The 1,153,433-nt window shown below is 39.3% G+C and overlaps 5 protein-coding genes and 3 long non-coding RNA genes across 25 annotated transcripts; 5 read left to right on the forward strand and 3 right to left on the reverse strand.

Moving 5' to 3' along the window:
* Nucleotides 1-108,820: 108,820 nt before the first annotated feature.
* On the reverse strand, nt 108,821-121,251 carry LOC106015455 (uncharacterized). 5 transcript variants are annotated; one of them, XR_011806885.1, is made up of 8 exons: nt 120,991-121,239; nt 120,029-120,172; nt 117,966-118,230; nt 116,836-116,932; nt 116,619-116,756; nt 116,247-116,389; nt 112,205-112,375; nt 108,821-109,683 (listed from the first exon to the last, which is right to left on the reverse strand). It is a non-coding gene; the product is annotated as an uncharacterized lncRNA (long non-coding RNA). The 5 variants fall into 5 exon arrangements; XR_011806886.1 differs by lacking the exon at nt 108,821-109,683 and having other exon boundaries at nt 112,082-112,375; nt 117,966-118,037; nt 118,208-118,230; nt 120,991-121,243; XR_011806889.1 differs by lacking the exon at nt 108,821-109,683 and having other exon boundaries at nt 112,082-112,375; nt 116,706-116,756; nt 120,991-121,251.
* A 9,628-nt stretch (nt 121,252-130,879) lies between these two features.
* Nucleotides 130,880-133,730, forward strand: ID4 (inhibitor of DNA binding 4). Its single transcript, XM_038175193.2, has 3 exons — nt 130,880-131,418; nt 131,866-131,924; nt 132,316-133,730. The coding sequence occupies exons 1-2, from the start codon at nt 131,041-131,043 to the stop codon at nt 131,908-131,910; spliced, it is 423 nt and encodes a 140-aa protein (XP_038031121.1). The 5' UTR covers nt 130,880-131,040; the 3' UTR covers nt 131,911-131,924; nt 132,316-133,730.
* A 105,601-nt stretch (nt 133,731-239,331) lies between these two features.
* On the reverse strand, nt 239,332-296,002 carry MBOAT1 (membrane bound glycerophospholipid O-acyltransferase 1). The gene is made up of 13 exons (XM_027451222.3): nt 295,780-296,002; nt 274,611-274,756; nt 273,984-274,061; nt 270,158-270,253; nt 260,258-260,313; nt 256,964-257,018; nt 254,005-254,188; nt 252,143-252,335; nt 249,084-249,187; nt 246,080-246,144; nt 244,586-244,718; nt 243,213-243,364; nt 239,332-241,147 (listed from the first exon to the last, which is right to left on the reverse strand). The coding sequence occupies exons 1-13, from the start codon at nt 295,867-295,869 to the stop codon at nt 241,015-241,017; spliced, it is 1,485 nt and encodes a 494-aa protein (XP_027307023.2). The 5' UTR covers nt 295,870-296,002; the 3' UTR covers nt 239,332-241,014.
* A 23,204-nt stretch (nt 296,003-319,206) lies between these two features.
* E2F3 (E2F transcription factor 3) lies at nt 319,207-363,642 on the forward strand. 4 transcript variants are annotated; one of them, XM_027451219.3, is made up of 7 exons: nt 319,207-320,036; nt 351,934-352,045; nt 354,040-354,259; nt 354,834-354,992; nt 357,620-357,734; nt 360,525-360,660; nt 361,363-363,642. In XM_027451219.3, the coding sequence occupies exons 1-7, from the start codon at nt 319,704-319,706 to the stop codon at nt 361,626-361,628; spliced, it is 1,341 nt and encodes a 446-aa protein (XP_027307020.2). In that variant the 5' UTR covers nt 319,207-319,703; the 3' UTR covers nt 361,629-363,642. The 4 variants fall into 4 exon arrangements, with proteins under 4 accessions (XP_027307020.2, XP_027307019.2, XP_038031015.1 ...); XM_027451218.3 differs by having other exon boundaries at nt 319,217-320,036; nt 360,522-360,660; XM_038175087.2 differs by lacking the exon at nt 319,207-320,036 and adding an exon at nt 320,525-320,739 and having other exon boundaries at nt 360,522-360,660.
* A 3,472-nt stretch (nt 363,643-367,114) lies between these two features.
* Nucleotides 367,115-861,397, forward strand: CDKAL1 (CDKAL1 threonylcarbamoyladenosine tRNA methylthiotransferase). Of its 7 annotated transcripts, none has more exons than XM_072033334.1 (18): nt 367,115-367,204; nt 369,055-369,092; nt 371,594-371,760; nt 374,017-374,129; nt 439,345-439,429; nt 500,981-501,077; nt 511,709-511,757; nt 529,919-530,039; nt 563,096-563,199; nt 635,116-635,282; nt 650,665-650,810; nt 682,615-682,795; nt 699,223-699,285; nt 719,280-719,351; nt 759,829-759,912; nt 763,912-764,076; nt 854,103-854,225; nt 860,824-861,397. In XM_072033334.1, exons 3-18 carry the CDS (start codon nt 371,594-371,596, stop codon nt 860,986-860,988), a joined length of 1,902 nt encoding a protein of 633 aa, XP_071889435.1. In that variant the 5' UTR covers nt 367,115-367,204; nt 369,055-369,092; the 3' UTR covers nt 860,989-861,397. The 7 variants fall into 7 exon arrangements, with proteins under 7 accessions (XP_071889435.1, XP_071889437.1, XP_027307013.2 ...); XM_072033336.1 differs by lacking the exon at nt 860,824-861,397 and adding an exon at nt 855,398-856,131; XM_027451212.3 differs by lacking the exon at nt 719,280-719,351.
* Nucleotides 861,398-869,381: 7,984 nt separating this feature from the next.
* On the forward strand, nt 869,382-912,447 carry LOC110351823 (uncharacterized). Of its 2 annotated transcripts, XR_011806894.1 has the most exons (9): nt 869,388-870,092; nt 871,510-871,711; nt 874,553-874,647; nt 883,677-883,729; nt 884,245-884,395; nt 885,295-885,459; nt 887,625-887,809; nt 906,677-906,872; nt 912,312-912,447. It is a non-coding gene; the product is annotated as an uncharacterized lncRNA (long non-coding RNA). The 2 variants fall into 2 exon arrangements; XR_005263053.2 differs by having other exon boundaries at nt 869,382-870,092; nt 884,245-885,459.
* On the reverse strand, nt 892,653-912,317 carry LOC110351824 (uncharacterized). Of its 4 annotated transcripts, none has more exons than XR_011806893.1 (6): nt 910,375-912,317; nt 899,765-899,861; nt 898,338-898,389; nt 893,684-894,005; nt 893,094-893,189; nt 892,653-892,946 (listed from the first exon to the last, which is right to left on the reverse strand). It is a non-coding gene; the product is annotated as an uncharacterized lncRNA (long non-coding RNA). The 4 variants fall into 4 exon arrangements; XR_011806891.1 differs by having other exon boundaries at nt 893,089-893,189; XR_011806892.1 differs by lacking the exon at nt 893,684-894,005.
* A 24,854-nt stretch (nt 912,448-937,301) lies between the features above and the next one.
* SOX4 (SRY-box transcription factor 4) lies at nt 937,302-940,275 on the forward strand. Its single transcript, XM_027451211.3, has one exon. It carries the CDS (start codon nt 938,228-938,230, stop codon nt 939,569-939,571), a length of 1,344 nt encoding a protein of 447 aa, XP_027307012.2. The 5' UTR covers nt 937,302-938,227; the 3' UTR covers nt 939,572-940,275.
* The last annotated feature ends 213,158 nt before the right edge of the window (nt 940,276-1,153,433 follow it).

Genomic DNA, 1,153,433 nt, shown 5'->3' on the forward strand with positions numbered 1-1,153,433 from the left:
CAGAGTTTTTGCCCTGAATCCTTTTAGTGTCTGTTAATCTTCAACACTGGTATTCCCATAGCAACTCTTATTTGGGAATTTAAATTCTAAACAATTTTGAAACCTACATAAGGGTGGATGCAAGGCAGATAAAAAGAAGTTTTGGAGTTCATAAACAGGATGTCAACAAAGCCAAAAATTCACATTCAAAATGTTTTAAGAGATAGAAGATCCTAAGAGAGTGAATATCGTTAAACTTCAGGAAGCAGAAGATTTGTTCTGAACTGGCATAGCATATCAGATTTAATATACTGCAAGCTAAAGTACATAGGAGTTCTTTTAAGTTGCATACAATTAAATTTTTGTCTGATTATAATTACTTCTTCTAATCCTTCAAAGACTTAAATTCAGTTTTGATATGTCTGTCTTAAGTCCCCACCTAAATTAATCAAGATATTTTGAACTGGAATACACCACAACAATTAAGAATCTAGCCCTTAGAATTCCAGTTCTATTGCTGATGGTATCCTGCACAAATGGGTGGTGCAGCCTTACTCTGCTTCACTTAGCAATAACAGTCAAAGATGTTATAGCTGCACATATATTTTCAAAGTACAGAAGAGAACAGGAAAGAAAAGAACACATTCATGCACCTTGAAATACCATACATACCATTATATCTGAAATACAGGATGCTAGCCAGAGAACTTTGATTATATATTTCATTATATTTTATATTTGATATAGAAGATGAAAACTGGTTAGCAATTCTAGCATCAAAAACAATTTATTTTTTTTTTGCTTAAGTATCTGCTTAAGTATTCTGCTTAAGTATTCAATTGAGCAGGGAATTTTATTACTTGTTACAAAATCTAATGGTCGTAAAAGCATAAAACTGGTGAATGGACTTATCGTGTTCTATAATAAAAGATCTGTTGGTCATTTGTAGCCCTAACCTAACCAACTTCAGTGGCTTAGGTTACACCCACACTGGAACAACGAAGACCAGGACAGAGATCCGTGCATGTGGAAGAACAAGGCAAATGGCTTTATTAGGCACATAAGGTTGTTAAACAGACACCACATAGTCAGACGAGCAAATAGTTGTAATGGACTGCACTCTCCATCCCTGGAGATGTTTAAAAGATGTGAGGACATGGCACTAAGGAACATGATTTACTGATGGGACTCAGTAGGTCAGGTCAGTGATTGCACTTGATGGTTTTGAAGGTCTTTTCCAACCTAAATGATTCAATGAGTTCTGAAACTGGAAGAATGGTAGCCAGGTCACACTGAACCATGTCCACACTAGACAGGACAGTTCACACAGGAGATAGGTCAAAGGAGCTGCCTCCTAGACTCTCATCTATGTGCAACACTTTGATGCAGGGGTTCTTCTGGATGTCCATAAACATAGACATGTCATACCTGCATCACCTGTACCCAGCAAATCAAACTCTTCACAGAGTTCCTACAGATACTTCTGAACAAGAGAAAGACTGCTGGAAAGCTGCATCCTGTGAAATGGACCTGAAACTGAGAATGACATTGGATATTAACAACAGCGACAAAACATGACTGATGCATTGAAGTCCAACTGCCTGATTAGGAAAATAATTGTACACTGTAATTGGCTAAAATCACTCAATCAACTACATGGACAGACTATTAGAACATATACAAAATATGCTCTACCTTGAGTCCCCCTACACGTTTGCATGTGAAACATGCAAGTCAACACTTGATTTCATCCTTCAGAAGCACTTTGACTAGACAGAAGAATTGTCTGTTCAATTCTCTTCTTGGGGTTATCTCTCAGCTACTGACCCCAGTATTCCAGCCAGTGGGATACTCCCTTTACTTCCAGCAATGGAAGTAACTGAGAGGCCCATTAATGAATCCGCACAAAAGAAAGATGTTTCCATTATTTGCCACTTTTAATAGAATGAACATCTCCTAGAACAAAGGCTGATATCAAGGCAAAACAGCTTTCCATGTGAGCAACAGAACAAAGTCATTAGCTACCCCAGAGGGTTTAAAATTCCTGACCTGTAAAAGGAGGGAAGTAGGCATTCCCTTCCCATGCAAAGGGAGTAGATAAAACTGACAGAAATAAGTAGATATGTATATAAGGGAGCCACATTAAAGGAAATAAGCTTAGGCCTCAATGAATGTCCATTTTGGCACTGAAAATATACTCTGATGTATAGTTGCATGATTTCCCCAAATCTTTGCTGTGAGCAGGGCCAGCTAAATGAAATACAATAAAAAGAAGACTTTGCTTTGGAAAGAGCTTCTTTTTTTTCTGAGTGTCACTGAACTATGCAGCTGTCATGGACACCTAACCACAGATCTCAGTAGACAAAGACAAAGAAAGAAGCATGACATATGCAGTTGTGGTGTAGCACAACAAGCAGCAGCATGAGTCATCTCCCTACTCTTGCAGGTAGGTAGAACCATTGCAATATCCTTGCTCTCTTGTTCAGAAGAAAAAAAATGCTTGGATTCATTTTTCTGTCTTTCACGCACAAAGCTTTAATTGAAATCAGAGTTTTATCAAGAATCAAGGCATTTCACTAACTTAGCACTTTCCAACCCCAAAGCTCAGTCATTAAATGAAGGAAGAAGAAATGCAGTAACTCAAACCAGGTTTAGTAAAAATACAACAGAACAGAACAGAGTAGTTTGGTTGGAAGAGATCTTGAAACATCACCTAGTCCAACTACCTGACCACTTCAGGGCTAACCAGAAGTTAAAGCATATTTTTGAAGGCATTGTCCAAATGCCTCTTGAACACTGACAGGTATGCAGCATCAAACATCTCACTAGGAAACCTGTTCCAGGGTTTGACCACTCACACATTAAAGAAATTTTTCCTCATGTTCAGTCTGAACTTCCCCTGGCACAGCTTTGTGCTGTTCTCTCATGTTCTGTCTTCGTTTACCAGGGATATCCTCCTCCACTTCCCCTCCGCAGGAAGGAGTAGAGATCAGTGAGGTCATCTCTCAGCCTCCTTTTGTCCAGACCAGAATAAATAAGCGTCCTGAGCCCAGAAGGATGTTATGAAGGAGTATCAAAGGCCTTACTAAAATCCAGAAAGTTTACATTTGTTGCCTCCCCTTCATCCACCAAGCAGGTGACCTTATCATAGAAGGAGATCAAATTACTAAGGAAAGAATTTGCTATGTTGACTCTTCCAGGCAATAGCTTTGCTCTTCACATGCCTTTGGATATTCCCCAGGACAATCTTCTCCACAACTTTTCCAGGGACTGAGGTTAGACTCACAGGTCTGTAGTTTCCTGGGTCTTCTCTCATGCCCTTTTTGTAGATGGCTATAATGCTAGCTAGCTTCCAGTCAGCAGAGACCTCCCCAGACTCCCCCAGCCTTTGATAAGTTGTCAAGAGGGGTTCATCTATAATGTCCACTAACTCCCTCAGTACTCTTAGTGAATGCCATCAGGCCCCATGGACTTATCAATGTTGAGCAGATACAGGTTTTCCCTTGCAATTTCAGTGACTATGGATGGAAAGTCACTGCTCCCCCAGTCGTGGTCCTCCAACTCTGGCATCCAGGAAGCCTGAGATCTGTCATTGCTATTAAATACTAAGGCAAAAAAGGCATTAAATGCCTCTGCCTTTTCCTTATCCTGACTTGTTAGGTGACATCAAATAAAAGTCCAATGTTTTCCTTTTCCTCTTCTTGCTGGTGACTTACTTGAAGCCTTTTTGTTTTTGTTGTCTGACGCCACAGTGGCCAGTGTCAACTCGAATTAAGTGTTGGCTTTTATTGTTTTTACCCTGCACATGCAAAATGCAGCTCTGTAATCTCCCTGTAAAGCCAGACCTTGCTTCCAGAGGTCATATATTTTCTTCTGCTGCCTCAGTTCCAGAATGAGCTCCCTGTTCAGCTCGGACGTTTTTCTGCCCTGCTGAAAATAGTTGCAGCTTGCACTGATAGACCCTCTGTAATTCATGCTGTTTAAATCATCAGTTATGTAGGGTCTGGCAAGCCAATGAGCGTTGCTTAGACTACAGGATCCCATTAATTCTGCCTTCTGTTACTCTTTTTCCATGTAGTTTGAACACATTTGGCCCATGCTCACAGCTCAGGAACTGTTAGAACTCTCTCTTTCAAGTTAACTTCAACTGACTAAAAGCACAGAAGCTGTCTGGCAATCCTATAAAATGCATGTTTTCACGATGCTTTAGTATGTCCACAATGAAACCTAGCTCAAAAAGAGGATCATCAGAAATAAATAAAAAATGAAGAAAATATCCTGAGCTGTGCTGATGGTTTCTTTTAAGGCCAACAGGGCATAACAAGCACAACTCTAAAAGCAGCTCCACTTCCCATCTACTCAGGAAAATTCAGCAGTTCCTTTCCCTGGATGCACTCACTTTCCCACTCAAAAACTGGTAGAGGGACTAAGGAAAGTTTTCACTTACACCAAAGAAATAAGAACTAGGCATTACTCTGACTACAGACCATTTGCTTTCAAAATCTGTGCATTCACCTGTTAAGCTCTTTAGGTGATAACTCCTGATCTTCATGTGCTGCAATGCTGTTGCAAGAAAAGCAACAGTTCTGTAAGACACTACTTTACTAACAGGGCTGGACAGAAAAATGCCTGAGGTAACAACAATAAATGTTATTGAGGCATAGAGAATGAGTGTTTCATCGCTGTTTCCCTCAAGAATAAGCCTCTGGAGTGCTCATGCACCTGGCTTTGCCAGGGAGGTGTGGTACTACGTGTGTTTCTCATGCCTGAAAGCTGAGTCATAACTTCAGTCCATAGAAGCAAACCTAATGAAAGGTGATATTTTTCTTTTCCTTGCCACCCTTTGACATGGTTCTGTGAAGATGCCCAATTACTAGAACAAGTAAAGCCAGTGAGCACCCACTTTTGCTGTCCATCTAACAAGAGGGGCTCATGCTAACGTACCCTTTACTCACATACACATCTGCTTAGTAATGTTGGATATTTTTTTCAAATAAATAAGCGTATCAAAATCATTTCTTAGTCTTCATGCTGAGTAAGAGCAGAGGAAACCATTGCAGACTGATAAACACTGACACACAATCTTACCTGTGACCCCTCTATTCCAAAATCCTGCCTCTGGCCTAAGCCATGTACCTGGTGTTTTAGAAAAAGACACGAGCTGACTTGTTAGTGGTAAGATTTAGGATATGTCACCCCTTAGGAGGGTTTTCTCTCCCCATCCCTAAAAGTTAAACCCTGAAGTGTGAGGCTTTTATGTCTACCTAAAATGTTTGTTAGCATTAACAACTATAATTCTTGATATTCTAGTTATTTTTATATAAATGTCCAATCCCTTGTTTAATCCTGCTAAATTCTCTGGCCTCAGAAATGCCTTATGGCAACCTTTTTCACAGTCAAATCACATCCACAGCCAGGGACTTCAGAGCTTGCAGGCTTCCTGCCATGGAGCTGGTAAGGAGTGCAGAGGAGGCTCAGCACTCACTAGGACTCTGCCTACAGGGCACAACGAAGTACCAGAAGCAATGCAGTCTCACCAGCTCTTCCGAGAAGCAGGGTGCAAAAACCAAGGCAGATATTGGCTTCTAGTCCCCAAATTAATTTAATCAAAGCTAGTTTTCTGCCTGCCCTGCATATCAGTACATTTCCATCCCATTCTTGGCTGTGCAGTAGAAACCCAAAAGCTCTGTGATACCTCACAACTGGCACAGATGATCCAGGACTTCTGGGTTCCCAAATCCTCCTTAGTTTTCAAGACTGGCAAGCAGCCTGTGTTTGAGAAATAAGAGCTGCTGCTGCAGCAGAAGCCTTGCAGCTCAGGCTCCAAAGCTTTATTTCAAAGCAGAATTAGAGCAAAACATTTAATCTTCAAGTGGCCAAATAAAATTTCATTATTTTCATTTTTATTTGTTTATATTTTAAAAACGAACAACAGTTTAAACTATTCACAATCACAGTCATCTAAGACAAACATACATTTGGAATTCATGCAGTCATTACTGCAGTCAATGCAGGACCAGTGAAAGGCATACACAGCTTGCCTTAAGAAATGCAACTACATCCACATTGTTGTATGTGGATTTTTAGGAGGTTTTCTATCAAATACAGGTCACAATAAGAAGCTAGGGACAACAGATTCTGTGTAGTGTAACACAAGCAGAGGAAAAGGTTTATTCTCATTTTGATTTGTTATCACTACTGTCTCAGAGAGTTAAAAGCAGCAAGTCTACTTTGACATGCTAGCTAAAAGCTTGCTGCAGAGTCTGATGCACTGCACAGAGATATCTTTGCTGAAAAGAAAAAAAAAAATCAGAATTGTTTTGCATTTGAATGGCTCCTCTCTCCAGACATGTCACTACAGAACTCTATAACCATGTGCCAATACCATTTATAAAAAGATTCTCTACCTGGACTGCCTGTGAAAGAGCCTATACTTTGTCAGCGTGCTGCTTCTGCTAACATTATAAAAAAATAAACCAAGCATAGATCAACATTATTGATGATAGCTCAGGAACTGTTGGGCCATCGTACACTTTAATAGTCTTGCTCTGAAACTGGAAAGACTGAGTTTTAAAAATAGACCTTGAACAAATTTGTGCTGTTGAAGATTCTCTCAATAAATTTAATAAATCATATTCTTTCATCCAAAGTGATGAAAAAATCTGTCTAAATTGAAGAGAGAAACAAAAGTAATACTTTTGTCAAATAATTTATGACATGACAGATTTAGAAAGTCATCAGTAATATCTGAGCTGAATTCACCCAACTGAATTAAGACACCACAGAACCATAGCCTGCCTACATGTGCATAAGGATTTCTGCTTGCTCTAGTGCTCTGCAAGATCTCAGAGGAAGTTGAAATTTGACAAATCTGGGGGAGAAGAAAGAATGAAGTAAAAAATAAAAATACAAAAATCAATGTTATTTTTGAAAGTTTTGTGACATATAGACAATTTTTAAGATAGCACAAAAGAATGGAGAGAGAAAGCTCATGAGCTCTGAACACCTTGATTTGGCAGTGCTGGATGATTCAACTGGCTTTCAGTATGTCATAGGATTCAGATCAAAATAGACTTTCTTGTTTTAAAAGCCCTCCATGGGTTTACTCTTGCCAACCTGCAGACTGTGGCCCCTGTGTTCAGCAAGTTCTGGCTTTCTTTCCATCCTTTCACACATTCTCACCTCTAGGAGTGCAAAAACTCTTTCTCTTCCTCCACTCCCTGACATCCATTTTGTGATTCACTAGTACACCAATTCCACCCATACGAACAGAATTCAACAACAGCAACAAAGAAAAGCTACACCCTCAAGATTTTCCACCTTGCTTTGCCCTTGCTTTCTCTCTCCATCTACAATTGTTTTCTATTTGCTTTGGGACTTCTGCTGATGCTCTGACTGCAAAAGACTACTCAGACATGGGAGCATGAAGTACTTCACTTCCACTACACTTTTCTACTCATTGTAGTTACCTCTAACACTTATCCCAGACTACATATGCTATCCTATTTAACCCTGGAGTGATGGGGATTACTACATGAAGGATGTTTACAAAATATGAGAAATCATCTAGAATTAATAAGAAGATAGCATAAAATGACATGGTGCTAAGACTAGAAACAGCTAGAGAGGGGAAAGTATGGTACCAAAATACATTTCAGTACTTCCAGGAAACATCACTGTAATATTTTTTTCCATTGACAAAACATCAACAGTGACATTCTTCTATAGAAGTTGTAAATTTTTGTTGGCTCTGTTTGGATACAGCACTGGACTAAATCCTCCCTCAGCACACTTATGTTTAACAGTTTAACCATGCTCTAGAAAAGCACAGTGAGGACCAAATCCACATCTACATATTTCTATTCTGAGAGTAACTTTCATAACTTTGGAAGACTGGGTCAGATATCTCAAGTGTTTCCCAGATAAAAACATTTAATGCAAAGGCCCTTGAGTGCAATGGAGTTCAAAAAATAAATAAATATTTGAGTTGACAGGTTTTGACTCAGAGAAAGACCTGTGCCAACATCACCTCAGTATCCACCTGAAGGATAGAAAATAATCCATAGGGGTAAAAAGCTATAACTTTCCCTTGGGTTGCCTACAGTGGGAAGCCAATAGACAGTAATTCAATATAGGTATTCCAGATGCATGTTTATCACGTATAGGTTACTTATAGCAGGTGAAGAGGAAGAGCATGTCTTCAAAAGAAGCAGGGTACAGTAGGAGATGGAAAGATTCCTACACAAATGTACTTAGATACAAATCCTTTAGACATGTTTCAGAAAGCCTGCATGAAATGCAGACTTTCATTTCATTTCTGGTAATGAGAAAGAGCTAAGACACAGGCTGCAGTAAAGGACACTGTCTCCTTTCTCTTGCTCTGTGAGGTTTTACTCACTTGTTCTGCCTGCTTGTAAATCCATCAGCCAAAAAACAGACCTTTCAACAGCCCATTCTACCCTCTGACTTCATCTTCTTGTGGTACACTCTTCTGGCCTTTCACTGTAAAATCTTCTCCAGTTTGTGCAATGACTAGGGAGTTCGTCCTTCAGATCACACTCCTCAGGATAATACCTTCAACTATGAAGTGTTTGAGACAAACTCCTTAATATGATCACCCATGCTCTTATACGAATTTCACATGCAGACCAATTTGGCCAAATATAATAAGTAGGAATATCCCGTAAATATAACTATTCTGGTTATTTTGTTTCATGAAAGCACTTATTCAGCAAATACCAATTATCACAAGCCTGAACAAGACCCTACATGTCCAACTCTTCAAGCAGAAAGTAAAGACAGGTCTTCAGCTCTGGCCTCAGTTTCATCTATCCAATTTTTCTCTTCTTCCAAAAGTTCACAGAATCATAGATCATAGAATGGCTTGGGTTGGAAGGGACCTTAAAGATCATCAAGTTCCAACCCCCCTGCCATGGGAAGAGATGCCACCTGCTAGATCAGGTTGCTCATGGCCTTGATCAGGTCTTGATCAGTTTGGGAAGGACAGCATCCAGTGGGAGGGGGCCCACATGGAGCAGGGGCAGAGAGGGATCATGAGGGAGTGGTGGAGATGAAGCATCAGGGACTGACCACAGCCCCATTGCCCTGCATTACTTAGAGAGAGGGACTAGGGAGAGGAGGAAAAAGAGGGTGGATGGCATAGCAGAAGGTATTCTTAATTTGCTTTTAACTCTCACTGCTCTAGTATGTTAGCAGTAAGCAACAAATTACATTAATCTCCCTATGCTGAGTCTGTTTTGCCTGTGACAGTAATTGGTGAGTGATCTCACCTTCCTTATCTCAACCCATGAGCCTTTTTTCATCATATTTTCTCCCCCTGTTCTTTTGAGGAGATGACATGAGAGAGCAGTACAGTGGAATTAAGCTACCTGTTGATGTTAAACAGCCATAGATTTGAATTGTGATGTTGTCATACATGATGTCACGTTGGGAGTCTACTAACAAGAGATTGCTCCTTACAAAATGAAGCTTCACAAACAAGCACAATATGAGGATGGGATAGCAGTCTTCTTTACATTCCCTACTTTTCCATTCCAGCCTTATTTTACTGTCTCCCCATCATCTGCTATGAAAAGAGGTCATGTCATCTCACTGACCAAATTCAATTGGTGCAATCATGCCCACACTCCCTGATATGTTACAGCAGCACAGTTTCTGTCAGCTCCCCATTCCTACAAGTCAGTGCGCATGTGTGTGTGCATGTTTGGGAAAGGAAGGCTGAAGGATAGATGCAACTTCTAACCCCTGCTCTTCAAAGACTGATACAAAATATAATCTAGGGTTTCAATTATTGAGAGGAGCCAGGTATCTTCCTCCTATCCTCCTATTTTTATGCCACAAGCATAAAAGCACTCTGCTTCTGCAGCAGGATGCCTGGCTTGCACAGTTGTTCCTGTGATGGCTGGGGAGTTAACGTATTATATTACCTGCAGGAAAGCAGACCCCATATTCCCAGCCTGCAGGGATGTTCACAATCTGTGATTTTGCACCCTAAAAGTAAATTGGGTGAAAGAGAAATGAAAACAGCCTGCAAATAATTTGCAAGCTTTCTTAGACACTGGAGTCCTGATAACAGGAAAGAAAAAAGAAAATAAAAAATAGAAATGTATTCATTGCTTCTGATCCAGGAAGAAAAAAAAAAAATATATATATAATCAACTGCCAAACACCTATGTGAGCATTTGGAAAAAAAAAAAAAAGTTTAAAAAGTTAAAAAACATTCAAAAATAGGTCAAAATAACTATATTGAGGTAGCCCATCTTATCCAACCCCGATGAAAAAACTTTTGCTATTTTTTTGACCAACATAAACAATCCAGATAGTCTCTCAAAAAAAAAAAAAAAAAAAAAGCAACAAATCATTAACTGAGCTCAGAGTTAATAGCTTAAGAATATAAAGTATAATATATTGTAACAGCAGTAATAGAAAGAAACGGATTTAATGAGAATGTAACTATTACAACTAGTTTTGAGAGAGCTCAATGTGAAATCAACCAGAAAATGATCACTCCACAACTATAAATACAGAGTGCTAAAACCAAAATAAAGTCCCAAGCTTTGTGAAAAAAAAAAAATCCATAAATAAAATAAATAAATAACCCCCCCACTTCTTTAAACCATTTCAGGGGAAAGTATTTAATGCAGCTATAAAATGGAGAATTTATTTTCTTTATATTAAGTGTAGCTTTGATTGAATCTGTGGTATTAAACACTAATGTTATTGTAAGTAAAACACAAGGAACTGGAATTTGTGTTTGGCGTATAATCAAGAAATAAGTGAGTCACAAAGTCGAAGGATGTGATATGCCTTTATATGGCTTAGTTAGAGTTACTTTAGATGCACTGTAAAATAAAAGTATTCCTTACGCAAAGAAACAAAAATCTTTTCTCTTCAAATATGCACAGAGAGCTCACGCTGTAATAGTCCGTATATATAAACTCTCTTTACAAGTACAAACAGATTAACATGTATAACATATTTGGAGTTTGGCTGTGCATGCTGGATCTGTACAGCTGATTGACAGCATGCTCTCAACTACCTTGTAACTGACTGTAGGATATATTATTTCATTTTATTTTTTACTGCATTTTAGATGACCTAGTACAATCAATCACGCCTATAAAATAAACTGAAAATCGGAGACAAAGCTCAGTCATTTTAGCTCCCACAATTCTAATCATAAATGTTAAAATATTTGATACTATGGTGAAAGTCCCAGCTCCCAAAAATCTGTGGTACATGAAATCCAAAACTTTCCTTTAAAACTAACAGTCACATACAAAACCTTAAAATTATGACCCCGGATGAATGTTGAAACTCAGAAATCAAAAGAGAATTTAAGAGAGAACATAAAGCCTCCTTAATTAATATTAATAATTTGGTTTGTTTTTTTCTTCATCTCATGACTCAAAGCCAACAACACGCACCTTTTGGAGAATTACCTTCAAATCTTTTAAATATCTGTGACTGGTGGAATCAGTACCCAAACAAGAGATTAAGCACCAGCCCGGTGACTGCTCAGAGATCTCGCCCTGCAACATTTCCATCTTTCCTTTCTCCCTGTCAAAGCCAGCAAGAAGCCAAAGTGCTTGTAAGCTGTGCCAACCAATTTACAGAAGTATCATTACAATGCATTGGCATAGTGGCATCATTCAAATTCCAGTTTCCAAAGCCTTTGGGATAGCACCAGATTAAGCCTCAAATATATAGATGCCCTAGATGCCGTAACTTCATGCTGACAGTTCTGCCATTTGATACACTGCACTGGCAAACTGAGATGTAATAGTTATCCTGAAGTGGATAATCTCAATCTACTCATAACTTTCTGCGTACACTGCCTTGCTGTACATCTCATCAGAAATCAGCAGACAGGACATAAGGAATATGACACACTATGACATATGTGACATATGACACATAAGGAATATGAAAGTTGTGCCAAATCTCACACTAAAGTGAAGTAAAGCATATTTACAGGTGTCCAGCAGGCTAAAGACTAATATTAGAGCAGTGACAAGCAGAGGAAAGGTTATCTAAATCACTAAACAATCTAGCAGTGCATCAAAACTACTTTACTACACCCACACACTACTGAATAGCTAAATGTCTGATGCTGGAGTCGCTCTGAGTTGGGTGCTTGACAACCAAAACCTAAACTGATTGGGGTTAGAATAAGGACAGCATTCAGTATCAGCTAGATTAACATGACAGCGAAGACAGCAAGGAGGAAAAAGCCAAGAATCATTAAGTAACAGAGATGAAAGGAGAGCTATAAGAGTAAATAAGCATCTTTGCCCTGTGTGGAGGATGTGCACTCCACCTAATGGAACCATCTTTGAACTTGATACAAATAATGGACACACTGTGATGACTCAGGAATCAGCAAACCCAGCAAGCAACTGTATTGTAGCTGCTCCGTTTACCTTTCTGATATCTGCATTCCTTTTCCCTGCTAGCTATCCAACTGTATTTTTTTTCCTGCAGGGAGAATCTAGTCTGCATCTGTTGCTACTAATTATAATATAAAATGAAAAATGAAAAAGACAAGAATATATTGGTGGAAAGCCTACTGTTAAGATAGTTTTCATTCAGTTGCAGTGTGTGTGGACCTTTACGAATCTAAGTGAACTTGGGATAAGTCAGAGAAATTAAATTGGTACCCCACTGGTCTATACAGAAGATCATACTTAATGAAGTAGTTTCTCTTTTTGGTATAACAATGAGCAAGTGATCATATTCTCACTGCAAGTGACAATGTAGAGTATGCTGTAAGCAGAATATTCCTACCTAGTTCATCAGCATGCTAAATCATGTACCCAGAAAAGGGAAAGTCTGTAAAAAAGAAGTGTGTTGCCTTTCTATTTACACCTCAAATTTATTTGCAGTACATTGTTCTATCCAGCTGCATGAACTAGAAATTCAAAGTTGAACCTCCCAGTCGAAAGACTCAGTGGGAAACCAAATTACAGCCAGGGGTAAGATATTTGTATTAACAACACAAAAGCAGTTAGGAGAATAGTTGCTATGTCATTAATTGGGAAGATGCTCTTTCCAAGTCTCACTCAGAAGTTACACACAGAGAAGTTATTCAAGACATTGTAAGATCTCCTTAAGAAGAGGAAGAGGGAGTAGGGAAAACAAGAGGAGCAAGAAGAGTGTTCACTTGCATGAGGAGAGATAACTAGCACTCTTTAGACATGCCTGATTCCTGGATACGTTAACCTTGAAGTAGTACTCAGACAACTATACAGGCTTACATAGTTTCAACCTTTTTTCTACCCATCCTTCTCAGGAACCTCGACAAAGAGATGACAGTACTGTTTGGAAAGTGCTATTGAGATATTTCAATCTAGAAAAAAATATAACTGAGGGAGGATAAAGTAACACAGGCCTGTAAAATCACAAGCACTACAGAAGGAACAGGAGTCACTGATGTTCTCTCTCCTCCTAGTTTTCTCATTCTCTCTCATTCCATCTCATTAGAAAATACAGGTGGAAAAAAATACCACAAAGTTAATAAAAGCCAGTTCAATGGAGTAAAGTATGGTTTTCCACACCATGGGGAGCAAACACACGTAACCCTTTGCCAAAGGATTCTGCAGATGCTAAAATCTGGAGGCAAAACTCGATATGTTTCTGGAAGATAAATCCCCTGAGGATCACCAAGGCCAAACGAACCACCACTTCTAGCTAAAGGAGAGCCAGAGTGAGATGTGGGAATGTTATCACACATACACACATTTGCTCTCTTCTTACTCTTTGTTACACGCAACACTGCAGCTATGCAAGAGAGGCTATTGAGATAGGAAGACCTTTTCTTTCAGCCCGTATGACCACTACCATGTCCTTATAAATCTAATCAGGCACACATTGCAGGCTCCCATGGAAAGCTTCTAGCAGCTTTCCATGCTGCTTTTCCATTCCAGCTTTTCCATTAGCTTAACTAATAGACTGTTAAGTCTGTCACTGTAACTCAGCTATGAATGGTCATGCGACAAGGGAGGGAGGGAAGGAAGAAGAGTGATTAGCCCATGTGGTATGGAGAACTTGAAGCTCTGCCCAAAGAGTGCAAGTAGAGAAGTCCATATGGATATGTGCACACTAGGGGACTGTGGAATAGGGAACAAGGCACTCTTTTTTTCCATAGGGAAAGACTAGAATGGACGCTATTATCACCCAAAGATCCAAACCTCTCACTTGGGTGCACCTCAACAGCCCCATATTGGGAGCTGGAACACTTGGAAAGAGCGACCGGAGAGATCACAGGTGCAGCTTTCTCCTGTGTCTTCACATAATCACCTACTTTACAAAAATTGCTAATGACAATAATGGAGAACCAAGGACCTGCTGACTACATTTCAGCTGGTTTTCAGTGCTCTGAACCAGAGCACTTCCTCCAGAAAAAAAGGACAAAGTACGCTAAGGTAAATACAGATACTGCTCACTACCTTCTGCAGAAAAACAAAAGATGTATGGAAAGAGAGAACTAAAGTCCCTTCAGCTGAGTGGTCTGGTATATACGACCTGAATTCATATCTCAGCAGCAATGAGCTTCATGTCACAGAATAGCCAAGGTGGGAAGGGACATCTGGTGGTCATCTGGTCCAACTCTCCTGCTCAGGCAAGGAGACCTAGACCACGTTGCCCAGGACCATGTCCAGGCAGATTTTGAAGATCTCTAAGGAGGGAGACTCCACAGCCTCTCTGGGAAACCTGTGACAGGACACAGTTACCATGACAGCAGAATAGTGTTTCTTGATGTTCACATGAAGCCTTCTGTGTCTCCATTTGTGGCCATTGCCTCTTGTCCTGGCATTGGGCATCAGTTAAAAAGAGACTGCCTCCTGTCTTCTTTGCACCTTCCCTTCAGGTATTTATATACATCAGTAAGATTCCCCTGAGCCTTCTCTTCTCCAGTCTAACAGATGTCTCAACAATTTTTCTTCCAAGAAAAGCAAGACTGGGTGTAAGCCAACAGACATTTCTGCTACAGAGACACATACCTATTTGGAAATGAACTAGGACCAATTCATTTAATATTTCATCCAACAGAGATGATCCTGACCCAGACCAGTGACTTCACTGGCTTATCTGCAGGATCCTTTGCAAATCAGACTGCCAGTGGCTACTAAATACTGTAGATATTGGGTTTTATAATTAAACCTTTATATTTAAAGGGAATATACCCAACTCTTGGATTGCTTATGTGTAAAAGCAAGTATTGCCAGTTCAACACTTGACCTTCTTGCAAAAATTACCAGAATATAGTTCCAGGACATTCATGCAAAGTTATCCTAAAATATCTGTCAATATATGATGAGGAAAAGATATCATGCAATGACTAAGTACAAAAGCAGACTTTGACTCTGACAGGCCTGAGACAAACATGGTTTGTCCTACCTGTAGCAAGACAGAATTTTCCATGTGACATTTCAACTAAAAGCTGAATCTAAGACTTTGTTGGTAAAGAGAAAATCTAAGCAAACTGCGCTTATAGGTTTCCAGAAATGAACTTCTACAACACTGGCTTCATAAATCTATTGCTAATATCACAGTCTGCCTTTACTCACAATTGTGCAGGCTTCTGAACTGCAGATCTCAACTCCTGGCAGGCTGCCTCATTGCTTTCTATCAGTGTCTTCAGTATGGTTTTGAAAATACCATTCAACTCTTTTGAAATGGTTGCCAGTCCTTTCACTGAAGTAAATTCAAGCAGGAGTCTGGAAAGAGTCTATATTTAGAGTTTGATTACAGTTTAACCCTAGTAAAATTAAACCAATTTAGTCAGAAAGACATTTACAAACAAGTGCTTTTTTCATTTATGAGCAGAGTTTTTTCTGTTTATCCTATATCACACTGAAGAAAATTTGAACTAAAGCAAAAGTGGGCATTCTCAAACCAAACAACCACTACCTGAACCCCAAATTTAAAGCTGATTGGAGTTCAAAAAGTGGCATTTTCTAATGGAGGGATGGCTTTCCTTCATCCCTTTAGACTACACTTTACATAATTCTTTCTTACTGTTTGATTTTGTAAACATAGTAATAGTTACCTGAATTTACAGAAGCACCTAATGTGAGCAGATGTGTCTTTGTGTGTCCCACAGGGAAAGTGCTGCCTCTTTGGGTAAAGACAGTGTGCAAGAAGTCCAGATTAGTCAAACAATGATTTTCAGTGGCAGGCAAGCTCAGAAGGCAGGCTGTCACTTCTTTCCAAGTTGAGCAGAAATCTTGTCGCAATGACTTGTGTGGAACTGACCTCAACCACCTACACCTCAGATTTTGCCACCATTGATATAGCTCTATTTGTTCTCTGAGACCTGTTATGACTATGACTTATGACCTTGCACACAAGCCTTTAAAAGTTGTTCCACCACCTTTTAAACTATTTGCTAGTGTCTTTTCAGAAATCCCTGGAGTTCTCACAGGAATACCTGGTGGAATTGTAACCCAAAGTATGTGTGGCCAGAGCAACCCCTGCCTTGGAGGTGAAGGAATAGTTTACGCCAATGCAGTTAATTCCACTCAGGACTGGTACACCATCTTATCCACAAGCACAGAAGCACAGGACAAACTATCATTTCAACACTCCTGGCTAGGGATCTTGCCCTCAACACACATACTGATGCTTGTACATGGTCTCCTGGCTGTCTATACTCCTGTCCATCTGTTGGGATGGCACTACGCCAGCTAACAAGGTAGCATGCCAGCTTCACTAGCACAAATGTGCCAAATAAAGATAGGTTGTTTTGAATGCATTGCTTTCAGAAGACTGCAAGTGCCAGGTAGAAATCGTCTCCACTGAAGAAAAAAAAAAAAAAAAAAAAAAAAAAGAGAGAGAGCAAGAAACTTTTGCACAGTCTCAGCTTTTCTACAGTTATTTTAGGTTTGATCTCCCCTTCATTTTCAATATTAAAGCACCTTCCCAAACACGGAAATCTGAACAAAGTTAATGAATATCAGGGACTGCCAGGCAAAGAAGGCGGTATTTTAAAAGACTTACTGGTAAGACCATTACATGTCTGCAGGAGATTCTCCCTCTTCCTAGTATCTTTAGGTGGCCAGTTTCCCATCTAAGTCTTCACACTTCTATGCAGTTTTTCTTTTCACTGTTTTCCTTCTAACTGACTCTATTCCTTCATATTTAAAGAACACCTTTTCTCATAGAACAAAACTATAGCTTTTCAAAAGATCTATTTAAATAGATATTTAGCCTCTTAAATAGAACTACAGTTCCTCCTGCTAGAGCATGTGTACAGGAAACCCTTCACATTCACTAGTACTCAGTCAACTTGAGTTTTACCATGAGCTTGAAAATTACAGAACCAGCTCAAAAATCTGTGACATTTTTGTATTCATAAAGAGAGGAACTTTCTTATAAATACTATCTAGGAGAAGTCTGGAGAAATACAAAATCTGTTTTTGGAAGTTTCCTTGTACCAACTACACAGTCTCAGTCCTTGAGACCAACAAGTCTGAAGAGCCACTGTATATGGGGATTAGTCAAGATTTCCATTATGCCTCCAGAAGTCTTTCCTTAGGTGTTATTTCAAGCATCGTATGCTTAGTTCACTCCTAGTATGTCATTAGCATGGGCCATAAAATCATCCATCATTTTCTAGTACTAAGTCATCCTACTAGTGGGACCTTTTTATTTCACGTTCAGTTGCTTAACTGCTCAGTCATTCAGATACCACTGCTTTTAATACTGACCCATTGCTGAACCGGGCTCATGCAGAGATGATGTTATATACTTCATGACTTCAGAGCCAAAGAACAAGCAATTGCTCTACCCTGCCTTTTCCTTTCTCCCACAGAGATTGTACCCCATGAACAGAAATAAAAGACTGTAGATCAAACCACCTGATCTGGCTTTTAGCTTTTGGTAGTTTGTCACTAGCATCCTAAACGGAGTAAGCCCAATAGTCACATGTGGAAACATAACTTTTTTAACAGATGAGTATGTGCTGATGGAGGGGAACATGAGGTGTGGAGACAAGCGGAGCTGGTAAAGGTTTGTGATAGTAAACACAGCCAGCATGAAGGTAACCATCTGCTGGGAGGTGATTCTGACACGTACGATATTCAGCAAGCATGAATGAAGAACAGCAAACCCCACCCATGCACCAGACACAATCAGATCTGATCCCCAAGAAATTTTTATTTGAATTAATGTTACCTTTTAATAACCTTTCACTGCTCTCTGCAAAGATAACAGGTGTCATTAAAACAGTTGTCACCGTGCCAATCTTCCTTGAAACACTTATTTATTTGGATTTTTCAAGAGAAAAATAAATGAAATCAGTCATTCTACATTAGAGGGTTCCCAGGGACAGTTAGTTGATTGGCATCTCACAGTAGTGGGCAAGTCACTGCAAGACACTTGTGGAAGAGAGCATTTTCCCTGAAGTCTTGATGCTTTAACATCTGACAGGAATATGTATATATGTATAGAGTGATTTTTTTTGATGAACGATACTCTGAAATATCAGAGAGAAAAATGTCAGACATACATTGCATAGCAATCGAGGGCTAATGAAGATCCAGGTATTAAATCAATTAAGAAGTATCAAAAGCTACCTAATCATCAAGGAACAAAATTGGCACCACAATATGTAGTGAGTATGGGAAAGCCTAATTTACTAAACATACCCTGCAGTCACATAATTGCATGTAATTTTACCAGCATAATTAACTAATTTAATTACCACTTCTCAAGTGCATCAATTATTGACATTACAGAGTTTTCAGACAGCAGAATTACTGTGTGGTACATTCAGAGAATGCAAAATGCTTTGTACGCCTATTTTCCAGTCATAGTCAACAACTGAGAGGAAACACAAGCAGCAAAGGGGAAAAAATTGTAATAACATCACACAGAGCACAGCTTAGTGGTCAGGTTTAAAAGATGAACTACACAAAACCAGGCTTATGTAGGACTGAAAGGTTAACAGCAAACAACTGGAGAGACTAAAGAAACAAAAGATAAGTGCGGTGCTAAAGCAGACAACAGTTATTTCCAAACTAAGTCTGTTTCAAATGAAATCTATCCAGGAGGTGACAAGCTCTTTGAGATCTACCAGCCACCCTTATCTCCTAATCAAGGGCTTGATCTTATAATGTTGTCTGCAAGGATATACAGATACCTGCACCAAGCTGTGCTGGCCTCACTAGAAAAGTCATAAAGGTGCCAGATCTGTCCGTACAAGTCTCAAAGCAGAATCAGAGCCCAAGGAGACTCAGGCTAGTATGTGATGATAAGAAACAAGGATGTGCTTGAGCAAACTCTTGGGATACACTGGCTCCCTCCAGGATAGGGGGAAAAAAAAAAAAAAAAAAAAAAGAAAAAAAAAAAAAGAAAAAAGATGAAGTATGGATGCATTCTTATTAATTAAAATGTAGCTTTGCCATGTGGGATCATTACTCAGACTTGAAGAACTATTGATCCCCTGCTTAATGTTTAGACACTGTATGTAAATCTTTGCATAAAACCATTTTGTTTCAGCAATGAGCTTTTCAAAGTCAAGGGAGATGTCAGCATCTGCTCCCTATGGAGTCTTAAGAGTCAGTGTCAGTAAAAAATGGGCAGCGTCAGTAAAAATTATGCCCTGTGTCAGTAAATTTGTTAACAGGGTGGTTGGAAACCCTGGGAGCTGTGGTGTCATTTTCTTTTCCCATTGCCCTCTTGTACTTGACCTTTGCACAGCTGTTTCACAGTATCTGGAGATGGCTGAACTGTGAAATAGTGATTACAGGAAAGGGGGCATTCTTAATGAGACAATGCAACCTAGAACAAGAAGAGGGCATTCTTTCATATGCCAACACTTTAAAGTCTTTTTTGTCTTTCAGATCAAATTAAGAATCAACCTTAAGGTTAATCAACCTTCTCCCCACACACCCCCCCACCCCCCCCATACACACATCTCCTTTAAATCTAATGCCAATATTCAGTTACCCTTTTTAAAGTTGCAAAAGCTCACTGGATTCATTTTGGTGATTATTCCAGGCAGGATGAGGCATTTTGTTAAAATAAAACAAAACAAAAATCCAAATCAATCATAAATACTAAGAAGGAACTTAAAGCCATATAGAAAAAGCTAGTGCAGAGTGGGTCCAAGCAGTTGCATCCCAGTTAAGTCTCTGGGTACAACAGCACACGTGGTACAGGTGCCTTCCTCAGAGAAAAACAAATGATACACTTGAGAATAAATGGTACCTTTTCTGAGTCTCTCCTGCAAAGCAAAGCTATTGCTACCCTGTACTTCTAAGTAGTAGACTGCATCCTTCAGTGAGTAGCTATGCAGGAATGGGTCTGTGAACCTGTTGCTGATTGTTCTTGTGAGGGTCTTTTCTGAGCTGGCTCCAGCTCAGGCAAAACTTAAGCATGTGCTTAGATTTAAGCAAGGGTTTATGTCAAGCAACTGGCATCAAGTACGCAGACAAGTACATCTTTGACTAAAGGTGAATCAGAGTGGTGTAGGCGCTAGTGCATGGTGACACTAATGAATCTTCCTCCAAAAGCATGAGAGGCTCCCCTTCAAAGGCTCAATGCACTGGCAAGACTCCTAGTCCCATCTGGAGTCCTGACTTGAAACCATTATCTGAAAACCAAGATAGTGAGAAAAATATGGTGCTATCATGGGCAGCGGAAGGAGGATGGGGGGGGGTTGGGGGCGGGCATAGGGAAGGAAGGGGAACCACAGCATTTTCTTGCTTACAGACAAAATGGCTTTTTGTGAGCAAACCTGATGAATGACGCTCTTCATGTTGTTCGTTCTGCAGGCTGCTCTCTGTACACCTGCCACGTGGCTGCTATCAGCAAAAGCAATTCCAGTAATGACATTGATGTGTGAGGGGCCTGCACTTGTAAGACACTGGGCCTAAAACATTATTCATTGCAGTTGTAAGTGGGTGGTGGAACTTAACCAGTCAGCTGAGTAAGTGCATATAAATGAGCATAAACAAACAGCAAAAAGAATGGATGAGTCAGTAGCAGCAGGAAAGAAAATATATAAAATACAAAAATCCTTCTGATACACAGCCAGGGCTTGCAATGCCACTCAGGCCTCTGAATGTCCTCCCAAGTGACTGTAAAACCTGTAAGAGTTGGGATTTTTCAAATAGCAACAGGAGCTACAATCTGTGGTATATGTGCGCCACTACAATATGCACAGTATTTCAAATTGCTATATTGTGCATTGCATAAAATACTAAAATTCATCATCCCGCACACAAATGCAACCAGGATTGACAGTAACTAGCTCCCCTACAGGTTGTGTGGCCTGATATAATATGGATGCAGGCACTGACCTCAAATTTCCTCATGACAGGAAAGTTTGGGTTTGATTGCAAGTTAGGCTGGAACACATTTCCCTCACAGCTTAGAAACAGCTGCCTAGTCTCCTGTTTCACAGCAAACTGGAGTGAAAACAGATCCAGACGCAGTTCATTGGACATTCACACTCATCAGCACTGGAGCACCCTTCCACCAGCACCTACTGAGCTAGAGAGCAGCCAAATGACTTGGAAAAGATAAGATAGTTCCTGTGTTATCTTCTACTTTTTCCTTTACAAGACCTTCCCTGTGAAGCTCTTCCTCAGATTCTCTTCTCAGATAAATTGAGATGCACCATTTTTATTTATTTATTTTTAAACATGTTCTATCACCCTTTGGCAGAGCCTGGGAGTTTGGGGACCTCTCAAGCGGCCTTACTGCCAGTGGGAAGCAAAATCATGCACTTCACCCAGATGCTATAACCTCCAAGACAACACTGAAGTTAAATCCTCTTCAACCTTGATTCCAAATCTGGTATTTTGGACAACACCATTTGTTTCTTCTCTGTTGTGCTCCCATGGTTTCTAGGTGTTTCAGCATCTCTTCAACATGGTACATAGCACTGCAGATGCGGATGGGAACAAAGCAAGAAGGGCAGCATAATACTGTGAAAGGCACATGACCAGGAATAGCTAACCATCTGGCTCTCTCCATTGGCATTCTCACTGCCAGGATTTTCACTTGCTATTGTATGAGGAAGGAATATGTGTTGAATCTCCTCTCTTACCACACGTTTTTGAACCAGACTACAAAAATTGGCCCAAGGGGTAGTACATCTGGTTAATATCCCAGTACCCAGCTAATTGTTTAACACAGGAAATCTGGTCTGAATCTCTTTTAAATACCTGGACTCTCATGAGATTCCTCTCCATTTACTGCACTGAAGTAGCTGAGGAAGAGGCACTCTGTGTACCATATGTATTACCGACACACAGTGAGCAGCAAGGAGGGTCAGTACTCAGCCTGCCGGTAGCCTTCAACTAACCAAAGTGAGTGCAGAACTCCCAGCAAGATAAGCATTAAATATTAGTTGATTTTGTCAATTTCATGTTGGAGTGGTTGGGAAGGAAAACAATCAATGATAATCATAATAACTGAGATAGAATAAGGGGGGGAAGGGAGGTGTCTGGGTCTCACAAGGGACCTTAAACCTATACTACATAACATTTTGGCAGACGTGGAGGAATAGATTCACAAAAACTGGTGTTGCTTTGGTACACGTAGGTGTGGCTCCATTAGGTGTTTACTTTCACACAGCATAAAGTTCTAACCATTTACCTTTCTACTTGATGCTTTTCAATGTCCATTTTATACAAGGTGGAAACAAGTAGCAGACCTATTCAGCCAGGAGAAAAAAAAAATATATAGGATGGAAAGATTACAGTGATTGCCAAGAGTTTAAGAATATCCTATTAGGCACCCAGAAAGCTGCAGCATAATGATTCAGAAAAAGAATCACACTGGTTACAGAAATGCATCAGAGCTTAAAATGGAAGTGAAAGTGGCTGTAATTTTTCAAATGTATGTAACAAATGGAAGAACGAGAAAGGTGAAAGTGATGAGTATAAAACAAAGTAGACCTTGCAGAAAAAGGAGAAGGGAAGCAAATGACATAACATACCAATAGCCAACAGGTCCAAAGAACCTGGACTAATATTTTAAAGGTCATTAGGAACTGAAGGACCTTTCGCAGTGACAGTAATCTATTACTGGCTGGAGACAGTGGTCTTGTTAGCAAGAATGTAAAAAAGACAGAAACAAAAGGAAAATCTAGATGATCTAATACCCCTAAGCAAACTACAAACAAAATCTCAAAATACGTGCTGTGCTCCAAAGAAATACCATGATCCTTTTACTGTCTAGTTTAAATAAAAGAATAAAGATTTGACTCTAGTTTTCAAGACTATAAATGGGAGTGATAATTTAGTAGAAAACTATTCTATTCAGTAAAAGCAAAATAGGATACAAAGGTTGAAAGCTGAAGTAAAAATAAATAAATAAATAAAACTGATATTCTTATTTTGAGTTTTGCAAGGATCTAACCTACCAGCTAGTTTCACTATCTTACAAAGCTTCTCCATCCACATTCCCTGCACTCTGAAGGCCGATGGACTAGTATGACCTGAGGAGAGATCACAGTGCACATGCACACGTTGATTTATACCAGCAAGAAATTTGGCCCTCCAGGTTTTGGGAAGCACTGTGTTTTATTCCTATTTTTGTTCTCTTACAAAGATGAAAGACAAGAAGAATTCAGAACTGGTTCCAAAGGTGCAGGTGCTCTGCACAGTTCTGCTGGGTGGTGGGCAATATTGGCAGGACCTTCTCGCCACTGCTACATCAATACCACACCTTGGCTCATCAACTAGTGAGACCAGCTGCATGAGAGACAGTTAGGAAGCTTCCTTTTGCACTAGTCCAGACATTTCCTTTCCACTACCAATTAACTACCCACAACACAGAAAACCTTATCAGCAACATCAAAGAATGCATTCCTCGCTAACACAAACGGTATGGCAGATAAAGTCTCTGGCTACATCAGATTTTCTAATTAAGCATGTGGGAGTGGGGGAAAGAACGGGAAGGGGGGTGGAAATCAAGCAGAGAGCACTGTGTGTGTGCTGTTGTTAGCACTCGGTACTGTAAACTGAAATACAGGTGCCATTAGCAATCTGCTGTCTGCTGAGCTGCACTGCTCTGGGGCCTCACTTCCCAATTGGTCTTTTTTGTCTCTGTCTCATAGAAAGTAATGTACAGAAGACTCCTTCAGTATGGCAAGGTAAAGAAATAACACAGTGATTATAGATTTGCCTTTGATACCTGCCATCTAACAGTAAAAGATGAAAAAGGGACCAGATAATGAAAACCGTTGATTTCATAAAAAGACCATGTTGCTTTGAAAAGCAAAAGCTGAACAGAAATAGCAAATAACTAACAAGTAACATGTTAAATTACTATTAAGCAGTTAAACAAATAATTCACTATATAGAATTTATTAGATTTTTATTTCCCTTCCTCCCCCCTCCCCCCCCCCCCCCCCCCCAGCAGATTAAAATTCACTTGAAAACATCCAATTGAGTTGAGGGAAAATCTCTATTTCAACTCTCTGCAAGCACAGACAGTTCAATATTTTCTTTTCAAGCTCTGCTGGTTAATTGAGAGCATTTACACGTTTTTTCTGTTTCCCGAATGAAAGAGCACACATGCACTTCCAGCACAAACAATTGTGCATGCAGTTTGAAAAATCGGTGTCTTTACATATTTGTGCCAGCAAAACTTGACAGCAGGAACATTCGCAGGAAGCAAACACAAAGAAGACGTCACTACAGATGAAGCAAATTAATTTTCAGATTGAACATTCCCGAAAATACTGTCCAACTACAGACAGATCATTATGCTGAAGTATAAACTGTGAAAAATTAACAACAGAAAATATGCAGTGCTTACTTTGCAAGCCTCAAATTGGGTAAATCACCTTAGCTCTTACGGCTGTAGTAACTGCATTAATTGCTCAAGATTTGGTTTCTAGATAAACTTTTCTGCATGGAAAACAAGTCTTTGTTTCATTATTAAACCCTAATGCAAACTGATGGCCCTACACAAAACAATCTTCTCTTGAAATTTCAGTATCAGCTCAGACGAGTGCTGTTTGAAACTGGCAACCTGCGTTGTTCTGTTTTAGATATAGGAACCTGTCACATGCTGCTTTTTGCTGTGTTTAAAAAAAAAAAAAAAAAGTTAATATTTGCCTAATATGTTTATCTTTGCATAACATTACTGTCTATGTGCTGGAAAGAAAGAAAGAAACAGCTGTTGCAAGCCTAACCCTTATTCATTAATCTTTCATCATCTTGGGACTTCCAGCATTGTATTCTCTATTACAGCACCAGCTTCCTATTCAGCAGTGGTACTGGAGAGCAAATTCCCTACAAAACTGCCATTTAGACTTGCCAGATCCATTTGTACTGAACGTGGATGCTGAGGCTCCACACAAATCATCACCCAGCAGAGATGGGGGCATATGGAAAGCAGCATTTCTACTGTACTGAGGCTTGTGGAGTCTGTCTACCAGTGGCTGCGTGTTTCATAGGGAACAGGAGGTATCCCATGTGCAGTATTTCCTCCCGGTAGCACAAGCAGAAATTTCAGCTTCTTACTCAAACACTTGGCATTTGCCCTAACCCTTGGAGTGTCCAGATCACACCTAAAAATCCACAGATTCATCAGTGGAGGACTGCCTGCTCCTTTGGTCACAATGGTCTCATCCTTGCCTGATTTTCTCCTCAGCCTCTTTTTGGATGCGTGCCCACATCCACAGATGTGCACAGGAGGTAGATGGCACTAGAGCTGCCCTTAAGCACCTCAGCTGTTATTTTGTGCTGCCTCCCAGGTGTTATTAGCAGAAAATGTGCATTGTAGAAACCACAGTAGGATTTTCTTTACACTGCTTTTGTTTTTAATCTTTTCCAATTCTCAGGAAACACAGTCAATAGGCATTTGGGAGGCAGAGCTATATGACTGCCTCCTCCTTATTAGACTCTGTATTTATACAGGCATGTAGTATACCACACATGGATTTCAGACCTCTTTTTGTAGCATGTCAGCATTCACTCCAGGGACAAAGTCACCACTCTGGCCAGTAATCAGAGCTCTGTCCAGCTGACAATGTAGCATCACACACGACTTGGCTGTGGCCTCAGCTACCTATCTCTGGGCATTCAAGCCATAGTCAGACAGAGACAGTCATATCCATGCTGCAAACAAACTTCAGCCAGTGCCTCAACAACTATCCTTCAGCAGATCTGGATGTGTCTGTGCCTGATCTGTCACTGTTGCACTGACTTACATATGAGGTAAATACAGGGAGAAATTAACTCCTTGCACCATGTTCTAATACTACACAAGTAACTGCATGGTATTACTGATGCTGTTCCTTACCAGCTATGCACCACCCCGCACATACTAGTACAAATTCAGGCTGGGCCACATTTAAGATTATCATAAGATATTCAGGGCAAGGATTATGCAGTATTTCGTCTTCTGGAAGGAGCCAGTAGAATTTTTGATACTTTCATAACATGCATCATAAATTATTTATGCGAGCATACATGCATGGCACATTCTCCTGTAATTTGCGTTGCAGAACTACTAATTCACCTACAATGCACATCAGTGGAATTTAGTATAAGACTAAATTCCTGAAAAGAATAGCATTGTCCATCTTGAGGTTAATGTCTGTACTTCTTTTTATCTGTTTTACACATCTTTCATGCTGTCTTTCCTTACAGTGATCAGCCTGAAGAGAATCAAAAAGCACTCCTTACCTATGGCGGTAAATTCATACTAACAAGTGAAATTCACGCTAAGTGAAAAGAAAAAAGCTCCAATATCTTATCATTCTTGGTGTTAAGTGCGTTACTTATACTTACCTCATGTGTGTTTAATAGGTTGCTTTCATACTGCCTCCACAGAGCTACAGATTCTCGTGTTAAACAAGGAAGCTCCTGACAGCTTTTTCTCTCCTAGGGCAAGATTGCTCAACTAACAATAACTAAGATACTTTTTGACAAGTGCTGCTAAGAGCCAGTAAAGCTCAGTCAATCTGCATCTGTCTCTTTTGGCACCTTTCTTTCAGTTTTGTATCTAAAACCTGGATGCCAAAGTCTCTTGCAATGATTATAGAAAAAAATATAAAAAGGGAAATGAATGCAAAAGCAGAAATCATATTAATCAGTTGAAGGAAAATACTTTTCCAACTACAATTGTGGCTGAAACCCATAAATTAGATGACTGGAGTAATAAGACATGTGAAATGGCTTTTAAGTCCACTACCAGCTCCATGCAATAAATTTCAAATGACATCCAGGCTTTTAGTGGAGGGGATGATTTATTGCAGTCTGCAGGAAGAGAGCTTTCATGGATTATCTCTAAAGTGGCAAAACTCTATTCTGAATTTTTCAAAATTAGTGCAGCTTGGTGAATGTTACTGACAAGCAAGTCCAGAAGCACTTAAAAGAACTTTTACTATGAAAAAAATAGTGAACATACTGTAGAAAATCCACAGATTTTGCTGAAGAAACTACATCTTGTCTTTTCATAAATTGGGGAAATAAAAATAATAAAAAAGTAACATTTACTGCATGTGTTTTTACCTAGGCTTCCTACAGCCAGAGGTATGTCACTGGTGAACTTTTTAAGGCAACATTACTTAGCTTTTCACACTAAAGGTCTACAAAACAGTTTGGCAGATAATGGAAGTTGCTCCCCAAAGCTATAAACCTAAATGTCACAATTACATACCTATGTACACCCCTGCTCAACACACTAGAAGCAATTGTGTCTAAGGACAGGACGTTCTACCAGACAAGCATACACCTCTTCAAGAAGCACAGGTGTACTTTGGCTAAAAGTACAGCCTTCAAACTTAGACTCCTAATTCTGATCACTTTGCTGCCTAGTGATAGTAGATATTTCTTATAATTCTCAGCTGCTGGAACTCTCTGAATTTGCATAACAACAGCAGTTTTAGTTATGGTTAAGTAATTAAAATACATTAAGTAATGAAATTATGTATATGTAAAGCATATCATCTTGCAGTTTTCTGACACCTTTCATCCAGAATATTTCTAAAATATTTTATAGACTATGTATACATCTAATTTCACTGTCATTCTGAACAGAAAGTGAAGATCTATGTTTTAGCTGATTAATTTATATACAAAGTATACAGTGGTGAATTTAGTCTCCCAGGAGAGAATGCAAGAGAATACCAAGAGTAACAGCTTGGCTTTTACATAACTGTTAATGATGCTTTGGCTTTCATTAGTCTTTTCTGCTAAAGACTAACTATTAGCCTTTTTAAGCATCCATTCAGTACTAACCTGGGTTAAGAGTAGTATTTCACTAACTCCACAATACTTACAGCTCCAACGTTTTCTCTGCAAATCCCCCATGCGAAGTCTGATACTAATACTCAGTTTATGGGGAGTTCTGGAAGCAATAAGGGATTCACGCAAATGTCTTTCAAAAGGAAATCCATCCTAACTTTAGACATACTCTACACTAAAATAAAACTGGAAAAATAAATTATTAACAGATTTACCACACAACTCTTTCTCATATACTGTTTTCTTTTAAACATTTGATCACAGCACCTTTAATGAAGCTAGTAACAGACATTACTTTAGTTTCATAGATAGATAAACTGAGGCACAATGTACTGATCTAAAGGTGTTGGCAGACCAATAACAGAGCCCCAAAGAGAACCCAAAGCTTCCCCTGATGTGTTTTAAATACTTCAATACAATGCAGATAGCACTGATTAAGAAATCTGTGATAGAGGACATTTAAAAATGTTATATTAAATTCAGAAACCTTACCCCCTACTTATGCTCAAATGAAGCCAGAAGCATACTCTTCTTCATCATTGGCTTAGGGTATTCAGACATATCCTAAAGATTGCTTGGGTGATGTATACAATTGAATACACACACCAATAAATAAATAAATAAATAATAATTAAAAAAATCCTTAACAGGACTTTACACTTTAGACTAAACTGAAAAAAAAATCATGAGAGGACCAAATGGGCTATTATTCATGAATACATAAGCACACTGCCACCATTCACTTTTAAGTTTTCAATGAAACTACATGTTGGGCATCCAGGATTTTTCAGGTTTTAGTCATAAGTGTATCTTATATTTTAGGCAATGCAGTGACCATGTTGCACATAGTGGTAAAGTGATGACAAATGACAGAGTACTTAGTGTTCTTGTGGTTCAGAGAAGCTTGTGCATTTTTATGAAAACTAAATGGTGAAAAATAACTTTGATGTTCTTTCTCTACATTTTAAAATATATGGAAGTTTTTATAAAAGAAATGGCATGGGAAATAAACAGTTGTATAAATTATTTATAAACTCACATTGAAATTCATGCATAAGAGTTCCCCTTAACGTTATACACAGGGATTCATTTGCACTGATTATTTCTGTAGAGGTCTACACCAGTTTAATCTTCTAAACCAAAATCCCTACCTACAGCCTGACTTTTTAGGTGGAACCACATCTGGAGAAGCATTACAGTAAGCAGAGAACGGAACGCTCTTTCCTGACAAGTCTAAGTCCCATTCTCATTAATGGGCAATCTGCTTGCACCGACAGGAAAATTTACCTCAAAGTCTGTGATAAATCAGTCAGATTTGATCTGCTCTATGTAAAATGCACTGCCAACTCTGATTAAATGAGCACTGCAGCGCTTTTTCAATAGTGCATCAATGCCTTTCAGCACATAAGCACAGGCAGACAGCTCATAGCTACAAATGAAGGAGAATCATGACTTATGTTTTCAGTCACTGGGAGAATTCATTGTAAAATATGAATAGAGTGATGTGGTTTCTTTTTCTATTCCTGTTCTATGTGCCCATCAATGTGTTTTGCTGGCCATTCATATTGTTATGTGTGACATTTGGGGATGCAAAGCATTTTATGGGCACTAGTGTGTCATTTTGTGACACTTTATAAATTGTGTTATGCTACTGTGCTATAATCCATCTTTAATTAACAAATAAATTGAAAATAACTACAGTTCTTGATCTCAGTCCTGTTATCTCTCTCCTTCCTTCATCTTCTTCAACATTAAGGAAAGAAAATAAGTCTTCAGTAAAGGCCAACCAGATATGTTAAAATGCAAATCACAAAAGTCAAGAAGTATCCCAGTTAAGCCTCCGCTAATGATCCAGAACAACTCCAATTCATATCTCGGGCCACCCATACATTGGAAGTAACACACTGCCTTTGCATCTAACAAGCTCTCTTGCAGAACCAACACAGACAAGCAATTTTTCTAGCTCTCACCTAGTCTCCCTCACAATCTGCTGGCCTCATCACTGTAATTAAGCAACACATCTGGTCTGAGTAATCTCCTCTGAGTCCTCATCAGCACAAGACCTCTCTTCTAGAAAACCATGGAAGGGCATGCAGTCTCAGTAGCAGAGTTTGAGGTTCCAATATTCAGGGGACTCCTCTCCTTCCTTTTGTTGAATCCCAGGATTAGAAGAAAAAGGGACCAAAGAGGGAAAATCTCAAACAAATTTGTTGGACAAATGATGCTTTCGGAATGATGTCCGAAGTCACACATAACAGATGACTTCCCAGATTTAGCAAAATTGTAGCTGATAATCCCCAAGAGAGGTTCCCTTGTCATGTTCAGGAAATCTTACCAAGTCCACCCCAATGGAGAGATTTGATGTGTAGTGGGTAGGAGTGGGCTGAGAGGACTCCCACATTTAAAAGATATTCCCCTTATCATCCTGCTTGACACCCATGCCCTGGCTAGGACTTCACCCACCCACAGGCTCCTTTCCCTAGTTTCTCCCTTGTAAGATTCAAAATTGGGTCTTTCAGCTCAGAGTGCATGAGCCCAGTTCATAGGCATTTCAGGTGGGGACACCGTGGAAACAAACCCATTCCACAGTTTCAAGATCCCCACACAATAGGAAAGGAATAGCTGGCATTTTCCAGCACCTTGAAAACACTTTTCAACAGGCAACAAACTCTAAAATGAAACAACCACTTCCACTGAGATGCAGATGATGGAAATCAATTACAAAATCTGGAGACGGTGAGAAGTAAAATATTGTACCTTAACCTGTCATCTGCTCAAGAATGTTCCCACATAATTCCCTTCAGCTAGGAGGACTCCCAAGTCAAGATAAACTACAGATAATTCAGCCAGCTTTCAAAAGACAAGGATCTTAATTCCTCAGACTTTTTCCCCTCCAGTACAACTTTAAGGTGATGATTCCCCTTTTTCAAGAGGGGTTGCAGTTGAGCGCTTCATGAGAATCTCTGTATTGATGGTTCACTAAAGGCACTGATTCAAATCTTCAACTAACAAGATACTGTCTGTCACACTATCAGTGCCATAAAAATACCTCTAAAATGCCTCTCTACCACAGGGGTCCCAACCAGACTTAGTTCTCTGTGAACTCTACTTAAACATTTACAGGTATCAATCTCCTCCTGGAAGAGAAAGGAATGAATACACGTAGTAGACACATTATGTATATTATAAAAAGTTTTATTCCAGAAATAGTCATCACAAAAGAACAAACAATAATTGTAGCTTCCTCCTAGTGTTAAAGACAAGAAAAGTTGGCAAACCATCCTGAAACAAATAACCACTTAAATTGGAATGACCAGAGAATATTCAAAATATAGAAATTTACCTCCTCAGTAACACAGAAAAAGTCATACGAAGTTAGGAAAGTGTGAAAGAAAAGAGGAAGAAAATAAGTGAGGGTAGGGAAATGAAACATTTTGAAAAGCACAGCTAGGAGAAAAGGTGTGAAATAGAGAGGGAGCAGAGTACAATCAGGCCAAATAAACAATAAATGTCCTGACAATGAGGTCCAATCATGGTGAAATAATCTTTCTAAGGAACTGAAGCAGAACCCCATTACCTGCAACATTTTTGCTCAGGTATCATTGTAATGAGCTCATTAACACTGGAACATCAAAACCTAAACTGAACTAAATCCTTGGTAATGTAAGACAAGAGGAAAAACATTGCATAGACAGAATAATACTTTCATTGCTATCACTGGAACAAGCCCTGAACGACTACATCCATGCACTAGACTAGTTTATAATGTTCAGTGAAGAAGGAAAAAAAAAAAAAAAAGGCAGGGAGGAAGGTAGGAAGAAAAAAGGGGGAAAAGGTTTAGAAAGAAGAAGGTTTAGAAAGAAGAGAGGGAGAAGCAATAAGCCTATTTTCTTTTTGTGAATTAAAAGCTGACATGTTTTTCAGGCTAGTGAAGTAGCCTTTGGGGTGAACACCAAATAATACTCAGCAAAGGGAGATAGATCTTGCAGTTCTGAAGTATCCTATTTCTTATGAATGCTATCCAATTCCCAGTGAAAACAAAAGCATGTTCTCTCATTAATTCCAATGGAAAATTGGATAAAGCCCTAAAATAAACTAGGAATCAGCTCTTCAAGTTATTTCCACAGCCTTGAGAAATCAGAGGGACGTATAAAAAAAAAACACGTTCCTTTTGTACATTCCCTTGACCAACCCTTGGTAGCCCAGCAGAAAAGATACGAAGTTGAAAAAGTTTGCTTCCATTCTCTTTATTCTGCCAAAAGAACATATGACTGCCAAAGCCCTGAGCAATATAGGATGCATACGAAAAAATTAAAATCCTATAGAATCATGCGTGGCACCTTCTTTTACACAAATTAAACTACATACGTACAAGTAGCACTACATCAAAGCAAGAACAAGTACCTTTTCATCCACATGCTGTATTCACTTTGTGAAACATGACAGAGTACCCTATATATAAATCTGTTACATGAAGAATCAAGAGGTATAGCTTTGACCCCTAGCATCAGACAAATGTGAAGAATGGCCTAACAGACACAGCTCCCAAAGAAATTCATGGAAACAGTCCTCAGAGAATTAACAGACATGGAGTAATGGACTTTTAGTGGAAAAAAAAAAAAAAAAAAAGGACACAGAATCCTCAAGCACCCAGCTAAATCAGATGCAAGAACAAAATTCTGGTAACAAACAGATGCATGAATAGAAGCAATCACACTAGAATATACCTCATTAGATGATCCTGCCTTCTCTTTTAGTTTTCCTTGCAACCCAAGTTCACTTGCCGCTATGTACTTATGATGAACCCTAATGGCATATGCACAAGCTCTTTAGCTATCAGGTAGTGAAGGCTGCAATCATCAGTGGTCATTTCTTAAAACTGAAGAAACACTACTATGAGCACCCTGACTACAAAAGTTAAGAGATTATTTTAGATAACAAACTGCAAAGGTAATAATTTTACAGAAGCTACTGCATGGATTTCAGAATTTTAGTTCTAAGAGCAGCTCTGCTGAAATGGAACAATATACAAACATACTGGGAAAAAAAGATGATCTTCAGCTCAAAGAACTTTCTTCCTAAATAAACAAGAGAGACAATAACCAAGAGATGGAAACGGAGGGACCAAGAGATAACTCCAGTAAATAATGAGAAATAGAGGTCAGGACACCAGCAGACAAGTTGGTTTGTTCAACGTTTGTTTGTTGTTGTTGTTGTTGTTATTTTTTGTTTTTCTTTGCTTGTTTTGATTATTTGTTTTCAATGAGCATTATGAAAGAGGAAAGTATGGTGACAAACAGTGAACTCCCCGAATTTCAGCGTGGAAGGAAATATGGATATTTATTGAACCTTTAATATGAAAGATGCAGAAGCTGACATTGTAGCCATAGAAAAGCAAAAGTCATATTTCAGTAGTGAGTAAGAGGTAGTTAAACTGGCAGAAACCCAAAATGCCTTGGAAATGAAGACAAACAGCTATAGGAAAATGAGAGCCAGCAGAAAGATATGGAAAGAGGAATGAGTTGGACAAAACTACAGGATAGCAAAGTGTTTTTCATCTGAATATTTTGGGTGAATTCAAGTAGATTGTTTTTCATATTATGTTTTCTTGCATAATACGTTTTATTATGTATGTGCTAAATTTACCATTACCTTTTACTTGTTGAGTCAGAGTTTTAATTTTAAAAGTACGCTAGAAGAAGAAAGCACACGGCTGCATCTATTTATGTTCCCTCCATTATGAAAAATTCCACAATTTATTTTTGTAAATGTGTGTTTTTCAATGCTGAACATTCTCAATTTCTAACAGAGAAATGGGGGGTAAAGGAAGACAGATGCTTCTTCATTCAAATTCTTTCCTTTCCCTCCCCACTCCTAAAATCTTTACCATCCATCCCTCATTTTTTCTTTGTTTAAGCAACATGAGGAATGAGCAGAAGTGGCTCCAATTTCTTTCATGAATGAGGTCCTTCATTCATGCTCTTCAGAGGTACAATATATGGAACTTTAAGAGTTTCAGTCAATAGCTTGGTCAAGCAACCGTATCTGAACTCTGATATTAAAAATTCAACCTTCTGAAACTAATGAGTCATATTGTAATGAGCAGTAATTGTAGTTCACTTCCCATAACCAACCTCACATTACGTTTTGGAGTAATTTAAAATTAAAAAGCACAAATAACTGTATTTTACTGTTGCATACAAGTTTCTAAACAAGAGAAGCTGCAGCAGGTAATAGGCTTTTTATATTTTAGATAATTAAGCTTTTCCATGTGAAATGGTCACCATTACCTCTTACACTACTGCCACCTGTAAACACATATTTCTGATCTCTGAGGAAGGAAGGTGTGGGAAAAAAGAAGTAGAGAAAAAGTATACTGTATAATGCTGTGAACAAAGTATGGGTAACTGCAATGGGGAATCTTGTCCTGAATATTTTATGGAAGCTGGAATAGTCTTTATGCTTTTTTACCTTACCAGTGGTATTGCAAGTAAGTATACATATTTTCAGTAAAATCAGTCTGAGTTGCACAACAAGAAATTTTAAAGGCTTGCTCATATTTAACATGGATGCTTTTGTTTTTATACTAAAATTGCCATAAGACCTGAAAGTACATGATTTTTCACCAGTTTTAGTCTTTTATAAACCCTTTAAATTTCCTCAGAACTAATTTGAAGGTTTTATTTCCAGTTAGTTCATGAAATGCTTTGGGCTGGAAGGAACCTTAAAAATCATCTAATTCCAACCCCCTGACACATGCAGGGACACCTTCCATTAGACCAGGTTGCTCAAAAGCCCATCCAACCTGGCCTTGAATGCTCCCAGAGATGGGGCATCTACAACTTCTCTGGGCAACCTGTTTCAGTGCCTCATCACCCTCACTAAATAAATTCTTCTGAATATTGAACCTAAGTCTGCCATCTTTTAGTTTAAAACCATTACTCCTCATTCTGTCACTAGTTGAAAAAAATGTATTCGAAACAAATCTTTTTGAACTTAAATAAAAAACTTGTTCGAATTAGCCTAAAATAATTTCCCCTTTCCAAAAATTCTGGAACAGTGAAGAAACAGAAAGAAACACAGTTATTCACATATTTCTGTGTAAGTCCAAAACATTCTGAGTGAAGGTCAGTGCACCCAAACCTAGAAGGGGTCCAATTTGCAATATTTTTCTTTGCTTCTGAATCTGACTGTATCTGTATCTGTATCTCCAGATACTTGTATCACATGGAAAATTGTATAATACCATGGCTGAAACAACAGTCAGTATTCCTGCTGTCTCTTTCCCCAGTATAAGTGCATACTCTATGGTTTCTAAAATAAACAGTGGGATCATATTGTTTTTATACACTACTTGCATTGGCAAAGCTACAAGAGACAAACTGTTTTATATCAATGGAAAAAGAAAAAAATATATAGTTTAGTATGTCAATGCACTTCTCTGAATAAACAACTTTCAGTGTAATTCACATCTATTGTTACATGTTGAAAAAAAAGAGTAGTGACAGTAAGCTAATTTTATTTTGTTCAGTTCTGCCTCTGTTTAGGCATATTTCTTTCTACAGACAGGTTCTGTGTCTTGTATCTTATTCCTAAGAAAGTTCAGCATTTAGACAGCCAAATGATCCTGTATTTAAGGAAGTATTTGAGGCCATATACACCTAAGGTAACCAGTTTCAGAAATCAAAATGTCTTTGCCATGGAAAGGGACTATGTGGTAGCACAGCTACTCTCAGCATTAAAGAGAGATTTCAAAACTGGAAGTATGCCATGGCCCAAGACCCACAACATTTCTGTCTACATTGCTAAATGCAGCCAGTGCTGAGTCAGAAATGCTTCAGATTCCAAGCACAGGACCATGCACTGGTAGGGACATTAGTTCCTCTCAACAGGAAAAGGGGACTTACCATCAACTGATTTCTCTGTTTCTGCCTCAAGCCCCTGAAAAAGGGTGTGGATGCAGCCAATGTCTTAATGGCTTCTGATTTCAAACATATTGCAGTCAAATTCACTTTAAAAACTGAGAGTAGTCAGGCATTCTGGGCTCTCCCAGTAAATCTGAAAGTTCAGTTATTTGTACACTTCCCAATACCAGGACACCCCAGTCACAAGACGAACTTGTTCAAAGATGCTTTAACAATTGTTTGTGGAAGGCCAGAACCACAACTAACACACACAGGAATGAGTGCACCAAATATGAATAACAAAATACATACCTGAAGCAGCAAGTGTGAAAAAGGCTAATATTTAGGGTCATCAGAACTCAGCAGCAGTATTTATGCATGAGACTACTGATTTGTGACATCCAAATCAACTCATAACTCAAAACAACATGCCATTCATTCTTCTGAACTAGAGAATTATATTCAAAAAAGCTCAGATCCTCCTCCCATACTCAGCTGGAGACCATGAATTATTTAATTTCTTGGTTCCCTTTGTGTGTTGGGAGGTGGCAGGGGGGCACTAGTTTTCGTTTGGTTTGACAGTTATATCATGCCGTATTTTTCTTTCTCAAAGCTTTCATGCTGTTCTTGATGTGAAAGCTTAAGCTTTCTGTACACAGCTTTTATTTCAAATGAAAAGCTGCATGGACTTTTGTAAATATCAGACTCTATATTTAATTTTCTCCTCACAGTTCACAAAATGGCTATTTCTATAATTCATTCCATGTTACTTCATAAAGAAGATTATTATTGCAGCATACACCCATCAAAGTCATCTTGCTCATCAACAAAACGTTGTTTGTAGCAGCCACACATCAATGAAACTTCAAGCCTGTGACTGTTGCTTTTCATAATTATATTCTCTAATCCCCCTTTACACACGAGAGCTCAATTCACTTCCTGGTACAATGCATTAGCATACTCTTCAAATCCATTAGCGGTACCACAAGATTTGCAGCATCTATCTCTCTTCAAAATAGTGTGTTATTAAGTTACTGTACAGCAGGCTGAAGACTATGAATATTTTACATCCACTGTATGTACCAAGTCAGAGAAATCAATCCTATTCTTCTACCATATTGGCCAATATTCTAAGAACCACTTATGGACTTTGTTAAACTTTTGTTGCAGGCACAAAAACATCACAGGTTATATATAATAGTGGAATGTAATCACTCCAACCATTTTTAGCCCAAAGCACTGTTGGGTGGGTGATCTCAACCTGCCACCACGCTAAGTCAATCACAAACACATTCAGCAAAACAAAATCAATTCACCTAGTGAATTACTGCTAAGAATTAGGTGACAAAGATATTATCAAAACAAACAGTAGAAAGTTTCAAAGCACCCCACAGAGTCTAGAAAAGGCTTGATTTATACTACAGCCTTTTTGTTTTTTATTTTGTGTCCCTCTCCCCCAATAAATATTTTGAAGCATCTGAGACAATTTACTGAACCAGTTATCAAACATTCATACTAAAATTCATTTAACCTTTTTGAATTAGTGATTAAATCTGCATGAACAGTGCAAAAACCATGGAGTACCCTGGTTTCCCACCTTCACAAGTACAAGTCCAGATGAAGATGGCCTCAGTTAATTCCCAGCTCTCACAGCATCCACCACTGATGAAATCCAAGGCTTTTTGAAAGCCATAAACAAAGAGTCCTTTTCTGGAGATTTTTTCCATGCCAGAAATTCAGGTGGCTTTACGGAAGTTCTAAACTATCAGGTGGCATATGGAGCCTCTATGCTTCAATCAATACGGAGCCTCTATGCTTTGATCCAAAAAAATAGCAGCTTTGCTTTTAATGTTATTGTAACACCACCTGCAAAAGAGTTTGAGGCATTCTGCTTGGCAGTAACTGATGCCCCAAGCATTAAGAGTGCTGATGGAACCATATTGGTCTCCTTAAGCTTGCTTATGCACAACATAGGGTAAGTGAGCAGAAAACAGTACACAAACACAGGCCACAACATGAGCTTGTCCTTTCCCTTTTATCCTCACCATTCCAAAGTCAAGGCAAATATTATTTTACCAAAAGTTTTTCCAACAGGAGCTAACCTTTATTTTTTTTTTTTCCTTCTTTTATTATTTTCCTAGTTCAAAACCCACGCTTTGTCATTTTTCTGCTGCACATGGGAAATGCTTCTAAAAAACTTAAAACATAAAAACAGTAAATTGCTTTATATAAATTGTTTAATCAAGATAGCTCTCAACCTTACATACAGAAGCTCTTTTTTCAGAGTGGTCTTCTTATCTCACCAGTTTTAAAGCTGAAATGACTGAAGTAATTTAAGGATGAGCAATTTACTATCATCAGAAACTTTTCCTCAAACTGAATTTGAACCCTTCAGGTTTCTGTCAGTTTGCAATATCCATTAGGCTACTTTTATGGGTCTGGCAAGCTTTAGGTTCCTACAAAACAGCAATGCTTCTCCTGTACAAGATGTCTGTTATCAAAACAGATGCTGACATACCAAAACCAGCAGGAATTCCTCAACTAAGAATAACCAAATGCTCTCTCATAGGAAAGCTGTTTTTCTTGAGCTGCCTGCCTCCTTCTTCGGACCATGACCACGTAGACAACCTATTGTTGATTCATTTGCTTCATTTAGATAGGAAAGTCATCTATATAATAGCTGCCATTATATTAGTATTTGCATCTGATACATAAGTAAGTTCCTTTTGTAGTACAGCATGAAGGTTCTATCCTATCATCAGCAAATTTTCAATTTACCCTTTGAGAAAATTAACCACGGGGTAAAGACTTAAAATAAACAACAAACAAAACAAATATAAGGTCAATGTTTAGGGGAAGGGACCACTGTTCCATTACATTTGAATTCATTTCCCCAAGTTCTGAGAGCACTGGATGCAAAGGGTTTCCATTCATCACCTCTAATTTACTGCTACAAATTACACATGATTCAGTGGTATCTGCTGAGAGACTGAATGAGAGAGAGGGCAAGTAATCAGCAGTGTAGTTTCCAATAATCAGCCAGATCAGCATCCATCAGAAAGTACAGAAACTAGTACTCCTCATCAAATTCCATGCTTTCCTCCCATTTCCCTTTTACAAGGCCTGAGTGAGACAGCAGCCACAGCAGGAAACATTAATCTCACTAGTTAGTAGTAATAAGAATAGCTGCGCACAAATAACCTCTCTTCCCCATCTTCACAGTATAAGGGACAGAGATTTCACAAAGAAACTCCTGTTATTAGAGCCATGACATGTTGTACAAGAAGAAAACAATGAAAGAGTCGGAAACACCAAGGAACAATTTAGTGGTAACACCCAACAGGAGTTATCAAACCTACTTAGCAGCTGGCCTGATAAGCAGGTAACAGAGTTTGAGAGAACTCATCTCATTATATCCAGGCACCAAAAGTATTCATACAGAATGAGGTAAAACACAAATGTTACAGTATACACACTGCCTTTTTAGCTTTTGTATATTTACTCAGCATATGCATATAAACTTTCACATGTAGGCATATTTTGCTCTCAGAAGAACAGTTGCTGTTTTTATGGTTTTAAGATGTTTTATGCCACTTATTGGTAAATGTAATCTGCTCCCTGTGAAAAAGGTTCACTGAAAAGGGTAGATAAACTATAGGCCATCCATCCCTGTAATAATTGACTACTTGCAGTGTTCTGGCAGGAGTCAAGACAATCACCCTAGAGTTGAGTCTGGACCACAGAACTCCATGATAGACTCTCATGAATACTGTACTCCTTTTCTCTGAGAACCCAAATCCTCTCCGTAAGTGCTGGCTAACGAAGCCTTTCTCCATTGCAATAAGAGTGAGAAATATGTTATAATTTTACAAAGAGGGACAAATGAGGCCTGAAACAGTCTTTCAACATTTTAGAAATGAAAGAGCACATGCTTTATAAAGAGGGTCAGAAGAATTACCCTCATTTTACTAAGGTTACTGAGCCATTCACTTATCCCTAGACACATCTTTTTACACCTTTACACACTTTTTTTTTTTTCCGTTGCTGGTAAAAAGACCAAGGAGCAGTGACTCATCTGAGCATGTTCCATGACTTGCCTCTTCTGAGGCAAATCGAAAGTTTGAAACTAAGAACAAATGACAGAAATCACTTTGTCTTGAAATCACCTAATGGGATTTGGAGGTCTCTCATACCTTAAGCACAAGTCACACAGGGTGTCATTCAACTGCCTGAACACAGGTGTCTAGTGATACTGTAGATGCTGTAAAATATTTTACCTGTCTTTCACCTACCTCTCCCAAATGCTGTAAAATATTTTACCTGTCTTTCACCTACCTCTCCCAAATAGCATATGTATCTCATATATCCAGTGTTGTATTTCCCAGCACCGCACAGATGACTTCGAAATCTTCAAAATCTGGAGACCCAACAGCTTTGTGTTTCAAGCTCTGGAAGTCACAGGCCCACTGAAGTAGCAGTTACTGGCCAGCTGATGTTCTGACAAATTACTTGTAGACTTGTGTTGCAAGGCAGATCGGGGTTATAAATAAACACTCACTTTCAGAGGACGACTTAAAACAGTTCACTGAGCAAATTAACAGTTCATGGCCCTGCAGATAGTTGTATCAGCACAACTGACAACAAAGCAAGAGGATATGGTTTGGGGGTGTGACTGAGCAGGTGTAGGTGGAACACCTCAGGTTTTAAACCCCTCTTACAGTTACTTAAACTTTGAACATATCTGAAAAAGTCCAACCCCCTGATTCTTTAAAAAAAAAAAAAAAACTGTACAGAGGTGTTTTTTTTTTTCCAAATGAAATAGCAAATCATGAAACCAAAGAAAACCTTTCACAGTATGATTGCAACAAATAGCGTGAAAGCATTAACATGGTATTACCAATAAAAAGGAACAGTTATCAATAACAACCTGTATGCTGAATCAAAACAGTCCAGTAAAAGGGAAATTAATAAAATTGAATGTCTTTCACTCTTCTGCCTCTCCTATTCCTACATAATTTTCTCATATGAAGCAAAAAACAAGGAAGTAAGTAATATATACTGAAGAAGGTGAATGTAAGAAAGTAGGTCAAGTCCTTTGATTATCATCCTTCTGCACATATTAAGGATCATAAACATTCAAGAAAATTTAAACTGACTTTCTGTGCCATTTGAACTTAAAAGACACCAATGAACATAACTATGCAGATACAATATAGGTGGATTAGTTTTCAGCAAATTCATTTATTGGCAGCACACTGCAATTATCAACAAGGTGAATCAATATGCATGAAGTACATTGGCCTACCTATGTATGACTAATACAAACAACTTTTGTTGTACTCAGGGTCAAGGAATGCCATGCTGTTGCCTTTTTTTTTTTTTTTTTTTTTTTTTTTACTCTGAGTTCTACATCAGTGCCAAAAGCATTCACTCCTTGCAAAATGGAATTTGCAAAGCAGAGCTAAGGATTCCACCCTTTTGTCAACAAACACTGTTGTAAGCTGGAATTTCTCTCTCATTAATTTCAATGGTCTTGTTTCAAGTCATTAATGATGAGAAGACTTAGTGTATCTTCAGTTAAAATACACATCATTTCAGTCATTGTGCCCTGGCTAAATTGTAAGAGCAATAATGTGTTAGAAATGTGGTAGCTCACCCACTCATTTCATACCAGCAAAAAGAAGCAATCTTTTTACTAATCCAGACGGCCACCACAAGATGTTTCTCTGTAAACTGCAACGTTCACATGATTTGAATAACTTAGACTTGGTCATGAAGAAGCAATAACAATGACAATTTAGTTGTACTTCTGTCACAAAGTCCTATATGCTTGAAGTGAGGTAAACCTAGACCAGTACCAGTTTCAAAATTTTATTTAACTAAATACAGTGCCATAATTTTCACTTACTTCTGGTCATGCACTCAGTCTTGTAGCAAGGGATTCAGCCTCTTAGTTCTTTCAGTAACAGGTCTTCCACAGCCTGCAAGGCCATATCCATCATATCTGAGCAAACACTGAGAGTATAGTATTAGTATTTTCCTTGCAGTCCATCTACAGACAGTGGAGAGAGAGGTGTGATCCTTTGCTTTAGAGTGAAATGCTGAGCAAAAGCTTAACCCAGGTGTCCAGATTTAACCTGAAAGCAGTTTATCAACTACAGAAGCAAAACAATTGTCTCTTAGGCTAAAGTTAACTACCAAGAATAGCCTTAAAGCAGCTGATTTTCTAATTTGCATTTGATATGTATTAAAATAAAGGAAATAATTATTTACTCCAACAATATGGCCAAAAGAGATAACTGTGTCCTAACATTTGTTCTTTGTCAGTTGCAGCTCCTTCATCCTACTGGAAAATATGCTGTAGCTGCTATATGACACAGGTTCGTAAACACTCCTGTCCTAACTGAGTACTGCTTGCTGGAGTCAAGAGCCATAACAAGTTGCGGACATTCACAAGTTATAAAAAAGAAATTTTTCAAAGCGTATATTATCTTCTTCTTCCACAGAACTAGGCATTTTGCAGTCATTCTCAGTGATATAAAAAAGAAAGAAAAAAAAAAAAGAATGAAAAAAAAATTAAAGCTTTCCCTACAACTTCACAAGCAGTGGCAGCCATACATAACCAGAAGTTAACATTACCTTTTTGAAGAAGGGCTTTAACATCAAGCTTAGAAGTCAGTCTGCCTGTCTGTCTCTGTTTGTCTCTCTTTCTCAGCTTTCGCGTGTGATATTATTATAGCTGGGGCAAAATTCACACACAGGAAAGGATGTACATTCATGAGCATCAAAAAACAAAACAGTACCTCAGGCTACTAATCAGCTAACTAAAACTAAACTCTTGGAGCTATTATTCCTCCTCCTCTTTTTTTTTTTTTTTTTTTTTTTTTTTTTTTCTTTTTTTAATGATACCATGAAGTTTATTAGGTATTTTGTGAAGGAGACAGATCATTTGCACCAAATGTAATTTTGCAGGAAATTGCCACATAAGTTTAATCCATGTTAAATTTGTAACGTTTAAGATCAATAGGTGAAAACTTAACTTATATGAGTTATGCTGCTCCCAGAAGGCATAATAGAGGAGGCATTGAGGCTTATTGAGTATGCATCTGTTTGCAGCATTTGGTCCATTTTCTCTAAGACCAAAAGAAAAAAAAAATCTGGTAATGTATTGGCATTTGACCATGTTAAAGTCCTAAGTGAATTCACAGTTTTAAACTGTTCTTCTAATGGCTTTCCAGTAACACATTTGTTGTCTTGTAGTAAACAATAGATTTTAGTAAGTCCATATTATATTACTTATCTTACAAATGGAACAACTGCCTCTGAAAGAAAGAAAGAAAGAAAGAAAGAAAGAAAGAAAGAAAGAAAGAAAGAAAGAAAGAAAGAAAGAAAGAAAGAAAGAAAGAAAGAAAGAAAGAAAGAAAGAAAGAAAGAAAGAAAGAAAGAAAGAAAGAAAGAAAGAAAGAATTTATGGTATCTTATTACATAGCAGTTATTCCAATGAAAAGATGACTAGAAGAGTGAAGAAAATGAAACGAAAAAGAAAGCATCTTAACTAGGATATTTTCAGCATAAATTTCAGACAGGAAGGCTTCCAATACTTATTTAAAGCCCATTCAATATTTTTGGACTTCTTGGTGGCCTAGTCTACTCTTCTGACATTCCAGAATTGTATTTCTGTCTCAGTCAATTCTGTTTACCCATTATTATCTGTTTATCCATTCTGTATATCCATTATTTTAAGCTGTCTTGTATAACTTCACAATTTGCTTTGGAAAAAAAAATAAAAATAAAAATAAAAATAAAAATAAACTCTATACACACATTCAGGATAAACTTTGACCTTTGTTATATCTCTAGCAAGTAACAAAAGAGGATCTGCTCTAGGAAAACTTGAGAATTATCAATACATGCTCCTGAATTCAATGAAGATAAAAGTCACTAGAAGTTTGAATTATGAAAAAAAAAATACAGACTGACATCAAAGCAACACATTTTATTTTCATTTTGACCATTCTAACTCTTTTTATACCTCTACTGAGACCATGAGTCCCCACCTGGAGTACTGTGTTCAGCTCTGGGGTCCCCAGCACAAGAAGGACATGTACTCGTCAGAGCAAGTCCAGAGGAGGACCCTGAGGATGATCAATGGGTTGGAGCACCTCTCCTAGGAATACAGGCTGAGGGATTTATGGTTGTTCAGCCTGAAGAAAAGGCCCCAGAGAGACCTCATTGTGGCCTTCCAGTGCCAAGGGGCATATTTCTAAACTTAAAGCTGGAACTTTCTGTTTTGAAAATGTCAATATGAGATGTTCTGGCAGTTCAAAAGCTTCCTCCCATATACACAAAATATTTTGTAATTTGAAAAGCCTATCCAATAAGACCGGTCCCAAAACAATTCATAGTGAAAAACATTTGTTATTAAGAAAACTAATTTTTATCATACAATTTGAGGCAAAAAAGATAATATTTGCTAGACTGTCAAAAACAAGGGCATATGTACTGCCTTTCATTCACAGAGGAAGACAACCTCAAAATGCCTTGCCAAGTGTTACAGGTATTCGTATTTTAAACAAATTTAGTCTGACACAGAGTGTCTATTACCACTTGCCTAGAAAGAAATGCTTGTCACTCAGACCCCTGTTATTCCCTGTGCAACTGAGGTCTCAAATTTCTGGCAATGAAAAGCTTTCTAAACACCCACAACATCATGTATTCTAGACACAGACATATCTAGTTTCACTCCTTACATATGAGACTCTTATCATCTCCATCACACACCTCGTAGCTTTACCTCCAACAGCTCTTAGGCTGGCAGCACAATGTCTCACTCCAGAAATCAGGCAGCTGGACACAGCTGGGTGGCTCTCAGGGCAGTTATGTTTGGCACAGCATTTCCAGTAAGATGCTGTACCAGGGTGTACCAGGGAACACAAGCCTCCTAACAGCACTTGGCATGTCATGTAATCTGGTGCAGAAGGAACAGGGAGAAAAGGACGGGACAGAGAAAGACCTCTTGTAGTTACATGAGTCAGCACTCAGAGCTTCACATGTCAGGTAAGAAAAGTCCTGAGAGGCCTATATCCAGCTCCATCAGGCACATGTAAATGTGCAGGGTAGGTGAGGAATGCTACGCCTCCCTGCTACAGATACCTAAGCAGGCAGTGTGAAACACTCCCACAGCGTTCCACACATTCCATTTTTTCCTCTTCTTACTATATCCATGCCCAGCAGTTTTTAAATACTGCTAATTTGCCATGCTTCCAATATCAAAACACAGATTTGGATAAAAAAAACTTATAAGTTAAAAAAAAAAAAAAAAGCAAACATTTATTTTCTATTGAGAAACTGTTTTGACTTTATTGTCCTGGCTTAGGCTTGCCCTCATTTCACAGACCTGAGAAGAAAGCAGAGTCACTTTTTAAATGAATGCATTGAAATTCTTCCATCACTGCAATGTGCTCATGAATTGCTTCAAAACCATGCACACAGGAGAGGCCAGGACCTTTCAGAAAATTGTGTTCTGTTTCTTAATAGATATAATAAAACAGCAACTGCAAGCAGACACAAATCCAAGTTTATCCTGCTTATCTATTTGCATTTAGGTCAGACTTGAAAAAGTTTACATGTAAATGCAGAAAATAAGGTATTTTTTGCCATTGCTCCCAAAGAAGAACCTACATAACCATGCTTTAATCTCGTTGCCCAGTTTGCACCTATCTGAATATATTAGGTGCATGCAACATGATATTATACTTAGACTGTCGTAGCCTTGCAACTGGCCCCAAAATACCAGTAAGCAAAATAATATAATAGAGTCCAACGTGCTCAGAAAATGTGAAATGTGAAAGGACAAATCAAGGAAAGACCTTATTTCTGCCCCACCAGTTTAAATGTTAATAAAGACCTGTAGAAATGATACTTTCCTGTGTGTTCTGACCATATTGTAAAGAGAATGGAAACATATTCTGGTATGCCAAGCCCAACCAAAAGTATCAATACTGAAAATGGAAGATAATGCAGTCTCTCCTGTAATACAGTCAATGTTAAAAATTATAAGTACCTTAAAACGTCTCATAAACAGTATACAGCTCACACATGCTCAGACAGTAGGCTGGTTAATATTTTATAGTTTATCTGATAAAGTTAACAAAAGAATTTAAGTCAGAGTGGAGGCATACACTGAATATTTCATCACCTTCTTAATTGCAGAATACAGACAAGACAGTTTTTTCCCTTTGGGAAAAATAAATGTTAAAAGTTATTACTGATGGGAATCAGTTTGGCAATTACGTTAAATCCAACTGAAACCAACCAGAATCGAAGTGCTGAAAACATCACAGAGCTAAAACATATTCAACCGACTCTATTAATTTATATGATGAAGCAGAAATGTTGATAGCAGAGCTTGTGTAAGTCATCAAGCTGAGGTTACATTAACAGAGAAGAAAACACTGCTTTGTGCTTTTTTTCTTACAGTTAATTTGCAGTCTTCAGAAGCTGCTATTCTTTTTCACAGCAGACAATATGATATACCTAAGGCTTTTCATTCCAACTTCTGATTTAAAGGTCTTCAGCTTGTGCTACAGACCTTAGCCTTGACGCCAAGTGCAAATTAGCTTTAAATCAATGAAGCTGATTAAAGCTTCATTGTGACTGAGCCCTTTAATACAGGGGGGAGAGGAGAGAGAAAGGGAAAGACCCACTTGAACATGGCAAAAGAGCTGCCTCTCAACTTGGAACATATGTAATGCCTTTCAGCTCCACTTTACCCTGACAAAACCATGAAGGGTTTAAGGCCATTTACCTGCTGACAGGATGAAACCAAAGTCCCAATTCAGTGAGAAAGGCCAAGAATCAGAGATGTTGCTATGCAAGCAGAAAGTAAAAGGTTGCTTTCAAAAATAGTGGGGGGAAGAGAACAGGGCAGAGAAGAGATAGACATCAAAATATCTCTCCAGGAGGAAACCAGAAAACAAACTTTGCACCCTGCTGTAAGCAGATTTTTTTTGTTGTTGTTTTGTTTTTCTTTTTTTTTTTTTTTCTTTTTTAATGCATAAGTTCCTATTTAGATAAATAAGCTGTAGACAAGTTACAGTGCTATGAAAGGAGCTAGCTCTTTCATGGAGTTCCTTTCTCAAAACAAGCCACTTGTCTCCAGGGGCTCTCTTTCACTTGGAATGCAGACAACCTGCCAGATTCACCTTTAAAAAACAATAACAGTACCAAATGAGAACAGGGGAAGATCCTTATGCTACTTTGAATACCACCGTGGGAATCCACATCGCACAGATGTTGGGATTGCTTTCCTTTCTTTCTATATCCGATAATATTTAGAACAGCCTAAATATGCATAGCTTCAACAAAAAAAAGGTGATAGGCTCTTTTTCTTGTACATACATATATGGGAATTTAAAAAAATAAAAATAAAATAATAATAATTTAAAAAAAAAAAGTTAAAATACAAAAATAAGAACAGAGTACTCCAAGATACTGAAATTTACTTCTTCCATCTGATAGTCCTCAGTATATTGCTAAATTACACTCAAAGTACCAGAAAAAAATTCATCACCCTCTCCTGTTTGAAATCTTGAAGATTAATTCTTCCTCTGATGACAATTCGTTGTCACCCTGAGTCCCTCAATCTGTTACCTTTCATCTACAGGCATAAAACAGGAGACAAGAATATTGAAATTCCTCAGAACATAAGAGTCTACAAAGGGAAAATCAGTTTGTAAGATGCTGAAAAGATAAAAAATAAATACAAGTAGCAACAATTATATTTTAGATAAACAACTGAATATAAGAGCAGGCAGGCAAGAAGATTAATAATACAGTATTTGACAGAGATGTTTGAATAGATGGTTGGAAGAAATGAACTGATGCAAGGAAAATGATACTGGATAGCTTACTTATGCAAAAGTTAAGATAGTACTACTTAACTCATGCGTCCCTGATCTATTTATTTTACAATCGTTCTGACTAGAGGTCAGTTTAACACCAGCATCATATTCTACTAACTTCAAATAAGCCACAGTAGATGGTAATACGTGTTACAGAATATTTAAAAATTGTCACAATGATTAATTTGCCAAGAACTTCTCTTATTTTTTGAAGGACATTGCAAAACTCACAGATAAACCTGGACTTCAAGACTAAAAGCAGTAATTATCTCAGATCAGAGCCCAACACAGAGACAAACTGCCAGTTGCAGTGTCCAGGTCCATGATATTATTGCATGCATTTTGTGGGCAGAGGGCTTTATAAAGGATTATGTCATTGCCCATTTTCATGAGTTATCAAAAATAGTTAGGGGAGCAAATTAATCTTTCATTCCAGGTAGACAATACAAATTCATGAACTAGCTGTGTTGACTACACTGTAATATAAACATTCAGATCTTTGATGGAAGATTAGTGGCTTCAGTACAGAGAATGAATGCTGCCTCACCTTATGCAAATAAGGAAACTAGGCTCTCACCTCTCTCATCAAGGCAGTGCATTGTCCTGAGTCTCCACAGACATTTTGTCAAATTGACCAAGTACAAGGCAAGGAGTTAAATCTGTACAAAGTTACACCATAGTAGCTGATCTCTTCCTGAAGCAAGCAGATATACTTACTGCACCAACATTAATGCTTCTCATGTCATTTTAAAATGTTAGTGAGCATCCCAACCTCTGCAAGTTTCACTTTACCATAGATTTGGCCAGATCAGCAATTAAAGACTACTGTAAGTGAAGGGAAATCATCTTCAGTGATAGATGTTTCCCCTTTGACCTGTTGCACACTATATGCTATGATTCTTTTTTCTTTTCATTTTTCCTCTGTGTGTCAACATTTCCCTTATCGTTGAAAAATGTTTAACAGAATTTGTCACCCAAATCTTCCCTAATTGGAATTTACTTTGTATGAAAATAATTTTGCAATTTGAATAACATGATTAAGCTTTTTTTTTTTTTTTTTTTCCTTCATCTAAACAGAATTAGGACTTGGGGGAATTGTGCGTCTTAAAGGGTGTTTTGTGCATCTTAAAAGGTGGGAGCTGATAAGGTAAGAACATTTTCTGTAGCATTAACTAAATGGCCGGATATAGAGGGGTTACGTGTAATCATTTTTCATGTCTCTCTAAAAATGCATTTCAGTTTTGAAATGCATAGACAAATAGCCCAAAACATTACCATAGGACAGCATTGGTAGGTAAACATCTGAATAGATATCTCTTAAAGCTTTTTAAGCTATGGAACAAGACTGCCTGTCCTACAACTGCTAGAAGGAGGTTAGACATCAAAAATTGACTATTTGCTGCCAGTACTTCCTGTAATAGGAAACAGAGAACAAATTTATAGGAGTGAGTTTTCAGATCAGACCCTAGCACGTCTTAGGATTCATTTTAGAGATCTTATTTTACATCTTGCTGGACTCCACACAAGTCTCAAAAGTGAGAAACATCATTCCTTAATTTCTAACCTGGGAACAGCCTCTGGCATGGAGCAGTAGAATAGGCAGAAGAACTGGTACAGCCACAGTGCTCCAGACACAGAATTTTACAGTATCCCTACCAAAACAAACCCGTTATGCAACTCAGGCTCAGACCTGGTAGCTTTCTGGTACCCCTGTGCCAAGAGATGTGGCATACTGCAGAACATGTTTTTTAACGACTACACCAGAACTGCTACAGGAAGGACTGGTAGGCCAGGGTTAAAAGAACTAAAAGTACTAAATGCAGAGAAAGTTCAAGTGCTGATAATTAAAGGAAACCTAGATAATTACAGGAATACATTAAAGACTGAAAAGATTCAAACACTACTACACATACCGTAAAACTCCACAGCTACAGTCAGAACAAATGGAGTTTTGGAGAGCCTTCAATATAGATAACTCCTAAACACTTCTGAACAGTACTTAATCTGCCAATAAGATAGGCATTTGCTAAAGTCATCACAACAGTTTTTGCTGGGGTAGGGGGAAACATGATCCAAACACCTTAGTGCGCCAAAGAGGTCTACGCAATTTTAATGTGGTCATTAGGGATCACAGAGCTATTTCCCACTATTCTAACATAGCAAAAGATATAAAAGAAAAAGATGCTTATGCTTGCGATTTGTACTGTCACAAAGTAAACCCAAGTTTTTTCATGACTCCAGATAGCATTTGTCTATAATAACAGGTTCTTGGGAAGTGTTTCCCTACATTACAAAAATATCTTAAGGATCAGTCAGATGAAACCCACCTATCTCAAGACAAGCAGGATACTCCTGTCCAATCTTCCAGTTTAACAGTTTAAGACCAAGAGTCTCAGTCACAGTAAAATCATTTTGGACTGCACAAAGTATCTGTAAAGCCAGTATCATCACTTATAACTTTAAATGTATATAACCTGGTTTTCAAAGTATTACAAACTCACCTCTTTATTGATAAAATTTTCCCAAATTAATAACTGTACAATCAAAACAAATGAAAGGAAGGATATAAAACACAGAACAGTTAGTAAAAGGGTTAGTATAAGCTAATTCGTATACTACAAAACTGACAGAGAAATGTAGGCAACGAGAAAGGACACCGTGTTTTCTGATTTATTTGTAATCCTCAGCTAGTGAAAAATGAGCTGGGATCACTATCTCCTGAAACACATCTGTACTTTGCCTAAGACTGTAGAAGTGCAAATTCAAAATTCTGCTGTGGAATTTCTAAATGAATGCAGCCAAAACATAGGCCTGAGCTTGTTACTCCTTGTTTGTTTTTTTTTTTTTGTTGGTATTTTGGTTTGTTGCTGTTTTTGTTGTTGTTGTTGTTTTGTTGTTGTTTTGTTTTATTGTTGTTGTTTTTGGGGGGTGTTGTTTGTATTTTTTTTCTTGTTTTTGTTTGTTGTTTTTGGTTTTTTTTTGGTTACCTAGTACTAAGCATGAAGACAAAAGCATCACCTGAGCAGACCAAGCACATTCTTTTTTTTTTTTTCCTTTTTTTTTTTTTTAATTTAATAAACCAGGATGAGATTAAGTATTTGGCTCGTATTCTTATCTCTCAGGCAAATGCTGCAGTATACAAGCTCACATTACTATTGCCTAGACAACCCTGAAAAATACAGCCCAAGCAATATTCTTGCGATAAAGCCCTTAACAGAAATTAAATGTAGGTAATGTTTCAAAAACAGAAGAATGAATATAAACCTAATCTGAACAGAAATGTTTTTAGACTTTTAGACTGTTTTAGTTTCACTTAAAATAGCCTAAAGCTTTTCCTGAAGTGTCATAAATTCAGATGACCACCTATGCACTGGTGCTTATAGATCAGAAAACTGGTAAGGCTAGTCTAATTAAGGAGAAAATATCATTAAGAAAATGTTGCAGAAAAAAATCAATTTTTTGTATACAATGTATACATCATAAGTTTTTTGTTTGTTTGTTTGTTTGTTTTCAGGAAGGAACAGTTAGAAAATACAGAAACAGCTTCATTTTATTTTGAAAAGCACAAAAAATACCATTTTTAAAATTAGCCAAGTCAATTAGGGGAGGTCATATTTGATGACAGTAAAGCAACCAAAAGGAAACTGATCTTTCTGTTCCTCTTCTGTGCAAGACACAAAAAGAAGGAAAAGCCTTGAAGAGTTTAGAGTGGGTATTACTATCAAGAAATCAAATGGGTGATGATACGGAACTGCAAGAAAAGTGCAACAGGCCACCTATTTGAAATTTGTTTTTCACACAGTTAGTACAAAAACAACCGTTCCTGCAAAAGAGGTCAATCTACCCACGCACTAATCTCCAATCAAGCGGCACTCTGAGAATCAAAATGTGATTGCAAATCTCTTGCATGCCAAGATGAAGGAGTTTTTTCATTTCAATCTATTACTACTAGCATTTTACATTCATTATGGTCAGGGGGTGAAGTGAGTACTAGGTACTTGCTGGTTCTGAATGCCAGCACTTTCTTGATTATGTTGCTAGAGAATTAACATACAGAACCTGCATTAAAGCAAATGGCTCTCTTATAGCCACTTTCATAGTGAAAGCTTTCATACTAGTCTTACTTTTTAACCCAGAAGGTCAAAAGGTTAAAAGGCTAAAAAATAGCAGTATAACCTATCCATTACTACAAAGAAAAATTTAGAGGACCAGACTTTGTGCATTACAATGACACTAAAGCTTTTTTTTACTTTTGTAAGTATTTCTTTAAAATATGGTCAGTAGAATAGCACTTCTTGGCTTCGAAGTGTGGGGCTGTTTCATTGTTCTTGTTTGCTTGTTTTGTCTGTTTGTTTGTTTTTTAAGCTGTCATTTGGCAAAAAAAATAAAAAGATAACAATAAAACTTACAGAATCTTTAGGACCTTCAGGTCCATAACACACTAGCACAAATACTAACACTTGACAACAGAAATTGCCATTATGACAAGTTACAATGGCTCCTACCGGGTCATTACAATCTGCAAACCTTGGAGAAGATCCAGAAGGGACCTACTGAATGCACTAAAAAGAAAGAGGATCTTACCTACTGCAACAAGTGGGAAAAAAGTAGTCTTAAAGAGTTTAGGAGCATATGACCTTAGTTCTTGCAGAATTTTTGCCATTTACATTGTAGATATACCACAACCACACCAGTCATGGGCCAAAGTAGTGACTCTATCCACAGCAGAGTTAAAGCATACCTCGTGTATTAGGAGGTAGATGCCCAGTAAATGAATTAAGGGAAAAAAAGCAAGGGAAAAGACAGAAATGTTAATACAAATGAGAGAGTGTACATTATTAGTTGTTATTAGCTGTATGAGAGATTGTTTGGTTAATCCAATCATTCTTTGAGAGAGTAAGCTTTGTGCAATGTATTGTACTATGTTAACATAAAACAGCTTCTTTGAATTTCATACATCGTAGTGATGTTTTGTTTTTTTCTTTTTTTTTTTTTTTTTTTGAGTTTACCTACTTTTTGTCCATTGGACTTAAATAACTTCAAAGAAAATCTTAAAACATGTATGATTTTTCTCAAGAAGTCGGATTTACAATTGTTTTGAATGAGTAGGTTTTTCGTTTGTTTGTTTGTTTGTTTTTGTTTTTTCCTTATCAGAGCTGTGGACCATAATTTTCTGCATGAAAAACAAAAATTGTATTCATGAACTAAATTGGAGAGTGTAATTACAGAAAACCAGGAGAAGGTGTTATCTGCCTTGCTGACTAAGACCTGTGGTGTACAAGGGATACAAAAACTAAGACCATATATCAAGAACAGCAGGCTAGACTACCCTTTCTAATGCCAGTTGGAAAGCTATGAATACCTTGCAATTCTCCTTCCAAAGTCATTCATGTGAAGCAGTAAGGCTTTTGAGCCCATGGAATTAAACATTTCCAACCTTTAAGAACTCTGGAAAACCTTCCCTCCCTGAGATTGGGGCTTATTGTCACATATCATTTTTCTTTCTTCCATAACTGCTACCAAGATGCAGGGAGACCCACACGATAGGAATATGACTCCCTGCAAAGTTATATTCAAGGGAAAAAAATGATATGTAGCAGTATTACAACTTGTTTTAATATCTACAGTTCCAAAAAGACGACAGTGCTACTGGGTGTAATATCATCAGCCATTAAACATTCCTGCCAAGCAAACCACTTTGAGCATATGCTTAACCATTGAGCTGCTCGGTAGGTTAACCAACGTATTTGCTGAAGTTAAGGGCACATCTTTTAAGCAGTCTTGTGGATTCAGGGGCAAAGACCTTAAAATAGATTAAACACATATCCATAAAACATTGGCTTTCTCTGTTCCCTTTCTCCTTACTGCTTCCCAGTATTTTGGAGAATCCATTACAAAAGCTTCAGCATGGTACTGCATTAATGAAGATTTATGGTTTCCAAATCCTAGTTCACTCGCATACAACCAACTGACATGGTGCTTAGAGTATACATCAATTGCTTCTTTTAGGTGCAGAAATAAATACCTGTTAGCATTACAGACTTTGGGGTAGATGTGCCAGCCTCTGCCACCTGCCAACCTGGTCCCATTCCCTGCTTTTACAAGCTCTAAGTCAAGGTAGTCCTTGACACATACTGAAGTGATCTTATGTTAATGGGAATCAGAAGAAAAAGTTCCCTCACACAGAAATTAACTAGCTATTAACAAACAACAAACCATACCCATTTCAGCTATCCAAGAAACAGAATTAGATAATTTGATGCACAACAGTCTTGTGGTTATTTAACCAGTAACAATCATTCTAATAGTAAGCTTCAGCTGTCACCAACATTACAATACAATACCAACACTTTTTTTTCCAACAGAAGATAAGTGGTATTGGAAGACAAATACATACTCTGCTGTTAAACAACGTATATGTATAATGTGTTAACAGATTTATTAGACTAAGTACAGACACGGAACCATGCAGACATGGCCTCACAAAAAACAAGGGTTTTCATGCCCCAGTGATAGTTCCATATTTTGCAGGTTTTCAGTGGGAGATTCCACTGAGGTTCACTTAACCCAGTTTGCTGCTTTGCACTTACTTCTTTCACTTTGTTTCTACCAATCAATCTTGCTGTATTTGCTGCAGTTTCAAACAATGTTTTCAAAGCAATTCATGAACTCAACAAATACAAGGTGCATACTGTTACATTAATTCTAGTCAAATCAAGGGAAATTCTTATTTTTATGTGGTCTGTTTCCACAGCAGTGGACAAGTCAGCAATCCTTTAGGAATCAGAGTCTACAGTTATCAAATATTTCATGGGTTCAGAGGACGGGTTAGACGACCATCTGTCAGGCAAGAAATCACTATAGGTGATTTTGCCTGAGGGTAGGGAGATCGACAACATAGACTCTTGAGGGCCCCTCCAGCTATGTTTTCTAGGGTTCTTAATTTTCTATCTTTCTAAAAGCTCAGGGAGGATAAACCAACAAGTACTTCCTTCTTGGTACATAGCTTATGGCATTAAGAACAGCAATGCAGAATTTTTTGACATTTATACAAAGTTTCATGTGAAAGAAAGCAGTTACCTTGCTCAGGACACAGCCACATTGTGAAAAATCTGTGTGGCAAAACTTCTCCCAGTGTGAAACTGGAAAAATTCTCCCAGCATGAACAGGCTAAATCCCCCAAATATTTGGAAGCCTCTTCCCCTTCTTCTACTTCATATGAATGAACTTCAGACAGAGGTTACAGTTGGTAATATACCTCGAAAAATGAGGCTTTGTTTTTAGCTGATATTGCCCTGGCATTTAAGGAAGAATACACTCTTCCCTTATCATCACAGGCCAAAACTACCTCTAGACTTACCAGTTCTGCTGCATATTATTTGACTGCAACTTTGCGTGGTATGAGAAACAACAGTGTCACATTGCTGCTATACATATCTTATAAAAGAGAAATTTAGAAAATGCCTGAGAGACTTACAGGTACATTCATACTACTGAAAGTCATTGTGAACTGTGACAAAAGATGTTTTTTTAGGGAAAATTCCAATCAACAGTAATGGAAACATCTAGTTGTCAAGAAATACTGCACAGCAATAGTATTATTTCAGGACTGTAGCACTCTAGAAGAATAGCACTGGAGAAATATGAATCTGTTCATGATAGAAGTATTTTACAGCTTCCATTGGTTGATTGTAACACAAGAGTTGTCACCCCAGAGCATGTTACCAAGCTCATCACAAAGAAGATTCCACCAAAAGTAATTTGAGCTCAAAGTGAGAAAACAGGGAAGCAGGTTAAACAGGAAAGAAGGTAGGTATATACGTATTTGATATGAGTTTTGCCCACCTGGAATTCACTCCTGAGCATCAGCAACAGTTTTTGGACAACAACCCACCTGGGTATTAATGAAACTGATTCCCCAGATCCTGCCTGTCCCTTCTCAGTGCACTAGGGAATGGTCATTAGCATCCAACACATCTGGGGGCTCATTAAACAGCAAGATGCAAAAGAGTGGAGGAGGGGGGAAATCAGGAGTTTATTTCAGTAACAGTCACTTTAAAAAAAAAAAATCGTTTATAACGTAGAACTCCCTCCAAAATTAGCTTACACACTGATATAAATTGGTTTTCTTTGTGGTCTAAAATTGACTTGCAGTTCACTACTTAGTCAGAAAATAGCTACTGAAAAGCACTGGCCTCAGAGCTTTTGGACTGTGGACTCCATTCATCGTGTAAACAAATGCTTCAGATTTAAAGCTTTCCCATAATTGTTATGCTAACCTTGGAGTGAAACCTCTCCATTTGCATTTGAAGGAGCTAAATATTAGGCAGGAAAGAAAGTGGTCTTTTTAAAAGCATGAGAAAATGTTCCTTCTTTTTGGTCCTCAACCATCTGGGCAGGCCCTGCTCCTCTCTCTCTCTCTGGTAAAGGCAGAGAGAAGGAAAAGGGGCACGGATGGCGGTAATCTTGCTGAAAGAGAATTAAGAAATTCCTTCAAAACCTGAATGAGACTTCCTATAGGGAAGGGGAGTCTGTAATCCAAGGAGATGTAAGAGGTTGAAGGCAGTGGGGAGGGAACACAGACAAATACATCACTGAGCTAGTGAGTGATGTAAGAAGCACCTGTTTTATCATGTTTTGCTCTCAACATGTTCTGGAACCCAAAACCAGATTTCTTTATAGACCCTGTACACGAACCCTGCAGCTAATAGGATGTTAATGTTTCCTCTTTCACTCTTCTAAAGCTTATAAGGAGTATTTGACAGTATGTGCATGCACATGCATACTTGTGTGTACCCATATGGGCGAGTAAGCACAATTAAATCCAGAAAAGAGAGAAGAGCCATGGATTTCAGTCCAAGGTTTGTGATGAGGGAGTTTCATCAAGTATTTCTGCAAGGCCAAAAAGGACAAAATTTGCATGGAAAGCTCACCATTTTGAGATGTCTAGTAGTACAGTCTAGATAAATGAATCATTCTTGTTTTCAACCAGCTCTGTGAGGGGGGCTGCCTCTGTCTCAGCACAGGTCAAATGATTTCTCCACGGTATTCATTCAGAGTTAGAGCTGCAATCAGGAGAATAAGTGTTGAATATAACCACAGTAAGCGTGTAATAGAGAAAAACAAGACTGACAACCTTCTTAAAAATAATCTAGGCCAAATTATCTGCTGGCACAACTCTGCTTTTGAAGTCATGCCAGCAGGGAGTTTGGTATTACATTTTGAGCAGCTAAAGGAAGTTATCACAACACGTTTCCTCATAACCAAAACAAACACAAATAATTGATTGTAGTAGAAGCAAATTGAACAAGAATTACCAGATTATCATCAGCCAGAACAACTAACACAACTGGCAGATCAGCTAACAAAAGCCAGTTGCGTTAGCTGTGCTACTGATTTCTGCCTATTCTCCATCCACTTCTCTGCAGAGCAATGGATCAACATTCCCATTGCATTTTCTGTTAATATCATAAATAAATTGATGGATGAACCAGCAAGTCAGATTCACCATGTCTTGGTGAGAAACAGACTAAATTTCCTCAATATCTTCCATTTAACATGAACATCCAGGATTGCATTTGAGTAAAGATTTCAGTTTCTAGAGAGCATAATTATGGAATATTGTTTGCCCACTTTACTGCCAGTTAAAGTAATTCTATCATATTTCATTCCTGAGGCCCACAGTACCAAGCAAGGAATCTAATTACCAGGAGGACCCCACAGAAATTTCCTGAAAATACCAGGAATCCTTGTAAATTCCTGTGCAGCCCAAGAGGAAATCAAGAGCCACCAAAACAGTAGCACTGCATTCATAAGCATCATCTTCACACTTTAGTACACAAAGTGAAATGGCTTTAAACTCAATTCACTTCCAATTAGAGTGGTCAGTTAGGATACAAAAAGCAGGTAAGACCAGGCCTTGCTATCATCTGGACAGTTACTGGCTACCTACCTAAAGTCCCCCACAAAACTTCAGGCAGAAGAAAGGTGGACAGATATAAGGAAAACTAAGAATCATGTTTCCTAAATGAAAATAACACAAACAAGAACAAAATAAATAAATAAATAAATAAAATAAAAAATAAAAAAGACATATTTACTAGGCTTTGGGGTAATTCCTCTTTTGGGAAAAAAAAAAAAAAAAAAAGAATGTTTGACTCCCTCCCAGTAAAATAACAAAACAGAAAAGAAGACATTAGATTAAATTGTCATCTATGTTTTCTCTACTGGCATATTGAAGAAGGTGATAATGAACTCCCAACTTTTCTTCACCATGGGATTGATTATAACACCTTTAATATTTTTACTGCATGCATTATATTCTAGCAGCAATTTTTACAATTTATCAGAAACTATATTTAATCTCTGATTTTCTATATTTATTTTACTCACAGTAATAGCAGAATGTAGAAATATTCTTTGCATTTAAATAGATTAAGCAGTGTATATACTGAGCAGTACAAATGCACCCAAACTACCTTTTTTCTAACCATACTGTATGTACTCTGCAGAGCCTTTATTTTCTCAGTTAGTGCAGGAATGTAAAGTCAGCTCTATCTCATTCATGTTTCACAAACCTATTACCAGGTGAAGTAGGGGATGGAGCAAGACAATATATGCATATCATAACAGTCTGGATCCACCATACACCAATTCCTAATTCTGATACACCTGAGCTTTAAGATTTATGGGGATGACATGAGCTTTTTGTTCTTTTCCTTCACAGAAGATACCTTTCTTTCAGACTGAAACAAACCCTAGCAACATCTCCAAAAATGTAAACGTTCCAAAGAAGCTAACAAATATTATCCACTTTTGACAATAGCTTATAAACCAGATATAATTAATTCAAAGATTTGTTAGTGGAATGCATGAAGTTTTGGCTCTCAAACTGTTAAAACAGCACAAGCCCAAGAGGAAGAAGGTTAATAATTCACTTTCTGTCAGTTGTTCTCAATTCCCATTTCACCTGACCCTGTTTCTGATGGTTCTTCCTAGTTCCAGATTGAGGGGCTGGCAGTTCACTGCCCATTTGGTTATTAATAAAGCCTTTCTGGTACTTGTTGGTGTCTAACTCTAGACAAAATGGAAATACTTCATCTCCTGTACCCATTATGGAAAAGTACTATTTCATTGGAGGTTCTGTAAGGAATCCAACACTATACATGTATATGTATATACATAAGCTATGGTCACTGGTTCAAATGCAAGGCCATTGTCTCCAAAACCAGATGCTTCTGCAGCATCTCTGGCAATGAGCATCATAGTAACTTTATACTGTCCTTTTTGTGCCCATCACCAGACCCACCACAGTACAGGTTTGGACAGAGACCATCTTCTCCAGCAGCAGCGAGCTCTTCCTCAGGCAGTTAACTATTCCGTTCCCCACCTCCCTGCACACCCAGGGATAGTTTTTCCCTTATGCAATAGCCAGCTGCTCACAAACATAACAGATGCTCAATTTGACTAGTTTTAACCCAAAAGATATAATTAGTGGTGATTTAACAAAAACACAATTGAACACAACTGCACTCCCAAACTTAGATAAACACTGAACTTGAGCCCACAGGGTTATGTATAGTTGAAACCTGAATGTGCAAGGGGCTTAAAGTTTTCTCATTTTCAAAACTACCTTGTCCTTTTCCTCCCAAGAACAACAGAAGTGTCATTTCCCTCAGAAAAAAAAAAAAAAAAAAAAAAAAAAAAAAAGCCTCATCAGGAAAGGAAGGCTATCTGTTTAGTTCTTTCATATAGATCATTGATTTTTACTGCATGGCTATATCCTTGATGTAATATGTACTTGCTAACAAAGAGTCAAAGAACATTACTCCATTTCTAGGCCTTATTTCCTTTCAGAGCATGAGTTCAGCCAACACATGAAGTTATTTGTACAAATTATAAAATCTAGCATCATTTGCTTTCCCACATAACTCTTTTATTTTTACCTCATTATGTTGTAAAGTTGCGACTTAACACCTTACAGAATTTCATCAGTGTATAGAGTTAGGCTATTCCACAAAACAGTCCATGAAATGGGGAAACTCTAGCCAAATCTGTCAAATATTTATAGCTCAAGTTAGGTTACAAGCTCTTTATTTTGACATCTGAAATGGACATGCACTTTCCAGAGAAGATAAATGATTCTGTCACATATTTCTTTCATAATACCAGTTTTAAGCAGTCGGAGTATAATAGTCAATCTCACATAGATCCTAATTAAGAGTGGAATTAGAAACAGTCTTTTGAAAGTATTTAGGAGTTTTCAGATGAGACTGTTGATACCAGATGCACCCAAGAAGACTTAGTCTCTTTAAACTTACACATCAGTTTCTGAAAACAACATGGAAGCACTTCTAAATCTAAGCCTGACTTCCACCATCTCTTACAGAGAGGCTTCCTACAGGGTTCTTATTATACAGAGCAAACGGCAGATAATGGACAAAATCCCTATTACTGCTATAGGTGACCAACTCTTGTCATCAAGATTTTGGCAGCTAACACAGAAGGAAAGGTACAAAATTACACACACTCAAAACTTTATTTTCCTCAAAAGCACACTTCACTAGTACTCACTGGTAAACATACTTGCACATCTTCACAAAGACAAACACTGTTTTACCAAATCACATTTTCAATACACTAATGAGCATGGTAGCAAAACACATAGTATCAGAATTTCTGTGATCTTTCCATATACTGGGTAAAGACTAGAGCTATCCCTACGTTACCTGTTGATAGCAAGGGCCAATGTGGCATGTTATCATATAGCTTAATCTGCTTTGTCTTCTGCACATCATGGTTAAAAACAGACATGTACCCCTTGGAACAGAAATATATGGTATCAGCATAAGTGATGGGGCAACTAGTTTGCAACATAAAATCATAGAACCATAAAATCATTCAGGTTGGAAAAAAACCTCCAAGATCATCTAATTCAATCTTCAACCTAGTAGCAACAATTCCACCACTAAACCATGCTACTAAGTTCTACATCTACACATTTGTTGAAGACCTCAAGAGCTGGTGACTCAACCAGGGCAGCCTTTCCCTGGGCAGCCTTCCAATGCCTGTTCCAACCCTTTCCATAAATAATTTCCTCCTAATATCTAACATAAATATCCTCTGGCACAACTTGAGGCCATTTTCCCTCGTCTCGTCACTTGGTGCTTGGGAGAAGAGCCAGATCCCCACCTCACTACAACCTCCTTTAAGGTAATTGTAAAATACAATAAAGTCTCCCATGAATCACAGAATCACAGAATCTCTAGGTTGGAAGAGACCTCAAGATCATCGAGTCCAACCTCTAACCTAACACTAACAGTACCCACTAAACCATATCCCTAAGTTCTACATCTAAACGTCTTTTGAAGACTTCCAGGGATGGTGACTCCACCACCTCCCTGGGCAGCCCGTTCCAGTGCCTAACAACCCTTTCAGTAAAGAAATTCTTCCTAACATCTAACCTAAAACTCCTTTCTTTTCTGAGCCTTCCTTTCTCCAGGCTAAACAACCCCAACTCCCTCAGCCACTCCTCATAAGACTTGTTCTCTAGACCCTTCAACATGGCACTGAGTTCCATTCAAAACTAGAGGTAATGTACCAAAAGAGACTCCTCTCCTGGCTGTGTTAAATGGGGAAATGCCACTTGGAGATCAATATGCCAGAGTCCCACAGAGTGGTCCCACTGCAGATAGTATTAAGTAGCCTGTAGCTCTGCAGCAAGAGCAACATCAGCTATGGGAAACACTGAAAGAAGCAAAAGACGATGGATGCCAAGGGAAGACTCCTTAGCAGCCTCCTCCTGCCAGAGTACTATCTTGCAATACCTGTGCTGTTTACCACCAGAAAATGAAGTACATACTGATGTAAGTGCAAGTATCCTTTTGTTCAGTTTAGTTTCTCTTGCTTTTAAATAAACTCCGCTACTGACTTTCCTTGGGCGAGGCATTTCACCCATGCTTCTCTCTTCCCCTCACATCTAGTCTGTACATTCTTTGGAGCAGGAATGTTTCTATACAGCACTTCTGACAAGAGATTTGGCTGTAAGTGTTTGTCAGGATGCCAGCTCTGAACTCCTGGCTTCATTTCCCTGCCTGCTGCAGGCTTCTTTGTGACAGCAGACAAGCCAGCAAAGCCATCCACACCTCCTTCATACAACTCTAAAATGGACACAAAGTAATGCTGTGCATATTTGCCCATTGCTAACAGAATTCACAAAGATGACTTGTTTGCTGAGATTCCTTGGAAGCTGGTAAAATTCAGGTCATAAAACCCCATTTGTATTAATGTTTTATTCAATAGGACCCCACAGGCCTTTCCAAAGGTTCATATCAGATTTTTATGATGCTACAAATTTATAGGTTTCTGCTTCTTCAACTACATTATAAAGTTCCAGTGGAGTTAGATTTTAGACATCCTACCATACCATGCATTCTCTGATTTTCCAGAGGGCAGATACCTCCCCAAAATTTTGCTCATATACAAAATTTGATACTTCTCTCTCCTTCTCTCACATGCACATACAAAAAGCATTCACATTTTGGAGCAATAATACTGGGCTTTTTTCTTCCTTACTTTTTTCTCTAACTTTCCTTCAAAAGCCTTTGTAAAGTACTAGGACATCACCAGACTTATAATAGAAGCAGCTGTCTCCCCTCTTCATCCACGTTCCCTGTTCATTCATAAATTCCAAAGTACCCTGCACAACACAAAACCTTTTTGTGGGTAATATGATGTACATATCATTACATTAGCTGTATTTACGAAGCTATAAGCAAATTATGTTTTGCATCATAACCGTGAAGACAAATATAGTAATAGAATCAGGTAGCTTTCCAACCAGATGGAAATTTGCTAATGCAATAGGAAGTTGCTTATTAAATACAATGAACTTCTGGTGTCAGGAAATACAAACTGCAAGCACCATCAGGTGAAGGGAAAATGGCTACTTTAACGATCCTAAACACTCTGCTACATAAATTTCTCCTGATTAGAAAAAAACTGTCAATACTTAGACTCACCTAACCTGAGTTGTTAGTTTTTACCAGATATTTTTATATATATCACAATATATTGCTAAAGACAAGGCTGTTGCCATCTTTACACAAGTGGAAAAAAGAAGCTATTAAGCAAATCCTGACTTCAGCCCAAAACTAGAATGTGAAACAAATCCTTCAAAGCACTCTAACACTAGCCTTTTTTGCAGATGTTTTTTGGCCTTTCAGTGATATGGTCTGAGACATGATACACCAATATTTTAACATGCGACAATAGGAATACCAAAATCCAGGATGGCATTGAATGAGCAGTCTATTTGGTTCATTACTTCTGTACAAAGTACACTGGTTGCTGAACAGTTTCTGAACAGTTCCAGTTGGCCCGTGCCTTGCAAGGACACTTACTTACCTGTCCTTGCAAGATACCATACAAGGGGCACAGAGTGGAATCCATAAGAAGTCCATCAGAAAAGTTCCAGAAAGAATTAATAAATTTAAAGACAGAGTGGTGAAAACCCCAATCGTGTCTGAAATATTACATCATGTTGCTCAATTATAAGATGTAATTTTGATAAGGTTCTCAGAAAATAATCCACTTTCTAGAACACAGGTAAGAATTACTGAATGTTTTTTGTTTGTTTTGTTTTGTTTTGTTTTAAATCTCTCTCAGCTGTCACACATCCAGACAGGACTATCAATGCCAGTTTATTTCTTTTTATTATTATTATTTCTGTCTCTCATACTAGGCCTTCAGTAATTACAACAAAACTCACATGAATAACACAAAAACTAAAATTTCACCTTCACCTCTAAGGCACATCATCTGCAAAACTGACTAAACACATCTAGGCTGCACAAAGTGGATATATTCAAAACATACAACTATGATGAAGATAAAGAGGAGTAAATTACTTTTGTTTAGCTGTACAAAACTGATTTACTGGAAAATGCCTGAATGAGTGTCTGGATTTGAACTACCAAAAGAACTGCTTTAAACACAACCTGCAAAGGAGAGGCACTAGGAGGGTTAAGCAATTCATGTTAGAATAGTCCTCCCAGGTGCTTGGATAAAGGGTACTGTGAAGTACAAACTAGCACAGAGGTGTCAATAGACGTTCTATAATTGAGGCTCTACCAATATTTTCTTCTTAATGGGTATATTGCAATTTTCTCATTCTCTTGCACCTTGAATATTTCATTTCAGAAGAGCTTTAAACAACAAATCTTTGCAAGTGTGGATTTTTAAGGGTACTTCTGGGTTTTAAATGCTAAACTATAAATAGATTTTGTGTTCTGGGTTGCAAACAGCAGCATGCAGACCCCATAGCATTTGTGCAAAATAACCTATCCACTTTTTTTTTTTTCTTAAATAAATCATTCAGATCAACATTCACAAAGCCACATTTTGTGTTGTTTAAATTGCTTGCTTTTCCTGACTGTCAGAAGATTTCTAGGAGTACACAGTCTAACAGAAGTGTGCATTTTCAGTCCAAGAAGCAATCACATCAGCATATTTCAAGGCGGTGATAGATGTAAGTTTGTATGCCCTCTCATCCTTCTCTCAGAACTCAACAAAACCGCCTGCCACCCATTACAGCAACCCAAGAGATAAAGCAAAGAATCGTACTTACAGAACGACAAGGGACTGTAAGCAAAGTCACACAGACACACACACTAAGGTTAGAGCAGAATATCAAAATGCGGTGCCATAGTAGATAACAGAGAACAATGTCCTGCTAATGCAACTACTCCTTTCCTATACGCAGACTAAACTGTTACATGATACTCCTATGGAAGTGTCAGGCTCATAGACATATTTCATTTTATCGAAATTGTCATTGTCATTAATAAGTGTCCGTTATTTTCCAATTTAGCTGCCTAAGAACTTTAGCTTAAAAAGCACACACACCAGAGGCTGCAGGAATGTGACACGCTGCTCTCACTGGGAAGTAAAAGGTTTCTGTTGCATTTGTTTATGATTCTTCAGGTGGACTAAATGGGATCCTCTGAGGATTAAAGGGGTCAACAAGAAGTGAAACTCAACAGTATGAAATGACATGTTGTACCTGTAAGGACTAATGCCATTCTTGAGAATACAGGTTTATCACTAGAAAAGGACAGTGAGGACAACCTATGAAAACTTGATAATCACCAGACAGAAATAAGTGACCAGTATCACAGAGCAGATATGAGGAAATGAAATCCCAGGGTCTTCCAATTTTAACGTAAAATTGGTGAAACCTCATCACAAACTCTGAAGTCCAATCTCCAATTTTATCTGTTTGAGAAAAGAGAGTTAAAATAAATTAAACATGGCAACAAGATGTAGAAATTTCACTATAGAAATAGATTTCTATAAAGTTAGAACATGTTGCGAAAGCAGTCAAAATGCATTGGAAACCATTGCAACAACCTCAAAGGGACACATCAGGGTGAGGTTAATCTATGACGCAACCAGCACCAATGAAATGCCCTGTACTGCATGCATGGTCGAGTCTTGCCTTTTAAAGACTCTTCACTATCAAGAAATACCAACACAGATGCAGGTCCACTAAAAGAAGCATTCTTCATATTCCCATTAGTAGCAGATCGACTGACTCATATAACTGGCACAGAGTACAAGACATACAGTTTCCATCTGGGCAGCAGCAACAGGCATTGCAAATGCCTATTTACCACAGAGGCTTTGAACTTTCTACAAAACACTTCACCTTGCTTCTATTCCCTGTCAGCAAATCTTTGCCTCAGGCAGGCATTAGTAGAGGTATGTTTGTGCAGGAAGACAGAAGATTTCATGGCAACTTGTGTGAAAAAAATGTATCTAGGTTTTCTTTATTGACCAAGTTCATCCAAAAAGTACATATTTCATTTTATTGCTGAAAGATTGTTGAGTCAGAGTTTCAAATCTAGGGTTATCTAGGGCAAAGAAATTCTAGATGGCTGCCAAAAATATACTTCCACCAAGCAAGGTTTCTTTCCCTTACAATTGAATAAGCAGTAATAGAGAAAAGCAAAATAACACCACAGTCAGTCTTCTACATGTCACACAGTTCTCTTTCCTTTTTTCTTTCTTTATTTTTTTAAGCTGACAAAAGATGCAACAAATATAAAAAAAAAAAAAAAAAAAATGTTGCTTTTAATTACTGCAGCTTTGAAAAAAATATATTTCATTTTGTATGGCTTAAAATTTTGACATCATTCTTGGCTGCAGTATCATCCCCAATTAGAAACCCCCAGAAGAGTGAGAATGACAAGAGCCATTAAACGTGTCACAACACAGGGTGAAGGGAAGAAGTGCTGGAAGTGGAGGCTTTTCAAAGAAAGCAGAGGAAATTGTGCTGCACAATGAGTGCAGAATATGTTTTTCTCCTCCCCCCCTCCACCTCCCACCCTCCTTCCCATGACATACAGACATACATTTTATGGCCTTAAAGCCAACGTAAAAGGGTGTGTTCTTTCAGGTTTATAGCCTTGACTAATGGAATTGCTCTAAATAACATTTTGATCTTGTAAGGTCACACAGAGTGCTATACCTTTCCTTTAATGATTCAGGTCTGGACCAAGCATTTCCCAGAATTGAGATGGTAATGAAGTCATTAGTTTCTTCCTACTTGAAGCTCTAGCTAGGAAAGGGAATTCTATGGGCAAAGTCTGAGAGGGTCTTTTTCATAAAGCTCATACCCAGCTGAGCTGTAACACCTGTTACATTTTCCCAGGAGCCCGAGCTGCAGAACATTTCCAATCTATTTGCTCTTCTTCTCCTACAGCACATTGACAAAAGCTGGGGGAACGGGTTTTCTATGGCAGTGCTAATTGAAAAATCTATGGCTGGTGCAAATGTTAACTCACATCCCAGCTAAGGCATTGATGATTATTTCCTTGTCTTCTTTGAAAATACAAGCGATGCCAGACTGCATTTAAATTAAAAATACACATTTGAAATGGGTTCTTTGATAATTCCTCACCTTCTATGTATGCTATAAAGGAGGAAGCATGATGCCAACAAAACTATTGAAAACAAGCCTTTATTCTAAAAGTTTTGGGTACTAAAATGCAGTCACTGCTCTGTAGAGAAAGATATCAATAAGCACAGGCTGGTAAATTAGAACTAAATATTATGTATTAATTTTTACAAAGGAAATTAATATTTCATGGAGAAACATTTTAAACTATGGTTTCTCAAGCAAAGAAAATAATAAACCTGGAAGATCAAGTTCTGTCTCTGAATATTTGTGGAGAGGGGGGCGTTGCTTGTTCATTTCAGGCGATACATGTGATTTAAGGAAATTCCAAATGGCTAAAGAACAATCAACAAGTCTAACACAAGTTAGATGCAAAAACTGAAATATATTTAGCAATCAGCAAGTATTATGTTTTGCCACGGGTACCCTCTCAGATATTGCTCCAAAGTGAACCCATTTAAAATTACATTTTATAGAGCAGACTTAGGTATTCCAATGCATTTTGCATTCACCATTACCAGCTAATTAGCACACATTCACACACACACACAGCAACAGAGATCATTAGAAAGGTAACTAGAAGCTGGACATCCCTCCATTTAGGATTTTATTCCTCCTACCAGGTCAAAATAAAGCAAACTTGTTTAACCCCAGAACCTGCCACAAACCCCCTTCTCTGTGGTGAGTATATGGTCAATGGATAGGACAATTCTTCAGCTTTATTACTTCAGGCCTAGCTGGCTATTGCTATAACCATTAAGACTTTATAATCAGAGATGGAATGAGATCTTAAAGAAATGTCTGACTAAATAGTATCTCCAGCATCTTAAACGTAACATTGATTTTGCAATACACCTATAATTGCTTGGAGTCAAAATGCTTCTCTGCTTTGCACTTTGGTTCCTCACTTTTATTTTTAAAAAGCAAACCTGAAAAACCTTCAGAAAATTAAAAATGAAAGTAACTCGAATTCATCAGTGTGGTTTGTTTGTTTGTTTGTTTTCCCTACACAATATTGCACAAATATATAGTATAAATAAGTGGAGTAGAGTATGGAGGTTTTTGAGCACGTTTATAACATTTAGGAAGTCTATATGCAAAAAGAAGGAATCCAACTATAAATTTAATCTTTCATTTGCAAGAAAACATAGTGTTCACTCAAGACAGATATTGCACTTCTCATTTTTTATGCTTGTTATGCTAAAATATTTTACTAGAAATTAGTAAAGCATTTACTATGACAGGCTAAAGCACAGGTTTTCCCTCTTATATCTCTCCCAAGAAACATCAAGCCCAATGATTATCATTATTTTATTTTATTTTAGTATTACAAATCTTAATGAAGTAACTTTTAGTAAAGAATTATTACAAATGAAGTTCTGATCATTTTGCTTAGAGAACACAGCATACGTACCTTCCTGATTTCCAGTCTATTCCACCCTAACAACCTTTCTGCCAAGTTTTACTATAGGGCTTTTATAATTTCCATGTATTGATTTCTATCCGGGCTTATACCCCCAAAATCACTGAATACAATCACACTAATGTAAAAAAAATAAAAATAAAAAAAGGCCTTTGCAAGGAAGCACATCTGAAAGTTTATGTCAGCAAGGCTGATATAAAAATCACCCTGATAGAAGAATGATCTGCAGGCAAACAGAAGAAAGGACCTGCCAGGAGAAAGGACCTGCCAAGCATTTAATCCTTATTCTAAACAGAAAAAAATAAAATAATTAAAATAAAATAAATAAAAAAATCACTTGAAAATTCAGCCTTAATTCTTCACTGTAATGCATAAATTTGGCATTTAATGTACCTGAAACTCACTAATTCCCACATTTCAGTCTTGTCCTGCCAGCCACATCCTTCTTGTCCATTGCATCCAGAATTTTTTTCTCACTTCCTCCCAAACTATCCCTTTCTTCAGCATGCAGAGTTGTCCCTGAACAAAACATTTCCTTTTCTTTAACATATTCAACCAAGTAAACTGCATAAAGTCCAGTTCATTCCTTTTTAAACACTTTATGAGCATCTTCATACATTCCTGCTTTGCACTGGTTACCTCTAAAAAGTAGTACCCACTTCTGAAAAAAAGAAACAGGATCTATTGGTATGCCATGCAGGGTGAAATGCATGGACAACCATATTCTGTACTGATGCAAAGTCTTCTCAGAAACAGATGGTTTCTGCTCTGCCCATAAACAACATTTGCTGATGGTAAGTTAGCAGAACTCTCATCCCCTTCATTTTGAAATTCAAAGACAGACACTGGTGAACATCTATTTGGAAATGTCTGTGTCCCAAACACTCCAGAACCTTTGAGCACCTGGTTGCAAATTCCTCCACATTTACACAAGTTGTCCATGGCCTGACAAAATTGCAAGACTGGAAACCTGGGATTCAGATACCTTATCTGTACTTTAGAATTTTAAGAGAAGTAGAAAAAGAAGAAAAATTATTCACACTTGGCATGAATTGCTTTCTGTGCTGTGCAAACAGTAACAGTGAACTGTGGATATTATTATTAATAATAATAATAATCATCATCATCATCATTCAGTATTTCTTGCCTGTCTGCAGAAGCGGAGCAGCAGCAGTCCAGAAAAGACTGCTGTTGTACATGCTCTGTTACTCAGACTGGAGCACAAGCTGAAAAGGATCACTCGCTATGGGACTGAGTCCTCCTGTGGTATAAACAGGCCATAAATATGGCTATATGTTTAAATAATATAAAAACTAGCACAATACAGGCTACAAATAAACATGGGCATTAAATGAAAATGAACTTGGATTACAAGCAGAATTAGCCCACATATTAACTCCACACACAAATACCCAGTGAGGCCTAATAATCTTCCATTCATGTATTTACCATCTGGAATGGCTCACTTCATTGCACTTTTCCCCAAAATAAGAGGAACAACAACAGTGCATGACTTAGGTTGCCTCTGGAAGAAAACTTCAATGAGGCCTACTAAAGAGAAAGATATCACCCCCAGCACAGGAACTATCCAGAGCATGAAATCACTGAGAGCTAAGAGAGTGTTCTGGGAAAGTATCACTGCACATCTGCCCTGTTATACTGATCCTCGGGCATCTGCAGCTTGTCACTGCTGAAGACCAAGCCATATGACAGACAAACCTTCAGCCACTCTTATGGAAGAATTCTGCAATGGAGAAAACATCACTTCCAAATGCTTATGGAGCTCCCAGCATAGCAACATCCAAACTTTCTATGCTCACGTAAGTTGAGGAAATGCAAATATCCTTAATAAAATGTTGACACTACCAGGTGAATTTAGCTGGGTTCAATACAGATGGTAGACAAAGAAAAAAGTTTCCTATCAACTACAAACAGAAGAAGGTAGCTATGTTTACATATGAAACAAAAAGTTCAAAATAATAAATTATTTCCTCAATAAAAATGTTCTTGAAATAAATATACCTACATAAAAATCATGTAAATATTCACACATTTTATTTATATATGTACATGTTCTAGATTGTACTTCCACAACAATATAATACACAAGTGTATAAAGTCACTCCCTGCCACAGATTTGGTTTGAGCAAAAAAATCCCAAATATTTTGCAACCTTGTTTGTTTACTCACTCCAAGAATTCTCTTTCAGAACAACTCAGCCTATAGCCTCTCTTTCTCTAAGCAATAATTCTGATTTGAACTAACCTATCACACTTCTACGATCATCCATCAAGTCATCATAAACACCTCAATTTTTTCACAAAGTTACTGGCAACTGTCAATGAAGTGTTGTATTGCAGATTAAAGCAATAGTGGTCGATTGCTATAAACATCCAGAATGTAGCACACACACAAAAAAATAAAGATTAAAACCACCTTCAGACATCAAAATCCAAGGGAAATTAGTGTAAAGTGTCCTAAAATTTTAAAAATAATAATACATATGAATTACTGCAAGTGTTCCCACACTTAAAACTTCAACATTACTATTTTATTTTTTTTTTTCTTAAAAAAATAAATAAATCCTTTTTATTTTAGAGCAAAAAACCCTTGGGCTCCGTCATGTGAGTGTGGACACTATAAGAGCAGGTGAAACAAGGAGGAAAGGTTGTTCTCAAATACATCATAAAATAAATAATAAAATAAAATGAGAAACAGCAGCACTGAAAATTGCAGAGATTTAACGCTGAAAAGTAATACAGGAATGGCCTCTGTATATTCCTACAGAAATTTGCTTCGAGTTGAGCAAATTAACAACCTTTGAAATACCAAATACTGAGAAGCACATTTTCATCATTTTCCCCCTCTGTGCTATTCAAAGTGCATAGCTAAGGAAGAATGAGAATGGAACTGAAGCCTGACTGCTGTTCATATTTTTAAGTTGTATAGTATGTACAGTTTTACCATGAATTGACTTGGGACAGAGCTTGTGTGAAACTTTCTTACTAAAGTCATATTTTTCTTTCAGGAAAAAAAAAAAAATAAAAAGTAATCTGGAAGGTATTATGTACCCCAGTGCAATTCCTAGTCAGTGATATTCCCTCCTTCCCCAGTTTAACAAGAGCCAAAAGATTAGGAAATTTACCTGGGGTAGATTTCCAAATTCAAGTCCCCAGGCTAGCTGCTTCACAGGAATGACAAGAACTAACCACCAAGGTATCTTCCCTTTCAAGTACTCATTGGAGCTGTTCCACCTTATACTAATAACAGGCAACGTACTGCAAAAAGGGAGAAAAAAAAAGCAGTATTTTTGGCCACTTTCTATGACTATGGGAGGCACTAAACATGACAAATCCCATATCTTAAATCAGCTTCTTGACCAAGGACTCTTCTACAATATTGTGCTCCCTTCATCATACCTAGCTGAAAGAAATCCATACAAACGGTCAGCATATTCAGATCAGTTAGATGGAAACCTAAAGTAGTAGATAGCAGTCGTACTGGCTTTACAAGCTGAGTCTGAAGTCAAAGAGAATTCAACAACACTTAAACCACTTCAGTGCCCTTGAAAAATCCCCATGAGTGCCTATCCTGATGTGTCTTTCCACTCTTGACAACCTAGTATGAGTGCCTTGTATAGGTCTATAAACTAGAGAAACAGAGAAGTATGTCTCTGGCAGAGCAGAGAAAACAGCAAGCAGATTCTCCAAATCCACCTGTAGAGTGCTCACTGACTATAAAGAACTACAGCATGGCATTTCCTCAAAGTGGTAGGTGCCTGAAATTCTGGTAATAGCATTCCTGGGAGTTCTCTCCCTCTCCTCTCCACAAGTCATTTACTTTAAACAGTGTTAGAAAACTCCTTGCATAAGATTTTATGCTGAAACACTTCTATGGTATATTCAATTCTCAAATTTTACATCACAAATGATTATTCTGCTTCTTAAATAAAGCATGTAGTATGAAAGTTTAAGAGCAAGATGTTATATTATGCCCCTCTTCCCCACACACTCCAAGCTATCTCATTCAAAAGCCTCCTCACATTCCTTACCGATGCATTAGCTAAAAATAAAAATAAAAATAAAAAAATAAATCTTATGCACTCAATCTTAAGTTACCAGAGCTAGCTGTATGTTTTCCTACCTTCCTTAACAGCCAAACAATCTTTAGGTGTGACTGCACATTACTATTCCATCAATGACAGATCTGGTTTAAGTTTGTATATCCTTTACTTTTGAGGTTTGTACTCCTACTGAGGGCTACTTTCCTTCTGTTGTGCTGACTCAAATGCTTACGTAGAAGTGTATTTGTTAGGATCCTGTTAATGTTATAAAGATAAAATGAAAAAACAATTTATTTATTTATTTATTTATTAAACAGATCATTACAGATCTTCCTTGAAGTATCACAGTGTAAACACTTGAATTGAGCAATAGAAAGAAAGCAACTGCTGGAACAGAGCAAAACTGAAGAATAGTACGTTGTGTAATCTCTATACTGTATCTGGTACTGAACAAACCATTAGCATAAAACCATAACCATGATATTATAACCTTTTGCTTTTTCCTCTCCATCTGTGATCATCATGAATTCTTCCTGCCAAAATCCTCCTTGTGGGAACTTTGGTCCCTTCTTCTAGCTTTAAATTGTGTTTGAACATGCAAATTCTCATACAGTTCTTTAACACTGCACTTTTCAAACATTATTCACGTGCAGCTTTACTGTAACTCAATGAGACTACCCAACATCTGAGAATTAAAGAAGTAATTACTTTTTTTTTTTTTTTTTTTTTTGGTAGTTTTGTCATATGTTCTCTGAGCTCAATTTAGATGATCTGCCTAAGTGTCATCATAGCTCTTCCCAAATGTTGATTATCTTCCTTGTTGATCTGGACTATAAGCTCAGTTGGTCAGGCACCATTTACACACAGTGTTCATACAGTATGTAGAGCACTGGAGGCTCCCACTTTTCATCGATCCTCAAGGTAAAGAAGTAATAAGAAGATTCAATAATATGTTCGGTTTCGGATTTCCACTTACTTGAAATGAAAATCTGCTGGTTTGTTTAGGTCACTAAAGTTTACTTCTCAGTTAGCTCTGATACTAGTCAAGAATTTCAGGTAAGAGAAACTAGTTGGAACCAAAATGTTCACTGCAGACAAACAGACCAATAAACACATCTCTGAAAAAAAGATGGTTATCATTCAGATAACTATAGTAATTATTGCATATTTCATTACCAAATATGAAATACTTTTTATTAATGAAATATTACAAGATATTACACAAACACATCTAAAGTTTCCAGAAACAAGACAGTCTATTCAAGAACAGAAATAGATCACAAAATTAAGGAATGTAGTCCTAGACACACAACAGCACGCATAATTCAGAGTAAGTATTCCATTTTAACAAACAAGATCTGAATGTGGAGCATGTAACTTTGCAATTTGTATTTTTCTCTTAATGCTTTTATTTATTTTATTTTTATTTTTGAAATGAATGGACTGTTAAGTGCAAATTGCAACATAACCTCCCAACATCACAAAGTAAGCCAGAGTCAGATGCTCCTCAGTTGGTTCCAAAAGTTACTATGCAAATGCTGACTCTGGTTATGGTAGGAGGAACACTTGACCTAATGGTCAAGTGAGACTGAAGATGTAGAGAGAAAATACATAAACAATATTGTTGAAACTGACGATTTTAATAAGAGCTAGAGTACTGATTAACAGTGGAGAATAGAGATGCAACATGTTATCCTGAAATTACAAAACAAACATTGTTGTCTGCTGGGACACTGCTTCTCAGTAATTTGGTGATGGTTGCCTACATCCTCAGCAATTTTAGGAGAATGGGGGAGACTAAACAATGCTTACCAGCCTCCCACACTGTTGAATAAACAAAAAAGAAATGCTGACCGAAGGCAGCTGGTTCTATCTCAAAGGTATCTAAAAGGCAAGTTGGGGTAGACAGAACAACATATAATTGGGAAGACCCGCAGCCACTTCCAATTAAAATACCTCAGGAAAACAGATGCTGTACCCCACTACTTTTCTTACCGAATGATTTCAGAGGACGATGAAGGAGATGGGTGCGTTGGGAGGTAAGTGACTACAGCATGATGGTGAATACACATGTAATCAGACACACAGTGTGGTTTACTTTGTGCCATCAGGCATCAGATGTGTCTAACTCCAGTAGTCACAACGGACAATGGATACCCCCTAGATTAGAAAGAGGTCACAGATATTTATCTATACAGTTTACCAATGGATAAATTCCCTGGAAATCATTACATTGAAAATGAATTTCTGAAACCACTTGGTAGTTAGCCTACAGTTAAAGACTTTGAACAGGAATTAACAGGAGCAGGTACTGGATTCAACAGCCTCTGCTGCAAAATTAGTTGGACTAACTGGTAAAAATAGTCTCTTCTTGCCTTAAAGTCTACTACATGTTATTCTTTGTGATGGTCCTCACCTCATGCCACATAAACAGTATCTGGGGAAATATACTGTTCACACTGCAGGAGGAAGCATAAGCCCACTCAGTGTTGTGAAGCCCTGTGAAAAAGCACAGAACTGGGGAGCACACCTAATGTGCTTGAGGAACAAGGAAGGACTTGGCACTACCTCACATTCAGAGGAGGCAAAAGATGGAGAAAGTGGGGGTGGGGAAGAAAACCAAAATCACTCCTGTGATATGGCAAATCCTCACATTAATAGACATGGGGGCAGGGAATAGTTTAGGCACCAAGCTGACAGAACAGCCCTTCCACCCCCTCAAAAGTCTAATTCTCCATGAGGATACTCAGCTTCAGTTTACATTTGTTATCAGGTCAGCTTTATATGCAGCCTAAACAATAAAATACATGCAGGAGAGGGGGAGGAGGGCAGACTGAATGCATTCTGATTTATCACATAAATCAGGGACAGACTCATTCTTGTACTATTCCTATCCTCATTCACACAGGTAAGAAAGAGGAAAAGGGAGGAAAAACTCCTGAGAGGGAAAAAAAAAAAAAAAAAGAAGAAGAAAAAAAAAAAAGCCTTTTTATTTTGCTAAAGGACCCCAGGGAAGGGCCCCTGATGCAGAGGCCCTGCTTTTACAAATGCTTCCCTTTCCTTACATGGTTCCTTTAATACAAGTAAAAATTCCAAATTCCTCATTTGTTTAGCCTGAAATCCCTTGCACATTTCCCACAAACTACTTCCTTTTCTCTCTTTTTAGCTGGACTCCCTCTCTTTTTAATGAAGAGAAGTTCAGAGAGTTTTTCCCATGAATAGATGGCGGGCACCTGGGAGTTATGAATTTTAAAGTGATCATTTTCTTTCAGCCCTGCCGGACAATGGGGATCTCCTTTTGACTCACTTTCACAGCTTTGAGAGGCTCTCAGATCAGCCACATTCCAATCAGACTGGAGTCAGATCAGAGCCGGGCTGGACTGCATCAAGGTCTCTCGCACAGAAAGACAAGGAGCAGATGGCCAACACTGAGCTCTCCTCCCCTTTTCAGAGCGCAATGGAAGGCAATGTGGGAAAGCGTTCCCCCAGCATTGCCTATTGATTTCTGAATAGGACCACCACATGCCACCAGCCTGTAGGTATGAACCTCTGTTAACAGATGGTGAGATCATTATGAGCAATTAATTCCTTTAATGTATCAGTGGGAACATGTTGGAAAGGGTGATGCAAGCACAGAGTGAATAGTGAACTTCTCATTCCTCAGGGAGAGCTGCAGCTACATCACTGAAGGATGGGAACAGTCTTTTAAGAGTCTCTGCACATACTGAGAACCAGAGTTAGCCATTTGGTCCACAGAAACAAGACATGGTTTTTATTAACTAATCATCCCTCCCTCGTTGATATGTGATTAACAACAGATTTCTTTCTAGGTCATTTTTGGAGAGACAAACAATTCACAACAATGGGAAAAAAAAAATCCTGAACTATCAACAGGATAGGAACACAGGGAATCCGATCCTAAAGATGATGAGGGAATACTGCTATAAAACTTTTTGTTACATAAAATTTAATTTAAACTGACTATAAATTAATAAGGAAACAGACTATTTTGAACACAGCAATGTGTATATAAATAAATGAGAGGGATTCATAATAGCTCTTAGCACTGAAAATAGAAGCATGCAGAATAAGCCCTTAGCAGACTTGTCAGAAAGTTACTACCAAAGGATTTTACACACAAATAATAGATGGTACAATTTAAATATAGATATCAAATTGAAATGCAGAGAAATCCACAGAAATACTGCATATTTACTGCTGTTCATTGTGATCTGAGTGAATTAAAATTCAGTGTGCTAATAACAACTGTAAGACTGGGACATTCCCGCATCATCTGCTTTACATGCATTTATATGACAGGTTTCTTTCTTTTTTTTTTTTTTCTTCCTATTTTAGAGATGGAAAAACCGAGAGCACAATATAGGTGCCTAGTTAGCTCTTGGTCTTAAAAATGACAGCAGAAAGTGAACAGGAAATACAGGCAACTATTCACTTATTCATATTTAAATGACACTTTTTGCTTGTAATTAAGACACTCAAGTCGTGTCTCTGTTCATGAAATTTACATAACTGTACAATAGCTTGCCTAAGTGAACAGCAAATGGTAGTTAACCTTGAAGTGTATTATCTTAATTGAATAAATCTGGCTATAGTTCAATAAATTTAAACAGAAAGATATCTTTAAACTACTAAAATCATTTTTAAAAACACATTTGCTTTTACGTGTTAAGATGGCTCACTATTTTCCCTTCTTGTTTTTTATTTCTGCTGTAACATTGGTCCCTAAAAAAAAAAAAAAAGAAACCATTGCAGAACACCCAAGACATTGATACATGTTTTCTGTTTTCTCCTTATTGTTTGCAGTTTGAGTCAGTGTCACATTCTGGAAAGCCTTGATAAGAATATCAGAATATTGAATCAAAATGTGTAACTTGCCTGTTTGAGATAGTCCCTTACCTACTTTCTCTGTCCTTATTGGACTTCTGCTCCTCCCCTCCCCCTATGTACCAGCTGAGTATCCCATCACATAGTGAGAAATGTAGGTGGGAGAATATAGATTTTTGCATAGGTTAAATAGGAAAGCCACATTCCACCACTCTCTCATTTAAATCAGATTTACATGGGGTGTAAATCCCCTCAGAATAGAGCCATTCACAAAGGGCTCAGAATGTTCCCCTCACAACACTGATTACATTAAATCAGTAGCAATCATGTTTCTTGGATTATATAGTTACAGCAAGAGAAACTCTGCAGCATATTTATATTTGCATGAAATAAGTTAATGCAAAGCCACCTGTGCCTTTTATCAGTTTACAAGAAAAACAGGAGCACAGGTGTTTCAGCAATATAGCTATGTATTTTTACATGAATTTACAAACACTAAAAGTGAACATATTGTTACTAAATTCAGCCACACACACACACAGTTTGGAGGACAATATTTTGGATTTTGTTTGGGCTGCCTTTGTCTTTAAAAAAAAATACAAAAGACTAGTTTCTTGGCCATCAGCAACCGCTATAATTTGGGCTTTTCTCCCTCTCACAATGTTCACCATTGTACCTTGTGCAACATAGATTGTACATGCTCAGTTCTAACCCACAGTGCTGGCAAGAAGCATTCACACTGTGAATTACCATTTTTCCCAGCATCTTGTGCTAGTCAAAAGACAGCACAATAATACACTAGAAGTGCCTTTGTCTGTTAAAACATTGTTCTTCATCACTACATGAAAAGCAAATTGTCTTTGTATAGAGGAAGAGTGGCACACAGTAGCTCTGGGAGTAAGAAGGAATTTGTATCACTAGTTGATCACCTCATAGGTATACATGTCAGTTTCTTCCTCAGTAGCACATACTTTGATGTTTTGGATAAAATTTTGGCTGTATCTTTTTTAATTATTAGTCATATTAGAATATGAGTCCAGGAGGATCATTTGTTTTTTGTCTTTAGAGAAAACATTCACACTTTCCCATACAAGGTTGTTGTTTCTTGGTTTGAAGATCTGAGGGAAAGGGAGCACATTACCAAAAGTGTACATCCACCAGGTTCTAAGCTGAACAGAACAGAATATCCTGAGTTGGAAAGGATTCCACAAGGAATCAATTCAATTGCTCATCAGTTGCTGGTTGCATGGCTTGATTTGATGCACATCTAAAATGAAAGCAGATCAGAAAACCTCATCCTGTCATTGGGTTCAATTCAGAAAGCACGTCATCAAATTATGAATTATGTAAATCTTTTCTGATCTGTTCTACTGAGGACTTTGCAAGATGTATGGGAAGAAGTTTTTTTCCCTTTGGGTACAACCTCCAACCCACATCGATCAGAGGACATGTGAAGTCTCATGTCACCTGCTACCTGTGAACTTACTATGTGTGACTGACTCTTTGCTGGTCGTAATGCTCTATTGCTTACACACATGCCTGCTCCACCAAGCATCCTCCCACAGTTCAAGAAAGTGATTAAATGGAGGAGCAGAGGCCCAGGAAACCTTGGCTCATCTCCTCTCCATCAAGACACCCCAAATTCCATAACGTTTGTATGGGATAAAGAAACATGGTCAGTAATTCAACAATTACTCACTCTAGATGAGAATCCACTGATCCTCCCCCTTGCCACAACCCTCCCAAAATGCAGGTAATAAAATCTACTCATTTTGCTCCCAACAAAGATTATAATCACAGTTTACAACAAAGACAGCTGAAATCATTAGCTCCCCCATAGTAAATTGAAGTAATTCTGCCTGTCGTGTCACAGCCAAATTTATTCAGTATGGATAAATCATATTTTAGAGACCTATGAATTGAAAATATCCCTTACAATTCTACACACCCGTGGTGCTGGTCTAGCAGTACAAGTATAACTATACTGTATAACACTGGAGCAGAGGTTTAGTAGGGGAAACCCATTGGGCATATGTCCACAGAGCCTGCATTCCTCGGCATTCAAGGATAGATTTGTAGGTTTTGGAATCTTTTCCAGTTTAGTATGCACCTACATGGACAGCTTTCCAAAATTAGCACATATGTAGGAGCTCTCCTTAAAGTCACGACAACACGTACTGAATTTCAGGCCACTGTTAAGGCAGGAAGTTCTCATACTAACCCAAATTTGACCATTTATGAGTCTTTTTTCTTTGATTTTAGGAATTCAAAAAAGTACATCTTGGATCTCTTAAAAAATAAATATTTGATATATATATTAATAATCTCCAAAAAGTTTAAATGACTTTCCTTTATGGAGAGTTCCTGTTCTTTATTTATGTGTAGGTTCTTTTTATTTAGCACATCTGTAATAGCACTTTTCCATTACATGGGAACATACCTAATACACAATTAGAAATATGGATTACTTTCAGCCACGGAAAATGAATCAGTTTGAATCTGAAAGCAGAGAACCTCTTTGTGTAGATGAGGAGACACTTCAGCAAACTCCAGGGTGTCTGAGCACTCGATTCAGGAGACAAACCACCATTCCATTGCCAAGAGCTAAGCTCTGATTAGGGCACAACACTATGCCACAGGACCAAGAAATGGCACACAGCCACTTTACAATATAACTGCTCACAGTTCAACTTCTTTTAGAAGTTCTGGACACTACCTGACACAACAGACAAAATGCAAAATAAGTTTTGCTGCAAACACACCAGCCCCAATCTACTCTTTGATTCAAGTAACCGACCTCAGATTACACACAGGTCCTTCCAAAAGAACACTTCATTATTGCTTCCAACATTAACTTTAAATAGAAAATAAATGGGAGAATGACATTATGCTTCAAGTTCACATTACCTGGGGTTAGGTTGTGCTTTTTGTTGTTGGTGGTGGTTGTTTATTTTTTTCTAATATAGCTTGCAAGATCAGATAGTCTAACCAGAACATATCAAAATACACTGTTCGGCTTGAACAGTCACATATAAATCAAGCCATAAAAGCATTCAGCACCAAAATCCTTGGCAACAGAATGATCTGTTGCCTGCATACCACTCACATTAAGTACTTGCAAGCACTCTAAGTTTTGGTGCATTTTTAACAGCATGTAAATATCTCGTCTAGAAACACTAGCGATATCCAGCTCCCAGCAGTTCTTTTCAATTGAAACCAGTCTGTAGAAGAGGAGGAGGGAGAGAAATACTAAGTAACAGCAAAAAACAAATTCCTAAACCTCTAAACATAATGTAGGTGTTTGCAGTTTAACCTTTTCTCCAGAATCAGCTGAAAGACACAGATCATCAACTGTAGGAAAGATGGAACTAAAACCTTGGACATCCAGTGTTCAGGAATATTTTCACAGGTATTCTAGATATATCCATTTCAGAGTTAAGGACTGAACTGCTGACCCAGAATTCTTGCTTAATTTTCTCTCTCACAAATATGGATGTGAAACTGGAAAAACAGTCCTTCATATCAGTCTACACTGCTAAGGTTCAGTTAGGAAAACCTTAGTAAATTCTCCCTGTTTACCTGTTGACTAAAAAGCATGACCAACACTAAAAGGGCCTACAAGCAAGCTCTGAAAACTTAAGCACTGGCTTACTGTTCAAGAGGCATAAAAAGTATAGAACAGGAATACATGCAAAGTGTAAAAAACTACAAATAATGAGGTTCTCCAAAACTCACCAGCAAATGCCAAACCATGCATATCAACATGAGAATAAGGGATAGGACTTTTGGGAGAAAGGAAGGCTTGGATTTTTTGTTTTGTTTTGTTTTGTTTTAATTCTAAAAGTATGCTTGCTCAGGCTACTGAAAAACCTGATACTTTAAAATTAGCTCCTGTTACCAGTGTCATATACTGTGTCACAGCTCTCAGAAAGCATCCCTGCAAAGCAGCTGGGGTTTTTGCACACCACTTGAACAAGTCCTTCAGCAAAGAAATAACTCCATTCCCAGGTAGACAGAGAGAAAAGGAAACCAAAAGCCAAATCAGAGCATGCTGCAACCTGCCACCACTTCAACAGAGCAGCAGTAAGAACTCCAAAGTATTGTTTCCGTCTCTCCAAGTCTGTCCTGACCAGATAGAAAACAACAAATTTTGTCTTACCTTCCACAAAGAAGCAGCATCCTGCAAGCAGCACATCTGAATGTGCTATCTGCTAAGCTACTTTCTTTCAAGGGAACTAAAGATGTAAATTTTGTTTTTATCTTGTGTCACTGTGCATATACACCATGGGGCTCTTACTTTCCAGTATCTTTGATATTGTCTCTCTGTGCATTTATGTTTGAAATTACCGATTCTTTAAAAACTAAATAAGGTTGAAACCTGCCCTCTTTAGTAAAATTTAAAATATATAAGCATATTTCTCAAAGCAACTGCTTAAGGTAGGTGTAAGAGCCCTGTTAGAGCCAATGACTTTACTCAGGGTATAAGTGATCAAAATGTAGTTGAAGTCTAAGCTGACTTCAGGAACTAGGGAAAAAAGAAACCACACCACAGAAAGCATACACGTGCAAACCTTTCTACTCTAGAATTGCCATTGCTGGTACTGAAACATGTTAGAAACACAGAGAGCTGCAAAAATAGCTGTGCTACACTGGCAAAGTGCCCTGTGAGCTCAGTGCCTAAGTTTCTTTAAGGCATTATCTTTCATCCCCTCCAAGACAATACAAGTTTAGATTTAGTTAGTAATGTCTTCCATTGACTTGTATGAAATGGTGCCAAACAACTACTTATGACAGAAGGTATACTCTTACAGATTCATAGAGAATGTTTATATAGAGTCATAAAGTTTAAACCAAGGCTCTCATTGCATGAGTCTCTTGCAAGTTTTGTCTGCTAAGTCTTGGAGAAATCATAGCCTCATTTAAATCAACAAATGGTTTAAGAGTAACTTCAGAGTCCAAAATTTCACGCTAAAGTTATAGCTAGATTTTTAAAGAAAGCTGCAAAATCCAGTTCCCTAAGACTGAAGGGCATTTAAATTAGAGTTGCAGATGTATAACAAGTCCTTGGAACAGAATCTGCCCATTGTCACACTAATTTTATGCCTCAAGCCCAATACAGGTGCAGTACAAAAGGTATAAACTATATTATTATGTGAGGATTAACCTAATAGCTTTGATATTAATAGGAGGTTGACCCTGCTGGAAAACAATGGGTTTGATGAAAATAGAATTCATCAGAGCTCTTCGGTAAAGTGTTGGTCATCTGCCAACAATACTTCAGAAGGAAGCAAGTCTCATCCAATTCTACTTCAAAGGTATGAACAGTTAAAATAAAGAAGGAAGAACTTGGCTGACCTCTTCCAATTGTCAGCACTTGTGCACCTTGTTTTCTATTTTAACAAGGACAGAATAATAATAATAATAATAATAATAACAACAACAACAACAGCAACAAAACCTGCAGGGAGGCATCTCCTTGCAAATGCCTGTTTCACACTGTCAGATCTTCAACGCAGTCTGTGTTGCACATGCTTGCCAAGAACCCCATCAGAAGGTTTTCATGTGAACAAGGTTCAAAGTAAAGAAACAAGAAATTTAGGTGTAAAACCCAGCAAAACACTTCTCAACAGAATTAGGAGGTACATGAATCTGAACTGCTGAAGCAACAGTCTGGTTCTCTCTAGGGTAAAATTTTCACAGCACAGATGATGATTCAAGAACCTGCAGTCTTTTGTTTTCTCTGTGGGGTACCCTTGAATTTTTAAGCACCTACTCTCTGTGTAGGAATATTAGGAGTCCTTCTGATTTCTAAATTCTGTGCAGCCTGCCAGAAAAGACATGCCACATGCTTCGTCAGGTACACAAAATCCTCTACCTCTGCAATAAATTTTTGCAACTGAAAGTGTCAGATAGAAAAGGATTCTTTTATCTTCATTGGCCATATGAGTACCTTTTGCGCATCTGAATTCATCTAGTGTCAGCTGTTAGCTACTTGCTTATGTTTCACATCATACTTCCATAATCCATTTAATCTGTCGTTGCTCAGTGCTGCTGATTAAAGGGCCAGTCCCATCTTCCTTCTCCATATTGTGTCCATTTATTCCCACTGCCTCCCTTGCATCAGTACTATAATTGGTGTGAAGAATCAAACCAGAAACCTGAGTAAGCTGAAAACCAAATTATTTCTGGTTTCTGCAGGTTAGGAAATTCATTTGGCAACAAGCTACCTCAGTTTCACAGAGAAAGCACAAATAATAGAGCTAGCACATGGGAGAGGCAAGAATAAGCAAAGCAACTAGATGACAGGGGGAATGTCCTTTTCAGCAGCCACATTAAATTATGCCATATAATACAGATCAAGGAGCTATGGCACTAATCTGCTAAATTAATCAGTGCAACACCTCACTCAGGGATATAGACAATTCTCTGTTAACAGAAGACTAGGTCTCCAAAACCATATGCCTAGCTTCTCTCAAAGATACTGACTCACTGAGGAAATATTGGAGTGAAACTCTATAGTTTCCTTTATACAGCAGCAATAGGATTCTATTGGTCTCTTCTGGCTTTAACACATATACAATTTGTGTGATAACAACCTTCCCCTTCTTCCAATACACTAGCATATTAGAAATTTATCAACCCCCTAACAAATGATTTAACATTTAACAAAATCAAAAGACTCCCTCAATACACAATGTATGGGGTCTACAGAAACATTGGTAGGCCTTGCATAGTTGTGTGCCCAGTCTGATGGTGAAAATGGTTGTGTGGTCTACTTTATTCCAGAACCACAGAATATTTTCAGTCAACAAAACATGCTGAAAAGGGTCGTTGGAAATGTAAGGGTTTTTGTAGTGAATTTCACCATTCTTCCCATACCGAGTCTGACTAAAATTCCATAGCATACTATTATGAAGAGATGATTAAAAAGACAAGATTTATTGACATCTTGCCCTTGAAAAGGTAGAAAAATAACCTAGAACAATGAATAGATCTACAGGTTTTCACTGCCTCCTGCTGGCCTCGAAGTTAATGTTTTTGCAGGCATATGGTGTCAGGGGATCTGCCATTGTTTTGCTCAGTTTGTCACCAAGAGAGATTCTCACAGACAAACCCATACAGAACAAGTCATACTGTGGGCTTCCAGCTCATTCTCTCAGAAGCAAGAAATATGCAACAACTTGCATTGCTGTTGATCTCACCTCCCAGACATACAGCTGGATGATAAAACTGATCTTTGATCTAGCTTCTTTTGGCACATCAGGTTTGATAACAAGATAAAGGCAGCAGAGCCACTCCACAGCTCAACACCCATTATCCAGTAGTGTTTCAGGCTTCAAGAACTTCTGTGACTTCTGATCTGGTGCAGCCTTCCAGCTTGGCATCCCTTGGCAGACATGGTCCTTCACTCAACAGGTGACTTGAAGTGTCACTGACTAAGGAACTGGAACAACGGTGATATTATGAAAAGCCAGTTCTTAGATGGGCTAATTAGCCTGAGCAAAACATGTCAGTAATGCCACTCTATTGCTTGCAATGCTCAAGCTCTCTTTTCTGAAGTTAGACCAGACCTCTCTGCACAACACTGCATTATCCTGGTGTGACATATAACAAAAATCCAGGCAAAACAGATTTTCAGTTATCTCTTATACACAACTCTGTCATACACACACACACACACACACACACACACACACACACACACACACTCATTTCAGTGTGTGGCCTATGGACACTGTTGCTGCACAAGAAGGTTCAGACTCCTTAATTCTAAAGAATTCACAGCTAGTGTTTTGCACAGGTCACCATAATGTTGGTCCTCATTCTTTCTTTGCAAAGTTCTTACATGTTAAATTCTGCTCAGAACCATCCCCTCTGGCAAACCCCAAATGTCAGTTGACTCCCCCAAAACATCTTGTTAGGTTGTGGGCAGAGCAGAAAGTTTTCTTCAAACCACAGGGTCTATATGAAAATTAAAATAATAATCAATACAATAACAATAAATAAAATAACAATTTAAAAAAAAATATGTTGATTGGCTTTGCCACCTGTGCATAAATCGTAAGGAGTTCAGCAGGAATCCCTTATAGTTCCTCATAAAACACATTCAGGATTGCACTTCCAGTTTAGACATTCACGACACCAGTGCCATTTGGAGGCTGCTTTTAAGTTATTCGCCTCGTTTAGATTTAGACCCTGCAACCATTACTTTGACTTTCAAGACACCTCTGAGAACCCCCAAGGAATCTGACAGGGAGAAGATATCTGTTGCTATATTAAGCATTCTAAGAAATGTGGGGTGGTCCCATGAGACATGAGCAAACCTGTAAAAACAACATAGAGATTCTTCTCCACTGTTCAACTTAACACCAGCACTCAGTCCTCCAGCCAACTATTTTCTCTTTTGTGCATACAAACACCTTCCATATGATCCAAGGAATGGAAGTTCAAACTTTGAGTTTCTGAAAAAGTCAGCAAGAGCAGAGAAGGCCTGGTAGTTCTGTCTGGGATTCTGTAAGATAAAATAACTCAGAGCATTTCGATGTTTCTGGTAAGTGGGACTCCTACCTTCCACAACCTCAGAGTTCCACCAGCCCTCTTCCTATGACAGCAAACCAGGATGTCAGTGATTCAGATGATTACAGAAAACATCCCAGATGTTTTCTGTAATGAAAATTATAACACAAATCTATCTGTTAGGCCATTTTTCTTATCTTGAACATCCTCTTGTTTTCCAAATTGTGTTTTCTCACACTGCAATATCAAGCAAGCAATATTCAAGCAATATCAAAAAAAAATTTCCCCTTAAAATGTAGAAACAAGCCCCAGATAAATTCCAACAGGTATGGAAAAATAAGTTTTTCTAAAGCAAAGTTGTTGCCATAACTGCATTTTGGAGTATATAGGCTTCATTCTTATTGCCACTCATGAATTAGCAGCCTACGAAACAAAAAATTACATTCTCATTTCTCAAATTTCCTCATCTGAGGCTGGTGGGGGGAAAAAAAGCAAGGTATGCAAATATTTCATACATAAGCACACATATGCATGTATTTTGATATGTAAGTCTGTTCATTACATGTTTAGTTCTAGCGGTAAAAGTTGACTCCAGTTATTAAAGTGTAAAATGGATTAACAGGTCTCCCTATATATAGTACCCTCAATATGTCACAGTTGTGTATTACTACAAAACACTGAATGCAACACATTGCTTTGATTCAGAATGACTGAGTGGAGATACACAAACAGCAAACATACCAAAACATACTCAAGTCTTGGAGTGCTCGCACACTATTATGTATACAAAGAGAAGATGGTAGACTGGAATTTTTGTAGAGAACAAGGAGCTTCAAAAGCTGTGCTTGGCAAAAGCAACTGTGACTGTGTTTGCAGGGCTGCTCGTAGTTGTTGATGTTTGATCCTTGAGCATTTAATTTTTAAGCTCTGATATTGTGATAGCTTGGATAATATGGATAATTTGTTCTCAAACCAATGAGCTGGGTTAAATTCTGCTCTAATTAAGGGTCTCCCCCTTCCTCCCCCCCACCGAAGGAATCAATGCAGTCCTTTACATCTTTACATCTGGTCTTTTATCACATGAGATTTCTCACAAGGTAAATCCTACCATTTATAAAAGTTTAAGCAGAACTCAAACATACCTTTAAGTTCTTTAGCAAGTGCTTGTTTTTTCCAGGAGTATCTTGGCCAACAGGGCTGATAGATAACAAGAACTCTTGCACTTCAGACGGGGCATGTACCCTCCCAGTGCAAGCTACTTAAACTCAGTAAAGTTGATTTTAGGATTAGAAATTACATACATTGTACCTATTTGTAGATTACAGTGCAGCTCTGCTTATACAAGGCAGGTCTCAGAGGTGTGTCTCTGCTGATTCCAAGTGTATAGAGCCTTCTTGTAAATCATATTACCTTGCACAATTTTCAAAAAATATGTAGAAAAAAAAAAAAAAACAACTCTCAGAATGTTAGAAAAAAAATGTTGAGACTTTGCCACAAAAGACTAATTCAATCAGGCATGCTACACAGAAGACACCATTCAATTTTTTTGCAGCACCTCTGTAACAATCTAGCTGCAAGCGTATGATCCCCTCTCAACACGAAGGCAAAGGTTTGGAATTAAAAATGGAAGCATGTTCTAGAAGAAAGTGTTATATACAGGATCTTTTCCACCTTGATTCAGGATCTTACCTAAAAGGGAAAGATCTTCCCTCACCTCTTATTTATCACAATCCTGTAGGAACAAGATCCCCTGTGGCATGTGGGCATACTCTCTCTAAAGACAATGAGGAAATAGTCCAGAGAATTTCATTCATCTTGATATCTTTTGCTGTCTAAAAGTCAGGCATCTAATCTAAACTAGACATCTAGGCTGCCTCAAAAGAGAGAGAAGCATCTCCAGACAGTGATTCATCTCACCCTAAAATTCATATTTTAGATAGGGGGAGGGGGACCTGCACAGGTACCTGGAGAGTATGATCACTCTCTACTGACCAGGAAGGGGGCCATCCTGTTGAGTATTTACAGACTTTTAAACAACTGAAGACAGAAGAACTGCCACATCTATAGGGCTCTACATCACAGCTCAAGACACTTCCATCTAAGCAAGCTTAACATTAAGTAGCTGAGGGGCTGCCAACAACAGTCCTGCTGTAACAGAACACCACATACTGGCACTATAAAACCAGCCTTAAGAGCTCGTATCAGTGGTCCACATTATGCTCTGGCAATAGCAAGATTCTTTTTTTTTTCTTTTTTTTTTTTTTTTATTTGATATAGTTTAGGATTGTCATCTTGGCCACCATTGTCACTGCCACATCTAACAGGCTTACCACAGACTAAAATTACAAAACCTTGTTCACTGAGCTTTGTAAAGCAGCAGAGTTCTGTGGTTATTCAGTTGTTTGGCCTTCCCTTTGCAGAAGAACATGAATACAACGGACCGCTTCTGTTTGATAAACAAGCCTCTCATCTGCAGGCTGGTCTTCAGAGGCATTGAGAATCTGTACTAACCACAGGAGACCTCAGGTATCTTCTGACCATCCAGTTGCAAAGGGCCCTCCTGTTTAAGGTGCATTCTTCTGGTTTGTTCATTTTTCTGCACCACATTCAATAGCATGGAGCCTGAGCTGATGGTTTTTCCTCCATTGAACTGATCTCATAGAAAATACAATTCTTGTTCTTTATATCATAGACAGTAGTTGTAGAACATTTTTGTCTCATACAAAGAAGTATTTGATATACCTACCCATTTAGCAAAAAAGAGATTATCTCCAAATAATCTTTCTTCCCACCCAGAAACTCTATTCCTAAAACTTCTACCAAGGTCTGTGATTAGCATATCCCTGTAATCTGCTGAGGGACTCGTTACACAAACTCACAAAAACAGATAGCAAACAGAGAGAGTGTTCTTAAGGACGTTTAAATAAATCCATCTGCGTCATGCAAATTTGACCTCTCAGAAGAAGAGCAATAGAATATGAAGCTTTTCACTATAGGTCATGGTTCAAAATTGGCAAAGCTCAATAGCAATTGGTGTTGCCAAATTGAAGCTTTTAATTTCGCCCACAGAAGCATACTGATTATACAGTCCTGAATTACTCTTTGACAAATATTATAGTTGCTTGATAGTCTGCCTCTTGAAAACAACATAAACACCAAGAATTTCCATCATCTAAGAAAACTTGATGTAACAAAGACATCTCCCAATGAGGAGAACATTGACTCTGAGACACGTCAGAAGTGATCAGATTGTGCAGGCGATATTGTTGGAAAATTTGTCTTCCAGAACTATGGAGGTGACCTTTTATGAGCACAACAATCAGATTAAACAAAACACAGAAAAAGATGTAGGGAAAAAAAAAAAAAAAAAAAAAAAAAAAAAAGAGGGAGAGAGAGAGAAGAAGAAGGATTTTAAAACATGTAGATAATGTTTCTTAGGCATCCTTGAAGATTAAAGGCAGAAGTCAGCTGGACCAGTTGTACAGCACACTCAGTACAGGCTTCAAAGATCAGAAAGCCAGAAGTTGCACAACTGGAAGTTAAATTTGATTTATTCAGCAGCATAGGGCTGGGAGGGGCACAGCAGCTTCTCAGTATTTCACAATGGGGACTCTTCTTTATTCATCCTGCCTAATTATATACTGACACTGGGAAATTGCATTATGAGGGCAGTAACTTCTCTAAATAATTGTCACCCAAAGACATTCTGCAATGTTTTGTGATGTTTTCCAAAACAGGGTATTTGAAGATGGGAAGCAGAATTTCATGTCAGAACAATTGTTTCATATACAATTGTTTTTTTCAGCTTTGAATTATAAAAGCAACTGCAACACCTGTTGGCCTAACACATCTCAGGGATGTTTCAATTACGTTTGGATCAGCCACTGGAAGCCTGGTCCTAACGCTAATATGGAGATTATGAAAACTGGACAGTTAACAGTGTTTGTCTTTGATTTGGTTGGAGTTAAGAGAATGCTTTCTTTGTGTAAGAAACTAGATAAAAGTTGCATTTTAGGTCTCAAACATTTGTGCCTTGTCTTGCAGCTTAAGCCTGGAGCAGAACTAACCAAGACTCATTACATTCCTGAGAACATTAGGAATGAGCTTCAAGAGGTGATTACGTGATGTTCCTGATTCTCTGGTCAAATTGGAAAAGAGCAGGATGGTTTTTTTAGGTGGGTTTGAGCATCTAGCAAAACACAGGATTGGGGAATGGCCACATGTAGCCACTGAGGTCCCAATGTCTATTAGCAATACAGCAATTAAATGAATTAATTAAGAAGTTTCAAGCTTTACAATAGAGAGAGAGACTCTAACTGAGCCAAATCTCTTAAGGTTTACCCATCAAGAGATATTCTGATCTTTAGTATGAATGGAGGAATGAACACGGAGCAAGGAGATTGAAATCCCAGCTGTATGACTGAAGACTCTTTTTTCAAGATCAGCCCTTAATATTGGCTCAGAGAGTCACAGTGAATATGCCTATGTCTGGCTGGCAGCCAGTCACTAGCAGTGATCCCCAGGGCTCAATTCTAGGGCCAGTCCTGTTCAACATTTTTATCAATGATCTGGATGCATGACTGGAATGCATCCTCAGCAAGTTTGCCAATGACACTAAATGGGGAGTTGCTGTTGACTCCCTGGAGGAATGAGAAGTCTTCCAGAGGGATCTAGATAGATTGAAGTACTGGACAATCAGCAGCAACATGAAATTCAACAAAGGAAAATGCTGGGTTCTCTGCCTGGGGTAGAGTAATTCTGGACACAACTACAGACTGGGAGGTGGGTGGCTAAAGAGCAGCTCTGCAGAGAGGGACTTGGGGGTGCTGGCTCAACACAAGCCAGCAGCATGCCCTGGCAGCCAAGAAGCAAATTGCATTTTGCAATTAAACACAGCATAATCAGGTGGTTAAAAGAGGTGATTCTCCCACTGTATTTTAGCACTGGTGCAGCCTCACCTTGAATACTGTGTGGAGTTCTGGACTCCACGGTATAAAAAGGATGTTAAGGTCCTTGAAAGCACAACAAGGTGCAATATGGTAAAAATGAAGTTGCAAAGGGCATAAGCTAAAAAGGAAGAAAATTCTATCCACCTTTATCTGTTAACATTTTTTGTTTCTCAAAAGATAAAAGTGGTTCCACTGATAAGAGAGAGAATTATCACACCTGCAGAATAGAATTTCATATACATACACCTTTTTGAAGATAACTTACTGATAGTTATTTTAGCCATCACCTTCTCCTTGATTTATTCCCTGGTTTAATTACTGAAAATAGAAAACTTCTGAGTACCCTGCACTAGGGGAATCACACCAAAATGCAGCTGCTTTGTGGTCAGTTTTCCATTTCTATCATCTCTCCAAGCATCTGTGCACAATGTTAGTGTTTACGAGTTGTACCATTCATTCCCCAGCAGGAAAAACAGTGCCAGAAATTCTGCTCTATGCTTTGCTTGACAGAAAATAGAAATCCCCCTGGAAAAACAAAAGGGAAAGAAAGTGGAAAGAAAAGTAGGTATTTGATCGTGTGACATTATTTGTCCTTGTCCAGAAAAAAATTTCCAAGAGCAAGCAGGTGAAAACAAGTCCTGTATAGTCCTAACTTTAAAACAGAAAAGGAAGGTTTAACTTTGGCCATACACTGCACTTTGGCATAACTAAAACAAGCTGACAGACAACATTTCTGGTGTTTTTTGTTGTTCTTGTTGTTTTTCTCAGTCTTTAGAATACTTAAACATTAGATTAGAAAACAAAAAAAATGTGCTTTTATATCAGACAAAGTTTTGGAATTTTATTTTTTTTTTTAATTTTGCTCAAAATTTCAATAAAATAAAACATATTTGGACCATACTGTCTAGTAATGAAACTACCTAGCAACCAACAATGGAAAAATATATATTTTTAACCAAAGTAAAGCAGTAATCATGTAATTTATCTATTTTACTTTTCACATTAGTTTTAAAGAGCTTACTTTTAAAAAAAATAAAAAAAAAATCTTTTATTTCTTGTATTTTGTTAGAGTCCACATTTTCGGAAGTTTCTGTGAAAGGAAAAAAATCAGAGAATACATGTATATTGCCATTTGTGAGCTTGCAAATGCCCTCTACTGCCTTCCTAAAGCCAATCAATCAATTTCCTTCAATTTAAAAATGCAATAGGATCCCTACAGTGACAGGCATAGCATAATGAGCTGACTTTTCTGTTATTTCATGCAAAAGAACTTCTAATAGAAACTAAAGCTCCCTGTATATAGATCGCTATGAATGGACATCTTCCAGCTAGCAACAAACAATTTTATATACCTAAGTATATAATTTTAATATAAAACCTTATAGTGTATTACCTGTAATTTTTGTGGGTTTCTGTTGTTGTTGTTGTTTGACTGTTTGTTTTCTTGCTTTTGTTTGTTTTGTATGCTTCCTTTCAAACACATGGCATCAATGGAACAAGAGATTTCAGACCTGTACTACACTTCGCATAATCTGTTCTGTCCTCATAGGATCTCATGGTAAAAACCTAACCTATGAGAAACCATTCACTGGAGTCCATCTCTGTTGCTTTACAGGAGAGTAAAGCCAACCTGGCCAGGCAAAAAATCCCATGCAGGTACATAGAGAGCCATGGTAGCCCCAAGGTGCTCTGACCTGTACTTGGATTCGAAGGAGCTTTGAAGGTTCAAAACAGAAAGTGAAATGACAGAATAAAGACACAACTGACTTCTGGCCTCCCTACAGGAAAAACCTGCCCAGCCTAAGGAATCAGAGGGCTCCATGGTTAGTCTTTTTAATTATCTGTTTTTCCTCCATACCCTTTTAATTATTTTTACATGGCACCCACTAGGGAGGCTGCATTGGAATTCATCTTTCTTCAGGGAAGAGAGATCTTGGGGATCTGGCAGCATCGCTCTCATTTGCTTTGTCTGAAACTGGGCTCTGTACTGGTAGAATCAGACGGGACCATGGGAGTTAATAAGCAGCTGGCCAGATGGTGCCTGTCCAAAGGTGTTGGCTTTGTAGACAACTGGAACTTCTCTTTGGGAATAAATCAGTGATACAGAAGAGCCTGCCTGCATTTCAATCAAGCACAAGCAGACAGACTATTAACAGAGATAATTACCTTTTTTTTTTTTTTTTGAATCCCTCCCTCCCTCCCTCTAAAACTGTAGATGAAGATCCAGAGAGACAGAGAAAGGAACGATCCCCAGGGCTAAAAAGAACATTTTTTCAAACACTACAAGCAGAAAACAGAAATCTAGGTGTTAGTTACCCAGATGCTATCTGTATATACACCCCCAACATTGATTTAATACCTATGCAATTAAGAAATCACGTGCAACAATAAAAGTAGTTGATAGTATGGCTTAAAGGCAGCTTAAAGACATACCCTGTAGGTCCTGCATTTATGAGGCCACTCTGAGACCACTGCCATAAGGCACTGCAAGAGCTGATTGTACAGTCACGGACCACAGCAGCAACTATGTTACTACTGTCTCAACTAATCTGTTCTTGTTCACCTTCCAGTATGGAAAACATTTCAGTAGAGCTCACACCTGAAGAAGGGCTATACTGAACAAATCCAAACACACAATGCCACTAGATTTAATTTAACATCAGAAAAATATCCATGTGGCTACAAAAGAGCATTTATTTCTGCCAACAGAGTATTAATAAGATGAGATTAAAGATTTTTTCCTTGGGAAAATAAATAAATATATAGCCAGTTAGGGTAGTAACTAGGAGACTGTTTTCCTTTTCCACCACAGACCTCACACTACCACAAGCTAGTCATTTCTACAGCCCTTGCTCTAGCTCTCTAAAAGGCATAATGCATGTTATCTTAGTGTGGTGTCTTCATGTGACAGAGCTTAAGGATCCTCAGAAACAGCAGTAATTGGAGCTTCCAAGAAACTCAACATTGTGTGTCAATACAGAACCAAAATCAGAACTTGCATTAATTTTCTTTAACTACACCTTGAAGAAATCTGGATCCCCACCCCCTTTTTTTTCCCCCCAGAAATTTCCTTCTGCCTGCAAACACATGCCTTCTATCAAATATTCCATTTTTTAGCTACAGTAGGACCTCTTCCAGCTATCCCACCAACACCACTCCACAAAAGGTGTTTGCACTTGGAGAGATGATCAGTCAGTTTCCTCAGAACTGCAGCCACCAAATTACACAATATGCAAGCCCCTTCCCTCTGTCCTGTGGCACAACTTTGTAAGCCTACTATACTTTTATTGTGGTTCAGAAGATAGATCAATGAAATAGTCCAAGCATATTTCTTCTCCCAAGTAGAGGGAAGTGATTAACTATCTGAAAGGATTACTGGAGTGACAGGCTTCTGGGTAAGAGATAGTTCTTTTGAAAATAACTACTCTGAGAACAGGGAGTAAACAGATGAATGTAACGAGTGTGATACATTCCAAATTCACATTGTTACCCACTGCATAGGGTATTTAAGTTCCTACGTGCAGAGCCTAACTGCAGCACACACATCTTTCCAGGAGAGGAAAAAAAAAAAAAAAAAGGCACTCTCTCCCCAAGTAACTTGGCAAACAACTTCATTCCACAGAGTTACTGCAAGGACTGAACTCCAGATTATTTATAAATCCTAATTTAAAAGGAATCCTTTTTTGCTCAGCACTGGGCTAATATGAATAGCCTTTTCAGAATCTTCACTGAGGAGTGCAAACTGAAAGCTGCTTTGTAGTCCCATCTATACTTCCCAAAAAGCAACTCTCTCATCTAAGAAACTAGCGACACTATTTTCCGTTCAAGCTGTCTTCACTTGAGTTTCACATATAAGACTCATACGAGGTAAACAATTAAATTATCAACATTGCATTATGGACAAAACTGCTATCACCTAGCAGTTAGACAACATTCTTACACTGAATGCAGAAAACATTTTCTGCAGTCTGCAATCCTCCATGCAGATGACCTATGAATAGCACCATTTGTGAAAAGCACAAAAAAGAAAAAACCCACTAGCACACTTTTTAATGCTTTCATGCCCTGACACTTCTCTCATCATATTATCCCCTTTTCCCATCTGTGTAATGCCAATCACAGTATAAAAATTCAAATGTAGATAGATCCTTAGAGTCCACATAACAGAAGTTTTGTATGACTGCATTAATTTATAAGTTACAAATCTGTGATTTGTCTTCCTCCTTCCCAACTCTAACAAATGGACATGTCATATGTTCATTAATGTCACTTGCTCCATTTAAAAATGCCACGTAGATTTATCTGCTGTCTTTCTGCCTGCATTTATATTTCTACTGTGACCCATGGTATATTCTTTAAATAAAAAATTTCAAGTACTAGAAAAATTACATATCATACAGAGAAAAGTCTTAGATGAGACTCCCTGCAACAAGACTTGTGTTCCTCAGCATCACCTGCAGTTTACTTTTCCTAGCAGCACTTGAATAATTGCCCAACTCAAAGAGCAGTTTGAATGCAGACCATCAGGCTTCTTTATGCAATAAAGGTAATGTCTCCACTATGCTTATTTAGTCTACCAACCCATATATACAAATAACATAGAAATGGGATTAATCTGCCCATCTATGACACCTTGTAAATTATAGTATCATTGAATTGTATAATCATTCAGATGGGAAGGGACCTCAGGAAGCCTCTAGTCCAACTACCTTTTCAAAGAAGGGTCAGCTAGGATCAGACCAGTTTACTCAAGGCTTTTTCCAGTTGAGTCTTGAAAACTTTCAAGGATAGAGACTGCACATTCTTTCAGGCAACCTGTCCCACTTCCTGGTTGTTCTATCCAGGAAATGATTTTCTTTATAGTCAGTCCATGTTGACTGTTCCTAATGGCTTTCTCCATCTGTGCTGAGAAGTGTTTCAAGAGGACTCCCTCCATGCTTCTCCCACAGAGCAAAGTGACTCTGATGAGACTGCAATTCCCTGTTTTGCCCTTTCCTGAAGACTGGTGCAACACTTGCCTTTCTCCAGCTTCTGAGCTCTTCCCCAGTCTCCATGACAAAAGAAGGTAGGTAGCATTCTTGTATGGACATAAGTCAACTCTTCCAACAGCCTCAGATGCAGCCCACTTTGTCCCACCACCTTCCATGAGTCATGTCCTCTCAAGTAATCCCTGACCCAGTCCTTGTCCCCTGCTGGGACTTCTCTTCCTTGAGCACTTTCACTAAGTATAGAGGCCTGTGAGGCCTTACTGGCGAAGACCAAGGCACAGGAGGCATGATCACCTCAGCCTTATCTGTGCCCACTGCCACTAAATCACACACCTCATTCATCAACAAGCCCGCAGTTTCCTTGTTCAGCCTCCTCCTGCCAGTGCAGTGGTAGAAGCATTCCCTCTTATCCTTAACATCTCTTGCATATATCAATTCTGTTTGAGCTTTGGCTTTCATAGCCTCAGTCCTGCATACTTGGACAACTTTTTTAAATTCCTCCTTTGTAGTCTGTCCCTGCTTTACACTGTTTTTGCATTGGAGCTCCACCACGTGCTTCCTGCTTAGCCAGCCTGGTCTCCTGATGCTGTTGCTTGCTTTCCTGATTATGGACTGCTTCTGCATTTGGGAGGAATTATACTTTCAAAACCTGCCAGCTTTCACAAGCTCTTATCCATTAGAGTTGCAGTGTGATCCTACATACAAGTTGCCTGAATAAGTCAAAGTCTGCTTGCTTAAAGTCCAGGGCCTGTTATGTTGCTAGTTGCCTTTCTCACTCCCTCAGGACCTTGAATTCCCCTATTTCATAGTCACTCTGAAGGTCACTACAGCCAAGGCTGCTGTTAATTATTACACTTTCAACCACTCCTGCCTTCTTTGTGAACAGCAGATACAATCCTGCGTCACATGTAACTGACCCCTCCAATGCTTGTATCAAGAAATTAAACCTGATAATAATTTTTCCAGCAGATTTCAGATAGGTTCAATTCACCCATAAGAATTGCAGCCTATGAGTCAGACATTTCCTCAAGTTGTCTACAGGCTTTGTTTGCTCATCATCATCAGATGATCTATAACAAAATCCCACCATGATGTCTGCATTCCCTTACTTGCCTCTCCCCTTATCATGACACACAAACTCTTAGCTTTCCCATCATCTGTGCTTCAGAAGAGCTCCATATATTTAAATGCTCCTTCACTTGAAGAACTCCCTCTTTCCCTTCCTATCTGTCCTGAAGAGCCTACACCTGTTGACTCCTGCACCCCAGTAACACAAGTTCTCCCACCATGTCTAAGTTATTCCAAGCGTTGTAGCTGCCACACCACATGTAGAATTCTAGGTCCTCCATTTACCTTGTATCCTGAGCTCCTAATTCCTGAGATCTCTATTGTACCCATTACCTTACACCATTTGCTTCTCAGCCCTGTCCACTGTTTCTTCCGTTAACTGAGTGTTGTAGTCTCCTTCCCCTATCATTCCTAGTTTACAGTTCTCTTCAGTAGGTTGCTCAGCCTATTGGCAGAGGTGCTTTTTCTGCATAGTTGAGTGGATCACATATTTTCCCAGCAGTCACCAATCCTCAGAGGTTTCCATGAATGCAAAAGCTAAATCCCTCTCAAAAACACCAGCTTCACAACCAGGCAGGTGTTGACTTACAGGATCCATTTACTCCTTCTCAAGCCTTTGATCTTCACAGACTAAACCACATGGTGCCCCACAAACTCCACCTGAGCCCCAGAGCCCTGTGGTCACTCCTGGTAGGCTCAGCATCTCCCTGGCAGTATCATAGGTGCCCGCAAGGAAGAGCAACAGGAGGTGACAGTCCAAAGTCCAAACAAGCCTCAACAGTCTTCCCACAACATCCTGGGTCTGAGCACCTGGTTAGCAGCGAAACCCATGGAACTTCAGGTCAGTTTGTTAGATGGGTGCCTGTGCCCCTCACAGGAGATGTTCTCCAACAGTTGTCACCTTTCTTTTTCCCTTTGTGCAGAAACATGTTTGAGGCTCAAACATCTCTGACACCTCCCCTAAAGGAAGGTGACATCCCTCCCCTATTTCCAAGGGCACTGTACCTGCTCTGTAACTACAGCATGAGGCTATGTGGGTACTGAATTGCAGAGCTTTGGGAGAGGATTCCAGAACACTGAAAATGACAAAATAAGCAAACAATTAATGCAAGTAACCCTTAATGCAAGTTTTTGTTGTTGTTGTTGTTGTTGTTTTTTGTTTGTTTGTTTTTAAATGGACTTGATATGTGCATGAGGAGCTCAAAGGAAGAAATGATTTACTCACTTGAAGACAAAATATTTACAGCTTCCAAGGGCATGTACAATTCTCACCTGATGAGTGACACTGTAAGATCGGTAATATTAGACTCCCTGATATGAATAAGTTTAGCATTTGCTGTTCAAGTCCGAAGCTTTGTACATCTATTTTGGAAAAAAAATATATAAAAAAAACATAGACAAAATCATGTTTGTCACACCTCAACACCCCATTATCTTCAAAATATTTTTGAGATAAAACCAATATAATCATTTTGTCTAATGAATTTCCACGTGTAAAACAGACTGGAACAGAACAAACACTCTGCTGATGGAAACAGGGAGTGAATCCCGTAGTTCACTCCACCATGGTCACATTTAGCACTGAAGCTATAGCCAGAACATTAATGGATACCTCATATCGCCACTGCCACCACTAACCATGATGAGTTTGAGTTTAAAATTGTCATTTTATACCAGAAGATGGATCTTGTAATTTTATACCAAATCTGGTCACATTTTATATCAAATCTGGTCATGACCAGAACTAATTTCTGAAAACCTCAGTGTGAAACTTAACAGAACTATATTTTTACTGCCTTTACTTCAGACAATATTCACTATATTTCCTCCCAATGATATTAAAGTTTTCTTTATATTCTTTCTGACTAGTCATAGTGATCTATGACAGTCATAGCAATAGTGATCTGTGAAGACCAGATTTCATTACAAGTTCCTCCATCAGACTGTGGAACTGTTAACAAGCTTACCTAGATAAGCAATGCAATTTTATTGCACTTCTTTGCTGCATGTTGTCCAAGATATAGATGACACTTTTAGTGCAAAACGATTACATGCAATTGAACCCTTAGTTACACATTTATCCTTATGATCATTTAGTAGACAACATTAACTTAGCATTACTTCAATAGTTTTATATTCTACTTATGTGACTAGAAGTTACATATGTCTAAGGTGTTTAAAATGGCCTGGGTAAACCAGTAAAATGGTCCAAGAGGTCAAAGATCTGGCCATATAAAGAGGCCATATAAAATAATCTTTGTCATGTTTGTGTTTTTTTTTCAGCTAGAACACAGACTAGAAGCATTCTGCTTATCTGTTGTATATCAGTTTCAACCTGTACAGGAATATCAATTACTTTCCAAGGATAGTCCTCACTTTGTTTCTTCAAAAGTGAGGAGTGATAACAGCATATGTTGATTTTCTTATCTTTCTCAGAAAAACAGTCTTAACTTAAAATAAACACTAACCTTGCATTTCACAGAGAAAAGGGCATTTATTTACCAGAATATTTTGAAGGTATGAAATTCAATTTAATAAAAGGCATATTAAATAATAAATGTTTAGAAAACATGTTCAATTAGATGACAAAGTAGTTGTTTAAGTGTGACTGCCTTTTTTTTTTGAAATCTTCGCTAGACTCTATGCTTGTCACCAAATTAGATGTTTTCCCATGGTACACATTATAAATTAGGTGGTTCATACCATGAGGTTTATAACCAGTGACCAGAATTATAACCAACAATATTTGTTAGTGTCTTCAAATATTTCCAATATTTTGGACCCTGTTTTGATCTCATCCTAGTTTCATACAACAGTAACTGCTCATCTTCCACAAGTTCATGACTGATTCTGGGATAGGTCAGAACAGCCTGTGATTTTATATGAAACATTAAAGGTCTCAAACATGTTTTTAAGGCACAAACTAATATCTATTTGCATTCTATAAGGCACACCTCAAAACCAGAAAAGTAACTTTTTGTACTCACTACTGTTACTACCAACATTCCTAACTACATACAGCACATCAAAGCTACCTTAATGCACAGGTACCTATGGAAATTTTCTACCATATAGATCAGATGCATTCTCTGTTTACATCTCAAGATGCAGGAATATTATATCTAGAATTCTGTAAATGTAATGAGAAATAACTTCTACAAAATCTGTGTCCCTACAGAAATTTAGGGGGAAACAAATTGTCTCACATGCAGCACATTCACAGGAAATGCCAGATTTCATCAAGAGGGAGATTAAAATCTGGAAGTATTAACCTTTCGCAAGCCAGAAACAAACAAACAAAAAAAGGCAGTCACACTGCCCAATGAAGACGGACTGCACTCTGCAGTCTCAGTGAAACTAAGCTTTGTTATTTTTACCTTCTCCTACTGAAATATCTTCTATTATATTAATATCTTAAATATTCTTGTCAGCTTTCATGATCAGCTACTTACACTCCCAAGGCCTACTGTTTTAAATCAGCCCCACTGGGCATAGTGTCCCAGTATCACTGAACTTGGGAACACTTCTCAGGTTTGCCATTCTTCAAATCCTGATGCTGAGAGCCCTGGACCTCCAAGAATATTTTAAAAGAGACAAGGTCAAGCCTATGTGATAGACAATCTCATTTGGTTTCTGGCATGGAAGCAGAAAGCACAGAAATGCTACTGTAGCTATCTAATTCCACAGCTCTGCAAAGGTTTACCTTTCCTAAGGCAGCCTGTTTACTACACTGCAACAAGATCTGGAGTCCTAGCAAGCAGAGTGCAACAGGATTGAAGATACAAGGCTCTAGCTCGAAAGTAGAACTAAGACATGGACAATTTTGACCCTAACACCAAAGGAGTTCACATTGACCCTATGTCAGGTCCAGCAGAACTGAAATCTTGCCAAACTGAAATTATTCCAGGCTTAATGAGGTGACATTCTTATCACATCCAGTTCTGTCTCTCTAAATATTAGGCCACACTCAGCAGCATCTAGTCTCAGTGTGTGTTTTTCTGTACACTGATCCTCCATCCTGGACAGATGAGAGAAGGAAATAAATCTTTGCAAACAAGAAAAAGTCTTCATACAAAATACACTCAGTAAGCTGAGCTACATACACCCTGTTTAACTCAGTTCTGAACAAAGCTGTCAAGTATAAAACTGATTATTACATACAGCTGGGAGAAAAGGAACACCACCATTCAAAGTTATTTGAGGATTATAATAAAGCCAATGTATGTCACCCATTAAACTAATTGACAGTGAATCAGATTCTTGTTAAGACTGCCAATGCAACACACTATTATGGAAACCAGCAGTGGAGGGAAGCATTCTAACCTCCACAGAAGAGTCCTTTGACTCAATGGAATAATAAAGAGATTCACAAGTATGAAAAGTATAGCAGAACCATATATTCCAAACTCGAAATATGTTTATTCTACTACTAGTGGTGATATTGTCTAGGCTACTGAAATATCATACTGAAATATTGAGCAAGAGAAAGTCATATTGGCTCTGTTTCTCTTGTTACTATAAGCAGTGAAAATACATTTATAGACTCAGATCTTCTGCATAGCAGTGCCAAGAGAGCACAGGGAAAGATTATCATGATCTTATGAAAATTCTTTACTTTTTTTCTGAGTTGAAAGCTACAGTTGAAAAAAAAAATACAAGATTGAAATCCTTGATGATGTCAAGGTTTTATGGTCAGAACATGAAGAGTAAGAATGACTCAGTGTGGGGACACAATAGCAGAAAAAAACAGTTACAATTACTGTCAAGGAAGAGATCAACAAGATAGAAGTAGAGGATGATAAGCCATAAGGCAACCCAGAAAATCCATTTCACACTCAGGGGGACAAGTTGAAGAACAAGTAAATATTTCTGCTTTTAAAGAAGACTTTGCAGCAAAGCCCTGGCCAGTCTGCAACAGGATGAATATAAAAATGCTGAAAAAAATTATTAAAATAAACATAGAAGGTCACTCAATCAGAAAAATACAGAAGCTGTTAAGCCATAAGCCAAGAGAAATACCCTCTTCTTTAAGTAAAAGATTTAGTGGGAAAAGGGAAAAAATCTAACTTGGTAGCTAGCCATTTTAAAAGTGAATGGCAATACAAAACATCAAGATGCTTGGCCTTAAAAAGAAGACTTTACAACACAATCATTGGCATTCAGCAGAAGGAAAAAAAAATATTTGACACTGTACGGTCATAAATAAATTGCTGAGACATCAGCTAAGGTGAAGGCCTTTTGAAGGATAAGGCTGAAGGCTATAGTCTAGGTACAACAAAATAGGGATTAAAAAAAAAAAAAAAAAGAATTTCCTAGAATACAGACCAATGAATGATTAGTGAAGCAAAGGCCATGGAGGCATAAACTGGAACCTTTCACATGACTTGCAAACTTGGAGAGAGATGCCAAAGGATATATAAGAATGAACAAGGAGAACACGGATTGAATTCTTTGCAGACCAATATGCTTTGACAACTTTGATGTCTCTTTTGCGTTCTCCTTGAAACGTCCCATCTCCAATTTGTGTCCTTACCTTAACCCACGCTGACATCTGTCAGCTGGGTTGTCAAAGCAATTTAAGCTAACCAGTATAACCTCACTTGGTAATCATGCTCAGTTTTCAGGATGCTAGTTTTCCATGTTTATTGGGTATTCCCCACACACAAGCATAGCTCTTCACATATAACATTCATATGTCACTCTTACTGCCCTGTACTTGATACTTCAAAACATATTTCCAGGAAGCAGAGCCACAAGTGAACAATCCAGACTCCCAGTGGAATAAAGTGCCACACTCTGCTCCTGTCAACAGATAGTGACTTCTCTCTAGAATCTAGAGAACAAATTAAAATGCTTTAAATTTGAAATATCTATAAAGATGGCTGGATCATCAAGGCATACCCTAAAACCTGTATTTCTGAAGCTTAATTAAAGGTAAGCACCTGAAGCAAACAGACACACACACACACACACACACAAAAAAAAAAAAAAAAAAAAAAAGCTTTTCTAATTTATGTGGAAGTCACAGAAAGGCAGATATTTTGCCTTACACAGTATGTAGGTTTGCACAAAAAGAACTACAGGATAAAATTACTCTCAAAATGTATGTCTAAAGCAAGTTTGCTGGCTTCAGTAATTGGCAGACCCTATAAATTGTATTCTACTGCTGATACCTCGAATTTAAGATACAAGCCACTGTGAGACTTACAGACATAAGAACATAGTGTAGAAGAGGGGGCTAGTGTTCTAGCAGAATAAAAGTATCTAATATGCAACCTCAAATATTAATAGTATCAAATATTAATAGCCCAGGTAATGCCATATAGCAAATCAGCATTCAGAAGCCTCCCTTAATCAAAACCGTAGACAGTGAAATATTTTTGATTGTGTAAGTGAGCTTCTCGTTTTTTTCTTTAAAAGCAGTATAAATATTTTTCATCTGAAATTTCTTTGGACTCTTGGACTGGTTAAGAATCCTCCTCAAGTCCCAGATGCTTTCTTTTCAACCACTATAATGCAACATGGTAATGTTGCCTGGGCAACATTTTTGAGCTTTCCATGGAATATGAGTAACTGTCAGTCTACCTATTTCAGTGGGACGATTCTGCAAATGAGCCTGTGAATTGCCTACCTTCACTCAAATAAATAGTCTCAGTGAAGACCTGTAACACAGGAACATATGTTTTTATTTCTTTTTTTTGAACCGTACACAGTAAGTACACTTCCTACAATCACCATATTTACTTGCCTCAAGTCTTTTGAAAAAAAGGCAAAGCTGTGCTGAAACATAGCTTTTACAACTACATTCAAAGAACTGCTGCTGTAATCCAAGTGTCTCCCATATTCTTCTTCACTGTTTCTTGCATATCCAAGTTCCTTATGTGTTCTTGTGGTGCACAGAAACAGGGCAGTCCCTTAACACGTCAGTCTCAGATGAACTTGTCAAGGTAGCAGATCACAGTAGCATTCTTCCCCACTCACTCTCCTCTGCAAAGAAACCAAACTAGGTCTTGCTCTTGTTTCCTACAGTAACAGGAAAGGGTTTAACATAAGCAGCATTTCTTAAGATGGAGTGTCCCATTCGCTTCTTGGTTCAAACATTCAGATCACTCATCTCTCAGGTATGTGTCTATCTCCAGAATGAGAGGGTGTCTAATTTTATGAGCCCATGCTCTGGATCCAGAGTTAATCAGTGGGCATAAGGCAAAATCACATTTTAATAAATAAATAAGTAAATAAATAAATAAAGTCCTAAACACTAATTATCCTCTCACTTGAATCAAGGAAAAAAATCATCATTGATTTCACTGCGTTGATGCCAGATTACACCCTTTCAGTCAGCTATCTGCCTCCAATATCCGGAACTCTGCCAATCACAATTGATAGCATCTCTACAAAGTTGTAAGGATGCAGAGACTTTCTTGCTGATTTTCAGATAGACCTTCGCAATGTACACAGACAATCTGTTATTCTTGGATTCAGCCAACTGAGCTCTCCGATATTGCTGAGGTATTGTATTGTTACCAGCAGGAGCAGGGCTAGGGCCTGGGAAAGAGATTTTTGGATTCTACCAAATTTATGAGTTTTGCAAAAACACCTTCAGAAATATTCTTATAGCTTCATATTTGACTTCCATAATCTAAATTTGGAATAAACTGGAATAACAGAATATCTACAAAGTTACTATATGCTAAATATTATGCTGACAACCACAACGTCTCCCTAGCTAACTTTCTCGAAATATCTAGTATAACACAGAATGATACACATTTCAAAACTTAAGTAAGCCTCAAATCAGTTACAAGAGACATGTATTCCTAATGTTTATCAGCTAAAATGAAACAAAGATCTTCTATATATGGCTTTTTAAGTATACGGATTACAGAATGAGGCAGCGTTTCATACACCAAATACTGCCAAAATTAAAGGAACAATTTTTAGAAACACTGTAAAACAAAATCTAACAGCTTTAATGCTGAAAGAGCCAGGGGCTCTTCAGTTAAAAAATTTTCCATGTAGCAACAGATTAAGCTGTGCTACAGTATTAAGAAAAGTATGCTTTGCAAAACAGTATTTTATTAAGTTTATTCCTTATCTCCCTTTTTATTTAATTAAATGCTGGAATATCTAAAATGCTGTATCTTTCTCTTTAAAATGCCCATTATTCTGCTATTATAGTACTGAGGACTCCCATCTGACCATAAAGGTCAAAACTCTACAGTTTTTGCACAACTACTGCTCCGATAAACCTTTGACGGAATAAAACTTCAGCTGGGGTGAGAAAAGCAAAATCCATCCCAGGAAGTAATATAAATTAAAATAGAACTCATTTAAAGAGACAAACAGAGAAGGGAATCACAAAGGTGCTTAAAACATTGGTTTGCCCTTCACTGTGTTTGGTGAACTGAGTTGCAGAGGTTTTTAATGAGGATTAATGACCAGCTGGGGTTAATGGCCCTCGGCTGCACCTCAGGTCATTAACTCCTCCCTACCAGTTATTAATCCCCAGGAAATACCCTGCACCTCTCTCTTTATTGCTTAATCATAAGTAGCAAGAGATGATCAACCAGTCAAGATCCTGGCATGGTGTGAATACTCCTGGTCCTGTCTCTTCACACAGCATGTCTTATGGCTTAGAACAAACTATTCAGAAATTATACACTGAGGTCACAAAAGGATGAAGAAATGCATGTAAACAGAAACCATAAATGTTTTGTCTGGTGACTGCATTTCATATTTCTTCTTACAATACACACATAATATTTATAGCTTGTATACTTTATGAAATTATACAAATCTGTTTGCAATTCCACTGCTGTTAAACTCATGGGGACTCTTTTCTTTGCAGTTCTAGAGCATACAATGGGGCTTATATTCTTATTACTGCTGCTTTTACAGTGGGAAAGTACCAAGGAGATGTTACAGCATGTAGCCTGAGAAGGAAAAGCACCAGGGTCAACCTAGTACACTGCAACCAAGTTTCAGAGGCATACAAGAATCATAGGATCACGTGGCTATAACAACATGCTTGCCATTAGTAGGAGCAGAGTTCAAGGGAGAGTGTCAACCCCTAGTCTTGTATTTTCCCCCACCCTGCGAAACAGCTGGTGCAGTCCCAACCTCAAGCTCGTATTAGCAGAGGATGATCAAAGTTTGTGCATGGAGTTCACAAAAGAGTAAAAATACAACTTCTATGTTTAATTTTGTTACAGCAAAAAGATAGTTCTGGAAACCTGTTTTGCTGAAGATAGGAAGTGACATTTGTATGATAGCATCTTATGGACAAAAATAAATTCATCTTTCTTGAGTATCTCCACCCTAGAACCAGAATTTCTAAGAACATGACCATCAATCAGGATATACCTAACTACAGCTAACACTAACTCATATCTACTGTGCTCACCCACTCTGCAAGATGACATACAAATATACTAATAAACAATCTGAAGTCATCTATCTCAACTGCATCTTCAGTGAATAACTCTGTCCTCTTGCAGTGTCATTTTATATCAGTCTCACAGAAGCAGCAAAAAGGGATTACTTTTCTATTTCATTCTTTCCCTTTCCAGTGTATTTGGACTGCCCATGTCATATTTGTGGGGCATTGATATTTTTTAATGGATCAATAAATAATGTCTACATGTCTTTGCAAAAAACTCTTATAGGTAAGAGAAATATTAACTTCCAGCCCCAGAACAACCCAATTTATTTCAATTGGAATATCAGTATGAATATATGCTTGAAAAAATGTAGTCTTGAGGGGACAGTTCCTCACTCTCCAAAGGCTACCAGAGGTTGATTACTATTATTCCCTTCAAAAGGAATAAAATCACATTGAACTTCAGATCAAAATATAGATCCTTTCAGGTCACATTTCCCAATGATCCATGGTGATATAAATTAAATCAATTACATCTTTTATTTGTACACAAATTACAAGTTAAATGGATGTTCTGCTGCCCTACTTAAATGTAATTATCTATGAACACACACAACACTTTTTGTGCTCCTTCCTCTGACAATGTCATATTTTTTCTTAGTTACAGGCTGGGTTTTGAACATTCAGTAGAATAACCCCTATTTAGATGTAAAACCAGCAAGAGCTGGGTGCCGTCAAAATTAGAAGAATCAAGAAAAGGGCTGTAAAAAGAGGTAGTATATTTGATTTCAGAACAGCTTGTTTAAGTCCTTAAACCACCTCAGCTGCAACATTTTCATTAACTTCAATAGGTTTTGGATCAGGATCGGAGTTGGAATGGAAGTTGATGATAATAATAGGAGTATACTGACTGATGCCAGTAGGCTTTAAATTGGCCCATTATTATGAAAGCTCTTTACAAGAATAAGTAATCCACAGTGTGCTATATACACTACCTCTGTACTCAGAATAATGTGGCTAGTGTGGCTTATTGACTCACTGTTTTTACCATTTGCACAGCCACTAGGTGTCAAGGTGATTTTTCTTTCTTTTTCTTTTCTTTTTTTTTTCCTTTTTTTTTTTTTTTTTAACAAAGTTAAAATCTTTTTAAACTTGAAAATCTTTGGATTTCATGGGTCTTATTTCAAAAAAAAAAATAAATAAATAAAAGTGGGACCTCCTTCCTCCTACACTAGTTTCTGTTAACCTATGAGCCAAGCTTAACCTGATGAAACATCTTTACATCAACTACTCACATTTTACAGAAGTTTTTTCCCTAATTAATTTAATCATATACATCAATCATATTTATTAAATTTTGTTAACTATTAGGTACGTTCTGGCACATAAGATTTTAAAGATTTTTTTAATGTCATATCTATATATAGTAGATAATTGCATACAATCATAGAATCATTTAGGTTGGAAAAGACCTCTAAGATCATCCAGTCCAACCTTTAACCTGGCACTGCCAAGTCCGCCATTAGACCATATTTATATTCATTAAAGTTATTCATTTAATTCCTTTGTCTGGCTGTAGGAGAGAGCTATGAATACATGTTTCAGTTCACTTTAATACTAAAAGCATATATTGCAAGCAGCAACAAGTGTACATTTATAAGGATCACTTGTGAAATGTTCTGGGTGTGTAATGCCAGATTCTGAATCCTTCTGTTCCTACATAATAGACTTGCAGAATATAAGACTCCTACCCAGCTATCACATTTGCCTCTTTGGATGGAAACTAAATAAGCATTTATATGTACCTTAGCAGTTTTACTATGTTTTCTGTAACATATGTTTCTACTCAACAGATCATCAGAATGGGCTTCTTCAGAAATCAGTGACCATAAGTTCTTGGTTTATGTTATTTAATAGCTGCTCACAATGATCTCTCCTTCTGTCCTTAAAGGACATAAATACATCATCAAAGGAGTGCTACTTAGTAACAGCTATAAGATAAACAAGTTTGTTTTCTTATCATTATAATGATCATACACAGGTGTTTGTTCATGCAGATATATATCAAATATGTAATAGATGTCGATCACGATGATATTGTGTATGGTCTTTCAGAAGCCTCTCAGGGCGAGTTGGTCACTAGCACTCCTGACAAACCAGCCAACCTAGGAGTTTGAGTTAGCACCTGAGAGAGAACAAGTTTTAGGTGATCATCAAGACTCTTTCTAGTTCATGGAAAAAGATGAACATGTGGATAACTCAGCCACGGAAGATCTTTGGACAAGAGTCTGTATATTTGGGAATGCTTCCTAAGTCCAAGTTTCAGATGATGTCTTATCCCATGTTTCAACTCTGTATCAGCTCAATATCAGGTATGCACAATATTTTCTTCTCCCTCTGCCCAGATCACTACCAAAAGGAAACCCATCTCTCTTGGCCAGAGAAGCACCACACTATGCTCCAACTAGATCCCTAATTTGGCTAAATCAATCTTATGACTTAATATTCACCATATATTCAGAGGTCAGACAGATGCAGCCATTCTCCTTAAAAGCACAGCCTATAGATAACACATTTATAAATTAGATCTCATAGACAAATGCTTGCAACTGGTTGAGATGAATCCAGTCTTGCTAGGTATTTATTAATACATTTGCTTATTTATAGAAGAGATTGAGACATCCTCATCACTAATTCTCTGAAATACACACCCTAACTTCAATATAGTCTCTTTTCAATCATTCTAGAGATGATAGTGACAAAACAGAACAAAATACAACAATAATACAAAGCAGCACTATAAACAAGATGAATTTCCAACCACAAAACTTGCATACATTTTTAAGACTACAAATACAGATCTCTATTCAATTCTTTAGAACCCAGCTTGCATTTTGAACATAAATTTGCTTTGCCTTACTCATGGGGAGAAGGAAGAAATCTAATCAAATTCTACTGAGTGTTTTCTCTGCTATAATTTAGTGGTAAAACTGGCAGGCTGCCTAACCATGTCAAAAAGGGATACATTTGAAATGCTGTAACTATAAAATAACAAGGAAGCTTTTAGCCACATTCATGTAGTGGAGACTATGAAAATGTTTACTTGTAATGTGGTTAGCATATGAAAAGATTAATCTAACAGGAAAATACGTTTTAAAGTTGTGAAATTGTCTTGCTTGATGTATAAATATTTTATGTAAATAAAAGCGGATTTGAGATTCATATAACATTTATATATTTTTAAAACTAAAGGCGTAGCACTGACTCTGCAAAACATTTTTCAGTAATACTCTCACTCTGCTATCTACACTAACGCCTTTATTTGTTTATATTAGCTTCTACCCTAATGAAGATGGCGCCGGTGGTTCTGTCTGGATAAGCTGCTGACAGGACACCATCAGCTTCGATGGAAGGCATCGCTGAGAGAGAGACAGCATTTTTTCAGCTCAGTGGCTCTGATTGCAGGCTATGGAGAAAAAAAAAAAAATGATGCCAATGGCTGGAATAAGGAAAGGTGATTTTCTTCAGGACTGTGACCAGAGAAGTTTGAGAAAATTGGGGTGTCTCACACAGGGATGTTCTCCTACATTCTCTGAATATCTGAGCTCATGTCCCCAAGTGGTTTTCCTTACTACCACTTCCTTCATTAAAACCATCACTGAAACATAGAAGTCAGTTTACATTCTTGAAGATTTGGAGCCTGCTTCTAAATTACATATCAGAGAGGGGGCAAAGGGCCCCCCTTTTCATTTTCATGAATGAAAAGTCAGACGTTCATTTTCAGTTCTGATCACAGTTAAGTGGAGCTTGCCTTTATTATTTTTTATTATTTGGATCATTGGTCCCATTCAAGAAGCAAAATGGAATAGCCTTGCAAAGACTAATGGCCAGGTGACAATACCAAATCGTTTTCTTAAGATGCAGATAGCTGCTACCACAAACACTACTTCTGTAGTGTAAGGATGGAACTACCTTTGTGGAAGAACTGACATTTTCTACCAAATTTCACATAATCACAGAATGGTCGAGGTTGGCAGGGATCTCTGAAGACCATCTAGTCCAACCCCTCTGCCAAGCAGGATCACTCAGCGCACATTGCTCAGGATGGCATCCAGGCAAGTTTTGAAAATCAACAGAGAAGAGACTCCACAACCTCTCTGGGCAACCTGTTCCAGTACTCTGTCCCCTCAGAGGAAAGAAGCAGCACCTCAAATTCAGCCGGAACCTCTTGTGCTTCAGTTTGTGCCTGTTGCCTCTCATCCTGTCACTGGGCACAACTGAAAAGAGACTGGCTCCATCATTTCAAAGCATTTTCAAAAGCTGTGGCAGAAGACGAATGTCTGAGTCAAGACCCAAGGCAAAGATGAATGCATTTACTGCTTCAGTTGCACAAATTCACAAGTTCATAGAGAACAGAAGTGTATTCATTAAAGAATCTACAAAATGACACTTATCTTTGTATGCCAGGTAGCATTTAAAATTCAACTGAAGAACAAAATAGCCTATATCTGGGTATTAGGGACTGTGATGAGTTACTGCATCTCAAATTATAATTATGATAATGGAAATTATTATTAAAATAACAAAAACTGTAGTGATCCATACAGCTGCTTGATATGTTTGTGTATTTCAGAGACTCACTAACTTTGCATCTCAATGTAAATTATTTCTCTGTTGTTAAATAAATATAAATAAAACTGAAAGAGATAAATACAATGAAGTATATGGATTTGTGTCACCAAGTTAATTAAATCAAAGGTCTTACATTTAAGTCAAAAAATATTCTTCTGAATGGCTGCATAGCCAAGTTCACACAGTGCAATTCTGTGGATCATTCTGCCGTTGTAAATGCTTGTAGATTTTTAGGGCAGGGAGAAGGCTGGGAGAGGTGTGATGGTAATACGTAAGGCAAACAGGATGATTCAAGCACATTTACAAACCTAAGCTTGAACAAAGTCTTGACCTCTCTCCAAATGCACAATCAGAAGTACTCTGTATAATTTTTATTATTGTTATTTATATGTTTCTAAGCCAGTACTGAATTCCAGTGGGATACCTCTGAAAATCAGACAATGACCTGCCATGTGACTCTGATAGTCTCTCTTAAGCAATAAGAAAAGCAAGGGGACCAGCTCAGATACAGAAAATGTACTCTGAGAAAGAAGAAGATATACATCCAGCAAACAGCATGCAGTAAAAAATAAAAATAAATAATAATAATAAAATCCTTTAAAGATTCCTACAGTAATTTCACCAAAATGCACAGTGTGTATAAAATACATGCTCGTGGAGTGGAGCATAACACTTGAAGCAGCAAGAGATTAGCACCAATACTTTCACACGTTATACATCATCTGAGGCAAGGGGGAGGGGAAACAACCACCTAAACAAATAACCCAATTCCCATGTACAGATCTATATCAGTCAAACCAAAGATTGTTTCATTATTAATCATAGAGTAAAAGAATATAAAATGAAGTAGAGTTCTTTCTTTTAAATACCAAATGCATTGAAGCAGCAGTCATTTATTTTTATGTCATTATTTCTTTTGATACTATGCAAAATACCTCCATTTCTAAATGCTGGTTTTCTAAAAACATAACCATTAGGATAGTTGTTACATATTTAATTTCATGCTCCACTCAGCATAAAGCAGTTGAGAGACTGCCAGCCAGAGCAAATTAAGTAACCGGTTAGATAATTTCCTGCTTAATTGAAAGCAGGTAGTTTTTAAAAGTAATAATTGATTTTGTTTCTAATGAGTGTGTAGCTATTCCTTCCTTTTTCTACTCCTGTTATTAAACAAGATTGCACTAAACTGTTGTACACAGTAATGACAGACACAGGAGGAAAAGAATTAGAGAATAATGTTTATTTAATATTTTAGGTTCCAGTTGCAATAAAAGAACGGGGGAATGGCATCTTGATATTGGTCCTCCATTTAAAGATCATCACTTCAAGACCTCATCCAGGTTGAAAGTTCTTACCTTCATGCTCTTCGGAGACAATAAATGACCCAGAAATCTCAGCTTAGTTCAAAGCAAAGAAACATCAATCATCCTAGCAGACAGTAACTGACATCAGCAGAAAAAGTGGTCTGGAATCACTTCTGTCCTGTTGCTTTTGGGAATGGTCACTCCAAGAGAAAGCTGGAATGTCTAAGGACAACAGATAAAGAAATCTTTGACTGACACATTTATGATTGGAAAAGAGGACTTAATTCTCCACAACTGTCAAAACAGCAACTGTCACAAGCAGTTAATTCACTTTATATTTAAAAACAAAAGAATAATAGTTCTATTAAAATGCTTAAACAAAATATTACATTGTCTGATCTAAAGAAAAAATTAAAATGACTGTGTCCATCTTTTTTCTTCCACTTCTTTGAAAATTAACAAAAAGAAAAGTACATTCTACATGCGTAGAAAATATTCTTCCAAGCTTTGTATTACAATCCAATGTTTTGACAAGTTAATATAAATAACAGTCAAACTCCAGTGTGATTCATTTTATGCTCTATCCTCATAACTGTTGAGCACCTAGGACAACTTCCCTTCAATTTGTGCATATATATAAGCATCAATTCCCTAAAGTGAGTGATGCAAAAACAAGCCAGAGTCTAAAATCAGTAACACATCTGTATAAAAATCAGAAGCTATAGCACTGCGCCACACCCACCCAGTCAATTTATAACCACTACAGCATGTTGAACTAATTCTCCCAATGAAAAATCATTCCTGAGTTCAGGCTGGTAGGTATTTCCCATATTGCTGTTATTGATTAATGCCCTGAGACAATTAATATCTGCACTGGGTAAAGTAATCAAGAGTTCTGGAGCCTGTCAGTAGTTTGATCCATGCACTATCGAAAGTATTACATGCAATTATAAATATTTATATCTTATATTTAGTATACAAATCCTTAGTCTGAATTTACAGTTTTACATGCAAGGATTTGAAGAAAACCCTCTATCTACACAGAACAGAATAAAGAGGTATGCAAGGGAATCATAAGATTTGGGGATATCTTCTTGAGCTTGCTTTAAGAAAGTACAGTCACTGACATTTACTAGTATGCCAAACAACAAGAGGTTTTTTTTGCTTTATGCACTCTGTCAAGCCTCTAAAGGGGTTAATAAACTCAACGGCAACACCACATTTTGTTTTTCCTGAAAATCATGGTTGCTAACCATAATGAATTCTCCTTTTATTTAAAGGTCATCAATACAGTCCTTAGAGATTGACCATTCATACACAATGGCACTGAATGACACCCGTCTTCTTGATTAACACTCACCCACTTTTCACATGTGACTACTTATGTAGGAATACAGGTTAACCATATTTGTAGACATCTAGGTATGCATCTCAATTTGTAATAGTGTGGTGTGAAATGGCTGGGGAAATAGGTTAAATTTGAAACAGATATTTTATACAAAGAAGAAAACAAATGTGAACAAGCCATTCAGTTTTAGTCCAAGCAAGTACAAACAGCATATCATCAGGTACTACTCCTGTATTATAAACATTATAGGGGCAAAACAGATATAAAACTTCCAGAGCTTTTCAGCTCTGCATTCAGAGTGCTTCTCATACCTCACCACTTGCGAAGCTAGATGCTGTAGTTACTAGTAGTTAAAGTTTCCAGTTCTCAGAATAAAAGAAATGGAACCCATCACATAGTCTGTAAATCCTGACATGAAGCAGTGTATCTCACGTAGTGAAGTCACGCATTTCACACTGACTGATGTAGTTGCTGTTATAGTTACTGCTATAGTTGCTTTCAGTTCAGCAGCAGGATTAGAGCTGATTTACCATTTCCCCTTCCAATATTTATAGCATCTCATAGTCCATCTTCTCAGAGGTCAAAGAGAACAACAATTAAAACTGCAAATTGTCAGGCTGTCCATCACAGATCTTAGGCCAGGGTCACTTACAGACCAAATTAGTACAAACAGAAATTGTGGGAAAGGAAGACAGTAAAAAGGAATAATTAGAAATATGATGTGGCTATGGTTAAACTGGAGGTGGGAGAGGGGAAAATGTTTTACTGTTCAAATGAATACTTTATGAATGGTTACTCTAGTAAAAAGCTGTGATTCCTGAGGACACTGGAAAAGCTTCTGGGAGATATTTGCATGTGATTAACAAATAAACAAAGGAGTTCTTTCATTATAGTTATCCAAATAGAACTTAGCAGACATCCATCTGCTTAAAGTTATTAAGAATTTAGATCAAGTGATTTGGGCTTGTTGGACCTGTGCACAAAAGCTATATGATGATAAAAGGGTCAATCACATGAAAATAAATACTTTCAGTATGCTACCGTACCTTTACTATATACATGTGTATATATACATGTATATATGCATATACATGCGTATATGCACACATGTACAGTGCACATTCATGTGTATAACTCATACAAATACACTATTTATGTTTAAATTCTGAAGTCTGAAAGAGAGCAAATAGAGTACAAAATGAAGACTATCTCTGATATCTTCACCAGTCATTGATATTCTGTTATTAGGACAGACTTGATAGCACTGAATAGAACAGTGACCACAGATCACAACTGCATACTCTACTTTTAAAACAACCCCCAGGTGACCCCAGCTTGCAGATTCTCAGGAGTTTTCCACTGAACTTGTGCCAAAAGCACATAGCCGATTAATCTGTAAATACCATCTTCTGAGTAAATCTAACTTCTGAATTACTTTCTGCTAGTACTTAAGTGGAGCTATTTTCCCACAAGCTTTAGAAAGAAGTCATTAAAGATTACCAATTTCTATCTTAGATTAAGATCTAATAAATCATAATCAAACAGAGTAGGAACTGGTATTCAAACCATTCATAATTACAAGAAAAGGTTAGCTGATCTAGAATACAAGGATGAGCATGTCAAAATACGCTCTTTGGAACAGAGACCAATACAGTATAACCAAACAGGTTAAAAGTCTTTTCAGGAAATTAGTGAGAAAGATCGTAAATTGGCATTCAGAAAGATATTTATGTATATATAGACACACTAATTCTGAGTTCTATCTTCTCTGCAACTTCAGATTGCAGTTAATTAGCTATTAAGAAGGCTAGGCTATAGAAGGAAGTTTCTAAACAAAAACATAGTTCTAGGCTTGCCCTATCCCAATGACCATACCAAAATTTTACCATCAACCTAAGTAAGAATGTTGTCAAGTCCTTAGGAAATAAAACGTCATTGCAGCAGAGAACAACTTCTCCTTTATCAAATAAGTATTTGAAGACAGCAGCCTGGCCAGATGGAAAGTCTTTAACAGACTGTGCCTCATTACAGCTCCTAGTAAAGGGATGAATCCTCTGCTCTTGCTGCAGTCTTGGGAGCAAACTAGCTTGGAGAAGTCTGCACAAGAGCCAGAGTAAAGTCTGAAATGCCTCCTGGAACACCCCATGCTTAGCTAAAGTCTTGTCTTTTTCTGAGAGTTTATAGCTAGGATCAAGTGACCCGCTATATTGTCTAGACTTGTATCAGACTCTGAAATCACAGCTGCCACATGTGAAAGGAAGACAGAGAAAGACAGCACTGCTGATTTTCTACAGAAAGTTTGGGCAAGTCAAACAAGCTACTTTAAAATGTTAAATACAGTTTTTAGCCTAACAGCTAGAAAAATAAAATCAGCTTGGCTTCAGATTGTTGGAAACTTTCTGAAAATCAAAAGCAAGTTCCACATGAAGGATGCAGTCCTATAAGTTGACTTGTGCCCACATTTAAGGATAAATTAATTTAAAATTAAGCACTATGGGTATATCTACTTTCTCAACTGTTACTAATCTCAAACTACCTACCCTAACCACCCTTATGAAGGAGTTACCCACAGGAAAGGAGAAACAACAAAAATATTCCAAATATATGCTACTAGACCCCTGTGGGACTAAAGAAAAGAGCACATATTTTCTCTCCTGAAGGGAGAACAAAAATGTTTACAAAAACAAACAAACAAAATCCTACTGAATAAAATATAGTGTGATAGCTTTATTCTGAAACGTTTACCTGTTGTCCTTCCTCCCTCAAATAGCAACACTGTTAATGGTCTCAGCGTCATAAAGGCTGAATATGCTCCTTTCATTCTGTGTCCAAAATGGGTGCTCAGGTATGGGAAAGTGAGTGATGTTGCTGCCCAAGCTGTCCATTTTCTGTGGATAATTAAAATCTTTAAGAACTGCTACAATAAAACTTCTCAGAAACACAATATATCCCAATACAAACAGATACAAACAGGACGACACATCATTATTCTCTGAACAAGATTACCAATGACATATCTTCCCAGTACCTGGAACAAATACACCTCGCACCTCCACACAGGGGACAAATAGCCACAAATCTGGCACATCACAAAGGAGCACTCAGGGCACCACACACCTCTTAGTAGGGCAGTCAGGAGCTCCACCCCGTCAATCCATACAAAGCAAATACAAGATGAGTAAATGTGCCACAGTGAAGTCCCACCTCAGCACATTCTGTACTCAGATCTCCACATCTGCTTAGGTTTCAGAAGCACTGTAGAGTCACAGATTAAAATCTGATTAGGTTTAAAATAACATTTCAGGTATCTGGTAGAATCACATTTAAAGCTCACACGAGGAAGAGCCATGAGGAGTTGCCTGCATATAAGAGCTTCAGTCAAGAGCAGTAGGTCTCCTTCACAATACCATGATCCTTTTTGTAAGTATACCCTGGTGGGAATAATAAACCCAAATTACATCAGAGAGTTAAGACACGCTCTTACCTCATGGCCCGGATTCAGAGCCACATAATTCTAGATATAACCTCTGCAGATTTCAACTGTCTAGCATGTCGGGCTGCATTACTGAACACTGAAATACTGCATTTTGAGTGGATGAATCTAACTCAAAGGCACTACATTTTAATTGCAGTACAAATACCCTCTTTAACCTAGGCATAAAAGCCACCCTTACTCTTCCACAAGAAAAACATAGAGCACTGGCAGCATAAATGAACAGACTTTGCAGCACAAGCACAGAGCAGATGCCATGAGGCAGCCAGAAGTACAGTTGAATTTACCACAGCTAAGAGCCTGGCTGATCAAAAACATGAACCTTCCATTTGACAATATGAATAAGATGAATAGCGGTAATTAACAAAACATGTTACAATCCATGCAAATACTTTTTTTACTTTATTAATTATGAAAATATAAAGGGCAACTGTCAGGTCAAATTTGGTCAACAACTTACTTGTTCTTTTGCCCTAAACCAACAAGGCTTCTCCCCCCCTCCCCTTCTTTTTTAATTCACATGGAAATAGGTTTACATAAATAGAACAGTGCAGTCCAACTACTGTTAACACTGTTATGGTAGACTGGAATTTCAAGGCTTTCATGCTTAATTTTCTTTTTTCTTCTGTTCTTTCCAAGAAAATGTACTTTATTATAGCAGGATTTTTCCATAAATTAGTTTGCTTTAATTACACTGTTAGAAACCAATTAAAAAATGTTATGCATACATGCATGCACACACCAAACACAAAACAATTTTTCATACAGTTACCATAGTTCATAAATTTAGTATGAACCCTCTCAGGACCAAGTCTGCTCATTGGACAGTTCTAGGGATGTAATGTCATAACAAAAATGTGCTATTTGCCACTTTTTATTCCAGTCTAAAGCCTGGAAAATAATCAGCAGTCATAGGCCTCCTTTCATCTCCTTATTCCCAGTCAACAGTAGAGAGATATCCCAACTCCTACCTGTTTCACTGATTCTCTTCAGCACTGCCTTCTCTCTCTGGTAAGTACAGCAAAGTCCTCAACACACACACCCTGTAGAGTTGCATTTTCTCTGTGAATGCTCCACTAGACCTTCCCCCATGTTCTAGCTCATAGCATAAGCTGCCTGAAAATGTATCCTTTACCCCTCTGCCTTCTTGAATGGGCATAGTGGGCTCGTGATAATATAATCCCACATAAAAAGGTAGAAAATTTTGACTTACTGGAACCCAGCATCCCTTGGCACCTAAGCAAAAATGGAAAAAGTTCAGAATAAGGCCACATGTTTGAATTTATTCCGTTTATCAGAAGCATAAACTACAAAGCCCCAATAACGCAAACAAACTTCAAAGATGAAAAGAAATCTCTGAGTCTAACTTAGCTGAAATCTCTGAGCTGTCTAACTTAGCTGTCATTGGTGTATCCAGGTATGTGTTTTGCACTACTGACAATGAAAGCATATTGAAGACTGTTTACAAATCAGTAAACAGTTTCTTGCACTTTATAAGCTTTTAATATAATGATTTACTTTAATTTTAGAACAAGAGGTTCTTTCCTTCTTGGACAAAGCACATCCCATAGGCAACTGAAGACTGTGCTTCCCATATTTCCTTATCAAGTTGCCACCACCACCGTAATATACAGCTAGGCCTGATTTGGAAAATGGGAATTGTTTGTGTTTCAAATGGATAAGAAAATCACAAAAAGCTTTGAACATGTCTCATAGGCATGTTGGCCCATGCTATTTCACAAAGAGAAGTCCTCCAAGTTCAAAACTGACTGCCAAGGCTGCATACATGACATTTGCTATTTCAGTTCCTATGGGAGGGTCCAGATAAGATCCTTCTGGGTGAAGAATAAAGCTAGACAATCTCTAGCCAAAGATTTCAGAGAATGTTTTAGGCTTTAGTCTTTGGAAGTACTGACAGTGGCCCTGATCCAGTAAAGCTCTAAAGAACATAATTTAAACGCTTTGCTACATCAAAACTGTAATGTGCTATGAAAGAACACAAATATCTGACTAGTACAAATACTGGAAAAGGGAACACATAAGCACAGTTGAAGTTTAGCACTATACTCATTTTTTACAATAGTCAATTCCACGTTCCCATGGATCTGCCCTGGCAATTTTTCTTACCCTTAAGAAAAATTAATGGCAAAGTGTCAGGGTACAGCCCTAGTCTTAAACAACATCTCCTTGTGCTACCGACTCTCTCTGTAAACTTTCCTCCTAGTGCTTTTAGCGATTTTCTGCCCAATCACCACATTTTAGCTTATGTGTCTACAAGGACAACACTAGATAAAGTCAACCTGCAGTTACACCATGGGTGATGAGCAGCAAATCAAGAAAGCTGACGGGACAGAGGCACCAGGGGAAGCTCCATGCAGAGCCAGTTTGGGTCTGATTGAGTTCATTAGGTCAGGCTGCATCCCATGGCACTGCAAATTCACATCCATGCAAGTACTTTGGTGTAGCATGGGCTATGAATACATCTTGTAGAGCTTGCCCAGATATCCTGATGCAGTGCTCCCAGGACAGCAAAGTCCAGGCTGAATGGCTCTGGGACCGAGTTGATGCCACTAACCCTAAGCTGAACTCAGTCTAAGCCCTTGGTTGGGCACAGCACAAAACCAGCCTGGACCTAGGACTGCAACTGAGTTTACTTCACTATGGGGCACGGCACACAGGCTCCAAATGGTGCTGCAGAACTCAGGCTAGCTCAGTACCTCCAGCTGAGCACAATCCACGCTGATTCAGGGTTATGTTCCTGTGTGGTCACTGGCTGTGCTGGGCTCCTCAGCAGTCCTGATAACAGGAACATGCAATAGGCACACCCAAGCAGGCACAGGTCTGGTTCAGCAAGACTTAGTGCTTCAGCTCTATAGGGCAAGGAAGCAGCTGGACTGCATCCAGGCTCATACTCAGTGCTAGATGTTCCAGACTCATGCTGGCTCCTGACGAACTAATCAGACATCGTTGCAACACACTCTTTAGCTCTCATCGTCAGAGTTTCCACAGGGCTCCCCTCCCCAGCATCACTTACACTAGTTTGCTGTGCCTGCTTTGTACCCGATCCAGATCTTCTGGCTGTCCTGAGCCTAGGTGCAGCTCCCCAGGGAAACACATCACACAAAGCTTGTATGTGAACGCACAAAATACAGCCTGAGACACAGAAGTGTAACAATACCTATGCAGAAGGAATATTAGAATTAGCATAAGTTACTCCGAGTAAATCAGAACAGATACTCTGTGATTGCATTATACAGAGACCGCCTTTATATCGAGATGCCAGCATACCAGCCTTGTTCTTTAACGTCTAAAGCATTTGGTTACAATGAGTTATAATTTATTATAACAATGTTAATAAATTAAAAGCACAAAGGGGCAATTACAATCACATTAAAACACTCCGTAATTTTGGAAAATTAATGTTTCACTAAGTCTTCATTTTTACAGCTAAATTGAGTCAGAACTGTGTTGTTCCTACACTATGCTAACTAGTATGTGTTAAGCTTTTCTGAACCATATGGAAAGCCATTATTTTATTTTTTTTTTTTTCTTAAGCAGGATTCTCACCACTTTGTTTAATATCACTACAAATTATATAGGCTAATATTTACAGATGGTTTCGCGTCTGAAGTGTGAATCAGCAAACTGCAAGACAACAGGTAGGAAGCGCTCATTCCCAAAGGATGTGGTGTCAGCTCCCTGCCCGAGGACCGCACCACAGGCCAGGAGGTCCCCTCACTTCTAACCCTGCGTTGGGGTTGGGACTTTGGGGTGTTTTGTAGGACCAGGCTGCAGCAGGATCAAACAGGAGAGGTTTCTGAACCACAGTTAGTTGTGGGGGGAAATGGGAAAATAAAGAATCGCAGGCTGTGCTTGGAAAGCCATCAGGTTTTTTAATGTTAGGCTGTAGGTTGGTTTTTTGTGTGTGTGTTCTGGTGCTTCTACTTCAAGTCTCAGCCAACTTTTCCACCTCAGCGCCCAAAGATGGCACCGCACCTGCGTGCCCAGCACTATGGGGGCAGCACATTCAGCGTGCGGGGGCTTCCAGAAAGTTCTGCAGCGGCTTTCCAGGTGCTGAGTGGGGCTGGGGGGGGGACACAAGCAGCGCCCCACACATACACATACACAGCCCCCTCAGGCGGCGGGCCGTTGGGGCCGTTGGTTGGGGCGGTTGGCGGCGCGCGGGCAGCTGGAAGTCGTTGCCCGCCGATTGGCGTCCGCGTTGCCACGGCGACCGCCCCGGCGGCGCCAGCCGGGCCGCAGCGCGAGCGGGTGATGTCACGCGCCCGGCGCCGGCCGGTCTGGGCCGCCCGCGGCTGAGGCGCGGGGCGGGGGTGCGGGTAGAGGGGGGGGGGGGGAGCGGGAGGCGGTCCCCTCACGTTCAAGCTGCGCGCCCAAATCCGCTTTTTGGGGTGTTTTCGGCGGGTTTAGGGCACAGTCCGCCCGGCACGAGCTGGCTGGGTGTTTTGTGACCCGGCAGGAGGTGCGGGTGAAGCAGCAAAGCCAGCTTATATCGCCGAAAGGCAGCCAAATTCTCGCCCTGGTGTCCCATTATTGTAACTCTTCTGCTAATAAAGGGGTTCGGCTATAAGTTCTCGGGAAGAGAAGGAGTATTCACCACCACTCGCCCTCAAAGGCAGCAGAAAGCGTTGCTGAGGCAGAGATTTTTTCCGTTTTCTGTCTTTCAGATGGATTCAGGCAGCGCTGATGCGGTCTGTGGGCAAGGCGAAGGCTGGACCCTGCTAAAGTCTGCGCCCTAGAGCACCTTGTGCTCGGGGACACACAGCGGGACCCCTCGCAGGTGGACAGCCATACCTTGGGACAGATCATGCAGAGAGCTCACCTGGCAAGCACTGCTTTGGCCAGAGAGCTGCAGGCTCAAACACCCGTCTTCCTCTCGTTTGGGAGGACGGCAAGTAAGCTAAGTGTATGTAAATATGATTGCAGTGCGAGGCTCAGGTTGTCTGATTTATTTGTTTATTTGTTTATTTATTTATTTATTACCTGCACAGCGTGGTGTTTAAGTGACCTGTAACCTCTAAGATCTTAGTGGGATTTTAACACCGCGTGCTTTTGCTGACTGCTTAAGCGAAGTGAACCGGAGAACAATCCTTGACAACAGCCGCCTCCATCAGGTAGCTTCGAAGTAGCTTCGAAGGAAACGAAATGAATGCCTTCTGGTGGGGGAAGGGAGCGAGCGTCCTGAGAAACTCGCTCCTCCGCTCCCATTGATCATCACCTGCGCTGGACTTCACACAGCAGTTTAATCCTATTCTCTCCCTCAAAGGTTTCAAGCCTCTGCAAGATCCTGACTGCTAGGGAACAAAGGCTGGTATGTGGTTCCCTCAAAGGTCAGTCATTAACCTGCCCCGACAACAGTTTTAGGAAGATCAAGGCAATGAAGAAAAAACTAAGAAAAAGCACTTTCACTTTGGAATGAATTGTTCAAAATGCCCTTATACATTGAGTTTTATTCCCTTTCAGCTCCGCACTTTTTAGTTCCTGCACGTATTTATTTCTCATCAGGAATAATGGCAAGATTTGCTCTCCCAGAGATTTGACCTTAAGTTTATTCTAGCCACAACACTATAGACCATTTCATCAATTATAAATGTACTCATGTGTATAGAGGAACTGGTAAGCCAGCTCGGTAATACTACCTTGTCCTGGAGGCTTACCCTTATAAATAAATTAGGGGCATATCTTTATGAAATACCAGTAGAGAGAGAGAAAGAAAAGAAAGTAAGAGAGAGAGAATGAAAGGAAGGAAGAAAAAGAAAGGGAGAAAGGACATAAGGAAGGAAAGAAGAGAGAAAAAGAGAAGAAAAGAAGAAAAAAAAAGAAAAAATCCAGATTCACTTAAAAAAAAATATAAAAGGACAAGGGCTAACATCAAAAGTGCTTTTTTTTTTTTTCCTGTGATTTGTATTTTGTGTGTCAGTGTGTCTATACATGAGACAAAATACTGGATATGCAGTGGCCAGACTATCAATGACAGTCATTTCCATAAGTTATTGATGACCCTTTAGCTCCCAAGTGACAGGCCAAAGTAGAGCCACAAGCAACTTATGAAAGGTCATCAATAACAACTGAAAATAAATGTGTCCAGTGCCTGCCCATTGTGTGTCCTGTTTATGCAATGCCAGCTTAAGTTTCATCTGGCATAGTTTTTAACAGGCTGTAACCATCTTAGTTCCTGTCTGGAGCAACAAGGTCTTAATTTCTTAATAATATGACCTAAGGAGTGAAAGGAGAGACTGTGCACCTCACTAAAACATTAAACACCACAGACAATCCCAGTGCAGCAAGTGTAAGACCATTCAGAAGAAAGAAGATACAGGGAAGTCAGGAGGAAAAAAAAGGAGCAGCTGAGATGCAAGGTTGTAAATTATACCTTGTGTTAAGGTTATAAGTATGTAATATTCTATTAATGTATTGCTGATCATAATCTATGTCATACTGCAAAGAAGATTGATGCATTGTGTGTGGAAAGGAGTTTCTGGAGGCAAAAGAAAGCTCTTTCTGTCTATACTGAGTCTCTTATTCCCAGTGGAAAAAGACTGCAATGGACACTGGATGCAATCCAGTGGGGACCAAACATTTGGTTTTACCTGTTTCTTAACAGAATTTGCTTTGAATAATCATTGCCACTAAACACAATCTCTTTTAATTAGAGTTCTGTATTTAATATATGTATATATATTAAATTATTTTGCATTTGCATTTTCACGTTTTAAAAAAATAGAGTTTTGAGAAACACTTTTCCAGAGATTGAATAAACTATTTCAGGAGGTCGGTCTGAAATAAGCTAATGACGTTGCATCCAGTTGTGAAACTTCTGCTCACTTGAGCAGGCCTTATACCACATCCTTACTCAGGCAAATAAGCTCATTAACTTCAAGACAAACTTCCTATATGAGCAAGGATTTGTGCTGCTTTTCAAGTCAATTTCCCCACTGAGGTAAGTTAAGAGATTTGCTTGAATAACATATATCAGTGCTTTAAAGTGTTGAAAGAGCATGCTAGTGGAGTTAAAATTACCAAAATAAATGTCATTAACACTTCAAGGTAAGTATGTGGAAACATACTGGTATTGAAGACAACTTGAAATAGTTACTTAGCATAAGCTGTGTGATTACCAAAAATATTCTTATATTTAATTTAACTCGTTTAACTTTAAGAAAACAAAGTAAAAACTGTAAGAAAATGTGCACGTTGAAGCATTTTTAAAAGCAATTTTGAACCTGTCTTGACTTTCACACGGTTTGCCCTCTGCACAAGTAGGAAAAACATGAAGAATTGCTATACAATTACTCTCGAATGGAAAATAACATTCATTCCCATTTCTTATAAGAGAAAATTAGTAAGTCACAGAATATACTTAACTGTGAAGAATTGCAGTTCATGGATCATTGTCCGATATTCTCTTTACATCCATCTTTCATTTTATCTGCATCTCCAGCCATTTGCACTCTGCAATGTGTATCTTGATTTTAATTCACTGTGGTACACAGTGGTTTTCATTACACAGTCCCGTGGTCCTAATTAACACCTGAGGTCATTTTAGTACAAAGTATTATTGGAATTAAGACCTAAGTGTGTGACCCTAACTACCAAAAGGAGACAATGTCACTCTCACTTTCTTTCTTCCACTCTAAATGTGACACCCAGCAAGAGCTGTATTCTGTCAACGAAAGTGACAATTTTTTTCAGAAGCAGTGTAGGCTATAAAGAATGATCACAAAGCATCCTATCAGAAATTAATACAAACCTCATTTTTTAGCAGAGCACTTTTTCAAACACTAGTACGTAAGCAAAGAAAAACTCAGCTACAAGCTTTGAAATAATCTCCTACTATTCTACAATTTCTTCTGATGGATGGAAGAGAAGAATGAGGAAGAGCTTTTCTCTTCTGTTACTATGTACTCGTTAGATCCTCACATGTTATGGCAACAGGAGCACCGCAGCAGGTAAATAGAAAATAAGGTTACACAGAGTTCTGCTTTTCTCTGAAGTGCATGGGGGTGGCCCATAAACAACTGTGGTAAGGGGATTTGAAGACAACTTGAAAAGTTTCCCCACCACCACCACCACCATACCTGAACTCTTAGTTCTTTCTAGCTTCTGTTCCCAATAATGCCACCAATGCGACTTGAATCCAAGCAGCAAATGTTTTCTGAAGTGCTTTAAAGATTGGTCAGGCTGTCACAACAGCACAATGCAGAATTGTAAATTAATATTTGGCAAGCAGGTGATATCTGAAAGTGATGATGACCCATAAAAGTACTTTGACAACCAACTGACCATTCACAAGAAACATCAGAACATTTGCATCAGAGCAGAGAAATCAAAGGTCTCTCCGCCTACCTTGAATGTCCCTCTGCTGTGAGAAAGTCGGTCTCTTCTCACTCAAAGAAAGTGATTCTCATTTTAATCCTACAACAAAACCAAACCAAGAAAAAGCCACAAAGATTTTGAAGAATTCCTTAAAACACTCACAGAGATCAAGTAACAAACACGTTAGCGTTAGCTTTCAAAATGTAAAACGTTGTATCAGTGCAAAGTATTACTGTTGTTTCTGCAGGGTTTTTTTGTGGCCTGAACTTAGACTGTTTTTGCTGATGAAGCTGTTCAGGTCCCCTGCAAATACCAGTATCATTGGTGTAATGATAACATATGCAGATGAGCATGTACACATCCAGATACTTATTTAATTTAGGTCGATTTGCTCGTTGTCCCTGTAGGCTGTATTATTTGTGTGATTATAGAGCTCTTAATGCAAACTCATAACAAACATGAAAATAATATGAGGCCATATCATACCATCAGTTTCAGGCAGATTAGCTGAGGATTTCTGTCTGTAAACAAAGGGCATGACACTGCACATAAATCTGATCTAAATCTACACAAAATAAAATTAAAGTTAAAGTTAAGACTCCAAATTCAATCTGTTACTATGTAACTCAGTTCAATATAGTGCTCTTCAGGAAGCTGCTCCAAATACTCCTAACTTATTTTCCCCTTCCCCAGAATAAGCATCTTGGCTGCTTATATTTGGACCACACTGCAGAAGGCTGTCAACGTGAGTTATCTTTCTTGCCACAAGCTTGCTTTAGTCAACACAGAAATCTGACATTACCCAACAAACCCAGTGTTTTTGGTCACCTGAACAAAGCAACCTTCTTAAATGACATTAGCCTTCAGCCAACTTAACAACCAGCAGCAAAATGCCAGGGCATCTGTCAGTGACATACCAGTGTTGTCTGCTGCCGCAGCCTCTTGAAAGCAGTAGGTGGGTTTGCACAAATTTCTATAACTTTGAATATCTATTTCCATGCTGGAGGCTGCACAGCAAGAATAGCTCTTCGTTACAGACTTTTTCAGTTGTCCTCTCAACTAATGAAGATAAAATATATTTCTTTAGGTATTGATTTCCATGTTTGCATAAAAAAGAGTCTACATCAGCATAAGAAGTTTTGCTTGCTTGTTTGTTTTTTGTTAATCTGTTTCTCATTCTCCAAATTTTTTGTTCTCATGATTTTTTGAAGCTGAAGGAAAGCATAGAGTTAAGTAGAAGTATGCTCTTGTCATGAGCTCTAATGCTCTAAACTGGACAACTACATGAACATGAAAAACAAACAAGCAAAGAAAGAAACAAAAACTCCTTTGTCTGTGAAGAGCTCTTGTGGCCTGTCAACAAACATTTTTCTCTTTATTTTCTAATAAACTTCATGCACAGGAGCAATGGGGAGGCAGCTGCAAAGAACACAGGTGAAGTTCTCCAGAATCTCCATCTTTCTCATTCACCTACAAATTCTCAGAAAAAAAATGAGGGGAAAAAAAATTAAGGTTGTGGGTTGTATTTATATTTTGGATTTCAGAAAACAGAATGGTTCACACTCTGGGGAAAAGTCTTGTGATAAAAAGAGTTTTAGGGAGTACTGCCAATGAACCATCCCTGGTGAGGAGAGGTAGCAGAAGACGGATGGATTTTGGTCCATTAGTAGTCTATAGAGTGAGATGACTTCTCCATGCTCTGGATCTTCCCTGATCCATTCTGAGTAGACTGCAAAGGAGCCCACAGTCTCACCTCCAGCACAGCCACAACCAGGCAGATACAGGCATGTAGGAATAATAAACCAATAAAGGATTTACATATTCTTTCCTCTACCTCCCTCCCCCACCCCATTTTTCATTTCATATTGCTGTCCCCTGTTGCCAAGAGGAGTTTATCTATGGTGTTTGGTAAGGGAGTACTAAACACATTATAGTGCTATTTTAAATGACATCACAACTAACTAGATATTTTAATTGAAGGTAAATAACCAACATTATTGCCATTTGAATGATAGCAATAGTGGAGAGTAATGGCACTACTGAGGAATCAATTGCTATTTCCCTCATAAACCATAAACCATTCAGAGATTTATAATGCTTTTTTAATGACCAGCCCTTCTAGGTGTTGAGCAGCTCCTGAGTCTTCTGGATGCCTGCTGAAGTCAATAGGAATGGGGGGTGTCTCGGTGTCACATTTTTGTGCCCGAGGATAAAATACCAGTTATCAGCTGCAAGCAAAGGAAAGCTTGGGATTTTAGCATGCTGCTCTGCCAGTGTGCCCCAAACCCCAAAATGGGGATGCTTGACTCAACCACTGTTTCATAACCTGTTTAAGAATAAAAATGCATTGTGTATTTGTGTGCATTTCATGCCCTCTTAAGGTAGGTATGGCAAGTAACCTTGTGGAAGAAACCATGTCGACTGCTTATTTCCTTCTGCATACCTAAATGCGTTGCTTTTGTATTTCATCTGTCCTGAGACCATTTTAACTAATGTGGTGCTATCCAATGCACCAGTTGGTTCGGTGGCATTGTATCATGCACAAACACCGGCGGATCCGGAGTGCTGCGAGAGGCGATGTCCCCTGTGCTGAGCACTGGGGAGGGCTGTTCCCCCTCTCTGACTCTCTATCCGGTCCTAAGGTGCTGTGACCCAGGGGCAATGTGAATGTCTCAGGTTTATTTTTCCAGTTGGAGTCAATGACATATTCATCTACTCAGACCTGCGCTGACAAATCCAGCCTCCTTTACTCATGAGAGTACTCTCATCAAGTTAAGTGGGATTAACCCCATGATGAAGGAGACGTAAGGCCAGTAATTATGTTTTCATTTTCACTTGTTTTACTTTGATTTTGCATGAAAAGCAACTTTTTAAAGTTCCAGAGAGCATCTGTGATGCTGTCGCAGCCCATCAAGTCTCAGCTAAACTAGTCCACCATTGAGGATCCTGTTGATAATATTGTTGAATACTGTTGATAATATTGCAATAATTGGTTACAAAGGAAATGGATTTCTACTCTGGATGTGGAAAGAAAGCACAGAAAAACAGAGCCAAGACAGATGAGCTCCTCCAGCCAGCCAGCAAGGGACCACATGCCTAAAGATGCACAGAATTTATTTAGAAAATCCAGACTTGGCCTGGTGAAAAACAGGAGCATTAATCCCTATATGCTCACGTCATGAAAAATATTGCCATTAATAGGACAAAAGCACAAGCAGCAGCCACTGCCCCTCTCTTTTGTAAACGTCTTCAGGGATGAAGAGTTTCACTATGCCTACCTCCACTGCTAGCATACTGGGCTTTCCAACCCATTTCTAGAGCAATTTCCTTAGCATCTGGTGCACATCCAATCTAAATTTTGAAAAAGCAGCCGACCCAACCTGCTCCCACTTAAGTCAATGACAAAACTCCCATTGACTTCAAGGAGAGCACAAGCAGACGGGTTGTTAACAGGGAATTGGTGCCTATTGTTCACCGGAGCATGTCGGGCTAGCATGTATCAACTCCACGAGCATCAAAGGGAGTTACTAGAGGAAATCCCCTGAATATTTATGCGATAGTCAGAGGGGAGGGCTGTTTTTCCCTTTCCCACGTATCTCTACCGAGATACGCTAGCTATGGGAACACACACGATCTTCTCGCAACTGGAGCAATGCATACAGGGCCCCGGGTTTCCCTGCAGAGCCTCTTCTGTGGAAGTAGCCCGATGGAAAAAGAGCTTGGCGGCGTATCACGGTTCTTCACGCGTTTCCAGAAATACCACGTCATTTTCAAGAGCCGTTGTAGTGTCAGGGGATTCTCACTGTGACACTCCAGCCTGCGTGTATCATCTGTCCAAACTGGCTTTGCGAGTGCTAAAGGGGAACCAGTTACAGACTGGGGTTTCCCAGAGATTTCCAGCGAGATCACACAAGCTTCTAGGAGGGTTTCTGCGCAAACAGCACAGTGCAACGTTACAGTGTGCCTACTTTCACAAAGATTTTAATTAAATAGGATCAGCAAGGTTTGAATCTGCATGCTCACCATGACTTAAAGATGGTGAGGGTTTTTTTAGACAGCACGTTGAGTCTGTCCATATTATAAGGACTCTGGGAAAGAGATAAAGTGTAACCATACCAAATGCTTTAGGGCCCATTTATATTTCCACCTCATGAGAGCCAGCGATGGCAGAGAGTGGAGTTTCACAGAATAAAAGCAATGACGGCAGCATAATTGGGATCCTCCAGCCTGTAGCTAATGGAAATAAGTCTTCCCATCATATTGTCATCATGTAGCATGCAAATCTACGCCTCAGTCAGACAAAGATTTACACCATGCACCTAGTTTTCGCGCCTGGAGGATCCCAACTGCCATCAGTGGCACTGGTAATGTGGGACAAAGTAAGCAAAACAAGAGTCTGAATATTTGTAAGCACAGCCTCAAAACATATGTTTTTAAGGGGTGAGAGAGAATGAAAGTGCGCTTCATTATACTCTTCAGACGATCCAGCCTCACTGCTCATTCACGTTCTGGGTTTGACAGCTTCCCACCGTACCCTTCCTATATCACCCGTTGTGACTAAGCACTGAGGGGATCATTAATCACCATTATGAATTTCTCCCCTTCTGCCGGGCTTGAGTTAAAAGCCCAGGGGCAGATCCTGCAGCCTTTACTCCTTCCTGCAGCCCTTTCCCCAGCGGGCAGACCTACTTCACTCACCACGAGCTGGGAGCATCGCAGCAGCTGTAGGGCCGGGCGCGGTGTGTCTCATACCGGCGTCCCGTAGAAATATGCACGGGTTGTTCAGGAATTAACAGAAAGTTTGCGCACCGCGGTATTGAATTAAAAGGTTGGGCTCTGCCACGGGACGACTTAAGCCGGGCTCTGGGGGACGCGCCTGTTAATTTTAATGCTGCCTCAGAGTGCAGAACTCCGGACATTCGCAGCATCATATTTAAAACATGGTACATCGGCTAATACGTGATCCCGCGCGTTAATGGAGCAAATTAAGTTACAGGTATGAATTTTACATAAAACGGATTAATATTATATGCCATGGAGGAATTTTAAATACCCCATCCCCATGCATTTTTAATCGTTATGCGCTCTAATTTAACGTTCCCAGGCGCTGCTTTGCTCGGCTCCCTAACCCCCCCTCAAGTTTTCCTTGGGATTTTCCCTGCTGGCATCCCCCAATACCCGCGCTAGGACGATGCGGGGCAGCGAGGGGGGGACACAAAAAACGCCCCCGGGGGAGGCAGGGCAGCGCTGCCCCCTGCTCCCCACGGCGGGGCACGGCTCCGGGGGCCGCTGCGAGGCGGGGGCCGCCCGCATTCCCCGGACCTTCCTCCCCCGGACCGCCCCCCCCCCCTCCTTTCGTCCTCCTCCTCCTCCTCCTCTCCTCCTCCTCCTCGGGGCCCGGCCCCCTCCAGCAGCGCCCCCGCCCCCCCTGGCCCGCCGCCATTGGCCAGCGCCGCGTTCCACGGGGGGCCTGGGCGCTCTGATTGGCTGCGACGCGCCGCCGCGGAGCCCCCCCCGCCCGCCGGTCCCATATAGCGGGCGGCGCGGCCGGCAGCGGCGGCACAGGCGGCGGGGGCCGTGCTGAGAGCGGCCGGGCAGGGCAGCAGCGGGACGGGAGGAGCCCGGTGCGCGGAGAGGGGCGGGCGGTGGTCGCAGCAGGAGGGGGGCGTCCCGCTGTCCCCCCCTCCGTCGTTCCGTCCCCGCGGCAGCATGAAAGCCGTGAGTCCCGGCCGGCCCCCCAGCAGCCGCAAGGCGCAGCCCGGGGGGGCGGGCGGCGGCGGCCCCCCGGCCCTGCGGTGCCTGGCCGAGCACAGCGGCTGCAAGGGGGGCGAGGAGCCGGCGGCGCTGTGCCTGCAGTGCGATATGAACGACTGCTACAGCCGCCTCAGGAAGCTGGTGCCCACCATCCCGCCCAACAAGCGGGTCAGCAAAGTGGAGATCCTGCAGCATGTCATCGACTACATCCTCGACCTGCAGCTGGCTCTGGAGACGCACCCGGCGCTGCTCCGGCAGCAGCAGCAGCAGCACCCGGCCGGCTGCCCCGCGGCCACCCCCCGGACCCCGCTGACGGCCCTCAACACCGACCCGGTAAGAGGTGCGTGCCACGCCGGGCCGCGGTGGTCGCCGCCGTCTGGGCACCCCTCCGAGCCCGGCTGCAGCCCCCGGGGTGGGCGCGGAGCCCCCCGTCGGGGCGCGGTGGGCGCCTCCAGCCCCCCGGCAGCCGCCCGGTGCTCCCGGTGTAATTGCAGCCTCTCGAGGGAGCCGCCGCAATCAGCGTGTTTGCACACACGGCTCCCGGCGCTGCTCCTAGCGCTTCCCGGCCCTCCGCCGAGCACGGCGGATTTGGGGGCTCCGGCACCCGAACCGCCCCGGTGCGGCGTTTTTTGGGGGGCAGCGGGGGGACGGGGAGCATCTCCTGCCGGTGGCACGGGGAGCGGCGTGTCTCGGGGACTGGGTGGCGGTGCGTGTGGGGGTCTCTCTCCCCTTCCTGTTCCTCCCCCCCCCGTAACTCGGCGCCGTCTCGTTGCTGTGCAGGCTGGCTCTGTTAACAAGCCGGGGGACAGCATCCTCTGCCGCTGACCGCCGCTCCCCAGGTGAGTGCCGGGTCGCCGGGAGCCCCCCCCCAGCCCGGTGGTCGCGAGGGGGGGGGTTGAGCGCGGCCGCAAGCATTCGCAGCAGGCTCCGGGGGGTTAGCTTTAATTACCGGGCGGTTATTTTATTCCTTTTAATTACCGTTTTTCCAACACCCCCTCATCTCCCCCCTCCCTTTTTCACCCCCCCCCCCCACCTCCCTGCCCGGAGCGCTTCTGGCTGCGGCGTGCAGCTGCGCATCCCTCCGCCTGGCCCAGCCTGGGAGCCGCGCTTGTTGTTTGACCTGGTTTGTTTTGGGTTGTTGATCAAGCATGTCTTGTGTTTTGTCGGTGGCGCCAGTCGGTCTGGAGCGGAGCGGTTCACACACCCCCTCTATTCATTCCTCTCCCACAGGTGTGCGGCGGCGCCGCGCAGAGGCACCGCGGGGGGCGGGCGGCGGGGAAGGGGGGGGCCCGGCGGAAAAAAAAGAAAAAGAGCGAGCCGACCCCCCCGTGCTCCGCCCGGCAGAGCCAGCCGCCCCCCGGAGCGGTTTTTTCCCCCCCCTAGCCCCCCACCCGCCGCCTCTTCTCTCCGCCCGGCAGCAGGATGCGAGCGGCGGGGGCAGCGGGGTGCCGGACCCCCCAGCGGCAAAAGTTGCGCCCCTGCCCCGGGACAGAGGAGCGAGCTCCAGCCGAGCCCCTAGGAGCGTAACTGAGGGAGCCAGCAGCCGATCCTTGAAGCTTTACTAATCTACCAGAGCATTTGTAGATATATTTGACATCTATTGTTTCAAATAGATGGTTTTATTGGGGCCCAGGGAACTTTCTTCTCCCTGCAGGAGTGTTACATATTGTATAGATAAAAACGCGTGGCATTTCATACTGTGTATATATAGAGATGTTCTATGAGTGTGAGAAAAGTATATGCTTTAATAGACTACTGTAATTATAAAATATTTTTAATTAAATATTTTTTGTAAATATTATAAAGGTGTGTATGTTTTTTTTAAATCTGTGGGAATCTCTTTAGGAAACTGCAGCTCAAGTACAGAGCTGCTTATATGGAAATACCTTGAATGTGTAGGGCTTTTTTGTCCCCAATTGTCCCCAAATATCCTTTAGACTCGGAACCTACAGCTATACCTAGTGGTCCTGCATGATTGCATGAGATGTCTAATTGCAAATGAACTTGTTTGGAGTCCATACAAACGTGTTTTTCCTCAATCTAGACTAAAAATGTTTGTAAGTGTATTATACATTTTGAGACTACACTTTTGTCATTTAGGCACAGGGGTTTTTAGTGCGTTCTATAAAAGTAGCAGTAAGATGTAGTGCTTTTTTTACTGAAAATAGACACTCTATCTACTTTTTGCATTATGGGGTGATGCTTTAGATCTTTAATCAGCTTTTTAAAAATCTGCTGTTGCATCAGATCAAGAAATTTGTTCTGGAACTTCATTTAGTACCAAAAGGTTTTACTGCAAACCTGCATTCCTACAGTCTTATTAATTGCTTAAAAAGCGAAAACAGTTCTCTGCTTGCAACCAAAGGGCAAACCATTAACAAAAACAGTTACTGTTTCCTTCGTCCAAAGAGTATTAATAGGGGACTGCGGAAAGGCATATGGGCAAAGTCATTATGATCAGTGGTGTAAACTCATCTTAAAATGAACTTAAGTAGACCAAAAATCAGATAACTGCGTCAAGATTATTTTTCTAGTACAAGATGACTTTCATTTCACTGCAGCTATGTTACAGTTAAAATCCTGTTTAATCTCTGTGATGTGTAACTACTACATGTGAACATTAAACTAGATTTACCTGTCTTTAACTGTGATTCTTCAGCTTATTTCTTCAATTCTCTGAATTTGCATGTTCGTTCTCCTTGCCTTTTTTTTTGTTCGTACTATTTGATGGGCAAGTACATTTTATGGCAGGCTTTTGTAAGCTCCGAGTTCTACAGCCTGTAAACTAATGCCTGGGCTTGGTGCAAGATGCTCATTTTGTGTGATCAGTAGCCTGCGCGCTTGTGAGATGGGATTTTCAGAGTGGGAGAATTAAGTAGGATTTAATTGGGTGCTTTGTAAATAGCTAGCCAACTGTGTGTAACATGGTCTGTTTGACTAAAAAAGAGAGGATTTGTTTCAGATTATACGAGTGTCAAAAGTACCATAACCCAAGGGACTTCTTCTATTAAGTTAAATATTTATAAGGTAATGAACTGCTGGGGTCATTAGCTATTGACTACAGTGATAATGTCAATAAGATGAACATTTTCTTAATCAAAATAATTGCATAAAGATCAAATCAAAAACTGGCTTGCATGTCTGCAAACATGAGGCCTCCTGTCACTTCAAATGCTTTGAAGGCAGTGGCATTTCACAGGCTTGTCCCTGGCTCAAGGGACAGGGAGTGGGTCCCCAATTTTTCTCCCCCCAACTCAGATGTTATAGTAGTTTAATGAACAAAATACACGTTCTTGTAGAATTAAGTCATGAACCTATTGTTCTGTGTCTCCAGCTAATTCAATGACAGTAAGAATGCTATTAATGGGATTTTTTTCTTTACTGCAGTTTGGGAATTTTTGCATTGTTTATTTAAACAACTTTTTTTCCTCAGGAATGGCTTACATTTCTACTCATTTTCCTTGTTTATCCTGTTAATATTTGTAGTCCTCAGCTTAGCTGAGCTCTATAGCTCAGCTTATTTTGTATACAGGTTTTTCAGTAACATTAGTTCTCAATGCCCTCATTTGTTTCTCTCCGCTGTTGCCAAATTACAGTGTTCTGTTACACAGAAGAGGAAGCAAGTAAAATGTGCTGTCCTAAAATATGAGCCTACCTTGTCGAGATTCCAGATATCAAAGCTGGTGTATCCTGGGAGATCCGATAAATCACTGGACTGCCCTTCCACGGAGAACAGACCAATTTGTGGATTGTTTCAAATCGGGGCAATTTCCCATAGAGTTTAGCAGTTTGAGGATTTCGTTGTTGTTTTGTTTGTTTGCTTAAAAAAGCAACTGTGGTGCAACAAGTTACAGCCTTTAGAAAACTGAAATCTTACTAAAAGAGCTGTGAAAATTTTCACATTATATAGGATTCCTGACAAGCATGCAAAAAGAAAAAGCTCTCTTAAAGCATAGGAGAGGCTGGTCTTGATTTATTCCTTATGCTATGTGTGAAACCGTAAGCAAGGAGTGTCTAATCGCTCACTAATGGCTGCAGTCAGTACAGCCCTAAATACAGCCATATTTATTTTTGTTTTTCAAAGGTTCTAGAATCTTTCAAAATACTTTAATCCCATATTTTGTTTAAATCATGTTTTCCATACAGCAGAAGACGTAAATGTTTGAACAAAGGCGAATTAAAAGGACTCTTTCTTCTAGCGCCTTGGATTTTCTCTTAGTCACAAAAGCATTCCTTAAAAGGAGCTATTTGATTGCGTGATGAGAGTTGTGGTGAGGCTGCCAGATTAGGAATTAGGATACCAAATTCTGTTCCCAGCTCTGCTACTGAGACTCTGTTGTGACCTTGAGCAAGTCACCAGCTGTCAAACTAACATCTCGCTTTCCATTCGCAATGATGACATGTGCTCTGGTTTGTAGAAGCAGAGATGAAACAGACAAAATGTAGTCGTGTTTTTTACTTCATTTTTGCTAGGGGGATTATGTTTTGGATAATAAAGATAGTGTAAGAAGAGCTGAGGTTATTAGGAAACCTTCGGAAGGGAAGCTTATTCAGGAGCACATTCCTAGCAGCGGCAGTGAGAACTCTGTTGCTTGGGACGCTGGAATTGTAAAGGACTAGAAAATGTTCTCAAAAAGGAGTAGAAGAGGGAGGGACTGAGGTCTTTTCTATCCCAAACTTGTATGCTTTCCACAGAGAGCAGCGATTAATGCTGCATTTCAGTGAGCTGCAGTGCTGAGCTTCCAGTCCTTGCTGATGCTGAGACCCCTCTTAAATTTCCAAATGATTGGAGGTGTTGATTCCATATGAAAGCCAAATTTGAGCTCTTACAGTGGGAGATGCGTTTTCCCCGCTGTTTCGCATGGGGATGGTATTTATTTTCACTTTCTCAACCATGTCGTATTGCTTTTAAGCAGTTGCCGTGTTTTCAGCTCCATGAGAAATGATCATGAGGAATGCCATAGCTGTCCTGCAGGTTGTTCTGAGAGTTAATAAATAAGCCATGTATAGGATAAACAGGTTTATGCAGATGCGGAGCAGCACTTTAGTATTATTTGTATTTTTAACGCTTTCTAGCTGTACAAGTCACATTCCTTTAAAACCTTTGCAGTCAGAGAGAAGAAACCACAGTACGAGCAATTCAAGTAATTGTCTTAGATGCAACGCAATTTGCTGGCTTCTCCAATAGTGAGGCTTGCAGTGCTAAATAGCGTGCTTCCCAAACACTATTGAAAGCGTTGTGCTCTCTAGTCCCAGAACATGTGATCTGAAAACACAGGCTAAATATATTCCCCCCCTTTGCAACCGCCTGCATTAGAAAATCCATCCGTCCTTTACTCTTACTCCCATGTCAGAGAAAACTCGCAAGCTGTGCCTACCAGGGGAGGCTGCTTTCCCAAACCGCGGCAAGCAGGCGTGCAGGGACCAGCCCTCGGAGGAGCACTCTGCAGAGCTGGGCACCAGGCGCTCTGGGGATGCAGCCTGTGGGGCAGGGCGGGCACCTTGTGCTGGCCATGACTCCTCAAATGCCCTTCTCCATCAGAAAGGTGTTGGGTGAGTGCTGGGCCGGCCTGAGTGCCAACCTCATGGGGTGTCACACAGCAGCCTTTCCCCTGTTTTGCCCATCGAGGTCTTGCAAGCACTGCAGGCAGCATCTCCCCTACAGCCAGCGGTACCCTGCCTGTCCCGTGCCACGGGGAGAGTGGAGCCTTCTTCAGGCAGCTCATTTCCCCACAGAGGATGCAGCGGTGGCTGGAATGAGTTAGCCCCCATTTGTCACTGCTTGGCCTGTAGGGAGAAGAGCTGGTGCCCAGGACTCGCACGCAGACACTCGCAGTCCCTCCACAAGAGCCGCGGGGCAGAGCAGCTCTGACTTTTCTTCCTTTGATGGACATGGAGCACACTTTGACATGGTATGAGGGTTGGTTTTTATTCCCCCCTCCCTCCTCTTTTCTTTTTTTTTTTTTTTTCTTTTCTGCTTTAACCTTCTTTTAGCCTTGGGTTTGCTTGCCTTTTTCTTTTTTTTTCCCCCCCCACCCCCCCCCAAAGATAATGTGTTTATCAACTGACAGGATACACTTGTCTCTGGTAAAAGAAACACTTTGACAATTTTCACAACATGTATAATTTACTTAAGGACCCTAATGGCTTCTTCTGAGCTGTGTCATGTAAATAAATATTCCAACCATTTTAACACACACATTATGTACTCCATAGATCAATGGCTCCTTTGAAGCTGTTACTGTTTATCCTGTAAGTTCCTATTCAGACATTTTTTAATATGTATTATTATTTATTCATCTCTTCATTTAGAGATGCCGGCGTCTCTATTTGTAGCAGTCTAGCATCTATGCATGCAGTTCAGAACAGTTCAAAATTAATATTGCTCAGCCTTTTCAGCAGGTTGGAAAGGTCCCCATGAAAATGTGGAAACAGAAAAAGAATTGTTCAGACGAATGGGACTAGCTTACACACATTTAGGACCGGATATTTAAACCTCCTTCCACTGCTCTCTTGACTTCTCCAGCAGCCTGGGAACAGGCAGGAAGACTTGGGAGGGCAGCAATACCTGGTCCTAGAGGGACAGGATGAGAGGGTGCCACATGGAAAGAAGCTCCTTTTGACTGCCCAGAAATTGGGGAACCCCTACAGGACCTGTGCTGTGCTGGGAAAATAATGGTGCAGAAAGGCATTACCTTCTCTAGCATGAGTGAGGAAGCGGTGCATCGCTCCATGTGTAGGACAGGCTCACCAGGTAAGCAGGAGCTGATGTACCAGCACTCGCTTTGCCTCCCTCATTTGTGAGATGCCCCAGGACTTCAATGCCAGCAAGATTTTTTGTTGGGGTTGGGCTTTTTTGGGGGTGCAGCTCAAGGGGGCTTCTTGCCAGGCAGTGAGCATAGCCAGGGGTAGGTGTGAAGGTGCAGGGCAAATGGGCATGGAGGCATGCACACAGATGACTTTATGCCTCTGAAACTATTAGCCAGGGCAAATCCTTTCCTGTTCATGGACAGTGGGGGAGAAGGCAGGAGACTCCTGGCAGGAGGTTCCACCTCAATAGACAGCTACACGGGGAACCCAGCAGAGCTCCCAGGCCCTAGTAGAAATAGCCCAAGAGATAAGAGGGCCTGTGAACTCCATGCAGGCTAATGAAGGAGGAGAACCTGGGAGGAGAAAGTTAAAGTTCCTATTTAAATGCAGGCATCTGCAACAATAGAGGTGGAAATATTTAAAAAAAAAAAAAAGGCAGCGCTATCAAAGTCATTTGCTTGTAGTATGAAGGCTTTTGTCTCACCTTGTTTAAACAGTCCCACTCCTGTGTTTAGTTTACTCGTGTTAATATCCCCCAGAGGCTTCATCATTTGCTATTGATGAGCATACAACAACAACAAAAAGGAAAATGTTGCTGTCCATGCAATTAATTCTCTTTCCAAGTACTTAAAATTCAGCATATCCCTTCAGTTCCAAAGGTGCTAGATCTTCAAAACCAGCAAGCTGCTCACAGTCAGCAGGGAAACCCCAAGTTGTCTTGGAGCACATAAAAACATTCAGTGCTGATAAATACCCACACTGTGTTTTGCATCTTCATAATTTGGGATTCCATTTACTTGACGTATGCAATAAATAAAACAATAAATAAAATATGCTTCCTGCCTCAAGGACATTTCTCTACACAGGTTGCAGCCCAGTATATAAACCCTTTCCAAACCAGCTGGTTCTATGCATCCACCATCCTTCCTATTCTAAAGGCAGAAACACCTTACAGCTGAGTGCAAACACCACCCTTTAAACCAGAACAGGAGCAGTTTATAAGGATATAAAGCAACGCAGAGCATTGCTCTAAGTGGAAAATGGGCAAATTGTTGATGTTAGCATTGTTTTTTTTTGGGGGGGGGGTGCTTCTACCGAAAACATTGGTACTGAAGTCTTTCCATCACCTTCAGCAGTGTCTCAATGCCAACAGAAAATGGCAAATGGCAAGCCCACCCCTGCTCCTGCCCCAGCACTTGCTGTCCACAGCTCCCACTGCAACACGTGGCTGGCAGAAAAGCTTGGGAAGTTACAAAACCCCCTTTGACACTGCAAGATGGGTTTGGAGCTGAGCTTTGCACTTGGCCTCGAGCTTCACGGGAGCAGTGGAGCTGATGCTCGCTGCCGTCGATTGCTGGGAGCGCTTTCATTGCGTTCGGCTTGAACGCTAAATATAAACAGAGATATCCGCCCGTGTTTGTTCGGATTCACTGAAATATTAAAACAAATGCTTGTGCCTGTGTCGCAGGGCAAGGTCTTCTTTCTTTTGCTAGGGCAATAGCCGTAATGAAACAAACTGTATTTTGTTTTCTTTCAGACAGGTGTGATGGCACACCTGCGGAGCTCAGGCTTGAATAGCAACTAGTAACCTTTTGTGGGTGAGGTGGGGGGCAAATCCTGCTTAACAAGGATGTCAAACTGATCTTTGTTCACTTCTCCCTACCAAGTATCTGTGGCAACAAACTGGAGACAGGTAAACAATCGGCTTCTGCTACCACAAGCTTTCCATTTACAGTTCACCAGGAGCTCTTATTATATGAAAGGAAAGGGTGGATGTGGTGTCAACACAAGGTAATAGTAATATTATTTGAACAGGTGTGTGGGGTGTTGCTAAAGTGAGAGAACGGGCGAACGGTAGGGAGCAGTTAGTACAGGGCTGTGCATGTAATAACCAGAGCTCACCCGCGTTTATTATCATAACAATCATGCACAGCGATAGATTTCACAATGAGCTGGTCTGATTTACCCTGTGCATTACACCAGTTCTGTTGTTTCTTGCTTTCCTACTCCCTGCTGGAAAAGAGCCCGAGAAAATAGGCACACTGAAAACTCGGTGAGCAGCCCCACTGTGCATGCAGCTAGAAAGAGACAGCCCATCAGGCCAGAGTCATCCCCCAGCCCCTGCTCCTCCCTGGACAACTTCACTGCTGATTTACATCGGGGAAGAGAGCAAGCAGATTAAGTGTCTCAGGACTGCATTACAAAGGGATGGCAGGTCTGTGGCTAGTGGTAGGGCATCTTGAAGGGCGATTCAAGTGTCTTGGAGATTTGGTCTATATATCTGTTCTCTCTCCTACGGTTAGTTTTAATAGCATATTTGCATTCTCTGACGAGTGTTGTGTCGATATGCATCCCTGATCCAAATGTATATTCATATATGTGCATATAGGGTTAGATACCCTTTCTGCAAGAAAACTATACGCCACAGTGGAGAATGGAAATAGTAAAAATAATCTTTTGGATTCCACTTCTAAAGGGCTGACTGGAATCACTTGTGAAAGGATTGATACAGTAGGAACAAACCTGGTGGAAATTTGCATGCTTCAGTACTGGGGGAAGTGGGAAACAAAGGGAAAATCATACCCTGGTATGCTCTCAGAGTAGGAAGAGATGCTATGATTCACTTGAGACATCTCTGGAGGTTACAAAAGAGAAATCAGGAGACACTATAAATTACGTGAGGCTGTTCTAGACAATTAGACAACTCGTCAGTCCATTTACAACGCCGCTTGTAGTTTTATATCAAACCTGATGAAAGAGTGGGAAACTGTAAGCAAGGAAATTTTGCACTCATTCTCTCTCCCTCCTCTCTCCTTAAGACCTATTTTGTTGAGTGAGATCTTAATGCATATCCTGAGTATTTTAATAAGAAACTCTTGCATGCCACTGGTTTGTGCAAACAGTGGTTGTATTATTATAGGGATGAATTAATCTTCCAGGCGTCCGTTTGTATTACTCAGATCAGGCAGGGCTTATTTGCAAAGGGCTGACCCTGCTTCCTGGCAGGTTTGCTTGGAGATGCTGTGCCAGATTCCCCAGGGCTGATGCAAAGGCATTCAGCTGGCACGTTTCGAGGACCAGAGGGACAGCCCCGCGGGGAAAGCAGGGCAAGTGGCTGTGGGACAGCAGCACGCAAACCTGGGCTCAGCAGGCTCCATCAGGGATTCTTCAGTGAGTATTTAAGGTAGGTGGGAAACAACTATCCCCAGGCATGGGTCTGTATCCTTCTGGTAATGCAGGTTTAGCCTGAAGTCACAAAATAAAGTTTCAAGTACCTTGCTGCCTCTGATAAACTGAACTGCCACAACTTCAGCACCTCCCCATTTGCAGATTCCATGAAATAAATGCTTAGTAGCAGGGTGGCTGTCATCTTGGGACAAATATTTTAGAAATCTCTTGTTAGGCACATCAGGTGTGCTTCTTCAGTACTGCAACAGCTGTTGTTTGCTGTATGCAAACAGGAAAGGAAGGTGGGCATTTGCTCTGGCTGGGGATCTTCCACGATTCACACAGCCTGACTGAGCACATCAAATAACACTAACAGTATATTTTTTTTTTTTCAGAAGAGCAACATTTCACTAAGTATGGAATAGGGAGGGGGAACCAAAAAGCGTTGCCTTACATTTGGGTACTCTCTAATATTCCAAGGGTCCAGGATATACTTTAAATGTATGTTGCTCCTTAGAATTTCCTTGTACAAGTTAATAATATGCTGATGTGTAGGCAGAACAAACACGGGACAGGCTCTTCGCAAAGAGGAGGCAAGCTGTGGGCAGCTGGAGGGACCACACGTGATCAGAAAGGTCCAGGTTTATAGTTTAAAGTGAGTAGTGGCATTTTGATCTTTCTTTGCAGGCTTGATTATTTCACACTAGAAGACACATCCTTTAGGGTCAAATCATAAAGCTCTTACTCTTCATTTTGGATGGGATTTGCCAGTCATTAAGCAGGTACTTAAGTAATTGAAAAGAATGGCCTAGTAACATTTTAGGCACATTTTGAAGAAATTCGTTGAATCAGGACTTTGATGAGGGAGAAGTGAATTCTTTAATTGCCTCAGGCACAGTTTATCCCTTTGTTCATGTAAGGTATTTATCCATGATGCATCCGTCTATTATTAGTTGGCTATGGCAGTGCAAAAGTTGGAGGCAAAGTCACTGCAATGTGCTGCAGAAATGGAGCCTTATAGGTGCACGACAGACCATACAAATAATTCCTTGAATATACATAGGGTGTGCTCATTAAGAACATCGATCAATTAATATAACTTTTTTTTTTTTGTCATCAATACGAAGTCGTAGGAACACTGCGTTTCGTCCATTAAGTTTAATCTCTCAGAACACGACGTGTACGTTTTGTAACCGGTGATTTTCCTTCGCTGACATTCTTCTACATCCTTGGAGCCGTCCCCGTCCTTTCAGGCAGCCTCAGTAAAATGCTGCCCTCTTTTGAGTGTAAGGACGCAGTGCACCTCCTGGCACAGGCCGCCCGAAAGATGCTACTGACTCCTGCGGGGCTGATGAACGAGGAGAAAGGCAGCACCGTATTTTATACTCTTAAATAGAGTTAGGAGAGTTGCTAGAAAGAATGCATATTCTCAAAACTATCAATTCTCCTCTTTATGTTGATAAATTGGAAAACAGGCGAAGATGCCCTACTCTGTTTTGGAAATAACTTACCTAGGGAAATTTCATTGTCTTCAGTGCCTGAATGGGGGGGGAAATCAAGTCCTGAAATTCTGTGCTTTAATTTACATGGGTCTTCACTCAAGTTGCAATCATTTCTTTGACTATTTGAGTGATGAGTTTTGCTGAATGCCTATCTAGGTCTTGCAGCTGGAGGGAAACTTTTTTTTTTTTTTTTTTTTTTTTACTTAGGGTTACTCTAGTGTATAATAACCCAAAATGTTCACCCATTGGTTTGAGGCCACTTTCATGGTGGCTGTAGAAACCACTGCATGTCTGCCTTGAACAGCTTGTTTGGGAGATGTGTCTCCAGCTGGAGGGAGATTGTTTCTCCAGCTGTTTCTCCTCTCCAGTGTCAAGCAGCTGTAAGGACACACTCTTGTGCATCTTTCTTCAAGGAGGGAATATAAAGGAGATCTTGTGGGAAAAGCTATCCCGGAGTAGCCACCGCTTTTCCTTTTTTTTTCCTTTTCTTCAATAGTGGCATTGACAAAAGCTCCTCTCTTCCTCCCATACACACCCCTGTTGAACATGTCTGTCTTCTGGAGGCATCGGGTGAAAGGGGCCATCTCGTCATGCGTCAGGGGCTGTGCCTAGATGGAGCCCTATGGAAACCCAGCACCCGCAGCAGGAGGTAGCATGGATTTTGGTCTGTAGCGCTCCCAATGATGCCATGGCACACGTGGGAACCAGGTCTCCTGGACATCAGACACTGCATGAGAGGCGTGTGAAGAGGGAAGAAAGAAAGGAAAACACGCACACACATATAAACCCGCTGTCTTTTCCTTCCCTTGCATTTTTTAACAAGATTTTTCTGGGTGCTGTAAGAACATGTATCTCTCTGCCTAGCCTCGCTAAAGCTGAAAGACAAAGGTAGGCAGCAAGGAGCAATATGCAAGCAAAATGATCAGGCTAACAATAGCTGTACATCCTGTTAGTTACATGATCTGTACAAAAGGGCATGCTTCTTAAAATTTATTTATTTTTTTTTTTTTTTCCTGAACCTGCAGATATTTTGACACAATAGTGAGGGTGATTAGTCCCAAATATCATCTGAAATAGGATAAACAGAAAGGGACTGGGCATGCTTATATCACTGGTAGTGTACACTATTTTGAATATATTAAATATGAGACAATGTAATAAAAATAAATAGTACAGTATTGTGTCAGTTGCAACTCAGACTAACAAAATATTGCCACATTTTTTCTTACAAAGCTGGCTGTGCAGTGGTAGCTGGAAAGACCCCTAAAGCACATAAAGCTCTTATCTTCGTACATTTCCCTAAAGAATAATAGATCAGTCAGTGCTCTGATGCTGTTTTAATAATGTACAATTTACAATTCATTTGGTTACCAAGCACTCACAGTATAATTAATTTCACAGACCCTTTCTTGCGCATTCACACAGTTTATGACAATAAGGAGGGGAGGCGGGAAGACCTTGTCCCCCAGTGCCATACAGCAGAGCCTGGATGTCACGTCACCTGGCAGCTCTGGGGACAGCTGTGCCACTAGGTGGGTGGTGGACTCCCCTTCTGCCCCTACTCCTGCCTGCCTTTCCCCTTCCCATATACAAACAGCCCATGGGGGATGCTGCCCCCTGCTCAGCCCATAGCACCCCAGTGTCCCATCCCTCCATCACATACCATGCTGCGTCACGGGACCAAGGTACCAAAACTGGAGGGAAAGCCTCCACAAAGCCAGCATCACACACACTGTTGGGGGGTTCTTTTCCACAGTCCCGGTATTTTTCCTTTTATGGGGAATCTGTGCAGTTGCCTGAGAGACTTAAATAATGGACTCTCTCTGCAATGAATGGAGCTGCTGCTCTGTGATGTCTTGCACATCAAAGCGATTTTTCAAATCTACGTTTACCTCTTTGATAAAGACAACACTGCAAGGAATTCAGCAGCTACAGAAGACCTGCTGGTCTGTGCATCCACCCAGAGCTGTTTTGACAGTGGTGTACGAATAGCAAGTCCTACAAGTGCTGGGTTTGTTTCCATTATCAAATAAACAGGTTTTTCCTTTTCTGAATTTCCGAAACATTCTTTTTCTCTTCAAAGTTCACAATTCATTTACACGCACAGTGTCTTACACATATAGTAATGCTCATGTACATGCATACACACACACACATATATATATTTACAACTTATGTGCATGTCTGAGGGTTAAGGTTCCAGTTCATGAAGGTTCAGTACGTAATCCTGGATACAAACACACAAGTACTTATATCAAAGTCCAGCTCAAAGCTGCATGGTTTACTAACTTTCTGTAACTGGAGAAGCAGTCCCTTTCTTTTTCTAGATGTTAAAAAGCTGTGAAAGGTAGCGTTTTCTTCAGGCACTAAAGACCATTGTAACTCAGAGCAATACATGTTTGATTAACCCCTCCCAGGCCCTGCGTGATTTGTACAAGGCATTAACTGTAAGACTTACATCCTCCGTAGCGCTGCCTCTCCAGCTGGCTATTCAATCTTCTGGCATGTAGCCTATTGATTAGGTTTCCTGATCTCTTACTTGAACAAAGGCATGGTGATGCAGAGGCCGTGAAATACCACTTTCATGTCTTGTTTTCATATAGGATTTGGCGGTCAATTTGCCAACATATTGAAGACCTGCTGCTCGTATTTTTTACATTAGAAACTTGAGAAAACATAATTAAGGACATCGTGCATGTTTCTATTAAAACAATATCAGCAAACATTATTATCAGTTATTTTTATTTGTGACATAATCATAATTAAAAGATTGAGTGGTTCATGTACCACAAGGTTCACCTCCCAGCAGGGCTCCAAATCACCATTCAGGAGATTCAAAGTGAGGCATGGAAAGCTGATGGAGTTCCAGCCCTCTAGGAGAGTGCTGGCCTTTCTTCTTCCCAGAGAAGACACCCAGGAAAACATGATGTAAACCCTTCCTAAGATGTAGGAAACAACAAATCTGAGAGGTTTCGCTTTTAACCTTTGAATATCCAAGGGTCAAAATTTAGCCTTTGATCCAGGTGGCTTTTGAGTGTGGTCGAGGAATAGATTAATGTATAATTCTTTATTTTCCACTGTGTTACCTTGTCTCATACCTCTCCCACATAGTGCTCCTCTTGGCATCATTTTTGTTTTTGGTTCAACTATATTTTGTTTTGAGTTAACGTTGCTCAAGAAATTAATACAACTGTGCTCATAAAATTTCCTCCCACACCAACCTGATTGCAAGGCAAAACTCTCTACTTCAAATTTCTGGGTCTGTACTTATCAAAGAAAACAAAGCACAGCATTTCTAGGAAGCATTCTTTGCTTTACTTCAGTATTTTTTTTAACACTGAAATCAAACACATTTTTTTCAGATGTGAAAATAAAGTTGACAATGCTTAAATGCACAATAACTAAACAGCACTGTGAAAGTGAGAGTATTTACCAGAAATATATAGAAAGATATTTTAAAATTTGATCACCTATTATTCTCTTCTCAGAAAAGAAATAAAAAAATAATAATAATAAAAAAAAAAAATCTGACAAACAAATCCAAACAACAGCTAAACCAAATTTCTTTCTTTTTTGATCACTGAGGGGAAAAGAAAAGAAAAGAAAAAAAAAAAAAAAGAGTATTCCCATGCTTTTTAGTCTATGCTGAATAGGAGGTGGAAATAAGATGAGCTTTTCAGAGGAGAACAAGTCAGGGATCTGGGCCGGTATCCACGTCATTCTGAGTTAGTTGTGTTAGATATCTTTCCTCAAATGAATTCCTTGTGAACCCACGGGGACTATCAATATTAGAAGGTTAAATGTACTTTGACGTGGAGGCCAGCTGGCACAAAATGGCCCACTCCATTCTCCTAATCCTCCTCCCCTCCAAAAACGCCTGTTGGGAACAGTCTCTGGCCAGAGTTAACACCTGAGCTGTGTCCAGGGATGGCTTGGGAGAGCTGTGCTTGACCCAAGCCAAAACCATGCCAAGGACCTCTCCAACAATTTAACAATCCACGTAATTGAGCTCCAGCACCTGGGGACATTCCCTGGCACTGTTCCCTTTATTATCTGCACGTAGCCACACAGAGGAAACGGATTTGATAAAATACCGATATGATGACATTTTCAATGCAGGGTTATATGTTAAAATGCAGTACAACAGGCACTTTAAATGTGCTGGCCAAAACGGTTCATTGAAGTTTTGTAAAACAACCAATGCATATAGGGATTGTTTTTAAAAGAAAGCCTAAAATTTGCCAAAAGGAAGTCAGATCCCCAGGACGAAGGCAAGTCAGGATAATGATTAACTGGCTTGTTCACGGGAAGCTACCACTTTACCTTGCACAATGAACTTGCCAACATAAGGCTTCTTGAAAGGAATGCAAAACAACAAGGCAAAGCCCAAAGAGAAAGCGTGTCTTCAGTCAAGGACAAAATTATCATGTCATCTCGAGATGTGACAGGCCAGCTTACATAGCTTGGGTTTTACCAGCGTAACTACCTGGCACCTTCTGTGATCAAGACGCCCACAGCTGTAATCTAATGTGATCTGGAGCTTATTCACTGATCACAGCTGTGTAATTTCAGGTAACATGCTTCCCTTGTTTAGTTTTGTTTAACATTGTTAAATATATAGTCAGACCATCTGCACAGTATTTTTTTAAATTGGAAATTACAACCATAACTTCCTTTTTATATATCAATAAACTAAATAGCAAAATTTCAAAGGGATCCTTCTCTACCAAACACTGAAGCAGAATGTTTGTCCCACGCCACACCATTGCCTAATTGCACACTAATTGGACAAACGTGATTAAATATTTCAAGATCTTTACTAATTGCCTCTATTTTAGCTTTAAAATTTGCTTGCCACCAACAAATTTAATGACACTGGTGTCTAGTCATCAGCAAAAAGCCCAAGAGTTGCTCTTTAAAATGTACCTAGTCAGAATATTTACTGATTGTGCATTGTTGTTTCCAATGTAGCTTAATTAGAAATCCAATCAGTTCTCTAAGTCTAATTATACTTGATTTGTAGATTCAGACTATGATACATAATGAAGCTAAGCAGCTAACAGTAAACGTGCTTGAAATGTAACAATAAGAGAAATATTTTTAATGCATGCCTTGTTATCATTTTAGAAACTCGAAGTAATATATGAGATCAAACACAAAGGGAAATACAGAGATTTATGACTCAATAGATTAAAAAAAAAAAAAAAAAAAAAAAGCATGTTTTATCCTGCAGCGTATAACTGATGTATGTTTAAAAATATTTCCTTTGTTTGTTTACTTATTTGTTTGGACAAAATAGTAGAATATATTTTGTGGATACTTTGATGTCTGTACTACATTGCCTGTGTCTTACAGGAGTTATTTCTGACCTATATTTTAAGTGGCATTATGCTTCAGAAGATAGAAGCTGGGCTAGAGATGGTTACTGAGGCAGCAGTTCCTTTTAGCCGAGTCCCTGCATCCTCAATGCACCCTTAATTTACTCTTCGCTGTGAGAAATATCCTTTAGGGGCCAAGGGCCAGATGTTTCTTTTTATTCCACGCTGTGCAGGGAAACATCTGCTCTGCTATTGTTTTTCACCTCAGTCCTACAGTCTGAGCTGCAGCTGCATCCTTACCCCCATGTTGTAAGATCAGACTAGTAGCTTGCCACTTTGTGTAGGCAAGCCATTGTCTACCATCCCTAACATTTTGGTACACCAGCAAACATTTTGATCCTGCTTAAGTAACAAGCAGCAGAAACATTTTCTAAGGGACACGCAGCCTTGAGGTAAAGCTTTGAGCAAGCAGAGAAGCAGGAAGGCAGTCCATCAGGCAGTGAGGCCAAGTCCCATGGTTGCATCCTTGTGTTTCTGAGAGAGGGATCAACAAGCACCCACACTTTGCCATGTAGTAAGCCAGTTACTCAGGGGGTTCTCAGATATCAGTCTTTTTCATTGCTACCTCCCTAACTTGACAGTATTTAATATTGTCTTCTGCAGACCTCTTGGGGTCCACACGTTGCTACCAAAGGGTCCACCAAAAGAAGATAAAGCCTGCTGTTTGGGAACCTGTTTACTACAGGATAGACCAGATCTCCACTAGATTATTTTTATAGGAATCTAGAGGTTAAAAACTGTTGAAAACTACCTAGGCTATCTCATATGGGAATAAACACCTCTCAGCCTGTGATGGGAAGGATTATGATCCAGGACTCCATGCCAGGAGAAGAGGTGAAAAGTAGGTAACAGCAACCTTCAACAGTTGGGACAGAAACCTCCTGAAACAAATTTGGGCACCCTGACTCTTTCCTGTTAAGAGGAGACTTCTGTGGAGTTTCTGTACCTCAGGTTTTTCTCTCCCTGACTTTTTTATTCTAAATATCTTCTGAAATCTAAATCCTGTCTTTTGCTGCAATGAAAAAGCATAACTATCTGGTGGGTTTTTGTGAGGAGCCTGCAGAAGATAAACTTGGGGAGCTCACCTTGCTAATTGCTGCGGCTCCATAGAAACTTAATAAAGCAACCCACGAATGAAACCTGTTACCCATGTTGTGATAACACCACTGAGAATACTGGGATGGAGAGGGGGAGGAAGCGAAGTCAAAAGGGCAAAACCGAGGAATTACCTGCTGGGTACCAAGCAGAACAAGCAGGCAGGCAAGGTCAGCTCTACCATGGGCTTCCTTTCTGCCTGGGTGGTGGTGGTGGGGCAAGTCCTCAGTGTGTCCTGCCCACAAGGCAATACTTGCCAGCTTCCCTGAGCACTTGAGCTCCCTGGATGGAGAGCACTAAACAGCAGCTGGCTATTATTTTCAGGCTTCCAGCATGATATTTTGTACCACATACAATGAGATAAATTTTAAATTATTTTTTGTTAAGTAACTGCTGTGACAGTGTTCTTTGAAGAACAAAAACTGTGAAGTGGACTTATTATTAAGAACTTGGCTCTGCTTTAATGGCGATGTTTGAAATATTTTTCTATGTTGTTCTACTTAATTTATTGAGTCCAGGGGTTGGGTTCCCCCTCCCCTCTCTTTTCTTCTCTGCCCTGAAAATAGGCTGTAGCAAGGACAAATTTTTTAAAACACAGTGAAATAAAATATTTCAGGCACATCCCCCACACTAACCAGTGTTCAATATTTTATCTTTCTTTCTTTTTTTTTTTTTTTTTTTTTTTCTTCATCTGTGTGCAATCAGCCTTGAAAATTTCCTTTGCCTTCAATTCTTTTACCTTTGATGGTATTCAGATTGCAGGCTTTGCCTTGGCCCCTCATGCCACCCTGTCTTCTATTTATATTATTAAAATGCAGCACTTGCTTTTTCATTTTACTCTGTTTACAGGGTATTGCTTTTATTGATTAATGTCTCAGACTCAAGTAAAATGCTAATCACACAGGGAAAAAAATGTAAGAAATTCAATACGCTGATCTGTGGTGCCTGGCATGGGAAGTAGCTCACTAACTCACCCCTGATTTATATTTCAAATTGGGAGCAGCTCCACTCCACTCATGTGGTACCTGAAAACCTGGACCTCTTTGGCCAAAATGCACAACGTGTTCCCATTTGTGGTCACATCATGGGGTATGCAAATCCCAAGTGAGAAAGGCTAGATTTTTTTTATGTTTAGCCTAATTTGCTTAGAACTGTGACTTTCAAATTCTTTTATATGTATCTACTTTCTGCCAAAATGGTGTCCACTACATGTTTCCTCTTTAGGAAGTGCCTGTCATACATGTGTATGATCTAACAGCTGTGACACCAAATAGCAGGCTGGCTTGGAAAAACAGATTAAACCCAGAGATACAAGCCTAAAGAAACTGGAAATCCCTCTCTGCTCGTGCAACACCAGTGGGTGACTGGGTTTAGCCATGTTCTTCTGCAGTGCCAACCCCTGAGTGCATATGAAGGGGTCAAGGCTCAAGGTTTCTTGGCATCAACAGCAGGACTCAATTTTGTTGCATCAAAGAGAGGACAAGCTCTCCTTCACTGCCCCGATGAGAGTAGGTTTTTGGCAACTGTGTTTGTGGTTATCCTTCCACATCCTCTTTCTCCTTTCCTAAGCAATAACACCTTCAGCGCCCAAGGAAATCACAGGCAAAGAAAGCAAAACTGTGAGCAAGAGCTGCCCCATGCCTACTGCCAGCTGGGGTGAACGGCGCTATGAAAGCCTCCATCTCATGAAGATGTGTTTCTGCCCACACCTGTCTTTTCCTTACATGTAGCCTACAAGACGCTGATACGACTGTGTGCACAGTGTTGATGTGTCACTTGCGGGTTCAGGACCCATGTGGCTGAGACCTTAATTATGGTGAGCTCTGAAATTTATTGTAAATCCATCCTTCTCCTCCATAGCTTTTGCTTGCACCAGGTGCTTAACTGGGAATAAGTGCTTAAATCATATTCACTTCAGTGGGACATAAGCAAGAGCTTCAAGTCAAACGTGGGTGCATGTCCTAACTTAAACAGTGATACTTTCCTGAAGCAGGATGTAAACTGTGACCCACATAAACAGTGTAACGCATTCAGTCATCAAAAATAGTTCTCTCTGGTGCAGTGTGATTGTGAGCAGTATTTCTCAGCTTGAAATCTTTATATATAATCTATATATGCAGTGGAAACAAAGCTAAGATGACTTTAGAAAGCGTTCAGAGATTGGAAAAGGTTAATTGATGCTTTTATTTTTCTCCAAACCAGAAAGCTTTCTTTTCTTAAAAGCTGTTTTATACTTTTCCCATTATACTGTCTTTTTTCCCTTTTCCTCTTATTAATAAGGTCTGGCCCTCTTTAACATGCAACAAGAGCCTAATGAGCCATGCAGGCTTCTGTAATTTCTTCACTGTTGAAAATGCCTGACACTAATCTATGCCATTTATACTAATAAGAGGTGCATCAGCTGATATTTGGCACAGTGAAAACATTTGAAATATACTTTGTTGAATTGCAGGTAGCAATTACTCACAAAGTTTACTCCACTGCAGAAATAGATGCCCTAAAAATATTATCGCAGAGCCATATGTGTTGCTCAATACACACAGTTCAAAAAAAAAACAAACCACCACCAATGCCCAGTGATATATTAGCTTTATATTTTATGTAAACATGTCAAAGAGATACTGCAGGAAAATCATATCCTCTGTTTTTTTCAGTGCACAATGTTTATAGTTTACATGAACAATGAAGTGCTAACCTAAAATATGATGTCACATTTTATACTAAGTGGACATTAATAAATGCTAAATTGCAGGAGTACTCATCAGGAGTTTATGTTTTACATATGTATGCATACCACAACAAATCAGCATGATTAATGATGTTCCAGTGAATAGCCTGGATTTACATGTGGAAGAACAGGGGGAAGGGGAAATGCATTCCTTATATTTTTTTCTTCCTATTCTTAAGTGTAAGGCTTACACCTGCATTTCTTCACTATCTTAATGATAGCATTTCAGTCTGATGGAAATCCACCAATTCTAGTTGCAGAAGTGCTGGCATGGTTATAATGGAGTAAGTAAGGACACAAGTGAGGCAAGGTCTGTAGGGAGGGGCAGTATCTTTTATGAGAGCAATCAATGCAGCTGGAAAATGCAGACAAGGTTCTGGGTGCACGATCGTTTTCTCAGGTTTGAGGCAAAGGATGAAAAAGTCCATGTCAGGCCTGAAGAAAAACCCTGTGCCTGAAAATTTTTCCAGTTAAATCAGTCAAACTAATAAAAACCACTACCTCTCCCTTCATATTTTAGAAGGGTGGAAAGTATTATCATCTCTGCTTCAAGATGCTGGAAGGGAGAAGCGGAGACAGACTGGGCTAAAATCCAGATGTGCTGGCTGCCCAGGTAACAGCAGCCCAGCTTCCTTCCCCTGCTTGCTCTGCTGCCTGCTGGTGAAGACAGAAAGATCCAAGAGAAGGGACTGCAGTGATTCACATTTCTGAAGATACGCTCCAGGCACATAGTTACCCAGTGGTTTTGAAAACACAAGTTCATACCTCCAATTTAGTAGGAAAACCAAGCACCTGCTGCTGTATTGTATTTGTGTTCTTCTATCTGCCAAGCATGGAGAATAGAGCTGGCAACTCCCCAGAGGCTGCAAACTCACTCTTTTCAAGAAAGAAGGCATAAACAAGGGACGCGGCACAGAAATCCCCGAACTGCCCAGCCTGGGTGCATAGAGAGGTAGAGTGTGACTGGTGGCTCTTTGCAGCATAGGGGTCAGATGGGCCAGCTAAGGGGGGTGACATAAAGTGGTCTTCAGCTAGATTTAGAAACTAGGTGGGATATTTTCCCTCTGCAGCAGGATGTGACCTGTAAATGGCACTGGTGCCAAGGTGTTCTCCCATTTTATCAAGCCCTGGACATCCCCTGTCCTAGACACACAGTTGTCCTCCAAGTTTCTTTGTTTGCCAGCTTGCCTATCACTGTCAAGAACCTGTTGCAATCCACACTTCTTCTCATCTCTGTTTTTTCCTAACCCTGAACTTTGTAGTTATATGTTGTTAAATCCATACACACCTCATAAGAACAAGAAATTCACCAGAAAGGAGCAGGTGTGAACAGGCATCCCAATGCCCATGACATGGGCATGTGGAGAGCCATACCAAGAGTGTTACTCTCCCACCTCAGGTAGGAGCCCTGTAGATGCTCTTGATTTCCACTCACAGGACCAGACCTCTGTCAGGTCTCTTAGATCCTTCCTTCAGAGACATCCTGGAGCAGGGAGCTCCAAATACTAGTTATGCACTGAAAAGGAAATAGATTTACCTCTATCATTTGTAATCATACAGTCTTCTTACAAAACCAAGTATACTCATGTTTGTAATTTATGGAGAAGTGTTAGTAAAAGCACCTTTTTAAGATCGTTTGTTTTTCTGTGAACATAGCCTCATCGGTTTCTCCATAAGGTAAACATCCTAACAACGGCAATCACCTTCCTATGGAGAACTCTATGTGTAGTCCTGTATTTTAGAGGAAATATGTTAGTTGAATACTTTCAATAATTTTTAAAATAAAATTGTATTGTAACCCAACTCCTAGTCTGGAGGGAAGGTGACAGTGTCCAAGGGAGTCCAGGGTCTTCATTATTGTCTCTTTCCCTCCCTGACACTTTACACTGTGAGAAGACATGCTGTGCACCCATTCCTCAGACTCTCCCAAAACAAAATCTCTTTCCTAGGTTATCAAGGCTAATTTACAACCCAGCAATGCACACAAGTAGTTCAAACAGTAGTTCTTTTAAAGTGTATTTCTCTGCACTCTTTAAAACTGGATTTGGTGTGCCACGGATCTGCCTGCTTGCTGTGTCCTCTCTGAAGTCATTCAACATTTCCCTTAGTCTAGGTGGTAGACTTTCTCCATCACCACTACTCTGTCTTTCTGCATGTCCTGTATCATGCCTAAGGGATCTGTTGTGGTCCAGGTCCTCCTTGCTGCAAATGCTGCATAAAGACAGAGGAAGGAGACACCAGCCCTGCATGCTCACCTTCCTCAGCCACATTTAACTCCCAGGCAAAAGGCTCAGCACCTCCACTGGTGCTGTTCCTGTGGGTCAGCACAGAGCAGATGCATGCCTGCTCGGAGCTGACTGTGGGCCCTCCACAGCAGACAAAAGGATAATAACAAATACAGGCAAGCAGTATGGCAGGCAGGAAATTCAGCTCGACGCTTGCCAAAGTGCTCCAAATGGCAGATATTTTCCAGTCTGTGCATTCCTTTAAATATTCGGCATAGGTCATGGTAATCTGTGCCATTATGGTCTCTCTCCTACCACTCGTTTTTGCCTGATGTTGCTTTAGCAATCCTGCTGCTTCTCAGTCACTGAGAAAGCAGCTTTGTAACTCCAATCGCAGTGTTCTTCCCATCGAATGTGATTCTCAAATTCCAGAAAAACATCCTCTGATTTATCCACACAGAGTGTGTAGCACCAGGGCAGCTTGAACTGGGGGCTGTCAGGATCTGCAATTCATCCCCCAGACAATTACTGGACAGCCACGTCTCCACACTGCTCTCCTCTTAACCTTCCCCAGCATAAGTGTGCTAACTCCCCAAAGATTATCAGTCTGTCTGGAGGTGTGACTGAAAGGAGCTCAGCTCCTCTTGAGGAGCCGTTCCCCTATCCTACTAAATCACCAGCTATAATCTCAAGCACTTACACAAAAACAAACAAAATAATCTTCCAGGAAACACTAATAGTGCAATGTCAATACTCACATCGTGTGTGTCAACTGTCCTATTAATTATTATCATTACCTGCCTTCAGGAATTGAATGAAACTGCAGCTCTAGCACTGTGGGAAACCAGCGTTAATTGGGAAAAAGACTACAGAAGCACGTTTGTGTATTTGCGTGTCTCCCCTCTCTCCCTGTGTACACACACAACACAAAAGGTACCCATTCACCTATGCCGCCTTGCATGCATGTATGTAGACACACATATATCTTATATGTGCACACACATTCTGTCCAACCTCCTAATTTAGTCAAATACAGCACACACAGAGGGACATGCTGTCTTCCCGAGGAGCTTATTTTGCAAATGTTGCTCTATATTCTTAGTCTGTTGTTCAAATACATGCAAGCATACACTCTGAGAGGATGCGTCTTATGCCCTGCATCTCGACATTTTCCGACAGATGTTAGCTAATGTGGTTGTAGAAGGTTCACTGTGGATGTAGTGAGCCCAATAAATCTTCCTCTTAAATGCAGACACTCCACCATCCCGGCATCTTATACCTATAATACATTTTAATTACTTGGCTATTCAAATTATACTAAATTAGATCTGCACGGAGCTGCATCACGGATTTCTCAATTTACATTTAATCCATGGCAAACAAAATAACAAAAATGGCAAGCACACTTTTTATTGGAACTTGCGGGAGCTACTGAAGTCTGATACCTTTAAAATTATTAAGTGACAAAGATTACTGGCACTAAGGTTCTACTTTGCTTCCCCATTAGCCGTTTAGGTGACAGCTGCTGTATTACACATAAAGATGAACCATTCCTTGAGGGATGATAGTGGTTCCGCTGTGACACTACTGGCATAAAGCATTATCAGACCATAGCTGTGCTTAGAGCCATCACAGTCTCCTAGGCACCTATCAGTACCCTCATTATCTGCATCACAGAGTGTCTAGAAAGAACACTGCCAGGCTTCACAGCTTTGCAGCTCATTTGAGAAGCGGAAATTAAATGTCCCAGGAGAAAAAACAGGCACATTGTAACAGCACCAGTGCTGTGCACCAATAACGTGTTGACTGCTGTTGCACTGACTTCTGTCTCATTAATTTAATAGGCTCCTGGACCGGGGATGAGAAGGTGGAGAGGCAGCCTTTACAGGCAGATTACTGAGCAGGGCTCTCTGTGCTGATTGTGAATCCAGATCAGAGTGAGAACTCACACTAAGCACCACCGCACTTTAGATACCCGTCCTGACTGCTGCAGCTGCCGCGTGGTGAGACAAACCAGGGAGAGGTGCTGAGACAGGAGCAAAATTAGCTCGTCATATACACAATCAGTACTTAGGTTGTCCTCAGCCCCTGTGTGAAGGAAAGGAGAGCAGCACCAGTGCCTTTGCTGACTGTGTGCATATGCTAGTGCTAAAGGAGAGCATCAGACAGGGAGTGCTGCATTCAGATGAGAACACATTAGCAGAGAGGGTCCTGTAGTAGCAGGGAATGTAGCAGGGCTGGTTTGTTTTCTCCCTCTGAAGAAGGAAAATTCATTTGTGTAGGGAGGTCCAGCAAAACGCACAGTCCTCCCTGAAGCTCGTGAAGGACCTGAGCAGGGCATACATCTTCTGGTGGCCCAGGGGATCACTGAAACAACACGTTTAAACAGCTCTCACTTATGCTGAAGCCAATCAATGTGTGTCAGTGAAGAAAAATGGACACAGGCTTCTACTTTATTAACTTGTCAGATCTCACATGTGAGATCACCTGAAAGAAATTTGGAGATTCAAAACATTTCCCATTTCTTTTTAGTTACATCAGGTGAGCTTGTGCATTGAAAGGGCGCTATAGGGGATGTCAGTGGAAGCAGGACAGGTCTGCAGATGTGTATGTTGTGAGAGTCCATGTTCATTGAATCAACCTCTCTGCCAAAAGGGTGCTTGGGTAGTTGTGTGCGTATAGGTTCTCCCTCTCTTTATGTGCATGGGTGAGTGATAAAAAAGGAGGCAGAAACAGAAAGGTGGACTCATTTTTACAGCCTCACTCCCTCATTCAGTGTGAGTAAAGCCATTTTACTCATCATATAGGATCTGAATCTTCCCAGCTCCACTGTTTCTCCTCTAGGTTTTGTAGGGGTTACTCAAGTGCTCCAGGATCCCTGCTGAGCTATGGGACAGAAAACGAATCCATCAGAAAGTATGTATATTGTCCCTTTATCATGGCATTCAGTAATGCGGAGTTTTCTGGACCATATAACAAAAATGCAGAATCTACATTATCTAGAAGCACAAACAGACCAATGACAGCATGAAAAGCAGGTGGAAACCTTGTTTTGAAGGCCCTGTGAGAAATGCTGCCAAAGGAATTGCAGATTGAAGGGCTATTAAAAATAATTAAAAAAATAAAATAAAATAAAATAAAATAAAATAAAATAAAATAAAATAAAATAAAATAAAATAAAATAAAATAAAATAAAATAAAATAAAAATATGCACTCATACAGTCTTAGCACTTTCAGTATATCCCCACCCCTTGGAAATGTTATGGATCCCAGGGGCTACACACTTTTCTGGAAGCCCACAGTCAGTAAAAAGGGAAACGTCCTTCAATGCCCCACCTAATGACATTCAAGTAAATATAGTTAAGATTTTTCTAACTGGAATGAACTGGAAAAAATAATTCAGGAAAATCTTTCCAGAATTTTTATCCAAATTGATTTCTTGGACTGTTTCCTAAAAGTTTATAGCAATTACAGACAATACTCTGGTATACTTAAGATTTGATCTGGCTTAAGGAAACAATCCCACATAGCTTTTTTTTTTTTTTTCCTTCCCAGGTTCTTGTAAAAGCACTCACTACAAAAGGCAACTTTTGGTTGTTTCCACATCACTCCTGCGTTCATCCTCTGGGCTGACACTCCCCAGATGTCCTTGTACAAGGGCAAAAGTCTTAAGAGTTTGGGGCCAGGGTGGGGGTTGAAACAGTGATCAGAAAGATTGGGATTATCTAAACATTAAAAGCAAACTTTCAGATGCTCATAATGCTCGAACTTTTAAACCCAATTCTAAAACCTCACTTTTAGAAAAACCTAATCCCAGCAGGACACAGAATAGAAAAACTCTTCTAGCATGTGTTAGAAGAACTGAGGAAGTGGTGGAGGGGCTTGAAGCTCATCCTTTGCCCAACAGCTGTGGATATCTTCCCTCTAATTATTCAACAGTGCATGGAAGAGATAGGCCTATAAATAGGTTATACCTGACTGTGCAATGATTTTTGCATAAACACATATATGGTAATATCCTGGATAACTAGAAGTCATTGGGTTCAGTAGCAGCAGAGGGAGGTACTGAATGGTAAATCCAAGGGAACTACATGAGGAAATTTTCCATGTCTGAATGTGTGTCATTATATCCTTTGACTTGATGATGATGGTGATCTTAAACTATAAGCCTGGTTTCTTTGCAAAACCACTTCTGGGCAAAGATAAGTACCTAACTCCCATGTAGATGCTGCAAATTCACATACATAGGAGGAAGAGGATAGCATGTTTACATAAATACTTGTTCATGAATGCACCTCTCTTCTATTTAGATAGGGGATTATCTAAATCTATTTTTCTGCATTGCTCTTTTTCCGGGCATTCGGGTAGTGGTAGTGGTGAGGGAAGACCTTTTTTAAACTAAAGAAAATTACAGGAAGACATGTTAACTGAGAGTGAAAACAGGGACAGCAGAAAGGCAGTGATGCCGACATCTTCATTGCTGTAAGGACAGCTTGCAGTTCCCTATACCTTTTGCAACAAAGGTCTACAGTGTGAGTCTTACAAAACACTTGTTCACTTAGAGGTACCCAACTGAAAGAAATATTTGGTTGCAAGAAAACTGGGTAAGGCTCAACCCAAATAAGACAACAATAATCCTCTTTGACCAGAAAAAAAATGTCAAAACAGGTGAGGTACATGCAGGGGGACACAGGACCAGAAAACATCACCTGTGTCATTGAATTCAGTCTCCTCAGCCATAAATGAGTCAAATCCTATAATACTCTGGGATCTGGGAACACTTCCTATATTCCTGGTCTGGGAGCAAGATATTCCCTGCTACTGGCTACGTCTGCTTCCAGAGAAAAGGAAACCTAAATGCAGGGGGAGCACAGGCTCCCCTACACCACCTACAGCTGCCCAGCCTGCCCCTCCAGCAGACCTTCACCACCCCCTGCTACCATCCCCACAAGCCATGTCTCCCAGGTAATAACCCAGTGTTGCTCCTAAAAGCCTCCATCAACTTTACCCTGCCGAAGTGCCTTCTTTCACTCCCTTTGGCAGGACAAGTCAGATGGCCCAGCTGGTTTCCATGGGATGGGTACAGGCGACTTCTCAGCTGGGGCATACCAGAGGGCCAGCCTAGAGCCCATACTTCAGGGACACACTGACAATATATGCTGCACAGACAATATCTCCAGGTTCACAATATACTATACCTCATTGCTTATTGGTTGTAAGACAGAGAATAATAAAAAGACAGAGAATAATAATAAAAAAAATCCTTTCATTTTCGTTGGGAATCTTGAAGAGCTTTTATGTCCAGTTACAAATGTTGGATCTGTTGCACATTTCTGTTTTGAAATTAAGCAAGGGACAAGTTGTGGGGAAAGGTTTCTAAAAAAATGTCCCTTTTCCAGATGCAGGGAAAAAACCTTGTTCTAAACACGAGTGTGGATGTCAGAGTAACAAGATGGAAATTCCAATAGATGATCTCTTTCAAGCTAAAATATGGCAAGAGGCATTTGTATTAAATACACAGCATTACCTTACATTCCTATTTCTACTTATACCACTGTATCCATTCTCCCACAGGATAATTTTGGATAACGCACACTAAGGCAACCATAGGTAACACTACCATAGATAAAATATATGCTCACATAGTGGACAAAGGTAGCCTCATCATGCATATTTCTGCAGCTTCATGGCCATGCCTTTGTTTGGGCAGCGATGTCCCCATGCTGTTCAGTGGGATTCGGATGCAGGGCATTCAGAATCATTAGTTCATGCATTGAGCTCTCAGTTTATAGCATGCCCTTGGAAGCACTCATTCATTCAAAGCAAGGGCACTGCCTCTAGTTTTCTCCGGTGGTTTTTCAAGTTCCAGTTCAGAAGTTTTAAGGATTTGGGGAACAGGGGATAAAGGTTTACTTAAGTCTAACTTACTCCTGTTTGCCCTCAAGATATGCCAGGGGGCTTCCTCTGATGCCTGGCATCTGATTCCAAGTGCACAAGCATAGCTGCAGAAACTCCCACTGTTTTAAGTGGTGTTACGGAAGATTTACACAAGCATAATTAAAGGATCCTTTTTATTTTGAAAATGATCTGGGTCAAAACCTGGAAGAAAACATATAGGGATTAATATGAACTTATCACCCCTACATTAATTTCCAGTGACAGACCCATTTCTTTCCATTCCATCTTGCTATTGCTCCCTAGGCAGTAAGCTGAGAAAGCCAGCTCTGCCCATCTCAGAGGTAATTGAAGTCACGTCTTCTTCACTCTTGGTGTTTTAGGTCCCCAAGGAAATGGACCATTATTCTGTCCACATTATCCAAGAAGACCATAGCAATTCTGTTAGAAATTGAAATTGAAAATAATCTAGGCAATCTGTTTGTATGAACTGCATTTTGCCTGTCCAGCCAAGTAGAATACAGGCTGCCTAACCAGCTTGTTCTGAATGCAAGCTCCATATTGTGAGGCTTGCAGTAAAAGGAGAAAATTTGTTTAATCTTTTTCTGCTTTTCAGTGTGTCACCTGGAGCCCAGATATTCTCTTTGCTTTTTCCTGCCCCAATGAAATGTTTCTCCCTTTGAAGAATTTCTGCTATATGAATTATAATCTCTGCTCAAAGAATTAATAGATTTTGCCAGTTTGTAGCCAGTATCCCTATTAATGCTATCTAATTGACTTATTTTAGAAACACACATTAAACATATGCTTTCAAAAAAAAAAAAGCAAAGCAAAACTATGTACAAATCTTTCAGGAACTGGAAGAAAATATAGAAAAAATAAACTTTGCAGTCATCTCTCGGATGCTGGATCCTTCCAGACTCACAGCTGCTTGAATGCCTTCTGCCAGCTGAGTGAAGAGTTTGATGTGATAACAAAAGAGCTTCCCTGGAAAATCCAAAAATATGCCTGTAGCCCAGCAGCTGACCAGCTCAGCAGCACGGGTGACTGCAAGCACAAGCCGACAGTTTCTGTGTTCATTCCTCCAGCTCCTGACTAAATGCTGAGTCCTGAGTATAAGGGCACAGACCATATATTCAGACCATTCATCATGAGCACTGCAACCACTTCTGTCTGTTGATTGTGCAGGAAATCCTGGACAACAGATATTGTGGGTCACCCATAGCTCTTTTGTAATTGAGTACCACAGGGGCTGAAAGCCTGAATGCAGAGAGACACCTTCAAGGGTTTCTGAGTATGGTCCCTCATCCTGTTAAGGGTTTCTGGGGCTAGGGAATCTCTCTGTTTGTGGGGATACCCTCTCCAGCTGCATTCCTACAAGCAACAGCCATCAAAATGGGCACTGGGTACTGGAGCAGTGCCCCACAACTACAAGACCTGCTTTGTCCAGGTCCAAGCACTGAATGCACTCCCCCAGACCCACTGACCCCCTCTGCATCAGCTAGGACTCCCAGAGACTGTGTGAAGAGCATCTGTACTGACATCCCCTCAGGGCAGGAGAGGGGAGGATGATATCACAGGTGAATCATCCTGCTTAGATTATCTTCCGCTCCTGAGTGGTTAAAGATACCTCAGCAACATCAGCTTGGACTCAATACAATTTTAGGGTGATGACAAGGTTGGTTTTAAACCTTCAGAAATGGCTGAGGGCACTTTTTTTTTTTTTTTTTTTTTTTTTTTTTCTTACCAGGTAAGAGAAAAAGTGGTGGGAAGAGGGGGCTCCCCCTCGGTGCCTGCCCCTACTCCAGGTCCTGTGTCTCCCTCACCCTGCTCTTGTGTTGGGAACAGAGTCAGTGTGGGACATGCAGAGGAGGTCTGTGTGGAGGATGAGTGGGCTGTAAAAGAAAATTATGCTCTGATAATAGAGAAACACACAGGCCTTTCCCTCGGTTCACAGGCTGCGGTACTCTCATATTATTAACCTGATTTATTTCAAGGGAAGGGTCATTTTATGAAGAGACTGTGTCTAAACTTGATCCAGATAAAGGGCCACTAACAAAAGGCAGGCTTTGGGAAAACAAGCAAAACTCAGGCTGTGCACTCAGTAAGCACATTTTCTCGTTTTCAGTCAAGAAGCCATTGGCAGCATCAGTGCTTGAAAACTGCATGGCTCAGACATTTCTAAACCCTTTTAATCCATCACAAAGGGCTCCCTTGATTGTTGCTTTGTTTTTTTTTCTGCTGCCCTACAGTATGGCTGCCAGTGTGTACTCCTGATAAGCAGTGAGCTATGCAGATGCTGCTAGGTTTCCCTGCCTTTGGTACCACACAACCTGCCAATGCCCATGAGAGGGACACATTAATGTGTCACAAACAATCGGGAAAGGTGACACTTCGTCCTCCCCTTGCAGTCCAGAAAACTTAAAAGAATACAAGATTAATTTCCATGGGCCAGAGCCTGCCACCCGTGAAAGTCCCTATTGCAATACATGGGGAGTTCTGCTTAAGCACCAAAGACACAATGAAATCCCCATGGTATTAATGCCATTTTAATCCCCTGAGATTCAGAGTCTGGCATTGTAAATGTAATAAATTACAGTATAAGAGAGAGAACACCAGCTCCAAACATCAACATTTGCTTGAATCCATCCTGAGGTATGTGGGGAAACTGTGTCTCTTTTCTTGTATGACTGAAACTCCAGCACAGCCTGCCCTACTCCAAAAGCACCACAACAGTCTGTAAGAGACATATTCAAAACCATCAGAAAGAGCTCAGCAGATAGCTGGGCAGCCTCAGCACACCTGCAAGGTGACAACCAAGGCAAAATGGCCCATGGATCACTAGGGATATCATGGGTCACACCACACAGAAGTGCCTACTGGGCTAAGTTACCAGGAGAAAAAGGAGGCATCACTGCTTTCAGGAAGCAGAGCAATTTCTGCTTATTTTCACAGTCCTGCTTCTCCCCCACAACATTAGCAGAGCAAACGTCCCAAAGGGGAGACTGGCACAAGAGAAGCCCCACCAGCACTTCTGTGCACTTAGCCCAGAAGGGTGCACAGATGAGGGAGCACCTCTGCTTCATCCCAGGTGCAAAACTCAGTCATAAGTCTGGGAAAATGAGCTCTTTGACTCAAAGCATCTTTTCCTGAAGAAGCTGAAGATGCTCAGATCGTCTCTTGTTGCTGTTTGTGAAATGTTGTGGTTTTATCTGTAGGACGTGAGCATCTGTTGAGGTTGACCATGAAGCATTTTTTTCTTCCCCTCAAACCTCAGAAGAAAGAGATTATATTTCTGCCTGAGAACACATGTGCTTTTTTTGAAACTGTGTCTACACAAAGAGACAAAAAGCAGATTGACGCTCCGTATGAACTAGGTTCCTTGCAAATGTTACCCTGTGCCCTAGGACCTGGCACAGGCAGAACTGCTGTGCTCATATCTTTAAGCTACAGCAAAGAGGACTAAGCAGGGAGAACAGCAGGAAAGCAAACAGGGACAAACAGAAGCAGAAAGAATAGCAGGATAAGGGGAAAAAATGAGAAAATGAAATACAATATGCTGATCTCTGAAGGACCTGGTGAAGCACAAATGGGCAGTGGGTTAAAGAGCATCTGCGTGGGGTGAGGGCTGCACAACACCAGGAATAAATCAATGCAGCAAAAGAGATAGAAGTGAACACATGCTTTATGTTCAAAATTCAAATGGAAAGACATTTCCCTGTCACTGCTATAATACTAGATGTTAAATGTTCAACTTTAGCAGGAGAAATAGCCACCCTATCAATTTTTGATAAACACTAATGAACTCTTAAATTAAATTCCTAAACTAAAAACCATCGTCAATATCAAACACTTTTGAGACAGATGAAATCTTTGCAAATATTTATTAAGGGCACTCATTGCCATACCTACCACACCAACCTGTGCACACCTTTGCTTAGTTGTTGGACTCCCTGCTCACATTCTTACTGCTCAGCCCTGGCACACCTCTCCCCTGCAGCCGCTTGCCCTGCAGTGATGGTATTGCCATCCAGCCCAAGCTCCAAACACCAAATACTGCAGAGGTGCTTGGGTCCGCACTGCCCTTCCCTGGACGACATCTCACTAGAAGTGAGGGGAAGCAGGGTTAAAAAACTCAGTGTGGTTTTAAAAACATCATTTGATCTTCGGAATGACCACAGAGTAAAACACCTGATTTAGGAGTAACAGCTGCTCTTCACCCTTTAGTTACTAGCAGCCTCAGCCTTTAGTCCATCTTTTGTCTTGGAACAGAAGGAAGTAGTAAAGAGGATGTCTTAAAATGTTACTGCCTTCACTACAAGCAGTATGGACAGGAGATGAAGAGAGACAAACCCCATATCTAGCTTCTCTAGCCTGTGGATACCCCTATCTTAATTTTCAGTTTACCTATTCAGTGGGTTTGCCCCATTAAAGCTGCAAGCTCCTTGATATGGGGATTGTACATCCTCCTATTACACAATTCTTCTGGGGACCTAGGGTGAGGTGAGGCTAACTAACCTGGAGTTATGATGATATGAAACATCACATGAAAAATATTTCTGTAAAGAATAGGAGTAAACAAAGTAAGATGTAAAATTTTCAGTAGTATTTTTTTCTTTCTTTCTTTTTTTTCTTTTTTGGCTGTTTTAGAATAAAATTTTGTACTGGAACATTTCCCCCAGCCTGACCAATGAGTATTAGCTGGAATAAAATGCGATATTAATTTCCCTTGACAATAATTGAAGCAGCCTATGATCTTAGCAACCCTCTGGGTATATTCCTAAGGTCAAAATGAGAGTGTTGCAGTTGTATTGCTCTTTTATGACACTCCCTTCCCATCTGAAGGAAAAGCTACTAATCCAGTTAAACAATTGCCTTTCAGAAGACGAGGCTCAAGACTTTGTATGAGGATACCTAATGAAACACTCAGCCTGTAAAACACATGAAAAGCTCACAGAGCAAAGCAGTGGAATACAACTATTATCTGACATGTAGCACCAATGAATAAAATCGTCACCAGACTGAAACTGCTTGGTTTTTTATTCATGTCTGCGCTGCAAAGTGGTTGAAGCCTAAAGCTAATGAAGGAAATAATATGCAATTCATCATGGTATATAGAGAGAAAGACAGACAAACATAACTCTTGACTCGTGTCACGCCAGTGCCTTTCAACCTTTTCTTTACAGCAGCTTTCGGAAAAGGACCACATTCACTGTTCACTTCTCAGCTTGCTTTCATCCTATGGAGGAATGGCATCCCCAAACCCTGCTCCAACAGCCAACAGGAGCTTTGGAGAACTCTTCTTACAAATGTACACAAAATAAGGAAAGACAATCAGCAATCAAGCCTGACTTTAAGTTAATGGGGCATACTATAGGAGGCAAATAGCTAATCCACTGTCCCACATGCTGGCAGCAGTGCAGACCGTGAGCTGTGTGCTGTACCTGGTGAGGGATAATGCACGCTGGGGCACTGCTGGACTGGGATAGCACTCAGTCCAGCCTGGCTTGCCTCCTTCTCCCAGAAAAATATTTTTCTGGACACTGGGGGAAATGCAACTCATGCCATAGCTGGCACTGCCTCTATGTTGTGCACAGGGGCCCCAAGGGAGCAGCCTTTGTTGTCCCAGCCTTATTTTCCCTGCCACCAGGCAGCAGTTGCAACCAGCTGAGCCGGGGGCAATGTCCGTTCCCAGAGCATGGCCCCCACCCTAGGGGACCCACCTGGGGACAACAGCAATTTGGAGCACCAGGCACCTGCAGAGTCCCACAGGTGAGGGTGCTGAGCTCTTGCAGCCTCCTCCTCCACCTCACTGGCCTCCTATGCACAGCCTGAGCCTGGATGCATGTCAGCCCCTCCACCTGCCTGCTTTGCTGCTGGTGGCAACTTTTGCAGCAGACAGCCTTCTTCTGGGATATTTCTGCACCTTTTTCAATAACTGGACCTGCTGCTTCTCTGGGTATTTGGGCCACTGTAAGCATGCTTGCAGATGCAGATTGGCACCTCTAAAATTTTAGTCGTGATTTCACTCAATTTTCATATTTCAGAAATGGAGCAAAACCTCATAAAGCACAGATCTAATGCATATAATACCAATTTGCTGAATGTCAGTGTATACTGACCTTCTATTACAAACACTGGCAGATGGCCATTCCTTTAGTACTCAAGAGTTGCCTGAATAGAAAATCAAGCGATGGCTTAGCCTGTATTTTGCCTCTGCATCAGTGCCCATAGCAACGCGCCGTGGTGGCCGCCTGAATGCGATGCCTCTGCCACAACCAGCTCCTACCCAGCACAGAAAAAGCCATTGGTGAGTGTGTGGCTACCATACCGAGTTCTGCCAAAACACCAAATAGCAAGACGGGACTTCTGGGGAGCTGCTGGATGGCAAGCCTAGGCTCAGCCACAGCAACCTGCATGCTTCCTGCAAGAGCTGCTTTGGTAGTAATGCCTGTAGGGCAGCCCCAGGTTTGTGGCTGGGATAGTCCTCCAGAGCCTGACATGCATGGGAACCATCCACCCCCTGTATAGATAGTGTGTAATGTGCACCACCTCAAATTTGTCTATCCCCTTTGTCAGCATCCCTCAGCTCTTGCACACCAGAGCACAATCGACCTGAAAATTCTGGAAATTATAAATGCACTGTGGCTGCTGTTGGAAACCTCAGGTGGTGTGGCCATTTGCTGGATGCTGCAGTATCCTGCTCCCCTGACCTCTTTCCTCCAGGACTGTGCTTTCCCCCTCCAAAAGGAAGGTACTCAAGAGGTTTGAGGGCAAACAGGGCAGTGCTCTTGTGCAGCAAGGAGTAGATAGCTGCTCTGCTTCCTGACGGGCTCAGTGCCCGCCTCCTGGTTTGCAGGCACGATTTGCTTGCAAAAGAAACTGTGGGTTGAGGAGGCTTCATTTCCGCAAACCGGACTGGACCAGTGATTGAATCTGCAAGTCTGCTGGCAGGGACACCGCTGCTTTCCAAGTGTTTTCTGCTGATTTGTAAAGATGTTCAAGATCTCAGGGATATTCCCTGCCAGACTCTAGCAGTTCTTTTAATAGGCTGTGAAATTTTGGAATCAAACTATTTAAATGTTCTGACAACATAGCACATCTCCAGGTGCCTCACTCCACAATAAACATCCATTGTATGGCCTTCTCCCTGTACAATGCGGATTAATTTTAACCCTCACAACAGCCTAATGGAAAGAGCGTGCTGCACTCTAAATGCCAAACACTTGCTGAAAGCTTTCCTTTGTCAGAGTCTCCCAGTTTAGTCACCAGCAGCTTCTGAAAAGATTCCACAGAGTTAATGTTTCCATTTCTTTTAATTCGTTAGCAATGATGACACAGCCATAACACAGCTGTGCTCCAGCTCAAAGGAGCGAGAGCAAATGTTGCCCAGTGTTCCTCCATCCCTCTTTGCTCCTTGGCTCAGCAGTGGGACTGTGCAGTGTGCTGCTGTGCAGAGGATATGGTGACATTTTCCTATCTTGGGTGGAAAAGTTCTTCTGGAGGAAGCCTTTTTTTTATTTCTTTTTCTTTTCTTTTTCTTTTCTTTTCCTTTTTTATTTTATTTTATTATATTTTATTATTTTTTTTTTATTTGACATTTTCTCTGTGAAAAGCTGACCTAATTTTCTGGGAATAATGTAAATGGTTACACACTTGAAGTATTGTGCTTGAGAGTTTATAGATAAAGCTGAACTATTTTATGGTTCAATTATTCCAAAGTACAGGGGATCCCTGTTGCATTAACACTTCACAAAGACCGTACGGGGGGGCTGCCTTGCTCTTTTCCATGCAAGTGAGCTGGATTTCTCTGTAAAGCCCTCAGCTTTGTTACTACAAAAGCTATTAGCACTGTTAGTTTTAAAACACACATTAAAGATATTGTCCCCAGAGACTGTGTCTGGTGGTAGTTTTTGTACCAATACCCTGCCCTTTTCTGGACAAAGCCATTAATTGCCTGTTCTTATGCACAGAAGGTATGGGGAGAAAGAGCCTGAAGTAATTTAGGGATGGGAAAGAGGCAGAGGAACAGGCAGGAAGCAGCGCCAAGGTTTCAAGCCAAGGCAGGCAGTGGTACAAACAGTGAAGCAGCAATTGGTTGCTGGTGGGATGCACAGAGTGACCCTGGTGAGATGTTAGCAGGTGGCTGTCCAGGTTATCCTGATGAGTGCTCCCTTCCCACAGCAGCATACGGGACACAATGTGCTGGCAGAGCCCTGCTTCCAATTGCCTGGGCTGTGGAGGCTACAGGAGGCTGCAGTCAGCGTCACATCACGGCAGCCTGCTAGGTTATGTTGTGGTAGTTCGTATTTTAGACTAAAATATGGATGATCAGGACCTTTGCTTCACTCCGGTAAAGGACCAGGGTAGTGTTAACTACAGACTAGTGTGTGCGAGGTTGAAAATGTAGGGCAAGAGGAAGCATTTTCCAGCCTACCCTGCTTATTCAGTGTCTTGTCTTTGGTGAACTGGGCTGTACCAATGACCAAGATCCTTTCTTGGATACATTTTCTGTTGATCCAAAGAGGTGTGCAATTCAATGGTAGATTTGCAGTTTGAACAGGAGATTTTCTGACATTTCTGTGCTGTTAATCCATAAAAGCATATTTTTTACATTTCTAACTTCCCATATTCTGTAGGTCAATGTGTTCCACCAGCTGGGCATGCTGGTGGCTTGCACAAGAGTAGCTGTACCCCCATCATTTCTCTTGTAGCTGTCTTAAGGGTGGCTCACGTACAGGGTGGCTACCTGTTCCCCAGCCATACCTGACTGCCTTAGAAACAGGACTTGTATTCTTGAAGGAATTTTTTGTTCATTTTTTGGTAGTATACACTTTCATTTCTACAAGAATCTAATTAGTTTCAGTGATTAGGAGCGCTTGTGGGTATAACAATCCATGGAAATATAACCTTTCAGAAAAAGAATGGTGGCAAAAATATCCAGCAAAAGAACAAAAAGAAAGAAAGGGAAAGAAAATGAAAACCACAATTTTATGCAGGATGAAATAAATAAATAAATATATAGCCACTATGCAAATGCCTCTACCTATCTACCGGAGATTGTTGTAAAGACAAATTAGTTAATTGCTGCAAAGTGCTTTGAAAATGAAAAGGGATATATAAGAGGTGATTATTATTATTCACAACAATCTGGTAGGTGAAGGCATCTGTCTATTTTGTTTTATATATCCCCAGAGCTTTCCCAAAGCAACATTAGAAGAAAGGAAAAGACCTAAAATAGGAGAAGAACAATCCCAAAAGGGAGAGAAAAGGCCTGTGACATTTGTGAATAATAAAAATAATAAGCTACATATCAGATTAAAAAAATACCATCAGGAGTACAGAGTGAGAAAGCTACACTGAGGTGCATTTGAACTGTTCTTAATGGATATGGAGATCATTAGCAGTGTGCTGATATTGCTGAACTGACACTGAAAATATTAAGTTAAATAGAAATATCCTAGGTTGAGTCTGTGTTACAACAACAGAGAAAAAAAAAAAAAAAAGTAAAAACAAACAACAAAAGTCTAGTTTCTGTGAGCTACACTTTGTGTTCTTTTTGGTACTAACCAGAAGGTCTGTTTTGTGTCCAAAGCCCCAGAATGATATGGGTTAAAGTTTTTATCCCATTAAAGGATCTGATGCAATTCTGCTGTCTTAAACACTGAAGAATGACGCAATGAAATCTCTAATTTAGTTTACGTCTGAATTTCACCTTTGAGTCCAGAGTCTGTAGGATAGGATACAAGCCTCTGAACACTTCTATTAAGTGTTAGCTCCACTCACGAGGGCAGTTGCATCAGTCCCCAGGCAGATAGTCACCCACTTATGTCAAGCGCTTGCAAAAGTGCTAGCAAGATCACTACACTAATTTTCAACATCAGAAAGTAAAATAATACCTGTACTGAGGCAAGACTCTTGATGAGTCTGTGGACTACAACATTTCATAGCAGTAGATTTCATAGCTGTGGAAGAATTAACTCATTTTTCTTTTTTCTTTTTTCTTTTTTTCTTTTTTTTTTTTTCCTTTTCTCAATATAGTAGCTAAATTATCACTTGCCCTAGCTATGAATCACTTCAGAGCTCATTCCTTAAAGGTACCCAAAATTCCCTCAGGTGTTTTGACATAATTCTATTACATCTTATTTCTGTTTAATATTAAATTCTTTTTTGCATGTTTAAATAAACCTGGAAACCTTTTTAGGGAACACAGCTTAATGGGGAACTAAGACTGAATGTCGCTATCTTACATACATTTTATTATTAATGGTAATTCATGCAGAACCAGCCACTTCACAAGAAGAGACTAAACACTTACACAAAGCTAGGTGCTTCTCTCTGACCTTAATTTGTTTCTGTACTTGAACGGTGGATTCCCTTTCAAAAAATAATTATTCCAATAAAGATTAAAAACCAATAACACGGTCTCTTTCTAGGCAATAAACAAAAGCAGGCTTTTGAGGGTGAGTGTTAGGAATACTTTTTTGGTGGTTATTCCAATAAACTAGAGGGGAAAAAGTCTCCTTGTAGGTCAGTATGGGGTGTCCTGAGACAAGAGAGGTGGAGAAAGAGACCCATTCATTCCCCTGGTGTTTTCTCCCCTGTCATTAAGTCTTGTTTTCTTGCAGCTTCTGGTAACTATTTGTTCATTTGCAGGGACCTAACAACACCTTGAGATTTTCTATGGCATAAAAGTTTTAATTTAAGTCCCTGGTAACAGTAATTCTGGCATTTCAGCTAAGTGAGACTGGCATTTAGCATGCCAGAGACTGGTTGGACCCAGAAAAAAGAAGAGACTGTTTGAAAGCTCATTCAAACCAATGGAAAAGCTTCCTCATTAAGACAGGATGTCTGGGTGGTCTTTCGGGACCAGGAGTAGGAACCTTCTGCTCTTTGGCTTCTGCACAAGCAGGAGAGGTTTCAGTGTGGTCTCTCTCAGAGTTACTCTTCACTTCTGGTGAAATGGCACTTCCTTCCAGGCACAGCTCAGGATTTTTATCTTCTGTCTGCCAAAACTGTAGATCCACAGGCACTTCTGGTCTCTCACAGTCTGTAGAAAGAGGTTTGAGATTTGCCCAGAGGAGCAAGGAAAGCAGAGAGGAAAGGGACAGGTTAGCTGAAACAGAACTTCCACTCCAAATCATTTGAAGGCAGTATTTATTTAGAATGCTTCGTCATTCTTTTGAATGAATAGTGAAAATGCTAACTGCAGTGCTATGTGGTGTTTCCCACCAACAGTCAAGAATGATACATAATTTGAGACATACCAGGCTACACATATAGAGATGGAAGGGTTAGCAGTAACTCCAGAAAATTTACTTTACCTGAAGTATTTATGTGTTTTCTGCTACCATAAAAGCTGGTTATTAACAGTTCTTAAAGTATTTCTTCAGAGAACATAGGGGACTTGGCCAGGGCAATGGCTAAGGAGGGGCACACAAATTGTAGGCCTACAAGGAGAAGGTTCTTATGTCATTTTTCCCTTGCTTTTGGAAAAGATAGTGTGTGCACTGTGGGGAACAACTGCAGATGGAAGAACGTAAAGTGGCAAGGGTGCCAGAAAACAACAGGAAAGACAAAACAAGGATTCTTGGATTGGAACAGCCTTTCTATTAGAAATAAAAATAAAAATCCAAACAGTGTATGGTGCCTTTTGCAGTCCTTTGGTATTACATAGCTGTTGGCATAAAAATGAAAGCTGCCATATAAATCTGAAGCTGCTTGTCAAGACTCTGGAATATTATTCTAATAAGGCATCTACTATGGTCCTTTTCAGAATCCAAAGACATCCATCAAAGCAAGAGATTGAAATGGATGGTTTGCAGTTTATATTGCTAGGCACTGTTTTGGAGAAAACACATTTGTGTTTTTTTTTCTCTCCTAGGAAAGCAAAGTTGGAATTTGGACAAAAAAGAGTCTGACACTTTCTGAGTACTAGAAGAAGGGTCTGTAGATGTGCTTTGTATTTTCCATTCCATCTTTGACAGTGGCATAGTCACAGATATCTGCTGTTAGGATATAGTGGGTATTTCCCAACTGGCTAGCTATTAACGAACAGTACAAGCAAACAGTGTAGAACAGACACTATGAGCTGATATTTATGTCTCCAGAAGTTTGCCCTCTCAAGTCCATACTATGCACTTTGGACAATATGTAATTTTTATGTGTGGAAGGAAAAAATAAAGAAGGAAGGAAGGAAGGAAGGAAGGAAGGAAGGAAGGAAGGAAGGAAGGAAGGAAGGAAGGAAGGAAGGAAGGAAGGAAGGAAGGAAGGAAGGAAGGAAGGAAGGAAGGAAGGAAGGAAGAAAGGAAGGAAGGAAGGAAGGAAGGAAGGAAGGAAGGAAGGAGGGAAAAACAAAGGGTTTGGCCAACACTGGTACACTAACCATGATGAGAATGCTCCCTGAGGAGGCCACATGAACAGCTCAGTCAAAAAAATGCTTGTGTGGCAAGCCAGCCTCATCTAAAAAATCCTTGGAAACTGGGATAAGCTTGACTAATTTCCGTGCCAGCCACAGAACCAGCTTACAGTTGAGCTGGTTGACGAGCCCCATAGGCAGAGCCCGTGTCCCCATTCATCACCCAGGTTCTCTGGCCACGAGGCTTAAGCAAGGCAGTGCTTCCTTCCTCTGTTTATCCACCTGTAAAGCTTGCATATTACCTGTCTGCCTCACAATGACATTACGAGGGTAATTTAACCACAGCTATAAAGCTCTTCTGAGATATTTGGAGGAAAGGTGCTATATTGGCCATCATGCTCTTCGTTATCATTAGAGGTGGCATTTGAGTGCCAGCTGAGTGCTGCGGGAGTCTGATCCAGGCATCAGCTGTGGCTATCGGTGGTAATGACCCAGATGATGAGAGTGGCTGAATGGGGAACAATTCTGGTGACCTGCAAAACAGCTCCATTAAAAATGCAGACTCCTGTGCAGTCAGCATTTAATTCAGTGCCTGGAGAAACCAGAGCCTTCTTACATCTTTTTAGGAAGAGGAAATTAATTAATGTTTTTCCTTCAGAAGTACTTTTCCAAAATAAACCAAGACTAGAAAAGAGATGGATAAAGATACTTGGAGGATTTTGCTAGGAGGCCAGAAGGCAGCAGGGGTCACAGGGAGTCTTCCCACTACCCGGGTAGGACACTCCTTCTGCTGCAGTGTTTTCACTCCTCTTGCTAGCAGGACACCAGTGTGTAGCCAGCCACAGGTCTCTTGCACCAAATTTTAGGTTTACCTTGTGAAAATGAGTGTCCCTGTTGCCCATCCACTGCAGCCCAGTTATCCCACCTACTGCTTCCCACCCCATGTTTTCCAGGACATCTTGTATGACAGAGGGACTGGGAGCAAATGAAGGTAGATCAGTGTTTGCCTCAGGAAATGAGACAAAAACAGGAATCATACATGTGATGGAGCCAGCACAGAGACACCTCCCCACCCCCCAGCTTCTGCCCTGGTATCTAACAGAGAGAGCTTTGTGAATAAATATTTATACTAAACATAGTCAGGAATGAGAATTCATGATCTAAAATTACACAAATATTTGGGAATCTAGACACTGTAACTCAAGTGTTACTTAATCTCCAAGTGCAACCAAAAATATATAACTCCTTGGTTTACTAGCAGTGTCAGCTCCCCAAGTGTGGAGCTGAATAATTTAGGAGAGAGGAGGAATTGAGAGGGGCTGAGCACAGAGCTTGCTGGGGAGGAGATCTCCCCTCTGCCTTCACTGGTGACTTTTTCTGGCCAGGAAGGCTCCAGGTCACCTTCAGGACAACCCCTGCAAATACAGGAGTGGGGAAAGAAAACAAAGGAAAAAAAGCCAACCCCAAAGCCTCCAGCCTGCACAAGCAGCGGGAAGAGACAGAGGCGGTGAGCAGCATGAGGTGCTGGAGCCTTCCTGTGGCTGTGGAGGCTGCCCAACACCTGCCACCAGCGAGGCTCAAATCTGAGAACTACAGCTGTAGCATAAAGGCGGATTATCACCCATCCAAACCAAATTCAATTATCATATCTATGCTGCTTCTCTATTTTTGTAACTGGAAGGCTATTATTAGGCTCTCTTCCTCCCTCCCTCTCACTCCCTGGTTTTAATACATCTCCAAGTAATGCTGCTGTAAAACATTCAAAAAAGTAAACATTAGCTTTAGGCCATTTGATTATCAGTTTCCCAGAACACTTCGTTCTGCCCTGCTTTACTCCATATTCCTTTAACACCAAAAAATAAAAAAGAGATGGGCTGAGATGGCTTTAATGAATCCACACTATAGTGATTCCCCTCTCTGTCTCCAGTGCTGGCCCTGGCTCTCTCTGACAATGGTAAAAAGCCACCAGTTTACACGTGGTTGGAAAAGAGGCGGGGAAAAAGATTTTCCCTGGAAAGCATTGATACTATATTCTCTCTTGTATAAACTATAATAATAAGAAGAAAAAATTAGCAGGCTGCTGATCTGTAGCCCGGTTAGTGACTAGAGCACATTCTGTGCTAAAACAGGCACTGAAGAAGCGGGAGGTGATGGGGTGGTGGAAATACCTTTGAAGAGGCAGCCCCTGAGATGGGAGCACACTTGCCCCTGCACAGCATGGTGCCTTCTGTGCTGAGGGCTAGCACTTTGCAGTGATGAGGAATATTTTGTGGGACCATGCTATGTTTTTGCTCACATTAAACCGACACTCTGGAAAACTCCTGAGCAGGTATTGCCCCTCAAAGGCATGGTGAAATAAAGCCTGAGTGCTTTTTCCATGCACATGTGAGCAGTAGGAACACAGGAATGAAAGTGTTAGCAACAGCCCAGTTAATTCCTTGGGACAAGCAATGTGTCTTCCAGTAACTTTTAGGACACCCACATGTGACTAAAACAGAAAAAGGCCCAACCATTTGCTGAGTCCTTGAGGAGCTACTACAAATATGAGTAATAAATCATGATATCATACCCTAGCTTTTTGGTTGTAATTGGGTGGTTTTAGCTTCACAGCCTCTGCTTCAAAAGCTGCTGGTTGACTTAAACTCCTTTATCTCTATCTGTGGCACGACTCAGAGAGTTTCACAGGCAATAAAGTGTTTGGAACAAAATATAGAGATTGAGGAGGTAGGGTCTCATTTTCATGGTCTTGGGAATGAGCAAGGAGCAGAGCTCTGCCCTCAGTGCTATGAACTGAATCGCATTAAGCATCTCCTATTCAAGACATGCCCCAAGGCTGCGCAGGCTGGAGCAGGACTGCAAGCCAGACATGCTGAGGTGTAGACTGTTAGTCGACTCACAGAAATATCCTTTCTCTATTTCTTACATGGGCCTAATTGAGAGAATTTGGCCCACTGAACACGCTCGGAAGAATCAGCCCACAACCCTCCACACAGACTGCTGCCTCTTGCAGGGATGATAACACTCTGCATAAAGGCAGGTCTGAATCTTCTGCTGGCATCCTGCTTTACAAATACATGAGAAACATGCTTGGTCCTTCACTGCAATGGGAAGATCTCAGGTGATCTCGGTGGCTGCATATTGAAATGTGAAGCTGAAGATTTAGGTATTCCCTGCTTTGTTCTACTGTGAAAATGTAGCCTCTTTTAAAAGTTAATTTTAGAAGCTTTTCTATAAGATTCTTATTTACATCATTCTGATCATGTAAAGAGACAGAAATGAGCCAAGTTTTTTAATTAATGCCTGAACTAGCCCTGAATTCTGCATTATATGAAGAGGTACTTCCCCTCTGCTTTGTTTTGTGCACGTGCAACCATAACACCATGTATTACTAATGAGGATGGCATGACCGCAGTAATACACACCAGAGCAAAACCTCCCAGGGAGTTAAATGCTTCTACAGTAGGTATTTGCAACTCTCATCATGTCTATGAGTCTGGATAAGGCAGGGGGGTTAGCCACACATTGTTTGGTAAATACTGAGAGGGTTGCCTTATTGTCTTTGTTTCAATGCCACTGATTAAAAATTTATCAGCAAGGCTGTGCAAAGGTGGGCAATTCATCTGAGAATATCCTTCAAGACTGAGGTTGGACTTTACTGAGGGTGGCCAGAGTGCTTTGGGTGAGGAAGAGCCTATCCCCAGATGTTGCGTCTTGGGTGAAATCACATTGTTTTCGTCAAGTCTCAGAACAATTTTGATTTCCTACAACAGGAGAGCAACTGGAGAGACTGAACAGCTGGTGTAGTTTTTCACTTCAGCTGTTTCATGCAGTGTCTGTGGCTCAGTTTGCACTGTTGAAAATTTGGGTGAGGCCAGAATGAAACTGTCCTTGTAAGCAGTATCTCCAGGTCACCCCAAGAAGCTCTGCCACAGGGAAAGCTTCTCCCTGCTCAAGCAGATGCTCTGCCTGACAAACATGTACTCCTCATTGCTCTGAAAAACATTCAGAAGAAAAGAAAAGAAAAGAAAAGAAAAGAAAAGAAAAGAAAAGAAAAGAAAAGAAAAGAAAAGAAAAGAAAAGAAAAGAAAAGAAAAGAAAAGAAAAGAAAAGAAAAGAAAAGAAAAGAAAAGAAAAGAAAAGAAAAGAAAAGAAAAGAAAAGAAAAGAAAAGAAAAGAAAAGAAGAAAAAAAGAAGAAGCAAACTTGTTCAGCACTGTTGCTGTGCAGTTGTGTTTAACAATGTCCAGTTTCCTCACTGAGGGTGACGAGCAAAGGCAAAATCAATAATTCTCGGTGCTGTTTTCTCAAAAACATTTCCCACAGAATGTGAATGTCTCGTTTCTTGCAGGCAGATGGACAGAGCCTGCAGGATCACATTTGCTGGAGAGAAACCAGCTTTGAAAAGTTTCGACAGCCGGCATCGTATCTGGTCCATCTCTATCAAAATGAGTTCATTATCATTCATTTTTTGCCAACTGCCAATCAGTTCTTAAATCACTCTTCAAATTAGGATGTTACAAAAAAATCAAAAGAGTCTCTGCAGATACAGTTTCAACATTTACAGGAGTATTTCAGAAGTATTGTTCCAACAGCTGATGCTATATAATTAATGTATAAAATAAAGCAAAGTGACAACAGACCTCTGAAATTAGGTCTTTTTTTCATGATGTGGGTACAGAAAAAAAAGCATGAAAAGATCCCCAATTCCTTCACCTACTCATCTACTAATAAACCACATTTCAGAGGAGGTGAAAATGTATTATTCTGAGAGACTGGTGCTCACTGTCCATACTTCTGTTTATGTCAAAGGGCTACACCATGTTTCTGCAGAGATTCTGATTTTTCACTCAGAAATTTATCATTTTGCTAGTACTGTTCCTCCTAAACAAGTGTTTCTCAACATACAGCAAAGAGAAACACACTTAGTCGTACTGGTTTACCAGATTAAAGTATTTGCATATTTTCCTGCAAAATAAACCATTGTCACAGAGGATTAATAGGAAATAAGGAAATCTAGAAAACACCTCTTTTAGTGCAGATTTTAGCATGCAAGACCATGTTTTTCACCTAACGTACAGTTGGTCTACATTTGCTGATTTTTAAGTATGCAGTTCTTGGAACACAAAGTTTTGCCACTTTCCTCTCTTTTCATAGCAAATGCACAAAGAAAATATAGGAATGTCACCTCTTAACAGTCCTTCCCACAAAAACAAAATTGCAGCAAAATCACAGCCCATCAGGTTTCTGAAGTACCCTGAAATCTAAGGAAGAAAGATGCCACATAAACGATGCCATTATGAAATGGTACAACCAGACTGTTTGCCTGAAAGGGGAGAGAACTGGGGAAAAATAAATAAATAATAAACAATAATAAATAAATAAAATACAAATACAAATAAACAAATAATTTTTAACTGAGTGATTTAAAGATAGATTTGAAGTCTAGCAAAAGCAGCACCCTTATGGGTAGTATGTCTTTGACCTTATTCACAATAGACATGAATGACCTCTTCTAGCTTGGTCTTCCCAGGGGCTTTTCAATGACTCTGTGTCACCTCCTGCCACACCAGGATTGCCCAGCCCCCAGCTCGTGGTGGCCAGCTGCTGCAGACCTTGGCACAGATCTCCTGAAGGACACCTAGGAGGTCATGCCCAAGCAATAGAGGGAAGAGGTTTTCAGGCCATGCCTAAATTAATCTTTCTACCATCTTCAAAATTCATGTATACAGGTTAGATAGCATCATGAGTTTTTGATGTCTGTGTGTGTACACATGAATGTATGCATACATATGCACAGTGGCACCAGCACTTCCCTGATGGGAACATAACACCTCAGGTTCACCCAGACTGGCTCTCCAAGACACAATGGGACACAGGTGGGTGAGCAACAGCACAACTTGAAGATAAATAAGATGAACCAACATAGGAAAAAGCTGTGGAACTCTCAAAGAAACGTTGATTGTCTAAACAATATCAATGCCTGATGGAAGATGCCATGATACAGGGCTGAAATGATGACCTGGGCTACTTTAGATGCTAGAAGTATTGCTACTAGCTGAAAACTTTCATCCAAAAATAAACAAGGTTAAAATGACCTATTCCTCAAGAGCAAGTTGATGCATTTTGCATTTCGACATCTTCCTTCTCCCCTCAGCTCAAGGTTATTACTTTCACAGGGCGCTCTCCCCTGTTTTCTGCAGTGTATATTTTCTTAGTTTTCCTCACCTCCCCATTTATTTTTTTTTCTTCTTTTGGTCTCAAGAAAAATAAAATAAGATAAACTGTTAAAATGGGGTAAAGAGTACAAAAAACAGGAAAAAGGTGCTTGTTACTTACTTTTTCCTAACAAGCACAATACAGTTCAGAAAACAAAACAAACAAACAAACAAACAAACAAAAACCCCACACATTTATCTTTAAAATGCTTAAAGCAGGGAAAAAACACAACTTCTCAAGCAGTTTTAACATTTGATTAACAAGATTTGCAAATGTATTTAAAAGGCGTTTAACAATACATCTCCCTGGTTTTGATGTTTCCAAAGTTTAAATCAGAGTCCCAGTCTCTCTCCCTCGTGCATTTTGCAACAAGACAAAATGGTTTCCTCTGCTCTGTGTTTTCTCTTCAGGTGTCACATCATTCTCCTTTGTCTTAATCCAGCACTACCTGTACTTGTCTTGCGGCATGCAGCCTGGGTGCCATCTATAGTGTCATCTTTATTTCCTCATTTGTGCTAATAAGGAGCGTTTAGGAGCGGCTCCTGCTCAGATGCTTCATTAATGAAGCACTAACATTTGTTAGGAGATATTCAGCGATGTTGACAAGTGACTTAGCTGATCAGAGGAGTGTGGTGGGGTTGGAGGGAACCTGTGTTCTTGAAATGTGGGAGGTGAATTATCTCTGCATTCAAAAAAATAAACACAGACAAGTTTGATGAGTTTAAATTCACAGAAGAGCTTTTTAATATTTCCTGAGGTCCTAATCAAAGAAGCATCTTAACTGGTCCCAAAGGGAAATGAAAGATGAAAGGAGCTGACACTGATGCCCACTCTACCTTGCCTGGTTACTAGTATTTTTTTTTCTTCCTTTTTCACTTGTTACTAAAAATATCTCAAAGTGTAAGAATTAGCAGTAGGATATTAATGCAAAGTCACAAACAAAAATCCATTGCAAAATGTAGCATACCTTTAAAATTTTAACATCTAGTAAATTAAAATCAGGGAAATTGACATAGATCGGATGAAAGAAGATACAGCACCTCTAGCTTATGCCAACTAAAAATAAGAATTATTAATGAAGCTAGGCTTTCTTCTGCTGTGCACATTAATTATTTATGATAATAATACTCTGCACTGCCATATTAAAGAATTTTCTTCACCCAGCTTCCCAGAAAACTCCATCTTCTGAAACCCTCAACATGTTAAAAACCACAAAAGAATGAATTCCTTTCAGTGTATTTATTATACTGGAAGATGAATATAGTCTTGGGTTATTAAACTGGAATGAAAAACACATCTTATTAGAACTTACATGGTGATTTTTATTCTCACTAGTTTCATATAAACTTAATGATGCAGACTGCATTTTTATGCTCATCTATTTTAAAATGGTGCCTGGAGCAAAAAAAGCTTCCATTAATGCCAGTTTGGTATTTCAAATACAATTTGATGTAATTTACTTCAAATATATGTGAACAGAGAAGGATAATGTTGAGAGCATTTTCTGGATTCAGATCTGGGTTAGCTCATGGCAGTGATTTGTTAAAACACAAGTTTTATGCTACAGAAAAAAAAAAAAAAAAAAAAAAAAAAAAAAAGGAAAACTAAACTGTTTTCAAAAAATAGAGTAAAATAAATATATATGAATTTTATTTTATTTTTTTAGTTTGAATTGGCAGAGTTTAAATAATTAGTCCTGAAAATAACAACATTGTTTATAAATCAAAAACAAATGAAATTCATTTAATATGAGTATCGGACCACATTTATTTAGAGCTGTTGTGTTTATTGTGATTAGTCTACAATAGACTGTGACTGATTTTTCTTTACTTATATACATTTACATATTTACAATCCAAGTTTCATATAACCATATCTTTTGTATCACTATACTAATATTTCCATCTCTTTTGGCCCTATTTCTACAAAACCTACATTTTTTATTTAATCCTATTTGCCTCTATACTGCTATTGAATTTTGTTTTTCTCATTCTAACAGTCCCACCAGCACAGATGCTTGTATTTGAATGCACACAACAGAGTCTGAGGGACTGTGTCCTGAGATATGACAGAGGCAGGTTTATCATGCACGTAAAGGAGTTTTACAGCTAAAGAATTCATAGCTGAAAAATACCCATTATGGTAGAAATGTGTAGTTAAAAATGGTAGCTCTGTGTGTGTAATATTACACTATAAATTCATAGATGTATTACTTGAATATACACAGGGTCTCACACTTGCAGTGTATGTTGATATCTGAAGGAAAGGCAAAGCCTGAAATAGAAATGATGACAGTGTGTGCATCACAGAGGGGTTGTGTCTCCTGTTACAGTGGGCCACCTGCTACTTCCAAAAGCTAAAAGAAGGTAAGTCACTGCCTCACTGCTCTTAGTAAATTCCTACCTATTTCTTTCTGTGGGTTTGGATTTTTTTTAATATTTTTTCCCCTGAGGATTTGCAGAGAGTTAGGGGGAACATTGAGATCAAGTAAATGGCTTAAGAGTAAGATTACAAAAGCATTGGAGAGCAGTAGGCATAGAGAGGATAGCAGCTCTGAAAGGGAGGTGACTATATGGGCTCCACGGTGCCATACAGCTGGAGAAGGCTTATTTGATTTTATTTTGAAATCTAGATTTTAGGTCTTTCACACCAGCCAACCCAGTGACATGAAACGTATCTTTACTTGTGCATTTCTTTATAGATGCCGTATGTTTGGGTGCATACAATGGCAGAGGCACAGCCTGTGTTGGAGAGCTCTTTGGTGGGCACTGAAAAGGAGAGAGACGTTAAGATACATTGTACTATTAAAAGCAAACAAACAAAAAACAAGCAACTGCCTGTTTGGTTTAAGTTTTCATTTCTGTAGAAACTGTGCCTATTTTGACCCAAGGGCTGACTCTGTGACAGCACGTACAGGCAAAGGGTAGGAACCGGACCATTTGCTGGATCCTGACCTTTGTTTGCTCGGGCACTTGGCAGTGAGGGTAAGTCCCCAGTCAAAAAATACCCACTAAAGCACTACAGGCCTTCAGTGCAGGACCATTCAGTGACTGCAGAGTCTTTGGGTACCCAAAGGAGAGCACAGCCTCAGTGAAAATGCTGGTGGGCACCATCTGTATTAAAGGTGATGACATGCTAGTATGTCAGAGCTCTTGTTGAAAACTGGGTAGTTTTCATCTCTCTGTTTCTGATATAGTGAACAAGATGATTTCTGCAACATATTCTTCTCAAGTTGATGCTATGAGACTGATAGTGCTATTGAATCCAGGAAACCTCTTCTTTCACCTTGTCTGAAATGGTCAGCTTTTATGATTGCTCTTGGAGAAAACCTTCTCTTGGTTGAACTCAACTCCCCATCACTTCTACCTCTGATATTTAGAAAACACATATTCTGGCAGGATAGACTAACAGGAACTTTGAGCTACCAAGCTCTTTAGCTCCCACTAGATGTTTCCAGTACACTTAACATCGATCATTTGCTGATCCACAGAAGGAAAAATACCACTGATGTTCCACTGATTTCCAGAATAATGAAGGCAATAATGCAAAGAAACAAAAAAGCCTTGTAGCGTGTAAATAGATAAATAATACTAAGCCTTATTTGCTAATATGACGGAAAGTGTCTATAATTAAAGCATGCGAATGGGTATTTTCCCACAGAACAGACAAAACATTTCATCCTTCTGTATATTTTGCCAGATTAGTATGATCCTATGCATTACCCCTTCCACCCAGTGAATGCCACCATTGCCCACCAGTCTGGTGGCAGCAGGCACAGGAGAATTTATCTCAGGCCCATATTGATGCTCTTGTCCCCTGGAAGGTGCCAACCAGGTCCAAGCTGGTGTGGTCCTGAGTGCAATAAGGCACACTGCGCACCAGGGCTTTCTGAGCTTGACACAAGTGGGAGGCTCATACCTGTGTATGAAGATGATTGTTGCAGTATGGACTCATCTTTTTCTGTCTCCACTGCCCCAGCTCTGATGTTTTCAAATGAAATGGGGAGCAAACAGTAGCTGCCCTTGGACCTCAGCAGCATCAAATATTAATTTGTAGAAAAAGAGTTGAAATCTGTGGCACTTCTTTCTGCCTGTACAGCTAAATCCTGTACATGGAAGGGAAGAGGGTGACATACATGCAGTAGAATACAGACAGAAGTATCTTCCTACTTTCTGAAAGATAAGTGAAGTGAGAAGTAGCAACATATCACTGGTGATTTACAACACTTGCACATTCCGTTTTTTTTTTTCCTTTTTTTTTTTTAATCTAATCTGTGATTTACTTATTTAAATGAAATTTCAGTTCACCTATAACGCCCTCACCTTGTCCATAACAGTAAGACATGTCATGCAGCATGAACAGAATGAACCTCTTGCAAATGTAGAAATGGATTAAAAATGAATGTCTGTCCACCCTACTTTACTACTGCTGTGATTTAGTAAAAGACTAGTTGCTGTCAGATCCAGTAATTTGAGACTCATCTTACAACGAAGTATATATGCTGATGAAAAGCTGCTTTAGCAGCAGAGAGACTGCTAATTGTTTGATTATACAGGTCTTCACATTAATGAAGCACTATTCCATGGATTTGGAGCATGGCGTGCAACCAAATTACCACCCCAGCACTCAAGCTGTGAAATCTGATTATTCATTAGCCAGTCAGTGAGTGGTACAAACATCTTTTCTTTTTTCAAACCGTCAAAGGAGAGTGACTGCTTTTTTTTTTTTCTTCCACTCCTCTCTTTAAGAATATGAGGTTTTGGACTTTTATCAACAAGAGTACCTTACTCAAGATTTTACGAGCAAATGTGTTATATAAAGAAGGTCCCATTATTCTTCAAACAGTGCTCTTCTAGTATAATTTATCTTCCATGTTTGCTTAGTCCTGGCCTCCCCCGAGCCTGTCACTAACTGACAATTGTGGTGCACTTAATGAATTGAGAGTAGACTATATCCTCCCTAATTGACAAGAGTTACTAAAAGGCAAGAAACCTAAGTGAGGAAAGATCACAGTGCATTTGCCTTTACCAAGCAGACATGACTGAAAGCAAATGGCTGTGAAAGTCATTTCCAAACTTATCATATTAATAATTATCTTTTATAAACCTTTCTGCTCTTTTTTTGTTGTTGTTGAAGGGAAAAATCCTGTCTCATGTAAACAATGAGATGGAGGGAAAAATGCACTAGGCTTTACTGGCAGAAAGGGCTCTCTTCTTTTCTTTATTTTTTTTCTCTCCTTCCTTCCTTCCTTCCTTCCTTCCTTCCTTCCTTCCTTCCTTCCTTCCTTCCTTCCTTCCTTCCTTCCTTCCTTCCTTCCTTCCTTCCTTCCTTCCTTCCTTCCTTCCTTCCTTCCTTCCTTTTCTTTTTTCTTTTCTTTCTTTCTCTGCCCCCTTGAATTTCTCTGCCCACAGCAAACTTCACATAAGGGAGATTCCAGCTACAGACATTCTATTTTGTACAGTGAATGTAGCCAGGATCAGTTACAAAATGAGCCGAGTGGAAATCCTTCCTCACATAGTGGAGAAGTACTGACATCTCCAGCAAATGGGATTATCTGTAATGAGATTACATACAAAGAGATTAAGATGTGAACTGACACTCCTAGGAGATACAAAAGAGGCTCCTGAGACAACAGAGAAATGAGGTGTCAGAAGCAGAAGGTGGAATTGCTTCCTTGAGAAGGTTTTTCATGATAATGATAATGATCTTACCCGCATAATAGTGCCTTTCATCCAGGAAGATCCCCAAAGAGCTGTACAAATGCTGTACACCAGTTCTTTTCAGACCTTCATGGAAATGCTTCCACCTCTGGTCGGAGTACAGCAGCTATTTAACCACGTATAACCTGACCTCACAGCAGCATTGGGCAGGGACTATTAGGATAAAGGGTGATCAGTGAAAAACAAAATATAACTATAGAAATCTCAATTCTGGACACAGTCATTCCACTACACTAGATTGGTTTTTGGTTTTCATTTCTTTGCTTTTTTTTTTTCTTCTTCTTCCTGTTTTTCACCATTTACACTATGTTCCTATTAGAATATTGGATTTGTTTTACAAATGTTCATTAAAAAATGCACTCTTTTTCAAAAAATTTGTGGAAAATTTAAGAGGCCAAAGCAAGTAGGAAAGAACAAAGCTGTTGAAAGTTTTGTTATGTTAATGCTTTGGCACTCTGTTCAGGTTCATCTGGAAGTGTAGTGCATTGACTGACATGTTAGACCCACACATGTCTGTTGAGAGACGCAGTTCTAAAAAACTTGACAGATCTTATTTGATTGACAAGGTTGTGATGGAAGTCACAACACCCCAGTGCAAATCAAGGAAAGACCTCATTTAAAAGTAACCTGTGACGGAGTCTGGGGTGGTTCGTTTTATCTCACAGAACATTACGTTACCTGCTGAGCCTTTTAACTTCTTTCCTTAAAGCTGGCTGGCAGCAGCTTTGTATGGAAAGCCTCAGAAGACAGGCAGTAGCTGTTGTCCAGAAGAAAAAGGTGGTAGAAAAAACACCCTTCAGTGCAGGCTTATAGCTCATCAGAAGAAGTGTCTCTACTTCAGGCAAGCCTTGAAGAAGTTACAGCAGTACACAAAATCCTCAGGTATAGCTCCTCTCTCTTGTGTTCTCTGAGTGCTAAATTATCATCGTTGTTCTCAGTAGATTTTATTAGTTTCCTTGTCACTCTTATAAATGGAGTTTAACAGGAAAACAAAATGTATTTAGGCAATATGGTATATACGGCTTTGCAGCAAAACATGTCTCCTGTCAGATTCTTTCAACTTTCTGGCAAAGATAATGAAACTTTTTCCTCACTCCTCTGCTCTTGTTTGCTCTTCTAGGCAACCCACCAACACCAGTGTCCAACGGACAGCTTGGTTTCAGAGAGTAGGCATAGCCCTAGTCCTGGATATTCTTCTTCTTCTAACCTCTAAGTCTGGAAGCCTTAAGCCAAATTTGCTGTTCCATCAGTTGCAATGTGCCCGAATGACTGCTAGCTGCTCACGACAGCCCCGACACCCTCCAGCATCACGTCTGCTTGCTGCTCCTGGCCCTGCCTCTGCTAACACCTGGTGACCCTGCCGTGACTACGAGCAAACCCCTCTGTGGTTCAGCATCCCCGTCTGAAGAATGGGTAATAATGCTACTTATCCTGGTAGGGGTGGCTTTTATGTTTCTGGCAGTCACAGTGCACGAAAGAAAAATACGGATCCTTGTAGCTTCCCTCAGGCACCGCAGACTGTTAAAACCAATACAAATCACAACTCTTTACCTGCTGCCACTGCAGTTTGGTAATCTACCACTGACCTCCCGAGAGCATCATACACATGGGAAATCTTGTTTTTATGCTTTCACTTTTGAACTGTATCACCTCATCCTGGATGAAAACCATGTGGTTATTGATGTCAATAGTGTTATAATGTTATCCTCATAAATGAAATCATTCTCTCTCTCTCTCTCTCTCTCTCCTGAACTTTTCAAACACTAAGATTAGGACTCTAAAAACACTTGCCAGAATGATCTTGTAATTTAAGGTTGTGGGCTTTTTCCTGGAACTTTTATCATACTGGCAAAAGTCTTAGGTTTGACTCACTTGTCTTAGAATAAAGCTGCCTTGACTGACCTAGCTTGGTTTACATGAGCAGAACATGCACCACTTGTTTGATGCCACGGGCTGTATTTCCCCCAGGAAGATTTTGCTCACCTAAGCATCTTGACAAGACCTACACCAGCACCGAGCACAGGACTGTTGTCCATCCTGCCCCAGCTCTGGGATGCGGCCCCCTGCTCCAGGCTGTCCCCTCGGTGCCACTGAGCCATCACCTCTGACCCATTGGGGTTCACTGGCTCCTGCACCCACACAACACTAAAGGGCATGTCAAGAAAAGGAGGGCTGAGGCTCACCAAGCACTTCTGAAGTAAAGAGCTGTCAGCAGCTGCTCACCTGGGTGGGCACTCTGCTGCTGTCAGAAAGCAGCTATTCCTGGCAAACCCCGCCATGTCCCAGCATGGACAGGAATCCATTACCCACTGGGGAGGGTCCTGCTTATCACTCTTGCTCTGCAGCATTCAATGATTTTGATCTCTGTCTGGGCTACTGACAAGTGCTTCCAGTCCAAAGCAAGAAATCCAGCAGCTTTCATCACCCGCACAGAAGCTTTCATTTTAAAAATAATGCCTTTCAATGTCAGCTTGGCCAACAGCTGCTTCTAGAAGATTAGAGCTTTTCTCTGCCTTCTCTGGCAACCCAGATGGATTTGTTTGCCTAGTTTACATTGCACTGCATTGTTCAGCTATCTGTAAGCCTGATCATTGCTGGCTTCCAATATTTCAAAGCCCATGGCACCATCATCATCTAATACCAATTATGGGGGGAAAAAAGCCTCTTCCAAGTAGCAGCTGTTGAGTTTGGGAGGGGCAGCGGGGTACCCTTTGTGCCTGTGCACTTAAATCAGCAGGATGAGAGTTATCAGTGCTCACATGACACAGCACTTTCAGGACAAGATGCCACATCTGATTGATTCCCAGATTTTCCTGGGTACCTATCCCAGTGGTGTCTACATTGTCATTTCTACATCTGGATGATTGCAGTTTTCCAGGAAAATCCAAGACAGCAAGAGTAGCGTTTCCTGACTGATTTGATTTTTGGCATCACCCCTTTCATGTCAGCTCCCCAGCATCCTGCACCACTTCCTGCTGAAAGCTGGTGGGCTCTTGCACAAATGTCTGAGAACAGAAAAGTTACACTGGAGATGCTAGCAAATTCTGCATGCCTCAGCTTTGCCTTCTGACCAGTATTACAGTATGATAAGCAAGTGCTTAGATGTCTCCTGTCACACATTCGTGGAGGACAAATGAGAACAGACAGCCAGATCCCTCCAAAACTGTTTTTTGTGCCTGCAGCTCAGCAGCTGACTCAATATAGAAGTACCACCATCAGTGTCTGTTTTTTTGGAGCTGCTGTGTGCCCACAAGTCCCACAGACATCACGTACAGATTCTCCTCACTCAACTTCCTTCCCCAAAGCTTTCACAGCTCTGCTATTATCTTTCTGCTTCCCTAGCCTGCATCAACTAGCAAGCGTTGACATATGTACTTCACTGTAGAACACAAAGTCCAGTCACTGCAGAAATAGTCCATGACAGATCAAAATGCCTGTAACAATACAGATTTTCCTTGACTTCAACTTATGCCACAACAAAGCTCTTCATGAGTCATTTGGCAGAGACATTGTTCAGTCAAGAAAACATTCCTTAACTTGGGGACAATAAACAGCCCTATTGCATATGCTGCCACTTCTTTCCTTTGTTTTATTTATAAGACCTTTAACATGAGAATAGCAGATTCTCTGTGGTTCTTCATTTTTCTAATTTTTTACACCTATTAGGAATAGTTCATTTCCACCTGCACATCAAACTTTTGCATGCACATACATGCAAGGCACCATCTATTTTTCATGGGCAAGCACAAGCTGTGAGGGAAACACTTGGGCATTTGAGATATAGACCCTAAATATGTGCAGCCCACAAAGAGAGAGATTATCATTTTGGATAGGAACCAATATTCAATCTGGGGTAACATTTGCACTGCCAGATGTCATAAAACTTGTTATTCCACATTCCTTATGCTAGAAAGTGCTACATCTGGCTCAGGAACACATCAAAGGCTATGTCTACACAGCATTTTGCAGGCAGACTGGAGCTTGATCTGACTGCACTCCAAGCCAGTCAGGAACCATGTGGTCACACTAGTGTGTGCCAAACCCCAGAGAATCAACCCAAATGAGAAAAAAAAATGTATGTGAGAACAGTGATACATCAGAACAAGTCTGTGCCTCCCTGCAAAAGTGGCCTGTAGACATAAAAGACTCAAGTTTTCAGGAAACCTCTGTAGGGTTTTAGACTTAACCTTCTCCACCTACCTGGCTGGTGGCAAAAGTAATGAAGTTTATTTTCATACAACATTTTTTTTTTTCTAAAATTCTTTGCTACAATGACAAACGATACATTTATGTAAAGCCAGAAAAGCTTGACAGTCACCTGTTTCATAGGAGTTCCTTCAAGAAGACCCACAGATCCAGCAGTCTGGAACATACAACCTCAGTTTAAAGCAGTAGAAAGAACGAGGACCTTTGAATTTCTTCTTCTAGGAGCTCTCAATTGTTTGCATGCTGAAGCCTTTCACATTTTTGAAACAGATTATTTTTTTGAAGTTCAGGTAGTATTCCAAGTTGGTTGCTGAAAAATTATCAACAGCTGGGACATGAGAAGTTGGACTGTGCTAAGCCAGAAGAATTTGGTGTGGATGATGTAACTAAACTATTACTAGCCTTCTTAAAATAATAATAATAATATTAAAAACAACAACAACAATAATAATGTTTATCTCAATCCCATTAGTTTAAAAAAAGATTGAAAATTTGTGAATTATGTAAGCTCAGTTGCCATATATCACACAGACTGCGTTTATTAATCACCTAATTCTGTGATTCTGTGATATCCATGTGTTTGTGAAGCAGTTCAAGGTTTGCTTTTTCTCCCAGTTATCTGCATTTGGACAGAAGTCAAAAGTTGATTTAAAACATGAGGGAAGCGCTGAAGATGTGCAGAAGCAAAATGGTGTCTTGTCCTTGGTTTTGTCATGTGTTGAAGCATCTGCCAGACCTGGAGCAGAGGGGAGAGTGTGGTAGACCTCAGCTTCTGATGTTATTTCATGGGGTCTGTTCATGTGAGCAATGGGCTCTGACAGCTTGAGATCTACCTGCTCTCCAAAGACCTTTCTCCAACACCCCCTTCATGGAAGAATGAATCTCATCCTACATTTCTATTCATTGTCCAAATGCATGTTAGGTGCTTTGTAAGTTGCTTGCAGAAAGCCAGTGTTCCTGACACAAAAGAATTTTCTGTGTGAATGCAAATGATGAAACACCAAACAGATGGGTGACAGCTGAAGGACCACAGTGGAGAAGTCCTGCCTTTCTGCAGTGATGCAAGGTGTCTTTTTCTAGTCTTTGTGTGGGGAAACTGGCAATCTGATCTCCTCACCTGCATTTAGGAGTGGACGCCTATGTAGTGAAATAAGCGTGGTGTGTGGGTTTGTTTATGCAGATTTAAGCATAACTCATTTCCTCGGGTGAGAGCTGTTTGCCCAGATTTAGACAGTACAAATGCATGTGATTTACAACAAATTCAGTGGGAAGTCAGCATCTGGATCTGCAGTATTTCAAATTATTGCTTCATACTGAGAATGACGTGCCTCAGCTTTTACAGTGTTTCATATGAGATACCCAAAGGAAATTTTCAGACTACTGAGTTATCATTGCTGAACTACTGCAACTACTATCATTAAATCTGTGTTAACATTTCACCCTAATGAAGTAATATTTAAGTTACCACCAAGGAGAATCTTGCAATACATCCTTGAGCCAAAGTGTGGGTGAGCACCCAAGATGGTTCCAGATTTTGTCACTCCAGGGATGGATTTTGCAAGAGATCCATTTCTCATCAAGTCCACATCCTGAGATACTGGGTGATATAACTTACATTTTTCTCTGGTATAAACTGGCTACCAGCTGTCATAAAACATGGGGCAACATTTATTGATCAAACCTTCTGGAAATTTGATATTCCCAAGAAAAACCTCAGCACAACAGATTTGACAGAGAAGAAATAACTCTGCCTGGGCAGAGCAGTTTCGTTTTTTACTTACAGTCACCGTGAACATATTATGGTCACCTCTCACCTATATTGCAAACATAAGGCCCCTAAAAGCAGTGGCAACTGAGATGTTACCATAGAGAAACACTGCTCAGATCTCTCTGGGTGACACTAAGCAGCCCATGTCTAAATTGCACTGGTGGGAGCCTTCTCCTAGGGCAGATGTGCAGTAATTGCTACCAGTTCCAGTGAAATCCCCACAAGCACCAGAGATGAAAACAGGCATGGGAGAGGGAGACCTTTGAAGAAACAGAGGATACAGTGAGGGAATTTAGACATGTTTTACAGTTGTTTTCTGGCATTTATCTCCGAGATGGGGGGAGCAAGCATGTTAGCACCACAAAACCTGTCTCTGCTCATTTAGAGGTGAGGACTCCTGTGGACAACTGACAACCAGAAGCTCTCTTGTGTGGTTAAAGACCTCTTGAGGTCTAGCAAGGGGAAATGGGATTTTTGCTTCTGTTTGTGAGAAGAGAAAAGGAAAGACTACTTAAAAGAGACCCTTTGCTTGTCTCTGGAAAGCAAAGAGTGAGATCCTCTTGAGCAGCCTTAAGCAGAAGACAGTTGTAGTCATACAATACCATATTATAAGTCCATCTGCTTCACAGAAAGTTATGTTCAGTAGGTATTTACAAATCTAATTTCTTGCTTTAGTTGTTTTTCATCAGGATAAATGTGATGAACTTTAAGAAGTATGAAGTTGGGAGAGTAGGGACAAAAGAAATATAGATGAATTTCAAGGTAAAAATGTACACTCCATCCTCAATTCACTTAGCTTAAGTACTCCATGAATATCTGAACAGCTGGTGATTTTGCATATTGTATCATCTGCACAATGGTATGGAGATAGAAGGATATGTATAATAACAACAGGCTTTGGGGCTTAAGTGAGAATTGCCCGGGATTTTGTTGATATAAATCAGCTATCTTAGTGTAAGGGAGGATCTCATACTGAAATTTTCACTTTTTGCATTTGAATTTTCATTACGAAGCTGATTATTATAATTTCTTCTTTTTTTTTTTTTTTTCTTAAAAAAAAAAAAAAAAGCAAATCATCTCTGCAATAGAAATAAGAACAATGCCTCTTACTGGAGTTTTATGAATCCACTTCAATGTCACTTGAAAGTCTCCTGAAGAGTCGAGCTGTTTAGTTTCTATGAAACAGCCCAGGAGTCTCTCTCTGTCCAGCTCACGCAGCTAAGTTAAGCTCTTATTAAACTCAGTTGTTATTTTTCTAACAGATTCTTAATTACTGTTTTTTGAAGCAACAATCATCCCACGCTTCGCATTTGCTTTGTTTCTCCACCTCTTCGTGCGGTGCAAGCATGTGGGCAAAGCGTGGGAGGCTCCAAGAGCCCAAGCAATTGAAAATTGATGTGGCGCTTTAAAATAAAGGAATGATCCTTATTATAAAAGGGGAAAAACAAAGTAGCACACTGAGATAAACAAAGACACGCAGACAATGCAAGGAAAATAATATTAGCAGATGTTGAGCCAGCCGTTAATGATCTGTTTTATATTTAAATCTATTGCTTGAATGCTGGAGCCAGAACACCAAGGAGCGAGAAAGAAGCCTGGCAGCAGCCATGCACTTCACTTTTATTGCTGTGACTCCAATCATTGATGTTGTCTTTTTAAGTTATCAGTATACATTTTTTGCATGCAAGCTCAGTGTTGATGGAAGAGCTCAGGCAATGTCCTGAAGAGAGGGGGAATCTTTCCTGCAGACCCAGTTCAGCAACCAGAGCAAACCTCCCCACATGCCCCAGCGGGGAGCTCCTCTCAGGGGAATGGTGCTCGGCACTTCTTTGCTTGTAGGAGGGTGACTGAACTCTTCTCCAGGGCTGGCTCACCACACTGCCAGACCAGAACTTCTTGTCCAGCAGCTTTTTGACCATCACACCTGCCTCGCTGGCAGCCACTGCTGACCGAAGCCAAACCCTCCTGACTGTTTCTACAAGCCTGGCCTGCGCCAGCAAGCCCAAGATATTCTCCAAGCCATATCTCAACCCTAAAAACAGAGGCATTGCTGAAGAGGTGCTGCCTCATGTCTGCAAGGAGTGGCTCCCCCACTCTGTTTTGGCAGCCCACTGGAGAGCACATCACCACTGCCTAGAGCCACACAGCTTGTGTCAAGTGATACCAGGTTCCCCCTTGTCTCATGTGTGATGGCTACCTGTCCTCCCACACTCTCTCCTGGGGCAGCCCAGAGCTCCTGGTTATTGGCTTTGTCTCCTTCTCCTTTTAATTTACATGTTCATTTGCATTCACTAATAAATACGCTACTCCTACCTTTCAGGGTAGTATTTCCTGCTTATGCTGTTCTCAGGACTTTGGTAAAACTTTGTAAATCACAGATCCTGAGGAATGGGTGCAACTCAAACAACGTATCAGTGTCACAGTTGTCTGCTTGCTGTCAGCCTGACACAGAGAGGGAAAGTGATCTGTAAACACAGCAGATAAAAAAAAAAAAAAAAAAAAAAAACACATGAACCTAACTGGAAGTGGTGGTACTCCAACATTTACCTTGTGCTCCTCGGTACCCAATGCAAGGCTTGCAAGGCTGCAGGCAGCTTTTGACCCAGCCCCAGCCCACCAAGGTCAGACTGCATTTTTTACTACTTTCTGTCCCTTCAAGGGCAGGGATGTCCTCACTGTGACCTTTTAGGATCAATTCAATGTTGATTCTCCATGAAACTTTTGGATCTGTCAGGCCATTTTATTTTTTTATGTTACTATTCTTTTACTACAGTTTTTATTATTGTAATAAAAATATCATTACAATGTATTATTCATACCAATAATTCATACTAACTACTATCTAACACGTTAATAATATGGTTGTTTTTAAGCTATTTAGAACAGAAAAACTGAATCCATTTTACTTATACCATGCTGATTTTAGGTCAGTGCATATTCTTCAGGTAAGACAGGACGACACCCTCCAAATCGTGCTCTGGTTACAGGAAGAAGCTGTGCAAGGTACATGGCTCCTGCTCTGCTGCACATCCAGCTGGATAGCCATGGGCATCTGCAGGGTGGCAGTCCTCCAAGTTGATCAAAATGGATCAAGCATTAAATCAAACACTCTATAGATGCCTACTATGGTGCTGAGGGTACCTTTGTTCATCACTCTCGAAATCCCACCTCTAAAAGATACCAAGTTTCTTCAGAAACTAATAATCAGCCATTACATGTTTCACAGATAGCCATTTTAATCTGTATTGATGTTAGTAACAATCCTGTCATTATCAACACGGAATCTTCTTCAAGCTAAAGATAATTTTAGTTACTCATTTGGGGTGAGGAGTCTCTTTTAATACTGAACTGCTCCCACTTTACTGCAGACTCCCTGTTGTTTAGACATGAGAGGCTCAGCCAAACCCTTAAAAACTCTTCAGTTCAGGCTATGTGAAACTGCTAGTTTTAAAATATTTAATCGGTTTTTTTGGTGCTTTTTAACAGCGAGTAACACTACTTCTGACCTTACTTTTGTAACCCAACAGCACCGAAAAATTAGATGCACATCTCTTTGGTACATCCTTTTCCATTCACTGAATGTCTGTGTTTGCAATTATCTCTGAGTGAGCAGAGTCAAGTAAAGTCAAAGGAAACAGAAAGCAGATCTGTGCTTTGAATCTTTCACTCACCACACTTCAGTAACACATTGCCTTGCAAGTCACTGTTGTGAATGCTAACATTTGGTGGTGAACAATTGGGACATTACTGTACTCATTATATATTAATAACACATGCATGTGTATCCTATTTTTTCTCCTCTCTCTCTCCTCTTTTCCACACCCCTCCTCTCCCCTCTCCTCCCCTCCCCTTTTCAGGATAATTAACAAGGCAATAAACACGTAAAACTTAAAAATCACAGAAGTGGAAAACTGATAAAGGCCTCTGAAATGATACCAAGGGAAAAAAAAAAAAAAAAGATTCAGTGAACCAGAAGAACACATAAAGTTATTGCTGTTAAGCTTTGCAGAGAGCACAAAAATTGAAAGAATAATAAATAACAAGGGCAGGTCAGCTTTCCAGTAAGATCTAAATCAGAGGTGAGCTGAGCTAACTTAAACAACCTATGTTATGATGTAAACGAACCGAGAAGTTCCTTACACAGAAATAACAGATGCTGCTCAGGTTTACAGGGTGGGAGCAGGAGCTCTATATTTTCAGGAGCTTGCATACCCCAGAGAACCACAGCCAACAGAGAGCTGGTCCTCCCAAAGCCACTCTGAGATGAACAAAACACAGAGATAAAAGGTGCAGTGACAGTAACATCACTGCAAGGAGAGTAGGTGGGATTCAGACCTCTGCTGTAATAAGCACTGGGTTTGTCTGTCTCGTTAGCTATTTCCCTGTTGCTTTTTCCCCAGCTGAAAGTTCCTGGACAAAGTACCTATGCCAAGGTCTTAAGATAGGTGTAATGAACCATCATGACTAAATTTGGCAAGATTTCCTGCCTTGCTTCTTTTCTGTACCTCAGACTGTTTTGATCCATTTGTGAGAAATTGAGTTTTGGCAAGTGGAAGTCCTTTATTGCTGCCAGTGGTTAATCTCCACTGCAACGCATTCATTCAACCAGAGAAAATCCAATATTGACATTTGTACCTTGGGGGGAAAGGAGGTTAAACGCTGGATGTAAAATAAACTCCTAGACTATGCCAAACAACCGTATAATATCTGTATCATGGACGGGTGTGTTTCCTTCCCTGAGAACTCAGATGTAGCTCAATCACATCTGGACTCCACTATTACTCGACATAATCGGTCAAACGGATGCTATCGGCCAACATCTGTGCGTGTCCCTGATAGCCCATCTCAGCTGCTCCAGCCTTTTTGTGGTCCGCTGAGAACGAGCTGCTCACATGCTGCTAAATCTCTTCCTTGTTTCCACCTGCTAAATAGCATTAAAAGGCAGCTTAAAAGACATTAAATGCTCTCCCAACATTAATTTCCTCTGTAAGCAATTACTGTGCTGGCCGCAAGGATGTTTTGCAGTTCCTGGTAAGAAGGAACTGGTCTGTGTGGCCAGACGTTCGCACATGGGAAGGAACGACCCCACGAGCCTCGCTAAAGTGTGTTGTCACTGTTAATCATTTTCATTACCACTGTGCCTAAGAGTCAGCCAAAAATGAAACCCTGTAGTGCAAGGCACTGCACTAGCATACATTTGTGTGAGGCCATTGCTCCAAAGAGTTTGCAGCCCAAGAAGTCCGTCTCACTGCCTTACCATCTATATTTAATTCTTTCAGTTGATTTCTAGAGCTGGGTTTAAAAGCTGTGAAATCTGTATATTGAACAATGTCTTTTTTTTTTTTTTTAGATTATAGATTTATAGATTTAAACCTGTTTTTTAGATTTATATGCTTTTTTAGGCACATGTATACATACGCTTGAGTACACATGTATACCCTGTATTTCAGATTATATACAGACATAAATATGTTGCTCTGGAGACTACTTCCCAGAGGAAGAACAGAGCAAACAGTATTAAATTCTCTCTCCCCAAAATTAACCATGCTTTATCTTGTGTATAGTGCTGCTGAAAATAAGCAGGACTTCTCAAAGGCTGTGTTTGTCAATGTGAATAAATGTAGCAGGATAATACTTCAAGAATGACCCAAATGGGCTGGTTTTTGAACTGTGATTAAGCCTCTCAAACTGTTTCACTTAACTTAAAATCTCCTAAATGAGAAAATGACCTTTTATACACATTTTCATAAAAGGAATATGGTGGAAATGTTGGAAGTAACCTGTGATTCAGGTTTAACCATGTAGACAGAAATCTGAAAACCAGATGAAGCTAGAAATATACCAGTATTTCTGATTTTTCTGACGAAACTGAGAGCCTTTATATAAAGCTAGCTGTTGAGAATCTATGAACTACTTATTTTTCTTGTTCCTAGAACTTCACACATTCATAAAGAGTCAAAACAAAACAGTTAAACAGTTATTTATGCTACGGCATAGACTGTCTTGTCACCCTGAACTTGTAGTACTTATCTAATGTCTTTCAAAAATTCTTGACATTTGCTGAGGCCAGTGTTACTCACCCTACACTTTGAATACATGACACTGAAGGGCTTAACTTATGATGAAGAAAACAGAGCTGGGAAAGTCAATCCTGACAAGCAAGTTGTTCTAAGATGGATGTTTTGGTTTGAGAGAAAACAAAAAAAAAGCGAGGTGAGCAGCAGAAACTCAGATGCAGAGCTAATGATTAAAAAGAACCTTCACAGTGTAAGTTTGATTTCCATAACAGAGAAGACATCAACCACACAGAGCAGGAGTGACACAGTATTTGGTGGGGCCTAGTCCAATCAGAGGTAGATGGTGCATCTTTGCCAACACTATGGTCAACAGAGCTGGAAGAAATCGTCACAGGCGTAACACCCAGAATCAACGGGAGTAAGCTGAGTCTTATTTACCTAGACAACAAGGAAGTTTTTGAGACAGCATCATACAAAAGGCTGATTTATATGAGAGGATTACTACAATTTGCTCTAAAGCATGATGCTTTCATTCTTAATTGGGAAGTAATTTATTGATTATAAAATGACATAGAGGTTTTCTCCTGCAAAACTTTCCAAGTAGAAAGACATTTCAAGGAGTGCCATTGGGATTTCCACTGAGTTCAGTTTAGTGTAGCTCAGGTGAAGATATCTGCAATAACTGGGGAGGACAGTGATTGGATCCTCAACATGCAGAAGGAGTGTTTAAGAACCAAATTTAAAGAAACAGTTCATATATATGAAAACAGGTCAAATAAGGAATATATAGATTTTAATGGAGAGGTGCAGTGAATGAGCATGACACTGAGAGCAAAACCACATGTCTAAAACAGACCCTTCAAAGCACCATGCTGGTCACAGGCAAGGTGGGTAGAACCGTATCTTCCCATCACAGAGCTTAAAAACAGTGAAAAACTGTATCCTGCAAGACATGGGATGTGAACCAGTTGTGCTCAGCAAGGACCACAGTTCCATAGGGTCCTCTACCTGGACTTTAAATACCCACACACCCATTGCCAGGGGGACTACACAAGTGAGGGAATAGACAGTATGTCACCAGAGCTACCCTTTGTTGAATGTTAAATTATATGACGGGCAGTGGAAGTCAGCATCACTGTAGCAGATAACCAGCCACTGGACCCTGGCCCATTAGCTAAGATATAGCTTGAGACAGTGCCCTTCTAAATCACCCTGGCATGAGCCAGTGGTAGGGTAAAGCAGCCACCTAGTCACCTTCTTGACTCTGCAAGGGGGGCTCCACTTCTAGCTGTGTTTGCTTTCACTTTGTTTCCTGTGTTTAACATACAAAAGAATGTAAAGTACGGGTCCTGCAGTGAAGACAAGATTGAGTTGTTTGTTTTCTGCTGGAAATCAAGAATTGGTTTCACCAGAAAGAAAGTTGTCCTGGTGCCATACAGGGCCAACTAGCAAGGAAATGACATCTAATCTATTGTGCTTGTTATCAGCTCCCTTTAATCTGGAAGCTATTCTAGAGATGGAGAAGGTGCATTACCAGCAAACAGGGTGAGCCTGTGATCCTAAGTACTCAGAGGTTATTAAAACTGCAATCTTAAGAAGAATAAGGGTAAGGTCTATGATTATCCCAGAGCTTCTGTTAAATTAGATGCAGTCATGGTTTTCCTTCACCTTTAAGGCCCCTCTTCATGTGCAGGGAACATTTATTACCAGCATCATCTTCATAATCTTGGAATGGAGGCTCATCTGGGGCTGGTGTCTTCCTAATCTTCATTAACTCTAATTTCATTATCACCTGTCCTGGAGTGACCCTCAGATCACTCACTACTTCTTTCTTTCTCCTCTGGGAAATGAATTTCTGTTTCTGTCCTCAGCTACTGAACTGCTTTTCTGAGCCCAGCGGCAAATAATTAATATCAGCAGTGTTCCCTTCATCTCTCACCAGTCTGGGTGCCCCACTCTGTCTTAAAAGCTCTGCTGGTTTCTTGACTCATCTTTCTGTTTCTGCTATATGTGTTTTCAAAAACCCCTAGAATATTCAACTTGGCTCAATAGTGTTGGTTCATCCCTTGTATGAGCTTTTCTCTCTCTTTTTTTTTTTTTTTTTTTTAATTCCATCTAATAACCTTCCTTTTCCCCATCTTCCCTTCCTTCTTTTGACATTTGGTAGTGCTCATATGTCTTTTGCACGACACAAGAACCAATTTTTCCAGTTAATCATTCCAGTTCTTCACATGTTCCCCCTCTCACAAAACAAGAGTGTTCCAAAGGTGTGCTCGGGATGGCAGAGCATTGCCAGATTAAAGAAACAGAGTGTGTTAAAGCTTTTCCCACAAAAGAAAGGGTTTCACCGAAAAGTGCAGAGGCCCCACCAGCTGCAGGAAAAGTTTTTTAAAAAGCAGACAGCCCACCTCCCTCCCTGGCAGCGGTGGAGGGTGTTGTCATCTGACAGCACGGCAGGGCAATAACATTTTATTTCTGTCCCATACCTAACTAATGGGGCTGTTTGGCACTGAACAGAAATAAACGGGGCTGCACAGGGGGACTGAGGGAGGAGAGAAAGGGAAGGAAACCTTTTCTTCAGCTCTGTCTTTGACAAACATCTGAGGTAATAAACAGGGAGTTTTATGAGCTAATTGCATTTTAATCAATTTGAGCTCTTAACTGCATTGGAGAGGCTGCTAACTTATATTAGATTCATGCCCGGTTTTACACCGAATCCTCACCAACAGCAGCTTTATTATAACAAATCTTCCGCTGCTACCATCAATGAGGGCTATTGCTCCTGAGGAGCGGGCGGGCGAGGAGACCTTGGCAGAACAAAAACAAAGAGGAAGAGCAGGATCCTGTGCATAAACACGGGGAAAATGGAGCGATTGTGCCGCACGGCGTGAGGCGAGGGGGAAGTTCAGCAGCTGGCAGCAACCCGCAGCCACCGGCCTTTGGAGAAAGAAATCCTGGCACGAGGGATTTAGAAGAGCCCGATAAAAATGCAGACGTAAATGCAGAAAGCTCCCTCCTCACGCTCGCGTGCGTGTGTCCACACAACCAGCATACGTTAAGCCTTTAAATGAACATTTGGCCACGGGAACAGTAGCTATGGCAATACGCAGGCATGAATTTATGTACTGTACGTACATATCGCACAGAAAAGCTCTTCGTTTCTGAACTGGACTGGCAGCTGCTGAAATTTTCCCCTTCGCTTTCCCTAAGGTCTCAGGTGTGGGATTCATGAGCCAGTGTCTCAGCTAGAACAGGTGTCTATCGCTGTGTAAATAGCAATTAGGCCCAAATTTCAGACTTTTTTCAAATCTCTATCTGAGGAAAAGCCCAGGAATAAATAGTTGCTGTAACGGCCAGGGGTATTGTGTAGCATTATAGCCTCCAGCTGGGCTATTACATACTATAGACGGGTGAAGAATACAAGCACCTGACAGATGTGTTCTGTTAGCTTCATTAGAAAAGAAACAAAGAAACTCCTCAATTAATAGCAGTGGAGCCAAAGGGAAGGGGGGTGCGGGAGGGAGGAATCATAGCCTGTTATTTAAACAGAGTCAGGGAGCCTTTCACTGATGGCTTAATATGATTCATTAATAAAAACAGCTTTTTGAATGCCCAGTTTAAGTCAAAAGAAATCACTAGCGTGTTGGGTTGGTTTTTTTTTTCTTTTCCTTTTTTTTTTTTTCTGGTGGTGGTGGTGTGTGTGGGTTTTTTTTTTTGTTGTTGTTTTTGTTTTTTTTTTGCTATCAAAAGAAGGGCAAAATGACAAACTGGAGTTGTTGAATTCATCTGCTGTGATACTGCTCCTTCTCCAGCTCCCTTTTCATGGGGTGTTTGTCCCTTGGTGGTAGTGCAGTCCTCAAAATGGACTGGGTCACACTGTCTTTGGGTAAGAAATGTGCAGAAACATCCTAAGTCTCATCCAGGAAGCATTAGCGATTTAAAAGTGTCAAAATAGATCTCTTCATGTAATAGAAATCAGATGTGTCTAGAAAGTCACACCTTTTTGTCACAATATATTATTCCTGTTTTAAGGGTCTGAATAACTGGTAGAGCCATGTTGAGTGTAGTTCTGTCTATCTCCTCTTTAAAAGCAATGTAGTTCATATCTTTTTATTTAATGCAGCTTTAATCAGAAAAAAATATATGTGTGTGTGTGCAAATATTATTGTACTGCAGCTTTTTCTTGTGCACAGGCATAGGAAAGGGCAGAGAATCCTGTGGCTGGCTACATAAACCAAACCTTTGCTGTTGCTTAAATGAGGATGAAGCCATCACCACCTTGTTATAACAAACGACAAATACAGCGTGATTCTTAAGCTGCAGTTCATACTGCTGTCGCTGGTAGTAGCAGGAACTCTCTTGCCAACACACATCTGAAAGAGAGGGAGGCATTTCAAGCATTTGCAAGTTCACGGAGCTTGCAATGTAAAACTGTGTTAAAGGATTTTAAATAAGAAATTGTGGCAGCATCTCCATAGAGTTGTGTAAAATAAATGGGAGGGAAAGGATAATTCAGCATATGAAAGTAAGGAAGGAGCCATGTGCTAAAAGTAGCCATCTTCTGCACCCTGACCTCCCAAGCTAGCCAAGAGAAGTCACCGCCAGGTTCACCATGCTCCACCAGCACAAGGGAATGGTAATCGTGTGGTTCTTGCACAGCGACTGCTGGATCCATGTGGTACAAGTGTGGTGGTAGCAAAGGTGGTGCACTGAGCTGGTGGGCTGATTTGATGAGATGTATTGCAGAAAGATGAAGCAGACTGGAAATACCTATCAACTCTTTTCACGTATTTCCCTGGAAGTTGTTTTTCCCCCAGTGCATTAACTGAGGTTTTGTCAAGCCTGCCTCTAAATGAACTGAACGATGGGTCTTCCGTCACTTCCCAAGGGACAGTCGTCCACAACCAAATAGATCTCACTGTCAAGAAGATTTCTTTTATCTATTCAGCCTAATTTTTCCTATTCTTAATTTCATCTCATTGCTCTTAGTTAAACCCACTCCCATTGTCCTAAATAATTCACCTCCCTCAGGAATTTACCCCTCCAATTATTTGTAGGCCATTCTTTTGTCCCACTGTAGTCTTCACTTAGCTAAGCTATCTATATTTAATTCTTTTAATCTCTCTTCATAAATTAGTCCCTCCAGCCAGAGAGGGGAATGGTGTATTTGAGACATTATTCAGTGGTGAGTTCGGATGCTCCATTGCATTCTGGGGATATCTAGAGCATGGAAAATGCCTAGGGGAGGCCTAAACATTCATGTTATTACTTTTTTTTTTTTTTTTCCCAAGTGTTTGAACTGCCATAGACAAAGTGATATTTCTGAAGGAGAAAAATATAACCAAAGATCTCTGTTTCATTTTCCCTTTTCTGCCCCACTGTTGTAAATGTCTGCTTTGTCCTTAGTTAATAACCTCCATCACCAGCTGGCCAGCTCTTTCTTACAAGCTTTGCCTTCCTTTACATCCTAACCTAGGAACTTTTTATCTGGAAGAAAAGCAGAAAAGCAGCCAGTCAGTGAAATAATAGGTTAAACTATATATGATATATACACAAATGCACATCTGTTGCAATGTGCTGGAGTTTTCTTCCACTAGGGCAGAAGCAGCTTTTTACTTGTGATAGCTGGTATCCTTGTAACAAAGATACAGCTTTTCTAACACACATAAATCCCAATGAATTAGAGAGCACTGTGTGTCTCCTTTTTCTTACTCTACAGACAGAATCAGACAATAACTACATTCCTGTTCTTCCCACCCAAAACAAATGATTTAGAGGATTCAAACTTACAAGTTAGATACAAGCTAGGAACTGGTGTGTTTGAATTGTTGATTTTCTTTCTAAGGACAGTTTGTATGTCAGATCTGATACCAAATTCTTCCTTTTAGGGAAATGATATACAATTATGTCTTACATTCACATGCTGCAAATTGCTCTTAGTTCAATTGCACTCTACACCTGAAGAAATTGAAGTGATTTATATCGGTCAGTGAGCATGGTGCAGTCTTTAAACCAGCTTTTTAAAATTAAAATAGTAAATATTATTAATACTTTTAGTTTGTGGCACTTCTCATATGAAGCTTGAACACTACCTTATCAGAAAGTGGAATTTCATACTAGAGTTTATATCCTACTACAGTGTTAAGGTAACTATTAGTATTTGTTAAAGGGACTGCAACAATATTTGACTTTTGCATTGAAAAGGGATTTTCAACTGCTTTAAATAGTCAAAGACTTGGAATGACTGGGTCTGTGCACTGAAATCATTTAAATATCTAAAGGAGAAATGCAGAATCCAATGCATGAACCAGTGCCCATAATTGGCTCTGATACTTCAACAATTTATTTATTTTTCTCTACAGCTGACTTAATACCATAAAATGGATTCAGTACTTGCCAAAATGCCTATTACAAAAAAAAAGTCAAACAATTCATATTTGGGTCATGCAAACCTGAAAAACATTAGAGCTCAATAAATGATGTCTTCTGGAGGATATGAAAATAAACAGACTTGCATGTCATATGAACCATCTCAATCTTTAATCCATCTGTGTAGTGTTTTTTTTTCCCCTCTTTGCATTGTGGTAATATTTAGGATTCCCCTTCATGGACTCAGATACTTCTGGGTATAAATGCTGTACAATCATGAAACCCCAAATAATCCTTACCTCAAATGTGTTTACATTAAATAAGTATTTGGAGAAGGAGGAAGCTGGGGATATGAGTGCATATGCACAATAAAAGGAAAAAAAAATAGTGGAGTGCACAAGATGTTCTAATAATAGATCCTTCCTTCCCTTGTTCCTTATCTTCCACCACAAGGCCCACTTTTCTACTCAGTGACCAGAGTGATGGCTTAGTGAGGCTGATGGTGGCTACCTCCAGAGTTAGGAGATGCCTATGGAGAAGACTTCTTCCATGAATTGTGAGAGTCTAAATTCCTTCCCTCTAGAGTCCTAGGGTCAATCTCCTAATGTGCTATCACCCCACATTCAATGGGTTTGCTCCAAAAGAGAGGAGGAGCCTCCATTTACTTCTCTTGCTATGTTTATGGGTCAACTTCAGTGCAAAAAGAGAATATACACAGCCTAGAAAGTCTATTTTAATCTCTGGGTTTGTTATATTTTCTTCTTTCATCATACTGCATTGCAAATTATTCTAGTTCCATTTCTCTGGTGTATTAAACTAGTGCATTGCCAAGTCTCAGCTCTCCGTTCAGGTTCTGGCATCAAAGCCTTAGGCCAATTTTATTTCATTTGTATTTGCTGTCAGAGCAATGTCTTTATTCTAAAATGCCCTTCTCATATCAACTTCTCAGGTGGCTTGACAGAAGTAGAAAGTGTTAGGAAGAAAGCCCTCCCCCACCGCAGTCTGTAGTACTGCTTTAATATTTTTACCCTCTCTGGCGGGGGGATGTACAGCACTTTTCTATAAAATGGAGTGCAGTGTGCCATTTAGCAATAAAGGGTATTTTCTTCCAATCTTAGCTAAGCACTTGACCTGTTCATACACCCTTGCCATTTTATGTATGTGTATGTGCCTATACAGATATAGATGTACATATACGTACATAAAACACACACTTTTTAAAAACAGTCATGCTGCTGTTGCTCAGGGCTAATTTTTAACAGCATTTATTTTCAACTGCTAGTGGCACATTCATTTAATCACAAGCAAAATTTTAGTAAGGCAGGGTGAAAATCTATCAAGTCAAATTATGATGACAATGCAGTGCAGTGAAGCTGAGGCTTAAACTGGGACTGGCAGTGTTTTGCTTGTGGCCATCAAGGATTGTGATGGAGCTGTGCTCCAAATGTTTTTATTTTTTATTTTATTTTTATTTTTCTATGTGTGGCAGAAAAGCGATTTGAACTGGATGACAGGAAGCCCAAATCATTTTGCCATATTAGATACCATCAAGAAACCACCTGAGGATGGAAGTATTTGATGTCAAAGGTAACTCCAGAGTTAGGGAAGGTAAGGACTGCTATAAATGGGACATCTATAAGCAGGATGTGTCTTGCTATAAACAGGACATCAGAGGACATGGGAAGCATAAGGAAAATTTATCATCTGGCATTGCACTTTAAGCAGTAAACGTACTTGATAATAACAGTTTTTAGTCTTCATTTTGATGTTCCCTATTGTGTCTTGCAATGGACACTTCTGATTCTGATGTTTTTATTCACCAAGCAAAAATATGCAAAAGCATTTTAAATGTATGCTGTCTATAAAATCACATGCCCTTAAACAGAAATAACTAAACATTAAAAATCCACTTGCAGACATACACATCTGTCTGTAGCATCCACATATTGGTGACACTGAGGACAATGAAATCCCTGGGTCATGTACTTTTACAAAGGCAGCAATGCTGCCTGTGGTGCAAAGGGAACAATGTAATATCACAATCCCCTTCATCCTCTCTTTTCAGAAATAATGATTCTCACCCCTTCTCTTCTCTATAAAATAATGATTTGGTTTGCACAAAATACAGACACCTCCACAAATACAAACACATGCATGAATGTTTTGAAGGATACTCCCTTTCTAGTGTTTTGTTTTGGATGGTTTGATCTGTGTCCTCACTGGTTTAAGGCAGAACAATGGGCTTCTTGGCTGTGGAATGTGCATGCTGGAACCAGCCACTGGATGAGACCTCCACACCAACACACTGAGCCCCACTAGGGGATTCGAAATAAATCTATTCTAAGAAAATCATTACTACATTTAGGATCCCACAAAACGTCATGCCTGAGGAATGGAGTGTTTCAGAAAGTAATTGATCTAAGCCGATATTTCAACATCAACAGACAGGGAAAAAAATCTTGGTTCACTGTACTGATAAGTGATCACAGCTGATTGCGCCCATGTCCACAGTGACAACTAAAAGTCCTCAAAAATGTTAACAGCTTCCAGTAATATTTTTATTTGACAGCTCTGGGACAAGCTTTTTCATTCATTCACTGTTTTCTCTGAAAATTTATGTAAAAATTATGGGTGAGTCAAACCTGCATTTTTCTGTGCTTCCTTTTGCTCTTCCCCACAGCTTTTCTCCATTCTTTATGGGAATAACAAGTTGAGGTGAAAAAAAGAAACAACAACAAAAAAATAAAATTATCAAAACACTTCCCAGTAAAGTAACAATGGAAAACTGTGAAAGCAAAAGCAGTGATGATTTTTTTCCAATTTTGTTGAAGACCTATTTTTGCCACAGAACAGGGAAGAGCAGAAACCTCTCTGAGGTCTACCTAGATACTACTGTCTGGATATATATTCATATTTAGATACTATAATGACATGTGAGAGAAGGGAGATTTTTTAAGCAATTGGATGAGAAAACTACAGGAGTGAATCAAATTTTCTTTCTTTGAGTGTAGTATGCATTTATACTATTATCTGTTTACACATTATTCATACAATAATGTGTTTTGATGTGCTGCAAATTATAGAAGACTTAAAACACTAATTTTGAAAAAAAAAAAAAAACTTTCTCTGCCTGCCTGCCTATCTCTCTTACGTTCTCTCTCTCACACACTTATTTTTTGTCCAATAACTTCCCGGTTATGATTAGAAGAACATACTCTCACAGCTAGGAAACCTGTGACTACACATTGAAGGGCACTCCTGTAGCTACTTCTACCAGGATCATACAGGGGTTGATAGCGATATTTTTATATTTCTTTTCTGGCCCTTATACTTTTCTGTCTGCTGCATTTAAGGCCATACACTCAGAGGGAAATCTAGAAAACACAAATTTCTCTATGTCTATAGGAAAAAAATACATTTTGAAATATTTTTTCACGCATACAACATAGCAACCAGAAACCATGGTTTTAAATCAATTAAGTAGCAGCATTTTAGTCATGTCACATCTAAAGTTTGAGAAACTGGATCTGGATAATGGAAATTTATTGTTGTTATGATACAAGTCAATGACCGTATTAGGCCTAAAATCAGTTTATCACAAAGCAAACTGTATCTCCCAAGCATCCTGTTCCATACTAATTAAACACATCCAGAGCTAAGGTTCTGCATGAAAACTGAGGCTTTGGAAGTTATACCAGATGAAAACTCATTTCATTAATACTACCCTGCCACAGATCTGGCTCTGTTAATTTCTAGACAGGACTGCTTATGACATTTCTCAGAGCAGCAGAGCAGTAAATGGGCAACAGGAACAGTCTCGTCACCAATTTTACAAGCACGAAGGGTTTGGGGGAAACAGGTTTTCATAGTTTGCACACAGCTGCACATAGGAGAATTTTCAACAGGCAGAGCAACAGCTGGGGTTGTCGTATAAAAAAAGCCCAGACAATATCTACACACTCTTGAGAAACACATTTTCTCCGTGCTGGTTCTGCATATCTGAACGCCCCTGTTCAAGGCACATAAAGAGTTGCTGAGAGACTCAGTGGAGAAGCAAGGTGTAACAGGGAGTCATGAGCATTGGGAAAGGACATTGCCATGAGGGTAGTGCCTGGACGAGGGACAGGAGTTGGAGGCATGCTGGACCACTAGCACAGGCTGAGGGGGAAAGGTGGGTGCAGGAGGAAACACCTGGGAGAACCTCTGCTGAGATCTGGCTTGAGATGTGGGTAGTGCAGAAGTGCTGTATTTCTAAAGATGAGAGGAACAGAAGCCAGGCCCACCAAAGTGGTAGGCAATCCTGGGGAACACTTTGGGCAGCTACACCCTAACATGGAGTTCATAGTAACACCATGCTCACCAAGTTTATGCTCTCTTGGCAGGTGTGTGAACTTCTGCACTGGGCAAACCTGGTGTGCCCAGCCACACCAGACTCTGGGGAGTAAGCAGAATATAAGAGACTTTCTGTGGTATTATCAAAGCACTTGGCCCAAGCTGTTCCCATATGGTTCCCACAGCACGCACCAAGCTCATTAGGGTTAAGAATGGTAAAGACTAAGATAATGCTGGTGCTGCTTACCCAGATCCTCCTGCCAGGAAAAGAAGAGGCAGAACAAACACTGGTGAGTTTATCAGAAACAAGAGATGATTTATTGAGAAAGTGTCCAACAATTACTCCTTTGAAGAAAGCTGGCACCTCGCCCCTGCAACAGTGCCTCTTACAATCTGCTCCAAAATTAGATAAGCAAATCCCTCCTGGCCTTGTCCCTCCAGGAAGAGTGTCAGTCTACCGCATCCATGAACCCTGAACCCTAAGTACTTGATATAAAGTGACAATTGATAGTCAATAGTATTGGCCGACCCGCTCATTGAAGCTAATTGCACAACAGGAAACATCCTGTTTCAGTTCATCATTGTGCAATTCAATGCTATATTATTAGAGATATGAGGAAAGTTTCCATAGGAAGAGAAATTGAAAAGAAAAGGGCTCCTAGCTTAGAGAAGTAACAAAAACAGGGCCCCTCTAGCCTACGTGACACACACACAAAAAAGGAAAAATCTACTTTTGTGCTATCTACTGTTTCTAATAATGAAAGAACAAGCGATAGATTAAAAAAAAAAAAAAAGGCATTCAGTTGAAAATGATAAAAGGATTTATTTATTTGTATACAACGGACAAATAACTTTTGTAGCTAACTGTCAACAGATATGACTGAAGGAAGGAAAAAAAAAAACAACTACACAGTATGATTAGGAGTTTATCTGGATATTAAGAATACGTGCCATTACAAAACTAACCCACCTAGCTGAAGGTTATTTGATATTGCAGTCAGTGAACACAACCAACAACACTGTTGAGCATTCCAGCAATATTTTGTTATAGTCAGACTGAAGATTTAAAAGGATTCATTGAAAATAACTGAAAAATCACAATCATACAACATTTCATGTCTTATAAGTCCACGTTACTGACCATATGAATCAAATAATCAGATGACAAACAAGACAGACTGAGAAAATAATTGGTTGACAAATACTCTATTGTTTTTCTACTCTAAACTTTGCTCTTACAATCCCTTGGTACAATAAAAACAAAACAAAACAAAAAGTGCATTACTTTTTTTTTTTTATTATTTCATGAAAAGATGTTTTAGGCTTTTGAAGTATATTTACATTATGATCATTTAACAGACATATCAAGCTACATCCTACCACAGATTTTCTCAATTTATTACAAAGTACAATTTGGGCCTTCTGAAAGAAGACCAAGGTTCAAATGATCCTGCTGTCCTGTCTCATCTGGGTTACCTGAAAGTATGGCCAGGCAGTCTACTCCTTGTCTACAAAGATTTTAACCTATGTTTTCTGAGGTTTAGTTCATTCTCATGAATAAATACTAGGCATTTTCTGCACATGGGAAAAATGAGTGGAGTGAGGTTCAACAGAGAAAGGTGGAGGTCCTGGTCTGCTTTGCTGATACCAGAAAGCAGAAGTGAGCCCAAATACATTCCGTGTTGGATGCTGACTCCAGTGCCACCACAGTTTAGGAGTTTCCAGTAGAGTTTAACTTGTCTTTCTAATAAGGTGTTTGGTTGATAGGTCTTGCAGTTTCATCATTGCAAATGGGTGCCAAACTTACTTCCACCCTTGAACTGACTTATTGTTAAATTCACAAGGTGAGCTACTGCATGACTAACTGATTAAAATTCAAAGTCTACAGAATGCTTCTTCTGCAATATGCATCTAACTTCAGGCTTGTGCTTCCCAAAACACAACTTCAAGATAGGGGTTAAAAATGGAGGAAGCTATTGCAAAATACGTACTGCAGCTCATTTTACATGCCTAAGCCTGCGAAATACCTTCGCTAATCTACCTCATACTTTCTGTCAAGCAGTTCTACTAGATTTGTTAAAAAACACATATGCAAATTTTAGGTAGAAAGACTTTTTCAGGAAATTGAACATAAGGGGTATCAAAATAAGACTTGATTACAAAAAGACATTAATTCAACTGCAACTGCTTCATAATTCAGAGTATTAAATTAATGCTTTATGAGCACATTACCTACAAGTTAATGTAAATGCTGCAACAAACTGAAATACAGAGATAGGGACTGCTCAGGGGTTCAGCTTGAATGTTGTCCACAGAGGTTTTATTAATCAGAACAAAAAGCTCAGTCTGACCTTTGTCAGTTGGTTCAAGGCAGTGAAGCTTCCTGAAAGACCACAGAAACGCCTCTGGCAGTTCTTGCCGAAGCCAAGCAGCTAACCCTGCTCTAGCCTAAGGGCTAGGTCAGACCTTCCTGCACCACCCTGTCCTTTCTGCTGTGCCAGACCAGCAGGCTGGCCCTGCAAAGCCACCACCATGCATTGGTACCCACCAAGCCCAGCTGAACAGCAGCCTGCACCTGTCACACAAGAAAACCAAAAGCCAAAGCTCTTGGTTTCTGGCAACATCCCCAGCATGCTGCGAAGCACACACACGCTTTGCAGTGCAGCACGGAGACATTTCAGTCCCGTGCCGTAGCCTTTGGCTGAGCCACACAAGCCAGAGCGCACTGAATTCCCACCCTGCTTCCTTCCAGTTTTGCATTTTCCAGCACACACAACAAGAACAGCTGGATCAGGAACAAGCAGAGAATTGCTTTTTAGTAATGTTACAAATGTTAACCTAAACAAACCAACAAACCGAAACCCAGAGCAGCAGTAATAGTGATGAAGCCGCAGCACTTTATCATAATTCCATCTAGCAAGATGGGAATTTTTTGTCAATATGTTTCGTGCTCAGAAACTGTACTGCTCAGCGCTTTGACACTGCACTAGACACATTTTATTTTATGGGAAAAAGTTCCTTAATTTAAAATCACTCGCTAGATCCAGATACGTGTCCCCTGTATTTGACTCCCACACAGGATGCCCAGCTCATTCCAATGGGGCTCATAGCTATGGCCACATCAACACAGTGCACTGGGAGAAAGTGCCAAGTTTGTGGCCATAAGTTCTTGATGCAATTTTCAAGGACATTTACTTGACAGGACATTAGAAAACTCTTTTAAGGGATTTATTCATTGGCAACCAATAAGGGTCTAGGACAGAAAATGTATTATTTCCCCTAGCAGATTAGCAGTGGAGGCAAGCATTGGGCTTCCACAAGTGGCTGGTATGTGCCGTCACAAATTTATAGTTGCAAAAGCAATTTATAGTAGGCAGTTATAGAATAACTTGAAAAATGACTTCTGAAGCTAGACAGTGGGTCTCTGAGTTATGTCATGGAGCATTAGGGTTTATATCACTGGTAGATTAAATCATCTCTAATACAGTGAAGAGTGCAGCTCCCCCTTCTCCTTTGGGCATCCTCTCTCCAGGTCACATACCTCAGGTCTCTGGTCTACACTAGATTTCACTTTCCCCTCTGTCTCCAAGGTTATCTTCCCATATCTCTAACAACTTCAATAGCCAACTTCAATCTTTTTATATTCCAGATCCTTTCATTTTTCATCCTTAGCTTTTTTTTTTTTTTTTTTTAATTAGATGAACTGAAAAGTTCTGCAAGGACAACTTTTTCCTTCTCTGTTTCAGGGCACCAAAATTACACAAGAGGGGTTGATTTTTTAAAATCCCACATTCCCTGCCAGGGGCAGGGACACTTCCCACCAGACCAGGTTGCCCAAAGCCCCATCCAGCCTGGCCTTGAACACCTCCAGGGATGGGGCATCCTCAGCTGCTCTGGAAAACCTGTGCTAGTGCCTCACCAGCCTCTGAGTAAATAATTTCTTCCTTATATCTAATCTAAACCTACCCTCTCTTATTTTAAAACCATTACGCCTTGTCCTTTCACTACACTCCCTGAGAAAGAGTCCCTCCCCAGCTTTCTTGTAGGCCCCCTTAGGTACTGAAAGGCTGCTATAAGGTCTCCCCGGAGCCTTCTCTTCGCCAGGCTGAATTTATAAGGTGCTCTGAAGTTCCCCACAGGCTTCAGGAGGAGACAATGTTGAAGAGAACCTCGATGTCTTTGCACCAGCTCAAATATTTTTAGATGGTTGATGAAAATGTTAAATATCAGTTCTCAAGAAAAAAAGCACAGAACCATCAAGTCCCCCAGAGTTCATCATTCTCAGTGATGAAGCAACTATGAAAACCAAAAGGCAGCAAAGCCTATATTCAGTCTCAAGGCAAATTTATCAGTGGCAAAGGAAGGCTTCCCACTGAATTTCATTTACCTTCCAGTGTCTACAGGGTCTGCAAACCAGTCCAGTGATATTGCTGTATCAAATACCTGTAACTAGTAACTTTGCCTCTAACTAGTTATTTTGCTGTTCCTATTTACTGAACTAGTAAAGTTATTTTACCTTCCAATGGTTTATATGAACGAAAAGGCTCTGCTCTGTAGAGAGTCACTGGGACCAGGATCAGCTCCACTCACCTGATGAAATATCTACCAAAAAAAAAAAAAAAAAGAAGACGAAGAAAGGGTCCCTGACCAGGATATGGAGCCTTCTGGCGCTGTGGAGTCAACTCTCAAAAATTAGCATTAACTCCCAAGAAACAGGCAGCAGCCACTCGGTACCCTCCTGAGAGTGCTGTGGGACTGCAAGGGCAAAGCCCTGAGGACAGAGCCACTGGTGTCTGTGCACACCGGCACCCTTGGCACAGCTAACAGCCTGCCATGGAAATGCTGGTGTGAGATAGCCATAGCCTTTAAAATTGGGTATGGAAGAATAGAAGGGAGATGGTGTAAAATGTCACATCCAGACAAAAGAACAAAACGAAGGGGATTTTTTTTTTCCCTTGCAGCAGGAAGAAAGTACTCACAGGAGCTTCTTATCTCTTCCTCTGTCATTTTTTTCCCCTCTCAGGTTTCTTTCGTGCAGGGGAATAATTCTCTGTCTGTTGACACCTCTGCAGCCACAGACGTGTCAGCATGAGCTGACTGGGTGGAAAAGAAAAAAAAATATTTACCCCCAGCATTTTTGCGATCTGCTGCATTGCCATTGCGGCTGTGATTTATCAGGGCCCGTTACATATTTTAGCTCCAGCCTCTCAGTCACCCAGCTGATGCCCTCTCAGCAAACGAGAAACAGCGCGTTGTGCAAGTTCGCAGGAAAGAGGACGAAGGGGAAAACAAGCAAGGATGCTTCCCCCCCATGCACCCCTAGTCCCCCAGCACCCGTCCGGCAAACTGCAGAGGTTTGGCAGGGGGCAGACTCCCGAGGGGGAGAGCAGAGAGCTGCGGGGGGGAGGCCGGAGCGCTGCCCCCCCTGCACTGCGCATCCCTGCGCGGGGGCAGATAAGAGGGAAAAGGTGAATGGGAACACTTGTCACAGCAGATGGCGGCTTTGATTTGCAGAAGAAAGCGATGGGGGGTGGTGGAAAAAACACGGGGAAGAGGGGGAGCGAGGGTAGTGGGGAGGGGGCGGCCGCCCCTGCCCTCCCCAAAACCCGGTGCGCCCCCGCCCGCGCCCACCAGCGCTCCCGAGGCGGAGTGGGGCTGTCGGTAATCTGCCGGCCCTTCGCGGTTTGTTAGCGGTATGCTAATTAGCTGGAAAGCCACGCATTGATTTTTCCTTTTTTTTTTTTTTTTTTTCTTGAAAGGATTCGAGGATCAAATATCCATGAATAGAGCTGGCAAAACCTAATCTACTAATGGATTTAACTTAAGAGAAATATAAAGCTCAAAGAAAAATATGATTATTTGGGGGCTACTTAACCAGTACTTATCTTTAAAATACTTTTACAGAATTTCCATATTCTATTGAGGTGAAAAAATGCAATTATATTTTTAAAACATATTTGGCCAATAGCTCCAAACAATGCCTTTTGTTTTTTCCTCTCCTCTCCTCTCCTCTCCTCTCCTCTCCTCTCCTCTCCTCTCCTCTCCTCTCCTCTCCTCTCCTCTCCTCTCCTCTCCTCTCCTCTCCTCTCCTCTCCTCTCCTCTCCTCTCCTCTCCTCTCCTCTCCTCTCCTCTCCTCTCCTCTCCTCTCCTCTCCTCTCCTCTCCTCTCCTCTCCTCTCCTCTCCTCTCCTCTCCTCTCCTCTCCTCTCCTCTTCTCCCTTCTCCCTATTGCTAACCTGGCATGACTCACCCAAATTCTCCACCGAAGCCATGAGCCCCCCATGGACTAGTTCAGACCCAAAGCAGAGGCACTTAGTCACAGGCAAGCATAGAATCAGAGAATCAGAGAATCACAGAATCATTAAGGTTGGAAGAGACCTCCAAGATCATCTGGTCCACCCATCCCCCTACCACCAATGTCACCCACTAAACCATGTCCCTAAGCAACAGGTCCGATCTTTCCTTGAACACCCCCAGGGATGGTGACTCCACCACCTTCCTGGGCAACACATTCCAATGCCTGATTACTGTTTCTGAGAAGAAATAAAAATTAAAGACATCCCACTGTGATGGATCACACTGTGGAGAGCACTGTGAAAGCATAGTGCAAGAAGAGAGTCCCAGCTCCAAAGAAATGAGGCTTAGTGGGAGAAAAAAGACCCCAGGCAAATGTGGACAGGAAGGAAATACAAGGAAATAACAGGAAAATACCAGTGAGCTGGACAAGCAGGATATCTTTCCAGCACGCCCACAAACACTTGTCCAGGCTTTTATAGATACCCTTATAAAAGATAGTTTCAAGGCGGGTTGGATAGAGATAATAAGCCAAATTTGGTATGGCTGCAGGGGATGCATCTTGAGCACAAGAGGCAGCAGGAAAGAAAACAGAGAGACACTTGTTTGTAACTTTAACAAGGCAACGGGGAAGAAAACACAGAGGCACTTGTTCAAAAATTTAACAGATGAGCAATAGAGACCAGAAAAGTGCCTGACTGTAGGTGGAAGCAGATATTTTATGAGTACATGAGAGATGGTAGTGACCCAGTGATAGGCTAGCTGGGGAATCAGTAGTGACTTCAAAAATGAAGACATGCAACTTACGCTTGTTGCAGTGCAGGAAGCCAAGCAAGTAGAGGGAATCCCTCAACACAGAATGACACGGCTGATGCAACAAGCTATACAAAGCATGCTTAGTGATGATTGAGAGATTTGATGTGCTGGGATGTCTGGGTATGTAGACGATCTGATAGACAGCATGGCCGCAAAATTTCAGAAGGTCACGCAGCTCCAAAACAGTATTTTCCAATCAAGACTGCCAGATTTGTGGTGCAGACGATTGCACTCACACAGTTGCATTGCATCTCCCAGGTATAAAAATGAACCAGCAGATCTGAACCAAAGGGCAGCTTGTGTCAAGAACCAAATTAAAGCTGGCATCAAGTGAGCAGAAGTCTAAAGTGCACTTCTTCCCCATAGTACTACAGAGGGTACTATGCAAGCTTCCTTCTGGAGCTCTCTCCATACCCTTTTCTCTCAGTGAGTCAGAATCAACTGCACACAGTTCACTAGTAAAAAGACCATTATTTTATCTGTCAGCAACAGCCTCAGCCTGTGCTGCCCTTCTGTCTTACACACCATTAACAAGGAAAGCCGTCCAATTTGAAATGAGCTGCCAGTCCTTGGGATGCTGGGTGTGTCGGAACAAAATCAAGCAGGGGGTCCCATTCTGGGCTGGTTATTCAGGGCTTGCTGGACCAAAGAAGTAGACCTTCCATTTCTGTTAGCACAGGGAGCAAATATAACTTTAAACAGAACCTTTCACACATGGGCGGTATAATAAGGTGGATTTCTATACCATTCTTGATACATATTAATTCTCCAAAAAAATGGAATCCGTTTCCCCATGTGAATTTTTCTCACTGAGTTTCCCCATGTCTGTTGTTTCACTGGTAGAACCCCCTTTAGCTAATGAATGACTGTCATTAGATTCCACTGTGCTACTTACACTCTGTGCCTGAAGAAACATCATGGGCTGCACACCTCACACCTCCACAACAAGGCACTGCTCCAGAGTCCCTCAGCCAAGAGAAGTCATTTCAGGAGAGTTACAGCAGCCTGAAACCAGAGCAGCACAGGGGCAAATCAGACCTGTTGGGTCTGTGATACTGAAGTTGTCATCTTGTAATTCAATCAGTTCCTTACCTTACCTTACGCATGCATGGTACCATGTTTTTGGGTTCTCAGACTTGTACAACTCTTGGCCAACAGTAAAGATCTAAACTCAGCTTCCCACTTCAAGCCAACACTTCCTCCCCCCAAAAAAAATCCCTTAGAAAAGTCTCTGAAAACTTTTCTGTTTCTAAAACTAGGGCTAAAATTCTCTGGACTTTGGATTCCTGGATGCAATTACCCTAGCAGGCCACAAATAGGTTTTGTTTGCTGCAGCAAGGAGATCAGGGCCTTGGAAGCAAACTTTAGAGAGTCTTCCATAACAAGGTTTGTGCATTTATTCTGCACATTATTGTATATTTATTCTGCAACCATACAATTTATCGTTAAGTATTTCTGGCACGTGAACAAAAAAATGGCATGTATTTTGGTTTATTAGAGAATTATTTCATTGCTTTTTCCATAGATGGCTTGTGATACTCACAAAGGTACCATCACAGTGCTGGAAAACAATGCCATCAAAATGCTCATGACGTTCAGCTCTGTGACTCCTATTTCATGGGACTTCAGGTTTTACAGACATTTGGCTTTCTCAGGCTCAATCCAAACCCAGGGCTTGGAAGACAAGAGCTGACTGCACATGAAATCAAAGTGATAATGGTGGCAGGAAATAATTGGGGAGATGGCAAAAGTGATGTTTGCTGTCTGGATGGAGGAAAGCCTTGCCCTTTTTTACCAGGCTGGAGAAGGCCTCCTGGATTTCCAGATGCTTTTGAATGCTCCAGTGGCAGCAGGAGCTATGAGTGTTTATTTCCCCTTCTCCTGTCCGCTTGGTGAGGAGATTTCAACCTCTTGTCCTGTTGGACTGTGTCGCCATTGTCTGTGCTTTTCTCATCTCCAGACTGGATCGCTGCCATGTGGTCTGCTCAGCACTACGTCTGAGGACCACTCAGAAACTTCAGCTAATTGCAGCATGCAGCTGCCTGCTTACATATCCACATTTCAGACACAAACCATAGAGCGCAGATGGTACACAGGCTGCGCCAATTTTCAGTTCATTTCCAGGTGCAATTCAGGCCTTAGTTTCTAAATCTCCTTGTAATTTCAACCTGCTGTCCCCCAGAGATTACCTCTGTTTGTGAACATTAGGTCCACCACTGAGATGAGCTGAGGCATTTGAACTGACAGTCCCTGGAGAAGAACATTTGGGAAGGGCTTTTTTCTTAGCAGAAGGCCCGCATCTCTTGAATTTGCTTCCTTGTGTGGTGAACCTTCAGGGCACATTGCAAAACTTGTCTTTTTTTGTTAAGCTTTAGTTTAATATATTCGGGTGGGCTAAGAAGGGAGGTTTTGATGAGGATACTTTTACTTTCATTGTTGTCATGGCAGTATAATTCAGTAGGGGATATGAGTTTTGATTTGTTTTTATTTTAACTGTAGCTAATGCAATCTGAGATTGTGCACAGCATAAGTGAAATCAAATAAATAATTACAATTGCTTGAGGCCAATGTTGTTTACTGGAGAGCCTGGAAAGGAAAGACAAGTAGGGTATAGCTGTACTGGAAAGAATTAAGTAGACGTGGTCAAACTAAAGGGAGTTAGCCAGGTTATTTCTGTGTGCTTATGCTACAGGATGCCATTGACTTGTTTCTTTGCTAGTGGATTCCTGGGGACTGAAATTTCCTTCAAGCTCTTATCGTCAGCTCACTGCAATATGTGACTGTTGTTGGTCTAGAGAAGAAAGGACAGATGCTAATCAATTTATATTGTCCAGAAAAAACAATAATGTATATATATATATATAAATAAATATACAACCAACCAACCAGAAACCAAACCAACCAAACAAACAAAAAAAAACAAACAACAAACAAAACCAAGCATGGAGTACAATACAAGTCACAACAACAGTAGATCCCAAAGACCCCTTTGTCAAAGAATTATCCTACCTTTCTTTTTCTTCTGATTTTAGTCTCTGCCATGATCCCTTTGTGTGGCTGTCTCTGCTCATTTTTTCAGGTTCTTTTCAGCTGGGTTAGTACATTATGGATTTGAACTGAGCCGTCAAACTGAATAATGCTTCTGGAGAAGAAATGAAAACACCTAGAAAGAAGAGAGGTAGATTGTTGAAAATAACCAAGAGTCCCAGCTGATTCTCTCTCAAAAGCACATGTATGTACATATGTACAGACATATAAATATATATAATGCATGCAAAAATCATTTCTTTGTGTAAATCCATAGTTTGGAAACACAACTACTCCTTTGATAGAGAGTTATATCCCTCCTAGCCAGAGATGTGCATATTTCTACTGAATAAAACAGCCACAATTCATGGTTGCTTTTGGGTATGCAATGTTAAATGTAGATCTTCAATCTCTGTAGGTGTGTGTGGCCAAAAAGACTTCTTGCCTAGAGTTCATAGGGCAAAGCTGTGGGAAAAACACACCACAGAACTCACCCTAAGACCCAAGAAAGGAGAGAAACCCAGTTCCCCAAAGCATCAAACCAGGAAAAGACAGGAGAGAGCAGACCTTTGAAACTGTGCTTTCTTTACCTGTAGGAAAGCTTTGCTGATGGATTTTTGCTCCCCAGTGGTGTGAAGGGGACTGAAAGCAGCCTCAAAGAGACAGCAGAAGGCTTTTTTTTCCTTTTTTTTTTTTTTTTTTCCTTGGGATGGGCATTGGCTTAGAGCTGGAAGAAACAGTTTCATACCATCTGCTTCCCCCTCTGGTTCAGAGGAGAGGCAAAGGACAAGAATGCCATGCACCACACTTGGCAGCATGATTTACAGCAGGCCAATTTAAACTCCTGTCAGTAAAACATTTATACTGCTAGATCATCATGTCTTCTACCACCATGTACAAGACTAAGTGTGGGATCACATGGATGCAGCAAATTAAAGATGTGCATTCAGTAGGTTTGTGTGTTTGCATTCCAGGCATTCTTAATCTTTGTTGGGGTTGAATAACTCCATTTTAGTATGATTACCTACATTTCAGTTGTTGTTGTTTTTTCTTCCCTGTTTTCATTTGTTAGCTTTTCCCTTGATTCTTGTTAGCTTTTTTTAAATACTGAGAACTTTCTCAGTGGCTTCATATTCATCACTCTTGCAACATGCACATAGTCTTTGGATGGCCTTCAGGCATACAGAGGAGGTTTAAAAAGACTTTAAAAATCACCTGTCTGGCTCTGAGTCTTGTTAAAACTCTGTATCATGACACATCTGTAACTGAGTCCCCATTTCTTCTACCTGTTGACAGTTCATTATGTCTGCCCATCCCAAAATAGATCTGTTCCTTCATCCATGAGAGACTTTCTGCACCATGAACATAAGCTCATAGAAAATGCATCCATTTAGCAAGGACTCCAAGCTCATTACACTGCATAAAGCAGATGTATAGGACTGATGTATACCTGTAAAGCAGACATCAATATGAGCTACAAGTACAACAAACTTACTATTCACTTATTCCATTACCAATGTCATAAAGTCATCACCAATTATCCCAATGTCTTAAAAAAATTACTCTTTACAGATGGCTTCAGTGCTGTTTTGCTCTTTAAACTCCCAAAATAGATGTCTATTTTCATAACTGTTTTTATAGGAGCAGCTCTCAGACCTGTGGGACCAATGCAATCCCACTAACTCAAATTCACTCAGAAATGAGTTGGCATTACAGAGCAGAAGTCCTGCAAGTCCAGAACTCAGTGGGGTCAGTTTAGTCAAAGAAGTTGGGAGCCAAAATTCTGCCCAAGGGATGCAGTTGGGAAGGAGAAGGAATGGGAGGGTCGTAGGAACTTCAGGTTGACAGCTCTGTGGTTTTGCAATTGAAAATGTGAAGAAAGGGAAGCAAATACTTGTTCTCTCAAGAGCTACTAGTTCTGTATTTTGCAGACAGACCTCATCTTGGCCCCACAAGCTTCTGTGAAGACTTCCACAGCAAAACCCACCACCAGGATACAGGCAGGAGGCATTTCCTCTGCAAGGGGGTCAGTATCTGCACTCCATTGAGGACTGCAGGTGAGGAAAGACATATTCCCACCTGACAAAGTCATTTTGGATGCTACCTGAGTCAACCTCATTAGCAAAACTTAATTGTGGTGGCACATGCACCCAGCAGAAGAGAAAGGCTATTGTTTAAGAGCAAATCTCAAAGTCACGGTGTGTGCCACCAGCTGCCAAGAGAGCACCAAGCCGATTAGGACAGGAGGCCTTCCTGGGGGCAGAGGATGCTATCTGCAGTGCAAGTAGCCTTGTGTAGCTGAACTCGTCAAAGCTGTGCTCCTGCCTGACAGACCCTGGCTGCCGCACCGGAGTGAGAACAAAAATGAACTTCCCCTGGTGAAAATATTATAGCCTTGGCAGGAGAGGACCTTGTCTGTAGGTTGGTATGAGTCAATCATAAGGGGCTTTTGTGTGCGTGCACGTATGTGTGCGCATGTGCGCATTAGCAGAGCATTCTGTCAGGGACCAATTTTCAATGATGCAAGTCTCCTCTAACTGATAACACTCTAAATAACAGGTGAGTGACTCCTGGCAAGAAGGAGATTGTCTGACCTCATTGTTTGCCTTTTTTCCCCCCTCTTTGTTCTTCACAAATAAAGGTTTTTTAATAAACTGAAAGGTCCTCCGCTCCTGCCTGATGATAAAATGAAAGGAACCAGTGAGGTATGGTACAACGTGGCAGCAAAAAAAGAGAAGCTCATCAGAAAATAACAAAGGTGCAAGTTAAAGATAAGGCAGCTGTCAGAGATTAATCCTGCTGGCCTGATTGTTTTCTTTAATACCAAGGCCTGCAATAGCAAGCGATAAGTTTGCTGAGTAATTTGGTTTTTGGTGAGGAAATAAAATTCAGGTAGGCCTCATAATTGATTTCCTTTTCTTTAGTTTTCTAAACATTAAACAAAACAAAAAACCCCTCTGCTTTGACTACACTTCCCTTTTTTCAAATTTGCTCCAAGGCTGTGAGCTTCCCTCCAAGCCAGGTCTGCAGAGAGATAACTCTGAGGGCAAAAGCACACACTCTTTCTCCAGAATCCTCCCGGGAATACTTTTGTTTCGTCCTCAGCAGTAGCTGCAACTCTTGAGCATGATTAATTCTGCCTGGCATTGGCTTCATTTTGCTGTCCAAAAATGGGTAAAATGTGAGGTGGTGGAAAACTTCAAAAGGAACCCCACACTGCACATCATCTGTGTGTTAGTATGGTACTAGACCCAGGGGGTGCGGCGCAGGTGGGCTGCAGTTCTCATTGTCCTGGAGAAAATGCAAGCCGCGGGAGCCATCTAAAAAGGTGGTAGCTGAGGCTGACCATCAGCTCACTGCAGATGTCTACCTGGTCCCTGCCTTTGTTTCCTTCATATGGACATGCAAGTGGGAAGAGAGGAGACCAGGAGGGGTTATTCACCATGCCATGTCCCAGCAAGTCATAGCCAGGCCATACGCAGGCTGAGGAGCAGGGAGGTGCATGATGCTCTTGGGACAGACGCAGCCAAGGACCTCGCCACAGGCAGCCTTGGACAACCAAGTAAAGCATGGACCCAGGAGAGGTTTCTCCTGAGCCTCTGGAGCAATCAGAGCATCACCTGCAGGAAAGCCCATGGGACATCCTCCCTGAGGGCCTGGTGAACCCCCAGTCGCTGCCCAAACCTTACTTGTCTCGGGGTGCACCCAGCCAGCCCTGGGGAGCCCGGGCACTGCACAGGCAGCAGCTGTGGGAGGAAGCAAGGGAGAAAAAGGTTAAGGAAGGAAAACCTGTCCAAACCAGAGGGTCTGTAGAAATGATACAGAGCTGCTCTCTGGGGAGGTGGTCCTGAGACAGTGTGTGTGCACGTGTGTGTGCACATGTGTGTTTGTGCATGTGCGTGGTGCATGCACACACGAGGCAGCAGCAGAGCCTTATTTATTGTGACAAAATGAACAGCCCCCAGGATGCTCATCCAGCAGCTAATTTCTCATCTTATCTATTATGTGAATGAGATGGGAAAACAGTTTCCTGTTTTTCACAGATATCGCTAACATGAAAGATACCGAATGAATTCCCTTGAAAGCCATGCAGTCAGTTCCAGCCACAGACTCATTTGTTTCAATGGAAAGAATTAATGCAGTCAGGGCTGCCCATTGATAGGAAACAAGTCTATAAACCTCTCTATAGAAGCAAATGTGTTGCTACCACCTCCAAAGCGGATGAAAAGCTTGGCGGGCATTTTCTCCGCATGCATTGGTAGCACACATGCAGACACACACTTGTATACCACACCAGCACACACACACACACACTTAAACCCTGTCATTTCCCTTTTTCAATAAAAGTATTTCCAGTGTTATAATGCAATTATAATGTAATGCTATGTGAAAAGGGCAATCTGTACTATGGGATAAACCCCAGCAAAGGAATCTTTTTCTTCCAGGAACTTTCTAAGGGTCTTACATCAGGTGTAAACGCAAGAAGTGATGGGTGTGCTGAGCCATACATCCCCAGCAGAGTCTAGGGGAAGGCTTTGAAAAAAAAAAAAAATCCCATGTTGAGGGCAAACAGAGGGGCTGGCCAGCACTGCAAAAGCCAGGTAGTCATTAAGGGAGGTCTTATATTTCTTTCAAAGCACAGACTCAGAGGAGAGCCTATAAAACACTGGCTGTGCGTGTCCACAGTGGTCGTGACCTTATTGCAGCTGCAGCCACGCAACTGTGCCATGGAGTGGGAAGTGAAATATCATGTTAGCAACTTTCAAGCTATTTCTGCCTATTTTATATTGGTTCTCACCTCTTTACTTTTCCCAGCAGAGGGAGCATCTGGGTTTAGATGAAAAGAAGGGAAGGAGATACTGCCCTTATGGCAGAAGTCAGAAAAAACTCTGGGATCGGCCTTAACCTGTGCACAGTGTCCCTCCCCTGAAAACAAGTCCCACTGCCAGGGCACTCATCCCTGCACTGCCAGTGGTGCAGAGGGGCTCTGCAGGGTGACTGAAGAAACACAGCCCCACATCTGCCTTTACCCCCATGCAGAGAGGCCAAAGTTCTGGGAGCCAGGTCCCCTCAGCAGGCCTCCTACAAGGTTTCCTTTTCCTCTTTTTCTTGCTTCAAAGGCACAAATGGGAATAAGATGACTTCCATCTAAACATCAGGAAGCATCAGGAAGCAGGTGACAGCACTGCCACGGGCTGCCTGGACTTGGTCCTGGGCAGCCTGCTAGAGGTGTCCCTGCTTGAGCAGGGGGTCGGACCAGGCGACCTCCAGAGGTCCCTTCCCACCTCAACCATTCTGTGATTCTGTAAGAGGGAAGGAGAGGACCCAACCTCCTTAAAATGGGACATCTTCTCAAAGGGCAGTCCCAGCCCAGACTTTGGTCAGAAAGGGAACCCTGGCAGGATACAGCCTATTACTTCTGACACTACCAGGGTAGGACATGCACGGCCACATTGCACCACGATGTACTTTGCTTCTCCCAGTGACGGGGAACGGGCTGTGACATCTGCTTCGGGTGTTCTGCCTGTGTCGCCCCTACAGCACCTCTTACCCCGGGTAGGCTGATGTGTGTCTTCTGGCTTGCTATCATGGGTGGACAGCCTGCAAGGAGGGAGAGCAAGGAGGGGAAGTAGGAAGGGTAGAGAGGAAGGGGAAGCTGAAGAAAAGTAAAGAAAATGAGAAGAGACAACTCCGGTGCTTCAGCACAGTGAGAAGAGATGCCTCAGTTACATTGCAGCAAGGCACTAGTGTAGGAGAAATGAAAATAAATTCAGCCTACAGTCCTAATGAAGTAAATTCCAGAGTGGGCTGAGACCGTAACTGTTATAAATGAGGATCATTATCTTCACTCTGCAATTCTGCTCAGCACAGGGCACAGAGCACAGAGATAGGAGGAGACAACCTGGGGTGTGACACTGTGAAGTACAGCCCTGTCACCCTGATCTTGTCCCCTGACAAGGAGACTCAGGCAAAGGGCTAGCAACAGAGCTCTCTGCTAACTATGCGAGCCACATGGGCCATCTGGAAATCTCAGGGTTTTTCCCAGGATTTGTCCCATCTGTTCCAGGGTTTGTCCCAGATTTTGGTATGATCAGGAAAAGGTTTTCTGGATGCTGGGCTGGCAGGAGAAATGGCAGATCTCCAGAGGGATGGTTTGCAAGTGGTTTTGTGTTGTCATTTCGCTAGGGAGGCTTATTTGGCCTTCTTTCATCTTCTCCATGGAGTACCCACTCGGGATCTTGGGGTCAGCCTTTGTAGCCCTGGAGACTGGATCCAGCACTGGAAGGTTAAAGACACCAGGTGCCACACAGAGTGCTTCTGTGCCAGGGATGGCTTATTGCTAACCCCCAGGGGAGCCAGGTGGGCACACTGTTGATGCTTCCTGCTGTTATATGTAAAAGAAAGCCATGCAACTGGTGCAAAGCACAGCAGCACCTCTGCTTGGCAGTTTAAGCTGTCTGTTGCACTTACACCGGGATCAGCCTGGGAGACCACCTCTCCCCACCATCTCCTTCCCACAGCAGCAACCAGCTTTGCCCCCACAGACGTATGATTTTTGTGGTGTGGAGCTTGTTGCCACAAGGAAGTGACCTCAATTCGCCATGTTCAATTGTAAACTCTTGCAGCTGTGTCTCCTAACCTTGTCTTCTTCTGTCCCCTCCTTAAGGTCTTTCTGTACAGTTCTCAGAAGGAATGATGGAAGGGATGTGGTAACATGGACAGAGCCCTCTTTTGGTCCACTCTGTCACCATATCTACCTGTTAATAATTCATATAGTTTTTAATGTCAAAATCATAAGCCCCTTTTGGTTTGGCTCAGGCAGGTATAACATTTAAGCAGGTGGCAACTTAGAGAGTTTCTGAGCATTTACCCCTAATGAGAAACGCTGGAGCCTAGATATGCCTGAGGAAATAAAGAAATGATAAGATAAATTCACTGTAGCATTTTCACAGCCAGGTTCTTAAGAGGATGCTCTCTTTAACATTTCTCAAACACCCAGGCAAAAGCCTCTCATCTAGACTTGATGGAGACACATAACTCACATAAGTGGCTCTTCTGCAGGTACAGGTTAGTGGAGACAGAAATTTAGAGTGAATTTCTAGTGAAAAACCAAAGGTCCTACCCAATTCAATACTTTTAGTGCATGTCTTAGTAGGAGTTCCATTAAAAAAGACATTTAAATTAAATAAAACTGGGTGAGACTTTTTCATCTCAGAACATGTTAGCATTTTGAGGTCAGATTTTTGGAGTTTTCAAATGAAATTTGAGAATGTAATGTCAAAATGTTTTTAGGTGGTTATTTTCAGTTTTTGTATTGTTTGTACTACTTACCGATTACATCAGGATAGTTCTGATAACTGACATGAAGGAATATCATAAAATTGCAATAATTAACTCCCAAATTAAATAAATCACCAAATGAACTAGTTCTTAAATGCTACAGGGCAAATTTCCAAAAGTGAAATTCCAGAGAAAATATTTAAACAAACATATTTCTGGTTCAAACAGGGTAGAAATAATACACCCAATGAACTGAAAATTCAAGTTTCAACCATCTGTGGTGAAGGCGTACATCTGAGCACTGCTCCCAGCCAGGCTGGCAGTGTGCTCACTTCTCTCTGACGATGCAGACTTGCACGTGCTGGGGCAGTAGGTCCCCTGCCTGACCTCTCCCAGTTTGGTCCATGTGGCTGTAGGAGGAGGGAAGGGCTGCAGGAAGATGGATAAAAGCCCCAGAAATCTGCCTGTTAAATACCAGCATTTCTTCCTACATGGGCGTGCAGGACCATAGTGCTGCTTTTTGTGTACTAGAAAACTGGGCCAGATGCTCCTATATACCATTGTGCCACAGTAAAGGGCTCATCTTCAGTCTCCACCAGACCTGGGAGCAAATGTTGGGCCAAAGTTTGCATAAGATTTTGTGTGCATTGTGATTTTTTACTCACAAATAGACTAATTTTGCCCTGTAAAATCATCTTTTACATGTTCTAAGCAAATACGATCCACACAATCCCAAAGGGGCTGTGATAAAGATGCCAAAACCTTCTTGGTGCAGAGTACACCTTGCTTCAGGACCGTAGGTTTCCTGGGTGCAGTGGCATTACCACCTGCAGTGGCATCACCTGCTAGAGCAGCTGAGGCTGCTCTAGCTCTCAGCACTCACACCTCCTCAGTGTTCGAGCAAAGCATAAGGACTGCATTTCACATGAAGTTTGCTGTAAGTACTTGCACAAATCACCTGTACCAGCATTTTCTGCAGCTGTTAACAGAACATAGGGAAAAGCCCTGCAGGTTCCACCATAGCTGGTGCCCAGTGCCCTCCACTGCTCAAAGTCTTCCAAGACACCAGCTTGATAAAGAACACAAATCATGCTGAATTTCACTGGCAATGAATTTTTGGTGCCTCAAGAGCTCAAACCAAAAAGGCTGCAGAAGCAAGGCTATGGACAGCCCAGATATGGTCCTCACAGATTCTCTTTGAATATGATTTTTTTTGCTTTAAAATGTGGGACAAAGATGTTCTCAACCCAAGCAGACCCTGACCAACACTGATAAAAGAAAGAAAGGTTGGAAATGGCTGGTTAAATCCAGAAGGACACAGCACTGCTATTTTATTTATTACAATCTTCACAATTCTAGGGGGGACATGGTAATTTACAAATGTAACAAGACCAGAGTTCTGCCCTGAGGAGCTGTTTTAGCTTAAATTAGGCAGACCAAGCATAAACAAGTCTGCGTAACAAGAACATCTAGAATTTAAATAGTAAATATTAAAAAAATAAAAAAATAAAAAAGTAGTGCTTGAGGCCTCAAGTCATCCTTTAATTGACAGCAGTTCAAAGGAAACTTTCCCAGGGGTAAGGCATTTCATAACTGCCTGCTGAGGGCTCCTTCCCTATCCCCCCGAAGCAGCTGGCTCCAGCAACTGTTTGCGATGGGGCTCAGGGCTCAGCACGGCGGCAGCCGAGCCACTGGAGCCTTTCCTCTGAAGCTCAGAGATGAAGCTCTGAGGCTCAGGGATGGCAGTGGATGAGGTGGCTCCCCAAAAGATGCTGCGACATGCAAGGGGGGGGACAGATGAGAGGTCCATGCAGCAGCAAAATGCTGAACAAGGAAGGTGAGAAAAGGGGTCAGAGCGGGAAAGTCTGAGCTAGCCGTGAGTCAGGCCCTGGACAAGGATGCTGGAAACCTGGATTTCCTCCCAGCCTTGACCTTGGACAAGCTCCTGTGTCTCCATTAGCCTGCTTCCACTCCCAAATGCTGTTTGCCTTCATTATGCAGATTAGAAAGCTCTTCGAAGCAGTAACTGGCTCCTGCGATGTGCTTGTGCAGCACCGCTCACAACAGGATCCTCAGCTTGACTCAAGTCTGCCAGTGTTGCTGCAATGCAAAAGAACTATAATAATAATAAATAAGGAAGGTGTACTCACTTTGAAATCTGCAAAAACTTTCAAAGATGGGCAACTGAAGGGAGTTCAAATGAATGTCAGCTGAAGATCTCATTTCCAGTGTTGCTACTAATTATTATGTATGAAAAAATAGTTTAGAAGATCCAAACCTGGCTTTGAATGATCATTCAGAATGGCTGGGATAAATTTTTCATTCAGTAAAAATAGAAAAATATAGAATTTTTGCATTAATTGTGTTTTAGCTGAAAAAAAAATACACTTTTCAGGATTTTCCAAAAAAATAGTCATCATTTATAACAAAATAAGCACTGAAGCTACTACTGAGTACTTTTACTCCCTTAAAAAAATAATTACTTTCAGGACATTAAATAGCTGAAGAATTATTTTGTTAACAAATTGCATTAAAGGATGCTGTGGCCTATTTCACAAGAAACAAAAAAGTCCATTCTGGTCCCTGCACAATGAAAATAACTTTAAAAGTTCAAAATTTGATGAAACTGTTTTCCCGATTTGAGGCCTGTTCTATTTTTCATGTAGTGTTGACAAGAGCTAGATGAGAACAAAATTCAGTTTCCATCATCCATTCAGTCTCTGGCCTCTCTAACGATTAACAAAAGTGCTGTTTCGCTGGTGTTTTCTTGTTAAATGGAAACCCGTCCCATAGAAACAGAACTTGAAACCATCAAATCATTTCACAACCAACAGATGGTAACAGCTATATAAGCAGCCCTCAGCTGGTTTTAGCCAGCGACGTGGAGGTAAAAATTGCTGTATCACGATCAAATTCTGTCTGCTTCATCCATCTTTTTAAGATTTCCTCTCCAAAATTTCTGTGGCCCGATTTTGAAGTAAGATGCCAGAGCAGGGCATCCTTCAGATGTAGGGAGCATCCTTCTCTGAAAGCAGGGACCGAGGGCAGCTCCCATTCGTGACACATCTTTCTGCAGATGGGGATGTTAAACATGGAGTGCCTCTTTAACATTTTATCACGCCACTTTAAACTTCGAATCAACGCGTGTAAACCAACCACATTTTGTTGCTACTTTCCCTGTCCAACAAGAGAAGGTGTGCATGGGCCCTGGGGCAGGCTGCAGGTGGCACAGGGCTCGTCCCCATCCCAGTGCAGCAGGGTGAGCTCGTTGCAGTGATTTCCTCCAGCATGATGCTGTGTCACGGGCTGATAGCATCGCTCCAATCTTTAATCCAGGCTCAGCAGAAAAATCAGGAAGTATCTGAGAGACAAATAAAACAGTGTCCCATTGTGCTGTCACCTAACAAAATCCTTTTGACTTAGCAAACTGTTGTTGTTCAACTGGTAGCTGCCTGTCTCTCCTCCCTAGCAGCAGTCCCCACTTTTCATGTATGAAAACTGCTGCGCAAAAGGGTCACTGTAAAACTGTCTTGCACCCAATGCTTTGCTCTGTCTCCTAATTAACTTCTTAATTAGGAAATCTTTAAAAAAAAATTTTCAAGGGAAATTGAATTCTCTGTTCATGTCTCCCACCTAACCTGGCACACAGAAAAAGATGAGAAGAAATAAGGGAGAGTTGAAAGACGTGGTATAGTTTCTGAAATCCAGATTAAGCTGTTCCTCATCACAGAGAATATTTCTCAGCTTTGTCCTGACAGTTTATAAAAGCATTTATTTCAAAGCAAGCAAGCCAGGAAGGCTGAGGGGAGTGGTGAGGAACAAGACGATGTGGGAACTCATCATGTCTGCACCCCACGTTCTGGTTTCAGCCTGGCAAACTGATGTGCATGGGGAAGCTGCCTCTGCTGCTGCCCTGGCTTTGTGCAGAGACGGCTGCCCTCCTGGGGCTCTCACTCCTTCCTCCTTCATACACACCAAAATCACCCGGGAGAAGAAAGTAAATGGGCTAGAGGGAGGTTAGCTGGCTGCGTGCCCAGCCTTTTCCCTCACAGGTGTTTGTCCCCTTCAGGAGAATTTCTAGAGTGGGCTTCAGGTGCCACTCACAAGAGACCTGGGAAATAGTCAGAAGTGCAGGTACTTGCAAAAGGCACATGACGTGACAAAGCACTCATCGCTCCGTGCCACTATTCAATGCCACCACCAGGCAGAACAGCCTTCATGTAGGCACACAGCCCAGGAAAAGTTTGAATTCAAGAAACTTCCACAGAAAGTACCCCCAAAAAGCACAACTTAATACACTAACACTTTCTAGCCCCCAGTACAGTGACTTTCATGTAGCTGTGGCATTCAGGCAGGGTTTGCATGCAGCACTCTGCTGCATCTTTATCTGGACAATTCTTCTTGTGTGTGTGTTTTTGTTTTTGTTTTTGTTTTTTTTCTGCTCATTCAAACACCTCCACTGTGCTCCTTCCTCTGCCTTAACCTTTGGGGCACTAACAAAGAACGAGCTACAAGGAGCCCGTAATGTTGTGGAAATAAGAGATAAAAAATCAGTTATGCAAAAGGAAGAAAAAATAAACAAAACACAACCTGAGGTTTTGCAAAAAGCTGCATAACCTGTCTTCAGGGCTGGAGGAGAAACAAACGCATTTGGTTTGGATTAGTGAGTATTAAATCCATCTATGCGTAAGCTGCAGTATTTTTGCCATCAGTGCCCTTTCCTTGTTCCCTGCAAAATATTGTGGCTATTGCATAGTGTTTGCTGTTGGCAATGCTGGAATGAGGTACGTACCTTCTTGAATCTAACCTGTCAGCAAGCTGCAGGTCTGTTCATTTTTACTTTTAGTCACAGAAAGGAAGTCTTTTTTAAACACACAGTAAGAGAAAAGCTGAATACTTTATCAATTACATTAAAAATTAAAATAAAATAAAATAAAATAAAATAAAATAAAATAAAATAAAATAAAATAAAATAAAATAAAATAAAATAAGAGGGTTCCAGCGCTCTGCCCTCAATTTTATTTGTTTTTCTAAATGTATCTGCAAAGAAATTGCTGTTTTCCTGGGCTGCTTTATTTATTTATTTATCTACCGATCTATTTATTTATTTATCTGTTTGTTTGTTTATTTATTTATTTATTTATTAAGGGAACTCTCTGAAATTCCTGGGCGAGCACTGCCACCTACCGGGCCGTGCCCGGGGCTGCCAGGGGGGCTCGGTGGCCGCCCCTGCCCGTGGGGGGACCCCGGCCCCCTGACATCCCGGGGTGTTAATTGGGGGCTCTTATTCCAAGGGCAAATGGCGAGAGCCTCAGAAGGAGCCCTCTTACCAGGATGGGGTGCCGGTGCTTCCCGAAAGGGGTCACCCACCTGGGACTGGTGGCAGCACGGGTGGGCTGGTAGCACAGCACTTGGACATCCTGGGGTGCCCTACCAGCTAGTGGGGGCACAGACCAGCAGCACCAGCCTCTGCACCACCCATCACTGCTGGGGGGGGGGGGGTGAGAGGTCACTATGTCTGCGAGTTCAGTCTTGCTTTTCATTTTATTTATTTATTTATTGACTGAACAAGTAGGTTTTTACTGTGAGACTGCAGTCCTAAAGAAAACGCAGTGGAGAGGTGGATGGGTTGCTCAAATTTTCAGCAAATCAGTCGTGGTCACTCACTGATCCTCCTCACTGCTGCGCACCATATTGTCACATTTTGTGACTGAGCACTTAGCGAGATTTTTAATTTAATTACAGCAATCTTCTCAGAGTGACCAGCTGATTTTTCTACGCTGCCTTCTGTGCTGCTGCCCTGCTCTTCAACCCTGAGCCGAACAACCAACTTTCATATTTCTGCCTTTGGGAAGCACGGGGAGAACAGCGGGGTTGTCCCTCCTGGGGTGGTGGGCAGGACCCTGCTCCTGCCCCCAGCACACCTCCACCCCATCGGGTGCTGGAGGCCTGGACTAGGAGCAGGAAAGCAGGAGCCCTGGAAAAAAAATAAAAAATTAAAAAAAATGTTTTCCTCTGCGTGTTTGTGTGTGTGTAATTTACATAATAATTGTGTCTGTTGTCTGCAGACATGAATTCATTACAGCAGGAGGTAGGAGAACAGCCAGCGTCAGTATACTTTTCAAATTCCTTGCTACGTCCTTGATTTATAAGGCACAACCTGAAACACTGAGGAGCTGCTTGCCTTTCAGGGAACTAACTGCACGTAGCGGGAGAGCTGAGAGGACTGAAAAAAAAAAAATGTTTGTTTGTTTTGTTTTTAAGCACTCTGTTTTTTATTTTATTTATTTATTTATTTACAATAATTTTTAAGAGTTTTCTGCTGGGTTCTGGGCATCCCCCTGCTCCCCCCACTCCTTCCCCTGCCTTCCTCCCTATGCATGCTCCATTGGCACTTGCATTAATCCAGGCCCAAAAGCACCAAATTGATTCACTGTAAGGCGGGCACCCAGGGGCAGAAGATTCAAGGAACAAATGAATTCATCACCCCAGGGCCTTGGTGCCAGCCCAGCAGCAATACAGGGAGCAGCACAGCCCCTCTGCTGCCCACCTGCCTGCAGGACATGCATGAGCCAGCACATGTGCTCCAAGAAATGCACTGCTTAGAGAGGGGTGTAACAGGAGGAGGGAGCCCTGTGGAAAGAAAGAGGTCTGCAGTCATTATAAACGGACCTTTGCAGCAAGAACAACAGGGAAAAAAAAAAAATAAAAAAGCTTTCAGGGAGATACAGAAAATAATGCTTTGCAATTACAGCCCACAGCTGTGTGCTGCACGCAGGTGCAGCTATTACAGCGATGAACAGTAGACACTAAAGGTGCCATCCCTATGGGTAATGACAGTGGGGCTGAAAAGGTATTTTCATTTGCAGCCCTGATGCTGGGAAGAAAGGCAAAACAAAGCAAAAAGTCGGCCACGCAGGGCTCAGCCTGTCTGGAAGCTCTGGAGCAATGGGTGGGCGCTGGCCTAGGAGCTCCTCCACCAGGCTGGGGAAAACCTCCCGAGGCACCAGGTAGCATCTGCATCAAGGCTATGAGGCTTTAGCAAGCAGGAAAACAGGCTGCTCCTTCTTTGCTATGAATAGGAAGTTTGGGGAAGTTTCCTCCCTTTCTTTTGTTTAAAACACCTGAACTTAAAAAGGTACCTGGGAGCACTGGAAAGCTGGGAGTCTCTCCTCCAGTCTCTTTTCAGACTGTTTTACCATGCACATCCTGTTCTTTCATCAGAAACAAGAGATACTGAAGATGATTAGCAGAAAGCTTAGAAGTGTCAGTGGTGAAAAGTGGAAAAGGGATTACCCAGTGCAATCTGGCATCTCACCCCATGGTTAGATTTTTTTATTATTATTATTATTGTCATTTTTTAAATCTGTGGGTCACTAAACATTTTTCCACTGGAGTGGAGATGCAAAAATTGCAATTGTAAATCTCCTGTCATCAGCTTTGCCTTTTTCTCTCAGAGTTCTTAGCACTTTTCAGCAGACCCATGAGCATCCATGGGGTATAGCCCCATATAGCCCCTTAGCAGGCCACAGGAACAGCTTTCAGGGGCACGAGGTTGTCCTAACCACCATTGCCGCTGCCAGCCCTGAGGTCTGTGCTGCTGCAGAGCTGGCTAATTCAGAGCCAGCAGCGGGCACGAGGCTCGGGACCAGCCCTGCTGGGATCACCCGACCCAGCAGAGCATGGGGCAGGGTGCATGCCCCCATCCCCTGCCAGAAAGCAGCTGGATGCAGGAGGAGGAAATGGAAACCCCCAGCACCACCACAACTCCATCCTCCAGATTCCTGAACAGGTCCCAGCTCACCAAGGTAGGCAGAACCGAGGTCTTTTTATAGGCCTTGAAATGGAGGGAAGCATTAAAATTAATTTGAAACTTCACAGGAAGCTGGCATAATGGAAACAAAAGTGGATTGATGCACTGGCTGGCATACCCGTGCCCTGGGAAAGAGCTCAGGCAGCCGTTTCCAGAAAAGCTGGAGCCTGCTGGAGGAAAGCACAAAACAGAAAACACTGCTCAAAGGAAGCTCGCAGACAGAGTGGCAATGTGGAAGAAATTATAATGATTAATACAGTGCCTGAAGTGTGCAGGGGACTGCAGAAGATTGAAAAAAGGTCCCGGATTTGATTTTCCACTGCTCTTCATCAGCAGCAGTCATTTTGTACCAGCGCAAAGTGGGAGAGCAATCTTACCAGCACAGAACAAGTGCATTTTACATTGCTTTTCTCTCAATTTTCCTGCTGCCTGGATCCCAGGGAAAGGAGCAATCACAAGCACTTGTCCCTGATCACTGGGGATCAGAGTCTGTGCTAGGACATAGACCATAAACAACAGACAAAGGCATCAGGGGAGCGGGAAGGCACCAAGAGCAGCTGCCACATCTGTCTTTGGGTAGGATGGGAGAAGGCTTGGCATAAAAACAAACTGGGAGCAACATCCATTAACCAGCTGCAGGAAAAAGCACAGTTTTAGAAGATACAAACTAATTTCTTCTCTTAAGTTGATCAGAGACGAGAGTTTTACTATGATCAGTCAATCTCTTCTAATGTCAAAGCAAACCCAATTAGAGCATTAGATAATAAAGTTTTAAGGCTGCAGTTCAGATTCTGCCACCTTCCTGTATCCTTCATAGCAGGTCACCAGCAATAAATACAAATAGACAGACAAAACAGGTATAAAACACTACCAATCCCAAACATCAGCTGTCTGCAGTGGGGCCAGATTTCAGCTGACAAACAGCACACCACCAAGAACCATGAGATGCCACCATGGTTCTGGCAATGGGGCTTCACCAGAATGAGGAGGGCTATGAGTTCAGCTCCTGCTTTGTGCTCTGAAAAGCTGTGGTGTGAATTAATAGGCTTCTCACTCAGATTTGCTGTGGGTGGGATAATGTTCTTGCCAGGTCTAACCACAGAGAGTTGGTTCAGATGATCATCAAACCAAAATGCTGAAGGAGTTTTCGTTAATATTTAATTAAGTAGCTTTTAAAAGGGGTTAAAATGATGGGAAAGGGGGCTCATTAGCCATATAATTCCCTCAGTAAGTTAAAAACACATAGGTTTGCCAGTGATTTATTTGCTGCATGATGCCCAAAGCAGCTGAGGTTTGCATGTTGCACTTCACTGTACCTCACAACTGCAGCCCGCTGTTTCACTGCTTACAATAAATAAATCAGAACTGGCCTATACAAGGATGACAAAATCTCTGGACATGTGGTGAAGGAAAGGATTGACTGAACCTGACTTCCTCCCACCAATGCCTGAGCATCCTACACCATTCTATTTTTAAAAGCTGGAACACAAGACCCCTTCTATAAGCTACATAAGCCACCAAACACAGAGTCCCGGTGCCTCTTGCTCTCCTGGTATGTTGTAACCACACAGCTTTTCCCCACACAACCTCAGTTACAGACAAGTGTGCCTCAATTCTGATTTACAGTCTGTACATCACCATTCGGCTAGGTTTCTCCCATGGGTTGTGCCTCTGTGACAGAAGAAGTATGCTCTGTCTCTCTGAAATCCGGCTTTATAAGGCTTCATAAAGACATTGAAATGTGTAGTAGTGTATCTCAATGCATGTTTATGTTCTGTGATAACGTTTGGACAAGGCTTCTGACAGAAAGAATAAAGAAAGGGGCAACATATAAAGGAATAGGCTACTTCCACCTATATCCAAGAGCAAACAAACAAAGGCAGAACAAAATTTTATAGATAGATCTTTTAGCTGATTATTTTTAAAGTAGAAGAGGAACATTTTGTATCTGAATATCCAGAATATTCATCCAGCTCAGAAATATTTATCTCCTCACTTACATGCTCTTGCGGCAGTGTCTCTGAATTCCTTAGAGTCATTAAGGGATTTTGTCCTCAAGTCATTCCCATTAGGGGAATATTCAATTTAGAAATTTGCCTCCTGCTCAAAGTTCGCATGTGAAATTCATGGTTCAGATCCCTCCTCACCACGATTCAGGTCAGTGCCCTACCCGCTCAAGAGACAGACATTTAACAATTAAACAGTCTGCTAGGCTCTGCCTATGCCACAGAGCCTGGAGCACTCCCCAGCCCTGGGATCCACGTACCCTGGCTGCTTTCCTTCCAGGCAGGGGTGGTCTCTCCCCATGGGAAGGCACGCTGCTCGTCCCCCATGTGGACACTGGGGGTCTTTGGCCACAAAGCCAGCCCTAGGGCAGCTGAATGATGCTGGAGAGATGGGAATGAGCCCCCAGAATTACCGCACAGTGCCTGAATATCTTTTGTAAGGTCCTGTCTATCGCTTCAGGGTAAGAGCTAGGAGCGACCTGAAAGGCAGGAGGAGGGAAGGACATTTCTTGGCCTGGTCAGAAATGACAGAGCTCTTCACAGTGACAGTAGGAAACAAGTTATTTCTCCATTCTCAGACTTTTGGTATTAAGAATTAGCTATTCACTTTCCAGAAAACAGGGAATTAGTCTTTCCAGACTATGTGTTTAGCAGAGAAGAAATGAATCTTCATGAGCTTGAGACATATTCCCTCTTCTTCTCTTAGCCCCTCACCCCCCACCTCATATCTCTTCAATGCAGTTTTTCAAATAGTTTAATAATATTCACAGGGACATTAGATTAATTGGATTTTAATTCCAAATGACTGTGAAAGCAGAGAAGTGAGTCACCAGTCCATGCTAATGAGAAGATCTATTAAGGACCTTTCTCTGATAGACACATAGAGTAGGGTTATAAATATTTCATATTCAATTAATTGAATTTTGCCCCCTGTTATATGATGCTGCCCTGGAATGTTAATCAACTGGGACCAAAGAGAGAGAGAGAGGAAGAAAGAGAAGAAAAAAATTGTAAAAGAGAGGCTTGAAACAACATCAGAGCCATTCCCATCCCCAAATCCTCCCAGTTCACACAGTGCCTGTACATCAGAGCAGAGGCTTTCATACAGACTGCATCTGGTTCCATACAGTGGATAAATTAATGTTAATTAATCAGACAGTCATTTTATGAAGAACTGTGCGCAAAAGGTTATTTGAGCCCTGCTGCAAATAGATTTATAGGTATAATTGCCATGTTGAATGACCCTCTGTACACAGGCTCATTAAACTGGCCATCAGTCAAGACGTCTAATTGAAGCAGGCCAATAGCACGCCACTGGGACCATGTGGCTGTCTGCAAACAAAACCCCTCCACAAAAGGCAGCTGGGAAAGCCTGAGATAATGCCACTTGCTCTCCTGCAGGCAGTTCCCAGCACCATCCTCCGTGCCCACCTAACCCCCAGGCAGGAAGGGGAGAGGGGAGCAGGGCACTCCCTTTCCCATTGTGACAAAAACATGTCAGGGGAGAAGCTCCCTGCTCACTGTCCCTTGTCACAACCTCTCTGCACTTCCAGTTCCCACCTCCCCTGTTATTTCTGCTGTCTGCCTCCTAAAGGCATCTGTCTTTCTGCTCCCCATTGTCCTCACTGAGGATTGTCCCTCATTCCACATACCCAAGTAGCTTGGCACTGCACAGCAAGTATGAGGGTGAGCTACTTACTGCATTTAAATTAACTCACAGGGGTCACTTTCTGAAGAAAGAGCAGGCAGAGGTAGAGTCTTGGAGGAGTGGTATTGACCCAAAACTTGGGAGGGCAGGGGGGAAGCATCGAGGTGACTCAGTGGTGACTCAAGGTGACATCGAGGTGACCACGGTACAGAGGTGCACGTGGCGGGAGCAGAGAGACACAGGTGCTCCAGATTCGTGGTGGATGCATCTCCTCGCCTTGTGTCCGCTTCCTTGTGCCAGTGGGCACTCAGCCCCAAGAAGAGAGCTTAGTGTTTCTGTGACTCAGTCTATAAAAAATCATCTCTAAGCAAAAACTGCGCCACCTGCTGTGCATTGGGAGGTGTCATTTAAGAGTAACAGGATGAAAAAAGAATGCTTCAGAGACAGAGAAAGGTAAACAAATTAGTACACTTAAAAAGTATTCACGTTATTCAGCAGATCTTTTGAGTTAGCCCTAAATTGTCTATCTTGCTGATCAAATATAAACCAGCAGTCTTTCTGAAACAAAAACAAAAAAATGAAAGCAAACAAAGCATGCTAATATTGAAGCCACCAAGGCAGGAATAAATAGGCACCATTATGAACAAAGAGAAATCCACGTGTGAAAGCAGTGACAACATCACCAAGTTAAAACATTCCTGAAGAAGAGGGGCACCAGCTTCCACCACTGGACAGGGCAAGGGATGCTCAGCGTGTCGGGGTGCTGGCCGTGTTTCCCTCCACCCTGTCCCACAGTGGCTGGCTTAGCCTTAATATGGCTTAGCAGCAGGTCTGGGAGCATCCGAAAATGCTCCCAGACCTGCTGCCACCATTCATGCCAGGCCCTCCCAGGCAAGCTGCAGCGCTCCTAATCCAGATGTGCAGGGAACCACGCTACAGCAGAAAAGCCTCCAGGCAAGCCTTGGGTCTCACTTTCAGAACTGCTCTGTGAATGGATAGTAAATGAGGTCTTGAGGGCAGCCTCGGGGCACTTCTCAGAACTGTTTTTCCCCCACCTTGTGGTTCCCTTCCACAGGCAATAATTAAGTCAGGTGAAAGAGAGTAACCCAAGTTTTTAAGCATCTTTGCTTCTAATAAGGCAGCATTTCCTCCTGTAGTATTATTTTTTTTTTCCTTCTAACTATGTCTTTTCTTTCTGGGTCCGAAGCAGAGCCCATTCGTTGTGGCACAGCTGAAAAGCAGCATCTCCCCGCAGCTAGCCTGGCTGTACTGCTGCAAAACCACCCAGCGGGCGCGCTTGAACCTGCACTGAAAGCCTGCTCGCCCACAGAGGGCACTAGCTGTAAACGTAACCGAGCAGATGCATTCCCACTTCGTGTCACACCAGCACTCCGGCGGCAGGCTGCAGCTTCCACCCAGGAGCAAATCCAGATGCTTCATGCACATCATTACTGCCGTCTCTGCGAAGAAAGGGAGCAGCAGGCTGGCGATGTGCTAAAGACTAGAGCTAGATCTAGTTTGCTAAGCCTGCTTTTGCATATACGGAGAGGTAAATGCAGGTTCACAGATCCTACCAATACCTCTACCAATGGGGTAAAAATCCACGGCCTTCTTACCCACCTACCTCATTTCAAGCAATGCAAAAATCCCAACTATGTGCTACATATACATGCAGGGCAGCCAGAAAGCAAGGAAAAATATCTGCCTACCTCGTATCCCACGTTTGTACTGCCTCCTTTGCTTGGCATGCTCCACGGGGACATGCAGGAATGTACTCAGGGAGGGGGGCAGCTTACACGACAGTAGCGGAAAGTGCTCTGTGCTCCCAGCCCACCAAGGAAGTTGCTGAGTTTTTGCTTCTTTAAATACCAGCCCCAGAGCTAAGCTGAAAAGCTTTATTCTTCACTCAGACGTCTCACCCAAGTGGACCTCAATTTCTAGTTCAGTTTTAATGCTGTCAAATATGTTGAAAAATAACAGCTGGAATTCGTCTTCAGTCCAAAGAGTGTGGAGGTTGTCTAATTTTTATATTCCTGTATCTAAAATAGAAACTTTATACGAAAAGAAATGTAATACAATCTGCATTTTTCATTTCTGTCTGATGGTGCCGTATTTGTCTCTTATAAAACATCAGGATTGGTTTTGTCTCTCTGTGATCACAGCTCCCCAGGTTTTTGCAGCACCAGAAACCCAGAGCATGATTAGAAACGAACATCGTATTGGTAATCACAATCCTGTCTTTCAGTTGCTGAAACACACCTTCAAAGTATTCACGGTATTCCAAGTAGAGACCAGTAATGCCAGGCCAGTACATGGGATCCCAACAACACACATCCATAACCTGAATTTCTACTTTGGCTCTTAGGGTAAGTTACTGTTAGTAAATGAGGAGTCTCCTCTAACTAGTAGTGTCCATTTACAGTGTTTCTATAAGGCAGAAGCTTCTTCCTCTGAGAGATAACAAGGACAGGGAGATTCAGCACAGTGGATTTAGAAAGATAGTTCCAAATAGCCTAATAGTTCCTGATAGCCTTTTTTTTTTTTTTTTTACAGTAATTTAAATCAGTGTTACTTTTGCAAGACTGATTTGTCTACGTAAGCTGCCTAGTCTCCAAAAACAAAGTACAGCAAAGATTTTAGATCATTTCTTTCAGCTTTAAGATTAGCCCGACTAGCAAGTTTCCTTGAGATGTAATGTTCCCATAAATAAATAAATAAATAAATAAAAATCAATTTTAATTCATTTAGCATATCACATAAAACCCACACTAACAGTTCTCCTTGAAGCCCAAGGCTCCTGTTTTCAGGCAGTTGCAGACTGAGAACACAACCTTATGGGAGAATAAGGGTTTGCTCCCTAACCCTGGCTTCATCACGCTGTAGAAGCTGAAACCTGCAGCAGAAGTAGGTGGCATTAGAGTCAGCAACTTCACCTCTCATGAAACCCTGCAGAAGATGCCCCACTGGCAGTGCCTGGCCTTCCCTAGGCACTCAGCTCAGGAGAGGTTGCAGGCCAGGGCATGAGCACTGTACATACAGATCACAGGGTGATCTGCACCAGATACAAACCAGCAACCCCTTAAAGTACATTTATTTCCCAGTGCAGGTGCTAAAAAGCTGACCTGATGGAAATGTTTGCCTTCTGCAGACTTGCTGAAGACTGGAGTATATGAATATGCCAGCATCCAAGGGAGTTTTGCCAATGCTTTTAATCTCCTTTCTCACCCAAGGAGCAGCCAAGGTTTGATCTAGCCCAGTGGGATGGGAACAGCTCCAGTGGGCAACACAGCTCTCACAGCCACACTCCGAATTAATTGTTAGGTGCCTAAGATGCAACTCAGGTACATCAAGGAAGAAAAAAACACACAGGGACAAACCGAAGACAGGCCAAGTTAGGGACAGGTCCTTCTTTCACAGACACGCATGGGTGTTTTCTTGTCTTTCTTTCAACAGGAGCATGGTCTAAAGCACATCTATCCCATAAAATCTAGCAGACCTAAACAGCTCCTTTTCCATGAGGTGCAGATTCATTCACCCATTTTCACATTTGACTTTCATTAATAATGCCAGGCAGTGACGCAGAGCGGTTTGTTTATTCAGAACAATCTTTTAATCCCATCTTGCCTTCAAAATAAATTACCAAATAAACTCTTCCATGAGCAATACTCTAAATCATGAGGTGGTCACAGGACAAAGTCTTCCCACCACAGAAAATAAAATCAAACATTTTTTAAACTTGTTTTGGTTTTGCTGATTTTTTTCCTCCCAAAACATTAGGATTCTGCAAAATTTTATCTGACATGAAAATCAGAGTGCAGTAAACAGCAGATTCTTTGCTCAATCACACATCAGTTACAGAATCAAAAAACACCAGTACCTTAACAAGAGAATTGCTGCTACAAAATCCTGAGAAAAACATTCCTGGAGAAGGGTGAGAGTTTTTTGTTTTTAATTATTTAGTTTTGTTGATGTGTCCTATCTGTCTATTTTCCTGGGGTAAGTGGATTAAAACAAATAAACAATATATTTTTTTAATGACACAGTACTTTGCAGCAAGTTATCTCAAAATACTACAAGTCCTTAGAAATTAAAACTCCCAACATCCCTGTAAGCTAGGGACTTTACAAGCAGAAAAACTTGCATTGAAAGACTAAATCACCAGTCAAGATTGCACAAGGACTCAGTTGTGACTCTTGTGTTCATAGCCCATCACAATCTTTATTTTGTACAGAATTATTTATTATGGCTATCATAATTACTGTTCAGGTTTCATTTTAGTGTTATCCTGCTGGAAAGTTATCCCTTCACAAGATAGGATGCTTTGGAGTAACAAAAAGTCTGATGCATTACAAACCTTTTTCAGATTTAACTCATAACCGTGACCTTTAACACTCTAAACCTGGATTGCTCCGCAGTTATTTTCATACTGGGATGGAAGTGCTGCATCACTCTAAAACTGCAAAGTAAGGCTGATGCAGCAATAAGCACTGTATCATTACAGAAGGACAGCTCTACAGACCACAGGGTGTACGTCCCTTCTTTTACTATTTTTTTCTTCCCCTCTTTTGTTTTGCTTTTACTTGGCTTTAGCTTTTGGCCAAGGCAGTTGACAGTGTTTCCAGACACCTATTCCCAAGGGACTTGTCTTGCCCTCATACCAGCAGATCCAACTCCAAGGAATGTGAAATACCTTTGCTGCCAAGCTCAGGCTGCAGTCCCTGCTCTGGGGTTTGCTGGGGAAAACCCTGTGCACAAAGCAGGCAGAAGGCAGCACCAGCATGTTGAGCAACCTCTTTTCTATGGTTTTCTACTCATACCATCTCTCTCCTCAACCAAGATACAAAAAACCCTCCTGCCAGCCACCCACAGCACCAGACTATCAGGCAGCTGATCTAGCTCTTTGCTTGCTGCTTCCTGTCCCTTTAATCACCAGATTCTTTGATTAATAATTGTATATTTCTGTAAAAGGGCAAAAATGCCTCTTCATGTGAAAAAGTTTAAATATATAAAAACACTTCATAAAAATATTTATTAAAAAAATCAAAATGCCCCATGAGCCTGTAAACATAGCCTGTAAATCTCTGTTAACCGTAGTCATTTGAAATGCAGTCTTTCAGGCTCTTAACTGCCCTATCCAATAAGATTTTAAGATAACCGATAGAAATGCCACTTGTCTTGTACTTCTATTCCCATTGCTCCCTTTTTTCTTCTTTGTTTCCAATATGACTGTTTCCCAGCATCGGCAATTTTGGAGATATCATTTGTCTTTGCTTTTAACAGAGTTCTGTATGGCCTCATTTTGAGGCTTTCTTACGGACCGGGCTTGAGGTCTGATTGGTAACACGAGCAACACCAGGATGCTTAGAATGTGCATGTGAAAATACATGGACCTAGAAAAAAGCAGAAAGAGAATATTATATTTTTATTGGTAATAAGATGAACTGTACAGCCTCAATAAGCCCATGCAGAATTTAGTGCTAAGGGATGAATGCAGAAAGTATGAACATGACCTAGTAAGGACCAAAATAAACCCTTGATTCTCACGCAGCCTATGCGTCAATGAAAATGTTGCCATGGATGTTAATGAGGCAAGGAATCAATCAGCAAACACTAGACTCCAAAGTCTGACAGCTCGGATAAACTCACGTAATTTAACTCTAGACTTAATTCAGTTCATCTCTCTTTTAACATTAGAGTATACAAGGCTGCATTCTGAAGAAAAATTCTTCAAACTTAGGATGTAAAATTGTATCAGTTAAAAACAAAAAATAATAAGCAACTGAATGGGAAAGAAAGAAATCATTTCAAATGCTGAAATCTGAAATAAACCAAAAGTTCACCTCTTATCTGAGGAAGGTTAGATAATGGCAACTACAGAAGAATCTTGTTTTTGAAGGCTACTACTCAGGGACACTTTCATTTGATATCATATTAGATATCAAATATTTGTATTTCAAATAATTTGGTATACACAGGATTGAACAGAAACCAAAAATACTTAACCTAGCCACATGAGACAACTTGTTGAGGACCCGGTTTGGGTACAGTAAGGTCCAACTCTTAACCATAGAAATGCACTTTTGTATGGTCTCATTTATGCTTTTTACCGTAGCTCTTAATTTCTTTGCAAGGTACTTACCACCACTGTTAGGTGTGTGGTGCTCTGAAAGTGTTCCTTGGTCCAGAAGCCTACAATTTCCTTGCTTAACATTATCTACATTTAGGTGTTAATTAAGTTCAAATTCACTAGGGCAAAAAAAAATACTAAGGTGATGATCCAGCTTTGGGCAAGGGTGGAAAATCATTTTCACTGCTCAAAATTTGGGTAAAAGTAACAGTTCTCCCTTCTTAGACACTGGCATAGTAATACCAAGTTCTTTACACATATTTGTGTCTTTTGTTTTAAAGTTAGCAACGTAATCTTACATTTATATTTACTACATGGAAACATGGAACGGTCTCTTGTAGCATAAAGCAAACATTTACACACATGGCAAATTTATAAATGAGTTTAGTATTTTAGTCTTTTCTCTCCCTTTTGGTTCTGATTGCTCTTTACTACTTTTGCCTTGAAAGAAGAAACATAGATATTAATGTAGTAACTCGGAAAGCATTTTACTAGAACTGGGAAAGATCTGGAGTCATTTCTATATGGTAAGTTTCTGCGTTGAAGTCCAATGTTTTAAGAAAAAGGAAAGAAAAGGTCAAAATTAAAAACCTTTCAAACAGACTTACTGACAGCAGCTGTCTTGACTATCAGATTAATGTTTTTATTTTAGAGGAATGAATCATCTTTCTTCTTGACCAAAACCTGTTATTCTGACAGTTCACTGTAGAATCAAAGAAAAGTAAAGCCATATAGAGTAGTCTCCCTTTTTAAATTATTTCTGAATTTCTCTATTTCAAGTTATGTTTACTAGAGTATATTCAATATACTCTGCAAACCCAGTGCTTATTTGCACTTATTTTTGAGGGACCGATGGAAGTATTCACACACAAAAAGAAAAACGTAATGATTTCAATAAGTAATAATCTGTCAGGTACTCTCTTATTTCCTGCTGATCAGTCACCTCTCCTGCTCCGTGCAGTCAGCAGCTGGAAATCTGTTCCTGTCTCATTGAGTCCTTCCTACTGTCAACTCACATTGTGCTTAACCTCTCCAGCCTTCACCACTGCTAAAGGCTGAGACTTGACTGCTTTGAAAAAGGAAGCTGAGTATGTGAAAAGTCAGATTAAATAACAACGCAAAACGACTGAGAAGTAAGAAAGAAGGGCTCCTACTTGGCACTACTAGCTAATTAAGTTACAGGAGTACAGAAATCGCTCCTTACGTTATCAAATATCCTGTTTGAATTCCTTTCAGATCTGATGAAATGCCAATTGCCTTTCAGCATGCCTTGCATTATTTAACAAAGCCACACTGGTCTGAGGTGCCATAACCAGGAGAGAACTTACTTGTAAAACTTAACTGTGGGCTCAACAGCCAGCATTACAAAGGGTGCAACTGTATAGCAAACTGCTAGTTGAGTGACAACCCAGGTAGCAACGTCATAGGCTATCTTGAGAGGCACCGATGAGAGGAAGTAATGTCTGCAATTGCTTCTTATCTGCATGTCAAGGAAAAGTAAACAGAAAATTACATAAATTCACTTCTTAGGCAAAGTCACACAAGCATACTGCAAGCATATGTATTGCACTTATTATCAGCGTTATCACCAAAAAGTTTACATACCCTTTTGAAAGCACTGAGAGTCGGAAGGCAGGCAGAAGTGCATTAACTGTCATATCTAAGATCCCACAGTTAACCAGTGGTAAACAGAGAAGTGGCCCAATTTCCTCTGCCATAATCAGCAGAGCAGACTCTCATGCAGGAATCTTGGACAATAACCTCAAGGAGGGAAGTTGTTATGATCTGATCTTCCTCCCTCCCATTTTTATTTTTTTTATTTATTACTGCTTTTCAACTGTGAAACAAAGTTACTTTATATGAACAAGTATGTGTTTATACCTGGTCAGTTCTCTACAGATTTGGGTTTAACTTCACATCTGTGAAATGGATCCTCACAAATGAGAGGCAAAGCACGTGTTAAAACAGCATGCTCAGCAACTTGCTGTGGCCATAGGGGGTAATACTAACCATTAGCTTAATTCGCCTTTCAGATAGACCTGGTTATTAATCCATATTCAAATGTTGAAAGAGAACAGAGGGGCTTCCCAGCCCTGACCAACTGGCTGGTTCAGCCTGAAGGATAAATTGCACAAGTGATAAATGCAGCCTCAGTGTGACATGAAAGCTGTTTTGCCTTTGGTGGCTCTACCCAAGACCAGGCCCATAAACACAGAGCCCAGTTCACCCCATCAATTGCATCCACATGACAGCACTCCAGCTAGGGCTAATGCTCAGCCCATAACAGTTACTGTGAAAAAGTGGACCCAGAGCTAATTACAAGTCAGCATCCATGCAACATGAACTAGCAGAAGTCTGGTCTCAAGCTTAACCTTGAACGCCATGCTAATTTGACTGCACAGACACAGCCAGTAGTACTCCCAAACTCCCACCTAATGATACACTCACAAGCAATGTTTTCTCTGACAGCCAGGGGCAGTATTGCAGCACGCAGAGAATTAGTGCTGGCTTTAACTGTTGGGGGTTCTTTGTAATTAGCATTAATGCAGAACAAAATTTCAGTGAACATCAACCCTGCAAAGGCATGAAAGAGCGCTCGCAGCAGGGACAAGCTGCTTGACTGTGCCAGGGTGGTCCCTGCAGCTGATAGCTGGATAACGTCTAGAAAGGGCCTTGGAAGAGAACAATGAAAGGTACATACTGCTCTGGCTGCGAGTGTGATAAGGATTCCAGTGAGAAATGTAAAATAATATCCAGGATAGATACCATGCCACAGGGCCGACAGGATAAATGTTAAGGCTGTAGGGTACCAAGGAGCTCTGTCATAGCAAACACTGTGAAGAGGAAAACAAAACAAGAAGCTGAATACAGCAGAACAATGGAAACTGCAAATCCTTCTCAGCTGTTAACATCTTATTCTGTTTTCTTACAGGTCTCATCTTGACTCGGTTACAGTCTAGGGTGTAAGGTGCTCTCCCTTTGATAACATGGAAGGTTAGATGGAAAGAGTTAGCAAGCTTTTATGCACTGAGTATCCAAAGAGTGCCTGTACAAATATTCCCACTGCTCTCAGCAGTCAAATAAATAGAATGGCAGAGAGCAGGGAAGACTTCCCATTCAAGTTTAGACTTTTAATCTGGAATTGCACACTACTCTTCAAAACCCTGATCGTAAATCAAGAGCAAGTAGAAGGACCAACAGATACCACCACACCCCTTACTGGTGAACAGAAGTATTTTTATGCACTGTTATCTGAGAGATGCTGGGAACAACAGGGAGTGCCTTTAGCTATTGCAAAGCAGGGGATTCCTGCTAATTTTTGCAGCCCAAAATATTACTCCAAAGATGGAAATGAATGATACCAGTTCAAGAATACATTATGAGGTCTATTTGGCTATCTGAGTTTTAACAGAGATGCTGTGTTCCAAATAAAATAGTTGAGAAAATGTATTTCTTACTAGGAACATCAATTGAATTATGAAAAATAGGAGATACTAAGATAACATTTAGCAACAAAAATAGTCACAATAACCATGATATATTTGTGCCTACACTTCAGACACTGCGTTAACTGACTGTACACTGAGCTTTAATCATGCCAAAAAGTGTAACAAGTAACAGGACACAGTTCCATTTTAAAAAACTGAACTTAAGCTAATATTTACATAAGCCTTATCAGACAGATTAAAATCGGATCATCTCAATGCTATAATAACTCTCTTCTCCATATCCTAAACAAGGACTCAGTAGAAAGCTTCTTGTGATAACGCCAAACTGGACTACACCAAAGCTCTGAAGACTCAGATTCTCCCCAGTTCTAAATGAAATGGATCCTAGCGACACAACGAGGCTTGCCTCCGGTCATAATATGCATGGGAAACATAATACAGCACCGTGAAACATTACAGCAAACACTATGGAGGAAGACACCAGCCTTAAATATGCCATCAAAATGCTATTACTTTTCATTTTGGAAGATATGAATGGTTCATTTCTGGCTTTTCTGCTCGTATATAAAATGTGGACGTTTTAACATTTGCAACAACAAAACTTCATAGCATCAAAACCCACTGTGTTCCACCAACTTTTAGAGAGAACAAAAGACTATACATTGATAAGACTCACCATCAGCATTTTTTCAGGCCATCTAAAGTTTTTGGGTCTCACAAGCAAATTGCTGTTTCATCCCACTTACCGTTTTAGCCAGGCAGCTGTCTGAATGTTCCAGTTTTCAATGTACATTTTAAAACTTGTTGCAGTCTAAGAAAGAAGTTCACATGAAATGTTAGCACTGAAACCTGTAAAATAACACTTGCATTTTAAGTTAGAGAAGCAATAATAGGAAAACATTTATTCCAGTAGCTAACTATTGTGAAGATTGTGCCACAGTCCATCATTACACTAATATATTTTGGGAGGGACATTAACTAGGTTGATTGCTCACTGCCAGCACTCGGCACTTGCTTTGTTTTGTAAAATTAAACACAATGTTTGGTTATTTTTCAAATTACGAGAAATCTGAAGAGCTTTCTTGTTTTAAACGTTTGGCCTTCCCACAGTTCATAAACAGCTTCATTTCTGGAAGAGAAATCTTGCCACCCATTACACAGTCTGGAATTCCCTAGAGTGCTATTAAAACAAAGTGTTATAAAAACTAAAAGATATGCGTTATTATTTGGAAAAGGAAGGAGGAAAATTGCAAAAACATGGACAAAAATAAATTCAGGACTAAATTTAGAAGCTAACTTTCAGCTCACTATCCAGCTTGAGAAACTGGAGTGGACTCCAGGGCCCTGGGGAAACTACCTGTACCTCCTCACAGCATCAGTTCCCTCAGCTTGAGGGGACTGCTCGATCCTGTCAAGCATCAATTCCCCTAATCCTGGCCAACTCCACCTCTGGCAGTTCCCTGTTCCCACTCCCCCTTGCTCCTTGCTTGCTGACAGAAACTTCCCAGGGTGTTCTCATCAAGCAGGAATAAATAACTGGTCTCCACTGATTCGATGAAACCACATTATTTTGTGCTATCAGCTGAAGGCATGGGCACACCAACCAGAAGGAATAAAGAGAATAGTTTCCAAGGGGAATATTCAGATACTTTTGCCTTTTCACAAAGAACCCTGATGATTGGCACTGCATCCTCTGTTTAAAAAGTTAAAAACGATTAGCAATTCCCAATGCAGCACTGCCACATTTTAATAGCATTACTGCATGATTGCACCAAGAGAAGCCAAGAAAAATATAATTTCTCTTCCAAGTAATATTGTCACTCTCTTTTGGCCTCCTTTAAGTTCCCATTACTCTACCAACAGAGAAACTGGTCACTGGCTGTCAGAATATGCACACTGCCAAGGTTTTCTTCAAGCCGTCCCCCACACATTTAGCCACCCATGTCCTTTTAATGTCCTCAAAACTCCTGACACATCCTTGTCTTCATCCAACCCCTACAGTCCAGGTTAGACTGTAGGCACACTTAGCACTCCACTTCCCAACCCTTAGCAGTTTTACACATGAAAGTGGCTATCCTGCTCAAAATGCACTGCACAATCACACTTCTCCCTTAACTCCCAGAATTGTTGGTGCATACAGGAACAGTTCAAGGCTTACATGAAGCTCTGTAGTCTCTCTTCTTATTGCACACATGACCAAATCAATGGAGGCCTGGTGTTTTGTTTTGGTTTGTTTTTTGTTTTTTTTCCCTGCTGACTCAGATGCTCTTTAAGATAAGACTGGGAAATTTGGAAAGCCACAGTACATCATCCCTCCTGGCAGAACTTCTGAGGCCGGTATGACCCTTCTGCTTTATGCTCCTGGAAATAATTTCTCCACCCTGATCTCTGTTGCTCATCTGAAGGAAAAAATTCTGTAGAGCCCACAGTTCAGCAGGTAGAGGAGAGCAAAGGCTCCTGTTTCCTTTGTTTGGCTTTACTGAAGAGCACTGCCTACACTTTACTATCCTCATTCATACAGGAATTGCCCTAGCCCATCTAGGCAGGAATTGTTTCCTGCCCTGAAACTGAATTAGGTATTTATTCAAGATTTCTGAGTGGAACCTTGCATGCTATTGCTATCGAGGAGTAAAAGCATTTTGGGGATGTGCATTCTGTACTACTCAAGGAGAGATGTATAATGAGGATTAAGATAAAAAACAGAGAAAGGATGTTGAGAAAGTGAGAATGTATATACTTTCAGCTTTCGCATCTTTCAACATTTTTCAACTAATAATTACAGGGGCCCTTTCATTTTTGAGAAATTGACATGAAGCACACTTGCTTCATCACAGGTCATTCAGCAATAAGGCAGTTAACTTGTTGTTTTCATCTGCTTTTCATTTTAAAAGCATAACTACCGAATTACAGGGGAAAGTTCCTCCTATTTCTAAAGGAAATAAGCCTTAAGAAAGCAGTTTTAGACATGTAAACATTTTTACATCCCCCTTGCACTCAGAGAATATTCTTCAGAGCAAACAAATAACCATACTGGCCATCTCTTGCTTCAGAAAAAAAACACTAACATAGTTTACAAAAGACTAATGGATGTTAAAAGCATGCTGCAGTCACAAGAAATATGTGTGACCAAGGTTTGAGAAATCATGTGGTTTGCTGAACAGAGCTCCAGATCAGCCACCCTGTAAGCTCTACATGGCCCTGCCAATCCTGTTCAGGTTACTCGGTCTGTACCTGTTACCTCTTGCACCCCAGCTTGTTTCCACTTACAAGAGGCCCTCCAGCTATATGCAGAGACCCAAACTCTTTCATGTGTTTGTGCAATGCCTATCGATGTGATAGCCTCTTTCACTACCAGCACATATTTCAGCTGGGTTACGAAAGGGGAATGCTGCAAGAAGCAGATAGATGCAATACACCGCAGATGGTGAAGAATCATAGCTGCGAGCAATTTATTGACCCGCTGAACTCAGCCACAATCTACAGTAATTGACTGCTCATTTATTAAACATCTGATTAATCATTTATTAGCCTTCTATAAACTATTTACAAATGCAACCTGAATACAGAGCATGACAAAGGCTGTGTGACAGACGCTATTTATCTGCCCAATAGATAAAACACAAAACCTCTCAAATTAAAGAGAGGCAGCCTGGTGGCATGGACTTACTTTCCTTCTAGCAAACAGTCTCCCCATTATCACGGCAATTTCTCTGTGCCCGTTATGCTAATGTAGCCACTCTTTTAACTCACCTCAATGTTCCAGATATTCAAATTGGACAACAGGTCCCAGCAGAAAGCACCTCTCTCATCAACTCCACTGAATCCATAACCAGCCGCATTGTTGACTGCATCTGCTGCAATATCAAAGCAAAATGGGTCAAATCAGACTGATGGAGGAGCCGTCGTCTCTTACAAGTCTGTATGTCACTGAACACACATTCAAGCCATCTTTATAGTAATTAGCAACTTCTCTTTCAAAAAGAAGCTTCCTCTTAGTAAAGGGGCATTGCTATATGGCAACACAGGAGAATCACTTCCTGAAGAGGAAAGATGAGCTACTCCTTTAACAGAAGAAACAATAAAATAAAATAAAATAAAAATAATAATGAATAGAAATCATTTTTCCTATTATTCTCCCCATATCCATATTACACTGGAGATAGATGAAAAAGAGTTGTCATATTTATTAATACGTAATTAGTATTTTCCTCAAAAGGATATCAGGATGTCCCAGCACTTCCCAGAATTCAGAAAAGCTGTAAGGTCTCCACAACACGATCACCATTTTGACTAAGGGTTACATCATGATTGTTTTAATCGGGACTTTTATTCATCCTTTGGTAGATAAAGCCTTTGTCTTAAACCCATTGTTCAGTGCCTCACTAAAGTACCCAACCATCTCTACAAATCAAATATTGAGTAACTTCAGTTACAGACTTAACTACTACATGTGCAAATAAAAGCCTGGGTAACAGTAGGCATTTCACATGCTGTGCTCCCACTTGCTGTTGCAATGAAGCACAGCACAACTCCACAGGCTGAATGAATTTCTTGCTCTTCCTCAGGGTACTTGGGCAACTATTTCCCAGCCTTGCTTGGGAGCCATCTGGTCATCAAGTCTTAAAAAATGCTTTTAATGTGCCCCTGCCAGAAATTCTCTCCCTGTATACCAAGAGAACAGGAAGGGTTTGTTATCTCTAGATGCAGACGCCACTGAGGAGATGGGAAGAAAAAGGAAAGCCAAAATACAGGTAGGTAGGTAAAGCTTATCCATCTAGACTGATTACAAAATACAAGCCTGGAATAAACCAAGCTCTAAAAAGGTCAGAATTTATTTCCAGAGTCTGGAAACAGATTTTGCTTTGTAAGTGCTACAAATTTAGGCACAACTTCATGGAGAAACCTCAAAGCAGAACACCACAGAGAGAACCTAATTAACAACAATAGCAATAAATAAATAAATTAATAAGCAGCCTTCTGTAATCTGAAACTTCCCATTTACTTTCCACTTTACTAAATGAGCTAGATTTTACTGATGGAAAGAAAGGTCTCCCATTTTTCAGATCTCGCCATGTATTTTTTATTTGAAAAAAGAACCCTGTCTAAAATTGACTGTATGGCCTGCCAGTGTCTTGCTATGAGAGCAGCAGCAAGCTGCAAGACCCACAGGACTGTGCCTGGAAAGAGACTGTCACACCAGAGCAGAGAACTCCTAGGTTTGCTCCTCCTTGCTCAAAGGGTAGCAGGGACTGCTTAGTGTTTCTCTGGCAAATGCAAGAAATGAGAAATCCAGGGGCACAGCAACGCTGCAGACCTGTTGGCCTCTTGCTTCACACACGGACATCTACAGAACAGCATGGTTTGGGCATAAAAGCATCTCAGCTGTCCTGCCCTCAAATTAATTGCAAAACCCCAACCTCCACAAAGCCCACCAGAGGTTTCGCTGTTGACTTGAACAGCTCTGGCTTATTGCTTTTGCTCTGCACAAACCCTTGGATGCAGGTGCTCAATTCCAAATTGCTTTCAACAGTAGCTCCGAGTCAAGTTTGCAGCTATGCTCCCATGACTATTGCTACTGCAAGGAGAAGCTGAATTTTCTGTCTTTCCACGGATCTGGAGGAATTCAGCAGCACGGCTCTCGCACAATGGCATGACTGTCCTCTTCTGAGAGCAGGAAGTGCTTATCAGCAGTTTCAGCAGGCACTTTTGTGCCATGCCTTGTGCCATGCCACAGGGAGCTAAACAGCAAAAGGATAAAACATCTGCTGTTTTGTTGCCTGGATTTGTAACATGAGGAACAGAGACCTTACCCACCAGCATGCAACGTATGCTCTTCCTGAAACCCCTCATCTGTAAGATATTTTTGCAGCCCCTAAGGCTCGCTCATTCCTGTCACAAATCCAAACTCAGATATCTCTTTGATAATGGTCTTTTAGTTAACTATGACACTGGAAAACTTGTAAGTTACAAATTAATATTGGATCCCTCTAAAAAAACTTCCTGAGCAAACAATTCTTTATCCCAAAGTCTTTCCCATCCTACAGATGCCAGTCCTCAGTGTTCTTTTCTTGATCCATCTTGATTTACTCCCAGCAGTTCAATTACAGCCTCACAACAAATTTTACTGGTTCTTTCCATCCCATCCCAATGACACCCTTCTCAGTTTTGGGTGTATATATCACTGTAGGATCTCCCTACATGCAAAGCCTTGTACACACACCAAAAAAAAATAAGTAAATCAGTCACTCAATTTTCAACCTAGGCTAGAAGGATTTGACTCCTCACACATAAAAGATTATTAAAAGATTATTCTGACCACCAGTCTAACTGGCTTCCAATATCAAAGCCTTTTTTTTTTTTTTTTTTTACTTTCTCTTTCTAATGAACATTCTTCTATCTCTGCTCCTTTTCCTTGCAGAGGTTCTTGGGTCTATCCCATAGCCTTCTTCATTGCCCACCTGCCCTGTGGTTCTCCAGTCCTCTCTCTTGCTCGCTCAAGGCTAGCCCATGCACAGGACCACAGAGTGCCTCTGATGCAAAGCCTAATTTTAGTTCTCCACAAGAACCACAACTTTCTAATACAGATGTGTGTGCTAAAGATGTCTCATAACAAGAGAGAGGTCTGTACATCATAACATACTTGTCTACATACACTGCCTACAGGAACACGTGTATATCTCCTGGATGAACTACAGGTCTAGGGACTATTTTATTTCATTTACTTCCCACTACTTCAGCCCTCCCAAACCCCCTCCCCATTTATGAACCAATTTGTTACTCACAAAAATAAGTGAAGCAGCCAGACTTACCTAACGTCCACGCAAAGTAATACTTTGGTTTTGCTGCCTGTGTAACAACGTACAGGTAACCAAGTCTTGATAAGAAGGGTGTTTTATCAAGAAATTCATTATCAATAATATATGCCATAGGAAAGTTCTTGGTAAGTGTCAAGAATAAAACAAGAGATACTAGTGTGATACACAGCTTGTACATCACTGCTCCCTGAAAAAGACAAATGACAGTGAAATATTCATTAGAAGCATTTGCTTAAGGGAAAGGAAAATACCAGTGCTCATGGCATACAAAAAGAATGTGATTCAAGAAGCAATAAAGCTAGTGACAAAGTTGACAATAATTAATTTAGAAAGGGTGACAAAGAAAAGGCCACACTACAACCTTATGTCTAATGTAGTTTATTGAACTAACTATAGTTGGCTGCAAGTGAGAATTTATAGTCAAAATTGGCCATGATCTTCCCCAGACTCCTACAGCAATTAGTGGAGGTCCTAAAATGAGAAAGGAAACAAACTAACAAACAAAAGCAAAATGGAAAGGAGAAAGCTTTCCTATATGTACTGTCATCTCTTGGAACTGAAGACTGGGCTCCTCATAGAAGCCAAAAGCTTTGGTATTCAGTACAACAGTGGGCCTTATTGTTCAGCTGCCATCCAGGTGCCTTGCTAAAAAACACTGGTCAAAAAAGCATACACAACATGTGTAACTTCCCATGATATAGGGTATCTGCAGCACCATGCTCACTTCTATTACTGCTCTCTAGCTTTTTATATATTAAAATTATCACCAGTCATGTCAGTAGTTAAAAGCTTCATTTCAAATAAGCATCAGGAGTAAACATTCCTTGATACAGGCATAATTAAAAAGGTAAATCTGACACTTGGATACCATGTAAAAATTGACTCGTGCATTCTCAGATCAGTAAAAGTGCAATACGTTATTGAAACAACAATGCACTTTTGGATCCCAAGTACTCTTTTTATACCTTTTCCACATTCAGTAATAAACTAATGTGTGATTATTTTAAAATGGGTACAATGCAAATGTTAATATTCTCTGCAGACTTGCATCTAACACAAGATGGTCCTTATTCTGACCTCAGTAATACTAATGTAAATCAGAAGTAACACCACTGAAGTCAGTAGAAATACAACTGTATGCAAACAGGAATCAGATATGTAGCAGCAGATGCTCAACCTCAGAAAAGACATACTGCACTCACTCACAAAACTATGCGCTCAGTGTCACTTTAAGACAAAAGAGAAGAATCTGGTTCTCACACTGTTACCCTGTCTTACAATAAGGTAATTTATAAGAAGGTCTTACATAGTATTGAAAAATAAAACAAAAGTGTTGCACTTACTAACCTTGTACATGAAAAATGACCCCCAAGTAATTTTAAAGAGTGAAATTGCCTTGCAAAGCACCTGGGCACAGTTTCTGATGGGCCATAATTCCTGTACTCCCAATGTATTCTGCATTACAGGCAGGATTTGACTTTTCTTTCTGACAGATGTGCTGTTTTCTTCTTCTGTCTGGAGCTGAACTGCAATTAATAGTTATTAGAACCTGCAGAATGTTCCCACTGCTGCACAAAGGGCACCCATTGACCAGTGACCCATTCTGCAAGCCAAATACATTTGGGGAATTCAAGGGAAGACACCAGCCCCTTCACCCCTGACCCAGTGATAAAAACAGCAGCCACTTCACAGAGGAAAAAAAAAACAAACAACAACAACAACAAAAACCACTACTAACGTTTACTGGCAAGATAATCCAAAAATGGGTTTTCCTCTTCATTTTTAATTATGAGAATCCTGTACAAAGCTGTACTCTCCTGCCCTTTGCAATCAATCTTTGCCATTTTAAAACTTACAGTTGGAGAAGGATCAGGAAGTCTGTCATAACCCTTCTGCTTCCAGTTCACTTCTAATAGTTTCATATGCACATGTCTCCCTTCAATGAAGGCTATATAATCCTTATAATTGCTGCAAGGCCCAGCTATGATGCTCATAAAATTGAGAAGATAGCTTAAATACTCCAGTAAAGATGGTCTTGTCCTGGGGAAATCATCCACGCACAACAAAACAAAACAAAACAAACAAAAAACATGTTAAACACAGCAAAGGCTTCAGTGAACACTTTTTTGTTGTACCGCCTGCTTCAGTCCTCAACTCTCTCCTAACATCTCCCCCCTAGATGAAAGCTTACTATATCTTTTTGGGGGGTAAAGATGAATCACAGCCTCTCACATATCCCAGTGATGTCTGGCAGATGGCAGTCTGAACAAGGGCAACGTGGAAGTGCGCAAACTACAGGTGAACAAACGTTACCAATCTGAAAAGCTGTAGTCTTATTACTAAAAGCATTGCAGTTTTAAATTAGTCATAAATCTAAGTATCTACTCTCAAGCAAATTGACTTGCACGTTTTGGCCAGGCCAGCAGTAACAACAGCAAGAATCTGGTAGCTGTTTTGGACACCTGCCTGGTAAGTCATGGACCAGTAACGGCTGGCAGACCACAGGCTGAGTAACACCAGCCTAGCCAAGCTGTTCAATGCAATACTTTGTGTTGTTATGCAAACTATAGGGCAGGGAGCTTTTGAGACACAGACTGCCAGGCCTGAGAGGAGCTCTCAGCCACCCTTCTCAAAGCAGCTGCCAGCACTGTTCAGCCTTCTGAAAAATGGGAAGTGCAATGTGAGACACACAGGAACAGAATGAAGAGGCACTCCGTCCTTCTGTGCAAATAAAGGAAGTAATCGTGTGTATTGCATCATGGACAGGAAAAGGAAGTATGGGGGGGAAAAAAAAAAAAACACATAAATCAAAAGACATCTGAAGAAGAAAGTCGAAGTCCATCTTGGTTGCTATTTCTATTTTGCAAGTGCATAACCCACAAGTTCCTGTGGGAGTTTTACAATTAGATGTAAAATGAGGATTCACTGTCATTGTAACAGATTAGTAGGACAGAAAAGAAAGATGTGCAGGCCTCTTACTGCTAGTGTAGTTTCTAAAGTGCTGAGCTTGCTTTATTTACATGACAGAAAAACACCAATATCTATACTCAGCAGTGAGATACACAGTGCTCTCCATTAATGTGCTAATAGTCACCAAAGTAAATAAGGACTCCCCAAAAATGAGAACAGGAACTAAGGCACAATGCTTTAGGACTCTCCTGTCCAAGATACAGGTGGACATGCATAAACCAAAACCTACTTAAAATTCTTTCAGACTAAAACATAAATTTCTATGTTTTCTAGCAGAAAAATTAAGCAACAGTTAAGCAACTGCTGTTGCCTACTTTTATTCTGAAGCGGAATTAGTTTGAATAAACAGTTAGCTTAGCCAGGATTTTCTGCATTCACTCTGCTGGTCATTGTGGATGCTAGTGTCTGAATGATACATTGTCTGGTGAAAACATTTCACAGAAAGATGCAGCAAACAATTTGGGGTAAGGCTCATCTTTCTGTTCTGTAAAATTGTGATGGCGATCTGGGCTTCTGAGAGTAAGATAAAAATAAGAGTAAAAATAAAGTCATTAGTTTCAGCTTAGATTGTGCACGTGGGTGGGTGGGGAGACATGAGCAATGCACGAAGGAATGTACAGAGGATGAGTAAGAAACAAAAACAGACCAAGAACAGAGGGAAGACAAAAGGCTGCATTACCAAAGGGGATTTAAAACTCCTCAGTTATGATTTGTCTGCCACCAACACTTGAGCTATTGGCATACACTTCTATGTTGTGAGCTCATCTACTGTACAAAAAAAAAAAAAAAAAAAGGACCAGCCTGTTTGGTGAGAATTTGACTAGAATTAATCATATGGCCACAAGGGCCCACTGCAGTTGAACATTACTGCTGTGAGCTTGAAAAACAAGCAAAAACATATGGGCCACAGCAAAAGTTATATAAGTCTCCCTACAGAATTTTTGCTTTTCAAGAAACTACTCTCTTACTTTTAGAAGCTCATAGGCAGATTTTCTGAGGGCTCTATCTTCTGCCTTAGAAACAACTTCCTTGGCCCTAAACATTCACTTCATGGTGAAAAGTAGTTATGAGAGTAATCCTAGTTCTTCTGAAAAAAATAATTCATCTGTATCAAGAGACAAGAAAGGAAAAAAGATGCTTGAACACGTGATTAATATGCTGTCTCCCTCTGAAAAAGGAGAAGATTAGTCACATAACTTGAAGGACTAATACTTGAAGTACTAATTTTATGGAGGGAGATAGGAAAAATAAAATTTCACTGGGAATTTTGGTGAAGAAAAGCAGTACTTAAAGTGTCAAACAAAAACGGACTTCTGGTATGCAGTAGTTTGCCAGCAGAGGAAGAGTATTCTGTTGCAGAAAAATAGCGTATCAGAGGTAAAATGAAGACAACAGACAAAAAGTCTGCACAATACAACCTTAGCCAGAATATAAAGAATTTGATTTCACCAAAGACTGCTTTTGTTTCACATGGAGGATACATTTAAGTCAGTGAGACCTTGCCATGACCTTAAGCGTGGTATTGACTAGCACAGGGTGATAAAGGCAGAAGCCCTAGGCCAAAGAAATAGAGAATAGAGCAAAGAAATTTGTGTAAGGAGGGCACTAACAATGCTATTACAAAAACAAAATTCCTCAAGCAAATAGAAAAAGCAGGAAACACTTTTATCCTTTTATGAACTGGGAAGAGGCAGGGAACATTTTCATGGTTTGGATCACTTGTTACCTCTGACATTGCAAAAGAAAAAAAAAAACACACAACAAATTATAAACAAACTAAACAACAAAAACTAAACTTCTTCAGATGAGATTAAACATATATCAAGGGGTGAATTAAATTCTTACTTTACAGCAAGCCGATTTTGCTCAGCAGTGAGTTCCTCAGCTTGTCGCCCTATTCCTGAACAGAAAAGTCACATTAGATCTTTTCAAAAGCTGAACACTGAAAGCCACCCCCAAAGCCTTATGTTTGCATCCCATAGATAGGAAGTTCCTAAATCCATAGGCTTCAATATCTCTTTGTCACAAGCAATTTTCAGATAGCTCAATTCCCAACTTTTAGGTCAAGTATATTCACGTTCCCTCTATCATGGTTCCTTACCTCATCCCCCCTTTCTCACCCTTGCTAGGCTTTCGGGAGGAGTAGTCGTAGTATTCCCACATACACACAATGCAACTCGCAATGCCACCAACTGGCAGCAACCCCCAGCAGCCTCTGCTAACGGTCTGGTGCTGGAAAAACCTCTGTTCCCAGAAGCTGCTGCCTCATTTAAGCTCCAGCCTCCTGCTGGCTCCTTGGTGAGAAATGGAGCATTTCACAGCAGGAGGATCAGTGGAAGAGAAATGGGCTCTCAAGAAACAGAAGCTTCACTAGTGTGAACTAGCAGCCTGGCTGCCTGCTGCTGGAGCAAACCAAAACACACATATCAGTAATAATCTGGAATTTTACAAGGTCCAGTCTGGAAGCGCAACCTCCTGTTGAGTTCATGTGACTTTTGGGGCCAGAGGCAGAGCACAGAGTCACTGCCCAAGAAAACTATACAAAAGTCCTGTATGATGGCCAGTGTGTAAACAGATGTCACTTATAGCAAATATCTTAAAACCTTCACTCTGAAGCCTTAGCTGTGCTTACTGTGAGAAATCCCACTGGTTTCAGCAAAACTGACCACAGGATGAGTCACACCACTTGACACTGAGCATGCATATATATATGTTTTCACAAGATCGGGGGCTTGGCATCACTCAACATTACTGTTCTCAATGCACCGGCCATAATTACCAAGGCACATCCACATGGCCCATTTTCTGAAAAGACTGCTTATAAGCTACTTTTGTGCATTCTCTCTTCACTGTTTCAGTTCCTAAATACTGGGAAGGGCATGAGCTCCACAGAACTATTAAACACTTAGTTACTTAAAGGGATGGATATTTTGTTTGTCCGTTTCCATTTAAGGCAGCTGCATTAAATTTTTACAAATGGAGATTTGTCACCCATGCTTGAACTGCACGCTGCCTCCCTTTGAACAACTGCTCCATGTATGGACATTCACAATGTAATGAGCCTTTTCCACTATAATTAATCTGTAGGATTTCTGGTTTAAGACAAGCTTGCCACTGCTGTGTGTTCCATTCTGACTGTTCATTTACCTTCAGGATTCTAGGGGTACATGTAGGCAGCACACCACTGTGGCACACAGGGATACCTGAGCTAGCTGGCTTGAATAATAAGGGCAGAGAAGCCCCGGAGACTGTTGTGAAGGTTAACAAGGTCAATTAACCCATGCAGAGCTTCAAGCTGCACTTGCTTATAGCCAGCTAGAAATAACAAACAGACTGTATTGGGCGTATGTGACAAGGGTCTGGTAGCAGGGAAGCTGTAGGGGTGGCTTCTGTGAGCAGAGCCCAGCAGCTGCCCCTCATCAGATCAGAGCCAGCTCCAGCCAGCTCCGAAAGGGATCCGCCGCTGGCCAGAACAAGATTCAGCGGGAGCAACACTCTTTGCACCTCTGTGAGAACAGATTTAAGGAAGGGAAAAAAATGGCTGGGCAAAAAGCAACCGGGAGAGCGAGGAGTGAGAAGCAGCCTTGCAGCCCCAAGATCAGTGCAGCATGAGGGCAGTTCCCCTGCGGCCTGTGGAGAGGCCCCTGATGGAGCAGGCTGTCCCCCTGCAGCCCATGGGTCCCACATGGAGCAGATCTCCACGCTGCAGCCCCCCCATGGGTGGAGGAGCCCCCGGTGGAGCAGGTGGATGTGGCCTGGAGGAGGCTGCGGCCCATGGAGAGCCCCCACAGGAGCAGGGGTCTGGGGGGAGCTGCCGCCCACCTGTGGGGGACCCGTGCTGGGGCAGTTTGCTCCTGGGGGATGGATGGACCCCATGGTACGGAGCCATGTGGGAGCAGTGCTTGAAGAGCTGCTGCATGTGGGCAGCCCCTGCGGGATCATTTTGGAAAGGACGGCATCACATGGGAGGGACCCCACAAGAAGCAGGGGCAGAGAGAGACCATGAAGGAGCAGCCGATGACAAAGTGTCAGGGACTGACCACAGCCTCCATACCACTGCACTGCTCTGGGGCAGGACATAGAAGAGGGGGCATGGGAGGGAAAGTATTCTTAGTTTGCTTTTAGATCTCACTGCTCTAGTCTGTTAGTAATAAGCAATAAATATTAACCTCTCTATGCTGCATGTGTTTTGCCCAGGATAGTAATGGTTGAGTGATCTCTGTGTCCTTGTCCTTGAGCCCCTTCCATTGTATTTTCTTCCCTTTTTCCTTTGAGGAGGGGGAGACCAGTTGTGGTGGAGTTCAGCTGCCCATCAGTGTGAAACCAACACACAGACCCATTCATGTAAACTTGGCTTGAAAACAATGCCAAACCCTGCAGTTTGTTTGTGGCCATCACCTACATCCTAGATCATAGCAATTCTGGATCAGGTGACTCATTTAGTCACCCACAGTTTATAATTCAGTGGGCATTGGAAGTTCACAATGCACCATCAGCAGACGAGCAATAACAGTACTGATGACAACTGGCATTTCTAGTCTTTGCACTGTACTAGACACAAGCATTTTACTAGAAAATAACAACACTCTTTGTCACAGCACAATGCAAGAATGAAGACACCATTATTTTGCCTGCAACTGTGCTTTTCCCAGCACTGGGAAAATGCTATTGAATTCCACCTCTCACAATTTATGCAGCATCATTTAATTGAATATAACCTATCTATCCTAATGCTATCATGCACAGATTTGTTACATTAATGTTAATAGCTGAATCAGATGTATCAGATACATGTATCAGATACAACTTTTGGTTTTTGAGAATCAAGAACTGATTCGGAAAGCTTAATAGAGTTGCACTTCAACATCTAAACAGTGAATACAGATACTAGATAAAATCCAAACTGGGCATCAAGGAAGCAGAACTCCCATAGGGGAAAGCAGTTGTCTTCATTACTGCAAGGACAGTTTGACCCTAGAAAACTGATCAAAACTTGGAATTTCTTGTTTTTCCTCTTCACTTGGAGCAACTCACTGTACTACACTCATTCTCTCTGTAAATCAACCACAATCTGGAATAAAATTTTATCTGGAATGAAAATGCTGTCTTCAGGATATGTGAAAAAATTCCTTTCCTTACCGTCATGTAGTTGGCATGCAAGTGTTGTGATCTTCTGTGTAATTATCATCAGTGGACTGTAACAAAGACAGAAACAACAGTTACACATCTTGTAATACAAATTATTCTCAACTTTCTTTCTGAATGTCTTTATCCCTTTAAAAGGCATAACTGTGTTAGCAACAAGTGGAAAATATCCAATTAAAACTGAAGGAGGAACTCAGGCATAAGACAATTGCCTGGGTTCAAAACAACCCCACAGTTACTCGCACTGGAATTTTTAATTGCTAAGTACACACAAAGCCTTATTTTATTTCTCCCCACTCTGCCTCACTGCAAATTGTAATTCAGAAGAAATCACACTGCTAAGGAATAACAGCTTCTGCAGTCCACTGTGCTCCGCACCATGCAAAGACCTGTAGGATGCAACAGTAGAATAGAATAGAGCAATGCTGCTGTAATGTAGCTCTGCCTTTCCTTGCTGTTACTCTCCTATCAGCTGTCTCCTCAGTGCCCTAAACAAATGTTGACTCTGCAAATACACTTGCTTATTTCCACATGTGAATAATCCTGTTGATAAAGTGCAAATACCAGAACAGCTGTCAGCACAACGCAGTTTCCCTCCACTTTTTGGCTGTGTGACTGCTATGTGGACAGCTTGCCCATGATGTACCATCCAACTGGGAGTGTTTGGCACATGGGATCTGGAGTTTCCCAAAAACTGGCTAGCTCTATCTGGGCTTACAGGCTACAGCACCAGCAGCTCTGGGGTCAAACACACAGTGAGGAACAGCCATTATATGCAGTTGTGTTGCTTATATTACCAGTATCTGGCTTTACAGAGCTTCTTAGCTCTGTGGGTAAACATGAGCCACCAAGGCTGAGAAATAGAAAAAAAGGCAGCAGGAGCCAGTGCCCAGGAGAGACCAGCTAGGAGCATTCAGAGGTACCTAAGTAGAAAGAAGGAGGAAACTATGGGGAAAACTAATCAGTCCTTCACAGGGAAAGACTCCACAGCTAATTGCTGTCCATATAGAGCTTTCAAGGGCTGAGGAGGCCTAAACACCAAATCCGGCACTGAGCAACTGTAATTTGGAAGAGCCAGGAAATTTGTAATTTTGGAAGAGCCAAGTAATTTTCCATGCCAGAAAAAGTGAGTGACGAGTACCTGCTGACCTGCCTCTCCCCATCTCTCTGCTGCTGAAGACACCAGCACAGGGTGCCCAGAGGTGCTGCTGTCTACAGCCCTGAAGTTGTAAAGGGTGATAAGGATATATATTTACTTTAAAAGAGTAATTTATGATGATTACATGTAAAACCAGTTCCACAGAGGAGATTTTTTGTCTCTGAGGATTAATACAATGGATTGTTTCTCAGTTTGGTCCTAAATTATCAGTCTAAGTCATATAGAGGTTTCAGCTTTGAACACTAATGATGTCTTCAACACTGAAGTTAGAACAGGAGATTGTGTAGCTGCTATTTATAGACTTTCACTGCTATGGGGCATTTTTTTAAAGAGATGTAGATGATCACTCCAAACTGTATGGCTATTTATTTTAAACACCGTAATATATTTTCTGGGATCCAGTGAAGCAACAAAAGTTGAAGGCTTTTCCTTACTTCAAGTACTGGATTTTCCCCATCAATTTCTCAAGGTAAGGGAAAAAAAAAGTTACATTCAGTGATATCTGTATCTAAAATATTAGTTGTCTGCAGAGGTTTTCAAGAGATTTCAAACCATCCTTCTCTAAACCAACCCACTCGCTATAATCAAATGTAAACCCAATAGCTAAGATAAACTGCTTGCAATCTGGTTATCCTGCTGTGATAAATCAAACTGATTTTCAAGGTAATTAATATGTTGAGCATGGTAAACAAGAATGCTGGAAAAAGACATTTTTATTCAGAAGTGGTCTCTTTTTTTTTTATATATTAAATATGGCTAATCTGTTTCAAGAGTACACATGTAATTTAATGTGGGTAACCTGCATTTTCTGCCCAAAGACACAGAACATGCAAAATCAATTTCTTAGTCAGAAACTATTTTTATGGTTTCAGTAGTCTCCACTTGAAATGTTGGTAAAAATACTTGCACATAAAATCCAGAACAAGCTTTGGTATACAAAGATCTGGAATACAACTGTAACACAAGGGTATGTGCAGCATCTCTCACGGGGTAGCCTAGATCACTGGTTACAGCTAAAGAATGGCCAAATCCAATAATGACTTTTCTTCATCTTCCAGACAGCTCCAGTAATGTGAAACAGTCATTCTAAATTTTATTCCAATTAATCCTACCATTTTATGAAAAGTTCCTTATAAGCTGTTTTCAGCATTACCTTACACATCCTATTTCTCAAAGTAGGTTTTCCCATTCAAAGTCTATAGCTTTGCTTTCAAAGATACAGAAATCCCACTCCTTTAAGCCTATATAAAAAGCGTTTTTTTTTTTTTTTTTTTTTAATCCTTAGGAGAGACAGAGTCTTTCAGTGAACCAGCAGTTCTAATGCAATAAACAGCTTTTTATTTTGTCAGTGCTTGACCCTTTAGCTTTATGGTTGAACACTAACACTTGTTTAAAATTACTTCAATTCGTAGTGTGTGTCTTACGGCAAGCACTTTATGCTAACATCGAAGTGGGTAACTTTAAACCTCAGGCTCAGAGCCAAAACTGTATGCCTTTAAGTGCCTAAATTTAGACACTTGTCTTAGAAGATTGGGCCCCCCACTGTACAACATCTAAACACGGAGAAGAGAGAGGTCATTTTCATCTATATTAGGAATTCATAGTCTAATTCATAGCACATTGTACCCCAGCAGAACAGATGAATCTCACGTGCACTTTTATCAGAAAGGACATACAGTCTGCTTCCATCAAGCCCGAAGGCCAGAGAAGACACATCATCAAATGTGACACCACTGACCCATGGGTGGGAGGTTAACCCACAAAATGCATCTGAAGCATCTTTAGTTCTCTCTCCTGCCACCTTCGTATTGCAGGTCTACCTATCTATTCTACACCCTGTTTGGGAAGGTAGAAACCTCCTGTATGGGAGCAATGGATGACACCCACTAAATCTTTCACAAGGTCAGCATCAGGTATCATCAAATGCTTCGCACAACAGGTGAGCAAGGTTTCAGGTGAACAGGGACCATCTTCCTCCCCCCCTCACCTGTCTACCATTCCCCCATTAACTTGATGTCACTGGCAGCCCAAGCCTTGGCTGCAGGAGAGGGCACAGCACAAGAAGGCAATAGCAGCACTGGAGCTCTCCCTTCTCCTGACACCCTCTTGGGATGTGGGACAACCCCTTCTGCACACCCACTCCCTGTTCTATTCCTCCCAGCAGACTCATGCATCTCTTCTCATCACACACACACACACACACACACACACACACAGAGCAAGTCTAAACTTGCTTTTGTTTCTTCAAAATGAAATAAAAAAATACACCCTTCTACATATTTGCAGAGTAATGCATGGCAGTACAAGTCTTGAATCAATATTAAAAATCAGACAAGAAAAATAAATTTATTCTAGGGAAAAAAAAAAGTAACATCATTTACTAAATATGCACATGAACTTTGATTATTAGAATTTGGCTATACCAGCATAATGAATTGTCATTTCCGTTCAGCCTTTATGGTAACCTCTAATTTTAAATAGTAATAACGTACTGAATAAGTTAATATGTAAAATGTTAATATGTTAACATGTAAAATACAGAATCACAGAACCACAAAATCACAGAATGGGTGGTGTAGGAAGGGACCTCTGAAGACCAACTAGCCAAGCAGGCTCACCTAGAAAACATTGCTCAGGATGGCATCCAGGAGGGTTCTGAATATCTCCAGAGAAGGAGACTCCACAACCTCTCTGGGCAACCTGTTCCAGTGCTCTGTCACCCTCACAGTAAAGACGTGCCCTCTCATATTCAGCAGGAACCTCCTGTGATTCAGTTTGTGCTCGTTGCCTCATTCTGTTGCTGGGCACAATTGAAAAGAGACTGGCTCCATTCTCTCAACACCCTGTCCTCAGATATTTATACACATTGAGAAGGTCTCCCCTCAGTCCTCTCTTTTCCAGGCTAAACAGGCCCAACTCACTCAGCCTGTCCTCATATGAGAGGTGCTCCAGCCATCTCATCATCTTAGTAGCCCTAATATCATATCACATATAGTCAAGTGTTTCTAACATGATAATATTTTAGACCTTAGACTCAACTGGAAAAAAAAAAGTTAGAAGTGCTACAGATAAGAAAGGGAGTTTGCAAAACTATAAAACTTCGAATAATCTTTTCTTTCTCCCAAATTCTGAGAGAGATGGGCAGATTATTGGGATTGGGACAAACTGTTAGATTGAATTAAAAAAGAAAATCTAGACTTGCATTTACAGATGAAGCACAAAGATCTACCCCAGGACAGAACATTGCATAGCATCACAAAATGGTTTGGGTTGGAAGGGACCTTCAAGACCATCTAGTTACAAGCCCCCGCCATGACAAGTTGTAGCTGCATTGTGCCACCTACACACGAAACATATTGGACAATCTTTAATTATTTTTTAAACCATCCCAAGCATTTAATATGAAATAGTAAAGACAATTTATTTCATTAAATAGGTTTTTAGTGAATTTCTTTAAATAAGTTATTAGCATGAAATTTTTTATTAATATGAAATAATTTATTTCAATAAGTTAAAAATCTCTGTTTCTACCTGAATTAAAATGCATTGAAAAATAACAAAATAAAGATGCAACAGTTTACAGAGGATGCTGAATACAGGTTTTGCTCCCCTGAGTAAACCTTCCAAACAGAAACATTTCAGTTGTCATTTTCAAACATGACTTGTCCCACCAAAATTTGTCCAGCAGAACAGGCCAGAGAAACTCAGGATGTCTGCATTAGTTTGTGGTCTGCTATGGGGATCCTTCCCATATCACAGACAGGCTTCTGCACCAAGCAACCTTCAGTGCTTATGAGAGAAGACGTTTACGTTTACCAAGCAGACTCTGCTTGACCTTAGGTAATCCCATGGAGAAGTCTGGCACACACTAGCTAGAAATAGTTTCCACTGACCTGATTTCACTAAGAGAGTAGGTGGAGTCAAAGGGCTCATTGCAGGGAAAAAATAAAAAATAAAAAAAATAATAAAAAAAAAAGCAAACATTTATTTCAGGTTTGTCTCTTTAACCTGGAAACAAGTATGAGGAGTTCACAGAGACACACTCCACTATGACATTAACTGTGCTGGCAAAGCGATCACTAAGCCAGGGACACCACAACAGCTTCACTGGCAACAGGCTCAGACTTCCCCTTTCAACAGAAAAACGAAGAACTGCTGAAGCATACACAGAGGAAGAACATTTCACTGAACATGCTCATGCCTCCAAAGCAATTTCCAATTTGCTTCTTGTTGTTTTTTGGTGAAAGATCCCAAACAGTATTTCACACCTTCATAACAGAAATATTTCACTTAATATAGTATTTACTTCTAGAAAAGCATCCCAGGGCACACTAGATAGGTGGAACTTTCTGGTATCGACTGACTGAATCTTGGCTACTTGGTAGTTCCTGTGTTGCAGCTCCTTCAGGGCTTCTGTGCAACCATGGTAAGCGATCTCAGTGTAGTGTCAAGGGCAAAAAGGCCTGGCAGAATAGCCGAGCAGTGACCAGGCACAGAAAAAAGAAAAGCAGCCCTTTACAGGGCAGTTTTAACAGCAGAAACCAGCCCCAAGCTTGCACTGTTTGCCCTGCACCTGCTCTGCTAATATTGCCTCTAGAGACTTGCTGCGCACCAGAGAGATCCAGAGCTTCTGGAACAAACACTGCAAACAACACACTGCACTTTATATATTTTAAGGAGAAGAAAATAAAAATAACCAACTAAACTCACAGGACCAGATAGTATTTCTGCACTGTGGTTCAACACAGCATTAGGGGAACAGAGTAGCTCTATGTTTGTTTCCATCAGCAAATGTATTTCCTTTGTAAAAGCTGGCTGTTGTACCTTTGTTCTTTTCTTTTGTGGTTGACACTAAGCCATTGAGAGGGGAAAAACAGTAGAAAAACATGAACCTTCACAAGAATTCACTGCCTGAAGCAACACTCATTACTGAAGTATCTGGTTGTATGGCTTTTCTGGAGAGCTCTTTCAATGACCATCCCTTTCAGATCAGTTTGCTAATAATGCTGCTGTTCAGCATGTAGAATATAGCTATCAGGTGAAGATATCCACTAGTTCTTGGGAGCGATGTCCACAATAACACGAACATAAGGGGTTTCTGTAGGGAGGAAAACTGCTTGCACCTCCCTGGTGATCTTGGGTGTCCCCAAGACCGTCAGCAGGCTGAAACCAATGCCCGTGCATATGGTGATTTTCACAAGCTGAGCTTTTTTCTGTAAGGAATGGCACCAATAAGCTCACATATGTATGGCTGACCATTTCCTGACAGAAGGAGCTGCAATATTATGAAATTTTGCTCAGGCACTGCATGAATTCAAAGAGGAAAAACCTTTATGGTCTTAATCAAGCAAAGGATTAAAGCAGACACAAAACTTCACATGGATGAGGAGTTCCCCTGAATTCTGTCCAGATGATCATATGCATATGGTATTTGCTCATGTAGCTTGCTAGATTGAAGCCATATCTATTACTAGTTCTCAGAAATCCCATCCAAAATCCCTTGATTTTATTTTAAACTTATTTCTCCCTAAAGCCAGAGTATTACTATACTCAGTCTAAGCCTGACACAATGAACAAAAATGTATGTTAGTATTACCATTTTTATAACATTGTATAGAAACCAGGCAACTTACCAGCATAATCCTCTTAGCATAAAGAAGAAATAAGAAAGAGAAAAAGAGAGAAAGAGTTAGGATTTAGTTTTCCTTGGTACAATGTATAAATGCCATGCAAACCAAGCAAAATAAAATATGCATGTTTCTCTCAAAGACTGATTATGAGTTAAGGGGGGAAGCACAGCATTCACATATCTTACAATTAGTGCTGAAAAAAAGAAATTGGGTTTTCTTTGAGAAAGATGTCAGGAGAAATTTCCTAGGTTGTGTCAAAACATTTTTGTGAAATAAGATAAATGAAAGAACGTTGATTAAATTTAAATATGTATTTATATATAATCAAAATTAAAGGATAGCAAGCTGGATTTTGTCTTCATTAAAACCTGTCATGTAGTTTATAGGAGAGGACTTTTCACCTAAGTACAATGCAATACATGAAAACTCTTAATTTAAGAAGTTGCTGCAAGAAGCTTGAGCATCATTTTGGTTGTGGGAGTCAGGACCTACCCTTTGCTGGACTTAGAAGAATTAACTAGTCACCAGTAGAGAACAAGTTCCCTTACTCCTTAAACTTGAAGTGATGAGTCACAGCTTGATCTTTCGTTTTCCTTTACTTAAGATATGACTCAAAAGTTACACCTTGTTCTCTGTCCATCTCTACTCACATTTTACAAGCTGCGTTCACAGAAAGGAAAGGGGAAGACCAAACAAAAAGAACAACCAACAATTACTAAGGGACCAAAAATATACATTTTGAAATACACATAGAAAGGGTTATGCATGCAAACTGTTAAGTGCACAAAGCAGGTCGCAAGAGCAAACAAGGTATACCAACTTGCAGTACTGACATTGAGAAACATCCACTTAACATCTGGCTTGTCACCTCAAGGAACCAACATTAGAAAGCTGATGACACTAGAACAGGTTACGTGCCTATCTGATGTGGATTAAAACTTCTTCCTTGTAATCAGGTATCACCAGAGACTTAAGGGATACTGAGAGCTCAAATACAAATTATCAGATGACAGGCTTTTTGTTCATTCTTAACAAATTAGCAGATGACAGGCTTTTTGTTCATTCTTAACAACTCCCCTAAATCCAGGGGTGTGCTTCTTTACATTATGTTCAAACAAAAGGCTGGGAGGCTGAAGGGAGATTGGCATTGCTACATGGATTCTGTTTTAGTAGTTTCTCAAGTTCTGACAGAGATTTTTAAGGACATCATCCAGCCAGAAGCCTGTTTGAATGCTTCCCAACTGTTGCACACAATATATGTGGAACCATCAAACATGCAAGAATGGGGAAGAAGAGGTTCAGATTCTGCTCATACATGGCAAAACTGTGGTCAAGGAGAATATTTTCTCTCTTTCAGTCATAACATCTCTAGGCATGTGCACAAAGCCTCAGAGGGCATGTATTGTTCACAGCTCAGGAAAACAGGTTGGAAGAGATTTAGGGAGCTGATCTCAGTTTGAGCACTTTAGATGGCAAGTTTTTATTAATACCACTACAATATTTTCATTTTCATTCTTTGTTTTCAAAATGTGCCATGAAGATGTAGTTACCATCTGTACTACAGTTGCCAGTTGTTTCCTATTTGGCAGTTTTGTGTTTGATTGGTTTAAGAATTGGTTTGTATCTTAAGGATCAGGACAAAAACAAATAATAAAAGTTCAGGTATTATTCTTTCACTACTGTTATCTGAAAGGTCATCATTAGATGAGTAGCTCCCTTTTCACCATGAGGGAAGAAAATGCTACCTAGTTTATAAAAACAACTACCATTCCTCTTCTGCCATCCCCAGTCTCAGCTGGATCCTTACTAAATGTCTTCAGAAAGAGACAGCTAACATGCCTCACAGTGCATTTCTGAACACGCTATTCAGAAAAGCATGCTCTCTCACATTGCTTTCTCTGTCTCATACACACACAGAGCTATAACATTCCAGTCCCATTTATAGGCTTCTTGGTATGCCACACTCATTCAGGACATGCTTTTGTGTATTACAAGAACCACAGAAAAATTAGAGAACTAAATTTCTCTAAATGTGTGAGTTCTGTTTCCTACCCCATCCTCTAAAAAAAAGTTCAAGAGTACCAAAATGACATTTTTTTTTCCAGAAATGTAATTAAATAGTTAAACCCAGCACCACCTCACAGAGAGACACATGCACACACAGTAGTTTCCTACTCTATGCCTGTGAGACAACAGAGACTTCGAAGAGTCATCTATAACGTACTGTGACAGTTTACAGAGATTTTTCATGGTATGTTAAAAATTACTCTGTACTCAGACATTCAATTAAACAAGTGGAATATGGATTAGCACAGTTTTTAATTCATGCAGAAAATATGCCTTCCTCTCATAAAAAAAATATACAACATTAGCTGCCTATATTTTTGCAAAGCATCCTCTACGGCGTCAGGGAAGTCAGAGAGCCAACAGTTCATATAAACATCACCGTTCCACAGAAATGCACGGCATATTGGGAAGCTATGCTGTTTAACAGCAACCACAACCTGCTCCAAGGACAGAATCCATACCACGGGCACAAAGATGGACAGCTGATCTCTTCTCTGTTTACCCAGCTCCTCCAGCCAGTCGCCCCCCAAGCCTCCCTTCCCAGCAGCTAGAGCCCCTGGGGTGGAAAACACCCTCCCAATGCCATCCCTGGCCTCCTTCCCAGATGTAGATAAATGGGAACAGGGGAAAGGACAGCTCCAAGCCAATGGCCATGCCCAGAAAAGTGGGAGGAGGGAAGCCCACCCCAGTCCACGCCACCTCTCAGGACTGAGCACCAGGGACCCAGAGCACCAGCCTCGCTGGCTCGCTCCTCCAGCACCTGCAAGAGACTGTGCAGAGCTGTCCTAGCAGGCTGCTCGAGAGGGAACCACCACCTACCTTCCTAACCAGGTAGCACCTAGCAGGGAAACAGCAGAAGCAATGAGTCACTAAAAAAAAACACAGTGTTTGTTCCTTCCTCCTTTAAAAAGGTCTTAGAGAAAGCTTAAGCCAAACAGAATTGTGGGCGCTCCCCAGATAACATCGATATTATTCATAAAATGTACTAAATTCATCTAATATTAATTGATGCAGGACCCAGCCTGCAGACTCACTCACCCGGAAAAATCTGTAGTGAGAATACCATAGTGGAATATGTATATTCGGCTTATGTGGCACAACGTGAGGTATCCCATAGCTACGACAAAGGAGTACCTAAAAACATAACATACAGAACACATAGTTACCGACACAAGTACCAACAAGAAAAGGAATCACTCAGACTGGGCTTGGGCTTGTTTAGGAGTGTGGCTTCATTTTTGCAAATTATGTTGTTTACAAGTCCCAATCTACGATTCAAGATCTCACAAAATTTACAAGAGGATTTCTAAGGATTTCAACCCAGCTGAACAATTACAGAGATGCCTCCTCACACTGTGGGTAGGAAAAATAAATAAATAAATAAATAAATAAATAAATAAATAAATATATGATCACTTCAAGTTGGGCATTCCAATTTCAGAGCTCCCCCTCTAGCATGTTGTTTTGAAATTTGTCTCACTCATGTATTTGATGTATTGAAACCAGATGATGTCGCACGTGTTGAAGTTATCCATTGCCTTTTTTATCTGTACATGCCCTTTATTTACACATACAACTCTTACTGACCTACAAAAAACTATATTATTTCAAGTTTAAGATAATTTCTCTCTTCTGATTCTGTGTAAAGGCAGATAATGATGCATAGCCTAATCTTTTCAGTTCTAAATGCCAAATTATGCCACTTTCCAGAAGAAGCATTCCTTACATGGAGCTTGACAAATGCACTCTCCATTTTCCAAGATGACCCCAAAATTGGCAGGCAGGAGAGCAGCGTGACACTGTCTACCATGTGACTTGCGTGGTCTGAGGTCTGGAAGCATTGCAGCACCCAGGTGGGCCAGGTGTTGCACTTCTCACAACTAACTTCTTCCTGTGTTTACCCAAGCAAGAAAGAGGACACCAGGAAGGTGAGAAGCAGGTGGACATCTGGAAACAAGACTGGCAAATGAAGCAAACCAGACAGTGCAACGGTGAGCTGGGACACCAGAATGAAAGGCTTATATCCCATAGACTTGAGATTGGCCACGACCAGGCCTGCTGGAGTTCCCTGCATCAGGAGAGGCTAGCCAAAGAAGAAGACACAAAGACCTACAGAGGAAAGAGACTGCCCATCCTGCACACCCAGCAGAGCCTAGCCTCAGGCAGTGTCCTCCCCCACCAGACACAGAATAGGATGGGGCAGAGCAGGGAACTAAAGATGAAATCAAACAAGAACCACAGTCGGCAGATGACTGAAAATGAGCCAGGCCTTTCTCAAATTATGGCTGGCTTTAAAATAAATTAGTTTTTTTTTCCCTCCCTGGGGACTAATAAACTGTAGTGTGAGTGACAGTGATGTGTTTGAAGCCAAGGATCACAAGACAACCTGCAGTGCACGTGGTCGCAGCAAACAGCAGGATGAAAGGCAGGCTGAGGGGACATGACAGCTTCTTCAGGCGATTCAGAGCAGAATCTATCTTACTTTATCTCAGTCAGACATCCAGTCCAGTGAGGTCCTCGGGCTCCCTCTCATCAACTGAGAATGGCAAGTCACCCAGCCAAGATACATAACCGTGATAGATGGGATGAAGTGTCTAAAATAAGCCTCAGTGCATAAGTGTAAAGCACCTAGATTGAAATGGGGGTGTGCAGAAAGAGACACACAGAGTTGCTGCTGCAGCTGGGAGTGTTTCTGATGCTATACTAATTTGTCAGTTTATAGGTCTTGAAAGCTGGCAGCCTCACAAGAGCCCATACCAGCTGAAAATAACCATGGAAAGGTGCGTGCAGGTTAAACTACGTTGTTGCTTTATTTTTTTTGTTCACTCCCACTTGTATTTGGGGAGAGAAGAGGGGGTGAGAGCAACTCTTGGACTCCCACTACAAAGGTCCCATCATTCTCAGAGGCCTTCTGCATACACAGGTCCAGCTGTTACACTTGATGTTTTCAAGTTTCTTAAGCTGCTTGAATACAGTTATTTTGTTAAAATTAGTAATGTGTATGTGCTTCAAGTATAGTGAAATACAGTAGAAAAGACCTAACCCAATCTTCCCAGCCGTCCTAAGATTTTTCAGCATGTTGAATTACTATTTCACATTTACTCAAGTACACACATGACTATCTCGCTGTAGTAGGTGACATTATGCAAACTGGCTCAGTTTCTATTCCAATGTAAAGGTGTTTTTCCCATTGTGACTAAGTGGCTAAACAGCAAGAGTGAGGGGGTTTCCTGATGAAACCATGACAATTTCCTACTACCACTCCACCTTGCCTAGGAAGATACAAGCATTAGATGACTCCCTGCGTAGTCTTGGTTCCTACAGTTCATCTCTCTCACAGTTATGAGTTACTCCTGCATTTCTTCAAGGGATGGACAGAGATAATGACTGGAAGACAAATAATACACATTTTTAACAACTTTTCCTTCTGGCCTCTGGATGGCATTTCTGTCACAAACATTGTCCAATTACTTTGAAAAAATATATTAATTATCTCTGGACTTCTGGGCTTTGCCTTCATACTCTGTGATGGGCTGGGAGAAAAATAAATAAACAAACAAATAAAATAAACCTTCTTCATTAACATTATTGTGCTAGTGCAAAATGCTAGTAACTGCTGTAAGACAGGCCTGTTGCTTCTCATTCACATTTCTAAGCAATCCTCGACAAATCATAAATTATGCTTCCCATTTGGATATCAGAGAGGGGTTGCCTCAAGAAGTGGTAAAGAAGAAAGGGAGATCTGAGCATTAGATCCTCAGACAGCCATGACCCTGAAGACAAGTGAAGAAAGAGTTTCGGATCCCCAGTTCAGACTGATGTGAATTCAGCATGCTGATTTAATCAGCAGCTGCAGAAAGAGCCACAGAGAGAAACCACCTGTAACACACCCAAACCAAACCACAGGGTGAACCAAGTACTCTTAGGGATGCCAGCACAAAAGTAAAGTAGTGGGAAGAACTGCCAGCTCATCCCTCTAGCCTGCTATAAAGTAGCAGTTTTACAAATAAAATTTCCCAATTATGCAAATTGATGGGAAGCAAATAACTCTGCCTACACAATTTTTAAAATTCTTGCTTGCTATAAGAGTATGGCACCCACATGAGAAGGCGAAATGACTGAGCAGAGGAGTTCCTTCACAGGAATTTCCTCTTATTCAGTGAAAGCAGCAGATGTAACTTCCACATAGTTTTCATTTTCATGAGTGCTTTCTGTCTTTCAGCTGGGAAGGCACTCACTTGATAGAGCCCTTTATGTGGCTTATGTGTCTTCCTCCAAGACATCTGTACAGGGAAAGGAAAGATCCCATAGTCGAGAACTTCTCATGATGCTGCTGTAGGCTTCTGCTTCAAAGTAATAAAGCATGTGGAACTTTCTACTTTTTCAAGCTCCAAGCCCAGCACCTAATACAAGACTTATTTCACAGATCACTAAGTTAAGCTGCCACAATGACCCTAACTGAACTACCTAACTCAAGAATAAGTGGAAAATACTTAAAGGTCAAGCAGCAAGGGGGAAAACCCATTAAAAATGATTATTTAAAGCAATCCTCAAGGACACAATACCAAGGAGAAAATGACTTCATTATGTTCAAGAAACCACGGGATTGGGCATAAAATGCTAAGCCTGCAAAAGACTACTTTTGGGGCCAGCAATTTCATAGGGAAATGCAATATATCAAGGCAAAAACCACAAGCTGGGATTACAGCTGCTTCTGTAACTAAAAGGACAAAGCCCCTACAAGTAACTGGGAAAGAAAGTAAGGAAATAAGATGAAGTGGTACTGGAAAAAAACCTCATGCTTCTCGATGAAAGGAGAGAAGCCCAGAGGAACAGCTCCAGTCTTGTGGCCACAAACGCTCACCTGTGGATGTTGGGAATACTCGCCGTATTCATAATGCCATAGTTCATCATCACCAGGACAAAAAGATGAATGGAATACCTTGAAGACAACAAAGTGAATATTTAGGTGATTTCTTTGTGACCTTCAGGGGTTGGAAGTTCAGAGCAAGGGAATATTTTCTCACGTGAATGACATAAATGTGTGTTGATGCAGTAAACATGGATTATCACAATGGCATTTTTATAGCCTGGATATCCAATTAAAATTAACACTTATTGACAAGATGTCAGTGTGTTTGATTCAGAGAAAAAGCTGCCTAGCTCAAAGTGTACTTTCAAACTGGATGCATCTTTTCCAAACAAGCTATCTTCACAGCATACTACTATGGCTTTAACTGCCAGAACAAATACATCACAGATTAAATACCTCACTCACAAATGTTTTCATGGCTCATTTTACTCTGAGGGCTTGGGGTGGTTATGCTGGTAGGAATTTCCGCCACCTCCCCCCCCTTTTTTTTTTTTAATTTTAAAGGATTGTGAAATAGAAAGTGTCTTAAGATTAATAAAAAAGATATCCAGAAAAGCTGATACGGAGTTTAAAAATATTTTCACGCAAGCCTTGTCTACTTGGTGATTAAATACTCACCACCCAAAGCAGAAGACAGCAAAGTATATTCCAAAGAGGGTGGCAAATGCATGGCGAACAGCAGAGCTGGCATGACTGGGACCCAAGTAAATACGAAACCAAAAGGCAGCCAAAAGGGCAAACAGTTGACAGGCTACAAAATTGATCTGCAAGAGAAGAGAAAAACAAAAAAAAATATTTTAATTCTTGGAGGTGGAGGAGGAGAAGTCTCTCCATTCTCAGAACAATAAAGAGCAGAGGTAGGAAAGGGCAAAAAAAAAAAAAAAAAGAGAGAAACTAATTTTTCTTTGTTTCTCTGAACTCTCATTTGTGAGCCCAAGTGGTGACTCTCCACCGCTCTTTGCCCTCCTGGTGCAAGGCAGAGGCCAGGAAGCAGACCAGCCTGGGCCCTAGACAGATGGAGTTTAATTAATTTATTCATCCGCCATCCTTTATTATTATTTTTAATTCACTCTGAGCTCTCCAGCAGCATGTCATCCTAGACCACGCAAAGCTAAATAGTCAACAACATATTAGCAATCACTTGGATTAGAGGATTATCTGAAACTATCAATCCAGGACAGGAGGATATATTACACTTGGACACACTGGCTGTCCAGAGGTTGTTGGCTTCAACCATTCTTGTCAAAATACATCTACAATATGTTTAATGAGATGGTAGAGCCCCATATGGATTTTATTCTGGTGGACTACATCCAAGATGGTGCTGCTCAATCAAACGCTTTTATTAAAGGCTAGTTGGCTATATTACTGCCTGCACCACTGAAATCAAGGAACTGCAGCAATGCAATACAATAATGTAATTATTTAAATACTTGGATTCACTTAAGTTTAGTTCTTTGGAGCATAAATAAATAAATATTATTTATCTACTTATTTACCATTCCTGTAAATTACCAGCATTTGCAAATAGAAGATACTACAGAACTACACCTAAAAGCAAGGAGTTGGGCATGTCTTATCATGACAGTACTTTATGCTTTCTTTGAATATAACAGTTCTTGCTTTTTAAATCTTACACAGAAAATAAAGGAACACAATGGCACCGGTCTCACAAAACCAAAATTCTGCAGCATAAATTCCAAATACTCATCTGCCTATTGCAATACAGTTATACTCAAAACACTACATCCACATCCTCTCTCTCCCCCTTCCACAGCATAAAGGCTAGAAGAGAGCACATCACTACTGGGCTGTTCTGACTTCGTGCTCTCTACACATGCTTCCACAAACAATGAATGCACGGAAATGACTATTCAGTGAACCTTAAGGCCACCTCAACCTGTTCCCACTTATGGTCATATTTGTACATCCAGTGAAGCTCAATTTTGTGGTATGCAGAGCCTCTCTCATTCAGTGTACAGAAAGAAGGAAAGAGCAAACAGTCCAAGAAACCAGTTGTTTAAAAGACAATATCCCCTTCTGTGCAGCATTATTCATGGATGCTTTACACCACTAAAGAATGTTAAAGTAAGCAATCTTTTTTCTTTTTTTTTTTTTTTAAACTTTCATCTACTCCCTGTCTGTTCAGTCTGAGATGTTAATGATGGGACATCAGCAAAATTAAAGTGCAAGGTCCCATGGCAGACACACTCATAACAGCATTTATATGGCTAAGACAGGTAACCATAGCAGCAACAGAAAGCAAGCAGCAGCCACTTCATCACAAGCTAACACACAGTATATAACAGCACAGCAGCCTTGTGTACATACCCTGTCGCTAGCCCACACCATTGCTTCTTCAGAGCATGCACTAACTGTGCTACTGGGATTAAAGGTAGCAGGGACACACCAGCCATGTCACTATTACATCTACACTTTGTTGCACAGATTCACCAAGACAATTTCTTCCTTATGCTGCTTTTGCAGAAGTTGGGGTAAATACTTGTACCAGGATAAAAGCAAAAGCACACCCTTTATGCTTTGGTTTGTCTTTTAAACTATAGTCTTGGATTCTCTCCCACAAAATAACTACCATCCACAGTTTGGTTTGTAGCACCTTCAATTTGTACAGCATGCAACAGGATGCCTAATATCAAGATGCCAGCTCCACCTCTTCAAACATCTGTGGTAGAAGCACACAGGGTGTGCTGGAAGGTCATAATGCTTCTGGAGAAAACAACATGAACACTGTGCACAAGATACGTGTTTATAATAACACATACACATTACAAACAACATGATTGGTTATAAAGGATTCATCAACAGAGGGAACAAAACACTGATGAACACATAAGCCAGGTAAATATAACAATTACTGATAAAACCTTTCTGTCACCCATCAGCTATCTGGTACTTGTTGGGGAAAAAAAAAAAAAAAAGGAACAAGCTTGAGTACTGAGGAATATTTCTTGTACCTTTCCCACTGGACATTTGCACTTGGAATTCAAACACAGCATCTGATTTCTGTGTGGTTTAGCTGAACAGAGCACCCTGAAAGATCTAGAACACAATTTACTGCAAGACTGGCTTTTAGAGATACTGAGTAACTGCAGAATACTTCTAGTGATCAGTCCCTAATGAGTTTACTTGAGCCAAGCTGAAAGCATGGATAAACCAAACCAAATCTCCTCTTAACTCCACCATGTCACAAAGAGGGGGGGCAGTTGTTTGTTTCTTGGGTTTGGGGAACATAAGACAAATGCAAAAGTACCAGCAAAACTGGGGAACTCCATTCCAAGTGCTGTGAGAATTCAATCTACCTGAAGGCTGAATTCCTTGTTTAAAACTGAGCAGTGACTCTGCCACCAGACCTGGTCTATTACTCTACAGAATAACAGAGTGATGTGATAGCTTTTCGTATGACTGCCACCTCTATTTAATTATTTATACCTAACTGTTTTAAACACATGCACTCACACTAACACTGCCAATTCATTTGACAGTGACTTTACTACATTCCATTTAACATGCCTCTTATCCTTCACTATGCATATTTAAGGTGCTGAAGTGAACATACCCCTGAGAGTTTAAGAAGCGCTGTACTGGATCTCAAGCAAAGTAAGAGTCACACTTTCCTGCGCTACCTAAAGGGGAAAGAGTTCATATTACTCCTTTTTGGTTATTTCCACTGTTGCTAAAAACAATTTGTTAACAGTAAATTGAGGGCTTCTGAACTTGGATGGATGGTGTCCACATAAAAATGACATGGAAACAGAAAAGAAATTATATGGAAATTATCCCTTCAATTATCTCTCATCGTGACCCATCATTATAAGTCATTTAACCCTTGTTTTTTATGCTAGTCACATATATTCAGTGTTGTTCTTAATTTTTTTTCCACATCAATTTTGCTAGTAGAAAAGAAACACCTTTCTTTTTTACACAGTCATTTTCTTCCATGGTCCAGCAAGTAAGATGTAATAAAACAGGAATCAGAGCCCATGGTACGTTGCCAAAACAAGATACTATCTTCATTTTCCATGATTAAACTTTGGAGGATGTAAAGCCTATCTCATCACAGTATCCTGCACTGACATCTGGAAGACCTGCATCTGAGTCACAGCCAGCTGAAGGCAGCCTTACAATGCAGAAACAAGATATCTGTAATTATTAAGAGAGAGAAAGACTGGAACATATACAGCCCAACTGAATTGATAGTTATTGTCGTCCGGTTAAGGAATTCTTTAATATCTAATAGTCTTGACTTTAAAAATTCAGGTGGCTCCAGAGCATGTAAACACCAGGTATGAACAAGGAAGAAAAATAAATCTTTGTTCCATCCTTTTATCCATTCAAATTCTCTAATAGCATTAACATGAAATGATGTTCAGTCTGCAAATCTGAATTTTACACAAAACTATCACTCTGGTCAAAACAACAGAATAAGCATGGATGATGTTGACACAAGAATAACTAAACATAACATGACTTCAAGATCCCCATACAGTTCTTCACACTAAAATCAAATCCCTTGAAGGACATAAAAGGCTCATTCCAAATTCATCAAACATTTGGAGCTTCTCCCGTTTTTAACAGGGTAAAACCAACTTGGCAAATATTGAGCTGGTACTGTAGAAAGGGGAAACACTAACTCCTTCAGTCACCTTCGCAGTTATCTCTATCAACATGCAGGGTGCATTACATGGGGAAGTCACCTCCAACTTCCTAACCTTTCTCAGAAAAAAAAAAATGAAATAAAACATAAAATTCTGGTCTTATCTTTTACTGGGTCTCATTAACCATCTGCAGCGGGACACTTTTATGGGCCAGTTGGCAAGTCACAACATCAAAGTTCCAAATATCTGGCATTAGATACCTGTCTCTAAAAATGTCAGCATCTGGAAGAAATGAACCCCCTGCCAACAACGCTGAGTGGGAACAAAGATCACCTTTTGTTCTGGAGGAAAACTGGCTTTGGGGAATAGCAATTTGCCACACTTCATTTCCAGAAAAAGACAGGTAAATATGTAGTTTGGTGTACTGGAAAATGATTGTGGAAAACAAACAAACAAACAAACACCAACAACAATGAAAACCTGAAATCTTACAAGGATAAAAAGGAAAGTCCTTTTCTTAGGTTGAAGTTCTTGAGATGGAAAACAGAAAACATGGCAGGAGGCAAAACCTGGCTTTACATCCTTTCACCAAGTCATGACAAATAGTCTTGGCTACTGCTCACCACAGTTCAGGGTAGGCTACTAATCATCCACTTTGGGAAGCTTCATTCCACTCATCCCACAATCCTTGCATCTGCAAATCTCCCTATTTAACAAAATGGTAATAGACATTTGAGGATTGCTAGATCATACTTGTGGAAGAGACAATAAGCTTAAGCAAGTAGTCTTTTATTTTAATGCTTTTAACATTTTCCTTAAGTATCAGGAAGAAACACCCTACATTCTGTTCTGACCACAAAAATACTTTGCTTTTCCTTTACTGCTTTCTTCCTCCATTATACTAGCAGAAAATCTGATCTCATTTTCCAGAAATCTAGGACGATGTAACAAATTGACCACAGAGTTCTCTCCAAACTCCAAATAGCAATTAAGTTCATTACTCAAAAGAGACAGTCCTCTATATGCAAAAATCTTATTAATGCTATTAATTTGAGTTACTTCTCATTCACTGTGAAAATCAATACAACAGGTCCCCTGTTAACTTGTCACTTGTTTGATGACATGGTGTTGATGCATCCCCTGCAACATATAGCCCTTGGACAAAAGCAGGCTTGATGCATGTTCATACATGCTCACAGACAGAGGTGCAAGTGAGTTCTGCACAGACAGACAAAATATTCCCAGCTGGCATTCAGGTCCATGCCAGCTTCATTGGACAACAGATGATGCAGACTGTCCTCAGATTATAGATAGCACAGAAGATACTTCTGCTCTTCTCCTAGGCCTTGAGCTTACCAGCAAACTGAAGAATAAGGCTTTGTCTACCATTCACCAGCAGAACTGGAGAATAAGGCTTTAAATCCATTGCACAAAGAAAGTGTGCAGTCAGTTTAAAAATGACATCATAGCCCATGGTCAAGATACTAAGTATTTGCTGCTGTCTACTAGTGAGGTACTGAGCAATAGTTTAAGAGACTGCTACAAGGTTTTTTTTTTTATCTTGTAAATTAGCATCTCTACTCTACTCATTAACCAACTGACCACATAACACCAAACAGCTGTTTTCAGTACTTGGAAAAGCATAAGGAAGCATATTAATAGAAACTACTAACGGCAACATCAACTTCTTCTCAAGTCATACCACTGCCTGTGGAGTCCAATAGTGGTAGTCTTTTTTGAACAATCGAACAAATGAATTGAAACAAAATATTTTTAATGGGGAATGCTATAATAAAACATTCCTCTTCACTGGAGATCAGCCTCATCTTCCAGGAAGGTATCATGCTTGCAAAGAAAAAACGAGCATTAGAGAAATGCAGTAACTTGTTTTTCTCTTTTTAAAAAATTATTTTTCACATAACCAAGGACACCTGGCAAACAACATGTTTAAGTTCATTTTGTTGGAGATGCTTCTACTTTGATGTTGAAAAATAGACCTGCTGTTCTGATAGCATTTCGTAACATCCAAATTGTGATATTTGAAATGGGTGTGTCAAGATTTTCTCAAAGATATGTGATACTTTGTGATTTTTTTTCAAAATATTTTGATCTTCCAGACTATTTTTATGAACCCTAAGGACAAATATTCTCTGCAGAGATCACTTAACTCTGCAGGGAAGTGGCAAACACCCCAAAAAGAAGGGCAGTATCACAGAAATCACGTCAGGTTTCTCATTTGTCTGAATTTGTGTTGTAGGAGCCCTGTGGAAGATTTTGAAGCAAAGCAAACAGTAATCTGAGAAATACCTCTCCTGAGGGAAGGAAGAGTACATGCATGATTCATTTCAGATTACAGGCCTCTTCGGCAGTAGCACTAAGTTCTTATAGCCCTGGTCTTTTTGCTGCTGATGTATGCTGAATATGGAATTGGTAAAGTTGAATATGCCAAATCGACTGCATTTTGGCCTGTTGTGCTGTTTTCATGGATGAATTCTGCTGTTTCCCTACTTACACAGTCAAATATCCTTCCGTGATTTAGACTATAAACTTGAAACAGATGTTCTTTCTGGATTACCTCTACAAAGCCACCAGCAGAATAATCACTAGCAGGACACACAAATAGAGCTACAGAACAGATTAAATTCTGTGACATCAGAAATTTAAAAAGAAAAAACAGATAAGTAAAAAGTCTGGTAAGTCAAGCCTACATCATAGTGCAGAGTTAGACATTCATACATACAGTTTCGATGGCTGATACATTTAACACGTGAACCAGATCCAAACGCAGCCTTTAGCTTGCTGTCAACAACTCTTGCACTGAACTGTATTGACTCTGTATGTTGAACAGATGTTTAAGTAGTGATCATTTATGTGCAGTGATGTTCTGCCACTACCTGCAAGTCAGTAATTACTGTTCTCTCAGTGACTAATGCCAAAACATAGTGTGATGAAATTCCTTTGTACCTGAGATAGCCAGCACTAATTTCTACTTATAATAGAAGCAGCAGTAAAATCAAGCAAGCTGGAACTTTTACTCATTCAGGACTAAAAAATAATAATAATAAAATAAAAACAACTCAGAAGACCTTCAGGCTGTTATGAGAGCTGCTTCATTTCCTCAGGCTACGCAGCAGTGAGGCAACACTGTAATTACAGCACCTTTTACCCAAAAAGCGTACTTTAAACAGAACAACTTGACACACCTCTGTGCAGCTACTGCATTGCATGATATAATATGGCAGATGTCTAAAAGGAAAATTACAGCCATCAGGTCGAAGTATGGAGGATATTTTAATCAGAAAAGAAAAAAAAAGAAAGATGAGTTAAATGTAGTTATCCAAACAAGAATTTTAACAGCAAAAAGAACTAGGACCACCAGCCTTGTGTTTTTTTTTTATAAAAGCTTCTAGAGGAAGTAGTAAGTCACTGGGATCTTATACTTCCCATAGAAAAAATGGCATCTTCTATTTTCTACCTTCCTTGCTTAAGCACCAGATTCATACTAAAGCGGAGGGAACAGATCTGCTTTGGCATCACGTTATTCCAGCACTCCAGCTCTTCTCAGAGGATCCACTCAGAAGACCCAATTTAAGCATACTTCAAGGTAGAAGAGAGATGCTGAAGTGAAAATGAATGGAAACAAGGAAAAGAACAACTCCAGAAGAGTAAAACACAACAAAGCAGAGACATTGGTGCCTGTGAAGCTTCCACTGAAAATCCCCGCAGCACCGGGTATCACCCATGGTAGAGACATCACAGCATTGCTTCCCTCCTTCCTCTGCCAGTTGCAGGGTTCGGGCATCTAATTTGAGTTTTTGTATTCTATAGTAAACAACTTGACAGTAACACTGCTAAGATATCATCAACACAGATCTGCATTTTTTCCCCAGATTCAGAGGTTTGATTTTTAAAAACTTAGAACGCAGCACAGCAAGTCAAGTACCTTTCTGCCTTGTCTGTGTAATAGACGTGATTTATTCAGAATACAGAGGGGGAAGACAATACTTAGGCATATATGTATACCCAGCCATCCCGCTGGCATGTCTGTCTGTGCCTTCAATGCAAATTATATTCCCCAACTACCAATGGAAGCTGCATGAATGTAGGAACGGTACAATGCTTAGAGAAATGCTTCTCAAGTGCCAGCTCAGAAGCATGCTTAACTTTCAGGACAGATGAAAACCTAGTGCCCATACATATCCACCAGTTTAAAAATAAAGCAGAAGGCTTCAAGTGCAATCCTACACTAGAATGGGAACTGGCAAATCTAAAATAGTTTGCCCCATTTTTGTTGTTGCAACGTCTGTGCAATTCTATTTTCAGTTCCTTTTCTATAGAAAAATATGTCACACCATAGAAGTACACACCAACAAACTGAGCAGTTTTATTCACTAGGTAGGGAAATCTTCCACCAGATTATCATATCAGCCTAATAGACATTGCTCTTGGTATGATATCCCAGTGAGTGAATGCTATGAAAGAAACAAACATCCGCAAGGGAAAAAAAGCACCAACTTCATGAGTTATTCTACGTGAAAAGAAAGTTATTGTCCTGTCCCCCCAAAATCCCGAAGGAACTGTCAGCACTGTGATAAATTTAAACCCATTGTCCTTGGAATAAAGTGCCTTGATCAAAGACTAAGACTTTCAGACATAACAGTGGTATTACGTTAGAATTTATTAGGCCTAAATCTGGAACATCATGTATTAAACTTTAAATCATTCTCTTAGTAACTTAAGACAAAGGCACTGTAAAAAAAAGTAGCATATTAGGCTATGATTTAAAACTGTATGAAAGGACTTTATTAAAGGAAGGTGCAGAATTTTTCTTTCCAAATGCTGATGTCAGTATCAGAGCCAGCCCATCAGAATTTTTTTTATTGTTAATGGGGAATTCCAGGCTGCAATTAATCTACTCCTAAAATATAAGTCTGAATCAGGTCCTTCTACTGCCAATAAAAGGAATGGAGATGAATAAACTTAGCCACAGAAATGTACACTGCAGACTTAGGAAGATGAAGAGCAGCAATACTCCATGCATTAACAGAAAGAGGAAAGAGTCTCCGAACCATGATACAGGACTTCTATTTCATTGTAAGAGGTGGGATTGCCAAAAATGACCCACAATTCCTGGTGCTCACTCCACTTTTTGGTTTACCACTTAAAGCCAATTTAAAATAGCGTAATATATCAGGAGCAGGTGTTCGGCAATAAACCAAGCCCACTTCAAGTGCTTGAAATAGACTTAGGAAAAAAAAAAAAAAAAAAAAAAAAACAGAAAATAATGTGCCTGTGTATTTACTGCCCAGTACGTGTGGAAGAGACACAGGTAACAATGCTCCTCTGTCCCAGGTGTTGTCAAACACCACCAGCTTCCTGCTTCTGCAGGCAGATGTTGCAAACCTCAACTCTTCCCTAAGTAGCTGTGCATCTCTGAAACGCCCAGTAACAACACCTGCAGAAGAAGGGAATGAAAACTGGTGAGCACTGAAGAAAACGTTTCAAGCTGAGCTTAAAAACAATCCCTTCAGGGCACACCAACACAGACAGATGAAGATCTATGTTCTTCTGCTCACAGTCCAGCCTAGCAAGACATGGGGCACAGACCTCAGGGTGCCACCAAACCCTCTCTGACACTGCAGAGCTACAGCATTTACTGAAACGTACTGAAAATATTCCCAGCTACCTTCCAGTATGGATATCCCGCTGGCATAAGAGGATACACAAAGATTTTGGGAAGCCATCAGTAAAGGCAACTGACAGGTTTTTCCACGAGAGAGGAAAAAGGAACATGACACCAGGGAAGGGGTGTATACGCTGAGCCACCTTTTTTGTAGTAACCTCTTGTCATAACCACTCATTTGATTGGGAAATCACATTTTCAATTTCTATTTAGGCAATTATCTTTGCAAACATAACAACTAGTAACTCGCTTTCTTTGTTTCTATTTTCTGGAGTTGCATGCAGAGTCTCCCATTCTCACCCCATACTTTGCTTCTACTGGCAAATACATTTTTCCAGATAACCTTTTTCTTCACTTTTTTATCCTTTTTTTCCAGAAGACCACGTTTTCTTTATTATTATTATTCAAAGGGACAATCATATTTCTCCTATTCCTTTGCTATACTGGTGACTGTGTAGAATCAGCAAGCCTCAGTAAACTGCCAACAGCTGATATTTGTTTTTACAACCATGAGGTTTCAGTCATAAAATACTACTCTTCCTTATTATTCTACAGTTTAAAAGGTAAAATTATTGCTCTGTGGTGTTTAACGTAAAATGTGTTTACCTAACCTTCATTTATGCGGGCTGCAGACTTATTTTTAATCCCTTCAGAACTGTGGCAGGAAGAGAAGCCACCAATAAAACATGTACAGCTACAATATCCTGTTGTGACTGTTCTTCCTTTCCCTTTTTTTTTTTTTTTCTTTCTTCTCTTCTCAGAATTTGCAGCATACTCCAGCATTACACTCATTTATTTTGGATCTTGAACCATGCAAGAGGATAAGAATGTAGCCAGCTGTTGAGTTATGCCTGTGTTACAAGCACCTTACATCTACAGCAAATATCTCTGGAAGCTGGAGTTTGGAACTTGTCTAATTTTAGGTGCCTAACTTCAGACATGAACTGAAAAAGAATAACTTAAAAGTGACAACCACTGAGGACTTCCTGCAAGTCGAACATCTCACTGTCACTAAACTAAACTATCTGGAAATCATTAGTACTTTGCCAAAAAGTTGTGCCCTGAATGAATTCCAGGGGCTTCTCCCTCTCTCCCACACAAAAAGAAAAAAAAAAAAAAAAAGTTTCCTAGTTTTCAAACTTAGCAACCAAAACAAAACAAAACAAAACAAAAACTACAGGAAAACACACAGCATAAGCAAGTGTCAATTGCTCAATAAGTAATGTAAACAATTAAAAAAAAATAGAGAGAGAAACTTGGATTTTGCTACAAATTAGGCTTCACTTACAATATACTACATTTAAGGGAAATACCTTCCCTCAAACATGCCACCTTTTTTGTATACCCCCCCAGAGGTCCATACTGTATATCATTCAGCCGATCTTTTGGGTTCTAACACTGAAATTTTCCAAAGATAATTGCTATATCAGGAAGAGAAAAAGAAAACACACCCACTTTTGCATTAGTTAGTCACAGTATTAACACTTTTCCCCAGAAGTACTTTTGCCATGCTTATGAGTCAGCAATAGCAGAAATCTAACGTGGTTTCCTCTGCAAAGGAGAGCAACCACTAGGCAACAGGAGTATGTTTTGTTTTTTTTTTCCTTTAGCAGTTTGGAGGAAAGATAAGAATGCCCTTATATTTTCATATTATTAAAGTGAGCTATGCAGTGACAAGCAACTTAATGTCAAAAAAAAAGATGAAAAAAAAAAAGAAAAAACAAAAAGCACAGCAACAAATGTCCAAAAACTCCAAACCAGCTCTTCTCAATCTACACTACGAACATGAAAATAGGTGGGAGAAAGAAATTCAACAATCATTTAAGTTGCATAAATAATTATAACTTCTTCAAACAAGCTCTTTATGCATAAAGCCTAAAAAAAAAAAAAAAAGCTTTGAAAAAACTAGTACAGTGCATGACCTGCACAGCTAGCTTGCAAAATTTATTTTAACCTCTCTTTCTACTACAGCATTTTTTACTAGTAACATCTAGCTACTTCAGAAGCACTTTGAGAAAGTATTTCAGGTTTCAATTACTTATTTATTTTAGCAAACCTAAGCTATCTTAAAATACAGATGAAGTCTCTCCCACTGCTGTATCAGTCTCCCTGATGCTGGAAGGCACCCAAGCAACAGGTAGTATGTACTTTGTACCAGACGAGGTAAAGGGGTCTCAGAGGGGGATGAAAGGGACAGGGATCCCCACTGACTGCTTGATACCTCTCGAGGACACAGTTAGTAGTTCCACCTGCCAGCAAATAAACGTGGTCATTGGCCAGCCAGCACACAGAAATAGCCAAGGAGATGGCAAATAGCTGATCCCAGATGTGGGAAGCGGAGTCACACTTGCCACTTAGGGTCTTCCAAACCTGCCTTGTACATTGCCCTCATTAGAGGTTGTGCTGAAAGACTGAAGTGTCAAAGAAAAAGAAAAAAGAGGAGGCAGAAATGGAATCAATTTCCTCCCAATAATTACTTGAGCCCTGAAATTCATCTAATTTAAAGCCTGACTCAACTTTATCCAAGCCAGAAAAACAGGAAGTCCAACTGAGATAGCTAGGCAATTCAGGTAATGGCACATATAAAATGTATGGTTGATTAACTGTTAGATGACAGACTAATGATCAGCATGTCAGAACCCCATCAAAGGATGAAGGAAGACTACACCAGACACCTGCTGCACCACATCAGAGAGAATGAATGTGTGGATCACAAAACTCCCAAATACAGTGGAAGAGATCTGCAGCATGAACTGAGCTGACAGGAGATGTTCACCATGTGGATAAAATAACCTATTAAAATCAGAAGAGACATGTAAAAGGATACACAAGAGGATAAAACATTGCAAAGCATTTAAGTGGACAGTGACTTTCTATATAAAATGACAGGATAGCTGTAGGCTGGGCTCCCCAAATGCAGGGCGATGGACAGGTGAGCCTTCTTGAGTGTCAACTACCTTTCCTACAGAGATCTTCTTCTCCCTGTTTTAACAGCGTGAAGAAATTCAAGCGATAAACTCAGTGTCAAGTCAAGCCCTGGGAGGGGAAGATGACTCTGGCAGAGCCACTCGCCTGTAATGAGAGCAGCCGTGCTCTGGGCTGCCAGCAGTGGCTCGGGATCCCAAAAGCATCAGCAATACCAGAGGAAGAGCTGCCAGAAGCCGCTTACTGCAGAGGGGACAAACCCTGAAAGGAGCCAGCAAAATAATATGTACTTCCAAAAGCTTTCCCTTTTAAGCTGTTAAGTATTTCACTCTGGATACTCGTGTTTTTTCTATAAACATCCAAGTCCTCACTGGCTTTGGGCAAGTCCTTGGCCTTAGCAGCATCCTGTTGAAATGAGTTTCACAGCCCAGTTCTGGACTGTATGCAAAATCATTTGCATCACTGTTGAATCTGCAGCCTTCAGTGTTATCACATCTTTCTCTTCATGTGAACAAGCACTAGGAGATTGAAGAGAAGAAGCCCTATACTTCCTTTATACTGCTCACATATTCTCTCACCATGATCACCCTTAAAAGTTAGTTTTCTAAAGCAGACAGCCCACTTCGCTTTTGCACATTTAAGAAAAGAAGTCTAACTTGTAATTTTTTCTCTTTTACCTTGTTCATGTTTTCGTTCTGGTTTCATGGCAAAAAGTACCTATAGTTATCCCTCAGCAGACTGGTGCAACTGCAACCAGACAAAAACACGATTATGTCACCATTCGCCTTCTACTCTGGACCTTTCTTTGTTCTGATTTTATTTGCTGTTTAGCACGAGCAGACCCTCTCTAAAACTTTCTTTTTCCCAACTGCTGAGCCCATTTTCTTCTCTGCAATTGCAGGTTTGCAATCAGGAAGTAGTACCCTAGCAGAGAAGCAGCAGTACAGGTAACACCACAATAAAGTTACATACTCTGAATGAAATACTAGGAAGATCACTCTCTTAGGACTCTATCGTATCCCCACAACGTACCACAGTTTTATGCCTACACTTTCAACTTAGTGGTATAAAACAGACCAAAAGAAAAAACAACAAAAAAAACAAAACACCACCAGAGTGTAGTGTTATTGTTGCTGTGGCAACCAGAGACCACAAATTCTTGCCTCAAGAGAATATGCATGAACACAAACACAGACACAAAGGTACAAACAGCTGCGGGTGCTAGCAGTGCCTATAACTCACTGTGGATGTAAACCACCGTGCTATCAAAAACGATGCAATTCAAAGAACAACTCCTTTAACTTCCCAGTCACAGTATTCAAATCATTTGTCTGCTGTTTTTTCCTTGTCTTCGACACAGCATACTTTGTAAAACTTTCCCAGAAATGCTACAGCAGAAGAGGTATAAATGCAAAGTAACTTAAACTAAGAAACAGCAGTATTTGTGAGTGAGCGAAGTAATTCTAAAAATGTCTCTCCTGCAACCAGATAAATCATTGATCAGCTGGAATTTGCAGTAAATGCTGCAAAGCTAAAGAGCCAGCGATTGAAACTACCTTCTCCCTGAACTCATGAGATAAACAAAGTCAACACCATACCATTCTTTAACACTCACATACTCTGATAACAGGAAGAAAAAAACCTACTTTCACTAGTTTATAATGCCACTTAAGCTGGGTGTAAGAGTTAATAATTAAATCTCTTCTACTCAACAGTACTTGGAAAAAAAAAAGTTCAAAATAAAATTGGTATGTATGAGCATGAAAACAAGCATTGAAGTTATCTGAGAAATGTTGGGAGTGGGGGGTCCTCAAATGCCTTGCTTTTTTGCCCTGTCATCCTGCCTTCCCCATTCCTGCCCTATCTGCACAACAGTGCTGAAAGCCACTTGAACAAGAAACCACACAGATGAAGAAATTGCTCAAGTTGACCTAGAGCTGTTGTCACAAGATCAGTGCCTGCAGAAGGAGCAAGCAATCCCCCTGTGCATGAAAGCCAGCAGCTGAAGATGCTTTCTTGGCTTGAGATAGGTATTTATTTATTTATTCATTGTTCTGCATGTTATCCAAAAGGATCAGTCCTTTGGACTTGTTTCCTTTCCCCTTTTTTTCCCTCTCAGAGGTCTCCAGCCTGACTCACTTGCTGAACTGGAAGGCTGCAGAATTTAATCTGATACTGAACCACAAATTTTGAAGTTGTGAGTCCACAGGATTGCCAGATTTTTGTCTAGGATTTATTAGGCAGATCCATGCACTCAGGTGTATCTGCCCTTTGTACATGTCATCTAGATAAGTTGCTCGAATGCTTCCAGAAGGCACCCCACTCACTTTAGCGTAGCTTACAGCACACAGGACACACACAGCAGCCGTAGGCAAAATCCCTGTCATCCAGCAACCCCATCACACAGAAACACCCAGTAAGTGTTTAGAGTCCTCAAATACCATCTGCAAAAAAAGCATCCAGAAAGAGGCAGGTTATGTACTAGAAACCACGGAGGAATAATCATTCTAATATTTAGTATTTGTTTTCTCTAGGACCAGGCAGTACTGCTATCAGTGGATCGACTAACTTTCCTTCTAGTTGTTGGGAGCATTATTCCTGCTCTTTAGAAAATACAGACGGCAGAATGCTTCAAGCTGGTAAATCTGTCTAGTTTATGGTTAATGTTTCAAGTTTGGCTTTAAAAATTATTTTTCTTATGGATATTTTATTAATAGAGGAACAATGGAGAGCACACTATTTGGGAATTTTGAAATGTTTAGAAATAAATTTATCTGGTTCGGAAATCCACTTAGAAGTTTTGTGCACTCACATTGTTAAGATTACTGTTTTTTTACCTGAAAATTTCTTATCATGGGGGAAGTCTGAAACACTAAATATTGTTTCCACCCAACTCCGCTAAGGATGCAACATACTGTAAGCAGCCAAAGGAAATTTAAAAAAAAAAAATCACATCTGAAACTATAGTTTGTGTTTTTCTTTTTTCTTTGTACTCACCTATAGTCCTGCAAAGCTGTTTAAAACGCTTTAAGCCAGGAAGAAAAATAAAATAAAATAAAATAAAATAAAATAAATAAAATAAAATAAAATAAAATAAAATAAAATAAAATAAAATAAAATAAAATAAAATAAAATAAAATAAAATATTGTGAAAATTAACTTTCAAACCAAGGCTGTAAGGAGGGAGAATGATCAAATCCCATCTTGCTCTGGGGAGTGACAAGCCAAAGGATTTTCCCTCAGCCCTTTCTCTCCAAGTGCAGTTCTCCCTGCCTGCAGAGCCACGACAAGGTGACCAAGCTGAACCTGATACAGAGCGGGCTGGATTCCACCTTATCAAAGTAACCAAACGAGCCTGACCAGTGCTGTGCTCTGAAGAAACCACCAAATTCATGTCAGGGGAATTGGCTGTGCCTACATTAACAAGTACTATGGCCCAGAAAGAGCAGATCTGGAGAGAGAAGCAGGTAATGCCAAGGACCCCATGCTCAGGTTACTGAGTGTGCCAGGTGGGGACAGTCAGGAGATTCATTCCCAAATTGTTATACTAGCTGCACATTAACATAAATGCTCCCGCTGTTACTGGAGGACGGCAGAAATCTGTGCATCAGACTGTAACTCTAAGAGCAAGCCTGATTTTCTGGAAGGTCTCTGCAGATACTCTCACTAGACTATCTGAGGATCCAGAAGACCAAGTTTCACACCCTCAAGGACACCTGCAACTACTAGGTGACATATGGGATTTTTTTACTCTGAGAGAAACAAAGCCTGCTGACCTCAGACCCTTTACGTGGTTTTAGACAAGTACAGGAGGTCAAATTCACCTCTGCACTGATGCCAAGCCCAGTGCCGCAGCTTCCCCTGCCCAGGGAGTACCAGCACCATTTTCAGCTTGGCAAGCCCCAAGAGCTGTCTGTTCTCACCTGTAACAGCAGCCAAGGAGCAGCCAGGGCATTAAATACCATGCCAGGCCAGCCAACACGCATAAATCCTAAGCATCAGGGGCTCCCCTGAAAGCACAGAGCCAGCTCTGTGCTCAGTGCCTAGACCCCAGTGCTGGTGCCCAAGCTTCATCACTACTTTAAACTGTCACAGAATAGCTGCAGAGCACTGGTAAATCACTCCTGATGTGATTAATGCACGGGGAAGGTTACAGGAAACTTTATGCAGCACTCTAATGCTTATTTTTCCAGGTCTCGCTTAACACAAATGAGAAGGAAAGTGCTTAAAAGGGGGAAAATTGCAAGCGGCTGATTCCCATTGCACTCTTGTCCCCTGCCAAATGAAAAACTTACTAGGACAGACTTTGTTTTCAAGGAACGAAGGGATATGGAAATATTTACACGCATAGTATCAAGACATCAGTCATGAGGTCAAAGACTCTGATGCCAAACTGAGGGAGAACATGTTGAAAAAGGCAATGCATGTTTCCAAGGCAGAGGAAAATGTGTATCGTTGCAATTGTTAATAATAACTGACCTGAACAAAAAGAAACACTTTGGAGACAGCCTTAATCCTTGGGAAGAGCTATGCCTCCACCTCAGGGCTGTCTCAGTAACATACAGCATCCCAGACCCTGCACAAGCAGAAGAGTGACTTTGCTCTACACGGACAGAAAAGCCGTGCAGAACCACGAGCACTACGAACTGTGCTCTGCTGGGGACCCAAAGCAGGGTCAGCCACACAGTGCCTCCATTCTTTAACAGATTGCTGTGTCCTTCAGGCCGTTATAGTAAAAAGCTAATGATTTCCTTTACAAACTACAGTTTTTCAGAATCTGGGTACCGAAAAGCCAAAAAAATATCAAAATTAAAGCTGCTTTTGGCAACATAAGTAACATCTCTTTGTAAATATGTATTAATATGTTGATTTCATATTCCATTTTTCATTACTGTTTCTCAAATAACTGTGGGTTGCACAGCTTTCTTTTTTCCAGCTGAGGGCATGTCAGACAGGGAGGCAGTAAATCTGACAGTGCTGCCACAATTCAAAACAAAAACACTGAATTTTCAATTGCAGGGTGACTGGCATTAGGGAATTAGAATAAAGCCAAGTTCATACCAAACCTGACCAGTTGCTGCTGTCATCTTCAAGCAGCTTTTTTCAGGTAAAAATCAGACATTAACTCCACTTTTCTTTTCAGTGAACTTCTATCTTCAGTTATCTTGCCTCAATCTGTAAAAAATTGCTTTTTTTTTTCCCCCCATCAGCACTACATCTTCTAATGCTTATGTTAAAGACAGGTAAAGAAACCATCAGGCTCCCTGCTTAAGTCTTTCAAGTTCCTAGACAGCTAAATTTTTATTTGTCTTTTTTGACCCCCAAAAAAACAAATTAGAAAATTTATGCAAATCAGATGAGGACTAATGAGTCTTCTGACAAGCTAAAACCAGGAAATGGGGAAGCAACACTGGAGTGAGAGCAAAACAGTAAGTTGAAAAACTGTTGCATTCAACAACCCTCCAATTTTGAGATCAGAATTTGTGTTGATGTTTGATAAAGAAAAAAAAAGTGCATATTTATCAACAACAACAATACCACCACAGTTCATGAGCATGCTTTGAACTATTCTTACTGAAGTAAGGGCATGAACACTTCTCTAATACTTCAGCTACTGCAGGGCGCAGATGCACGCCCTTCAGTCCCTCACAGAGTTAGCGTTTGATTCAAACTGTTGCCAAAACATGAATATGCAGGTCAGCTGCAGCGAAAGGATTAAAAGATAAGGTGCACAACTAGCAGCCAAAGCATCCCGTATTAGGTGTAAATGTATATTTTTCCCCTCGGGGGCAATGCAGCAGGCCCCATCAATGAAAACCCTCCAGTCAAAAACCCTCTGATATAAACACGAGAAGATTCTCATACACTGCTTTTTTGAGGGATGCTCCTTGAACACGACACATTTCCTTGAAAGTCAACAAACATGGTACTGTCAGAGGCAGGTCAGGGTCAGGCCTGCTAAATGACATGGTTTGTTGTGGGGCAGCTGAGGTATGGCACCTGGGCAGCTGCTTCCAAGGCAACCCAGGGCACCAAAGAAGCTGTACTGCAAAATGACCCTGTCAAGTGAAACTTTTTTCAGTCATGTGTTTTAACCCCTTGAACCTGACCATCCGACTTCTAGAGATGCCCAGAGCTGAAGAAGGCATGGTAAAAATGCCGTACAGATAAATGATGCCATTAAGCATACTTTTATATACCTCTAGATTGTGCACTTATTTCTTTGCCGTATTTATATACAAATGCATTTTGCTTACAGAAATTACACTATTAACAGTTTAATCCTAAAGTTACCACATCTCACTGATTTATGCTAAAGGAAGATGTCCTAAAAGTTAGTGATTTAGGGTGCATATGACCAAAAACAAAGAAGAAAAATTATATTTTGCCAAATGTTACTGTATAAACCTACTGGAGGGGATAGTGCTCCAGAATTAGTGATTTGTAGTATGAGTGACAAAAAAAAAAAAAAAAAAAAAACAAACAAACAATCAAAACAACCCCCTCTTTTTCCAAATGCTGCTGGAGGTGTGTCATTGACCTAGCAAGATATTTTTAGAACACAAGTCAGCTAAACTTCAAAGTCTGCTTTCCTGGGATATGAGGATGAATTGAACACAACGAGTCTTTTCATCCTCTTTCAAGCTCATTAATCTTGTTACCGAATATAGCTCCTCCTTCAAAAAAAAATGATATTTCAAGGTTAAATTCAAAGATAAATCATCCATTAAAGAGCCATGTAAATACAGTCTGAGACTTTGGGGCTATTTTAGCATCTAAAGCAGAAAACATTGCTATGTTCTCATGTGATACACTGTCTAGTAAATAAAACATGCACAGTCTGCCAGGTACATCCTGCAACTAGGAATTACACCCTCTGGCTTTTAAACCTATGTCACAGTTTGCAAAACGAAGAAAAAAAAAAACAACGTGAAGTGACATTCTTAGGTTCATCCCTGTTTCCTATGTTTAGTGACACACTGGCTGCTTACTAGATGACAAAACATTTTCCGCCTGCCACGGCTGTAGCTTTTCTGACCTCGGCAACGAAAGGCTAACAATCACTACTTTCATTTGCCCGACCTTCAGCTCAACACTTTCTGATTTTTCTCATAGGCTGGAACCTCTCTCAGATCACAGACCTCACAGAAAGAGGTCTGTGCAAAAGAAGTGACAAGCCCTCTGTGTTGAGGCGGCCACATCCAGCTTTCCTGCAGCTCTGTGCTCGTTTCACCTGCACACCTGGCACTGTGCTCTCCTGTTTTTGGAGGAGCAGGGACAAGAAAACCCAGCATGCACGCACCCGCTGCCTGTCATCAGCAACTGGCTCAAACTGCCCTGTAGTCCTGGGACAGGCAGGGCACACAACCAGCTGCAGCGGCGCATCCTCTGGCCAGGAGAAGCATGGGGAGGATTTTCCCACTGCCAGCTTCATCTTCATACCAGGGTGCTGAAAGCTTCGAAGGAAAAGCTGCAGGCCACCCAGTGGCATGGCTCAGTGACCCAGCCAGCCCAATCTGGGTGTGCTCCACACTGCTGCAAACAAGCTGGAGGAGCAAACGCACACTGCTCTGGGCCCCTTCCCTCTTTCCCTACTCATCAGTCATGATGCACAGCACCTCAAACGGGAGGCAATCACCTTTCGCGTCCTTTCTCCTGAACTGTGGTATTAGCTGATTGATAATCATAAGCCTTTGTTGCTTCCAAGTTGTTGCATTGAGCAACAGATCTCTCTTTCACAGCAAAAAACTTTCTATTAAAAAAAAAAAAGAGGGTGGGGGGAAATTAGCGTGTTTGGGGCTTTAATCTATGAAGTGCTGTATTTCTTGCCCAACTTTAAAAGCAAACAGCAGCAAAAAGTGGCACGTAGCACCGGCCGCTCTGAACAGAAGAGAAAGCAAGTAACTGCCCATCTTCTGCTGACTTCTAGCAAGCCGTCCCAGGTGCCCGGCTTTCTCGGAGCACAGTTCAAGCTCCACAAACTTCCAGAGCGCACTTCCTCGTCGCTGGAAGAATGCAGGAAAAAGGCAGCAGGTGCACGCAGGCTTGAAACAACAAAAGGAGGTGTGTGTGTGTGTGCAGGGTGGGGAGAATCAGCATTTTCTGCTGGAGGTCAGCGTAACCGGGAGGCTGTAAGCAACCCGGCAACGCCGCTGGCCGGAGCGCATTACTCGGGGAAGGGCTTTGTGCAGCTCGCTCTGTGCGAGGCTGCTTTCCACGCTTCTCCGGACGGGCGCTTTGCATTTCGCTTGCAGGGTGCTGGAGGAGCCGTGCCCGTGCTCTCTCCCCCGTGCACAACCCGGCACGGCACGGCACGGCCCGGAGGCGTTACAAATCCCCCGCTGCTGCGACCTGCAGCATCCTCAGCACCAGGGGCTTCTGCCAGGGCGCTGCCGGAAAAAACAACAGCTTCCCACCCAGGCAGCCGGCAAACCCAGCCACCAGCGCCTCCAGCTCGCCCCTGTGCAGGGGGGGCTGCACAGCCCTGCATATAGCCCAGCCGAGCCCAGCTCGGCTCACCCCGGCTCCCCACCCGGTCCCCCCTGGGGGGGCTGCAGCTCACCTGGTCCAGCGGGATGCCCAGCAGCGCGCTCAGCGGGTGCAGCAGCGTGGAGCCGGTGGTGCGGTGCGGGGCTGCGGGCACCTCGGCCATGCTGCATCCCCGCCGGGGCACCTCCGCTCCGCACCCAGCACCCAGCACCCAGCACCCGGCACCCAGCACCCAACGCCCAGCGCCCGGCACCCAGCGCTGCCGCCGGGCCGCGGGGGGGCGCACGGCAGGGCGGGGACAGCGGGCTGGGGAGGGGCTCCCGGCCGTGCTCGTGCCCGTGTCCGTGCTCGTGCCCGTGCCCTGGGCTGAGATCCTCTGCATCCCGGCTCTGCCTGCCGAGCATCCCCAGCCGGGCGTCCCTTGCCCCATGCTGGTGCCGCCGGAGGTTGTAAGGGAGGATTGCCGAGCGCCCAGCGCTTTTGGAAACCCAGATGCAGTGACTTTTTTTTTTTTTTTTTCCCGATAGGGGAAAAAATGAGGAAGGAGTGAGGGTTTTAACTGGTGCGATTAGCTTGCGAGTGAGATACGGTTATAAAGGTGCCCTTTTTTTCTGCCCCGCTCGCCTATCCGCAGGAGTGTTGGCGCACCTTCCCCGGACAATGCAGTATTGTGTCGCGGGGAGAAGTTGGGCAGCGCTGCAAAGCTTTCTGTTCAGCTGTACTGCTGACGTGTTTAGGGCCTGAAGTGTCCCAAGAGTCCTCTGCAGGCTCAGCACCAGGCTCTTTCAGAGGCCATCGTTTTCTCCAAGTTATTGTCCAAGCAAGCCCTACTGAAAGTGCCCTGCTTATACTGTGCAAGTGAGTGCTGGGCTGGAAAACCCAGGCAAAAACTATTCTGTAGGGAAGTTTTACAGCAGTGACATTCCCTATTGCTTAATACATACATACATACATGCACACATGCCTGCACACATATGCTCCAAGCAGGACAAGAGAGCCATTTGGAAGGACTGGGTAGCCATGTGTAAGGCTGCCTAACATTTTCCAGTAGAAGTCCCTCTTTCCAGTGTAAAATTTCCCAGCCTGAAAATGTCTGGATGGAACTTTCCGTGGGCCATGTCTGCCACAAAGGGATTGCTTGTTGAACTTCGGCTAAAATCGTTAACCTGATTTTGGGAACAGAATACAAGTGATTTATTACACACACTACTCTGGGGCAATGACTTTAAGTTTAGGTATGGTAGTTGTCCTGGGAGCAAGGAAGTGCCTTTCTCTGGCCTTGTGAGACTACTCAGCAGTGACCAGCTGAGGGAGTCCTGGGGAAAAATACACACATCATGTATATGGATAACTGGGAGCTCAGTGTATAGCTTCTCTGAAGGCCATAAGCATTCTTCATCAGTTCCTCTGTGTGAGCAGGCTCCCTGTCTGCCTGCCCCTGAAGGAGCAGAGCAGGACACTACAGGGCTCCAAGTGCAGGAACTGAGGAGTGTGTGCCTGCCTCTCATGGGCAGTACTCAGCCACCTCATGAGGTGTGGAGCAGAGACAGAAGCAGCTGGAAGGGGAAACGGGTAGGTTGAGAAAGCCAGAAGTGAAAGCACCGGAATTAGAGAGGTGGCAGTTCTGGCTAAGTCCAAGAGAGAGCACGCTCCTGTCTCAGCAAAGACAGGTTTATGATACACTGTGCTTAGACTAGAAAGCTCTCCTACACCCAAAGAATCTTGAATGGATCCAGCTGAAGTATCTTTGCACCACTGCCATATATTTGTTATAAACCTATTTGCACGTGGGAATTCTGTGTCGCTCTCTGTCACCCCCTCTCTGCTGGCAGGACCACCAGATGTGGAATAGCTGTGACCGGTCAGCCCAGAAGGTTGGTTAGGTCTCTTGTTGCTGACAGGAACAACTGTGGGTGCTTGGACAAGGCATCCAAGAAACATGCCAAACACAGAGCAATCCTTTCACATTGTACTCTCCCAGCTCCTAGCCATCAGATGCCTGAGATGGAAATTTCATCCGGTATATGACGTTTAATAGCTGCTGGTGGACCTATGGTATATGCCTCATGTCTTCTGAATTCAGTCATATTTGTGGCCTCCACAGTATCCTGTGAGTTCTGCTATTTAATTTGTGCTGTATGAAAAAGTACTTCCTTGTGTTTGTTTTAAAGCAGCTGCCTTGTAATTTCATTGGGTGCTGTCTTGTCCTTGTGCTGTGAGAAGTGAATAATCACTGTTTAATCACCTCCCCTGTGCTATTCATATCTTTATGTATCCTCAGTTGTCTGTTTAATCTCTCATTATATGGACCTTACCGATCTCTTTGTTTTTCCTTTCCAAGCTTTTCTGCATCTATTTTTGAAATGAAGAGACTATAGATGTACGTAGTAGCAATATTTTGTTCTATATTCCTTCAAGAATTCCCAACATCATCCCCAATGACTCCAAAGTCTGTTTTCTCAAAGGTAGTTTAAAAACCAACATGCATATGTATAATCGAGTTGTTTTTTTCCTGTTTAGATTTATCAATATTAAATTTTAACATTCCTTAAATTGCCCTGCAACACAATATTGTAAAATCTGTTACAACTCTATAATCAAGCTTTGATTATCCTGAATTATTTCATATCCTTTCTAAGTCTGTCATCTCATCTCCTTTTCCAAAACCTTTTTAATGTGTTCAACAGGATAGATCCCTTTGTATTAATTCCCAACTCGACATTTAATTTCTCACCCTTTGTTTATTACCTTTCAAGCAGCTGGAAATCCATGAAGGGATAGTTCCTACTATTCTCAAATTATTTAATTGTTGTGGGTGAAAAACCTTACCCCAAAGCTCTGGAAATAGAAATATACTTTCCTGACAGGATCACCCTTAGACACATATTCTTCAGAGAATACTAACAGTTTTATGAAGTGTAACTTCTTTACAGTGGCTGTATTTCCCCCATTACATCATATTTACCTGGGTGCCTACTCATTTTGTCTTTTGTTCTACAGTTTGCACGGAGAAGTGAGGAGTGCCGCTCTGTAATTCTCTGACCCTGCCTGACTGATACGGTGAATTTGACCTTTCAGTGGAAGATTTTCTTTTATGCCTCAACAGGAAAAGACAGTTCACTGGAGAATGTAGAGAAGTTGTAAGGACAGCCATTTAACAGAGAAGGCAGGATGAAGGCTGCCAGCATAGCAGGCAAGCACAGAGTAGTGGCACTGTGGGATACCTAGAACGACCTCATCAATAGAAATGTTAGTCCGCCACTAAAAATCCCTTCTATCTTCTCACAGCTGTTTTAAACTTTAGCCTTGCAAACAGTAAGTTGGGAGAATATGGACAAATGTGGAAGTGTGTGGTGATGGGGAGAAACCAAGGGTTTTATTCCACGGTTAAGGAAATTGTAATTTGAAAGTACCCATAAGGTATCTTCTGGAAGTGAAACTCATCCAGAAATTACTCCTGTGATCCTTTTGCATCAGTACAAAAGGAAATTGTTTTGTTTTCAAATCCTGATTCCTTTTGACAAGTCAGAATCTCCGGCATAGGGGCCATGGATGAACCACAGTTCTGGATGATAAGTGATGCTGCATGAAACAAAGCTGAGCACCTGAGAGAGGAAGGGATTGTTTGTTTTTCTTGGTAACATCAATACATGCATGTGGCCATGAACTCATAGCACTGATGGCTTTCAGCATTACCAAAAGAGAATGTTATCTGTGCATTTATCCTCCTTCAGAGATGGTAGAATGATTATTTTTATTATTTTCAGATAATGGTGAATTGGAATCAGGATCTACTGATACAAAATTAAAGAAAACAATGAACAGAGGTTTACACTTACTTAATAATTTGTGACTGTCTCTACCAACATGAGGCTCTCTGTGTCTACACTTGAGATAATTTTGCAGGCTCATTTCTTTTCCTGCTGCTGAAAGGGATCCCTTGACCTTTAATACAGCCAGTGGTCACAAGGCAAGCAGACATAAATCTAGAAGGATTCTTTTTTTCAGTTTACTAGTTACTTGAAAAGGAGGTGGTTTGTATTTGTTTATATCACATTTTTTTGTGAACTCTACTACAGTTTATTCAGGAGCAATTTGAGATGTAACAGAGTCTATTTGTAATACAGCTTGAAACTAAAAACCTGGAAGGACATTTTGTGATTTGCAGAATAAGAAGCTGAAAAAGTTAAGTAAGAATTACTTATGACTAATATGAAAAAGGCAAGAGTTCATGGAAATACTTCAGGTTCCAGGCAATAACTATTGGAAAAATGCTGATTTCTGTTCAAATACATTTAGGGAAATCAAGAGAATAATTTTATAAAGAAAACAGATGATGTCTAGAGCTACTGAAATAATGTTTTCTTTAAAAAAAATATTTTTTCTCCTAAAAATCATATGGTAGTATTCTTAAGAAAGTACTTCCATACACTCACACAAAGGCAAATCTTAGTGCATGAAAGTTTTTGATATTAGCAGTCCTCCACAATTCCAATTGTAAATTTATAAGCAACCATCAGCACATCCAGCAGAAATCTTTTTAACCAAATCAAATTAAAACAGAACACAAAGTTAATTTAATATAGCCTGACTTTTCAGCTTTTTTGCCTTGTACTTTCACAGATAACATTGTTTTTCTCTAGTAATCATCTCAGTCTTCACAGCAGAAGTAGCAGAGTTTGTTCTCTTCTACCATCTAGAGGGGAAACTGTACAACAAGTAGAAAAATTATTTTAGCTTTGCCAAAAAGTTAGAGAGAGAAATAGTTCCAATTCCTTATACTATTTTTACTTAGAAAAAAAAAAAAAGAGAGAGAGAGAGAGAGAGAATTGCTGATAGTGTTCCCATAAGAGTTAGTTAGGCAATTTACAGTGTCAATCAATATCTGTTTGTTTTTGGTTTTAATATTGTTTTACATGGGTCTTTTCTGCACCAGAACTAATAAGTGGGGAAAAAAAAAAAAAAAAAAGGAAAAAAAAAAAAAAGATGTTGAAACCAATCAGGACTTCAGGACTCACTGTTAGCAGAAAGTTATTATGGTGTTTTTAAATCTGTAGGCATTACTCTATAATTTCATTTAAAGAGAACTTAAACTTCTATGAGTAATCAAGCCCTTTCACTTATAGTTACAAATCTTATGGAAAAGATTAAATAACATTGAAGAAAACATTTAGTACTGGTGTGTGGATTTAGAGAGCCAAAATCTACAACATTTTTTATGCCGAGTAATGCTATCAAATAACACTGTTAGCTAAAATGACTGCTCCACAACATGTATTGCCTGAATTAGAGAGCTAGCAACACCAGTGTTAACTGAAGCCTTTGTTCTACAGTACACTGTTAAAGAGCTGTAATTGTTTGTATTGCTGTTCTAGTTGTGGACAGTCATGACCTTTTCAAATAATGTGCAAAGGGGGAAAATAAAAAAATATAAGTATGATTTGAAGCTGATGAGTGTTATTTAAGTTGAGCAATATATTAATTATGGAACTACAAGAATTTCTGGATTGTAAAGATTTTCTAGTCTGATAGAAATTGCCTTTTTCTGTTGTAAATTGGTTCCTCATTATTCTATTTGAGTGAATACCTGTAGCGGTCTAAATGAACATGCGCTCAAACAAAACCTTATACATGCTCTCATTATCCCACTTTGATTACTGAAACATATTTTTTTCTGCAGCTTTGGTAAATTTACCTTTGTCTGATCAGAATGCTCCCACAACAAGTATTTCCTGCACTCACCACTTTGAACTTCATTCCCATTTTTGTGTATTTTCTTTTGCTCTGTCTTGTTTCATTCTTTTTTCTAGGTTCTGCATTGTCTGTACATCTATCCTAAGATAAGCATTGGCTCTTATATTAGATTTTCAAACAAGCACTCCTGGGGTTTCTTCTGAACTTGCCCTTTTATAATGAGGAGTTGACCCTAATAAGCATTCAAGATTAATATACTATCTTCTTTTTAATTAGGTCTTAAAACTTATTTTTTCTTATTGTTTCAAGGGGGGGAAATAAGCTTTTCTACTGGAAGCTTGTCAACAGAGTTGTTACGCTGGGATCACAGCATTTTCACTGATTAGTGCTGTCTTATTGTTTCCTTGGCCTCTTATGCCAGCTGGTCTGTATCCAGCTTTGAATCCTGCCTCCTACTTAGATCATTAGCCCTTTCAGACAAGGATGCCTGCATTATTCTTTGCTTGTGTAACATCCAGCAAAACGGGGTCTTCCTCCATGAATCAAGGCGGTAGGCCCAATGATAATAACTATAATAAATGTTTGACTGCTGTGAGTATTATTATGACTGTAATGTTTATATGCATGGGGGAAAGGAATGAATTCAATGCCCAGAAAGGTCCACCAGAAAGAACACGACCCAATTAACAGAGAGACCTTTAAGTGTATTTTCATCATTGGCAAAGGCAGGACCCCTGCTGGCTGATCTGTAAAACATTGATGATGTTTGTTTTAACAGGAGCCACTTAACCGACCCTCCTGCGTGGATCAATTCGCGTCGCTGCCTCAAGCCAGTATCATCAAAGAAACGTTGTGAATACTACAAGAAAGAAAAACTGAGACCTTCGACTTCAAAGTCTACTGTCAATCACATGCATCAGCATGCATCTGATAGACTTACCGTGGATGTTGGCACACCTTTTGGCTGTCCCCTAAACATGAGGTCACTTCTGTAGGAAAAAGGATCTCTGGTTCAGGAAAATAATCTAGATGAAGCTGAGCAGCCTTCTTAAGCAGCTGCTTAGGGAGAATACCATGCCTATAGTAATAAGTGGTTGTATCTAAGCAAATTCCAGGTTTATTAACAATGCAGAAGGGAAAAAAATAAAAGTCTGACCTACTATAAATGTGAACATCCATATATTTAGTTTTATCAGTAGTCCAACTAAACCAATCTCATAGTATACAGCATGTATTTCCTTCCCATAAGGCTAAGTCGGGGGTGGATGCCTACAAAACCAAGCTTCCTAGTGCAATCAGAACAATGTGACAGAAGAGTACACAAAGATTGTTTGCACTGAGTGCCTTGATGCTATATAGATAAGCCACATATTGAAAAGATGTTTGAATATTACTCTGTCTGCCTCAATCCTACCACTTAGCTGCTCTTTCGAAAGTCAGCTCCCTTACCTCTCGCAACAAAGGACCTTTCCCTTTGCCCAAGCTGGCAGAAATGTGATGAGCTTGTCTTTGCTGAATGTTGTTCACTGCATATTTCATAGACATATCTGAGAAATGGATGATCAGCAGTGATGCAGTCTTCTAGACTAAGTCAAACCTATAGCGAGTTTTGGCAACTGTTGTCTTGTTCAAGCGATGACTGTTAAATACCCTAGGGAATGTGAAAGTCTGGTGTGAAAGAGGAAGTGATGGAAATGGCTGCTGTATCTGAAAATTCTGCTCACACATTGCTGGCACCGGAGATTCACTGGCTGCGAGGCCAGAAACAGCCATGGTGGTCACTAAGTCTGAACTAGTGGGATAGTGCAATGTATGAAGTATTATTTTAGAAGTATTCAACTTTATTTTTGTCTCCGTGCTTTAACTTTCTACTATATCTGTTTTGGACTTCATTCAGAGAATATGCATGCATTTTTAGTGCTCAATCTCCAACTAAGCTATAAGGTGGTTCTCTTACATTTGAGGGGAAGCATTGTTTAGTTTCTTAGCATGTTTTACATATTAACCATTTCTCTATGTCAATGAAAAGCTGTTGAGTTTCACCACAAAATCCACCTGATTTTGTACTGCAGAGATGGCCAAGACATCATCGACATCTCAGAAACGTATTCTGTACACACAGTAACGTCTCAGAAGAGAAAAAAGGTTCAGGGGTAAAAGAGTTAAAAAATAATGTTCACTCTGATGAGGTAACATCAGGTTTTTGTAACACTTATTTATTGTTCAGACTAGAGCCTAACTTTAAGAAAGTTTCCAGTGGGAACAGGTTGCCCAGAGCAGGTGTGGATGCCCCATCCCTGGAGCTGTTCAAGGCCAGGCTGGATGGGGCTTTGGGCAACCTGGTGCAGTGGGAGGTGTCCCTGCCCATGGCAGGGGGGCTGGAGGGAGGGGAGGAGCAGTTGGAGATAGATGATCTTTCAGGTCCCTTCCAACCCAAACCATTCTATGATTCTATGACTCTATGAAGTTCTACTCCTAGAAAAGTTATCCTAATGGATAATTGCCCTGAGAGACATAGAACAGAACATGAATACTTAGTTTACAAGAAAGCCTGAATCTTCTGTCATAAACAGGAAAAACAGGAGTGACAAGTTCGTAATTTTGTAATGAAAAACCTGATTATCTTGAAGTCAGAATTCAACTCTATTGTTAATTCTTCTTAGAAAGGAAGCTCCAGGTTAAAGCTGCCACCCTAAGAAATTAAAATGCATTGCCTTACCATTACCGTTTTTCACGTGAACAGTAACTGGTTTTAACAGAAGGACGCTAAAGCTGGTGTTCCTCTGAGCTATACAGGAAGACAGCTAGTCCTGGCAATCATCTCTTTAGACAGACTGCAGTCCTTATTGTAATGACAACTTTCAGAACATCTCTCCTTGTTCTCCTTCACCATCATTTCTGAGGTACAATTAGACCTGCTCCAAAGTCTGAGTTGAACACACGGGTAACAGGAGTCTGTCAGTTCCAGTTGGTTCCATAGAAAAGTTTCCTTTCCTCTATAGCACCGTTAAAATCCCTGGCCAGATATAGGGTTTCTTCATATAAGGTCACTGCAGGGGCAAACCAGCTTCTCCTGTGGATGACCCAATTACTGCGGTGGCAGATGGGCGAGTGTGCAATGCACTTGCCAGCTGACTGCTTGCAAATATGGTTTTAAACAGATATCACAATTTGCTACACAGGAACTGACAAATTGCATTCTACCTGACAGAATATGATACAGATCTGTCATAGTGACAGCATTCTGTACACTTAATGAAAAAATCTCCTTTTTCAAACCATGCATAGCCAAGTTTGGCAATGCTGGTGATCACCATTACATAGTTATTGAACTCCTGGACTTCCCTTTGCAGTCTGCAGCTTGCCTGAGTTCTCCCTGTAAGAAAGACTTAAAGGCTCCTGATTTAATCTAAGTTTATCTTATCTAGTTACATTGCAGATACATCTCATGCATTGCTGCTCTAGCTCCTTGCTGACAGCCACTATGGGTGTCATATATGGGACCAGAAAAATGAAAAGGCAGTGGGATAGTTTCTGAAAAAGAGCAATACTCTGTAATCCAGTCCCAAATCCCCATGTTTGCAGGCAAAGCCCTTCCCTCAGCCACCACAGAGGAGCTTATTCAGTGGCTGTGCTGTCATTGCCTGGCTGTCCCCACAAAGCACTCTGACTCCTGTGATGTGCAGAGAACACAATAGTGTGCCATGCAGAATTAATATTGCTGAAACTTTGTTACTCTGGGTATCCCTGCTCAATAGTCCCTATTTCCCCTTTCTATTGGATTTGCCAATAGTTTCCACATGCCCCTACACTGTAGATTTAACAGTGAGAGAGGTAAAGAAGAGCAAGGCTTTTTGTCCTTTCCACATTGGCAAGCCATGGCTCTGCACAGTGATTTTTCCTACTGCAAGGTATTTCTGGGCATGGGAGTGGAAGGGTGGGTTGGTAACAGCATCCCAGGGTTTTACATCAGGCTTTTGGAACACTAAAACTATCCTGTGCTCTACGGGATGGTAAAGCACAACCTAATGCCACAATGCCTATTCTAGTTTGCTCAATTCAGCTCATGTTGGGTGTGCAGATAGATTATGAGCTGACTCCTTGCTCAAACTGTTGCTTTGGTTCCTCACATGTGCTGGAATCTTGAAATTAAAAATTCTTTTCCAAAGTCCACATTAGTTGTATTAAGATCCCTGCAGATATAACATCCATTTTCGTGTACAGTGAAGAGCACAAAATGCAGAGATAACTTTTATATTTCCAAAGGACACAATGGAAAGAAAACAAGAAGTGAAAATCCATAAATGATGGTGTGTGACTATAGTTAAAGATTGTGTTTGACTTATTTTTTTACACAGTGTGAAATTATGTAACAAAGGAGACAGATCGTCTAAAACAATGAGAATTGTTAACTGACAGTCTCTTCTTGGAAACAGTGCAACATGTGCCCATGCTACTTTCATTTCAAAACTGCTTCACCTACCTTGAGTACACTGTTTCTTTTCAGAGCCCACTCCATACAACACTGCAGCAAAAAAATGCTTTCCAGAAACATGGAGACATACAGGAAAGAATGAGTCAAAATAGGGAATCCCAATTTTAACTTTCTCTATTTGGTTAGATCTAAAAAAGATGGTTATTCTCCCCACACTGCTTCATCTCAAAATATCAAGAACTCAGTTGACTGCTTTTGTCCTCTGTTTCTTCTAATGTGATAAAGGGGGGATAATTGAAATATTTCTGCTGAAAAATAAAGCTGGAGACTTTCTAGTGCTTGAAATTCATGTCTGAATTCAAGACTGCAAATGGGAAAAGCAGGACACTACATACTTGGAAATACTTGCTGCTCCAAGCAAGTATTTCAAGAGCCATTTAACAGATAGAGTGTAAAGAGGAAAGTAAATTTTAAGTTGTTGTAAGTGAATGTTGTATGTTATACATGGCCACAAGTAGAAGAGTAGAAACTTCCAGATGGTTAGCAGACTTCCTGAGAAGCAAATGATTGACCAGATGGGCTACTAACAAATAGAAATGGATTAGCTGTTTTTTTAAAAGCTGCACTGATTGTTTATGTTGACTGTTTAAACTATGTACATGCCTTTGGCCTATGGAAACATGAGATCCTTGAGCTTCAGGAAGGGCTCTGATGTGTGTTTAATAGAACAGATGAGGACAAAAGTGTTAATTCTGCTTTACTCCAAACTAGTCATCATATTCTGCTACTCATATATATATACAGTATGTATTTTTATATATATACTGCTACTTAGGTTAAACTGTTCTATTTCTCTCTCATAAATTGTTTTTAGAATTAGATGGATATTTCATGGAAGACTTTGCTGAGAATACAGAATTGACTAGGCAAAGCTTCTGCATAGTACTATCTGCATTTTCAAGTGCTGTTTTCACTGCCAGATAGCTCCATCTTGACATTGCCCCTTTGTAGTTTACAGTGAACTGGCTCAGGATATTCCCTTATTAAGGCTTTTTTGATCTTGAGAAACCCTCCAAACTCAAAGAAACCTGCCCTAAAGAATAAGATCCCGAAGCCTGAATGTCACCATTAAGTGTCTGATCCATAGCAGCTCTGTAGTTATATGCTGGAGAATACATGTACATATTTAAGAAAAAGAATGCTATATTAACTACAAAATGGAGAGTACTTGGAGAGAAAAAAAAAAAAAAAAAGTTAAAAAAAATGAAAAATAATAAAGGGATAGCAATACAATATAGAATTTAAAAAAGATTAAAACATACAAAAATATTAGGAAATTAAGGTCATTGTATTGCTATTTACAAAAAGAAAGATACTTATGCAGACCTTTGTTAGTTTTACATTCTGAAATTATTATATTTTGGGTTATTATTAAATGAAGATAGTAGAATTATTACAAGTTTGTAAATAAGAAGTCACTTCTTGTAATGTGTGTGGACAGCACAGATTTGCCTGACTAGAATTACTTGCAAGGACAGGGCACTTGTACAGAGTGATCTTAGTCATTCTGGGGTGACCTGGACCTTTTCAAACAAACAATAGCAAAACATAGTACTGAAACAAGAAACACAGGCTCTGCCTACAACATGAGAGACTGTAGACTGCACAAAGGTGAACAAAGTTTTCAAGTGTGATGCTGAGACTTGGTATGAGCTGGAAATTAGTGCAGAGAAAAAAGGTAAGAGGGAGGGAACTGAGAACTAAGACTACAACAGAAGTCCACATAACTGCATTAAGCTATCCTTATTTAAAAGGATGTTGAAAATGGGTGTTGATGCAGAAAAGAACAGCATTATTATGCCTTATGAACAGAGAACTGGAAAATACCATGTTATAAAAACTAAGCTTGATCACAGTGTATAAGTACCTTCTGAAGCAGAAAGAACTGAATCACCATGGACTAGCAGGAATAAATAAATAAATAAATATATAAAAAATCAGTGACTGGAACTTGCAGCCATGTATTCCAAAGCAGTAAACTCAAATGGTTCCCTTCCATATAAATAAATTCAATCCCAACTCCCCCCTTCGCACCTCCTCACCTTCCACCCCTCTCCTGTATGGGGAATGTTCCATCTCTTTTGATTTTAAAATTAAGTTTAAATTCCTTTCCAGGAACTGCAGTTTTGCATTCTATTAAAGCACAAGCCATTGGGTGGACATGTCAGTGAAATTAGGAGTCCATAATACCCTGCAAAACAGTGGTTATGATTCAGATGCTTTACCAGGAAGGGGCCTGCACCCAGAATGATTCCTGAACCATGCCCATAAACCTTTAGAGAGAATGGTGAAGGTGTGCAGAAGTGTTCCTAGATACTGTTACTTTCTCTGTAACACATAAATCTCTGGACAGATAACCTTATTTGAGATTTTGCTGGTAGGTAGTAGCAAGCTATATTGCTCAGCATCAACTTTTTTAACATATTCTGCTAGCATTCCTGTGAAATCAGTACTCACTGAATTACTCACTGACCTTGTACTTGTGCTAGCACAAACAATTTTTTTAAAACCTAAAATACAAACAGCATTAGTAGGCAACAGCAAGGAAAGCTAGCTATTCAAAAAGCTTGACTGCGCTTAGTTATTCCATTTGTAAGTTTTTTCTCAGTGGCAATACGTGCTTTAATACACAACAATGACAGTGGATGTAGAGGGTTTCTAAGGCACAGCTGAGAAGAATTGGATATGTATCTTTTCATTTGCTTGTTGTTGTTTTGCACAGTTGTTCTGGTAGGTGACTAATGCTTTTGTGACTTGAAAGAGAAGTGACAGTGAACTGAAGTGTATGTATAAGGTTATGACCGTTGCATCTGGGAAAAAAATATCTATAATTTATTATCACTGAGCTTATAATCAGAAGATTGTTCGTGCTGTCTACCACGATGCTTCCATCTCAAAGTCACATCTGATGTGATCTAGTCAAGCAATAATTCTGTTTCAAGTGGGACCCTGACCTGTATACCCACCAGAGGTCTTGGCAGCCAACTTTTTTCTGCTTCTATAGCTCTCTGCTAAGTTAACTCCAGTATCTTCCATCAGCAACATGTGTGCGTGCCAAGTACATGCACACGATGTTTGGCTCTTTGTTCTGCAGCGTGACACCCTTTCAGAGGCTTCTTGCCTCTCTTAGATCTAGAAAGGAATCATCAGGCGTCTCATTTTATACCTCTCCTTGGACCTTGTCTGTATGTCAGTAGTGCTGCTCCACTGGGTAAATCAGAAGTACGCAACTATCCTATGGTCTTTGGTGTCCTTTACCTCAAAATATGAGATTTCTCGTGTTTCTGAGAGATTGAATACTTACCCACAATCTTTTCTGGAATGCAGAGAGACATAACATTTGATACAACATTGATGAAGTAGTTGACTAGTTCATGAACACCTCCCTAATCTCAGTACAACAGTCTCCAAAGTTGCCATGGTCCTAAAGTTACCAGTGTCTCACAAGCTTAGAAATGGCTTACTGAAAATTCGTATACATGTTAGATCTGAAGAAATCTGCTGTTTCCCAACTGATTTATTGCTGTCTTTTTCCCAGAATGACAAGATCTTCCCAGATGAGTCACACTTAAAAATGAATTGAGGACTAAAACAAGAACTCATTTGTACCCCCGCACAGCTAACCCTACTTGCATCATACATTTTCTGAAATTGAAATGCTAAATTGTTTATGGAAAACAGGGTACAAAACTCTATAGTCTGCTATGTTTAGAATTCAAATCTGAAATATGAATTATCTTTGTTCTGATTGTAAGACAGATATTTTACACAAAATAATTTTTTTAAAAAGCTAGTATTAGTGGAGATTTTCTGTTCTGTTAATTTTGATAAATAATGTTACACTTTGAAAGTATATGCTTCTTGCAACAGCTACTCTCATTAGTTTCTAAATGCTGATATTTAGCTACTGAGGATTTTCATGGGCTTGAATCTCTGTTTTTGTAAAGGTTGCCTAACCAGACTGATGATATTGAGAACCAAATCCTAAAATCTTTACGCATGGATTGTGTCCAAGCCTGGGGACAGAGCAGGACCAGAAAACTTGACAAGAGATTTTCCTTTCAGGCAAGGATTGTGTCACAACAGACGCTATTCTCTAATAGAAGTACAGATCAATTTACATGAGTGTCTTATTTTGCACCTATCCCTTTCACAAACTTGATCATGTTCTAAAACTTTGACAGCCGTACCATAGCATCTCAGCTTTTGCATATGGAAGTTCTCCAGAAGAAGGGAGAAAGATTTGCTCATCTTTGTAATATTACTCAGAGTCCCTCCCATCTTACCACCACCTCTCACAAACTCAACAACCAACTATTCTAGTGTTTGCAATCCCTATCTTTGTGGTGATGCCCATGGAGTTGCAAAGAGAATGCTTTTTACTTTAAAGAGACAAAGACTGGTGATACCAAAGCAAAATCAGGTGCTATGAAGTCATTGCAGGAAATGTCATGGTTTGGTGGGAGGAGGTTCTGAGAAAGGCCAACCTAAGTAAATAATAAGAAAAGCAGACAAAAGGGACCTTGGTGTACATTAAAACTGAGATCAAGAGACTGATCAGCAGCTGTTTCTGTAGCTGTCTGCTCCAGCTGCATCTGCAGATGGTTCTTCCGCTAATTTTGGGGACAGATGGTATCACCTCTGCATGCATTTTGTACAGAGGGGTCCTGGAGAGTGGACAACTGGCACTTTCCCAGTTTCCCAACCTTTACCTTACTCATACCAACCCTTAGCTCTACATCTGAGGAAACTTGGCTCTGCATCTGCACCCCAACAAACCAAGCACAGCCCGGAGCCACAGCAACAAGAGAAAACATTGATACTGTTAAAAACATTTCCAGAGTCAATACAACACAGGGACTGCTATCCAGAGCTCGCAGTGCTAAGCATTATGTCCCTCTGGGCTCCAGCCACAAGGAAGCCTGTGTGGGGCTGTTGCACCCATGGAACAGAAGCTCTAAGGCCAAAGCTGCTTGCTGAAAATCCCACCAGTGGAAGGGGTGATCATGGTGGATGCAATTTTCTCTTTGGCCACCAGACTCCACTGTCCTGCCTGTGTTGTAGGTAGCTGACACAGCCACGTCTTCAATGAGCTCCATGCTCCTAGGATAACAGCTTGGAAAGCAGGAGTGCTAAGAAAAGCCCAGAGGAGCGGGAAGCAGTGTGTTATCATGCTGACACGAATAAGAAACAGTCAAAGCATGGTAAAGCATACCAAAAATTCAAGCGACAGCATTAAGTGCACTTCTCCAAGACACAGCCAAGACAAAGGCTGGAATTTCATGGATGCTTTGAGCTGGTGGTGTCTCAGTTCCTTTTTTCTAAGCACCTACCTGACCAGCCCTCTCTCCATGCTGCCCCCTTCCTTGTATTGGCACCAAAAAAAAATATGTGGCCCTGCTGCAAAACAGGTACAACAACAGGAAAGTGGTACAAGTTAGGACTAACCCAGCCCAAACAGTAGTTGGCTTTAACTCAGATCAGTTCCCCAGCCACCGGCTAAGGGAGGGGTAGCACAGGGACAGGAACAAATGATAAGTGAAAAACAGGTCTGCTGCTTCTGGTGGCAGTGACAGCTTCTGCCCAAGCTGTCAACTTGTCAGCTGGCAGCCACAGCCTAAGGGCAGAGGCTCTTTGAGTCAATGCTTAAGGCTGAATCAGCTATGGATGATTTTGGATCGCTCTTCCTGTACCCCATGGTTGTGTGACTCCAGGAGGTACCTAATTTGAACAGCTCTGGACAACACAGAAAGCTGGAAGTCAGAAAGAAAGGAATTCCCTAAATGTCTTCATTAGCATCATGCTCCATTAACACCCCACTTCCAACAGGGTAGGCAGAAGATAGTCCCACAGGGATAGTTCTGACCCAGTGTGGAAACCATATGATTTTGCTAACCTCATTTCCACTACAGTCTAAAAATAATGGGGTTCTGAAGCCTTTCTATGCGGAAATAACATTCAAGCATTACCTGAGAGTATTATTTGATGTACATATTTTTGATGCCTCCAAAATTCATGTCTCACAGTAACACTCCTGTGATGATGAAGTATGAAATTGTGGACAAGCTGCTAGGTATTGGAAAAGTAAGACCATACTTCTGCCAGAAAACAACTCAAAGTAAAGAAAAATTATAATTGATGCTACATTTACATGCTGGGAAGTGAAAGTTTGCAAACATGGATTCATTTAATTATTTAAAAAAAAAAAAAAAAAAAGCACAATAAAGGAATGCCTCTTCACAAGGCACTCAACGTTTTAACTATTGTCTCAACAATCCCTACAAAAAAACTTGAGACAATGAGGGTTCATGAAATACTAGGGAGGTTCAGAAGGAAAAGAGAAGGAAGAAAAGAATTTATACCTCCAAAAACGGTAATGGCTATACTATCAAACCACAGATAATAGGAATTACTAAAAAAAAATCAGAAGGAAATTTGTAATTTCAGTAACACAGTATTCCTTTGTGCAACTCTGTACCTTTCTAAAACAAAGGGCTGTTGGTTTTCTGGTTAATTAATAATAAATCTAACCATTTTGCCAAAGCCTGTAAATAAAGAGCCAGTTCCAAAAGTCAGCACATTATGAGAAACAGCCTCAGTGCATAGACTCTTTAGGCAAGCATTCAAAAAAGTAAATACAGCATGAGGTTTATCTGATCTGGATGAATGTAGAAAAGAAACGTAACAAACCTGGATTGAATTAAGAAATTCCACCAGTATAACTTTTCTACAACAAGCCCACTAGTTAGAGAAGGATAAAGGAGACCTTGTCTACATGGAGATGAAAATCTTTGAGTTACAGAAGAGAGAGTCTTGCCCCTGTCTCTTGTAATACGAGGTAATTTCAAAATGGATTCGCAGAGGGGACATAAGATCAGCACTGTGGTGCCTGTCTTGTAGGCTCTGTCCCAAAGAAGGAAAGATTTCTGCCAGCCACTCAGCCATTGATTCTCTTCCTCACTTTCTGCCACCTGCATAACTTCATCACCAGCCCAGGCTCCTGTGAAGTAACTTCACCCTTAGGAGCTGTTCCTGTGCTGCTTACAGAAATCTGCAGATCTGAACCGAACACCCAAGCTCTTCCTACCCAATGCATGGAGAGAAACAAGCACACAGGATTAAGAACTGCCTCTGTCTATCCTCCTGCAAAAAGGCACAAATGAGTGAGGAGCTTGTCAGCGAGGGATGGTGAGGACAGAGGTAGGGTCTTCACCTGGATCTTCACAGCAAATTACTCACAAATAAGTTGGAGTTTTCTCTCTGTTTGCCCACAACAGCAAGAACACTTGTGAGGCTAATGGAGAACTGGGTTCGATTTTGTCTTCTGGATGCTTTGTCCCAAACATACGTCTCCGTGCTAGGACAGTGCCCAGACTGTGGGTGCTCTCCGACAGAGCTGTTCCACAGCCTGCCAAACCACCATGACAGTGGCTCCTCAGCAAGTGATTTCAAGTTATCAATCTGATTAAAAGACCTGGATTCCAGCCCTCACTCCAGTGAAGAAAATGCAGAAAACTCGCAAAGATGGAATTGACACGGATTCCTACCAGAATGACCCATGAGGGTCTTCTGGGGGATGCATATGCACATTTTTGTTATGTATAAAGCAGTAAAGTGGTGTAAAGCAGTAAAGTGGTGTTAATCTGCATAGCTCATGCCAGCTGCATGCTTTAAGCACTAGAGTGTAAGGCAGTTGAAAAACCCTTTTCTTTTGCCTTTTTGCATGAGAATGCGACACTTTCTCAGGGGAAGTTCAGGCATCTGCAGAAGTTTAGAAGGATTTGTGCCTGGGTGTTTCAAGGTGAAAAAACAAAGGATCAGATGGCTAAGATAGAGTAGGGAAATACTTTGTAAACTAACTCTGCCCATAGGAACAGGCAATGGCTACTCTATGCATGACCTGCTTGCTGGGACTGCCAAGCATCGTGTAGTGCTCTCAGGGGTTTTCTGTCCATTCTCATCCACTAGCGCCAGTGTCACTAGAACTGGAACTGGCTTCCACCTAGAAAGTCCATAAATAACTTGAATTGACCAAAAGGCTTGGAACCCACCACAGAGGAGTGGACCCCATGTCTGTTCTCCCTCCTAGTGAAACCCCTTGCACTGAGTCATATTCTCGATGACTGAGAACTGCAACATTTGCTCTAATCCCATTAAAAAAAAAAAAAAAGAGCAGAAAGTTGCAACAGAAAGATGAACAGTCCAACAAGAAGACTAATCCTGCAGTACCCAGACGCATAAAGTCACCTTGTGATAACTTGCCAGCATGAAAAGTCAAGCATATGTTTCTGTCTTTCCATGATAGGGGCATAGCTCCCCTCCATCTCTTCAAACAGATACTCAAGAGTCAATGTTCCTCACTAAAATTCTCCATAATACAGAAATGTGCTCACATCGAGATTCTATAATGTGTGCATTATTTTAATTGTATTTTCTTAAATTTTGTGCTGCAAATAAAAATTCTATTTTTACCACTGGATCTAGGTGATGAAGTATAGAAATGGAAGGCATTCACAAAGTTAGAGATATATACAGAATAGGTTTTTTTAACATAAATGCATGACTACATGCAAAGAACTGAGATTCTTATTGAAGAAGACTATTATCAGCAGCCTCTGATGAACCTGCCAACAGTTTGAAAAAATAATAATCATTAATCCTAAAAAATAAACTCTCATGAACCAGAAAATCATTTTTACTGAGAAGATACCACCAAAGGGAGCTCTGACAATTTTCCCCTGCTATTCACTTCTACACATAGAACTATACTTCTCTCACCTCTGGAATAAGTAATCTTTAAATGATATAGATTTACAACACACCCCCTCTCCAGTAAGGTTTTCTTCTGCTTTTCTTGAAACCATTGAAACAGGAGGGATGGCTCACTGGTAAAAAAGGCTGCACCTATACTTATTTTTTTTTTACATCAACGTGACATTTCAAAGTCAATGCCTTTCAAAAAATAAGGGACGATGGTCCTGTAAATGTTTCCAGAAACTGTTAAGTAAATACATCCAGAAACTAGATCACATGCTTGTCATAGGAGCCATTCCACTCCTAAATTCTTAGATCAAATTCCTAGTAGAAACTACAGAATAAGAAAGTCAGTTTATTTTTTGTTTAGTTTGTTTCTCTCTTTGGGGAGATGTAAAAGGCAACAAGAAGAGCTTCCTTAGGTACATCAGCAGCAAAAGGAAGATGAGGTGAAATGTGGGCCCACTGCTGGCTGGGGCAAGTGATTTGGTGACAAAGGACATGGTAGAGGCTGAGGAAGACTACCTTCCTTGCCTCAGCCAAACTCATATCAAACTGGATATACACAAGTTCATGAAACCTGACAGTATGCACCCATGAGTGGTGAGGAAGCTGGCCAAAATCACTGTGAGGACACTTTTTATAATCTGTGAAAGGTCATGGTTACTGGGAGAGGTTCCTCACAACTGGAAGAAAAGAAATGTCAATACTGTTTTCAAGAATGATCAGGAAATTGTATACCTGTCAGCCTCATCCTAATGCCCAAGAAATTAATGGATCAAATTATCCTGGAGACCATTTCCAGACATACAGAGGACAGAAAGGTAACTGGGTGTAGTCAGCATGGATTTATGAAGAGGGAGTCATGCTTGACCAAACTGGTAACCTTCTACAGGGAGATCACTGGTTCAGTGAATGAGGGGAGAACAGTGAATGTTGCTTATTTTGACTTCAGTAAGGCTCCATAACATCCTCATAAAAAAATGGATAAAGTATGGGCAATGTAAGTGGACAGTGAGGTGGACTGAGAACTGGCTGAACTGTGAGGCCCAGAAGGTCGTCATCAACAGCACAACGTCCAGCTGGAGGTCAACTTATAGTGGTGACTGGTAGGGGTCAATACTGTGGCCCACAATGTTTAACAGTTTTATTAATAACCTGGATGATGGGATGTCACCCTTTCAGCGATAGAAGGAACCACATATCCTACCATTCTTACACTCCCTCTGGATGTCCACTTGCTGTCATGCAACCTGTGTTCCAGACATGTGATCCTGAGCACATAATCCCTTCCCTCCTTTTTCAACTCTTCCTTGCCTGGCTGTGATGCTGACCTCCAAAGTTTAAGAAATGGCATAACTTTTTGTTGGCTTGTTTGTTTTGTACAATCTCAGCTCTGCCACTTGAATGTATGTTATTGCTACACAATATGCATTGCTGCTACACAATACTCCATTTGATTTGTAGGATGGGAAGGTCTCAGTAAGTAGCTGCTCAATATTTTGTGTCTTCGTAATTCTTCCATATGCAGGACTATACATTTATTTGCTTTTTATTATATAAACTTTTCTTAAAGACAGTTTTTTAATCAGGGTTTTTTTTTTTTTTCAGTCTTCATTTCTACGTTGTGCAGAATCTTCTTCATGGGAGGTCACATGAGAATCCAGGTCTCAAGGGCAGCTTCTAAACATTTTAACATTGAGGCAAATTTTAATCTCTGCTGTTGCTTTCACTACCCGTAACAACGGTCAGAATCCCAAAGGAAGAAATTTTCATTACACAGGTCCATCCATTTTAGGACAAATAGAGCCTTTTACCTAAATCCCACTGTGTAGGGAAAATTGCATAGCATCATAGAGGTAAAGATGGGATTACAGTAAATACTCACAAGGAAAGATAAATCACAGCTGCACATCAGTCTCAGTTATAGTGTTTCCTAATCCCTTGAGGTCTGCAGGGTATTTTCTCTGCACTATGTACCTGGATGATAACATCCCAGGAGAGAGCAATCTATTTTTTATAGACCAACACAGGTTTGTGGACCTACAAGTAGCTTGCTTGATGTAGATCTCTCTGCGCTTATTATGTTTGTCCTACCTTCCCCTTCCTTTAGGTTCTGTCCATTAGCAGGCAAATTATATATTTAATAGGTCCCACTGCAAAATGAAATATTTGCCACAGGATTCTGTTTTAAAAAGAAAACAAAAATGCACCTCTTCTCCTGGAGTGTTTTCTGCACAAGTCAGTTCACTGAGAGCAAAGTTACTTTTCAGATGAACCCTGTGTTTTTCTTCAAGTTTCTCCACCAGCCCCAGCACAGTCTCAGCACAACTCTAATTCTCTAAAAGACAGGAACAAACTACCTCCCCGTTCACATCTTACAGGCCCCATCCCCTGGCCACCCCATTTGTGGGTGCATGTTTCTGGGATGAGACTCTTAAGTCTGGCTACACAGCCTTGCTACCTAGCAGAGTTTCTTCCCCTGCTGGGGTAAGGATTTATTTCCTATTATTTTTCTTATGTAAAAATAGATTAAATGTTCCTGGGTTTATTGCAGATCAGTTAAAGTGTCCTAATCTGTCCTTCTGAATATAGCAGGGCTTTGCTTCATTCTTGAAAGCCTTTAACCGTTCTTATGCACTAAGCCAGACCCTTGTCCTTCACAGTTTCAACTGAAAAAGAGCATTCAAAGAAACAACATGGGATTTAACTGTTAATAGTTTAGCTTTACTTTTATTTCAGCCTCTCAGCTTACAGAGTAATAAGCTACGAGAAACTTTGATAATGGCAGACCCGATACATGACACTGAATTCTGAACTGCACTCTGCCTCAGTCTATTCACTGCCTCTTTTTGTCCCCCTGTTTAACTATGTCTAGCTTCTGCTTCAGGGGTTCTAGCTACTCCTACTATGTCTACGTGGCTATTTTTATACATCAGTCTTTCTCTGTTCTTTCTCTTTAAAAGTCTGTTTCAAGGACACTCTCTTTTGCTGTTGTCGCTTTGTTATGTTTGTGCCCTCTTACTTTCTTCCTTACCACTTTTCTTTCATTATCATGTAATGGCACAGCCCATATTTATTCTCATCATCTTGCAGGATCCTTGGTTATTTCCTTTTTTCTCCCCTTCCTCCCTCCACTTTTTCCCTCCTTCTCTCCTTCCTTCCTCCCTCCCTTCTTCCCTTTCTTTCTCTTCCTCCTTCCCTCCCTCCCTCCTTCTCTCTCCCTCTCCATCCCTCTCTCTGACTGTTGTCTCTATCCACATTGTTTCCAAGATGTCTTTTTCCATCTTTTTCCTGAATTGTCCACATTACTCTTTTAATTGCTGACCATGGTTAATGGCCTTTCCTGTTATTGCCATTCCCTTTCCTCTAGAATATGCAAAAGTTATGCAGTGTTACCATTTCCACACATAAGGAAATAAAACAAAACAACGACAACAGAGGAAAACAGCTTTATTTTTAACTCTTAAGCAAGCTTACTGCCTGAATGCATTCACATTTCTCTACAGCTGGACTTTTCCATCCCCACTCACCCGCTGCTCTCACTCCTCTGCATCTGCCCTGCTTCGGCCCATGGATGTGCCCCTGTAAACTCCTGCAAAAAGGCAGCCAGTCCTGGCACAGGACTCTGCCACAGGACGGATGGTTACCTGAAGGTGTGAGAGAGCACCACAGAGGAAGACAATAAAAGACAACCCAGAAGTAGAATGAAGATGGGTTTGTGGTTGGAGGCTGTGCCTCCTGCGGTAAGGAAAACAAGACTGTGAAAGGGATTACAGATGTAAAATGCCCAGGGTGAGAAGTAATCCTGTTTTCCAGGAGGCAGTGTACCTCCGTGTGGAGAGAATACGAAGGAAGCAACATTTTTCTGCTTTGTCTTGCTGCTCCAAAGGACTTTTCTTTTTCCATAGGCTTGGGTCTAATGGTTCTGGAGCTGATGAATGAAGGTGAGAAAATGGAGCAACATGACTGGAATGGAAAAACTCTGCAGCATGAAGAGATTTGTGCCGCCCTCCCCTCCTGCTGAGGCTCAGGGATGCACGTTCCCCAGCCCGCAAGGTGCTGCTATGCCCGCCGTGGCCAAGGCATGCTGAGCACATCTCTCAGCTGCACAGGCACAGAGCTAGGCATTGCTGGCTGGCACCTAGAGTGATCCACAACAGCAGAACCGCAGATTTACCTAAGCCTGCGCCTTTCCCCACGTGCGGCAGCACAGGCAGGGCCTCACCCACGCCACACGGAGCAGCACAGCCCCCTCTGACCACCAACAAGCCCGGGACCCACGGTGCTGGGGCAGCGCCTGGGAACCCAGCACCGGGATCAGGACCGGGACCGGGATCCGGATCGGGATCCGGATCGAGACCGCGTCCGGCGCGGGCGCGCCAAACCCGTGGTGGCGCGCCGGGGGGCGTGGCGCGGAGAGGAGGGGGCGTGGCCTGGCGTGGCCCCGCCCCCCGGGCACGTTGCGCCGCAGCTGTCAGTGTCAGGCGGGCGGCGAACCGGGATCCCGGCCCGTCCGAGGGGGAATCCCCAGCCTCGCCCCCGCGGCCAATCCGCGGGCCGCATGCAAATCGCGGCGGCGGGCGGGCCAGTGGGGAGCGGGCGGGGCGTGTCGGCGGCGGCCGGTTGGCCGGCGGGGGCGGCAGCGGCGGCCAATGGGGCGGCGGAGCGGGCGGGGCGCGCCCCGGGGGCGGGGCTATGCAAATTTGGTTTGAAAAGAGGGCGGGAAATCCGAGTTTCGCGGGAGGCCCTTGGCGCGTAACCCGTCTCCCTTCCCTTCATTCATTGTCAGCAGCCGCCGCTTCCTGGAGCCATTTTCCAGCCGGCCCCACACAGCGGGAGCGGCCCCGCTCCATCCGCCGCATCTGCCCGCCCCGCCGCCTCCGTCCCCCCCCGGCGCCCCGCATCCTGCAGCCGGGGCCCCCCCGGCACCCGCGCCCCCCAGTATTTTGCGCGGGGCCTCGGCATCGAGGAGGAAAGCGGCTGGGAAGGCCGGGGGGGGAGGGACGGGGGGAGGAGGCGACGCGGCTGCGGGGACAGAGCCGGAGGGAAGGATGAGAAGGGGACTCCAGCCGCCGGCCCCGGCAGCGCAGCCGCCCGCACCGCCCTCGGACTGCAGAGTGGCCCCCGCCGGCTTCCCAGCCCGCTTTGCCGCCGGCACCTTCATCCAGATCCGCAGCACCGGCGCGGCGGCGGGGGCGCCCTGTGTTGTCTCCTCCTCCTCCTCCTCCGCCGCCGCCGTCGCTGCCCAGGCTCCCGGTGCCTTTGCCCCGGCGGCGGATGGGGGCCAGCCCGCTGGCAGCTCGCTGTACTGCACCCCCCACGGACCCGCCGGCAGGACGGCGCTGCTGCAGCCCGCTCTCGGCGGAGGCGGAGGCCGCCCCCCGGTAATTTTCCCCCGGCCCCGCGGGAGGGTGAAGGGGACGGTGGGGATCGGCGCCAGGCAGGCCCTCTTCCTGCCCACGGCTCCCCGCCGCCGTCCGGGCCCGGGGCGGGGGGCAGGAAAGGCGGAGACGGCGCTTTGTTGCAATAAACTTTCCTGGCTCCTTCCTACCCCCCCCCCCCCCAACCCCGCTCCGGCCCGGGCCGCCGGGTCTTATTGCAAAAAAAAAAGGAAAAAAAAAAAAAAGAAAAGAAAAAAAAAAAGAGAAAAGAAAAGAATGGTGTCCCCCCACCCCCCCCAGCCACGTCCCGCAGCCCCGGGCGCAGCGAGCGAGCAGCCGGCGGCGGGGGGGACCCCGCTGCCCGGGGCCGGAGCCCCCCTTTCCCCCGCCGGGGCCGGGCCGGGGGGCGGCGGGCGGGGGGCCCGGGGGGGGCCGGGCCGCGCCGTGCCCCGCCGGTGTCTCCGCTTCGCCCCCGGAGCCGCCGGTGACGTCTCGCACACGTGCGCCGAGGCCGCGGCTGTGACTGGGAGCCGGGCGGGCGGGGGGGGCCGAGCCGAGCCGAGCCGAGCCGAGCGGGGGGAGGGGGACGCCGCTTCCTCCTCCTGCCGCCGGCCTGGGACAGCCCGAGCCCCGGCCCCGGCCCCGGCCGCCCCCGGCCCGCCGCCGCCCGCCGCCGCCGCCGCCCTCGGAAATGCCCCTGCAGCAGGTCAGTGCCTCGCGGGGCGGCGGCGACCCCCGCAGCCCCCCCCGCGGCGCCCCCCCCCCAGCCCGGTGCCGCCACCACCCCCCACCCCTCTTTTTTCCCCGGGTCCCCAACCTCCCAGCCCCCGCTGCCCGCTGCCCCCCGCTCGGGGGCTTCCTTTGTCCTCGCCCTTTTCGGGGGCGCGCCTGGCCCTCGTGGGCTCCGCCAAGTTACGGGGGGGGGAGGAGGGGGCGGCCAGGACCGAGGGCACCCCAAATCCCCCCAGCGGGTGCCTCCCGTCCCCTCCCCACGGTGCTCCCCGACCCCCCCCGGTGAACCCCCTGCCCCCCCCGTGCGCCCCCCCGACCCCCCATTTACCCCCATTCCCCCCCCCACTCGCCGGGCTGTCAGAGCGGGGTCCGTGCCTCGGATCCCGGCTCACCTGCCCGGCCCCGGGGAGGGGGCTGCCCGGCCCGGGGGGTCCCGGCGGGCTCGGCCGGAGGGCTGCCATGCGGGCTGGTGCCCGCTAGGGCCGGGCCGAGGCGTTTTCCGTGGCGGAGGCGGCGCGGGGCGCTCACCTGTTGGCTCCCCCCCACCGCCCGGCCCCGGGGGGGGGTCCCGGTGCGCACCGCAGCCGGTGCCAGCGGTCCCCAAAACCCCCTTGGGGAGCTCGGAGCCGGCGCGACGCGCTCGTCCCGCAGCCCACGGGGGTGCCACGAGGCTCTTCTCGCCGAGGGTTTTTGCAGGTGTTGGCTGCCGAGGTCAGGATGGGAGTTTGGGGGTGGTTGATAAGTCCCAGCCGGGGCGAGGATGAAGGGTCTAGGCTGGGCAGGGTGAGCGGTGTCCCGGTGCTCGGTGTGTCGGGAGGGTGCGTGGTGTCAAACGGGCCGGTTCAGGCTGCTCTGTAAATATTTGTCCGTCCTGTGCAACAACTTGATTCCTAGAAGGTGGCGTTAAGCCGGTGCGAAGAGGAGCGAATGTAAGGGGGTGATTCTGGGGGGAGCGATTGGATGGGCTTTTCTGCATCGTGGGGGGGGTGTTGGTGTCGGAGGGGACTTCTGACACTTCTTCTCAATGGGTGTTACAAGACCGTAAGCACAAGCATAGTGTATTATTAATTATTATCATTATTATCATTATTTTGTGTTATAGCGTTCACCTCTTTAATGGGAAGAACTCCCTGCCGCGAAACCTAGGAAGGTTTCTGCCCCGCTTAAAGGTTTGGACACAAGAAGGTGATTTCAAGCTCTGCCTGCCAGAAGTCCCTGGCAGTCTACGCTGCATAACCTCAGACCCCGTGTTTACTCAGGGGGGAGATGTGGGATGGGGGAGGAAGAGACTGGTCTGGCTGGCGGCATCCTTAGTGTGGGGCTGGCACCCTCCCAGGGCGATAAAGCAATCCCTAGCACACGCCAGGAAGCAGGCTGTGCATCCCTCCCCGCCCTGACGGCCGTGCTCACGTGAGTGCCCCTCTTGGAACCGCGCTGGTTTGCCGCACACCTGCCTGTCGGGAGGCAAGGCTGAAGCATCCCAGTGCTCTGCCTCTTCTGGCTGCTCTGCAAGGAATGGCCAAAGTGCTTTCGTCGTCTTGGCAGGACGACGACGAAGCCATTTAGCACTTCTCTGACTCCCATCCATTTTTCACCAAATCTTGCGAAAGATTTTCTGGGAGCAGGAGGCGAGGGTATTTTCCTGGTAGTTCCTAGCTGATCCGATTTGAGAAACTGATAGCAAAGACTGGTGAGAGGAGTGAGAAACTGCTGGGTAGTTGAGGCAGCGAGCCCTGGCAAGCAGCATCAATATAAATTTAGTGCTTGATTAGTTGAGTTACAAATAGTACACGGAGACCCCCAGCTGAAATTATGGCCCTATTATGCAAAAGACTGAGAGGATAAGTCAGAAATTTGGCCAGCACACCTGTGCTGGTTAGGGTTATGAAAATACTCTGCCTTTGCAGATGTAGCTGCACTGGCAACCCACCCATCGCTTCCAAATATAAACTATGGTATAAGTGGAAAAGAGTTAGTATGGCAGTATGTAGTTTAGGCTGCTCAGGGAGCCATTTATACCAGCAAAAGAAAGTTTGTTTTGCCAAAGTAAGCTGCTTCCCCAGTGGGAATATGTTAGTTACTTTATCTACGCTTGTAGTGTAGCCGTGCTGGAAAAGCCTGGAAAGGTAGCCTAGCCCATAACAGCAGGTGGCTTCAGCCCAGGAGAGGTGAAAACTCAACACACTCCTCTGTCTCCCAAGCAGGCATCTCGATACTGTCCCAAACCTGCTCCTGGCTGCGTGTGTTGCTGCCTGTCGTGGCGGCTCCCGGCAGAGTGTCATTAACCAGGCTTCTGCACCCCAGCGAGCCTGGGCTGCCCGGCCCTTTGACATGAGGGACTTTTTCACCATTCCTGCGGAGTTAATGGAAATTGTTACTTGGCAGGACTGAGCCGCTGCCACAGCTTCAGCACGAGCCGTGATGACGAACTAACCCTTGCAAAGTAAGCATCAGCTCGTGCTCCTGAGGTCCCGGGGCAAGTCTGAGTCCCTGCCTGTGGAGACCAGGTGAGCCCAAGTGACAGGTCAGTGCTGCAGTTAGGGGCATGGGTCCTGCTCCCTTCCCTGCCAGGAGCTGGTGCCACTTCCCTTCTGCCAGCCCCAGGGCTCCTTCGCCTTCCCAGGGCAGTTCAACTTGCCAGCCTGGTAGAAAAACTAACCCCAACCAAAATACGTAAATAAAAGTTTTCTGCTGGGCAAGCAGGTTGAACCAGCTAATGGATGGTCTGGTAAGTGCCAGGGACCATCACGGGAAGGGGATGGCTGGGAAGAGGGCACAGGGTGGAAGGAAAGGAAGCAGGGGAGCTGACACCACTCCACTTTGATGGCAGCAAATTTGTCAATCAACTCAGCTCATGATTGGATTTGTCAATCAAATCATGAAAGCATGGCCTACGTAGGAGAAATTATTGTTTGACGAGGTGGCCCGCAACATTCAGGCTGCTGTTGGCTTCCCGCTTTGTATGAGAAAGTCACTACCATTTGCAAATCACGGTATTTAAAAATGGAGCTACTCTAAGTGAAAGCTGCTCAAAATGTTTCTAATTCAAATAGTGGAGAATTTCTTACTGTCTTTGGGTTATAAAGATAAGCCTTTAAGAAGAGGGCCATTTTCTTAGCCATGAGAAAATGCTTAAATGGAGACACCACCCACATGTTAAGTCCTTTTTAAAAGGGGCTAAATCCTCTTAACAAGAATATCTTTAGAGAACTCCTGTGGCCTTTAGATGACATGAGCTCTGGAGAGGCTGGTTCGGCATACTTCAGAAGGGGGCGGGAGGATTTACATTTCCAAACTGAATACTTAGCACCTCTCTCCTTTTCTGGTGGTTTAGAAAGCACCTCTTCCTGCCTCCTTCTCAGCAAGTCACAGCTGGAATAGGAGAACAAGGGGGTAATACATAATCTAGATGTTGGGTATAGGAGCAGGCTAAATAGGACATAAATACTGAACAGCGACTTAAGGTATGGGAGAAAAACCTGGAAGTGGCATAAAGGAAGCGGGCAGTTAAATAATTAGTAGCTTATTTTTAGTTTGTGGGAATAAAAAGCTTTGTCTGTGAAGAAGCCATGGGTATTTTCAAATTCAGACCAATTTTCATATTTCTTTGCCTGTTAGTTTCTGTTAATGAATGCTAGCATGAGCCTGAGGCCTTTGGTTTTGGAATAAAATGTATGGGACTGTCTGGTTTAAATGCATCTTCTCCAGGGACAGACAGTTTCTGAGCCCAAGGAGATACCAAGATACCACATGGTCCTTTGGTACAAACGTGTGAGGAGAGCTCAAAGAGAGCTCAAATCCTGATTGCCCTAACTGTGCAACGACTACCTAGCGGAAAGCAGGCACCCAAATAAATCTGCACAGGAATAGCTTGTAGCTTGTGCTTGCTGGTGGTGGATGTGCTCTCCTCATGCAGAGTCTGGCTATGTTGGTGTGGCTCTGTCTGCACCAGAACTGCTGAAGTACAGCAGGTTTATTTCCTTGCAATGATAAGAACTTCTGGCAGGTTTCCATGAGCAGCTGAGCCACTCAAAAGGCCTTACTGTTGCTGGAAAAATAGTCTCGCTTCTCCCTCACCATTGTCACTGTAGCCTAGTCTTGTCCTGCCCCCGGCCAGGCAGCACTTTTCCCCTCCCTCCTGTGCTTGGGGAGCATCTGGATGTGCCTGTGGGTTGGTGGTCTGCTGCTTTAACCAAGTAAAGTAGCTGGGTCTGATGAGCTTTAGCTCTGGCATGAGGTACGTACTGGGAATACGTGACCCAAGATGGGACAAATGAGATGAGGGAAAGCGATGAGAGCTTTCCCTTTCAGTGGTGTCAGGGTGTTAAACCTGCTCACTGGACATCACTTTTCAGAAATTGGACTTTCCTGTTCTCACCATGAAGGATCTCTTCCTTGTGCCACCAGTCAGTTTGCCAAAGACTGGATATGGGTCACATTAGGGCCCACTGATTGAACAATTAAAGGCATTTTCTTTTCCTTCATTTTATCCCAGGTACTTTGGTGCTGCTCTGTTAATTTTTACAGCATGCTTGTTTGTATGTTAGCATTAAAAAAAATAATCCTTAAACTTAGGAATTGCCGCCTTTTGCAAGACCAAAGGTTCTCCTACTACTTCTCTGACTACAGCTGTGGCAAATCTTTAAGACAAGAGCATGTGAATGCACTGAACAGCCCTTCTGCTTTCTTCCAGAGAGTGTCTTCTTAGTCAGAGGTTACAGTGGGTTTTTTACTCATTGGTTCTAGCCTTACGTAGCAAAAAGTTACATGATTCAGTTGTCTTACATGGAAAAGAAATAATTTTCTTTGCTTTGGACATTTTGTTTCATTTTGATCTTGCTGCCTATAGCGTTAATGGATGATCCTAGATGTTGTGGTAGGGGAAAATGATTTCCCTGTGTGTATTTCTCTACACAGCTTATGATAAAGCACTGTTTTCTGTCCACAGTCACCTTCGCCAAGCTGAAGAGTTCTAGACTGTTTAATCTCTCCTGAAGCGAAAGCCATACGTACTAAAATAGAGGTGTCCATTTATAAAAGAATCACATGGCTGTGAAAACAGACGTGTCCATTAATTACGGGTTTCTACTTGTAATGTTTTTGTGGGTTGGTGGCTTTGAAAGAAGTTTTGAAGACATGACAGTGACTTGCAGGCCTAGCAGGAGCTAGAGACCCTTTCAGAGTCAGGTTGTCTCACAAGGCCTTAGCCTCTCCCAAGGGGAGGAAGGAGAGGTGTGGAGCAGAGGGGCCTCGCTGGGCCTAACAGCTATGGTAACTGGCTCATTAGAAAGGTTGGAGAAAGGAAAATGAAGTAGCACCTTTCCTCTTTGTAGCCCCAGATTTGTGTTCTCAATAGGCTGGGGGGGGGGGGGGGTGGAATTTGACTCTCCCCTCCTGTCCAGGGCACAAAGAGAGAAATGGGGTAAGAAATGAAGATGTGAGGTTCTTCTGGTAGCAGCAGACTTCAAATACAACACCTTTCAAACCTTCATATTTCACTTCTGAAGAAGTGTTGGGCTGATTGCTGTAGATCTGGTGGCAGGGTTGTTTTGCTGTGCTGGTTGGTTTGCTGGTTGGTAAAGGAGTCTTCAGTTACTGTGTAGATGTGAAATGGCCATCATCTGCTAGTCTGGATGCTGGCAGGACAGGACAAACTGAGTAATAAGTTAATGTAGTGTGCTCTGTGGATGATCTTAATTTACTGTCACAAACAGCCAGGTAGCCCTGAAGAGAAGGAGCAGTGCCAGCTTCCTTCTGCCCCATCCATCTTGGTGCCAATGTGGAGGGGTGGGAGGGTGGCTTGGGCTTTAATTCTGTATGGGCTCTGCCAGAGGTTTTGGGGAAGATGCCCTCTAAGGATAGATCATAGACCATGACTTTGGGTCAGATACGCTTCTTGTGGTGTTGGTGGTAACTTAGGCCCAGCCCTGCCCAGAGTGAGGTTTCAAAAAAATTGAAAGCTCTTGTTAGCGTAACTAAATCTTTGGGTTTTTACAGTCTCTGCAAATAATCTCATTTACAGCTGGCAGCGCTGAGCATGTATATGTGGTGGCAACTATCATACTTACAAATGACTAAGTTTGACTTCAGGCTTTGTTTTGGCTGGCAGAGTTATTCACTTCCTGCATTATTTTTCAAGAGCAGAACTGTTTGCTCCCTTGGGGAGAAGAAACCCCCCTTCATGTGTTGGGGGCAGTGGTGTGTGATAGGGGGGAGACTGCCTGTGCTTCCAGGACTGGGCTGTCCCAGTGCATGAGGTGCTGCTGATGAAGTATTTGGACTTGGTTTTAATTTCAGTTCTGTCTTCTGTTTGAAGGCAAACTTGGCAAAGTTGCCCAATTTATCACATCTTTAAAAGGGAACTATTTCACTTCTGTTTCCCTCAAGTAAGCTGGTCCAAAACCACACTTGGAAGTGCTATACCTGGCATGGATGTCTTCTGAAGTACTATGCTTTCTACTTGGATGCTGCTATTATTTGCTGGATCTCATGGCATGCATGGAGTTCTTAATGCCTTTTGGGTTCATCGTGAACTGTGGGAAATATTTCCGTTTGCAAGTCCCATAAAGAGAGAAGACAAGAGTTTGACTAGACGTTGATAAAGCATGTACTAAAAATGGCCTCTGCTATCTGGTAGGAGCATACTACTTCAGGCATTTTAGCCTTTCTTTTGTACATTTATAAATACATGTCAATTGTGTTGGTAATTGTTTACAAACAGAACTCGATTAAGGTTAAATAGAACGTGTTTTGTGTCTTCTATCTTACTTATGAGCATGAACAGTTTTTGATGTGACCTGTTGTAGTGTGTCTACTAAAGCAGTGGCTGTCACCACTGCACGTGTGTCCTGTGTCTTTCAACCTTGTGTGCTGAAGGTGTTTTGCTTGAACCAAATTGGGAAAGAAATCTGCAGCAATGAAGATCGCCTTTTTATAATCAGACGGGTATTTTTTTCTACTGTGCTGAGCTAGGTTGGTAATTGTGGCTTTTGTTTTTTTCCATGAGAATGTCAGTAACCTACCTTCAGAAATAAAACCCTGTTTCTTTGCGTTTTTGGGTAGGAGACTTAATTTGACCACTTGCATCTGCTTTCAAGATTTTGTTCAACTTGTATATGTCTGCATCTAAGCTCAGAAGTATCCACTAGCTAAGAATGCATTTTCAGGTGCCCCACTTCAAAGGTCTAGGACTTGATTTTTAGGAAAATATTGGGTGCTTCCTGTGACATTCAGTTACATTACTGCAGTATGTAGTATATCCTTGGTATCTCTGTGTATGAACAAGCTGCTAATTAACAGCAGAGGTTGCTATTATTTTCGCTTTCACATTTATAACTTTAAAATGGGATTTTATAGTCAGGTTATGTATAGATTGCAAGCCACTAATTATTTTGGAAAGGTCTGTGAAAACCCACAGAAAATACCTAAACAACTATTTTCAGTGAAAATAAATTGTATTGAGAAACTAGATAACGAGAGGTTTCTGCTTGGCCTTGGCTGCTTCAGCTTCAACATTTCTACTCCAAAGTTGTATGTGTGGTGGTTAATATAAGTAAAGATTCTAGAAGTAATTTTCATCAATGAACTCCTTGGAAGATTTTGTCCTCTTTGCAATCTCATTAATTTTTTGGAGTGGGGTGCTGGGATGGGTATGTGTGTGGTTTTTGGGGCGGGGGGTGTTGTTGTAGAGCTGTTGGTTCAAAGGTTCTTGCATATTGCATAACTTGCTGCTAGGAAAGGGGTGGAAGTAAACTCATTGGCAAACTTCCTTCCTTGTTAATTAAGGTGACATTAAAAGTCTCTGGTTTAGGACTCAATGGTGGCTGTCACCATGCAGTGCAAGAGTTGAATTCTTACATAACGTGTCAGTCTCATCGATGTTCTCTATTAGTTCTTTCTTAATGTGACTTTCTTAATTTTGGTTCTAACAGTTAGTTACAAAATCTAAACTAAAATTGGAGTTAAGTAATGGATATCACCTTTTTTTTCTGCAAATCACGGAATCTACGCTGTAGGATTTTGTGATTTTTACACATCTTAAAGTGCAGATGTAACTTTTTCGTGAAATACTTCTCCGTAGAGCAACTGTACTGCTCTCTACAAATTTTAAAGCTTTCAAATTTGCCTTTCACGTTGTTCAGCAAGAAACTGGTAAGTAGGCTTGCCTATTTCCCTCCTTCCTGGACATTCATTTAAGGTATATAATCAGGGAAATTTCAGGTCTGGAGGTTAAGAAGTAACCTCTTGGCCTGGCATTTCTATTGGTATAGTATGCTTATTTTGACTGGAGGCTTTTGTCTTTTTGGGTGCTACCACAATGTAAATAGATAAATATGTAAAAATGTAAAATGATGCCCAGGCAGAAAGGGTCTTGTCTTGTGCCTTATGTGGAATGGTGGTTCCCATGTATGAGGTTGTCTTCTCTACAGTGGAAAATACATGTTTTTAGGAGCAGGTCTTAAGCTTTTGCTGTGCTCTCTACTTCTGTGATGGAACCTGGGATTTATATTGTGTTTCTTTTAATGTCTGCTGGTTTTAAAGTCATTTTTCCTAATCAAGGACACTAGAAATGGAAAGATATGGAATTATAATGTCTTGAGTGATGCTAGTAACCTAATATTGCCTTCGGTACTTGTTTTGTTCTACTGCTTACTCTGGAATTAAATGGCAATTACCATGCATATATGCTGGTTGTATTTTGACTTGCCAATGTAGTGTTTTAGGCAGTGTTGGTCCCACACATTGACAGTCAGTTTTTTGTCCCCATACAGTAAGCTAGTTCACACTTTGTCTAATGTCTTCACATAGTGGGAATTGATGTTGGTTACGGCTCTCACAGTAGGCTTTTGTTTAGCGATATCTGAAAGCTGTCTTGCTGGAACATGCCGCTTTTATCGAGACTTTTGCAATGAGGCCATTATCCTCACTTATGGGGAACATAGATATTCACAGGAATTTTTATAATATTGCTTAGTAAGTGGCATTCTGCTAAAGAGCGACAATGCCCAAGTGATACAGAAATAATACCAGCGATGGCAGCCATGCAGCAGCAGGGCGTTATCTGCAATTGCACACTGGGGAAGGGTGGGAAGGGATCCTAGCTCAGGACAGAAGGAGGGTGGCGATCAGGCCTATCAGAAACACGAATAATCCTGGGTGTCAGTTCAGCAGAATAAAGTTTTGCTTTTCATAGTAAGGCTTTTATCAAACAGCTGCAAGTAACCCAGACACAAATTGCTGTATAATAGTTCTGCACATTGTTCTCTTCTCGGATACGCAGTATCTATAGCCTAAAAACGTCTCTTACAAGTCATGTAAAACTGCAAGTCAGATGAGAGGAAGCTGAAACTTCACAACTCTGTAGTACTCTTTTTAAGAACAAACCTCTTGAAACAGTAGAAAAGACAGCTTACTACTCAAGGCAAGGGCAGGGAGGGCTTTAAAATTATAATAGCATTTTCACTGGCTGCTTTGTCTAACCAGTGGGTGTTTCACTGGTGCTAGGATTCTTTTTTTTTTTTTTTTCATAGGAATTGAGGGTTAGAAAAAGTTCATTTTGTAAAAAGCAGTGTCCTGGAAGCATAAGCAAGTTGCTCTTTTTCTTCCTCTGGTTCTTAATCATAAGAGCCGCCTAGATGATTTTTCCCACCTCAAATTAGCAGTTTATTTATAACATGCTAATGTTCTACATGCCCGTCAGTATCACTGTTCTGTCGTGCTGAGCTGAGAATTGTTCTCTCGAAAACTGACACCAGGAAGATGACATAAATGAACATGGGGAATTGCGAATGATGTTCATAGAAAAAAATCAGGTGGGTTTTGGTATGACTTTGGTTCATGCTTTGTATAAAATTGTTTCAATTTCATTTCTGATTTCAGTTTCTAGTCACATTTTTCTTGCTTGTCTTTTTATTTGTTAATTAAAAAAAAATGCATACCATTGCATTTTGGCATCCTCACTGTCCTTTTATTCCTGTTGGCAGCTTTCTCTGTGGTCATCTTCTGCACTTTGCAACCAGTTCCCTCTGAGATTGCAGACAGGAGGGTGAGAAGCTTCAGCAGGTATCTTCCACCTTCTCAGGGCCCTCACAACCACCATTTTGCAACCATGAGCCTGCAAGACCTCTGTAGGAAGCATCTTTCAGATCAAGGGGTTAGTACTGTCCCTCCAATGGTCCTCCCTTTTTGCTGCTTTACATTACGATGAGGGGAGCATTCAAAACACAGACCATGCAAAATAAGTCGTCTTGTGCATGGAGAAGGAAAAGAAGAAGTAAAAACATGTTCCGTAAGTTGCCACTCTTGGAGCCATGTGCTTCAGAGGTGTTTGCAGGAAATGTGGTAAAGAAAGGTGCGAGATCATTTGGAGACCTCCAACATTGTCTGCTTGAGAACTGTTCTCTAAAGGAAGCTTTTCATGTTGTCGCATGCCTTGGGGCACTGAAGTCCTTACCTTTTATTATCTTAGTTACATCATGCTTTATCTGAGTATGTGGGAAGTAAATGCAACAGTAGTGAACAGGTTGCATGCAGTTGTCTAGATGTTAAGCTCAGGTACAGCTTTCTGTAGACAGAAATGTTAATATTTATAAAGTTTTTTTTTTTTTTTTCCCTAGGCAGAAACCCACTGTGCTGTGAAGGGGAATGTGTGAATAGGGATTCCAGAGACTGACATATTTAAAAAAGAGAGAGAGAGAGAAGAAAAGAAAAGCAAGCTTGTAGGCAGGCAAATTCCCCTTATTCAGAGAAAGCCATATGTTCAGGATACTATCCTGAGTGTGATTTACTTGCTTCTGAATTAGGAAAGAGGGTTGCTAGGAAAAGTAAGATGCATTCAATTCTTTCATCTTCTTAAAGAATTTTATAGGGACAATTACCATCTCCTTCCTTTCTCCCTCTTTCCCAGTCCTGGAGAATAATCAATTTAGCAATAAGTCAGAGCAAGCAAAATGTGATTGTTCTCATCTGCAATGCAGAGACTAAGACACACTCTTTCTTTAAGGCCCAAATCAGGTATTTTTGCCTCAAAGTGAATTGGGAATTACTGAATCATTCAGTGTATAGTAAGAAGGGATTAAAATTTCAGCCTCCCCCCCCCCCTTTCAGATTTGTCCAGTTTTTGTTTTCTTGACTACCCTTTAGCTCTTTTGATGGCCTCAGTGACATTTTGAACACATGTCCCTACTTCTTCTGGGGGGGAAGCAGCACCAATTGTACCAGGCAAGCATTATATCTGTTGCTAACACTTCATTTGAAGTGGATAAATGTGGCTTTCCCAGCCATTTGAAGAGTTCGGTTGTCTTGAGCGTGTGAAAAGCAGACCCCAAATTCTGCTGAACTGGTAGTTGAGAAGGAAGGAATCTCCTTCAGACCTTGCAGGGAGAAAACTCCAGGCATCTGTAAGATGTTATAGTATATCTAGCTAAAAATATCAGATACTTGAGCTTGGTTATTGAACTGTTCAATAGTGGTGTCTTGCTGAAATGGTAGACGTGAACGGATCTTGAATTGTTTCAAACTTCTCATAAAAGTACAATATCACAGGAATTTTGACATAAAGATCCAAATGAATGTTCTTGCCCACCAGTGCATCCCAGGCTTTCCCACTGGTCTTGCAATTGTGGCATGCTTAGAAGATCAGGCACAACCTGAATGCCAGCAGCTGGGAGGCTTGTTTTCCTCTTGAAGAGCTCCCGTGAGATACATTGTCCAGATTCAGCCCCAAACTCTTTGAATGATGCAAAAATAGTATGCAAATGTATCTTTTTTTTTTTTTTTTTTCCCCCTGCAAAGTAGCACTAAACACCTGCAAGTATTTCACCTCTCCCTGAATGTTGGAGATGCTGTTTTCTGTCTTTATGTCTTACATTTGAGTGCCTTCCATGGTTGCATGGGCTTGCAGGGCATGAGCCCCAGCACAGAACAAATGCAATATTCTTCTGAGTTAGAATCTGGAATTAAGAGTAAATGAATGAAAAGTGAAGCTTCATGGTCTGCTCTTCTCTGAGTAAAAAAAAGTGGAGTGTAACTTAGTCAATGTATTAGCCTGAGTTGAAGGAGTAGTGCAGGTCAGGACTGACACAGGAGCACTTTGTGTGGGGGAGATCTTTGTGCACGTGTCACTAGGTCTCTCTGTTCATGCATGTGCACACCATGCATGACTGGATTCTTTTTGATAGTAATATCAATCAGGGCCATGAGTAGTTACTTCCTTCTTCTTGTGCATAGAGTGGAGAAACTTCAGCCTCCGCTTAGTTTGCTCTTGCTGTCAGAGACAGAGTTGAAACTGAATTTCTTAGATCTACGTTGACTACCGTCATGTGGTTGTGGTATCCTGATCTGATTTTTTTTTTCTCTTCAGAAAAATGGTCCAACAACAGCATGCTTCAATGTCCATTTTGTAATGAGCAGATCTGTTGACAATGATAAACTTAGGTGCTTCTCTTCTCCAGAGGGACCTGTATATCATGCAGATGCTTGGAGTTTGTGGAGTTTGCATCTTCTCAAGACTCACTTGGTGAGAGCCTCTGAGGGGACAAATTGGAGTCCTAGTCCCTGCTGGGGATCCTGAGGTGCTAGTATTGCTTCTTCTGTTCAGTTAGCTGTTTGTAGCTCCCCTGGCAGGATGAATTCATGTCAGTCTTTTCACTAAGCATTTTCATTCAGACTAGCAATTTCAACAAAGTGATTGATATATAGATACAGATATTTATTGATTTATTGATTATATATAGTGGGTGTGTTTGTATAATTATATATCAATATATATATTGAGATGCATATATCTCAATAAGTAGATATATATGTATACATCTTAAAGCTTGATATTAAGATCCTTTTCCTTTAGGCAGTTATGTCAGCAAGGTTGTTCTGGTAAGAACTTTTTGCAGTTGCGGCGTGGAATCTTTTTTTTCTTTTTTTCTTTTTTTTTTTAACCTTTAAGACCTAACGTGGCGGTTTGAACGTGAACCAGCATGCATTTCCAGAGCTGTGATATGGCTGAACCACAGTGGAAATCTGGAACCTTAACGACACTGCTTATAGGAAGTTCGACTCCCTGCATTTAACCACAAATGTGGTCAATCTTAGGAGAGGCAATAAGAGAGAGGAAGAAAGGTGGTAGCATTTGATTAGCCTTATTCTCCTTGTTTTCTGTAGTATATTTGACAGATGAAACTCTGTCTATGAGAACAGAGTAATATTATTGACAAATGTTTCCCATTTCTTCGTTGTTACACTTTGAAAGTAGTGTAGAAATAGCAAGCCTTGTTTTCAGCATACTAAATTCAATAGTTGGGTGATATGATTAAACACTTGTGCTGCTTGGTAAACTATTCAGTGTTACTGAACAAAATAACATACAGGCAAGCATTAATTACCATATTGAGATCCTTCTGGTGATCTAGTTTCATGCTGGGACTGAGACACAAAGTCACCCAGTCGGGACAGGGATCTGCAATACGTGGGTGGGTGTCAAAGGTCTTCACGTTGTTCCTCACCATCTCACCCCAGACCAACATATTAGTTCCATTCAGTTCAGCAGCAGGGACATGGCTGTTTGTCTTGGAAACTAAAATATCCTTCTGCTTCCTATCTCCATGTTCTAGGAAGTGAAATATAATCCTCTCATAGTCAGGTAAGTTTAATTGCTTGCTGGGGTAGGAAGGGAAAGATGAAATGAGGATGGGACCAGTGCCACTGGGAGCCCGTCCATGATGGAAAGGGTTTCCTGGATTTGGGAGTGCTAATCAATGCTCGCCTAAACATGATCTGGCAGTGTGCCAGGCGGCCAAGAAGGCCAACGGCATCCTGGCTTGGGTCAGGAATAGTGCAGCCAGCAGGACCAGGGAGGTGATCGTTCCCCTGTACTCTGCTCTGGTGAGGCCACACCTCAAGTACTGTGTTCAGTTTTGGGCCCCTCAGTACAAGAAGGATGTCGAGGCCCTGGAGCATGTCCCGAGAAGGGCTGCAAAGCTGGTGAAGGGCCTGGAGCACAAGTCCTGTGAGGAGCGGCTGAGGGAGATGAGGGTGTTTAGTCTGGAGAAGAGGATGCTCAGGGGAGACCTCATTGCTCTCTGCAACTACCTGAAAGGAAGGTGTGGGGAGCTGGGGGTCGGCCTCTTCTCACAGGTAACTAGTGATAGGACTAGAGGGAATGGCCTCAGGTTGTGCCAGGGGAGGTTCAGGTTGGAAATGAGGAGACATTTCTGCTCAGAAAGAGCAGTCAGGCATTGCAACGGGTTGACCAGGGAAGTAGTGGAGTCACCGTCCCTGGGGGTGTTCAAGGAAGCGTTGGACCTGGTGCGTAGGGACATGGTTTAGTGGGTGACATTGGTAGTAGGGTGATGGTTGGACCAGATGGACTTGAAGGCCTCTTCCAACCTTAATGATTCTGTGATTTTATGAAGAGATAATCCAGGCACGCAGTTTCACACCATAAGGTAAAGCACACAGCCGACACCAAAGGGGTCATCCTGCCCTCCCTCTCTGCTGGGCGGTTCCCACCACCTCCCTGCCAGATGGGGGACCTGCTACAGCTGAAAGCTAACACAGGATGAGCCCTTGGTTTTCAGCCCACCGAGCTGCCCAGGTGGGCTGGCTGGGGAGCTGGTGCCCAGCTGCACCCTCAGTTGCGGGTGCTGGGACGTGTTGGAGCTCAGTGCTCCCGTGGTGCCACGTGCGATGCCTCGCTTGCTGCAGCAGACCAAGAGCTCTGCCTCATGTGTGACCCTAGCACCACCTAGAAGCATGTGGAGTTGTGTGTAATGACAATCCAACAGATGATTCTCCAAAAAAATAGGCACAAAATTATTTGTGCTCAGGAACCTAAGCAGTAAGGGCACGTGCAGCTGTCAGTGCCTTGCCAGCAATGCCCAAGGACTGAAGCTGTCTCACACACATTCCCCATCTCCACTTTTCAGCTTTTACAGGTTTGGGAGCAGTTTAGGAGCTTGTGAGCACACGGAGAAAATGTTGCTCACAATCTTCTCGATTCGCAGAGGAAACCAGTAGCTGCTTAAAATGAGAATCTGTTTCCTTAGCCGTGTGTTCGTGCTGCGTCTTGTACGCTCGGCTTCCAGTCCTTGACTGAGGCTCCCAGGCTACATTTAATTTAATTACAGTCTGATGGCTGGCATTGAAATAGGTGAAGATATAAATGTAACTGGTGCCTAGAAGTTATGTATGTAGGGTGAGCTTATAATACTGGAGACCTTTTCTGGCATCATTGCTATCAGAAAGTACCTTCTGATGAAGGACTGGCTGTGCTGCCTTGACAGGTACAGTCTCCCCAAGCAGGGCTTTAAGTGACTGATTTTTAACAGAGGAAAGAAAAGGCATTGTGGTCTTGCATGAGAGGTTACAGAATCTGTGGAGGATGGCATTTACTGCCCATAGCCCCAGCTGCAGCTGAGGGGCTTATCTCACATGGTTTGTAAACGTGGGAAGGGTCCAAGAGCTTCTGGTCAGATTAGTTGTAACAAATGCCAGTCATATGGAAAGTTTGTCAAGAAAAGTTGAGTTTTGTGGCTACCCTCATGGCAAAGTCCCTCCTCTTCCCTCAAGTGGAGAGATGGAGCCGGTCTGCACCCATGACCTGGTTTATTGCAAGCTACTGCAGAGTTCAGCTCGTATAACCAACATGCGCTGCAGAATTTCACCTTCAGCTTAGCAGTAAAAGGAGGTGTATCTTTGTGGTTGTAAGGAAATCAACTTAAAACTAGGTGTTCAAAGTCAACTAGCGTGGAGTTAACAAACTAACCAACTCTAGAGACAGCCGGAAACAATAGGGCTGCACAATAGGAGTTATCCCTTTAATCTGTAGCCTAACTTCAAACAACTATTTTGTTATTGATTACCTCAGCAAAAAAAATCAGATACGTTTATCTCACAATCCTTCTGCACATTGCCCACAGCCAAGAGCCTCAGCTGTCTCCAGAGCAGCTGCCAAAATTTCCATCTTTCTCCCGGTACTTTCTTTAGTGCCATTGTGTATTTAAACATTTGCGGGATAGTAAGATTGCTACATAGCTTTCACATTTTATTTATTTTGGAATTCGTTTTTTTTTTTTACACAAGGAACACTGTAACTCTGCCATATTTACTTTTTATATTCAATTCAATAAAATATATTTACCTCAAGTGGACACAAAATTTCCAGTTTGCTGTGGAAAGCATGGGGCTGTGCTGCAGAACTTGTTCCAAGCGAGCACAGAGAATGTGAGGGCTTGCCAGTGCGAAGTGTAGGAGGGAAGTCATGAGTAAGAAGACTCTTACTGCTATTGTCAACAGGCGCTCATTGAACGGGTAGAAGTTACAGATGTCAGGGCAAGACGGTAGTGTTTTTTTTCTTTTTTTTTTTTTTTTTTTCTGTTGTTGTTTTATGCTTCTCCGACAGACTGATGGCTGCCAACGACCAAATTCTGCCAAGACCATCTTGAAAGTTCTTTTGTTTAACCTTAAATAGGAATTTGAAACCTTAGGTAGCGAAATGTCAAGTTTTCTCAAGTAATCTGAGTTTTATAATTTGATATCGTTTGGGATAATAATTAGTGTAGGAAATGAGGTGTGTTTGTTTGCTTGTTTGTTTTGAGAATCTACCAAACTCCAGGCTTTTTAATAACCTAGGAAGCCTGCAGAAGCCTATGTGGGCTTCTAGTGGCTGTCCAGAGTTGTCTTACCCCCTCCTCCTGCTGCTAAGAGAATAAGGCTGTCCATCTCCCTCTCCACATACTGTTGAGAAAAGCCATCATATACAGGCTATTTTTGATCCTATTCCTTTCTATAATTATATGGAACTTTTATAAATCTGTCTGGTTGGAAAGAGCCTGTATACTTTGGGAGGGCTCATTTGATCTAAATTTAAGGGTGTCTCATGTCCAGTTGTGAAACTTGCTATTTTAGTTTGTCCTACCTACAGCTTTTACTAAAACAAGAGGAGAAAGATGAAATAAAGAAGAGAGACTGAAAAGTGTATATGTGAGAAGGGAATGATGACTCATAAATGAAACTGCATTTGAAAATGAAAAGGATCAAGGTGTACTGATCATAAGAAAAAAAGTTCTTTTTTTTTTTTTTTTTCTCCTGTGAAGAAGGCACAATTAAATCATGTGGTCATTTATCTTCTGAATACATTAAGGTACATTTGTGGAACAACCTATAAGCCTGAATTGAACAGATAATTTTGAAGAAGGAAATCTATTTAAAGAAAGGAATTTTAGTGCAGTCTTTAATAGGTGATATTTATGTGCTAGATTCCACTGGAAGACTTCTGCAGGCTTCTGGAAAATCCCATTTAGCTGTCCATTGCCTTTGGATGGTTCTAATAACTGCACGGTTATACAGCAAAGCAGGTAGTAGGAAGGGAAGGAAGATGAAGGCAGCAGTGCAAGAAGCCCAATGGGCTTTCTCTGAACTTTAGGCTGCAATGAATAGAAATTAAAGCTTATGAATAGATACCTGAGTTTCTGCTTTTTTCCTAAGCGTTGTCTCTTTCACCTCTCTGCTCATGTTCTGCTCTTTCAGATTTGTTCTGGCATCCCTAAAACCTGGGGATACCCAACAGTCTTGAAATAAGCCTTTCTGTAGGGTTTAAGTAGCATGCAATTAGAAGACTGGAGTTCTTCTGTACACAGAACTGCAAAAAGTGCTTGTTCTGTTTCTTAAAATGTTTACCAGAAATTCTCAACAGCCAGCTCTTTCCAGCTCACCCTTCTTATTTTCCTAATATTCTTCATCACCAACTGAAAGTTAAAAGATAATGAAGACATAGATATCTGACATTTAAATGAGGTTGATAAGAAGGATGTTTGATTTTTATAAATCATTTTGGTTTAAAAAAATATAACGCTGCCAGTGTGGCATTGACTTAAAAAATGGCTACACATCAGAGGAGGAAAAGGGTCCTTTTGGTTGATTCCAGTGAGTATTTGCACTAATCTCAATGCTGTGGTAGGCTTTCATCTTTGTCCCAAAAGAAAACAAAAAACTGTTACTGATAGTAATTGCTTGTAGAATAGTAAATGATAATGGGACTCTTACAACTTGCTCTGTAGGCTCATTCAAACACACTGTGTCTTTAATACAGCCAAAGGCAAAGTTGTATGCCAGAGAACAGGGAATGCAAGCTATGCTTTATGAAAGAGGGCCTGTATCCTGGAAAGCAGCACTTCTGAGGAGTCAGGAGTTGACAAGCAACTGCACAAGCTTCCAGTGCAGTGCTGAGGGATGGTGGCTCTGAGGCTTGCATCCTGGGATGCACAAGAAAAGGACCATAAAAATGTTTTTTTTTTTGCCTCTGCGAACGGTGGAGCTGGTACTAGAATAACATACACAATTCAGTGCTACTGTTCATAAAGGAAAATGTTGAGAATAGAAGATGATGTTAAATATTAAATAGTGCAGCAAAAATTATTTGAGTTCTGAAAGAAATGCCTTGCTGTGCAACTTGAGCAGTACTTTGCTTATTAAATATTAAGTGATAACTTGACTGATACACAGGATATGGAATTGTGAGGAGTGGTTGATACAGGTGATGATTGTGCTGCTTTGCAGAAGGACCTTGACAGGCTGAGAAAGGGTCTGACAGGAACCTGAGAAGTTCAGCGAAGGGATGTACAAAGTCCAGTCCCTGGGGAGGAATAACCCCATCTACCAGGACCTGCAGAAAAAAAGCTTTGCAGAAAAAGCCCTGAGGGTCTTGGTGGATACCAGGTTCACCAAGAGCCAGAAATGAGCCCTCACAACAAAGAAAACCAACAGCCTCCCAGGCTGAACTAGGTGTTGTATCGCTAGTGAGGGAGAAGATCCTTCCCTTCTGCTTAGCCCTGGTGAGACACACCTGGTGTGCTGGGTCCAGTTCTGGACTTACCAGTACGGAAGAGACTTGAACATACTGGGGTGAGTCCAACGAAGGACTACAAAAGTGATTAGGGCTCTGAAGCATCTGACACATGAGGAGAGCTGGGACTGTTCATCTCCATCCTTGGAGATACTCAGAACCCAACCGGGCACAGCCCAGAGCAACCTGCTGGAGCTGTCCCTGCTTTGAGCAGTGGAGGTAAACTAGGGGGACTCCACAGGTCACTTCCAGCCTCAGCTATTCTGTGAGATGGCTCTCTAGTGTAAAAAGCCTTTTTTTTCTTTTTTTTTTAAGAATTGTTGAATTTGAGCGCATCCAGAACTTACTGCTGGAAACTGAAACAGTACAAAACTGAAGTGGAAATTGAACTTTTTTTAAATGAGGGGAAAATAATCATGAGTTGAAACTGTCAAGCTGTGACAGAATGAATGTCTTGCTAAGAGTTACACTCTGTAATTTCATACTAAATAGACTTGAGGTCAGCAAGTGCATCTATCCACTCTTCGGTGAGAGCAACTGTGTGCATGGTCCTTTCTGACAGGTGCTTGTTCGTTTAGCTTTCTCCTAGCACAAATTCTGACATTGCCTGGTAATCTCTTCCTGTCCTTGGTTAGAAGGTAGTTTAATGTTATTAACTGCATAGCAACTAGGGGAAATCTAGTAATCTAGTGGTCTGTGGTACGTAGGAAGTCGTGTTAGAAAGTCAGATTATTTTCTTTGATCAAAGGCTGTGTTAGAGAGAAAATGCCTTTTTTTTTTTTTTTTTTTTTTTTTAAGTTCAGACTTAAAGGGAGTAATTTTTTTTTCTGGAGGAGTCATCTCAAGGTGTTTACCTTAGGAAATACACAGTAAAGAAGACGAAATGGAGTGGAATGATCATGACTGGTTCAATTTTTTATATGTCCTTACTTGACTCAACTCTATGACCTGATATATTCTCCTTCACCAGAACCAAAAGGGGGTTATTTTATGAAATACACTTCATAATATGCAAAAGAACAGCAATGTTCACTTCTTTCCCACAATAAATTTATTCCCTGTGTTAGCACATCTGCTTTGAATGTCGTCTTATAAATTAGGCTATCACATCAGCTTTTTAGATTGCCCTGTCCATGGCATGAGAGACTTTGTCCAGATGTGAGAAAAGATGTGAAAATTGCTTAGTCTACCAACACTTGTTCTCTTTTCTCATGAACTGTTGTTTGTCTTTTTTTTTTTTTTTTTCTCTCTCTGTCACTGGGAATAAGTAAATCTTATCATTTGAACCACATAATTTATCTTCATTTTGCCAGCACTCTTAAGTTGTTCTGTTCCTTGCTGTGGCTGATAGGTATAAAATACTGCTGAGGTAGGATGTGGATTAGCTGTTCTTTGTGACATTACACAGAATTTAAAACATGAAGAATTCTGCTATCTTTGTGGCATGTAAGCTGTCTACTGCCAAACTGGCTAGTGTAATAAGAATATATAGAGCAGCTGTCTACTTGGACATGGTGTTGGGGAAGATCATCAGTTCTTAGAGTGTAGCCACCCAGGCTGTGTGGAAATCAATTAAGTGTGTAGGCAAAGAAATGTACTGTGAAGAAATCTTCTGATGGCATTATTTGCTCCTGATCTAAGATGTCAACCACAACTGGAGTCTCCAGGTTCTGCTGTCTGTGATTCTTACCTTTTCTCTTTGTATGCTATTGACCATTTCTGTGACCTTCTGCCGATTTGGGCCCTTCTTTGTGATTGCTTCTAGCATAGTTTCTTTTTGGATATGTAAACTGTGTTTCATGGCACTTGTTATTTATTTTTGTTACTCTGATGTTTGGTATGTGGAGGAGCTTATTGTGTTAACTTCTTCAAGGTTACTTAATGTTGTTTTTTGTTTTGATGTGATACTAGTCACTTCATTTTCAAAACTGTACCTAATAAGAACTTTGAGAACGGCTTATCAATCTCTCCATGCAAACTCTGCATTATAGTTACTTGTAGATGCAAATATAACTTCTCACTGTTTGTTGGGACAATGTTGGGACTTGAAGTGAGCTGAAAAAATACCCCCACATTTTACATAATTTGCACAACTATCCTGTATTACAGTCCATGCTTAGGACTCTATCACTTCTCAACATCTGACTATACAGTGCAAATAATTGCATCTCATCTAGGTCAGGTTGTATCCTGAAAGTTATGTCAACTTTTCCAATGTCCTTTGGAATCTATATAATACCTTTATCACCCTAAATTGTTTCAAAGTACATTTATTACTTTTGAGAAATCCAGCTGTATGTTTTTACACTTGTATAGAACTAGGTTAAGGAAGTACTTCAAAATAAAAGATTTTACTGCTTTAGATCTGACCTCACATAACTAATTATATTAACTGAACAAGTAGTTAAATGTAAGACCTGTCATTCCTGAGGCAATGAGTTAAAAATATGGAGTCAAGGTGTGTGGGTTGGTGTCGATTTAAAAAAATATATTATTTTTTTTTAGAAAGGCTTCTCCTTTGGGGACATAAATTCCCAATACTGAACTTGATATGCATCTGAGTATTTAAAACTTACTGCCTTCTAGTTTGCAGGTTTCTGCTATAGTTTCTGAAGCATTTGCATATGGCTCCTATCGGGTGTTCTTTCAGAAATGAATGACAAAATTAGTTGGGTCCCTGTGAGTCACCTGTCAGTAGGTAAAGCAGTGCTGTCTTTTGGAGCTCAGTGTGTTTGGTATGGAGTGCAGGAAGGTTTGGGGTGTTGGGGTGGGGAACTCTCGAGCTGCAGACCTGTGTGGGCAAGGAAACTTGCACTCCAGAAACTTCATTGGTACAATTCCACAGACACAATCCTTTCCTTTATGCATCTTGTATCCAAGGAAAACAAAGCTTGAGATGCTGTGGCTTAGGCTGGCAATTTAGCAAGCAAACTTTGTGATGCAAGCCCAATCTTGCATCATTACAGTGCATCTACACAGAGTTAGCGCTGCTGTGGCTAGGGGAATGCTCCTTCCTCTTTCCTGTGGAGTGTAGTGAGCATCTTCGCTTTGTAAGTGTTAAATCTCATTAATTCTGTCATCCTAGAGACTTTTATGACTGTATTCTACATCAGTGTGCTGTAAATAAAGGCTAAGTCTTCTCCTGATCACTATGTTAACATATATGCCCAGTATTTCAGAACTACATTAGTTTTTACTTATATACCTGATGTTTTATAGCATTTCCTGGAATTTCCTCCAAGGAAGTTCATCCTACCTTATTATCTAACTCTTAATGTCCTTTCTAACCACTCCCAGGGCTTGTTTGTTCAGGAGACAATTTGATTAGACAACTGATAGTGTTTGAAAAGTTTTCTTTTCGAAGTAGCTGTGCTAATTTCTGCAAGTAGGGTGGAAGCCACTTGATGGAACTAATCCAATCACAGTCTCACTTTGAAGTTAATGACTTTTAACAGAGAAAAAATACTTTTAAATGACCTTAAATACAAGAGATATCATGATCTCTGCAGAGTATATTTTACTACCAATTGCTTTGCAATTATTTTTCTCTGGGCCAGCTTTAGAGTGATACTGAAGATGTATTTCCCTTGTTCCACTTCAGTTCTGGTCTCACCAGTCAAAGTTCAAAGTAATGTGATGGGCTGAAATACTGCAAGCAGATCTTCAGACGACTGTAGAGCTGGTGCCACATCCACACACTGTGTGAATCTGAACTAACAATTTCTTACTTGGTTTACTTTTATCTTGCTGGCTAATGTGGAAACCATAAGAGTATGTCAGTGTAATTGTTGCACAGATACGTAATCAAAAGAAATTACACCGGCTCTCTTGCTGCTGCTCTGTCGTCAGTCATGTCCGGCCCCCCCACCTGCTTGCTGTCAGTTTTAAAGTTTAGTGGCAGGCCTGTTTTATGACAGACTTGTTTTTCTTCAAAGGATGTCTGTGGTGAGAAATTACTGACATGATCTGCAACTGAAAACCCCTCAGCTCTGGTCTGGAAGGCAGCAGCCTTGCTGAAGGTGTATTTCTGGGAACAGGGCCCACAAGCGGCCGGCAGCTTTGACACCAGTTTGTAGGGCCGGGTTGAGGCCTGAAGGCAGCAGTCTAGCTGAGGGTGTGTTTCTGGGAACGAAGACCCACAAGCGGCTGGCAGCTTTGACACCAGTTTGTAGGGTTGTGTTGACGTTAAAGCTGGCTGGAGGCCAAGGGCCGGCCTTGCCACAACAGCCTTGCCATGGGAGCAGTGGTGGGTGTCCGGCTGCACCCACCCACCCCAAAGCCTACTGTCAGGATTCCCCCACGAGACCCTGGTCGGTCTGTTCTGTGTCTGCATATAAGTCATGGCTGTCTGTCAGTATGTTTTCTGGAAGTTTTGTCTCTAGAGCTTCCACATCAACCAAGCGAGTGCAGCTGGGTCTCCAGCAGCTGTTAGGATGAAGGAGTAGCTTTCACATCGGGCCATTTTCAGGATTACTCAGAGACTTGTGAGCTCCTCACCTTGGGCAGTTAAGCAGTTGAGATGAAAACTGGGTGCAGTTTCCTGAAAATAACTTTTCTCATTTCAACATGAGTTCGTAACTGAAGTCTTCAAGCTCAGCGCAGTGCAAAGCCATTGCTTCCAGTCACAAGTAATTGTTTCATATTTGGCGGAAAAAAATTGCAATAGAAAGATTTCAGATGATTCATTTCCTATGCAGCATAGGTGTAATTCTGTTGGTCTGAGGCATGAAACATGGTTTACACTTTGGTTTATTTCTTGCTTAATCATTGTATTGTCCTTCCCAATTTCGTGCAAAGAAGATACAAAGTGCTGCACCACTGTGGGGGAAGGTGATGAACGTTTTAGCAGTGGGTAATATACTCAGCGCAAGCATGACACTGCATAGGCCGATCCGATGGCACTAAAGACTGATGAGTAAGCAGAAAATGGAACAACTTCAGATGGGTTGTTCACTTAACTCAGTTTTATTAACAGTGGTGAATGCAAGATACCTTGACCTTATGGTAGGTCAGCTGCCTACAAGGCATCAGAGTGAGAATCAAAGCTCAGTAGTGCCCCGAGATTATAATCCTCCTTCAGGAAAAATGACCAGCTGTAGGTCCAGGGGAAAAATGCTACTTTTCATTGCTATGTTTCACTACTTTTTTGGTTTGGTTAAAGTCATTTTGTTTCATTTACAAGCGGTTGAAAATGTTCTTCTGTTCAGACAAGACCAAGAGGTGAGCAGTGTGAGCTACCACATCAGGACGAGGTGCAGGGTGTTACTGCACGCTGCAGCTACTGCAGGCACGAGCTGTCTGCTCTGCAACTGCTGAGCACATCTGAGAGCTAATGTATTCGTTTCAGTGGGTGTTAAAATGGCATTGTATGATGTTCTGCAGTAATAACTGGGAGGCAGTCATGATACTTGCATACTTTTTCTCTGGCAGCAACCTCTGCATAATTCAACCTGAGAACTGAAAGCCATTGCTAGGTTCTCCTGGCTTGTATCCTACTTTCAAACAAGGATCTGCAGCTGAAACTTAGCCACCCACATTTGAATTTTTTGAGCTAAATATAAGTCTTATGGTTTGGTGTTTAAGTGCTTACAGTTCGTGGCTTCCTTGATACCCCTGATACTTCTCTGGGAATCACGAAAATTGAAAATCGATGGAAATAGGATGGCTTATTAAGGCCTTTGGAAGAAGCTTCACCAGTGTGTAACACTATCAGCCTTCAGCTCTCAGGGTCAAATGCATAGTGAGGATGGACTTCAGATGAATGTAGTTTGATAATTATGTGAGGTGCCTCTTACTGAATTGTAAACCTAATTAAGACATACATAGGAGACTTTCTCCTAGTGCTTATCTATATTAAAAGCAAACATTTATTCAGCTTCACAGTCATTTCTTTTGTTTTGTTTTTTAATGTAGGTGAATATTAGAAGAAAGTCCCCTTAGTATTTATCTCAGTCAAAACTATAAAACGTGATACCCAATAAGCTGATAGTTTAGGAAACAAAAATTGGAGTTGTGGAAGGGATTCTTTTCTTTTTTATTCCAGTTGCTATTTTCCAATAAGAAAATTTGGGGCTTTTGTGTGAGAATAGGTTTATTAGGGCAATTTTTAAAACCACATTCACTTGATTTAAGATGTTTTTTTTAATGTTACTTTAAATACCAGCTGCTTGTCACTCAACTAGTAATACAGATAAATAAGTAGCAATATTGCAAACTACTGATCTTCCTTATGTTGGTTTTATAATGTATTCAATTTTAAAGGCACTATTTTTATGTATCTTTCTATATGCTTTTACCTCAGCCCAGTGAATGGGCAATGTATGAAATGTAATTTTGAGGTTATATTTTCATTAAAGTGCCGTTCTTGTTCTTGCTCTTCTGTGTAGGGTAGTATGGGAATGCATACTTTTGACAGAGAAGGAATATTTTAGAAGGGATTTGAGAGGACTTTCAGAATCTCCTTTTTAAGAGCATAGCTTAAGGGTTGTGGGGTTTTTTGTTTGTGGTTTTGTATTTATTTATTTATTTATTACATTCAGTTAGTTTAATTCCAATCTATTCCTTTTTCTTCCTAGTTCTTTTCTTAAATGCCCTTTTATGGTTTTACACTGTCAGAATTTGCTCTGGAAACTAAGGGTAGCATGGTACAAATTACTGGTAACTGTGTGTAGACCTTTGGGGTAAATATTTCTTCATGGATAACTGAAATCCCTCTCCCTTCCAGGGGCTTGGATTGCAAACTTAGCTGATTGTTGCTCAACAAAAATAGGTCCAAACCAAGGAGTTGTCACTAGGAGCCTGAAGGCAGCACTCTGATAGTCCTCTTGCATCTTTTTGCTGACCTCACTTGTGAGCTGCTCTGCAGAGCTCAGCCACTTTCCTGCTGAGAGCTCTTCTGCTTTCCTTTTTGCCCCTTTTCTCATTTTTTGGTCTCTCCTGGTATTAAAGCATGCTGTTTGCTATGCCCTTAGCTTGGTACGGCCTCTGGCAGGCACTCAGGGCTCTCTGCATACCACAGTAGGTTAATTTGAACATGTTCAAAAAGCATACCCTGCATCTCTTCGTTCAGTGGAAGAGAAATTTTCTTAGCTTATGAATATTTCTGTGCGTTTACCCTGAGGTGTCTTTTTTCTTTGCTTCTTCTCTTATATTCCTTCCTCTTCAAGCTCCTGCTTAATTTACCCTCTCAAGTAAGATGCTTGCTTTCTTCTTTGCAGCTCCTAACCTCTGGAACAACTTTCTCAAATTCATGCCTCAGAACCTCTGCTTTTAAAATGTGTTTTAAGTGATTGCTTAATTCTGAAATTGTGAAAGAATGCCTATGGAAAGTGCATGAGGATTGTTAAAGTGGCTGTGCTTAGGCTTTCTCACTGCGGCCAAAATTTATCTGTGCTCTCTGGATAGGCTTGGATCCCCTCCCCGCTAATATCAGCATTGTGGTAACATCCAGAACAGCTGCCATTTTATCTGCCCTTAGCAATTGTAATATCTGCTAGAAATGACATGAGGCTTAGTCGTCTGCCCTAACTTAACCTGCTCGCTGTAGTCCTCGCTCTGAGACACCAGCAGAGACCCAGCTGAGCACTCAGACACATTTCTCTGACTTGCTTCCAAGCTCACCAGCAGCAATCGCTTTGTGCACGCAGCTTACTCCTCACCATGCTTGGTCATTCCTAATCTTCCTCTTTACCCTACCCAGACAACCCCAAACTGGCATTGCTTTGCAGCTCCTAATCCTGGTTTCTTGGAGTAAGTTATTTTATCTTCTGCCCCCATCTCAGCAGACTTTGTCCCAGTTTAATTTTCTTCTTATTCTGGGTTCAACTTTTGTCCTTTTGTATTGAAATGAGACTGCTGCTTCCTTAATATATCCTGATGGTCTGCTAGGATATATTAAAGAAGGGGAATTAGATGCATCCTGCCTTGGATGGGACCTCCTGGGAGATGTTCTGGTCAGGACCAAGAGCTGTGGCACTCGTAGTCTGAAATGAAATTGGACCGTTCATGTTTATTTTGAAAGTGTACTGACTGCACTTTTCCAAGTGTTTGTAAATTTGGGATTTTCAGGGAATAGAAAGCCATACATCTGACTGAGATCATCCTTCTATGAAACTTCATGCACCCACTCAAAAGCATAATGGGTGTAGGACTATTTCAGACAAAGGGTTTCCAGAGGGTAATGCAAGTAATGTAATTTTCCTTAGGTCTGTCTCCTGTAGACTGTGCAACTCTTTGGTGTCCAGTAATAAAGCTGAGGGAGACATCTAGCAGGAAAAAATTCAACTTGCATAGTTTGGCAAAGTTACGCCTCATGGTTTTATCACTGGAAAGAATAAGATGACATTTTACTGCTTCTCCCCACAAACCCTCTCTAAGAAAATGAGGCTTTGGTTTCACACAGCTCAGCCTCCAAAAGCCAATGCTAGCTGTTACCCAGCACTGCGCTTCCTCCACTGCTGTCTTCACAAAACCCCGTGCTGGCTGTTCCCTAATGCTTAGCACTTTGCTCTCTCTTCTGCTCTTACAAGGTAACCAGCACTCTGACTTCTTAAAATCGGTGCCAGTTTCTTTCCCCAAGAACTGAAGGAGACTGCCGTGTGACGTGAAAGCGAAGCCACTGAAATGCCAAGAGGGACAAGAGGTGCCCGTTGCTCCCACTCAGCCCTGCACCAAGTCACCTGCCAGGGCCAAGCAAAAACTTTTTGCTCTGTTTTGGAGGAACATTACTGTTCTGCTGGTTGTGACCCCTTGAGCCAGCTCCCTGTGGAGGCTGAGGAGGGCCCTGCAGTCGGGCACTGCTGGCACCAGGGGTCTGCAGGGATGGAGGGAGGGTGCAGGTGAAGAGGTGGTCTGCAGGCAGTGGCCCCTTACAGCCAGCTGGCTCTGAGTCAGAGTGGCCCGTGAAGGGGATGGGGTATGGATTGCACCTGATTGCACCTCTTCTCCACCCCTTTTTTTTTAAATTTACGGTAAATTACACTTTTTCTGGTCTTTTGTAAGCATACCTGCCTCCAGCCTTTTCCTACAAGTTAATCTCTCAGACTGTCTCAGTATTGTGAAGTGAATTGTATCAGGGACTGCCTACTTGAAAATACTCAACTTATCTGAGTAAGCTTCTATTTTCTTATAAGGACAAGTGTTCTTTGAAGACCTTGCAATTTTGTCTCAGAGGTTAATTGTGGTAGTTATCTGGTTTGGTTTGGTTGTTTCTTTTAAGGACTGAAGCTCAAAGAGCGTAACAGGTATACTTGAGGTACCACCTGTTTCTAGCAGTCTCCACTGAGCAGTGGATCCATAGTTGTATCCATAGCAGCAGTTGCTTGTAGTACTGGAAGAAGAAATGGAGTCAAAACAGTTGATGGAAACTTTCTGTATCCCTACCAAGGGGTTAGGTAGGTGTTTGGTTCAGAGGAATAGCGTGCTTTCTTGTACTTTCACGTCTCTTGCTGGATGTTTCAATTTGTGGCTTTACCTGGCTCATTGCCCTCTGTACTTTTATGATCCTTTTACAGTCCTCCTGAGTAACCTGGCTTCCATTTATTGCATTCAAGTTTTCTGTCACTGGAAAGTTCTTGGTGCCTGTGCTTCTTATCTTTCTCTCTCATTGCGATGCTCTGTGCTGGTGTTGCTTGGCTTGGTACTTCTGATCAGGTCCCACATACTGTGTCAGAAGATTTTGCGTGCTACAATTGATCAAGCAGCACAAATGAATACAGATAATGCAAATTTGTACAAATAATGCAAATAATGAATATAGTGCTCTAGGAGAAATAAGTTATGCTAATTGAGATTTTTAAAAGGGTTATTGATTCTTCTGCTTGCTGAACGTAGATCTTGAGATTTCTCAGGGGGGAAATCTGGTATCAGAAAGCGCTATGAATAATTTTTGTGATGGGAGGGAAAAAAATGCGAGTCACCCAGAAACTCTAGGGCAACAGAAAGGCACTAGAAAATCTTTGGTCTGTAAGTTGGGGAAAAAGAAAGCAAGAGACTGTACCATTTCAGTCCTGGATCTTATCAATTATGAAGTTTGTAAAACAGGAAGGGGAAGAAAGTACTTGCTGAGTGACGTGCAACATCTGGCCAGAAATTAAACATTCCAAAATGTTTCCTAAAATTGCTTCTTGGTAACTTCACTATGCTATTTTAAATTCTTCTACAATGTTTTGCTCTGTATCTCTCTCTATAGTGAGACCATCAGGATCATGTTGTCTGCAACACCCCCAAACATACACAGACGGTTGTGCACGGCAGCACAAGCCCAAAGGATGCTGTTTATGTTCTCTGACTGCTAAACCTGATTATTTGAAGTTCACAGAAGAAAGTTGTGCTTAACCACAAAAGCAGGGGCAAAATACTGCTAATGTGTTGCAAAACAAGTTCAGACAGAAAGTTTTGATGTGTAGTCCAAACCTGAGTTTTAATTCTGATGGATAGAGTTGTTACAAATCTCTGAATTTTTAGTCTTTAGCATTTCCCCTCCTTCTCACACCTGGTTTTGAGATTCTCTTTTATCTTTAATTGTATCCCTTTGGCCTGGTATTCCCACGCCCTGAATTGTTCCATTTTCACCCCTCCTTCCTTTTCTCTGAGTTCTCAGACTGGAAAAACACTTTTTTTTTTTTTTTTTTTAAAGCGTGAAAAGTATTTTTCCCTGTGGAATAGCTGTAATCTTAATTTAATCCAATTACATCATCTAACATATTAGCTGGATGCATTTGTCGGCAATTGACCTTTTTAAAATCTGTGTCCTTGGATTACAGAGCTGATGTCTTACAGAGACAAACAGAGCTGTTTCATGCCTTTAGAAGCTGGCCGCTGATGGGCCACCTGAGGGCAGGAGCGTGGTGCCTGTGCTGGCTGGAAGGATGCAGGTAGCTCAGTGTAGCCCTGTCATTGATGATTTGGTCCCTCACCCTTTTGCACAAAACAGAGAAGAGTGGCTTGAGCGCTCTGCACATGCTGTTATCCTGTGGGTTTATAAGAGTTTCATCTGCTTTAACTCGCCTTTTAATAAGTTTGAGGTTTGCAAATGGAGTCCAGCAAAAAGATGCCAGCTATCCGAAACCAAATGCATGTAAAGTATTTAGAGCCTTCTGTAGGTCACAGATCCAAAGGAAAATGCGGAAACTAACTGTCCAGTACAGAAATAGCTGGCTACAAATCCATAACAAAATGTATTATTTTTGTTTCACTGAGGAATATGATGCAACTCTGTGTTGAGTCTAAAGAGCAAGCAAATAAAATACTCTGAATTATTCAACCTAATTGGATAAACATCATTCTTTAGAAAATTTTGTTAGACACAGAACTTCTTTTTCTTCTTTTCTTCTGTATCTTCCCAGGTAATGTTCTTTCTATTGTTAGGATAACAAACATCCGCAGATTAAATTTCAGTAACTTGAGGCATATGGCAGAATGCTGAATTGTTTCCAAAGATAGCAGATTGGATTTCTGTCTAGGAACAAAATTCATATTGGTAGTAGTTTTCATTGCAGTTTGTCTGTGTGTTACATAGTTCAGTAGTTTCTTCTTTTGTTGTTTTTTAATTCAAAGTGTCGTATGCAGCTTTCCTTTGAGCTGTATGGAACATTCAGCTGATCTTCAGGCATCATCTTTCTGATACTGCTCATGCTCCACCTGGCTTTTCTGTCGGTAGCTTTAATGCAAACCTGCGAGTTAGTGTGAAATGAATGTAGCAGTTGTGCTTTCAACAAAGACAAAAATTGCTGACATGCAGAGAACAGTTGTCCAATGCTGCTCTTGATATGTGTAGAATTTAATAGATGGAAGATTGATAATGTTCAGACTTACTGGAACTGGTCCACTCAAAGCCATCCTTTCAAATGGAGAAAGAACTTAGCTTGCAATACTACTAATACTTCAGTAGAAGTGTAGCTCTCTGCATATATATATATATATATATATATATATATATATATATATGTATGTATGTATGTATACATGTGCTTGAGAGATTGTCTTTGGTTTTCTTACTGAAACATTCTCAACTCGTGAAGGTAGAAATGTTTCATATGTATTTAAGAAAGTCTACACTGGACTGTCACCTAGCTTTTAAAATCTAAAATCTGCTGAATTTTCCGAATAAATCCGTCAGTCTAGCCTTTGTCAGTGAAATGTTTAGTGAAATGAATCCACTTTAGGATTACAGTAAATAGGCAGATTCCCTCAGATGAATGAGAGTTAAGAACCTGTGTGGAAATAGTGCCTTGCTCTGAAAAGGTCACTGCTCTCTTCCTTTCCCATTGCCCCAGTATGCAGTTAGATAATGTGAAATGCACTGCTTAACACTTCTTGTTTCTTTAACAGGCAAAACGAAGGCTGGAGCTAGGAGAAAGTGGCCACCAGTACCTTGCTGAAGGACTAAAGACTCCAAAGGGGAAAGGAAGAGCGGCAACAAGAAGTCCAGATAGTCCAAAAAGTAAGGGAACTTACTTTTGGCACAGGGTTTTCAATTTTCCTAGCTTGAGAACAAAGCAAACCAGTACAATGTGCTGCATCACCCAGCTAAAAGAGAGTGTGTGTTGCTGTCCTCACCTGGATGCACATGCAGCAAATTCAAGCATGCAGCCAGGCAACATGCTGCGTGGTCAGTGGAGAGCTGCTGAGAGGCTGCAGAGGCTCCTGGCTGCTGGATCCGTCCTGCTGCAGGCTGGGCAGCCTGCAGCTTCTTTGGTCCAGGAACCATCTTCAGCCAAGGGCATCTAGCTGGGTACTCTTAGGAGAGGTAGATGCTGAAGAATCAGAGTATTATGATGGGATCAAATCACAGTTATGGGGCAAGGCTAATCAGGGAAGTCTCTTCTTCAATGACAAAAGTTACGGCAGGTGATTGGCAGGGCTCATTTCCCCAGGCAGGGATTTGCAAAGAACGGTAGCTGTGCTTCAGCGATGTTAAATGTTCAGTGCTGTCTGTGGCCTCTGATCTGTCTTCTCTCCCTGCAATACAGCTAGATTATTGCTGCCACTATTTAATGTCTGTTTTAAATTGAAGTGCATTCTCACAGAAGCTCAATATACCATTCAGAGCACAGGATACTGCTGCAGTGTTGATAAGGCTGTATAGAGGACTTTGTTGCTGCATGAGAAGGATCGCATGCCATTTGAGGTGGGGGGTCAAGTAGCCTCTTGCCGTTCTTATGCTGATCCTCTTATTTTTCCCTAACCCCCAAATTTAGAAACCAACCAACCAAAACCAACAACAACAAAACCCACACCGTGCTCTAAATACATGATGCCACTTAACTGAGATGACTTCCTCCATTTCCCAGTACAAACAAGCCTTGAATCTCCCAAAGAACATGGTGCAGGTGGCTTTCTTTGCAAGCAGGCAATGAATTGGTTTTCACTGAAAAGCCATCATATTCTTAAAAATATTTCGTGGCAGTCTAAAATTTTACTTTCAGGTGGGATTTCAGTTTAGACTGACTTTCTCAATTAAGTGTGAGACCTGAATCTTGAAAATATGGAAATGACCACCAGATCAGCCTAAGACTCATCCTGTGCAGTATTTCACTTAACCTAAAGCAAGTGAAAGGTTTGAGTAGTACAATAAAGGTTTTGCTAACAGCGATGATCATACCACAGGGAAACTTTCAACCCAGCAGGCTTCTAATAATGTCTGGCTTATTTCCCTTGACACAAAGGCCTTGAACGTTCAGAATTAGAAATTATTCTGATCCATATATTTAAACTCTTAAAAACTCATCTATTAAACATATTGATGCTACACTTGTGTGTGAAAGCAGCGAATTATAAGATTGAAGCCATTTGCTGACTTCTCATTTAAAAGAAATGGATGCTCTTGCTCTGTTTGAGCATTATTTGGTTATGGAGAAATTATGATTATAAATTGCATCTCATGTCAATCTCATCTAATTCACTTGAGCATTTTGTAAATCGTGGAGTCTGGCACTGACGGAATCTGTCATTTTGTTCACCCACTGAAGTACACCTAAGTCCTGCTCAATTGCATGTGAAACACTTATCTTACAAGAGGGGAAAATCAAACCCTGATGAAAGCTGGCTATCAGCCGGATGAAGGAGAGTCATAGGGGGATTTTTGGTATTGCTGCCAGGATAAATAGATACTAAAAATACTATTAAGAATTCACATAGTGAAAGCCAAAGTAGAATATTGCTATATGTAACCGTCAGACTAATGGAAATATTTGCATTTAAAAAAATACACGTATTTGCTCATGTACCTGTGATTTTTGGAAAAGTACATCTTGAAATACAAATAAATACCCAGTGGTAAGTTGTGTCAGTGCAGAAGTTTGAGAGATTTCTTTAGTTAATATGAAAGAAATGTCTGTAATATGCATCCTTTCATTTCTGGATACTGCCTTCGGAACCAATGAGAAAATTGATTTGTCTTTTTTTTTTTTTTTTTTTTCTTCGTCTCTCTCCAAGCTCCAAAATCTCCTTCAGAAAAGACTCGGTATGATACATCACTTGGACTTCTTACAAAGAAGTTCATTCAGTTGCTGAGCCAATCTCCTGATGGGGTCCTAGATTTGAACAGAGCGGCAGAGGTCCTCAAGGTGCAAAAAAGGAGGATTTACGATATCACCAATGTACTGGAAGGCATCCATCTCATTAAGAAAAAATCCAAAAACAACATTCAGTGGATGTGAGTATTCATTATCCTTTTCCATTCCTCCTGTCTGGTTTCACTCTCTTACAGGGTAGCAATATTATTCTTCTCCCACTTTCCCTTCTAACGTTTTGCTCCAAGCAATCATCCAAAGTGCCTTCTATCAGGACAAAACTTTCTTTTTCAGTTAATTAGGACATATTTTCAGTGTATAAATAATGTTTCTCAAGGAAATTAATCCCACATTTTGTCTGATTACTGGATTAACTAATTTGTTTCTGCAGGTGGAAGAAGTTTTTGTGTGCACATCTTTACCTACTGTCTTCCTCAGTCTTTTTCAGGGTGTAGTTAAAGTAGAGGGGAGTTAGACACAAGATTTTGCAAATGCTTAGTAATATTCTACTTTTCTATCTTGAAATGTGTTGTCATGATAAAATGTTTTTTTTTTTTTCTGGAATGTGTAGTTTATGTTGACACAGCATGGGCAGGTTTAGGAGGAAAGGCATAAGAAATTGATGTGCAGTGTAAAACCCTGCCTTTTTGCTTTCCTGTAGTGTGGTGTCCAGCTTTACAAATGTTCTAAAGGTGTCTTTGTTCTTTGGGTTTGTAGGGGCTGCAGTCTGTCAGAGGATGGTGGCATGATGGCACAGCGTCAAGGCCTCACAAAGGAGGTGACTGAACTGACTCAGGAAGAGAAGAAACTGGATGAGCTAATCCAAAGCTGCACCCTGGACCTCAAGTTGCTAACAGAGGACTCAGAGAATCAGAGATATCCTTTTTGCCAAAACCTCAAAGATGGTCAGTCTCCTTGCTGTTCCTGTAATACCAGGAAAATTCTTCCAAGGAATGTGATACGCAGCATCAGACACTTCCAGAGATTCACTAACTGGTTTTGATGTATTTTTATCTGAAAGTTACCTAAACCACTTGCACCTGGAATGCACAAAAAATAAAAAAGTGGTACATGAAGTAGCCCATAACAACAATGTTCACATAAGAGTAGAACCAAGACTTTAGCTGATTAATGAGTGATGACATCCAAAGCCCTGTGCTATTTAGACTGTTTTGAGCTTATAGCAAACCCCATTTTGTATGTGCAGAAGGCATGGAGACAAAGACTTTGCGAGATAACAGGAGTATGTGTGTGTACTGATTATGCAATACTTTTTTTTTTTTATATTAAACTTTGTACATAAATTACAGACACAGAGAGGAAAATAAATTTGGGAGTCAGTTTAGTTTGAAGCTTGCAACAAATTTTCAAATTTCTTTGGTTAGCGAATCTATAATAAAATATAGAAAATTATTTAAATAGTTTTATGAGCTCCTCAAAAAGTCTATTTTAGACTAAATTAATGTAATAGCAATGCTCGATCACATAAAGTTTGTGTGACTTTTGGTATTTTGGCTGCTAAAACCTCTCATAATTAACTAGTTCTCATTTTCAGTAGGTTTCCCACCTGTTAGCAACAGAGGAGAGCATTTTATTAAATACTGATATGAAAACTTTTATTACTTTACATGGTCAGTAGTTCTTAAATGGCATCTAATAAACTTATACTCTGTTTTGAAGGATAGCAAATAACCATGGGAGTGTCAGTAAAAAGTAATATGAGTAATGCAAATACTGTCTTCTAACTGCTTACACCTCAAAATGCATCTGAACACGAGATAGCTGAGTGGCACACAGAGTCAGGGTAGCACTGTCCTCAAGTAAGAGTTTGGTCCGTGAAGAGGTTTAAGGGAGACAAAGCTGAGTATTACGATTCCCTATTTGTATTACCACCTATTGGTGTGGTAGAGATCCCTGCCCTGTGGTAGCTGGCTCCCTAGGGGATGGGTGAGGAGGAATCACCGTTAGCTGTATGCTGCATGGTCAGGCACATGTAGAGCTGTTGGCCTCATGCTCTCAGATGTAGGAGAGTATAGTCCCAAAATCCTTTTGTGACTCCAAGTTTACAGATAATACAGATTATTAAGGAAGTAAAGCTGAAGTGTACAACCTGGGGATGAATCTGATTGCATCCCAGCACTGTCTTTAGCTTATCTCACTGAAGACTCACATAAGATGGCTCACTGAACATTCAAGGAGCTGAGAAGCCTCTTCCTTTGCTTAATCTCTGAAGGCAAAATTTCAGCTTTTGAAGGTTTTTCTTTTTCCTCATGATTATGTGGGATCTAAACACTGTGCCCAGCCCGTGTACTTTCTAGTCTCTCTTTAAAAACAGTCAAAAAATAACTGATTGCAACCTTAAATGTTTTGGTATGTGACCAACATTATTTTGGGGAGCTTTTGGATATGGCATCGAAGGTTGTTTTATTTGAAAGACAGGGAATCCTTTCCTTTGTTCATATCGCACTGTTGCTCTAATTTGTACTTTGGATTTGCAAACCTTGCTGTACCTTCCCAAAGGAGTGGTATAAGTCATGGTAAAAGCCATTTGCATGAAAGCTGACCTGCCATTTTGCCTCCTGACCTGATACTTTGCATTTGGTCCAAGTTAGATGTGAGATGTATGGGTTGTTGAGCTTGGGCAGGTTGTGCTGCACAGTAACAGTACACATTCAACTAAATCTTCCACATTTATGGTCCAGAAAGTGTAATGATAAATGAGATCCTGTTTCTACAGGGTAAACATGTTAGATAACTCACAGATGACAAAAATAAAGCGCTGGAAGCGCTTGCATATGATGCTGGCTGTTTGCTGTTCCAAGCACTCAGTCACACAGGTCAGTAACTGAGGCACCATTGTGCAGTAACCCACCAAAACACTCGCGCTGCATTGAGCAAGTCCATGCTGAACAGCCAGACATTCATGTTCATTCCATGCTTATGCAGAACTCGAAATCGACTTTCTACACTGTGAAGTTGTTTAAAGTAGCTGTTTAAACAGTTCTTTAAAATAGTTGGGCTACCTAGATAAATGTTTACCTAAGGAGAAAAAAAAACACAAACCCAAAAACCATCAAGTGAAAATTGATATTTTCATTTTATTGATGACTTCAAAAATATATTGTACATGTGCATCTATAACATGCATCTGTAAATTCCTTTATACTTTTCTGCGATTTCCAGTTCATTTGCATGTAAAAATTTTTCTTCATGCAGTCTATGAGTAATTGCTGATTGTTGAGCTTTACTCGTATGTGTGTGAAGGAAAAGAGGTAGCACTCAGAACAGACAACTCCTTTTGTCTCTCAATAGTGGGTCCAGCTGTTGGATCAAAGGGGAGTCCTCACTTTGATTACAATTGCAGCCAGTGTAGAGAATAGGAAACTTTGGGCTAAGAGTAAGGTAGCTGTGAGAAAGTGGAAAAATAATTTGCAGAATTTTGCCTTTTCTAGTGGTCTAAATATATTGTAACCTGGGATGGAAAATTCCTTAACAGTGATTACATTAGCTTACGTAACATACCAAGATATTCGAAAAATTAGTGGCCTTAAAGACCAAACTGTTATAGTTGTGAAAGCTCCTCCAGAAACAAGACTTGAAGTGCCTGACCCAGTGGAGGTAAGGAGAACCTGACTTATCCTGCCAGGTTATCATTTTTCTATACATGGAGCAAGCGTGCTGTGAGTTTTACTGTGGAAACTGATGCCCAAGCTGGATTATATTAGCACACAGTACCACATTCATCTGTCTTAAAAGCTTTAGATAGATATTTATTTTTTTAAAATGAAGGAGAATCTTAAAAAATCATTTTACATAAGGCAATCGTTATTTGTTCCTTTTCTCTCAATTCCAGGGTAATCCATGCTATTTACAGATTATTCTCTCTTCTTACGCTTTATATAAAAAAAAAAAAAGAGCTTTTCCTTGACAGCTGAAAATTCCCTATTCATAAGCCTCTAAAATCTTTCTCTTAAGAGATTCAGCTCGTATTTTTCTAGCTTTATGTAGTTTTGGTCAAAAAGTTCATGGATAACTCAAAGGCTTAAACATCTGGATGACTCATATTACTGATATCCTAATTACAAGTGACATATGTTTTTATGTAGAATTCTCTTTTTTTGAAGTCTTAAAATTATTGTAGAAACTTATTTTTCTCCTAGAATCTGTTCTAAACCTTCCTTCTGTCATTATCTCTGCTTCATTGAAACTGATTTTAACACATCTGCATTAAACTTCTTACATTCTGCTAGCACACTTTTTGTTCGCTATTGTGAAATGTGTAGGAATGGGGTTTTCTTTTTCTTCTTTATTACAATCCCTTCTGTTTCTGAAGCTGCCTGGGTGCATCTTTGTCCTTCTGTTGCCCCTTGTTGCTCAAGCCACAGTCTCTCACTGCCGGTTTTGTCTGTGAGATATCTGGCTCTACTTCCTTTGTCCTCATTTGGTTTCTTTTCCTTATTTCAGGTAGGTGGCTAGGGTAAATTAGTCACTTTTCACTTCCTTTACCTGATTTTACAATTATGGAGAAAATGCTTCAGGTGATTCTTCTTTGAATATACCCTCAGGGAGCAGTTTTATATAATTCCTCTCCTAGTTTATGAACTATATGGTTCATCTGCAGCTGGAATTTTAGCTCTTGATGGCAAAAGTGTGCTGTTTTACAATTTCTGGTTAAAATGGAGACCCAAGTATGCTGGACAAATGTAAATGCTTTGCATGAGACAGAGCTTTAGAGAGGCATTTAGTGTACCTTATTTTTTCACTCAAAGTGCAATCAGAGATAAAGCTAAAACTCAAAATCCTCCATGCTGTGTTCATACCTCTACCTTATTCTTTTGTCTTTAATGTCTGGCTGGTTCTCCTGAGCCCAGAGCTACCTGCAGTCACAGGCTGCAGATATTCATGCTCTATGACTTCTCTTACCAAGATTCTTCACTTGCATAGATCCATTATGGTTTTCATACTTTCCCCCTCCCTCCCCCCCCCCCCCCCCCCTTTGATCCTAGGTGTAGGTTTTGGAAGAAAAAATCATTTTGCTGCAGTTAGGAAGGAATATTTTTTTATCTGTATCCATATATATATATATATATATATATATATGTATATATATATACACATATACACGGATGCGCATACACACACACCATTATCATTGCTTTCTTCCATGATTCTTTCCCCTGGGCATTACACTTTTAGATTTTTAATTCAGTGAAATCAGACAGGTAGAGAGAGAGAGATGCATACCATCATTAAAACTAGTGCCTAGACCTCCCTTATCCTATATACCCAACTCACTCATTTGATTTTTCGGCTTCAGGCTGTAAGAAGTCTTATTTCTTTCTCTCATTTGCAGTTATATTTCGGTACTGTCTCCAACTCCTGCTCTCCCCATCTTCTTTTTTCTAATTACCTATAGCATTGCTCTAAGTACTCCTTGCTATTTTCTGTGTCCTGGGGTACTCCTGTTCTTTTGTTCTCTGTATCTGTAAATGCTGTCTGCAATGCTGTCTAACTGCCAAAGCACAAATAATGTGAGGAACTTTTTGTGAAAGGGCACAATGATACGTGTTTGGAAGAAGTCTGCCAAGAGGTATATAATGTCTGTATTCATGCTTTTTTAACTCTATTAATGTAATACAGCTGTAGTAGGTTTATATTTAACCAGAACCATTTACGATTTTCCCTCTTAACACTATGAACAACTTCAGAATTTTTTTTTATCTGTCTGTAGTATGCCATCTCATTTTATTGCATCAGTGTGAAAGCTAAGAAAACTTGACTTTCTGAAATGGATTAAAAGTTCAGGAATACTTCTCAAATTAGAGTTACTTCTTTGAGAGGGCAGAAGGACCTCAAGCTTATTTATAAAATACGCTTTGCTGATGAAAACAGCTTTTTGTTGTTGTTATTTGGAAAAACTTCCCTGATAAACAGGTGAACTTAGAGCACTTTGAATTCAATCTGAATCAGAGCTGAAAGTTTTTTGGGGGAGTGGGGAGATTCTGGCAAATATACACAAGTACATCTGATATTATTGTTATGAATAACAATAAAACCAAAGTCTTGGATACCATTGTTCTGTTCCATCAGAATGCTCCAGGTTCTTACGATTGTTAGAAAATGTCAGGAGTTCAATCCTTTACCTCTCTCTGGTTGTGAGGAAATACATAAAATGATGGGTTTCTGAGATTTGTGGGCTGAAAACAGGAGGAAAAGCTTTTACATTCTCTTCCAGTTTACAAGATACATTAGCCAAGTCATCCTCAGAAGATGTATGGGGAGTTTCACATTTTTTTGGTCAGTAAAAAAATGTTTAAACATTCACACACCATTAAGAACTTAATGTGAATTGTCAGTTCTGTCAAGTTCATTACTGTAACACCTTACTGGCATTTGTTTTGTTAGCAGAGTGCATTGATACATTTATCTAGTACTCAAGGACCTATTGAAGTTTATCTGTGCCCAGAGGAAAATGATGCTCTCAGTCCAATGAAAACCTATAGTCAGGACCACAACGGAAATATCTCAAAAAACATTTCCAAAGGTAAAATGATTTATTTCTAATACTAAAAGCCTTCCTCTGCACTTTTGTACAAGATTTCATATTGAACTTTAGATATCCGGCTCTTATTTTTTGGCTTTATTTTTCTAAGAAGTGAAAAGGTAAGGTAGCCATTTTCCACTATGTCTTTCCGATGCATACTAGGGGAACAAATGTTTTCCTCTACATCAGGTATTTAAAATAAGTCTCATCTGTAACTGAAGTTTATGCAATATTGAAGAAAAACAATCTTGTTCCTGCAACATTTTCAAATAGGACAGTAGCAGCAAAGATTTGTCTCAGCACCAGGCAGAAATCCTGGTGTATTGGTATATACGGCTGCACAGTGTCACTGATAATATGTGCTGCTTAGAAAGTTTGTTCTTTGAAGTACTTCAGGTGTATGAATTCCACTGAAAAAAATGTCATCTTTCTCTTCATTTTATTCAGTAGTTGTTTAGATGTTGTAAACTAATATTTTTTACTAGAGAAGTCAGTGGTGACAGCACCGTGAGTGTTTTTTGAGAAGACCTTTGTAACACATCAAAACAGGCTACAAATGATCTGAACCGAAGGGCATTTTTTTGTTTAAATGATGCTTTATGAAAAGCCCTTTAGACTTTGTGTCATCCATGTCTATTAGTTCTAATGGGATTAAATGTATCATCTTCCCCCCCCACACACCCCTTCTCCCTTCTCTTACAGAAGTGGCTTCTGCTAACTCAGGACAAGGTGACTGCTCAGTAAATATGGCAACAATCTCTCCGCTGGCTTCTCCAGCCAACCTTCTACAGCAGACTGAGGACCAAATTCCCTCAAACTTTGAAGGACCATTTGTGAATCTGCTGCCTCCTCTGCTTCAGGAAGATTATTTGCTGAGCCTTGGGGATGAAGAAGGCATCAGTGATCTCTTTGATGCTTATGATTTAGAGAAGCTTCCTTCATTGGTGGATGAATTTATATACAGCTGATTCTCTTAAAAGATGCCTGTGTCTAAATCATGTTTTTAATGGAATCAAAACACATGCCATCATTCAGAGTTGTCCCCAACTTACCATAAAATAGCATTATTACAGAAACTAGGCTCTTGAACACTTCTGATATTTTAATTTAATATTCCCTAAAATACTACAAACAACAACTGAAGGCTTTTCCAAGGTCTTCTTCTTGACCCTAAGCTCCAGCGCCTTGTGAGTCAGCGAGGGCAAGCAGGTGACTGTAAATGTTTTTGTTTTCACACTCCCCCAGTCTCTGCTTCCCATGACAAGTGGGCTTATGGAGAAGGGCTCAATGAACTGGCTTAGTCATAAATAACAATTTTATAATAGTATTTCAGGTCGTGCCTTCTGCAGAGAATGCATGTCTTTTGAGCATCACAACATGGATTGTAGCTGCAGTAAACATAAATATGAAGTAATGCAAAAGTGTGAAATGGGATTCTTCAGCTACTTGTGGGAATGTTTAAATTGCTGTCATAATGCTCATTTTGAGCAGTGTATATGTCTCATTATGAGGTCAAATACTTATGTCCTTAAAAGCTTTTAATAAAAAATACACTGTAAATGTAGTGTATATTGCAAATATTGAAAAGTATAAAGTTCTGCCACTTCTCATAGTAATCACAGATTTTTAAAATGCTTGTGTGTGTGTGTGAAAGTAGTTTTTGTTGGTTGTTTTTTTAAACTAGAACGAAGATGCACAGTTCAATTTTACTGCCCCCAGTGTGCATTAGAACTGGTACATAAATTTTTGTGGTACTAAGTGGGGCTTTGTGTTAAGTGCCTACTAGAGATGCACTGTGGGTTTTTCCCTCTATGGAAAACACTTATGCCAAGCTTTGTTTGTTCAATATATCATATTTATCTCAGTGGGTTAGCTTCCTCTGCTTACAGCTTTTTATAATTCTCTTCGCCAGCAAAATGGAACTAATTTTTTTTTTTTCCAAAGTACATAACTGTAAGTACCACATCAACTGAATTGCATTTATTTTTTGAAGATCTTTGGTAGTATAGTATAATACCAATATTTATTTTTTTGAAAGTGAGAGGAATTCTAAGAAGTCTTAAATAATTTTTTTTTTTTGAGTGTAAAATATGTTGCCATGTTCTGGGCTAAATTAATGTAATGTTGATTAGATGATGCCCATATAATCCTTTTTGTTTGCATTACCGTTGTGCTTATCTGACATACTCAGAAAATTAGTACTATTTGTACTGTAGTAGAATATTATGTATGCAGGTTTTCTGGTACCATTTGAGTTGCTGCTATGAAAGCTCACACATGAAAAGGCAAGAAGTCACAGTACTAATAAGAAAACTGTATGACTGTGTGAGTTTTGGAATATAACAAATGTATAAAGGGCAACACATAAAGAACTGTTAAACAGTGTTAAGTGTGTGTTTATATGTACAAATGTGTGCATAGATCATTCAGCAGTTGTATTTAAGTTGATATATGTTTCAACTCACACTTTAGTTATCTAGCAGTTTTGTATAATAGAATTAATTTGTAAACACTGCCAGAATATTTTCTAGCTGGTTTGTAATTTTTTAAGAGTTTTTTTAGATGTGGATCTGTAAATAAAATTGTAGTATTTAAAGTTTTCGTCTTGTGGAAGAGGAAAGTAAAAGTTGTGTGAGCATGAAGATTTGTGAGACAAAGGGGCACTTTTGAGGGGGAAAAGAAAATGAAGACTAATGCAGACCATCTTTTTTTTTTTTTTTGTACAAATTAAACACTTGTCCCAATGTGTGTGGGCAAAATACTAATCTAATTTAGCTTTGCATTGTATGCTAGTTTAAAAAAACTGTAACATACTGTAAAAAAAAAAAAAAAAAAGAACAAAAAAAGCTTTTATGGTGAGTTTTGTAAATAGATTTATTAAAGGATGACCTGTTCTCTAGCTGTGATCTTACCACTTCAAATGGATGTAATTTGAATAAATTTTGTATGGTAATGAATCAATAAAAAGGATTTTTTAAAGAGTTTAGAATTGTATACTACTTTTAAAAATTATTCCTACTTTTGGTGCCTATCATACTTTTTCTTGAAATCTAGCTGTTCGTATTTTCATTATTCATGCTGCTCACACATTTGACACCAGCTATGTTTCAAATCCTTTTTTTTTTTTTTTTTTTTTGAAATCATGCTAACAATGAATTCTGTGGTTATCAAGCCAGACTGAAACAAGAACAAAATAGGACATGTGTAAAGAAAAACAGTAGGAGATCCAGAAATTGAGGTAGGTAGTATAGGTTTATTCTTGGAAATTTCATAGAGACTTAATTTTTCTAAATTAAGTAACATGACGGAAATTGTTGAGGATGTTAGCTTTCCTCCAGATAGTTGTCCAGAAGTGTCACTTACTAGTAGCTTTAACAAAAGAGTTCTGCTTATTAGTGAGTCATCTCCAATAGTACTGCACCAGATGCACATTTACTTGTTCCATCTTTCTGGTCTTGGTGATGCATGGCCAATAAATTCTGAGAGGAAAAAAAAAAAAAAAAAAGTATCAGGATCATAAAAATCACAGTAACATGGTTTCCTTGATTAAGTGTTATACTTCTGAGCAAGTCAAGTGTGTTTTTTCATCTTTCCTACACGCAAGGAGAAAGCAACAATTTCACCTCTTTATACCCTTGTCTGTACTCTGCACATAGCAATACTGAAGGGAAGACTACAGAGAAGATCCTCAGTTATTCTGTATTCCCAATAAACAGTAAGAGGGCCAGAAGGACCGCTTTCTCTGAGCTGTTTATAGCAGTGATGACAATAAATGTCTTCTTTTTGTCCTTCCTGTCATAGCTCCCTGACCCATTCTGTTTCTCTGATCTATAGCTGCCATAAGCACTTTTTAATTTGCCCCTAGCTTCTGATTGCTGTTTTTCTTTTCTCTTTCCTCTTGCTTCTGCTTTCTACATAGTTTAAGATGTGTTGAGCTGCAGGTAAACAGTTAAAATACTCCCTTCTGCTCCTCTGAGCTAGCACAGTGTGCTTCAACATTACTCAGCATACAAATATTAGTTTCAGGTAGGCACTGTTGTGGCCTACATCTGCTGCATTTCTTAGCTGCCAGCAGATGGAAAAAGGATTCTGAGAAATCTGTCAGAACTGGACTGACTGAAGGGCAGCTATACATTCCTTCACATAGAGGAGTTTACTCCTGGAGAGGTCACCATTTCGTTCCTGCATGCTTTCCTGCTTACTCCTCCACCCAGCGCTGCATCATAGTGATCAGAGAAAAAGGTTATCAAAAAGCTTTGGGCCCTCACTTCCCTGGCTGCTTCCCTTCCATAAGGCTATTAATTGAAGTACTCTAGAACAACTAAGGGTGTATCTTCTTCCAACCCTGAGCTAAACATGAGTTTTGTATTTCATTTTCCTAGTAGTTTTTGTATTTCCAAAAATGTTTACCTATTTCTGCAAAACCCAGAATGACTTTAGATGGTAAGGCTGAGGCTGGAGTCGGAGTCCATCACCCCTGGGGAGCAGGAAGTAAGCTACGCAGGCCGTCTAGGAAGGACATCTTCTAAAGCTTTTTTTGGGGAACTCGGGGACTGAAACTATATTGCCAGTCTTCTCAAGGTCATTGCTGGGGCTTCCAGCTGCTGTCTCTTAAAAAGCAACTTTCCCAGGTGGCCATAGCTAAGCTTTCTTACCACAGTCATCTGGTTCCCGTGCCACCTGCTGGGGCATTACCAGCAGCCTCTGTGCAGCTTGATCACTTTTTATGAATATGCTACAAAAGCAATTGAGACTTGCAAGCTTCAAAAGCACTTACAGGGTTCCCTCCATGTTGTGGCTACATCCTAGGACTGAATAGGACTGTGCTGGCACAAGGGCTGCTTGATATTACGAATTCTTGGCAGTGGGACAAAGTAAGGGCTCTGCCGGATCATGCTGAAACTGATCAGCATGGCCTATTTCTGTCACTAGGTATGGGACTCGCAGAGAGCTGCTGTTATTCCTACCCGGGAGCTGCTCTGGGAGCTCCCTGCCTCCCCTTAATAAATACCGTCCTGTGAATCTTGGCCATCTGGAGATTTTGGATAGGTCTCACAGGCTATCTATGCTCTGCTCTTTTAGTCGACCACAAAATAGTGCTGATGTCTGCCCAGTTTTGTTTAACCACAGGGCTAACTAACACTTGGCTAGTCAAGATAACTGTGGGGTAGGGCAGTGATCCCAGAATAGAAAAGTTTAATTCAAGGACTGCAAATGAAATAACTATAAAAAAAATAAAATAAAAAACACAGGAAACTGGAAAGGGAAGAGAATCCCTAACCCGCTAGGAAAGCAGTTAATATACAAAGATTGGTAATACATATATCACTATGTACTGACATACCAAGGACTACTTACACTGTACTGTGAAGGAGGATGTCTAAAATAGATTAACACATCTACTGATTTTAAGATAATTATCTTCTGGGCTAAAAATGCTGCAAAAATGATGAGTTACACATCACGGTGTCTTATGGAGAGTATCTCTGCAAAGTACATGCGTGTTTAAACAAGGATCAATCATGAAGGCAAGTGTATGTTAAACTGTAACCATGACTTTATCATAAGGCTAGATGATATTAAGAGTGCCTTAGTCCTGCCTAGAATGATTTGGTAGTAAAGCTTGATTCCAGTTAAGTGCTTCTTCCTTTCCATCCCAGTTTTCCTTTTCAAATGTCTCCCATTACTTTGTTGTTATTATCTTTTTTGTTGTTGTTTTTATTGTTTGCTTGCCAGTGAATGTTGCCAGATAAGAGTGACATAAAATAAGCACCATTTTTAAGAAAAAGGAGGAGGAGGAGGGGAAGCGATATTCATAGCAAGAAGTTGCCAAATTTTAGCAGACCAGTGGGCCTATTAAGGAATACACTTGGGGCTCTCATTCCCTTCCCCTCCAGGTGAGGGGGCCTACAAGCTGCTATCTGCAGTGAAATAATGGTTCGATGGGCTTGTAAAGAGAGCAGCTTAACATGTGAAAGATGATTACAAAGATGGCAGGTCTTATAATTCGAAGCAGGACACAGGGGGGAACCCCAGAAAATAAAGGTGCCATATAAAGTAACTTTTTAGGCTGTGTGCATTAAGAACAGAGCAATGGCATTGTAATGCTTTGGTCTGCAAGGAAACTGATCTCAAAATTGGTTTGGCTGCTCGGGGTCCCACATGTAGTGGTGAGCGTGGACACATGCTGAAGCGCATATTCCGAAATACGGATGGGGAAGGTTGCTCCTAGAGCTAGACTGGGGAAAAACAGCGCCAGGAACCTCAGCCATACAGAGTTAAGTGTGTTAACCAACGTCGTATGAACTGATTTTAAAGGAAAAGACCCAAATATCGTTGGATTTGAGTGTACAGTGGACGCCAAACACAAGCCCTAACAGCGTTAGGCTTTGAAGGCTGATGGAACCCCAGCGCCCTCAGGGCGGCCGCGCCCCGCCGCACTCTTTTGCCCTCCGCCGGCCGCCGTCGCGGCCCCTCCCACCCGCGCGCGGCGGCTGGCGGTGTGGGCGGGGCGGCCGGGCCGTGATGGCGGAGCCCGGCTGAGGTGAGCGGCGCGCGCGGGCGGTTGGCGGCCGTTAGCGCCGGGAGCCCCCTGGGGAGGGGGAGGTCGGGGTGCCGCTGGCCTCTTTGGCCGCCTGGCACGCTGCTGGCTCGGTTCAGGCCCCCGTCAGGCAGCACCCCCGGGTCTTTCCCTCCGCGCAGCTTCCCAGCCCCTCCGCCCCCAGCCTGTGGCGCGGCGTGGGGTGGTTGTGGCCACACTGCGGGACCCGGTGCTTGGCCGTGTTGAGCCTCATCCCCTTGGCCTCTGCCCATCCACCCATCCTGCCCAGGTCTCTCTGCAGGGCCTTCCTACCCTCCTGCACATCGGTACTTCACCCCCAGCTTGGTGTCCACTGCAGATAACTAAGGGTGTGCTCAATTCCCTCATCCAAATCATCAGCAAAGGTATTAAAGAGCATGGGCCTCAGCACCGACCCCTGTGGAGCACCGCTCCTGACCGGTCACCAGCTGGATTTTACTCCGTTCACCACCACTCTCTGGGCCCATGATTGCCCACAAGATGACCTGTTCCATCACCTTTCCTAGCACCAAGCTCAGGCTGACAGGCCTGAAGTTCCCCAGGTCCTCCTTACCACCCTTCTTATAGATGGGTGTCACGTTAGCAAGTCTCCAGTCATCTGGCACCTCTCTGGATGACCGTGACCGCTGGTAGATGATGGAAAGCGGCCCATCAGTCACATCCACCAGCTCCCTCAGCACCCTCGGGAGGATCCCATTTGGCCCCATGGACTTGTGATGGCCCAGGTGGAGCAGCAGGTCTCTATAACTGTTTGCACCTGAACTGTCTGGGCATTCTGCTCCCCATCCCAGACTTCCAGGTCAGGTGGCTGAGTACCCCAAGGATAATTGGGCTGGCTAGTAAAGACAGATGTAAAGAAGGCATTAAGAACCTCAGCCTTTTCCTTATCTTTAGTAATCATGTTTTCCCCTGTATCCAGTAAAGAACGGAGATTCTTCTTGGCTCTCTTCTTGCCATTAATATATTTATAAAAACATTTTTTGTTATCCTTGACTATAGCGGCCACGTTGAGCTTGTGGTGGGCTTTAGCCTTTCTGATTTTTTCTCTGCATATGCTGGCAACTTCCTTGTACTCTTCCCCGAGCTGCCTGTCCCTTCTCTCATAGGACATAAACTCTCTTTTTCTCCTAAATATACAGCAAAAGTTCCCTGTTCAGCCATGCCAGTCTTCTTCCTCGTTGGCTCAACTTAGGGCACGTGGGAGCAGCTTGCTTCTGCACCTTGAAGACTCCCTACTTGCGGAATGTCCAGCTTTCCTGGACCCCTTTGCCCTTGAGGACAGACTCCCAAGGGACCCTCTCTACCAGTGTCCTGAACGATTCAGTCTGCCTTCCGAAATTCCATAATAATAAAAAGTTGTGAATGCCTTTAGCTAAATTTTACTGTTAAACAAACTCTTGAAGGAAATTAAGTTTATGAAAGTGTGTTCTTCTTGTCAGTCTGTCCCTTTCCCTTCTTATGATCCAAATTTTAAACTCCTGTTTGAAGACTTAAAAAATCTGGAGGAGGAGAAATCTGAAAGGATACATCAGACTCTCACAAAAATATGATTCTATAAAACAAGGACAAGAAGATTACAGTCTGGGTGAAGAACGGGGGAAATTCGGCAACTGTTGCAGCTTGTCAGTCAGTCAGCAGGTGTACCCCATCTTATCCTCTGGAGGCTTTAAGCATGTCAAAGTAGAAAACAGATTTCTGCAATGGCAGGATGAGTACTTAATGGGCGGTAACTTCCACTCATGGTTTTCTGTCTGATAGTTGTGGTAGTTCATGCTGTATCTTTTTTTTTTTCTTATTTTTTTTTTTTTCTCCAGGTTTATCATCCAAAGGGATTTCGGTCGTGCTTAAAAAGGTATGAATTTAGTTGGCTGTGTTCTTTCTTTTGTGGGCCGTGGAAATATATTAAGCTTATTTGTTTTGCAAGCTGTTCCGTTGTATCAGAAATGTTTCGAGAAGAGACTGGGGGACCCAAACCAAAATGCTTTTTTTTCATTTCCTGTGTTGATTACTATTACATATTCCTATGTTCTGTTAGCAGTATAAAGCAGTGTAGGGGATGTCGCCTTTTTTTTTCCTCTTCAGTGTGAGCAATGTGGAGCTTCATGAGCTAGAGCAGGCGTAGGCACACAAAGGGGAGTTTGGGATGAGCCAGCACCTGAACAGTTAAGCCATGTTGTTTGTTATGTACTGTATAAACTTGCCTCATTTTGTGTTTTGGTGTTTGCATTTCCATATAAAGCCCTGCTGGTAACTGAAAATCTACCCTCACTTGTTTGCACCAGAACGGATTGGTAGTGAAGACGTAGGAGTGGTTCTTTCTAGTCCTGTTACTTTCTGAGAAACCAAAAAACTACCTGCAATCCCGTTCTCAGTTCCTGTAAGATCATCTAAAAAGCGTTTAACTGACATCTTTATCTGGTGTCTGTATTTCTGTATAGCAGTTAAAAGGATTAAAGTTTAGCTTGGTGGATAAAATCTCATTTTCCCTATACTTGCATGCTTTGCAGGACAAGGTAGTGATATGACCTCTACTAAGGTCAACTCCTATTTGTGTTCAATTTAATATTTGACATTGAAGCAGAAAACTTCAGCTTTCTTGTTTTAAAAATACCATTCTTTAGAAATACATGTTACCATCATTAAGTGTTTGCTCAGAGATGTAGTCAGCATGCACCTAGATGAGAAGACAGAGGTCTAAATTTGGAAGCCAGTTCATCTCTGGAGTTAGGTTTTATGTAAACTGAAGCTTCTGCATTATTCGCTCTACCTCCATTAGTTTTTGTTGTTTAAACTGCTATTGTGGAAAGTCTATGTAGACCAAAACAGTAACTCGTTTATTGAGCTAGATGTCTGTAGCTTAATGGTAATGCTGACTCAGTAATATTAAGCCAATAAATGTCTGCACAATTATGGTGCTTCTGAGTGGGAATTCTAATAAACTTTTAGAGTAGGTGCTTATACCAAGAGTCTTTATTGCAAGACTTCTCACAGCTTCTTTATTCTTTACATTTCTTTTTTAAAGATCCTGGCATTTTTCTTCTAGAAGAACGCTGAATAATTAGATGTCTCAATTTCAGGTTTATCTTCTCTGTGATGTCATTATGCTCCTGCTAAAGTTACACAGAAATGTAATGGTTCAAGTTGTGTGAAGTTTTCCTTAGAAATATATTTTGCAAGACTGACAAAAACACTCATAATGGGAAAATGTACAGGCATTTTACTTCTTACATTCTTAAATTATTCAGGAGAAAAATCTAAAAGAATATTGTAGACCAGTAGCCTGAATTTTCTGATCCCCAAATGTGTTTTACAGAAATTAAAGCCTTGTTTGTTTCGTTCTTCACTTTCTGTTAGGGCAGTGTTGTATTTTTTTCTGTGAACTTTGTGAAGTGTTTTGTGCAACTTTTTTTTTTTTTTTTTTTTTGAGACGCGTGCCAAGCCAGGTTTGCAGTGGTAAATGAGAGTTAATTCTGGTTAAGGATTAAGTGAGGTATGTAACTAAGGCAGTAACTTTTTTTTTGTAGGCTACTTTAGCAAATTACCTTTTTCTGATCTGGATCTTGAGATTTACTAGGAGATACGTATATATACATATTTAGATATGTGAGCATACATAACGCCTTTACTGATGAGAAGCATGCAAAAGTTCAAAAGTATTTACTTTCTTATGGAAAATAGAACTTAATGTGCTAAAACATCACTAAAATTTTACTAGTCAGATCATAATATTTTATATTAGCTGGGTATGCTTGTTTAACTTCTTGCACCTGAGGACAGGAGTTTTGATTTTGCTGTTGTGCTGAATGAATGAATTGAGATGAAAAGCCTGGGGGGTCAGGAATTCTAGGAATGTTTCAGTTGTTTTGTATTCTAATGGACTATGAAGACAAGTTGAACTGCTGTGCACCTATTTTCAGCACACGCATGAAAAGTCCACAACAAGCTCCTGTGCAGGCATTTGAATGCTGTCTCCACAATTCTTCTCATGTTATGTGAGCAGAAGTATACCTATCACATAACGTGAACTCATTATTTCATTATCGTGCCTGACATGATCAAGAGCACTTGCATCTTGGATATGTGATGCCAAAGGAGCTGCAGGGTTTTTGAAATAGAAGGTAAGGTACAGGTTATTCAACAAACAAAAACCCTGTATCTTCCGTGTCTCCATCTCCCTGCCTGTCAGAGGGATCTCAGGAGAAGACAGTATCAGGAAATATCTTGGGATAATTGTGTGCCAAAGGTCCCTCATGTGTGCTATATTGCACGTGTATGTATATCTGACTTTTCGTTAGAATCTGACTTTGTATTCAGGTGCTTGCTAATACCATTCTTCTCTAATGCTTCTCAAAGATGCCTGCTGCCTGTGATTCAGTGCTTGAAGACATTGAAGACATTGTGTCAGCACAAGATCCAAAACCCCATGATCGGCAGTTTGTAAGAAAGAATGTTTTTCCAAAAGTGCGAAAACGCAGCTCACAGCAAAATACTCAGACAGATGATGATCCCCCAAGTGACAGGTAAATTCTTCCTGGGGTAACAGGGAAAACCCTTTCTTTCTTCATTCTTCATATCTCATGTGCACTGTCAAATTCTAAAAATAAGGTGGGAGTTGCCATTATCTCATAATACAAAATCTGAATACAGTATAAAAATGAATAGTGTTTATAAGATATAATGAAAATGAATAATAATCCCCTAAGCAAGTTTCTCCTAGACAACTCTTTGTAGAGAATATTTATGATTGAGATATTGATTACTGAAGTAATTGGGGTAGAAAAATAGTTCCTGTTGCTTAAGCATTTCTGAAAAATTGCTTCTTTTTAATTACTTCAGTAGAAGCTGAGCTCTTCAGAATGCAGTCCTGGAGTAATCTTTTGACATCTGGAATAGGAAATACAAACAAAACTGTGAGGATGATGAGAAACTGATGCTTAATAGGTCAGAATGAGATAAAGTTTATTAGCTACTAACTGCAATGGAGGTGTATCCAAACGTATTGGCCGTTGCTGAGAGATGTTCTTTACAGCTGATGCATTTGTAATCCTTGAATTCGTCATTTTTTTCAAGGTGAGAAGGGCATATTAAAAGTGGGTCTGTGTTAAATTAAAACAAAAACCAAAACAGCAACAACAAAACAAAACCATATAAATCTTTGAATGCTTTTCCTGTCCTTCTGCCTTTTAGATGTTTTTTGTGGAATATGGAATTCCTGTTTGTAATTATGTAATACGGGGTTACAGTCTGCTTTGTGAAACCTGTGTTAGTTGCAGACAATCTAGCCCTGTGCTCTGTGTGTGAAATTTCCCATGATTCTTATTTGTGTTGGGTAAAAGTGTTATCCAGAATAGTCAAAAACTTACACAGGACATGCAGTGAAGGAGTCTGCTTGAGAACTCACTTATATAGGAAGACCTACCTTTTAAACAATGAGATGTTCAAATCCCAGTTGCAAATTGTTTTATCTTTTTATCTTTCTTTATCTGATCCATTGCGGAAATTGTAAAATGCAAATGAAGGTAACAAAGGCAACCTGTCACACAAACTGTCACAGCACAAGAAAACCTTTTCTGCATGTTACTCTCTTAAAAATAAAAAAAAATAAATAAATCAAAACCCAAAAACAAATCAAAATGACTGTGGTCATTGAATTGGCATCAAGAACTGGTGCTTGTAATGGCTCTAGAGCTGGCTTAAGGAGTCCTAACCCGTGTTTTTTTCTGTTCTGAAGAAGACAGCCATAAATTATTAAAGAGCTTTCACTCTTTCACTTTTCCGTGAGACAGGCAAGGATATAACTCTGTGTCTAGAAATTCCACCACTGTTTTAAGATTGTTAGATAATTCTGTGTGTCTGTTTTCTTCAAATGTCTTTACTTTTGTGGTTTCAACTTTCCGCTTAAAAAATGCCTGTCCCAAGATAGACTTTTAAGTCAATTTTCCCTTTAGAAGTGTAGGTGTTTCTCTGGGAAGATAGTGGAGGTGGGAATTGTGGAAAGGATGGTATCAAAACAATATTGAAACTGTTCTGCATTCAGAACTTACATATGTTCAAAAAAAATACTTGTCTTGCTTAAAAAGAGCTTTGTTCCAGTTCTGAGATTTACTGTTTATTCAAGCTCAAATGTAAAGAAGCACTGAAAATGTTATCTGGTACTCTCGTGAGTTGGTCCTGCCCCACAACTAAATACCCACTCAGATGCTTCTTCATCCTTCCCCAGCAGGCTGTGGGAGAGAATCAGAAGAGCAAAAGCTAGCAAACTTGTGGCTTGAGATGAAGCTAGTTTAATAATTGAAGGAAAGGTGTGGAATCACCACCTCCTGCAGCAGACCAGTGCCCAGCCAGTCTCAGAACAGGGGCTATTTTGGAAATATAAATTCCCAGTTTTTATTGCTGATTGTGATGTTACATAGTGTGGAATAACCCCAGCGTGCTTGCAGGGGAATGTGCAGTGTGAAAGAGAGAAAGAAGGCTTTGACTTTGTGCAAGCACTGCTCAGCAGTAGCTAAAAGATGGGTATTTTATCAACATTGTTCTAGTCGCCAGTCCAAAGCGCAGCACCATGTCGGTGGCCATGAAGAAAGCTAACTGCATCCCAGCCAGACATGATACTCCGCTATGTGAAAGTTGCATAATCATGATGTCCTTGTGCAGCTGTTCTGGAGCTGATATTGCTTACTGTGTTTTTGGAGAATTACAGTTGAGTCTGTTCAGTGGGCTTAAAGGGGAAGCTCGTTTCTCTTAAGTTGCCTTTTTGATTCATTTCTACTTGACAGCATTATTCCTGGTGTTCAGAAAATCTGGATCCGTACATGGGGATGTTCTCACAATAATTCAGATGGTGAATATATGGCTGGACAGCTAGCCGCATATGGATACAAAATTACAGGTAAGAATATCAAAAAATTTGCATAATTCAGCATTTGTGGGTAAATTTGGGAAGTGTCAAGCTGCTGTCAAATGTCTTTAGGTATTTAGCATTATATGTGTTTTCTGCTGGGGCAGGGTTGAACCATTCTGTGTGAATGATCCTTGTTTCTATAGGGACAGTTGGTGTAATGGAGGTGGAATGTTACAGGATTGGATCCTGTTGAGTTGGAAGAGCTGTTGAGTTATTTCTCCTCTTCCTTTGAATATCTTGAAATGAGACAAGAGGAAGCATTTTCATGCCAACCTAAAACTGAAAAGCAAAGCAAAACAAAAAAACAACCGAACTTGTGGTTCACTGGCCATGTTTCATCTCCTTAATGCAAAAAGCGTCAAATGAGAAGCTGTGTGCAGCTGAAAACAGACTGTCATGTTTTAATGGTGAATTATTACCTGAGTACCTTTGTATAGCTTATAACTAGTTAAAATTGAAATACAAATGTAAATTTTACTAATTCACTTTTTTTTTTCCTGTCTTGCATTTAAACTTGGTACCTGCTTTTGCTGAAAACCTGCAAGGTTTTCTTTCCTGACATTTTGCCAGAACTGTTTTATTTCCGATTTCACAAAATGCCTGTGTATTCTACTGATCAACTCATGGCATCCTTGAACAGTTACATCTTTCTTTTTTGTGGTTGATCTTTCTGTATGTGTCTGAGTAGAAACTGGAACCTGAATTATTCAAATGGTGAACTATTTTAGGGAAACAATGCGATTCTTTAATTAGCAGTTCAGCTCTGAAGTAGGTATGCTCTTCTCACAGACAAGTGGAGTGCTGGTGCAGAAATCCTTTTTTGTGGCAGCTATTTTTGTAGACTACAAATGAGGTATCAGCTTGAACTTCTGACTTGCTTAATCTTAGCTTCTCTTTACCTTATTTTTTTCTAATGCATCGTGTTCCAGAAACTACTTCTGTTTTCATAGGCTTTTTAATATTTGGCTAGCTGTCTTGTGCTCTTGGAATTTTATTGGAAACAACATAGGAAAAGTGAAGGAAGAGACTTTGTAAAAAACATTTTTATTCTTTTTCTTTTTAAAAAAGGAACTGTTTATAACTTTGAAATAGAAATAACTTTACATTTGGAATCTGAAATTGAGAACTAAAAATTTAATAGCAACTGCAGTAGCTGGGTCAGAAATACGTTTGGTAATTTTGTTAATTGCATATGAGATTGACTACTAGTTTCTGATCGTTATTGAACATCTTAATTTAGTTTGTGTGTGTGCATAAATATGTTTAAAAAGTCTGGCTGAAGTGGTAGGCAAAAATTACTCAGTGTGATTCTTTACTAAAATTAGGTAACTTCTTTTTAAACGTATATTTAAGGAGCTCTGGAAGTTGCATTTTTGTTCAATAGAATGAAAATATTGATTACAAATTCTGGTGAAAGTAAATTTTTACAACTATATCTGTTGAATGTTCTCTTTCATAGAATGTTAATGAAGCTGGAACCAAGTGCAAGTATTGCGAGTAGCTGTATGTGAGAATGAGGTGGTGAAGAGGGCACCTGCCTTTCTGCCCAATGTAGTGATGCTTTTGGCAACAAGTGCGTATGAAGGGGTTTGCTCTACTACTGCTTGGGTTGCAGATCATGTCTCAGGGTTTCATGTCAGGACTGATATGATTTGATGTCTTAAATGGGCATGGAAGACAGGATGCAGTGTACCTTCAGCAAGCTCACAGACTGTCAAACTGGAGGAAGTGGTTGAGAGGCTAGAAGCTCGTGCTGCTGTTCAGATGGACCTTGATAGACTGGAGGAAAGGGCTGAGAAGCCACATGAGATTGAGCAAAGGCAAATACAAAATCTTTAGGTTGGAGCAACTAGCTGGTGGTAAGGGTGGGGTGGGCAGAGTGACTGGAAAGCAGCTTTGTAGAGGAAGAGTTTGGCATTGAGGTAGACAAGAAGCTGAACATGTAATCGGAGTGCCCTTGCAGCAAAAAAGGACTAACTGTGTCCTGACCTGTTAGCAGGAGTGTAGCCAGCAGGTCCAGAAAAGTTACTGTTCAGCTCCGTTTGGTGCTTGAGACAGCATTTGGAGAGCTGTGTGCAGTACTCCAGAGTGGGCCCAGTTTTGGGCTGCCCAGGACAGTGTTGTGCATCCAGTGAAGGGCCACCAAGATGTTTAGGGAGCTGGAGCACACAGTGTATGAAGAGACACACTTGGAGGGATTGGATTTCTTCAGTGATGGCTAGTAGAAGGTCCTAGTTGTATGCTAGGATATGGAGAAGGCATTAGATGATCTTTAAGGTCCCTTCTAACCCAAAACATTTTATGACTGTAAATAAAAAGTGTCTTCATTAGCCTGTTTCTTGCATGTTCCTGAGCTTTTGAGTCAACACTTCAGGAGTTGAAGACATACTGGAATAATGTTCTGGTTCTAGAAAATAAGATGTGATCTTTACTTAAAGTTCTTGTTTCTTTGTAAGGAAAGGGAAATGGTCAAGCACTGTCTCTGGTGTCTTCTTTCATTCTTGCCATTATATAGTATTAGGAGGAAGAAAAGGAACATCAGACAGACTTCTGTTACTAACTAGAAGTTATAACAATGCTGTTTGCTTTAGAAGTTGACTTAGTCAACACTGAGCATTGATTTAATAATGTCTTCTAATTTTAGAAGTAAATTTTTGACTTGTGAAAATCTTCCAATACTATTCCTCATCCTTTTTTATTGCGTGGATTTTACCCTGTTCCTGATTTAAACTCTGTTCAGGAGATGCCAAAGTCTTTTTTCTCGTCTTCCATCTGCTTTGAAAATGTTCTTGTTTGTGTAAGCACTCATTGCTTTTGGTAGTGGCTATATGCAAGGGTGAAAACCGAGGGCTGTGCTGCAATTTGGATTGCAGTTTGCAAACTGTGAGTGCAGCAAAGACAACCTCTGTTTGGGGGAGAGAGTGGTGTGAGTCGGCAGTGTATAGGCATTGCAGTATCAGCAGCACTGATGGAAAATTAGGAGCTGCATTAGCTTTGCAAAAGGCAAAGGGAAGCCAGAAGAAGAGCTGAACCTATTTTTTGTCTGTTTTTATAGTGTGAAGGTGGGCAGTGTTCTGAACAAATCTTGCATACCATCTTGTGAGAACACAAAGCTCCTTTGTGTTGGTCTGAGCAAAAAGAAGTGTGAGGACCAGCTGGTGTTGGCGAAGGGCTGTGCCATGGTATTTGTTCGTGTTCTGTTCTGGAAATATTATAGCCTGTGGTGGCTTTACTGGTTCTAAAACTGGTTTTGGTTTCTTGGCAGCATGACTCACAATATAGTTTAGATATGCCTGTGTATCTAATAGTGCTCCCTTTGAGGTAGTTCCTGAAGAAAGAAATCCATGGTACAGACAAGTAATGTCTATTGTGGGAAAGGGGATCAGGGTGAGGTGGGAGCTCTCCCTTACTTGGAGCCTGATGATTGTTAGGGAAGGGAATTCAGTGGTATGTGTGCCACGCAGCAGTACTTTCTCTCTGAAGACTGCTGCTGAGCATATGTGGTCAGACATGGAAGCGGTTGATTTCTGAAGCAGAAGGTTGCATTAGCATTTAGTTGGCATCTGTAGGTTTCTCTCTTTGTGGGATGGATGGTTTTTAGCCTGACATTCTTGTATGCGTTTTGATGGATCAAGCAGTTAGGCATGCTTGTTACTTCGTGATAATTGCTTCTGGTTCAAGGCAGTGTAGGTCCAAAGCATTCCCTTCTCAGTCATTGTAAAACATGCTGGGGAGAGATGGAGGGAGAAATTAAGAATGCATTACAAATACCAGAAGAATGTGCAGTAACTTCTCTTGCGAAGAGGAAGCAAAAAGTGTTGTTAATAAACATTCAGCAAAACTGAACCAGTAACTGGTTATCCACACTACATCGCTTTTTAGAAATTGATGCGAGCACAGAACTCTTTTTCCATCCTGTAGGGTGGGATTTCAGAAACAAAAAGCAGGTGAAGTTTTGTTGCTAATTCAGTGGGGTTGGATTTCATTTAGCACATAGGAACTAGGCTATTACAGACTCTCAGCTTTATTTGTGCAATTTCAGACCAGTCTTTAAGGTATCCTTTATGTTATCTTGAACAATTTATGAGTTTGTTGGATGGAAGGATGCTGTTTCAGAACTGGGCACTGAGGCATTGCTTGTATTAATTGTGTTGCATAAACCATACTTTCTTGGACTTTGGTCATCCACATACAGACACAGCAGAGTATGCTGCAGCATCCATTTTATTCATCCAAGTGGAAAATAAAGAAAATGACTACAACTGTTCAGGTATTGACTCTCAATTCATGAAGTACAGTTCATAACTTGATGTCTTGTTGTATTTTTAAGTGTCATTTTAAAAGTACTTCCCTATTGCACATTTTAATCATTTTAGATTTTGATTTATTTCATAGATATGCAGTAGATATATAATCTCCTCTTGAATAGCTTACTGTATTCTTTACATTTGTTAACTTAAAATAAGCTCTCTGTGGCCCACGGGGTGATTGAAGTATTTTGACTAAGATTTCTACTGGCTTCTGGTATATGATTTCAGTTGCTCAGAGTCAGCAGTTGGTCTTTCCATTTTTCTCTCTCCACCCTGTTATTAACACTTCTCTGTTCCTTCACAAGTGTTATGTAAAACAAACTACAGCAATTACTGGGTAGATTTGGTGTGGTATGAGCCATCCTTGTTATGAGGTATTTTGTTTTAGAAGCTAGGAGACAAATCCTTATTAGCTGCTCAGTAAGTGCTCGGTCTGTAGCTTTATTAACCATAGAATTCAAGTGCAGTCTTTGCTTTTAGATTTGTACTTCTCAAGTAGTTGTGATTGTAGTGCCAATTCAGGGAAGAAAAAAAAGACTCTTTGCAACCTTTTCTGCGTGGGTGGAGGGAATACACAAAATAACCCAAACTACCTTTCTGGAGATGACAGGCATTTCAGTTTTCTCAGACAACACTGCATTTATTAAACTGTCATTCTCAGAAGCAGCTGAGCAATGTGGAAAAGTGAGCTGAGGTGTAAATCCTATGTTGTTCTATACCCATGCCGAAGAATTCTATCCATATATTTGCATGATCACAAATCCTGCTTGGTTTTTGCATTACTTGGTAACCTTATACACCTGCTTAACTACCCATGTAACCTGTTTCTTTTTCAGATTCAAACTGACTGATATAATATGGAAGTAAAAGCTTTTGGTTGGTGATACTGAAAGAGGCAGTACAGTTGCTTTGGTCCCTGTTGTTGAAGTGAGGTAACATGGACAGTGAGATTGAGAGCATCCTCAGCAAGTTTGCTGATGACACCAAGCTGAGTGGTGCGATCGACAGGCTGGAGGGAAGGGATGCCAGCCAGAGGGACCTTGAGAGATGGGCCCATGCGAACCTCATGAAGTTCAGCAATGCCAAGGTCCTGGACCTGGGCTGGGGCAATGCCAAGCACAAGTACAGCCTGCGAGGAGGATGAATTGAGGGCAGCCATGAGAAGGACCTCAGAGTGGTGGTGGATGAGAAGCTCAACATGAGATAGCAGTGTGCACTTGCAGCCAGAAAGCCAACTGTATCCTGCATCGACAGAGGAGTGTGTCCAGCAGGTTGGGGGAGGTAATCCTCCCTCTCTACTCTGCTCTTGCGAGATCCCATCTAGAATGCTGCATTTATCCCTGGGGTCCCCAGCACAAGAAGTACATGGGCATATTAGAACAAGTCCAGAGGGGGGCCCTGAGGATGATCAGAGGGCTGGAGCACCTCTTCTAGAAAGACAGGCTGAGGGAGTCGGGGTTGTTCAGCCTGGAGAAGAGAAGGCTCTGGGGAGACCTTCCAGTATCTAAAGGGGGCCTACAGGAATCTGGAGAACGACTCTTTGTCAGGGTGTGGAGTGATAGGACAAAGAGAAATTGTTCTAAGTTAGAAAAGAATTAGATTTAGATTAGATATTTGGAAGAAATTCTTTACTAAGAGGGTAGTATGGCAGTGGCACAGGCTGCCCAGCCAAGCTGTGGATGCCCCATCCCTGCAGGTGTTCAAGGCCAGGCTGGATGGGGCTTTGAGCATCCTGGCTTGCTGGGAGGTGTCCCTGTCCATGGCAGGGGGGTTGGAACTGGGTCATCTCTAAGGTCCATTCCTACCCCTGTGATTCTGATAGTACGTTCTCTTGCTTTCAGAAGGTCTAAGCTGGTGATGGTCACAAGCTTGCTTTGGGTTGTGGTTCTTGGGCTTGAAAATCCTTCTCTGTCATGCACAGGTAGCCTGTGAACACTTGGGGTGTGGGTGTGTCTTTTTGTTTTGGTCAGTCCAATTCTTCAGTGCTGTTGAAATAATTGATAGAGTTGTGATAAAATGTAAAACTTTTGTGCTGAGATGGTTAAGAGGATGAGGAAAGATGAAATGAAACACAGAAAAATAAAAAGGTGACAGTCATGGGCCGGAACAGATAGGACTACAAGAATTTAGATATCCAAGATTTCCTTGGGAAGAAAACAGGTATTTTCTGGTGCAGTAGAAAGTGCCCTATGAAGCAATGAGTGGGATAATGGTCTGGAGTTGTTGGATTGCTTTCTTGCAGTGCAGAGTTAATACAACATCGTTCAGTCATTCTTATCTGCAGCAGTCTTTGTTCCCCAAGACTCTGTAAACTAATCTCTAATTGTGGTTTTGGCAGCTGTGTATTCTGGTCCTGTGCTCTCAGTAAAATTGCTTAGCATGTGTGTGGCCTGAGTTCTGTTAGCGATCACTTCTGACTTGTAGCAAAATGCAATATGTATGACCTCTTTGTGGTGAGTTTTTCCTACCTCAGCTTCCTCAGTATCAACTCCTTATTCCCATTAGGCAAGTTTCTGTTACGTTGGGTATCTAGCTTTGAGGCTGTCGTTTCTGTTACAGGATACGTCTCCTCTGATTCTCAAACTGGGAAATGTTCCCCTATTCAAGGGGAACATTCAGCCTTGTAATGGCTTCATGTACCACTGCCATTATGACTTCCTATATCACTTGATCTGACAACTGTGTGCTGTTCTCCTTATCCCACTTAAAACTGAAATGATTCACCTGTTTTTACAGTCTGTCTCAATTTTCTTTCACAGTGCTAGCAACTGAAAGCTGCCAGCAGGCCTAAATAAATCTTATGTGTACAGTGTGTTCAGTAACACTTGTATAGAACTTATATAGGTAAATTTAAGCATGCACACATGTTTAGGGTTAATTCAAATGGCAAAGAAATTGGCTGCACGTGGTTGTGCAATAGGGTTTAGTTCTGGCAGTGCTTCTTGTAGTACAGAAGACCAAGTTTGAAAAGGATTGAACCATGGAAGGTAAATTGGAACTTCTGGTAATTTGCATCCTCTTCACTGAAATGTGTCCCTGTAGCAGTTGGAATCTGTAACTGAAGCACAAATAGCAGTGATGAAGTGAGTTCAATGTAGTCATGTAAATGATGTAGACCTTTGTAGAGCATTCTACTCAGATGTTGGTTTCAAATGTCTCACAGTTCTTTGTGCTATGAGTAGTTATTTATAGAAGACTTACAAAAGCTAGCAGGAGAGCAGACCATATTTTTTTAATAAATTGGAGAGATTTTTGACAGTGTACTCTCAGAGGTATGAACAAGATCATATTTTAATCATAGCGCTTTTAGGAGCACCTGTAAAAGATTTGTTGTTCTGGGTGACTTTGAATTGTATTATTGTAGGTACTTACTATATAATTTGGCTACTGTTCCCTTTGCTAGTAAAGATGAAGCTTAGCTGTATGCTCATTATTTTTGAGAAACTGCTTAGGGCAAAGTTCTATAAATTTGCTATGGTCAGTCATTGCTGTACAACTTCTGTGTTAAGATGGTTTTAACATGTTTTGGGAATGCTTTCCTGACAATTGCAGTACTACCATCTGTGCATGTGTGAGTTGCTGTTGTTTTTTTGTTTCTCCATGAAGGCAAGGTAAGCCTAGTGAGTTGATTTCTGGCTTGTTGCTGATCAGAATTTGAAATGTAGCTGAACTGATTTTGAACTGTGCTGTATCTCAAAGTACAGAACATTAACCTATATTGTTCTTTCTGTCAGTCCTGAGGGTGTATTAACAGACTAGACTGCCCTGTGCTCATAGAATCACCTAGGTTGATAAAGACCTTCAAGATCACCAAGTCCAAACATCAGCCTGACCTACTGACTGCCATCACCAAACTACGTATGCCCCTTAGTGCCACGTCCACATTACTCTTCAGTTCCCCTGGGGACGGGGACTGCACGGCGTCCCTGGGCAGCCCATTCCAGTGTTGACCACCCTTTCTGTGAATGTGCAATCTAACCCTCCACCCCTGGCGCAACCTGAGACTGATTGTTTCCTCATGTCCTATTGCTTGTAACCTGAGAAAGGTGACCAACATGCTCCTTGCTGAAATCTTCTTTCAGGCAGTGATAGAGAATGACAAGGTCTCCCCTCAGCCCCCTCTTCTCCAGACTAAACAGCTCCAGTTCCCTCAGCCTCTCCTCAATAATCTTGTCTTCTAGCCCCTTCACCAACTTCAGTGCTCTTCTCTGAATGTGCTTGGGCAAGTCAATACCCTTCTTGTAGTGAGGAGCCCAAAAGTGATGGAGACTTGTGGGTTGCAAGACGGGCTGGAGACAAGTGGAAACTATTTAAACAGATTTGAGATACGAATTGCGTGGTTTTTTTTCCCTCATTGATAGGAGCAAATAAAGTCCTTCTTTCTCTTTATTTTTTTTTCTGTGTAATGGAGCCTTGTATTTCCCTATTGGCTGTTCATTGAAAAGTAGGGTAATATTTGTGTAAGCCTGGATGGATGTTTCTAAAGTTTCCAGGTGTACCAAATGAGTCCAGTGACCAAGGAAACAAGTAAAGGCGCATATAGATGTTTCTTCTCTCAAAGTCCCATCCTTGGGGTGTATCTGCTGCTGTCTTAGTTCATCTGTGCTATTTGTGTATACATTTTTCTGTGATACAGCATGTCTCCACAGGTCCAATTGGCATAAGCTGCACCTCCGAGTGAAGAAAGCATACCTGAAAACACTATCACTCAGAGTAACAATAGGGAGGTAACTTGTGAACTGTCCCAGTGCAATCAGGAAGGCTTCTGGAAATGTGATATGACTGATTGCCTGGCTGAAGTGCCTCTACACCAATGCACACAGCATGGGAAACAAGCAGGAGTTGGAAACACAATTCGACAAATATGACCTGATTGCTATCACGGAAATGTGGTGGAATAGATCAGATAATTGGAATACTGGAATAGAGGGCTACAAATGCTTCAGAAGAGATGGACAGGGAAGAAAGGGAGGTCGTGTTGCCCTCCATGTTATGGAAGGGTTTGGCTGTGAAGAGGTGCCTCTGAGAAATAGCCATGGACAGGTTGAGAGCTTGTGGGTGAGAGTTCAAGACCACACCAATAAAAGACAGCTTGTGGTTGGGGTTTACTACAGGCCTCCTGATCAAGGGGAGTCAGTGGATGAAGCATTCTTGCTAAATTGGCCAGCAGGGGAGGGAGGTGGTTGTGCCCCTCTGCTCTGTCCTCGTGAGGCCCCATCTGGAGCGCTGCATCCAGGTTTGGGGCCCCCAGCACAAGAAGGATGTGGGGCTGTTAGAACGGGTCCAGAGGAGGGCCACGAAGATGCTCAGAGGGCTGGAGCACCTCTCCTGTGAAGAAAGGCTGAGGGAGCCGGGGGTGTTCAGCCTGCAGAAGAGAGGACTCCAGGGTGACCTCACTGTGGCCTTTTAGTGCTTGAAGAAGACTTAAAAAAAAAAAAGATGGAGAGTGACTCTTTGCTCAATCAGATAATGACAGGACAAGGGGGGATGGTTTTAAACTAAAAGTGGGAAGATTTAAATTAGATTTTAGGTGGAAATTATTTCCTCAGAGGTGGTGAGGCACTGGCACAGGTTGCCCAGAGAAGCTGTGGATGCCCCATCCCTGGAGGGGCTCAAGGCCAGGCTGGGTGGGGCCTTGGGCAACCTGGTCTAGCGGGTGGCATCCCTGCCCCGTGGCAGGGGGGTTGGAACTGGGTGGTCTTTAAGGCCCCTTCCAACCCAAGCCATTCTATGGTTCTATGAAGTTCAGGCATATAATTTTTACCTAAATGCTTTACTGTTGTACAGTAGCCAACAATAATTAGGATATCATAACGCACGATGTAGTTTACAAACTGCAAGTTTGGTATTTGTGTATATCCAAATACAAAAGCTCTAAACCTTTTGAGATATGGCTTAGTGCTATACCACTAGGAGCCAAGAGGTGGCAGCATTGGATAAATAGTACAGAGCTGGGGCACTGCTCTTAGTTTCTGTATTTTGGTAGCACTTGATGTTTTTATGAGTTAAGTTGGACTGTTAGCGTTTTAATTACTGTTGATCTGTATTACTGATTTAAACTAAGGGTATTGGATTATTCAAATTTAAAGTGCAGTTCTGTGCATTTAGTTAAGCCTGCTCTAACTTGTTTGCTATCAATATTCTGACCTTTCTGTGGTAACTTCACTATTGAATGTTAGGAAGGTCTGTCTAGTTTTTGTACCTCTAGTTTATTTGAGAGTTACTGCTTGTTAGTTTAAGTTAGGCTTAGACTTGGTCTCAGTTCCCTTTCCAAGGTGTCTGTGTTATGGGTTTGAGATTTGTGAAGTACCTTAATGGCAAAATCCACCTTTTTGAGGAACTCTTTCATTTGGAAGCTCCTTTCTGCTTTGTTTGATATAGGGAGATTGGCTTAATTTATATAAAGGCCCCTGTTTGAAAAATTAATTAAAGATTTTGCTTATAATGATCAACCTAACCCTCTAATTATTTTCATTAAGGGATGATTTTAACTTTTGTTTTATTTTAATAATATTATGTCATCTGTCTTAGAGCATCACAATAAGACACTGAAAATGGTAGGGACTGCTAAACAAATGCTATCTGTTGAAATGTACAACTACAGCTTAAGTAAAACCTTGAGTTTAGCTAACAGGGCAAAAGCAGGTGGTATTCAGGTTGGCGATTAGGAAATATGTTGCAGCTTATTAACAATAGCATTTGAGGTAGATGGTAACTATTGTCATTAGTGCAGTGCTGTCCTCTGTTTCAAAAATATGTTGCATTTGTTAAGGCAAATTCTAAACAATGTATAGGATCTGATTTATTTATTTATTTTAAATGAGAGTGCTGCTTGTTGTGAATTAACATCTTAAGTCAAATGTGTCTGAGGCCTAGCTAAATACTTAGCTTGTGAGTTTTGTTATAATTCAGTTGGGGTAAGTGCAAATATATTTTATTTGCCATGGGTGAAATTCAGGAATTTCTGGATTGTATAGATTTTCTTTTCTTCCCCACTGAGTTTTTTTTTTTTATTATTTTATATATATATATATAATCTCCTATCGTGAATTATGTTTAAAATAGTGGAGAATAGCAAGCTGGCCAAGAGCAACCTCTTGCTTTCACAAGTTGGGAGCTTTTCCAGATGTGTACTGGAAAGTGCCCAGGTTTGCAGGGAGGGTGATCTGTGCTAGTGGAATTGCATTGTGCCACAATGGTCTGAAGCTGGAACAGATTCTTGTACTATTTGTATCCTCCTTGTGGAAGATACAGAATAATCATTGCATCTTCAGTCCTCTTCTTTCCTGTGGCATTTCTCAGAAGCTTATTTTGAAATGAAACAAGGTATATGTAGGCTCTTAATCTGTTGCAGAAACTCAGTAATTACGTGTTAGCTGGAACACTCCAGGTATCAGATACTTTACTTTTCAGGAGTAATGAGCATCTCTGCATCCTTTCACGTTGCATCATAAAGCTGTGTTTTAGAATATTAGTAGTGTCATAACAAATGTCTGCAGTTCTTAGGAAATCTCCTTCTCATCCTGTCCAGCTTCTGTGATTTTTTGGTGCTCATTTCAAGCATTTTGAGGACAGTGGGATAGATGCTGTGACCAGACACCTTAAGCTCCACGTGGGCTCTAGGCTGGTTTCTCTGGTATGGTCTTTAGAATAGCCATGCTTAGCTGTGATATGGTGTGTCTGCAGAAATGCATATGTGTGAATCTTGTAAGCATTTATGTGCTACCAGTTGGAATTAACACTTTGAGTGTTGGAGCTGAGAAATGGGCTTCATCTGAGCAGAAGACATTAGCATTTGTCTTGTGTGTCAAATCCCTGGCTATGGAATTCGCTTACAGAAAGAAACTAAGCAGAAACTTTGTCTTGGATGGCTATAAATAGGCTTTGAGTTAATCGTGCCAAAATTGAATTGCTGTTGATTGGTACAAGACACTGGTGTATAGAGAAGTGAGTTTTTTGGCATGCGATTTAATAGAAGACAGATCACTTGGCTGCTGATTTTATTAGGCATCTTGGACCCTCAGCTTTTGTTGGCCAGACTTTAAGGGTAAAAGTGTGCTTGTTTGTAATTGATTCCCCAAGTGATAGTTGACTTTTTGAAATTCTGTTGCTTGTTTATGGGTTGGCATTTTTCTGTTTGCCATTATCACACTTCAGAAAAAATCACTTACCATTGGTAAATGTTAATCTGCCTTTGAGAATGTAAAGATTCAGACCATCAGGTGGTGGCAAATTTGAGCATCCACTGTTTACTTAACTAGAAGTTTAAGTCTTATAACTTGTAGTGATGAAAGGGGAACATCAGCTGACTGTGCTTTACAAGTCTACTAACCAGAAAATAGAAAATGAGGAAATTTGTCTAAGACAGTCACTTTGATGAATATGTCCAAGTAATCCAAATACTCTTTGTAACAAGTAGAATATGAAAAACCCTAGTAGAATTTTTCATTAAAGGAGAAAAATGTTGATAAAACGTTTTAAAAATATATATATTTGGGAGGAAGGGGGAGTTTCTCCACAAACCATTTTTGCTGAGACATTTATGTATTCTTGCCAAAAAACAGCTTCTTGGAAAACTAATGTGTTTTCCACATGGTCTTTGGTTCTATCCCTGATTTCTCAAATGCAGACAGAGCGGTCTTTTCTGTAGGTGGCTGCAGTTCACTTCGAGCTGTAGCTGTTTGGTGGTGGTGGCAATTCCTTACTATATCGAGGCAAAAATACTTTTAAACAGAGGTGAATGTAAGCTTCATTTGGGCTGTGCAGTGAGCTGGGGAGAAATTCTCATTGGGTGGAAGTATCGCAGCTTGACGTTGCTCATCGGTAGGCAGACAGTCGAGACAGCAGGTGCAGGAAGTGGAGTTTATTTCGGGGGTTAAAACCGATGCAGAGGAGGTTTGGGAGAGGTATTTTGAGTAATGGTTTCCCTGGCCACCTGTAGGGAGTAGGTTGGAAGCTTGCGTTCATGACTGGCAGAGACTCTTCTTGGACTTCTGCAGTCTTTCACAGGTCACAGGCCAAAAGGCACCTGCGTGGCTAAGCTTTTCTTTCCAAGGGTAGGGCTGTTGACTTGACATTTGTTTGTAGCAGGTTGTCAAAAACCTCCAATAATAGGAAATCCATAACTTACTTTGGATGATTAACTACCTTTCTGGCTGAAAAGTGTTTTCTGAATGTGTAACCTTAATCTTTTAGCAGAGTTCAAGCCCATGGCTTTTCTTCAGAGGGTATAGGGAACATCTGATTCTTTTCTTCTTGATAGCAACCTTTCACATACTTGAACGCTGTTTTCACTTCTCCCTGTAGGCTTCTTGTGCCTAGGCTAAGCAGACCTAATTCCTAAAAGCCTCTCTCATAGGTCACGTTTGCTAGATCTCTGACCCTTTTTGTTGCTCTCATCTGGACATTCTCCAGTTGATTTACATTAATCTTCAAGTGCATTAGTCCTGTTCATCTAGTGTGTGCAATTCTGCTAAATGGGTAGTGGGTGGATTTTTGATGCCTTACTCAAAATATGGTTTATGAAACCCTCAAATTTAGGTCCCAGGGCAGCTGAAATCTAGATCAAAGTCTAATAGAGAATAACTTTCATAATTGACATTTCTAAAGTCAAATGGGAAATAATGAGGCATGCTTCTGTTAAAACAAAACCAAAACAAACAAAAAACCAACCCCACAAGTTTTCAGGAGATGGTTTAGGGGAAAGAAATGCTCAAGATGGAAAAATCAAAGTCTTTTTGCTAACTTATGTACTATTCTGAACAAATATCTTGCTTTTTTCCATTTTTTATTTGTTTAATGTATCTGAACTGAACGCTAATAATGTATAGAGCTTCAAAGGCTAAATAAAGGTTTGATTTCATAGCTCATGTAGGGACAGTGCTGTTTGTAATTTTTATTAAAGAATGTAACCTCTAAATTGGTAAGCAAAAGATTGTCATCACAGTTCTATTGTTTGTCTTTATTTTTCTCTGCTATCATTTCACAAATAGTCTGTTGGCACCATTTCTTCTATTTTTTTTTTTGGCTGTTTTAGTCTAAAGCCAGATTCATTCCTTGGTTTGATTTGCTGGGAAGAAGTTCAAATCTGTATCAATGCTTCTAAAAATGCACTAAGGCACTGAGAAAGGAAGAGAGGAGAGCATGAACATAGGTCTCGAGTGGGCAAGAGATGGCTCATCTTTCTTTTTAGCACTAGGGCTTGCTTATGCTGAGTGGAAATATTTGAAGTATGTGCTTGTGAAACTAGAGCTTTAGGCTTGGAATACTTTTTATTTCAGCATTTTGTGCAGTGATTGATTTCTCTAGGTATTTTGTGTAACTAGAACTGGTAAGGACTCCATCTTGGTACCTTTGGGCTCTTTCTTCATCTGTATGCTAGGAAACTTGGGTTTATTGGTGTGTGTAACTTCACAAATTTCAACAATGCTAAGAGTTATGACAAGCAGAGAAACAAATCGTAGGTGCCTAAATGTAATGAACAGAAAAGAGAAATATTAGATCAAAATTTAATTTTGGTATCAGACTTGATGTAAAAGCTCTACAAGGCTCCATAATAATAAGGTTGACTTTTTTTTAAAAAACAAACAAACAAACAAACAAACCCTTCTCAAGAACATTTGAAGAAGCTTTTTGGCAGAGGTAGTAACCTATTTAGAAAGAAATTTTTAACACCTTCTCCCTCTCTTTTGTGAGGCCAGAATTGAGGCCAGTGGGTCGAGAGCTGTAGAAGCTGGTGTCGATTTGGTCTATAAAGATTTAGCTTTAGGCTCACTTGCAGCAATTATATGGCTTATTTTACTGATTTCTTCTTTCTTTGAATGTACTTAAATGAGTAAGGGCTTTACAAACTCAGTACCCAACTCAGTCTCCTAGTAACTGCAGTACTGTTAGTCGTTGCTAGATGGCACTGTGTAACTGTGCTTTCACCAAAACTATTGCTGGAACCTATTTTTGAGAACTGTTTAACGTTTAGGTTAAAAATGGCATTTTATTGAATTCTATTTTCAATTTAGTCACTTAATTGATCCCACTACAAATGATCTCTTGGCTTGGGAACTTATTTTACGTTGTTTGAGAGGATTCAAAAGTTCAGGCAGCCCTAGCAAGTGAAATGAAATTTTCCTGAGTTTCCCACACAATTGTGAATGCAGAATGCATACATTAGGCTTGTGTAAATATCCTAGCAGATTATTTGGAAAAAATTAGATCCGTTGTCAGTTCAAATATGGTCATAAAGGAAACGAGCTAGTCATTAGTATAAATATCTTTTAAGATTGGATTGACCTATATGATTTCTGCTTGAGTGTCATTCGAGTGTTTGCTAGTTACTTGAACACTTGATTTTCAAATTTTTAGCTAGAAAAGCTTAAAATTGTTGTAACTTCTTTGAGTAAAATTAGATTTTTTGACTTGAGTGGTTGTGCCATGTTACTGTAAGCACAGTAATTTCATTCATGAAAAAGATCATACCCAAATAAAGCTTACGGGTGTGGTAGTAAGGCGCTTGCAATGTGATGCAGCCAGGGTTTGCTGTGTCCAATCAGAAGGGTGTAAGTTTTTCTCATAATGATCAGTGTTAGCAAGAGGTTTTACTGTGCTGGAAGTACGGTATACTAAGCAGTCCGTTTCACTTACTGTAGTCAAACATTTTAGAAATGTTGGCAAGGCAGATTTTCATGGTTCTCAGGTACATGCATAGGGGAAGCTTGCATCTTTTAGAGATGCAAGTTCTTCCACCCAGAGAAAAAAGATTGCCTCAGCTACAGCGTGTGCTACATATCGTTAAAAACAAAACAAAACTCCAAAGGGTCTGTGCAGTGCAAAATTGACATTTATGTTACTGGCTGCATGGTTTCTGTGTGCATGTATGACTTTTTTTTTTTTTTTTTTCACTATTAAGTGTATTTTACTCCCTTTTGGGAAGAGGGAGGATATATGCAGTTGCCAAATGGTGTAGTTTTCTGTTACTGTAATGATTATCTGAATTTATTTAATTACAGCATGTTCCTCATTTACTTCCTTATATCTTGCTTGTTACTGTCTTTGTTCACACCTGTACTAGTGTGCCAGTGATTATTTGCATTGTATACACACAGTGTCTTTAATTGGACTCACCTTCCTGGCACTGATTGAAATGACTTGACAAATTTGTACCTGGAGTTCCAGGTGTGCTACCTAGCACACAATAAAGAGCAAAGTAAGACATCCGGAGTACCACTTGATTATTTTCAAAAAAACAAAACAAAACCTGTGAGCTGATATTGGCACAGGGGCTCTTGTAGGAGGATTCTGAAGAGATACTGGGCAGTTACTTTTCCTTCCTGTAGCTGCAGAATTTTATTAAACATTTTCCACTCAGTTTTTTTGGGAAACCTCATTTACATTGAAGAACTGTTCTTAAAAAGATTGTACACCAGTAGAAAACAAAATGGTTTATAGCCATATATAATTTTCAAGACACTGAAATGTCAGCTGAAATCATTGCATGAATCTAGATAGCAAAAGCAAGATTTCTGGAGTCTGAACAGTGGAGAAGCTAAGCTTTGTCTTTATAGGTGAAATTTACTCAGTTTAGGGAAAAAAAATACATAACTGCAGTGTAAATACCTGTAGCTGCTGATCCCTGAATGTGTATAATGACTCTGAAGTAACTATGCTTAAGTTTAAAACGTGGAAGAATTAGTTTAATGTAGCTTTTCTTCTTATTTTGCAGATTTTCACAGCCTTTGGTTTGAAGCAGTAAGGTAGCTTCTAGAGTAATTTAGTAACTTATACTTGGTTCAAGTTAAGATTTTTTTCCTGTGCCTGCATTAATTTGGTTCTGCAAGAAAATGGTTTGATATTGAAAATAATTTTTTAAAGGAAGTGATTTATTGGCTCTTATTTCATCAGTAGAATAACCAGTAGGAATTTTAAATAGATAATAGTGTTTAAAATGTGATTCAAGAAAGTGTAACTTAAAGGTCTGCTGTTTCTTGTTAATGGACACTCAGAGTAGGACAATTAATATAAGCTGGAAACATTTTTCTAACCTTCAGTTTAAACAAACAAAAACATTCAACTCAGTTTATGTAAACTACGGTTGGGTTTGTTGTTTTTGTGAGATCCAAGATGCTGAGGAATACCTGCTAATCAGCAGGTTGCCCCCATAAGACTGTTTCAACCTTTACAGTTGATTTTTCTTTTTCATTAACATAGCCTAACTTTTTTTGTAAAAGCAATTCCATTCCTGTTACCACCAACTTCAGATACCAGGATCTAGATTGAGAAAGTATGGAGCTAGTTAATGTCTTGCCAACATTGAATATGTGACTTAGGAAACAAATTGTGTGGCATTTGATACCAAGTTGTATCCAGTTACTGTAGAGAAGCTTCAGGATTTAAAACACATGCCATCTATGTTGCAAACCATGTTCTCAATAAGCTGATTCCTAAAAGGAAAGATTTGAAGCCTGATGACTGAGGTAGATTTCAGATCTGTTTTTAAATAGAACTAATTATATTTATTTCTATATATTAAAATGCAACTTTGTAACCTCTACAGAGTCTAATGATTTTTGGCATCACTTGCTCTAGCATTGTTTCACAAATGTTTTCATAGTTACAGTTTGAAAATATTGTCCTTAAAGTGATGTTCCAGAATAAACAATGAAGAGACTTCTTTGGCAAGTAAAAAAACCTGTTAAAATTGCACTTTCCATACTTAAACATACATTTTAGCTGCCACTTCAGAAAGGTAAGCAAAAGTCTACTGAAGGAATGCTGAACTTAACTGTCAAAATAGATATTTAGAAACTGTTTTCACCATATAGTTTATGTTCCGAAGTTAAGTTGAATTAGCTAAGTGAAATGATACTTTACTGAAGCACCCCCTGGAGGTAAGGATTTTCAGTAGTGTTGGCTCTTCTTTTGCTTTGATTATACAGGGAGTTTTGCTCCTAACTCGGACACCCAAGAGACAGGTGTAGTCATCGGTATGAACACCTTCTTTCCTTCCACCAGAGTTCTTAATGCAATAAAACCTCTTTCATTTTTTTTTTTAACCTTATCTCTGCAAAGTGCATAAATCCTTTGAAGGTTTGGTCGGCATAAGAGTTCTGAAGGCTTTTTGTGTGTATAGGTAAGCATGTGAAATGTGTTAATAAGTTACAACAGAAAGTCACACAGTGGGACTAATGATGTAATTTTAACTTCAGATGAGCTTTAATTTTTTTTTTTAAGTTCAGATGAGTTTAAATTTTTTGTTAGGTGAGATTGTATTTGGGAGGACTCAGGATTTAGTTTTGACGTTATTGCTTCTCCCATGTACTTAGCTAACCATGAATTGGTTGATAAAATGGTCCTTGTTTCAGTTTTGTTGTAGCAGGTGTAATTGCTATCTTTGCCTTTCTGACATGCCTCATGATAATTTTATCTTTGTATCTATAGATCACCATTAAAACAGATAAGCAGGTACGCTGTTCTTTGACATTTCCTCTAAACTTCGTTGCTGGAAAGCTGTCCATGCTTCTGATGATAGGTGGTAACTACTTATTTTGCCAGCTGCTCTTTGAAATACTGTCTTTGTCTGGAAAGAGGCAGATTCAGTCCCTTTCTGTAATAATATCTATAAACTGGGTAGTTTCCTTTTCTTTAAAACAAAGCAAAAAATGCAAGAAACAGTAGGGTGACACTGATCTTGTGTTGTGTGATGCTATGCTAGGGAGTTCTGAACACGTTTGATAAACAGGTACTCTGTTTATTGCTGACTTCAATACAATTCACTATTTTTTTTGTTGTGTGAAAACAATGTTTCTACTAATTTTTCCACAATATGATGAGTCTCAAATATTCGTAATGATGTTTCTGTATTTTAGGAGACTTATTAACAGAAGGATGTTTTAGTGCTGTACGTGAATAGGCAAAGATAAATGTGCAGTTTTATAATAAATAAATAAAAAAAAATCAATGCAACATGTTAATAACCATTATATTTAGATTTTCTTGCTGTTTTGCAATGGTTATTTCTTAACAGTAAACAATGATTTAAAATAGAAGTTGATGATAGGAGTTTAAGTTAGGAGAAAAATGCAAATCCAATATTCAGATACGTTTTCAGCTTTGCAGTAGACAAACCAATGTCTTAAGTATCTGAGCCGGTTTGGTTAAAAGGAAGTATAATGCAACAGTGCCACATGGAATAACAAGACCTGAGGGAATGGCATGGATCTGACAGGGGAGCTGATCGGGCTGGTTGTTAAAAAAAAAAAAAAAAAAGGTTCTTCACTGAGAAGTTGGCTGGGCACTGGGTCAGGCTTCTCAGGGCAGTGGTCATGGCACCAAGCCTGCTAGTCCAAATATATTTGGACAATGCTCTCAGGCATAGGGTTTGATTTTTGGGGGCGTTCTGTGTGGAGCCAGGAGTTGGGCTCAATCATTGTGATTCCCTACAAACTGAGGATATTCTATGATTCTATAAACTCAGGTGTTATTTCCTGTTGTTTAGGATATTTGAATCGAGCATTTCTGTGTGCAATTGCTTTTGCTTCAGTTGCCATGAAGCTGAATTTTCTGTGCACAGCCAGCCTGCTTTCTGTAACGTGATCTCACTCAGCGGCAGGACTGAGGTGCTAGGAGTGAGGCTGGTAAATAGGCTGGATGTGTTGTGCAGCGTTACAGAGAGCTAGTTCTGAACATTGCTTAGTAACGAGCACATTTTTTTTTTTAACTGAAGCATTTTTTTACATAGAAAAACCTCTAGTTATTTCTGGGCTTTAGCTTAGTAAACATTGACTACAAATTTGAAAAAAGTGTGGTGTAAGTTGTGATCAGTGAAGTTCAAGAATTGGAGTGCTGCTTAGGACAAATAACTCTAAAATTCAGTAATACTGAGGTTTATAAATGTATATTCAGTAATAATAATTGTCAAGAAAGCTAAGTGATAGTTTTTTGATCTACTGCTGTGTGAACTACTTTTTGCAATAACATAACGGAAAATATTCCCTGTTACTCTATTTGTTAAAAAAATTAATAAATAACCCTGATGCTTTATATAATCCTGGAATGGTTTGGGTTAGAGGCACCCTTAAAGATCATCTAGTTCCAACCTGCTGCTGTAGACTGGCACACCTCCCACCAGACCAGGTTGCCCAAAGCCCCATCCAGCCTGGCCTTGAGCACCTCCAGGGAGGGGGAATCCAGAAGTTATCTGGACAACCTGTTCCAGTGACTCACCACTTTCTGAGTAAAGAATATCTTCCTAATATCTGATCTAAATCTCCCCTTTTTTAGTTTTAAACCATTACTTCTTGTCCTATCACTATATGCACTGGTTAAGAGTCTCTTCCCATCTTTCCTGTAGGCATCCTTTAGTGGAAGGCCGTTAGCTGAAGGCTGCTATAAAGTCTCCCTGGACCCTTCTGTTCTCCAGGCTAAGTACCCCAACTCCTGCATCTGGGTGAGGGCAATCCCAAGCACAAATACAGGCTGGGTGGAGAGTGGATTGAAAGCAGCCCTGAGGAGAAGGACCTCAGGGTGGTGGTGGATGAGAAGCTCAACCTGAGCTGGCAATGTGTGCTTGCAGCCCAGAAAGCCAACCCTATCCTGGGCTGCATCAAAAGCAGCGTGGCCAGCAGGTGAAGGGAGGTGATTCTCCCCCACTACCCTACTCTCGTGAGACCCCACCTGGAGTGCTGTGTTCAGCTCTGGGGCCCCCACCATAAGAAGGACATGTACTCATTACAGTGAGTCCAGAGGAGGGCCATGAGGATGATCAAGGGCTGGAGCACCTCTCCTAGGAAGATGGGCTGAGGGAGTTGGAGTTGTTCAGCCTGGAGAAGAGAAGGCTCTGGGGAGACCTTATAATGGCCTTCCAGTACCTAAAGGCCTACAGGAAAGCTGGGGAGGGACTCTTTGTCATGGAGTGGAGTGATAGGACAAGGGGGAGTGGTTTTAAGTGAGAAAAGGGTAGATTTAGTTTAGATTAGATATTTGGAGATATTTTTTTTATCAGAGGGTGCTGAGGCACTGGCACAGGTTGCCCAGAGAAGCTGTGGATGCCCCATCCCTGCAGGTGCTCAAGGCCAGGCTGGATGGGGCCTTGGGCAACCTGGTCTGGTGGGAGGTGTCCCAGCCCATGGCAGGGGGGTTGGAACTGGATGGTCTTTAAGGTCGCTTCCAACCCATATCATTCTTTGATTCTATGAACTTCCTCAGCCTGTCCTCATAAGAGAGGTGTTCCAGCCCTCTGAGCATCTGTGTGGCACTCCTGTGGACCCACCCTTGTATGTCCATGTCCTGGGAGCCTCAGAGCTGAATGCAGCTCTACAGGTGGGGTCTCATGAGGGTGAAGCAGAGGAGGAGAATCGCCTCCCTCAACCTACTGGTCAAGCTTCTTTTGATGCCAGCCAGGATACAGTTGGCTTTCTGGGCTGCAAGTACACACTGCCAGTTCATGTTGAACTTTTCATCCACCCATATTCACCCAAAGTACTTCTCTGCAGGGCTGATTTCAATATGTTCCTCACTCACTCTGTAATGATGTTTGGGACTGCACTGATCCAGGCCTAGGACCTCTCACCTAACCTCATGAAGTTCAACAAGGGCTGTGTAGGCCCACCTTTCACTCCTGTCAGGGTCCCACCACAGGGCATCCCTTTGCTGCACCACTCAGCTTAATGTTACCAGCAGACTTGCAGAAGGCACACTCAGTCCCACTGTCTGTGATACTAAATAGTACTGGTCCCAGTAATGGACCCTTAGGGATACCACTTGTCACTGGTCTCCACCTGGACATTGAACAGTCGTCGATCACAGCTCTCTGGATGCGGCTATCCAGCCAATTCCTTATCCATAATAGTCATCCATCCAAGCCGTGTCTCTCCAGTTTAGAGACGTGTGGGATCCTATCAAAAACTCCGCCATGCATTTACTGATTATAAGACTGAAAAGTCTAATGATGCGCTATTTATCTTATTTCTTGTGTTGAAACCAAAATGAACCTAGTCTCAAAGCTGCTAGCTGTAGAACTGTGTTCAGTTCTTAAGCAGTTTAGGTGAGTGCACAGTTTTTAAATCTGAGACTTATCCAGAACATAATTTTGAGGAGGGGGGGGAAAGTTTCTGTAGAATTATAAATGAATATAAAAGTTTCTGTTGGTGTAACTGTATCTGCTGTGTGGTTTGTATTTGAGTCTGAAAGAGATGTCATCTTATCCTACTACTGTTTTTTCAGTGTCATCTTAGAAAGAAATCACAGAAAAATGTGAATGCTAACAGTCTGCAATAACTGAGCTTCGAGTGGGGAATTTTGCTGTGGACCAATGAAGAATCTTTTTGCTGCTGCTGAACTAGTAATTGATGACTGCTAGCTAAATAGAGAATGGGCGAAGAGAGTTCTCATACTTTATTAATAATTTTCCATTAAGTAACTTTCTAGCTTGAATTAGAGTTTTACTGCCTAACAGTAGAATATCTTAAATATGGAGGCTTATTATTAAGTGATCTCTCTTAGTCTTATATTACATCCTATTTATAGTGTTTGTGGGTTCACCTGATACCTTCATTCCAGAAAGATTCAGCCATGGAGAATCTTAAAGCACTTTTGTCATGTTGTGTTGACTGGCAGTCTAGTTTTAAACACTCCGTGGGGCAAAAAGAGGTTTCTCATTTCTTGTTTTCTCTTGTCTTACCAACCTCTGGAAAGAAAGAAATACTGCTTTGGCTCCAATAGGATTTTACAGCAGGAGATGCATATGTGTGATTACAGAGCCAAAGGTTTTTTGAGTAATGTCCTTTTCATTTTTTGAAATACTTATTTTTTTAAATACATCATTTAAAGGTGTTTGGGTGAAAAGCCAGCTGCACTTCTTATCTGCTGACCCTTCTGGTTGCTAGGAGTTTTTGTTAAATTCTGTCATTTTTGTGATGTTACTTGTGCAAGTAAAACAAAAAAAAAGAACCAGGGATTTGGCTACTGGTATGAGTGTTTCCATTATGCTATCAAATGTTGTTCTGCCTATCTGTATCCAAGCCTTCAGTTATTATGCAATATTTTTCTTTAGGATTTTTGTTCTAATAAAAAAAATTACAGACTGAAAATGCGAATCAAGGAAAGAGAACTCTGCAGGTTTCTGAAATAATAATATTCAAGTTTTTAACTTTCTCATCTCATGTAACATGCTATGACTTATTCTTAAGTTCAGTATAGCTATTTTTCTGCAGCTTTTCTTTCTTGTCCCTTTTGAGCATCAGATAACGATCATCGCAAATACGTAATTTTTGCTGTCTGCGTACAGAGTAAATTGGTGTGTGCAGTATATCTCAAGGTTCTTTTCAGCAAATGTTAGTGTGTCTATTGCTATGGTCTGACAGGCATGACCTACATTTAAGAAAGCCCTCTGGGTCTGTCTGGTTCATTACTGTCTACTTGCAGATGCTTCTTCATAGATGTTTAGTTGAGATGCTTTTGCCAACCTCTAGGGTTTTTTGCAGTATTTTGGTATAGTGGTTTGCAAATTCATGATTTTCAGAACTATAGAGCCTGCTTAATGAACAGAATATATCCAGAACATAGATTTAAACATCGTTTTGTATTTTGAATAATAATATTGGCATCATTTTGATTTTTATGTCACCAAACTTCATGTTGCTCTGGGTTGTTAGATGAGAGCCAATGTAAATGTATTTTTACATGTGAAAGGTCCAATCTTTATTCTGAATTCTGTTTAAGAATCTGTTTTCACTCAACTGTTGGAAGTGGTTTTAAATGTAATTTAAAGGCATTTCCCAAACCAGTTGTGGTGTATTTTTAGTAGTAAAGGAAGACTGCCTTATATTTTATTCTTCAATAGTTGCTGTAATAGGTATAACTTTTAAAGGTAATAATGATCTTTAAATTAACCAATACTGCTTGTATTTGAAAGCAACTCCACCAGTCTGTATGGTTTGCTGTAAAGTTATTATTAATGCTCTTTGTTTATGTTGCTTAGTAGTTAAAAGGTTAAGCAGTTCACAGTAGGAGATGAGAGAGGGACAAAAACAGTTTGCATTTTGTCAATTTTAAACTTTGGATATCAGTAAATCATTGCAGCAACCTTCATTATCAGTTGTTTGCACACACACACACAAAAAAAAGAATGAGGGGAGTGGAGAAAACCTGTTAAGAGTTGTGTCTGAGGGGACCATCTGCTGTAGTTCCCAGTGTTGTCAGTGAGATAAGGGATAAGCTGTGTAAACAGAGGTACCACAAAAAAAGGCAGGCCCTGTTCGGAGAGGGCCATATGCACAACTTGGATTTGGGCTGATAACAGCCCTGGAAAGTCAGGGGACTTAGAGTAAAAGTCTGTCAGGCAAAGGAGTAATGTATTTAATCTGAAACTCCAGATGTAGCTTATTAGTCCGAGTTTGCTGTTGGACTGACTTCCATAGCTTTCTTCTGATTTGTTGGAACTCGTACAAACAGAAGATATGCATGAGTTGCAAAGGATTTATAAAATACTGATGCTTTTTTTTGTATTGTAGAAATGTTCACTAGCTGTTTTAATAAATGGTTAATCAACAAAGATAGACGAAGACGTTAAGAATAAATGGTGTAGGTATTAAATGTTTTTGTTTTGAGGGAGAAAACAGGTAGTTATTGCTAGAATAAATGGGCCCATATGAACAAAAACTGATACAGTTTTTGGCTATTCACCTGACCACAGGTGTCTGTAGCAGATCTTAATTGGAAACGTCTTGGACCTTTGGAAAAATGTGCCGTAGGAACAGATTGCCTCAGGTAGGAAGGGCGATACTTGAGCATCTTATGGTAGTCACACATGGGCTGTAAATTGCAGCACTGTGGGGTGCAGGAGTCTCTTTGGCTGCTGGTTTAACTGTGGTATTGCTGTTGTGCAGTATGTTACAGCATGTATGAACTGACCCTAGATCTCTTTGGACTGAGACAGACATCTGCTGCTACAGCCCCTCTGAGTAGCCATTTCCAGCTGAGATTACTGTATCGTGGTCACTGATGTATTTGGTTTTGTGGTGACTGAGGTACTGGAAAATGGGGAGGAGGTTTGCATTTACAAAGAAATGGAATTTTTCACTGGTCACTTTCTGGCTACCTTGGTAGTGGTTTGGGGGAAATCAATGTACACCTTGGATATTTATTTTTGGTTTCTGTTATGATTCCTGGAGCCATCTATAACAACTATTAGGGGCTCTTTGGGAAGATAGTGCCTAGAATAATGTTCTGAGTGAGAAAGGGTGTGACAAGCTGCCTGAAAATTACATCTAAGTCTCCTGCTGCTCTCCCATGAGCAACTCCCTTTCCATCACATGAACTATCCCCACTAGTAGCAATAGAGAGAAGGTAATGGTTTATTTCAGTCAGCGATGATGTGAGGAAACTGAAGAGGTGCCAATACCTTCTCCTTGCTAACTTCTGCAATATGATACACTACATTTGGGGAGAGTTAGCCTGAATGGATGCTGGCCAAAAGGTACGTGGTATTTGCTCCTTTTGGGAGGAACAGTTGTGATGAACTGTACCCTTGATGAGGAGGTTTGGAGTCTGGAGCCTGAAGTGCCAAAGTTTGGAGCAGACTGGAAGATGGAGTTCTGTATGTGGGAAGAAAAAGTGGAGGCAGGGGTTGTCAAAGCATTGTGGAAAAGAAGGGAAATGTCAAATCCAGAAAAAAGTCTGAGTGTGGCTGACCTACCCATATGACAGTTTGCTTTCTGGTGACTGTGTAAGATGTGAATACTTATATAGATTATTAACAACCCACTATCAGTATATATATAACATTCTCCAAACTTTGGCCACAAATCTAAAATAATGCCATTTAAAATACATGTGCAGCTTTCTGTTATGAATGCTAACAGACCTTTCTGTTCTTGGCTTGACTGATGTTCCTGTTGCACATGCCAGTAAATATTGTCAGTGTATGGTAAGATTTATGTGTAGCTCTTCTCAGTGGTGTCCAGTGGCAGGCCAAGAGGCAAAATGCATGAATGGAAATACAATAAATTACATTTAAACAGAAGAAAAACTTAATTATAAGGATGATCAAGCATTAAAAAAAAGATGTTCAGAGAGGCTGTAGAGTCTCCATCCCTGGAGATATTCAAAACCAGACTGGACACAGCCCTGAACACGTTGCTTAAGTTGCCCTGCTTTGAGCAAGGGTTTGGACCAGGCAATCTACAGAGGTCCCTTCCTGCCTCAGCCATTCTTTGAGTCAATGGAAGTGATTTTACACAACACTCTAAGCTTCACAGGTCATACTTAGAAAAAGGAGGATGGTCTGCTGAGTTTTTCTTCTGATTAGCTTCTTGTCAAAGTATTCATTGGTGTTTCTGCATCTTGTTTTTCTGTCTGTAGATCTGCAGTTAAGTCACTGGGGTATGAGAAGTTATCTTCACATGTTGTAGAGGGTGGAGAAGAATTTTGTTGTCTGGGGGGCGGGAAATACAGAAGAGAATGTAATATTGCTCTCTTCTGTCCAGGGAAAAGTATTTTCTAATTCCTTTTTAGGTAGTTCTTATGGAGATGAATTCTTTATTTAGTGCTACCATCTCAAACAGTTTAAAAAAAAAAAAAGGTGATAAAGTTGCAGTAATAGTAAGGTGAAATGTAATTCTGTTAATGTTTCCTATAATGGAAACTGTGATCAAAACTTAAAAATTAGATACTGGTTGGAAGAGTAGCATCAATTTTTTCACTCCTTTGATTCATGCTCAGATATTGATCATGTGTAAAATATTATTGAAGGACGAGAAAAGAACTCAAAGTGATCATAAAGTACTCCTTAAAAATAAACTTCCAAGACTCTGAATGCAACACTTTCTCTTTATGAAACCAATTGATGTTTCTTTTATATTGTTCTGTGACAATTTTCCTCTCTTCCTGAAAGCCTTTCTTCCTTCATGGTATAGGAACCTTCATTTATTATTGTCAGAACTTAGTTATACCTTTATTGATTCTCAGCTTGGTGAAATATTATCCTTTGCAGAAAGAGTTTTGTATGTAAGGTTCTCCACACAGGACTTTGACTAAAATTAATGAGATACTTGCTAGGTGGTAGAAGTTGCTATCTTTTCTTGGATGTTGCAAGCAGTAGATATAAACAGCACATCTTTGTTGTAGGGGATGTGTAGGAAATAGGTCACTGCTGGTCTTATCCCTATAAAAAGAGGAAGATTAGATCGGGTGCAGAAAACGTGACTAAATTTAACTCTTGTTTATCATTTGGGCTCCTCAGTACAAGAGGGACATGGAGCTACTGGTGCGAGCCCAGAGGTGGGCTGTAAAGATGATGAGAGGACCGGAGCACCTGTTGTATGAGGACAGGCTGAAAGAACTGGGCCTGTTTAGCCTGGAAAAGAGAAGACTGAGGGGAGACCTCATCAATGTGTACAAGTATCTGAGGAGAAGGTGTGAGGAGGATGGAGCCAGTCTCTTTCCAGTTGTGCCCAGTGACGAGATGACAGGCAACAGGCACAAACTGAAGCATGGGAGGTTCCGGCTGAATATGAGAGGGCACTTCTTTATCTGTGAGGGTGACAGGGCACTGGAACAGGTTGCCCAGAGAAGTTGTGGAGTCTCCTTCTCCGGAGATATTCAAAACCCGCCTGGATGCCATCCTGCACAGTGTGCTCTAGGTGATCCTGCTTGACAGGGGCGTTGGACTAGATGGACTTCAGAGGTCCCTTCCAACCCTGCCCATTCTATGATTTTGTGGTTCTGTGATGATTCTATGATGACACCAGCACTTCAGGTAACCAGCAGATGCTGTGCATTTTTACCATCCTCCGTGGACAGCCAATAGCTGACAATGTTCTGATATTCTTTAAACAACTCTTGATTTCTCATGCATGTTCCCAGTTTCTTGGGCCAACTTCCTCATGCCCAGGCTCTTTTTTACCTTCCCAGGTGATAAGTTGTTCCTCAGCTTCTTGTTGTGTCCTCCTCGATGGTCTCTTCAGGGTGTCTCCAGTGCTCAGGTGTCCAGCTGCAAGTCCCTGGCTCCCAGGTGCAGTTCCCAGACCAGCGGCTGAGCTCCCAGCCTGGCAGACATTGCTCCTGTCAGTGTGGAGCAGCCATGTTACGTCAGCATCTTCTGACAACAGTCCCGTTAATTCCCTAAGTGCTGCTATCAGGAGCACCTCAAGAGCCTTGTGATGTCGCCCCAGAGTCACTGTCACCCTACAGCCTCGCAAAAGGCAGCTGGCCATAAGTTCCCTGAGTGTCCAGCCTGTGCTGAGTCCAGCTGGTGGCACTCAAGAGGTTGAGAACCTACTGCTGGAGTGGAAGAGTTGGATGTGTTACTGGTGGAAGGTGTGACATTGAGGTCATTCCAGTGGCACGCGAGACATCACGGTCCTTCCTGTGGCACGAGTGATGCGAGGTCCTTCTGGTGGAACTTGAGATGTCAAGGTCCTTCTGGTGGAATGCAAGACGTCCATGTCCTTCTGGTGGTACGCGAGATGTTGAGATCCTTATGGTTGCAGACAAGGCATCGAGGTCTTCCAGGTCGAGCGCAAGGTGCCAAGGTGCTGCTGGGTGGCTGTGAGTCTTTGAGATTCTTCAGCGACCTGCTGAGGACCGGAGGCACTTAATACCCGCTTGTCATCAGAGCAGAGCCCCACAGAATACAAGCATCTCCACACCAGGCCAGAGGCGGGCACCATGAGCCAGCCACGCCAGCAGCAGCCAGTGGAGGCCCCCAGACAAGAGACCTGCACCATCTGCCTGGGCCCTCTGGCTGACACAGCTTGGCTGGACCCCTGTGGGCACTCCTTCTGCAGCGAGTGCATCCAGCCCTGGGCCCTCCAGAGAGCCACCTGCCCGCTCTGCCACTGGCCCCTCATTGCCATCGTGAGGCTGGTGCTGCCCACCCGACACAACGCCTCAGCACACTGGTGCCAGGGAAGGGCCCAGCACAATGCAGAGCCAGGGTGGTGGCAGCAACAGTGGTGGTGGAGCCCCTCCAGATATCGGTCCTGCAGTGTCTCGCCCAGGCACAGGGATCACAGCCCCTCCACGACACGACAGCTTGTCCGCAGCTTCTCCTGGCAGTGGGAGCAGGACGGGCGCAGACGGCCCCGGTCCCCACTGAACACCAACACCGGGGACATGTCATGGCTGCGCAGGGCCCAGCAGGAGGAGCCGGGGGCTGGTGACTATGTGGGCCAGGGGCTGGGCCCCACATTTAAAGAAAAAAAAAATCCTAAAAAGCAACCCTGTTGGAAATCATTTGGGGGATGGGAAATCATCATGGGGATGGGAAAGTGTGGGTGGTGGGAGCAGCCATACAGGTGACCATGCCCTAGTGGGAAAAAGGCTGACAGAAAAAGTCTCCTGAACCTGGGGCAGAAGAGCCTGGGGCAGAAGGAAATGCCTGCCGGGCTGAGACCTGCCAGCCTGGGAGCCGTACCACAGGGTGCAGTCCTTCAGGAACAGGCTGCTCCAGTATGGGCTGCTCTCCACAGAGCAGCACAGGAAGCTTTTCAGGTGAAAGGAGCTCAATTTTTGGTAAAAATCAGGCCCGTTTTATACCATTTATACCAGTTATACCTCTTACATGTAAAAAGGCATAGGGCAAGGGGGAATGGTCTTAAACTAAAAGAGGATACACTAAGAATGAGGAGGAAATTCTTCACTATCTTTAAGATCCCTTCCAACCTGAGACATTCTTGGAGACCTGCAGCTAGCGGTGTCCCCCAGGGGACAGTCCCCCTGGGTCCAGTCTTGTCTGACTCCTCTGAATGATGGAGCTGAGTGCACCCTCAGCATGTCTGCTGACGACAAAAATCTCGGAGGAGTGGCTGATACCCCAGAGGGCTGTGCTGCCATTCAGAGGGACCTCAGCTGGCTGGAGGGTAGGACCAAAAGGAACCTCACGAAGTTCAACAAGGACAAGTGTGGGGTCCTGCAGCTGGATGCCATTCTGCGCAGTGTGCTCTAGGTGATCCTGCTTCGCAGGGGGGTTGGACTAGGTAGATGATCTTCAGAAATTCTTTTCAACCTCAGCCATTCTGTGATTGTGATAAAAACAAGGTGAATTATGTGGATGTATTGCTACATTTTGCTTAAAATACTGATTTAGTATTTTTTTTTATTGTCAGCGAAGATGTGATATGGTACGACTCCTTCACACCCCCTTAGGATATTAATTTTTTTTTTAATTATTGAGATTCTGTTGAAAATTCTTGAGATTCTGTTGAACTTTGTGTAAATATGTATGAATAAATTGGTTTTATTTTATTGATTTAATGATGATGTTTCAATCATTGTGATACTATTAGGTTTAATGATGTAAAGTATTTATGGTGCCTGTTTCATCTACTATGTATTCCATAAAACTTTATTTTTCTACAACTTCATTTTCACTTAAGATTTCTGTATTTGCTTGAAATTCCATACATTATGAAAGAATGGATTCTGTTTTATGTGGATATCAGGAAAAAGTATTTCAAAGCTGTCCTTCACCCTGGCCTGCTGTATTAAAGCATTCCGTGACAGAGGAAAATATTGTGGGTCAGATGTAATGGTCTTTTTTTCTTTTTTTGTGGTCTGATCTGCTGTGGTCTCTTAAGCTTTCATAGTGAGTTTAAAAGTCTGTTTACCTACAATAGTGTCTGCTAGATGCCTGTGTCTTCCTAAACACATCTGTCCTAATTTTTGTATTCTTCTAATGTTTTGGAACAAAATATTGGAAGTTAATGTATTAGCCAAAACCTGCATTCAAGCTTCTGTCCTTTTCTCTCTTGACGCAATAAAGTTAACCTTTCCAGGCATTATTTAATGTGTTGGAGACCTTTAAATAGTCTCAGCATTTAGTTCAGCTTTCCCTTTGCTCTTTTCCATAGTACAGAAAATGTTTCAGTTCAGAGATTTGCTGCTCCAACTAATAAAGCTAATTAAAATCTGAAGAATGTTTTTGTTGTTTTTACATCTGATTAATGTAGTTTCCATTGAAAGTAAGTTCTGAATAAATGGTGCCTGTCATCTGCTGTTTACCTGCAATGTTCTGATGAGATAGGTTGTCTTAAAGAGAAAAGGGTATGTGGGTGGGGAGACCATATTCTTACCTGACGACCAGTGCAGAGGTGTAGAAGAAAATAGGAATGTGGACCAATGGGGAAATAATTGTCAGGACTGCTCCTTTTTTAATATTCTTTCCCCTTGTAAGTCATCTTTTATTTGTGCTGACTGTCAAAACTGTAGATGAAAGATAGCACAACATGGTATTTGTACTTTTTTAATAAAATAGCATGAGTAAACTTTTACAGGTAGAACACTTTTATAGTAGTAATGATTACCAATCTGAGAAGTCATTTCAAACTGAATTTCAGTCAGTTCCAAATTATTTTAGGTTACTTGGTTACGGTATCCTGACGTAAGTAGTATATTGAGAGCTTTGACAACAGAGGAACAAAATTATCAAGTAGTGAAAGTGCACAGTCACAGTCTTTCCTTCACTGAGGTTCCACATAATGGCCCCCAATTCAGTTTTTTATTATTAATTTCACAATTTTGTGGACTGTGGGAGTGAGAATGTAGGAGTTGGTAGCGTAGGTGGGGGCAGGCTGGCTCACAGCCACCGCTGAGTTCTGGTCAGTGCTGGGGCTGTGTAGCAGCCACGTATGGGGAGGCTGCTTTGCTGTTAGCTGGTGCTGTGCTTCACATCTCCACAGCCTTTCCAGAAAGCTATGAAGTGGTGCACAGTTTTAAACACTGAGACTGTATTTTCAGCTTTTGTAGAATACAAAGAAAATAGCTTGGCGTCATATTCTAGAATATAGGTGTCTCCTGTATTTTCTGAGGTGGAAAGATCAACAGGGCAAATGAGGTCCCATCACCTTGGCTAATACACATGGAAGCAGCTTTGCCATTTTAAGGTTCAGAGCAGCTTTTTTCCCATTCACTTGTCTTTAACTTACAAAATACGGAAGAGCTTCTGAACACCTTGCTGGAAAACAGCCGTATAAAGAGCATGATCGATCCTTTATTCACTGTCTACCACACTAGCCAGTTCCCTAAAACAAAAGTTAGTGATGTTTGACTGGAAATTTCTTACCTGTGAAACAAACCACCACCACCACCACACACACATACGAGTTTAAGAAAAAAAAGTAAAAAGGAAGAAAGTTTATTTTTAAAAATGCTTTCTTTTACTGCAGGAATTGGTGGGTGACTGCTGTTTGAAGACAAAACCAGAGAGTGGCCCTATACTGGCTGTTTGTGGGGACCTTGGGGGGGTGACACCTACCACCATGTGGAGGAAAGGGGGCAGACCCTATGGACGGGCAGTGGTATATATCTGAACTGGGGAACAGGGAGAAGCAGGGGGAAGAAGGTAGCTGTGAATAGGGAATGGAAGAGCTTTTTCTGCAAGGGGATTAGTGCAGGCTGTTTTCATGGGGCAGAGGTTCCTGGAGGGGAGAAAGGTAACCTGATGTTGCCAGCCTCACCAGCACAGTTCTGCTAGTGTGCAAGCACCTCGCTTCAACTGTGAGCTCCGTGATGCCAAAGCCATAGCTTTGTGTACTGTTATTTCAGAACGTACCACTCTTTAAAGTGCAGCATAACTTATTTGTTCACATTTTGAATGATACAGGGTTTTAACAGTACTGACAGCATTGTGGTCTAGATCCTTCATTTCATGCCATATGTCACACTTGTAATTTAATTCTGAAAAGTGCTTGCATAATGATTTAGAAGTGCTTTAAGTGTTTTACTCCCCATCATCTAGCTCTTTTGACTAGATTATTCAGCACCTTGTTTTAAAGACAGATGACATGACAGTCTTCTGAAATTCAACTTTATGACTTGCAATTAGGAAGTAGTACCCAGGTATTAACAATAGTGCCAGACTGAATGCTGTCATGCATGACACCACATGGAAAAAAAACTTGCACCTCCAGCTTACCTTGCCACAGGGCCTTCACAATGGCACAATTCCATGTTTAATATTCATCAAACAGTCTTACAAAGTATAACCCCCATAGCCTCATCTGAGCTCCTAAGGCCAGGGCACAAAAAGATGAATGCATTTTTTTGGACACTGAGTTAGACACTTTTAAGCCTACTGGTCATGTTTAGGAGGGCAAAAGTTGTGACAACTGTTTTTCAGTGCGGTCTTCCTTGCTTTGTCTCCCAGAATGTGAACTAAAAGACAGGGGAAAAAGAACTTTTGGTGATGCAATAGTGAGACTGATCTTAAAGCTATTGATTGGATAGAAGTAAGCTTGCAGAGACCTATTTAAGCTTTATTTATTATTATTATTATTATTATTATTATTATTATTATTATTATTATTATTATTATTATTATTATTATTATTATTTCTAGAGATAGGGTATACCAACATCTTGCATCCTTCTGTTTCTAACTCTTGGAGACATGTGCCTCATGGTTTTCTCTTACATAGCATTAGCTTGGATTTAAAAAGATAAAAAAAAACTACCCCCCCCCAAAAAAAAAACACAAACAAACACAAAAACACAAAACCCAAACAAAAAACAACTAAAACCACAGAAGAAACAACATCTACAGAAAACAACAACAAAACCAAACTAAACCCCACCACCCAACCAAGCAGAAGACCCACCAAAACCTACCATTACTTCTCTCTTCACTGGTACATGTGGTTGGGATCTGAGATCTTCCTGAGATGGGCAGTTTTTTTAGGAGCTGAGCCCTGTTATTTAAGAGGGAAGATTCCAGATCTGGAGCTTGTACTTGTGACTTTATGCATAATATATGACAAGTGTCTTTTGAAATTGCACTTTTTTTTATTTTATCAATTATGCACCAAACCTTAGATTATGCCATAGGATTTGCTTCTTTCCAGTTAATGCCTTAGGCAGCTTAGTGGGGAGTCTTTTTAGCAATGCAATGCAAAGGATTAAATGTGTTTTTTATAAATGTATAATAAATTAACTTCCTTATTTGAAAAATACCACACTTAAATAAAAAAGCAGCTTGGGGGAAACTTAGTTGTTTTGGAGAGTTCATTTTTAGTGTGTGATGTCTGAACTTTTGTTTTTGAATAATTAAATAATGAATGCTTCTAAAATCAGATGACAATTGTATTTATGAAAAATTCAGTCTTGTAGCGTACAGTTCTGAAAGCATTTGCTATTTGACTTGTGTGAATTTTGAACACAGTTTCTGAGGATTAGTCAAATAAAGCTTAATAGACTATTGAAAAGCTGGTTTGCCAATGTACTAACAATTAAAAGAATATTTCTAGTTTTCAGTTGTGTTAAACTACCAAGGTCATTTGTGCCTGATGCAATTCTGCCTATCCTATGAATTTCTGAAGAAAGCATACAGTGTTTTTTGGAGATGCACACATCTTGTTTTTTTTTTTTTTGTGGCTGGATGTCTTTCCTCTGTTTATGTCAGATAAGTGGACAAAGGGTTTCATTGTTAAATATCAAATCTCCTCTGTAATTTTGAGCATTTACTGTTTATGTTACAAATTTTACTCTGAGATGCTGTCTGACAAGAGTTGGCACAAAAGTTTTACTGCTATATTAAAGCACTTGAATCTTAAAATAATTCATTTTGTGTACCTTAAAAAGAATTTGCTGCTGTTTATCATGTGGGTGATGTTTGTTTGCTGTTTTTCTCCAAATTCTGCCATTTATCTGTAGGATTTCTCCTGCAAGGTATCCTAAGCACAAGGGAGTATTACTTGATTTATTTTCTTTGGGATTAATGAGCCCTGAGGTAACAGGGTAAAATGTCTTCTCTTCATAGTTAAGGCATCCAAACACAAAGTAGTAATAACAGGAGAGAGTTCTTGGCCCCCCTGCTTGCCATCTGTGATAGCCAGCTGCTTGATTGCATTGCTTTGTGTTGTAGGAAAGACATGCCTCTGATTTGTTTTGATATGAAAAGTTGGCATTTGGAACCCCGATCTCCAGAAACACACAGCGTGCTCCAGCGTCTCTCTCTGGGGCAGGTGCCTGCTGGTTTAACATACAGAATGTGAAGAATTTAAATACGTGGTGTTTACATTGACCTTCAGAGAGGGGGTAGACTGCCCTGGGGAGGGACACCGTAAGGAAATAACACTTTTCATCTACATCCACTTAGTTCTAGCGATCAGAAGTAAATGGCTGCACTCGTGCACGTGTAAAGGCTTCTCCAGGTGCGTCTGGGTGTCGTGCTGAGACCGAGGCCTGAGCTCTTGCATCTTTGGGCAAGTTGGTCCAACGGGTGGCCTTTGGGACCATTTGCCTGATCTGGCCCTTTGTTTCTCCAAGGATGCTCTGCTCCTGCGCCAGCTCTTTCTGCTGTGTCTGCGTGTGACCAGGGGTAAGAGCACCGGAGTGGTCATTGGCGAGGGTGGCTTAGGTGTCATGGTCTCACCTCCCGCTGGTGAGGAGTCAACGGGAGGACAAAAAGTCCCCATGGGCCACTCAGTGGATTTCTGTGAGTACAGGAGCCTCCAGCTGAGGTGCAGTAATGAATAGCTGGAGGCAGTAACACCTCAGTTTGCTCTAGCTAAATTCTCAAGAGAGTGAAGCTCGGGTGTGTGTTTTGTTTTTCTAAACAAATGCTATTGCTGACGGATGGATAGGATGTGCAGACAGCAGCTCCGTAGGCAACATGTCAGGGCTCGTTTCAAAGAAGGTTACGTGGTTGTTTGGAGGGGGTGTGGAGGGAGCAGAGAGAGACAGGAGGAGTATGCTAAAAAGCAGAGTTCACTTTGCACTGATCAAGAGTTTTGAAAATGCTTTTTTTTTTTTTTCTTTTTCCTGTGAAATCCATGTTTTTGTTTGAAAGAAGGTGAAAGAAAAAGAGCAAAGCTGCTTGGAAGTTACTTTTTTTTTTTTTTTTTTTTGCCTTATAGTATCACAAGGGACAGGATTATGAAAGCTAAAATACTAATTTTTCCTTCCCTGTAAAATAATAATAAAGAAAATTATCAGTATTATTGGTATGGTGATTCATCTAGTCATCATTTCCAATTTGATTGCAGCTTGTTATTTTCTGTTTCAGTTTAGTGCATGTGGTTCACTCCTAGAGATGATGATTTCTTTTGTGGTGCCTTTGCGTTCCTACGAACGCTCTCCTTTTTAATTTGCTGGTCCCTATTATTAAAGTGCTGGTTTGAGCAGGGGTTTTCAGATTTATTGGACAGATACAGTTAATTAGGGGAGCTGTGAAAATGACGTGGTTGTAGAAAATGCTCAAAAGTGAGGTTTCTTCTCATACTACAGCAGAAGCATTGGAAGAAATATGGATTTTATGCCATTGCTTATTATTAGTGCTGTGGCATGTAACTAAGACAAAAAAACTAGCACGTAATAATGCACTGCTTTTGTGTGCTGTGTGAGCTTAGCTCATGAAATTCATTGCTTCAAGTATCTTGGAGACTAAAGATTCAGGAATAAATTCTGTGTTTGTAAATAAGAAAAACATGTGGCGTGTTAGGCACTAAAAAGCTCTGTAGAGAGATTGTTTTCCCACCAAATAAACTAGATGAGGCATTACCTGTGGCTCTGGAAGCAGCTTGGTTTGTAACTCCCTTGCTATTATATTTCTGGTACCTTTTCCAAAAAAAAAGCCTAGGTGCCACTCTGCCATAGCACTAAACAAAAAGGCTAGCTGTGACCACCATGTCAGAAATTACTGAGCAAAAGAGCTTAGACTACTACTACCAGTTTTGATTCAGCCAAGTGTCCAAGCAGAATGTGGAAGTTGTGGGCACAAGATAATATTCTTGTAATTTTTGTAGTTTTGTTGGAGAGCAAAGAAATGTCTTCTGTACCATAAAATCACAGAATCACTGAGTTTTAATCAGCAGAAATAATATTAGATAACAAAATATCATAGTTTTCTGTGTGAAAATTCCTAAGAAAGTATTTTCTTCATGGAGACTTAAGTCCTTATTGGACAGTTTCAGAGTAATTTCTGTAACTTCCTTAGATACAACACATGGCTGCATGGCTAGTAAGAAGTTAAAGCTCTTCATAATGTCTAAAGGTTAAAAGCCGTATACAAATCTCTGTTCTGTGCCATACTGTTTGTTTTTTCTTTTCTTTTTTTACATGCTTTGTTCACTGTTGGACTAAAAAGAAACCCTATTTTGGCTTTTGTATTCCTACAACATAGAACTATGTATGGAATACTGTAGACTTATATTGCTGCTGGCCTGATCCCAAAGCACACACGAGAAAGAGATACACAGTACTTTTTTTTTTTTCATTGTGTTCTTTGTACCAATAGCTATACCTGTTTGAATTAAAATGCTATTAAGGAAAATTCAAGGTAGCAAATTTGCTGAGTGTGTATTTTTCTTTGGTATAGATGTTATTTCAAACTGACGCATAGTCTAGCGTAGAAAATTGGACTATGCAAACTAGCACAAAAACAATAATGCCGTGTATAGTTTATAAACTGCCTTAAAATAAGTTGTTAATGCCAAACAAGCATCTGTTGATACTTTTTGGAGAAAGTGGGCCAGCTGAAGGAGTGAAAGATGCCAACAGCACACTGGTAGCTCCTGTTTCTAGAACTGCCCAGGTGAAAGGAGGAGGTGGTAGTGGCATTTTCATGCTTGCTTCTCAGTGACATTTTTGTTTTTTGTCCAAAATACAGATTTACATAAATGACAAGTGAAAAGTTAACGATTAATTGCTTGGTAGATAAGAATGGTTAGCAATGGTTTTAACGTATGAAAATGTGAAAATCAAAAATTGGGGGAAGTCTGTTTAAAAATTGCACAATTATTTAAACATAAAGAAGTATATTTTATGATTAGCAAAGAAGGATTTTGGTATAGAGGTTCTAACTTATTTTGAGACTTAAGTTTTAAAGCAGCCTGCTATTTCATGAGTTAAAAGCTTTGTGAAGCTGTGCTTCTCCACTACAGTAAAAAAGAAAGCAAGTAGCTTTACATAACTGTGCTTAACCTTGAATCCTTGTTGTCTTACATTTTAAATCAAGATGATGTTCCAAGCTGTTTCAAACCATCAGAGTCATCCTAAAGATAGCATTAAATGTTTGCAAGTGTTGAAGTGGTAACATTTTGCGGCTAGTGCTGTTGAAAGACGGTAATGGTTAATTAAGATTTTGCTACTATTTCCATGGTGGCATGAAATTCAGCATGTTGCATTATTCTATTTTGACAGAAGCAACTGTTCACAATTAAAATTGTTTAAAGGAAAATTGATTTCATTTTTAGCATTTTTTTCTTCTGACTGCAGCCTTCATCAAGTGTTACAACTTAGATGGTGGAAAAATTAAGGCTTTGATCAAAGATGGAAAATATCCCGTCGTCTTCAAAGAAGTGTTGGTTTAGGTTTTTAATGTGTTTCGGGCCATTTTTCAGCTTCATCAAGCATCTAGTGCCAAATTAATATAACATTAAGATTGGAATGGGAGATAGCCACATTCATAGTTCCAGTTGGGAATGATGTAAAACAAACAAAAAAAACCCCACACTTATTTTCAAAATCCAATAGTAAGTAGAAACATTTCCACTGACATTTAGAGGATTTTTTAAAACATCTTATATTGACTGTATGATAGAAAGGAAAAAAGTTCCTTGTAGAAACTAGTACAAAAGTATTGTTTCTAATGCTATACAGATCTTTTTCACTTTTCGCGAAGTAAAATTTTAAGTGTTTTCAGTAGCTATATTTTTCTTTTCAAATGGAAGGTAGCTTTTCTCTTGAGCTTCGGTATTGATTGACATGCTTGAAATATCTTAGCACTGAGTTAGTTAATGATACAATTGGAAAATTAAGCGTGTCTGTGTGTGTATTTGAAGTGAAGAGGAATTAAACTAACAGCGCACGAGGTAAACAGCAGTGTTGCAAGCTTGGTAAAAATGAATTTGGGTTGCTTATTCTGCCATCGGCTTGACTAGGTGGCTCTTGCACTCGGAGGTCTGCTGGAATCGCTGCGGTTTAATGGCTTACCATCGCAAGCTGAGCTGCAGTAATGTGCCTGCACGTTAGCCTGCAGCAAATAACTTTAAAACAATGCCTTGAACTGTAATGGTGCACCAGCTAGCCAACGTGTCCCTCCTGACTGTTGACATGTGGCTTTATTGCCAATTATCTAGTTCTGTACACCAGTTACTCGTTGTAGGTGGCGCTGAAGGTGAGGTGGCACCTTCAGTAAATCAGTAATTATGAGAGAGGGGCACAGTCAGTTGGAAAAGTTTAAAAGTGCAGAGTTGAGTTACAACAGACATTGGATTTACTCCAATTCCTTATTAAGAGATAGGGGGTTGTAGTTTCCACTTGGCAGGTTACCAGCCTAAAGAGAAAGGCTTCTATTCATGCTGCTGTAATGGAAACTATTCTCTTACCTTAGTCTTCCACAAATGTACCTCATTTAGAGGATAAAAATATCTTCTCGTATTCACAGATCTCAGTCTCCCGGTTATGCATAGCTGGACTGATTTGTTGCAGTTTCAGAGGTCTGAGGAAGTATAGGCAGATTTATACAATAGTGATAAAGCCTCCTTTGAGGCTTGAATGATACCTTCTTGTGAAGTGGAAGAAGCTGAAGTGAACAGAAATCTGTTAGTGGACTTGGTGAGTCATTTGTCCTTTAAGCAGGAGTATAAACCCGATCTTGGAGCATCACCTGCTGCACTTGGCTAACAAGGACAGCTACAGGATGGCAGTTCTTGGGAGTGTTTTAGGACTTCTAGGCAGCTCAGTTTGTGCACTGAGTCCAGATTGCCCAGAATATGAAGAGCAGCACATCAACTTTATTGACAACATTTGTTTTTAATTCTGTGCCTCTCTTTTTGTTTGTCATCAGAAAGCCCTCCCAAGGCTAAACTAGGCTCACTTAGAACACCAGGACTTTTGTGAGAATATTGTTGCCTCAGTAGGTGATGTAGCAGTGGCTGGTAGAGATGTAGATGACTTCCAATGATGATGAAGATGCTTCCGATGATGTGACTGGCAGGCAGAGACGTAGATGCTCTACAGGAATGTCTTTCTTTATACATTTCATGCCTTTTCTCAGATCAGAAAAGTATTAGATAGAGGTGGAGTGTAGGTGGCTCTACAGGTATATTGAACATTGTCTTTGATAGCACTATTGAGACTTCGTTATTGAGACACAGTTTTTATGTGAGTGGTGTGAAAGTCAGTAGGGTATTGATCCTTGGACCTGTTGGCTATCAAAACTGAAGAATGGAATAAGTGCTCTGATACTTCGGTAACCCTGGTATGCAATCTGGTGCCACAATAAACCTCCTAATTTGAGGCTGGCAGAATGTTAGGAATATATGTATTTTTCCTACACTGTTGCTTCTCACTGCACTATGTACTCAAGTTGCATTATTTATAAGGTCAGCAGGAGGTGATATTACATGTGCTTCATTTTAGGAAAAAAAGATCTGTTCATTAAAAAGTCTAACAAACCTATCTCAGTTTTCAGTATTAGTGCATTTTCATGAAGTAACCGTCGTTTTTGATTGTTTCCATTTGACCCAGCCCATGCAAACTTAGATTGATCTGCAAACAGTCAGTGTATTATACAAATGTGACCTCTTATTGTTGTTTCATTTTTTTCAAAATATTTTTTTTGTAATTTGCCTAATCACTTGAGTCACGTAGTATTTTGTATTGTCAGGAGTGCAGATGTTATGGATATGAAAAGTATTACAATGTACACAAAACAGAAGGGTGGTATGACAGGCAATGTGCCCAGGTTAAAATCTTTCACAGATATTTGCATGCATTTTGCATATTGAATGTTCCCCGGTTAGTCTTTCATAGGTATTTGCATGGATTTTGCATAATGGAGCGTTCATGCGCTTATTAGCCCCACACCACACTTGCAGTTAAGAAATTTGCATGCGGTTTGCTTTCTGTTCAGTGAAATAAGCTTTACACAGAGTTCGGTGTGTTAACTCCTTTTATGCATGACCTATTACTGGCTGGAAGGCACATGGAAAAAAAAAAATCTATTACTCAGTATCTTGTAACAAATACAAAATTTAGGAGGGGAATACCGAGTGTTTTTGTCCATTGGACCTTTCAGTGACACGTGTATGTGCTGGTGGCATGTTTTCAAATGTTACATGACATCTATTCCTTAAAAAAGACTTATTTGAAGCTTATTCTTCACAGCAGATGCAGAAAAGGAGGTATAGCAGATAAATTGTTTTTTCCGCCTTAGTTCTTTTACTCGTCTGTTGCAGCAGCTTCTTCTGCATATTTTTGGTGCTCTGATTTGTTGCAGCTTTCATGACTGATAGCATGAGCTGTCAATTTGCTGTGTTACTGACAGAAAATTGCCATTTGTGTTCAGTGTATCTCCTAGTATATTACATCTGCTTTCCTTCTAAAGCATAATCAATATTCATTGTTCTTTCAGATATACAGGCTTGAGTCGAGATTGCTCAAATCCTTGAAAAGTTAATCAAGTCCTAGACTTTTTCAACAACTAGAGGAGAATAATTGTGCTCTACGCCTGACTGTCAGTAGCCACTAAGAAAATTTACTGCGAGGTGCTCTGTAGTTCCACAGGATGCATGGAAAGATCTCAAGTCTAAGTGTAAAAGTAGTGGGAGCATGTGGATGATTGGTTATGTTTTTAAACTGGAAGTGCTTTCAGTAAATTGTGAGCTGTGGTAGCTTTTTATTACTCTGGTAATTCCAAGTACATTCGCTAAACATTAGCTCATTTACATATTAGCATATTCATATCTTACAGTTGATTTTTTTTTAACCATTCTCATAAGTCCTAATGCCCTTTACCTGCATGTTGAGGTCTTCGGGAAGCGGAAAGGGATTTCTACAATTTTGTCTGCTTCTTTTTTACTATGATCAGAGCCCAAGGGTGCCATGCAAAGATAAAATTGCTTGCAGTTTCTGGGACTAGGCATTACAGTACCTCCCCCTGTTGATTATTAATGAAATAAAATTAGCTAGCTTTGTGCCACTCTTCAACCCTGCCTGATAGCTTTCTTCATCTGGAGATGTTTGAGTATCAATAGAAGCAGACCAAGTTAAAAAAACAAAACAAAACAAAATAAAGCCAGCTCTGCAGGTCTTCCTCCTTTGTGCTGGAAGTTTCAAGACATCTCAAGCTGTATGGCTTGTTGATGTTACACGTGAGTCACTGCACAGCACAAGCCACAGCACCACTGTGAGCAGCTTGTTGTGCTCCACCAGCATGCCTCAGCTCCCGGTGCAGATATGTTGCTTTTCTTTTACTGCTGCAGATCAGTTCAGCACTGAAACTGTCTGCTGGATTTCTTTTTAATCCCAGGTCAGTTTCCTTCTCTGACTGATTGTACAACCACAACCAGTTATATCATTTCAATGAGAGCATCATGCAAGAGAGGAAAGCTGCCGAAGCTTGGGCTGCTACAAAAGGGGCGTTTTGTAAGGCTGTGGCATAGAGCAGCTACCCGTGGTAATTGTCTGTGACTTATTTGCCACCAGTGGCCTTCCACAGTGCCACGAGGATGGGACTGAAGAACTTTTGTAATTAATAAAATTGCTGTATTTTATTTTATTTTATTTTATTTTATTTTATTTTATTTTATTTTATTTTATTTTATTTTATTTTATTTTATTTTATTTTATTTTTACTGCTGTTGGTGGTGGCTTAATACTTCTTTAACTTAACAGGCTGCACTAGGTGGAACACCAAGCAGTGTTTGTAAGCCTGAGTTCTGCCTATGGTTTGCACATTTTGGTCTTAAAAGCATACCTATAGTTCATAACACTTGAGTTCAGAGAAAGGGATAGAAATTGTTTTTGCACAGATTAATCTTTAAATATTCTGTATTTCTATTACTTTTTTGGTGATTAACAGACAAGAATAGTGACCTTTTCATCACATTCAGTGATGTTAACATTGTATGAATGTCAGAAATTCAAAGTTGATCTGATCAGGCAGGTAGAAGTTGATCTGATTAGGCAGGTAGAACAAGGAAGTGTATTAGGTAGTCTTTTGGTGTACCTTGGAGGGAAGAGGTGTTTTGAAACTTACTACAAAACAGATAAATATGCATTTTCTCCAATAAATACTTCTAGATACAAATTTAATGTGTTAATGATGCCAAAATTAGATTTTATGTATGTAATAAAATGTCTTGAGAATAAGTCTGAAATGTAACTACTGAGATTGAGGATGTATGTTTGTACTGATTAAGAACTGGTTTTAGTGTTTGGGTAGCAGCATTTCTGGTCACATGTGCGTATAAGAGACATTACTTGAGGAAGGTGTTTAAAAATGTTTTGATTGTCTTGATTTTACTAAAAGTAATTGCAACAGGGAATGAGAAAGCTGACTAAAAATCATCCAAACTTTTGTGTTCTTTCTCCTGTTTTTCTAAACTGATTCCTGTTAGGAACATTTAGATAAAAAACAAACATTTCTATTTTCTGAGCACAGCAGATTTTTTTTTTTCTCTCCAGTGAGAGGGTGAACTGTGAGACAAGCATATTACATCACCTTTCTGTTGTGTTTGGAGGGGAGAGAAGAACGGGAAGGAAGACCAAGGAAAGATCAGCTACTTTTGTGTTTTTATTTGCTAAGCTGCTTTGCTTTCCATTCTGTTAGCATGAGAGAGCCATCATACCCCAAAGAGTTGGATTAAGTGCGTTTCATAGATTTATTTGCTTAGTTTGGGATAGTTACGTTTGCACAATACCTTTAAGTAGAGGCAGTTTGAATGATGTCACTGAAGGCAATATTGGAGAGCAGTAGGATTATTATAAACATAAACCTTTCTGTCAGTTGCAGTGAGAGTGTGCTTTCAGATCGTCCTTTCTTTAAATTTCTGCTCCTCAGATGCCTGTACATCTTCTGTTTTTAAAGTCTTAGGATACAACATCTGGAATTAAGTGGTCTTTGGGGAGGTGGTTCAATGCTTCCCTGCATATGCTGGCACGAATCTTAAACTCGTTCTACGGTGGCACAAAGTATCCACAGAAGATGGAGAAGGACCCTGTTCCAATCTTCCCCATATACTTACCTGAAATATTACTGTCCTAGGAATTAAAATTTTTCTGACCTTTTAGCAAATGTGGAAGGCTTTTATCATCTTTCACTGTGTAAAATTTTAAATCTGCTGGAAGAGAAGCTGAGCAGGGATTTTAAGTTTATCGTGTAGGTGACTTCATCTTCACTGCATAGACCAAACATCTATTGCGTATTTCAGTGTTCCAGCTCATTTCTCCTGCAGAGTGAATCTTCTGTTTCTTGTTATGGCTGCAAAACAACTTTGGGAGCGTTACATACAGTCTACTTAATAGCGTCTGTTTTTTGCCGACAGCTCTGGTGCAAGAGCAAGGACAACTTAAGATGCACTTGTAGTTAGTTTTTGATGTAAAATATTGAGCTGACTGGGATCCGTTTTACAAACAACTTGGATGTTCAGACTGTGGGAACAGGGTAACAGTACCCTTGAAGCTGTCTCAGTATAAGTTATCTGTATGAGTCAGAGTCCTGTGACTGAGATTACATTTTTCTGTGGTGTTTAGCATCTGTTCCCTGAGACTCTGTAGCTGTTCCATTTTTTTTCTATTATAGGTATAGGATTGCAACTATCTTTTAATCAGTGCTACAGGTTTTAAGGCTTGTTTTTCATTATGGAGATGAACTGAAAGCGTTATTTAAATATTGTTTTAACCAGTTACTCTTATAACCCTCTAATTTATCGGTAGCGATCTTCATTTGAAAATAGTTTCTTACGTGGATTTTAACTTATGGCTTAAGTTAGCACAATTTCATCTATGATCAAATAAGTTTCTGCAACTTCAGAGTTTTATGGTTTGCTAATGCTGTAGCTACACATTGATGTTCTGATGGTGGCAGGCTTATGGACTTGTGCCTCTTCATCCATTTTTGCTGAGGGGTTTATTGTCTCCTTGGTTGGGCCACCTCATCTCTTTCTGCAGTTGCTTTCTAACTTGGATCTGTGGCATGGTGTCTTCTGGCAAGGCTATGATCACCTGCAGCAGGAATGCCTTTTGGTAGGAAGGAAGACTTAACTTTGATGGAAGAGGATTGGGTTAGGGAATATTTATACAGACTGGACGTATGTAAGTCTATGTGCCCTGATAGGATACACCTGCAAATGCTGAGGGAGCTTCCAGATGACATTGCAAGGTCATTCTCAACCACCTTTGAACAATCATAGTGACTGGGAGAGGAACCTGAGGACTGGAGGAAGGAAAGTGTCACTCTTGTCTTCAGAAGGGCAAGAAGGAGGAAGGGACAAGAAGGTGGCTCCAGGGAACTACGTGCATCTGATCAGCCTCAACTTGATCCGTGGGAAGGTTATGGAGCAGCTAATCCTGGAAACCATGAGTGAGGAGGTTGGAATAGATGACCTCCAGAGGTCCCTTCCAACCTCAAACCCATGGTGATTTTTGTCATGAGGTTAGCTGTGTGGGAAGTTCTTTCACTGCTTCGTATTGCTTTGTAGTTTTGTATTGCTTCATAACGTACAATTCAAATTAGAGGATATGTTTAGACTGTGTCAAAGTAACAATCTTAAACTAGTCCACGTACTATGTGGTAAATGAGCTCCAATTGAGTTCTGTGGTGGTTGGTTTACTGATAGTTTAGAGGTCTGTACCATCTTGTGTATATAATATTACCTAGAAGAATGTGGGATCTGGTCAGGTTCATGATGACCTTGGTCATGCTTATCATGAAAAAAATTATGTGACTCTTTTAGCTATGTTTATAGTAAAGTGGAAAATAGTTCTGCAAAGCATCAAAAAAAAATCCTACAGCAGTTATATTCTACAGGGAAAAGTAAATATTTACTTCAGCAAAATTTCACAATTTGCCATTTCCTTTCAAGTCTTAGCACTAATCAGTAATTTTTATTAGGTTCTGACAGTACTGCAGACTTTTGCATTTTTGATTCTGTTCTGTAGTGATGTTTTAAATATGTCTTAAACACCTACTTGTTTGCATCAAACTCAATTGAAGCATGTAGTTTGCAGTCTCTGTGCTACTTTGGAGTAGTTTATGCCAGAGCAGCACTTACCAGACAGTGACAATCTTCATTTCCTATGTTAATCAGTTTTCTCTGACATACAGTTGTTTTTTTCTTTAATGACTTAGATGTATCCACTGTTATGGAATGCTGAGTAAAATGGCAATGTTTCTAATGGGATGCACATGGAAACATTTTCATCTTTTCCCACAAATATCTTTATCAGTAGGGAGGCTTTTAACTAACTACCAGTGTTGTTTTTTTTCTTTTTTTCCTTTTTTCTTTTTTTTCTCCTTCATTGTTAGTGTGGTAGGTCTATCCTGGGATCGTTGATAATCCTATAAAACAGGAATACAGTAGTAGTATATGATTGCTCTGGGAAATAAAGAAACAAGACTGATGAAGAATCTTTACCTAGCAAAACACAACTTGAATTTTAGTGTTCAGTGTCATTTTGCTCTGAATCTAAGAGTTGACCATTTTGCAGCTTGCTTTAGAGTTGTTATGCATTTATGTGACACAAGCTCTGTATATGAGATTTAAAAATCCTTTTATTTAAACCTATGGATATGTTTCTTGCTTCATGCCTATCACCTCTCCTATTTGTTGTGGGTGAAAGGCAAACATTTGTTTTAAGATTCAAGAACCTAGTTATATTTTCAGAAGCAATATTCAGTTGAATAGCGAAGTGTCAGGCAGCTTGTAGGTTCTTGACTCTGTCACATATTATAGTATGTATTATAACGTGATGTAATGTCAGATATTTTGGGGGGGCAGGGACAGAATCATTGTAAATAGTTATTTCAAATGACAAAATATCAGTAAGAGCAGGAGTAAGGTTTAAACATCATGTCTGTTAGGACAATGCACAGTTTTCAAGTAACAGTAACTAAACACTTGTTTTAATCTAATTATGTTTTGTACATTTCCAAATGTTGTTCCATCTTTTTTGGATGCTTGTTGTCTTAGAGAATGAACTCATTTATGTGTTCAGCCACACCAGATTAAACTACTTCTTCTCTGAGGAGTCTTGGTGGCTGTTCCTATTTTTATTTTGGCTCCAAGCTGGTTAGTCACCTTTGAAGTGCTAAGAATGGATTTGGAAAATACAGCCCATAACATTATTTATAATCTGCACAACATTTATAGGTAGGTCTAATACTGTTTTATTAGATCATCAAGTGTAATTGAAGTAGATGGATGCACAGACTTAAGCCCTAAAGTAGAAACAGCTGACTTCAAAGGTAAATACAAGTTGAGAACTGCTGCTCAGTTTTAATAGGTAAGTATCCATCAGCTGCCTCTGAGGGGGAGCTGGTACTCATAGTGAGATGGTGATAAGGATGATAAAATCTTTGTCTTTGGGGGACAGAGAGAAGCTGTAGCTGTTTCCTCCTAGATGATGGTTTGAATTATGGAGTGAAAGCTGTGGTGGCATGGTGGCTCATTTCTCTGTGGTGTGACATGGTGTCTTGTCTGGCTTCTAAAGCTGATGAGCTGTCTCACATAGGAAATTATGAGGTTTAGTGGGGTGGCTGGTTTGACTTTTCTTATGTGTGCAAGGATACATTGTTAGGTAGGCATTGCTGGTCATTGTCTGGAAAAATTGATTGGCACTAAGAAGCTTGATGTGCTGACAAAGTTCCAGGGCTTTTGGAAGAGTCTTCTAGTCTGTAGAGCTGCTTGCTTTCTTAAAGGTATGTTGGAAATGTGCTTGCTTCCTAAGGGAATTCTTGCGAATTCTGCAGAGCATGTTTTTAGTAATCTATTATATTTTGCCACTCCTCCATGTAATATTCCCCCTAATAAAGTACTTCATATATTTGGGCAAAGCATTGTTAAGTTTACCATTTACTTACAGATTATTTGCAGATGACACTAAACTGGGAGAAGCTGTTGACTCCCTTGAGGGTAGGGAGGCCTTTGCAGAGATGTCTTGACAAATTAGAGGGCTGAGCAATAGCCAACCACATGAAGTTCAGCAAGAACAAGGGATGGATTCTGCACCAGGGACAGGGCAGTCCTGGCTATACGTACAGACTGGGGGATGAGAGGCTGGAGAGCAGCCCCGCAGAAAGGGATCCGGGGGTTCTGGTTAATAGCACGTTGAATGTGTCCCTGTAGCGTGCCCTAGCAGACAAAACACTCAACCACATCCTGGGGTGCATCAAGAATGGCATGGCTAGATAGTCAAGGGAAGGGATTGTCCTGCCCTGCTCTGCACTGGTGCGGCTTCACCTTGAGCACTGTGTACAGTTTTGGGTGCCACAGTATAAGGACAGAACTATCAGAGGGTGTCCAAAGGAGGGCTACAAAGATGGTGAAGGATCTAGAGAGTAAGACATGTGAGGAGCAGCTGAGGTCCCTTGGTTTGCTCAGCCCAGAGCAGAGCAGGCTGAGGGGAGGCCTCATGGTGGCCTGCAGCTCCCTCACGAGGGCAGGCACCCAGCTCTGCTCTCTGGGGACAGCGACAGGACCCGAGGGGACGGCATGGAGCTGGGACAGGGGAGGGTCAGGCTGGGGGTTAGGGAAAGGTGCTGCACCCAGAGGGTGGTCGGGCACTGGGGCAGGCTCCCCAGGGCAGTGGTCACAGCTCCAAGCCTCTGGAGTTCAAAAAGCATTTAGACAACACTCTCAGACACATGGTTTGATTTTTGGGTGGTCTTTTAGGGACCCAGGAGTTGGACTTGATGATCCTTGTGGTTCCCTGGCAGTTCAGGATATTCTGTGATTCTGTTATTCATGCTCTACTGCACATGTCCTCAACAGCAGTACCATTTTTGCAAATACACATTATTCCTGAAGTCAGATTTACTGCTGGTCTTCTGTAGTTTAAACACTATCACTTTCAGTTTTGCATCTATAGTTCTTAACCACAGAGGGAATGCATTTCTGCAGGAAGACTCAAGTTGCCTGTATATTTGTCATGTAGCTTTTTATAGATTTATGTAAGTATTTATGCTAGTACTTTGTGTTCTAAGGCTGGGAACAGTAAAGCTAACATTGCATATTTGGATACACTTTGAGAAAAAACAGTGTACCATAAAATATAAGATGGAAGAATTTTCTTTTTTTTTTTTTTTCTTTTGTTTTTTTTTGGTACAGGAATATTTAATGCATCAGGAAAGAATATAAAACAAACTGAAGACAAAACTCTGTCTAATGACCCTTTCTGTTGAGGCAATACATGCATAAAAATAACGGAAGATTAAAGAACTTCTAGAATTTTTCTTTAAATGCAGTGTCAGAGTGTCAGTTTCTCTGAGGTGATTAAGAAAATAGAAGTCTTACAGCTCATATTCAAGTTCAGCTCCAGACTGACATGTGTTAATTATTTGTATTCAAATCATTTCATTTATTCAGTATCTGAGCAACAAATATCAAATAATTGCTGATCAGGATTCCTTCTGCTAATAAAATTGCCTTTAATATTTTCATGCATAGCAAAATGACATTGGACATGTAATTACCAAATAAACAGGGAAACGAGCAACTGGAAGAATATGCTAGGATAATTATTTGCAGTACTATCATTAGAATGAAACAGTAAAATTCAAGGATAGTGACAGTGACTTTTTTTCTTTAAAGGAGCAGTACAGAATGAAACAGTAAAATTCAAGGATAGTGACTTTTTTAAAGGAACAATACACATATTTTTTTTCAAAGGCACTATTAAATGTACAGCTGCTTGAAAGAGGTATAATAAAGTTTTCCTACTCGATCCCACTGTCTATGTCATTGATAAATATATTAAACAGAATTGGTTCCAAGAAGCTTTTAATAAATGTCATAAAACAGCTACATCTTTTAGTTAGCCATTAAGCATCTAGAAATAATGTTTAAAAATTCAGAAGAGGCAGATCTGTAATAGTTATTGTATAGGACTGCAAGAAATGCTGTACATCACAAAATGAGGGAAAAGTGAACTAACCCTTTATTTAATGATACAATTAGTAAAGCTCTACCCTTAATACTCTTTTTAAAATGGAAGTAAAATACACATTAAAAAGAGAGTGGGGAACAGAAAGAGAGGAAGTTGCAACAAGTAAATTATTAAACATTGTTCATAACCTGAAGTAATGAATAGTTCTTTTGAAAGAAAGTATAAATCCCAATCTCAAATTGCTCAGCAGAAATTGAGATGCAACAGCATATTCCATCCAGACATGAGAATCTTGACTGTTAGGAGCTGCAAACATTTCATTTTAAGTTGATTTTTTGGCAGTGTTGGAAAAAAAAAAAAAAAACAACACAGTTTTCTTATGTCTATCTGCTGTAGAATGATCTTGTTTCTACTCCAAAACATGGGATAAACCTGTGAATAATTTATGTGCTTTCAGGCAGGACATTTTTCAGAGAATGATGCCTATCATCTTGAGTGTTAGCTTTGGTCCAAATCTTTAATTGTATTTGATGTGTGTAAGTAATAACATTTGTTGGGGAGTTTGGACTGTGTGTGCAGTTTAAAATCAAATACAGCAGCTCTGGTAATTACTTTATTGATGCTGTTCCTGTTCAGAATCTAAGGTTGATACAGAAGGTGACAAAGATCTGTTGGTCAGCATGAGGAATGAAAATCAAATTCCATTCATTTTAATTAAAAATGTAGCAGTTCACTGAAATGAACATTTGTAGTACTGTGCTAACTTGAAAACGAGCTTGATGTAGATTATTTCTTGCTTGTGAGAAAGGGAAAAGGAAAAGATCTATTTGGTTTCAATCAAATGGGGACAAAATCTGTAGGGTTTTTTTTTTGTTTGTTTGTTTGTTTTTTTCCCCTGGAAGTAAAAGCAGAGGTTTGAACAATAGTGCTGTCTTAGATAACAGCACAATGGGGTAAATCTGAAATAAAGGCTTATGTTGGGACTTGCATCAGGAGTTGCTTTCTTTGGAAAGAGCTCCCAAGACTCCCTCTGGCTGCATGGACGGTGCCAGGCTGTGTGGGGCTTCTGGGTTTGAGGCCAGCTGGTGCTCTTACCTGCTGCTGGGGATACAGGCAGGGCAGGGGGCCGGGGGCTGTAGCATCTGGAAGACCTGAACCTGCCATGTCCAGGGCAGTTGCAGAGCTGCAGACTGTGAGGGGCTGATGGTAGGGCTCCTGAGATCTGAGTCTCGGGGCCAGAGCTTGGGCTAGAAGTTCTCTAAGTCTGTGCACACTTTCAGGGCTAGAAGTGGGTTTTTGTGTCTGGGAGCTCTGGCACTGTGGAGTTGGTGTAGGGTGGTGGACCCCGAAGCTCCTGGGTTCCAGGTGGTGCCACCTGATAAAGTAGCTTTAGATGTGCTAATTATGGGAACCTCTGCAGAGGAATAAATGCCTCTCCAATTTACAGCTAATAATAGTTTTGACAAAATATATCTGTTTAAAGCCACTTCCAACAATCAGAGTTAAGTGCCAGATGATTAACAGAAAATACTTTGCATGTGTTTGCAAGGCTCAGTGATGATTAATAGCTACTAAAAGCCTGCACAAATGAAATACCATGGTGTGTATTTTTTTGAATATACTGTTAATGTAAGTTGGAATACAGATCCCATTTTTTATAAATCCATGCTCGATGCAAACCAAGGAATTTCAAACCAACTGAATTCTTTTGTGTGTGATGAAAGGTCTCTTGACTCTAACAGTAAATGCTGACAGATTATATCCAGGATGTAACAAGTACTTTTTCCTGTTTAAAAACCACAGTACTGTTGGAAATTGGCCTGGGGTGCTAGGACTTTTTTAGTGATTTTTATTTTCTGAATTTTATTCTGAGTTTGTCCACTGGCATATTGCTTTTTTTTTCCCCTCTTCATAGCAGCTGTCTCTTCCCTACAACCATTATATACATAAGCACTTTCTCTCCCTTGTGATATGAGTTTTAACTGTGGAGTTCAGTGCTTGTACTGTTTATTTGCTTTGTGAAATACATTATCAAAAGTGACTTGAAATATTTATCAGTGAAAGACTCTTCACTGTGTTTAAAGTACCATCCATCACTTCTTTCTGTGTTGGTACGAGTGAATTGTCTGTACACCTCTGAGATTCCTCAGCCAGGAGAGGAGGAGAATTATCTGAGCTGTATCTATCTCCAAGTATTACAATGCTTCCCAGGTTGCTTGCTGTCAAATGAAATGCCGTGATACTCTTTAGGGTTTTCACATTACAGTATTTTTAAGAATCTAAGTTAAAACAAAATGTGTTGAGGTTTTTCATGTTTGGCATTTTGAAGAAATTTAATTTTAAATTCTGTTTACATGAAGCATTTACTTTTTTATTCCGTGCACTTACCTTTAAAAGAAAGTAATGCCACAGTCATGTTTTTTTACAGTTAGAGCAGTTGCTAGACTTTTGACGTGTTTGTGATTTTATAGTAATCACTTATTTTCTGTAAGAGAAGGACCATTGGAGCAGTAAGCAGGGTGCCTTTTGCAGAATGTTTGCACTAAAAACAGGCTCCAGTGCTTTGCTACTGGAGGGAAAAGCAGATTAGCTAATTCAGTATGATTATATTGTCATGCATACTAAACATTAAAAAGGATCTTAGTTGTATAGAGCTTACATATGCAGAGTTTAACTTCAAATTGCATTCTTGTTGACTAGGTATCTGTGTTGACAGAGCTTTACAGGGATGCTAGTGGAAGGCTGGTTTGAACGAGGAGGATGGCAAGCTGAAAATGTGAAGTTGGCATTACAGCCTAATAGTGCCTTTGCTTTCCTGTGTTTATCTGTAGAACAGCATTAAATACTTTCATTTGAGTTTAACTTTAGTTGGAAGAGCTTAGAGCAGGATCTTGAGTTAAATGCAAGGGGTTAAACACTTTGCTGTGTTTGAAGTTAGCTTTTGTGCTTTACAGAGGCTGAATTTGTGGACGAACCTAAAATGGCAAATGAGGTGCTTTTAAAGACAGGAAGCTGTCTGCTCTGTCTACGCTTGCAGAAGAACCAGGTGGCTCCTTGTTTTTTTTTGTGTTTAGGAGACCTGTGCATGATGCATGATCTGTGTTTTCATGTTGTAGGCTGACTTATGAGCGGTATTTGAATTTAGAAACATCCTGATTGCTTAGCTTGGATGATGACCCTAAAATTGTGTTGATACCTGTGTTTCTGAGTCCTGTTGGAGGTATCCTGACAAGGTGTCTCTTCCAGGCATCCTTCTCCTGACCTGCAGAGATCTGTTAATGCACTTCTAGGTTGAATAGCTTTCTTTGGGTTGTTTTAAGGCCAGTCAAAAGAATAAATAGCTATTTACAAACCCAACACTATGTAAATTTACGAATTGAAGGTAGGTAGTCTATGCTTTCTAGGTAGTTATGGACCTTCTGGTGTCCTCTGTTGTTACTGTGCCACTTAACTTTTATACCTAAGTGTTGTATTCATTCACTAAACCTTTTGCTTCTGAACTGTTGAAAAGATCAAAGGTATGGTAACAGAAACAGCTTACATGTATACCTTGTCTGGAAGCAATCACTACCCTTTACCAAAGACCGTTAGATGACCAAAATATTTTTTATTGTTGTATATTAGAATTATAAAACTATGTTGGCTTATTAATATTACTATTATTTAAGGTTTACCACTAGGGTTCACCAAAAGCTTTCAAACAAATAATGTCACTACTGAGCAGTTGAGTGGATAATGTGTCAGAGCTGCTGGGGTGGGTGTGCAACTTGCAGGGACTTGATACTCTGTTTTTAAAAGTTGTGTTTGAAAGCAAAAGAAAAGGTAAATGGTGGAATGTGTGCTCAGTGAATTCATCTATAAGGCCAGTGAAGTCATAAGTTAAAAATATACAAACTGATAGTGATCATGGGAGGTACTGGATTAAACTTCAACTATCAACATGGAAAAGAGGAATCTCAATAGGAAATTTTGGATTACTACAGGCCTTCTGAAGTGTTAAAAGTAAGAAAGTAAAGTGTCTTCAAACTCTTGGGAGTGAAAAGGTGAAAACAGCTTCTGGCTACTCAGAAAATGCAGTACTAATGTGGTTGCAGTTGTAACATACAGTAGAGAACAATAGATCAACCAAATAAATTTGAGCTGTGTTCTTAAAACGAAGGTTTTCTGTTGCTATTCCTCAGCCCACATTCAAGAGTAAAAAAAGACAGAGGTAAACCCTGCCAAAAGAAAGACACTCCCCATGTGGAGCCTGGCAAGGGAAGAAGACAACTTAAAAATTTAGACTTATGTCATTGGGCTATGTGACAGGTCCATGGGATCTCCTGACTTTTTGTTCAAGGACATGAAGAAAAGCCCCACAGTGCTAAGCGCCCTGAAGGTGCTCCTCACTCTGCCATAATGTGTGGACATCGCTTCTGCATAGTGACAGTGCCTGAAATTGTGAGTTGTTGCTCCCAGATAAGATGAAAGTGGATCCTCACACAACATGGTCTGTTGTTTGTCGGATGACCTCCTTTTTATTTTTGGGAGCTGCTGTTCCATCAAATAATCCGTGCATGGTGCCTCGAACTAGTATTCAACTGGTTTGTGCTTGATGAAATTGGACCACTCTGGGGCCATAAAGCCACAATTCTCTGTGCAGAACTGGCATGCTCAAACATTTGGCAACTGCAAATGCTGCTGAAAGTTTCAAAATAGGCTTGTCATGTTGGATGCATCCTTACTAGTACCGGAGGACTATCTTCTGTTTTTTTTGTTTGTACAAGTGATGGAAGAACCTAACAAAACTGGTTCTCTCACAAGAGCATTAATTAAACTTGCAATCAAAATCAGGAAGAGACAAGACAGATAAATCACGAGTGTGAGGCTGTACTGGATATGTCTGTGTTAGTTTAGAAATGCTGAACCTCTCAGGGACTGCTTTGAGTGACAAGTGCCTTGTTTTTCTTCTGTCCGTGCGTATTTGTTTAGTTAGACTCTTCAGCTGCATAGGCAACTACAATGATGGAGAAATGGAGTAAGTGGGTAGAGAGACTGCAGATGGACTTGTAAGCACTGCAGCAGCTGCAGAGGTTGGTGTGTCTGTTCAGGATGAATAATGCATAAAGGGCAGGAGGGGCACATGGGGCTGCAATGCAGGTTTCCACATCTGCCTGCTGGTCTTTGTTTTTCCTTCCCAGTGCATCTTTGCTCTTCTCCTGTAAGTAGGCTTCCTTCCTGTCCTGGACAAATGGGCAGAGACACAGAACTGTTATTTTGTCCTAGAGGTTTGCAGGCAAAAACATAATCAAAGCCTGCTTGTGGGATTGCACTGCTGGTTCCTGCTCTGTTGTGTGTAAACAGTAAACTTTAATTTCCGGTGTGCTCAGTCTGGAGCCTTCACAAGCACTAAATTCTGTTGATAATCTGGACTGGGGATGATGGGTGGGAATTAACCAGAGCAAAAGCTTATCTGGCTTCTGGGTATGGTACCTTAAGCCCATATCTCCAGCTTTTCAGAAAACTGATAAAGTAACAAATAGATGAGGTGTGAAGGTAGTTCTGAGAAAGTCAATAAATAGCTGGAAGCTACAATTTAATAAGTGTTTGGACATATCTGGCTCAAATACCTTATATATTTTAACTCTCTTAAAAGTGATAGATGGAATTTAAATCCATATTCCCTGTGGTATTAGGTATCAGGAGAAATAAGTGGAAGGAAGGCATTTGAAATCAATAAATTGCTTCTAGGTACAACTTAATGCAGACAGAATTTAGAGAAAAAAGATTGTGAAAAAGATACAGGAGTAAAATGTAGCTTTAATTTTCAGGCTGCAGCAAAACTCTAATCCTGATGGTTGTGAAAATGAATATACATTCATGGAGATGAATGGAGATTAGGAAGTTAGGGAGATGAGGAAGTTAAGTGCCATGGGCCCATTTGTATGGAAGAGTTGTACTGAAAAAGCATTAAGTCTTTGGAGCGGAGATGCATCATTTCAAGTATAATATAACCTAAATCTTAGCTAATTAAATGTCTTTGAAATGATGCATTTGCCATCCAATTTATCTGGAGAGAAAAGATTCTAATTCGGGAATTTTGCTGCACTTGAGAATCTACTGCTTCAACGCCTTGGGCTTCCTTGGAAATGCTTATTGCTTGCGTGGGCTAGAAGTGAGGCTTCAACACAGTGCATGAACACAGGCTCACAGGATGGTTGAGGTTGGCAGGGACCTCTGCAGCTCATTTGGTTGGGCCTAAAGCAGGTTGCCCAGGCCCATGTCCGTCGGCTTTTGAAGATCCCCAAGGAACCATGCTCCACAGCCTCTCTGTGCCAGTGCTCCATCACCCGCGCAGTGAAGAAGTCTTGATGGTTAGACAGATCCTCCCGTGTTCTAGTTTGTGCCCATTGCCTCTTGTCCTGGCACTAGGCATTGCTGAAAACCTCCTCTCAGATACTTACACACACTGGGATCCCCTGAGTTTCCTCTTCTTTAGGCTGAACAGTCCCATAATTAAAGAAGGACATGGAATTAGCTATAAGGAAAAAGTTATTTACTCAGAGGGTGGTGAGGCACTGGCACAGGTTGCCCAGAGCAGCTGTGGATGCCCCATCCCTGGAGGTGCTCAAGGCCAGGCTGGATGGGGCTTTGGGCAACCTGGTGCAGTGGGAGGTGTCCCTACCCATGTCAGGGGAATTAGCTGATCTTTAAGGTCCCTTCCAACCCAAGCTGTTCTGTGGTTCCCAAGTGATGCCACTGCTTTTCATAAAGGCCTTTGGTTTCTCTCTGCCACGCCTTGGTTAGCAGTTTGTGGTACACCTGGGTACATGATAAGACTGAGGCAATCCTTAATTTATGTTTTCTTCTGGGCAGAACAGAAATAATGGGGGAGAGCAGTTAACATTTCATTAAGTCTGCAGATAGAAGCATTTGTTTAAGTGAGGCTTCTCAATGTGTTACACCCAAGGGAGGTTAAAATGATCTTCCTGGAGCAGATTCCAGTCAATCTTTCTCGATTCTGAAATATTTATTAGTGTTTGCAGCAAATGCATATGGGATAATACGGCATAGACAAAAAAAACCATAAAATTTTCATTTTTTGTTCACTAGTGGCTTTACTGTCAGAATACAAATTTAGCAGCTTATGCTTGACTGTAGTGGTTTTTTTTTGTACATTAAAATACATCAAAGTATGTGATATCTCCAAGTAAATATTTTAGAGAACATTCCCGATTTACACTTTGTCTTGCAGATTGCTTACATTTTACCAGTTGTTTAGAAAGTCTGGTCTGTAAAATACAGTAAAATCGTCTTAACTGCTTTTACTAAGCAAGCTTTCTTCTGAGAATAGATGAGCAAGTAGAGAGCTCTAAAGCATTATTCTGAAATATTGCACTGACAATAAGAAAACATTAGAGATTCTCCTGGAGATCATGCATCACCCATCCTTCAGCTAAGGAAGACAAGTGTTTAACACATTTGGGCTTTAATATACCCTGAGACGGTTGGAAACATACCTGCAAGAGCTGTGTCTGAACACTCACAGCGAGTTAGTAGAACTATTGTGGCTTTTTTTAAGCCTTTCTTGCCCCACAGAAATTTAATCTGCTGTTCAGTGTTTGCTTTTGATTTGTTATGCCACCCGAATTTCTGAAGGGCTGGTTTTCATGGATACTTTAAGGCTTATCAAAAAGCTATGGGATATCGCTGATCTTGTAAATGACACAGACTGAGCTAGGTTGTGCATATGTACTTTGTGTTTAAGGAGCAGGCCTGACATTAGGGGCAATCAGGCTGAAATCTTGGCTTGGTTGCCTAGACATCCTGTGAGGCTTGATGAAATTACTGAAACTCTTAGACATCTTTTTTGCATTTATAAGATAAAGAGCAACCGGTGTAGAGGTGGGTGCATGTTAACTATACGGGTGTTGGAGGTAAATCAGGTAATGTTTGCAGTGTGTTTTGAAACTTCAGTTGCACGGTATTGTGCAAGATTTGCCTTTTTTGTTGTTGTTGATGGCTAGGCTGTTAGTGACTAAGATAGAAGCAATCAGTCTGTATTTGCTGATTTGAATAACTTTGTTTTACATATGAAGCTGTATGTAGGGAGTACAAAGACCAAAAAAAAAAAAAAAAGGGCACACTCCATGTACTATTTTTGGAAGATCAAGTAGGCTTAAGAGTTAGAGGAGTAGGAGTTGCTGGGATTTTTCCAAATTCTGTCAACAAAACAAATTCTGCCCGCGTTAATCATCAGAATGAGTTGTTGGAGTTATTTGTATGTCACTGTAACATAGCCTGGCTAAAGCGGGCTACTTGAACTTGTTCTCATGTAGTGGGGCTTTCCCTGAGAGATTGATAAATCACTCATTAGTCCTTTCCACCTTTAAAATATTAACACTAATCATGAGTCTGCAGTGAAATGAAAACAGCAGTTGGCTCTTGCATTGCGTGGTGATTACACCTCAAGAGCAGGACCAAGTGCCCACCAAGTGCCAGGACCAGTGCTGTGCTGCTGTGGCACCTGTGCCTGCTGCCGCCCAGGGTGATTTGGGGGCCTTCATGTTGTGTTGTACTGTGCTGAACAGACTCTGGTTATGTTTAGACTTTCTGCCAACTCACCTCTTATCTAGCTGTGGGATTTCTCCCTTCTTGATTTATTCAAGGAGTGGGTGATCCATCTTGAGAAAAGTAGTGAAGCCTTTGTTTTGATGGATTTAGATAAAATTCAGGCATTCTGTTCTTCATTTGGCATATAACACTATTTGTAGAGACACCTTTGACTTTTTGATTTTCACTGAATGAGAAGAAGGTGGTCTGAAGCTTGTATCATGTTGGAAAAAGCTTTGTTCTAGAATGTGGAAAAGTGCAAAGAGAATGTAATACATGGGAGAAGATAAAAAAGCAAAGGACGTGTCAAATCCCATTGTTGATGCTGGGTAAATGGACAGAAAAGTCAGCTGCAAATTGGAGGAGGACTTGAAATGGAAGTTTAATATAACAGTGCTCAGAGTCCAGCTACAGGGTAAATCTTTAAAGTACGCTTATTTCTTCCACTCATGACTTCATTGGCAAGTGTGTCTTTGTGCAGTTCGAGTGTCACTAAGGACGGAGGGGCTGAAGCCCCTCTGAGTCAGGTGGGGCAGTGCAGACCCTGCCTTGCTCCAAGCAGGAGTGTAGCTGGGTTAGCCTGGAAGTTTGGTGTGAGTGAGTAGTAAAGTGGGAGAAAAAGGTGGTTTACTCTAAAGAACATCTAGGACCTGGACTGTAGCCTATGCCGTGCCTAGAACAGGGAAGAAAGGTGTTTTGAGAATGAATTATTTTCTGTAAAATGCTCATGTAAAGAGGATGATCTGCTGATAGCCACAGGACTGTAAGGTTTATTTTAGTTGATGTTTGGAGTAAAAATTCGTTCTTTCACCTGCATTTTCTTTTGTGATGTGTCCTGGGTTCAGTACACCTGCCAGACCTGAAGGGTTCTGCTGGCTTGCACATCCTGAAATACAGATTGTCTGTGCTGTTAATGTACTTTAGAATGTTAGTTCAGATGTTCAGCTAGTGTATTTTTTAAGTTCTAGCCGAAAGTAAACAGAGAAGATTACTTGCACAATTTGTTCAATAATCAAAATGTTAGTGGAGAATAAAAATAGCAACTTTGCCTATTTTAATATTAAATTAAATTAAGGCTTGATGGCAGAATTATTTTTTAATAGACATGTGTCAGTATTATCTTCTTCGATAAGCAGCAAGCCTTTTTATGTGGAGCTCTATATAAAGCATGTGTTTGCCTGAGTATTATGTAGGATTGGTAAATGCAGGTAAATGTTCCTTCACAGGTAGGAACTGGTGATGTTGCTGAAATTTCAAACACACCACCTGGAAGTTCATGGTAACTTTGGCTTTCAGTTTTTTTTTTTTTTTTTTTAATTTATTTTTTTTTACTTGCTATTGAGGGAGCAGACAAAGGGAAGAGGCCAGTTTAAAACCTTTTCTGTAGGACACATAAAAGTTGATAGTTGATTATATAAATGCTACGAAATATTAAAAGCTAACATGGTAACTAAATATTTTGTGTGCTTAGGAAAGGTCTGGAAAGAAAAAATATTTTCTCTTGTTCTTCTCAACCTTGTCTGTTTTTCCAGTGTCAAACAAAGCCTATTGTCTAGAAACAAATAACCCAACTTCATGTCCCTAGAGGAAGATGTACCTTCTGATGACTCACAGCAATTCTGAGCTAATATTTATGAGAAAGCTTCTTTCCCAATACTTGCTGAGGTCCCTTGACGCCCGGTGACCCAAGAGATGATTAATTAACCAATGCCTAATCTGGGTGGGGGATGATTGACATGGAGTCCAACTGTGAGTACATGCTCCAAATATAAAACTTGGGCATTACTAGGTCTTGCTCCAGGATGTAAAATTCCCAGCAGGAGATCAAAGGAAGGGGGCAAAGCTGTTTGGGAATTGAGAACACGCAGGACACAGCATTAGTGGGCAGGTTCAGGGATGGGAACAGAGGCTAGAATATAGCTATGAATACAGAGAAGCATGGGGTATGTTTGTTGTGCAAGAGAGCTGGAAATAAGGGAAAATTCAAGAAGGTGAGGAGGAAGACTCACAATGAACTTAGTAAGAACAGGATAAGGAGAGGTGGAAGAAAATGCCACAGGAGAATTTTCTGTGATTATAGGGAAAAACCTTTTTTTCAGATTGAGGTTACACAGATTGATATACAGGTTTTAAAAGGACATCATGCAAACTTTGAGTCACATTTTTTGAGCAAGCAGTACTGAGCAAATTCAGTAGTGGTTTCAATGTAGAAAGGAGTGATGTGCTGAATAAAGAAAGTAAGGAAAGGCTGTTCTTTTAGGGCTTCTCTGCCCATGTTCCTTCTACTTCAGCATTCTGTGTGTGTTTTGATTTTTAAATAGATGTGGTTTGGGGTGGGAGGGGGTGGGTGGATGGGAAGGAAACAAAGTTTTGGAAAACAAAACAAAACAAAACTGAAGAAGTTAGAACATCAAGGCAAAACCAAGCCAAATTACTTTTAACTGATAGTATTACTACTGTTGCCTTAAATTCTGCTGATTTACGATTTCTACAATGATAACAAACCCAAAAGTGCTATTTAAAAAAGAATTGTAAATACTGTTTTCCTCTGTAGGTATAATGATGTTTCAGACTCTTGCCATTTTACCCTCTTGGTATTGCATAATCCAGTCAATTCATGTTTTCCAGAGCTTCCCAATTAAGCTGAGTGTTCAAAAGTTTCCATGACCTTTAGGTTTCTTTGTACTCTATGTTGTTTTGCAGAGAGTATGATAGACTCTGTGGCTTATTTCCAGTGTAGCTTTTCTTTCACGGAAAAGATGTCACAGAGCAAAAAGGCCATGGTTTTGAGTTGTGTTTCTGAGCATTTAAGATAATGCTGATTTGTGGTGTAACTTGATTTTAGGTGTCTTAACATACAAGAAATTCTGTTTTGGTAGTTCATCAAAAAATGGTGAGCTGCAAAATACGGTCATTTAAACAGGATCATTAGACTGAATATATAGAAAAAAGAAGGTGAAGAAAGAAATCCTGTCAGCGAAAAGAAGTTTGTTGCAGAGTGTAGAGAAGTGAATCTGTATCACATATTCACTACCACAACCGATGGTCGCTGTGCCCCTTGTGGTCCTTACTTCAGTTTTTTTTTTCTGTCACAGTATGTATGGCTTGCTAGTGAAACCTGAAAATGCGAGGTTGTCCTCCTCAGTAAGAGCTATGAGTATTCCCAAACACAAACCTCTCCTACGCTGCAGTTTGTCTGGTGGAGGATGCCAAGTGAATCAGTCCCAGCTCCACTGTGATCTGACGAGGTGGGTGGCGGAGTTGGAAAGGTTGGCAGGTGGAGGCCCTCCGAGGAATGTTGCACGGGCTGCTTTAGCAGGCGCAGCACTACATTCATGCAGTGTTTACCATCCAGACCTAAAACTGTTCGCATAATTTGTCTCGGAGTGTACAGGGAAACCTCAGGTCTTTCTGATCCTGCCTGTGTATGTTGTTAGAGGCCTGAGCTATTTGTCACGATCACCTGTCTCCTAGTGGTGAGTCACATCAGAACACTGCTCATAAAGACCCTTCACCCCACTGTTGTTTAATGTTTAGTGCTTATGAAGCTTCAGGATGTCTTGCTTATACATCCATGTCTGATCTGGTGTTTTGCTCTGTTTGTTCAGAATATCCATCAGTCTTGCTTGCATTTAGTGTAAGTGCATCAAATCCTCTGAAAGCCAGAGGTGATCACTGACAAGTTGCCCCTGCAATGTAAACCAGCATATTTTCCTATGACCTGATGCAAAAATACTGTTTGTAAATAAAATGTTGACATAGAAATTTGAGAAAATACAAAAGGTTCAGTTAAATCTACACCAATAAATGTAATTCTTTTGTGCACAAACAGTGCAGCAGGATCTAAGAAAATTTAGCTATCATTTTAAAGGACTGATACAAACTTTGATTAGTAGATAGATCTTGTAACTTAATATTGTACACGTGTGTGTATATAAATCAAAACAAACAAAACAGTATAATAGAATGAATTAATAAGATTAAAAAATAAAGACAGGAACAGAACAGCCAGATGCGATTAAATAATACTAGTTTAAGGAGAGGGCAAGCCTCTGCTACATTTCTGTTCTCTTAAATGATTTTTAGGTATGTAGATTTTTGAGACCTCATTTTACATAAACTGCTCAGAAGATTCCTTTCTGCAGAAGACTTCATTCTATACCCTCTATTCTGCAGAGGGTAAAACCCATGAAGAAACGAGTTGGAATGAATTTGGGAGACCTAGTGTAAAATGTGTACAGGCGATGCTGTTGCTGTCCCTTAGAATCCCGACCCAGCAGTTAATATATCAGCGGCCTGGAGTGCAAAGCATCATGTGAAATGGTTCCTATTGGGTTAGTGTGTTAAGTCTTCCTAAACTTTAATGTATTCTTCCAATACCATTTCAAAGAAAGGTTGTTTATTCTCGCTTTAGGGTAAAGGTGTTGTGGTAGTGAGGCTGTCACCTCCTATTCCACATAGGCTCCACACATGAAGAGCATTATACAGGGAGGAACTGAAAGCAAGCCCAGAACTGGTGTTCCATGCATTACACCATCTCTCCTCTGAATAATGGCAGCTCTGTAGCTTGAAATTGCATGGTTTTACAATGCTGGAACTGTTCTGTAGCCTGCTAAAGGTATCCATGGCCTTTGGGTCTATGGTACCACCTGTGATTTTCAAGTAGGTGCATCATGGATGTGCAGCTGAATTTATAAATATTTCATGCTGGAAATAATAAGAAGTACAAAGGTTTGACAGTGTTACTAGAAAACCTTGTGTTAAAAGTGCTTGTTTTCATACTTGGTGAAACTGAGTTGGTCAACAGTTCACCCTCTTTCTGATTTTGAAACTGTACTTTTCCTTGCTTTTTGTACATCACTTCTAATCAATTTTTTTAAACTGATATGTATCTTTCTAACAGTGACAGTAAGTTCGTAAGTCTAGAAACATTGAATTGTTTTCATGCTGTCTGAGTTGGGGGAGAGATTCTTTTTTTTTTTTTTTTGACATGGTATACACCAAAATGGAACTTGTTCTTTGCCAACCTGTCAAAAGATAGGGTCAGATACTGGTACGTTGGCTTTACACTTAAAATAGCTGGAGGTCTGAATGTTGTATTTGACTCCTTTGTAGCCTTTGCCTGTCTAAGCAGAGACCAGTGTTTGATGCAAATTAATGGTTTCTGTCATCTAGCATAAGAGTTCCTTTCAGTTGGTATTTTATGGGTTAATTTCATTTTACTGCTTCCTAGGTTAAGTGACTGATAGTTAATTGAAAAGCGTAGTTTCTTTGGAGACGATGCTGGTGGAGACAGAAGGTTTAATAAAAGAGGTTTTTCTCTTTTATTGTTTAGAATGATAAGTATATGTGGTTGGGGGGGAAAGGATATTCATGTTTATGTTGATATGTCTGAGACAAGGGCACATGTAAACATGCTTAAATCATTATAGGCTTTCTTCTGCTTTAGCAGGATGTCAGTTCAAGTACAGCAACCTAAAACTGATGATGTCTTTATTCATTGGCTTATGTTATTTGAAAATACTTCAATACTCAGGATGTGCTAAACAGTAGCAAGAGTGGCACAAGTTTTCCTATCCACACCGATGTAAACTGTTCTGATCAATGATAGAGCACTCGAGTCTTTGAGATGAATTATCTTCGTTCCTTTCTTGGAAAAAAGAAATTCTGACTTTACAAGAAAGACAGCTATGATAGTAAATCTGTATGATAGGGATATTTTTACAGGATTAGAGTTCATGTACATGTATGTGCTTCTGCAGGTAATAGTGGGATTCAGTTGTGTGAATGTATTCAGATATCAGTGAGGTGTGAACATACAGAAAGGTTTGCTTTTGGAAGGAGTTTATATGCTTATCTGAGTGGAGGCAGATGTTCAATGCATGAATATCTTCTATCTGGAAATAGCTGAACTGTAATTATACCATAATTAAGATATAATCTAAACTAGAAAAAGGCATATTTCTTTCCAGAATAACTGCTTTGGCTTCTCTCTTTAGTAGAGACTCATGCTTTATTCTGGTTTGTCTCTCTTGTATTTGTTAATAATTTACAATAAATGGAAGCAGTTGCTCTGTTTTGTTACTGCTTTTGTTAACCACTTACTTGATTTTCAGAAAGCACCTTTGCAGTTTTGTAATCTTTCTGCCTTTTTATAGGCCAGGGATTATTCATTTTTTGGCAGTAACCCCTTTTCCTTAGTTTGTTTGCCATGATGTGCAGCCTACTGACATCTCAGCTGATAAATGGGATAACTGTTCATTCTTTGCAAAAAAAATAAGTGCTAATGGAAGTGCTCTGATTTAAAAACAAACGAACAAAAAGAAACAAGCAAAACCAACAAAGCAAAAAGCCTTTCTAAGAATGTAATTGTTAGAGTCATTTTATGAATAGTCATTTTATTGATAACTGCTAATTTTGATCTTTTTTATATGCTATAAAGTAGGAGTTGACAGTTTGATATGGATTTCTATCCTTTTTTCTAGATAACTCTGCTGAAGCAGATCTATGGTTGCTGAACAGTTGTACAGTAAAAAATCCAGCTGAAGACCATTTCAGAAACTCAATCAAGTAAGTTGAAACATGTTTGCTAAAAAAATAAATAAATCATAGTATATTTTAATTTTAAAGGCTTCCTGTTTCCGATAGAGATGTAATTCTCTGTTTTAGAGCAAAGAAAAATATGCTGAATTTGAATGTTAAATTCGTGAATTCTCTAGAATGGATTTGTAAGGTGCAGTGTAATTTTTATTAGCTTTGATAACTTGTGAATGATTATCAACACACTTACTTAGAACTGCTGATCTAAAGGCTTCTGTATTGATTTTCAAGGTAGCATTATTATATTTTTTTGAAGAGTTTTTTTTTTTTTTTTTAAAGCGAATTACTATGCTTTCTTCCTCCTCTAATTTTACATAATCAGGCTCCTCTAACTAAAAGGCTATCTGGTACATACTTAAGTCTGTTTTATTATACATTTTCTTAAAAGGTGAACTGAGTTGCTTATAATTAACAGTTGTCTTCTGACGGATGTGTTTTATTTCTCCCTAGCATTTCAGTGATGTTGAAAAATATGACATGCCTGTGCTTTCTGCCTCTGACCTCTGCATTAGTGTAGTTGTGGTGGAAATAACTGGACAACCTGTATGCTTACAGCTGTGCTTGTCCAGTATAAATAAATGTCATGGTATGTTACTTGTAAATTTTTACCTTTAGTAAGCAAGTGTGGATATTTATGCAGTCATTTGCTTACTGTGATAGACTGTTTCTTGAAATCCATTTTGGTTAGAAGAACATAGTTCTTGCTTAGCAGTTGGCATGCTCAGGAGGTTAGAGAGGAAAGAGAAGCTGCTTGCAGTGCTCACATAACTAACAGCATCCTAGAGCTGTAACCTGGAACAGTGTGCCCACAGTAGGTGGCACAGTTAAAGTTTCCTCCACCCTTCAGGGGGCTTCTTTGCCTGACTGCTAGTATTGCACACTGTAAGACTAGCATTTTTTTTCCAATCTGTTGCAAAAAAAGAAAAAAACAACCAAAAACCCTCTTCCCAGAACACTTCCAGTTAGTGTGTTGGCCAACAGAACTGATGACAAGATATTTTCTTTTCTTGTGGCCATCTTTCTATTTTACTAATCATACGCCAGAACTGAATTGATGTGGTATGGTGTGTGTCCTTTAACCAGCAGAATAGTGTTGGTTAAGAAAGAGGGTCTAACTAAAAGCAAATGACCAAAAATATTTTTTTGAACTTCATGTTTCTGTTGTCACTCTATTAATGCTTGTGATACAATTTGTAGCCTGGGTTTATTCCTCTTTTACCTTGCTTCGCTCCATATACTCCTTTTATTTTCTGACACGCTGATACTGTGGTCATTCTTCATTTATTCTCTTTGCTGAGATTCATTCCTTTCCTGTAGCATGCATTGTTTATTTTCTCCTCTCAGATCCTAGCATTTCCTAATGGTGGAGAATGACAACTTTGTTCTTTTGTTTCAAGCCATTCTTCACAATTCTCATTAAATGTGGGTATAAGAATCACATGTGGGTGCTCTTTCATGTTTGGACAATATTTAATTTTTCTGTTCCATCTCAGAACATGACAACTTTTACTATATTTGGGTTTTACAATGACATGAGGAAAGCTTGTATCTCTAACCAACATGATGTTTCCCAAATACACCTTAATTTGTAATGGCAGCAAACTAAATGTATGAAGTTTGGATGATACAAAGCTAATTGACATTGTGTCCTATCATAGTATGTGTTTGTAGCTATGGAGATCTTTTTTTATTAGAAAAATCAGTACTCAGCACAGTAAGATTTTTCTTTCAAATGAAAAAAAGTTTTCAGCCTGAAAGTGTGGCATAGCATTATGAATGTCATTGTAACATGCGAGAGAAATATTCCAGTTTGGTTTATTCTCTGTCCCTGTTTTTTCTACATAATTTTCCTTGCATATATAACCTTAAAACCTACAAATTCAAGCAAGTGGTAGCATGCTTACACCATCTCTGATCATGATCCCTCACTAATACTGTATATCAAAGGGTGCCTTACAGCCCAAGGAGCCTAGAGCAAGTAATTTCTATCACACGATTTATGAAGACTAAGATGACTGAGTAAAGCAAATAGCTAGGCAAAGAAAAAGAATCTCTGGAATAAGTAAAAAGAAGCAAGACTAAAGGAAGAAACTGCCATCAGTGAAAGGGGGAGGTGAGGAACACCCCAGGGAAACAGTCCACATTCAGTGTGGTGGCTCTCAGTTCTGTTGTAGGAACCCTGTTGTATCACCGAATGTCCCTTATTCCCACCTCCATCTTCAGTGAACCTACAAATGTGTACAACCTTGTGGCTCAGGATGAAGGCACCTGTGATGGAAAGCTTGCTAGTAGCTATTTTAGGCAGGATTTTACCTTGATAGAAGGAGTTCATCCATTGTTTAGATGACTCCTGTTTGTAGTTATGAACCTAAGCTTCTTGGCAGAGAAAAGTGAGAGCACAGAGCAGAGTGACAGGAGGGCAGGTGAGCTAGTACAGATATATGATGTTACCTGTGTGGTTTTTAAGCAATTACTTATCATGTGGTATACACAGAAATAAAATGTTCCTTAGTATATGCCTGTAGCGTAACAGGGTAGTATACACAGTGTTGAGGCAGTGAAAACTCAATAACCAAAGTTATGAAACAGGTATTATTTATCAGGGCGCCGGGTGTGGGGGGCATCACTCCGCCTAACACACATACACACCAAGGGTTGCTGGCAGTGTGATTATTTTAGTGGGATCTGTACATATTAATTTCATTTCCCATAAGGCTCTTGCATATTCATCAGGTCTCTGAAGAATCATTAATGTATCCTGCCCCTATTCGCATGTGTAGTGGAGTCCTTGGGTGGTCGTCTGGTGTACTCTGGTGGTCTTTTGATGAAGGCCAGAAGTCTCCCTCGCTGCTAAACTCCTGACCTTTCCTGTCTTTGACAGGCTTCAGCAGTCAAGCAAAGTTTAAACATAATATCTTGGTTTTCAATTTGTTTGTTGCTTCTTGTCCTGTCACTGGGCACCACTGTGATGTGCCAGGCTCAGTTGTCTTCACTCTCCTCTCTCTTCCCCTCCTCATCAGGTATCTGTACACCCTGATAAGATACCCTTAAGCCTTCTCATACCCAGGCTGAACAGGCCCCGCTCTCTCTGCCTCTCCTCACATGTCACATGCTGCAAAGCTTTGATCACCTTAGTGGCCCTTTGCTGTACCCACTGCAGTGTGTCCTTGTCTCACCTGGACTTAGCCCAGAACTGGACCCAGTGCTCCAGCTGTGTCTCACAGAGCAGAGGGCAAGGGTCGCCTCCCTCTCCTCAGCCTGCTGGAGGTGCTCTGCCTGATGCAACCCAGGAGGTTGTTGGCCTAATTAGCTGCAAGGACAGATGGCTGGCCATGGCCACCTTGGTGTTTATCAGGAGCCCCAGGACCATTTCAGCAAAGCTCTTTCCAGCATGTTGCACCTGCCAGTCGTGGTGCATGGCGTTGTTCCTCCCTGGGGCCAGGACTTTGCTGTTTCATTTGTTGAACTTCATGAGGCGTACACGTTAAAATAGTTTAAGAAAATCTTATTTTCATTAAAATTGATATTAAAATAAACTACATAAAGACACGTTTACTGTATGTGTGTTCTACTTGTCCTTGTAAAGATGTAACTATTCTTGGATATGTTGTGTAGGGTTTTAGAAATACCTTTCTGTTCTGAAATAAAAAGAAGCTCTTGTTGTGTCAAGGGCTTCTGTTTTGTTGGTGATGGATATACCTATTGTGCCATAGCAAAGTGTCTGCTGGATATTAGCAGCTTTTGGAAAGATCATGGTGAGTTGAATCCCTCTGATCAGCTTTTTTTCTAGTGCTATTAAACTCTCACTAAATTGTTTCATTTCCACAAAAAAATACCTCTCTACCCTTGTCCTTTGTTGCAATCTTAAGTATCTGTGAATGGCTGCAATCCCAGATAGGATGTTTGATTATTGGTGTTTGGTCTTGTGTTTTTCAGCTGGCCTCCGTTCAGCAAGTTAAGGCAGAAATTAGATTTTCTGGAAATCCCAAGCATAACAAATGTCTGGTGGTTTACATATCAGCTTTGGGTAAATGCTATTTTCAATAATAGCCATGCACATTTTTTCCCCCCTGAATTTAGTGATTCATGTGAACCAATCTGATATGTAGTGCCTGGCAATTTGAGATTGCATTTTTGCATTGAGCTATTTTTAAAGTGAATACCTACACCTTAGGTATCTAACCTTGGACTTTCACAGCATAGCCTGGCTTGTAGAGAATACTGCAGGTCGGTCACCTGGTGCAGGAGGTCCTCCAGCTGGGCACACCTTTTGCAGGCAGGTCTGGACCCCAGGAGGAAGGTCTGGGTACTTTCTGCAGCCTGAGGTCTGTGCTGCAGCCTTGACCTTCAGCAGATCCACCCGGGTGGAGGCATCGGCTGCCGCTGGGGCAGGCGGTGCAGGCCTTGCAGGCAGAGCTGCAGTGTTTGCTCTCAGACAAGTGCCTTGAAGGTCAGGTAGGATGAGTGCCCTTGACCTGTGCAGATGGTTGTGGAATGGTGCCCGGTTGCTGGGTTAAAATGTACTTGGAGCCTCCCCCTTGGCCAGTGGCATGTGCAAAATGACCTCTCCTAATGGCCTTGGAAAATTTGGAGAAACCATTGTATGTTTCTGACTAGCCGTCTTCCACCTTGTTGGATCCTTTTCTGAATACTGTTATAAGTTCCCATGCAATCAGGGACTCTTCATACAGAGTTTTTGTACTGATCCATCGTGGGCAGGAATGTGAGGCATGTCTAAATGAGAGAGCTGAAATCACACCACTTGAGAATTACGTTCTGGTTATGCAGTTGAGGTGTTCATGGCTTGTCTCATGTTATGGCAGTAGGCTTGGCCACTGTAACCTTCTTCGTTACCATATATAATAAATCTGATTAATAAATATGCACTAGAGAATGTTATATGTAAATGTTACTGCATTCACTTTAAGGCACGCTACAGTGTGTATTCAAGCCTATTCTGAGTTGTGACAGAAATGTAAGGGTTGTTAGCACTGAAATAGCATTGTGTTGCTTCCACTTCTGTCCTTGCTTTACTTTTCTCAAATTTATGAATAAACACTGTGTAGGAATTCACTTTTCTGCTCTACGGAGCATTATGTACTTCAGAACTGTCCAAAGTGCTCATTTAACAGGCCTTTGACCTTAAATGTGCAGTTATCTGTAGATTGTCTTTTTCATAGCTATTGCTTAATACACATTTTCATTTAGGAACATAGATTTTCACTAATGGCTTATGTGTTCTGAAGCCATTTAGGTATTCTTAACTGTACTTGGGGAAAGCAGGGTTAAAAGATTAGGGAAGTGATTCTGGTTAGTTTTTACATATTTCAGTTTTTTACAGAAAAACAGGACTGGAGAGAGGTTCTTGGGTTATCACAAGTTTCAGATCATATACATATTTTCTTTTTGATTTTGTTTGCATTTTAAAGTAGTTGATTACTTTGTAGGAGAAGAAACAGTTCAAAACAGTTCAAGTACAGCTGAAGTTCAAATTGATAGACACCTGTTTACCATTGTGTTTTAACAGATGTGCCTTTCTAAGATACAGTGTATTTTGTTTTTGGGGAGGGGCTATTTCTTTTTTAAGTGGTCTTTCTTCATCTTCTGGGCTGTGGTGTCATTGCCAGCTATGATTACTTCAGCAGGTCTCAATGAACACCTGCAGTTTTCTTTCTTCCAGAAACAGCAGTACCTTGCAATTGAACAGGGACCAATTTACAACCAAGGAATTTTGCAGTGAAAACAAGCTTGGTAATAAACAGACTGCATGTTGTTTGTCTTATAAGATATGTATCACACAAAAGAGATTTTAACAGCTTTTCCATTCCTCTACATGAATGCAATTTATTGTTCTCCTAACTTAGACAGGAGTGGTTGCAGCTGAGGGTTTTGAGATGAGTGGGTGATGTTCTTGCTAGATGCCTGTCAGTCATGGTCATGGAGATTGAGGGAGACCTCAGACAGAAGAAAGCAAATGTTGCTCATCTTCAGAAAAGGCCAAAAGGACAATCTAGGGAAGTACAGGACAGTCAGCCTTCCTTTGTTTGTGGATAGAAATCATGGAACAAATCCTCTAGAAACATTTTTTATGTCACACAGAGGATAAGGTTGTCAGTAACAGCCAGAACGGATCAACCCAGGGTAAATCATGCCTGACCAATGTGGTCGCCTTGTATGATAAAATGACTAGATCTGTGAATGAGTGGAGAGCAGTGGATGTCATTATTTGAATTATAGGAAGGATATTAACACCACCTCCTGCAACGCTCTTGTGTCCAAGTTGGGACTTAATGGTCTGGCAGATAAATGTTCAAAAAGTAGAAAAGTGGGTGGCGACTGGGCTCGGAGGGTTCTTAGATAGAAGAAGAATCTTCTGCTGCTTGTCATCCTTGCAGGTGAAAATAACCCTGGAGGAAGGCTTTTTGTCCTTTAGTTAACGTTTGAGTATGTAGTTTATATGATGCATTTCTGCAAACCAAACTATTGCTTCTGTGAGCAAAAGAAACCCAAAAACCTGTAGAATTCCTCACCAAATTAAATAGCGTTACCACTTTCTTTAAAAAAGCTTTAAGCATACTAATAAATTTCCAGCATAAAGGTAGACTGTGATTTATACTCATTATTACTGTTTATACAGTAAAAATTAAACTGTGAAGTACCTGTGGAAGAGGGAACACAGGTATTTCAGTGGTAGTTATTTTATAGTGCCTTTTAACATAAGATGTTCACTTCCACTGCCTTGCTGTTTATTACATTTTTTAGAAATAGTGTGCTGTCATGACTTTGAGTGTTTGTCTTAACAGGATGGCTGTAAGAACTGTAGTTAGGAGTGCTGCTCTGTGGAGATTATCCTGGATGCTGTTGAAAGTGCCTAAAGAACAAAGCTATCATCGGGTGTAGTCAACATGGGCTCATTAAACAAAAGTCGTGTCTTAATAATTTGATGTCCTTCTATAAAAAGGTCACCTGCTTAGTAGCAGAGGGTTTTACATGCTTAGAGCAAACCTTTTGTTGAACTGGAAGTTTTCATTTAAAACATTATGATCTGGAATCTTTAAAATGTAAGGAAAACGTATTTGGAGTTTGTATATGAAAGATAAGAAGAAGCTACTACTGTATGGGCAAAGCAGGGTGTTTCTTGGCAGGGGATAAACTCTATGAAGTGTGTATAGTTATGGTCGGAGCAACTACTGTATATTTAAGGTTTTCCAAATGGGTTGTCATCATTCAAATGCTAACTGATTTAAAATGAAGCCCCCCCACAGTGCTGGGAATAATGCTGGGAATGGTGTTAACAAGTAAATGAGAAATGACCAGCACCAACAGGAGGCTGGAGCCATACGTTACAATGTATTTGGAAAGCTACTTATGCATGAACTTTCTTTTGTTTTTACATTTTATTTTCCCCAAACACATGGAATATTGTCATTCATGCTTTTATTGTCCTAGGCTGATAGAAGACGTAGCCGCAGATGAAGGATTCAGTGATGTTAATGAAGTTTGTTAGTGGAAGGCTTTTTGCTACGTTTGAGTGCATGTTCTTGCACCCATCTCTGCCATAAAAGAGATGAAATAAACTGCTTGGTATGATGTTAGAAAACCATAGAGAAAAAGCAGAGTGTACAGAACCGAGTGTTTTCCCATTGTATAATGTGTAGAAGGTAGAAAAAAAAAAAAAAGGATTGTGGGCTCTTTGTGATTGAATGTTACATGACAGCATTCTGCAGAGGAACTTTGCAAAAACCTAGGTTATAAACTTGTGTTCACTTCTGTTTAATGTTTATCAAGGTAAAAAAACAAACACTCTTTTGGAAATCTCTTTGACTTTCACGTGAACGCATTTGGGGCTATTTTAATTCCTCCATGTTATTGATGAGGTAAAGAGCTTTGTGAGTTTATGTAGTGTGTGGCCTCAGTTTGACATTACATGCTAAGCATTGGATGCTTTAGGAAATTAATTAGGTTTTAATATTCTTTAAGCCTTGAGGCTTAGAGGGATTGATGTATATTTGATGGCTGTTTTAAAGAAGAAAATATTACCAGGACAAGAGAATACAGCCCTGTTATGTGACTTTGTATATCTGTACTTGAACTTTCGGAGTGAGCTGTAGTTACAGGTTCTTAGCTATGCAGTCCTGGAGCACTAGTGTGTTACAAGCACTGCTTAAAGACCTTGAATATCAGTTAAATTTGTTATGCATCAGATATACACTTTTATTTGAAAACAGATGAAAGCTATTAAATTTCAGTGATATGGGTAAACATGGCAGCCTTCTGATTTGGAAAGTACAGGTCTCTGGGTAGTTTATGGAGTAACACTTGCAGCTTTCTCCTCCTCAGGCAAAATGGGGACACAGCTGTACTCTCTTTTTTCAGTATTTCAGAACAAGAACTTGCATGCGCATGTAACTATCTGAAAGCTGTTTTAGGAAAATGAGCAACACTGTAAAAGGGATCAAATTCTCTTTAGACTGAACTGCTGTTATCTTGAGTTTGAAGACAAAACATTTTTTCCTCCCCCTTCTCTCAAAGTTGATAGAATTGCATAATTTCAAGAATCCATTCCAATCAAAATGATTTAAGAAAAAATAAATAGCAGAAGTAGGTACCGGGTATTCTCCGTGTTTCTTGTTGTTCTGCCATGCGCTTGCTTCTGGGACACGAAGTTCCCTGTTGATCTTGTAGTGCTAGCTGCTGCCTGTTTTCATAGACAAGGTGTATAATTTCAATAATCAAGAAGATAGAGATACCATTTGGAGCTAGAAAATTCAGGTTTATGCTTTGCTACTGCATCAAATGCTTCCAAGAAGTGGCTTTTTGAGGGACAGGAGGAGTTTGGGCAAAGCTATGCCTATCCTGACAAAACTGGCATTTACACAAAACACGTTAAAACATTTTTGAAAATATTTTGCTGTTTTAGTAGGGTGAAACCAATGATTTCTCTTTACCAATGATGGCCTTATTCTAAAGACACTGATGCTAGGTTTGTAATACATTAAAGTTCCTCTCTCAGTTAAACTCATGCTTTAGATTAGCAGCTCGACCTCTAGTTTGTCTTTACTGATCCAAATGCATTCTGTTTGTGGTTCAGAAAATAGGCTACTGAATAAGAGTTTTAACAAACTTATTTGGGTTATGGAGTGGAAATTAGTAAAATCCACCTCTGCACGTATGAATGCAAGGAAAGTAAGTGGTGGAATAGAATGAGAATATTAGCAATTTGTAACTCAGTGTAGCTGCATAGAGCTGTTGACTATTCTTTAATAGTTTGTGGTTTTTGTAGTGGGGAGGTAGTGGAGGGCTATGAGAAACTAAAGCAGTGTGAGACATTGCAGCTTGTTTCATACTGCTTCAAAGAGTAGGCTAGATGTAATTTTGTTTCTTCTGAGAAATATCTATGATTTATCAAAACGGACTATGGCTACTAATAGGCTACTTCACCTGAATGTTTTAAACTGAAATTCGTTTGGGGATGTGCAGTTGGGATTCTTACAGCCTCTTCTGCTGGACACATCTCCCTGTTCTGTTATGGGATTTCTGTTTTCTTTCTCATGAGGGCTTACCAAATCAATTGCTCCTTCACTAAAAACTAGGTAAGAGAGAGTTGTTCCAAATATAAAATCATCCCTGGACAGGGACATGATATTAGCTGAGGTCCATGGAAGTGATGTGGGACAGAATCAGGATAGAGCTTGCATTGGTTTAGTTTGCTTGCATACAGAAATACAGTTATGAGAGGTTAAAAAGCTTTGGGCATTGTTTTCTTTCTTGCTTTTTTGTGTGTGTTTCTAGCAGATAGGATGTTTTCAACATGCTGCTGAAGAAGAGCAAGTTCATTGTTTCCCTTCTAAAATGGATTTTGCATTCCAGCAAGGCTGATGTTTTACTTTCCCTTGGGACAGGTTCTGTGCTAAGTTTGAAATAAAACTTTCTACATCAAGTGACCATTGCTGTTTTAAACACTCCATTATCAAAGTAAGAAGAGAGAATATACAGTTGAGAGCATCATTAAGAAATGGACCAAAAAAGCAAGCAAGCAACCAAAAAAGACCACAAATCCACAAACATTTTTTGCATGCATCTATATAGTTATATATTATATATACATGATGAATATTAGAGTATTAAGAGGACATAGCTCAATAAAATAAAGCTCTTGCTAGCTAGTTTCAAGATGGGTTACATGAACTTCACAAAAATCAGTGTTTTACATATTATATGACACTATGTTAATAGGTGTTTTGTTTTTATCATTTCAAGCCAGATGCACTAAGCAGAAAAGGTTAATGTCTGGAGTGCTGGAAACAGGTGGTTGATAGCTTTGAATATTTATCTAATTAAATGCATGTTGGCTGTTGGCCTAGCAGGCCTGACTTTTATTAGGGAGGGAACACAGGAAAGCATGCAGAAACTTGCTGTAGCAGGATTAATGCAAAAGTCAACATGATCTGAACTTGTCCTCACTGACAAGTGTGTTTTTTTGTTTGTTTTTGGTTCAGAAAACCATCTACTTGTACCTACTGAGTGTTTGTCCTAAAACAGAAAATGCTTGCTTGTCTGGGTGTGCTTAAGTGGAAAAAGCATTCTTTCTCATACTTCTGAAGTGTGTCACATGGTTATGGTAGAAGCTAACTTAAGAAGGGCAGAAATAATGTTGGGTTTCTTTTTGTCTTTGTTCAACAAAACTCTTGCATTTTAGAAGAGCAAGTTTATTGCCAATGAAATGCATAATTTCATGTTTGTCACTGAGTACCTCAGTTGCTACTTTGACCCTTGATGCACAGCCATGTGTAAGGTACATGAACATCCTCTAATGGCAGTAGGGGTTCTCATGGTCAGCTATTTCTTTCAGATTTAACTTCTCATCCAGCATTTCACTTGTAGAGTTTCATTAACTTTCCTAAAGAAACAAAATAAGCACAGTCCGGCAGTAAGAAATAATTGACCATGGAACTGTTTCACCCAAAGTATGTATCGAATTTGAAACTTTCTTAAGAGATAATGTCTGATAAGTACTTTCATCAGGATGAATAATAAACTTTTTTAATATATTATTTTTACAGCTCAAGAACAGTGGAAACTGACCCTTTTTAGTGCCACAAGCTACAAATACTAAACAAACATTTGCTCAATATAGAAAATCATATTGTTTTTCTTGGGTGTATTGTAGTTTATTAGTTTGATGTCAAGGGAAATCTAGTAGTGAAGATGCAGAGGCTCTTTTTTTTATTATTTTTGTAAATATCAGTGCTCAATTAAATAGTCTAAAATATAGCAAAATGAATTGTAGAAGTAGTTTGTGAATACATCTTCTCCTAATGGGTGGCATGGCTTTTCTCATAAAAACTGAATGGGTCTCCAGTCCATTTTTTTTTTCTTATATCTTTTACGTGAAAACAATAGCATTAAAATAGCCCCTTTCTGTAATAGAATTCTAGTTTATATGCATTTACCAGGCCTCAAATGAGAAGTATGTCTGTGGAGCTATTGACTAGTTTGTCGGAGCTATATACCTGTAGCTCAAACAAACAAACAAAAAGCAACTCAAAAAGGCTGAGAGTCAGAAATGTTATTCAAAGTTAGAAAATATGCAGCCATGTTTATATCCTAACTACAATTAATACTTTTCTTTTAGGTCATCTCAGAATACAAACACTATGTTTAACTCGAAACCTGAATCCATGTTTCTATGTGTAACTTTTTTATACAAGGAAGGCAGCAGAAAATTGAATTCTCTACTTTCTGTTGTCATTCATTTCAGATGCTGCCACTCTGAGCTGTAATATCTGAGCTTTAAATTATTCTTACTGAGATTTCCCTTTTTTGTATTTCATTTCTTGCTATTAGTGTAAGGTCTCTTCTTGTATAGCTGCTATTGGACACATTTGCATGAACTGTTTGACCTAACCAGGAAGCTCTTTCAAGACAAAGATCATAACATGTAAGGATTAGTGAAATGCAAATGATAATTGCTGCCTGGGAAACAGAAACTATGGATATTTTATTTCCTTACAAGTGATGGTCATATGGCTGCTTGCATGGAATTGCTTTTGTGGCCTGTGAATTTGACTACATAAGTGTGCACCAATCTAGTATACCTGTACTGAAACATTGTAGAAAATAAGTTAAATATGTACTTTTCCGTGGACAGTATTTTGACCTTCCTTTCAGGAGAATTGCTTCAGATTTAGTCCTAAATCCAATATATGGCAAACCTGGAGTTTAAGAATGCTGTAACTTTGTTACATTTACTAACATGCTGAAATTGATTGTTTTAAATATGGATAAAAACAGTCTCAGTTTGGGCAGTATGGGACTGGGGTGCTTGTTGTTCATGAATACATTCAGCTGCTCGGGAAAAGCCCGATTCCCCTTGCAGGTGGCTGTGTGAAGTGTTTGGTCTTTTTGTCGTGTTCTGATAATTCACAAACATCAATTGCTTGCATCAGAGCTTGGATGAGGGACTGAGGGGAAAAACAACATCTTTATGGAATGTTATTGCTGTGGGAATGGGAAAAGATTCCTAGCATTTGCTATGGGAATGCTGTGGAGTCATAAAGATAGCAGCACAGTGATGTAACGTAGATACTGATCTGCAAGGATCCAGGGGACGAGGAGATGATGCTGGCGCTGGGCTTTGTTAGACATTTAAGAAAGAAAACCAACAATTTGTCAGTCTCATCTAATGTTGTTAAAATCTCATTTTCTTTATAATGTAGGAATTGAAATAGCAGCTGAATTCTTACTGGTTATATTTCTTTGCTCCATTAACTGATGTACTCATGAGGAAGGGAATTATTTGCTTCATACTTGAAATATATTGGTTTTTAGTGTTTTTGGCATAATACGAATTAAATACTGTGTTAAAATACCTCTTGAGCAACATGTTTTTTAAGTCAACAGTTTACAGTTTTACAGCAATCAGTGCATGTTCTTCAGCTTGTGGTTTCCATTTCTGTTTCACAGAAGATGCCAGTTAAGTATGTTTGTTGCAAAATTTTTAAGTTAGGCTGTTGTGAAATGTTACTCAATATTGTACAATTATTGGAGGAAGAACATTTAATTAGAATAAGACAGGTATTGCACACTGTGCTCTTGTCCATCCTTTATTGATGCTGTGGTTATGATGCAGTGTGCATTGACTGAATTTCTTGTGACTATTGCTAAGAAACCACGTGCTAAGATGACACGGTCAATATTCACTGACAATTTTCTTAAAATAAGTTTTTATTGAGTAGATGGGCTGTAACCAACTTCCTCTAATATCCTGACTTGTGTTGCTTACATAATGAGGTTTCCAGCTGGAGTCCATTGCTTGGTGCAATATTTCCATGTGAGGAGAGGAAAACAGATCAAGTTGCCCCATTTCTCTTCTCTTTCCCCAGCTCTACTGGAAATGTCCTGATAGTGCAGCTGTTACCAGCTTCACCATCTGCCAAAGATACTGCACTGCTTTGTGACTTCGGGAGCAAATGGCAGGTGGCAGGATAGAGTGCAGCTTTATTTTATCTTCTCAAAATATGTTTCGAGTAGCTGTAGTTGTGGGTGATGTAACACACTCCTTTCCTGCCCTTATCCTCCCCAGTAGGGACAAGCTGTTGAAGTAACACAGCATTTGTGCTCTTTTGTTAACCTTTGCTGACTGTCATGAGGATTTGGGGTATCTGGGCCAGATGTTTGAAAGAGAATTAGGAAATCATGATGGCAGTGTGTGTGGCTTTTGTTTACTTCTTCAGCACTGATTTGAAATGCTTTTCTCTCTATTTTGCTCTGGTTTCTAATTTCGATGTATTTACAACAGGGAGAGACAAAACCTTCTCAATAGGACAATTTGTTTCAACCTTTAGTAAGGTTACCTTTTTTTCTCAGTATTGAGATTTGAAGTTGCACAATAGGATCCTCTCTTACTGACCCCCAGTAAGTCTGATAGTGGTGTTGGTTGCTTTTGTTGTTTGTAAGGAATCTTACCTGTTGCAATCATGTGGACACATGGAGAAATTGACTCAAGTAGTATAATATGCTGCCTGCCCTGACATTGAGGGCTTTTAAGAGTACTCCTTTTAGGACAGGCAATTTGTTCTGTGTTGTCATGCTTAACATAATGTTACCAGAATGTTTACATTTTTCATTTTCCATTTTCAGTGACAATAGTGTACTTAATGTGGTATAATTATGCTGAGCTTTCTTACTGTTTCCAGCATTTGGAAGTCATTCTTATTTCTACACAAGGAGGAAAGATGTGAAGGGGAGTGAAGAGCAGTTGCATGCCCCTTTGTTTCATGCCTGTGAGCATTGAACCTCTTCTTGCCAGGAGATATCCAAGTTCTCCACTTCAACTCTCCTGACTCTTTGCCTACATGTACAAGACAATCTGTGTATGAACAATATATTTCCCAAAACCTGAGGTGCTATGTAGACAAGTAGCTTCATTTTTCCTTAGGCCACTGTCCCGGGGTATCCTACTTTGGACAGGCCAGGCTTATTTTACTAGTATAGCTCCTTTTTTTTTTTCTTCTATTTATCATTATTATTTTTTTAAATAATAGCCATGAGGCTGGGAGTGGGGAAACTGAAAGGTGAAAGGAATTAGGTGTATCAGTGATGAGTGTATCGGAAAGCTGAACTTGTATCCTGTTTCCTTAATCTAATACTGAAGTTTCAATACTCCTCTCAGTGAGCACATCCAGGTATAAACAAGTACGAGCTGGAAGGTACAGTATCAGATTCTAAGAAATAATAGTTTTGTGATTAGTACTGCCTTTGACTGGTTTTGGAAACTCCTTTGAAATTAAAATGTTCAGTACTCTGCTCACCCTGTTTGATACCAATGTATAGGCAAATGGCTTTGCAGTAGATTTGTATGTTTCTTCTGTAACTCACCTCATGTGCTTGAAACTACAGAGCTTGGAACAAGTTTACAGAATCACAGAATCACAGAATTTCTAGGTTGGAAGAGACCTCAAGATCATCGAGTCCAACCTCTAACCTAACACTAACAGTCCCCACTAAACCATATCCCTAAGCTCTACATCTAAACGTCTTTTGAAGACTTCCAGGGATGGTGACTCCACCACCTCCCTGGGCAGCCCGTTCCAGTGCCTCACAACCCTTTCAGTAAAGAAATTCTTCCTAACATCTAACCTAAAACTCCCCTGGCGTAACTTTAGCCCATTCCCCCTCGTCCTGTCACCAGGCACATGGGAGAACAGGCCAACCCCCACCTCTCTACAGCCTCCTTTAATGTACTTATACAGAGCAATAAGGTCACCCCTGAGCCTCCTCTTCTCTAGGCTGAACAAGCCCAGCTCCTTCAGCCGCTCCTCATAGGACTTGCTCTCCAGGCCCCTCACCAGCTTCGTCGCCCTTCTTTGGACCCACTCAAGCACCTCGATGTCCTTCTTGTAGCGAGGGGCCCAAAACTGAACACAGTACTCGAGGTGCGGCCTCACCAGAGCCGAGTACAGGGGGACGATCACCTCCCTAGCCCTGCTGGTCACGCTGTTTCTGATACAAGCCAGGATGCCGTTGGCCTTCTTGGCCACCTGAGCACACTGCTGGCTCATAGTCAGCCGACTGTCCACCATCACTCCCAGGTCCTTCTCTGCCTGGCAGCTCTCCAACCATTCCTCTCCCAGCCTGTAGTTCTGCTTGGGGTTATTGCGCCCCAGGTGCAGGACCCGGCACTTGGCCTTGTTGAACTTCATGCAGTTGATCTCAGCCCATCGGTGCAGCCTATCCAGATCCTCCTGCAGAGCCTTCCTACCCTCGAGCAGATCGACACACGCACCTAGCTTGGTGTCATCTGCGAACTTACTGAGGGTGCACTCAATGCCCTCGTCCAGATCATTGATGAAGATGTTAAAGAGGACCGGCCCCAGCACCGAGCCCTGGGGGACGCCACTAGTGACTGGCCTCCAACTGGACTTGGCTCCATTTACCACAACTCTTTGGGCCCGGCTATCCAGCCAGTTTCTAACCCAACGAAGCGTGCGCCAGTCCAAGCCAAGAGCAGCCAGTTTCTTGAGGAGAATGCTGTGGTGTGTGTGGCTTTAGATCTTGAAACTCTTAATTTATCTGTACTAGAGCCTGCAAGCATAAGGCTTGTGATTTGATCAGTTGATCACAACCGATCAAATCACTGTTGATCTGTAAGCATGAGATGTATATATACAGAAGGAGAAATGTATATTGATACAGGAGTACCTGTGGAATAGAGGCACAACAAGTCAATATTACAAGCTGACCATTTACATTCATAGTACATTTTTCTCAGTGCTTGCTTTGAAGAGATAGGAGGGCTTATTTCTGAATTGAATGAACCTGAGATTGAAGTTGAAGATATTTGCAGAACGTCTTATTAGGTAAGCGTCTCTGTTTTATCTTTCAGTAATACACTGAACACTCTTAAGTATGAATGGTGCAGTACTGCAGTAGATATGCATCAAAAATTAATGAAAGACCTTATGGGAAAAGTGATTATATTTGGGAAAACAAAACAAAACAAAACAAACAAACAAAAAAAACCACCAAAAACCTCACTCAAAGCCCCATACCTATATACTTTCATGCAATAAGATGCATCCAAGTGTTGTGTCCAGCGTTCAGGTACAACAATGTATGTTTCGCAGTATTTATGGGATGATGAGGAACATCTCCTTCATTCCTAGGTTGGCTTTTGTTGTCCCTGTGTTTTGTGTTGTGTTTCACAGAGTACCTCACAGATCAGGATCTTTTGTATTTTCTTTCCTGGACCATGATTTAGGGTTTATTCAAGCTACTTCTGTTTGCTTTCCTGGGGTGTCTTAAAGCTGCAGTGATTCTGTCTTCCTGCTCTCATCTGTTAGAGTTTTTGTTTTGAGTGTGGATATAAACTGCATCTTATTCTAGGCTGCCACTTGTTTTTCTGCCACAGTGTCCTGAAGTATAGGTGTGTTGTGATCAGGATCATCTGCTGAGTTGTGTGCTGTCAACACATGCCTTCCATGGCCCTTCTACTGTCCTGTCTGAAGCTTCCACACCTGTATAACCCAATTTATTCAGCAAACGTACTGTCTTAACACTTTTATTACAAATTTCAACAATAGACCACAATAAAAAGATATTTGGCTAAGAATGGACGTATTTTTTATAATATTTTGAGTTTTACATTATCACATTGGAAACCTGTGGGTTTAATTATTCTAAATCCATCTTGTGTGAGTAAAACAGACATTTCCTGTAATATAGAACTACTTCTGAGGTAGAAAAAAACAGTCGCTGCATGGAAATCAATTATTTCACTGCAGTTATCTAGTCAGAAACCTTGTTATTTGTTCAGTATGACCTTTTATTTATTTATTTATTTATTTGTTTATTTTGAAATTTACTTTGATGGATACACCAAGCTCCTAGAATTTAGGTGAAATGAGAAAGCATTCAAAGAATTATAGAATGGTTTGGGTTGGAAGGACCCTTAAGCATAATTTAGTTCCAACCCCCTGCCATGGGCAGGGATGCCTCCCACCAGCCCAGGTTGCCCAAAGTCCCATCCAGCCTGGCCTTGAACACCTTCAGGGATGGGGCATCCACAGCTTCTCTGGGCAACCTGTGCCAGTGCTTCACCACCCTCTGAGTGGAGAATTTCTTCCTTATACCTAATTTAAATCTACCCTCTTTTAGTTTAAAGCCATTTTCCCTTGTCCTATCACTGCACCCCCTGACAAAAAGTCTGTCCCCAGCTTTTCTGTAGGCCCCCTTTAGGTACTGGCAGGCCGCTATAAGGTCTCACCGGAGCCTTTTCTTCTCCAGGCTGAACAGCCTCAGCCTGTCTTCCTAGGAGAGGTGCTCCAGCCTTCTGATTATCCTCATGGCCCTCCTCTGGACTTGTTCAAATGGTTCTGTGTACATGTCCTGGGGTCCCCAGAGCTGAATACAGGGCTCCGGGTGGGTTCTTACAAGAGCAGAGTAGAGGGGGAGAATCACCTCCCTTACCCTGTTGGCCATGCTTCTTTTGATGCAGCCCAGGATGGGGTTGGCTTTCTGGGCTGCAAGCATCACATTACTGGCTTGTGTTGAGTCATTGACCAACACCCCCAGGTCCTTCTCCTCGGGCCTACTCTCAATCCATTCTCCTCCCAGCCTGTATTTGTGCTTGGGATTGCCCTTGCCCAGATGTAGGGACCTTGCACTTGGCTTTGTCGAGCTTCATGAGGTTCATGTGGGTCCACCTCTCAAGGTCCCTCTGGATGGCATCCCTTCCCTCCGGTGAAGGGGTGCACCACACAGCTTGGTGTCATCAGCAAACTTGCTGAGGGTGCACTTCATCCCATGTTGATTCCATGTCACTGACAAAGATGTTAAATAGTGCCTATCCCAATACTGACCCCTGAGAATTGTTGGTGAGAATGAGGTCCAGTATAGCACCTCTCCTCATTGGCTCCCCTGTCACTTGGAGAAGGAATTTGTTATCCACGCATTACAGGAACCTCCTGGATTGCCTATGCCCTGCTGTGCTGTCCCTCCAACAGATACCAGGGTGGTTGAAGTTCCCTGTGAGAACCAGGGCTCGCGAATATGAGGCTGCTTCTATCTGTACATAGGGGGCCTCATCTGCCAGGTCATCCTGATCAGGTGGTTTGTAGTGGACTTCCACTATAATGTATTTTCTTTCAGCTGAGTTGGTACTGACTGAAGGCATATATCTTGCAAGTCAGACTTCACATCAAAGCTCTGTACATCCCTTGTAACTTCTGAAGCATCAGTAAGTTGGTGGAAGCTTACATTCTGTCTTCCCTGTCATCCTGCTTGTCTTTAATGACAGACTGCTGCTGCTGCCATGAGATGAATTTCAGAATAACAGTCTGGTATTTTTTCATTCTTTTCAAAAATGTCAACAAGCAAAACTTGTTATTTTTGTTTTGGAATAATGAGTAATGCCTTCAATCAAATCCCATCGGGTTTGCCTCTGAGGCATGTGTTATTAAACTTCACTTTCCATTTTCTCCTTTTAACAATTAAAAAAGCAAAGAAAAGTAAATTTTAGCTGTACTTTTTGTCACAATTATGGAGTTTGGGTTCCCATTTTTACTTGAAATATTGCGTCTGCTGAAGACTGTCATAGTTTCAACATTAAAGGCGTACCTATGGATCTTCCGGGATTTTCATGATACACCATACTGATCTGGGGTCACTAGGGGCCACCTCCTCTCCTGCTTAGGCATGCTTCTAAGCTTGTATTTGTTTTCCTCGGCTCTTGTTCAAATCAACATCGGTGTGGCTATTTTCCAGGATGTCTCTGCAGGTGGGGAAGAAAAGGTATTAATTGGGGTTGTTGGACTTGAGTACAGTGTCAGTGAAGAACAGCATGTTTGTGTGCCTACATCGCAATAACCATTCAAGCATTGTAGGGTACAGCTTTTGAAATTAAGCAGCTATTTTCATTTAAAACATCTCTCTGTGTCAGCAGATGAACAGTTCCACTTCTGCTTCTGGACCTGTTCCTGAGATATTTTTCAAGGACATGCTCTCTTTCAGCCTGATATAACCTGTGCTTAAGGTTCAAAGGAGAGCTGAGAAGATATGAATTTCAAAGACAACCATGTATAGGTGATACACATTGTTGAATATTGTAACATCATTTTAATATATTATTTCCTAGCATTCCCAATGTTTTATAAGATAAATACTTGGGTATCAGGGAGACTTGACTATTATCCCAGTTCTGGGTAGTCCACACTGCCTGTGTCTACATGCAATAAGAATCAACAGTTTGCATGTGCAAAAAGTACTAATTCTGCATGAAGATGGCTGAGTAGCCTTGTTTATTCACTGCTTTACTTTGCATGTACACAGATTGGTCTTGGTGATCTGTGCATTTGAGATGTCAGTAGTTCTCTACAGAGAGATGATATTTATGGCAGTTGGGAAAAAATATAACCCTTCTTCTGGACCTGTTATATGGCAATCAAAACAACTACTGGTAGGTCAGATGCTGCAGCTTTGTGTGTTATAACAAACCTTTTTGTTTTAGAGAACACAGATATGTACATATAGGTATATACACATACATACATGGATATATACATACACAGATATATCAATATATACGTTACGAACCTCAGTATGAACACATTCTGGCTTTATGAGACCAGAGAATGTTGTAAGGTGTCTCTTTGAGAACAAAATGTGACTATCAAAAGTGTTATAATTGTCAAGAATTAAGGAATTTCTACACAAAGCTGTTGTATCCCGTGTCCACTGCCCTGCTTTATTCCACATGCTTTATTCAGCGGGAGTTATACCAATGTAACTCTGGCTGTAGCCAGAATGAAATGTCACGTATTATCTTGAATGTGGTCTTCAGTAGCAAATCATTGAGGATAGAGAATTAAAGTAACTTCCCATTGTACCTCCTGGACATAGCCAACTTCTGTACAAAGCTGTATATTAGGGTGATAGGAATCACTGCACTAAAAGCATAGGCAGCTGTGTCAGTGGTTATGATTATCATTTTGTTATGGCAATTTCCAGGGGAAGTCATGCATAAGTCATAAATTACAGGTTAGTTTAATTCTCAAAATATTTTCCCAGAAACACATGCACAATTTCTCATGTTAGGAGTTACCACACTGGGAGAGATTGTAAAATTTATATCCTGGCTTGGCTCTCAAAATTGAAAATATGTTCAAAATTGAAAGAGGAGGGAATACTGATAAGGTGTACATTAAATCTGCTGGAAAGTACTGCAACTGTGTCCTACTGTTAAATCAAAATTGTTACTGTGTGTTGATCTAATCTTTGATATTATTAATGTTTGAAAACCACTAATGACATTTTTTAGCATTTAACTGCCTCCATCCTGTTTGCTTGCTTATGAGAAGGAATTCCCAAATAATCTACAGATTTTTCATAAAAGGTCGTGAAGAAATATATTCAAAATTTTGATCCAATTGTTTATAAAGAGGTCTGTTAAGTCTGATATAAGCTTACTTGCTGAAGTAATGTGATCTCAAGGCATAAAACTCTGAAGTATTCAACTACCTTATCTCCAGAGTTTTGAACCTAACTCTGATCTGAAGGTAGAATTTCCACAACGTAGCAAACATAGCAAAATGTCTGTTCCTTAGTTCTTAAGTTCCTGTGACTGTTACTAATTCAGAAATATTGGCAAAATAGTCTAAACCATTTCATCAGATTAGATGCAGAAATTATTTCTGGTTTGCAGAAGTTGACATAAGCATCCTGGTTTATCAGTGTTTAGCTTGTGCCAACCTGTTAATGTCAGGTGATCACAGGGAACAAGTCTGTGTTTTTTTCTGTGTGGAAAATGTCAGATCTGTATTGCTAGCAAAGCTTTTTATTTTTATATTGCTAGGTATTCTAAAATAAATACTAAGCAACTTCTGATAGCATCTTCCGTGGCACTATTTATTTTGGAAAGTATCAAATTGTATTTCAAAGCCCATACCATTACTTTTTGCTCCCTCCCCCCCCCCAAAAAAAAAAAAGAAAAAAAAAGGTGCAATTTCTAATATTTTTTTCATATGTGGCAGTCTTAAAGAAAGATAGGCTTCTGCGGCATATAAAATAAAGTAAATTAGTAAACTTCTATACCATTCTTTGAGGATCAGTTTCTTTATTTAAACAGATGTTGGATATTAGAATGAGAACCCATTCTGATCCTTGGTGTGTTGATAAAAGATATTATTTAAGTGTGCTGAGGATCAAAAATGCTTCTAATTGGAAGCAGGTGATTTTTCTTGTAACTGTTCCCATAAAATGTGTTCAGAGGCAAGTTTTACCAGTAAATGATTCCTAGCTAAATATTTAACAGATTTATTAAAAAAAAAAAAAAAAGTGGACAAACATTTTAATCAGAATGTTTCTTTGTACTTGTACTCCATGCCTACTATTATGTCATAGGAAAGTTACTTAAGCAATATGAAAGCCAGCATTTAAAAACATTATGTAAAAATGGGATAGTGAATTTGAAATAGGCGTGATAATGTCTGCTTTGTTACATACAGAATGACTGAGGGGAGAGAAAAAACAAACCAAAGTGATTTTGTTAATTCTTTAAGTGTGCTGTTGTAACAGCCATTTTGGCCTGGAGTCTGTTAATCTAATGGCTTCAGTGGAATTATGTTAGCTCCTAGGATGTCAAAAACATCTCTGGTTTAAGAAGTCACTGCTTCTGTACTGGATGTCATTGCACCTACAGCAGAAATTGTAGAACCAAGGTCCATATTAAAGTTTCTTGGTTTTCTTCTATTTTGATTAGTTATTTAGTCTCCCATACAAAACAGCAAAATAAATTAAGGGGAATTTATGTTTGAGGAGGTAAGGACTAGGTTCATTTGCTAGGTTTTGTATCTCAAGTTCTTCTTGTCTTAAAATTTCAAACCTAAAGCTCTGGTCAGCAACCATCTCTGCACAGCCTTGGCTTAGAATCAGAAACAGTTACTTTCCCTTATGTGTGTATAACTACGAAGTGCATTACTGAATTTGGAAAATCAAGTACTCCAAAATGAAATATCAAAATGAAGAATGCATAATCTTTTTTTTTTTTTTTTTTAACCTTAGGACAGTTCTTATTAAATGATTACTTGCTGTTTTTCAAAGAAGGTTACTGCCATATTCAGTGCTGTGATGCAATTTTCAATGCATGCTTTGAGGTGCTCTTTACTTCTAATGGATAGCTTTAAAAACATGCAAGCATTGCATGCATGTGCATGCACTTCTCTCAGCATTGGATTTTTAATTACTTTATGGCATTTCTGTGCTTCCTGTCACTGTAATACAGAAGTGCTTCACACAAAGGGATTAACTTATTTTCACAGTTTTCTTTGTGGTCAGGGCTTCATGGTATTCCTTTTTTTCTTAGTGTGCTTAAGACTCAGAGAGTGAATTTACATATCCTGTACTGGCAATTGTCAAAGGTTTGATGTGTCTGAACATTCAGCTGTAGCTGTGAGCTTCCATATCCAGTGCTTTTTGGTGACAACTGCTTCTGCAAATCAGACACCATGAGGGTAGAGTTTTGCCAAAGTAAGAAATTTTAGATGTATAAATGCATTCTGGAATAAAAACATCCTTCAGAATGAGTTGTGGGTTTTAGTGGTTTTTATATTTTATTTTAAAAATATGGGAAGTCCATCCCGAGCCCTGGGTGAGACTGGAGTCCTAGGGAAAATGTGTGACCCTATATAGTTGTGTTAGAAATGCATTGTGAGTAGACTTTAAGGAGAAAGTACCAATGTCACCTTTGGCATTTTTGCATTTTAAGTGTTTGACTTCGCAGCCTATGTAATGTTTTGACCACAGTTTTGTGTGCATCATTTTCTAGGTTAGAAAATTAGCCAACAGCAATTTGTTATGTGATGCTGTCCTAGCAGTGCTGTGCATCCCTGGAACCCTTTTCCAGGCTCTGAAACCAGCTGTTACTTCACTGCTCTTTTCTGGTTCACCTCTGTGCTGCATTCATCCTGCATGTCCAAATTCATCTACTGCTTGAAATCTATTGCTCAAATGGTCCTGATTCACTGAACACAGAAGAGGCAGAGGCTCCCTGGGTACCTTGGGTGCAGCCTGTTGCACATCCCGAGTTGTGTTTGTGACAAAACCTCTCCTTTCTACATGTGCCCAGAGCAGTCAGGATGCCTGAAGAAAATAATTAAAGTCAGTGCCTTCTGCTGAGCTAAAGCACCTGCAGTTTTTAAGAAACCATTTGTACACTGGCCGAACTTGAGCCTTTTTTACTGCATTGGCAAGAATGCATTTCTCTCATGGAAATCTATTCTGTGGCTGGTCTTGAAATTTGGCTACTGAAATGAGATCTTAATGACTTTTTAAAAATCTTTGGCAAAACACTGTATATCATTGTACTAGGTCTTCTTTCTAACTCTTGGAGGAGAGTTATGGTTTCTAGGGAGCTGTTATTTCAGGTTGAAATTTTCAGATTAAATTAGTCACTTGGAAACTTCGGCCCATGGTGGGGGCAGAAAAATAAGGTACTGGCCAAATGGTAGAATAAACTTTTTGCAAGCAGTCTAAGAAATTCAGCTGTTGAATAGTACCTGACTTTAGTTTGGCAATCCTAACGTTATTTTAAAGTGACAACTAATGAAACAAGTATATTTCTACAAGGAAAATGCTGGGGTATGTAGTACTGCATGTTCAGTGATTTTGACAAAGGAAAACAGAACAAAACTGCTCTTAAATGATTAGGGCTCAGTAAAATGATCCAAAGGGTGAATTACAGAAATGAATAAATCTTGTGACCTGTCTGCTAACAGTTGGCTTATGCTTATCTAATGTCGCGAGCTCCAAGTGTGTTCAGGCAAATTGCAGAAGGCATGCCCGCAAGCGAGAAGCTGAAGAGGGTACCTGTGCTCAGCAGCTGTATCATCGAGCGGTGCAGAGACATAAAGCTTTCCCTCCAGCCTCCTTTCTTGCCTCCTAACTCCACCCCAAGTGAATTTTGAACCAAAGCACTTGACAGGTGGTGCAGGAAGATAATCAGGGTTATATGTTTTCCTGCAGATGGAGATACAGTTACCAGATACACTTTATTTACTGAATGTTAATGGTTTCCTAAAGAAATAGACCTGTGCCTTTTGGAATGGAGTTTCATAATTCTGTGGAATAGGTAAAGTTCAACAGATTGCGTTTCTGAAGTCTTGGTTATGAGCAACTAGCTAATTCACAGTGCTCAGGAGAAACTATAGCTTGAAGTAGGCATGCAAAGCAAATTGTTGTGGTCCTTGTGGTTTATGAAATGGGTCAAGAAACCTTGATGAATTCTGGTTTTACCCTGAACTTTTTAAAACATCCTATCATCACATCATGGCAGGGGGGTTGGAACCAGGTGATCTTTAAGGTCCATTCCAACCAAAACAGTTTTATGTTTCTATGATTGTTTTAAGAATGAAATTGCAAAATACTCCAAATTAACGTTTCTGCCACTTCGTAATTGTTCCACTTACAGCTCAGTTTCAATCAGAAAAAAATATCTGCTACTTTATACACTTACCTCCTTACTGCTAAGTACAACACTTCATGTGTTTTTGGTCTTTTTCTACTTCATTCACCTGTCCATGTAGAAGGCTCACCGAGCCTGAACAATGCAAGAAAACCTATCTCATCTTTCAGAAGTTAAAGTTTAAACAGGGAGGGTTAACTATTTACAGACCGGGAGAAGCAAAGGGGATTTTCATAGCTTTGCACCTGTCAAAGCTGCAAATAGTTTCTTTTCTAAGGCCCAAAGCAAAACAAAAAACCCCACCCCAACTACCAACCCCTGAGCTGTACAGCAGCTGCCCACCTTGGTGCGTTGGGTGTACTATAGAGGAACCTGGGCCAAGCAGTTTGAGGTGCACGGAGCTTTTTGTATGCAAAGTTTAGATTCCTCCTGTAGTAGGGAAACCATGGGCTACAGGCGTGTTGTTTGCACTCCTCCGGGGAACAGCCAAACAAGTTACGCCAGGGATTTGCACTCCAGTGTGAGGCAGTGAAAGAGATTCAGCCCTCACCCGTAATTTGAGTTGAATATCGCTTTAAGCGTTTTTCCAGCAGTCTCAGCTGGTTGTATAAAAGGCACTCATCTCCTCACATATCCCCTCCCTTGCTTATGTCTTCAGGTCAAAGGTGTAGCCTCTGGACAAAGGCATGAGCCGAGTTATGAAGATCGTACATGTTTTCTAGACTCTCATTTAACAGGATTGAGCAAACAACTTGCTAACATTTTCGTAGACTTCAGTTGGCACCCTTGTTTTTGCTGAAATTAATTAGCCGTGTGGGCACATCGTATTACTACATATAACAAATCTGTTGTTGAGCGGTTTAAAATGAGGCAGAAAATTGTGGGCACTGGATGTTGGATGCTTCTCATAATTTAATTCAGTCCTAATTAATGCATATTTTAAAGATAGAAATTTTTAATGATTTCCGGAAGTTTCTGCCTCAGATGGAGAACCAAAAATTGTAATAACATATTAGTACTGAAGGAAACTCTGAAGTTTAAAATGATAGTAATTTGTGTGGTGGGGCTGAAAGCTGAGTTTAAGGCACGTGGTTGCAGCAGCTTGAGCTTTATTCTGATAATTCATTTTGGTATTAAGCTTCTTGTGTATCTCGTTTTGTATTTCCTTGATAAATACAGGCAATTTTAGGATGTTTATAGTGTTGATTATTTAAACAAAAGGAAAAATAAAAGCCAACTTATCTGATTAGATCTGTACTAAACATAATAAATAATAATATATAATAAATAATAAAAATAATAAATAATGTGCTAAACTAATCTGTACGAGATTGCTCGTACTAAACAAGGCAGCAGTACAGTGCATCAAGGTTTAGCAAGGACCTGGGGCGGAAGAGCCCCAGGTAACAGAGTGGGCTGGGAACTGATTGTCTAGGCAGCAGCTTTGGTTTAAACAACAGCAACACAACAGCAACAAGACAAAAACAAAAACAAAAACAAACAAAACAAAACAAAACAAAACAAAAAAAAAAAAAAAAAAAAAACAAAGTCAAGAAAGGCCACTGGCATGCCAGGTTGTGTAAGCAAAGTGTAGCCAGCAAACTGATGGAGGCATTTATTCCCACTGGGAATTACCATTATTACCATTTACTTATTAACATTTGGAAGGTGCTGGGAAACCCTATGCAGTTTTGCATTCCTGAAGACAAAATGGATGATCAGTGAGCTGGAGGGTGCCTATCAAAGAGCCACCAAGGTGGCAGGAAGGCTGGAGATGGTGATACACAGTGAGAGAAGGAGAATGCTTGTTTTGTTCTGTTCTGTTTGATCTCTCCTTTATTAAGAGGAGATCATCTTGCTGTCTGCAACTGTCTACTTAGGAGCTACAGAGAAAACGGAACCCACATTTTCTCAGAGGAGTCCAGTGGTAGGAAAGGAGACAGTAATCTCACAGAAAGATCTTGTTGCAGGAATGGGAACAATGATTTCATTGCAGTGAGGGAAATTCTAGCTGGTTATAAAGAAAAAACGTTCATGGTGAGAGTATAAGAGTATCAGAAACAGAGACCAGCCCAGAGGTGCTGATGTCCAGCTGTGGAGGGTCTCAATCCTTTTGTTCGTGACTGAACAAAACTTAACTGGGCAATTTCGGGTTTGATTATTGATCTTGGAAGTTAGCACAGCTTTAAGCAGGTATTTGAGCTAGACGGGACCCTAGAGGTGCCTTCCAACTGGAGTTTTGTGGTTATCACACACACACAGAATCACACACAGAATTTCTAGGTTGGAAGAGACCTCAAGATCATCGAGTCCAACCTCTAACCTAACACTAACAGTCCCCACTAAACCATATCCCTAAGCTCTACATCTAAACGTCTTTTGAAGACTTCCAGGGATGGTGACTCCACCACCTCCCTGGGCAGCCTGTTCCAATGCCTAACAACCCTTTCAGTAAAGAAGCTCTTCCTAACATCTAACCTAAAACTCCCCTGGCGCAACTTTAGCCCATTCCCCCTCGTCCTGTCACCAGGCACGTGGGAGAACAGGCCAACCCCCACCTCGCTACAGCCTCCTTTAAGGTATCTGTAGAGAGCGATTAGGTCACCCCTGAGCCTCCTCTTCTCCAGGCTGAACAAGCCCAGCTCCCTCAGCCGCTCCTTGTACGACTTGTTCTCCAGGCCCCTCACCAGCTTCGTCGCCCTTCTTTGGACCCGCTCAAGCACCTCGATGTCCTTATGTAGAATTTACTTGTGAATAAAGGATTTTTGAAGACGTCTTTGTGTATGACTATAGTAACCTGTCTTATGCCAAGGAACATAAAAGGAAAACTTGTTTTCTGAGGCCAGGAGAGATTGTGCCCATGTAGCTGTGGAGTGTTGTGTATGTCATTTCAAGCTAGTTTTTGGGAGAGCATAATTGCCTGAATAGGAGAACATTTTTTGTTTTCTTTTGGCTTTTCTGATGTCAAAGAGCTGAGCCAACAAGAACTGGTTTGGAAAACAATGCATTTACAAATAGAAATGCTCTCAATGGCAAACTGGTTGTTTGCTCACACATCTAGTCTAAAATACTGCTGTTCTCTTGTTTATTTTTGTTCAAAAGTCCAGATAGTTGTAATCATTCCTTCCTCTTTTAGGAAGAGAGGGCAGTAGGATAGAAGTATATACAATTCCAAATGCTGTAATTGTAGAGTAAAGCTAGTGTTTATAGTACTGGCCAGGAGGCAGTATAGTCAAGCTGAAAAAAGTTAAGCAAAACCAAGAGCAAGATAAGTAAACAGGGTAATTATTAACTGTTTGCAGACACTTTCTTTGTAAAGTACAATTTCTAAAATAGCATTACTTGATCATTAATTTATGGAATTAATCTTTAAAGCATTAGCTTTTCAATTTACTGCTTTGAGATTTTTGTATCTCGAATGTTTATGTGCTTTCCATCCCAGTTTCATGAAGAGGCAGTACCAGCTGTAAGGGGGGAGCGGGGGATGATGACTAGATAAGGTACTCAACATATCTAACCTTTTTTAAAGCTTGTTTCTCTCTATAATGCAGAAAGTTTGTTTCCTGAAATCGTAGCAGCTAAGAAAGCCCTTAGTCCATGAAGTCAGCGGGTTTTCTGATACCCTTTCCCTTCTCTTTTCTGAATCAAGGTTTGTGACGTTTTGTATTTCAATGTTGTCTCAAATTAAGCTCCCAGGGGTCTGGAATAAAATCAACTACTGGTGTTAAATCCACTGCTATAGACTGATGTTAAAGAAGGGATTACCTGAGAATAACTTAGATTTTCATGTCTGTTCATCCTCAATTTTTGGTATTAATAATAAGGCTTAAAAGGAAAAACATTGGTGTGTGTTTGTATGTTCAGCCCTCAAGGACAGGTGGCTGATCTGATCTGGCATGCACTTAATGATTTAAATGTGCTGAGTGACTGACAAGCTTGACCTAAGGCTGAGAAATGAAAGCTGGCCTCCTACCTCAGCTTCCTTGTAAACACCGCCAGCCTGCAGCTGTGCCCCATACTGCAGTGAGCACGTATGGAATTAGCTGTGCATGCTCCCCTCAAAGAGAAGCAGCCATACGAGTCAGTGAGTCAGGGGAAAGGGTGACAAGGGCAGACAACTCGCTATCCAGACCCTTGCTTTTCTAATGTCTGGGCTAAATATTGTTAAAGATACTATCAAATTTCACACCTGTGTCTTTTGTGCATGGATATGCTTTGCTGTAATATTTCTGGGCATTTGTACAACTTCTTACAGCATATCGAATACAGTTAAAAAAAAAACACACACTCCTTCAGAATCAAATAAAGATGATATTCATATGTATCTCAAGCCACAGTTCAGGCAAGCAGTTTAAAACCCTCTATCTTGCAAGCAAGAGTCCCCCTGCTTTTGTGAAACTAGTGTATGTCTGTCCTTACAGCTGCAAATGATAAAAGGTACCAGTTGGCTGCATCTGCCCAGGTGTGCAAACACAATGTTTGCTTACTCTGTTTGCTGCAATCTGAATCCTTCACTCCCTGAGGTATTCCTTTTCATTGGAAAACTGCATTTCAGTGTAGCAAGTGTAACACCACATTAAATATTATGTAGCCGGTAGGCTGTTTGATCACTGTGAGAAAATGGGGAATGATTTTTTTATTTCCTTTTGGTAGGAAGACCTAACTGTAGATAACCAGCCTGCAAGACTACTCTCCCCTCCATACAAACATTGACAAAACCTGCGTTGAATAAGCACTTTTACATGTCATCCTGCCAGGAATTTTGTCTTGCAATTGTAATGTTGGTTAGTGGTCTTGGAGAAAAAATAAGGGTAACCTTGCTGTTGGTTAAGAAAAACAAAAACTGTGTCATTCATCCCTGCAGCTAATGCTTGTTAACTGCTACGGCTGGTCATGCTCGATGTGTAAGTGCGTTGCTGTTAACTGTTCCTGTCAGCTTCACAGAGGTTGAATCATTCACTTTTCCATTGTTAAAACAGTGAAACTGGGATGAGCATAGAACACCTGGGGCACGCAAATGCTAGTTCCTGCAGGAAGGCGTGAGGCTGTCCTCTCCTACTCCTTCCCCAGTATTACAAGAGCAAGCCCTCTTCACAATGTTCACAAATTCTTCACAAAGTTCACAATGTTGGCCTTCAAAGGTTCTTCCTTTCCTACATCATAGGTCCTCCTCATCTGACTCCCAGCCCGAATGGTGTGGAGGAAACGCTAGCTAGGGCTGCAGAAACACAGCCTTTTTTCTCCCATGTGCAGTCCTTGTTTTATAAACTCCTATACAATTTCTGCCAACTGCCAGAAGCTATTGCATAAGTAACAATCACAGATGCACTGTGTGATATGGAGGTATTAATACTTAATTTCTTGATGAGAAAAAACAGATGGACATCCAGTAGGTTTCTGTTTTTTTTTTTTCTCAAGTGTGATTTGAGTTGAAATAAGTATGATTTCATTTGGACTTGACTTGTGTATCCAATCAGAGGATCATGGTAGTGTCTTAATGTGACAAACACTTATAAAGTTGACTTTTATTACACTGCACTGCTAAAAGTGCTGTTGTGTGGATACCAAAGCTGGGATGCACGTTTCTTACTGAGTAAACTAACAATGGAAATGCATATAAATATTTTATCTCGAGCAGGTGAAGAATTGAAGAATATAATCTGGCACAGTACAGTGATTCGTTATTTCAATAGCACTCATGTATTATGCATTTCTATTTAGTAAATATAAAGTAGATTATGTAACTGTTTTTAATTATCTTTCTGAGCTCAGGCCTCTTCTAGTGAGATAAGTAGCTACTACAGTAAGTGGTATGGAAATTAAAAGTATTGCAACAATAAAGAAATGGATTGAAGACATCAAAACCAACACAAAATAATGGTAACAATGATTTGTCTGATACCATGAAATTTTATATACTGTTAGCATCACTGCATGTGAAGCCGGTCTTCTCTGCTCTCAGATTACTAAAGTTTCTTTGAAAAGTCCTTTTAAGCATGTAAAAAAATCAAATATCAGGTTGCTTTTTCCATCCTTTAGCACTTTCTACTAGGTAGTAAGCTTTTTAGTTTATGGCCTTTTTGCTTCTGTAGGTGGTGCTGCCTTTTATTTAAGAAACAAAGGAAAAAACAGAAACAAAAAAGCCCACCAAGAAAACAAAACCACAGACCAGACAGTACCTTTTAACTATGGATTAAGATTATTTTAGACATTAGTGTTTGTGCATCTGACTTTTGTCACATCAGTTCAGCAATGTGATATCCCTAAAAGTATTACAAATGTAGCATTAACCTTTGCAAAGAAGATTCAAAATACTTTTTCAGATATGAAAATAATGATATCAGGATGAGACTTTTTCCTGAGTCACTGTTTGAGAACCCCAGGAGCAGTGGGGAGTGTGGAAGCGTGAGCTGGTGTTAGTTCAGTGCTGCTGCTACCTCCTTTTACAGGCAGGTGTGAGTATTACTGCACGCATTTCAGGTGCAAGGCTATTGGAAATAGTTTACCAATGAGAAATGCATTAAAATAATGGTGTATTAAGACTTTTTTTTTTTTCTTCATTTAGTTCCCTCTTACTGTTTGTTAAGACTAGCAGAATTGTAACAACAGAGTGTTTTTTCATCACTTGAGGTAAACCAAATAATCTTCCTCTGTGGTTCATAGCAAAATGTGTAAGCCAAAAAAACTGTTTTCCTGTTTAACATTAAAAGTAGCTGATCACAGTAGCTTTGAATTCAGACAAATAAGGCAATCTGCGGGTAAAAGGAGTTAAAAAAGAAAAACCACATTTTAGCATATGAGGCATAGGGATGCCCTTCGGAGCTTAAGCATGAACCCAAGCAACTTGCTAGTTGCTGGAGCCTGCCTGAGACAGCAGACGCTGGATTTTCTCCCAGGCCCTGTTATCGGCTGTGAAGCCTGCAGGAGAAGGGGCTATGAGGCTTGCCTGGCCTGGCCTCCTGCGGCCACTCACCTCCTGGCGGCCGTGCTGGGGCCTCGGGGCCTTGGGAGCAGCTTGGTGGCCTTGTGTAGTGAAGCAAGGGGATGGTGGTGGTGCTAGCTGCAGTCCTGTGGCTCTTAGTCATAAAATGGCTGGGCCATCTGCTGCTTGAGAGCTGCCCCAGTCTACCACCTGGTGTTTCATTGAGCCTAGGGATTTATTCCAGATAAGCACTGGTTTACTTAATAAATATTGAAAAGAAGAAGGTGGGGAGGGGAGAAGCAAGGGTTTTCCTCGGTTTTATTCAGTGCTGAATAACACCATTTGGATCATTGTCACTTTCTGTGGTCTGTGTGTCATTAAAAACAATTTTCTTTTCATTTCGAAAATTGAAAATGAAGAGTAACATTAAACAAATACGCCATTATACAGGGATTGGTATAAAGTTCGGAGCAGTGTATGCTTTAATTTGGAGCTGTGGATGGCCACCTGCTGTACTCTTGTTCTTGTGGCAATCTGGCAAGTGGCTGTGCTGTTCTGGAGCCTGTGTTTGTCTGCTCTATTTGGAGCAGTTGGAGAAAGCTGCAGACTGTCTCATCTAGCACAGGCTGGTGGAGTGCTTGGCTGCTAGCTGCTTGAATGCAAAAACCCCAAACTACTTAAAGTTGGAGGTGTTTGGATTTTTATTTAAATCACAATGTGCTTAACTGTGCTGCCACCACATATAGCTAAATTACAGCTTCATCACTAACTTATTTCCTTTTGCCATGCTTTAAAATAAAAAGGGTTACACTACTCTTAGGTAATGTAATTCCTAATGCTGTGCCAGCACCTGCCTCCCAGTCTGTCTCTAACTGAGTTGTCAGGGTCACAGGGAGGTATAGAAGCAGTTGGCTTCTGTTGCTGGATGTTAGGAGTGGGCTGAGCTGAGGACAAGACATGGCTCCTTGACACAAGGGTTTGGTTTCTGTTCTTTTTCTCAGAGTACTCATGATACACCCTTCAGAGAAAGCAAGTAGTGCTGTGTTCTCCATGAAGTGTATTTTTTTTTTCTCTTCTTTTCCTTTTCCTTTTCTTTCTTGCAAAATGCGTACTAGAAAAATCTCCCTAGATCTGGTTTTTGTGTTCTGTCAGACAGCAGCTGCACTCTGCTGGTGTACCCACAGGTTCCTCTCACTTTGTTATTTCACAGTTTTGGTGCCCCCCGGAATGTGGGAAATAAATGTGGTGATTATTTCAGTCTATAGGCTTGTATTTCACTTACCATTACATTCTGTTTTTGTTGTTGTTGTTTCTTTTTTTTTTTCTTTTTTTCTTTTTTTTAAACTAATTAGTCTGGGATGTTTTGGGATGAGGACTTGTTAGAAAGACAAAGGATGGGTGGGAAGAAGAAATTGATTGGGTGATTTCCTGCAAACTTTATCATGAACTGCTAGGTGTAGAATAGTCTGTTGTAGTGTGTTTTGTTTCAATTTATGTACGGAAAATATTTATTGCAAAATAAGCACTGAAGGAAAAGTATACACACCTGAAATCATTCAATTTCAATAAACAACAACTGGTTTTGAGACATCTTTTTAGTTTTTAAATATGCTAGCTCTATTTTGTAGCCTGTATTCAGATTGTGATAATTTGAAATGCGTCTACTTCATTTAGACATCTTTTAGGGTATGAAAACAAAATGATTTTTGACTGTAGAGGCTAATGTTCTTTTCTTAGGAATTGCAGTCAGAATCAATGAGGAAGAGAATATAATTGCAACTCCTATTGCAATTTGGAAATTTATTTGCACTTGTTCCTTGTGACTTTAAAATGCATGCTGTTGACTGACTCCTCTAATTTTAAAATCAGCAGCAAAACTAGTGTTACTTTTTTGTAGGAGTTGTTGCTTACAGGGACCAAAATTAGATACTTAAGAAAAATCATGTGTTGAGCAACTATCAAAAATGCATTCCTGTGTCAGCTTGTTAAATGACAAATGCTGGCCTGTTGTGTTCTTGTTTCCAATGTTATTTGACACATACTGCAATCTGCTTAATTTGAGTTGTTTCTGTCTGCACTGGGCTGGTAGACATTTTAGTAGCTTTCAGCTCTGGTGTGGATAGGAATTCTAGAAACAGAAAATGTTTTAGGTTTGCATATTATATCAAGACGTTTTATAAACTGACAATTAAAAGTTCGGAAGTACTAAGTTTGTTGAAATTACAGATCAGATTTTGTCCCTTGCCTGTTTTCCTGGGGTAAACCAGCCTAATGTTTTTGTGAAAGCAGTGGGTAAAATAAGTGCCTGTGAAACTAAGCTTTTAACATACCAGTGCTTGTGGTGTTACAGCTCTTTTTGCAGTAGAAATGCTATACCTTGAATTATAACATCTCATCAGCTACTAACTAAATAACTTCGTTGGGCTGTCTTGTGTTAGACAAGGCAGCAAAGGTACCACCTTGGCTTGTTTCAGAAGTTGACTGATGAACTAGAAGCAGTCAGCTGCAACAAAAGTCTGCACTCCTTCTCAAGATAATTTAGCATATGTGGAGCTTATTGATGGTATGGCTGGACTGCTTCCAGTGCCTGCTGTAGCTTCCTTAAAGCTAGCTTGCTTCTCTTTTTATAACTGTCATGAGAGCACGGCCTCTGCAGCTCCAGTGTTTTGAAGAGCAATGAGTTTCATGCTAGGAACTCGAGTGTACTAAAAGCAGCTAAATGTTGTGGTGAAAATAAATCCTAACTGGACTCTGTTTCTCACAGCTTGAACTCATCAGTTTTCCTTAAAATGAAAACTGAGAATATGTTCAAGCAAGCAAAAAAAAAAAGTGCTAGTTTTGTTTCCTACACCACAGGTTTAGTTAGGTGCAGTATGGAAAAACTAATGAAGTTTTAAGATCGAGGCAGCTAACACTTCTGTTAGAAAATTTGATAATTTTCTTAAATTAGTTGTATGCTGAGGGTTATATAAGTTAGAGAAATCTATCAAAAGCATTTGAAGTGTACTGAGGTAGTGACAGACAAATGTACTTTACTTTCACTAGAAATAGGTGATAACACAAATTCTTAAAAAATGTGGTGACAGGCCAGAGATGCGTCTGTTCTCTAATGAAAAGCTGTGGCTATAGTTAAAAAAAAGTCTACCCGATTATTTTGAGGAAGAAGAATTAATTGTGAAAATTCTTATTTTTGAATAGTGTCACCTTGTAAATATCAGTCAAGCATTCGGGCTTTTGGGTGTAGTGGGAGGTGTCCCTGCCCATGGCAGGGGGGTCGGAATTAGGTGGTCTTGAAGGTCCCTTCCAACCCAAACCATTCTGTGATTCTATGATTCATCCTAAATCTACACTGTACTTCAATCCACACTTCTGTAGGAGCAGTATATATATGAAGATAGCATATATGATACACTCTCAGCACCTTTCAGGAGTATTTATGCTGAGGCCTGGCCTCAGGCATAGGGGTCGGCCGTCTGACTGGGCCCAAGCAGTTAGCAACCCCTCCTTTGAACTTTGAAACTGTGTGGATTTCTGGTATTTTCTCTGAAAAAGAAAATGTCTCTTGTGCTGTTATTTCCTAAAAGATCTCTTTGATTTGGCCTTGTAAAGTTAGATCAGTCACGTCAGGCAGGTAAACTGAAAACCGATACCCTCCCCCCTGAAACATGGGGAGTTTCGTTTGCTCTTCGCACTGTATCAGAAACTACACATTAAGGCTGCTTGGTTTACTCATCACTTTGAATGTTTGCCAATCTTTCTGAGATTGAGGGTTTGTGCAACACTCGAACAGTGAAAGTCTGAATGTGGTTCATTTTATGTTAGGCAGTCATTTGGCTCCAGCGGCTCCAGTGTTGTAACATACTTAAAGGGAAAGCTTTATCCACTGAACTGGAAAAAAGCTGCAGCCAGTCTGTCTCTCATCTCCCACCATGCAAGGCTGGCTGAATTTTGACAACAGGATGATGGTCTGGATTTTGGAACATGGTTTTGGTTTTCCACATGAGTAACTTCAAACAAGTCAATCTTCACTTTTTGGGTTGTAAAATTGAGATAGGGAGAGCTATGCACCTTGTGGCTGTGAGGTTAGAAAAAATTTCCTTGGACAATAGAAACAAAACTGTGAATGAAAGGTGATACGTAAAATGCAAAGCAGCATTATTCTGAGGCTTTTTTTTTTTTTAATAACAAGATTATTCTAGTAGACAGTGGGATAGTCATCTGTAGCATATCATGACATGCTAAAACAACAGACAGATGTCTGTTGTGCATGCTTACAAAACTAAGCTCCATGCATGCACATTGATGCTGCAGTACAGCCTTCCAGTAGGGGTCCTAATGAGCCAGAAGGGTGTTGGGTTATTCTCAGATATTGTGACTTATCAAGGGATGTTTCAAGATGCTTGGTTTGTCTGTATTTTATTTTTAACAAGGAGCATATTAACTTTTACTTATTGTATAACAGTTAACTCTTACAAGCATTGAAATTCATAAAATGTAACCGCATGCTGTAGGTAGTTGAGATAATTATAGTCTGTTTGGGGACAGAGAAAGCAGCCTTCATAAGGTGGGCTTTTCAGGCACTGACTTGATTATATTTCCACTTGCCTCTGGCATGGTTTCCAGCAGATTTGTCTTTTTATTATCATGCCAGAAACCAACCTTTGAACAATGCAATTTTCTGTGAGCATAGCAGTTTGCCTGTCTGACGGGCCATTTTAATTTGAATTTAACTCCTCCAAAATAAGTCTGTAACTTCCACTAGCATGCTTTCATTCTCTAATGCTGACCTGTCAAACTGGATAGAGAAAGACAAGACTAAGTGATTTTTGCGTCAAGATTATGTGCGTGTATTCCCTGTAAGTATGTGAAAATCAAACAAAATATCTGTCTGCCCACTGGATTGGAAGGAAATAACTCTGGTCGCTTTTTCTCTGAGTTTTAACAGCTCACTGTTCCCCCTTCAGTAGAATTCCTCATTAGGCATCTGTTCGCAGTCTCTACTTGTTTGTGTTTTGCTCTGAGCTGCATCATTTTCTTGATGGAGTGGAGTGCGACGACAGCTATAGCTCCGGGGCTGGGTTGAGCAGGCTCCTGTACAGAAAGGCAACCTCCAGCACAAAATGCATTCACAGATTTTGTCTATCAGTGATCAAAGGAGTAAATATGTTTCTGTTCAACAGCAGAAAGCACTTAGACTGCACTGTTCTTCTAGTTGGCAAAGTAAAGCACAGGTAGGGAAAGTCAAAAAGCTGGAGTGAAGGAAAGGAAATAATAAGGCAGAGACAACTGCACATTTAGGCAATGTGTTCCCCAGGAAACAGTAACGAATTACAGGAATGGAGCATGCACTGCTTTTGGTTGTCTTGCTCTATGTCCAACATTGGAATAGAAATGCCATTGGGCAGTCCCTTTATTTAACAGTTACAGGAAAAATGCATTTTGAGAAATGGATGACTGGCACTGCATCCTTATACTTAGAGATAAATCTATGTATAGTAATTTAATATCCTTTTAAGACATTTTTGTAATTCTTAGAGCTCAGTGTTCATTGTCTAACAGCACTATTATGTAGTAAACAGTTTCTATGAAGTATCAGTGCCTTAGAGCATACAGGAGGAGAAGTCCTCTTTTTTAACTTAATTCTTGAGGTTTGGTTTCTTTCATTCTTTTTCTTAATTTGATATGTAACTTGGAAGAACGCTGTCTAGTGATTGAAGTTAATTGCAGTATTAAAACAGTGATAAGTTACAGCAGACAGATCCAGACCAGATAATCACTTAGTCACAGCTCAAACATCCTAAATGAAAATCTTTTAAATTAAGCTGAGAAAATATTACATACAATTCTGAATTACTATTTTTGTGGTCTTAAAATTTTTGGGTGATTATAATTCTGCATACTGTAATCTTAATAAAGGTCAGGTTCTTTATATCTGTTCAACTGTGAAATGTGGAGCACTTGTTATTCTATGAGTTGCACCTGTGTGTTCTGAGAACTGTCAAGTTTGGGGGCTTATTTACATACAATTATCAATCAGACAGCAGACTAAATGAATGTATGTGATCATGCCTGATATTGTTGCTTTTTACTGAGGATGACCCCACAGCAGGAAATAGTGTGAAGAACTACTTTCATTTTAAACTTATTTTACATTACTAAATGCCACAGTGATAAGCCATAGTAATGCAACACATACCTTTGCTGACTTCTGTAGTGTTTTTAATATATGTCTGTAGATGATTTTATGTACAACCTATTAAAATATGTTGTTTCATCAAATATTTTACTTCAGGTAGAAGAGGCTTGTGATCTTTCTGCCTGTGTATTTTTAAAACAGGATAGCAACTGCTTGGTCTCCTGCCTTTTGGCAGCAAGCTGAAAGCTTGTGGTAATATGTAAGGGGGAAAAACAGCCCCAGGTTCTTTTGGGAAGACATTTAGGCAGTTTGCGTATACAGCATAGTAATTCACGTTCATCTTGAGTCAGCTCTGATTTGTCAACCAGGGGAGAATGGGTTCCAGGAGCAGTTGTGAAACTTCAGGGCAGGGCGACAGACCTCATATGCACTGACAAATCACTAAACACTTCCTGTAATCCATTTTACTCACCATCCCTTGCCTTGCCTATCCTTCCATGCATCCTTTATGCTCTACTTGTTCCCAAATCACCCATTGTTTCCATCATATGTGGGTTCAGCCTAGCACCCTCTGTCTCCCCTTTCTTGGCTTGGTAGACCTCAGTGCTGGTAGTGGCTGGCAGACCAAACTCCTGCCTTACATATTCTTTGTTCTTTATATTTTTTATGATGTTCCCCTCCTCCCTGCTCTTGTCTTCCTCAAAAAAAAAAAAAAAAAAATCCACTCAGGAAATTATAGTGCACAACAAGCTTGGTCTAAGTGGGCAGCAGTTTTAACATACCCTACTGGAGATTTCCTTGCTAAGCATCTTCCTGTTTGTGCCGGGTATGCTAACAGCTAGGTGAGGTTTGGTTAGCCTTCTGAACTGTCAGAAGTAAAACATTCGAATGCTCAACTTGCAGCGAAAGTGCAAGTGAATAAACTATTCTTTAATGTTGTTGGGAAATGTTCTTACAATTTCTGCCTCTGGAAATGGAGAACAAAGAAGAAAGACAATGTAGAATGAGTGACTTGAAGTGCTGAAGTCTTTTAAAAAATGGGTATTTCATGAAGAATGTTTGAGTGAGAGGTGCCCTCTGAGTTTAAGCTTTTGTTTAATAAATTAAACAGACTTTTAGTTTTTGCTTAATAGATACATCATCTTTTATTGAATTCAGTGTAACAAATATTTTTATTGATATGAATGAGATGTGCTTGAGATGATCTTTCATCTAGCTGTCAATGAGGGAGACCTCACTGCAGTTTTTAAATAATTCATGGGGCATAAAAAAGAGATGGAGAGTGACTTTTTACATGGACAAATAGTGATGGGACAGGGGAAAACAGTTTTAAACTAAAAAAGGGTAGATTTAGATTATCTATAAGGAAGAAATTCTCCACTCAGAGCGTGGTGAGGCCCTGGCACAGGCCGCCCAGAGAAGCTGTGGATGCCCCATCCCTGGAGGTGTTCAAGGCCAGGCTGGATGGGGCTTTGGGCAACCTGGTCTGGTGGGAGGTGTCCCTGCCCATGGCAGGGGGGGGGTTGGAACTGGATGATCTTTATGGTCCCTTCCAACCCAAACCATTCTATGATGATAATGATAAAAAGATCCATATTATAGAATTCAATGGTGTGTATATATATATATATATATATATATATATATATTACTGTACTTTCATTTCAGTCTCTGTCTAGATATATGCCATTGTAAAGTGTGGATAATAACTAACCAGATGTATGAACAGATTTTACATTAAAATAGGACTTGAAACTGTAAGTGAAAGATGTTTTATATTACTTAAACACACCCCATTGCAGCTGGAAAAGGAGTATTTTAATGGTCTTTGCATGGTTTTTCTCCACCTCCCAGTTTTAGGATGTTGGTGGTACAAATAAACGAATACACTGTTACACAAGGGATTTAGTAGGTACACTAGCTATGTTCCTATAGATACATTTCATTATCAGAGTACCAGTTTGTGATTTGTCTGTCCTTTCTGAAGCTGTAGCTGAGTACTTAAGACCCTTCTCTAAGGGGAAGGAGAATACACAAGAAGAAACACAACTCTATTAAAGTAGATGCCCTTAATTTGAAAAAAATAAAAATAAAAATAAAAATAAAAATAGAGTAGTTCAGCTGGAAGGGACCTGCAAAGTTCAAGTCCAACTGCCTGACCATTTAGTACAAGAAGTGTTCAAGGTCTCTTCAATTTGTCTAATGAATTTAAGGTAATAGAACAGATTATGGTGTGTTCAACATATCATTCTGAAGGCACAAACGTATGCTGCCATGTCCTCCTACTTTGGTTTTACCAGTTGAGGTTGATCACAGAATTTTTTCCTGAGGCTAATGAATGTTATGCTGTTAGTTCTGTTTTCATGTGATATTTTACAAAGTACTCTTCTACTCCAAGTAGTAAGTTTATTCTTGGTTTATCTGCAGTCTGGTAAAAGGATTCCCAGTTCACAATGTATATTTCATGGGAGCACTTCCAGGACTGAGCTCGTGAGCAGCTTTCCTCAGCTGCCCACCCTGAGGCTAAGGTACACTGTTGTGTCCCATCCCTACATTAATACTGTAAACTGGAAAACTGCTTAACACAGATCTTTCTTGCTATGAAGTAAGGATTTCTGAACTGGTCTATGTGAATTATTCAGCTGAGACCCCCATCAGCCAGACCCCACAGAAAGTTTCATCTTTGAGGCCTTGATTCTCAAGCAAATTGACGTCTGGTAGCTTCTACAGCAGCGCAGTGCTCATGTATCGTAAGTCTGGGGGAAAAGGAACACAAATGCTGAAAATCTGCATAACAAGATAACTGATTGGCTGTCTAAGATATTTTTATGGCAAACCAGAAGTCACTATTTCAGTTTCTGCTGCACTTCCTGCAGTATTAAACAGGTACACAGCATACTGTGTTTTTTTCAAAAGTAGACCATGTCTTTGTATTAAAAAGTTACTTTATTTCCCCTCACATTTTCACTGTTTACGCTATCAAACATACCTGTGTACATATCAGATACTGCAAAAGGAACTTGACATATGCTATGAATCGGTGTTTAACCTGGCAGTTAATCACAGCACCCCAGATTCCTAGGAGTGAGTTCTTACTTAGTGAGCAATAGCCATCAGTGAATCTCTGTTTAGGTACTTAAGAGCTTTTGTTTTGATAGGGATGTCTTCTAATAGCAGAGTTTATATTTTATAAACAGTTCAAAATCATCTTATGTCTGTCATTAGTCCCCAGCCAATTCAGCATATTCAATTTGTGGTAAATACTGCTTTAGCAGAAATGAGCCCAAAGTTTCCAGAGGCTCGTATGTACAGAGCCACAGTTCTGTGTGTTATGTGGAATGGCAGTCAGGCCTTTTGATTAGTCAGACTTGAGATGAGTTCCTTCTAATAGAACTTTTTGTGGAAGTAATGATGTCCAAAATCCTGCAGGTATAATCAGGAGCAGAGGAAACTAATAACGTTTAGCTGGATAGGTTCTGGATTGTAACTGCCCTCATCTTGAAGAGGTTGTTGATTCTTTGAGATACTGAGTAAAAACTGTTTTGTCGGCTATTTGAGTATGTCAGATGATTGATCTATGCTGTGCTTTGGAATAACAGAAGTGACAAAGATGAACTTCTTCAGTTGAGGCTTTCTACCTGTGACCATGTGAAGTTTTGTAGGATTTTTTGCTTGGCTTTGGTTTTGGTTTTTAATTATTATTTTTGTAATTATATAATCAGCAACTTGTTTTTGTTAGTTGCTTCAGATGGTGTGTAGGAATCCATGTTACCATAAAGTGGTGTTGGCATTTCTGATAAAATGGTGTAGTGTATTTGCAATACTTTCTAAACAGTGATGCTGGTTGTCAGACATGCAGTAGCTGGGAATATTTAGCTTCAGATATATAATTCGGAAGTTAAAACTTTTTCTTTCTTTCTTTCTTTCTTTCTTTCTTTCTTTCTTTCTTTCTTTCTTTCTTTCTTTCTTTCTTTCTTTCTTTCTTTCTTTCTTTCTTTCTTTCTTTCTTTCTTTCTTTCTTTCTTTCTTTCTTTCTTTCTTTCTTTCTTTCTTTCTTTCTTTCTTTCTTTCTTTCTTTCTTTCTTTCTTTCTTTCTTTCTTTCTTTCTTTCTTTCTTTCTTTCTTTCTTTCTTTCTTTCTTTCTTTCTTTCTTTCTTTCTTTCTTTCTTTCTTTCTTTCTTTCTTTCTTTCTTTCTTTCTTATTTATTTTCCTGCAAAGCAAAACCGTTGGTAAATAGCTGGAAAGCAGTAACCGAACTATCAGTCTGTAATTCCATTAGTTTTGTTTAGCAAGAATACTTTTTCTCCCCTGTGGACAAACAGTAGTTTCCTTTAGCTTAGCTTAGATTTTAGCTAAATTGCTCTGTGCTAATGATACATCTGGGAAAGAGAGAGGTTTTCTTCTGCCTTCAAGTGAAACCATGATCTCTGATGATTTTATGAGAATTTGTTACATTTGTACCATATGACTGTGTGATCTTGTTTTCATACTGAAAATTTTCACTGAATTTTGAAAGACCCTGTATTTTCCTGCTGCTCTTGTAACAAACTGGTGATTGTCAGTAAAGTTGGGAAACTCTCATTCCTGCTTTGCTCCCACCCTCAGTGGTGAGGAGTCCTTGTTGATGCTAACTTCTCCTTCTCTCTTCAAGGAAATCTGCTTGGAAACAGAGATCTATTGTCGCGTCCCATCGCCCCCCCAGACTGATTAGCTTTTACTGGGAATGCAAACAAACTGGTTTTGCTATTTTTATACGCAACAGATGGGCAACTTCTGCTGTAGGGAGTTTTGCTTGACAAATTGAAGTGCAGTGTAACGAGGTGCCTTCCTACACAGCTAGGTGTCCCTGCGACCCACTTGGACTTGTTGGCTGGTTTCCTAACTGAACAGCACTTTCAGAAAACTTTAAACATCACATTTAAACGCCTCTATACTTCTACCACAAATGTTCCACCCAAAATGAGATACTTATTTTTGAACTGACTGTGTTGGGTAATTCATAAATGGATTTCAGACTGATCATTTGATAAGGATTAGTGACTACATGAAGCCGATCTTCTGCAGTGTGGATTATCTCAGCGAGTAATGTGTTTAACATTTCAAAAGAACTAAAGAAAAAGTTAATTATCTGGGAAGAAAAATTTAGACGTGGGGTTGGGACTTGCGTGAGAACTTCTTTGGTTAGTCTGCAATTCTGCAATTGGGAAGGTTGGGAAATATATGAAAAAAGGTTTAATCGGGTGACGTTAAGGCAGGTTTTTGTTAGATCTATGTGACAAATGGAGGGAAAAAAGTTAAAAACAAAAAAAAAAGTATGCAAAATAAGTATTATATAATTCAAGTATTTGGCAAAGAGAAACTGATGTTCCTAAGGGCATATCTGTGGTGTGCAGCTCTAAGAATGAAGGGAAGGTTATGAACATTAGAATTAAACAGGTAGATTCTACAAATTTTTCAGTTGCACAGAAGATAGTATATAAATGTGCTGCCTTTTTAAAGCTGCATAGTTTGTGATGACTGATGTTAAATTTGACAAATTTTGAAATACTGAGAAAATTCCTTCAGATTAGGAGAATGCTGATATCGAGTTGTTGTTTCAGTCTGTTGATTTAACAAGAGGCTTTCTTTGTCCTGGAGGGAACTTATGCAAGACGAGAGATATGAGATCATGATTTATGGTCTACAGAGAAAAGTTGTTGACAGTCGTGGCTAAAGCATCCAGTGTTGCTCGGCCTTATGTATAATTACCAGTCCAGTATTTAGGCACTTTCTGAATTTTTGGTCAGTGTTCATGTGGCAGATGAATTTCTGCATTTATACAAGAAGTTTATGTATAGCTGTGGAGTCTGAAAGTAGAGTGAAAGAGCATATATACATTCAGACAACTCCAAAACACATCCTGTGGTATGATTAGGAAATTGAAGTGTGTGTTGTATGGATTGGATACATTCTGGAAGATGGTGGCTGGTTAGATATTGGCTGTAGTTCATACCCTTAGTGTTAGGTTTCTCTAAATTACCATGATCTGACTTTTTGTCATAGTAACATATTGCAAATACTGGTCTGGAAAACTTGTTGGCATTTTGTACACTTTTCTTCCCATGTTATGCATTCTTTGTATTTGTCCAGCTTTGCAAAAGGAAAATTCATAATAAAATTATGATGTTTTGGGTTGTATTGTCCAATACTAAATATAATTAACAAGTTGCAAACTCTCTAATACAGGGACTGTATGTGGAGTACAAAAAAGAATGTGAATAGAGTTTGCAATGGATTGCAATGAAAAGTGCTGGGTCCTGCACCTGGAACGGGGCAACCGTGGCTACATGTAGAGACTGGGTGACGAGGCGCTGGAGAGCAGCCCCACAGAGGGATCTGGGGGTTGTGGTTGACAGCAAGCTGAACATGAGCCAGCAGTGTGCCCTGGCAGCCAGGAGGGCCAACCATATTCTGGGATTCATCAAGCACAGCATCGCTAGTCGGTCGAGGGAAGGGATTATCCTGCTCTACTCTGCGCTGGTGTGGCCTCACCTCAAGTGCTGTGTGCGGTTCTGGGCACCACAGTACAAGAAGGACATTAAACTGTTGGAGAGTGTCCAGAGGGGGGCTACTGCTGAAGGGCCTAGAGGGGAAGACGTATGAGGAGCGGCTGAGGGCACTGGGCCTGTTCAGCCTGGAGAAGAGGAGGCTGAGGTTGTAGACCGTGAGACCTCATCACGGTCTACAACTTCCTCGTGAGGGTGTGTGGAGAGGCAGGTGACCTATTCTCTGTAAACACCAATGGTAGGACCCACGGGAATGGTGTTAAGCTGAGGCAGGGGAAGTTTAGGCTGGACATCAGGAAGAGGTTCTTCACCGAGAGCGTGGTTGCACACTGGAACAGGCTCCTCAAGGAAGTGGTCACTGCACTGAGCCTGACTGAATTTAAGAAGCGGTGGGACTGTGCACTTAGTCACATGGTCTAAACTTTTGGGCAGACCTGTGCGGTGCCAGGAGTTGGACTTTATGATCCTTATGGGACCCTTCCAACTCGGGATATTTTACGATTCTATGATTAATTAGAATTGTATATTACGGTAATATTTTTTTAAAGTTGAAAGCATTGAGAATCAAGTTCACGCTGTCTAGATTGCAGAAAATGAAATTGAAGGAGTTGACTTTTTTAAATCTGTAACTTTTGAGTTACCTGCAAACTCTGAAATTATTAATATGATCAAATCATAGAATGGCTTGGGTTGGAAGGGACCTTAAAGATCATCTAGCTTCAACCCTCCTGCCATGGGCAGGGATGCCACCCGCTCAATCAGGTTGCCCAGGGCCTCGTCCAATCTGGCCTTGGGCACCTCCAGGGATGGGGCATCCACAACCTCTCTGGGCAATACACTTTTATTAAGCTGAGTAGTCTTATTGAATATTATAATTCATGGAGAATACCACACGTGCACCACCTGCTCTGTTTTTGTACTTTAAAACTCATAAGGCTAATATATGACTAGTAAAAATGCATCTTCCTACTTTTTCCTGAGTTACTTTTTAAAGGAAAAGTTATTTGAGGCAAAATTCCAGATAAGTTTGCTATAGCAAGTAACAAAGTTCTATTTTACTTTTGTGTTTCCTAATTTGGTATCTGTATTAATGACATGATAATTTTCTGATTCTGAAGACATTTCAGGCAGGGTGGAAACACAATTTTTCTGTCTTGGTGTTATTTTAGACGCAACTATTTTCATAGAGAGGGAAATCATTTAGAAAATAAGTATAATGGTACAAAATCTCTTTAAGCTAACATTGCTTTACACGCAAGATCTTGTCTGAGCCTGCCTAATGCCTGTCAGAGGAAAGACACTTACATACAGCATCCGATAGTTTTTTTCAGAAAGTGGTAAATAATGGCAGGAATTTTACTGTAAGTTAGTATTCAGTAAATTGATACATAGTGTGAAGAGAGGTGGAAAGTAATTTTTGGTACAATCATGGGGGCAGGAAGGGAGAATATAGCTCTAACAGCATGTTAAAGTGAGTGCATCGGGAGTGAAGGCTCTTGAGTATTTCGAAGATCATCAGAGTACAACTGGCCTTCAGTTGACCCATGATCAGGGCACAGAATGGGGTAAGCACTTTAATTTATTGAAAAAAAAAAAAAGAAAAAGAAAAGCCTATAAACAGTGCTATGGAAATGGATTATTAACACCAGATAAGCAAACTAAAGTTTCTCCAAAGTGTTTTATAACATTAAAGTGTTTTATACTGTTAAATCTAAGCCACCTTGGGTTGAGGGTCTTGTAGTAACAATGCAGAACTTCTCAAAGTTCTACTTCGGTACTTCTGCAGTGTATTTTGAAAATATGAAACAGAATATTTTAAAGCAAATTTCAGGGCCACAAGGTATGAATTATAAAACATAGTTTCTTTGAAAACCATGATAGGAGCAAATGGATTTCTCTTCTGAAGTTTCAAAATAGGATGATAATTCACAATGATATTCAGTAGAATTCTGAGGTGCACTAAGTGGACTTAGTAGAGAGTATTGTATTATTTAATGTACTGCTCTAAGGTGTCTGCAGAGATGTGTGTTGTATTAAAACCAGAAAATAATTAAAAACACCAAGCAGTTGCATAGGAAACGTTGCTTCAGCAATTAATATTGCTTAGGTGTATTTAAAGGTTGATATTTACTTAATATTTATCATTATTACTATTTCTATTATTATTTGGACTCTCTGTGTCACAGAGAAACTTGAATGTTGTACCTTTTGCATAAATTTGATGTGTCAGAAGTTCAGAGAGGGAGCTTCAATGCTGAAAACCTTTTTCAGTAGAGAATGAATAAGTGCACCAATCTGTCTTACAAGGAATATTTGGGATCTCTTGGAATTCACAGCCAGAATCTGTCTCCATTTCCTACACAGACCTGTATGTGATCACTCATCAGAAATTGGACTGAGACTGAATGTGCATTATACATGTAACCAAGGACTGGCTACAGACAGAAATGACTTTCAGGATCTTTAGGGAAGTCAAATTTGGAGCAATAGCACCTCTGTTCTCTGGATGTCTTCTGTTGATCCCAATGGAATGAGTGTAGAGTAAGCACACGCTACTGCTGGACTGCTGGTAGTTTAGGGACCATTTGAGAAATCAGTCCTAAAATGTAGAGGATTTCTGGTGCAAGACTTGTCTGGAAAGGTTGACATTTACCTGTGAGCTTTTAGAAATGAAGGCAGAAGCAGAACTGCAGAAAACCATTTTTTTTTTTCTTCCTTAAGATTAGAGATTATTTGTCACAGAAACTTTATCTGTAAAGCAGCTAGCTGATTTTGCATAGTACTCACAAAATAACCTTTACAAAATATTCATTACTCTCATATTATGCTATATTATTAAACAAGTCGCTGCTCAATGACCCTCAGCAATGAGGCCTTACTCCTGGCCTTCCTCACGATGGGATGGGACATGCAGTTGTGAAATCCTGATGGAGTCTTGTGTGGTTTTCTGTGCTCAAATAGTTACTGCTGCTAATTGTGCTGCAAACTTTGTATTTAGTACTGTTTAGTGCTTTATTCTTCAAAAACAGAACATTCCTTAAGTCACATCTTTATGTGCACAGGTAAAGAGGTTCTAGAAAGATGTTGGTATTATTCTGTGAGAATTAAAGTTTATGGGAAATTGGAAAGAAAACAAAGACATTTAGATTAAACAGGAAATTGCCATATTCATTTATTTATATTAAAGCCTCATTGGATTGCTGTTTACTAAGAATATTTAGAGTCAACACATAGGAGCAACTGTTTATAGTAGGAGTCCTTTAAATTGTTCTGTCCTTTCAGACGTGCACATGACCTAAAACTTTCATGAGCCTATGCATTTATTATCATCTCTACAAAATGCCCAGGAATGCATTAAACTCGTAGAACATTATCTGTTGCCAAAACCACTAAAATGATATCTTGGTTAATATAGGAGATATTCTTGGGAAATCTAATACGTTCAGAGAAATGACTCCTTCAGCTCTACTAAAAGTTACAATTTTTAGTTCTTTAAATAGTACATTTTGAACAAGATTTAGATGACTAAACTGGTATTAATTTCTCAGAACAGTGAGGGCTTCTCTCCCTCCCCCCTCTCCCCATCTCCTCACTCCTCCCAGTGTTTTCCCCAATCATATACATCAAAAAGCCTAAAATAGACTGGTTGTAAGAGTGCTGCATAAATCTTTAGTGACTTTAGGAGATGTAGCTGGTCTGATCAGTCCCATTTCACAGTGGGAGTGCACTAAAGCCATCTTGCACTGCTTTATGCACTTTTGAGCATCCTGCTTTCTAATGGCATTTTCTCCCATTCCATGCTTAAGCATCAATGACAGCGACTGGGTTGAGAATTTGTCAAGCAGTGTACAGGCAGAGGCAAAGTGCAGTCTTCATGCAACTCATGTGAGAATTCTCCCCCTCCTCTCCCCCCCTTTCTAATACAATTAAAAATGCTTGAGTAGAAAAAGACAAACTATATTGCTTTACTTTAGAAAATACCATCATACACTTTCAAATCTGTACATTTAACCATAGACTCAAAGCTTCAGTCTCCTAGAGAAGACATATGGTAATATCTCTTCAGTTTGTATTTGTGCATATTGATGTGATGATGCAAAGCCTTACTAAAGTAGGAAGATAAGGCCGTGTAGAAATATGTTACTTTCAGGAAATATGATGAGTCTGTGGGAGTTTAGAAGCCCTTTGTTTCTGTATTGGTAGAATACCTATATTTTCTATCCCACATATGTATATTTCAAAATGTAGCCTGTGAATAATTGTTAGGATCTTTGCCATTACTTTGTGTGTGGTTACAAAAAAATACACACAAAAAAATAGAAAGTAAAGCTATGAATGAAGAGCTGTGCTTCATAATCTCCTGCAAACAAGCCTGTTCACAAAGCGGGTTCCTGTTGCAAAGAACATGAGACATATGGGGGGGACCATGAAATATAAGCCAACTCTCATGAGTCATTCTCTGTGTGTAAGGCAAACCATCTATTCAGTTGTGTAGTGGGAGGAATGTGACCAGGAGATTGAGGGAAGGCATTTATTCCTCTTCACCTGGGTTACTGTGGTTTGGCTGAGGTTGAAAGAAATACAAGGAGACTGGAACAGGTCCATGGGAGGGCAACTTAGATGGTCAGTCTGGCATCAGTCTGGCAAATAGGAGGTCAGTGGATAATGTAATTATAGTCTGTTAGTACTTGAAAGGCAACTGCAGAGAATATGAAACCAAGGTTTTCCCCATGAGACCAGAAAACAACAAAAGACAGCAAGTTTTCTAGCTTTGGCTGGGTAAAGCCATGGCTGGTATCACCTGATGTTGTCAGTAGTCAACATTTTTGAGTGGAGGTTCCAGATGACCTCAAGAAGTTCATTCCAAACTACATCTCTCTGATTCTATAAAAACAAGATTTAACACAGATGGTAAGAGATGGTATATTCAGTTTGTCTCTTCTATTGCTGTTCAGATACTGTGATTGTGAATAGGAATTAATGCAACAGTACTCATCTCTTGAGATTAGAAGGAGCTTACTAGACTTTACTGGCTTTACTAGAAATAGTTTAATGAATTACAATGAAAAAAAAAGTCTAAATTGTATTGTATTGCATTGTTATGAGATTGCGTGAAGGTTCCTTTTTATTTTATGGATTGCTTCTGACAGTTCTTCTATGCACATATGAAAATGGCCTTTAGTTGGTCTCAAGAATTTTTTTTTTCTTTTTTTCCTTTTTTTTTTTTTTTGTTCTTTTTTCTTGTGTGTAGTGGTCATAGTTACCAGTTGTTGAGTACAGAAAGCCTTGATGGCTGGAATTTTGGCGACCTTTCGGGTCTGTTGATTTCCTTCCTCATCTGCCCTGAAGGTGTCTGGTGTGGTTTAGCCTGGCAGGCAGCTGAGCACCACACAGCCTTTGCTAACTCTCCCCTCTCCCTGCACTGGAATGGGGTGAAAAAATCATGAAACAACAAAACAAAACAACAAAAAAGTAGAACTATGAGTTGATATAAAGACAGTTTAACCAAAAAAGAAATGGTAAATAATAATAATAATAATATGTATACAAAACAAATGATGCACAGCGCACTTGCTCACCACCCGATAAATGATGCCCAGTCAGTCCCCAGGCAGCGGCACCTTGCCCCAGCCAACTTCCCCAGTTTTATTGCTCTGCATGACATCAGGTATTATGGAATATCCCTTTGGTCAGTCTGGGTCAGCTGTCCAGGCTGTGTCCCCTCCCAGCTTCTTGTGCACCCCCAGCCTCCTTGCTGGCTGGGCAGCATGAGAAGCAGAAAAGTCCTTCGCTCTGTGTAAGCACTGCCCTGCAACAACATCAGTGTGTCATCAGCATTATTCTCATCCTAAATCCAAACCACAGCATCATAGTAGCTACTAGAAAGAAAATTAACTCTGTTGCAGCTAAAACCAAGGCAGTATTCAGGAGAGGAGATGAATCTTAAGATCACCTGTTATCCCCAGCATTTTTGATGTCAGAACATCCAATGTCAGACAGCATAGAAACCTTCAGTGTTATTTTATTATTTTATTATATTTTATTGTTTTGGATCTTCACTTTTTGTACCTGATGAAAAAAAAATCCTTGCTGTGTTCTACTTAGGGAGGAGGGGGGAATAAAATCGCTCATGTTATTGAACAGTAAATTGTTTAGTTGCAACTAAAGTAAATATACTCAAACTTCTCTCTTTAATCTTTCTTTTATTTATTTCATAGCTAGTCTGTTTCTGAGAAGCATATTGTACCTCTGAGGGGAAAAAAGAGACACAGATTATTTAATTTTCATTTATCACTAATTTCATTTTTTAGCCATTACATCAACGAGGTTTTATATTACAACCCTTGGGCATTCATGCACGTAACTTGAAGCCTGCATAGACTTTGAACCTGACAGGCAATGTTGTGTTTCATAACTACATTGGCTAAAATAACGATAGGCCCTAAACTGCATTTCTCTTATGTTGAAAGAGATGAATAAAACTAAGAGTGGGAGGTTTGGAAGATAAAGCAGAATAAACAGACACTTAACAAAACATAAAGAGGAGATACAGCACAAATACCAAAATAGAGTGTTATAGGTATTACAGGAATATCTGTAGAAAGAACAGAGAAGTTGAGCAAGATTCAAATGGTTTATATAAAACTACACTGTAATGATGTTGATTTCCACTTCTTTAATCTGTGAGTCAGAAGTTTTAATGTCCCTTTTACAAGCAATTTTACAGGAGACTTTCTTTCACCAGTTTTGAGACAAGTATATCTGATTAAACAGACAATCTACAATCCGTATATGCACAAATAAATTCAGTGTAGTAGATTAAGTTCTCAGGTTTGAAGGGGAGAATGAAGTCTTGCTATTTCAAAGTAGTAGAAATAATATTATACTCAAAGGAGGAAAGTAGTACTAGAAAGAAATGAAAAACTCCTTGCTGTAGGTTTGGAAATATTTCTGCTGCTTTTGAAAACAATCTCAATACCGATTTCCATAGATCCTTGATAAAGAAAGGATAAAATGAAACTGGAGATGTAGAGAGATGGTGAAACATCTTAATGCCTGTCATAGATGCACAGAAGGACATAAAGCTTCAAGGCTATAGAGAAACAGGTAATTTTCCTTTTAAGATATTTCCAGCTTTTGCTGCCTGCAGCACTTCCGTGGTGGTGTGATTACCAATAGCCTCTCCTTTGGTCAGGCTGAATCAGCAGAACATCAATATATCTAGTACTCTGTGCCTAGAAATTCAAAGCAAGAAATTCAAAGTTAATTTATTGTGCTGTTAGCAGAGAACTAATAACCAGTTAGGGAGGAAGAAAAGGCATGCAGTGCCGAGGATGTTGGAGAATTTGCAAGATTTGTTTTTACAGACTTTTAGAGCCTGATCTCTGTACTTTAAGGTAATAATAATAGAAGCATAGTTAATACTTTCTCCTTCTCCAATCCCCAAATAGATCAAATATTAATTATGGAAAGCATTACCTTCCCAGATACTATTTTTGTGACACATTTAAGTTTGAAGGTATTACCAGAAGACCAGACAACATGCTAAACTCAATTATACCTGCTTATTTTTGTTGCTGTTGTTTTTCAGATTTTACTGAAATACATGAATTTTGAATGGAGAATCAGTAAAGAAGGGCCTGCTACAGGAAGACAAACTTAAGACCATAATTAGACATTTGCCTAGTTATTTGTTGCCAAGTTGTTAGGCAAATGCCTAATTATGGTCTTAAATAATTTTACTTCATTGAGTAGGAAGGGATCTAAAGAGTTATGAGTACTTTATTTGAAGAATGGAGGATATTAACTTTTAATAGTTGTCTACGTGCATTGATCGAGATATTCTGGAAAAACTGCAGTTATCAGTGACATTTGAAGGGACAAGTTTTGGAGCCAGCACCTAAAACACAGAGCTTTCCAGATGAAATTTTCTAAACTTGGTGTCGTCTTAAAGTACTGGCCTGCCTGCACCAAACAAAATAAGAAAGTTTGATTCAAGTGAGATTATGGTCAAAATACAAAGCCCAAACCCTCCAACCCATTCTTGCTTAAAAAATTAAATGCTACTTTTCTACAAGTCAGCAAACAGGTTTAGGGCTGAGCTGTGAGAAAAGCTTGATGAAGAGTGCTTATAATTTGGATAGAAGGGTTTTAATTTAAATAATGGTAGCCCAAAGTCTGCGACATCTGATCAGGATTTTAAGTTCTGGTTAAGAACACAACGTATGGAGCAAAGCATACTCCTGTTTTTTTTTTTTTTTTTTTTTTTTTATCTTTTTAAGTATTTTTTAGTATTTTGTGTTGTATGGAAGGGTCTGTTAATCTCTTAAATAGGGAAAAAATCTTGACTACTTAGCAATAATGAAAAAAAGTACTATGCTTTCTAGTAAGCATAAAAAATTTCAGTTGTGGTTTTGCAAAGTTGCTTTAAAGTCATAATGTTAAATTGCTTTTCTTAGTCAATCACATGGAGAGGCTGCAGTTGGCCTGTACCTGTTCTTGACTGTCAAAAAGCCAGCCTGATAGCTCTCAGTTTTGGGGGAATAGACTTCCACTGTGATTTTGGTTATTTCAGTCTTGTGTGGGGCTACAAAAACTACCAACAGGGGCAAGATGGAATGTAGGATTTATTCCTTGATCTCACTGTGCTCCTGTATACATTGTGGTCTGACTTTTCAATTTGATAAAATTTGCATACTGTTACCTTTTAAGCCCATGCAAGAATAAAACATGCTGAAAAGGCCATTATTGCCACTAAAATGCAGTATTTGGATGAATAAGGCTTGCACAAGTGTAATTGTTGTGCCTTTGATTGCTGCCCATAAAGTTACATTTATAGAAAATTTGAGTAAAACTCAGGCATGGATCTGACTTGGTCTGGAGTTTAAAATGAGATTGCTTCCCAGCCTTCTGCAGACAAACCTGCAGTCACTACCCCTGAATGCTAAGTAGATGGATGAAAACAAGTTTCTATTCAAACCAAGGTATTAGAGCTAATACAATAAGCTGTGCTGAGAAAACGCACTGTAGGTTGGAAGCAGCTGCTAGCCCATAATTTTGGAGTGTGGCGGAAGCAAGTGTCTGCCATAAAAGGCTGGATGAATTGGTTGTTCTTGTGAAAAGAAGTAGTCTGAGTAGTATGTTCAGACAGTTTTTTATTTTTTTTATTTTTCCTGAGAATGGGAAAGATGCGAGAAGTGTAAAGCCTGTTCATGCAGGTACGGTGATTATCCAAATGTAGATAGAATACACTTTTTCTTCCCCAAGTGTGTCCTTTCAGAAACTTAGGGAATAATGCAGTATGTAGCATGCGAGTCATATTTGGCATTCTTCTCAGAGCTGATATTTCACGTCCATTGTAGATGGATATTTTAAAGAACCTCGGTTTTGAGTCTGATGGAGCAAACATTTGTCTTTGAAATATTTTGAGGAAAGACATGCTCCCATTTCTCAGGAGGATAACATGCAACTTACCTTTCCTCTGGAGTATTTACATGTTACCTGATGGTTTTTGCCAAAGGAGACAAGTTCAGGGGATGCAGCACAGTAATTAGGGGGTTGCTTTACTAGAGATGGGTCCTCAAAACCAATTTAGGAAACTTCAATAATTAGCATCAATGAGCTCAAGTGAACTTAACATCTTCACATGCTTCACAAAGCATGGTAATTCCTTTGGGGCTGTGGAGGTGTACAAGGAAGCTGACAGACCCAAGTAGACTTGAGCAGTTCTGAGAAGATAATTCTAATGCCTAATTCATAATGCTGATGATTTTTCATCATATTTTCCAAGTGTCTTTCATTATGGGGTTGCCCTTAATGTAGAAAGAACCACGCGTATGAGAGTTTATTACATCTTTCTTGTTTTTTATTCACCTATGCCATTCAGGATATTGCAACCCAATTTGAACATTTCATAAAACACGTTAAGCTCGCTGTAGATGAAATGAGGAGTTCCTATGTCCTTTTCTTTCTGCTTCCTTTTGAACAGCTTTCATTTCATGATCGTTTTAGCTGTAATGCTGACCCTCTTGTGTGAGCTGATGTAAGTGAATAAAATAACAACAACACAACAGCTCTATAACTTTCTCCCATATCAGTGAGTTAAATGGGTCCATGGAAGAATCCAGTGAACTGCAGAACTTGGAGCAAAGGAAGGGAGTGATACCAAATGGCCAGAAATGAGAAAGAGGAGGGACTGGAGCTGGAGAAAGGTAGCAGACAGGAAGGATAGGAATTGGTAGCAGACAGGAAGGATAGGAATCAAGCCTTTAGTAATGAGACATTAGATTGGTTCAAAGCCTGTAGCATCACAGATACCGTATGTAATTTTTCAAACTGAGAATAGCAGTGTGATTTTACGGATTTTCAGGAATGTATCCCAGATACTAAATAGGCACCATATTCTCATTCCAGTGATGTTGCACTCTTTTTAAAACATATGGCTTCCTACTGATTAATTAAGCAGATGAGACAGTTGGAATATCTTTCACATATACGAATGTTTAGCAAAATAGCGTTTCTCTTTCCCCATAGACCCACATCATCATTTCTACAGCCTGGAAAGTAGTATTGCCCAGTTTTACTTTCTATAACCTTTGGCAGATTTATCTCACAGTATACCCTGTTCATACTGTAGACAGACAGAGCTGTGTTAGCAAAACTTTTCATATATTTTTTTCATGCACTTCTTTGAAGGTTTGTAGACACAAACCTCTTGTTGATTTGCAGTCTCACACCTTTCTGAAATATCTGATAAGAGGTGCTGTGGATTTTATGTAGCAGAAAGTCATGAGAATGACATGAGCAGACTATGTAAGTGTACTGCACAATTTGATACATCTATACACATCCTAAATGGAAAGTCACAAGTTTTGTGTTGGTACAATGACTGGGGTAGGGTCTTGGGGGTGAAGGGGGTTTACTTTGTTTGGTAGAAACAACTCATTGACATAAAAAACTTACTTGATGGTACAGTTGTCATCTATCTAGTAGGATTCAGTTTTAACTACTTCTTCCCAATTTTGTTTCAGAGAACAATGATACTTCCCATTGTATTTTATCATAGAAATAGTTTCTAGTAATTTTTTTTTATGAACTAGTTGTTCATGAAGCGCAAAGCTTAATAGGCTCACTGTAAAGCACGTTTTTCCCCTAATGTATTGCTTTTGCTGAAAAATTGCTCTCTTCTTCTTCGACTTGTATTCATTTGGGTGTTACTTAGTACAAGTAAGGCTGCAAGCAGCCTTCTATTCATTGTTAAAACAGTTCTTCATTATTTAGTGTCACCAACAATGGATTTTGGTGGAGAAGAACTGGAGTTGGTTAGTATTTATTTGATTTTGGTATGCATGTAGGTTGTGGGATTGTCGGTGATATTGTTAAGGGGAGTGAGTGCACCCTCAGTAAGTGTGCAGATGACACCAAGTTGGGTGGGACTGCCCATCTGCCTGAGGGTAGGAAGGCCCTGCAGAGGGAGCTGAATAGGCTGGATTAATGGGCTGTGTCCGGCTGTATGGCATTCAACAAGGCTAACTGCCAGGTGCTGTGCTGGGGTCAGAGCTACCCCGTGCAGCAGCACAGGCTTGGGGAAGAGTAGCTGGAAAGTAGCCTGGCAGAAAAAGACCTTTGGGTGTCAACAGCCAACAATGTGCTCAGGTGGCCAAGAAGGCCAATTGCAACCTGGCTTGTGTCAGAAATAGTGTGGCCAGCAGGGTGAGGGAGGTGGTTGTCCCCCTGTACTCTGCTCTGATAAGGCCGCACCTTGAGTGTTGTATTCAGCTTTGGGCCCCTCACTACAAGAAGGACATCGAAATGCTAGAAGGCATTCAGAGAAGAGCTGATGAAGGGACTAGAAAACAAGACTCATGAGGAACGTCTGAGGGAACTGGAGCTGTTTAGTCTGGAGAAGAGGAGGCTCAGGGGAGACCTCATTGCTCTCTACAATTACCTGAAAGGAAGCTGTAGGGAGCTGGTGGTCGGCCTCTTCTCACAGGTAACTAGTGATAGAACTACAGGGAATGGCCTCAAGTTGTGCAGGGGAGTTTATGTTGGATATTGGGAAGAATTTCTTCATAGAAAGAATGCTTGGGCATTGGAACAGGCTGCCCAGGAAAGTGATGGACTCACTGCCCCTGGAAGTGTTTAAGAGCCATGTGGATGTGAAGCTCAGGGACATGGTTTAACAGTGGAATTGTACTGTTAGGTGATGGTTGGACTTGATCTGAGAGGTCTTTTCCAACCTGAATGATTCTGTGATTAACTATAATTTTTGGTAAGTCCTGTTACTTCAGTGCTGCAGAAACACATTAAGAACGCATAATCCTTGGTTTGACATCTGGTATCAGAGCAGCAGTTTAGAGATAGCATGTTTCATGCTGAATAGTCTGTAGTTGGCCACCTTTGCACCCTGCAGAACATACTGCTTTAAATTTCAGATATCTGACATGCTTTAGGGTGCAGCTGTGGTATTTTGGTAAGTGGCTCCCTGAAAGCTAAGCGTCATTCTGTGGCGAATTCACAGGGTCTGTGAAGTCCTATGGACAATTCTGCTTATGGAAGGGAAAGAGATCAGGTAGGCTGTAATGATTTGGCTTCTCTTGTCTCACAAAAAGCAAGGTAGCAATTACTTCTGATGTCACAGATCTGTTTTTCTTTGAACTTTGTCATCTTTTTTTTTCTTTTTTCTTTTCCTTTTTTTTTTTTGTCTGTTTTTATTTTCTTAAATTGCTTTCCCTAAATTTGAACATTGAGGAAAGGGCCCTAACTGTTTTTCCTGTGGTGCTTCTACCTGAATAGCTGTATAGCTGTATAAGCTAAGAAAAAATCATACAACTTAACAGCAGCAGCTACTATGGTATCCAGCAGTGTTGCTATACACAGTGCTGATGGTGACGTAACCCTTTTTGAAGGGTGGGAGTCATTTCTTTATCCATGTCATGTCTTTCTTGGAGCTCAAAAAAAAACTTTGATGGAAAAGGAACCCTCGTTTCTTCAGTTGTGTAAAACTGTGAGCAGAATATTCCAGTTTTGCCAGTTTCTGACAATGCAAACTGATATCCACATAGACAGGGAAGAAATTTCTTCCCTAGTTACTTTCTTAGTTACATCTTAGCTTGTATTACAAAAACAAACAAACAAAAAAGGCAGAAAACATTGAAGACATTTCATTAAATGTGATAGCAGAAGTACAGTTGCAATGGCTATATCTGCAGAGGATACAGAGGATAATCTGCAAACTCACTACTAATCTTTTAAAAGTCCTCTGCTGCACAGTGATCTTTTCTGTATCCCTGTTTTTACTCACTTGTTCTCGTTCCACACCCATTACTTAGAAAGTAGCTAGAATAATTCTTTTCTTTGAAACCGAATTGCTGTAATTAAATTTCTCTTCAGATTATATATCTTTCAATTTTTAGAAAAGAGTGCATTTCTAGAAAATGTGTCCTGATACAAATAAATTGAAAGTTCAAGGTAAGGATCATGTAATTGAAAAATACAAAAGATGTCTGAAAGGGAAGATGTATTTATTCATGCTACTACTAGATTCCATAAAGTATTATTCTCATTACTATTCATGTTTTCTGAAGGATAAAGGCTTTTCTAATATAGTTGCCGTGCTAACTAGACTTCTAAAGAATAATTTTTGTAGGCTTTTGTTAGTATGAGCAGGGCTCATTAAACAATATTAAAAGGAGGTAACAATATAGTGCTGGAGTGCATATTTTCAGAAGTGCTTTCTTGATAAATGAGGCAAAAATTTTCATAATTTCCTTACTACAGTTTTTCCTTTATGCTGGATTTCATGGACTGTACAGTGTAACATGGATGCAATGAATATCAACTATGATTGAAAATTTAGTTCCAACATTTCTGTTTAATTGCATTTTAAAGCAAAAAATTTCATTGTACAAAATTCTTTATTCTTTAGAGACCTGCACAACTTTAAAAAACATTTAAATGAAGGCAGTGCTTATTAGGAGGAACATTCAGTTTAACTTTCTTCCCCCTAGCTCCAGTTATAGTCCCAGAAGATATGGCAAAATGTTAAAGCTATGAAATAACATTAAAATGCCATTTAATGTGTCAAGGGAAACTTTGTTTATTTTTCTCTTCAGATAAAAAGACTTGAATAAAAGCTTTTTCCTCTGTAGTGCTTGCAGGTTTTCAAGTAGATGGAGAAGGCTGTTGCTAGCAGCAGATTATACCAGATGCACAGTTGCCTAGGGATGGGTGCTTTGTTTGCTGGAGACAGGTCTTATTGTCTTGCCTTGAGGCGTTAGGTTGAGTCTGTTAGACCATGTAAGTAGTGATTTTTATTCTTTGAGCTAGTGGAGTGTCACATGGTGGTATGTGACATTTTTAGGTAATGCATGAAGTAGATATATATTTCTTTTTCTTTTTTTTTTTTTTCCTTCTTTTAGACTTGGATAAGTAGAAGTAGGTGACCTCTATAGAAGTTTTGCAGAAACCTTAAATATTTACCACTGAAAGAAAAGGATTGCCAATTTTAGAGACAAGTTGCTAGGTTCCCAGCCTAAGAAATGTACTAAATTAGCATTTCATCATAGTTCTTTCTTCCTTGATAAAATTTTTGTGGATAGATGAAAGGATTTACATTTATATTGAATATTGTAGCGTGCCAGTAGAGGACCAATGAGGCTCTGTGTGATGAATATCTGAAGATTTCCTGAAATTTCCACTAAAAGAAAATGGAAAACTTTATAGATATATTTACTGCATTTATATTAGACATGAGATAATAGGTGTAATACATTTTTATGTTAATTCACACTTGTCTGTATATAGGATATTTAATTTGTTCCTTCAAAATACCTCATTTCTAATGCAGCTGCCTACACAAGTTATTTGGCAAGATGGGCTGTGTTCTGTAATTTTACAATACCTGTGTTCTTATGAGATTATATTTTCATTTGAGGTATAATTTGCAAATACATTTGTCCACATTATAATTACAAAGTGAAAATTGTGACTCAGTAGCAGAACTGGTTGTAGTATCAGTCTGGTTTTGTAAGTTTTTTTTTTTCATTAAATTTGTATCTGGAGTTTTGCATCTAGATTTCCAGGTAGTTTAGCATTCTTGTTGTGCTCATCAAACATTACTTTCTCTAGTTCATTAAGTTTGGGAGGTAGCTCAAGCAAGCCAAAGAGTGTAAAGTCATATAAACAATTGAGTATTTTGGATAAGAGAATTTTTATGAAAAAAGTTATGATATGACTTAGTCTATTTCAACATAACAGTAAACACTTCATTAACTTATATATTGCTGGGAAAAAAAAAAAAAAGTGCATGGAAGGTTCCAGTTTGACAGAAGTCTGGCATGAGGTTGCAATATAACATGCAACTGTGAATGACAGTTCTTAGAGCAACTTGTATGTCAGACCTAGCAAGTCTGCTAAAATTATTCAGTGCTTCCCTCCTCTACTGTTTTGCAGATTATCATAGAACCATAGACCTTAAAGACCACCCAGTTCCAACCCCCTGCCATGGGCAGGGACACCTCTCACTAGATCAGGTTGCCCAAAGCCCCATCCAGCCTGGCCTTGAGCACCTCCAGGGATGGGGCATCCACAGCTGCTCTGGGCAACAGTGCCTCACCACCCTCTGAGGAAATAATTTCTTCCTAATATCTAATCTAAATTTGAACTCTTTTAATTTAAACCCATATTCCCTTGTCCTATCACTGCACTCCCTGACAGAGTCCCTCCCCAGTCATTATAGCCATAGATGTCCATATATATATAAATGTAGCCATACACATATAGCCATAATAGCCAGTCACTTTTAGCCATCCATCACAGCACTCCAGTTGTGTAAGTCATCCCACCACATTTCCAGGATAGCAGTTATATTAGAGTTTTCTAGCTACATTGTGGCTTCCAGCTCCCACTGTTTGTTGCCCATGCTATGTGCATTGGTATAGAAATGTTTCAGCCAGACTGTTAATCCTGCCACCCTTTTGAGGGAAGAAGCCCTAATTTCTATGTGGTGTTTCTCAGGTGTTTCTCTGGTTTCTAATGCATCAACAATGCCTGGGTCATGCTGCTGCTCGGATCTCCATCCCCTACTCACATTGAACCTAAATTAAAACCCTTCATATAATTCTTGCCAGGTTGTTGGCAAAGATGCAGTAATTGTTAAAAGGGTTGATACATTAATGAATGATTTTCAAAGTTTAATGAGCATACGAAGGTTTTATATCCCACTGTTTTGTGTTCAGGGCTTCCTGTAGTTCCAAGATTCAGTGATGGCTTAATACACAGTATTGAATTTAAACTGAGTCAAAATATTACTAAAGAAATTAATGGTGTTATCCATTTGAACTTAATGTTTTAGTTTCCCACTTGGTGCTAAGGTAGTACCAAAGCTGAGGAATTCTTTAAGTCAATATTCACACAAAAATTTATCTGCCAAAGACAAGCAATTAAAGCTTAAAAATGCTCAGTCTGCTTATTTTTTTTGCAATAAAAATTTAGAAAAATGATGCAATTGGTCATTTCTAAGTCATATTAAATAGCTGCTTACATTCTGAACTAGTGGGTCCTATCTGCATAGGATGTGCCCTGCATTCTGTATAGCCTTTCTTGACTCACAATTTCTCTGTCCCATCTTTCTTGATGAGATTCTTTGTGAATTGCTGTCATTGTGGACAATAAAGATTAACTGCATTTGATTAGGGCTTTCAAAGTCGTATTTACATCCAAGATGTACAATGGTAATGCTCTCTGTAGATACTTCACAAACTGAGCCACATGTGCACATGTAGCCTGAACTCTGGTACAGGGTTCTTCTGTTGTAGTGGTTCATACATGTACAAGTTGATTCTGACTTGGGAATGTTTTCATTGTGGTTGCTCTCTTGTTGCATGCATAGTATGGCTACTTTGAAATTGAAAACGATCGATATAGAAAATACTAACACTGTCTGTCTGTCTTCTTTAGGAAAGCCCAAGAAGGGAACAAGAAAGTGGTTTTAGCAGGCTGTGTTCCTCAAGCCCAACCTCGTCAGGACTACCTGAAAGGCTTAAGTATTATAGGGGTATGTATCTTTATCAATTAGAAACCTGTTTTTTATGAATGTTTTCAATAGGCCAATGTCATTATATATGCACAATTGACTTTCTCCTGGAAAAAGCAGTGGAGAAACTTGGTACTTATGTTACTCTGCTTGCATTATACAGTACTTAAGCTTTCTTGCATCCACAGTGATTTCCTTTGTTGTGGGATGAGGGGACAAGGAAATGGATACTGTTGGCAGAAATGATTTTATGTGTCATTTATAGCCTTAAAGGGTTGAAGATTGCCATATTGTTTAAAATATGACAGTTTATCTGCATTAAGATGAACAAATATACCCTTTATTAAAATCGGTGAAAGATGTATAGAAAACTAGAACAAAAACGTTACACAGACACAGCTGAGGGTTTGATGTTAGGTATTGTTTTTTCCCCCCTGTACGATTAAGACAAAAGGCAACGATCATTTTGATTAAACCTGAGGCAGTCTGAAGAGTTAAATCCACCAGTGACTGAGTTAAACAGTTACCAAGCTTTACCTTGAAAAGCTTTACCTGAGAGCTTTTGGCATAATTCAGCTAGTGAAGTGCTTTCAGTATCCTTTGAGATGAAGCAATACTGTCGAATTGATTCACCTTTGTAAAATCCTCCTGAAAATCTGGGAGTCAAAGCACGAGCTAGAAAAGATTTGTCATTGTTTAAGGCTTTAGATTAAAACTGGATGAAATGGCCTGTATGAATTGAAACACTGTCATTGGATTCAATGTGTGAATTACAGAGTGAAGTTTTCCTTTATTATGTTAAGTCAGAGCAGATGACTGCACAGCATCTTTTTCCTACATTACAAATGTAGAGAGGTCAATGTGTTTCCACTTCAGTTTGATGAATTCAGATTGATACTAAGATAAAGGAAGAACAACAAAATATTCCAAAGACTTCACTTTCATTAGGAGAAGAGCATATCAGATGCAATTGTTCAAAGTAATTTAGAAGTAAAATCGTAGTTTGCGATTAGGAAGAAGATGAATTCATTAAATGATTTATTGGAATTCTTTGTAAAGATAGACTTTGTGCTGTTTGATTGACTTTTTTAATTACTACTGTCATTCAAAATGTTTTATCTTCCTTTTTTTTTTTTTTTTTTTTACCAGATGCATTCTCAGTGACATGCTAATGCCTATAAATTAACTCATTGCTCAGAAATGATACTCAGGGGCTGTAAAACGCCACGCTTATCTGTATAGATGACAATGCACTGATAGTTACAGTTCAAATGAATAAACAAATTTTCCATTGCACTGTGCAGTCTTACTTTACAAAATTACATGCAAGGGAACTGTGGTGCTCTGTCATCTCTAAGACTCCAATTAATTAAGTGCAAATTACTCTGTGCAGCAGGATAGGGATAAAAAGGTGAATGGATTTCATGGATTTGTATGACCTGTGACTGTTCGTGTAATGAATATGAAGATATCTACATGTATGAAGACAGAGATAAAAAGTGTATTACATGGCTATAAAATGAATGTGTCACAATCCTTTGGCCAAGGCTGTTATCTGGTATTTCAGTTCTGATGTATTTCAGTTCTGATGAGTTGGGAAGTTTGAGGGACCCAAAGTTTGATTTTATTTTATAATTTTTCCTTTATTTTTTCACTTTCCTTTTGAAGTAGTATGTGATTTCTGAAAATTAGCCTCTTCATTTTAATCTTGATGCCTAGAGCCAGTGGTTAATGAAAGTATTTGCAATTTAGTATTTATTTCAGACAGACTTCTGTTAGGAGTTGTATTAGGCTGTTAACTACAGCCTTCCAAAATACCGATTTAGACCTGAAAATACTGAAACGTGATCTATGCAACAAGGACACTGTCTTCTAACTGTCACTGATGTGATAAAATTTACTTAGATGCTTAAGCTCAGAGGTCTTAAAATATAGGCATAACTATTAACAGAAGCAGAGCCAATAACAGATGTTGTCTGTGTTTTCAGTTTGTGTATTTAAGGCTTTCTTCTCATTTTACAAAGGGTGTGTGGGATGGCTATATCTAAAGGATAAGAATTATGTTACTACTGCAAAATATTTCTTGAAAGGCAGTTTTGGCAGAATTGAAAAATAGACTGTTCTGTTGGCAGCTGGAAACATTGTCTGAGTTTAAAACTGTAAGCTTATGAGCGTAGTTATGGCAATTTTTGCCACCAGGTTGGTCTCATCTTCATCTTGGCTGAGAGATACAGTTGATTAATTGTTGCTTATGTAAGCTCTGCTATTTTTTATTTATTTATTTATTTATTTTTTGTGTGTGCGTTGTCTGAGGAAGTGGTTATTTACTGGCAATTATAACTCCTTTGGGGAGGCTTTTAAAGGCAATATGTGTCAAAGGTCTTTTTTGCTCATCTTGGTATGATGAAGGACTTGTGATGTAATTACCAGTGAAATTCTAGTAACTGAAGGCTTGTTTAGAGCTGTGCCTTAGAAATACAGTACTCAACTTCTACTATTTTTTATTTATTGTTCAAGTTGGGCAGAAGGGAAGGAAGGGCAACTTCATATCTGTGTTATAATTTCTGATGTTCCTGTCCTTTTGTGTTTCTTTAAAACCATTATCACTTTTTAAAAATAATGTGGGTTGTGGCATTGTCATAGACTGTATATAAGGTAAACCATAACACAAAGTGACTAAGATAAAGGAGCTGTTTTCAGGAAGGAGGAAGCTCTAAGTAGTAATTAACACACCAAATGTGCCGTGTAGACAAAATACATAATAGGTTCACAAGCATTTACACCCCAGTGGTTTCCAGAAACTACTCCTTTATGTTTTGAGTACTGTACCCACTTCAAACTCAAGTGCTCATGTAGTATTGCAGAGAAACAGTACCTTTCATAGATAGAGTTGTCCCTCACTTTTCATTGTAAGCTCCTGAAAAAAGGATATGACTTTGTCTAGGCTGACTGTTTTGTGGGGATTATAGAGGAAGGAAAGGGAGGGACAAAGGAGAAGGAAAGGTTTAGCAGGTAGGTTATGTTCTGGTATTTATGGATGGATGTAAGTAGCACTAGTGTTTCCTGATTTCCTGAGTTGAATGCAGAGGGCATGCAAAAAAACCTTGTTTCCATTGATAATTTGAACTACTGGAATGGAATGAGATGTTTTCTTTCTTCGACAGTTTTCTAGAGGTAAGGTGTTTGATGTTGAAATAATGCTATCATGCTGGAGCTCTGACCAGTTTGCTAGGGGCCCACCGCATATCTGAGATGCTTTAAAATCACTGTGCCACCTGTACTTTGAGGTTGCCAGACCCACTGGATATGAGTGTACTGTATCAGCATGCATGGAGCCAAATGCACGTATGTATCCCATTAAAGGCACACCATAGCCCTGCAGGTTAATCAGTCTCCTTGATTGCTGAATAAGAATGTCAAATTCCAAATTCTGCTTCCTTCCCTATCTTTCCCAATGTAAGACCTAGCATCACAGACAAACTGTATTTCTTCTGCTGCTCTATACCCATTTTCCGAGGGAAGAAGAACTTCAGCCCGTTCTCTTATCTCTGCAAGATAAAATCAATGTCACCAACGTGGTAATCCCATCTCTGCTGCTACACTTTTCAGGCAGAATGTGCAGGTCCTGTGCACAGTAAATTTACTACAGGCTTTTAGGTCAGATTTGATCCTGAAGCACAGAAGCCATCAAATCTGTGTGTAGGGATTCTCTTCATTCCCGTGGCCTCCTAATTACCCTTGTCTGTGGTTGTACTCTGTAAGACAAGCTTTAGTTAATTTTAAAACTAGAGTTTAAAACTCAAATGCTGAGCAATTCTAATAGCAGCACATACAGCAGTGGCACTGTTACTAAATAGTTTGGTGCAAAAAATGAGAAATACATTTTTTAAAAAGTCACTTGACTTCTTAAGCTGTGCATCTATAATTGGTATACGCTTAAATTTAATGTGCCTTACTTCTCTGTTTGTAAAAACCAAAATCAAACCAAACCAAAAACCTTCAGTGAGCAGTTTTAAGTGCCATTGTGAAAGAAGATCAGCATCATCTTACTAAGATGCCAAATGTCTGTGTATCACTACTGCTTCAGTGTCCTAAATGAGGACCATATATATAAATGTACTGTATTTTTGGTGTACAGTTCAGTCTGTGATATCTGCCAAGCAGCCACAATGATACCTCCATACCTTGCAGAGTTTGTAAGACCTGACCGCATTAAAGATTGCAAGCCTCTCTGTTTGCTGCCCTTTAGCTGCAGGCCTATTATAAATATGTAAATATGTATAAATTCAAAGATCCAGTGTGTACTTCATGAAAGGCAAATTAGATGGAACTTTATTTTGAGTGATTTGCATTAGGAGAACTTCTTGGAAAGTGTGCTGCAAGCCCAAGGAACAGGTGCGCACTGTTCTGCTCTAGCTTGTGGCCAAAACTTTAAGCTCAGTCAGAAGCACTCAGCTGGCTGGCTTTGGCTCACCGTGCTGGTATTCAGGTATGGGCCTGGAGAGTCAGGAAGGAATTGCATTGAAGTACACGATTTTAAACTGAAAATTGATGTGAAAATAGGTGCTGTTCCTTTCCACAGCAGTTACATACTGCTCTATGAATTAAAAGGCGTAAGAATTAGTTTAGATGAAAATAACACTTAAGCTCTCTCAGGGTTTAGCCACGATCATCAGTTGTTGACATGCTTTTCCGAGGTAGTCTGCTTCCCTTTAAAGTTGGTGTAGAGTCTGTTCTCAAGATACCTTCTTAAATCAGAATTTTGCCCATGAGTGTGGCCAGTGTTTTTCTGATTCAGCAAAGGTTTTAAACACAGATTTTAAACACAGATGTTATCCCTCTGAAGTCAAAGTGTCTAGTCACATGCCTTTTGAAGTTACGTATTAAGGCTTAAGATTTATGCTGCCTAACTGAGGTCCTGTAATTTGAGAGTCTGTTTTGCTCGGCTGCCTTTATGGTCAGTGAAGATAATTATCTCTGAGATAATTTAGATTTTAGAAGATCTGAAGTTACTTTTGAAGCTGGGTATTTCCCTTTTACTGGCTTTAGTGAGGGCATAGGCTGAGCAGGCTTTTAGCCTGCAACATCTGACTGAGCTGCCTAAAGAAGGTGAGGCGGAACAGCTGGTGAACTGGAGTAGAAATCTTAAGGAATATGAAGAGTGGGTTGTAAGATTATTTTAAACGAAGACCAACCTATATTAACCTAAGATTATTTTATCTATTTAGTAACTGATTTGTTTCTTATATACAGGAGTGAAAATCAAAGATGAGTAGGGTTTTTCTTAGCTGACGAAGAAAGCTTCTTTTACTTCAGGCAATTGTGCTGTGTATGTTCTGTCTCGGGGTGTGCACAAGCAGCTGAGTCCAGATGGTGGCTGCATCAGCAGTAGCCTCATGCTGTGCAGGCAAGGTACTGCCCCCTCCCATGTCCCTGGTGCCCTGTCCTCAGCTTTAACCATTTTGGGGTTTATTTTTTTGGTTTGCTGAGATGGCTTTCCTTTTTTTCATTCAACAAAAAATTTTAGTCTACAGCATTTCTCGTCTTTTGTCCCTCCTTTACTGGCTTGAAGAACTTTTTTTTTTTTTTTTATAGTCTCTTTCTGATATTTGATGTACTTTCTCATTACTTGTTACCTCAGATAAATTTCTCTCTCTGGGAAACACCAACTGTGGCAGAGGAAGGACAGTCAGGAGAAACTCCAGGAGTATTTTCTCAAGGGGGTTGTCACTGCCCTGTCGATGCCAGAGTTCTGCCTTCAGACCTCCTGTGGCTGAAGGAAAATTGGCCTGAAAGGAAGCAGGCTGTGGGGAGAACACACATTTACTTCAGAGGAAGATCCTTGAGAAGGTTGTTTTTAAAGGGAGCCTCGCCACCATTTTTCAGTGGTGTAACTTTGTCAGTCACTGTGAGAGCTGGGACTCATCTGAGGGGGAAACCACCAGCTTCTCAGCCAAAAGTGTCAGAGGTCTCACACTTTGTCTCTGGCTCGTTGATGTTTTCTGAAGGAGTTTAAATGCTCATTTTGTAGGATTTAATCCTCTTCAAATGGGACCAGAACAGTCGCCATGTAACTGGCAGTGGCATAACTCCAGAAATCATGAGCACTGCAACAGTTGGCAAGGGGCAATGTGCCTCTGGTGTAAACATGCCTCCGGTAGCTGACTCCATCTAAAATTATCTCTGGGCTGTATTAAGAGGAGAGAAAATGAATACCTTTTCTTTCGTTACGTAGCCTGCCAGGGATGCCTTAAGCATTCCCACCTCTTTTGCAATACGTTGTTTGGCCAGATCGTTCCTCAGCTTCTTTGGTGCTGCAGCTTGAACCAAAACAGTGTTTCTGTGGTGCCTTGGATGCCCTTGTCACAGACTCCATTAAAAGCCGGTCCTTCAGAAAATACTTGACATTTGTGAATTGCTGGTTTTCACAACCAGCCTCTGTTTTCATACTGTAGCTGCAGCCACTGAGAAAGCACCCTGAGGCACTCAGGAAAGACCCTTAATATGTTGGCTATCTTTGCGTTTCTGAAGTTTAGCCCTTATTATCTAGCTTTGCTTGATAAGGGACATCTGAAGACCATCTCTCCTGTTTTGTGCTGGTCCTATCACTTCAAAGGGAGTTTGGTTTAAATCTCCTGACCCACAAAATACGTCCATCCTTAATTCAATGGGCACATTAAACTGAAAAAAAAAAGTCTTTATTTCACTGAATTTTGGATGTCATCCTACCATTTCATCTTCACACATTGCAGTGCAGACACAGTGCAGGGTCTTTGCAAGGTCTTGGCGCTTTCCTTGGACTTGGCCTGAAGAGACAGCTGGAAAGAGTTTCTCTTGCGTGTGAGGTACATGGGTGCGCTTTTCTAGATAGCATTATTTGTTCTGAGATTTATGGGTGCACTTTTCTAGATGGTGTTCTTTGTTCTGAGATTACTGAGTTCTGCCTGGTAGAAAATTTCCAGGTAAATGTGCAACCTCTCACTTTTAACTACCCCTTCAGTGTACTCAGAGGTTATCGGGGCACTCTTAGAGGTTGTATTTTTTCCACTTCGACTTGCAAAACAATTTCAGGATGTTAATACTGCTTCTGAGACAACTCAGATCATGGCTGAGCACTTGGAAGCATTTGCGTGACCATCCTCAAACATGCATGTCTGTCTGTAGTCACAAATCACCTAGTGCAAGATTGCAGACATAGCACATTGCAAGCATGTCTTTGGGCTGTTTACATCCAGCAGTCATCTGTTGAATGTGATAATGACAGTACAAAGGGAACTGAGGGACTTTCTCTGATGACAAATGGACCATGTGTGCATTTGTATAGTCTTCTAGCTAATTACTAGGGCTCGGTGAGAGCGCTCAGGGTTTGTCTCCCAGGGAGTGCCAGGCTATCCTGGGAGGGAGTGGTTTGAAAAGTGACTGACTTGTACTTGTGTGTTCAGGTGTGATCTCTAACACAGCTTCAGCCCCAGCATGGATATCTGATGTCTTCCTCATCTAAGTGCTGGATGCATGTCATTTCTTAGCTGTACTAAATGCCTAGCTCTGTTCACACCAGGAAAGTCAAAGATTTTTCCTGGTTTTTGTTTCAATTTGGGCTTCATGCTTTGATGTAACTGCCTTTTTCTTTGCTTTTTCTCCAGCTGGTTTTCTGCTTTAGCTACCTCTCATCCCTTGGGCCCCGTGTCTGCTCCTGTTGTGTATCCGTCTCAGCCCAGATTTGTACACCAGCCTGCTTTTTTTCCCTTGTATTCCTGCTCAGCTGTCTGCTCCAGTCTGCTCTTAGTTTTTGGTCCACCCAAATCCTGATGGAGAACCGTCTATAATGGATAAAAAGTCCACTGCGTGGATGCTCACACTAGAAACAAGATTACACGATCTGTGGAGTTAAGTATAGTGCTATATCCAGCAGCTATGTACCTGTTGTCAGTCCTGAAGGTTCTGATTTTTTATGCTCACTGCAAAGAAATATTGAGGAGTGGTGTCTTTGCCCTTCATGTACCAATAGGAACTTTAAGTCTTCTTGCTTTAGGGGCTTCTCAATGCCTCTTGGAGACATTATTGGGTCAAGAAGGTTTATAGATGCTCTTGATACCACTCTTGAGCAGAATAGTCCAAAAGTTCAGTGAGATATGCTGAAAGGAATCTGGCAGGCGTCCATACAGCCAAGGCAACTTCCTTGCCCCGAGTTTGTGATTTTTTTTCTTTTTCTTTTTCTTATTTTATTTTTCTTTTCTTTTTTTTTTTTTTTTTTTCAAATACAAATCCCCAAAACACTTATTTTCTCTTACACCAGATTCAGCTCAGTTCTACTGAGATATTTGAAATGAAGATTGGAAACATTCAGCATTTTCTTTTTCAGGGCTTAGGGCTTTAGCCAAACAATTTACAATAATTGCAAATGAAAAATGCTTAGTGTAGGAACTAACATATAAAGCTGAGTACACATCCATTTCTGGTTGCAGTTCTCATTATCTCCAAGACGAATAATTTTAAGTACTTTCATGAACCTTCTTGTGACAGACACATTCAGAATGATTTAATTTATCCGATAAAATGAAAATACACTTTTTTTTTTCTCCCCTGTTTTTATTTAACAGGGGGTTCAGGGCTATGCAAAAATTCCCCAGATATACAGAAAGTAATTATAGAAGTGGTTCAGGTTGTGAACCACTGAAGTTCTTTTTGGTTTGTTTGTTTTAAAATTATTATGAACTTAAACAGTTTAATATTGAGATATGTAGCAATAATATTTTGGGCAATGTATTTGGCAGAGACTGTTCTGTGTCTGTGCTTATAATTTTAAATTCATACACATACAAAGTTGCTTTTTTAAAATCTAAATAGAAAATCCATGTGTAAGTTTCTTAGGTCATATTTTTTTAAACTTATCTCTATATGAAACGGATATGTTTACAAGCATGTAAATATGCATGTATTCCACATAAGTTCTTGCGCGTGCTTTGTTTATGAGTAGATTGCTATAAATATAGGAGTATGTCTATAATATGGATGCTTGGAATCCAGAAAATGACTTAAATATGTATCTTTTATAAGATTAATAAAATGTCAATATTAGTGATACTTTGAATAACTGAATTTCTAGAGTTCATAATTAATATGCTTTATTAAGAAATCAGAAGTGGCAGAGATTTGTGTTTGGAGAAGGCTCTATTTCAAAAGTTTTTTTTTAATTATTTTTCAAGTTTAACATGGACTTGATCTAAAATCCAGGCCACGAAAAGAACAGATTCCCACTGACTTCAGCAGGGAACTCCAGATCAGACACCAAACTACAGATGATCTTTTTTTTTTAGCTGTTATTAGACCAATTGGAAAATGAAATAGAGATGACTGTGCAGACATTTGTTTACAGGAAATGACAAACCCAGTGGTTTAAGGGCACATAGATTCAGTAGCTTTGATGCAAGTGATCCAAGTTCCAAGCTCCTTTGTTGCAGACCAGGTTCAGCGCTCTATGCCTGTGCATCTTGTGCTTTTGTGCTTGCTTCTGAAACAAAACAACAAACAAACAAAACAAACAAACAAACAAACAAAAACACCTCCAAGCAAATGAATGCAAAAATCATACTAAATCAAGTGCCTATAATGTACATCTGACCAAAGCAGTGTTTAAAAATCAGTATGGTGGAAAAGATTCTGAAATAATTTAAATGTACACAGAAGGGCTTTCTGAATGTTGGTTTTCTGCATTTTTTGTAAATTTATATGTGCATACCTACAAAACATTACACGGAATATGCACTTTGCATGAAAGTATTAGGGAGAATGATAACTTTCAGAATTTGAGTGTTTAATTTTGCAGTGTTAATGCCAATTCTTTCTCCTTACACTATACACCCTTTGGTATATTATTTCTCATTAACTTTATACAAAGAATATTTAAAGAAATGTCTGAACTATTTATAACATTATGTGAATTTAGGCAAGTGTAACATCAGACTATAAATTTGTCATCTTTGCTAAAGGTGCTATGTCATGACCATTAAATATTAGGGCTTTTCCTTCCATTTCCAAACACTCCCTGCAGTAAGTCTAGAACATTGTCTTGTTCTCTTAACCTTGACCACAATATTTTAGTTTCTTCCTGTGCTCCAGTGTCTTTCTCCTTACTTTTCATCATTTTTCTCTCTTATAGTCTTCCTCACGGTATCTTCAGCTTCTTGTTATGTTCTCCCTCATCTGCTATTTTCGTCCCAAGGCTGGGAAGAGGGGAGCACCCCAGGGGCTGGTAGCGCTCCCCAGGTGCTGACTGCCTGGGTGACCACTGTCTTTCAGTGACCAAATGGACCACAAACAGCAATTAAGGCCTGAAGTCTGACAATCTTTCTGTCACCAAGAGTCCATAGGATCCCTCTCTCCTATCTCTCTGGTGACTTTTCCTGAACTTATGGGAACCTGCTATTTTTGAGGACAAAAATTGTTTTAAATTAAGTGATCATTTTTAGAGTTACTTTTGGGACTATGATGGAAGAATGAAGATGCACAGAAAAAAATGGCTATAAAAATGTACCTCCAAGCTGTTTGCTTCCCCTTAATCCAGAAGAACACACTTGTTAAAGAAGAGTTATATAAAGTATACCCAGGTGTTTACTGCTTAAATACTGACCTTCTGACTTCTTTTTTTAAAGGTTCAGCAGATAGATCGTGTAGTAGAAGTTGTAGAGGAAACTATTAAAGGTAAGCAATACACTTGAAATTACACAGTTACGTAGCTGGTTTCTGAGATGTAAGAAGCATTAGCTAGCAGAAATGCTGTCATGTTCTTTACCAACCTAATTCTTACTTTCCCCTCTAGCTAAATGTTTGGGCAGTGCTATACATTGCCATGTGTGTTTAGCGTAAGGAGTAATTTCAGAGATCTTTTCTGGCAGGAGCTCCATGGCCTGTTGGATTCATAGGTAAATGATCTTGAGGAGACTTCAAGAACCCATTTAAGTTGCATCAATGTAGGTAGATGTAGAGTGCTTTTTAAAGTTTCTGCTCTATCTTACTTCATTGCTCTATCTCCACCTTCTTATGTTTAGTACTCTCATGTTTTCTTCTTTTCAGCTATTTTGGCTCATTTCCCTGAGCTTTTCTCAGCAGGACAGATAAATTATCTACTGCTTTAATGTTCTTTTGTAATTGTGTTCCTTGTTCTCTCTGGCTGCGTTCATGTGTGTGTACACGCAGTACTTTGCAGTGAAGGGGGGCAAAGACAGTATTGTTTCCCCAGTCTCGCTAGTAAACATTTGCTATTAAATAAATATATTTGTCTGGATCCTTCTGGGTTACCTAAGTTTGTCTCCATTACTTATCAGGCCATAAAAATTACTGTTCCATGAAGCTTTAAATTACAAGCTTTAGCTCAATTGGCTGTACTTTCAATATAAACAAGTGTCTGGTACACAAGATGTTGCCTTTACTTTTAATGCTGGAGTTTGATGGTTTCGAAGTACAACATGAAAATATAGAAATGGTGCAATAAAGCTTAAAAGAAGAGGGGGAAAATGTTTATGTTAAGAAACCATGTAGTATTATAAGGCTTTTAGGGTTTGCAGTTTGAAGGCCTTAAGGTGTGTATTGCTTTGAATAGTTTCAGAGATGAAACTCCTAACAGAGTAGAGATGTACTCCTAACCCAAACTTTTTGCAGTTTGTCCTTATTTTATGGTTTCTACACTTTTGGTACAACCTATTGTACTACGCAAACAGAGAAGAAATATTCAGTGTATTCATATTTGTTACTGAATGTGCACAACTGTTAGTGTTAGGTCAAAGGTTGGACTCAATGATCTTGAGGTCTCTTCCAACCTAGAAATTCTGTGATTCTGTGATTCTGTGAACTATTTTCCCAGAAACACCATGGTGTTTATCACAACATGTTGAAGATGGGGATACTTCATGATTTTCACAACAGCACAGTATTTCAGATCCCTATCTAATTTTCCTGAAGTGTATTTATTCTTAACGGAGTAAGATGATAACCTGGGTCAGCATGCCCTCCCTTTACAAAATTGTGCTTTGTAATATTTATACTGACTCAGAACATTACTGCTTTTTTGATAACATAGTTACTCAGGTTATTGTGACTGAATATTATGTGATTAGAAAGAAGGCAAACATTCCAGAAGCAATTGTTAAAATTATGTTTTTTATTGAACTGATTATAAGATTGCATTTTGCGTATGGATGTAATTCTGGAAAAATGTAATATAAAATTTAATGTACACTTATGCTTTAAAAAGCATCAATTTGGGGAAAAAATTAGCTTCCTTTCTAGCTTACGATAAATGATCTGAATAAAAAGAAATAAGTGGTCTGTTGAATTCTATACATGGTGACAATTCCTTCAGGGATTTCTCAGAAAGTAATGGAACACAGTATTTTGTAAGTTCTATGGGAGAAAATGAACAGAACCAGAATTTCTCTTTGGAAGACAATTGGCAAAATGACAGGGGTCATAAGGTGTGATGAAGTCTTGCTTTTACAAAGGCCAACCATTAAAATTAGGAGATTTTACTTATAATTTGTTTTTCCATTTAAATTTGTTTAAAAATAATGCATTGATTTATGGATTTGGTAATCACCTTCCACAAATAGAGAATAATGTGAAACTCTTTGTTCCTGTGTTTTATAAATGATTCTAACTGTGAACTTTCATTATCTAAGTAAAGAAAAAATACTTTAGGTGACAGGACTGTTGGTTAAGAATGCTTTATGCTGTAAGACACATCCATGGTAGAAGCTTAAATTCTTGTATTTAAAACCAAATGAAATGTGTTTGCATTGTCTTCTTAAGTCTGTGACATTAGTTACAATTTCTGAAGCCCCAAATATCTTGAGGAGGCAGAGATGGTATGGGACAGGGGATTAAATACAAATTTTGAATTGAGAGCCAGTTTACATTCAGTTTTTTTGTTGGATTTTTGTCGTCGTTATACAATGCAGTGTCCTTCACCTGTCTTTTTAAAAGAAAATCAATAGGTTATATGGGTGCTTTACTCTTGTAGTGCGGCTATGTCTATACTGAAAGTTTAAAAAAATGTTCTGACTAAATATTTAAACTAAGTTTAAACTGCATAGCATCTGTACCCTGCAGGGCAGCTATCTCTGTAGATCAGTCTGCCTGAGTTGTCAAGGTAATCTGTCCAGATTACACAGTTATTATCATAGTTGCCAGTTTTAAGTTTAGAGACTGGTTTTCCTTAGGTTCCCATTTCTTGAGGGCTACCAAATATTTTTTTGGTGGATACTTGAATTTTGCTGTACACAATTTACCACAACAGAAAGCTTGTTTTAAATAAATAAATAAACTAAGATAAACCTTCCCTGTTTTTTTTCCCCCTAATGTTTTTCTCTCTCATTTACCAAGAAAATGTCTACCCTGTTAGTTTTTTGGCTTTTTTTTTTTTTTGAAAACTTACTGTTTTCTTTAACTGTACTCCTCCTCAAAAACTTCTTTTTTGGAGTTATTTCTATGAAATATGACTGTGTTTTTTCTAGTTTTATTTCTCAGTCTTGTAGTCAAGTTTAGGATACCCTATTCAGAGCAGTGTCGTTGTACTGATTCAGTTGATGGTTTGAAGAAGTAAATGTTTATGGTGGTCTTTACTTCACCTTTCTGAAAACAGCATAATTGCAGTTCCCAACTCTCTGCTTACTCATAAACACTTTTTATGTGACTTTACCTTTTTATCCTTTTTCATCGGAAAATGGAAAAGAAGGATGCTCATGTTTCTTTTGGTTGCTAGTGTGATAAGAGACATAATTTTTTAAGAGACCCTGTGATGCCTCATTTTGAGATCACCCTGAGCTTTATCACAAGTCAACTTTCAGGTTCCCCATGATTGTCAGGTAAATTCTGAAACTGCAATTTCCAAAAGGGATCTTTAAAAGTGTGCAATATTTGTATGCAGGTCATGTCTGGTTTAAACTGTGTCCCAAGATGTATTTTAACTAGAGGCATCTTCAAGTACTATTTCTATAGCTTATATTGCTAAAATTTGAAACCTCTATACTTCCATCTAAGAAAATCATGGATTTCAAGGAGCTGGACAAATAGATTTGATCTCAGCCTTAGAATTAGGTTTCTTAAAGAGACAGCCACAAAAATGTAGCTGGAGTGTTTCAGTCTTAAAGACTTACAGAACAGTTTCATCATGCAAGTCTGTGATTGAACAGTTTAGCAAAACTTTCTTCTTCTGCACATTACCCAAATCTTACAACTGAATTCACAGCTATTTTTACATCATTGGGGCACCCTATTTCCACTTATGTGCCTGGGTTCCTGGTAATGACATAGTAAGGTAGCAATTGAATTATTTGAACTAGGAGAAAACTTGGTGATACTTGACATATGCTCTTTCACTAAGTAAGATTTCTGTACAAAATTTCAAAGCTGTTTAGGTTAATCAGTCTCTAGCCCGTTCTACTAAGATGAAGCTTTTTTTTTTTTTTTTTCCTGATGGGAACCACAGGATGTCACTGGTGATTGCTCAAGTCAGCATTTTTGAGCCATTCTGAAAGCTGTTTTTAAAAATAGCTCAGTGTGTGTGTATGTACAAACTGAGATAGAAATGGTTTATGTAAAAATGGTCAAGAAAATATATTTAGTCTGTAATTTAAAGGACAGATTTTAATGGCTTAATGTGGAAATTCTCCTTGGTTTTGAATTCAGGTCTATGTGGATTTGGGGCTTTTTCCACCTCCCCTTCTAGACACGCTAGCTGTCTCATGTTGAAGCTTTTTGGGGGTGGGGAACATGGAAGTGGAGCATTTGTATACAATTTGCTTTTAGCTTAGGCCTTAGGGAGATGAGGGGCACAGGTTGAATTGAGTTTAGTCTGTATTGTGTCTGTCAAACGTTTTCACAAAACATAGTTTTACAATGGGTCATTAGACTTGATTGTTAAAAACAGCCAAAGGAAATTACTTCAGGGTTGAGCCTTTTATACTTCACATAACCTTTCTTGATTTCAGTCACGTTGACCTGTCTGGTGAAGTTGCCCATCCATTCCCAGCTTAAACATTAACCAGCATTTACTAACCGTTGAATTGTTAATTATGGATTGCTGATAGTTGTGTCAGCCTATGAAAATGAGCAGGTGAATAGTACCTGTTTGTATTTATATAGAGTACAGAATTTATACCAGATTGCATAATTTAGTGAGATTGTATGTAAATGTATGTTTGGGTACATGTATGTAGGTACGTATACGAATGCCAGCATATTAAATAGTATTTGTATGTGCTGTTTGTTTCTCTTATAATCTGCTGATAATAGATAAAGTAACAGTAGATAAAATACTGTCTTTTGAATTTCAATGATGGTAGGAAGGGTGGCCTTGACTTAAGAAGCTGGTGATGAGCCAAAAGAGGAATAAAAACTGTAGGCATTAGGAGTTCCTTTCTGAGGAAAAGTGTAATTTGGCTCCCAGTCAGGAAGCTGGCTGTTTGTGCCTAGTTGCAGCTTGAGAGGGGTCAGAGGGAGGGTAGCGGACTCACCGGGCCCCAGTTTCTGGTTCTGTATCTTTTGAAAGGACTTAGAAAGGGGGGGTGGTTTTGGAGGGGTTGTTTTATTTATTTCACTGTGTGGTGGCCTGACCTTGGCAGGCTGTCAGACCCCCACCCAGGCTCAACTGCACTCTGTGCATGGGTCCCCTGTGGACCAAGAGCCCTTGCCAGCAGACCTGCTCCTGCATGGGCTCTGCTCCATGGGCTGCAGCTTTCCTCAGGGACCCAATGTCCTCCACAGGCCGCTTCACTGTGGTCCTCACCACAGGCTGCCTGGAGCACCTCCTTCCTCACTAACTATGGTGTCTGCAGGCCTGTTTCTCTCACTTTTTTCCTCATCCCTCTATCTCAACTGCTAGGTGGTGGCTTTTGCCCGTTCTGAGCAATGCTTTCCCACAGGTGCCTCAGGCTCAGCAGCCAGGCTCAGCAGTGCCCTGAGGTGGGTCTGCTGGGGCTCAGAAGAGCTGCCCTTGGCCAAGCAGGGTCACCCTGTGGTCTCTTCTCACAGAGATGATGCCCCCCCTGCCAATGTGCGGGCATCTGCACCCAGTACACACTGTTATGTCTCTAACACTATCTCTAGGCAGTAGAATTGCCTTTTGAACTGAGATTATTGAAAAGTCATGGTACTAGCTGCAGAAATTTTGCAAGGGGTTATCTATGTTTGACAGACTAAAAAAAAAAAAAAAGGTGGGGTGGGTGGGGATTTAAATCAGGTTTTCAGTAGGCAATACACGGAATCATCATAGCGTTAAGATATGTTGTTGGAAAGACAGTAGTTAAAAGATTCAGAATCGCCAATTTGTAGGTATCAGTAGTGGAGGTTGAATGATGAGAAGTTCTACCTTTCAGGAGGCGAGTTTGGAATAATACGATTATTTGCACCAGTATCAATTTAGAGAGTTTAGTTTTGCAGAGCATAATTTACAGAAACAGTAGAACACAATGTGGAATATACAGAAATTATGGAGAAGTTTCTGCAAAGACACACTTGAATTGGTTTTGTAAAAGATCAATGATCGTGGAGTTCAACATAAAATTTTATTTGCAGGGGCAAGAAGTTTCCATTCCCAGCAATTGTTTTTTTTCTAAAACTAAAGTTTATTGCCCTTTTTGCTGTGCCTGCTCAAATGCTTTTGGGCATACAGTGGCTATTAGCTATGTGAGATGATCCAGAATTTTAGGTGGATTCTGTAATAATTTTCAACTACTTGGTATAGAAAACTAGAGCAACTTGACTATCTGTGTTATGAAAATGACATTGTTGTGTGAATTTTTCACAGAAACTGAATGGGAGACAAATAGTGGGGCAGGAAAACAAGCAATGGCAGGGAACAAACTGAAAACCCTAATAGCAAAATTTTCATTGTTTGTTGTTAAATGAGTCTGTGATGTGCATGGAAAAGATACCTTTTCTTCCAGACCCATATGTGCTCTTTTCTGCACTTGTAATGAATGATCTTCTTACAACATTCCTATTTTTCTATGCTATTTATATTGGATAGGTTCAGCTCTGTTAGCTGACTCAGCTCAGCTTGTGGTTAGCTCTGTATAGCTCCATTAGAGAATCCTTTGGCTGGTAAATGTAAGGCAGAGCATGTTCAAAACAGTGCAATTTAATTAACCATAAGAAGGATATAAATAGATAGCAGAAGAGTAGAGACCAAACTAAAAGCTTGCTCCTGCATTCAGTAATAGGTTCATCTCAGCATTTCATTCTAAGGCTTATTTTGTTCTGTTCAACCTGCACACCTCAAAAACATTAGGTAAGTTACTTGTACTGCTGCGAGTGTCTCTGACAATCTGCCCTTCAGTACTGTCTTTCCTTAGCACACAGCCTGTTTCATCTGATTCATTTTTAATTTTTTTTCTTTGCGAGCTTCTGTCCACAATCTCCTGAGGTTTTGAACAGCATCCTTGATCCTAACCAAATGTGTTTCTTCAGAGGGGTGAGGACAGAAGGTCAGAGGAACTCTTCCTACAGTTGGTTCTTGGCATTGTCTCTCTGAGCTATTGAAGCCTGGAGCCAGTGTTTTGAGTTTATAGCAGATTTAACATTTAGCCACTTTTTTAGAAAGACAAAAATATCACATGATGTCAGAATAGAGTGAAGCTATTGAATCCTGAAAAATATAGTGCCTTAATAGTGTATTTCAAGCTCTTTTGCTGTGAGAGCGGAAAGTACTGTGGATATGATGAAAAATGTTTTCTTGAATAATTATACATACAAGTTTATATCTTTGTAATTCAATTCTGTGAAAGTTTTAGACAAGTATTAGTTCCTTGTTAATAGTGACCTTCTTTGCAGCTTCACTTGTTGCACTCTACTGTTTTAGTGCTTACAAATATTTCTGATTGAATGATACATTGTTGAAATACCAGGAAAGAAGAGTTCTTTTATATTTCATGGAGAGAAAATGATCTATGGATTCCAGCAATGTGGGCTACCTGCACAGCTTTTTCAGAAGTTTGTGAACTGTCTTACTCTATTTAATACCTTGTTTTTGAAGTTAAATGTGTTTTAAAAAGCCCATCTTCGTCTGCATGGCGCATGTATCCTGGAGTTTTCTGAAACAGAATTGTTCTTGGATGCTAATTTCAAGTGCAATGCTTAGTAAATACACATATTTCAGCCTAATATTATGTGTGCCACATGCTTAATAATATCTACAGCTTTCTCTGAAGCCTTTTCAAGTCCATATAGTGTGGAAGGTAATCCTTTTATGAAAGAGCTCTGCATTGTGGAGACAGGGCCAAACAGACCACCTGCTATCAGCAACCTGATGGGACCAGTCATTTTGCCAAGAGCATTCTTTTTCCTGTGGTGCTGGGACATGCAGATGGGGAAAATATCAGCAATCCTGACATCATTAGTCTGAATAATTCTCTGACTTGTAAAGCTACTCAGTTCCTGCCTACACCAGTTGAAGGAGGAGTTTGACTTGCACGACGTTCCCACTTCTGCTGATCTAGGGGAGGAAAAGATGTTAATTGGTGGCCAGGAGCAGAGCATATGTCTTCCAGTTGGGTTTGTTTTTCCTTTGAGTCTGTTCCCTGCGTTTACAAGAGGCAGGAAATCCCACGAATGACGCTCAGCAGTGTCACCACTACGTAGCTGATGTGCTGTTGGCTTGTTTGGATGCTTGGTGGGAGCATTCACACAGCAAAGCCCTGGAGTGGGTTAGCGTGGTCGTTGTTTCTGCACTTGTCTGGCAGCATGTGATTGTTCTGGGGAGCTCGAGGATTCCTTTGCAGTCAGTCATGTCTGTTGTGGGACAGCTTATTTGTTTGCCAGGGCAGGCAGAAAAGATGGGCACAAGGGCTGATTCCACAAAGGTAAACCAGGGCTTGGGGTCTAAGCTAGCTGTGCAGTGTGTTAGGCAATTTGTGGTGCATCCTTGCATCTCAGGTGCTGTTTTTGTTAGTCCTTCCCAGAGTTCCAAAATAACTCATTTAGAAAGTTGTTTCTAGCCAGTAGCTGCGGGGTTAGACCAACATCAATCTAAATAAAAACTTAATTTAATCTGGTATTAAAAGTTTTGTAACAGCTCCTGATTTGCCTCTTCTTCCTTTATTTTTGTATTTGATTTTCTTAGTTTCCCTTCTCTTTGACATACTTTTGCATGTTTCTGTTACTTTCACTAAAATTTTCTGTTTAACTCTTATATTTACTTGATCTTTCAGTTTTTATCACCGCTTTTTGTTCTTGCTTATACTTCTTCCTTTAGTTTTTCTTTGGGCAAATTTACACCTTTGTTTTCCCTTCAAATTGCTTTGCCTTCCTTAGCTACACTGCTCCTGTGTGCCATTTTTCCAGGGTTAGCATTAAGGAAAGGAAGCTCTTTATTCATCAAGAAGTGAATAAAGGTGGAAGGAAATGTGTGCAAGAGTACATGATATAGTACTTAGTCCTTTTCCCTCAAGATGCTGGAGAAGATCAAACAGGCAGGGGAGAGACAGCTGGGAGGTATAGAATTGTACATTGGCAGCCTTGTTGTGAGGAAAAAAAGCATCTTTCAGGAAATGGTGAACGACCTCTAAATATAATGATGTAAATGGGAAAGGGAAAGAACGAGTAACAGAAGAAGCTGAAAACAATAGAATTTGTTGGTGCCAAGGCTGGGGTTTCCTGCATCTTTGAGGATTTTCTTTAAACTTATGTTTTTGAACTCCTTCAGATATCTGCACTGAACTTTGAAGGTAACAGCTAAGAAACAGTGCTCTGCATCAGGCTGGGAGCTGTGTGAGTGGCACGCTGTATTTCGAGCAGGGTGAGCAGGGAAGGAGGAGGGACTGTCACTAGCTGCCCTGTTCCATCTTTCAGGCAAATATTTCTCAGCAGCTACTGAGGGGGGCCAGCCTGTGCATTGAATGGAGCTGGCTATTTTTGAAATACAGTCGGTCTATTAATATCTGACAGATATTTGCAGCACTGATAGACAGTTCTTAAAATTAACTAAAGGTGACTGAGCCAGGTCAAGACTGAGCCAGACTGACTGGCAAAGCTGGCAAAATACCAGTTCAGTTTGAACCTGTCTGCTGGAATCGCACTAGCTTCTGTAGGTCTAGGTCGTGGGGGTCTGACAGTAGTCTAAGGTTCAGAGCACATTTAATGTTACAGTCTTAAGGCAAAGAAATTTCATTACCAGTTCCCTTCACATGCTCGTATTTCAAGTTCAGGCATTCTCTTATCGTGCTCCTGAAGCACACGCCACCCACAAAGGAAGGTATATGTACACGACATTAATATCATGGTGCTTTCTTTGTATCCTTTTTAACAAGTGAAAATGAATGCCTTGAAAATACTTGCATTCTGCATAGTGGTTTATCAATCTGACACATTCAAAAGCCTTTATTTAGTCTAACAATAGGATTTAATATCCTGATTTAATTCATTCCAACCTTGTCTCCTGTGGCATTGCCAAGTAACGTGAATTGTGTCCACTGGTTTGTATGTAAAGATATTTCATTTTTAAGTGAGCTCTGAAAATTAGAGAGCTCTGATTCATTTAAATTTTTTTCTAGCTTGATTTCATTTACACTGCCTGTGAGTAATTTTGCTCTATAAGCTTCTTCACTGGGCATAGTTAGCACTATTCTCAAATTGTAATCTGCATTAATTATCTATTAGTTAGTGAATACCTGCTCTCGAGCATGACCTAAACCTTTAATTAACCTTTACCCATTTTTAATATAAATTTATTTGCTGGTACACTACGTGGAAATAGAGAAGTTATCTTTATGTCAGAAGAGGTTTATGGTACTCAAATGTTTAGACTCTGGTCTATAAACAGATGCAGACTGGATGACCTGACGAGAACTGTTTGTCATTAAGCTGTATTTCAAAGCTTTCAGGGAGACATCAAAAAAGGATTGGCTTGTTTGATATCTGAGATAGAGCACTCATTGTTATTGGAGTTGAACTATGATTAATCAGAAATGGTTTTCTACCAAACATTAAAAAGGAAAAAGGAAAAAGGAAAAAAAAAAAGAAGAGATTAGTCTTAGGTTTGGGACACCTGCTTTGTTGTTATCCAACCTGTTAGGTCAAAGAGGAGGAAGCTTAATCAGATACAGTGCTTTAGAAGGAAACCTTGATTGCAGTGTTGTGCCCCATTCTTAGTTTTGAAAAGAGAGCCTAAATGAGATTTGATACTGCTCTTACTGTGATGCTTGATGTTGATGTGATATTTAGGCTGGTCAGGCAATTAAAAAAAAAAAGTTGTTGTTTATCCTTTCCCATATTGAAGATGACAAAATATTATTTTTAAGTTTTATTGAAATAAGTGTGGAGGAAAAAAAGATTTACAGCATGTGAAAAAGTATGATTCAATGTTTATCAAGTTATGTTTTATTAATAGCAACAATGCTGTAAACAGATGCTTTAGTGATTACTTAGGATGAAACAAAATAGTCCTTGTATGGAATAAAGAAAAAGGATTTAAGGTCACATACTGTAACAGAATTTCTTTTTTTTTTTTTTTTTTTAATTATTATTATTAAGCGTGTCTGCAATACAAATTACTGTAGTTGGTTATGGTTGTGCTGTTTGCTTTCTGGAAGCACTGAGCTTTCTGCTAAAGCTCATCTTCTAGTACTGCTGTTACTTTTGTTTGTTTGTTTTGTTTTGTTTTGTTTTCAGTCCAGAGTGAAAACTTCGGGGATATTACCATACTTGAATGACACACAAGTTTTGCAGCCTCATATTAACTTGAAATGTAGTGCCATTCAGAAGGAATATGAGAAAAACTGTAGCCATGCATACTGTGAAAATAAGTTGCTGTGTTTTGTTCCCAGGCTGTAGACACCCTGAGCTGGTTCACTGTGCTGGGATGGGATTTTGCCAGTTTTAATCCAGCGAGGGGGCATCAAGTGATGTTTGTAGAAGCACAGAATAATCTAGGTTGGAAAAGACCTTCAAGGTCATTAAGTCCAACCATCTGCCTGACCTGCTGAGTCCCATCACCAAGGCAAGTCCCTGAGTGCATCGTGCAGTCCGGAGCTGTGAACCATTGAGTGGATCGGATGGGAGGTGGTAGCTGAGGTGGAGTTTCTTTCATCAATTAAGAAAGCCTCTGAAGGAAAGAGAGTCTGAGTCTCACGGGTCCTAGTGTGTTACATTTTACTTGAAAATGTCAGAGGATTTTTTTTCTAACATTTCTGGTAACCTACTGAACATCTAAAAAAAAGATTTAACAAGATTTTCTAGACCACTTTAGTGTTGTTTTTATTTTTTTTGACCTGTTTTCCTAAAGAAAATGGGGATTATAAAGTTGTGTTTCCCAAACAGGTTTGTCATTATATCCATTTCCCTTTCTCCTTGCCAGTTCTTAGTCCTTCAATAAATTTTCAAACAGTTTTGAGACAAGTTGCATAGCCTAAAGGATATTCTTTTTCCAGACGTTCTGTGAAAAAGTTTCCTTGTTTAATGTTCCCAGCATGGGAAAGGCAGAGCATGAGCTAAATTCTAACTAGACAACAATAATTCACTGGGCTTTGTGAGGGAACAAATTCAGAGGAGATCAAGCTCCACTGATTCTGCTGAGATATTAATTGTTGGGGAGGGCAGTTGTTTTTTTTTTTTTAATTTATTTTTATTTTTTTATTTTATTTTTCAACTTCAGCATGGTGGTCTGACCGCAGTTCTAAATGTAAGATTTTTGAATTTTGTGTGGTTGTTATTTTTAAGCCTGATTATTTAAGAATAGTGTAAATTGTTCAACAATATTTTCAACCATAAGTCTAAATACATTTTTAGTATGGTAAGACAACAACTACAATTGTTTAATATGGTAAGACAATTGAATATTTAAAAAATGGATAAACTGCCTTATTCCAAATAAACTGTACTGTTAAGAAATACAAAAAGGAATGTTCTCTGCTTCTAGTTCAATTTGTATGCCTATGATAATGCAATCTCTTTTTGTTATACAAGTAAATAAAATGGTGTCATGCTTGTGACTCCTTAATGAAGCATTAGATTTGAAAATGATTGTATTGTGAGACAATGATATTGCTGGTATTGTCATGAAAAGAGAGGAATGCATAATTTAGCAAATGTTAATAGCACAAGTAGTGTATTTCTAAGTTCACATCAGGATGTAATGAAATTTTTCCCAAATGCATCTGCAAAAAAAAAAAACAACTTTCATTTACTGTTACTGACATCTCCTTTTAGTATTAACCATTATGATTGCAAGCCAGTTCTGCTTGCTTCTTCATTAGATCAAACTTATGATCGAGAATTTTGTATGCATCTTAAAAAGTCTGAGAAAGACAGGATACCAAAAGCAGTTGTTTATCTGTTGTTGCTGTTGTTGAGATAGCACAGAAATAAATTCTGAGTATGAATGCCGTATTATTAATAAATTAACTAAAATCTCTCCAAAATAGGTAATGTAGAAAGACTGTAACTGATGGATAAGTTAGTTTTGTAAATAGCTGTTGGTAGTGCCAGCTAGCAGATTTGGTTGAGCATGGCGCTTGTTCTCGTGGGGGACTTCAACTTCCCTGACATATCCTGGAAGCACAACACAGCCCAGAGAAGCAGTCTAGGAGGTTTCTGGAGAGCGTGGAAGATCACTTCCTGACGCAGCTGGTTAGTGAGCCTACCAGGGGTGGTGCCTCTCTAGACCTTCTCTTCACAAACAGAGAAGGATGTGATTGTCGGGAGCTGTCTTGGGCAGAGTGACCACGAAATGGTGGAGTTCACTATTCTTGGCGAGGCCAGGAAGGGGACCAGTAAAACCGCTGTATTGGACTTCCAGAGGGCTGACTTTGTGCTGCTGAGGACACTGGTTGGTAGAGTCCCTTGGGAGGTGGTTCTGAAGGGCAGAGGAGTCCAGAAAGGCTGGGTGCTCTTCAAGAAGGAAATCTTAATGGCGCAGGAGCAGACTGTCCCCACGTGCCCACAGACGAGCTGGCAGGGAAGAAGACCGGCCTGGCTCAACAGAGAATTGTGGCTTGAGCTTAGGAGAAAAAAGAGGGTTTATAATCTTTGGGAAAAAGGGCGGGCCACTGAGGAGGACTATAAGGATGTTACGAAGCTGTGCAGGGACAAAATTAGAAAGGCCAAAGCTCTTCTGGAGCTCAATCTGGCTACTGCCGTTAAAGATAACAAAAAACGTTTTTACAAATACATCAACACAAAAAGGAGGACTAAGGAGAATCTCCATCCTTTACTGGATGCGGGGGAAACATTGTTACAAAAAATGAGGATAAGGCGGAGGTGCTCAATGCCTTCTTTGCCTCAGTCTTTAGCAGCAATACCTGTTGTTCTCTGGATACCCAGTACCCTGAGCTGGTGGAAGGGGATGGGGAGCAGGATGTGGCCCTCACTATCCATGAGGAAATGGTTGGTGACCTGCTACGGCACTTGGATGTGTGCAAGTCAATGGGGCCGGATGGGATCCACCCGAGGGTAATGAGAGAACTGGCAGAGGAGCTGGCCAAGCCCCTATCCATCGTTTATCAGCAGTCCTGGCTATCGGGGGAGGTCCCAGTCGACTGGCGGCTAGCAAACGTGATGCCCATCTACAAGAAGGGCCGGAGGGCAGGGCCAGAGGGCAGACCCAGGGAACTATAGGAACCTGATTTCCTTTTATGATAAGATCACCCGTATGGTGGACCAAGGGAAACCAGCTGATGTGATTTTTTTGGACTTCAGCAAGGCTTTTGACACGGTTTCCCATAGGATCCTACTGGACAAAATGTCCACCATACAGCTAAATAAAAACATCATACGATGGGTGAGCAATTGGCTAACGGGCAGGGCCCAAAGGGTTATGGTGAATGGCGCTGCGTCAGGCTGGTGGGCGGTCACTAGTGGGGTCCCTCAAGGCTCCATTTTAGGGCCGGTACTTTTCAATATTTTTATAAACGATCTGGATGTAGGAATAGAAGGTATTTTGAGCAAGTTTGCCGATGACACCAAACTTGGAGGAGTTGTGGACTCGAATGAGGGTGGAAAGGCCTTGCAGAGGGATCTGGATAGGTTGGAGAGCTGGGCGATCGCCAACCGCATGAAGTTCAATAAGAGCAAGTGCCGGGTCCTGCACCTGGGACGGGGAAACCCTGGCTGCACGTACAGACTGGGCGATGTGACGCTGGAGAGCAGCCTAGAAGAGAGGGATCTGGGGGTCGTGGTAGACAGCAAGTTGAATATGAGCCAGCAGTGTGCCCTGGCAGCCAGGAGGGCCAACCGTATCCTGGGGTGCATCAAGCACGGCATCGCTAGTAGGTCGAGGGAGGTGATTGTCCCGCTCTACTCTGCGCTGGTGCGGCCTCACCTTGAGTACTGTGTGCAGTTCTGGGCACCACAGTATAAAAAGGACATGAAACTGTTGGAGAGTGTCCAGAGGATGGCTACGAAGATGGTGAAAGGCCTGGAGGGGAAGACGTACGAGGAACGGCTGAGGGCACTGGGCCTGTTCAGCCTGGAGAAGAGGAGGCTGAGGGGAGACCTCATCGCAGTCTACAACTTCCTCGTAAGGGGGTGTCGAGAGGCAGGAGACCTTTTCTCCATTAACACTAGCGACAGGACCCGCGGGAACGGGGTTAAGCTGAAGCAGGGGAAGTTTAGGCTTGACATCAGGAGGAAGTTCTTCACAGAGAGAGTGGTTGCACACTGGAACAGGCTCCCCAGGGAAGTGGTCACTGCACCGAGCCTGACTGAATTTAAGAAGAGATTGGACTGTGCGCTTAGTCACATGGTCTGAACTTTTGGGTAGACCTGTGCGGTGTCAAGAGTTGGACTTGATGATCCTTAAGGGTCCCTTCCAACTCAGGATATTCTATGATTCTATGATTCTATAGGCCTGTCAGTTTGACCTCAGTGCCAGGGAAGCTCATGGAGCAGATTATCTTGAGTGTCATCACACGGCACTTACAGGGCCACCAGGTGATCAGGCCCAGTCAGCATGGGTTTATGAAAGGCAGGTCCTGCTTGACGAACCTGATCTTCTATGACAAAGTGACGCGCTTGGTGGATGAGGGAAAGGCTGTGGATGTGGTCTATCTTGACTTCAGCAAGGCTTTTGACACCCTTTCCCACAGCATTCTCCTCAAGAAACTGGCTGCTCTTGGCTTGGACTGGCGCACGCTTCGTTGGGTTAGAAACTGGCTGGATAGCCAGGCCCAAAGAGTCGTGGTAAATGGAGCCAAATCCAGTTAGAGGCTGGTCACTAGTGGCGTTCCCCAGGGCTCGGTGCTGGGGCCAGTCATCTTTAATATCTTCATCAATGATCTGGACGAGGGCATTGAGTGCACCCTCAGTAAGTTTGCAGATGACACCAAGATAGGTGCATGTGTCGATCTGCTCGAGGGTAGGAAGGCTCTGCAGGAGGATCTGGATAGGCTGGACTGATGGGCTGAGGTTAACTGCATGAAGTTCAACAAGGCCAAGTGCCGGGTCCTGCACCTGGGGAGCAATAACCCCAAGCAGAGCTACAGGCTGGGAGATGAGTGGTTGAAGAGCTGCCAGACAGAGAAGAACCTGGGGGTGATGGTTGATAGTCGGCTGAATATGAGCCAGCAGTGTGCTCAGGTGGCCAAGAAGGCCAACAACATAAGAAACAGTGTGACCAGCAGGTCTAGGGAAGTGATCGTCCCCCTGTACTCAGCTCTGGTGAGGCCGCACCTCGAGTACTGTGTTCAGTTTTGGGCCCCAAGCTACAAGAAGGACATTGAGGTGCTCGAGCGAGTCCAGAGAAGGGCGACGAAGCTGGTGAGGGGTCTGGAGAACAAGTCCTATGAGGAGCGGCTGAAGGAGCTGGGCTTGTTCAGCCTGGAGAAGAGGAGGCTCAGGGGCGACCTTATTGCTCTCTACAGGTACCTCAAAGGAGGCTGTAGCGAGGTGGGGGTTGGCCGGTTCTCCCACGTGCCTGGTGACAGAACGAGGGGGGAATGGGCTAAAGTTGCGCCGGGGGAGTTTTAGGTTGGATCTTAGGAAGAACTTCTTTACTGAAAGGGTCGTTAGACATTGGAACAGGCTGCCCAGGGAAGTGGTGGAGTCACCATCCCTGGAGGTCTTTAGAAGATGTTTAGCTGTAGAGCTTAGGGATATGGTTTAGTGGGGACTGTTAGTGTTAGGTCAGAGGTTGGACTCGATGATCTTGAGGTCTCTTCCAACCTAGAAATTCTGTGATTCTGTGATTCTGTGATATGGTTTCCAGTTGGTCTGAGTTTGATATCTAGATTGCAGTGCTAAATGTAGTTCAGCTCGTACATGCTTTCTGCTCTATCCATCTTCCCCACCTAACCTTTTTAAGACATTTTTTTTCTTAAATTCTACATAAGGAATATCTCGTATTCTAACTGTAGCTACATGTATTATTAAAGAGTTTTTCAGCTTCAATGGATATATGCTTTTCCTTTTCCTTCACTCCAAGTAGTGGTCACTTTCCACATCTTGTTAGTTATCTAGCATTGATTTCCCTTGCTGTCTGGTATGGTCTATTCTGTTTGGGCTTTTTGAAGTAACTGATGCAAGCTTTCTGTTTTTTTCAATTGGGGATATTTTGCCCTAAGTCTTGCAATAATATACACTCAATTACTTTTCTTCTTCACTGTTAGATTTTGCTTCTTTTACTTATTTATTTATTTTTTAAAGTGAAGACTGTCATTTGTGCTCTTAAAATGTATCTTAAAGTAAGTGGTACATGTTGCAGGCAGTTGGTGATAGTATCTGTACTTTGCTCTCTGGATATTGCTGTTTTCAGGAGAGGAGTTGCAGGGTGGTTTTCCAAACTGCAGTCTCCTTGGTGTGGGAGTAATGTGCTCTGGGACTGTGCGTATCACCTCTGTCTGACCACCTTTGTAAGTCTAGGGCAGTAAGAGTGGGGTAGACCTGTGCGGTGTCAAGAGTTGGACTTGATGATCCTTAAGGGTCCCTTCTAACTCAGGATATTCTATGATTCTATGATTCTATGATCTCTTTCCCCCATTTCAGTTTATTGGTTTTAGCCTCTTTCACTTAGGGTCACTATTGTAGTAGATTTGTTATTTAGCAGGGTTTTAGCACAGCTGCTCTGCATGTGTCTGCATACTCAGCTGGCAACAGAACTCTCTCAATGTCCTACAGGAAACAAGATTTGTAGGGAAAGAGCAAGGCTGTCAGGGTAATATGGCACAGGAAGTGAACAGAGGTTAAGGGGAAAGTTCTCTCTGGATAGCAAAGAATTTGCAAATTAAAATCCTGGATAATTATAGAATAGAGGTAAAATAAACATTAAGTACTTCCTCCCAAAGCTCTCTACTGCTGAAAAAACCTTTTTCATTCTAGCCCATCTGACTTGCTAGAATTTAACTGGGGAAGCCAATGCTGACTGTAAATCTTGCTTGCCAGTTTAGCCATGAACACTTTATCAGGATATACTTCAGAGTACTTCCTGACAAACTTGTATCGTCAGGCAACTTAGACTCAAATATGTAGGTTCTCTGTATATTAAGCTTTAAAAACGCTTAGGAGTCATTTGTTTCTTACTAATTTAGTTTTTGCTTTAAATTTGTGGAAAAATTATTTTAATGCCGACATACTACTTATTTAAATATTAATCTGTTGGTATTTGTTTGAGAATCTTAAAACGAAACTGCTTAGATCATTTTAATTGAATAAACAAGAAAATGCAAGTGTGAAAAGATAATTGGATGAAATAATTTGTTCATTTTAACATGATTTATTTTACCTGTCATTAACTCTTCTTGAATGCTCCAGCTGGTGGAAATAAATTATTATATCTTATTCTCATTTTCAACTTTTGAAGTATAAACATTGCTTGTGAAGAAGAGCAAATCAAAACAAATATTGTACTTCGTACTGACTGCATTTTTGTGCTTCATTTGAAGGTCATTCTGTGAGACTGCTGGGTCAGAAAAAGGATAATGGAAAACGTTTGGGTGGAGCACGACTGGATTTGCCAAAGATCAGGAAGAATCCACTGATAGAAATAATTTCCATCAATACAGGGTAAGAATCTTCTGAACTTATAAAATATTCAGGACTGCTGAGAAATTCTGCTTATCTCTTTCTGTAGATCTGGTGCATAGCTTCTAAGTAACACAGGAAGAGGAAGGATGACCACTTGTAAATAGTAAATGATTCCAAATGGCATTCTTTCTGAAAAATAAATCTCTGCTTATTTAGGTGCAAGACTTCTGCTGTTCAGGGCTGCATTCAGTCATGCAGTCCTGATTGCTCATCTAAATGTTTTTCAGAAGAAAAAATCCAAAAAGCTTTTATAGGTTTTTTCATCTTTTCCCTTATCTTTTTCGTCTTATTCTTCTGAAATATCATTTGTAATTTACTAAGATCTGTAAACACCTGTTTGTCAACCCAAATGTATAAATGGCTAAATTAGATATATTTGTTTCTTGCCCCTCTAAAATGTTTCTAAGAGTTTTCATGCTCATCTTTAAGCCTTTGCTCTGTTTGAATAAACTAGTCTTTGCCTATCAAGCAACTGTAGATGCCTGTTTCTCTATAAGATTATGAGAATTTTTCTGCTCTGTATTTCTGCTTTTAGGAATTCTATCTGTAATCTCCTGTCCCTTCATGCTTTCCTTTTCTCCACTCAGTTATCTACCATTTGGCCAGTTTTCTAAAAACAGACCAAAACATACCTCTTCCCATTTTTCCCATCTTTTGCAATTTACATAGTAATTTCCCAGCTGGCGAATATAAAATGTGCTACTCTAGACATCCCAGGTAGGTGAGAACTTACTGCCTAGAGGACAAAAAACAAACAAACAAAAAAAAAACAGTGGTAGACCTTAGCTCGTTTTAAATTTAGTCTAACAGTTTCATAACTGTCTCATAAACCAGTTTAGCTACTATCTTCCTCCTTTTCTTTACATAATCTTTCCTTCATAATTTGATGTAAAAGCTAGTGTTCTATTTAGAACAGAATATCAGTTCAAGACTTAATGTGGTTATTTTTCTCCCTCTGACCATAAATGTATGGGTGACTTTTTCATATTTTTGTATTGTAATACTTTTTTAAACTGCAGACTCATGCATTGATTGTTTTTGAAGTCTACATATGAGCTCTTCTGGTACAGTTATTTGAAGTGTTCTAAATTTTTCTTTCCCTGTTGTCTTTCCTATAGATGACTTTTCTGTGCCTGTGTGATCAAAATCCTTTTCTTGATTAAAAATAAGTATTGTTTTATATTTGGTTATGTCTAAGTTTCAGATGATACCTGCTTTTCTTTTCCATCGATACTTATAACAATATAATTTAACAATACATTTCTAGTTGTAAATGTCAAGGTTGTAAACTAATTTATCCATGGTCTTGCTTACATGTCTTTTGATTTCTAATAGTACATTGAAGATGGTACTGGAAATAATAGGTTTTACTAGGTTATTGCTAGCCTAATGATAGAAGTTAATAGAAACAGGCTACTGTAGGATGTATGTACTATGCAGCTGATGAATACCAACCTTTATTATTATTTTTTTTTTTACAGATTTTTTGATTTGTTTTTATCTCGAACATGTTTTCATATTGGTTAAGACAAACAAACAAAGTATTCTAAAAATGTTCAAACTGTAGGCCATTAACATCTCACAAAGATGTTAACTTGGGAAGACCTCTTATTTAAGACATGACAGTTTACAAACCCTTATTACTCTAATTACTGCTGTTATTGCTGTTATTAGGTCAATATGATATCTATTTCATACTGTAGAATAACCTAAAAAATAGTAGAAGCCACAAAATAGATTTATTTCATGGAGAATGAAGTCAAATATGGACCAGAGTTTTGAAAACGGTGAACACACAGGTCAGTTGCATGAGGCACCTGAATTACCTTGCATCCTATTCTTTATTACAAAGTATGCTCAGGGAATCCTTTCTCTGTTGAAATGCAGGTTATTACTTTCTTATTTCCTTCTCTTCCTTTCTTCCCCCTCCCCACTCTCTCCTCCTGTGTATTACAGGTGACTTTCTTGCTAGCGTGGGGTTTGAAAATTAAACTGTAGCTGTACAAAGGCAGCAGCATTCAGTTTTCTCAAATTGGAATAATATAACCAGTGAAGAACAAAGCATAGTATGTGTTATTTATTGTGATCTGACCCTGTTCATTCTGTCAGCTTTGCCTTAGTAATCTACTTTTGATGATTTTTAGTAGAGTGCTCTTTACTGAGAAATGAACTTGGATCAGACCGGAAGGCCTTAAAATAATAAGAAATACCTAGTTAAAAAGGGTGATCTCCATTTGGGAAATACGTTTGTCTGGTGTCATTGATTGATAAGAGTCTGGGGTCAGCATGAGCAGGGCTGCTTGGTGAAGGAGGATGAGAAGGGGCTGGAGGGTGCCACCAGCCCACAATGCCCTCACCACCAGGACACCGCGCCAGGCGACCTCAGCCCTGTGGGCAGTGCTCACACTGGTGGCAGGAGCCATTTACAGTCCCTGACATGGCAAACAATTAACCAGAAACAGGCACGGGGCTAGAAGCAGGCACACTAAATCCAGGGAAGGGCTGGGGATGCAGGCCTGAGCTTAACTGGGGCTCCTCGCCCCGAGGGGTCTGGTGGAGATGGCAGCTGGGGCTGGTTGGGGCAGTTAAGGCCTGTTGGTGCCCTCAGGGCTGTGACAGGTGGCGGTCTGTTACCATTTAGTCTGGGTCTTAACGGGCTCTCAGCCTTTTCTGAGAGGCTTGTTGGGACATGTGTATCCTTCAGCCCCGAAACACTGGAGTCATTGATGCCTCATGCTAACCCCTTTCCCTCTTCAGTAATACAAATAACTTTATGTATGTGGACACCTGCCAGCTGGAACTGTTCTGAGTGTGCACGAGGGCCAGTTTATTTCTGGGAGTCTGTAAGCTTGCTGGCTACAAGAGTCAGAGAGATCATAATAAAACCGTGTCTGAGAACATGGGCACAGTTGAAATGAGAAAAAAACAAAACAAAAACAACAACAACAAAAAAAAAGCCATCAAATAAGATTTGATTCTTAACTCAAGATGGTGTCAAATTCTCCCCAGCAATTCTGACTTGGGGCTTCTACTTACTGATTGTTTCTTCCCTCAAGCATGCAGGAGAAAAAAAAATCCTGTCCCAAAAGATTCTGTCCTTGTATAACCATAAACTTTTTTCTTGCCCATACATCCCTTTCAATGTTAATTTTCCCTGGACGGCTGTTGTATATGAGCCTGCTCAATTGTTCTGTCTAATGAATCATCTGTCCTGCCAAGGGACAAGGACATCATCTCCTCTAGAATATGCAGTCAGTAATAATAATAATAAAACAAAACAAAGAAAAGACACGTAAAACACACAAAAATTAGATATGGGATATCTGTGGAGGTAAGTGCTGTGCCACCCAGCTCAGGGTTCTCACACAGTAACACACTTATCCTTAAAATGATGTTGCTACATCTTTAAAAGGACCTGGTCCAACATTTAACTTTTTTAATGAATTTTATCTTTTAAGTATGGTTGCTCTGAGGTTTTCTGTTATCTCATTTAGAAATCCAAGCTATCTCCATCTGTTTAATTTACCATGGCAGTTTGTGATTCTGTCAATAAACTGTGACTCTAGAGAAAACCTTGCATCCCATGAGCAATGTTTTAGAGTTCCTGAGTGCGTTTCCAAAGACTCTGTGGTAAGTACCACAATAGGGGCACAAAGGACTTAACAGGAGTCTCTGAAACACTAATATACATTAGTGAATCTTAATTTTTCCATGTGTCTAATACCATAAGGAAGCTTTACTCTCCCAGTATCCCATGTATACTTTAGGTTGACCTCCATAATCTTCCCCTAATTAAAAGTGTCCATTTCTTCCTATATTATTTGCTTTTACCCATTATCACTTAAAAAAATTACTTCAATAGTTTCCATACCAATTATTCTTTTCTTTTTTTTTTTCTATTTAAAAGCCAGTTAATGAAAATCCACAATTCTAGCAGAGCTTGGATAGTTGTTTTGATATCTAGTGAGTTCTACAATGATATTAATAGATTGGAGCCTAGAAACAGTGATTTGTGCCCATCCCCCAAAATCATTTTCTGCTTTGAATTAAGTATATGTAGTTGTATCTCCTTCACTTTTTTTTTTATGTCCTAAGCATGTATTTTGCAGGTCATATTGCTGAAACAAGCAAGGTAATGGTAGAATAGCATGTTAAATACTCTTTAGAGAGAAGGCATAAAGATGTTTACTAATTTCCTAATGTGCCAGTTTACTAATTCCCTCTGCCAGTTTTTGAAGTAAGAAATAGAAATGTTCTGAAATCTGGTTTGCTTTACAGGTTCATTTTGGTCTATAGAAAAATCTTACTTTCTCTTCATGATCTAATCTTAATTAGTGCTAGTCTCATCATCTATCTACCCACTCAGACAACTCTCTTTAGTGGAATGAAAACTTGGTCTTCAACCTTTTATTTGAGTAGTTCTGTACCCTGTAGTTCTGTATTCTCTATGTCATAACTTGGACTGTTAGTTATTGATGTACCTGTGTTGATGTACCATGGCTTTATCTCCCCTTTATCCTGCTGCTGCTGCCCATGTACACTTCAAGTATGATTTTATTTGTCCTTTTCCTGTTTAACAACTTTGCTGGTGACATGGGCAGTGGGATTAAGGGCACCCTCAGCAAGTTTGCTGACGACAGCAAGCTGTGTGGTATGGTCAACATGCTGAAGGGAAGGGATGCCATCCAGAGGGACCCAGACAGGGATGAGAGGTGGGCCTATGTGAATCTCATGAAATTCAAGAAGGCCAAGTGCAAGGTCCTGCGCCTGGGCCTGGGCAATCGTAAGCACAAATACAGGCTGGGTGGCGAATGGAACTGGGTGGTCTTTAAGGTCCTTTTCTGACCCAAATCATTCTGTGGTTCTATAATCCTATGCCTTGGGAAGCATGAAGGGAGTACGGTATGAGTTCTATGAGCTGGACATGAGCCCACACTAGAAGCTACGGTTGGGTAGGTTGCACATGCATCCACTGAAGCGCTTTCTGTACTCTCAAGCTTCTGTCTTTTTTTTTTTTTTTTTCTTCTACAGCAGGTAAGATACTGTGCTGCTGATACAGCTGCCTAGAAAAGAAATCTGAGCACATCTACAGGATGTTCAGAAACAAAAAGAGTATAGCAAAGTGTGTGTGTGTTTAAGTTAACTCAAGAGCTAAGAACTGTTACAGTCCATGATAAGTTGCACTGTGGGCATACCCAAAGAGTCAGGTCTCTGTCCAAGTTTCTTATTGTTCTGAATTACCTGAAAACACTTTGTGAATCCCTTGTAGTCTCATGGTCTTGTCACTTTTTTTGGCTGAATTACTAAGCTACTCGTAGGGCAGGGAACTGTTTAACATTACAAATGCAGATTGCTGGGCTGATATAATGCAAAAGGGGAAGATCTACATTGATGCCAACAGTACTGTGTTATTCAGTGGATACTCTGAATGTTAAAGAAATGCAGACTTACTTTTCAAGACTGTCCTTTCTTGCAAACATGAGAGTGAACATATGTAGTAACGTTCTTAGAAGCTTCTTTAGAAGTCCTTGATGCTTCTTGTTTTGTAGTGTTTTTCTGTGCTGTGCTTTGAAGTTCTGTGTTGGTGGTCATTCAAAATGCTTCTAAGCTGATGATGGATCGCGATGTAGCAAAAGAATTTACGTACGTATCTATATGCAGTTCTGCTTACAGTACAGTTTCTTTTGTGAATCAGGTGATCTAAAATTCATCATTAAACAGATAAGCTGTAGAGTTACTGTCATCAATCCTGACATTTACAGGCAAGAATATTTCACTGGTTATGAATTATGAAAGGTTAAAATTTTGTGCTTTCATCATTTTCTGTCATAAGCAGTTTTTCAGTTTTATGATGAGTTAGGGAATATGAGGATTGAATTTTCTTCAAGAGTTGCATTTTAATTTTGTATGAGGTCACATAATATTCTCTCTATAATATTGCATTTCAACATTTGTTTAGGATCAAGTAATTCTGCTTTTTTTTTTAATTCTGCCCCAAAACGACAAACTTAAAGTGAAATACTTTCAGCTCTATAATTTTAATGTAGATATCTGAAAGAAATATATTTGATTTAGTTAACTTTTCCCACATTCTAGACATTCATAGTGCTGCATGTTTTTCTCCTTGTTATTGATGGTTATTATCTAGGTATCTGTGATGCCATTAGATAACAAAAAATGTAAATAAATAAATAAATAAATAAATATATAAAATAAAAATCTGATAAGAGATGAAAGTCTTTGGTGGTATGTGTAGATTGATTTTGCTGTAGGTCGTCGTTGAATCAGCACATTTCAGACTCTTTTCATTATTAAAAGTGGATCAGATTCCTTCTCTGTAATTACTGTTGATGGTTGATATCTCATGGACAAGAAATATCAGCAGCTTTCCACATAAGGCAGTAGGCAGAGAGGCAGTGGCATCATCTCAGAAATAGGGGGCTTACAAACAAAAAGATTGGGAATGAATTATGTGTCTCTCTTTGCCTCCTCTGATGGAGGAATAATTACTGCTTTGGAGTCATTTGATGTCAGTACAGTGGCAGATGTGTAGATCCCAGTTAGAACAGTATTTATTCCTTTGCAAGCCTAAGGTTCCCCAGTGACAGAAATTGAGGTTCTTGGGCATGAAAAAGAAATTCATCAGTGAAAAATTCATCTAGTTATTAATCTGAGAGTGCTGAAATAAGTGTTAACCAGGCTCAGATGCAGGATCAGAGCCTCAGGGACAATGACACAGGATTGAACTGTAGCAAACACAGAGTTGGGAGACTGCTCTGATGAATCTACCTTTCTTCAAAGTTCAGACTGTCTCTTTCATTTTTTGTCTCTTTCATTTTTTGTCAGCTAGAGTAAGTGACTGGCTTTGTTGAGATGTTTTTTTCCTTCATGGTTGTTCTATACGCGTTGTTCTTGTCCAGTTGTATGACTGGGATGCTGAGCAGCTGCCTTACAGTGGCTTGGGCTTAGAGTAATGATCCCACAATATCTTGCTCTCTGCTCAAGAGTTTCGCTCTTCTCCAGAAGTCATGTGCTCTTCCCCTCCTGTTACAATACTACTTTTATATGAGACCGATTTTACACAGGTACATGGCTTAGTGGATGATATTGGTGGTAGGGGGGTGGTTGTACTTGATGATTCTATGATCACAGTGACTGCAGATCTACACAGTCATTTGGCACTGTGCAGCCCCCTGTAAGAAATGGAATGTGGTCATAAACCAGGTGGGAGTGAGTTATTAAAAAAAGAAAAAAGTCACTCTGTGTTGATTAACTACTGTTGATTAATTTGCCATGGTCCAGCCTGGCTGAAGACCAATCATCCCTTATTTAAAAAGGCTATTTGACAAAGTAGTTTACAGATCAAATAGTATACAGAAGAATTTTTCTGATTAGGGTCACAAACTACTATTTGGTAATGGCCTTAAAGAGGGGCCCTAGTTGTGACTGTTAGTTTCCTGACTTCTTGCAGTTGCCTGTTCTGCGTGTCCAGATTTTTGGCTAATCGAACAGTGGAGCAAGATTTTTATCTTTTTATGGCACTCAGCAAACATCATTGGCGTCCGTGGGTCCACCTCTTAGACATGATGTGAATTCACAAAGCATTTTGGCTTCTCTATAGTTGGAATGAGTTTCCTAAAGGCACTATCTGGAAGCCATACCAAAATATCTTCGATTGCTCAGGCAAGGATATTGTTGCTTAAGTCTTAGAGCTTGTGAAACCTTTGCCCTCTTGTGCTGAAGTTAGTGGGATATTTGAGTAATAATCTGAAATTCAGAACTACCACTATTTATTTGGCTTTCTGTGTTTACTGATGTGAACTCCAACTTCTCCTCAGCACAATATTTTCCCTAGATAAAAATACAAAGAGACATGGAAAACAGACATCTTTCTGGCATGTTAAAATTTGAATTAACTAATATTTGACAGTGATACTTGTTTTTTTTGTCAACTGCTGAAATTCTTTTGTCTACTCAAGAGCCCCATAATGTTTTCAACATTTCCATATTCTCCCGAAATGCTGCTGGATCCATCTTGAATGAGTAGAGAGCCTGAACCACATTTTTTGTAAAATCATTGACTGAATGCTTACTTACAGGATGAATTCCATGTCTTCAGTTTAATTGATTTAGTTTGTTCATGAGTAACATATAGATTTCATGTATTTTAATGTTTAACCCTTCAAGATACTTATGTGTCATATAATACCACCTATCATATTTACTTCAAGATAAATGCTTGGAGCAAACTCCCAAGAGAATATAGTGATATGATTACTTTGGCCCCATCTTACTCTAAAATATATAAATGGACACTTTTCATAACTGTTTAGCTTACCATCAATGACATGACAGAGTCTATCACGTCAATTACCCTCAGAAAACACTGGAAGTAGAAATCTTGAAAAGATGGTGTATATGCTTTTGAAAGGAAACCTCTCCCCTAGAGCTTTTTTGGTTTATTTTAATTGATATTTGCATGTACGTATATTTAGATACCAGATGTACTATACACTAACCATGTATTTCAACTGTGCATCTATGATGCATCAATCTGTTTTACTCTGGAACAATTCACAAAATAACTTTCATAATGAGAATGATAGGTGGCACAATTGTGTGTATCTATATGGGAAGGCATTTTAATTTTAGTCGTAATGTCTGAAAAAGCAAGTATTTCAAACCTTGCAGAAACCACACTGCTGTAACAGAGAGAAAAGGAAAAAGAGTTGTTTACAACAGAAAACTTTAACAGTCCACTTTATTGCCTAAGGTCTCTTTCCACTGCAACTTACTGTAACTTGCATCCAAGCTTATTATTTCCTAATTAGGTATTTAAATAGAGTATTGATTACAGTCTTTAAAAGATTGTACTTTTTAAATTATTGCTAATATTTTGTAATTACAATATTTCATGTTTAAAGAATGGAATATAAAATAGAAGTCTGCTACAGTCTCTGTAGATACTATGTAGTAACAATTTCACCGAGAGCATGGAAAAACTGTATTGTTTATCAGGAAGATGATTGGTGTGGATTGCATTCTCATCTTACCAGCGGTCATGCTTGTAGTCATTTCAGTATCTCAGACCAGGTTAACTTTCAGTTCCCTGCTTCTGTTTTTCTGAATTCCCATTGCTGAGGATACGCCCGCTCACCTGTGCTTTCTGATTCAGAATAAGTGAAAAATACCATTTTTCTCATTAATTCCCTTGAGCTGATTCTGTAAAAGAGCAATTTAATAAAATAGTAATGAAATCAATCGGACTGGGGCCAGGAAATATTGTTCCCTCTGTCCTGGTTTGTAGCTTGAATTCTGTATTGCCCCAGACATTGAAGGCATTCACAGCTGGGTTCTGAAGGGTAGGCTTGTACCTCTTTGAGTATAAAAGAAAAAAAAAAACAAAAAAACAACAAACAAAACAAAAACAACAAAAACAGTCTTTAGCGTTTGTTTAGGGGCATTGCTCATATGTCGAAATCAACAGCTGAGGAGTTGCCCGTTTGGTTGTATTGGTGGAGGCAGCTGCAGTCCTCTGTGTTTGTCTTTAGTATCAGTCCTGGTCAACTTTGTTGGACTACCTGCGGTTAGTATGCCAACTCCCCTTCTGCTGCTGGGAATGATGCCTTCAATTTCTCTTACAGTTGTTATGTGGTAGTTTTGCCATTTGTACTGGTCTGTATTATACAAGATTGCTTTGAACAGTGAATACAATGTAGATGTTTTGCAAATGAAAGAAAAATGTTTAAACACAATAAGTTTATTATATACCTGTGTTCAGTACTTAATAAGGGTATATACTTTTTACTATTTGACTGAATTAACATATTTTTTTATCATGTGGTTTATGATTTACCTGTCTGCTTTGTACACCTCTTCATTCTAATTTTTTGTGTCTTCACTGTATGAAAACAATTCTTTGAACTTCAGTTCTGTCCATGGGGTTTTAAGTAAAGGACTTGTGAAACTCTTTAGCTACATCACCTAAGTTTGATCACATGCTGTCTTAATTCAGTGGCAAAGTAATCCTGAATTGGATTTCTTTACTTTCCCTTTGGGGCTAGAGCATGATCCCTGCCAGGAACCATTTTGGGATTGTTTTTTTGTTGTTGTTTACTTTGTTTTGCTTTTTAATAATTCAAAGGTCTTAAAAGATTTTATTATTTTTTTGCCAGCACATCAAATACCTGGAGCTGTGCCATCATTCATGGTATAGCACTTCAAGACTAGTAGTCCTTTCTCTGATTGTTTTTTCAGTGCTGGGATTAAATACTGTTTCAGCGGATCTAGGACAACTTGTTTTTTTTTTTTTTTTTAATTATTTTTATTTTAATGAACAGCATACGTTGTTTCCTGTTCTAAGAAATGTTCACTCATTCAGCCAATCCTTCATTAAGTCTATTGACATGTGACACCTAAGACTTATTCCAAGAAATTGTTGTTTGTTTGGCATTATTTTAGTACTCAAGATGATATGTACTAGCAATTTCATCCTATTTGCTAATACTGCTATTTCCCTGTTTTGATGATGATTAATTTTATTCCTGTTTCTTCGATGGTGCAATTTGATGATATGTCAAAGTACACTGGCCTCTACTCTGCATTATCTGTTTGGCTCCTTACGTAGTCCAGTCATATGCTGTTCTCATGCAGTGAGGTTTTTCAGTGAAGGCAGGACGTACATGTTAGTAAAGTGAAGTTCTTTGCCGTAGGCAAAAACCATTATGACACAGTGTTCATACGCAGCAAGAATTTCTGGCCTTGATTTCTTGCTGCACAATGGTTTGTGCTCGTACTACTTCTTCAGCACTCAGTTTTTGAGAAATGTATGCATGTGGACAAGATTGCTTGAGTTCTAAAACTAATTTTTCTGCTTCATGAAAACTTCCTCTTCTGAGTCTACTGAGCGTATTCTGAATTGGGTTAGAAGAAAATAGTTTTGATTGTTTCCATTTTTGCAAATTCACCTCCCTTATGTTATTTCCTTTCAGCCTCACAAATCTTAACTTTTTCTGCATGTAGTACCATAATGAGTTTAAAATTGTCATCAAACCTTCTCCTTACATATTTTGGTAGATTTCCTTTTGCTCTTGTGCATCTCATCTTCAGTAAGTATGCTATTTCACAGTTCATTTAGAAGATTCAGGAAGACTCATAAAAGTTGCCAGAAATTGCTGAGGAATTCTCTGAACTACAGTACACCACACAACTTGCAAGTCAGTGAGAAAAACAGCAGTAATCACATGCTAAAACTGCGTCATCTTATTAAAGTTTTGGGCAGCTTCAGGCATATTTGTGCTCCTTCGTCACTAGGTGGCTTCCCACACTGCGCAGTTGTATTTCTCTTAACCCAAAAGGAAGGTCACCAGAATTTAACTCAATCCCTACATTTTGAGTAAAACTGCAAGGGGAAAAGATGTGTGTGCAGGGAAATGAGCTTGATCTCCTTTTGTGTAGACATGATGTATAGTTTCCTGCAGTTTCAGATGATTCTTTTCAATACTACATTCTTGATTATCTTAAACAATGACCCAGAAAATGAGACAGCTTTAATGTACAGGAGTTTGATAACAAGTTAGCACAGGATGTTGTAAGGGGGCTTCCTGCCTGCCTTTTTGGTGGGTGCATGCAAACAGAAACACAGAAGTATTTTTGGATAACACAGTGAGCTACATGTCCTAGTCTGCTTGGGTGAGAAAAAATGGTTTTGCATCTGCATGCAATTTCATACAGCCTTATTTCTGATATCAGTATTCTTTCTGAGGTTGGAAATAAATTTCTTCTTGTTGAGAAAGACATTCATTTGCATCCCTTCTCTTAACACCCACATGTATTTCCAAGGGGAAATCTGGCCAGAATCCTGAGAAACATTTTATTCGTTTCTCAGATTACAATAAATATTGAAAAATAACCTCATATGTCATACTGATAATTGATATTGTGTTGCCTTTAGTCCCAGCTTTTCACATAGAAAAATCAAAACTAGAAAAACAAGGCAAGCACAAGAGAAGAAATTGTTCTGAAAAAATACCATCTTTCAGAATGTTAGTTTAAGAAATGCCTATGCTTTTACATACTCATAATTCTGGGTTTTTAATGGCCTGTTTTAAAGTGTTACACAACTTAAGTGTTTAAACTTAAGTGTCTGTGTCTTTACCGCTCAACAGCGGAATTGGATAACTTTGAGTTGCCTAATATTAATAAGCTCTTTTGCTTGTGTTGGTATGACTCTTAAATGTGAAAAAAAGTGAAAACGTGTCAAAGGGTCTGACTGACTGGAGTATGGTTGAAGTATCTCGTGTGTCCTTACAGGTCAAGGTGGATTTTTTTTTTTTTTTTTTTTTTTTTGAGACCTGATAGGGAAATGCCTCAAGGGATGTCTAAAAAGAGGAATCAGAACTGGGTGATCTGGTAGTGGAAAAATCTTGTGCTTAGATTTGTTCTTAGGCTTGAGTTAGAGATAATTTTAACTGGAAAAGTTTTCCCTGAATTTTGGCAGGTGAGCTCCAAATAAGATGCTGCATTATTTGCTAAATGCCAAAGTACATGAAAGGCGTTTTTTTGTGGTAATCTCATGGAGTTGTCTGAATTCTTAAGATTTGAAAAACAGGCAGGAAAAAAGTGATTTATCTGTAAACATCATTATGTGATAAAAATGAAAAATTAATGGGAATTAAATGGATTCTTAAACAGAACAGACAAACAACAACAACAAAAAAGGAAACACTGAATATTAAAATTGTGACTGGCAGGTAAAATAGGTTGCACAGAATCCAGTGTAACATGTTGATCATTAATCCTAATGTTATTTCGAGTGTTTTGTACCATTTTCATATGGTTTCCTAATTGTGGGGAGGGGGGAGCGGGGAGTACACGCACGGATGGTGGGGGGATAGACACGACTCAAAACAAGAAACGTAAAACTACTCTGTATTAATTCTGAAAATTCTTACTGCTAGTGGTAATGATGTCTCATGATTTGCGTATTTGCTGCATTATTATTCTTGACTGTCACTCTTGAAATGCAATATTTATTTTTTTTTAAAATCAGATTCCTAATTGTAAAAACAGGTTGTACTGAATTTGTGCTTCACATAGTTTAATAAAATGTAAAACAGAGCAGATTTCTGTGCTCTTTATGCTTTTATTCCAAGATGCATTTGAGAAGAGATAGTATTTAAACCAAGAATAAGTAAGATTGAAAGAGGCACTTTAAGGGCTCCCTGCCTCCAGTTGTGGAATTTAGGCAATAAAATTTTAATTTTTTGTGGGAACATAACTTTTTCTCCAGCAGGGAGGCTTAATAAAAAGCTGTTGAAATACTTGCTTTAACTTCTTGACTAGCTGCTTTAATTTTTATTTTTTTTTCTTGCACCAAGACTGGTCTTATTCAATAAACTAAATATATGCTTTACTAAATTATCTGCTATCACAAATGAGTTACTAGTCCCTTCAGGGTTAATATATTTGCCTGAAAATTGCTGCTTTAGGACATGAGGATACTCAGAAGATCCCCCCAAAATGCTGAGGTGTGTCTACACATTTATACTGTAGAGCACCTTGCAGTAGTTCTTCACTGAATGGATGGGGGAAAAAAGGTCTGGACAGGCTGAAAGAGAAGGTAATTTCTTCCTTCCACACCTGTATACCAATTGTGGAATGACATGGAGAGCCATGTCTATTTGTAGGGTTTTATCTAGAGGATGATTTATTTTCAAAAAAGTGAATATTTGAGAAGTGTCTGGAGACAGTTCCCCTGTGACTGATTCATAGTTGTATTTAGGATCCCTAAGTGAACCAAATTAATGCACTGCACCCAGTAAAAATCTTTAATGAATTTCCACTCTCTTTGCAGAGATTACTTGCTAATTCTATTATTCAAATTGTTATTACTGTTTTTCTTAAGTCTACTCTCAATAGAGAGTAAATAATGGTAAAACAATACCACATATCCGTATATAGCCTATAACAAAAAAATAAATGTTTCTTCAGAGTGCTAGGACCTGTTATGTTCCTTTGAAGAGTGAGGCTTGTACAAATATTCTGTATTCTCCTCTGCTAAGGAAGAGTTACATCTTACACAGTAAGAGTGTAAGATGTACAGAAGGCTTCAATCAAATGCATTGACCACTGGGTCTAGAAAATTAAGTATTTCTAGGTATGCCTATGTAGTTTGACTGTAGTCTGTAAAACTTGTGAAAGTAAGAGCTCTCTATGTCAGTATCTCAAGTACAGTCCCTGAAGCTTTTTTCATAAGTCTGATAAAGGGCTTCTGACTCATCGTTACACAAAACATCCTTACAAACATGAAAGGCCTTTATGTATTTAGCCTATATGGCAGTTACAGTTGACAGGGTAGTATTAGCTACTGTATAACATCATGCCAAAGAGAGAGGTCCTTAAACCTCTGTTGAATCCATTTCCTTTTATTTCCTTCTTCGGGGACTCCTGTTGCACTGCTTAGCAAGAACATGAATCCACATGAAATGCCCCCAGAAGCATGTGCTTCTTTTATGAAAATTGGAACTCACTGTGTGTGGAGGGGGGATGATTCCTGTTAATTTCCTTTCTTTCAGACACTACTGCATGTCCAAAAGCTTCCCTGTGTGCATTGCATATCATTGCCAGGGAGTCTAGAAATCAGGTTATCCTGTTGGTGGGATTGTGGCAGTATTGCTTAAAACAGGATTTATTCTTATAAATGGAATCTACTTGTCTGATTTTTTTAGGTAAACTGTTCTGCTATAGCTATATTTGGCTTTGATTTTAGGAAAAAGAACGGTTTCTCATGAGGGGAGAGGGGTTGTTAAGAAGTGACAATTTAATTTTTCATTTTAACCTTTTTTATTCATGACTACCTACATTGTTCAAGTAGTTATGGTTGTTGTTTTCAGAATTATTGCTATTTTTTTGTTTCCTTTTATAGTTTTATTTACTTATTTTTTTTAGGAGTGATTGGGGACTTTAAGTCAAACTTTTAATTCCTGGTAAAATATTGGCAGATTTAGGTCTTCACTCTGTATCTTGAGTACACTGAATGTAGGAAGATGCCTAAATGAATGCTTTGTGCTACAAGAAATATCATTAACATGTTATTATTGTGCCTCTGAAGCCTAATAATATCACCCACATACTTACATGATAATACTTGTTTTGGTAAATCACAAAAATTACTGTGGGATTAGCCTGAAAATATGAAGCTATTATATAAATCCCATTACCTTCTGTTTAAAGTGTGCAAAACACATTTTTCAGGCTTGTTTTCACAAATAAGCATACATTGTAAACATAAGCCAGCACCGTGCTCTTGTGACGAACGCCAATAGCCTCCAGGGCTGCGTTAGGCAGAGCATCTCCAGCAGATCACGGAGGCAATCCTTCCCATCTGCTCAGCCCTGGTGGTGCACACCTGGAGTGCTGGGTCCGGTTCTGGGCTCCCCAGTGCAAGAGATATTGGCACGCTGTAATTCACATGTATATATTTTGTGCATGTGTGTAGGGACAATGGAGCCAGGCTCCTTCCCGTGGTGCCCAGTGCCAGGACAAGAGGCGATGGGCACAAACTAGAAGAAAGGGATCCCTCTGAACATCAGGAAGCAATTCTGTATTGTGCAGGTGACAGAGCATTGGCACAGGCTGCTCAGAGAGGTGGTGGAGTCTCCCTCCTTGGAGACCTTCAGAACCCAACTGGACGCAGCCCAGAATAACCTGCTTGAGTTGTCCAGACCCTAAGCTGGACCAGATGAGCTCCAGAGGTCCCTTCCCACTTCAGCCATTCTGTGATATGTAAATAAAAGCCCATAGTAATGGAAAAGCCTGGAAGGATTCAAAGACAAACATGATGTATGTTAATACAGTTGTTTACTACCAGTAGAGACCTCCACTCAGAGGGAGTTGTTGTGATTTGGCACTTATAGTTTAGGGTATTTCTTGTTAACTTTGGGTTCCTCATTCCATGCAGAATGCATCCCCATTTCCTGACTTAAAAGCATTTCCTGTGCAATCCTGTATGCCTGTTCAGTCTCCGGAAAGAGGAACTCTATTTCCAAATTCCTTGCCTGCTAGGCAGAGTGAAATATTCCCACTGGAAATATCCACCCAAGCTTCTGTCTCTGTATCCTAAGATGCTGAATTTCATCAGTCCGATTTACAAGAAGACTTCAATGCTTTTTTTTCTTTTCTTTTTTTTTTTTCTGAATTCCTGCTGCAAAACATATGTTTTCTATTTTTCCTAAAGTCATCATGCAGAATTTTGTTTTTTAGAGTTTATTTTCAAGACAGTAGATGAGAAGTAGAATTTTTAGCTTTTTTTTTTTTTTTAGGGGAACTTTGTTGATATTTGTGTGGACTTCATGAAAAGCAGCTATTTAAGCAAAGGTCAAGTACAAAATTGTCACTCATCACATGCTTATCTAGCTTATTTTTAAACTAATACACAAGTGTCTAAGTATCACATGGTCTTTCTTGCATTGCAGACTGGTGCCAGACTTGGTATCTTTTCTGTTTTTAAGAGATAAATGTCTAGTGGTTTTTGTTTTTAGTGAGTGTGCTGTTAGTCATGTATATCGTATGTTGTTGCTTAGCTTCTGAAGTTTAATTCAAAAATTCAGAAGGTAGATTGGGTCTCCACAGTTTAAGCTGGTATTACACTGCATACTACAGCTCGAGGAATGTTTACTGGAGGGTTTCTTTAGTCATCCACATTCCTGGGTTCCATCAGTTTGTTTTACATCGTTTGCTAAGGAGTTTAAAGAACTCCCTTTACTATTGGTGTAGAGTTTTTCTTTTTTTTTTCCTTTTTTTGCAAATTATGTTTTCTTGAAAAGCTTTGCCTTTCCGAAAGTATAGATCATGCACCCATACCTCCTACTTAAAAAAGTAGAATAGTATAGTGCTTTAATAGAATTGTGTGTACTCACACATGCTAGAACTTTTTTTTTTTTTCTTTAGGAATAATTCTTTAGTAAAGTAAAATGCACTAACTTTTGTTTTTAATTTTACCACTTAAATGAGGAAGAAAGTTTTAAGTAATAGAGGGAAAACACTATTACAGCTTAAACTATGTAAGTATCAGCATCTTTAGGAAAGTTTAGCTATATAGGTCAGCACTTTTTAATGAACGTAAGTTTTTTAATTAACTTACGGTTCTGTAATTCAAGGTAATATAGTGACATCTATTCACCATGCATGCTGCAAACAGTTTAATAACGTTTGAATTCAGACTAAAGGGTCAGTAGTTAATGTCTCCTCTAGGCTTAGCCATTTTGCTTGAATTGAAGGCATAAACTCAGGTTTCACTTAGTGGTTTGTATCTGCAATTTGTTGGGAAACGCTAGATTTACAAGGAAATCTTACTGTAACTGTAACTGATCTTCAGAAGTGTTTCTTGGACATGTTAAAATCATAATCTAGTTTTTTTTTTTTTTTTTTTTTGTGTAAACAGGCCAGATACTCCAAGTCAGTTAGAAATATCTGTATGTAAAAGAACCAAAGCAATGAAGAACACGTACCATTTACTGCAGTGCTGTTTTGTTCTTTTTGTTTCTAGAGGTTCCCTTTTCCTAAAGATGTTTTAGCCCCTCACGTGCTAATCATACATCCCTTGCATCCAGACTGAAAGCCAAGCTAGTGCGAATTGCATTCTCCAGACACTTTATAACCAGTTAACATCTTATGTTCTAGATGGATATTCTATTCATCTAACATTCTTTTGCAAGTCAGACAGATGCTGAACTTATCTCAGGGACTATAATGGGAATTTTGATCATTAAACTTAAACTAGGCCCTCCATCTAGATTACGGATTCATTCTACTCTATGTACTTAACAATTGTTGTTTCTCTGAGGAGAGATACAATGAGAAAGTGTAGTTCGTAGTCAAATATGGGAGAGAAGCCATACCTTTCAATAAAATGGTAGCAGTTAGCTAAAGTAAAATAACAGAAAACTTGCGATATATTGTCAAATGATCTTTAAAAAGAGATGTAGGTGTGAAGTGATGGTACTCGCTGTATGTTTTTTAGATGCCATATTTCTTTAATGGCAATGGGAGCAGTCTGAGGGATTGTTTTATTATAGCTTCCCCATTCTTCTTTCACAATATCACCTCTTTTGAACATGACAGCTGTGTATTAGAGTTCATCTTCTTTTCCCTTGCTCTCTAAATACAGTTTAACCTCAATTTTTTGTATCTAAACTGTCTTTAATATCAAAAATGCCATGTATTTGAGGGTGGAGGGGAGGGCGGCAGGATGGCTGGATGAGATGAGCACGTGAGTATACAATTAATGAAGGTTAAAATAAGCACATTCTAACTAGGGTTTTTTTAGGATCTGTAGCTGCAAACATTTGTTTGAACATACATTGTTCAAAAAAATGTTCCAAAATGTTTGTGGTTGGAAAAATGCCCTCAATCTGCCAAGTGCCTTTCAGATTGTATGAAAATAAGGATATTCTTGCTGAGAAATGGTGTGTAGGCTGCAGCTCTCTGGTACATTGTATGAAAACAGTGCTGAAACACAACAACCAAAGTAGATCTGCGTGTTTGCCCTATTCTTGTGTGTGTGTGGAGAAATCATTTTGAAAGAATAAGACTTACTCTGTCTGACAACTGTTAAAATACTGTGAAGGAGATTTTCAGTGTGAATTGATTGTGTTTCTTTAGCTGTACTTGAGACTTCCTGACATTGGTGTTACAATGCTATTTTCCTTGTAGGCTGTTCAGCTTCATGTGTTGGTCTAGTTTATGATTCTTTCTGCAAAAGCACAAAAAAACACATGGTATTCTTTTATAGTTTTCATAATGTGATTTCAATACATAAAGGTATAAGAATTTGGGAAAATACTTCTGGCAAACTGATGGGTACCTGGTTTATGTATATTCTTTTAGGTAGCACTTACAGTTAATTGATGCCTTATGAAAGTAGCATTGCTATACCTATCTCGTGTCAGAACTCTGGTGTCTGCTGTCACCCATACTTTCTTTAGGAGTATCTAGGCTTTATCTTAGTTATAGGTTGAATATTTTATGAATATTGTTTAATATTATATGTGGAATTTTATTCTTATGCAATTAATGTGTGGATAAAAGTAATAGCCCTATTTGAAATGTAATTGTGAAAGTAATACCATAAGTACTTGGTAGAAACAGTGGATTTTTTGTGTTAGTCTAGATCAGCTGAAATGTCCTTGTTTTCCAAAGGGAATAATGCTCTTCTGAAAACCAAAGTATAAAGAAAGAGACCGATCTCTATTAAGTCTACTGAGACAAGAAACTCAGAATCTGTACTTTGTATAAGGTGTCTTAGACATGAACAGTTGCTCAATATGCTGTTTTGTATGATGCTGTTTATATGGTACATTCAGGTTTTCCTCCCCCCCACACATCAATTTGTTTTACACTAGTGGTGCAGGTGTGTTAGTGAAAGAGAGGTTAGGATTCTTAAGTGAATTACAGTTAAGTGAAATCATATGTTTAAATGTGGCCAGATATAACAAAACTGACAGATTTTGCTTTTTTTTCTTTCTTTTTTGGTGAGACGTTTACAATTTGGTTGGATTAGAACACTTCAGAGGAATATGGATAAGTACAGATACAGTTCCCTCAGGACAATAAGTTATGGGCTTTGCACAGTTACTATCTGTATGACTCCATATTAAATTTAGAGGCAAACTGATTAATGTTGCTCGAAGGTGATGGATAGGCAAAAAAAAAAAAAACACCAACAACCACCAACAAAAAAGTGATTTATATGGCAGTCCATAACTGAATAGAGGTTAAGAAATGCCCACATACGCACTTTCTTAATGTTCAGTATATGGATAAAATACATGAAACTTTGGATGAAAGCTGAAAACTAACTTGTGCAGAATTGGTATCTTTGTTGTCATCTCTGCATTCAGTGAGTGCTTGTATTTTTTTTCTGTGGACTCTTGGCTGACCATAGCTTCAATAGTATGCTTGGGAATATCTAGTTCATGAGTGGCTATTGGCTAGTTGCTCCAACAGACCTGTCAGATGGAGACCATTCCTGTTTCTTTATTAATGTTAGATCTGAAAGTGCTATATATAGCATACTTGAAGTAAATATCATGAGTATCTTGTGAGTATCGCGTTAGTCTCACATTATAAAAGAGTGTGATAACAAATGGAACCAAAGTTACTGGTTGTTGTTACCATTCATAGTATCTTTCATTTAATGCTCTTCTTTGTTTCTCCTTGTGTAGACCAGACTTGGTCCTTCTCTGCATGGGTTTCTCATCTTCTAGCTTCTCTTACCCCACTATTTGAAGGAATGCTTCAGGCGGTGTTTGAAGTGTGTGCTTCTCATAGATGTTTGCCTCACACACACATATGTGGGCATGCACTTGTCCATGCAGACTTGGTGTTGGAGCAGAGCAAGTCTTTGGGCTCTAAAAAAGGATAGTGCTGGTGTTGGGTCCCAGTCTCTCAAAGAGGTGAGATCAGCTGTGGCACAGCCTGTACCAGTACATGGACACTGTCATAGTAAAGTACTTCTGATTGCAGTTCATTCACCCTGTACAACTTCTGTCCCTTGCTTTTCATCTTCATACCTTGAACTCCAAAACCAGCTCTACAAAAACTCTATCTTTTTGTACCCTCCCATTAGCTCTTCATAGACTGCAGTAAGATCTCATTTTCTTAACACTGAACAAATGCAGTTTTCTCAGCTTCTCCTCATGTGTCATGCACGAGAATTCTCCAAATTATCCTGGTGGCCCTCCTATCTACTTGCTTGCTCTTGTATCTGTCTGTTTTGGTCCAGGGAGATTGGAGCTGGATGCAGCATTACGGATGCAGTCTCCAAGCCCTAATCATTTCAGCCTGTTTGTTTCACTTTTGTGTGTGTAGTCTCAGTTGCACAGAGTAATGACCTTCTTCACTGTAAGGGCATGCTGCTGACTCACGTTCAGTTTATTGTCTGCTTGGATCCTTTGCCTAAGTCCTTATCCACAAAGGTGCTTTCTAGCCAGTCAGCCTCCTTGCCCTCCTGCACGTCTGCATGGGATTATTCGGTCCCAGGCACGGGGCCTTTTCCTCTTCAGTTGTTGAATTTCATGAAGTTCCTGTTGGCACATCTCTGCGGGGTGCTGGGATCCCTCAGAAGAGCAGGCTTGGCCTCCACCACATGAACTGTTTCCCCCACCTCCAGCTCGCAGTTCGCTGTGGATGCGTTACATCCTTTCAGCCACCTTGTTAGTGAGATGTGAAATACCACTGGCCTCAGCATCAGTCCCTGAAGAGCACCGATCCTAACCAGCCACCAGTTAGACTTTGTACTGCTGACCACAACCATTTGAGCCCAGCAGCGTGGCCAGTTTTTCATCTGCTTTGTTGCCTACTTCTTCAGTTCCTATGAAATAAATCAGTTTTTAAGGGCTCTATGGGTGGCCTGTGGTGGATGCCTGCTTGAAATCAAGGTACGTGACGTCTCCCACCCTCTGCTAGGCTCAGTCACCTTGTACAAGGCAAGGTCACGTCACCTCTTCTGTTTCAGCCCATTCTGCCTCACAAGGAAAATGTCATTTTGACCCAGGCTAATACAGGCAAACAAATGTCTTACAGTATGACATCATCGACCCTATTTATTTGTGAAAGGATGGCTGCAGCTCTGGGAAGTAGGTCTGCAGTGCTCACTGAACAAAACAGTACTGTTTGTAGTGGTGTTGGCTTATAGGGTCTGTTAAACAGCCTGTGAAATGCAGTTTCAAAGGCAGCCAGTGCAAAACTCCTGTCATCCTAAAGACTGGGTCTTTTTTAAGAGCGCTGTTAAGATTGCAAAATCGTTTCAAGTCAGCCATTGCAAGGATAATGTTCTTGTAGCCAAATGCTTCTGTGGGTATATGAAGAAACTTCCATTTATTTAAGTGTTGACTAGGGTCTGTAAACAACCGAATTGCTTAGCTAATTTGTGTTTTGTCTGTCCACTCTTTTTTTTTTTTTTTTTTTTATAGTTTTGCTTTTGATGGCTAGGGCTGCCTCTTGTGTATTTTTCAGCCTGTGATGTCTGGAAGCTGTTTAGATCCTGACTCCCTAAGGGGCTCTGTGGCCTTTTTTGAATGCTCTGATTTATGCATTAGGGGCTTAATTCATGACACTTCTGATTTTCTTTTAAATGACTGACCATAACTATCTGAGTTGCAATGGAGGTTACAAAAAGGAAAAGAAAAAAAAAATCAAGAGAATTTTCTTCAAGTTAAGTCTAAACAGATAAAAACTAGATGTCTTTGTGCTTATAAAAACATAAAAAATAAAAGCAGGCTTGCAAGTTATGGTTTCTGTCAAAGCTAGCAGCAGTTGAACTGGAAAAGTTTCAGACTCACCACAGACTTGAGTGGTTAAAGAGGAAATCAAAGCACACAAACACCAGCCAACCAGTTTGGAAGAAAGTCAGACTGTTCCAGTCACTGGGACATGAGGACACCACAGGAGAGTTGCCGGCACCGTGGTCACTGAACACAAGACAACAGGGAAAAGTTAGGAAGAAAATGGAAGAAGAAAAGTTAAAAACAAACAAGCAAAAACTGAGGAATCCTTGGAAGGGAAGAAATTTAGAGAAGTTAAAGCAGATGGAGCAGTTGAGGATGATTAGTTATTTGGTAACTAAAGGTTACTGCTTCCTGTTTTTCTGCACTGTCAGTATGCTTTTACTTGTATTTTTACAGTAAAATACATTTTAATATACTTCAAACTATAAAATAATGAGAAAATCACTTGAATTATTAGGCAACCTAACATTTAAGTGAGACTGTCTAATTTTTCAATAGCTGGTACCTTAACCAGTATTTTCTCTGAGATCCTTAAAAGGTGCTGGGGCAGTAGGGAAGATAATCAGACTGTCTTAGCTATGTGACTCTGTATCAGGGATTCATTTGCTTTTGAAAATCTCCCTGGAGACTCTTAAATGCAGATATAAGATCCTGGTTTAAATTTCTAGTTTTAAAATAAATCAGTCATTGGATTTATATAACTGTGTAAATCAGTCCATTAAACTGCTTAGAAAATCTCAAACAGATTTCAGATTGGGCAATTATGTTGATATGTGTGGTCTTCTCTCATTTTAAGTAGACAAAGTGATACATAGCAAAGACTATATACTTGAAGCATGTATCTCTTTTTACTGCTGCACGTACCTTTTTTTTTTTTTTCTTCCACTAAGACTAACTGGTTTATCACAGGGCACAGAGATGTCATTTAAGAGCAGCAGCATAGTATTAATTGTAGATAATACTTAGATTCTTGTGCACGTCAGAGTTTTTAGCATTTCTTCTGCTACAACTGGTAGGCCATTTGGGGGCAGAAAGGTTTGTGTAGACGCAGCCACTGGGAGCAATTCTTTCTAGGTTATAAATGGTGAGTTTGTTTTTATTAAGTACTTATTTCTGACATTATTTTACGCAGACAATTCAGATCCACTTTCCCACAGACATTGTACAAGTACTTTTTTGGAAAATGGTCTGATGGCAATCTCAGATAATTTCTAAATTAAGCCTGGTAGTCTCAGCGCTGTTGAAATACAAATTTTTCCCTCCAGGATGTTTTGACCAGTATGAAAACAATACCTTTTTTTCCCCAAGAATCCGTGTGATACCTGCTGCATGCTACAGAATGAACTGCAGCCTAATGTTTCCTCTGGGATTTCACCACTCTAAAAGGGTCTGTCCCAAAAGCCATTCAGGAAGTAAAAACAATAGCTCTTATCACAGGCAGTGGTCTACTTTTCAACCTTGCTTTCTGCAAGGGTGATTCAGGAGCTGCTAACGTTGTGAAGATGCATGGTAAATAAAGTGGATTGCTTGTAGAAAGACACTTGACCCTAATCCCCCCTTCTCGTTTTTCTCCTTCCCCTTGTGGAGATCAGCTGAGATGCTTTATTCCTGAAACAGAACTCTAAATGTGCTTATCATCTCCCCCTGCTACTTGGTCCTAGTTGTTCTTTTCATAGTTGCTATTCTGCTAGAAAACTTTGAAAGCTGAATTTTTGAAAGCTTATGAAATTGTTCATTACTAAGCCAATTAGGTTTTTCAGCACATTCCATATGTGTTACGCTGAGTTATCTGTCCCCAGTAGAGTTTTTCTTTAATGAAATTATACTGTTTGATGCTTTAAATACTGAGGCAACTGTGAATTCACAGCTCTCAAACTTTATAAATTAAAGCAAGCTTCCAAAAATCCTTTCCTCAGAGGTCATTTTCCAATTACTGCTGTTTATTAGGAGGGAGCTGAGAATAGCAGTTGCTTATGCATGCTGAAATGTTGGGGTATTCTGCCACTGCATCTTGAGGATTAGCTGTGAGCAGATTTCTAAGAAATGATCTTTTCTGTCTAGGGTGTTTCTGTCCTAACTCTTTATTTCTACTGCCTTAATTACTTCTATTTGACTGAGACCAGGAGTCACGGACCTCCAAAAGTTGTTGCTCTGTATGAAGTGTTGAAAGAATCAATTACTGGCAGTTAGAGTTCTGTGGCACATTCTGCTCCGTGCAATCACAGAACCTCATTTATCTACCTGTGATATTTCAGCTGAGTTGCTTTCTTACATTAGTGACTGTCATGATCTGCCCTCAAAGTTGTGGTCTGTGTAGCCCAGCAGCTATTTGGAAATGCTTCTAAAATAACTTATGACTCTGTGAATCACAGAGCTGTAGTTTGAATTGCAGAGAAAGTCATTGCAGTTTCCAGTAAACACCTAGCAATGCACAATTGTAGATCAGGGAAGGGAACACCAATGTATGCAGCTTTGTGGTAGATTGCTTTACCCTTTAATGTCAATCTAGAATGCTGAATTAATTCAAATAATTGCAGAACTTTGGAGGCAGAATAATTGATCAAACAGTTCTTTAGATAAACACTGTGACATTGATGCACTCGATTTTGCTCGTTAAATCATTGGCCTTAAAAGTGAACAAATTCAATGTGTGATGGTATAACTACATAGCTGTGCCCTTTGAATTACCTGCACTTGACTGCTGGAATTCAGTTTCACAAAATGCAAATATTTAAAGTACAGAATTAAATCATATTATAGCTTATCAAGCTAACTGGGCTGCCTTGTCTCCAAATTCCTTTTGATTAGGAACTGGTGAGACGTTACGAAATAAAACACTGGCTTCGGAAGTCTTTGGAAGAACAAAATTGTAATGCACCTTGATCCTACTACTCAAAACTTAGTAAACAAGAGCCAGTAGAATTCCAGAAGTGTTTTCTTCTTAGGATCTTGCTGTGCTTGGAATAGATTGTAGAATTAAAAAATAGCATCTGATAGTTGCATTACACCTTGAGAAAATAATGTACAGTCCCATACACTGCACAGTGTCTTGAAGGGCCATCCTATTTTCTGCTAAAGCTTTGTTGAGAGGCATTTTCTTTTTAAGTAGACCTTGCAGTTTCTAAAATAGTTGGCTACAAACATAGTTTCAGAGAAGTCCTGTTTTTATCACAGAACTTTTGTTGTAATGTTGAGTGTATCTATGTGGTGTAACTGTTATGGCTCATGTCCAAGCTCACTTTGAACAAACCAGGACAGTGGAAACAGTATTTCTGTAATAATGTGGTTTGCTGCTTTGACGGATTAGCCTTGATGAGAAATAGCTTGCCACTGTTTCCAAACACATTAAATCCTAAATATTTTTTAAAGTGAAAACATCTTCTCACTCCTCAGTTTTTTAACGGCAAATATCTTCCATGCCATAGTGGATTGAAAAACTTTATTGTAAAATGTCTGAACTTCAAGTGCAATAACAGTTTCCTAAAAACAAGACAGGTGTAGTAGGCATAGTAGGCATATTTTCTTTAATAAACTGTTTTTTTCTTTTTTTTTTTTTTTTTTGATCCTGATCAGTTGCAGTTAGGCTTGATAAGATTTAAAAGTAGCATTTATGGAGATAAAATAATAACAAATATTCACAATATTTAACTCTATAAATAGAGTTAAGTAATAGAGCTCTTGTTAAGTAAGTTTTGGGTAGTTTCCATCTCCTTTTCATCTCTTGAGAGTATACATTCCATTATTTCTTTTGCTCAATCAAGCCTGCAAAGAGAGTTTTCCCTTTCCTCACATTACAGAGCATTTTTATCAAAACTACATTTAATACTAAAAGTATTTTACAAAAGCCTAAACCTTTTCTGTGAGTTATACTTTGAAACAAGCAAGTCATGCTTCCCTTTCAGGACAGCTGCTGTATGTTACTGCAAAATACTCCTGTGCTGGAATTGGCTTCCTGAGGAAGTCTGGTGGTAGGTACAGAGAGCTGGTGAGGGTGACTGTTATGAGCAATCTTTCTGTATTTGTACTGATGTGATATTCCAGCATACTGCTTTAGGGGTGCTGTACTACTGGCAGATTGATTTATTTTTAGAGCAAGCTTCATAAAACCCTGGATTTATACAACTAGTCAGATATAATAAAAGCAGATATTAGTAAATGTTTTGAGTCAGTTGTGGCTAATGATATTTTACTTCCTTGAATTTCTAATTTGGGAGATCATCAGCTTTGGACTGCTGGTGTTTTTTTTTTTTTCTTTTTTCTTTTTTTTTTAACAAGCTCATTAGGTTGATACCAAGCAAGAATTTACTGGATTATTCAGGAAATGAAGAGTGCTGTACTGCCCTCCTTGCCCCAAATTAACCACCCGCAGAGCAGCAGGGATCTTCTGTCATATGACACTGTCTCGGCTCTGCAGCTCTCCCATCTTGCTCGCAGATGTTTGGTCTTGGTCAATCACATTAAATGTGAGTGAATAGCACACTAATTGCACACCACTGTCTGTAATTGAGCTGTTTTCTCATCCTTCAATGAAAGATGTTTTATACTTCCAGTATCTGAGGGTGGGATCCTGTCTTCACTAAACATAGTGGCACAGCTCTTAGTAATTTAAGAGGAACCAAGATTTTGCTCCTTGTCTATGCTCTCGTTCTCATCTGCTGTTGAAATCCACTGATTAGTCCCACTGAAGGAAGTCCTTATTTGTCTGCCATGTCATGAGTATTCTTACTTCTAATTAGTTCCATCTGTAAGGGCTAGCCTTTAATGTGAAATGTGTGCTTTATGAGGAGTATTACTGTTTTGAAAATGAAGGGCCTGCTTAATCTAATGCACTGCTTGAGCACGTACTAAATGAACAATGTGAAGACCACTGTTTCCTGTCTCTACAACAAAATTTCAGGCACTTGACCAAAACGTCAATGATGATCAGTTTGGTAACGTGCAAAAAGTTTTTAACGATTCCATGGTATTAACCTGTCTGTGGATAATATTTATGTTGTTGTGAAATATTTCTGTGTATTGGGCACATGGCTGGATAAATGTTAATAATTCAAAGCAAAAGGTTAATAATTCAAACTACTTTATTAAATTTAAGATGTTGGAAAAACAGGATTTAGTGATTCCAGAAAACAAAACCCTAAAAAACTTTATTCAAAACAAGTTGGTGATAGCAAACACGATGACCGTTAATGTTTTTTTCCCATGAATGTCTATGGTATCTCTATGCAATAAGCTTTGACCTGTATTAATGGAAAGCAATATTTATAAACCAACTATAACTGTTTGAAGAAGGTTTCCATTTTAAGACACACACAAATATTTATTTGCAACTACTAGTCTGCTGGCTGTTGAGTCCTGTATATTTGATTTTCAGCTGCAATAAAGTCTGATTTTTAAGGAAATTTTACCTACTGGGCTGGTTTTATAAGATCCACTTGCTGGTGAATGACACTTACTGAGACGCAACATTCAGATTAAGGAAGAAAATCTTAGAGGGCAGTGAGGTTGTCCAGAGTTCCCCAAAACCCTTTTCCAACTGATAGACTGTGGTCTGAAGATATGGGAGCATGGATTTATGAATAATTTGTTACGCTAGAAACTTGGAATAGAGGTTGGTTTATTGGGAGAAAAAAACAAACACCCTACACATACTTGTGGTTGGGTTATACGTTTATACTTTCAGGAGAAGATAATTCTAAGACCTATGAAAAGTGGTTAGTTCAGCATTCCTACAAGAAGTGTTTAAACTCTGCATTTTTGGTCAGCTGCAGTCCAACAGATTAATTATTTTCCAAATTGGAATTAACAAGTATAATACAAATAGGATTTAGAAGTATTCTTTTTTTGTTTGTTTTCTAAAATCCATCCTCTTCGATATTACATCAAAGTCTCTCATTTTGTTTTCATTATCCTCTTTGATTACCAAAAAAAGATGGACCAAATTAGTTACACATTAGACAATATTTTTATAATAGGATTTAATTAATTGGTGTAGACTTGGTAGAAAGTCTGCTTCCAAATCCCAACTTTCAGCTCCTACCCAAAATTAAATCAGCGACCCCCTGAAGTATACTCAAAGAGCATAATAATAAAGCGTTTAGAAACAATCATAAACATTTGGAGAATAACTTCCCCTTCTTTTTCCCCACTTATTGCTGCACTTTTCCATTCTCTCTCTGTAACCAAGCCCAGGACTTACATTAAAAATTATTTTCCTATAAAGCAACTCTAAGGATGCATGAGAAACTAGTATTTGTTCTTTCCTATAAATATGGTTGGATGCTAGGTGTGTTTTTTCATACATTTCTAGATACCAAGTTGTAAAGAGAAGAGGCAGTAAGAGATGAGTCAAAAACTGTTAGGTTTTTTAGAAAAAGAATATTGAAGATATGAAACTTATTTGCAAGGTTCAGAGATTTATAACTTCATTATTTAGTACTGGTGCTTAGTAGTACTTAGTTCTGCTGGTACTATAGTACTATTGCTGTATAATAAATACTATTATCCAAATGCAGAGCAAAATACATACAGTGACTAATACATTTATGATTTATGCGTAAACTATAAGCAAAAGAGCAAGAGGTAATATACTATTTTCTTTATGTTCTAAATGGAACAATATGGCAATGAAACAAAATCTATGTAAATAGCGTAAACAATCCTTCTTACTGTATGCTGATGCTAGTTTAGATTTTGGCTCATCCATTCATATTAGATCAGTAGATAATGCTATTCATATTCTGCACTTTGCATTCAAACTAAATAACCTTGATGAATTGTTTCTTTTCTGTGGCTTCTGCCTTGCTCGTATCTTCTTTCAGGATAAAGGCGATCATATCCTTAATATTTTATTTAGAGGGGAAAAAAAAAGTGTATATATACACGAACACAATTTGTAAAGAAGTTTAAAAACAAAAGACACAAAATGTTATAAAGTCGGGGAACCTAATAATGAATATAATGAATAACAAAATTGTAATTTTATTACTTAAAAATAATACTCATGGGGTCGTCTTGCATTTAATGATATACTTTTAAAACCTATCACTAAATTATGTTGCAGTGTGATTTGTGATGGCGTGACTTACCAACTTGAATTCCATTTGTCCAGTACTTGATTTGTCCTTTCTGAAATCAGGCTGTGGACCAGATACTTTTACAAAGACATGGGAACATTTTGGCATATTAGGATTTCACTTTCTGTGCTATTTATATCTATCACCAAGGAATAAAGTTAGAAGTTTATTTTAAATGTCAGTGCTGCGGAAATTATAGATTGTTATCAAGCTTATGATGAAGTAACCCATCTTGAAGAAGGTCCATAAAAGTTTCCTTTTCATGCAGTTACAGTTAAAGGTGGCAAAGAATTGGTAGTAATTTTTCAATTGAAACACAAACTTTTCTAACAAATTTGTATTTAGAGTTTGTAAATTCAAGTAAATAGTAAAAGTTATTGGTATCTTTTTTTTCTTCCCAAATCCTAGTTTAAGGAAGAAAAATGTAAAATTAAATTTGAGTTTAAAAATTCACTTCATCCCAAGAAATAAAGCCTTCGTACATCCCTTTAGTGATGGCTGAAAAAATTCTCCTTTTTGGATAGAAGGGACAGTGTTTAAGTAATCTTTAGTTTTATGGTACCAGTGGGGGAAATGGTGAGCTTTGGGGGATATAAAATTTCTTCTAGACACTAGAGAAAGGTGAAGGAAAGTCTGATTAGTGTACGTACGCATGTTGTGATGTCTGACCTAGGATTTTTCAGACATTTTCATTTCAGACATTTTCAGACATTCCTAGACCAGAAATCTAAAGTGGAGAGCATGGCTGGGGTCAAGGGGCAGGATTGTTTCAGATTAAGTCTGCTCTTAATGACCTGAGAAAATTGTCAAAATAACCAGCAATTTTACTTGCTTTGGAAAAAAAAACAAAAAAAAAAACAAACAAAGATTAGTGCAAATATCACCAGTGTAAGCCAAACAATTATGTATTGTTGCAAAAGAGCAGACGCTTCCACTCTATGAAACAGATTTTGAATTTCCTTGAAATGAAAGTAGAACTGAAAACATTCAACTGAAAACCAAAAGAAAAGAAAAAAAAAAGAAAAAACAAACAAAACACCTGCAGGTCAGCATATATGTAACAGGTAAATGTTTCTATTTATTTGTTTATTCACTCAGTATTATTTTTCTTTAAGTGGCAGAGGAGTTCTGTCTACCCTGCTGGAGCTGTAATGAATACAGGCTTTCAAGCTGTAAGGATGCAGTAACAAACATTTTTGTTACACGGCGTTTGATGGGACTGCTTATAAGGTGTCCTTGTAAAGATATAGATAGCGCTTTCCCTGCAGTGTTCTCCCATGCCAGCATTTTCTTTCAGCACTTTAGAGCCCCGCATACTGTGTTTGGGTGCCCGGGTGCTAGCAGGGCTGCCCCTTGCTAGTCCTGGCTGCTCAGGGCAGGATGTGTCTTGAAGACTGGAGTGAAGGAGCGAAGTGAAGCTTGGGAAAGAGAGTGGAAAGGTTTGGGATTAAGTTTTTATTTACCTGGCAATAAATTAATTTTCCCCATGGATTTCCCATGACAGCAATTTGAGTGATCTTCTCACCTTTTTCTCGACCCACAAGCTTTCTGGTTGCCATTCTTCCTTGTTTTCTGCCCCTGAGGGGAGGAGTGAGCAAGTGTCGGGTGGAATCTCGCTGTTAGCCAGTGCCAACCACCGCACCAGGCTGCTGATGGCAAGGGTAGCAGTATGGTGAGGATGTGGCCACAAGCGTCACCAATCCGTAATGCTTCTTTTGGGGAAGAAAGCTGGCTAAGAAAGAAAGTGAATGATGTGGAGAGGAAGGAGTGTGGCAGTGGGATGACAGGAGGGCAGCCGTCTTAGAAATGAAGTGTTGGGTTGAATGGAGAGTTGTCATCAAAAAAAGCGAAGGGGAGGGAGAAGAGGGAGATGGTCTTTGCAAGCCTGGAAGAGTTTGAAGGTGTTTGAAAGAATCATGGATGGGAAATGGAGAATTGAGTGCCCTCTGGGACTATAAGGGAAAGAAAGCCCTGTGTGACATATTGCAGATGGCCAGTGACATAGAATAGAACCACAGAGTGGTTCAGGTTGGAAGGGACCTTGAAGATCACCCAGTTCCAACCCCCTGCAATGGGCAGGGACACTTTTTCCACCAGACCAGGTTACCCAAAGCCCCATCCAACCTGGCATTGAACACCTCCAGGGATGGGGCATCCACAGCCTCTCTGGGCAACCTGTGCCAGTGCCTCACCACCCTCTGAGTGAAGAATTTCCTCCTAGCCACTAATCTAAATCTCCCCTCTTTTAGCACATAGTAGAAGATGTTTTTGTTGCCTAAACAGGGGACACAAGTCAAGCATAAAATAATTATCTGTTCATACTATTGATTTCAAATTCTACTCTATTAAATAAGATTTAAATCCTGCACAGTAAAAGGCTCTTGATTTGCAAAAGAAAAGCAAGAAACAAAAAAGGTCTGACAGGTGAAAAATTGTCTTTGAGTGGGAATGAATCACCTGAAGCAGGTTGTGAAGGTTCAGATTTAGAATTCTTTTTTAAGGTACAACCAGTGTGTGAGAGGAATCTTTGGGAAGGGAAACCTTTACAGTTTACAAAGCAGTATTAGCTACTCATGGAATTATTAGACACTAATAGAAGACAAGTTAGTATATCGAAGTGGTAAACAGCCTTGTAGCTGGTGCCTTATCCTTGAGAAACCACCTGGTTCTATATAAGCCTCTTCATTACTCTTTTGAAAGTTATATAATAATACTCCTGTAGTTCCAGCATTAGTTTTTTTCAGCACCCAAATCCTTTAATATGTTGAAGCTGTAAGAATTTAAGATCCAATAGCCATGAACAAGAGTTGTTGTTTTTTTTAAAGTTTGAAGCAATTTAACCTATTAAAAATGTAGGCCCAGGTCAGCTGTAAAGAGGGAGAAGGGGGAAAAAGAAGTACAATGAACTCATCTTAACATGTTTATTACATTCATGGTATGACCAGGATCCAAAGGCTAATCCAAGAAAAACCTGCAGTGAGTGATATGGTTTTTGTTTGTTTGTTTGTTTTATCCTTCCCTGCTCTTACTTTGAATTAATCTGCCTTTACTACCATATCAAGTAAATTAAAAGCATTTACTTTGTTCCTCTAGTTTCTTATGGGAGACTTGTACAAGCTCCGAGATCTTTTGTACCAACCTGTTGTCCCTGTTGATGATTTGGTCTTTATTACATTATTTATTTTGCTTATAAAAGCTAAATGTAATAAGGAAAATCCAACTCAAATGTGTTTTCAAGGATACAGACTAGTTAAAGTATATGCATAGTTTTCATGATTTATTAATTTTTATTTTCCCCTCCTTGTTCAGCTAAGAATTTTTGTGTAATAGTGGGACTGAAAGTTTGGATATTTGTCTTTAGTAATGATTTAGTAGTGAACAACTGTTAATTCCGTTATAGCTTTCTAAAAAGATGTGATTTCCCTCTCTTTGAATTAGAATACATGTTTTCTACTGATCACTTTTCTCATCCTCTTTGTAAATGTGAAGGATATTTTAAGGAAGTATGAGATGCAAACTCACTTCAAATCAGTTTAGTTTGTTGATTTTAAAACAGAATACTATTATTTTTTGGTTGTGCATATAAAAGCGCTTTCTTTCAGGTGTTCTTAAGATAGTTGTGCACATAAAGGCTTTCTTGGGAAGAAACTGAATATTTTCATCTCCTAAACAGGTGTCTCAATGCATGTACTTACTGCAAAACTAAGCATGCCAGGGGAGACCTAGCAAGCTATCCCATTGAAGAACTAGTGGACAGAGCCAAACAGTCTTTTCAAGGTAAGGGGCTTTATTTCTACAATAAAAGTCATCCTTTGAATTGTACCAGGTCTTATTTTCACATGTAATGATCGTGATACAATATGGCTCTGTTACAGTATTGGTGTTATTAATATGTTGTGGCTGTGTCTAGTGGTGCGTTTGTGGTAGAAAGCCATGCTGTCATTATGTTGGTGTGCCATTGTTTACAAAATGTAGTCCTACCAGAAGGATTATTTCATTTTAAATTCAGGCTTGCACAGATAAAGTTCCACGCAAGCATTTTGTCATGATGAAGATGATTTCTGTAAGATTTATGCGTTTTGCTTTGTTGCTATTTTCTTACAAGGGAAGACAGTAATGTTTTTCACTCAGCAATAACAGTAAATTTCATAAACTTTCATAGGATTCTGAAAACACTTTTCAGATATATTGCTTTTTCCCATAATGGGTTTCCTTGAGGAGGTCTAGGATGTTTCTGTGAGCAATACAAACTTTTGAGGATTAATTTGAAACAAGTAAGATTAACAGCTTCCAATAGAACAGGTACTGATGGACTTCTACTTTCAACTTCAATAGAATATTTGTACTGATCTTACGTGGATTCAACCAAACATCAGTTTTTCATGCAGTACAGGACTCTGTGATAATATTTGCCTAAAACTCTTGTGTTTCATAGTTATGTTAGTTTTACTGAACTGATATTTGTTATTTGTATCTGAATTTTTGCCTTTCTTGCAAAAATGAACATTTTCAAATATTTTCTGTTCATTTCTGATGCAGTCTCTGTGAAGGCATAGGTATTGTTTTCTGTGTTTGTGTGCCATGTTGAAGGTTTATACACCTACTAAAAAAAAGTACTTTATACACTTATTAAAAGAACACTGAGGTAATTCATGTACAGCTTCTCCTTCCATCTTTGAATCAAATTCTTTTGAATCAAAATTATAACAACAAATACAGTATGGGATGTCACACTTCGTGGCATGTGCAAACGTTGCAATCATTGGGTTTCACTTACAGCTCACTGTTACAACTGTTCTAGTAAAAAGCTGGTCTGCAATGCTTCAGCACAATCAAAAATCTGTCCTTATTTGGGGACCCACAATGAACTTTATTCAAGTTTGTTATGGACTTCTGGCTATTCCTATCAGCAGTATGTAAAAGAGAAGTCCTTTTCCTAATCAAAGTCCATGTTTACAAATCCTGAGTTCTACATTACCCACTTAGCAATGTAAATATCTTTTGCTTTTCTTAAAACCTTGCCATTCTGCAAGCCAAACTACTCTTTTTCTGTCATGAAGCTTATCTATAATTGCCATACATTTTCTCCTACTGCTTAGGTTTGTATGATTAATGCAGTTGTTGCTATGAATTAGATTGTCTGTTATGATAGACAGGAATCCTGCCATGTGTCAGAATTCTTGTTTTAAAAGAAGTTTCTTAAACCTGTATGAATTTGATGATATCTTCCGTAATTGAAATACAAGATGTATAAATGCATTTCCTACTTTGGTGGAGAAACAGTTCAGGCAATCCATTTCAGAAGGTTAGAAGTTTTCAGTAGTACAAGACAGGTGATTTTTTAAATTGTTAAGTAGTCACTGTGCAGGTTAAAAGCCGCCATTTGATGGTTATGGTTATTGAGCAGTAATCGTTCCTGGTAATATCATGATATGTAGGTAGAAAAGGAACACTACATTCTTTTTCTTTCATCCAGGTATATCTCTGCAGTACATTTTTATTAGTAGTAGTAGTGTAAGAATAGTGTTATTTTGTTAGCACTAAATACACATTTAAATGTTCTAAAGAAACTGAACATTTCAGTGAGGAAATATGCCAAAAAAAACAAAGAGAAAATATGGGCAATATAGTCGGGATTATGGCCTTATATAGGCTAGCATTTAATTTCATTCAGAATTATTGTGTGGAAAGAAAAAACAAAACTTCAGACTTGTCTGTCTTGTTATAGTTGTATTTACATGCTCTAAAGTCCATGTGAGTTTGTCTTTGCAGATAATAAATGTGGAATTTTGGAAAGTATTTTGAACTTTGAGGATTGTACATTCAGATTGAAAAATAAGTAATTCAATGTATCTGTTGTACTGCGGCCCTTATTATAACTACTGACTCCCTCAAATAACTTGTTTTCTAATGGAAAAAGTTGCCCTTAAGCTGTTGTTTTGAAATTTAATGAAGAAATGCTAAGACACTTCTCACAGCAGGCATTTCCAGGGAGTTCTATTCTTATTTGGCCTTACACTAGTACCTTTGTTAGAGGAAATAAGAAAAGAAGCAAGTATCGAGTTGTAAAATGAGAGACTTTACCTCTAGCTTCCACGTGTTTAGAAACAGTCAAGAAATAGATACTTAGTTTGCAGTGTATGGAGAATTTATTGCTGCCAGCTTGCTGCAGCTGGGCTGCAGAAACTCTTCATCAATCCAGTGAAAACTTGAACAATTCAAATTCATTGAAGTCATTGCTGAGTTATTGAACTGCACTCTCTTCACCAATTTTCTGTTTTCTCAGAAGATGCATTGGTGAAGCTCTAGTGAAAAATATGGAGAGGTGTAGCTATGTGATGAAAAGTTTTTCCACTTTGTAATTATTCATGGGAGAATTGAAGTGTCTTGGAAGAACAGCAGCAAAAAACAGTATCTGATGATTTTGTACAACTACTTGATCAAGTCATGTAAGAAAAGGGAGAATGATGTTATCTGCAGTGCTTTGTAGATATGTAGGCTTACAGTATGCAACTTGATAAGGCCCAAAGGTGGGAAGTTATGGTTAACACCCAAAATGCTTAGAACTGTATTTAAGGATATTTTGATACAGGTCCTTAAGTCTGAGAACTAAAACAATTCTCTAAAATGTTTTTCTCAGGTAATCATTCTTTGTTTCTAGATGCCAATTGCTATCTTGTCACTGTTTCTAACAGCAGTTATCAAATAGAGCTTCAGTGTTGTGATCAGATGCTCCCAATTTTTCTCCAGCCGTTTCCATGCTGCAGCCTCTGGGTTGGAAGTCTCTGTGTAGGAAGTGTTTCTGAGCCATAGCATATGCAGCACTACTTGTCTGCCAGTCATTTCAAGTAGTCAGTGATCTAGTCTGGGACTACTACTAATACTTTGTCAGCGTACCGTTACCAATAATGTATCTGTGTGACAGCAGATGTAAGGTACCTTATGGTGGTAATTATTTTTGATGCTTGTCTCCAGCATGACTTCCTGAGAAAATTAAAATAAAAAAGTCTTTGGCTTTTTAGTCAAAATTCAGCCCTGTGAGTTTATATCATTTTTGAAAGTTTTACATACTTTGTGTAGGTTAGTAGTTTTTGTTTCAGTTTATTTTAGAGTCCAGACCTTTACTCCTTTACTTTTTGGTTTGTATTACAGTTTTGTAAAAACAAAATTTAACACTGTTGAGATTAGTAGCTAGATGACAGCAAATGACAAAATTGTTAAAATTTACATGTGTTCAAATTATTTTTACAAATGTAAACTTGATTTAAATCAACTAATTAAAAAGAGATGACTGAAATCATCATGGCCGAATAGCTATCAGCCTGTATCTTGTACTTTTCCAACCTTTGAAATAAATTGTTCTTTATATAAATAAAATACAGAAATAAATATATTTTAAATTCACTAAAGTCAAAAACCCAGTGTGTTGCAAGTTCCTGATAGTTTCATAATGCATTGAACTAAATTTCTGACTTTTTTTTATAAGAGGTACCCTGAAGTTGAGTTTTTGTGTATTGCGTATGGATTTACATCTCCTGTCTGACCTCCATAGTGCTTTAGAAGTTATGATTGACATCAACTTGATAACTACAAAAATTCTTTTTTAATGAACTGATCCATCTGAAGCTAAAAGTAGACTATTGCGGTTTTAGCTGTTTTAACTTTACTGTTTTGTCTCTCAATTTCAACTTTCAATAGGCAGTTGTATTTTATTCTTTATTTTTTATTTTTAACATGGACAGCCCTGTCAAATCACATTATATAACAGATTTCTATAGGGCAGTTAGTAAAAGAAAAATATTGCTAAATGTAGTAAAGTGGCCTTTACGTTGGGAACAAATGTGTTCTGTAAGGTTGTTTATGCAAAGAGTTTTTCAACAGCTGATAGTACAGCACTTTCTTTGTGTCATCAGTTCAGTGGTATGTTTTTTCAAAATTTACTATATCATGTTCAATGCTGTATTTTAGGAGATTGTATTTGCAGTTATGAGAGAGCTCTTTCTTTCCTTCCAAAAACGACTCTATGTATGACAATGTGTTTTTGCTTAGTTCGTTAAGTGGAAGACAGGAGTTGCTGCCATTGGTGAACAGTGCCTCAAGGAGACACAAAAGTTAAAACAATGTTGTGTGGAATGATGTCCTGGGATACCTTTGGCTAAATTGCAAGACTTTTAATTGATTTCAGAATTTTCTTTAATGGATTTTAGTGACCATAAAAAGATGCTTAACTGATATTGCTACCTGATGGTTTGTAAATGCAACCAGTTATAAGAGAGAATTTCTGGGCAGAGATAGCACTTTATATTGCCAACAATTTTAGCTGGCTCAGCAAACTGACTTAAAAATATAAATAGTTTTATGAATTAGGTGTTACTTCGTTCTATGAAGTTACTTCATTCAATGAAAATCTCCTGCATGTACCAGTAGGAAATTATTTTTCTTTAGCATTGCATGTCTGTCAAAAATGACAGGGAATATGCTGCTATTAAAATATTCACTGTATAATTACTACAATACTAACCTATTTTATGGTAGCAACCAGTAAGCTCAAAGGAAAGTCAAGTTATGTTGGGAAACAGCATGCTTATATCCTCAAGCTACGTGGAACAATAGCTTCTGGATGAGTAATTACAGTGGTGAAATATAATTTATTTTTATTCCATTATTTACATGATGGTTGTCTGGCATACATGGTGTTGAATGCTGAATAATACTTCTGCTCAGGAAAATTTGGACAAAATGTAGTATTGCAAAGCAAAGGAGCTACCTAGAGGGTGATGCTGAGCCTCAATTTTTTTTCATGAGTAGTCTTTCACAATTATCCCGTATCTTGTAGGTTTTAAAGTGTTGAGAGTTTGAAGGAGGTTAATGTTAAATATTTCTCTCTCTCCAAGTATCATTATAAACAGATGTTTGCACATAGCGATAAGGTTTCTTTTTATATAACGTGACTAGTTTCCAAAGCTCTTCAGATCAATGTAAGTCTAGCTAAGGATCTCTGGTTTTAGTACTTCTGATGAGGTGCTGTCAGGACATTCTGCTTTCTTAATTGGTAACTGGTTTTCTTCCCGCAGCACTACCACTGAGCTCTCCATGTGTGTGTTTTCAGAGCAGCTGCCATTCTTGAACGGAGGAATATTTAATATTGACAGTGGTTTTAGTTTTTTGTTAATTAGTCAAAGTGGTACCAAGTTTTGATGTTTTAGGCTGTGCTTTCTGAGTGGTGGATATGGTCTTTGAATGTGCTTTGAAGGACTGGGTGCTTGGTCACCCAGATGGAGACCTGGCTGCAGACTCAAGTTTCTTCGGGATGGGGGAATAAACCAAGGAGAGGGTAGGTGTTGCGTATTGAGGTATCACCTTGATGTGCGATGAAGGCTTTTTCAGAGGCTGGACACAGACCCATGAATGAGGAAATGGTCTTAGCAGTTTAAACATGTCCTTTGCTACTTACTCTAAACACGCCCCAGCAAAACTTTCTTGAGGAGCTAGTCTGAATTCCTTGTTCACTAATATTTTTGCCCTTCTAGTGTCAGTGTTCTGTCAAATAGGTGATATAGGTACTCATACTGATGCTTGTCTTCTGTGGCTTAACAGGATTAGCTGAAGTCAAGCATTTTCTTGCACTTCTTTGCACTAATTTTTTTTTCAACCATTTCTGCAACACTCCCAAAAGAAAGAACTCTTGCTCCATGTTAACCATGTGATGAAGAAACTTGGCTGAGAATATGTTTAATATCAAGTTGAATATGAAAAAAGGCACTGGTGTTATCCATCTATACCCCAAAACTGATATATTCCATTGTTCATGGAAACTCAAATATTAATGAAGCATACAATGATACTTAAAGTCTCTTCCAGCAGATAAGTAGTGATAGAACAAGAGGGAATGGCATCAAGTTCTACCAGGGGAAGTTCAGGTTAGAAATTAGAAATTTCTTTTCAGAAAGGAGAGTCAGGCATTGGAATGGGTTTCCCAGGCAGGTGGTGGAGTCACTGTCTCTGGGGGTGTTCAAGGAAAGGTTGGACATGGTGCTTAGGGGCATGGTTTAGTAGGTGATAGTGGTGGTAGGGTGATGGTCGGACCAGATGATCTTGCAGGTCTTTACCAACCTTAATGATTCTGTGATTGTTATATACCCAGAACAACTAAACAATATCATGTTAATGACATATAGCTAATCTATTGGTTGAATTAGATGGACATGGTTTGGGGAATTTTTTTTTAATTTTGTTGTCATTTGGAAAGATTGGGAAATATATTTTGTACAGAAATTAATTATGTTCAGAGTTTTGTTTAATTTTCGATTGGATTAGGTTTTTAGATCAACTAGAAATTAATGTTTTGTTTGGTTCTACAAATACCCACAGACTTTAAAAGTACAGGTCAACTCAGAAACAAAACAACATTTGTGAGTAGGGTTTGTTTTTATTTATATACTGTGGAAAAATTAGAATGGTTTACCATGGAAGGTGTTTACACTAAAACATCACAGTTTCCCTCCACGTAAAATAATTCACCATTTTGAAATTTCATTAAATTTTAAATTTTCTTTCCTGATGGAAGCTTGCTGATATAAATACGGAAATTACGCTTATTCCCCAAAAGCTATAAGCTGTGCTTTGGGAAGTGTCTGTTTCTGTTTAGCAAAAACAGCATTAGAAAAGGAAATTTTTTAGTACTGTTTACCAGTAATTGCCTAGGGTAGCATAGCAAAAAGCTGCATATAAAATTAAGGAAGTTAAGCTCAGAGCATTTTTTCATGCTGTGTCCTTTATAGCAAAAAGGAAGCAAAGCTAAAGGCAGGCTTCACCTGTACATGGAGACCATATTTTATTCCTCCTTTGCTTCTTTATCCACGCTGAAGGAAGCATTAAAGTGAAAAAGCAAACATTAGTACCCTTTAAACACCTCCAAAAGGGGCTACAAAAGCCAAACAATGTTTTCTTGTAAGGTAACTCTAGGGAGGAAACATGAAAATTCATTGCTGGTTGGCTGTTTCTGCAGTTCTCCCATACTTAAGTCATGTTATGCATTTACCCCCATAAAAACTTCAGCAGGGAAAAAAACACAACCAACCAACAATGTAATATTTGATACAAAATAATATATTGAAGGCATAGCGTATATTGGCTTCTACTTGCTCTCTTCTATCAGCAAGAGTGATGTTATGAGAGTATGAAGTCTGTGTCCATTATAATTGGTTGTTAACTGTCTTATGGGATACTTTTCTATCAGAGTAGACAAATTCTCAAAATGCTGAATTTCTGGCTGGAATACATTGAATTCTACAATTAGAGATACTATAGAAGGAGCTGAATAAGTTCCATGTACCATTGTATAATGAAATGCGTGAATCATCTTTTTCAAAATGATTTTCTTTTGCCTCTGTGCTTTCCAATTTATTGAATCGGAATGTTCTGATACGTAGAATATAACATGTATAAGAAAGCAAAATTGCATATGAAAATCTTTTCTTAATAATGCTCTTTCCACGTAAAAGCATATGAGCAAACCCCAACCCTATCTAATTCCTCATTTCCTTTCCAATCGTGTTTTTTGAGAGCAGTTTTCCAATCAAATAATCTGGTACATACACAGCTTTGCTAGGCATAGCGTTATGTTTTGTTTGCTTGTTGGTTGGTTTCATTTTTTAATTTTTTTTTTGGGGGGTGGGGGAGAGAGGTTGTAGAGGGTGTTAGGGGATGGGGGATGAAGATGGTTGCAGTGTTTTTCTAAGATAAACCTCTTCTGTCAGCCTTTTTACTGACTTCTGGGCAGAGAAGGCCTTCTAATATTGTTCCTGACGTCTAATTTGAAGTTGCATTCCAGGGATCTTGGGTTGCTGTATTCGAGACACTTTGATAAACAGCTTTTCTTTGTTCTTCTGTGCTTTTTGGCTTTGGCCAAAGAGCTAGGGTTTTTTTTTGTTGTTGTTAAGTTTATTAAAATTCTTTCTGTATTTTGTGTTTTATGAATGTTTAAGTTCTGCCTGCTGACTTTGCTAATGCACAGAATACGTAGGCCAAGGTAAATATTTTGGTACCAGCGTGTCACTTCTTAGAGTTGCATGGGATAACATAATGAATTAGTTTTTCATGGCTGCGTGTAATCTTTTCTAATGATGCTGAAAGAAATAGGCATTCCATCAGTAATGATTAGAAGCAGTGACTTCAGGTAAGTACAAACTGCTGTGTTACAGAAATTTAAACACACATTGGCAGCATCCTGTAACATAAAGATTTTTAAGCGAATAAAAAGATGTCTTTTCAGTAGCATATTAAAATACTGCAGTTATTTTCAAGCTTCATTTGAGAAACAAAATTACAAAGTTAGTGAGCTTTCCTCTTGACTCAAAAAGAAATTCCCAATTATGTTTTTGTGTGTGTTTCTTTTATATGGTCATCTTTGCTGAAATGCTATGGTTGTTTCCGTCATCTTCACTGTGTCTACAGAAAAGGTTCCTTTGGGTTATTTTCAATTGTATTCAGTAAGTGCAGTGTCTGTTACATTAGATTATTGGTTTCTAGGTTGTTTAATTTGCTGCATTCTGAAATTATGCATTGGAATACATGAGGCAATTCATTTTACATGTGGGAAAACAATCATCTTGCTGCCTATTTATAGGAATCTTAGGCAACTGATTCAAGACAGAAACTCATATCTGTTGTATTGGATAATTGAGCTGAACGGTTTCTTCTGGTCTGACTGAAGGTCTTTCTCCTCCTGTCCCGTCCTCAAAAATGCACAAAATTTTGTGCGTTTCGATCACAAAAAAATGCTCAAAAACAGCAGTGAGCTTATCCCAGTTAAAGACATTATTTTCATATTTTAATTATTATCTATTTTATTTAAAATAATTGCATATAAGAAAATATTACTATTCTGCACGTTTTTGGTTGGTATTTTGCAGTTAGAGTTGAGGTCTCGCTCTGAGATGCCCAGATGTGAGGTGACTTCAATCTAAAAGCCATGTAGCCATTCCACTGTACTGCTGTTCTTTGACTGAATTCAGCTTTCCTTCAGACTATCTTATCAGCTCATGCACAATGCTATCAAACATCATTTAATGTGGCTTTAGAATGGGGTTATGTTTGGTAACTAAGTCCTGGGTGAAGAGAACTGCCACTGTCTTGAGGTGTAGATAAAGATGATCGTGCCCTAAAGATGGAAGTTAGATTGGAATGAAAGCAGTGTGCTCTTTGGTACGTAACAGCACACCAGCAAGAATGGAATATTAAGCTAAAGAAAAATAAATTTATTAGTTTGTCATTCTCACAAGTCAAAGCCTTTTTTGATGTTATTTATATAGGGAATTACAGGTAAAGATTTTTAGAAACAAACCTTCAGTAGTGTGCTAGGAGCTCTCATGAAATGACTCCAGCCCTCTTCATCCCTAAGATTTTATGCTTTTTGATTTTTGACAACAGAATGTCTTTCAGGATTGCACAGATCAGTTTAGTGATATGCTTTATGGTGCAACCAAGCAAATGTTTGCATCAGCAGAGCTGAGACACAGAAGTTCACACCCATTATGGAAATTTCCCAGATCAGTCCATTATGAAATTTACTGCCTAAGATGGACCTGCAGTCCACTGGCTGAGCTGTCAGGAGAAGCTTCCAGTTACTTCATACATTCCATGTTGCCCTTCAGATGTCCAGGCATTGATGTAACAGTGCATGTTCTGCTTAACAGGCAAATACCATGCAAGGAGAAATGCACTAAAAGCACCGAACATTTATTTAGCTGCCGGCTGAACTGCAGTTTTATTTTTCCTGGGGGAAGATGATCTGAAATTAATGGCAACGGTGCTAACATAAAAACATTCTCTTTGAAATTATTCTCGGTACTTTGGAGATAATGTGACCTTTATTTAAATTAGAGTTATGGTACTTACTTTTAATGCTTCAGTGGAAGACTTGAAATTATATGGATTTAAATCTGGAAAAACATGAACTAGATATTAGCTTTGTTCTATTTTTATTCACTCTTGCTGATTTTGAATTGTATGTAAAATTAATTCATGTTTTCTTTTTTCATTTTCTATTTTTTTTATCACTTTGTAAAGTACACTTTTGTAGCTCTTCGCTGGTTCTTCACTTTCTGCTGTTCAAGCTGATAATTATCTTGGGATACACTCATACTGCTTTTTTGTTTGTCATGTTTTTACAGAACTGTTTATGAATCACTTCCAGGAGAAAAAAAAAAAAAGCACCTCTACAATTAATGTCTTTCAGACTATATTGCAGGTCTGCTAAATAGTACTATAATGTTTCTGTCCATGGTGTCCCAGGTCTCATGCATTTGTAGTATAATATGTTGCACATGCTGTATAGGTGATCGACTCATGCAGAATATATTTGATGCTTTCCAAAGACTGATGACTCCGCAGTGCACTTGTGGTATGTCTGATGCTGCCATCACAAACATGCTGATTGTGTGCTCTGTAGCCACCAAGGACTTCTCTGGGATTCACAACATACCACTGTTTTTGAGGCATGCCAAGAATCAGCACAAGACTCGAATTTCGTTTGTTAAAAATGTGAATATTTCATTATGGATATAGATTGTGGAGATCATATCATCTTCTAATTTTATAGTTACCAAGAACTTTCACTAATACAATATTGCTTCCATTTGCTTATAACTACATCAAACTTTAATTGATACTCCTATTTATAATCATTTAACTGTTTGGAAGAATTACGTAGATGTTATTTTATACAAGTTTAGAAATGAGAAAACTTTTTTATTGACAAGTTCAGGAGGACTAGTATGATCATTCTTTTGCTTCTGGGTCACTTTTAAATAAATATAAAAAATATTTTGTGTAGTGTGTATGTATACTCTATACACTATACTACATAAAATATGCTATAAAATATGCTATATATATATATAATATGCTATATAGCACTTAGTTCAGATTTTTTTTTTTTTTTTTAAATAGAGATTCAAGAGATTTTGGCTGTTAGATTTTGTAGGCATGCTCCACACTTTAGGCTGATTTCATACTTTTTTTTTTTCCTTATTGCCAGGTCTGCTGTGATACCAGGCATAAGAAATGAGGAAGGGGAACCTCTTTTCACTTTTGCTCCATGTGTTAATGTCTTCCTCTGGCCTTGATAAAGGTTTTAGTCCAGACAATCTGTTTAATCATCCATGTAGCAGCCTCATATAACAAATGTGCTGTAACAGTTAGTTAATTTGCCAAAAAATCTTATCCATACCACATTTAGAACATGAATCACAATAGATTTTTCAAGTATGCAGTGTAACATGCAAAACTGTAACTAGAGGCCCTTCCCTTGCAAGGAAAAACACTTAGGCACTGTTTACTGTTTGTATAATTAAAATGCCGAAGTGCTGTGTACCTTTAAAAGAAAAAAATAATAATAATAAAAAAAAAGCTGGAGGTGGCCCCAAAGAGCTTATAATGTTATAATATAAACAACAGAGGAGAAATACAGTAGAATAATATAATGTAATTACATTCAAGATAATAATCAGTTGTTCACAGTATTTACTGCTGAGACTAAGGTTTTGTGTGGGGTGATAGAGGAAAGGTTGTTGTTTAGGAAAGATTAGGAAAGATAATGTAGTACAAGAAGTGGTTGTTCATTTTGGGAGGAGCTATGCCCTTAAAAGTCACAAAATTCATGTTCCCTTAAAGATTTTTCATCAGGAGTCAGTCTGTGTGTGCTAGGCTGTGTTTCTTAAAGTAGCAATTTCTTCTCTATGGGGATTATTATAAAAGTCTGAATGGCTTTAAATGGATTCCTTAGCTGCCCTGAAATGTTGTTCATTTCATGGTTGTCTGTTCCAAAATATAAATCCCATTAATACTGTAATATGGAATAAAATGCATATTTTCTGAAAATCCAGACTGTTTGTTAGTTTAGGATGCTCTCTTATCTGTAAATTGTCGTCAAAGGCATTGTTCAGAGGAGAGCTTGCCAGATGTATTGACACTGTTGCCAGCATTTCTTGTAGCATGACCAGATTACCTTTTTTGTCTCTGTTGAACCTGCCTAGAAATGCTGCTTTTTCAATAGTCTCTCTAAGTGTGCATGGGCTGTGGTAGCCTACAGTGTTGGGAAGAAAAATATAAAATGTATACAAATGCTTATTTTGCATGCTCGACTAAGACTCGTACAGACAAGAGGACTCCTCTAATCTCTTAGCTTTGGCACTTTAAAGAACCAGAGAAGTCTGTTTAGCAAAGGTTGTATTTCTTTATTTTTTTTTAAGTGGAAAAAACACACATTTTGGTCACATTTGCTCTATAACTCCTCATTTTTATTTTTTTAACCTTATGCAAATGTTTGCCTTTATGCTGTTTAACTCTTATAATGACAAGAAATCATTTCAGATTTATATTTTTTTTGTGGAAAAAGATGCTTTTTTTTTTAATAAAGGTTTAGTATAAAAGAGCCAAAGCAGAGATGTATACAATTAAAAATACTGCCTCATTTTTATCCTTACAATATAGTTTCAGCTGTAATTTAAACAAACCAATAACAAACCAGTCCATGCCTCCATTTTAACTTGGCTTAGCTCTCCAGTCTGGCTTACTTAGGGACCATGTAAACACTTGGATTATCCCAATGGAAAAAATAAACAGACTAGTGTATATGTAAGGTAGGAAATAAGCTACTATAAGCAACTGAGGAGACAGGAAGACCGGCTCGGCAGAGCTGGTTTATGCTGCTTGAAAAGTGTAAGTGAAACTGGATAAGAGTGATCAGATCTTGCTTTCTGGAATGGGGTACAGATTTGTCTGTGTATTCTCTTGAAATTTTTATAATCTTGCACATACCTTTTGTCATTAGAAATGGTAGCATTTGTCATTCTAGTTTCAGCGAAATCTCAGTTTTTCAGAATATAGTTTTGTTGTATTGTAAGAGAACAGAAAGCTGGAAGGAGACTTAAGCTTTTTTTTAGTCATATATATTCAGAAATTTCAAAGTGTGACAGCAATAAGTGATACAATTTGAAGCTTTTAAGATACTGACATTATAGAAATACCACAATTCTGCAATGTCCCAATGCTAGTAAATCAAAGGGATTTGGAGGGATGTCAGGAAATCTAGATATGGCGGTTTGCCCAAACTCCTCTCCCATCGCTGAGCTGCTGTTTTCTATGCAGACTTACGTAGCTTAGGTGAACTGTCTCTACAAGGCTTCCCCTAATGTTGGACTAGCTGGGCTTCCTTCTCTTATTTTCCAAAGGCGTGAGATACCTGTCCCAGCACAACACTTACCTTGAGAATCCACCAATTTCAGGGAGCCCATGTGCACTTCAATGTTAGTGTCCTCTGGCACTTGAGCAAAAGGAGAAGGGATGCTCACCAAGGAGAGGGAAACAGAGCTCACCTCTGATTTAATAATTTGGGTGTTTCTTTGATATTGCAAATATTAGAGTTAGTGATACCAGGATAGCAATTCATTATTGCTAACTGCTGGGTGTGTGGCTCTGTTGAAAATCGATGTCATTCTTAACTGCAGTCTTGAAATACCTGCTAAAGATGGAGTGCTGGGATGGTCCTATACTGAAACTAAATCTCCCTTTTTTTAGTTTAAAACCATTACTCCTTGTCCTATCACCCCACCCCTATCACCCTATCACAGGGACAAGGAGTCCCAGTCCCTCCCCAGCTTTCCTGTAGGCCCCCTTAGGCACTGGAAGGCCGCTATAAGATCTTCCCAGAGCCTTCTCTTCTCCAGGCTGAACAACCCCAACTGGGTTTGCTCTCATTACTTTCTGGATTTGCTCTCAGGACTTGCTCTCATTGGTCCATGTCCTTCTTGTGCTGGGGGCCCCAGAGCTGAAGGCAGTGCTCCTGGGGTCTCACAAGAGCAGAGGAAGAGGAGAATCAGACCCTTTGCCCTGCTGGCCACGCTTCTTATGAGAAGCTGTGGTAGCAGAATACTGGAAGCAAAATTGAAGTTCAAATGCAAGCTTACTTGTGTCTTTCTGGAAAAAAAAAAAAGGAAAGACAAAGGCATCTTCTCCAAAGTATCTGCAAAGAGAGACTCATACTCCATGTATACAGCAACAAGAAAATAGTCACCAGTTTATTCTGGCCAAGGTAGAAACATGCATTGTGGTTGTCTTCTTGCTCTTTAAATCTGTTAGTAATTTTACAACTATAAATAGTACTTTGAAGTTACTTTTGAATCATGCCAATAAATATTGTTTTTTTTTTTGAACGTAAATTCTTAAAGGTATATGCTACTATCCATAGCCATGTCTTTTTAGAACAAACAGCACCCACTAAGGTTAGTGGTGTTAAAAATCGCATAAAGGCAAATTGGTAGGTAGTTACCATGGTTTTATTTGAACTCTCCCTATTGTCAATGTGAGTATTTCCCTTGAAGTTTTTCACTTTGAGCTTGCACTTAGCTTATACATGGAAGAGTTTTATTTCTTTAAAGTGTTGGCAGCCAGTTTTGTGTCACTTTGACTTTTGCTATGAATTGCAATGCCTTGAAAATACTCGCTGATCAGTAGACCTGCTGAGAAAAGGAAGAAAAAGCTTGATGCTATGTAAATTTGGCAGTGAAGCAGATGAAGATTCTTCATGCTTTTTAGTAGAATGTTTGGCTGGCTTAGAGCTTCCTCAGTAAAAGCTATCCCATCTGATGTTTGTTTTATTTTATTTTTTTTTTGGTGTTTATTTTATACCAAAGTAGTGTATGTTATATTTTTCTATACTTATTCAGTGGAACAGTAGGAGAGGAAAGCTGGATAACATTCCTTTTTTGTTAATTTTATTTATAAATATCTTTTTGCTGAGTTTGCATTATTTGAAATGGACTGTAAAACATGAGATTTAGTAATGCCACAGCCAGTAGTTGAAGTCTTTATGGGACAGACTAAACTGGCCTTGTGTGTATTTAGTGTTGAATTTAAAAAAAATTCAAATTAAGGTAATAGTGTACCTTCTAATTAATCTCGCTTTCAGGAAAAAAATAAAAAACATCTTTAATTTTGTGTGAAAATTACTCTTTGATTTTATGTTGTTTCTTAGCCATAGGGGTATTGGAGTTTTTCCACTAGCTACTTGTAAATATTTGTTCAGGTATTGAAACTTGTACTTATTTGTTGACAATTTGTTGGCAATTCTTGTTTTTGTTTTTTTTTTTTTTTTTCTTTTTTTTCTCCTGTATTTACTGCTGATTTTGTAAAACCTTGGCCATATTATCACATCCAACCTTGCCTATTAGGCAGCATGCAACTACTTAGCACTTTCCATTGCTCCTGTGAAAATGAGACAAGCAATTCCTTCCGTAAAACACATACGGTGACCAGAATTCATATTGTTAACAAATGAGACACACTGTGTTGCACCAGTCACATACCAAGCACAGTATAGGTCATCATTATTATGTCCAAAGGTAATTTATCAGAATACAATAATGGTTTATTTTTATCTACTGCTAAGTAGTCTCGTATAGTTAGTTTAGCCTTATGGAGAAACAAATATCAGTCATTCTATGCCAGTGAAACATTCTGTTCAAAAGATGATTCTTGATGGTAACTTTCTGCTAACTTTCCTTTCTTTGCTGCAGGAATGTGAAGGAGATCACTAATTTATTGGAGAATGAGTTTTAGCAGAACTAGAATCTCTCATCATCAAGTTTGTACATTACTTGCATTTCTCATTGTGGACAAAATTACTCATATCTCACTACCCCTTCCATTGCATGGTGACTTTTACTTCTTAAAATGAAGAGTAATGTTAGATACCTTTTCCCATACAGAGATTCAAAGCATTAAATGATATATATGATGTTCAGAAGAAAATAAAACTTAATCTTATAATATGGTTAAACCTGAGAAACTCCCCAGCATGGGACATGGTGGAAGTTTACACGTTTGGAAGAGATAGGACAGATACATGGAAGAAGAATCCATTTTCTTTAAATACGATCAAGACTCCTTGAGGAGTGTTGGAATTTGCTGAATACTCAGCAAATACTTTATGCTGCCTATGTTTATACTTCATTAATCATTCATGAAGCATTAATTTACACTTCTTTAAGCATCCACTGTAGACAGGCTTTGGAGAGAGGACAGTGGGCTGAAATAACTTGTGGTCTTTGTCATTATGACTATTCTGAAGTTGTATTTCAGCAAATATCTGATTTTCCCCGGTTTTAGTTTAGATAAAGTGTGCATTAGCTTTTTAATGTTATTCTCTGACAGTTTTTGTAATGAAGGCTTACCTGCTGTGCATAGATTGGTTTTGTTTTTTTTTGCAGTGCGGGTACTCCTGTTACGTTGTGCAGTATCCTTGTGAGTCAAGTACATGCCATCTCCATATCTAATGCTACCATAAAATGGAAATTTTAAAAGTTCTTTTAATAGGAAACTAAGAGCTCATCTGATCAGGTCTGAGTTAACTTTCTCCCAAAGTGCTTTAAAGTGCTAGGTGATTAAGTGAAAAAGCTGCAATTTACAGAAGCAGGCACTTCAACATCAAACAACTCACAGCAAATGTCAAGTGTAAACAATCTGTAAGTTATAAAAAGAAATTGTCTAATCTTTCATGCCATATTCACTGAAGTCATAGTGAGAGCTAAACTCTGTGCGGTGACAAGCCCAGTTGTGACAGTGAGAAAATGCTGAAAGAATACTAAATGTATTTTAGGAAAAATTAAATCTGCGTGCATGGTCCCACAGACCTGATCCCTCTCAAGCTTTGCTGTTGTCCCTTCTTATTTTACCTTTGCTCAGGTATTTGCTGCTGTGGTAAAACAGAAGTCAACACAAGTTAGAGTTTTTTGTGGTCAATTTTAGACTTAATGCTATAGTGGTAGCAATTGCTCATAAAATAACAGTTTGAGGCTGGGTAGAAGAAAATGTTGCTTTCATGCTGCTCTGGCATTATTGATAGCATTTAATGCAAAGCCAACTGGTCGGTCAGCATGTCTTTTAAGAAAAAAAAAAGGTACTAGGTAGCTTTTAACAGTCTTCTGAGGGAAACTAGTAATATTGTATTAAACCATTACTGGCTCTTTACATTGGACAAGGAATGGCTGCATTTTTTCTTGTCTTGGAACCCACTCTCGTGTCTGATATTCATAAATTTCATCTTGTTATGAGTGTTAGAGAAGTGCTAATGTAGGCATAATTTGCACGTGCACATTACAGAGCTCTGTGGCCTCTTTGTTCTAAATCCCAAATAAATAGTCTTTAAAACAAATGTTCTAAGTGTTTTGTACAACTTGCTTAGTTCTGACTTTAAATAGAGATGTTTTTTATACTAAGCTCGGTTGTGTCTGGAAACAGATTAGTAGTAATCATGTCAAATCTCACAGATAAAGTTGGTCTGCTTTAATGGCTCATGAAAATTAGAGCTATGACCTGCACAGATACATGGGACTCATGATGTGCACGTCAGGGTGTCTAGATAGCTTATTACATTTATGTCTTTTTAATGTCATGTACATTGTGTTAAAGGCACTGCAATTAGAAATTGAAACATTGCATCTAAGGTAGGTGTAAGAGGTGTCAGTGAGGGATCCAAATCCTTAGGAAAAATGCTTGGTTTACCTGTGAAGACCAGTTGTGTCTGCTTTAAGTTAGGGTAATTGTATTTGTGAGAAGTTCACAGAATCTCAGAAGGGTTGAGGTTGGAAGGGACCACTGGAGGTCCTGTGGTCCAACCCCATTGCTCAGGCAGGAACACCTTGAGCATGTTGCCCTAGATCCTAGTCATGGTTTGCTTTCATTTGTGGGCCCAGTGCCCCAAGGAAGAAAAAAATGGGGGGGGGGGGAATAGTAGTTAACACTCTTGTACCTAGCTTATTTGTAAACCAGGTCATATACCCTTGATTAGGTCTCAGCTGGAGCATAATTTAAATCTTGACAGACTGAACCTAAGCTGTAGGTTGTTTTTTGTTTTGTTTTGTTTTTTTCAGATCAGCCAAGAGATAGGGAGAGAAAAATAAAAGCTATTTCTATTTCACAAGCAGTACAACAGTGCTGAATAAATGTGCAACTGTTAATGAATAGCTATTTCAAATATTTACAGGAGGCAAAAGAAAAGAAGATTGGCATCCAAGGCAGCTGTGCCCAGGGAGAGCTATTAAAAATAAACATGATAAATGATGTTCAAGTGCTCGTATAACTGTCAAATATCAGAGGTACTCAAAAGTGGAAAGTGTTTACACTCTATGGCCGTGCAGCTAGGCATTCTGGATAGGAATATTTTTTTTCTGTTTCAGAAACCTAGGATTTGGCAGATCAAAAGGGGAGAGAGGATCTAATGAATGTAGGACATTCAAGAACCTTGAACTTTTTGGACTTTATGTAGCATTAAAAAAAACAACAACAACAACAAAATGTCTTGTAGGTGAAACTCATTTCATTCAATTTTCACACTGAACTGTTTTTTTTAGTCTTGACTCTTAGTAAAACTACGTGGCACTTTATGTTCATAAAAATAAGTAATGGATTTTGTTGTGGCTCTTTCAGTCTTCTGTATTGATGTATGATGGTGATGAAGGTGTAGGTGGATTGTTGCTTTGATTTTGAAAGGAATTTTGAAAAATTGTGTACAGCATAGTAAGCTATCAACTTCCTGGGCTTCTGTACACGTAGATTTTTTGTACTGTCTGGGAAGTATTTTTCATATTCACTTTCAGTTCTGAGTTCAATGTATGTCACTTGACTGCAGACTTCTTGGCAGAGATGTTATTTTTGTACTTCACTGTGAGTCTGGTTTCTCTGAAGTTGTCATGCTGGTGAGTCTCATAAATAATAAAAATAAAAAAAAGATGCTTTAAAAATGAGGTGTACACAAGTGCAAAGGACAGGGAAAATGCCCTTAATTCTAGGATGTTATAGCTGAAATCATGTTTTGGTGCATGGACATGGTGTTCTTCTGTCTCCCAATATTGCTTTTCTCTTTCAAAACATAATTAGGAAGAATTATGCTAAAAATACTAATCCAGCTAGGCTTAAAAATCAATTCAATCCTTGTGTTCAAGGGGTAAAGAAATGTATAATATGAGTAACAAGCACATTTTCACTGAAACACCCCAGGAATCCAATGTGTTACAATTATACGGGTTACTGTCTTGCTTGTGCAGAAACTCATGTGCTTTAGCAATGGAATTCACTGTGAAATGGGTATTAGCTCATCTGTCTGAATCTGTCTTGAAGAACAGCCTAAATAATATGTCAGCTTTATATCTGTTGTCTTGAGCCTTTGAAGCAATTCTTAAATGAAGTATATTCTGATGTCGCAGTGAAGAGGAAGAAATTTGAAAGCATGTCTTTGTTTAACCTGTACACATATTTTAAGGAAATGGTATAGTGGTTTCCTCAGAAAGTAAGTTTTAGTGAAACCTGCCAGGTCTACTTCCTGTCAAGTTGTGGTGAAGTAAGGTGGTGGGAAAAAAAAAAAGAAAAGATGGAACCTCCTCCAGCCAAAAGACAGTCCAAGCCTGAAAGTTTGGCTCTCTTTTTTTTTTTTTCCCCATTACATCTTTTTGTGCAATGACAAATGTTACTTTTCAAAATATCATTGTATAACAGTATGGTTTCCTGAAATGATCAAAAGAGACAGCAAGTTTTATATCGGTTTCCTTAATATGGAGGCTTTGCATGTCACTGGACATTGATTTGAAAGTTAACAAGACGTTAAATAGTGAAATGATTGTAGCTGCCATTGCCCAGCACGTTTTCTTTCATCTTTAGTTAAGCATGCTGCTTCTCTGATTTCCTAAATGAATCTCATGATAGTTAGACCACTTCTGTTGTTCCAAGACTGTAATACCATGCTGCATAAGGTGCCACTTGAGTTACTTTAGGAAACTAGTGTGCACTTTTGTATCTCTTGTAAATGGAGTTTTATAGTTGTGTTACGTAAACCAGACCTCAGAGATCTGCAGAGCATTTTTGTAAATTTTAAAGGTGAAGCCTGTGGTGTCTGTGTCACCTTTGAAAAAGGTCTGTGTGATTGGAGACCTAGACTTTGGAGTAAACACTTATGGAATGGCTCAGGTTGGAAGGGACCTTGAAAATCATTCAGTTCCAACCCCCCTGCCATGGGCAGGGACACCTTCCACCAGATCAGGTTGCCCAAAGCCCCATCCAGCCTGGCCTTGAGCACCTCCAGGGACGGGGCATCCACAGTTTCTCTGGGCAACCTGTGCCACTGCCTCACTACCCTCTGAGTGAAGAATTTCCTCCTAGCCTCTAATCTAAATCTCCCCTCTTTTGTTTTAAAACCAATCCCCCTTGTCCTGTCTTTATCCTAACTGAGCAAAAAGTTGCTCTCCATCTTTTTTATAAACGCCTCTTTAAGTATTGAGAAGCTGCAATGAGGTCACCCTGGAGACTTCTTTTCTCCAGGCTGAACATCCCCAGCTCTCTCAGCCTTTCTTTCGTTTTTCTTCTCCACCTAAGTAATACTGCTTAGCTAGGAGCGGAGGAATATTTTTTTGGTCAGGATTTTCCTACATCCAGTGGTCGAAGAAGATGTTCTTCCTAACTAGAATTTTTGAAGGCTTGGTCTGCACTTAGCTTACCAGAATCCAGACTGCTTAACTTATGTGGTAATCAATCAAACAAACAAACAACAATAAAACAAAACAGAAGTGACAATTTGCTGAATTACTTAAGGAAAGGAGTAAGTAATGAAGAAGGAAAATAAGCTATTTGGAAAGCTTGATAAGTATATCTGAATAAAATTCATTTAAGAAAATATAAAATTCTCTGCTGAGTCTGACCAGTGCAGCTAGTGGTACTGTCTCTTGACTGTAGTAAAGAATGGACACTTCACATAGAGGGCACACACTCTTGGCTTATTTCAGTGATTATTTACCTCTTTTTTTCTTTCTGCAACCTGAAATCCATTGTACTAGGTAGAAAAGCAAGAGACTACATCCCTGCCAGATGATTTTAGTATCCATTTATAGACCAGTTGCCTGCAAATTTGTCTAAGGCCTTTTGAACGTGCTGTTTCTGTGACTTCTCCAACAGTAAGTTCAAGCAGTTAATTACCTCCATACAAACTGTGTTGTTTTTTTTTTTTTTCATCATTTTCAAAAACTGTTCTGCCAGCTGCACCTGGTGCCTTTGATTCTTTGTTGTCGGATGCGATGTGCAATTGTTTCACTTTCAGCTTAACTAACAGCTCGAGTTTATAAACCTCAGGTGCACTTTCCCCTTGGACTTCACCTTTCCAAACTAAATAGCCATGGTTTTTTTCAGTTCCCCTTGTAGGGTAGCTGCACCATCCTCTTGATCATTTTAGTTATCCTTCTCTGCACATTCTTAAATTGAATGTTCTTCTTCAGACATCATTTCATAAATACACACAGGAGTCAAGATGCAAGTTCAACAGAACTTTATGGTGGCAAAATGATAGCTTCTGTCATGTTCTTGGTGGCCTTCCTGATGATGCCCACCATTTTGTTGGCTTTTTTGCTTGCTGTGCCATATTATCTATCTGGGAATTCAGAGAATTGTTGGTGACAAGTGTTTGAGGTCTTTTTGTAACTGAGCATCATGTTGGCATGACTAAGTACAGTATTTTGCCTTTATCTACATAATCTTGTGTGTTTTTTTTCCACATTCATGAAGTTTGGGGAGATTTTTCTTGTCAGTGTGGCATTTGGTGGCTATTGAAGAGAAACTGGTATCATCACCAAACTTGGTGATTGCAGTGCACACTCCCACTGCTACATCACTGATGAAAATAGTGAATAAAACTGGCTCTAACACTGGTGCCTGATGTTATCTTTGAAAGCAATCATGAAGTCTCCTGTCCTTTAGCTAGCTTTCAACCCTTTCTTCCAACACTGTGACAGATTAGTTTGTTTAGTGATCTTTTGTATGGAACCTTGTCAAAAACTTTATCAAAATCCAACTACATTGTTTTCTTTATGTGCTTACTGGCTTTTTTGGTAAAACTACACTGTAAGTAGGACTTGATGATACAACTTCTATATTTTAATTCATGTATATTTGTAGAGTTTTAAATGGATCAGATTAGTTCAGTTGACTCATGTTAGCATCATGAAGTTTAACACATTTCTTGGTGCTTCTTCAGCTGTTTCAGTAAGCCTTAGCAAATCGCTCAGAACACCAAAGTATCGGGTTGTCTGAAGTCTTGTAGGTGTAAGCCATTTTATTTGGCTTTAACTTTTCTGCACAGTGACAAGATGATGTCTATGTCCAATTTGGGACTAATGTGGAAAGCAGCTGAGCGAGGCTGTGCTAAGCCCTGCAGGTTTTGTATTGCACCATGAAGTCATCTTTTCCTATGGCGTCACTTCTCTGAGTGCGTGCCCTCATTTGTGTTTTTCTGGGTAACTATCAGTCAAAGAGATTCATCAGCAGCTATGGGTAGAAAGCAAGTTTCTCAGCTCACATAGCCATGCATGGTTCTTGTATCAAGGCAGGAGTATCTTGGAGTTCCAGCACTCGAGCTTTTTGAATGTTTTTTATTTTTTTCATGGGGAGACGAAGATAGGTAGATTGATACTAGCTGTAAGTTAGTAACTGTAGACTGATAATAGCTGTTGCTATTATTTTTTTTATTATTTTTTTACATTGAGGGTGGTGTTTGTTTTCTTTCAGTTATTTTACAGGCTTTTATATGGAGTTTGTTTTGTACATTCATATATAGTGGTCTTTTTTGAGGGCTTAAATTTCAGTTAGCTCAGTAGCTTCAAAATAAAATTTCCTGTATGTGGACAAAGCATACATGATTTTTAATCTCTGCAGATCAGGAAAATCCAGTTTTTCCAGCCTTCGTTTTTTTCAAAACCCTTTTTGGTTGCACAGTAGGAATCCTACTTGTTGCAGTACAGGCCTTTTCATTTGGGGGGAGGGGGCGAACAATAAGCTGACATACTTTCCAACCAAGAACTGAAATTAGCAATAGCACTTAGGTAAAACTGTGTTTTTTAGCCTGCAGAGTCTCCCTGGAAGAAATATGATACTTGTAGCATTTATTTATATATTTATTATATAGTGCAAGTATAATGTAATACTCTTCAAACAGTGCTTCCTATAAATAAAGCCTTTCTGCATGTATTCAGACCAAAATTTGTGTGGGAGGGATTATTCATACAAGTTAATGTTATGTAATGGTGCGATTTTTCGTTAGCTGTTCTGAGCATCACTATTTAAACACTGGTGGCAGGGAGGGAATTCTGTATATAACACATTTGATTATCGCCAACCTTAATAAATAAAGCTTCTGGCTGCAGGATGTGAAAGAGAAAGGGCTAGTAGAGAGTTCAGGAAAGTTTGCTGTTCAGTATCAGCAGAGCAGTTTGGGCTCTCATTGTACCTGGAAAAACAAAATTTGCTCAGAACCTCTGGGTGTTCAGTAATGCTTCTGGTTAAGCTATGAAGGAAACACGTGTACTTCTGGACTTCTTTAGTTAATTACTGGAAAGAAATACATTTTCTGCTAAACTCTGTAAATGTCAAGGGCACTCAACTACCAGAAAGATATAACAAGCTTATCTTTTATTCTTCCTTCACTGCTTTCTATTTTCTGTAAGTAGAATAGATTTTTCTGCCTTTTGTACTAGGAAAAACTTTTTACCATTCTTTGGTGTATTAAGGAGACAGATTCAGATGGTATATCTAGAAAAAAAAATTACTCAAAACAGTACAGGAGTGATTTCTTTCAACATATCTACTGCAGCATCCCCCTATGTACCCCAGACTGAAGGCAGCACACAGCATATAGGCTGCTCTACCATGTCTGTAGTGGGCAGGCTGCATCTCCTTCTAACTTGCCTCTGTAAAATTACCCTGTGCATTTCTGTAAAGGCAATTACGCTGTTCTGCCACAGATCTTCTACTAACTGTGAAGAGGGGACGGATACCCTCCATTATTTTGCTGCTCCCCAAGGCTGTTTCTTTTTCCTGCTCTGTACATATGCTAGTACCTGCATCTGCTCATGTTTCTCCCAGGCTGCAGCAATGAGTGTGAATAATGTTGAAGAAAACCCTTAGGATTCTGAAAAGAAGCAGAAAACTAATAAAACTAGCATTAATTTATCCACTCTTTCAAAACTCTGTGAGGAGAGGTATGTGGATGAACCCAAAGACAGAGGGAAATGAATCTTCCTCAGCTACTCAGCTTCCAGTTAGGTGGAAAGTTCTTTGCAAACGTGGGGATAAAAATTTCCTTTGAGGTTTAGTCAACCAGATACCAGTGTCTGCTTATTCATGAGAATTTGAATAAGGAGAAGCAAGGAAATGGATTTTTTTAATGCTTTGTTAGAGCACAATACTAAGCTCTTTTTTGAGGATGGATGAAACTTAATTTGTATCTTACCTATATAAAGTACTGTGTTCAATCCTTTAAATATTCTAAGCAGTAATCCTGTCATATATGAAAATGTTTTTACGTTTCTGGCATTCTGTGGCAAAAAACATCTCCACAACAAATAATAAAATGGAAGTTCTATGGGTTTTTAAAGTCTCTTTCATGCTCATTTATTACAAATGGCAATGTCCTTCATTGTAACTTGATTTTGAAAGTATCTGAGTATAGAATATGTATTTTAGTGTTAAAATATCTGTGGCATAGGTGATTTTACAGGTTACAAGTGTTTATTAGACATATAAGAAATGATAGCTTCATAGCTCTAATTTTATTTCTCACCCCTCCCTTACCCTTACAGAGAACAGTAACTCTTGCTTTATAAGGATTTTTTCTCAAATCTTAAATGTATTTTAATCTATTTTTTAAAGTTATTTTAATTTGCATGTTGGGTTTGTATAGTCTTCTTCAGTTAATTGTTTCATTTCTCCAGCTGTTCCTAAATAGCCATTGTGCTGATCAAGCACTTACTTCAGTACGTCCTTGATAAAATTAATGAAAGCATCTGTAGAAGTAGCAACAGCAGCTGCAGTGCCTTATGGAAGCCAACTTCTGCTTAACAGTGTGATAAAAGAAATAGTTTTGTACTTGTGCTGGAAGCTAATGCTGGCTTACTTCTAGCATAAAAAGAGTTGCACCTGCCACAGCTAGACCAAGCACTGAGGCTTGCTGATTACATGTTCTTGTTAGTGGCATTGTTATTGGTAAAATGGGAGTGATGTCATCCTTATCAAACCCTCCTGGCACCCTGCAGGGTGACAAATAATTTGCCCACTGCTGTTTATCAGCATGGGCCTTGTTTTAGAAGTGACGAGAGTGCTGAATTTTCACAGCTGAATGCTGTACGACTGCGGAGGTGTATGAAAATGAAAGGGATTGATACTTGTAATCAGCGCGCATAGTAATGGTTAAGGTGTAATGAAACATAAGTGCGCATTTAGGGTAATTATATTGCTACCAGGTGGGGCCCTGGGGCTTTGCATGTATAGAAACCGCTTGAGGTGGCGGATAATGCAGGAAGAAGTACTGCAGCACCATCTGCTACTTTCTCATTTTCTCATTAATTCTTCTGTGCCCCGAGCCTGGACTGCACTGGTTTTGAACAGCACTTTGTCTGTTCGGGACCTCCTCTCCTTCCCGTTGGGTACAGCCCCAAACAGTGGCGGGGATGTGAGGCAGTACAGCAACTCTTGGAAGTTAAATGTATCAGTATCCCCTTCTTTTGGAGCACTCAGGGACACGTTGCGAATTTCTCCTGTTTAATCTTCTCTCAAAGTGGCTTGTAGAAAAACCTGCTCCTGTGATACCTTAAGGCATGAACCAGTATTTTAAAGTTTTCTGCATGTATTGGTTGTGTGTACTTATGTCTTAAGTGTGTAATGAAAAATAATAAGTAGTCCCTCCAGACAGGCCCAAACTGGAGCATCTGCATCTCCTGTTTATTTTAGTGGAAATTTGTAAATCTTGCATTTATTCTACGTAAGTAGTAGGAATAAATGCTTGGTAGTTGAAAACACTACAGATACCCATTGCAAGTTAAATCAAAAAACGAAAACAAAAACCAAAACCAACCAACCAATAAAAGCAATGACTCAACATGCAGTTTTGTTTTAATTTGTGGTAATTACTATGGGAAATCAGAACGTATATTTTCAGTTTTAAAAAAAGGAAAAGGAACACGGTGCCTCCAGGCACACTAAATGCCCCAAATGTGGTAGATACTGTACACGTGCAGTTTGGTCGCACATCTCATGTAGAGTAGGCTCAATGCATCTCTGATGTCTTATATTCATCTACACTTGGTGATAGCTAATCTGTGCATGTGCATTTACTTGTCTGGGAATTTGCTACAAAAGCAGTCTTTTCAAAGCAGTTTCAAGAACAATGGCCACAGATTATATTACTGTGAAATACTTTGTAATTTATATATTTCTTTTTTGTTGTTGTTGTTATGGTACGTCTTTTGTTTATCTTTGACATTTTTATTAACCTCAGCTTTTCCCCACTGAATGTAATTCATTACATAATTTGCACTGTTTGTTCCCTAATAAAAAAAGAACATTGCTGAAACGGACTTTTTTCCCTTTTTTTCCTTTTTTTTTTTTTTTTATAGCGTGTGTCAGGGTCAGGCTCATACTTCATGTAACTGCAGGGAAGCCAGTGAAATAATATGTGGGATAAATTTCACCCAAGGTTTATTAAGGCAGCCAAGTTTTGTCTGAAACCTGTCATGCTACAGAATTAAAAAAAATAAATGAGAAAAAAAAAAGCGAGATCAGTAGTGGTATAAAAACAATTATATATGTCTGTGGATCCTGTTAGATATTTAGCATCGGTTACCACAGAAACTCAGATTTTGTAAATTAATACTGATTTACAGAGGTAAACGAACAAAAACATTTAATTTTAAAAGGATTATTTTAGTAAGAGAAATAATGGAAACTTTAAAAAGGATGTGCACGCAACTGGGATGATAACCTGTGCTGCATGTACTGAGAGCATTAAAGTCTAATCACTGTAAACTTTGAATGAAAAAATTATTTATGGATGGCAAAGCCATTCAATTTTGTCAGCTTGACAAAAGACAGTCAATTCAGAACATTATTAAGACCTTTATGTCACTTCTGGGAACCCCTGCAGAATGAAAGCATGAATGATCCATTTTTCAGAATGAAATTGGTGACAGTCCTTTATCCGAGGAATGCATCAACACCTCCTGGCCTGGTGGATAAATTAACTCAGCAGCCTGTGGCCTGGGAAGCTGCACAGCTCTTGAACATACTGCTTTTGATATGCTTGAAATAGTTCTTCTGATTTGAATACTGGTGTATGGTGATTATCCCCTTGATCTTACTAAGGTGGAACATTTATTAACACTCAAGGAAAGCGTTGAACTTTCAATGTTGTTTTGTCTCTCTAACATGTACTCCCTTTTCTCAGTGTGGGGTCCAAGATGATTCTTATGTTCATGTTTCTTTCTCAGACAGCAACTAAAAAATGGATACCCTGCTTCTATGAACTTATCTTTTACAGAGGCACTAGAGCTGATGTTACTTAATATACAAATGTGTACCCCATGGTTGTAGGAAAACTGGATTCCATTTACCAACTTAGCTTACCTACATTGTTACAGTGTTGATGATCATGACTTCAGTGACTTAGAACGATGGTGACATTTTAGCTGTTCCCATAAGCTACCCCTGAAGTAATAAATTTTAATGCCCAATGTGGACTTAGTGTTCAGTCAGCTTTTCCTCCTCCTTTCTGACTGTTTTTATACACATTGAGAAAGGCCAAGTACATCGTGTTTAGGAATGCACCCAGGAGCAGTAGGTCTTGTTCTCTTCTTGTGTGTTGCTCAACACAATAAAAGGGTCTTCCTCCTTTGTATTTATTGCTTTTGATATATTTTGTTATCAGGAAAGACTGAAACGTGGCAGATGCTAACACTTACAGAGGTCATGTACCTTCTGCTAGACACTCCTCTGACCACATATGTTCCAAAATTATTCCATAGTATGACATTTACAGGGCACATACCAACATCTCTGTGAGCGCCCTGATCTGATGTAAGTATGCTACATCATCTAGGTCAATCCTGTTAACAAATAACCCAAATCCTGTAGCTAAAATGAAGCTGTCATATGTGCAGTTTGCATTTCTGAGAGCCTTCTGTGGTCCTCCTGCCCACGTTCCTATGATGGAGGCCTAACCTGTCCATCAAGTATAATTTGAGAGTTAGACTGAGGAAGGGTGTTGGTATGCTTGGCATAGTTTTAACCAGAAATTAAAATGCAAAATGTTTCACTTTTTTTAGAAAGCTTTACTAATGAAGCACTTGCAAGTAGGCAGGAAATATCCTAAGTGTTTGTGACCCAAATCATGGGGAATTTAGTTTTATTCAATCAATTTTGATTGGACAGGAAAAACAAATAAGAGCACATCAATTCATCTTAGGCAAAAAGTTAGTTTGCAAGATCTTGGTATTTGTTTTGTTTATCTGTTAAACATAGTTTATGCCTCTAAGTCCTCTCTGACATACTTGCCTAGATAGATGTGTCTCACTCTTGCAAAAAGAGCTTGTTTTGTCCTTGCAGGCATAAGCCTTTGGTACTGTTTCTGTTGGCCTTTTCTTTGCTTGTGATACGAGGTGGCAACTGTCAGTAGCAGTGGTGTTTCCAAGTTAAACACAAGCAGCAGCTCTCAAACTCCAGGGAACTGCCTTCCCCTTCTCCATCCTCCAAAATATTCACACTACATTCTCCAGGATCAAGATGAATCCTTTAATTCTACAACAGTTGATGAAAGAGCCAACAAAAACAAACAAACAATAGCATAGCTTCAAAAGACAGTTGATCACAGGCAAACTTCTAGTTTAAACTGCAGTGACTTCCACTTGTATCATTTTTTATTCTTAGCATAAAAACAGCTGTTAAGTTGAAAGCTTTCAACATGAGAAATTTAACTTGCATACAGCAACGGAAAGGAGATTTATTTTTGCCTGAAACCTGTAGGTCATCGCAGGTGAAACAGACATTACTGTGCAATTTCCCTGTGTGAGCCATAGCTTGATTGCTACAAATACTTGCTGGTGTTAGCAACAAAAGTTACGATTTACAGTGGTCTGATAATATATTTACATTTTGTGGTCTTCAGTTACATGAACAGTACAGACAAAGGCCATGAAACGGTCTGACAATACCAAGCGAAACCTTTGTTATCCATTTTAGAGGAGAAGAAGTACTTAGAAAGATGGCACGTAAGGATCTCTTGAGTTTGGACCGAGACATGAAATTAAGATGAACTGTTGTGATATGACCGTCTTGAAGCCGGCTGTTGGAGCATAGTCTTCATCATTGCAGGCTGAGAGCCTGCAGAGTGTTTGCCAAGTTAGGGGGAGGCAAGATGGATGTGCGAGCAGGGGAAGGAATGGTCGATACTAAGTGCATCATGAAGAGAAGACATGCTGAATTGCTTGAGCCCTTGAACGGTACATGAACTTCTACTCACTGTTTTTATTTTGGAATTTTGTATTGAGATGTTTGGTATTTTGGCAGGGAAAAAGGATAGATCTTATTTATGTCTGCCTGGATCTTGGCAATATGAGAAGTGCTTAGGTCACAATAAAAGAGTGGTCTTTTAATTGTGGATTACAGTGTGTATGTTGACTGCTTTTGTTGAATATGTTTTTGAAACAGAAGTGAAAACCATATGCCAGGATAGTTACAGGATGTGGTTCCATCTTCTCCTCATACCTTTTTTAAATAATCACTTCCAAGTTTTCTGTTCTTCTTCTGTTTTCTTAGTATCCTTAACTTGACAATTGTTATGACATTAAAGCTGCCTCCTATACTTTAGATCATCAGTTGTTTTTTTAAATGTTACTAGCAATCAATTTCAATAATATATTTTAATCCACAGTTCTCAAATTAAAACACTTAATTATATATTAGAGTTTCAGCATACAAGAATTGCATGTGAATTAGACTAAATTTATTAATTCTGAGCATGTTCTATGTGAATGTAATGTAATGTAATATAGTTAGTTGAGATGAAAGAGTTAATATATGCAGTATGGAGGATGAGAAACTTTAAACCAGAAGAGGGCAGCAATGCTATGAAAAATAGTTTTGGCTTGATTATCTTCCTTTTTTTTTTGTTTTGCCAGTAAGTCACATGTGTGTGCTCTGTTAATTTCTTGGACAGACTTTAAGATAAGTAGCATAAAAAGAAGTCTGTTACAGACTCACTCTGTCCATTGCACTAATTATTATTTCAGTAGTATTTCTTTGAATGGCTTCTTCCTGCCAAAAGGTATTAACCTGAAACATCACATATAGTGTGTCTGCAGATTTATTATTATTATTATTATTAGTAGTAGTATATTTCCAGTATGAAAATTAATTTTATGATGTTATGGTGATTTCAGTTTTTACTGTGTCTGTCCGTGTACAATTATTGAGAAAGTCTCTTGTTTCCTGGCTGTCACTATCATATTTATTTTAGGGAATTGAGTATCAAGCTGGGTACTTCTTGATTTGCATGTTGTAAGCAGTCAATTGTACTGGCACAGTATATTGTGTTGTATTTTAACAATTGTACTGTAATTGGGATGTGACTTCAGAATCACTAGCACATGGCACAAATACACCACAGCATATTAAATGCAGTATTAAATACTTGCATGTAAACTGTAGCAGGGACCATATTTAGTCCCTAAATAGGAAGGACTAGCATTTAGTTGTTTCTTTAGGACACATCAGTTGTAGGAAGCAAGTGATGTCTTCTCTTTGGTGTGCGTTCTAGCAGGCAGCACAAGAGGAGAAAGGTTTCTCTTGTATTCTCCATAAGTATAGGAAAGTAGGTCTGCTAAGGAAGGTGATGTCCCACATATTCTTATTATAGAACAGAGCTACTCCTTGGCACTCAGAAGTGCTGATATATTCTGTAAGTGAGGGGGAAGAGGAGATAGACAAACAAGTCTGCATTGCTTATTTTGGTACTGAGACAATATCTGAAGAATAACTGGACCTATTTTTATGGCATTGGCAATGTGTGCATAATAAGAGTTGTGGAAACGTACATCTTGTGTACCATTACATCCTGTGGAAATGTAAGGTTTGAACCTTCTTTTTTCACAGTGCTGATTTAGACAGGAGAGAAATAGCCAAAAACTGTTCAAGGGTCCTCACTGGTCAGTAGTCTGAGAGAATAAATCCAAATGTTCACATGCTACAAAAGATCTGGAATACACAGAGGGTGTTGCTTCACCATCTGGGAAAGAATTAGCATTTCATTTGTATTAGCTGCTTCTGTTCTGGTTTTGGAAGCTGACTCACTGTCTGAACACACTGGAGGGCTTCTCCTAAGATGTTAATTTTAAACTAGTCTGTGTACTGATTAGTATGCTTGATAGTTTCCTGATTGTGGTGCACAATGCCTATTAACATGTCATTGTTAAGTATCACCATACATCCAGGTTGCTGTTGGGTATGCCCACTAGAAACGAATGAAAACTCAGCCAACTATTGTCTGGGTATGTATAAATATCAGTGGTTGTTCCTGGTTAGATGTGTCCTAAAGCCATGTGTCAACCTTGACTAAGACGTGACTAAGGGGAAGTTTAGAAATCTTTGAAGATATCAAGATGACGACATTGTTTAAGAGTGCATGAGCTGTGGTACTTACATTACAGCCATTCTTGTGGTAACCTAAAGGGAATTTCTCATTCTGAATTTCCAGTGTGAACAAGGCAGAAATGTACACTAGGATGGCACAAAAGCTCCTTCCAGTGGGCAAGCCTCCTGCCGCCTCCAGCCCAACCCAATATTAAAGATGACATCATTTAATATTAACCATAATGTATGCACAGTAAGACAAAACTGGGCACTAATACAAGGAATCGAGTGGCTGAAATCTCATTTATTACTACATGCTAAAGGCATGAATTCTTTTAAAAAGACATATCCATAAGTATCTTACAGCCTTTAATTAAATCCCAGCAAGACTCGAATAAATGTTTCTTCTATTTCCTGAATCTTACTTTTCCACTGAAAGCAGCATTTTTCTTTATTCTGAATGTAAAGGTGTAAGTTAGAATTCTTGCCATTAAATGAATCTGGGAATGCAAGATAATATAAGTAGGCTGCATGTAATTCTGTGGACTTCTGTTTTAAAGATAGATTTATGTATAAGTCAGCAACTTTGTCTTGTATATTTCAGATTTTTTTAAGCTTTTAGGCAAACTGACACAAAATGGCACATGAAAACAGGATTTCAAACACACTGGAAGTTGTTTATTTTTTTATAGTTTTAATTTTTTTTTTTAAGAGACTGTTTGTTCCAAGAAAGGAGAGAATTACTTCCTACCTTCACTTTGCATGCTATGCACTTGGGTCACCTACCCAAGATGTACAGGAATTAAGAGTTAAAAGTCTGGTCTCTGTTGACTATACGGGAATTTAATCTCCTTGTTTAGATACCTAAATGAGATACCTAAAATCAATACATCTGTTTTCCCCAAAGTAGTCGGAAAATTCTCTAGCATAGTTTATAGATTAAAGTATATAATGCTCCCTTTGTAGCATCCTGCCAAATTGCAAATAACACCCGAGCTGATGTTTTCTTATCTGGAAACTGGAAGAATTTTATTTCACAGACTGGGTGAAGTTGGAAGGGAACCTCTGGAGGTCACCTTGTCCAACCCTGCTGCTCAAGCAGGGCAAGATTTGTGAAGGTCTTTCTGTGGAGGGATTTTTTTATTGTTTGTTGGTCTAATCTAACAGGTGTCCCGTTTTTTTTTTTTTTGTTTTACCTTCAGTTCAGACAGCAGAGCATGCCAAATTTTTCAGTTGTTAAGAGGCACCTGGTAGGATACAGCCACCTAACCCTGACCAATTTATTGCTATAAGTGTATAAATTACAGTTAATTTAATATTATTAAGAGGGAGGAGGAATTATGTTTCCCTGTATTGCATTATGATAGTGTTAAGCAAACAGTATACGTTACTAATATGTGAAATGCATAAATGTAAACCAAATATAATGAATAACTGAATGTAATATTCAGGTTTAATCAGAAGATGACTTCTGGATTTCTTTTCAAATATTATGTATTATGCTCTTTTGCATTTTATAGTTTCTATATCAAATATTGCTGGACATTTTTACTATCTTTTCCTTTTCTCACAGCAGTCATGGATAAATTTTGGTTTATTATTTAAAGTGCTCTGTGTCAAATGTAATTTGGTTTTAGTTTGATTAGAATGTGTCCCATCAGCTGATTTTGGTTAACAATGGTTAATGTAATTGTTATTGCCATGCATGCATCTATTATATGGCATGAAAACTGAGTCTTATATGCGATATTAAACTAGTTGGGTTGCTAATTTTGCATTATTACTGATTACCCAGTTTTGGACTAAGGTGTCTTCTTGAACTAGGTAGTTGTCATATTTCTAACACCACATTATAAAAGCTCTCTCTCCTTGTGTTCAGTGTGTTTATATAGGGTTTGATTAATAGGATTCTTGTAACAGCAGAAGCCTTTCTGGGTGCTTTTGAGAGGCTTTTCTTTTTCATTTTTCCACAGTGATCTTGTTCTTTCATATTCTTTTGTCTTCTTTTTGTAGGTTTATTTTTTCTCCCAGTATATCAAGTATGTAATGATACTCTTGTGTATTTTGGGTCAGGGGACTAACCAAGATGATTTATAACAGTTTATAAGTAACATACCTTCCAAGTTGACCAAATGCACTTCAGGCTGGGCTAGGGTTAAGGGTCTCTGCCTTTACCACTTTGCCTGACTGCCTTTCAGACATGTACTGCTGTACTGCATGAACTGCGGATGTAAACAATTACTGTGCCCCATCGTAAAACTTACACATGGTTCAGAGGGTGGAAGGGATTTTTATGAGCTTCATTTTTTACTGGTTGTGTGTCTTTGTTCAGTGACCTGCACAAGAAATAAGCGCATGTACTTTCAGGAAAAAAAGTAAAAAAGAAAGCCTAACCAGCATTTATATCCATGTGTGAAGTCAATTTAGTTCATTAAATAATGTAGATGAAAACATCATCCAATGGAGCTACACAGAAGTAGCAGTTGTGGCCCATATTGTCACTATCATTTTTTAATTTTTTTGCTTCCTACACCTGTGTAATTGCCTTAGACAGTTCTGTACCATGTCGTGTTTAGGCCTGGTCATTCACTTCCCTGTTTTCTTCCTCCTAGCTCCTTCCTTCTGTCCGCTTGTTTTTCCCTGTACAAGGACAAAGACTGAGAGCTGTGTGCATCAAGGGCTCTATCATGGCTCTCCAGAAAATGGTTGAAAGCGTTATTGGCTCTAAAGTAGTACTACCAGTAATACTTGATGTAAAAATAAATGTTTGGGCAGACGGTGCAGTAAGAGGCCACCAAAGCAAGCAGAATGCCATCGCGCTGGCGATGATGAAATGGCTGTCTCGGAATGAGGAACGGCAGGATCTCCAGGCCTCTGAGTGTCGCACTGTTTTTTTCCTGGAGGACTTGTTCACAAAGTTGTGCTCCTTGGGCACAGTAAGGCCCAAAGCCTCGTGAGCCTTTTAAAATAGAGTCAAAGGAGGTGCGTGAACACCAACCGGTGTTCCAAAAGGAGCAAAGGTGAGCACATGTCAGGGGCGGCAGGGCCAGCAGCGTGACCTGTGCCTGTGAGGGCCGGGGGCAGAAGCCGCAGGTGCAGGCGACTCATGCCCCATCCCAAACGCAGCAGCAGGAGCCAGCAAAGCCTGCCGAGCACCAGCTGCTTCCTCAGCCGCCCCGGAGGAGCCCAGGGCAGTGGGTGCTCCCTGCATGGCCCCTCTGCTCCCTGGGGCCTGCCGCCGAGCATCTGCTGCCGAGCATCTGCCGCCGAGCCGGGTGCTGCCCGGGCAGGGGTGGAGGCGGCAGGTGCGGGGCTGCGCGAGCCTTTTGTCCTGCACCTGCTGCACCTCAGGTAAGTATAAACAGCTGTCGGACGTAAACTGGGATTATCCGGTAGGTGGGCCTCCTGGACTGGGCCCAAATATGTGCTTTTTTTTTTTCCTGTTTTCTTTTTTTTCCCCCTTCTCCTTCTGCAGCTTGGCTCTAATCGCTGTTTTGAGCCACAGTTTGCAGTGCGAGCAGGCAGCAGGGGGAAGGGTGCTGGCGGCGCCGACTCAGACTGGAAACGCTCACGCTAATGCATGCAGCACGACTTGGACCCGAAGCCCTCACATTTTGAAGGGTTGCTAGGCACTGTGCCTGCTCTAAGGTAGCTGGAAGTTGCACCACATTTAAGTTTTGAGATAAGCAGACAGCCCGTTGTTTAACTTAGAAAACATTAACTTCTTTGTGTAGCGTGCGGCAGTGTAGCAATAAGTTGAAGGGTAAAGAGAATAGAATAAAAAGTAATGGTGCTTTATTGTTTTAATAAAGGACTGGGATCGCCGTGTTATCGATACTGGATTATGGAAAGAGACTTCCTTGCTGTTACCTCCCTTTATGAAACAGAAGTACATTAATGATAAACATTTACAGTGGAAAATTTAAGATACAAATATATCGCTGCAGTATGTGTACTAAGCATAGGAAATACCACTGTAGGTCAGTACCATGGCATAGTAAATGTTTACTTTTAAAGGGCACCCTCCTTCTACAACTTTTTTTTTGAAGGCATAGTTGTGTACAAAGTGTTTATATATAAATGGTACTGTTTAGGGAAGAGTCAAGAGAAGGGAGCAGATAAACCACAGGAGAACTTGTTATGCTTCAGCCTTCTAATCTTCATTATTGTTGTGACTCCGTATTTTTTGCACATAATTAATGTGGTAAAAGAGCTATAACTGTAATTAGCAAGAATAAATGAAAGTGAAAATAAACTTTCTTGAGCTTCCTTGAACTTCTGTGAGCACTGTAAACAGATAATTTTAAAGCATCCAGCAGCGAGCAGCTTGGATTATTAAACCTGCATAGTGTCTTTGTTAGGATCTTCCTCAGGATGCAAATAAAATCTGAGGGAGGTTGCGAGCCTGGGTAGAGTAAGTGCTAGTGGCAGATGCAAGTGAGAACCTAGACAGATCAGAACAGTCATCTGGAAAATCAAACTGCTGTCCCGACTTTTGAAACAGAAGTTCTTGAAATGGAGCATGGATCTAGCAAAATGTTGCCATTGCTGAAGTGTGGTTGGAACTTGCTGAAAATTGGATTAGGTCTCACAACATCCCTTTAATAGCCTAACACATTGGAAAAGAGTGCAGTAGTTGCTCTCAAAGTTAATAGTCTTGTCTGTAAGCCTATTGGAAATAGAGCCGAACAATCAGTGTATAGTAAAAATGGTTTAGGATGTTTGAGAGATTCAAATAAATGAAAGAAACAGCTGCTCTTCAATTGATTTTTACTCTAGGAAACAGCCATGATGGAGAGAGTGTCAGAGTCCCCAGAGGATTCTTAAAAGAAGAAAAGAAAAAGGGAAGGATAAGGAAGTTGAACTTTCCATTTTTCCATTTGGGGTTGTTTAGTCCAAGTAAAAAAGGAGGGAGAAACTGATTAAGGTTAAAATTTATTTTTATGAGTGCAAAGGCAAGTGTGTATAGTACATGCCCAGAGAGTATGTATTGTCTGAGGGAAGAAAAAATGCCTTTTTTCCTTTTTTTTTTTTTTTTTAAATGTAAGGAAGCTGTATATGCAGGCACACAAAATGTTTTGTTTGTACAAAGAGTAAAGTATTAAGCAGATTTGAATAATTGCTTCTTATGCAAGTCATTAAGCAGATAAAAACAAACAAAACAAAACAAAAAAAAACCACAATAACAGAGCTTTGTATCAGTTTCAGTCCTGATTCACTTAACAGAATCCTAAAATGGTTTGGGTTATATATCCCACCCAATATTCATGAGAGGTGTCATCAGTTGGAGACTGTAATCTCTCCTTTAGCATGGATTCAGATGCTGTGACAAGGGGCAGACTTGGTCTGGTTCTTTCCTTTCTTTCCTGTCCTGCAAAGGCCACCTTGTTCTTGGTGCGCCTGCTGGAACTGCTGACCCAGTATTAGTTCCTAGTCTTCATTAATTGACAGATTTTACATGCCTTACATGCCTGGTCATAGCTTTGCAGATAATGCTTTACTGAGAAGTCCTTGAATTCTAGTACTCAGAAGAAGATAAAACTCTATTAAGGGTAGTGGTCATGCATAGTGCCCTCTTGTAAAACCTTCAAGCCTGCATATGTGTAAAAGAAAAACACAGTGATATGTTAAGCTGGTGAGAAAATTAAGCCACTTAATTTACAATTTTGTTTCAGATTCTCTACTCGAGATGGATATTTTTTATTGAGCACCTTTTTAATAATACTGTTTTTGCTGAGTTTCCAGTTTCAGAGAAAGACCTCATTTTCCTTTGAGTCGTTTATGAAGGAGTACACTTTGGCTCTGTCTATGTTCGTTGCTTTCTCAAGATGAAACGTATTCTGTAATGCTGGACCTTTCACATACTCAGGCTATGTTCACAAGAAACCATGGTTTGGCAATATAAGGTCTATATTGCCCATATAAGGTCTATAATCATCTAAAATGAAGCTAATCACATTTTATTGCATTTTACATACTTATTTTAATCCTTCAGGCTATTGTATTTTAGGCACCTCCCTGTGCCAAGTGAAGAGTCGAGGTTTATTCAGACCAGGAGAGTAATTTGTTCACCATTGTTTGTGATCTGTTGTGTCCTGTTGCTTTAAAAAACAGTGCATTGAAATGCTGTGAAAATGTAATATATTCAAGCACTTGCAGGTGCAATAAATACATGTGATGCCAAAACCAAGTAACTTGTATATTTGAGAGGAAGACAGTGTCTTTCAAATACAGTAGTAAGACTGATTATGGTGCCATGTGCTTACTTGAATTGTTTCTTTTCAAGCATCTGCTCCCTTACTGAAAATGTATTTTTGAACACCTGCAGAGCACAACCATTTCCCACTTCCTTCCCATATAATGGAGTTGTATTTGCTAATGTTTCAGGATCCAGCACACCCCTAGGGAGAAGGGGAAGGCACATTTTGTTTTTTTATCGCTGTGAGCTCTTCTGTGTCAAGGAGCATACTGCGATAATCTGCCTGTGCAAATGCTAAAACTCATTGTGAGGTGTTTGTTGGGGGTAGCTGCAGGGCTTAGCATCTAAAACAATCCATTTGTAGGTGCAAATTATTTTATCCAAACTTTGAAATGTACTGAGCTACCCAAGGATCATGCACACTACCATGGAACACAGGGGACTGTTGAATTTGCCATTGTATAGAAGAGCAGATATGTCCTAAAACTGAAGAAATAAGCAAGCCCCCAGCAGGAAGAAAGTGAAATTATCTATAGTTGAATTCTGCAACTACTGAAAAATATATGGGAAATGAACTCTTTTCGTTTTCATCTTAGCAGCCATGTAAATAGGTTTCAGGGCTCATAGGTAAGTTGTGAATAAAGTATTGGTGTAGGTCAGGTGTATGTACTAGCTTGGTTTCTACTGTTAAAATAGTTAAATTGCTGTGGTTCAGGGGGCTGCAAAGTTACTAACCAGTTATTTGGCTGGTTTATTTATTTATTTTTATCCAGTCACCATTTTCTTTTTTTCTACTTGAATGTTGGGTTTAAGAATGTTTTAGTTGAAGCTCTGTGGGTGTTTTTTTTGTTGTTGTTGTTTGTTTTTTAACAACTGTTGTTGGGCTCTCTGACTATATATTACTTGCTATCATTGCAGAAAGTACAATAAAGACCTTCTTATTTTAGTGACATATATATCCCAGTGGGAAGCTTCTTTGTTGTATTATTTCATAGAGACTGATGAATGTAGTGAAAGCAGTTGTAATTTGCACAAACATTTTTGTTAGCACTTCTTTACCAAAAGATGACACTGCTTACCTTGCTTAAAAATTTTAGCAACTAAATTAAGGTATTTGTATCTTATATAGTGAGCTTCATCTTAGAAGTTTTGGAAGCATTTAGGTCTAAAATAATTGCTATCCAACTACTACTTTTGCCCAGTTTTCATATTAGAAGGTAGTTATTAAAACTGTTTAATTGCATCTGATGCTTTTGGACAAGAGAATCTAGAAACTGTAGTAGAAAATAACGTATAGGGCTTGCGTTCATGATCTGTTTTCCATCACAGAGTAGACCTTGTAATGGCTAATAGTTTTTCAGTGTACTATTTTGAATCTCAAGAGATGGTATTTCTTTACTGCCTTTTTAAAGGTCTATTGTGTGTGTCTGTTGGATTGATGATATAGTTCTTGTAAGTCCCATGATTATCCTGTTTTAAAATAAAATTTTTAAAAGTTACCCCACATCTTTGGCTGCACCAAATGTAAAAGAAAGGTGGTATGGTTATAGACAGACATTTACTATTTTAGGAGAAGTTAATGGACTTATTAAATTCCGATGGTTTTGGTGTTTAATTATTAAACATTTGTTGTAAAACATACAAATCTAATTTTGGTAGATAGCAGTAAGAAATTTCAGTATAAACCACTAATTATTGTTGAAGAACTCGGTGCTGGATGACCTTCTTAGGTGTATTTCTGACACCACTGTAGTTATTAGTAAATCATAATTTGATCATGACCTTCAAATGTTTAATTGCAGTTAATGTAATAAGCATAAGAAAAGCACAGTGTATTTTATATGTAGCTCTTTCCATTTTACCACATTAAAAACTTGCTCTAATTCATGTGTTAGGCTTAATATTAAATATATTGGTTTAACATTTCTGTTTCCATAAGGACAATTTTTTACAGGTAAAACCAAGCTGTTAATATACATGTGTATACACGTATGTATACATATAAATGTAGCAGTTTTCTTGATGGTTCTTCATAAGTATTTTAACTTTATAGCGGTGAATAGATGAAAACTTCACTGGGGCATAGGCAGATACAAGATTCAGACTGTCCTGTTGCAGATGAAGCTAAATTGAATTATCTTACATTTGCCTCAGAATGACTTCTCACTAATGAAAATTACAGCTGATGTGGTAACTCTGATGTTTGTCAGATGTCCTGACAGAGCATATATACTTTCAATTGCATTTACATACAAACTGCCTGAATATATGAGTATCTTTGCTTGTTTTGCTCCTTGTGCATTTCTGTTAGTGTTGTTTCTGTAGAAAACACGTATTGATAACCTGTAAGGTCTTAAAGTCTCAGGTACCAGTGTTGGTGATATTTAGTATTTCTTCTAATTAACAGCAAGAATTTTCCAAAAAAAAATTATATGGTATAGTTTTCCCTACTGGTTCAAAGAAGTTAAATCTTGATCTATGGAATTAACTACAGTTATGATGAGAATATACAAAACTGGTGACTTGAAGCATTATATCTTTTATGGCAAAAACTTCTCAAACAGGGGTCTGTGCCTGCTTTTTGCAGGAGTCTTTATTACCGTGTGTCCCAGATTCTGCTTGGTAGGCAGTAATTTCAGAAGCTCACCTCTTCGTTTCCTCATTTATGTGTAGTCTTCCAAGACTTTTTGCAGCCGTGCACGAGGTATGGTAGTTGTACTGCTCTCCAGTTCACTGTTTTTGCACTTCAAATGGGAATTGTCATTTTCCACTATAGATTTCCCTTTTCAGGCAAATTTTCTTCTCTGTGTAGCAGAAGGAGAGTTTCTACCGGAATGCTGTGAGTCTGCAGAGGATTTCTGGGCTTAGGAGTGTATCTCCTGCCCCTTCTCAATTCTAGATTTTTTTTAATAGTTTCAAGAGAAGAATCAAGAGCTCTCATGAATGCTCTGCCAGCTGTGCAGCTCTCTGAGCACTTGTGCGGGCTTTTCCTTCAAATGTAAAGGCCTTCCTGCAAGGTCATGCCTTTTCTTGATTTGTCTGTTCACACTGATTTAAAATGTCTTATCCCAACCTCAAAATGTTTGAGGTATGAGAGGAAAAAACAAAAAAACAAACAAAAAACAACAGATATTTCCGAGCTGTTAGATTTTCTGAAGTAAGTATTTCCTTAATTCTGGAAGTTTTTCCTACATACAATATGTCAATATTCAATTTCGCTCAGTAAGAGGACTGTGGATGTTGACACACAGCTTTTCATATTGTTTCTATTGCTTTTGTTGCACAGGAATGAAAGAATTCCTGGAGTCAAAGTTTAGCTATTAAACCTGATCTGCTCTTACCATGTTAGTTCAGCAGTTTCAAAGGACAGTGTAAGAAATGCTGAAGAGGCCAACATATTGGTTATATAGGGGTTTCCCATCTCCCTGCTGAACATGAGTATATGTCCTGAGGCTGCTTATGTGCAAATATTTTTTTATTTTCACTGTGGATCAGGTGATCAAATACCTTGATAGGTCAGTTGTTCTGCACGATTGACACAATCAAAATCTTCACCATGTAGAAGAAAAATATCATTGTAAGATTAATTATTAAAATACAGTTTCCAAATATATTTAATACTAGGATAGCAATGGGACTTCTATTGACTGTATCTTTCAAATAGTGGAATTTCCTTTGATATCAAGTGATTAATGGTGCCCAGGTTTACTTGCGTAAGCTTAGAACAGGGAAAAAGTTGTGATAATTTTCATTTGCCTTTATTTATAACGTGAAGTTTGTACCTTTGCATTTCTAGCTGAATTTTAGTGTTAGGAAAACGAATTTTTGTAAATTTACGTTTTAATTTCTCTATTTTTTATTTTATTTTATTTTTTTCTGGAGGGAAAGGCATTTTGTGAGGTGCTGAAATACTTTACATTCAACAGTAGAGCTAACATACAAATTTTTGAGAAGGGCTTCTGACATTTTTATTCTCCTAATCTTCCCCATTTACTTCGATACCTTCATCAAAATACAAATATAGAAACAGTAACTGTATTTCTAGTTATTTCTTAGGATGCAGGTGTTACATAGACTTTTACAATCTGAGCTTTACTCTCTTGTCACTGGAGGCATTGTAAGGATTCAAGACCTTTGTTTTAAGGTGATCACCAAATTTGAGTAAAATCTTTCAGGGAAGCTCTTAACTTTTGTTAAAAGATTAAAACTCTGCACATCACAGCCAAGCCTATCCACTTTGTTGAATACAAAAATACGGTGCATTCTGATGTATATTTCTGATCATTTATATTTTACTTTTAGTCATGCTTTCCGGAATGACTGAAAAAAATCCATGTTTCTGCTCAGCGTATTGTTGTCTTTTTAGAAAACCGCAACCAGTGTCTTATCAAAAACCAACACTTGTATCCACATGCTCTTAAGAAACTACTGGGCCATCTTCTGCTTTTCAGCTTAGAAAAATGACTTCGAGGAGAAACCTGTTTTCTCTGTAGAACATATGGGTGATTTTGTATACACACACATACATACACACAGGTATGTATATGTATATATGTCTCTTGGAGTGAAATGAATGTTTAGACCCAGATGATGATTATTGCCTGGAAACTAATTAATTACCAAAGACAATCTATTACAATAGAAGCTATTTTGAAATCTTAATTATAGTGTTGGCTAAATTCAATTTACAAGCTTCTGGACATGACAAAATGAAGTCTGTAAGTTTTTTAGACACTGAAAATGAGGCAAATAATTATGCTGTTAGTGTCATTATTAAAAGAATATTTCCTTTTCCTTAGTGATCAATGCTAAATGCAGAAATTTCTGCTTTCAAGTGTAATTATGATTGTAACGTTTGTGATCCAGCATTTTTCATGTTAATTTGTCACTCAGTGCCACTGGAAAGGAACATTTTTCACTAGAGATTATTTATTGAACTGGAAAGTTGTATGGCTTTGTGCTTTATTATTTTTATAGGGTGGAGAAGTTTTCCTGGATCATTTCTGAGAAAACAACAACAGCAAAAAAAAGATCAAAGTAAAATGCCCTGACATTTTTCCTGAGAAAAGACCACCCTACAGTTTGATAGGTTGTATGTTTTTCTGCTACTTGATGATTGATGCTTCTCTGGCACACAGGCATGTGTCTCGGGAGCAAAAAAGTGAGGGGAGGATGGTTCCTATATTACGTATCATTTGAAAGGACACTGTGTAGTCATTTCAGTAAGTTTTATTTTCCCTGTGTGTTTCTGGTTGAGTTCAAATAACTTGTCTAGTTAGTTCCTTATCTATTGTTCTAATTTTTTTTTTTATTTGCTGCAGCAGCAGTTTCTGCTCCCTACTGTCTCTTGTGGGATCATTCCACATACATAAAGTGAATCTTCAGTGCTAGAAGCTATTTGTGTGTGTTAAGAAAAGCAAGTAATTTTACTGTAATAAAGTTAAGGGAAGTGAATTACAGGCTACATTTTTCCAAAGCATCTCATATGGCTTATTAACTTACACTATTAATTGTTAAGAAGTACATAAGTAATAGAGGGACTCTCAAAACGTGGTCCTGTGTCCTTTGAAACTTTGACATTATTCCTCTAAAGTGCAAAAAGCATTAGAAGTTTTTGGAACTCTCCATGTATTATGCATTAAAAACGGTGTCAGAAAAATGATCACCTGAAGGGCAAAACATATAAACAGTTAAGATAGACAATGTAACATGATAAATGTGATAGTCGTATGCATGATTCAGAGGCTTTATTTGTTGTAGGAACAGGCTGTCACTAGTAGTTTAGGCTTCAATAATACAGGAATGTGTAGCAAGTATGTTAGTTCAGCAAGCTTGTTGACATCTTTTGGAAATGGGAGTTAATACTGGCTCATCAGTCTTCTGTGAGCTGTTTCTTCCTACATCTTTCCTTACTATCATCAGTGGGAAAAACTTTGTGTTTTGTTGTAGATCTTTATGTTTTTCTCTCTTATGTTAAGTGCCCGTATTCCCCAGCTATGGGAGGACCAGCAGATTAGGCTTCAGTTCCCACTGATGCACATTCTGTGCACGTACTGTGCTCAGTTTTGGGCCCCTCACTACAAAGAAGGACATCGAGTGTGCCCAAAGAAGGGCAGTAAAGCTGGAGAAGGGTCGAGAGAACAAGTCTTATGAGGAGAGGCTGATGGAGCTGGGGTTGTTTAGCATACAGAAAGGAAACTCAGGGGAGACCTTATTGCTTGCTACAACTGCCTCAAAGGAGGTTGTAGCGAGCTGGGGGCTGGTCTCTTCTCCCAAGCAGCAAGCAATAGGACAGGAGGGAATTGCCTGAAGTTGCACCAGGGGAGGTTTAGGACGGATATTAGGAGAAATTTATTCACTGAAAGGGTTGTGAAGTGTTGGAACAAGCTGCCCAGGGAAGTGGTTGACTCACCATCCCTGAAAGTATTCAAAAGATGTGTAGATGTGGTGCTTAGGGACATAGTTTAGTGGTAGAGTTGGCAGTGCTAGGTTAACGGTTGGACTTGATAATCTTGGAGGTCTTTTCCAACCTAAATGGTTCAATGATTCTGTGATTCCTCAGAAGGCAACTATGGTAACATCGATATTTAACCTACAGTGTGAGAGTGATAACGCTTGCGATATATAAATCTGAAGAAGGAAGATTTCTGTGGTTCAGTTCTGCTAATTCCCTGTCCCCTTAATCTAATGGATTTTGATGGATATGGCAAAGGGTGAGATGTCCAGACAAAAGAGGCAGAGAAACAACAAAGGTGGGTTGGGGAGGTGGAGGGAGTTTGTAGGCAGCTTTAGTTATGAGAAGCTGAGTGAGAGGAGGAGGAGATAAAAATAGTTGAAACTTGAGACTGTTTTGCTTTAAAACAACAGAAGAAGAATTTGCTTACCAGAATTGCTTCTGAATAAACAGAAAAGGAAGCCACCAGAGGGAGATGCAGGGTAAAAGTAAGGTCACTTTTCCAGGGGTGATGAATTGAAAACATTAATTAAAAAGGAAAGGGGAGGGGGAGATTCTTACCTCAGACTAGTTTAAAATTTACCAGGGAGAAGCCAACAAGTTATTCAGTGGCAACTTTATTAATAAAGTATTTTCTTATTTTTCTGAAGTTAGTGTGTTTCAGTTGCATTTATTGATGATTATTCCAAAGTGTCTTGGGAAATTTATTTTATTAGAATCCCTTTCATGTACAGAATATATCATTTTATACTACTAAGTACTGTGAATTTATAGGTCTGCTGAGGAGCTCCACTACTCCAACAAATCAGATAAAAGATTTCTATACTGGATATTGCTCTAAGGGGAAAGGATAGACTTTGATTCATAAGTCAGTAAAAATTAATAGACATCTTATATTATTCAGGCCAGAAATTGTTTCAGAATATATGTGTTTTCCCAGTTTTTCTGAGGTGCATATAATGCGTTTAGAATATTGAGGATACCAACAGATGTCTTTAGGTGTGATATTTGTCAAGTGTGATTGTTTTGATCTTCAGTACTATTTTTAATTTTACCAATATTAATGATTTTCATAAATTAGCATTTATTTTAGATTTGTTAACATGTTTTTTGGCTTTTTGGAAGTCAGTCTTCCAAAATCTTCAACATAGCACAAAATATTTGGATGCTTTCTGTCCCCAGATTCACTACCGAATCTGTTTTTTTCCAACTTGTGGTAGAAGGGAGAATTCACATTTTCTGATATAGAACACAATCTTTGTAATTTGTCTGGACTGGCCAGTCTGTGTGAGTGTGCAGTCATGATATGACTCAGTTGTCATGGCTTGTCCTATAGTGTCCAGTTATTTTCCTATAATTCAGGAAAAACAAAAAGCTGTGGCTTAGGGTTTAAAGCATTACTTTTTTTCTGTAAGTCGTTGTCTACAAGCGTCAGTTTCTTAAAGTAGTAATTATTGAGCACTACTTCTTTATTAGGCCTATGCTGTCAGCTGTGAGGATGCTAAACTTTGTGCTTACACTGTCAATCTTAACTTCTTTCAAAGTGGAAGATTTCTACCAGCAAGAGAACAAATTTATTTTCCAGTTTAAAACAAGTCAGTCATATGGGAGCTTTGTTTGGGTTGTCTGTTAATTTTTGCAAATAATTAAATTGCTTAATTCTCCAAGATGATGTTTAAATATGTCACTTGCAAGGAAGGAAAAATAAATATTTAGGCAGTGTAACTTCTTTTGAAAAACATAATTTGATCTTTCTGGCATTTAACTATTAGCTGTTTTACAAATATCTTGAAAAGGGAATAACATAAAAATGATATTCTTTGATACTAAAAACTTATGTTTTTAATAAAAAGTAAAAACTTGAGTACCATTATACCAGCAATTGTAGCTTGATACTCGCTTATTGTCAGCTTGTGAGAAACTCATGCCAAATGAAAGTAGCTAGATAGTTTTGTAGGACCAGATCATTTGGTTTAGATAAAAGAAAAGCAAGGCTCTTTTTCCAAAAAGAAGACATTAAGCAGAAAAAATGTTAACAAGGTAATGAAATAAGGAGTTGTATCTGTTGTAAAATTAATGAGTTTTCTGGATTTTCTTGTCAGCCATGCAAATTAAGCCACTGCTATCTAATATTGTAATCTGTTCTTGAAAGCAGTAATTTCCTAGGTCATGGACTTCTTTAAATATTTTGAATTAATTGCAGTGAAAGATGATAAAGAGCAGTTGCCCCCTATAAGTAGGAGCATCTCTATAGATCTTTATTTTTATGATCTGCTTGATGGGTCTGAACAACTGGAAAACCTTTTTACTCTCCAGGGTCAACACTAAATTCAGATTTAGTGCTCTGAGTCACTGTGAAACACCAGAATCATAACCCTTGCTATTCTGTGACTTTCGCATTCCTGCTGCTCCATCTCCTCTCAGATTTTTTGCCTGTTCTTTATCATTCTCCTTCTTCCAAAGATGAATATGACAACCTCCACTGCTCCCTGCTCCTTTTTCTTTTTTTTTCTTTCTTTTTTTTTTTTTTTAACAATAACTGTCAATATGTTCTCAATATGTTCTTGTGGTTAAAACTGTGAAGAACAGGCTTTTCCAATTATTCCATATTGCTCTGTATTGTGTTAGAAGCTACTGCTGCTTCTGGTTGGACTGCAGTCTGGAAGAGTATCTGAAGTGCCATCTTGGCTACCACTTTGGGCCCCACCTATTGGAGATACTTGTTGTCATACATCTGTGTACGTATATACATGTTGTGTATACAGACGTATGCATTAAGACAACCGGGAATCATATTCAACATCTGATTATTATGATTTTTCATTGTTCTTTCGTTCTTGAACCAAGAGGGATTATAAACCTTGTGTAGAAGGTCCACCTAGTTTCCAAGACTAATTTTGCATACTGTACAGAAATTGGGAGTAATAATATCAGTAACTGATCTTGTTTAGAAACAGCTGTGCATATTGTGTCCAGATGAAGACTGGAGAAGAGTGAAGTAAATGTGAATTTTTGAGAAAATGAAATATACTTCGATTTAGAAATATATAAAAATTTCATAATGAATCATAATTTAAAGGTTTTAGATTTTGACATCTGGGTTTGAAATACCATTTTATCAGTCCTTAGGTATCAGCTTTGATCTGTAACTTTGTTATAACATTTGTTTACTTATTTATATAGCATATTGTAGTCAAGCAGGAATTAAAATAGTAATAAGAACAATATGGCATCTGAAAAAAATGTTATCCTAAATTCAAGGTGCTTTAAAATTCATTTTTGGACCATTTCAAAAACAAGTATATATGGTTGCTGTAAGCATTCGAACTGCAATTTGAAACTGTTTTGCTACTGTATATATGTTTTTAGGTGCTGAGGTGCTGAATTTGAGCAATTCAAAACATTTTATGTAGATAAGTGACAATTGAAGATGCATAAAAATAATGTTAGTGTTGTTTTCTTCTGTGGATTCCAGTAGTCGTAGTTATCATTGTAGTTATGCCTCATCTGCTTTAAATTTCCATTTAGGATTAAGAATTATTTTCTTAGATTTTGTAGGCCCTTTTTTGTCTTCTACAAAGGGCACGAGTGTTTTCTGCAAAAGGTCCATTTTTTATGGAAGTGAATATTCACTTGCTTTGTACTGATAAACCAACACTATTTTATACTGAAATGGGAAAGTACGTTATGATTATATGTCCCACAGATGTATTTCAAAAGAATTCAAGGTGTGATTTTGGGGAAAAAAATAGAGTACTTGTAATATTTGTGTTTTTATATGTAGGTGTTTTAGATATTTGAGTGATTAAAATAGTGAATGTGGTAGTGTAAATATAAACAGACGTACTTGTCTGTGTGTATATATGTATCTGTGTATTAGTATTGAACACAGGGACACAGAGCAGGTGGAATATATTACTAACTTCATTGTGAGCGTTGAAATTTTGGAATTTCCTATGATACATCCAACTGCTTTTATGGAAAGACATGCTGTATATAGTGTGGAAAAAAACAACTCTAGGATGTGCTACATTGACAGATTTGTTAATACCATTGTGTCGGTGTATATTGGTTCAGATTGTATGTTGGGCAGCCTACAAAGCATTTGCTGTGTCTTTATTGTTATATGATGGTCTAGTGTTTTTCAAAATTGGCATTTAATCACGTATCCTTTAAGCCTCAACTTAAAATCTTGGGCAGAGCTTTGTCTTCTCAGCTTTCTCATAGTAGTTCTTTGAAAAACGTGGGAGGAAGGCCATACTGTCTTGTAAGAAAGCAATTAAGTTAAAAAAAAAAAAAAAAAAAAAAAGAGAGAGAGAGATTCTGTGTATGTCCTCTCCACTGCTAACAGACCAGCATTTGTTGTGTGTCCATGCACATAGAGGATTAGGAACATGCTCTGTATTAAGGTTGTCATACAAGCTTGCTCTATCTTTAATAAGAGGATCATGAAATTTGCCTTCACATTCCTTTCTGATTCGTTTATCTGAAGAGCAGGAGAAAAGTGTGTGGCTCTGCCTATGGTTTCTCTACCATTGTGTACTGTGTATTATATTGTGTAATCCGTCAGCCAACTTTAATTTCACAAGCCATTCATTGTGTTTAAACAGTGCGTTTCTTATATTAAATATTTATGGAAGTCTTTGGGAAGAATACATTAAAATGGCAGATGGAGGTCGTTTCAAGCATTTTCATGATTGAAGGCTGGGGACCCCTGTGAATTTGAAGTCTGCTTTCAAGGAAAGTTCACAATGTCTGATTATAACCCAGGCAGGCAAGAATTCCACCAATTCCCTGCACAGTGATTTCAGAAAGCAATGGCTGCCTGCAATCTTCATGCTTCAGCACCTTTCATTTTGAAATCATTTGCAAGTGCACTGAAGAATGGTGAACAAAAACATTTACAGTTGTATTGCTTATTAATAATTCAGCAGACCTGCAACTTTTGCGCATTACGATTACTTTACTGATTGATTTTTAACTACTAACACTAAGTGGAAAATCTGGCTTTTGGTGACAGTCCAGTTGAGATGCGTACGTTGAGACTCGCATCAGTAACCTGAGATTTTTGATAGTGAGGTGTAAAAGGAGCCAGGCAGAAGGACATTGTTATGTCAGGCAGGGAAAGGGTCCTCAAAGGAGAGGGCAGATGATGGCTACAGCCTTGCCTCTGCTACCTGACCTTTGTGCTTCCCAATGCTGCTTTGTCAAGACATGTCATGAGCATCTCTGCCAATGTGCCAAGGCTGATCAGCAAACACTTTTTATTTTTAATACTTGTCATGAATTTCTCTACAGTAGCTTGTGACTTTAATTCATATGACTCAATATCAAAATAAAATTCATATACTTTTTTTTCCTTGTTTTGTGTTGTCTTTGATCATGAGCTGCCAGAACCTAGTTTTTTTTTTCTTGCTAACTATAACTCCTTTTCCGCTGCTTTCATGGAAACGTTTCCATTACCTATATTCACAAGAAATTGAATCTAAGCTGATCTGTCTGTTTAGGAATGAAAACGTAGTCTTTTACACAAACTTGAATTTGTATGACTAAAGGCATACTTGGCATTCTCCTTTTTTGACAACAAATTTCAATATTTTCGAAAACACTTGAACCGTTAAAATGGTAAAGAAACATGTAGGAAATTATACAGTAAGATAGTATCTGTAGACCAATATTTAATATTTCTGTTCTGTTCATTTATTCATAATCATATCCAAAGATAATATGAAATTTTTAGTACCTGAATAGTAAGGTAGAAGAGAAATAACAGACATGCTGATACACTGAGGGACAGATAAAATCCACTTGAGTACGGTAATCATTGTGCACACCAAAATTTCATTAGAGAAGACGTTGTTTTAGTTGGTTTTCATGACTGTGGCATGCCATTTAGAAAAGTTTCTTTGGGAGAAATACGGCAACTAATGTGTTACCATCTAGAGGAATCTACATTTTGCTTTTCTGTGCTAGAATAACCCTAGTGTTTTCCCATTGCAAAGTAAATTTATTTTTGTCATTTGGACTTCTTGACATTTTCCACTTAAACCATATTTATGCTTTTGCTGTTCATAAATTCTGAAAAGTTCAAGTCTGAAAAATTGAGTTTTGTCCCTAAGCATTTCTTTTTAAAATTTATGCACTGTGTAATAGTTATTTATTATCTGTTGGGAGTATTGTACCCACCATTTCATGTAGATAAAAAGATAAATTTCTTTTTGCACAGTCTGTTGTCAGAGCACAAAGCATGCAACCTCAGCAAAAATATCTATACTCCCGAAAAAACCCTCAAAACGAAAGCAAGCGAATCAACCCTTCTAGACTTCAGACAAAATATACTTACTACTTCTGCAACAATATATTTCGTTTAATTTTTTTTAGAAGTTATTCTGTCATTCTCTGTGTGAATTGTCCTAAGAGCTGTGCTGGTTGGGTGGTTTAATCATATCTTTTGACCTCAAGTAATGGTGGTGCCAAAAATGACATGCTTACGTTGGAGGATGATATTGGTAACAGGGGCAGAAAAATATTACCAATAACTTGGTCACCCTAATTCCATTTACTCAGCTTTATTTATTTAGTTATTTATTTTTAAGTAGGAAGATGGCTCGCAGCTTGGTTTGTATGTAAATGCTGAAGATATGTGTTTTGGAGTCTGTTTTACTCAGAGGTTATTTCGTAAGATTTGATTCAGATTTAGAAATCTCATGCATTTCTCTGAAGAAGTTATGTATGCATTAGATTTACAGTATTGCCTGTCAAACATTGTTCAGTTATCTGAATATAGATTTATTTCATTTTACTTTATTTTTTATTTTATTACTTAAGAACTTGTGGTTTTGCTTTGAATTTCTTTAAAATGACATATTGGGTGGTTTGAAACTCCCTGAACACACAGATGATAAAGTTAAGGCTGAGTTCAAACCTAAGAAAATAATTTCCATAGAAAATTGAGAGGTGTTCCTTATACATGAAATTTCAACTGTATTCTACAATTGTTTGGCCATGTGGCTATAATATATTCACTGTAAAAACTAGAAGCTGTGTAAATAAGTGAGTGGCAGTTGCCTCAGGCAGAATTTTTTACTGATGCAATGAGATAAAAGTAATTAAGAAACGTGTAGACTGATGGGTAATTAAATCCATGGGAAGCATTTTGTAACTAATTACTATGTTCTAATCACAGATTGCTTTCTATTTGTCAAGGTAAATGTATATAATTACACAGTTCCTATTTTCTTTCATCTAAAATCATCCCAGTTGGATGAGTATTTTTTTCTTAGTTTTTGGCAATTCTTTTTCCTTAGAATAAAAATAAAGCAAGCAGTGGTCATCCTGTTGTATGAATGCAGGTGGCACAGCTGTCTGCACTTACTGTTGATGCTCTTAAAAGCTTTCCTCGCGTCGTGCTCCGTGGCATGTTATCCTCAGTGGTCCTGCATGTTTGTACTCCACTTAGATGCCAAGCTGCATTCTGATACGTGTTGCTAGACTGAATCAAATACCTACATCTGAGCATCCTAATTGCATGCCATTGTATGCCTCAGCTTTTCAAGTGCAAATATTTTAATACCTGAAAAAGAAAAGTATTTGTTTAAGGAAAAGTGGTATAGTTTAAATAAGGTTTAGTTAATATGTGCTTGGATAAAGTTCATCTACTCAACTTAGTTTTTTTCCTAATGTGATTCTTCAATTTGACTTTAATTTGGTTTCTGTTTTCAGGGTGGCAAGGTGTTTGAAATAAATCTAACTCCATACCTATACTTGAGTTTACATTAGAATACAGGATTCCCTGGCACATCTTAATCTAAGCCCAGAATTTCTTGAATCAAGACAAAAACATGGAAGAATAAGGAATATTGTAGCTGTGTTTGGAAATGCTATTCAGTACACTGTCTTTTATTACAAGACCATGGATTCGTCTGAAATCAGTTAGCTTGGCATTTTCTCCTGCCTTGTTTACATCTTGACAAATGGCTGAATTGGGTAACACGAGTAAGTATAGCTCTGTCATGTCAGACAACTGCCAAAAACTGCAGCAAACCTCTTGTACCTTTCTTCAGTGATGGCCAGCACTAGATGCTTTGGGAACAAACGTATCTAGAGAAAAATGTATCTCCATAATCCAAGCTGTAGTACATCGTTTGGAGCCCATCCTTTTCAGGGCTATTCTTCTTGGTGTGTTATTTTGGGTTTATTTGCATAGCAGTTCATTGGCTGTGTTATCACCTCTCAGTTCAGTATAGTTTCTACAAGTTTTTACAGTGAATTTAGCTTTGACTTACTGTGGATATTTCTGTATCATCAAAAAATTTCATTGTACTCCTATTCCATGCTTTTTTTTTTTTTTCGGATCATTTGTCTGTTGAATGCACCAGTCTTAGTATATATAAACCTATATTTCTCTCTCTATATATTTTTTTCTATACTGTTTATATTTCTCTTGTATATATTTCTCTATACTGTTTTTCACTGACAAATTATTCCTAATGTTTGCCTTCTATCTGTAGCAAGACACTTCACAAAAGGTGTCAGTCCACCTATTCTATGAGATATTACTTTCTGTAAATGTTGTTATTGGTGACGGACATTTGAGAACTGCTTGAAAATCCATGTGTGCTTTTTTTTTTTTTTGTCTAAATTGCCATTATCGGTATGCTGAGTTTTTTCAAAAAGTGTAACTAATGTGTGAATTCACATAGACATACGGAGATGTAATTAACATTGGCATAAATACAAGTTCCCCTAAATGTGCAAAGGAGTTTCATTAAGAATGTAGATACTATGGTTCCAGAATAAGATCTAAGACTCACCCACATATCGCACGCAGTTTAGGCTCAAAGGTATTTAATCTCTTATGTTTAAAGTTCTTCAGAGTATTTTTAATACATAAGTGCTTACGCTAAGAATTTAAAATTAATAGACACATTCTTTATACAGAATGTTTTTGCAGCACATCAATTACTAAACCCTGCTGAAACTTGGCAGGTCTTGTGCTCTTACATTAGAAATGGGTAAGTTAAGTATCACTCACATCCTCATATAGAGCACAGATATGATTTGATTTGCATCATCCTAGGTTTGAACTTGGAACCGTAGCTATTACAGAACTTTTTCCAGATCAAATCCTCTTTTTCAACTTCGTACATATAACGAAAAAAAACACTTTGAAGGCATGACAGCTGAAATGTTTGAGGCTGTAAATGGGACACTGCAGCTGCTTTGTTGTGGAACAGCTACTGACCTGGTCTAGGACAATCTGCGGATGAGGTTACAGGGAAAAGAAACCATAAAATGAGCAGGCAAAATGTTAAGCTTTACTTTCAAAGCCGACAGAAACAAGCAGCATGTTCCAAGAGGTGTCTTCCATCTCCTCCCACCCCTGGCTGGCTGTGCTGGCTCCTCTGCTGCTCTCTCCCCTGGGACAGTGCTCTGCATGGCTGCCCTGAGCATCTGGGGAGCCAGCACAGGGTAAGAACAGCCTTTGTTAGGAGGTTGGGGAGAGGTTAGGCTTAGTTGGGGATAATCACTGAATTTCTTTATCCTCTTCAGTGCGTTGTGGAAGGGAAATAGTTGGCTGGAGAAACCTGATGACTGGTTAAGATACAAAACTTGTTGTTTGTTTTGTTTTTGCCATGTATTTTTTCCCCTGAATAGTCCTGTTAGTTGTTTCTACGGGTGCATATCTACACCCCTCAGGTAGATCAGTGTCAGGGCTGCCCACTCCACCACCAAGCACCCTTCCTTCCAGCTGCCATCCTGATGACGTGCTCATTGAGCAGCCACCTCTGATGGCCACCTCCAAGCGCTGCTTGAATGCCTTGGATTGCTGCACAAATGGAAACAGGGAGCAGAACCATGCAGTGCATTGGAGAGGAGGACCATGCAGATCCGAACGATGCCCTCTTAAGCTGCTGCGAGACAGCTATCATATATAAGTTTTTCATTTTCAATAGCCAAAATGTTGACTTAAGAGTGAGAGTTTTAGAAATGAGATGGATGTTTATACGGTACCTGGCACTGTCTGGGCCCATATTGATTTATCTCATTGGTGAGAAGAAAACCTATCTCCTGACTGTTTAGTTGTAGAAACAGAAACAAGGTGAAGTGCACTCTTTCAAAAAACACTTTTTCTTGTTTCTAAAATGTATTTGTTATATTAAATAAAAGGTGTATCTCCAATGTCATGGAGTGTTTGCAATTTAGAAGAGAGTTAATTAAGAGCTCTTGGTAGCACAGATGAATGTTATTTATTTACTGAGATCATTCAGGCATCAACTAATAATGTTAATGTTACACAGTGTGATGCAATTCTTTAAGAAGCATTTTTGATGTATGACCACACAACAGTCACAGCTGTGCTTGTGGCTCATGGCATTACATACTAAATGTGGCTTGAAATAAGCCACATATTTTTTTTTTATTAGTAACGCTGTAACTTCAGGTCACCAAAATATTTGTCGAAGTTCTCTAACCAGGCTTCTGCTGAGTTCTGTGCTGTTAATATTATCCTCCAATAAATGCCTGTGATACCTGCTTCAAGCCAGCTTACGTGGATGTGTCCCAGCTAAAGTCGTAATGCATTAGATGTGCACTGAGTTTGTATTGTTTCTTTAATGGGGCACTTAAAGAACTTGATAAAGACAGCAAACTAATGAAATGTAAGCCATCAAAAATCTTTCCAATTTTTAGTCACCTCTAAATTGGATTGAATTCAGATTATTGTGTCTGAAATGAAATGTGTTATTGCCATCACATGGAGTCATCCAATCTCTTATCCTTTATAAATTTGAATGCAAGAAATTCATCCAGTAGTTAGACTGTAGTGAAACTGCTTATATTGACTTACATTGACTTTATGCTCATTTTTTCATCCTGACTCTTGTGACATTATGTAGAAGTAACAGTGCTTTAATATGTGTTATAGAATTATAACATGTAGTTTAAGTAATGACATTGAAATGCTTTGGATTAGAAACCAGTAGCCTTTGCATATCAGAAGATCAGATGCTCAAGTAAAACACCATTTTCCTATTGCATACAAAGGAATCCCTGGTGGATTTACACTTTAAGGTGGACTCCTTAAGCACCCCAGAACATCAGTGAGCTTCTTTTATGTACAGAAATAGTTTTACGCATTCTTTAAATGTGTTTTTTTACTAGAGAGTCAAGTCTAGTCCTTATAACTCATGTGAAGTGACAATCCAGGATTTTCTGGAGAAAATTTTTCTTCCAGAAACTTTGTAATTCATTTTATTTCTGCAATACCCATCCTTTGTAATGCCAATCAACTTGTATTTGTTAGAAATTTACCTGGATGAGGAAATCAAACTTTTGAACAAAACATGTATCGTTTTGCTTTTCTACGCAGCTTAATATGGGTTAAATAACAAGATGCTTGCAATTAGGTCTTTTTCTGGCAGATGTTTAGGTGGTCCTATATGTTCCCATTGTTCCTGTAAAATAATTTGAAGTGCAAAAAATCCAATCCTGGCAGAGTGCACCTTGGCTAATTGGCGCTGAGGATGGCAGTAGTTAGGTCTGAGCAACCTCCCACTGGTGGTTTCCCAAGTTACAAATCAGAATTAGCTGCTGACAGCCAGCCAAATAACTTCAGCAAATACTTAGGACAATGGACACTGAAAGGCACCAAGACTTTGGAATAAGTCAGTGGTTTATAGACACTGAAGCATTTCTGAGGATCCCTTAAGCTGAGCCACATGGTGCTCAGCTAAGAAGTTGATTGATGGTTTTACAAAGAAAAAAATGTTTATGAAAGAATGCTTTTCTTACAGATTATCCTGCATTAATATATATCTGATGTGCCTGGCAATGATTCAGCAACTGGATGATTGCCAAGACTTGACACTCCTGCAAGACACAATACAGTTTGTGTCTAGCAGCACAGAGCTTTTTGTTTTATGATCCTGTTTTTAATGAGGCAGACTATTTCATATGAGTTCTCATCTAAATTGATAACACTTTTACATTGTGATAGCTACATGTTAAATTGTTTATACAGGCTGAAGTGGAGTCCATTTTTGCATGGTTTTGCCTTTCATCCAGAATTTCAGTCTATAGTATCATTCTGTTTCAGTGATTAGAATAAACACAAAAGGTGCCAGCAACTCTCATGCAAAGTTGAAGAAGAATTACAGAGTCCATGCAAAATGTACTAACCAGGTTCCCTGTTCTCATACATCCTGAAAATAAGCTATGAGGTGTTTAAATACCTTTTTGAGGATTAGTGCTGGAGGAAATCAATGGGAGCTGGGAGCCTGGATCCATCTGGAGATCCAACCCTAATCATTTCAGAGTACTTGAGAAAAGCTTGATCCTAAGTATCCTTGGAGTTATTTACAGGTGAATTTTAATCTTTCTTTTGTGGAATTTGTGCTGTTGATTTCATATGTTTGGCATGCTTTCTTGTAGAGCATGAGAGGAAAAAAGGCATTAATATGCATTGAGGAGAATTATTAAATCCTTCCTCTCAATCTGGCGAAGCCACAGAATTCAGTCATTCTCAGACTGCTGCACAGAAATTGCTCAGGCTATGGATCCCTTATGTTAACTTTATAATTAAGGGCTGGGGCAAATAAATGATTTTGCTTTGAACTTTGACTTACGTCCAGCCTCCCTTACATCACTGGTGAATGATTTTTGAAGCCCAAAAGCCTTCATATGATTCAAGATGATTGAAAAGTTGTGTGTGATTTCTTTTATAAGAGAGGCTTTAACAAACCATCAGTGAGGCTGAATTACTTCTCATTACTAGCAGAGGGTGGTTCATTTAAATTGGGTTTAAGGTCATTGACAGGGCAGGTTGAAGGGGAGGAAAGAGAGGAGATATGCATTGTGGTTAAATGTGTTGGAACAGACCTGCAAAATAAAATGGAGACTGTCAGATCGTCTCAATATTTGTTCTCTCATGCATAGTAACGTACACAGAGAGAATATGCAGAAAAACCATTGCTCCAGTGGCATGCGTTCAAGCATGTGGTGTGATGAATTGCTTGGAAGCCTAGTGATAAGGCATATTAACAAACCGAAGAAAGAGAATTACTTAACTGCCCCGTACTATCGATTACTGTCACATACTATTCTTTAAGAATTAGAAGAAGTAGACTAAAATAGTTGGGCAAGCAACTGTAATTATAAATTGAAACTCCTTGTCAGTCTGTCCTTTTGCCTTGGCAGGGTTTGTGATACTTATTTTAAGAGCTGCTCTTCCATGATGTGATAGAAGCCTGCTTTCTTAATGCTCGGTACCCAGTGAGGCTGATACTCTTCTCCATCCAAATGGCCCCCCATTTCCTTGCTCTTGGGGCCTGAAGAGGGTCACCACTTGGGCCACGCATCTCCAATTCGTATGCATGAAAAGTGTGGGAACTTACTGCTCTTGAGATATTAGTTTTCTCTCAGATTGGACTGAAAATGGCCAACAAGTTTAAAAGTTGATGGGATAGAAGGATACGTGCACAGCATGATCATGCAAGGCTTATTTTCTTAGGTATCCTGATTAAAGATTTATTTCTTAGATAAATACAAGCTTAAGGGATCTGAGTCCACGTTGGAGGTTTGAATAGGAGGATTCAGTTACTGTATTGGGATCTGGTAACTCGATTCTTAATAAATGCAAAGCAAAAGTTGTTTTGAAAATACCAGTCACAATTTGTCTGTTCTTCTATATGCCTACAAAACAACGATTGAAACTAATGCCTTGTAAGTAATAGTGGCATCAAAACCCTTATTGGAGTAATACCTCTGAATCTAAATAAATGAGGGGAAATGTTATTGTAATCCCAAGATAACTTCTGATATTTTGTTCAACAGGAAGAAAGGAGTTTCTCTTGAAAGATTTCTTCTAAGAGGTTTCAGTTTATTTTTCTATGCCAATCCATAGTTAATACTGTGTGGTGTTACTTAATTCAGTCAGTTCTGTTCATTTTTATGATTTTTATTTGTATTCACGCGTTCAAGTTCTTTCTTAAAATGCTTCTTTCCCATGGCTGGGCTTCAATCATCCAGTATATAAACTGAGATGTTGCAAGTAAGGCTAGAGGTTCACTGCAGGTTTCAGGGAAGTGTTCTCAACCTCTGTTGTTTTTGTTTTTATGCTTACATTTTTCAGTGCTGTGATCTTTATTTAGAATGTACTACATGCTTTTAATATTGCTTTGAGGCAAAACGCTAAAATAGGTCATTGTTTTTTGCATTTTACTAGAGAGCAGAGATAGGAGCTTCCTGAAAATACGGTAACCTAAAGCCACTTTATTCCCATCTCTATGAACTTGTCGCATAGAGACAAAGAGATGTGTTACACTATGTCTTTCACTGCAAATCTTTATTAAATTATTTGGAAATTCAAACACATGCCCCTGGTCTAAAGTTCACATTGTCAGTCAAAACATGCTGTGTAAGAAATGACGCTTCTCCCACCTCTAAAATAAGGGAAGAACAGACCTTCCACTAGGTTTCTTATTGTTTCTACCATTGTTGAAGCTTGTTTTCATATCTAGTTAAAAGTGGCATGTGTATACAGAGCATATTTCCTCTGCAACAGTTCAGAGTACGTGATAGCATAATTTTTGTTGTTGTTGTTGTTAGTTGTGCTTTGGAGTGCATATTTACTGACTTTGCAGTGCGTTGTATGCATTTGCTTTCTTCATCCAAATTAGTGAACCACTTTTGGCATTTTTATTAAAACTGTTCTACAAAATTTCCCATCTATCATTATCAGAAAATGTAAACATATGCAAAATAATACTCCTTTACTATTGGATCATGTTTCCCTCAGAAAAAAATGAGGAACATTCTTGAATGGCATTTGTATTTGATTTGTGATTGCTCTATAAAGTTTAGGTTATAATTTATTTTCAGAGTTCATAGTGTCCTGAAAGAAAATAATTGTTTAAGTTCCTCTGAAGGTAATTTATGTGTGCAATTCTGAAGCCACGTAGCAGTTGTATTATAACTTAATTGTATTGCTGCTATTGGGTGGATTAGTTGTTGAAATGCTGTGCTAGTGTTTTTGTAAGTTTTGAAAAACTGAACATTTTAAATTTTAATACGGCTTCTTAGGCATACTAGTGACAACAAAAGAACCCCCCCCCCCCCCCCACCCAGTACTTCTGACTCTTCACCCTGAATTTTATTTACAACTAACTCTTTTTCTAGTACCACCTATGGTTGCAGCTTCTATAGTCATATTGAATAAAAATCAATTAATATGAGTAACAATTACCAGGAAGAGAATTCACGAGATTTTTGTGCTCATTCAGAGCAGACATACCTGGTTGGTGTGTTGTCCAAAGAACTTTTCTTTTTACTCTTAACTTGTGAGGACTTTCTGTAAGACTGAACTGCTGATGCCTGGAAGGATCTTTCCCCAAGCTGATTTGCCTGTGTCCCTTGAAACATCTGGTAAACAACAGTCATTTGGCAAGAGCACCGTACCAGACAAATTGCATCATTCACCCTTATGGCTGTGGTATTTTGTGTGTTCCCATCTCAGTTCGGTGTTCCTATAGCACATGTGTACACCACTGTCAGAATCTGGAACCCAGCCTTCCCTCTGTGTTCCTCTGCTTTCTAAAATGAAATACACTTTCTCTCCTTCAGCACCTTTAAACCAGTATTTAGACATGCCCATGGCGGTTTGGATGAGTGTCCTAAAACTGAACATTTTGTGAAATGATGAAAGGTACTCCTAATTGGAAAGCCATCTCAGGAAACAAAAGAGCAAGCAATAACACTGTTCTTCAAACGTTAAAACTGCTATGCAGAGAATTAGTGTTTGAGAACACAGTTACCTGTTTTGAAGGGAATTGTGATCTCTCAGAGTTAAGGATAACTCGTTAAAAAACTCTTTAGTACAAGTCTATTGTTTTTTTTATAATGTCTTCCCTAATGATGGCTTTCTAGCAGTTAATGCAAATGAGCAGCTGTTACAAGATTTTTACAATTCAATACCTTTGTAATTTTTTTCCTCAAATTACATTGCTGAGTTGTATTTTACAGAGCTAAATACAGCATGTAAAGGTATTGGCAAGAGTATAAGGAACACATTACAGGTTTATTTTTTTTGTATATGGAGGCAGGCAAGCTTGTGTAATGCTTGCAGACTTTTGCTGAGTGTTTTAAAAAAATAGGGATATAACTAGATTACTTTAACAAATGTTTAAAAGTGTTTTTTATTATTATTTTCCATGTGTCATCTTCTGCATGATTCTTTATAGACGAATGATGAACCCTTTTTCTGAGCAACTGGACTGTTATTTGGCTTCTAGTCTTGAAAGAATCAAGTAATTGCTCTTTGGATATATTTTTTTTTTCATAAAGAATCATGAACAGAGGCTCATCTCTCTTAGTGTTGATTTAATTCTGTATTGACATATAATCAGTTCATCAAAAGGTAAATTACTATTTAGAATGAGACCCTAATGGGCATTAATCTGTATGAGAAAAAAAGAAACATTAATACCCTTCAAAACCCTTAAATGATTTCACTTTGACCTCCCTGTGGATATCTCCAACAGATTTTAATTGTCTTTCTATTATGATGTATTTTGGTGGTGTATCACAGAATACTATATAAATTTAGCTTAAGGTGGATACACAGCAAAGACCCACTGTGTACTCAGTGAGAAATCAGTAGATAGACTTAAACAATTTCGTCATTTAGAATTAGGGAAACTCCATTACTGATGCTATGCAGCTGTTTTCCTTTTTCATCAAGCTGGCCCACTTACAGTTTCCAAGGTTCTATCAGCCATTTTAGAAAATATTTTAAGTAATACTAAATATTAGAGGAGACTTCTGACAGAAATCAAGGGAATTATTATGGTGTGATTTCTGTCTGTAGACTGCCTAATGAATATTTTCCTTACTGTCTTGCTACTAAGCTATTTCAGCTTATCATCAAATGCAGCATCAAGTTGGCATACTTGCAGATACAAGCCAGGTTATTCTTAATGAGTTAATGGTGTTATCTACTGTACTGTGAGGAGGTAAATTTAGATAAGGATTATCATCATCAGAAACTATTTACATGTTGTCCCTCTGTATTGTTGGCTCATGGAATTGTTGTCCTCTAAGTGCATTCTGTGTCTAGCCAACTGCCTTGCACATGCTGACTGTTTTCTTGCTTTTATTCTATTATATAGCAGTTTGCAAGATTTTTGAACTCTTCTCTCACTTGATACAAAAATAATCCGAATTAAAAATTACACTGTGTTGTCCATGGAATTCAGTACTCTAAGGTAAAATAAGAAGACTGATATATAGAAGGATTGCTTAAAACATACAACTCGCTTTATACCAAAGTATTTCTGTATTCTGTATTATCCTGTGACGTTTACATTATTATATCTTTTATCATAATTCAGTGTGATAACCAGCATTTGGCACTTATATTAGTCGCTTATGATAGTACTTTCTTCTTAATTACATTTTTGTGTGATTAAAATGCATAAGAGATTTTCTGCCCTAATCCTGGGATATGTAATGGGTCCGAGATTATTCATTCTTGTTATCTTTTCAGTCAAAGTTAGACATAAGCTATCTTCTTTCTTTGATCATATTTTCAAATTTCAGCATTTTACTTGAATGCAAATTATTTCAAACTTATTTTCAGGTGTTTTTAAATATGTCATATATAAATGTCCGAAGTGTGGTTTCTTTCTACTGTTGATATTCATCTATTTAAAGAAAAACGTCAGAAACTTTGAATGAAATAGTAGTATAGGCTCCAGCTCTCAAAAATACAAGGAATTTGAGCTGGAGAACACTTTCTGGAGTATGAGTTTCCATGTCTGATATCTCTACCACGCCCTGGTAGCTTGTTTGCAAGCTGCTATTTTAGATTATGTAAGCTATTTTCTTTCTAAACTCATTCCAGTTTTTATTTAGTTTGGCTAAAAATGCTTTAAATGATTTAAACTGTGCGATGTTACTTCCAAAGATTAATCAGTTTCCATAAAAACATTGTTTAAATTAATCCAGACTCATTAGCAGTACAGCAATGGATATTCAGTAAAAGCCTCCATTAATTAGCACTGCATCCTGTAATATCACAGAATATGCCTACAGCTCATGACCATTTCCTTGAATTTGTGCAGCGTGTGACCCTTTGCATCTAATTCTTCATCTACAACAGACCGATAGCCCATGTTTTGGTTTTAAAACAGAGAGCGTATGTTATAATGAGTGACACCTTACCCTTTTTTTCCCAGTGAATTTCTAAGTCATAAACAAGATTTCTCATATCTGTCATTTTCAATACAGGCTTTGAAGCAGATTTCTCATCTGAGTTTTGAAACTAGGCATAGAAATTATACCTTTTAGTTCTTTAGTTTTTAAGTTAGAAGAAATATTGATTTTTCACTTTTCAAGGGCTGGGAGTATTTCTGCAGGGTGCAAGACTGGCCCTTCTCTCTCTGCTTATAGTACAAGACCAACATGAGCATATCAATAGTTCACAAAGTGTTTATGTGAAGCATAGAGCTGAGAACAGTAATTTCATGCTTCAAGGACCTGTATATCTGTATGCTATATACAAAACTACAGAACAACAGCTCTAAACTGGTGTCTGTCTGTGTTTCCTGAAATAGCTTTCTGTTGTGTTGAAGTCCCTTTTTGCAAAATTCATTATCTGTGGTCACCCAGTCAAAAGCGTAGAATAGTTTGGTTGGAAGGGACCTTCAAAGATTGCCTAGGCCAACTGCCTGACCACTTACTTCAGGGCTAACCAAAACTTAAAACATATTCACAAGGGCATTGTCAAAATGTCTCGTGAACACTGGCTGGCATGGGACACCAACCACCTCTCTTGGAAGCCTGTTCCAGTGTTTGACTCCCCTGTGGTTTTCCCTACGTCCAGTCTGAACCTCCCCTGGTGCAGCTTTCTGCTGCTCCCGTATGTCCTGTCATCAGTTACTACTGAGAAGAGTCCAGCACCTCCCTCTCTACTTCTCCTCCTCAGGAAGGAGTAGAGAGCAATGAGGTCACCTCTCAGCCTCCATTTCTCCGGTCCAGACAACCCAAGTGTCCTAAGCCTCTCCTCATAGGACGTTCCTTCCAGCCATTTTACCAGCTTTGTTGCCTTCTTCTGAATGGTTTTCAAGGACTTTAACACCCTTTTTATATTGTGGAGCCCAGAACTGCACACAATATTCAGGGTGAGGTCTCACCAATGCTAAATACAGAGGGAGAATCACCTGTTTTGGCTGACTGGCTCTGCTGTTTAATGCACCCCAAAATGTGGTTTGCTGGCTCAGCTGCCAGGGCGCACTGCTGGCTCATGTTGAGCCTGATCAGCCAGCATCCCCAGATCCCTTTATGCTTTTATTTTCTTGATGTGTGTACCATTGTGTATCATTGAATTTACTTCTTGTATAATGTTCTTGATTCAGTGAAGAACTAATTACTGTCAGATAATTATCTCTCTCGTCATTAATACACACAAGACTTTCATTCTGTTGACTTAGACAGAAGATGTCTTCTGCCTCCAAAAACCAAGTTGTTGTAGGATGTCTATATATGAATTTGCAAGTTTGAGCTTTTTTTTCAATTGGCAAATTTAAAGATAGAATGGATTTTTATTTTTTTTTTCACATGTGCAAGAGTTAACTTACAAAAGCCACTGTGTGTGTAACCCACATGCCTGGAATTTGGAAGATCATAAGCAGGTGTCCCACAGAAGCAGTGCACACTTCTCTTAAAGAATAGCTTCCTCTTCCCTCAGCCTGAGAACTAGGAGCAACTCATGAAATTCAACTTCATTTTTTTCCCTCCAATTTTCTTGAAATGCTTTCCTCCCTTTTCTCTTCAAATTGACTACAAAACCCAATTTATCATCATGATGTATGGTATCATTAATCCTCCTTGAAAGCAAGATGCATAATGCTGCAGCGCTGGCGCTGAGCTAACTTCTGCGGACTGTCTGTCTTGATGCCCTTTGGAGTCTCTCTTGTTCTAGCAGAATGAAACTGGACTCATAATTTAGCTATCATGCTGTTTGCAGCAGCAAGTGACCTATTATACTGTTTCCTTTCCTCCCCGCCTTCCTCTCCCTTTTGCTAAAAGCATTATAGTTCCAAACCGGGCAAGACAGGGCTGCTGGTTTATGCTCAAGCATTAGGCTATTAGGAACAGAGGGCCCTATAGGGGTTGAATGACCTCTTTTATAAGCAAGGACAAGGGTTTGCTTTGTGGAACAGAGAAACCTATTATGCTTTCTTTGGTATTTAATGATCAGTTGGCCCTATCTGCTGCATGCTTTTGATTGGGAACACTCTTTTACTAAATATTTTTTTGCTATTAATAGCGTAAGAAGAAGAAATAATTTTAACTGTGCTTTGTTACTTTCAGAGGCATTCTTATTTCTTGTTCAGCTGAACTTGAATTATCGTTTTATTAAAGGGTAACAATTTCAGATACTAGGCTTGTTTTATTAAAATACTTTATTATGCTCATTACTAAAGGGATGAGCAAAACAAACAGTATTTGATATTCACTGTTAAACTGCTAAACCCTACAACAATCACAGGTAGTAAACTTCTATTGTAAATGCCTTGATGGCGAAACGTTAGCAAAAGGAATGGTTGTGGTTTTGATAGTAGTCCTCAGATTCTTGCGACCCTCTCCCAGCTCTAACACTTGTTTGAAAAGAAAATTGCAAATGAAACTTTCATTTAATGATTTTAGATAAATAGGAAAATTCAGTGAATTAATGTTCTAAACAGTTTCATCTTTCAGATGCATGGCTTTTGAAAAGGAAATCTTTAAATAGATCTCTGTAGCTTCCACTTCCGTAACCACAGAAGATAAAATAGAAAGCCACCATTAAGCAAATGGTCATTAGATTCTTCTACTACGTTCCACATCTATTTAAATATAAAGTGGATGGCAGAGTGTCCTTACTTTAAAGTTGGACTATTGAATATTAAAGAATAAATAGGTAGCTGGGCCAGAACTCTTCCGTTCAGTGTGTGGTTGTTTCACTAAAATCCTCAAAGTAATCCTAAAAATTAAGGCAAAAGGTGGTATTAAACAAACATATGCTCATGCATATGTTTGTTTTGGGTGAGGTAAGGGGGGTAGTTTTGGTTTTTTTTTTTTTTTTTTTTTTTTTTTATAGTTTACAAAGCTAAAATGTTTTGCAGTCCTAATTCTTGGTGGTGTTTTTTTTGTTTGTTTGTTTTTGTCATTTGTTTGCTTTTTTGTGGTTTTTTTTTTGTTGTTTGTTTTTTACTTTGGTCTAGCCCTGACTAGACTTCATATGTTGCATAAAATCACGCAACAAACCTAAGTGCACTTTGAGGCAGAAAAATATATGAGTTGTAGTTTTTAAAAAAGACGAACACATTTTCATTGAACTAGCTTTGTGTTGTATCTTGAACTGCTTTGCACTGAACTGCATTTAAGCTCCAATTTCAATTTACTACATAAGTAAACGAGATAGCGCATTTTACTTTTTGTAAAAATGTAACTGAAAGTCAAGACACATTTCATACTTTTGAAAAAACAGTTGCCAGAAGAGTTAAGTAGGTCCAAGGTGTGATTAATTCATCTGCTTTGGAATTTGCAAATACAGCCCGATCTTCATTGCAGAAATTTGTAGCATCAGGAATTTGTTCTAATTACTGAAGTCAAGTCTATGGTAGACAAACTTTGGAATCAAGTTCATGTTTATATAGTTCAACAATTTCATGCCACGTATATATACTAATGTATAGCCATAAATTCATAACATCCTAAATCGTATGTGTGTCCAAACTGTTGCTTAAAGTAAGCATTGTGAAAAGGAGGAAAAAAAAAAACATCTTGAATTTTGTACTAAATGTAGTAGACTGCATTCTTCCAGGATACAGCACTGCCAAACAGAATCTTCTCAACTGATGTTGTTGAATGTTGTAACTTTAAAATAATGCGTTATCCTGCATAGGTGGAATAATCTCTGTCAGTGTCACTTAGTCTAGATGCAGTAGAATGAATGATATCCTTCCTTCTGTATTTCCTTTTGTAATATTTTAGCAAGTTTCACTTCATCTTAGTTCTCCAACACATTTGTTCTCAAAAATATGTAGGCCATACAAGTTAGTGTTTTCATTTCTAATATATATATCATCCTGTGGGCAGCAGAAACCGCAACCGCTTTAAGGCTCGTACTGAACTAAGCACTTGTGAAACATAGCTGCAGTTTCTGCAAGTGCAGGCTGACATCCAGAAGTAATAGAAATAAGCCTGCAATGAGAGGCCTCTGAGTGTGCTGAGAGTGCTGGTTGGTGTCATTACGAGGCTGTTCTCCCTCATCATCCAAAGGTCACGACAATTGGGAGATTCCTGATGACTGGAAAAAAGGAAATGTCACGCTGCCCTTCAAGAAGGGGCAGGAAGGAGAATGTAGAGAACTACGGGGCAGCTGAACCTCGGTCTCTGGGAAGCACATAGGGCAAACCCTTCTGGAAGCCACCTCTAGGCACATGAAGGACAAGGAGGTGACTGGGATCACCTCACGTAGATTTATCAGATGATTTAATGATGCATGACTGCCTTCTCTGATAAGATGTCTGTCTGTGCGGAGGAGGGGAAAGCTGTGGAGGTCTTTTATTTGTTTTGTTGTTTTGTTTTATTGTTTTACTGTAAATTTAGCGAAGACTTTGGCATCGTTTCCTGTACTATATTCTTACCTATGGCTGAGATATGGCCTGGATAAGGCGATGATAAGGCAGCTGATAGAATTGGTTGGACTGCCAGACTCACAGGGTGGTTGAGCCATGGTACAAGGTCTAGCTGGCAGTCAGTAATGATGTTCCCCAGTGAACATGGCTAGCATTAAGAAAACAAGAGTGAACAATCATCTTTCACTCCCTTAGGACTGTCCATAAGGGTGTAAAGAACAAATCTTTGAAAAGAGGAAATATGCTTGGGCCTAATAAAGATCCCTTAGAAAGTTAGGCTGCGTTACACCTATCTAGAGCTTGTCCCTCCAGGTGAAAGTGAGACTGCGATGGGATGTGTGTGTGTTAGGCCAGCATTGCAGCTCTGCTCCCACATTTTCCAAAGGATAGAAGAAAATATCACTCCTTTATGTTGTAGCCTGACATCTTGCTTCTTTCACCAGCTCTGTACTTGTACCTGTATTTTTTATCAGTCTACTTTTTTTATCATCTGATGGCAGATATCCTGCAATTTCTAATTGCAGCAATTAGCTACAAAGAGCTTTTTGGGTATGGGATCGGGTATGTTTGTACAGGATTTTTGTGTGGAACTGCATTCTCTCTGCTATAGAATTTCTTCATATACGGGTCAAATATCACTTTCTTGGTGAAATGTAAGTTAGTAGCCCTTCCAAATGCCTGTTAGTACCAGTGAGTTGCTCTGAGATTGACCTAATCTTCCCAGAGCTCTCTGCTGTGGGATCTTTCAGGGGTGTGATCCATGAGGTTGGGCTGGCTGGCTAAGAGAACTTGAACTCTTGAAGTTGCATCAATGCTTGCAGAGTACTTCAGAAGTATAGAAGGAATTTGATTCCTATAGAGCTCAGTTTCTATTTAAACTTGCATTATATTCAGGCTGATACAGTTATATGTTATGTACAGAAATGTCTTCATAGTTGTTCAGTTAGGGCACTGACTCAGCAAAGTAGTTGGGCACGTGCTCTGGTGTCAAGTATGTAAATAGCCCTTGTAAAATCCATGCTGAAGAAAAGGTAAATTAAAAAATAAATAATAAAATATGGAGAGAAGTAACTGAGGGGAAATTCAAATAACAGAAGAGAAAATGAATTTATGTAGGGTAAGCTCATTCTGAAAAACAAGCACATGTAAAATGAATTTGATTTTTCCAAGTCTTTCTCTCTTTCTTTGGCTATGTTTTTTTTTTTTTTTTTTTTTTTTTTTTTTTAATTCTAAGGGTGTGATCAGGAATGGCAGCTTTAGATGGATTGTCCTCAAGTCTGCAGGCAGTTTCTGACAAACATTTAAGTCAGACCTCCCCTTGGCAGATGGTCTTACAGATTTCTGTGGTACAGTGGGAGAGGTATTTCTGTGGTCTGTACAGCACTGAAGGCTGCCATAAGAATTCACTGTTGGAGAAGGAATAGCAAGGAGGTCAGGCAGTTATTGATAAACATATGTGGGATAGCGAGGAGGTCAGAGCTGGGGGTCTCCCGCCGTGGCAGCCTGCAGAGAATTGTGCTGCTGGAGAAGGCACTCCTTTTCACATTACAAAATCTGTCAGAGAAGAATGGAAGGAGAAGAAAAAAGGTGTTTTTTTTGCAATTTTCATTTGTACATAAGTACAGCAGGCTAACAAATATAATTTCAGCAGGATTAGTATCTGATATTTTAACAACTTCAGATGGTTTTGTAGATTGCAGTAAATTTATTTTTCAGATGGAGTAGATTTTGCTTCAATTTGAAAGCTGTGTGCTACTGCTGAAAAGTGTTTAATACAGTGGCATGAAAATAAAGTGAAATATAAAGCTCTAGATTTTTTTCATTATTACTAAAGAAATGAATCATATCAAGTGGTCTTTAAAACAGAAATGTTCATATCTCATAAAAGTGACAATTTCAGGATTTCTCCTTCTCTTTAATGACAAGAATTGTTTAGACTACCCCCAGGAGGGGAAAAAAATAAAGTTAGAATGCATTTTGGATAATCAGGAATGAGTATTCTTTATGAGATGTTGGAGAAGGAATAGTCTCAGAATCTCCTTCATTTACTTGGAAACTTTTTGTTTTCCAACATTTTTCATTCTCAGTCATCTCCAATTACAAGAGAGCACAGATTGGAATCCAGCTGTTGAAGCTACTCTTGTGCTGGGTGGTGATGGCAGAGTGAGGAATAAGCAATGCTCTGCGACCAAAGACAGACTTGTAACTACTTGAATATAATGATAATTGACCTTAATGCTGTAGCAAATGCTCCAAATTTTCACATCTCAACTCTGTAGTTTGGATCAATTTTCTTGTTTACAAAATCAGCTTGCTTTTATTAGCACCAAAATTATCAAATAACAGAATAGCGAATGAGCTCATGAGGTTCAGTGCAAAAGAAAGGAAAAAACAGCAAGAACAACAAAAAACACATGGTTAGACAGTGGATTTGAATAGCTTCCTATATAGGTCTGGAGTGCAGAGGGGCAAAGGTTGAGTGAAAAAAATAAGCGTTGGTTCACTAAGAAGAGTGTTTGGGAGATCTGCTGTTTTCTTTTCTTGATCAGTTTAAGTAGAGTCTCCTAAAACTCAGGATGCAAAGGGCTTGAATAACCAGCCTACCAACAGCTGACATGAAGCCTGTATCACCACAGTTATGCACTAAGTTCATTTCCCCTGTTTGTGAATACTTAGCACCAATAGCAGCTTTCAGGATGTGAAGGTCCATTTTGTCAGCCTGAAATTGGGAAGCGAACGTTCTTCTAAAATACAGGTTTTCTCCCCCCTTCTCCACATAGTAAGACTACATCCTTAGCTCTCTCAGCATGAATTATTCCCATTGCTTGTTGTTCAACACCCTGATCGGAGAGCAGATGAGACAGTTATTCCTGTTGTTGCTGATTTACTCTTACAGCTGCTTCCTCTTCATGTGATTTAATTTGAAGTTTCAGCCCACCGGGGGGCTAATGGTCCCCACCTATGCAGCTTTAAAAGCTTGCTGTTGTTTTCCCTGTGAATGTTATTTCCATTCCTAGCCAGTGATTTATTCTTTTTCCTCAACATTCAGCTGGTGACCAAGAGGCAGTATTCCATCAGCCATGTTCGTGCAAAAAATGCCCCATGCAACCATTTAGATTGAAAGTTTAAAAATGAGAATTACTCTGTTACAGTAGAAAAACAGCAACTGAATTATTGTTTTTCAGTGTTATGATGGCTGTTGGAAACTGATATAAAAAGCACAGCAGGACATTAGCCATCATTTATATCATTTACGTTTCTCTTGTTCTTAAAATGTAGTCGATACATAATTCATTGGCTTTTTCCGTAACTCGGGAAAACGTAGACCAGGTGGTGAACCTCAGAATACATTTCATAGCATAGCACTGGCTGTTGTGAAAGGCAGTTCTGAAAACATCAGCAACAGCGATGGAATCTAAGGTGTGATTGCATACGCTGGCAAGTTCTGCTTGGCTGATGGGGCACTGGGGAGCTCTGCCTGAATGTGACTGCAAGGTTGTGATGGGAAGTTGGATAACCAAGAGCACTGCTTCAAGAATACGTTCCTCTAGGCCTCTTAAAACAACAGAGCTGCACATCTGTCTCACTAAATTATTGTTAAAGCAAATCTTAAGTGATGAGTTTCTTGGTTTACCTTCATTTTTTATTTTTTGTCGTTCTAAATAAATGACCTTGAAAACCTTTTGAAACAAACAGAATTGTCTTTGCTCAACATAGCCTTCTGTCCACCTGCATTGTTGTAGGGTGAGTTTGAATGGCAGTCTTGAGTTTACATTTTTGTAAAATTTGTTTTTCTGGTTTTATCACTTAAATGATTTAATTCCACGTAGTTGTTTGCATTTTCCTCACCTGAAATATATATCTTATAATATAAACATTCATATTTAGTGATATGTTCTCTACTAGTCCAGAGAGTGCTCATCTGTATTAGAAATCTAGCTCTTCATCAATTTAATGGTATCTTATCTGACTGGGAATCACAGGAGTCTTCCTCTCAGCCACCCTATTTTAATTTGCTTATTTTTTGCTTTGGGGTAGCGAGGGGGTGGAAATGGATTGCGTTACAAAAAGGATGAAAGCTGGGCAGACTGATAGAAGTGGCTGCATGAAACCTTGTTGCTTTCAGCTATTATTAAAGGGTGGTGTAATCTTTCCCCTCTTTGAGCAAGAGGATATTACCAAATTTCAATGTTCAAGGTCAATACTCTTTACAATACAAATCAAATATACTGCTTCCTAAGGCCCTGACTGATGGAAAATAAACCTATTTCCTGTCCGTTAACACTTTCCAACACTATCACTTAGTCATGTAGTGGCGACTAGCCTTTTTTAATACAACCTTAATATTATATTGGTAATTGTATTATTTAAAGAATGCAAGGTTTTAGTAGTTATGCCAGGAGGGTACTGTTCGTTACTGTGCTTTAGAGCTATTTTTGCTTATTGGAAGTTTACCAGTTAATCAGTTGACTGCTACTAACAACCATTAAAGCAGACTCTTCGCCTGGGTAAAGTCGCTTGTGGTATTTAATGAATTAGACTCAAAAAATAGAGTAGAGTACTAGACTTGACTGACTTGCTGTAGAAGCAGCACAGAATTAGTCATTGGCTGTGAATGTTAATCACTCCACAGCAATGATAATTTACAGCATTGTTGTAGCACTCTTGTGCTCATAAAATGAACTTAATAACCCACTGCTACCCATGGGATAAGCCTTCCTCCTCCTTCCCTCCCCCTCACAATTGAATACCCAGTCTGGCTGCATAATAGCCTTGTGAAATACTGCATTAAACAGAGTGAGCAGCTGTATGATAAAATAAACAGCTCTAAAACAGATTTGTTAATTATCTCTTTCTTTTATTCACAGAGGGTGTTTGCGAGATATGGCTGACCAGTGAAGACACAGGGGCTTATGGCAGAGACATTGGCACAGACCTCCCTACGCTTCTGTGGAAGCTGGTTGAAGTTATTCCTGAGGGAGCTATGCTGAGGCTTGGCATGACAAATCCTCCCTATATTTTAGAGCATCTGGAGGTAAGAAAGAACAAAAAATTATTTATACATTAGACATTCATTGATCAAGTCAGTGTGGAACCCTACACATAGTACATTTTCATTTTAAGTGGTAGCTTAAAAAATTCCTGCAGGTAAATTTATAGAATTACACTAATAGTATTAAGCCATTTGCCTGACGCAGCAAGTTATCCAGATAATAAGATATTCAAATCTTTTTGGAATGATACTGTTACTGAGGTCTCTGACCTGTGGACCTTCATTATAGTGATGTTGGGCTTATGCACATGTTTAGTGTTTTCAAGAACTAAAAGAAATGTCATTAGGAGGCAATGGAATATGGGATTAAAGTTGTTTTCCTGCTAGTTCTCAAATGAACACTCCAGAAACACCATATGTTGGCCTTGCTCAACAACATGCTCGTAATCCTATGTCAAATGCTATTCTTTGTGTGCAGAGTGTCCATAAGAAGACATGGAAAACTTAAATGTATACCTGCATAAGAAAAATTTGTAATGAAGTAGTTCAGTGAGATTATAAACAACAACATGCACAACAATGTGACTTCGAAAGAATGTTGTATAAATGTGAAGCATGAAACAAAAGCTTTGTCCCAAACATGGGTTGGCCTTGTTGGATTCTGCCACCAAATAAATTTATTGAAGTTCATAAGAAATATTCATAGATAGAATCTAACTTTGAAGACAGAGGAGAAATCAGGGAAGGTTATAGAAGAAGGTAAGTTTTGTAGCCATGTTTTTCAGCAATATCCCAATAAATAGTTGGTTCCATGCTGCTTTCCCTAAGTTATTATAGAATTAAAAGTTGCACTTAGATTTTCTTAAGATGCAAAGGACAGTATTTTTTCACCAGAACACCACCACTACTTCCTCCTCCACAATGATAATGATGCTGCACCTTTCCCTGTTGAATCAAGGAATTTTATCTTGATAGGAATAAGCAGTTTTTCACTTCACCGGCTAAAAAATGCAAGCTGGAGAAAAGTCCCAAGAAACTATCCACACTCTTCTTTTATTCTTTGCTTTGTCATACACTTCACTAAGACAGAACCTTAAAAACACACTGAGTCTTTAGGAAGTGGATTGGTTGCATTTCTTAGACGGTTACATTCTGTCTTGTGCACTCATATGCATTATAAGTTTTTCCTCTTTTTTTCTTAATTTTAACATTTTCAGCATCTTATGCAAATGCAAGTAAGGCTTCTAGCAGTTTTCACTGTCATTGTCTTTGCTTTCATTTTAACACCTAGTATAAAAAGTGTTTTGGTATAGACAGCATCTTTTGTCACTGCTGCTCGCCTTGTGAGTAGTCTCAGAGTGATTTTCTTATTTCCAGCAGCTGCTTAAAAAAAAATGCCCTGCCCAGCTAAGGAGTACTGTAGTTGTTTTAATTTGATATAATTTGAGCAAGACAAAAGGTATGTTGTATTCCTTCAATCAGTTGTAATCTTAGACTGAGGATGTCACAAACTGTGAACGATTTGGTTTGTGATCTCTAATCTTCCTGTTTCTCACTTTTCTGAAAAGTGCTGTAGGTAGGACTCTCCCTGACCTGACTCATGCTATGAAAAGGACTCTAATTTCTTTAAAAATGAATCTTCAAGTGTGATGGCAGAGCATAAGGAATTCATGAAGGCCTATTGAAAATGTACATCTTGAATATTGCCGTGCAAAACATGCATTATGTGTACACCAGCTTTTTTTGTACAATAGCAACATCTGCTGTTGCTTGTCCTTTTTGGTTTCATACAGTTTGAAGGATGATTTAATCACATTTATATGTTTCATGTATGTCCGAGAATTCTTGAGCCTTGTAATTTGGTGAAATAATTCTGATCATCTGTCAAACTAAACTTGTAAAGCTTTTTTTTACCTTCTGCTTTTCTGTCTACACCCCTCTTCCAAGTTTGTATCTATGAAAGATCACTAGGGAACGTTGGCAATCTCCTGTATTCATTTTTACCGGACAAAATAAACTTCTTTTTTTTTTTTTTTTATGGGGAATGTGCTTTTAACTTTTCAGTTGAAGAAAAGGTAAAACTGCAATTTGTTTTAAAAAAAAATAAAATTACATGAGAAGTTAATTAACCTTCATGTCAGTTGATTAGGATAAAATCCAGACGTAGTTCTGTTATCTCCTAAGAAAGCTATGAAACTATTTTATGGGTTGTAAACATCTTTCAATAATGGATATAAAAGTGAGCTGCATTTGATTAATTTATTTTGTTAGATGGCATGTTGCTAACTGGAACAATGTTTTTGGCTTTATGAGAAAGAAAAAAAAATAAGTGGGAAAAATGTACGCACTGTGTGTCATTTTTTTTGGTATCCAGTGAGGAGGAAAAAGTTGTTCCAGTCTTATGTATCTTCTTGAGAAATCAGAACTTTGTAGCAATTACACACAACTGTATGTATGCAACTGCTGGTCAAGGGTTTAAATCATTTTACTGGCTTAAATGGCATAAAGCAGCAGCAGTCATTAAAAGCATAAATTGATTTTAAGAACTGGACTTTCTTCCCTAGTGACATATCCTAACAGCAACGATTTTGCTTCATTTGCAGTTTTTGCCGAATTTATTTGAGTTTACCTGCAGATAAAATGTTTTGCTAGCTTTATGACTGTATTACCCTTATGACTCCAAAACTAATAACAAGGTTTGTATGAATACATTTGTTTTGTCCAATAACACACTGAGTTTTAAGCATTTTAAAACTACCAGTTTCCAAAGACTTTATGTACGTTTTTTAAATAATGATTTGTAGTATTGCTTGAACTCCATTAGTATCAAAAAACATTTCACAAATACCTATTTTCCTTCAAAAAACTATGGATTTCAATCTCTGGTCACTGGCTTAATTGTATGCTTGGACTTTATGTTTCTTCTCCTTTTTGCTGGAGTTTCTGTGCCTGTCACTTGTCTGGATGGGAGGAGATGGGAAATAAAAAGAACAAGGATGTGTAGATTAATACTGTGAGTTGTAGATGGTGCAGCTGCATTAGAAGCAAATAATTCCTTAGGCCACAATGACAATGGTAATCTCTTCAGTGAATGAGCATGAATTTGTGCCTGTGAAGAAAAAGACTGATGACTGAGTAAAAGACTAAAAATTAAAGATGCATCACATCATACACAATTGAAGTGTAAGTTGCTCATACTGTTCTAGCACCTTAAAAATAGAGGGGTGGGGAGATATGAGGGTTTTTTTTTGCTGCCCTTGCCACATACTTTGTTCCTTTGAAAAATGCCTAGCTTATATTCTTTGTGTTGTGAAGTGAGGCATGGGGGACTTCAGCTACACATTAAGGAATATCTTGATGGTTATCAGGAAAATAGATTATATCCTCTGTCTAAAATAATATAACTTTTATAATATAACTTTTTCATTCCATTAATATGGATCGTTGGAATAGCAAATTCTTTCACTGAAAGGTATTTAGCCCACTTTTTGATAAGCTGGTTATTAAGCTCCTTATAGATAGATTTATTTTTTTTTGTAGGTTCCAAGAAGTGCTTACAGGTTCTTCATTTCCCATCACTGCATTAAAATAAAAGAAATTTATTTCATAAATATGCTCTGAGATCCTGTCTGCTTTGAAACTGTATGGTTGATGGGGCTGTGATCAGGGATCTGTGTAAGCTGAGCAATATTTCTGCTCTACTGTAAGCCCAGGTTTGCAGCTAGACTTTGGCCCTGTGAGTCTTTTGACTTGTTAGCATATTGCCCACACTCACCCAGGGGTTCCCTGGAAATAAAACCAGAGGAGCAGCAATGCCACTCATCCTGGGAGTGCTTCATCTGCCTCTGAATCTGGGCGACAGTCTCTTAGTATCTGCCAAGAACTGCCAGCCAACAGCTCTGCTGATGCTTCAGCTGATGCTGGAGGCCGGTGTGAGAGGCTGGGGAGGAGGAAAAAAAGGAAGACTGGAGCAGAGGAGGGACAAAGGAAATTGGTGTGTATTTGTAACTGGCCTTCAGGCTTTTATGCTGCAAGGCTTGGTAGCTCTGGGGGCCTGAGCCTGTGGTCATTCAAACTCAGGTTTGTTAAAGATAGGGAGTCAGTTTCAGTTTATACGTGACCTAAAATACAGAGCATACCCAGTGGCTTCAGATACTGCTGTCAAGTAAATACACATCTGTCCTTAAAGAGGTTAGTTGTTTCAAGAGAGGCTGTTATCCCATGAAGATCATTAATATACTTGTATGTTCTGATGTAACTTAGCACTTTGAGATTTTGATTCAGTAAGTATGGTTGTAACAGTGCCATGTGTATTTAGGCATGTATGTAGCATGAACTCTTTGGGGATGAGAAGTAACCATGTGTTTCCAAATGATAAATTCAGCATTCACTTGGAATTTGTTTGTAAAGAAATAACTATTGAGAACCTTGCAATGTTTTAAAATGTTCCAAACTATTTGACAGACTGCATCCTGCACTAAGTCATTAGGAGAAGAGCCTTTAAATTACACTAACTTTTTTCTCTGCTGTTTTGTTCAGCTGCAGGAGATGTATGGGTTTACATAAAGAATTCATATGGGGCAATAGGAACAACACAGGAAATTGAAGAATTTGGTAGAGAATCTGTTATATCTACATTATATGCATTTTGAAATTTGTACTTCAAAATCTAATCCCCTCAACTAAACTTTCCCACTACACATGGGACAGATATCCTTAAAGGAAGTGTCATTTGTCTGAATCCCTCTGCTCCTAATAAGGGTGTGGGACACGTTCATTGCACTTCTCTGATTTCCTCCAAAGTGATTTTAGTTACCCATCCTCAAGTCTCCCACAGGTGCACACCACCCGCAGCCACTCCCCATCCATCCATCCTCCCCCAGCTGCAGCCAGTATACACCTTGTATGCTGTTAACCACACATATTTGCACGGAGCTACTGTTAAAAGTACACACACTGCTAGATAGAATAATGTCATCGTCCTCTAGTACCATCAATGTGTACAACAAAACTGTGGATAAGTTGTACATCCTGCTTTAAAAGTAACCTCCAGGCCCTTATTCCGCAATTGTATTATGGGGTTACTGGCTAATGCTCTAGAAACAGTTTTATGCCCACTTAAAGTGACTGATGGGCAAGGAAGATTGGAAAAAAATCCATGGAGGCAGCAGTAGTAAATGGGAGTTAGTCCAAAAAGTCAAAAATGGGTCCATCTATGTAGCTGGCTGAAATGAATTAATGCTAGTGGAACAGTGTTAGGGACTGATTTTTGTCTTGAATATACTTCCATTTTTCTTTATTTTTTAACTCCATTTTCTGATTCAGTGTCTGGCGTTCTGGCCAAATCAGGAGGGAATGTGGATCATCCAGACTGTGAGAGGACTGTGCTTGCATCTCAGCCTTCGCTTACTTCCCTTCCAGATTTAACACTAGCTCTGCTTCCAGATTTGTCTAGGATTTTTTAGTACAGCACTTTCTGTGAGTGATGGGATGCTTCCAAATCTGTATAAAGGAGGCAGTTCGCACCTGCCATTCCCGTAAGTGCTTAATTTCACATAACGAGATGAGTAGTTGTCTTTGTCACCTGTCAAAATGAGTCTATCTCAAACCATATCATATGCCATCTGTGGGCTATATCTCGGTTATTAATTCACGACATTTTAGTGATACACCAACCATTGAGATGGAATCTGTATGGTGGCAGTGTCTTCAAACGTGTAAGGAATGCCAAGTGTGCCATGAGTTGCAACAGTATTACTTTGCTCTTTTGCTTTGATTTTTCATGTCAGCTCAGTGTTTATGTTCCTTAACCTCATTGAAGCTAATGCCATACAGATGGCTTCCTCAAATATGCCCTGACACAGCACATAGATATGTATTACACTAAAATTACTATTCCCTTTTCTTTTTTCTGTATTGTGCTTTTTTTTTTTTTCCTCCAAGAATGCACTAAACACTTTTGAGTTTTGTGCGTAAACTGAAGTTTTCAATAAGCTGGAGTGTAAGTTGATTTGAAATGCATTTTGAAAGGAAACAATATACAAACATTCTTCAACAGCAAGTAAAAGGGCAGCATGATTTCAGGAATTAAAAGGCCTCTAGGGCATGTATTTGCTTCATTTCTAGTATTATTTTTGTCATTTTCATAGACCACTGCATTTGAAAGCAGCAATTAAAATATATTGATTTGACCAGAAGAAATGAAAACTGTGGTATATATTTAAATAAATGAATAGTTAAGTCTATGACCTCTTACTGCCATGAGTTTTGTAGTGATTTATAGTTTGCGAACCATGCAACTGTCCCTTGCTGCAATTACATAGTTGTCTATATGCAAACTGTGTTTGTCTTGCTCTCAGTAAAATTGAAAGAAATCTCAGCTATTGAGGGGGAGCTGAGTGGTTGCATCTGGGCTTGTAGAAAAGGAGGTGGAAAAAAGCTTGATCACAGTTTCCTTTGCTATGTTGTTAAATGCTCGTTTGTCCTATGGAGGCCATGTGTACATCTTTGTTTAGTTGGTGTGTTGTGTTCCATCTTTTTTTGTTCATTTTGTCTTTGATACCAAAGTACTTCGTTTCTCATGCCCTTCATCTTAAAGCATTCTTTATCTGTGAGGTTTCCAAGTATAATGTCCTTGAAATTACTTCTTAAAACACAGTGTAGCAGAACTTTTTCAGTGGTGAATTCACACTGAATAAATGTATATTTCGATGTTATGTGATTAGAAAAGGGATGAATAAATCTCTGCTGTACTTAGAGACAGGTCACACTGTTTTGTCTAATTAAAGTTTTAAGATCTCAGACTCACAGGTCTTAATGTCCATAAATGACTGGTGACATGTTTTCTGTAATCTGGTGGAATGATTTGACTTATTAAATGTAAAATAAGAATCCATTTTAGTCTTAATGAAGTTTTAATGTTGTATTTGTAAATCTTGAATATTCTTAAAAAAACCCTCATGAAATGTTGTATTGGGAACTTTGATAAACAGTAATGGTTTGCTTCCAGATAATGGAAAAAGGAGTATTTGTGGTGGTGGGAATGAGGCTCTTGTTCTTCTTCACAACTCTACTAGAAAAAATGCTTAGAGAAACATAGCAGAGAAAGAACTGCTTTATTTATGCAAGATTGATTTCTCCATCAGAACAGGATATTTTATGCATGCTCCTAGTGCTCTGCTGGATTTAATAATCTGTGCATAAAAATTCATGTGGGAGAAAGAGGTTAACATTAAGTAGCACTTTGCTTGACCGGTTAAAGCTGTTGATGTTACCCGTACCTTAATTGTGATTTGCTCATATGAATGTTTCTCTTGCTTGATAGATATCATAAGGACGAAGAGTGTTGAAATGCAGATAGATCCACTAGGTTTTATTTTGAGTGTCAGGTTGTCTGTCAGTTACATGTAATGTCACTTCACAGCAGACCTTTGGAGCTGAATTTTATTTCAGATGGATTACTAGCAGAAAATAAAAATCACCATTAATGGAGCTGTTTATTCAAAAACCAGGTATTACCTGTATGGAAAATTGCATTTTTGCTGGGTAAAATGAGAATCTTAGCTGTTACCATGGACTTCAGGGCATTGGGCTGGAAGTTAATGTCAAAAATATAGCTTTAGGAGCAAATTTTACCATCTTCTTTTAATGTTTTTGCTTACATTGAAAACCAAATAAGATCTCCCTTTCCTAGTTATATATAACTAGGTTATAGCCAGGTTCTACCAACTACTTTCTGTGCTGTTCCAAATTTTCTGTTTAGTTTAGATGCATAAAACCCTTTGTTTTCTTTGAGAGATGAACTGTCACATTCACTGTGCTTTGCAGCATCATCTGCATAATCTTCAGTAAAACTGCTTGCTTCATTAGGCTTTGGCATAAGCTTATGCATGATGTGGATAAAACTAGTGCTCCAGGTCACCGATCCAGGTTTCTGAAGACAAAAAATTAGTGCAACAGTTGTATTTGCCTATTGTAAATGTGTGCCTCGCTTACATTTTACCTGTTTTTTGGGTTTATTGGATAGCATAACATATAATTGAGACAGCAAATTATTTAAAGCAGCTCTGTGCTGTTGGAATAAATCACTTTTTTTTTTTGTGGACTTCTCTGTATGTTTCTAATGCATATTGCAAAGAGGAGTATCAATTTACTTCTGGAAGAAAATATTTCATTAGAGTAGTGCTTAATGATGAAAAATTAGAGAGCACCTTGGAGAAAATGAAAAAGGTGTGTGTTTTCTTGCTGATCAGAATTAATCATTTCACAAGGAATTAACATTAACTGTTTGGTTGGCTGGCTATAAGTCATTAAGCCATCACTCCAGCAGTTAATTAAATGTACATTTCCCCTTAAAGAGAATCCATTTATTGAAACTGGACAAGTCAACTGCGCAGAGTCTCTTTATGATTGCAGTGATGGCTGCAATAGCAACGTTAACAGCTGTCATTTTTTGAAGGACTGAGCCATTTATTTACTGCGTGTTTCCAATGATACAACTTGCATAGGTTCACATGGGAACTGAAGGTCCTCAATGCCTTCTGGAAATCAATGTTATGCTATTAATGCCAAGTGTCTCACTGAATTGGCTAAATTTTGGTGACACACTTGTGGAGACTCCACTGCCTTACTTGTGTTCACAGTTCCAAACAAGGTGAGTAATAAGTAGCCTTGTGGAAAGCAAAAAAAATGCTTCACATTTTCGCAATGTAAAGTCAGGCCTGCTGATAGGCAGGGTGGGTTAGGTATACCAATTTTCTTATCATGAAGTATTTCAGGAACCCAGGTTCAGATAGGTGTACTAAGAATTACTGTTTTCATCAGATAAATGCAAAAATGGTACTCTGCAAAGAGGTTCTTTCTCTTTTTAGGTGTACCAGTTATATCCCGCTTAAGAGTAATGTCTTGGAGAGAAGCATACTTTTAACTTAGTCGGAAAGTTCTTGATAATTCTATGTTTAAAAGTTTCTTTAAAAAAATTAGATGGCCAGTATTTGGTGCTCTGTGTTTCTTTGTATACTGATTCATGGTAAGAGATGGAACAAATCCCAGTTGGGCTATGAAAGTGTTGTATTGCAGTATTATCTGGAATATTATGAATATTATCTGTCACTTTTTTTTTTTTTAAAAACAAAAACAAAAACAAAAACAAGAACTCCTCTTAGCCTGTCCTCATTTTTAATAAAAGAAGTTATGAGAAATTTTTGAAGGCATATAGCTGTTTTTGGTTTGGCTTGGTTTGTGGTTTTTTTGTTTTTTTTTTTTTTTCAGAGATTCAGCTTAATCCGTAATCATGGGGGGAAAAAGAATTGCCTGTGCTAATACCAGTTCTTTGTTTGATAACGTAGGAGGCATTTTTCCTGTGTGGCAAAACAAACTTTTGCTCTCCATCTGGCAACCCAAAGATTTGATCTTAAGGTTCAAGTTACATTGATCGGAGTTGTGTGTGCACCTAGCTGCTCCCAAGTGAATTCTCTGTCCTAATGGGCTGCTTAGTCCTGTGTGTGTGTGTCGTATCATTACCTGGGACAGGGGTTGCCACTCACCTTGTCCAGCGTGTGGCTTTATTACAGCTCCCCTAATTCTTGTCCAGATGAGGGAGAGGCATTGCCTTCCAAGCAGTATGCTTAGGGAGCTTTGTGATTATGCATCCTACACGTTCTTGGGTTTTACAACCCTGTTACTCAGGGGAGGCATGAGGGGTTCCCTGTTCAAATTTTAACAAAACTGTTACGGGCTGTCCAGCCACAGTCACACTGTCATCATTGCCATGCATCCATCACTAGACCTCATCTGTTTTTGAATTTCACTGTAGCAGAGGAATTTAAAAATGGACCATAGCCACTTGATTTTTATCCAGGCTGCGCTGGTGGTGGCACCACTGGGCTTCTAGATGGCAACTATCAGTGGAGACTCCTCGTTACGTATCTCAAACTAACATCTGCCACAAGGGAAAAAAGTTTTGAGGGAGTGCCATTTTGTCATGTTTCCATATGGATGAGCATGTATTTGGGCTTCGCTTTTGGCAGAGGACAAAATTCTTTCGCTAGGAAACAAGTTATTCAGATCACTGTGACTCAAACATGAGGGAGAATTCAAATACTGGACCTCTGCCTACTTTAGGAGAAAGAATCACTGTCTGAAAAGCTTGCTGATACTGACAGAGAGATGTGTGGGTATTGAGGTTTATTGTCTTTGTGATTCTCCATGGTTGTGCATCGTGTCATGACAAACAGAAGGATTGATTTTCTGGTTAGGTGGTTAAATTTGTATATTGTAATTGTTGGGATAAAATATACTGACTAGGCAATGTGCCTCGTGTTCTGATGTACTCCAGCTGCTAAGAACTGGAAAAAAATAGTTCCTATGCGATCATTTTCCTAAAGGGTCTCTCACATGCATTGTTAGATTCTGACACTACATGACTTTTGCTTTTTGTGAAGTCAGCTTGAAACAAATTGTGCTACTCTTCGACTTTTTGTTCCTACATACAATGTCCTTTTCATGTAGTGCTTCTCCTGATTCATGTAGGTATTAGTAGATTCCACAGGACAGGGGGAAAAGGCAATCAGCTGTTTCAGTCATGATTAAAGACAGAAGTTTTCTTTCGCCATCTTAAGATTTCAAAAAGTTGTTCTTTTATTATTTCCAGATGGAAAAAAATACATAAAATGTATATTGCATTTTTTCCCACTAGCTGAAATATGCAATTATATCTACTAATGCAAAACACTTTGTTGGAAATATACATATATATATAACAACAGGAAACAGATGTTAACCTTAGAATGTTGAGATGCTTTAAAATGCAATTATACATGAGCCTCTGATGTCCTTCAAGCTCTCTCTGGGATATTAACTAATAGTTTTATTAAGTGATAAAAACTAGTATTCTGTGTGCAGTCTGTGGTGTGGGAAAATCTGTCAGGATTAACTAAGTATGACAATCCAGCACATGGCTGTATTTAATCACACCTATATGGTGAAGTAGTTGAGTGTAGCGTTAGATGTAGGGAGGATAAACAGTAAGACTGGAATGATCTTACATTATGGTTTTGGGGTAAAATGATGTACTTGTAATTGAGCACTTAGAACGTTTGGAAGATTGGTTTATGCAGATATCTGAAAATTTTCTTTTAATTCATTATTCTGCTTCCTTTTGAGCTGTTCATTCTGAGTTTCTCATTGTGACAAGTAAGTTAAAAAAAAAAAAAAGCACTAGTGGTACTTAGAGAACAAATGAGAAGGACACAGTGCCTTCTCATTTCTGTCTTGTGTCTGATTAGTTGGCGTTAATAATCTCTGTTCTGTTAAAGTTAATAGTTATGGTCCTGAAATACTTGGTGAATAAAAACAAATTATCCATGCTGCATTTGATTCAGATTTATGCCTGAAAACATGGGAATATACTCAATAGAAATTCAGTGCTTGAAGTACTTATACCATCTTTTGTGTAGCTTGAGATACAGAAAGTACATGAAGAAAGAACTTCACAGTAGAAATTCATTTGCAATATTCTATTCTGTAGGAGCTTTGAGGGTCTAGAGCATGCTTGAAGCCTGTGACCTCAATAACTAGACTGTATGAGGGTTCCTGGATATGTAATGTGTACTGTGCATGCATTTCTGATACATAAGACGAACAATTCACTTTTTGAAGAATTCACTTTCTTTGATTCTGAGAGACTGATGTGCATCTTTCTAAAACAAAGCAATGCAGTGGAATTGTCAGTAATATTACTTAGTGCATAACTGAACATTCTGGATTTATTCCATTTAGGATTTTTACGTTTTTGATCCATACAGAGACTTGTAGTGACAGTTGAAAAATTCAATTAGTTAATGGATATTTTGTGCTTATTTAGTACAGGACCAAGTGAAATGATTTTAAATGAAAACAGTTGTATTCTTAATCCTGCAAGATATCTGCAATAGTAACTGCAAGACTTGCAGAAGTCATGATTATTTTTTATTGGGAGATAGCTGGAAGAAGCAGTTTTGACTAGAGTCTTATTTAAGTATGACCACTGACTACGTATCAGTTTAGTTCTTATAGGAAGTGTTGTTGAAAGTTCCCTTTTGGCACATGCCCCTGAAGCAGATCAAATGTGAGACCATCAGGTTTGTGCAAGTTATTGTAAGATTAAAAAAAACTACTAGGTCTGGGAGGTGTGTTTTTTTAACCCAGGTATTCTCAGGGTTAAACATTTTTGTATTCTCACATTTTAGTTTTTAGTTTTTAGTATTTGTTTTCTACGTTTAATATTTTGCAGCACCGTGTTAATTTTCTTACAGCAAAGAGGAAGAAAAATGAAAACAAATTTTTAAAAAATGCTTAGAGAAGTTCCTCAGTTGTGATTTTAAAAGACAATATGAAACTGTGGTAAGACAAAGTAGTTTCTCATTCTTTACTATATATGGTGTCTTTAGCACAGGTAAATACAAGTTATTTATGCTTTTATTTCCTGCTGTCCAGCAATATGTGGCTAGTTTTGTACAAAATTCAAAAGCCGCTACTATAATGGAAAGAATTGATCTGTGTTTTAAGGTTAAAAAAGACAAATCTTAAAAATATAAGTGTTGTTTAGTATGAATGCAGAGGGAAAGGAACAAAACCATAACTTTTAAAACATAATATTTCAAGATCTTGGTTGCGATAGAAATTTATGGATTTCTATCAAATGGTCATTAGCCTTGCAAAAGCTGGGCTAAAAATATGTTTTTATAGCTAGAAATTCTAAGTAGTAGTTGATTACCTTCAAAAAGAATTCACAAAGTGATCACTTAGTGAAGAGTCTGTTTTTCAGAAGTTGCCAACTTTGAGAGGAGTGAGAGAGAATTAATTCTTTCTATGTTGTAGAGTTATTTTTATGAACTTGGCAGATTCAGAAGCATATTATGAAACTTGGCTTTCATTGGTTTCTTGTATCATAAGTCTGTTTTTGAAGGTTGAGTGAAGTATTTTGAACTAAGAGTTAAGCAGTAGGGTTGTGGTATGCAGCTTGGTTCCAGCCCTTCTGCCATTTGTGATATTTTAGACATGCTACTGATGCAAAAAAAAAATAAAAATAAAAATTGCATGACTACCAGAATGCTTTTTATAAACTTATAGTATTTTCTAAAGCTTAAATGAGGAAAAATTAATGTTTTCCCCATTTTGTGACATTATTTTGCAGAACTTGTTTTGTTCTGTTTTGTTTGAACAATGTATTCTAGCTGAATGTCTAAAATTAAGGACATAGGCAAGTGGTTCCATTTAAAAGGGCTTTTTATGGATGTTTGGTGGCATGTTCTTTACTCTTTCAGTCTCAAAGCTAACTACCCCTGGCTTCCACTGAGAGCCAGCTGCACACACCTTTGCTGTGCATCAAATTCTACACCCTCCATTATCAATATAATTATTACTGTATTATTTAGTTTACATATCTGGGAGAGGGTAGGTATTCCACTGAGTAATGTAATTGCTTATCATAAACACATAATAGAAGTTTAGACAGAAACCTTCAAAGCTGCTTTCTAAAGTGATTTGAGAGTTTTCAGGTTTTGTATATACATACTTCTTAGATGAAAGGTATGCACAAGAGTATACACGAGTAGTTGTTCTAAAATCACAGTCACAGAACAGTTGGGGTTAGAAGGGACCTCTGCAGATCAAATCTTGTCCAAACCCCCTGCCAAGCAGGATCACCTAGAGCACATTGCACAGGATCACATCCAGGCAGAATTTGAATATTTTCAGAGAAGGAGACTCCACAGCCTCTCTGGGCAACCTGTTCAGTGCTCTGTCACCCTCACAGTAAACAAGTGTTTTCTAATATTCAGCTGGAACTTTCTGCATTTCAGTTTGTGCCCATGGCCCAGTGTGCTGGGCACAACTGAAAGGAGTCTGGCTCCATCCTCTTTATACCCTCCTTCCACGTATTTACATACATTGGTAAGATCCCCTCCTCTCAGTCTTCTCTTCTCCAAGCTAAACAGGCCTCACCCTCTCCTCATCACAGAGACGCTTCAGTGCCCTAATCATCTTCGTAGCCCTTCTCTGGACTCGCTCCAGTAGCTCTATGTCTGGGGATGGAGGGTGAGGCTGACTGGCCTGCAGTTTTCTTTTCTTCCAGGCCTCAGGCACCTCCCTTGTTCTCCATGACCTTTCAAAGATGATGGAGAGTGGCCTAGCAATAACATTGACCAACTCCTTTAGCACCTGTGGGTGCATTCCACTGGGGGCCAGGGACTTGTGGGTGTGAAGTTTGCCTAAATGATCTCTAACTTGATACTCCTTTACCAAGGGAAAGTCGTCTTTTCTCCAGACTTCCTCTCTTGTTTCTAGGGTTCAAGATTTCTGACATCTTGTCTTAGCAGTGAAGACTGAGGCAAAGAAGGCATTCAGAATTACTGCATTCTCCATATCCTTTGTTTTGAAGACATCTACCACATTCAGCAGCGGGCTCATGTTTTCCCTAATCATCTTTTTAGCTATTGATAAACTTGAAGAAGCCCTCCTTGTTGTCCTTGTGTGGTGTTTTTACCCTGCTGGGCAACTGAACTCCACCAAAACTGCTCTCTCACTTCCCCTACCCAGAAGAACACAGGGAGAAGAAAATAAGATGGAAAGAAAAAAAAAAAATTTCATGGGTCGAGATAAGGATAATTTAACCAAAGGGAAAAGGCAGTCTGGGGTTTGGTCTGGCTTTGATTTTGATTATTTTTTGGGACTCTCTGTTACCTATACCTTGTTTTCTTACTGTCCTTTTGTAACTGTACATAATGCATAACATCCCCTGCCTCTTTTCAAGCCATTACTGTGCTTTTAGCAGTCCACTGCTTAGTTCTATCCATTTTATAACCAAACGCGTTTAATCCCTGGAGTCTGTAATAACGCAGTTAAGAGATTTCAGACTAGTATTGGAGCAGTCTTGCAAATGATCAGATATACTTTAATTAGCAAATTGCCAACTCTAAGGATATTCCAATTAGAGACATTCATATATTGGCATCTGAGAACTCTTTTGACTCTGACAGGAAAGCAGCTAACCCTTGCCATCTAATGAAATTGAAAACAGCCACTGTCTGAAAGCACTGATTTTCACAATAATTTTCTTCTGAAGTTTTCTTCTAAATGGATAACTAGTACTACTTAGGGAATGTCAGGCCTATCTCAAAGGAAATGAAAAATGAAAATGAAAAAAAATGAAAATGAAATGAAAAATGAAAAATGAAAGCTTTCTTCTTTCTTTAAAAACAAAATTGTTTCCATATATTTTCATATGTCACTACTCTCTCAACTGGGCTACTGTAACTCAGTGTTATTTGGGTTTCAGAAGTGTTACAAATGATATGTACCACTGTACCACATATGAATTTAAAGGAGATTTGTGTATTGGTTTCATAATCTTTTTTTTTTTTTTTCCTTTTTGAATAACTCATAGGAAATGGCAAAGATTCTCAATCATCCAAGAGTGTATGCTTTTCTGCACATACCAGTCCAGTCAGCCTCTGACAGTGTGCTCATGGACATGAAAAGAGAATACTGCGTGGCAGACTTCAAACGAGTAGTGGATTTCCTTAAAGAAAAGTAAGTCTATTAATATTTGAGGAAAATAATAGTGGTTTGGGGTTTGTTGGCTGTTTTTTTGTTTGTTTGTTTGTTTTTGTTTATGGTTGCTTTTTTAATGTCAGGAACATGTGGCTGAAAACACAATAACTTGCAACTTCTTCATTAAGGTATTAAAAAAGAATGAACTTCTCTGAGCTTTCAAGGTCTGACTTTTTTTGTATGATCCTTGATGTGGTTTGACCCTTTGCTTGAGATTTTATAAGCATCTTAAATCTCTGCATGACATGCTTTTAATTTGTCGATATATTCCTAATCTTTTTCAATTAATACATTCTTAGATTATTTTTTATACTTAAACGCTATATGTAGACTGCTTGAAGTTAAAATTGTTGAAGTCTTCTTTAATGTGGCTTTTGAACATTGTATGCTTTGTGTTACGGAGATGAGCCAGCTCCAGGTAATGTAAATGCTTTTGTTTTTTTTTTTTGTTTGTTTGTTTGTTTTTTTTAATAAACAGTATTTTATGTCCTTTGGCTGGTGTACATTTACACTGATAAAGCAATACTATCATCCTGCTTATGGAATGGGTGATTTATAGTATAGTTTTAAAATTATTTTCCTTAAGAACAGTTAATTCTAAGAAGTAAAAGTATATATCATAATGTTGTACTTATGCTGACCTGAACACAATAGTTCCATTTACATGCAAAGGTGTAACCACAAGTACTAATTTAATATCCAATGAAGTCTTCTTAGCTTTTAAAATTAAATATTGACATATTTCTGTGTGTATGACTGTGCCAATTGTCATAAAAACATCTGTCTGGAGAATTAATTCAGTTATCTTGTTTGGCTACTTCTGCTCAATCTAATATATTTTTTATATGTTTCTTTTAATGATTTAAGAGGGGGGATTTAATTCAAAGGGATACCCTTGACTAAAATTACATTAAAATATTGGATATTAAAACAAAAGCAAACAGTTTCTCATAATCATTTTTATAGTTGATTTTTCATGATTATTCAAAAATCCAGCAGTCTAGGCATGTAAAATGTCGTGCAAGAGTTGCATGGGAATTGTGAAATATAAGAAAGAAAAGAAAGCTACAACAGAATAGAGTCTGTTTGCATATTTTTTTTCGTAGTTTATAGTATGTTCCTGTACATTTACAGCAATTGCTTGAAATGGAGCTGATTATAAAAATACAGGTTCACTATTTATTATCTTTGTTGCCATTATATGTTAATCTGGCATTAATTTTATACCCTAAACAATGCACGCAGATTCTTGGTATTTTCATGTGGCTTTGGGTCAACTTTACTTTTAAATGAACAGCTATATTGTATTCCCACATATCTTAGAACTCAGTCAGTTTATGTCTTAGTTGACTTGAAGCTGATTCATTGTTCTCTTCAGTAGATCTAACGTTGGCAGCTATTATCATAACAGCAGCTGGATTTTCGATAACCTATTATAGCTGGCACATGTTGGGGCATATGGAAATTTATTATATCATTCAGCTCTTGCACAGAGAAAAGCGTGAATTAGTTAATATCCAAATTTAAAACAGCTGGTCATTGAATATAAAGTAATCTACGACATACATCTTCTTCCACAGGCTTTTTGTAGTAAATTTTACAAGGAAAAGATAATTGTCTTGATGTCTTGTTTTTGAATAATAATAAACTTTATTTATCCTGCTTACTAAGAAACTACCAAACTATCTAGTAGTTCCTGTTAGGAAACAGTCTCTGAATGCTAAAATGGAAAATTCCTTATACCATATGGAAGCAGAATAAGGAAGCTATGCAGGACAGAGAAAACGTTTTGGATATTTGGACATGTGCACATCTGCAAAACTAATATTTTTTTCTTTTGCACTTAAGAGCCTAGTGTCTTCATTTGTAGTCTCTCCTCCTACGGCAGCAGCCAGCTATTGCATTCCATATAGATATTCCCATAAAGGTCTGAAAGCAAAGATTGCCAGGACTTAACATTGCTGCAGACAACTCCAGAGCCTACAGCCAAAATAGCTAAAATTAAATAAGTGTTTGAACTACTTTAATAGCCAAGAGGGATTATTTCCATCTTCCATTTATCAAATAGGAAAAATAAAACAAAAGTAGAACACCCTATATCTCCTTTTCATATTCCTAGGGTCATAAAGTCATCTTAGAAATTTCCTACAGGAAATGTACAGGGCCTTATCAGTATATTCCAAATGGCACCTTCATCTCTAAAATGTGACATCTACTGTGATAGTATCTTCACTTAAAATTCTATTAAACCAATAATTCCATAGGCTGACCCACTGAAGAAGTAAAGTCGCACACCAAAATATAATACGGTTATCAGTTAAGTGCTTAATAACTTGATTTCAGACGTCTGAGCAAATAAGCATGAAATACAGGAAGTAAAAATGAAGGGAAGAAAGAAAAAAAAAAAAAGAACCATGGGATCTCTTTGGTTTTTGAATACCAAAGATACTAGGGACTCCTGAATCTTTCTTTTCCCCATCAGACCAATGAAATACTCTGGGAGTTCTTTTTCTCCCAGAAAAATAATAAAATGTTTTCCTTCCTCTGGAGAGCCAAGAATTGATTGCAGAGGTATCTCCTTCTGAAGATGGGGATTTGTTCATATCCCACTGAGTGCAGAATGTTTTACAGAGAAGCTAGAGTTCCCAAAAACTTTTTTTTTTTTTTTTTTTTTTTTGCATTAAAACTCACTTTTTAAAAGAATGGAGCATTCTAGACACTCTGAAATTGTGATACTATGCATCACTTTTTTTTTTTTTTCCCCTCCCTTTGAGGACTCTTTCCTCAGGCAGAAACCCTAGAAGTGTACTTTAAAAACAAAGACTGATATTCCATTGCAGTTATTTGATATGCAGTACTTTGTATTTAGAGACCCTCTGTCCAGCAAGGTGACAACATTTTTGGTTTAGTATCCAGATGGATAACAAATTGTAGTTTGAAATTCAAACCCATCAGACTGAAAAGCTGTACTAGAGAAGCCTTGTTTTGTACTCAGAAATGCATTCTTTAAATTTTGCTGTCCTTTTTGCACTTAAGTTTCTTTAAATTCTAACATTCTGGAAAATGTTGTTGATAGGCCGGTAGCTGACCTAAAGATTTAATATTGATATATATATTTTATTAGTGAAAGAGTCATTTGTAAACTGTTCTAGAGAGGAACAGCATAAAAGAAATGAGGATTTGCAGATAAATTTAGAAGGTAGTCCTGTACAACTTGTGCTTCAATGAGGGTTCTTGCAGTTACTCTTTTATATTTTTTGGTCACTACCTGTGGATGTGGAGGGACTACTCCCAAAACTGACTGATACAGAGGAGGAGATATTCATTTGGATGAGATATTAATTTCAATATGTTTACATAAAACGGAACATAAGCAGCAGCTTCTAAATAAATTTATAGTCTTATATCAGAAATTCTTTTAATTGCAGGTTCATTTTTTCGAAATGTGAGTTGTCTTTTTCAAGTGGTCTGAACTTTCGAGATTCTGCATAAATTATATTTCAGAAAGATGGTGGTTTTAGTTACAAAAAGAGCAAGACTGATTTAATTATCTCAAAATTTTGAAACTTAATCCCCTGAAATTTACTTTGCTCATAAAGGCAAACAATTGGAGTATATTTCAGTTATAGAACCTGAATGTCATATTCTGTAATTACTCAAATATTCAGAGACAATGTGAATATATACCCATTAAAAATCCTTACACTGGTAATGTGTTTTCATATTTCTTGTTTGCAGTTGAGCGTACTGCATTATCTTACTTTTCTGGTTTGTAAAGCAATTGTGATGTTGATCAAAGCCTTTATTAATCTTTCCCTATTACGGCCCCTTCGTAAGGCAATAGGATAGTAACCCAACATCTAGACAAATGAGAGGGGGAGAGTGGAGAAGGAGATAGGGAAGTTTAGAGGCAGGCTGAAATGCTCTGTCTGTATTTTTGGAAGTAGCATGAAGCTGTGGAAAAGCTTTTTGCTTCCCAATTTTTCTGTGTGTGTGTCTGTGCGTGTGTTATGAAATGGAAGCATAACATTAATTGTGGGTGGCTGCTGCTGTTCACTCAGGATTGTCTCATAATTCATGCTGGAAATATGTGTGCTTTCCAATACGATCAGCAAACTTGGGCTGCCAGAAGCGAGAGTCAAGGCCTTGTCAGGCTAAAAGTTCTCTTCTTTTTTGTACCTTCTACTCCATTAAAATCAGAGGACTACTAGCAAGCCTGTTCTAGCCTCAGTAACTTTCAGTGGTAATGAAGAATTGATTTTTCAGCATATGCAGGCTCACAATTACATGCAGTTGGAGAAAGAAAGTAAAGGACCAATAGTAAATGAGTGCAGTGGAAAATAAATTGAAATTTTGGAAGGTGATTAATCACTTGGATGTAAACTAGAACCTTAGTTGCCTGGCAAATAATGGATTATTGCTGCAGGTGTCTGAAGAAACTTAATATCCAAAATGAGAGAAGATGTTACATAGTCCTTTGAGACAACCGGCTTCAGGGATGCTATCTTCTTCCCTATTTCTTTACAAGGAGTTAAGCCAAAACCAGGTAGCTTCAGCAGCTTTCTAGGCCACCTCTTCATCCTTTTATTTTTACGGATTTTAAGTGATTCAGCAGTGTCTGTCTCGTGTCTCTCCTGATCTGCCCTGAGCTTCGTCTGTTTTGTTGCAGTGGCAGCCAGGTGAGGTGGCACCTCCTTTTGCACAGACACGACAGTCTGCTCAAGGGCAGAATAGCGTGGCTAGGAGTGGTCTCAGCTGCTGTCTCTTCCCAGTCATGCTGGATGTCTGCTACTTGTAGGTTTTCCAGCACTATCTGTATGTCTGCATCAAACTTTTCATAGTCTGCTTTCTCGACTAATATAATAAACTTTCTAATATAATTTTCTTTAATATGATTTTAATCCAGTATGTTTCGGTATAACTTTTTTTTTTTCCTCTCCAAGTGATTTCAGATGCAATAATTTGTTTCCAGTGTTCTAGTCTTCTGTTGTGACCTTGTTCTCATTCCGGTCATAGTGACACATGCCAGAAAAGCTTATGTGGACAATCTGGACATTTATCATGGTCTCTTTTTGTATTTCTTATGTAAATGTGTATTTTATTTATGTATTTCTTATGTAATTGTGTATCTTACTGTTTGGAAGTCTTCTACATGAAAACTTTTATATTTTCTAATAGCTCATTTTTGACTGATACAACAATAGAGGCAGAAAAATCTTCCTAAAAGCTTGTTTCTAAACACTATTACTTGGATGATCAAGAAAATTCTGAACACTGTGAATAATTTGTAACTGTACATAATTTTCTTCTGAAAGATGGCCTTACAGTAAGCTCCTAAATATTATTAAGTCCATGTTGAAAGATAAACAGCTAAATGAGCTGTCATCAAATTTGCAACTGTTCCAGACATCCTGCTGCTTAGAAGCTATCCCAGGCCTTGTGGCAGTGGTTGTAGAGTCTTTAGCACATTATCCTGACAGTTATTGAAACTAAAATTTGAAAACGACCACCAGGGTCATTTAAAAATATGTAAATAACTATATACCATTCTTAGGTATATTTTTCCACTCACTTAAAAATGTGGACAATTATAAAGCATACTACAACATCCCTTACTTCAGCAGCATGAATGTGTTTTGTTTTCTTCTTGAAAATTAACTCTTGATTCTCAGAGAGAGACTTCGTAGAGCTCCTTTTGCAGATGTGCTAATTGTGGACCTAACAAACCATGAGAAGTCTTTCAGATGTAGGCTTTTTTAATGAGTTTTAGTACATTTGTTCTGTCAGACAGTCTAACTACTGCAAATGCAGATGTCATCTGTTTAAAATCCTTATAACATTTTCTGCTCAGAAAATGTTGAAAGTATTTTGTACTTACCTGTATATTTACACCTCATTTTTTAGACTCTTCACTCTCTTTTGTCTACAGTTGAAGTCTGAACTAATCACAATGCTTCTCTTCTTATTTCAAAAGAATTGTGTTTATAAAATTATTAAATTAGCACTAAAAAGTAGAAACTTTTTTTTTCCACCAGATGCATACAAAAGTAGATTTATCTTTGTGTCTAGACTGGAACCTCGTGATCAGTGGGTCTACAAGGGACTACAAGTTTGAGGCACTACAAGTTCCTTTCACCACAGAATCTTTAGGTCTCTTAAAAGTTAAGTTTGTGCTTCTACAAAGCCAGTTGCTAAATTTGTAAGTCTTCTTTCCTTGCATTTGATTCCAAAGGTCACGTAAAGAGATACAAGTTGATGAAAGATTTCAAAGATGCTGAACGCCCGCATAATTTCATGAAGATATTTTCAATATTTAGTGCTTAACTGCCTAGACTGAAAAACTACGTATGTCATAGGTAGTGACTCGGGGAGAGACAAACATAAGGCACTCTAAGATATTCTTGTATTATAACATTACTCCAGTTAAACTGAATGTCATTTCAGGAGGGCAGTCTTTTAATCTGGGCTTGTACAGCACTTTGCTTTTTTTCTTATCTAATGCTACTGCATCTTTACTTTCTAGCAAGGAAATATACTGAGGATGTTTTCTGAAGGGGGAATAGAAGGAGGAAAAAAAGGTTGCTTATAGATATCGGTATCTTCTGAATCTCTTATCTTCACTACTTCAGATTGTTTAATCAGATTTCAGCTAGCTCATGGAGAGAGAATGAAAATAGGTAAGCAAGAGCTCTTGCTGCCACAGTTCAATTAGATCTGTTGCCTCTCTAGAAATTGCTAGTTACCATTTTATAGCATCATCTTTCATGCCAAATATTGGATATTGGAGGATATTGGAGTTTGGGCTGTAGGCTTTTAATTATTCTGCTGTCTTTATGTCAGGATGGCAATGGCCAGAAGTGCATGGGTTTTGTTCTACTTTTGGTGTTCTTACGCCTTGTAACTTGTGACTATTGAATCCTTTCTGTAATACTACTGAGGGAAAGCATAGCTTGCTATAAGTTCCCACTGAAGCTGTGGTAAAGTGGAAATTGCTTTAGACTTACTCTGTTTATTATGTGTAGAACTTTATTATAGGCACATCAGAAAAAAATGCTGAAAACAAGTTAGTTGTAGCTCATCTTTATTGAACAACACAAATGTATGTTGAATTCACTTTACAGCCTTCACTTTCTTATATGGGTGTATAAATAAGAAAATTATTAAATTCCCTGGCTGTATGACTGGAAAAAAATATAGCCTCATCTACATTAATTCTAGCTTGAAAAAAGCCCTGAAAACATACAAGGCATAGCAAACGTTTTTATGACAGTGATCACTAGAAATTAAGTTTTTCTTTACTGAGAATCATGAACAGTAACAAAAGCTATTTACCTTGAAATAGTGTGACTATAAAGTGACTCCCTTCTGCAGGCACTATTTTCTGTCTTATTACACAAGATTTACTCTAAAGAGTATAGAAATAATTCTCTAAAGAATATAGAAATAACGGTGTAATGTTTCTCTGAAGTTTAAAGGGTGTTCTCATAAAACTCTTACTTACTTTTTCTTAGTTATGTACCCACAAGAAAAGTAATTGGGAGAAAAGTCTGTTTAGTATTTTTACACTGGATTTTAATTAATGTAAAAGATAAGTTTTTCGTTGCCATAAATTATTCTTTTTATCATAAATACTTGATGTTACACTGTTATTCTCATCTTTGCACTTATTTCTTCCTTCCAATTGTTTCTTAGAACTAAATTAATTCTGTTTTAAATAAGATTGTAAAACACATGGAACTAGGACTGTTCTATAATGAATCAGATTAACAGTCAACATGGAGGAGTTTAGGCTATACTGTAGTATGGGCGTAACTAACTAGGGGTAGTACAAAAGTAAGAAATATGGAACTGGGGTTAAAAAATCTCTTTGAGATGTATGGTAAAATAATGATAAAAGACTCTAGGGGTATCTCTTTGGCAGTTTGCAGTGCTCATTTTTCAGAAGCTGTCTTTCTTAAAGCGGATTATATAGTGTTTTTTTGAGATGGAGACTTGGAGTTCTTATGCATGTCATGATAACTGTCCTCTTTGTAATAAAACATTATTTGTTTTCTGTGTACGCATATGCTACAGCTACAGTATGGTACCCAAATTCACAGTGAGAGTGTTGGCTGCAGTCCCCATTTTCCTGTGTCTTGCTTTGTTGCTGTTATATCTGCCAGACTGTTGCTCATGTCCTGATTGTGCTTAGCCTGCTGACATCCACACACAAATACTGAAGTCTGAATTGAGTCATGCAATGTGAAGTTAACACAAAATAATTCTAAAGTTACAGACTACTTTGATGATTGGATGGCACTAAACATAACTTGAACCTATTTATTTTTTCAAAGGGCGCAGTCTAGAAAATTCTGATATAATTTCAAGATTTCCATATGCTTCATCATTTTTGATACGAAGTCTATTCAGCATCTGTAGCAATTCAGTTCTTCATGCTCCCCTATTTAAGCAGAATGTGCATAGTGCTTGTGTTTTACAGAATTTTCTTATTACTAATGCACTTTTTATTTTTTATTTTTTTCTGGAGGTAGAGAAACACAATGAGAGTGTTTTTCTTCTGTCTCTCCTGTTAACGTTCTGCTCTGATACACACACACCAAAACTGTGGTGTGAAGCCTGGGAAATAAAAGTGCAGGCATAATGGACACACAGTGCATTTACATGTACAGTCCTCATGCTTTTATGTCATGATACTATAATGTTCTGCTTTGGCTGAAGTTTGGAAGAATAGTTTTTGGAATGGATTGTGAAGAGAGAAGATATGCCCTCTTTTTAAATGCAAAAAAATATTTAGTCTTACTATTATAATACTTGCCATAGAAGCTGTCTTACATTTTTACTAAGCATAATCAACACCGTTGTTGGGAATGATACTTTCTTTATGTTCTAATGGCTAACCTTTCCTTTTTCTGAGCTGTCTTATCTGCAGTTTTCTTCTGCAAAACCCTAGTGGGTATCTTCTTAGATGATGCAGTAGGAATAAGTAATATGCATCAAATTCCCAGTTTCTTAAGTGTAGCAAGATGGTATCTTTTCTTTTTGTTCCTTCCCTTGAGGGCACATGAGTGCGGGTTTTTGAAAGCAATGGTATAACATCAGTAGCAAGGTTAAAAGGAAAGAATTGCAATCATCACTCAATATTAGAAATGAGTATTCTTAAAATATCTCTTTAATATTTGTGTGTTTTTGTTTTGTTTTGTTTTTTTTTAATGGTGATACTGTATTTACTCTAGTATTGAAGAAAAAAAAACAAAAAACAAACAAAGCATTTCTTGTTTTTTCTGTATAAATATTGTCATTATGTTTCAACGTCAGGGTCAGAAGTTAGAATGGAATTGGGGTGGTCTACTTGTTTTTTAAAACAATGATTTTAATTCATGTTTGCTTAATAACAGATTAATTTAACATAAAATTCTTAGTTTTAATTTGCTCTTGAGTTTTTAAGCATGTCTAAATGTATGTTAAGATACTTTAGTGTTTGTTTTGTTACCATATTCGTAAATATACAAGTCCAGGATGCATCATGTTTACAGCTTGAACTGTTCAGATGTGCTAATTCTGATGATGATATAAAATATATTTGACACGTTAAAAATATGTGTTCATTAATTTCCATGTGTACCTTTTTGATTTTCACATAGTACTAAGTAATAAATGAATTTTGTAAGCCATGTTATTTTGATCATATAGAGCAATAATATCACACAAAAGGATTTTTGATGAAGGTGATAGTTGGCAAGCTGGTAAATACTGACTGAAGTTGCACACTGCAAGTTTCTTTCAGCATTTGAAAGAATGATGGAAGAAATAAAGAATACAATACTTCTCTATCTGGTCAGTACCTTTAATGGTTATTTTCTTTACCTCTAAAATGCTTAAATGAAGAAAATTATTAAGTGTTAAACATGTAAAAGCCATTAAACCTCTTTAGAAGTATAGTTCTACAACTGAAACGTTGCGTGCAAGAGACGCAGTTCAACTACAGGGAAATTCTCTTTATGGAGACTGTGGACTGTGATACAGACTACCTAGGGGAAGCTCAATTTTGTACTCACATGTATCTTATTGGTCTATAAATTGTATCTACCATTCATGAGTTTATGATTCACCTCTTTATAAAGATGATAAATTTGTAGTTATAAACTTCTTATTGCGTGGCAAAGTAATCACAAACCCTACATTTCAAGAGGTTGGTGCATTAGAGTAGTGGCTGGAGCAGATGAAGATTTATTCTCCACAACTGAATTGCTTATCTCTTGCACTTCAATTTTTTTTCATCCCTATATTTTACTTTTCAATGTAGTGTAGAGCTCTCATTTTTTTTAGTAGGAGAGATAGCTATAATACAGCTATTAAATGACTATGCAGCAGGAAGACAATGCTGCAAATGTGGCAGTATGTAAATGTACAATGAACAGTATAAGTTCATCTTAATCCTCTTACTAGAAAATAGTGATTCAGATGCAAGTTTAAGCTGGAAAATAGGTTTTTGTTTCCAAATACTTTATGCATAAGAGAATACGAAACCAGAGCATCTACATTTCTTCGTAAATCTGGAGAAAATATTTATTGGCAAAACCCAGGGGTCGTAGAAATTAATTGTCTTCTGGCTTGCTGTGCCAGATACCTCGCTGCTTGGCCTTCAAAAGAGCCATGAGGCTTAGCAGGAGAGACTGCTCCTGCGGTGAGACAGCCCGTCCGTTCAGACTTGCTGCCACCTCTGGGGTGAGAACTGTTGGACATTACTAATCCCAGCAGATATGAATCAGTGTCCTGTGAAAAGCTTAGTGCAACAGAAAATACTGATTTCTCTGAACTATTTAATGTCCATCGCAGGAGTTTCGCTGAGTAAAATTTCAGCAAAAGCATTTGACAACCTTCAACTCCTTTACAGAAGGAAAAGGGGGAACACCACACCTGAGAGGTTGATTGTGTGGTCATTTGTAGCTCTACAGCTGACTGCGTACACATGTGTGTCCCACAGCAGCCAGTCACTGTTGGTCTTTAGCCCTACTGCTCGGGGAGAAGGCAGAGAACGACCATGTCTCGGTGACTGCTGGTTTCTGAGAGTCTGCAGAGGGCAAGCGAGCCCGTCGGCTCAGGTTTGAACAACGGACTGGCAGGGTTTCCCTGTGGGGCTGGGATGGCTGCTCCCACACTGCCAACAAGTTTTTGGGAGCATTTAACTCACATACGCAATCCTGAGAGTTGCTAAGGCAGCCAGCTGAACTCTGAATTGTGGCCAGCAAACTGTTTTTCCATGTAGCATATCCTTTTGGACCTCCCCCACCTCCGTTATACCATGTACCTGGAAACACTGGGTTATGACATGGAGTGCTTACAGAACCAGGCTTCTGTTTCATTTCACTTGTGTCTGTCACTTACTAGGTACCCACATATTTTTGGGTGGAGGGAATGTATAAAACTTCCAAGAGAAATAAAATATTTACGTTGCTTAGGTATTTGAGTGAGTTTTGGCATTGATTATAACATTTTAACAGCTGAAGAAAGCATAGCAGTGGAGATTCCTCTTTTTTAATGTTATGATGCTTTAAAATATTTGTTGCTTCAAAACCAGAGCAAGCAGATAGGTTTCTGTTAAATATCCTTTTAATCTTTGCTTCCTTGCTGTTTCCTTACCTGTTTGATATCTACATTTAAATGTTTCTTGCATTACTAGGCTGTACCCACTGCAGTGTGTTGTATTTTAGTCAGCTAAGAATGATGGTTTGGCATCACTACTGTGTTAGTAACACAGTATTAGCTACTGGATTCTGCATGTGAATTTGAGTTTGAGGCTTAGTTTCACAGCAGTTTATTATTATGAGTGTATGTGATAATTAGCATTAAAATCCAAAGGAAAATTGGAATTTAAATATGCCATATCAAAGTGGAAAACGCAGTTGTTGTTTTGTTTTGTTTTTTTGTGTGTGTGTCTTTTTTAGCTATTACCTATATATTTCAATCATTTTCTAGCCCTAATTTGCAGAGCAGTGTTTCATAGAGCAGAAAACTATTTCAGCATACATCTAGTGTAAGCAAAGGCAAGTGTCTGTGAGTAATTGCCGTTCCTAATCAGTATTGGTCATGCATGCCATGGAACAGGGAAATAAAGCTTAAAATTTTATATTTAAAATAATTACTTTATTTTATTATAATTTTATTTGTTTGTTTTCTTTATACATTTTTAAAGTGCCCCCATGTATGCTGTGATACCATTTTCCTTTAGCTTTTATGTGAGGGCCTACACAAGTATGTGCATATACCTGGGAGAGTGTTGAGAGCCAAGGTTTTTGTCTCTATGCTGCAGAAGATAATGTTAACCTTATATGGCACAGGTGTGTGCCTATGACCTCTGGACTGTTAACATTAATTTAGTAATTAAGAGGTAGCAATTGTGCTTCCCCTAGAGAACATTTTTAGCACAAAAGATGAAAGCAAATGAGAAGCTATGTTACTGCCACTTGTTTGGATTATGTCTTTTATCTTATGATAGTAAATGATCAACAAATCCTTATTAAACTCTGGAATGAAACTAGTATGGGATTTGTTGGCATTTTTTAAATGTTAACTTTCAAACATTTTGTGAAACTTAACTGGTTTTGAATCTTCTATAGATTATTATATTAGCCACTCTCAGCACACACTATTGAAACAGAATATAGAATAAAGTTTAATGTTTAATTTTCCATGTGTTTTCTTTGTCCTAATAAGCAGGACAGTCCTAAATCTGAATACAAGCAGATTTAGAAACAAAATTGTTGTTCCATTCATTATCTATCCGAATCTGCTCTAAAAATGGGAAGAGGTTGTACTTACCAGCTAATTAGTGTTCTAACAAATTTCTGTACATTAGATTTAGTTTGTAACTTTCTGCAGGGTAACTGTGTATCAATAATGACAGAAAAAATGGGGTTATGGGCATAAAAACAATTCATAAAAGTTGAAGCAGTTCCAACACTACATGTTCATAATAAAAATAAGAAATACAGATGTATGGAAAATGTTGAGAGGACATTTACACGTGGCTTAATTCAAAATCCAGTGGACACAGTAAACAAAAGCTTTCACTGATCATGTAGTTTTATTATAACTGAATTTTCATGCATTTGTCTGTCCAGATCACTATAGATTTATGACATAGCACATCCTTTCTGCAGGGAAAAAAAAAAAAAAGTCCTTATTGCCATTTATCACAACCTGCTTTGCACTTTGGTGAACAGAACAGCTAGTGACTTGCCAGAGTATTTCAGAGTGCTGTACAAAGAGAATGTATGAGTGTCCGGTTTTTATGTCATCAAATCTGATATAAGGTTGGGCTGATGGTTGTGTTAAGACTTGCATTCCTGACTGGTTTATGTCTCAAATATTCAATGGATTTACATGGTGTAATGAATCTTAAAATGATTTTGTCCTATTGGCTTGCTAAGATTACTTAGTCATAGGTTTTTACAGACGGTAAGATTGATTTTTTTTTTGAAGGCTTTCATCATTTTGAGAATAACAGAAGCTGAAGCCTGCCTTTTAACACATTTTCACGAAATACAGCTTTTACTTGACAGTATTAAAGTGAAGTACAGTAATTATCACATTAAGTGAGATAATCTTTTCATGTTTTCATTAATAATGCAAATAAACATTTTTTTTCCCCTGGAAAATGTTCAGCTAATTCTGTAGAACAAAACATTGGTTCATTGATTTAACTAAATATACATTCAAGCTCAGACTATGTTTATGCAACAATACTGGCTGGAGATTTTTTCTTATTGTTTTTTATTGTGGCATCTGTAGGGGCTGCTGCAAACCTCCCATCTTTTGCATAAAGTTTGCACAGAAATTAAATGTTCTGTCCATTTCTCTTGACTTGTAGTTAAGTTAGAGCATCCTGCTTGTTAACTCTCTCACAAAAGCTTGTTTCACTTCAAATCCTCTTCTAATGCGTTGACTAATTCTTTATTTTTTCAGGATCTAGCATGAGGTTTGTCCTCTAACATGGTGGAGTTTTTTTCTTCTAAACAAGAATGTCATTTCTGAAGCAGCATAGATTTGATGTTATCTATTTGATTCAAAGTGTTTTTTTGTTGTTGTTGTTTTGTTGTTTGGTTTTTGTTTGTTTGTTTTCCATTTTCTTTTTCCATTTTCTGGTGGACATTCCTTTATAACTAAAGAAACCGCCTGTATTTTCTGATAGAAAAACACATCGTATATGAGTATCCTATCTTTCTGATGATCGAACCCTAGGTCAGAAACTTACAATGACATCTTCAGGAGTATTTACATCCTGAATTCAGTGTTTGTTTTTTTTGGTGGTGATGGTGGTTTTTGTCAAAGAAATCACTTACAGTCCAAGCTCTCAAGTACTCCAGTGACATTAGCTCTGCAGAAAGCCAAATTTGAGGTCTTTGGTAAGGAGCAACCCCCAGTTGTAGAAGTTTCTCTTCCCCTTATGCAGTCTCTACCAAGTTTCTGAGACTTGAAAAAGGCCCAAATAACAAAAAACTGTTTTATCTATGGGAAATGGTATCTTTGCAAGTTTGATAGATACTCATGGACCATGATGATACTGAGATCCCATTATTAGATGCTACAGGCTGCCATAGGTAATGCAAAAGTGAATCTTTAACCTAAGGAAGTTTGTTCTGCAATTCCAGTTACGTCAGTAAATAATTTCTGAAGATATTCAGGTTGTTTTTTTTCTACTTAAAAAGTGTCTGTACCTCTCACCCACATAAAATGTGTTCTTATAATGCTGTTACATTGTTGTAGCTTTACATTAGCTGATGGATATTCTCTGTATAACAAATGAATGCTCATTTCTGCTTTTCACTTAATCCTTAATTTTCTCTTTGCCAGATTTTAATCAGTAATTATTTTTTTCTGATCACTGCCCAGGGACTGATGTCTATGATTATATGGTGAGATGAAATTTCTCCAAGATACAGCTTGCTTCCTCCGCAATGATCCTATTTTTCTGCTTCCCTTAGGTCCCCTTTTACACCATATTTTCTGTTTTTCTTAAAGTAGGAAGTCCATGTCCATGCTAGTACTGCCAGGTTGAATTCAGGCACTTGATTTCAGCTTGAGAATTTACTGTTTTCGCCAATGTTTTGAGTAGTCCATCTTTCTGCCTAGGGATTCTTCAAGTCTCATGTATAAAGATGCATGAGAAAGATGCAGTTGTGCTTGACAGGCACACAACAGACTTTCCAGGTTCTTTAACTGATTCCCAAAGGCCATCTTATTTGCGTGATTTGATAAAAAAAAAATAATTCAGTGATGTGATCCGAATGCATGCACTCCTGTTTCCACTGAATTGGTTCAATTCCATGTTTGTGTTCTGCGGTCTTTTCATCATAGTATGGATATTTTATAAAATTGTTACATTTTAGCAGACTGTAATGAGGAGAAATCATAGTAACAATTACATTCCAACTGGTATTTGTCTCATAAAATTAAGTCTATGTAACAACCTTATTCTACTCTTTTGATTTTTTTTGTTATTATTTTTTTTTTTCGGTATTGGTTTAGCTTAATTCTGCAGCTTAAGCCTGCTCCAAAAGTAACAAGTAAGTGAAAGTGTTGTTGGCACCTCTTCTGGGGAGGGTTTGGTCACTCCAAATATGATTCTCAGATTAAAATGTTGGGAACCTCAAAAATGGGATTTGCTTCATCTCCATCAGTCTCACTAACCACTCATTTTCTCCCTGTGTGTATCATTATCTTTTTAGCAATAGAAATTTCTTATTTTTTTCTTTTTTGGATCTATTAGATTTTATATTCTTGTCTGAGGACATCACTTACATTCTCTTATAATTGTTTCTTAAGGATTTCTATTCTGTTCTATCTATTGTATAAAATGTTATTTTCTTTCTCTTATCAACTCTTTGGGGATTTCCTAGTATTATTTTTATTAAATTTATTGTATTATTTTCCTCAGTATAAGAGTGAAGCCCATTCTTGAGCAAATGCTTTGCTCCATGATGATTCTCGTTTGCTTTTCTACAGTATTCATCCTGCCTAATGTTCTAACTGTGGGAGTTTTAACCTCTGTTTAGGTTTTATGATTTCATGTGTCAGGACTTCCTTTCTTACCATCACTTTTCAAGACACAAGAAAATCTCTTAATCTTCAGATCATTTCTTCTAATTTTAATGTTTTAGTCATACTATAGACTTTTAGTGTCATAGCTGGAGTGTTGTCATATTTTTGAATACTTTACAAATTGTATTTTTGTCTTTGATTTTTCTTCAGTGTTAACAATATATTGCTGATTCTGTAGCAATTCGTTTTACATTTCATTGCAGATTTGTCCTCTGGTAGGTTGAAGCAGGTAACTGCTAACATCAGATTTCTGTAATAAACATTTCTCCGCAGTGTGAGTTTGCTAACTTTAAACGATTTATTTTCCAGCTATCCTATTTGTTTAAAATGCGGTAATGTGTTTGAATTGTGTCTGTTTCTCTGCAGAATAGTAGACATCTAGCACACATACACCCAAAATATTTCATTTGCTCACCTTCCAATCTTCTGTTTGAATAGCTGAGATGGCTTGATTTGTCTTTTCCATGCTTCTGATTTATTTATTTGAGCTTATGAATAGCTCTGATTTATTTATTTGAGCTTATGAATAGCTTTGCTTTTTGTGGGACAAAAGCTAGTATACTCTTATCTGTCCCGATGTTGACATGCATCATTCCTCTTAAGATTGTCTGAAATGTTTTGGGTTGTCCAATATCTGAGCCTGCTTTTAGGGAGCAAGAGTAGTGCTTAAATAACTTTGAGAGTTTGGCTATGAACAACCTATCCAAGTAGGAGTCTCTCAAAAGAAGACCCCGTGAACCTATAAAAAGTTACAATTCATTTATTTTATTTAAAGATTTAAACATAAAAAAATATATTGTTGTCCTGGTAATTACAATGTAAACCATGCTATCTTTAATTCTAAGGCATTTTCAGCTCACTGAAATATTGAAAGTGAGGTAGTTCACTCAACTGAACAGAGAGAAATTGGTCAAAGCATCCCTGCGGCAACAGTGTCTATTAAATTTGTATTGTTTTAACTTTAATTAATTTAGTACATACCATTGACAAATTAACCATCTACTTTTCCAGTGCCATCTTTTTCTCTTCCTGAATTTGCTAAGAAGTCTTTAGTAATCACTCCTTATGATGTCCTGTATGTGCATTTTTGAGTGGTTACTTAAAAGTGTTCTTCAAAACCATTCAGGGAATGAATGTATCAATAACTTACACTGACAACTTACAATTCTAGACAAAGAAACTGTTTGGAAAGCATTAAGAAGAAAAAGTGTTTGAGAACTTGGTTATCTGAGGCCATTTTTCTAAAATGCAAACCAGGATATTTTGAATCGGTTTTCCTGATGATTTTGCGTTTCCTACCTGAGCGTCCTCAACTTCATAGCATATTAAACCCATCACACCATTTGGATAATGAAGCCACAATATTTTGCTCAAAATTATGTTTTATAAACTGATAAGTAAATTAATAATTTATTGAGATATGCCGTCCAGATGTAATTAAGGAAGTCTTTTAGAGTCTGAACTTCCCTGCTGTTTGAGTGTACCAGAGAACAAAAAAAGATACTTCTCATAGTCATTCTACTACCTCTTCTAGTCTCAGTAGACTTTATTTCCTAGATCCCAGTAGCCTATTTTTCAGTTTCTCAAGTGTGTTTTCCATGTTCTGTTCACACAAAAGAAGACTCCATCCATTTCAAAAGAACTTAGATGAGTGTTCAGACGTCCAGTTGACCCCTTTTACTGCAGACCTGTTGAGAGCCATCAAGTGTAAGAACTTCCTCTTTCATTTGGTTTGAAGGTATATACTCTAGCTTCAACAGCAAACACTGCAAAATACCACATGCTGTGGTATCTATTTTTTAATTAATTAATTAATTTTTACTTTTTTTTTTTTACATTTGGAAAAACCTAATTGGAGTCTTCAATTATGCATGCTTCATTTCCTATACTTATCTTTGTGCTTGCTGCTTTCAAAAATTCATTAATTTATAACCATTAATGTGATTTCATGGTATTTTATTGTGAACAGATACATAAAGCAATACCAAAAATATCATTGTCTCTGGTCTGGACTTAGAATTCTGACTACCACTTTGATAGTTTATCTCCATTATTCTTTTCCATTTCTTCACACCTTCCTTTGTGTCCCTTTCTCTGTTTTCTCTTTTGTTCAAACGAGCAGCTACTTTGGATGACTAGCAACATCATCTTACCTAAATATTCTGTTTGCAGGATTCCTAAATACTGCACAAAAATATAAAGTAAATGGATCTCAAATGCTTGTAAACCTCATCTGTTCTTGGGTTGAAACAAATGTTATTTAGAAACTGCTTAAAAGAATAAAACTCATTTAACACTAGTTTCATCTTGATATCAATCATTTTCACCCAAGGTGTCAACAAATAGAATACCCTGGTTTCTGTTAAACTGTCTAAGTGAGGAACAACCTTTGGTGACATTTGCGCAATTTGTGAAGTTTAATAACATTTTGTATTCCTGTTTTGGAGATTGGAGAAGATGTGGTGATGCCAAACTCTTCAGCTCACTTGTGTTTGAAGACAGCTGACATCAAGATACGTTATATGCCATTGATTGCTGCTGTATGCCAGCAACAAAAGCAGGAACAAGTAGCAGGAGACCTTTCAGAAGGTGAAAGCACCTTTAGTTTGAATGTTTTAATTTTCTTCTTAGGAAAGAATTAAACAAAGGTTTTCTGAGCTTAATGACATATTGATCAAGACTAATGATCTTATTCATGCATTTGGCAAACCCAGGTTAGTCAATTGCCTTGAAGAACGGTGAAGAGGAGGTTTTTTCTTCTTTGTCTACCAGCTAGAGTCTAATCCTTCAGGCTACTCAGAAGCTTGAAACTCAAGCTGCTAGTCTGAGGTAAAATCCAAGCTCATTTGCATTAGCCAGTCTTGATGTAGGACATGCTGTCTTTCTTCATTGTAGCCACCATAGCATACATAGGATGAAAACAAAGGTCTCTCACCTACATTGTGGAAGACAGTTCTCAGGAAGGGAAGGATTACTTTACTGCTCCCTCTCATGCCTCCCCGCCGTCTTGGAGAAGTGTTTTGCTATTTCCTGCAGATACTGCACCAGTGTCTCTGAAACTGATCAGCTGGCCTTGTTTCAAGCATGAAGGTGCATAAGGAAAACTGTAATATCACCTAGCTTCAAGATCTGTTTTGATCTTTTACAGCAACTGTTTTGAGGAATTTTTTTATTTCTACTTCTATTGTAAAATATTTTTTTTGAAAAAAAAAAAAAATCTAATTCTAAGGTATATCAATGTGTTGAACTCTCTAGAAGTTGCATATAAAAACATTTTTATTGTTACTATCTTTGATTGTCTTGCTGATTTAGAGTGTGACCCAGCAAACGAGCTCTAACAAAAAGAAAATATTTTTACTTAATTGCTGTTATGTTTATCCACCTTAAGTGCAATTTTAAGAAATTCCTACAGTTTTACCTTTCTGCCTCTTAACGGCCATAACTGAAAATTTTTAAAAAATTTCCACTGTATCTTATGTTAGTAAAATTTCTTTTTATTTTTACATGTTCTTTTCTTATTCTTCCAACTGGTTCGTTGCACTGTGCTTGCTAATAAAGTTTGATATTATCGAATTTCAAAAAAATCACAGCATGCTATCAGAGCATACCATGAATGAGATAAGACAGTGGTCTGTGGACAGTGTTTATTGTGTACTATCACTCCAGTGATACCCAGTAACTTAGTTCTTTCAGTATATCATTCCAATTATTTTTTGCATGAATGAATAATTCTTTGCACAGGCTTACTTTGGACAATTTGCTTCATAGCTTCTTTAAACTACTTGTTACAAGGTAAATTTTCTGTGATTCAAGTTATATTGTATTGTGTTGATTGGAAACATAATTTACATTATCTTATCACACTTTCATTAGTAAAGCACACTGGATTTCTTTGAAGTTAAGCTCATGGGTTTTGACTTAATGAGGAAATAGCATTGTATCTGACTCTGAAATGTTATCTCAGAAAATTTAATTCCAAAGCTATGTGCAGTTGTGTTTCGAGCACATCATGATGCTCATGTCACACTTGGTTCTGAAATTTTAAGACCAAATTGTTGCCTTTGCCAAAGTAGCATGGAGAAAAACTGGAAAATGATGAGGTTACATTACAGAAGAAGGGTGGAGAGGGTATATATGTCGGATTTTGAACCAAACACTGCACTGACGAATAGTACTGAGAAATGTATTTTTTTATTATTCAAATTAGTTCTTATGCTGCTCACAGAAGCGGTAATTCCCTATACAAGCTTTTTCCATATGGTCATATGCAAATGCTGCTTTTTAAGTAATAAGAAGTGTTAGAGAAGTGATAGTAAAAAAAAAAGTCAATTTACCAGATCTTCATTTTTATATGGCCATAAATCCCAAGTCTATCCAGAAACAAATCCCCTCTACATTCTCTGTGTAGATGTTAGTCCTGAAAGCTAACTGGGGTACAGGTATTAAGTTTGCAGCTATGAACATTGCTATCCAAATTAGTTTATCCAAAGTTCCATTTTGATACTTCTCTATTCTCTCCTTAATTTCAAAAGCCTTCCTCTCAAATATCAAATAAACTTTATACACCACTAGCGTTTGTTCCCACATTTAGACACTTGAAGCCTGTAGTCTTCAGAGGTAGTAATGTCCTCTTGTAAGTGGATGATAGCAGCTCTGAAAATCAGAGCACTAGCATTTGTGGATGCCCCGTCCCTGGGGGCATTCAAGGCCAAACTGGATGTGGCTCTGGGCAGCCTGCTCTAGTGGTTGGCAACCCTGCCCAGAGCAGAGGGCTTGAAACTAGATGATCTTTAAGGTCCTTTTCAACCCAGGCCATTCTATGATTCTGTGATGCTGACTCTAAAAATTTAATAGATCACAATGCAAAGCAGCAAGTGCCTGGCGTAAAACTGCTCTGTGTTTTAGTTACAATAAGAGTGCATAAATTGTGTTTTAAATTTCTCTGGCTAGCATTCAGGAAAACTGCTAACAGCTGTTAAAACCTTGCCCAGGCCAGCCGTCCGGTCTGTCTATCTCTCTTAAATCTGTGGTTCTGATACTTAATTTTAACAACACATTTTCTAAGTACTCTCTTGCTAAGTATGTAGCATGTAAGCAGCTGTGTTTTCGGTGATTGACTGGTGTGGTATAAGTTGTATTCATTGGATACTTTAAAAATTGAGTGAAGATTGTATTAAATTTAGCAAATACTTTGTGTGTGTTGTTAACTGCTCTTCCCTTCACAACCTTGCTCCTTCCCATGTAGATGTTTGCAAGTGGAAAACATTTCATGTGATGATTTCTCACAAAGTAATAGGGGAAAATATACAGCCAAATTGTTTTTATAGCTTGTGATGTGAGAGAATTGTCTCACTAAATCTGTCAGCTCTTTTGGGTAACTCTTCTGAGCTGAGTATGTTTTCCTCAAAATCTGCTTTGCTTTAGTGTTTGTCTTGCCAGGAGCCATTCTTCTGTCTTTCCCTGTGCTGCAGTAGTTCTTAATATAAAAGATCTTGAACCAAAATCTTGGAATAAACCATCTGGCTCAATGTCAATGTTAATTCTTAATTTTCTTTCTTTGTCCACTGGTGATTCTGATTCCAATGAAGATCTTAAATTCCCTGTTAAAGTCTTCCAACTTGTTATACTACTACTCCATTGGTGAATTCTGTTCTCCCTACCCCATGTTGCTGACTTTGGCCTGTCTTTGAAACCTGCTTGACCTTTTTGTTGCCAGTTCTCAGTTAATTATTTTGTAAAACTATATCCAGCCAATGCACTTCTGCAAAAAGCTACTAACTTCCATTGGATTCATGCCTTAGGGGGAAGTAATTTAATTAAGGAGAGGGCTGTTGCTCCCCAGCTGTTTAATATCCAGCTGAAGTCAGCTGCACAGTCCTTTTTCAGAGACTGTGCTCAGCTTTATTTTTGTGGTATGTTCATCAGTCAGTCTCTTTTAATGACAGTTATGGGTTTTTGAATTTCTCTTCAATAATAGCTCAGAAAGAGGCAAAGGCTGATATTGATTTGAAGAAGATTTAGAGAGGCTGGTAATCCTGGGCTTCTCCCATGAAGCAACCAGAATGGGACTCAGCATAGTGTTTGTATCACAGTGGAAGAAGTAATTTATTTTCTTCATATTCTTTTTGTCAGTTTTTCCATGGTACCTATCTGTAGAGTGAGTCCTCTTTTCCTGAATTTTAACACGGATCATACTGGCAAGGAATTTTTAGTGTCCTCTTTATGTTGTAGACTCTGCTCTCAAAGCATGTTTTGGAACATATCTCTCTTAAAGGTAGTGTATTTCAATGAAGATTGAGGTGTAATTTTTCTCTAGGTATGGAATGTTTATCAATTCCATACTTGCATTTTACTTGCAAATAAACCACTCTCGTTGGCCTTTCTCTCTTATTCCTTGCTTTGTGTTAAGGTTTTTACCTTTTGCCACCTACTTACTAGAAAACAAATGAAACACCTGAATGAAAAACCTGAAGAAAAAAAATGAAAAAAGTAGATCATTTATCTTAATTCTAGAAATACTTTCAGATTTTCTTTTTGTTCCTGTATTGTTGAATGTTGTCGACACCCCTCTCAAAAAGGTTACGTTACAATGGGAAATGTTACTGAGAAGACTAATGGAGATTATCAGAGGTGTAAGGTCTGTCACACAAAGGAAATTAAGGACTCTTCAGTATGGGAAAGCAGTAACTGAGAGGGACTAGAACAGAGGTCAATAAAATTGTGAATAAGTGCTGAGAAAGTGAATAGAGTTGTTACTTGTTTCTTCCAGTGTAAGAATTAAGGGGCATCAAGTAGATTTAGCAAGTGGCAGGTGCAGAACAGTTGTTTTTTCTCGCAGCAAGCGTTTACAGTATGTAAGGTTTGGGATTCAAGGACAGGCTGCACAAGAAAAGAAGTCCATCACAGGCTACGGGTTAAAAAACCACCTCGTTGACAAAATGCAGTTGTTGGGAGGAGGAAGGGATTCTGGGGATCCATACATCCTGCATGCTTCCCCAGGCTTCTGCTGCTGGCCGTTGCTAGTAGCAGAGTATTGGGCTTAGATGGACCTTTGATCTGATCTGGCTTATCTTCAAAGTCCCTGAACCATTTATAGGATAGAAGGAGGGGGAAAAAGTTCAGAAAGATTCTTCTTCTTTTATTAGCATTTGTTAATGGAGCACAGCTTGCAGTTTTTTCATTTGATTTCATCATGCCAAAAAGGCATGTTAATCATTTTGTTTTGTATGCCTGATTTCTGTGTCGGAGTGAAAAGCTGAATGTCTGTCACTGAAGCAGACATGGATGGTCCTCAGAGCCCAAGACATTTGGTGTTGGTGATAAGCGTTGTCTCAGGCTCAGAAAAAATATATAATGTTCTCAGCTACTCGTGACCGAGATCCTATTATTTCTGACCGTGCCTGACAGCTCTAATGTTAAACAGTGAAGGGTCATAGAAAATTAGTGTAATTTCAATGGCTGCTTTAGTGCAGAAAACATTAAGTCAGTTCCCAAGAACAGTTCCCTGGTGCAACCCTTAATAAATTCAAACTTTATTTTTAGTAATGACCTTTAGTAATGTGAGCCTTGATCCATTGAGATGCTGTTCACTTTTGATGCATCCCCAAATCCCTTTTTTATGCATTTTAAATCAACACATGCTTATTCTGAATTTATGCATGTGGATAGACGGAGAGATGTAATTTAAACACATCTGTTCAAATATGCATTTCAGATCAACTTGGTGCCGGTTCTCATAATACGGCTGAGTTTTTGACGGGTATTATATCCCTAAAGTACACAGCAGATGGTATTTATTAGAGATTGAATGGAAATGAAGTTTAAGGATGTTGAGCTTTTTGTCTTAAGTCACTCCTTTTTTAATCATAAAACAATAATGATCTGAAGTTATAAATCTGTAATGAAGTTCTGTAAAATGTTTCATTTGTATGGGAAGAGTAGAACACCTTATAGCTGAATAAAGTTAGTCCAAGCCTTAATTTGGAGGGTTTGGTTTGGTTTGGTTTTGTATTAAATTGATAATGGGAAGTTTCTTATGAAACATTTTGACTGCATCTGATAGGAATTCTAGCAATGCTCACAATAACTGTTTAAAGAGAGTAAAATTGTGTACACTCTTTCGTTCTCAGGCAGTGAACCATGTTAGTTATGAAATACACTTTTTATCTAGGTCACTATTCCTCAGCAACAAGGAGAAACCAAGGCCCTGCTTGCATGGGTCCTCCCTGCCTGTACCTTCTCAGGTTCAGTTCTGGTCTCATGGTGTCCCCCAGTCCAGGTTCTGAACGAGCTCTTTTGGGGGCAGGAGGTGGACTTGGTGAATGGTCATAGAAAATAGATATTCTCGCTCTCGGTATGTCTTGATCACATGTCCCGTTCTGCAGCCTTTCCAGTGTGACTTGCATCAAAACTGTTAATGACTCCGAAGTTTAAGAACAACCCCTTGAGCTGCATTTGCAAATCAGTTTGGAGTTGCTGCAGATCATAAAGCTCAGGTGCAATGTGCTCCCTGGGGGAATTGCTACTGAGAGCTGCCTTCAGCGCTCTGTGAAACAGAGAATGCAAAAACTGGAATGTACACGGTGATTCTCTAGCTGTAAGGCTGGCCTTAACATGCAGTGTCTGCTACCCTTGAAATCTGAAGTGTTCACTATGAATCACCTCTGAATTAAGTGGTAGTATTTACAGTCCTGCCAATTGTTCTCCCATGTGTGTATATGTATATATACCCTTCTTCGGGGAAACCTGCAAGCACACTCCTAAGAAATGCATTGCTCTGTGGTCAAGACTGGGTTTTTTCTGTTTTTTTTTTTTTTTTTTTTTTTTTTTGTTGTTGTTGTTGTTGTTGTTGTTGTTTGTTTGTTTGTTTGTTTTCTTTTTTTTGTTTGTTTGTTTGTTTGCTTGTTTGTTTGTTTTAATAGAAAAAAAATAACAACATAAACACAATATGGCATTACAATTTCTTTGTCTGATTTGTTGTGTCTGAGGCATCAGTTGCATAGAGATAGGATCCAAGCTGTGAAAACAATTTAAAAAAAAAAAGTCAAGATTATGTATTTTACACACACATACAAAATATAACTTACTGAAATGTTGGCTAATATTCAGCATTTTAATAGTTGAGTGAAAGTAAATTAGTGAGTCTACTTGTAAAGTAACCCACTATAGACTGTTACAAACAGTAACAGGAAGATATCTTCACTTGGGTGCCGGCAAACTGTGAGGTGAAGGAAAACTGATTTGTGAGGCAACCTGGAGTTGTGTTAGGCTGTAATAGACATTTTAAACTATTTGAATTACAATAATTGCTTTGCAGTAGGAACATTTACACGAATGAAAGATGCTAGCAGGTGTCCTACCTGGGTGGAATCTCATGCTCTCGTATTCAATAGAAATATGTGCACCATAAACAGGTCTAAATTTGGTAAAAGTAACCAAAGTGGAAAGTCTGAATAACAAATAAGCAACAGAGTTTTAAAATTATGAAGTTTAAGAATGCTAGTTTATTAAATAAATTAGTAATTTTTCCTTGCACTAGCTGAATTTGGAAAATTAGCTATACCAAATGATCGTTTGTATCTAGCCATAAGGCTCAGTCTCTTATAATTTAAAAGGCTTCATACAGAAACGTTAATGAAATGTCTATTGCCATCGAACTGAGGGGCTTTCCAGTTTCATTGCACGTGTAATCAGTTGAGCAACTGATACAAGGATTTTAAAGGCCTCTTTTTTTCCTCCCATGAAGTTTTTAGACTTGTACATCCTGGACTAGTTTGAAAAGCACATGGAAAAGATTACTAAGGAAAACATTGCTGTTGGATATCCATTAGAAGTCTGTATATCCACTGCATAATTTGGGGTAAATCATAAAAAGATGTAAATCCCCCTCCATCAGAAATTGTGTTCAGGTTTACTCTGTGAGCTCCAGATGCTTAAATTAGGAGTACGCTGTTCTGTGCAGAACTCATAGTCCCTGGAGAGAGAGAGAAAGAGAGAGAGGTGCAGGAGGGTTTCAGATCGGAGGTAAGCTGAATCCCTTTCTGAAAGTGTAGGGAGCTTTCCATGGCTTAATTCGCAGGTTAATCTCCGTAGAGTCAAGAGTGATACAGGGTGAGGTGTCTTGTTATTACGAGCATTTGAAAGAGGCAGTAATTCCAGCTGAACAGTCTGTTTCCCTTCTGCTAGTTCCAGCTTGTAGGGCTACTCAGTGAGCAGTACAAGTTTGTCAGAAATCCTGCAAGACTAGTCCTTTAGAGAAAAAAAGCAAGGAAGAAAAGGGCTTCCAGAGGACTGTGAGGTCATGGGGAAGGTACAACCATCTCCTTCAGCTCCAACGCAAAATGGCACATTTAGATGTCTGTCGAATTCTGAAAATATGTTTCAAAGACTAACTCTCAGTCAACTTCGAAACATTACCTGAATTTCATTTGCAGGTTCCCTGAAGGGGCACATATTGCATAAAGGTTCTTCTTCAGAGAAGACTGGGTTGATGTCAAAAGGATTCAGTTTTTTTTCCTTCCAACATTTTTTTCAGTTTGAATTTCTAATTTATGAATTGAGAAGTTGCTAGGCCATAACTTTTTTTTTTTTTTGACATTAGTTACTCTAGATTTCCTAGATAGTTTTTATCTTTCTCTAAGAACATACAGTGTTTTAAATTAATTCATATAGCTCTTTATTCTAATCCAGTGTTTTGTTATACTGGAGTGAGGGATCTTGGTTAAGAACCAGTTGGTGCCTTTAGGTCATTCCTGGATTTCAATGTCAATTGCTGAAAGGGAAGTAAGAAGAAACTGTAATCACGCAAAAGAATTTCAGGTGGTCACTTGAGAAGGTGAAGGTGATGAATTGCATTTTAGCTCCTTTTTCTTTACATAATTTCTTACCTGAGCATGCATTTGGTCTGCGATGGTTTTTACTAAAGGAAATGTTTTCTGTAGTTAACATCACATAAAATGATTCATGTAATACCTGAGTCAAGCAAGTTTCACACTTCTGCTGCTTGCTTTCTTAGACATCTTGCTCTGTGAAAATAGTGTAGTTTTTTTTACAGTTTGATTTTTGTCAGCTTGACACTTTTCTCTTTCCTAAATCAATCCGTCAGGGATTTTATTTCGCATTTTATTCCCAACTTAAATTCCATCAAGAATTCTCTAACTTTCCTCTTTTGGTGAACAGCTCTGTGGTAACTGTCACTGGTACAGCTGCCCTACTTTTCTGTTACTGCTAGTCTGGTTTCTGTTTTCTATAACATCAGCAACCAAGTCCCCCAGGCAGAATAGGGCCGGAAACTTGTCACTCTGAGGGTATGTCTACACTGCTTGCTTGTTAGCAATATGCAACAGAGAGAGGTGCCTGAGATAGCAGAGCTTCAGGAACTGTGTAGCTGTAGTAGCACACAGCTTGTCTGAGCCTCATTTATGCTTCTGGAGTTGGTTGGAGTTAACAGAGATACCTGTGAGCTGTGAGGAGGCAACTCTCGTGGCAGCAGCAACCTCTATCATGTTCGTAGACTTTATTCCCAGGCATCAGCCACTCCCCTGGGAGGTAGAACAGGTGTTTTTTTCTGACCCGTGAGGGTTTGACTTCAAGTAGAGGTTAAGATGTTGTATTTCTTTGTCCTTTCTGACACGTTTGCTCCTCCTTTCTGAGCACTGACATCTCAGCACTTGTTTATGATCACTTCTGTTTCAGACAGATCATTCTGGTGATCCTTTACAACACCACACTAAAATGGACTCTGCAGTGAGATGAAGTACTTGCTCCCTTTTGAGTAGCAAGAGCTGCCCAAAATGACGGTGATTGTATGGCTGGTCTGGTTCAGGATGATAGATCGTAAATTTGCTTGAGTAGATAGAAGGGACTTATCTATGTGGAGGGACAGAAAGAATAGAACATGATGAAGAACCCTAACTATTAGGACTGTATTTTCTTATAGGTGGCATTGATTATTCCTCAAATTCACATTTTTCTGAAATTCCACAATTTTACTGTAAAATGTTCCAATTGAGAGTCAACTTTGGACACTTTTTTTCTTATTTTCCTGAGTAGAGTGAATGGAGACGGTATGTCTTCAGAGAAAAAAAAATAATCTTGCGAAAAAGGACTTGTGATTGCCAGATAAAATGATTTCATGTAATCTTTCTAGGCATTTGTCAGGATTATGAGGGCAAAGTTTAAGTTGTTCTATGCTCAGAAGTATTAAAACAGACTGACCAACTCCATTAGCTAGGCTGTAAGGAGCATCCAGCCTTCTGTATGCTTGAAGCAACTTTCTGCTTTTTTTTTAAAAAAAAAAAAAACAGTTTATGTTTTATAAGGATCACTGTATTCTTGATTTACTAAACAATGTGGTATGGTTCTTTACTGACCCTAGAAAAAATTTGCTGCAAGTGAACTTTTTGAGACTTACTCTAAATGCGTTTATGTAGTAAATGTTACAAAATGCTTACAGGGGGTGTTCAGCAATGTTTTCTTTGTTTACTTCAGAATAGACAAACTGCATATAATTTGAAAAAAAAAAAAAAAAGCAACACAGTTTAATATTGACTTGCACAACAGATTGGTTCTTGTGTAATTTTGTGTCATAGTTCATAGCTGGGACAATTCTTTGAAGATCATCTGAGTCTACTCAGTAAAGAACTTAGTTCTGCTTTGTTTCAGACTGTCAGAGCAAAGGTAACCTTAATTTTCAAATGGATATGTTTTATATTTTTCCAGAATTATGTCTGTCTGTCTTAATCATTCCTTTCATTAAGGAGTGATGCTTTGTGTGTGTGGAACTAATTCCACTTATTTTTTGTTCATGAAGGCTTACAGAATGGGTAAGAGCTTGATTTTTGTCAGTAACTGTTTTTTATTCTGAGTGAAATCTCATATGCTTTTTTTCCCCTTTTGAAAACTTTTTCAATGGTATAATCAACAGTGGTATTAAAATGTACAATGCAATGTCATATTTTGGGCAGGCATACAGGATTGAACTGTAATTAATTGCTGTTGCTGAATACACCATGGTCCTTACTCTCTTTTCATACCCTAGCTTTTCTTTGTGTGTAATAATTCCATCCAGAGAGAAATCTAATTACTAAGATAATTAACACCTTATCACCAAATGGAGTTCAGACATTTGTACAGTTTATGAATTTTTAAAATATGTAATTTCCTTTTAACTGAGTGACAACTGGTGTTATGGAGAAAAAGAACATATTTTATTGTATCTAGCTTGATTGGACCTTATAATTCATGTTGCTATAGAAACAACCAAACCTTTATAAAGGATGGTATTACTACTACCATTGGTAATAAATGCTTTGACTGTTGCCGATAGTGTCATTAAAATAGTTAAAATAACTTCATTATAATGGTTTTGTCAAATGTATTGCATGTTCTGTTCGTACTCTGAGAAATGGCAGCTGATGTTACATGATCCTGATTTATGAAGTAATGTATTTTTTCTTCCACAAGCTTACCATTACTGCACAAAACATTCGTGATGTGAAGAAAATCATGTTACAGAATGCAACCTCTGTTCACTCAGTCTATAAATCCAATGAATTCTGTTGTCACTTGATACCAAGCAGAACCTTGTATCTTGCAGTGTTTCAGTCTTAAGAATTCAATGGCAACTGAGGTGGTTTAACCAACAGTTTGGGGATTTTTGCTGCTCTGCATAATACTTATCTTGTTTCCCACTTGCAATTATTGGACTTACTCCTTGAAAATGTCCAATATTATACATTTTTGATTTGGCATTCCAATTGTATATTTCAACTTGAATCTCAAATGCTTAAGTCTGAATTTATGAACTTAAAAAAGGAATTGAAAGAATTTGGTTTGTTTATTTTGTGAGGATTTTTCATTAGGAAAATGTAAAAGAAGATTTTAACAATACAGTGCCTAATAAATTCCTGTGTGGCTAACTATATATACAGACACGTTAAAAAGAGACTTTTGTTTCAATGTAAGCTTATTGCCAGTACTTACATAAAAAACTGTGTTCATTTATGTTAAAAAAGTATTCTCAAAATATATTTACCCCCATACACTGTTTGTATTAAGGCCACTGTAGTGAATCTTGGCTGTGCACGCTCTGAGATTTCACATAATCAAATTACTAAGAAAAATATTCTCCTCTTCCCCTTTCTTTTGTCTTTTGTCAACAGATTCTCCTGTTCCAGTAGACCTCATTGTTGGAAGGTTTTCTTTTGGCTGTGCCAATGCAAGCTTCTTAGTTTCTTATGATTTTTTCTATGGTGATGTACTGTCTAATAAGAAAAAAAATAGTTCTCTTTGGCCATTCAGGTGCTTTATAAATGTCATTTAAACTAGATACTTTTGCATTTACAATTCTGCTGTCACTTGCCCTGATGATGGAAAGAGAAGCCTTCTGTCCCTTTCTTTAGGTTGGAAAAAGGCTTTAAAACCCCTTTTTAAGCTCAGGCATGAGCTTCGCTTCCTGTGGCAGCACTCTTTATGCCCTTCACCCCTAAGAAAATTAATCTCAGATGTTCTCTTGCTTTAGCCTACTTAAAACTGGAGAGCTATTCACATTTAAAGGGACCTCTAGAAGTCATCTCATCTATTCCTTCCACTTGAAACAGGACCAACTTTAAGTCAGATACCACCAGTATCTTTATAGGATTCTTGCCTTTCCTAATAAATCATATTTTCTCCAGTTTATCATTGTTAGTGTCCAGAGATCATCTCTGTTGTAGACAAGGCCATGTCTATGTCAGCAGGGAGCACTGTGAGCACTTCCAAGCATTATACATTTCTGCCTCTCAGCAGAAGAGGTTAGTCCTTATTCCCACTTTGCAAGCAAGCAGGCTGAGATACAGAGCGATGCTGTGGTTTCCCAGCTTCTCATAAGGCAGTGGTCATCCAGCTGGCTAGTGTCAGACTTGGAAAACTGAGTTGATATCTCCTGGGTCCCATACAGTGCTCTGTAAATACCATGCAGTAATCTCTTGGTTGAAGGACTCATTTTTCTGGGCCATGTGCTTAAGGGTTCTGTATATTCAGTCCAAGGGGAACAGTTAGAAAATGTTGACCTTGCTAAATAGGGACAGTTCAGTGCCTGTGCGTTTGTAAACTTCAGTATTTTGTTTTCCTTTTAAAGTAAGGAATCGCCCGCTTCTATGGAGTACTGAGTTAAAAATTAAATCATGACTAAAAGTTGCCTTATTGGCTCCAAAGCCATTTTTGTTTAAAATTGCTAGGCTCCATGATTGGAGATGCCAATCCCTTCTTTAGGGGGGGACTCTTCTCCTTTGAGATCAGTGTTTTAAGTTCTAGTGGCTAAGTCTGAGAAGTTATAAACGTTGTGCATTATGTAATCAGAATTCAAGAAAATTGCAAGCTCTGCTGATCACCTATAATTTCTGATGAAGGAGGAGGTAGTCCAGATGTTTTCACTCATGTGTCATAATACTGATCCAATATTTGGTGCAATGTCTTTCTTCTATTGCTTGTGCTCTCGGCTGAGTACCAAATGCATTTTTCATTACCAAGCAATAATATTAAAATCTCTCTCTCTTTTTTTTTTTTTTTTTCCAAAGATAATTTTAGGTCTCAATTTCTGTAGATAAAGTTGAAGAGTTACAAGTCTACATAAACTAGTATTTAATGGAATAACACTTACTTGTCCTAAGCTCAATGTTTCTTTATACTTTTTTTTTTACAGAGTGCCTGGAATAACGATTGCTACAGACATCATCTGTGGTTTTCCAGGAGAGACAGATGAAGATTTTCAAGAAACAATGAAACTTGTGGAACAGTACAGGTTTCCGAGCTTATTTATTAATCAATTTTACCCACGCCCAGGAACCCCTGCTGCAAAAATGCATCAAGTTCCAGCTGCAGTGGTAAGATGCATTTTCTTCTGCCACCATACACAGTGTACTGAGATGTTTTTAAATACATGAAACGTGCATGAAAAAGTAGATTTTCTGCAGAACTATACTACAATTCAATTTAAGTTTTATGTAACTCCTCTTGAACTGCCTTTAGAGGTTTGCTAGATCACTAGATGCCTTGCCATATATTAATTATCATTTAGATTGCTAGGAAGGGTAAAATAATGGTTATACCGAAGTCATATCCTTTCTATCAATTTTTGGCTGAATGAGAACCAAGAATGGTAGCTGATTGATTACACTTTTTTTTTCCCCCATTTTAAGACTTCTGTGGCTCTAGCAATCTTAAGCCTGTTGTGAACAATTGTGCAAAGTATTAATAATAGAGAAATGGTAATCTTTGATTTACTTGTTAAATATCAAATTTGCACATACTTCCACAAAGACCTCCTTACACCCTTCTTATAAATTTTGTCTTTATTCAGACTTCGTGTTAAAGGCCATTGATGAAATTTGCATTTAATCTTTCAGTTTTTAGGTGTTTTCCTTATTTGTGTTTTTGGCTGGGAAGCATAACTGTATCTGATTAACAACAATCTCATCTCAGATTCACATGAGGGGAAAAAAAGTTTTAATATAGAAATATAGAAAAATATAAAAATATAGAAAGCAGGTGGCTATTTCATTGATATAAACATATATTTTTTTGTAAGTAGAACTATTAGCAATCACTTATGAAAGTATGGTTTGATTTTATTTTAAGTTGCATTTGTGACTGCACAAGTTTTTCTAATCTGAATCTCAAAACAAAAAGTATACAAGGCTGCCAGCACAATAATTTAATTCACTATTATCCCATTGTTATGGGCATAAATAACATTTGTATTTCCTAATGGTGTAAGAATGAAAGTTGGCCAGCAATATAAGTCAGTTAGAATAAAAGACTTTCTTTCAATTTGCATATTCTGGTACACTAATACAATGTCAAAACTACATTCTGTACTTGTATCCCTTCGCTTGTATGTCTGGAAGCTAAGTAAGGAGTTCCTGCTTACTGCTCATGGTATATACCATGAGCTCTATAGGATGTATCAACTGCAGAAGACATAAAATGAAACTATATTTGGCTTCTTCAGTTTATTGTTCAGACAATTACATCTTGAGTAACGATTGCTCATTTATTATAGGCCATCTCATTATAGAAAAAATGGAGTTTTCAAATATAAATAGCTGCTGTTGAAAGAGTATACTTAGTGTAACCAACTGACAATACTGAATTATTTTTATTAGTTTAGAATGCTTTTTACAAACATTTGAAATGAAAAATATGCAGATATGTACTTTTTGGAAGTTGGGAACCTTAAAATTCAAAACATTGATTTATGTTTGTTTTGCATTTTTTCTATCCAGTATTTTGTAAGCACACTGTTTTCAAAGGAGCTGCAAAGATCTTAGGTCAATTTGTCTTCTGTTTAACTGTGTGCCATGGGGAGACGTTATGTGAAGAGCTAAATTATTTAAAGAACTTTAGCTGTTCTGTGGTTGGGGTGGTTACTTGGAAAATGTTAATGTCATTTTAACACAATTTTACGTTCTTTCTTCTTATTTCTAGCACTAGCACTTACCGTTTAGGGTTAGAATCGAAGAACTTTCAAAGAAGATGCAGCCGCTAATCCAGGGTTGATAGAAATCTATAATTAATAGATTTTTTGTTTGTTTCTCCTTTTATTCTTTTTTTTTGTAGTCCTTTAAAAAAAAATAAATCCTGTGAGACCCTTTGTTCTTTATCTTCTAGAAATGGAAGGTAACCAGTCAAACAAAGCAGGAAGAGACTGTGCTAATGTTTTACTTTTGTATTCACATTACCTTCAAATAGAAGCTAATGGTCTCTCCTGCATTACCAAGAACATACTGAGATGTCATTCATCATTCTTCATCTAGACTAATTTACCATCTACCTTTCTCTGCTAGGATAAGGAAGTTACTATGCATGCTATGCACACTTTATCCTTTAACAAAATATTATTCATGTCATCTATTGTGAATTCATTTATTGTATTTGCATAGGGAAAGGAATAGCACATAAAGTGACATCAAAATGTTATGCATGAGTGTCTGGGTGTACATGTGGGTAGACTGCACCACAGGAAGTTCTTAACAATATTCTCCATAGTGAATTGGCTGGTAGGATCTGTTTCTATGAAAACAATTTTGCTGGTATTATTTAATAATTACCGATGTTGAACCAGTGAAAAAATTATTTTGTTATTTCTATATTTTTTCCTGAATGGTGGCTGTATCTGCTGTTATTTCAGTTTTGCAATACTTAGGCAGTGGAGATATCTACTGCTCTTTGCAAACTGCTTCACTTTAGTGTGTTCCAGTTCTCCAACTCTGATTCAAGATGGCTTCAGTGATACTGCTGAAATATCACAGCTGTAATAATAATATATTTGCCTTGTCAGTTCCTTCTAAGTTTGCTCTTTCTAGGAAGACCCTATGACTTTTAGGGATAGTTGGTGGAGTACTAAGCATAGAATAATTTAGTGCTTTTAAATTTTTAGTGGATAGTTTTTATAAAAGTCTTAAATACAATTGCTTTTCTGGAGAAAAATCTCATTTGAGCTTACCATAATAGGAAAAAAAAAAAATCAGTAGGTCCACATGGAATCTTTCCTTTGCATAGATGATTTATCTTTGAAAGCCTTACAGGCACCGGTCTTTTTCGAAAAGGGCAGATGACACTAATCCAGATGGACAGATCTGCCACCATAAATTCAGAAAAGACAGTTAAGGCTGCAGGCCTGTCTTGTTTCTCCTGGAGAAAAAATGTCCATGGAGAATCAGACATCTGTCTAAATGGTCTCATCATTTCATAACAATCAATTAGGTTATGCTTACTATAAATTCTGTCTCCAGTGTAGAAAAAAGTTAGAGCATAATTAAGCAAAGCTAAGCATGATTTTCTATTTGTAAGCAATTGCAGTGATTTGCTGAGTGATGTTTTTAAAAAATGAGTCAAGATGTTGTTTGAAATGTTATGATACCCCAAAATTCTGTTTGTTCATTTGTTTTTCTGGCTTTTACCCCCATCTCATACATTTACTGCTGAGTACATTATCTCAGGTATGAGTTTGGATGCTCATAATCTCCAGTGGGATCTCTGTACAAAATTCTTATTCTGAAATGTGTTAACTATAAAGTGCTATTTTATAGGTTGTAATTATTATTATTTTGGATCTGGATTTCTTCATTTCCCTATTGCATTTAATCGTAAAAGTGATATTGCTGATAGTTGCATATTTCAAAATGCAGGTTCTAGTCAGCTATGTATTTTAGTGAGCAATGTAATAGAACAAGATTTAGTGGTGTATGGTAGGGTGTTTTTTATTTAGCTGCATTGCAAAGGATCCAACTATGTTACTTCTAAATGTAAAAATTTCTGTTTGTAAAATCAAGCATCTGTAACTTTTTATGCTCTTGATACTTTTAAATTCACTGTACTTTATTTTTCAAGGAACTGTTAATTGTCTGGAGATTTGGCGAGGGAAGAGTTATCTCTGTCCTTGAGATATGGTCTGTCACAATTTCTGAAAGCATTAGGGAATGTTGTTGTCTTTCATTCACCTTGGTTTCTGTCATGTGGAAACAAAGTGAAGAGAGAGCCATTTTGCAAATAAGTGTCGTTGTAAGGTACAGCTAGGTTCATCCCTATTGAGAACTGGAGATGGCAGCTGTTTTGAGAGCAGTAGTGTGACTGTAGCTTCATGATTACACTGCCCTCAGCTGCAGCGTGGCTGGATTCCAACCTTTCTATATGTATTTGCAATGTGCTAAACCTTTGATTTAATTAGCGTAAATATTAGATTTTTTTTTTTTCAAAAAAGCTTTGTGAGATTTAGATAAAAGACTGTATTCAATTTCTCTCACAATCTCTCTCTCTCTCTTTATATATATATATATATCATAAAATAATTACCTCGTTCCCAGCCAGAAAATTTAATGTCAGTCAACTGCTGGACCTTTCCTTTAATTTGTCTGAAGAGTGTCTACTTGACTTTTATCTCCGTATTTAGTTATGTTAAGCATGCTGCTTACTATATTGTGAGGAATAATTAAGTTATAAAATTTGTACCTGAACTGCCATATGATCTCAAAAATCATTTACTTCAGAAAGAGAGGTAGGTACAGGATATTCCTGTGTTCATCCATCCATGCTGTAGGTGCTTTGCTCCCTGACGTCCATCCACCTGTAAATGCTGAGTCCAGGAAAAATGCTTTCTGAATCTAAATCCTTATCTATCTAGATACTGGGCATTTTTTCCTGTTAAATATGCCCGTCGTTACTAGGAAAAATCTATGATCAGATATTGCACAGATTTTATTTATTTATTTATTTATTTTTACCTATTCTAGAAGCACTGAGCCATTATTTTCTAACTGGATAGTATAATGCCAGGTGCACCCTCTCCATGTTGCATTCCAGACAAGTTGTGTTTGGCCATTTGGGGTTGGATTAAATGATTTTTCTAGGACCGTTCCAACCTAAACCATTCATTCATTTCTGTGTAAGCAAAACAACAAGCTGGTAATTTATCCCTTACATCTATGATAGCCGTTTTTTTCTGTTTTTTTTTTTTTTCTTTTTTTTTTGTTCTCTTTTTTTTTTTTTTTCTCTAAGACTGCCTTGCTTTTGCTTCCTTCTAAGGGTTCTCCAGTACATTCCCTAGCACCCCTTTGTGACTGAATGGCCACAGATTCCCTATAGTGCAAGACATTGGAAATAGGCATTCTTGAGTACCAGCAGGTATGGCATGATGTTTAACTCAGCCTTTGCTGGATAGATGTAGGTTTTGTAGTTCTGAATATCCATGGACAAACAGCTAGATCTCCTGTGACAGCTCATGTGCTCATTATGTATTCAGAATAAAGGATTGCCCATGTGTCCTCACACTGCCCCTGTCTGATTAGGAAATAACCACATCCCTCATTCAGGTGCTATCAGTTGTCCTCTCCCTCAGTACCTTTTTAGTCTAAGCAGCTGGACACCAACTGGAATAGCATTGCTTGTGCAAGGGAATCTTTTTGTTCCTTTGAGCTCCCTCAGTAAGTTCTGTAGCTAAATGGCATCATGTGCCCCAGGAGCTGTATGCAGCTGTGATAATTGCTTCTGGAGTATCAAAGATGCTTGGCCCCTGACACCCCTCTCCAACACATGCAGTAATGCATGATGTAGCCTGCAGAATGTACTTTGTGTAGGAGAAATCAACACTCATCAACATCCATGCTTGACTGCTGAACCTCTGTACTACGCTTTGTTTCCTCAGCAGTACAGTTTTATTTATCGCTTGCTACTTTGCCTGAGCAAGGACTTTTACAGCAAGTTCGGCAACAGAGTTAAAAATGCGGAGGCTGGAGGGGAAAGCAGACCATGAAGGAAAAATCAATATATAATCCTTCATATTTGTCAGAGAACTATTGAAGTATCACAAGTTAACATTTTCCTGCAAGTTTTGCACTTCCTCTAGTAGTTTTATTTACACCATGTTTCCTTATACTTTTTATAAGATTGATGTGAGTACTGCGGAAAGCCTTACTCATCAAGATAGCTATGCTTTCTCATACATACAAAGGCAGTTGTGCCTTGCACAACTTGTTTTAATTGATATAGCTGCTGGTCACTGGGGGCAAATCAGTGTTTGCTCTTTGTATTCCTTTCTGGATGCTTATAGATAGTTTTGCACGTTTTTCTCTATGTTTTTTTCCAGGAGTTATACAAGCTAACTGATCTATGAGGGCCTGGTTTTTCATTTTTCCCTGATTTAAACATGGATGAAGAATCTGGCTTCTTTAAGAATGCTGTATCTTCAAATCTACCACAGTGCTCACAATTCACTATGCAGACAGAACTGCAGGTTTGTGTAATGAAGTCAAAGGAAGATAATTACCTGTAAATATCTTTTGTGCTTGAAAATACTACTAAATAGAATTTTACAGAAATTAAAGACTTTTTTTTTTCCAAGCTAGATTCAGCTTAAGTTCAAACCACTTTTATTTATTTGACCAGGTGCTGAAACGAAAATCTGTTTTTGTTGTTGTGTGAAACAGTTGAGCTGGTGTGTTTTAAAACAGGTTGTACCCTTTTGTGAAGCTGTAAGTGGTCTGCCTCTGGAGCTGCTGAAAGATCAGTTCATAACTGAATCTGGGGAATGAGTGAAATTCCACAGTCACAGCTGGACTTTGCGGAGTCAGGCCTCTGGGAAAGGACAAGAATATTTTGACTCTAGCCTTGAGCCATGTCTCTTAAGTCTTGCACTGGTGTGGTTCAGACACCTGGTAGAATGTTGTACGCCTTCAAGGAGCACAACTGTGTTGCTTGAAAAAGCAAGTCAAAATTCACAGCTAGTCTGGAAATACACTTCGGAATCCCAGTTGTTTTTTTTTGTTTGTTTGTTTGTTTTGAATTATGCTGTTTTTTACAGCTGAAGTGATGGGAACAAAAATTACCAACAGCTTGCTTATAAGCTGTTTACTAATGTAGTTTGAAAATTTGAGCATTTCAAAGTAAATGTACAGCTATAGGTTCAAACTAGGCCATGTTGTTAAGAAAAAGAATTAAAGGACACTGGAAAATAAAATGAGAAGGATATGTACAGGGAGGAGAGGACAGAGTTCTTTCTAAACTTCGCTTTCAAGACAGAAGTAGAAACAGATTCTGTAAAGAGGCTGAAACCAGTGCTAACATAGTATAGAACATATTGAAGTCATGTACAGCTCACATGTTGTGAATGTCCAGTATAAAGAACTACTTTTATGAAGTTGTAGTCCTGTATGATTTTCAGTGCACATAGACGTTTGATTTACCATCCTCCTTCCTCTTTGAGTCCATCCTGAAACCCTGACAGATTCTATGATTTTAGTTGTAAGGAAGCTGAAATAGTATCAGAAGTTTTGTATACCACATATTTCTGCACTGAATAGAAGGGAGAGAAGGTACTCTACACAGACTATGTTGAATAGTATTTGATGTTGCGAGAGAACATTTTTTACCTCCAGTACAAATATATATATGATTAGCATTGCAGGGAAATTCTTATTTCGGTTTAAACTTTTTCTCACAAGAGTTCAGAAGTCAAAAATAGGAATGTAATTCAGTGAAATAAGTTTTGCAGTGTTGTGAAGGTTTTTTTCCTTGTTGATTTTTATGGTTTAGCACCTATAGCATTTGCTAATAAAAAAGAGAGAAGTGTATATCATTCTTCTACCTTCCTGGATGTCTCTTAATCTGCTGTTTATCTTAATGGCCTTGGGCAGACTGAGCAGTCTCTCGGTGTCTTGAGTTTATCTATTTCAGATTCAGCATGACTACTAGGCTCCAGAGATTATCAGTCCTCAGAAAACTTTCATATACTATCCTTTCAGCATGTAATATTCCTGTCTTTGGCCTGCTGTTTTTGTTACATCTCCTTACATACCCATAGGTACTTTGTAGAACTCATGCACGCAAGGGGGCCTATATGGCAAGTGGATGTGGTGTTTGTGTATTCTGTATCCTTTCCTCTCCAATGGCTCCTAATTAAGTGGAAAAAACATGGAAGTTTTAACTCTGTCTTTCTGTCACTTGTACGTGAACTATAGTTAGGAGATATCAGAAATCTTTTCTTTTTTTAATCCAGAATTTTAGTACGCTTTAGGAACCAGACTTCCCAGAGCTGGAAACAGTGCAAGTGGCTGTAGACACAAAAGAGGACTGCTCATAACTTAATCCATGAAATTGGATGTATGCTTCAGAACATCAATATATATCCAAAATAAAATAATACTAATACTAATAATAATAAAAAAAAAAGCTCTTGGCTTAGGCAGTTCTGGACTTCCTCAAATGACAGCATAATTTAGATTTAATAGTTTGTGACTTAACATGAATAGCAAATGAATAATCTATGCAGATCTGTTATTAATTATGTCACTTAAATGGTCTAAGCTTTACTACTTTATTACCTTTGTTGTCTAGCATAAATGGGTTCTGGTTGAGTGTACTAGTGTACTAGTTTTGTGTCTACCTGTAGCTGTTATTTTAAGACTCCAGGAACAGAATTTGCCAGTGCCATAAACACAGCTTAAAATAAATAAATAAATATATATATATAAAATGTTGCAGACATAAATATAATTCTAATTTTTTAAACCTGCAGTTTCCCTTTACTGTTTTTCAATATAAATTTGATTATATTTTTTTTTTATATCGTGGAGTTGACTAAGCTTGTCCATCATTTGCAAATCACATGACCTTTATGATGATCCATAAATTCTGCTTTTGAGGACACTGGAATATCCCGAGGTGGGTCCTTGTTGACCCTTTCCTGAACTCCATCTGTCTTTGATAATCCAAGCACATTCCTTCAAAACCATCACAGTCGATCAGGTCACAGTGTGCTTTGGAACTCGTATCTTCTGCTGCTGTGGTTGCTGTGCCTGCACCCTGGTCACTGTGCTGAAAATCTGCATGGAATTTGCAACTGCTGAACAAGTGGAAGTAGATTGGAGGACTTCGTTATAAACTGAGACGAAACAGAGCAGATACAGGGCAATTCTTGCATGTCTGATGAATCTGTGTCTTTGTGGGTACACAAGTGGTCTCTCCCACACAGCAGGCCGTTGAGCACTGCATATTGCTCTTTCATACCACACTGTACCTTCTGGAGCACTTCCTTTCTGCTCTTTTTGTTGTTTCTGGGATGCTGGAAAGCTAGATGCTTTTGAGGCAGCTGTTGTGCGATAGAGGACGTGGATTTCTTACCACATTATAAAAAGGAAAATAATGCACTGTAAACAGCTCTGTCCTGGACTTATGTGTTTTATTACTAAAAAATATCTTGCAATTCTTTGTTTTATTTTATTGCAGAAGTGGGTGTAATTCCAAATCAGCCTATTCCTTGTGACCAATCACTTTATTTATGATTCAGTGTCAATCTAATTCAAAATCTGTCTGATACATCAAGCCAAGTTTCTGTCAGACACCTTTGTTCTATGATATCTTTTTGGGCTAAGAAGAATTCCTAAATCAGTTACAGTGGCATCCTTAGAAAATATCCACTTCGTGTGATAAAGGTAGATTATCAAAATTTGGGTATGAATTCCAGGAATAAAAATCTGCCATATATGAAAAAGGGCGTTTAGAAATTATATCCAATGAAGACAACTAAAATGTAAGGTCCCTCAGGAAGCACAAGCATTGAAGGCCCTTTTCTAAATAAAATATTTCTTTGTGAAAGTCTTCATAGTAATTTTTATGTAATTTATGCTCTGGTAAGGGGGAGAATTTGTTATGAAGAAGGTATAGGGAGTGCTAATGCTAATCTAAATTAAAGAACTCAAATGTACCAGAAGCAATATGGATTCATTAAGATTTGTAAAATATGCAAGTTCACAGAGTCTGTATTACATAGCTGAAATTATTAGAGGTAAAAAAGAGAAAATTGCAATGCCCAGAGTTTAACTGAAGCAATATTCTTCAAAAAAAATGTTTCAAACATGTTGACAGATACTTTTGTGACAATTCTATGCTGTTTTTTGAATACATTTGTATTTTTCATAAATAAGAATGTCTGCTTAAAATATGAACCAGATTAAACCATGATTATTTGTGTTGTCATAATCCTGAATACACTTTAATGTTCCCCCACGTGCCTGGTGACAGGACGAGGGGGAATGGGCTTAAGTTGCGCCAGGGGAGTTTTAGGTTGGATGTTAGGAAGAACTTCTTAGGAATTTCTTAGGAAGTTAGGAAGAAAGGGTTGTTAGACATTGGAACAGGCTGCCCAGGGAAGTGGTGGAGTCACCATCCCTGGATGTCTTTAAAAGACGTTTAGATGTAGAGCTTAGGGATATGGTTTAGTGGAGGACTTGTTAGTGTTAGGTCAGAGGTTGGACTCGATGATCTTGAGGTCTCTTCCAACCTAGAAATTCTGTGATTCTGTGATCATTTTTAAGATTAATATTTTTTTGAAAAGATGTGCAAAGTTTTATATATTTCCCTCTTTGGGGGAAAAAAGCCACATTGCACGGGCTCATATAAAACTTGGTTTTAAATTTATTTTAATAAAGATTCACTGACTATGTAAAGTACACAAAGACAAAATATGCAAATATAAAAATATACAGAATATACAAAATCTAAAATATTGATGTGTAATTCTGTTGTTAATAGAATCTGGAAAATATGTCTACCATACTGGGACATTAAGATAAACTGCTGAGTATGACATACCATGTGCTATGTGACCTTTTGCTTGGATACACCAGAAATTATTGAAGTAATTTCTTAAACCAAGCTAAATAATTAAATACATGTGTATCAATAGTTAAAGCAGAGCAGTGCAGTGTGTCAATTTTAAAATGGTAATGTAGGTAGGTTAGGTCAGGACTAGCTAATCCCAAAGTGTTTTTTTGTTGTGTTTGGTTTGGTTTGGTTTGGTTTGGTTTTGTCTGCTTCATTTTAGATGTGATCAGAAGGACAGGACTGGTATCTGTAGAAGTGAAGTAGCAATAAGAAGCAGGAAACTTGTCAAGCCTGTGTTGTCACTTCTGTCTGGTCAGACCTTATAGGGCACAGACACAAGACCATAATGAACACCAGCTTTATCATAAAATCTGGCTGGGGTACAACATTTTTTTCAGGTTTACCTGAAGGTGATGCACTGAATAACTCAAGGTCAAAGAGAACGGTTCATTGTTTTCTGATCTCCTCTTAGAAATTATTTTGCAGAACAAAAGGTAATCTGTAACCTTTGATAACTTGGCAGTTTCGGTGACTTGGCTTATATCTGTGTTGTGGTTACTTGTATAGAAATTTAAGACTTTATGGACTGAATCTCCAAGCAAGGTGTATGGACTGAATCTCCCAAGCAAGGAACAACGAAATGTTCCTTGGTTACAGTAAATGCTACATGTTCCTATGTTATTTTGTCAGTTAACTCTTTGGGGATATAAATTAGGCCAGTCCGTGTATTTTGGTAAAGTGCTTCTGAACTCCATTCTCTTATAAAAGTTTGGGGCTTTGGAGCTACCCAAGGCCTTTGTTATTTTGAGATCACTGAATTACTAGGGGGTGGGCATGGATATACAGCTTTTCTACTGCTCTAAAAAGCATGTTACTGAAGTTACAGAATCACAGAATCTCTAGGTTGGAAGAGACCTCAAGATCATTGAGTCCAACCTCTGACCTAACATTAACAAGTCCTCCACTGAACCATATCCCTAAGCTCTACATCTAAACGTCTTTTAAAGACCTCCAGGGATGGTGACTCCACCACTTCCCTGTGTTCCAGTGTCTAACAACCCTTTCGGTAAAGAAGTTCTTCCTAAGATCCAACCTAAAACTCCCCTGGCGCAACTTAAGCCCATTCCCCCTCGTCCTGTCACCAGGCACGTGGGAGAACAGGCCAACCCCCACCTCGCTACAGCCTCCTTTAAGGTATCTGTAGAGAGTGATAAGGTCGCCCCTGAGCCTCCTCTTCTCCAGGCTGAACAAGCCCAGCTCCCTCAGCCGCTCCTCGTAGGACTTGTTCTCCAGGCCCCTCACCAGCTTCGTCGCCCTTCTCTGGACCCACTCGAGCACCTCGATGTCCTTCTTGTAGCGAGGGGCCCAAAACTGAACACAGTACTCGAGGTGCGGCCTCACCAGAGCTGAGTACAGGGGGAGTATTCTCTAAATTAGCATTATATAACTAAATATACACCTACTATATATACATGCCTACTACACAAGCAAGCAATGTGGTTTCCCAGACTTGTTTGAAAGAAATGTTGCTATTACTTGTTAGCGTGATCAAGTGTGTGAGATGCTTCATAAGCTCTAAATCAAATAAGATTCCTGAAGCAAAACTAAATTTTGTTTTAATTCTAATCCAGTAGGATGCAAAGGAGAGAAATAGGGGAGAAGATAGGTGAAAGATGATCTGAAATATTTATCTGGTTGCCTTGACACATTGCTATTCACTGTCACCATTACGGAAACAAAGGATATTTGAATGGAACAAGGTACAAGGCCCTGCTTCTGAGTAAGGCCCGACACACTGGAGGAACTGTAAGGGTTGAAAGCAGGAAAAAGAAAGGGAGAATTTTGCTGATGTTATAAGGCTTCCACCTTCAAAGAAATTGGTAGAATCTGCAGATCTGCAGTGGTATTTGACTGGAATTATTAAGGACCTTGAAGGTGAAAACAGACATATTAAAACAGAACATTGAATTTAAAGGAAAACAGTACATCACTGGTTTCATATCAGGGAGTAATCTCAAAATCCTTTATTACTAGGTGAAAAACTGAGAATATTCCATATAAGTTAGCTGCTTCTAAGTAATCTATAATAAAAATATCTCAGCGATATTGGAATTCTCATTCACACTGAACATGATAGACCATGCTTACAGGAAAGCAAACAAGTTACAGGCTACAATAATATTATCAGAAAGACACGTAGTTATCATCTGTGCAAGCAAAGAGGATAACCAGAAAAGTGTAATATACCTGTGTGAGTCCATGGTGTTTAGTATTCAGTATAGTTATTTCATTTCTAAGCTTATTTTTATGAAGTATTTTCTCTTCACAAAAAAAATGTGTAGTTAGGTTACCCCTACCTTTACCCTATTTTCACACCATTATATAGAAAAAAAAATAATAATTAAGTTTAGCTTTATTTTTCTAAAGTAGACAATACAAAATTCCATGCTGGTTAGCTATTGTGTAGAAAATGTTTTGTGGTTTTAGAGACTAAACCTACATTTTATTTATTTATGTATTGTATTCTGTTTGTTCTTTAAGTGATACGATCTACATTGTAGTCTTCAAGCATTAGAAAATATTTCATTATTACCATAAATCAGTGCACAGGGAAAAAAGTAAAACCACAAGAATCTCATCATTCTTGGCTTTTATTGGTTTATAATTCTGAATGGGACTAAAGGGAAGCTTTACTGATGCTATATTTTAAGTATATGATATGCATCTCAGACGGCCAATGCCCCTGTAAAATCTCAAAAGTTATGAGTAAGATCTCAGAAAATCTCAGGCCCAGAAAATCAGTCAAAGAAAGAAAATATTTAGATTAAAATGTGTTATATGCTTTTATGCTTACAAGAAAAAACAAATCATGAAATTATGATGCGTTGTTTTTTTGATACTGACATTATCTATGTATGTTGTAAGAAATATCATTAGTTGATGTTGGCTTTTTATTTATAACTGCATTTTGGAAAGTATCGTTTGAGAAGTGCTTGATTACTTCCATATATTTTAGTAGAAAGATTGAAGTAATTCATATACAACAGCTTTGTGTCACTTGGGGAAGCCCTTCTGTCTTGGGATACTTATATGTAAAATATATGATTTTATAGTATTAAACTTGGTCCCGCAACTGCACTTTCATCTATTCTTCATCAAGCTTTTCCATACTTCTTCAAGTTAAAGGCAGCAATAAAAAGTATTTCTGTTGTATCTCCTGTATAATATAACATTTTAAAAATGTATTGAAACAGAAAAGTGAAAAGTTGTTTGCATGCTCACATGCAATTTTTTTTTCTAAGTGACCCATATTAACATAGTATCTGAATGCCCGTCTGTATCTCTGTAGGCTTAAAATTTAAGTCAGCACAGGATTGAATCATCAGAATTTTGCAGCCCATCAAAACTCCTACCCCTGTATCACAGGCCCTGCTATCAGGCTCTGCTCTTTTCATTTTTGGAAATACCACATGCTGAGCTGTATGTTGAATTAAAAAAAAAAAAAAAAATCAGAAATATAATAAATTTAGAAATACCTTGTGCAGTTCCAAGAGAGTGTTTGAAAACAGTAGTGCTGCTGTACATGGAGCATAATGATGGAAAAGTACATTTGCCTAAATTCTGAAGGTGTTTTGGCGTGTTGTTGGTTTGTGGTGGTTGTTTGTTTGTTTTTTTTTTAACCAGAAGATTTGACAGCAGTACTGGTACAGAACAAAGGAATGGGCAATCGGAACACAAAGGGAAAGAGCAGGAAGACAGAGGGAAGAAAAACATTTTGATATTGGCCAAGGGAAGGATGTGTAAGAGTCAAGCTGCGTCAGGCAAAGAAGTTTTGGGGAGATGCTCTTAACTAGACAGTAACATAGGGCTTGAGCTACATTTAGCTACAATGCTAAAACATTTTTGTCTCATCATATTCAAAGTTCCAAAAAAACAGTCAAATACTGTTTAGATTTAGATTAACTAAGCAGGCAGGACATCCTAGGAGTTTTCTGGGAGCATTTATTCATGTGTATCTCTGGAAGCTCCATTCCACGTTCCTCTGTTTCATGAATTTCCAGCATTTCCTCAGTCAGGAGCATTTTCCTTTTGTAAATAAGCAAACAAAACAGAGCAAAACTTCTACCTTTTGTGAGTGAGGAAAGAAACTGTGATTTCCTGTAATAAAAAAGTGGAAGATGTATAAGGGGTGGCACCTTCATTCTTTGTCCTGTCTAACCAAGTGTGTGACTGGCAGTTTAGACGTAGTGTGAAGGTGAAGGATGGGGCCATAAAATTTCACTGATTTTTACTGAAGCTATTTCAATAAAAATACTCAAAATCACTTTGTTTGCACTCAAAATGAGGTAAATAGTCTTCAGTAAAAAAAGAAGAAAAAAAGAATTTACTTTTTTTTCTTGATTTTTTTCGTTTCTCCTAGAAAGTTTAGTGGAGGTCTCTAGATTCCAAACTAAAACGCTTTTGTCTACTTTTTGCATGATTATACATTAAATTAATTTTAAGAAACTTTAAAATAATCATTTTGATATCTCAATTCAACTTATGGCATCTCTCCAAATCCCTTTTATACGATTTTAAGCATTTTTGCTTTTCATAACTGTACAAGGAATGAAGTTGTAGGGTGGAGATGGAGTTCGGGTTGTGCTACGTGAAGATTGTGATACATTTGAATGTTTTGGTGTTTTGTTCCCACCCCTTTGGAAATAAAGCAGGTGTTAATGGGGGCTAGATAGCCAAAATTCCTCTACTAAGGGAGATCTTTTCTTTGGCAAAGGCATGTTGGATTGCTGAGAAATTCTATACTAACAGAAACATCTTTATTAGTATCAGTTTTGTTAGTTTTAAAGGTTTGTTGCTTAGTAAACTCACATAAACAAGGCCTGTTAGGTATTACTTAGTGTAATTTAATAGAATTGTCTATAAGAGAAATAACCCTCTCATGCTGAAAAGAAAATTTACCATTCTTTGAACAGGGGCAAGAGATTGTCTGACTATGTAATGGCCACAACTGAGTTAGTGACCTCACAGAAGTAGGTCACTAATCCGATGCCTTTAATGACTCAGAAATATCCAGCTGTCATAAATTTGTACAAGTAACTAAAGTTACTCCTTCTGTGACTAAGTGTATGTGTCTGAACATTTCACTGAAAGTAGACAGTGTAAGGAAAGGAAATACATAATGAAAAATTACTAAATTGTCCTACAGTTTTCGGAAGTGCAGTTGTGCAGCTGTATATTTAGTTCACGGAATGCTAGAGACTTGACTAGATCCTACCAGTTGGAAAACTGCTTTTGTGGAACAAGACAACAGTACAGACTGCAAGCAAGGAATTCTTGTCGTTGTCTCCTCTTTATGGTTTCCGACATAGAGTGCTCTGCCTTCCTGAGCTATGAATAAAGTCAACATAGTTTTTGACATAAGAAAACTCTGAACTTATTTGTGACTCATCCCTGTATTAAAGATGATGAATGTTTTTTCCTCTGTCCCCCTTCCATAGGATGCAGCTGAGAGAGTTCTATGTAACATCTGCTGAAATCACTGAAAGGTCTTTCATTGATTTTGGTAGAAGCTGGATTAAACAGGGTTTGTCTTTGAACTTTGTTCCTAAGAGAAAGAGCTTCTTTTCCTTTGCCTTAGCATTAAATGGCATACCACCTATTAATTTTCCACAATCAAGGCAAAGAGAGTATTAGCATCAAAAGAAATAGAAAAATAATATATGCTTCTTCTTTAAACCGCCTTCCTTTTAAACCTAATCTGCTATAAAGCAAGACTGCAAGTAAACACTAGAATAGCAGACAAGTCTTTGCATGATTCGAGCCTAATCTTCAAGCTTTGTTATCTATATTCTAAAACATTATTTATGATTTATTGTTCAGAAATTAAAACAAATCTGAATTGTTTACACATTCCACTGATGTTCCATAGATTAGTATTTATTTTTTTATGAAGGATATGTTCTTAGCATTGTTAATATATATGTTAATTATTTCCTGTGATATTTAATATACTTAATCTGCATACACTGCTCTTCAGTTCCATTAACAAAGTGGGGATAGAATGTGTTTGTACCTGCACACAGCTTTTTAAATCTCTAGTCTCTTTCTTTTTCCTTTAACTTTTCTGATACAGTTTATTAATATTACTTTTCAGAAAAAACAAAGAACAAAGGATCTGTCTCAGCTGTTTCATTCATACAATCCATATGATCATAAGGTAAGAAAAAATATGCTACCTACATTTCTTGTTAAGAATAATTCCAAACATTCATGATAACTACATTTTGTTATTTTTATTCAAAAGGTAGAGGAAATTATAAAATTGAAAGCGTTAGGGCATTCATGTTATTTAAATTCTTCTATCATATACATTTCTCTATATTTCTTGACGCCAAGGAAAGTTGCTTTTTTTTTTTTTTTTTTTTGGAGTCAATGACTTGCATTAACCTCCTAGAAGTATAATTTATAGATTATCACTAAATCGTGTAAAGTGATGTCATGTGGTATCTGATTCCCCTCTTTTTTCTGGTCAGAAACTGTGTTACCCTTGAGTATGTTGGTTAGCCTGTTGTGTCAATTAGGCCCTGAGATACATGATACTAATGAATTATCTATTGATTCCAAAATCCTCATTGGAAGGTGCTGCTTTGCTAACAGCCTGTTGGTTGTTTTGGGGAAGAGGAAAAAGTATATATTGCCATTATTACTTGATCCTGATTTGTAAAATCTGGGAAACGTTACTATACCCCATGCCATAGGGGAGGGAAGACAAGATCAATTCCCAAAGAACCTTGCAATTATAAAATAAAGAGCTAAAGCAATTACAAGAAGATTTTGGAGTACCAGGAGATAGAGACGATAAAATTGGGTCAAAAGGCAGTGATTACAGCATTCTGTGCTATAACTATTTGTCATGCTTTTTTTTTTTAGACATTATGCAAAAGAATGCATTAAGCAGATTTTGAAGAGAGGGTTAAGAAAGCTTGTAAATACTTTCAGGGAGTTTCTCCAATCTTGGATCAATCTGTGGGCTTGTTTTTGTTTTTTTTGTTTGTTAGTTTTGTTTTGTTTTTTAAGCAAGTATATTAGATCTTTCAAAAATTTATAAGCAGTATGAGATCACTCTTTCTGCTTGTTTTGCAAAATGCATGTGATTTTGCAAGTTTACATACATAGATACACATTTGTAAAAAGAGCTGAGTTTTATAATTGGGGAAAGAAGGTAGCAGAAGTGTGTATGTATGTGCACCTATCTATATGTATAAACACAGGAAAAGTGTGCGTGTGTGTAACTACAGGTACATCTGTGAGAAAGAAATATATTCTGTAAATATTAATGGATTAAATACATCAGGTAAGTTGTTTCTGTCAGAGTTTTATAGTTACCACCTACATTTACATTAAAAAAAAAAAGTCAAACAGTAGGTTTTCTATAATTTTAATAATTATATGTCATTTCAAGTTAAATCCATCAAACTATTTTTTTATAGATAGGCTTTCATTGTCTGCAAGACCTGGTAAAGCAGATGTTAAGGGCCTGTGAAAACTGACAAACATGAAGAATAAAGGAAATCAGTGTAAAAAGATTTTGAATTAGATCATTGTTCTTCTGAGTTGAAGCTTTTTAAGTTAAATGTAATAGTAAGTTAATTAATTTCTAATACGGAGAAGCAAGTGATGAACCAGAAGCTTTGATATTCTTCTCCGTGTCTAAATTCTCCTGTGTCAAATACTTTTTATTCATAGTACAAGGAAATTCCATTATTCTTTTATTAGCACTTTTAGCGGACCTTGGCCATTTGTAACTCCTGCTGCCTTCCTGCTCATATCCTTTGTGGCATTATATCAAAGTATCCTCAATTGATTTTGGCTTCAGTTGTGAAGACTTGTGCACTCTTTACAAATTAGTCATCAGGTGATGTGAAATTGAATATAAATGCTTAGATATATTCCCTTTTGATCTTTGTTTTAGGACCTATAATAAGATATTAAAAGTAGCACAATTGTTTGATGAGTGGTTTTTGATGCTTTGCTGTTCTGCTGTTTCCAAGCAGATTCCACGTATCTATCAGAAAGCAAAAGGAAAAAAAGGGCAAATGAAAGTATGCAAAAAAAAAAAAAAAAGATGATCTTTCCTAATTTTCCATTTGACAGTGAAGGTTTTATTTCTGCTAGCTACTTCCTATTTGTGGTGGTCAGAATGAATCATTGCAGGCTTCTTGCTTTATGCTGTTTATTTCTATCTTAGCTCCCAATTCCACAATTGTTACAGTCCAGGAAAAGGCTTTTAATTTTTATATTAAATCTAACAGTGATCAACATTAATCGAAAATACAATTATTTCAAGTGGAGGTCTATGCTAGTTGTACTGTAGTTTGTTTTGTCTGATTAAATGTCAGGTTCTGGTTTGGGAGGATTGTTTGTTATTTTGTAGATTATTTTCAGTAAGTATAAAAAAAGATTTTATGCTTTGTTCAAGTGTTGGTGATACAGGATAATGGTGTGAATAACTTAAATTACTAGCTTCCAGGATTCTTGGTCAGTTAAAAGGTTTTTCTCTGAGAACCTTTCAGAAGTGGAGAAGACATAAATATAAAGGATAAGTTGGAGCTTGGTAGTAGTTAAAACAGATACACTACAGTGGCCGGAACAGGACTGTCCACCTAGCATTGATAGCGTTTCACCTTTTTGTGATGAAGTACCACATAGAAAAGAGAAAAACTGATGCAGAAAAGGTTCATTCTTCCAGATTTGTGCTTCACTTACTAAAATAGAAAATGATGTTTTGAGGGAGTGTCTACACTAACCTTACTAACCTTATTGCAGTCTGTGCTCAGTCAGGAGACTGATAGATAGCTGTTCCTTGAAGTTCTCCTGCAGTTTATTGCCTATCTGGTGCAAATTAATGCATCATAAAAGACATTTTAAATGTTTGTGGTTGTGCATTCCCAAGTGAAAAGCCAGGTCTTTTATTGAGAGGAAAAGCAAGATTTCCTTTTCCTTCCACTTCCAGGTGTGGAGTTCTGTATCTAGTTGAGGCCTTAATTAAGCAGCAGAGGGGAGATAGCCTTTAAGTTCTTCCATGACAAAGGTATGCAAAAGAGGGAGAAAATCTGCCTCTGCTAATAGCAGACAAAGAATAGGTATGCTCCTGCGTTATTTATTACCGAAATGTATGTAGTTTACCATCTGGCTGCATAAATTATTGTTGTTATTGTTTGCCTTTAGCTATTATCTGACCAATTTTCTAATAGCTCATTCAATGAAAACTTGTTTGCACACAAGCCATTTCTGCTGAACCTTTTTTGTATGTATACTGAGAGCTTTCATGCTGCACAACTCAAGAATTTTATTCTGTCTGCAATGGATGTTTAACTTCCGTAGTGTCTCTCTCAGATGGTGTTTGCCCTTTAAAACTTGACCAGTTGTAATAGCAAGTTCCTTGGTCAAAAACAATGGATTTGGGGAGCTTCAGGATCCCATACGTGGAAAACATTCAGATCCACCAGCACAGAGGCCTAGTTGTTTGCTTTTTTCTATCTGTTGGATGAGTAAGGATTCTGCCTATCCCTGGAGCAATTGCTTAGAATGATAATCTTTATTTCTGCAGTGCAAAAACCTAAACCTGTTTTTACTTATAGAAGAGAATATAGCAGAAGTGCTATTTATTTTGGTGTTCTGCCTCTTCAGAGGATAGCCAGGAAGAGAGACTTAAGGCACGTCCGTACATTGAGTTGTGCTGTTACAGAGAGAAATCCTCTGTGCTAAAAACTCAGCTCTGGATTTGATTCTTCCTTTTGCAACCTTTATCTATTGCTCAAAAATAGGGCATGAGCTATGAAAAAAATAAGGTCACATATTATATGTCCTTTCAGTGGTTTATTTTAGCATATGCTGTATCCAACCAAGAAATAGGCAATGTTCATGGTGTTTGAAAAGAGCTTTTTGAGAGATTTTTTCATAGCTGAAATTGCTCAGGATTTAAAAAAAAAAAATCAGGAAATGTGCTCTAATTGGTGCAATACTAATCAAATAATTGTAAAAGCTTTAAGCCTCACGGTGTAAAGTGTTCCATATTAATGCGTTATAGAAATGTTAAAAAACTTCAGCTAAAAATTCACAGACAATACCTGTGTGATTGGCATGTTATAAGGACTTACTGTATTGTGGCACACAATTAATTGGAGCAAAGCTTTTTTTTTTTTTTTTTTCTTTTTCCATCTCTTAGCCTGGTAAGTCATTTGGGGTGGACAAAAAGTTGAATCCTGTATTCCTTTGTCTTTGAAAAAAGTAGATACGTATGTAACTGGCTCAAGGAAAAGTAATAGAAAGATTATGCATGGCTATCCTTAGAGTTGAGGTGCTAATGTCTGCCGTTGCTTACAGACTTACCATTAAGAATTGTTTTCAACCAATTGTTTCAATACTGCACACACTCTAGCTCCAGTTTCTAACAGAAAATAAGTAATCTAATGTCAGCAGCCCTAAATCTGTGGTTGCAGGTCATTCTTCTGCAAGATTCTGTGACTCCTCTGAAGAGCATGAGGCATTTGGAAGTCAGAAAAATTCAAAAATGATGCAAGTGTATGTAAGGAAGTGTGGGGATGAAACTATATTTTCATAATAAAACGGAAGCCAGTACCAAACAGCCAGGATCTCATTTGGCGCTGCCTATGAAGGCTAGTATGGTCTTTGTGGTATTCATTGACAGTAACCAAACATATTAATGATACCATGCCCAAAGCTGTGGTATTGTCTAGAAATCATTATAGGCATCCATGTGAAACATGAAATGTGCAAAAGGAAGAGGAAAGTCCAAGACGGAGGGTGAGGAAATTAAGGCAATTGGCTTCAGGTAGCAAAACCTGTGAGGTTCTTCCCTCCTTTTGGCCACTGTGCCATGGCTGGTGGCCTCTGGGGACAGTGAGTTGTGGCAGGGTGATGTGGTGATGGCAGTGGGAACTAGTGAAACTGGCTGCACCATGGGGTACAGGAACACAGGGAGGTGGGAAGTTAAGAGCTTCAGCTGGGACCAGTTTCCCTACCAATGAATTGGTTCCTTTTGTTTTTCTCCTGTGTTCGGGGAAGCTGGACCCCACGTGCATTCTTCACAAAGAATCAAAATTGAACAAAAGAATTTCTGATGTCTAGTGAAATAAACAAATCTAAAATTCCTGATTGTTGGCTAACTTTCTAATGGCAGGCATCACAGTCTGCTCAAGCTGCTTTGTTAACTAGATCCTGAAAACTGAAGATGTCTGCACTGTGGTATGACTTGATTACATGAGAGAACATGTAAATTGAAATGTTGGACAGCTTATAGACTTGGAAGTGTTGCTATGAGAATGGTTTCTTGAAAGAAGCTAGCGAAAGATTAAAGCACAGTTGCAGTATTAAATGTAACTGGCAGATGAGACTTAAATCTTTCAGTCATCTTTGCTCATATCTCTTTAGTAGTTCTTAATTTCCCAAACTTTGCTGTATTCTGTTTCTTTCTTTGTTGCTGGCCATAGATGACATTTCAAAGCCATGGGTATTAGAACAGGTTTTTTCACATATCAGGCATACAGGCTAGCATAATTAAGGAAACCATGTTGGGGTGTTTTTCTGAGTCTGGGGATAAGCTATTTCAGAACTGCTAGAAAACACAAGAATTTTTTGTGATTTTTCATAAAGACTGTTACGTTTCTCAGATACCAACTGGGTGTTTTGAAAGATGGGGGAGGAGGAGCGGTGGAAGTACCACGAATGTGTAGGTTTTACCTTTGAGCAAGAGAAAAAGAAAGTCATTGTGAGCTTTTTCAGGTAATGACTTGGGCATATGATTCTGAAAAACAACAAAAATCCTTTTAACCCACTTTCCATTTATTCAAGGAACTGCTTTGTACTAAATCATAAGGCAACTGTGAGGTTGCAATGCCTGTGACATAAGCCATAGTCTGAATTTCCTAAAGCAGGTGCTTTGAATTGTTCTTCTGTAAGATGAAAAAGATTTCTAGGTTATTGCTGAAAAGAGAGTGAGCCTTTTGCTATCTCCTGCTTCAAGATAGATTTCAGGTTTAATTTAATAGCTCAGATGTCAGATAAGACCACGTTTTATGGAAATATTCTTATTGTAACCTACATCCATTCTTCTCTCTTCCTTTCCCTTGTGCTCAGAACTGCTTTTTGGAGGAGGTTGCATAAAGCTGTTTTGTGCTCTTGATATGATGTAAGGCTTCAAAGAAAACTACTGAAAGAGAAAAGCAATTTCTATTTGGAAAAGCAGTGCAGTGGCCTTGTGCTAATGGCATACTTGAACATTACTTGATGACAGTGAAGAAAATCTAATGGCCTGAAAAGCTGCTGCTTTTTCTTGACTTAACTCTTAGCTGCATTGAAGTTTATGCCATCTGTAACACAAAGGAAACTAATATATAGACAGCTTAGAAATAGCTGTTCAAATACCAGGAATTGTTTTAGGGTTTGGAGAAAAGAAATAGGAAGGTAGTGCAATGAAAGGGGCTTACTTCTCCGTTGAATAGGCTGAATAGAAAAAGATGTATCTGCTCTGTCTTAGGCCTGTAGCAGAAACATTGAGACAAAAGACTTGCAATCTCATTTGAAGTGTATTTATATGCAAAAACAAACAAAAACAGTGCTGTAAAATCAGTGGTGGCTTGTTTGTTTTTGTTTTGAACAAAAACTAAAATATATAAAAATCAGGTAGTGTATGCTTAATGCTGTGGTTAAAACTGTATTCAGTGCTAGTAACTTTTGCTGTAATTCAATGTTTAAAGCATCAAATCTATCTGATGCAAACTGGTTTGGGTTTGTTACCTCAGTTATCACTCAGAAGGGAAGCTTTTACTTTTTTTTTTTTTTTTTTTTTTTTTTTAGGTTTACAGTAGCCTGTAAAAGCACATTTTCATCTGTAAGCAAAGGTAATGCTTTATGATGAAGCATAGACTTAGATGTTTAACAAGGTTTCAGGTGTTACTGAAATGTCTTCATTAGTGACCGTGAGAAAAGTTTAAGAAACACACTGATAAAATCCACACATACTCTCCCATATACCCCCAATGTACAACTGTTCTGGAAAATTAGGAAATGAGCAAGATATAAAGGTAAAAATGACCATGGAAAGAAAAAAAAAAGTGATGAAAAATGTGGCAAAAGTAAAATAATGTTTCAGAAGTTTCTGCGATGACAATGAAAAGCTGATTATTAGATGTGAGCTGCAGTTTGATTAGGGCAGCTAAATAGGTGAAAACAAGTTCTGCACACATCACTTTGCACAGCATAGAAATAACAGTTTTTCTCCATATGGCTGTGGTTGCTTCCAAAATACAGTCTTTTTGGACAATTGGCTAGATCAAAACGACATTGACAAGTATGAGAGAGTGTGAATAGAAGTTGAAGTAATTATGGCAGTTTGTTACCCTGCGAGGAAAAAAAATACAGCTTTCATCTGTGACAGTTGCATGAGATACACAACACCTATACGTTTTTTCAATTCAGTAATCATAAAAACATTGGTAATTTACTTCACAAATTTTCTTTGTGGTAAAACATGCAAACGCTGGTATAGCAGATTGCCTCAAATAAGCATTTTCTTCCTCTAAAAATACTGAAATATAAAATGAGAGACAAGATTTATAGGGACAGTAAATATCTGTCATATCAGCTCAGACAAAACAAATGATATTAATCCTCTTGTTGCTTTGCAAAGAAAGGCATTACCTTTCTCTGCATGTCTTGTTTCACCTCTGTTCCTTGTCCATCACAACTGTGATGCACCAGAAGTAGGACAAAGAAAGCTATTTCAGATTTTCTAAAATTAGTTGCTAGAAAACCTTGAAATCATAAGAAGTAAACGTTGACCATCTTAAAACTTTGTTTAAGCTCTCTTTAATCTTCCTTTGGCAGCATAATGGACTATATAACTAGTGGTCTATGGCCAGTTCAAGTTTAGATCAAATTCATGTGTCTTTCTGTCCCCCATTTCCTAATATCTTATTTGATGTATTTCTTGATGGCTGCACAGTGTGTAGCAGATTATATTTCCCAATTATCTTTTACTATTTGGAGTGGTTTAGCCCAGCAGGCAGCACCACACAGCTACTCGCTCACTCTCCTTAGGTGGGATGGGGGAGAGAACCAGAAAGGTAAAAGTGTGAGAACTCATGGGTTGAGACAAGGAGAATTTACTGAGTAAAGCAAAAGCCACACGTGCGAGCAAAGCAAACCAAGGATTTCATTCACTGCTTCCCATCAGCAGGCAGGTGCTCAGCCACTTCCAGGAAAGCAGGGCTCATCACGTGTGATGGTTCCTTTGGAAGGCAAACGCCATCACTCTGAACGTTCCCCCCTTCCTCCTCCTTCACCCCAGCTCTTATTGCTGAGCATGATGCCAGGTAGCGTGGAATATCTCCTTGGCCAGTCTGGGTCAGCTGTCCTGGCTGTGTCCCCTCCCTGCTTCTTGTGCGCCCCCAGCCTCCTTGCTGGCAGGGCAGCCTATAAGAAGCAAAAAAAAAAAGAAAAAGTCCTTGGCTCTATGTAAACACTGCTCTACAACTAAAAACCTCAGTGTGTTATCACCACTATTTTCATCAAAAATCCAAAACACAGCATTGTGCAGGCCTCTGTGAAGAAAATTAACTCGATCCTAGCCAAAACCATGACACTGTTCACACTTTCCCCCCTCCTTCTATCTTTATTCTATTGACGCTTCTCCACTCGCTATTTTTCCTCCATGTTGTCTACATTCTTTATTCTGTCTTTTCCTACCTATTTTCTTTTATTATCTTCTTGATATTTTAATGTTTTATTCTCTCGCCATTTACTTTATTTCACCTGCCCTTCCCTTGTTTGTTTTCTTTTCCTAAATACATTTTGGAGCCCCATATGTCCACAGATGTACTTGTTGATGACATTGAAGTAGTCAGGGGAATCAATGCCACTCTTTGGAGGGAAAGTGCTGCAGGTGTAGCAGTGCATGCAGTGTGGTGAGAACCAACCCACAGGGACATAAAATTAAACGTTGGTAGAAGTGGCCTTCACTATTCAAGAATTTAAACTTTGCTGTTGACTTAAATGTTCTTATGACCAAATTCATCTGAGCTTCTTTGTTTTTAATTAATTGCATGTCCAAAGGCGCATGTTTGGCGAGCTTCACTAATGGATACAACTAGCTTCTGCACATCGTCTTCTTACTGGAGGGCAAAATTTGGCTTTGTTCTTAAAATTATTGTAAACTTTCTGAGTACTTGACATGTTACATAAAATTCTAAATGTTACCCAGGTTGGCATCAATGCTTTTATTACCAGAAGATTTGGGATAATAATTGGACTTTCTTACATGGAGTGGACATACATGTATTCTGTTAACTTTTCTTGTAAAGTATTGAATAAGTATTTAGTATTAATAATTAATATTTAGGTGTTAAGTAAGGAAGAGAGGTACAAACCTGTATTTTACCATAAACGCAAATCAACAACATATATCGTTTCTTAAATATGACATGCTCTTCATATTATTTTTCCTCTGTATTTTGTTATTTTATGAATGTAAGATACTTTTCATCCAAAAATTGTATCCATCCAAAGATGGATAAAATAAACTATCCGATTCTCCATTCATTTTTTGAAAGAAGAGCTCCAATTTGAGAGGTGAGTATGGCCACCATCTTCGTAATTTATTTCTAATTTTGGAGAGGTTCCAACTTCAAAAATTATCTTTCCAAGAAGTTATAGCTTCTTCCTGTAATTCTGGAGAGACTGCCTTTAAGGTGTCTGAGGTCTAAAAGATGTGGAGCCAATGGCAAATTTAAGGTTTGGTATCTCATGATATATCAGGATAAAAACAAGGACATTTTATCTCCTTAAAGGGACAGGACTTTTACAGTTTCATCGTATTAAATGTGGCATTTGCTAATATCAATTAAAGAAATTAAATGTTGATTTTTAAAGATGGTGTTTCAATTCATGCAAATGCTGCTTTAGTTTGGCTTTGAAGTGTTTAAATGTATTAGGCTTGATCTTTCTTTCACCATTTCTTCATGCAATCATGATAGTCATACCATGTCATCTGGCTTTATTAAAAATATATATGTATAAACAAGGGTCTTTAAAAAAGATATTTTTTTTGTAAAATGTGTTTCTATGAAATTTAGTACATGTAGCACACATAGAGTTGTTGTGATAAAACACCGTAGGTTAGAAATACAAGCAGTCATGCTGACAAATTCTTTAAGTCTTTATTTCGTATTGTCATGCTTTTTCCCAGAAAAAAATACGTGTTCTTACTGCTTTTCGTTTTCATATCTTCTTTAATAATCATTTTCGAGGCATGTGCATGGCAAATTATGCTCTTTCATGCCTTTTATTTTTACAAGCTTATTTTTTTATATAAAAGAACTGCTTGCTACAAAACCTTACAAGACATAAGCCATCACTGTTTTACATTGCAGTGTAAACCTTGTTTTCCATAGAACATTTGCAGAAAATGTCTAGTATAAAGCTAAACATATGAACCATTTATAAGCCCTGTGCTGGTACAGCCATTAAATACCAATTCACGTGTCAGACAGACGGTGGCAGCTGCTTTGTTAATGTATGGCACAATCCCATATTAAATCAAATGGCAAGTGGACAGTTTGACAGATACTGTCATCAGTGCAAACATTATTAAACTCATTAAAGAGCTTGCTTTTATTTTTTTTTTTATTTAAAGTACATGCATTTACTTTGCAGAGTCTGTTTCAGAGCCTACAGCAGTGAGTACTACTTCTCCAGTTTTCTGCCTAACAAAGCCTGATCTGTGTCTGTCCATTCCTCGGGGGCAGTGCCACCATGTTTATGGCTTCCTCTGCACGCTGTGTGTTAGGGTCTGTGACCAGAAATTCCATTTGCGAGCACATCGTCGTGGATAGCACTCAGTGGTCTTTTCATTTTGATTGATGCTTCTGGTTTTGCACCATCTGGCTTCTGATAGGCTGCATTAATCATATCCTGAGCTAAGAAAATTTAGACAGGATTTCTTTAGTAAGTACGTGTACATGGAAAAGTGTGTATTTATGTATTTAATTCCTATAGGTTCCAGTCATACAGACAGGAGCAACAGTGCTGCCATACAGTTTGTGCTGAGATAATTTGAACTCTATTTTGAATACACATATTTCAGTTTTACTCCTACACTTTTAACTATTTTGCTTTCTAGCGGCTGATTATAATTGCTTCTTTATATTGACATTGCTTTCTGTTAGGAACAATGGACTTGGCTGAAGTATGCTTGCATCTCAGCTTTTTTAAGTAAATTTTAAAATTTCTCTTTCCACCGCTTTGGTGCTAAACTATAGTTCCTCGCTTCTTGTGTAAACATAGCTTGACATAATAGTTTCTGAAACAGAATGTCATCCGGTTCAAAGTTTTGTAGGTGTAGAACATTTTTTAAATTGTTGTATTTAAATTCACGTCTTAGGAAAACAGAAGAATCTTAATTTTACGTACAATATACAAAAGTCAGTGATCTGCTATATGGAAGGCTTCTGACTGAATCTGACAATAGTGTACTCAAGGTATTATACTTGTTGGATTAGCAATATTAATACAATATAGTCTCTCATATAAAGCAATTAATCAGCCTACATGCAGTTGTTAAGTGTTCAAATTTTTATTCGGATTTCAAATTTACAGGTAAGCAGCTATCCTGTACGCCTCCATATTAGGTTGCTTTCTTTCTGTGGTCCTTTACAATATGACTTGAGGGGAAAATTTGTTCTGTAGGATACCCTGACACATGAAAACCATATGTTACATGTTAGGTTTAAGAAACTATTTCATCTTCACCTTCTGGATTTTCAAAGACCAAGGGAATCTTTTCTGTTAGAAATTATAATGGTGCCCTGGATTCCCTTCCCCTTACCTGCTATGGGCATAGTGCTCCATGAAATGCTGTGTGGACAGTGATGCTTTATACTCTTAACGAAAAATCCAGTAAGCTCATTTTCTATGTCCCCAAGTTCCACACTTACTGGTCACAATGGGTCCATTTTTTTTTAGGAGTTCCTCACCAATCAAATGGCGTGAAAGCATCACAGCCACCAATTTTTCATTGACACCTAGAAATGGCTATTGGTGAGGTTTTCTTGCTGTTTCTTTTTTGTTTGTTTGTTTGTGTTTTGTTTTGTTTTGTTTTTACTTTTTTGCCCTATTTCTCACACTTTTCCTTAGTGCTCTCGTTAGTAGAGCTTGCAGTTATTGTCAAATGTTTTTTTTTAAGTGTGAATATTCCCTCTGCTTTGCCTGTGCAAAGACCTGAAGATTGAAGTGCAGAAGAGCTTTGTCTATGACTTAGCAGGAAGATGGGCAGAAGGATGAGCAATATTTACCTATAACCCCACTGACTAAAACAAAACTTCCTGTACTGATTTCTGACAAGCTTGATGGTGTCATTTTAGGGTAGGTGAAGTTTATTTTGAGACATCTAGCTTGAGTTCTTTAAAAGTTAAAAGTATATTCATGGTTAAAAACTAATGGCATGTTAGAAGGTTGTTTGACATACTGCAGAAACGATTTTGAAGGAAGAATTTAGAAAATTCAATCACTATATGTAACAAAGATATAAAGCTCCTTAAGGAGTGCCTTAAGGTGAAGTCCTTAAGGTGAAGGCACTGTGCTGGTGCTTCAGTGCCTTGCTCTATCTCACATTTGTTTCCACGTTTTCTTCTGAAAAACTGTCCTTTTTCTATTGTTTTCCTGTTGCCACATTCATGTTTTCTTGTAGGCACATTTTAAAGAGAAGGCTTGTTTGTTTGTTTACAGTTTCACAGCTTTCTAAATAGACATCTGTGGTTGAGAGAATCACAATTCACCAATAATTTGTATTAATTTTAGTATATATGCTAACAATTAGGGTAAACAAAACCTGCTTAATCATTATTACATTATTACCATCTTAATTTGTGTGCCATGGAGGTTTTAAAAGAAAATCGTTATAGCCACACTACTGATCAGTCCATCCTCAGTGTTGAAGTCATTTCTCTGAAAAATTAACAACTGATCTTGAGTAATTATGCTTTGCACCTTCCAGATACAGAACTCCCACTCTGTTGTGCCTGGATCATTTTAATAACATATTACCTCAGAGATGTTAGGGAAGTTTAAAAGTTAAACTCTTGTCAACAGGCATATCAGTAGCATCCACTAAGCTCCCTGTTGGCTCTTCTTAAAAGCCTGGTTCATCAAGCTCGGAAGAAGCCATCAGTAAGCATACTGCTCCCTGTTGTTCTCATTAGCAAGCTTCCAACTTTGAGTATCAGCATTACCATACAGACTTGGACTGCTCCAGCTTCTACAATACCTTGTTGTTAGTAGAGCTCTGCAGTGAAAAGTTGAATCTGAACTTTGTAAGATGTGTTCAGGACACATTCACTTCCGTGTTATACTTAAAAACATGGAGCAAAAGGTAAAATATATTTGTAAGCATCTTCCTGATAACTGAAAAAAATCTTTGATGTTGTGAACTAAACACTAGTACATAGTATCAAATGGTGAGTTCAGGGCCTGCTGGATGGATAACAGAAATCCCCAAAGGTGGAGCATTTATACCCTGGATTTCCTTTCATACCTTTCCAAAGTTATATGTGTCAGCTTAGAAAAATTACCACCAACAACTTCTCATCCATAGATACTGACTGTTCGTGTTTTCATCTGATGACTTTCAATAAGTGATTCCATATGAAAAAACTTCTTACTACTGTATTTTCTGAAATGCAAGGCCTGCCTATGCTTTTCAAGTGAAGGACTCCAGTCAATCCTACCTTAGTCCATGCAGGTTTAATGACTTAGCTTCTTGAAATCAATGTCAATCAATTACTTCTGTAGAAATACACCTTGCATTGTGGTAGTGATGCTGCACGGTGTCTTATCACCACCATTTCGTGATACAGACTTGATATGGAGAAGAAAGGGTGTTGAATTTAGGGTTGTATTTTTGTTACTTTCTTTTGTCAATCTTACTTTCACTCTTTATGTTGAAATAAACATAGGGAGTAAATACTTTTAAATTTGTTACAGTTTTCCTGTTCCTATATGTGTATTCCACTCTTTATGAAGCTTGCCAATAACAAAGCAAAAACCTTCTAATGGGCTGAATAAAACTTTTAATAGACTGCTTTCCAGTACAACTTAATATACTGGTATGTGTTCTTATTGTTATGCTGATTATTAGTAACATTGTGTCAAAGGTTAATGTTGATTTCTTGCAGGATTTGGGAGTTTTGAAAACAGATACTATTGGTAGCTATTTTCAAAAACTCCACTCATTTGTATTTTAAAATAGACAGAATTTGATATGCCCAACAATCTAGAAAAGTATGCATGTGTGCGAAGCTATGTATAAAAAATTCTTCAGAAGATTTTTTACTTCAGTGAGAGTATATACAAGGTTTTGGTGCTTTTGAATTCCGTTATAAATACTGTCTTCTAGTAATTTCTTGTCTTGCAATGGGTATAGTTTAATGGGTAGAAGGAGGAGCACTAAAGCAATGCTATGATTTATTTGTATGTGGAACTTTTATCATTGTGTGGATATGTAACATTTCTCTTACTGGTTGGCAAATTTGTACACATGCAAGATCTGCAGGACTGGTGAGAAATTAGGCCTGTATATCAAAATGTTTTGTGGAAGTAGAGAAAGTCCTTACTGTGAAACCTTTGTATTCTTCATATCTAAATTAAAACAATATAATTATTCAAATTTTAAATAGAATAATGGTATTGCCAAGAAAACTATGTTCTTTATAAAGGCAGATAATATGCTGTTGTATATCCTGGTTTCAGTTAGGACAGAGTTAGTTTTCCTCCTCGTAGCACATACTTATGTCATTTCTCATGACAATACTCTCAACATTATCTTTAGAAAGAGATTTGCTCTGCTTTGGCGTAGTTTTTCCTTCACTACAGTTTATTGTAGTTCTGAGAACATACTTCCACTGGAAGAAAAACCTAGAGCCAATGAGAAGAGATAGTTAATTACGTCTCTGTGTGTGTGTGTGTTGGTGTTTCTTGAGGAGCACTCTCTCCTTTCAGAGTCTTGTCTAAATCCCAGTTCCTCTGAAATATTTCAAATAAGAATCACCTTTTTTTTTTTTTCTTCTCTTGAATGTAGGATAGCTTTTGATTTCTAAGCTAAAGTCTCCACATAATCCAGAAAGGAAGATCACTGGCAGCTTATTTATGGGAAAAAATGAATTTTGCACAGCATAGGAAGCGTATCAGGCATGTGGATATGTATGAATGTATGGGTAAGATTTGGCTGATGCATGTTTCTGTGCAAGTCAAGTATCAGTCAGAAGTCATTGTTTTGCTGTATTTTTGCCGTATTTTCTCAGCAGTGAACAACAAAGTGACAACTACTGTGGTATTCAGGCACCATCTGTCTTGTGAACCCTGCCATTCTGTTCTACCCTGAGTATGATAAATTTTACCTTATTTCTCTAAGAAAATAAAAATAGTATTTAATCTACAGTCCAAAAACTGGATACATTCCAAGTGAGGCTCTGTTGGTGGTGATATCCCTTGTCTCCGGGGGTGTAAATTTGGGCTTACACCTAAGCACGTGTATATAAATATTACAGATCTATTTCTATGTATGTTGTGCTATGCCACAAATACAAGTCTGTATACAAATGTACTATATAACAAATCTTCTTAACAGTTGCAGTAATTTGTATCCAAAATAAAGTAATTATTTTTATCTTATATATCTTTCAGTTGAAGACATAAAGGTATTTTAATGCTTGGGGCTGAGGGGGGATGATTGTGTACTTTATTTACTTGAGCATTTGAACTCCTCTTAGGTGGTGGTATATTGTGGATTACAATGTCATTTTTTTTGTTTGTTTGTTTTGTTTTGTTTTGTTTTAATTTCAGTATGACCAGATTTGAAATTACTAGCTATTTTTTTCAAATGCAGCCTTCCTGTTCTCGTCCATGTAAACAAAATTCATTTGGGTAGATTTCTTCTCTCCAGAGTGCACAGTGAAGTAGTTCTTTTCTGGCTGTCTTAGCGCTCCTTTTTTCACTTTCAAACATTCTCCTCATCTTCAGTTTTGTTAGTGTTCAGCTGTACTCGTGATCTCAACCCCTGAATTATTATGCACCACTTTCACATTTTAATACATTGGACAGCAGCAGAAGTACCTGAAAGCCAGCTGGCTCTGTTCAGTGTTTTGTCTTATGAAGAGCCTAATAAATAGGCACTTAAAAGATGTAACCCAAAAGCACGTGTCTCTGCAGAACCTTGAAGCACCTGCTTCATTTTTAATTTTAGCAGTTTTATGAAATCTATGCATTCCTAGTCTTTATGTCAGAGCTGCAGGATCTCCTACATTAATTAAAGATCACATTGTATCTTGAGAGAAGGTGACCTCACATGAAAGTCTTCCTTTTTAAACACTTTATTTTAAGAAAGTGATATCCACACTGAAACTGTTTGCAGTGGGCATGCATAATGAAAGTACAGTGTGTGAAGCCGTGAATCCCAATTATGTGGTGCTTGGTTTTATATACCAAATTGACAGCAAGCTGTAACTAAGAATTGTGAACACAAGCATTAGATTAGGTACCCTTTATAGTGAGTAAATAAAGCTTTTTAATGCCTAAATATAGAAGATTTACATGATTCAGAGCATTTATACAAGATTTTTATCTTCGTTACCTTTTCTAGTTGCTTAGAATTGTTGCTGATAATTTTGTACATATATATTTTCACCTTGAAAGTGTCTGTTTACTACCATTAAGTATTTTTCTTAAGTGGAACAAGACCTTTATTATTTCCGAAAATTTTGAAATATTTTTCTAAGAATTTCATCCAGGTATTGCTGGGGAAGCAGGCTTTCAGAGGACAGAAAGTACATCCTCAATTATGGTTTGCACTCAGTGCAGAGCAAGAGATGGGTTTTCCTGCAGAGCAGGCATGGGGGTGATGGAGAGGGAGAGATGGTGCAGGGTTCTTTCTTGATCTCCATAAAAAGGCCTGATTAAGCATTCTGCAAAGTACAGCACAGCTTGTGCATATATGTTAAATGCTGTCTCTACTCTGTGACATTTTCCAGGCAGAAAAAGTGCTAGTGATGAAAGAGGGAGTGTTGCAAATGCAGTAAGTTTTAAACAACCAATCAGACAAAAATGAATGGACAAAAGCTGTGATTTTAATAAGTGGTTCTACAGCTTCATTATTATTTTTGATATCTGGCCCCTCTCCTCAAAAAGTGTGAATGAGGAAAGATAGGAGGTTTAATGCCCTCATAAGTAAGTGATGTGACTTACATAAACATTCTTTATGAATACTGAGGTGAATGTGCCTTCAGAGACAGCTCAAGAAACTTACTTATATGAGAAAACCAACAAGTGAAGAAAAAAATGCTTAAAGACAAAGCAGTCCTACCAGACACAATGTCTGCTTCATTTGGAGGAAAGACATAAATATTGTTTGCCACATAACACTCAAAAATTTGTGAAGAAAGTAGCAACTGTAAAGCTTTCGTTGTTACTTCATCTGAAGTAAACAGAATGTGTAATTTGTTGGCTGCTTCTGCATGACCCTAAATCAAAAAAAAAAAAAAGATTACATACCAATTTAATTTGTTGCCTCACTACCTCTTTTTCAGTTCATATACTCACACAAGCATATTCCAGTTCATCCAAATTATATCCTCCCATATTGATATGCACCAAACTTCTGCAAAAGAATGTAAAGCAGTTAACACTGGCTGGCATGCTACATTTACGTAGTTTTAGGGAACTTCTTGCTGTGAGTGTATTTCATCTTCTGAAGTAAAATTCACTTCCAGCTAACTCCAGTGCACAAGGTAAATTTATTTTATTTTTATATTTGCAAGGTGAACTTTTTTTGAGGCTCCACAGTAAATTATTGATTTTATTTTGGTGTGTTAGGGAGAGAAATATTCCATTAGAATTAAACCTTATTAAAACTGAAAAACTCTTCAATGAGAAAATCTTTAAAGACATTACTTGGTATTTTTTGTCTTCCATATGAAAATTTCATCTCATCTGCATTATCTTGTCCCACTTTAACTGTTCCCTATTTGCATGAGTAGTCAGACCTCTAAAGCATCAGAAATGGCCAGCGTAGTTCACTGGCCTTCCATGAAGCTCACACAGGAACATATGAACACAATGCAGTATGATTGTGATTGTTTTCACAAATGCACTGTCATGGAAGAGTAGGTTTGCTGAAGCCATGTATCAAATGTCAAATATGTGGGTCAAAGCAATCCTTCTGAGTTATGTCTCAGTTGCCTGAAAACCTCAGCTGAAGTCCCTGTTGAGTTGCAGATTACCGTAAAGGGCACATGCGGTAGTCGCAAAATTTCCTGGGCACAGTAGGCTTGAGGCACACATTGTATGAAGAAAATTTTAGACGGAGAGTTGTGGTGGTTTTACCCTGCTACACAGCTGAACACCACTACAACCGCTCTCGCTCCTCCTCCTCAAAGGAAAAGAGGAAGAAGATACAATGGAAAGGGCTCAAGGGTTGAGATGAAGACAGGGAGATCATCTGCCAATTATCATCATGGGCAAAATTGACTCAGTGTAGGGAGATTGATGTAATTTATTGCCTATCACTAGCAGACTATAGTAAGAAATTAAAGACAACTAAAACCACCTCCCCCCCCAGCCACCCTATTCTATGTCCTCCCCCCTGAGTGGCACAAGGGAACAGGGAACAGGGGCAGCGGTCAGTCCCTGAGGCTTTGTCATCTGCTGCTCCCTCACGGTCCCTCTCTGCCCCTGCTCCATATCGGGTCCCTCCCATGGGATGCTGTCCTTCCCCAGCTGATCCTGCAGGGGCTGCCCACAGGCAGCAGCTCTTCAAGCACTGCTCCCACACGGCTCCGTCCCACGGGGTCCATCCATCCCCCAGGAGCAAACTGCTCCAGCACGGGTCCCCCACGGGTGGGTGGCAGCTCCCCCCAGACCCCTGCTCCTGCGTGGGCTCCTCTGCATGGGCTGCAGCTCCGGCCCGGGGCCTGCTCCTGTGGGGGCTCTCCATGGGCCGCAGCCTCCTCCAGGCCACATCCACCTGCTCCACCTGGGGCTCCTCCACCCATGGGGGGGCTGCAGCGTGGAGATCTGCTCCATGTGGGACCCATGGGCTACAGGGGGACAGCCTGCTCCACCAGGGGCCTCTCCACAGGCCGCAGGGGAACTGCTGCTGCCTGCCTGGAGCACCTCCTGCCCTCTTGCTGCACTGACCTGGGGGGCTGCAGGGCTGGTGCTCACTCTTCACTCTCCCAGCCGTTGTTCTTTCCCTTTCCTTTCTTCAACCTGTTCTCCCAGAGGCCCAGACAATGTTGCTCCCTGGCTCTGCTCTGGCCAGTGGAAGGTCCCTTTGGAGCTTCTGGAGCTGGCTTTTATCTGACAAGGGGCAGCTGCTGGGCTCTGCTCACAAAGGCCAACCCTGCAGCTCCCCCTGCTACCAAAAACTTGCTTTTTAAACCCATTGCAAGAATGTGTGGAAATCCATCAAAGCCAGTGAAGTCCATGCCTGTAGAACTGGTGTTGAATTAGCCCCATTCTGGTCAGACCACGTGCTTTGTACTGTTCTGGACATAGACATGTCCACAGAGTCTGTCTGTATGCAGAGGTTGCATCATTTATTAGAGAAATTGCTACTCTTAGGAGAAGCAGCCAAACTGAGGCTGTTGAACTCTTGTCTGTTTTTTCAAAATATTCCATCTAATCTTACAAAAAAAAAAACAAAAAAAAAAAAAAAAAAAAAAAAAACAAGAAAAGATGTTTACCCTACTCATTTTGCTTTTCTTATTTCCTTAGACTTCTGTAGCTATATCACTACACCACTGCCACTATATTGAAATCAACAGAAGGATAGGATATTACTAGTCTCTTCATTTGCTTTAGTTTTCTGAACCCTCTATGATTTCCTGAGCTATGCTATATCTGAAGAAGGCAAAACTGAATTGTAGAGGAACAAAGAGAAGAATTCTTGGATTTGTACCTCACTTTTTTCATATGAAGTATGAAAGTACTGCTTACACAGTCAACTTCAGAATTATGTTGTATTTTTTTCTCTTTCTCTTTCTCTTTCTCTCTCTTTCTTTCTTGTTCTCTCTTTTTCTTTCTCTCTCTCTTTTTCTCTCTTCCTCTGTTTCTCTCTTTCTCTCTTTCTTTTTCTTTCAACAGCAAAAGGGTAAACTGCTGCATTTGTGTCTGACGAGGAGGAAGAGAGTAGTGCATGAACTGTGGAGGACTGAGGTAGGACAGAGGGTCAGATAGTTCAGAAAAAGGTGACAATCACAGGAAAACAGGCGATAACAAAATGAAAGGTGTTGATTTGGTATTTTTTCAGATTAATGTTTGGATTTTGTTCATTCGTTTAGTATTATGTGTATAGATGTAATTGTTTTTTCCTGAATAGAGGCAGCCTTCAGTCCCATCACACATAGCATCTCCTACAATCAAGTACAATTAAACTGGCCTCAGATTTGCATATGATGAAGTTGTGTTAGCTTATTCAAGCCAACAAGAGGTCTCTCTTGCTAGACTAGAGTGTTATTTCAGCTAATACGCCTCTGTGAGTACATTAATGTTTTGCATACGGTTCTAAGAGATATGTGCAGCTGGGTGGCATAGTTCTAAATTATTGGAATGATTCATGGCACTGGTTTCCGTGCAGTCACCTTTTCCTTCTTTAATAAATGATTACAGCCTTAACTCAGTAGAAATCCAGGCTTTCTTTGCACTGCAGCACAAGTATTGTTTGTTCTTCATAGCAAAGATCAAAGGATATATATTTTATTATTTTTTTTTAAATAGCAGCAGGAACCACAGATCATAACTCATTGAAATGACTTCCCCCTCTTTTTAATCTTAGAACTATACTATTGTGGAATATTTACTGTTTTATTGTGGAATATAGATGTCACTGACTTGCAGTTATGTTGATTCAATATGGCCTTTTGTATATGTTTTTCAGAACTACAAATGATTACATTTAATTAAAACCCACACATTAGGCCAGATGCTCCCTTACATGGAAAAACTCAAGATCTGGGCAAGGAAGCCTCCCCATGTTTCTGTGTAGGGAATTTTTCTCCCAGGAAAATACATGAAATTAAAGGGGTCGGTATAAGTACACAGGTGGTATTCTAAAACCTAAGAGGTACCTAAAAAAGCTTGCTTTGGCTTTAGCAACCTCCTTCCAGACTTCTGTAAAAATGTCTGCTTCCCCTGTGGAGAGGGGTTTTATTGTGCCAAGGAAAAATCCTGACTGCTGTGCTGGCAGTGGCCTCTCGTTAGTGTCTGTTGAAGAAATAATGTGCAGGTAGCCAGAATGTGAGGTGATGGGAGATACACAGGTCATGAAGCACAGGACTCAGAGAGGGCTACATGGGGACCAAGTCAGCAGTCTGCTTCTATGCTTCCTTGTTCTTTTTTATCACTATATCCTGTCCTGCTTGTTTCATTTGGGGACATTATTGGAAGGAAGTACGTAAGAGCAAGGAAGCAAAATTAAAACTTCTTGTATCTCACCATCTTTTATCAGCCAATGGAAGCTGGAGAATTGCCTTCTCACTGAGCTCTTGTCATCAGGCTCACATGTTGGTTACCGGAGGGTCTGGAAAGACACATGTATTTTCCAGGCAGAGTCAGCAGCCTGCAGGGCTGGTCTTTGCTCTAGCCACTTCTGTTCATGCTTTGTTTTTGTGACACCCATAGGGTTACTACAGCCATCCACCTTTCTCCCCTTCACCGTGCATATAAAGCACACGTTTTGTAAATCTCCATGGGCCATGTAATTCATGTGTTACAGGTAGGAAATGAAAAAATTAGTCTCATTTATTTAAATTTAGCATAAAATTCCCACTTTTAATTCACTTTCAAAGTGTTCATTTGTAAACTTTTTACTCCTTCTATACTTTATTATTTCTCATCTGATTTCTATCTTCTGCCCTTTTTGTTTAAAAAAAAAAAAAAAAAAAAAAGGACATATCTTCTGTCCAGAGCTTCCTAATTTATTTTCAGAAGTTGCACATAAGGAAGGAATAAGAAAAATGCTTTTCCTCCCCCAGGTTATTCCCATGCTTTAGTGCCAGTAATACCCTCCTACACTCCTATTTTATGTGAAATTATCATGTTGGCTTTAGGTCAAAGAAGATAGAAACTCTGAAAAGGGGGGTGGGTGGTAGGGAATGCAGTTTTTAAACACTCTTCTTCCCCCTCATAGTTTGGAAATGCTACTGCCATGTAAGTTTGAGGATATGTCCAGAGCTAAAAAATAGGACTGTTATTTAAATCATATTAAAAAATATGGAAAAGACTTGGCTTGTTTTACCTTTTCTTTTTCTTGGAGTAGAAACCATATATTTTATCTTCAGTGTATTCTCATACTTGCCAACTTCTGAAGCTGTGAAGGTGAACATATAGGTTGAATATGTAGAACACTCATCACTTTAGTTTGTATTCAAAAAAGTCTTTTAAGCAGAACAGATTAAAAATGTTAAAAAGGGGTGGAGGAGGGACTTTTCCTTGAATATGTGTAATAAATAGATATATACTTCTTTCCTCCTTGTTTCCACAAATTATCTCATTTCTCCTGTGCATCCTACTAATGTAGATCACTTTTATGTGTCCTGCGCTCCTGGCAGGAGAGCAATGTGAACGAGAGTCCCATGATTCTGTCTGCTGGAGACTGAGATCCTTCCCTTAAGATTCCCATCTCTTTCATCTATTTCTCCTTGAAAACTTCTTATCCTCTTAGAGTGAAGAGGAGGAAAAAAGAAGTGGGATGGACACATTTGGGAAGTGGAAAGAAAAAGTCAGAATCCTAAGCAAAAGCCTCATCATAAGTTTGCTTAAAATACTTTATTTTAGGTATTCAACTTCAAATATAAAACTTCAGAGCTTCAAGTTAGCAAATCCTCTCTGGACTGAAACTCGGGAGATGGCAATCAATACTTGTGTCCCCAGCACTGCCTCTTGAGAGACCTGAGTGAATTTTTTGGCATTCTTGCTCTGTAACTTCCCATATTAATAGTCTATCTTTTTTTCTCTCTGTCTAAAAAGGAGGCTTTACTTTTCTATCCAGCCGGTTCTTGCAGTGCACAAGAGGGAAGCAAATGTGACCTCAGCCACTCATCACTATTAACTTGGTCATTTATTTCTACTAACAGTAAAAATGAAGTAAATTCCACAGAAATTATGGGATTTACAAGTACCAGGTATTCAAATGTTTATGGGTGTTTTTTATTTGTTTAAAATAACATCTGTAACACCCCTAATAGTTCAACTTTGAACAGAAGTGGGTATTAATGGTGTAGTGGTGAGATGATATAGAAGGTTATTATCCTCCTTCAAATCATGTTTCTTAGAAATTACGCATATTGATTTATAGCACAGATTACCATTGGTTATCCATTACGGTAACCAATGGTAACCCAAGATAATGTGAACTGTCAGGGCTGAGTCAGATTTCCGCATTTCATATCCCAGGATCTTGCCCGGACTACAGGAAGTTATCATCCTAAGGATCTAACTCAGTTCAGCCATGTTCTTTGTGAACACGTCAACATGCAGAACATTATCCTGGTTAGACATGTCAAATGCAAGAGACTGGAACAACCAATTTTTTTCTTTTCTAAATAAAAAGAGAGAGAGCTTCCAGTCAGGCTTCCAACCCTGACTTCACTTCATTTTTACCATTTACTTTCAGGAATTATTTTAATAGTCAGTATTGCTGGATTGCTGTAAATTAAGTCAAAGAACCTTCTTTCAGATGCGGTAATGCTATAGTGCCTAGCACAGTTGCATTTACAGCTACATTATTTTTTTTTTTCTGAGATTAATGCTATTTTTTTCACTTGCAACATCAGCAGGGATGTTTGTTTAATATATAAAGTTCGTAAGTTTGCATAACGTGCCTTTTGGTTGTTGTCTTTTCATTGTTAATTTGAGGCTGACAATGCAGGAGGAAGGTACTTCAAATCAGCCTTGATGCTGAGTATACAAAGTGAAAATCTTCATAGAATAATAGAATCATTTAGGTTGGAAAAGACCTCTAAGATCATCTAGTCCAACCTTCTCTTGACACATTCCTTTTTCATTTCACCCGTGTCATAAAAGGGCAGCTCATTTGTCATCTGTATTTAGAAGTATACCTTATTTCTTTTGGGGAGAATGTAAAAATAATCTTACCGTACAACACAATCAATTTGGTTTTATGATCAGGATCAGTGCAAAGGCAAATGCTCCTAAGAGAGCTATTTCTTTTCAGTGCTAAGTATTGCTTTATTAAGCTGTGTGCATGAAGGTTAATTTCGTTGCTGAAAGTCTAGTTACCTAGCCTTTCTACTGCTGTGTGACAGACAGAACTTTATTCTAAGCAAATCTTAAAATGCTAATTAAAGTAGATGTCGCTAATTGACAGCTGACATTCCAACACAGCAGGATTCAAAGAATCCCACTGATGGGATGAGTCCTAATTTTGTATATGGGAATATGTTCTAACTGCATCTTCCACATTTTTTCCTGTTATAATAAGTATTTGTGATTTGATATTAATAACTGAGATGCTATTTATTTATTTATTTTAACCCCCATGTGCTCTCTCACTTAAGAATTGAAACCTGTTTTTATATTTTTATAAAGGGTGAAAAGAATGAATGTACTCTCCAGAGGTGTGGGAACGAACATTATCTTCCAAAACACCCATTTTCTGAGAGCAAAGCCATTTTATATAAAGAATTTGAAAATGTCATATATGGAATAGGTTTGCTATGATCCAAAGTCTACACAGACCAGGACTTTAGTAGTACTATTATTTTCATTAAAACCATTCTCAAACTTCTAAGAAAAAATGTTCAGCTAATTTATTGTTCATATATAAGGTCATCCAGACAGGTCTGTTGAATTTAATGGCTGTTTCATGATTAAGGGAGAGTAAGAAGTTCTTAATTGAGGAACAGATAAAAAGCAAGCTAATTAGCTCCAAATAATTTTCTTTAGCAGCATCCAAACAGCCATTTCTAAGATGAACTTGGGTTACTCAGCTTTTGAGCTCTTAATCATATTTTTAGATTGCATTTTTACACCATCTGCACTACAAAAATGACTGTAATTTCTGTCACTGTTGGAAGCATCAGTTAATAAATGTTGTCTGTTTTGATCTAGGGAGGTGTATGAATTGAGAGGGAAAATATTCTTAAACTAATTGGGTTAATTTACAGTAGTTTGAGGGAGAGTGCAGTGGGAATGGCTCGCTTCTATCGCTATCTTCTTTTCTTTCAGCACTGAAAGCACTGGCAGTGCATTCTTGCTCTGTCACTCTATTTACAAGATATTTAGCAATTTGTACCATCTAGTAGAGCTTAGATTCAAGAGGGATCAAAGCCATTGCGCAGCCGCATTATACACTGATGTGCTAAGAGGTTAGTGTTGACTACTGTCCGTAGTTTCTACATCACTGGGTGGGGACTGAAAAAAATATAGTAGATTGTGTTACAGCTAACTGGTAACTGCAAAACCCACTATTCAGATACCGCTTTCAGTGAGGAAATTCTTTTCCTGTACAAATGAATGGGCTATAGCAAAACCACAAGTACAGTCTGTGCCAAGTATGTACAGTGTTTAAATGTTATATGCATATGTATAACCAGTACTGTAAGTATCATATGCATTAACTGGCCAAGAGTTCTTCAGGGGAGTTTGATTTAGTTTCTGTGTCAGAAATGGGGAATATGGATTCCCAATAGATAGGTAGTATTAAAGATCATTTAAGTATATTAAAATTTTGCTACCCTAATTTACTCATTCATAGCATGTTGTTAATAAACTTCAGCTTTCATTATATAATCACTATTTTATGCTTATACATCTCATTTTATTTGCTTATATGAATTTAACATTTCTATTTTCTCCACAATTTAGTGTGAAGTGTTGTGCTTCAGTGGAGTCTTACTGTTTTTATGAAGAACTGAGATTTTTCCTGTGATGTCTGAAATATCTTGTAGTGGAGACAGTAGGGTTTCTTTGTTTAGTTAGAGGTTCACACTTCCATGAGATTTTTTTTCTTTTTTTTCTTTTAGTCCTGTCCAACTTATTAGCATGTTCACAGTATACAAGCAGGTTAACTAGGGAATACCAGCAATTACCCTGATACCTTGCTGGACCTTTACTGACATCTGAGGATGTAGTGAATCTAGTGACGTTAAAATAGCAAATGAGAATGAAACAAAAGTAAAAATAATTTTGCAGCATCTCCCAGTGGAATTTATAGTGAATGATAAGGTCCATAGACCTTAAAAAAGATAAGAGAGGAAACAAAAATCCCAAGAAGTTATGTGTTACAGTGAATTTTAATTGTTTTGTTTGTTTGTTTTAACATTGCTGGTCAAAGGACTCTTTAACAGTAGGTATCTTAAAATACATATAATTTTTAACATTATCAGAGGTACCTATTAGACTCATGATATGCATTTGTATATGTTTTACTCTTGCTTCAAAGACAAACTGCACTATTCTTTGGAGCAGAACTGATAAGGTGTGTTTTTTTTTAAGGTTCTAAGCAATTGTATAGATGCTTTTTTCAGCTTGATATTTTTCTCAACTCAGTAGTTGAGCTCCCTAGCTCTGTCTGAAAAAACAGTTGGTTCTAAGAGTGCAGCTTCTCTGCCTTGATTTTCTTGTTTCTATTAAAATCACAATTAATATGTTTCCATAAAGTGTTTTTTACTTTATTTATTTATTTATTTATTTTTAACTCTATAATAGCAATTACGTTTCATTTCTTCTGCTTATAAGCATGCTTTTATGGACCATTTCTTACTGTCCTGTAGTGAAATGGTGTAATGTCAGAGCACTGAGGTAGACTCTAGAGTATTTGTTGATGAATTTTCAGAATGGCCAGCATGGCTATTGCATTGCAAGAGTCTGGTGACTCAACAGCATTCATTTGCATTTAATAAATATAAAATACATTAATTAATGCAGTGTTAATGGTGAGAAATCAACTTTGCAAAAGAAGAAAATCTAGAGGTATTTATTTTGTTGTCGTATTGAGAGTATATTGTGTATCTTCTGGTACGTGTTACATAAATCACAATAAGAAATATTTGATGTTAAGAAGGAAAATAGTAATTTTTCCTGTGATAGATCTGTGTATGTACCCTATAAGCATCAGAATGTCAGGGAGAACAGTGACCAAAGGAATATATTTGCAGATTTACAAGCCAGATAAAATAAGGGCCTATCTTTCAGCTTTCTCTGAAGCTTCCCCAGTGTTCTCAGATAATGGTTTGGATTCTCTTTAGTCTTTCAATGTATTCATTTATTTATTTTCCTTTCAGGTGTGCGAATTGCAAAACTGAATTTCATTTGTGTGAAGTTGGCTTGAAAACTAGCCCTCATTTTGAGGTGCATTTACTTTTATTAACATGTTTAACTCATAAAGTAAACCAGCAAGAAAAACCTACTTAAAAGTGTGCTTTTGTAATGAAAAAAATGACGTGGGTTATCCTGGCCAGATAGTGTAGGCAGTTCATAAATCTTTAAAGATTTCAGAGTACATTTCTGTGCCACCAGATTTATGTCATTTTGAGAAATATAGGTTAATCTTTTCAAATATGTTTTTACAGGCCAAATTTCGAAGTCAAGTTGCAGGTTTTGAATATGTACAAGGAAGGTGTATTTTCAGGAATACCATAGATACTAAATTGGGATGTTAATCACAAGCTTACCAATCAGTCACAGCAGTTCCATATGTGTTAACTCTGCTTTCTTGAAGATTAAAAAAAAAAAAAAAAAAAAACCTTTAAAACTCTGCAATTGACATCAAAAATGTGTATTGAAGGAATGCAGTTACATTTGTTAGAGGTGTCATGTTCCGCTGTTCCCCATCCTCCATAGTCCTATAAAAATGCTCCATCTCCATATCCTCATGTCTCAGTTACTAATTTGTGAGTGACACAGTAAGCACAGTGATGTCTTCTCACCTTTTCTCCCTTCCATTTTGCATATGGTTTTAAAAGTAATTTTTATGCAACATGTAATGTCTTGAGTGGTACAGGATTAAGGGGAAAATCACAAATTTTACTGCTGATGGCTGTTTGTTTGTTTGTTTTGGAGTGGATTTTTTTTTTTCCAATCATGTTTCAGGCCAGTGCCTCTGTCACTTAAAGAATAAGCATGTGAGTGACAGGATACTATTTGGAGAGTGATGTGCAGTCTCAGACTAATATGACATTTTATGAGCAGCCTGACTGTTTTCATTACTTGGATTTATACTTTTATTTCTCTGTGCTGAAGAATAAGTGAGCAAGGCAGCTGTGGGAAATGGAAAAGCTGTCAGGATGAAGTTGATAGGACAGCCTTGAAATTATGCTATTGTATCTATTAAGACATTATGGCTGTTATCTTTAAACTCTTTAAATACAAAATCTGATAGAGCAGCTTGGATCATTGTTTCAAGCAAAGTGATTGTGTAGGGCTTGTAATACATTCATCTGAAATACTCAGGAAGACCTGAAGCAAAATTTTAAGAATCTTGTTACCAAATTGCCCATTCTGGCCATTGTTGTTATTTCATAACTAGAGCTATCTTATTAACAATGACAGTAGGAGATAGGAGTTCTCTCTTTTTTCTTTTTTTTTCTTTTTTTGTCTGTTTTTTAACCTTGGCAGCAATTTAATGGAATATCAAGGTTTTAATGTAAATTGGAGGCAGTCCATTGTGCTTCTGATTATGAACTGTGATTTTTTTTTTCACATGTAGGCTTGAATACTCTGTTGCTTCACTCTTAAAATCTTTGCTGTGGCCATGCAGTTGTCCTTGTTCTTGCATGTCTAAGAACCAAAGCACTTGTGTGCCTTTCAGTCGTTCCTGACTGATTCACTTCCCTACTTCTGTAAGGAACTCTTTGTGTGAAAAGTTCAAAGGCCCAGCTGCCAGAAGTTTGCAATGTTGGTTCCTCTGGCGAACCGACAACTTGGCTGTCGTGTGCCGCTCACTCATTGAACGTTTTTGAGAATCTGTTAAATTAAACTAGGAATGATCATAAAATTCATGACTTCTTACTGTAAATGCATTATGACCTGATAAGTAGATTTCCTCTCAGTGTGGAAAGGAAGCTGTGTATGAAGGCCTGGCATTGCTGCAGATGGTAAAACTCCCTTGTTTCTGTTGAGTAAGAGCAGATAGGAGCAGGCCTTGGCACTTCGGTTATGCCAGCCAAAGGCCTCAGTTTGGAGGTGTATGCCAGGTTTTTCCTGTAGATGCTATAAAATTGCACCTCTGGAGCACTCTAGGTCTTAGAGTTTTCTGACAGCAAGGCAAAAGTGAGATTGTCATTAGGTGGCTACAGCTTTGAAAGACTTCCATGCTTTCAGCAAGGAAGTAAATGGTGATAATTCAAATTTAAGACCTACATAAGCAATTAAATCATAATAAGCAGTTCCTGGTGAATCACCTTACTGTAAGTGGGGAAAAATGTGCAACTGCATTCAGATAACATTAAAGAGTCTGGGCAAGAAAAGCTATCCTTTTAAAGAAATACAGTGCTTGAGAGACCATTTGTGTTGGGTTTTGTTGTTGGTGGTTTTTTATTTGTTAAATAAATAAATAGAAAGTACAGTTTTCTACATGACAACATAACAAAAAATACATTGTTCTGTACTTACAAGTTTATATTAACAAAATAAAGATTTGAAGCAGAAATCTGATAACAAATAATCAATTTAAGTATGGTGGAATTTAACCTTAACTGTTTGTAACAAATGGAGAAAGACTTCTTGTGAAGATTTTTTATTTCATTCTCCGTGATCCAATGCAAATATTGAAGTAATTGGGTAGTACTTTCTTCCTCCAAATTTAACAGTAGTATTAAGGAGACCCCAAAAACTGTTGTGGGCAGGCTCATGGGTAAACCTGTTCCCTTTCTAAAAAGTGTATGAGTTGGTGAGACAAAGGCAGCTAAAGCTTCTCTTGGCAGTTGCAGTTCTGCAGAAGCTTGCTAGTAATAAAGAGAGCAGATAATGTGAAAATCCCATGAGAAGTCATTCTCTGTATATAACTCTTAGATAGCTCACAGTATAATCACTTCTGTCTATTCACCAGCTAATATATCACCCAGTCTCCTCAAAGCTTATTTACTCCCTAGCAGATTTGTGCGCTTCTCTTGGTAGCATTCCTGAACACAATATTCCAGCAAAAGATACCAGAAGCATCAAGCAGGATAAGCAGACAGAAGTTATTTCTGTTACAGTGGCTAATGTTAGATCTGGCGGGTAACTGTGGGAGGGTATTTTTGTTTGCTTTGCTATTGTTAGCTCTTTCTTCTTATCATGCAGCTGTACCAGGTGCTTATATTACAAAATTAGGTGAAATGAAATTAATTAAAGTGAAATCTTAATTGCTCAGAAACTGTATTTATCATGAAATTACGGACATTCTAGGTTTATTCAGAGTGATCAAAGAGCAGCATAAACCTCTTAGCAAGATATATCTTCCATTCCCATCTAAGGCTATTGCAGGACACTTTAGGTGCCAGCATAGCTAATGTCTCACTGGATGTGAAAAAAATGCATCATGATCCCAGGAAAAATGGTTTATGTGAAGCTGGCAGGATAATCAAAGGAGAGCAACAAGTAATTACAGTAGTAGTAGTTAGAAATCTTGTGGAAGAGAAATGGCTGAAGTAAAGGTCATGCCAGCATGAACGTGGTATTTGATAGAGGTCATAACTGGCCAAGCATTCATATCCTGTACGTGTAATGTGATGACATTTCTCTGTTCAGACCCGTGGATATAACAAACTAATTTGAATAAGATACCTGATCGTGTCCTAGATTTAAAGGTATTTCTTATGCTTTGGAAGACAGAACCTTTTTATTTCAATTACAATTGGAAGGGAAAAGGTAGAACATATTGAAGTGCTGATACCTAATTAGCAGATAAACATCGCACCTCTGTAGTTGTCTACAGAGGAAAAACCTGATTGATAGCAGCTATTAACACCTTCATGACTTGAAGATGTGTGCTTAGAAAGCTTGTCTTTTTCCCATTGTGTCATTTGGTCTGCTTTCACCCAGACTATGCCTTGTTTACATCTTCTAGTAGAGGAACTCCCACAGCTCAGTTCTGTTCTTATTTCAAGGTTTTTGTAATGTTGGTTACCTGGAATAGAAGAAGCAGGGGACTGACTTTGAGAGGAAGAAGAATACAAAGCAATGTGGATAGGAGTGTACAAAAAGCTCCTAGAGTGACAGAGTTTTTGGCAGAAAAGAGATCAGCATGTACAATCAGGTACATTACAGAAAAGAGACAATCTGTACAAGCATATTACATGTGAGTCTGGTAAATGGGAGTAATAGAAATAAGCTCCTAACATGGAGTCCTGGGAATGGTACCAAGAAAGCTTGTAGGAAAAATACCAAATAAAAGGATCTTCTCATATTCACACTGAATTTGGCCAAGAGAAACATGCCTTTTCTCTTCCTGTCCCTTAATACATCTATATAAACATGATATATAAATACAAACATGCATGCGTTACTAAAAATATGTCAGCAATCTTTTGTCATGTCATAAATTAATTGCTCAGAAATTCTCAGGTTGCACAACTCTGTGCCTGCTTTTTATTTAAATTTATTTCTTCGGGGCTGAACAACATTTGAATCTAGCAAGCACACGGACATTACCAAGGTTCCAAATGCCAAGCACTTTATGTAAGCAGGATGCAAGCCTAGACAAAGTAATGTATGGCTGCATGCATTTCACAGCTTCTTTTCCTTCATCACACTAAGGTGGTAAATCATTATTGAACTCCATGTTTCTTCTCCTGTGTATTCATTTTTCTTCCTCTCATGAGATATATCATTATCTCTCCCAATTTTAGCCAGTTGCTTTCTTTATTTGATCTTGCAGGTAGATTAAACACCTTTGCCAAGAAAGTATGACCCTTTCTTCTTCTGCCTTGCATAAGCTTCTTTTCTTTTTTTTTTTTTTTTTTTTTTTTTTTTTTTTAGTTCTCATGCATTTTCTCTCAGTCTCTTGGGCCCCTTGAGGTATATGATCCAGCTGTAGCACGTAGGCTTTTTCTTTTTTTAAGTGTAGTCCAATACCCCAGACTTCCTCCTCTTCAGGCAAGCTTAGCTGGCTAACTTTTCCAACTTCCCACCATTTCACCAAGCTTCCACTTGAATGGTAGCCTTCAGGGTTTATTGAGTCTCCGTGTTATGTGAGATCTCTAAAACAGTCCTGAAGGCATGTGCCTGACTCAGGTGTTCAGTGATGCTGCAGGATCATCTCTTCTGTTGGATTCTAGATGTTGTACAAAATCTGATTCCCTGAATCAGCAAGACCAAGTTCATGGTTGCCTGAGAACTTGTGCTGAGAATAGCATTCAGCATCATTTCCCCCTGCTGCTTACTTTCATTCTTTCAGTACTGTCCTTACCCATGGAAGAGAAAGTTCAGCAGAAAATCCCAAATCACTCTGTCATTTTGATATAATCCCAAAGTATTGTTCATGGTGTGGACTAGGTAACTTCTGAATATTTGATTTTGTCTCCTTAGTGCAATTAAAAGATGTTAGGTAACTAAGCAGTCTCTTTCAATGTTTTATATATATTTTTTTTTGGGGGGGGGGGGTGGGGTGGGGATGGGGATGGGGAGGGTGAGGGTGAGGGTGGGACGGAGCCTTATGAGTCATTTCCTTGAGCTTGTTTATATCCAGCCACTCTTTGTATATAAAAAAAAAAAAATCAAAGAAACTTTAGGCATTTATTAAGAATCTTTGCAACTCAAGAAATCTCTTAAAATGCTTCTTACATCTTAAGTTTGAATACACTATATAAATCTTGCAGGTTGGCATTGGACCATAGATCTCTGAGGGATTAATGTAGCCATTCTGCTTTTATCATGATACAGTATATTTATACTGCCTGAAGTGTTTTTTAAGATTCTACTTTGCTTGTTTGTGTTGTTTTACTATTTAGAAATGTACAAGAGAAACATTAAAAATGGTTGACCATTCTGCAAAAGAACACTACAACTTTGCATTTGCTATCAGCTAATGAGAAGGAGATCATTTACTGGGAGGGAGATGTGGGAATGTGTATGTCTCATATAGAAAGGAGATCCTGTTCCTCTTCTTCAGTAATTTGTATACAAGGAGATAGATAGCCTTAGCTAGAATATTAATTTTATGAGTAATTTCTTCATCCATGGAAAATATGAACTGAGGTGATGAAATAAGACCTCCAGAAAATTATTCCTCTTGTGTTGACAAAATCTCAAGATTTTCCTGACAACTCAAGTGTAAAAATTATATTCAAATACTATTCTACAGAGCACAGAATGCTCTGAAATATTTTATCTCCCTGGTGTTATTGGCTTTGACCTTAAATTGAGTGCTGAAATTTGAAAAATCTGGCAAGCTTCTTCAGCCTAGTGTGGATAACAAGGTTTTTGGGGGAGAACTGGGACTAGCAGTTGTGGAGAAAGTCATTAATAAATTTTGGCAAACATTTTGTTAATTTATAATATTGTGCTAGTGCCAGTTAAGTAGTTTAATGTTTATTGCTAACATACTTCTCAGTCAGAAAAACAGCAGTCTGCCCCTTCTGACACAATTCAAGATGGAAATCTTGTGTTTTGATTTTACTGGTTTCTAACTCTCTAGAAGTAGTTGGGTATTTATCTGGTATGATCTCTAATGGAAGCCAACAAATTAATGATGATGTTCTACAGGCAGAGCTGTTTCTTGTGGTTGTGCTGCTAGGTGTTTGTAATGTGGAAGAGAAATTTTAGTCAATATATTTACCTAGCCCTCTGGTATTTTCTACAAGGATTTGATGTGTTCCAGGTTTTGCCATTTAGGCAACAATTTGACATCATTTGTATTTCCTTGAATTCATTAAAGTGAATGTGGTCTGGTTTGCTTCTTGTTCTAAAATTCTTATGCGGTGTGACAATATAGGGTTAAATGTTTGATATTCATCTTAAAAGGATAGCTGTATTTTTAGGGAGGGGTATAGCTGTTTTGCAGTGCATGTTTTTCATTTTCTCTTAAAATATTTGAAGAGAATTTGGGATGAAACACAACATGAAATGAGTATTGTTATTAAAATGAGCGTGTTACACCAGAAGGAAGCCACTTTAAAAATTATGTATCACAAGAGAAAATTCAAACTAAGATCAGCAAACATTTTAGATACCTTTTGCTGTATACTAAAAAACATACTCCAGGTATGCAATAAGACAGCCCTTGCCATTTGGGTATTTATTTGCAGGAACATAGACAATCCTCTGAAATGTACAAAAATAGCTTTTTCTCTTCTAAAATTTACCATGATGCTCATTATTTTTATGCGTGCTGTGAAAGCTAGGGCTCATAGTTTTTCTGTCATTGGGATCACAAAGGGTCAGCTTCCCTGCATGTGGAATATCATTAACTAACTACTTAGAAAGGATGGACTGGACCCAACAGGCGTTGGTTAGCAAGTCGTTATTTATGGAAAGTAATTCAGCAGCACAGTGAATCTGCCAGTGTGCCAATAAAAGAGGCCAATTTTCAGACCAGCCTAACTCTGCTCATATATTTGTGAGTGCAGAGATGCTAAACAGCCACAATGACGTATGCAGATGGAGCTTTACACAGATTTAAACGTGCACACAGCAGCTAAGAAGCTACTTTTGTAAATCTGATTACTGGTAGACAGTAAAAGAAGAAGATATGTTTTCATGTAAGTTTGTTGGTTTTGATTTGTTTTGAAGTTTTTGTTTTGTTTTGCATTGTCACTGCAACAATGTGACACAAAATGATTAAAAATTGATTAGAAACATTGATTATTTTTTTTTCAGTCTGCAGGGTATATGACCTGCACATGAATCACCTTAAAAGCTGACGACTGGGAAAAGGTTTAAGGAAAAAAAAAAAAAAAGAGCAGGTGGATTATTTCTTCTGCATTCACAGAGAGGTTCCTTTTTCCTGGTTTCACAGAACCAGACTCTATTCCATGAAGTAATTGCCATCCCCTTATCTCACATCCCAAGCTGAGTTCAGCATCTGGAGAAGCTTAAGAACGCAATGCATCAAATTATCCTGCTCAAACTGTTGTTTATTGCAGGCCATTTTGTCCTGTCATCTCCGTGACAGAATGTCAAAGCTGTTCTTTCTGTTGCCTTCAGCTTCCAGCATCTGCAGGGATCTGATATGCTACCTCTGCCTTACACAGGGGAAAACCGTCAAACGGTCATGATTAAGGCAGCAGGCCAGCCGACTGCAGGCATTGGTAACTTCTGGTGCTGCATTGCAGTCTTGCCTCCTGTGAAAGATCAGATTTCACCCTTCTCAGACATTTTGGTGGGTTTCCTAAACCTTCTGACTTGCCACGTGATGGACTCTTTTTGCCCTTCTTTTCTCTTTTACTAAAATGTTCCAAAATGTGATGGCATGAAACTTTTCTGGTTTTGCTAGGATTTGCTATTACTTCCTCTCTCTACTTACAGTTTACTTGAAAGTAAGTGGTTTCACCCAGGTAACATTAACTTTTTTTTGCAGGTGTTAACAAAGCTGTGTAGAAGTTCTGGGTACAAAGGGGAAAAAAGCCTGCCACAGTTCTGAAGTGTTTAGTTACTTCTGCTCTGTTGCCCTGTTCTGCTTTTTTTCATGTTTTTTTTTCAGTGACATTAATTGTAATGTGTATCCAATCTTCTACTTCAAGCTGAGACTCAGCTGTGGGAATCCACAGTGCTGCAGTTTCTCTATTGTTGTAGCTTTTCACCTAATGGAAAGTATTATGGGTGTATGTATTTAAAAAAAAAAATGCTTTAGTTTACATATGTGCAGTATTTATATAAAATCACTTGTCCAGTTTTACCAGTACATCCCTCTCTGTGTATAGCTCTTCTGTTATAAAAATGTTCTGAAATATAAACACACAAATGCCTTCGAACATTTTCTAAAGTCATGGATTTGTCACTAAATCATCTACTTTAGACAGTCAGCTTGGATCCCCTGACTCAGCCTCCCTCCACTGGCCATATAGGGAGCTTACATCCTGAATATTGGCACTCCAAAGCAGTGCTCTTAGCTTGCACCCACATTAAGTGGTAAACTGCTTTGCATCCCTGTCCAAAGGGACAGCATGGCTGAATTTAAAGTTTCTGTATACTACTCAGACTAATATGGACCACATTGTATGCAGATAAGTACAAAAATAATTGGAATGGATGCTGTGCTTGTTAGTGAGTATTCCAGAAAAATCCTTTGCAGAAAAATAAGGGATAATAATACTAGCTTATTCTTCAGCTTTGAGTTAGAAAAGTGTCATGTAGTTCTTGTTAATATTGTTAAAAGGAATCTTTCTAAAAATCTAAAGACACCCTATGGTACTGTAGTTATCCAGGATAGTAAAGTAAAATTATATGTGGAAATGAATCTAAAGGATTACCTTAAAATTGCTTTGACAGTATACAATATGAATGCAGGGCCTGATTTGTAAAGATACTGAGCTTTTATGTGCTCAGCACTTAAAAATAAAGTTCCTGTTTCATTATGGGTCTTGATTTGCTGCATAACTTCAAGTTGTTTTGGAGATCCAAGCTCACAGTTTGAGAGTAGAGGCTTTCTTAGGAAATTGTGAGAATTTGTTCTGTTAGTATAGTAGCTACAGAGATGACAGATACCTTTCTTTCTGTATTCTTAGTTTGTACAACTTCTTAGACATCATCAGTATGGGAAATGCAATATAGAAAATAATTCAACAAATGCAATGTTTTGTTTATTAATTATGGAGCTCTATAAAATTAAATAACTGGGTGTGAAAACACAGGGGAAGATTAAATTTCACAGTTAAATATGATTTGACACTCTAAAAAGTAGTAAAGTAAATTTGTCATATAATAGTAATTCCTTTTTATTTCTGCATTCATCAAAATTAAACTTTTATCTTCCTATAACATGAATTTTTTGTGGGTAACAACTAACGCCAGGCAAAAAAAAAGTGTAACTGATTAACATGTTCACTTTTGATATTTTGAAATATTTGAGATTTTGAATAAAGATTGCACCGTTTGCATCTCTTTGAATAGAGAATGCTGAGATGCAAATTATTTCTTGCCAAGGTTTATATGTTACGATTTGCTCTTGCTGCTTTTTATCTACTAAGCATCCTGAGTAAGGAGGCCAGAAAATCACATCCAAGCATATAAGCAAGTAAGAATAAACAATGAGATTGGTTACATATCATGCAAAGTACACCGGGAGTTTAGGTGTCCCATAGCATGTGCTCTCCTCCTTGGACTGAAGAAATTTATACAAAGAGTAGAAATTCCACCTAAAATTGACGCCGTCAGTGATCGTTGCCTGATGTGTGTAAAGTGCAGCCAACACATCGTGTGCTGTGTTTATGAATGACTCACGTTCTTGTAAATGCTCAATTTGCTATGTCTAACTCGTTAGTTCTCTTAGAATTGTTGCATAGAGGAGAAATATTTAGAGAAGAGAAGTCCACTAACCTATGTTAGTGTCGCAGGTGTCTTTTGTAGAAATTCACTCTGGAAGAGGGAACTGATGTTTTTGCATAACCAGTTCAGTCTTGATGAATCAGCTCCAGCCTTGTGTAATGGTGACGACAGAATCATTACAGGGTGCAGGAGAGGGTGCAGGTCCCCGGGTAATTTTCAGCACACAAAAGCCTAATGCACCTGTTTTCCTGTTTTGCAGTTTTCTACTACAAGGTGATCCTTAAAGGATAATGTGTTTTTTGTGGCTTTTTTTTTTTCTTTTGTGAAGTTCTTTGCTGCTTACTAGAGATTGCATATGGACCATATGAAAGAGAGATTGGTCATCCAGGACTTACTGTAAAGAATCTGAGACAAAGAATTATCAGGGTGGGATTTAGAGTGCACGTGGGGGGCGGCATGTTTCTTCCTACATACAAGGCAGAGCAAATTCAAATTATGACTGATTGGTTATGCACACACATACATGTGTTTTAACTCAGAGAAAAAGGTAACGGAAGACAAAAAGATTTTACATAAGTAAAAACACTGATGTATAAATCTAGCATAAAAAAAAAATCTGAAATTGTCTTTTATGTTTCTCAATTAGATCATGTAATATATCACCTAGAAAAATCTATTGGGCTTTAATAAAGCTCAGAGGACTGCCTTCAGTGTGATCATTTAGCAAAAGGTGCATTCGGAGGGACAAAAATGCCTATTTTAGGGTTAAAGGAAAGAATATTTTCATTTAAAAACAAAAGCAGTTGCGAAACCACTTTTTGGTTGGTTGAACACACAAATGTCCATCCTGCCCACAAAGCTTCCAATAAGTGAGACAGGAATTGTTTGCACAGAGTAATTTATGGAGTGTTGGTTTGCTTTTTTTTTTTTTTTTTTTTTTTTTTTTTTTTTCTTGAAGTACTCTTGCTGGGGGGTTGTTTCACTCTATTTTAACAGTGTCCCGGCAGTCATGCCTTTTGGCTAGTTTTGTTACAGTCAAAATAGGTGGTAGGTCTTTTGTATTGAATGATGAAGGGCAACCTGGTGATTATTAAGAAAACCATGCGGTATATTGAGCACTGCTGACAGGTAGCATGATAAATAGCATCTGGCTGACAAGAGAAACCTCAAATTCTTGTATGTGGTTTATGCCAGCATGTCAGTTTTCCACACACTGAGTGATAATTTAAAAAGGGAAAGAACAATTCACATATATACATACAATCTGAATCTAATCCAGAATATCAAGTTACTCAGCAAAGCCAGATGCTATGTATGTAAACTATTCGTAATAAGCAGTTTCTGTCAATATTGTGTGAAAAACCTAGAATCCTTGAAGATCCTGACCAGTTAAATTGTTGTAAGGATAACTGTGCGTCTTCGCTGGAACTGTCTTTGTTTTAATTAAAAGTACCTTCTCTAGCATTCTGAATATGGTTCTGTTTTTTTGTTTCTTTTAGAGGAGATGTGTTCTTCACAACCTTTTTTTTTTTTTTTTTTTTTTTTTTTTTTGTGAGTTTGAGATTAAGTAGGTTAAAATGATAAACACAAAAAGATTGTAAATGACATCCTTGTTTAAAATGTTTGTTGAGACACAGGTTTTACATAGGTAGGCTCAGAAATAGTTCAGTATTTCAGAGTGGCAAACAGCTATATGATTCTGTTATAGGTATATTTGCCACAGAGTAAATGTGCTTGGATGCAAAAATTGCCTGTGCTTTTAACATCCATGGAGCCACAAACTTGGGAGTCTGTATCTGGGCTTTCTTTCTCAAATTTTAGAGATTTGTTGTCTAACCTGTCTAAAACCTGTCTAACTCAGGTTTTCCATCTGTAAAACAAGAAAAATGGCAACATAGTATTGGTGTTTGATAGTGCTAACACCTGGGTTTAGATATTTGAATTGCAAGCAGATAGAAGTTCCAAAATACGAATTTGTTTATTTGTGATCTGGACTGGTGGACAATTTGTGAATGTAGAGTTGGCACGAGTAGATGCAGACAGTTGTGTCTTAAATATCTTTTCAAGTGTGACTGCAGTCTTTTGCCAGCTAAAGATTACCATTACTTTCTCCCTGAAGTGTACAAGTATTGGGATTGGGGATATAGCAAGGCTGTCAACTGGGACAGAATACTTTGTGCTAAAGGTGACTCTTGCAAATTTTTCCAACAATTTTAGTGGATTCAAATTGCAATTCTAGCTGCTAGAGAACTTGAGTATATCGTTGTCTGAGTGCTGGCTAATGTCAGAGAGGAAAATATTAGGCTGGATCTTTCCTTTACCTCAAAAATTCATAAAGTTAACTTTTGCAGCTGCAAATGAGCAAGTTACAATTAGAAATGCCTGAATATGTATTCCAGTACTAAGCTTTTATTCTCTTAGTATAATCTAAGCAGCTGAATGAATATATGATCTAAAAGTTGGAACAGTTTGACTGATTGACATCTTAAAAAGCTCCAGTCATCCAACAGTATATTCATAGAACATCAGAGAATATGAACCAGTACTGCTGGAAAAACTCTGGGTGTAATGCAGACTCAGAACAAGCCTCGTTTATGATTGTGTCTTTGAAAGATCTGCATAAAAGTGCTGATATGAAAGGATCAGTCATTAAAGAAGAGTGCATGCCACTTTGACTTTCTGTCTCACTAATATTTTATGTTTGCAGAACTTCCTCATGTATTTGAGCTGGAAAAGATATTGCTTATTATTTTTACATAATACATATTTACATATTTTTTGCTATTTTCCACTCCACACGAATTGTGAAGCTAAGCAATATCTATCAAAGTGTGCTGGCGGTGCTTTCTCACCTACATGAACTTTTAAGAAAAGTGCTAAGTGCATTTTATTCTTCTTTAACATAGACTCTTGAAGTCAAAGTCAGCCTAATAAAAATAAGTGCTATGTAATGTAGGTTTTGGCCAATTTTCTTTTGGATAGAATTCCTAATGATCACTGGTATTTCAGGGGTGTCAGACACCATACAGATTAGATAATGTACTGATACTTTCTGCAAAATTCAGTTTGTTATTACACAAACTCAGCTGTGGATGAAAACTATTGAATCTAGCATTTTTAAGTACAAGAAAGAAAAGTTACTTTGATTAAAAAAAAAATGAGACAAGCAAAGTACTAATACAAGTGGAAAGAATGGTAGGCAGGCTTCAGATACTGAGCAATATCTAATTTAAACTAAAAAATCCTAAAATGAAGCTGCAGATGGATTTTTTTTATTTTTTTTATGTGGTGCATCTTGCAATAATGAAAGCTCACATGGCACAGATTTTTCTTCTAATACTTTGATTGTTATGTTTTTAACTGACCCCATATACTGAGATTCCTTGACAGGTGGTTTCACCCTACTATATCTCTCTAAGATACCATGCAGCCTAATTACTTCTTGTTATGCTTTTTCCCTCCTCATCTTTGCCAGCATTGTGGTCTTTGCTCTTCAGATGTCATCTCCAGGTTTCCACTGTTAATTGTTCTTCTCAGAATTCCAAAATTGTTCTTTAATTTTCCGTCTAGAAGGGAAAGCATAGAGACAATAAAATAGAACATTGCACACATCTGATTGTTCATTTTTCTGTGCATTTTGTTTCTTTCCATACAGGCAAAATTAACCTTTGAAAATTGCAGACCTCTCAAGTCCACTGTAAGCCCAATTTAATAAAACTCTCAAAAGGGAGGCTGAGATAGTGTCAGTAATTTTGGTTTTGAGAGTAAGAAACTACAACTATTTTTTCCATGGCCCAGAAGGAATGTTTAGGCTCAAGGGCTCAATGCCATACTCGTGATATAAATGCTATGCATATTTATTCATTTCAGAATGTAGGCCTGTGTGTTTTTTTTCCACTACTGTATCATGTTACAAATTCATGTCCAGTATTCTGTTCTCCCAACAATCTTTTTCAGCATTGTTGCTTTCCAAGTTTCCCAGAGAGCATCTGTGTTTCAGATTACATTTCTCCAAATAGATTAGTTGAAGTTTTCAGAATGGTGTTCTTGTTTTTATTATTTTCTGCACATAGTTCAATTTGTTTTCTTTTACCAGTGTTTGCATGTCCTCCCATTTTAATTTCCTCCATGAATTTCAATACTATATCATTCTTTTTTCCAGATCATGTATGAATATATTAAATAAGATGGACTAGTAACTGATAGCTGAAGTTTTCCATCTGACACTTCCAACAAACCTGAGATACTGCAGCTTGTCTCATATAAACAATTCTCCTTCCATTATCAGGACATGCCAATATTCTATTCTCAAAAAGACACGTACGAAATCTTATTCAAGGATAACTCATGCAATATTGTATTTTTATTGTCTTCATGATATTTCTCTTACCTCCTAATTTTTGATATTCATTAAAAAAAAGTACAAGAAGACATCACACCCTCCCCTCCCACATCCCTCTCCCTAGTCAAAAGAAAAAAAAATGGCTGATAAGCTTTCGTTTTCTAATTGAACGTGCTAATTATTGTTAGGCATGCGTTCTGATAATCTTAAATTCCACTAGGTCCATATGGTTAGTGTTAACTCTTAAGTAGCCGTGTGATGACCTACTTCCATCTGAAGGTCTGCATTAGTGACAAAGGGTAGATAATCCCTTGAGGACATTTAAAATGAGGTTTCAATGACTTCTGGATTTTTTTTCAGCTGTTTTAAGATAAGAGTTTGGTTTAGAGGAAGATGGTTGGAAGAAGAAGCTTTCTTTTCTTTTGAAAACGACTACCAAGTTTTCTCCTCTCTTCCAAGATGTTTTAGGATCTAGTATTTTTATAAGGGGATTGTTTGGTAGAAAACTAAATTGAATTCATTTTCTAATATGCTAAGCACTCTCTGGTTATGAGTGGATTTTTTTACAAGTTGTAATTTTTCAAGTACTTCTTGCAGGACAATTATCAATATAAAGTACCTGTTATTTCTGGCAGACCAAACGTTTTTATATTTTTATAGTTAATTCTAAGTATCTAACAGGAGAATTTTTGTATCACCTGAGCATTGAGATGGTAACAAAATCTTTGGCTGCCTCTGATCCCTGTACTCCACAGGCAGTATCTAGTCACAAGGAATGATGGATACAGTACTGATGATTTTACTTTGCTGTTCTTAGAAGAGAACATCCAAGCAATTGTCTCCTAAATCCATTCTTGTCACATGCCATGCCTCCTTAGTAGAAAAGGTTTCTTCGGTGTTTTTTGTTTTGTTTTGTTTTTGTTTTTCCAGCAATTTCACATAGAATTTGAAGCAGATATTGATCAAGGCAATTATGTTTATATTACATTATCTATAGAGAGTGTAATCTCTCTGTAGCTTCAGCTGTCTCATTACTTGCATGCACATGCTTCAAAAAGACTGCTTTTTCTAATATCCCAGTGCATTTTTAACACCCCCAGTGATGTATCAGGTAAAGTAATGTTAATTGTATGCAGTTATGAAGAAAACAGCATGTATCTGTTTGCATACCAAATTTACTTGGTAAGTGTCTTAACACTACTACTTGGATATAAATAGCAAATACTGGATTATAGCAAAGTCAGTAAGAGATGCCTTACTCTCCAGGGATGCCTGCTCTCTCCAAGAAAATCCAGGCATAATTCAGGAGTTCTAAACTGAGCCCTTGGCCACTGACTTATTTTTGTTCTATTACTATGAAGAGTCAAATTTACATCCCAAATGAGTACACCTACAGATTTTATAATCTTTAAAAATCTGTAACAGGCTTGCTGACTACAGCTTAAGTCTCTTCATTGTGAATAGTTATGCATAATCTTTTTCAATTACCGAAGTTGTTAATTACTTTGGAAGATTTCTTCTAACAAAACACAGATAGCTTCTATGCCATATGACTGTACTTGCAATAATCAGCTCCCACAGGTCAATTAAACGCTTCAAGGTTTAGTCAGCAAGCAGACACCCATCACTACTGAATGTACTTAGATGGAATGGAAGTTATTGCTTAATTATTCCATTTAAGACTGGATGGGAAAGGGGGGTCATTACGGGTTTAAAGCTTTACTTTCGGTTTATATGGCTTCGAATTATACTGACAAAGGCAAGAGCTTTTCTCTTTGCATAAATTAATTTAAAATCCTAGACATTTGAGTGCTCTTCAGAAAGTAAATGGGATTCTGATTAATTTTTGTTCTGCAATTGCAGGCCTTAGTAATGAACTAGATATAGACTGAAATCATGAGCAAGTTGAAGAGATCTTTTGAAATATGTGTGAAAATGTCAGATGGATCTGCTGAACATGTGTTTATTTCATATGATGCAACCAAATGTTTAGGTTTCCAGTCTATATAATAAATTGTATGCAGTGCCTTCCTCAGCCTTCTGTGGCATGTGTTCAAGGTGTGAAACCCATTATTTTAAAAGCCTTAAGTTGTCAGTGGAATTCTAGGAAAGCAGGGAAATATGTGGCATTACATTTTGTAAAAAAGCAATCTGTCTGCTTCAATGTGTCACATTTTTTTTGGTCTGATTTATTGCCACTGCATCCATATGTACAGCTTATGTGTAATTTTGGGACACTTGTATGGAGAAACCCTACATTCCTAAAATCAAGTAATTGTCTAGAATGTCATTCTGCCTTTAAATAGGTTCCATTTGAGTAAATTCATAAAAGCAGAATGTAGATCATGAATATTTGTCATAAAATTGGAGTGGCAGGTGTTGCAATGTAAAATATTGAAAGACACAACAGTCTTTGTACTCCGTGATCAGTATTTCCTAGTGAGAAATATATACATGCTACCCACTTTCCCTTGTGTATCCTATAACTTCTTAGCAACAAATATGAAAATAATTCTGAAGAAAATGGGTGATTTTTTTCTTAAAATTAAAAAGAAGTTATTTTTTAATCTCTATATACTGAAAATTTCTTATATATTAAAATTCTGAATATGGAGTCCATCTTTCTATCTATTCTTTTCAAACTGTTTATTTAAACTGATCATTTATTTTTAAGCGCCTCAAGCAAATGCATGAGAAATTGAAATCAGTTTCAGTGAGTGAAGTGAAAACAAGTAGGTGCTGCTTTGATCTTGATTCAGGCTGCTTTTGTGAAAACATTGGCTCTTGTTACTTGAGATACCTTCTCCCATCTTATCCTAAAATACAAAAATGTTATTGAAACTTAAATGGCTGATGTGAACTCAGTTTTACTCTTCTGTTATTTTATTAATACACACGTGAACAATACCACAGTACCTTAAGGAGTTCACTTAGCAGTAAACTCATAGATAATTAGTGACTTCTAGTGTGGGCCATCGAGCAGAGAGCGCTCAGATGGAGCAGCCAGAAATGCGAAATGGTCTCACTGGAACCAGGAGCTGTTGAGGGCCGCTTAGTGTCACCTGGCCAGCTACATTCCTGCAACCTCCAGATTGCACTCGAGTCTGGCTTTGTTTGTCTGTAACTTACACTGCTGCTTCTATATATAAAACTGCCCTGGAGAGATGAGCTGCAGCAACATTTCAGAGCCCTTTGCCCAAGGTGGAGAGACAGCAGTTCATGAAAAGAGCAACTCGAGGAAGAAGGGCTGGAGTCTAGGGGACTAAATCAACTAAATTGAAGTCTGCAGAGATCAGAAAGCTCTACTTCTCTTGTAAAATATCATGCTATGGGATTAAAAACAGAAAGTGCCTTATATTCAACAAAGCTAAAAGGATTATTTGTGTAAGGACAAAAAAGAAAGAAGGGTTCATGATACATGACTGGATTTGGTTTTCTTAAATCAGACCACCCAACTGCAGTGTCCTTGTGCAATTATATCTTGTATACAGAATGTGCATATTTACTGTTAACCTCTCAGTGACTTTAGATAACACTTTTGGACATGTGTATGGTGTATTTTAGCCCAATTGTCATTATGAACACTTAAAGATATTTACCCAAATAATATTGTTGTGGCCACCTGGTGAGCAGCCAACTCTTATCTGTAAAGCCAGTTTGAAGAGCAATGGCAGCTCTGTTGTAGATATTAGCTGACACATTCAAACTAAATCTTTTGCTTCACTGATCATCAGTCTCTGTGTTAAACAAGCCAAAAACAAGCAGATAAAGGAGAGATTTGAGATTATAGTAAAAACCACAATGATAAAAGGATTTGCCACTTCAGAGTCATCTGCCATTTGCTGAGGAGTCAACACAACCAGAAGCTGATGTTTGCCTTACCATCATTTCTCTTTATTTTCAGCCAATATCCTGTGCACCATTCCATGCATAGCACAATAATCATTTTCTTTCTAATGCCCAAGGCAGCTGATGTGTCTTGAGTAAGAAGATTACACTTGCAATGGCAAGAAAAGTATCTAAACACATTAAATTAATCTCCCAGTCCTCCCATAACTGAAGAATCTGGTTGTTGAAATTTTGCTGCCTGCTAGGGAATTTCAAAAACATGGAAGGACAGGAGTTAGGCTTTAGATGGCCTAGCAGTTATATCATTGTCCTTCACACTAGCGTAAGACAGGGCTCAGGTGGCAGGGACAGAAAAAATCCTTATTACTGTATCTGCCAGGCTCATTCTTACTGGCTTTTTCTTAAGAAGACAGTACAGCATTTGATACAGAAACAGAAACTGTATTTTAAAACATTACTTTAGTTGTTTTCTTCCCACTTTACAAGTTGAATGTATGATTACCTCTACAGGCAAAGGATAAATTTTGTACTTACAGGCATTGTATGAATATAAGCCCTCCTGACAGACACTCCTAAGCTATTAAATCTTTTTGCTTTCAAACTACTTCACAGATTTTCATTTTCTACACTATTTGAAGCAGTATGTTATAATATAAAGAGGAAGGCAATGGCAACTACAGGGTGTATATTTCCAAATGGGCTGTGCATTTTAAGCCTGTCTTTATTAAGAGGAAGAGTACCACTGCCCCAGAATGATTCTTCTTTTCTATGCCACAACTTAATTAAGGTGTTAATTTACATGTTCCTGTTGACACATAGCTTTCTTACTCAGTGGACACCAGAAAATAAAGAAAATCCATGAAACAAGTAGTCCATGGACAACTGTGTGTTTTTTCTCTGAAGCCTTGGAGGGTTAGACTGTATTCTGGCTTTTTTTTTTTTTCTCTATGCAATTTTTTCAAAGTGTCATTAGATGTTGAAGTGCTAGAATACAGTGAAACTGTTAAACAATTTAAACTGAAAATAAATAGCAGTTTTCCATGGTTTCCTAACTTCTTCGTCTTTGGATTTTCTGTCTTCACCTACCATGAAATTTTCTTTACAGCTTTTTCAAGGACCTGTGTTTTAGGAAAAATATATGTTCCCTTAACATTGTACGTTATATTTTTGATATTGTCTGCTAAAAATAGAGTGAGGTAAAAGCAAAAGAATTAAAATGAGTCAAGAAAAGATGTATTCTAATGCTAAAGCAAAAAATATATCCCTATAAGAGTACATTAGTTTTGCTAGTGTAGACACTGGAAAATAATAAACACCTAAACACGAGAAAGGTTGTAAAATGGAAAAGCACTCTGCTTGAATAACAGATTGCCCCTATTTTACAGATGGGAAAACTGGGGCGCGTGGAGAACTTAATTGATTTCCCTAGTGCCACTGTATAAATCATTGATGTGACAAGGCCTAGAGCTGATTCTCTCTGAGAGCTGTGCAGCTAACTGTTTGCCTGGGTCTCTTCAATAAACAGATTCTGAAAGCGTGTTCTTTCCCGTGCAATAATTTATAGTTGATGCAGTGAGAAGTCTGAAGTATGAGTAGATAATGCTATTTGATCTGTATTTTGCAAAAAAAAAAAAAAAAAACCTTCCAGATACTCTGTTCTACTTGATCCATTTCTTTTATAAACGGATTTTGTGTTGTCACCTTCTTTCCTTGTTCAATCTTGTTTCTCCTTGTTTCTCTTGGTGTAAATTAAATGGCATGCTCTCTCACCCATGTTCTGCATTTATTTCATGCTCTCTCAAGTTTGGATCACATAACTCATCTCAACCTCTCTGTGAGGCTAACCTCTTCTTCAATTAAGCTGGGTCATGAATAATTTCCTAGAAGTGGAGGTATTACCTCTTCTTCAGCCCTACAGCAGAGGGATTATCATCTGTGAGCAGTTATTACCACTACTAACCATCCAAAAAGGTAAACCTGTGAGACATAAAGGCCCCTTCTTAACAATAGGCCGTGCAGCTTCTGCTTCTGTTTATATGACAGAGAAATTGGTACATGACTTAGCAGTACCCTCACCTTCCTTGTATCTATACTAAGTCCTTATTTTCTTTTAATCAGTCCCATTTGTTAGTGCCGTTTTCAAATACTGGACTTCACCAACCAGTGACATGCTGCTGTTGTGTGACCATTGCTATGTACTAGCAGTCATGACCCTTTGTATCTCTTGCCATCTGCACTTTATAAAAGGAAACAGTCCTTGGACAAACCTAGATTGAGTTCTTTGTTGGGGAGCAATTTCTCTGCCTTTAGAAGGAGCTTCATGTCGCCTGTGACCTTATACCCTGGCTTACTTCACTGCATTGTAGCTTAAAGAAATTTTGAAAAATGTTTGACAAATTTATGAAATGGTTGGATTTTTTATGAGAAGAATATAAAAATATATTTTTGAAGTGCTTCAAATACAAATCTGTCCTATTTTCATGCACCAGGTATCTCATAATACCTAAAGAAATTCTGCCCTTGATTTTATATAAAAAGTGAAAGGACAGATAGTTCCTTTATTGGAAGCATTTTTCAGAGATTATGTTTAACAACATTGCTTGAAAAAATATGGCAAAAGCTAAATGTTCTTCCTCTGCTGACATTCAATCATAATGGAATATAGCAAAAGCCACTGAAATGCTTACAGGGGTTTTTGGCAAACTTGTCTGTAAACGGTTTTAATCCATGACCTTCAAGAAAAAAAAAAAAAAAAAGACTATGAGGATATGCATAACTTCATGTTGAATTAATGGTGAAGCTGCTAATAGTCACAGTTAAATTATTGGTTTGAAGGTTGTGTGGAGTTTCTGTTTGTTTGGACAAACTTAATTTAGTAATAGGATTTCAGCCAAGAATATTAGGAGTTGGAAGGTATCTGTTGGTATCTGTTATGTTATTTATACTCAGCTAGAATTCTCTAGCTGTGCCTAGGCTTTCCAAGCTATCATCTATTTTCATATAGATACTGCCTCTAACGCTTGTGGTAGGTACACATATTGATGATAAAATACGTGAGTAGTAAATATTTGTGTAATGTGCCTATGTAATTTAAATAACAGTGCAACATACAGGAGACTTAGGGAGAAAGGTAACTCTGTCCTAATTGCATAAAATGGATCCAAGTTGCAAAAGCTTATCCTGTAGCTTGTGGTAGTAACCAACATCTGCTGAGTTCAAGGGGTTATTACAATGGTTTCTGAAGCATGGCATGGTTGGTTTCTCCACACTACCTTTCCTCAGAAAACCTTTCCCCTGCTATGACAGATCCCAGCCTGGCTCACTGAAAACGAGCTGGAATCAGCAGTGTCCCCTTTCCCCCCCCATCTGATGGGAGATGTCACTGAGGTCGACTGCACTGCTTTGGATACTGAAATTTAAAAACTGATCTTTGATATCTGAAGCCATAAGCCTAGCAACATGGAAGTTGGGAGTGTTACATGATTTGGTGATCTAGAAGCAGTTGAACCAATTGATGAGGGTGGTGACGTTTGCCCTTTCAATCCATGAAGCTGATGCGGAGCCTTTGTACTGCTGAATCCTTTTACTGTCATTTTCTAGTTCCAGCTACTAAGCAGGTCCCTAGTGTATGATGGTTATAATTGAGCCACATCCTGAAATCTTGAAATTCAACTCTGACAATATCAACTCTGCCCTAGCATGAATAAGGAATTATGTATATCAAGTTTCTGTAAATTTTAATAGAAATTGAGTCTCTTTAAAATAAAAAAGTAGTAAGAAGAAATTACATTGGCCTGTTGCTTTTTGTTTCAAGCTTCTTCAGCTATGAATATTTAAACAAGGTTCCCAGTAATTCTTGATGTGAATTCTGTGCAGTTTTCCGTTGCTGATGCCTTTCTTTAATCCCTGTCATGTTGCTAGAGCTTGAGAAGTCTGAGTGACCCAGAGGTGTTTGTATCGTTTTTACCATGATAGCTAGGAAAGACAAAAGGAATACAGTACTAATACATGGAGAGTCTTTTAGATGCAGCTAAATTAGCTAAAACTGACCCAAATAATTAGGTTATATGAAGATACAGCATCTTTTAACATGGTAAACTCTGGTACCATATCTATCAAATTGTTTAGGAGAAAGAAACAGTTCTGAAATTGTTAAACCAGGAGACTTATGTTTTCAGACAGTAGGCTACATTCCTATTTCTTTTCTAGTGACCTCTAATATATCTCTAGACCCTAAGCTGGATTCCTTGGCAATCTTTTTTGATTATGCTATATGAACAAATACATGAACCCAACCTGTTTATCGGTACTGCTGATGAAACCAGCTATAGCTATTACACCAAGCAGCTGTGTCTTTATAATTACGTGAAATGGTGTAAAATCAAAGCATCGTGCTTTTCTTCAGTCTTACATGCCTGTTTTGTGTGATCGCTGTACAGAAATTAGTTTGTGTCCTTTTTGATGCTTGTCACAGCAAGGGATAAAATGCAAATGAGAATTTGTATCCTATCCAGAACTCTCTTTGGAGAATTCAGTATTGGTTGCTAACAGGTTACTAAGAAGACCTAGGAGTGACTCATTCTGGGCCCAACCTCTACTTTTCAAGAAGGCAATACAGAGTTAATTACTAACATTCGCCTTTGAAAACAGGATGCTTATTGTTTTGCCACCTTAACTGGCATACAGTGGAGAGGTGCCATAAGGGAAAGGGGCATAGATGTTTTGAAAGTTAGCGTGGAAAATGAATGCTAAGCTGTATGTTTTTCATGAGAACATCACTTTTTTTTCCCCCGTTCTTGGAGAACCTCAATGTAAATGAAACTAAAGCAGTGGTTTGCTTCTTGCACATATGAGGCATATTCACAGAGACCCTTCAGGAGCAGTGGTCAGGGAAAATAAAGAGAACAAATGTCTCAAGCCAGGTGTGGTAGAAGAGTGAGATTAGGAGTTGGGCAATTCATTAAGATGTAGGCAGGAGAAAAGAAAGGAGGAGAAAAGTTCACCTGTTGAGCTTTTAGTCTAAACTTGCTAAAGAGCTTTTTCTCTGAAGTGAGGAATGGGAGTCTTGTTTAGTATTGCTCATTTTTTTATTCCAGTCAGTTATGGGGAAAATATTACTCTGAAAGGAAGAAATGCAGAAGAGAAAAAAGGGGAAGAATAGGAAAACAAAATAGTGCATACTGCTGGCCTTCTGATATGATCCAAGAATGAACAGCAGAAATACATGTATGTATGTATTTCCACATAATTTTGGTACATACATGCATCTAGCTTTGAGAACATCAGAATACAACAATGACAGCAATTATGAAAATACAAAAGTGATTACTGCTTAGCATGCCCCAGCCATTAATAAATTTCTTTTAATGAATGGATTTGTTTGTCAGAGGCATCCAATGCCTCTGATTTTATATTGCACTTTAACTCTGATTATTTGGAGATTACTTACAAAAGTGAATGACCATATGTAGAAATTTGAAATACTTGAAATATTTTTTTCCTTTGGAGAATTGTGTTTATATGGCACATTATATTTATATGTGTGTGCTTTTGTCACAGAGACATAAGAAAACTTTTTATCCTTGAGGCCCAATCACAGTTAGCAACCTCTGTGAGGAAGGTGGGAAAAGACCTCAAAGACAGGCAAAAAAACACTTCTTACTTGACTATTCAGCACTGCTGAGCAATGTGAAAAACTCCCTCTGTACTGTTTTCATGTACGCTGAAAACACTTAAATCTAATATCTCTTGGTTCCTCTTATCATACCCACACAGAGGGCTAAAAAAAATCTATCTGTCACAAACTTGCTGAGGACTCTTTTTTTTCCAGTTATTTCTCTGTTAGTAAAGATTTTGTGCATAAGAAGTTGCAGGTCTGTTTATCTCATGTGTTGTCTGCTGTATATGTCCAAACCATTGTATTGGTTTTCTTGGTAGTGTAACCAATATGCTTGGTTTGGAACTGGAAACCTGCAAGGTGAGAATGTCTGACCGGTGACGTGAATAGTAGTAGAACCACAGCCAAAATATTGACATCCATCTAAACTTTTTTAAAACCATTTTTTTCAGTAAGATTTATAATGAGTTTTTAATGCCTAGATATAGATTACAGCATGTTTCTTGGTGATCATCTCAATAATAAGTTGCACTTGCAGTTAAAAATGTGCAGCTTGTTTCACTTTTGGTCGTGTTGAAGTTCAGACTATAACATAGGATATTGCTTCTCTAGTTTGAAAGGTTATATAAACCCCAAGTATCTTCTAATTTTTAAGTCTATGCAAACTAAGGACACTTTAATTATAGAGGAAAAAATTGCATGTAGTCAAATAGTTGTTGAAGAGAAGTTATTTATGAAGTAGGGAGGTCTTGAATTTGACTTGTTTCTGGTGTCACGAACATTCCTGATTTTTCTTTTTTTTGAAGTTAAGTAAAAGGTAGTGTGCTGAGGCAAAAAGTTATAACTGAAATTTTAGATAACTATATGTATATCCTTGAGAGTTGAATAAAGTCTAAAGATGTTGTTAGAAGAACTTAGTTCCTTTTTTTTCTAGAAAAGAAGCACTTTTTTTGAACTGATATGATTTTCTTGATACTAATATACGTAGGTATGATTTTCTTGAACTGATATTAATTAATTTCCTTTAATGGATAATAAAAAATTGGACATAATTATTATTTTAGTATGTTACTAAAGTTTCTTCTCCGCATTACCTATTTTATATGGAAGTCATTGGCATACTGTTTAAAAATATTAAAATGCATTACAACCAGTTTAAAAGTAGTGACTATTAAATTCCGAATTTCATGAAGTCATACTACGTAGTCTTTAATGAATCATTCACTTTGGTCCCTCTATAAACTCTTGATGCCATTTGTCATTCACCACTATGCATTTAGAAATGTCAGCAGTTCTAGGGTCTTACCTTGCCTTAGATTGAAGAAAAACCTTGAAGTATTCAATTTTTGATCATCTGTTAACTGCCTTCAGAATTAAAAAATAATAATAATATCATTATCCTGTCATCATTAACATTACCAGCTTCTGACGACGTTCAGTGTTAGTAAACCGTGAGTCGTGTGTGGAAAAGAAGTTTTCTTATTATTTTGAAAAGATAAGTGATACATATTTACCTTTATTATTATTACTATTAACTTTTTCAGGTAGTGCGACCACTTTGTATTCTAAGTTACCTAATTACTGTCCATCAGTGCTATGTTACATGTTTTGTGTGTTGTTACAAGTGTTGGTACAGTTTATAGTGGATTTTGGGCAAGATGTGGTTTTGGATGATTTGTTTTTGTGTATGGGGTCATTTTGGACCTTTATTTTCTCATGTTTTATCCCATCTGCTCTTCCTTTGTTCTTAGATGAGATGAACAGAGAATATTGGCTTCAGCTATGGGATGAGCAGAAAAATTATACTGATATTTTGGAGAGAAGCCCAACTCTTCTGAGCAATGTTTTGAGGTTCTGTAATTCTAAAATATCAGGGTAAAGATGACTTCTTCTTAGAGCATCCACCCTTCCATGGGGATTCTGGTATTGTGTCAGGGAAGGCAGTACTGACAGTTGATGTAAATCAATGCTATCTTCACTTTGACCTCTGTATTCTTGTGGCCAATATTTTCACCTACTCCCAACATTTTCTTGCTTTCTCCTGTCTATGAAGAAACATGCAGTTCTGTGTGTGATTTACTGAAGTTAGACCTATGTTAAGACCTTTTATTATTACTGGCAATTCTTTCCAGTGGCTGGCGATGCTGAATCTGTGCTGAAAACAGCATTATGTTGGTCTGTGCTGTATCAGCACCATTCTGAAAGAGCCACTGGTGAGCACTTTTCGTTACGGAGTGTAGACAAGACTTCTGTCTGAGAAAACAGATTTGTATTGCGACTTGCTGAAGTAATTTCTGGAGAAGTTATTTGATAGGGTATTTAACAAGATCGATTGTAAATTCTCATATAGCTGATACTTGTCTGGGATTATGCAGCTGTTAAAAGAGATCACCGAAACAGGAATTGCACAGTGTTGCCTTAGCAACTGCCACTTAATACTGTGCTTAAATCACTTTGAAATATGCAGTGTATCTTAAGGAACTGCTTCCAACAACAGCAGCCAATCTTAAGTAATTTTAAATAATTTCACAGAAATTGAAAAGGGTAGCATTTACTAAAAAAAAAAAAAAAGACCACGTCATTTTTAAGCTTAATACCCTCATTTAGTCACAGGCTTAGCTTATTTAAAACAAACAAACAGACAAAAAACAAATTAAGCCCAAGAATTTGTTTACATCATGCCACCAGAATGCATGTGATTGGCAAACTGTCTGGAAGTTGCAAATATTTGAAAATGTGCCTTTAAACTCCATCATTCTTTCTAAAAGATCAGCAATAATAATTTCCTGTACTTATGTTTTAAATGTCAAGTTTCCTTAAGGGCAGACTGCTTGTTTAGTTTCTTTGTTTTGTTTGTGAATTATTATGGGTATTTAAGGAAAAACTCAAACATTTTATTTACTTTTGCTCCTATTTTGACCTGTATGTTTCATTTAGACTTTTTCTATAGGTATTTGCATGGTTTTATGGGATTTGTTCGATCACATGAAAAAAAAGGGGAAGAGGCTTTTGCCAGTACTACATTAAGGCCATTGCCTGAGTGCTCATCCAGCTTGACAGTTCCAAATACCAGTTCTGCATATAGTATTTTTTATTGCTATAGCAACTTCCACAGTTTTATGGTCACTACTCTGTGAGTTGTGCAACTATTAGAATTACATTTTGCACATGTGGAAATAGAGTTTGAGTAACAGCCAGAGTCCCTTAGCAGTGCTGTGCCAGATCCAGAATAAATCTCAATTCTACAACCTCATCATGGGCTTTCACTACTTAAGTACCGATTTACAACAAAGATGCAAATGAGAGGAACTGCTTTTCAGAGGCAATATATATCTTCCATTTCAGAGAACTTATTTTCCTCTTATAATATTGCACATGGTTAATAAAATTCAGAAAGGTAATATGACAGAGTTGTCAACATGCTACTTTTATTACCATGTACCTAGACAAGAGGAGAAGAAGAAATAAGCAAAATGCAAACTTACAGAATTTAAAAGGAATCATATTTTGAGGACCAGTTGTCATTTTTAGGTCACTGCTCACATCTCTGAATATAATTTTCATCTGGGCTGCATGGCATAGCTTGTGTGTGCTGGAAGAAGCTACATTTTCACAGCAGGAGAACAAATTAAAATGAAGCAGTCAGATGCAGGTGCACAGTAATAGAAAGGAGCTATTTACCCTGAAGCATGAGCAGTGGGCCAAGAAAGCAGAAGCAGTCTACTTCTTCTATCCCTTGCATGCTTTCCCCCCTACCTTTTCCCTCCCCTGTAGCTGTGCCCACAGATTCATAAGGGGACTGAAGAAGAGGTGTTCAGTTGGTTTTAATGAGCTGTGTTGCCTGGTGCTGAAGGACTTTTTTGTTACACCGGTTGTGTACTATTAGAGCTTATTGTCTTAAACATACCTAGTCCATCCTTGCTGCTTGCACAGCCTCAAACAAGCCTGGAAAATCATTGAAAGAATTTGTCCTGTGGACATCTGTTGTGTCCATTCTGAATTTTTGAATGATGCACACATCTGAAGCATGCGCGTTTAAAAAAAATATATATATGGTTTTTTTAGTAAATCATATGTTTTATGTAATCTTTTCAAAATAAAATCCCTTCAGCTTTGTTTAAAGGTGGGCATTTTACTAATGATGGTTTGACAAGGACAGCTGTGTCGGCTGACCGTGAAATGAGACACCTTGATGAATGTTGGCTGCTTTTTGCTTGGGTTTCTGGAGTTCTCCAGTAAGAGCTAAGTACTCCTGCTTGCAATGAAGACTGCACAGGGCTGTTTCCAAGGCTGCAAAAAAACTGAGCAATGTAAGTAAGGGAAAACCACTGACTCATAGCAAGTGTGAAATGGTAAAATTTAGCCCTACTGGACATAAACACAAAACAATCTGATATTGGTGGCAAGACCAGTATCTTCCGCTGTCATTTAGCTAACTAGTGGCACTGTAGCACTGAGGCAGCTTTGTCTTGGTTTGGGATTTGAAGCAGCAATATCAAGTCTGCGCGATGAGTTCTGCCACTTACCCTGCACTGATCAGGTTCTCAGGTTCTCTGTTTGCTTTCCACAGGCATGAAGTGGGTCAGACACATTATAAATATTAATCTGATTGAGGCCTATATGGTATAAAAGATACAGGACTCTAAATATTAATGTTATACACCCTAAAAGTAGGAGGAACAGTTTTTAATATCTGAAGGAAAAAAAAAAAAAACACAAAGGGAGCTTGGAAAGAGATGGTAATTAATGTGCTTTGGCGTCATCAAAAAGAGGCCACGTCTTAAGCTTTCACAAACCTTGCATTTTTACAGGGAGGTTGTGGCACACCCAGGCTTCTCTGTCAGAAGGAGAAAACACCTAGGACATGTAAATAGAGGGCTTATAGGATGCTTATTAATTATGATGTTAGAGAAATTTGGTCTCTAATTACAAAAGGATTGATGTGATTCATAAAAAGTAGGTCCAACAATTCTCAATTCTTCCTCAGTTTTGTAGGGAAGGACACGTCATCTGCATAATTAATTACATTTATGTTAAATAATTACAAATGAAAAAATCAGGATAAAGGTGTACTAATTTCTGTAGAATTAATGCTTTCTAAATTACTTGTGTTTAAACTTCCTTATACATAGTAAAGGCTAAAATATGCATGTTTATGAGAAATACTCTGTACCTCAGAATAATCTGCTGAAACATACACAGAAATTGTGACACTGTGAGTTCTTTATTGCCTATAATAAATAAAGGAAAGCAGCTTTTTGTGTGGCTTCCAAGCCTTGTACTAGGTATAGTCCATAATGTATGGGGTCAGAATCCAAGCCAGCTTCAGTCAACATTAATGGAGAGATGCTCATCGATTCCTCCATGAATTGAGCTCAACCTGAAAGAAGACTTTTGGCTGCCCTCTGAATCAATGGAGTTGGCTGTGTACACTGTATGCCTTCTTCTATGGGAGAAGTATAAAAACACAGTGGTTATTAATTTTTTTATTGTTTATTTTAGCTGAATAGAAACTTTTAAAAACGTAATCAGCAAAATTCAAAGAAAAGAATAAGTAAACAGTGAGAAAGAACATGCTCTGGCTGTGATAAATAATGACTACAGCTGGAACAGTTACAATTTTCATTAACTAAAAAAAAAAATCAGAAATATACGTTATCTGAGTATAATTACAGTAGGCTATTGTTGACATTGCTTAGCAGGATTCTATCAAAGCATGTAAACAGTGCCAGTCTTTTGCACCTGTACTGCTGCAGAATTTAGAAATTAGTCTTGGGTTTTATGTGATTGAGACAGTTTTGTTTTTTTTTTAAAATAAAGGGTGGAGGGAAGGGAAGGGGGAGCTGAAAAACAAATCCAATTTGACTGCAGCTGAGAAAGATGCTTGACATTTCTTAGCATTCATTCACTTTAGAAAATCAGCCAGCTGGAAAAAGTTGCTTTTTATGATATTCAGTAAAGAAAAACTGAGTTACAGAATTATCATGTCAGAATTTCCTGTAGGATAAATAAAAACAAAAGTTAAGTTCATAAATGATTTTGTTACTAATTACAAGATTTGCAAACTACCTGGCAGCTGTTGCAGTGTAGGAAGTGATAGGATTAGTAATGCTCACTGTGTTGTTTTCAGTGAAAACAAATTTACCTTGTGTAAACAATATGACCAGTTTGTGTTGGGATGGGGGAAACTGCCAGGTAAGTTTTTTGCTGACACTCATTATTTTTTTCATGCTATCCTCCACAAAATAAAAAAAATCCCAGTTCTGTAGGAATCTTTCCCAACTGAGATGCCAGTGATAACTTCACTCTGTTGCAAATGCTTTGTCAGAATTGTAGATCCCTGAGAGCTGGAACTCATGCATACCTATGGAAGCAGATGAAAGAATAGGAATAAAAATAAGATACTGAACTACTTTTGCTGGTACATGCCTGAAAAAAATCATCAAAGGTTATTATAATTATGACTGTTATTAGATATCATGTCTGGTTTCTGCATATGTAAATTCTTTCTGAGAGAGGTGAAACTTAAGCATTTAGAGATCCCAGGGGAATAATTGCAGAAATGATGACATATATTTCACTTCTTGAACAAATTTCAATACCAAAGCTGCATTCTGCCTACTTATATTTCTTTCTTAATTATATTTGGATGCAGGAGAGATAGTCATTTTCTGTCTTACAGAGTGTGTAGCCAATTAGTGTTGCAGATCGTAAATACCCAATAGCCTAACTCATTAAATAAAATTGTCCTTTTCTATTGTTATGGCAAGAGAGTCTGCACAAATATCTGAATATTGTCTTTCTTTCTGAGATCAGCCTTGGCCAGAGCTACAAATCCAGTAACATGAGAAAGTGAACAATATTGGGTTTGCCTTGTACTCCTCACAATATAGCCTCTTTGTCTTGTAGGTGTGACTATATGTATGACTGTTTATACTATAATTTGGTGTAGGCTGTTCTGCTCCTCTGCACCTCTTGTACTCAATTTTAGTGCCACAATTTTGATGCTATGTGATGAATTCAGTCTTCCTGTTTTCTTCCCATTCCCAAGAAATTCTGAGCACAGAAGTTCTCTGTTTAGCCTGCTGAGACACAGGGACCTGTGCTCCATTTGCTCATGGAAGCAAAGAAAAACTGGCAATGTGTCTTTGAAGAAATCACTGCCTATAGCAAATGATCAAACACAGGTGTTCTTTTCTTCTTCCCTTTGATTTTTTTTTCTTTTTTTTTTCCTTTTTTTTTTAAATACTGTACTTGACACTGTCATCTGAGAGTATGGAGATAACACATGTAGCTTAGAGTACCTCACAGGCAGGATTCATAGGGACGATAAAGGCAGAACATTATGTCTGGAGAAAGCCAGGGAACCACAAGACAATCGTGAAATGAGTTACAGGCCCAGTATTGCTTTGAGCTGGTTTTGTTAAGTTATGATACCAGTAAATAATAAATGCAACTCAAGGACATGACTGCTTGATTGGTTTTGGTGTTTTCCAGTGGTAACATATTTCCTCAAGGGTCAGTATCACTTATCTAACGTTTCCTCCTCCTCTTTTTCATAACATTGCATGACATCCTGCTGTAGCACTACACCACCATACTGCATTGTGATTTTGAAGGCTATGGTCTGAAATAGCATAGAAACAACAAAACCTCTCCATTCGGGGAAAATGTAATCTTACTGACGTGGTTATCTCCAGCACCTTCTTGACAAGTATTTGAAAAACTCCTTTGAGGATTTGAATTAAATAACTGCTTTCTTGGAAGAAAAGAATACCTTAGTGTTCAGGGGAATGGTAAATGGTTACAGATGATTTAGGTTACTAAAATTTGAATATGTGGTATCTGTTGTTACTTGTAACTACAGACTTCTCAGAGGAATGTAGATAGAAATTTTAAGTGTGCTATAAACAACTCTTAAACAACTTTTTAAAGTATTTTAAACTATTTTAAAGTATTCAGAAATTCATCTTTTCTACTATTAGGATTTTTATGCTGGGTCTGTAACTTGGGACTTGTTCCCCTTTTGCTGTGTACCCCACACTTGTGGTCCCAGCAATTTACATCTGGGAGGTGACCTGGGTGCTGTCTCCTCTTCTTTCCGGGGTTTGTCTTGGGAATATCCCAGGTACCTGCATAGGGAAGAGGGAGCATGATGTCCTTCTTGGCTATGTGGAACCCAGACTATGTATAGTATAAATACTATATACACTGCAATGCATATGTGTCCTTGTTCTTGTTTTCACCTGTTCTTTTTTCCGTGATTAGTCATTAGAGAAAGTTGTAAAAATTTTGAATGCGTCTTTGCTCACAGATTGGAGTAAAAAGTTTGGAGTAAAATGTGAAATCATTTTTGGTTCTCGAGATAGCAACAGTAGTAAAAGCAGTAAGTAAATTTAGCTTGCTAGACAGTTGTAATTTGTACAATACATTTTTCAAGTAGGTTGGAAAGAATCCAGGGTATATTTAGATAAAGAAAACTAGAGATCGGCTCAGACTAACAATGCGAGCTGGATGTCCCTCCAGGGTTTGCAGAAATTTAGATACAAACAACATTATGTAACTTAATAATGGACAAAATCAAAAGGAGTTGTGCGGATGATTTTGAAGTTTGGGCAAGGCCAGATTTTGATTAATACTTAGGTGGCAACTAAGTACACCTGACTTGTCATGTGGTCTTCCATTTAACTAATTGTGAAATGGAATTGGTGCTTTCTTTAAACTGTGCTAATGTGTTTGGAAGCTGGACATGTAATTGAAATACTGTACTTTTTGGCCCAGAGATTGTTTTGCCTTTAATATTACTCTGTGAGTAGTTAAGAACTTTTTTCTTCATTGAGTCTTTGTAACATGCAGTGTTGTCTACAATGTGATGTCCTGAGTATAGCGTAGTGACATTACCAAGAAGGGCTGGAGAGATGCTCAATCACTGTAAATAACAAGGGTGGCTTCTTTAAAAATAGCAAATAGCTTTGCTAAGCTTCTAGATAACATCAAGCTACGTGTTACAGTTCCCTGTTTCTCTCAGATCCTTCTAAATGTTTTATTTGCCGTAATGTTGTTGGGGAGCTAGGGGGTGTTAACTTTTTGTGGTTGACAGCAGAATTTTATTCTGAGGGGGAGTTTTCTCGTTAGTTGGATGATGCAGTAATTGGACCCTGTGCAGATCTGACATTTTGATTTGTTATTGTGTTACCATGTAAAAATAAATTTACATTTATGAACTGGATATTCATGTCAAACCATTACAGTACTGCAGTTTCAGCTCTCAGTTCTGACCTTTACCCCTGTGGATAGTTTGAGCAAGGGCTTTCTCTGCCATGGTTTCTTGCTGACACAAAATTTCCTGAGATAATTTGATTATTTCTGCTAAGTGTGTTTGTTTATGGTTAAAGCTCTCTTCTGAATGCAATTCACTGTTTTTGTTTTCTGAGTCATCACTTTTGTCTTTTATTTTCCAGGTTGGTGAGAGGCAGAGAGTTCTCGTAACAGAAGAATCCTTTGATTCCAATTACTATGTTGCTCACAATCCATTCTATGAACAGGTAAATAAACAAAAATAAACAAAATAACATCTCTTTGTGGTATCTTTGCTTTCTGATAATCTCAGCAACACAGCACAACACAGTGGAGAAAAAAAAAAAAAAGTAAAGAAATAAACTGTTTCCAAGAAAGGTGTGACCATCAAGACATGTTTATGAGATATTTTGTTTCTTTGTGTGTTCTAAATACAATTTACTTGAAATTATGTTAGCATGCACAGTAAGTCTTTTACTATACAGTATGAGGAGGATATATGCTCTATATCCAAAGAATATTATCTAAATGGTTGAAGAAGCTGTTAATTATTACAGTAATTTTAATTTGAGTCTCAGAAGCATTGTTTTCTCAATAGTTTAATCTTTACAATTTTCATACATCTTTCAGAAAATTCTTTCATACAATGCAATTAAAAAAAATTTCAAACAATAGGAAAGATGAGAAACTCATGTTTAATTTAACAGTTCAGCCTGATATGTTTTATTTTCTTCTATGTACTTTCTGTAAATGAATTATTTCCACACAGAAACACCATCTTTATGAGTTAGGAAGGAAGTATGGTATCTGTTTCACAAATTTATTATTTTTACTCAAAAGCAGATGAAAAACAGTAAAATTGGCTTTTCTGAATCATCTGTATTTCATTCTGTTTTTACAGTTGGCTTCTTCTCGATTTTCTTGCACTGAGTTTGTTTTTGCCACTTTTAGTTATTCAGTTGTCCTATCTGGAGAATGATGTTTGTGGTTATATAGTCAGCACTAGTGCTTTGTTCTGGTTCCATATTTCATTAGAGCATTTATTTGTTTGGTTTTGGTTAGTGTTAAATACTATTACAGCTTTTGAAATTATTTTTCTTTTCTTGTACCTCTAACCTCTATCTAAGTCTTGTACACCACTGTTCCTCACTTTTATACCTTATCAGTCAGATTTGAGGAACATGGTCCTATACAGATAGATTGAAAATAATGCGTGGGGCTTTTCAGAATTTAATGTTTGTTTCATGGAAATTCTTTTAATTAAAGGGAAAGTAATATGTGAAAAATTGTTGATGTTTTATGGTGTGTTTGTACAGCCCGTACGTAATACAGGTCCTGACTGGGACTAGTAAAGAATAAAGTAAATACAAATAATACCATGCTTAGTAATTGTAAATTTGATTATGAACAAAAATACTTTCCATTATTTATTTGTGTATCTTTTCCCTAAAATCTTATATATTTGACAAGGGCAATACAGTGTTGTTCACCAAGGTAAGCACAAGACTTGGTGCTAGTGGCTGACTCTAATAGTAGTAAACTGAATGACAGTAGATATGAAACCAGCCACTCTTGAGTCATGAAATATCACATTATCATAGAATTATAGAATTATTAAGGTTGGAAGAGGCCTTCAAGGTCATCTGGTCCAACCGTTCCCCTACCACCACTATCACCCACTAAACCATGACCCTAAGCACCAACTCCAGTCTTTCCTTGAACACCCCCAGGGATGGTGACTCCACCTGAGCAATGCGTTCCAATGCCTAACCACTCTTTCTGAGAAGGAGTTTCTCCTAATTTCCAAACTAACCCTCCCCTGGTGCAACTTGAGGCCGTTCGCTCTAGTCCTATCGCTACTAATCTGCGAGAAGAGGCTGACCCCCAGCTCCCCACACCTTCCTTTCAGGTAGTTGCAGAGAGCACTCAGGTCTCCCCTGAGCCTCTTCCCCAGACTAAACAACCCCAGTTCCCTCAGCAGCTCCCCACAGGACTTGTGTTCCAGGCCCTTCATCAGCTTCGTAGCCCTTCTCTGGACGCGCTCCAGGGCCTTGATGTCCTTCTTGCAGTGAGGGGCCCAAAAAAAAGTCAAGGTGTGGCCTCACAAGAGCAGAATACATGGTGATGATCACCTCCCTGGTCCTGCTGGCTACACTATTCTTGATACAAGCCAGGATGCTGTTGGCCTTCTTGGCCACCTGGACACACTGCCAGCTTATGTTCAGGCAAGCATCAACCAACACCCCCAGATGCTTTTCCTCTGCACAGCTTTCCAGCCACTCTTCCCTAAGCCTGTTGGGTTGTTTTGGTCAAAGTGCAGGACCTGGCACTTAGCCATGTTGAACCTCATCCCATTGGCCTCTACCCATCGACCCATCCTGTCCAGTTCCCTCTGCAGGGCCTTTCTAAAGAACATTGACATTTCACCCCCAGCTTGGTGTTGTGTGCAAACGTACCGAGAGCGCGCTCAATTCCCTCATCCAAATCATCAATAAATATATTAAAGAGGATGGGCCTCAACACTGACCCCTGGGGTAAAATATCGCGTTTGGAAGCTGAAGTGTGTGGTTGTGGTATAATGTTCTGATAATTCAAATAGTTATTAAACAAATTATTATCATCTCTTCACTAAGCTTGTCTGTATTAAAAGAGTTTGCTATTAAAGCCACATTTATGGAGGTACACTAACAGACCTCCTGGTAGCTTTGTCCATAGCTTTGGTGACATAGTTTAAATTAGTTCATTAAACAGAGTAGTCTAAACTGACCAAAAGATACTTTGCCAAAACAACAGTCAAGATGACAGTTTCTGTTGGTATAACTTTGTCTCTTAGATTTTTATTTTTTTTGTATGAATGTAAGCCCGACTTCTTGGTTGTTTACAATACCTCCCAGATATTTTCATTTAAGTCATTCTTTTTCTGAAGTACTAGTCACTTATCCACATCTGTCCCTGAGCATATATGTTTAGTTTTTGCTGTTTCCTGTATGGGAATACCAAAATCTACAGAGGTTCCAGACTCAGGGATACTTATTTACCTAGTTTTGCTTTGCCCCCAAAAATATATGTATGGGAAGAACTGTGATCTAGTTGTGTTTTAATGCTGTCTCAGCACTAGGATCCTGGCTTAATGTTTGCCACTGTTGTCTAGTTAGCTCCAGCTTTCTCATCTCTGAAAGGCAAAGCTGTCTGCTTTTCTTGGAAGGTGCTTTGGAATTTCAGCAGAATTAATAGAATCTGGAAACTCCAGCAGTCATGAACACCTTGAGCCTTTGGGGAATAAGGGGAATTATTGGTAGTGATTTCCTCTGAGCAGGACAACTAGTGCTTGCGATAGCTGAAACTGGAGAGGCACTGTTTGGCAACAAACTGCTCTCCAAATGTGGTTGGCACAGTTTTTCTCTCCGTGTCCTTTAAAATCAGGCTATGCTGATTCATTTTCAATTTTGATCTACAAAAATCAAGGAATATGTGTGTGCTTATTACCTCTGAAAAGCTTGTAGATTTGTTTGTAGATGAGCTTTAAATAAATGTGATTAAGTAAGTCTGTAATTCAATCTTTTATTGATGTTTAAATGGGGAACACCACTTTTCCTTTTCGACTGCTTCTCTATTTTTAGACTCTTTTTATGTGATTTGTTCTTCCAGCAAGGAATATTGCTTCTGTACATGGGGCTCTTTCATTTATAGCATGTGTGACCAATGAAAATCTGTTATGTGGTGTCTTTTTTGTGAAGTTCTCATGGGACTGTCTGATACCATGGTTGTTCAAATTCAGGGTAGAGTGGCATTTATTGCTGATACAACAAACATACCCTTCCATTTTTAGAGACATTCATTGCCAGTCATGCATCTCAGATGCAAAGGATGTGCACAATCAAAACAGGGACTTGAGCAAATTAAGCAAGGGCATAATTTCTGTCCTGAGGCACTTACAGACTGGAAAGTTAAAACAAAACAAAAAAAAATACTGTGGGGTAGTAAAAGAAAAAATAAAACGCCTTTATAGCAGTCTACTAGAGTTCTGTAGTACAAGTGCTCTTGGAAACAATGTGGGTCTAGGTTCAAATGTTGCAAGTCAGGCTCAACTTTCTTATCAGTCAAACAAAAACAACAAAAGTAAATTGAAGCTCTTGAAGAAGGCCAGATAGAGATACCTACCAAAATATCTATTTTCTGAGTGGAAGCTGGAGACACTGATGTCCTTTATGATATTTAGTGACCATATCTTTATCTTTATTTGAAAGGTTCTCGTGCCAAAGGATCCTGTGTTAATGGGTAAGATGGTAGAAGTGAATATTTATGAAGCTGGGAAACATTTTATGAAGGGGCAACCAGTGTCAGTTGCCAGAGTTTATACTGCATCCATCACAAGACCATTAGCAAAAGGAGAAGTTTCTGGCTTAACAGAGGTGAGTAAAAGGCATTTTCTGCTTTACTACGCTGGTAAAACAGCAGCTGTTCAAGCATAATGATTTCAGGCTATGTATCTGTTATCATTTTATAGTTCCCCTTTTATGTATGTATGAAGCTTTAATCTTTTCTGACAGATTGAAATCTGAATTTAAAAGATGCTTTTGCTGATGCCCGTAGCTTTACTTTGCTGACTGTAAAGGCAATAATATGCTTGTTTCTTGTTCCATGGTGCAAGATGAGAAAGAACTATTAGAATGGAAAAGATTTAACACCAGTGATTATATAATTCAATGTGTTTCAGTTCTAGTTTAGTGGAAAGATGAATCTGTTTGTTTTCTGTTACAAGGCTGTTTCTAAAAAATTTGTATTGATTATGTGTCTGTTAAAATAGTTCAAACCTGTGTCCAGAGATTCAAAATTCTTTGATAGGTACTGAATATTTACAGTATATTTTGGAAAAAGGTCAACATTTGATCTAGTCATGTAAAGAAAATGAAACTCTTTTTAAAAGATATCTGATCCTTATTTTACACCTCAGTAGAGGTGGCTGTTAGCCAAGTATTCTCATACATTTCACGGAGCTCAAGTTGTAAAACCTGATGGAGTGTGAAATGAAAATGTGTATCACATTTCTAAGCATCATTTGATGTCCTTTCTCCAGCACTGTTGTTAGGATCTCCAAAAATATGTAGCAATAATTTAGCACATGGAAGAAAGATAGCTGGCAGTTTATCAGCCACCTGGCTGCTTTTACAGTAAATTGTTGACAAGTACTATTATATATACATATCTTTGTAAAAGTTCTAAGTGGTCATATTTAAAAGAAATAATCAATGCATATCTTATGTGACTAGTGTTAAGTTGAACTATTTGGTACCTTGAATAAGGCTGGCTGGAAATATATAGCAACGATAATGCACGTACAGTAATGTGTTTGGCAGATCATGAACTTTAAGCACCAACGCATTGCTAACTTCCCTTTGAATACTGTCCATGTGTATGTGTATATTTGCCTGATAAGGGGTTGTAAGAGGAAAAAACAGCCAAAACCCTTAAATTGTCTGATTGGACGTCATAGCTATTTAAACACAGCTGCTTTTTTCATCAGAACATTTTTTAAAATAATCCAATGGAACAGAACCAAGCCTGTCGTTAAACTGAGTACATGCTGCCAGAAGATATTGGCATGGGAGTAAGCAAGCAGAATGTTGACTGAAATTTTATGTTAAGAATGAGAAACAAAATGATTAAAGTCAAGGGGACTGATAATTTCCATAAGAAATCATAGAGATGCATTTGAGAGGTACAAATGTGCTCTTGTCCTTTGAGTAGACATGAACAAGTACTTGGAATGCCCAAGTGAAAGGGTACAGAAAATTTCCTTCTTAGATGTGCTTGAGAAATCTAATTTTAACGTAAAGTGCTTGTGAGGAAGTCTCAAGTCCCAGCCGTGGTGGGTGACTCCATTTAATGTAACGATAACAGGGGCAACATATGTCATCTGACACTATATGCCTTGTAATGTGCACACATGGCAGATTGGGGAAAGAAGAAGACAACGTGGAATTCCTGTATTCAGATACTCCATGAAAAGTAGCCAAAGGTCCTGGATCTTCAATAAGATGCCAAGGCTTTCCACCAAGCTTTCAAAGGGGCAGCATGCAGAACTAAAACCTTGGATAACTTTTCTGTTCAGTCAAGTTATCAAAGTATATGGCAGAGACAAGTAAGAGTTACATTAAATTAAAAAAAAAAAAAAAAAGAAAGAAAGAATATGTGGCCCTTTCACTTTCTTCGTCTGGCTTTACAGTTCTTCTCACTTTACACACAAATGAGGAAAAATTAGGGCCTGCTTTTTCTTTAGGGGATTGAAAGGATGGGTAGCCAGTTGCCACATGGCTCTTGAGACCAGGCACATTTCTATCACTCAGCATGGCTGTCCCTCTGGGCAGAAGCTCTTTAAGCACCAACCAGCATCCTGTAGCTGGCATACTATCTGAAGTCCCTAGGAAGTTTCTAGTGGACCTCTGGTCTCACCCTAGCAGTGGTACAACTTCCACTCATCTACTTTATGTTTGCTGGTCCATGATGACAGCTAATACAGAGAGGCACGTGAATTTAAATGTGGATCAAGGTAATCTAAAGCAAAATAATGTGAAAATGGGCTGTATTGCACTAAAACATCTATCTGCTTCAGTCCATTCCCATTCAGCAAAGCACTTAGCACTCTTTCCTAATGACCATGAAATTACTGGGGCTGTAGTGCACAGCTAACAGTTCAGCATGTCATGTAGGTATTATGCAAAAGAGGGTTAGTGCTGAGTCAGGACTCTAGCATGGATGTAGACAGTCTGCAGCAGCTCAAAAGATGCTGTGTTTGTAGTGTATTTTAGGCATCACTTGCTACTGTTATCAGTATTTTCATTAGCTTGCATAGGACACAATGAAAGGTGTTTCAAAATACATCACAGCAATACTACTGTCTAATGGGAATTGTTCACTGAAAGAGGGAAAGCTTTCAAAACTGTACAACTTTTAAGGAAACTAATCAGATGACTAAAAATTTAGTTAGAAAAATTGAAAGTTCCATGATGTGTAGATGTCAAAACAAGCTGCAAAACCATCTTTAGCAGGAAAAAAAAATATATAAATGCTGTGATGAGGAATACCTACAAAGGATCAGAGCTTATCTGACTTTCTGTAGTTATGTGGTCTCTTTCTGACCTGCTACATTTCCCTCAATATTTTTTTTCTGATTAGTTTGAAGTAAGCACCTAAAGCACAGCATGAGTCTGAAGCGACAATTGTAGCTTTTGTGTGTTTGCTATTGTTGTTTGTTTGCTTGTTTTGTGTGTGTTTGTTTTTTTTTGTCCTTTTTTTTTCACCTTTTGACTGCATGACTGTGGTAACATATTGGTCCAAAGAGGTATAATAACTAGGTCACCAAAAGGAATCAACAGATTTGATTGAAAAAGAGGGAATGGAGAATGTCACACACTGAACTGTTTAAAGTCTCTATAAAACATTCACACATTGTATATCTGTGCCAAATCAGAAGCAGGCAAATGCTGATAAAATTATTTCCAGACTATTTCTAGCATATATTTTTATCATACTTTTTTCAATATATGAAAAACACACCTAATACGTACATCCATTGCTGCATATTTATTAATGATGTAGAATTTCTTAGCAGCTGAGAAAAAAAGTGTTCTCTGAGAAAAAAAAAAAAAGTGTAAGTAGATGGCTTAGAATAAGGTCTTGGCATTCAGTAACATTAGGCTTTGTAGCAGAATTCGGGACAGGAAGGGTGGAGGAATGTTGAAAGTAGTGGATCAGGTTAAAAATCTGTCGAAATGATTAGACTTACTGATTATAGTGGACATATTATATATTAAAATGCACATCTGTTTACCAGGATTAATTTTTTACTTCAACGTGAATTTTTGATACAAGTTGCTAAAAAGTGAATCACGTCTCTAAGTTGCACAGTTTTACAGGAGGGTTATTTGGGGGGGGGCAAAGACATTTAGGAATTTCAGTTAACACTGAAATTTAAATCTACTATAGATTTCTTTGGGTTTAAAATGTGCAGCTGCCAATTCAGAAGTAAAACAATGTTTAGTGGTTATATAGTGAAAGATGAAATTAATCAAAATATGAGGACATGGAGAAGCCACTTTTGAATTTAGTTCTGATTAATCTAATGCAAGATATGTAATGTAAGATAAGGTGAATCTATGTGAGATATAAGACTGAGTATTGACAGTAGACATTAAAAAGATTGTTCAGACAAGATGCATGTCATGAGTTACTACTTGTAATTATAAGTAACAGTAAATAAGTATAGTAATAAGGATTTCAAATTGATCAATTATTAGTTCTACTAAGTTTCTCAGGAAAAGAAAAAGATAAATGCTGCAGATGTGATAACCTTTTTTTAAGGTAGGCTAGGAGCTGACAAAGCTTTAATGATGTATCTCATCATTTAAAGCTCCAGTAAAGTCTGCTATGTCCTTAACTGCTCTGTTAATACAGTCTTTGAGGTTTTGGAGATGGGTTTGGAATGTACAGAGTACTGAGTTCATTATCACTGGTAAGTAAATATTTTAGAAAATGTCAGCAGTACGTGTCAATGGTCTAAATGGCATTTAACTTTAAAATGACATTTTTATATGTTTATTTTTATTAATTTTGTTTGGATGTCATAAGGGATCTCTGTAGTTTCACCGTAGGACAAAATAAAATACATAAGTATATCCTGCTTACAGACAAATGTTTACCCAAATCTAATCATTTGAAGAAAGTAAGAATCTGCAAGAATTCTAATTTGTTGTTAGGAACTGAAATAGAGTATTTTATGCTTCTGTACTCCAGAAGTAATTTTAGTTGTTTACTTTTGTTCTGTGACTGAAGGAAAAAAATATTGCAAAATGAGAGATACATAAAGAAGAGACCAAAGGACTAAAGGATAAACATAAAACTCTGGCTGTCTACCAGAATTGTAATGTATTGCCAAAATCAAAGTCCTGTAAGTCTGGAAGCCTTAGGTGGGAAATTTTAATCAGATGGAAAATTAAGGAAAAAAATATATTTTAACTAGGTGTTTAATTATGTAGTCATGCTTATTTTATGTTTGTAATTTCTGTTTCTGTAATGCATCTGTGACTGACTTTCTTGTGAAACAAATATAGGCACATCTTTCTCTCAATTACCTGTTTTCAATTGTTTTATGTGATAACACGCTCCATGTCTAACATTTCCCATGTGAACAAATCCTTCTGGCAGTCCCCATTTGTCTTCTTTTGTGATTCTGGGATGTTGGTCCACATCTCTGTGGCTCTCCAGGCCATAGTAATATCCACAGTTAGGCTAACAGTTATTCAAGTCTTTGGGAACTTCAGAGGAAATGAGGAATAAGCCACTGATTTACAGGTAGCAAGCAGTTGTTTGATCAGTTTGCTTTTCCTTTTTCTCTATGTCCTCCCTTCATTATTTTTTTTTGCAGGAGTTAGCATTGTACTTCTGGATGATACTGAAGAATCTGTATGTTCCCAGACTCGTAGCCACAAGTATATTCTAGTTATATTAGCAAAAGATGACTTCTAAATGCTATCCAACTTTTTTTTTTTTTTTTCTGATGTTATGAAACAAGAAAGATACATATATCAAACATTTCTGTATAAGCTGCCACAAAGAAGAATCAACAAAGCATAGCTTAAAGGAAGCTCTCTGATCTTATGAAGAAAGGGTGCTTCACTTGCAAGCAAAATAAAATGGAGAAGGAAGAAGTATGTATCTTCTTCTGGAACCCAAATGAATGAAATCATGGCAGAATTGAGATCTCAATATTGGACACTTCCTTATAGGACTTGGAAAGAAGTGTGGAAGATGTACGTAAAAGTGCAGAAATTATTAAGCACAGTTTTTATATACATTGGAGTTTCAAAGTGGATGAAGACTTGGATCCTGCACAGGGACTAGAGATTAGTGATTTAGGAAAAAAAGTAAATTAAAAAGAAAATTTTGGATGAAAAAATGTCATGCAGGTGCAGAGAAGGATCTGTCATAGAATTCCAGAAACAAATTAGAGAAAGTATGAGAAATGCTAATGAAAGGTCAGAATTTCCAAATAAGAAAAAGTAAAATAGAATACACATTTTACCTCTGTTAAAAAGCTACTTTGCAAAGCTTTTACATCATCAAGTCCAAGAAGGGTCAGCTTGAGAAATATATGGGGAATTTTCTATTTAACATAAGTATACTGACAAAGATGAAACAGAACTTCATGTGAAATGGTTCTCAGGTAGTTCTGCATTTCAAGAAAGCAATGTTTTATGCTCTTGGATTATGGGTTGTAGAAACATACCTTTTGTTATCTCAGGTGCCTTTTTTATCTCATAGTCAGAAGGAACATACCTTTTGTTATCTCACACTTTCTTAAAACAACTGTAAACAAAACGCATGCAACTGGTTAGTGCTTTTATATATATTAATCAGTTTTAGGTGTTACTCTTGCTTCCTTCTGGTTGTAAACAGAAGTCATATAAGATGTTAAATCCTTCTTAATTTCTCTCTTTTTCTCATGTTTTATTCAGTTATTTCACTGAGGTCACTAAAAAGTGTCGCTATAAAGTTAGCGTAAGAAAAGAGAAATTTCCTTTCTAAGAGTGGAGCTCAAAGACATCTATGGGTGGTTTTGGAAAGAAGATTCAAAAGTCTTATTTTTCTGGGAAAAAAATCTAGTATTCCATTCCTTACATGCTGATTTTTGTGATTTACATATTATTGGTATTCCACATTGGGTTCATTCATTTGGGGATTTGAGCTGACTTGAATTTTTTCTTGTAATTCAAAGCCCAACATTTCTGAGCCTAAATTCGGGATGGAATCTTTCTTACGATCGGAACAGATTTCTCTTCCTGAGTTTAGATAAGTGCTAGATTGAATTGCCCATATTGGGTTGGGGATTTTTTTTTTCAATGCTATTCTTTAAGAATATGTTTCACAAATATCTGAGAAACATTAGAGATACAGGTCACCTGTCTTGAGTCATGGGTATGGGCTAGGTTACCTCTTAAGTTTGTTTCCAGCCTTATTTTCTGTAATTCTATGAATATTTTAATTTAGCCAACATTTATATGATGAATAGCAAGTGGAATTGAAGACAACTCATTGATCCAGAATACTTCCCTGTGCTGCATAGAGGGTTAAAACACTTTCAGATGATTAAAGAAAGCAAACCAAGAACCAGCATAAGACTCCTTCACCAGGTAGTTTCATCCTGAAGTGTTTAATTTAATGGGCATGTTTTCTTTCTGCCCATCTCGTTGGCAGGGCCAAATTTCAACTACAGTGATCAAAGCTCAGCTGAAACAACACATTTTGCATAGCTCTTTTTCAAACAAATGCTCTTTCAAGACCTTTTCAGGTGAAAAGATAAGAACTTTATTTACTTTCCATTTCCTCAACGGACAGTTGGCTGAATGTCACTGTCTAATCACTTTAAATTACATAATTATGTTAATTATCTGCAGTGCATGCAATAAATGGAAATAGTAATGACTGGGATGATTCAACTACAAGTAATTTTCTGGAGAATGAGAGAAGATTAAAAAGAAATGTTCTGGCTTTCCTGCTTCTAGAAGTAGAACCATCAAGTGCTAAAATACTTTTGTCATTTTGTGTATTATTTCTAGTACTTGACCTCCTGCTGCACTGTAAGATGGGAGAATGGGTTCTGCACTCCTTTGACTTAGAGACAAATTGGAAATGTGTAGCCATGGTAATTTTAACTACTTGACACTCATCCTTTAGAAAGGAGTTCTTTTTAGAATCTATTTTTCATTTCAATTTGAGTTTTAACCAACAGACTCTTTGGAAAGAATCAAAAGCTAATTGTTTTTACTAATGCTTTATTACTTAATATACCAGTTCATAAATTGTCTATGTGTTAATTGTTTTCGGGGGAGAGGAAGGAGGGGGAAGCAACAAACAACTTTTCTTAATTTGTCTGTTGCTTTGGAGGTCATCTAATTCCAACTGGTTGGGCCAACAAAAGTTATTATAGGTTTGACTATAATTCCTCTGCAGTGGAATTTAATGCCAGCGTAGACAAAGGTAAATGAATGAATGATATTCAGCCTGTGTGCATGTTGTTGTTTTTCTTGTATTCTTTAGTCTTCCCTTTTCTTCTTATTACTTCTCTTTTTACCTATGAATAGGAACTATGAGATGGATGATTTTCCTACCTTTCTTATCTATCAGTGCTGTAATCTTCACAGTCTTTCTACAAGAATACACCATGAAAAAGTAGGACAGCATGAAAAAAGCACAGGGAGCCCTTGAGAGGAAATAGAGGTTTAGAAGCGTTATATAGCTTTCCCCAATACCAAATGAAAGATCAGTAGATTTGATTTTACTCATGCAAGGTACTGAAATGTTGAACTTCTGCATGTTAGAAATATCTTGGTTGCCAAAATCATTGGAGTGAAAGGGAACATTAACTTTGAGATTGTTTGGAAAATTACTGTCATGAGATTAAGCTTGTTTTTAACTTCAAAATGTTGAAAAAGTGTATCTAATTTCAAAGAAATCAGCAAAGCATGTTAAAAGGAAATTAGGGTGTTCTCTGTTCTTTAATATTATTACACCTTCAAAAAGTTTTATTACATTCTCGGTAGATGACTGGTATTTTAGCCTTTAAAAATCATCCCTTCTGCTCTTGTTGACTTTTTTAATGATAATGAGCATTTATCAAGATACATATGAATGTGTTATTCAAATAACTTTTTTACTCTGACAAATCTTTTAAAGTAGTGTTGATCTGATCCAGCAATATTTTAAGTTATAATAGAATACTTCCATCCATTCATAATCATAGATTCCTACTCAAACTTTGATAGTACTTGGGTATACTGATTTATGTTTGTGTTTTGAGTATTGTTCCCAGTAACACTAAGAGATTTTTTGGTGGTGTCAAGGGTATGTAGAAGATAAATAAAAAGGTAAGAAAGCCTTTTCAATAGGACAAATATATTTTTAAAAATTTTTATCAGTATTTTATTAAATTTTATAAACATTTTAATGCATTAATCCTTGATACTTTGTGTATTGGAATATCTGTGTATAAAAAATCAAAGGTAAATTACGGTGCCTACATCTTTAATTGAGATTAAATTACAGTTGAGTAGTAAGGATGAGATTTTATTTGGTCAGTATGCTGGAGAAAACATTATCTTAAAATATCAGGTCATCAAAATGCCATACTTTAGTGGCATAGATGTGAAATTCCAGAATTTTAAATTTAGTCTATCAAGAATATGGTCCTAATTATGCTAGCATCTTATAATTTAATGTGACTCAGATGTATATACTACAATCACTGACTGCATCTTTAAAGACAGCCAACAGTTGTATCTAAGCAAATTTACTAACCCAGATCTTCTTCAGAGGTAGCATCCAATAACTTTGTGTTTATTCGTGCTGTATTCCATATCAAGTTTAACATTCATTCTAGATTCTTTGTCATGTAATGAGATCAAAGACTTAATCATGCCATTATACAATAAAGCATGTTGTTGCAAATTTACTGGACCAAACAACAACAGAAATAAACCCTTGCCCTCCCACAATCTCTCTGTCAGCCTAAGATTATATATATTTTTTTAAAGGAGTCCTCCCAAACTACAAGAGGGATAATTGCTTTAAAAGTTTGTGTTCTACCTCTAAGAAATTTGGCTCCTTGCCTATTACATTGAAGGTTTTCATGAGACCTGACACTTAAATTTATTTAATTCCAGGTTCAGTTCTTATTCGTAGTAAGTTCCAAAGCAAGCTGCTCCTGTGGATTTCATTGAAGATCATTAAGTAAAAGAAACATTTAGAAAAGTAACTAATTATTTAAGCACCTATTAGAGAGAACAGCTTTACTTGTGGTTATTGTGTAGTACACTAATCTTGATAACCATCCTCTACTTCCTATTGTGTATTTAAATGTCTTGAAGGATTCCCCAGTACCTCTAATTTATTATCTCAGATGTTAGAACTCTGATTAAAGTTGTAGAAAGATTTATTTTTTTTACTGACTTACTCCAATGCCAGGCAGAGTAATTTATATTAGTTAAAATCCAGAAAGTACAAAGAGGTTTGATATAATTTTCTAATCCAATTTAGGGAGGGCAGAAGCTTGAACTGAAGACTCGGTGGACTATGAGAGGTGGTGGTGGTGGTGTGATGTGATGGTTTGTGTATGTAACCCAAATCTCATAAATATTCCCACTGAGTAAAATTAGTGCTCCATCTGTTTGCATGGCCATTTAGGTGTTATGCCTTTCTTTTACATTAAAATTGACTCCCAAGCTTGTTCATTAGTTATTGTATGTTTTCACTGGAAGTTTGCTCTAAGCAGTTTTGCGGGTATGCATCAGAAACACTCCATATTTTGAGGTTCTGAAGGAGTCAGAGAGCTTCAATCACAGTTTTCATGTGTTTGAAAGTTAAGTCCACAGCATGTTAAAATTTCAGAGTATTTGCATTCATTTCGTTTACCTGAGTCAGGTTGACAACCCAGGTTTGGAGCAATAATAAAATTATGATCTTTGAAAAACTAGAACATACTTCTTTCATCCCAGGTACTATCAGAAACTGAGACTTTGGAATTATGGTTAGGGAGATGTATGGACTCAGTGGTACTTCACCTTTTAATTGTTGAAGTCACAAACACTGTCATGAAATCAGTTTTATTAAGATATATTTGTGTAAAGTCAAAAACAAAGTTGAAGTATTTGTCTATCTAAGCGATCAATGTGAGCAAGAAATATTGCATATTTTTCTTAAGTAGTTTGTTGGAGAGAAGGGCTATTTGTAAAATAAAAAATGTGAAGTTGAGAAGATTTCAGTGATAAACATTTCTTAAAAATAAATTCACATTTGTAGTTGTTCTGGGTGATGATAATCACAAAGAATAATAAAGGGCCTGAAGGCAGACCATATTTGACCTACATAACTCATCATTCTGTAAGAAAATAGTTTCCATCTTCCAGCTCAGCATAAGTCACCAAGGCACATAATGAATGCTGATGATACTGTGCTGTCAACTTCTTCTGTATAACAGTTCTGATTTTGCCTTTTTTACCTGGCCTTACCAGTAGAAAACTATTCTGTGGGACTTGGCCTGTAAAAAAGCCATCTCTACAGGTGCATGTCACTATTCTAGCGCAGAAATGGCCAGCCTCCAGCCTGGTACAACATGCACCCTCTTTTCCAGTGGACACCAGGACAGAGTCATACATGTTGGAGCATATGTAATGTGTGGAGAAGAAGAACTAGTAGCTATTAATCACATGATGAATTTATGCCAGGTTTTGTAATTGGCAAGGCATAGCAGTGTAAGGCTCATAAGTAGATTCATGGCCTATCAAAAAGGATTGACTACCCTGTATTACAAAATGAGATGAATATGGATTTGATAAATAGTGAAAGAAATGAAACATGACTGTCTGGATATCCAGATCTTAAAGGCAAAATAAAAAGGAAAAGGCCCTGTGAAAATTAATATTCTTTTTCTTTAGATTCAGTGTAGCCTTGTGTTCCTTGCAATGATACTATATATAAAAAATAACTAAATTCCATATCTTTTAACTTGATAGGTTCTTCTTTATATATATATATATATATATACATATATGTATATACGTATGTATGTATGCTCAGGAAGAACTTGAACAAATGCTCCATTTTGAATTGGGGTTGCTTGAAAATTTTTGTGAAGATACTTTTGATGGAACAAAGGTGTGTAGGCAGTACATTTCATCACTTCCTTTTGTCAAAAGAAATCATAATCAAATAACTGAGAAGTACCTATGCATAATACTGACCAGATGGATTTCTGGTCCTCAAGAAGAGGTCTTCTTATGAGGATTAGAGGCTTTTTTTCTTTTTTTTTTTTTTTCTTTTAAATCTTATCCTTGTTTTGACATGAGTTCATATATGATTGTAAGTCATTTTAGTCCATCTGTCTGTGCTTTCTCATATCCGTATGGAAACTATTTTGCAATTCCCACATACAAAATCTCTGATAAGTGCAGATAGCATAATTATCATACAAAAAAAAATATTTCTGACATAGAGTTATTAAAGTAATGGAAATACTGCTTAGAATGACAGAAATTCTATTCCTCTTTGAACTATTCAACAAGTATTTCTGTTCAAAGAAACATTAGTTCATTAGTTTTTTTCAGTGAGGAGTGCTTAACATTCTGCAGCATAATCAGATTCTGCCACAGGACCAGAGGGAAAAGCCAGATGTGTAGCCCTTAATAGCTGGAAAGGAATGAATTATAGATATATGTGTGTGAGAGTATCTTCTACCATAAAAATCCTGTTCTAGTGCTGTTAAGCTTTAGTATGGAGAGAGACATAAAGCATTTTAAAATTCAAACCCGTCAGTTTGTTAAAGACTAAATTAAGTCCTATACTTACCGTTCTGTGGGCTTGTGATTACCACCTCTGTAGGCATCTTGTATTTATTTGCCATTTTCAGGTCATCTTCTATTTGTGTTCATCCTAGATTTTCTTCATTTATTTCTGTGAAAGCAGTGTGCATCTTACTATTGCCTAGCTTTAGGAAAGATTATACGGGTTTCAGAGAAGCAGGAGAAAAATTTTGAAAGGAATTTCACTCACTTATAAATCCTATCAATCTGTCATAAGAACCTTATCTTTTCCTCATTTATAAGGAAATGGCCTGCAACTACTGATACCGTGTTTGATAGAAGCTCGTGACCATTTTAATTTAGGCCTAACATGCCAAATCTCAAAAGTAGAAGAAATACATTTGCAACAATTTCTTATGTAAAATCATTCTACTAACATACATTTCTGTATAATGGTAGTATCTAGTCAGATAGATCCTTCAGCTGTGGAAAGATGAGGGGAAATGTGAAGTGCAGACTGTTGATATTTATGAACAAACTAGTTTGTCAAAACACTGCTCCCTGTGTTAAGCGCTACTACTTCCTCCCCTCCCGCCCTCCCTCCCTTCCTTTCTCCCTCCCTCTCGTATTTATTTTTTATCCAGTTTTCATCTGGTCTTGCATTTAGCTTTGAAGCGCTATGACGCAAAGACAGTCTTTGTGCAAGAAAGCTGCGTTCACAGAGCTAGAGAATGAACAACTGAGTAGTTGAAATGAAGCCTGGTTTCCCATAGTTTGAGTCCTATGGTTCTTTCCATGTTTCTGCAACAAAAACCACAGCTTCCTCTTTGCATCCTTCCTATCTTCTCTGACTGATCTGTGGATTAAAATTTATGATAGCTGGTTTGTGTAATTATCGTAGGTGATTTAGAGATAGAGTGCAGACCGGTCAGGAGGATGATGGCAAAAAACACAGATTGTTGAGACTATGCTTTGACCTTTTCCTCAATGGGAGCACTGATTTAGATCTCTTTCTTCTATGAGCCTTTGACATTTATGAAACTTAATGGATTACTCTTCCATTGATGAAATGGATGAGTAGGATCAAAAGTTAATAGTATACAACTAACTAAGTTGGCCTCCTTGGGAGTTGATTCCAGTTACTGCTTATATTCACCTAGAGACCAAACCAACAACCAAACACCAAAAGGGAAAAGTAAACGGTACTAAAATATCATGTGTTGTGTTCTACAGACCAGTATCCTTTTAGGTATATATATAGAGAAAAGTATAACACTGCAAGGACACTGAAGACCTATGATATGTGATAACAAGAAGAAATTAAGAATGACATTTCTCATGTACGTATGTGCACAAATTATTTGGAGTGTAAAGTGAAGTACTCTGAAGTAAGGAAATTCTAGCATTTCAGTTCTTCTTTTCCATGTAGATGCCAACCATATTATGTTTCAGCCTCTAATTATGTGTTTATGCACTATTTTTACACACAGAGATTTGTTTCCTTCTTTGCATAGAGCTGAGACTATTCATTTAATAAGCAATTGTTGGATATTTTTTCCTCTTCATTGTCCATTGTGTAATAGTACTGTTATTTACTATGTACAGTTCAAATCTCACTCTCAAGGGAGTTACTAATTTCTTTCTAACCTTTCCTATGACTCCCATTACTTCTGAGTACTTCAGAAACAATATTAAGCTTGCATTTACATTATCCTTCTGAAATGCAGCTTTCATCTTCCCATTTCACACATGGAGATGAGGCAGAGAAAGATGCTCACAGTGTCCACTAAAAGGTCAGTATAGTGAAGAAATGCAATGGGAGTCAGTTTAAAGTGCTTGGAACCAGATATTTACAAATTATAAAACATTTTGTAGCATGTGTTCAAGCATATTGCAGCAATGACTCTTCAGCATTTAAGAGAAATTAACTCCAAAGTATTAAGTCTTGAGGGAAAAAAATGAAATTATCACTCATTTCCTCATAGTTAAATCCAGGGGAACTGATTTTTCTCCTCATTACCTACCTCTAGGAGTTATCAAGTAAAAACTGATAGAGCACACTGTTCAAAAACCCATGTAGAAGATTGAGGTCCCATCGATTCACTGGAGGCTCTCAGCTGAGGTACAAATTGCTGGTATTTAAGCATGATAAGGTGCAAGTTCATGCTTATGCTCTTCAATCCTTTACAGATAGAAAAGTTGGTTGTCTAGTCAGACCACCCTCTGAAAGATAGAAATGCTCTCCTGAGGGTAGATATTCGTTACGGCCTGTAGACTGGATACTTACTGTTCTTTGATGTCTTAGACAGAGCGCCAAGGTGCTATCATGATTATCTAGCATAAAATACACAGCAAGCCAAGAAAGTTTTTTCTCATGTAATCTTCATTGTGGAGAATGGCTGATGAATCATTTGCAGAGACTTGGGATACAGAGATTGTGATAGAGCAGTTAGGTTTGCCTAATCACAGTAACCAGTGTTTGATGTTTCCATGAGAGTCCTCCATTAACTGCAGCTGAACTTGGCTGAGTGGGAAATTAAAAAACGAGACTCAGATTTCAAGACGCTCCCTCAGGTGCTCAGAAGTATGCTAACTGGCACTGTGGGAGACCTCCTAACACAACTAAGGATATTTAAAGGAAAGAGGCCATGACAATATGAAAAGCAAACCTTTATATTGCCACTGAACCCACAAAGTTGGTCAAGATCGGTCATGCTTTATTAGCTGTTAGATGTCAGACTTGCATGAAATGCTCCTTTTCACAGAGGACTGATTCCAGCTGTGCTTGCTGTACATCTACAGTCTCAGCAACTGGAAGTATTTAATACTGGGCGGAAAAGTCCATGAAAATTAATGCAGGAGAATTTGTCAGGAGACTAAATATTAGGGCACATAAGAAAATGGATTTAAATCTTAGGCTTCACAGAGATAAAAGGATTTAGAGGCTACGCTGGCTTCTGTTGACAGCTGGAATCTAAGACAGGAGTTGTAGAGACCCATATAGCTGACTTCAGTTACAGCTCTAGACACGTTTTAATCTTTGTTTCTCTACCTGTAAAATGAGGGAGGCAAATAGAACCCACAGCTACATCCTGGTATAGAATTTGAAACTCTGAAAACTAATATAATTCCTAAATATTATTATTGCTCATCTCCTACCGTGTTTATTATCCATGAGGCTGGAGTGTAAGAAGGGATGTGTAAGAAGGATTGTCTTTTAATACAATGTAGAAGCCTCCTTGGAATGCTCTGTTTGTAATACTTGGTTCTACAGAAATAGGTAAAAACACCATAAATTCAGGATTCTGACATACTCCAGGATTAAGAGGAAGACTTTAGTCAAGAACATGTACATATATCATTTTATTCTACTCTGTGCCATATGAAAGATCTTTTGTAAACTCTTCCTGATTTTGAGAGCATGTCTCTTGAGATATTTCTTGAATATTTATCACAGTGCTTTTTGCAAATAACAACGGTTAGAATGACTTTGAGTATTTTACACTTTCTACTATTTAGGAGTATAGAATTCCTCTTAAAATTGGTGTTTTAATATATGATCATAGAGTTCACTTCCAAGTAAAAGCAGTATTACTCATTTCACTGCTGATACGTGAGTATCATTCAGCTATATTGGTTGTTGTGGCATTAATATATATTTCCAGATCCAGCTGTTCATTTTACTAGGATATTCTTTCTGATGGAAACCTTTTGTTTCTTTGCCTGTACCTATTATTGATCTCCATATAATTGTCATTGTTATTTCAAGGCTTAAAAAGAAAGCAAAAAGGTGATGGTCTCTAAAGGCTTATGCTATAAGAAGTATATCATACTTCATTTAATAATTAATTTGTAGTGGAATCTATATATAACATTCACATACTGCTAATTTGTTGTCATTCTATTGTCATCAAACAAAATATACCAACAAAATTGTTGCATTGTAGACATAACCTTAAAATATTAAAATATATGTATATTTATATCTGTATGATCCTTTAAAGAACAGCATACACTAAGACAGGCCATGGTATGCTCACTGACTTTGGAAAAATAGTATGCACTGTTATTACAAGTAAATGTATATTCTGTAATTCACTGTAATGTATTTTCAAAGCCACGAATCCTTTGCTGGTGATCTCTAGGAAGCAGATTTGTCTGTTAGCCAACTAATTACCAGATAAGTGCCCAGAGCAAGCACCTGCCATCTCCTTTATAAAATTGTGCTATGCACAGGGAAATAAATAGTGACAGATCCCCTTCCTGAATTTGTCCACATTGTGCTCCTAGATTCATTCTTCATTTCATTACTTAGATGACTGTGATTTTTTTTGAATCACAAAAGTCTTCCGCTTAGAAGCTCCCTCAGTTCTCTTGTGGTTGCAAATCCTAACTGGAATGCCAGCTTGCATGTCACTTTTTTCCTGTGATGTGAGGTCCTTGGTGTGGTGATTGACACCCCACACACCTTGTTAAGAAAAAAGCTCAGAATCCAGACGTCACACTGACTATTCTTCAAAATGTTGCTTCTGATTGTGAATGACAGGTTATTTTGAAAATGCATGCTTCGTATAGCAGGAGGATACTGTGTCACTAAGTTTAATAATAGCACAAAGTATTAATATGTAAAAAAAGAGTCAACTCCTGGCTGGAAGGATTTATAGATACCTATAAAGAAACAAGCTAAAACAAGTGAGTATAATGCAAAGCAGCACAAGATTGTGTTTTAAATGTTTTGGAGGTGTTTTTGGCTTGTCTCTCTTTAGTTGTTTGTTATTACTCTTTTTGTTTCTTTTGTTAGTTGATCTTTTTAGTTGTTTCCTTCTTCCTCAAAGTGTACATCACAAAGAAAATCATTTAATAAACCCCAGCTACATAGCCTTCTCTCTAGCTTTTAACTACATTTTGAGTTTTGAGGGTTCATTGAGGGACTACTAATCCTTAAAGACTGTTGATGAAAAAGGAGTTGGACTCAGTGATCCTCGTGGGTCCCTTCCCACTCAGGATATTCTATGATTCTGTGATTCTAAGGGTAAGAACCTCAGAACCTTACCCTTAGGTAAGAACACGGAAGAGAGCAAAGAGATGTCTGCCAAGGGAAAGTACCAGCGCAGCCTTACAGTAACGGTGAGTTCAAGTGCAGTAACTTATAGAGGAAGAGTTGATTTCTTTTAGACTCTTACATGGGAATGTGGGAATGTTAAAGTTTGAATTAATTGTTAATGTAGGAGGAGGATGTTCTAGAGGTGTGTCTGTGTGACATGGACGGAAAATCATTATACAGGATATCATTCCAAATTTCTATTCCTATTGACGTTTCTGTTTATTTATTTATTTTTATTAGGAGGGCCTATATGGTCAGATAATGCAGGAGGGAAGTGGGGAGAAGTAGAAAGAAAACAGGGCAGATAGGAGATAGTAGTGTTGATCAGGTTGAGAAATGGGAAAGGTATTTCTGCTGTGCTGACCAAAGGAGCCAGACAGATCATGGAAGTATTACTGGGTAAGAAACAAGATTTTGCTGACTTGCTATGCAGGCCAGGGAAGGGCCATAGTTAAAGTTGATCACCGTAGGGAATGACAAACCTGGAACAAACTGTCAGATGTAATGAAGATGAGCTTCAAGTCAGTCTCTGCATATCCTCCCATTATTAAAAGTATTACACAGAATCACAGAATGTTAGGGGTTGGAAGGGACCTTCGAAGATCATCTAGTCCAATCCCCCTGCTGGAGCAGGAATACCTAGATCAGGTCACACAGGAACGTGTCCAGGCAGGTATTTTAAGCTTATATTTGTCCATGGTTCAGCTGCTAAGGAGTTTTGTTGACCTGATTCGATAGGGCCATCTTGATGTAAATACTGGATTGATAACTGGAATGAGTTCAGTGTGAGGTTGGAGTGCTTGGCTTGTGAGGAGAGGCTGATGGACAAGACTTGTTCGAGACTGGAGAAGGGGTGTCTTCAGAAGAACTTGGCAGAAGTCTCCCAGTGCCTACAGGGAGATTACTGAGAGGACAGAACCACATGCTTCACAGTGATGAATGTGGGAGGATGAGAGATAACGGGCATAAGATGAAATAAGAGGTTCAGACTGGATATAAGGAGAAATGTTCAACTGCTAGACTATCTTCATAGGGAAAACAACAGCCCAGAGATGAAATTTAGTCTCTGTCCTTGAAGGTTTTCAAGGCCCAACTGGTTAAAGCCCTGAGCTGACTGGGCCATACCTGACCCTTCTTTGAGCAGGAGGATAGACTAGATGCAGTCAGAATTACTCTAGCGTCCTATGACAGACTGTAAAACAGTTTTAGTGACTAGTGACAGCGATTTAATGCTGTGATCAATTTATTATCCTGCTATAACTTCAGAGATAATGATTTGGGGATATCAGATGAAGAATCATAATTATCACTAAAACCCCAACTGTTTACTGAGAAATTAATATTAAATCTGTATTTATCCTTTAGTTCAGTTCTATTCTCTCCATAATATATTAAAGCACATGGTCATTTGCCATGTTCGCACTCACACACACATATATATGCACACAAAAATAAGAAACAATATGAAGTTACATTTGCAAAAGTGACTGGTTTCTTTAATTATTTTTTCAAGGTTTCCTATTTCTTAAAATTAACATGTAAATTCCACGTGTATTTTGGAATCAGTGAGCTCCTAGGAATGTTATATCAGATGATAACATAAGATGCAAGCATGCTTGTAGATGGCATTTCCTCTTAACATAGTGCTGTGCATTTATTGGGATACATGGTGGCAGGGATGTTTCGTATCAGAATTATCATGTAATTCCATTAGAAAAAAAATACACTGTCTGCCATTTATTTTATGCTTTGAGATCAATGTTCCACATTTGCAGAAAGAGGCTGCTAGAATTTAGTAAGTAATAAATCAAAGGAACTCTCTTAATACCTACAGAACTAACCATGTCTTCCGGACCTATTCAATAAAATTCAACTTACATATTTTTTCAATGTGTAATCTGTGTGACCTGCAGTATCTGTTTGTTTTTTAAATCTGAAAAATGCCTCCAAAGTGTAATAGCCCAGAGTTTCAACTGGCACAGTAGGATATGTAATGCATATTTTAACATGTTTTCTTCTAATTTGTCGCACACGCTTGTTATGCATGATTATATAAAAGTCCATGTTTTTAAACCCAGTGGTATAAGTGTGTAAGATGTATTTGGTTGGGCTAAAAGATTCAGAAGTCTAATTTATATTGAGATATGCTTAGTCAAGTAGTTTTTCACAGCAGTTAGCTAACACTTCAAGCTCTAACAGTGCCCCTGAGCCATAAAACAAATTTGCATGTAAGAAATATTTTGAATCTATTAAAACAGCTCAAAGCTAAAGAGTTGCTATCATGTCTTTGTTGACTAACATGAAGTGAGATCCTACAAAAAGCTAGGCTGTGATCGACAGATGCCAAATCTTAGGTTTTGATGTGATTATATATTTCTTTCAAGCATAGCAGTTTAAGTCTGGGACTGGAGCTTCAGAAAGACACCAATCAATGGGTCTGTGCAAGACTACACAAAATATATAACTCCTGGCAGTCGTCAAGGCAGAATTATTCAAAAAATAATTTGAAATGCATTTGATCATGCACTAGATGGTTTAATAATTTATATTATACTTTATTAGCAAAGTCTTGTGTTTACTTAGTGGCTGCCAAAACAAGATGAAAGGCTCCCTCCATGAAAATACAAGATGCTTAGCTCAAAGTGTCATCTTTGCATTTCAGTTTGATAATTACTTCTCTTCCCCCCATTTTGATTAACAGTATGGAGGTTTAAATCTTAGAGTACCTTCTCCTTCATTGTGGTCCTTTCTAGTGAGAGAAGTGTTATTTATTAAAAACAAGTCTCCCCAAGAGTTTATGGCTGAGCAAGGATTAAATTAGTATGAATAAATATTTCTGGAAGCTTCTTTAATATTTTCTCCAAGTATTTTTCAGATAAAAAAGAGTCTTTGGATTTAGTTCTAAATTCCACTGCACTGAATCATTATGCTAATCTTCCCAAGTCTTGCAGCTATAGAAGTGTTTGTGAGCTCAGGTAAAGAAATTGTTGCTCTTACTACTGATTCTGTGTGATAAATATTACCAGCATTATCAGTTCAGAATAATGCAGAAATACCTTGAGGATTCTTTGAAAAGCAAATACAATACAAACATTTCACCTAGAGATACAAATAAGGGCCTTACAGAATTAATGCTTTGATAAAGTCAGAGCACAGAGGGAGTGAACCAGAGTAACTGCCAGTTCAACATATGAGATCTGTGCCTCCACCCAAGCTTTTTTACATCAATGATGCATAAAAGAGCTCTCATGAAGTTGGTTTTATGAAAGATGTTCTGCAGGTGTCTTGAGTAATTCTTCAAGGCACAGTAGATGGAGAGTTTTAGGGGAAAAAAAAAATTATGAGACAATCTCAGAATATAGTGCTTTAGTAGTGCAAACACTGAAGGTGATATAACAGTCCAGAGAAGCTACTGTAATTTGTCTCGTCTATCCTAGAATACAGGGTTTTAGTTTTGGTTTACATAACACCATACTCTCACCTCCTTTTCTATGCATGCAACATATACTACAACATGTAATGTATGCTTTACCTGAAAACCACTTCCTCAAATGGAGCCTACAAAAGGGCTTTTTGCCCAAATAAAAATGTATGTGCAGTGTTTTCCACTAGTACACCTGGTAATGGGATAGTTATATGCTAGTAAGAACAGATTATATTCTAGACAGGCAGTTCAGTGTTTTGCAGACTGCAGTCTGTAAGGGCCACTCCAGCCCTTTGCTCAGGCTTGAGAGTGCAAGAACTCTCAGTTCAGTTTAGCCCAGCTCTTTTTCTTCCCATTGAGAGTTCTGTGCTGTGTCATACGGAGCTGCAGAACAGACTCTTAGGAAAAGGCATCTACCTGCAGGCGTCTCAGAGATTATCATGGCTTTAAAAGCTGTTGTACAAATTGCAGGGTGGACAAAAGACTGACATTTTCTAAAGGAGCCTTTCAGCTATAGGGAACCAGATGTAACCTTTTCACAGTGCATCTTCTGTGATGATAATGACAGAAATTTTCAAGAAAGGGAGTGGTATTTTCAGTTTTGCAAGACAGAGTATTGGGGCAAACTAGAAATTGGTTCTTGGGACATAAGGATTAGATGAAAATATTTGTTACTTCCACTGAAAAAAAAAACACAAACATTTTTGATAGGATCGTCTGATGAGATGCACAATATCAAATAGAAATGCAGTAGTGTTTTAAGTGATAAACTGTGAAGTACATCTTAAAGAAAAGGGTCACTTTAGTTTGCAAACTGTGATATTTTTGTCCATGTAAAATATCTTAATCCATTATAAAATTAGTAAAGAATTCAGGTTAGCAATGTAATAGGAGTAACATTTCATGTAAAAACCGTAATATGCATCTATTGAAATAAGCACTTCTGGTTTAAACTGTGTGACAGTCTCTTACAGGATCCAAGATACTGTGCAAATCCAAGAATTTTGTGCAAACATTTTAGAAAATGTGACTGCCAGTAGAAATAAATGCATCAGAGTTCAAAATGCAAGGTAGAAGGAAGGAAAACAAAGGCATAGTAAAACTGTGAGAACCGTACCTCCTGCCCAGTTAAGTTTCAATATAGGTAAAATACTGTAAGAGAAACTCTCATGTACAGAAAGAAAACTTTTTTAAAAAAGATATAGGTTTAGTGTGCCAGTATGATCATCCAATTTACAACAAATATGGTAAAGTAAGGAAGAAAACAGTGCTCACAACTTTATACCCTGCATTACTCTCATGAAGTAGCTCTGGGGACAACGGGCAGTGAGGATAGTAGGGTTCACCACCACAGGAACTTCGTAAACCTTGCTAAAATCTCTTTCATCATTCTGTCCTAGTAGCACAATGCAGTACTGTGTAATATATGTACATTGCCTAATGTGATAGAGGTTTATAAGAGCAATATAACAGAAAACAAGAGCAGTGTAAGCTATTCCTCATCAAAATAATTCTAACAAGATGAAACTATTTGGTTTTATATTGGAAATCAGAAAAACTGCAAAACAAAAATGAAGTGCCCATGCGATCAATACTGCATAAGCACAAGAACGTATACATGAAACACAAATATTTTTAACTGTTGGTAAAACAAATAAATATAAGAGGAAAAGTCAAGTCCTTCAAAACTTGTTACAAGTTGTAGCTTGTGTTTGGGATGTTCTCCTGCCTATCCCTGGTCTTACAGAGATGGGTATGCAGGAAATCAGGCTGAGCATGAAGAGGAGCATGGAGGAGAAAGTTACAGAGTATCGAGATACTGGTGATTTTATCTGTTTTGTGGCAGACAGTATCTAGTTTTGTACAAATAAATGTTCAAGACCTTACTGATTATCAAACTGTTTAGAAATATTCAATCAGGAGTTTGGAGTCTGGCTGTAATTAGCCAAATTGACTCAAGCCCCAGAAGGCAGGGACTGGGAGAATGAAGAACCACCCACTGTAGGAGAAGATCAGGTTCAAGACCATCTGAGGAACCCAAAGGTGAACAAGTCCATGGGACCTGGTGAAATGGATCTGTGGGTCCTGAGGGAATTTGAGGATGTAATTGCTAAGTCATTCTTCATCATATTTGATAATCTTCTGGGTGCAGTACATATAAGAAGCCACCCTCCTTCCATAGGTCATCTATTCAGGAACCTTCCACCTGTGTGAGTTGTGACCTAAACCTGCAGTACTTCAGATGTTAGAACAGCACTTACATCAGACTGTCATTTGTCCCTTTGATGCTTGCTTACCTAACCAATAGTAATCATTAGTTTTCTTCTTCAATTACTATAATAATTCCTGAAATGGAGAATGGGACACAGTTGCATACAGTTTGAATTCTGCTCTCCCACTTCCATGGGCAGGCATACGTCTTGGAGCTTTGATATTTCTTTGAGTTTGTCCAGAAATATGTTCAGTCAAAAAGGGAGTCAAGCATCTGGTCTGGGCTTTCATGTGACTCTTTTTCAGCTGCTTGGAAATACAACATTATCCAGATAGGTACTTTTTGGGTGCCTTGCTTATTTTCTACCAAATATGAAGGAAAAATAAATGGATTCATCAAAATCCTTTTGTACCTGGAAAAAAATCAAGCCAATTAAAAAGCAGGCTGAGTTCAGTTGAATTCCTATGAGATTATTGAAATACAGGGAGGAAGAAAGAAATGTTGCAAGATCATCCCACCTTTCTTTAATTACACCTTTTACTTTCTTTTCTACATACACTTCTTGCAAATGTCATCAGATTACATTTTTAAGAAACGCTTTCATTTTTGAGTATCTACATGGCTAGTGTGCTGAACTGAACAAGGTTGCAAGAGAGAAGAGTTTATTCTTTCTACTTGGATTTTAAACTGAAATAGTGGCTCTAACTTGTGCTGCAGTTAAAAGTCCTCACGTTCTGGAGGATCTAAGTACTTGCAGTCAGGTTGAGAATGGTAATGGCAGGCACAGCAGGGAACTCAGATGCAATACGCTGAATGAGAAGGTGAGTGTTTTAGCACAGCTGCCTCCTGAGGGTCAGGGGAAAGGAAAAGCCCTGTGGGAGGATTTTCAAGCACCACTGAGCTGGCACACCAGGAGATGATGATTGACTTCTGAAGAGCCCTGCTGTGCAAAGGATTGTTGTGTTGTGGTCCCCTTTATCACTAGTTAGAAATTTCTTTTGAAGAGACCAAACGTGGGAGAGTAGTGAGTTAGCAGCAAAACAAACAAAAAATAATCCTTGAACAGCTCTCTTTGATGACATTGAGTACTGGAGATTTGTTTCTGTTGATAATGGTTTCATTGATTTGGCAGTTAATTTTGTTAGAAAGATTGACTTTGTATTGTGGGAATAGAAATGTTGTTTTTGCAGAGTTATATTGTTTAGAAGGAGGGAATGTGGTACTGAGATATGCTTACAGTGATAAGAAAGTTTAGCAGGCGACCTAGTAAAATGCAGACAACCAGTCTCCTTAGGACAATTAGGTGAAAATCACGGTGTCAAGTCAAGTCAGATAAGTGAAGAAACATTACCACTTCAAACAGTAAAAATGTCAAAAGAAATTTGAAATTTAACAGGCCGGCAACTGAAGGCCATGCATTGTTTGTGAAGCATCAGATAGATTGTGAACCTGGATTACCCACTCAGTGGGGAAACAGGGGAGGGTCCTGCCATCAAAAGGTATATAAACTGTGTTTTGGAACTAGTAGATGCGCTCTCTCCTGCTTGTGGGGCGCCCGCCATTGCAATCGCGAATAAATTACTACTTCACTGAGATCCTCGCCTGAGCCTAAGTTATTGGCTACAGAGTGTTTCTCACAATTTGGGGGCTCGTCCGGGATCCAGTCACCTACTGGGGAGCCCCACCGCCGCAGCAGCAGGAAGGCATGCCCCGCTGATTTCAGCGGTCCTGTGCATCGACGGTGGCGGTTCTGCGGAAAGCTGACAGAGGGCCCGAGACTGGTTAAAGAGGCAGGATCCGTGAAGTAGTGGGGAAAGGAAGAAGGTAGGCACTCCGGGTTTTTAAGAATCGATCCGGTAACTCTGTGCACAGACCAAGGTAAGAAATATTAAGTATTGCCTTGGGGGTCGGGTATCTGGTGTATGGTAATCCTTGCACGGGGAAGTGCTTGGAAGTACACCAGGGAATCTGGTAAACTCAGGTGTGCGGTAACGCTGGCACGGGGAAGTGCTTGGCGGTACACCCCCATCTTTCAGTACGTTGGTGTGTGGTACACTGCAGAAGGGAAAATTCTGTAGCACATACTGGCGAGGGTTAGGAAAGATGGGAAGCACGAGTTCCAGGGAATCTGGTAAACTCATAGGTGTGCGGTAACGCTGGCACGGGGAAGTGCTCGGCGGTACACCCCCATTTTTCAGTACGTTGGTGTGTGGTACACTGCAGAAGGGAAATTTCTGTAGCACATACTGGCGAGGGTTAGGAAAAATGGGAAAATATGAGTTCCAGGGGACAGGGAGATATCCCTGGGGGAGTGCCTACTAATAGTTCTTCCTGAAGAATTATAAGAAATTGGAAACATAATCCCAAAATTAGAGGGGTTGTAAAAGTGTAAAAGAAAAATATTTTTTTTTTTTAAAAAAAAAAGGTTAAATATTGTGTATCAGTCTGGACAAAAGAACCAATTAAGGAAACAGCAGTATTTTGGCCAAAATACGGGTCTGATGAAAATTCAGGCTTTAAATTTATGTGTAAACAAGAAGATTCCTTTTTCAGAGAAGGAGCCAAGTTATGCTCCCTATAATCTTAATATTGAACTGGTGACAGCAGCAGTCACTCCAGGAAGGGAGACAGGGGCTGTAATTAACACTGTCCCTAAAGAAGGATCGTACTCTAGGTTCTGGCAAGAATTAGAACAAGGTAGAAGAGATATTGAGAATTTTGCCTTCCCTGATACTAACAGTACTAACAATAACTGTGTATCCTCTTAGGTGAACTACCCCCCCCCCTTCTTACCAGCAGAGAGGTTAGAACTTTTAAGAAGGAGAGGAAGTCTTTATTCAAGGACCCCAACAGCCTAGTTGAACAATTAGACCAGTTCCTAGGACCTGACTTATACTCTTGGGGGAGGGAATTATGTCTATAAGTATGTTGTTTACAGGGAAAGAAATGGGAATGATCAGGAGGAGAGCTGCTATACAAGAATGGGAAAGAGCTCATCCTCCAGGACCAGGGGTAATACCGGCAGGGCAGAAATACCCACTTGCCAATCCTGGCTGGAATAATAATAGTGTGCAACACAGAAATCATATGAGAGACTTGGGGTCAGAATGAGAAAGTACTTGGGGATGAGACCTGAGGACCCAGTATCCCAAGGGCTCTTGAAAGTTCATTGTGTGATTAAAGCCTGGCAAAATATGCAGAAAATGCTTCAGAAGGTGGGGGGATGTAGTGAACTCCTGCGGGAGGCCCTGGAGGTGTGTGTCCGGAGGGGAGATAAGAAGGAAAAAAAAAAAAAAAAAAAAGAAAAAAAAGGAGAGCGAAACAATGGTATTGACAGTGCAGCGGGTAGTGAGGCAGAGCGTTGGAGAAAGAGGAAGAAAATCTTCAGGGGGAGTCAGGGCCAGGATGGAAAGGAGAGGAAGAGAGATGAAGGAATGGCAGGCAAAGAAGGCTGCCTGTGTTGTGGCCTGAGTCCTAGCAGAGACAGGCTTTGATAAGATGTTTTAAGTGTGGCCAGGCTGGCCACTTCGAATAGGAATATCTGGAGTGGAAGAAGGAGGAAAGAAGGAAAATGGCATGAAATACGCTATATTGATATGTTGTTTATCTTGGAGGGAAAAGGTATGGAATTAAGTTGGACCCTGACTGAGCCTTTGGTGCTGGTATTAGAAAAGTACAGGCTGGAGAAAGATAAAGGAAGTGTTAAAAGGGTTGCTGAAGGTGTTAAAGGTGTGGCATGTAGTATTTAACAGAGCTGTTTGAAGTTGAATGAGCAGGGAAAGGTGATGTAGGCATTATCTAAGTAACAGTCTAGAAGTTTTGGTATATTTGCTGTGGTGTTTGTTCAGTTTCCCAAGCATCGGGGAGGGGGGAACAGCCTGCTCCACCAGGGGCCTCTCCAGCGGCCACAGGGGGGCTTCGGCTCCAGCGCCTGGAGCGCCTCCTCCCCCCTCCTTCTGCACTGACTTAGGTGTCTGCGGGGGGGTTTCTCGCTCTCCCAACTGCTGTTGAGCAGCAGGTTTTTGTTTGTTTCTTTGTTTGTTTGTTTTCGTGGATGTGCTCTCACAGAGGCAGGGACTGTATTGCTCATGGCTTGGCTCTGGGCAGCAGTGGGCCCCTTTGGGGCCAGATGAAATTGTCCCTTACCTGCCACGGGGAGGCTTCTGGGTTTTTCTCACGGGGGCTGCCACTGCAGTTTCCCACCCCCACACCTCTCACACCCCCCCGAACCTTGCCATCAAACCCAATACACTGGGGAACAGCTAGGTCATTACTGACTTGTAAAGTATCAGGGATTAAATTAACTAATGAAACCCTAAAAAGTGATGGGGGCAGAAGGGGCTGGGATAACAGTGCCACTTTTGGGGGATACCAAGCTGAGACCAGGGGATAAAATGATCACTGGGTAATTATTGTATGTACCCAAGGCAGGGACTAACTTGTTGAGAAGGGATTTGATGATTAAATTGGGCATTCAAATAGTAAATTGTTAGACTGGAATAACAGTGTTATTAATGGAGTGCTCGCAGGCCCTGAGAGCAAACATACATGTGTGTTCACCTCTTACTAGAAAGACCCTGAAATGGGGGCGGAAGCAACAATATAGGTGGACAATTTTACCTCAGGGGTTTACAGGGCCACCTATCTATTTGGGTAAGTTCTATATATATATATATATATATATATATATATATATAGGAGCAATTATAACCTCCCAAGGAGGTATTAATGTTAACAAATATGTGGATCATTTTCTATTGTCAGGACAGGAGAAAAGAGTTGTGAAGAAAGCTACTAACAAGCTATTCAACTTTCTGGGAAAGCAGGGCTTGGGAGTATTAAAAAAAAAATAAATAATAATAATAAAGTACAATATGGAGAAAGAGAAATCAGGTATTTAAGGCATCTAATGTCTGAAAGAAAACAGAATAAATGCAGAGAGGATTCAGGGAATTGTTGAAAATTAAGAAAGAACTAAAAGTTTTAAAAAAAATTTTTTTTAAGGAATCAGGAGCCATGAAGTCTGAAGGAAAATGGATACTCCCTAATGGGAGAGAAATGCTGAATAAAGTGATAATGAGGCAAATATTAACTGTTTTACATCAAAAGAGTCATTGGGAAGTGCAAGCAATGTGTGATGTTGTGCTAAGAAAGTATGTCTGTGTAGGAATATACACTTTAGGGAAGCACATATGTAGAGGATGTACCACATGTCAAAAGGTAAATAAAAAGGTCTTCTGTAACCCATCTAGAGGGGGACGGGAGCCAGGGCTTTGACCTTTCCAAAATATACAGGTAGACTTTACTGAGTTACTTGTTTGTTCTAATTGACCATGTGACTGGATGGGTGTAAAGCTTTACTGCAAGGGTTAAAGCAGGCCTTAGAGATTGAGTGGGATTTTCACAGCCCCTGGCACCCCTCCTCTTCTGGGAAGGTGGAACGAATGAATCAGACATTAAAGAAGCAATTAACTAAACTAGTGTTAGAAACCCAACTTCCTTGGGTAAAATGCTTACTCCTACAGGTTTAAACAGCACCAAGAAAGGATACAGGAATTTTACCATATGAGATGCTGTTCAGATTGCCCTATCTGGGCAGAAGGGATGAGATACCACAATTCAAAACAAGAGAGTTTTCTTAAGAACTGTATTCTGGGGTTGTCCTCTTCTTTGTCATTTCTCAGGACCTGTGGGTTGTTGGCTCAAACCCCACCTTTGGAATTCCCCATTCACCACCATCACCCAGGAAACCGGGTCCTGGTTTGGACCTGGAAAGAGTCAACTCCGGCCTGAATGGGAAGGACAATTACTAACCACTGAAACAGCTGTAAGAACTGTGGAAAAAGGTTCGACTCACTATACTCGAGTGAAGGCATCCGTTGACGCTAGTACCTGGGAAGCTGTTCCTACAAAAGACTTGTTGGAAGTTGAAATTGAAAAATCTCATAGTGGACTCTGAGCAAGATAAGAGCTTACAATTGTAAACTAACCTTTTATTTTCACAGGTAACTAACGACTGTGACTTGTGATTGAGAGAAAGAACAGACCTATAGTGAATTGCAGTGCTCCCAAGGGGGGGTTGTTATAGTAGTAGTGTACATCTTACTTTTTGTATCAATAATTATTTGGAAACCTAAGGTTTAAAAATGATGACAGGGAAAAATTGATTATTAATTTTGTTTTTAGTGATTCTAGGCCTCAGAGAAGGCCTTGGTCAATTGGCAACTTGCAAAAGGCATGACCAGATAATAGCAAAAACGGGATACCCCATCAAAATATGGGTGACTGTGACAGAGGGTTATGTACCACAATCTGTCACGTTTGATGTTTGTGAGGTGTTAGCTTGTGGAGATCTAAATGCCCAACGACAATTGAGCAGAGAGAACAAATAACTGGGAGAGACCCAACAGCCAGATTGAGAATAGCTGTATGGAAACAATCCTCTATTGCCATCAGAGAAAGGGAGAAACTCAAGGAGAAAACAGGAGAGAAAACAGGAAGCCCTCTGAAATGTGTCAGTTCAAACAAGGTATGGGGATGTGAATGCCTGGATAGAATGGGTCAAATATACCGTCCAGAGTCTCAACCGTAGCTACTGCTATGCTTGTGCCTCGGGATGACCGATTGCCCAGATAGTGCCTTTCCCATAGTGGTGGACCAAAGACTCCCAAGGGATGCGATGTATGATTGCATTGTACCAAGAAAAGACTGCCTGGGGAAATGAGGCCTGTAAGTCTCTCTTTGCTGTTCCTTGCATGATAACAGTATCACGGTTCCCCCTGCATTCTCTACAGCTATAGGTAACCATACAGCTTGCCTCTCACGGCAGGGTGTGAGTGCTACCTGGCATCTACGAGAATTTGCCTTGTGCTACCAAGGACTTGATGGGAAACTGCTCAAGACTAGAGATCCCCAGGGCAGATCTCTGGTGGTACGGTGGAGGGAAGATCTTATGGTCCACCCTACCATCTAATTGGGAAGGCACTTGTGCACTTGTTCAATTAGCTATACCCTTCACCCTGGCATTTGAAAGAGAAACATCACAAATACCCAGAGGAAGTAAAAGAGGCTTAGGAATATCATTTGATGATAGAGTATACATAGATTCTATTGGGGTACCTAGAGGAGTTGCAGATGAACATAAAGCCAGAAATCAAATTGCTGCAGAGTTTGAGTCACTGTTCTGGTGGGTAACAATCAATAAAAATGTGGATTGGATTAATTATTTCTATTATAATCAGCAGAGATTCATCAATTATACCAAGGATGCGATGAGAGGAATCACTGAACAACTAGATGCCATCAGCAAAATGGCTTGGGAAAACAGGATAGCATTAGATATGATGCTCGCAGAGGAAGGAGGTGTGTTTGTGTGTGTAATACTGAGCAACCATTGTTGCACTCTTATACCCAACAATAGTGTCCCAGATGGCTCGGTAACAAGAGCATTGCAAGGGCTTACCACCCTTGCCAGTGAATTGGCAGAAAAAATAAAAAAAAATAAAAAAAATAAATAGGCATATTTGCAACATTGATCGTAGTTGTAGGAGTTTTGACAGCCATTGGTTGCTGCATTATCCTCTGTGTAAGAGGACCAGTACAGTGGTTAACTGAAACCGCACTATTGAAACAAATGACCATGGAGCCACCACCTTACTCAGATAAGGTGATAATGAGGAGATGGAAAGCAAAGAAAGCAAAGAAGAAGAAGTCTATCAAATTGCACCTTAAAGAAAGGTTTTGCAAAAATCAACAGTTTATAAAAAAAAGAAAAAGGGGGAATTGTGGGAATAGAAATGTTGTTTTTGCAGAGTTATATTGTTTAGAAGGAGGGAATGTGGTACTGAGATATGCTTACAGTGATAAGAAAGTTTAGCAGGCGACCTAGTAAAATGCAGACAACCAGTCTCCTTAGGACAATTAGGTGAAAATCACGGTGTCAAGTCAAGTCAGATAAGTGAAGAAACATTACCACTTCAAACAGTAAAAATGTCAAAAGAAATTTGAAATTTAACAGGCCGGCAACTGAAGGCCATGCATTGTTTGTGAAGCATCAGATAGATTGTGAACCTGGATTACCCACTCAGTGGGGAAACAGGGGAGGGTCCTGCCATCAAAAGGTATATAAACTGTGTTTTGGAACTAGTAGATGCGCTCTCTCCTGCTTGTGGGGCGCCCGCCATTGCAATCGCGAATAAATTACTACTTCACTGAGATCCTCGCCTGAGCCTAAGTTATTGGCTACAGAGTGTTTCTCACAGTATGGCATTGGTAAGAATTCTGTATAAAAACAGACGACCTAATGCTCATGCAGTGCAAGTTGAATTGTTTGCCTTGAAAGGGGATGGCATTTTGAACCTCAATGCAAAGGGGAGATTTTATCTGTATTTGACATGTACAATCAGAAATACATGGCACGGTTTCATCTTAATACATGCATTTCTTCACAGGAGTTCAGGCACGCACCACGGAATGGCACAAACTGGAAAGGACACCCTTCTGCTGAGATCCCAGTGAAAACGTCCTTCAGCCCCTGGATGCCTTTGCAGCTCCCATGGCAACAAGAAGGAAGTGGACTGAAGATACTGTCTGTCAGCCTGGCTTTACTGGCAGTTCTTGTCATGCTTTACTACAGAGGGATGAAAACAGAACTGTGACCTGAATGAGGCTTTTAGGAAAACATAAAATTGCTGTTTAAAATCTTCAAAAGAAACACTTTTACCAACACATGTCTCTCTCTTAAAAAAAAAAAAAAAAAAAAAAGATATAAATTGGGCAATAATTTGTACTCCTGCTATTTGGACTCATGCCTTTCCTGTTATTCATAGGAGAGAATACTAATAAGCTCTATGGAGATGTACCTGCCAAAGTTTGAGAACTTGGTGTGGCAGAACAGTTTGTTGCATCTTTCCTCCTCTTCTATTTTTTCTAAAACAATGCAATGTTTGCATTGCTTACTCTATTTATTACTGCTCTGGCAGGTAAAATTTTATACAGGAAACTCCTGAAGCTTATAAGAAATCTTTTCATTGAGTATTGTTGGTAATCTTTTATGGGTAGAACATTTATAACTTTCTTAAAGATTTTGCTTAATGCAGTGTGATGGTTTGATGTGTGCCTTTTTACATTAGAATCAAACACTGCTGGGCCATTAAAGTTTGTCATTTGTTGCTATTGATTTTGCTGTCATGTCTGAAAGAATTTTTGGCCTGCCATCTTACCTCTGTCAACTTCAGAGTGAGTTACTAAGCTTTGTTAATACAACAAGAATTATTTTTTTACATACAAATAGTTTTAAAGTTATTTTTATTATTGAATGGGAAGATGGGATTCTAGTGGTAGAGTTCTAAAGGATGGATTTAATACAGTCTCCATAGACTTAGCATAATGCTCAGATTCACCTAATGTGAATCTCATATTAGCTGTATATTGGATCATACTGTAAGACAATACAGCTCTGATGGTGGGGAGGCTACGCTTTGCACACTCCAGATTTCTAATTAGTGACATTAATACATGTCATCATTTATTTGTTCTTGTCTTGTCACCTTTGTGGATCTTCCTCCAAACTTCCACTTGCAAAGTCTGTTTTAAATCCTAAAAACAGGAGCTGTCTTTTTTTAGTATGTTTATGTAGTATCCAGCACAGACTGAGCTGGGCTCCAAACATGGCTCTACAGTGCAGATGAATAATCTGCTAGGAAGAATGCTTTGTACTTTTTACGTTGAGGATTTATCACAGTTACAGGCAAATTAATCAAGAAGTTCCACCATGATGGTCCCAGTACAGTCTGTAAATTATATCAACAAATAAGATCATCTTCAGGAAATTAGGTGTGTATTGACTTGAATATTATATTTCTTATTGCGACCACTGAAGGTCATGAGCCAAAACTCAAAAATTTTGAGATTTAAGAAAAAGCAAACAACAGCAATAACAAAAACTGTGCTCTTGTTTTGCTTCTGTCTCTCCAGATTTTTCTCTACAACCAGGAATATGTAACGATCAATAATTTACATTTTTAACAAATCTGAAATTCTATTAAAAAAAAACACTTGACTCCAGGTGCTGAAATTTGCAGCAAAGTGCCATGTATCACAAGATTCTCAGGAAAATAATGAGTTGACAAAATCATTATAACTGAGCCAATTTTTTGCATTTGATGGGAATAAAGTATGCAGATATGTGCTATGCCTCTAGCACTCTTGCTGTCAGCCACTCTAGCTTATCTAATTGTAGCAATTACAGATTCATTGCATCAGCTGTTACAGAGATTTACAAAGCTTGTGATTTAGATTCTGTGTGTAACTGGCTTTAATGGAACTGGTGTATTTTCTTAGAAACAATGCAACGCATAGGAGAGGGTGAAGAAGACTTTGTCTGTAAATGACATTGTCCAGAGATGCAATATATTTTTAAACTGAGCTTTCCTCTGATAAGTAGGAAGTGCTGTTTATCAAGTATTTTATTACCTTCCTTTTAATTTTGAGAGGGCTTGATGACACTTTGTATTGTAGAGCAGTAGAGTGTTTTTCATTTGTTTGTATATGTTTACACCTGAAATGTTCAAAGCCACTGAGCTGAACAAGTTGGTTCTGATCAGACAGCTCATCTGAACCTTCAGGCAAAACCCAAACTGTGCTGTGGTTGAAGTTACCATTGAAGCCCACCAGGAAAACTTAGGGAGTGTAAAACAAAGTGGCTGTATCTCCTTTATGGAACATGTTGACCTGGACCCATTTGATCTATGATTTTTGCTCCCATTTGGCTCTCTGAATGCTTCTAAGTGCCATGCCAGGTGGCATTTTTAATTTTTACATCAGTGTTATGTTTGAGCCCTACTTCTACCCTGCATTCTCTCCTTACAAGCCATAAGGGTGGGTGAGAAATCTACTGCACTCCAAATTAGTGAATATATTGCAGGAGAGTTTTCTCAACAGTCAATTGATCTTGCTCTACCAGATACGTAAACATATTTGTCACTAGAGAGAGTGTTTGGCTAATAAGCAATCTACATTCAACGCCCTTTTTTGTTGCCATTTGTTCTGTTTTTTAGCAGAGTAGATTTTCTTTTGGTACTAAGGAAGCCTCGACTATTATTTCTCTTTCTGTCTCATAGCACTGAGTTCCCTTTGGCTGTTTTCAGTGAGGACTCTTGCAAACCACAAGACTTGGACAGCAAAGACATCTTTAGCAAAAACATTAAGTGCATTAAGATTTGTCATTTAAACTTTGCATTGTAGTTTTCAGTTAATAGTATACTTGCTTTGTACAGGAGCGTGAAATAAAATGTGTTTTACGTAAAGCTTGTTCTATAAAGCAAGAAAGAGGAAGGAGAAGGTACCTTTTGAGGAGAGTTCATCCACCCCTGTCACATCACTGCCTGCACATCTCTGAACATCTGACAGCTTCTGTTAATTTAGTTTCGCTCCCCAGTTTGACTTCCCATATGGAAAGCTGGAGTGATTTTTGAATAACAGCAAGTAATATTTGAGGTGGCAGCAACTGGCAACTCTGACATGGAGCTTGGCTGCGGCCATTACCCAGAATCCGTCCGCTCTTCTTGAGAAGCAATTACAATTTCACAGGTTGGAATTAAAACTCCCTGCGGTATGCAAGAGAGTAACTGAAACTGTCAAAGTGATTTCAAGCTGCTAATCTCTTGCTGCTCAAAGAGTGAAAATAGAGCCCCTCATACCCAGGCACAGATCTGACAACTCAAAAACTCCAGCCTTCCTCTACGTTTAAATACATATGGAGAGTGGCTTGATCTGCTCGCAGAGGATATCTGTAAAGATGTTATGTCTATGAACATTTGTGTGTTAATAACAAGTCTATCTTCTTTAACTGCAAGATGCGAGTAACTTCAGGGACTAAGACAAATATAAAAGAAGAGCTCTGAAAATCTGAAGGAGCAAATAGGCGTGTGCCTGTCTGTGTGAGGTTTATTAAATTCTGTATTTATATATTCTTGAACATGCAGTACTTTTGCTGGAAAAATGGCTTGCAACATTTCTGAGTTTTATTTTCACATATTACTTATATCCCACGTTTTATTTTGAATGTACTTTGTTTTATTGTATAGATAGAAACAAAGAGCATTTAGAAATCAAAAACGGGAAAAAATGGGAAGCTGTAAAGCCTTTGTAAAGCTAGGGTGCAAATGAAAAATATTAATGTGAAAGCTGCAAAGCAGGTTTGAACCAGGAGACAGCCCACAGAGTTGAGGACTGGCTGCAAAACACCATTTGACTTGTTCAGAGGCAGGGTTCATCCACTAGATAATAACTAGATAATTAATGTTAAAATAATTGCTTGAAAGCATTTGTGCAAGTATCATTAAATGTCGTTTAGTTGCATATTTCATTCATGCAGGCTTATACTTAATATTAAAGTGAATCTTTTTGTTTGTTTGTTTAAAATAAATAAAGATGCTTCAGTAGCTATTGGAAGGAGAAGAATTATGAATAGTCCTATTTAAAGAAGAATAGTACCAGAAAAAAAAAGTCATAACAAATAATCATGTCCCTGCACCTGCTGGTATACTGTCTGTTAACTCCCACTTAGGAAGCTGTTTTGGGTTTGGATCATTTGAGTTGTAGGTCTATTTCATTGTGCTGTGTTGTGACAAGTCGGGTGTTTGAAAAGTCATGAAAGTGCCTGTGCTCCAGTCAAAAAGCTAATCAAGCTGATGGCAGAAAAGATCCTCAGATCTCTTTGTTCCTCTGTTCCACACCCTCTTGTAGGTCTTTTCACCATCTGTGCACAGACTTCTCTCCACTCCCTTAAACACTCTGCTCATTCAAATTTCCTTTATCAATGTCAGATGCTACAAGAACATTTAGATAATGTGCTTAACTTTCCATGTGGTCCTGTTAGGAAATTTAGGTAAGAAATAGGAAGGTGAGGATACGTGTTCCAGTGGTGAAGGTGTTGTGATGATCAAAGAGCATGAGGTATTCTTGTGTAACGGTGTGGGAGCTACATCATCACCTAAAACAGATCGTAGCATCTGTCTTGTGCATCCTTCTTTTTCTATACCTGTAATGATTAGTTGATCTCTCTTGCATTACCTCAGAGTAAACTGCATTTTGTATGTAACGCTAGAAAAATCCAGAGTGACTAAAATACGTGATTGAGGGCAGAATGAAGTACAGCAGTAATGTAGACAGAGATGTGCAGGTTCATGCAGTCCCCAAAAACAAGGAGCCAGTGCAGCATCATGCACCTCTTTTTGTCATATGGCTTCGTCTTGTATTTGCAGATGAACTTTTTAATGCAGTCTTCATTATTAAAATGCTAATTAAGGGTATCAGAATCCCCCTGTGTGCAAAGAGCTAACGTTGAATAGGAAAGGAGAGAAGAGGGCAAGGAAGTGGGCGGGGGGGGGGGGGGGGGCAGAATTAAAAAATAATTAAAGAATTAAATATTAAAAAAAAAAGGCTCTGGACTTGCTATGTTTAAGATCAAGAGGGTACTATTTAGTAGTAGCATCACCAGAGAAATGCATTAGCAGTACAGAATGGAACTAAATATTGCATACAGTCATGCTGGTGCTCTTCTTTGCACCCTTTTCTTCTGTTTTCTGAATACTTACTCTCCATTCCAAGGTTCTGAGATGAAGATTCCTCTGGCAAGACCTAACCAGATCAAGAGGAAAAATCTGCTTTCTGTTGGTTGTGATTTAGCATTTATTTCACTGAGCAGGGAGAGGTGGGGGATGTGAGTTAGTTCCCACAAATTGAGAAAGGCTAATATTTTAGCATCTTCTTGGCAAAGTTGTTTTTTTGTGTGTGAACTATTTAGTAATGATAACAGATAGCATTCTTGAAAAGCAGTGTTAATGTGACATTTTATGGAGTACAATCTGCTTTGTATGGTTTGCTGAATGCTGGTTGTAGGTAATGGAATGAAATTCCATGCTGGTGACCAGAGTGTGATTCAGACTGATGCCTACAACTTGTGTGCTTTAAACGTCCCATCTGTTGTTGAGTGTGAGAACAGGCTAGTTGTGCTCAACTGAGCATAAAATGCTGTGTCTACTCCCTTCCTGGGTGGTGTTTGTGGGGACGAGTGTACAAATGGTTAGTTGGCAATGGGTTACAGATTACAGGAGAAGCTTGGGGACGATAAAACACACAACAAAAGGGACCATAATTGTTTGGCACATTGTGTGAGTTGGGGGTCTGAAAGAAATTAATGTGATGAAATCCTGACATCATGGGAAATTTAACTTTGCATAGTTAAGATCTCATTACAGTATACTGTAAAGGGGAAAACTGTTTTATGGTGCTTGGAATGCTTTGCTGCACAGACACCCTTCCCAACTGCTCGTAACTCCTGGGGTTACTGTGGTGCGTTAGAGCAGTTCATTTCACTACACTAGCTACTTCACACCAGTATCACAGTTGGAGAAAAGCAGTCCACTTTGTCTGGACTCTAGGAGTGATCAGGTGTGCACAGTTTTGTGGAGGAGGGTACTTTGACTGGTTGCCACATATTGCCCTGTTTTGTCAAACGTCTGCTAATCTTATAGCATTTCTTATTCCAGGTTAGGGAAAATGAGTAAACTGTGACCTGCAAAGAAACTTCCTCAATCCAATGGCATTCAGTAAATAATACATACTATTTAATGACGCAAGCTTAGATGATTTGTTTCTTCTTTGAGTACCTCCATTCCATTCCTTCCCTGTGAGCTTGCATTCTCTCTTATCCTTTTTTCCAGCAGAAGCTGCTTCACCCAAGCTACCAGCACCTCATTTTGTTTTATGGAAGAAGATGCATCTTCAGAAAGAAAGTACTAGTCTAAGTACTGTCTGCTTCCCTGAAAACAAAAATGCTACTTCTCCTGTAGAGCAGATTTGCTCAGTGCTTGGAAGTTATTGTGCTGCGGTGTCTCTCCTTTAGCTGTGCAGTGCCAGGTTGCTGTAGCCTTTGGGCAATGTTAGAAACTCCCATTTGCTAATAAGCAGAATTAAAAGGCCTCTTCTGTTGTGCGATGTTATTTTTAATACAGCAACCTCCAGAAATTTAGTAATTCAAAGCAAGAGATAAAATACATCATTGATGCCCATTGAATGTATTAAATTTGATATCCACTAGTGGCTTTATGAGCCATAAAAGCCAACATCTAATAATCATTAACTACAAGATCTCTATACAAGAGATTATAGAGGGCTATGTGTGGCATGGTCTGCAGAGTTTAAGTAGGAAACAGCAGAATGAAACAAGTGAGCAAGTTACTGAATCAACCACACAGATAATCAATAACATAGAGAAGGATGTTCCCACTCAAAGGACATCTTAATCTGCACGTATTACAGTAGTATTAAGGAAATAAAAAGGCAGATAAGAGCTTGGTTATGCTGCAGCAGCCTTAGTTTGCTTCTGTCTTACTTGGATTGTCTAGTAAGCAGAAAGGGCGGTCTGAATGATGCAGAAGGATGAAAAAGAGCCTAACAACAGTTAGCAGCTTTGGCTCTGTGAGAAATAAATTACTTGGTACAGATTTTAGCCTCCTGTACTTCCCTATCTCCTCCCCATCCAGCTCTAAAAAGAGACACCTCCTTGTCTGGGTTCATTTGTTGTTGCTTTTTTTCCCTCTAAGCATATGTTTGTATTCCCACAACCTTTCAACTTTAACTGATTCTGAAATAGTACTGAACTAAATCATGCACTTATGCTTTTGTTTTTAAGATCAAGCTTGTGTCTGTTTTCTTGCATGCCCTGTGATCCTGAATCAACTGATACCTTACTTGTAGGTACTTGTTATATTGATTTGAACCTAAACCAGAAGTATTTAGTGGACCACTGCTAAGTGTCATTCTACAAGAAAATGAAGCATAACTGGCAGTCAAATTGCAGTATTTACTTTCTCTATCTACAGATTTACCAGGATTGCATATGGAAAATTGTGGAAATAATCTAAATTCACTGCTAAATTTTCAGTTTCTACTGATTTGTTGCAACGTGTTAAAATCAGACATAAATAATTTCACATAGCCTAGCCACAGCATGCTTCTGTGGGTAAAACCAGAATCGATTGCCACTGTGGGACAATCGAATTATACATTGCTCTCCCCATCAAGGAGCCTCCTCCATGGAACTTCTGCTATGCAAGAAGACAAGCATCAAGCAGCAGGTAAGAGGAAGCTCCTGATCTTTGTAAAGAAGTGGGTATCTTGTGCAAATATTCATGAAAGGATGTAATGAATTGTATTTTTGAGTTCAGAAAGTTTATTTTAGGACAGCTATCAGCTGTATTCCAACAACAACAACAAAAATGTGCATTTGGATTATCAGGTTTAAAATGAGAATTAAAATCACTATCAAACTTAAGTTTTCATGCCATTATAGGAGGATGGAGGAGCTCCTATATTGCCCTCTCTAGGAGCAGTCCACCACTGTAGAGGTGAATGAAACTTAGATGCATAGTATGTCAAAGGGCAACAGAGTTTCCAGTGTCAGCCTTCTGTCAGGTACATTTCTTATCACGGTCTTTGAAAGACATTTACTTATTCTGTATCCTACAGAAGCCCTGCATGCTCCTTGTATGCTTTAATAAGTTTGGAACCTCTTGTGATTGTATTCTGCAGAAATCCAGGACTAAAGTTACAGCTTTATAAGTTGCAGCAGTGAAAACAGTATTTTAGCCTTTCACATCAACGTTGTTGTCATAAGAGGGTTCAATAGTATATTTCCTGTTCTTGTTGCATGCACTGCTATAAAAATTGAGTCATCAGCATATGAACACTTTCTTGGCCTCTGAATATCTGTTTTTTTTGTGTGTGTTTGTTGAGTAGCTGCCCATTTCATTCCTTTTTCCACACTTATTGACTCATCTAACTAAGAATAATGAAATTGGGTAACTGCCAGTTATACTTCATATTGGTACAAATGTAGGAAAAAGCTGAGGATACTCATAAATACTATCTTATCTGCCAGGAAATCCATGAAACTGCAATTCTAGTGATTCCCATTCACAGCAGTAGCTTGAGCAAAAGCCCTGGAATAGTCTCAGTAGTAAAGTAGTAGTAAAGTCTGGTAAAAGTCTGGTAAAGTAAAGTACTAAAGTCTGGTCCTGTGGACAGGCTTGCACTGTGGTCCTGCATGGTGTGCTTGTGAGCAAGGAAAGGAGGAGATGAAAGTCTGCTCCTTTGGGAGAAAATATCCACAGAGGGAACATATTTTACTTTGTTTCCTTGATATGTTCAGCAATCTGGTCCAAACTCAATTGACAGGTAGAATTGACAAGGTCTCCTTGCTTAAAGAAAAAGAAAAATGACAGCGTACTAACTAAATTGATTTTCTAATTGTCAGAGTTCAGTTATGTAGACATGCTATTCATATTTCAGGCAGTAAAAGCAAGCTGGTGTGATGGCAACAGATGAGCATAAAACTTTTCTCCTCTGTTCTTAGGCATTTCAGACTTAGTTGTAAAGCAAAAGTTCTGTCCTTATGGAAAAGTTAATGTTATAGGTGGTTCTTTCCTTATCTGGTAGTTGTCAATATGGGGTAAGCTTTAAATAAGACAAAGACCTGAGGAAAAGTTAAGTTTTAAATAAGCAACCTCATCCTATCATGCAGTATGATCTTAAAGTAAGAGCTATATGTATAAAGATGCCAATTAGCCTTTTGCTCACTTTTTTTCTTTTATTATTTTTAATTCTTATTTTTCCCCCCAGTTCTTGGCAGACTAGACATTTTCATTTCAAAATACAATAGCTGCAGCTCATCTAGTCCTCTTGGGAAAACAAGTTTTCAGTCACAATAGTTTCTATAGGCTGAAGCTAATTTGCCAGAAACCAGAATCAAACTGCTTTAAGCTGAGGCTGCTGCCTTTCTGTCCTGCCTCCTTTTATCTACAGCTCTTGCTTGCACCAGCAATGTAATGCTGGGCCACTGCCTGGAGAGAAGTTCAGGTAGCTCATCTGAGAGGAACAGTTCTTTGATGGGATTCATTTTGAGCTGGTTCAGGTTGCCAAACTGGCTTGCTGTGCTGTTGCGTATGTGCTGTTGCAAAGAAAGGGCTGATTTATGTTGGCTTGAGCTGCAGGAGAACCACATTTGGGGCCAAAGACTAAGATTGCATGAGGCTTAAAGCTGAACTGCCTCTTGCTGGTATGACTTTGGAAAGGTCTTTGCTCTACCACTTGACTTCAATTACAGAGTTGCAGTAGCATGCTGTGGCCACATAAATATGTGACTGGAAACAGGGTAATGTTGTGCAAGCACTCCAGGGTAGAGCCTTAAAGTTGTTCAGAGACCTCAACACAACTTCAGAGATAAGGTATGCTCAGGAACTGCAGGGCTAAGCTCAGAGCCCACAGTGCAGGCAACATGTTGCTGAATTATTGGGTTTCACAGTGCTTCAATGATCTGCTCTGACCAGCTTGGGACCATGGTGTATAATAAAGGGCCATGTAAAGTTACTGTCACCCTGTCCTCTCTCCTAGGCTAGACACTCCTGTTTGATCCCTAGGGGTACATACAGAATGAGACTTTTTCCTTCATTTATTTATTTGTTTGTTTGTTTATTTATTTATTTATTTTCCAGAAACAGGCTTGAAGCACAATGTGCTGCTGCCTCCCAGGAAGTGTTGTTTATGTGGGCAGAACAGACTTCATGTTTCAGGACTCCCAATCTGTCTCTTCTGTTAGCTGTAGAAATCACTTTAGAAAACAACTGGCATGTGAGTGGGTGGTTCTGGTTGGTTGTGGTTTGGGGGATTCTTTTCTTTTGTTCATTACTTTCCTTATGCACATGCTGCTAAATTTCTATTTGTTAAGGAAGTACAAAGGAGGAAAAAGTAAGTTCTGCGTCATTTCAGTTTGCCTTTGTGCTTAGATCTGGTCAGAGCCAGCCAAATTCTGGGCACTCAGCAATGTCAGCAAACATAAAGCAGATATCTAGAAAAGGACTTGGAGCTTTAAAGTCACAGTAAGACTTTGTTATAAACTTCTGCTTTGAAGACTTGCAGGATGACACATGCAAAAAATGTTAACTTCCATTAAAGGCTCTCGTGAGATTTGTTACCAAATGTTAGCAAAAACTCAGCAGGACATTTCAAGGGGTACATTCCAAAAGTTTCTATCACGCATTTGATGAAAACATCTTTAAAAAAGCAATTAGTATAAAGGAGAAAACACTGTACTTGTGCTGGATTGATATTAAATGCAAATTAGGTTTCTGGGAGCAATTTAGGAAAACAATGACATTTAGTGAGAGCTAATGGAAATGTGTGAGAATAGAAATGGCCTTAGCTTGGCCTTCTGTTCACTGTTCCCAGAGTATGTAGAAAGCAAGTGACTATATATCTAAATTGTGAAAGACCTGAAAAAAAAATAAGCTTATCATAAGTGCTCTTGATGAAGCATTCTGGGCATCTTGCTCTTTCTAATTCCACATTTTTGTAAGTCTTTCCCATGGATTATCTTGCAATTATTTAAGAGTTTGTCTGCGTGAGTATATACAATGCCTGTGTGTGTGTTCTGGTATATTTTTGTCTTTCTCCTTTTCATTCTGTAGTCAATGGCTTGAGAAGGCTTGCATGAGTTTAGGGAAAGGAAAATGAGGTTAGAGAAGTGATCCTGTACCTTGTTCTAAGACTCTGAAAGCCTGTCATCTTGAAATAAATGCCACCACTGGAGCCAGTGAGCAAGAGTGCCATCTGCCCTGTGCCCAGGCCTGCTTGAAAGACGAATGGCTCCATTGTTTCTGTGGTGTGTAAATACCACCCGTCCTGGGAGGCCAGGGTTGCACGCTGTGAGGTAGGTGCTTAAAGATCTTGGATCAAATACATGTAGAAGATTTTGAAGATAAGGAGTCAGTAATGATAAGATTTGTCTACTCTCTGGCCGTGTTTTGGTGGTGCAGTAGAAACACAAAGCACTGAGCTTGTGTAAACTTACTCACTCTGCTAGTTGAAAATATGTCAAGGAGTTCACTTTCTACCAGTAGGCTGCATGCCGGACAAGGTATCATTTTTCCCTCCATGGGCGGCCTAAAAGCCTAATGCTGCCATAGTCCTTCTATCATTTACTTCAGCAAATTGTACAGAAACGTGGTGTACCCGTGCCTGCCACCATGCACGTGTGTTGCAAGTGAGGCTGGGTGGGACCCTGTGAAGCTGGGCCATGGAGGCTTCACGGCAGACTTCACTTCAAGAGTCTGAGAGGGTTTGGGCCTAACATGGGGCTGAAGATAGCCTGTGGAGTGGTGTATAAATCTTTAATTCTCAGTGCTATAAAGGTGGGGATTTTTATTTCCCTTTTAAAAACAAGAGTTGCCTTAGATATAAGCACAACAGGGCCAGCGAGCTTGTGATCTTTGCTTTGACTGTCACTGGCATTGTTAATGCATTAGATTCAAACTGTTCTTCATAGAGGATCAGTGACTATGGAGTTCTGGCAAACTCCCAAAGTAGTCATATTCCTAATAAAACAAAGAAAAAGAAAAACTCTTCCTGATACATGTTATACCACTGCCTGCTGTTCTGACCACACATAGAAAATAAAGAGCCTTGTGCTGCTCTTGAATTACACACACAGCTTCCACTGTGTGGTATCCTTCATAGTTAGCTGTTGTGGAATTGGAGCAGAAACGTGATAAACATTTGGCATCTTAAGAAACCATTTAATCTCATAAAGTTTTGGAAGGACTGTTGCATGCACCTTAGAAGGAGGAGGACCTCTCTTTTATTTTCCTGCATCTTGTACAGTGTGAGGTCCCCCTTCATCTGTGTCCACAATGAACGGCACTTTACAAATACCTAGGGCCATTATTGACTTTTACATTGCAGACAATGAAAAACCGCTTACTGACTTCATTGTGTCAGTTGCTTGGCATCTACTTAAAATACAGTTGGATAAGTTTCTGTAAATTGTCAATGTCTGCATTTAACGTGAGATTCTATAGACAGCAGTTGCTGCTGGAGGTCAGTGTAGGAATGAGACTCTCCTGAAGGCAAGGTAGAGTGGACTTATTTAATTCTGATGTAGCAAAGTGACTTAAGGGCTTGCTTCCCTCTTATTCTGAAGTTGGATGTATTTGACACAAGGGATTCTACATTGACTGCTGTCCTGTAGTGCTGAGGCAGAACCAGGACAACATGCATTGTGAATTTTTTGGAAATGTTAATTATTTATAAATATGTATTTTTGATACATCTACTGATTTTATATTTATTTTGCCCACCGTACAATCAGAGCATGCTTTCATATTTTTTCTTTGCTTGTATACAATGCAATAAAGGATTATTTCTAAGACATAACACAACCATATTTTTTTTATTTTTTATTTTTTAAGAAGAAATCGTTCTCTCCCATTATTTAAACAATCCTGATGTTTTAATACATAAGGTTACTGCAGCCAGTTTTTTATTTATTTATTTATTTACTTACTTATTTATTTTTCAAAGGTGCTTTTTTTTTGGCCTGTTATAAGGACTTGGAGGTAGGGGAAAAACAATTATGTAAGAAAATGATTTTCATTCCACTAATGTTGATTCACTTGGCTCATAAGAAGAGCTTATTGCCTTGTTTACTTGGAAAGAATGAATATCAACACATAAATAAGCAGCTGAGAACTGGATTTCCAGAAGGAAGAATTTTCCTACTTAGTTTTCTGTTAATTCAAAGCAATATCTTTTAAAATTGATGTAACTCCCAGGCTTATGATGGTCACATTACTTTCCCTTAGGAGTAAACACAGACAAAAGTGTCTGCTTAGTTTCCAAACTAGAGAGCCATTGTTGCCTCAGGTACTCAAATTTCTATAGCAAAAACCTTCCATAGCTCTTGTAGCTGTACATACTGAATGTATCAATGTACCTGGGGACTTCCATGCCAACTTTTGAGAAATACTAGGAACTCTTCTTCAGAAAGACATGGAAAAACACTTTACTGAACAAGCCTCCCAAAAGTGCTTTTTCAGACAGTCTTTCACCTAGCTAAAGTACTCAGACCTGAAGTGCTTTAACTGGAAGAAACTAACCGTATCATATAATTTCAGAACTGATTTTGCCTTCTTGCAAAGATATGTAATGTAACAGGACAACGGGGTCAACCCTTTCTTCTGACCCTATTGCACTGCAACACTCAAACCTCCTCCTGGAAAATCCTCTTGGGCTAATACACTGCAACGCCACTTTTCAGAGTTTGCAAAATCTAATGTATTTAGCTTGTTCACAGCATCCCACAGAATCTCAGGTCCCAGGGACAATTCATGTCCTTCACAGCTCACGGGATTTCATAAAACTCAGCAGCACTAAGAGATTTGTCTGAGAGGAAAGCCTGGGCCACCAGTCTGACCTGGTTCTATACGTCGTCTACACCATTATCTGTTTCAGCCATATGGCTCGATTTTAAAGCTTATAATGGAAAGTGTGTTACTTACATTACTTATGCATAAGTCATCAGATGCTTTTATCAAGTGCTTCAGCTGTTCCAGTTTACAAGCATGTTCGTGGGCTATGTACATTTAGTGGCTTATTTCTATGTGATGGTTGCAGAACACTGAAAATAGATAAAGAGGCAGATTCATTTTCCTGAAACTGCCTGATGTGAGAAAATTATGCTCATAGTTCATACTGAAGAGAAGGTCGCTGTGACCTGGAGAAGTACCACTTAGCTTATAACATTCTGAGATTAAAAGAATTAGCTATCAGCAGCAGAAACTTCTGCTTGCCTTCATAGCATTTCTCAGTGTGCTATGCTGATCCCTGTCAACAGATGAGATGCTGCACAGTAGCACATTTCAGCAAGTACAAGTAGCCAGTCATCCAACTGGCTGCTAGGTATTTACAGTGTTTGTGCCTAAGTCTCTCCTTCAAACACTGAACTCTTATACCAAATAAGACAGCAGGTGCAATAATTGAGCAGTTTAGAGGATGAGAAACTGGAGGCAGAAACTGCAAGGGAGATAAGGTTTAAAAACCTGCCATTAAAATACTTTGAATGCACTTCAGGCATTTGGGGATGAGGTAGAGTTGCGGGCTATGTAGAACACCCAAACTGAATTGCCAGTTTTTGAGTTGCCAGAGCATTGCCAGGTTTACAGCTGAGGACTGCATTTTCTACCCAGACTGAGTCAACTGCAAAAACAACTTTAGTTTTGTAATAAGAATTGCATGTGATTATTAAAAAATGAAGATCCTGTTCAGTTGTATTTTCATAAGGGGAAAATATTGGTCTGGACTTGTGGTAGTTTTTATTGGTCAGAATCTCTTGTTCAGCTGTTTGGTTTTGTTGTTGTTGTTCTTTGTTTTGTTTTGCTTTGTTTTGTACACAGTTCAGGACAGACATCCTTGGGGATGACCAAGCTGAAGAGAGTTTTTCTAGGTGGACTGTTGTCTGAGTTACTAGTAAAATGACTGTTTAATGTTAAAAAGAAATCATACTGCCAGCACTGTGCTGGAATTCTCCATTTTTAGTTACAATTTAATAGTTTTATTTATTTATTTATTTTTAAATCTGGCCTGCTTGCTCAGTTTGCTCAGTGGGATAGCAGAGGCTAAGATATATACAGGGAAAATCAGTATGCTATTTTTTCCACAGTGTTTTGAACTTCATGTTCATTTGCACCTGATATTACAAAGCATGAATGTAAAATACTGCCAAGCCATGAGTTTAACAAAACTGCAGTTACTTGCCAGTATGGTGGTCAGGGATTAGGCCCTGGAATACTTACTCCCTGCAGACTGCCAATAGTCTGGCAAAATATGAGAGCACGCCCTTACCCAGAATAATGTTAGGGCCTCATTCATGCTTAGCAAAATCTACTTTGGAAAAGGAAATACCTTGTGACATTCTTCAGTGGCCTCTATGGACAAATAAATAAAAGTTTTAATGGAGCCTTCACAGTAGGACATTGGCAACCAAGGAGGACACTGAGGATTGGGTTGTATAAATTAGGCAGAACTTGGGACATTGTCAGGACTCTGTGAGGGATGAGGAAAGCACTGCATAGCATTTAGCAGAGGGAACTGTTTCTCATGAGTGTTTTGAGGCTGTATGTGTACATCATATAGTCTGGCCTCATTCCATCAAATACATTCCTCAGAATTGGACACTCAATGGTAACAGCTTTCAATATGTCAGCAAGTAATTAATTATGACAAACATGTAAATTTTGTATTGTCCCAATAGGCTGTGTAGATCCAACAGGGTGCATGTGACTAAAACTATACTGATTAAAGGCCTCCAATAGTAATAAGCACTGCTGCACTGTGGCACACTGAGTCATTGAGAGCTGTGCTGTCAATTACCTGTGGATTAAGGACTGATACGATTTTAACCAGATCCCTTGTGACCTGAATGGAAAGCCCCAAAGGGTTTTGTGTCAGTGCCTCTTGAAAATGCTACATGACAGATCTGATTTTGTGTCTTATTCTCTTTCTCTTTTTTCATTAAAGAAAAAGACTAATCAAACTTCAAAGTAACAGCCTGACTTAAGATGGATATACCTTACAGTGTATACCCCATGACTTTTTTTTTTTTGTCCCATCCATTGGCCTTCACTTTAACTTCTGCACCTGGATGCTGAAGGGAAGGGAGGCTGGGCAGAACAGACAACGAATGCCAAAAGAATAAATAATTGTGGTGATAAGGCTTTTTATAAACTTAGAGAAAGAATTTTCCCTCACAAATTTCCAACCACTTTTTGGCTTTCATGTTAACTCCTCATTACTGTGTGTGTATGTACATACATATATGTGTGCGCATGGTAAGCACATTGTTATATGTGAAAAGGATGGTTCCTCATGTCAGCACAGCAAGAAGAGCTCCGAAGCACTTTGTCAACATACATAAACTATTATGCTATCCATAACTGACATCTTTGAGGTCATCTTGTGTAGCCAGAATAAATTTCTCTTTAGCGGTACAGATGGATACTAGGAAAGCTAGCAGATGCATTGTAGCTAATCAGACAGAGGCTCAGCAGGGTAACTAAAATCTCTGCTAGAGTTCATATCCCTTCATGGAGTTTAATTAAAGAGCTTTGTGTGCATCCTTTTGTTTTATCTGTTGCCAGTGTTTTGTCTCCTATCGTGGCAGTTCCTTCAAATAACCATCACTTTGCTGTGATAATCTAATGAGGAGAACAAGCAGCACTGTTTAATTATAGAAAAATGATAATGAGTGTTGGCTGCTGAAGAGTTAAGGAGCTGCTGCTGGCCACTGGAACACAAAAGAGCCAGTGCCAAGGGGCCCCTGGAAGTCTGTGGGACTTCAGACTTCATTGCTGAGCAGCGGTAACTGGCTGGAGCAAGCAGCAGGCCAGCAGAGCTTCCTTGAGAGAAAGAGAACCAAATTATTGAGCAGCCTCCTGACAGCAGGAAGCAGAACAGGCATGGGCAGATTTCTGTTTCACACCCCAGCAAAAATACAAGGCAATCAAAAGAAAGATCTCTTGTCCTACATAAGCACGATGCCTTTGGCACTCCGTTCCTCAACCTCATGGCAGAAGTTGCAGTTTGGGCATAACCAGGTGTCATCTGATGCCATGATGCTGGAGGAGGCACCAGGAGAACTTGGGGGAATGGGGCCCTGGCTGCTGAAGAAACATGAGCCAAGGTGCAGATAAGTCAGCTATTCCTGTACTCTGTCCAAGATTAGTGTGGATTCAGGTTAATTGAGGGAGAACACTTAAGAGGTAAAAACTTTACATTTTCAATCTTTCCTTCTCCTGTTCTTTTTGTTGTTGCTGTTTTGAACCACGAGGTAAGTAAAATACCATGCAGCCTCTTTATTTTGCATCCAAGCTATTTAATCACTGAAGTTGTTGTTTTTTTTTCCCTTATGTTTTCTCTAGCTGGGATCACACTGAAATAAACATAGGGTGAGGAGCTCTGGAGCAGAGGAGGATAAATTGCTAGAAGCCCTGTTTCTTAAACCAGAAAATACCAGAACTCAGCTTAATATTGGCATGATAGCCTTAAACAGAGAACTTAAGGTAATCTTACATTCGGAGTGCTCTACATGTGTAGGACTGCAATTGCATTATACAAACAAAACTTTTGCATCACCATTGACAGTCTTTCAGACCCTTTCCGCCTTGGCCATCTCCTTTTTTTTTTTTTTTTTGCATGTGATTATGCAAATTTCTAATGAAGGGATGTGAGCAGATGTGGAGCTGTCTTCCTCCCTCTGTTTGCTTATCTTCCACAGCTCTCCTCCACAGCTCATATTGTCCATAGCAAGGTTATTGACCTGCTTTCCTTCATGGCCCCTCCATGTGTCACTGTGTCTCTACTCTTGTATTTCACGGTATTTGCTGCTTTTATCCTTCTTAGCACTCACTTCCATTTAGATCTGTCTAGTCACAAGAAAAAATAGAAGTCTCTCACCCTTTAAAAATAAACATTTCTGAATAAATTTGTGTATCCAAGCTATTATCCAGTTTCCTTTCTCTTCACTTACATTTTAGTTTTAAATTCATACATAAACTGATTGAATATGTCTCTTGCAATTTCCACATGGACTTCCTCCTCTCTGTTCTCATTCTAGACAAAGTTCAGTACATCTTTTTTCATTTAATCTGTTTTCCTAGTCCCGTCTCAGAGGACAGTTTTATCCTCAAGTGCACGGAAGCCAGTGCTCCTTTGGCACTAGCTCTTCTGTATTCCAGCAGCCAGCAACACCAACCCCTTCACTACCAAAACACATTACAATTCTTACATGAAGACTACCGTGCACCTTCATCATTAGGAAAGATGTGAATTTGAATTCTCTTTTCCTTTTAGTCTCCATTTGACATCCCTTTCCATTTATAACCCAGACTCATAAATTAATTCTGCATACCATCTATAGAATACATCCTTTTCTCTCCCCCCAGACAACTACAGCTTTACTGTTGTACCTTCAGCTGTTGTTATGTTACGGCTCCATCACTGTACCCATCCTCTCATAAATCTGACAGATGTACCCCATCCACCCCCAGTGTTCCTGCAACAATGACTTTCCAGATGCTTAAGTTAAACCATGTCTCCTGTTCTTTCTGCTTTGCCATTGCCTTTCTCCAGAAATTTAAGCTACTTTTTTTTTTTTTTTTTTTTTTACTTTAAGGCTTGTCTTGGCCTGTCTTCTTACCTGTCACCACTGCTGCAGTGTAAAAGCTTTGTTTTCCACCTCCAATAATGCACAGTGCTGGTTTCCACTGAACATTTGTTCCATTTTTAGATGTTTTTTGTAATTCGAAGGAGCGTCTTGCAAATCTCTGTAAAGCAGCATAAAATGTCTGTGCAGGGTTTGCATTGATACAGAGCAGAGGGCTCTGCACCCTGTGGGTTGCCTTTGGGGCAGCAAATCCTGGCAATGGGGTGATGGCAAACAGCTTGTGGGCTGGGAAAGGAGGGGCATGTCTGCAGCTTTCACGCATGCTGGCAGCAAGAGTGAGCATCCACAGCACCACTGTACACGCTAGCCTGTTTGCAGAGATTCAGGAAAATACCGCCTTCTTTCTGTGTGAACTAAAATCCTTCATAATCCATGGAGTTTGACTGGTGTCACATTGAAATGAACTTCAAAGCACATTTACATTGAAACTGCTAGAGACTTAATTTTCACTTAGTTTTGATACAAAACATAAAAATCACCTCAGGCTAGCTGGCAATGCTTGTGACGAGCAAATCTTTTGGTGAAACATGAGGGTTTCCAGTTTCTAATGAACACCACCTCTCTTCCCCTCCAAGTCCAGCATGCATTTACATGGTTTTCTTGTGAACATTTCACGCAACTTTGAAAATCAAATGCTTCCTTACAGGAAATGCTTTTTCTCTGTTGCACATCTTTTGTGGCTGGCTGCCAAGAGATCCTGATCTGACACCCAGCTGTGCTTCTAGGACCAGCTTTTGTGACCATGGAAAATCATTTTTTTACTTCTGTCTCCTTCATTTCTTCTCTGTGAAATATGTGTAAACAAGTTTAAAATCAGAGCTTGTATATCCTCTGCAGTCATACTGGGCAGAAATGTGATAGTAAAAGGTTAGGCTTCTTAGTATCCTAAAGAGCCTCTGAGAAAGAGAACAGATAAACAAACTTTTTTTTTTTCTTTAACCTGACAAAATTATTTTTTTCTCAAAGTGAGAGCTGTGCAATATTTCAATTTAAGTTAGAACTGTGACAAAAAATGTTTACCCTGCAGAGGAGGAGATACAGCTCTTGCAAGGAATATGCAAGGAAAACTGTTTCTTTTTTCTGGAAAACACGTTTTACTGGTACTCATCCTTTTATAGTGACTTAAGGCATTCTGAAGTAACAAGATTGCAAAAGCAATCTCTGTTCACTACAGTTTGACTTAGACAATTAGGTAATTACTAATGTGGTAATTTTATGTGGGCAGATGTGTGAAAATGCAGAAAGACACCCCGCTTTACACTTATGCAACTGTAAATGAGTGTTGCAGTTATAAATATCAAAAAAGGGGGGAAGGGGACAGAAGCAGGCTTGGCAAAAAAGCTTTTTTGCCAAGGCAAAAAACTAGGCTTTCTAAAGCAAAAGCCCTTCATTAACACTCTGAAAGCAGGGTCAAATCAAAGCGACAAATAGAAGGACATTAAACACTAGTGTCTAACAGGAACACTTCATGGACTCATATGTAAGAGCTCCTATGCCATAGAGCTCATATAGCCACAGAGCCTGTCCCTGGCACTGTGAGAGATGCTGGGCACCACCACGTTGAGGACATGAGGATTCAGCAGTGGAGGCTTTTGGATGTTGTTCAGATAGGTGCCAGAAGGTGCCCTGACCAAGGTCTCCTTTCTGCTTTACAGATCAGGGATTCGGCTAGTGTAAGGACCAAATGGTCATTTTGACCTACAAAACAGATGCAGTCTTAAATATGTGGGAAACACAACTTGATGTTTTATGAAAACATTGCTTTTGTTCTTTTTCTCTTTATTTTTTGATCAACATTGCAGCCAATGCTCTAAGCTATTCCCCAACTCCACCCCTAAAAATTGGTTGGATATCATAGTATCTTTCTTAATCTAATTGCAAGAAAATAAAATCAAAAATAAACACTTTTCCTTTTGATTTCCTATTATTTTGGTGTGGAGTATATGAGATTTATTCTTCCAAATTCTTTCTCCTCGTTTCTGGCAGTTTGTTTGATGTATGTTTCTTTTCTTTTTAGTGAAAGCTGAGGCTTTCTCCGACTGTGAAAATGGGCTAAGTATTTCCTGCTTTCCCCATCCATCCCTCCAGTCCCTTAGCTGGCCTGAAACAGTGGTTTGTGGTTCAATACTGTAAACCATATTTCTGAAAATAATGGTTAAAAAAAATCTGCTTTTTTTTTCCTTTAAGATTTACTTTCATATTTTTTATAATAATTTTTACACTGTTGTCACTAAAACAATGAGTAGGATTATGATAATGACTTCCCCACACTATAATAGACTTTCTGATCAGCATCTCTTTATTTCACTCAGCTCCATCATGAAATAAAGGCCTTGTGCTCGTGATGCTGTGGTTTCCTACAAAGTACTTTTTTCACCTATTTACTTCACTGAAGAAGTGGTTATGGCTGAAGCCTTGCTCATGTTTCCCTAGAAGTCCACATACAGTAGACGTTTAAAGCATATTTGATCCTCCAGAGATTCTCTTTGTTTCTGTCATCCAAAAGGAATGACTTCATCTTTTAAGAAGAGTGACTCTGTGTTGCAGTTCTGTTCCTAAGAGAACAGAATAAGATGATAAGTTGTTCCTCCAAATCCCAGCATGGTGTTATCCAAACCCTTCCATTAGCTGAGGAAAAAAAAGAGTAGCCTTACTTCCTCCACTACTTCCTTAGCTAATAAATCAGAGAGAAATAAAAAATTATTCTTATCTGACTGAAGTTATTAGAATCCAATTAACTCTTCAAAATGAATTTGCACAACCTGCCTCCTCATGCCCAGGAGTGCTAGCAAGTAGGTCCTTCTTGCAGGCATGGTATTTGCCAGATATTCTCAAATTCTGCACAAATAACCAGGTACTGTTGGTATGCTGTAGAACAAATCCATGAAGGGGGAAATTCCACCTGCACTGTGAGATTTTCTAATATAAAATAAAAAGCACCGTGAACCTGAGAACAGGCTGTTTGCTGACCTCTAAATCAGTCAGGCTCACAGTTAAAGTAACCTACAAAAATCAATCAATCAATCAATCAATCCCAACCTGTAGACTGTAATTGCTCCAATCTATTAGGAGTTAGTTTTTCTTTCTAACCTGTCTTATCAAATATTGAAACCCATTTAAAATGAATAGTAGTAGAAAAATCCAGAAGTATTTCAGCAAGGAAGGGCTCTTTAGAAAATGCAGTAAGTATTTCTGAAAACAAAAAGCAAAATAAAAGCTTAAGGAGATTCTCTCTGTGCTGCACTTCACATATGTGAAGGCTGCTCTGGCATTCTGAATAAGCAGTTTTGAGGTGGTCCCATCAGCTGCAAGTCTATCTACATTTGCAGCTGAAGTGATTTTGCTCAATAAAAAGGTACTGTTTCATGGTGATTGGAAAAGTGTGGGCTGGCATTGCCATTGCAGTTCCGATGGGTTGTGGGTTTGTTTTTCTTCCTAGTTCCCAGAAGTGATTACAAAAATTAGTTTTGAATGGTGAATGAGCTTTTTGAACAGCAGATCAGTGGCTTCTGCATTTGTTTGGATCTCTTCACTGGGGTATTTGTAGGAGCACGGAAATGCCACATCATGTGGGGTAAGTCTGGGGGTTTTCCTCGCCTGGATAATAAAAGATCAAGTCTTAATTCCTTGCTCAACAAAGGGTGTTAGAGGAGCTGAGTAGTGTGGCTATTCACATCTGTGACTGCATCATATTTTCTTGCAAGCTTGTGTGACTTCAGTCTATTTTCACAGTCACACTACCTATCACCTAAACGTATGAGGATCTTAGCTTGCATTATCATGAAGCAGATTGCCTTGTGGTTGCCAATAAATACTTGGAAGCTCTACCTAAATGTCTACATAAGAGTTCTTTCCTTCCTTTCAAATTGAATTAACAGAAACAACAACAAATGTAATTACCTTTTACATTTAATAAAATCTTATGATTTTTGAGAGGCTGACTCATGATATTTGAATCCCAGGAGCTGGCAATACTTTTAGATGAACTGTAAATGATATAAGGATTTCCCCTGGTCATCAGCTTTATCTTGCAAAAAAAAACCACTGAGTGGACAGTATACATAACCATGAAGTAAAGCTTATGCAAAGTGTTATTACTAGATGCTCAAAGCAATGTATCCTCTCCCTGCAACTATTTTGACCTGAGAGTGAATATAATAGCCACTCATATGTCAACTTCCAAGATCCAGGCAAAAATATGATACAGCGTCTCTTTCAGGATGATGATATACTACTGGAATGTCTTCCATTACTCTGTACTGGAGCATATTACTTAAAAGAGTGATAGTATTTAAATCGTGTTGCTCTAATAACACAGCCCATGCCCACCTGCTTTGGATATTGTTTCCCACTTCTGAAAATCCAAAGGAAAAGCAAAAAAATATTTTAAAATAAATATTGCTCCCTGTTCAGGTCTTATCACTTCCCCTTCTATCCCCTCTCCCAAGCAAAAAAACCTTTATATTTGTGGTTTATGTATGGTCTTGTGGTATTTTCTCTGTCTATTTGACTAGTTCTACCTTTATGTGGTAAGCTTATGCCTCTGGGGCAGAGCACAGAGGAGGAGGATGTTTAAAATTAGGTGCAAAATTATGAATCTTGGATAAAATGCTGATAAATCTTTATGTAATGTGTATTTAAGATCACTGAAAATCGAGAAACATTCACAAGTCACAAACCATCAGAGCCCTGTGAGAAGAAAATACACATGATTTGGACTTTCTATCAAAATCTTACATGTTCTAGATCCCACAGCCCTGTGAACACAACCTTAAAAAAAAAAAAATTGACTGCAAGGTAAAATAAATATTTCTAGATGTTACTGAGACATTTTCAGTGAAGTCTGTTTCGCAGGCACATAAGACACTTGAGACATATCTGTCCAAAGAGAAGTTAAAAGGTATAGGTTGCCTGTGTTGTATAAACTGACTTCATGCTTTCAAGCATGCTTAGTGCTCTCAGCTAATAAACTGAAAGATCCTTCTTCTAAATGAACTCTAGTTAGCATAAATGGGTGAAAAATGTGTAAATTAACAATATATTAATAAAAAAAAAAAATGTTTAGAAGCTGGGTCACTGGTTCATCAGGAATGCCATGGAAACAGCACTAGCTTTAGCAGCAATGATGAAATCATAGATATAGGCTTTAAGAACAACATTGAATGATTCTGTGAATTTCTTGCCTGCTGTGCTTAATATTTTTAATCTGAAATTACTAATAAAAATATCTGTTGCTCTGGCAGATTTCATGAGCAGGTTCTCAACATGAGGGGTAAAGCAAATGTCCTACTTTCCACTGCAAAGGGAATTGTGACATATTTTTTCATAGGCATTTAAGGCCAAGAGGGACCATGTAGTTCGACCTTCTATGTAACACAGAGCAGAGAATTTAACTCAGTGATTCCTGCCCACTGGGCTGGATTTCAAAGTGAAAATAAGTTTATTCTTTTGTTGTTGTTGTTGTTCTTTATCTTTTGATCCCATAATGTGTTCATCTCCCTGAGTGTGTTCAATCTGTTGCAGTGAAGAGACTGTAATTTTAATTTGTTTTGTTTTGAGAATATGCATATATATATAAGTATATAGGTGTGTGTGCAGACACATTTAAAATAGTTTGCATTTGTAATAATAGCTGGCACCACCATAAAGATGACCTAAGATTTAAAAGGATATATAGACTCGTAGGAAAAATTGGGAGATGGAAAGGATGGCAGAAGGTAACATGACCTTCATATCATGGGCTTCTCTGGTAAAGTGTTTTTACTTCATATTAAGTCAGCGTAGGGAGGGATTAGAGGCCTGCAGAGAGAAACAACGTGCCTCACCCTGAAGAAATTGCCAAAAATGTAATATAGGACAGAGACTTCTCAGTCAGGGCTCATTTTAAAAAGGCAGAAACAAGCCAAACACCCAGCATTTTGCAGGGAGGCTGAAAACTTCCTTACTTTGCCTACTGTGGGAAAAGGCTGGGTAGAAACATGCATGCTAAGGAGCAAGTGTGGGGCTGCCTAATTTGCCACACATTGCATCTGTGCTGGATTGAAGCTGTGAGGTTTGAAAATGTTTTGCTTTGAAAAGTTCTTAGTGAAAGATCCACTGAGATTACTTTACTTTACCTTTCCTGAGTTTTGTTGTTATTGTTGTTGTTAATAATAATTAATAATAATAATAACAACAACAATAATAATAATAAAAGCCAAAAAGTCTGCAGTTGCTTTGCTCTAGGAAATCTGGGAAACATGATAGGGTTCTGTGCAGACTTTCAACCATTGTGTGTATACTGCCAGTGAAGACCCTTGGCCACCTCAGAGAAACAGCTTCTGTTAAGCGGTCCATTAAGTGTTCTGGTTAGATTAATGAAGCAGGCTTATTTCTTGTCACTGGAAGTTGACCTGCTAGCTTGTTTTAAAGGAAAACTGCAGTAAAAATTTATCATACCTTGGATAGATAAATATTCAAGAAATAAGACTATATCAAAATGTTTTCTTGTGGTTTTATTTATTTATTTATTTATTTTTCTTAAGATAACTATCCTCAACATCACAATTCCCTTAATAACCAGGACCAGTCTGAATTACTTCCCAGCGGGCCTTTTTATTGATACTTCCCAGCAGGAGTTTCAGTCTGATAAATAGGTCAGGATCCAGTTGGTCTGATTCCCATTTGAATGCATTACAAAACAGAAGGATTTCAGCATTACTGTCAAAAAGGTTCTTCTCTTTCTTGTTTGGGTTATCTAATATCTAGAGGGCAGGTTGGGTGGGGGGCAGGGATCACAGTGGGAAGGATAGAAAGGAAAGGAAAGTATTAAAGTTTAATCTTCTGCCTGAGTGATAGCATGACCAGTGGACTCTGTAGTCTCTACTATGCCATTTTCCATCTACAAGAGGGTTGTCTCACTACAGATAGTCCCAAAATATTTTGTAGCCAACTTTAATTTGTGAAGTGATCTCCCACTTATCATCATAGTGCTATCTTTTTGGAGTGGAAGAGAGGGTGTGTTGATACATTCTGCACTCCTCCACAAAAATGCAGAAGGTCCAGGGGGCAAAACTGAACTTGCTCTGACAATTCCTGCTTCTCCCTTTTCTCCACGCGCCGTGTCCTGGGAAGGGAGTTCATGCAAATTTCCCAGTGCCCCTCTGGCACTGGGAAAGGAAATTTAATCTAATTTACTAATTCACCCATCGGCTTTTGATGAATAGAGAATGAAGAGGTGTGTCATCTTGTCCAGTGAAGTTGGGGGTGATGAGCTGAAACCAGCAAATATATTACAGAAAATGTAGAAAGCTGGACTAAAACCAAATCCTCATTGATGAATTATTAGTCCACTGTTCATTATGATGTCTCGTTTCAATACTAATGAGGTGGAACTTGATGAGGTAATTACTTTGAACTATAGGATTCTGTTTGCCCACAACAAAAGCTTTATAATATGGTATCATCTCATCAAGCCCTTCCCTATTTCTCAAAAGTTATTAGTTTTCTTTCAAATGGGATGTTTGTCTTTACTCATTTAATTAAAATGGCACAGTGACTGGAGATAGCTAGTACCTAGCAGGATTTATCTAAAGGTAACCACCATTTGCAGATAGTTCCACCTTAGTCTGGTAGTGAAGAATCTGAAAAAGGGACTGTCAAGATGATGTTTTATTGGCAAACCTGGTTGGTGTCTTGTACTGTCTGGAACAAAAAAGATGAACTAATATTATTGGAACATTTTTTGCATCATAAATTTCATTGGGCCGTGGAGATAAATAATATAATTTCCAAAAGGTGGGTTGCAGTGGCTGGAGGACACAGGGACAGTTAACTGTGGCTCACATCATGATTGGTGTGTAGCAGACAAACTAGAATACAGGAGTGTTTGTGAGTATCTGAATGAAAGAGTTTCCGGATTTTATTGCTTTGACCCACAGTGTTAGAATACGTATAATATTTCACTAAGCAGTTATTCCCAGTTATAGCGGGTCTTAATTCTTTTTCCAAAAAGGATGTGATGTGCTAGTTGAGCAAATGCCTCTTCACTTTATTCAGGGGACTAGAATTGCTGGATTTACCATCATTCAGAAAGGAAGAGGGATGAGGGAAACTGCCTTCAGATTGAAAGCAACAAAAAGATTTTTCTAGTTTCCAGTTTGAAAGATGCAGCAATATAGATGGAGCATAGGACAAGATGTTTGGGGCCTGCTTTTTGTTTTCTCTGCAAATATCACAGAATGTGATGTGCTTTTGAATAAGGCACTTATTTTTCTCTAATGAAAACTTATAAATCTGGATTGATACAACACAAATCACATGGGGATGTCAAAAGGCCAAATGTATTAATATTTTAACCTGAAGGGGTGGCAAGATTGAAGTAACTATAGAAAAGTTGTGTTTTAAAAAGTTGAGAGATTCTGGAGGAATTGGAAGGTGTGCTGGCATGTCATAGAGCAAAGGAGAAATAAAGAAGCAAAATAGTAGTTGGGACAGAAATAAATTTAGCCAGTCAAGAAAGGAATTGTCTAGATAGATCGATAGATTTATACTCTTTAAAATGACGGCACGTATTTCTTCCACTCATTCATATCTTACACTAGTAATGATGTTAGTATAGAATGGTGGCTTTACTCCACAGACACACAGGCAGGTTGCTGTTGCAAAGGGCATGGAATAGCTCCATAATGAGACTGTAGGAACTGCCATGCTGGGTCAGACTACTTCACTGTCTTTTCTCCAAATCTCTTCTCAGCCACTTAGCTAAAATCAAGTGTAGTATTCATTCCTAACAGCATTCCTAACAGGAGGCATATATTTAATTTGAGGATTTTATTTTAGATAGATGTGAGGAGTGGGGGATGGATGTGGATTTTTATATTTATTTATTTATTTATTTATTTTTTCCCTGTGAATTCTGGTTTTGTTTTTCTGAGGCAGGTAAATTTTAACATTCTGCAGCTAGGAAGGGGCAGCAACCTTCTCAGCAAACTATGTGAAGAAGCACCTCCTTTTATTTGCTTTGAAATTCCCATCTGCCTGTTCCATTGACAGTCTCCTAGTCCTTGATTTGAAAGATTTAGGATAACCCTTCTTTCATTCAGTTTCTTTGTGGTCCCCTTATGATTTTAAAGATTTGTGTCATGTCTCTTTAAAAAGTTGTAAATTATGGTTCCAATATGAATACTGTTAATTTAGTTTAATGGAAGGCTGTGTAAGAAAAAAGCTATCAGGAAGTTAAACAATGATACATCCTTCAACAGACCTTTCAGTGTGATTAAGAGACAATGCAGGAGCTATTAACTGTCAGGCTGCAATGAAGTTAAACAGCTTGTTTTGTTTTTACTGGAAAGCAGAAGTACTATAAAGAATTTAAAATGTCTATTAGATCAGGGCAAAGGAGTTGCTAAGAAGCTATTTCCTCATGGAGAAACCTTATTGAAAGGTCTGAGGATCTTTGGCCTTCTAAACTCATTTCATAGGGAATAGGTAGGAGAGTTGTATATAGAGACCATTATAGCTCTAAAACCCCTCTACCTTGAAGTTTCCTCTTACAATTCAGACTACCTGCCTGAATACTGTGGTATTCCCTCTTTGTCAGAAGAATAGAGGGAAGAAACAAAAGTACCTAATCCTGTCAGATGTACATGGGCAAACGTTGTTGACATCTAGGACACTGTAACTCATGCCAGAGCCTAAGCAGAGAAGAACTTTGAAGTTCCCAGGAGAACTGGTGAAGATTCAGGTTTTGTCAGTTGAGAAGATGCAATGAGGACACTACAGAGGGCACGGGTGTTTGGGAAGCCCTCCAGGCATTGTTTTCATTTTTGTATATTTTTAATGGTTCCAGGTTTTTGCCTCAAGGTTAGATATGGTTTAGGGAACTCGTAGAAGCATGTAACATCTTTCAGAAAACCCAGCCTATAATTCTTCAGACTTTAATACATTTGTTGGCTTTATCCTTCCTTCCTTCCTTCCTTCCTTCCTTCCTTCCTTCCTTCCTTCCTTCCTTCCTTTTTATTAAATTATTTTTATTTTATTTCATTTTTTACTTGTCTACATGTTCCAGGACTGGTTGCACTGTGTAAAGTCATGTTTCCACAATCCTGCCTTTTTGTGTGTGTATAAACACACACAAAAATGTGTGTTTATAAATGCTGTTTTCTATTTTATCCAGAAATGTTGAGGCAAAATGTGGTTGACTAGCTGCAGGCACTTTTCAACACTAGTGTCTCCTAACTAATCTTCAGACTGGTGTCAGTATCATGTTTGCACATGGTTGACTGTAGGTCCAAAAGGCTGTGTTATTGGCCATAGAAATTTCCTGTATCTATCTCAGGATTGTGAGCAGAAAATTCCAGTTTCTCTACCAGGGTGCCTCATTAACTTGCTTAGTGTTCTTGTACTGAGGATATGAGGTGTTTTTATCGTCTTAGAAACAAGCATATTAGTTTCTCACAGCAGCATGGCCCTGGTGCTATTTGGAAACTCAGTAAGCTGAATAAATGAAAAAAAAAAAATCTAAACGACACCTTCAGGGGTAAAATTGGTGATATGAAGATGGTGAAGGGTCAAGAGGGCAAGATATATGACGACAGGCTGAGGTCCCTGGGTTTGCTCAGTCCAGGGCAGAGCAGGCTGAGGGGAGGCCGCATGGTGGTTTGCAGCTCCCTCAGGAGGGGAGCGGAGGGGCAGGCGCTGAGCTCTGCTCTCTGGGGACAGTGACAGGACCCGAGGGAACGGCATGGAGCTGGGACAGGGGAGGGTCAGGCTGGGGGTTAGGGAAAGGTGCTGCACCCAGAGGTGGTCAGGCACTGGGACAGGCTCCCCAAGGCAGCGATGACAGCATTGAGCCTTCCGGACTTCAAGAAGTGCTTGAACAATGCTCTCCGACATACAGCCTGATTTTTGTGTGGTCCTGAGTGGAACCAAGAGTCAGATTCAAGGATCCTTGTGGGTCCCTTCCAGCTCAGGATATTCTGTGATTCTATGTATTACAACTATCTAAATGTTAGATGCCCATGTGTGAATGTTTCAAAACATTTGAATTGGAAATCACGGGGATTGTTAGGAACTGCTTCTGGCAGTAACTGAGGAAAGCAGGCTTGGGAGCCCTGGCTAAGCACTTGTCACTAAGCCTGTGCTTCCTTAGCCAGCTTCCTGCTCAGCTGCTGAGAGCAGTTCTGGTCTGGGCAACGACTGAATTAGTACACCAGTTATTGAGTCAAATATCTGCCTTGTAGTCTTAGGTTGAAACTTAAGTGTTTCCAAGCTATGGTATGCTGGCTGCTCACAGCAAACAAGTGTGTTCAAAATGCTACCTGGCTGGAGAAGAGATTGATGTCTCCTTCTCAGTCATGGTCCTGGCTGCTGCTACTGCTTGAATGCAGGAATTGTCACAGGGAAAAATGTCCAGGTCTGTGCCTTTAGTCAATGGTCTCTTGTGGGCAGAGCAATCTCTTGTAAAGCCTTACTTTGGCCATTTTCCAGCTGGGAAAGGTTAGAAAACAGTCTGGCAGCAGCTTGCAGGATTCTTTCATGTCCAACAGACTGGGCCAGGTGGACCATTTCTCTCAGAAGTTCCTGTGTTTTGCCAGCCAACTTTCTATGCTTAATGACTTTTGCAGCACATTCTGGGCTCCAGTTAATCTCATCCTTTCATCTTCCTGTGATCTTGCTCGGTTTAGTGGAGAACGAAGTGTGAAGGTACAGTTGCCCTCGCCTGTACTCCAAACCCTCAGGCTGCCAATGCTGGAAAGGTGAGCACATTGTAGTGCTACAGCTTTCACCTAAATTATGAGAGGCTCCATGGCTGGAGAAGAGAGCCCAGTTCTCCACTGGAGAAAACCTGATAGCATTGGTATTTCAATACAAATGTTAAAAATATAAACCCTGGCCTGTGTATATGAAAAAGCTCATCCAGTGATGTGCTGCATTTATTTAGAAAAGAATGTGAAAAACTATGCAAATATTCATGGAAAATAAATGGGCAATTACTACATTTACTTATGTAATTAGAATATAGAATATACAGATGGCTGTTTCTCATGTCTGCTGCTGTATTAACATATGTAGATAGCCACTTCATGTGCGTATGTGTAACAGTAACTGAACATTCAAACCAAACAGTCATGTAGCGCTCTGTATATTTTCCCTCATTTTAAAAAAGTTGGCCTGTTTTATTTAGGCAATGTATTACTATTCTTCTTGGAATGCCTATATAGGATTTATGGAATTCATAAGTCAAAATATGAATTCAGTTTTCACCAATTAAAACACAGTTGCATTTCTGTGGTCTCAACTTACTTGTATTTAACAGAAAATCCACAAGTTTAATATTAATTTTTGAGAGAGAAATGCATTTAGTGAAAGTTCATACGTATGACTAACACAGAGAATACATTGGATGGAAAAGTCTTCAATATTTTGGAATAATTCCAGGCTTAATTTAATAAAAATTATTAATGGGATGTTTCAGATGTGGCTTAGGATACTTACACAGAGCATTTAATAAGCTAAAGCCTATAAACAATCCATCTAGGGACTGCAATCATTAACTGGACCATCTTTAAAAATTCTGCTATTTATTAGTGGGCGCTATAATGGGCGCTATGAGCGGTAGGAGTTCATTATGAAAATATCTGTATAAGATTTGCACGGACTACAGCTAAGAACATAGCTAGATAAAATGTGTTGGTTTATACATGTCCAGTAGACAGGCCTGAAAGTGAAGCGTCTTCATTTCTTCTAATTACTTTAGTACCAAACTAAATTAAGAAAATTGCGTCTTTACTCTAAATACCCATGTTACATTTCTTTTCGTCCACTATTTTATTTCTAGTTCAAACAGATAAGGCCCAGCATTGAATCAGGACAGAGAATGAGTCATGCTTTAATTGCTGCATGTCATTTTTAGGGTATATTCTTTTGAGAACCTTTTTTTTGCCAGCATCTTCAATGTGTTTCTATCTTTAAATGTACCTGTGTATATTAAATGGCCAAATTTCTGAGAGATTTTAAAATTTTTCAAGCCTGTAAATTCAATGAGATGTCAATAAGTTACCTCCCTGAATCTTAGGGAGGTGGACATGTGGCCAAGGTTAACTCTGTAAGTGGCAGCAAAGATATTAACAAATATTTGCATTCATTCTTCCTTTTGTAGACAATTGCAGCGTTTGATTTGCCTGGAGTATGATCCAATTGAAGGAGGAGTGCAAAGGAGAGCTGTCTCCTTCCAGTGTTTTTTATGGGAGTTGTGTGTACTGAGTCTCCTTTGACACTGACCATAAAGGACTATAAATGTTTTCCCTGCCTTGTGCTTGCCATCAGTGAGGGAGGTATCTTGTGTTATGTGTGAGGTGCAAATAAAGGCTGTAAGAGTTGCTTCAGGACACTGATACATAAAATCTTCACCCCACAGGCTTATCATTCTAGTGTTAAGTTGCAAATGAAGTGGAAAATCTGCTGTGATGACAAGACATAACAGTGAAGCAATTGGATTGTGGGATTCGTTGTTCCCTGCGTTTTGTGTCTTACAAGAAATCATTACTTACGTGAAATGCAGAAGGTTTGCTTCTCTTTAATGGCAGTAATATGAAATTTATTTTATTGAGATTGTGGTTATCACTTTAAGCTTGTTCATATTCATACCTAAAAACATTAGCAGTAATATTACAGGTGGTGTGTTGTTCTGTACTCTCTGTAGATCCCACAACAATATAAGATGAAATTACCCTCATGCCAGAAAATAATAGCATATTCTGTATCTCCTGCTCTAATGCTGCCAGATTGTATTAATCATAAATGTCAATGAAGTCTCCAGGTGACTTCCTGACTTTTGACAAAAGGCCTTCATCTCAGCCTCTTAAATTCCAAGGTCAAGGGGAATGTAGCATTCAGAATAATTATTAGCATTATTTTACCTTGACATTTCAGCCATGCTTTCAGTTTTGCATTCCAACCAGACAGTGGAGACGAATGTCATCTCTTGATTCACTGGAGGGAATTGCCCCAATTAAACCTGACTTTAAGGATATCTAAAGTGCTATAATCTGAAGTGCTGTATTAACATGCTGTCCTGTTTTTTTAGGAAGAAATACTTCATTAAGGAAAGAAACTTTCACGAAAAGCGTTCAAGATTTACTGTGACAAAAACAAGCAGTTTTCCCCCTAGGCTAGGATAATAATCAGTACTTCTCATTTTCAGATGAATCAGTGGTTGCACTGCTCTAAAGATTCTTTCGCCTTTTGTTTCAGCTAAAAGGTTGGACATACAATTTTATGTCATCATGAACTATTAGCGATACCTTGTCAAAAGCTTGTTACATTCATGTCCAGGATCTTGCACCCATCTCTTGGACATACTTGTATTTACTCTTTTTTTTTTTTTTTTCAACTTCATGTGAGGTAATAGGGACAAAATACTTTTTCTTTTCCCCTTCCCCCCCCAGCAAAGAAAAAATGCAAAACGTTTTCACCAAAGTGCAGATGAAAAGAAGACACAACCACCACACCACACACAACCCCACAGCTGTTTGACCTTGACTGGGTGGAGAGCTGGCAATCTGGTTCAGTCAAACAATTTTACTTACTCACTTCCTGCAAACTTTTGATGACCCTTGAGATTCTGGAAGTCTGTTTTGATAGTGAGGTAAATAACACTATAAATGTCATTCACTGTAAATTGGCCAGAAAGCAGGTGTGTACAGACGAATGACAGACACCAGTTACTCTTCAGATGGTGAGCTTTTTTTGGTACAGTACAGAGGATAAATCAAGTTATTGTGATGAGCACCATTTATTTCAACAGAGTTGTTCCTGTTCAATCTGTAGCAAAGCTTTGGTGAAGAGCAAAAAAATGGAACTACGATGCAAAAGGATATACAAGACTGACTAACTTTAGCTCCCTTTTTCTTGTTAGTTGCTTTTCCTGCTACTCTATGCCTTTCTGTGAAACCTTGAAGATAAAATTGTTTTGCATGTTTTTTGCTGTAAGTCATGGCTACTCTCCAGCTGGTAGCAAATTGCTATTTGCATCTGTTACAGTTGTATGCCCAGTGTGTGATTTTACACAACTGCTGTGGCCCGTACTGTTTCAGTAGCAGTGAAATTTATTGACTTCCAGTTAAATTTGACTTTGGGACTTCACCTAACTGGAAAGTAAATTTATTGATGCTGACACTTCTCTTCTTCTAACCTCTAGCTCCATGCAGATTTATACTTGAAATGCTTCAGTCTCCAGTACAAACATGCTCTTTCTCCTATTCTGTCTTGATTTTTAACTAGAAGACTTACATAAATATCACTTGAACACATAGCTACATACCTGTGTAGCTATCTCCTGTGCTTTTTCCCTTTAAGTTTTGAAGCACATTCTGACGTTGCTTTCTACTTAAATGCTGTGATTTTTGATGTGGCTTAGAGCTAAGCATCTAGGTATATACAAATGTTGGAACACTTTCTATGGAAAGTCGTTTACACAATGAAGTTCTGTAATTTATCATGGATGTCCAGGATATCAGGAATCTCAAGTCACTTTTCAATTTCCATTTCCTCCCCTACTTCCTGCTATTAGATATTTACTAAGGATAGCTGACTGAACTTTAGTGAGTTTATGGCCAAAAGTTCCTGACCCAGTTTTAGTTAGTTTTCATTGACTTAAGCAGCATGGTGATTAATTGTGCTGATGAGAGAAGTGGAAGCTTCTTTCCCCCTGCCTGTCAAGCTTAACAAAAGCAGCAAATCCAAAGAAGGTGACAAAGAAAGAATTGATACTGAAGCCTGTGGAAATGATCCCATGCTGTCACAACAAAGGATCTGTCCCATTTTGTGAAAGAGAATTAAATTTATTCACTTCTGACTTCATTACATAGGTGTTATAGTGAAGTGTATACATTACACGCATGCATAGATGCAGCTGTTGCATTTTTTTGTTTTGTTTTGTTTTACATTGAAATTCTGCTGAATACTTTCTGATGTTGAAAGAGGGTGTAAAAAGCATTCCATTGAAAGTCTGTGCCTTCAGTGTTGTTTTTTGTTTTGTTTTGTTTTGTTTTTCCCTCATTTAAAAAGTACTTTTTAAATTATTAACAATGTATTCCCAATGTATTCAGTACTCTGAATGTCTCATGAGCACTAATCTACAAAGTATGACACTGGAGAGTGGGAAAGAGAAATTCAGAAGAGAGAGATGTAAACCAGCAAGGCTTTCTAGATTCCCTGTCGACCAGCTGCTTTGGGGAGGGCTGTCTCCCTGGGTTTCCTATATATTCCTTGAGGATTACCTGACCCCATAAAATTAGGCTTTCTCGTACCAGCATTTTTCCTTTATGTATCGAGCAAGTGTGTTTCTGAAACTAGTGGTTTTGAGGGCTGAGAACACAAATCTGTCAGTTTTCAGTGATCTCCCTTATTTTTACACAAGCAGTGTATGTTCTTTCCTAGCAATGCATTACTGCCCACAAGTTCACCTTTTCAGGACACCATGCTCTCGTGCCATTTCTAATGTAATTAGTTCTTTATACAGTACCTCTTCTAAGCCCTTGGAACCTACAGCTTGGGAGATAATTATTTCCATCCCTGAAGAGGGAGGCTTCAAAATCCCTTTGCATCTTGTGGGTTAAGTGTTTAATGTTTCAGCTGGAGATAGGTAAGCATAAGAACAGGAGCTGAATGGAACGCATTGTGTTCAGTGCCTATCCATTTTAAATCATTTTGCTTTTGGCCCTAAGCTTCCTAAACTTATGAAAGATATCTTTGGATTTTCCAGTGAGGAAGAACTGGAAATTATTTTCCCCCTTTCAACTGGAATAAATAGGGAAAGAGTTTTCTGCATGATAATGGATCTGCAGCAACAGCACTACAATGCACTTATTGTCTCTATTTTTCATTAAGTGATGTACGTCTTTAAAGTAATATGGAAGTGCTAACAAAAGAGAGCTGTTAAAAGTGTAGGAGCAAATAGCTTCAAATCTGTTTTTGGAGTTAATATATTTTCTAGAAACAAAAATAAAAAATGACTCCATCCTGACAAGAAGCCCTAAAAAAGTTCAGTCTGTGAAGGTAATTTATATGTGTGCACACAGACAGGTATTCTGGTCTGGCTTATTAGCTGCAGACTATTATAAAAGTGATTGAAAACAAAGGGAGTTGTTTGTGAACACTGCTTCAGTGAATCAAAACTATTAGGGATTTTACTGTTGTGAAAGCAGAGTTGATTTAACAGGCCTCTCCAAAGTTGTTTTTTCTTTGCCTCCAAGCCAGAGTGGACACTGGCATGAGACATGATTGCAGGCTGTGAATTTTCAAAGAGGTTTAAAGTAACAAGACCACCCCTGTTGCTCCACTAATGCTGCTGCTGCCCTCAGAAAGAATTCTGCAAGTGTTTGTATTGCAGAGGCAGCAAAGTAATTGAGGAGACTTGTTCAGGAAGCAACTTATGAACATTTCCTTACCAAAGAGCTCTTTGGTCAAGAACATGAAAGAAAATATAGCTGAAAGGAAACTAGTAAAAACCTTAATGCAACAGCATTGATTTTCTGATTTGTGTTTTTCTGTTATTTTTTCCCCCTTCTTCTTTTTTAATATATCCTCTCTGCCTTTGCTAACAAATTACAGTATTCCACCCATTGCCTAAGATGTTTAAAAAAAACAATTGAGCAATTAAACAGGTTTCCAGCAGCTTTGGTTAGAAAGGCATTGGGCTGCATGGAGAATATGCTGGAAATAAACAACTGATATAATTTAATGAGGTGTAACTGAGTAATCTGGGCATCCAGCAGGTTTTTGCTATAAGGGGCTACATCAGAAGGCCTCTTTAATAAGTATGCTGCAACTGGCTTTTAGAATTGTCCTCACAGTACAGTTACAAAATATGTTGTGTTGATGCTGATCTATGGGCCCTGAACTCCTGTTTTTCACTCATTTAATTAATTACTGAAAAACAGAGCCAGAGGATAAATGACTCTAAGGTCTTACACTTTCTTTTCACATTGTATTAGTGACAGAGGACTTGAGCAGGGAGAAGGTGACCTTGCTAGTAACTGTAATGTCTTATTTTTGATTTAATATGAACAAAAATCTTCTGTCCTTTTCTTTGACATACTTTGTGTAGTTTTTTGTTGTTTTTTGTTTGTTTTGGGGACGGTAATGAGTTTCTTTAGGTTTGTATCCTTCTGTAAGGAAGAACATCATCTTCTGTGATAGAGTGACTGCATCAGTCAACATGGGAAGACTGACTGATGTCATCTACTTGGACTTCTGTAAGGCTTTTGACATGGTCTCACACAACATTCTAATCTCTAAATTGGAAATATATGTATTTGAAGGGTGGGCCATCTGGTGGATAAGGGATTGGCTTGATGGCTGCAGCCTGAGAGTAGTGGTCAATGGTTCTATGTCCAGGTGGAGGCGGGTGATGAGTGCTGTCCCTCAGGGGTCCGTCTTGGGACTGGTGCTTTTAAATATCTTCAACAATGACATAGACAATGGTATTGAGTTTGCAGATGACGTCAAGCTTAGTGGTGCACTTGATACCAAAGAAGCAAGAGATGCCATTCAAAGGAAGCTGGACAGGCTGGAGAACTGGGCCCATGTGAACTGCATGAGGTTCAGCCAGCTCAACTGCAAGGTGCTGCACCTGGGTTGGGGCAATCCCAGACATGAGCACAGACTGGGAGAATTGATTGAGAGCAGCCCTGTGGAGAGAGATTTGGGGGTTCTGGTGGATGAGAAGCTTGACATGAGCCAGCAGTGCGCACTTGCAACCCAGAAGACCAACTGCATCCTGGGCTGCATCAACTGAGGGGTGGCCAGCAGGCCAAGGGAGGTGATTGTCCCCCTCTGCTCTGCTCTTGTGAGGCCTCACCTGGAGTACTGCATCCAGGTCTGGGGCCCCCAGCACAAGAAAGATGTGGACGTGTTAGAACAAGTCCAGAGAAGTGCTACAAAGATGATCAGAGGGCTGGAGCACCTCCTGTGAAGAAAGGCTGAGAGAGCTGTGGCTGTTCAGCCTGGAGAAGAGAAGGCTCCAGGGACACCTCTTTGCAGCCTTTCAGTATTTAAAGGGGTCCCATACAAAGGGGGGAAAAGGACTCTTTACTCATGTAGATAATGATAGGACAAGGGGAATGGACTTAAACTAAAAAATGATAGATTTAGATTAGACATTAAGAGGGTGGTGAGGCACTGGCACAGGTTGCCCAGGGAAGCTGTGGATGTCCCATCCCTGGAGGTGTTCAAGACCAGGCTGAACAACTTTTGGTTCTTGTCCAACCTGATCTAGTGGGTGGCATCCCTGCCCATGGCAGGGGGGGTTGGAGTTAAACGATCTTTAAGGTCCCTTCCAACCTGAGACATTCTATGATTCCATGAAGATTGTATCCATCTTCCACTGCAGAAGAGGTCATCAACTTTCTTGAATGCAAGTCTTGCTACAAGAATAATGTTATTTCAAGGGAAGTTAGTGTTATGTGTATCAAATGACATTATTTATTTACTTTGTGGATCTGAAAACATATGTGATGTGATTATTAAATGGACAGTAATGGCCACTAAACTGAAAATTTTAAAAAAGAGAGAGAGCACATCATTTTATTTTTCAAAGACTAAACTGAAATGCATCAATACCATGTAAATAGCCATGCCTCTAGGGTGAACTGCCATGAGGTCCATGGGGAAGTTTTCTTAGAATGACAGAATATCCAGAATTGGAAGGATATTCCTCAAGGATCATAGAGAACAAGTCCACTCTCTCAACTCTGCTTGATCTTCCCCAGAGAGAGAGGTCCCCCAGACAAATGCTACTGTAGAAGACAAAAGTGTTGATATATTAATTGGCTTAGTTTAAAAATGTTACATTTAACAACTGACTGCTTGTATGGATATGGAAATATATTTGGGAGAAGCTTTAGGTGTTCTTTTCCATTTTTAATAGCTTTGGATGATCTTCCATCAGTCGGCAGGATAACAGAGAGCTGTGGAGATCCTGCAAGCGCAGTGCTGCAGTGTCAGTAGTTTGCAGGTACATTGGGGTGATCCTTGATATACCTGCTGCCCCTCGGAGCACTGCTTGCAAGCGGCCTGTGAGTCAGCACCCGTATCTACTGCCCTTCCAGGTGAGCTGCTGAGCCTGGTTCCTCTTTCTGCCAGCAACAATGAGGGAATTTGGGCCTTATGGAAGGGCAAAGTGCCCATTTAAGCGCATGGTGCTTGTTACTGGTTACTGGTGGAGTGTGTATTTGAGGATAGGGATGGGGTGTGTGAGAACCTTCCTGTGTCCTGTTTTTAACCTCTATCAGAGGGTGCCTGTGATTGGAAAAAGTGCTGCTTCTTCCTTGAAATCTTAAAGTGGGTATCAGAGAAGAGAGAATAGGCCTCTAGCAATTAACATTGCTGCAGTGAGCAAAGGTGACACTTCCAAAATATCAGAAACACACATCATACTGACCATCATGTAACTAAAGGGACTGCTCTCCACAAAATGTTAGTTTTCATTCCTGGTAATACAACAGCATTTTGATCAGGTTGCTGCAAAAAATGTGTCCCACTTCCAAAATGTTTCCAGCAGTTTGAATCACTCTGGTACCAAAATTTCTTCATCAGTTCACAAATACTTGAGGTGGTTTGTTTCCAGATTTTACACTGTTGGCTTTTATTTTTTTAATATTTTTTAATTTTTTACTACTGTAATTCAGCCTTACAGCTCTCCAAGTCCCTGCTGTTTTGTAAATTATTTTTTCTATTACTAGTTTTCCATTATGTTTATGAAGATCAGAAGAACTCATTTGCTTCCTTAGCTCAACCTTAATAACTGAATCTCAAAAAGTATGTTAATTAACACCTAGTTACTTCGATATTTATGTTGAAATAATACTTTGTGAGTGGAACTCCTTTTAGATAAGTATGATTAATAATCCATTAGCTTAAAGTGTTAGAGGATTAAAGTAGATCTGGTACTTTTGACAGTGTACTCAAAACACCACTTAATATAAACCAAGACTGAATGAGAGCCTAAGTGGCTATGTCTCTTTACCTGTGAGCAATCATTTTTGAAAAGCATTGTATTTTAATCAGATAATTGAACAATAAAGATCTGCATCTGCTTGCGCACATGAGCTATTATGGAAACTGTACTGGAAAGTTGTCTGGAGGTTAGCCTGATGATGTCTTGTTGCTTGTTTGATTTTGAGAGTTTTTTTTCAGATGTAGCTGCTCAGCTTGTAAAGATATAGATGCAGTTATAAGTATTGTAATCTTGCAGTTGAAATGATACAGCCAGAATAGCTGGGGAATATGTTTTGCATGGGCAGCTACTTGAAATGTTTTGCAAGTACTTCTTAGCTTTTTGTTTTGTTTTATTTTTCTATAGGTGCCTAATACAAAAACAAAAGTCTGGCATTGCTCACTGTAAGAGCTGAAAGTCTGGGGTTGGAGCCAAAGGTCTAAAATAGAAATGGGCAACTTAACAGTCTTTTTTGGTGACTAATATAAAGCCTCTGTCAAAGTTCCTGACTCAGATCAGTCCTAAATATAATAGCAAGTGAGCTAGGAAACACTGGAGAAAAACTTGCTAGAGAAAGAGCAAATGAACTGCTCTTTTCTTAGTAAGCTCTATCACAGAACTGATGCACTGCCTAAAACTGGTTAAACCAGGATGCTCAAGCCTTGAGGAGTTAGATGCCTTCACAGGCATCTGTTTAAGGAAAACCCACACCTTTCATTTAAAAAAAAAAAAAAAAAAAGTCATTCTACATTAATGGGCCAAGCTGTCTTATCCAGAAAACTTTGATCAAAAACTCTGGTGGTTCTTCAAAGCTGATCCTAACCACTGTGGGTGGAAAGCCAAAGTGAAAAGTATGTGAAGAAAGTATGTGAAGATTTTTCATACCTCCTGCTTTTCTTTGAGCTGGAAATGCCAGAAGAGACTTTCTTGTTTCCCGTGTGTCTTTTTCCCCCCTGTTTCTCATCATAGTTAGAGTCCTTGGTGAAAAGGGGATTGTGGTTCACAATTGTGAAACCTTTTTCTTGTTCAGAGAGCAATGCTGCATGAGGAAAAGGCTGATCCATGCTAAGAAGTAGGTGATATTATTATTCCTTCTGTGCTTTTCCACCAGAAGTATAAACTTGGGCTTATTAGTGAGATGTCCATAGCCTGTAGCATTTGGTGTAACTGCCCTCATCTCATCTGTACTTCATGAAAGTTGGTGATGTTCACCATCTCACAGGATTTGCCTTCATACCCTGGTTTAAAAGAGGGGGCTAGGTAGATTACAGGAGTGCTTTCTGCTGCTTATTTTTTTAAATCTTTTATTCTCCACCCCCTGCCTCAGAGACAAACTTATCCAGGTGGAGTCTTAATTGGTAATAGAGGCAGAACTGTACCTGGTTAAGCCCCCATCTGTAACAGTCAAGGAAAGCACTGTTGGCATGTGAAGTCAGTCGATTCATGGGGGAGTTTAAGTGCTCTCCACTATCCGAAACTGTCTCAGGAAGTTTTATGAAACTCCACAAAGGCACTTGTAGGATTGTAGTGGGTGGGAAGACCCAAGAAACTGGGTGGAGTGGTGAGAAAATGTTAAGAATAGCTGGCAATTAATCTTAGCTCCTGGAACTAAGGGACTTTCCAATGCTGGCAGGTCTCCAGCTGACAGTGTGTGTTGTTATTCAGGCTACATGCCAAGAATACTTAATGCTGACTGCTGGGTGTATTGGAGAAAAGTCATTGTGCAGGCACTGTCACTCAAAGGAAATACGCCACACCATAATCATTGGTTCAACAGTCATTTTGCAGACAATGAACACTGACATTTGGACAGCAAATGGAGCAAACAGTAGAAAAAGGGTGGGTGGGTGGGGAAACCTTTGCAGTCTTGGTAGTTAAGACCATTAAATCAGTTAGTATACATTGCCTGTACATAGGTTCTGAGGTGCTGCTACAGTTGTGATAATGACAGTGCTGTGAGAGGGTGTTAGGGCACGTGGGGAAAAACTGATTATTGAAACAACAACGGCCCTTTGCAGTGAAGAAAAAAAAAAAAAAGTCTATGTTTTGAAAGAATGTACTTTAAAATATACTGTAAAACAGGAAAATTGGGGAAAGAGAAATGGGTGGAATATAAATTTACCCTGCAGATTTCAACAGAGTCTGGACTTCAGAACTTATCTGGTGTAACATATTTCCTACTAGCTGTGACAGGCTGTGCTGTACTGTGCCCTTCCTGCTGCAGTACCCCAGTGACTGTTATGGAATAAGTGTATTTAGAGAGCTTGGCTGAGTGGGGAGACCAACTGAGCAAATGAAGGGTTGGGGTCTCTTCCTGTACTGAGCAGAGCAAAGAGACACAGCTGTGGGAGACCTGTGGTTATGTCCACACTGCCCCGTTAGGTCAATCTCAGCTCCCTCCTGCTTGTTTCCCCATGTCTGTCAGTCTGAGGAGCTGCCAAAGCAGCCCCCTGGGCCACCCACGCTGTACAGTGAACCAATTGCCTTGATACTTGGTGGCAAAGCTGATGCTCCCCGGTACCTTGCCGGCACCACATCCCACCTGCCACCCTTCAGCCATCCCAGCATGCTGAGGCAGCTCCAGGTGAAGGGAAGAAGCATGAGGCAGAAATGCAAACACACTGCAGCAAGAGGCAGCCTCTCAGCAGTTACTGCAGGGCCAGTCAGCCACCTTATCTCTGGGACTTGATTTGATAACCCCGGCGCCAATGCTGGTCTCTTGCAGATTACCGGCTAGCCGCTGCCTTAGATGTGCAGGACAGGATCACTGCCACACTTTGCCACAGTCCTTGAGGAAGTATTCCACATAGTGCTCCAGGGCACTTTGAGAAGGGCCTCGATTATTAATAACCATTATGATTTATTTTTTTTACTGTCAGACTCTAAAGTCTCACTGATTGTCATGTATTATGTATACACCCTTGTGCTGGTTGTACCAGGTTTGTATCATCAGACCTCCCACATCTACTTTTCTGTCTGTCATCCTTTTTCCCATGCAATACCCACTCTTACAAGGCAAGTGCAGTGATCTGTCTGATCTGTCTGATCAGCAGATGCATTCCCTGCTCCTCCCATTGTGGCTGCAGCCTTAGCCTAGTGACTTCAGAAAGTTCGACCATGTCCTTAGTTAATTCAAGGAATGCTAGGGGAAAAGGATAGGTAAAAAAGGTGAAGAATGTACCAGGCTCAGTTTGGATGGCTCAGGTTTGTAGTCCATGGTGGTAGAAGTCCTTTCAATAATAGTATTAATGGTGCTTTTCACCACGTCCTTTCTGGCATTGAATATGTCCTTCTCCTCATCCCAGGGGCAGTGAGGTTCCCTCCCCTGCTTTCTAATGATAGCATGGTGCACATCCATCAGTGTGATGGTTTTCTTCCCAAAGAGAGCATGAGATATGTTGTACTGAAGGCAGGGTCACCTCCAGCTTGGAGAATTGCCATTCCTGGTCTAGTGAACACTGTGTTGTTTTTTAATCCAGTATTGCAATTCAGTCTGTGTGCTTTCTTTTGACAGCTTTTCCCTCCCAAAGAGAACCTACTTCTGCCTGAAAAATACTGCCAAACTAGAAAAGGTGGGGAATTTTTCAGGCAGATACCTAGATGTGGCCATTGCAAGCGACCTGTCTGAAACCACAGTCCCATGCACACTGCATGGCTGTGTTAATACAGGCATTGCTCTATTTCCAGTATTCGCCACTCAAAGCTGACTCACAGCACTCTCTGTGGGAGGCAGTCTCAAGTGCGAGTTGTCTGGAATGCCAGTTATGTGGAGCCTTCGTGGAGGTCCCACGGGGGACAGGATGCTCCTGAGGTTTAATCTATTGATAGAGCAGTGGAGGCTCCTCTGTTGTCACTGTGGTGAATGGTATTTTGTCTCCTGCGTCTAGAGCATGAGGAAACCAGTCCTAGCAAGAAGAATGGTATGGGAGAAGTTTAGGCTAAAGAAAAGCAGCAGTCAACAGATTAAGAGATGGGAGCAAGGAGTCAATGTGCAAAGCCTCCAAACTGAGGTCTAGATACTGAGATGAGTGGATGAAGTAAATGAGCAAAGAAGGAAGGGTCACAGGTACTGCAAGTGGTAAACATCTGTCTAAATAAGCATAAACACCCCCCTGTGCTAGCACTGACCACCTCTAAGTATCTAACTTCCCATTGCAGGGCTGGATTGGGTTGAAAATCCTTTTGCCAGAGACCTAAAAGAAAAGGAATAAATCCACGAAGGGCCACAGATGCACTTTATGGATAACATTAAACCAGTGTAAAGGCTTGGTGCCTCCAAATGAGGCAATTACCTTGCTGCCACTTCCTTTGCTTCTGCAGTGAGGCAGTGCAGGGAGTTACACTAGCAGGAAAGCACTCACCCTTTGATGGTCTACAACTCTTTAGAGGTTTGCTCAGTGCCAGGAACAGGAGATTGGAGTATTAGGCCAGGGAAGTGGGACTCTTGCTTTATGTGTTGGTCCGTTATAGAAAGACCTAAACATGTCATGTAGAACTGAACCATCTCTTTGATATTGCTAAAACTCTCAAAACAGTGTCCCATAGGAACGCGTACACCAACGTAGATACCCATTACTCTGAGAGTTGGAGGGTTACTGCCAAAACGTTGGAGGCTTGGTTTCAAAGCCAAGCACTGAAGCAGGGCACATAACTTTGGAAAGAGAAGGGCTCCATGGGAAGGCTGAACACCAGAAGTGAAATGTGGCATTAGGAGCATTTTTAATGTCAAAATCCTTTTGTAGGTTTCACTGTGTTTACACATGACTGATTCATAGTGCTGTTTTTTTACTTGTGAGATATAGATAGCTCCAAAACAGTTGTAAAAGCATATGCATTAATTTATAGAGAATGTATATATATATATATATTACATTAAAAACAAATAAAATTAAACCCTTGTGGTATTTGAAAAGTTAATTGAATGCTTGTATGAAGCTGACATCTGGTGTCATCATCAAGACAAGATTACAGACAGTGATGAGACAGTGATGCTTACTAATGCTATTGACATGCAAGAAGAAGCAGCAGGAATTCTTCCCTTTTGTGTCATCAAAACTGAAGCACATGGTTAAAGCCAGAGGAGAGCATTTGTGACAAAAGAACACAAGAGAATGGTGATTTTCTGTAATATTTCCTATGTTATGTTTTCCCATTTTATTTTCCCACAAAGAGATTTGTTTGTTTGGTCTTGAGTCTGAAATTGCCTGTAATTTCCATGAGAAGCACATTTTTACATGTGCAGTATAATTAGTAATATTTTCCCCCAAATATGCTTGTGAACACAAAAAAGTCAGAGGTGCTAAATTCCAGGATGTGTGGTGATAGGTAAGTGGAACCAGTGTTCAAAATTCAGTCGGAGTAAATGTAGCATCGCCCTGCGGCCCTTATGAGAAACCCCCAGTATTTCGTATTACATGTACATGTGGGGATGACAAACTCCCAACCGACCCTGAACGTGTGCGGGATCTGCTACTCCACCTGGATCCCTACAAGTCCATGGGTCCGGATGGGATTCATCCCCGGGTGCTGAAGGAGCTGGCGGACGTCATCGCGGAACCTCTCTCAATTATTTTTCAACGATCCTGGGAGTCTGGAGAGGTCCCGGTAGACTGGAAGCTGGCAAATGTTGTGCCGATTTTCAAGAAGGGTCAGAAAGAAGACCCTAGCAATTACAGGCCTGTCAGTCTCACGTCAGTGCCTGGTAAAATCATGGAGAAGATGGTTCTCGAACGTATTGAGGCGCACCTGGGGGACAAAGCAGTCATTGGTCCCAGCCAGCATGGGTTTGTGAAGGGTAGGTCCTGCCTAACTAACCTGATTTCCTTTTATGATAAGATCACCCGTATGGTGGACCAAGGGAAACCAGCTGATGTGATTTTTTTGGACTTCAGCAAGGCTTTTGACACGGTTTCCCATAGGATCCTACTGGACAAAATGTCCAGCATACAGCTAAATAAAAACATCATACGATGGGTGAGCAATTGGCTAACGGGCAGGGCCCAAAGGGTTATGGTGAATGGGGCTGCGTCAAGCTGGCGGGCGGTCACCAGTGGGGTCCCTCAAGGCTCCATTTTAGGGCCGGTACTTTTCAATATTTTTATAAACGATCTGGATGTAGGAATAGAAGGCATTTTGAGCAAGTTTGCTGATGACACCAAACTTGGAGGAGTTGTGGACTCGAATGAGGGTGGAAAGGCCTTGCAGAGGGATCTGGATAGGTTGGAGAGCTGGGCGATCGCCAACCGCATGAAGTTCAATAAGAGCAAGTGCCGGGTCCTGCACCTGGGACGGGGAAACCCTGGCTGCACGTACAGACTGGGCGATGAGACGCTGGAGAGCAGCCTAGAAGAGAGGGATCTGGGGGTCGTGGTAGACAGCAAGTTGAATATGAGCCGGCAGTGTGCCCTGGCAGCCAGGAGGGCCAACCGTGTCCTGGGGTGCATCAAGCACGGCATCGCTAGCAGGTCGAGGGAGGTGATTGTCCCGCTCTACTCTGCGCTGGTGCGGCCTCACCTCGAGTACTGTGTGCAGTTCTGGGCACCACAGTATAAAAAGGACATGAAACTGTTGGAGAGTGTCCAGAGGAGGGCTACGAAGATGGTGAAAGGCCTGGAGGGGAAGACGTACGAGGAACGGCTGAGGGCACTGGGCCTGTTCAGCCTGGAGAAGAGGAGGCTGAGGGGAGACCTCATCGCAGTCTACAACTTCCTCGTAAGGGGGTGTCGAGAGGCAGGAGACCTTTTCTCCATTAACACCAGCGACAGGACCCGCGGGAATGGAGTTAAGCTGAGGCAGGGGAAGTTTAGGCTGGACATCAGGAAGGGGTTCTTCACAGAGAGAGTGGTTGCACACTGGAACAGGCTCCCCAGGGAAGTGGTCACTGCACCGAGCCTGACTGAATTTAAGAAGAGATTGGACTGTGCACTTAGTCACATGGTCTGAACTTGGGTAGACCTGTGCGGTGTCAAGAGTTGGACTTGATGATCCTTAAGGGTCCCTTCCAACTCAGGATATTCTATGATTCTATGATTCTATGTACAGACACTATCAGAAGAGACTCTTCAAGCACACACAGTAGGTGGGACTCACCCTGAGCTTAGGGTACTTTTAAATTAGCTGTTTTTTTCTGAGCTATAACATGTGCCCTCCCCCCCCCCCAAAGGATGTCTTCAGCTTTAAGTGCCTTGCTGCGTAATAGTAAAGGAGGAGGGAGTAGCATTGCTGAGGACAGGAGGTTAAGAAGAAACCTGACTGGGGAAGAAGCCAAACTAAACAAAGGTTTAGATCTATAGCTGAAAATAGTATAACTTACCATTTTCCTCTGCCAGTGGCTGACACACCACATTTTTTGTTCTTTAAAACCACAGTGAACCATTCCCAAAAATGGAAGTGTAACCTCTCTTTTCTACACTTCTGTCCTTCCCCTCAGCTGGGGAAAACCTGTTTTTTTCATGCTGCGTTTCTCATGACACATTTGACCGGAGGGTTTCTTCACAGCATTTCTGCTGGGGGCTATTTGTTTTATCTCACTTTTTTTTTTTTTTTTTTTTTTTTTTTTTTTGCGGTAGATAACAGACCGGTGTGCTGCATAGATTAGACTAGGCAAATTTTGCCACTGATTTCTTTAGGTACAGATAAAATGCCTTAGTCTCCCCCTCATGTCTGCACTTAAGGCAAAATTTTAAAATGTCACGATGTTAATGGGAGTGCTGAATGATTTCTGTGTTTCCTTTGCTTCTCAGCTGGCCACGTGTGCACGCTAATGAGACACGCTAATATTGAAGCTGGAATTTGAAGTGGAGCAGAGGCCAACCTAATAAATCTGCTGTTAGTTCAGGCACTGCAGTGATGTTGCTGTACCCTGGGGGAGGAAGGGGAGAAGCTGAGTGTTGGGCCTGAGGGAGAGAGAAGGAAATCAGCTGTGGGCAGGCAGAGAGACAGGATTTGGGTTGCTGAGGACTGGAGGCAAAAAGCAGCTTCTGAGGGCAGGAGCATGTGCAAAAAGCAGATTGTGGAACTTCTCATGCAGGAGGTGCCTGTGCTGTAGTGAAAGAATAAGTGGTTTTGGAGTGGTAGAATCTTTATACTTAAGAGTATATAACAGAGACTGTATTAATAAATAAACTAGAAGGAGAAAGGAAGGGGTTGCTACTTAAGGCTTTTCCCCAGAATTTCCTTTGAAATGTTGCTTTCATTTGGAAGCCTCTTCAGGAAGACAAAGCAATCCGCTCTTCGTCTTCTTATAGTATAGCAGAGATTTTATGCTGACCAAGCTCTGGCTGCAAAGCTGGCCCTTCTTCAAGCAGGGAGCTGAGCCAACTGACTTTGGGAGATCACCCCAAACCTGACTGCTTGGTAATTCTGTAATCTTGAGCACTGAGAGTGAAGTCTCTGCTCCATACACACCAATGAGAAAGTTCACCACTGCTGTCATTGAAGCTGGAATCTTACCCTGAAAGGTTACTGATTTCAGAAAGTCATGGCAAACAGATGAAGACAATAGATTTAAAGGTCTTTGTATGTTACAGGTTAGAATTTGATGGATGTCATCTACAAGAGCTTGTTTTCTGTGTTGGAGCTGCTTGACCTCTGTGAAAGAGGCAGGTGTTGCATATACCTGCTTCCCACCAAAGAGAAGCCCTTAACAAAACAACACTCACAACATCATCCAAATCATCACTCAAAACATCACTCTAGAAATAGGTTGATAACTCACCAGCAGAGCCAAGGATTTGAGTTGTCATTGCAACATGCTGGCTTCACCACTTGTTCATGTTTCTTCCTACTATATGAAAATGTAAAGAATGCTTTAAGGAGCTAGATTATTGCTGTTATGTACTTCGCTCACTTTTAGGGCAGGAAGATGAGGAGGCTGGATCCAGCTAGTGAGAGAGAAAAAGGCTGCTGGAAGAGATCGGTCATTCTCCAGAAGGGCCACTGGCTTGGATTGAAAAGCCTTACCAAAAGCAGAACATATAAATCTGTAGATGGGAAAAGCTATAGAGCAGCTCTGAAACTATGATGAATTAGAGACTTGGTAGATGCCAGAGTCTCTGCAAAGTTACTTGTGAGCACTAAATTTCAGTATCCCTCTCTCTCACTCAGTAATTGTTATTATTTTTATTATTATTATGCCTTCTGTAAGAAGATCATGAGCTGTAGCCATGCAGAATAGTTTGTTTCCCTGAAGTTATTTAATACCAATTATCCCTCCTCAATCACATTCAGAAGAGACTTTGTAGAGGGAGGACTAGCAAATCTCTGGAAAGCAGATCTGAACAGCTGCACCTCATCACTTTGTGAAAGATTAGGAAGGGATGAAGCCTCAGGCTTTTGGCTGAAACTGGCCAAAGTAAATACAGAGTGGAATCTTTAGGGGTTATGATGAAACTAGAAGTAACAAAGAATTAAAGCCACCAAATATATTCAAATCACAGGTTGCATGGGATATCTGCATTTCCTAAACCTGATTGGGTTAAGCCCATCATCTTTTTTGGGGGCCAATAAAGTCCTTTATTTCATCAGTAGCCCTAATGTCAGTGGGATTATTTATATAAAAAATTATTCTTTAATGTGAATGGAGGTATTACAGTCTAGTCCTATGTTTGGATGTTATATCCCTGTTTATTTTCTTGTCCATTTAGACTTCGAGCTCCCTAGAAAAGAATGTCCTCTTTATATGCATGAAGTACAATAGGTTGTGATTCCCCCACAATCGTGTCACTTATACTAAAGAATTTAAATGTCAAAATGAAACATTTTGACCTTTATAAGAGTATTCCTTTTTTATATAATTTTCACTGAATTTAGACAAAGTGCATACATTCTCATGAAATACTTTAATTAAGCCCAATTAGTATTTCACATTTGGCCAGCTCCACTGTAAAGAGACGTGGTGAACACAAGTCACTGGAATAAGCAGAACCATAGATCTTATGTTTCCTACTGACTTTTTAAACTTAAATTAAAGGTTACTGCACATTACATCAGCTGGAGTTTGTACGTGTTATTCCCTTCAAGGAAAAATGAATTTGAGTAATACAGGAAAAGGTGGTACGTGTGTGGATCTTTGTCTGAAGACAAGAAAGTAAACAGCACAGGACTGTAACAAGTTCATTTTAAAAGGAGAGGGAGAGATTACAGGGGAAAGTTTGTACTATAGGAAATATCTCTTCAGCTGAGATTGCGGTGAAGTTGCCCAGGGTTTCAAGGTAATTGCTACATTCCAAGTTGCTTTCAGTGCCAAAGCTTAAGTAGTGGGGTTAGCTAAAGGAACAGCATCTTGCCTGGATAGATGTACCTGGAACTGCAGGGTGCCACAGCCCCCAGCCAGCCTGGGTACGGCTGTGCCCAGCTGCAGCTCATGAGACCAGCTAGAGGAAGTTCAGGCCACCTCAGGTAGGTCCCTTCTGTGTTTCTGCAATTAGCCTTTAAGAAGGTGGCAAGGACAGCCCTGCTGTAACTGCACTGCAAGGGGTGGAGTGCCATTAGCTTTCCCCAGTGAGTCTGGACTAGAACAGCCTGAGGACCTTTCCTTTCTGCAGCAGCAACATGCTGTGAGAATTAGCACTGCTTTGGCAAAAGCATACATCTGTAAAGGGGCTAGCAAAAAAACTTGGGTGTTGCTCGTTTTGGGAAATGTATGCAAATTTTTTAATTGTCGCTGTTCTCAGACTGCTGGAAGCATGAAAAGTCAGACCAGTTATTTAATCAAAAGCTTGGATGTTGACAGTGAGCAAGACATTATTATTATTTTCATTTATTTATTTTCCAGTAAGGCTGTAGTCTGTAATAAATATCTGGGTTTTGAATATACTTTTGCATTGTTATATGCATGTCGTTATATACACTTTATAATGCAGTTCTTTGTTGCTCAACAAAGTTTCCTGAAGTATTTATTTACCACCCCTTTTACATTGCTGCTACATTTCTCCTAGAGGAGTGATGAATCTGTTTGGTGAGGACTATGAATTTCTCATCTCATTGAGTTGTAGTACCTGTAGTTATTCCTGTCCTCCTCATCCTTATGTGCTTCTTTTGTAAGGCACGTGTGCTTGAGTTATGATCACCTTGCTGCATTCCAGCTATTATGAAGCTGCTTTTGACTGATTCTCCATGAATTGCCATTAAATGTATCTCTCCTGATCTTACGTTTCATTTTTAAAGCTATGTGGGGAGAAGGAAAACAAAGTATGTCCTTTTTACTATTCAAACTTCATCACACTGCTTGGGAACAATGCATGTCAGCTCCAGGCTTAAAGTGCTAAATAACATTGTTTCATAAACACACAGCTATTTTGTCCAAACAAGCTGCTTCATCAAAATGTTGAAAAATGTATTGTACTACTGGGACAGTTCTGCCATAGACAGTTTTATTCCTCTCTCTTCTCTTATTTGTGCTTTAGGAAAGAAAAACAATATAATCATTTTTATTTTTATTACTCAAATATTTGTTCTGGAGCCTGGAGAAGAGAAATAACTATTATACATTACGTAAATGACATCTTTTTAAAAGCAGCCTTACAAACAGTGCTACATTAACCCTTCAGCAACACCTAGCACCTCATTCTTCTTTGGCTGTTGACAAACAATGCCATTTAATGTCAGTCAGATAGTTAACTACAGCTCAGGGTAGTATTTTCATCCAGTCTAGTGCCAGTTGGAGGCTCTCTCTTCTTCTTACCTCCTTATAGTTTGAAGGTGCTAAGTTTAACACCTACAAAGTGTGGAGTTTTAATTTCATTGAGAAGAGAGAGGACTGTTTTGTTTTGTGTTTTTGTTGTTGTTTTTTCCTTATTATTAAAACGTTGGATGAATAATTATAACAGTGAAGTGGCTTCAGCCTTCTGCTAGATTTTTTTTTCCCAATTCACTTGCATATATCAGGATGCTTTTTAAAATTTCTTATCTTCCATATGGCAAATTATTCTTTTTGAATATCTTGCACTTAGAGTGAGAACACTTTGGGGATGGACTTAACTGGTGGTCCAAAACCAGGGTAATTATGTTTGTTGCCAGGGAAAGAAGAATATTATTCCTGGAGACACAGCAGGCATTTTATTAAATGATTGTACCAGCTGGAAACAAATTATTGCCTTTATTTTAAACTACCATTTAGAAGTCTAATGCTTTTATTTCAATGAGAGGCAAATATTTAGGAAGATTACAGCTCCTGTGTTCTTGTGATTTTTACTGGGGTATCCTAGGTTCATATAATTACCCATGCTGGTGTTATATGCCTTGTTTTTTTGATGAGGCTGCCATTACCTGCAAGTCACAAGTTGATCCTTCTGTTATTTCCCTTCTGTCTGATACCACAACTAATTTTGGAGTGAGGAAGAGCATATGCACCAGGTGGGCTGTGTTTCTAATAACTGATTTTCTTGAACATGTTATACGAAACCTTGCCAAGAAAATATCACTGTTGCATTTTGAGACCAGCTGGCATTGTATTGGAGTCTGAAGAGGGAAGGATAGAAAAGCAAAGACCGAACCATGTTTGTCTGTGGTGTCACTCACACAGATTTTTCTGTAGGTGAATTTGGATCTCTGTGTGCTCTAGAAATTGTTTTAGTCTGGGATTTTGTGGAGGGAAACAGAGGTAGTTTGTGTGCACAACTTGAATTGTGATTGTGCACGTTTGTTTTTCCCTCTGTTTTTCCCTTTAATAGTCCCTAAGGCACTATTAAACGTATTTTCAGTTGAACTCTGAAGTTGAGGTTGTGAGGAACTGCATGGCCCAGTTCTCTGGCTCAATTGCTTGCGTGTATGGCCACCCATAATATGAATGTGTTGATGGACAATAAAGTCTGGAGCAATCTCTAAGCCTTTCTTTCCCCGCTCTCCAAGACCGAAATTGATAGGAGATGGTTAAAAGCAATAGTAGCAGGGGTGCAGTATGAGTTACTTTGTTTGGCAGTAAGTCTGATTTCATGGTCTCCCATCAAAAATGCCTTAGCCACATACTGCAGAGTGCTGACACAGTATGAGCTCACACTAGCACTTCAAATCTGTTCCAAAATGTTGAGCAGTTGCTATTTCAACTGTTTGCCTTACTGTCAGATCAAGTTGTTATTTGTCCTGCTGAAAGCATAAACTCCATGTACTCTGGCCAATCAAGTGAAAATGTAAATTTGGGCCCATTGCTGAACTGAATTACATTTGTATTGCTGAATCAAATTTGTCAGGCAGTGCAATGGCCGTGTAGTACCAGCACGAGTGTTCCTCCCGCTTCTTGAAGACAAACAGGAAAGTAGTAAGGCTGGGGGTATTTTTCCTTTGCACTTTTCCAAAGATTTCTGAGCTGTTTTGGCTGGACCATGCAAATATATTCAGCTATATGAAACATGAAAATGTTCAGTAAGGTTACACGTACACTTTGAAAAGTGCCTGGTAGTCCTATCAGCCCCATGTCTCATATAATAAGTCAGACCCTGTGATTAGCAGATGGGTGGTATGGCACTTGACTTACTTAAAAAAAATTGTGCTGAGTAAACTTTGTCATATAGGTAACCCTAATTTCTCCAAATTAGATATGAATATTTGGTGGAAGAAGCTAATCTGTCTTTCAAGGCTTTTAGAAATATCTATTTTTTCTCTTTGTCTTTATTAAAGAAATGAAATTAAAAACCTCTTCTACCTCTGTTTCACATTGCATCAATGAGAACTTGATATGAAAGATACTAATGTCCCCCGTAAAAACATCTCTTTTACATCTGATGTGAATATATCCAATGTACATACAGTATCTGTAGCATAGTGCTATAGTCTCCTGGTAGCCTCTGTGAAACTATAGCTGTTCTCCTTCCTACCTAGTAGGGCAATGCTGAAAACGTTGCCAGGATGCAGCCACCTACCTCAAACTATAGCTAGAGGCACTTTAGGAGCAAGGCCTATTTGTGCAGTACAAACTCTGTGAGGAAAATGTTGATGAATTTAACAGACATGAAGCACAGACTCCCCTAGCTAAAGTCGAAATATGATCAGAGAATATAATCACAGAGTTTGAAGGCTTCAGGAGGACAAACAGGTGTTGTCACTGCTGTGTTGCCTCCCACTATGCATCTTATAGTGGAGGATATACTATTTTCTACTTTGACATTCAGAACTTTTCCTTCAGGAAGATTTTTATTTTTATTTATTTATTTTAGTGAATGTGTGAAGGCTGGGCCCTAATGCATGAGCTTAAAGCCATCTGTGTGCTATTTTTTTTTCTTTTTGGGTGTTACTGTTCCAGCTGACTCTCTGCAGTCCATGGTTATGAAAAGGCTGAACAAGAAAGTAAAAAGCTGGTAATACCCTTTGGGGAAAGGAACAGGCAATCAGTCACCTGAAGGTCATATAAAGTACAATGGGCCTATGCAGTGGTGCAGGTTGGACTGATTTGTTTCATTAATCAAAACTCATACAGTGTTTGCAAAGAATAATTGACATTAGCAGAGCTGTGTTACTTGGGAATGCAATATTAACCTCTCTGTTTAATTACATCGAGGTTTAAACTCAGAAAATAAGACTTTGCTTATTCAGTAGCAACAGTGCCTCTTTTGTTAACAGAGTAAACTTTTTGTTACATTATATAGGACAAATTTTGTATTTTTAGCGGTGAAATAAATACCAACTTATTGTGACTGTGATCTGAAAGGAGATAATGTCAGATACTGAAATGGAGCTACAGTCTGAGGAGCTCCCTGTGCATAGTAGTGGGAGGGAACAAGAAATAAAATTTCAAACATTATCGCAATATTTTCCTGATAAAAGGTATATACGGGATGAAGAGGAGTGGGAAAAGAGTGTTCAGAACAGGCAATGTGTGGCAGGGGAGAGGGATGTATTAAACACTGGTTGAAATTGGAAAATAATCAAAAGCAACAAAAACAGCTGTATAGATATGCATTTAAAGGAAATTAGGCGTGATTATTTTTTTCTCTATAAAGATAAATGCAAAAATCTTTGGTCATGGTCTGTCACTTGCATGTTATGACTGCTGCTTATCCTGCAGATTTGTTGCTACCAGTGCACTGTAGCAACAGGCCAGGCCATCTGTATTCACCACTGTTTCTACAAATGTGCAAGTAGCAGCTCATCGGGTGAGCTTCGTGGTTTGTTTGCTCAATACTTAGTATAATGAAGCTTTGATCTGTGAAGCATCCATAAATACTACTGCAGCCCACGTGGCTATGATGTCCTAGTCCACTCTTTCCATCTTCCTGATGCTAAGTATTACCTGTCCTCTGGGGGAATCCTAGTGAAATCAATAAAACCACAAAAGTGTTGCTCAGTTCGAGTAAGACGGCAAAAGCATTGTCTCCTAAATTTCATTCTTAACTGAAGATGTCTTCTGCAGCAGTGGCATCCAGTTTATGTCCTATGTGATTACTCTGGCCTAGTAGGGTATTTAATGCATCCCCTTCTGATGGCCTACTTTCCATAATCTGATTAATTGGATTGTTTCAGTGAACATGAACTCCTCGCTAACCATTCTAGGGATGCCTTTCCTCCCTTGAGGGACTCAGATGGGGTGAAATGAGCTTGGGAGAGGTTCTGGCTGACAGGAGCCAATTCACGTTCCCAATGTAGGTCTCAAGACCAACTACAAAGATGGTAACTAAAAGAAAGAGCATGAATTGTTTATTGCTTATAGCAGCTGAGTCCTTCCCCTTCTTCTTGGGCAACTTCTGGGTAAGAAGCTGGCTGCCCCACAGTTTCTGCATACGTGCTTGGCTGTGACCAAGGCTGATGACCTGGTGGACACAGTGGACGCTCTGAAAAGCCACAGCATGCAGGTGCAAGGGTTTCATTATGGCATAGGGGAGAGGGCTGTGCCACTGCCCTCTCTGTGTTCTCAATGGAAGTAAGAAACATGCCTAGTATTAAGGAGCTTGGTGTTACTGTCCTGCAGAAATAGTTCTTTTGGCATGATAATTGACCTCAAGAATTAGGTTGCTGAGAGAATCTTCCAGCAGGAGCGTTGGTCCCAAATAAGTTGGATAGTGGTGTCCATTCTGCTAAGCACTGTAAAAACAGAACAGAACACAATTTGGCACACCTTTCTGTCTACTTAGTCAAGGAGTAGGAGTAGTTCCACAACAAAGGAACAACACCACCACCCCTCCTTTTTCCTGTTAATTTCTTTTGTCTCCATGACCTCTTTTCAGCTCCCCATCTCACTGTGGTCCTCCAGTTTTTAATTTTCATGAATAAATGCACTCTTTCCAATGGGGTTTGCTTGACAGCTCTCTGACCCAGATGTTTTTCGGTATGCTTTGTAGCTACAAATTTTTAACTACTACCCAGTATTTGCCTTTTCTGCTCTTCAGAGATTGTATCAGCCAGGGAAAGCAGTACTCTTTCTTTCTATCTGTAGCAGTTGTGTTGTCCTGACAGAGCCCATTTTGACAGAAAGTGCTAATAATACCTTGGTTTTTCAGCTACTGCTATGCATTTTTTCCAGTACTGCAGATGTTTTTACTGAAAGCTTAACCAGCATCTCCTCCTCTGTTTGCTGTGTCAGGTCAGGGTGCCACCAATAATGTCAATGTAGCTTTGGCATTTTTCCAGTATTAGCTGCCTGTTCACTCCAAGATTCAGTCTCAGCACCCCTGTATTGTTGACCTGCTGAAGCTATTGATTTCTGTAGCTGGAATACATTCAAGTCACTGAAGGAAAAATCTGATTTCCCTTCACAACAAAAAATGTTTGGGCCTTCAACTTCAGCTGCTTTTTTTTTTATTATTTTTTCACTGCAGGAAAATGTCATAAACAGTGTTATGTTCATTCATAGCATCTTGTTCATTATTTGATATTCAGATACTTAGTAAAAAGTAAGCATCAAATCTTTTATTAAGGATGGTAAACTTGGGCACAAACCACCTATGGCAGAACTCAGTTAGGTTTTACAAAACCTACTGATTTTTATCCTTCTTCACATCAGATAGTTGCATTCCTCACGTCTTGGGGGATAATCAGGGGCATCTGGAAAAGCTTGTGCAAAAGAGCCGTGCATTCACCCTCCCTCTCACCTCACCCTAAATGGAAGAGGACATATTTATAGTCAGTATTGACTAAGTGTGCCTTTTTCTTTTGAAACACAGAAGTTCTTTGTTGCCAGACTTCAGTTGTTCTTGTGTTCTAGCCTTTTATTTTCTTACTTATTTTTAATGGTACCTAGCCAGTGACTGCTGTTTCTCATGCTTGGAAAAAATAATTAAAGACACCTGTACATCATACACAGTATAGAATCACTTCCATCATTCTTTGCATATTATGGATTGTTGATGAATTCTCAGCAGTGATTTGGCTCAGGAGTAGCAAAGTGTCTGATTTCACTGGCCTCCTCATTTGCACAGTGTCTGCTTCACACTGTTCTGCTAAAAGGGGCCTTAAATTATGCAAATATTGTTTACTGACATTATTGCCTCCTGTCACAGCCTAAGGAGATTTAGTGTTGATATATTATTTAACTGTGTTTAGACAGTGGGTTTGTGAGATTCTGTACACTTGAGCCACGATATAAAGCGGGAAAGGTTGTACTCTGGGCCTGTGTATTTCTTTGGGGTTATTTGTGTTTTTCTGGTGTACTTTTTAAAATGTTTCTTAATTGTGTGGTTTTGTGGGGCAGCTTCAATGGCTGTGGTTTCAAAAGTCTGAGAAAATTGGAAAGCTGCTGATTCTGCAATTGTGTGTTTGTCTGTGTACCTGTAGGACTAAGGACAATATTATTTCTTGAAGTATTCCCATCAGCTGAAACACAAAGTTTGCTTTCATGAAAGCTGCAAATATTAAACCTAAATGTGTATCTTAGTCTTTAAAAAAATACTTATTGCTGCCAAACAAAACTGTAAATTTTATTTTGTCTAAAATGAATGATTCAGTCTTCCCAACATGAGACGTTATGCTTTTTAATTCTCTTCTGAGGCTCAAAGGCTCTTGCAACTAGTTTAATTCCTCCCTCTGGAGCTTGTTATCCATCAGTTAAATAGATTGATACAAACTGCTATTTCCTGACTCTGGTCTTTACTAGTTTTCTTTTTTTAATTAACTATATGTTTGTCATTTTTTCCTTATTTTTTTTCATAATCTACCCATCTTCCCAATACAAATCATCCTTGTTTGTTGAAGAAATAGTCTTCATTTTTTGTGAAGGATTAACTGATATTTTCTCAATTATTAGCAAGAGTTGGCATGGAGGGGGGGGAGGGAAGGGAGGAGAGTCTTTATTTGCCACATGTGTCTTATTTGTGGACTTACACACTGCTTTTTTTTCATATACTCTGTCATCAGGTGCTTCTTGCAGGTTCAGATGGAGAGACTGTTCCTATTGTAGTTGTGCCAGCTTCCCTGCTAAATATTTGGCAGAGAAAGGTGTAAAACCCTATTCATGAACAGTGAAAATCAAGACCTGAAAGCAAACTCCCTAATGACTATATTTTACATTTCCTCCCCATCCCATTGCTTTTCTCTCATCTATGAAGTCTTAATTCCTAAAGGGAATTCATTTTACTGAAGAAGAGTTTCATTGCAGTTAAAATGATCATTTTTAATGATCTCCTGCCTTATAAGGGACTTGGTTTATAAGGATTTTTATTCTTATTCAATATTGTCAAGCACAGAATGGGTAACTTTGAAATCAGAAAAACAATTCAGGTGTTACTGTCTACACAGCCACCTCAGGTTTATGTATCTTCCCTGGTTGGTTCTGTCCTTCCAGGTTCATTGCTGTTTAGACACAGCAGAAGTCCCATCTACTAAAAGTTGATTCTTTTTTCATCTGAGATCACAGTATGTTTACACACTCCATACAGACACATATAATTTACGTTTTGCTTCCCATGAATCTCTTCTCAGTGTCTCTTGCAAATATATAAGTTCTTTGCTACTCTTTTCCTCACTCTTAATTCACATCCAAATGTCTGACTTCCAGGTGTCGTCCCACACCTGGTGGGTCGATAATGGTGGTGGTAATACAGGCTTCCATATGAAAGTTAAAACATGAAGTTTTGTTTTGGTTTGGTTTGGTTTTCCTGCAGCATAAAACTTCCTTCCACCCACATTGAAAATTTCATTGCTTTTTCATGAGCTCTGCATGGATCTGAGTAAAAAGGGTGAGGACTGAATACAAGGTGTACCTTTCAGCATTCAACTAAATGGGGCTTTAAAACTAGTCCCCACAGCCTGAGTTTTAAAAAGTGATTTGCTGTTGAACGGATTGGGGGTTTGCAGAGAATAACATTGCTCTTATGTTCTAAACAGATTTTCAGACAGACTAAAGAAGATTCCCTCGAGCAACATCCCACATATCACAGCTCATTCAACAGAGCAGTGGATGCCCTTGATATCACAGACAGAAACATTCCCTGTGCTGTACACTCTCAGGTAACTGCAGAATGGGATTCAGCCTAATATATCTTTTAGTTTATTTGTTTCCACCACAAACTGCACTTCTCTCTGTATTGTCCACAAAGTGGGCCATGGCTCAGCTGCGAGACTAGCAAGGATGAGCCATTGGCCTCAGTGCCAAGTTTGGCACTGGTGGAGGCTGAGACTGACATTTGTGATTTAAAGTGATTTTTAAAACTAATTTGTAGCCAGATGCCAAACCCAATCACTAACACTGTTTCAAACTTCAGATTCTGGTTCTTTGGTACATATTTTTGTAGTGGGGTTGCTGATTTCTTTTGCTTAGTATAGTTTTAAAATAAGCTATTTTAAAGCTAGGTGTCCAGATGGGCCTTGAATATCTCCAGAGGAGAGTCCACAACCTCCCTGGGCAGCCTGTTTCAGTGCTCTGTCACCCCCACCATGAAGAAGTTCTTTCTCATGTTGGTGTGAAACTTCGTGTGATCCATTTTGTGGCTGTAGCCCCTTGTCTTGTCCCCACAAACCACCGAAAAGAGGTTGGCCAAATCCCTCTGTCTCCCACACTTAAGATATTTGTAAACATTAGTAAGATTCCCTCTAAGTCTTCTCTTCTCAAGGCTGAACAGACCCAGGTCTCAGCCTTTTCTTTAAGGTCCTTTCCAACGCCAACCATTTGGTGATTCCCTGATTGAAACACCAAGCCTTGTGCACTCAAGGTCAGCTACCTCCCAGGACAGACACTCCACAGCCTTTCTGAGCACCGGTCCTGCCTGAGCACCCTTGTGGGGACAATCTTTCCCTTTTTCCTAGCTGGGCTGTCTTCACCTGCAAGCATAGACCTGGTGCCACTCAACTTTCTGCCACAGAGCCCCTCGGAGAAGGCATGGGCATCATCTTCTCTACTCCCCCCTCCCAGCAGACAGCTGGAAGCAGTCTGAGCCTTTTCTCCTTTGTGCTGACCACAGGAGTTCCCTCAGCCTGTGCTTGTATGCTGTGTGCCCCAGCCCCTCAATCCCTCCAGTGCCGTCAGCTGGGCCCACTCCACACCCATCAGGATCTTTCCTGTACCGGGGAGACCAGAACAGGATGTCGGAGCCCAGGGGCAGTGGCAAAAATGACACCAAAGAAGAGAGGACAGTGCTTTCACGGTTGTTTATTCTTATTGCGGTTGTTGTTATTTTTATTAGGATTATTCTACCAGTTTGTTGCCCAGCCTTGGGAAGAACCGGTAACCAAACATCTTGAGTGGACTTTTTGCTGCACTCCTGTGCTTCTTTCTGGCAGAGCTGAAGACTTGTATTTCTTCAGAGGAACAGCTGTCTGCGTCACCGTTTTGAGGGATCTGCTGCTCCTCTCTGTGCACTGCCATGCAGGGCGCGGCTTCGTCTTCAAGCACCTCTTGGGCAGCCTTCTCGTCCTCAGACCGAGATGCCCCACGCCGAGCGTGGCCTTCGGAGGGCTCCTCCTGTCGCCCTGGTGCAGCAGCCCACAGGAAGCCGAGTGCGCTCTTGTCCACAGCTTGGGACAAGAGGCGGGGATGGGGGGCAGGGGATGGGGGAAGAAGCCATCGTGCAGGCAAGCCTGCAAGGTGGTAAAAGGATGGCCTCTCCCCCCTAGCTGTGGAGGCGGAGGCAGGGCCGGGAGTATGGAGCAGTCCGGGCGGCTCTGCGATGACGGTGGTGTTGTCTCGCGGGTGGGAGCCCTGGCACGATGACATTGTGCCACATCAGATGGTTTGGAGGTGGATCCACCTCCATCAGCTCTTCCTCCTCAGGTGGATCCACCTCCATGGGCTCCACACCGTCCGCCGCGGCTGCTCCGTCTTCCCTCTCACTCCGCCTCCACTTTCTCTTGGGTTCAACAACCCAGCTCGCATTGCTCCCACGAATGCGTGGGCAGCCATCATCCCAGGGCCTCTTAAGGACAGCCATGCTTGTCATTCGTCAGAGGGCCTGGGAGATCAGCGAGGGGTGGGCCAGGCGCAGGGGCTTTTATAGGCTCCGGAACACAGCGAGGGGCGGATGCCACAGTGACATCAGGGAGCCTCAGTGATGCCCCTGTGATGGCGCCATGCACCACCCACAATGTGGCCATGTTGGGAGGGGGCTTGTGCAGCCTGAAAGAGGCCCTGGTGTGGAAGGAGGAGGAGGGTCAGGGCGGCTGAGGGTCCCTTTCCTGGGGGTGGCTCTCCTGGGATGCCCTTGGCTTAGTATAAGCACTGCTCTGCAACAATTAAAGCATTGGGGTGTTATCAGCACTCTTCTCATCCTAAGCCAAAACACAGCATTCCACCAGCTACTAGGAAGAAAATTAATTCTGTTCTAACTGAAACCAGGACATCTATCCACCCCTTATTCCATACCATTTACGTCATGCTCAGGTTACACTCTTTTCCATACATTCTAATTAGTCACCTATAGTAATCATGGTAGTGGTAACATACAGTATAATATACTAATTAACATGGTACAATTCAGTTCATGGGCTATTCTCACCCAGTATTAAATCTCCTTGAGGTACACACCGGACCTCTCCGTTCTTTTGCATCACCCACCAAGTGTATCCAGGTCCCTGAGCGAAAACAATTCCACGAATAGGTTTGCCTTTTCCTGAGGCAGGAGTAGCCCAGACTGTTTTACCCAGCATATTCTTTACATGCACTACAGGAACTTTATCCCCATCTACAGTACGTAACAGGTTTGATTGGGCAGGTCCAGCTCGGTTGGTAGATCCCCTAGTATTGACTAACCAGGTGGCCTTTGCCAAATGCGTATCCCAGTTTTTGAACGTCCCAGCGCCCATTGCTTTCAAGGTAGTCTTTAACAGGCCATTGTATCGTTCAACTTTCCCAGAGGCTGGTGCATGATAGGGGATGTGATACACCCATTCAATACCATGTTCTTTGGCCCAAGTGTCTATAAGGTTGTTTCGGAAGTGAGTCCCATTGTCTGACTCTATTCTTTCTGGGGTGCCATGTCGCCATAGGACTTGCTTTTCAAGGCCCAGGATGGTGTTCCGGGCAGTGACATGAGGCACAGGATATGTTTCCAGCCATCCGGTGGTTGCTTCCACCATTGTAAGTACGTGGCGCTTGCCATTGCGAGTTTGAGGGAGTGTGATGTAATCAATCTGCCAGGCCTCTCCATATTTGTATTTCAGCCATCGTCCTCCATACCAAAGAGGCTTTGACCGTTTGGCTTGCTTGATTGCAGCACATGTTTCACAGTCACAAATAACCTGTGCTATAGCGTCCATGGTCAGGTCCACCCCTCGATCACGAGCCCGTCTGTATGTTGCATCTCTACCTTGATGGCCTGAGGTGTCATGGGCCCATCGGGCTATAAATAATTCACTTTTATGCTGCCAATCCAGGTCCACCTGAGCTACTTCAATCTTAGCAGCCTGATCTACCTGCTGGTTGTTTTGATGTTCTTCAGTAGCCCGATTCTTGGGCACATGAGCATCTACGTGGCGTACTTTCACAGCCAGGTTCTCTACCCGAGCAGCAATATCTTGCCACAATGCAGCAGCGCAGATGGGTTTTTCCTAGCTGGGCTGTCTTCACCTGCAAGCATAGACCTGGTGCCACTCAACTTTCTGCCACAGAGCCCCTCGGAGAAGGCATGGGCATCATCTTCTCTACTCCCCCCTCCCAGCAGACAGCTGGAAGCAGTCTGAGCCTTTTCTCCTTTGTGCTGACCACAGGAGTTCCCTCAGCCTGTGCTTGTATGCTGTGTGCCCCAGCCCCTCAATCCCTCCAGTGCCGTCAGCTGGGCCCACTCCACACCCATCAGGATCTTTCCTGTACCGGGGAGACCAGAACAGGATGTCGGAGCCCAGGGGCAGTGGCAAAAATGACACCAAAGAAGAGAGGACAGTGCTTTCACGGTTGTTTATTCTTATTGCGGTTGTTGTTATTTTTATTAGGATTATTCTACCAGTTTGTTGCCCAGCCTTGGGAAGAACCGGTAACCAAACATCTTGAGTGGACTTTTTGCTGCACTCCTGTGCTTCTTTCTGGCAGAGCTGAAGACTTGTATTTCTTCAGAGGAGCACCTGTCTGCGTCACCGTTTTGAGGGATCTGCTGCTCCTCTCTGTGCACTGCCATGCAGGGCGCGGCTTCGTCTTCAAGCACCTCTTGGGCAGCCTTCTCGTCCTCAGACCGAGATGCCCCACGCCGAGCGTGGCCTTCGGAGGGCTCCTCCTGTCGCCCTGGTGCAGCAGCCCACAGGAAGCCGAGTGCGCTCTTGTCCACAGCTTGGGACAAGAGGCGGGGATGGGGGGCAGGGGATGGGGGAAGAAGCCATCGTGCAGGCAAGCCTGCAAGGTGGTAAAAGGATGGCCTCTCCCCCCTAGCTGTGGAGGCGGAGGCAGGGCCGGGAGTATGGAGCAGTCCGGGCGGCTCTGCGATGACGGTGGTGTTGTCTCGCGGGTGGGAGCCCTGGCACGATGACATTGTGCCACATCAGATGGTTTGGAGGTGGATCCACCTCCATCAGCTCTTCCTCCTCAGGTGGATCCACCTCCATGGGCTCCACACCGTCCGCCGCGGCTGCTCCGTCTTCCCTCTCACTCCGCCTCCACTTTCTCTTGGGTTCAACAACCCAGCTCGCATTGCTCCCACGAATGCGTGGGCAGCCATCATCCCAGGGCCTCTTAAGGACAGCCATGCTTGTCATTCGTCAGAGGGCCTGGGAGATCAGCGAGGGGTGGGCCAGGCGCAGGGGCTTTTATAGGCTCCGGAACACAGCGAGGGGCGGATGCCACAGTGACATCAGGGAGCCTCAGTGATGCCCCTGTGATGGCGCCATGCACCACCCACAATGTGGCCATGTTGGGAGGGGGCTTGTGCAGCCTGAAAGAGGCCCTGGTGTGGAAGGAGGAGGAGGGTCAGGGCGGCTGAGGGTCCCTTTCCTGGGGGTGGCTCTCCTCAGCCATTTTGCTTGCCAGAGACAGGCTGCCCCTTGGGCACATGGATTGTAGCACCCTTGCCAAACATCAGCACTGGCCTTCTTGGCCACCAGGGTACCCTGCTGGCTCATGGCCAACCTGTTGTCCACCAGGACCCCCATGTCCTTCTCTGCAGAGCTCCTCTCCAGCAGGTCATCCCCCAGCCTGTACTGAGACACGTGGTTGTTTCTTCCCACATGCTGGACTCTACACTTGGTTTTGTTAAACCTCATTTGGTTTCTGCCTGCCCAGGTGTTGGTTGTGACTGGTACAAAAAGAGATAAACAAGGGTATAACTTAAAACAAAAAAATAAAGCAAGACATTTGGCAGCTAACTTGGTACCTGCCTATCAACAGGAATGAACATATAGAAGTAATGCTTTTATAAAATCCAGCCAGTGTTGTTTTTTGTTTTTGTTTTATTATTTACATAAAATCTAACCAGCTAATGAAATCCTAACTGTGTGACTATATAAAACTACTCTGAATGAAAAGGTTTCCTTCTCTTCTAAAATCAAGTATATATGGCTATTTTTAGGCTTATTTAATAATAGTTTCTATTTTTAGGTTTTATTTAAAACATAAAATATTGTTTATGTTTTAAAAATGTCTTGCATTGGTGTCATTCTCTAATTTTGGGGAATTGTCTATTCTATGCTAATATACAGGCCAATTATGTGAAGAAATATGCTATAATCACTCCAGGTTTCAATCTACCCTGGAAAGAAACAGTATTGCCAAAATCTAACAAAAATATGTTTAGGCTAGTTGCCTTACAGTGGCTATTGCTAGGATACAAGACTTTTGGATTCCTGATTCCCAACAGGATTATTCACTCTTGGCTTCTCCACATACTGTACTAGAAAAAGGCAACTATAAATCATACCTTGGAAAACTCAGTCAGGCTTTGATGCCTCAAACTTGCCAAGTTTGTCTTACTAAGAAACAGCTGTTTCATACACTAAAGCAAATAGTAAAAATAAATAAATAAATAAATAAATTTGAACATAAAGATGGGAATAAAGGCGAAAATGGGGGGACTGACATGGGAGTTTTTTTCCCATACAAATGTATCTGAAGGGGCAGTCAATTCCCTGGTGTATGGCAAGAAGGGTTACCTGTTTTCTTCAACACTGCATACGATACACCTTAGATGCTTTTGCAAGGAGAAGCAAATGGGCAAGGCTTTCCTGGATTTTCAGGTACTGTGATGCATGTATCACCCACCATATACATTGTCATCAGCTTATATGGTTTCAGGGCAGCAGAGTGCACTAACTTGTATAGGACAGTGATACGACAAGGAGTAATGGCTTTAAACTAAAAAGAGTAGATTTAGATTAGATATAAGGAATAAATTCTTCACTCAGAGAGTGATGAGACACTGGAACAGGTTGCCCAGAGAAGCTGTGGGTGCCCCATCCCTGGAAGTGTTCAAGGCCAGCTTGGATGACTCTGGGCAACCTGGCCTAGTAGAAGGTGACCCTGCCCGTGGCAGAGTGTTGGAACTGGGTAGTCTTTAAGGTCTCTTCCAACCATTCTGTGATTCTGTGTGTATTTGTTCACTTTAGAGCTAATTACGCTTATAGAAACTCAAAGAGAAATAAGTAGTGGGTCCAGATATAATAAAGGTTTTGTGCCTGACAATTTTTCTCTCCCCAGACCATGGCTGCTGTGCTGGTGCTAGATCTCATGTGGCTACCTTCTTCCCCCAGGACCTTCCTCAACACAGCCAGCAGCAGTGACAGTGGTGATGTGTGCATGTTGTCAGCCTTCCCCCTGCAGACACCTTCAAGACAGATGTGGTGGTGGGTCAGGGGGTTGTAACCTGTCCAGGGTCATGGGCAGTGCCACTCCCCATGTAAATACTGGCAGAACCTCACAGGTTAGCATGTAGGTCCATGTGCAAGAGTGCTTCAGAAGCATCCTTCTGCCTCAGAGGGACCTTCATTGGAGATTGGTGATTCAACCAAGAACAAACCTGGGAGGCCACTTGAGGTTGGAGGTTTCTCTACTGAAAGCACAGACGGACTACAGTTGTTCCTGGAAGGGTACTGGAATCTTTCATCTTCTGGGGAAGATAAATGGCAGAAGCAGTGTTTTATGGTATTGTGATAGCCTGTTATTTTAGCTGCGTAGGTACCCAGACTGTTAGATCTGTAAGTGGCTAGAAACTGTATGGATATTTCAGAGACAGAGTCCTACAAATAAACTGTTTTTACTGCTTTAAAGTCAAGCTGGTTTTGAATCTGGTGTTTTGTTCCTGCAGTTGTTTGCTTCCAAAGTCACTGCTTGCAACACATGTAAACTGGAGGGAATTACATTAGCAAATGGGAAATCCATATAGTTAGCAGTGCTGTGGTTGACTGGTTTGTCTTCTTGGCTTACAGTGTAGTGATATTTAAACTGTCAGCCACATCTAAGTTGGATTTAAACAAATGTGTGTCCAAACTGGCATGTAAAATCCAATTAAGTCACCGTGTCAGCTTCTGTATTTGCATTCTGAGGACTGTGATTAAAACAGGTGTCAATGCTATATATTATTATAGAATAATGAAATTTGGGGGGTCAGTTTCCTGGTGAAAGGTAGTCAACAAAGATACAAATGTAATGAAGTCTCATTTTGAAATGCAAAGCTGGTACAGAATCCAGCAGAAAATTAAGTTAGTCAATGAACCAATTTGATAGTTCAAATTCTGAGTACAGGCTATGAATTGGGAAGATTTAATGCAGTTTGAAAGTTAGTGTAAATTATTAATAACATAACTAGGCTTAATGTCTCTATCCATCCATTCATACTGAAAGTGGGGGACTGACTCCTAAATATTTAACAATAGTTATAACAACTGGCTTATTTTCTTATTTTGCAGCCACTAGGAGGAATCACTTCATTCATTTGTGATAGTTTTATTTGTACTTGGAAATATGTTTAAGGGAATCTCAGCTGGAAAAATACATGTCAGTCAATGCTGTGGATGAAGAGGTTGCTGCTTAGTGTTGTTCACAGCTCTAAGAGATAATGCAAGGCAAGCCAGATTCTATGCAGGTTCTGTCTGTTGCGTGTCCTATTTGTTGATGGAAACACAGATGTTGTGGGAGATCATGGCCATAGCGTCTTTCATACAGACCTGGCACAAAATATCAGTGTAGAACCCAGGACTCCATTATAGTGGTGGAGAGCAGAAGGAAGGCTGCCCACGAGGTAAGTGGAGGTGTTTCCTCAAGTTATGTGGCATCATAGAATGAGCAAGATCCTAAGTAAGGAAGAGTGGGGGTAAAACTGCTTTCCTACCACTTTGGCATGCCCTGTCCCGCTTGTGACTCTGCTTAGGTCAGGGTCAGCTCTCCAGGTTCACTGGAGCATCCACAGAAGTCTATAAAACATTTAGTTAGCTCAAGAGTTATTAAGGTATTCTTATGCCAAGGTAGGAGTCAGGAGCAGCTAGCTGACTGTTGTGCCCTCTGAACTTTATGACAAAGCAAGGTGGCATTGCAACAATAAAACCTGGAGTTTATAGTTGAGTGAAATTTGTTGGTGTCTGACTGACAGGCCAAGGATCCGTACCTTACAGTGGTTAAGAAGTTCCTAACAGAAGACAGAATGTGGTCCTATTTTCTCTTCTCTTCCTCTTCTCTTCCTCTTCTCTTCCTCTTCTCTTCCTCTTCTCTTCCTCTTCTCTTCCTCCTGTTCTTTGGAACAACCAGTATTACCTGCTTGAATAGTCTGTTACTTGGAAAGCAACCATGTGTCTTTACTGTACTGAAGAAATCTTTTTTTTTCTGGTTGACTTTTTTTTTTTTTCCTCCAGCATTGGAATTGTCACCTACCTTATATCCTCCAAACTCGAGCTTGAAGCTCTTGATTTCTCCTTTCCTCAACTTTCATGTGAATATTTCACATAAACTATTTGCAGAAGAAACTGTTCTGACTTCTGTGACATTTTGTAGTCTAGTACCTGAGAAATAAACACAGGTGGAACAAACTCAGGTGGAGTGTTGAAAAAAAATATAAGTGAACAGGTCAAAGACTCTGATAAGGTAAGTGAGAGATCAACTAAAAAGTGATCCTGGTGGTTCAGTCTACATGGGCTAGAGCACAAAATCTTTGCTGCTGTGTCTATATACAATTGACTCTTCTTCCACCATCACTGTTTTTTATATAATCCTCTTTTTTATCGACCTCATGATCAAGACCTTCCAAATTTACAGGCTTTAAGAAAATATAAGTCCAGAAGCTTGTTAGCTTCTTACATCATCATATGGGAAGCTGCATATGTAATAATGTAGTACTGGGACCCTGTAAAACTAGTCATTGTATTTCAACACAACATCATTAAGGCAGCATAATGATGTTGGTTTTGTCAGGTAAAAGCTGTACAAAGCTCTGCTTTGACTCTCATGGTGTTTTTAGCCAGTTAGTTATCATATGCCTTTCTTTCCATGAATAAAATCGTTTGTGCCTCTTTAGGTGCAGAGGTCATTTTGCACACTGGGTGTAGCTCCTAAAATGAGCCAGGGAGGAGGGGATATGGGCATGGGGGAACAGCTTCAGGAACTGTTAGGGAACCACTCCCAGCTAGTTAAAAAATTATTTCCATGTGAGCTAATACTATTCCTAAAGCTCTTAGTGGAAACAGTGTTCAGTATTATCTAGCTACATCTGGAAAGGCTCTTTTAGTCAGAGTATAATTTTTATAACATGGCTATTCTAGAAGCAAAGTGGAAGCTCTGGTTAGCTTTCAGTCTAGTTCCCAGAATGCTCATATAGCACTCTTTGAGTCTTTTTTTTTTTTTTTTTTTTTTTTTCCCCAACTCTGCTAGCATCTGGATTGAAAGAACAAACCAAAGATTTAGATACAGTTGTGCATGCCTTGCAAATTTTAATGAGTTTTCTGAATAAATGTCATGAGTACGTTTCCTGTATGGATGGTTTGTGTTTATACTTGTGTGTTGTGTTAAATGCATTTTATGGAAAGCATTAGAGTCCTGAATGGATATATACTTCATATAAAATCCTTTCTCAAGTTGCTTATGACTTCACAATAATACAACTTGAACTAGCGTGGAAGAGTTTACGAATACCCGAAGGAGAGGACAGAGGTCTTTGTTAAAGTACATGTATGTGTTTGTGTATATACATACAATCCAGCACAGGCACTGATTTTTGTAAGGAGTTAAATGCAATTAACTTTCACTCAAAATCATTGACCACCACAAAAAAATTGTTTCAAAATATGTCTGAAAAATGTTTGAGAAGAGCTAAATGACAGGTGGAGAAGCAGGTGGGCTTGCTGACAGTATCCATAATTTTAGAAATGTCAGAAAAATTAGAATCTGACATTTTTATTTTTTTATTTTCTTTTCCCTGAGGGATCTTCTGAAGGCCTGAGTGATGTTTATTGTAAGCACAGTTACCTTTTTCAAACTGGTTAAAACATGGACCTGTTTCTCCAAGTCCTTTCTTTCAGTCTCTTGTGATGTGCCCGGTTGTCCTCTGCAGGTCTCCACTCACTGTGGAATTTTCCAGTGCAGACAGGGCTGTTGTTTTGAATGTAAAATAGTCTGGGGAAAAACACACCCCGTTTTCAGTGGCTTTTCTCCATGATGAATAAAGTCACAGAGGGGAACAGGCTTGTGCTTTTCCATTCCTATTCTAAAGCATTAAATACAACCTTCAGTGCCAACAGGCAGCCCAAAGCCCTGTATTCTGGGTAGATGGGACACTTAGGAAACATTTTTTAGAAGTAATCCTATGGCACAGATCTCTTGCCATTTTTGTTGTGTGAATATTATATATGTTTTATTGCTTTTATCTTATATCTCTAGTTGGTGAATCTTCCTGGGAACAGTTTATGTGCTAAACAGCTCATTTACATATATTCATACTGCTAGATTAGACAGCCAACGAGCTCTGTGCTTCCAGAAACTTTGTAGGTGGCTCTGAGTAGAACAAATAGAGCAGATATAACCTGAAGCAGAAATGAGATGCATCATTTTGTTTGGGTATTAGACTGAAGTACTGGATGATTGACCTATAAAATGAGGCAATGCTACTACTTCATCTCAAGTAGTGTCCTTGTATGCTTCTACCCAAAATCAGTTCCAACCTTCAGATAAAATAATTGACCCACAAGCATTAAAACACAGAGGGGAATTCATTTTGTGACGGGTGTATACTTTCCAAAAACCTCATTAAATCCTTCATTGTTAGTAAACTGCTTTTAGTTCAATGTTTGGTTAGAAAAATTAGAAGAATTGCATTTGCAAAGTGCAGAGAAGAGAAAAACACATTGCAAGCGTTTATATTATTTTCCTTGTTATACATAACTTCTAGGAAAATTATAGCAGCATATTGTCTATTCCTTCCTCCCTTCCCTCCAAAATCAGAGCATGAGATGGGATTCTACTAACTGCTAATCAGCTGTGATTCTGTGGTTTCCTCTAACACTATGCACAAGCCTGCACAGGGCTGGTTTGCAGCAGAAGGCACTGATCTTCCTGACACCTGCAGGAGATAGAAGACAAGGAGACATACCGGGAAGGTTGTGAACATGTGGGCAAGATCATTCTGCTAGCATTTTTTTAGTATTTTTACTGGGCTTCTGAATGTGTCAGACTGGTCAACAACAACAAAACCCAGCCAACAACAACCAAGAAAAAAATATGTATTAAGAGAGAAAGGAGGTAAGGGCTAGAGTTAAGATATTGTAATGGGGAAATCCATGATCAGATTTTGCAGGCGGGGCTTCAAAGGTGAAGGAGGCTAGAGTAGGGTAGTACCAAAAAGGAGTAGTTCACATTAGAACTAAATTTAATCCTATTTAAATATTTGGAAATAGTAGATTTAATATCTCTTGCTGTCTCTCTCTGTGTGCATATGTTGTGATCTCAGGCCAGCGTTTGCTTACACTAAAGAACCCTTTGCTCACAGGTGTCTTACTGCACGGGAAGAGATACGATTTTAGTATGTGCAAATGTGATTTTTGAAGACACAGCTATCACAGTCAGATCCTTGATAAATGTTTTTTGAAGGTGTGTCCTTTTTTTCTGTGATAATCTTAAGAAAATTAGAGCGGGATAACTTTGTTTATCTTTCAGTTATGACCTTCAAAAATAATGTGTCTACAGTGGATGTTTAAGGCCCCTTAGTGCCACCCCATCACTGAGGTTCATTATTGGAATCTGAACATGGCAAACAGAAAATAAAACTGCACATTCTGTTCTATTTTTCTGTTTTATCTTATGCACCTTTATGTTGTGGTGATCCCAATACACAAAGGGTAACTTGTCTTTGATTGTTGTCACATTTGGTATTTCATTTTACTGTGTTCTCAACAGTATCAGAAGTATTGTCTGTTTTCTTTTAGTATGTTCAAAAGCTAAGTCAGATAAAATATGGATTCTTTTTAAAGCTTTAATTTTGAAGATAGGGTTGATTTTCTAAACCAGAAAATAAGTGGTTATGCTGTTCTTTCCATGACTTCTTTCTGTAAAATATCGAGGTTTGTGCCACTTAAATGTTTTTAAAATTTGAAGAGAAAGCAATGTGATTTTCTTTCAGCACCCTGCTTTTTGTAGTAATACTGTTCAGTTGTTTAAAATGCTGTAAAAAAGCCATGATTTCAAAGGTGCAAGATACCCCAGGAGGCTGGGAGTAGAGAGAAACCATGTTGGTTAATCATTTCTGTTTCCTCACAGGAAAACCTTCTGGAGCTGAGGCATAGACAGAGGACTTCAGTGCACACAGAGGCTTAGGCAGCAATGCCATAAAATCTGTATAAACTTTTGGTCCAGTATCTCATCGCAGTACAAGTCGTAGCTGTACCCAGATTTAACTCACAAATACAGACCATAGGCCACCATTAGCTCTCCAGGGTTTTGCTGCCTAACGTTTGGTCCAGACACAAGTAACTCCTTTAGAAAACCTACTGTTCAGTTGTGATTTAGTGCCCAGGATTGTTTCTTACTCACATATATGTGATTAAAAGAGAAAAACCTTCACTGTCTAACTAATTGGTATAAAGGGTAGTTCTTTATAGATATGAGTGGAATTTTGGAAAAGGAGAGGGAACAATAAAGACACCTTTAGTGATAAAACTGTGTAGTGATATTCAGTGGGGAATGCACGGCAGATCCTACCAGCAATGAAAATAAGAAAAAGCCCCTTTAAGAACAAGAAAAAAAATAGTGCCATGTATGTATCAAGACACATTTTATCACAACTCTGTCAATACCACCTTTGATATGATTAGAGAAGGCTAATTTGCATATGCTGATAATGTCATGTAAACGAGCCTTTACATTATTACGACTCATTATGAATCTCTTCCCTAACATGCAAGTGAAGTGGAGGTTATGCAGGCTTCAAGGCTGTTTTTCCTGTAACGGTTTGGCATGGATGTTAAAGGGAAGAGGTGACATCAAAAAAGCAGCATGTGAAAAATGCAAATATTTGGGGGAAATAGCAAAGCATGAGTGCCTGTGACAGCAGACTTCATAGTGGAGCTGAGTTAGCCTGGTCTGTGCAAGCAGGCAGTTCACCAGGATGTATGAGAAATAGTGAGGGCAGCGGTTTTTGCAGGCTGGTGATGGCAGGTTCAACACATCTGGTGTTCCTGTTGATTCAGTATTTTTCAGCCTGAGGGAAAATGCAGCTTGATGCAAACTGCATTATGGTTGAGGCACTCAAATGGGAAGCGTTTTTATAATCAGTCTATTTCATGGAATGAAAGGAGAAGACCCACTGTGACATGCTGGGGTATATGTTGTTAATTGCTCGTCATAACAATTCTCTTTCTTCAGTAAGATCTCTCTTTTCTCTTACCTCCTCTCCCTGTGAAATGATCTTGTCAATATGGAGAAAGCAACCCTGAGGAATCTGTAATTCAATGAAAAATTGCTGTTGCCATAGCATAGAGTTCTGATTTTCTATTGAAAGAATTTCTTAGTCTTCATTTGCATTCCCTGGCTCTCTAAACAGCTGTATCAACTGTTAGGATTCAAACAATTAAAAATGCTTTATTATTAAGAAGAAATTAAAAGAAGTAATCAGCTTAACACAATTCTAGCTCAAAACAACAACAACAACCACAACAAAAAACCCTTTCCTGACATCTCATGGGAAAAGCATATTTGTATGCTGTTAACATCCCAAATTGGCTTAAGTTAGAATATAACAAGGCAAGACTAAACCAAAGGGAAGACAGTGGAAAAAGACCTAATGTTTTCTTTTCACTGTGAACAATGTGAATTTTCATCAGTTTTTGTTGTTAAGATGTCATACAAAAATATTCCACTGAAGCCTACTATGCAGGCTGTTAAAATCTCCTAAGTGAGACTCCCTAATATAAATTTCTTGGCATCTATTGAATTCCCCTGTTTATTTGACTGAAATGTTTGTACAAGACTTGTTCTTGTTCCATCTTCAGTGTTTGAACTAGAGATAATTTTTCCCCTCCTTTTTTTTTTTTTTTTTTTTTTTTTTTTTTTTTTAATTTTAATTCCTTGGTTTTGTGGGTGGATGTAATAAAGTTTCATAATCCTGATGGGCTGATAGTAACCAGGATGAACTTAACACAAGAAGAGGCAGATGGATGGTACCTACGCCTCCTTTGCTAGTTCTGTCAGGACACCTCTTGCCATTGTTCAGCAGCCTCCATTGCTCCCCTCTTCAATGTCTGCAGGATAGATGCCACAACCTTCATTGCAGCTCACCAGATGATTTCATGGCACATGGGGTGGCAATCTGTCACACAGCCACAGAGAGCATTGGCCAGCTTTCATGCCCCAGGTTAAAATGCCTAAGACCGTGAAAGTTTGGATCCTAACTCCACCTGCTCCTTTAAAAATCCTGAGCCAAACTTCAGGGAAGTACAGCTCAGAAATGAGAATTTGGGCTTCCATTTTATTGGGCTTCTTTTGTTACAGATTTTAGCTCAGAATACCAGAGAAAGACAAGAGATCCAAGCCTTTCTGGGATGCTCAATTTCAAAGCTTAAACTCATGGAGACTCCCTGAGCTACCTCGTGTGCTTTCTTTGATGTCCTCTCTCCCTGCTCTTCGATATGGTAGTAATACTTTTGTCTTCTCTTCCATCTTCCCTTCCCTTTCCAGAATATTCATTTCACTGTATATTTGACCCTATATAATTTTAACATCTGTGGTTAAAGTTTACCTATAAAAGAAATTCAAAATACCAGGTTGGGCACCAAGCACTTCCAGGCACTCCTAAAGTTCAAGAGAAGACAGCCATGTCTGTGATCTGTGGTCTGGGTTAGTCTCAAATGAAAACACTGACCTTGGTTTGATGATTTCACTCCTGTGTGGGTAAACATCCAAACCCTCATTTTGAAAAAGAAGGTTGTTTTTCTCAGAAGAAGGCTTTTCATCCTTAGCATGTGACGTACCGCATAGTGTCCATGTACAGAGGTTAACGTAGAAGTCCTAACAGTTTTTCAGCTTGCTGAGTTATATGCCTCTGACTCAGTCCCACTGGAAAAAGCAGAGCCAAAGCAGCTTTCAAGGAAAGATGCCATTGTTATTGTTCTCTAGTTCTCTTATCAATATACAGGATGTTGTTCCCATCTGTCACCTTCTGCCCTGGAACTAAGAGTGAACTATGCTCATTACAGTGAGATTACCATTTGTAAGGTGGGTGGCCCGTGTATGTATCTCCAATGCACTATTAAATCCTTGAATTGGAGTGCAGCTGGGCTAAAATGCTTAGCTTGTTCAAAGGCCAAGTGAGCTTACTTGCAAGGCAATGATGGTCCAAGAATAGTTTATTTTCTTCTGACTTCCCTTTCAGATTCCTCAGTTTGCCGCCTAAGGTGATAGGCCAGCTGATACACAGACATATTTTAATCAGTTACTTAAGGGATGGCTTCATGGTACAAGGTCTCTTTCCCAATGCTGGATGTCTACTCAGGAAGGTATGTCTGCATGCTTGAAATAATATTATTTTTGTAGCCCACAGCAGTCTTGAAAGCTGAGGTTGTTTGTGTGACGGTATGGATATAATATGCTTTTTTTTTAGCTTGCTGCACCTCATTTGGGGCAGAGGAAGGAAAAGATGCGGTGAAAGTCTTTTCATCTCTAATGTTTGATGTATAGTTTTGTTATTCTAACCTCCTGCATCCATCTTCAGGGTAGTGAAATGATGGAAAATAACTGTAGAGAAGTAGTTTAATAAGCTTTGCTGTATCCAGTCCATCTCTGAATTTCAAAGTTCATGTGCACATTCCTTTAGTTTCCAAAAATATATTAATACTTCTGCTTCGTGTTCCTAGTGATTGAGTCACTAGAGATTGATGAATGAATTCCTAACGACTGATGTGGACAAAAATAAAAAATCCCACCACTTGCCCTGAGATTCTGAGTTTTGTTTCCATAGAGAACATATCCCAAGCTTTTAACTCACCTTGCAAATCCATTTGTAACTTCTTGGGAAACCCAGTACACAATGATAGCTGATACTATTTTGGCACACTTGGCATCATTCTGTGGCCCAAAATGGATTCAGCATCATTCATTTAAGAAAAATACTTTTACTCTTTACAGTTTTAAATCAGAGGCAGTTAAATGCAATTTTTACTTGAGCCTAGTGAGTTACTGTCAGAATATTTGATGAAATTTCAAGACATGGATATGCTTAATAAAGAATCTTCTCAATTTTTTGCTCTTAAAATAAATTTCTTCACTGAGCATGCTCAAGTTTAAATGGTGAAGTATACGTAATATGCAAGGCAGGGTCCAAAGGCTGCCCAGTAATGGATGTACAGTCTGGATTTCACTTAGGGTCATCGATTGGTCTAATGGAAACATAAATTATTTCTGGATTAACATATATAAACAGCTCCAACTAGTAAATGCGTGTATTCATGTATCAGATGTATCTTTTATAGATATATATCAGAGAAAGCACGAGCTTGGATTTTTGGAGCTTGTTGAAGAAATGAGACTTCCTTAGAGAATCAATTCCTTGGTGAAATAAGTTTTTTTGTAGAAGGCATTTAAGTGGGATTATTGGTGTCTTTTGTTACGCTGATGAAATCCTCCCAGGAATTAGGTGACAATTTTCATCAGTAAGAACACCCAAGTTGCATCTAAGAGCTAAACTGACTTTTGATCTCAGCATTATCTTCTGAGAGTCCTTATTGGTTGTCTCTGCAGAACCAGATTTACCTTTGTGTTCTGCCTCTAAAGTCCCCCCTACCTTTTGAGTAAATAAAATTATTTTAGGTAGGCAAACATCACTCTTTCATAAGAACAGAAAAGCAGAGTGGTATGAGTGTCTGACCCTCCTTTTAACCTTTTTTTTTTTTTTTTTTTTTTTTTTCCATTTCTCAGTGAAGCAAACAAAACCATGTGAATCTCAAACACTCCTGGGACTGGAGAAGGAGGGAGAGTCTCTTGCTTCTTTTTTGGATCAGGGAGTAGTGCCCAGACACTGAAAAAAAGAGGCTCCCATGGTGTACAAAAGCTTCACAGACATGTGAAAGAAGCCATCTGATATTTTAACATTACTCTAAGAAATATTTTTATGTACTTGGTAAGCCTATAGTATGCTGCTGCAAAATTGCTGCTTGTGTCCTGGTAGCCTTCAAGAACATGTGTTGCTAATATTCACGCATCTCCTGTGCATGTTGCTCAACCTCTGAGCTTCTGGCTTATTAAGTAGAGAAATATGAGGGTGAGTTTAGTTTTTTTTTGGGTAGTTGACTTCAATGTGTCTTCCACCTGTTTGTCTGGTACCAGCTCTTGCTGACTGTGTTCTGCAAGGGAATTTCCCTAGGAACAAAGTTTTTTATTGGACTAGTGCTTCTCTGAAATACATGTAGAGGAAAATAATTGTAATGTCAGATGGGAAAAAATAACCTTAAGAGCTCCAGCATGTCTCCATAAATCATAGAATCATAGAATATCCTGAGTTGGAAGGGACCCTTAAGGATCATCAAGTCCAACTCTTGACACCGCACAGGTCTACCCAAAAGTTCAGACCATGTGACTAAGCACACAGTCCAATCAGATGTTGTATATTATAGGGAATAATATAAAAATATAGGAATATTTGTATTGAAACTCATTTTAATTTATCAGTTATTTACAAAGCCAGAATTATATTTGAGCAAAAGACATGCAATATCAATTTTACATCTGTACCTTTTATACGGCAGCACCAAATTTCATAGCCGTTTAATGCAGAAATGCGTTAATCATGGGATTAAATATTTAAATAATAAAAAGCTGTTGATAACATGGCAAGCAACGTTCAGACATTATAAGAAAAACTGCAGAAAATCTGCAGGAAATGTATAATTACATAATTTGTTAAGCTTTTGTATTTTGCATTGATGATTCATCATCTTGTGTATATATATGTTTGCAAACGAAATCAAATGTTCATCATTTGATGCTTCATTTGCTAATTATAATGTGGGATCCAATAGAGTGATAAGCCTCTACAGTGAACAGAGGCTCACTGTAGCTCAAGCGTGAGCTTTTTCTGAGTTTGAGTCTCACTTCTAGGTGGACATGATCCCATTTCTCTTTATTTGCTCTCCAGAATTTTTGTTTCCCTGTTTCAGTTCCAGCTTTCAGTCCAGCAGTCATTCTTGATTCATGTAGCCTTGATCTGAAACTTAATCCATTAGGTATGTCGGGCTCTACCGTAGCTGTTAAGACATAGTCTATATTAGTGAGATATTGAGAGTCACTGTTGGAAAGGATCTCCTATTTCAGATCTTGGCTGATAGGTATAGGCAATAAGGGGAGAAATCTCCCTCTCACTTTCTGTCTCTGCTCATAGATTAGCTTCTTTCAAAACAATCTACTCCTTCAGGCTGTCTGTGCCTTTTTCTCTGTAATTCCTCTGAGGGGTTGTTCTGTCTGCCATCCATAATGATCTGCTCCAGTCCCCAAATTTAGAAAGGTCAGCAAACAAGATTGTGGATTGCTCTTTTAACAGGGATGCAAAAAAAAAAAAAATTCCTTTTTTTTTTTTTTTTTTATTTTCTTACCCCCCTGGAAAGTCCATTTAAAATTACAACATTTGCAGTGTGGAGCTGCTACACTTCTTTTCTCCTTTCTCCAAGTTATTTCCTGACTAACCTTTTCATGTAACAAACCTGAAGGTTTTTCTTCTTTCTGTTTTCAGTACAAAGGCAAACCTAGTTTAGGTCCTCAGGAGACCTCTGACCAGTATTTGTTTGAAGATGTCTCTGCCTAGGATAATATTACAATTAGAATCAAAGAAAGCAGGAAAAAAAATAATTAAGGGTTTCTTTCTGAAACAAAATGAAGGACACTTTTTATTTCTCTGGCCTAAACAACTTTTGGAAGAGCTACCCAAGATAGGACCTGGCAAATAATATCATGCCCTTTGCCAAATAATGGGTAGAGATCTAGCAAATCTAGTTATTAAATGAGCTGAGCAGGAAGAGCCTGTTTGAGGCTGCTGCTTAGAAATACTAGCAGTACACTCAGTAGAGGACAAAAGATGTGGAGATTATAAACTGCATTTGCTGAGGCCATGCGTCAACTAAGATCAGAGTCAACAGTGGCTGGAGCATTGTGGGAGAAGCAGGAGAGGACAGATGAGTGTTGTTGAGGCTCATGCAATGCTGTTGGTGTTCGACCTACTCTTTCTATTGTTGCTTTGCTTGCTTTTTATCTGATGAATAAAATATGTAGTACTGGCTAGAAAGACAGACAAAAGAGAGTTCAACTACCTGCATAACTGCTGTGGGATGCAGTCGCCATATGAGAACTATGATCTCAAAATTAAAATGGTAACTGTTGGGACTAGCAGTAATGCTTTACAGTAATAGGCCATGTATGTGGTGGTTGACAGAAGTATAAAGACTTTATTCCTAGGCAGATTCAGGGAATGGCATTTAAACTGTCCAGAGAGTCTGGTCTGTAGCTGAGCTGAACTGGCACCAGTTGCTAGAGCAGATTGCATAAGTGACCCAAAAGGGATGGCAGAGAATAGCTTTCCAACTCCCAAGAGCAGAGGGATCCTATTCAGGGAAGCTGTCTCAGCTGTCAGGGTTGTTCTTTCATCTCAGTGGACTGCAAAATATCTGTTTTTCCCTTTGCAACCAAAGGCAAAATCTGGCATTTGAAAGACTATTTTAAAAAGTGGAAGAACTTTAGGCTTCTGAGGGTTTAATCTTCCAAAATTAAAAAAAAAAAAAAAAAAAAAGTTTAAAAAGCTATTCTGCAATTGCATTCTGCAATGAAACATTGTACAATTTCTGTCTCACATACTTCTAAAAGGTGAGCACTGACTCAATGTGGAGGATAATTCACTTGCTATTTTAAAGCCATGGAAGGTGCAACTTGATTTATTTCTGTAACTATATGCTTGCTCTCCCTCTCTTTGTTTCAGTAATGAGGAGGAAGTGCTGCTTCTTCATACTAAAATCCTGTATAGGTACAGTGGATAAGAGTCTTTCTGGGACTGGTGTGACTGGGCTTCTCTAGGTGAGTGTTCACTGTCTTCTCTACCAGGTCTTCCCAGAAGTAGGTCCATTTTGAGGCAATGTGCTTAGCGAAGGGGTTGAGCGCTGACTGACTGAACTGTACTGTGGCTTGAAGAAAGCAGAGGGAGGGAAGCAGTTTGTATTCTGTAGGGTTTCTGGGTCAGTAGACCAAAGACAGGTCTTCTGTATCTTTTTACAGCCTGTCTTGGCTTCCTTTTCTTGCCTGGTGAAGGAGGGCCTCCATGTGCTTGAGGCTTGACTCTGAGCTCAAAGGCTGGGTTTGCAAATGTCTTTCAGATATTAGCCAAAAATGTTAGTCTGTGCATGTGTACAGGGAGGTGTGGGGGAGGCAGCGTTGCTCCCTTGTGCAGTCACACAGAACAAGCCACAATCTGGCGTGCTTTTGGTTATTAATAGCTAGAATATGGAAGTAGGGCAAATATCCATCCTGATTTATCCTAACCTGAATAATCCATATAGTCTTGAGGCCATAGAATAGTGATTCTGTCTCTAGCTGTCACTTTCCTGAATTTTAGGAAGAGATATCTGTGACCATTTTGTGTCACGATGATCAATGTCACATTAAAGAGAGAAGCCTGCAGGCAGGCGTGTGAGCTGTGTGAGTGCTGCCTGATTAGGGAGACGCTGGGGTGGTGATCCTGCTCCCTGTCACTCCACGATGACAGAGACAACTAGACAAAAGACCCTGAGGGAGAGGTCACCCTGGCCTGAAGCTGCTCTGCTGAGGAGAGGGGGGTAGAGAAAGACACCGAGAGGCAGGCCACAGGAGGAGGAGAGGAGTCAAAGAGCCATGAAGCAACACGGAAGGAGGCAGGGGGCGTTTGATTCAGGAGCAGGGAGGGGGAGAAAAAGAGGCAGAGATGTGCAGAAACGCGTATCCATACAGTTAACCATTCCTAGGCAGGAAGCATTTGTGTTCTGCTGAAGCACACACTGATACAGGAATATCGGGCTGTTGAGAGTCCAGGAATTAAAATGGAGTGATGAGACTAAGGAAAGGCTTCATAGCAATTCTGGAAGCCAGGCTTTTTTCTTGTTCTTGTTTCTAAAAATAATGAATACATTGAATCTCGTATTTTTATTCCCTTCCCAGCTTGCAACATGGTGTTTTTCACACCTATTTTTGAAATCACAGTAACTTTCTTGACCAAATGTGCAGATTTGCCATTGTGGCCTACTTACATTCCTAGTGTATGAAGAGAAAGAAACAAAAGGCATTAGCTGTGATAAATCCGGCAGAGAGATGCCTGGAAAATAAATCAGAAGTCCTCATTTGGTCAGGTTTCCCGCTGACTTCCACACAAACTGGCATGATTCTGGAGTGAAGCATGTGAGCTTGAAGAATAGGGTGCACAATTGCATCCTGTTATTGTTCTGAGTGTTATTCTGGTAACAATTTTCTTTTTCTGGATAGGCACACAAAAAAGCAATAAATATTATTGCTGATTGCATTTAGAAACTGCAGGCCTGTTTACTGGGAGTAAAACAAGTATATAGGGAAACAAATCCTTGCCCAGAAGTATTTAAAACCTAATATTAAATCAAGACACAGCGTAAGAAACAAGAGTAGGATGAAATGAAGATGACTCTGCTAACAGACTGCTTTTATTTAAGACAGCTAATTAATAATTTGATAGATTCAAATCATCTAGCATTTTGCTTACATTGTGATATGTTTCTGTTCTGCTTTGATGTAGGCAAGTAAATAAAAGGATGTTTTCTACTGAGCTAATTTCTGGAGTTGTGGTGTTAGAATTATTCCCAGGACAGATTAGTCTGTTTGTAAATATTGTGTTTTAGTGTCTCAATACTTTGCTGTGTCAGTATGAAACCTCACAGATAGCCCTCCAGGCTAGAGTGAAGTGCCCACGGATGCATACCTCCTCCTTGTGCCTCCTTTCCAGAACCACAGCAGGTGAGGGAGCACCCCAGGTCCCAGGCCCTTCCCTTCAGATTTTGTACTTTTACACACCCAAACATGAACCTTCACCCTCTTGCAGAAAGCTCTCAGCCAAAATGAGTGCAACGCTGCGGGACCAACAAACATCTCCTAATACTAACCACCACCTCGGTGCCTCTGCAGAAGGGCTGAGGTAGCTTCCCCATGTTGCAAGAGAGCCAAAGCTGAGCAGGCAAGGCTGCTGATGGGCACTGCGACAGCACATGGGCAGCCCCAGCCCTCTGTCTGCCTCTGAACCCTTGTCCAGGAGCAGAGGGCAGCAACTGCAGTGCTCCTTTTCCTCTCACAGCTGGAGAGACCACAGGGCCCCAGGTCCTGACCCAGCCGGGGAAGCTGAGATTCCCACAAGTGGAGGAGAAGGAGCATGTCGGGATTTTCCTGTTTGCTTTTGAAATGCTGATGCTGGCTATCTGGGCGTCTCTGTGTGTGTCTGATGGGAAGCGTGCACCAGAACTGAGGGCTCTGTGGCTTGGGTTTGTGGTGTTTGTGAGCCGAGTTTGTCAGTGGTAAGTTATTCTTGTCAGAGCTCCAAGTAAACAGTAGACAGATACTTACCCCTTTGAGCTGTTACAGTTTGCCAAAAAAACTATGTCTGAACTTTGAAATTTGTCCTTTTATCTTCTGCCTTCCTGACCCTGCCTCTGCCAACAGCAGGGCCCTCTTGTCAGGGGAGTGTCCTCCAGGCACAGCGTATGGAAATGGAGGAGGGGAGTTTTCACCTCCAGAAATCCTGTTTTGCGAGATGAGGATGCCTGGGTTTGTCAGATGGATGGCAGCAGGCAGCTCCGTGCAGTGAGGACTTGTCTGCGAGACTCTCGGTGGGGCTGAGGATCATTTCTCTGGGGAGAGGGGGCAGGGCAGGGACATACACACAGTAACAGCAGCGCAGCTGATGGGTGATGGCTCATTAAGCTGTCACGGCTCTATGGTAACAGAGTGTATGGCATCCACATCTAAAGCAAACACACAGGCTTTGATCAAGTTTGCTCTTATTATTATACTAGTGGAGTTCAGCCCAGCCTGGGCTCCTCTGGAGCAGGAGACTTTGCAGCTTGCAGGATAAGCCCTGTTTCTGCTTCTACAGGGACGCTTTCAGCAGGTTTCTTGTTCCTGCGCCCAGCACCTACCCAGGGCTAAAACAGAGGGTCAGCTTTGCCATCCTCTGAAGCTATGTGCAGGCAGCAGCCTGGCCTTTATCTCACGTTTTATACCAAGACTGCCTTCATGAGATTCTTAGAGGCCCTACTCAAAAGTTTTATGCATCTCACTATTCGGTGAGGCCTATGTGGTCTGTGGAAGGAACAGTCTGAACAACTTCTGATGAGCTGTTTTTGGATGATCCATACACATCTTGTGTATGTCTGTTTACGACCAGAATAAAAGATAACAAACCCTACAGTGTCACACTTGTTTTCCTCTTTCGGGTATTTAGAGGGACAAGAAATAAATCACATGAATCTATGAGCCTGAATCCTGGGATAAAAAACATTAGCCACACTCAGAGCATATCACCTCTGTGCTTTGCAAAATTAAAAACTCAGGAAATACATGTAGTGCTCTAAGCCATTTTTTTTACCATCTGCTTGAGATGCTGCAATAAAGGTATTTATTAATATTTATTAAGCAAAATACAGTTTTTCAGTATTGGTCTTTGGAAGGGGAGGGGACTTCTGGCCTTTAGGCATTTCATTTTCTTTGGGGAAGGGATGATCCATCTCTTCCATTGACTTTATACATTTTGGATAACGTCCAGTCAGACCTCCTGCAGCTTCTGTCTGCGTGTTTGAACAGTTAGATCATCTTTGGCAGCTAGTAATATATTTTTGATTTTTTTTTTTTTTTATGCCAATGTGAATATTGATGTTCAGCAGGTTATCAAAACATGAGCATCCATTACTACAAAGAAACCATTGCTGTTTACATTTCAGAGCACAGTCTTGAATTTCTTCTCATCTTGAGGAACAGCGCAGGAAGTGATGCAGGGTGATGGAGGTTCAAATACATCCTTGCAGTGAGCAGGTCTGTAAATACAGCTGTTTTAGGAAAGAATCTTTGTGAAGGATTGATTTCACACTGGCTGCCCAAATGTTGCAAGAAGTTTCACCTTTTATATGCCATGCAGGTCACATCCTTAATAAAAGCACAGTTTTTCCTGCAACCTGTAAAGCTTAAAACTTCTTAAATAAACACACACTTTCCCTTCCTCCTGCAACCTCCTATGCCCGAGTGTGTGAGGTTTCTTTGTCACTGAGGTCTTTTACTCACGGAGCAATTCTTAGTGTCTCCAGGTTAGCCTTCAGTCCTGGTGCTGTCCATCTCCTGCCATTGTCTTCTTTCTTTAAAAGGTGACCATGTGAGGAAGCTGGCTGACAGTGAGCTGTGTAAACTCTGAAGGGAGCTGCAGTTGTAGGCCTTAGTGTAGCTCATCAAAGTGGGACTCAACCAGCCTAAAGGGTATGATGAACTGAACACATCCCAGTTCCCTGTCATAACATATACTGTGTACCATGCTGACAAGCGTTTGTTTTTAGCATAGGTAATCACTGATATGTTCTTTTAAGTGAGATTCATAGATGCTGATTACATTTACTGCATAAATTACTTCATTATTAAAATCAGGTCATTTGAGCCCCAAAACCATTAGCATGCAAACTATTAGCATAATTTCATAAGCTAATAAATCAAGCACAGGAAAAGAATTAAGCGGTTCCTAGTGATAAGTGTTTCTTCAGAGATTAAGAAACACAATTTTCTTATGCATATATTAACATTTTAAAAGTGAATTCATGCAAAAGCAATTTTTCTGCATATATAAAACTTATGTTTAATAATCTTTATATTCAGCCTCCAGAGCTGTTTCAAAATTAATGTGTCTTTTTTTTTGTTTTTTGTTTTTTTTTAAATCACTGTACAGTAATTTGACGTTGAACCAGCTAGCCTGTTTTGATATACTCTACCTGTAAAAATCTTTATGCCTTTATTAAACAGTCAAAGCTAAGAAATAAAATAAGCCAAGATATGATTTAGAAGAAAAATAGCTTGGGCTCATCTTAGATAATGAAATGTTCATCCAAGGTAAATTTTGTACTCTTAATCTTAAGCAGTACCAATGAAATTGTAATTATCTCCATAATTGCAATCTAGAACTGCAGTTGTCATCTTATTAAAATGGTGCATTAAAATTGATTTAATTCCCATTTCTTATGTAATAGAATGTAATATTGGCCAGAATAACACAGGGATGGGCTCCTCTATTCACTTCACTGACTAGATTTAAAATAATACAGTAACACAACTGTAATTATTTGGATGCTCAAAAGTTGCATGGAAACAATGCAAATTCCAATGTAAATGAAACCGTAATAATCAGCAGATGACACTACACAGGAATTTTCTTATGCTATGAGGTGTCGATGATTTATTATGTTTAGTTTGTTTTGTTTTCCAGCTCCTAACCTACTGTTTTGGTCTGTTTAGCATATATATATATATATATATATATATATATATATATATATATATATATATATTCAGTATGAGGCCCCCAATGATTTACTCCAAGGAATAAAAGAATGTAATGTTTTCAGAGTGGTGCTTACCATACTGGGGAATTTTGGGTCTCTTGGTTCATACAGGAATACCACAGCTTCTGTCTTTTCTAACCCACATGTGAAAAATAACTTTTAGTAGTTGTTTGTGCTTGCTGCTGTTTAATGGCCATCTTGACTAAGACAACACCAAGCTGAGAACTGCCTTTTTTGGGAGTGCTGGCATGGTGCTGCCCATCTCCCTGAGCTGGTTCACCATGTGGCCAGCCAAGGACCACAGCTGGCACAAGGGAGGTGGAGATGGCATGCAAGAGGGGAAGTGCAGGGACAACCCTTTTCATGGCAGCTGGTTATTTTATCAGTTTTGCTGCAATTTGAAGCCACAGCCACCGCCACATCAGAAATGGTGGTGTCCCAAGTGCATCAGTAGAATCACTGAATCATAGAATCATAGAATGGTCTGGGTTGAGAAGGACCTTAAATATCATCTAGTTTCAACCCCCCTGCTCTGAGCAGGGTTGCCAACCACTAGAACAGGCTGCCCAGGGCTGCATCCAGCCTGGCCTTGAATGCCCCCAGGGATGGGGCATCCACAACCTCTCTGGGCAACCTGTTCCAGTGCCTCACCACCCTCTGAGTGAAAAACTTTCTCCTAATATCTAACCTAAATCTCCCATCTTAGTTTAAAACCTTTCCCCATTGTTCTATCGCTATCAACACATGTAAACAGTGGTTTCCCCTCCTGGTTATACACTCCCTTGAAGTACTGTAGTGGCGTCCTGTGAGCAAGTGAGGTAGTGAGACAACCAGCAGACAGCATGTGTGGAACAGGAGGCCAAAATGAGTGTATTCTGGTTGCTCTTGTTATGGCAGTGTAGATCATGTGGTGGGTGAGGTGAACCTGTGGTTCAGAAGACCAAGTATTATCTCCTAAATAAGGAAGCAGCAGTGTACTGTCAATGTGCAACTTCCATGGCGGTTGCCCAAACCTTTCTTTTTCTGTGCTCCTTCCTCGCCTGTATTTCCATCAGAAAGTACACGGATGTTGTAAATCCCCCCAAATATTAGTGTGCTCTGTACTTTTCCCTAGTTTGAGGATTCAACCTCTTACTCCTCAGTTATGGTCTCTTCTACGTTCTTCCTTTTAAAGCAGATACTAGTCACTGCTGCTCCTGGTAGGTTTTTAGTTTGTTAGGGTGCTATTGTATATGTATAAATCATTTGTATCTGTTGAGGATTCCCCTGGGTTATGTTTTGGGTATGTCTTCAGGAGGGTTTATCAACACTCAATTCCAGGTCATAAACTAATTTTTCAATGCTTTTGTAACTAATTGCACAGAGGAGATGATGCATCTAGCATAGGGCAGGTGACAACACCCATGTGAAATGGCTTTTATGAAAATTTTCTAATCAAAATGTGAGCACAGTAGAATGGTTATGAAGTGTTTGGCAGTGTTGCTTTCTGTATTGCTGAAGCTGAATATTAAAAAGATTTGAAATCTCATCTGGACAAATTGGCATGATTTAGGAGTTTTTATAATACAACAGTCCCATTTGAAGTCAAATGGAGGATACTGTTCAAATGCAAAACCTGACAGTGTCTTTGTTCATATGTAGTAGAATACTGTTGAAGTCAAAGGAAGATTACTCAACTGAATAAAATTTCTGGGTCAGGATCTATATTTGCATGAATGAATATATGTAAAAACAAGAATTTACATTTCAAGGATTCTGTGGTTATTATTCTCAGGTAACACAGATATCTTGCCTTTTACAATGCTAGCTAATCTTTTTAATGTGAAACATCCTAAATGAAGGACCTCACTTAGCCAGGCAGCATCCTGTTTTTCAGCAGTCTGTGAAGAGGAAGGTTCCTGAGGCAATGGGCTGCACACCTACGCTGGCTTCTGCTCTGACTGAGTCTTGAATGAGTGTCTGCACTGGCTACAGAGACTTAAGGAGACTTTTAGTGGGCAAAATGAAGGCATCTCTGCTCAGCTGGACACAACAGAGCAACATATTTGAACTGCAGAATTTGTTTCACTGCTTTTCTCACTGTCATTCATACTGCCCACATTTTCTCTTTCAATGTATTTTTTTTTCCTGTAAACTACTGATCCCTATTGAAAGGGTAAATTCAGCTTGAACGTAATTTCTAGCATGAACAACTTTCTGGCATACTTTTTTCTCAAGGCTCACTGAGCAGTGGGAAAGAATATTTTAAAAAGCAGTCTTTGAATGATGCCTTATTCATTATACTAAATAGCTCATTCATTTACTAATCTCACCACTTCTAACTACTGTTAGCACATTATACACACTTTCTGACTCATGAAGGAAGAAAATAGAGAGAAGTGGACTGTGCTGTTTGTGCCTGGTGCACATCAGTGGCAGCAGGATGAACAGGAGTTCAGATATCTCTCTAATGGATTCCATTAAAGAAAGAAACTGCTTTATATGAAAATGCATGTAGGGCTGCACGTTATATGCATAGTTCAGAGCCAGAAAGGCTGGGGTGTTCTGTTTGTATGTACCTGGTTGCTTCCTGCTTGTCTCACTGCTGCTATTCTCCCATGTGCTTCTATAACCCATCCCAAGAAACACACCTGTGCTGTGGCTGCTTCTCAGACACCACTAGCAGAAGGGGGACAAACCGTCATGCCGCTCCTTACTCCCTATCTTACTCTAAAGTGTATGGGAAGGAATATTCTCCTGGATCTGGGGAAGAGAACTTAGGAATCATCATACCCTATTTGGGGTATTTTCAACCATTACCTAAACTACCACCTTTCCACCCCAGAAGTCCAAAATGCTTATGGAAATCCTGAGGCCTTGCAGATTTTCTTCTGGAAAAAATGACATTGCCACCAAAATCTTTCAGGTAGCAAGAGTAGCTGCCATTCTGTTCTTGTTTTGTTGTTGCTGTTGTTTTTCAAAGATCTCTTTTTACAACACAAAATGTTCATTTTCCTCCAGAACAGAAAGTTCTGTGGAGGAGGTAAAGCTGTGTAAGAAGTAGTGCTGTGCTGTTCCCCTAAAAAAGCCTAAAGTAAATTTGTTCCTCAGAACTAAAATTACAATTTACCTTTTTAAGTTTATTATTCTCCTGGTTAACTAGCACATACAGTGTTTTAATTAGAAGTAAGAAACTTTAGATAGTTGAGATAGAAATTGGATCATGCACCAGAGGTTCTTTTGGGAGAGATGGCACTCCCAAAGTCCATTGGCAACCACAAAAATCTCTGTGGTCATTTCAGTAACTTGCTTTGTTACCAAACCTACTCACTTATTAAACTAGCTAGACAGTTCAATCATTGCTCCATTTCTGAATTGGGAAGTATTTCTTTAAGAACAAAACAGGGGAATGCACTTGTTGCTATAACAAAAATCTGCAAACCTTAGGACGTGTGAAAATGTTTGACTGCTGCTGAGCAAAGCTTTTGTGTCAAAGAAGAGTTTAAGAAAAATAGGATTTAATATAGCATTCCTGCTTTGTCACAGGTCTTGTGCTGCAAATTTTAAATTATGATATTGAAGGTGACAGCAGAGTTTGTGTAAGTGCCCGTTTTTCTGTTGAAAATCTCTGATGTGATGTACATCGCCTCAGTTTATCAAAATCTGTTCTTCATGCATCTTGTTAACACCATTTTCACTACTGGAAATTTATGAATGATATGCACTGTTGAAGAATAAGAACCAGTACACAAATGGTTCACCATTTGTTGCACATCAGGCCTTGAATATCTTCTCCATTTTCTTTGTAACCTTAATCAGGCCAGACACCATTCAATTTTTATGAAGGTATTGGAAATTTTCAGTGGTGGTGGTAGTCATAAATCTCAAGATAATTGAAAAATCATGAGACTAAGAACATGATTTTTTTTAAGGCTAATTTATTTAAATTGAATTCAGATGCTAACTCAAGACTTTAAAATTTTCTGTTAAAATTTATGCAAAGCAATGTAATTCACTATTTTTAATTTATCAGAATAACCTGCTTGTGCTTTATTTGCTGTTTTAGGAATCACTCACTGTGGCTGGTAGAAAAACGTCTTCCTTTTCATTGCAGTTGGTCTGCAGTTCCAGATTCTTCTTCAAGAGAAAAATATCTAAGATTAATTGGATAAAATTGGAAGAGTTTATTGAGCTAAACTGCTGAAGACAAAGAGAAGACCTCCATTAAGACTGGAAATTGAGCCCACAGGATTTGGGTGAATTAGGTGAAGAGCAAATAGTGACAATCCTATTGTAACTGATGTGAATGCATTTTACACTTTTGATTACATAGTTTTTATTAGTGAACCAACATCAGCTAAATTTGTAAGACTAATATGATGTGGTTTTTTTGTTTGTTTTGTTTTGTTTTGTTTTGTTTTTTAAGACTTGCACATAGAGAAGTGCAACACTAGAGATTAAACCTCTGTTTCCAGGCAATTCTAAATAAGGACAGCCAAGTTAAGGCAAATTGAGTTAGTGATGTGAATCCAAATTCCATAAATTAAAGGGCATTAAGCCTCTTCTGTGTCATTTAGTTCCTTCAGGTTTAGTGCAGCTGTAGACTTGCTGAAGGACTGAGCTCATTTCTTGTTATTGATTGCTCTGAAATTTTGTGTATTTTAGACAAATTGCAAGAGTGAGAAAACAAAGGTTGAAATGTGTAAAATTAACATACTTATGGGAAGAGGAGAAAGTCTTACCAAATAAGTTACCTAGATACAGTTTGAAAGTAAACAATATTGCTAAAGTAAGATCTGTTGAAGTTGATGAAACTCGTAACAATAATGGTACTTGATTAGAAAATATTCCCATCTCTTGGGAGCTATATTCAGTGTGGAAATCAGGGACAAATCAGGGAAGATACTTCTGAAGTATTTCCAAAATAAACATTTTAAATATTTTATTAATATTTATTACCATTTTATCCTCATTAAGAGAAGGCTTGGGGAGATCTTATCCATATTTACACATACCCTATAGGAGGGAGGAAAGAAGGCAGAGCTAGTCTCTTCTCACTGGTACCCAGGGGAATGGATAACAGGCAATGGGCACAAACTGAAACAAAGGAAATTTCATTTAAACATATTTTTTTCTGTTGTTTTTGGTTTTGTTTTCCTGTGAGGCTGTCTAAACACTAGAGCAGGTTGCCCAGAGTGGTTGTGATGTCCGTGTCTTCAGAGAGACTCAAAACCCAACTGGATGCTTCCCTGAGGAACTTGCTCCCTCATGGACCTTACTTTGAGAAGGGGATTTCAACCTCAGCCGTTCTGTGATTCTGTGTATACAGGTTGTTGTTACTGAGCTGTTAGCAAATAGATATGAGCAAAAATTTCATCTTTAAAATTTCCTCTGCTATCATCTTATTTACAGATCTGAATACATTAAGATGGGCTTTTAATGACTGAATTTCCCTTTCTATAACACAGTGAAAATGATAGCTCAAATGTAAGCAGTCCTTTTAAAAGCCTATTGAAAATTTAAATGTTATGCCAGCAATTCCTCTTTAGGATTTAGACTCAGCCGTCAGTTATGTGGTTATTGACTTTATCTTTGGTCTGCAAGAAACTTTTTCTCCAGATCTTCACTGATTTTTCATTTTGGGTTTCTTAAGACATACTCCTTTTGATAATACTTAGTCATTTTTATTTTCCCTTGCTGATTCCAGTATACTGTAGTATGCTAAAAAGTGCACTTAGTCATAAATGACTTAAGCACTTTCAGTAACCTTTGCATTTTGCCCAAACTGGCTTGTTTGACATCTCTCTTCAAATGTTCTGAATTTTCTTTCTTGCTAAATAATCCAGATGTTTGACATCAGTTTTAGAAGAGGTTTATGTACTTAATGGAAGCATGCAAAGATACAGAGCTCTGGAAAGCAGCACAATTTCTTCTAATTGTGTCCACTGTCTGTATTTATCACTGCTGATTAGTACATGTGCCTTCTCTCCCACCCCAGCTGCCACCACGCAGATGGCATTCCCAGCAAAGTAAACAGTTCAGACGTAGTACAGTATTTGTGGTCTGGAAATGTTAGCAGATGACTGAAAAGGGGGAGGAAGAGGAGGGCTAGATTTACATGCTTCAGGTCAAGTTCTGCCCTGAATTCTCCCAAGTCACTGCAAATAGGTCCTGGGGGCTACCAAGGGGAGGGGGCAAGAAAGTGCACCTTTGATGCGTTCTGAGGCTTGCATTTAAGTTTCCATCCTATACAGTTATTTAGTTCTAATGCTGTAGCAACTTTAATTTATTAAAAGGGATGGAACGATTTGGTTTTGTTTACCCTAGAAACCAAGTAGAAACAATGAGGAAGAAGAAGACATCCCTGCAAAGATGTTACGGTTGAACCCAGACAAACAGTGGAACATTACAGTGTAAACGTACAGATGTCTAATGACAAGCAAACAAAACAATTATTCTTAAGTAATGATTTATCTTTGGTTTATTTTTAAAGACCTTTTACTCAGCCCTTTCATATTAGTCATTTCTATATGCTTTTAGTGTTGTATGCTGGCCCCAGTGTTTACTCAGAAAAATATGATGGTGTGGGGTTGGATGTAAGAGAAGAGAAAAGGGCTTACATGGTAACTTTTGAGACTAAAGGATAATGTAGTCACAGGTGCCCTTAATTTGTCTTTAGAAATTCAGCTTTCAGGTGTATGTAACTTTTTAAATTTTTCCTTTGGGGGGGAGGGGTGGGGGTAAAAATATGTGAAAGCTCCCAAACTAGCAGGTGCCTCAGAGTGAAAAGTTTCAGATAAAATGATTTTGCTGAACAAAGCTGAAGGAAAACGTTGCTGGCTTACGTATCTTAATTACATTCCTGACAGTGTTTTGTTGAGAAGCTGTAGTAACTTCATGTGTTGCAACAAGGACTTGACATTTGGCACATCTGACAGCAGAATTTTTTTGTCTAACTTGTGAAAATTCATTCAAAAATACCACTCAGAGTACAAGCTTCTGAAAAATATCAGTTCATAAACACAGCAGAGTTCTTGCTGCTCAGCTGCAGCAGGGTCACTGAAGCACCAGATGTCCTTTCCAGTGACTCGAGCTAGCTTTAAGCAGGTATTTGCCCATCTGCTTGATGCTGCTCCCATATCTCAGATGTCATAGATGATTATCTGAATGCTCAAACTCTGTTTCAGTGCAAATGTAGGAAAGCAGTGCCATTCACTGACAATGCCATCTTAACAGCTGCCAGCTGTTCATTCCCAACCTATGCCCTCCTTCAGCTGTCCTTGTAAAGTTTACGGGGCCATGAGACAACTTGGATCAGATGTTCCCCACCCCCTCAAAAAAAGGAGAAAAAAAAACAAAAACAAAAACAAACTCAGGTTATTTTTAACTTGAACATATTCAATGCAGGGATGACCACAGCTAGATCTGTGACCTGAGATATTAGAGCAACTGCCTCTTCCATGCACTAATTTTCTTCTTGCTTTTTATATGCAGGTATCATAAGGAAACCAAACTGCATTTGTATCTACACTGCAATCAGGATAGCAAAGGGAGCAGCTGAGGGCTGGCATTCCCCCTGCAGAAGGCAGACAGCTGTGGCTGGTAATCCCCTGAACTGCCACTGTAGGTTTTGATAAAGCTTCTCTGGCAGAGCTCTTTGTGCTCTACCACCTTAAAAGGTAAGTAAAAAGTGCTAATAATACCGATGTATAAAGTCAAAGCCTATGCTACTGCCATGAATACTTCATTATGCATGAGAAATGTTTCTGTCTAGAAACACAAACAAATGTCTTTACTGAGCAGGAGGGAAATTTTCTCAACTATTTGGGTAATTAGAATCAGAAAACACAGGACTATTGGACACACAATCAATCAGCTTTCTGTGATAATCCATAGATTTCCCATTTTCATCCAGACAAGCCACTTACAAATACAGGTCTGTATTTTTAACTAGAAATTGAATTTGAAAAAGATGTTTTTTGAAAATGGCATAAAAGTACTTTACAGTCTTTGTGCACTACAAAGAGTTTCTATGGAGGGAACAAATTGGCACGATACCGCTTGTGTTGGTTTCCATAGATAGCCCACAGATCCCTGGAGGTCTGTGAGCTTTTTATAAGAGGTCTATGAAAATTTGCCTGTGAAAAATCAGGGAGCTTTTATTTGCTATATAAAGTTCTGCACTTCCACTGGGACGAAAAAGACAACTAGGAGCCAGCAAACTGGTATAGAAGTTTAGATTTGTAGAGTAGCTAACTGCATACTAATTTCTCACATAGGTGACCATGTGTGTTCACTCATGATGACTTTACTCATCTCCTGGGTTGTCAAGTTTGTTTCTCTGTGACCAGAATTCTTGGGATGACAATAAAATAAAACTCTAAGTGAAGTTAGATAGTACATGACAAAGTTTGCAAGCAGTTGTGCATGTGAGAAAGGAGCAAACTGTGGATTAGATGAATGTACAAGGTTCAAGGAGATATATAATGTGGAAAAAAATGAATGATAATGATTTTAAATATATTTCTAAAAGCAAGCTTTGTTTCATTCTCCTGTGTAATTAAAATTTTAAGACCTGCCTTTCTAAACAGCATATGGGACACAGATTTCCTTGTCATCTGGGAACCAGTTAGATAACTTTCTGTGTATTATCCAAGTTGCAGCTGATTAGGCCATTGCATATACCAGAAGTTTCCTGTGATATTTGTATGGACTACCATGGACAGCAAAACTATCTTGGAGCTTTTTGAAAAAATGATTTTCACCCCAAAAATGTCTCTATTTGACTAAGCCAAAACTGTAGAAAATGAGTGAAATCAGATTTCAGAATACCAAAAAAAAAAAAAAATTTGTTAAAACATGTTTTTGACACTTCAAATTAAAGAGTTTGTTTTCCTCTAAAATGGCTCCCTTCCACAACGTGGGAAATAGTTCAAATCCAGTCCTAATTCAGTCTCTTATGTTATACAGAGCTGAAAACAAAGCTTGAAAGAAGGGAATGAAGGAGAACCACATATGAATCCCCAGGGAAGGAAAAAAAAAAAAAAAAGTATAGTTGTTCTACTTTCTCTTCACATCTGTTCCCTTTCCTTTAATCATTCATTGGGAGCTGTAGTTCTAGTATAATTCTTATCAGGTATCTATTCCAGCTAGTAAAGCATAATGGTAGTGAATAATCTGTATCTATTGTTTTAACAAGTGTTCATGATTTTGTTTAATGATGAAATGAATACAAAATGCTTTCACTGCCTTCTAGCAGGGCTATTTATTTTAACTATATTGTAGATAAATGCTTAAAAATTCATTCCTTAAATCTGATAACAATAGAACACTTTTGCATGTTTGTGTCTTTCTTCCATACAATAATGAAAATATACTTTTTGTATTTTTTTTCAAGGTTATGCAGAAAGAAACCTAGTATATTAACTATAGTTCATTAGGGAACAATGGGAAAATTCTGTTTTATTCTATGTCCTGAAAAAAATATTGGTTAACTTCAAGTTATAATGTATGCTAAATGACTCCAATTCTGCTTCAGCAATTGGAAATGCAAAAATTATTTGCATTTTATTGCATTTATTTCAAAGCAAAAGTTTTCATGTACATTATACACTTAAATTGTTTTAGTTCAGTTATTTGGCCTGGAAATTAAAGTGAATAAATACTTAGGTGGACAATTGGAAGTAAGATATGTAAGTCTCAGGGTTCCACTGAGAAGAAATGTAGAAGTATGTATGGTCAGGGATGTTTAACTGAGTATATGGGAAAAAGGGAACAGAAGATTTCTGTATTTCTCAGGAAGGAGTATTGTGAGAATTTTTACCAGCAGAAGTTGACTAAAACAAAAATGTGAGGGTTGAGATTCAGGAGATTACTGAATTTGGCCAAGGAATTCATACAGTAAGTTACAAATCCTTGGATAAACTAAGAATGACAATAAGAGGATGAATCTCTTAGGAGGCTCTAAAATTGTGATGGATCTGAGGTCTGGTTACATTGAAGGAAATGAATCTCATGAGAGTATCTTGTCAATGGAGTGGTTTGTCAGGTGGAAGAACCTCTGAAGGCGCTTTAGGGGAAAGTCACTGGAGAGCAGCTCAGTCACATCTTTGTTATTGACTGACAGAACTTTATGATGACAGTCAATTTAGAAAACATCTGAGTTTAACTGTAAATAACTCTTCCAGCATTTCACTAAGGGGAGGGGATTGACAACTGGAATTTTGTAGGTGTCAGTAGTGGGAAAACTCCTTCCTAGCTCAGGTTCAGAAAGGTTTTGGGTTGCCTCATACCCAAGACAGCGATAGGGACTATACTACTACCGATGAAGAAGAAAGCTACAGATCCTGAAGCTGCATTGACTTATTTTAGTGCCTTCTTCTGTAGGTGCTTGGAGGCCCCCTTTGAGCACAAGGTTTCAAAAAAGAGAAAGCGCAGACTGTGCCACTTTTTTTCTCTTCTCTTTCCCTTCTTGCATGTAGAGATTGGTGTTTGAGAGACTCAGTAAATGGTCAGCCGACAGTCTCATGTGCAATGAGCTACTTTAAAATGGTGATTTCCTTAAGGCAGAATTTACAACTTTGCTGTTAGCCAACATAGTACACTTGTTGGGCAGATCTTCAGTAGCTGTAGTAACAGTCATACATGTTGTTCGGTATAATTAGGTGAAGCCTGAACAGTCTGTACTATGTGAGGATTCCACTTATGTAACCAATGTGAAAGAACATCTACATTCAATCATTTTTCATGACAGAGGACTAACACAACCAAGACCCTTTTTATAGGGGCTATGTATTAATGGAATTAATTCAGTTAATCTTTTTTTTTTTTTTTTTTTTAAGTAAGTTTCTATGATTTTTGCACTCTGATATATTCACATACTCTCCATTTTCTATGAATTCATCAAGTTGCAGAGAGATTTTTTAAAAAAAGCATTGATTTGGATGTGAACTGAGAACAAATTGAAATGTTCTTGTCATTTCACCTGCTTGGAGGAAAAGAGGTTTTTTGTTGTTGTTTTGTTTTTTTTTCTTTTACAGAGATGAAGAATTATTTTCTGTCATCTCATGTGTGTTGCCTCTTTACTTGAAGAGTTAAAGAATATATGCAAGTTTAATTATTTTTTTTTTTGTCTTCCCTTTATGTTACTCACAGATTCTTTTTTTTTAGTTATCTCTTCCTAATATTATTATTTTTTTTAAGTCTTAGTTCAGTCTGGAGTCCTTTATCTGACTCATGTTGTTCAGATTGACCCAAATGAATTCGCTGAATGTTCTATACAAACTGCAGGGACTATTTAAAGGCAGTGTGCTAGAAGGGCCATCACAGCTCAGACTAAAAAAGATCCATCTAGCCCAGCATCTTGGCTCCAAAACTGATGAGAAGTGGTGAAAAGTGGATGGTTACTACTGAAGAATGTTATAAAATGATAAGCATGTAGTGATAGCTATCTGCCTTATCTTCCCAGCTTCCAGAGAGATGCAACATCCTAAGTCAGAGGCAGTATCTTTGTGTTGAATAGATCTTGATGGATCAATTTGTCCAAGAAATTTTTAATTCACATCAAATTCAGTAAACCACAACAGCCTGAGGCAAGGAAATTTTAAGTTATCTATGTGCTATAATGAGGCAATGCTTCTGTTTTTATTAGCTTTGAATTAACCAATTATTTGTCACATCCTTGTTTACTGTCTTTTGTGATACAAAAACTTCCATTCCCTATTTGACCTGTCTTTGCTACTCATGATTTGGAGAGCTCTTTTCTCTGTTTATCTTCCCTTCTATGCTGACAAATTGTAGTTTTAGCTGTTCTTAGTCCTTGAAAATTGTTACTGCTCAATATATACTACATAGAGAAAGATTCCAGGAAGGGAGCTTCCTTGAGTTTATTACAAACAGGGATGCAAATCACTCATGCAGTTTGCTTCCACGGCCTTCTCTCTTCTGTGTGCTCCTTTTGTACCTTAGCAATCTGCTGGTCCTGCTAATTGATAGGTGTCCTGTTTGCTATGGAAAAGGGTTAACTGCAAATTTTTGATGGCCCTGTGTGTCTTGAGGCGTATGATGTGTTTATTTTCTATTTTCACCTTGAACTTCTGAGGGATATAGTCTTTACAAATGAACATTTACCCTCTGTTTAACCATAGAAGCTTTTTCTTAAGTATTTACTCTGAGAATTGAACCTGCTGGGAAATATCTTCCTCTTAGGACTGTCAGCTCTCATGTATCTTTTTCAACCTACTACTTTTCCCCACTTTTCTTAAACTTGATTACTCCATAGTGGATTTCTTCTTGTATGTTCATGTATGTGTAATGTTTAATTTCTTTACCTTTACTTTTAATGTAGCTCTTTGATATGGGACTTAAGGACTTAAGAACTACTTCTTCTTCACCCCCCCCCCTTCCCTCCTCCCCAATTATTATTCCTTTCATTTAAAAATAATCGTCTGCAATTTTCAAGTTATTGTGAAGAAAATTAAAAGATGGAAGGTGTTACTTTTTCTTTTAATGCATTATCTTTATTTGCACAGTCATTGCAATTAATAATATTTCTCTTTTCTAAGATAAAAGGATGCTGTTCAAGTGCTTCCATACAGCTAGAAGCTGCTGAGCATCAGCAACGTAGCCCACAGGGTGTGACCAGTACACCACCTGGGGATACATCCCAAAGCTGCCCAGTTATGTGTTGTGTGGGATCCTCAGCCACCTGCAGCAGTATTTTGGAGCAGGAGAGTAGCAGCAGTGGGTTACCACTGGGGCTGGAATTTATGGTTTCCCTCTGACCAAGATCTCTGGGACAAGATCTCTGGAGCACCTCTGTGAAATTGCAGTACATGCAATGTAACTAGGAAGGCCACTGTATGGGGCACGCAAATTCCAAAATCAGGGAAGTATTCAGGAAAAAGCACTAACAAATGCATTTTTCTCTAATAATTTTGCATTTGATTAACGGACTTACCTTACCTGAATTACCCTGATAGGCTCTGTCAGTTCAGCAGGCAAGAAAAATGTCAGCTAAAATACTGACTTGTAGCTGCATCTGAGGCAATGAACATGAACCTGAAAGACAGATAAAGGCAGTAAATCATTATATGCTGCTGGGGAAAATTAAAACTTGAAACAAACACTTTTTTTTTTTTTTTTTCCTCCTCTGAATTCACATATTAGAGAGGCTGAAGGGACATCTTTAAAAGTCATCTTACATCCCTGATACAACTATTGTTTCATTAATGTGGTTACAGGGCTGAGCCCTGCTAACAAAATGCACAATCTATTTTATTGTCAGCTTTTAAATCAAGCTGTTTCAACAAGAAGTAGTCAGACTGTAGGAACTTCCCCCATTTCATTGGAATGAGCCCTACACTATTAGGTATGTTTAGGGGGATATAAAGGATCCATTACAGAGTTTGCTGACTTGCCCAAGACAGCTTTAATAGATAGGGGGCCCACTTCTGTTTCAGGACAGTGGAAGGTTTGCATGAAACATATGAAACATACCAGAGAGGTCACAAACACCATCCACCTCCAAGCATTTAAGACAGCGGTATAATTACCGTAATGCACAAATGAATGAAATTCTTCTTTTAAAATAATTTCTTGTCTTCCCCCATTCTTCTTTTTAGTGAAAGAGGCTTTATGTCTAGACAAGCAAAGACTTGAAACCTAGTTTCTTCCCAATCAATTTGCTTGTCCTGCCCCTTGAGAACTATAAGCAATCCTTGAAACCTTCAAGACATCCAAACAAATTATTGCAGAATCATTTTTTTTTCTCCTTGTAAGTCTTAAGTGCTGAGCTGTCCTGGAACATATACTGAAATAATCCTCTGCCAAGGTGTGGAATCCAATATGCATGTAACCACTCAAGCTTCAGGTTACCTGGAAATCAAGAAAGACATTCTTAAATATTCTTAAACATGGTAAAAACACCCTTTCATTTTCAACAGAAATTAAAAATTGTGGTCAGAGACCAAACTGGAGGGAGAACATGCCCTGTCCATGTTTTGGATAGGATATTCCCAATGTAGGAAGTGCATCTGGTTAAATCTGAAGCTTTAGGTGACTGCTTTTTGTCTCTTAGAAGTGTCAGCTTTCTTGTCCCCTGCCTGAGGCCATCCCTCATCATGCACTGAGGACTGGAGCTGAAATACTCTTGCTGATCCTTTTCCAGTCTGCCTCATGAGATGAGGATAACAGGCATGTAAGTGAGAGCTCAGTCTTTTGGGACATTTTGTGTCTTCAGTTGCCAGTTACATCAGACTAAAATGCCCCTATATGTCTGCTTCAGTGTCTTCCTTAGGACTTTCAAAGCAGTTCCTCAGTAGCACTGACCAGAGCACCCGCAATAACTGCTAGTCCATAAGTGACTTAAGTTGTGTTTAATGTTCTGAAACAGCTCTGTTACAACATTGCAGTAATGCTGTCCAAACCCAGCTCTTTATAAAGTGCTGTATTGTATGCAAGACTGATGTTACCATGCACGATTTAAATGATGACACAAGCAAAACTTCTGCTCTAAAATGGAGAAATTAAAGATACCAAAATATTATCTTTCCTCTTGCCAAGGAGAACAGCTGGCAGGATGGGTTTACTGATCAAAAACTTTGGCCAGCAGACATAGGTTATCATTTTCACAGACTTTCCTTCTGAAATAAAAGATTAACAAAGCATGCTATTTTTTATTTCAAAATTGGAGGGTTTGTGTCTTTCATCTGGTGAAATTTAGCGTAAAAGTGAAAATAATATCAAAGTTACAGGCACCATAGGGAGGCTGTTAATGTGGGAACAAAGGGCATTTGGCCAGTTAAAATAATAAAAGACTATACAACTTTCCCAGTGATGGCTGAAGCCCAATTAGTACTTTCCAAGTAGAGCCACAATATTCCTTTCCAGATTATGTGGTTTGGCATGACTCAGAATGAGTAAACTTACTTTTCTACAAGGGAAAAATATAATTAACAGAAAAAACAAGGTCACACAGTATTATGCTTTAAGTAAGCAGTTATTCACCATGGGGTGTACATTAAACAGTCAATATTCATACACCTTGGACAGGCTGAGGCAGAGGCAAAGTAATGTCTCAGCATACAAAAAGATACATATATTATCTTTATAATATGTGCACCTATGTGCAAGGGTAAAATGCAAATAGTTATTTTATTTCCTTACTAGGGGATGTGAAAGGAGTGCATATTCAATGTCCATGTGCATAGTGCTCAAACATATGTTTCGAAAAGTACTCTGTCAATTACCATTATATACTTCTCAGTAATAAATAGTAGTTTAGATATTTTCCTTTAACTGCTTCCTTTAGATATTTTTTTTTCTCTTGCTAAAGGCAGAATTGTTTGGAAAATTCCTTTTGTCTTAATTAATTTTGTTAAGAGGACTTGCAACCTGGATACTCACATGGAAAGGCACTAAGAGTCTATTCTGATTTGTAGCAATCCACTTTATAGGACTGTGGAAGTTGCATGAAGCCCACTAAGACTCAACAAAGCTAGAAATAAACTAGCAGGGTAGGGAAAATGAAAGAGAAACTTCCAGTTTGGAGGTGAATGTGCAAATGATTTGTAAGGATAGCTTTTTTCTTCTGTCTGTTTTTTGATAGTGTTTTTGAAATGAACAGCTGCTCGGTTGGAGCTCAGGTAGAGGGGAAATACATGTAAAACAAAAGAAAACATGGTGGCTCAGGGTAAATATATACTATGGCAGCAGAATGAAAGCTGCCCTGCTGAGACGTCTGGTTGTTGCTCTACTAATGACACTGTTCATGAGAAAGTGAAGTGATATGCCAGGAGGAAGATGAAAAAAGAAGAAAAAGTCAAACTTCAAAAACCAAGGAACCACTCCCATCACCTGAAGCTTAGACCACACACCTGAAAGGGAGTAACCCACATCCAGTCCCAGCAGAGAATGAACATCCTTATCTCCCTTTCAACTCCACCAGTTTGCAGTCATTTTATATACTTTTAGAAAGTGCTTGTAAGGGAGGAATTGCTTATTTATTTCCTTCTCTTTTAATTATTATAGTAACCTGTGATATCAGAAGCCTTCATTAGTCGCAGCGTAGCTCCTGCATTATTCTGTTTGTATCTCAGTTGGAACAGTTTTTTCTTCACTTCCCAGCCCCACCTGGGACTACTTACTCTGTTCAGATCCCAGACAGCCATCTGAACAGCCCTCTCTGCTGTAGCTGTGTGTGTGAAGGAGGAGGAAATGCATGGGTAGCAAATGTGGGAGTAAATATGTGATCTGCTATATTGTTTCAATGGTTATGTATAGGTAACATGCACAATATTCATACTGACTTCTCTTTAAATTAATCCACAAGTCAATAACTAATTGCATACAGTACTGGAGTGTCATCTACACAAGTTAAGATATGCCCTGAAATACCTGATTTTTAAGTAGTTACTTGAAAGACAAGAAAATCCTCACTGGCTATGGACTTGCTCTAAGTATCAAACTACTTCGAAGCAGAAAAAAAAAAAAAAAAAAAACCTTACATTATAGACTATTATTGTAAACCACTCCCATTTTGACAGACTGAAGAAGAGAAGGCAGTACTGGGGCAAGGAGGCAAGGAGCAGAAGGGCTGTCCCATCAGCTGCTGCATACTTGCATCAGCCTGCATGGTACAGGAGCATCTGTGCTGATGCACAGCCCCTATTTCCTCGAGTGGAATTTTCCACACTTCTGTTCTTGAATCAGAATGTATCTTCTTACAACGTGGAATTACAACTTATGTAATCTTTCTACTGTACATACAGTGGAGCATGTATTTTTGCTCTTCAGCATTTCACCACCACCACTTAATCTAAGCATATACCTTAACCCTCTTATTTTAACACAGATTGATTTCACTGGTGTTAGGGAACTGAGTTGTTTAAGTAGGTGGTCTAACATATTTATTTGATTCAAGTTTATGAAGAAATGGAGATAGTATAAAAACAAGGAGAAGATAACTAAAATTTGATATACCTAAAGACAACTTTTCTGTATCTCTATACAAAGAAATCTACTTTTATGAAACAACAGTGCTATTTCATCTTGAGTCAGAGCTCTAAGAAATCTAATGCAAAGGAACTCAACACAAGAAATTCAAGGCAAATGACTGAGGAAAAAAAAAATCATTTTACATAGAAAATATTTTCTGGATACTTCTTCGTATAGATACCATAGAAAAGGTTTTACTTTATATTAAGTAATTAGTGAGACAAGCACCTCATATAAGTACAATCTTCTTAGTTAGGAAAAAAATATTGATTTTAATTTTAAATTTGCACCAGAATGTTGTGCACAAGAGGAAAAATAATTGCTTTTTACTTTGAGAATAATGCAATAATAAGATAAATGTTCAAGGGTGAATCTCTGCTCTTCAATGAAGCCATGATAGCTGCTTTAAATAGCTTAACAATCTCTTTCTGTATAGAAACTAGTCATGGCAAAATTATGCTGTGGAAAATAACATCTTGTCAAACAAGAATACCATGTTTACCTACAAAATCCACTATCCTGGCATGCAGTAATTGTATTTTATTTTTCCTTGTGTTTATGTTCTTGCAGTGCTTTCATCACCTTGTGGTTCTGTGTATCCTCCAGCACTGTATTAAGCAATGTGACTGATATCTGTCATGTGTACTTTAATTCTTTCTTAATTAGCCTAACAACTCTATCAGACTAAAATCAGTCATATGGTATTACCATCCATTGCATGTTTTACTTTGTCTCGTGTTTCTCTTTGTAAGGTAGTTTGTAAGTCCCTTTCCTTTATCAACAAAGTAAGTCTATCGCTGTCTACAGAGGAGAGAAATGAAAAAAAATGTCCCAGTTTGACAAATACTCTTGTAAACTACAACTAGTAAAACTGAAAGAGGAGAGTTAGAGGGAAGAATCACTTTCAAATTAATCTTGTCAAGCCAGAATGATCATTTGCAAGTTTCTGCTACAAGTACTGATGTCTGAACTTGTCTCAAATATTTCTTTAAAACTGTGAGTTATAGGTCAAGAGAAATAATCTCTTCTGACAGAAATATCAACTCAATTTTTGAAACCACTATCTGCATATGTTAAGTTTATAAGTCACAGATCTCAGGATTTGTAAAATCAAAGCCTTCCAAACTCAGCTTAACAAAATAAAAATACCAAGACTTATTCTTCTTTTGATGAGAGTCATTATGTTAACTCTGAAAAATGCTCAGAGCTTACCTGCTTGTTATACCAGTCATTAGTCCACAGCTATCAGCTCCACAGGGATTCCCTAAACAGAATACAACATATTAAAACATGACTAGCAACACACCAAATAGTCAGTACGTTAAATTAACCACTTCAACATCAAAGAAGGTATTATATAGCAATAGTCAAGGAGGGCACACTAAGTAAAACTAGCTTTTAATAACTTAATAAAATAATCCTATATAGATACAAATTCCCATCTCAATGAGCAGATTCCCATCAAAGTTAGAACTGACAAAAAGATTTTTTTGAGAATTCTATTAAGCTGCATGCCCTAGTAATTAACTCCCTTTTTGAAAGGATTTTTATTTTTCCAGCACTCAAAAAAAAAAAAAAAAGAAAAAACAGACTATCATATTTTAAAAAGGTTTATCTTTCTTCCTCCAAAAAATCCCTCAAAAAACAAGTTCATCTTTCTTATAAATGGAGAAGCTCCAGCTAGCAACAATGTTCTAGTCTTCTACTCTCTTTAATCATACAGCAACAGGTATTTTAAAATTGCTGGCTTCCATGTCAAAATATGGAAATCTAAATCATTTTCTTAAAGATTTAAAGTTTTCACATTCCTGGCTCGTGGAACTACCAGTGCAAATTCATTAAGATGCTTCTGAAAATCTCAATGTCTTTTTAAACCTAACAGATGTAGATTCTTCATTCTAAATGCCTGATACTTGAGATGCAACATTTACAACTAGATAGCATCAAAAGGCTTTTGCTTTGTGAACAACTGCAGAAGTACTGATGTAAATAAATAGGCAAATCCTAATTAATCTGAAACAGTCATGTAAAGAAAATATTTCAATGGTACTCCAAAAGCATAGACTCTGTGAGTCTTAAGTGTTTAATTGTTATGTCAACTTCAAAAAATAATCAAAAATAAGTAAAAGGACAGATATACTATGGTGTGATTTCTACAAATAGACTTGTAAATAATACTGCTACTACAGAGCAGTCTAACACAGAGATTTATGAAATTATTTTGATTTAGATAACACTATTGTTTTCTACCATTAACAATGTGGAAGTAGCTAGCAGCTATGTGCCATGCTTCAGATCCACAACAGAAAAAAAAAAAAAATCTGCTTCTTGGACAATCCAGAAACCTTTTCCCTAGCTTTACTGGGGAGAAGGTGATGGACTGCACACCCCCATACTTCTTGCATGCTACTATGCTACTTTGAGAGATTCTTTGAGTTTGGGAGCTTCTGCTCTAGTGGATCCAAGATTTATTTTTTTCCCCGTACAAAGTAAAATACAATATCTGAGCATCTATGAGTACACAAAAGAAAACAGATAGATAGATTTGCAGACATACAGATAAAAATCCTAGGTTACTGTGTGCATCATACCAGACTTAAACCATTATGTTCTATCACAGACTTCTGAAAAATTCTTACTCTTCAATGCATCACTCCCAGTGCTTTCAGTATGTTATCTCCCTTTGTCTCCCAACACTGTTCCTTTTTCTTTCAACTTATTAAAAACATATGTTACCTTTGGAAAAAGCACATTAAGAACAAACACGGTTAAACTATTTCTTAAACAGTAGTGTTGGCAGAGAGATTAATTTTAAAAATTGCTATAAAATAGGAGATGAGTTGCAAACAACATAGAAGGATCTAGGTAGGCAAATTAGGTGACTGTGGAGTTAAGTTGTCAGTAGGATACAACCATGAAAAAACAGATGTCATCTAAGGATGGACCAGTTACAGTATTTCTCATAGAGAAATGAAAACATCTGTGCTAAAGCACCTGAGAGCTTCTGCACAATTTTTTTTTCATCATGATCATGGAAGATAAAACAGGTAAAGAACTGCAGTGATTACCAGAGAGAAATCATCTTAAGAACAACGCTGCAAAATTTTTACTTGTTTAGTCTAACAAAAGCAAAAGCTGATACAGAAAATACTTATTCTCTAAAAACACAATACAATGGTAAACAGTAGGCAGGGATAAGAACTATTTACTCTACTGAACAATGTTGGCACAGGAACAAATGAGTGTAATTTGGCCATGAATAATTTTAGGCTGGAAATTAGAAGGTTTCTGACCAGAAAAGTGGTGAGTTTCTTGTACAAATAGTGGGGAAAAATAATAATAATTAAAAAATAAAGTTATTTAATGTTGAGTATTGTTAAATTCATGAAACTGCCTTGTGTAACTAAAGAACTGCATTTTGATCATTCAGGAGACAGTTTCCAAGAATTATGCTTGCCTGTTTTGTAAAAGCAAGGGCAAAATATATATATATATATGTAATTATATAAGAATTAAATCACATTTATGCATGTTATTAGAAATAGGGCTTAGGAAAATGCCATCCATATGTAAATGTGTCTGTAATTAAGTTTGTGCTTTGCTACAAGAAAACAATTTAACTTGATAAGTAAGTATCATATTGTACTCCAGTGTTTGGAAGTTGATTTTTCTAAATGGAAAGATGCAATCTGTCACATGCAGATTTCCTTCCTTCCTTCCTTCCTTCCTTCCTTCCTTCCTTCCTTCCTTCCTTCCTTCCTTCCTTCCTTCCTTCCTTCCTTCCTTCCTCCCTCCCTCCCTCCCTCTCTCCCTCCCTCCCTCTCTCCCTTCCTCCCTCCCTCTCTCCCTTCCTCCCTCCCTCCCTTCCTCCCTCCCTTCCTCCCTCCCTCCCTTCCTCCCTTCCTCCCTTCCTCTCTTCAATAGTTTACCATTCTAATTCTTTTATTTTGCCTTGTTGTATTCTTTTAGTCTCTTACATTCTAGAAAATGCTTTTATGAGGTCAGCAATGAGAGACAGCTGGAAAAAAAAGTCTACCTATTACACCAATCTGACCGCATTTGGCTACTGGCTTCCTCAGATAAGCATTTGTTGTTAGTGTAAAACAGCATTAGGAGAAAGAAAAAATATGTCAATTGCTATGGAAAGACATAGTCTGAATATCAGAAAAAAAAAAAAAGCAAACATAAAACAATGTTTGAGTTTTGAGTTAAAATAATAACTTGAAAAATGTTGTGAAACTAATTCCACAAACACAGAAGGAATTTGCTGAGATTGCAGTTACGAGGTTTGCCTGGAGACACAACATGAAAGCAGTGCTTAGGTTTTTCTTATGCTGCCTGTCATGCCTGTAATGGTCTCCCTGTTAATGGCCAATAAATGTGGTTCACCTAACACTGTAGTGGCCCTTGAAATTCAAAGCTGTGTTATGCCACTATGCCATCTGAGGAATTATAGTTGTTTGGAAACTGGACTGCATCCTCTCATCAGCAAAGCCAAGGAGCAGAAAGAAAAAGAAAATATTGCAAAATCAAAATAAAGGTATTCCCCTATCTGTGTCAAAATATAAACAACTGACAGAATCCCGTTGAAAACAGTGAAAGGATTACGTATGTGTATTTGAAAGTCATGCCAAAATTCTTTTTGCAAACGTATGTGTGCAAATGAATATAATTATACATTTATTTTCACCTTAAATTGGTTATTTATATTCACTCTGTAAGCCTACTTACAAAAGATTACTGTGGAAGAAACTGTAATCAGTTGCAGTATGCATAAGCTATTAGCTTATAGGTGATACGCTCATCAAATATTCTGAAAATACATCAAAACATAATCTAATAATATATCAAATGTCCCATTGTTAGTGTACTTGACCAGATAGTGGAGGAATTTAGCTGTACTATGTAGAGGAAAAGGGCACATACAAACTTCCCACCTTGCTGATCAAGGAGAAGCACAGTTATGCAGGATGGCTATAACAGGCTTCACTTCATTTGCTGAAAAAAAATAACATCCCTAATAGTCACAGAACCAAATTAAATAACTTTAGAATAAGAAAAAACATGTACATGTGATGAAGGCTTTTTTTTAGTGAAAAGTTGGTTAATTATTTGTTTATTGACATTAATTTGATTGATTTGAATTTTATTGAAATGATACAAGATTTTGATTGAAAAATTCCAATACTGGTTTATTTTTGCATGTCTACTATCACTGAAATATGTTGTTTCTTTGCTGAAGAAGATGTGAACGTCTACCTTTTTTCCAGCAATCAAGCGAAAAAGTACATGTTTGGAAACATGTTCATGGACAGCTACAGAATAGATTTCAGGATTAACTGTCTGAAATACAGCAAAAAATAGACACTTCCATATTTCCATAATTTTGTTAGTGGCTGAAATCAAGTGGTGCAAAGATGTAGTAAAAATAGTGCAAAATAGTCAAAAGCAAGAAACTCAATTTTCAGTTTACTTTAACTCAGCTTTATACATTTATGAAAACTTTTTTTCTCTTCTTCTTTCTTAACCACTCCTTACTCATAGTTACTAGCCACTGTATTCTGTAGCTTTTACAACTAACAGCTAACTGAAACTACAGACCTGAAGGCCTCAGGAAGTTTTTAAGAATAAAGAAGTCCACCTCATTAATTTTTTATTTATTTATTTTTTTGTCTGTAGTTGTTACTCAGGTACTAGCCATGATGTTGCAAGGTTGCTGACAATTTTCACATTTTTTCTTTACTTTTTTTACTTTTGCTTAGGAAGTACAAATGAGATACTTTAATAGTGCTATGTCCTCTTTTAAAAGAACATGTTACTCATTAGGAGTTGTTATTTCTCCTTGTATTTAGTGCTTAATGGCCAAAATGACTTGTATATTGAAAAGTGAAAAGGGACTTCTGAGGAATGCATTTCCCCTCTTTGAAGTCTGGTCTGCCCATCCCAATAGCACCCAATCAGCAGATGGAACTTTTTAAGGTTCCACTGCCACTTGTAAGTGAATAGCTTTTCATTTAGCTTTTGAAATTGAAAGTACAATTCCCAGGGAGGAGAAACAAAGAGAAGCTACTCTTAATTGACAGGTTATTTGTGTTTCTGAAGGTTACATATGTTCAGCCACAATGGAGGAAGAAATGTAACACTGAGTATAATCAGTGCTCAGTAGAGCTTAGGTGTCTCTCAGTAAGTTCTTCTCTTCAGTGATGGTGAAGATGTCATAAGCTGAAATTGAAGAATGGCAGGGATCCTAAGAGATGTTTTGGCATATACTATCATATACTAGGTAGAGTATTCTGCTGAGGGTAAGCCTTTAGAAGTAATAAAGATCAGATTTTGGTCCCATCCCTTCTAATTTCTGCCTTATGTCTCACTTCTTCCCCTCATTAGCCCCCTCATAGCATTCTCTTTAATATAGTTAGATGTTATCTAAATTTATAATCTCCAGGTTCTAAGACCTTTTCATGTATCTGCTGTGATGCAAAGGGACAGGTGAGATCCAAAGTTTTGGTCCATGTAGTCCAACCTCTGAAAGAATTCGTGTTTTAACTGGCAAACTGAGCTTAAGGAATTAAATTAGCTAGTAGCATGGTTCTGGTTTCCATCAACATTGAGGGTAGTATGAAATAGGGGCAATGAATGTATGGTTTTAGGTTAATCTTTGGGTCAAACTACTTTGAATTTTTGGCAGGTCCTTCTTTTGCCTCTGCCATTTGGTTACATTGATTTTTGAAGCAAGTTTTCCTAGCGGACTACATTCTAATCCAACAGGAAAAAGTAGTATCTGGGAAGCTATTAAATAAGGTTTCAGTAGCTTCTGTATTTTCTATGTGCATTAATTGTCAGAAAACTGAATAAACCAATTTGGGAGTAGAGAAGAGTATCATATAAAAGTACTTGCAAATGGCAGTAAATCCTTGAAGATGGAGAAAAAGAGTAAACATAACACACTATTTAGAAACTGGATGAAAGACAATTCTAAAGTAACTAGGTTATTGATCTGCCATCAATGAAAACTGCATTCCTCATTGTGCAAAATACACCATGTTCCTTCATCTAACTTTGGTCTCAGCTTGCTCATTTAAATAGTTTTCTCATGCAGACATAGCAAGATTGACTGAGTGCTGGATTATGAATGAATTTAAATGATCTTATGGCTCTGATGCAGTTCATAATCATAATTTAAAACAAATGAACAAACAAACAAAAAGACCCCTAACCTTTATGATTATAGTTAGAATAATTAAAACTCACGTACACATAATAGGAATATTCACAGATTCTCATGATCTAAATTGTATGTTTGTCTAAACCAACAAGTTTCTCTACTTCTGATATTCCAGGATATATTATTTTATTTACTAGATTTCACATTTGTCCTTTGAAAATACGTCTCTTAAAAAGGTAATATTGTTTCTGTGGGTGATGAAAATGAACAACTTACTCTGAGTTATTTAATGAAAAATCTAGAAACATTCCTATTTAAATGGTAGATTTATATATATAGTGACCAAATTTTGTGTGTATATGTCTATATGTCTCTCTCTCTATTTATATATGTAACACAAATACAGAATTAGGATATTCTTACTGTTCTTAAGGAGAAGGAATGCATAATAAAGTCATTATTTTCCCAGTTATATGAAGGTGTACACATACAAATCTGTTTGTGGTTTAGGCATAGGAAGTGTATGCAGGTAACTCTAACTTCTGTTAAGGCCTCTTAGTGCTTCTCGTTTACATGACATTGTTCTCTGCTGCTTACAATCCTGCCAGACTTCTGTCATTCAGCTGGTATTTTCTATGCAGAGCATTTGCATCATGTTGCCTTTTTCCTATGTGTTCCTATTGTTGTTGTTATGAATTATTAGCATGCCATTGCTTGGAAGCTCGTGGCCTTGCCCCTTTTTAAAAATACAGTAAATGTTCTCATGCCTGCATGTCTGGAGAGTCTAGTAGAGGTGGAGAGCAGTGAAGAAGGTGTTCTCCCTGGGAGATATACCTATTGGTTTCTTTATGAAAATCCACCCATGCTGGGGCGCTTGGAGCTGCCTATACTTTGAAGGCCAGACTGGAGCAATAAAGAACCAGCCTCATACCACTGAGCTGAAACACAAAAGCTCAACTGGAGGGCAGAAAGGAGAGCGTAAAGCAGAATGGCAAAGAAAAGTCTGTTTAGAAAGTATTAGTATTGACTAGCCAAAGACTGGGAAGTAGGTTCGGAAGTGATAGTGATAGCTGTTGTAAGAGGTGTGGGAAGCCCAGGGAAGGTGTTTTGCATGTGCAGAGGGATTATGACAAAAAAGTCGGTACACAAAATGGAAAAATGCTGAGATGGAACAAAAGAAGCAACAGCATGGGGCAAAGAACTTACTCTGTGCTCAAGACAAACACTCTAAAGAGCAGCAATTCAGTATGTTTGTCCTCATTTCCTTGGGAAACCAATCCTTGCTTACCACATAACACTAATGATAGCAATGCAAATTTCCTACAAGGTTTTCCTCTAATACTTGTCTGTACATTATCATATTTGTTAATGAAATTATTTTCATGACGTGTCCTGTAGGGTGAAAGAACTGTGTTTAGATAATCTTAATTATAAATAAATAAATAAATAAATAAATAAATACACAGAGATTAAGGTATCAAGTATTGTCTTATTTAGGACATACAATGTGAAGTACCAGAAGGTTATATTTTTGATTCCTTTACAGAGAAATGCATCCTATGCACATCCCCTGGCTCCAAATGTTGTTGTGAGAGCTCAGTACTTCAGCAATTTAGACACAACTGTCAACCATTTGGAAGATGAAGCGCATATCATAAAAAAGTCTGTTTTAAGTGATTGCCTAGCACCAAGTTCTGTAGCAGAGGAAAGGACACACTCTACCTCTTAAATATAATAAGAGAACCATTGAATATCAAAAAAGATGAAACTGTATGCAATTCATAACCAGCTCAGGCTTCTCAGCTTACCTGACAGAGACTGTCCCTCAGGAACAGGTAGCTGATAAGTTTAATGCTCATAAGATTTGAAGAAAATAATTCCATCTTAGAAAAGGAATTTAATCCATGCTGATTCTGTGCATAATACCAACCATGCTGTGTCACTTAGAGGAAAGGTGAAAATAATGTTTTGGCTTTCCAATGTAAATGGGATCTAGCTACTTAGGCTAATATGAACTGTATGGTCAGCTTAGAGATATTAGATGTGCAGGGCTTAGGTAGATCCCCTTTTCCTTCCAAAACAAAACAAACCAAAATAAAACAGTATTTAAGCTGTTCTCGAAGAGTACTACTCTGTATGAATGTCTATGTGAATAAACATATTTGGAATGTATTGGGTTATGGAAATAGTTTTTTCTCCAGTCTCAGTACTGATTGATAAGTTGAATTTTCTAGGTGAATATAACAAGAGCTGCCCACAAACACATAGAAACTAAAAGTGGACCTACTTCTCTTTAAGTAATTAATAGCTATGTTTTATTTAACTTAATAACTATATGGGTAGTCACCCATCTCAAAACCTCTCTGCATACCTCTCTCTCCCCTAGCCAAACAACCAGGCAATTCCTACTATGAGCAGAGGATGTATGATCACACCTGTTCCCCAGTCTCAGCAAAGTTTCTCAGCACTTACTACCTACAGGTGGTATCGCTACAAGTCAGAAGATTGGATGGTTTCTTTTGCCCTTGTGCCATTTGATATACTTTTTGAATTAACATAAGGAGTGGAAGAAACAGAAATTGGTGAGTATGAGAAAAGCCTTTTCTATTGAACATTTCACTGTGTATAACTGAGTATAATTCAAATGTATATTCCCTAGTGCACAATATCTGTAAAATACTGAGTATAAGTGAACATTACAATGGCAATCTAGAGTTAAATCAAAACAAATTGGATTTTTTTGTGTGTGTATGTGTTTTTCTTTTTCTTTTATTTTTACTTCAAGAACATTTCCCAACTTAACATTTTCCACAAGTGCTAATTCATTGTGTATTCAGGTTATGCATGTCAAGTCACGGATTAAGTATATTGTTGCAAACATGCTTTTGGATATGAAAGGGAAAGGCAAGGCAAGGCAAGGCAAGGCAAGGCAAGGCAAGGAAAGTTTTCAGACACAGTTGGGGCCTTATTTTGAATTAATGTTAATTTTTAACTTTGTGTTCAATATGACAAATTTTAACATACATGTAATTAGGGGGTAACCTGATCTTGAACACACAACAATAAACTCTATTGGTACAAGAACTGGGGAAGTCGTTATCTTCTTTGCAACTCACATTTTGGAATCCATTTTCCCTTTGTGTCTGTCAGAAATCATTCAATTTTCAGAACTTTTGCTTATGTTGCAGTTGTGCAGATAAAATCACAGAGCAGGTGTATGTTTATATTTCATTAAAAAAAAAAAAAGGAGTGAACTGATCCTGTGAGGTGCTATGCAAATATTTTAAAACCAAAGTTTTTTTTGGTTTGGTTTGGTTTTGGTTTTTGATAGTGTGTATAATATAAACTGAAATGGCAAAATTGTTTACCTCTATCACATCCTATGGTTATCACATAGCATCAAAAAGGGAATAAGCCACTTATGTATTTTAACTGTGTTTATGAGCTCATTTGGATTTTCCTCTGTTTAATTCTGAGTTTTCTGCATTGGAATGGTTGTTTTGGAAATGTTTCTGTTATCCTTTCAAGTCACTTTGGTCTTACTTTATTCTTAAGACTTTTGTCTGGGAATAATGGTGTCATTTTCATAGCAGTCAGACTGCAGAGGAATCTAGAGATGCTTTATACATACTTATCAATAATGCATTTTTCTGCATTCTCAGGGGATCATATTTCCATAGGCAGCTATATTTAATTCAAGAAACTGTAAGGTGAAAAATGAACAATTAAACAAACAAACAAACACAGCAGACCCTCCTGCTCAGGGCTTTTGTCCAAGCAGATACAACCATTACAGATCAAAACGTATGTGATGTACAGAAGCTAATAAGAATTGCTAACCTATTGAATACAAATGTCATGAACAGATATATGGTCAAGAAGGTCCCTTCCATTTGTAAATAATCTTATCCTGCATTGCTGGTTTAAGTGTATGTTTAGCTGAGGTAATGTATCCCGGTGAACAGAAAGCATCTTCTGTTCAACATTATGTCAGCTATAGTGGACTGTACCCTTATAATCAAAACAAAGCAAGAAAACAAACAAACAAAAAAGCCAGGAATAACTTTCACAAAATATTCATAATGGAAGAAAATGAATCAATGCATTTTTTATATCAGTGGCACAGGGCATTTTGCCATTAACCCTAGTGGCAGTAGAATGGACTCCCATATGTTTTTTATGTGTCTGACTGAATCACAATCAGTGCCTAGATGTAGGTGAGGGCGTGGATCCAGCAGAATACGTCAATGGAATTTTACTCAAGTGAATAATTCTGTTTAATGGGAAACTTAAAGAAGTGGTTTGGCCCTAATTTTGCAGAATCATTTACAGACAAGTAAAACACAATGGAAACATAAGCACAAAAATGGACTAATATTGTATTGCAATATAATGTAGATTAACTGTTGAATCACTATTGCTAAAATTTTTGGCTTTATTTTAGAAGTTTAATATTGTACGTTCTCCCATTTATTTCAGCACATACAATGACACAGCTTAAACTCTTCAGCTGTAGCTGTGTCTGATTAGCGATAGCCATACTAGGAAATACATTAGTGGTACAGTTGGCTATATTTTAATGCTTTTTTATGGGGTAGTATTGCTAATACTCATTTCATGATCATGTAGCTGAAAATGTTTTAATGTTTTTTTTACCTGATTAGCATGTGCAATATATCCTGCAGGCAGCCTGCCTTCTTTGAAACAACCACCAACCCAAAATGCAGGTCTTACTCACTGAGGTTCTCAAACTTTTTCAGAGTACTTCATAACAGAGTGAGTCTCACAAACAACCTCACCTCCTGAGGGCACTCTCCTAAGATCCTATGGCAACTACTGAAGGCACTTACATTGAGAGACAGCATTAGGCCTGACCAGCACTGAACATTATAAAGACGAGGCCAGTACAGAGCAGTAGGAGAAAGCCAGTGGCACATTAAGAATTCAGAATACAGAGTTAGGAGACTCCAGAGTGAATCATAGCACAATTTGGCTCAGGCCCTGAGATAAACATTTCAAGAGCATTTAAACTCCTTATTGTTTCTGCTTTGCTGCTGTTAATGAGGATATCTAGCAACCCATGACAAACCACTCTCTACAGACTGTCACGGCAGATAAGACTGGTAAAAAAATCTGAACGCAAATGCTCTACAGAAATAAAATAGTTAACAGACTACAATTGCAAAACAGTATATGATTCTAATGATTATGGTAATAATAATCACATAAATGCTAGCAGGTACTTGTATGATATTCTTCATTCAAAATCCTGTTTGCATGATCCTATCATAATTATACAAGTATGTTATATTTATGTACACAAAATCATAAAATAGTCATCATAGAACAGTTAAACCAAAACACCCAGTTCTCTTCTGAAAAGTTTAGTCTAAATCTCTTGTTTTATCACCACAGTATCATAGTATAGATTTTATAATTTCACTAGGGTTTAAGTCTTTGTTATGTGCAGATTTTTCTTTGTTAAGTTGTGAATACCATGTGAAAAATGAAGAATATATATTTAGTACTGAATAGACTAATTAATTCCAGCTGGTGTGGTAACTTGAGAGTATGCTGCCTAAGAAAAACAGTCTGCTAAATCACATTAATGAATAATCTAAAATTCAAGATTTTTCAATAATCATATTTTGTCCCCTTTCAAATTCCTTTGTTATCACAGCTCAAGCTCTAAAACCTTCTGTCTCTTCTACCTCAGAGAGCAGTATTCATTTGTGTACAGGAAATTTAGAAATACAATGAACAGTGCTTTAAGAAGACAAAATATCTACAATCCAAAGGGTTCAAGAACATCATTATTTAGGTATAATAGTTTCTTATTTAACAAAGAGTCAAAGCTGAATACAAAACCAATTCTTTGTGCAAAGCAATTCTGTAAGTGTATTTTGAATAAAGAAGTGTATTTTAAATATGCTTTCTTGTCCAGTTTTAACATGTACAAATACTGAAACACTTAATTAGATGTCACAAGATCATGCTTTATTATATAACTATGTGCTATAAACATGCATTTTTCCCCAAAAGAAATGCAACACAGTCATATAAATAAGAAGAAATATTGCTTACCTTCCTTAGCAAGTACTCCCTGGAGGCAGAGTAAATCTGGTTATAAAATGAAAAACAAGATTGAAGTGTACAACTCACACACATACAGACAGCAGACACAGTTGTCTCCATGAAGAATGCCTGTTATAGCCTTCTGTACATTTTTTCTAACTTCTCTGTACTGTAGTTATGCTACAAGGACTCTATGATTAAAATTACATTGTGTAGCATAGGTATAGGCACCAACATACTGCATAAATGGCTCTTACTGCTCCAGAAGTCACACACCATCCTATAGAAAATTTACACCTCCAAAACAGAGATACGTTACAATCAAGCAGATTGTGGCAAAACACTGTGCCTGGCTTGTCCGTAAAAGTTGTTACTTTCAGTGATCAGTACATATTCACAAAGCATGCTATCTTTACATTTACATATGTATATGCATATGTACAGGCACACATTTATAAACAGAGTCACAGCCTATCTCTCACTACCTCTTACTAAATGCTGAATAGGGGGGAAAAAATCTCGTTAGGATTACACACAATCATTTCCCTTGACCATGGCTTTTGCATTCGATTGTCATGTCACGCAACCAAGACCAGTGATGCTAGAGAGCATTTATAACCCAGACACAAGTAATTATTCACATAAGGCACCGAACTCATTTTGGCTTCCCCTGCGACAGCACTGCTACTGCTGTAGCAGTGCAGAGCCGCTGTGCTGTTACTCATTTGCTGCAGTCTTTGTGCAGAAGTATACGTTATAAACAAATTAGTAACACAATGACATCCAATGCCCAGCAACTAAAGAAAATCATAGAGAATCAATCAGCTCCTACAGCAGGCATGTAGATTGGCTGTAAAACCATTTAACAGTAGATAGATTTTCCTGTGCTGTCGAAGTTAAAGGCACCAAAAGGAAGCATATACTAAGGCATTTTTGTTCCTCTGTGATATTGATCCAATGCCAGACGTAGTAAAGCACAATGGGCACACAGTCAGCCCTGGTAAATTAGGTAAATTGGAGATCATTTGATGGTATTCTATTGTTGCTATTGTAATCACAGTAATTTTCACTGGTAATGGTGCTTCGTGATGAAGTGCAGTTCTCACAGGATAATTGTGAAAGGTATCGAAAAATTCAGGGTGTAGCATCTGGTTTTAAAAGCTCTTCAGATTCAAATTGGCATTTTACTTTATCTTGAAAATTTATTAGAGATTCAGATCATGCCGGTTTAAATGGAAAGGTGAAAGCAGGGTAATTTCAATCTATGAATTATTCAGATTCAGACTGGTGAAATTGCCATCCATGAACTGATTCTCTGACAGTCTCTTTTGCAGAGCCTCCATTACGCTTGTCATTTTTATTTCTTTATCTACAATCTCTTTCTCAGTTACTGCGCTTGTCCCTTAGGGCTGTGCTTCACAAACCAAGTATTTCAAATTGGCAATAACCTAAATGTGTTGCAGTCTCAAATCACAGTCTCCACAGGCTGTCTTTTCCAAATCATTAAAAACCACATCCACGATGGTGTCTGTTATGCTCTTCGATTAGATGAATTAAAAAAAAAAAAAAAAAGAAGAGAAGAGAACAGGGCATCATATCGTAGAACAGTTATGTTCCTGTAACAGTCCAGCAAATAAAGTGATGCTTTGTGTTGGTTCCTTTGTTGTCAGTGTAACCCATTCTAGCTGCATAGCATCACGCAGGAAGAAACAACTGTTAAAGCAGGCTGACTTTGTGCCCTGATTTCCAGCAGAAGCAGATAAGGGCTGCTTTACAGGCAAACTAATCCACGCAAACATACACTCAGAGACCAAGCGCAAGTAATAGCTTCTTACAGGCAAGAAAAAAGAAGTAATAGTAGTAGTAGTAGTAGCAGCAGTTGTAGTAATTGTAGTATTAGAAGAAGGAGAAGCGACTGGATAACCGAAAGTGTTTCGTTCTCACAGACTCCAACTGATACAGACTGCAGTCCCAGAGACTCTCCACTTGATGGCTGGTTGTGTCATTGCTAGTCGCCTGCTGCCCTGTATCCAGAAGGACTGGGATTGATTTAGTTCAGAGTCTGGTTTCTCATTTGAGCTTTGCTATACTGCTGTAAGAAATTGCGGCAATCTGTATTACCAATCTATACGACCCTGGGATGCTGGCACGGCTTCAGCAGTGGAGTGCCTGCAAAGGCCCCAGTCCGGCAAACAGTGACAAACACCATCATCTCCTTTGTCCTATGGCTGCAGGTATATCATCGTGGCATAAAGAACCTCTTAGTATACAAAATGAGAAACCAGGCGTTCTTCCTCAGAGGCAGTTTGGGTACCGAGCTCCGAACAGTCCCTGTTCAGCTGAGAGCGCTGCCAGGCTGAAGCCAACACATCCAGGCTGCATGTCTGTTCCTACGCTAACACCAGGAAAATCTCCCTCATACAAAAAAAAGACAAGAATAAAAAATCTATGCTGCTTTGTGCCTGGGTCTATGCGTCTGCTTTGCCGCACTGCGACTAGAAAACTGCAGCACTAAGAGCTCTGGCAGTTGCGATAATGTAGAAAGCAGCAGCTCTGTGACACAGCAGTCAGCTGACTTGCAGTGTTATCATTCAATGTCCTCTATAGAATAAGGCCAGTTTCTAAGGTAGCACCAGAAGGATGACCTTGCATACAAAAATTGGGCTAGAAAGAGCGGCCGTACACTTGTACACCTGCAAACGATTTGGGGGTGATATGTACCATTTGCATCAGGAACATGTGGGTCTTTAGCCGTCTCTTTTCCCTTCCTCCTTTCATTCTTTACAAAACAGAACTTGGCATTTACTGAGCAGTTTTCCTCCTGCAGTGAAATAGTCAATATAATAATATGCAATTGATTAAAACACTATTGATAGGTAAATTAGCTTAAAATTATTGGTTGTAAACCAGATTTCTCAAAAAAAAAAAAAAAAAAAAAAACGTACGTTTTGGTTAGAAGAAAAAAAAAAGAAACGTGACTACAGACTCACTTCAGGAGAAGTAATGTGATCAGGTAGACACATCTGAATGGCAAGTCTTAATTGGCAAGAACCCATTTCTGAATTCCCATCTAGACATTTCACTACCATGACTGAATTTCATGGCTCTCTGTAGTTCCCAACTAAAACCGCTTGGAACATTTGGTTGCTCATGCCTCTGGGAAATTGGAGTGGAAAGCTTTAAAGTTACAGCCGGCAAATATGAGAACTGTTAAAAGTTCAGAGTCAACAGGAAGCAAGTGCCTTACCACCACCTGGGACTTCAAGAATTCCCTTGGGGAACGTGGGGCATGTTCTTGAAAAAATTCACCATGCATCTACCTCCTTAAGTGATACATAAAGCTAGAGCAGCTCCTTCCAAAATTGCTATAAATCATCTTGCCAATCAGTTACAGAAAGAATTTATGTTATGTTATGTTATGTTATGTTATGTTATGTTATGTTATGTTATGATTGTTATGTTTGTTATGTTATGTTTGTTATTGCATTGGCCTAGGACAGTTCAGCTTCAACTCGTCTCAAAGGACGTGCCATAGTTGCACAGGCCAGAACTAAATTGGTTCTCACAGTTACTACTGGAGACTGTTCATTTCAGTGAGACGCTTTATAACTTCACTATAAAGTACTCATAAAGCCAAGTAAGTGAGCAAACGCTATACACCAAGTTGGTATCCATTGTTATAACTTTGATCTTGCTAAATTACATTAAAGTGGACATAATACAGAATTCTGCTATAACGAAGGAATTTGAACCAAAAGAACAGACGAGCAATACTAAAACCGTAATAGTGGTAAAAGCTGTGTTGTATCTTTAAGGTGCAATTCTCTTAGACAATGCAGACAGTAGAGCACCCATGCAAGGACTGCACGTCCATTGCTATATTGCTTCAGGGAGAGAAATGTCTGTTCTCATGTGTATCCAGTTAATGGACGAGTAATATAGCCACAATCCTGTCACTTCCTTAATGATATTTTATTAAATGCCCCAAAGGCATTTAATTCCTGCAGTCAGCAAAATCAGCACAGATGTCTAGTGGGGAGATTCCTGCCCTCTCTCCTCCCCTTCACAAGGTAACAACCACAATCCTCAGTTGCCTGCTGTGCCTCCATAGCACCATGCATGTGCTATTCAAGAATATTTTTTCATACTGATATAACTCTTATAAAAACTAGGAAGAAGCATGAAGTCTAGGCAAACTCCAGAAAGCCGAAGGTGCCTGTTTTTCTGCTATGTATGGATTTGATGGATGATTCGTGTTATCTTAATGGCTAGTAGTGAACCTCTCGCAGTGTCTCTTGGTTCTTCTCAGAGCTAGCGCCAGAAAACTCAGGTGTGCTTGGAGGCCCCAGATAAAAGACAGGGAGAGAGGGGGAGGCTCTTTTCAGAACTGGCCATGATTCTCCTCTTCTGCTGAGCTCCTCTCCTTTCCTCTTTGGCCTCAGGAAAAACTAGGTGGATGTTCCTCTAACAGGGGTCTTTCAAGCAGCAGCCCTTCCAAAGCTAAAGATGGTCTGTAGATGGCAGAAGATGTGTTTCTACCAACCATTACAGCTGTGGGTGAGGACAGGGCAGGAAGAAGCACTTCTCTTCCCAACTCTGTGCGACCAGCTGACGATATAACGAACACAAAACTTCTCCCAAGATTTTTCCCTGTAATCCCATTGTCTCTTTGGGGATAGGCAGAAGTATTTTATTCCCTAAAAGCTCTGCAAGGCTGGAGTATATATCTTGCAATCTTTGCTGATGAAAGGGTGAAGGAAGCCAGCTGGCTCTGGCAGCAGTGCAAGGAGGAGGCAGGCCCTGGCGGGGTCAGGGATGTGTGAAATGCAGGATGGGGCATATCCACTGACAAAAGTTCAGGAACTTTCCTAAAACCCACATTAGTTTTGTGTTCTGAGATTGGCTTTTCACTTCAGTTTTCTTGTGTTGATGAAGGCTAATGTAATTTCCTGTAACATGTATAGAGCCCCTTTCCTAGTTGTTTCACCCTCCTCCCTCCTACCCCCCTACTCACCAAGATTTTGATTTGGTTTTCTTAAAGTCTTTTGCGAAGGTTCAAAGTTCAGTGTTTTGATTAGTTCTTGGCTATGTATGCACATGTATTTACTATATTACAGTGCATTATGTTACATTAAATGTAGGGTAAGAAATCACACTTGGACAAATTCGGGAAAAGTGACTACAACATTGAAATTTTTACCTTGTTTACCACTTAATAACTCAGGGAACAGAACAGATTAAAAAATTGCCTTTTTTCTCTCCCCATTTTCCTTTTTATGAAAATGAAAATTGCATCCAAGCCCATAAATTGTATGCCAAGTTTTAGCTGAACTCAATTAGAAACAGCTTAAATATTAAACTGAAAACTTAAGGGCCAGTGACATTAAAGGGACATTCTCTCGAAGGCTCTTAACCATAGCACTGCTAACAGGATGTTGAATTAGAGCTGGATTTTTAAGGCATCACCAATTATATTGCACGTATTATGTGAAATTATGAACTCAAAACATTTTACAAGTCCTTTGGATGTTGTCTTCTCCTTCCCTAAACACATGCAATGCCACATATTAGTAAGGCTGTTTTATGTTCTCTGCTTTTTCCCTGGTTGTTTTGTTTTGTTTTAATATATGTTAGTTATAGGTTTAGCCAATGTAGGTACTTAAGTGCAAATTTTTTTAATCAGCTAATATTTATTTTCAATAGTCTTTCAATTTTACTGTTTACTTCTCAAATTTTAGTAAATATATTTTATTTTATTTTAACTATACTATTGTGTAACCAAGTAACAGGAAATGCACTAATCTAACATTTTTTCCTACCCTTTATTAGGTGACCTAATTTTTACTTCCTTCCCTTACAAACCTTGGACCTTCAGGTATTAAAAATAATATACATAAATTGTAGAATACCTTCTCAACAGCTGGTTTTCTTAAGATTCAAGTGAAGTAGCATATTCACTACCACCCCCTTCTCCCTGCATCTTCAGTAAGCTTCATATAAGTCAAATCTATTGGGAGGAAAAAACAAAAAAACAAACAAACAAACAAAAAACAACAAACAAACAAACAAAAACTAAAGATCTTACTTTATTTAACATAATTCATCAAGGAACTGACTTTTCTAAAAACCTGTAATGCTTTCAAAACTGGTTCCTAAATACACACACCAAAAAATGACCCTATCAAGTGGGACTCAGACTTGAGCTACAGAATTGAACTTTTACAGGATGCTCTTAGAAGACTAACAGGAGCTAATTAAAAATATAACTCTTGTCACAGAAGTGAAAGAGAATCCTGTGTATTTCCCAATCCTGCTTCTGCAAATCCTTCCTGCTGAAACAGCTGAATCAGAACAAATTGCTTGTGTGCAAGTTACTTCAACCATATGGTGGAAGAAAAAAGAGCCGTGTGCCTCCTCAGCGATGTAGTAAATAGGAACTACCTCCATGTGGTTTTACACATTTATAGCTAATGTGGAGACCTAAATGTGAAATCAGGGAAATGAAGTGAATTCGTGAGTCTCCCTCTGGGACTTGGGACTTATAACCTATTAAAAAGATGATACTCATTCAGTTAACAGCTAAATATTTTTTTCATTGGTGATTATTGTGCTATGAACAGTCTTTTTCATCCAAGTGAAAAGAAAGCTAACTGTGGAAAAAAAAAATGATATACATAAACTACTAACAATAACATGGATGTTTTTGATCCAATGCACAAGAGGATCAGTGTTCCAGGCTGGTGAATAGGATGCGACAGGAGTGTCAGTAAAGGACAAGCACAAAAGAGACATCTTTTTGTCCATGGCACATCATTGGTGTCAGTCACTAATGATCTGCTTGACATGTTGAGTACATAGCTCAGAATCTATCAACATTACATCTTTTTTTTTTATCTTTTTTTTTTTTTTTTTTTTTTTTTTTTTTTTTTTTTTTTATCATTAATGGAAGTCGGTTCAAGATTTCTGTGGCAGAAATTGAGGCTTGTGCAGACCAGTGTCTGTGTGTCTTGTGGAAGATTAAAATTACATGTTTGACCTTATTTGGATATGGCATTTGATAAATCTAGGATAATTAATCATGGAATAATCTATGAGATTATCCATGTGGGGCCTCGGTTTCTTCAGCTTTTGTTTGTGCTCCAATTGGTATTTCTGTTAGCTAAGAAAGACTGCAGTGGTGCCAGGGATGAATGAGGAAACAATCCTGGAAAGAAATAAAAAGCAAAAAATATGGCATAAAGTAGGGGAACCTCTATAAAAGGACAAAACTGAGTAAGTACACAGCACATATTGGCCAAATGCAGCAGGCTGCAGATAAAAAGCCATCAATCTGCTACAGCCCACCCAGAAACCTGAAATTCTCCCCAAACTTGCAGAACTCTAATCCTCTAATAAAAACAACTCACACCTATATCCAAAACCCTAAGACCTCATCAGTATTTACATGTCTGTGTATTTTTTTGTGCTTGGTATGTCACATTAAAATTGTGTTTTTCTTACTAGACGCAGTTTTAACAATCAGTGTTGGTTACAGTTAGAAAACAAATCCAATTTGTTCATTTAAGCCATTAAAATACACCCAGCTAAAAATAAAAATTGGATTTAAAAATTGCAAGTAGAAATAAGCATGCAGGGAAGTGCTAAAGTGAATGCAATCAGTTCCAGATTTAAAACAGCCTCCCCCCACACACACACGTCCCTGTTTCCACTACTGGGTGGTCACGGACTCATGGCTCTTACCAGTGGTTTTCTTTACAGTCATTCCAGACTTGTGTTTTTCACTCACTCACTTTAAAATGGACAGAAACGGAGGTATTAACTTAATTTTCTACAAGCTTTCCATTAAATTTCAAAACACCCCCCTAAGGAAGCAGGATCCTGAAATGCTGGTGGAGCATTTCTGACCAGTGAGGCAGTGAGAGTCTGGAAGACTCTTGCAGGCCCGAGAACTTGGGCTAGGGAAAAAAAAGAAAAAAAAAAAAAAAAAACTGTTATCCTTCAAGATCTGATTTGCTAAGATTATAGAGGAGAGGATATAAAGTAAAAGGAGAGCACTGAGCTCTGAGGCAGTAGCAGTTGTGGGGCTTTCTGCTGTCCTAGATACAGTCTGGTTCCATGAGGGTGGATGGGTGTTGAGTGCACTTCTGGGGCACATCTTCCACTTCTGTGCCATCCAAAAGGAATCCAGCCTGTGTGCTTCAAAGGAACTCTGCAATGTCAACATAAACAGTGTAAATGCAAACAATTGGAAGATTTGCTTCAAAAGGACCCTCTTGATCCAAGCTAAAGTGATAATGGATCAACAAAGACTCCCTTCCAGACTTACAGTCAGTAGTAAAACAGTGCCACTTCAATGAGTCACTGAGGATGGATCTGCCACCATACTCCCAGAACAGTCCTCATCCATAGTATGTCCAGAATCAGGCCCTCTGTGACACAGAACTGCTTAATATTACATCCAATATCCTCAAAAATATCAGAACCTGGGGATTTTGTGTAAAATTCTGAATACAAATAATTTGATAATATTTCATGGACTGGTGTAATTAAATCCAATTAAATGATCCATTAGCACAGTCACTTCATGTTTTCCTGTTCCCATTAAGTTACTAAATAAACATTTGAAAATCTATTGTATTTCTTCTCATTTTAACTTACACGTTTTTCACCTTTCCCTTCTTCGCACCACAGCCCTGGCGGCCACATGGTCCCCCCTTTTTTTTTTCCTTCTCTCTCTCTCTCTTTTTTTTTTTTTTTTCCCTGTTCTCAGGCACAATTTCAACTTGGTCTCACCTTTCCTAGCTAGAGGGGCAAGAGCTCAGCTGTGTCCCACCCATCCAGGTGTGTTGATCTGGCAGGTCCCAGCTTGAAATTCTCCTACATATATGCAGTGCAAGGTTCAGGAGCTGAACACCTTGCCTTGCATAGGATCAAAAGAAGCATCTAGCTGTGAGGCAGCAAGGAGATAATCCTCATCTCCTCCAAGGAAAAGACCAATGGGGTTAGAGGGAAGCATCCTATGAGTTTGGCTTGACCACAGGCAAAACTGTTAGGTCCTCCTGTATCATCCTCCTCTCTGTACACAGGGCTCCCTGCACCCCAGATGTCAACTTAGCTTTCCTAACACTAAATATCTATTTTTAATGAGATTTAGCAAGCTTTCTCTGCAAATGATCTTTCTGACATTCTAGAATAAGCAGAGCAATAAATCACCATGTAATGCAGGTTTCATGTTTAGTCTGCTGGGATCTATGAAGCTGTGGTAATGCAGTGACTTAGTTAGAATTAACCAAATCATCAGCTCATTCACTAGCTTAATGGAAAACATTTTACATGCAGATTTATAACTTGTTTTACTGCTGAACCATAAGAGTACTTGCACTTCCATATGACTTTTATACTGCACACAGCTTAGTTCACTGCTCTAAAGCAGTGAACTTCCTTGCAGAATAAAGTACTCAGAATAAACAAGATTGTTGAAACTGGTCCCAATATACTGCTGAAGGCCACCTCTTATCATTTAGTTTTTAAATTGCATATCCTTAAAAGTAAGAAACAAGCAAGTTGTGGCATATACTACTATATAAAGGAATAAACATTTTCACAACACTCAATCAAACCTGCATTAAACAGAGGTCAAACAGTTACCAGTATAAATGTTTACTGCCATGTAGCATCATGCAGAGCTGCAAGATAGTTTAATGGTACTGAATACTGAAGGGAAGTCACAGAATCACAGAATTCTAGGGATTGGAAGAGACCTGGAAAAACCATCTAGTCCAATCCCCCTGCAGGAGCAGGAACACCTAAATCATGTCACACAGGAACGCATCCAGGCGGGTTTTGAATGTCTCCAGAAAAGAAGACTCCACACTCCCCTGGGCAGCCTGTTCCAGTGCTCTGTCACCCTCACCATAAAAAGAAGTTTTGTCTCATGTCATGCAGATCTTGCACTCCTGTGAAGAGACAACATGCAAAAACTGAATGTATTGCCAGCTCAGGGATGCATTTTGCTTTACAGATCATGATTACTCCCTTAAAAAGTCCATGGTAATTACCCTCCATGCAGAACAAGTGCAAATTACGTTCTAATTGCAACCATGTAAATTCACATATAACTGTCAACTTTTGTGTCATGTTTATATGTATTGTTGCAGTAACTCAGAGAAAAAACACAACCAATTTGTTGAAATTCTCAGTGGCATATTTATTTGGTGCATGTGTGCTGGAGGACCATGGCTAGAGGATCATACTCCGTACATGTACATGTTTTTTCAGCAGGCCCACCCCACACGCATTCAGCATGTAGCAGTGCACACAGTGCCTGGAGCACTGGCATCTGCCATGCAGATAAGGACCACACACACAATGACCCTCACTCTCTATCTCATCCTTAACCTAGGAGCCTTCCATCTTTTTTGGGGGGGTGGGGGGGGTTGGTGGAGGATAACCCACATGTATGTGTCATGCTAAGACACAAAGTCAAGCAGGCAAACACAACATGCTCTGTTAGACAAAGCACCAATTGCTAGGACAAGGAGGATATCCCCGTGGAAATACCAGTCTGGGTTTACCCAGTCTCTTATGCTTTGTTTTTCATCAGCATCTGCTGTTGGGAAACAGGAAACTGTGCTTGATGGACTCTCAGCCATTCAGAGGAACTCCAGCACAATGAGACGTAGCACACAGCAAGCACACACCGATTAGCAGATGTGCCTTCAAATCCACAGCGCTTTCACGAGCCATGTGAAAGCACTTTGCAGTCACACAGCTTACAGATTGCTGTCCTTTAAACTTTAAATATCATTGCATTTATTGGTTTTTGTAGTTTTATATGCCCCTTGCAAAGTTCTTTTTTCTCCTTCTATCTGTAAATCAAATATAGCTCAATCACAACAAAACCAAACAAAACAAAAAATCTCTTTTTGTGGAAAATAAAAATGTGACTTTCCTTTTTGAAACCTGAAATGAATGATAGTGATTATTCTTTCCCATTGGTCTAACCAAGCCAAGATTTTATGTACAGTATTGATTTTGGTCTACAGTCTGAGGATGGAAATCACATTTCTGTGTGTATTTGACACTACACAAAATGCAGTGTATCTCTGATCTTATCTGAATCTATAAAGTGCTGTTATGCTAAGCAACAATATAGCAAATGATTAAAAAAATATATAAAAAAAAGTCAGCAAATGAAGCTGAACCAGTTCTTCTAGCTAAGCTGTTACATGCAATTAGCATTCATTTTGAATGGGTCCCCTTTTCCTTTCCAGAATAGTTTAAAAACTGAACTAGATGGCATCAAAGTAATACACGCCTCAGTTAACAGATTTAAAAAAAAAAAAAAAAGTCGAGTGTGTTTCTTCTTTGTGTTCGTATTTCATTTTTATCACGTTCAAACATATGCTTAAAATGTGTTAAAGCATTTATATTAAAAGAGATTTCTCTGATCTACGTTAACCATTTTCCTGAAGGTTCTTTCACAGTTCTCCATCTTAATGAATAATAATAAAACACGTGATCCTGTTTCTGATAGTAATAGATTAATTCCCTATTGGCTGAAATACAACTGAGTCCCCAGCCCTATGCAAGCCAGCACATGTCCATAGACCAGGCACCCCAAAACCAAGGGGTTGCTGTGTACCTCATAAGGGTGTAAGGGGTTGTATGTGTATCTCATAAATGCAAATTTCTGACTTTTTTTGGAATAGATTTCTTTTTTTTCCAGTTGATCTTCCTTGATCAAGTTTTTGGTTAGTGAGATTGTTTTATGATTATTATTTATTTGATAATAAGCTTATTCAATTGATTGTGTCAAATTCAAGACCAAAATTCTAGGTCTGAAATAGCATGAAATACAACTCTAGGTTTGAAATGTAATGTTAATCAATGAAAATATATTAAAAAGAAAAAAAAAACTGTATATTTACTGTACTATGAAATGAATACCAGTTTATATAAAAATAAGATCTGTCCTTTGATCTTTTGGAAGGTTAGGATCTGCCCACCAGGCTTTGCTTGTTCCACCTCCAGAAAGACTGGCAGTGTTCATCCCTCTGCAGCTTTGGGTGTGCAGCTGGTCAATGCACAAAACATGCCAAGGAGACACACACCAGCCTAAGGCTACCATGCACTCTACTTGTGCTTCTTGACTGTCAAAGCCTGCTGCAATACCAAGACCATTGCTACTCTGTCTGGCAAGAGAACGTCTTTTTTCTTATATGTTAAAAATGCATGTTTTAAGTGAATATGTGCAAAAAGATTTAATCTTTTTTTTTTTTTTCTTTTAACAGAATGCCTAGATTAATGTTAAAATAAAAGAAATGTTTTACTAATATAGTCTAAAGACTGATAGGTAGACATTTTAAATTACATTTTAAATATTCTTGCTCTCTCCACTTAATTTCACTGGATAGAAGTCTGGATTTAATAATTACTTCTCATTTTGCTCAGAGCTCTTTTATAGCCATTTAATCTTTTGACAACCCATCTTTAGCTTAAATCTTTAAGTTTTCCCTATTTGCTCTTTATTTTAATTAGGCAGGGGTCCAATCCCCTCTCCACCTTTACTCTGATAAAGCTTGTCTTTTTTATCCTACCTACATATATAAGGTTTCTCCACTTTCTTGGAGTGTAATTCTTCTCTAAGCCTATAATTCATCTTTCCTGAAAACAAATGACTATTACCCAAGAATTTTCAGTAGTGTCTTACTAGAACCTTATATCAACGACACTAATGGTTTCCATAATCCCTGCTAATAAATAAATAAATAAATAAATAAAAAGCTAAATTGATCTTAGTAACAATATGATTTATGATTTATTAAATTATGAAATTTATAGCTTTCTATGGCTACAGCACCTTGATAACTGACATTCTTCCTGTGACAGATTTGTATACCCAGGCTGCTCTCTCTGCCTTTGTTGTTTATGACCACTGAACACTTACCCAATAGTAAAAACAATTGCTGGTAATCTGTAGCAGCCTGGTGTTGCACTTTGTACTTCCTTATCCTATCTCTCCTGCCCCATTCATACAGAAACACAGTTCATGTATGTTATCCAAATCATCCTCTGCATTAGCTATGCCTCTTTGTGTTATGAGTGGATTTCCTTAATGTGCTTCCAAAGCATTAATGAAAGTAATAAATAAAAACCAATGCCGAGACAAATCCTTTCACAGCTTCACTGCTAGCTTCCCTCCAGACCAAACCTACCCTCTTCAGCAGAGTCCAGAGCTGAGGCCCCTGACTCAGTTTCTCCCCAGCCTCAGAACACTATAAAGATCCCCATCTTCTCAAGTTTAATTAATAATTTTCTGGGCAGTACTATATGAAATACTTAACTGACCTCTGAGTGCTATTTTTTGTTGTTGTTTGTTTGTTTGTTTATGTTTGTTGTTGTTGTTTCCTTCTAGATAATCATTTATTCTATCTAATGGATCTTTTGAGTTACTCAGCCACAACACACCTTTTGTAAGGCCAAGAGTGTGCTTGCCCCATTTACCATTTAGTTCTATCTGTGTGTTACACTGCCTGAACTCATGAGGATCACAGAAATTTCTTTTTGTCATTCAGATATAATTTTGTTTGGAAAACCGTGTTGTTATTAATAATACCAAATCAGTACCAGTATTAAGAGTATGGTCCCTTCAGTTTGTCACAGTTTTATATCTGTAAGTGCCAAAACAGGAGGCCATTCCCCAGCTCCACTACCTTGTGTTGTCTTTCCCTGCCTGGGCCTATTGCCAGCAGGGGACTTCTGCTGTAAACACAAAGTCCAGGCCACAAGTAGAAGAGTTCTCATAGGGGATACCAGGGAGGTTTGTTTTATAGGTTGGTGAGAGCCATGATTTCTCTTACATGCTAATTTGAACTCTTCACAGATTATGGAAGGAAGGATGTTTTCTTACCTCTCCCCATAAATGCCCCAAAACCAAAAGACCAAACAAAAGTCTCAGAAGATCACTTCTCAATTTTAAGTGCTGTACTTCAACAAAATGGCCCTTAATAGAAAATAGTATCCTGTGAAGGGAGGGGGGGGAGGGGGAGGTTGGGGGGAAGTCAGTAGTGTTTGCTTGCTCTGAAGTCTGCCAGAAGACTGTATTTAGTAATGTATTCTGAGCTGAATATGCTCACCTGTAGACTGTCAGAAATAATTACTACTTGGGTGTCTGAACTGTCAGTATTAAAAAGATGGTGTGCTTAGTCATTGAAAGGCAAAATTAATACAATTCCATTTCAAGTTTTAAACTGGCAAATTTGCAGAAAGCCTGCAGATTGACTTGAGAAGATTACTGAATCAAATACTCATAAGTTCTGAACAGATGAAATCCCAGGATGAAAACACCCCTGTGTATATATGGTAAAAGGGCAAATCCCAGAAGTCTTAGGGCACAGAAGAGCCAGGTGAGTTCAAGGTCACTGCTATCAATGTAATGGATTATCTGTTTCAAAGACTGACTACATGATATTTGGATTTGGACCATGCACTACAAAAGACAACCAAACCGAAACACTCACTAGAAAATATATCAGATTAGATAGCCTTAATAAACATTGCCTCACATAAGAAATTTGCCCACATTCACGTAGTAAAAGAGCAGCTAGACATGAGTGAGATGACAAGCACTTTAGTACCTGGTGATTTATATTGCACTGAACCCACATGGGGAGGGAGAGAGCAGCACTCATCTCCAAAGCTCTACTTATTTCAGCTCTGTGCTTAGCTATGTTTCTAAAAATTATATATATGAGCTCGGCTCCTCCTAAGACTAAATACTCTTTTGGAAGATTTCTTTTTGCAAAGTCTTTAGACCACTACAGTCAAAAGTAATAGTCAAAAAGGAGGTGTGTAGATACTTATTCCCAGAGACCTGTGATGACTTCTGAAGCTTGGCATTTGTTTAGCAAACAACCAAAGCATTCCTGCTCTCCCTGCTCTGGGAGAAAAAAGAAAAATGTGGAAACATGAACTGACTGTAAAAGATGCTGAGATGTGTGCCTGAGTCAGCAAGCAGAAGTCACAAGACTCAGGAGTCTCTAACATCTCTCCCTGGCCCCCAGAGGAAAGGTGCCTCTCCCATGTGGAACAGCCTTGGCTGGAGTCCCAAGTGCTCCTTCATGCCTGAAGCTGGTTTCCCTTCGATGCACAGGTGATGAGACTCATGTGACCTGCTCGTCTTCCTCGATGTACCACTTCACATGGGCAGAGAACAGCAGTGTTTGCCTAGATGCCCTCCTGCTGTGGCACCAAAATGGGCAACTGTTTGTATGTTTCTCCCTTTCTTCCTTACTTTGATCAGTAGTGAAACCCTTATTAGTACCAATACTGAAATCACATCAAAGGGTGCTGAAAATGGAGCCAGAGATAAGGAAAGTCCTTTCTAGCCCTTGCTGCTGATAAGAGCAGGCTTCACTAAAGAGAAGTTTATGATTTTTTGTTCCTGCCTTTTAGAGTTTCAGAGCATCCTTTAAAACTATCAGTGCTACAGCTTGCTTTTATTTATTATTTTACTAATAAAACACAGGATAAAAGCTGCAAAAGATGCTTCATTCAGAGCTCCAAGGGCAGGGCAATCCAGAATGGTCAGGGGGCCTCTCTGGGTTACTGTGGCCACATAACACACAGGGACAGTAGAAAAAAAAAAAAAAAAAAAAAAAGGTCCAATTAAAAACTATTATTCAATGATTATTTCAAATGTTTCTGCTATTCTACAGGGCCCCACAAAAAAAAAAAAAAAAAAAAAAAAAAAAAAAAAACACACCCACACTCTGAAAAGAGGTGTCACCAGCCACTTGTAATGCTTAATGCTTTCCTCCATGGCCAGAAAGGCAGCTCGCTGGGAGCAAGGTGCAGGCACCCCTCCAGCCCACCTGCCTGCCTCCTGACATCCTGGCCCTGCCAGCCAGCTCCCTTTGGTGCTCACACTGCAGCTATCTCCAGTTTGGGTGAGCCAGGGCAATGCACTTCTACTCCTTACTCTAGTACATCAGTATTTGGGGGGGGGATATAAGGCTGGTGGCTCTCCACACTGAGTTTTCTGCTGCATCAACCCAGTGCAGCAAACCCTGGTGAGGTCAGTGACTGTGCTGGCTGCAGGGTTCTCAGGGTGAAGCAGAGGTAGGAGTGGGGGATATGAGACCAGCACACCTCCAGCCCCATGTTGCAGGGTAGACAGTGAGTGAACTCGCTGAGTATGAGCTACAAAACACTGCACAGGTAAACAGGTATGCATGCATCAGTATCTTCTACATTAGACTGGAATTAGCATGTCTAACCAAGCATGAGGAGTCAACTATTCAAATATTCAACCTCTGAAAGTAAAGTTCAGATTTCACAAGTAAATCATGTAAGGCAGCAGCTCCACCTCCCAACAACAAAAACTCCTTAAGGTGGAGGCTTAAAAATCACAATTATGGCCTTATTTGACTAACTGAAAATCCATACATTTTACAATGTATTAGTCAGGCTGGATAATCCTGTCTCCAGACCCAGTGACAGAATAACTGGTGTACATACAGCCTGGATGGAAAGATTTTAGCATTGCCTGGAGAAGAGTCTTCCCATCTAGAACAAGGTGATGTACAATATGAGGGAGCATGGCCACCAGAGATTTCAAAGCCAGGCCAGTTGAGAAAACAGGATTATATTTCTCTGCAAAATCTTGGCATGCATACAGTCATTATTTATATTAAATTACAAAATATTTTGAGGCCTTCAGCTTAGATTTTCAGTCTACGAACAACTACTACTTTTTAAACATTATTTTCAGTATTTTATACAGCAATGCGTATATCATGCTGCGATAAGTATCAGAGACAAACAAAAATGCATTGAAAAGTGAAAATATAATTCAGGGGAAAAAAAAGTCAGAGGGAACTTAACCAACCTGAAAACAATATAAGCAGAGAAAGAGGCTAATCTAAATAGGCAAATTATTTCCCACAATTATTTGCTCAGCTTCATTAAATTCATAGGTGTAATGGTTGCCAATTACTATGCATATATTCTGCTTATTTCAGTGATAAAAACTGCTGTCCATACATTTTAAGACCATAATCAGGGTGAGAATCTGAGATTCTTTTCTCTTTATTTATCTTTTGTTGTTGCTGTTGTTGTTCAACTCATTTACATGTGCACCTTCTTTACTTTTGAGAATACCTAATTATTTATGAAGACATTGACCTGAATCAATATCTGTTCGCTTTATTATTGAAACTCCTTTTGTTGGGAAGCAGATTTGAAGATACAAATGTGTATGAGCATGTGAGTTATAGAGGAGCTATTACAGCATCATTCTTTAACTGACACAAAATTTTCTTGATGTAAGTGAAAGGAAAAAAAGGAAAAAAATGACACCATCACTCTGTTACAAACAAGCAAACATTGTTAGGGACTAAACATTAACTTTAGACAGGCTCTTTAATTTTATTTCAGCATACACAGACCTTTGAGTTTTTTTGATTATTAGTTTATTATTGTATATATCTATACATCCTGGTGGCCACAGTGTGAGCCATAAAGCTAAGAACAGAATACAATCCTTATTTTTATGACTACTATTAAAATTAGCTTATACTGATTATGATTCCACATACTGAATCCACCACATGACTTGATGGATACTAAACTAGTAAAAATTAGCCCTTTATTAATGATACATCATTCTTTAAAAACAAAGAATAACAACAAAATCTTTTAACCTCATCAGTATAATGGTCTAATTTAGATTAGAAACCAAGAGAGGAAACAGCTTATTTTGAAGTCTGTAAATTCATAGAAAAAGAAATAGAACAAATGGAAGAAAAAAAAAGTTTATTTGAACGTCTTGTTTCTTCCTAAATAGCATGAGCTAAATAACAAAAAAGCCACACACAAAAATTAAATATAAATTCAACAGCTAGAACAGTTTACAAATCACTTCTGTAGCCCCAAAGCAGGATGAAAGGAAATAAATATACTTCGTGTTTAGTAACCTATTAACTGACACCAACTGTTGCAGCTGCGAATAAAACAAATGCATGATAAGATTAGATATGTTGATTGCACCTGGCCATCTGTAAATTGCTACTTAACATAAGAATCACATGCTTTATACGAGTCACTGTGATGAATGCAGAGTAACTGTTGTCTTTTTTTTTTTTTTTCTTTTGGTAAATAATAGAGGAAATAATAAGGAAAAACTTTTGTGCAGCTGATTTGTTTTTCAAGTTAGTGCAAAATTTGACCTGGTATTTCCCTGCTTTAAAAGAAGGAAGGAGTGAGTTGAACAAACAAGGCTGTATCTCACCCACACGGACTGAACAACTCATCTGAATGTGTTTGTTTCAAACAAAGAGAGAGGAAAAAAAAAAAAAAAGCCGTTGAAAGTAGAAAAAGAGGGGACTCGTTGCATGTGTAGCATTGGATGCTGTTTGGTCTACTCACGAGTGGAAGGCAGAGAACAGCACAGTGCTGTCCTGTGGGCACGATCCTTGGCACCCCCCTGACAAAGCAGCCCTGTTCTGGACTGAGAGGGCACTTGGGTGCCTGTGCCAGGGGATCACCCACCTGAAAAGTAAGGAATATGCCCTCTGGATATGAAGGGCTAGCTTTTTTTTTTTTTTTTTTTCTTTTTAATCCAGCCAGGTACTATGCTGTTCTGTAAGAACTAAATCTGAAAAAGTGCTTCCTGAAAATGTACCTGTGCTGTAATTTGTCCTCTTTACACAATAACTGCAACAGTCAGTTATGCAAGTCTCACATTTAAGGAATGGCATATCACAGGCAGACACAGTTTAGGTTTGCATGCAATATTACAGTCCCCACAAAACAGCAAATTCCGCTACTCCTGTTAACGAATGGACGATATAGTGCTACTGCCCTGTATTCCAAAGGAAGAGCAATTGAAGGCAGAAAATTGCAAATGCAATCAAATGTCTGAGTTAAATGCCAGCTGTGTCTGTGAGATAGGTGTCAGATACCCTTTCATGGCTAGATTTGCTTAGGAATCTGTGAGCAGTCGAAAGAGCGGTCAGACATCAGTTCTGAGCCCCTATCTTGCAAGAGTTTTTGCATTAGATATTAAGCTTTCCCAAGAAGCAGAACCAATCCCTTTTTGTTTTACCATCAATATCAGGAAGTACAGCAGCACGTGTTTTGAAAACTCAGTAAGTGAATATAGGTATGAAGGATATACGATTACAAAAAGAAACACTCTGTATCTATATATGAACAGCAGAGCTTTTTTCCATTTATAACAGAAAGGAAGGATGAGATTTTATTTTTGGGACAGGAAAATGGAAAACCAGGAATAGGTTACTTGAGAAAATTAAATGATGGATGATTTTTATCTTCATCAGTAGGTGAGCAATTTATCTTGCCACATGTGATTCTGAAAGTGAAATCAATAAGCTTCCCATAGGTAAATTTTTGCAAGATTAGACTGAACATGAATTATGTGCTGGGTGAGTTCTGTTTTCATTTCCTTTACCTGATTAAAAACAAATTAGTTCTGGAGTTACATTGGAGCAACACTGTGGCTGAGAGCAAGGAAGCAGAAAGTTCAAGACACGAGGAGCTCTGGGTGGGTGAAGCCATGCAAAGGAGCTGAACATTTGCCAGCAGCTGCTTTGCTGAGCCTCCATGCCAGGGGAGCAGAGCCATGCACAGAGGGGTGGTGGGACAAGAGCTGGAGCACAGGGCACCTCCGCACCACAGCTTGCACCCAACTGCTTGGGCACACCTCAGGGAATCCCCGAATCACTGCTGAGAGGATGCACACACCAGGGATGAAGACCTTGACCTTTACTTTTACTACCAGTTCCTGAGATGGCCCATTTTCCAGTTGGCTTGGGTGGTTTATCCTACACCACAGCTGGCAGTGTACTGCTACCCCAAAAAGTAAGCATCTCCAGTTTCTGTTCCCATAGGAACTTAATATTCTTTTTTTTTTTTTTTTTCATTTTTCTTTTCTTTTTTTTTAAATAATTTTATAGATTTATTTTGTTAGTTAGTTCCATAATATAAATATTTGTGGTGTTTGTATTGTTTTTTCGCCCAGTGGTCTTGCTTCTCATGTCTGCTGATTAATATTTTTTCCTTTTACATAAGCAGGAGAAAAAATCACACGCAGGATTCTTGCTGACAATATGTGCAAAATGTGCATGCTCTTGTATCAGTGATGCGCTTGTTGCCTCAGGGATGTTTCCTGACAAAGTCATACACCTCAGGAATGAGCATTACTTACACTCCAGGTGTAAGACACACCAGGTTTAAAGGACATATTACAATGCTGCATCCTGGTTACTTCTACCCTGTGCAAAACATTTACCTTGGGAACCGTGTAACTTCCGTGCCACACCAGCAGAGGTGTGTGTAAGATTTGAGGTGACACTTTGCATCCCCTGGGCACAGTTTGGGCTGCGCAGCCACCAACCACTGCCACCCAAGTGGTGGCATTGCTACCAAAACCTCAAACAGGCCATGTGTGTCCCCCTTTTGTCACTCCACACGAGCATTTGCATAACCATGCAGTAAAACAAATCCGGATGCTGATTGCAAGTTAAAATGTAAAAGAAAGGAGAGGAAAGAAAAAAAAAAAAAGGCATTTGTCTGCTTGGTGTCCATTTGGTGATGGTTTCCCCAGTGCTGACTGTGAGGCAGCTGCACAAACACTGGTGGGTGCATGGAGGCAAGCAGGGCGCAGCCACCACGGTGGGGCAGGAACAGTGGGGGTACCACAGCAAGACCCTGGCCAGATGTTGGGTGGAGAAGCATGGGGAACGAGAGGAAAACCACAAAACCTGCACTTGAGGAGGTTGCGCCTGGAGGAGTAAGTCGCAGTCTGCTGGTAGGAGCTGGCGTGTCAGAGCTGGCCTGAAGGCAAACTTTCTGCATTACCTGGGTGACGCTCGGCCGTATAGGACACCTCGTTTGGTACCTTACTGGCATTTATGTGGGACCTAAGTGTGTAACGTTAACAGTTCTGGGCAGGCTAATAGTTGGAGAAGTTGTCCCATACTCAGGCATTTAAACAAAAAAAAAAAGTTTTTTTTATTTGAATGAGATGGGTGTAAGAATAAACTAACCGACCGTGCACAGTCTTTCCTGGCTACAGGCACATTTTCTGTTACACCAGCACGATTTGTACCTCAAATTTCAAAGGCAGTCCTGATAAACAAAACAAAGTGTGGTGTAGCAGATAATCTTTTTATGTGAGTGCTTTGACTATCAGGAGCACAATATTTTTCACATTTTTCAACTACTACATTTATAACCCACAGAATATAGTACAAATTGGCATCCACTTATGCAATATTCATAAACCAGTAATTTTAGGAAGCAAAATTCAACTGTTCAGGGTTTTTAAACCCATTTCTGATATTTAGATAAGACTATGTCTATTTGGGAAACACATGAGCTGAAATTTAAAATGTTGTGATAATATATGCAAAATCTCTGATTCTCATAATAAAAACCAAAGTATACTATTCTGGCTTTCTGAGGCTCCATACAGACAATTCGTTATTTCTGATAGTGATTAATCAAACTTAAATACAGGTTCCATAAAGCAATGTAAATTCAGACATCCTGCCTCACCTGCAAACCTGCACATTAAGATTACTAGTGTATACACTTCTAGAGTGTGACAGATAGATTAGTGCTATATTGAAAGAGTAGTGTAGAAACTTACCAGCGGACATTCTTTTCTAAAAGATACAGTTATTAGAGAGGGAAAAAAAAAAAAAAAAAAGCTTTTGAAGATACCTTTTATTTTTAAAATAAATATTCACATTTGATATTAAACTGGTAACCTTGTTCTGTACAAGTGGCACAAGTGAGGTAGGTGACAGAAGTTATAGAATAGACCCTGGAAAGTGCAGAATGGTGTCATTTGAACAAAATATTCAAAAAAAAAAAAAAAACCACATACTAATTGTCACACCACCACCATCATTAATAACAATTTTATGTTATATGGAAGGAAACCGGAAACCAGGAAGAAAGCCAGACTTGTATTTGTCCTGAGCACAAAAGGAAATAAAAAGATGGTAAGAAGATTACCTTTTTCTCTCATTCACTTTAGATTAAAATGTATTTTGCTTTTTCCCACCAGAATCTGCTGTTGCTCTTTTGTATTGTGTATCAGAAACACCAAATTAAAAACAAAACAAACAAACAAACAAAAACCTGAGATAAGTAAAATTTGCCTGAAAGAAATTAATCTTTTACTTCTGAAGGAACACAGGGCTGAATGAGGGGAGGAGAAGGATGAATTTCGTAGTACAAAAGTAATTTTATGATAAAAACTGCTAAACATTGTCTAAGCTTGAAATGTCAGAAAATGATGGGCCACTTTTATTGGCAGTCTTAGTGGCAGGACACTGCTATTTTTACTCACAGTTATTTCCGTGCCTTAGGAGATCCTAAAATTAAAGACATTTGAAATAATTGCAGTTATTACCTCTACTGTTCTGTCCTGAGCAGTAAACAGCGTTACTTTGGAGACAGGCTCTGCTGGAGGCTCTGCAGAAAGCCTCCATGCTAACCCTGAAGCTGGCTTGGTGACAGTTTTCTGGTCAGTCTGAAGCCAGGTGGATCCTCCACAAGTTTGTGTACCTCTGCTGGTCCTGTCTTAGACTGCAAGGTTAACCTAAACCAGCTGCAGCTTGGTAAAGGAATTTTCTTGACACAGAGTTGGATCCTGTGGATAGTTATCCATGAATAAGCCAAAGAATTTCAAAAAAAAAAAAAAAAAAAAAAAAAGAAAAAGACAATGATCTCAACTAAATCCTATGCAAGATTTTTTTTCAACTTAGTTACCTTGAATATATCATTCAATAAATGATTTCTCTAGAAATAAGTTAACAAAGCTAAGACTTAAATTTTAGAAAAAATAAAATCCTATGTGCCCAGAGATTACCTAATGCTTCTTTTTTCAGGAATGCTAAGTATAAGCAATGCTTTGTTTGACATAAGTTGTCCATACACTGAATTAAATAGCATTCAATGTCTCTAAATGATTTTAGAAAGCTAGACTGTAATTCAGTGCATGGTGGTTTTGTAGCTCTGTCTTATCAACGATGCTCAAGCCTGGGTGATATCATGAAGTTGTGGAAGTGGGCAGAACTATTACCTCATTCTTGATACTTATGTGGGCTTCTTCCGAACTGCCTTCTTGCAGCTGTTTGCTTTCTTGCAGAGATGACAGGAAAAGATGAGCTAAATGTTACAAGAGTGATAGCGATGACTGTGTAGGAGCAGGCATGGGAAGGCGAGAGCATGCAGGAAGGAAGAGTGCAGATGGCTGGGAGGGAGCAAGAGGGGCAGTCCAAAAAGGTGTGTTCAAAAAGCTCAGTGGTCCGAAGGAGTTGGGTGATCCTCCCATGAACCCTCCGGAGGGGAGGACAGCCTTGCACCCACGCACCAGCCGCTGCTCCCTTCGTGGGGCAGCCTCCACTGCAGCTTGGGCTCATGCATATGCAATCTGCTGATACATATGCAGCAGACTGGTAATTCCTCTTCAACCTTTGCAGAAAAGGCTTGCCAAAAGAGCTTTAAAAATAAAGTAAAAGCTTTTCTCATAAGATTTTTTTTAAATACATTTCCTAAATTGTATATGGTTGGATAGGGCTTTCAGTTCCCCCCTCAATAAATGCGGGCAGTGTGTTTTCTGAGTTTATTTTTTATTTTTTAACAAGGCTTTTGAATGTGTTATTCACAGAGAACAAGTTCAGACTTAAAAAGTCACCAAAGTGGATAAAGGATAAAAGGTATTATCATATTTTCTTATTAAAAAACTCCGGAGAGGTGTTTCTACCTTCCCAAACCAAGCATTTCCATATAAGTGATTAATATCTGAATTAATATAAATATGTATGTGCAAATGGCTCCTTACCTACTTATTGTATTAAATGAGCTAGAAATGTCTCCGTGTTCTCATAGCAGGAGCACAGCACATCTATGCGTGTTCAAGTGCAATGAAAGGGAATGGACATTTTTTAAGGAAATGGTACCGTACATTTTTAGGCAACAGATTTTCACTCCTGAGTAAATAATATCATCTGTATAACACTTCCAAGCAATAAAATTCTTCTTAACAAAGGAATCAGAGAGAGTTCAAAGTGTTTATGAATCATGTTGAGCAAAGGCACTCCGTGAGCTGGGGTGATGCAACCGTACAATGGGGTTTGCTTCTCGCAAACAGGATGAAGTAGGAGGGCCCAGCTAATGTCTCAGTGCATGTGTGATCCTTGGGCACACTCTCCTTTGATCATGAATACATAAGCTAACACCGTGTTATTTGAAAAGCCATTTTTTTGTTTTGTTTTGTGGTTGTTTTATTTTATTTTTTCTTCCTCTTTATTGCCAGTATCTCTTCAACTTTCTTACCCCTATATCAAAAGAGGCAACAGAACGATGGTGGGAAAGGTGTTTTTAACAGTGTCCCTTTGGTTTGGCCTCGTCATTTGCAATTCAAGCAGGCCAAATTCGCTGCCATGCGCCTCCTTAAAATGCAGCGCAGAATGGCAAGGCAAAATACACGCTACGGAGACGGATTTCAGCAGCAGACAGAAATACTCTCGGGTGTATTTTTTTATTTTTTTTAAGGGATATAAGACGCTGTCTCTCTTCCCCGTGCTGACGGCTGTCAGGGGCTGTCAGGAAGCAAGATGTCCCGGGAATCGCTGTAATGAGCCGCGATGTTTCCCCCCGGGTCGCCGAGCGGCCCCACGCGGGCTCGCACCCCACGGGCACCTCCGCGCCCTTTCCGCCCTCCTCTTGGTTTAATTAAGCGGCTAATGAGAGCCGGGGGGGGGCTGGGTCCTCCTTCTCTTCCTCCACCTCCTCCTCCTCCTCCTCCCCGGGACCCTCCGCCCCGCTCCACGCCCCGAGGGGCTGGATGGAGGCAGGCGGTGGGGCCGGGCTGCGGGACGGCCCCCGGGGCTCTTCGTGGCGGCTGTGTCCTGTCACCAAACCCCAGCCGTGTCCCGACAGTGTCCCAGCCGTGTCCCAGCCGTGTCCCAGCCGTGTCCCGGCCCTGTCCCGGCCGTGTCCCGGCGGTCCCCGGCCCGGCGAGGCTCAGCGCTGCCACCTCGCGTCCCCGCCGCGTCCCGGGCCGGGGAAGCCCTCAGGAAATGGAGGGACGTTTCTCCTCCTTTCAAGTTGTTAAAAAGCGGCGGAATTTGGCCCGTGATCCTGAAAGTGCGTTTCAGGTGGGAGCTGGAGGCTCCCGGTGTGTCCCCACGCTGAAAAGCTGGGGAGCCTGCAGGGGCTTTTTCGGTTCAGTCAGAGGATTAGGGGTGGAAGCAATTAGCTACAAGGAGACGGCCAAGAAATCCTAACAAAGTGCTTTAACAGAGTTTCATGTCGTGTCCTTGCCATTCCTTCATTAAGGAGTTCTAAATGGTGAGTTTGCAGATGTGGGAAGCTTTTGGGAACCAGCACACCCCTGTCCATCCCGCACACACACACAGTGCTCGAACCACGGTGACACCGCGCGTGGTGGCTGCTCCCACCGAAGCCACACTGAGTTTAAAGCCACGCTTAATGTACCTGGGGGTCATCCTGCTGGGGGCATCGAGACCTTACACACCATAACACAGCTAATGGAAATGTTCTCTGCAGGTCTTTGTTTCCACACCTCTGCCCACTAGTTCTTAGTTCTGCTTTAACCTGTCTGGAAGAATATCTTGCACGCTGTGTGGTTTAAGCAAATGCACGTTTCTGTGCCCAATGAGGGCTGAAATCCCTCCCTTTAGATGCCCTTGCTGACAGGTGGAGCAGCCAGAAGCTGGGGACTTCTTCCAGGCCCAGCTTGTCAGGCTGCTGCACGTGAATGTAAATACACACGAGTGTAAATAACCTCCTGACACCACGGGCACTGCTGTCCATGCGAGCCGCTGGGCTGTGGTGCAACAGTTTGCGTGTCAGCTCTGGGGCTGGGGGGAAGAGCAGCGAACGATTTGCCTCTCACAAAGCCCAGAGGTGTGAAACTCACCAATGTCACCGGGTGTCCTCAGGGAAGCCAGAAGGCAACATTTTACCCAATGCCTAGCAGGAAGCGCTAGGTATCGATTTTGCAAGCAAAGCGCTAATTTAGAGGTACCTCAGGAAGCATTTCCAGTAATGCAGGTGACCTGGGTGGCGTGTCAGGCACTCAGGACTTCCCTAAACCCTTGGCGGCCATGCAATGGTGTAAGTCCAGTGTGGCACCTTAATATTCAAGGCTTGCTCTCAAACCAGCTGGAAATGCTGCTCAGGTGTGCTATCATACATTTTCTTGCAGAAATGTGTAACATATATGTAATATATATGCAGTATATATGTGGTGTGTATGTAGTATATATGTGGCATGTATGTGGTATATATGCAACATACATGTGATATGCATGCAATATATAAACAAATATGTGACGTGCAACGTACAGAGCACCTAAAACTTTCAGCCACCCCACAGCGTGCTCTCCCTCTGCCTCAAAAAGCGATTTGGACCGGTGCTGCGTGCAGCAACCACCACCAACAAACAAACCGCCGAGACTGCCGTGCCGGGGCCGCCGTCCCGGCGAGCGGCGCTTGCAACCCCTGGGGAGCAAGGCGGCCTCACCCCCCCCACACCCCCCCGCTGCCGTGCATGGGGTGTGGGTGCAGGGTGCACGCCCCCGCAGGGCCGCTGCAAGGCCGCGCGGTGCTGCTGCTGCTGCTGCTGCTGCTGCTGGCGGCAGCGGCGGGCGCGGGGCGCGGGGCGGGCACGTGCGGGCGGGGCGGGGCGGGGCGGGGCGGGGCGGGGCGCGCGGCACCGCCCCGCCGCGATGAGGTCAGCGCCGCCGCTTCCCATTGCACGCCGCCCTCCCTGCTGCGCCGCGCCGGCGGCCAATGGGCGGCCGCCGGGCGGCGCTTGGCACGCGGGCGCGTTGGATACAGCGCGCCATTGGCCGCGGCGCGGGCCGCGAAAGGATAAAGCGGCGCGGGGCGGGCGCGGGCGCCGCTCTCAGCTGCAGCCGGAGCAGCGCGCGCGGGGCGGGAGGGGCGCGCGCGAGCGAGCGAGAGAGCGCGGGGGGCGGCTCCGCGGGGCTCCGCGCGCGCGGACGGGAGCGGAGCAGCGCAAAGCGGAGCGGAGCAAAAAGGAGCGCGGAGCAAAGCGGAGCAAAAAGCAGAGCGGAGCAAAGCAGCAGCAAGCAGCAGCGAGCAGCAGCAGCGGAGGACGGGGCTCGGCGCCCGGCTGGCCGCTCTTCCTGCCGGGACGTACACCTTCGTGCTTTTTTCTTTTTCTTTTTTTTTTTTTCCGTGCCTTTTTTTTTAATTATTGCTAATTTTTGATTTTATTCTTATTATTTTTTTTTTAATTTTCTTCTGAGGTTTTTCTTTTCCCTCGCCACGGCCACGTTCTGCTTGCACGAGCCGCCCGCCGCCGCCACGGGTGCCGCAGCCGGCGCTCTCGGGGGCTCGCCGCCTCCCCCCTGAAGCGGCCGGGGGCAGGCGGACGGCACCCGGCCACTGGAGCAGCCGCCGCGGGCAGAGGCGGGGGGGCGAGCCTCGAGGTGGTGAGGAAAGAAAAAGCAAAAAAAAAAAAAAAAAAGAAAAAAAAATCAGACCGACACCCCCCCCGCCCCCTCCAAAAAAAAAAAAAAAAAAAAAGCCAGAAACAGACCAAAGCAAAAAAAAAAAAAACTAAAAGCACCCTAAGAGAAACAAACAGCCTCCCCGAGCCGCTGCCGTCGCCGCCCGGAGGGGGAGAGCCGGTGTGGACGTGCGAGCGCTGCCGGCAGCGGGGCCGCGGCCGCGGGGGGCTGCTCCGGGCCGGGGCCGCCGTGAGAAGCTGCGCGCCCTGCCCCGCGCCCCGGCGGCGCCCAGCCCCGGGCGGCCCCCCGGCGCCGCCATGGTGCAGCAGAGCGGCACGGCGGAGAACACGGAGGCGCTGCTGGCCGCCGAGACGTCCGAGTCCGGGGCCGGTCTGGAGCTGGGCATCGCCTCGTCGCCGACGCCGGGCTCCACCGCCTCGACGGGCGGCAAGGCGGACGACCCGAGCTGGTGCAAGACGCCCAGCGGGCACATCAAGCGGCCGATGAACGCCTTCATGGTGTGGTCGCAGATCGAGCGGAGGAAGATCATGGAGCAGTCGCCCGACATGCACAACGCCGAGATCTCCAAGCGCCTGGGCAAGCGCTGGAAGCTGCTCAAGGACAGCGACAAGATCCCCTTCATCCGGGAGGCGGAGCGGCTGCGCCTCAAGCACATGGCGGACTACCCCGACTACAAGTACCGGCCCAGGAAGAAGGTGAAGTCGGGCAACAGCGCGGCCAAGCCCGGCGACAAGGCGGACAAGGCCGGGGGGGGCGGCGGGACGGGCGGCGGCGGCGGCGGGGGCCCCGTCGGGCCGGCGGCCGCGGCCAAGCCCGCCCCGAAGAAGGGCGGCGGCGGCGGCCCCAAGCCCCCCCCGTCGGGCGGCCGGCCCCACGGCAAGGCGGCGGCGGGGGCCGCCAAGGCCGCCCCGTTCCCCGGGGAGCCGCCGGCCGCGCTGCTGCCGCCCGAGCACCAGGCGCTGTGCCGGCCCCCCCGCGGGGCGGCGAGCGCGCCGCTGTCGGGCCCCGGCAGGGCGGCGGCGGCCGACAAGAAGCTGAAGCGGGTCTACATCTTCGGCGGGGGGCAGGCGGCCAACGCCGCCGCCGCCTCCTCCTCCTCCTCCTCGGGCTCCCCCGGCGGCGCCGTGCCCGGCAGCCCCACGCTGGGCGGCTCGGCGGAGCCCGGGGACCCGCTGAGCCTCTACGAGGAGGGGGGCGGCGGCGCGGGCCGGCCCGACGGCGACTGCGGCGCCCCCTGCCCCTCGCCTCCGGGGTCGGGGTCGGGCTCGGGCTCGCCCGCCGACCACCGCAGCTACACCAGCCTGCGGGCCTCGTCGCCGGCCCCCTCGACGGCGCGGTCCTCCTCCGCGTCCTCCCACTCGTCCTCCTCCTCCTCGTCCTCTTCCTCCTCCTCCGGCTCCTCTTCGTCGGACGACGAGTTCGAGGACGACCTCTTGGACCTCAACCCGAGCCCCAGCTTCGAGAGCATGTCCCTGGGCAGCTTCGGCTCCTCCGTGCTCGACCGGGACCTGGATTTTAACTTCGAGCCCGGCTCGGGCTCGCACTTCGAGTTCCCGGACTACTGCACGCCGGAGGTAAGTGAGATGATCTCGGGGGACTGGCTGGAGTCCAGCATCTCCAACCTGGTCTTCACCTACTGAGCTCCGCGGCCGGCCCGAGCTGGAGAAGGCGCAGACGCGGTGCCGGGAGGACTCGCCCGCCCCGTCGGGGCTCTCGGGGGGCTTTTTTGGCCGGGCAGGGGCCGGGGACACTGCTGCTGATGGGCGCACACCCCCTGCGAGGGACAAGCCCGGCCCTGCTTCTCCAGAGACTGGCGGCGGCGAAACGCTACCTTTTTCCTTTCTTTTGTTTTGTCCCGAAAAGAGAGACGAGAGGGGGGGGACAGATGGGGGACCGCAGACACCTCTGGGGCCTTTGTTATCGCCCGCTTGGTGCGAAAGAGGAGGGGAGCGATGCCTTGTGCTGGATGTCTCGACTGTTTCGCCCTTTCCCGCGAAAGAGCGAGAGGAACTGCTTGAAAAAAAAAAAGAAAAAGACACACACAAAAGTCCACCCGAGCCTTTGCAAGGTTCACATTTTGGGGGGGGGGGAGAAATCCCGTCCCGGTTTGTTCTGCAGCGAGAGGAGGCGCCGATGGTGGGAGGAGGAGAGGGGGACGGAGCTGGACTGAGAGCCTGGCGAAGGAGGAGAGGAGCCAGACTTAAACGTGGGAGCCGGCTTGGGAAGATAATAATAAACTGAAACGGATTTGCACGTACGCGATGAGGTGGCGGCAGCGCTTTTCTCAGTCACCTTACGCTATATGTAGAGAGAGAGAGAGAGGAAAAAAAAAAAAGGCCGAAAACTTCAAGAACACTGAAAATTTCTTCCGAAACGGAGACCGAGTCGGAACAGTTTCTGTAACGTTGTGGTACCGGGGACGTGGAGGGCGATTGCTTTTTGCAAAAAAAAAAAAAAAAAAAAGAAAATACAAAAAAAAAAAAAGGAAAAAAAAAGTAGTTTTTTCTTCTTACTCAGAATCGTGATGGTGTTGGATTATTTCACTGGTGGGGTTTAATATAGCATGTTAATCCTGTCTATCTTTTTAAGATTTCTGTAAGACTGTTGAACAGTTTGAAACAAATAGTGTTAGGATAATATAAAAGCAGATAGATGGCGCTATGTTTGATTCCTACAAAAATATCACCAGCTTTTTTTCATTCTTAACTCTTTAAAGGATTCAAACGCAACTCAAATCTGTGCTGGACTTTTAAAAAAAGAAATTCAGGACCAAATTTTTTTCTCAGAGTATGTATGTGTTTGTTCCTTAGAGCTGTAAATGAAAAGACTGTTTTTTCTCACCGATGCTCCATCCTCGTATCGTTGGTTTTTTTCCTTGTAAATGTAATCGGATGCCATTTTATAAGTGGACGTATTTATACTGGCCAAACATTTTTGACTTGTATTTCTTTGTCCTTTTTTGGTAGTTCTCGTTGTTACCCGCACCATTTTTATGTCTCCTTCACTGAAGGGCTAGAGTTTTAACTTTTAATTTTTTATATTTAAATGTAGACTTTTGACACTTTTAAAAAACAAAAAGAGAAGAGAGATGAAAACGTTTGATTATTTTCTCAGTGTATTTTTGTAAAAAATATATAAAGGGGGTGTAAATCGGTGTAAATCGCTGTTTGGATTTCCTGATTTTAACAACAGGGCCGCTGGTTAGTATCTCACACACGTGTGCGCGCACACACACTCTCTCTCACACACACACACACACACACAAACACTCGCTCACTCACTCACTCACACACACAAATCAGCCCCTATTTTGTCCATGTTTACACTCCAATCTGCAGGCATCTTAAAGTGACAGCATCCCTCGCCGCCAGTGCCCGCGGTGCAGTCCCGTTCATTTTTTGGGGAGGGGGGCGCGGGGGGGTCGCACAGCCCGAGCCGTGTACACTGTACGCTACCCTTCTTGGGGGGGAGAAAGGAACTTCGCATCCCGAAATGAAGTAAAGCAACTGGTGCATTTACGTAGAAGGGATCCTGTACCTTTAACTTGTAAACCACATCTTTTGCACTTTTTTTCGAAGCAAAAACGTGCCGTTTAAACCACTGGATCTATCTAAATGCCGGTTTGAGTTCGCGACACTATGTACTGCGTTTTTCATTCTTGTATTTGACTATTTAATCCTTTTCTACTTGTCGCTAAATATAATTGTTTTAGTCTCTTATGGCATGATGATAGCATATGTATTCAGGTTTATAGCTGTTGTGTTTAAGATGAAGAAAGTGAAAACATCTTTGTACATTTAAGTCTGTATTATAATAAGCAAAAAAGAAGATTGTGTGTTTATGTATGTTAATATAACATGACAGGCACTAGGACGTCTGCCTAATGAGGTGGTTCCGTTAAGGGTTTAACTTTTTTTTTTTTTTGGTCATCCATCCTGTGCAATATGCTGTGTAGATTATTATTATTTTTTATTTTTTTTTGTCTAACGATCACCCACAATGCAACGTTGGGAAAGAAGAGAAAAAAAAATCATGCCAGCTAACCATGTCAAGTTCACTGCCTGTCAGATTGTTGATATACCTTCTGTAAATAACCTTTTTTTTTTTTTTTTTTTTTTTTTTTTCGTCGGGAAGGAAATAAAATCAGCTGGAACTGAACCCTAACACCGGCCTGCACTTGTCATCATTGCATCGCTCCCAGGCTGCTGGCAGGAGCCGTGCCCTGGGCTCGACGGCAGCGCCCAGGGGTCGGGGAGGGGCGACCCGGGGCGGGGGGGTACACCCTAGGGGAGCACCTATAATGAGGTTTTTCCCATACAAAGCACTTGCAAACGCTCGGCCAGCAGCGCCCCGAGCGCTGTGCATTCCCTGGGGTGCGGGGAGCCGGGGACCTCTGTCCGCCCTTCCCCTGCGGATAGCCATCGCACCTTGAGCGCTGGTTTGTAAACCGCTTAAAGCATCCCACCGACATAATGGCCTCGCCTGGCTGTTAATTTGCGGCTGGCTTCGAGCCATAAACTCTCTTTTCCATGAAAAAAGAGCAGCAAACGCCAAGGGAAGTTGTTCCGGCTGTTTCGCAAAGCCACCGGCGTAAGAGGTTAATGTTTGCCCCGTGTTAGTTATCCCGGTGAATTCCTGCGTTGTATTTGCGATGCAAAACCTCCCAGCTGCAGACCCACACGCTGCAGGGCCTGGAAAGCTTCCTGGCTCGCCACTTTGCGTGCAGCTCTTTGCCTTCCCAAGGCCATTTGCAAACCAAATGTATGCCGGGGGCTCCGGAGCCTACGGGTGTCAGGCAGGGGCGACATCCCCGCCCGGGGCAGGGGGCGACAAGCTGGGCGCTGCAGGCGTGCACCCAGCCCTGCCCGGGGCTGTGCACGCTGTTGTGCCCAGCTTGTGTCATCACCGATGTCGTTGCTCCTGGGACTGAGATCAAAATCAGAAGGAGAAGGGGAAAAAAAAAATAATAATGCCGGGAGTGGCAGAAGGACAGGTGATGTTATCAAGCCGCAGTCACTTACAGGCGACCGGCTTGGAGAGCAGCCCTTCCGCTGCTCCAGGACTGCTACAGTTGGCTACAGTTAACTTGAGGGGTTTTATGGTTTCCTGCATGCGTTGTTTTCGTTCTCAATTATAATAAAGTCCAGCATTGCCAAACGTATTGTTTCTCTGGGGACTCTTTGGTGGCACAAGTTGTTGCCTCCAGATAGCTGGGGGGGAAGTCAGGCTAAAACATACACAGTCACACAGCACAACATATGAGCATCCATATGGATGCACGCTGGAAATCCTCATGTGCTCCTTGCTACCTGAAATGTGGAGCTAGGCAAGGGTCTGACTAGAGGAAGTACACCAGACCAAATCACACATGAATACATTAATACATTAAAAAAAAAAAAAAAACCTTCTTTTGTATCGACCATATTTCTACTTAACGGGGTGCTTGGCTGTTTTGGACGGAAAAGTAGTAGACCATGAGTGAAATCTAGCAACTTTATGGGCGGGCTTTTCAATGAAGATTGATGTAAAAGAAAACTAGATGTTAGGAATCACAACTGGAGCCTGACCGTAGGTTTGCCTGACACCAGACCTTGTCTTTGACGTGGGCCAGAGTGGTGAGTGCTTCTGAAAAGGTGCATTGGCACATCACCAACTCGAGATCCCTGCAGCTGTCATTTCCTCACGCTGCTCTGCCAGTGCTGCCTCTGCTCCAGCTGGTACGGGTGGCCCCAGCCCAGCTCTGGGAAACTGCAATCATACTCAAGGAATCAAAACAGAGCAAAATTGCTATGTCTTTGGTAAGCCTTCACCTGGGCTCTGGCAATCAGCATTTTACAGCCATGCGTCGTCATTGCCACCACTGAATATCGCTCTGCTGATTTATTCTATCCTCCACAAGATCCCCTTCCTGCTTGTGGCCTCCACATCTTGTGGTAACTCTGTGAATTCATCCGCGTGCCCTGTGAAAAAGAGAAGAGAAGAGAAGAGAAGAGAAGAGGAGAGGAGAGGAGAGGAGAGGAGAGGAGAGGAGAGGAGAGGAGAGGAGAGGAGAGGAGAGGAGAGGAGAGGAGAGGAGAGGAGAGGAGAGGAGAGGAGAGGAGAGGAGAGGAGAGGAGAGGAGAGGAGAGGAGAGGAGAGCAGAAGTTTCTATTTTATTTTTGAATTTTGGCTTAGACAATTTTGTTCTTTCTTATATTGTGACAATTTGTTCCCTCTTTATCCATTGCTAAGCCATTCATTTTACTAACTCTTTTCCATTTTTCCATCAGTTCTTCTCATAGTGCATACAGATACAGATAATAAATGAAGTAGATTTAAATGAAAAATCACCATAGTAGGCTGTATATGCCTGTCTAAATTTTATCTTTAATAGACTGCACCTGTTTACAAATCACTGACTTACCTACAAATTATATGAAGGCTGTTCACCTCAAGAGTGCATATAGTATTTTCTGAAATCAGGCCCACTTCTCCTGTGTGTCATTTCATTACCTTCCTCATGAAGCAGCGTGTGATGTGACTACACACATCGACCGTATTGTTTTTTCTTTCTTTTCCAAACCAAAGTAGCATTCCTTGGGAGTCAATCATGCTGAACACATTGCAAGCTTTGTACTCCCACACCACACATCCAGCAGATATGGCCTGAATGGGCAGAAAGAAAAGTACTGGACTGTAGGCTTCCCAGCCTCCCCACTAGCTGCTGTGACATACATTTGTGTGATACGGGACGCGTTATCAGCCACGGGAGTGCAGAGCCTTTGTGCTGGCCAGCCTGCTCCTGCATCCTCTGCTGCATGCTTCTACTTCCACATGGAAGTAGAAAAAGTGGCAGGCCAGAGCTTAACTCACCCCTCAAGGGCTCTTTGTTCTGTACTGAGTCTGGGTTTTGAAAGTGTGTATTAGGATTCATTTTTCATGTAGAATAACTCCATAAAGGTTTCTGAAAAGCCTGGGAGACATTAGCAAGGTATTACAATGTGATTTCCTGGGTCTACACATGTTGCGATCATCTTGGTATCTCAGAGTTCAAAAATGATTATCTACTGCCCACCATTTCAAACTCTCCTGTCAGGGTCCTCACGTGAGCTCTAATGCAAACTATGACTTCTGGCACAAACATGGGGGAAAAAATGTGACTCTTTCCAAGATGGGCATATTGTGGGACAAAAGTCAAGAGATTGATTCAGGACTCAGTCCTGGATATAATTGGCTGGTCAGTAACCGTTTTGGTCTGTGCCTTTTACATAAACATCTCAACACCGGTAGCAGCAACAGCCCAACGGGGGTGTTGTGCATGGAGGTAGATCAGGTTGGCAGCCACTTCCAAGTGGTGTCCCCCAGGGCTTGGCAATGGGGACAGTTTTGTTTAATATCTTTATCAATGATATTGATGAGAGGATCGTGTTAAGCTGGTGAAGGGACTAGAAAACAAGACTTATGAAGAGCGGCTGAGGAAACTGGGGCTGTTCAGTCTGGAGAAGAGGAGGCTCAGGGGAGACCTCATTGCTTTCCTCAACTGCCTGAAAGGAGGTTGCAGCGAGGAGGGTGTTGGTCTCTTTTCTAAGGTGGTAAATGACAGGATGTGAGGCAAGAGTCTCAAGTTGCACAGGGGAGGTTTTGAATGGATATTAGGAATAATTTCTTCACAGAAAGGGTGGTTAGGCCTTAGAACAGGCCGCCCAGGGAGGTGGTGGAATCGCCATCCCTGGAGGTGTTTAAGAGACAAGTGCATGTGACACTAGGGGACATGGTTTAGTGGTGGACTTGTACTGTTAGGTGATGGTTGGATTTGATAGTCTAAAAGCTCTAAATGATTCTATGATTTATCGAACATATAGTAGGCAACAGAATTAAATCACCTGGAATATGATTTAGGCATCATTCATGAGCACACCTAAGCAACATTTCCTAGCACATCTGTGGCTAGGTTACGCTATTCTGAGTTCCTTCTGATGTGTTTTTACCATAGCAATATGGTAATTCCTAGTATCTTTTTTCCCTCTTAGCTAACCCCTCCATCTTTTTTTTTTTTTAAATTAATTTATAAAATAAATTAAATTTTGGGAATTAGATGGGAGTAGAAACTCAAAGCTGGCGTCAGCTAGAGGAGCCATGGGCTTTGTATCCTGTTTGGCACCATTAAGTCAGAAAATTACTAGATAAAATGCATGTTACACTGGCAAAACTGTGCTTTGTTGTACTGGCAGTGCCCTTCTAATGTTTCTCTTCTTCTGGAGGAGAAAGGAAAACATTGGTCTTTCATACCTTTCCTATCTTTCTCTCTCAATGATTCACTGGGTTTTTTCCTGTTTCCCATCCCCCTCCCTCTCCCCCCTCCCTGTCCCCCTAACCCCCTCCCCCTCTCCCTCTCCCTCTCCCTCTCCCTCTCCCTCTCCCTCTCCCTCTCCCTCTCCCTCTCCCTCTCCCTCTCCCTCTCCCTCTCCCTCTCCCTCTCCCCTTCCTGTCTTCACTTTCTCTGACCTTGCTTCTTCCTGGATATCTTTCTAACCTTCTTCAAGAGGAGTTTTGCTACTGTTATGTTAGAGATGTAAATTTCCATTCATTGGGCCCAGAACATTATGTCTTTCCTACTTCACAGACCCCCTTTTTCTTCTGCTTCAGCATTCAACTTGTTCCCTTGTGAAAGGCACGTTGCCTAATGTGTGGCAGTGGAATGAAAAGAAATCTAATTTAAGATGTATCCAAGATGTACCCATGCTACATTATCATCCTGAGCCCAGTCCAAGGCTCTCAGATGAGGGTATCTCTGCACATTGTCTGCCTCAAAAATAGTACCAAGCTGGGTACAAACTGTGACTGCATTTCTGAAAGCTAAATGAAAACAGCTGGTATCTAACTGAATAATTTAAAAGGCTGTTGCTCAGGTCGACTGTTTTGAACAAGTGAGATTGCTATGAAACCAGGCAGGATCCAACTGCATGATCTCAGCACAGCTCACTGAAACCTCTATACACAGTTCAAACTACATCTTTCACTACAAATGAATAAATCTTGCTGTATCAGAGGAAACATAACAGAGTCACTTTTCGTTTTAGCCTCCAGCCTGAAGTTTGTGACTCCCTGCAGCTGATGGTCTGTTCCTCTGAAGAAGGAGAAGCAACTACCAGAATCGTTCCAGGACCACCGGACTGCTTAAGCTATGATAACCTCAGTGGGATGGTTACTAATGATGGTGCATTGAACAGATATAAAGTGGCTCATATGCTGATGATAGCAGGTTAAAAAGAATGGCAGTTTAAAGGGGAGTCTGGGCATTTCTCCAGACTTGAACACCTGGATCTGGACTGTTTTACTCCCATAAAAACAAATTGACATACCTTGAAACTTGGCGGAATTTAAGTTAGGGAATGGTATCATTCAGAAACATGGCACTTGAAGTACAGCTCCTCACATGAAGTTATTTGTTCAGATTTACTCAGGGTGCCAAGAAAGACACATCAATTTAATATTTATTTGAGGTAGGCCCTATGCACTGTACATATGAGTACTTATGTACTCTAATTGTATATTATTTTAGGGCTTAATTTCCAGAGGGGGACATATTAATTATTATTATTATTATTTTAATATGAAAGAAAACAACAGGATTACTTTCTAATGGAAGAACATGCACAGTACATGTATTACTAAAACTTACAGTTCTAGCTTTAGCTATAGGGAAGCAAGTATTACAGGGGATCAGAAACAGGCATCTTAAATTTAATTCCTGGTCTTCCTGCAAACCTTGTCTAAGACAACATGATTTGTAAAATCTTGTTATGCTGCTTCCTTTTGGATTGGCATCTCATGCTGTGAAATATGAGCTATATGTAAAAGCAGATATGTTGAAACTGTTTCACCAGGTGTAAGGGTGTTTTAAGTTACTATAAGCTGTTTGCAAAATGCATGATGTTTCTAGAAGACAGGGCAATGAAACTAAATTGGAATAAACTTTTAAATTCTCATTCAGAAATAGGCACAATCATGGATATTTTATCTTTGGTTTTGGTCTCTTGGAACAGTTTTTTTTAGGGAAAACAAGCGTGAAAATGTTCTTTTGAATTCCCTCCTAACTTTTAAGAGCTCAAACATGAAACCTTATAAATAGAGTCCTTTGCTTCCCTATTCTAAATTGAAAATGCATACTAGTGCTCCAGAGTTGCTTGCAAATGGAGGGTCATAAACTCCAGCTCAACTTATCTAAATGGTTTATTGTGTGAAAGATGCACCCTGTGAGTTAGACTTTGGCTGACATATTCAGTGATAATTACGTAGTGGGAGCTTCCTAATTCCATTAGACAATTGTTCCAGGCTTAGATAGAATGAAATAATAACGTCTTCTCCTTTTCTCCCCTGTTATATTTTATTATTGCTGTTATGTAGTTGTTGCTGCCCTTAGTCATAGATCAGCATCTCATGTCCTTGAGGCATGATGATTACAGGACAAAAAGGGAAGACCCATTTCAGATTGCTTATAGTTTACATGCAGGACAGAAAAGCCGTAACAGAAATGAGTAGAAAACAAAACAATTTTGCCAGTCAGTATGGCAGCACTGATCTCACCACAGCAGCAGCCTGAGCTAGCTGCTCATTTGTCCTTTGCAGGTATCATAGATAAAGATAGGTTTTAACAAGGGGTTTGAAAGAGAACACACATAAACTTGCACCTGTGAGCACAAACCTCTTCCTCAGCATTTGTCACAATGAAGGAAAACATAAAGCCATAACAAGCAAACAGTTAAGATGTTGAGATAGTGAGGTGATCACAGGCAACTTGTTCCTGTTGCATGGGAATAGTCCAATACTTGCTAAATGGGTGGCAATGGTAGTGCTGGGAAGTATCTTGAAGCAGGATGACTGGTGAAAGAGAATCAGGGGAGAAGAGCACAGATTGTGTTATTATGGTCATTCAATCAGAAAGACATCAGCTATAGCTGATGGGCAGTGGATGCATTTTATAGTTGCATTACTACTACTGTGACTCTAGCACTCAACAGAAGTTGTGATATCTCATGGCCTTACAGAGCAAGAGTAGTTTACAATTATTTTTGTAGCCTCACCCAGAGGATTCTGGATGCCAAGTGGCAGGTCTAAGGCTTTGTGCCTCTGTTTGTGACTGATGGGTCTGCTGGTGACCCAAAATTAAGTTAATTCTAAATTGCCTTGTAACAATTGCAGTGTTATTAAAGAATGGGAAGTTATATCATTTTAAATTCAAATTCCCATTTAATAATATTACTTGGTAAAATGGACTGTATCATAAGTACACTAAGGTATAGTCAATGTTTTTCTTCTGAGTAAGTTGCAAACACGTGCAGAAAAGTGTATCCATAAAGAAATAGCCACATGTATAACAGTAGCATATTTAGAAACCCCTTTTTCATCAGGGTGCTCTGAGAACAATAATGATGACAAAAAAAAAAAAAAAAAAAAAAGGGCCGGTTTCATGTCAAGGGGATTGATTTAGATCAAAGTAATTAAAATCACCAGTTTAATCCTGATTTAAATTGTCAAGATGAAAATGCTGATTTAAATAATTGATTTTCTTCTTGTGTTGCATTTGTGTATTCTAGTTTTCTATTTTTTTTTGTTGTTGTTGTTGCTTTTTTTTTTTTTTTTCTAAATAGAGGATGATTCTCATTGGCTGGTGCAATTCAGTATTTCCTTTCACTAAGCATGAGGATTATGTATGTACTATATATATTTTTAAGTATTTTAGCATGTATTTACCTAGATTCTTAATTTCTATACTTCTGTAATGCTAGAAAATAACTAATGAATATTTTCTTACTTTCTGAAAACATCTGTTTTTTCCTCATGCATTGATTCAAACTGTATTTGGAAGACAATTTAGACTTTCATTGTAGAAATTATAGTCTTTCAAAATGCATAAAATCCAGAGGAAAAAGGGGTGCTAGCTAAAATATGCTGTGCAGCTAAAAATAATTTTGTTAGAATATATTTCTTTTAAAAATCAAGGTGCAGATCTGCTGTGAATGTCTGACTTGTAACTATGACCTGTTACGTTACTGGGACGTTACTTGCCTGTGTCACCTAACTGTGTAGGGTGACATTGCTAAAACCTTCATAGGCCTGTTTCAGAGCCAGGTCCAAGTGCAGTAAAGTTGAGGTCTGAGCTAGGAGAAAGATGGGGAAGCCACTTCTGGGGAACTCATGGGGAACTCTGGGGAACTCATGGGGAACGGGACATCTTGCAAGGTCAGTGGTCAGTGATGGCTCCTCCATCCAAACTGGTGTCAGTGGAGAATGTAGGAAGGAGGAGAAGCCACCAGCCGTGGTGAGTGTCTAGAATAAGGACACGTTGTCTCAGTTCAGAGCTTGCTGGTGGAGGCTTGTAACATCACTTTTTATTAAAATGGGTTATTGCTACCCCAGCACTGTCATTGAGTCTGGCATGAAAGCACTTCTGCAGAGTGAGTCCTACCTAAATTTTAAATTACATAGATTGCATGTGATTGAAGAGCTGAACTGTCACTGTGTCTTTCAATATTTTAGAGACAGACTTCCATGTCTTATAATGCATTTTAGCCTAATTGAACAGAAAAAAAAAATGGATTCTTCTACTTTTAACTCCTGATTTTCTCTTTTTGTGCTTTGGCAGTATTGTGATACATGCAGGAATGAGCAGGACTCCCAGGAGACCTGGCTGATGGAGAAGGTTCTTTATTTGATGCATCTGAAAGTATAGTTTATTATGTTTCTGACTCTGAAGAAGGCATTTGTATGTATTAATCAGCAAGATTGCAACAAAGTTCTGTGATGCTTTCTTTTTCAGTTTTAAATACATTTACGGAGTCTTTAGTAGTCTTCAGGTATGGCATAATGAAGGAGAGAGCTCTTTGCAAAGTAGTACATAAACTGTATCTTGAACATACTGCTTTAATAAATGAGGCAATCAGGATATATGCATATTTAACATTTCATCCTATTAGAAAATACTATGAGGTTAAGCATACCAGTGGGCAAGTGTTCCTTCGGGTAGTAAAGCTACTGTGGCTACAAGTCCCAAAGCTTGGGTGAGTTTGGGTGAATATATTTGGAAGGTCTGTCTGACCCTCAGTGTCACACATACACCTCTATATGTGATAAAGTAAATGTAAACAGATTTGTGCATTTATCACAAGCTAAACATCAAAGTTGCCATAAATACATTCCAAAGCATGTAAAAATGTATGCAGGGCAGATGTTTTGAATTATAACGGGCAATCTTAAGTAATAATCGTTTGAAGTTTTCCCTAAAATCATCATTTAAAAATATCTTATTTGTCTTAATTTGCTTAGCTAAGGTAGTTTTAAGCATGAAGAAAGTATCAAATAGTCAGAAACTTATTTTTCTTAGTAAGACTGTTAACTTCTTGATTCTGTTAACCTCTTGATTTCTGTGTAAGTCTGATTTCTTTGTTAAGAATTCTGATGTGATCATCAAGCCTAACAAAAATAACAAAGTACTAATGAAGTCCTATCTAATCTCAGTCTTATCTGGCTATCCATGCTCATAATTACTTTCTCAAGTTTAAAGAAACTAATCATTTAACAAAGCCAACTGTATAAATGGAAATTAAAGAACAATTACTTCAGCACTTGCAGAACAAGCTACTAATTTCAGACGTGTTAACATTTTTGTCAATGTGGTTCCAAGCATCTGACAACACCTTGTCTCTGTAAAGGCAGAGACACTTAATTCCTGACCATTCAATCTCAAATATAGAGTAACATGTAAGCATAGCAAGACATATATAGGAAACAACAAAGAAAAATAGATAAAATTACAGAACTCCATCTAGTATTTATATGGTGATGAAAACGTTGTTAATGAGACTGTCTAGATGTGTCCTAGCCATGACTAACCCTCTCAAATGGTACTTCTGTAATGGATGGCAATTCTGTAGTTTGGATGTTTGTTGGTCCTAGTAACAGTTTAAGCCATTTAACTTCTAAAAGGAGATATCTTATTTTAGATAGAAATCCCTAAATGGGGTGTGGATGTTTAATAAAGACAGTTTTAGTGCATCCATCATGTCTTACAAAGCTGGAAAATGACCTCCCTTCATTCAGAGAAGACCACTGTTTTTATACTTCACAGAGAAATAAACAAAGTCCTCTTTACTTCAAAACATCCCGTTCCTCTGATCCTCATATAGCTACCATTAAGAACTTCTTGCCTTTTTTCCTTAAGATATTGATTTATCACCAGCCCTGCTTAACTTTGACTAGTACTGCAGAGCTCTCATGCAAAGTGTTTCTTTTACGCTCGTTCTTTTTGGTTCAAAGTTGGCTCCAAATATTTATGCATAACAAATTCATGTACTCAGTGTGTACAAGTCATAAAGACAGAATTTCATAAGATCTTCTGCAGAAGTGGAACATAAATTTATTTAATATGTACACAAATAGAAGATGGGAAATTATTAAAATTCTGAGAGTACCTTTCTTGAAGGATGAACTCTGATTAACAGCCAATAAACAGTACTTTAAGGTTTCCCACTGCATACCATATAGGAGATGAAAGAAGATATAAGTTGCCTTAGGCCTTGTCCATCTTACTGAATGTCATATTGGGGATTAGACTTAATTTGATTCTTTGTGCTAATATTATTTTTTTTAATAAAGTAGCAGTTCAGATTAAAGGATAAATTAATGTATTATTCTATAAGTATTAAATTTGATAACGTGTTCCCTCTGATGGTATCACAGAAATTACTTACGGTGATAAAATATCTCTTGTCTTTGTTCAGTGGAATAAGAATATGCACTAGAAACCACATTCCCAAGGTAAAGGTTTTTCAACTGCTCAAATTGCTTATGATTGAAAGTAAACAAAATAATGCTGCCTCAATTAAGAAGTAACAGAGACTACTTTGGGTGCTGCTATAGAAGTCTTGCTGAATAAGTGAACCAATACAAACCTTTGGATTCAACAACAAAGGCAGTAGCACAAAGAAAGAGAGCAAAAGCATCACAAGAAAATGAACCTTTGTGTTCTAGTCCTGTTGTCTTCTGATAGCTTGCAACTAGGCTTTAGTTTGCAGTAGCTGTTCTAAATGGGCTAACTTATGGATAAAATGTCCTAACCAGGGCCATGTGCACCTGTGGCTCACAAGGTTTGTGCGTGCTCTGTCCATTGATGTATATGCAAGAGGCTTGAAGAAACAGGACTTAATTAGGCAGGTGAAGTGATTTTCCTTTTATCAGAGCAACATGTAGCCTTGACATGTATAAGCAGTTGCCTTCAGGACAGGTGATATGACTTACTGTGGAAATGAGGTGGGAAAAAAATCACTTGTTTAGCCAAGATACATACATAGCTGGTATGGCTACAGCATGGGAATACCCTGCTGCTCCTTGGCTTTGCCCCTGTCCACCTACACTATAAGCATTCCCCTGCTCTTGAGAGGGAGCAAATTTGCCTGAAGATGGCTTTGTAGGCTCTGGAGGAGTGAGCCCTGTTCCAGCTGTGCCTTGTCCTTCCCACAGAGCTATAGGCCTTATTTGCTCAATTTCTTTCTATTCTGCATTTCTGCTGAGGCACCACAGGACACAAAAAAATGCTTAAATGGGAACAACAGAGATGGGAAAATGGAGACTGGCTCACATGTTTATTAACCACCTTTATGTTATTATCCACAGTGCACCCTGAGACTGTAAAAATGTGCCTTGGTGTTTCTGGTTGTTTTTTCTTTCATACTCTAATGAGAACACCTGAATTGATATTTTACAAAGATTTGATGCAAAGTGCACTGAAACCAAGTGCAAAAGACATAGCTGATTTAACCTGTTTTTTTTTACTATGCCCTCAGCGGCAGCTTAAGTAACCTTTTCTGCTCTGATATCACACCTCTGACATAGCTCTCTTCCATGTCCAGACTTGACCACTCTACTCAGTAAACTTTGTTTACATGTGTACATTTGATTTTTAAATGTAACTTTTTCATCAGTAAAAGTGGAAGTAATTTTCATCACAAATAATTCTAAAACTGAGGAATAATATGGAAAGAGCCTCCTGGAGGAGTTGCAGAGCATAATATAAGGCACCTGACAGCTCCAGTGGGGTTACATGAGTCAGTCACAGGGAGAAAGGTTTACTTGCCAAAGATAGGAGGTGCAGGGGTACTCAGAAAAGGAAATATTGATTACACACACACACACACACATGTATATATATTTTTAATAGGTTCTATTATATAATTGAAGCTACAGCTATAGGTTCCTATACTTCTGCCAGACAGGAACAGGTTTCCTACCCCACAACTCCAGGAATCCAAGTGATTTTAAAATCAAATACAATGAAGTGTGACAACAACCTGCAGTAATGTTAATTTTCTGCCAGGTGACTGGTTCTGTGCACCCATGTGCAGAACTGGTGTGGGTGGGAACCTGAAATTCTGATAACTCTTTATATAAAGTTATTTCTGTGTGCTTGTGACTGTGGTGTCTGTGTATGGAGAACAGTACAGGACTGACTAGTGATCTACATAATCTGCAATCCACTATCATCATTTAATTGGATATTTAGTCTTATGATGTAAAATGTATCCTCTTTGTCATATCTAGAAAGCAATTTTGTCAGTGCTTACTTCAAAGGACATTTTCTTCATCAGTTATGTTTATTCAAAAGTGATATATATTCTTGACTTAAAATGATATTTAAAGTTTTTATGATGCTAGAACATTTGTACTGTTTTCTTGATGATAAAACAAGGAAAGTATCTACCTTCACACTCATTTTAGCTTCAGAATTTTTATATTTCTCAGAATTCCTTGTTAGGATAATAACTTGAATTATACCGTAGGATATATAATAGATGTCTATGCAATTTGCAGAAAAAAAAATGTAGGTAGCAAACAATATAGCTAGACAAATTTCGTGACTAAAACAGGTTGAAAAATAATCTGGTGAGCCTACACTGCCTAGAAGATCAACATCAGTAGGTTAATAATTGCTCTGCAGACTCTGATTGCAGTTAGTTATTGACACGACTTCCAAGAATTTCAGTTTTTCACAGCTATTCTTTCATTTTGCGTGATTAAACAAAATGACCTAGACTTTTCATGTGCAGTTTTCTGTGAACATATTTTTAAATGTTTCCCTGAAACTTATAACCTGAATTAGCAGATTTTTTTTATTATTTTTTTTTTTCCTGGAACAGAGCTTTCAATTTTTATTTTTCAATGAAGGTGGGAGAAAATGTCTTACAATAATGTTTTATTATTTGAGTATTTGGGTCAGCTGAAGTACAAACCTCAAGGACAGAGTTATTGATATAATGATATAACATTTTATAGCAAAGATAATTTCTCATAAGTCATTTCAGTGCTTTAAACTGGACTTTTCCATACAGTACATCTTCATGAAATAACCTATCACAAGAATGCTTTTGATATCTGTATCCAAGTGCTTCTGATATTTGTATCAAAATATAAAATCTGATTATTCAAATTTCATAGAGCTCATAAACTTCTGAAACAGCTCTCACATGTGTATCACTTATATAGGTGGGATTACTGGATGAATAATGCAAAATAGACGTTTCTAGAGTTTTCATTGAAGAATATATCAGTATTTAGGGCCTGTCTCTTCTTTGGCTTGAATCTTCTGTGATCACTTACATCTGTGCGAAGTGAGCTTAAGAAGAATTAAATAATAAAAAAATGCTGTGTTGGAATTTAGATGGCTCAGGAAGGCTTGTAATAGGATGAGTGTCTTTACTTTAGGTCACTGATTTAAGTCTCCATTAGCAACAGCCAGAAACCATCAGAACCCAGTGGTAGGTTGGTGACCTATGAAATGAAGTGGTGGCAGGGAACCTCCTGCATCCCCTCGCCCACCTACCTGGACAGGTCCTGACATGGGGGCAGCCTTTCCTTGTGAGCTGTGGAGCCCATGCTCGCCCCTGCCCTCCTTCCTGTGGGGGCAATGGAGGTCAGCATCCAGTTGAGGAAACCCCATGTCTATGCTCATGGGGGTCATTGGCCATCTCCTGCTGCCCTCAGGCACTCTGGTGCATCCGTCTCAGCAGGGACAGAACAGAGTCTGCCGGGGGATGCATCCTGCCAGCAAAACTCCCTGCACACAGTTTAGTTTTATCCATTAATAGGAGATTTTCTTAGAATTACTGTCGTGGTAGCTGATCCTTTAAATCTGCAGAGACAACCAGCTGCAGCCTTTAGGTAGTCATTTCTCCTCTGCCTGGCTTTTATCTAGTAAATATTTACCTCTCATTATGCATATGGTGATTTCTCCAGGCTTTTCCTGTCATCACTGTGGAAGCAGCTTAACATTACCATCTCCCACACTCTTTTTCACTTAAGGGGAAAAAAAAGATTACTGCCCTGTGAATGTATTACTCAGAATATTTATATGCATATAGTTGTAGTATGATATAAAAGAGCTATTGACTGATAAACCCCATACATTACTCAGTGCCTGTGAAGGCAGACTCTGGAAATGTAGTGTGTTTATATGTAATAAATATAGAATTTGTAATTTGACCTTATAGGCAGAGTTTACTGACATTATAGGTCTCTAATCTGATTCCAAACAGTCTCATATTATGGATGACATTTTTCTTTCATGACACTTCTGGCCTTGTGTGAAGCACCAAATTTGCAGAGAATAGGCTTACTGGAGTTTCATTATTTTTAATTTGGCACTTTTTCTTAAAAATAACACTAGGCAGAGGAAAAAATGGGGAAAAGCATGTGGGAGTAAGTTTCAATGTTTCAGGCTGTTGCCTTTGGAATGTGCCATGTGCTTGACCAGGGCTTGACCAGTCAGACATTTGCATGAAGTAATTTGCATGGGAGTTTGCAAGAGTGGGGCCTGAGAAAACATGCTTTTATTTATACAGTAATGACATATGTTTGGGTTTGCATGGTGATGGGCAGTATCGATATTGTTGTAGATTAATTTTTTTCAGTCATTCTACTAACATCTGGATTGAATCCCTACTGCAAAATCACAGGTTTAAGAAAAAAAATAATTCTGTTTTATCAATATTGATCAACATAGCACCTCAACTTTCCTGAGGGGGCTCAAGCAATATTGCATTGTGACTCTGTGTCTATTCTGTTGACTCATTACGTATAGATATAAACTCATTCTGAGAAAACTGTCATTGGTGTTATGAGAAGTTCAGTTAAGCCCAGTAGCTTTATTCAGGTCTGGGACTCATCTAGAGACTGTCATTCAAGAGCAGTCTGTATTTTGATATATTGATATATGCTTATTAAAACAATGGTATGCCTTGGAAAATGTTAGCAGGGTAGGCTTTTTTTTTTTTTTTTTTTTTTTTTTGTGTGTGTGTATAAGCAGTGAAAAAAGCAAAATAAATTGGTAAGACTGCATAGTTATATGTTAATGAATATGGATCTATTACTGAGATAAAGTGTTCTGTATTAGTCAAATGCACAAGTTTTTGAATAAATAATGAACAGAATAGGTATGTAACTTTACAGATTAGGTGTCATCTGCAAAATTTGGGAGCAGTGGCAGTGTTTAGACTGATAATCATATTGACCCAAAGGATCACAAAGACAATTATAGAGGTTATAGGCAGAGGAACAAAGAACAGTAATAGAGGTCACAGGAAAATGGAAGACCAGACAGTCAGTTTATCTCATGTCTATATTTACTAGGCTGGTTTTACTGGAGCTGCCACAATATTTTTGAGCTTGGGGTGACCTTGACACTTTGTGCAAAAACAAATTGTTCCATTGTCTTTCACCATGGCAGGTATTTTTGTCATACTTATTTCCATAGGAAAAGGGTCAAACTCATAAGATTTAGAGATGTGGAACACTGATACTCACACGCCAAAGTCAAAGTGGCAGGACTGGGCTGGCTTGTTATACCTCTGACCAGGAGGATGTATCATTATTCAGTAGAAAAACCCTGTTGTGTTGGTGTGAGCTGAGTTTGCAAAGCAGCCCTGTGGTGGCTCTGGCAGACTGGTGCTTGGAGAAGGCTTTCCGCACTTGCAGGATAGCAGGGAAGAATAGATTCTGGCAGGATAGCAGAATCTGTTATCCATCTTCTATCCATTTTCTGCCTTTTCCCAGCCTGCACCCTTGTCCTTTCATTCACCCTGCACTCTCCAGCTCTCCCAGAAGAATTGCCCCCTTGAGGTGCTCCAGTCCTTGCTGGACTTGAGGGGGATGTCCAGGGTCAGGGGGAGCTTTGTTCTCTCTGTTCTTCTCCTACGCATTCCTGCATGCAGGGGAAGTGTGCACTCTATTGCAGACTTTTTTTTACTTTTTTTTTTTTTTTTTTTTTTTTTTTTTTAGGGCTACAGACTGTAACCACACCCAGGCCACATGAAGCATGTTTTTGGAGGACTGCTTATGTCTGCGGAGATGGGGAAGTCCCAAATTAGATTTTCGGCCAACCACTAAAACCCTATAGATTACTATTCATCTATCTGTCTGTCTGGTCATATTAATAAAGCACTAACATATGTTATTAAGCTACAAACTGGTATTTGATATGATAACAAAGCCCTCTTAAACTAGTCCAAGATTGTAAGTAGGACTAAAATTCTTTTCCTGGTGTTGTAGTGTACATTTTCTGTATGTATCAAGACAAGGCTTTTACTGTCTGACTTTCGTGACTATTCAGCTGGTTGCTCAGATTTATAAACCTAAGAGATCATGTTGAGTAAGACTCTAGTCCAGTGCATTTGCTAGTACTGTGGGGGCGATTTCTCAAGAGAAGCTATTAATTAGAAGGGCTGATGTTTTCATCAGCCAGAAAGGATAAAATAATCAATTAAATCAGTTTAAAACCAACTTGAATTAACTTGAATATTGTTTGAAGGTGAGAATGATGGATATTAAGAACAATATATTCAGAACATTGATCTTAAATATTCAGAACTGCCATTTTTTCTAACAATTTTTAAGGTGTATATATATTAGTCCAGATGCGGTATCTCATTGTTATAGCTATGTTTAAACTTAATGTCTCAGATTAAAATTTTCAGGAAGTAAGAAGCCCAAGATAATGTTTTAAAACTTTAAGGAGGAAGAAAATAAGGCTGAAACCAGAACTCTCCAAATTTAATCTTATTTTGACTATGACAGTCTTCTATTTGAGTAGTACTTGTAATTGTTTAAGTAGTAAGTGGGAACACAAATATAGAAAAATAATCATTTTGTCCTTGTCCATTAAGAGTAACATAAGGTAGGCCTACCTATTTGTTCAACTTGCAATGGATCTTGTGTTCTTCACATTAATTCTTTGGGAGGAATATCAACTGCATTAGCAAACATCACATAAGGTCATATTGCTGAATCAAACCCTTATTTGAATGTTTGGGGATTATTTACTTTATAGGAATTCTTGGGTTTCTGCAATAGCTAATGTAGGCAAAAACTGTTAAAATGGTACAAGGTGTGCCACTGCCAAAAAAAAAAAATGAAGGGAGAAATTGGATTAAAAATAAAAAGAAGAAATAAAGGAATGTTCTGGATTACATATGTGTATATATATATATATATACATATGTATATATAAAGGTTATATTAGCAGAGTCTCTGAGCTAAGACTTCCCTTAGCTTGATCAAGATGGACCCTGGAAAAGATCAGAGTAGATTTCACTACCTTGTCTCTGGCTTAGGGAAAACAGAATGAAAATATAGATGGTTGAGAATTAATTACAAATTCTAATCTCTCTCTCTTTTTTTTTTTTTTTTTTTTTTTAAGAGTATGGATGTTGTGAACAAACTTTAGGTGATTCAGAAGAGCATAGTGTTGGAAAGCTCATGTTTTTCTAACCCTCTTGGAATAATACTCTTTTTTTAAGCAAATGTTTCCAACATATGCATTTCCAAAACAAACATCCTATGAATTTGCTGAGTATGTGTCTCCAGATGAGAATATATATCCGTGCCAAAACAATTCTTTCATTTTCAGGCATGTCTGTCTTGGTCTTTACATTTACAGGAGCAGATTGACCTAATGATTTGATTAATGCTTTTAAAAAAGTGACTAATCGTGGAATCAGTGTCTGCATATAGAAGAATAAAACAGAAGGGGAAACACAAAACTGCTAGGACAGCAAAACACAAAAGGTTCTTTGAAACATCTGGTAAGACTACCTTTTGTCCATCTTCTGTTCCATTGTTCATATCCACGGCAACTTTCAAAATTCAAATTTCACTCATAATTGAGTGAAAATGTTCAGATGTTTTTGAAGGATGAGTAGGGGGATAGGGTTAAACAACACTAAATAACTTTTTAATGCATTTTTTTTCCTCACAGTAACAGGAAAAAAAATGTAGCTGATGTATGCTAACTTTTCTGAGAGTTCCCTCCTGAAATTTGTCATCTCCTCTGTGGTGTCTACTAAAACAGAAGTAACTGAAACCTCCTCCTGGAGCACTCTGTGGTAGTGGTTGAATAGATCTTGCTCAGCCTGGATTCTTCTACACAGCCAGGAACAAAAATCAGAAGGGAATTACATTGGTCTTCAAAGCCCGGGTCTTGAAAAATGCAGGTAACTGAACACTGGCAGTTTAGTCTGGAGAAGTCTGCAGGTGAGATGCTTTTGGACTCCTCACATTTCCAGCAAAATGGAACATACAAAGGAAGTCAAAAAGCCACATGTAGGACTGGTAACTAGAGTGGGACAAGAAAGGTACCATCAGTGACTTTCTGCTGCAGTGTGCTCTCCTTTGCATTGATCTGGACAGTAGGTGCTTACAGCATCTGTATGAAATCTGGGGTTTGGAGGAGTCAGTCTTCACACCACTGCTGTGGCACTGATGCATGCTTCAAAATGACCATTAGCATGGCAACCAAACATTAAATGCCTGTCACAGCCCAAAAGACCACTCTGCTGGTGAATGTCTGGCAATTATGTATTTTCTTGGTAAATGTAATGGAACCTAAACAACTTAATGTAAGTAATCCCTCAAAGAGATTAAAACAATCCTGTAAGTGTATTATCTCTGCAGGAAGGCATCCTGTTCTGTGCAGCCAGTTTTGCTTTCAAGCACCCATTTATAAAATTAGCTCTACACTAATTTAATGTGGTGGTGAGGCATAAAAACAATAATAATAATAAAAAAAGTAACTAGAAGTTAAAGCCAATCAAATTTTGATTTAAAGCATAGCACAACTTTTGTTGTAGTTCTTTTGTTAAAGGTTGTAGCTGACCCACTTCTTAAGGGAAGTGCTTGACTATATAATATCACTTAACATTGTAGCAGAATGGGAAATCTTTCTGCAAGTTAGGCTTCAGAAGACTATGGCCTACTAGGATAAATACAGGTGAAACTGGATTCATTCTCAGTCCAGTTATATAAAAGGTCAAGATAGACAGTTTAATGACCCTTTCTGATCTTAAAAATCATGAATGTATGTCCAGTGAGTGAATTCCACTGAAGCTTTCTCCTCCAGGAGGGTTGGGAAGCAGAATGGGAAGTCATACAGAGAGAAAGGTCATATATCTGAGACTGAAAGAATGTGGTTGAGCAGTGGGGGAATCAAGGATATAAAAACTAAGCATTAGGTAGTTTAGGCCACTTGTCTCCATTAGTTGGGATCAGGAAAGACTAGATCACTACCCTCTGGAAATGTTTGAATGTTGGCATGCTATGGGCAACTTCCTCACCATTGTGACTTCAAAGCAGACACCAGCATGTGGAGCTCTCAGTAGATCTGAACTTGGCCACAGCTGTAGCGAAACTTGCATACAAAGACAAAAGAAGAGTTAAAGATGAAAAAATGATATGTAACAATCATTATTTTTACCCTTAGTTCTCCTTGAGTTTAAACCTGTGTCAGGGTCAGGTTTTCCATTGTTTAAAAAGGGCAAATGTCAGGCAAAATGTAGTGTTGTAATCTATGTCATTCTGTTTGCCTTTTTTTTTTCATATTGGCACAACATTGGTAATTGATCCCCATAATTTCCCGAACATTCCAAGACTTATTAAACTGAACATTACTGTGACATAAATCTCCTCACCCAGATATTTTCTAATGCAAGGCATCTGGGGCTAAGGATTTAATGTTTATTAGAACTAGGTGCTTCTTAAAAGTTCTCCAGTTGCTAGCAGACCAAAGAGTAGGTCATATTCCAAACAGAACATTTGTCTTTCTGTTTACAGAATACAGATATCAATAGTAGTACATTTTGTCTAATAATTGAAAATGTTAATGTTTCTACTAACAAGCCCATGAGCATTGTTAGGAGACAGATGTTTTATTCCTCACTTACTGTAAAATTATTTGAAATCCATCCATTCCAGATGTGGATTTTTCTGTATTTTTTTCCCCATAATTTTCTACACTCTAGAATTTCTATTTCACATTTATTATCATTAGTTTCTCCCTTTTCCTTGCTTCTTATGTATTGCTTTTTAATATTTAATGTTTGCCTTTACCTAGCCAATGAACCACAAAGGGGTTTTAACCATTTTATTGTCTTGACTGCAGATGGCCAGTTTTCCACCAAATAAATTCTGTAAAAAACAATGTTTTGTTGAAAAAAACTTTTTTTTTTTTTTTTTAATTTATTTTTTTCCCTCATCCTTGCTCAATTAGCTCTTTAGCTACATGTCAGCTGTGACTATATTCTGTTTGTGCATATTGAATGCAATCAAGTCATGATTATGGGACCCTAGGCAACCAGTGGCTTCTGGTCCAATGATTAGTTAATCTTTATCCCCCATAATGATGTAAAAAGGTAGAGACATATCCTGTTTAAATACAGTTTGTACTAGAAAATTGCAATATGTGATTTATTTCTTTGGAATGAAACTTTTGCCCTAAAACTTCCAATGGCAAGAGAAATCAGCTTGCAATTGTTGTCACACATTCTCAGCAAGTGGTACCTTTACACAAGATGTCTTGGATAAAAAGACAAAATCACAATCCCATGAAAACAGGAGTTGCTTCTGCAATTCATGCTTTTCCAGAAAATGCTGCTCAGTGTAGTCCCTTTTAAGGTGTTTGCTGGTTACGCAACAATCCAGCTGTCCACTGGATTTGGAGTGATCTAAGAAAGAGACCCAGCAATATGCATAGGCAGAACTGGTCTTCAACATATTGTCTGGAGATCAATGATCATTACTGAAAGTGCGCATGTGAAAAACAGAGAAAATAAGAATGGAAGTAATGGAAGGGCTACAGTGAAATCAATAATCCTCTTCCACCCATAAAACCAAAGGATTAAAAATTAAACAAACAAACAAAAACTAATGTGTGGACCTGAAACAAGCAAACAAACCACCACCACCAAGAACAAAAATGAATAAAAGAAGAATGGAATTTAGTATAGGTGGAGAGAATGAAAATCTAGGATTGGTGACAGTCAGAAATGGAGGGAAAGTTGAAACGGTCTGTAGAAAATAATTTAGGAGGAAGTTATAAAAGCATTGTGATAGTCGCACCAGAAGTATGGTGCTGAATAGAAAAGTAAGTTGGAATTGTAATGGAGAATGGATGCCATTCTTTCACCCATGTGGCAAGCATGCTATATGCCTGGTGTTACCCCGTGTTACATGCTATCATTTCAGGTACATCAGCAAGCTAGAAGGAAAAGCAACAGCAAAGTGCATTGCTGCAGAACACGGGAAGATAGAGGAGAACAGCACACATGGTACATTGATTGCATGCAGCCTGGGGCAGCATCAGCTGGTCCCTGGGTGGGTATGAAGGAAACTGCCCACTGCAAGGATGGCCTGAGTGAAACTGGGCTGGGAAGTTGGGCAAGGAGAAAGAAGCTGGGGGCAGTTTCTCTGGGGCAGGAAGATAAAAGATTTGATCCCGGGAGGGGAGTTATAAAGCATTATGAAGAACAAGGCTTTGAGGTTGACTGTATTGGGTAGGAGTGAAGGGTTTGAATGAAAACTGAAAAAATAGGGAGAAAAGGAGCTGGAAGAAGGACTAGGTGGGTTGCTAGCACAAGATTAGAATAAACTGAAGGGAGAGGAAGGGATGCAGATGAGCAAGGGGAGTAGGAGGTGTCAACAGGATAAATAGTTTTGCCTCGCTGTGCCCTTCCCATCCTGTTTTTCCCTCCTCTAAAGAACACATCTCAAGATCATCCTCTGTTTTCTAACTTTGACAAACCAAGCTCTGCCGTGGCGGGTGTGTGCTGCCGTTAATTACCAATTCCCGGGCACTTCCTCAAGCTTTCTTTTGTTTTTAAGAAAAAAGAAAAAAAAAAAAAAAAAAGCGAGCTGTCCGTGGGGCACCTTTCAGGCCTGGCCAGCCTGGTCTGAGGGATGGGGGCTAAGGGCGAGGGGCGTATGGGGGGCGCATGGGGGGTACATCCAGCCCGTGCGCCAGACAAAGGGCGCCCTCCCCCCCCCCCCCAGCAGCACGGCCTTGTGCCCTGGCCCGGGGGCGAGGAGGAGGAGGAGGAGGAAGGTGGCTGGCAACCTCCCCCCGACGTGAGGTGCCTTGCCTCTCCGCACCGCGCTGCTTTTGTCTCGCCCCGCCTCGCCAAACTTTCGGGGGGACCCCGACGGCTGCCGGCGGGGTGGTCCCGTGGGGGAGGCGCCGTGGGGGCGGCCGGGGGGCAGGTGAAGGGCCGCGGGCAGCCCCTCCATCCCCTCCGGGCTCTTTGGGACGGATGCGGTCGGCCCCGGCTCTGCGCAACAGGTAGGGATGCCAGGGGCTGGCCGCGGCGGCGGTGGCACGGAGCCGCCGACGGGAGGTATTTTTTTATTTGTTTGTTTGTTTGTTTTTTTTTTGGTGTGTTACGATCTCGGGAAAAGTACAAAGGAGAGGGAGGAGGAGAAGCAACAGTCTTCCCAAATTCCCCTTTAGTTGTTTATTTATGTACTTCCCGTGTCCATGCAGAAAGGGTTCGTTTCGCAACTCCGGAGGTTTTCTTTCTCCTTTTTTTCTTTCTTTCCTTTTTTAAAAAAAACTTATTTTCCTTTACGTCCTGCGTTGCCCGTCTCATTCCGGGAGATCAAACTGACCGAAACCAGCTACCCAGCGCCTCGTCCTCACTGACAGTCGGGGGAATCCAAACAAAGAGGTGCATCTACCGGAAATAATGATTTGAGAGATGTTTCTCCCCCTTCCCACCCCCTACCCCCCCCCACCCCCCCTCCCGCCTCGAATTAGTACTATTATTTATTTATTTATTTTTCTTTCGGGGAGGTTCGGTTGGAGGGAAGTTTTGCGCCGCAGACGGGGCCGGGGCTGCTGCGGGCTGGATGGGGAGGGCGGCACGTTGCGGGGGGGCGCGGGCAGTGCGGGACCCCGCCGGGGGTGGGGGGGGGTGGGGGGACCGGGCGGGGACCTGCCGCCGCTGCCGGCTCTTTGTCTGCTCGGGCAACTTGAACAAAAGGCGAAACTCGGATGAACTCTCTCCATCTCGCCCTCTCCTCGCCCGGGTTATCTCAGCTGCGGCAACTTTAAGCCGGCGAGATTGCCCCAACTTTCCCGCAGCTCCCTAACAGCGGGCAGCCCCCCTTTCAGGCTCCTCGGGCAGCACTTCGAGGACAGGCGAAGGTAGGTTTTGTCTCGGGGCTCATTGTTCTCTCCGTGCTCCCTCATCCCCCTCCACCCGCAAGCCGCGCTCCGGCTGGGGCGTGCGAGGAGCGGGGCTGCGGCCGGGGGGCTCTTTGTGCCTCGGGGCACTCGCAGGTACAGCTCGGGGGGTTCCAACCTTGTCCCCCCCTCCGGTCCCCGCAGGCGCTCCTGTCTTCTTTTAATACTTTTTTTGAATTTCTTTCTGGGCTGGGGGGCGTTTTGGAAGAGCTGGTGGAAAGGAAAGCTGAGGAGGGGAAAAACTTCTCGGAGCCCGGGGGCTCCGCTGGATCCCGGGGGGTCCGGGGGGGTCCCGCTGCCGCTGAGCGCCCGGCCCCGGGAGCACCCGGCCAGGCTGGGGGGGTCGCGTTGTGAGGGGGGCTTCGTTCTTCTCAGTGCCTTCCTGGTGGTGGGGGGACAGGGGTAGAGTCGGGCCCGTCCCTGCCTGTCTCCTCTTGCGCAGCACGGTTTGTTTCATCCCTCCCAAAAAGTTTCGTCGCCTTGGGTTTTGTTCCGCTCTTTCTGGTGTTCGCGCTCTCCAGGCAAAGCGTCGCAACTTTCTGAAAACTTGCTCGTGGTCTTTTGGCTTTCCTTGGTTCTCTTGTTCTCCCATGTACCTTCTTTACAGTTAGTTTAGTGTGTTCTTATTTCCCTGTCGATTTTTCTGTGCTATGTAACAACTGCCACTTTTCCTCATTTTTCATCCTAGTCCCTTACTTTCCTGGGCTGTTTTGTTTCCCTTCGTTGCCCATTTTCCCTCTCCCTCCTCAGATCTCTCAGAATTTCTTAACTCTCTACTTTTCCAGCTTTCTCTGTTGTCACACATTCTCTTTCTTTACTGGTCTTTTCCACCTATTCTTCTACCTATATACCTATTTGCATTTTCCATAAAAGTCTTCTTTTGCCCGGATCTTTCATTTCACATGTCCTCAACTGCATGCTTAGATATGCTAAGGCTTCCCCTGATGTCAAACAAAGATCAAAGTTTCTTTTCATTCCCTCTCCCAAAATTAATTCTTCTGTGGTCTGCTATACACACACGTTACTCAGTTACATGGACAGAACTTCTAACAAAAATTCTTGAGCATCCACTGCTATTCACCTTCTGCTTTCCTCTAGTCTTTACCTCTGTCCACACTCACCCTTCATTCTCTTAAAAGCTTCTCATTCCTCTCCCTTGTCCTTGACTTGGAAGCTTGTGCTCTTCCCCACTCCAGCTTGGCAGACTCAATGCTGTTTTTCACATTGTTATTCCCTCCTGTGCAGAGTACTCAAGCTTTTCTCTCCTTTCCTCATACTGCCCTTGCCAACCTAAGCAAAAAGTTGCTGTTGGTACTCCTGAACGGATGACAGAGGAGGAGTACCGGCATAGGCAAGCACAGCTTCGGTTGCTTTGGCTTGGTCCTTGCTGGGTCAAGTGTCAGCAGTGGAGCTTGCTGCCAGAGCCCCAGCGATGCTCGCTCTGCTGCTGGGTGGAGGGACATTGAGCAGGGGCTAGAGGGGGAAGAAAGATCTCTGTAAACAATGTTATTACTTCTTCCCTCCACCATCCTGATGCAATTCTGTTCAGAGGATTGGCAAGCTTTGTTTTTGCTTCTTGTGGCTTTTTTCGTAGACTCATTCTTTTTGTACGTTTTGAAATACCTGCCAGGGCAGGTGAAGAGCCTTTATGTTCCATCCTTTCTTGGCACTTTGGTGCTCTCTGTGTTGTAAGACTGTACAATGTATAGAGAAATACGAAAGTCCTTTTCATAAAGCATTGGAAGTACAAAACCGACAGCATCCAGTTTGCATATTCTGTTACACTCTAGTCTGGAGATGTTTTTAAAGTGAAACACCGTCACAGGGCTTTGAGCTCAGTATGTGTCTATATCTGTGAAGAAATACGTGTTTGAAATTATTCCGAAGAATGTAACTTCATGTTAGTCCCTGGTGGTGTGACAGAGTTACTGTGCTGAACTAAAACTTCTTCCTCTTACTCAAACAGGTCAAAACATGGTCGTCGGGAAAATGGGATGCTTGCCAAAATTGTCGGTCTGTGCTAGGTGCCATGCTGTGTTGTCCTTGGAATGGTGGAATACAACTTGGGTCTCCTCGGGGATGGCTGACGTGGCACAAACTGTACCACGCAACTACCGAATGCGTTCACCTTTTGGATATGTATGTAAGTTAGTGGGCTACTGGAAGAAGATGAAGAATCTCTTGCAGAAAAGTGAGGATATTGTAGAAAATGCTGCTGCAAACCATTTGGATTATATTGCCATCCGACATTGCGGTCCTGCAGCTAACAGAAGGTATGCTTCTCCCTGACTGTTGCAAAAATACTGGCTTATACATCAAAATATGAAGTGCGTTATCTTAATTTTAAACAAACATGCTTTTTAACTTTTTTTTTTTTTTTTGTTGTCTTTGCCTTTGTGCTGAAGCCTACCAATAGTTTTGAGTTGTGTAATCTGACACAAATGCCTTCCTAATGGCTTGGCAATGTGTATATCTTAAATGTAAAGGGAAAAAATGAATGTGGCAATATTTTGGTTTCAGAGTTAACTGATATTTTCAAGGTAATAACTTCGTTGGGTCTAGGAGTACTTAGCAGCTCTTGAGAAAATCAGACTAATTAACTCTTCTTAAAAGTAAGTTAGAAACAGTTTAAACAAAGCATTTTCTACAATTGCGTTCTTCCAAATAGCCTACTTCATTTAAAGGTGTCTTAGTATTTTGAGTTGAACTCAGGAAAACAACCTGCTACTTTTTGACAGCTCTTCCAAATAGTGACAAAATGTTTTATGGATAATTCAGGTGTGAGAAATAGAAGTATTTCCCTTCAAATTGCAGGAATCATTTTGTTTAATATGTTTTTAAAGTATCAATTTAAATGACTTTTGCAGACTGTTTGCATCTCAGATGTTCTAGTGCTGTGAAAGTCTCTGTGTTGAAAACGTTATTATATGAGATAACTGATGTACAAAATAGAAATAAAAGCAGAGAGAACAAGCTGTTAAAGAGTTATTCTTGAATTATTCACTGAATTATTGATGAATCTAGATTAAGTGTTAATCCAACAATGAGGAAATCATTGAGCCCCTTAGTGAACTATTGAAATCAGAGCAAATATTAAAATGATTTAAAATCTGATCTTTTAAACTTGTTTTGTGTACTTCTTATGTATAACCAAAAATGAATGACATGAAAATTGTTGCTTTTGCTGTGTATTTCTACTCATCTGATTGCTTGAAGTCTAGCCAATATGTAGGGCAGACAAGTATTTGTAATCTTAAGAAAAGTGCTGAGCTGGCTGGCCTACTTTGGAGCAAAATAGAAATCTGAACAAATAATCACTTGTTATCCTTTCCAGTTGTAAATAGAGATACAAGAGACAATAAATAGAGTACTAATTTCCTGGTTCTGACTTTTTAAATCAAGACCTACTCTTAATTTTCTTGATTATTAAGGATAATCTTTCTGTTACTTACTAAAAGCAATTAATGTACTTTTATTAAATTAAATTAATTAAATTAAGATTTGATTCTTAATATTGTTCTGTGTTGGTAATTTTTGAACTTTGCATGACTTAAGTTAGCCTTATGGAAGTCTTTAATCTGAAGTTTCAGAAAAGGCAAGTCCTATGCTGTTGGTGGAAAGGGGAAAAGAAGAGTAAAAATGGATTGTGCTGGATGAAAGTATTTAGAGTTGCTATCTAGCATCATCTTAGAAAAGAAGTCAAGTCATTACATTTCTGCATTTAATTCTGTATTTAATGGGAACCAAAACTGTGATTTTGTTGTTGTTGTTGTTGCTTTCTGTGTGGATTCTCCTTATTCAGTTTCTTATGCATCTATATCTCTTTTCAAAACCTAATCTGGAAGTGGTTATTCTTTGTAACAGAAAAAATACACTTTGTTTATCTGTAAGAAAACCATTCATTTTCATCAACACTAAAATCTGAAATAAATTTTTACCTAAAGTTAATGTAAATAGGGACAACCATTTATCTTAGCTTAATTTGAGAGTTTAGGTAGATTGAATGCCATAGGTTTCATGAAGTATTTTGCAAATTATTAGATATATTTGTTTTTGTTTATACCTGGAATATTTCAGACAATGATAACTTAGTGACAGAACTGTTAAGATACAGAGAGGAAGAATACAATTTATCTGTCTTCCAATTACTTTGGACTACTTCCCATAAAACAAAATGAAGTATTCTTATATTCTGAGATAAGATCGGAGGGGAAAGAGAAAGTATGGTCAGCTAGGAAACATCTAGCACAGTAGCTGTCTACTGGGTAGGTGTGCTGTGTTGGTGCAAGGCATACTTTCTGCTGGTGCTGTGGTGTCTCCAGGCAGGGCATGCTGGAGCATTCCTGCACCTTTTTCCTGGGAGCAATCCTAGCAAAAGAGGCAGTAGGTTTGCAGGTAAGGAGAGAGAGAGAGGCTCAGTGCTGTGGTGAAGGAGCATCATCCTGGGAAGAGTGATGGGGTGAAACTTCCCTAAAAGAGGCAGGAATCAGCCCTACTTCCTCCAGTGGAAGCTGCTTTTGAGGAGCTTGGGAACTGCTGCAGGGGAGGAGGGCTTCAGGCATGTGAGCTGTGATGCTGTAGCTCCATAGAAGGGTGTGAAAAGGGTTGTTCTGGTGGTTTGTGGTTGCAGTCGGTCCATCGCTTGCTTTGCTTGTGGCTGTCCTAGAAGGAAGTCCTTGCAGGCATCGTGGGCTTGGGGCTGAGCTCTGAACTCCTGCTCACAGATCTACCCCGGGGTGTGTGGTAGTTAAATTGGTAGCAGAACTTTCACTAACCAAATTAAACCAACTTCAGACTTTCAGAGATGCAGTTTCTCCTTTCAGCTGTGCTCTCAGTTAAGAAAGTCTTTTAGTCAGTGTAGTTTGTCATGTGAGAAAGTGTCTTACTCCATTTAGCTGAACAGGGAATAACCATGGGGATGTCTCAGGCCAACAGAGCACCCAAGGAGAAGAGATTTAGCAGGCTGCAACAAGTGCTTGTAGTGTGTCATGGGTGGGTGAGATACAGTTTTGGAGTTGTGAGGAGTGGGCAGGAGAGAAAAGGGCAGACTCAGTAACTTCTGTATTTTTAGGCAACAGATGGAGGAGATGGTGTCTAGAATATCTTCCTGCAGAAGAATCCGTAGGAAGCTAGAAAGAAAAGTGCAATAAGGACTTCATTTCAAGTTTTTGATTGTTCCTTCCCTTTAGCTGAAGTAATTTTGGGGGGAGAATGAGCTCCAGAGCTCCCAGGCAAGGTAGACATTTCCAAGACCTGCATTCTTCCTGCTGGTTCCTGTGCCAAAACATGGACAAATATACTTTCCTAAAGGACTGCTGCCTTTCACCCTTCCACAGGGAGTCCCCAGCTCCTGACAGTGTAAAGCAAAGAAGCTTTGCCAGAGCATCCTCTGCTGCATGAGGAGGTGCAACGTGATTCTTGAGTAAAATTTTGGGAGGCAGCTTTTGAAAATATGATTGTTAGACCCTGAAGGGACCTACAAACAACCTGAGCGTTGTGTGATTGTGAGGGGAATGGAAGGGGAAGCACTGACTCTGAGCTCCTCACTGGGAAGACGAGGTGGGAGCTGTGGGACAGGACCCCTCTGCTTGCAAGTGTCTGGAACTGCCTTAAAGTTTCTGTGGCGGCAGTGGAGTTATTTTAGTTTTGGCTTCAAAAATGGTGTATGTGTATATATATATATATATGTACATGTATATACAGTATATACATATATATGTGTGTGTATTTATATAATTTCCCCTTTATTTATCTTAGTGCTGGTTGAATGTCATGTGTTAATCATTTAGCTTGATGTGGCAAAAATCATAGTTGAAAATATACCTTTTTTTTTTTTTTTTTTTTTTTTTTTTTTCTGCTTTCACTTGTTTTTTACCTTACAGGGTAACTTGAGGTACAATGGTACAATACTCTTTGAAAATCAGTATAAGCATTAGAGTAAGGTTTTTTTGTTTGTTTGTGAGAGCAAGTTCCAGAAGAGAGGAAGGAATGTTGACTGAGGCTGGAGGGAGAGAGCTGCCACTTGAAATCTCTTAGTTATGGTTCTGAAATACTGCATGAGAACTTATAATGAAAAGGAAGCTTCCATACCATGTGAGATACTTTATATAAATACTATCATTTAAGTCTGGACACAGGCATATGCCTTCTGGAATACAGCATTTTTTTCTCTTGATTGTATTTATTTTATGTAACAAGAAGCTTTCCGACTCACCAACAGATTCTATTTTGATATTATTTTTTGTGCACTTTCATCATCGTTGCATGAAACTTGTCACAAACTATTTATGAAGTCTGAGGTAGTCTGCTATTGCGCTTGATACCTTGACCTTTCCATGATTAAAATGCATAGACATGTTTGGGTTAGGCAGGGGGAGTTGGATAAGCTAGGGGGATTAAGAATATTTTAACACTAAATTAAATGTGGTCTTTGTGTGAGAACAGGGAGAGTACTTCCACTGAAAGTTTATAAGGCTACTGCAAGTGCAATGCCTGTATTCATATCCATGAATATTTTACATTAGTGAGGAAAATATTTAATTCTGTACAAAAAAGGAAGAAGAAAATGCTCATAACTAATATAAATGTGCATGCTTCTGTAAAAAAAATAACAAAAATGATTACATATGCTGTATTTTTTAATACTGAAATGCTAAAAGGAAGCTAAACTTCTGTACGGGGACAATATTGCCATCTTATGAAGTACATTGTGTTTTGAGACATCTTAAGTGGTCATTATCAATCTTGTTTTTTTTTTTTTTTCTTTTTCCTTAAGCCTTGTTTGTAAAGCATTTTCTCCATGAAAAGTGCTGCTTTAAGACCTGCACAGGAACATGAGTGTAGTGCTGTTCTGGATGTCATTTTTGCTGTTTCAGAGATAAGGGAGAGCAGTGAAGTAGAGCCACAAGCATTTGTGTAGGATTCCTTGTAGGCATGGCAGGTGGATGGGGTGGTGGTGGCAATGATGAAGGCAGACATTTGTCATGAAAAGTAGAAAATGGGCACTGTGAACAGTTCCTCTGGGTGGATAAGGATGTGATTTGATTTAGTTGTGAGCCAGCAATGGCAGGTGAGGAAAGGAAGTGGCAAGGCTTCTTGAAAATGAGGGCCAGAAGCTGGTGATTGATGTGGCAGAGAACAGAGAGGTGGATATTGTGGAAATGGATTAGAAGCAGTTTGTCATAATTTATGCATCTGGAGGCTTGTGCCATCAGGGCATTTCTAATGGGAAAATGTAGTGAAATTTTTAAATGTCTGTAACAGTGGTTATAAATATTGCAGGGATCAGCAGTATTGGCTTCTTTGTGGTGAATGATAAAATTGTTTCTGTTCAATGCCACACAGTGAATTAAAGTCAACTTTAACATTGCATGTTTTAAATTAAGTTTACTCCAAAAGCAACTGTTGTCTTGAGTTGAGGATATGAGCTAGCCTCTTCTGCCTGTTTTTGAAATATTGTGCAAGACAGGAATTCATTTTTAGGTAAGTGGCTCAGGAATTGTATATGTTGTCTTGAGATGAACTCAGAGCTAAGATTCAGTGTGGCTGGCTGCTTGTTTAATTATCTTTCAGCATTTGCTGACTGGCTTTCAGTTGGTATTTTGGGGTTGCTCTGTGAGCATGTTCTGAAAATAACAAAAGTTCTGATGGCTGCAGAATATCTAAGGAGGGACCTAGACCATGCAGCAAACATTGAGGTATGGCTAAGCAAACTGCTGCTCGTGTCTTGATTGGCACTACACCAGGCTGTGCATTGATTTAGATCCAGAACCAAGTTAGATGTATGTTGGTGCTACTGGATTCAGTCTATTAAAAGTTGCTTCTCATCTGAGCTGGTGTATGATGTGACTTCAGCTGTGCTGGTGCTGGAGGTGATGGAGCTGGAGTAGCTCAGGTGTCTTTTTCCTGCACTGCCTTGTGGGATGTGAATATGGGCTTGGCTGTGCTTTGTTGTTTAATAGCTTTGGGCTGCAAGAGTTGGAAACTGCAGAGATGTTAGAAGAAACAGCCTTGATAAAGATTAGAATTTGCAAGACGAAGAATGTGCTTTCTATGGGGTTTGAGTTTGCTGTATCAAAAGTTTTATAATGTGACACAGGCAGCAGCTTTATTCATTCAAGCTCTTGAACTGGACCTGTGGACCATGTTTAGGAAAGGGTTCTTAGTGAAAAACAGGCACTGGGGCATGGTTCTGGTTCACAACTTCATGTATACACTATATCGCTTTTATTTTATTTATTTATTTATTTTTTAAGTGCAATGACTTTCAATCTTTTAAAGGAAGGACCGAAAGAAATATATATCTAAAATCAAAAGGTTTTTCATTATCATGTAGATATATTTTGGCTTCAGAATTTGTAAACTTTGTTTTTGTAGTCTTTAAGCAGTGCAGTGCATTGTGTGGCTTTATCAATCTAAAGCTTCACTTTTGTGTATTTTTGAAATCTGCATCCTAGATCATGAATTAGTTTATCAGATTTGTATTAACTGTCACTTCTTCTTTTCAAATAGCTTATTTTCCATGGTATCAACACCTGATATTTGGATATTATCATTCTTCTCCAGAAGACTTTGATGCATGAGTATTTCTAACCTAATTTAGTTGAGGATTGGAATGCTTTATGAAAAACTTTATTTAAATTGAGAGAAAAGTTGAGTGATAATGTTTTTAAAGCAAAATGAGAACGCAGCTTGCAAAAACAAATTAGCTATCTCTGTAAAAAATCTATATTTTCAACTCAGTTCTTCATACATCATCTATTGGCATTAGCTGGAGAAGGTTTAATGTCTCTCTCCTACTGGAATTACAGCACTCAGGCAGTGGAGGAAAGGGGCTGTATCCTGATGTATGCTCATGACAGTGGCTCATTGTACACCTAGTCATAGGAATGAAAAGGAAGTTTTATTTTTTTCAGGGAGGGGGTGTGACTTTCTCTGTTGTCTTTAAAAGACAATTTGCCTAACATCAGTTGAGACTTGTGGACCACACAGTCCATCTAGATGCAAGATTAATTAGATGCTAGCTCATTTTAAATGTTTTATATAAGGAAGGTGTTAAATATGTGTTTAAATGCATTTTAGAATAATAGATTAAAATTACTTGTGCATTAGATGTATACATATATGTGCACATACTCCATACACATAGCCCAAAACCAATGGTGAGGTGCCTGAGGCGGCTTCATGATGGGGACAGGATTTTTTTTCCCCCTTCTGTTCGAAGCAATGTTTAATGCATTCCCAGACCCTGCTTCTATTATTTTGTGTCAGTGGCATTCTGTGCAGTGTTCCCTTTTACTTGAGTTTCTAGCTACTTGAAATACATGCCCTGTTTCAATTTACCGATCTGTTTTTTAAAGTACATCCTGTGTGCAAATCCTTATCAGACAAAGGCATAATGGAAAAGTGGCTATTGAATTAGTAGTGATCAGTGGTATACTGAGAGAATACCACTGTAATTAGTTGTAAAACTCTTTATCTCAATCTCAGGCATGCTGCTAACCCCTCCCCTTCTCCTGCTTTCCCTTAAAAGACATGACTGAAGAGCAGTGAGGCGTATCTGAAGCAGAGCTATGGTAAACACTAAAAAAAAAAACCCAAAAAAAGTATTTTTCAGCTGGTAATTGATCTGGCTTATTGTGTGTGCATGTACACATGTATATAGGTACATGTATATGTTTGACAGAATAAATTGCTTTAAATTATGCACAGTGTAATATTTCAAATATTGAGAGAAGATTTATTTATTTATTTATTGGTTGATCTTGTTTTAACATTTTCTTTAAGAATTGTTCTGAGTACCACCAAAGCTGTGTGCGGAATGTTGTTTGTTGTGGACTTCATGCAGTGCAGATAGGTGTCTGAGGGAGGTAGAAAGATGTTTGCAAAGAAAGACCAGAACCATTCATAGATTGATTTCTTCACGTTTGCAAAATGACAGAAATCAATCCGCTGCTTTGACCTTGGATCATGTGTTGCAGTTGAAATAGTTTTTTGTTTTGTTTTGTTTTGTTTTTTTTTTTTTGTCCTGAACTCAGTAGCAAAAGGCAGTGAGTTAAGATACAACAGATGTGAGGGAGAGTAGGGCAGAAAAGAAGCAGAGTAAGGAATCTTTTGCAGACCTATATGTGTAAGACTGCTGCCCAGTGTTACGCATCTTCAGTTGTGTGTTGTGTTTGTTTTTTTTTTAAATTGTTGCTACAATGTTGTAAAACTCAGTTGGACTGTCTGTGTAAGAGAGCATATTCTAGACACTGAAAAATTTCTATAGCATTATTGAAAATAAGAAAATGAAAAGCTTGTATCTGCAGACACATTGTCATCTGTTCAGATAGTTTCTGAACATGAAGGAATGGGGAGCTCTCTGACTTGTTGCTCTCCTGCATCAGGAATGGTGTATCCAAGACCAAGTTATAGTTGCTGAATTAAAAAAAGAGCTGTAACCTGGGCTTCTGATTGCTTGATGTGAACAGTGTTGTGCAAACAGCTCAGGGGTTCCGAGAACTATTTGCATGCAGTATTTTCCCTATTTGTTTTTTCCTATGGACACTGGTATATGACCATGATTTGTATAAGAGAAGGAGGATGTTTTCATTCTTGTTTTTAATTGTGTGAATGTTTCCAGGCTGAAGAGAATGTGAAGTTACACCCTGTTATTTCAGGTCAGTGTCTGGAGTAATGTTTTGGCAAGAGCTTGTTATGGATCATATACTGTCATCACTGCACAACACAAAGGGAAATAGGGTACCTCTACTTCTGCTCAGGCAAGATCAGTTCATTATGCATAAAAAAAAAAGCTGTGCGGAGCAGCAACGGTTGAATGTGACATAACAACACTTTCCAGAAAGATGCTTGTTAATAGTTATTGAGGGACATGCAGCTTCTTAGTGTGTCTAGCTTCTCTGTAAAGAGAGCCAGGGTGCACTCATTGGTAAATTATTGGCATATCTTTTGGACAAGTATTTTAATACATATTTTCAGTGAATTTTGACTTAATCCTCCTTTTGCCTTGGTGTTTAAAGATGAGAAATTGAGGTCCTGAGAAATACTGTTGTGAATAGTTGATATCTGCATTTGGGTCTAATGCCATGCTTTCTGGGTAGCAGAGCTGACAAAATCTGTAGGCTTTACTGGCTGGTTTTTATTTTTTTAATTATCATTTTTAATAGAATATTTATTTTTTCTAATAACATTTGTATAGCTCTTGACATATATTGGTTCTCCAATTCTTGGATTTAGAATTGCTAAAGTAGCTGCATCTGCCTTTATGCTCCTTGTTATTCTATGATGAAAAAGAAATCAGTAGAAATTGTGTCCCCCCAAAACAAACAAACAAACAAACAAACAAACAAAAAAAACCATAGAAATTCTGCATCAGTTAGTATTAATTTTAAAATGAAATCTCATACTTCACAGGTCAAAATCTTTTGTTTAGGGAAAACTATCAGTAAGAAGCTCTCTATATCTTTAACTGAAATGGTCTCTAATTTATGCCTGATTCTTCTGCTAGGTTAATGTTAATTAGTTTAACATATCACTCATAAAAGATGTCATAGTTGAGTCATTGTGTAGGTAACAAATCTTGCACTGGCTGGCGATGAAGAAATATTACCTCTATTAAAACCCTCACTTAAATGGTGGAGTCAGTGAGGACTCGTGACATTTTGCAGTCATCCAGCTTAATGCATTTTAATGCCTTCAGTGGTGTGAGGTTTTTCTTGTGGGGGGTGGGGAGGCAGAGGTTCCAGAATATGCAGCGCAGTACATTGCTGTGCTGGGCGAGAAACCCGATAGAAATGCTGGCTCAGGCTAGAGCTAAGGCTGGATACTGTAACATTCATTTAACCTTATAAAAGCCTGTCCAGCATTCAGTTACCTAAAGAAGGCATACGTAAGCAGTCATGGAAAAGCTCAAATCTACTTGCATTCAGAACCCAAGTAATCCAATATTAGTAGCACAGCCAAATGTTTACAAGTATGTATGCTTGTAATTAGCTAAGTAATTTCATCCATCTCTGCCCTCGAGAGAAGCATTAGAACTGGGCCTATAGTGGAAAGCAAATTTCAATTGTAATTATGGAATGGTTAGTATGACTCTGTAATCCTTTTTCCAAAATAATTCCCCAGTGTCTCAGAGGAGGTGAATCTGTGGCACCACTACTACAGCTGTGAGCCTGTGCTCTGCTCTTAGATACTCCCGTATCTGGGATGAGTAACCAAGTTAGTACCATCTCTTTTTGTAGCACCAGAAGATGATACTAACATTATTATTATTATTTTTTGGGGCACCACCATCATCCAATGTTAATGAGCAGTTGAATAAGTGTTTGAAGCTGCTGTTACAGTGCCGTAGGAAGCCTGCAAGGTCTCAGACCTTGAGGGTCAATGGAGTTTGACTTGAACAGCTTAGGGAGGCATGGTGAAGAGACAAGGGCTTCACATTGGAAATATTGACCTCAAAATGCTTAAATCTTTTCCGTTGCTTAGCACTGATATGGTATGGGAGCAAGACAGTGCCTTTGGTATGTGGCAGAGAATGTCTGAAGCTTTGAAGGGTACCTATCAGCACATCTCAGAAATGGTAAACTAAATAACTGTGTGTGTGCTTGCAAATTGTGTGGTTGTGTCCCAGTAAAGCAAATCACTGTAGCTGGGACACCAGAAATGTGCTTATGTTGATCTTATTATGAAACGTGAGTAAATAACCAACATGTTCTATCATCTCATAGTCTAGGTGATGTCTTATCTTTTTAACTTTCCTTCTAAACTCAGAATTTCAAAACCGAGAAATGGCAGCTGTGCAGCAGGTGCAGCCAGTGGAAGATGGGGAGCCTTCTTCTACCTTCTTTCAAATTGTGGGAGTGTTTACGCCTCGTTGGACTTTTCTATATTTCTGTACACCAGTAGAAAGTGAAGTTGATTATTTGTTTTAGCATGAAACTGAATGAAAAACTTACTAAAAATGTATCATTCTTTGACATGTTGCTTTACTGTTTGTGGCATTGGCATATTTGTCGAGTGTCTCTGAATAGTCAAGTGTTGGAGATGTAAGACATCTATCAGTTTGAAATGGCTGCAGTCTTCAATGTATCACACTGACCATTGGATGGGATGATTACTAGTCTGTCTGTAGCTAAACAATAGCTTTTCTTTCACCTGAAGGAGACCTCTTTCTCTGAGCAGATTGCTTTTGAGGTGCTGTTTTCTTGAGATGTTTTTACATTTAGCTTACTTAGCCATTTGTTCATTAGCAATTATAAATCACTAGTGAGACTCTTCTGGTTACCACGAGAGTTTAAAAATTGTAGCAAGCAAGCAACTTCTTCCTGAATTTGCTTCTCACCTTGGATTTGCATTAAGCTTTCAGACTTCTTTTAATTTTAACCCTGAAAACTGAATACATTACAGTAATTTTATTAACATCAAAAGGTTTCAAATTGTTCACGTGTAGCTCTTAAAATTTATAAAGCAGCAGTTTAAGACTTTGAAATTCTTAACAGATTCTCAGCTATCTTCTCAGTATTTGAGCTTAAAGCAGAAAGAATTTTAACTCAATTATAATAATGTAAACCTTTCCCCTTTGCTTTGCATAATTAAATATTTTCATTTACATAGCACAGAAGTCTAACATTCCAAACAGGAAAGATAAGCAGGAGAAAAAGGCAAAGATGCATATTTGATTCATGCAGAGTAGTAATGCACTTGCTGGTAATCTTACTGTGCTTATTAATAATAATTTTAACTAGGAATCCACATACAAATTCATGTGAATGTAGATTGTATTTAATATTTTTGGGGCTGTTTTTATTAATTATTATTATTATAATATATATTTTGGAATCTGGATGCACCTACTGAAAGCTTAATAAAGTACATTAGAACGGGGGCATGGGTATAGTAGCCTTGAGATCTTTTACTTCTTGTTTTAATGTATTAATTAGTAGAGCAGGTCTGGGGAACATTAAGTTTCCTTCTGCTTGTTCCGTCAAATTATGAGGATGCAAGACGTGGCATGAACATGCTTGTGTGGAAGTATGTGATCTAGTCTGTCCCTCCAATTTGCAGTTGAAGTAGGAAAATCTGAGCTAGACATATCAGTTTGAATAATGCTGTGTATCAGATTCACCAGCCCACTGCCGGAGTAGTATCTCTGTAGTAAAATATGAAACATTGGAAGTTTTCAGGACTACAAAATAGACACAAGATCTGCAAATAGCTGCACTTCTCCTATGTGGCAGGTTCATATATGGTGAAACTCTGCTGTTTGTGAAGACATCTAATACAATTTTATTGGCTAGTTTAACATCACACTTTAATTTTCTTAGAAGTGGGACCAGTGATGTGCCCCAATAAGAAGCACTTGTGATTCCTGCGTTACTAAATTACACAATGATTTAGATCGCTATTAAATACAAACATGTTAAGGGATTTTTTTTTCTTTTTTTTCTTTTTTTCTTTTTTTGTTAAACTTTTATTTTAAATTCTTTCTGTTTGTCTAACAACTTGTGGAGCTTGAGGATATTTGTCTTGATTTGCTTAAATGTCATACTTCAAAGCAGTTTTGAGGTATTTTTTGTATATATTACGAGCTTTAAATCTTAAACAAATTCTAAGTGCCAACACATATGGTATATACAAAACTTCTATATGCTAGGATTGTGAGAGGATGGATTTTTGCGCAAAGCTTAGTTGACATTAAACACTTCTCAGCATATGGATTTTATGGCATATGTCAAAATGGAATAAAGAAACTAGAAATCCAAATAAAAGGGAGAGCATCTGTATGCATATTTATGCATGCATTCATGCATACTTTTGGGCGGGGTGTTAAAGGGAGCTAGCGTATTTATCTTTGACCTTTTATTCACATTTCCTGCAGGGATCCTTAGTTTATGAGCTTTGAGAATTTGTTTCAGGGGTACTTTGTGTGGTTTTCTGACAACTGCCTGAGTTTCTTTCATTTGCAAGTAGATTTTTCTATGCAAACTTTTGTATCGTCTCTTTTGTTTTGTTTGATGGGATGAACATAAGAGAGTATGCTGTGGGTGAGAAAGAATGAGGATTTAGTTTCTAACATAGCAAAATTTCATGTCCCAAAGCTTCGTCTGATAACCATCCTTTTAATATATTGAGATTGGCTGTTTGCTAAATACAAATCTGAGAATGAAGGTTATTTGCTTAAAGAACAAGTAAAGCTACAAGGATATTAATAATTTTGATTTTCATATCCCAAAAGCTTGTAACAATAAGTATGAACTTGTTTTCTTTTCTCTTTCCTCTAACATTGATCATCAGGGAGAGCTTATATGCTCTAAAATGTCTTTGGAGACCTCTGGGCACCTAAAAGACAATTCATTGGTAGAAATGCAACTGGAGGATCAGTGTGTTCTTTTCTTAGCTTTCATTATTGCTTTCTCTGTTTTGTGTTTAGTGTTTTGCCATCTCTCTGCTCCATTCTTGTTTCATTATATTTGCACCATGTCTCTGACAGGTCATTAAAAGTTTGTGTAATAAAGTGTCTACTTGGCTCAGAAAATTGTGTCAAGATTTTGAGGCATCTTGATGTTTAGGGAAAATGGGTTTGTTTTGGGCTATATTGAGTTAAGTGTAGCGAAGCACTGGAGAAGTTCAGACTAGTCAAGTTGTTTCAGTATATGAGGTATAAACACGGCTCTGTTCTTGGTTCATAACTGTATGCTAGGTATAGTGCCCTCCAGCTAGTTTTCCATGTTATGAATTTCTCTCCAGCTGCTCTATTCATTTACAATACGATTATTTTATACCAAGACCTCTGTTTTAGATGAGATAGGAAATTGTTTCGATGTACAAAGTTAAGCATTTGTTTAACTGTATGTATGAGGTAGGATCTAGATTATTTTTTTTTTTTTTTTGGTAGTAAGAATCCAGTGTGAATGCTGTGTGTTAAGATGGGGAAATACCTGTCTTGCTTACTAGATTTTGTTTGTAGTCATTTTTTTTTTACAATGTGTCTTAATTTATGAGAAAAATACTGTGTTGTTGCTTTAATAAGCATTTTTTCTCCCCTTTTTCTGTACTTGACTATGGCAATGACAAGTAAAGTAATTGTATGCTGGTTTCTCATTTAAAAAACAAAAAGCACCCCCTGCCCCCCACTCCCCCTTCCACTTTGGAAAATAATCCCCTGAGCATCTCCATCTATCAGTGTAGTACGTTCAGTTTTTCTACCCCCGCCCCTCCCCCCCAAAGACTTAGTGTCAATGCACTGTCTACTTCCCTAGTCATTAGTGATTTGTGGATGATTGGGTCTGAGTGTAACTATTTGCCTGCAGACTCTGGGGCTTAGCATTCCTAGGTGTTTTAATACTGGGCTCTACCATTAGAAACTGCAGTGAATAAGCAAGTCCTGACTCATGTGCATTTAATTAATCGTAATGCTGGAGACTTGTCCAGTAAATTCACATGTCTGGACAAGTGCCCAAGGGTTTCAATGACTCTTTATAGTATGGGTTGGGAAATTGGTGTACCATCCACTTAAACAGGTCCTGCAGAACTATGTTTTTAATACTTGCCAGCTTCCCTCAGAGTGTGGCCCTGATGATGCAGAAGAGGGGCAGAAGAACTGGATGTATTTGCTCTGTTCTTGGCTGGGAAGAGACAGACTTTTGGAATGGGGTTTGAAATGCTGACACCTCTGCAGTAGTTAATCCAATTGAGAGATGGTCAGTCTATCTCATTCTCTTAAGGGCTCTGATGAGATAATCCCAGGTAACCACATTGTAAGCTCTTTTCAGCATCTGGCAACACCACTGGTGAGTGGTATGACACTTCAATTGACTTGATTAGTTGCTTGAGGTTGTCTGGTCCTGAGTTATTTTAACAAATTTGAGTGCAAACTTACTTAATTTAGAAAGGGGGAAGGAAGAATAAAAAGCTCTGGCATCGATTCTCTTTGTGGCGAGAATTTGACTGTGCACTGAAGGAGTGAAGTATTGCCACAGTAGGGGAAGACCATGCTAGGAAATAGTTAAACTGACACACCTCAGTCCGTGGAACTGTGTTCCTCATGATTAAATAAAGTTACAATTTATTAGAAACTTGCTCAGTCAATGGTATCCTGCCTGGGTTTCAATGGACATAGCTTGTTTTGGTATGGGTGTAGGAAATGGGCATCCTTTCCCTGAGCCCATGGTGGTGTGGTAAGAATGCTTATTTTGTTTTCAGCACTGCCTAGACTTTACTGTGTTGCTTTTGTGGTTAGATCCTTTTACCTCTGACCCAAAGATGCTTCTGAAATGCAGGGCAGTGAAGTACCAGGAAGGTATCAATTCTCCCTATCTTTGTCCTTTGAGAAGGGAAAGTTTCAGTTAAGATCTGCATTGTCTGGGAATTCCATTACCTATTCCACAATCATTTTACATAGCTATTTGCATCTAAAGCTGGTTTGGAAGTGTGAATATGAAAATGACATTTTGCATATCTATAAAAGGAAGGACTTTATAGGTAAGGAGAGGGAACAACTCAGGGGCAGGAATAGCAACATTGATCAAAATTTCCTCTTTTTCAGAGGAAAAAGTAGTGACATATGCATTAAATCATGTTTTCTATGGAACATCTGAATGCCTGTAGTAAACACAAAGACATTTACAATGACATTGATAGCTCAGGATCTCTATCTTAATGGGTATAAGCAGTTTGATTGAATGCTGTTATGCTCAGGATCTTCATTGAGCTGTTGTGGGTGCTTCAGAAAGAGCACAAGAAGAGGGTGAGTTTACATTGCTGCTTTCCCAGGATCTTCTCAGCTTTTGGTGGTTTATGGCTTGTGAGACTTGGACTTGTAAGCATGGAAGCATCTTTGTAGTTAGTAATCTCTGCTGTTTATTCCCATCACTTTTTGAACCAGTGGGAACATGTCCTATTCACTGTGCTCAGTGGCAGTGAATTTAACAGCTGACTTCAGGTGAAGAAATCTACTTCTGTTTGTTTTGAACCTCCTGTGAGGAGAGTGCCTCCAACGCCCCTCCGTAGCTGTCACAGGAAATGTAACCGTCCTGCCTGCCTTCTGCTAATGAGGATCTTGCCGAACATGGCATCATTTCCCCTCAATGGTCTCTTTAAAGACGCTGTGAGCATAAAGGTGCCACTTGTGGGAACCACCTGATACCTTCATTTATTTCATCATTTGCTTTTCATTTTCTTGTTGTTATGTCCTACTGAGAGAAAATAAAATATTTGTGTATTGACATAGCTTTGCTGTTGTTGTTGTATTCCACATTCATTCCATTATAATTGATAATGCTCTGTTTCTTTTTTGTTTTACTTTTGGACTGCTACAGAGAACTGGACTAAACTATTCTAGTACTAATAATCTAATAACTCTAATTCTAATTTAAATTACTAATTCTAATAATCCGTCGTTGCCCCAGAACTTTGTTCCTTACTGGAGGGCTTGTGTCTGTACACGTAAAGAGAAGTTCGTTGTCATCCTCTCACTCCACAAAGGCTTTTATTGAATTTCAGCTACAATTTGAATGCTGTAGTTACAGAAGGTACTGAAAACTTTTTTCTAGAGCTTTATTATAAAAATAATAAAGCCGAAAAACTGCCGCCCTTCTAGAGCATGCTGACAGTGCTGGCTGGAAGGGCTCCTTCCTCAGGGAGTCAGGTAGTAAGTACAAGAATCAGCAGAATGGGGTAGTCTGTCCTTGTAGGCTGAAAATACAGCAGCTGATTTTTATTGCTTTATCTAGTATAACCAAATATAAAAGAATATTGTCTACTACTTACCATGAGGTGTTGATGGAACAGAGAATTTGAAGAGAATCTTCTGATTCTTGCATCATTACTATTTTGTTATGCATTTGTAGCAGAAAATTAACAAGCCTTTTTTGCATACTTGCTGCTACTTTATTTATTTAAAAAGTTATTTTCCAGACAGCCATATTTGGTTATTTTTATTATTTTGTTTATGGATTTATTTTGTTTATTTTTTATTTTGAAGGTTTATTTTTGGTTTCTTTTAATTTCAAAAGTAAATTTAAAAGCAACTCTTATGGGACTAATCAAAGGACTAATTCTTTTATATGGATTATATATTTTGGGAAGGGGAAAAAACAGAACAAATGTTTCAAGTAGATTTGGAACCAGTCAGTACTGCTGTCCTCAAGCTATGCCAAAGATGATGAAAATAGCTTTTTTTTTTTTTTTTTTTCTTCCATGTTAGCTGAGTGAGATGTATAGGTACAGCACAGTAAGATGGAGGCTGTTGCCACCATGCCTGGATATAATAAACCTGACAGACAAGGAGGGGTACAGACATAATGGGATTTGTGATGTCACAGCTGAAAGGAGAGGCATTCAGAACAGGGAACATCCTCTTGGTTATTACAGATATTGGAAGCATTTTTACTGTCAACTTTCAGGGTTTCATTTGCAGATTGCATGAAAACCCAGACAATATCTGGTTAGTGGAAATGTTTTCCTACAAATCTTAATTTAAAAAAAAAAAAAAAAGTTGTTTTCTTCCACTCTGTTTTTCTTTTAAGCTAAATCATGCCAAAGAGATCATTTTGGTTGTATGGGGCAAAAATGAGCCTTTTGAGCAAAGTAGGCATGAATTGGTTAAATTGGTGTTGCTAAAAAATTGTGGTTTTTTGCCTCTAGAGATGATATAGCTGGTAGTAACACACAGAAATATTCCATAAATTCTGTGAATTTAAGCTTAAGGCACTGTGGATTTAAGTATGTGAAAACTAGACCAATTGAATGGGTTGGTGCATCAGTGTCAGACATAGGAAGTACCTGTTAAAAAGATGTGGAATCAGATCTGCATTAGCTCTGTTAAATTGTTGAACATCAATGGAGCAGGGGTTGTCACCTGCTAATGCTCTCTTCAAAACAAAGCAACAGAAGGAAGTCTGTCTGTGCTGTTAGAAACTGATGTCAGTCACTGGGGGCTTCTATATACAAAGAGAAAAATGAGGCAAAAAAAAAAAAAAAAGAATCCAGTTCTTAGGTGTTCTTATTGAATGACAAAAATGATGATTTGCTGGTCTATAGAAGAAAACTTTAGTTTCCAAGACACAATTTAGGATTTGTTTTTTAAGACTTGTTAGAGATGTGTACATCAATTTAGGAAAATAAACATCACCTCTGCACATCCTAAAACAGCCAGAGGGAAAAAGCACTTTCTTGGGCAGAAGGGATGAATCCAGTAGGCTTTGGGGAACACCTGTAACAAATTCAGTGAGAAAAAGAGAATGAGTGTACTTTGGTTGTGTAGAACCAGTGATGCTGATCTACCACTGGAGATTCAAAGGTCAGCGTTTATTGCACGGGCTGCCTCAAAACTAGACAGCAGCGGACTGTGTGTAAGTAGGGGAAGCTGTCTGTGTCAGTGCTGCATGCTGACTGTTCTTGTTTGTTTAGCTTGAGAAGAATGGTGCAGGGAACTATGCTGAATCTGGCAAAAACTTCCAGTTTATGTTTTGCAGCAGTGATAGACTAGCATCCCCACTATTTTTTTCTTCTACAAAGCGTGTTCTTAGGTGCTGTAGGATACCCTTTAGTTTGGGTGAGTGAGGTTGCAATGCCCCCATAGGCATCATCCTCTCTGCAGATGTCATTTGCACAATTAATTTGGAGTGAGCTTGCAAGACTGGGCTTATTCATAAACAAATGTATTGGGTATCAGGAGCCTTTCACACATGCATTTTGTTTCTACATTTTCTATTTACTAGTCTGTGGCCAGTAGCCTCAAAGAAAAAGGAGCTGAAATCAGCTAGGAGAGCAAAATCTCTCTGGCTCACATTATACCAGGATCTGAGTTGCTGGAAAAACGTTTTGTTTTTAGCTTGGTGGGTTTTGGAAGAACAGCTTACCTATGCTTGGCAATTTTTCTGATGGTGTTGAAATATAAGAGCAAGGCACAGGTACGTGGCCTTTTTGCTGCTCTGCTTAGCTATGGGTGTAAATGGCATACTCCAGACTGTGTCTGTGTAGCAAGGCTGTCAGAGAGAAGTGGATGTGTTCCAAATTCTCATTAGGGAGAGTGATGGATGACTCTGCCCTGTCCCCTTCAGAGTGAGCCTGGGGAGGAGAGAGCTTCTGGGAGGTTGTCAGCACTCTGTAGCTGTGTAGAAACCTCTCTGTGCTGGATCACTGGAGCAATGCTGAAAGGAGAAAAAGAGTATAATCTAGAGCCCTGTGTGTTCAAGCAGTATCCCTTAAACTTACTGAAGTGCACCAAATATCTCCAATTAATCGAGTCTTGTACGTGTTATCAGATGGGAGTTGAATATTGCAGAAGTATCAGATTTATTAACAGCTCTTTTCTTGTTCAGTAAATATTGAAGAATGATTTCTCATGTGTTGAATAAAGGATAATCTGGTGATAACAGTCTTTCTGAATCCAGTGATATCAGGACTGCATTGTGAGAGGTGGTGTTTCCTAAGAAACAGATCCATCGGGAGAATAGTATTTTCTAATGTCTCTCAAGTGAAGAAGTGCAAAGATCAGTTCAGCATTTTTAAAAAAGATTAAAAAATAATAATACTTTTTGAGAGAGTCCATAGTTCATTTCTCTATCCAGTTAAAAGTACCTAGTGGAGATTTTTTTTCCCCAAAGCAAAACAAAAACAAGCAAACAAAAACTTTTAAAGGAGTTCAAATCAGAGGTTTATTTTTGATGGTAGTGCCATACAGTCTGACTGGTGTGTTCTGGTCCAGTAGTTTAACATGTGCACCATGTCTTTTTGGATTTATATAATGCATTATTTCTCAACTTTGCAGTTAATGCTTAAATAACCCATAAGAAGATTTTCCACTTTTCATTCCTTTCCCTTGTCTGAGAAGAACAATATTCTTTGCGAGCATTTAAATTAAAATGAAACCTGTCTTCTGTTACCAGCACTCATACATTTCTAGGTGGAACTTTTATATATTGACTTGTATTTGAAATCAGAAATAATGACATGATGTTATTAAGTTTAAATTTCTACAGATAGATCTGGTGTATAAAGATAGATCTGGTGTCATTCTTCTTTGCTATATACCCACGGATCCATTTTATTTTTCCTAAATCATAACTCTTGGGTAAAAAAGTATATATATTTCTGGAAAAATTAAACAATTATTAATTTACTTGAACTAAATATCAAGTAGTTTTAAATAGAGGTAATTTAAACTATTTGTAATGAGACATCACTTGGAACCAGAAGTCTGACAAAGAAAATTACCTAGCTCAAATTAAGGAACTTTTTTTAAATTGGTGGTCTTTATTGTGTGTTTTTGCATGATGGGAAAAATTTCTCAGTAGAAGTTGAAGAAATGTGTTAGCTTAGAGTTTGAAGGAGGAGTTGATTCTTTTCTTAAAAATAGCGGTTCTTTCATGTGGTTTTCACACACCACAGTAATCCTTCTATCACCTACTGCTCTGTCATAAAGGCATGAAGCTTGGTGGGTTTTTTTTTTTTTTTTTTTTTTTGGTTGTTTGTTTTCAGTCATGTTGTGATGATTTCTAACCGCGCAGCATCCTGCAGACTTGCTGGTACTTTACTAGGTCCCCTCTGGGCCAGCCTTTACTCCTCAGTCCCATACCAAGGCTGAGGCTAGGGTGGGTCAACAGCATTTTGAGTATATTTTAATCTGTCACTGAAGGTATTAATGCTGCTCTGCTCACCTTTTGAGTCCCATTGCTGCACTGAGCTCTGCTCTGGGGCACATTACAAGCATAGGGAGAAGCTGGTCCAGGTGAGATTAGAACTCTAGTGCTGCACTGGGTGAAGAACAGAGCACAGTTCCACATTTTCCATATCCTCATGGAGACATGAGTTGGGAGATCTAGAAAGCAAATACACTTTTCATTCTTTTGATTTGGTGACTACTATTTTTTTTTTTAATTTTGTTTGTTTGTGTAGAACTTGCAATGGAAACCCATTTCCAAGCAGCATGGGGAAACTCTCTTTGTCCTGTCTGGTCCAATGTCCATGGGCCTTTGGGTTATTGTGGTGGAATAACCAAATGCCTCTTTCTAATGTCCTGCATCTGGGGGCAAATAGGAAGTGTACAGGCTATGCAAAGACTGAAGTGGAAGTGGTCCCAGCAGAGGATTTCAGTGTTAGGAATGAGTCAAGATATCAGTGTAAGGTGTCTTGTGCTGTGATGGAAATGTGCGTGGAATGGCATCATCTGTTCTGGGATCAGGCTTTGTAGTATGCAGTGCTGCTACTTGGCACTTCTGTTACTTATGTTAGTTTTGTGTTTGGTTGGTTGCCAGTGTAAAAATAGTGCAATGGCACTTTTTTTTCAGTTACTGTCACCTGACAAAAATACTTTTTTTTTTTTTTTTTTTAAAGAAATATTGTAGCAACAGGAATAAATGTTAAGTAGAGAAACAGGATGAGAAATTTTTGGTAATTCAGTTCCAAAGTTTAGGTGTTTTTTGGACAAAATTGTTGGGTAGGTTTCACTTCTTCCTGTGTCTTTTTGATATCCAAATGCACTAATGGAAACAGAATAGTTGATTGCATGAACAGGGAGATAAAAGCTGTAAAAAACATTTACACTTTTTATTTTTATATTTAAATAAATATTATTTATAAAGATTCCTTTCTGAAAGACCACCTGAACAAACAAAATGCATATTTTTTAAAGGCAATAGTTGAGTATTTTCTTGATATAATGTTGAGTCTGAAATTGAGAAGAAAATGAAGCCTGAGCTTACTTAGGCTTGAGGAAATTACAGTAAGAAAAAATATTTGTAAATTTACTGTGGAACTTTCACAGAAAATCAGTTCAAACCAGTGGTGGGAGGCTGCTGGATTTATGCCTGAAGTGCAAGCATTTGACAAAGACAGCCTGCTCCAACAGAGGGTATATCTCCTTTCCATTTACTTCACTGTAGTAGCTATTCCATTCAGAATTAAGAAGGAAACTGGAAGTGAAGACAGCAGAGCTTGTTTTTTTTTCTTTTTTTTTTTTTTCCTTTTTTTTTTGTTTTTGTTTTTCTTTTTTTGGAATAAGAAGGAGTGGGTGTAGTCAGCAAAGATCTACTTATTCTAAACACTGGGAAAAGGTCACCAACATAACCAAATTTGCTAACTATAAATAGTATTTCTGGCAAAGTGATGAAGTTATTGTGGAGATAATTAATTTCAAATCAAAATGCCTTAAAGGTCATTAATTGACAATTATTTTTTTTTTCTTAAGGAAAATAACTAAGCACAAATACAAAGCAGGCTTGAAATATGTATATACATTTGATTGATACAAATAGTAATTAAAACTTGATTTTAAGTCCCTTGCCTTAAATCATCTTAATGTGATCAAGGTAAGAGTCTGTGAAGGGCCATTCCTTTTTATAAGTATTAGAAAACATAACGTAACTCCATAGATAATACTATTTCTATTATTGTCTTTATATGCCTTTTATCCTCTCCTCCGTGATGACAGATTCACTTCCATGGTTCCAGAGATAAACAAAACATATATCTTAAGATATGTATTTTGTAAATGCTTGTTTACCTCTTCAAGCATGTGTAGTCCCACAGAATTTACTGACATTAATAGCAAGCCAGAAATCAAGGATCAGTACAAATATTTGAAAGACATAATATTATTTCTTTCTCTCCTTTCTCTGTAAAAAGAAATCTGTTGGGCAACAGAGTTGTGAATCTGGTGCCCAAGATTTTGTCTGAATAATGAACAAATGTTTCCTCTGTGTGTGTGGTGTTTTTTTTTTTTTTTTTTTCTTTTTTTTTCTTTTTTTCTCCCTTTCATTCTGTTGATAAAGAACTTTCCTTTTGTTTAGCAGCATATTATCTATGCTTTTCAATTAATGGGATGTTTTCTTTTGAATGGCTGTTTAACTTCCTGTATTTCAAGGACAGAATCAGCAAATAGAAATAAGGTGACAGTTTATGAGAAAACTTTACTTTAAAAAGAGAATTGAAAACAAAGTTCTCCCAGCAAAATCCCTTAGATGTTTTCTTTCTATCTTCTGCTTTGCTCTCTTTACTGTCCCTTCTCCACAACCAAAAAGGTCAAATGAAACCCTCCCACTCCCTCCAGATGACAGCAGCTATGCACTGTATTTTCTGAATCTGTTGCCTCGTTGTCTGCAACACAGTAGACCTGTGCAAGTAGTTGAGTTAGAATAAGTATCAAGACTATAATTTTAGCGAAGCATTTAACTACGTGGTTCTGTTCATTCCTACAAAGGACAATACTGAGGTCTACATTTTGTTCTAAAAAAGAGCATATACCAGTGTATGCGATGCACAGTATTTGCACTAGTCATAGTTGGTAGATTAGCATGTATTCTATCCAGAGATTGTATTTCTGTTATTTAACTGATTGCAAAGGTGATTCTGATAATTTGGTGTGTACTTTACTTATTTTGCATACCCCAAAGCAAGGTAGTCATTCAAAAGAAAAAGGACTGAAAATAATTTCATGTTGAATCCAGTAGAGACAGTAATAAGCTTGAAGGCTGTTGCTGGTAATTGGACACGTTCTTACATGTGTCTAGGTACTATTGAAAAGTTTCAGTGCTATTGAAATGATGAAAATACTTCTCGCTGACAAGTTGAATGGAAAATAACTAGTTTCTTTTAGGTATCATATTTCTCCTCAGTAGAATTTTCTTTAACATACTTTATTGCAGTGAGACCCAGAGTAGGTCTAATGAGGCACACGATACTTTACCAAACAAACCCATTTCTTTTCATGCATCCCTATTATAAGGGTACGGCCTATGATCAACATGGATTCCAAAATGCAGTGTGGTGTTTGTGTGGCAGGGTTTTCCCTCTGTGTTAGCAAGAAAGATGGCTATATTTTATAGTTACTAGTTGCTTTGGGCTCTTGGCAGCATCAGGGTAGTGTCTGGTTAGCTGACATTTGGATCTGATTGTTTTGCAATAAAATGCTTTGGCACCGTGTTATCTGGAGCTTGCTACAGCAGAGGAGTGTGTATGGTGTGTAGTCTTTGAAAGGAAATGCTGTAGGAGTATTTTAATCAATTCTTAAACATGCATCATGACACAGCTAAAAATACCTGCCTACCTTAACAGAATGAATTAAAGCATTGTAAATATAAATGTAGATGGGGTAAATGGATGAAAACTGAGTATCTGCTGTAGATTTCTTAGGGTTATTTTTTTGAGAAAGTGTAAAAGTTGCATCTGAACGTCAGGCTTTAGAACTTCATTCTTGTTGATGTGCTTATAAACTGCTGGATTTTGAATTGAAAATTATCAACCAGCACTGTATTCTATTCATTACCTTAGATAAGGCCAGAAACTGTAAAAGGATCACTCTGTGACCTGACTCATTTTGCTTGGCAGTGCTGGATATGATGCAACTGTAATGGCAGGTTTAAAACACATGGCTACAAATAACTTGTCAGTGTTTGGTGATGCAGAATCCACATAAATCTTTACATCTGGAATGTGTGAACCCACAAGTACCCCCCGTTAATTATGCTGCTTGACATTTCTAAAGCTAAATAAGAATGATAGTTAGTTATGAATCATGCTGAAATGCCAAACTTCGTTTTATTGCAGTAAAGATTAAAACAGTGAAGTGGTAGTTATTCTCAGCACCAGAATTTTGCTACTGTAAAACTGCTGATGCAGCATTTGCTTAATATAAATGAACCTTTGCACCTTCATAAAGTGCTTTAAATCTAGAAAAAATTATACTGTATCAAAAGGTTAATCCTGACAAATTATTGAAAATTATTTCCTGTCTGAGCAGTGCAGGAGCAGTGAAATTAACTCTGCCATGCAGTCCAGTGCTTATTTCAGGGGGTTGGGACACATCACTTACAAGTGCTGGCAGCCCTGGGCGTGTTGGCAGGAGCAGCCAGGGGTTTATCTTGCGGTACTTTGGCTGGGCTGAGTCTTTTGGTACCAGATATGTATGGGGTAACTTGCCTATTTTCTGCTGCTCAGCATTTTAGATGGATTGTGTACCTGCCTTGTTCCAGCAAAGAGTGGAAAATACATACTGAAATAGCATACCATCAGACAAGTAAAAGCTTCTTTGAGTCAAGGCCTCATTTATTTTTATTTTTAATGGGGTAGCATTCACTTCCGATCTGGAGTGCTGCCTTCTTAGTCCTGCTGTTAATGTAGTGTGGAAGAAAATTCCACCTCTAAAGCAGTGAGCGGTGGATAACCCTCTATCGTTGCAGAAAATCCTTTTTCAGGCATTTAAACACTGCATGCTTAACCAACCTCATAGCTCAGATTTAAGGAAGTTCACTAGCTCCGATACCTGATAGAAGGAAGTGACAAATCTGGAGAAGTCTAACTGAAGTTTTCAATCACAGTGTGAAGTTATATTAACGTGCAGGTGTGAGCCTGTATAAGTAGTCTGCGTTAACGTATGCTTTAAAATTTCTATTACAACCTACAGAAAAAGGTATACACAGTACATGATGGGGTATATCACTATGGGGGAAGTGAAGTAAACTTCTGAAAATTCTGACATCTGTTGTTCTTATGGTAACTCCCAAGAAGCTATACAGGCATGCAAATGCTCTGAGCAGGCTGCAGCACTTTCTGCATGTCCTGTAAGCAGCTGCCAGGCTCCTGCGTAATGAAACAGGTTTATGAGTACCTTATGCATGGTCACTGTTCTGAGTCTTATGTTGATAAACATTAAATGGCCCTATAGCAAGGAAACCCACTCAGTAACAATGAAACCCGGGATTCTCTGATGCTGCTTATTAATAACACATTTTGCAAGGGTGAGGCCTACTTGCTGTATACCCTAGAAGTACAGAGGTTTGTTGCCTGAGAACTACCTTTTTTTTTTTTTTTTAAGGGAAGAAGGATTCATGTAAGAGGCAAATGTGATAATGTTTTGACAAAGACTTCACTTTATCATTGTACAGTCAACAGGATCCATAATGTGCCCAGTGTAGACCTGCAACATGGGACCACGTAGCTGTAGGCACTGTTTTCCTCTAGAAGAGGCCCTTTCGAGGTGAACCATGGCCTTACTGCTCTCTTTCATTAGAGAGACAGCCACATTTCCCACCTTCCCAGAGTGCCTTAACCCCCTACTTGCACAGCTTGGGTTTGTACAGGGTGTCATTTTGCTGAAGCCGTGTCTGTGTGCAGAAGGCAGAGCAGAGGGCAGCCCGTGCGATGGCAAAGACTGTGGTCAGGGTGCTTGCAGGGCCAGGGGAATGGTGCATTTGTCTCCTTAGCCCAGCAACTCCTCATATATTTTTAGCCAACAACTGTTTCGGCTTTTTGATTTCTGTTGGTCTGGATGGTGCAAAGTCTCCCTTCTCTTCTGCAGTGTCTGCCCCCCGCCCCCTTGACTGAAGTCCTCTCTTTTTAATCTCCTATTGTATCTACCCAATTCCATAAATTCTTCTTCTGAATTCCTATTTCTTCCTCACAAAAAGCTCCTTATTCTCAGAGGGGAGTGCATTTTTGCTTGGCCTCTGGACAGCTGTTCTATTCAAAACCTCTCCCCCGGAATAAGAGGCATCCCACAATTCATTGCTTTTTTTTTTTTTTTTCTTTACCATGGTGAAAGCTAAAAGAATGTTTAACAATGGCCTGCAATTTGAGGGGGGAGGGAGGAGACGTGAGTGTAACTTCATAGTTTCAGAAAACTGCCAAATAATATAACTGCCTATGGCATTTTTTCCAATAGCAGTTTTGTAGTGTCTAAAACCATTGATACTCTTTAAAGAATATTTTTTGAAAGACTTATCCCTGTTCATAACTAAACAATAAAGCAATAAATTTGCAGAATTTAATACAAATATCTTACTTTGGACTTCAGAGGGTGAGTCATCTATTTTAATTAGTTAATATTTCAAACAATTGATTTTTTTGGCTAATGCAAGGTAGCATGAAATTAAAGTATATGTAACATATTGAGGGTTGATCACATACAGGTGATTAATGAACTGTACTGTATTTTGAAGATGTTTGGAGTCAAATGCTATGCACATTTAAATTGAGGGCAATACGTCAGTGGAATTTTTGTTGGTGGTGTTTTTTTGTTTGTTTTTTAGCCTTTAAAAATATTTTTGCATGTTTGATAAGTATTATTTTGATCATAGGAAGCATTTGTGTGTGGTACAGACTTGGAACAGAATAATCATCTAAAGTTTGTTACAGAATGGTATGCTGAAATCAGTGATTTAAAGGAATGCGATCAACTTTATAATTATTTTTGCCTCTGTGTTTACACAGTGTAACATGTTAATCTACTTTCATTTGTCATGTAACTGTTATCACAAAGCAAGATGAGAAAAAATATTTTCCTCTAAATTTTGGCTGGTTTAGTGGGTGCCTGTGAGAGCCTTTCCTGTATATCAGATCACTCTGTGTTCTCACAGAAGCCACTTGCTTTGCGTTTTGTCTGTTTGATAAGCCTTTTAGTGGTGACTGGGAGCCTGTTAAAAATCACTCCTGGTCCTGAATGGATTTAATTTCAAGTGCCAGCTCTATTTTTGCTTTCGGGTCAGGCCATGCAGGGCTGCTGTGTGGAGCATGGAACTCCTTTTGCCCTTGCGCAGGTGCCTGGCCTGGGCCCCACGGGTGCGCGTGATGTGGAGGAGCACATCTCAAGGGGTGCCACCCCACGGCCATGTTTCCACAGTGTGCTGACAGAGCATCCAGCCATGGAGCAAAAGAGTCCCGTGTCCCCCAGCCAGGCCTCACTCAGCAAGGCAGGCCACAATGACTGCATTGTGAGCCTGGTCACAGGCATGTGAAAGGGGCCTTAAACTAGCCAGCAGTCTATTGTGTATGACGAGTCCCTCAGTGTTCATTAACAGGCCTTGTTTCATAAACACATGACTCTTAACTGTGACTATTTCAGAGCAATAAATAATATACTAAGAATATCTATCTATCTATCTATTTAACAACTAGTGATTATATAGAAAAGCCCAAAGTTGGTGTGGACAGCACAATGTAAAATCTTCATGGCAAAGTTACACTTCACCACCACTGCAACATCAGAGGCTCTGTTTGTCGACTGGCGATGGAGTCAGCATTTCAGTGACAGACTTTTCTGGTCACAGCTCCTACATATTTTTCTGATCTCTGATGTGTTTGCAGGTACATGGCTCTCACATCACAGAATTTCTTTGAGTAAGCTTGTTCAGCAATTTCAGAAACAAATTTTTGTACATGTATCTTTTCTTATTGCTGGGTAATATCAGAAGCCCTATTTTAACTGTTCTGAAGGTTTGAAGAGCTTTAGAGCTCTGGCTATGTGGCTATGTGGAGGCTCGCATTGTGCGGGTGTCGCTCGAGGAGCCGTGTTAAGAGCCTCAGTCTAAGGGCTGAGAAGGAGCTTTGTGAAAGATGACATTTGACTACCAGATGCATTTAAAACCAGGGCTGCTGAGCATTAGCCCGTCTGCTTTGAGCAGAGCAGCAGGATTTTTTTTCTTAATGCCTATGTATTCATTACATAGGGGGAGTTGCGACACGTTTAATACAGGCCCTCATTAATTTTTGTAGTCTACTAGAGTTCTCTAGTGTAAGTATGAGGAAATAAGACATAATGATCTCCTCTGTTCCCTTAAGATACAGGACACTCAATGGGGTTTTCTGTCACCTTTTTCATTTGCGTCCCTGTCCATATCCCCCGCATCCCTCCCCAATCTCCTTGTGTGTTATGCTCCATCTGGCCTCGTCCAGAGCCCTGGCTGTAATAGATAGCCTTCAGGAATCATGTGAATGTTACTGTACCTGTGCAACAACAGCCTGGATATTAGGCAGAGGACTGGAGGCACCTGCAACTCTGCAAAATTATATTCTTGCTGTGCTTCTTCTTGAGAGATCATGGTCAGCTGGTGCCTGGTGGGCTGCTGCTGGAATAGCAGGGGTTGTGAAAAACAAGACGTTGTATTCTGCGGTGCCTGGGCACTGTCTGTACTCATGGGTTTGTAGTCTCCTTTCCAGTGAGTGCCAGTTTTCCATGGCTGGAAGGAATACCCAGCAGTAAGTTCCTAGGACATTTAGAGGGCTTTGAAAAAATGTGTCAACAGCCTCCAAAGACTTGATAGCAGCCCCTGACATTCAAATGCAATTCTCACCACCTCATTTTCCAATCAGAGCCAAAGACTTTCAGGTCCCTGTGTGTATGCAGTGGTCATGCTGTGCTGTGGCAATTGCATGCTTATGGTGTTAGTTGCTCCCAGAATCACTGGAATGAAAGTTAACAGCCATAGATACTGATGCAAGAAGAGATGTGGCTGTGAATTTTCTAGCATATTACAAATACTAGTGAGAGAGTTATAGCGACAGACACTTTTCCATCTTTATCTATTTTTTTATTTTTCGATTCAGAACTTCAGGATGTGTGTCTCAAATATTGATTCAAAGTCCTAAATTATTCCTGTGGTAGCCGAAGATCTTATAGCAATTTATCACAGCATTTTTTCTCATCGCTTAGTGCCTGTGGAGATTGCTGTCACTGAGGCAGCAAAATTATTTCTGCTGTGAAAAGACTGGAGTTTGAAGCCTTTGGGTAGGACACTGGAGTCAGGTTGTGAGTTCTTGCTTGTTTACTCTTTGTTCGTGACCTCAAATAGTAGCCACAGGAGGGGCATGTTGGCTCCCAGAGCTCACCGGACTAAGACCCATTTGATGCTTCTCTTTGAGAAGCTGACTTGCTCTCATTTTATGCACCTCCTGGCTATGACGTATGATGGTAGAGATACCAATGTTACAAGACCCAGCCATTCAAAAATTCGTGAGTTCTTCTCACCTCCAACTTTGGACAGTACCTGCAGAGGAAAAAATGTTTTTTTCAGTAGCGTGCCTATGGGCACATGCTCATTTGAGAGTAGGTGGGCAGGACAAAAACTGCACATTGCCAGCTTTTAAAGTGAGGTACCAAAACCAGCTAGTGTTTTAGAAGTTATTTTCATGTGCTGTTACATTAAAAAAAAAAAAAAAAAATGTCACTATGAAAAGGGAATCAATATAAAATCCAGGCAATTATTATTATCCAACGTAAAACAGTATCTTAACATTATGGTGGCCTCATTGTTGGTTTCAATTAATATAGTGGCAGCGAACGGTGGAGAAGGTGGCAAGGGCACATGCACTCAGCTATGCAGATGGAGGTCCTTGGGCAGGAGATGTGTGGGGGCTGCAGAGGACAGTGTCCTACCCCCTGGCAGAGAACAGCTGCAGCTTCCTTGTCAAACTCCTCGTTTACTACTGTGAACCTCTTCCTCTTCTCGTTTATACAGAAAGACAGGCATTCTGGTTTCATCTGCTGGATGATCCAACTGATATTTTTGTTAAGATAATTTTGTGAGTTGTGCTGCTTTTCTACAGGTACCTAAAAGTATTTGGTGAAAGTAAGAGGAAAAATACCTAGAGAAATATGGTGTAAGTTGAAGTCCATTTATATACAAGCAGTGTGCTTGTTAAGTATTAAGAAAGAAAATTGCATCACAGCAACTTTAAAGTGCACAGTTTGGTCCAGACTTGCTAGGCAAGTGATACAGGCTGTGATTTTTATCAGTTGTTATCTAAGCAAAAAATTAGGCATGGCATAAGCTTACCCTTAGGTGAGCTTTTTGGATTCTGTGCGTACAGTGGAATGGGTACTTACACTTCGTCATTCCCTTGTTGTTTTCTTTTTGTTTACATTCACAGTCCCTTGTTTTGTGAATATAGGTCACAGCCATAGAATACTTTTGTACTGCTTTTGATCATGAAAAATTCACAAAAAAAGCTTTAGAAAAAAATGTTTCCCTGTGTAGTATTATTGTTAATAAGTGAAGTAGATACTTTTATTTTTATCTATCTATTTATTTATTTATTTTCTGAGTGACAAAGTTTTCTCTTTATGTTGAGGGACAAAAAGAGGTTTAGATGAATTTTATAAGATCTTAATCATGTCTGATGTCTTTAAATTGATGATGCTGGTTGGCTGGAGTGCAAGTCAGTCCATTAAGAAATGTCAAGTGTAATTTTGGAGGAGATGTGTTTTAAAACAATACATGCATAAAAAATAGCATAAGGAATTTGCCTCTGGGCTGCTGTGAGGGTGACACATTAATTGTCACAGAAGAGGTAGACCCCCCTCAGAGCTCATGATTTCACTGTTCATGATTTATTAGTCTTGCCACTCATTAGAAGGGGACACATGTGCTGTTCTCATAGCATTTTGAAAGTGGTCCGTCTTATGTAAATATTTTAGCAAATAACATGTAACTTTCTAAGATCTACCAGTACCTTCACAGTTCCTTCATAGTACTTCCCACGAAGTGTTTTTTTTAAATTGTTATTATTATTATTTTTTAAATTGAGCAGCAAGTGAAGCTTGTTTTTTTTTTTTTTTTTGTTCCCTTTTGTTTTGTTTTTGTTTTGAGAACCATTGCTTTATGATAAATATTTTTTCTCCTCTCTTTGTCAGGATGTACAGAAGTGCAGACAGTTAAACCAGCAGTTCTTATATAGTACATAATAAATCATATCTTGTCTATATTTTCCCCTTTGTACTTCCTGTTCAGTTTATTCAATTCAGCTCTGTAGTGAGATCAGCCAGATGTTGCTGTTGCAGCAGAAGCTATGCAGTGACACTGTGGCAAGTACTCCCCCCTCGCTTCTTCTCCCCAAGTGTTTATTGCAGCTTGGTTGGTTTCTCTGCCAGTATTCATTCTGGTCTGCACACTTTTTTACCCCTCCTCCCCCCCTTTTCTTCTCTTTGCTCACAAGCATTCTTTGCTTTTTAGCTGAGAAATTCTACTCTTGTCCTGATAATGTTGACAATGATCCTAACCCGTGGGTTTAATTACAGGAAAAACAAATGATGTTGTACAAGGAACAGAAATGAAGGTCTTTCAAATGGTTTATCTCTGTAAATCTTGAAAATGACTGCCTGGAGATCTCTTTCATTGCCTCCTGTAAGCATTTCTGTCCAGATTTCATCATTAGAGCAGAATGCATTGAATTTTAGGTCTATAGGGCACTAAGAAAACACAGCAGAACAATACGAGTATAAGTGTCTGTTACCAAGGCATGACTTCGGTCATTGTGTTGCCTCCAAAACAATAATTCCTATGTTTCTTTATTATTATCATAAGGTTTTCTTGCTTGGTAATGTGCTGAATGGGAACATCGTGGTGTCTTTTTCTTGTAAGACCAACTGTATTTGAAATAATTTTATTAACTCTACATGATTTTTTTTTCTACGCATCATCAGACTTGAAGTCCACCAAGATTGCAACACGTTTTTAGACATTACTGGTCTCTGAGAGAGTGATGTGTCATACTAACTTTGCTCCTTCTGAAGGCTCTAAAAATACATCTGAAATATCCTTTTACATTATATATTGATTTTATTTGCATTAAAAATGCTGAAAGATGACACAATTCATGGCTTACACAAACTGAACCTAACTTGTAGGATTTTTGTTTCATATCAAAAAGATCATGCTATACATCCTAAATACCAGCCCCAGGTTTATCTGGTGGTCTTGGGTACATCAGTTCTGCTATGGAAGTGTGAGCATCTCTGGGCTCGGGTGTATGATTGTGGGGAAAATATCTCATGAATTATGGTGCTGGGCTGAGTTGTGACTACAAAAGAACGTGGCAAGGGCTCTGCATGTGTTGCTGTTCCTCTTCCCTTGGCCTGTGAGCAACTTCAGTGGAAGTGGGAGGGCCTGACTTGGGGATGTACCAGAGCCAGAGTGAGGAGGGCTGAGATCAACTAACTTCTTGCTCCTGGGACAAGCAAGAGCAGGGAGGATGAGGGGCAGTTTCTTACAAGTGTTCTTGTCTGTCAGTGCTTCTTCGCCTGCCTCTCTTTGGGAAAGATATTCCCAGGGTGTATTCCTGAGAGCCTGGAAGTGCCTGTGCTCCTTTCTGTGCCTGAGGGCCTTCTCATACGTTTTCTCAGAAGTTCTCTCTGCTACCTTAAAATAAGACTGTCAGTCTGCTGAGGCTGTCAGATGATACATTACTGTTTTACCTGTTAATCTTCTGAAACAGGAGGCCCTTGGCAGTGCTTTCTGTGCAGGTATGCACTGTGATGAAGCCATGAATTGCCATGCTAGTCAAGCTTCCTGGAAAGGTGCTGGGTCTGACATGGGCGTGCTGCTTATGACTGACTCACTGGTGATCAATTTTAGTTCCTTCACTGATTTTCAAGGATTTTTAAGCACAAGTTTGTGGTTTCCCACTTTCAGTTTTTACTCCTAGTTGAATTTGGTCATTCATATTGTTACTTTAGTCATCCCTGTCCTATTATTTTAGTGTAAAATATTTCTAGAAATTTTGACATTCTTTTGTTTCTTCAGATACATAAACTTAGCTTTATTTGCCTAAAAAGTGTAGTTGGTTCCACTTTATTTCTTCTCTTCTTTGACTTAATTTTTTGTCTTTTTTTTTTTTTATTTTTGGTAGATAAAATGAGTTCCCTTTATAAAATCTCTTTAAAGGTGGCTACATTTCAGGAGCTTTTTAAAGGACATTGTAGGGCAGTAATACTGTAGGTATTTCTAAAAATGAAACTTTGTCTTTTAGGCAATCAATCCAGACACAGTGTTACTGGACGGTGGCATGTGGCATGTTTTGCTATTTGAACTGGACTTCCTTTCTTCCTGTTACTTCACTGACTCCCCCTTTACTTCACTAACTCTGTGTTTATCAGAAAATGCTGAAATACTTTTGAAGGTTATGAAAAAGATGCCTCCACTGTAGAGAAAATTGAGATGTGCTTGTAAAATTACTTTAGAAGTTTAAAGTGGGAAAAAATAAAATCTACACATTTGCAGAATAGATTTAATGGCCAGAAAAAACCAATCTGTATTCAAAAATGTGCAAAATACATTAGGCAACTAACTCTGAATCCAGATAATGCTTTTATTAAAGTTTTATATTAGGATGATATTAAACATTTTGTGCTCCTTTCCTTTTGTGTTGACTTTTAAGGCAATATCACAAAACATGGCACTTTTCTTGTACTTTGACTATGTCTTGCTTATTGCCTATGAGGAGTTAAATTGTGTAAAAGCATTTCTAAAGCTCTTTAGTTGATAGCACATTTAGTATAAAGAGTTTTCTAATTTTTAAAAACAAATCTGAAATACAGATAACTTGCCTAGTTTACGCATGGAGCATATGAGTACAGAGAGTATGCACTAGTAGTATTACATCCTTCCTTTTGACCTTGGATGAATTGCAACTTGTAGTTTTCACTCAAAGTGGCAAAATGTGGTAATCCATAATAATGGCAGAAACTGACTTGAGTGGTAGGTTTCTTTTTATGTGTTTTTATGAAAGGTAAACAGAGGCAAATGAAGTATTTGGGAAATTGCTCTTGTCAAAGTGAGTAGGGCTCCGACCTTCATGTCTGTCAAATTTTAGTACTGCACTTGGTCAGGTTTACTTCTACAGGAAATGATCTGTTAGTGAACTTAAGTCATTACATTATTAAACTTGTTTACATTCTTCATTATTGTTATTTATTGTCATCGGGAATCTGTCACAGGCAAAGAGCCCACTTTGCTAGAACTCAGCAAGCCTAAAGGTTGCTCTTGCCCACGCAACACATGATGGAAATACTGGTGCTGCATTTGCAGCTGCCTGGGAGCTTGCCAGGAAGGGGTTAGTGCAGAGGGGTTCTTGAAGGGTCTGGTTTTGGAAATACCATACTCCACTTGCAAACTCTTTTATGTAAGCCAATAGTAATGTTACCATAGCAATGTGCCCCTCCTTTTTTTTTTTTTTTTTTTTTTTTCCCCTTTTTTTTTCTTTCTTTTCTCCCTCTGGAAGTTACCAGTATACAGTAATGTAAAAACCTAATTAAAATGAGTGTTTATTTTTGTCTTTTCACGCTCTCTATATTTTTGCTAATTTGTTTCAGTCTTTTCCTTTGTTGCAAAACCCAGGAAATAGCTTGTTGTGAAGCTCTGCAAAAATCTGCAAGGAAGCCTTGCTCCTCTAACTTGTGGGCTGTCACAGTCATCCAGTTTGCAGCATGGCCTGAACACTGCCAAGATGGCTGCACCTCCTGTGCATCACAGGGAGTGCTGGCATGCCTTATATTTTTCTCTGAGTGAGTGAGAACTGCCATGGGATTTGCAGTCTCTCATCCTTTTGAATTTCCAGTGCTGCTCTCTATAGCATCAAGAGGAGAGGCTCTCCCTGAGCATCATAGTTATAGTTTTTATGGTCTTTCAGGCCTTTGGGGGGATTTGTAAAGTGTTTTCCAAAGAGGTGGGAGAAGTCCTGATGTTGTATGAACTCAACAGTAGCTCCAGTTCATCTCTAACAACAGCATTCTTCATATTGTTTGAGGATAACAGATAGTGGTCTTTGGAAATAATATTTTTCTGTTTTCGTTTTTAAAAAACAGAGTACAAGAGGATTTTGGGAGAGAGAAAGCCTTGTGCAAACAAGGCAAATCAGCTGTGTTACCTGGCCTAGAACCAGGGTTTGTTTTAGAACACGTGCTGCTACCTGTGGTGTGTGCTGGCTGTGTGCTGAGAAATGCCTGCAGATTGAGGGCCCACAGAATGGAAATGGTTTTAAGCTTTGGCTTTCTGTTCAACTGAAATTTCTCTGTAAAGATTATATTTCTTTTCATTAGACACAGCTGCATCTTTAAATTGATCATAGGCCTTAGCAGGTAAATCGTATGTATGTAGCACATAGAGAAGAATAAATAGTCCACAGAGTAAGATTAGTTTGCTTATGCCATTGCTTTCCTTGCTGCTACCCAGCTCACTCCCAACCTGTTTTTAAAGGCTCAGCTGCCTGAACCATTATTACTAGAATGAAAGCTCTACCTTTTTCTTCTTGAAGCATAATAGTATTTTTACATGGCGTAAAACATCTGCTGCATTCTGCATGTTTTTTTTAGAGACCTCACACTGAAATGTCAAGGTCTGGGGCAGTGGGAGCAGATGTGAAATACATCACATCAATACATACACCAAAGAAGGATGGTGTGTCTACTTGAGGTGCAAAGTTCCTGAACTAAGAGACCCTTTAGTGTGATTTTGAGGTGTGGAGGGCCAGTAGCTTTGTTTCATATGCGCTGTAAGTGGGGACTAAAACTTGTTTTATTTTATCTTTCTTCTCCGAGGACGAGCTTGCTAGAAATCATAAAAAGTATATATACATAACATATTTTAAAACTCCTTATTTTTCATTTTGGATCTAGTTGCTTTGTGCAGGTTGAGTATTTTGAAAGGGCTGTCATGTAGCACTGAATGAGAGCTCAGAAATGGGCAGAGCTGAGCTTGCCTAAGCATGCTGTGTTCCTTTAGAAGTTTTGTGTCAGTCACTGCAGGCTTTGATCAGAACCTTTTTATACCTGGAGAGCAGAAATTATATGGATGGCATTTGCTTTTACTTTGGGACTTGGCTTCACTTCAGTCTGCTTGTTTTCTGGCTCTGGTCTTGACTTATGGACCAAACACCAATGTAAACTAGTCTAAATTAGTCACATAGTCTAAACTTTTGGGTAGACCTGTGTGGTGCCAGGAGTTGGACTTGATGATCCTTATGGGTCCCTTCCAACTCAGGATATTCTATGAAATTCTTCTGTACTTGGTTCCTCAGTATAATTCCTCCCTTTCAAGCCCTTTGTGTCCTTTGCAAAGCATTCTAGCATAAAGCTATTTTGAAAAAATAGTTAATCAATGCTCAAGAGGTGATAAGGACTTAATGATTCTGTGGTAGACTGGACCTGCAATACAAAGACCTTCGCAGCTAACAGATATTTTGCTTAGCCAAACATGCTTTTGTTTTCCTACTATACTTTGCCAAACAGTTAGCACTCTAGTTTCAATGTAGTGTAAGATATATCTATAATTTCCAAATATTTGATGGTGTTTCTGTGTCTTAGCCATGGTGTACTGCATCCTTTCACATTGACAGCTCACCGTTTAGTATAAATTAATGGAGGAAACCTACATACTCTAGCAAGTCAGAAAAAAAATATGTTTTGACAGTTACAGAGACTTTGAAAGATACTTGGGAGAATGGTGAACTTTAATGTCTGAGATGGCTAAGGCAGCTCATATGTCAGCCAATCACTTCAGACCCCGTACTTGCAGCCCTAGGAATGCAACTTTATTGGTTTGCACTTAACTACTATTTCTCAGTAATTTCTTCAAACTGTGTGCAACATACAAACAGATTTTCTGTCTGGGTAAGTAGAACTTGGGAGATATCAGAGATGCTCATATCACCAGAAAGTTAAATGAGTAACTTCAATTTTTACCTTTTAATTATTTTTTTTGAGGCCTTTCCTGTTTATGAGTCTGAGTGCAATTGAAAACATCAGACTTAAGATCTTGCTTCTCTGCTTCGGATGCACTACTGCTGAGGCAGTTTTTATTTTACACTCAGCATTTAATTTACTTGATTTTACTTTTAAAAATCATTATCTTGATGTTTTGTTGTGTTCAAGGAAAGCTTGTTGATTCAGGAGGATGATACATCTCATGAGAATGTAGGGTATGACCATTCTGCTGTTAAGGTACTCTGCTGTCTTTATATTTTCCATATTCTACTGCTTGGAGAAGATGGTAGTTTATTAATTTTTGTTCACACAGTGCCATAAAGGAGAATTTCCCTTTCTCATGTTCTATTTGATGAACAAAAATATTTTCTACTAAAATTGCTAAACATCTGTACTGTCCTAATATCAGGTCAGGATATTTAGCTGACTATAACATTAGGGGAGAACCTATTTGAAAATCTGTGTTGAGTTTGAGCATCAGAGATTGTCTCTGTGGAGATCCAAAAGAAGGTGCTTTGGTGAGGGTTTGTTAAACTTTTCCACAAATATATTGCACAATGACAGGTACTTATGACTACTTAGAAATAAATGCATAAGCCCATATGTATGTGATTTTTGGTTAAAAATAATACATTTTATATTTCCTTGTAAGCTTCAAAGCAAAAAGCATTGTGTAGGCTGATGCCCCTAAATCTGGAAGTGAAGGCAGAGTGAAAATTAGATCAGCTCCCAATAGTTTGCTCATACTTTTACCAACTCTTTTTTTAACATCTCTAAATTCTAAGTGTGAACATATTTTATTTAACATGCGACAGAAGGCATAGGCTTTTCTTTCCATTTTCTAGCAACCCACACTTTTCATATTACTATGAAGTGTGGTTCCCTCTGTAGGAAAATAATTCCCAACAGTGTGTGAGGAGAGGAGGGATGAAGAGATTTGCACTTATGTATTCCGTTTTAGTTGAGCATTTAGTTTTTCTTGTATTTAGTTTTTCTTTCTGCATTTAGCCAAAATGCACTTCGTTAGCAAATTTCAATTCATCAGTCTCTCTGATTAATCCCACAATGATCTGTAGTAGATGTGGATGCAATGCTTTGCAGGCATTCTTTTTGCCAAATTAGCATTTTAGGTTGGCTCATGTCGTGGTTCCGCTCAAGAAAAGGTGACTCCAGCTCAAACAGACCCAACACAGCTCAGAAGTTTACTCTTGAAACGCACAGTCAGGGCATCAGGAGTCAGGGCTGGTCACGTCTGCACTGATTGACACTGTGAAGCAGTCCTGGAGTGCACAAACTGGATTCCTTTCAGATGACATGAAGCCAGAAGACTCAGGCCTATAGTGTACATAAAGCACTTCACTGCCCAGTTGCTGTTCCATAATGGGGATGGATTGGAGCCAATGTGGAATAAAACTTATGAAACATTCAGTGTTCAAATGTCAAGTCTTTAACAGTGACAGTGTTGCTCTACTATCTGCTTCTGGTGGGGCATCTGTCTTGATACTGTAGATATAGGCTGGAGGTGTCCTGGAGTGCTCTAGGAATAGAGTAAGAACAGCAAGTTAGGACTTGGAATCAGAATGGTTTGGGTTGGAGGGGACCTTAAATACCATCTAATTTCAACGTTCCCACCATGGACAGGGACACCTCCCACTACACCAGGTTGCCCAAAGCCCCATCCATCTCAGCCTTACACACTTCCAGGGACAGGGTACCCACAACTTCTCTGGGCAACCTGTTCCAGTGCCTCACCACCCTCTAAGTAAAGAATTTCTTCCTTATAGCTAACCTAAATCTCCTCTCTTTTAGTTTAAAGCCATCCCCCTCCTTGTCCTATCACTACATTCCCTGACAGAGTCCCTCCCCAGCTTTCCTGCAGGCCCTCTTTAGGTACTGGAAGGCCTCTATAAGGCCTCTATAAAGCCTTCTCTCCTCCAGGTGGCTGAACAACTCCAACTCGCTCAGCCAGTCTTCATAGAATTGCTCCAGCCCCTTGATCATCTTCATGGTTCTTCTCTGAACTCTTTTTAATACTTCTGTGTCCTTCTTGTGCTGTGGACCCCAGAGTTGAATGCAGGACTTTAGGCAAAGTCTCACGAGAGCGGAGCAGAGGGGGGCAATCACCTCCCTCAACCTGCTGACCACATTTCTTTTGATGCAGCTGAAAATACAGTTGGCTTGCTCAGCCGCAAGCACACATTGCTGGTTTATGTCAAGCTTCTTATCAATCAGTACCCCAAAGTCCTTCTCATAAGGGCTGCTTTCAACCCATTCTCTGCCCAGTTTGTATTTGTGCTTGGACTTCCACTCTTAAGTTGGATGAACTCTCTGGAAAAGTTTTTTGTTTCTACCTTTTGTTAAGATTTTTTTTTTTTTTTGAGTTATATCAGTGCCTCATTTGGAATACTCCTGTTGGTTTTGAGCAGTAATATTAAATAAAACAATACTTACTTTATCTGAAATAACTAGAATGTTAAGGTTTCCAGAGCTCCTCTCAGTTAACTTTGGCTCGCACTGGTGAGTTGAGTAGTTTAAAATTTAACAACATAGCCACTACATTATTGCAGATAAAGCACTAAGTATTCATTATTAATGACCACTTAAGCATAGTTAACATTTCTCTTGCTTTTGGTATCTTGCCTTTGCAAAACCTGCCTTAAATAATGTCTTAGATCAGCTATTTCAAAGCCTTCTGGTTATGAGTTTTGCTTTTGTTGGTCTTGTGACTCCAGATACCCCTATAAACAAGTGTACTTCTGTTGGGCTTGTGACCTCAGTCATAACTGCTGCGACCCTACTTGGGGTCATGACCCCTCATTTGGGACTTGCTGTATTAGAACAATATGAAAGAGTTGTCTTATGCTACTGCATTAGGGGTGAATACAAATAACTGTCAAGAAAGCAATGGAACAGATTAATCATACAGATGGTTGTTGTCTTGCAAAGTAAAACTGAAAAAAAAAAACAACAACAAAACCACAAAACAAAACAAAAGATGTAGCATCTACTTGTTCAACGTTTCAGGAGTAACTTCTGTTCTTTTTCAAGTTGACCATGTATTTTGTATCTTATTTAAAAACAAGATCAAGAACCCTCACATTTTAAACATTTCTGAAAATCCTTAAAGTCAAAAACCATAAATTTCATGCAAGTGTTTGTACTTGCCCTGGAAATAAAAAAAGGCTTTAAAGTGAACATAACTTTGCAAGTTATTTCCCCTCTTTTACCGAATGCCACTAACCTTTCAGAGATACAGTCATTGTCTCACACTGAACTTGTGTCAAAGTTCATCCTGGAAAGACTTATTTTATAGTCCTTAGAGCAGTGATTTATATTGGAGATAACGATGGCTTTGCCATTTTAATATCACAAGTATAACTTTCATGTTCTGGATTACTTTATGCCGTATGTACTCTATTTTATTTATTTTTTAAATAATAAAGCTTCATCATTTGAGAAAGGTGACTGACATTTTTTTTTTGGGGGGGGGGGAAGAAAAGCATTATCTTTCTGAAAATAAACAATTATTTTCAGATTACTCAATTTGGTGGTGCTGCCTGTGTTCTTACTCAAGTCTTGAAAATGATTTGAAGCTTCTTACTCATGAAACCTAGATGTTACAGAATCACAAACTGTAATATTGACAATACAAAAGGCCTTTTCCAGCTCTTCACGACTCCAAAGGCCTGACTGTGATGACAACACTTCTAAGAACACATATCTGCCTGATACTTGACCTTATAGTATTTGCAAGCAGCCTAGGATGGTGTCCCTTCTTTCCTTACTAATAGGAGTCCCTGTAACCTACAGACAAGTATCATTTGCACCATTCAGAAATGACTTGGTTCATAGGAACTGTAGCTGAATCTACTCAACAGGAGTGTGTCTACCACAGACACAGCTTCCAGGCCCTCTGGAAAACAAATGGAATACGAAATGGAGGTTTGTGGTTCTTTGAACACATCTGAAACTGCTGGGCTTACAAACCTGTCTGTGTGTTAGTAAGGCAGGCTTTGTTTTATCCCTTATAGGTGTAGATGAGGGCTTGTACTTCTTTTTACAGATGTGCTGGCAATTCTGTTCAGTCACCCTGCTCCCCATTGTACTGTTGGACTTAACAAGATATCTCAGAGCTATGGGCAAGAGGTGCACCCTCGTCCTTGGTCATTACATCTAGTAGCTTGGGTACAGGTTGGTTGACTGCAAATCATAGCTGCTCAATGCTGAGCAAAGTAATGTAGCCCCTGAAATCCATACCATGAAAGTGGAAGAGGCTTTGTTAGAGGCAGTTCAGGACAGCACTATAAGACTCTGATGCCAAAATTCCTTGACTGTATGTTGAAAGGGTGAAGGACTACATGTAGTATCTTTAATTTTCTCTAGGCTCACTCCTGTCAGTAATGTGTTGAATTGGTATAGTTTCTGTTCAATCTCTCATTGTATTCACTGGTATCAACTTTAATCAAGGTTGTCCTCTGTGATTATTACTCCATTAAAGATCTGATTCTCAGATGAGACCTCTCTTTCATCCTTTTATAACTTCAGTCTTCTCTGAGCCAAATGTTGTAGTGAATGTGCCCTTTTGTGGCTGTAGTCTCACCACATAAATACACTGACTTCAAGGCACGCTGGTAGGTTTGCTTTATACATCTTCTCTAAAGACAAGATCAGGCTCAAAGTGTATCTTAAATTCCCTCTGGGGCTGACCTTGAGGACATATTCTGCTACATGCAACTGGAGGTGAGCTTGCTTTTCTGAAAATGAATTCAGTTTTTCCAGTTGTGCATGGATTCCTGATCTCCTACTTGGTCTTGCTTTCAAGCTCCTTAATTACTAAGCTATGATTCACAAGAGAAGGGGGAGAGACGGACTCGTGCTTTGCTTCCTTGTGAAACAGCATGAGGGAAAGTGCTCAGTGGTCTGGCACACCTAAACCAGGACTCAAGCTTGTGCTGCTCAGGAACCATATGCACTGTGTGGTAACTGTGGCATTTGAGTTCAGCATTGAGAGATTTCCTTTTAACTGCTCTAAATACATCAGGTTTATAGGACTCTGAAGTAGTTAAAATGTCTCCTAGGAAAAATATTAGCACTTAAGGGCTTGGAATCTCAAACATTATTAAGTAGTGTCTGTACTCATGCAGTACAGTGCATGAGGTGTAGGGTGCTATTTACAGAATGTCTTCACAGCTATTGAACACTTTGGTACTTGCGTTTTCTGTCACTATCTGTTTTTTAACATGTTCTAATTTAAATTTGAATTTGTTTATTTGACTGTTTTTGCAAACCTCTAATCACTTTCAGTGTTACATGTTAAAATTAGAAGACAAATATTGCTGTGGAAAAAAAAAACCAAAACACAAAAACAAAAACAAACAAAAACACAAAAAACCACACCTTATTATTACTGCTTATCTCATGATGTAATCCTGGTAATGTATTCAATTTAGTGGAGCTAAAGAAAGTGCTTTAACTGTTGAATGCCACTAACCAGTATTAGAAAAAGGGGGACAAGCATGCTGAGGTGCAGCATCTGCTTTACTGGCACTGCTTGGTTTTATGATGAAATGTGAATTTCAGAAGTAATCTTATTTTTATTTCTCTTCTTTCATCAAGCAGAAAACAAGTAGTTGAATACACTTTTCTGCCCTGTCTGGTATTTTAATGTAGCCTCAGATTGTGGTGCTTTTAGGTAAATTATTTTTTGTATTAAAAGCCTCTATTTTGAGATAGACCTCCTGTTTATGGGGAGAAAAAAAAGGCAAAAAAGCCATTCCTCATGGAAGTTTCATCACTACTTTGATATATAATTGCATTGGCTTGCATTGAGAAGTCTTTGGCTGAAAGTAAACATAGATTGTAGTAAATCACAACATTGTGCTAAAATTAAATTAATGACGTTAGTGTCTTCGACTGATGAAAGATTGTAAACATTGCATCTTTGACACCGGAATACAATGCCATTGTATTGAAAGGGAACAATGTAATTTGTATTTTCAATAGCTAATGAATGAACACTTGATTTCTCCAGGCCAAGAATAGCAGTTGACCAAGCATGTATCTGTTTTCCAACTTGTTTTCCATGGACCCTCTAAAACTGTAAAAAAATAATAGTATTTTCTTATTTAATTAAATATCAGTTGAAAGTGTTAGTATTCTGTATTAGAGAAGAAACTACCCTTTTTTTTTTTTTTTTTTTTTTTTTTTTTTTTTTTTTTTAATTGTACCTACATGGTGTAGGCAGCCATTTTGATTGTGCTCTACACTTCTGAGACTTCTGAGAATTTAAAGATTGCACCATTCTGAGAAGATACCTAAGGAACACATGGCACATTAGTCCAAGCTAGCTGGATCTTCTGCTGTAGATATTGATATATTTGATAGATATTTATGTTTTTTAGGTCTATAAAGCAATTTAAACATACATCCATTTTTCTTAATATATAAATAAAATTAAAAGCTCTAAGGGTCCTCTGGCATTCATATAGGTCATCCAGAAGGCAAAAATACAAAGTTTAAGGATTTTGTAGTCTCTGGCAAATGATCTGTGTAAAGCATTAACAAAAAAAAGGTACTGCTAGTAGCCTAATGAAATACTGGGTAGTATCTACTTTCATTCACAAAGATGATCAAGAAGTCTATCAAAACAATCAAAACAAATGTTATCTGACACTATAATGACAATTTAGACAAAATCAGTTAATGAATCAAGGTAATACTATGCATTGATTACAGTCTGTATGTGAATAGAGGATTGCTTTTCTTTATTAAGAAGCATCAGAAACAAAATAATGGTGTGTGTGGTATTTTTAAATATGCCAGGTTAGTTTAAAATTACCAGTAGAATCTGTAGGTATTTCTTCTCACAGCCTCTGTAAGACTTTCCTGGCAGACTATTAAGAGAATGAAAAAAAAATACTTTGTGAGCTTAAAGTCTGTGTTTTTTTTTTTTTCTTCTGAGACAATTAATGACCTAACAGTGAGAAGCTAAGCATATGGCACTTAATTTTGATAAAGACACGTTCTTGTTTTAAATTATTTTTATTGGGGGTTGTTAGAGGCCTGATATAATTTGAGATAGGGACAAGCAGAAGACTTCCTCCTTCATGCTGTCAGTTGTCTTGACAAAATAAAACCCCATAAAGATACCAAAATACATAAAAATGGAGCTAGATGTTTTTGCTTATATGTCTACAAATGCTTCACATGCAAGTGATAGATATCTGAGCACCTTTCCCCCTTCACTTTGAAAATTCATTACATTGCAACACATGGATTTAGTCTTTGCCCATTCAAGGCAATTTGGGCATTATTGTTCACAAAGTTAATGTTTTCCCAGTATTTGAAAACTAGATCTAGTGAGAGGTACTGAGGACAGTGTATTTTTAAGTTTGTGTTTTCCAAGTCCCAGGCTTATGGTCCCTTCTGTGTTCCCCCTTGTTACTGTAGAGAATATAAAGTACTTTATTGTCTGTTATTACCTGCAGGGTGATATTTGCATTTTACCTATGCATGTAGCCTATGAATGAAGAGAGATTTTGATGTATCTAGAGCCAAACATGTGGAAAACCCTGAAGAGTGGATCCTTGAGATGGTCGGGGACTCAGCTGAGTGTGTGCTGCATGCTGTTTGTGGGACTTTCTACTCATTTGAGTATTCACCCAGAAGCTAGAATTTCTGCTCTTTTTGCTCTGTCCCAGACACAAACAACCGCAATGGCACCATATTTCCTGGAAAGCTGGAGACAGAAAGAACTTGTTGCCAGGATATCATTAGCGTTGCCATGAACCCTGATCAAATTGGGTTCAAAGTTTCAAGCTGATGTGATGAATGCAGTACATGTGGCTTAGATAGAGAAGGAAGGCTGGCTTTTGGGCTTGGTTCTCAGAGTGTTTCCTCTGTTCCTATCAGCATGACTTCTCTTGTGCCAGTTTCTTTCCACGTGGATGCAGATCTCTTGCTGTTGACACTTCCATGATGGGTTGGGTGTGCTTGCTAGTAAGGGCTGATAAAGCTGGGTGGTGTGTTATATATTGCTACCAGATGTGACATCAAGCAGCTGCACAATAGCATCCAGAAATCTGAGGGTGGAGTAGACTATCAAACACTCCTCCTTCCCACTGCCCTTCCTCTGCAAAGTAGCAATTGGTAGTGTTTAGTGTGTGTCTGTGTGTCCTCTCTTTCTGGGTTACTGAGTCTCTGGAAACATATCTTGCCCCCCTGAACAACACCTGGCTAGCAGGCATTAGTTCGACCCCTCAGTTTCAGCTTGACTCAATTTTTATCCTCGTTGTGGTGTATGGGATGGATGGCATTTATTATGTGATCCTTATTCTTTCTCAGTCTAACATGTTTGAGTCTGTGGTGTGTGGGTTTTTCATTTTTTTCCCAATTTGAGGTAGCTAATACGTTGGGGTGGAAACATGATTGCTTAGGACCACAGGGATGAAAACTTCGTGTGACAAAAAACACAGAACAATTGGTACAGCTGTAGCACCAAACTGTCATATAAACTAAAAAAAAAAAAACAAAACAGAGACATTATTTCTGACTGATGGAGATTTGGGAGTGTCACCGACAGTAAGCTGTGAAAGCACCGCTTTCTCAAGGACACTTATAGCTAGATAAAATCTTTGTTACCCTTATAATAGCAGAGATCATGAAATTCTTTCCTGTTCCTTAAAACAAAAGAATATGGATATGGCCTTGTTGGTCAAATTTAATCACAGTCCTGGAGTCAGTTTACACCTTTCAATGATGTTTATGATATGAACATAGAGTGGGGAAAGTGAGAAACTATTGTTTGCCTAAGGACTTAAAACTGCAGAAGTTGAAGTGGTTAGTACATCTTCTTCAATAGCAAATCAGTCTTCTGTTGATGATCAGGGCTTAAGTAAAAATCATACTGCAGCATTAGCAAAGGAATGATGTATGGTTTTCATTGTGGTTGCTATTAGGAAAGAAATAATGTTACACATTCTGTGCAATTTGCAGCATGGTGTCAAAGCTTGAATCTTAACTCTAAGAGTTACGCTATTGCAATGAAAAATTGTGTATTTGCAATTGAATAGTGCACTGGGGCTGTGTCAAATTCAGTCATGTGAGGAGAAGTTTCTGGTTTACCCTAGATTCGTTAAACTACCAAAAGAACATAGTTTAGATGTGCTTAAAAAGGGGGCAATGGCAATGGACACTCTGAATTGCAAATGCATTGCAAAGTTGAACTTTTATTAAATAGTTAAATGTATTAACTTTTTAAATAGTTGATGATTGCATGCAAAAATAGTAGTGGAGAGACTTAGCAGCTGAGCATCACTTTGTGTTGTGTTTCTCTTCAGTAAAGGTATGTCACTATACTTTTCACACCTTGACTTGTGGCAGTGGCTTGGGTGATAGTATCAAACCTGGAAATGGTCATCAACTAAAGCAGATTTAGAAGCTCCTAGATACTGTAGTCTCTTATACTCCTCTGCTAGAAATCAATGCACAGAGGCCAGAGCTTGTGAATACCTCTAAACTGCTTCAGTGCAAAGTCTAGTGCCTTTAGCTTGGACAGCTGCTGATGGTGATGAGTATGTATGCAACTCTTGGTGGGCTTCGGTTGCTGCTGTGGCAAATGGTAATGGGTAAGAATGCAGGAGAAGGAGAAGAGAGATTTTAAAGCCTTAAATCACTGCAACTGTATGTTGAGTGAGTTCATTTTCAAAAGCTCTTAAAAACCAATACAGGGAACAGTGTGCCTGAGATGGTAGCTCATGTACCTTAGGTGCCATGGATTTCCTGCATTGAAACACCTCTCACATAACTTACAGTGATTGGCAGGAGTGTAAGTTTCCTGAATGGGGTGCTTCACAGCTCCAAAACTGGAGGCCTAAAATAAATGATGTGCAGAGTGCTTACCCTGCCACGTGTTTCTCAGAGAACAAAGACCACAGCCAGACGTGGGTTGAATGTTAAAGGGTGTAATTGTATGACCAGAGAGGGGGCTCCTGACTGCAGGAAGAACAAAGCACATTTAGAAAATGGGACAGTAAATATTCCTCAGCCCTCCCAAAACAGCTATGTATGGTCATGAATTGCAAGAGAGTTATGCCAGAGGGAGAAAGAACAGTTTTGTGGTTAAGCATCAGGCTGATGTCAGGACTCCTGGTTTCAGTGCTACAAATTTACTTTTTGTCTCAGTCTCCCATGCTTCTGTCTCTCATTACAGAGCAGAGATGATCATGCTTCTTCTTTTCCTTGCCTGTTTTGCTACCTCTTTGGGGCATGGTATCTTAGTGGACCTGTCTGTAGGACAACAGCGCAATTTCAAGTCAGTGCTGTATTCCCACCTGACTGCAGGGCAAGAGCACCATGTCCAACAAGCTGGCCAGCCTGGGAAGGAGAGTGTTCATATACAAAAGGGCAGTGTCCCTTCTGGTGCATGTACATGAACACACACAGTCTGGGAAACGTCTCTACCATTTGAGGTTTTTAAGACCCAACTGGATAGACCTGGGCAAACTAGCAGGGCCAGCCTTGGGATCAGCTTTGAACAAGAGACTGAACTAAAGACCCTTGAAGGTCCCTTCTGGCCTGAATGGGTCTGCGGTCCTGTGTAACATATGTAATTGGGAGGGCTGGTTGAAGCTGTTTAGCTGACTTTTTAATTTTGAAGTGCATGTTGTTGTAACTTTGAATGTAGGGGAAAAAGTGATCATAGAATGGTTTGGGTTGGAAGGGACCTTAAAGACCATCTAATTCTAACACTCCTGCCATGGTCACAGATGCCTGCTGCTAGACCAGGTTGCCCAAAGCCCTATCCAGCCTGGCCTTCAACACTTCCAGGGATGGGGCATCCACAACTTATTTGGGCAACCTATTCCAGTGCCTTACCACCCTCATAGTAAAGTATTTCTTCCTAATAGCTAATCTAAAACTCCCTTCTTTTAGTTTAAACTGTTACTTTTTGTCCTATCAAGGAGTATCCTATTGATTTGGCTGTTTGTGTAGGAGGTGGCTAATTTTGCAGCATGTCACGGTATATGTTTTGCCTTCCACTACAGAAGCTATGTTAGTGTGTGAAACTAAGTATTGTCTGAGTAATCTATCTCTAGAAGGGTGCGTGCCCCGTTCACTTGAGTGGTATGGTCAGTCTGGTGGGAGGCTGTTCCCTGCAGTCACCACTGACTCCAAAATCTATCATGGTGCTGAGGTGGGCTTGGAGTAAAATCTCTTCACAAGTGCTGATTATGCCTTTGAGTTTCACTTGCATGATGCCCTCATCTTCTCCCTCTCTGTCCTGAACTTCTCTGCACTGTTCCCCTGTGCTGCTGAGCAGCTGCAAATTCCTGCTACAGAGGACCGCATCTCAGTGACAAATGGAACTTGTGCTGGGAGTTTGTTCGTAGAATGCCTTGGGAATCTTCCCAGTGAACGGCCCCACATCATGATGTGAGACACTGATGTGTGAGTCACTGCTCTGCTTTCTCTTGCCAAGATTGCTGCACAGAGGCTGTGGGGTTTAACTTTCAAATTGTTCCGGCTTTTCTCAATGGGCTTGTGCAGAACCGCTCCTATTTGTCGCATGAGTAACTGTGAAGAAGTTGCATATCTTGTGCTGTACCGAAGGCTCTCTCCTGATTTCAGGATAATTTTTAAAAGCTATTTTTAAAGTTCATGGCCTTTAAAGACTTTTCACGGGGTAGTGTGATAATGAGGAGCTCTTCCTTGCTCCAGAGGAAGGATGGAAGAGGAAGAACAGGGTGAGGTCTCCTTTGGGATTACAGCATCCCTGTGTGTGTGCTGTCTGCAGCAAAAATTCTAATTAGAAGTATGTTTTTCTGGTGCCCCCTTTCTCCACATGCTGAGTTTTTGATTTTTTTGAATGCTGTTCAGCTATCTGTAATGTTACTTCTAACAGTGTTTCCTGGTAAATTTGAAGGCATTGTGTCTGTTCATAAACTTTTAAGTTTCTTGCCACATGTGTGTTGTTATAGTCCTGGGAATTTTCTTCCAGCATTCTGCCAATGTCTTTAACATTTGTTTTACTCTTAAAAATTCATAACGGATGTATTTCCTGGTTTTAAACTTTGTAATAGGAAGAAAGGAACCACAGTTTTCCCATCTCAGCAATAGCCTGAAGGCAGGATGTGTGGCATACAGCAGACTTTCACCAGGAGGAGGAAATTAACTGGCTAGAAAATAGGGAAAGTTCACCAGCAATCATTACTCTTCATTTATTTTAAAGTGAAGCTTTGAATCTCCAGGCAAAAGGACAACTTGTATAATAGTCTCCCTGAATATTAATGTGCAATGATTAGATACCCATGTAGACTGTAGCTGCGGTGAGATTATTCATCCTCATATATTACCAGTAGTCACTGAACTCTTATTTTTCCTTCCCTTTCTTAAGGAAAGGTTTAATGCTATTACGTGAAGTACTGATGCATGTTTTCGAGGCCAGATTCTGCTGTTTTTCCAAGTGGCCTGTGGTGGGAGTGTCCTTACGTTACCCAGATGTGTCCTGTCAGTTTTGTGGCTCTTACTCTTTTTGGTGACTGGAAAAGTGAGATTAAACAATTTATCTTTGAGATCTGTGCTGCTTTCAAAGCTGTGTCTTCAGCAAAACATAGGAACCTTAGCAGTTTTTCTAAAGTAAATATAGACTAATAGCAAAAAAAAAAAAAAAAAAAAAAAAAAAAAGTACGGTAAGAAGCATTATTGTTAATGAGGCTTGAAATATGCTTTACTCAGAAGAATCCTCAGACGTGCAGAGGGAAGGAAAAGTTGTAACCCTCAGAATAACTGATTGTTTTGCGGGGGTTAGGGGATGTTTTTTTTCTTCTAAAGTACATTTTTGTCGCAACTTTTCTGTAGTTTGCTGATTCTGTGTTGCTGAGTGCATGTAGGCAATACATTTAAATTTGTATGGACAAACAAAATCTGCTTCAGATGCTACTTTTATCTGAGAATGCAAAAGGAAAAGAGTGAGACTTCCTTCCTGGGAAGAGGGTGAGGGACTGGTGGTGACCATTTGAAATTTAATATGGTATTGAATTTAGTGTAACATTTCACTAAACTAAGTAACAGTAACAGTGAGGTTTTTTGGTTTTGTTTGCCCTTTTTTTTTTTTTTTAATTTTATTTTTTTTTAATAATCTGTAGCACAGAATTTGTCCATGGCATGGTACAGGTAGAGATAATTAATTGACCTTGATGACACCTTTCCCTGTAACATTAAATTTATTTTGATAGATTACACATGCTAGGAAGAGCTCTTCAAAAATAAGAGCTTAAGATTTTAAAAATTATTGTCCATTTCCTTCTGCAGTTCTTCTCCTCCCTCACAAAATGGTAATAATAGTTTTTTTTCCTCCTTGCATGGAATCGTTCCTCATTTTTGCTGTGCTGCTTATTTTTGTATTGAGGACCCAGTGCTGGCCCCCAGATTAGAATTTGCATTGCTTATTACCTGGCAATGCAGCAGGTGCAGCCCTGACAGTTTTCCTTAAATGACAATTGAGTACTGATTTCAATATATTTTTTTTAAATGTCACAATTCTGATGGAGGTATTTGAATGGGGGGTTTGCAGTGCTTAGAAAAATATTTTTATCAGTTCTGTTTAGCAAGTCTGACAGTATTTTTCTCAGTTCAGCTGTATATCAGGGACTAGGTGATAACTCATGACAGTAGAGGTTTCTGGATATGTTCTTATTTTGAAATATCTGAACTGTGGAACTCCAGTTATTCTTTCCAGTAATTCTAATGAGAGTAAATTAACAGTATAGCAATCTTAATATGTATATAGTTTACTATTTTTTTATGGTGTCCTCTTCCTAATACTAGGAAAATGGTCATATTGCTAGTGAGACACAGCTGTAGAAATGTGCACATGCAAAATAAAATATTTCATGGACATGTTATTCAAGATGAGTGAAAATATTTTTAGTACCAATACTAGTACAATTTGAGAGCCTTGTTTTATCTGCCCTGTGTTTTTCATGCACAAATAGAGGTTGCCTTTCTGAGTTCATTCTGTGCCATGTATCCCCGAATGTATGTGGTGTAGTTCTGCCACCTCTTTGGGAAATTCTGAAGGGTTGGGAACACCCTGAGGAAGCCAGCTCACAATCCTCTTGGTTTATATCCAATTTTCCTCTTTTGAAAGTGAAGTACATCAGGAAAACGTGAGAGAAAATTCATTTGCGTTGCCACATCAGCTGGAAGTAGCATCAGTAGAGCAAAATTTCAACAAATCTCTCACCTACAGAACTTGGCCTGTCAAAGCTTATAAATGACATGTGCTGGGAAAGCTGTTGCCAAATTCACACTTGAATACTTTCAGTCTGGGAGTTGTAATTAATGTACACAATCTTACAACTCCAGTTGAGAGCTGTTTTGATCTCATTTTTTGTGACTGGGGGAGGGAGGTGTGTCTCATTATAGTAAAACTATGCAATCAAAAAGACAGTACTCTTACTACTTGATGCAACAAGACTTATTAATGGAAAACCTGACCTGTTAAAATAAGATTGTGTGTGTATGTGTGTATATGTGTGTGTGTGCGTATATATATGTATATATATATATATATATGCATTAAAAATTTGAGAACAGGCTGCTACCTTTAATTGCGTTTTGACCTCTGCTTGCTTTTGGGCAACTGGGTGGAACAAGAAATGCAGTGAGTAATATCACACTACTGTGTGGCTTCAACTTTAACTTTTAAAATTTCCTGTGGCCCAAAATAATGGGAGAATTTCATGTGAGACTTTTAACCTCTCAAACGTGGGTTGGCTGCCATGGTAGGTAATTATGAAGTAGATGTCAAGCTGCTGGGATGCCAGTTTTACATTTATTTCAGATGTGCAGGGAAAAACTACTTATCCTGCGGGCTTTGGTCCCATCTCTCAGGTTAATTTATTTTTACACTTAACCATCACTGGATTAAACACTATAAGCAGTTTCAGAGTGAAAGCTGCACTGTCTTCTTCCCAGAGACTGTCCTGACCTCATAAACCAGAATGTTTTAATCTGGCCCAGTTAATCCTGGGAGCTATTCAGCAAAATGGCACAGTATCAAAAAGTGCCATTCTGGTATGTGTTTGTGGGCCTGCTATCCCTCAGGCAGGGGAGAAGGGTGAGGCTGAGCTCATGCAGTGTCTATGAACTGTAGGTGGCCCACAGGACATACCTAGCCCTTCTCCCTGGGGGGCGGATTTTCTTCTCTTCCTCCTCCCCCTCCCCCCCTCCCTTTTTTTTTTTTTTAATTTCTCTTGGTGTTGTTTCTAATAAAAAGGTTTTGGGTTGCTGTTGTGTTTTCTCTGAAACTCCAGGCATGGCTCACCAGCATGTGGTGAACAGTTTTACAGTGTGCTGCTGACAAGGAGTTTCCATTTCTCCCTGCTCCTCCTCCCAGACACGTGCTCCTCAAGTTTACCCTTGGCTGGCACTCCCCAGGCCTTCTTCCAGCTGTGTTGCTGGGATAAATTTGCAGAAAAGCAACCCAGGAGAAATAGCTCGGTGTTTCTCCTGGTTAGTGGGTAGTTACGTTGCAGAGCAGCACAGCAGTGGTGTCAGGGCAGGGAGAGACTGCAGCAGGGAGCCAAGGAAGAGCTGGGGAATAGGACTGAGGGCTTAGGGGGAGGAGGAGAAGGGACGAGGCCTTTCTTCCCTCAGCAGCAGGGAGCACTGTGTCTGATCCCCACCTGGAGCACTGTATGAGATGCACAAGCCCATCTGGGGTTTTCTGACGTGTTTCTTAAGTCCCTTGGCTTAAGAGACTTGTGTGAAGCATTCAAGGAAACCTTGTAGTGGAGGAGGAGAATTTGAGTCTAGGCTCTTCCCCGCCACAGAGATGAATAACTACCAATTAAACTGTCCTTTCCTTTGAAATCTTTTATTTGATAAGAGTGTGAGTTCAGCTCCGCAGATACTGCATAGACACAATGGCCGTTTGTGATGGGACAGCAGCGAAATGAGGAAGTGTGACAGAAGGATGCAAATATGCAAGTGGTCAGGGCTAAAAAACAACTTGTATCACACTCACTTTCTTGTACAGGCATAGTCTGTAACAATAAATGACTATTCTGAGGCTACACTAATTAGATTCCCCCCCCCCCCCCCCCCCCCCCCGCAGCAGCCCACAAATTCTGGATTAGCAAGAACAGGCAATGGAAGGCAAAAAACAGGGATGTTGTTGATGCCTGCATTTTGCTTCCCTGCCAGAGAAGGGTATCTCTGAGATGTGGAGTGCAGATTAAGGGAAGAAAACGAGCATGTGCAATCTAGCCAAGGAAATACTGCTTTTCCTTCACGGTGTTGGGAAAAGCAGAAAAATCTTGCAACCTTCAGATTTTTTGCAACTGTTATGTGAAGACCTGGGTACTTGTAAGATTCTTCTTCTTCAGTTAAGCATCTCTCTGCTTGTAGACACAAATGGTGTAAGGCTTTAGAGCTGCAGGAGACACACTAACATGAATGTCACGTGGTTGTAAACATCAATAGGGCTTTATCTGTCTGCTTTAATGACTTGTGTTGAATATGGCTTGCTCTAAAACAGCAGTTCAGGTCCTCCACGTGAGTGAGTTTTGACATGGCTGGGCTCAGCTGAGGAAATATCTTTAAACAGCATGAGTTTTGTGAAACCTAAAATACCAGCACAATGAAGTAAATAGTGGAGTAAACAAAAATATGGTGAAAGATGCAACCTAGGAAAAAGCACATTAAAAGGAAAGGTAAGAGGAGAAAGCCAAAATAGACTGATTCCTCAGTAAATGTGTGGCTGCTCTGATTTGATGTGTTTCTTCCTTTTCTCCTCCCACTGCAGCGTGCCTGTTATCTTTCAATGTTAGCCTTCAGTCTGTGCTGCATGTTACTGCTGCTGGAGCCCTGCTCCTGCCCTTGCCCCCTGGCTGTGCCCTCCTCAAACTCAGGGCTGGCAGATGAGGGAACTGCGAGGTGATCAGAGCTCTGCAGTGCTGCATCAGCACGTGGGAGATTAAGATTTTTAGAAAATTTCTGTCTTGCTTGAAGAGAGGAATTAGCTTGCTCCCAAATTGACTGGATTTATGGGAAATCTTTGCATGCTGATGTATTTATTCCCCCATGCTTCTGGCTGTACTCCTGACAGGTGCTGAGAGAAGATTTATAGAATCAGCAAATATTTGCCAGACTGGTGGAAATATCTGAGGATTATTTAGATGCGACTGTTTTTCATCATCTCTTATTTTAGTTCTAGTTTGATAACTTAAATGCATAGGCTTGAGACTATGGAAATTTTTAATCTACTTCCCTGTTGAATTTTATGCAAGTTTCATGACTAAATCCTGCTACTGGTGGACAAGTGCAAGTCTGATATATACTCTTTTTTCCAGTTTTTAGTTTTGATGATGCAGTAAAATAGTGGGGAGAGCAGAAAAGGACTACAAATAGATGCTTGCCATCACAGCAGCTAACTCTAATACTGAAAAAAAAAGCCCAAACACTCTAAAAGTAGAATTTCTGTAGTAGTTCTTTTGTCTGTATTTCTGCAGGAACCCTTTCTGCAAAACTTACATTTTAAAAATATCATTTTGTATCATTTTTTTGTAGAGAAACTATACATCACTGACATTTAGAGGAGGTACAAGAAGATGACAAAACAAAAAGAAAACATTTAGATAAATCATTCTGGATGTCCAGATCAATAATTGTAGAAGGAAACAACGATAAAAGCAAACCATTAACCTTCACTCGAATTTCCAATGAAATACATAGAAATCAATGTCAGCTTTGCAATGTGTTTGGGAGGTTAACAAAAATGTGTTCTGGTGCACCAAGCCTGGAAGATGGGTCCAGAACAGGTGTCCTGTATGGAAAAGTCTGCTCCAATGTCATATCTGTGATTGCACTGATCTGCTGGTAAATTTACAGCCTTATCACTAATCTTGACTGTTTTCTGAGCTTGCAAAGTTCAAAACAGCTAAAACCAACACCTCTCAACCTGCTAATGGTAGTCAGTAGAAAGGCAAGGTTGTCTAGGTCTCTGTACCCTGTGTTTCTTAGCACAAGAGCAGCTCATTTTGCAACTGCTTTTTTTTTTTTTTTTTTTTTTTTTTTTTTTTTTTTTTTTTTCCTGTAGCCTGGGTATGTCTGAAGTTGATCAAAATCAAGTAGCTGAAATTCATTTGGTTAAGATAAAGGTGACATTAGCTGGCTCATAGGAAATTAGGCAGAGAAATGGTGACTTGGTGACTTTCTTCCTATTCCTCCTTCTCACTGGTGTGAGACAGTTTTCTATCTGAAGGTGCTGCTAGTACATTATGCTGTGCTGTGCTGCTGTGCTTCAATAGCAAAATGGCTATTGCTTTTTTTTTTTTTTTTTTTTTCCTTCCTAGTTCTTCCTTGGTGAGGAGGCTGAGTTAATTTTGCTTCTCCACAAGCCTTGATGCAGTGGTCAGCTCCTGCCATTTGGTATTGCACTAATGCACTCTGTCAGGATACTCACCATGATTTCCACAGGAACTGATGCTGCTGCAAAATGTGCCATTTGGACTTAATTTCCACTTTTGTATTCACATAAAAGCATTGAGATGCATTAAAGAAATGAGGCATACTTTTTTTTTTTTTTTTTTTTTTTTGAATCAGGATATTGCATTTCTCCTCTATTATTAGGTCTTAAAGTTCACTTACAGCTTCCACTTTAATCCTTGAAAAGCTTAAGTAGCCATATATAGGGAATATGCAAATAAAACTCTTTATTTTGGAGCCCTGTTGACCTAACCAAACCAGGACTGGCAAAATTATTTAGTTTTTGGCAAAAAAAAGTGTTCCATGTTAACTTCTACCAGCTTGCAGGCAGACCTGCTCTGTGCTGTGTCAGGTATTATTAGATAAGGATTACAAGAATTGTTTGGTTAGTAACAAGGACTGTTTCTAGCCAAAATTCTCAAGAACTGAATAAGAGTTGTTCAAAACTGTTTCAAATTCATTTTCAGTAATTCTAATTTCCTGCTGTTGTGCATTTTATTAATACCACTAAAAACTTTTTTTTTTTTTTTTTTTTTTAAAAAAAGCCCTCCCACCTGCAAGTTTATTACCTAACTGCTGGCTTTAGTCTCACATGCCTTTAAAACTTTATATATGTGTTGCTTCATAAAGCAGAATTTTTCTATGTAACATATTTATGGTGATGGATGGATAGGTGGGGGATGAAATGAGCATGTTGCTAAATCTGGACTTGTCTAACAAAGTTGTTCAGTTTTGGTTATGTATAGTGAAGTGTGAAGACGAAACTTAAGGGTATTGTAACTATAACCAGAGAGGGTAGTATAAGAAGCTATTGCTCTGAAAAGGCTACTAGTGCAGTTTTATTCCTCATGATTTATAGTACTCTCTGAAGAATAAAAATTATGACTTATGTTTATGGATAAATCTTTCTTGAGTAACTTTTTCTGGGCCCCATGCTTGGCAGGAAGCGTGTGGGAGTAGACACAGGAGGCTGTTTTGCTCGGAGGAACACCAGAGCCTGCTGCAAGCATCAGAAATATACAAGCAGTCACCGTGCTGAGCCCATGACCTGCTCAGGCTTTCAGGTTGACTACCTCATCCCGAGTCACTTGTGTAATGCTAGAAACGCCTAGGCAGTGGCTGTCTCTGACCTTTCCTCTCCACTTCTGAAGTAGTTGTTCTGTATCATTTATAGTGTTTCAGCCTGGCTGGCTGCTTATCACCACGTAAAACTTTTCAGCCTGTCATAGCAGTCTCATTTCCCTTTCCTCCCCTTGTTATTTAATGAATTGGAGTAGAATACACCTAGAGTAACGGCTCTAGCTGAAGTAGCAAGCCATCATGACAGGGTCCCAGTGCTTCAGATCAGGTCGGCTGCCAGCATCAAATTCCAGGAGCTGCACCACTTATGCACGTGGCATATTCATTTCTGTCCTCCCCATTTAATTATTTATTTTTGTTTCAACGCTTCTTTCCTACCCTTGAGACCTTGCCATCTTTGCTAACTAATCTTTTCTCTCTTTGTAGCAACTAGACTTCCTCTTAATATGCTGTTCAGTGTTCATTCATCCAAGCAAGTCTGCAATCTTTCCTTACCTGTTTTTTGTTTGTTTGTTTGTTTTTGTTTTTGCTTTTGGCCAGCTTGGAATGGAAGTGCTGAGTAACATTTATATTTTTCACTTGATCTATTTTTTTGTTGGGCTAAAGTGGTCAAGCATGTGGCAAATTCTAACTTTTTCCTTTTTTGACATTGTAATATGTTGCTTCTTTTACCCTTTATTTGTTAAATTTGCCCAAAAATATTTGATTTTTTTCTGTACTTGTGTTGTGATTATTTTCATGAACAGTAAAAAATACATGTGAGCTGAATCTGTTCTAGCCATGACCAAGATGAGAAAGAAGAGCTGACTGTCCAAAATTACTGTGTATGTTCCAGTTTAATGCAAAGAACCAAAGAAACAAAAAAGGAACTTTAGGATCTTAGAACAGCAAAATCTGAGACGCCAAGGAAATTGGTGAGGTTACACTGGACCGCTTTAGATATAACTGTTATTCAATTGATTGCATTCCCAACTTCTTTGTAACCACTCACTTAGCAGGAGGACTGAACTCCTTCTGAGGCTCAATGGCAGTTTGCAGTATTAAGAGGCAACAAGTTAGCCTAGACCTGTTTGTCTGGTGCTTGGCCTGTGGATTAGAGGTGCTCCCAAGAGTAATTCCATCAGATCTTTGTATTCACAGTTGGTAGCTTGAAGACAGTGGAATGCTCTTGCTGTTCCTAGGAGAGAGAGGAGAGAAATGGTATTGTAGAAGTGAGAAGTGCTGTGAAAACATTTTTGTGCTTTCTTAATAAGTACCTCCCTCCTCATATGGACAAAGTTTATCTGTAACTTAAAAGATAAATAAATGCATATTTATTCAGGAAAAGAAAATATCCCATATTTTTTCATCTCAATTTTAGGGCAAAGCTTAGTAATACATTGACACCACTGGAAATCAGAAGTGTGTGACTCTCATCTTGGGCACAGTGGCTTGTTAGTAAAATTGTGACCATAATGTAAGCCAAGTTTTTTCCAATGTCTGCTTTCAGTATCATTGTTCATGCTTTCAGACGTCTGAGTGCACATTTCCCTGATGAAGAAGCTTGTTCTGTGCCAAATCTGTAGACTTACCTAAGTGAAGAGCACAATAAAAGCAATACATGAAATCAGTAAGAGCAATGCTATCAAGTGCATGAATTTGCAAATGTGAAAAGGTTGAAGAGGGTTTGGAACTTTGGCCCATGGCATGCATCAGAAATAGCTTTGTGCATTCCCCCCCCTCCCCTTTCTTCTCTTGGAGATGTAAAGCCTGTGTGGGAAAACTTCCTCTTACTCGTTGTTTCTCGTCTCTTTCAGCTACTGAAAGAAATCCAGGCTCTCATAGTTAACGCAAAATGGACTCAGTCCAGCGAGTTCGTTGCCCTATTCCCATTATTAATCCCACCGGCTCCAGGCTTGCAGCATGTTGCTGTACTGCAAAGAGCAGCACGTGGGCAGAGGCACTCATGGAGTGATTGAGCCCATGCGGGTGGCCCAGTGCTGGCAGCAGCCGCGTGGCCGTGCTGCGGTGCGGCAGGAGCATCTGCTGAGCCTGCAGCCCTTCTCATGCCAGTGGGCCCTGGGTCACCGATCCCTGACCTGTCTGCCAGTGGGGAACGGCAATGGGAGGCTCCGAGACCAGCCCCCAACCCAGTCATGTGGTGTATAAATTAAATATTTAGTGTGTGGTTTTCTTTAGGGCCATCTCATGCGAGATTTATGAAATGTCAGTGTTTAACTTGAGCACAAACACAGCTTTAATTGGAAAGGATGTTTTTGCTTAAAGCTGTACGCCATCGCTGACTGGGGTCTCTAACTGTGTTATTAATGGCTTTTCCTAATGACCTGGTCTGAAGATTCCCAAACCATGATCCCATAGATCACTTCAGGTCTGTGGGGAGCTGACACATTGTGGGAGCTGCTGCTCGGCATCTTTCCAGGGGTCAATACATGCAAAGAGCAGCTAAAACCACACTGAACGCTTTATTCCCACCTCCCCCACCCCGAAGTAAGCAAGCGCTGCCTGTGCTAGGCTCCTGCTGCTGTCTCGTGAGTGGGAGGGAGGATTCCCGAGGACATCAAGGCTGCAGAGCAGTGGCTTCTGGTAGCTTTCAGGAGAAGCCATTACTATTTCTTTGCCTCTTTTTTTTTTTTTTTTTTTTTTTTTTCTTCCTTTAATAAATGATGATTTATGTTTAGTTTTGGATTAATATACTCCTTTTACCCCTAAACTCTTATTGACAGTTAGCTGACTTATGGTATAGAAATCAGCATTTCTGGCAGTCAAAAAGCATGGGATGTTGCTCTAAATCTCTAAATCCTTCATGGGGATACAGAAAGCAGGTTTTACTTTACAAAGTTCACTTCTTTGTGGATGTGTGATTATTTTTATCTTTCAATATCACATTGTTAAGTACCAAAGAAGTTCCAGCCAACTGCTATTTGAAGAAGCTTTTTTTCTTTTTTTTTTGAAGTCCCAAAGCCATACAACTCTTTTAAAAATTATTATTAATATTTCTTGAGCTGAACATTTCATCCATATTAATTTTTTAGTATATTATGAGTTTTTATTTCTCCAAGACTAGAAAGTCCTTTCCTGCAAATCAAAGGTTAATTCTTTTTCTGTGACTTGGGAAGAGAAAAGACTTTTCCAAATTGTGAGAATATTTATTTTTACCATATTGACAAGGATGTTAGGATGAAACAAATGCTTTTTTTAAAGACAGCAGCTGGTTCCAGCCTCCAGGTTTGGAATATTTTCAGTATTCATCTGCCCAAAAGCAGCTGGAAGCATGAGTATATGGGTTGCTTATTTAAGACGTTGATGTACTTTCTATGGAGAATGCAGAACCGGATTTCATGGGAAGGAATGTATGAAAATTGTCAGTGATTAGTTTCAGTAGACTGAGCTTGCACCATGTGCCTTTGAAAATGGGCTTTATTCTGAAAGTGATTTTGATCTTTTGCATATAAAAATATCAAATGTTTGACCATAACCAGATTGCTTCTATAAACGATATTTTAGTTATTTTGTAGTTATTGGTTGATTTATTCTAGATGAATCTGAAACAAATATCCCAATAAAAGAAAATTTTTCAGTGGAGGAAGATTATTTCTCAATTCCAATTACTCGTAAGTGAAGAAAAGCCTTTGAGTAGCCTAAACCTCACAGAAGGACTTTTTTGTTCATGGTTTCATGTTCAAGACCCTTTTCCCTACCTCATGTAGCTGGTATCTAACACCATGCAAGTCAGTAGCAGGAAAAAAGGTTCACTTTGAAAGAAGTTCATCAAATGTCTTCACTGAGGTGATGTGTATTGTTCAGTTGCTGTATAGCTTACATAGACTATATATTAAGAGAATGTGATTCTTTTCACTTGAACTGTTGGTGTGAGGGAAGATATGGCAGCAGCAAAGCATTTCAGAAAGCTCAGATTTGGGGAGAAGCAGACAACTGTAGGTCCTTCTTTCCTTACTGTATGCACATTCTGTGTTTTCTGGTTTTAATAACACTGGGCATCTGAGCATGTTTCTTAAATTCTCAGCAGTTAACGTGTATTCAAGATGTTTCCTGTAGGAAAGTTTTCCCCTTTCTATATGCTAAGAAGGAAACTATAAGCAGCACCAGCTTAAAGCTACAGCCATCCTTGATTCGATGAGAATGGTAGATGTTGTATGTGTGTGTGGAAAGACAACAAGTAGTGTTCTAGTATCCCCTGTGCCATCTCTGATCACTCAGTGAGGTACGGTATCTTACAATGGCCTGTGTTTGTGAAAACATACTCATTCCTTTTCCAGAAAAATGAAGTCTTCTTTTCCAGAAAAATGAAGACAAGCTATGAAATATAGCTTGTGATGTGTTTATGTTTTAAATAAGCATAAACCTTATTAATTTTTATAATGTTCCTTAAATTCTATTGTTAAACGTGATTAAGTTCTATCAAGTGTATCTATAGCACTTAGTGATGGCAGTTTAGGTTACAACAGGTCTTACCTCTTTGCTTCATACTGTAAAGAATTGTTCCTTTGGATGATATATTGAGTTTGACACAGGGATTCTGAATTTATTTCAGAGAAGTTTTTGTTTGCTTGTTTGTTTATTTGTTTTGTCAGTGCGACTTGAAGGGTCTGGATACTGGTATCGCTGTCCACTTGAATCTAGACATTTCTGTACAGTTTTTATAAACATTTTCCTACCTCTGGCTTGTTTAACAGTCACAGTACCTTCATACCTGAAATGTCATTATTGCTGTTCTTGCATTTAAAAAAAATGGCATAGGGTTGTCACTACGGGTCAAATACTCATTGCTCTGATTTGTAAAACATGTTCTTTGACTATAGCATTCATTTCTGCATAGCTATTTCACTTCACTACTTTTTCCCACTCCTGACAGGACCTATATTATATACTCATATCATAATATTTCATTGTAGAAATGGTAGATCTAATAGCCTATCTCTCCTCCACTGTTCCAGAACTGTTTTCTGTACCTAAAGAAACTATGTGGACACTTCTGCAATTCTTTTGGGTTATGTGCTTTCACTGTACTTTCTGACATGGGACATGGATCTGCTATCACAGGAACATGGATCCATGAGACATGGATCTGCTTTTGCTGCTTTTAAATATGTAAAAGGTGTTGGTTGTGTAGATGAGGATCTAATAGCAAGGTCTGAGCAAAACAGAGCAAGCAACTGAACCTTCTCAACAGGGCTGCTCTGCTTGTGACCTTCAGAGGACAGGAATAGAGGAGTCTATCTCTATTAAGATTGAAAAAAATACACAGAAAAAAAAAACAACACCTCAAACCAGCGAGACTTAGGGTGCAGGTGCTGTAGTAAATAAATGGAGATCAACATATTTCTTACTGTCAAGAAATGTGACCCAACCAGAAGGCATAAGAAAGGAAAAATGTTTTTGGAAGGCCTCAATCTAGTGGGTTTCCACCCATGACATGCTTTAAAAAATAAAAATAAATCTGAGAAGCTTTAAATACATATTACAGTGTAATATGTCTAATATGTCTTCAACTTCCTATTTCTTGAATTCCCTGGAGTTTTGTGAGCTGGGGAGGAACACCATAGGTAGACCCTATGATTCTGTACATCGATCTGTTTTTTTTTTTTTTTTTTTTTTTTTAAGAAATAAGCTATAGTGTACTTTAGCATCTTTCAGAATGAAAACTGCCTTGCAAACTAGAAATTAAAATGCTCACAGAAGTGTGAATGGAGGGAAAAAGAGGGGGCTGTGCAGTTGTATATCATGAACATGAGATAATTTGGAGTAGGTCACAGTATTGGATCATGATGTGGGGGTAGCTAATAGCTTTTTAGCTGTACTGTTAAATCTATGCCTGATTTGGAGTGAAGACACTCTGAGAGGCTGTAGGAAGGTGTTATGGAAGCATCCTTTTGGCACTGAATTGTTACTTGTGCAATGGCACTTTTCTGTACTGTTCCATATGCATCAGAAATTGTGACCAGGATGAGAGGAGCTTGCAGTAAGAGGTTTCTCGGATTCCAGAAAATTTAAGCAGCCAGTCTTTGGTGTTTTCTGGGGTTTTGATGCTGTGCCCCTACACACAACACTCTCTGAGTAATGTCACTTTGTTCTGAGAAACAGACATGTCAGTCATGTGTTGGTGTGTCTGAAGGGAATATCCTTTTAAGAAAGGTGTAAAAATTAGGGTACTACCAAATATTTATCTGAGATGTGTCACTTTTAGAGTCTTTGTCTAACCACTGAATAAGGCTTTCTGCTTTCTTGATTTCACTCTGCTAAACTGATGAATATTGCCCATTCTTCAAAGTTGATTGATGAAGATCTTCACACATTGTTTAGATTAACACAGTGTTATATCTCATTAGAAAAATATTATGTAATTATTACATTTGGACCTCATCTTTTTCTTTTCCCCTGCTAGTACTGTTCAGTGGTGGCCTTCAAACAAGGGATCCAGTTAGATTCTTGCTGGGTGGCCAGAAAGAAGAAGATTGCAAGAGTTATAAAGATTCATGTTTGTTTTGGGTGGAGGCTTCAAAGGCTCACAGGCTTCCTTACACAATGATGCAGTCAGGAAATGGGAAGGCAGGGAAAAAAAATTGGAATCTGTTTTATATATAAATGGGATCTTAGAACCACCATCCTTGTTTAGGTTCAGTGGAAAGCCAGTATAACCATGGATTTCTCTCTGTACTGCATGTTTGATGTTTGCATTAATTGCCCTCAGTAAAGCTTCCTCTTTTTTTTATTTTTTTTTTCTTCTGTATACACTTTATAATGGAAAATGTAAAATACAGTGATGCATTCAGAAGGCAAATTGTTAATAGAGCACTGAAGCTCAGTAACTTGACATGTATTATTTGAGGTTCTGGATGATGGGATGTATTCCAGTCCATATGTTCTACAGATTCTAATTAGTAAGCCCCTCCTGCTGCTATGTGGGATAAAGTGTGAGTTAGGATTTAAAGCTGTATATTTTTTGATAAGTTTTTGAAGGAATTACCTCATCAGTTCATTTCCAGTACAAAGATAACTTGCTCTTGTGGCTTGCCCTGGCTGGTCTGTGTATGCAGGGCTTGTAATTTTGTTGTATGTCACCCACGTTATTCATTTTATTAGATGATGTTAAGATATGGCTTTAAATCAGAATTATAATGCAATGTTACAGATGTCTTCAGGAGCATGGGTCTTTTTATATACAGTGTCAGATTACTGATAATTAAAGAATTATGCACTGATGTGTACAAAGGATGGATGAAAAAAGTAAGAATGACTACTTGTTCCATTCAATCAATTGACTCTTTTCATGAAGAAAGGAAGGAAATGTTTACTGTTATTAGTAATATGCAGTATCTTCTATATCTGTCTATGCTCTTAATGGCATTTTCTGTTCCTCTTGAAATATCCTGTCATCATGGTCAAGAAAAAATCTCTTATCTGTGTGCTTTATAGCTGTATTTAGGATTTTTTTCCCCTGCTTTTCATTTAGGAGACTTTCAGTTAATAAAGTTGCACACGGGAAGTGATTCATATTGTAGAATGGTCATAGGCACTACATACATATAATGAGATGCTGTGGGATAGTGGACACTTTTTTGAAGTCACTGTGGAGCAGAAATCCCACAGAGGAGGATGATTCAGGAAGACTCAGTGTACTTGAGTCACTTCTTTGAAACTGTTACCCTTTGTCAATATTTGCCCACACAGCCATTACTGCTTGTGTTCTTTGTGTTCATTAATGGATTGAACTTTACATCACCTTTGTGGTGAAGGAGATTTTTGCGTAAATGGGGAACTGAAGTTGAAGGGCACCCAAGCAGCGTCCTAGTTTGCCCTTGGGGGTACGCTCATCCCTAAGAAGGGCATCTTAAGCTCCACTTGGGCCTGTAGAAACAAGGATGAATGGAAAAGACTAGGTCTTGTCCTGTCCTGTTGGAATGTTGCTAGGGGCTCCTCTGGATGAGGAGACAACGTGCAAAGGTGCTGTGCAGTTGAGCGCTTGGGTGGGACATAGCCTAAAGCTGACTTGCCCAAGGCAACCTAGGCAGTTGTGACAGGGAAGGCAGCTGAAATCTTACTAGAGTGCAGTTGGTTGGCCAAATGACTTTGACCAATCTAGGAGATGTCATTTTAAATCATGACTTGTAGATACTCTACTACTGATTTAATGAAGCTGAAACTAAAGAGTAGCACCAGACAGTGCTGTGTTAAAAGGCAGTCAGAACTCAAGATGGTTAGCTGAATATTAGACAGCACTACATGGGAAAACTCAAGCAAACTTGGTTTTCTTGGCAGTAGTTGTTGTTGTTTTTCATTTCAGGAGGATCTATGTCTCTGTGAAATATAACTAGAGATTGTCTTTACAAGTTCAACTTAAGTCAGCTTCCCAAGACCTCTTATGCTCAGCATTGACTCTAAAATCAGCTCCAAAAATTCTGTGCAATACTAAAAATAGATAGTATGGTCTTTGATTGTTGGAAGATTAATGTGAAGGATTTTATTGATGTAAATTACAGCTCTGTTTGGGAAGCCTTGCTTGTCTTAATCCTACATAAATATCTTCAAACATATATTAAAGTGGGTTTTTGTTGGAATACATGTTCCAAGTACAAACTTCTGTTGGATCAGAATGGCAGAAAATGAAGCCTGATTTCCACCGTGGGATGAGAAGATCAAAGCAGTTTTGGAAACCAAAACCAAACCTGAGAATTTTTACCAGGTTTGTCAGTCTACAGGTGTTCCATTTATTAAACAAACTTCCTTGTCGCAGTGCAGTCAAAGATGAGAAGCCTTACAAATGGAAGCTGTCATGGTTGCTACGCTAACAAAACTCAATTTTGTTTCTTGAGTATCAGGTATTCAGTCAGCCTTTTTCTCCAGCCACCCTGCCTGAGAGTTATTGATGAAAAATAGAGAAAGCTCTGATGATTATTTACACTTAATCTTTCTTACACTGCCATGGTGGTACCAAGAGACACTTAACTGTTGATGGTTGCTATAGAATAAACTATGGTAATATGGTATACTGTTGTCCCCAGGTCTTCACTGAAGTAATTTATTTATTTATTTATTTATTTTCAGGAATTAGAATATTTTCTTTTATTATTATTGTTTTTAAAATGTCAGTTCTCTCTTCCTCAGTTGTTATCGGTATAATTTAATTAAGTATATGTATTCTTAGTGTTAACATGAGTCAAAGCTGTTTTTCTGGTTTTGGAGATATTTTCTTTCATAGTCTAGAAAGATATGCAAAATCTTGTACAAAAGTTGGTTAGAAATGAGTGACTATGTAAAAATATGCAGATAAAAGAAAATTATTTCTTGACATCTTCCATTGTTTATAGTATTCTTCAGGAACTTGAAAATAATGTTTTCAACCCTATGTGTTTTGCCATTTTGTTTTTATATCAACCAATACTCCTTAAAAACCAAAAGGCCTCATCCAACAAACAAATAAAAAAAAACAAACCCACAAAACCCAGTAAAAAATAAAATAACCTTATCCACAACCTCACTCGCAGTGAGGATATAACTCCTGTGTTAACATGGATGTGGGAATTTTTCTCAAGTCTGGGTTCTTCAGTTATTTATTTTGTAGTGAATGTTGCAACATCATTGAATGGCTACAGTTATTCACAGGAATTATAACGCATATGGGGAAAAAAAAATTAATTGCATTGCTAGTATTTTTGGATTATTTATTTATTTTGCATGGTACTGTATGTATATGAAAAAAAAAAAAAAGGCAAGAAAAAAAAAGCAGCCTGGAATTTACAAGAGAAGTCTTGCCTTGTAAGGGATATGCTTATCATGGTTAATATCCATTGTTTTTTTCTGCCCTAAGTATAACGTGCCCTATGTCTGTGCACAAATATCTTTCACGTGTGATCTTGGCCTTAACTCATTTTTCATTGATCTCCATTGGCTTTTTGGTCAGACACAGTTGTATTTTACTACTGTTTACCAGAGTGGATGCTACCCTTAATGCACTCAGGCAGACTCCCGTGCTGTTTTAGGTCTTTCCCACGTCATGGTGCACTGCAAATGGACACTCTCAAATAAACATTTCATAGAATGGTTGAAATTGGAATGGACCTCTGGAGACCAGATCTAGTCCAACCCCCCTGCCATGCAGGGTCACCTAGAGCAGGCTGCACAAGATCATGTCCAGGCAGGTTTTGAAAAATCTCCAGAGAAGGAGACTCCACAACCGCTCTGGGCAACTTGTTCAGTGCTCTGTCACCCACACAGTAAAGTTTTTCTTCATGTTCATATGGAATTTCCCGTGCTTCAGTTTGTGCCTGTTGCCTCTTATCCTGTCTCTGAGCACCACAGAAAAGAGTCTGACCCCATTCTACTGATGCTTCATTTTAAGATATTTATATGCACTGATAAGATCCCCTCACGGTTTCCACTTCTCCAGGCTAAACAGGCCCAGCTCTCTCAGCCTCTCTTAAGAGAGATGCATCAGCCCCCATGTCATCTTTGCAGCCCTCCGCTGGACTCTCCAGTACCTCCATGTCTCTTGTACTGGGAGCCCAGGCCTGGATGCAGTACACCAGGTATGTATGGCTTCGCCAGGTCTGAGTAGAGGGGGAGGATCACCCCCCTTGACCTGCTGGCAACGCTTTTCCTAATGCATCCCAGGATAATGTTGGCCTTCTTAGCCACAAGGCACATTGCTGGTTTGTGGTTAACTTGTCTGCTGACAAGCAGAGCTGCTCTCCAGCAGGCTGGGCCCCAGCCTGCACTGGTGCTTGGTGTTGCCTTTTTTGAACCCAATGAGGTTTGTCTACACCCAACTCTCCAACCTGTCCAGGTCCCTCTGAATGGCTGCACAACCTTCTGGTGTATCAGCCATTCCTCCCAGGTTTGTGTCATCAGCAGACTTGCTGAGGATGCGCTCTGTCTTTTCATCTAGGTCACCAATGAATGATTTGAACAGGCCTGGACCCAGTACCGACCCTCGGGGCACACTGTCTAAATCCTGTCTAAATTTCAGCCTCTGCAACTGGCCAAAACCTGCCTGTTTCTGTAGATGTCCCTGCAAACACACACAAGAAGTTGTCACTAGTTGCACCATCCGTGATATTCTGGCATTACTGCTCCACCAGGCTTGAGCACTTGTATGGTCCCCTGGGACGTTGCATGCAGATGCTCAGCACTGAGCTGTGCAGGACTGCAGCATGCAGTGTTGGTGTGTGTCCTGGTTTCTCATATGGGTAGATGCACTAGGAGGTGTGCAGCTTTGGGGGAGAAAGCAATGTGAGTATGGTGGTAACCTGTCAGGAAAAGGGAAAGCTGGCATGGCTTTGGGAGTTCAACAAGAAAAAAAAATGTGGAAGATGCCTGTCATTTTAAGTGACTCTTTTATAGTTCAGTGGAAGAGTGCAGTAAGTATGCTGCATGTACATTATATACTGGTATTGGTTCTGGGATTATTTCTGTTCTGTGTCATCACAGACATCTTCTAATATGCAAATTCCATTACTTACTGAAAACTAATCGAGTTAAGTATAGAACTAAAGCCATCTGGTAGTTCAGACAGAAAAGTTAGATAATTAGTTGTTCTTGTCAAGGGACTGATTAAAATAGGCCATCTTCATAATAGCAACTAGTTTGTAGGGACCTCCTGAAAGCCACCAGGGATAGTGATAATAAAAAGTACAAAATTAGAAAAGGAAAAAAAGGAATTGCCATCATAGCTCATGGTGACTTTTTTTTTTTTTTTCTCAAAGTGAATTACGTCAGCTTCTAATTTGAAGACTGCTTTTAATTTTGTTACTTTGGAAAGAAGCACAGGCTAAATTTTCTGGCCCTGGCTAGGTCAGCCAGGCTACTTCTAGGGATCCGTCATTGTTTTTGCATAAAGCTCCAGTTTCATTGCTCAGACCCTACTGTGGGTATAGCTAATCTTCACAGACCTCTCTAACCCATGTAACCCGATGGGTCTAGCTCAGGGAGGTGTTTGGTTTTTTTTTTTTTTTTTTTTTTTTTTTTTTTTTTTGGCAGTATTTAAGAAAAACTAAATGAGGAGAAACATCAAAACAGCATTGCTGCACCATTCTTTCTCAAGTGCTGATAGCTGTATGCATAGAAATGTTTAATATGACTTTGTATTGATATGTCTTTAAGGAAGAAGCTGTTCAGCAAGTAGTACTTCAAAGTAAGTGAACTGGGTAGCAGAAGGAAGGATCTGTGTAGGTTTAGCAGCTCCAGTCCCATCATCACTGCTGCGGCAAAGGGGCTGTGTTTTCCCTTTGGTGTTTCCTGCTGGAATCTTGTTTTCCTCATCCAGCTAAATAGCAGCAGGGAAACCTCCACAGGCTAAACAATGCTTACTCCTTGCTGCATGAGGATTCCACAGTGTCCCTGTGCCAGTGTGATAGAGTAATTTCAATAAGTTTGACCTGAATCTTCTTTTAAGTTGTTTTTCTTTGGGAACAAGGTGTTAAATGCAGCTATGCTAAATGGACTAGTAGGATAAAATAAATGGGTAGTGAAATAGGAAAGGGAGAATGCTCTGTCATTGGTGTGATTTAATTAAATATATTTTCACTTTAGATGGATAAAAATGCTACATCTAAATGAGATTAATTGAAATTTATTTCTCATTGCTTTAACAGTAAAAATTATGGATCCCATTTGTTTGTTTGTTTGTTTGTTTTTTTTTGTCTCTGTTTCTATTGATTTAACAACTCCAGTAAAGAAGTACTTATGCTGTTTTAGATGGATGTTTGTAAGAGTTCCAGCATGGCTGTAATATTTTCTCACACAGAATGTGATGCAAATCTTTTTTTTTGAAAATGTGAGTAAATTGAACACTTAAATTAAAATGTGGGTAAGAATCAAAAGTACTCCGGCTTTTCTGTGCCTAGATTCTCCTTGAAAAAAAAAAAAAGCTTCTAAATTATTTTCATTAAATGAAGCTTTTATGCCCTTTTATTCCTTGATTAGGAAGGCAGTGATTTGAAAAATTCAAGATATTGAGGTCTGAAGTGTCAGGGATGCCCAGCTTTTAGAAAACATAAGCAAACATTTCAGCCTAATAAGCACAAAATAAATTGCTGTGAATGTGGATGTACAAATAGTTCCTGATTAGTTTAATGGGTCAAGCTTTCAGATCATTAAAAAGGTGATGAATGTACACATGTGATCAAGTTAATACATCTCTAAATGCATTCTCTGCAAAGCAACAATGTGATGCATCTAGTGAATACTTAGCTAAGGATTGTTGTAACAAGTGTTGAATCAGTGCTTTAGGATTTTTATTTATCTTTTAATATTCAGAATATTGTCTCTTCACAAATTGCTTTAGAAATTTTTTCATGAAATCCATCAAAAGAGGAAGATCCACATTTTGCCTTTCATGTGCACATTGTCATTCATGCTTTAAGTTCTGTCTGCTTGCGAATAGCTTTCACGTCCTATATTCACTGTCCTGCTGGCTGCTAAATGGGTGGATTATGTACAGACAATCTGACTTTCCACTGCCTGTCACATTCTTATTATTTACTTGAACAGGAGAAAAGGGACTAAGAAGTTGGCAAATTAATTGAAGCAAGAACAAGCTTTTCATTTTGTAATATTAGAACTAGCTTTAGATAAACCTTCCAAATGAGCAAATAACTATCAAAAGTATGAGACAACAGAGTCAGGCTGGATGGCTGGAGCTGAGCATTCTTAAGTCTGACTGCTCACTTGATGGTAGTTCATTAAAGTTGTATTTAATCTAGTATTAAAATTATTATTATTATTTTTAAGAACTGAAGTTTGTTTTGTTGTATCACAGAACTTTAGATTTTTTTCCTAAATTATATTTCTCTAATATGTCACGTGATTTCTATAGTAGCTTTTGATGAGATGTCTGATTATATGTCTCATTTTCATTCTGTTCTTTGTATAAGATGGTATAATTCAGATTTCCTTTTAGATAAGCCTTTGGCCTTTCAGTTGCTTTTGCTTTGCAAAGAAATTAATTCCTTCAGGTCAGAGAATCTGCAGCTCCAGCTGTGACTGTAGATGAATGTTCTTGCAGGGTCACATTATGTAGCACTGAACCTAAATAAAAAGATTAGCAAGAGTTCACTTGGAGGAAAACTTTTTAATTTCACTGTAATAAGTATGAGAATACATAAGGGAAAAAGAATAAAGATTTATTTTGAAATTGTTAGAAAATTATTCACCCCCTTCCTGCTTTTGTTGCACTTTTAGAATGGCAGTAAAGGATGGAATTGAGCTAATTCATGGTAGCACTTCAGTCCCTGGCCTACAAATGATCTTTTATTTTCCTTGAAAAGGAAATCCTAGTCTACTTCTTTCAGTGGTAAAGATTATGTTTATGAAGGAATTGGAGAGCTTCCTGATATGTTTCATTGTTTCAGGCAGTCTTCTGCCCCAAAACTTCACTCAGTGGAAAGGAAGAAGGGGTGTCATAGTTACCTAACTACAGTTGGACTGAGCCAGCAACACACAGATGATGTCTCATGTCTCCAGAAGAGTGTGTATTATTTTTTGCAGCCAATATGAACAATTCCTGGCAGAAACGGTGGACTTCTATGGTGACTCTTCAGCTGAAGAGTCTTAGACCTACTTAGTCTACTTAGACCTCACAATCTCTTCTCAAAGTTTTACCTCTCTCCAGCCATGGGGGAGAGTAGAGGGGCTGCTAGGGTGTTTCCTCACTCATGAGTATTTTCTGTTGATTGTTGTTGGCTGGGTTATGCACCCATGCTTTTTGACCAGTGTGAAGAGATGAGCAACTAAGGGCAACAGTCTGATCCTTGGACGCTCTCCTGTCTCAAATGTCTCCAGCTTTGTAAAGAGAGGATTGAAGGGGTTTGGTTATAGCATTCTAGTCTTTCTCAGCATTTTAGGTCTGCCAGTCCTAGGCAGCACTCTTACCTGAGTAGTCAAAGCAATACTTGTATCCACTTCCTTGGGAAGGAAAACAAGTAATTAAAATTGACTAATGTTACTGCATTGCTTGGCTTAAGAAATCAAACAGACAGAAGTCATCTAATTCTAGTTAAAGCTCAAGTTCAGCTTTGTCACTTGCTCCCTCTGGGCTGCGGAGGTGACTCCTGGTTGGTGAGTTTCTGATCCTGTTGGATCCCTGGCTAGAAAATGCCACGGCGCCTGTCCAAGTTGCCTGCCAGGAGCTTCTGGTGCTGAAGCCAAGGAATAGAGGTTGGTACATGAACAGGATCCTCCATGTTAAGGAATAGAGGTGCTGCTTGAGCACATAGCACCAAGAACTAGGAAGCATTTTGGATTTTGTTGTGCACTTTTCTGTTCCTTATTTTTATTTCAGATACTTTGCTCCTTTGAGACTTGTTTGTGTCTAGTGTATATCTGTAAAGAAATATAAAATGTGAAAGCATTCCTTGGTTTTTGTTTCATCAAAGCCTAATACCTTTTTTCAAAGTAGAGAAAAGTCTATGGACAATATTGTACTGTGCTTCAATAATGGTTTTCATTTGTGACCAAATGGGAATCATGTTAAACTTTGAATGTTCACGCGGTCCTTTTATTTCTCTCCTGTTTCTTGCTTGCATGCACGGCAGTATGGTTTTCATTTGTCCTCTTCATGATTGTGTTGTGGACCACATTCTGAAACTGCAGAGACCACCAACGGTCCATAGAGATGGCTGTGGAGCCACAGTCTGCACAGGAATCCATATGACCTTTTGTTTTTTGTTATACCCTTGCTGCAACACTCTGAGTTAAATGTTTCTGATGGTCTTTTGTTTAATAACCAATGTGGCTTTAATTAGTCACAAGTGGCAATGATCTTCTAAAGGTAGAAACTAAGTGTATTCAGATGAAATAGGCATGTTCCATAAAAAAAAAAAAAAAAAAAAAAAAAAAGGAACATCGCATGGTATGATTTTTCTGGCTGTACATTCAGGAAGGCAGGCTGTGCTTTAGTATGGTCCTGTATTTTTTCCTATATTCTTCACTGTCCTTAGTGAAAGAGGTTGCTTTGTGGAAATTGCAGAGACTGTGTTGGAAGAGACATTAGTCTTAGAAGCACATTTTCTGGCAAGAGTCTGTGTGGTGCTATACCTGAGTCTGTTGGTTTCATTTTAGTCTGACCAGATTTCCAGAAACTTAGTATGTTGCAAGGTGAAAATTTTAGACGAAAAGCTCTTCAGGTAAAGGTAAAACTGTCAGTTGTACTTTGTGATGTCTACAGGTCTTTTATTGTTTTGTTCTCCAGTTCATACTAACAGGATTTAAATGTGGACAGGGAATTGCAATTCAGGATGTATAAATATATTTTTGTGGAAATCCACTTACTAGCATAACTACACACCAAGCTTATAAGTTGTATTCTGGATAAAACTAACTTACACTAGCAATTAAAATCTGTACTATTTTCTGTAGCTAAAAAATCCTGTTAAGTCAGTCTGTGCTTGGAAAGGTGAGCTTGGTCTTTTTATTTCACTTTTCATCAGTCATGAAGGCCTCAACAGATCACATTGTTCTCTATAAGCTACACCTGGATAACCACTCAATACCCTGTCCTTGCTCTCCATTACGTTTGGGCACCCTTACTGGAGGCAGAACAGACTGCAGAGAAGTAAAGGAAGGAAAAGCATTAGCCAAGATGGGCTTTTGCTGCTACTATAAGATGACTGGAGGGACTTCTACTTGACTATTTTTTAAAGGCTAATTTGATCTGATAATAATAATTATTATTTATTAAGGAGAACATAGGAGTCAGTTATGAAATAAGAATATCACCTGAACTTGCTGTTTTATTAACCATAGTGTTTTTCTGACCATACTGCTCTTAACACAGAAGTGCACTCTATGCCTACTGTGCAGTAGGTGGTGAGGTTCTGTAGACCCTTAAGATAGCTATGTAAAATTAGTGATGTAAAAGTATGTGAATTAGGAAAATGATTGCAAATCTACTTTTACTTGTCATAAGTCAGAGGAACTTATAATTTTTATGGAAGTATTCACTTATCAGATGCTAGTATCAGATAAGCCATTAAAATTCTGTAGAAAGTGAGACAGGTATCTATCTGCATGTGGATTCTTTAAACTTTGCTTAATAATAATATAGTAAAATACTATTGGAACCATATCTCAGGTGATGCTTTGCTAGCCTTACTTACTGGAGTAGGCAACTGAGATATACATGGGATGTAACTGTTCTGAAGTGGCAGAACACAGAATGTTCTTTCATGTGTTACAGATTGCTAAAAATTGGGTAGGGCCTACTGAGAGATTGTACTTTGTACCTTAGATTAAAGTAATTGTATATAGAGAAAATGTGTGTGTGATTTAGTTGTCATTTAGAATTAAAATTTTTGTTCATAAAATGAGAACCATAGCCATACTGTTATGAAAAATTACTTTTATCATGTCCTAAGAAGCATGTTTTGCCAATGAAGTTTACAGTGACATGGTAGCAACCTGGAAACTTGAAAGGTTAATTTGCTAGATAGCTTATTGCATATTTACTCTCTGTTACTCAAGCAGATGCATGCAACATTAGCATTACTTTTTTTTTTTTTTTCCAATGTAGTATTTGATTTAGAAAGAGAAGACTTTGCAGAGAAACTGTAACTTAGATTAGTTATGTGTTTTATCATACTTTTATTGTGGCTATGAATTCACACTGCAACTCTGTGTCCAGAATTTTAAAGTATTTTGTATACCTAGATGTTGTGGAAAAATAAAGCTTTCCAACTCAAAGTAAAATAAAGGGAAAATTTTAAGAAAAGACATATGTTTCACATGTAGCATAAGTCATTATTTCTTTAAAATATAACCATAATTTGAAAACTCTATTTCTTTTCCTGTGAGACCTGAAAAACCTCTCTGTTAAACAGTGCAAATTAATATCAACAAGTGAGTATGTGGATACAGTGCAGTTGCCAAATCATTGAACCAACTAGGGATAAATGCTTCTCTTTTGCTATAGCCATCTTTACAAATCGTGTTGATTTTCCTGCTATAATTAGTCTTGTTTGTAACTGCATTTCGTGTGGTTTTAGTTCTGCCTCAGACGAGTGCACCACAATTTTGTTTGCTCTAAATAAAAAGTTAGATTAGAAGAAGAATCATTTGAACAAAAAAAAATCCTTATAAGTGCAGCATGAGACTGAACTCTGAAGTATTACTGTACTTGCTGTGGAATTGGTGACTTCTATATCATGTAACATGCTGATATTTCTTTTTAAACATTTAGGAATTTGCCAGATCTTTCTTGTTATGTGGTTGCTGAAGCATTTTCTTGGCATGGCAGTGGTGATTGATGAACACACTTTAGGTAAGAAATCAGATATATGCCATTTGGTATGCCTGTTCATTAACTTCCCTCACATTGTTTTGGTTAAGTTTCAATAGTAGCAGTCTTCAACAGTACAGCATCAGAATTTACTGAATATAAAATGTAAATAATCACTTGTCTACATGAATGTTTAAACACGTCTCTCTGTAAATCATTGTGAACAGGTTTTTGGTTTTTCTCCTAGGTTTGGTAACTCTGACAACAGATGACGTTACATGTTAAATTGGGTTTTAATGATCAAAATATTATTTTAAGGTATGGTTTGTCACTTCTAATTCTTCCATCAACCCACCTGTTCCTCTAAGAATTAGTTCCATCTACTTTAAGTTATACCAGATTGGAACATCTATTCCAGAAGGCTTTACTTTTCTTAAACCACACTTGGCTCTGCTAAAAAATATTTGTGAAGTTGACCCCTTATTAAACTTTTTACCAGTTAGCCTGCTCATACTTTGCTAAAAATATCTGTATGAAGAGGAAAACAAAACACTTTTTTCTTTGTATATAGTGAGTTCCAGCCTATCCCACTGGATGCTGGCTCTCCAGCAAATATTATGTTCTTCTACCTCTTGTGATCCAGGTTTGGTCACTTAACTTTTGCACATAGATCATTAGCAGTCATGAATAATCTGATGTGGATTTCAGCTGCTTCTGCCTGTGTTCCAGCAAAAGATATAGAGACTTCATAAAATTTGTTTTTCTAAATAAATCTGCTTCTATAAAAGATACATTTCCATTAAAACTCCCAAGAATACTATGTAAATACAGTAAAAAGATAACATGTGCCAATGCTGTTTTTTAGCACAGAGCTGCGAACTTTTTTTTCAGTCTTGTCATGTACAAGAGTTATCTGATGTTGATAAACTGTAAGATTATCAGTAATACATAATTATCCTCTGTAACTGATTAGAATTGTGGGAACAAATACGCTGGCTGCTATTATAGTCTTTACCCTTGCCACTGTATAAAAGTATTTCCTTCACTTACTGTTGAATTTCATTTCACTTTAGCAGTTACAATTGTAAGCCTGAATATAAGGCCAATTTCAGAATTTCTTGAGTGGTTTTGTAACCTGCTCTTTGAGATTGTGCCAATCCAGGATACTGTTAAGTTGTTGATAGCCTTGGCAGTTAACCCAAGCTCTTTAAAGAATACCCAAAAGTATGCAAAGGTTGGTTTTGATTCAATTCTTGCTCTGTCTCCAGCTTCCTGGAAAGTGATAGATGAATTCCTTAGTTCCCACATCAGTGTGAAGCAAGCATCTATACACCTATGTGACCTATAGTAAGACTAATGTCTTTCTTCTGATAAGACAGTAGTAGCATGCTGCACAAAAATGTAATCTAGAACAACACGTGCCCATGGCTACATTGAGCTGTCTGTGCACATGTGGGCCTTGTGCTGGTGAGGCAGAGCTCCGGAGAAGCTGGTGCTCAGAGCTGAAGTTTACTGGCAATGTACTTTTCAGCTAAGGTAAAAGACTTGGCCTTTTATGTTAGAGTTGTATCGGTACATGCTTGGGCTTTATCTCTGTGCTCCAATTGTCCTTCTTTTTTCTGCCTTCGTAAGTGTATTGTGAAGACAAACATGGCAAAGACTGCACTGTGTTCATGTGGGAGCCAGATGTGTACATAATATAGACACAAAGACATGTCTAAAGATAAGAGCATAAAATATGCAAATGGATGACCTTGGAGTGTACTTGGTTCTGCAATTTGGGGGTTATAAAACCACGAACACAGCAAATGCTTTAAAATGCCAGTATCAGTTAGATCAAGGGTCCAGGTTATGTCTAGAGCTTTAGAAAGACACAGCAGACTCTTGTTCCATAGAGTGACTGGTAGCTAATGCCTGGGGAGGAGAGTGGAGCAAGCCCAGCATATGGTTGCTTCCCATCTCGTCCTCTAGTGATCTGCAGATGGTGGAGTCACTGGTGGTCTCTGTGCCTTGGGTGTACTTTTCTCCTTTTGTGAATTTTTGGGACTATGTTTTGAACCTGGATGAATTTTTGGGTTCTGCAATTTCATGCCATTCAGAATTCCTGAATTGAATGCCATGGAGTGAGAGAGCACCGTGCTGTTTGCTTTGTACCTCCTACTTTCTAATGTCACTTTATACCCTTTTTGCTCTAGTGGGATGGTGGGAAAGGAGGATGGCTGCTAAGCTTTAAATAAAGTATCTTTTTAAATAGCTGGGCTAAATAAAATCTCCCTGAAGTAAAATGAAACCGAACAGCTTCTGTGGTTCTGATTGCTAGTGCCTTCAAAATATGTAGGTCTGAAGCAGCTAGTCAGACCTGTCTTTTTGAGCACACTTTCCATGCTTTTTTTTTTTTTTTTTGTCATGGAGATGAGTAATTTGGAGGTTGTGTGGCCATTATGTTCTGTTCCTCTTTGGGTTCCAGAAAGCCAAGAAGGTGCTCAAGTCTCCTGTTCTGTGAAGCAGTCATCCTGGACATTTTTTTCCTGACAGAACTCAAGATTGTGTGGAAGAAACTATCAAAGTTCATATATCACTGTAGACATGCATTCTGTGTGTTGAGCCTCCCATCAACACATTAAAACACAGGACTGTTAATCAGAATTAAACATTCTTTTCTCTTATTATTTTTATTTATTTGTTTAAAATACCGCTTCCAACTTCACAGAGATTTAGATGAGTTGGAAAGAAAAAAAGGAACTATGCAATAGTGCCTTTGCTGCAAAATCATTGTGTTGAGGACTTGGCTATGTGTATTGCATCAAGGCTATGGAAGGAACTGTGAATATTGCATAAACTTACCTGACTTGGTTAGATGGTGTGTCACAAAAATATACTGTGCAATATATATAATACTGACTTAAACAGTAGACTTGTCAAACTTGAAAAAGCTGTGGCTGTGCTGAAGTTGAGCCTGTTTGGAAAAAGTAAAATGTGATACTGTGAATGTGTTAAGTATAGAATATAGAATTCTAGAATTTCAAAAGTATAGGCTTTTAAAATTCAATAAAGCATTCAGAACCAAAATAACAGCTCTTAGCTAAAACTGTAGAGTTAGTTTAAGGAGAGTAATTTAATTATACTGATTCTCCTTGTTTGCAGAGACAGTTTTGGAGATATAATTAAATAATGCAGCTGGGTAAAAGTTGGGTTTATTTTTGCTCTCCATTTTTGTTTTTCTTCCAGACAGTGGAGAACATGGACTTGCTATCTGATCCAGATTACAACTTAACATTGTACATGTATTTTCATCCCATCTGCCCTCATTTTTCCTTTTCTGCCTATATTTGGGGTAGAAAATGATTCAGTTCTTATAAAGGGTCACCTTACTATCCAGCGTTGAATCCTTATGAGACACAAAGCAAGTTGGGTGCAGCATACTATTTAATGCTTTTTTCAGTTGAAGATAACTTCACTGTCTTTGCTCTGATGGCTTATGGAAACATGATGGCTCAGCACATAAAAGACTGCTAAGCCACCTCTCCTACTTAGAAAAAATTACTGGGCACCTTATTCCTCTTATTCCTCAAATCCCCAGAAAATGGGCATAAATTTGTGTGTGAATCCCACCTGTGGTACAAGAAGACAAGCTGTTTATTGCAGAGCAAAGAGCAGGAACTTCAAATAACAAGCCTTGCAAGACTGGAAGTATAGGTGAAATGTTTGCTCACGGGTGTAAGTCTTCGAAAAAGTCAGGAAGGTAAGAAAAAAAGTAAATTCTTTGCTGTCCTTGCCTGTGTAAAAAAGGAGTGGCTAAGAAAACTGCTGTGAATGTTTGGAAGTGGAGAAAGTGAGTTGGCCAATTTTATTAGACTACAGAGAATCAGGTTTATCCACAGATCATCTGGATGCATGTGAATACATGGAAGTGGATTGTATCTTGCCAGAGATATGTCTAAAAATTAAACAAACAAACAAACAAACAAACAAAAAAAACACAAAGCATTTTATTTATTTATTTATTTATCTGCAGCAGGATATAACTAGACTGTAAACTTTGGCAGGCCTCTAATATCTGAATTCCTCTTGAAACTCTAACTGTCTTTTGTAAAACTGATTCTGGAACTGGAACAAATGAGAAACTTTTTGATATTCTTCCTCGTGTTAATTAGGTGAAACAGTAAGTTTAATATTTGTCCAAAAAGAGCTCAAAACAAGCAAGAAATTGAGAATAGAGGAGCCAAACAAGGATAAGTAATGAGACAGTTTCTCAAACTGGCAATGGAATACCAAGATTTTGGAAAAAGCACACTTGCAAGCTTCCTTTATTATTATAACCTCTTGAACAGAATAATCCAGTCCAAACAGCTATAAACGCTTTCCAATAGAGAAGTTTATGACCTAGTTTCAGACTGAAAGGCTCACAGTATCACAGTGTGTGAAAGGAACTTAAAAGAAGATGCTAGTGGAAATGCCTCTGGAGCAACTTGGTGTATTTAGCCACTCCTGCCCTTTTCAAATACTTGCTAAGTGGAGTCAATCTAAAACTTTTTTTGAGTGTCATCACATGGCACTTACAGGGCAACCAGGTGATCAGGCCCAGTCAGCATGGGTTTATGAAAGATAGGTCCTGCTTGACGAACCTGATCTCCTTCTATGACAAAGTGACGCTCTTGGTGGATGAGGGAAAGGCTGTGGATGTGGTCTACCTTGACTTCAGCAAGGCTTTTGACACTGTTTCCCACAACATTCTCCTCAAGAAACTATCTGCTTGTGGCTTGGACTGGTGTACACTTTGTTGGGTTAAAAACTGGCTGGATAGCCGGGCCCAAAGAGTTATGGTGAATGGAGTCAAATCCAGTTGGAGGCTGGTCACTAGTGACATTCCCCAGGGCTCAGTACTGGGGCCAGTCCTCTTATTATCTTTATCGATGATCTGGGTGAGGGGATCGAGTGCACCCTCAGTAAATTCACAGATGACACCAAGTTAGGTGCGTGTGTCGATCTGCTCGAGGGTAGGAAGGCTCTGCAGGAGGATCTGGATAGGCTGCACCGATGGGCTGAGGTCAACTGCATGAAGTTCAACAAGGCCAAGTGCCGGGTCCTGTACCTGGGGGGCAATAACCCCAAGCAGAGCTACAGGCTGGGAGATGAGTGGTTGGAGAGCTGCCAGGCAGAGAAGGACCTGGGAATATCGGTGGATAGTCGGCTGAATATGAGCTAGCAGTGTGCTCAGGTGGCCAAGAAGGCCAACAGCATCCTGGCTTGCATAAGAAACAGTGTGGCCAGCAGGTCTAGGGAAGTGATTGTCCCCCTGTACTCGGCTCTGGTGAGGCCGCACCTCGAGTACTGTGTTCAGTTTTGGGCCCCAAGCTACAAGAAGGACATTGAGGTGCTCGAAAGAGTCCAGAGAAGGGTGACAAAGCTTGTGAGGGGTCTGGAGAACAAGTCCTACAAGGAGCGGCTGAGGGAGCTGGGTTTGTTCAGCCTGGAGAAAAGGAGGCTCAGGGGCAACTTCATCACTCTTTATAAGTACCTTAAAGGAGGCTGTAGCGAGGTGGGCGTTGGTCTGTTCTCCCATGTGCCTGGTGACAGGATGAGGGGCAATGGGCTAAAGTTGTGCCAGGGGTGTTTTAGGTTGAATATTAGGAAGAACTTCTTTCCTGAGAGGGTTTCGAGGCATTGGAATGGGCTGCCCAGAGAAGAGGTGGAGTCACCATCCCTGGAGGTCTTTAAAAGACGTTTAGATGTTGAGCATAGTGATATGGTTTAGTGGAGGACTTGTTAGTGTTAGGTCAGAGGTTGAACTTGATGATCTTGAGGTCTCTTCCAACCTAGACAATTCTGTGATTCTGTAAAAATATCTATATCTATATATATATTTAAATTCTGCAGGAGACCTAGAGTTGGCATGAAGACTTTCCATAGGATATCTGATTTTATTTTTTATATATATTTTTTTGTAACAGAACGCTTTTTTGGAAAAATAATCATTCTCAAAGTTATTTCAATGGGAATTTGGCAATTACAGGATTCCTCTCTCCATCCTGTGTTCCTCTGGAGCAACAAAGGAAAAAATTTGTGTTTTTAATCTGGTGACAATTACAAAATCTCTTCTGGGGTGAGATGCAGAAAGCTTTGATTAAGCTTCATTTGTTTCATGGCTTTCCTTCAAGGAGTAGGGGCAAAAAGTTGAAGGGATTGTGCTGGGTGGGTGGGAACCAAAACCTTGAATGGCAACTTCTTTTAAATTGGAGAAACATTTCTCTTTGGTTCTTTATGCCCTCGGAATAGGCATCAGAACAAACCATATTTTAATTAGCTGGCTTGCGGAGAGGCTGGACAAAGTGGTGGTTTTGTGAAGAGAAGGAAGCAATGCTATAACAAACTAGATGAGCTACTGCAAACTGAGGGATTTTGTTTGTGCTCCCTTTTCCTGGTGTTCTGTGACTCACTCATGTCACTGAAAGCAAGAGAGCTGTACTGATCCCCATCTGATTTGGTGCTGATCAACACTATGTACCCTTTTCTTCTGCTTCTTTAGGCAGGCTGAAAGTGATCATGAGAGCACAGACCAAGAAGCGTTCTTAGCCAAGACGCATTTCTGCATGTTGCTGAAATATATTAAATAATACTTGGTTAGCATAGCAAGAGCTATAGTTAAAATTCCTACGGTGTTTCAATTATTCTTTTATTATTCCAGTTGCTTATAACTTCCTGAAATGCTCATGTCTCAAGCTGAAATTTTCCAGACTTGATATTGGCCTGACAGTGACCTTTCTTCTCTTTCCTTCTTTGTTTCTCTTTTCTCTGTGGTATTAAGTGAATATGGCTTGGACATTTCATTTTTAATGAGAAGAAAATAGTAGAAAAATACACTTCAGCTGTTACTTTAAAACCCTAAGACTGTGAGTAGCTCAAGTGGTGCAGCTGTTAGAGAAATGGTGGTGAAAATCCTTGGAAGTGCTTCTTGAATCTTACCAGAATCAGCGAGAGGGGCACTCAGAGTGCTATCAATGTTAGGTCTTAAAATTGAATTTTCTTTCCATAATGCACATGCATTATGCTCCTCTGTAGTTATCACATGTGGCTATTTTGGCCATGATCAGTGAATAGACTGTTTGAGTTGAATGATGCAGTAGTCCTTGCTGAAAGAGCGGATCTGTTTCTTGCTGTTTGCCACAACTCTGGCGCCACAGGGCTCATAATTTGGAAACAGCACAGCACAGCTGGCAAGCACTGCTCTGGGACCTGCAGCCTTTGGGGCACCCTTCCTGCCCCAGCCGGGGCTCAGTTCAAGCTGAAAATGTGGAATTTCTCAGAAACATTTATGAACGGAAAACTATTAACAACAAAGCACAGTTTTTAGATAAGATTTTTGACTGGCTCTTCTCAAGCTGAAGGCTACAGTAGTTTGGGGAAGAACCTGGTTTTCTTGGGAAGGGATTTATACTTAGGATGGAAAGAGTAGAAATATATTACCAAGTGCTTTTCTTTAAATTAATGGTGCTACCATGTCTCTTTATTAATTTATGTAAAGACTGATAATGATGGTGATATTGATAAACAGCATTTTTTTAATTTATTTTTTTTAATTTTTTTTTCTACTTTACTTGTAAGATGTATCTCATGGAGAAAGGCTATGCTTGTTGGCTTGCGCACAGCCAGTCATACCTTAGAGGTCTGGGTTTTTGCAGAGGATATCCAGTTTGAGTGTTTCTGTAAAACATTTTAAGAAATTTTTAATTTTTGGAATTGTCTTCTTCTAATTTCTTCTTTTCCATGGGAAATACAAATTAACATGCATTCATGAATCATCTTTTTTCCCGTTGTTATATCGACATGTATTACCATTGACTAATGCAAGTGTCTGACTCTGAAAGCTACAGGGCAGCAGAACACAGAGGATAAGAATAGAACTGCAGGCAGGCCTGGTAGAAGTTCTCCCTCACCCCCTTGCCCTTTAACACGTGTTTTAAGTGAATTCCCCAGCTCTGAACATCCAGTGCGATGTCATAATTCTCTGTTCCTGTAGAGGACTGACAAAACTTTCTTCATTCCCTATCATAAACTCTGGTAGATCACTAGCAGGATTGTCCTTTCCAAGAGCTCCTGAGAACTGTTCCATCTCTCCTTCAGCTGCACTTCCAGATGCTGGGTAAAAGTATGGTTCCAACTGCATAAGCAGAGCTTTCCATATCACAAGTCAGTTGAGAAGACCAGTTTCTTATTTGTGAATTGCATTGTACACATTGCTTTCTTAATTCATTGAAGTCTTATTTTCATTTTCTTTACCAGCTCTTCTTTCACTTCTCCATGTCATTGTTTGCTCTCTTTTTTTTTTTTCTTTTTTTTTCTTTTTTTTTTTTTTTTCATGCTATCTCAAAAGCTGGTCTCTGATGTTTTTCCCAAAGATGATACATGAAGAAAAAGTTAACAGTGCTTCCTTGGAACCACGTTCCTAGCAGGAAAATTTGCAGCAAGGCAGACCTAATTTTAATTTTTAGTGCACTGTTTTGTTTGAAAGATAGCTCTTAAAATATAGTATTTTCCACTTAAGTTATGCAAACTCCAAACTAGCAGAATTTCATATGTAAATCTAATGAAAATAATTGTCCCTGCACAGACAGCACCCTTTCTGTTAATACTGAATAGCTGCTGATGGCTCAGTGACTTTAAATTCTTGACAGTGGTGAAAGCAGTTTTGAACTACATGATCAGGCTGGATCACTTCCTGCCAGCTCTGTCAGGTAGAACAGTAAGTTACCCAAAGAAAAAAGGGCTTTTTGTTGAATGCTGAGGCAGTTTGTTTCAGGGTTTTTTTGATTGTTTGCAGGTGATATAACAGAAGCTGAAGAGAGGGCTCATTTGGCCTAAAGGAACAAACTCTTGTTTTATTATAAATTCCTACACTTTGAGTCTGACTTGTGGTTTCCTGGCAGTTAATTCTTTACAAAAACGAACAGTCTGAGGTGGGTAAGAGGGATATCAGTACGTTATTATCTTTGCATGGCTATGTTAACTACTAATTAAAATAGAATAAAAAAGACAAAAAAAAAGTCTCCAAGTACTCAAAATACTGGAGATGAAAAAGTTGCAGAATATAATATAAAATATTACATAAATATATATATAACAAACAAAAACAAGGGCATGGGCAGATTGACGTATTTGTTGTTCACTCCAAGCAATAGTAAATTCCATATTATCCAGATGAATGATCAGTGCATTTAATATGAACTTATTCTCAGCTGCATCACCATACTACCATTATTTCATATATTGAACAAGTATAGCTGCAGAATTTAAGACTTGTTCAATAAGTATGGAAGTCCCATCACAACCACCTCTACTTCTGAAATTAATTGAAGCCTATTTACTGCAGCACAGAGAGAAACATCTACCTCAAAGTGGCATTGATCTGTTATAAAAATCAGAGTCTGATATCAGAACTTCAAAGAGACCTGCTTTGTATTGCATATCTATGTCTCCAGAACTGGAGGGGCTTTTATTTTTAAATCTCAACCACAAGACTTTGCTCCAACTTGCTGTCCTCTTGGTAGGAATCTTGTCAGGTGTGGCATCCTTCTGACCAGTTATGGAGTTAGCTGTGAACTACATAACCATATCAAACACAAATGTCTGAAAAATATGAGGCTTGCTTTCCAAGGAAGACCTTGGATTCTGAATTCTCTTAGGCTTTTAAACGTAAGGAAAATGACTAAAACAGAATTGCCTGGTACACGCACAGGAAACAGATTCAGAAATTAAAACAGAGTCTTCAAAGTTAATCTTGCTCATCCAAATAGTAACACACATTTCAGTACTGGAAGCAGGTATTGACTCCCACTTCTTTGAAGACAAGGAACTTTTTTTTTTTATTGGGGAGGGGGGAGGGGGGAATTTCTGTCACTGAAACTAATTGTTTAGGTTTCTTCTCTTCCATGCTCTCTTTGGGCTTGTACTTTCAGTTAAATCTATGTAAAGTTTTTGAAAGAAAAGCATCTATTTGCATCACAGTTATTTAAGAGCGGACTCAATTATTGAAGTGTCCAGAAACTTGATATTTTGAAGTTTCTGGCCTGACATATCTCTATTGTACACTGAGGTATGTTTTTCCAGGGTTACAGCTAGACTTTGGTTCATTTTGTCAGCTGTAGGATATTTGGGATGGATTACAAATAGGAACGTGGAACTAATTTTATCATGTTGGTTTTATATTCAGTGACTTCTGCACTGGTCTTTCCTTTGTAATCTTTGCTCTGGCTATGGGCTCAAGTATTTTGCTATCCAGAATGGACTCTGGTGTTGGAAATTTTAATAACAGAAGTCTTTTTGTCTTGGAGTATTTGAAAACTGACAGCTCATCTTTTAACCTGTTGGATCAAGTTTAATGGGGATTGATAGTCTTACTTTTTTTTTTTTTTTTTTTTTTTCCCCCTCACAGTTTTCTGCTCATTAATAAAAGAGTTTTTGGTGATGAGTACTTTGGAAAAAGTCAGTTTAACTCATGAAATGCCAGTGTCCTAAGCACTCTTGCTTTGTTTCTTTCCCAGCCCCCACATGCCACCTCTTATAGACATGCCCTAGGAGTTAATAAAAGACACACAAGACAAAAACCCAGTATAGGAAAAAAAAAAAAAAATCTCCCTGAGAGAGCTGTAACAACTCCCACGCAATAAATTCATGGCTGACTGAACGCCACTGCTGTTCTGCAGAGGGGAGGGATCACAGTTACTTTTTTTTTTTTTTTTTTTTTTTAATTTTTTGGTGCGTGGCTAGTTGTGTTAATGTGCCCCGGGTGCTTGACCTCCCTCCCCACCTTCCCAGGCCCCTTGAAAGTGACTGTAATCCTCCTGGCTCCTGTTGCCTCCGCTGGCAAAACACACCAACTCAACTTGGAAGGTATCCCATTGTGCAGATGTGCCTTGTCCCGGGGAAGACGGCCCTCTCCCAAGCCCGGTGCTTCTCTGTGCACTCGGGAATGACTAATTCTGGTTATATTACTGCTCTGTGTACAGTCAGTGGGTTGTGTGTGTACTGGGGGGTGTTCTTCCTTGTGGCAGGGATCAGTGTAGGAGGGCTGTATTGCAGATTGCACACCATCTTTTTCAGACACTGGGTGCATACGGTGACTCAATTTGTTAACTGAAAATTAAACTTGAGAGTCTAAACTTGTTTAAAGATGTTTACAACCAAGATTAATTGTGTATTTTTAGGCCTTGGGTCATGATTAGCACATAGACTTTCTTGTGTATATTGTAAGGAAGCAAAGTGGACAGTGGCTTATTACTGCAGGGAAGCTGAAGGCTGCTCTGGGGGATGCACCTTTGTGTATCACTGCCTTTAGCAGACTCAGAAAAAGCTGAAAATAGGGAAAGCTGAACCTCAGTGGCGTGCCCTAGTGCTGCTATGGATTGTATTTTGCTAGCATGAGGAATGAATTGAAAAATCTCTGCTAAAAAAGTGCTGAAAAGTCTCTGCTAAAAAGTGACAGCCTGCCTGTGTCCATCAGCTGGGAAAGGCAGAGCAGCGTTCTGCCATTGGGGTGTCTTCTGGCAGAGGTGAACTAGTGAGACAGCAGACCTGCAGAAATCATTAGCCTAGAAATCAGGAAGCGAGGGTTTTGCCATGATCAAAGCAGGACTGAGTGGGAATATTGCCTTGTTGGGAGGTTTGTATTCCTGTTGTCTGATGGAGGTGGTGCCTGCTTGGCTCTGCTGGCATCCTGCCATGTCACCTCATGCTGGCTGGGGAGAGGGGCTGTCCACTGTCCTTTCCCAGGACAGAAATATCAGAGCAAGAAATTTCCCCATGCAATTCAATTACCCTGCTCGACCACCCTTGGGTAGCAGAACAGTCAGTGGAAGCGATGTTGGTGGCAGTGCTACAGCTCTGTAGGTTCAGCTGCACCAGAGATTAGGCCCATTTCAAGCTGTCACTTTCATACCCTTCCTCTGATCCCAATCATTAAGAGATTAGGTATCTTGAAATATCAACATTTGTTACCCCTCCTCCCCCCCACACACACCTGGAGCAAACCACTTATCCTACAGATGTGGGAATGCTTAAATAGGTTTTCAGTGGGAAAGAAATGCTGAGATTCTGCGATGTATAATTTATACAGAAGAATAGTCTTTCACCTGCAGAGTGCTGGTAAATGCTGCTTTTGTACTGTGGCCAAGAGCATGCGCTGATAAGCCAGTGGGAAAAATACAAGAAAAATAGGAATATGCATCAGAGGGCAAGAGTGTTGACTTCTCAGATCTTCCATAGCACACGCACTGTTTTAAAACTTTTTTTACTTTGGGGGCATTATTGCAGGTTTTGAGCCACGTATTTTTCAAAAAGTGAGTTTAATTTTTGTTTTTTAGAGGTGACATCCTGCCACTCTAGTATCTATTCTGTTGTCCATTCTTGCCTCCCATTTTGAACACCAGAGTTCCTGGCAAAGCAAAATGTAAGTTGGAGGCTTTCTGTATTTTGAAGAAACTTGAATGGATTTAAAATAAAACCTTCATCATAAGGAAAAGCTCAATACTTTCTACTCCGAGATCTACTAGAAATACCTGAGTGGCAGCCAAAGTGGAGGGTTTTTGATTCACATGCTGCACTTTCTGAGGGAAGAGTGTTTAAGTAACCAAAGAATGAGATTTTTGGTGCTTTGGAAATTAGGAATTTGACCAAAGCTTTGGAAAGGAGTAGCAAGAAGTAGTACACGGTTTCGTTTGTAGGCAAGTGCTCCGCAGCGTGATTGATTTGTGTTGGCAAATACAGCATTTCAGTACAGACGCATGCTGTAACATTTTGCCACTGTAAGAAAAAACAACCAGACTCTGGGTTCTGTATCTAAAACCAGCTCCTGGACTTGTGGGCATAGGTCATTCCTACAGCACTGTTCTCCTGGCATTGTGCTGGGAATTCCCTTGATTTTATGCTCCAAGTAGGGAACTAGACATGGATATGTCTGGATCTCTGCAGCTAAGCTGCAAACATGGGTGCTGAACCTCTGTGTGGGTACAGCAGTTGTGTTATTTGCTTATTAGGGAAAACTGATAATTTTGGACTCATTTTGAATAGCTTTCACATTCTAGTCAGCTTTTTTTTTTTTTTTAATTTGTTTTCCATATTTTGTCATTTTTCTTACTGAAACATCCCAGCAAAAGCTGGCATAAAAATTTGTCTTTTTTTTTTTTTTTTTTTTTGAGATTTTTCATAAGGAAATCCATAATACGTACACTAAGTACAAAGTGCATTCTGTTCATTCATAGGACAAAAACTAGGCTGTATTAGCTCCTTTTAATGTTCTCTACATTAAGGCAATAATAAAGTAATTCGTATTATCACATGGAGTTCTCTTGAATCTTATTCAAATGGAGATAAAATATCCCATGTGAGTGATGACAGAATGTACATGGAAATTATATATCCCTTATCTTGGTTGTATCATTTTTGCCAGTTGACATGCAAAGGCACATTTTCCTCTTAAAAAAGAGTTTTTGGCCAAGTTCTACTTTTTCAAATCCACTGACGTATAGCAGACGGTTCTGCTGATTTTTTCAGCAGTGGGTTCAAAATTTTGCTATTTTGCTTATAGAACTGAGAAGAGACTGATCCATAGTCATGCAAAAAGTGCATTTTATTCTTGTTTAAAATAGGACAAACTTTCAGTACGCAGGAATTACTATTTTAAATACACTTCATTTTTATCTGCAAATCCTCCCACATAATTTACTTTAAGTTTTAAAGCAGCTGTGATTGTCTTCTCTTGCCTGCAGCTGTTCCCTTTTTCTTGAAACTTGGACTGACTGAAGCAGTTGGTCTAGACATAGTTGGTGTATTTTGAGGGGAACTTACTCACTCATCTGTTTTTTTCCATACACGTGTGAATGCACACATATACCTACAGTATATGGTACATACATTTAGAATTTAGTTCATTGTGTACTCTGGTCTACAAAGCCAAGCAGGATAACAAGGCTGTTTTTGCAGGAAGATATCACCAAATGCAATGATCTAAACCTGCAGTTCCACTAACAGTTTGCATCAGGCTGCCTGGGGAAGTCTGCTATTAAGACAAGCAAAGTACAGACTGGATTGCAGCAGCTTACTTTTTTTTTTTTTTTTTTTTTTTTTTTTTTTTTTTACTTAAAATTCCCCCAGTTTTAATATTACAAGTGGACTGAAACTTAACACTCACACTAGGCAGAGTGATCTCCCAACCTCATTGTCTGACATGGATTCTTGAACCAAAGAGGAACTGATATAGGTCTCTGAAATTCACCCCGTAAATTAGGAGACTGTGATTCTCCAGGGATGCTGGTACGGGGTTATGCTGTATGTTCTTGGCAGGATTGATTTTTGTGCATTTGCACAGAAGGGATGGTGGGGGGCGGGGGGGAGGAGACGCAAGGAATCTAAAACCAAACAAGTCAGTCTTTTTGAGAAGAAAATGTTTATTGAAGTTGGCTTTAATTTAGGTGCCATACTAGGGGAAGAATTGCAGTGGTATTTAAGCATAACATTCACTTGAACATGATGCTGTGTAGCTTCCCTTACATCTGTAAGGTTGCTCTGGATGTGCTGTAGATTGCTGCAGCCAAGGTCAGACATGGGTCATGGGTGTGGGTGTGTATACAGACTATACTACACAGTATATATCAGAAGCATCTGCAAGCTGCAGAGCTCTGCCAGTATCACTCCAATGATTTGAAACACCACTAGGCTTTAAAACAAAACATACTTTCTCATAGCATTGGCTGTTCAAGGGTGTAATGGATATTCTTAAATGTAACAGGAAAGCATATACAGTAATTAAAACACAGACCAAGAGAATTACTCAAATTTGGCAAAAGTGCCTGAGAAAGTATCTGCTTTAGCTGTAAATATAAATGATGTACTAGCCAAAATTACTTTCAGAGGCTTTAATTACATCTGTTTTAGTTTAGGTTGTAAAATGCAGGATACTGTATTTTTAATGTAATTCATGGCTAATCTGTGGATTGAAGTATTGTTTCAATAGGAACGGTGTACTTGGAGTGGGAATATTGAAAATTTCCGTTTTGGTCTCTGTGCTGGTCTGTGGCAGGGCATGATGTCCAGAATCGCAAGGTTCTTAGTATGCGTGCAACTGGTGGTAGATCACTTTATTTAAATCAAACACACACACACAACAGTAAAAAAAAAAAAAAAAAAAAACAATACTCCCTTTATTTTAAGGAAAATGCATAGTTACATAACAAGCTGTTCATATTTTCAGACATGTAAACCACTCATCAAAAGCAAACATTTTTTTTCATAGTTTCTTCTGAAATGTGCACAGTAGGACTGGGGTGTAATACTTCTCAAAGTATTCTAAAGCTGACTGTAAATGAGCTTGAGCTATTCAATGCTTTTCTCTAGTTAACATTTTCTAAACAATTAAGAAAACTTGTGTATGTGTGCATGTGTGTTTCTTCCCATATTCTGTATTGCTTGGTAGCTCTGGTAGTAATACACCAGTAATGAGTGACTTAAATGCTACCACAAGAAGGCAAGGTCCAGGTAAGGAAGGGGTTGGCAGTACTTGCAAATCTGTCTCCATACAGAAAGGATTTTAAGAGTGCCATTTGAAAAAAAATAATAAAATAGAGCCATTATACAAAGCAGCAGATTCAAATGACAGATCTGAACAATTTCAGAAGCATATTTGAATGAATTTTAAACACTACTGGCCACTGTATTGGATGAGTTGTGAAATAGTGAGCTCAGCAAGAGAAGCAAGGGGAAAAAGTAGTATGTCCTTCTGCTCAAAAGGGCAGAGAAAGAGGAACCAGGAACTACTGCTCAGTGAGCATCAGTTCAACATGTAAACACATACACAAATGAATAAGTTAACAGGTATAAAGATAGAAACTCTGTTCATCCGAGTAACAGAGTAATGAGTTAGAAACTGTATCTGGGTCTTAACCAGGATCTTAAATAGTTTAGTTACACAGATGCAGAACTCAGGCCAGAAAAACTGGAAGACCTTTTTTTTTGTCAAAATTATAGTATCAGTAGTAGAAGGAAACTGCAGGTCATATAATGTGGCTTGATCTGGGGGGAGTAGTGTCTGCATTGTTTTCTTGTGAAGTCTTACTTAAAATACCATTTTAACTGACTGGTCTGTGAAGGCTGGCACATTGACTGAAATTGAAAACTGGCAAAAATAACAACAACAATTAAAAAAAACAACAAACAAACCACAACAACACAACTCCTAAACCCTGAAACAGATGACAGTAATAATATACAAGGTTAGAGAGTGGGCACTGTAATGCTCTTCCCATCTCATATTACAGGACCTTAATATAAGGATGTGGCGCACTGATGTGTGGTAGCAAACTACGAACTCTCTTCTACTTCTGCATGCAGGGATAATCAACTCTTTTCAAATGGCTTAGCCTCTTGCTGTGAGCTGGATCTGAGGCTATGGTTTTAGCACACTGTTGATTTCTAGCAGGAGGAGTAGCTGCACCAGTAGTTTCAGGACCAGGTCTCTGAGAATTTTCATCCATTTTGTGTGTGCATGTTTGGAGCATCTCTTTTTAAATGCCTCCAGCAATTTTTTTTTCAATTGGTAATGTGTTACTGGAGATCTTTATTGTAAGAAAAGCTGTTATAAAACACCACAAGTATGCTCAACTCTCTCTGCTGTTTTCTTCCAGAACTTTCCTGAAAAATCATCCTGTATTGGAAGGCCTAGGATTTACATTTTGCAACTTTTCTCCACAGATATGTGGTTCAGGAAAGCAGTTTCTCACATAAGTACTTCATGCAATTGTCATGAGTTAGGTGTATAAGTAAAGTACATAAGAAAACTTCACCAAATACTATGAGACTTCTGATAAAATCTTAGGTATGTGGCAGTGCTGTCCCTTGATGCATCATTTGCCCCATGACATATCTGCTAGGGTAGCAACAAAGTGATGGGGATGGATTTGTTTGACTGCACCATCTCAGTGTTTTGGCAGCTGCAGGTAGCCTCACTGTGATAAGAGGCAATCATTGCTCTGCTTGGTCTTCAAAAATATTGCTAAAAATACAGTTATGCTACCAGGAGATAATGCTGCCACAGCTGTCAAGAAATGGCTCTTTTTTTTTTTTTTTTCCTGTTGTCTTTGCTTCATGCACCACAAAGAAGTTTGCTGTCACTTATGTTTGGGCAACAAGGAAACTGTTGTGCTGAAGGCAAGAGCTGAGAATATTCTGGGGCTTTGCTGGTGATTCTGTCCCTTGCTTTCTGAAGATTCTCAGCCAAAATCGGATCTACTGATTTAATCACCAGACTTTAATTATGAAACCAAAGAAATGCCAGTGGCACTCTTCAGTTCTTCTGATACATCTTTGGGCCTTTGGATTCACTTTTATTAGCTCATAGAGATACAGAAACCTGGAATCCTGTACTGCTTGGGAAGGGGTTATTTGGGAAAGATAGACAGGTAGTTGTAGTAGAAAAAATAGTTGAAATTAATCTGATGGCTGTCAAACATTTTTTTGACTTAAAAATAATTGGTGTGTCTAACAGAGTGAAAGCTATCTCTTTCCTTCTTTTAATGCCTAGACCCCTAAAAAACACCTGCCTATAGTCTAGCCCATGGAAACTCCAACCCATTGTAGCATTACTCCATCCTTCTGGAGGACTTCAAACATGGCACAGCTTGGAGAAGAGTATGCCTAGATTATTGAAAGCCAGTTTTCTCCAAAAATTCACAAACAAAACCTATGTTGTATTTGCAAACAAGTAGAAAAAAAATAACAAAGACTCAAAATAATGAAAGAAGTCCATAACCCTGCCCCCAAACCAATGAAGCAAGCAAGCAACCACCCAATCCAACCATAACACTCCTGCGTTTCTCTCTCCCTGGTGCTGTCCTGCCCCCTGAATATGGACTTGACTGCCAGAGCAAATGCCTGCTGTGCATGGTGTGGGTGCCCCTGCATTGGAGGAAGCTCCACACACTCACACACTCAGCTGCCTGCTCTACTCCTGCCACAGAAGCAAAGAAGGAAAAATTCAAAGGCTGTATGGCACAAGTCACCCCTAACATTAGCTGAGGCTGCAGAGCTCTGCAACTTACTGAGACTTCAGAGCAAGCTCTGAGTTTTGTCCTTGTTTGTGTATTGAAAAAGTTGATGTGTATTTTTCAGAAGGCATTACCCAAATCGTACTTTCTGTCTGCACCTCTGCAAAGGTGAGAGGATGCTTTACATGAGGTAACACAACCACTTCATTGTCCTTTACTCTTGCTGGAATTTGGTCTCTGAAGAACTTGTCCCATTTCTTTTGCTTTTAATACTCCTAAATACAAAAAGTTACAGAGTCAGTCTCCAGTATCAGGTACTTCTGTTGCTGGAGGAGATCAAACATTGTAGATTATGAGATGTGGAGGAAGCTCTGAACTGCTGGATCTGAATCCCCCTGAGGATGTATGGTGATGCTGATGGGATGATGGGGACAGGTATTTAGTTGTGGTCATCTCTAGTTGCTGCTTTCTTGCATTTATCTTGTTGGATCAAATAATTGACCATGGTCAAAAGATTCCTGTCCTAATTCTTGCTGCCTCCTAGTCTGTGCCATTGCAGTAAGATGTGCTGATGCTATGTGCCTCATGTTGTCAGCTCACCATCAAAGCAGGGTTGAATGCTGGATGGCTGTAATGCTTAACTGCTGGTGTTGATAGCCCTTCCCAACCCCTGGAGAGATTTCCTTCACAGTGGGAACCCTCTTTGTCAAATTTCGCCTTCATCACAGCAGCTCACAGCTTGCTGTGAGCAGAAGAAACCCAAAACAGCACTTTTATGTTCAGAGCAGAATTATACTCAAGCCAACCCATCCTGCTGCAGGGTGGGCAGCCACAGGGAAGACGACAAGCAGTGTCAAGGGAATAACCACCCCCCATCCTCTGTATTAGAACTGCTTGGGTTCAGCTGTGAGTGCCTTCAGCATCTACTGTAGGAATACAATGTTTTGAAACTTGTTAGTTCTTCTGAAAAGAGAATAGAGACAAACCACAGCTGCACTGCATGTTTGGGAAGCTGTGGAAATGCCAGCACTTTACAAGGAGAACAGGGATTTTTGGTTGCCATTTATGTGTTTTTAAAGCTTTTATTTTTTTTTTTTTTCCTGAGAAAAATAGAAAATACTCCTTTAGAGAAGAACAAACAGGTTTGACTGAAGAAAGAACCAATCCATGGCTTCTCACATTTTTTGAACTGACCGTGAGATTTATGGTTTGAGGGTTTGTTGCCTTCGAATGGTTTGGAAGAGAAAGGAATTGAAATATTTCTTCCTCATTCTTTCTGAAATACTTAAGCATTTTTCTTTTATTTTTTAATTCTTAATAGAAAGTCTTGAGTTTGCTCAACTTTTATAGTCTAGACTGAAGAACTTTAGACTTCTGTCCTTCTTTTTAACTAACTAAGAAAGTTTTTTAAACTTCAGAATTGCTTATTTTGTTTTAAAATATGTTATTTTTGGTCAATTAACAAAATTCATGAATAGATCATGAGCAAAAAGCATCCTGTTAGAACCAGTATTCAATATTTACTGTTTAATAAAGTTTTTTATTTTCGTAGACAAAAAGAAAATAATTAACTGTTCAGATTTGTGTAAGAAGTGCATACTATTTTCTTTTAAATATCTTATAGGAGGAAGAACATATAGTAATTTGGTAGGTTGATTCAAAGTGATTTAAAGTACTGTTAAGTCAAAAAGCTCTTGTTTAAGGAAAGTAAAGAAGGGGGAGAGGATTTATCTTTCCTTTACAAAGTTAATTGAGTATGTTCTGTTTTTTGTTTTGTTTTGTTTTTGTTTTTTCCTTATATTTTGCAAATAATTTAATATATTTTCATATATATATGCTATATTGACATACATATGTTAAACTGGCTTCATATATATATATTTATTCTTTATATATATATGTATATATACTTGAAACCTGTTTAATTGGTTAGATGAAGACTAGTTTTATAAAATGATTCTATCTGCCTTTAAAGTTATTTTCTGGCTTTGTTCCATTTACAATTTCTTGTATTTTGAGTCTGCTCAGTACTGACAAATACAGGCGAGACATGCAGCCTTTACTTGCAGTAACTCTGTCAGTGCAGGTTGCTTGCTTATTACATATTTATCTCTTCATTTCTCTTAGAGAGTTCATTAATCCATCAGCATTACACAATCCTTCCAATGAGATTGTGCCAAATGTTACAGTAGCACACCAGCAGAAACCTGTGTGCCATTTATTTTTCCAGAGATTAAATAATATCATCTTCCTGTCATCTAGTATTTATGCCCAATGCAGCCAAAATTCACTGATTATTTTATTTATTTATTTATTTATTTATTTTTAAGGGGAAATCACATAGCCATTCAAAACGATTGCCTGAAAACTTAGTTCAGGCTTTATATATGCACTGCATGTTCTGTAACGCTTTCCTCAAAACAGAAGGGTGATGGTGGGAAGAGCATCAGATGGGCAGGACCAGGAGGGACTCTGGTGGCATTGAAGAGCTGCTTCAGAGCTGCTCTGGAGTTACCGCTGCTTATGACTGTTTGGCTTGGCATGCTGCCAGAGCAGAACTTCAGAATAATGTGTCGTTACAGAGAATGTGGTGCTTTTATTTTATTTTTATTTTGTTTTGGAGTGGTGTGGGGTGAGGAGAAGATTCTTTTTCTTAAAATAATGTCTCATTAATTCAGTTTCTGGAAAGAGAAGAGGCTTCAGCTTGGAGTACGGGGCTTCCACAGTTCCGGCAGATCTATAAAAATAGCTGGGAATGTGCAGCACCCTGGAGAACCTCAGCATCTAATTTTGGCTTCTTGAAGCTTTCAAACCTCATAATCCTGCAGATGGAGCTTGCCTTGTGCTCCCCAGAGCAGTCTGAATGTCTTCAGATCACTTACACTTCTTTCTTTTGGTCCTAATTCCAATGTATGTGTTGCTTTTTTTTTTTTTTTTGTTCATATGGTGTTTATTAAAAACAGCCCCCCCAACAAACCAAACCAAACCAAACCAAACAAAACAAACCAAACAAACAAAAAAACAAAAAAACTACCCACCCCTTCCTATACTGCTTAAAATGTTATGCTTACCTGTAAGTATCTGGGGCTTCACCTTCATGTACTGTGAGCATATGGTCGGAAGATGATTCATGCTGTGTATTTTGATTATTTGTGGATTTCTCTATATTCTTTTGTAAGTACCTTGGTATTATTTTAATGATCATTTTGGATGGTGGCGGTACTTACTAACAGGGAGCCTAAAATATAAGAGGTATTTTCCTGCAATTGAGATGAGCAGATTAAAAAAGTTCTTTAATTAATTTCAGAACTTGCCCCCCAAATAAGCAGCTGCTTGGCTTCAGCTGAAAGTGCAAACTGTTTTGTTCACCTCTTTCCTGGCATTGACATAATTTTTGGACTTTGGCCAGAGAAACAGCACAATTAAATGTATGAAGAAGGATACATTAAAAAAAAAAATCTAGTGGGACATCAGCAGTAGACTTTTTTTGAGTTGACTTCTTTATGCTATGCTGCCTGTCCTCTCATTTTTGCCTAAGCAGTGCATTTGTGTTAGTATTAAAAATACTTTGTCTTCCTTCTCTGTTCCACTTCCCTGTTTTTGTCTGTTTGCTGTTTTCTCCTGTGCTGCTCTTCTCATGTGTACTTTTTCTGTTCTTCCAGTAACATGGATTTTCTTTCCCACTTCCTGCTCTTAGCTACAATTCCTTTCTCTCAGTATCCATTTTGCTTTTCCCTGTCTGTCCTCTCCTGTAATTTCTTGTACTTTTTAAGCCGTCTATTTACTCTTCTTTCCTTCCCTGCCCACATGCATTAGTTAGGTCCTCCTCTTCCCCGTGCTTTTTCAAAATATTCAACCCGCTCAAAAAAAGTCCCTGCAAACCTGGGGCATCCTGCTGATCAGGAATTTCAGATTCTGAACAAGGTGGGAATGGTTGTACATATGTAAAGACTGACTTCAACCAGAGTGAATATAGTTACAGAAATCTTTTTTATGCAAGACTTCTAAATGCAGAAAATCTTAGGCTCCTAGGAATAGGTTAAAAGGGGAGAATCAATAAAGGAGTGTCACCTGTGCTGCTAGCTATAGTTGTTATTGTGTCAGCATTTCCATTATAAATTTTTGCTTTCAAGGGTTTATAACTCTGCCATTAAGATTCACTGCTGACTGAAACTTGGCATACAATACTGAGCCTGGAGCAAACTTTCCCCCCCCCCCCCTCCCAAAATAATATTTTAAGCTAAAGGAATGCAATGAAAACCATTAGTCTAATGATTAGAAAAGCGGTATTATTGCAATAAAGAACCTACTTAATTTACTTTAAAATTTTCATGTTAGTCTAAAGCTAAAGGACTTACAGCTTTAGGTATTTTGGAACAGGAGATTGAATGGAATATTAAAAAATAAAAAAATAAAACAGCTCCTTGATAGTGCCTTCACAACATCTCTTGGAATGGATTTCAGCAGTACTTATTGTACAGTTTTACACTACAAAATAGATGCCTATAAATGTCCATATGCTAAGCCAACTGAACATAGAGCACCTTGCATCTTAAGAAAAATACAAGATCACTGTATAGAAATTAGAAGACTGGCTACTCCAGGCCCTTTGGGAGCAGGACACAGAAGGGTCCAAATCTACTACAGCTGAGGTAGGCAGGATGGGACTCATCTCACTGAGCTGTCACCATGTCACAGGTGAGTGGCAGGCACTAGGGCTCTCCCTGTAAGCTGTCAGGAGGCATTTTTGGCTGGTGACAGACACTGGAGGGACTGCCTTGCCCTGTGGAGGAGGTGCTCCCCTGTCATCACTGGGGAGATGCCTCACTTCTGGGCAGATGGAGTTGAGACAAGTAGCATCCTGCTCCTCATGACATAATTTAGGTCACCCAGCAACCACCCAATGTGGGGCAAATTTCTCCCATCTGATTGCCAGCAGGCAGGAATTTATCTACACAGACTGCTGCCTTTAGCACACTTGGTGTTAATTGTCACCTTTTCCTCTTGGGGTCCCTGCAGAGAAGGTGCAGTGTTCACCGATTCTTCCTTCTAAAAGCACATGGCAGGATTCAGGCTGCTGCGGTGCTTGGGAATTAACCTTGTAGCTGCTCTTGAGTAAACCTGTATCTGTGTGGCGTATCTTGTACATCTTGCCAACTCTGATTTCACACGTGAAATAATGCAAACAGAAAAGATGTTGGGAAGGAAAAAGATAAAAATTAAAATACACACACAGAAAGAAAAAAAAAACAAAAACACAAACAAGTACAAAAAAAAAACCATAACAACCAAAAACAACAAATGTAAAGTATTTAGTGACTGAAGCAAGTGTTTTGATTTGTCACAGTAGTTTGCCTTTAAAGATGCACAAAATAATGCCTAATAGTGGAAGTCATGGGGTTGTATATTTGATACACAGCATAGTAACTGATGATTAAAGTAAAAATACATTGTTTTGGATGGGAACAGAGAAATAAAATGGCAAGCAGAGTTGTCAGTGTTAGCTGCTATAGGATTGAATTCTAGTAACTGATGTATAGCAGCAGTTTTGCTGTGGAAGATGACTTTGGCTTATGAGAATGAGCCACATTAACAGTGTATCTGTCAATGATTTGTCCCTTGATTTTTTTTTTTTTTTTAATTATTATTATTTGTTAATTTCTATTTTTAGTGAACAGGGGCTTACAGGAAGAATAGACAGTGCTTATTTCATCAAAGCCAGCTGTGTGAATGCTGGCTCTATCAACCCCGCAGGGCCAGCCACTAAGTCATTTATTCCACAGTGGTGAGGCTGTGTGCCTCAGGGCAATATGAGGGAGCTGGCTGGTGAGTCACTGGGGCAGCAAGGACCGACAAACAATGGGAAGGTTTGATACATCTTCCTATCAGTCTGAGCCCAGAGGGAATGGTCAGAGGCTTCCTTCTCCGGAGCATCCACCCAGTAGCACGGCCGCCTTCCAGGTGCCTTAATAAAGGTGCCTTGTGGAGCTCCTGTGCAGCTCCTCGCTGGATGAGAAGCTTTGTGAGGGGTGCAGGTCACCAGTTCCTAGCAGAGCGATGCCAGAGCATGCTCATACTGTGATGGAGAGGCTCTGGTTGCTGGCATGCCTCCAGGAGGATTTGCCAGCTCCTGTTCGGAAGCTGTCATTCAGTCAGGGAGCAGTTACGAGAAAGCAGCCGGTTAACTTGCATTTTATTTTATTTTATTTTATTTTATTTTATTTTATTTTATTTTATTTTATTTTATTTTATTTTATTTTATTGTCTGTCACTGAATTCTGATACTGTAACACGTGTCCTCAGACTGGCATAGCTAACATTCAAAAATGATTGAGTAAAAGAATGAGAAGACTTCATAATTCTTTTAAGTGACCTCAGACATGTTTTTCTAAGAATGGGAATAGTCTACCTTTCACTACATTGCTTTCTGTTTTAGAGTGGGTGCTTATGATACAATGCAGGAGTTCTTCTCTCATACAGTCTCGCCCTTCTGTCTCCTCCAACACAGCATGCTATTGAAGTTATGTTCGCTCTTCTTTTGCTGGGTTGTTTTTTTTTGGGGGGGTGTTTGCATGTGACAAGGAGAAAGCAGGCTTGCTGACAGAATTTTATTTTACAATGTGATCTAAATCAGATTATTTCAGAGGCATTTTCAATAAAAGTTTATAGGAGATTGGTCAGATCGTTATATATATATATATATATATATATATATATACATAAACATAAAAATGAAATTCTGGTATGGTAGTGTAACAAAATAATAATGAACGTGATTCTTCATTCTTTCCAGTGTCAGAGGAACTGCTTAGCCTCATGGCCAGGCTTCCTGTCTCTTCTGAAAGGTTGTTCAGGAAATGGCAAAATGCACAAAAAGGGTCTTTGTCATTGAAAAAGTTTGTTATTGTGCAGTTGAAGTACAGCTGTTACATATTTCCTTACTCAAATCTGGACCCTTCCTGAGGTTTCAGTCCTCTAATTATTCTGCCCAGGTCACTGGTTTATAGTATCTATATTTAGCATTTTGCAAAGGTTTTTCTGGTTGTCTCAAGACTGAAGAGCCTTTCTACAAAACTCTGCTCCACCAAATGTTATCTTTTTTTTCCTGTTGGAGTAAATAAAGTGAAATGTAGAAACTGGAGGATTTTACAGAGAAGTTTAAATGCATAAGTGATACCGTTGTTTCTATATTTTGTAGGTTTCTGCAGGTTCTGAGAGCTGTGGAGCAGCTTGAAGAGAAACAGAATTGCCCCAAAGTCAGAGTAAATGCCTGTTTTCATAGTGTTTATTAGCCTTTATTAGTGTTTGTCTTACATAATAGCTGTTAAGACTATATTAGCTAAAAGACTATGAATAAAGTTTATTTCACCCTTAGTTAATGGTAATCCAAATGTTTCAGCCTTAGTTTACTGGATATATTTTGGATTTGTAAAAGGTTCAACAATTCTGGAAGAGATACGTTAGAGGGGGTGAATGCAAGGCTGGTTTTCTTGTGGAATTTGTACTGATTAGTAAGACAAAGAATGATAGTTACACTTTTTCCTTGTTCTAAGCCTTTGTCTTTCCTGTAAGGGTTGCAACTACGATGTTCTTGCTATAGTCTTCTTATAGCGGTATACACAAATCACAGAACCATAAGAAAATCTTGGGCCAGGCCATAAAGATAGATCCTGTATGAGGGATATTGTGAGATTTAATGTATCAACACTTACAGCATAAAATATAAGGAGTTGTGAGGTAGGCATTGACCTAGGTTTTTAAGCTGTTTTTTAACCCTAAATTTAGCTCTGAAGTTCTGATCACAGAAAATGTTTTTGTGAAAAAATGTAGAAGCTAGGTAATTATTGGCCAATGGTCAATGAGAAGCAAAACGTTTTTTGCATTTTAATTATTTGATTTTAGTTTTTTAGATGCTGAAAGCATGGTAAAAAGTATCTCTGGATGATGTCCTCTAGTTGATCTTAGAAATTGTCTTGATCTTTCAAGTTTAGCTCCTCCTTGTACAACTGGGGCTTACTGTTAATGTGTCCCCCCAGAGATTAGCAGGTGACTTCTGAGAAAGTAGCTGTATCCTTTGTAAGTGGAGTCCACGATGGTTTATGCAGTATCTAAGTGTGCCTTTAGAAACAAATTCTCTTCTTCCAACTAATTTTCATGCTCTGTCAGATACCTAAAATCTCCCTAATGGGATTTAGACTGTAACTGTAGGCCTACCATCTGATATGCATATTTTTTTCTTTCCTATAGCTTCATTTGCAAAAATATCCCGTGTAACGCTCAGTGTATGAAGCTGAGTGGTGCACTGAGCTGCAGGCAGAGTTACAGAACAGTCTCTGTACTTTTACACATGAATAGTTCCCTGGAAGGATATATAGAGAAAGCCTAGCAAGAAGCTGGAATTTCCCTGCCTGTGGCGATGAGCTATCTTGATGAGCTATGATGTAAGCCCCTGAACTAGCAATGAATGCCTCGAAGGAAAAAGTACTCCACACTTTTGGTAGTTAATAAACAACCAAATAAATAAAAATACAATGCTATTCACCTGCATTTAGTTACACTATGATGCTATTTATGTGTAATGAATATATGTAGTATCACAGTTGAAGAATAGACATAACTGAAGCAAAAGTAACAAACAGCATAGCTGGCTCACCAAGCTCTAGCTCTGAGCAATATAGTACAAGCAAAATGAGCCCTGGTTTTGATTGAGTGGCACTGGCCAGAAAAAATAATAATGTGTTTTTGCATTATATGATCTGCCTTTTAAGTCCACTCATTAGCTTTATGTTTATATTGCACCCTCTACTCCTTTGAGCTATGCTAATTATAAGGTGGTGCATAAAGTAATCAGAGTGCTTACACACAGGTTATTCACAGAGAAATGATATCAGTGCCTGCAGGAGATCTATTTGAAGTTTTATCTCAAAACCAGTGCACAGCCTCATTTGTGCTTCAACTTGCTATGCCAGAGCAGTCAAAGAGCCAGCTTTGAGTGTCACCTGTATGGGGTGCCTGTGGGCTTGGACCACTACAGATGTGCAAGTCACTTCCCTTTAGCTCAGCCCTGGGGCCAACTGTGAGAGCCTGGCTGGTCACGGTGTGGGGACCCGTGACCTTCGGCCATCTGTCCAAACTGTTCATGCTGGTCTTGTCAGTGAGCAAAAGGCCTCACTTCTTGCCTTAAAAAAGGCTTTTCCTCTGGAAAGAAGACATTGGAGGAGATGGCGATGTTGGAGGAAGAAGCGCAGCACTTCACTTATTCAGAAGATCTAAAACGCCTAGATGGAAATAACAATTACATTTGTTTTTTCCGGTAACAACAAAAACCTTGACCCTGTGTTTGACCCTACATGCTTTTCTTTCCCCTGGTTCTGCATCTCACAGTCAAGGAAGAGCTGAGCTGAAGCTCCGGGCTGCCTACAGGTTTTCAGGAAGCGGTGACACGTAGCTCCAGCCACTCTCCCCCGCTTTCCACATATTGTTTCTGTATTTGTCAGAGAACATGCTGAGATGAGAGGCTGCTTTATTTTTTTTAATTTTTATTTTTTTTTCCAGTCAGGTTTGATGCTGAATGGAAGCAGCTGCTTTATTTAGAAGATGATGGGGAGGAAAAACACAGCTCAGGGTTAACACCCTCCTGGTGTTTATCCATAAATATGAAGCAGTGCAAGAACACCAGACACATATGGAGCGCTGTGATTGGCTGCTGTTGATGTCATACTGATGTCACTCTACCCAGAAAATGAACAGATTAGCTTTCCTTATTTGTATGTATAAATTTAATTTCACGATAACACATTTTTAGGGCATCATCATACTTCTTAGGTGATGGAGGACATCTAGGTCGTTTCTTGAGTGTGGTAGCATTCTGTCTCACCATACATATATATATATATATTCACCTGTGCCCTTTCTCTTTGCTTTTTCCCTTTTAACACTTGTATGAGAGCAGTTGACATTTCTCTGAATTAAATACTAACGAAATAGGTGGGAGATTCAAGCTAGCTTTTAAGCCTCACATGTCATGAATGCCCCCTTAGGTAACGGTAATGTGTATTTGGAAGGGAGGATGGATAGATGAGGAGGAGTGGAACTGAGAAGGGGAAAATGTAGCTTTGTAGAAATTATCAGGTTTCCGTCCACCTGTACCTGTTTTGAGTTGTCTGAGTACTATGTTGTTTTTCTACCCAGCACTGCTGTATTGCAAGGTTTGCATTGCAATGGGTTCCAGGGCTATTTTGTTAGCATACCACTATGGCATGGCATTTGCATCAAATTAGTATTTCTAATACTCTTTAAGTGGCAATGTTCTGAGAAATGATAGTCTGCCCTTGAAAAAAGGAAGGGGGAGGGTGAAAAAAAATCTCTTGACGTTTGGGATTAGTTGGACTTTCTCACTTTCTAAGGCTCTCACTGTAGTCTAGCAATAAGAGGGTTGGGAAATGCTATTTCTAAACAAAGCCTTTAAGTAGAATGAATTTGCTTGTATAAATAGGAACATATTGGAAAATGGTTATTGCAATATTATTTTCCATTTCCTTTTTATTAAAAACTCTGTTTCTCTAATCCATCTCTTTCAATTCACCAGAAGCAACTCTTAAACTGATCTGGTAGCCACTTGTATAGCTGTAGGAGCTGTATTGCCAAGGGACTAAAAATCATTCCTATCACAACTCACATGACTGCTCGGGAATATTTAGAATGCTATAATTTTACAGGATTAGTACTAATCCTAAAAATCTTTTTAGGATTAGCAGGATTTTAAGCAAGCAGCTTGGCTGACTCCTTTAAAAACACTTCTAGTGTTAGATCTCCTCTGCCTGTATACTTCTGAATTTTAAATGGCTGGTGATCCATAAATGAGATGATTCAAAAGGGGGCAAAAAAAGTTATGAAATAGGGTGGGCAATTAGGGGTATTTCTGAATTCCAGGCTAGATCCACACCTCTGACAGGCTATAATTGTGGGTGAGCTGCAACCAAACCTGACCTAAACACACATAAGAATTTCATGCACAGGCTTTGGCAGGTGGTGTCTTGGACAAGGTTAGCACCTAAATCAACATTACTGCTTATTCTGTCCAGGAGGGTAGGCACTGCTCTGCAGTTCCTGCTGCTGCCTTCTTCCTCCTCCTGCTGTTTGATCTGATGCAAGCTGTTGCAGACCGAGCAGGCAAGGCTATTGCTCACTATCAGAATAATACCAAGCAGGTGTGGTTGGAGCAGCTACAGAGGGCCTCAAGGTCACGCTGGTGGTAGAGCTGGGTGCCCGCACATGGCCTGAGTGGGAGGAGTGGTGTTCAGTAACGCTTCACATCTGGAGCTTCCATGCTCCTCTGTACACTTCCTCCTCCTCTCTCCCCTGCCTCGGCATGTTCTTTCACACGGCTTTCCTCTAGTGTTGCAGCAGCTCTGGGAAGCTGCAGAGGTGAATATCACTTTGCAAGAAAGCTGCAAAGAGTTGTTTGTACTTTTTATGTAAAAATGTAGGCAACTGAAAGGAAATTGTAGACAAGTAGACATCTTTTCTTTCATTGATGTTGGTGGTCTAGCCTTCAAGCCAGTTCTTTTATTTGCTTCCTCTCTCCTCTCTATGCTCTGTGATTTTAAGCCTACTTAAAAAGAAAAAATAAAAAAAGGCAGGATGTTGCCACTGGCTGCGTTTCTGCTCCAAATACGGCACTTCTCCATCTGAAGCACAGCGCTTGCCAGACCTCTTCACCTCACTCCAGTCACAGTGAGCTGTTCTTGCCCCATCCCTGCCTTAAAAGCTGCTCATTTTTTTTTCTCTGAGAGTTCATTTTTATGATGATGCTGTTATGGATATGTAAACTGTCTAAACTGCCATGTCTCCTTTACTCCCCTGAAAAAAAACAGAGTTGGCCTTTGTACAGATATCTTTGGGGAACAGATCTGAGAGAGAATATAGGAAGTGTTGGCAACAGAAGCAAATAAGGTGTCATTAAAGTGAACTTGGGTGCTGAGTAAAAGATCCTTTAAACCCTTTCAGTTTAAACTTAATATGAGTCTCCAAGAAAGCTGGACAGGGTTTGGGGGGAGAGTTTCTAACCTCAGAGTCATTGCTGCTAAGAGCTGCTTCTTCCCATGTGGTTTCAGGCTGGAGCATGGGTTTCCACAATTACACTGTGAACAGGAGCATGAGCCTATATTTAGGATACAACACTTAGTGGTAAAAAGCTACATATGGCATGTGAACACCCACACATGACCTAAAAATACACAGTGCAATTTGTCATTGAATGAAGTCATCTTTAGGACTGCAATGCTTAAATGCAGTTTGATTTCCCCACCTCTCTTTCCCTCCCTTCCCTTATAATTTTTCTAAAAACCTTATTTAGTGCAAATTTGCTGACTCAGATAGTCAGCAATGGGCTGCCTCCACACCTAGCCATGTGCAACCTGGATCTAGGAAGGATCTGAGTGAATTTCTTTTGTGTTAGGGGTTTTTGTTTATTTTCAGGCCAAAGCTACCCTTTTCTCTCTTCAATCTCCAAGCTTCTTGAATGGCTTTAAAAAAAAAAAAAAAAAAAAAAAAAAGTGAAAGAATGTACTGTAGTATAGTGCTGTCCATATATAAACAATTGTATGGGTTGGTAGGGGTGGAGGAGCTTGCTGTGCTTGCCGGTTTTCATGTACTTCTATATTGTTCCTTGGCTGGTCATGAAATTAAAAACAGTCCTAGTATTTTGGCTTTAAAGAAGAAGATATGCTATCATTGCCAGCTTCAATAGGGCTGTTGACAGTGGTCTGGAGAATTGAGTAAAATGTAATGAAAGCTCTTAAATTAGTCCCTCACAAAGGGGCTCTCTGTGCCTCTGTTGCAGCTCCATGGGATGGCATTGGCTGTGCTCTCTTAATGAGCATCAGGAGATGGTCAGATGGGCAGGTTAGACAGAAACCTGCTGTTTTTAAGTGGATAGATGAGGGTAAGATATAAATTAATTTAATTACTGTGAAGTTTTGTACCTTGATATTTTGAAGGTCCACCATGAAACTTGTATTTCATACATTGAATCTTTACCTCCAATACACCACTGGACACTGTTCCCTTATTCTTCCAGCTTCCATCTTTCACAGATTTTTCCTTCAACAACATCAAAAGCAATCTCTTGTATGCAGAATATTTAGAAGTTATTAAGCAAGCTTTCTTATTTCCTTCTTGCTCCAAAACATCCTTGTTTAGATTCAGAGGGGGAATAATGGAATCATAATCCTTCTCAATTTGAAATGATAGGATTAAAAAAGAAGATACTCAGTTTGCTGATGTTCTTCATTTTTTAGAGCTGCTGACAGAAACATTTCTCCAACTTGATCACTCTTCAAGAGAAACCTGCAAATGAAATATGTGTGGGCTTCACAAATTGAAGCTAAATTAAAGGAAAAGCCCCCCTGTGTACTGCCTCTAGCCCCCCAAAAGAGCAGAATGTTCTGCCTTTCTCTGAGACACTTACAGTGATAAGGACATGATTATATAGCTTCTCAATGCTTATGTAAATACATTCAGACACAAATTTTGCAAACTGGACTTTTACTCTGTCAGCCTTCATTGTTCCATACGTTTTCTTTTAATGTCAGGTGCTCTTTTAACTTTGTTGTTCAAAAAGAGTAGAGGAGAAAATGTTATGTTTTTCACTCACAATATCACGTATTGGTGACACAGATAAATTTCCAAAGCTTTTTATTTGAGGGACAAGAAAAAAATATACTAAAAAAAAATGGCAAAACTGTGGGTGTGGGTGGGAAGGGGAACACAACACTCAAAATTGAATATATTTTTTGGGCTAGAACAGAAATTTCTCTGGCATACTTGGATTGTAGATTATGGGTGGCATGGTCTGCAAGGTTGAGAATGCAGACCATATTTCTACACAGGTCTGGGACTGTATCCTTGCCACCCTCTGACCTGTATGTTGAGACAGCAACTCCTGTTTCTCTTCTGGAGAGCAGGAGTCAGGTGAGGTGATTGCTCTGCATATACATTTTAAGTGCTTGTGTACCACATTTTAGGAATTCTTTGGTTACAAGAAAGAAAGAAAATATTTAGATTTTGAATTTGAATATAATTTTTCAACAGATCTCTCGTCCTTTTTCCTGCATTTAAATAAGTTACAACTTTACAGCAACTTCCCTTATATCTTATTTAACTTTTGAGAGCAGCTTTAAGTAACCATTCTGATCCTCCAGGGATCTCTTGTCATGGCTGTTTCCAGCTCATCATTTATTGCAGTGCCAATTTATCCTCAGGTACCCCACCTTGTTTGTTTGCAGTGCACTTTGTTCATTTTTTTTTTTTTTTTCTTCTGGATTCATAGTTAGAGCATGATGAAAATTCCCAACCCTAGTTAACTTTTGGCAGCTGATCATCTTAGTTAAAGTGCTTCCATATTTTTGGAAGAGATGCCACTGGCCGCATCTCTGCTTTGCAAACTATAAACTGGGGGCATATAATTCTAGAATACCTGTTTTGGAGAAATATATATCAGTGTAGAAAAATTAGCCTATTGCAGCTATGAACTTCAGGTTTCAACATAAGAAGGTCTTGCAAAGAAAGAACATCCAAACTTCAAGTACAGTTAGAGTCACTGTGAGTCAGTTTGTGGATTATATGCTGCATGTTATATGAACACATTCAAACCTTCAATAGTACTAAACGGACAAAAACTTCCTTTAAAATTGAATTTAGATTTAAATTTCAGAAACTTCTTGGAAGTCAATAACCATGGAAAATCAATGTTCAGCTCATTGGTGAACTGAGTTGGCACAGGAGTTTTAAATCCAATGCCATCTGTTTTGCTAGATCCTGCCTTGAAACGTCAACAGACTGTGTCAATCCTGAAGCACCGCTTCATATATTTTTAGTTGCTGCAGAAGAATCCATTCTTGAACCTTTCTTTCTGTATTTCTGGGGGAATACATTCTCATCCAAGACAAAGGAAAATACTGCACATAGAATAAAATTATGATGATATGTAATAGACCTTTGATTCTTCATCCGTAACATTTTTGGGGATGTGATAATATATCAAAGAAAAAATTAATTATGTAGTGATTTTTCCTAACACCTGGAGCTCATGCTGTTGCTGCTTCTGCTCCTGGCTAGCTGTTGTTTTTCATAAATCATTCTGTAGGAAAAAAATTAAATCCCGTGAAATGGTGGAAAAAAAAAATTATGGCTAGGAAGGAGGAAAGCAACATCTAAATATTTAACTACCACCCAACAAGTTCAGAGTCTTCAGGAATTTCCATTTTTCTTGGCTTGTTTCCTTGGCTTACAGCTTGGAAAAGAAACTTTGCCTAGATAACCTGCCTAATGTTCAAAAATAATAATCTCAGCCTATGTCCTGGATACCTTAAAAACCAACAACAGTGAAACACAACAATGACGACAAAAAGCACACAGATCCACAATACCCCAAATACTAATAAATGAGTTAAACCAGAAATGTCTCCAATCACGTCCATTATGGTTCCATCTCAGACGTTAATGAAGGCCTTTTATCCACTCCAAGGACTTTCACTGATGCACAGAAGTAAGGCCATTCAATGAGATGTGATAGGGATATTTTCTTTCCATTACATTTTGATTATGTGAACTCTCATTCTGACATCGGGTTTACACATGTAAATTTAAAAGTTCTGTGAAGCTTTGGTTGTTGTTCTGTTTTTTAAATAATGATGGGGGATTGAAAAGAGTGGGAGGGTTCTTAATGCCTATGAAAACAGGTCCATCTTTCAGGCAGATTCATGCAAAGTAAGTGGCAGCATCACCTGGTATATTTTTTCCCCAGTCTGTAACCACAGAGTTTTTTGTGTGCAAAAGTGCTGTTATCTATTGCACCCATAATACCTGTGATTTCCAAATAATCTTTGTATTTGATTGCTATATGATTTCTGAGAGCACGGAAGAATCAGGTTTTAAGAAAATTACAAAATAAAAGATTTAATACCATTTTTTTTCCAGCAGGCTTTTGTTAATTTATTTGCTAGTGTAGTAGTGGTGCCTCTACCACATGTTTGTATCAGTGCTGAATGGGTGATTATTTGTTCTTGTTTTCAAATACTTTCTAAGGTAAATAAATGCACACCTCAAGTGCTGTGATGGACTTTTTAAGGGGGTCCTCTATTGTCATCTTTTCTGTGACACTTTCTGCAATTGGGTGTATTATTTGACTTTGATCATTCCCAAATACTGTAAAGGATGATCTTTAGTTTACTATGTGTGCTGACGATCCCTGGTGGAGTACCAAAATTAATTTAATATTTTCTTTGAGCTAAGTGTAGCCTTTATTATTTTTATTTTTATTTTGCATATAGAAAGAAAATGCTCACAATTTTCTTTTGTAGTGGAGCATGGGAGTTTTTTCTTTTTAATTTATTATGCTTGAGAGTGAGGAGGGAATGTTATGATTGTCACTCCCTGCTGCTAGAATAAACACCTGGATTTATCAAATCATTTGTTCTAATCTGCAGGAGATGTTTATCTATGAAAAAGTTCTCTTGTCATATATCATAAATGAATTATATATTTCTACCTTGTATATAGGGAACACTGTTCTTTTCCACTGCCTGAGACGAATGCCCTGTGCTTCACCCCAGATTCTTGTGTAAGGATTATTCTGTGGTCACGTGGGAGGCAAGTCAGAAAAATATACTTTTTTTTTGTTTTTTCTATTCTTTGTGGACTGTCTTTATTTTGCCTTAAATTTGTAGCCTTCTGCACAATTATTCATGCTGATATAAAACAGCATAACCTCCTTCATCCTTCCAAGCCACTTCCTACGGGTGGATGCCATTCCGTGAAGACTGTTTTGTAGAAATGGTGAGTTAAGGGAATTAAGTACATCAGATTCTTTAGAGCAAGGCCAATATAAGGTATGAAACACGGTTAAGCTGTGTTAATGTAATTGCTTGTGCTGGTTTCACACTGATGGCTAGCTAAGCTTCATTGTGCTGCTCTCTCTTACTCCCCCTCCTCAAAAAAACAGGGGAAGAAAATATGATGAAAAAAGGCTCTTGGGCTGAGATAAGGACAGGGAGATCCCTCATCAATTACCAGCATGGACAAAACAGACTCGGCATAGGGAGATTAATGTAATTTATTGCCAATTGGTAACAGACTAGAGAAGTGAGAAACTAAAAGCAAGCAAAGCTCCCCTCTGGCACTCTCCAGTGCTCTCTCCTCCCCCTCTTCCATGTAGGTGCAGGGGAATGGGGACTGGGGGCTGCGGTCAGTCCCCAACATTTCATCTCCACCGCTCCCTCACAGTCATTCGCTGACCCTGCTTCACGTGGGGTCCCTCCCACAGATGCCATCCTTCCCAAACTGAGCTAGCGGGGGCTGCCCACATGCAGCAGCTCTTCAAGCACTGCTCCCACACGGCTCCGACCCACGGGGTCCATCCATCCCCCAGGAGCAAACTGCTCCAGCACGGGTCCCCCATGAGCGGCAGCTCCCCCCAGAGGCCCTGCTCCTGCGTGGGCTCCTCTCCATGGGCTGCAGCTCCCCCCCCCAAAAAAAAAAATTATTGCCATATAATCCTTATACATTGCTGTCTTAATAAATCATGTGTTAGGTGACATTACAAAACAAATGAACAAACAAAAATGTAAAATTTAATATGTTAAATTTCTATTTGTAGTCATTGCAATTGTACATAATTTTCAGTAATCATAAACTGACAACTCTATGTTTTTTTCAAATGGGAACTTGTTTTCATGTTGGGGAGATTAAAGACTTCCCTTGCTTCTAGTAGACATTGAGAAGATTCTGGAGTACAGTGAGGTGTAACCAGCATGGGATCTTAGAAAACAAGATGAGACATTCAACACTGTGCCTGAGCTGGAATCACTCGTTCCAGTGTCAATCCTGACAGATGTTTGTTTAAACTGCTCTAAAAAATCTACACCAATGGTAATTTGCCAGTCATCCTTGGCATCTGTTCCAAAGTCCAACTATCCTGAACAAAAGAGAGATTTTTACCTGTTACTTCGTGTAAATAGCCTGCTACAGTGCTAGAATATGCCTAAATATTCACTGTAGGTGTTTTGTTTTGTAGTTTTTGTGGTTTTGTTTATTTGTTTGTTTGTTTTGGCCTATGAAACTCCCTCAACTCTGCTCACATGAAACTTAGTCTACTGGTGAGATGTGTGATGCCATCTTCTAAAATAGCATCTGAATACAGGCTTTTCTCTGTTATGCAGCATACACATGCCCTTATGCTGCTCTCTTGGAAAGTTCTTTTTCCTGTAGTTATCTCTCAGTTTTTTCTTCGTGTACGTAATAATGGACCATTGTTTTCTTAGAAATTTTTAAGCCCATTTCATAAAGGTGAGAATTAACCTCTACACTTGTTGGACTTTTCCAAACAGACTATGTCACCTTCTAAAATAATCTGTGGAAACCAAGTTAGTACATGCCCCAGTTCTCAGTCTGAATGCTTTGGATTTCCTTTCCACACAAATCAGGCCAGATTGATTTAAGGTTTGGGGAGCTAATGTGTGCTTGAGACTTGACCAGACAGAGGTTTGGACTGCAGCTATGTGCATGCAGACCCTGAAACTAAAACCATTTTTCTTTCCCTATGATGAACTGGAATTACAGGTTCTCCACCTGCATTCTTGTCCCCTTTTTTCTGGGCATTAGGTGCAGAGGGTCTAGCAGATGATGTAAAAGTGCTTTTATACCTACAGGCTGGGGATCTCTTTTATTGTGCAGTGAAAACAACACCACCATTCTATAGTGATGTGCAACATGTTACCGTTTCTCCCTGGAGCCTGAATTACCTCTTTGAAATTGTATCAGCTTGATAAACAGAGGCAATGCATCAAGGGAGTTTCCCCCCCCCCCCCAGGGAATTCTCTCTCTGAGGGAAGATAGGACTTGAAACACCAAACCACCATTTTCATGAGGTTTTGTGACAATGTTCTTGGCTTTTCTTAGTTTTTTACTTACCAAGAAGATCCCATGACACTTTTCATGTAATGAATGCTTAAAAAAATTGCTCTGTCAGAAGCCGATTGTCCAATTTAAAATGGTTCTGAAGGGCAGATGTTTCAAAAGCCTGCACTTGGAACCCACCTGCAAAAAGACTATGTAAAGTAATTCAGGCATGTGCCACAGGTTTTATTGGGTGAAGGTATACTCCACTGAATTGGTTATTAAAGTGTACAGCATCAAGCGCTATCTACTTGTTACATAAGAGATTTTGTACGTAGTTATTAGGCTTCATTACCTGGGTTTTAAATAGATGTGTAGGGCATTTGGATCAGTTGTCACCACCGAAGAACAACTCTTAAAATGAAGGCAAGCAATTTGTGCTTAATGTAGTAGAAAAAGGGGGAGCCAGTAAGAGGACTGGCAGGATGAAATAGGGGGAATGTGCTTGAGGCAGTAATCCAGGAAGATGATTTTTGCATTTGCATTTTGAATGGATTTCAGGGGACAAGATTGCTTCTGTCACGGCCAGGAGGAAGGAGATTATCTCGCATCTCAGCAACGATAATGAGGGCCTGGATGAGCATTTTGGTTTTATGAATAGGAAGGGAAGGCAAGGTGCTAAAGTTGCTAAAGCAGGCAACATTCTGAGCCAGTACTGGGTGCAGGGAGGCAGGCAGAGGAGAGAGCCAAATGTGACATCCTGGTGTCATCAGAAGGGCAGTGGTGATTGAAAGAGGAGAGGTTGGAGGGCAGCTGCACAATCCCCTCCACATCAGGGTGCATTTCTGTTGATCTACAGGAAGTTCCCTTGGGGAATTCAGCATTCAAATGTCTCTAACTTGACATTGTTTGTAGTGTTGTATCATGGTTTTGTCTACCTTCTACAATATGTTTACAAATTCAGATTTGCAGCTTGCTTCAGCCATGCCCCATGGGAGCGCAGCTCACTCTCTCTGTAGATTGGGAAACTGTTCAGACTACACTCTCCTTCCACGAGCAGTGCATGTCACCCCCGAGTAAGGGAGGTAGTGTGTATTAAAATATAATGGTGGAGCCTAAGCTGTGAAAAAGGATGGGCTGATACTTTGGAGAATGACAGAGGTGTGACACAAATTAAAATATTTTGGGTTATCATTAAAATACTGTTTTTGTTTTGTTTTGTTTTGAGATGTTTAAAAGAAAAGCTGTAAATTTTCATAGTAATGAAGCATATTTCATAAAAAAGCATTGCTTACAAAGAAGCTCATTTTTCTGTAAAGAGAGTTAAAAGTCTCTTTCTACCCATCCTATTTTAATCTCTGTTTCCTGTTTGTTTTCATCATTCATAGACTGGGAAGGAAGCTACTGTGTCTTATGGATTTTCCACTACTGTTTCTATTTCTGCTCTGAGAAATTAGCCTGTAAGGGAGTGCAACAAAAGGCCTTTCTTTGCAGTGTTTTTGGTGGGCTGCAAAGAAGTTAGAACCAATAGCAAAAATGCAGGTCAGGATAGTCAGTTTTCTCATGAAGCTCATGACAAATAGGAAATGGAATAGACGTTAAACACACACACACACACGCACACACACACACAAAGATGGAAGTCTTGTCACCATGCTACAATTACAATAAGTCCTGGATAGACACGTGGCAAAGATGCCTGTGAAGGAGCATTTCTGCTGAAGCTGGTTCTTGATTTGGGCAAGACAACTAAGCTAATTTAGCTTTAAATCTTAAGATATATGTTCAATATTAAAAGTCTTTTCTGGAAATTCTTTTGGCTTATTAAAAGGAAATATTTTCAAGTAATGTACTTAATCATTTTACCTGCTGGTTTACCTTTACCCTGTCAGGCAGCTTGGATTAAGAAATTCAACTGGTTCTGCTTTAATGGCTTTTTTCCTGCCCTTGCAGAACAGTGCTCTTTTGTTTGGGCTCTTAGCACTTCAGGTGAAAGATTTTAAATTCCTGCAAACCTGTCTTTCCACTTACTTGAGTGGTTTGTGAAAATATTACTTTTCACAGCAAGACTTTATAATTACGGTGTATTTGCTTTCTCCGTTCTCCTCCCACTTTGTCAAAATACTAATTTTTTCTGTAGGGGGATACTTTCAGTGATAGATGCACTGCGTATTTTGTGTGGTAACACAGGACTTCGATCACTTTGCATGAGGAGCAGCTACAACCGCCCAGGGCCGAAATCTGTATGTAGCAGGCCTGCTGCATTTTTTCCGGTTTTGGGCCTAGTCAGGTCCTGTGGACTAGCAGAAAATCTGGATGCCATCTGGATGGGATTGCACTGCTCAGGCGAGGGCTGGGAATCCTGCACCACTCCTCCAGGGAGTGTTTTCTTGGTATTTTTTTTTTTAGTTTTTAATTGCACTGTGGGAGAACCCCAAGATGTTCTCAGGATTGTGAAAATGCACAGTCTGCCTTTCCCAAATCTTTTGAGGTTGCTTTTTTTTTTTTTTTTTCCCATTCAGAGGAAGGCAATGAAACTCTGAATAAAGGACTTAGTAAAAACATTAATGTGACTCAAATAAACCCTGGAACTAACCTCACATGAAGTGTTTTTACTTACTTAAACTGAGCAAAGAATTAATAAAATAAATTGATTTGAGTGAGGTTTTCTAATCATTTGAAGATATTTCTTAATTTCTAGTATGATAATGAATAACTGCAGAGAATCTTTCTGAATGCATTTTTATTTTCTCCTCCTGAAATACACACAAATACATGGAGAGTGTGTGTAGAAAAGAGGCAGTTTCCAAATACATAATTATTGAAAAAGACATTCAAATAACATTCACTGCTTGTATGCATGTATTGGATTCAGGTTTGCAGTAGATCCTGTTGTATATTTGTATCAACCTCTTCTGTGTCACAGGCAGGAATATTCTAAGCACTTATTCTGTCTTTAACACAGTGCATCTGAAGACTTCACTTCCTTGAGAAAATAATGTTAAAATATGTCCCTATTCTATGGGCAAAAATAAAAATCAGTATTTGCCACTAACATGCGTAGATTTTGTTATCTCCACTTTCATACCCACTTTCAGCAGAAGATTGAGTGACAAAGCATGTATGACAACAGCTCACCTCTCCTTTCTCAGCCCCTCCTGATAGTACCATTAGTTAGTGCATTAGTTAGGTGTTTGCGAAAACAAGGTGGATACCAAGCACCTCAAGATTATCTGTAAGGGAAATTAAGTGTGGTCATCAGTGGCTAAGCTGTAGGACTTCATCATATTGTTTTGTTACCATAAGGGCCTTATGCTCAACGGATTTACAGTGGATTTTTAACTAATGACTCCCTCATTATCTTATGAATAACAAAAAGCAAATTACCCTTCTATTGCTGAGGACAAAGCCAAGGAATTCCTGACTTGCCCCTAATGAATATGTCTCTCTCTCTCTCTACTTTTTTTTTTTTTTTTTTTTTTTTTTTACTTGTGTAGGTGATCACAGCTAGGAGCAGTAGCCCTCTAGTAATGACAGCTTCTTTCCTCTTACTCAAATTGGGGGTAGGGGTTGCAGGACTGAATTTCTCAGTCTGAAAATTGAGCAAAAATAGTTTTGGAAATGACACAAGAAATGTTTAACCTGGCCTTGTAATACTATGTTACTATTTATGATGCTGGAAGTTTAAATATTTTGTATTTTTTGTAATATTCAAATCATAGTATTTATGTCTGTTGAAATTTATTTCTCAATTTTAATGAAATTAGAGACCTGGAAGGGAACTGTTCAAGTTTCCATTTCCAGTGTGCTTACATAGCACATTTGTTCTGGTATGATAATCTTGTCATACTGGTGTGTGAACTGTCGAACTAATGGGTGAAGATTTTCCTGTAATCTGAAGGATTTTTTTTTTTTAAATATATATATTTCAAGAATTTCCTCCATCTTTTCAAATATCTGAGATATATCTAGTGGGACAGCACTGTAGGCTTACTTTAGACCAGAAAAGCTTTGTACATTGCACCATTAATAACTCTAAATGTATTCTACTGAGCAAGAGAGCATTAATATGTGATCTGCTCAGGCAGAAGACTCTTCCATACATAGAATAGCAATTGTCAAAATGAAAGCCAGTGGCTTTTGCTTCCTATTTCTTAACGCTCGCCAGAAGCTTTTGTGACCCAGACTGTAATTATACCCAAAGGAGAGATGTCCCAATTTGTCACTGAAGTAGCTGCAGTGATGTGGGCTGAAGTCACAAGGGAAGGACAAGCACATTGTAGCATTAAAGTTCCTTTGTAAGTTTGAAGCAATGACTTATCCAGTGATCCACCAGTATTTTACACTCAGATTGTTTTGCAATGATCTAGCTTACGTCAGCTGTCTTTCCTACCAAGACCTGAGGTGGAGGAGTTGTCTATGTGCCAATATCTCATTTTCTTAGTGGACTCTTGCCTAAAATTGCATTTTGGAGTGAGTAGATTTTTTTTTCTTCTTGTTTTGCTGCAGGCTGAGGAGGGGTACTAACATTTTCTGGATAATGTAGGTGATTGTTCCATATTCAAAGCTATTAATTTGGGTTGATGAGGCATTAATAAGGGCAAATATTGCTAGATATTATTTGATGATAAACTAGCAGTATGGTAAAAAGGAATGGATCAGTCATGATTGCTCTGGCTTCTATTTTTAGGACTTGAATTTTAATCGGCTTAAAAAACTTCTGTTGTTGATCTGATTTTTATTGTTTGACTTGCAAGTTTATGCTATTGCTTGTTTAGCTTCCACATCCATGAGTTAATTTCTCTTCCTTTAAATTCTTCAGGTGGTTAAAGATGGTGTGAGTCAGTGTTTTGCAGGTAAAGGTTTAGACAAGTTATGGATAAAGTAATAATAAAGACTGTCTAGATTTTTATCTCAGCACAGCAGAGGCAGATGATTGAAAGATGAAGATGAATCTGGGTGGTCTTGATGTCAGAGACTGCTGTGAGGACGGATGTTCACAGCTGGGGGACAGGGAGAGAAAAAAGATTTTGAAATTCTGAATTCTGAAATTAGTGTATTAGCCCTTAGTTTTGCAGTGCAAGAAACTTATCTTATTTGAAAAGTTCCCCAACTAGCTATTTTAGCATTACTTATCTTAAAAGCAAAAACAGATAACAGTAATGCAGTCAGGAATACCTAGCTTATTGTGGGGGCAGAAAAGCTGTGATGCACAAGTAAAGAGTTGCTGGAAGCTAAGCCTCGTCACCCCTCCCATACATTTTATTTTTATTTTTTTTTATTTTATTTTTTTTTTTTAGTGAATCAAGTCTTTAACAAATGAGGCTTGGAGCATTTCAGTGATATGGAGAAGTTTATGGAAAAGTGACTTACTAGAGCTGTAACTGAAGTGATTTCATAGTTTATTTTTAGACACTCCGGATTTAAGCTCACTAATTGAGGGTGGGGGTGAGAAGGGAAGGTTTGCTTGCAGTTGGGTTAAGCCGAGGTTATCTCTATTTGCCTCAAGCCTGGAAGAGTTGGCAGGAGAATTTACTAAAACTCGTGAACTTGCATGGGCCTGGCCTGTAACACCCCCCGCCCACCCACACCCCCTTGAAAGCTTTCTCAGCCTTCCACTCCAGCCAACTTCACTAACAAGAACACCACAATCCTGTCCAGCCCACGCTGGGAGGGTGTTAAATATTTTTTAGCCTAAAACTTCTGCTCCCTACTCCACTTTAATTTTCTTGTCCACCCCCAGCACGCTCCTGGGTGCTACAAGGGTAGGATGAGTGCCATTTATCTCTTATCTTGTTGGCTATGAGGGTACTTTCACAACGGCTCTGTGTTTCAGCTTTTCACCTACCACAGAGCTAATGTATTAAATTGGGCCAAATCTGGCACTCCTTTTCCCAGACAATGGTTTTATTGAAGTCTTTAGGGGCTGTGCCTGCGACTTAGTGAGATTGCAGGCAGTGGTGTTTAAAAGGGGTTTCCAAAGTCCCTTGAGTTGATTGAAGGAACTTTTTTTTTTTTTTTTTTTTTTTTTTCTTTTCATTTTCTCTGGTGGAAGTAGCTAATCAAGACAGTGCTTTCAAGTCTCAAAGTGTCCCTAACAAAGTTACCTGGGAAGAGGTTTAAAGCACCTCACTTAACATTTTCACATCTTTGTGCATGGGTTCCCAGCCATTTCCACTCCTTATCTTCTGTTTAAAGGCAAACCCTTACAGCAATGTAATTTATTATACCTCCCCCCTTCAAAGTCAGACTGGACAGTATCTGAAGGGGTAGCAACAAGACAAACCAGTATCCTTCTGAAAGAAGAAGTTATGACAACTTGTTATCAGGTACAACTATTTGTGTGCAAGTGATGTGACAAAGAAATAGCCCATCTGATTCTGACTTTACAGCACTAATAAAAGACTTGGGGTTGGGGGGTCGCTTTGAACCTCCCCTCCCCTTGCATACACACCCACATACATTCTCTCACTCTGGTTGATGAAACAGTAGCAGGGTAAAAAATATTCTGTGTGTGTTTGTAGTTTCTGAGCCACTGGAAGCAAAATAGTACCTGGGTGAATTGCCAATGAAAACGGAATTGCTCTGTGATGTGCAGTTGGCACTGATATTCCAGTATGGATTTGCACAGGAAATACACTGCATGGAACGCTGCACTTGCTAGAAAAGCTGTAGCTGGGAGTCAAACTATTGTCTGTAGAGGCTCTCTATGTTTATGGCAAAAATATTATATATACATTTCTTTTAAGGACTTCAAGAAAATGAAAGGTTCTTTCAAAACCCATCAAAATACCAACATGACAGCTCCTAAATAGGGTGAGCAATGTACAGGGAGGTGTGGTGGCTTTATACATGTACATGTACCAATGAGCAGCTTAGCTACACTGTGCTGCTCTTTCAATCCCCCTCCTCAGAAGGATAAGGAGAGAAAATACTGTTGAAACAATAATCATGGGTTGAGATAAGGAGATCATTCACCAATTACTGTGAATGGGCAAAACAGACTTGATGTGGGTAAGATTAATGTAACGTATTGGTTATTTCTAGCAGACTAGAAAAGTGAAGACTAAAAGCAAACAAAAAACACCTTCCCCTACACTTGCCATATAAATCTAATACAGGAGGTGCTGTTGTAACCAAGGCAAATTTAGAGAATTGAAGTACTGGTTTCCCATTAAGAAGTTTAAACGTAATATTAAAATAAGACCTTCTTTAAGAGAAATAAATTTGCAAATGGTGCCTCCACTGATAGTCATTCATTTCTGTCTGAGGCATCATTCATTTTAAGGTAATGGGAACGGTCTTGTTAGTGGTATATTCTTTCATACTTTTTCACTGGTGCTAGACAGAAGTGTCCAGGTGTCTTTAAGAGCCTCATACTCGGGTTGAAGCTGCAGATCTGACCCTCCTTATCTGTTCAAATCTGTGGTCTGCAGACAGGGATTTACCCTCTATGGATAGAGGGAAACTTTTTTTTTTTTTTTAAATTAAAGGCAATCTGAAATTCTGTTTTACTAGTAATTGAAGAGAAGCTGGAGAGCAAATTACTTCAAGATGGACTACAATGAGTTCACAAACTCATCTTGCATTTAGCAAAGAGATTCTGTGTTTGGAGGGGGTGGAGGCTGAAGCTGAGGATTGAGCTCAGTGCAGAGGCCACAACACCTCAGCTGTGTCAGACTGGTATAATGGCTTCTGTAATTTACTGGTGCCTTGTATGTATGCGTCTTTTCCGCTGAGCTTAAAAAAAGATTTGCCTCTAACTACTCAATCTCCAAGAAGAAATCACTTGAGCACTCATTGTTATTTTTTTCCTGTGGAAACCTGGGCGAGCCTCTTCATTTTGTTTGCTGACTCCACCAGTCCTCTTGGCATCACCAAGTCTCTGTCTGCTCAGTGATTTGCAAGGACAGGCACTACCGGGAACAACTTGTGCAGTGCCTGTACAACTACAAGAGCATTCTTGGTCACTTACATGTGTGTTTAGCTTAAGTTCATCGAGGTCTACTGAACAAAGCTACCAGAACTATACTATAAAAATGTACTTAATTTTACATAGGAACACCTTTTAATTGCTGAGTCACATCTGGACATAAAGATTTTTTAAACAAACAGCCAACAGAACACTACCTGGTCTTTCTGTGGTGTGTGCATGTGAAGGACCTGTGAAGTGCTTAATTGCACAATCAGGAAAAATAAACCTCTTGTGTTAGGATGGGCTAGATTTTATTTGAGACAATCATATCTACGTCTTTTGGTGTTTAATCTTTGCCAAGATTTTTGTTTGTGGTTTTCTTGTCTTCTTGCATCATGCCATTTAATCTTCACAGCTTTTTTATTTTTTATTTTCTATTTTTTATTTTATATATGTAGATATACTCAACTTATTGTTTCAGATGTGTAACATTTTTCCTTTTTTTTTTTTTTTTTTTTTTTTTCCTAAACAAAACCTCTGTTTTGATTTGCCTTTTGTATGTTGTTAATGATGGCAACTGAACAGAATGTATTGTACTAGTGGTTGAGTTTCTGTTGCTCAGCTCTTTTTCTATGACATTGATTTTTACAGTGTAATTTCTATAACAATTAACATTCCTCCAGGCTGAGAATAGCTCTAATGGAAGCATGTCTGTGAACTGAGGGAGCAGAAGAAGTGTTCTGGGAGTAGAAAGCTTAAACCATGAGGTTAAACAGGTCAAATGAGAAGAAACAGTCAGTTGAAAGGAGTGAATAGTATAGAGGATTAGAAGAAGGGAGGAAGCTTAGTGGCTGGGTTTTGCAGTGAGATTGTTACTTTTGTGTAGGTAAATTCTCTTTGTTTTGACATCAACATTCAGAAATATAAAATCTCTCTCTCTCTCTCTCTTTTTTTTTTTTTTCTTTCTCACATACCTCTGACTTAGTGAGATTCTGCTGCTCTCTATAGATGCTTTTTCAGACTTCTGTTCATGGAAAAAGAAAATACTTTCATTTGGCAAACACAGATAATGGTTTGTAATCTGCCTGCTGGTTTCTCATAGGTGCATATGAACCCAGTTTCAATAATAAGATACCACAAATTTTAGCAGCTTGTTTTTCCTTTGCCAGGTACAAGCAGAGTACAATACCAGATAGAGGAAATGTCATGTTGACTGGTGTTTGTCTCCAAAATGTTTTTGACTCTTGGCTTCATTAGTTAATTGCCTTTATCTACTGATGCAGATTTCTTGTCTTTGATGGTGAAACCAAGTTTTCCATCATTCATTATTACAGGTGATGGAGGATCCCGGTGACAGTGGGTCAGTCAAATCCCAATGATTCTGACTAAGAATCATACTGCTGTCTCTGCTTTAAAAAATGACAATAAGCTAAATGTTTCTGGTACACTGTGGCTGAAATGTTTTAGCAGTGGGTTCTGGGAAGGAACAGAATTGAAATGTAAATCATTACACCAATTTCTTCTGTTTTTTTGTAGATGTCTTCCCCCATGTTTAGATGTAACAGGGCAAGCTCAGAGTAAAAATGTGTACTGTATGTCACATAAGAGTAAGAACTGGAGGGTGTAAAGCTGCATGGGATTCCTTGGTTCCCCTCAGAGAGGATCTATGTGGAGTCTGGTGGAAATTTTGTACAGCATGTTCTGGGTTGTTACTTCAGATTGCCTTCAATGAGATGTACCATTCTTTCATAGAATCAGAGAATAGCTGAGGTTGGAAGGGACCTCTGAAGACCATCTAGTTCAATCTCTCTGCCAAGCAGGATCACCTAGAGCACATTGTGCAGGATGGCATCCAGGAGGGTTTTGAATATCTCCAGAGAAGGAGACTCCACAACATCTCTGGGCAACCTGTTCCAGTGCTCTGTCACCCGCACAGTATAGAAGTGCCTCCTCATATTCAGGTGGAACCTCCTGTGCTTCAGTTTGTGCCCTTTGGCTTTTATCCTGTTGCTGGGCAGAACTGAAAAGAGACTGGCTCCATCTTACTGACACCCTCCCCTCCCATTTTTATACATGTTAATGAGGTCCCCCATCAGTCTTCTCTTTTCCAGGCTAAACAGGCCCAGCTCTCTCAGCCTGTCCTCATACGACAGGTGCTCCAAACTCCAGCCCTCTCATCATCTTCGTAGTCCTCCTCTGTACTCACTCCAGTAACTCTATGTCCCTCTGGTACTGGGGAACCCAGAACTGGACACAATACTCCAGGTGTGGCCTCACCAGGGCTGAGTAGAGAGGGAGGATCACCTCCCTTGTCCTACTGGCAATACTCTTCCGAATGCAGCTTGGGTTACCGTTGGCCTTCTTGGCCACAAGGCACATTGCTGACTCGTGGTCAGCCTGCTGTCCACCAGGATTCCCAGGTCCCGCCCTGTGGAGCTGCAGTCCAGCAGGTCAGCCCCCAAACTGTACTGCTGCTTGGGGTTATCCCTCCCTACGTGCAGGACCCTGCACTTTCCCTTGAACTTCAAGATGTTCCTTTCAGCCCAGCCCTCCAGCCTGTTGAGGTCCCTCTGAATGGCAGCAGAGCTGTCTGGGGTATCAGCCACTCCTCCCAGCTTTGTATAGTTAGCAAACTTGTTGAGGGTGCAATCTGTTCCATCGTTCAGGTCATTGATGAATAAGTTGAACAACACTGGACCCAGTATTGACCCCTGGGGGACACCACTAGCTACAGGCCTCCAACTAGACTCCGCATCACTAAGCACAGCCCTCTGAGCTCTGCCATCCAGCCAATTGCCAATCCACCTCACTGTCTGCTCATCTAGGCCACACTTCCTGAGCTTGTCTATGAGGATATTATGGGAAACAGTGTCAAAAGCCTTGCTGAAGTCAAGGTAGACCACAGACACTGCTCTCCCCTCATCTACCCAGCTAGTCATCTCATCATAGAAGGATATCAGGTTGGTTAAATATGATTTCTTCTTGGTGAATCCATGCTGACTGTTGCTGATCACCTTCTTAACCTCCACATGCTTGGAGATGACCTCTAGGATGAGCTGTTTCATCATCTTTCCAGGGATGGAGGTGAGACTAATTGGCCTGTAGTTGCCTGGGTCCTCCTTCTTGCCCTTTCTGAAGACTGGTATGACACTGGATTTCTTACAGTCCTCATGCACCTCCCTTGTTCTCCATGACCTTTCAAAAATGATGGAGAGTGGCCTAGCAATAACGTTGACCAGCTCCCTCAGCACCTGTGGGTGCATTCCCTCAGGGCCCATGGATGTGTAGATTCCAAATTTGCTTAGATGATCTCTGACCTGATCCGCTTTGATCAAGGGAAAGTCCTCCTTTCCACAGACTTCCTCTCTTGTCTCCAGGATCTGAGATTCCTGAGGTAATCATTAGTGAACAGAAACAAGAATCGGTTTCTTTTCTAAAATTCATCTTATTTTTGCTGATTTGTGACCTATATTAATGACCTATATTTGTGACCTATGTTAACTATATTAATGGTTTTCCATTTTGTACAGAAGCGTCTTTCCTTGTTTTATTATTTGTAATGATAATAAGTAATAAGGAAATGGCTTCATAGGCGATAAAGTACATTACAAGTCCTGCTGTGAGTTAACTGTAAGCTAAAATGTGTTCAACTCATCAGCTTTGTGCACAGTTCTCCTGCTGTGTTTCATCCTTCCTTCCTCCAATCTCTGTTTTCTGATTGTCTTTGCAGTCTGGTCTTTGCCAATAAAGCATAAAGTATTGGAAGGAAAATGGGAGTTAATTGTCTTTAATGGATGATTGGGAAGGGGGAAAGGGAAGTAACGTTTTAATATTAAGAACCAACATTGATTCTGAATGCTCTCATGCTTTTAAGCTTGTTTTAATAAAACTATTTCAAAAACAACTCCTTCAGATATATTGGTGATCTTAGCAAAATGCTGTAATGGTTGGCATGCTTTTCTTTGAAATAGGAACCCTGGAGGAGCTAACACAGAGCACATTAAAAACCTTTATTGCCCCATCCTTGTATGTCTCTCCTCCTTTTGCTACCTGAACATTAAATCAATAAGCGAAATAAATAAATAGACAGACAAATAAATCAGAAATAGGTGTTTCCTGTTTTGGTGGTTTGAATGGCTTTTCCTGCTGGAGTATACTTTAAGCTTCACTTTCACTTACCTCTGAGGACCTCTTGTAGATCATTGCATGTCCTGATGCTCTGAAGTGGTGATGGGTCCGAGTGCCATGGTTGGGTGCTCCTCTATTTTGTTTGTGTAAGTTTCCTTTCACTGAGGCTAGTGTCCATTCTGGACTGGCCCCTATACAGTATTTGGATTAGGGAGTGGTGTCTTGAAGCACTCTCAAACAATTGATAGATATCTGGTGGTGTAGTAGTGTTCACAAGGAAAGGTTTATGGAGAAATTTACGACTTGTCGTGCCAGGACCTTTTCATTTCAGAGGTTTCTAAGTTGTCTCAGGGTAAGTTGGTGTTTTCACATGGAGCGAGGTAGAAAGAGTGTCTTGGGTCCCAAAAGTGGGACAGACTGTACCCTAGCACAGAGGAAGGGCAGGGCTGACATGGCTGTTAGCAGTTGTGTAGCTAAGTCATTTCATGCCCACTCAAAAAATCAAGGCACCTTTGGTACTTACCTCTAATCTGTGCCCTAAGAGTTGTGAATGCACTGTTTCCCTACCTGTCCATCCTGTCCATTTGTGTGTGAACCACAAATGGTGATGCCTGCCACTTTGCTGCTGCCCATGCCACCTTTGCTGAAACAAACTGCTTGGCTCATTTTGCATCTGCAGCGCGTAGCATCTCGCAGACTAGGGGTGTATGTCTTTAAATCTCTCCTTGTTTCTGTTCTCACTCGACTATGCTCCAGCCTGTTTTGCAGAGCTCCTTGCTACAGATCCAAGAGTTCAACCAGTCTTTCCAGGGAGTAAGGGTGAGTTCCTCTGCTGCTTGCCAGGGAAGCCAGTGGAAACCAGAGCACTGTGGTCTGTGTTTCTTTGCCAGCTATTTGGATCTGTTATGTTTTTGTGAAACATTTTTGTTCAGCTGATTAGGATTTTTTTTTGGATGAATGAGATTCTTGTCAGAAAATAACAGCCAGAGTTGGGAAAGAAGTTAAACAGAAATATATTATTAAAATAATACCAGAGAAAATTTCCAAGCATGATCTGAATGCAAGTCTTGATTTCTTTTGCTGTGAGTCAGAGGAGTGTGGACTGCCCCTTTCATCTGTATAGTGTTGGATTCTGAGAAACAAATGCTTGGTATTTAATATTTAGTATGCTATTTTAACTATTTCTCTGCTGTGAAGTAAGAAATATCCAACTGGTGGCCATTTTTGCAATAATCAAGTGTCTGGTCCAGTCTCAGAAGTTACAAGACTCTCTGCAGTTAAATGCTGCAGTCTTCTCTCTCTGACAACTTCTACTGTAGTTATGTAACTTAAAGCAGAAGAAAAGGTTCAGGAAGACATAGATTAAGTAGAATTTGATATATTAAATAATGCGGAAGGCACTGTGGTGAAATTAAATGTCACGTTTTTGATGAAAAAAATTAAATTTAGTTTTTAAGTCTACAGTGCACGAATTTGGAGCCTGAGTAGCCTGGAATGTTACTGAATATTTTATATCAAACATACACAAACAATCTAACAAATAAATATTAGATGAAAAGTTTGAGTAATGCAGGTCAACTTCCTTAAAAATATCAAAATGTGGAATGTATTCCTACTTGCATTTTGTCAACTTCTGCTCTATATGACAATAGGTCGATTATAGTGAAAACTTATATCCAAAAATGGTTTGCTCTTCTGAAGCTGATGATGTTTTCCTAAGATTGCAATGTTTGAATGACTCATACCTTGTAATTTAAGAGTGGTAGCTGAAGTCAAATTTCTTCTTCTCTACCTCACATGATTACAATTAAGTTCATCATTTAAGCTGAATTCTGAGTGACTGCTAATTCTGTCTTTTTGGAGGGCTGTATACAAAAATATAGCTTGCAGTTTTTTTCTTATCTTAAATATACGGATTCATTTATTGCCAGAATTAATTCCATTTATAAGAAAGGTAAGTAGCTAAAAGGAAGCACTGAAAGCTATTTCCTTTTTGGAATCTGTCTACCTGAAAACATCAACGTCTGCAAACCTGAAAGCTAATGTGCCACTGTTTTTTTCCTATGGTCATTACTTTTCTTGTTGCACACAATTAATATTTTTAAGAATGAAAACTGTAGATGTATAATAGATTATTTTCATATATATTTTTTTAATTTTCTTTTCTTTGAGTGTTGAGAATTAAATGTAAAAGAGGTTAAATGATGGATGTTATAAATAAAGCATCTCTGGGCATTTTGGAGTAAGATGTTCTGTACTCTGAGTTAAGATTCAGCTGCAACTTGTATACAATAAAGGAGAATTGAAGCAGTGTCAGTCTTGAAGCCACTTTTAATTTTGGCGATCTGTGGAGGGATTTAAGAGTGTGGGTATTCTTAGATGTGTTATGTTATTACTTTATTTTTGTCATTTCCTTTTTCTTGTGCTTTTTTTTATATATATTTATTATTAATAGTCATTACACAGATTGTACCTAGAATGTCTTATATAAAAACAAACAAACAACACACAAGTTTTGCTGGCAAATTGTGTATGCTCTGCAGTCCTCCTCCTTCCCCAGACATAGAGATGCTAGTTTTAATTTAAAAGGAGTAAACTTCCAAGTTCTACTCCCAGATTGTGTTCTGAAGGACCTATTAGTGACCTCTGCTTGGTAAACTTTCATGTGAAGATATGCTTATTTTTTATTTTTTATTTTTTCCCAATTTCTTTCTATAATTTAAATGAAATTTCATATGGAAGGCTTGCTTTTACAGTTAATGACTAGCTTTACGATTAATTCTGCGAAAATGTTTGTGTGTGTTTTCATGTATATTGTGGCTGTATTAAAAAAAATAAAAATTTCCATATTAAGAAGAAAATGTGCAGAAAGAAAAATAGGTCACCTTTTCCATTTTGACTTGATTCCAGTGCAAAGCTAATTAATGCAAAGTTTTCATGTCTTAGAGGTCGGATCTGCAATTCAGGGCTGTGACCAGCAATTAAGTGGCGGATAACCCAAGTTATGCGCTTACTTATATCTGCATAATAGGCCAACTTAAAAATAATGAACTGTTAAGAAATCATTTCTTCAACCTACTAGGCATGCATACTTCTGTTTCAACATTAAACAATACTGTGGGGAAGTCCAGGAAGGACAAAGCTCTTTCTGAATCAGTGGAATTGAATAAATCCTGAGCTCTGTGCATGGGGGGGATCTGCAGGGTCACAGGGATCTGCAAGCACAGCTTCTGGGTACCTGTCTCACCTCCTCTGTCATCTGCATTCTGCGTGTTTTGGGTGAGGTTTGGGGACAGCGTGCATGTAGGAATGCATTTCTGAAAGATATGATGTATTGGAATATTTTTTCCCTTTTGAAAGAAAGAAACATTTTTTGGGGGACAGGAGGGTTGCAGGGTAGGGAGGAGTGGGTGGGTAAGGTTTTGGGATGCTGTGCTAAAAAGTTCCTGCAGCTGTACTGTAGTTGCGGGTGGCTGCATGAAGATGTTTGCAACCTACAGTGGCAGCTCTGAGTGAAAAGTTAGAGCTTTCATCAACTTCATGCAAGAAATGAGTGCAGTGGCAAGAAAGTGCTGTGTTCTCATTTCACTGGCTATGGCAGGGGCAGCCCCGCTAGATATGGACCCCTATGTTAGATATTTCTCTCAGCCTTAACCCTATCTCAAACCTAAACTTCACGCAGAGCCTGTGAGACGAGGTCCTTCTGCAACGGCCCAGGCGAGGCGGTTCTTGCACCCCTGGGCACATTGCGGGGGGCAGCCCCTGTCTGGCCCCACTCTTCAAAGGCCCTTAGGCTTTCTCTTTCCCCTGGAACCCTAATCTGAGGTTGAGCTCTGAGCTAAGAACATAATTAATAGGACATCTCCTTCTCTTTGCTACTGTGAGAGATGACACAACAGGGTAATCTTGGTGCTACTTTTTCTCTCTGGCAGGGGATACAAACTGCTGCTGTTCTTCCTTCTCTTCTGTTCCAGTGGGGGGATGGCAGGGATCACAGCATAAAATAGGGCATTAGGATGACTGTCACCATGCATATGGGCTGTGGATTGATGTGACCTGGATTTGTATGGTTTGCCTCCCCCATATTGTGTTTCTTGATGGTGAGGGGAGATTTAGATCATATTCTCTCCTGAGAAGATGTCCACAGCTCATATTACATATGGTCTTGTCCCCAGATCTCTCTCCCATTCTCTTCTAACCCTAATTCTAACCATAACACTACATCCTCTCCCCTCCCCCTCCAAAAAAAAAAAAGGAACCAAACAAACATGCAAACAAAAAGCCCCACAAAACACAAATTTTAGCTGTATTGTATAGGATTTTGAATGGATGTAAGCAAATATGAATTGCTTCTTTGAAGGTCTTGAAGTATTCTGTTTGTTGTCTGTCATTATCACTGTCATCCTTCATTATATGAGCATCCGTCGGAAATGCATCAAGTAAAGTAAGAAGCAGTTGGTTCCTGGAACTGGTCCTTCTTTTTCCTTTTTTCCCCTTTCCTCTTCCCCTTCTCCTTCCCCTTCCCCTTCCCTTTCCCTCCTTTCCCCCCTTCCCCTTCCCCTTCCCTTCCCTTTTCCTTTCCCCTTCCCCTTTTTTCCCTCTCTCCTTTTTCCCCTTTTTCCCCTTTTCCCATTTTTCCCCCCTTTTCCCTTTTTCTCCCCTTTTTCCCTTTCCCTTTCCCTTTCCCTTTTCCTTCTTTTCCAAACATTTGGAAACAATGTGGCTCAATTTGCCACTTTTTTGATAGTATCCTTGGAAACAACAGAGCTAAACTCTAGGTCACATCAGTGTGATCTTGACAAAGTGATATCATTTTACCTGCTAAATGACAGTCAAAAATTGGTAGTGGTAAGGATTGCTGTGAAAGTTGTCTTTTATGAGACCTTTTGGTTGTGTGAATGGGCATGACACTTTTTGGAGGAGGGAAGAACATCAAGACTGTTTTCCAGAAATACATTGTCATTTCATGAAAGCCTCATATCCACTTGATTTTTAACTTCCCTTATGTCACAGTGGTGATGGAGTTTAGATGGTGCTCCGCATACCCCCCTTACCCTTTTGTATTTGTGTGTGGGTGTGTGAGCATGCACATGGGAGTCTCTTCGAGATTGCTGTTTTACAAGGCAATTGACATTAAAAGTAGGGGAGAAGGGGAATTTCACTATCCTGTCTGGCCAACTGTGTGATCTGTAGCCAGGACCATTTTGGCAGGACTGGCTCACACCCCTGTGTTTGTGTACACACACATTGTCCTTGCTGAATGTTTTGTGGGAAGATCCTGTGGAAGAAGATACGTCTGTGTCTGTGTGGGTTGGGTGGCCTGATTTATTCTGCTATGTTTTAATTGATTGATTTATCTCCTCTTCTATTCTCTCATGTTCTCCCAAATCATAGAAATATCCTGTTTTGTTTGTTTGTTTGTTTTTCTCCTTTTTTTCCTTTTTTTTTTTTTCCCCTTATAAATATTTGACAAATGTGTTTCTGATGATTTTGGAAGGCTTTTGAAGAGACAGGTTGGGCTTTTCTGACTATTCTTTATTTTTATTTTTTCTTCTTTTAGATAAAAGTATTAAAAGATAGTTACAGTTGGTTGCCTGGATAGCAGAGCTTATGCAGAGGAGGGGATTTACTCTTCAGTATCTCAGCCATGTATCTTAGTTTAATTATTCAGTTAGTCAGCTGCTTCATGAAATATAAGCACATGGTCGCATAAAAATGAAGTGAAATAGTCTATCTAGCCATCTTGAATCTTAAATAAAGTTGGTATTGTTTTGAATGTGTTAAAAATAACAGAATTTTCTTCTCCTTTTTGCAGAGATTAATTTAAACCTTAAATCAGATCATTCAGAATTAGATACCTGAAACCAGGCAGACTTTCAGACCCAAGTTAAGTGAATGAAAGATGTATTGCAATTATCTGATGTATTTTCATAAACTCCTCTGTTCTCCCTGTCTTGTGAAAGTATATAAGGAAATGTAATATGGTTGATTTGTATGTGCAGGTTTGCTTGCCCAAAAAAAAAAAAAAAAAAGAGTCAAATACTGTGGCTTGTAGTTTGTTGTCATACTTTAGGGCCAATTCAAAAAATCCAGGTTCCCTTTGGTTTCAGTGAGTTGAAGCTTGAGTATGTATGTCAAGGTTTGCCCTCTAAACAACCCAACTCTATTCTGGTGCCCATCCATTTTTATTTTTAACTCCAGAACAATAAAGCATACGTTTCAAGTGATTTTTCTAGCACTAGCTGAGACTTCTGGCTTTTCTTGTTCACACCAGCTGCTGACAGATTTTAAGGTGTGTGTTTCTGCATGTTTGAAGAAGCTATCGTAGATATTGGTGACAGCTGGGCTTTGAAATGTTCTTGACAACCACCACAAAGTGCATGGGGAAGGAGTTGTCATGAACATTTATAGACCATGCTTCATTCACATGTTAGTCTTCTAATAATGACCCTACCTATTTGAACTTGAGGAGCTAGAGGACTTCCTCTTAGTTCACAGAAACAGATTCAGGCATTAAAGCCAAGGATCCAAGTAACATTTTTATGATGGCAAGTTTGATTAATCAAATTTAGGTTTCATTTTTTTTTCTGTGGCTGCCAGAGGTGTCCAAACTCTTGTGTGGGTATCTTTCCGTTTTTTGCACTTTAGTTGCTTGAGCTGGAAAAGATGCTGCTTTACTTTTTGAAGGTTGGGATTTCAGATTATAAAATTCAGTAATCTTTTCTCCATTAATAGTGTAATGTGCAGCATGTTCCTCAGCAGATAATTAAATGCAGCATTTTATGTTTAGTCACATAATCAGATAAATGTATAATAGGAAGAGACTTGTGTTCACAGATGCTGTATCTGCTTCAGGTGTAAACTGAACCAACAGAAGTCTCTGTAGGCAAAGCAGTGCAAGCCCTGCGCAGTTACTCTGGACACGTCTCCAGCATGTCAGGAGTTTATATACATCATGATTATATAAAAACTGATTGCAAGTTCCTAAACCAGTTATTTGCATAAACCACAAACTGCTAGGTTGTCAGGCCAGTGACCTCAGCTGTAACCCTTGAAGCAGTGTGTGTGTATGCAGGCGCATGTGTAGCATGGGATCCCCCCTCCCACATTTTTTTTTTTTTTTTTAAAAAAAAGGAAGACTTGTGATTTCCTTTCTTTTCACTCTCGAACACCTAATTTGGACAAGGATCATGCTATCTAGATGCAAAGACTTGAACTTCTTCCAACTTTGTTCAACCACAATGTGTTTTATTCATCCCAGTAAAAAAAGCAAAGGTGCACTTAACAATCTAATAAAGAACAAAACTTCACTGTTGACAAAATGTCCTTTCTCTTTTATCCTCCTCAGCATTTTCAGCGTTTTTGTTTTGTTTTGCTTTGTTTTTAAGTGACCTTTTATTTGGCTTTCTCAGTTTTAGAAGAGTCTGTAATGCTATTTGTGGGGTTGAATCTGTGGATGCCTCTGATCTGCCAGGGCCCAGTGTCTCTAGTTCATGCTGTATGGCTCCAAGTGCTACAGATGTGTTCTTTAAAACTTTGTGATTTCAGACTGGAATGCCTGCTGAAGTTGGCTTTCTCCTAAGTTAGAGAAGTGGATGCCACACACACATGTGTACATGGAAATGTGTACAGCATGAATGAGAAAATGGGTATTTGTAGTAGTGTTACATACAAATAATGTATAACATTAGGAATAAGAAATACATAGTATGAGGACTTATTTTCATGAGAATGTACTTGCATGAGCAAAGTGCAAATACAGAGTTTTCTGTACTTAATCTTAGTGATGGATATTTTATTACCGCTTACTTAGTAAGGCTAAAGTCTTAGCCATACCATTTGGCTGCTAAACCTGCCACAGCAGATTGTGATTTTAAGATGGGCAGGTGTTACTATGTGTGCCCTGTGTGGTGGCAAAGGGTGTATACAAGGGGCTCTGCAAGCATTGCGGAACCATCACTGAGCTGATTCAGTAAATTAAATAAAAGCTACTGAAAGCCGTAGACTACAGAGACTACAAGGAACAAGAAAACCCACTTCTGGGGGTGAATCTGTGTTCTGTTGATACAATTTGGTTTCTTTTTGTAGCATGAAAGTTCAGTAAGCTTTATGTATCCAGGCTCTGTTTTAAGAGCACATTCCAGGTTGTGTTTCTGCTCAAGAAAGTTTTTACTTTTTTTTTTTTTTTTTTACTTTTTTTTTATTTTTTTCTCCTTTCTTTTGTAAGGAAGCATCCTGACAGAAAGTTTGGACTTGCTCCAGTAATTGAGGAGACCGTAGGATTTGTTGTAACTGAACATGAAAAAACTTGAAATACTGGCTGTGCTGTTTTATAAAAGCATTTTTTTTTTGTCATTTTATAGTCATTTGACTTTGTATTAGAGCATTGTCTTTGACTTGAATGCCTGCAAGAAATAATATAGTATGAACTAATTATTTTGAAGTACATATTATAATAGTTTTAATCTTATTTATTTATTTATTTATTTATTTCCCAAGGCATTACTTGAAGTTACTAAGTGCTCCTGTCCTGTTTACATTTTCTTTATTTCAGGCTTGAGCCACAGAACAGGGTGAGGATTTACAGTTCTGGAGGAGAAGTATGAATGGGATTGAAGGATTTACATGGAGGACTCTGAACTCCTTCCCTTCCTGAGTCAGGAAGGATAGGTGAGTGAACTATGGGATAATTTGTAATTAACTTGGTTCTTACTTAAGAAGGTCTTTAGTCAAAACAGGAAGATACAATTCAGATGAATGTATATAAGAACAGAACAGACTTCAGATACTGCAGACACACCCCTTAATTATAAACAACAGTTTTCAGAGTTTTATGTTCCTGTTTAGTAATAAGAGGGTTTCCAGAAAGGATGGTGTGAGGTTGCTTCAAATCACTCCTCCCCCAGCCTTCCAAAACTCTCTCTGATACAGAACTTTTTTTTTTCTTCCTTTTTTTTTTTTTGATTTGGTAACTTTTCACCCAAAGTCAATGATGCCTGAGCTGCTAAAACGATTTTAGCCATTCCCGAAGCAGTTCTGAGTTAAGACTGCAACTGGAGAAGAGCGTGAGCTGGAGCTGTGTTAGACCCCTGCATGTCACTTGTTATAACAAATAACGTGAGACAGATGGGGCAGTATTGGCCCAAGATCCATCCATACTGCATCTGGACTGCTTGGGAAGTCTCTCAGAGTGGACAAGATGTGGGAGTTGCTTCCAGTGGCTGCAGCCCTGGCTTGGATTTCTCCTGCATCCCTCCCCTGCTCCTTCCCTGCCCGGAAAGGGGAAGGGAGAAACTAGGAGCCAAACCCAGTAAGGTGGGGTAGATGGGAGATCACTTCAGGCTCACTCTGACTGTAGTTGCATCATTAGGAAAGGCCACGTAATCTTTTTGTGGAAATTATATCTTTACTTTGGGAGTACTTAACATATAACACCTTCAGGTCCTGACCAGCAAATAAGATCTATGCTCCTTAATACAATCTTTTCAAAGGAAGTAGATCCAATTCTTGTTGTAAAAGCATAAGAAAATGGTGAAACCTTAGCTTTTTGCAGGGAGTTCTCACTTGTGTGTCCGTATGGGTGGGTCAGGAGTATGTATGTGATCCTTTGTAGCTACCAGTGCTGTAGGATTGCTGAGAATTGAAGAACAGCAAGTGCCAATTGTGACTGTGACTGTGCACTGGCGGCAATATCGCACCAACCGAGACTCCATAAGAGGGTGCACTTCTGATTGCAGTTATCACTGCACATACAGCTCTTGCACCAAGTTGTGACAAAACAATAAATAGTTAAGAACTAGAGAAAATGAGTTTTAATGCAGGCAGAGTAGCAGAATTATTTTCGTATTAATTTAAACTGTCTAACAGCTTAGGTTCATTTTGCTTGTTTAAGCAGGGCTGAAAATAGGCTGAAAATCCCCATCTATTTCTAGTCCACTTCAGAGGGCCAGCACTGAGATATTGCCATGCCACCAACTGCCCTGCAGCCCAGAGCAAAAGGTGTAGGAAGAACGGCTCTAACAATGACACCACGGCCTAGAAGGTGTGAGGGAGGAAGTCTTAGGTTTTGCCTGAAGCAAAATCTGCAACAGGTGAAAGTGTATGCTGCAGAGGAAGGGGAAGTGTATGGTGAGGCAACACAGGTTGCAACAAGGTGCGGGAGTGTCTTAGCACACAGAGTGGGAGAAGGGTAGGCAGCAGAGCAACGTGGGTGTCAGCGGTGTGTGTCAAAGTGTCTGGAGCTCAGTGGGTGGAGGAAGGAAACAAACGGGAGTAGAAACTTGTGAGAGTTCACAGAGAGCAGGATGAAAGGATGCAGTGCGGTGAAGAGGATGGGAATATTTCTGTTGAACCATGTTTGCCAGACACATTTTTCCCCTCCACAGATATTTCTTGGTGGGCTTTATTTGAGAGTAAGTTTGAAGGAGTCTCCCCTGCAGCTGGTGAGAGAGGAAAGGTGAAAACAAAGTTGGAAGCCAGAAATAAAACATTTCTGAATTGGAGGAAAGAACAAAGGGGTGAGAAATGTGCAGGCAATAATGAGAACATTTTTTTTTGAAGGGGAAAATTGGAAGGTAATGGGACAGCAGGGATCTACATCAGGAAAGACACACAGTGGTAAGATTGAATTTCTAGGTTTCTCATTTTTATTTGCCATTATAATGTGAATGGCAATTGCTATTGGAGGGAAGAAACTTCAACTTGTCTCAGCAAGGAAATGAAAAAGCTCCCTCGATTTGTTTGCATACACAAAGAATGCTTTAATGCAAGTGTGGGAAAGCAGCAAAAACATTTTGATAGTACTTTCTGTACTTTATATGTTTCAGTGAGAAGGAGTTGGGCTGAAAGGGTTGTGAGGCATTGGAACAGGCTGCCCAGGGAGGTGGTGGAGTCACCATCCCTGGAAGTCTTCAAAAGACGTTTAGATGTAGAGCTTAGGGATATGGTTTAGTGGGGACTGTTAGTGTTAGGTTAGAGGTTGGACTCGATGATCTTGAGGTCTCTTCCAACCTAGAAATTCTGTGATTCTGTGATTCTGTGATTCTGTGATTCTGGAGTGCCTAGGGTCAGACAACTAACTCAGTAACCATGAGCCTACAAACCTACACCTGGCTGTCTTGTGTTTTCTAAAAATGTGCTCTGTTTTTCCAATCCTTTTTATGTTGTCTTGCTAAGAAAAAAATAATGTTCTTAAAATTTATTTTGAAGTTAGTCGTAAGCAAGTATAGTTTTATGCTGGCCTGCATATTCACAACTGTGGGTAAGATTAAAATGGTTGGAAATGTTTTACAGATTTGGGCTTTGCATGAGTAGCATTCGTCTTGTCATAGATAGGTGAGCGTTCACCTGGAGAGATGTGGCTTCTGTCTGAAGCCAGAGCAGGTCTGAGGCTGCCCTAATATCTCAAGTTGGCAAAGGCCTTCAAAACAGCGATTAGCCTGGCAAAATAGAAAGCACTCTGTGCTTGTATTCAGTTTTACTTTGTGCATGCTTCTGAAGCGTGTGTGGTATATTAGTTTTATCAGGGGGAAACTGGAGTCAAATATGTGTCAGAAAAGAATATTTTATCCCAATTTGTCCTCATGCAGTCCCTATGTGGTATTATATGGAACTAGAAAGACTTTTATTTTAGCAGGTGCTAAATATGGTGTCAATGTTTGCTCACAGGCAGGGCATTATGTTTTCCTGCGCATTTCATCTTTTTCCACTTCCAACGTTTTTCTGGGTTGGTCTGAGGGCTTTGGGACCTTGTCCTGTTTTCCCAGACACCCGTCAGTGCTATGAGGTAGTTGCTGATAAGGGGATACAGTTACAGGAGCAGTGGAGGGCAGAGCCTGTTGAGCTGTAGCTATCCTGACCTACCAGGAAGAGTCACATATGTCCTGCCTGTGCTGCCCCATTGTCATCCCCACCATACGGTGGTGCTGGCACTTGTGGGGCTGACACCAAAGCCTCACATATGTGGGGGACATAGGGAGACATACGTGGCTGTATGTCTGGTGCCTTCAACTGCTGTATGCTTGGGAATTTTTCTATTCCCAGACATGTTAGGCAAAGAGCTTGTACTCCATGTAGATAGATTGCCTGGCCTTGTTCTGTGCCTATTTCTAACCCTGTACATTCATTTTATTTTTTTTTTAAACCTCTCAAAATGTAGGTAAAGCTGGTATTCTGTTGTATCCGTAAAGATGCTGACCTAGCATCAAATGTGGTATGATGAAGTGATAAATGTTTCAAGCTTCTGGCCTTTTATCTCTGCTCTTTTTTTTTTTTTTTTTTTTTTTTTTTTTTTTTTTTTTTTTTAATGCTTCTCAAACTTAAGTGATTGAAAAGCTTTCCAGATCTGATAACTGAAAAGATTTCAAGTGAAACTTCTGGCTCCTGTCCCAGCATGAGATCATACAAAGTGATATTAGCTGAATTTGTACCAGAGTTTGGAAGGAATATGAAAACATGTTACTGTTAGTCTCTCTCATCTATTTTTCAGCTCTGCTGTGCAAACGCCTTCTCATGGGTTAACTTCTCTATAAGATTTTAAAAGCTTTCAAATTCATATGTATATGTGTGTGTGTTTTATACGTTTTTTCCACTCCAGTAATTTATTTATTTATTTATTTATTATTAGAAGTTTTAAAATGTAGTGTAGCTGAGAAAATTCACTTTTAGAGGAAGGTTGCCCTGTTTCTTTTCCAAAATTAAGAGAAGTTAAAGTAAAAAAAATGCCACAGGTAACTCTTCTTCTGTGTCTGCTTGCTACAATAGGCATTGTTGGAAGCAACAGTCTGGTACATGTGTACGTGCCTAATAAGGGTAAAAGTGTGTCAACTTTATGTGTTTTGTGGGTTTCCTGTATAAAATTAAAATAAGACAAACAATGCCTTCAGTTAGGCCTTTAGGTTACTGAATAAGACTGAACTTCAAGGTTGCAAAGCCAAGCAATAGGAGGCTAGAAAATTGTACAATTAAAACTACTCGTTCACTCTCTTGGTTAATATTAATTTTGATTGCCTTTAATTAGAAGATTGTGTACTATTTTTTCCCCAGAAGGTCTCTGGGTCATTCAGCACACAGCATGGCTAATGCTTAATGAGTGGGTTGGTTGTTGATGTTTTGTTTCTCACCATTTATTGTATGGCCTTATTTACTGTGTGCTTGGCAGATGGTGCACTGAACACAGAACTATTCGTTTCCTCATATAGTTTTTTATGGTGTTAACAACATATAGAGTTACTTTACCCCATATTTTTCAGGAAATCTTAATCAGGTGTGCAAAATCATATATATATATATATATATATATATATATATATATATGCATATTTAACCATACTCTGAGCCTCAGCTGTTAGTTTTAAGGGGGAAGATGTCCAACATGGTTGCCTCAGTCTTTAATAGAGGAACGAGCAGGTTGTACTGACTCTGTACCTCACTCTTCTTTCTGTAGCAGAAGATAAGAATGGTTCAAAGCCCATGCTGGGGCATGTTTTGTCTCCAGGACTGGAAGAATTTGGTGGAGGTATTGTAAACAGCTATAGCTTCCCTGCAGCCCCCACAATGTTTGCATCGTTCTGTTGTTTGCACATAGAAACATAGGCTTGTGTCATTGACAATCCTCCACTGTGGTTGAAGGTAACCATGCAATACATTTTGTCCAGCAAGCTTAGAGCATTCCCACAGCAACCCACTCTCCAACATTCAGTGCATATTTAAGACCTAAGGGAAATGAATGAAGCTTCAAAACCTACAATAAGCTACAGGAAAAGAACACCCTTCATCTGGTTTCTGTCTTTAGGACTGCAAGCTCTTCAGGCCGGAGACCGTGCCTTCCCATATGTCGATAAAGCATTTCAAGCATTACGTTAGTATAAACACCAGTGGATGAGGTCATAATATATCAAACAACATAATTAAATCAGTGCTTTATTCACTGTCTGTGTCTCATTATGGCTGTCTCCTAGGTCACACTACAGCCTTGAAGATCATGTAAGAACTCAAATGTTATAACAGCCCTCACAGAAACATTTGCTTTGAAGTTGATGCTACTCAAAACCAATCTGCAGAAAAATGTATTTTTGTAAAATGTGGTCCTATTTTGAAAAAGTTGTGTAAACGGGAAACATTTATTATTGATTTTTATCATAAATTGCCATGCCCGCAGACACTGATCATGTGTTTGTGATGGGTTTTCATGACTGAATAGAGGTCTGGAAGCAGTTGAGTGAATGATGTATTAGAATGGACCTTGCTTTTTCAAGGGGAGCATGAGCTTAAAGCGGGACCTGCCAAGTTACCAGACATTGGGCATTGGGGTGAAACTGGGAGTTTTAGAATTTAATTGATACTTCAACTTTTGTCTGCTACTTGAAAGTGAGCTCACTTTAAACCAAAATAGGAAAATATAATAAGTAGGATCCTCCATATGCTTTCAGAGTCCTGTTACCCACACTTTAAATCTCAAGGTATATAAGCACCTATATATGTTTTACAGTGATAGATCCTTATGTGTTTTTTTATGAGGAAATAGGCTACCAATTTTGTCTGAGCAGCATGGTGCTTTGAAGTCTGAAATAATAAATGTAGATATGCACGTAAGCCTCGTGCCTCACCAAGTTTGATGCCTTAGGCATGTGTTATTGCTTACCTATGCCATAATTACTGTACACATGTAGCTACAGGAATATGCCCATATGGTTTTCCTACTGTAAACTTTCAGGTGACTTGCTAATCTAGGCCAGTGCTCGGAAGCAAGGACTGGTCCCAGTTCTTAATAATTACAAAGCTGGCATATGGACTTCAACATTAAGCCTCTCCCAGATCCACTTGAAATTGGGTTACAGTCATATTTTATCTTGCTTTTTGAATAGCAGCCTGACAGCGTGCAGAGTTACAATGTTGTTTGACATGCTCTCTCCCCATCTTGCTGGCAAGGGAAAAAGAGGCAAAGATATGTAGAGTTTATATTCTCTTTGCTTTGCCATAAACTAAGGAGACTTTTTTCTTCTGGGACTTTCCTGAATTTATTCATATTAACTGATGAATTTACTGGCATAACACATGTTCTTCCTCCCTAATTTTTATCTATTAGTCTCTAGCATCTTTCTTCAGCACCAGTAGTGAAAGCACTGATGGGTGAGTTGATGACATTTGTTACAGGCTGCTATTTGCTAAATCTGGTACTGAAAACAGGAAAGTGAAGAGAGAGCAAAGGCAACTCCTTAGTGTTCTTCAGGAGGAGTGGTCTGTGGAAATTAAACATCAAAGCAGAGTTCTGGGGCTTACCCAAATGGTCGTGTTGGAGGTCTGGGGCAGCCGTCAGCCAGGGCTGCCTCTGGGAGAAGTCTGCTCTCCAAACTGTGAGGAGAGGCTTGGTGGGTCCTGCTGGAGGTTGGAATTGGTGGGTCCTGATAGGTAGCTCCCCTGCTGGGAAGAGCAGCCCTCCTGGAAGGGCAGGAAGGCTGTGGGAGGGCAGAGAAAGCTACTTGCCCCAGGGCTAGAGCAGGAAATCACCTGGCTGCTGCCCAGCTACTGAAACAGCAGCAAAGAGAGAAGTCTGTTACCCTGCCTGCAGATGGGTGCTTCTGTGTGTCTCTGGGTGCTACAAAGGAGTTGCTTTGCTTGTACTGAGATCTGGTCTTGAGAATCGTGCTGTGCCCCGCTTTTTTGAGTTTTCTTTGATAACAGCAGCTGGCCAGTGGTTGATAAAAATATTTTTGAGAGAACAAAAGTATAAAAGACTCTAGTCTAAAATTTCCGTCATCTTCAAAAATGCCTTTAATTTTATTATATTTTGTCAGTGGCTTGAATGTTGACTGGTTAGTCACTTGATAAGCCTCCAAATAAAAAGAATATACACTATTGTTGGTTTTACACCTTTTCTATGTCTCTGTTCACTTTTAATTGTTTCACTGAGATTTTTTTTTTTTTTAATACCCACTCAGAGTAAAACAAATGTGGTAAACTCTAATTTAGAGGTGTTAGCAAGGGCTGGCTCATGCTGATAAAAGGGTCAGCCAGGCTTTGCCGGTTCTTTATTATAATCCACTACCCACTGTGGTTTAGCCTCTTTGAATATTACTCTCCTGTTATACTTGCTATCATCTCTGTGCAGATTATAGCTTAATACTTGCAAATGACCTAAATATAATGAACAGCAAGCCAGAAAAACTCTAAAAGCATACCCTATGAGAAGACGAGGGCAATACTAGCAAACTTGTTTTTCTTAGGACTAGTGTGAACAAGTGTTGGATGTAAAGAAAAAAAAATGCTTTTTTTTTTTTTTTTCCCCCTCATTGCAGTGACACAATTCTCATTTCTGTTTGCAGTCATCTAGTCAAGCTGATTCTCATTTCTGTTTGCAATCATCTAAGCGAGTTTAGGTGTGTTAAGTGGCAGGGCCTATTTGTCCATGCACAGCTCGCTGTGCCACAGATACGAAGCAACACACAGCTTTCAAGTGGGAGCCATCTCAGAGCACAGGCAGAGCAAGCTCAGGTCTGCCTGTACCTGCCTTTGTGCAGAGATCTTGAGAAGAAACCAGAGGCACCCATTTTCTCTTTATTACTGCATTGTACCAGAGGCAACTACTCTAATTAAAATTTGTAGTTAGCATTGGTTTGATATCCCTCCTGTAAATTTCAGTCATGTTAAGACTTCCTCGTGGTGGTGGAGAGGTGTGGAGCAGAGTCATGGAGAAGCCAAACAGCACAAACATGGGTGCTTGCATAACCCACTGTGGCAGCCTTACCTCTGTCTTCCGTAAGGGTTGTTAAGAAATTACCTGCGACTCTTGGTACAAGGAAAATTACTAAACTGCTTAAAAGATAATGTGACTAATACTGTGTAGAGGAGGAGAAAAGGTCTGTCTTTCTGTCTGGTGTTGCAAGAGGTACGAGTCACATCCTGCTCTCTGCCACACTGGGAGGGAAAGGTGCTTGACCAGGCTCACCACAGCCTTGCTGTTTCTGCCCATTCCCCAGTGTGCTGTTTCCCATAGGTTTGAGCCAGTGGAAAAAGCTGAAAATCCATATAACATGGATGGTAAGGTGAAGAAATTAATGTTTTAATGAAGGTGCTAAAGGATGGTATTGTATGGATGGTGTTGTCTTATGCTTAGAAAAACAGAAACCTGGAAGACTACTAGTTTTCTGAATAGGTCTGTTTTTCCTTCTCAGTCGCTTGGTTGTTCATTTGTTTTTGCTATCCTGGTGGCTATTAAAATGCTGTGCCAGGATACTGTCTTCTGTTTGCTTTTAGAAGCTGGAAGACTGAAAAGTTCTTCCCTCCAAGTGTTTGTTTGCTGTCCTGTACTGGGTTGTTTCTATCACTGCAGTTAGTCGAAGGAAGAACACTACGTTCATCTCCTTTCAGGTTTCAGGGACCAGAGGAATTGATTGCATAGGAGATACGGTCTGGTGTGTATCTACCTTTTCCCACATATAAAACTGTTTTTCTCATGGGAAAGCTGGTGTTTAAGACGAGGGTCTGGATGTAGTCTCTCTGTTGGACATGACATTGCAGCCCATATATGGGAAAGAGGAGCAGGGTGGCACTACGTTCAGAGTTTGGCACCCATGTCAAGCTTCCCCTCACACTATATTTGACCTGAAATGAGTAGCTGATATGATATCACCATGGGTGTTGCCAGACTTTTCTTCTTTAAGTATTAATTTTTGGGAAAAAATAATAAATATTTTCTTTTTAAACAGAAAGAGAAAGCCCAAGAGGATCTTGGCTGGCTGTGCATGCCCTATAGGTATGTCTGATTGTTTTTGATGAGTGAGGCATTGTCCTCCTGTTTACCTCTCTCAAAGGAAGTGTCTGTTGACACAGTCTGTGTTTCAATAATCTTTATTATACAATGCTCTGGGAAGCCTTCAGGGCAAGCCAAGCTGGCCCTAAAAGCATCTCCTTAGTCACAAAGTGAGATGGCCGCAGCCAGACGCCCATGGCTCACGTTGCTTTATGCACCGAGATCTCTGCACCAGTAATGCTGGATCTCGTGGCAGCTCCCACTGCCTTCATTTGGAACAGTGCAAGAGGCTGTGGCTCTCCTGACAGCTGCCCTGCCGCTGTGTGGTACCCAGCAGGGTCTGGGATTTTGGTGCATCTTCAGTGTGGGTGCTGTGTGGTGCAGACAGGCACGGGGGGGTTGTGGAGGTGATTGTTCTCCCTTGCCTTTGGCCTGGTTTTCCCCTCCCTCTCCTCCAACCCACATGTTTTCTGCACACCCTCGGACTGAAGGAGTTTACAAGTCAGGGCTGAACTGTTGGAGGCGAGCAAACACCGGATGATTTGCGTGACGTTGTGACAGGATAATGAATTATTTTGTGCTCTTGTAAACCTGAATACACAGAGCTGGCTTTGGTTTGCATCAATGTGATGTTTTCCTTTAATGTTTAACAATAAGTTGTAGGTAAATGCCTTTCTGGGCGTATCATTTCTGAGCAAGTAAAAATCCCACTATCAGCAGAGCATCCTGCTCTTTTGTTCTCCTGGGCCCCAGGAGCGCTCTGAGCCTGACCAGCCATGTTGCCTCCTTGAGGCATCTTTTCCAGATCCGTGTGGCTGCCTGACAGCTCTGAGCGGCTGTGCTTCCACACCTTTCAAAGCAGGAATGATTTTACAATGTCTAGAGAGAGAGAGAGAGGTTAGAAACCAGCCTCCCTCAAGACGTCTGTAGTCCCAACACGATGCTTAGCTTTAGCATCATCTGCTTGCACTGCAAGATAGCTGTATTCTCAGTTAAAAACCCAGGAAGGCTAGAAGTGAAGAAACAAGGTACGAGTGACCCAGTTGTCAAGTGTAAGGTACTTCTTGTAGGGCACGGGGAGCTGCCTAACAGCTAATTATTTTAATTGATGTTTGAATACTTTGCAGGGTCATGCATTAATGATGAAAGCAGCTTATGCCTTCGTTACAGCCAAAGATTTTAAGGGCCAAATTCACTGTGAATATAAAGAGTGGTGCAAATTATATGTTGGAGCCCAATTGTTCCCCTGCAGGCTATAAATAACTCCTATTTTATGTCACTGGGGGTTATTTGTCTCCTGTGGGAGAGACTATAGTCTGTGGTATAGCTGACCAGAAAATGGTTGTTAGTGATAAAGCAGTGTAATTTGCATTGATTTATTATTCATTGGCTATACAGAATGAATGCAGTTTACCCAGCGAGAGGAATTGTCACCAAATTCTTTTGTCACTTAAACAAATGTCCCTGCTGAGTTTAACTGAGATGTGCTATTGTAACAGAGTGGAGTTTATCACACACCTTCCAGCTTGTAAATCTATGAAATCTGAATCAGACTTCAGTAAGAGTTGACTGCAAGCTGAATTTTGCTCTGTCCAAATAAGGATCGATGATAAGTATATGTACACAACGAAAAACTAAATGTACTTCCCTGAACTTGTCCAAATTCCCTGCCATCCAGTTACATGTACATCCTGCTTTAGAAGCTCTAGTGCTTTTTATCTAGCATTGTGTGTCTAAAATAATAGATCTTCCTTGGCTACAGGGAAGATGGGTTTGTGTTTGCTGTGGAAAAAATAGGTTAAAGAAAATCCTTGTAAGGTGTTCTTCTGAAAGGGTTAATTTTAGTTCTTACAGACATTATGAGATGTGTTAGGATTGACATAGGCACGATATTTCCAAGTGTATTTTGGTATTGGTGTTCCTCTGAAAACTGCAGCTCTCGGAAGAAAATGATTTGGTAAAGACTGCTTGTGGGGTTGCTCTCTCCCTCTTGCTCCACATTTTCTTTTAAGTCAGCCTTCTATTTCCAGTGGGTGTAGAAGGAAACCTGGAAATGTGAATCAAATGCTATTTCAAACTCAAAAATTAGAAAGCATAACAAAAAGGAAGAATGTCTCTAATAAGTATTATTTTTAAGTCAGTCTTGGGGGAGGGTTGTTTTATACTCAATTTATTTTTAAGACTGCGTGTCTGTGGCAGTGCTAAAGCTTGACTACTGTTACAGGTGTTGAAATGTCCCTTCTGGAGCTATTGGTGTCACTGATTTCATGCCTGGAGCATGCAGACTTGGTGCTGTATGGTCTTCAGCACTGGTTGCTGAGAGCACAGACCTGTCCGCTTGTTAGTGCAGCTACACTGACAGCTCAGCAGGCCACCTTCCACCCCCGTTCTTCAGATGCAGACTTGCCAGCCTGGGGGGTGCTGGTGCAGGTCTCAGATTGGGGTGTTTTGGTACCCCTGACATGTGAGGGGACTGCCACCAACCATTTGGCCACCTCCATGGGTTCCTGACCCTGCTTCCTCAGCCCTCTCCTTGGGGTCAAGGTGACACCATGTTGCACTGACAGTTCTCCAGCTCTGAGGTAATTTGGGTCACAATAAAACTGGTGGTAACATAAGAGGTAAAGCAACACTGGAGGAAATCCTCAGAGGCTTTCTAATGTTTCATTTTGTTTTGTGCATTGGCTTACCATCAGCCTTCCTCCAGGAGACCTGGCTGTGATCAGCCTTTGAATAAACACTGTGTGTCCTGCTATGGGCCATCATTTTTCACAGACTGGGATGAACTTGTAGGAAGGAGTACTATAAACTACTTCTGGAGAACATAAACATGTTCTGGAGAACAAGTCCTACGAGGAGCGGCTGAGGGAGCTGGGCTTGTTCAGCCTGGAGAAGAGGAGGCTCAGGGGCGACCTTATTGCTCTCTACAGATACCTTAAAGGAGGCTGTAGAGAGGTGGGGGTTGGCCTGTTCTCCCAAGTGCCTGGTGACAGGACGAGGGGAAATGGGCTAAAGTTGTGCCAGGAGAATTTTAGGTTGGATCTTAGGAAGAACTTCTTTACCGAAAGGGTTGTTAGACATTGGAACAGGCTGCCCAGGGAAGTGGTGGAGTCACCATCCCTGGAAGTCTTTAAAAGACGTTTAGATGTAGAGCTTAGGGATATGGTTTAGTGGGGACTGTTAGCTGTGAGGTTGGACTCGATGATCTTGAGGTCTCTTCCAACCTAGAAATTCTGTGATTCTGTGATTCTATAAATCACTCTTTTATAGACTAGTTTATCTGGCAAAATCTGAATAAAATAAGAAATTTGGAACTTAAGTCTTCTCCAAAAGGAGCGTGTATGTCCTATCCATTTAAAGCAGAACTGTTTTGTAGCATTTTCCTTCAGATTTTTTGTTAAAGGTTAGCAAAATTGTTTAGACAGCTCTGGTGGCTGCACATCAATCTGCTGTAACCAGCTGATTAATGCAACTGATTTCTGCAGCGAATTTCTCTAATCACTTCTTATTTACAAACTGGAGTGGTTTTGTTTAAAGCAGCTACGCTGAGTATTCATCCATCTTAAAATTTAATTCCTTGAGTGAAGTAAGTTTAGGAAACACAAATTTAATGAACCTCTGTGACACCCAGTGCCCCATAAAAGAAGAGGTCATATGCAAATTTTCTGGTAGTGTAAATCCCCCTTGCCATCTCTTACAGCCAAAGAAAGAGAATACATTTTTCTTCAAGCAAATAAAAAAATCATAGTGAGTGTAGGCAAATACTCCAAAGTCTACAAGGAAGTGTGCTGGAAGCCAAGAGACTATGGATTTCCATTATCCAAGCTACTGACAGGTAATTTGAAATAATCTACAGATTTTTTTTTTTTTAAATTTATTTCGACATCATAGTTTTATTCTACTGGAAAATACAGGGGGATCCTACTTTAGAAAAGGAGTAAAATTATATAATCCTTTTTCAAGCAGAGTTAGGCACTGTGCTGTTGTCTCTGCTGTGATGCTTTCAGCTTCTTTACAGAGTGCAAGTGCTGAATCCTTCTCTGTTTTTATTCTGTTGGTGAACATCATACTAACTGCTAGTACACAATCTGTTGCCAGCGGTAAGTATAAGAAATATTTAGCAGTGCAGTCCTAGCCACTTTCAACATGCTGTGAAGGATTTTTCTTACTACAGGAAACTCAGTTTGACAAATGTGCCCAGGTATTGGGATGAAGGAGTAAAAGCAAAGTCTATACATTTCATAGTCCAGTCAGTAAGCCCTATTGTATTGTTGCATGGCAGAAAATGAGTCTCCAAGAAGATTTTAAATGGTCAGTTGGTCTGTTATATAGGATGTTGTGTCATACAAAGCAGGTTTAACTGAGAAAAAAAAAATAAAAAAAATCTAAATTGTTACTTGAAGGTTTAATGCAATCATTAAGGGCCACCAATAATCTGTTAGTCATCTACAGCCATCCCCATGCCTACTATTTTATTTTGTAAAACAGGCATATTCTCCCTGCACTTTTGTGACAGACACTTTTTTGGTTTCTTTCTGTTACCATATGTATCTTTGGCAGGATATTCTTCTGTTCTGCAAGTTTCCCTTTGTTCTTTGTACCTCACCACTAGGTAAAGTACACTCATTACACTTAACCACTCATTTTATGAGGTCAGAATAAAACTTTCTATCTTGATGGCTCAGATATGTTTGTACTTGAATCCCTTGTTGGAGCAAAATCTCTGAAATTTCCAGGTAGTGGTCTCACCATTTTTCTACACTTACTGGACAGAACTCCAGTCTGTGACATATCACCTTCAGTTTGGCTTTTCTTTCAGTTTCTCTCACAAAAGTTATCTGATGTTTTCAGATTCTTGTAGACTTCTGAAGAAGCATTTCTTATCTGCGTGTACCACTAAAACTCTTGCTCAGTCCTTCATCACCGTATTCCCCTCTGTCTGCCAAGTTACTTTCTTCAGGCTTTGATATGTGCTCTTTGTCCTGTCAATGGCACTTTAGATTGCTCCTACAAAAGATACTCCAAACATATCACTATTAAATTTACCCTTTTCCTGCTAGAAATCCCTTTATTTTCATTGTCTTATACAAAAATCAACTTTACTTTAAAATGACTGAATAGTCTACCTCTGCTCTACCTGTAGTTCACAGTTTTTGGAGGCTGACTCTGCTCTTCATAAGCCTCTAGCACCCACCTCCTTCTCTTGTTATATTTCTAGGATTCTACGATTTCTAAGCAGCATATCTGTGCTTTGTGTGCTTTTGCTCTTTCTTTGGAAAAACAAACAAACAAACAAAACAAAACAAAACAAAAAAATGAGGATATGAAAATCTCTTCCCAGTTCCACTTTTGCCATGATTTCTGCAGGAAGTTTAGTCCCTAGAGATCAGAATTTATCCTGTCCCTAAAGGAGGCATGTAGGTTCCTCCCATAATAGGTGGGAGGAAAGCTTCAGCTGTGTTTCTACTGGTATCCATTCAAGAAAAGAGACTATTTCTTAAAGGATGGTCTACATCACTCTGTGGATTAGTAGTGGGTTAGTAGTCTTTGATACTGAGTTTGTTACAGCAGCTAAATATGTTAAGAAATGATAGGAAAAGATCTGAAGATGCTCATACAATATTCATGCCCTCTCCTGAGTGTGCAGGAAATAGCAAAGGCAGAAGATACAATAATGAGTAATGGAAAGAGAGTAAGGAAAAAAGAAAGTGATAGAAGTGATAGGGATGTTAATCAGATCAACAGGACGGTTAATAAAAGGTTTGTGCTTAGCCCAACAAGGCAGCTGTGGTCAGTTAGAAAAAAGGAAAGGGTTTGGGCTTAAATACTGGGTTGATAGGATGGAGGAATCCAGAATACCTGTGAAAACTAATATTGTAGAGTACAATACACACATAAAAAAACAATAGTCTTACTGGAAAAGTAGTACTGAATAAATTGCTGTGTTCAGGAAGAACAGAAATAGAAGGTAATAGGCTGTGTGTATGAACAATATGAAAGATCATTAAAAAAAAAAAAAAATGCACAAAAACACTCCAACAGGAAAGGACATCCTGAATAGAAGAATATCTGGTTTGGTTTTAGCAACTAATGATGAGATCATAGAAGAGCTGGTCATGAGAAATAACTTCAGACCAAATGATCAGGAATTGATTTAATTAAAATGAAGGGAAGATTAAAAGGATGTCCTTAATTAAAAGTTGTCTTTGAAAGATAGCAAACTAGAGTCTGTCAAACTGCAAGCAAGGCATGTGGGCTGCACTGGCGAGGCCAGGGACTTGAACAGTGCAAAAATTTGGAGTTTTTGCAAGTACCCAAGTAGTCTGTATATTTTGTCCCAAAGAAGAATAAAAAGTTATCAGGAAAGTGTGAAAATTAGACTTGCCAGTATTCAGGCTAAATGAAAAATTGCAAGTAATGTTTAGACACAAAGGAAAAAGGACACACATCAGCCGTGTAAATAAATTCCAAACAGCAAGAGGGCTACTATATAATGGTGCTGCTTGTTCAGGGATCAAGCAGGTTTTAGATGTGGCCTTAGTGTAAAAAATACCACCCCCACAGCCCTGTCCTACAGACAAACCAGCCACCCCCCAAAAAACAAACCCTCATGATGTCCACCAGGACAAAAATCTGAATGTGGCAGAAGCAAAGCTTGAATGTGTTAGTGTTCCTGAATTGTGCAGAAATAGGTAACCAGCCTTTGTAACTGCTCACTTGAAAACTGAAGGTATGACAGGAAGCATTTTTCACAAATCCTTCAACACCTGTTATCCACCTCTAGACTGTATGATTTATACTTGATAGTGTCACTTAATCTGCAACTATCAGCTATCCGTAGTTCTGTGTTGACACACTGCTTGGTGTTGTGGATTCTTGAAGATGGCTATGTCAATTTGGGAAGGTTCAAAGTATATAAAACTTGGAGAAAAGTTAAAAAGGGGGTGTAAAAAAAACTTTATTTGTGGTGCCATGTTAGGAAATTATTTGCAGGGTTCAGTTAGGGGTTTTCTGACTGAGCGAAGAAGGGAAGATAAATTCAGCAGTTGTACATTTTATGACCTGATATAAGGCAGTGATATTTTTGGGACACTCAAGGGGAGAATGTTGTCAGACTAGTTATGATAAAGCACTGAGTGAGAGATTTAAGCTTTTGAGATTAGAAGAAAGGGATTGAAAGAGAGCAGATGGGAGTATACTCATGAGAGAAGGAAATATCACAAGTGATCTTGAATCTTCTGTTGTGTAAGCACTGAAATCCCAACGTTGGCATCAGTGGTAAGGAGAGGAGGAAGTTTTGGAGGGAAGGTGTTTGGTATGAGAACAAGATAATTTATGTTGGTGACAAAGTGTAAAACTTGAAAATCTGGGAATAAAATGAGACATGTACGAGTGCAAAGGAAATGTCTTAGAAGGGGAAGAGTTGTCTGATGATGTGGTCTCATGAATTGCTTGATCTGATACAAGGCTGCTGGCCAGAGTAGATGGATCTTGCTGAGAAGAAGCATGCTGAGGCAGAGCCTGCCAGGTTCAAAAGTGCCCACTGATACCATGGGCCAACCACAGCAAAGAACAGTCATGGACAGGAAAAAATTGAACCAATTTGAAAGTTCATGGAGGATGAGACGTCAGAGCAGGGATGACCAGCAATATCAAAAGAACCAGAAGGGCCAGCCTAGAGGAAGATCGAGGGATCTCCTTGATATTTGCCCTGGAAGAGATCATGAATGACCCTAGGGAGAAGAGTTTCATCCAAGCAGAAATGGCAGAAGCTGGGCTGGATGTGATCCTGGGTAAAGTTGGAAGAGAGAGGAAGTGAGTGCATTAGGGTAAAGTTGGAAGAGAGAGGAAGTGAGTGCATTAGCTTCAGCCAATGTTTGTAATGTGCTTAGATACAGAAAGGAGGAAAATAGAGCAATTGCTGAAAAAGATAGGGATCTGATCTTGCAGACAGCAGAAAAGGGGACAGAGTGAGAAGACAGAGAGGTAAGCAGAGACTGAACTTTAGTGAAACAGAAGTGTCCAGCTGAAGACAAATGGAAAAGACTCCAAAATTACAGATGAATAAAGGTAACTGTTCTGCAGGCTCTGTATTAGCATACTGCTACATATTAGACATTAGCATACTGTTCTTTTTGGTAGGAATTAGCAAAGAGCAGTGAGAAAATTCAGTTGCAAAAGTGAGCTGCTTCATACGTAATGAAAAAAAAAAATCAGCCAAATCAACTTGTTCTAGAGTTAAAGTGATTTGAAGCAGCAGCATGCTACCACCGTCCTTTTCCTCTTCCTACCCCCAGACAGCAGGGCCCAGTGCCGACGTGTGCTGGTGTTAGGGTGTCTGCTGCAGACGGAAATCGCTGAGCTCTGGAAGGAGCGCGATGCATCCAGGCTTCAGGGGCAGCACAACCTAATTGTCTGGCTCTAGTCCAGCCGCTGATTGACCCAATAAACTCTAATGAATCTGGATTCCTGCAGTCTGATTTGCTTCCTCTCTACATGATGTGCCTTTCTCAGTCCATGAGGAGCTGAAACCTGAGTGCTGGCTTTGACAAAGGGAGTGTGAGAGGGGGGAAGGAGGGGAAGAAAAGGCAGATAACAGCCGAATGTAATCAGTGTTTTATTACCATCCCCAGGAAGTGGGAACGGCTTTAAAAAAAAAAAAAAAAAGGAAAAAAAAATAGTAGTAGGTTGGAGCAAGGAAAGTTAATTATGGTGAGGTTATTTGACAGGAAATTACAAAATACAAACAGACAGAAGAAACACATTTTAAAACAGGGTAGGAAATCTCAAGTTACTTCACTGTGTATATTCAAAACCCCCAAAGCAAAGGCTGAAAATAGCAGTTTAAACAAAAGCTATCTTATCTGATAAAGGCATTTCAGTCACAAAAGGAAATTTATATATTGGGTTGACAGTCTTAAAATAAACTGATTGTCTTGATAACACCATAGATTTAATTGTGGGAAAAATTGGGTTCATTTGTATGGCCTGCAGATGCAGTAAATTCCCATGTAATTTCATTTATTTTCTTTCTTTGTATATTTCTTGTCTTCTAAGCAGTGTTTATCAGTGTTTTCCAGAAATTGTAAAGGTAGGTTTATGCATATAGGATGAGACTGATAAATATGTGCATATTTTAAAGACTTCCATGCAGAACAGATACAATTCATTTCCTATGCTACTGTATGGAAGCATATTAAGGGTACTTCAGCAAGTTAACCAGATTCAGAAGGATTTTGGCAGAAATGTACTGCTTTGGGATGAAGATAGAATTTCCAGTACTCGTGACCAGAAATATTATTTTATTCATTTCATTGTTAGTATGCTTACAATATGCTCTTGAACATGTGGTGTGTTTTTTCACTTTCTGTGAGGAAAGGAAACTGTTTTGCTAAGGAGAACAGAAATTGCTTGCTAGCCTAGTTCTTTTGTAACCTTGCTGTAGGTACCAAAGCTGCAAAGAACAGTAAGGAAGAGCTTTCCACTACCTGGACTGTCACTCTGTCTTTTGTTGTGAACAAAATTCTCTAAAAGAAAGATGCTGAGATACTGAGATTTTGTTTTGTTTTGCTCTTTTCGCAAATCCTTTATTTCTAGTATACCCCTTGCCATTCTTCTTTGAAGCTTACATCTGTATAGGTATCTGTGGCCTTATAGTGAAATAGAATATATATTATCAGGACTGTACAATTTGATTTGCTTGCAGGGAGGGAGCAAAGAAAATAGAGAAAATAACTGAGTTGTATAGGTGATATATTAGATTATTTCTGTGTGAACAGAGTAGACTTAGAATACTGTGGGACAAACATCTTGCTTGCTTATGACTCAAGTAGTAACAAAGGTAAGTAAGTGGCATTAAGAGGTTTAAAGGTACACCTGCATGGCTGCTATGGCTTCAGACTTCATTTATGTTCCTCTCTTAGAGCTCATCAGACTGCATATCTAGCTGTTGTGATGCACTAGGCACATCTGTGGCTTGTTCCCAACCCTCTCTCCCCTTCCCCACCCCTCCACACTCCCCACAGTTAATTTGTTGTGCCTGTGACTCACTATTGCTAACACTGTTGAACCTTCAAAATCTGTGAACACAGTGAAGAAAGGTGCGCATTTAATGTAAATTAGGGCTAGGCAATGCTTCTTGTTGTCTGAGATGCAGCTTGACATCCTTATGTCACCTGTACTTAGATCTCCCAATTTTGTAGGTGATCCAGGTATACTTGGAGGTCTCCTGGAGATTACTTAGAATTATCTAGCCTCGTGGGACACTTCTCAGGACTCAGAGAGTATCACTTCAGTGTAGTATAAAGATGACTTCACATCAACTTGCATTCATAAATGTTGACTAAAAAGCCCAGTTTTAAAGTACAAAATCTTGCTAGCAGTCCTTCAAAACTGTAAAGATCTGATGAGTCCATAAGGATTTTTGCTATTTAACAAAGAAATATCATTTGTCTGTGGACCAAGAGGATTGGGTTGCAGAAATATTCTGTACTTGTAATCATTGTATTTTATGCTTGAAATAAACTGAAGTGAAAGTTGTTCAGGAAAGAAGTTGATTTTTTTTTTTATTATTATTATTTTTTTTCTGGTCTCATTTATGTCTCATTTAAATGATCAACTACTTTAAAGGGATTTCATAACTCAGCTGGGGGAGTTCACAAGGGAAAATTGTGGGAGGAAGGTAGCTTCCTCCTTAATAAGGGAGAGTGTTGATGACAATAAGAGCTGCTAATCTAAATCAGTAATTTTTTTTATGTGAAAAATAGAAACTAATAGCAAGTAAAATAAGAACTAGAACAAAAATGTCTTTCTGAAAGTTGCATATAGAGACTATGGAAAAACTGGGAGTAGTTTCCTGACTGACTCATTTTTTTTTATTATTTTATTTTTTCTGAAACAATCTACAGTTAGTCCCTGATACATTTCTGAAAGGAACATAAATGTTGTATGGTAACAAAAGGAGATCAATAAAATGAAGTGTGCTATAGTCAGCTTTCCAGAATGCTGCTGTAAGTATTGGAAAGTTGCACATTTTCCCATCTGTTTCTTTTTTTTCAGCAGCAATAAATACAATGCCTGCACTGACAAGCTGATGGAAGATTTTCTTAAGGTTATATAGCAAGTTTCAAAATTAACATCTCTAAAGAGCCCTGAGATCATTTAAAAATAGCTGGCTATTATTGTGAAGTGTCTTTTATAATCAGCTTTCCCTTTTCTTTTTAAAATGGATGTACACGTGAATAAAACTTAAGGAATTGCCTTCATTACAGATAATCACAATGATACATTATTTTGATTCTGTCTTACTGCTATTTTATAGGTTATTTTATGTATACTGAAAATGGAAGATAAAGCTATGAAGATGTGAAGTTATGGGCTTACAACAATCCTTAACACAGGCTGATGCTGTGTCTAGGTAGCAAGCAAGTCCTTTACTGTGTATGCATTAGTGTGGTTGTAATTAATGTAACTTAAGGGAAATGGACAAAGTTAGGACAGAACCATTCTGAAAGTCTACTTTTTATTGTTTTCACCTTCATGGTGATGATCTAGTAGACAAATTTTTATTTATTTTATTTTATTAGATTTTTTTGTTGTTGTTTAAACTTTGAAAAGCGGGGAGAATGCTTCAGGAAGAATTGTGCTCGCTACTTTTAAAAGTTATATGCATGAAACTTGTTGTGACTGACCGGGAGTAAACAAAAGTTAGTTCAAGAATGTCTGACTTAGTCTTGCCTGGTCTTGTTGACTGGCCTCAGTTGCACCAGTTAGCTCAGTAAGCTGCCATCAACCATGTTTTCCTGGTAACAGGAGGGAGCCTCCATGTGCAGGTGACTGACTTGATATGACAGTAGACTTGAGAAGATTCAGTTCCCCTGATCGTGTTGTTCATGCCTCATCTGCTGAGAAGTGCTCCAGCCCAGAAAGGCACTTCAGCAAAGCTGAAAGACCTTTTGTTTGGATTTTGTGATTTTTAGGTCTGTGGCTGCTCTCAGTATTGTAAAACGTAGCTTATTTATTTAACTTGTATCTCTGAGTCTCTGAAACTCCACTGTGGGTAAAGTTTGAACTAATTAACCAATAACAGATGCAAACCACATTCGTATCTAAACCATATGTTATCCTTGTAGTTTATCTGTATTTGTTTCCTTTGAAAACAATGAAGCCTGAACATATATTTTGTATATATATGGTTTTAGTTTTGCCTTTTTTTTTTTTTTTTTTTTTTTACGGTTTCCAAATATAGACAGCAATGCTGTTTGTTTCAAGGTGCTTTGAATAGAAAACCTGGCACATTTCCAGCTTCTTTTTAACCGGTCACTTTTAAAATTTAAATATGAAGCAAGTGTTCTGCAGAAGCACTCCATACAGCTTCAGTCTAGGTCTGGAGTCTTTAGAGAGCGGGTGATACCTGTGATATTTGTTCCTTGTGAATATTTCTGTAGAATCTTCTTGTTTCCGTTTTACAGAAAAGAAGGTTTCTTTTGAGCACTTCCAATTTTAGAAAAAAAAAAAAATGTTTGCAATAGGATAGAATTTTGTAGTGAAGCTTTGGGGACATGAGATTAAAAAAAAAATAATACACGTAAATGTATTTTTAAAAATACATAATTTTCAGACCAGTCTTGGTCCAGTTTTGTTGGCCTCATTTAAATGTTAGTGGATTAGCAGTGTTAGTGCACATTCCTAATAACCAAGTTGTACTTACTGCAGGGGTCTGCATGCAGGGCCACAGTCCTGCATCTTATGATGGGACAGGGAGTTACAAGAACTAGTTTTACTTACAATTTTACTTACTGTATAAGGCAGACACACTTCTAGAAATCTTTTTATTCTCGTTTGCCCTTCTTCCATGTGAACGTTCTGCAAGTTTGGCCTGAGGGAGATAGGCTAGAAAAGAGGGTATCAAATTTTGCAGCCCTTTCTGTAGGGTGTTGATGTTGTCCCTGAACTCAGCCTGAGGGAGCCATTAGAGTGATCTGTTAGCAGCTGGAAGGGGATGAATAAAGTTTCTTCATCTCTCTAAATCTCTAATAGCCATGGGACCTTAGCTTACACTCCATTATAAAATTCAGTTTCAGATTTACTGCATTCAAATTTAGTAACAAATACATGTATTTGTATAATATTAATTAAGAGTTTTTCAAATGGTTTATAAAAATCAAGGTATATAATATTTTTAACTGCCTATAACATTTTTTTTTTCATTTAATAGCCCAGTGCAGAAATTGTTTTCTTATGGATCAGTCTAAATATAAAAGTAGAAAATAAATATTCTAATATTTTTTCCAAATGTGTTTTTATGTTTTTAAATGAAGTAGATGCAAAGAAATTATCCTTTCTTGTTCCCATATTTTTTAATTGTCCTACTAAAAACATGTTGAATTGCATAATATGGTGGTAAAAAATAAAGCATAGTCTAAACAGCAGACATATTATAGGGAATATATATATTTATATATGTTTTTAATGGGAAAAACACTATTGTCAAGATAAGAGTATACTAGGAAATGATTTTTAAAGGCTGAATGAAAATGCGTAGTAGAACAATGAATTTGCCTTCTCTGTTTACAAAACTGAATTATCACAGCATGCAAATTATTTGACTTTTAAGCAGTCTTCTCTTATGTACAAATATTCTGATGTAGGTTGATACAGAGTGACAGCAAATGCAGAATTTTAGCAAAAACATAAAGTATTTTTTACATGAATTATAGCTATCAAATGCCAGTGCTGCAAATTTTATGACTGAATGTACTAAATCAGTTGGTGTTTCACACACCACAGCAGAACTGGTATTTGCTAATGTGCTTTTTGTCCATGCTTTCTTTTGCCTCTTCTCTCTCAAGTATAAGAGTAGGCTTTGACTTGGAGATTTTAAGTCTGCTCATAACCAGTCTGACTTATTTTTGCTGCTTTACTGTTCTTCTGAAGGGAGACCGGGGTGAAATCCTCAGGTTTGGGTTTCTTCCTTAGTTTACTCACAGGTAATGCTTGACAACATTATTCCTATTCTGAAACAAATATAGAAAGCCAGTAGTGTTTGAAATATCCCCAAGGTCTGCTAACAAGCCTAAAACTTGCAAAAATGTTGGAGTGGTATGCTCTGTTAAATAAAGGCTAAGCTGAATTTTGGATATAAGTTTGTTTCCCCAAGCAAATTTTTATTTTTATTTTGTTTTAAATCTAGTAAAGCCAAAGTGTCTTTTGGCTTAGTGTAATATGTAAGAGAAGAAACAGGGTAGACAATTATATGTGAAGACACAGCTACTATGAATAATATGAATTGTGATTCAGACATGAGCTAAAGTCCTGAGCAGAAAAGATTATGAAGGTGTCTCTCTTCCTTGCAGGTATGGCAGTGGTATGACCTTGACAGCTGGCCTGTAAGCTCATCAGTGGTCAGCATTTCAAACACAGCCTCTTTAAATCCATTGACTGTTAGAAATTGAAGCATCCAAGTCAACCAAAGGATAACAAATAAAGGTCAGGAAACTTTTTTTCGCTGTCTGAGAAAGGCTCTTGAAACTGCCTGGAGTGTTTGTCTCATAGCTGACGGTAAAAGTGGATGTATGGATGGCATGACCTGAACCAAGGTCTGGCTGGAGATGTTTTCCTTGTGTAGGAAGAAGAAGTTGTAAGGAATCAAGCAGGGTGCCAGTGTAAGTCAATGTAGCCTGTTGTCTGGTATGGTAGCACCTTGTGGATGGGGGATAGCCATGAGCTTTTTTCTACTACTGCTGTTAGTGATGAACCCCATTTTCCAGACTGTGTGGGGAGTCTTGCAAACACCAGACAAGCATCTGTGTTTGCAAGCAATGTAAGAGTATTACTGAATTCAGAGGGGCTTTTGCAGGCTTCCTAGAAAGCAGTGAGGAAAAGCTGGTATTAATGAATGAAAGACTGTACAAGTCTGAGTATGGGACTGACCTGTTTTTTCTCGCTCTATCAAATTGAATTGGGTTGCAGCAACAGAGTCAGATTTTTGAAGGCATTGAAGAACAGATCTCCCAATAACATGTTCACGGTCTGTAAGAACCCTGTTGCAGAACTGGGAACATATTCTGGGTCACTGCCAAAAAATAGATCAGTGTTGGACTATAAGGAGCAGCCTTTTTGGTTACAGCTGCTGAACATAACATGTGTGCTGACCTGCATATGGTAAGGCTATATCCAGCTGTGTTTCTCATGGAAATATTGTGAATATTGGAATTGAAGCAGAAAACCTTCTATTTTCATAGTACAGTAATCCTGAAAGGATTTTTTCCATCAAAGCAGTTCTTTCTCCATGCCTGCTCCTTAGGAAAGTTTAACACAGTTCGGAACTGTTTTTGCTTGTAGTCAAGAAAGGTGTATCCTGTGTTAAGACATCAATTTATTGGCAGACTGAATTAGATGCCATGCAGTCTGAATGCACAATTTTCTCAGTTTTAGATGACGGGAAAGGGTCAAATTGTGGAAGAAGTTGTCATAATAGAAACTGTATATACGAAACTGTATTAATAGTTTTGGCATGTAGGCTTTTTAATTTTTATTTATTTTTTTAATGAGGTGATATGCATTTGAGAACATTACATCTAACAAAGAAATATTAAAGGTAGCCCCTGTTGCTTAAACCTACACAGTCCCAAGCCTTTTTAATCTCCAATGGTATGCTATCTCGGCATGCTTCTGGCTCTATGGAGAGGTTGATCCCTGGAGCATGGTTTCCTTCAGACATTTATTGTCACTTGCTTTTTGCCCCTTTGGATCAAGGTTTGAAATGAGCAGGTGGTGGTGTTCCCTATTCTTCATTTTGCCACAGCAGCTTATCTAGCTGGGGAAGATGACAGAAACATAAACCAAGCAATCTTAGCTGTGTACTAGTGGTGAAGATTGCAAATACAGCATTCTCTGAAAGCAGTGTGGCAAGAATCCTTATTGTGCTTCAGTGCCTCTGTTTCATGTAATTGAGTTTTTGCTGTTTACCTTTCTTTATAGCTGTGTAATATATCTGCTTGTTCACTTTCCTTACACTATGAATGTCTTTGTCTCATCATATATTATGTGCAATGTAGTTTAAAAACAGAATGTTTTCTGGGGATCATGATTGTGTTCCTTATTTTCTAGGGGCCTGCTTTGAGACCTACTGAAGCTGTCTATAATGATGTGACAAATGTAAGTATTTTGATGAAACTTAACCTTACAAATCTCTGTTTGGACGCTTGGATTTAGCAGATGCTTTAATATTTCTCTGTCGTGCCCCCCCTTCTGCAAAGTGCATACAATGATATCATTGACTTCATCTCACAAAGATGATGCGAAAATGAATCCTTTAATGTTGGCAATGCATTCAGATGTCGTTGTGGTGAGCACTGTAGGAAAAACCCACCAGCAAATGAATAATTCATTGTTCAAATCAGGCTCTGAATAGTACACAGTAAACAAGACATGGGACTTTCACACTGTATAGTAGGAATAAGGCCAAATACTTAATAATCACTTGTTCAATTATCACTGTCCGTTCAGAGTACTGAAAGAGACAGGGTCCTGTGGAAAAACCGTGGTCATGTCTTAAGGACTCTATGTTGTACAATTGGAAAGGATGATGAAGGTAGTTGTTTTTTTCTTTTTTCATTTTTTTCTTTTTCCAAGTCACCTTCAGTATTAGTTATGTGTATCTTGGAATAAAGAAGAAGTGTGTTACACTTTCTAAATTGTGTGATCTTAGTTTATAGGTCTCTCCTTACAATGATGTGCTAGTAATTGGAATCCTAGTATTTTTTAATATTTTCAAGAATTTCCTGTCTTGCAGTGAGTCCTTTTTATAACTGTGCTTAAGAATCAAAAGAAGGGTGAAACACCCTCTCTGCAGAACGGTTTCTGGATATAATTTTTAGTTTGGATTTTATCTATTGATATGAAATGATCTTAAGAGAAGCTAATGAAAGAGAAGAATTAAACTTTTATCCTGCATACCTACTGGAAGATAAGCAGTTGTTCTTGATAGAATCACAGGTACTGGAATAGCTTGTTCCTGCGTTCAGCCTTGTGACCTTCCTTTGGGTGATAGCTCTGAATGTTTAGATTTTGAGGGTGAAAAAGAAAACAGAGAGATATTTGAAGCTACACTACAAAAAATATGTCAATAATTCAAGCTGACCGATAGCTCCTCTAGTAAACAAAGTCACCAGCAATTTTTTATAGTCCTAGAGCATATGCCATCCATAACATATAATCAATTCCACTCTGTGGATGGAATTGATGTTTTTCTCCCAGACATCTCCTTACTTCTCTAAGGTGAATCTTTAAAAATAAATTCATGTAATTTGATCAATTTAAAACAGTGAATGCACTGAGGTAATTATACCTAAATTCTTGCATTTCATTGCATCCAGTGACAAGAAAGCTATTGGCTGTAGAGATTTAAAGATAAACCATAATTTCCATGAAAACAGTAATGATTTACATTTGTCATTTTTAAATCCTCTTAACTGTTTTTGAAGTAGTCTTTGCGGAATGGTGATGTATAGTTCAAAATAGAAGGCTTCATCGCTTTCTGTTGAAAGGAACAGGTGCTTGAAATCAATGAGTGAAACAAGGAGTTCAGTCTGCTTATCAGTCCCAGAAGATGAGTTTTATGTTTTAAAAAAGAGAGAGGAAAAAAAAGGGTGTGTCAGCTCAGATTTCTATATATTTATGGTAACATTTTTATTTTATTATTATTTTTTTAATGTGTGGAATACAAACATTTAACAGGATGTAATCAGTCAGTACAGTGGTGATATTTATCCTGTCATCAGTTACATAATGGAGAAGAGTCCAGCACCTCCCTCTCTACTTCCCATCCTCACGAAGGAGTAGAGAGCAATGAGGTTACCTCACAACCTCCTTTTCTCCAACCAGACAATCCAAGTGTCCTCAGCTACTCCTCATAGGATGTGGCTTCCAGCTCTTTTACCAGCTTTATTGCCCTCCTCTGGATGCTTTCAAGGGCCTTAATGCATATTTTACATTGTGGAGCCCAGAGCTGTATGCGGTATTTAAGGTGAGGTCTCACCAATGCTAAATACAGTGGGAGAATCACCTCTTTTGAGAAGCTGCTTATGCTGTGTTTGATGCACCCCAAAATGCAGTTTGCTCCTTGATTGTCAGGGCAAACATCTGGCTTGTGTTGAGCCTTCTGTCAAGCAGGAGTCACAGATCCTTTTCTGCAAAGCTGTTCTCCAGCCACCCATCTTCCAGTCTGTAGCTGTGCCCAGCATTACTCCATTCCAGCTGCAGAACCTGGCATTTACCTTTGCTGAATTTCATGCCATTGCTGATGGCCCGCTGCTCCAACGTATCAATATCCCTCTGCAAGATCTCTTGTCCCTCTAGAGAGTTGGCAGCACCTCCCAGTTTAGTATTGTCAGCAAATTTACTAAAGATGTATTCAACTCCTGCCTCCAGATCATTGATAAAAATGTTGGACAGGACTGATTCTAGAACTGAGCCCTGGGGAACACTGCTAGCGACCAGCTGCCATCCAGAAGCAACTCCATTCACTACAATCCTTTTGAGCTTTGCTATCAATTTGCTATATTATATCATAGTGAATCCAATACTTCATCAATATCACAGCCATTGGTGGATTTCAAAATTTGGAACAAAAAATGTGAGGGTATTGGAAACAACTTAAGATGATATCTGAAACTGAGAGGCAGAAGGAAGTGAATTTATAAGCCCCGAAGCAACATGTACACCTTTCTCTTGTGATGCAAGTCAGGGTCTGAGTGAGAAGCTCTGGACTTAAGAGTCCTTTGCATTTTTACTCAGGGATCTCAAAACATATTATAACTCGTAAATTAATCTTGTCCACAATATGGAAGATGATACCATGTGCTTGTTCTAAGCCAGCATGAACAGAAATACAAATCAACTTGGCTTGCACTGCATGCCATAGTAATATCAGGAAGAGAAAGCAAAGGTCTGCTCTTGCTCTGCTCACCCAAGAGTGTTAGAAAGTTCATTCATGCTCATAAAATTCTGTCTGCTGTCAACAGTACTTCTGAGCTGTGTCATTAGCCTACTTTCCAGATAAAACAAGACTTTTTTTTTTTTTTTCCCCTGCTTTTCATTTCTTCATCCAGTAACATTTCATTTTCTTGGCCAATTACAGGGGATTTGGACAAGGCTTGAAATGGAAGCACTAAAACTCTATGAAATAAGTGACTAACTTGAGGAGGAAGAAATTAGTACTTTCTAAGAGACACTTGAGCTTACCAGATCTCTCTGTTGTTTGGCCTAAAAGCTTAGACAAACCTCTGAAATCCAGCTCAGGACTTGCCATGGGAGGAGCTGCCTCTGTGCCCAGCTGGGAGTTAGCTGATTAGGAAGGGATATGGAGAAAATCTCTGAAACAGTGTCAAGGAGGAGACAGAAGTGTGAAAGTGGCAAGGAGTTATAACTTGCCATAAATCAGATGGAAACTTAAGTTTGATTACTGATACTGTTTACAAAAGAACTTGGAGCTATTTTTTTCTGTCTGTAATATTACATTTAGCACACTTGGAAATGTGTTGTTATAATTTTCATCAGCTGGTGAGTAAAAAAATAACAACACATTTTATTTCTAACCGTAGCCAATAAAATTAGAAAATCATGTACAATATTGAAGTTGAAGCCCCTTCAAGGGAGTGTTTCTTTAAATAAATATATAGCAACATCTCTTACTCCAAGATTTTTTCTGTTTTAATCTTCCAAATAAGTGTCCTTTGCAGTTATGCCTTTCATCTCATGGGAACTGCCTGCTCCTTGTTTTAATCCCAAAACATCATCAAAGTCAGTGGGAAAGAAGAAAAAAAATATGCAGCCTCCAAAATAAAAGCTCAACGTAAGAAGAAAAGAATATTTTCAGACATTTTAACTGAATGTGTGTATGGATTGAGAATTTTTGTAATTTTTACTGAGAATTGCATGTGAAACCTATGAGGAACGTGCAGAATGATGTCTAATTTTGCTCTCGATAGGAGTTCGTCAAGTAGCTATTTGGTATAGAAGGAAATCAGAAGTGCACATCACATATGTCTCCCCAGTCCCTTTGGAAAAGAAAAATCCAGACTGCCCTTCTTCCACTCTGTAGGAAAATATGCTAACTTGGATGTTCTTCAGTCTGAGCAACCTCTCAAGGTCATCAAAGTAATTTTTCAAAGCTTTGCAGCCTTGGTATTCTTACAGATAATAGCATCAAGACCATTATCTCCTACTCTTCAATTTTTCTTTGGCTTCCTGCAATTTACATCCCATTGTCCACTAATACTTTCTACATTCTTTTAAAATAAATCAAATAGCACTTCCTATACTGGCTCTGGACTTAATAAAATTCAGACATACAGCATTTGGGACTTTTAAAATAACACGTTTTAATACAAAGATGTGAGATATCTTTTGAAATCTGTGGTGGATGTTTATTTCCTGCTGGGCTTAATTTAGGAATCCAGTGCTAGCATTAAACCAAGGGGAAAAATGTTTGCTCTTTCATCTGTATGCCACATCCCATCCAAAATCACAAACAGCTCCTTTAAATTTCTGGTCTTTGTCCCATGCTAGATGTGCATAATGCACATGCCTGTCTGACACATGAGATGTCCAGAGCCTTTAAAAATAAATAAATTGCTAAGCCATACTTATGCTTCTTGTCTTAGACCTCATAATCATCTGCAGCTTGGGAGAAAGACAAGTGTTGAAATCTCTTTTAATGAATATGCAGCTTTTCCTTATTCTGAAGAAGCCTTTTTCTTAACAAGTCCAAACTTCTGATTCTATCAGTAAAACAAAACACAGGCAAAAATGTCTGGGGAGTATATAACTTCCTTATAGCAGGGGATCATTTCCCTTAGTTTAATACTGTCTTTGAATACAGAAGTAAATATCTTCAGACTGTTCATCTTTAAAAGTACAAAATGTAGTAATCCCTGTCTTTAACACCTATCCATGTAGCTCTTATAACGGGTACTGTATAACATGCAAAAGGACTTATTTTGTGCAAGCTTAAGTGAAACTCTGTGTGAGTTCAGATGTGCAACTGTTTGGATCACATCAAACAACTCGGATCAGAGTTTAAAGAAAGTGTTCTACTTTTTGCTTGGAAAAAGTCCATCTTTGTTTGTAAAGAATGTCATTAAATTGTAAAACGGAACACTGAAAAGTTGGATGTTAGAATCAATGTTGGCCCTGTAATCTCAGTTGGTACCTTGCATATATGCATTATAATACAGATTTTAATTATATGCTTGTATCTTTTTTCTCTGTAGTTGTATCCTCCTCTCAAACAGAAAACACTCTTTATGTTTGACAAGCTATCTGATGTTTTGTTTTCTCTATACTCAGTATATGAACAAGTTGTGGTTACTGCATACTGTTCTAACCCTGATATGAGGACAGAAAAATTATTTTTTTCCTGCAATTTTCTGTGTTACTTGATCAGTTGAAGAACAGAAGTTCTGTGTAACATAACAGAGGCATTTTAGTTATGATTGCAAGGGGAGCCATGCCAGCATAGTTTTAGAGAGTTTAGTATTGAAATTTAAGTTAATTTTACAAGGTATGCAAAGATTTTTATTGCCTACTGTGTAGAGAGATCTGGGAGAATTATAAGTAAACAAAGTGGTGTGTTCACAACCAACAGATCTTTTGTTGACACGTTGCCAGCTCATCCTCAAAAGCAAGCATGATTTAAAGCTTCCCAAAGAAAGGGCCAGCAGGATTTTATGGAGTGTATTCTTCAATTTGTCTGTGAAAACTAAAGTTCATGTTTATATGAAAGGAAAATTTCAGCCCAAACAATTTAATTTTGATGGAATCTGTATCTGTAACTAAAAATATCTGGCTCACTTGGTAATTGGGGATGATGCTTAGATGACTTCAGTATTGGTTTTGTACAAAGCTGAAAAATTCTGTTGGAACTCTGTTTTTTCTCAATATAGGATGTTAGAATGTTCAAAATATTCTGCATGTAGTGAACAGTGTTGTCCTGGTATGAGTATGGTGGCTATAACCATCGTTTATGACAGGATGGGATAGAAATGAGGCTGTGCTATGGAAGCTAGCTTGGATGTTCTAGGTACTGAGCAATTGGTCCTTGTGGAAGGATTTAGGGACATACCTCTGTTCTGACCTGCCTTCTGTAATTCGTCTGCATGTGTCTCATATAATCTCCTTTTTTTTTTTTTTTTTTTTTTTTATGGTGTCCAATAACAGAGACAAAGTTGTAATTATTCTACTGCAGTGCAAGGATTTGTTTTTAAAATGACATTGTTTACTTAGTGGTCTTCAAAGCTAGCCTTGTCAATAGGGGTTTAAAGGTTCTTCACAGCACTTTTCAAAGACCCTAGACTTTGTCTAATATTGAAGATCAAAAGAAAAAAATGAAAAAATATTTCTTTAGAGAATAAATTGAGCTTTCTTGAGCTGCATCTTGCAAGAGCAAGCACTGATATCAACCTTTAGCAAATTGACCAATCTTGAAAGGAGCCTGTGTGATTCAGTCTCAACTGCAAGAAGCTGCACCCAAGCGTATTCCCACTTAACACTTTTAATAAAAGTTGTTTTAGACACTGTGTACTTAAAAAAAAAAAAAAAAAAAAAAAAAAAAAGGAAAGGAAAGAGAAACGCCCCAAATCAAAAACTTAGCCTTCTTTTTTTCCCCCATACTGGGCATGTGTCTTAAAGACTATGAGAGGTAAGAGTACATCCCATTTGCAATGGAGAGAGGGGGAGTTGTCTTTTAGCAATCTCTTTGGTAAATTAAAGAAATATAATGGAGCAGGAAAAATTCAGAGTAAGTACAAGCAAATATGTGATAGAAGAAAGTCTTTGTTGATCTCAGTGACATGATCTCAGTGTCTGCCAAAACATTTTAGTAGTGTTGTGTTGATATGTCCATCATTTATGTTAAATTGATTTCTCGTGATGATACAAAATCTCATGTAAACAATATTTCACCCATTCAACAGTTGACATGGAAAAGTAAGCATCATGAATGGCCTACTCAAGAACCAGCTCTCTGGTCTGAGCTGTAAGCTGTCACAAAGTTAAATTGTCCTTATGATGACCTGTCATTAGTATACCTCCACTATGGTCTGTAGTTAATGAGCTATGCTACTGTCAATAAGGTAATGCCTGAATATGATCCTAAAGTGGTACACAAGACAACTTAAAAACAAGAAAAGTACCTACATTTCTTTACAAAACCACAAAATGATCTATCTTAAAATAAAACAAAAAAATAACCAACCAACAAAAACATTTTCTATTATTGTGTTTTGATGTATTTTTCAATCAAAGCAGGTGGTGGTTGTTTGTTTGTTTGTTTCTCCTTCCCCCTCCCCCCTTTTTTTTCTCCCTGTGGGAAAGTGAACCAGGAGAGGAATTTGTAAGCTTGAGATAAACCTTTAAAAAATGACAAATTGATTAAAAACTTTAAGGGTGACTATTTTTTTTTTACAAGGTTTAGTCATTAAAAGCTGCTTCACTGACTTCTAGTGAGGCAAATGTTTCTGAACACAACTTGGTTCTTAAGGAGGGTCTTAAGAGATTAAATGTTTTGGGAATTTTGAAAATGCTATCTTCAGGATTTATGTTCTTTAATGGCTCCAAATTTTAGGCAGTGAGAACAAGGGGATGTAGTCCTAGATGTGTACATTTCTAAATTTAGTTTAGTTGGAGGTTACTAGCCTCCAAGTGAGTGGTTAAGTGTGGAGAAATCAGAAGGCTTGTATTAAATACATAAAAACAGCGTAGACATCTTCCCATAAAATGATATTATCTTCATTCTTTTTTCTTTTATCTTGAGAATTATCACAGTATGCAATGTGAATTATGGAATTATCATGCAATATAGCTTCAGTGTCACATATGTAGTAGAAAATGTGTGTGTCTCAATGGTTCTAGTAGTTATATTTACTGCAGTATTTTCTACATTTAGAAAGGGAAATGCACAGGCAAACTTAGCTCATGGACATGAAAAATACTAGTTTTTAATGAGTGCTCACTAGAACTTTGTTCATACCTGACATTTTTTGTTTTACTGCACATTTTCTTAACCTAAAAAAAGCACACACCATGAATTCTTAGCTTCAGTTTCTCGGATGGTTGTATTTCTGTCCTAGTAAGGTAATTTCTTTTCTTGTGGGCTAACAGTTGTTGTTATGACATATCTTCTCTGTTCCAGGACATTACTGCTCATTCCTTTGATGTGTCTTATAAAAGTCCGAAGAGAGACAAGAACATACTTGACTCTCATATAACAATATATAAAGCCAAATATGACCAAAATGAAACTGGCAGCTTTTGTGCTTCTGTATTTTAATGTTATATTTACATAACACTTTAGGATATTGTGCTAACATTTCATATATTTCAGTTTCTCCTCATCACTGCTATCCTTAAAATTGTTTCTGTAGCTAGTGAGCCAGTAAATAGGAGAGGATTCAAAGTCTGTAATGTAATCTATATAGCAGGGATCTTTCTTGATTGGGTTTCTACAGAAAGATATTTGGCTTCCAGCCCCTTACTTCCTTAAAAAGTTCAGGTACTGCTAATGTTTATGTGTTGTCTGTAATGAAATAATTTAAGTTCTATAGTTCATGCGTGCAGTCTGTCCCTAAAAATCCCTTGGATACTTGAAGGCTGGCTAAATATAGCTGTGTATTAGGTCAGTACCCAGACTAAATGAAATAATTGAAGAGGTCCATACTTAGCTGTTGGTCCTTGTGCATGAGGGCAAAATAATGAAAACTGAATATAGATTTCCATGGACTTGTAACAAAAACTTAAATCAAGGTACACTGTGAAAGAGTTTATTTTTTAGCACTGCTAAGGTCCAGATTTCCATTACCATAAGCAGATACTCTGCTCGATGACAGATAAATTTTTATGTGTGCATACTCTATAGGAGATGAGGAAACTTAGGAGTGTCTGTAGGTCAGTTTTGCTCTGGGCCCGAAGTCAGGCTCTTGGAAGGTATGTGGAGGAATCTCCACACTGAAGAGGGTGTGGAGGAATTTTGACACTAGGCAACTGTTCTTCTGTTTGCCAGGTATTTTACTGACATGTTAGTGCAAAGTAGTTTAAACTTGGGTGAAAGTGAATTTAGAAGGCTTTTTCTTCAAAGCAGTAATGGGGGGGAAAAAAAAAAGTAGAGAAAATTATTGTTTTCTAGAAGAATTGGTAGCTGTTATTTCCCCTCCTCCCGCTTCGCAACAAAAGGATAGTGCATCTTAAATGATAGTTAAGGAAGGATATGTAAGTTCTGTGATTTGCTTAAAGAGAAAAGAGTGGGAATCAGAAATGATTCTGCTTATCTAGGATGATTAAGTACAATCCTCTTTAACTTGGTTCAGCTGATTCCATTCTTTCCTACATTAATGTGCACTGCTACTGGCCTTCTAGTGGTTTCTTTAAAAAATAAAAATAAAAAATCCAACAAAGCATTAAACTATTTATTCATTTATAGCTCATATTTTTGTACTTATAATAAAAAACAATTATATATATATTATATATGATATGTGTGTGTGTGTTTTCCTACATATGTTTTGCCATTTTTGACCTATCTGCAGAAGTAGTGTTTTAAAAGTTAACGTAGAAATAAAAAATGAGTGAATAATCTGGCTGCAACATATTTTTTCAACCAATACAAATTAGTCTTTAGGTTTAGCATGGTTAAACAGTTTCCTTAAATGCGGATGTGGTTTAGAATGGTTGTTTATAAATATGCAGATACACCAAAACACAATAACTGTCGAGCATTTGCATGTTAGTGAAGTGTTACTGTACTAAACAGTGGATAGCAAGCAGGGACTGTGGAGACAGGGTTTATCCTGAGGATCTCTAGGAAACTGCTATATGATGTAGAAGGCACAGCACCCATTGACTGGCAGGCATGTGTTATGTTATCAACCCTTTTTTTGGGGGGGGGGGGGGAGGGACGGGGGTGCATTCTAGCAGATGTACAGTAAAACTAAGTTCTTGCTGTCTCCAAGTCTTTTATTTTTTGCACCCAAATAAATCAATTTTTGAAGATAGAAATGAATACCCATCTTTCTCAGACAGACAGCAGGACTCATAAGGGAATAATTACAACTCTAATTCACCTCTTTTAATGACATCAGCTGAATGATTCTCAGATTCAAAGTCCCGGATGAGTTCCTAAGCTTTTTAACTTTAAGCTTCTGGACAGAAATAGTATGACTTTTAAATTCTGTTTTCACTGGAAGATCAAAGAAGTTACTATGGTATTAATTAACTTTGTGCATTTCTGTTTGTTTAGCTTGCTGAAAGAAATTTGTGTATTTAATAGCATGCTTTTGCTGGGTGAGATAAGGAAGGGAAAGTAAGCTGGTATATTGGGCCTACAGGAAGAAATGTCTAGGGCTGACAATATCTTCTCTAGGTTGGTCATCCATGTATTTATCCTCTAGAATTTTTTTTCAGTATGATCTGATAATCCTGACATTAGCTTTCCTAATGGGCTGGATTCCAGATGGATTACTTGGTATCACTATTTGTTTTATCTTGTTCAGATCGTGATCATGTAATTTAAAAAATAAATTAAATAAAGAAAATTACAACTATACAGTTGGGGATGGAGAGGGAACTGCGTATTTCTACCTTGTTTTCTTTTTGATAGTGTAATAACATCCAAAGCTTCCCTCTGTGTAACAGAACAGTGCAATAACTGCGGTGCACAATTTGTATGATAAAAACTTGCACTCTTCAGGTCAGGGCAGGCTGTCTCCTACCTGTTCTTCATTATCAAATACAAAATATATAAAGGTAAATCTAGCAGGTGACTGGAAACGGTTTAGCTCTTTTCTTACTCCTTTGTCTTATTCCTTTTCTTACTCCTTTGATTTGAGGCTGTGAGTTTTGAATGGCCTGTTCTTTAAGCTTCTTGATAATGTGCAAGTTCTCCATCATCCTCTAGGTCACTGATAATGGCGTTAAAAGGACAGGTTCCAGTACAAACCCCTGTGGTACTCCATGTGTTACCTGTCTCCAGGCAGAGTACAACCCACTGTCTGCTGCCCTCTGATCCCAAACATACCCCCAGTGGTTTACTGGTCAGGATTTCTGCCATTCAAACCATAAGCTCTCAACCTGGACACAAGCGTATTGCAGAGAGACAGTGTTGAAAGCCTTGCAAGAACTTAAGTAACTGACATCTGCTGCTCTGCCTTTGTTGTCCTCAAATCCAGTCATTTCATCACAGAAGGCAAGCATGATTTGTCACGGGTGTGCTCAGTCTCTGCCAATTTCTATGACTTTTCAAAGACAATAGGAAACAACCATGCTATGACAGCAACCACCTCTTTCAGCTTCCATGGGTGCAACCCATCTCCAATATCTGCAGCTGAACTGTGTGCAGCAGTGCCAAAATGATGTCTGCTTCTGTTTCACTGAAGTAGAACAGAACTGAACTTCTTGTTTGCATGCCATCAGAAAATGCCCTTGGCTTCCTTTTCTTTCTCCTTGCCGTGATGTAGGAGAAGGGAACCTCTCTGCCAGTCACGTACTGATGGTACTGCTTGGTCTGGGTTGCTCAGAATTTGTCTCAGCTTAGGGAAGAGAACTTGTGCAAAGCAGCTACCTCATGCTGGGGAGAGAGAGCCCTGATATTTAGCTGAGGAGAAATATTAGAGGAAAGTATGTCCCCTTTTACTAGTTGTTGTTTTGTTTTGTTTAGCTTTTTTAAATAATAATAATAATAATCATTATTATTTTTTTTAATTTATTGTAACAGTACTGTTTGTTAATCCAAAAAAAGTTGTAGATCTCTGCCTGCTTGTTGAAGGTAGTGTGCCTGTATGCTGTCTGTGGGTCAAGAACTGTGCTCCAGGGGGAAAAAGCTATGCTCAGCTACTGGCTGCTGCTGGCCTCTCTGATCCTTTTCTCTGTGGGAACAAGTGTTGGATCAGCAAATGTGATGTATGCGAGAATAACAACACACAAGTATTGATTTTTCTGGATACCTGAGCTACTTCTGTGGTTGCAAGCTGTTTGCCTTCAGCTGTATGCTTTACGTTGCACCCAAGGCACTCCTGCTCTGCCTTTTTAAGCCTATTGTTTGTAGAGGACTAAGAAGTGCTTTAATGCATGGCTTGTTGAGATAGTGCTGCTGTGGAGATGCTGGTCAACCAGGGCTTAGTCCATCATCTCTTTTCCACTAGTGCTAAGTAACCAGAATCGTTGTTTTTAATCTTATAGAAGATGCTATACAACAACATCCAGATTTCTTTTTTGCTGGCCACTTTTTTGGACTAGTTTTGAATTAGATGGTCTTCTTTTAAACCCAAGCATCTTCTGGTTTATATAGCCATAGATATTTTTGTGTATTGCGGTTTCATTACATAATAAATAGAAAGGGATTTAACTTTCAGGAGAAAAGTTGAACACAAAGTTTGCATCCGAGATGAAAAGGAATTTCATCTTATCCCTACTGAACAGCAATGGGATGAAAATCCCAGTGTGCCTGACAGTGATATATTCTGTGGCCCTTGCTGTCCTATTAAGGAGCCTTTCCAGAGCTCAGTGAGCTTTGGAGAGCTGTATTTATATGTGTAATCACTATGTCTGCCTTTCATTCTTTTTTTTTTTTTTTGATTTTGATTTTTATTTTGTTATTTACTCTGAATCCTAATGCTGTTAAATACAGCTTTTCAAACTAATAGTGTATGCCGGAGAAACCATTGACTTCTTCAGTTTGGCTGGCTTCAAATTGCCCCTTTTGTCCAAACCTCTGTTCAGGTATTGATGTGGTGCGGGAAAGCCTCAGCTGTGCTTCCTGTCTGTGTGAATATGCTGCCAGAAAAGCAAGTTTCATGGACAACTGGTCTGTTTCCACAAGCTGGAAGAATTGATTCTGCAGCATGGGTTCCCTCGGCGGCTTAGTACCTTCTTGCATTGCCCTCCAACTTCTGCAACAGTATTTACTGTTGTGTACTACTGAAGTTGGTTTTGCTTGGAGAACCTGCTGCCTGCATTCACTGACATTCTTGGGTTCTACTGGGTTACCCTTAAGTAACTGTGGTTTCCTGTATAAACTTTTCTAGAAAACTGAGTTCTAACTTATTTCTATATTTACCTGCTTTTATTTCTACATTTACCTGCATTTACCAAATCCTTTTCAGAGCAGCAGTATTGCCCAGAAAATACATTTTCTGTAGTCAAAGTACATTGGCAATGTAAGCAGAGGAAGAATGCCTTGGTTTTAATTTATGTAGCTTGAAAAAAAATCTTTCCTTAACTCTTACCTCTGCTTGTCAGTTATGATCATGTCCCTGTAGCAGACAGAGATAGCTGCAGTTGTCTGCTTTACTTAAAACCTGCCTTGTGTCAAAAAACAAAGCAACCCTTTTCCCCTCTCAGTATGCGATACTTCCTGGCACTTCTGAGCAGGGGATAAACTCATTAAAAGCTTCAAATTAATTATTAGCCAATATTTATACTATAGCTCAATAAAAATTATGTTTACACAACAGTATAAAGCAAAACTTTGATTTTTTATTCTTTTTTAAACTCTCCAACAAATTTGTACATGCTATGCATACTGCAGGATTTGTGGGAGGAGGTAGATGCCTTGGAGGAGAATCCAGTGTTAGTTGACCATTTGTTATTAACACCATGCAGAAACCTCAGGGGCAGTTTGGCTTCATTCATTGCTCCAGGAGATAAGGGCTGCATAAAGCTTTAGAGAACCCATTTCTCAGTTGCACACTTGCCTAAGGGTGGCTTCCTCCACCATATTCTTGCAAGCCATACTTTGGTTGCATTGAGGCTCGATCTACTGGTCCTTGATGGAGCGGGCAAACACCACAGGCTGCAAGCACAGTGTGTCACACCTGATCAGGAGAGGCCAACAAGCAAATTCAAGTCAGCCCTGATCTGTAAAATATTTACCAAGCTAGGACTAGGCTCCTCAGGAGATGAGTTGCTGCTTTCTTGGCAACCAAAAAGATGAGATACACTGACTCAGTTGAATGCATTGATGCCCTAACACCCTTTGCAGACTCTAGACGTATTTAGTACTTAGGGCATGTCTCCATACTATTTTGCTGATCCTGAGCTTCCTGGAAACTGTATGTCTGGGACTCATGGGGCATTGAGCCCAGGCTAATCATCTATGTTGACAGGCAGGGTATATTTTATTGGGCTTAACGCCACTTTAATGTGGTCATGTAGTTTCCAGAATAATTTGTAGATATGCACATAATCAGACGGGCTTAAAGTGGCACTCAGTTTCTCTGTCCAATTCAGACTGCACAGCATTTAAAAAGGCCACAAAGTAATATCTCTTCCATTGTGCTCTGTGCCCCAAAGGCCAACAAAGGACAGGGAAGTTTTGAAGGGACACAAGAAAAGTAGAGCCAAAGTAAGCACCAGGAAGGAGAGAAGAGAGGAGGAAACAGAAGTAGCAATGGGAATTTGTCAGGTGCAGAGAAAGCCCTCTTTGACATAGCTGATTTCTTATAACACTTAGAATATGTTGAGGTGCAACAGTAAAGAGAGATTTTATGACACTGAGATGAGTTATGATTGTATTTGCAGTATATACCTATTGTATTTGCAGTATATGTCTATTGGGGAGATTGTATTTCATATTGAGCTATGGGAAACTGAAAAGTGAAATTGTTTTGTATGAAATATGTTTTTAAATAAATTTTAATATGTTTTAAAGTAAGTTTTAATTTTAAACTGAAACGTCTTACTGCTTGTTCTCAGCTATGTTCATGTTGAAATAAAAAAACAAAAAAGGCACCATGCTGCAGGTGTACTCCTACATTCGTCTGCTTACTTTTCTACATCTGTCTGCTTACTTCCTTACTTTCTCCTACATTTGTCTGCTTACTTTTCTTACGTACTCCTTATTTGCCTGCTTACTTTCTGAGAACCTATTGAACACGAGCTCTGGTGCTGTTTGAAGGCCCAGTGAGAGACGGGCTGATTGAAATCTTTCTGTTATGCCAAAGTGCACCAGAGTGCAGGAATTGAATAGCTGCTATAAACCTGTTTAACTTTGTCATTTATAATTATATATATATATAATATTATATATTTTGCATGCCATCTGGAATAAGAATGGTGCCACAGTTTACAAAAACTGGACCTGAGTTTCACATTGAGCAGTAAATGTGAAATATTATTAAGCGATTATAAGATTTTAAAGGCTTCTCTGACTGAGTGGCTTAAAAACACATTCTTAGGTTAGAGATGTTTTAATTGAAACACATTGACAGCTTGTCTCCTCGCATTGTGTTTGTCTAAGTTCTATATGTGCCTTTTCTGAAGTTCTTAACATTATGTGAGAATCATGCTATGACCAGACAGCCATTAGCTATGAAGGTCACCTGCTTCATGGGCAGGAGGTGATAGTGCCTGTTCCCTGATGAAGTTTCTGTTGGGAAACCTTCCCTTGTGTGTAAATGTGATGTGGCAGATGGGACTGACCAAAAGACTTTTTATGTTTCAGATGGAATAAAGCTATGTAGCACATGTATCCATTTCACACATCTCTCCAGCTTCAGTGGAGCAGATCCAGCCTTTGACAGAGGTTGAGGCTGGCTGGAGTGTTCTCAAAGGACACCATGGGATGGGCACAACCAACTCAGGACTAGATATTCTTTCCCTCTGGATGCTACTTTTCAAAGGAAACAAACAAACAAAGATTTTTGCAATCTGAAGAAGAGAGAGACATGGGGTGGCTGTAGTAACAAAGATCATCTTCACAAACTATGCTCCCCAAGAAACCCTTGGAAATTTTCCAAGTCCTGACAGGGAGTGACCATGCTGCTGCCACTTCATGACCTTTTTGGACTCTTCTTCCTCTGGCCTTGTTAGCCTTTAGTGCATGAATGCAGCCATGCTGAGGTAACTCAGCAAGGCCTGTTGTGGCAAATGTGTGAGGACCATGCCACACAGCCAGGCTGTCACGTGGCTCCGTCCTGTTTGCTTGGCCTGCTCCCAGTCTTGTACAGACTTTTCCCTTAGTAGCAGAATGGTAGCAGAATGGTGCCTATAGTACCATTGCAGTTGAACAGGGACAGACTGAATGAGGAGACATGGTTGTTTTTTGAAAACTTGGAGAAATCTTCCTACTGTTTAAGCCATATTTTTGCTGTCCCCAATGATGGGCTTGCCTGAATCCATGAGTCTGGTAATCTTTGAACTTACAAACTCTTTCTGTTCTGAGAATGAATGGGATTTTGCCCCCCCCCCCCACCCCCCTTTTTTTTTTTAAAAAAAATAGAAAATTCCTATGTAAGGCATTGGGTAAATGTGCTGTGACTCTCACATTGACTCATACCTTTATGAGCAAGTGGGAATGTAACTAAATGGCTCAACATGTGGGTGCTCAACATGCACTAGCTGGGCATTTGATGGGAAATGTCACAGGAGAGAGACAGTAACCCACAAGCATTTGCCATTTCTGTGTTTTGGCATGGATCTACTGGTGTGCTGACATGCATCTTTTAAGTTAGGAGCATTGCAGCTTAAGCTCTTCCTAGAAAGCTGGTAGTGAAGGCAAGTAGAATTGAAAGACTTATGGGTGTTTGTTAGGTATAAAGCACGATTTGACAAATGGAGCAGATATTTATCACATAGGAACAGCACTTAGGTCATAAACTGTTGCGTAGTTTTTGTAGGAGTGCCTTTCTTTTCTGTTGAAGTAAGTGGAAAGCTTATGTGCTAGTTAATGTGAAGCTGGTGGATATCACTGGAAAACAGCAGTAAAGAAGGCTTTCTGGTTGCTTGTTTTGTGCTGAACATGCAGGTCTCCGATACAACTATACACCTTGTTTGTTGGTATTATTATACACAAGAAATTAAATCTAACTTGCCTTGTGCTGTGTATTTTAAAATGCACTCTCAAAGTAGAACATAGTGGCTTGGATTAATGTATTTGCTTTCTGAGTGTGTGACAACTCCAGTATGTTTTCATTACAGCTTTGTTGTATTAACAGCCAATGAAATGCTTGCCTAGGTATTATAGCTACTTTTCAGACTTGAGTTAGCATTTTCTTCTGAAGACTCAAATATGTGTGCTGGGCTTTTTATTCTTGACGAGATGCTGAGGAAGAAGCTGTGAGCCTGAAATCCAGAATCGTTAAAACTTGCTTTTCCAAGAACAGATGCTAATTGCCATGTGACTTCTGGCTACTCCCTTTTTCTTCAGATGAGGATATCTAAAATGCCACACATGTGTGTGCATGTCTACCTACCAGCCTCCTTCTCTGCCTCTGTTTCATCCATTTAGGTGTAATTCTTAAGTGTCTTATGCTGCATGAGCTCATTCTGCAGCCTTCTACTCCATCAGGGCACTAAATATGTCTCTCTTGCATGCATCCAGCTGCGTATTTTCACAAAATCTTTAAGAACTCACTATCTCTGATACTCTTAGTCCTATGTCTGCTGTGTCTGAGCTTAGTGAAAAGGTTCAAAAATTACAAAAATTACTACACGAGCAGATAGACTACTGTATATGTTACACACAGGTAATGAACTTATTAGGCTTTGCATGTTTAGTAACAATATACCAAGTAATGCATATAGTCTTTTCTCTGTACACTTGATGAATTTTTACAAGGTTTGAAAATTAATTCCCACTTCAAGAAGTAATTGATTTGTATCCCCCAGTACCACCTCCCACCCCTTCACGTTTTATTTATTTATATATTTATTTTGCTTTTTTCTACATCTTCATAAGTGATAATAAGAGAAAAGCTGACACACTCTTACCTCTGTCATCACCAGTAGGTACTACTATAAAAATGCATAATGATTTAAATGATTTTTGTGGCTCAAAGTTGGACACTGAAGGTGATTTGAAAGCATTCACCAGTGAAAAAAGGATAAGTCTTTATTGATAGCTAGTCAAAAGTGAAGACTTAGCTGTAATTATTTACAAATCAATTAATGGACCTTTCCTCTAACACCCTATCAGTCAAAGACTGGCTAAGTGCATAGGAGAACATTGATAAGAATACACCATGAAACAAAATCAATTGTCTTTTGTCATTCTGACAGAAGTGAGCTATACACGTGGATTAACCCAGAATGCAATACGAGTATGTCCACAGGCTGGAAGATAACCTAATTTCATAAAATCAAGGTTGTCATAAGAATCTTTCATAATTGATGACAAGATTAGAACTTATCTAGCATCACAGTGGCAAGAATCAAAACTGCTTCTGGTGCAGAAATGCAACTCTTTAAAGTTAGTTTCTTCATCTTGGGAATCTGTCCTTAACATCAGCTAATACAAAGAAACTATATCTGTAGCACATCCTTTTAATGTCATATGTTTGTTATTGCAGCTGGCAGTTACACTGGTAAGCAATATTAATCTCTTGCAAATCACAGGTAAAAGTGCGTTCGTGATTGTGAAGAAAACTAGTCAGTATTTTTTTCCCTTTCTTTTTTAGAAGAAGTCTTTTCATTTAATACACTCTCACATACAAAGTCTTTAATTCAGCTTTGACTACAAAGTTCCGATGGTATTCATATCGTAACTCTGGCTGCAGTGTGACTTTGCAAAAGTATCATAGGAACAAATCTTAAAATCTTTCAAAATAGCCCATGAAAAAAAAACATCTGAACCATTTCTATAATTATTAGTAGAGCCCTAAGATACTACTACTGGAGCAATTTATGTAAATGAGAAGATTTAAAACTGTCAGTTGTAGCAAATATTAGTTCTTCATGTGACTGCACCATGTGAAATTCTCAAGAAATTTTCAGAATTGTACCTAGTTTTTTTTATTTATTTATTATTATTATTATTATTATTATTTTATATTTTATTTTGCACTCAAATCAGTAACAGCAAGCAGCACTCTGGTTTCTGTTTCCAGCTGGGCAGTGCATATTTCATAGCCTGAAATGGCATGATTATGATTAGCGTAACTTCATTCCGCTCAAGCATTCATCATCTGCACGTGCCTGCTTCAGCTACCCAAACGGTGTCTTCTCCAGGCTGCTTTTGGAAAACCCTAACGAAAGAAACCACTACACACCTGCTCCTCCCCTTCTTCCTCCTTTTGTTGATTCAAGCAGTAACAATTTTTTCTGCATTTCCACAGCTTATTTTGTAAATCATCCAAGGATCAGAGCAGTTGCTCTGCTTGTCTACTCAATTCATTTCTTAGCCTAAGATGATAGTTCTCAAGATTAGATCTTCTCCAAGATTTAAGGCAATAACTCTTCCTTACCAAACAGTACAAATGAGCCCTGGTGAATGCAAGACCAAGAATGCCTAAGAATTACTTAAATAAGCAGCAGGCCAAAACTAAAAGCAAAACCCAAACCAAAAGTATTTGAAAGAGTATTATCAGTAATGTTTTGTGTATCGGAACAGAGGTCAGCAGAATAACCTTTCTGTAATATATGACGCAGTCATGCAGATGACCTGGTTCCTCTTTCCAGGCTTTGTCTGAACAAACTCTAGTGGTTTGCTTGATGTCCACATGGAGAAAGCTTGGCATTACTGGTTGATCTCAAGGGTAATCGTGCAGGTGGAAGTGTGTGCCATTCTGTCAGAGGCTTGGGTCCTGGGATGGAGTGACTTTTGGGAAGGCAAGTTACAGTGGACTTTCAAGTGGCTATAAGTATGTGATGAATGTTGGAAAGAAAGATAACGAAGTGCCAACTTTTAACATGTTTTAACATTTTAAAACCATAAGAAGATAAAAGCGTGCTTAATGAGAGTTTGAGAACTATTGTGGGTCCACATACAGGATTCCCAAAGAAGCCTTCTCCTAGGTGCTAGGTGCTCTGCCTATACTTACAAAGATGATAAAGTTTTTGGAGATACTAAACAAAAAAGAATATTCAGTGCAAAAACAAATGTATGAAAAGAACAAAAGTTAGGAGAGCTGTGGTTGCCCTGGTAACTATAACTCCATCAATTAACATGTCAGTTGGTTTTAGCTGCTGACTTCTTAATGTTTCCCTCTACTTATACTCATTAATAATGTTTAGATTTGATGTTTTTCTTATCTACTTTATTTCATAAATGTTTATCTGTTGTTGGTAGTTTTGTCCTACCCTCACTGAGTTGTTCATAGACAACTTCTCTTCTTTCCCCTGCACCCTCTTTCCACCCCAGGTGAGACAGGGTGGAAGGGGCAGATAGGGAAATGCAGTATTGCAGCAAGCAGTTTTCCTGGAATAATTTTCTTCTTAGAAAATCATTGTCTTGTCTGCAAGAAACAGAACTGTTCATTTAAACTTATTACACTTCTAATGTATCAAAATGACACAATGATGTGACAATGATGTAGACAGGTAGTAACATGGCAAAAATAACTGTTGTTTTCAGTGCATTTGACGCAAACTATTTCTTTTAAACATCAAAAGAACATTAGGTATATTTTCTGACACATATCATAACCTTGGCTTTGGTTCAGGAGTGCTGACATGAGCTGGGACTGAGATGCTTTCTTTCATTTCTACTCCTGCTTTGGTTCTTGGTCATGGACGGACATACACTTCTTGGAAAAAGCTTTATACAATATATTTTCTAAGCAAGTGTCAGTTCACTCCAGGGAAAAATCTTTTTTTTTTTTTTTTTTTGCTTACCTTTGGTAGAGGAACATTTGGAAATAGCATAGCAGCAGTAATCAGCAATGGCTCTTTAGTATAGTAGAGTTTGGCATAGCATATGGCAGAGTATAGCATCTGTTCTAGGTGGTTTACTTGTAGCTTAAAAGGCATGCTATACTTCTAGTATTTCTATCCGCTTTTGCCTGTTGCTCAATGTTAAATACTGTTGGAAAAAAACCTTGTGTCTCTGCAAAATAGTTCTGAACTGTGTTTTAAGTCTTCCTATGTGGAGGAATTTCAGTGGAAGTAGACAAGATGCATTTAAGTAAAGTTTTGGTAAGGGTTTTTGTTCTTTTTTGAGTGAAAAAATAAACAATAATAAAACATCTGAAGATCTATTCCAAATGTAGCTTTGTTGCTACAGAAGCAGTTGGACTATGATAATTTTGCATTCTCTTCACTCTGATAAATTAATCTGTAAGCTTTGATGTGAAAGCACTACATACTTAAGCATCAAAAGTATGTGTACATGGGACAGATTTGGATCTAAGATCTACCTCAGATCTACCTTCTGATGCATCAAACTAAGCAGCCTAATAATATCTCATTATGACAACATAAATCTTAGTTGACAGATATTGACCAGATATTTCTACATGGCTTCAAGAAGTACATTTGGGTATCTGCATGAGCACAGGCTCTGTTTTTTTTTGTTTTTTTTTTTTTTTAAATCATTGTTTTCCCAGGCTTTTTCCCCAAATTACTGTACTATAAAACTTCTGAACAAACTCAAAAGAGGTTATCTTCCAATACCCATCCTAATCTATATTTGACCACCTAAATAAAATATTTTGGTATCCAAGTTTGCAGATGAAGTGAACATTTTTACATCTCTCTATATTTTGGATACACAGGAGACTGGGAATCCAGACATGGTTATTGTTTGGTTTAGTTTGCTGTTCATGCAGCAAATCACCCTTTTTTGACAGACATCTAGGTTTAAATTTTAGATCTGTGCTTGCTCAATCCCCTGGGTTTGTTTGAAAATATTAAATATTTTTATAATAATAGTATTTCACATATAATGCGCTGAAGATCCAGCATTTTGCTTTAACATCCCAAGGAAGAAATGCTCTTGACAGCAGACTAGGAAATTGAAATATGAACTTGTAGCATAAATTGCATACAAGTGCAAACTGGTATAAGGTGATATAACACCTTATTTTATCTAGTAAAATGAAGTGAGGAGGAAAGATGTTAATTACCATATGGTTAAACAGTGACACGTGATTAACAGCAGCTAGATTTCATGAAATCTTTTTGAAATTGTAGTATTTGTAACGTCTCAATAATCACTTAAAAGCATAAGCTATCCTAAGGATGGCTTTTACACAAAGGAAAACAGCTTTTCCCCCTTCCTTTGATAAAATTCCCTAATAGTATGTGAGTTCTGGTCTGTGTTGCTATTAGTGTTAGAAAACTTGTTTTACTTCATCTAAAACCCATTTGGACAATGTTAGCTCTAAGTTTTAATTCCATCTTGACTGCTCAGGGCTATAAAAGAGACACTGATACAGGTGAAGGAGACAGAGCAAAAGTTTAGAGAAAAAAAAAAAAGAAAGATAAAATACCATGGAATGAAAGAAAAAAAAAAGAGTAGAAAATGAAGAAAATGTAGAAAGTAAATAGGAGTTATGGGAAAGGTGCATGAAGGAACAAAGAAAGGGCAAATACCAAATTTAAAACTTCTGGCAAAATATCTTGCCCTGTAGGCTATACTACCTCTATCTTTTGGGTTAAGAAGAATTTTGCAGTTGCTTATACATGGACTAATAGACAATGTTATGAACTCAGTTAGATTGAATCAAATGAAAAAAAAAGGAGTGTAGAATAGGTACTAAACTTTGATTTCAGGTGTTACAGGCTTAAAACAGACTTGAAGGATTACAGTTCCTCTAACTTTTGCTGAGATGTACTGGTGTATAAATGACACAGTTCACAGAGTCTCTATTGTAATCCCAGTTGTCAATATTATGGGTTTATTGTTGGCTTAAACTTTAGGGAGCAACCTCATAAAGCAAGGGTGGTTTGTTTTTACAGTTGCTCATTGTAGACTTGCATCAGGATGGGGTTGCTAGCAGACCTTAGAGTGGATTGTGCTGCAGTGGTATTTGTTATGTAGGATTATTCTATGTTGCTACATTGTCAAAATGTAAAAATGCAAATGTGGTGAAGTTTTCCTACAGCTGTGCAATATGTTTTTGTCCCACTGGACAAATATGAACAGGTGGAAGGACATGAATTTTAAAACAACAGAAAGTAACAAGCCAGACCAGCTCTGGCACCCATAAAAGTGGCTGTGGGAATACAAACAAATTACTGTGGAATGAGTTCATTGGATTCATGGTACATTCATAGCATTGGCTACTGACTCAGTATATGCTTTTGACTTGTGGTTTATGTGAAGTAGTCTGTCAGTGAGTTAATTCCACTGTACAAGAGGTGTGCATGGGGCAGTTCTCTAGCATGCCTGCTGGCCTGTGCATTCACATGTTCCTCGTCTGGGTGCTTGTGCTCTGATCATGGCAGATGATGTTGTGAACCCTGCATTTTAGTACATTGCATGGCTTGAATGAGTGTGTATGTTTCAAATTATGTTTAACCCTATGAAAACAGAGTTCTCTCATACCTAAACCACTTTATTTTATTTATCAAAATTGGGAATTGAAGCTAAATTTCAAATTCAAAATAGACAATAAGGTTGGTTGGTGTACTTGGCTGTCAAAAACTTGTAAAGTTGGCTTCGGTCTAGCTCTTATTTTGTGCCCCAGAGTACCTTTGTAGACATAAATTAAAGCATGCAAATACCTACCTGATCCAATGTTCTAGTAGGTAATTAGGTATCTTTTCTGGAAAAAAAAACCTCTATCTGTAGCTATTCCCCTGAGGAAGGGAATAGAAGAAGGAGAGTTATATAAAAGTAAGCAGATAATGTTTTAAATTACTCTATGGCATTATACTAGTGTAAACCATTTTATGATCAATCCCTGCATTCAGAAATCTGATTCATGTTGCTAGCTGGAACTGCACAGGGAGCATGATCAAAATGTTTTCCATTTCAGCCCAGAACAAGTAGATAATGTTGCCTCATGATTTTGAAGGGTTTTCTGTCCTTCTTGAAAATTTACCTAGGGATTCCTAGGGAAGAGTAAAGATACCACTGGTAGTGTGATCTAGTTACCTAAAGCAAATGGAAAGGTCTTAAATGCAATCATTGTAAGTATTGGACAAAAGTCATTATTTAAATACAAAGGCATGAAGGAATAAATTTTCAAAGTATTGCCTGGAGGTCTAGGTATATTTTTTCTTTGTAGTGAGAGGAATAGTACATTTTAGACCTTGTCCTGTATTTGGAAGTGCTCAGTGGATGAGATCTGAGGGCACGTGAGTTTAGAAAATTTTGCTCTAGGAGGTCCAGATTGAACCTTGAAAGCTATGAATAGTCCTCAAAGCCTGGCTTGCATATTCACTTTCCCTGTCATTTCAAGGTGAGGAGAACATTGTTTGCTTGCAGGCTTTTCATTAATGTTGAAAGGAAATCACAAGAACAAACAGCTCTCATGATGGTTTGAACTTCTTTGTATAACAATCCATGTAAATAGTTGTGCATATCCAAGCTAGACATAGCTTTAGGGCTGCAGTTAAATTGCCAGCCTACATGCCCATTGCACTAAAGTCGGACAGCTCTGGGTTATGTTCAGCACTTGTAGTTATATGAGTAATGTTTAGAAAAGCCACTTATTCTTTCTGGAAATAAAGGCTAGATGCCAAGTGGATGGATGAGTAGTTTGGATGAGGGGTGAGGGGAGAGCTAGGAAAGCCATAAAAAACTTATCCATTTTATTCCTTATGAAATGCTTTCACCTTGGAGTTGCTCTTAAAATATTGCACAAACAACTAAGCAGTGTCTTTCAGCCAGCTGCCTTAGCCATTCCCTTTGAAGCAGATGTGCTACGCAAGTCTGCCAGCACACTCAAACATCAGTGAGCAATCTTGGTGTGCCTTTGGCTTATTAGGGGTGATGCATGCTACTGGCTTTTCATTCTGTTTAAAGACAGAGCTACTATGAGGTCTTCTTTATCTGCTGAGACAGAGAGAAAGGCAACTGTAACTACAACAAAATAGGCTGAGCACAGTTTACCTGAATATGGGGGTCCATGGTAAAACAAGACATTTCCCCATCCAGTAAACCAAGTTCAGGAGCTACTTGCAAATCCCTAAAGTGGTCAAGGGCTTCTCTCTCAGGTGTGAATGTTGTTGGGTATTGAGCAACCTCTGGTGAGTGGCCATGGCTGATGAGATAAAAATTAGCTACAAATGACTGACCACAGGCTGTTCATATCATTTGGTTACTCAGCTATGAATCTGGCTTAGCTGACTATGGACCCACTCTGCTTGCTGATGCTCAGTGCAATGAACTGTATTGGCTGTACCGTGTTTTTGGCTGTCAATGGAATAAGCGACAAGTTCAGACAGAAGTGCAGTTTGTATCAAGAAGGATACTTGGTTCATGGTGACAAACAGGGGTGCGAGGGCATGGCATGTAAGGGCATAGGAGAAAAAGATTTTTCTCCAGCACTGAGGTAGGTGCTGCTGTTACCAGGACAGCAAGGCTGCTGTCAGTCTACAGTACCAAAGTTATGGAAGCAAGCGACTAGCTGTTGGGCTACAGGAAAATCTTGACCATATGTCCTTGCCATCAGTAGAGCCACAGGGTGCTGGTGGCATGATGTAAACCATCTCTGTCCCTAGGCAGAGGTCCACAGCACACATACAGCATGGAGAAACTGCTGTTGGAGTGAGGTGGTGAAAAACAGCTATTGCTTACATGAAATGAGCAGTTTTAAGCAGGAAGGATTATGTCAGGATGGAAGGACCCCTCCCAAGAGATGTTCTGGGGAGCAGAGGGAAGGGGAGATCAGCGTGGAGACAGGACTGAGAGCTGTAGTGGGGGGGGGGGGAGGGGGAGAAACCCTGTGCAATCTGACTGAAAGAAAGAACAAAGTAAAAGAGGGAATGCAAAGCAGTGGTGGGACAGGGCTCCTTGCACCAGTGCTTAATGAGATCCGGTGTATAGATTGGGAAGGGCATGAAGGCATGCAGCAGCTACCTGTGCAAACATGGGAACCCCAGTAAAGAAGTGCATCACGCTGAAAAACAACATAAAACAACAAACAGAATCACAACGGAAAATGTAAAACATGGCAAATAAACACCGTGCAGTGAATGTGCATTATTTAGTGCTAGTATTGACCTGACAGGCTGTTGCAGCTCACTGGTTTTGGTCATCACATTGTTGTACCATGTTTCTGAAAGCGGTGGCTGAGCTGTTCACCCTAAGCCTCTGCCCTCTCCAAATGTGCAGGGCCATTTTTGCTTCTAGCAGCTACTAGTGCATCTTGTATTAGCTTTGAGTGTTGCAGAAGTAGCCATAGCAAACACTCTGGGCTGGGTTTGAAGTTGGCAAGACCCTGACATGAGTGGCATGTGGGATGGGTATCCCTGCTTACTGCACCCTTGTTTTGCATGGGGGAAGTGTGGTAGGTGTTTCTGCTGTGGAGTAAGATTGGTGAAGATTGTGCGTGCAGTCTGCGTGCTTGGCTTTTTAGACAGTGAAATCTATAATGCTCCAGAGTAGTCCTTTGGCAATAATTTCAAGGTGTGGAATAGTAGGACTTTAAGAAAATATGAATTTAAAAAGGTCCTTTAACAGTGCTTTCAAATGCATAAGGTCTTTGCTCTTATCTGTTAAAAAAAAAAAAAAAAAGTGAGAGAATCGGGGTAAAAGGGTGTCAAAATACTTGGGAGTAAACAATAAAAGACTGTCTAAGCATATGTAGTCCTGTGTGTAAATCAGATTGTTTATTGTGAGGTTATATCCTCCAAGCAGCTGCTCACAATAGCTTGTTGTACCAGTTCTACAAGATTTTCTGAAAGAAAATCTAGATACGAAGCCTAGTTTGCTGCCAACATTTGTTTCACGGAGGCGTCCTGCATCTTTGTACCCTGTGCTGGCAGTCTTTATGTTTTGAGAAGGAACTTTGTTTCTCTTTCTCAATCAAGAATAAATGCAGTGCAGGACCAAAAAAAAAAAAAAATTAAAAAATGGGGGAAAAATGTTTCTTTGCATTTTTGTTTTCCTTTCCAAAGCTTGAAGCTAGAAGGGAGACATACTAGAAATTGAGCTAAGTGCTTTAGAGCACGTTTAGCTATAATCGTTTGTATACACCCATGAATCTCTCTCCTTTTATTACCAGCCCTCCATGAAATGTGGAGATTATCACTAGTCATGCGGAAGCGTTTAAAAATTCAGGCAGTGACAATAGGAAGTGTCAGACAGTAATGGAATAAGTACAGCAAAATTACAAAGACAGCAGCTATTCATTAATAAATTAGAACCTTGTAGGTTGTTATTATTATTATTATTATTTTAACTGAAGTGCTCTAACTTGCAGATGATATTCCTTTGAAAGTAACTTTATGCTGTCCCTCTCACCCTGTTTGAATAATAATAATAATAATAAATCCCTTTTTAATCATAGAGTGAATCATTTACTAATACTCCTGACCACATGTTTGGAAGTAAATTTAGCATAAAGGAGCTGGAACCACAGCCACCTCCATGGGCAGGTGGGGAACTGTGAGGTGCAACCCCAGGCACGGGGCTATGAAAATGGGGTGAGCAAGAGCAAGCCCTGGAGCAGCGCTGTCCCTTTCTCCTACTCTGCTTACTGGAAACACTGGTGTTGTATGCAACACAGCCAAAACGTGATGTAAGAAAGGACCAGCTAAAGGGCACGATGCGCTGGGGTAATTTTGGCAGTACTACCGGGAGGTATGGGGTGGTGTTCCCCTGGTGCGCAGCCCAGCCCACGGGCTCGGCATGGGATTCCCTGCCTTGTGACTCAGTATTTGGCAGGGGACAGCCTCGCCGCCCCCCCTCCGTTTTGGGCCCGTGCACTGGGAGCACCGCCCGGGTTGCTGTGCTCATGTTTTCCATCTGAAAGCACCGAGGGCAGCTGAAGTGAAGGCCACCCAGTGCTTCCAGCCAGCAGCTGCAGCAGCGGGTCTCGTCTTGGCCAGGGTCGAGCGTGTTCTCACTTATCCGCATTACATATGGGTGGCCGCGGACCCCTCGGGAAAGCACATTTTCTCACTATCTGGAGGTGGCAGCTATTGTCTGCCTTTCCAGCTCTGCTGCTCAGAATGGTTTTCTGCTGCTTCCTGCGTCTGCGGTGTTGTGCGCGTTTAGTGGTCTCTGAACAACACATGGGAGAAAACCTTTCAGATCTGCAGCTCTGCTACAGAGGGACCAGCTTAATGAGAAATGCTTGTTTTCAAAAAGTTTTTTATTAAATAAAATCCCTTGTTCCTTTCTCCATCCCTTGCCCCTTTTGCTCCTTCTTTTTCCCAGCTGAGGGCTAGAGGTGACTTCTGCATGCAACATAGTTTTCTGATCATCTCTCGGAAGGCTAAGTCCCCTGATCTTCTGTACAAAAATGCCACTTCTTATTAATTTTTTATGAACCGATCTTATTAACCCGACTTTCATTTTGTGTAAACTGTAATTAAAA

Source organism: Anas platyrhynchos, chromosome 2 (genome assembly GCF_047663525.1).
Source record: "Anas platyrhynchos isolate ZD024472 breed Pekin duck chromosome 2, IASCAAS_PekinDuck_T2T, whole genome shotgun sequence".
Classification (NCBI taxonomy): Eukaryota; Metazoa; Chordata; class Aves; order Anseriformes; family Anatidae; genus Anas; species Anas platyrhynchos.

Excerpts from the sequence above, each read along its gene's own strand:
- ID4 (XM_038175193.2), top strand. The coding sequence starts at position 131,041 with ATGAAAGCCGTGAGTCCCGGCCGGCCCCCCAGCAGCCGCAAGGCGCAG. Across the intron at positions 131,419-131,865 it reads CGGCCCTCAACACCGACCCG|GCTGGCTCTGTTAACAAGCC; the intron begins GTAAGAGGTGCG and ends GTTGCTGTGCAG.
- MBOAT1 (XM_027451222.3), bottom strand. The coding sequence starts at position 295,869 with ATGGCCGAGGTGCCCGCAGCCCCGCACCGCACCACCGGCTCCACGCTG. Across the intron at positions 249,188-252,142 it reads TTACTTTGCGTGGACGTTAG|CAGATGCAGTCAACAATGCG; the intron begins GTAAGTCTGGCT and ends TTGATATTGCAG. Across the intron at positions 243,365-244,585 it reads TCACACTCGCAGCCAGAGCA|ATAAGAAGCAATTGCAGACA; the intron begins GTATGTACCTTT and ends CTTGACATGCAG.
- E2F3 (XM_027451218.3), top strand. The coding sequence starts at position 319,704 with ATGAGAAGGGGACTCCAGCCGCCGGCCCCGGCAGCGCAGCCGCCCGCA. Across the intron at positions 352,046-354,039 it reads AAGTCCAGATAGTCCAAAAA|CTCCAAAATCTCCTTCAGAA; the intron begins GTAAGGGAACTT and ends TCTCTCTCCAAG. Across the intron at positions 357,735-360,521 it reads AAGTGCCTGACCCAGTGGAG|CAGAGTGCATTGATACATTT; the intron begins GTAAGGAGAACC and ends TTGTTTTGTTAG.
- CDKAL1 (XM_072033334.1), top strand. The coding sequence starts at position 371,594 with ATGCCTGCTGCCTGTGATTCAGTGCTTGAAGACATTGAAGACATTGTG. Across the intron at positions 650,811-682,614 it reads GTGGATTTCCTTAAAGAAAA|AGTGCCTGGAATAACGATTG; the intron begins GTAAGTCTATTA and ends TTTTTTTTACAG. Across the intron at positions 764,077-854,102 it reads AAGTTTCTGGCTTAACAGAG|ATTTTCAGACAGACTAAAGA; the intron begins GTGAGTAAAAGG and ends TGTTCTAAACAG.
- SOX4 (XM_027451211.3), top strand. The coding sequence starts at position 938,228 with ATGGTGCAGCAGAGCGGCACGGCGGAGAACACGGAGGCGCTGCTGGCC.